Source organism: Schistocerca nitens, chromosome 2 (genome assembly GCF_023898315.1).
Source record: "Schistocerca nitens isolate TAMUIC-IGC-003100 chromosome 2, iqSchNite1.1, whole genome shotgun sequence".
In the NCBI taxonomy this organism is placed as follows: domain Eukaryota; kingdom Metazoa; phylum Arthropoda; class Insecta; order Orthoptera; family Acrididae; genus Schistocerca; species Schistocerca nitens.
The window spans coordinates 797583717-798737149 of record NC_064615.1 but is presented as its reverse complement, the minus strand read 5'-3'; the positions used below and the strand labels follow the sequence as shown (position 1 = coordinate 798737149).

Below are 1153433 nucleotides of genomic sequence, written 5' to 3'. Positions count from 1 at the left end.
TGAACGATCACGTTACACATAATTATGTAAATGAAACTCAGGAAAACAACCACAGCTTCAGTCTACCCGTCTCAATATCACAAGACGAAGTGCTTACGCTTTACAAGTCGCAACGTTGACGGCAGCAAACAAAGAGAATTGTTCACGGCGACAGGTGGAAAACGAGACAGTCTTGGTCTAGTCAAACACGCCGTCCTATCTAAATTAGATGTCCGTGCCAAGCAATATGATTCGCTGGTTAGACCCAACGTTTAAAGTACTGGCTACAGACATCCATTGCAGTTCCCAACCAAATATTATTCTGTCAACCGAAAACACTGATCATAGAAGTCTTTGAATTATACAAGTGCTTAGCAATTTGCGTACGACTGTATAACATGAAAGTCCTTTCTGCAAACGCCTTTCAGCGTAGATTTCTGGCCAGTGTTCGTGATAAGATAGATTGTTGATGTTTCGTTAGGATAGGCTATGGAGAGTGCGTAGGTGTAATGTTGGTGGGGATGTGCTGGCACAAGCGCGGCAAAGAACGAGGCTTAATAATCAAGATAAATGATAGAGTGGTTGGTGTGAGGTAGGTGGGAAAGTGCAGGAAATCCTAAGGTTTTCAATGTGGAGGGGCTGGTAGACGGATACGGAAGACAAGGTTGAGCTGAAGGTGAAAGTTTCCTGTTCATTTGGCACTTTCTTTTGTTCCCATTACATTTTGCTATTAAACTGACAGATATCTTTGTATTATTTTATGCGTGTCCATTATGATCAGTTTCAATTAATCGTTATAAGCACTGCGATCACCTTTTTTGCATGTTCGCTTTACTGTTTTCTTCGATGGTCAGTTTGTTTTTCGACGCCGCACGGGATTAGCCGAGCGGTCTAGGGCGCTGCAGTCATGGACTGTGCGGCTGATCCCGGCGGAGGTTCGAGTCCTCCCTCGGGCATGGGTGTGTGTGTTGGTCCTTAGGATAATTTAGGTTGAGTAGTGTGTAAGCTTAGGGACTACGACCTTGGCAGTTGCACACACATTTGAACATTTTTTTGTTTTTCGGCCAATAACAAACTTTCGCGGGTTGCAAATCACGAGAGTGGCCTAGTTTGAGGGAGTTTCTATCAGTCTGTTATGTTCTCTGTTCTGATCCGGTTTCGGTTGGATGTTAATTCGTGCAGCCGTGTTTGAAGAGAAGACTGTCTTTGTCTGGTGGCGACCTGTGCTGTTGTGTGAATTCTATAATGCATAAAGAAGTCGGTAAGGTCATTTGAACCAGTGTGCTTGCTGCGGTTGAGTTTAATTAAAATGGTTAGTCATGTGACACTGCTTGGTTGCGATACAAATGGTTCAAATGGCTGTGAGCACTATGGGACTTAACATCTGTGGTCATCAGTCCCCTAGAACTTAGAACTACTTAAACCTAACTAACCTAAGGACATCACACACATCCATGCCCGAGGCAGGATTCGAACCTGCGACCGTAGCAGTCGCGCGGTTCCGGACTGAGCGCCTAGAACCGCGAGGCCACCGCAGCCGGCTGGTTGCGATACACCGCGAGTAGAAATGGGTCAGTGAACTTACGGACAGTAAATGGAAACTGGTTGGTTGCTGATATTTGATTGAATGGAATCTGATTATAGGACATTTTGTTTTCTTCTAACTTCATCCTGCTGTAAATTAAAAATCGTCACCCTGACATGAATTATGAAATAGTTTTTGCTTTGTTCAAAATAAGCTAATAAGGAAGTACTGAATAGAAATGGAGATAAAAGAATTTTGGGGCATAACTTGACTAAAAGAAGGGGTCGGTTGTTAGGACACAATCTGAGACCCCAACGAAAGGCCAATTTAGTATCGGAGGGAAGTGTGGGGGGTAAAAATTGCAGAGGGATACCTAGAGATGAACAAAGTAAGCAAGCTGCCAACGATGTAGATTGCAGAAGTTATTCGAAGATGAAGAGGCTTGCACAGGACAGAGTAGCGCGGAGAACTGCATCAAAACAGTCTTCGGACTGAAAACCCTCGACAAAAATACGCTGAAGCTAGTTTCAGCACATTCTTCATTCTCCAGAGTTTTAAGGTGAGTAAGATTCTGTATGAAACTTCCTGGAAGATTAAAACTGTGTGCCGGGCCGAGACTCGAACTCGGGACCCTTGTTCCGGTCTCGGCCCGGTACACAGTTTCAATATGCCAGGAAGTTTCATATCAGCGCACACTCCGCTGCAGAGTGAAAATCTCATTCTGGAAAATTCTGTATGTTTTTAAAACTAGTTACGTAATGTGAGAAGAGTTAAGCCATACTTCGTTGGTCGTGCACCTTCTTGTATTTTGAAACGGAACAATGTTCCCAGTCTGGAAAATAGAAATTTATGTTGGTTGTCAATAGTTTCTATTTCAAACTGTTTTTAACTTGTAACTGGTTTTTGATAATATTTCTTCTTAACTTGATCTCACTTACCAATTATTTGTGTGTAGTCGAGTATAAATGTTACACTTAGACAATTACATACAGCATTGACAAGATTTTTAGATTGCAACACTTGGTTCAAGAATCATAAAAGAAGGTTGTATACCTGGAAGAATCCTGGAGATACTAAAAGGTATCAGATAAATTATATAATGGTAAGACAGAGATTTAGGAACCAGGTTTTAAATTGTAAGACATTTCCAGGTACAGATGTGTATTCTGACCACAATCTATTGGTTATGAACTGCAGATTGAAACTGAAGAAACTGCAAAAAGGTGGGAATTTAAGGAGATGGGACCTGGATAAACTGAAAGAACCAGAGGTTGTAGAGAGTTTCAGGTAGAGCATAAGGGAACAATTGACAGGAATGGGGGAAAGAAATACAGTAGAAGAAGAATGGGTAGCTCTGAGGGATGAAGTAGTGAAGGCAGCAGAGGATCAAGTAGGTAAAAAGACGAGGGCTAATAGAAATCCTTGGGTAACAGAAGAAATATTGAATTTAATTGATGAAAGGAGAAAATATAAAAATGCAGTAAATGAAGCAGGCAAAAAGGAATACAAACGTCTCAAAAATGAGATCGACAGGAAGTGCAAAATGGCTAAGCAGGCATGGCTAGAGGACAAATGTAAGGATGTAGAGGCTTGTCTCATTAGGGGTAAGATAGATACTGCCTACAGGAAAATTAAAGAGACCTTTGGAATGAAGAGAACCAATTGTATGAATATCAAGAGTTCAGATGGAAACCCAGTTCTAAGCAAAGAAGGGAAGGCAGAAAGGTGGAAGGAGTATATAGAGGGTTTATCCAAGGGCGATGTACTTGAGGACAATATTATGGAAATGGAAGAGGATGTAGATGAAGATGAAATGGGAGATAAGATATTGCGTGAAGAGTTTGACAGAGCACTGAAAGACCTGAGTCGAAACAAGGCCCCGGGAGTAGACAACATTCCATTAGAACTACTGATGGCCTTGGGAGAACCAGTCATGACAAAACTCTACCATCTGGTGAGCAAGATGTATGAGACAGGCGAAATACCCTCAGACTTCAAGAAGAATATAATAATTCCAATCCCAAAGAAAGCAGGTGTTGACAGATGTGAAAATTACCGAACTATCAGTTTAATAAGTCACAGCTGCAAAATACTAACGCGAATTCTTTACAGACGAATGGAAAAACTGGTAGAAGTGGACCTCGGGGAAGATCAGTTTGGATTCCGTAGAAATGTTGGAACACGTGAGGCAATACTAACCTTACGACTTATCTTAGAAGAAAGATTAAGAAAAGGCAAACCTACGTTTCTAGCATTTGTAGACTTAGAGAAAGATTTTGACAACGTTAACTGGAATACTCTCTTTCAAATTCTGAAGGTGGCGGGGGAAAAATACAGGGAGCGAAAGGCTATTTACAATTTGTACAGAAACCAGATGGCAGTTATAAGAGTCCAGGGGCATGAAAGGGAAGCAGTGGTTGGGAAAGGAGTGAGACGGGGTTGTAGCCTCTCCCCGATGTTATTCAATCTGTATATTGAGCAAGCAGTAAAGGAAACAAAAGAAAAATTCGGAGTAGGTATTATAATTCATGGAGAAGAAGTAAAAACTTTGAGGTTCGCCGATGACATTGTAATTCTGTCAGAGACAGCAAAAGATTTGGAAGAGCAGTTGAACGGAATGGACAGTGTCTTTAAAGGAGGATATAAGATGAACATCAACAAAAGCAAAACGAGGGTAATGGAATGTAGTCAAATTAAATCGGGTGTTGCTGAGGGAATTAGATTAGGAAATGAGGCACTTAAAGTGGTAAAGGAGTTTTGCTATTTAGGGAGTAAAATAACTGATGATGGTCGAAGTAGAGAGGATATAAAATGTAGACTGGCAATGGCAAGGAAATTGTTTCTGAAGAAGAGAAATTTGTTAACATCGAGTATAGATTTAAGTGTCAGGAAGTCGTTTCTGAAAGTATTTGTATGGAGTATAGCCATGTATGGATGTGAAACATGGACGATAACCAGTTTGGACAAGAAGAGAATAGAAGCTTTCGAAATGTGGTGCTACAGAAGAATGCTGAAGATAAGGTGGGTAGATCACGTAACTAATGAGGAGGTATTGAATAGGATTGGGGAGAAGAGAAGTTTGTGGCACAACTTGACTAGAAGAAGGGATCGGTTGGTAGGACATGTTTTGAGGCATCAAGGGATCACAAATTTAGCATTGGAGGGCAGCGTGGAGGGTAAAAATCGTAGAGGGAGACCAATACACTAAGCAGATTCAGAAGGATGTAGGTAGCAGTAGGTACTGGGAGATGAAGCTTGCACAGGATAGAGTAGCATGGAGAGCTGCTTCAAACCAGTCTCAGGACTGAAGACAACAACAACAACAACACTTTTAAATTTGAATAGAAAAAAATGGCTCTGAGCACTATGGGACTCAACTGCTGAGGTCATAAGTCCCCTAGAACTCAGAACTACTTAAACCTAACTAACCTAAGGACATCACACACATCCATGCCCGAGGCAGAATTCGAACCTGCGACCGTAGCGGTCGCGCGATTCGAGACTGTAGCGTCTAGAACCGATCGGCCACTCCGGCAGGCCAAATTTGAATAGAATATTTTTTCCTAGGTACATGACCATGATGTATCCTGTAACAGATCTTCACATTTTGAAAAACTTTACATTTATGAAATAATTTTTGCAATTTAAGAAAAAGACTGCAGCACACATAAAGTGGATGATATAATTTCAAAACAAAATAACAAACTATATTAATCTTCTATTACAGAGCTAGCTAGAGGCGAAAGTGTTGAAAAATGTTCCAACGTGCAACACTATATCCTTTGTATTATTATTTTTTTAATTTTCTAAAAATTAAACCTGCATATTTTATTAATACTCTCAGCTGAAGAGCGGCAATGTACCACTGCCAGCCCACCTACGCGGGGCAATGGAACAACAACAAAAGAAAAAAAATCCGGCACGTATCAGGCTAGTCACCAACTTTACGCTTTCTTCAAGTACAAAATCATGCAGCACTACTTGACCTCCTGAAAACTTCGCAGCGTTTGTGCACTCTCACCCAGCAATCAAAGTTCGTGCCCAATGAATCACGTCTACACGCTCCAAACCACTTTGCAGCGTGTGTTGGAAGCTAGTTCCAGTGCCGCTAGGTCTCCCCCTCCCCTGTCTACCATTCTCGAATGGTATGATGACTCCTTGTCAGCCTCCGTATGACGTGTGTTACTTGACTGTTCTTGGTACACCCGCTTAACACATTTTAACTGTAAACTTCTATGTGATGCGTAACGTATCTCTGAAGCGTCTTTCATGGAATCTGATCATGTCCGTGCCGCTATCACGCTTACTAAATAAACCAGTCACGAAACGCGCCACCCTGTGCTCTATTGAACCTACCTGATAAAGATCACAGTCTAGTGTGCAATACTCAAGAATCTGTCGAACAAGTGTTACGTAAGCCACTTCTTTCGTGGAGCAATTGCATTTCCTTAAATTCTTCCAAAGAGTTTCAGTCTGATATCTACCTTTCCTACGGCTAGTTTCATGAGGTAGATACCGTTTAGGACGCTCCCAACGGATGTACCTATATATTTTAAGGTTGCTTGTCTTTCCAATAGTCTATCGCCAATAGTGTAATCGACAGTTAATGGGCCTTTTCACTTGTTTTATGATCAATGCCTCACATTTATTACGTTGAGATCAACTATCAACCTCTGCACCTACCGTCAATCCTCCGCAGGTCTTCCTGGTTTGCCGACCGCTGTGGTCGAGTTGTTCTAGACGCTCCAGTCCGGAACCGCGCGACTGCTACGGTGGCAGGTTCGAATCCTGCCTCGGGCATGGATGTGTGTGATGTCCTTAGGTTAGTTAGGTTTAAGTAGTTCTAAGTTGTAGGGGACTGATGACCTGAGATGTTAAGTCCCATAGTGCTCAGAGCCATTTGAAGCATCTGAACGATTCTACCTGCAGAAAGTGTCAAGTTCAGGCAACGATAATGGAGGTGGATAGCGATCACGCATCCTTCCCGCAAAGACTCTATAATATTGAGTGACTGTGGTGGCCAAGGTATGCAACAATTAATTCTCGTGCACACAAAACCAGTCATGGACGATGCGAGCTGTGTGAACAGGGGCCCTGTCACCCTGGAACAGAACATCACGTTTAGCGAACAACCATACAACTATGTGACGCAGGTGGTCAGCCAAAACGGTCAGATAACCCATATCAGAATCGACAGCACTCCAACACCAACAACAATAGTTCAGTTATACATGCCGCCGTTGCAAACTCAACAGGAGGAGACAGAGAAAGTATACGAGGCTATTGGAAGGGTAACAGAATACGTAAAGGGAGATGAAAATCTAACAGTAATGGGGGACAGGAATGCAGACGTAGGGGAAAGAGTAGAAGAAAAGGTTACAGGAGAATATGGGCTTGGAACAAGGAACGAGAGAGGAGAAAGTTTAATTGAGTTCTGCAATAAATTTCAGCTAGTATTAGCGAATACTCTGTTCAAGAATTACAAGAAGAGGAGGTATACTTGGAAAAGACTGGGTTATACGAGAAGATTTCAGGTATATTTCATCATGGTCAGACAGAGATTCCGAAATAACTGGTTTGTAAGACTTATATAGACTCAGATCACAATACACTTAAGTGAAGGGGAGGCTGAAGTTTAAGATATTAGTCAGGAAGAAACAATACCCAAAGAAGGTGCGTACGGAAGAACTAAGGAATGACGAGAAACACTTGAAGTACTCTAAGGCTATAGATACAGCAATAACGAATGGCTCAGTAGACAATACAGTTGGACATCTCTAAACAGGGCAGTCACAGAAGTTGAAAAGAAAAGCATAGGTACAAGAGAGGTAACAGCAAAGAAACCATGAGGAACAGAAGAAATAATTCAGTCGATCGACGATAAAAGGAAGTACAAAAATGTTTAGGGAAATACAGAAATAAAAGTCGCTGAAGACTGAAATAAATAGGAAGTGCAGGGAAGGTAAGACGAGATGTCTGCATTAAAAATGTGAAGAAATCTAAAAAGAAATTATTATGGGAAGGACTGACTCAGTATACAGGAACGGTCAAAACAGCCTTCCATGAAACTGAAAGCAGGGGAGGTAACATTAAGAGTGCATCGGGAATTCCGCTGTAAAATGCAGAGGAAGGAGCGGACAGGTGGAAAGAATACGCTGAAGCCTCTATGAGGGGGAAGATTTATCTGATGTGACAGAAGGAGAAACAGAAGTCGATTTAGAAGAGATGGGGATCAATTATTGGAATGAGAATTTAAGACAGCATTGGAAGACTTAAAATCAAACAAGGCAGAAGGGTTAGATAGCATTCCATCAGAATTTCTGACTTCCTTGGGTGAAATATCAACAAAACGACTATTCAAGTTGGGTATAGAATGTATGAGTACGGCGATATACCATCTGATTTTCGAAAAAATATCGTCCACACAATTCCGAAGATTGCAAGAGCTGACAGGTGGAATAATTCTCCCACAAGCAGCTTAACGGGTCATGCATCAGAGTAGCTGATACGAATAATATATAGAAGAATGGAAAAGAAAATTGAGGATGTCTTAGATGACGATACGTTTGGCCCTAGGAAAAGTAAAGGCACCACAGAGGCAATTCTGATGTTGCGATTGATAATGGAAGCAGGAATGAAGGAAAATCAGGACACGTCCATAGGAGTCGTCGACCTGGAAAAAGCGTTAGTCAGTGTAAAATGGTGCAAGATGTTCGATATTCTGAGAAAAATAGGGTTACGCTATAACGTGGGACGTGTAGCATACAGTACGCACGTGAGTCAAGAGGGAATAGTAAGACCAAGAACGAAGGGCTCGGATTAAAAAGGGTGTAAGACAGGGATGTAGTCTTTCGCCCATACTCTTCAATGTGTACATCGAGGAAGCAATGATTAAAATAAACGAAAGGTTCAGGAGTGGAATTAAAATTCAAGGTGAACGGATATCAATGATACGATTCACTGATGACGTTGCTCTCCTGAGTAAAAGTGAAGAAGTACATGATCTGCTGAATGGAATGAACAGTCTAATTAGTATAGAATATGGACGGAGAGTAAATCGAAAAAAGAGGAAAGTAACGAGAAGTAACAGAAATGAGAACAGCGAGAAACTTAAAAACGCGATTTCTGGTCACGAAGTAAATGAATTTAAGGAATTTTGTTACATAGGAACCAAAATAACCATTGACGGACGGAGCAATGAGGACATCAAAAGCAGACTACCACTGGCAAAAAAAGGCATTCCTGGCCAAGAGAACTCTACTAGTATCAAAAACAGACCTTAATTTGAGGAAGAAATTTCTGAGAATGTACGTTTGGAGCACACCATTGTATGATAGTGAACCATGGACTGTGGAAAAACGGGAACCGAAGAGAATTGAAGCCTTTGAGATGTGCAGAAAACGAATGTTGAAAATTAGGTGGACTGATAAGGTAAAAATTTAGGAGGTTCTGTGCAGAATCGGAAAGGAATATGTGGAAAACACTGACAAGGAGAAGGGATAGGATGACAGGACATCTTTCAAGACATCAGGGAATGACTTCCATGGTACCATGGTACTAGAGGGAGTTGTAGAGAGCAAAAATTGTAGAGGAAGACAGTGATTGGAATACATCCAGCAAATAATTGAGGACATAGGTTGTAAGTGTTAACTCTGAGATGAAGAGGTTGGCACAGGAGAGGAATTCATGGCGGGCCGCATCAAACCAGTCAGAAAATTAATGACTTAAAAAAAATTCTTTGCAGTAAGGAGAACTTGCAGAGTAACCATGGGGACAATGGAATACTACGGCATAGCTGCCGAAACCATCACCGAACATCCGCCATGTTTCACGCTTGAGACGTAAACTCGGCCTGAAGCTTGAAACGGTATGCAGAAAGATTCATTCTATGAAATGACCTTCTTCTAATGCGCCATAGCCAAGGTTTTATGGCTTCGGCACCACGTTTTTTTTTCTATTACGGGAATTTGCGTTCTCTACGAGTGGTTTTGGATTTCCAGCTCGCCCTGCAGTTCCCAGCCTGTTGTCTGCATATTTTTCGTCACAGACGAGTTTCAAGAAGGAAAGCATCTTGTGATCAGTGGTGAGTTAAATTTGAACGCTTTTAGTATCCATCAAAATTGTAACACAAGATTTCGACGTCCGAAAAGTGTGCGCAAAAACGGATCCTGAGAATCTCAGGGCAGAGCAGAAAGACAATCGGAAAAAGGAGTTTTTTGATCTTGTGGTCCACATTCAGGGAGAGCTAGATATTTTAGACACAGCGTCACACGATCATGAGTTTTCGAGTACGATCCTGAGACAAAGTTTGAAAGCTGGGAACTGTAAACTGTAAACTCACTCTGTTCCAAAAAAACTGGGAATGAACAAAATCAAATCAATGTTCTTTTCTTTCTTTTTTCAGTCAGAGAACAGTCCACAAAGAATTTGCGCCTAGAGGACAATTAGTCAAACAAGCATTTTTCGGAAGTCTTTGAAAGACTCAGGGTATTGGTGGCACGCGTGCGACCAAGAATTACACACACTGCTATATTTGGCTATAAAAATAGCATTGTGTTCTTCCTAAGCCCCCTACTCACTTGATCTTTGTCAAGAGTTCATTTTTTCTTCATTTGCTTCGCCTAAAAAGTACCTGAAGGAGCGTTGCTTTAGTACACCGAATAATATCCAGAAGAAAATAACCAACGATCTGAAAGATATTCCAGCAGACGCTTTTCACAATTGTCACGAAATCTGGAAACTTCCCCTCCGTCACTAACTGCTGGATGGAATGACACTGTTGCGTAAAAACAATAAAATTCATCGTTACAAAAAAATCAGTCTTATTACGTTTCTAATACGAATCGTATACGGTGTAATGAGCAGGACAGTAACATCAGAAAAATCCCTTTCCATACTGAAGCATACAAGCAGACATTCTTCCCGAAATGTGACTGTCCACAACTTTACATACGTTACTTGTGTCCAGTTTATCTCTGAGAAATTCCAAATGTGTTGGTGAGTCAGTAATGAATCACACATACTAATTACACTGGTATTACGCAGTTTGCTGTTAGAAAAAGTTGACTCGTGAATATCGAGTTCGCTCTCTTGAGATTATAGTCTTAAGTAAGTGGTATGAATTTTTCACACAGGTTGCGCTGCGTAATATTATGAAATTATCAATTCAGCATGGAACCTACAGATTTATTTATGTTGCAACAAACTGCATGAGTTTCAAAAAACATTCTAAGTTACTTGTTAGTGAGTCGGTTCACGTATGAAACGCGTAATACATAATAGACCCTGTTAACCGTACATGGTCCTAACTGTAGCAAAATATCTCCTACTGCTCTACACAAAACACAAGGAACTGGGAGTCATAATTATAATTTCACTTTTAGAGCCCCAAGAATCTGAATTGGTTGATGCTCACAAAAATGTTGCAGAAATTTCTCAAGACGTTATGACGAATGGAACGTGATGAAACGATGAACGGAACGTGGAAAGGAGAGTGCAAAGTTGTCTTTCTTACAAACAACTAACAAATCAACCAAGGAAAATATTTCACAGGTTACATTCTGCAAGTTGGGAAGCAGGATGCTATAGAATCTCCACCACTCTCCAGCCTTATGGGAAAAATGAAAAGGCGTAAAGAAAGAGAAAGAACTGAAACTGGACATGACACTGTTTGCTGACGTGGAGTTCAACAAAAGGCTTCTGATGGAGCGGCTATGAACTAATAGCTCTGAAACCCTAACGAGCAGCACACTGGGCACTGACTAGTTTTGTGCGAATAAAATGCTGAAAATTTAATCTTTTTGGAACTGGATCTACACCTACATCAAACCGCACTGTACAGGCGCATAAATCCACATCGCATATTGATAATAAAATTATAACAAAACATTACGGCGAAGTTGAGGAACTGTTCAAATAAGTGAAACTAGAGAAACCGGCAATGTTTCGCAAATGCTAAATTTGCATGGGAATTGGATACATGTCCTAATTTCCTTCTCCCCCCCCCCTCACTCTCCTCCTTCCCCTACCTCTGCTCATGACCTCCCTCCCCCCCCTCCCCGCTCTCAGTACACCTCTTACCTCACACTCCATCTATCCACCTCCTCCTTCATCATCCTCCCCTTCCTCTATATATATATTTCCCCCTCCAGCCGGCCAGTGTGGCCGAGCGGTCCTAGTCGCATCAGTCTGGAAACGCGCGACCGCTGCGGTCGCAGGTTCAAATCCTGCCTCGGGCATGGATGTGTGTGATGTCCTTAGGTTAGTTAGGTTTAAGTAGTTCTAAGTTCTAGGGAACTGATGACCACAGATGTTAAGTTCCACAGTGCTCAGAGCCATTTGAACCATTTCCCCCTCCCTTCCTCTGTCCATATCTTCCTTCCTCTTTCTCTAATCTTATTGACTGATATTTCAAACGGAGCTTTGATGAGGAATAAAAGTCAAAATGGATGGATAAATCGTCTGGAAACATTAGTACACGGGGCAAGAGAGAGACCTTTCCAGCTGCTGAATATGGGAGTATAGTAGCTTTGATGACAGTATTTCACATGGTTTTAATGACTGTGAAAGGGAAAACCAAACTGCAGATTTTCATAGCACAGGTTACCATGTTCTTTCTCGCAGCCAGTTTAAAAGAAAGTGGATAACATGTATATACAGCATCTCCGGTGGTGTAGGCTGTGCGTCGTCTGGGCAAATCTAGTTTATTCCACACACTTCCAACGACTGGCCTTGCGATTTATTAATTAGGTTATTTGCCAGGAAGCAGTATGCCAACGGCTCTGATGCTGTCAGTTGCGGTGGTTTAGGCTGTGTGTTGTATGTGCCCACGGGAAAAACACGGCAATTCAGGTTAATTCCACACACTTCCAACGACTGGCCTTGCGATTTATTAATTAGGTTATTAGTCAGAAAGCAGTATGCCAATGGCTCTGGTGGCGATGTCAGTTGCGGTAATTTGACCTTTCCACTCTCACAACATAATCGTGGCAGTTCGTGTCGAAACTTGAAAGCACCGCGATGTTGACAAAGATAGTTCATACGTCTGCGGTGTAATCGACTGTTGAATCGTAACTGAACGCCAAACGTTCAGCTCGAATTGTCGTATTTGACCGTCTATTTTGTCGACGTTCCAAATTATTTTATGCGTAAGCTCCATTTGAGCTAGTCGAACTCGACTGTTGTTCCGGAGCCACCATGGATCGCGCCTGAGGAATTCTTACTCGATTTACCTCCAGACGCTGTCTAAGCTCTTTGTCGATCTCATGTAGTTGGTGTGCGTTTCGGGTACACAGGCCGATTTTTCGACGCCTCACTGGTGGCATTTTTTCCAAAGAAATAGAGTACGAACTTAAATCGACTGATTGCCTACAAAACACATTAAATTAACACGAGCTGATATTAATTCAATCTTTGCAACACACCAAAGATATGATCACTACCGATAACACACTGAAATATCGATTTAAAGTTTATTCTTTTTCGCAGAATATCAATATTGAATGCGGAATTTGTTGTTATGAAAACATGCGACAGCAGAACTGTCAAACCGGCTGTCACACCTCTTTCACCGATATTTTCATACAAAAATACTATACAAATTTCCGAACTTTTCGGTGGATTTTCCAAATTTTTCTTTCGGATGAACAATGACCTGACAATTACGGACACAACAAAAAAACAGCCAATTCGGTGGTGCCGTTCTCAAGTGATGATGGTTCATAGTGAGGCCATTATTTTTATTTATTTTTGATGTCATACAAAACTTGTAATCCTAAATATCTGCCACAGAAGAAAAATATATTCTACCTCTTACCGAACGTGAATAATGTGGACTGGAACTGTGGACAAGATACGCTTCTGAAGCATTGTGGTAGACTTTAACTACCCGTGTTTCACCCATTTTACAAAACTGCCTAAGGTAAGACACATAGAGATATGAGTCTGCCCATATCATTGTTAAGTAAACGTTTAGGAACAAAACACCAGAGTGGAAATTGAATTAGGCTTCTGATAGCAACGTGTATTGTGGTATGGAAGATAGAAAATCTGAAAAGGAAAATTCAAAGGCTCAGTCTAGATATACTGGGGGTCAGTGAATTGAAATGGAAAGAAGACGAGGCCTTTTGGTCACATGGCTATAGGGTAATATCAACAGCAGCAAACAGTGTTGTAACGAGAGTAGGATTTATTATGAATAGGAAGGTAGGGCAGAGATTGTGTTACTGTGAACAGATCAGTGATAGGTTGTTCTTATCAGAATCGACAGTAGACTAACATTGACAATGATAGTTCAGGTATACATACCGACTTCGCAGGCTGAAGAGGAAGAGACAGAGAGAGTATATAAGGCTATTGAAAGAGTAATATAGTCTAAAGGGAGATGAAATCTAAAAGTCGTAGGGGACTGGAATGCAGTTGCAGGGGAAGGAGTAGGAGAAACGGTTAACGGAGAATGTGGGCTTGGGACAAGGAACGGAAGAGGAGAAAGACTCATTGAGTTGTGTAATAAATTTCAGCAAGTAATAGCGAATACTCTGTTCAAGAATGACAAGAGGAATTATACTTGGAAAACGCCGGGTGATACGGAAGATTTCTATTATATTACATCATGGTCAGACAGAGATTCCGAAATCAGATACTGGATTGTAAGGCTTATCCAGAGGCAGATATAGACTCAGATCACAATGTGGTAATGATGCAGAGTAAGCTGAAGTATAAGAGATTTGTCAGGAAGAAACAATATGCAAAGAAGTCAGGTACGGAAGTACTAAGGAGTGACGAGATACGCTTGAAGTTCTATAAATCTATAGACACAGCAATAAGGAGTAGCTCAGGAGGTAGTACAGTTAAAGAGAATTGGATATCTCTAATATAAGCAATGACAGAAGTCGCAAAGAAAAACATAGGTACAAAGAAGTTAATTGCGAAGGAACCACGGGTAACAGAAGAAATACTTCAGATGTTCAATGGAAGAGGGAAGTACAAATATGTTCAGGAAAATTAAGGAGTTCAGAAAGATAAGTCGATGTGGGATTAAGTAATTAGGAAGTACAGGAAGCTAAGACAAGGTGGCTACAAGAAAATTGTGAAGAAATCGAAAACAAAATGATTGTCGGAAGGACTGACTCAGTTTATAGAAAAATCAAAACAGTCTTGGGTGAAATTAAAAGCAATGGTGGTAACATTAAGAAGAGATAGGAGATCCAGTATTAGAATCAGAATTTAAGAGAGCTTTGGAAAGTCAAGAGTAAATAAGGCAGAAGGAATAGATAGTATTCCATCAGAATTTCTAAAATCATTGGGGGAAGTAGCAACAAAATGACTGTTCACGTTGGTATGTAGAATGTTTGAGTCTGGCGACATATCAGCTGACTTTCAAAACAATATCATCCATACAATTCCGAAGATTGCAAGAGCTGACAGGTGCAATAATTACTGCACAATCAGCTTAATAGCTCATGCATACAAGTTGCTGGCAAGAATAATATACAAAAGGATGGAACAGAAAATTGAGGATGTGATAGATGACGATCAGTTTGGCGTTAGGAAAGGTAAAGGCACCAGAGAGGTAATTCTGACGTTGCGGTTGATAATGGAAGCAAGACGGGAAAAAAATCAAGACACGTTCATAGGAGTCGTCGACCTGGAAAAAGCGTTTGACAATGTAAAATGGTGCAAGATGTTCGAAATTCTGAGAAAAGTGGGGGTAAGCTATACCGAGAGACGTGTAATGTACAGTATGTACAAGAGCCAAGAGGGAATAATAAGAGTGGACGACCAAGATCGAAGTGCTCGAGTTAAAAAGGGTGTAAAAGAGGGATGTAGTCTTTCGCCCCTACTGTTCAGCCCGTATGTCGAAGAAGCAATGATGGAAACAAAAGAAAGGTTCAGGAGTGGGATTAATAGTCAAGGTGAGAGGATATCAAAGACCCGATGCGCTGATGACGTTGCTGTCCTGACTGAAAGTGAAGAAGAATTACATGATCTGCTGAAGGAAATGAACAGTCTAATGAGTACAGAATATGGACTGATAGTAAATCGAAGAAAGACGAAAGTACTGAGAAATAGCAGAAATGGGAACAACGAGAAACTTAACAACAGGATTGATGATCATGAAGCAGAAGAAGTTGAGGAATTCTACTACCTAGGCAGCAAAACAACCAATGACGGACGGAGCAAGGAGGACAAAAAAGGTAGACTAGCACTGGCAAAAAAGGACACTCCTGGCTGAGAGAAGTCTACTAATATCAAAGATAGGGCTTAATTTGAGGAAGAAATTTCTGAGAATGTACGTTTGGAGCGTAGCATTGTATGGTAGTGAAACATGGACTGTGAGAAAACCGGAACAGAGGAGAGTCGAAGCATTTGAGATGTGATGCTACAGACTAATGTTGAAAATTAAGTGGACTGATAAGGGAAGGAATGAGGAGGTTCTGCGGAGAATAGTAGAGGAAAGGGAAATGTGGAAAACACTAACAAGGAGAAGGGACTGGATGATAGGACATCTTTTAAGACACCAGGGAATGACTTCCATGGTACTAGAGGGAGGTGGAGATGGCAAAAACTGTAGAGGAAGACAGAGGTTGGGATATATCCAGCAAATAATTGAGGACGTAGGTTGCAAGTGCAACTCTTAGGTGAAAATGTTGGCACAGGAGAGGAATTCGTGTTGGGTCGTATCAAACCTGTTTGAAGACTGATGACTCAAAAAAAAAAAGCATACATGGTTGAACCATGTTAACTTTATAGATGAAAACTACATAACTGTGCAAGGCGCACATGCTGTGCTGTGGAGCGATCGATACGGTTGAAAATGAATACACTTCGTTCTCCGCGATAGCAGTGTGGATTTATACAATAGAACGTACACAGTCTTACGTGTTTCATTTTTAAGCGACGGGGGAATCAATTAATGTGCAATATTTGAAAATTTGTGTGTATGTGCTACATCAAAAGCACGCAACAATCTATCTATATTAAGTCGCCCAAATTTCGACACGACACTTTCTGTATCACTACCTTCATCGTCAGATGTATTAATCAGATGTGCCTTAAATAACCCACGTTTCGTCATGAGACATTCTGTATCACTCCCTTCATCATCGGATATATTAATCAAGTATGCCTTTTAACTCGTCTTACGTTGGCATTGCTGCTAAGGAATTTCCATAGACTTATTTCCTCGTCTGTTCTCTGACTGTTCTGCATTTCGTATATTGTTATCAACTCACACGATTCACAAAAAAATATTGTTACTATAAAATTCCCGGTAATATTTTCGACTACCATACTGTTTTGTGTTTTCTCAAATCACGTAATTAGTTCACTTTCATTTCTTGACATCTTTTTCTAGTTATGCATTATATGCTACAGTTCAGTCTGTATATTTCGAAGCAGTTTGTTGCGTAATGAAGAGAATCGCCAGTAAATTATCACTTTCTTCTGTTACCTCTCGTATAGAATTTGGTTCAGTTAGGCTAGAATTCTGAGTAGATATATACTCTCCTATGAAACAAGTTAAATCTCATGGGTTCTGGTTTTGGGATAAAACGCCGAAGAGAAGACATTTAACTGGTGACCGATGACAGGAGAGAATGAAACAGGAACAAAAAACACCACTAAGCAGCGAGAATCAACCACTGTTCTGGTGCAAGCACATCAACCTTTTTTGACACAAAAATTTGACTCAACTCACCAAGGAGACTAATCGTGAGTTGCAACCATTAGCTCCCAATTTTTCCCTGCGGCAACGGCCAGCTGCAATATGAAATAACTACCATGCATTTGCGACCTGACCTTCTCCTTTTTTTTAAATGGTTCCTCTTTTCCGCTAAAATTCCCGAGAATTCGAGTTAAGCGATGCTAAGCACAAAATTACCTCTTTCTTGTGAGTCTAAATTCAATTTTATAAGGTTAAAAGAAGAAAAGTTCACCTTCTTGCGTGTTCTCTCCGCATCACACCTTTCAATTTGGACCAGTAATTGGCATTGCGTGTGAAACCCGAAGAGGTATCATCGTTTAATATTTCCCGCATTGCGTTTAGCATTACTCATTTTCATGCAGCGTGAAATCACTGCAGTTCTTTTTTTCTAAATTAGCTTATTCTATTCATTCAGAAAAAATAGTCAGCACAGAACCACACGGCGTTGGGTCAGTCACGGAAGGAAGGCTCATGAAAGAAGTGTTAGAAATTATAGTTCACTATTACATTTTCGAGTAACTACGCAGATAAAGAGTAGATTAAAAAAACCTGCGTTTATTTAGTCCCCCTGATGAACTATGAAACCAAGTCCCGATTGGCACATTGTTAAAAGCAGAACTATTTTTATGTGTATCATTCTTGTGTAGGAAAAGACAAAGTCAGTTTCAATGATCGGCAAAAACTCCGTGCAAATATCAGGAAGTGAAATTATGTAAAATTTCTGTGAGAAGGTGGTCGTGTGGAGGAGTGTAGCGAATAAATTTATCCTTTCCTGAATGAAATCTCTACTCTGCAGCGGAGTGCGCGCTGATACGAAACTACCTGCCAGATTAAAACGGTGGGTCGGACTGGTACTCGAACCTGTGACCTTTTCAGAGTTTAATCTGCCAGGAAGTTTCACCTTTGTTGTTTCAAATACTCTGCTTCCGTACCTGGTCCTGTGAATCGAGGGGCAGGTAACCAAGTAGTTTAGTTCCTGAACCAATTCAGTTTATTCGGCCTACTTGCATTCACTAATGAGTAATGATATCATCTTTTGGGGAAACTCCTCTCACAAAGAAAACATTTTCAAAAATCAGAAACGAGTCATTAGAATTATATCTGGTGTCGGTCCTAGATCATCATGCAGAAACCTCTTTAAGAAACTTGGTATTCTAACTACTACTTCTCAGTGCATATACTCATTAATGTCCTTTTTCATTTTCAAATTTCCAACATATCTCTTTTTATACAAAATAGTGCAAAACATGATTATAATACCAGAACGAAAAACAGTCTGTATAAGGACTATAAAAGCTTAACATCAGTACAAAAAGGAGTCAAATACATGGGTCCTCATATATTCAATAACTTAACAGAGCATATCAAAGGTCTTGTAAGTGTTAAAGATCGGTTTCAGAGTGAATTAAAGAACTTCCTGTTTTCCAATTCATTCTACTCCATCGTCCGCCCCCGGTAGCTGAATGGTCAGCGCGACAGAATGTCAATACATTTAGCAATGTAACTACAAGTTGTCGGCATCTAATAAGAAATTACGGAGTGATAACTTGTTTCCAACTGGAATTCTTCCGTTGATTTTGCGACATGTTGAATGGCGCATTACATAGAAATTCTTAGCGTTTTCGAAGGAGGTATACGTCCCTGATGGAAGATATGTTGACCAATCGTGTATTGACCTTGGGAGAATTCGAATCCCTCACTTCCCCAGTTTTAGTCACACAGACATTCATTTGTAAAAATGCTACCAGCACACACACACACACACACACACACACACACACACGCACGCGCTCACGCACATCCAATAATAGCACACGCGAGAGTTCATATGTCATTTCAAAACGAAAGAGAATCATTAGAGATAAAGGGGATACTGAAACAGTTCTCGCATCCTACCACATTACTCGCCATGTACCTGTTTGTGAATGTTTCGAGTATTGCAGAAAAGCATCGTCGTTTTTTGTAGAAGAAAGGAATGATTTCTGCTTTCCAAAAAGTTTTTGTCCTTTCACTTGTAACACTCAAGACAACGACGTCGCATATGTGTAACTTCTTATATACTTTAAATCTTTTGTCAGTGCGGCTAACACTAAGTTGTCCAAGTGATTCACTTTAAGATAAGAATGTTTTCATCGCAGAAGTTTCGTCAGAGAAGACTGCCTCCACATCTCTAGATAGTGTGTCGGTGTGCTGTGTATAAATCTCAATCTCTGCAGTGTCTTCTTGGGCTTTTTTTCTGACAATTTGTACAGTCGGTGAGAAATTTCAACTCGTTGGCCACTTCATTCCATATCAAGAACAATATGTAGCACTAGACTTGGCAGTTTTATCTCCTTTCACTTCATTCTCATCTATAGCTACCCGAACACAACCTTACAAAGAAGTAAGTTAAGGGTTTACCTTCCTTCAGAACAAGGTAGGCTTTCGACGATGAGGTCATAAGAAACGAAGATCGAGGACGAATTGTAGAAGGACAGAGTTGAAAACAGACTATGGTGATTCGAAGTAGCCGTACTTCCACTCAACTTAAGTGATTCAGGAAACCACGCACAACTTAGACCGGGACTGCTGGACGGGAATTTCAACCCCGTTCCTCTGAAATGTAGATCCAGTGTCTTAAACGCTGCGCCGTATCTCACGGTCATAATGTACACACGCATCACCGGAACTAACCACACCGGTACACACAACTTAGTTAAGCATGTCGCACATCCTGCTCATATTTCAGGTTGAATTTATACCTCTTGTGAGTAACAACGCGTGCATCCTACGCATTGTCAGCCGTTGATTATAAGCCTCAGATTTGCGGTGGGTATGTTCTCGACGTTCCACCAATGGTTACTTAGAGGTATTTCCAGTTGTGGAGTCCTGGAACCCAGGGTATCCAGAAGTTTTTTATCACTTTTCGTCTTTTTTATCTTTGTTTCCCAAGTTTAACAAGGTCCTGATCGCTATATGCCCAGAGAAAGGCAAATGCACTGATGCTATGTCGTTGGCGAATGGTGACATAAGAAAAAATAATTTACGAGTAATTCGAACCTTCTTACAAATTCGACCCAAACGAATTGATTCCAGCCTGTAAAGCCAAGAAGAATAGGTACTGGTTATCAGTTGTCACGGCAGAAGACTAATAAATAGATCACTGCGTTAGCAAACTGTTGTTTACATGGGTACTTTATTTTTTCAGTTGCTTGTTACTGACTATCCACAAGCAAAACACGTTTTCCCATTATGGTCACTGTCGTAGAGTTTTGTTGTTGCTACTGTCATGTCCGCATTGCCTCACACAGACGTGATATGTATAGGTGCATAATTTAGAGATCTGTTCGAATAAGAAAGGCTCTGAGGTTATAATGAAATATCAGTGGAGTGACTGTCTAGGTGTTTTAAATTAAAACAGTATAAGTGTATTCCTGTTTGTAATCGGTAAAACAGTTCATTGGCGCAAAGGACTCGTATCGAAGGTGAAGACTCTCTAAAGACAGGCTAGGAAGAAGGCTATAGGTGGGAGTACAGCTATGGAGAACTTGCGTATGTCCTGGACCAAGTTCATGGCAGTGACAAGCAAAGCAGAACATACATGTTAAGGTGAGGAAGGATATCCTTGAATTTCTAGGAGGAGTAGATGTCAGGATTGATTTCATGGTCTTGCAATGATTGTTGCTCAGAGCTTTTTTGGGAGAAAATGTGGCTATCCTGGGATGATTTGTTGGTATGGGTGTAGCAGAGGTCTTGATTTGTGTATGCATGATGGGGTAGGGGAAGGGGTTGGTTTCAAAGCAACGAAGGGGTTTCTGATACTAATGACGATACATATTATTGAAAGGTGTTGATATGAGAGCATATACGAGGGAACGTAATAAGCTGTCATTGGAGAACGTAAATTGACTCTTTACATAAATCAATGTAAAACGCATGGCATTTTGGACTTGCACAAATTCTTGTTACGGCGTAAAACGTTCCGGTGTAACAGATTAGTGACTTTTAAATGCTGAGTGATCTTCACGCCCATTCTGTTTCTAATTACACTCTTACATTTCATCGCAGAAGCGGGGGGGGGGGGGGGGGGGGCAGCGGAAAGGGGGCTTGAGAAGGGCAGAAGCAGCATATTAGGAAGGAGATTTCTAGTTACGGCATTTGCTTTACCTTTTTTCACGGGATAATTCGTCTTAGACAAAAATATGAAGTACCATAGCATGTTCAAGTATATGTATATGTGTGAAACAGAGAATTGAGCAGTGCAGTGAACCTATCCATCGTCTCTGAGCACGACATTTAATCTCCTATATTCAGTAGTATTTCATTCATCCGTGAACGATTTTTACATGGTGTTACAGTTTAAGGTTCAAATGGTTCAAATGGCTCTGAGCACTATGGGACTTAACATCTATGGTCATCAGTCCCCTAGAACTTAGAACTACTTAAACCTAACTAACCTAAGGACGTCACACAACACCCAGTCATCACGAGGCAGAGAAACACAGTTTAAGGTATTCACATATTTACAGGTCCAGTTTCACAACTGTAGGACAGATAGTCGGTAGAGTCTTTATATCAAAAACTATTCCAGCATTTGGAGAAATTTAGGGGAGCCTCGGAAAACCTAAATGGATGAGAATTAGGACCTCCATCCTTCCGAGCAGAACGGTCCGTTTAAAACAGCGCAACCTCATCAGTTTGTCTGTAGTATACATTACTGTCTTGTTTGACATTCTTGCAAATAAGTAATTTCATAACATAAAAAAGTTAGTGCTGCAGTTGTCGCTCATTTGTCAACACCACCACACGCTATGATTCAAATGGCTCTGAGCACTATGGGACTTAGCATCTGAGGTCATCAGTCCCCTAGAACTTGAAACTACTTAAACCTAAGGACATCACACACATCCATGCCGGAGGCAAGATTCGAACCTACGACCGTAGCGGTCGTGCGGTTCCAGACTGAAGTGCCTAGAACCGCTCGGTCACACCGGCCGGCCCCACCACACACTATGCACACATTATTTCGTACTGCAAAAAGCTGGCGCTACTCTGCTCACTCATATCTCATCACCAATATCTGCTCACCTACAATTCAAGTCGCACTTTCCCTATCTAACGGCTTCCGTGAGTGGGGGGAGGGGGGGGGGGGGGAACAAAAAATTGATTTTCTGTATTTTGCTTATTTTTTTTTTTCTACGTACTTTAAAAATTATGAACGCTGTCGTGAAATACTCATTATAAGATATAATCTTCTGTTAAAGGTTTTACACAATAAGTCAGTTTTTACAGCTAGAAATTCTATACACAATCTGATCAAAAGTATCCGGACACCCGCAGAAACATTTTTTTTTCCATTTCAGGCGCATTGTGCTGCCACCTACAGCCAGGTACTTCATATCACCGACCTCAGTAGTCATTAGACATCGTAAGAGAGCAGAATGGGGCGCTCCGCGGAACTCACGGACTTCGAACGTGGTCAGGTGACTGGGTGTCACTTGTGTCATACGTCTGTACGCGAAATTTACGCATTCCTAAACATCCCTAGGTCCACCGTTTCCGATGTGATAGTGAAGTGGAAACGTAAAGGGACACGTACAGCAGAAAAGCGTAGAGGCCGACCTCATCTGTTAACTGACAGAGACCTCCGACAGTTGAAGAGGATCGTAATGTGTAATAGCCAGACATCTATCCAGATCATCACACTGCACCAGGATCCACTTCAAGTACTATGACTGTTAGGCGGGAGGTGAGAACATTAGGATTTCATGGTCGAGCTGCTGCTAATAAGCCACACATCACGCCGGTAAATGCTAAACGACGCATCGCTTGGTGGAAGGAGCGTTAACATTGGACGATTGAACAGTGGAAAAACGTTGTGTGGAGTGACGAGTCACGGTACACAATGTGGCGATCCGATGGCAAGGTGTGGGTATGGCGAATGCACGGTGAATGTACCTGCCAGCGTGTGTAGTGACCTTTCTGTGTCTTTCCTCACTTACGTGCTTAACGGCAAATATTTAACCCTTTAATTAATTTATAAAGCAATAAGACTTTTTTCTTTATTACTCTTTCATTCCCCTCTCCCCGTATGAGAGAGGGATGAGCTGCCACCGGTACAATACGCCGCTCTTCAACTTAGAACATTTACAAAAAAGAAATGAATTACGGATTCAAAATAAAAAGGTTGCAAAATATAATTTAAAGATGGTCACTAATATACAGCGTAGTTTTATTCTTTTAAAGGTTCAAATGGAAATAGGAAGTCTGACAGGTAAAAATGAAATTACGAAATAGACACTGAAAATTTTTAAAAACAATTGAGATGAAGTTAAAAAGAAGCTCTGCAGTTTCTTTAAAAACCTGAAGGGGCATCGCTGGACGAAGGAGTTGTGGAGAAATTACACGTTAGGATGGTTGTGGGAGAAACTTATAAGCTGTCGGGTGGTATCTGTATAAAGGGGTTAGGCTGTAAGATAGATATTTGGAGAGAGAGAAAGGGAGAATGATTTTGTTGTGTGAGTAGGGTCATAGTATCTGGAGAGGAAGCGATGGACTGAAATGGAGAGGGAGAGGAGAGTGGAAAGCCCTGATGTGGAGTGGAAAAAGTTGGGGAAAGCTACTGCTGGAAGGATGGATAAATGTTGGAGCAGATTTCGTTGTCTGGAAGAGGGAGTGGGCTGGAGTTGCATTGCAATAGGATATGCAGTGTCTGTAGATGTAGTGATGATGGAATGTGTTTGTAAAGGCGCAGCAGTATACCGTGGTTTGTGATCAGAAAGGAAACAATGCGGTTATTGGAATCTAGTTTGCAGATAGCATAGAAAATGAGAATGTGTTAGATGTAGGAAAGGAGAGGCGATGGGAATTTGATGAGATGTCTGAAGAACCACATGGGGAACTAGACGAATGCGAAAGAGAGACAGAGTGAAGCGCGTTCGAGGATGTGGAGGAAAATAGCAATAATGAGGCGGATATCCATGCAACATTTGCATAGTGGCTGGTTTGTCCTACAACTTTTGCCTGAACCTTAGAGGAGTTGATCTTGAGGATCCGTTGGTTACACCAGGAGGTAGATTTGGAGGGATCTTTTGTGATTTCTGGAGTATAGGGCAGAGGGCGTGGAAAGCGGTGTCATCAGCATACTGAAGGAGAGGACTGGAGGAGGCGGTTCGAGCATATCGACAGTGAAAAGCAGATAAAGGAGACGAGAGAGGACGGAGTCCTGGAGCGCTCCTGGAGTCGGACGGAAAGTATGGGAGTTGGTATTGTTGATAGTGACAAAAGATGGGCGATTAGATAGGAAGAATGCAATAAGGTGGACAATCCGTCAGGGTAGCCGAGCGCGCAAACGCGCTGCTTCCTGGACTAGGGTAGGCGCGCCGGCCCCCGATCGAATCTACCCGCCGGATTAACGACGAGGACCGGTGTGCCAGCCAGCTTGGATGTGGTTTTTAGGCGGTTTTCCACATCCCGCTAGATGAATACGGGGCTGGTCCCCACGTTCCGCCTCAGTTACACGTGTCACAGACATTTGAAACACGTCCTCACTATTTCACGATTTACACTAGACGCAGACAGTTGGGGTACACTGATTCAGTCCTGGGGGGGGGGGGGGGGGTACGGGGTGGAGCCAGAAAGGGCATCTGGCCATCCTTAAAGCTAACATTGCCAAATCCGTTGTAACCACGCCGACCATGCGATCGCTGCGAGACTATGGCGTAAGCGAAAGAAAGAAATAATGCAATAAGGCAGACATGGTCAGTTGGAAATGTGTTGTATGGAGATTGAAAAGGAGACCAGAATGTAACACACGGTCATAGCATTTGTCTAAGTCGAGAGAGGTGCAGATGGCGGATTTACGGGTGCTGACATAGTGAGACAGAAAAATAAATAAAAAATTGTAGCACTTTTATACACAGAAATTACGTTCAAGACCATGTGTTTGGAACACGATGAGAGTATGTCAGAAAACTCACTGTAACTGTTCTTACCGTAACACTTATTTATGTATGTCATATACAGACGTATGAGACAAAATAACTGACGATGTGAACAATTTCTGCAATGAAGAAAAGAGGAAAAGTCAGCAGAAACTCTCGATCGTCGTACAGCGCCATTTTCGTACAGCCCCCACCATCTAGCGGCAGGAGCACGAACCAGGGCCAGCAGTGGCGGGCGCTCGCAGCGGTCGGCGGCCGAGGAAGCGTAGCACTGCGCGAAGCGGCGCAGCGCAGCGCGGCCGAGCGGCGGCCGCCTTAATTAAAGAGCAGCGCACTCCCTTAGCATGATGAATTAGTTTGTAGCCAACCTCGGGCCGCGGCATCGCAGCCGCTCACAAATTATTTCCCTCCGTCTCCCGCCTCCCCCACCCGCTGCTGCTCAGCGCGGAGAACCAAAACAAAAACAAAGCCGAGTGAATCCGTGCACGAGGCGCAAGGCAGACGGAGAGAGAGCGCGAGAGATCGAGCTGCTGAGATACCTACAGGGAGTGCGAGAGAGTGAAAGAGAGAAGTGGTGGACGGTGTGAGATGGTGGCGAAGCTCAGCAAGTGGGGAAGGGAAGCAAGAAAGCGATGAGGTGAAAACAAGAAAAAGACGGCGGCCGGCGGCGCGGCGAGAGGAGCGATGCCCGTCATTAGGCGGCGGGCGCGGTGTGAGAACGGCGGCCCAATGGCCTCTAATTTGAGTTATTTTCCCGGCATAATAGCCGACTACGGGAATTGCCTGTTCCGAGGCGCTCGGCAGCCGGCTACACGGTGTCGCCTAAGTCGCGCCAGCTGGCGCCCGCTCGCCGCATTTCGCGCACCGACGACGCACGTGTAGACGGTTCCCTCTCTTCCTCACTGCGAGACAGAAAAAAAGTGTCAAGCACGGAAAGCTTACCTCCACATGTTCCCTTTAGTCTTACTGTCTGTCTATAACGGATCGGCACTCACTCTAGTCGGGATTGGTCAGCAACAACTTACCTATGGTTGTGCAGCGTGTTTTCGAGCATCGTTCTCGCTCTGGGTCAGATTTTTCGCATCCTTTATGTTCACGCCAGTGGCAAGGCCTGCTAGTTAAAAACAGCGAACACCGATTTAGGGATTATTTTTATTTTTAAATCTGTTCCCATACAGTTTCCCTGTTCTTACAAACGTCTGTAACATTGAGGAAAGAAAGTTGTGAAGGAAGTCTGTGGTTAAATCGTTTAATACTAGGTGTTTCCATAACGTAATGACCATGTGCTTGTCTACTAGTGTGTGGAACATAAGGATGGAAGTAACTTTCGCGTGATGTCACTCCCGAGTAACATTGCTCGATGAAACTTGGACCATACAATGAAAAACCTGCTACAGGATAATACAGAAGGTGATGGAAAGACAGTAATTACACTGGCGTCATTGCGATTTATCATGGTCCTCTGAAACAGAAGGGCTATTCGGAAAGTAAGTCCCGATCGGTCTCGAAATGGAAATCACTGGGAAAATCAAAAATATTTTATTTGTAACAGTTAGCTACAACGTCCAACCACTTCTCTACATAGGAGGTGGAATCCAAAATTTTCGGGACTGGTGCTGCCATCTGCAAAGTAGGAGTAGTAGATCTTTCCACCGCTAGGTGGCGACAGCTGCATATCTGATGAGTCAGTGAGCGGAGTGGCATTCAGGTGGGAGGACGTGTTGCGTGTCCACAGTGATTTCTGTAATACTCTGTGTTTGGTGTGTGGCGATTCTACGATGGATCCGCGAACAGAACAGCGCGTGTGTATCAAATACTGTGGGAATCTCGGGAAAAGTGCTACAGACACCCTTGCAATGATTCAACAAGTGTTTGGGGGACAGAGCATTAGCCCTACCCTTGTGTTTGAGTGGCATGCTCGGTTCAAGGCCGACCGTACAGACGTCGAAGATGATGCTCACACTGGAAGGCCCATTAGCCGCACAACGCCAGACACCGTTGCCAAACTTCAACAATTGGTTCGTGCGGATCGAAGTTGAACCATTCAAGAGCTTGTGGATGAAGTGGGTATCGGTTGTGGGACATGTCAACGAATGTTGGCTGATGAATTGGGCATGCATCGTGTCGCCGCAAAATTTGTGACAAGGATCTTGACTGCCAATCAGAAGGCACAGCATGTTGAAGTGTGCACGGACCTTCGTCACACCGCATCTGATGATCCAACCTTCTTGTCATGGGTTATCACCCGCGACGAGAGCTGGATTTTTGGTTATGACCCAGAGAAAGCAACAATCGTCCCAGTGGAAGAGCTCGGACTCTCAAAGACCCAAAAACGATAGACAGGTGAAGAGCAAAGTGAAGAGCATGATCATCATTTTCTTTGATACCAAGGGAATTGTGCACAAAGATATCGTCCCATCCAACCAAACAGTGAATTCCGCGTGCTACTGTGACGTTTTGCGATGGCTCCATGAAAACGTGCGGCGACGATGGCCCAAACTTTGGCGTCAAGGGAACTGGCTGCTGCATCACGACAACGTGCCTTGTCACATTTCCTTGCTCACTAGGACCTTTTTGGCAAGAAACAACGTGGCGGTTGTACCCCACCCACCGTACTCGACAGATTTGGCTCCTTGCAACTTCGCGCTATTCCCAAAACTGAAACTCAAGTTGAAAGGCCGTCGGTTCGAAACTAGAGAGGATTCAAGAAGCATCACTGGCAGTGATAAACACCCCCAAAGAACTTCCAGAAAACGTTTGACCAGTGGCAGAACCGCTGGCATCAGTGTGTACGTGCGGATGGGAACTACTTTGAGGGTGATGGTGGCCATTAGCCCAAAGGTAAGGTTATCAACAGATGGCAGCACCAGTCCCGAAAATTTTGGATAGCACACCGTAGTCACTGCTCCGACTTAGACATTTGTCGCAGTGTTGTACCAATTTTCGAATAGTCTCGTCATAGAAGGCAATCGCCTGTGTTTTCTACCAATTCTCTACGCTGATTTACAGCTCCTTGTCTGTGCCGAAACGTTATCATAGTCAGCAGTCCATGTCAGCAGAGAAAAAACTCAGTGGGAGCCAATTTGTTGGCTGTATCGTGGATGAGCAAACATTTCGCATCGGAAACGTTGGAGGAGCATCTTCATTGGCCCTGCAGAGTGTGGCCGAGAACTGTCAAGTAGAAGGAACCGTATGACAGTTACGTTATGTGGGCTGCATAACATCAGGCGATATCTCTCACCAGGCCCTGCTAGTTGTCCGGAGACACTATTTATCTTTAAGTGCTCACTGTGTGCTCAGAACTGAAACGAGCGATGTGACGCGATCGACAGGCATACTCAGCGAAGATGCCCAACACGTGTGTGCAGCGCCTCATCGGATTTTCAGATCGGTTTCCATTTCGTGATCGATCGAAACTTACTTTCCTAATACCCTCTGTATAACAAAAGGCAGGACATTGTTATTAATCGGTTGTGTGAACCTCAAGGACAGCAGAGCGTGTTCTGCAATATGGTCTACTATCCTTTATGGCCACACAACCGATTAAGAACAATGTCTTACCTTTTGTTGTATTTCAGGGGACTATCATAAATCGCAGTGACGCCAGTGAAATTGGCCACGAGATTAATAAGGAGCTCTGGTCATAGGGCATTCTATTGCTCCACCAGCACGCCTCACAACTGACGCATGGTCAGTCGTGCTCGATGGGATTTAAGTCTGGGAATGGGCAGGCCAGTCCATTTGCCGAATATCCTCTCGTTGCAACAGCTCCTCCACCTGAACAGTTCGATGCAGTCACCCATTGCCCTCCATAAAAATGAAATGAAGATCAAATGTACCACTGAAAAGGGGTACATGGGAAAGTAGTACCTTCTCACAATAATAATGACCAGTGATTGTAAACGTAGGCTTCCGCGGCCGTTGTCACTGTAATGTGTAACGGCAGTGACACACCAAAATCACAATAGTAAGCCGTTGTAGTTGCTACATATTTATTACAATCAAAAGCATTATAAAATCACAATCACAATAATACAGGAGACTGCCTTACAAGGCCAGATCACTTGGACAAATAATTTCTTTACCTGGAATAAGACCCATAAAACTTGAAATTTGAATATGACGAGGTAAATATACTCAGATAAAGCTTTACTTAAATGGTACAAATGTCCATAAAATTCCCATCAGAACTCTCATTACTTCTAATCAGCTGAGGAACAGATTAAGGATAAGAACACAGATCTTTTAAGGTTTGGGTAGCCAACTTTCCTAAACAAAACTATATACAAATGACTAAAACAATTAAGGATGTGCTTTAATTTTAACCAAACCAATCTTCAAATTTATCTACTCAGTTGATTAGTCAACAATATACTTAGAATGATTACAACTAGAACATGACCATATGACAATACCCCTAAAATGAGGTTGCTTAAATACTGAGTGTGAATTAGTGATAGACGCAAGCAGACCAAGGATTTAAATCAATACGAGAGATCCACGAGACAGGAAATGACATAGAAATGTACTCAACTTTGCACTGCAATTGAACTTCAGATGCTATAATTCTCGACCGGAAAGATGGAATCACGGAACAGTGACAACATAACGCAAGATGTAAAGGAGAGGACAGGGCCTTAAATATCTCTCTGCCCACATAGTGCTCTGCTCCCAGTATGCTCGCTGCCAGCTATCTGTAAGACAACAAACATGAGATTCTGAGACATAAACTAGACAATCTTATCTAGAGAACAGATGATCAATACAACTGAACAGAAACAAATTACCCTCCGTGAGTTACTTGGCCAGTGCCAGGCCTCAAACTTTGATTAATAAGTTCGCTAAAAATCATGTCCTAAAGTTAAGATGACAAGAATTATCTCGGCAAAAATTTACACCTCAAACTACCAAATGAACTAAAAGATAGAATAGAGGACGTATCTCGGCGTACCTTGAAACGCCAGAGCCGGACTTACTCACTACTCGTTGGACCTCTACCTCTTTAACACGCTTAATGTCGGTTGGTTGGGCGTAGCCACACGTCCTGAACTGCCGTCAAGATAGTTAGTCACGACACCGAGGTAAGTGACAAACAACTAAAACAATTCCAAAGGATTTTTAGTACACTGGCACATTCAATGAAGCTGCACGCAACCCACCGAAGCAACTCGGCGACTCCAATTCAATCGGCCGGCGTGGCTTATAACGGACTCGAAGGAGCTTGTCCCTCCGACCTCTAGGAAAACCAAATCACAATGGGCGGTGGATCTGCCCTCACGACTCAACACGCCGTAGCCGCTGGACACGCTCCTTCGTTGTCCGACTCGTCCTCTTGCCGTCCTGCCTACGTACACAGACCCACGTGACTCTCGCTCACCGCCGATCCCGACACACCTCCCCAGCAGAGCGCACGCGCAGCCGTTGAATCCGCGCCGCCAAAGATGAGCAGAAGACAAATAAGCATCGAAGTCGACTCAGAGATCAAAATGACTATCGATGGAAACTGGCGCCAGAAACGCGCCAGCTCAGTCACAGTCAATAAAATTCTTCTGGTTTCAGGCCGCATTGTCATCTGTAAAATTCGGACGTTTCGGCGACTGTTGCAGGGCGCCTTGCGCAGGGTGTATTGAACGCAGAAGAATTTTATTGAGAATGACCGGTGAGTCTACCAAGGTCAAAGATTTAGATGTCAGTACGCCCATGTTCCATCCAACATCACCCCTTCCCACACTAAAAGACCTGGGCCACCAAACGATCGTGTTCCACAATATTGCATGGTCCACTACGTGTTCCCACCTCTTCCCACACGAGGGTACATACTGAATCAGTACTCAGACCGAGTCTGAGAGACCAGCTCTCTGCAGTTGCCCTGGGTCTCTTCTTGCCTGTCGCACAATGTAGCGGTCATCTGCTGCTGCAGTTACTATGGTCGACGACCTTGTCTCCTTCGAGCATCAATGGCTGCGGTTCAGAAAGCCCCCACTGTGATCAATACGAAACTCCTGGGCAACACTGACCACACTTCGTCCTTCTTCCACGCATTTCTCGTATGAAGTTATCTAGATGTTGTCTCCGGGTCATGTTGTAATGAAGAACACCATCACAGTGCACCGTAACTGCTCGCTGATAGACACACACTGCGTTTTCGCGTTCATTCAAATGCCTCGCGCTTTGGGGCCGGCCTCGTTGGGCGCTGTATTCACGCTAACCTCACGGCGAGTGACGTTCAAGTGCACGATTGGGAGACCTCTGGTAACATGCTGTCGCACTTTGATTCATTTCCACTGGATGGTTAATATGTTATGTTACTTTATCTACCTCGTCCTTAAGTTTTGCAGATCAGTGTATTTAAATATTGACAGCTCAGAACAAAGCCTTACGAGTCTACTGTTGTACACCGATGGGGGAGTACACTGCGATACCTAGATCACACAAAACTGGCTTTTGCTGGCAGTGTCCGCCGCTGGTGGTGTAGTGGCTAGCGTTTCTGCCTCTGGATCACGGGGTCCAGGGTTCGATTCGCGGCCGGGTTGGGGATTTTCTGTCACCGAGGGTTATGTGTTTGTGTTTTGTTCATCATTTCATCATCACCATCATCATTCGTGACAGTGGCTATATTGAACTGTATAAAAAAATTGGACTGTGCGAAAATTGGGACTTGGTACAGGAGCTGATGACCGCGCAGTTGAGCGCCCCACAAACCAAACATCATTATCTCGCTGCCATTATTTTCGTCGTAGGTCAGTTTTGCTTTTTGGTCATTAGGCGGCGGTGCAGGAACGTAATACAGTAACGATTCTGAGTCACATGTGAGCGGCATTGATTTGACAAGTTATTGTTAAGTTTCCGGAGGTATTGTGTCACGAAATGTCTACGCATAGGTCACGAAAATCACGTAAATTGCGGACCAGTGGTTTGTGGACACGGAGCTAACGCCCGATAGCGTCTCACAAGCAACCCCTTTAGTGCGAGGTAGCACGTTCAATCTTTAGCAAGGCTCATTTGAAAGTGTTTTGTCAACAATTATGACAGGAAAAACATTAGCTGCTAATCATTCATCAGGTGCGTTAAGAGGGCGACAGAGAATGAGTGTCTGGGTGGTGCAGAGATGAATCTTCTATGGAATTTGTGTATTACACGTCGCAAACCCACATCGTCAACAGTAAAAAATGTTCAAAACAAACCATTAATTTGCACCGTGAACACCGAATGAAAAATGACGCGTCACAGTGATCACGAAAGTTCGCGTCATCAGGATGGAAGAGGAACTCGTTGGGAGTTAGAAACCGTGCAGGACGTTCAGCTGAGTATCCACTCTTAAAGCATACCTATAGAATCACATTTGTGTAACGGGGTTATGAGAACTGACGGAATGTGATGGCATGCAGCCGAATGCGAAACAGTCTGTCGTGGAGCTTATCGTAAAACTGGCTATCCTTTAAGGCCTAGCTGCGGACAGTGCTATAATACGTCCTATAGGCACGGAAAACATAAATATCCAGAGGCTGAATTTGTCCAGTGGTTCCAAGTGGATTGAACTGCAAAGTCACACACTTTTCAGGAGGGATAGTTTACTCTAAGGGAGTATGATTTTTACACGCAGGACGGGAATATAGCAAAAGCAAGTTATTCTGACCACCTAGTGGCCAAAAGCAGTGCTCGTACCATAGTTGCAGTTCTCTTACGCCCATTTCCTCACTACTGCTTGCAGTGATGTAAATATTCCCTGCTGCCCTTGCAAGATCACGCGCACGAGAAAGAATCGTAGGGTGCAGAGCAACAGCTACTTCCCGCAGCACAATAACTGGCTTTCCAGCCAATTTACTGTCCATACTAACAGTCAACATAATAGTACGCCGCGCGGGGTATCCACGTGATGTGAGGCGTCTTGTTACAGTCCGCGCGCCTCCCTCCGTCGGAGGTTCGAGTCCTCCCTCGGGCATGGGTGTGTGTGTTGTCCTTAGCGTAAGTTAGTTTAAGTTTGATTAAGTAGTGCGTAAGTTTAGGGACCAATGACCAAAGCAGTTTGGTCCCTTAAGACATTACCATAAATTTCCACTTTCCATAATTGCACACGAATGCTTTAAGACATTGATGTTTGTAGATATTGATACAACTCTGTTGGTACCTCAATTTCCACGATTCCTTTCATATGCATTTCCTCTTCAAATACCGATTGCTGGGAGCTGGAAATAAATTCCTTACTGAACTATGGGATCTACGTCTACATCTACATCCATACTCCGCAAGCCACCCGACGGTGTGTGGCGGAGGGCACTTTGAGTACCTCTATCTGTTCTCCCTTCTATTCCGGTCTCGTATTGTTCGTGGAAAGAAAGACTGTCGGTATGCCTCTGTGTGGGCTCTAATCTCTGATTTTATCCTCATGGTCTCTTCGCGAGATATACGTAAGGGAGCAATATATTGCTTGACTCCTCGGTGAAGGTATGTTCTCGAAACTTCAACAAAAGCCCGTACCGAGCTACTGAGCGTCTCTCCTGCGGAGTCTTCCACTGGAGTTTACCTATGATCTCCGTAACGCTTTCGCGATTACTAAATGATCCTGTAGCGAAGCGCGCTGCTCTCCGTTGGATCTTCTCTATCTCTTCTATCAGCCCTATCTGGTACGGATCCCACACTGGTGAGCAATATTCAAGCAGTGGGCGAACAAGTGTACTGTAACCTACTCCCTTTGTTTTCGGATTTCATTTCGTTAGGATTCTTCCAATGAATCTCAGTCTGGCATATGCTTTATCGACGATCAACTTTATATGATCATTCGATTTTAAATCACTCCTAATGCGTACTCCCAGATAATTTATGGCATTAACTGCTTCCAGTTGCTGACCTGCTATATTGTAGCTAAATGATAAAGGATCTTTCTTTCTATGTATTCGTAGCACATTGCAATTGTCTACATTGAGATTCAATTGCCATTGCCTGCACCATGCGTCAATTCGTTGCAGATACTCCTACATTTCAGTACAATTTTCCATTGTTACAACCTCTCGATATACCACAGCATCATCCGCAAAAAGCCTCAGTGAACTTCCGATGTTACCCACAAGGTCATTTATGTACATTGTGAATAGCAACGGTCCTACGACACTCCTCTGCGGCACACATGAAATCACTCTTACTTCGGAAGACTTCTCTCCACTGAGAATGACATGCTGCGTTCTGTTATCTAGGAACTCTTCAGTTCAATCACACAATTGGTCTGATGGTCCGTATGTTCTTACTTTCTTCATTAGTTCATAAGTTCATAAGTTTGTTTATCGCATCTGCAAATTTTCGGGCCGATTTTGCAGTTTACTGCGCATCGTCAAGTTGACACTTTGTTTAAAATTTCCTTATCTTACGTCTTCTAATTCTGTAGCACTGTTTGACGTTATGCAACAATCCACTGCTTCCTCTGAATGACATCAAATAAATGGTTCAAATAGCTCTGACCACTATGGGACTTAACTTCTGAGGTCATCAGTCCCCTAGAACTTAGAACTACGTACACCTAACTAACCTAAGGACATCACACACATCCATGCCCGAGGCAGGATTCGAACCTGCGACCGTAGCGATGGCGCGGTTCCAGACTGTAGCGCCTAGAACCGCTCGGCCAGTCCGGCCGGCTGAATGACATCACTGTAATCTATATCGCACGCAATTTGATGCGCTTAACTAGAAGGTCACTATGAAGCACGCCCTGCGAGCATCTTTGAAACAGGCAAACACCAGTTTTTGTGCCAAGTGCGTCTTGTCCTCCCTTGAATATCCTTGGTTTGTCTTTTGTACTGCATGATCATATTGCTGTGGACTTATTCAAAATCTGTTCAGTATTGGTTTGTTTTACTATGTTGCCGATGATCTTCAATGTGCGTAACTATGTTTAGTACCCCCTCTTTGTACAACGATTGCCCTCTATACGTTCAACTGGAGACGGGGTTATGGCTCCCTGCCCAACAATGATGAACTACATGACTCGATACCTGTTTCAATATCTCTTTCTCTTGTTAAGCACGTATCGTCATCGTTGTACTCTCACGTACATTGTCTGCACAGACGAGCGTAAACGACATCACACATTTCACTGACCCATCTTGCAGAAACGCTATTGTTTCATCTACTAATTCTTTCTCCCTCTGCAAAATTCCTTGGGTTCTTCCCTGACGAAATGTCAACTTTTGCAGCCGCTGTTGTAGATATAATGCAGTGTCTGATTTGTTTATCATTGCCATTGCTCTGCTTTGCATCAACAGCGCTAGTACTGTATCAATGTAGTGAGTTAATTGTCGACTAAGCAGCTCACTTACGCTCCATAGCCTCAAGCAGTGCTCACCATTGGACACCTCACATACTCCGCATGTATTACGGATTACGGCGTCTTAGACTACCAGGATAGATCCCATGGAAGCTCAGGTGAATGTCCCCCATATGATAATGCTGCCCCAAAGGGCCTGCGTCCATGCCCTCGGAGTATGTTTCGAGCATGCGCTCGCGCGGGAGGGGCGTATCCTAGTGCGCAAGCCTCTAACCTCCGCCGGTCGGAGTGGCCGAGCGGTTCTAGGCGCTACAGTCTGGAACCGCACGACCGCTACGGTCGCAGGTCCGAATCCTACCGTGGTCATGGATGTGTGTAATGTCCTTAGGTTAGTTAGGTTTAAGTAGTTCTAAGTTCTAGGGGACTGATGAACTCAGACGTAAAGTCCCATAGTGCTCAGAGCCATTTGAACCTCTAACCTCCGTGTTCTATGATGAGGCGTGGATGTGCAACACCATGTCGCCTACTCGTTGTTTCAGTCCTTCAACCATTTTCTATATATTTTTCACGACGACGGCTGGTCCCGGCGGAGGTTCGAGTCCTCCCTCGGGCATGGGTGTGTGTGGTTGTGCTTAGGATAATTTAGGTTAAGTAGTGTGTAAGCTTAGGGACTGATGGCCTTAGCAGTTAAGTGCCATGAGATTTCACACACATTTTTTTTTTCACGACGATAGAATGTCAACAGCCGACCAACTCCCCCCTTTCCAAAACGCTCATTCCTAGGCCCCGTGGGCCTTGCACGGAGCCGAGCGTTCGTAAATGTGGCGGAAAATCCGACTAGTGTGACGTCACCAGTTCGTTGAAGGGCCCGTATATCTCGTGGGTTCCGACATCATTCGACCTCGCAGTAGGCAGTGGTCGTTATATCATGGCTTTCAGTGTCCATTTTAAATTTGTCATACTAGATACCAAGATCACTAGATGTGAAATAGTTTCGACAATAATTAACTGTCATTCTCAGGTTCTCAGATGTCTCAGAAATATAATTACATAATAAGAATATGCTCCGATTACAATACTAAAGCTCTAAATTCGTTTCTCAAATATATAAAACTCCTTAAGTAAAATATCCGTATCAACGATGAGAAGTAGACCTACAGGGGCAAACAGATACATCAGTAAATTTCGTTAACTTGACTGAGTTAATATTTCTGTACGTTTCTAGGAATTATCATATAATTAGACAGAAATATAAATAAAAAACATTAACATTAACACGTTGGTCTTGGCACGGCTTGTGGCCTCACAGCAGAACAACAGAATTATAGCCACTATGAGAGTGCCTTTTCTTCGTTTGCCTGGTATGTAAAGTAAACAATCACTCACTGCCTTCGTCTGAAATGGCTGTCTCCTTGTGGCGTATTCACTTCCATCCACTGCTGTGGCTAACTGGATCTTATTGTCTATTGTTAACAAACTTGTAACGAACATTTGCACCACGCTGTTTATTACAAACACACCAGCACATTAAGGCGGTCAAAAAGAAGCTTGGATCGACATCACTGTCGGCGGATTGTGGTGTTCTATCCATCTATTGTTCTGTACCGTCTACTGAACACTTTGGCGAAGCATCTTTAATGTTAGTGGACGTATATTACAATAAGAGAGATTATAAGCACTTGTTGTTACTAACGACAACATAAAATTAATCTAAAAGCTAGTTATTGTCTTGATCAGTAACCGTTTTACGGTGGGTGAAAATCGTTGCTCCAAGTAGTTGCGAAGTGCGTGCTTCAGTCTGTACACAAAAGACTGACATCAGGAGCTGTGCCTAGTTTATGAGTCTACAATACTGAGTGAAGGGAAGACTAGACAGTGGTGTTACGGTTCTATAAATAGCCGTGCAAATGTGCACGATGAGGAGCAGAGCATAGAGGACTTGTATTGATGAAGTCGTACAACAGGTGATACGAAAAGGGTGATCTTTTCGTTAGTTTCATGAAATGTAGGACAATAATTACTAATGACGTGCACAGCGAAACGGTTACCAGACTGATAATTGCCATTCAGAATCGACGCCACAAAAAACTCCCATACAGGATAGTACTCCTTAATGTCAATACGCGAGCGCACAGGGTAGGCTAAAGGCCCCAGCGACACAAGCAGTCGCTTGGGGTTTCAGCCTGAGATGTGTGAAACATTTATGTACAGGATGTAACGTAATTAGCAGTGAAAAATGACGCAGTGGAATTATACGATAAGAAAGCAAAGATGTTGCAATAAATCCTGGGTCTACACCAGCCACAACTGCCTTCAGTATCATATATTTTGCAGTAATCCTGGCTCTACACCAGCCGCAATTGACTTCAGTATCACACATTGTCCCGGTATGTATAAATGAATTTGAAATGTAAACTTTTAGATTAAGTCCGCAAGTAATTACATTTCATCCATGACCCAGACGTCTACGTGAAAGTAATTTTTTCAAAACTTAAGTTAATGAAGAAGTACCTTTAGGTCAACACTTCATCAAAAACGATTGCGTCGATCCGTAAATTATAGAATTGAGAAGATCCATTATGAAACTAAAATGGAGAATATAAGATGGACCTCAACAAAAGCAAAACTACGATACTGTAATGTTGTCGAGTTAAATTAGGTGATGCTGAGGGAATTAGATTAGGAAATGTGATACTTGAAGTAGTAGATGAGTTCTGCTATTTGGGCAGAGAAATGTATGTAGACTAGTCTGTGAATGTTTGCTTCACATACAACTTGAAACGCCCTATCTAATTGCAGTAATCGCTCCTGGATATCTGATGATACATGAATTTCGAAACGCATCATAAGAGCAATAAAGTCATTCCTTGCCCTGTGTTTGACTTTTACCATGGTGATCCAGCCAGCCTGAATACAGAACTACTGACTGTTACAATTTCAAGCTTGACGTAGAAAAACAAATGATAATAGAAAACTTTTTTCGTGTGATATAATAACAGATTAACAGTTTTCTGATTTTTTCCTTTACTTTTACAGTGAAATCTTTATTCTTGTAAAATTTAATGAGTCTAGGCCATCGGGAAGTATCCTACAGCTATTGGTGAGTGAGTTTGCGAGTATCAAAGTATGTGACATATATGGCCGTATCTTTTGACTGCATTGACTTAGAAGATTCATTTTATTACATCGCCAAGGTATTTGTGACATAAATTTCAACTTGACACGTCTATCCGTCCCTAAGAAAAAGGGTTCTTAAATAGACAGACGGACAATCGGTCAGATAACAAATAACAAAACTGTTTTTCTTCATGTGATTACGTTTTTAGAGTTTTTGGATTATTTGCGTTGGCTGTATTGTGAAACCTTGTTTTTGTCAACCTTCCTAACTGTAATCGAAAGGGAAATACCCTGTAGGTTTTAATGGGTGAGTTTGCGAGTGTCAAAATATATGACATAAATTGCCGTATCTTTAGATTACATTGACTTAGAAGCTTCAGTGTTTTATACCGCCAGGGGACCATAGAGCTCAGTATGTATCTTAAATTTCAAATTGTTACGTCTACCGTCTACCGAAAAAGTGTTTTTAGCAGTCTGGCAGATTGACAGACTACACAGTAGCCCTAAAAGGGTTCCGTTTTTACCGATTGAGGTACGGTACCCTAAAAAACTGAGTGACGTTTTCATCGATAGAATTTGACAGATGTTGTGTGACATCCACGTCGAACTGATGACGAAAATTAACGAAGAAACATACATAGAAAGAAAAGTAGTAAAGTGCCAGACTACATATCCAAAGGGCACAGGTTCGATCCCCAGTCAAATCTAGAATTTTTGTCTGTGACTTATCCAGTCTTTCACCTTTGGCAAAGTGAAAAATGTCTGGTTGCACTGTGGTTCCGAATCTACGTTAAACTGTAGGTCCCTCCATAATAGGCTGGTAAGTCATTTCGAAGGTCGGAAGAGGACAATGCTACCTCCAACAGGATCATGCCAAGTAATGCGTTATGGTGTTCAAAACAGTCTTCGGCTTGATGACTGCTTTACTTTTACCCTACGTGTAGTCAACATGCTGCCACTTGTCTGTACCACTTCAACCAACAAAAGGCGCCTCAGGAGTATCCATTTCCTCACTGCTTGACCGACACCAATCAGACTGTGTTCATGAAAATGAATTGTCCGTATATCAGAACCTAGTCTCACTAGAGTTCTTACACATGCAATAAGTATCAAATATAAACTTCCAACTAAACTGCTTTAAACATTTCGTGTGGGCAACCATAGATTGTTAGTACAAAGGAACGTTATACACAAAATACACTGAAAAGCCAAAGAAACTGGTACAGACATGCGTATTCAAATGCAAACAGGCAAAATACGGCGCTGCGGTCGGCAACGCCTATATAAGACAACGACTGTCTCGCGCAGTTGTTAGATTGGTTACTGCTGCTACAATAACAGGTTATCAAGATTTGTGAGTTTCAACGTTCTGTTATAGGCGGCGCACGAGCGATGGGACACAGCATCTCCGAGGTATCGATGAAGTGGGGATTTTCCCGTACGACCATTTAGTGAGTGTACCGCGAATATCAGGAATCCGATAAAACATCAGATCTCCGACATCCCTGCGGCCGGAAAAAGATTCTGCAAGAACGAGACCATCGACGACTGAAAAGAATAGTTCAACGTGACAAGAGTGCAAGCCTTCCGCAAATTGTTGCACATTTCAAATCTGCGTCATCAGCAAGTGCCAGCATGCGAACCATTCAACGAAACATCATCGATATGGCCCATTCATGTTCCCTTGATGACTGCACGACGCAAAGTCTCGTTTCAAATTGTATCGAGCGGATGGACGCGTACGGGTACGGAGACACTCATGAATCCATGGAACCTGTATGTCAGCAGGAGACTGGTCAAGTTGGTGGAGGCTCTGGAATGGTGTGGGGCGTTTGCAGTTGGAGTATTATAGGACCCTTATCCGTCTAGATACGTCTCTGACAGGTGATACATAAGTAAGCATCCTCTCTGATCACCTCCATCCATTCATGTCCATTGTGCATTCCAACGGAGTTGGGCAATTCCAGCAAGACGATGCGATACCCCACACGTTCAGGATTGCTACAGAGTCTCTCCAGGAACACTCTTCTGAATATAAATAATTTCCGCTGCCCATCAAACTCCCTATACATGAACATTAATGAACATACTGGGACGCCTTGCTACGCGCTGTTCAAAAGAGATCTCCATCCCCTCGTACTCTTACGGATTTATGAACAGCCCTGCAGGATTCATGGTGTCAATTCCTTCCAGCACTACTTCAGACATTGGTCTGTTCCAAACCACGTCATCTTTCAGGCACTTCTGCGTGCTCGCGGGGGCCCTATATCAGACAGGTGAAAATGAAATGCGCATATGGCATCGTTGGCTGGGAGGACCCATTTGGGCAATTTCGACCGTCAAGTGCAAGTCTATTTCAGTCGACGGCACCGTGGGCGACTTGAGCGCCGGTGATGAGGATGAAATGATGATGGGGACAACGCAACAAACAGTCCCTGAGCGGAGAAAATCTCCAACCCGGCTGGGAATCGAACCCCGGCCCGTTTGCATGGGAGACGAGCACGTTACCACCAAGCTAAGCAGGCGTACATTAGACAGGTGTGCCAGTTTCTTTGGCTCATCATTGTAAATGTGACCTAACAATATTTTTCCCTCACAAATTGGATCCCAAACCAAGCTATTGGAAACGAAAGGGGAGGAATACACAAGAGAGGAGCCATGATGTCAGAGAAGATCAGGAATTCTCGTAAATATGGAAAGGTAGTTCGATTCTGGGCGGAATTCACACTGAATAAGAAGATGCCCATTATAATTTCGTATTTACATAACAGTGTTTCAAATCAATCATTACAACACACAGTGGATAAATTGGATAGACTACCGCAGATGGAGCCCAAGACGACCCATCTACCTCTCCATATAACAACTGAATCTATCAGCTTTGAAGGACGCAAAACTACAAAACCTACTGACACAGTAACGAAATAATACGTTAATCAAAATATCCACGGGTGTACTGTCGGTCTACAGTGTCCAACGGGCACAATATTTCGGTGATCATACATGTCGCCATCATCAGGTGAACTGACGGACTGAGCGCCTGTGAACGTGCCGGTACGGAGATCCGTACGCTATGGCTGCTCAGGGGGAACTGGCTTCGGTCGCGGCGGCGGCCGATTTAAATACCCTCCGCCCAAGGCGCACTCCCTCCGCCGTCCGCGCCCCGCGCCACGGTAGCGCGGTGGAACAGATTGCGACCGCGTCTGAGATGACATCGGTGTGGTGGCTCTGTCCGCCGTGGTTGTCACAACTATACGTTTGCTCGATTTACTTTTGATTAACCCAATCGCTGGTTCCCAAGCCTTGCTAAGATTATAGCCACCGTCACGGTTTATGAGGTCGTCATTGGTGCGAATTTCGATGGCATTTCTAACAACGCTGTCCCAGTATCTCGACGTCTGTACCAGAATCCTCGTGCGTTCATACTGCATAGCGTGATTTTCCGCCAAACAATGTTCAGCGACCGGCGACTTGCTCGGATATATCAGTCGAGTGTACCTCTGGTGTTCACGGCATCGATCCTCGACGGTTCGCATCGTCTAACCAATATACGACTTACCACATTGACACGGAATCTGGTACACGCCGGCCTTCCTCAAACCGAGGTCATCTTTGCCGCTCCCCACCAGTGCACGAGTTTTATTCGGAGGACAAAACACAGTTCCGACCCGGTGTTTCTTCTAAATGAGGGAGATTTTCCCCGAGAGTGCGCCTATATACGGAATAAACGCAGTACCTACCTCCTCCCTCGTGGTTTCATCCATCTCCACAGGTTGTGCTGTAGTGGTTGGGCAGAGAGCACGTTGAATCTGCCACTCTGAGTAGCCATTTTTTCGAAATACAGTTCTCAGATGTTCCAATTCCTGGGGTAGACTCTCTGCCCCAGAGATAGTGAGCGCCCTATGTACTAGAGTTTTAAATACTCCATTCCTCTGTGAAGGATGGTGGCAGCTGTCTGCGTGCAAATACAGATCAGAGTGCGTTGTCTTCCTATACACCCCATGACCTAGGGTGCCGTCAACCCTTCTCTTGACCAAGACGTCAAGGAAAGGTAATTTACCCTCCGTTTCAGTCTCCATAGTGAATTTGATGTTGGGGTGTATGGAGTTTAGATGTGTAAGGAAGTCAAGGAGTTTATCCATACCATGTGGCCAGATGACGAACGTGTCGTCCACGTAACGCAAAAAGCAAGTAGGTTTCCATTCGGATGACGACAGGTCTTTCTCCTCGAAGTTCTCCATGTAGGAGGGTATTTAAATCGGCCGCCGCCGCGACCGAACCCAGTTCCCCCTGAGCAGCCATAGCGTACGGATCTCCGTACCGGCACGTTCACAGGAGCTCAGTCCGTCCACCCGTGGAGAGAAAATATGCTATAAGGGATCACAGAGATTCGTGGGAGCTTTTTGCGTTCAGTAAGGTGTAATAGATTCTTGTCATAGATTCTTAACCATAGGTTCCACACAAAAATAAATTCCCCTCACACCTAACTGGCTGGGCTGCAATGACCGCACAAGTTTTTTGTGAGGTTACACACACACACACACACACACACACACTTATGCACCCAACGAGAGCAGTCTACGCAAGTGTGTGTGTGTGTGTGTGTGGTTTAGCGCATATTTTTATTTACGTTTCTTGTTATTTCAAGGCGACGTGATTAAGTATCCACTGACAAAACCACCACTACTACGACAATTATAAATATCAGTTATAATCCCTTTATTCAGTTTAAAATGCTAGTCAAAGTAAATGTGTTGGTATCACGATGATGTTGGTTTGTGAATTCAACAAATTTGTGATTTTGAAACTCCTCGATACTGTGGCAGTAAAATATAATCCTCAGCTTACTGGATTCATTTGTGTGATAGCTCTGTGGTAATTGTGGGAATGTTTGCTTTAAATACGCATAATATTGCAGTTCTATTAGGCGATCACAAAATCTTCGCAGGCAACTACCCATGAGTTAAATTGCATAAGAAGAGATGGAGCACTCAATTGCACGAGCAAACGTTTAAGAATTTAATGTACACTAGCTATGCCGTATAGAATGTTCTCATCCAACGAATAAGCTGGTGTGTAAAGCTTTTGTGGCAATTTATGGACCAATTTAATAGAGCTATCAAGGCAAACTCCACATTCTGCTGAAGAAAACATACCTCAATATTTTGATGCATACCATCGTCTGTACATGGTAATACGAACAAGTGCAGAAAACTAGGTATAGGTGTAAAACTGCATCCTTATTTAATCATGTTTATATATCCAGCAATAGTTAGTAATTTAATATAAAAATGGCGTAAGACGCGCATGTGTTTTTTTTCTATAAATTCGCATATACACTCATGTAAGCATGTAGTCATACATATGGCTGCAACATCCTCTTCACAAGTGGAAAACTGTAGAAAAACAGAAAAAATGGAACATTTTACTTGAAATACACGATCAATAATTGTAGAACCATCGGACTGTGGCAAGAAAAATGTTATTCTGTCACTGCTAATGCACACAGATGGAGTTCATTTTGAACATGCATACATACTTTCAAAAATATGATTCCATCCCAAACATCATGTATTTCAAGAGCGACAATGAAACTAATATACTTTATGTTCAGTAATAGCAACAATAACCCATCTCTAGAAAAAGTAAAGTCAAATGTGGTCCCAAGATCAAATACAGAAACACTTCTTCTTCAGCCCCATATGGAAGTAGCTGTCATTTATTTGAGTCACAAATCTATCATTTCAAAGCAGTCATAACCGCTTTTAAACAAGACAGTATGAGCGTGAAACACATTTATCATGAACACATGGGAACCGATATGACATTTGACAATTTACAATTTTATGTGGAGATTGCCGGAATCACACAAAGTACAGAATTTTGTGCCGCGCGGGATTAGCCGAGCGGTCTTAGGCGCTGCAGTCATGGACTATGCTGCTGGTCCCGGCGGAGGTTCGAGTCCTCCCTTGGGCATGGATGTGTGTGTTTGTCCTTAGGATAATTTAGGTTAAGTATGTAACCTCCCAACAGAAAATTTAATAAATAATATGAATAATATTCTCATTTAACCTCCCCACAATATAATTTTAAATATTAAATAATATGAATATATATCGTCATTCAGTGTAACCTACCCACAAAATTCTTTCTGATTCAATCTAAGCTCAAAATTCATTCACATTTAGCGTAACCTCAAAACAGAAAAATTCCTAAATCTCTCAACAGTAAAAATTATAATTATGTCGTTCACATTCAGTGTAACGTCCCAATAAAAAATGAATTCAGTAACCTGGTAATAAAACAATGTAACTAACCTCACAATTAAATTGTCGCTCACTTATGACTTTTCAATAATTCACTGTGAATTTAACCTGGTAAATTTTGGACGACAGCAGTGCTGCGTCATGGCCCTGAAAGATCATTCTGAATAAAAAAAGGAAAAATTCTTAACTCAATGAAGTCGGCGGATATATCTGCTCTTACAATAAATTTTTTTGTCACAGCTCTGTGCAATGCTGGCCGACCTATCTGTCATTTATGAAAGGAAGCAACTGATTTTTCTATTGCAATAATCGGGATGATCATGGATGGGAGAAATTAGTAACTTCTTTAAATTGAAATGAATGGTTGTTAAAAGTTACTTTTTATGAGGAAGATTATTATTACGAGAGTTTAAAAACATTTACATGCGACTTGAGATAACATTACTACAAATGCGTGAGGATGCTTTTTTACCTTATACAATAATACTCAGGCTGCGACATCGCTGAACCACGACCGGGCCAGCCAACACGGTACACCATACCAGACCAGAGCAGACTCCAGACTAGCAACAACTTACTGCTACAGCTACACAGTTCCTACTGCCGTCAACACTGCTCTCTGGACAGAGATTTTCTTATACCTTGCATATCGCAGGAGCAATACACCTCTTACAAGTAGTGTGTAAGCATAGGGACTGATGACCTTAGCAGTTAAGTCCCATAAGGTTTCACACACATTTGAACATTTTTTTCAACAGAATTTTGTTTATTGATAAAATAAGACAATTTAATGACAGATGGTGCAGACGAGACATTCAGGAATCGTACAAAAGGTGAATGTATATAGCGTGACTCACTTAAATCTCGTGTCACAAGTGTTTCAGAAATGGAAAGCACAGATGATGTACAGTTTCCACAGAATTGATTGACAGACAGGGGCTCTACTTTTAGCCAATGAACAGATTGTAGTAATACTTACGAAGTATACTTTTCGCGCAAACATACCCTTTTTAAATGGAACAATATCTATTGATAGTAGGTTAAATTAGAAAGTCAGTGTTTATTCTTGCAGAATTCCAGTGCAAGTCGTTTACGAGATATCATATTTTGAAAAGTTCCCGTCCCAAAACTTGTTCATGGTATTCAACCTGTGAAGATGCTAGGCACAATGTTATGTTAGCTTACAGTGTGCTTTGTGTCCCTTGAGTGCACTGCGACTTGCTAGTCAGTTATATTTATATACGAAGATACACACACACACACACACACACACACACACACACACACACATACATACATACATACATACATACATACGTATTGGTTATAATTAAACTGATTGTTCGAATGCTGCAGTGCAAGCTGTATAGATTGCAGGAAGCTGAAACATCATAGATATGTTCATTAATTGGTGCAGTTCCAGAGTGTGCTAAAAAAATAATAGTTCCACTTTCTACCAGCAGGTGAAAACACAGTGCTGTATCAGTAAGTGAAATGTTTCCTGTTTTGATGTCAGTATACTGTTTGTCATTGACGATATGTGTTTATTTCTTTTGTGAAGTGACTGTTGATGTAAATCGTTCAGAAGGTAGAAGTTTTCTGCACAAAACACAGTGGCTGTTAAGAAGAAAAACCGTGCACTGGTAGTAAAGTTGCTTCATCAGAACAGCAGCAACAGCAGCTATGCATTGCTGGAATATCTTCAACAGAAACAACTGCGAAGATATCCCATCTCAATAAATGGCCTTAGGAATGTGGTTGAGGAATCTAAAGTAACAGGTGAGTTAGACAGTAAGGCATGAAAAGGTTGGCAGCCCATTCCCATTGCAGATGATGATGAAGTTGCTGTAGCTAAAGCTTACCATAACCTATCCCTCAAATTCTGCAGCAAGTGCTGCAGATGTGTCATGGGAATTGTGTCCCCACAGTCAACAATTCAAATGATTTTGCGGCGCATTTTACATTGGTATCCCTGCAAAATTCGGAATGGGCACCAAATGAATCCCCAAGTTAAGCTACAATGTCGTGACTTTGCCTTTATTTTTTGGCACACATGGAAGTGGATGACAAATGGCCGGGGAATATTCTTTGGATGGACGAGGCACATATAACTCTGCCTGGTGCCTTGAATGCACACAACTGTCATGTATGAGGTTCTATGCTGCCACAATTTATACAGGAACATCCACTGCACTCAGCTTGTGTGACTGTGTAGTGTGGTTTCATAAATTACTTCATCTTGCTACTTTTTTTCTTTCAGCAGATGACATCTCAAGGGCCTGTTAGGTGTATAGTGACATCTGCACATTATAAGGACCTGCTTGGGCAACACGAGATTCCAACTTTGCAAGAACATAGCTGTGTTCACGTCATTATGATCATGTAAGATGGGCGACACTGTACGTCATTTGGCAAACGAAAGATTTGCTTGAAGAAACCTTTGGTGGCAATTGCATCATCTCCAGGCAATTTCAAGATGTGTGGCCTTCCAGGCCCTGACCTAAATCCATGTGATTTCTGGTTGCGGGGGCTATATCAAATACCGTGTTTGTCAGGAATGTATCCAGACTCTTCCTGATCTGAAGGACAGCATACAATGACATATTGCTCTGATTGCTCCTGATATCCTGCGAGCAACAGTTGACAATGCTGTGTCACGGATGCAACATGTTGCAATACATGTTGAAACTTGTGACCATCTCCTAATAAATATGTCACAAACACTGCTATCACGATTTTTATAATGAAAATGATTATGTTTCAACATACTGTGACGTATACAGCCCACACTGCAGCACTCGGAACACTGTCAGTTTAATTATAACCAACTGGAAAATATATATTGGAGAAAAGAGAAAGTAACACCACTACACATAATGCTATGGACAAATTCACACGCATGTCCACTCACATGTACTATGAGAATTGAAAAACTCAAAAAATTCTAAGTAATTTAACTGAGAAAGTGCTGGAAAACATGAGAGTATGTAAGTTATATATTAACTAAAAGTCTTGTGCCTTCCAGCACGCTGGAAAAGTCGTTGATGCATGCAAGGCTATCCAGAAGAAATCACGAGTGCTAATGTTAGGGCATTTGGAAAGAGACCAATCTCTCAGAGAAACGTTTAGGTATGTTGCTGAATCTACTGAATGACTCTCAAAGGAAAATGATGACAGAAAAGTAGAAGATATTGTTGGCGATGTTAAATGGCTCTGAGCACTATGGGACTTAACTTCTGAGGTCATCAGTTCCCTAGAACTTAGAACTACTTAAACCTAACTAACCTAAGGACATCACACACATCCATGCCCGAGGCAGGATTCGAACCTGCGACTGTAGCGGTCGCACGGTTCCAGACTGTAGCGCCTAGAACCGCTCGCCAGGCGATTTTATTAACCATCACATTGATAACAGGAGACTTGCGTACGTGAGAAACTCAGCGGATGAATAAAAATCACAAACAATGCAAAATATAGAAATATTAAACTGATATTACGGGGTGGACTTAGCAGTGGTATTCTTGATGTTCCGTGCAAAACAACGAAAAACTGGTACCTTCACTATATAAGGCGTAGTCAAATGAAAATGAGACAGATGGAAAAAGTAAGTAAACTGTTTATTATTCCAGAAATAATAAGAATAACAGCTAATACATGTATCCTACTGTGAGACAAGACAGGCATTGCCTCCATGGAAAACGTTTTGCAGTTGTATATGGAACCTGGATTGTATCCAGGTGTGCACCTCTTCACACAAAGCAAATCAACGATCATAAATGTCTTTTTCCCAAGGTCCAGAAACACGGAAATCAAATGAGAAGGGATCGAGACTGTTTCCCCTACGCTGCAGAAGGTTGGCTAGAAAGACCTTAAAAATTCTCCATACAATCCTTATTTCTCCCTATGCAATTTCCATATTCTGACAGCCCTGAAAAAAGAGCAGTGTGGCTGTTGATTTGATTCAGACGAAGAAGTGCATGTCTGGATACAATTACGGTTCCATAATCAACTGCAAGCATTTTTCCATAAAAGCTGAAACCTCCCCTTAGAAAAATTTATGAATGACTGTGCTGATAAAACTCTTGATTTTTAAACAGCTGAGCAGAACTGAACGTACTCAGACATTTCGCTCTTTACCTATTCTGATCAACACTAAACTGACACACAATATTTTTAGCGCAACGCAATCTGACTTTCAATTATCCCTACAAAAGAATAGCCCTGACTAGCAATAACCTATACCTTTCATGAATCACTTACCTCACAAAAATCTTCATTACTCGAACTACTGCAATACAGCGAGCGCCAATACTGCCAGCTAAATAAAAGATTCTAACTACTGAAGTCACTAACTACTGATAGGCATAGTTAGCAAATGAAAGATTTTGGTAGAGAACAAACAATGTATTTACCTTAATAGTGTTCAAAAGTCATAATAGTTCATGACATCCAGTCTTAGAAATTTACTCTCTCTGACGGACACACGTCCAGATCATCCGCTCTCAAAACTCTGCCATCTCACTCCCCACATCCACCACTGCTGGCGGCTCACCTCCAACTGCACAACGCTACGCGCTGTTAACAGCCAACTGCCCAACGCTACAATAGCAAATTCCAACAATGCAAACCAACCACAGACTGCACACAGCACAGTCAGTGATTTTCATATAGAGCGCTACATGACGTTACCAACATAAAAACCTAAACAGCCTACTTTGTTTTGCGTTTTGCGTTTGCGTTAATTTGTTATGTGCTGCTGTATTGCCTCGTCCCTTGATATATATATCTGAGCTCAGTAGATTTAAGTTAGCTTAAGAGGGGGTAGACTATATAAGAAACTAACTATGAAGAATAGGGAAAGAATGCGTTGAGAAGTTATATGAAAAAGATTTGGGCAAAAATGAGTATTGTACAATGAGAAGTATTTATTTTGAAATAGGATACGAACAAAACAGTAACGCTTTAGGGACAACAGGGTTAGACAGGAATTTTTTTTTTTTTTTTTTTTTTTTGCCAGAGCAAATGTTGAAATAAGAGGAAAGATCTATGGAATGAAGTTTTGGGTTGGACTGCAGTACCAAATGTTACACTGAAAACGAACCCTGTTCTTTCCTTCAGTGTTATTCCGCTATGTGTTTGAGTACCATGGTGTATTTGTCTTTTTCCTGTCTTTATGTGTTTAGCTAATAAGATTTATGTTGTAGAATTTTTCTAGTACTAAGCTACATACACTATGATAAGGAATACTGTTTTCCTCAAATATAATTTGCATTAATAATATGTTATTCCCCCCCATGAACCATGGACCTTGCCGTTGGTGGGGAGGCTTGCGTGCCTCAGCGATACAGATAGGCGTACCATAGGTACAACCACAACGGAGGGGTATCTGTTGAAAGGCCAGACAAACGTGTGGTTCCTGAAGAGGGGCAGCAGACTTTTCAGTATTTGCAAGGGCAACAGTCTGGATGATTGACTGATATGGCCTTGTAACAATAAGCAAAACGGCCTTGCTGTGCTGGTACTGCGAACGGCTGAAAGCAAGGGGAAACTGCGGCCGTAATTTTTCCCAAGGGCATGCAGCTTTACTGTATGATTAAATGATAATGGCGTCCTCTTGGGTAAAATATTCCGGAGGTAAAATAGTCCCCCATTCGGATCTCCGGGCGGGGACTACTCAAGAGGATGTCGTTATCAGGAGAAAGAAAACTGGCGTTCTATGGGTCGGAGCGTGGAATGTCTGATCCCTTAATCGGGCAGGTAGGTTAGAAAATTTAAAAAGGGAAATGGATAGGTTAAAGTTAGATATAGTGGGAATTAGTGAAGTTCGGTGGCAGGAGGAACAAGACTTCTGGTCAGGTGACTACAGGGTTATAAGCACAAAGTCAAATAGGGGTCATGCAGGAGTAGGTTTAATAATGAATAGGAAAATAGGAATGCGGGTAAGCTACTACAAACAGCATAGTGAACGCATTATTGTGGCCAAGATAGACACGAAGCCCACACCTACTACGGTAGTAAAAGTTTATATGCCAACTAGCTCTGCAGATGACAAAGAAATTGAAGAAATGTATGATGAAATAAAAGAAATTATTCAGATAGTGAAGGGAGACGAAAATTTAATAGTCATGGGTGACTGGAAAAGGGAGAGAAAGAAACGTCGTAGGTGAATATGGATATGGGGTAAGAAATGAAAAAGGAAGCCACCTGGTAGAATTTTGCACAGAGCATAACTTAATCATAGCTAACACTTGGTTTAAGAATCATGATAGAAGGTTGTATACATGGAAGAACCCTGGAGATACTAAAAGGTATCAGATAGATTATATAATGGTAAGACAGAGATTTAGGAACCAGGTTTTAAATTGTAAGACGTTTCCAGGGGCAGATGTGGACTCTGACCACAATCTATTGGTTATGACCTGTAGATTAAAACTGAAGAAACTGCAAAAAGGTGGGAATTTAAGGAGATGGGAGCTGGATAAACTGAATGAACCAGAGGTTGTACAGAGTCTCGGGGAGAGCATAAGAGAACAATTGACAGAAATGGGGGAAAGAAATACAGTAGAAGAAGAATGGGTAGCTTTGAGGGATGAAGTAGTGAAGGCAGCAGTATCGTATCTCCCATTTCATCGTTATCTACATCCTCTTCCATTTCCATAATATTGTCCTCAAGTACATCGCCCTTGTATAGACCCTCTATATAGTCCTTCCATCTTTCTGCTTTCCCTTCTTTGCTTAGAACTGGGTTTCCATCTGAGCTCTTGATGTTCATACTAGTGTTTCTCTTATCACCAAAGGTCTCTTTAATTTTCCTGTAGGCAGTATCTATCTTACCCCTAGTGAGATAAGCCTCTACATCCTTACATTTGTCCTCTACCCATCCCTGCTTAGCCATTTTGCACTTCCTGTCGATTTCATTTTTGAGACGTTTGTATTCCTTTTTGCCTGCTTCATTTACTGCATTTTTATATTTTCTCCTTTCATCAATTAAATTCAATATTTCTTCTGTTACCCAAGGATTTCTACTAGCCCTTGTCATTTTACCTACTTGATCCTCTGCTGCCTTCACTACTTCATCCCTCAAAGCTACCCATTCTTCTTCTACTGTATTTCTTTCCCCCATTTCTGTCAATTGTTCTCTTATGCTCTCCCCGAGACTCTGTACAACCTCTGGTTCATTCAGTTTATCCAGCTCCCATCTCCTTAAATTCCCACCTTTTTGCAGTTTCTTCAGTTTTAATCTACAGGTCATAACCAATAGATTGTGGTCAGAGTCCACATCTGCCCCTGGAAACGTCTTACAATTTAAAACCTGGTTCCTAAATCTCTGTCTTACCATTATATAATCTATCTGATACCTTTTAGTATCTCCAGGGTTCTTCCATGTATACAACCTTCTATCATGATTCTTAAACCAAGTGTTAGCTATGATTAAGTTATGCTCTGTGCAAAATTCTACCAGGTGGCTTCCTTTTTCATTTCTTACCCCATATCCATATTCACCTACGACGTTTCTTTCTCTCCCTTTTCCAGTCACCCATGACTATTAAATTTTCGTCTCCCTTCACTATCTGAATAATTTCTTTTATTTCATCATACATTTCTTCAATTTCTTTGTCATCTGCAGAGCTAGTTGGCATATAAACTTTTACTACCGTAGTAGGTGTGGGCTTCGTGTCTATCTTGGCCACAATAATGCGTTCACTATGCTGTTTGTAGTAGCTTACCCGCATTCCTATTTTCCTATTCATTATTAAACCTACTCCTGCATGACCCCTATTTGACTTTGTGCTTATAACCCTGTAGTCACCTGACCAGAAGTCTTGTTCCTCCTGCCACCGAACTTCACTAATTCCCACTATATCTAACTTTAACCTATCCATTTCCCTTTTTAAATTTTCTAACCTACCTGCCCGATTAAGGGATCAGACATTCCACGCTCCGACCCATAGAACGCCAGTTTTCTTTCTCCTGATAACGACATCCTCTTGAGTAGTCCCCGCCCGGAGATCCGAATGGGGGACTATTTTACCTCCGGAATATTTTACCCAAGAGGACGCCATTATCATTTAATCATACAGTAAAGCTGCATGCCCTTGGGAAAAATTACGGCCGCAGTTTCCCCTTGCTTTCAGCCGTTCGCAGTACCAGCACAGCAAGGCCGTTTTGCTTATTGTTACAAGGCCATATCAGTCAATCATCCAGACTGTTGCCCTTGCAAATACTGAAAAGTCTGCTGCCCCTCTTCAGGAACCACACGTTTGTCTGGCCTTTCAACAGATACCCCTCCGTTGTGGTTGTACCTATGGTACGCCTATCTGTATCGCTGAGGCACGCAAGCCTCCCCACCAACGGCAAGGTCCATGGTTCATGGGGGGGAATAACATATTATTAATGCAAATTATATTTGAGGAAAACAGTATTCCTTATCATAGTGTATGTAGCTTAGTACTAGAAAAATTCTACAACATAAATCTTATTAGCTAAACACATAAAGACAGGAAAAAGACAAATACACCATGGTACTCAAACACATAGCGGAATAACACTGAAGGAAAGAACAGGGTTCGTTTTCAGTGTAACATTTGGTACTGCAGTCCAACCCAAAACTTCATTCCATAGATCTTTCCTCTTATTTCAACATTTGCTCTGGCAAAAAAAAAAAAAAAAAAAAAAATTCCTGTCTAACCCTGTTGTCCCTAAAGCGTTACTGTTTTGTTCGTATCCTATTTCAAAATAAATACTTCTCATTGTACAATACTCATTTTTGCCCAAATCTTTTTCATATAACTTCTCAAAGCATTCTTTCCCTATTCTTCATAGTTAGTTTCTTATATAGTCTACCCCCTCTTAAGCTAACTTAAATCTACTGAGCTCAGATATATATATCAAGGGACGAGGCAATACAGCAGCACATAACAAATTAACGCAAACAGCAATGACAAAAAAATTGCAAATTGGCAAAGCAAGCAGCAGTATATCTAAATTAGCAAAGCAATTGCAATATTACAAGTAATATAAGGCACTGTGCAGCAAACAAGACAAATAAATCAGTAGTAAAACTGGCTTAACAGAGTAATACAAAGTCAAATTCAAGTAACACCATGCCTGGCAAACAGCGGCAGCAAATACTATAACTTATACCTAAACATGAGAAAGCTCAAGCAGAAAAAATTTTACAGTAAAGATAGGAAATATCTAATAACTATGTCACATCTTAACACTAGAGTGATGCATCACCTTGACTTACTCTATGAAACAAGTTACCACATCGTTGAAAAAATTATGTTTGCAATACCTGTGAAGGGAAATGTCTATTTGTGCTCTCTTTTCTAAGAAAGTACATCATAATATTATTCTTTACTGGGTCTGTAGACAGAAAATAGTGATATTAGTACATCTATTTAATTTTATTTTACCCAATGCTGCAGTGCAACTAGAAACTAGATGTTAAACAAAATAGGCAAATATATATATATATATATATATATATATATATATATACATACAAAGCAATGCATGAAACGTCATTCACTAGGCAAATGGCGTCTCCATAGGCAGTAAAAAAGTCTCTCAACTATAAAGACAATAGATGTGTAAATACTTTTCATCATTTCATTAGGCATTTTAGTAAATATCATAAATTAAGAGTTCCACAGTGTAATCATATGTTTTCAAGTTTGAGCGCATCGTATTTACGATGCTTTCTACAAAGAAATGTCAATAGCAAGGATAATGGCTTCTTTTTTCTCCACCTAATGGCTTTCTGTTTTCAGGCGACTATGTCTCAGCTGGGCGCCCTTACATCAAAGTCACTTAGCTTTCTTACCGAAATATTTACGACAGCAGTTTGCGCTACAGTGAGTCTTATAAAAAAAAATTTACAGTTTGATAATTTGGGTTACAAATGTGTAGAAACCAAATCCTATAAGTATAACAGTGTCCAAAAAATTTTCGCCGGCATTGTGATACATTCACGCATGTACACACATTTCATAATTCTTAAAGTACGATTCTTGGTTTCCAACATCCTTTTCCTCAAATCAGAGTCCTTAACCTCTACTCATTAGTCCTTACCTTATTACACATATACATATTTGTCGACACTTCTTCAATATTTCATCATTATAAATATGTAGCATAACCAAATTCCTCATATAGCATCAGGTTATTGATCATAAACATACCTCAACAGCATAATACACATCGTCATCGTAATAATAACATCACAACGCCTCAGCCAAATCTCAGAAACGTCGTAGATTTCTGCAACAATTTCAAAACCTAAAAAAAATTCTCTGCTCATTTCAATAGTGTCATCTACCTCAAATGTACTTCAAAAATCATGATCCCATACCAAATACATCATTCAAAGCTCTCATAGTATCACAATGATTCCGAAAAAATATGAACAGTTCACAAAGTACAGACAAAGTACAATTTCATAAGTGTCAAGTTATCCAATTGTGTAATTACGTAAACATCTGTCACTGATGTAGTAAAAAAATGTTTGTTTCTCTGTTAAATAATCAGATAGCTGTGTAATTTATGTGTTGGAGAAATATGGTACCGATGTGTAAAGTTGTATAAGCAAACACCATATTAGCTAGGTCTCCTTGTGCTTGCCAAACACATGGTACACAAAGTAAGCGGGTACCCCCCTGAGGATTAAATTAATTATACCCTCAGGTGTTACATATTACAGCAATGGAATGAAATGTATCACGGAAAACCTTTGTATCTTTGTAATTCAAAAACCTTCTAAAATAAATGTTTTAAGTACAAAATTAATCACTCAAATACGTGTCCTGTAGCGCTAAATGTGTTTCTTGCTGTAAGATAATTCTGTGGAAGTGTCGTAGTTATCGTCCACTGTAAGCAAAGTTCTGTAGAAGTCAATGTACTCACCTCATCATAAACAAAAGTGAAATGCTTTGCGTATAGATATCGTAGTTATTACGCTTATTGCCGTGATGAAGAAAGTACTGTACTGTATCGTATTGTTGTGCTACGGAAAAGGCTGTCTCATTGTAGCTATACCAACAAAACATGTTTTCCTTTCCGCCCGCATCTCGTGGTCGTGCGGTAGCGTTCTCGCTTCCCACGCCCGGGTTTCCGGGTTCGATTCCCGGCGGGGTCAGGGATTTTCTCTGCCTCGTGATGGCTGGGTCTTGTGTGCTGTCCTTAGGTTAGTTAGGTTTAAGTAGTTCTAAGTTCTAGGGGACTTATGACCATAGATGTTAAGTCCCATAGTGCTCAGAGCCATTTTTTTTCCTTTCCAGAAGAATTCAGAAAAACTGTGCAGATATAAAACAGATACAGTGCAAAAGCAACAATATAAATTGTGTCACATATTAGTAGTGTCGTGATATATTCGTGTAGCTGTCACATAAACTAACCACTGTGTCATCTGGTACCTCTCAGAAAGTACTTTAAATCCAGAACGTATTTTCAAGTAAACCAAAATGTTGCATTAAAACCTCATTAGCAGTACCGGTATATGTTCTAAGTATGTAAGCCTTATAGTCGTTACGTAATCATGCAACTAACAAGCAAGGATGTACACACACAATAACACTGTGTCGTCTGTTCACTATAACAATGCATCCGTAATTACTGTCTAAATATGTTCCCTAGGTTCTAGACTGGATAGTTAATTTTAAAACATAGTTGCATGTTAACAGTTTCTAAGTGCGACAAAGAGTACTAGTAACGTGAAGCGAAAGATTTTATATCAAAAACTAAGTTAAAAAGCAGATTATCTCTCAATAAACGGTTTTAGATGTGAAATGTGGTGCAATCCTTTACTCTCCATAGTACTCAAGAGTTTCAACTTGAACGCAATTATCGTGCGGTATACGTCAGTAAAGAATACTGGAATTTTTCTCAAGGTTAGCATCTATGTTATTTTTCTCTGAGCCAGCCGGCGCACGTGGCTGCCTGCGGTGCGAATCATTGTCTGTCTCTTTGTTGGCGCGCGTCGTTATTAGGATTAGGAGACCTAACTTCTACAAATTCACCTTGACGAGAAGGCCCTGCCCTGTTTGAATCTCGCCAGTTTTGATGAAATTCAGGTCTGTCGTTATGATTATATCGTCTGTTGTCATGTCGGTAATTTCTGTAATTAATTTCTTGTCGGTCACATAGTGGAGAACTTCTCCCTGAGTCGTAACTGCGCGGTGGGCCGTTGTGTCTGAAGTTATTCTGTCTCCCTTGATAATAATTGTTTTGGTTCCCATATTGTCTGTTTCTATGGTTGTCTCTGTCACATTGATTACTATGGAAATGCGATCTTTCTCTGTAATTATTACTACTCTGCCAACGGTTGTCATACGGGTGGTGTCTGTTCTGGTCACGATTTACGTTGTAAGAATAGCCTTGTCGTGTCCAGTTATTATTTCTGTCATCGCGGAATTGTGATGGATGTGACATGTAATTGTTGTGTTCCTGTTTTCGCGTCCCGCGATTGTCAGTGTCAATTTCCAATTCTTGTAAGAGTCCCTGAAAAGCTTCAATATCGTATTTACAATGTCCTGCCAAAATAATACGTCGTAAATGTTCAGGCGATTTGATTAAGCAAATGCGGATGCGTTCTGAAGGACTGTATGGGTTTGACAGGTACTGATTCTTGTGCAACATGTCTTCAAATATTTCACAAGACTGGAAAATTCAGATTGTTCGAAATGTTTCATCATTATGATGCTATGTTTTACTCGGTCTTGTGTAGCTTGAGACCAATATGTTGAGAGGAAGGCATGATAAAATTCTCCTTCACTGTGACAATCGTGAATGACCGATCCCATTCTTACAGCTGGTTCATTCTCTTAGGTAGCCACAGATAAATTCTAACCTGTGCTCCAATGAGCAGTTGGGAGGAAAACAATGAGAGAATTGATGAAGCCAGGCTTGTGGATGAATGTCGTTGCCAGAATTCTTAAATGTTTTGAATTTACGTGTAGTAATGAACAGCTCATAGTCAAAATCATCGTGTCGGCGAGTCGCATATCGGTCACTGTTACGTCGTGTCGGCGGCTCCATCTCAAAATTCGGTGCACCTTGCCAATTTCTTTCATAATTTCCGAAATGCCCTGTGTTATTATTTTGTGGCTTTTCCGTATTTCTAAGTCCCTCTTCCCGTGTTGGAGCGGCGAGTGTCCTCTGAAATATGTAATTCTTGTATTACTTTTGCCAATTGATCTTGTACTTCCCGGATTTCTCTTTTGTGTTGCGTATTAATTTGGTTTTGATTTTGTTTGAATTTCATAATTTGTTCATACTCTTCTGTGTCAGCGAAGGCTACAGGTCTTGTGTCATTCAGATCATCATCTACCTTTGTAGATAAGTTGGTGAACTGATCCGAAAGTTTGGCTGCTTTCTCCGATAGTGAACTTATTTCCTCAGTGTGTTTTTCTGAACCAAGATTCAGAGTGTCCATTTGTGATGAAATCGTATCTACTGTGTCCTTTAAGTTTTCCTGAGTTTTTGCAAGTTGCGTAACGGAATCGGTAGATGCAACTGAGTCAATTTCAGCTTGCAAGGTGTCGTGATTTTCATGAACAATAGTTTGCAGTTCCTTTATGGTTCCTTCGTGATTCTGTAATGCATTTTCATGACGCGAAAAAAATAGGTTGGAAATACTCACAAATTTGTGTTTTTACGTCATCACAGACTTTTTGACATTTCGATTCGATTTTAAGTAACTCAGCAGTTAAACCTTCACGTGTTTGCTCAAGCGTGGTGTCTAACTTTGGAAGTTGTTGCAGTGACTGTTTTTGATTTTGTTCCATTGTGTCTAACTGTTGCTGTGTTTGTCACTGATGTTGTTCCATTGTGTCTAACTTTTGAAGATTTTGTACCATTTGTTTCTGATTTTGTTCAAGCGTTGTGTCTAACTTCTGATCAAACTAAACTGACACATAATATTTTTAGCGCAACGCAATCTGACTTTTAATAATCCCTACAAAAGAATAGCCCTGACTCACAATAATCTATACCTTTCATGAATCACTTACCTCATAAAAATCTTCATTACTCGAACTACTGCAATACAGCGATCGCCAATACTGCCAGCTAAATGAAAGATTCTAACTACTGAAGTCACTAACTACTGATAGGCATAGGTTAGCAAATGAACGATTTTGATAGAGAACAAACAATGTATTTACCTTAATATTGTTCAAAAGTCATAATACACTCCTGGAAATTGAAATAAGAACACCGTGAATTCATTGTCCCAGGAAGGGGAAACTTTATTGACACATTCCTGGGGTCAGATACATCACATGATCACACTGACAGAACCACAGGCACATAGACACAGGCAACAGAGCATGCACAATGTCGGCACTAGTACAGTGTATATCCACCTTTCGCAGCAATGCAGGCTGCTATTCTCCCATGGAGACGATCGTAGAGATGCTGGATGTAGTCCTGTGGAATGGCTTGCCATGCCATTTCCACCTGGCGCCTCAGTTGGACCAGCGTTCGTGCTGGACGTGCAGACCGCGTGAGACGACGCTTCATCCAGTCCCAAACATGCTCAATGGGGGACAGATCCGGAGATCTTGCTGGCCAGGGTAGTTGACTTACACCTTCTAGAGCACGTTGGGTGGCACGGGATACATGCGGACGTGCATTGTCCTGTTGGAACAGCAAGTTCCCTTGCCGGTCTAGGAATGGTAGAACGATGGGTTCGATGACGGTTTGGATGTACCGTGCACTATTCAGTGTCCCCTCGACGACCACCAGTGGTGTACGGCCAGTGTAGGAGATCGCTCCCCACACCATGATGCCGGGTGTTGGCCCTGTGTGCCTCGGTCGTATGCAGTCCTGATTGTGGCGCTCACCTGCACGGCGCCAAACACGCATACGACCATCATTGGCACCAAGGCAGAAGCGACTCTCATCGCTGAAGACGACACGTCTCCATTCGTCCCTCCATTCACGCCTGTCGCGACACCACTGGAGGCGGGCTGCACGATGTTGGGGCGTGAGCGGAAGACGGCCTAACGGTGTGCGGGACCGTAGCCCAGCTTCATGGAGACGGTTGCGAATGGTCCTCGCCGATACCCCAGGAGCAACAGTGTCCCTAATTTGCTGGGAAGTGGCGGTGCGGTCCCCTACGGCACTGCGTAGGATCCTACGGTCTTGGCGTGCATCCGTGCGTCGCTGCGGTCCGGTCCCAGGTCGACGGGCACGTGCACCTTCCGCCGACCACTGGCGACAACATCGATGTACTGTGGAGACCTCACGCCCCACGTGTTGAGCAATTCGGCGGTACGTCCACCCGGCCTCCCGCATGCCCACTATACGCCCTCGCTCAAAGTCCGCCAACTGCACATACGGTTCACGTCCACGCTGTCGCGGCATGCTACCAGTGTTAAAGACTGCGATGGAGCTCCGTATGCCACGGCAAAGTGGCTGACACTGACGGCGGCGGTGCATAAATGCTGCGCAGCTAGCGCCATTCGACGGCCAACACCGCGGTTCCTGGTGTGTCCGCTGTGCCGTGCGTGTGATCATTGCTTGTACAGCCCTCTCGCAGTGTCCGGAGCAAGTATGGTGGGTCTGACACACCGGTGTCAATGTGTTCTTTTTTCCATTTCCAGGAGTGTATATGTTCTTACAAATAAGAATAGGCGTGTATACAACCCTCATTTGTTCCTTGAAACCCATACAAATTCTACGCACATATACATATCCTCAAAAAAATTGGTAAATATGTAACAAGATACTACGTCCGCCTGGATAGCACGTACTCTATGCCACTACGCTCATCGGGAGTCACTGTGTCACCTTTCTGCTCTCACTTTGCGACAGCAGAGTTTTCGTTGTTGTGCGTATGCGGACGATCTCCTCCTCTTGGTCCGCTCACGGAATGAAACACAAACGGTGCTTGATTTGATATCAGAGTACGGAACTGCAGCGGGCAGTAACATGAGTGTGGCTAAATCCACAGCGATATCCATTGGACGCGGCCTCTCACGCGACGACTTAACACTTCTTCCGTGAGTACAGAAACAACGATATCTTGGTATCATTTTCACCTCCACCGTGCGCCGCTCCGCTGCCATCAGTTTTCGGCGTGCACTCCAAATTATCCTCACGGTGGTTCAAAAAAATCTCCTCCGTCGACTAGATTCCTTACAACGTGTCCAATACCTCAATCAACATGTGGCGTTCAGAATGGTCCATATCGGACAGGTACTCCCGCCGCCATCAACTATTGCACGCAGCCTCCCGGCTGGTTTCGGATACATTCTTCTGGCCGGTACGCTCTTTAAGGTCCGCTACGACACGCTCACCCTTCCCCCGCGAGCGGGAGGCCTCGGCCTTGTCAATGTGCGACTCCGAGCGGCGTCCTTGTACATGTCCACCACGCACCGAGCGAGATGGCGCAGTGGTTAGCACACTGGACTCGCATTCGGGAGGACGACGGTTCAATCCCGTCTCCGGCCATCCTGATTTAGGTTTTCCGTGATTTCCCTAAATCATTTCAGGCAAATGCCGGGATGGTTCCTTTGAAAGGGCACGGCCGATTTCCTTCCCAATCCTTCCCTAACCCGAGCTTGCGCTCCGTCTCTAATGACCTCGTTGTCGACGGGACGTTAAACACTAACCACCACCACCACCACCACGCAGAAGCAGTCGAACGGCGGCACCTCCCTTACGCGCAGCTTGCTGGAAATTCTTGTGCCCGCGGCCATAGCGCCACCAGTACCAGTCTACACATCAAGCACCATCTGACGCACATTTTTGATTTCATCGTCGACTTCAGTTACGCTCACACACACTTACCGACAACGCGTTCTCCTCGACCTGAAGATTTTTACACCCCACTGCTTCGATCCATATCCAGCAACAATATCGAAGTCAGACATCCGTCCAAGCGGTGGCCCACGGTTTGGCGTCATATCCACCAGCCGTTTCTTCCCTCCAACGTCCGGGCAACATGGTACCACGTCGCAAGTCGAAAATTCGCCACAAATCAACGTCTTCACCCCATCGGACTAACGGACTCTCCGCTTTGTTCCATTTGGATGACGATGTCCACCAACTGACTTGTGCTGCCACCAGAGACGTCTGGAAACCTTGGCCGACAGTTCGTTGCCTGTTACCTCCGCGTTCCGCCGGATTCGATTGACCCATGGACTTTTATCCATCCTGAGGATACTTATTTCCCTGCCATCAAAAATCATGCGACTGTATGGGTCAAGGGGTGGACGATCACCTACATGTATAACGATGGCGATACATCACGCCTTGACTTCTTGCAGTGCTTACAAACCGCCCACAGTGAAGTTGAGCACCGACCGCGCAACCGCGCCTTCGCCAATTACCTACACGCGGGCTTTACGTCACCCCCGCGCTCAGCTGGATGGTGCCACACGTCGACAACACTCCCCCTTCCCAGCTGACACCCGGACTCTCCGCGCTACTTTCTATATTATAACCCACAGTGGAGTAGGCGCATGGACACGCGCCTCCTTTCTATTATGCACTGTGCCAGAACTGGTTATTCCTCCAACTCTACTATTTATTGCTTAACACCTCTTAGCTTACATCAGTTGTTATTGTTAATATTTTTGTCCCTACACCTTGTTAATAAAAAATCTGCTCGCCTTGTTCGAGTGTAATGTCTCGTGTTACTTCCACCGTAAGGGTGGCATTTCTGTTGTTTTTAAGCTTGTACCAATAAAGGTATTTTGTTTATATACCCTGTTCCCGGAAAAAAAAGTGGTCAGTGCGACGGGCGGTCGTCCCAAGGAGCGCGGGTTCGATTCCCGGCTGGGTCGGAGACTTTGTCCGCTCAGGGACTGGGTGTTTGTGTTGTCCTCAGAAAGGTGGCGACAGGAAGGGCATGCGGCCACCTCTCAAATTAACCATGCCAAATCCGACCGTAACCATGCTGACGCAGCGAAATTGCTAGACAAATGCACAAGAAAAAGAAGAAGATGTAATAAGATACTGCAAGGAGGCTAGGTGGAGCGGGAGGGAAAATCTTGCAACACGTACAAGGCTGATCCAGCCCTCTACAAAAAGAAATTCCTCTCTGCAAGAGAATGGCGCTTGAGTCTGTACAGAACGAAGGCACCAACCTGGAGTACACACACTCCTTGAAGGAGATGCTGCCGGAAGAACCATCACACCACTCACTATACACAGCTCTCAAGTGGACATCTTTAGCGATCCACGCGAGAGCGAAATGCAAGCGTCCAGCATTTTTACAAATAATTCGAATGGAAAATCATAAATCACCAGCAGGTCAATGAAATACATGACATGGCCAGTTTTCAGTCTTATGTAGATGCGAGAGGAAACAAGAGAGACGCTTTTACTCCAGGGTAAGGCTCGAAGGCACATCTAGTTTGGATTCATATCAACCCTTGCGACTGAAATAGTTATCATGAGCCTCTAGGCTACGGTAACCAACTGGATACGTCGGTGATGATTCGGTAAACGACACTTCTGAGCCTTGTAAACACTGCATCCACCGTCTACGCGCCCATCTTCTTTGAACAAATATTGCGCCCCTCGCATCCTCTGTCGCCTTGCGCTATCTGGTAACAAAATGTACTCACCAGAGCAGGAGTCCATCCGCTATAGTTCTGCTTTGTATCAAAGGCCTAATGATCCCCTAAATGAAAAATATAATGAACAATAATTTCGTTCAGTTCAATTAATTGCGAGAATGTTTCAAGGTTTTTATTTTCTTAAAAGTAAACATATCTTATAGTTCTAACATGTTCAGCGTAATAAAATTTAGTCATACCTCGAAGACCAATTAATCGTGTTTCATAAAATTAGGTAAAATGTATAAGATGTATGTCATTCTTCTCATATGTTTGGCTGCTACAGCTATAATCAAGTGCGTGCAATTAAAAGTTCTTACTGTTGAGGTCTACAGTCCGAAGACTGCTTTGACGCAGCTCTCCATGTTAGTCTATCCTATGCAAGCCTCTTCATTTCTGCATAACTACCACTAAATACATCCTCTGCATCTGCTTACTACATTTATCTCTTGGTCTCTCTCCACAACTTTTACTCCCGTCACTTCCCTACATTACCAGATTAACTGTTCCTTGTTTACTCAGGATGCGTCGTGTCAACTGATCCCTTCTTTTAATCTTAGTTGTACGAGGGTGAGTCAAATGAAAACCTTAAATATTTTTTTAAATATTATTTATTGTGCAGAAGTGGTACAAAGCTGTATCACTTTTCAACATAATCTCCCCCATGCTCAATGCAAGTCCTCCAGCGCTTACGAAGTGCATAAATTCCTTTAGAAAAAAATTCTTTTGGTAGTCCGCGCAACCACTCATGCACCGCGTGGCGTACGTCTTCATCAGAACGTTACTTCTTTCCTCCCACTGCGTCTTTGAGTGGTCCAAACATATGGAAATCACTTTGGGCAAGGTCTCGTGAGTATGGTGGATGAGGAAGACACTCAAAATGCAGGTCTGTGATTGTTGCAACTGTTGTACAGGCAGTATGGGGCCTTGAATTGTCATGTTGCAAAAGGACACCTGCTGACAGCAATCCACGTCACTTTGTTTTGATTGCAGGCCACAGATGATTTTTTAGGAGATCTGTGTATGATGCACTGGTGACAGTGGTCTCTCTAGACATGTAATGATCCAAAATGACGCCTTTTTCGTCCCAAAAGAGAGTCAGCATAACCTTCCCTGCTGATGGTTCTGTTCGAAACTTCTTTGGTTTGGGTGATGAGGAATGGCGCCATTCCTCGCCCGCTCTCTTCTTTTCCAGTTTGTGGAAGTGAACCCAGATTTCGTCCCCAGTAAGGATTCTTGCAAGGAAGCCATCACCTTCTCGTTCAAAGCGCCGAAGAAGTTCTTCACGAGCATCAACACGTCGTTCTCTCATTTCAGGAGTCAGCTGCCGTGGCACCCATCTTGCAGACACTTTGTGAAACTGCAGCACATCTTGCACAATGTGGTGTGCTGACCCATGACTAATCTGTAAACATGTTGCAGTGTCATACAGTGTCACTCGGCGATTTTCCTTCACTATGGCTTCAACTGCTGCAATGTTCTGTGGAGTCACAGCTCGTTGTGCCTGACCTGGACGAGGAGTATCTTCCACTGAAGTCACACCATTTGCGAACTTCCTACTCCATTCGTAGACTTGCAGCTGTGACTAACATGCATCACCGTACTGAACCTTCATTCGTCGATTAACTTCAATAGGTTTCACACCTCCACTACGCAAAAACCGAATAACAGAACGCTGTTCTTCCCTGGTGCAAGTCGCAAGTGGGGCGGCCACTTTTATACTGATACTGCGACGGTATGTGTGCATCTGCACTATGCTGCCACCTACAGGCCACTCTGCACACTGTTTGTAGCACGCTTACCAACTTACAGGATAACGGCGGGAAATTTCGATTTGTTATTACAAATTTTAAGGTTTTCATTTGACTCACCCTCGTACCATACATTCCTTTTTTCCCCAACTGAAATCAGTACCTTTCCATTTGTTATTCATTGTACCCATATAGTCTTCACCATTCTTTTATAGCATCGCATTTCTAAAGATTCTATCTTCTCACTGCCTGCTCTGCCTATGGTTCACGTTTCACTTCCATACAAGACGACACTTAGGACAAGTACCTTCAAAACGTTTTCCTAACACTTAAATTTCCTGAATTACTCTTTTTCAGAAATGCATTCCTCCTATTGCCAGTCAGCATTTTATATCCTCTTTACTTTGGCCATCGCCAGTTACTTTGTTGCCAAATAGCAAAGCTCATCTATTACTTTCTCAATGTAAATCCTTCAGCATCACCTGATTTCATTCACTACACCCCATTACTCTTGTTTTGCTTTTGATGGTGCTGGTCTTATTCCTTCTTTTCAAGATTCAGTATACAATGAAGCGGCAAAGAAACTGGTATAGGCATGCGTATTTAGATACCGAGATACGTAAACAGGCAGAATACGGCGCAGCGGTCGGCAGCTCTGCAACAGGTGTCTGGCGCAGTTGTTAGATTGGTCACTGCTGCTGCAGTGGCAAGTTACCAAGATTGAAGTGTGTCTGAACTTGGTGTTATAGTCGGCGCACGAGCAATGGGACACAGCATCTCCGAGGTAGCAATGAAGTGGGGATTTTCCCGTACAATCATTTCACGAGTGTACCGTGAATACCAGGAATCCGGTAAAACATCAAATCTCCGATATCGCTGCAGCCGGAAAAAGATCCTGCAAGAACGGGATCAATGACGACTGAAGAGAATAGTTCAGCTTGACAGAAAAGCAACCCTTCCGCAAATTGCTGCAGATTTCAATGCTGGGCCTTCGGAGCCGAAGACCCACTTGTGTACCCTTGATGACTGCAGGACACAAAGCTTAACGACTCGCCTGGGCCTGTTAACACCGAAATTCAACTGTTGATGACTGGAAACATGTTGCCTGGTCGGACGAGTCTCGGTTCAAATTGTATCGACCGGATGGACGTGTACGGATATGGAGACAACCTCATGAATCCGTGGACCCTGCAGGTCTCCAGGAGACTATCCAAGCTGATGGAGGCTCTGTAATGGTGTGGGGCGTGTGCAGTTGGAGTGATATGGGACCCCTGATACGTCTAGATAAGACTCCGACAGGTGACATGTACGTAAGCATCCTGTCTGATCACCTGCATTCATTCATGTCCATTGTGCATTCCGACGGACTTGGGCAATTCGAGCAGGACAACGCGTCACCCCACACCTCCAGAATTGCTACAGAGTGGATCCAGGAACACTCTTCTGAGTTTAAACATTTCCGCTGGTCACCAAACTCCGCAGACATGAACATTACTGAACATATCTGGGATGCCTTGCAACGTGCTGTTCAGAAGAGATCTCGACTGCCTGGAACTCTTATGGATTTATGGACAGTCTTGCAGGATCCACAGTGTCAATTCCCTCCTGCACTAATTCATATATTTGACGAGTCCATGCCAAGTTGTGTTGCGGCACTTCTGCGTGCTCACGGGGGCCTTGCACGGTAGTAGGCAGGCGTGTCTGTTTCTTTGGCTCGGGTGTATTCCATTTGACTCTTCTCCCAAGTCCTTTGTTGACGGAATTACAGTGCAACCGTCATACTTTAATGCTTTTAATTTCTTTTCCCTGAATTTTAATTCCGCTCCAAATTTGTTCTTAGCTTCTTTTACTGCTTTCCCGATGTACAAATTACATCGGGGTTATCATAAAGCACTTTCTCACTTCCTTCTAAGCTGTGGCTACCCTGTCGTGTCCTTCCACGTTTTAAATGCAGTCTAGTTTCTGCACAAGACGTGGATAACCTTTCGGTCCCTGTATTTCGTCCCTGCTATCTACAAAATTTCGAACAGTGGCCTCACTATCTGAAGCTTTCTCTAAATCTAAAACAGCTATAAATGTACACTACTGGCCATTAAAATTGATACACCAAGAAGATATGCAGATGATAAACGGGTATCGGACAAATATATTAAACTAGAACTGACATGTGATTACATTTTGACGCAATTTGGGTGCATAGATCCTCAGAAGTAAGTACCAAGAACACCACCTCTGGCCGTAATAACGGCCTTGATACGCCTGGGCAATGAGTCAAACAGAGCTTGGATGGCGTGTACAGATACTGCTGCCCATGCAGCGTCAACACGATACCACAGTTCATCAAGAGTAGTCACTGGTGTATTGTGACGAGCCAGTTGCTCGGCCACCATCGACCAGACGTTCTCAGTTGGTGAGAGATCTGGAGAATGTGATGACCAGGGCAGCAGTCGAACATTTTCTGTATCCAGAAAGGCCCGTACAGGACCTGCAACATGCGGTCGTGCATTATCCTGCTGAAATGTAGGGTTTCGCAGGGACCGAATGAAGGGTAGAGCCACGGGTCGTAACACATCTGAAATGTAACGTCCACTGTTCAAAGTGCCGTCAGTGCGAACAAGAGGTGACCGAGACGTGTAACCAATGGCACCCCATCGCGATGTCGCCAAACATGGATGCGACCATCATGATGCTGTAAACAGAACCTGGATTCATCCGAAAAAATGACGTTTTGCCATTCGTGCACCCAGGTTCGTCGTTGAGTACACCATCGCAGGCGCTCCAGTCTGTGATGCAGCGTCAAGAGTAACCGCAACCATGGTCTCCGAGATGATAGACGATGCTGCTGCAAACGTCGTCGAATCGTTCGTGCAGATGGTTGTTGTCTTGCAAACGTCTCCATCTGTTGACTCAGGGATCGAGACGTGGCTGCACGATCAGTTACAGCTATGCGGATAAGATGCCTGTCATCTCGACTTCTAGCGAAACGAGGCCGTTGGGATCCAGCACGGCGTTTTGTATTACCCTCCTGAACCCACCGATTCCATATTCTACTAACAGTCATTGAATCTCGACCAACGCGAGCAGCAATGTCGCGATACAATCAACCGCAATCGCTAAAGGCTACAATCCGACCTTTATCAAAGTCGGAAACGTGATGGTACGCATTTCTCTTCCTTACACGAGGTATCACAACAACGTTTCACCAGGCAACGCCGTTCAACAGCTGTTTGTGTATGAGAAATCGGTTGGAAACTTTCCTCATGTCAGCACGTTGTAGGTGTCGCCACAGGCGCCAATCTTGTGTCAATGTTCTGAAAAGCTAATCATTTGCATATCACAGCATCTTCTTCTCGGTTAAATTTCGCGTCTGTAGCACGTCATCTTCGTGGTGTAGCAATTTTAATGGCCAGTAGTGTAGGTTAGTGTATCTTCATCTTCTAAGAAACGATGTAAGATCAGTATTACCTCGTGTGATCCTACATTCATCCGTAACCCAAAGTGATGCTTTCCAAGATCGGCCTCTACCAGTTTTCCCATTCTTCTGCAAATAATTTGTGTCAATATTTTGCAACCATGATTTTGCGTGATGAAACTACGAGTACATGCTTCCAGAGACCTTATCAAGTCTCAGACATCTGTGATGTAAATATGCAGACTGGGACGACGAATGAAAATTTGTACCAAGGCCGGGAGTCGAGTGTGGGTCTCCGGTTTAATCATAGACGTTTGAGACTCGAAACGCTCTCTGGAACCATGTAGTTTCATTTGATTAAACCACTTGTGCCCTGGTTTCAGGAAGGATCTCAAGTTTCGTTCGATGCTGAGGTGCTGTCCCAATACACTTGGAGAGTTCTGCAACGCAACGCTCTTCGAGTTTAGGGGGAATACCAAGTCGGCTCAGGCGTGAATAGGAATTTGGAATGAGGAGGGAGGCGTGATAGAGAAGTCCGTGCAGATGTGAAACACCACTGCCGTAGTGGTTAGCGCATCTGCCTAGTGAGCAGGAGATAAGGGCTCGAATCCCAGACTTGGTACAAATTTTCTTTGTCGCTCCAGACGCATATATGCATCATGACTTATTAAACTGGCAGTTCAGTACTATTCACACCTGTCAGCACCTGCCCTCTTTGGAAATGGACTTGGAAACTAATGACTATCGACGAAGTGAAGGAAATTCAGGAATGAGAAATTATGTCAATTTCATAAAAAGAGAAGCGAACAAACAAATTATGAATGATTGCACATAAATAATCAACAATAATTTCAGCACATAAAGAACCACAAAATCCGACTGGCGTATAAGTGACATTCTCAACGTATTTCGAGAACCGCTAACAATTGCCCATACCTTTTTAAATTGAGCAAAATATTTTTTCTTCATTATTCAACTGTTTCATTAGATTTCGGGAGTACAATCACATGAACTCCATTTCCCATGTTTTGTTTATACAACGAGTTACCGCTCGTACAATTAAAAATAAACCAATGGAACAACAAATTGGCACAGCGACAGACTGCGTTATAATAAGCAGTACATTTAGGATGAAGAGTATGCACATGCTGTTATTTGTGGAGGTATTCATTTGGTTTATTTATTATTTCGTTTCAACTTCATTGGCACATAGTCATTTTCATTCTGTATTCTAAACCAGTCTTCCGTTTGATGTTATGGCATTTTACTCGCAGAATAGTTTCCAAGAATCTTACAGATAAAAAAAGCTGGACTTACGCTAATGATTTTGAAATCACAAGCAGAAACCAGTATGAGATCAGACGAGCTAGCGCAGATAACGACTCCAACATATGGGAATGTCGATTGCAGGAGTCTCAATAGATAACTCGAAGGATCGTAACAAAATCAGTTATACTGGTGTAGGGTGTCAAAAAAAAAAGGGTATTCCATGTTTTCAGAGGTGGAGGTATGGAACAAATAAGGAAAAATTTCCAATAAATAAAGACTTTAAAATGCGTACCTCATAAGTGATGAGTATTTGTTCGTCGTCGCTACGGTGAACTACTTCTCTTCTGCTGCAAGCTCTTTTCTATTACGAGGGACCTGCAGAATGGAGTAAGCAGATGATAACACATTCCTCTATTATTGTTCATGGATACAGCATGTTAGTATTAAGAGTCATTACTGCAAGCCGTTTTGAGTGTTCTGGGTAAGTGCCTGCACTAGTTCTAATGGAAATAGTTCGTATTCAGAAAAGGTTGTGCAGTGGTTTTAATTGAAGTTTTACCTTTGCATTTACTAGTGTAATGTAAGCCTATTATATCACATCGGAAATGATTTTCTGTTATGGCCCGGCAAGTGGAAGCAGCCGCCAACCCCATGTCCTGTATGCTACAAAATATCCAGATCGGAACGTAACATTAGCACAATTATTCATCTGTCTTTTCCAGCGATTATCAGACCGCTAATTTACCGAGATCACAGCCACTGACAAGAAATGTCATCGGAGATTACTAGGACACTTACATGTTATGGTCCGCTCCCATCTTCCCCAATGTACACTACGTACAAGGTATCCCTTGTGTGCGTCGTCACACGTTGTCTTTAATAAGGCTCATTTGAAAGTGCTGTGTTAAAATGATGAAGAAAAAATATTAGCTGCTAATTATTCACAATGTGCATAAGGAGGGCGACACAAAAAGAATGTCCCGGAGAAGCAGAGATCAACGTTATATGGGATTGATGTATTACACTTCACAAAATGGACATCGTAAACATTCCATAAATGTTCAGAACAAACCATTAACTTGCGCCATGAACACCGAATGAAAAAAGGCGCGCCACGGTGATCACAAAGGTTCGCACCATCAAGGTCGAAGGCAATCTCCTTGGGACGTTCAGCTAGGAATCCACTCTTAAAGAATGCATATAGAACCATATTGGTGTAACTGGGCGATGAGAACTGATAGAATATAATGGTACGCAACCGAATGCAAAACAGTCCGTCGTGTAGCTTATCGTGAAACCGCCTAGGCTTTAAGGCTTACGCGCACAAAGTGCGATAAAATGTTTTATAAGCCCGAAAAACGAACATCCAGAGGCTGAATTTGTCCAATGGTTTCGAGAGAGATAGTCCGCTCTAAAGGAGTATAATTTTTCTTTCGCAGACCAGGGATCAAGCAGAAGCATATTATATTGACCAGCTATTGGCCAAAACAAGTGCTCATACCATAGCTGTAGTTCTCTTACGCCAATTTTGCCACTCAGTACTGCCCTAGAAAGATCACGCAGACCAGAATGAATCGTAGGGTGCAGAGCACCTCCAAGTTATCTTAACAAAATAAATAACTTTCCAGCCAGTTTACCATCCAGATCGACAGTCGGCATAATTGTATATGAATGCATTACGGCGCTGATGTTCGTTGATCTTGAGACACCTTTCTTGGTACCCCTAATTTCCAGGATTCCTTTCATATTCATTTCCTCTTCAGATTCCGACTGGTCGGAGTTGAAAACAAGTTCCTTACTGAACGATGGGTAGAGTTTGTTTATCTCATAAACAAATTTTCGCGCCGATTCCGCAGTTTGCTGTGCATCGTCAAGTTGGCGCTTTGTTTGAAATTTCGTTATCTACATTGTTCCAATTCTGTAGCACTGTTTGAAGTTATGCAACCATCCACTAGTTCCCTTGAATTCACTGTAATCTATATCGCGTGCAGTTTGATGTGCATAACGTAGTAGGTCACCGTTATGCAAATTCTGTAAATTGTACCGAGCATCTTCGAAACGTGTAAATACCAGTTTTTGTAACAAGATCGCCTTGTCCTCTCTTGAATACCCGTAGTTTTTCTTATACACTACACGGCTATATTGCTGTGGACTTACTCGACATCTCTTCTCAATTATTTTTTTACTATGCTGCGGATGATCTTCCGTGTACGTAATTGTCTTTAGTGCCTGCTCCTAGGACAATGACTGTCCTGTACTGCGGTTTATTGGAGACGGTATTTGTCCGGAAATGACAATGAACTACGTGGCTTGACACCTGTTTACAATCACATCCGCTTGTTAAGGACGCATCGTTCAAAATGGTTCAAATGGCTCTGAGCACTATGGGACTTAACTTCTGAGGTCATCAGACCCCTAGAACTTAGAACTACTGAAACCTAACTAATCTAAGGTCATCACACACATCCTTACGCGAGGCAGGATTCGAAACTGCGACCGTAGCGGTCGCGCGGTTTCAGACTGTATCGCCTAGAACCGATAAGCCACTCCGGCCTTCACACGTATCGTCATCATACTCCTCATGCACATTGTCTGCAGAGTCAAGCACATCCGACACCACACATTTCACTAACTCACCTCGCAGAAACGCTAATATTTCATCTCAGACTGTCCGGAACCACGTGGCTGCTACGGTCGCAGGTTCGAATCCTGCCTCGCGTAAGGATGTGTGTGATGACCTTAGGTTAGTTAGGTTTCAGTAGTTCTAAGTCTAGGGGACTGATGACCTCAGATGTTAAGTCCCATAGTGCTTAGAGCCATTTGAACCATCATCTGGGACTTCCTTCTCACTCTGCGAGATTTTTTGGGTTCCTTGCTGACGAAATGCCAGCTTTGGCAACTGTTATTGTAAGATATAATACAATGTTTGCCGTTGCTCTTATTTCTGTCAACACCATTACTGCTGTTAGCACTGTAGTGAGTTACTCGTTGACTAAGCGGTTGAACTACTCTCCGTAGCCTCATGCTGTGCTCACCGTTAGACTCTTCCACTCCCGCCCCCTGTTGCCATTAGCAGCCAATATTGTAGTTGCATGGTAGAAAATTTGTGGGGTGTCGAATACTGTAAACATAATCGGCCTTTTTCGACCTTGCAATCAAGGGGTTCCTTGTTAGTGAGACGCTACATGCCAAGAGGCCCCTGGAAGACTTGCTCTGCGCTTTAAAGATTGCTTCAAGCGCGATATGAACGCATTTAGTATTGATTACGTAAATGGGAGGAGCTCGCCGAAGACCGCATAGAAGAAATCACGGGTGCCAGAAACTTGCACGATGGTGCCTGGCTCAATAACGTAGCTGCAAAACGAGCATGTCGGAAAGCGCTTCCGCCGAACCCCTCCTTCGGTCTGGTACTTATAACGAACGGATAACGTTCTACGAGTCGGGAAGAGGAATATACGTGGAATGTCGGAAGTTTTAACATGGAAGAGAAGCTAGAAAATCTGAAAGGGAAATGCAAAGGCCTAATCTAGATATAGTGAGGGTCAGTGAAGTGAAATGGAAAGAAGACAAGGGTTTCTGGTCGGATGAGTATAGGGTAATATCAACAGCAACAGAAGATGGTGTAACGGGACTAGGATTAGTTACGAATAGGAAGCCAGGGCAGAGAGTTAGTTACTATGAATAGTTCAGGTGCACATGCCACGCTCAAGCAGAAGATGATGAGACAGAGGATGTATATGAGGATACTGAAAGGGGTAATACAGTACGTAAAGGGATATGAAACTAATAGTCATGGGGGACTGGAACGCGGTTGTAGGGAAGGAGTAGAAAAAAGGGTTACGGGAGAATATGGGCTTGGTACTAAGCATGAGAGAGGAGAAAGAGTAATTGAGTTCTGTAGTAAAGTTTAACTAGTAATAGCGAATTGTTAAAAACTCACAAGAGGGGGAGGTATACCTGGAAAAGCACGGGTGGTACAGCAAGACTTCAGTTATATTAGATCATGGTCAGGCAGACATTCCGAAATCAGATAGTGGATTGTAAGGCGTACCCAGGAGCAGATATGGACTCAGATCATTATTTAGTGATGATGAATAGTGGGCTAAAGTTCAAGAGATTGTTCAGGAACAAACAAAGCGCAAAGAAGTGGGATAAGGAAATACTATAGAATGAAGAGATGTGCTTGATATTCTCTGAGGCTATAGGTAGTGTGATAATGAATAGCTCAGTAGCATGTTCAGTTGAAGAGGAATGGACATCTCTGAAAACGGCAGTCAAGGAAGTTGGTATGAAAACTACAGGTATAAGGAAAGTAAACGCGAGGAAACTGTGGGTAAGATGAGAAATACTTCAGCTGATCGACGAAAGAAAGAAGTACAAGAATATTCAGGGAAGGCAGAACTACAGCCATACAAATCCCATAGAGATGAAACAGATTCTATTCTGGATATTTTAATAACCGCACACTAAATTCATCAATATCCTATTTGCGTCATAAGACGCTATCCCTAGAATTATTCTCTTAAACGTATTAGGAAGATGTCCCCAAAATTTTACATACAAATCTATTGTAAACCCTATCAAAATAACATACGTCATAGAATTAACCCAAGTACCATGCCCCCAAAACGTAAGTCCTAGTTTGCACATAACTACATTTTCTACCGTCAAAAATAAATAAAAATTTTAATGAGGTCTGATTACCTCCACACACCAATTTTTTTGCAAACAATAATTACAAACAAATAACATCTAGTACATGAGAAGCCCATCCAAAATACTACAAGTGACACATATAAATAACCCCTTGAAATTTTGCCACAAATCTTACGTACAAACAATTCATGTTACTCTCTTACGTAAATAACGAAAATTGCTGATGTCCGCCCACCAAGAGTTGTGCGACCAATATATGCTCTCTACTTACCTTTTATTGTGCTTCCATACTTTATCATTTACATCTTAAACTTAAAAAGTCACCAATTACAAAAACAGAAATATCCCCAAAAATTCTTAGAAAACAAAACAAGAAATTACACTTATTTATACACTTATAATAATACACTTAACTTTTTTCACTCTCAAGATGCAACTCTGCCACCGTTGCCTCTTACAGCATTTTTCTCGCCAGTGTGAGTACGTTTTAAATCTCACCGTTTTACGTTTTTTGAATTGTTGAAATACGAGGCCTCTTTCCTAATTCATCAACGAACTCTTACGTTTACAGACACAATTTTTGACAACAGCTGGAACATCATTTTTAGATTCGAGGACCGCACGCTTTATTTTTTCATCGACATCGATCACTTCACTTCCAGGCTGCACATTTTTAACTTCACCCCTCTCTAAACATTGCACCCTCAAGTGATCAGTTTCAACATATTTTCGTTTTCCTTCCGTATTTATGAAACACATTATAATTTAAGAACAATCCTCAATGTCATTATTCATTCCTAGATTCTCCTGATCTACCTCCAGATCATCTGAGCATTTAAATCTTTCGCTGAATTCATCGTTTCATCGTCCACTTGCGACTCAAATGTACTGTCTCCTTCCTCCGAATTAACTATATCAGTGACTGAAACATCCTCACAATTAATCAAACAACTTGAAATTTCGTCTCTCTTAAACAAATCCTCACTCATTTCCGAGGAAAAACTCAAAATTTATCTCAATTAATTAGCTTCGTTACTTAAAACATCCATTACATCCACCGATATATTATTGAAATCACCACCAATAACTCCATATAAATTGACTCTACAACATCGTTCCACATTAGAATTTGCAGTACACATGAATTCCGACAAACACGTATCCAACACTTTCTCCTTTACATTTTCTTCTCTATCAGATTCCTCCGACTCTCTGGATTCTGATCTACGATCTAACACTGTATTTTCATGTCCATCCTTCCATATCCACTCATAATTCATGCTTTCATCAAGAGCCATCGGTTCACTCCATCAATAGAAATAAACGCACAAATTCCTTCCTCCGAGATATCTAATGTAGTAGGGTCAACTCTCGCAACGTCAGCACCTAAAATATCACCTTTACCCCCTTTGCCAATAAATCACCGATATCTGCCGGCACATAATAAAATTCATCACCAGCTGACGAGACTATTGCTACGTATCCTTCACAAATACCTTGGGATACTTCCGTCGGTACACCACAAAATTCATCTCCAGCAGACGAGCCTATAGCTCTACCGCCTTTGCATATAGCTTCACCTATTTTCTCTGACACAAAATCGTCTTCATTTCGGTCACCTACATCCCTATAATTGTTGCTACTGACTAGTGCGTCATCAGATTTCGTCATACATTCCATCTACACCCAGTTAAGATCTACCTCTGCCTCTCTTCTGATCCCACAATCTTCCACGAAACATTCATTCCTCAGTCCACTTTCTTTTCACAAAATACATTTTTCCGCCCGATATCATTATCAACCTTCCTTAAAATTTTCAGCTCCATATCATTATCAACCTTCTTTGGACATTTTATAATATTTCTTGTGCCCTGTTTGCGGTTGCGCTGCTTAAATTTATTCCCCATTTTATTTCCGTTTCTTATAACCACCCTCTCAAATATCTGTGGCTTCTTGACCGAATTTTTGAGACCCACATTATTTTTGAAATAGCGTGTCCTTTTCAATGTCGGTTTCCTTAGACATCTTGGGACCTGAGATGCGGCGATCTGTAATTTCCCGACCTCGTCTTCTGGCGTTGCATTCCGTGAGGTTCCTGCTCCTCAAATCTCCGTTTCCTAATTTCCTTAATGAGAATTCCCATGTCCATCTCCCTTTTGAAATTTGTTATTACAGTGATTATTTTATTTAAATACAGAAATATTATAAGCATCCTGTCTCACGCAGATAATTTACAATAATTATAAATAAATAAGCCAGTATCCTTGCACAAATGCTCTCACGATAAATGACAACAGATCGTCCTTATATATGTTTAAACAATTATGTAGGCATGTTTGACAGAAACGTTTTTTTGGTTCTCTGTTCAACTGCAGTGTCAGCTAACACATACAACTGAAAATTAGCACAGTTTTTGATAGCACTTGCAATCAACATTAGATAAAGTTACTGGCAAAAAAATAAATTGATCATTAAATAAACACACAAGTATGACAATATGTTATGTATTCGTGCTGTATTAATCAGCTGTGTAAATTTGGACAATACAATGATCATATGATGTTCTGTCAAACATTTTCATAATGAAAAAGATATAAAAGACGTTGTAGACTAATAAATAAAATAGATATAGGTATGAAGCTATCAGGGATGATAGCGATAGTGCAATACTGTCATTTGGGATACCGTTTGTTGAAATCACATGAGGCGATTAAAAGTTATTAAATCAGAGGTTCACTGAGTAATTTCTTCATTTTTAAAAATATTGAAATATTGCTGTGTCATTGGATGTGCCTCCTTTTCTGAAATCAATGGTGCATTGTCTGTCCTCCCAAGTGACCGCCTGTCGCCAAAATTCCCCGTAGTAGGATTAACCCACATCCGGTCCTTTGCTGAAGAACCTGGCTTCTCTGGAGCAGCTGCGGCAGTCCACCCTGAGCTCCGGGACCACTAGCGTCCAGCCGCGCATCAAACACACCTTACCTCGTGGCAGTACTGGGTGGCCGCTTACACATGATGTTTTAAATGTTGTGCTCCAAACGTACATTCTCAGAAATTTCTTCCTCAAATTATGGTCTGTGTTTGCTACCAGTACACTGCTCTTAGCCAGAAATACTCTTTTAGCCAGTGCTGGTCCGCATTTTATGTTCTCCTTGGTCGGTCCATCATAGGTTATTTCGCTCCCGAGACAGCAGAAGTGCTTGTCTTCGTCTACTCTGTGATTCCAAATTCCGATGTTAAGTTTTTCACTGTTCTCATTTCTGCTATTTCTATTTACATTAGTCTTTCTTCGATTTTCCCTCAGTCCATATTATGTACCCATTAGACTGTTATTTCCATTCAATAGATCCTGCAATTCTCGTATACTTTCACTGATGACAGCAATCTCATCAGTGAATCTGATATCCTTTCACCCTGAATTTTAAGCCCCAACTTGAATCTTTATTTTTAATTGCGTCATTACGTGGTTCAAATGGTTCAAATGGCTCTGAGCACTATGGGACTCAACATCTTAGGTCATAAGTCCCCTAGAACTTAGAACTACTTAAACCTAACTAACCTAAGGACATCACACACACCCATGCCCGAGGCAGGATTCGAACCTGCGACCGTAGCAGTCCCGCGGTTCCGGACTACAGCGCCAGAACCGCACGGCCACCGCGGCCGGCGCGTCATTACGTCCTCAATGTATAGATGAACAGTAGGGGCGAAAGACTACATCCTTGTCTTACACCTTTTTAATCCCAGTGGTTCGTCCTTAGTGTCCCACTCTTATTTTTCCCTCCTGATTTTTGTACATGTTATGTATTTCCCTTCTTTCCAAATAACTTACCCCTATTAGCACCATTTTAGATCCCGACCGCCATTTTCAGGTCGACAAATCCTATGAATAGTATCCTAATTTTTCTCGTGTTTTTCTTCAATTATCAACCGCATCGCAACTGCCTCCCTGGTGTCTTTACCTTACCTACAGCTGAACTGATCATCATCTAACAAATCCAAAATTTTCTTTAATCATTTTTCTATATCTTATTCATGTCAGCAACTTGGATGGAGAAGCTGTTAAGATGTTGTTGCGTTAATTCTCGCACTTGTCGCGTGTTTCTATCGTCAGTATTGTGTGGCTGATGTTTTCCCGAAACTCTGAAGGTATAGCGCCAGTCTCAAACATTTTACACACCTACATGAATAGTCGTTTGTTGCTATTCCCCCCAATGATTTTAGAAATTCCGATGGAGTGTTATCTGCCCCTTCCGCCTTATTTGATCTTAAGTCCTCCGAAGTTCTTTTAATACCTAACTCTAATACTGGGTCCCCTATCTCTTCCATATCGACTCATGTTTCTGCTTCTGCCACGTTGTAAGTAGGCTGTTTAGGTTTTTACGTTCGTAACGCCACGTAGGGCTCTGTATGAAAATCACTGACTGTGCTGTGTGCAGTCTGTGGCTGGTTTGCATTGTTGGAATATTTTGCTATTGTAGTGTTGGGCAGCTGGATGTGGGGGGAGAGAAGGCAGAATTTTGAGACCGGACGATCTGGACGTGTGTCCATAAGAAAGAGTAAATTTGTAATACTGGATATCATGAACTGATATATATATATGATGACTTTTGAATATTATTAAGGTAAATACATTGTTTGTTCTCTATCGAAACCTTTCATTTGCTGACTATGCCTATCAGTAGTTGGTGCCTTCAGTAGTTAGTATCTTTTATTTAGCTGGCAGTATTGAGGCTCGCTGTATTACAGTAGTTCGAGTAACGAAGATTTTTGTGGGGCAAGTGATTCATGAAAGGTATAGGTTATTGTTAGTCAGGGCCATTCTTTTGTAGGGATTATTGAATGTCAGCTTGCGTTGCGCTAAAAATATTGTGTGTCAGTTTAGTGTTGATCAGAATAAGTAAAGAGAGAAATGTCTGAGTACGTTCAGGTCTGCTTCGCTGTTTGAAAATCAAATAACGTCATCAGACGAGTCCTCCCGCTCATAGAGCTTTTCAGTGTACACTTTCCACCTATCCGCTCTCTCCTCTGCATTTTACCGTGGAATTTCAATCACATTGCTAATGTTATCTCCCTTGCTTTCTATTTCACCGAAGGTTGTTTTGAGTTTCCCACATGCTTGTTCAGTCTTTCCGACAATCAATTCTTTTTCGATATCTTTACATTTTTATGCAGCTATTTCGCCTTTGCTTTCCTGGCCGTCGGCCACGGCGTTGTCCACGGTGGGAGGTATTCTCGGCATACTCCTGACACTGTGGATCTCTTAATATTGAATTCCCGAACAATTTCCGAAACTGTATGTCCCATGTGTCCAGCTCCAACTGCCATTCCGCGTTCTCTTCACATGAATCACTGAGTACAAACGACAGCTCCGCCAATTCACTGACCTTTTAAATCTTGTGTACGCTATACTACCGCCATCTGTATGTGTGCATATCGCTTCCCCATGACTTTTGTCACCTCGGTGTATAATCTCATTTGTGCCAATGATTAGTATTAGATTCAAATGTAGTTCTCGGATCCACGTAGTGTAATCAGTGAAGTTATATAATAATGCAAGAGCACCTAGGCCCAATGCTGTCATATAGACGTTCAATGGAATGGACAGTGTCTTGAAAGGAGGATATAAGATGAACATCAACAAGAGCAAAACGAGGAGAATGGAATGTAGTCGAATTAAATCGGCTGATGCTGAGGGAATTAGACTGGGAAATGACACACTTAAAGTAGTAAATGAATTTTGCTATTTGGGGAGCAAAATAACTGATGATGGTCGAAGTAGAGAGGATATCAAATGTAGACTGGCAATGGCAAGGAAAGCGTTTCTGAAGAAGAGAAATTTGTTAACATCGAGTACAGATTTAAGTATCAGAAAGTCGTTTCCGAAAGTTTTTGTAAGGAGTGTAGCCATGTATGGAAGTGATACGTGGACGATAAATAGTTTAGACAAGAAGAGAATAGAAGCTTTCGAAACGTGGTGCTACAGAAGAATGCTGAAGATTAGATGGGTATAAGTAATGAGGAGGTATTGGATAGGATTGGGGAGAAGATAAATTTGTGGCACAACTTGACTAGAAAAAGGGATCGGTTGGTAGAATATATTCTGAGACATCAAGAAATCACCAATTTAGTATTGGAGGGCAGCGTGGAGGGTAAAAATCGTAGAGGGAGACCAGGAGATGAATACACTAAACAGATTCAGAAGGATGTAGGATGCAGTAGGTACTGGGAGATGAAGAAGCTTGCACATGATAGAGTAGCATGGAGAGCTGCATCAAACCAGTCTCTGGACTGAAGACCACAACAAGAACAACAGGCATTCAATGCTAGTACCGTCATTCGGTGAGAAATTGAAAGCACAGATGTCAGCTGATATTAAATAATGGCAGGGCGAGGTGACTGCAGCCGTCCATCCAAACATTTCGCTCATCGAGGCTCTCACTCAGAAGTTGTTCGTACTGTATTACTTTCAGTGAAACACCTCGATGCGGCTGTGTGTATAAACCACGGGAAAGGCTCCCACACAATTGCCTGGTCCCCAGCAACATGCAACGCAAATAGGAAAATGCCGAATTACCCCGTGCACCTCAAAATTACGGTCCGAGAGCTAGGCACTGCGAATATGTATAGGGTTCAGCTTTCGCCTGTACCTTAGCTTGTATGGATCGAGATCATACGCGCGTGGGTAAAATTCATGCTGTTGCTGATTTCGGTTTATGTGACAAAGAGTTAAAATTACTGTGGAAACAAACAATATCTCCGCTAATGAGTCACGTTCAATGATTCGAGGTCTTATAACATGTGACTGACGACACTAGGCCTCTCGATCTTAAACGGGTGTTCATGCAGCGCCGTCATTAAAATTCACCAGTCCTTAAAAAGTTCGTACAGGGGAATATCAGAGCTAGTTTGATTTGGGACTAGTCTTAATCCATGCAGTTGCCTCTCCTACCACCCGAAATACACGCACAAATGACCCCTCTGTCCGACCTCTCTACAGCACTGGTGACATACCCAGTGATTATCAGCTCTTCTCATAGCCATAAATATTGTTTACTCCTCAACGATTTGAATACAATGTTCAGAAAACTACCGTTCTGGACTCTCCGAAATACCAAGCGACTTCTACACCTTAACGACCGCGAGCAGCGGCTTTTGCGTAGAGTTGTCAGAGCTAACAGACATACAGCACTGAGTGGAATAACCGCATAAATTAACGCGAAACGTACGACGAATGTATCCGTTAGTGTGACAACATTTGGTTGGTTGGTTGGTTGGTTTTGGGGAAGGAGACCAGACAGCGTGGTCATCGGTCTCATCGGATTAGGGAAGGATGGGGAAGGAAGTCGGCCGTGCCCTTTCAGAGGAACCATCCCGGCATTTGCCTGGAGTGATTTAGGGAAATCACGGAAAACCTAAATCAGGATGGCCGGACGCGGGATTGAACCGTCGTCCTCCCGAATGCGAGTCCAGTGTCCAACATTTGGTGTTAACGGGCTAAGGCAGCAGACGACCGACGCGAGTGCCTTTCCTGACAGTACGACATCGCCTGCAGCGCTTCTCCTGCGCTCGTGACAATATCGATTGGACCCTAGACGACTGGAAACCTGTGATCTGGTCATATGAGTCCCGATTTCAGTTGGTAAGAGCTGATGGTAGGGTTCGAATGTGGCGCAGACAGCACGAAGCTATGTATCCTGATTGTCAACAAGATAGTGTGCAGGCTGGGGGTGGTTCAATAATCAAAATTGGTTCAAATGGCTCTGAGCACTATGGAACTTAACTCTTCAGGTCATCAGTCCCCAAGAACTTAGAACTACCTAAACCTAACTAACCTAAGGACAGCACACACATCCATGCCCCAGGCAGGATTCGAACCTGCTTTCGTAGCGGTCGCGCGGTTCCAGACCGTAGCACCTAGAACCGCTCGGCCACCCCGGCTGGCGTTCATCAATCGCGTGTACTGTGTTTACATGGAATGGACCAGGTCCTCTGGCCCAACTGAACCGACCATTAGCTGGATACGCTTATGTTTGGCTACTGTGAGGCCATTCCCAGCCATTCATGGACTTCATGTTCCCAAACAAAGATGCCGTGTTACTGGACCACAATTGTTCGAGATCGGTTTGAAGAACATTATGAGCAATTCGAGCGAATGATATGGCCACCCAGATTATCCGACATGAATCCCATCGGATATTTATGGAACATAATACAAAGGTCGTTTCGTGCACAAAATTTTGCACCGGCAACACTTTCGCAATTATGGGCGCGCCTATAAAGGCAGACATGGCTCTATATTTCTGCAAGGGGCCTTCCAGGAACTTGAGTCCATGCCACATCGATATGCTGCACTGCACTGCAAAAAGAGGTCCGATATGACATTAGGAGGTATCTCTTGAATTTTGTCACGTCAGTGTATTTGCTTTAGCATATAACAAGTGTAATGATGTTCGTCACATGGTCTGGAATTTAGAAACAACACTAACAATAGGGGAAGTGTACAACACAGGATATGTTATGTTACGTGCAAGAACAATCATAAAGCGTGATTACTGTCACTGTGATGTAAAATATCCTGCCCCACACATAAATAATGAATTATTTTTGGTGTACTGTGCTTTAATACCATGAAAAATAGTTTATTTGTGAGGAGAACATACGAAATCTGTTTAGAAAATTCCAGATATTTTAATAAACTTATCTAATGATAAAAATATACTTAGAATAACTGTAACCATATGCAGAAAGGGACAAGTGCATGATGGTGAAGATCTGATACTAATTTCTTGATAAGGAACTTTTGCGATCTATTCCTTTATAATATCCCTTGGTGTTGAGATGCGTCTCGGAACTGCTCTGAACAGCTTTTGAATCTCTGTGGATAATTTTTACTCCCTCTATACAGAAGTAACGAAGTCGCCGTGTCCTTATATCGGTACTAAATCTCGGCTCTCCTGCATTTCCATTGGATTCTCAAACTGCCCTATAAAATTTTTTGTTCTTCCCGCGCAATATCTTTTGCTTCATTCGAGTCTTCTCTTCCTAAGGCCTTCCTTCGTTGTCTTTTTCTACTACTCGCGTGGAATGCACGCAGCCGACACTTCCATTCACGAAGCCCTCTCACGCCACCATTCATTGCTTGAAATGCCGCAGGCAGAAGTCAAATGCTATAATTAAACATGACCACGCCTCGCTTCGAAGAGTGCGTGTGATGACGGCTAGCGCGATGTTCGGCCGTAAAACTGTTGAGCGTGTAATTTGCTAATGTGCAACAGGCGGCCAGGAGAGATTACCTGCTGCACTTTACCGCTCCCGTGGCTGAATTACTTCAGGCTGCAATCCGTTCCGTAATGGAAAACCGGACAGTAAATCACCGAGCCGTAATTTAGCGACCGGATATACGTCTTGCGCTGGATTTCACATTAATTGCTCCACGTGTGAGGCACAGACGTATAACACACTTCAATAACAGCAGTGAGATGTTTATTGTGCGACGTTTCGTGAGGCGGGGCATTGCTAATCTTCATTAGCATAATACTCTGGAGCTTTGGCGCAATAGGCGTGGTAAACGAACGGAGAAGCAGTCGGTGCCTCGAGAGAGATTACTTCCCACACTAACAGAAAGACGTTGCCAACCTGAGCAACGTGCGTCGTGTCTGGGCTGACCCGCGTAAAGTAGCGATTATCTCAGGAGAGTGAAAAATAAGTGCTAGTTTTGCGCGTAATATAAATTTTTACATGATGTTGAGTCAGGTGTGCTTTTCTGCATCCATGTTCATCATATCTTTCTTCCACCATCCACCGTAGGTCGTTTAGCGGAGGATGAACAGTGCGTAAGTCTCTTAGTTCCTTTTACCCCTCAACATTCCAGATATGACAATATCCTTCCACATAATATCAAAGTTTCTAATTTTTTCTCTTGTGATCACTTTGAGCCATGTGAAAATGAGTATTATGACACGTCCTGGAACGTACGCTATCAGAATCTTTAATCTCTGTCCATTCTCATTAAGGTGACCACCTGGCGAAAGTCTGAATATCCAGAACATACCGACAGGAATGTGCAGCCATGTCGACTCCATTACCGTGGTCAGCTCCACTAGGTTTCACGTTTGGGGATTCATGACGCGAACAGACCGACCGACGTGGCCACGCAGAATCTTGATTGGGTTTAAAGCCGCGAAGTTTGCTAGAAAGGGGGCACACTAAACTGATCCTGATGCACTTCGAATCACGCAAGTACATTGCGAACTGTGTGACACATTTCATTATCATGCTGGCAGATGCCATCGTGCCGAGGAAAAACAAACTGCATATGGGGGTGGGCATGGTCCCCAAGGATTGATGCATGATTGTGCTGATCCATTGTGCCTTTCGTAACGACGAGACCACCCAAAGGATGGCACGCCGAAAACATTATGCAGGCCATAACGCTCCCTCCTTCGGCCTCGACCGTTCCGACGGTTGTCGCAGTAGCGTACAAACCAATGGCCACTTGTCCGACGGAGTATAAAACTTGGTTCTTGTGAAAACGCCATCTGTGGCCAGTCAGTGTACGTCTGTTTGCGATACTGGCGTGTAAATTCCAGCCTTCGTCGTCGATAGATAGCAGCATCAACGTGAGAAGTCGTTTTGTTGCCGTTTCCGCCAACGATTTTAGAAATTATGATGGAGAGTTATACATCCCTTCTGCCTTATTCGATCTTAAGTCTTTCAAAACTGTTTTAAATTCTAATTTTAATATTGGATCCTCTGTCTCTTCTATATCGACTCTTGTTTCTTCCACCACGTCATCAGACAAGTCTTACCCCTCACAGAAGTCTTCAATATACTCTTTCCAACGATCCGCTCGCTCCTCTGCATTTAACAGTGGAATTCCCATTGCTCTCTTAATGTTGCCACTCCTGCTACTAATTCCACCGAAAGTTGATTGGACCTTCCCATAGTTTCTTCACATTTTTCGTGCAGTCATTTCATCTAGCTTCTCCGCACTTTCTATTTATTTCATTCCGAAGTGACTTGTATTTCTTTATTCCTGAATTTCCTGTAAAATCTTTGTACTTTCATCTTTCATTGATCAGCTGGAATATTTCTTCTTCTCCAGCGTTTGTGATAGTCCTTTTTACGGATGTCCTTTCCTTTTCAACTCATCTGGCTACTGAGATATTCCTTATCGAAGTATTTGTAGCCCTAGGGAAATTCGAGCATATGTCTTCATTCCTCAGTACTTCCGTATCTCACTTCCTTGCACATTGATTCATCCTGACAATTGTCTTAAACTTTAGCCTCTTCTTCATCACTACTAAATTGTGATCTGAGTCTATATCTGCTCCTGGGTACGCCTTACAATCAAATATCTTATTTCGGAACCTCTGTCTGACAAGGATGTAATGTAAGTGATATCTCCCTTTATCAGCCGCCCTTTTCCACGCTTATCTCCTCCTCCTCTCTGTTACTAGCTGAAATTTGTTGCAGAACTCAATTAGTCTTTCTCCTCTCTCACTCCTAGTACCAAGCCCATACTGTCCCGTAGCCCTCTCTTCTTCCCCTGCAACCACATTACAGCCTCCCATGACTATTAGGTTTTCATCTCGTTCGATATCCTCATATACTTTTTGTGTCTCCTCAACTTCACCTTGCAACGTCGGCATGAATACCTGAACTATCGTTGTCGGTGTTTGTTAGCTGTCGGTTCTGATGAGAACAATCGAATCACTGAACTACTCACAGTAACACAGTAACAGTAACTATCTCCCCTACCTTCCTATTCATAACGAATCCTAGTCCCGTTTTACCATTTTCTGCTGCTGTTGATATTACCATGCACTCATCTGACCAGAAATCCTTGTCTTCTCTCCATCTCACTTCACTGACCCCCGCTATACCTACATGGGGCCTTTGAATTTTCCTTTTCAGATTTTCTAGCTTCCCTACCACGTTCAAATTTCTGAAATTCCATGTCCCGACTCGCAAAACATTATCCTTTCGTTGTTTATTAAATCATTTTTCTCGTGGTCACCTCCCTCTTGGTCGTCCTCTCACGCAGATCCCATTGGGGGTCTATTCCGGAATCTTTTGCCAGTGGAGAGATCATCACGAAACTTTTCAACTATAGGCCACATGTCCTGTGGATGCACATTGCGTGTCTTTAAGGCAGTGGTTTTCATTGCCTTCTGCATGATCATCCTGCTGATCGTGCTGATTATTCCGCCTTTAGGGGCAGTTTCCCACCCCAGGGGCATGAGAGTGCCTTGAACTTCTGTCCGCTCCTCTGCCCTCTTTACAAGACAGTTGGCAGAATGAGGGTGACTTCTTATGCCAGGCCGGCCGGGGTGGCCGAGCGGTTTTAGGCGCTACAGTCTGGAACCGCGCAACCGCTACGGTTGCAGGTTCGAATCCTGCCTCGGGCATGAATGTGTGTGATATCCTTAGGTTAGTTAGGTTTAAATAGTTCTAAGTTCTAGGGGACTGATGACCTCAGAAGTTAGGTCCCATAGTGCTCAGAGCCGTTTGAACCATCTAATGCCAGAAGTCTTCGGTCACCAAAGCTGACGACTTATACTCAAAATTTAAGCCGTGGCAGAGTGCGAACCCGAGACAGAAAACATTTTGATTATAAGTCAAAGATGCTACCCCCACACCACGAATATTCAGTGCTGCAGCGGTGGTACTCTTCATTTCAGTGGTATCCACTCCATGTTGTATGACATGATAAGATCGACATACCTGTACATTGCCCTTCTCCAGCAGGTCCATCCAGAGCTGCGGTTACACCACCAACAGACTACTGTCTGGCGATGGTGCAGGAGGATCGACCATCCTTCTCCGAGACAGCGTAGAACCGACGTACTTGGCGAATGTGCGAGGCATGGCGCTCACGTTTGGCGCAGTCCGTCTCGTTAATGCCTATGCGACCTCTGTACTTCACAACGCGATGACAGTCACGTCTTCCATCCGAAGGAAGTGGCCCCACTACTGTCGGAAAACACAGATCATTAGCTAGTGAGCAGCGATTTTAACAGTATCCTGCAGCCCGACGATCAGATACCGCATAACGTTCCATCCCCGGCTCTTCACGCACTGGTACATGACATAGCGATCCACAACACATGTCTCTTCCGTCACGAGAACCAGCGCGGATATACGCACTTTACCAGCCAATCTGCCAGTCGATTGGATCGGGTATATGTCTCGCGCTGCCTCCGCATAGCGACCAGTGTTGTAGAAATGTTGGCCGACGGCCTCGACATATCATCTCGCATATCTGTGCACTGTCACCCTATCCTCAACTCACCCGGCGTATCAAAGACCGATGGACACTAAACGCCACCCTCCGTGAGGAAGCATGTTGGCAAGCAGTAGATGACACATGGCGCCGTTGTCTCAGGCGTATGCCCACATACGCTTCCACATTACTGTGAAGGCTGGGATGTGTCAAACCTGCATTCCGAAAGACCTTGATGACATATGGACGTGACAGATCGAGTTGGCAAAGGACGGCATCGAAGTTTTACCATACAGCGTTACATGAACTGGCAACGCAACTGCCGTCGTCTAAACGTCAATTGGCTGTACAACACTTCATAGCCCTTCTACTCTGTATCAGGGCGGAGCAGCTAGAAGGCTGAGTGCAATATCATATCCCCAACGAAATGGCGTCTATCATATTGTGCGCGAGAGGCTCTACCGCGAACGTCAGCTCATCATGGCGATAAACGCGGAGATAGGCGGACACGCCATGATGCTAACTTACATAGTGCACGCGTTCGCCCGGTACTATGGGACCTTGCACTTTGAGGAAGAGCAGCGGAACGTTATGAAGAGGTGCTGCACGATTTTTCCGTCCCTGCTGTTGCCCATCACACAGATCACATCGACTTTGGCGCGAGGAGCACCGAACAAATTGCCAGGGCCTGACAGTTCACCCCAGGAATTCTACCGCACTTTCTATGTGGCTGCAGATGTTTCAAGAATTGATCCGCCCGGACTTCACTAGTGGTTGTTGGTGGTCCTCAACACGGACTACAAGACATTTGCCCACATCCTCTGCTCTGGTCTCCACGCAGCTATCTGGAAAGCAACCTACAACGATCAGTCTTGCTTAGGTGGTGTCAGCAACATTCATGCAGCGTTAGGAGCATATCGCAACGTAATAACATTGACGACGGCTTGAAAAATACGGAGCACCCGTGTCGCAGTCGATTTCGACCACGCATTCGTCTGAGTCGACCATGGATTCCTAAGTGCAGTTTTGGAATGCATGAACTCTCTCCGGAATCTACTAGAATTCTCCTTCGATTGATCCACTGGGCGCGTTCCCGCGTGATGGTGAACGGTTAGCAGCCTGGTTACATTGTTATTGGACAGTTAGAGCGACAACGTTGCCCTTTGCCAGACATTTTATTTTCGGCTTTGCCTGGTCTACAGGGGCGATTAGCAGGCATCTGCATAAATGACTTTTCGTTTCGGTGCATTCGCCGATGACGTGGTGTTCGTGGCCAGATCAGGAGATGAAATATACACGGCGCTTCAGTGGCAATGACTGTACAGGGCGGTCGCTAGGAGTGTCATCAACATGAAAGAGACAAAATACATGAAAGTCGGAGAAGGGCTGCCCCAAACAGCGGCGGTGCCTTTTGACATGGTGCCGGGGCTCAAATGATGCTGTTCTCTAGCAGTGTTCATCGCACGGCGACAGTGCAGTTACATACAGTCGACTATTACACTAGACACGTTCTCTGATACAGAGCAAGAAGCTGCGTCGAATGGTCATGTTCTTACGAAAACATCTTGTCACAAAACTAAATTATTTTGCGCACGTCCTACCCTTGATGGTTATGTTGGTCGACATATTTCAAGCAGCATATGGACATTTGTTTTTAAAATGCGATACGTCAACCGGACACTCCCGCAGCGGGTGGGCGGTAGCGGTTTAATTCATGCCTATAGCCGCACGCGAGCTCTCTGTCTCAACACTATGCGTCGCACGTGGACTTTTGCCCTTGCCCGTCTGACGGACACCTTGATAGCTGAAATGGGACCACGCTCTACAACCACCCGTTTCCGTGATACACATTTCACCGACACTCGTACACGTCGGAGATTTCATGATTGACCTTAGCTACTTACGAATGGACCTTCCGTCGACACGGATGCTCAGGACCAAAGACTATTATCGTCTTTACCAATAGCAACAATCCATCAATACGTTCGCACCTCGAAGTTGTCTGGAACACGTTGTGGTGTGCAATATACACTTTTCCTACCTACATCAGTGCATTTGTTGTGATACGTGATTCTGAAGTTAACTATTCGTCTGACCGACGACCCCTTGTGTCCGAGATGTTCATTGGTTGATCGGATGCGCCACCACCTGACTTAAGACGCGACTGTCGACTGCTGAATGCTCACGCCGCGAATGCTGGCATTACTGTTTTGGCGTTTGCCGGAGTCTATCTCCCCTGACGATATACTGTGCCCCGACAAGTATTTTTTCCAACAATGTGGACGAATGCCGTTAACTGACTAAAAAATGGTTCAAATGGCTCTGAACACTATGGGACTCAACTTCTGAGGTCATCAGTCCCCTAGAACTTAGAACTACTTAAACCTAACTAACCCAAGGACATCACACACACCCATGCCCGAGGCACAATTCGAACCTGCGACCGTAGCGGTCGCGCGGTTCCGGACTGAAGCGCCTAGAACCGCTCGGCCACCCAGGCCGGCACTGGCTAAAAGGCATGACCCTTTATTACATAAACCATGATACACAAAAAAGCACTCTCGACTCTGGTCCCTATTGATAACCATACATGTGACTTTCAGCCGCCATCTGTAGTACAGGACCCATTTCGCTAGGTTCTTTATTTTCGGAACCTCCTGCTCGTTGGGGCGTTTCAGGTGTGAGACGCTGTTACTGAAGAAGATTCCTGGAACATATTGATCCCCTACGGTTGTACTGGAGGCGGGGGAGGGGGGTGGGATAGCCCCTAAAAACAGATGAGAAAACGACTCGGACGTTCCTTGCGGCAATCGCAGGATCTATTAAAAAAGAAGCACCTGCTTAACCCTCTCTGATCCTTGACGGAAAAAAGGAAAAGAAAAAAAGGTGCACCTTATATCTTTTTATTTTTGATTTGTTATTCATACTGAAGTGACAATAATATCTGGCATTACCAAATTATGAATTATTGAAGTCAAACGTCAAAATATTTCTGTAGTGAGACTACAGTACCTCTTCTGCTTCTGTTGGATCAGTAGCTGATGTGTGAACGGTAAATTTTCCAACAATAATAAATTACTAGAAGGATACGATTATTCCCGAATTTATTTTTCTATTTCTGGGAATAAACGTAACTTGGAAGAGGAGAAGGACAATGAGGAGACAGTATTTGAGCTTTTAGACTTACATGTCCCAAACAGAGCGTCCAATAAGGCTGAGATCCCCGGTAGAAATGTGGACGTATTTCGGACAGAAAAACTAGAATTTAAGACCAACTTTAGAGCAAGGAGAAGTTATCCATCCTGGACGCGTAGCGTACCTGATTTTGAGGATATAATCAAGAAGATAGTTACTCGACTGGAAATCAGCTTGGGGGATAAGTGGAAGCTTTACAATATTATACCAAAAAAAGTGTAAACGAAGAATTAAAATCTGTCAGTGAAATGTCGCTGATGGTTTTAGTTCATCATAGCGATAGCAAAATAATTAGTTTTTATCAGATGACACAGATTTTCAGTTTAACTCTTCCGCATAAAAGCACACTTGAGTTCCAGTCGAATACACCTCTCTCTCTCTCTCTCTCTCTCTCTCTCTCTCTCTCTCTCTCGTAATATTTTTTTGATAAATGCAAATGCTGCGCCAGATTTTGGATACATGTCGTCCATGAGAAACTGTTTTAGGACAAAACCAAACATCCAGCAGTGGCCTCAAAAAAAGGGTACACGGAATATGTCAAAAAGATAGAAAGGAGCTGAAAAAGAAATAAGTGCTGTAAAAGGTGCTGACGCTGAAAAATGGTGCGATAAAGTCACAGGAGCGTTTATATCATGCTTTTATTCGTCGAATGATAAGTCGTTTACAACATTACAAACAGTAAAAGAAATGTAAGACGGAGCACGTAAAATTTCCTCAGAGTAATTACCACTGGTGTTGAAAGTGTCACCATTGCATTTAGGGGAACATAAAATTGGTTTCACACTCTTCTCGCAGTGTGGAAGCGACGAGAAAAAAACGTCGAAGTCATGTTTCTCATGAGTGTCAGACTGAGTACATGGCCAAACTCCGCAACAGAGTTTGGTCATTCGTGAGGAGACAGTTATCAACATTTCGAAATCTTCACTGTGAAGAACAAAAAGTTTCTTCTGTAGTTGCACGGCACAAATAGCAAATTAGGCAATCTTAACACTCATTCGCTTGACTCAACATTCTGATGTGGCTCCATCAGTATCTATGCAGCAAGGCATTGAATAGCCAAAATAACGACCGTCAGAAACAAATTCTATCCAGCGGTTGAGAGGAGAATAAAGGCTTTAGAGTCACAAAAATATTACCCAAAGAAGTCGATCACTGTTGTTTCTCATGAATATTTTTCTATGAGCCTTAATAGCGTCAATTGCCTTCCGCGTACACCTCCTGAAATCTTTTGCATTATGTAATATTTTATTTTGTATTACCCTACTGTGATGTTAAGGGAAACATCAGATTAATGTTAAACTAAAGAAAATGATTTCACAAGAGCAGACTGACGTAAAGAAAGTGATCACACAACAGCGAACTGACGAAAGTAAAAGGTATAAAAAAGTTTGAAATTCTTTCAGGTAGTAATGAAATTTACGTATGCTACCTTTGGGAATGAAGCGTAACCTACCAACGTATTATGAAATTTTGAACCCTGTGAAGTGCGTATCTTTTGTATATTAGATCGTGTTATATGTGCGACAGTATGTTTCTGCCGTAAGTTTGGATAGCCTTATTGTCAAGCTGCTCTGTGTAACTTTGATAGAAAACAGCACACAGCAGCATATGTAAACTTAATAAATAGATCCCAAGGTAAACGGATCCTGGATTGCCTAAATGCAACGAAGGACCGTTGCAGGTAGCAAGGGCAGAATCCCAACGGTAATGACCCGGAAAAAGTCCTCAAGCCACCCCTATATGGTCAATATTATTGCGGAGTATTTGTAGATGCGTAATAAGCAATGACACTGGGCATGTAGCGTGATATTGAAAAGGTGCTCAATAACATCAAAAACTTTTGAAATATACTGCGCTGCCTGGAAATATTGTGCCGTCTGTGGTCAATATTGACAACATCCTTTCGTGAGTGATCTTTGACACTCCTTGAACCAATTTTTCACCCACTTCCTTTCTGCTTGGAACAAATTAGAGTAATCATCACAGCAGCTTCGTCTTTATCGTCAACTTTCCGAAAAACGATATTATTGCGCAATATTACTGACAATATTACTAAGCAGTCTAGTGAGAACTGAAATAATATTGCACGATATTCTTGTGCAATATTATACCGCCTAGGGGGCGCTTCAGACGTTGGTGCAGCAGGTAGACTTGGCAGCAGAAAAAATGTCAGTGGCCAAAATGTGAAATACCTGCCACGTAACAAAGGAGCCAACCACATTACGATGTATGCACGTCTGTTCATAAAAGTAAAGAACAATTTTCTGATAATATAAGAATGGACCCTCTAGCTGTACAGTGTAAATCGTAGCACTGCAGAGCTAGTAAAGGCATTTCTTTTCGAGATGTAGAATCGAGAGCAGTTAGAAGTATCCAAACGTCGGCAGCTGTAACATAGTGCATTCGTAGCTCAATGGCATAGTAGGCGGTCTACTAGGCAGCTGCCAGATGACAAGATGTGGAATTTATCTGGTTTAGCGCAATTCTTTTTGCGTTCCTCCGGTAATTTGTTTAACCCAAGGAAATCGTGAAATTATTAGCGCGAACAGTTCACAGTTCAGTTACTGAAAAACACTCAACAGCCTAAATCACATAAAATATTTCTTTATTTAAGACAGACTTTACTGTCATCTTTAGGTCTGTAACAAAGTGCATATGTATATATTAGTTTGGCAATATAAAAACCAGTAACATTAACATACCTTAAAAATCTTTTGTTGTTAAACGTGTTCATTCTACGTTTCAAGTGGGTAAAATTCAGCACATTATAAAAGGTTTGTCGTATGTTGAAAACTTGGCGTGCGGTTTCAACGTGTGTGTGTGTGTGTGTGTGTGTGTGTGTGTGTGTGTGTGTGTGAGAGAGAGAGAGAGAGAGAGAGAGAGAGAGAGAGAGAGAGAGAGAAATTCATGGTAGATCTCTGTCTACAGCAAAGGAACAATCTATTTTTGCGGTAACATGATTTTTAAAATTTACTCAACTAATTCCACGATTAGCTACAGCGCAACACGATCTGTAGATGATTTTATCTTACTTCTTAGAATCAACATTGAATTAGTTTCGTTTGTACTAATATCAAGGTGTCTATTATGCGAAACAACAATTAGTAGCTGTTGGGGAGGTTCTTCACTTGAAGCTTCGGCTAGTTTTGTAATAATCTAAAAGTTTTACCGAAGATCACAGTCAGTCTTATTTGTGTTCGCATTGTCAAAAACACTAAAGAATGTAACACAATAAAATAATTTGGAGTTGCCTGGTTAAAAAGGCGTCTACTTGCAATTTTTGAAGAAATTACTATTCATGGGAGTGCTGAAAAGTATGCCTCCGAATTTTAAATTGCTAATTTTTTAAATAAAACAAACGTCATTAACATTCTTCATCTTAATCCTTAATGTCTATATATTCATCTCTCAACACAGTCACACTGGCTATTAATACATTTCTCCCAACCAGTTTATTGAAAACGTCACTGTAGAAGGTTTAACTTTGGTGACCTCACCACTTCATCATTATTAAAGTGAAGTCCTCGAAGGTGCTCTTTAAGTTCTGGAAACAGATGAAAAAAGGGTGGGGCCATGTCGGAAATGTATGGGCGAGGATCGTAGCAGGAACTCAAGGCGTCGGACTGTTGCGGATGCCGCAGTGCTCGTGTGAGGTCTGTGGCGCTGTCATGCTGAAGCAGAGAATGTTCCACATGTTTACAGTTCGGAGCCCTCTAGCGGCAGAGGGCTGAAAATGTTTCATTTAAAACGCCTTCAGAGTTTTCACATAAAAATTCGGAGACATTATTTTTTAGCACGCCTTCGTACATACACTTCAATGTTTCAGGCATTTATCATGTTGACGTATTATACACCGCTTTCTTTACTTCACTATATTCATTGAATAATTTAATCCAGAAGGAATTCCTTTACCACCACGTAGTTCAAGGCCGGATCATTGCGACACATGGTAGGAACTCTATATCCTAACCGAATGGATTTCTTCAAAAATGGGCAGCATTATCTTTCCCTTCGCCTTCTGTGTGTGGGCGTGATACGTTTGAACGATGATGAATCCGTGCAGATACAGTGTTTGCGTTGTTTCTGACGACGGGAGACAGCCGCAATGCACAATAAAGACCATGATATTTTCGAAGAAACCGAAGAATAGATTTTAAGGAATTTCAGGAGGTGTGTATTAGGATGTGCTCTGTCCTGCAATGTAAGTGGCATAGTTAGTATCATTTCATCACACTTTCTAACAATTTTTTCTAGTGACTGTTGCAATTTGTGTCAACCATGAAACCCGCTAGAATTTGAAATCTCACAGTAACTGTGATAGATTAAGAACGCTACACTAATGAAACTTCCTGGGAGAATGAAACCGTGCTTAATTCTATCAAAAATACACGATTTATTTCGACGAAAAAACGTAATTAGTGGAGTTCTGTATTATTTAAGTCATCAATACCACACGTGGAGCTAGGTGTCATACCCTAAGTATAATGTTTTAACATGTGGGGACGGTTAACGATAACAATGACTTCCCCTCAGAGCGCGGAAGTCATCTGAATGGCTGCCTTGACAAAAAGAATAATACCTGAATAACAGCTGTTTATGCCACAAATATGGAATTGGTAACCCCTAAAAATACGTTTAACGCATGTACCACGAAAAAAGTTGTGTAGGCAATAAGGTGTCATTTGTGTTAACTTCAATTTAGGCAATATATTTAACACTTCTGTAAAATGGTGCACATTTTTGCAAAATTTGCTATTACTTTTGCTCGGACCAAATAACCACAGATAGACGATGAAGTGGTATTAGAATATCACGATGATTGTGAAAGTTTCTGTGCTGAGAACGATGGTGTTCAGCATTACAAAATGTTGAAAGAGAAATTAAAAATTGGACAACACGCTACAAATTTATATGACAAAGAAGAATATTCCGGAATTGAGAGCGAGATGGGTGATGAGGCTGCTAAAGTGAACTGTCTGAGACAGACAAAGCCCTACCGCAAATGCTCGGAACAAAAACATAAACTACTTTATCCTTGGAAAGATATGATGAGAATTATCAGTCCAACATGACTAACAAAACGTGGCTATTTTCGAGTAGCAGAGCTTCGACAATTTGTGTGATACGGCTCATATCCATACTACGTAGTTTTCTACTGCTATATATTGGTTTTGCATATAGTAACATGTCACTTGAAAACTAGTCAGCTGATGAAATATGCTACACTTGTGTATTTATTGTGTCTTTTTCTGAGTAAAGTTCATTATTCCCCGTCCTTTCCTTCAAAATTTAATATTTTATGTGCTCCTCGTGTTCCTGAACGTCTACTCTAGAGACATTCATTGAGTTTACTTTGTCACAATATTATATTATCACTTTTTCATAAGGAAAAGATTGAGTGGGTCAAAGTAGCCCCAAGGTTGGGTACCATTCGCTCACGTTTTTTAGCTGTACCAAAGCAACATATGTGACGTATTTTGTTCCATATCTTTTTCAACTCATAATACAACAGTTGAACAATACCAGCAAAATGTATTTGAAATTTTCTCTCCGCCATTATCCTTTGTTTTCTTGCTACATATAAAAAAGACAGGCAAAAGTTGGGCCAAACTAACCCCGGTTTACGGTACATTAAGAATATTCGCTGAAACGCGTCTCAGACTATCAGATTGCTGGTAGAAGCTATTGTAAACATTAATATTCTAGTTTTGAAAACATTATTGGAGATATAAACTATCAAAATATAATCTTTGAAGTTAATTACAGCAATCTAAATCGCAAGACACGTTTATTACATGATGACCGGTTTGCAGCATCACATGATAATCTTCATACTGATGAACAATGGCTGTGAACGGAGTAGGTCTGTATTTTTCAAATTTCGGGAATCCGATGCACCGATATTTTATAATATATTATTATCGGCTCTCCATATATTGAAAAGGTATAGGCATATCGACGAAAAAAATTTCGACGTACCGGCCTATAAAAATATCGCCTGCACACTGTACATATACTGCCGGTCTTAGAGCTGTATATTTGAGTACTGATTTATTATTACATATTCTGTACATCAATAAGCTTCCCTTTTTTTTCATTTCTGCAAACGCCAGCGACGTAGCAGCTGTACTGTCAGAATTGCGTGGTGAAGTTAAACGTTACAGTTTCTCTTGGTAGAGGCGAGCACCGATTATGTCGGCTCTTCACCTCACGCTTCTTGTCTTCACCCACCGTCTTGTCATTTAGATTTTTGTTCATCACTTTTCAGGAACTGTTTTTGAAGACTACCAGTGTGAAGAAATAGCACACTAGTTGCGTTAAAAATTGCAGATGTGAAGATATAGCACACAAATTGCGTCAAAAATTGTCTTTTCAACGAAACTGATGTGCTATTTTTTCACATTATTCCATTAACACCACCACCTCCCACTGCAATGGGACTTCTTGTTGTGCCAGCTGTACCTGCTTCACACAGTCAAAGAGAGAAAAGTAGTAAGACTCCTTCACACAGTTAAAGCAAAATTATGTTCTACTACAATTTCAAGAGGATAAATTCAAATAATTAACGAAACCTGAGAAAAAAATAAAATATAAATATCAGCACTCCATACTGCCTTTTCGGTTCGATATGTCGATGTACACGCCTGTAAATATCGGTACGTCTTGGGCAAAGTATCGCTATATCGATATTTTATCAACAGCTCTAGAATTGAGCAGGAACAGCTGAATGACGAAATCGAGCTGCTCATATTTTAAATGTCTTTACGTATTTATTTATAATATTCTAAACGTAAACGCATATTCAGCTAGCAAATGTTACGTTAATTGGTTGTGACTAAATTAGCGAACGTTTGATGGCATGAACGGGTGAAGAATGTGCTGCGACCGCTGAACTCCTCCGTCCTCTATGAGATAAAAACAACTTCCTGAGTAATAACGCATAAACAGAAATGCCGACTCCGTCACGAGAAGGCATTCATACTCTCCTCGAGCGCCCAGCAAAACTTTTTTCGTGTTTTATGGGCAAATGGTAATGAAATAAACACAAAGCGAAGTCTCGCCTTGCGATAGATCGTTATCGCCTGCTTTGAACGAGCTCTCGGTCGCCGTGAAATCGACTGATCGGAGGCCCACGACAGGTGACGACGCTACAGGTCAGAGGGCCATCACGCCCAGCCCCGGAGAGCCACGAAACGCGAGGTCCTGCAACGCCGCTCCGGCCGGCGTCACGAAAAGCGCCGCGTTTCTTTCCCTTTCGCGCATACATCTGGCGGTAATAGGGTCCTTACTTTCCCAGAGACTCCATTCTTAATGTTCTTTTAAGGTGCTTTGTTCTTGCATCTCTCACTGTCGACTCTTCAGTGCACATTAGACACGCCGATAGTATGACGAAATTCCAGCATGCGAACAGGGTACACACCTACTGCGCGATAATCGATAATTCAGGAAACGTGCAAATCATAATTTCGAAAAGGACTTTCATTTTTCAATACTGAATACGACTTTTTCACCGCTCGTTGGCCACCAGTAACAAGACTCCACCTGTTGGTAAGGCTTTATTCATTTACGCGTTTCGAATACAGTACTTCATGAGAATGTCAGATCAAAGGAATTGATAAAATTTATCGTGTCACGTGATTTCTTTTGTATTGAAATGCTGTAACGACAGAAAGCATGTAACACGACACACTGTATTAAGTAATTCATTTGATTTTGTTGATGGTGGGCTTTGCCCGAAATGCGTAAATGAATAGTTTCTGCAAGTGGATTGTTGTTATTAGTGGTCAAAAGACTGTGAAAAAGATGCGGTCAGTATTCACAAAATAGTTGCAGGTCTCTTGTATGAGTTATTTGTCGCAGTTTAAATATATTTTTGAAGACGATATTTAATTTCTTGTGTATTTTAGAGTCTTCGGTAAATGTGGTAAAGAAAGAAACTAATATCCGCGTTAAACCATTCGACGACATCGAGTTTATTAGGGGTGGTACCCGAGCTTGAGGAGGATGCAGGAAGGAAATAAATTTGACCAACTGGTGGGATCACCCTTAAGCACGCCTGAACTCATTTGGGCAAGTAGCGGAGAACCTACATCAGGACAGCTGAGCGAATACGATTCCAGTGTCTTGAACACTGAGTCATCTGGGTTGTCTAGTGTTATGGTGAGCCCATCAGGTTCCTCTGTCCTTACCGTATGTGAAAATAATTCTACAGTTTACAGTGCTATGTTTAAGATATAAAGTATCTCTCCCGTAAAAATCAAGTTGAAACAACTGAATTTCAGTTGTCATCTAGGCCCCTACACTATCTCTAAGCAAGTGTAAAAGTGTTACGAATTGTAATTAGATGAAGACTAAAGTCAATTTTTTCCATCCGGTAAATAGTTTCCATCTTGTCAAGTCCCCTTTTTTTTTATCACCAAAACACTTCCTGGCAATGAGTGATCCCAAAGTTGCATATCGCATTGCGATTGCTACATATAAGTTTTTTAAAACGGCTTTTTTTGTAGTTTTGTCAGTACTTTAAAGTCTCTGTCACATACAAAAATCAGGTAAAAATTTTGAAATTTTAAGAATATGATAATGTGTTCTTAATTTTAATCCCGATGTTATGTTTTTCCTTGAAATAGACATATTCGCTTTCGGAAAAGTTGCCTACTTGAGAGCGACAGGTGCAATGCTTCGCTTAGTCGAAGTGGCAACACATACGGGGGCCGACAGTTCCATTGGTGCGTTGGTGGTGGAAATAGTCTAGCCAGTTAGCTGTCAAATATGACTTTAAGTCGGTTTCTAGTAATGCGTAACGTTTAGGGTAGCTTTTATCCTCCGACAACAATTGCAGTAAACTGCTTGTTGTTGAGTCTACCGAAAAGTAACCGCTAGGTCAGACGCTTGACAAAGTGTAACGGAAACATAGCGTCATCAGCTTTCAAATTAAGTACAGTATATGCTAGTAAAATTACATTTAAAAATCACGTGAATCATTTTAATGTTATTTCCCCAACTAGACGAATAAAGCGCTGAAAGTGTTTGTAATAGAGTTGTGGCGATTCGTGAATGAGTCGTTCATTTGAACGACTCTAAATAAAGAATCGTAAGAATCGAATCGTGATACGGACGAATCGTCGTTCAAAAGAATCGTAAGAACGATTGCGTGTTTCCGAGTCGTGACGATTCCAAGTTCCAACGATTCATCGATTCTTAGTACGCTATGCTTCGAAGGCAACTTCCGAATCATGCCGAGTCGTGCCGAATGATTACGACCGCCAGATGGCAGTCAACTGGAGGATGCGTGTGAACAAAGGAAGCTCGGAACGAACAAACGAAGTTCGTGGGCCGTAATAGTACTCGTGAAAACCAAGCTGACATTTGGCGGTGGCTGACGGGAACGAGCGTAAAGGCATTTCCCATTTACTATCCGTATATAGTGCACATGCGCGGATTCATATCATCCTACGTTTTTCTGTGCTCTTTCCAATTCCACAGCACCTTATATTCACAATAAAGCAACTGTCAGCCCTCACACACTGCAAATTTAGCTTAACTTTTGTTTCGTCGAAATACAAAGCATAGGTATTTTTCTTTTAATTTGTCTGAGAACTTGCTTCTAACACTAATATTTATGTGAGAAGACGACATACTTCTAAAGTGTAGGATACAATCGTATACAGCGACATTACTTCACTGCTACTTTGCTAATTCTGTTAGTTCCACCAGTGCCGCCACTAAATGGCTGTCGCACTAGACCAATATTACAGAGCCTATATAGAGAGAATGTAGGCTCTCTAACCAATACCATTCTTGGCGGATCGCCGTGTAATACCGTCTATAAAGATCGAGTTTTCGAATGTTATCGTATTCAGATTCATATTAAATTTTAGTGAAGTAATGTCGCTGTATACGATTGAATCCTATTGTTTAGAAGTATGTCGTCTTCTCACGTAAATAGCAGTGACAGCGGCAAGTTCTCAGACAAATTAAAAGCAAAATACCTATGCTTTGTATTTAGAAGAAATGAAAGTTAAGCTAAATTTGCTGTGTGGGAGGGCTGTCAAATGGTTCAAATGGCTCTGAGCACTATGGGACTCAACTGCTGAGGTCATTAGTCCCCTAGAACTTAGAACTAGTTAAACCTAACTAACCTAAGGACATCACAAACATCCATGCCCGAGGCAGGATTCGAACCTGCGACCGTAGCGGTCTTGCGGTTCCAGACTGCAGCGCCTTTAACCGCACGGCCACTTCGGCCGGCGGAGGGCTGTCAGCTGCGTTATGAATTACAAGGGTGATATGGAGTTGGAAAGACATTTAGCACAGAAAAACTTAGGATGATATGAGGCAAACCACGTCTGCCTCACTGCTAGATTTTGTTACTATAAAACAGACGTCTGTAGTTAGATACGTTCAAGCCACACAACAAAACTGGCATACCACGTAATTTTGCACCACCTTCCGCACAAATCGACTCCTCTTTCCTGGCATACTGAAATAAAACAATAGATGCAATCAAATCAAACGTGACCTTTCAACAATTAAGGCATTACACGTATAAATCAAGAATCACACTTGTAACGTCATTTGCATGTTTACTCATAAATAAACTATTTCTGGCATATCTTATCATGACTCAGTTCGATTCTAACCCCATTGACAATTTTAGGCATGTCCTGCCATCTGTGAGTAAGATGTAGAACTTTTTGCATTCCGTAAGAATCGTGCCATCGCAGACTAGAATGAATTGTGAAAGAATCGTGAACGAATCGTAGGAATCGATTCGCAATGTGAGATTGAATCGTAGGAATCGAATCGCGAAAAAGAATCATGTTGCCCAACTCTAGTTTGTAAAGACTCGCACGTTCATTTTACTCTCTCTGTTAAAAAATAGCGTTCTTCTTTTCTCTGTATTATCTTACTAGGAAGCAGATCCGGATTTATTGAGATGTCTGTCTCCCCTCGGGGTTAGCTTTGTTGAAATTTAACAAATACAATAGCCATTAACAGCTGCAAACTCGTGCTTTATAGACACTTACCGACCGTAGTCTTGTGTACCAAGAAGAAGTTATTAGTTATCCTATTTGAAAGACAGCATTAAATTAGATTTGACCAAATCTACCTTTCTTATATACTGACGTCAGCGATCTAATTAACATGTTGGCTCTCGGTGCAGACGTCGGGCGCCAACTGCAGCACAGCGTTAGCTAATTCCTACGCGACAATCTCGCTAACAGCCGTTCAAAAATAAGCTCCTTTCCATTGAAGAAAAGTAGATCAGATATTATATTACAGTTGCAGATGGTAAAAGAAGTATGATTAAACTAATCTTCACAACAGCAGATAAGATAATTAAAGTGTTGATCATCTTATTTTCTGGGCGATGTGGCGTAGTGATTAGCACACTGTTCTCATATTCGTGAGAACGACGGTTCAAATCCGCGTCGGCCATCCAGATTCAGATTTTAGTGATTTCCCTAAATCGCTCCAGGCAAATGCCGGGATGGTTCCTCTGAAAGGGCTGTGACCGACTTCCTTCCTTATCCTTCGAACAATCCGAACTTGTCGTCTGAAATGTGAAGTTTTTATATTTTCCCGTCCAACTAAGGAACGCATGGTCCCAGTAGTTTCTTTCCATTTAACTGATATTAGATTTTGCCTGTGAAATTCTCATAGAGATATGATAAAGGGAATTGGGATTGGTTCAAATGGCTCTGAGCACTATGGGACTTAACTTCTGAGGTCATCAGTCCCCTGGAACTGAGAACTACTTAAACCTAACTAACCTAAGGACATCACACACATCCGTGCCCGAGGCAGGATTCGAACCTGCGACCGTAGCGGTCGCTCGGCTCCAGACTGTAGCGCCTAGAACCGCATGGTCACTACGGAGAAGTGGGATTACAGACACGCGCTGCGCATGGCTTTGAAGCGGGCGCCATCATTTCAGTAGCCCTTAAACATCAGCAGGTTATGGTTTACAATTGGTTTTTGTTCTTAATTTCTGTCGTTTCCACGCAACAATAGTTTTAAACAGAAAATGTTACAATGCTCTCGTGAATAACAAAGCGTCAGGAACGCATTTTCAGACGTGTTTCTAATCTGAAATGCATATTTTGAACAGCAATAGACGCATTTAGCCTCGTTGTTGTTATTTTCTTTTGTTACATGTTTCGAATAACCAAGAAGCGAAGTATGTGATGTGAAAAGGCTGCTTTCCTAGTACAGCATTTTCCTTAATATGTAATGTCGAAACTGAGTTTCCGTCTGTGTCCTCTTCCCCAAAAAGCTGAGAGTATGTTTTGCTATGTCTGCACAGTCTGCAATATTTTATTTATTCTCACGGCGTTTAACCAGAGCGCTCATTGAGTTGTACTGATAGAAAATCTAAATTCAAATTACAGAGATAAAATAGCCAAGAAGCCCAGTGGCGTATGCGGGATTTTGTTTTGGGAGGGGCTTGACCCAATTGAGCTTAGGCTTTCTCAAGGTAAACATTAATATACCAAAAAGCACACATAATTTTATTCTGCTCATTTAACGCATAGCGAGTCTCCTCGCATAACGCTTTGCAAATTATTCAAAAACTTCAACACGTTGTAGGCTGTCAGATATATCTCGGTGAATATACACGGCAGCCAAACCATTCAACCTGTCATCCGTCATTGTCGTACCAAGGTACGACTTTTTTAGTTTCAGCCAAGACAAACTACGCTCCACACAAGTAGAATTTTTGTATTAGGGAAAAATTCATTTGTCTCTTGATGTGTCTCTGCTTCTGTTTGTGGGGGGATGTTCCCTGTCCCTCCAGAGCTCCTTCCAAAGAGTTATTTCTCCCGATAACGAGAGAGGATGAGGCAAGTCGCTGCTGTAAACACGTGCAGCTGCCACTAAATAGTTCATATTTTTCGTTTTTACGATGGCACTTGGTACAAGGGTGAACAGGTCGAGAACTGAAGAGTGCTCTGCCCTCGAAAAGCAACTCCTCAGCTGTTCCAATACAAAATCGACGAAAGAAAGGAATACATTCAATCTGAAACAAAACACGACATGACATTATTCTCGAACTCGAAAGAACAGAAAAGAAAGAAATGCTGCATCAAGCAAAAAGTGGGTGTATGTATTAAAGGTTTATTTTACCTGTAGTATTCCTGAGCATCAGGTGCTTCCATATTTGAGCGATTAACAGAAAGTTTGGCGATTCTGGGTGCCAGCACTTGGATGTCCAAAGGTTCTACAATATGACACGCCTCTTGGAAAATTTCTTCATATTTCGTTTCTCTCTATCGTTCCGGTATTCTTACACTGTCTACCATCTCCCGCCAAAGCTAGGACAAAGTCATTTCGTTGAATAGAAGCCAAAAGACTTGCACATTCCGTTGCGGAGAAGTTCTGTCCATTTCTTCAAGGAACTATACGATAGAGTCAAATGGCAGAAGATTGATAGAAATTTGCAGAGAACACAGAATGGTGATTAAATCGACCAGATTCAAAAGAAGACCACACAAGAAGAAAACGTGGAAACACACTGATTGGAAAAAGGGCGAATACCAACTTGACCATGTCTGTATGGACAAAGACCATCACAGAGAAATCTACAACGTTAAAGTTCTGAGGGGAAAGGACCTGGGCTCTGATCACTACCTGTCCAAAATAAAAATCAAGATAACACCGGCTGGAAAAAAGAAAAAAAGAACCAACCGGTTGAGACGAACCCACGACCAAGCAAAAATACAAAACAACACACAATACGCAATGAAAACAAACACAGTCCAATCAGACACGGAACTGGAAGAACTGACAGAGAAGTTGAAAACAATAGCCGCAGAAATAGCACAACCCGAAAAGAGAAAAAAACACCAGTGGTGGGACAGAGTGTGTGAGGAGGCAGTCGACAAGAGACATGAAGCGTGGAAGAAATTCCAAAATAACAAAACTGACGAAAATTTTGCAACGCTGACCCAACAAAGGAAAATAACTCAAAGAACGTTAAGAAATAGCAAAAGAAAGTATCATCACGGACTGCTGGACCAAATAGAAGATAGCTTTGCCAAAAACAACTCACGGCAATACTATAGAACATTTAGGGAAAAAACCAAAACCTTTACACCACCAACCCTCATGCTCAAAAACAAAGAAGGAGTAACGGCACACAACGATGAAGAAAATGCCAATATTATGGCGGAAAGCTTCCGAAATCTTCTGAACTGCGAAGACCCGATCAATATACTCGACATAAATACTAACACAGAAGTCAGGACACCGGAAGAGAACATACAAGCACCATCAATATCAGAAGTGGAAATAGCAATTAAACAATTAAAAAACAACAAAGCTAGCGGAGAAGACCAACTAACGGCAGAGCTATGGAAGTACGCCGGAGAAAACGCAGTGGCCAGCCTCCACAAGAACATTCAAAAGATCTGGAAAGAGGAGAAATTACCGACAAGATGGACAACAGCGATAATATGTCCCATCCACAAAAAAGGGAGTAAGACAGACCCAGGCAATTATAGAGGGATCTCCCTACTGGACTGTACGTACAAGATTCTCTCCAAAATAATTTATAACAGGGTCAGAGACCAACTAGAAAAAGAACTGGGAGAGTATCAGGCGGGATTTAGACCGGGAAGAAGCTGCCCAGAACAAATATTAAACCTAAAGCTAATCATCGACTACTACAAATCAAGAAACAAACAACTAGTGATCTCTTTCATCGATTTCCAAAAAGCCTACGACAGCATACATAGAGAATCTTTGAAGAAGATACTGAGAAATTTAGGCTTACACCCCAAACTGATCAAAATGATTGGGCTTACACTGGAGAACACAACCTCTAAAGTCAAATTCAGAGGAGCAACCTCAGACGCGTTCGAAATTAAAACAGGATTAAGACAGGGGGACGGGCTGTCCCCAATTCTGTTTAACTGTGCACTGGAATATCTGATGAGAGAATGGAGGAAGATTAATCCAGAACTAATAAAAGTAGGAACAAAAATCAAAGTAAACTGTTTAGGTTTTGCGGACGACTTAGCGCTATTAGCAAACAACATAAAAGAGGCAAGAACGCAAATTGAGACACTAGAAGAGATAGCTGGGAAAATTGGACTAAAAATCTCGTTCCAAAAGACCAAAATCATGGTCAGGGATCCTCTCTGCGTTGATCACATATCAATTTTCAACACTAAAGTAGAACTGGTGAAAAAATTCAAGTATCTAGGGGAAACAATAACACACAACAATAACGAGAAAATAAACTGGAAAGAAAGAACTGACAAACTGAAGAAGTCTCTATTCACAACTCAGAACATATACAATAAGAGATGCCTATCAACAAAAACCAAAATCAGACATTACCAGACGGTGATTCTCCCGGAAATACAATACGCATGCGAGACAATCTCCGGACCGTATAAAATAGGAGAGATAGAAGCAATAGAAAAAATAGAAAGAAGGATAGTAAGAAAGTGTATAAACAAGAAGAACCTAGTGGAAGGCCAATGGAGAATAATCCCAAACGAAACCGTCTACAAAACAATCACTCCACTAACAGAATTCTTCAGAAGGAAAAGGATATCATTCCTGGGACACATACTGAGAACGGAAGACACTAGACTAGCTAAACGACTGATCGACTTTTATTGGAATAAAAAAATCAAGTCAAACTGGGTGAGAGAAGTGCAGAAGGACATGGAAGAACTAGGAATCTCGAAGGAGGATCTTGTAACAAAATCACAGAAATACAGCGAATGGGTAAAAACAAACACAATAACACTCACGCACAAACCAAGGCAGAGACGAAATGTGGTGTATTCAGAGGAGGAAAGAAAACGAAGATCGGAACGGCTCAAAAAAATATGGGCTAAAAAGAAAGAAGAAACAGCCAAACAAATGAAACGGCTAAGGACGACTACAAGATTTGAACTAAAGTGATCCAATAGGGTCGTAAAAGCAATAAATAAATAAATAAATAAATGTTACAGAGTCAAAGAGCTCTTTGAACTGAAGGAGTGCATCATGCCTTTCAAGCCAGCATGTAACTTAACTCTTTTCGCCTCTGGGTGTTTTTCAAGGATAGCTCGCTTGATAAGTTCCAACCTTTTTGCTGTCTGGCTCACAAAATTTGTAACGCGGCTTACAACTCCCATCACATTGCGAATACTAGGCAAGCTGTAGGCCCTCATGATAGCTAAGTTTAGTTTATGTGCTGCACAATGCATATAAGTCGCTATCCGTTGGAGCTGATTTATTCGGGATTGTACGCCACTGAACTATCCAGACATGTTGGCACTTCCATCAAAACCTTGACCTCTCAAATTCTTAACTTGTAGGCCGACTTGGTTTAATTCGTGAACGATTCGATCGCTTAATGCGGCACCAGTCACATCAGTTGCAGATAGAAAGCATATGAAGTCTTCGTGTATTGTACTTTTTTGAAAATTCAGATACTTCATACATACAATGAGTTGCTCTGTACCACTGGCATCCGTTGTTTCGTCACGAAGGACAGCATAATATTTTGCTTCTTTGACGTTGTCGAGCACCTTTTTCATAATGACAGAATGGCAACAATCGATCAGCTGATTCTGAGTTGTTTTGCTCGGATATGTAGCATTTTTGGGCGCAGTCTCTAAAGGTTTTTGGAGAGATGAATCACCTGAGTCAATGCGAAATTTTAAAAGTGCTCGAAATTTTCCTTGGCTGATTTCATCACTCAGTGTACCATCATCTCGGTGGCTTCTTAACGGTATGTTTTCTCGACCACATAATATGATCGGCTTTACTACAGGAATCAGCTGCTCTCTGTTTGATTTAATGATTTTCAGCTTCTCAATTTCGATTAAATTATTTACAGCTATTTCAGGGTTTTCATGTGAACTTTAGAAATGTGTGCTTTTTAAAACTGCCATTTTGTGATAATGCGTGGCTGATTGGTTTCTTACGACTTCTAGTGCTTTTTTGTATTTGCAAAGCACACGAGTGACTAAAGAACTTAGAGCCACAGAATGCTTGCCCCCACTATCTGGACCAGAAGATAGTACACAAGGCAAACAATATGGACCGTTCTGTTGTTGGCTATAGACTAGCCAAGAGTATTCCTTTAGCCAATCAGAATTAAATTTTCTTTTTTGTCCACACTCTGTCTGCTTCGAAAGTTCATAATTACGAGGTTGTTCTGAAGACTCCGTCAGATGTTTATACATTCCCTTTCACTGAGTACTTTTCCTACCACATAAGAAATATCAAAAGGATTTTCAGCGCAAGTAGCCGCTCCCACTGACACTGGTTCTGTTTCTGAAACAACAGCAAACAAAAACTGCAACTTGTGTGCGAATCGGAGACTCATACATAAGCAAAGCATCAACTTACCAACAATTAAAATAAAACTTCGGAACTATATCACAGGGTTATTTAAAAAGGCAAATAATCATTTAAGGGTTTGAAAAAAAACTCATTAATATGTAGCTTTTCATTTATTATGGGACAAACATGAAATCAGCTAGTCCCTGTAAAAGTTACATACAAACTAACCTACTCTACCAAAATGTATGAAACAGATGATTTTTCGCGATTTTGAAGTTGATCCGACAGTAAAAGTTGTTATCATTGATGAGTACTTTAACCAATTAAAAGATTATATAACGATTTTAGGTGAATAACGCCGTATGAAAGTATGAAATTCACGGCAACATCGGCATGCGCGCGAAGAAAGCTAGTTTAAAAAGAATTGAAAACCGAACAAACTCTATGACTGATATTACAAACATCATTTACGCCAAATATTACTTCACGCTGTCCTTTGTAGGGCAGGTAGAGAGGATCGAATGCTCAGAGCATTTTTGTTGCCAACAGTGAAATGAGATTCCCCACTGAAACAACTTATTCAAACCACTATAAACCACTACGTTTCTGTGCCTTTAACAAAAACATTAGGTTGTTATTTTTTAATCACTGGGTATGTTGAGTAACCAAACGTATGAGACAATTGAATTTATCCCTTTCTTGAAAGCTAGAACAATATTATGACTTGTGGCACAGTGAACTTACCTAAGAGGAAATGAAGAGCTCAGGGTTATCAACGTCTTCCTCGACAGGAGGTTCAACACCAGAGGCAGAGATAGTAGCGGATAAAGACACTTTACATGTCGTTAACAGTTCCTATCAGGTCACATTAATGAAACCGCAAACAGCTGTTAATTGATGGTCTGCTAACACGATCGGTTCCGCTGCGTTAAAGCAACATCTTCAGGTGTAAGTGGTGTCACATATATTAGCACCTGGAGACACCCCAACATTCGTAGTCGGAGAATCCAACCCCATGAAGAGGAGAAGTGCTCAACGAATAAAAATCGGCAAAACACTGGGGCAAATTGTGCAGGTGTTGCGACAACTGTAGTCAGTAGTCGTAGGGGTAAAGCACTAGTGGATTCTCTGACTACGAATGTTGGAAGCATCTCCATGTGCTAATTTATGTGACACCACTTACACCCGAATAGGCTGCTTTAACGCAGCGAAACCGTTCGGGTCGATAAACGATCAGCTAACAGCTGTCTGCAGTTTCACTCAGTTTCAAGTCTCTACGAATTTCAACAGCTGTGGCTGTCCATGTTACGAAGTTGTAAGTTCCTACCTGTGTCAGCGCTTCTGTTGGCAGTTCATCATTGTGGCAACATTGTTTCTTCCATCCGATTCCTGCTCGAATCGACAAATGCGGACTCATCATTTCGGATTACATTTTATTTCTCGCTTTGGTTTTAATAATGTTCATCTGGCTAAAAAGTCTTTCCACTTCCGCATTCGACCGTGGTAACATCAGTCGTGACAGCGCAAAAGTTGTCAATTCGTGAAATTGGTTGACCTCATTTGTATCTCTGTGTTGAAGCATTTCACACCAGAAATTACCAACGTCTGTTTCGGACCATTTGATAAAAGCTGAATATTGTCACTGAAAATCAGTTTTTGTTATTGTGCAAGGATCAATATCACACGATTCAAGCAAAGAAATCAATTACTTTTTAACGACACGAAGAGCCTTGGGCACGGGAAGAAGTGAAAGTCCCCTCAAAATTTCATTGTTGTCTGCAAGTCGTTGCAACGACTGAATTATTAATTGGTACACAAACTGGATGCATCTCAGACGTAGGACATGTTCTTGTTCTGGGTATAATTAAGACTTTCTCAGTTCATTAATTTTATTTTCGAACTAATATCCTAGATATGTTTTGGGATCTAAGTGGTTTTCAAAGTCTAAATTTAATTTTCTTTGCATAGGATATGTAGGGACAAAATCTTTTTTCATTAATGATTCTGTTAGCACAACGTGGTTGTGTAACAGCTTACATGGATCTTCTGTGTTGGGTTCAAAATGTAATTAACCAGATGCGACTTTGAAAGAATCGTCTAGGAAAATATTTAAATACGCCTAATTGGATCCATCAGAAAACACTGAATAAAGCATTTCTGCAGTATAACTGTTGTCTTTGATTCCCGTTATTTCAATGTGCTTTCTAAGCTCTAACCGCTGGCCTGTAGTTTTTGTTACCGCAGGCTTTATGGACAACCATCGCCTATCACATGTGCTTGGAATTTTAAGGGGTTCTGCTCCTTTGACAGTCCGACAAATGTCACTGTTCGGCTGTTGGCGAGTTGAAGAATGCAAAAATCAGTTATATGTTTCCCTACCTAAGAAGTCCAGATTTCCTGGAGCGCCTCACATGCAGCAGAAGCAGCAAGTTAAACTGGATGGCTTACACATTTTATGACAATTAAATGCAGAATTACATTTTTCAAAATTTGACTGACACCATTGAGAGCACATACAGTTACATTTGTATTATCTGTGCCTATATCTTGCAGCTTGTTTAGATCTAATTTCAACTCTTGAGGCGTGTCTTTAATTGCTGTTACACTAGACTGTGCATTATAATGTTCCAGATCGCCTGAGTTTAAGAAAGTTGAAATGATCGCATTGGTTGAGCACTGTAATATATTATTGTTGTTCCGAAAAATTTGGCCACGATAATGTCTGTTGATTCACTAATTACAATGATATACACGCTGTCACCGATATCTTGCACCAAATTTTCCACAAAATACAGCCTTATTACATGTTTTATAGCTGCACTACATTTTGTTCTACGTATTTTAAGATTTCTGGTAATATTGCTGTCTGTGAATTTACTCTTGCACAAATCAGTTAAGTGATGACATGACATAATTGGACAATGGGTGGAAACAAATAATGCAAGGGAACCCTCAACTTGGTTCACTTCTGAATACTTTTTCACGGTTTTGAAAGGTATTTTTGTTTGTTGACAATGATACTGCCACTGTCTTGTGTTATTTTCTTACGTCACTGCGGCTTATTATTGCAGCAGAACACGCCAACAATATATTACGACAAAATTTACAATATGCTCTCGTGTCATCGCCTTGAATTCTTTCTAGTCAGTCTGCAAATTTACAGTCGCATGGCGATTCTGTACGAAATTTCTGGGTATACTGCCCCTTCACTTTACATATGCTTGGCACTAAAACAACAGCAAGTGATTTTAGAAACACCGCATTACCACCGGCACTACTGATATTCAATTTCAGATTTATTAATACTAGAGCGCATAACACAACGGGTGGATGACAATACGGCCACAAAACAACACGGAAACGAAGACAAAATTCCTTGTATTATAAATGTTTAGGTGATATAAATTTAAGAGCTACAAGACATTAGCAAATCAAATAGTGCTGTTTTGTAGGGAGCACGTTGTGCTCATGTGGGAGCGAACTAGGTGCTTGTAAAACAATAAACTGTTAGCCAAGATCGCAGGAATTCTTTTTATTCCATTATTACCGGTTTCGGCGAAACTAAAGCCGCCATCATCGGATCTTAGTACTGATTACAACATCAAGGCAAACAATGGTGATATTACTAGTTGCCTACAACACGCAAGCCTTACAAAATTGTCAAAAGTAGCACATAGTATTTAGGCGTCCAAGCTGTATGTTTGCTGTATATAGAATGGATCAAGTGATTTTGAAAAATAATTTTTACAATCCACCATAATTCACACCAGCCAGTAGATGCAAAATCTGCACACTAGACAGGTACTCAAAGCCACCAAATTTAATAGGAAAAATCACTAACTTCGCATTACTGATCCAGAATCCAGTCCACAGCCACGCACACCACGCCGACCGAAAGGTCGACGAACTCAACCCAATAAAAAGTCACAAACTAGCCTAATCGTATTTGCATGAATTTCATTAAGTACAGACAAAATAATCTGAAAGATGTACCTGCTGAACGTTGAGTCGACAATGATAGGTCACCGACATTGTTTCCAGGTAACACTCGTTCATTTTCGCTCGATTCTACCTCTTCTTTCTTCCTTTTCAGTAAAAAAAAAACGAAGGTTTTCTTGCCTACATTGAAAATCTGACAAATACAAGCAAAACCACGCCTTGATTACAATTAAAAACTTATTGAACAGCGAATTCTATTGTGTCTGTTTCGAGAAGCCATACAACAATGCTCTATGTGTACAGTAGCGCGGCGCGCGTACTCGCAAACTGCACACTCATATCGGGCGGGCGTGTAGTGGTGGCAGTGGTGTATGTATGTAGCTGCGTTCCGAATGGGTGGCGCGCGATTTAAAAACTAGTCACATAAGCACCATCTTAGAGAAGTGTAAAATTTGAAAACAGCACATCTACTTAAAATTGGTTATGTAACAAGTGATGAAAATTTTACTGCAGGTAGTATAGTACTGAGACAGTAGGATAATACCAAGTTTAATTTGAGATTTATCACAGCCGGTCTCACTTTTTTTGGGCGGGGAGGGGGGGGGGCTTGAGCCTCTTTGAGCCCCCCCCCACCCACGCACTGAATCTGCTACTGAAGCGAAGTATGTGATGTGAAAGGGCTGCTCTCCCACGCCCTGGTTCCCGGGTTCGATTCTCGGCGGGGTCAGGGATTTTCTCTGCCTCGTGATGACTGGGTGTTGTCTGATGTCCTTAGGTTAGTTAGGTTTAAGTAGTTCTAAGTTCTAGGGGACTGATGACCATAGATGTTAAGTCCCATAGTGCTCAGAGCCATTTATTTGGCTGCTTTCCTAGTACAGCATTTTCCGTAATACGTAATGACGAAACTAACTTTCCGACAGTATCCTCTTCCTGAAAAATCTGAGAATATGTTTTGCTATGTCTGGGCATGTCTGCGATATTTCCTTGTCACAGCGTCCGACCAGACCGCTCGTTGAGTTGTACTGACAGAAAATCTAAAGTCAAACTACAGAGATAAAACCAATAAAGTAAAAGTAACAATCGAAAATAAATTTCTTGTATATAAATGAAAATACCGCTTGAACGAGTCCACTTACGAATGAAATGTGATTCCTTTACAACTTACATTATAATCAGAATGACTTTTACACCTCTAAATGATGCAAGATGGAATCTTTTCTTATCAAAACACTCCCAACAGAAGCTTATGTTTTGCTCTGCTAATATGGCGGACGTCGTCTTCAAGTTTGTGATGTCGTGCCAACTCCCCTTACATACCTCTTTGGAAATTCTACTTTTGTGGTCGTTGTCTGAGCACTCGTGGTTGTTCCGCTATTGATATTGCTGATCTTTGACGGCATTGGCAGATGTTTCGCTTCTGGTATAAGTCATCTTTGATTGCCCGAAAATGTTTAGAAATTGACAACACTGACATATTTTTCAAAATATTAACATTATCAAGAACACATATCAAAAGTTTACTATGTAAATCAAGAAAAAGTAATTCTCCCTTTCCTCACTTCAGATGTTTCTTCAGTAGACATTCTTAAATCGAGTAATTTTCCCTCAACTTCAAATCCTAAATATGGAGCATAATGTACATAGTATTCAAAATTTTCTGTGCGGTACACGTTGCTGCATTTCGAACAAAAAATTCTATTTCAGCGCCACCTTTGTCCTCTGTTTACAAGGATGGTCTGGGGATTCAAATGGCTTTTTCACTTCGGCCAAAACTGTGCGAACAAAATTATGATCACGTTAATTTTTTTCGTCTAAAACAGGCGCCCTCAATATACTGGCATTAATAATGCTATGTGGTGGCCTAAACCAAAACATCGCTCCATCTAACGGATTCAACGTGCGAAGTTGATAGTAATGGTAAATGAAACTCGCATTTTAAATTCATGTATTATTTACTGAAGAGACTTAATACAATTAGCGAAGTGAATAATCTTGTTGTTCTAAAATCTCGGAAAATAAATTGGCGTGCAGAGCTTCAGGATGAAAGTAAATTCCGTGTGATATGTCACTGCCAATAACACAAAATCAAATGGCTCTGAGCACTATGGGACTTAACTGCTGAGGTCATCAGTCCCCTAGACCTTAGAACTACTGAAACCTAACTAACCTAAGGACATCACACACATCCATGCCCGAGGCAGGATTCGAACCTGCGACCGTAGCGGTCGTGCGGTTCCAGATTGTAGCGCCTAGAACCACTCGGCCACTTCGGCCAGCGCCAATAACACAGCTCGATGAAATTTGTAGGCAGAATTGCTACAGTACGAGGTGTGACAATAAAGTAATGAGACTGATCTTCCTTGTGTGGGTTCCTGGTGTCATGTCCTAGTTCAAAACCACGGGCAACGTATGAGTGGCCAAGTAAGTGGTCCTGACAGTCGGGATACCAGTTACTTTGGAATAAGGCTGGGCATCTCGGACGTATTCCGAGTCGTGGTCACCTTTGTGCTCAGAGGGCAAAGACTACCAAATCCACCGGTTAGTCCCTCAACCGTTAGGGGTAAAACTCAAAGGGGACCCGGGGCAAGTAAGGCTAGCAACCTGTTTCCCTGGTACTACACTCCTGGAAATTGAAATAAGAACACCGTGAATTCATTGTCCCAGGAAGGGGAAACTTTATTGACACATTCCTGGGGTCAGATACATCACATGATCACACTGACAGAACCACAGAAACATGGACACAAGCAACAGAGCATGCACAATGTCGGCACTAGTACAGTGTATATCCACCTTTCGCAGCAATGCAGGCTGCTATTCTCCCATGGAGACGATCGTAGAGATGCTGGATGTAGTCCTGTGGAACGGCTTGCCATGCCATTTCCACCTGGCGCCTCAGTTGGACCAGCGTTCGTGCTGGACGTGCAGACCGCGTGAGACGACGCTTCATCCAGTCCCAAACATGCTCAATGGGGGACAGATCCGGAGATCTTGCTGGCCAGGGTAGTTGACTTACACCTTCTAGAGCACGTTGGGTGGCACGGGATACATGCGGACGTGCATTGTCCTGTTGGAACAGCAAGTTCCCTTGCCGGTCTAGGAATGGTAGAACGATGGGTTCGATGGCGGTTTGGATGTACCGTGCACTATTCAGTGTCCCCTCGACGATCACCAGTGGTGTACGGCCAGTGTAGGAGATCGCTCCCCACACCATGATGCCGGGTGTTGGCCCTATGTGCCTCGGTCGTATGCAGTCCTGATTGTGGCGCTCACCTGCACGGCGCCAAACACGCATACGACCATCATTGGCACCAAGGCAGAAGCGACTCTCATCGCTGAAGACGACACGTCTCCATTCGTCCCTCCATTCACGCCTGTCGCGACACCACTGGAGGCGGGCTGCACGATGTTGGGGCGTGAGCGGAAGACGGCCTAACGGTGTGCGGGACCGTAGCCCAGCTTCATGGAGACGGTTGCGAATGGTCCTCGCCGATACCCCAGGAGCAACAGTGTCCCTAATTTGCTGGGAAGTGGCGGTGCGGTCCCCTACGGCACTGCGTAGGATCCTACGGTCTTGGCGTGCATCCGTGCGTCGCTGCGGTCCGGTCCCAGGTCGACGGGCACGTGCACCTTCCGCCGACCACTGGCGACAACATCGATGTACTGTGGAGACCTCACGCCCCACGTGTTGAGCAATTCGGCGGTACGTCCACCCGGCCTCCCGCATGCCCACTATACGCCCTCGCTCAAAGTCCGTCAACTGCACATACGGTTCACGTCCACGCTGTCGCGGCATGCTACCAGTGTTAAAGACTGCGATGGAGCTCCGTATGCCACGGCAAACTGGCTGACACTGACGGCGGCGGTGCACAAATGCTGCGCAGCTAGCGCCATTCGACGGCCAACACCGCGGTTCCTGGTATGTCCGCTGTGCCGTGCGTGTGATCATTGCTTGTACAGCCCTCTCGCAGTGTCCGGAGCAAGTATGGTGGGTCTGACACACCGGTGTCAATGTGTTCTTTTTTCCATTTCCAGGAGTGTATAAATATGATGCTGGCAACAATCAGAGCAAAATGCCTCGGACCTTTGGAGGTGACGGAGTCCCACCTCTAATTGACAAACCAGGGACTCCTAAGATACGACTCGGCAAACGAATGGTAACGAGATGGGGAGCTATTAATATCAGTGGGGGCTACTCTGGGAAGAAGGTAGTGCTGGCAGAGGCTGCAAGTAAGATGGGGTTGGACGTTTTGGCTGTTAGTGACTTTCCAGTAAGGGGTGAGAAAGAAGAGGAAGTGGGAGAATACAAGGTCTACCTGTCAGGAGTCAAAGCAGGAATAGCACAATGGGATGTAGGGTTTTTCATCAGGAAAGAAATGGAACCTAGCGTAGTTGCAATAAGGTACGTAAGCGAACGACTGATGTGGATAGATTTGACAGTGTTTAGCAAGAAAATTAGGATTGTGTCAGTACATTCGCATTGTGAAGGGACAGATCAAGATAAGATGGATAGTTTTTATGACGCACTCAGTGATGTAGTTGTTAGAGTAAAGGACAAGGACAGTGTTCTGCTCATGGGTGATTTTAATGCCAGGATTGGAAATCGAACAGAAGGGTATGAAAAGGTTATGGGTAAATTTGGAGAGGATATGGAGGCCAACAGGAACGGGAAACAACTCTTGGATTTCTGTGCCAGTATGGGCTTAGTAATCACAAACTCCTTTTTTAAACACAAGAACATTCACCGGTATACTTGGGAAGGCAGGGGAACCAGATCTGTCATTGATTATATAATGAAAGATCAGGAATTCAGGAAGGCAGTGGGGGACACACGTGTATTCAGGGGATTCTTTGATGACACTGATCACTATTTAATCTGCAGTGAAATTGGTATTGTGAGGCAGAAAGTGCAGGAGGTCAGGTCCATGTGTAGGAGGATAAGAGTGGAGAAACTTCAGGATAAGGAAATCAGGCACAAGTACATAACAGTGATCTCAGAAAGGTGCCAGTTAGTTGAGTGTAGTCAGTTGCAGTCACTGGAAAAGGAATGGACAAGGTACAGGGGCACAGTACTAGAATTGGCCAAAGAGTGTCTTGGAACAGTAATGTGTAAAGGTAGGATGAAGCAAACAGCTTGGTGGAATGACACGGTCAAGGCAGCATGTGAAAGGAAAAAGAAGGCATATCAAAAATGGCTACATACTAGAACTCAGGTAGACAGAGAGTGTTATGTTGAAGAAAGAAACAAAGCCAAACAGATAATTACAGCATCCAAGAAGAAATCTTGGGAAGACTTCGGAAACAGGTTGGAGACTTTGGGTCAAACTGCTGGAAAACCATTCTGGAGTGTAATTAGCAGTCTTCGAAAGGGAGGTAAGAAGGAAATGATAAGTATTTTGGACAGGTCAGGAAAACTGCTGGTGAATCCTGATGATGCCTTGGGCAGATGGAGGGAATATTTTGAAGAGTTGCTCAATGTAAGTGAAAATACGATTAGTAATGTTTCGGATTTCGATGTACAACGGGACAGGAATGATGATGGAATTAGGATCACATTTGAGGAAGTGGAGAAAATGGTCAATAGATTGCAGTGCAATAAAGCGGCTGGGGTGGATGAAATTAAGCCGGAACTCATCAAATACAGTGGAATGTCAGGTCTTAAATGGCTACACAGGATGATTGAAATGGCGTGGGTGTCGGGACAGGTTCCATCAGACTGGACGAAAGCAGTAATCACACCAATGCTTAAACATGGAAACAGAAAAGATTGTAACAACTACAGAGGTATCTCTTTGATCAGCGTTGTGGGTAAAATCTTATCAGGTATTGTTGAAAGGAAAGTGCGAGTATTAGTTGAGGACAAATTGGATGAAAATCAGTGTGGGTTTAGGCCTCTTAGAAGTTGTCAGGACCAGATCTTTAGCTTACGACAAATAATGGAGAAGTGTTACGAATGGAACAGGGAATTGTATCTATGTTTTATAGATCTAGAAAAGGTATATGACCGGGTTCCTAGGAGGAAGTTATTGTCTGTTCTACGAGATTATGGAATAGGAGGCAAACTTTTGCAAGCTATTAAAGGTCTTTACATGGATAGTCAGGCAGCAGTTAGAGTTGATGGTAAATTGAGTTCATGGTTCAGAGTAGTTTCAGGGGGAAGGCAAGGCTGCAACCTGTCTCCACTGTTGTTCATATTATTTATGGATCATATGTTGAAAGCAATAGACTGGCTGGGTGAGATTAAGTTAGGTGAACACAAAATAAGCAGTCTCGCATATGCGGATGACTTAGTTGTGATGGCAGATTCTATTGAAAGTTTGCAAAGTAATGTTTCAGAGCTAGATCAGAAATATAAGGACTATGATATGAATATTAGCATCTCCAAAAAAAAGTAATGTCAGTGGGAAAGAGATATAAAAGGATTGAGTGCCAAATAGGAGGAACAAAGTTAGAACAGGTGGACGGTTTCAAGTACTTAGCATGCATATTCTCACAGGATGGCAACATAGTGAAAGAACTGGAAGCGAAGTGTAGCAAAGCTACTCTCTTCTGCAAGAAGGAAGTCAGTACCAAGACTAAGTTATCTGTGCACCGTTCAATCTTTCGACCAACTTTTTTGTTTGGGAGCGAAAGCTGGGTGGATTCAGGTTACCTTATCAATAAGGTTGAGGTTACGGATATGAAAGTAGCTAGGATGATTGCAGGTACTAGTAGGTGGGAACAATGGCAGGAGGGTGTCCACAATGAGGAAATCCAAGAAAAACTGGGAATGAACTCTATAGATGTAGCAGTCAGGGCGATCAGGCTTAGATGGTGGGGTCACGTTACACACATGGGAGAAGCAAGGTTACCCAAGAGACTCATGGGTTCAGCAGTAGAGGGTAGGAGGAGTCGGAGTAGGCCAAGGAGAAGGTACCTGGATTCGGTTAAGAATGATTTTGAAGTAATAGGCTTAACATCAGAAGAGGCACCAATGTTAGCACTAAATAGGGGATCATGGAGTAATTTTATAAGGGGGACTATGTTCCATACTGAACGCTGAAAGGCATAATCAGTCTTAAATGATGATGATGATGACTGATCTTCCTTGCAAGATGTGGCAACCCTGCAGGCTTGCGTAGGCACAATATCTTTGACCTTAGTCTATAAGCTGCCTCTAGTCCAAGCAGCCAATCGATGCAACTGCTCTGTCATGGGTTGTGCTGTAATAAGTTAACATGTGTCTGTGTCTCTCGTCACGGAAAAGGAACCACATAATATTACGCAACGGTATGCCATTTCTTTTTGCGTTAAATTAGATGAAAACGCGACGACAACTTACGGTAAGCTCCAGAAGACTTTTGGAGAGGAGGTTATGTCAAGAGCTCAAGTTTTCCGTTGGCATAAAATGATTAGTGAAGGTAGAACGAATGTTGGAGATGAAGACCGCAGTGGACAACCATCAACCTCACGGACGGATGTCAACTTGGCCAGGATGCGTGAACTCGTACGATCTGAAGATTATCCGTGAAAATGATTGCAGAGGAACTGAACATCAATCGAGAAACGGTTCGTCTAATAATAACTGAAGATCTTGGTATGAGAAAGATACGTGCAAAAATGGTCCTCAAAAAACTCACACCACAACAGCGAGAAACACAGAAAAATGTGGCAGCCGATCTGTTAGAGCAAACGGAAATCAATCCAGAACTGTTGAGCCGTGTTATCACTGATGATGAAAGTTGTTTTTTCAGTACGATCCAGAGACAAAACGCCAAAGTTCGCAATGGTGCTCAAAGGAATCACCCAGACCAAAAAAAGCTCGCATGTCAAAGTCAAAAGTGAAATGCATGCCTGTGTGCTTGTTTGATTTCAAGGGAATTGTTCATAAAGAGTGGGTGCCTCCTAGACAAACAGTTAACCAATATTAATACAAAGAAATTTTAGAAAGACTTCGTAAAAGAGTTTTTCGTGTCCGTGCCAACATTGCTGATAATTGGATTCTGCATCACGATAATGCGCCATCCCATACTGCTCTGTCAGTACAGCAATTTTTAACGTCAAAACAAATTTCAGTACTACCACAGCCACCTTATTCACCGTATATCGCTCTGTGCAACTTTTTTTCTATTTCCAAGAGTCAAAACGGCGGTCAGAGTACACCATTTTCAAACAACACATGATATCCAAAAAGCTGTGATGAGGGCCTTGGAGGATATTACAGAAGATGAGTTCCAGAAATGTTACCATCAATTGCAGAAGCGCTGGAAAAAGTGTGTGCAGTCAGAAGGTAACTACTTTGAAGGAGACAACACTAAACTTGACCAAAACGGTAAGTAACGTTTGTTTTCACTTCAGTCTCATTACTTTATTTAGGCACCTCGTATATTACAGAATGTAACTGAAAGAAACGTGCAACAAGACGGACAGGAAAAAACGCTTTCATCCTAAGACAATCAATTACACTAAAGTCACCGCGATTTAACATGGTCCCCGGGACATTATAAATAACAGGGCATGGTTCTTAATAGGGTGTATGATCACCGTGGCCGGCATTGCATGCTGTGCAGCGTGCTCCTACGCCAGCCAGTGTTGCTGAGGCATTCTCGTGGTAGGGGGTTCCTTTCCTGCACCAGCGCGGTTCACATTTGCTGGATGGTCGTCGGTGTTTGTGGACCCGCCTTAACACGTCTCCCCAAAACATCTCCAATGTGTTCGACAGTAGTTAAATCGGGGGAACGGGCAGGCCAGTCCATTCCTCGTATATCCCCTCGCTTCAAGCGCTCCTCCACCCGCGATGTTCGATGCGGTCGCGCGTTGTCATCCGTAAAAACGAAGTCGAGGTGAACGCCAGTACTCTCCTGCAACATTATGCCTCCCCACAAAATAACACCTGAACGATCACGCTGACAGTGCTGAACGTACCCCATGTGACGAGAGATGGGAACACGTAATGCATCCAGGAACACTGGGTGGACTATGGTTAGGAGTTCACATTTATAGTAACTCTGAAGCCCATGAAAATAATTAACAACACAATATAATTTGTATGTTTCAAGTTATAAAACTTATGTATAGTGAGGTACTAGACAAAAAAAGGGAAGTTTCTGCCTACCGCTTCATTTTGAAATATTATGAAATGTTTAGTGTTTTCTGTCACAAAAAAGATGCAGCCTATTGAAACGGTACAGTAGTTTCCGCTCCATAAGGAGCAGGTTTCGCTGCTCGCTTGCACCGGCCGGCCGCGAGTGCAACAGAACCCGTGTGGACGGGTGGAAGGAAATGTGTCAGGCTTCATAATACATATTTATATGTGTCATGTATTATGCATTTCTTGCACGTGAATGTGAATCTGCACATGAACTTTCCTAATCTTCCTCACACCTTTCCATAAATCGTGGCCAAATCTTAGTTGCGAACTAGTTCTGTAGTAAAGTAGTGCCATCCTTACTCCCGGGTAGGGGATCAGAGAGACAGCACAGACAGGTAAAAGTCAACGACGTTCCAGTGTCACAAGATTTGGGGTGGAGAGGTTGGTCACGGCCAAGTGGTTCGACCATCCCCTCCAACGGGGCCCAGGAAGACCTATGGATGCCCGCGATATTCTGGGAATGTTACAGAAGACGGGTAAGTGAGCAGCCATGCCCTCAGTGCGTCTGTCTCGATGTTCAATCGTGGAAGAGAGGTATTTGAATATTTGCACAAATTCTTTTATTTCCAGCTTCGGATTGTGTAAGGAAATGAATGTTCTCGTTTAATTTCGGAAATTTGACCCCCTGTGTTAATGTATCTGGTCCCCAGTTTGTCCGTTATCCTCCTCACATAGTGGATGTCCCATGTAAAATATTGGGAGACTTTAGTGGTATACATTTGGCTAACGCAATTCCATATTGCCCGTAGAAATCTGCCTGCAGATTAGTATATAATATACCAGAGCTATAAGTTGTAAAAACTGTAATATCTGTAAACTGGAACAATTGCTGCAATCGCTGTAAAGTCGAGTGATAATGTTTAAAATAAATAAATAATCAATTGTCATCAGTCTTTAACATACCCTACAAATCACAAAGGAGTCAAGTTAAAGGAATTCATTTAAAATAAAAAATATAGAATGCAGGGACCTACACATCAGCGTGTGAGCCCTCCAGCCCCTTGCCTAGTATCGTACAGAAAGGACACCCTCTCTAGGTGGCGCTCTCAAGCGCCCCTCCCCCGTTATCCGTTGCGCAATTTTCATTCAGGGCTTGACGACATCAACTTTCATCTGGTGACCCTAGGCAAGGAGGTTTGACGGTAATCTTTCACTATTAAGAAAAGAACCTACAGAAAATATTTTAATCAAGACTTTGATCTGTCGTTCCATATTCCAAAAGAAGGAGGGATACTATATATTTGATTAATTTGAAAATTGACAGTCAGAAAGCAAGTGAGGAGGAAGGTAAACACTAAGAAATGTTCATGAGTTGTACATGCGAAAGGCAGAGGCAGCAAGAATGAGCCCCAGTGAAGCTAACGATCTAAGAAGCCTCTTCCTCACTCAGCTCCCTAGTACCAAGCCGTCTGCCTGAATATTAAATCACAAAACGGAATAAATGAAGAAAATGAGATATGTAGCTGAAGATGAAGATTAGTAAAGCAGAAGCACTTGTGCTAGTAATGAAGGAAATGCTGTCATTTCGTAAATGTATAGGTATGCTGCCTGTAAAAATTTGTACAGCGAAATTGTGAAACGTGGATATGGTACAAATGTTGTACGATAAGTATAAGAGAACATTTTTCCACATAAGGGACATATTTTCTGTGTCGATGCAGTGCTCCTGACACAGCCGATTGCGGAATGAGAATATCGAAATTGCAGCGTCGGCTTAATCTTTTTGGGACTCGGTCGTGAAAAAGCAATTTAAATTCTTTTGGCGAAAACTTTGTGAAAAATTATAGCGGTTTCAACAGAGAAATCATGGAATCCGACGCTTTCGCCAGCCGTTGTGACCGAGCGGTTCTAGGCGCTTCAGTCTGGAACCGCGCTGCTGCTACGGTGCAGGTTCGAATCCTGCCTCGAGCATGGATGTGTGTGATGTCCTTAGGTTAGATAGGTTTAAGAAGTTCTCAATCAAGGGAACTGATGACCTCAGATGTTCAGTCCCGTAGTGCTCAGAGCCATTTGAACCGACGCTTTGTTTAGTAAACTCGCAAAGACATCTCGCTGCAGTACAGCTAACAATAAAACATCCATACCCCAGCACGGATTGATCACGTAGCAATAGATTCAATTTATGCATACTCTCTGCCGCCGATCGATATCGCTGGCGCTAGTGTTTCCTGTGGTTTAGCGCGACGGGACATGTACTGTTGTGTACTGTAACTTGTCTGAAGACTCACTCTAAAGATAGTCGGAAGGCATATCGGAAGGCACACTCTCGAAATACTAAAAGAAAAAGAAATAGTTTTTGCGGCACCCGAAATTTACTAGATCAGATGATCATGAGGCCAATTGGGCTGCAAGGGGAAGATATTAGTGCCGGTCTAGTACGTTCGATCCGCATCGTTCAATCCTAGTCTCCGTCAGCTACCGCTGCGAGTTTCTTCGATGAATGCGAGAATGACTAAGGAACCTCTAGCAGCCCTGGCATAAAACCTGCAAGCTTTCCAGTTTTGACGTAGGTGCAATTTCACTTTCAACTTTTAAACGTATTTGTCTTAATAGAGATGGCTAGTTCGTTATTGAAACTCTGGTTGTGCCGGAAAATATTTTCACAACATGCATGTTTTATCACTTTCAAATTTATAGTTTTTGAAATGTATGAGACTGAGGTTGACAGACCAAATTTTTGCTGCAAAAATAAAAGACTTTTAAGACCGCGGCCAGGGACCTCAAACAGTGCTGTGTGACTCCGAAATAACTCTGGGCGGAGGCAAGAAACGTCTCATCCATAACTGTGTTAAACAGCATTTGAAGAGTGTGCATTCCAGGAGGAAAATTTGTTCTGATTCAGGTTGAAGACACGAAAGACACCTGTCGGACATTCCAGAACTGTGGGTAGCGCAACGTTTCTTGCCTCCGCGCAAACGGTTGTTCCGGAGCCGCACTGCGCTGTTTGCGGTCGCTGGCCGCGGCGCGGCGCTGCTGCGGCACCCCCGCTGACCAGGGGCTTCCCCGGCCGGCGCCTGTTTACGACCAGCTCAGAGCTGGGAAGAGCTGCAAGTTGAGCGCGCTGCCAGCTCAGCAGCCGCAGCGGTGGCCGCAGCCACCGCGGGATTACCCATCTCTGATTGGTCCATAACCAGCAGAGCCGAGCAATCGCGATAAAGCCCGCGGCTCGGCCGAGTCGCCGGCTTAGCCCGCCGGCCGTGTTCTGCTCGGTCGCAAGTCTCCGAATAACGCCGCCAATTTGAGTAAGATCGGTTCGCCGTAAATCGGACCCTCCGGCCGGTACCGCTGGCGGTGGGCGCGCCTTATAAGAACAAATCATCGGATAGGGAGAGACGCTTGCTGCATCAGGGTTCTTGCCAGAAGCGGAGAGGGCTGCTTCTGCCGATTCCTCTCGAAACTTGCTGCCCGCTTACTGCTCCAGGTTTACGCCTACAGAAAGACTTCCAACCTTTCACATGTCACTGCTACAAATGCGAGGGGCTTTATTGAAGTTAGCGGCAAAACAGAGACCCATAATGAATGCAGCCAAGACCCTATGATCTTCGGAACGTATGACGCTTTATGTAACATACTGTTAATTTCCAGAGGCTTATGTTTAACTGATCGTCTGTGACGATTTATAAACAATAAAACGTTAAGATTTTCGGTGTAAATGTGGATAAAATATAATTAGCACCTCAACGAGTGTAAAACAGGTATTAGGATTCTTTCGCTACTTGAGTCAGTGCAGACGAAAAACTATTTACGGCATGCGTACCCAACTTCATAGGAGAGGTCTTATTCCCGACCAGGGCTGAATAACATGATGCGCAAGTTCAAATTATCTGACGACTTGCGAATTGTTCCTGAGATAGACCGACGGACAGCTGTGCCACATGTTACTGAGGAAGTTCCTGGTGCCGTGGCTGAGAATGCTAGACGCAGTGTGTGATCTCCAGGCAGTCACGAACTGCGACAGAACAGCTGAAAATTCCATGGTCCACCGTTGTTTCGGGCAGCAGTAGAGAAATCTCTAATATGGTTCCAGGATGTCGTGGTTGCACATGTTCGTCACATTGAGCAACGTCTTTTACCTGCACCGTGAACATGATACGCTATTTCCTCTCATGTGAAAATATAAATGTGTTTCTTTCGATGGTTAACCCTTCTCTCTCTCTCTCTTCTGCATGTCCTAACAGATGTTTCCAAAAATCTTCGTTGCCCTACGGTCACTGGTTTGTCACAGAGGCTCTCTCAAGTAGCGAAAGTTGAATTATAACCAGTGCTGTTTTTCTGGGGGAACGCTGGGGGATGCGTACCCCCAAACTTTTTCGTCGTCAAAGTAATTTTTTTACGAATTTGAGAACTTGGAAGAGTGCCAAAGATTTATTTCACGGATGTAAATCTCTTATTTCATTTTTTCGTGTTGGTAGTTGCAATACAGACGATACCAGCGCAGTTTCTGAAGGGGAAAAGCGATGTCGTTGACTGTTTCAAGCATTTAGAAGCTGCGGCAACCGTTCTCGACAACTGAATCGCTGGCAGCCAGTTCGACAAGCATGCAGTGCCCTCACCCGCTAATAGTGGGCGGTGGTAGTGAAACGTCCCCTTAGAAACTGACACTACTGAAATACAGTGAGCGCCACTACTGCCAGCTAAATAAAAGATTCAAACTACTGAAAGCACTAACTACTGATAGGCATAGTTAGCAAATGAAAGATTTTGATAGAGAACAAACAATGTATTTACCTTAATAGTGTTCAAAAGTCGTAATATATATAGCGGTTCATGACATATATTCTTATAAATGTACTGTTTCTGACGGACACACGTCCAGATCAGGAAGAACACAAATACACAAGGGTACACAAAAACATAGTGGGATAACACAAGGAAAGGACAGGGTTTGTTTTATTGCAGTATTTTGCAAACAAAACTTTCTTTACTTCTCGGAGATCTCCCTTCGTTCTTCATTATTTCCAAAAAGTCCTATCTACACCTGCTTTCTGTACTTTTTTTCGTATTACTTCTCAATGCATTTCTTCCAATTCATCGCAACTCATACTCTTATATAGTCTACCCCCTCTTCAGCTAACTTAAATCTACTGAGCTCAGATGCATAAACTAAGGGACGAGGCAATGCAGCAGCACAAAACAATTAATACAAGCAGCAATGACAAAAAAATGCAAATTGGCAAAGCAAGCAGCAGTATATCTAAATTAGCAGAGCAAATGCAACAACTAATACGAGCCAATGTGCAACAACAAGAAAAATAAATCAGTAGTAAAACTGGCTTAACAGAGTAATACAAAGAGAAATTTAGCAGCACTATGCCTGGCAAACAGCAGCAGCAAATGCAATAACTAATATCTAAACATGACAAAGCTCAAGCAGAAAAAATATTACACTAAAGACAACAATGCAGATAAGGAAAATGTCTATTCACATTTTAATGTCTATGTCATTAAAGTGGTGCACCACAACTTATTCTACCATAAAAATTACCAAGTACTTGAAAAGAAAATTATGTATGCAGTTACTGTTACTAGTCCCTTCTTATTGTTCTTCCCTTTCCAAGTGCTCCTTTTTTTTTGAAGAATGTGGATCATAAAATTACTATCTACAGATCTGTTGACAGAAAGTGTTCACATTAGCAAATGCATTTTATTTTATTTTATAAAACCAATGATGCAACACACCTGGAAAACAGATATCAAATAAAATAAGCAACTATGTACAAAGTAAAGCATAAAAATATCATTCAGTAGTCATGAGGCATTTCATAAGTTAGTAGAAATTCTCTCAATTCTCGTAGAAAGACACTTGTCATAATCAGGTGTGCAGATGTACGAATATTTCCCATCCATTCATAAGCATTTCAGTAAGTAGCACAAAGTATGAGTAATAATATGTTTCCAAGTAATGAGCGTGTCGTATTTGCGATGCTTTCTACAATGGAATGTCAATAGCGAGGATAATGGCCTCTTTTTCTCCACCTAATGGCTTTCTTTTTTCAGACAACTATCTCTCAGCTGGGCACCCAAAACGCATTACGTCAGGGTCACTTACCTTTCATAGCGAAATATTTACGACAGCAGTTTCCGCTACAGTGACAGTCTCATACAAAAATTTCACAGGTCGAGAATTTGCGTTACAAATGTGTAGAAACAAATTCCTATAAATATAACAGTGTCCAAAAAATTTTCGACTGCATTGTAATACATTCACACATGTACACACATTTCATAATTCTGAAAGTAAGATTCTTGGTTTCCAACACCCTTTTCCACAAATCAGAGTCCCTAACCACTACTCATTATTCCTTACCTTATTATACATATACATATTCGTCGACACTTCTTCAGTATTTCATCATAAGAAATACGTAGCATAATCAAATTCCTCATATACGGTAGCATCATCTTATTGATCATAAACATACCTCAACAGCATAATACATCTCGTCGTCGTAATAATATCATAACATCTCAGTCAATTCTCAAAATCATTGTAGCTTCCTCCAATAATTTCTAAACCTAAAAAAAAATTCTATATTCATTTTAATAGTGTCATCTACCTCAAACGTACTTTAAAATCATGATCCCATACCAAATACATCATTCAAAGCTCTCATAGTATCACAATGGCTCTGAAAAAAATATGAAGAGTTCACAAAGTACATACAAAATACAATTTCATAAGTGTGAAGTTATCAAACTGTGTAATTGCGTAAACATCTGTCACTGACGTAGTAAAAAAATTTTTGTTTTTCTGTTAAATAATCAGGTAGCTGTGTAATTCTGTGTTGGAGAAATATGATACCGATGTGTAAAGTTGTATAAGCAAATACCATATTAGCTAGGGCTCCTTGTACTTGCCAAACACATGGTACACAAAGTAAGCGTGTACCCCCCTGGGGATTAATGTAATTATACCCTCAGGTGTTACAGATAACAGAAATGGAATGAATGTATCACGGAAAACTTTCTTTGTAATTCAAAAATCTTTAAAAATATATGTTTTAAGTACAAAATTAATTACTCAAATACGTGTACTGCGGCGCTAAATTGTGCGTTTTTTGTAACTTAATCTCTGTCATTACTTGAGGGTAAAAAATGTGCCAAGTGTCGTAATTATCGTCGTCCGTAAGCAAAGTTCTGTAGAAGTCAATGTACTTAGCTCGTAATAAACGAAGTGAATTGCTATGCGTATAGATATCGTAGTTGTTACGCTTATTGCCGTGATGAAGTAAGTACTGTACTGTAACGTATTGTTGTGCTACAGAAAAGGCTGTCTCATTGTAGCTATACCACAAAAGTTACCACAAAAACATGTTTTCCTTTCCAGAAGAATTCAGAAAAACTGTGCAGATATAAAACAGATTCAGCGCAAAAGCAATAATATAAATTGTGTCACATATTAATAGCGTCGTGATATAATCGTGTAGCTGTCAAAGAAACCAAATGCTACGTCATCTTTAATCTCACAGAATGTACTTCAAATCCAGAATGTATTTTCAAGTACACCAAAATGTTGCATTAAAATCTCATTAGCAGTACTTGTATATGTTCTAAGTATGTGAGCCTTATAGTGATTACGTAATCGTGCAACTAACAAGCAAGAATGTACAAATAACAACACTGTGTCGTCTGTTCACTATAACAATGCATTCGTAATTTCTGTTTAAATAAGTTCTCTTGGTTCTTGACTGGATATTTAACTTCAAACATTGTTGCATGTTAACAGTTTCTAAGTCTGACAAAGCATACTAGTAACGTGAAGTGAAAAGTTTTATGGCAAAGACAAAGTAAAAAAGCAGATTATCTTTCGATAAACGGTTTTACATGTGAAATGTGGTGTAAACCTTTACTCTTCCTAGTTTGCAGAGTTTCAACTTCAACGGAATAATCGTGTGGTATATGGTACATCGGTGAAGAATGCTCAAATTTTTCTCAAGGTTGGTGTCTGTTATTTTTCTCTGAGCCAGCCGGCGCACGTGGCTGCCTGCGGTGCGAGTCGTTGTCTGCTATCTCTTTGTTGGCGTGCGTCGTTATTGGGATTAGGAGACCTAACTTCTACAAATTCACCTTGCCGAGAGGGCCCAGCCCTGTTTTAATCCCGCCAGTTCTGATTAAATTCTGGTCTGTTGTTAATATTATATCGTCTGTCGTCATGTCGGTAGTTTCTGCAATTTGTTTCTTGTCGGTCAGGTGGTGGAGAATTTCTCCCTGAATCGTAACTGCGGGCTGAACTATTACGTCTGAAGTTATTCTGTCTCCCTTGATAATAATTGTTTTGGTTCCCATATTGTCTGTTTCTCTGATTGTCTCTGTGATAGTCATTACCGCGAGGATGTGATCTTTCCCTGTAATTATTACTACTCTACCAACGGTTGTCGTACGGGTGGTGTCTATTTTGGTCACGATTTACGTTGAAAGAATAGCCTTGTCGTGTCCAGTTATTATTTCTTTCAATGCAGAATTGTGACGGATGTGACCTGTAATTGTTGTGCTCCTGTTTTCGTGTTCCGCGATTGTCAGTGTCAATTTCCAATTCTTGTAACAGTCCCTGAAAAGCTTCAATGTCGTATTTGCAACGTCCTGCCAAAATAATGTGTTGTAAATGTTCAGTCAATTTGATTAAGCAAATGCGGATGAGTTCTGAGGGGCTGTATGGGGTTGAAAGATATTGTTTCTTATGTAACATATCTTCTAAAAATTTGACAAGACTGGAAAATTCAGATTGTTCGAAATGTTTCATCATTATGATGCTATGTTTTACTCGGTCTTGTGTAGCTTCAGACCAATATGCTGAGAGGAAGGCATGATAAAATTCTCCTTCACTGTGACAATCGTGAATGACCGATCGCATTCTTACAGCTGGTTCATTCTCTAAGTAGCCACACATAAATTCTAATCTGTGGTCTAATGACCAGTTGGAAGGAAAACAATGAGAGAATTGATGAAGCCACGCTTGTGGATGAATGTCGTTGCCAGAATTCTTAAATTTTTTGAATTTACGTGTAGTAATGAACAGCTCATAGTCAAAATCATCGTGTCGGCGAGTCGCATATCGGTCATTGTTACGTCGTGTCGGCGGTTTCATCTCAAAATTCGGTGTACCTTGCCAATTTCTTTCATAATTTCCGAAGTGCCCTGTGTTATTATTTTGTGGCTGTTCCGTATTTCTATGTCCCTCTTTCCGTATTGAAGCGCGAGTGTTCTCTGAAATATGTTATTCTCGTATTGTCTGTGTCAACTGATCTTGTACTTCCCGGATTTCTCTTTTGTACTGTATATTGATTTGATTTTGATTTTGTTTGAATTTTCTAATTTGTTCGTACTCTTCTGTGTCAGTGAAGGCTACAGGTCTTGTGTCATTCAGATCATGATTCACCTTTGTAGATAAGTTAGTGAACTGATCCGAAAGTTCGACTACTTTCTCCGATAGTGAACTTATTTCCTCAGTGTGTTTTTCTGAACCAGGTTTCAGAGTGTCCATTTGTGTTGAAATCGTATCTACTATGTCCTTTAAGTTTTCCTGAGTTTTTGCAAGTTGCGTAACGGAATCAGTAGATGCAACTGAGTCAATTTTAGCTTGAAAGGTGTTGTGATTTTCATGAACAATAGTTTGCAGTTCCTTTATAGCTGCTTCGTCATTCTATAATGCATTTTCATGACGCGAAAAACTAGGTTGGAAATGCTCACAAATTTGTGTTTTTACGTCATTACAGACTTTTTGACATTTCGATTCAATTTTATGTAACTCAGTAGTTAAATCTTCACGTGTTTGTTCAATTGTGGCGTCTAACTTTTGAAGATTTTGTTCCATTGTGTCTAACTGTTGCTGTGTTTGTCTCTAATTTTGTTTCATTTGTTGCATTAATTGCAATAATAATGTATTAGTGTCTTGAATCTGTTCCTCTATGCTTTTTGGCAGTGCATGTCCACCGGCAACATTCACATTTTGGCGAGCAGAAAATGAGAAAACGGTGGAGAAGCAAAACCTGAATCTACAGTATTTGCAAGATTGTGTCCTGTCATTTCGGATTCCTGAGGCGAGCTGTTGCCGACTGAACTATCGATAATGCTTCCCTGTTCACTAATTGTTTCACTGTCCACACCATTATTTGCCGCCCACTCCCTTTCCCTATGCACAATTACCAAAATACTAGTTTGAACATTAGTTAACTCATTACACGGTGGCGCTAACACACTGCTTTCGTCTTCACTGTCATTTCTCAGTTTACTTTGGAGCCAAGTATTACGTTTTTCACATGCCATTATTGTCACAATGTTTCACTCGATAACACAGAAAAGCACAATTTGAAGAGCAAAATAAGAAAACACATTAACATAGCACTGAAAATAATATCTAGTTAATTGCAAGAGCAGCTGCAAAATACTTGGTGCAAATCTACATGCATGCCACAACTGTTTTACTGTACAACAATGAAAAACTACAACTACAAAGGAAATTTGCTCTATAATTACGTGCTAGCAATAAACAATAGTTACACTAATTACACAAACTACAAGAAAAAAATCAGAAGATTCCAGTGAGGTATCCTGGCAGGGTCGCCATATGAAACGTCCCCTTAGAAAAATTATACATGACTGTGCTTAAACTGACACACAATATTTTTAGCGCAACGCAATCTGACTTTCAGTAATCCCTACAAAAGAATGGCCCTGACTAACATTAACCTATACCTTTCACAAATCACTTACCTCACAAAAATCTTCGTTACTCGAACTACTGCAATACAGTGAGCGCCACTACTGCCAGCTAAATAAAAGATTCAAACTACTGAAAGCACTAACTACTGATAGGCATAGTTAGCAAATGAAAGATTTTGATGGAGAACAAACAATGCATTTACCTTAATAGTGTTCAAAAGTCATAATATATATAGCAGTTCATGACATATATTCTTATAAATGTACTGTTTCTGATGGACACACGTCCAGATCATCCGCTCTCAAAATTCCGCCATTTCTCTCCCCACATCCACCACTGCTGGCGGCTCACCTCCAACTGCGCAACGCTACGCGCTGTTAACAGCCAACAGCCCAACAGTACAATAGCCAACAACAATGCAAACCAGCCACAGACTGCACACAGCACAGCCAGTGATTTTCATACAGAGCGCTACGTGGCGTTACCAATAAAAAACCTAAACAGCCTACTTACAGTGCTAAACGGATATGCGTACGCTCAAACGCCGAGCTACCGATGGATGTCTCTACGGTCCCGCTACCATGATCCTTCGCGATTCATTGCCATCTTTGTTTTGTTGTTCTTTATTCGTTGAGTTTGCTGTTCCGTTCTTGTCGGTTGTGCGAAGTTTTACAGTGTGTCCTGTCTTTCGTTGCAACTTGTAAGTTAAGTTGGAGGTGAGGGACGAGCAGAAAACTAACAAACTATTTTACTTGTTCTCCTGCATCTAAAAAACAAAAAACTGTCAATAATTCGCGTGCGAGTGAAAAGCCAGGAAGTTCAACATCAGTGGATGACGAAAGTGAAACTATAGACCTGAGCACTGAACCTACGTGTGAAAATGCAGTGAACGAACGTGTGCATGATAGAAAATTAAATGATCGTCCAGAATGTTGGACTTTGGAACAAGAAATAGCATTTTATGAGAAAAATGACTGGTTGATCGTTTCAAAAAAAAAAAAAAAAAAAAAAAACTTGACTGTAGAATTTGCTAAGAAGTAGGAAGTTTAGGTGTAGAAAGAAATAAACAAGGCATGAACATTGCACAGCCATGGGCTACAGTATCTGTGTCATCTTCAGGCGGTTCCAGAAAATAAGAAATGGTTTCTTTGCGTAAAGTCAACTGAAGAGTCCGATACCATTTCTTTTTGTAGTTCGACATGTTGATGACCTCATCGCTAAAAACAGACGGGTGGTATCCCATGCTTCAGTTATAAGTAATTTTCGCTGCATTATATCCAATCTCGGAGTAACCTCAAACATTTTTTTTAGGAAAAAAGCACTGATTATAACCCCTCTGTACACACAAAGACGTTTTGTAATAGCTGATAAATCTGCCGTGGGCGAACACTATTTCCAGGCAGATCACGCAGTGGACTACGAGAACGTCCAGATTTTATCGTCTGTACCATCTATCTGGAGTTCAGCGGTCATGAAACCCATTTAAATACGTCTGTTAAGTGATAATGGTTTAAACCTCAATAAAATGTAGATAGCTGTCACCGACACAGATGCTGTTTCTGTATCAGATAGAATTTATGGGATGTAGTGTCATAAATCTATATCCTTTACAGAGGATGTCAAGGTACTATAATCTCTGCCTCTTATGTGATATTTCTTCCATTATAAACTGTCGTGGAAAGCCCATGTTCAGGATCTTGTTCAAAGGCTTAATACTTCCATTTTTCCTATTGGAACAGTGTCTGAAGTAAGTAATAGCTCAACACGAAAATTCGTCTACTTTGCTTACTTTCATTCACTTCGACGTATGGTATTATTCACTGAAGAGTCAAAGAAACTGGTACACCCGCCGAATATCGTGTAGGGCCCACGCGAGCACGCAGAAGTGCCGCAGCACAATGTGGCGTATACTCGACTACTGTCTGAAGTAGTACTGGAGGAAATTGACACCATGAATCTTGCAGAGCTGTCCATAAATCCGTATGGGTACTAGGGGGTAGGGATCTCTTCTGAGCAGCACGTTGCAAGGCTTCCCAGATATGCTCAATAACATTCAAGTCTGGAGTGTTTGGTGGCCAGCAGAGCTGTTCAAACTCAGAAGAGTGTTCTTGGAGCCACTCGGTAGAACTTCTGGAGGTGTGAGATTGTCGTGCTGGAACACTTACTTACGTACTTGTCACCTGTCGGAGTCGTATCTAGACGTATCAGGGGTCCCATATCACTCCAACTGCACACGCCCCACACCTTTACATAGCCTCCAACAGCTTGAACAGTCTCCTGCTGACATGCAGGATCCATGGATTCATGAGGTTGTCTCCAAACCCGTGCACGTCCATCCGCTCGAACAATTTGAAACGAGACTCGTCCGACCTGGCAACATGTTTTCAGTCATCAACAGTCCAAAGTCGGTGTTGACGGGCCCAGGCGACGCGTAAAGCTTTGTGTCGTGCAGTCATCAAGGGTACACGAATTTGCCTTAGGCTCCGAAAGCGCATTTCGATGATGCTTCGTTGAATGTTTCGAACTCTGACTCTTGTTGATGGCCCAGCATTGAAATCTGCATCAATTTACGGAAGGGTTGCACTTCTGTCACAATGAACGATTCTCTTCAGTCGTCATTGGTTCCGTTCTTGCAGGAACTTTTTCCGGCCGCAGCGATGTCGGAGATTTGGTGTTTTACCTGACTCCCGATATTCACGGTACACTTGTGAAATGGTCGCACGCGAAAATCCCTTCATCGCTACCTCGGAGATGCTGTCTCTCAACGCTCGTGCGCCGACTATAACGCCACGTTCAAACTCACTTAAAACTTGATAACGTGCCATTGTAGGAGCGGTAACCGAACTAACAACTGCGCCAGACTCTTGTTGTCTTATACAGGCATTGCCGACCGCAGCGCCGTATTCTGCCTGTTTACACATCTCTGTATTTGAATACGCATGCCTATACTAGTTTCTTTGGCACTTCACAGTGCTTTGGGGTAACTCTTCCCAATCTCTAAGGACATTTCTGGTTAAGAAATGGGCGATTCGGGCAATCAGTGTTGTAAGTTCGCGAACTCCTTGTCGACCTCTATTCATTAGTGTGGGTGTTCTGACACTGACTTTTCAATATGTATCATTTAAGGTCGTTTCTTGTTAACAATATTAACTTATTTCCAAGAATTAGCAGCTTTCACTCAGTTAATACTAGGCAGAAATCCAATCTACATTTGGATCCCACCTGCTTGACTCTTGTGCAGAAGGGCGTGCAATATTCTGCATCCATGTTCAATAATCTACCACAAGAATTAAAAAATCTTAGCAATAATCCCCGCGCTTTCAAATCTAAACTGAAGCGTTTCCTCATGAATCGTTAATTCCATTCTGTCGAAGTTCCTTAAAAAAATAAGCTAATTTCTGTGTTACATTGTTGATCGTATTTATATCAACTTGTCGTCTTTTTAGGATTCATGAAGATTTTATTTTATGCAGTATTACTTTTCTGTTGTAATTTCGTCGACTGACGTGTTCCATGACAATGGAGATTTTCTGCTCAATGTAGTCTTACGGGACTAGACGTGTAAAATAAAAAACAAAAAAATAATATCTCCGACGTACGCGTACGCCATTGGCTGGCCCCACCAGTATATAAGGTGCACGTAGCTTTTTACCGTCATTCTTTGCGGTGTAACATGTCATTTCCGAGGTGTCTGCGTGCCCGTCAGTTGACTAATGTGTTAAACAGAACCATTATCTAGAGATGTTCCCCAGTCTTAAGGTGATGGACTTGCCCTTCCCTAACCCTCCTAATGGGCTATGGTCGAAGCCTAGAAGATTGTCTTAATGATTTGTGATTTCGCGCTGTAACAGGCTGTAGCGTCCCGGCACGGGTCCAATCTACAGCTTTGGATGCAGGTTTGGGCTGCGTGACGCAATCAGGACCTTGACGACAATGCCGACTGAGGCGTACCAAGTTATCTTTAATGAAGTGAGAGGAACAAAGTCTCCTAGGATTATTAGCACGGTGATTTTGGAACGGAGAGAAGCTGTTGGCTTCGTAGGAATTGAATAAGGGTGTAAAAACTTAAGTATTCAATTTAGAACAATTTATTTTCCAATAATTCAATCTTATTCATAGAGGTGTCTCACAGTGGCTTCATATCTTCGGGCACCAACGATTGCACCCTACCACTCAACACAATGAAGAAAAATTCCCACAGTCGGACTTCGCAGCACGATTCCTCAAATAATGGCAATAGAAAAACGACGGTCACCACATTTCGTCCTGCATATATTTCGTGCAGTAGATGGACGTCAGAGATTGGCGATCTTCCTCAAACACTGACAATGCAAAAATGACTCTCACTAAATTCCGTCCTGCACATATTTCGAGCAGTAGGTGGACGTAAAAAATTGGCAATCTGGAAGCTCTGTAATCATATGTACGGTAACTACCTGTCTCCAGTTGGTGCAGTTGGACAGCGTTTTGGGTTAGCAGCTATTTGCAAAGCACGTTGCTACCCCAAATGATGACGTAAGGCCCTAACGAAATGTATTGGACAGGAACGTGTCAGGAATAATAGTAGATGTTAATCGATGGGACCACTGAGGGAGGGTACACACAAAAGAAGTTTGGAACCTAGTACATGCAGAGGTTCGAAACAGTTCGCATCCACGACATACAAAAGGTTTCTTTAAAAGCTGACCAATGAATTGTATTTCCATTTCTGTGTTCGTAGTACGTAACTGCAAATGTTTTGTAGAAGACCCACTCTAATCGCTGAATAACGATTCAGACACCAGATATCGTACCACGCAGACTACTTTTAGCAAATAAAAACATGCAGGCCTCGACCCACAATCGAATGCTTGACCTCCCGTATGCTGACCCACAATGCTATCCACTGCACTAGCTGCACAACACTACTGTTATTTCCTGACAGAGATAGTTATCGTACACGTGATTACAGCGTTACCAGATTGCCAATCTTTAACGTCCATTTACTGCCCGAAATAAGTACGGTGAAATACATTTTTGTATTGCTAGTATGTGAGGAATCGTGGAATCGCGCTGCGAAGCCCGAGTGCGAGAATTTTTCCTTATCCTGTATATTATCCTTTCCAACTATTCTGGGTTCCTCATTTCGCTTTCAGAGACGAGTGCTCTGCTTGCAACTCGTTCCGACAATACACATTCAAATACTTTAACCACAATGAGAGTTAAGTACAAGACAAGACTTTTTCCTTTTTATATTCTGACACACAGAAAAATATCACCTTTTACTCGTTGCTACTAAACGCAATCATTCACAATAGGAAACAAAAATGAGACAGTGCTTGTTCTCTTTACATTCTCACACATATAAAATATCAACTATTACTTGTTACAACTACTAGAGACAATACACAGCTTGTTCTTTTCTAACAGGTAGAAAACTCAAGATAGCTACTGCTGGATACTTATCGGAATCTCAGTTGCCCTCCCTCGTATGTGCACAGTCCTCTCAGAGTTTTTACTGCAGCAGCATCTATAGCGATTGTTGCAAAACTCGGGTTTTGTACTGCTTCTAGCTGCTTCCTGCTAATCACTGCCTTGGACCTATTCACTGGCTGTTAATATGCCGTTTTTTCCACAGATTTTTGTGGAAGTTTCTCCGGTAGAGATTCCCCCCCCCCCCCCAGTTATTCCAAAGGTATTCCAGAAATTCTTCCAGAAGCTCCCAGAAGATTCTCGAACATTCTGGCTGTTTGTTAGCGTCATGCTTGTCTATTCTTGTTCGAGGGTGCTGTTCTTGACTAGCCATTACAACACAGCCGCTTCCTCAGCAGGTTGTCAGCAAGTATTACATTTTTAAATGAAGAAGTGATTTTATGGATTTCCAGTGGATGACCTACAGAGATTGGCATTCCAGTTGGCAGAAAAGAACAAAATATAACATTTTTTTATACTAATAAAGCATACAGGTGTGGGGTAACAGGCGAGTTGTGACGCCCTGAAAATATTCTAAGTTCGGAGTTGGCGTGGCCGCACGGGCCGCTCGGCAAGCTGGGGCTCGTCAGCAACCACGTGGTGCCGAACATTAGCCGGAGCAAGAGGTGCAGGCCCAGCGTGTGGTCCAGGGCGACCGCGTGGCTGGGACTTCCGTGTTGACGCTGTGTCGAGGACTGTGCTTTGTGTCGATGAAGGAGATTTGTATGCCGGGAGTGCCAAAGATGGCGGACTTTGTGAAACTATAATGGCAGACATTTCACAGTTAATGTAGAAATTAATAATAGCCAGAGGAATCACGATACCTTACAAAGAAACATGTACATTACCATTATTTGCACGACGATTCTGGTGGTGAAATCAGATTTTCAATATCTTTATGAGTTTAAAGTTTTAGTATCTGACTAAATTATACAAGTAACACCCAGCAACGAATTTCCAAAACCTAAACGGTTCATCAGATTTTGTCGATCGACGTGTCTTTAGAAAGCTATTAGTGCAAACCTAAATTGGTATAAATTACAGGCATGTAACTTCAATAGTACATGAGTTATTGGAGGTCAAAGTGGCCAATTACTATTGATCACGTCAGCCCATAAGTACTCCACAGTTACACGTAAAACGGTAGCAACATGCTTATAAATATATTTATTCGTCATTGACTTTGTTTATATCCGATATATGCTATTCATGAAGAAATTGGCCAAATATTTACTGTGTTTTAGAAAGCACAGAGACATTAGGCTACTGGCCTACTTTTGCTTCTGTTCCTTTGATATATGTTTATTTAATTTGTTTATGTATTTAATAATATGTGTTAGAGCGTGTTTATGGTCCAGCCGTAGGAATATTTATTTAATTTCAAGTTATTTAAATATAAATCCAGTATTTCGTATGTGTTTCAATATGACTGTGAGTGTACGTTGGCTTGGAGACATGGCGGGAGCACTCCAGCCAATCACAGCGCTCGTTACTACGGTAGGCGACTACCGAAAAATGGAGAGACTGTTTGGAAGTGAGGAAGGAGCATTTGATCATACGAGGAGTGCTGGATGGGAAGGCACGACGGCCGGTCGCAGGAAATACGTACTTGGAGAGTGGAGCAGTTTGTGCTAGGTCGCGAGAGAGAGAAATATTTCGTAGTGCCGGCTTGTGCAGTTGTGATATTTCCATGGCTTCTGCAGTGAAGTTGTAGTATGCGTTTAGAAGAGAATATATCGCGAGCTATGTTGTTGTTCATAACTAATTACGTGAAGTAGAAATCTATTCTTTCCCTGTTATTCAACTTATATTTTATTTAATTGCTGGACCATCGACACCAATAACTGTTTTGCAGTAATAAACGGCATTCTTAAAGGTACTTCTGCTATCGTACTCACCATTTAAAATCGTTAAAAATAGTACCTGCAGATTTTATTTAATTGCAATCTCTCATTCATAAATTTTCATGTTACATTCAAAATTCGCAACTGCCAAGTGATAGGAACCTTCGACCATTCGATTCTTGTGTATATTCATACTGCACACTGCAGACTCAGCAGTATTTGGCTTGTAATGCGGCAACTACGCATCCCAGCCCCTGGACAACGAAACCAGTCAAATATTTTGAAGAATCAGCCTCAGTTGCGCAAATTTTCTGGTCTTTACCAGGTATCGGCTAAATTAATCTAGCCTTCTTCAGAATCACAGAATTACTATAACATGCCAGAGTAAGGCACAGTCAACATTAAAATTAAAACCTATAGTACCGTGGTACCACGCCGAATTAAAATTAGTTAACGGAAGTCCAGCACCGGCATCTCTTGACCACGCGGTCGGTTGGCAGCGGCAACTACGTCGGCACTGAAGTCAGTGACCTTGTACCTCTCTATAAGCAAGAGTGCCTTGAGGGGAGTTTCGGGGAAACAGTTTACCTAAACAGCTAATTTATCAGCAATTTTAAATAAGTTAAACCACTTTTGAATTTGGATACATTATAAGTGTGTGAATAAACCGAATGTTCATTCACATATACATACCATGAGAACTGGTACGCCTTGTGTATGTTTTGATGGGACAAACAGATACAGCATGTGACTATTGTTTCTCTGAACGGCGACAGAGTTTTCGGAGACTAAGCTAAGAGAGAAGACAAATTAGTTGACTCCGAAGGTGCGTAGCGTCCTCAAGATGTCAAAACTAAAAGTTAAAGTATCCTCGTTAACCAATAAACTCAAAATATTGAGTCCGTTCGAGGGTAGAAATTGGCGAAGTGTGATTTTACGTGAGTGTGGCTTACCTCAGTCTACCTTTCGTAAGACCAGAGAAGGTACCACTACGTCTTAGTACTCGGAGGGATATGGGAATGTCAACAAAAACTGAATTGTTCAATTTCCTGCCGTGGATTGAATCAAACAAATCTTTCATAAAAAGATTCCCATAGATAGACCATTGTTGGAAGGGAAAGCTCATGACTTCGCCAGAAAACTAAGATGTTTCAAGCAGCAGTGTTCAGGTAGATGGCATTAAAAAACGAATGACGTGGTTTTTAAGAAAGCATTGGTGAAAGGAAAGTCTGCAGATCGGGGAGTGTTTTAAGTGAACTGAATATTAACTAATGCTTTTAGAAGGATATCATCCAGACAACACTAAAATATGGACGAAATTGGTTTGTTACATTAGTGACTTCTGGGGAAAAAACTCTGCATTTAGAACAGAAGCGTGCACCGAGATAAACTATGTAGCGCCTTATTATACTTCTGAGTGCAAACATGGATGGAACGGACAAAATGCCTCTTCCCACTATCGCAAAATCAAAGTGACCTAGATATTTAGGAGGAAAGTAGACTAACAGTACTTAACATCAGTTTCTACATGTACCGGATGTCCCATGTAGTACACGACTGGGAATACGGCAGCACAAGTTGACTGCTCAAATTGCCCATGCCTGGAACCATCCCGATACCCGCTTTCTCGGACTAAATTATAGTAATAATGCGAACAAAAGGTACCTTATCGTCCAAAATGTGAAGTCTCTTCTGGCATGACGCACATCTCTTTAAAAATATTCAGTTTCACTTCATCGCACATCATAAAATCTGTGCACTCATAAACGCGATGCTGTACTGAATTTAATGATCGTTCATCGAAAAATTCGTGACTGATAAGCCTAGTGGCAAAATGATTTCGTCGACTGCTGTATAATTAATCCTCTGTTTAAATGTATCCTCTTTTACGTTCTTCTGTGTAACACAATTCATTTCATTTTTATTTAATTTTTTGTCGTAGTTTTATGAATAACGGGACACTTGTAGTACTTCCTGTTATACTGTATTATCTCCCAAGCTGAATTTGATGGAAGTACACGTAACCGGACAGTCGATGTTCGTCACTGACTACACACACGACAATGTACACAACGACATGCCAGAAATAACCACTCCCACTCTGATGTCAGAGTAAATATGGAATTTTTTTTGACTGGACGGAAACCTAAATCCCCCCCCCAGTAGAAAAACCAGTAGCACATAAGCCAACTATTTCAACAGATCGATAATCGCAAAAAATTAGTTGTTAACTGTCAGAGTTTTTTGCAGTGAAGTGCCAGTCTCTCGTAGGATGTAGTCACACCGACTCATAGCAGGATCCGAGAGTTGATGAAACCGGAAAGAGAGATAAATTTTTGACAACGAGTGGAACGCATATTGCAACGATAGATTAGACATTCCAGGAGGAGGGGTGCTTATAGCGACAAGCAGAAGCATTAGGTCAAAAATTAATCAGATATGGACAAGATTAAAAGGGACCCGTCAACTAAGATTAATAATCGGATGTTTGTACCGACCACTAGATGCAGATACATCGTTCTTAGAGGCATTCAGAGGTACAAGGGGTAGTAAAAAGGAAACGAGACAGAAGGAAAAAAGTAAGTAAACAGTTTATTATTTCAAAAGTAATGACCGTAACTATTAATATATTTATCCCACTGTGACACAAGACGGTCAATGCCTTCATAGCACAATCTTTGCAATTGCAGCAAATGACGACCACGAAAGTCTTTTTTCAAGGTACTAAAAATACGGAAATCGCAAGGGGAGAGATGGCGATTGAATGGAGGATGTGTAAGCGCTGCCCACCGAAACCTCTGCATCGTAGTCCAAATGGCAACATGTGGGCGGGCATTATCCTGCAACACAATGATGCCGTCCGTCAGCATCCTGGGCGTTTGGACTTGATGGCGCTAATCAATTTTTGAAAAGTGTCCCGACGACTTCCCAAGCGATTTCCATACTTTTGGAGCACTGAAGAAGTACATTCATGGCCGTCAAACTGTTTCGGATGAACAGGTGGACGCCTGGATACAATCATGGCTCTGTAGTCAACCACAAACATTTTTCAATGAGGACATTGCTCGTTTTTTCCCACAGTGGGAATAATCTTTTAACAGTTATGTCGATTACTTTTTAAATAATGAACAGTTTACTTCCTTTTTCCACCTGTCTCGTTTTCATTTGACCGGACCCTATAGCTAAACTCTATATCAAGGAAATAATCAAATCATACGACTGTATTAGTTGACGTCTTTAATAAGCACACTATCGACTGAGGAAACTACTTATACGGTATAGGCAGTAAGGATAGTCTTATGAAGTAAAACTGAAAACTTTGACAGACATCTGCTTCAACTACTCCGACAAACCGTACACAAAAGAAATATTCTAGACCTCCTAGTTACAGACCGACACGATCTTTCCAAGAATGCCACCAGCGAGAAAGGGATTAGCGACCATGATGCTACTATAGGAAAAATGGCCACTAGAAGCAAAAACATTATAAAAAAGACTAGTCGAATGTAGTGAGTCACTATCAACTTATTTAAACGATGACGCAAGAATATTTCGCTTAGTTCTGGCAAGCGCTGAAAAACTGTCGGTAAATGTGAAATACGTTAGCGGACTGCTAAACACAGTTTCTCGAAATTCCTTCATCAAAGACGACGAAGTAAATATTTCAGAACTCTATGCAAGAACTGCTGTCAACATGAGGAACATTGAAGTACATATCCTCGATGTAGCAAAGCAGCTTAAATCAATAAAGGCAAGTTCTCTGGTCCACATCGTATATCAATTAGATTCCTCTGAGAGTATGTTGATACATTAGCTTAACAATCATATACAATAGCTCGCTCGACGAAAGCTCCGTACCCAAAGACTGGAAAGTTGCGTTGGTCACACCAATTACTCAAGGAATCAAGTAGGAGTAATCAGACGAATTATAAATCCATACCACCGACGGCGATTTGCAGTAGAATTTTGGAACATAAATTGTGTTCGAAATTTGTGAATTACCTCAAGTAAAGCTATCTGTTAACACACATCAGCTTAGATTCAGGAAATATCGTTTTTGTCAAGTAGAACTAGCTCTTTATTCTTACGAAGTAGTGAGTCCTACGGATAGGGGATCTCAAACCGATTCCATATTCCTGTGTTCCCAAAAGCGTTTTGATACAGTTCCTCACAAGCGGCTTCTAATCAAATGTTTGCCTGTGGAGTATCGCTTCAGATGTGCGATTGGATTAGCGATTTCCCACCAGAAAGGTCACAGTTCGTGGTAAACGACGGAAAGTCATCGAGTAAAACAGAAGTGACATCTGACATTACCCAGGGAAGTGTTATAGGTCCTCTGCTGATCCTAATCTTCATAAACGATTTAAGAGACAGTCTGAGCACCCTCTAAGACTGTTTACAGATGGTGCTGTCATTCACAGTCTAGAAGTCATCAGAAGATCAACAACAACTGAAAAATGATTTAGGCAAGATATCTGTATGGTGCGAAAAATGGAAACTGACCCTAGATAATAAAAAGCCGGTCATCCACATGAGCACTAGAAGAAATGCGTTAAATTTCGATCACACAAAAATCAGATAAATCTAAAAGTCATAAATTCTATTAAATACCGAGGACTTAAACTGGGACGATCACGAAGATAAAGTTTTGGGGAAGACAAACCAAAGACTTCTTTTTAAAAGTACAACACTTAGAAGATGCAACAGATATTCTAAAGAGACAGCGTACACAACACTTGTGCGACCTCTGCTAGAGTATAGCTGTGCGGTATGCGATCCTTATCAGATAAGATTGACAGAAGACATCGAAATCGTTAGAAGAAGGACAACTTGTGTCTTATTAATCAAAATATCCACGGGTGTACTGCCGGTCTACAGTGTCCAACGGGCACAATATATCGGCGATCATACATGTCGCCATCATCAGGTGAACTGATGGACTGAGCTCCTGTGAACGTGCCGGCACGGAGATCCGTACACTATGGCTGCTCAGAGCCATCACACCGACGTCATCTCAGACGCCGTCGCAATCTGTGCCACCGCTCGACCGTGGCGTGGGGCGCGGACGGCGGAGTGAGCGCGCCGCGGGCGGAGGGTATTTAAATCGGCCGCCGCCGCGACCGAACCCAGTTCCCCCTGAGCAGCCATAGTGTACGGATCTCCGTGCCGGCACGTTCACAGGAGCTCAGTCCGTTAGTTCACCTGATGATGGCGACATGTATGATCGCCGAAATATTGTGCCCGTTGGACACTGTAGACCGGCAGTACACCCGTGGATATTTTGATTATCAAATACACCGGGAGAAACTCAAGAATCACATTGTGTCTTATTGTCGGGAAGTAAGGGAGAGAGTACCGCGGATATGATACGGTAGGTGAGGTGGCAATCATTCGTTAAGTGAGATATCTTCGTTCTCCTTCGAGTGCGAAAATATTTTGACATCCACTTATGTAGGGAGAGACGACCATTGTAATAAAATAAGAGGAGTCAGAGCACGTACGGAAAGATTTAAGTGCTCGTTTTTCCAGTGCTTTCAGAGACCGGAACGACAGAGAAACAATGGGAAAGTTGGTCGATGAACCCTCGGCCAGTCGTTTACGTATGCATTGCAGAGTACTCGCGTAGATGCAGAACGGCGAAATTGATAAGGACGTTCCATGTAATGTAACAAAGGACGGCAAAGTACCGACCATGATTTAATGGTACTGTCCGTAGGACATCGAGAAAGCGGAGATAGGCACACGTTTGTTGTTATAGAGAGTACTGGAATACTGTCAGAAAAAAATTAGTAGCAACTCATACATCTGCATGGGTCATGCACGGAGCCTACAATAATTTTCACAGTCAGATCCTGCAGAAAGATTTATAAGACAATTATAGAAAGTTAGAGTCATACGTAACGTCAACGAACGGATGTTGAACTTCCATTCAATATCTTCCGGATCTGTTTGGTGTCGAAACTGAAGACAGAAGACAGAATGGAGAAATTTTAAATGTCCCTTTTCAAAAGGTTTTCATGAGACAGGATACTGCCGTACCACGGTTTGCAGCCCGGATATATTACAAATGAGCCATACCGATATATAAGCCCCGGCACTGAAAAACCATTACAACTCCTGAAACAAGACACCGGGCGATGATGGAATCCTAGTTAGATTTTCCGTTGGATACGTCATTGAATTAGCGCCTTTCCTAGATTATACACTCCTGGAAATGGAAAAAAGAACACATTGACACCGGTGTGTCAGACCCACCATACTTGCTCCGGACACTGCGAGAGGGCTGTACAAGCAATGATCACACGCACGGCACAGCGGACACACCAGGAACCGCGGTGTTGGCCGTCGAATGGCGCTAGCTGCGCAGCATTTGTGCACCGCCGCCGTCAGTGTCAGCCAGTTTGCCGTGGCATACGGAGCTCCATCGCAGTCTTTAACACTGGTAGCATGCCGCGACAGCGTGGACGTGAACCGTATGTGCAGTTGACGGACTTTGAGCGAGGGCGTATAGTGGGCATGCGGGAGGCCGGGTGGACGTACCGCCGAATTGCTCAACACGTGGGGCGTGAGGTCTCCACAGTACATCGATGTTGTCGCCAGTGGTCGGCGGAAGGTGCACGTGCCCGTCGACCTGGGACCGGACCGCAGCGACGCACGGATGCACGCCAAGACCGTAGGATCCTACGCAGTGCCGTAGGGGACCGCACCGCCACTTCCCAGCAAATTAGGGACACTGTTGCTCCTGGGGTATCGGCGAGGACCATTCGCAACCGTCTCCATGAAGCTGGGCTACGGTCCCGCACACCGTTAGGCCGTCTTCCGCTCACGCCCCAACATCGTGCAGCCCGCCTCCAGTGGTGTCGCGACAGGCGTGAATGGAGGGACGAATGGAGACGTGTCGTCTTCAGCGATGAGAGTCGCTTCTGCCTTGGTGCCAATGATGGTCGTATGCGTGTTTGGCGCCGTGCAGGTGAGCGCCACAATCAGGACTGCATACGACCGAGGCACACAGGGCCAACACCCGGCATCATGGTGTGGGGAGCGATCTCCTACACTGGCCGTACACCACTGGTGATCGTCGAGGGGACACTGAATAGTGCACGGTACATCCAAACCGTCATCGAACCCATCGTTCTACCATTCCTAGACCGGCAAGGGAACTTGCTGTTCCAACAGGACAATGCACGTCCGCATGTATCCCGTGCCACCCAACGTGCTCTAGAAGGTGTAAGTCAACTACCCTGGCCAGCAAGATCTCCGGATCTGTCCCCCATTGAGCATGTTTGGGACTGGATGAAGCGTCGTCTCACGCGGTCTGCACGTCCAGCACGAACGCTGGTCCAACTGAGGCGCCAGGTGGAAATGGCATGGCAAGCCGTTCCACAGGACTACATCCAGCATCTCTACGATCGTCTCCATGGGAGAATAGCAGCCTGCATTGCTGCGAAAGGTGGATATACACTGTACTAGTGCCGACATTGTGCATGCTCTGTTGCCTGTGTCTATGTGCCTGTGGTTCTGTCAGTGTGATCATGTGATGTATCTGACCCCAGGAATGTGTCAATAAAGTTTCCCCTTCCTGGGACAATGAATTCACGGTGTTCTTATTTCAATTTCCAGGAGTGTATTTATCTAGGATATCTTGCGCAGTGAGTCCTTCCGCGTAACTGGGAAAGAGCACAGCACACTCCTGTTCATAAGACAGGTGGTACACAGAATTATAGACAAAAATCACTTACATCCTTCAGTTGTAGATTCCTCGAGCATATTCAAAGCCCGCCGGTGTGTCCGAGCGGCTCTAGGCGCTTCAGCCTGGAACCGCGCGACCACTACGGTCGCACGGTCGAATCCTGCCTCGGCATGGATGTGTGTGATGTCCATAGGTTAGTTAGGTTTAAGTAATTCTAAGTTCTAGGAACTGATGACCTCAGATGTTAAGTCCCACAGTGCTCAGAGCCATTTGAACCATATTTAAAGCTAAACAACTGTGGTATCCTGCAAAGAAAGTTTACCACCAATAAGATGCACGGATTCAGAGAAAACCTATCCTGTGAAGCACAGCTTGTTTTGTTCATACACAAACTCTTGCAAACATAGAGAGGTGAGTTGCGTCTCCCAAGATTAATTTGAGGAGTTCGACACTTCACCGCATCTTCTACTACTAATGCAGATGCGATCATGTAATTGGCTGGAAGAATATATGAGTAATACTAAGCAGTACGTTGCACTGGGCGGGGAGTGTTTCGGGGAAACAAAATTAACATCGAATGTGCACCAAAGGACCGTAACAGGGCACCTAATGTTTTCAAAATAAGAAAATTATTGATCAGATATGATCAGCACTATGACAGTTTGCTGACGACGCAGTTATGTTCGGGAAAGTTGTTGGACGATCGTAAGGAGTTGCAGAAATACTTGGAAAACATTCCCATTTGGTGTAATAAATGGCAGCTCTTTTTAAATATCAATAAAGCCTGCACGAAAGAAAAGCACTGTACAGTGTGTGATTATAAGATTTATGGTGAACATAGTGAGCCTGTCTCATGCTATATGTATTAGTAATACTAAGAAGCAATAATCAATGGGGCGATCGCGTAAAATCTGTACTAGGGAAGCTGAATGGAAGACTTACAACGAAACCGTCCATTCCGACATATCGAAACCTGCCCTGAAAATTTTTATGAGGGAAGAATACGCCGAAAGAAAGTCAATGTAAAAACATTAGCCGCTAAGACACACTGCAAGTATTTTTTTTAAACATGTTGAAAATTGCCAAATTCGTAATTTGCCAGTTGGCTGGAAAAGTGTATATCCCTACTATAGACGTAGCAGGTAGCGAATGCGCTACGCAGCTGGCACGCATCCGTGGTTTGCGGCACATTGATAAAGAGATAACATGGCAAAACGAAATCGCCGTTTCTGAAGCGAATTTCAGTTTCCGTTGATAGCTTCTCAGACCAAATAAATTGTTCACATTTACTATTCTCTCGAATTTGTAACCCATTTAATATCCATAATAATTATCGGTTGCCTTCGCGATATCGCTAAGTGTTAACAAGAAAAATAAAATTGAATTAATATTCTGTGTGATTTCTTCGTATGTGCTTGCTAATAGCAACTGTGCAGGTTCCAGTGTGTCACAGTTATATTCTCAAACTTACAAACATGAAATATGAAGAACGTTGTATACAACCGAAATGACCTACTTCTCATGAAAATGCACGTATATGCTACTTATTAGTTACTTTTTTTTGGACATTCATTCCAGTAATGACGACATGTCGTCACACATTTTGGAGACTAGAGAAATAAATCGGACGATTCACCGAATTATGATTCGAACAATGATTGTTGTGCTAATTAAAATTCACAACAATAACAGAGTACCTTCGAAGCCCAAGGGAAACATGTGAGAAAGAAAAGACTAAATTTTTAGGTAAACGAAGGAGCGTGAAAACTCTTAAACTTAAGCAGTGTGCAAAGCCGGTTTCGTTTCGTAAAATATGAACATGAATTGTATAAATGAAGAAAGGTTTACAAAAAGTGTGAAATATGCATCATAATAAAACTTGCAATAGTATGAAAGAAAATCTGTTAGAAAGATTTAGAATCGTCGTGAGAGTCAATGCACCGTTGTTACTACTAAGCGAAGTCTACGGAACTGGGAGCTTAGAACTCCAAGTGATACGAACATTACTGATTTCTAGACTTTCTTCGACATGGATAAATAAATTCCAGGAATTACACGAAAAAGAAAGTCGCAAATTATGAAGTGAACCTCAAGTAAACCTCTAGAAGAGACGCCATTAATGGGTAATCCTATAGAGAATTTCGTCGCTGACATAAAGACGAAGCTTGTTGTTATACCCTAAAATGTTGTGTATGTCAGTCAATCAGGCTTTTGGCAATAACTGCGTGAAAACCGCACTTTACAATTTCGAGCGAAAAAAAGGCATAGTCATTTGTGCAGTCGACGAATACTATGACACAACAATGCCACAAAGAAGTATCATTTTCTTACTGTTTCCTCAGCTTTGTATCTGCCTTCAAGAACATCAGTCCAAACTAGAACAAAAAATTAGAAAAAAGAGGAGTGTTAACATGCAAAAATCTTGTGATCGATGTAGCAAAAGCTGGAAAAATGGGAAAAAGTACTTTGCGGTGTTACATCCGAACCGTATTCTCACCATTTCCAGAAAATGATTCATTGCTTTTGTTCGACCCTTAGCCTGGGCATAATGACACCTCTGTCTTTAGGAGGACGAAGAAAAGAAATTCGTGAGATTCAGCCTCTCGATAAAAAAATTTCAGTAGCATAAAGAGCTCTTTGTCATTTCAGGTTTATCAGTGCAATAATAATATTGATATACTGTCATTGTTAAACTGTCACTTCTACGTTCTCAGTTTGCATCGCCAGATTTTACGAATTTGATCTAGTACGCCGTTTACGCAGTACAACATGTAGGACGACGCCACGACCATTGCTTACTCAATTAAAGTTCTGTAAAATTAATAATGACTGTGAAGTGCCTGAATGCATTATTTTCTTTCATCAGGTGTGCCTCGTAAAAAGAAAATGTTTATATTTTTTTTCGTCATCCAACAGACACTTCGCATTTTTGTGACTACAGGCAACAAGCAAGGCACTGTTTCATTCTTAGTAAAATGCACATAAATTATCATGAGAACGGTGCTACAGAAGTTGTTATACTCATTAAAACATTTAATGTAAATGTATTTAATTATTAATGTAAATACATTTAATGTCAACAAATTGAAGTGCCGATTGATGGAAAGCGTCTTAATGTAACATCATATACCACTGCCTTGATTTTCTTTCTTCTACTAGTCACTCGTGTAGCAATTACATCTGTAACAGTTAAGCTGTCGATACGAATTGTGAGTTATTCAAAAAATTGACGATTTGAGACATTTCACTTAAAATTCGCATGTGTGCACTTTAGGCGCTACGTTGTCTTCACGGACAACGAGAGCGTTACTTATGTCGCACTTCTTGAAGGTTTAACAATAATGTGTTCTCTCACTCTAGACCACGACTGTTTTATCCGCTGACACACTTGTTTGATTGTAGGCAGTTTTAAAGCTCCGTTCGGCGTGAATTCATGTTAAGTTTCATCCATCATCCATTTGTTCCCCTCTTTGCTGCTATGGTCGCAGGTTCGAATCCTACCTCGGGCATGGATGTGTATGATGTCCTTAGGTTAGTTAGGTTTAAGTAGTTCTAACAAGGGAACCTCCCCATCGCACCCCCCTCAGATTTAGTTATAAGTTGGCACAGTGGATAGGCCTTGAAAAACTGAACACAGATCAATCGAGAAAACAGGAAGAAGTTATATGGAACTATGAAAAAAATAAGCAAAATATAAAAACTGAGTAGTCCATGCACAAGATAGGCAACATCAAGGATATTATGAACACAGGAGCACCGTGGTCCCGTGGTTAGCGTGAGCAGCTGCGGAACGAGAGGTTCTTGGTTCACGTCTTACCTCGAGTGAAAAGTTTGTTTCCATTATTTTCGCAAAGTTATGATCTGTCCGTTCGTTCATTGACGTCTCTGTTCACTGTAATAAGTTTAGTGTCTGTGTTTATTGAAGTCGCGAGCTATATTTGCTGGATTCATATTGGCCACGGAATACATCTCACGTATTTAATGCACTCTCGTCCAAAGTAGCGAACAGTTAACTGCCAGCCAGGGAGCCTCGTTAGCAGGAATACTCTCTCTTCCGTGCGCTGTAGTTGACTGACGTGTGTTTTCATGTTTGTTTAGGTATAGCGCCCCCATACTACGGCGCAGTTACCTCGCATCGGAGGGACGGACGGACAGATAATAATTGTCTGAAAATAAAAAATTAAAATTCGTTCTCGAGGGAAGGCTTGAACCAAGGAGCTCTCGTTCCGCAATTGCTCCCGCTAACCACGGGACCACGACGCTCCTGAGCTCGTATTATCCTTGATGTTGCATATCTTGCGCATGGACTACTCAGTTTGTATATTTTGCTTATTTTTTTCATAGTTCCACACAACTTCTTCCTGTTTTCTCGATTGATCTGCGTTCAGTTTTTCAAGGCCTATCCACTGTGCCAACTTATAACTAAATCTGAGGGGTGTGCGATGGGGAGGTTCCCTTGTAAGTCTAGGGGACTGATGGCCTCAGATGTTAAGTCCCATAGTGCTTAGAGCCATTCGATCCATTTGTTCCATTCCTCTCTAAGGATCACTTCAAATGGTTTATTCATCGAGACATAAAGAGATTGCAGTTGTGAAGCAATCCTCCCATAATAACAGTATACTCTGTATTCCACTGTATTAGTTTCTCTTTCACAAATTTTTTCAAATGACTGCTAAACTCATCTAGCTCAAGAAGAGAACTCTTCTTCGATAGAGCATCTTCCTTCTCTCACACGCTCTGTTTATCCATAATTTCAAACCAGCCTGGTCCGTCCAACCCCTGTCATGTACGTGAACAACAACACTTTGCGGTATTTCAGAAGGTCCTGACATTGTTTTGCCCTTGAAAATGATCACTGGATTAAGTTTAGTACCGTCAGCACAGGGTGAACGGACAACGGTGTAGTGTTTTTTTTTTCTTGTCCACTTGCTTTTATAGTTACAGTTTTAGCAACAGTTCTGTTACTAGCCACATCAGATGTCAGGGGAGTTTCAGTTTTCTCCATATTCGCTATCTGATTTAGCTCCACACCAGTTTCCTTTCGATGTTGAATAATAAAGCGATGTAAAGATAATGTTTTCTCTTCATACTCTTGTGGCATTTTCTGAGATATTTTGGTTTTGGTTCGCATGCTAAGCCCATGAAGCTTGTAATTCTGTAGCACCAACAAACTACATCCTTAAAGTCTTTTAGTTCCATTGTAGCGCTAGTTTACGAACGTGTATTTGAATCATTTTTGTATTAACTGCAATGACATTTTGACGGTATCCTTGAATCCATTTCAGTACATCATCTTCTAGTTTCTTCCATCTTGCATTCTGTTCTTTATGTGCACATTTAGTCTTCCTCATTTTTTTCTGTTCTACTTTACTAGTCCGCCAATCTGGAACGCTTTTTTTTCTGTTAGTGGACGGCCGAAGTGTAGCTCAGCTGCTCTGTTTCGATGTTCTTTTTCTAGTTATAGTCTGCATTTTAAAAATACCTTTCATTTTTTCCATTAGGAAATCAGCTACTAACAAAAATATTGTACCCATAACACAGTCACTTTCAATTCAAGTTCACTGGTACCGTAGACTGCAATGACATATCATACGCTAGACGCTATACAGTGTTCTGGGTTTGTGATGGTTGGGTGGTAGGGAGACAATGTTAGCTAGCTTGTGAATCCCCGCAACTCATGTTAGTCTCATCGGTGCATTGCTGCTACCATTTGAATTCACTGTTCCCAGATAAGAGATAGGATTCCGGCGGCATCGAATATGCGGCCAATTTTAAGACTGGCAGGAATTTGAAATCAAACGCTGGAAATTTTTATATGAATTTCACGTATAAGATGCACCTGAATTTTGGAGACAATTTTTCGAAGAAAAAAGTGAGTCTTGTAGTCCATAAAATACAGTATACAAACCGCTGTTATGGTTCTTCATGCTGGAAAAATTAGTAAATTTAACAGTTTCAAAAAAATACTTCAGTACACCTTAGCAGCTGAAATTTTGACAGTGCATATCTTTAGGCGTATTCTTCCAGTGTGAAAAATTTCAGGAAAGGTGTCGACATGTTGGACTGGACCTTTCTCTCGTCAGATTGGAAGGATTCTGAGAAAATGCGATGCATCTGTAAGGGAAATGGCGTAATAACGCTAGTGCGACCAATTTTTGAATATTCCTCCAGCGTTTGGAGTCCTTGTCAAGTAGGCATGACAACCGATTTCGAAAGAATTCAAAGACACATACTAGAATCTTTTAACAGAACTGCTCGGCGAACTTGAACTTACATACGAAAAAAATGAAATGGTATTTATTGGCCGGGATATCGCCTTCGGGAATCGGCTCCGTATTGGTTGACGCCACTTCGGCAATTTGGGTGTCAATGATGATGAAGGACGCACAACACCCAGTCTCCTGTCGGGAATCGAACCCGGGCCCGCTTGGGTGGTATGCGGTAACGTTACCGTCGTGCTACGGAGGCGGTCACTTCAATACGACACCTTGTTAGGGAGAAGACGTAGTTCTTGGTAAGCAATGTTGAATACATTTAGAGAACTAGTCGGATAATGATTTATTGCGGCAAGGTCACCACTAATTAGCATAAAAATTTAGATTACGCGTTTCAGCATGCTGATTGCAATCTAAAATTTCCCACAAATGAGTCTCGCGTTTCTCAACTTTTTTGCCTTTGGGGCACACCAGACTATGTTTCAAACTTTCGCGGCACCCTCAAAGGTGACTCTTTCCTTGATGCAAAAAAGCAATCATAGTAACTACAAACAATGCATGTTTTTCATTATTATGTGTATAATCACATGTAATAATGAGCGATGTCTTAGAACATGAGATACTCCAAGAAAAGACTTGTGATAATTTTTTAATATTCTAGATATTTTATCCGCGAAATATTAGAAGACCTGACAAGTAATCGCAGAACACAGTTCTACCGCTACAGGGTAGTTGTGAAACCTTGGTTTAGTCAAACTGCTTCCACAAACTGCCTCCATTCCTTCCTGTTTTGTGCGCGGTTCCTCCAGGTTTCTTCAATCCCCAGGACTGCTAGGTCCTTCGTCAGGTCGTCCATCCAGCGTGCCTTGGTCGTCCAATAGGGCTTTTGGTGTTTGGTTTCCCCTCTAGTGCACTTCGCCTATCTTCCATCTGGCATACGCGCTACATGGACCACCCATTGTATTCTTTTACTCTTTATCTTCTGTAGGATAGTTGGTTGCGGCATCAGAATGTAGATTTCCTCGTTTTTCCTCCTCCGTTATCTAAAACTGGACCCCATATCTTCCTCATTACCCTTCTTTCAAATATTAGTAGTTTTTCCTTTTCTCGCTTAGTCATGCTCCACATTTCTGAACCGTACATTACTGCTGGGCATATCACAGTGTTGTAGATTTTCATCTTAGTATTCACTGAGATCGATTTAGAGCCTAGCGTCTCTCTGAGGGAATGCATGCATTTCATTCCCACTGCTATTCTTTCCTTGATGTCCATTTTTATGCTGTTGTCTGTGGTAAACCAAGATCCCAAGTATTTGAACTGATGTACTCTCTTGAACCTCTTGCCATCTATCTCAAGAAACTCTTCCGCTCTTGTCTTCTTCTTAATTGCATGAACTCTGCTTCGTGTTGATTAACTTTGGGCTCTACCTTCTGCGCATAATTGTCCATTTTCTGGTACATTCCTTTCAACTCATGCTTTGATTCACTTAGTAGTACTATGTCATCAACATATGCGAGACAATTGAAGTTACCGTCCATCAGTATTCCAGTCCACTCCTGTTGCCTACACTGTTTTATTACTTTCTCTAAGATGACATTGAACAGAACACATCACTCCGGGCAAATGCCGGGATGGTTCCTCTGAAAGGGCACGGCCGCCTTCCTTCCCCATCCTTCCCTAATCCGATGAGACCGATGACCACGCTGTCTGGTCTCCTTCCCCAAACCAACCAACCAACCAACAGAACACACGAAAGAGCATCCCCTTGTCTGAGGCCTGTCTCAGTCTCGAATATTTATGATGTGACTCCTCGGAAACGAACTGCTGCCTTTGACCCTTCCATACAACCTTGCACCATTCTGACTAGCTTCTCAGGGATTCTGAAGTCACGCATTGCATTGTATAGGCTATTCCTGTGGATGCTGTCATACGCACGTTGAAAATCGAAGAACATGCTAATGCAAAGGGAACACTTAACTCCATCTGAACACTTAACTCCATCCAGAAGGCAAAATGGTATCGACCGACCGCCGTGTCATCCTCAGCAGAAGGTGTCACTGTATACGGGTACAGAAGGGCACGTGGTCAACGTACTACTCTCCCGGCCGTTGTCAGCTTTCGTGACCGGAGCCGCTACTTCTCAGTCGAGTAGCTCAGTAGCTCCTCAGTTGGCCTCACAAGTGCAGAGTGCACCCTGCTTGCCAATAGACCTGCTTGCCAATGGACCCGGACGGTCACCCATCCAAGTGCTAACCAAGCCCGAGAGCACGTAACTTCGGTGATACGACGGGAACCGGTGTTACCACTGCGACTAGATCGTTGGCCAAAGGAACAGAAAACAAACCTGATAATACTGATACGATGTACCTTCTGTCATGCACTGTGCAGTGGTTTGCGGAATATTTATGCTGATGCATATGTAGAAACATCTACCTACAGTGCCAACTGTTGGGGGTCAAATGCTTAAGCGAATGAGCACGACTGCCAGCTGTAATGATTAATGAATGTTGGCAGCACGCTAACAGAGAGAGGTTTCTGCCACAGTTGGTCTCGTAATGACGGGATACCTTTACCTCAACCCCAAGATATTCTGATTTTATAACGTGGTTACTTTTAGCTCCTATGAAGCAGAAGGAGGGAAAGGACAAGTTACATTTAGAGTACAATAATTTAACCTCTTTTTTTGTATGTCCATACTTTTGGCAGGAGGTCTCTGGGACGACGGCTGTGTACTATGGTGACAAAATAAAACACCTACAGCCGTCCTTACGATTTTATTTTACTTTGTTGCAACAAAATGGAATTCAATCATAAGGACGACTGTAGGTGTTTTATTTTGTCACAATTTAACTTCTGTTCTTTGCTGTAAAAAAAATATACACATTGACTATGAAAGTAACACGAAAACTTAAGATGACAAGGGAAATTTTAAGGGCTGGCTGGAGGAAGTTGATAAAAAAATTAAGAACAAACTAAGGAAAATCGTTCTCTTTATTGACAAATGCTCTGTCTATACGAACTTTAAAGCCATTTTCATGTATGCTAATGCCACCAGTACGTTACAACCGTTAGACCATTGTATCATAACCACTTCTGTCCTAAAATGTGGTCAAACTTAATGTGAGGGAGGTGAAGGACATTGACCCTGAGATAAAGTTGCTTCTTACCATAAAATTCGTTAGGAGAGCACTGCTTTGGATTAAGTGACATTACTATTACGAACTGCTCCACGAAAACTGGATTTTGGATCGGTGCATTCAACTACGACTTTGAACCAGAGCGTATTGATTCTGAAACTTGCCCTAGCAACAAGGAATATGCTAAATTTCTTCGTCCCAAAACAATTATGTCAGCATTCACATTCTGAAATTTCGTAGAGGGATGGCAGTATCGCGCCAGCTGCCGGAGAACGCACGGATGAAGATACTGTTGCTGTTTATGTCAGCACGTTCAGTGGCAGATGTGCTGCGACGATGGAAACGACCAGAAAACTGGTGCTTCGTTGAGGAAACCTGCGCTATCCAAAGCAGCAACAAGCTAATACATATGGCAGAGACAGTCCATAGAGTTTTTGTATCAATGGATAGCGATCACTCCATCTTTGACTCCCAACCTTGAGAAAAATATCCAAAGAACAAAAATGAAAACAAAAACGAAGAAACCTGTCAAATGGTTCAAATGGCTCTGAGCATTATGGGACTTAACTTCTGAGGTCATCAGTGTCCTAGAACTTAGAACTACTTAAACCTAACTAACCTAAGGACATCACACACATCCATGCCCGAGGCAGGACTCGAACCTGCGACCGCAGCGGTCGCGCGGTTCCAGACTGTAGCGCCTAAAATCGATCGGCCACTCCGGCCGGCGAAACCTGTCAGATTTAAGTATCATTCTATATAATACTTTTTAGATAGTTATTAAATGTCTAACTATTTTACTTAATTCGACGTGCATTCCTTATATTCTCTGTGAGAGGAAGACGTAATTGCTACACCCTGAAGTTTATGAAAACCGTATGAGAGAAGGTACGTTAGAACATGTGTAAGTGAGGAATCCGGGACGTGAGAAAACTCGGTAATCGAGAAACAGTTTCTGCTCACTTCCGCTCTAGCTTTCCCTGGTACACTGTGTACTAATATCGTTGGCGCAGATAGGAAACATTTCTTTTAGGACGACTGATATTTGTTGTACAGTGTATTTACCAGTTTCGAGGACAAACCCGAGCGCCATATGTTACATTCGTGAAGGACGACGCCGAACTCTGAGCTGACCACGTGTCAGCGCTGTCCTTCAAGAACGCGACGAGAAATAGCTATGTAGAAAACGAGCCAAAAAACCTAGTAGGGCTCGGGAAGCTGCGTCTCCGCCGTGCCACTCCGGTAATTTCGAGGACACTGCTATTCTACGAACATTAAGCGGCGAATGGACCCGTCCTGGAGGCTGCACGAATCCGAACAGCGGCGTGGAGATGGAAGCCGAATGGCCCATACCGGACTCTTTGCCAACGCTGATGAGCACCGCCGAGAACAAAGAGGCCGCGGCAGTACCGGAAACTGCGCATTGCCGAACACGCCGCAGCCGCGGCAGGCGCGGCACGCCGGGTAATTCACTTTGATGTGACCGCACGGCCGGACACGCGCCTCCTCGCTTTTTGTGCGCCTCGCTCACCTCCCGGTCGCGGGAGTCCAAGGCGACAGGTGCCGCTGCGCGCTGCAGGGCAGGCCCTGCCTGCTGCCACTGCGTGCCTCGTTCAGTCTGGCCACCGAGCTCCAGCGCCAGTTTTCTGCTTGGCATCTCCTTAAATGCCTGCCAATAAACTTTTTAACACCAATATATGTCCGGAAAGGGTGTGTTGCTGTATTACAACGAAAAGAAATCCGACTCAGTTTCTTTTTTAATTATTTAGCAATGACTGGAATACTTTCTTTCTAATTCTAAAGGTGGCAGGGGTAAAATACAGGGAGCGAAAGGCTATTTACAATTTGTAGAGAAACCAGATGGCAGTTATAAGAGTCGTGGGGCATGAAAGGGAAGCAGTGGTTGGGAAGGGAGTGGGACAGGGTTGTAGCCTGTTCCAGATGTTATTCAATCTGTATATTGAGCAAGCAGTAAAGGAAACAAAAGAAAAATTCGGAGTAGGTATTAAAGTCCATGGAGAAGAAATAAAAACGTTGAGGTTCGCCGATGACATTGTAATTCTGTCAGAGACAGCAAAGGACTTGGAAGAGCAGTTTAACGGAATGGATAGTGTCTTGAAAGGAGGATATAAGATGAACATCAACAAAAGCAAAACGAGGATAATGGAATGTAGTCGAATTAAGTCGGGTGATGCTGAGGGAATTAGATTAGGAAATGAGACACTTGAAGTAGTAAAGTAGTTTTGCTGTTTGGGGAGCAAAATAACTGATGATGGTCGAAGTAGAGAGGATATAAAATGTAGACTGGCAATGGCAAGGAAAGCGTTTCTGAAGAAGAGAAATTTGTTAACATCGAGTATAGATTTAAGTGTCAGGAAGTCGTTACTGAAAATATTTGTATGGAGTATAGCCATGTATGGAGGTGAAACATGGACGATAAATAGTTTGGACAAGAAGAGAATAGAAGCTTTCGAAATGTGGTGCTACAGAAGAATGCTGAAGATTAGAATGGTAGATCACATAAATAATGAAGAGGTATTGAACAGAACTGGGGAGAAGAGGAGTTTGTGGTACAACTTGACAAGAAGAAGCGACCAGTTGGTAGGACATGTTCTGAGGCATCAAGGGATCACAAATTTAGCATTGGAGCGCAGCGTGGAGGGTAAAAATCGTAGAAGGAGACCAAGAGATGAATAGAGTAAGCAGATTCAGAAGGCTGTAGGTTGCAGTACATACTGGGAGATGAAGAAGCTTGCACAGGATAGGGTAGCATGGAGAGCTGCATAAAACCAGTCTCAGGACTGAAGCCCACAACAACAACAACACCAAAAGGAATTTTCAAAGTCGAGAGGACAAATGGTAGTGCTCCAAAAAGTCGAAGCGGTGTCGGATACGGAAGTAACATATGTCAGAGAGCTGAATGTAGCTGTAATTGCCTGGTCTAGGTTTTCGACTGCTATCGAGGTCAACTACTAACACACAATCACTTTCCACAATGAGTCTCGGTCCGGCACACAGTTTTAATCTGCCAAGAAGTTTCGCACCCTCACTTTATTTTAAGCCCTCGGGTGGCGCAGCGCCTGATACCGCACTCTCCCTGTTTTCCATTTCCGTCTCCCCTCCCTACCACTGCTATGTCACACGATGAGATTTCATGGTTACAGTTAAGTACCTCCTTCCTTGATGGTCCCTTCTTGTCGTCTACCGGTTGTTTGGTGGTGTTGGGGACGCCGTGACCAGGCCTCTTGTGATCCACCCCTGCCTATTCTGCCTCCGTCCTGCCATCGAGCCGGAGACGACATACACGTACTCATATCCCATCGTCCCCACCTTCTGTCTACTTACAACGAACGATCAGTTTCCCCATTTTCTGACGTTATCTGCTGATTTGGAATCTTGTCTGTTCGTAAATAAAGTTTATATTTCCCTTTCATTTTCCACAAAAAAAGTGTGGTCACCGCGAGAAAGACAAAAGGAGTTGGTAGAGCACTTGCCCGCAAGAGGCAAAGGGAAAAAAATGGGAGTAGCCTCTTTGATTGATAATTAAAACGTCCTCGGTCCCGGGTTCGAACCCCACCACTACTCAAGTTTAGAATAAAAATCATCAGCCATGGCGGCCGAAGACTTCCGACCTAACAAGTCACCCTCATTCTGCCAACGGCCTTGTCAAAAGGATAGAGGAGCGAACATCAACTCAGGGCACTCTCTTGCCCTAGGGGTGGGAAATTGCCCTTCAAGGCGCAAGAATCAGCAATGATCAACGAGGATGCACAGGGCAATGGAAATCACTGCATTAAAGACAGAAAATGTTTATCTACAGGACATGTGACATTGGAAAACTGTCATGATCATCTCTCCATTGGCAAAAGATTTCGGACTAGTACCCCGTTCGGATCTCCGGGAAGGGATTGCCAAGGGAAAAGTGACTACGAGGGGAAAAAAAAACGAATAACCGGAAAAAGGATAATGTTCTAGAAGACGGGGCGTGGGATGGCAGAAGTTTGAACGTTGTAGGGAAGCTACAAAATCTGAAAATTGAAATGCAAAGGCTCAACCCAGATACAATGGCAGTGCAGAGAAACGGAAAGACCACATGAATTCCTGGTCAGATGAGTATAGGGTAACAGCAACAGCAGCAGAAAATAATGTAACGGGAGTAGGATTTGTTATGAATAGAAAGGTAGGACAGAGAGTGAGCTACTGTGAACAGTTCAGTGATATAGTTGTTCTCATTAGTGTCGGCAGCAATCCAACGCCAACAAAATTAGTTCAGATATACATGCCGACTTCGCAGTCAGAACATGAAAGGCTAGAGGAAGTATATGAGGACAGTGAGCGGGTATTTCAATACTTAAAGGCAGGTGAAAATATAACAGTCGTGGGGGATTCGAACGCGGTTGTAGGAAATGAATAGAAGAAAAGGTTACGGCAGGGCGGTTACTAGATCTTTTGCCGCTCTAGGTGAAAACTGAAAAATAGCGCCCACTCTTTTTAAATACCATCGGTCTTCCCAGAATCCCCAACACCTCCACCATCGCCAACATCTGTCTCGGCATAACAGTGCCAATCTCCTCATATAGACAGACACCAACTCATTTTTGTGTGAGGACATGATGAATGCACTTACCTTTTACTCCTTTTATATGTGTTTAAATAAGTACGAAACCTAGGCTTTGAATACGTAATTGGTTATTCACAGAAAATAATTGTAGAAATAAAATCAACAACAGTACCACTCAGTACAACTAATGCTTGACAATTTGCAGTGACAAAAACATAAAAAAAATCACAACATGATTGCAAGCCAGCACGCATGGTCCGCTCCAGCGCTCGACGGGGTTGAATCAAGGTCACGTTTCCGTTTCTTACTCAGCAGCGGCTGCTTTAGTTTTGAGATACGTAGAGACAACGTGTTTACTTTCGTCAAAGTAAGTAAAGACTTATAAAATAACTGTTCCGTATGCTTTTGATAACAATTTGGTGTTTTAATTTTTTCACATTCACATTTTTTCTCCTCATCTGCCCAATGTTTTCGCAGTTTGATTTGAAATTAATATTTTCCACCCTTTGCTGCCCCTAAAATACTGCCGCCCTTGGCGGCCGCCTAGTCTTTGCTAATGGTGGAAACGACGGGCATGGTAGTCAGAATGACAGAGGAAAAGAATTGCGTTCTGCAATAAATTTCAGATGGTAATAATGAATACTCTGTTCAGGAATCATAGGAGGAGGAGGTATACTTGCAAAAGGCCGGGATATACAGGAAGGTTTCAGTTAAATTATATCATCGTCAGGCAGAGGTTCCGAAATCGATATTGGAATGTAAGGCGTACCAAGGAGCAGATATAGATTGAGCTCAAAATTTGGTTTAAGAGCCTAATAAGAAAGAATCAATACGTAAAGAAGTGGGATAAGGAAGTGCTAAGGAATGAGCAGATACGCTTGAAGTTCTCTGAGCCTATAGATACTGCGATAAAGAATAGCTCAGAGAGCAGTTCAGTTGAAGAGCAATGGACATCTCTAAAAACGGCAATCACAGAAGTTGGACAGAAAAACGTATGTACAAGGAATGTAACTGCCAATAACCGTAGGTAAAAGAATAAATACTTCAGTTAATCGACGAAAGAAGTACGTAAAAAAGGTCCAGAGAAATATAGGAATACTGAAATACAAATCACTTAGGTATGTAATAAGTAGGAAGTGCAGAAATCGAAAAACAAATCATTCTCTAAAGGACTGACTCAGCATCTAGAAAAGTCAAAACAATCTTCGTTGAAATTAAATCAAGGGCAACATTAGAAGAGAAGAGAAATTTGTGGCACAACTTGACTAGAAGAAGGGATCGGTTGGTAGGACAAGTTCTGAGGCATCAAGGGATCACCAATTTACTATTGGAGGGCAGCGTGGAGAGGGAAAATCGTAGAGGGAGATCAAGAGATGAATACAGTAAGCAGATTCAGAAGGATGAATGTTGCAGTAGGTACTGGGAGATGAAGAAGCTTACACAGGGTAAAGTAACATGGAGAGCTGCATTAAACTAGTCCCTGGACTGAAGACCACAACAACAACAACAACAACAACATTTAAGTCTTAAAAGCAGATAAGGCAGAAGGGATAGATAACAATAAATTGGAATTTCTAAAATCATCGGGGGAAGTGGTAGCAAAATGACTATTCTCGTTGATGTGTATACTGTGTGAGACCATCAGCTTTCGGAAAAACATCATCCACACAATTTCCAAGGTTGCAAGAGCCGACAAGAGCGAGAATTATCGCACAGTCAGCTTAACAGCACATGCAGCCAAGTTGCTGATGAGAATAATATAAAGAAGAATGGAAAAGAAATTGAGGATATGTTAGATGACGATCAGTCTGGCTTTAGAAAAGGTTAAGGAACCAGAGAGGCAATTCTGACGTTGCTGTTGATAATGGAAGCAAGACCATAGAAAAATGCAGGCACGTTCATAGTATTTGTACACCTGAGAAAGCGTTCGATAATGTAAAATGGTGCAAGATGTTGGAAATCCTGAGAGAAATAGGTGTTAGCTTCAGGAAAAGACGGGTAATACACAATATGCACAAGAACCAAGAAGGAACAATAAAAGTGGAAGATCAAGGACAAAGTGCACGGATAAAAAAGGTTGTAAGACAAGGATGTAGTTTATCGTCGATGCCGTTCAATCTGTATGTCGAAGAAACAATGACGGAAGTAAAAGAAAGGTTCAAGAATTAGATTAAAATTCATGGCGAAAGGATATCAATGTTAAGATTAGTGGGTGAGGAATTCCACCTTATGCAAGACATCTTTGGAGTTTTGTTTTACCCAGACTTGTTTCAGCACCTTTTGTGCTAGCTTCAGTAGGTTACTTTATTTCATTTCTGAAAAATTATTATTGCATATTAACATTTAGAGAAAACATTTGGTAAAAATATTTACATTTGTGAATGAAATGATTGTTGTCAAATATTGTATACCATATGTTTACAGTTCACAGTAGAGATCTGTATTACTGGGCTGATGCATTGTACGTTCTTTATTACAGTGTGTCTAAACTTCTGGTTTTATAGCGAGAATGGATGCATTAGTTTACAGACCTTGCATGAAGCTATTGAATGTTTATATTGATAGATGTGAGTTTGCTACACAATCTACACCTTGTCATCTGCAATCAGCAAAACGTAATTTTTGTTTTTATTTCTTATGCATTTCCGAACGAAAATGAGTAGGTATCGCGTTATTTTGCGTGTTACCTACGGCTTTGTTTTGTGGTGTTAGTCTCCTTTGTTTGTGGTGTGGTAATACGCTGGCTTCTTCTACTTCTGTCGTTTCACAGGCATTTTGTGTGATTTTTCGAACTTGCGCAGTGTTTTTGTCGCCATTACGTGTAGTTGTGACTGTGTAGTATTTATTTGTCTCGTGGCACGTGTGACTGGGTGAGGCGCCCAGATTTGAAGTTAAGATTTGGTGATGACATAGTTATCCTCAATGAAAGTGGTAAAGAATTACGTCAAAGGCTTTCCATAAATATAGGAATATGGAATCTGCCTATTGCCTTTCACCCATGGTTCGCAGGATGTCATGTGAGAAGGGTAAGCTGAGTTTCGCATCAACAATCCTTTCTAGATCAAGGATTTTTACATCAACGATATTTTTTTATATTCGAGCCCAGAATCTGCTCGAGAGCTCTGCAACAAACAGACGTTTAGGATATTGGCCGTAATTTTATGGGTCCATTCTTTTGTATTCCTTTTATACGGGAGACAACTGCACTTTTTTTTACACTCCCTTGGCACTTCCCGCTGGACGAGAGATTTACAATAAGTGCAAGCTACGTGAGGGATCATTGTCGAAGATTACTGTCTGCAAAAATGAACTGACATTCTATCCGGACTTGGCGACTTAACTGCTTTCAGCTCTCCCAGTTACCTCTCTACGCCTGGGATGTACATTTCTATGTCATCCAGATAGAAGTCTGTCCATGGTCAAACTATTGTACGTTGTGTAATACGCCTCGCGTGAAAGGTTTTTTTGAACTCATAATTAAATACTATAGGGTTCCAGAATGAGAATTTCACTCTGCAGCGGAGTGTGCGCTGATATGAAACTTCCTGGCAGATTAAAACTGTGTGCCGGACCGAGACCCGAATTCGGGACCTTTGCCTTTTGCGGGAAAGTGCTCTACCAACTGAGCTACCCAAGCACGACTCACGCCCCGTCCTCACAGCTTTACTTCTCCCAGTACCTCGTCTCCTACCTTCCAAACTTCACAGCTCTCCTGCGAACCTTGCAGAACTAGCACTCCTGAAAGAATGGATATTGTGGAGACATGGCTTAGCCACAGCCTGGGGGATGTTTCCAGAATGAGATTTTCACTCTGCAGCGGAGTGCGCGCTGATATGAAACTTCCTGGCAGATTAAAACTGTGTGCAAGGTTCGCAGGAGAGCTTCTGTGAAGTTTGGAAGGTAGGAGACGAGGTACTGGGAGAAGTAAAGCTGCGAAGACGGGCCGGGAGTTGTGCTTGGGTAGCTCAGTTGGTAGAGCATTTGCCCGCGAAAGGCAAAGGTCCCGAGTTCCAGTCTCGGTCCGGCACACAGTTTTAATCTGCCAGGAAGTTTTACCATAGGGTTTTTTATGTTTTCTACTGCTGCATTAGATTAGCCAGCGAGTGACCGAACAGAAACGTCAGACTCATGTAGTGATTTTAGGTAGGGCCAGAATTTTCTCGGTTCTCGGACAGATCTTTCGCTAAGGTGTCACCCTGAATTTTTTTGTATGTTTCCCGTATCGATCTTTTTTATAAATGTACAAATTTCTAACAACTTTTGCCTGTGACACTTTTGCTTTCCATTTTGAGCCGAGCTTGCAACAGTCAATGTTCCTGAGCATTTTCCGAATTTCGTTATTAAACCAGGATGGGTCTTTTCCGTCTTTAATCTACTTACTTAACACGTACCGCACCAGGGTGCGATTTATAATCAATTTAAACATTGCCCATAATTCCTCTGTATCCATCGCATTGTGGGATGTTAACAACTACTCGTTTGCTGTTTCCAACACAAAAACTCTCCTAGCATTCTTGAGAGTTTATTAACTTTGTAACCATCGTCGCCAGATTGTCATCACAATCACTAATCCCTGTCTCTATACTGACATTGTCGATAAGATGAGGCCTATTTGTAACTACAATGTGTAAAATACTTCCATTGTGTGTGGTTTGTCGACCTAGCTGCTCAAGACAGTTTTCGGAAAATGTATTCAAAACTATTTCACCAGATTGTCTGTCCGTAGCACCTGCAATTTATCAATAGAGGTCTGAATCTATAATTGGTTGGTTAAAGTCGCACTAACTAATATTGCATGTTTGGAGTACTTTCTCGCTACTGAGTGTACAATTTTCTTGAATTATCGATTGGCCAGTGGACACATTCTGTTACTGAGTTCATCTCGGCTGGTTACTTACGCTCAGATAACTATGCAGTTAGACTAAATTTCGACCTCTATTGGCGCAATATTTGTGTCGATTGCAATGAACGCTCCCTAACCTATGGCATCTATTTCGCTATATGTTCCGTGTCTCATTAAATATTTCCGAGTTTTCTACTATGAGTTTCATCCAGCTCTCGTCTCTGATTGCAAGTGCAGCGCGACAGCTATTCTAGACGAAGGAGAGGGGGAGGGGGGGGGCGGAATTGAAGGGGAGTTAGAACGATTTTTTTTTTACGTTTTCGTGTTTTTATCTCATTATAAAATTTGCAGTTTTCCGAATAGAACGATACACACATCGCTTATAAACTCGCATGGGAGGTATTTTTTTAAAAAATATAATCGGCACTGGTTGAAAATGTTAAAATTTTTATGTACATTAGTTTATGATCCCCCTTCATGAACCATGGACCTTGCCGTTGGTGGGGAGGCTTGCGTGTCTCGTCGATACAGGTAGCCGTACCGTAGGTGCAACCACGACGGGCGGGGGTGGGGGGGGGGGGAGGGAGGGGATCTGTTGAGAGACCAGACAAACGTGTAGTTGCTGAAAAGGGGCAGCAGCCTTTTCAGTAGTTGCAGGGGCAACAGTCTGGATGATTAACTGATCTGGCCTTGTAATACTAACCAAAACGGCCTTGCTGTGCTGGTACTGCGAACGGTTGAAAGCAAGGGGAAACTACGGCCGTAATTTTTTCCGAGGGCATGCAGCTTTACTGAATGATTAAATGATGATGGCGTCCTCTTGGGTAAAATATTCCGGAGGTAAAATAGTCCCCCATTCGGATCTCCGGGCGGGACCTAGTTAAGAGGACGACGTTATCAGGAGAAAGAAAACTGGCGTTCTACGGATCGGAGTGTGGAATGTCAGATCCCTTAATCGGGCAGGTAGGTTAGAAAATTTAAAAAGGGAAATGGATAGGTTAAAGTTAGATATAGTGGGAATTAGTGAAGTTCGGTGGCAGGAGGAACAAGACTTGTGGTCAGGTGAATACAGGGTTATAAGTACAAAATCAAATAGAGGTAATGCAGGAGTAGGTTTAATAATGAATAAAAAAATAGGAGTGCGGGTAAGGTACTACAAACAGCACAGTGAACGCATTATTGTGGCCAAGATAGACACGAAGCCCACACCTACTTCAGTAGTACAAGTTTATATGCCAACTAGCTCTGCAGATGATGAAGAAATTTATGAAATGTATGATGAGAAAAAAGAAATTATTCAGGTAGAGAAGGGAGACGAAAATTTAATAGTCATGGGTGACTGGAATTCGACAGTAGGAAAAGGAAGAGAAGGAAACGTAGTAGGTGAATACGGATTGGGGCTAAGAAATAAAAGAGGAAACCGCCTGGTAGAATTTTGCACAGAGCATAACATAATCATAGCTAACACTTGGTTCAAGAATCATGAAAGAAGGTTGTATGGAAGAACCCTGGAGATACTAGAAGGTTTCAAATAGATTATATAATGGTAAGACAGAGATTTAGGAACCAGATTCTAAATTGTAAGACATTTCCAGAGGGCAGATGTGGACTCTGACCATAATCTATTGGTTATGAACTGTAAATTTAAACTGAAGAAACTGCAAAAAGGTGGGAATTTAATGAGATGGGACCTGTATAAACTGAAAGAACCAGAGGTTGTAAAGAGTTTCAGTGGGAGCATAAGGGAACAATAGACAGGAATGGGGGAAAGAAATACAGTAGAAGACGAATGGGTAGCTCTGAGGGATGAAGTAGTGCAGGCAGCAGAGGATCAAGTAGGTAAAAAGACGAGGGCTAGTAGAAATCCTTGGGTAACAGAAGAAATATTGAATTTAATTGATGAAAGGAGAAAATATAAAAATGCAATAAATGAAGCAGGCAAAAAGGAATACAAACGTCTCAAAAATGAGACCGACAGGAAGTGCAAAATGGCTAAGCAGGCATGGCTAGAGGACAAATGTAAGGATGTAGAGGCTTATCTCATTAGAGGTAAGATAGATACAGCCTACAGGAAAATTAAAGAGACCTTTGGAGAAAAGAGAACCACTTGTATGAATATCAAGAGCTCAGATGGAAACCCAGTTCTAAGCAAAGAAGGAAAAGCAGAAAGGTGGAAGGAGTATATAGAGGGTATATACAGTGGTGATGTCCTTAAGGACAATATTATGGAAATGAAAGAGGAGGTAGATGAAGATGAAATGGGAGATATGATACTGCGTGAAGAGTTTGACAGAGCACTGAAAGACCTAAGTCAAAACAAGGCCCCGGGAGTAGACAACATTCCATTAGAACTACTGACAGCCTTGGGAGAGCCAGTCATGACAATACAATCTGGTGAGCTGAGCAAGATGTATGAGACAGGCGAAATTCCCTCAGACTTCAAGAAAAATGAAATAATTCCAATCCCAAAGAAAGCAGGTGTTGACAGATGTGAAAATTACCGAACTATCAGTTTAATATGTCACAGCTGCAAAATACTAACGCGAATTCCTTACAGACGAATGGAAAAGCTGGTAGAAGCCGACCTCGGGGAAGATCAGTTTGGATTCCGTAGAAATGTTGGAACACGTGAGGCGCTACTGATCCTACGACTTATCTTAGAAGAAAGATTAAGGAAAGGCAAGCCTACGTTTCTAGCATTTGTAGACTTAGAGAAAGCTTTTGACAATGTCGACTGGAATACTCTCTTTCAAATTCTGAAGGTGGCAGGGGTAAAATACAGGGAGCGAAAGGCTATTTACAATTTGTATAGAAACCAGATGGCAGTTATAAGAGTCGAGGGACATGAAAGGGAAGCAGTGGTTGAGAAGGGAGTGAGACAGGGTTGTAGCCTCTCTCCGATGCTATTCAATCTGAATATTGAGCAAGTAGTAAAGGAAACAAAAGAAAAGTTCGGAGTAGGTATTAAAATCCATGGAGAAGAAATAAAAACGTTGAGGTTCGCCGATGACATTGTAATTCTGTCAGAGACAGCAAAGGACTTGGAAGAGCAGTTGAACGGAATGGACAGTGTCTTGAAAGGAGGGTATAAGATGAACATCAACAAAAGCAAAACGAGGATAATGGAATGTAGTCGAATTAAGTCGGGTGATGCTGAGGGAATTAGATTAGGAAATGAGATACTTAAAGTAGTAAAGGAGTTTTGCTATTTGGGGAGCAAAATAACTGATTATGGTCGGAGAGGATATAAAATGTAGACTGGCAATGGCTAGGAAAGCGTTTCTGAAGAAGAGAAATTTGTTAACATCGAGTATAGATTTAAGAGTCAGGAAGTCGTTTCTGAAAGTATTTGTATGGAGTGTAGCCATGTATGGAAGTGAAACATGGAAGATAAATAGTTTAGACAAGAAGAGAATAGACGCTTTCGTAATGTGGTGTTACAGAAGAATGCTGAAGATTAGATGGGTAGATCACATAACTAATCAGGAGGTACGGAATAGAATTGGGGAGAAGAGGAGTTTGTGGCACAACTTGGCCAGAAGAAGGGATCGGTTGGTAGGACATGTTCTGATGCATCAAGGGATCACCAATTTAGTACTGGAGGGCAGTGTGGAGGGTAAAAATCGTAGAGGGAGACCAAGAGATGAATACACGTAGCAGATTCAGAAGGATGTAGGCTGCTGTAAGTACTGGGAGATGAAGAAGCTTGCACAGGATAGAGTAGCATGGAGAGTTGCATCAAACCAGTCTCAGAACTGAAGACCACAACAACAACAGTTCAAGATCTAATAAAATAGGTAATTTTTTTATGGAAGACTGGAATGTGTTGGTCACGTCCAGAAGAGGATGGGCACCAGGTTGAGGAAGTTGAAACAAAGTGTGAGAGACAAGAAACTTTCTGATTGTAAAACCATAGGAGGAAGGCTGACAGACAAAATGATTGATGAACTACAGCAGTATTATGGGATGGCCATTGGAAATAATACTGAAGATTTGTTGAAAGTGAATCAGGCAGTATGTGCTACCTTCTTCCACAGGCTGTCGACTGACGAAAAACCAGTATACCACATTTGCCCTCCTGGATCTGATTCAAGGTGCAATTACCGCAGTGTCCATTACTCAAACAGTTCATACAGCCATCCCAGCAACAGTCATGGATATCATAAGACCTATTTACAGAGACCTGGCAAATCCTGAATTACTGAAGAAGTGTCTGCGTGGTCAGACTCAAAATCTCAATGAGTCGTTCAATAATCTTATATGGACTCGCTTACCAAAACATATTTTTCTTGGAATGAACACACCAAAGTGGGGGGGGGGGGGAGGGGGTCAGTGATGCTGTTATTGCTTTTAGTGATGGCAGGATTAGTAGGGTGAAAGTGCTACAACATATGGGAATTAATCCTGGAGCAAACTGCATCAGAGAACTTGAATGTTTGGACGAGGTCCGCATTGATAAAGCAGAGTGTGCAGCACAGTTGCCACTAAAGAGTCCAGAAAGAAGAAAAGGAGAACAAATTTGGAAAAATATCAAGAGGATGATATACAGCATGGTGTAGGTTGCTTCTGAGTGACTAAAAATAAAAAAATTGGCGTATATTAAGTGAGTTACAATCTTTCGAAACTTTAGAATCCGTTCCCAAAAATTTACATTTTCTGTTGCATTTTTCCCTAAATCTCAGAAACCACTTCGAGTAGAGTATTCAAATTTTCATTGAAAAATAACATACATATCCTGAGTCTACTGAACTAAAAGAAGAACATAACGTTATGTATAATTAAAATATTTTAAGATAACGTAAAAATACATAAAATTTTAAACGTGTAATTAAAGAATCGTATTTCCGAAAGCAGTGGCTGAAATGCAATTATTGTAGTTCAGTAGGCTCAGAACATACAGTTTAATTTCCTGTAAAAGTTTCATGTCAGTGGCTACAGTGGTTCCGAGTCACTATTTTTGACATTGTCGGGATAGGACGTTCCAGCTCCCCTTAACCCATTACTGGCCATTGTCCCTCTTTTGGGACGCGTATATTTTACTTATTTCTACGTAAGCAACGGAGCTTTTAGCCTTTATTGTTGTACCTGTAGGTTCAATTAACTGATACAATGCCTGTTAATGTAAACTAAATAACTTTTTTCTAAGTACTTCACGTCAGGAAAATTATAAACTTGCCGATTTTTTGTTCTCGCACTTGGCAGCACTGTATTTCTGCTGGTAGTACCTGGACGACAATGATCTGTGATTCAGTTATCTGGGCGTGTTTGTTATGAACATACGGATGTCCGTGTAAGATTAAGTATACTTCAGATTTTTTCAAGTAAGTGAAATATCGATATATTTTATGCGTCCCAATAATGGGACAATGGCATGTTACACTATCATTTATTGTTGATGTGCCCCATTCTTGTATACACGTATTATACAGAGAAGAATTGCATTTGAAGTTCTTTGTATCTGCTTTTTTTCCATATTCTATTCGAATTTTACGATTCCAACGAATAAAAACATGCCGCGTGGACTTACACTTGAAGAAATTCTAGCAGAACTAGAGAACCATCAAGAGAGTGACGATGAAGATGATGACGTAGAATTCGCGATTATTCCACCCGATGCAGATGTAATAACAGATGAAGAAGACATTGACGAAAATGTACTGAACAATGAATCTGTTGTACAAGATGTAGCCGGTACTTTAGAGCTCATAACCAGCCGAGATGAAGCTAATGCTACAGTTGTACCTCCAGAAGCCAAAAGAAGGAAAGCGTTAGAAGATGGAGCAGAAAGTGGTACGTTTGTTGGTGTACACGACAAGTGCTTTGCTTTATTTCATACTGAATAGACATTCAATAATATTAAAACATTCTTTATTTATATTTTGTGTTGTTTCTTACAATATTATGCATGGAGAATAAGGTTGTGAATTTGGATAGCGCATTTGGCCAATGTCCCAAAAATTGGACGGTCAGTAGTTTTTGTTCTAATTAACTGAAAATTTTCAAAACAACTTTTTATTCAATTAATCACTCAATTTAACGTATTTATGTATAAAATTTTGCAAAAAATGATCCGATAGAGTTTTGGCCAGTAATGGGTTAAGGACTTTGTTACGGATGCTTCGAATATCCACTGTTAGAATTTTGACAATCCAAGTGTCTTTGCTTTGTATGCTGTCTGATTCTGCGCTTTGCGTACTGACTGGCGAGCGTCCATTTCAATTTGATTTTATTTTAAATTATTCTCCTTCCATATTCTCATTTTCTGGAGTTCAATTTATTTGGTTAAAATTTATTAACTTATTGAAATGTTTCTAAATTATACTAAAAGAACCTCGTGGGCCTGAGTAAAATTTATAAATTCTTGTAAAGAACTCTAACAGTTTATTTTTATCAGTTACGGTAACTTACGTGCAATAATTCAAATAATTATATTTATGCACTTACGAGTTGAAGTTCTGTATAGGAGTTATTAAGTTCAATTCCTTGGATTACAACATCCTTAGTGTTCACAGTAATAGGAATTATAAGCTATATTATGACAAACAATTAAAAATCTCGCATTTTTCTTAGTTTACAACGTTTGACAAACTAGAAGCACAAAGAATGCCACTACCTTCACTACAAATGTTACTTTTACACTTCATACATATCATGATGCCTTTTCCTATGTTTGCCATATTGACAATATTTGCACCTTTTTCTCTTTTATGATACAGGTAAATGGTTCAGCAGTAAGATCTTTTAGCAAACTACACTCCTGGAAATGGAAAAAAGAACACATTGACACCGGTGTGTCAGACCCACCATACTTGCTCCGGACACTGCGAGAGGGCTGTACAAGCAATGATCACACGCACGGCACAGCGGACACACCAGGAACCGCGGTGTTGGCCGTCGAATGGCGCTAGCTGCGCAGCATTTGTGCACCGCCGCCGTCAGTGTCAGCCAGTTTGCCGTGGCATACGGAGCTCCATCGCAGTCTTTAACACTGGTAGCATGCCGCGACAGCGTGGACGTGAACCGTATGTGCAGTTGACGGACTTTGAGCGAGGGCGTATAGTGGGCATGCGGGAGGCCGGGTGGACGTACCGCCGAATTGCTCAACACGTGGGGCGTGAGGTCTCCACAGTACATCGATGTTGTCGCCAGTGGTCGGCGGAAGGTGCACGTGCCCGTCGACCTGCGACCGGACCGCAGCGACGCACGGATGCACGCCAAGACCGTAGGATCCTACGCAGTGCCGTAGGGGACCGCACCGCCACTTCCCAGCAAATTAGGGACACTGTTGCTCCTGGGGTATCGGCGAGGACCATTCGCAACCGTCTCCATGAAGCTGGGCTACGGTCCCGCACACCGTTAGGCCGTCTTCCGCTCACGCCCCAACATCGTGCAGCCCGCCTCCAGTGGTGTCGCGACAGGCGTGAATGGAGGGACGAATGGAGACGTGTCGTCTTCAGCGATGAGAGTCGCTTCTGCCTTGGTGCCAATGATGGTCGTATGCGTTTTTGGCGCCGTGCAGGTGAGCGCCACAATCAGGACTGCATACGACCGAGGCACACAGGGCCAACACCCGGCATCATGGTGTGGGGAGCGATCTCCTACACTGGCCGTACACCACTGGTGATCGTCGAGGGGACACTGAATAGTGCACGGTACATCCAAACCGTCATCGAACCCATCGTTCTACCATTCCTAGACCGGCAAGGGAACTTGCTGTTCCAACAGGACAATGCACGTCCGCATGTATCCCGTGCCACCCAACGTGCTCTAGAAGGTGTAAGTCAACTACCCTGGCCAGCAAGATCTCCGGATCTGTCCCCCATTGAGCATGTTTGGGACTGGATGAAGCGTCGTCTCACGCGGTCTGCACGTCCAGCACGAACGCTGGTCCAACTGAGGCGCCAGGTGGAAATGGCATGGCAAGCCGTTCCACAGGACTACATCCAGCATCTCTACGATCGTCTCCATGGGAGAATAGCAGCCTGCATTGCTGCGAAAGGTGGATATACACTGTACTAGTGCCGACATTGTGCATGCTCTGTTGCCTGTGTCTATGTGCCTGTGGTTCTGTCAGTGTGATCATGTGATGTATCTGACCCCAGGAATGTGTCAATAAAGTTTCCCCTTCCTGGGACAATGAATTCACGGTGTTCTTATTTCAATTTCCAGGAGTGTACATCTGGGCATCGCATCAGCTGTTTTATTAGGAAGATTAGGGATCTAAATTTGAAGCGCCATTAATGGCCTTGCCTTTTCCTCTAGTAGATTTCCAAGAAACAAACGCGTTTTATCGACCTCTTCCACTACGGTTCGTTGAATGTAGGGCAGAAAATAAAATTTCACGGTTCATTGTTGCGACTTTCATCATATTCATCCATAATGCAAATGGTCATCTCTCTTTTTTTGTCTCTTTCAGGTGTAATATTGAACCCTTTGATCCACTGCATGTACTCTACACTTTGTGGAGCTATAGAACTTTATTGTACCTGGTTTCTTCTTTGCGTGAATTTGACCCCATGACTTTGTCGTGATGCATTGTGCTAATGAGAACTATTGATTTTTTTTTTCTTTTTGGGAATGTAACTCACCATTGTGATTTCACCTCTAAAGGCAAATAACGAGGAATACATTGCTCTTGAGGCGGATGGTTTCATTTCGTTGGGATTTCTGGTTTGTTTTGTTTGATTGTCCCAACCGCTGTTATTTGCATGTGTCAGCTGAATACTAGTGAAGAAGTTGTCAACAGTAATATTTCTGGATGATCCTCCTAGGCTTTTAGCAAGACCTTTGGCCACATGCAATCCAAGGATTTTCTGAATAAGTTCTTGCTGCTTCCTCCATATGCACACAATTCCGTTTAAAGCATATACAGAAGTAGCATTACATAACCAAAATATATTTATGCTATAACTGTCTTGTTTAGTGGGCATATACTGGATAAAGCTGCGTCTTCCTCGGAATGAGAGTAACTGTTCCTCGACTGTGAGCAATTCATTATGAATCTTTCTGTTTCTACACTTGTCAAGTAACAGTTCCCATACTTAGCGAACAGCTACAAGTTTGTTGTCTACTGATCGAGCTTTACGAAGCGCCTGTCATCGAACCTTATTATTCTCCTCATATCCTCGAATCTATTTACTATACGCTGCGGCCTTATACACAGGATTTGCCTCTTCGATGAAGAATAGTTCTCTTATAGAGGCATCCAACTCTCCTCACACCAGCAAGCTGTAGAAGTCCACGCAATCCTCCATTTCAGCAAGTGAAACGTTTTACCAGGTTCAATAGCCACTCTTGTACCTTCTACATTTATGCTGTTGGTGATTTCATCTGCTGTTTCCTTGGAGATGATATAGTCCCAGGCATCCTTAGAATTATAATTTTTCATCCACGAACTGGACCGCTTGTCTTCTTTTTGATAATGTGAAGAGGCGTACAAGAAGTTGCAGAAGGATCTAAATTTCAAATGCTTCAATTACGACTACTGTACGTGCTGGCATCTCTTAAATTGTTGCTGTAGAGCTCTGATGAAGTAATACGATCTGAAGTATTGCAGTATTCCAGACCAACAGGTTCAGATCAACAGTTAGATTCTTCACTATTATCTTCATAAATACTTTCTTCTTTCCATGAATGAGATTCTTCAAACCACTGAGTGACAAGACTTTCATTGGCTGCAGTTTCACGCAGTGACTCTCTCGTTTTGCCTGCCGCTGTGGCCGAGCGGATCTAGGCGCTTCTGTTTGGAACCGCGCGACCGCTTCGGTTCCAGGTTCGAATCCTGCCTTTGCCGTTACGACGGACTTAGAGTTGTTGAGCGCGCGAGACCGCCTATATATTTTTACTAGTCTCTGTTGCTGGAAAATCAAACTTACGCAACTTCCGCCTGTGTTATTCTTATGGAGATAAGAGCTCTGATAAGGAAGTAGGTTAGAAAATCAAGTGAATATCAAACTGGTCTTCTGCAGCAACAAGGGATGTCCTTAGGTTAGTTAGGTTTAAGTAGTTCTAAGTTCTAGGGACTGATGACCTCAGATGTTAAGTCACATAGTGCTCAGAGCCATTTGGACCATTTGAAGTCTCTCGTTTTTCTTGGAGAAGTCATACAAAGTAACTGTCACTCAAACAACAGCTGATGCTAATCTAATAATACCGGCACTGGGGCAACAAACAAACTAAACTAACAACGACGGTGACAGTAGCAGGGTAGAAGAATGATACTGTGCAACAATAAGGAATGCGACTCCAAAAAGCTCAAATGTATACCGTCATCTCTAATAGAGAAATGTAATTTCTGTTATTTTTGGTCTTACATTACTACTACACTGAGGTGACAAAAGTCATGGGGTATCTGCTAATATTGTGTCGGACCTCTTTTTTCTCGGCCTAGTGCAACAGCTTGACGTTGCATGGACTCAACAGGTCGTTGGAAGTACCGTGCAGAAATACCGAGCCATGCTGCCTCTTTGGATGTCCATAATTGCGAAAGTGTTGCCTTTGCAGAATATTGTACACGAACTGACTTTTCTATTATGTGTCTTAAACGTTCGATGGGATTCGTGTCGGGCGATCTGGGTGGCCAAATCATTCGCTCGAATTGTCCAGAATGTTCTTCAAACCAATCGCGAACAATTGCGACGCGGTGCACGACATCCTTGTCCCTGAATGGCTGCAAATGATCTCAAACCCGGGATTACGGTGCGGTTCAGCCTCCAGTGGAACCCTCTTCCCCTCCCGGAATGTCTCATACCAGACGAGTGTAGTCCCAAATGTTTGCGTGGTAGTATGATTATGATGTATGCGTACGTGGAAATGGTGTTTGCGCAGGAATCGCCGACACAATGTAACAGAGGCGGAATAAGGGAAAGCAGCCCGCATTCGCCGAGGCAGATGGAAAACCGCCTTAAAAACCATCCACAGGCTGGTCGGCACACCGGACCTCGACACTAATCCGCCGGGCGGATTCGTGTCGGGGACCGGCACGCCTTCCCGCTCGGTAAGCAGAGCCGGACGGGCCAATCTATTAGTACCGACAACTACACAAACGCCTCCGCTCTCGGTAGCGAAGTTAAGGTCGTCGGCCACTACGTTGTCTGTGGAGAGAGAAAATTCCTGGAATTTTGTATTTTCGGCACATTCTTGATACTGTGGATCTCGGCATATTTTAATTCCCTGACGAGTCCCCGAAAGGAATATCCCAGTCGTCTAGCTCCGAATACTATTCCGCCTATCAGAGTCTGTTTAATTCCCGTCTTGCAGCCATAATCACATCGGAGACCATTCGCGTGAATCGCCCGAGTACAAATGACAGCTCCTCCAAAGCAATGCTCTTTTATACCTTGTGTATTCGAACAGCTCTTAGAACTGCAGCTAAACACAACATGCCCGTCAAACTAAATGCCACGGCATGCTCGTTTCATTCCTGTTCGCACAATGTAGCGAGCAACCGCGAGTTTAAATCTATTCAAAAACGCGCTCACCCAGTATAACCTTTTGGCAGAGGCCCTACCGATGGTAGCAGACTCGCGTAGATGGCCAGACCACCCAGGCACCTGACCTCACGTGTCTGGATTGTCCTCTGGAGGCATATGATGCAGCTGATGTATGAAACAGAAGAAGACGTCGTCGCTAGAATTGCCGTCGTTGCTGGTATCATTACGGGAATACCAGGAATCTTTGAACGGACACGAAAATCAATGGTCCGACGATGTACTGCCTGCATACAGGCCAATGGTCGCGCATTCGAGCAGTTTCTGTGAATGCCATTACTGTAATTAGCTTGCTCAATTAGCTTCTGTGTTAATCGTCCCTCGCCTCAGAAATTTCCATCGCGAACCATATGTGCCAAAACTAAATGTACTTGATTTGATAACTTCTACCTCCTATATTAATTGTAAATAGGCTGTTTAGGATTTTATGTTGGAAACGCCACGTAGCGCTCTGTATGAAAATCACTGACTGTGCTGTGTGTAGTCTGTGACTGGTCAGCATTGTTGGAATATTTGCTATTGTAGTGTTCGCAGTTAGATGTGAACAGCGCGTAGCGTTGTGCAGTTGGAGGTGATCCGCCAGCAGTGGTGGATGTGGGGAGAGAGATGGTAGAATTTTGAGAGCGGACGATCTGGACGTGTGTCCGTCAGAAAAACGAAATTTGTAAGACCGGATGTCATGAACTGATATATGCTGACTTTTGAGGATTATTAAGGTAAATACATTGTTTGTTCTCTATCAAAATCTTTCGTTTGCTAACTATGCCTATCAGTTGTTAGTGCCTTCAGTAATTAGAATCTTTTATTTAGCTGGCAGTATTGGCGCTCGCTGTATCGCAGTAGTTCGAGTAACGAAGATTTTTGTGAGGTAAGTGATTCATGAAAGGTATAGGTTATTGTTAGTCAGGGCCATTCTTTTGTAGGGATTATTGAAAGTCAGATTGCGTTGCGCTAAAAATATTATGTGTCAGTTTAGTGACGATCAGAATAAGTAAAGAGAGAAATGTCTGAGTACGTTCAGTTTTGCTCAGCTGTTTGAAAATCAAAAAGTATGACGCTAAAACAATTATGGAAGATTCAAATCACCCAAAAAATGGTAAAGTGCTGTCTCTTTTATATGTGGCTAACAATTTCTCAGGCCGAGGTTAATCGTTGAATTATTACTTGATAGATTATTAAAAATGTTACAAATAGAATTACTACCCACGATGGACGGGGGAAAGCGTATGAGATATGGCAGACTATTAGCCTTCCATTCACAACCTGTCTAAATACTTTTAATTATAATACTTTTAATTCTGTCCTAGGAAGCTTCTTCCGTGGCCCCACTAAATGCTTACACTGAAGGGAAAGGAGGGTGGGAGGATGGGGAGGGGGAGCACTGCGCGTCTGTAGGTCGTGTAAACTTCGTGTTCTGTCTGTTATTATTTTAACTGTTTGTGTATTGTACTTTTGAGGCATATGTTGGGATCCATGCAATGAAATATCGTCCCATAACAGACAACACAAAATTTACACAACATTCAAAAATCGCTCTTACAAGACTTTTCGGAATCCACTTCTTTCGTGAATGGATTACATTTCTTATTCTTCCAACAAATTTCTGTCTGGTATATGCCTTTCTTATAATCAGTTTCGTATGGTAATTGCATCTTTGGTCGCTCCTGACGGCTACTCCTAGGTAGTGATATATTGCTAATAGCGTAATCGATCGGTAATTGATATGTATTTCAAGTTTTCGCGGCGAAAAGACTGGTCCATTAAATTTCGGGCGTGCAGCAGTATAATTCTTTTTTCTTCTTGTTTAGGAGAAGAAATAGGATTTATAAGTCTGCACGCCTGAAATTTATTGGATCGGTAACTGACATCTTCGTTTATTTGTACGCAATATGTTACGTTTAGTCACGCTTAGAGTCAACTGCCATTCCTTGCGCCAGTCATCAATCCTCCGCAGGGTCTCGCTGCAGCCTACTGGCGTTACTACCCCCGGATACTAAAGTGCATCGTGTGCGAACAGCGTCATGGAACTGCCGACATTATCCAGTAGACGCTAAATACTTATACAGTGTAAACAGTGACGGCCCAATGATACTCATTTTGAATACTCCCTTCGTTACTTTTACGTTTCACCCGACGTGTTGAATTCTACCTGCAGAGAAGTCCTGAGTCAAGCCACCTAAATATCCCTCAATATACTATATTTGGTTGAATTAGTTACTTGTTCCTCAAAGGCTATCGGTACAGATTTCATTGAAAATAAAAAAATATTTCTTAAAAGATAAGAATTTCGAACGAAGTAGTATTTTTTAATGACTTCGTAATGTCGTCAGCTGTCATTCTCTTTATTTCATTTTGTGTTTTCGTTCACGACTTACGTGTGATCCATGGCATTTTGGCCACATGTGTATCGACATTGTTTTTTGAGGAAGACATTCATTTTAAAAATGGTTCAGCACTCTTTTAGACCTGTTGTATAGTTCATCGCACGGCTCCCTATTTTACATACCCAGATCGAATTCTTCTTCTTCTTATTTTTTTTTTTTTCATTTTGTATCTTCTGACTGGTATGAGTCAGCCCGGCACGAAATTCTCTCCTGTGTCAACCTTTTCATCTCAGAGCAGCAACTGCAACCTACATCCTCAATTACTTGCTATATGTATTCCATTCCCTGTCTCCCTCTAAAGTTTTTATATCTTCTTCTGGTACCATGGAAATTATTCCCTGACGTCTTAACAGATGCCCTAGCGCTCTGTCCCTTCTTCAATGTATTCCATACATTCCTTTCCCTGCCTGTTCTGAGGAGAATCTCCCCAGTCTCACCTTATCTGTTCACATAATTTTCAACATCCGTCTGGAATACCACATTTCAAATGCTTCGATTCTCTTCTATTCCGGTTTCTCCATAGCCCGTGTTTGTGTTGTCCTCATCATTTCATCATCATTCGAAGAAATGGCGAGACTGGAAAGTGAAAAGACTGAGAATTTGTACGGGCGTTGAGCTCTCCACAAACCAAAATCATCATCATCTGGATGGCGCTCTACTTGTCACAAATAACTGCAATTCTAATCATTTAAGTACCAACGTGTACGGAGTTACGCTGACATCCGGCCATGTTTTCTGGGTGCTTTACTCTTTTGGCAGGCAGTGTATATTACTACTGAACGTCAGCGCTCGGGAACGGGTGGATGGGACAGTTATTAGTAAAACCCAGTCTTTCAGGACATTAAATACGAGAATCGCCACGACTGCTTCATAACCGAGCGCCCTAAACAGGAAGGCTGCACGGTGAATCTGGAGTGGGAAAATCGCCCGTCTAGAAGATAACGACACTTTTGTGACGTGATAGGTTGTTGCAGGAGTTAGTCGTTAGTCTCTCACATCACATTTCTCGGCAGAAACGCTGCGAGAGGGAGAGACACAAGCTCACAATTCAGACGTGCGGTGACGCGGAGGTGGAACGTCCGAAAACTGCCCACACGGCGAGCCGATCCCGCGGAGTTACGGCCTAAACATTCCATTTGCATGTTAATCGCGGCCGGCACCAGTCGGCATCGCCTTCCGGGCGAGCGGAAACCGAACACCGGGGCGTACCCCCTAGCTGGGATCTGACGTCATTAGGCCCGGGGTAGAGATTAGGCGTAAGGGGAACGCCAGAGGGCGCGAGCCGGCGCTATCTGCTTGCGCGCTCCTCTCGCTTTCTGTCGCTGGCCGCGGCGCCTGATGGACGGCGGCAAAGTATAGGCCCCATCATCGGCGAGAGTCGCGATTTATGGGTCCCGACGCGGCGCAGCGCGCACATTCCTCATCGGCCGAGATAGCCGAGGCGAGCACAGAGCCGATCGCCGGCTGCAGCTAGCTCGGCCGGTCCGTGGCCGCCCGACAGCCGATTCTATCAGGGGCGGCGCGCTAACCAGATTAAGGCACGGCCGGCCGCCGGCCACGCCCCCTCCCTCCCTCCCTCCCTCCTCCCACGCAGGCCACTCGTAAATCACGCTAATAGAAAGGGCGGCCGGGTCGGCAAAGGCGAAACAGAGAGAGAGAGAGAGAGAGGCCGGGGTGGAGCGAGAAAGGCGCGGGACCAGTTTTGTATATAAAATGCGAGAGTGATAAACAGCGAAACAAAATTAATAGCGATCACTTACGCGTGATGCGAGATGCTTTTAAGTCGGCTATTAAGAGCAATTATTTCTGTCGTGGCCGACCTTTCTTCGGCGCAGGCGCGTGTAAAAGAGTAAAAGGATCAGAGGGAAGAAATAAATCCGTGAGAGCCCGCGGCGATCCGGAGATTTCCTCGCGTCCACTCTCCTCTGGCGAAACCACCCTCCGCTCCCCTGCCCTCCCCTCTCCCACCCACAGGAGGTACAGTGTTTCAGTCTCCTAATTGCCGAGAGCCGAGCGCTGACTGACGCTGAGCAAGACGTACGACGCGAATACATTACCGCGGCGAGCCGCCGGCGATCCCAGGCCGCCGCTCGGAAGAAGCGACACCCCCCTCCCCTCTCCCTCCTCCCCCCCCCCTCACCACTGTCTCTTCTTCTTTTTGTATCACCTTGTCGTCGTCCGTCCTTTATTTATGTTTTCTTTTTTCCCCCTCGACCTACCACTTTTCCGGGACCTTTTAGGAGCGAAACCAATTAATTTGTCGATCAAGTACTGTATCAAACGCGGCCGCTGTTTCCAAATTACAGGCGACCGCCGACTTTGATGAATTTATTTATTAGTCGGCGGTGGGAGCATAGAGGGCGCCGCATAACTGGTAGGAGAGACCGCCGCAGACCGGTAGGAGAAGAGGCAGTCGAGCGAGCGGCGTCCTACTGTAGGCTAGGTACTGCCCTGTGTACATCCCATACCGACATATTCTAAAAGAAAATTGCAGTAAAATTTGGCTGAATTCCTCACTCTCTCGCTTCTCTAGCCTTTATCCCGTCCGCTATTTTTCAAGGTTTAGCAAATTTATTTCGTTTTAATTTTGTGGCCAGGTGCTCTTCCTGTCAACACAGTGGTTATTCAGCCTGAGGGTGAGACGTCGTTTGTGGCACCTGTCTGTGAACCGTGTAAACGATGTTCTGTTCGTTATCGTATTTTAACTGTTTGTGTACGGTAGTTCCTGTGGTGGAGGTTGTAGATGTAAACGTAAACACCAATCACGGAATAGTCCTTAGGCCTGTTCCGCCTGGGCGACTGCTGTCTAAAAGGCATGTCGCCAATTCCTCCAGTCTTTACTGACGGTAGATGAATCCTGACGATGTCACTGCTCCTTTATTCGAGAAGCTTCTCGTTCGACCTCACAAGTCGGAGTGGATCCCGTTCCAGGCATCCCTATCATAGAAATACCGAGGAGGTACCGAGAACTGAGCCCGGGTTTGTCCTCACCAGAGGCAGCGACGGTAACCGTTCGGCCACGGAGTCAGTAAGTTTCGAACCAGTGCAGTATTTATTTACGGGAGCTTGGCAATCAAAAGGTTCAAATGGCTCTGAGCACTATGGGACTTAACTTCTGAGGTCATCAGTCCCCTAGAACCTAGAACTACTTAAACCTAACTGACCTAAGGACACCACACACATCCATGACCGAGACAGGATTCGAACCTGCGACCGTAGCGGTCGCGCGGTTCCAGACTGTAGCGCCTAGAACCGCTCGGCCACTCCGGCCGGCGCTTGGCAATCCACACATATTATAAAAATGGACATATATATGTTATGACCCATGCTCCACATCTACTGCTAAAGAACTGGACCGATTTCAGTCAAACGGCATACATATCACATACTACTTGGAAGGAATCGCTGTGGGGTAAGAACCAAAGAACCATGCACCTATCTAGCGATGAGGTTGGGGGGGGGGGGGGAGGGGGGATAGTGTAGTCCACGACGCTCGCATACTCATACTTTATTCATCCAGTTTTTGAGAATGAGAGCATGTACTCAGTCGGACTGTACCTACGCCTCACAGACAAGCGTGAAAACAATATATGCAGATTTCAGCATTTGAAGAAGAACATGTAGCCAGCTGGAGTAATTATCGAATTGCTCTACAATTGAATAGAAGCGGTGCCACTATTCAGCGATGGTGGCAGGAGTGGGTGAACCTTGGTCGAACACAGCGTAAAGGCGAAAGTGGTCGACCTAGAGAACTGACAGGGCGTAATGATCGAGCAATCCTCAAAGAGACAGAGCCCTGGATTCATCACTGCCATCAATCCGACGTGCAGCTGGTGCTTCAGTGATCACAAGGATTCATGGAAAGTCATCCTGGGCTTACATTTCAGCAAGATAATTCCCGCACACAAACGGCGAAAGTTTCTACTGCTCGTCTTCGTGCTTGCCAAACCCTACATTCCAGCCAGGTCGCTGGATCTCACTCCAACTGAGAATGTTTGTAGAATTATGGGTGGGACCCTCCAACCATATGGGGATTTTGACGATGTCACGCGTTAACAGGACAGAATTTGGTACGATATCTCTCAAGAGGACATCCAACAACTCTATCAGTCAATGTCAAGCCGAATAACTGCTTGCATAAGAGCCAGGGCTGAACCAATGTGTTACAGATTTGCTCAACTTTTGAAGTTCTTTCTCTTGAATTTTTCGGAAGTTGTAATAATTTGTTCGTCTGTACATACACATCACATCTATCGATTTCTATCCCAGTCGCATAATTCCATCACGGTGTGTAGTTTAATTTTTTCTTTCTTAGAGTGCATATTTTAACAGCCAATAAAATGATTATCTCCTCCTTGCAAGCCTAATTTGACAGGCACCAAATATTTTTACGCCGATGTAGTTGGGCCGTTGCATAGTGTTCTGCGACACATAGTGACAGCGGTCGGTGGCATCATTGCTGCATTGTAGGTGTATGGCCGATGGGAAACGTGGGGATGCTGGTTAAACATAGCGACAAAGACGGAAAGTCGTAACACTATGAACCCCTTGACCGAAGCTTACGAAAGACATACTCCAGTAATTTCATGTCTGTGGCATTTATTGATGACAATTTATCCTTATGAGAGCTTACCTGCAATATTTTTAGAACAATAACAAGCCATTGCTGCAGATGAAGAATTTTTTGATTACGTTACTGGAACTTATCAGGAGGTGATCGCAACACGGCATACGCAGAGGATGTGAGCGTGCAGCTTGTAGGCTTTTTCTTTTCAACATCCAGAAAGGTCGAATCATTGGCGAAGGTGTCATGGGAGCATCATGTTGACAAATCGCACAGACAGTTAGCTGTAATGCAACGACTGCGGAACAAACGGTAATGAGATGAACCCATGACAACACTGTGGCAAGAAGAGTACGCACGAGTCCTCCCGTAAGGACTGCACCGCGAGGAGATCGTAGGCATCTTCGACTGGCTTTGGCGAAAAAACTGATGACAAAAGTTGAAATCCAGGCAGAGGTTGTAGGCAAAGTGGCACCACGAACCTTCGGGAGTAGATTACAGAAAGCTGGGTTGAGATACAGAGTTGCCATGCGTCATTAGCGCGGACACTATACCACAGACAACAGATGCTTACATGGCGTGCAGCCAGGGTCAAATGGGGCATTCTGTGCTGTTCAGTGATGAGTCTCACTTCTGTTTGTGACTGTCAGTCGACTGTCGACGCCAATGAGTCCGTAGCCGTCCTGGTGACAGGTCAAACGAACCAGCGAGGTCTGCAACTCCTGAAGTCATGGTGTGGAGACCTACTCATTATGCGTACACGACTTCTTTGCCATTGTCGAAAGGAGGCTGACTGCTCACCGGTATGTGGCAAGAATGGTAAACACTGTCATCATACTCTTCATGATCAGAGAATCAAGTGGCATATTCCAGCCAAGTCCTACACTACAGTTGACACCAAAATGTCTTAAGAATATACAGATTCTTGATTGGCCAGTCTGGTTCCCTTATTTGCTAGGATGCGATGGGAAGTCTCGAGCCAGCACAGGTCGTGAACTGACACAGTGTGTCCTTCAGGCATGGCAAGGTAGCATTCAGATGCTGCTTGCTTCCGTGACACAAACGAATACAGGAGTGTATTCGTGCACGTGGGAGTCACGCCTCATGACGATGTTGATTATGGACATCATTTCTGGACAGAATTAAAGTTAAATCATACTCTAAAACAACAAGGACGACGCGCCACGGAGGTATTATCCAAATGGAAAGGAAATATACATGTACAGATAAACAAATGATTACAATTTCAGAAAAATTGGATGATTTATTCAAAAGAAAGAGCTTCACAAATTCAGTATGAGCAAGTCAACAACGCATTTGTCCTCTTCTGCGTATTAAGCAAGCAGTTGTTTCGCTTGGCACTGATTGACAGAGGTACTGGATTACTGGATTCCCTCCTGAGGGATATCGTACCAAATTCTGTCCAACTGACACGTTAGATAGAATACCGAGCTGGTGGAAGGGCCTGCCCGTAACGCTCCGAACATTCTCAACTGGGGAGAGATCGGGCGACCTTGCTGGCCAAGGCAAGCACGAAGACAAGCAGTAGAAACTCTCGCCATGTAAGCCCAGGATGACTTTCCACGAAATGAAACCAAACTAGGAGTAGAATACTGTCGACATACGGCTGTGCTGTGAGCATGGCACGGATGACAACCAAAGGCATCCTGCTATGAGGTGAAATGGCACCCCAGACAACCACTCCTGGTTGTTGGGGGACCGTATGGCGGGCGAATAATCTCACCAGCAAAATATTAGTCACCTACTTGAAAAAAGGACACTGGTGGCCTTGGGGCGCTCTAGATGACGCACAATCGGAACCTGGCAGTCGCGTGATCCTCCCCTACTGACTCAACTCATGACACTGAAGTTTTGTGTTACGTGCCAGTCGCTCATATGGAATCAGCGCGGTAAGGTGGTTCGACTGGCAGAAAGGAGCTGTCTTGTTTGGACGTGCCTATTATCACGCTGTGAATGAAGTTGCCCGATTTACTGATGTTTCAACGCAGGCTGTCCAACATGTCAACAAGGAATGTACCAAATGGCTCCAAGCGCTATGGGACTTAACATCTGAGGTCATCAGTCCCCTATACTTGGAACTACTTAAACCTAACTAACCTAAGGACATCACACACATCCATGCCCGAGGCAGGATTTGAACCTGCAACCGTAGCAGCAGCGCGGTTCCAGACTGAAGCGCCTAGAACGGCTTGGCCACAGCAGCCGGCGAAAGTTGTACCACTCGGTGTTCTGCAACGTAACGTAATGGCAGTAGTCATGAAGAAATCCTACCCAACAGCAACCGGAGACGAATATTAGGCTTTGTCACTCACAATCGGTTTCAAACTGGACCAGAATTGCTTCTGCCAACGAATGTAGATGCATCTCAGACAGTTTCCGAGCAAACATTGCGAAGGCAATTGCATGCAATGGACATTTGGAGTCGGGTACCTCGCAAAAAGCCATTGCTCACAGCCGTGCACACTTCAATGAAAAACAAAAAAAGGCACAGAAAAAGGACAATGACTGATTGGGGGCGTTAAGTGTGGTGCGACGTCGGCTTGTATACTTGAAGTATCGTTGTCGGAGTTGGTTTCCTATCGAATCTGACGAGAACAATCGTATCACTGAATCGTTCACAGTAACTCACTCTCTGCCTATCGTTGTCGGAGTTGGTTTACTATTGAATCTGATGAGAACAATTCTATCACTGAATCGTTCACAGTAACTCACTCTCTGCCCTACTTTCCTACTCATAACGAATCCTACTCCAGCTATACCACGTTCTGTTGCTGATCACCTTATAACAGAAAAATATGAAGAAAAGTTTATAACAGTACATAATAAATAATACTACAGTACATAAGTGAAATTAGCCCTAAGTTGGATGTGACAAAGTCGACCGTTAAAACAAAAGTGATGGGATTTCAGGGTTTTGAACCAACAACAACCAAAATTGTGACAGAGGGACAATCAAGAGAGTTTAAATATTTATGGTGCAGTTCCAAATTTTCCAGATCAAATGACGAAGAGCCAGATTCATATATTTCTGTGGAACCATACAACGTACGTTAAAATAGAATGCACGATAAGAAACATTTATTAAACTTCAGAAATTAACAGGCTTTCTTGGTTGCTGTATGGTAACGAATGTAGAACCCTTAACATTAGATCAGTTACAATAAATATAATCGTCAGAGGTAAGTTCCTCCGCTTTGTAGCCGGATGTTCATTACAGGACCATGAAAAAAATAGTGATATTAGACAACAACTAAACGCCGGACTCATTGCAACTATAACTGAAAATTACAACCGAACTGGGAAGACCATGTCTGATGTATGTCTCATAAAGAGATGATTAAAGCTGCAATATAACCCAACAGAAAACACATACGTTGGACGTCCCTTGAAGATATATCGTGAGCAATTCTAAGGTGGAACAGACCTAATTATTGAAAACTTGATGACGATGATGATGATGATGATGATGATGATTATGTTCTGGGGGTGGAACACTTTTTTCTGGTGTATGTTACATCTGAAGATGGCCTAATTGATCAGAATCGAATCACCACAATAAAAATTCGTTATCTAGACTACGATTTGTTCATAAATTATAAAACAAGATCACTGTTTTCTCCTGACAAAACAATACCACCTTCCTGTAATGAAGCATATCTTCCACGAAAATCACTTATGTATAGTAACCTAAACGTGGTCTAACGTTTTGGTGTAAGCATTTGTAAACGTAGATTTACGTGTTCCACAAAAAGGCATGTATGGAGATCTAGCACGTACAAGGAGGTGCTCAAAAGAAACCGAATTTTTTTCTTTGGTATGTAAGAGCTTTGGTAGTACCGCGTTTTGCCTCTAGGAGCGCGTAGAGCGAACATTCCATCATCAGGAAGCCGAGTACCGTTGCTGAAAAAGATCAGGACTAGTTTCGGTAGAGTTTACACTGACAACTATTTTGTGTGATTGTCGTCTTTGCAATGACTCATTTTCGAGAACAGAGTGCGGCATAGAAATTCTGCTTTTTTAATTCTGCTTTTTGCTCGTGAAAAGTGGAAGAGAAACTCTGGAAAGATTAAAAACGGCGTACAAGGACGACGTTGAGGGGAAAACTCCAATTTTTGAGTGATTTTCCTGTTTAAAAAATGGTGAAATGTCAATTGATGATAAACTATTTTCTGGTCGTCCTCCCACATGAAAATGTTGGAAACATTCGTGCAGTCATCAACGAAGATCGACGACGGACAGTTGAAGAAATTGTGAAGCTGTCAGGAGTGACCTTGAGTTGAGTGCAGCGAATTGTGACAGCAGATTTGTGAATCAAAAGGGTGGCTGCCAAATTCGTGCCTCGACTGCCGACTGCTGAGCAAAACAACGTCACGAGGAAGCATGCTGCGCTTTGAAAGAGGAGTCCCTCAATGATACAAACTTTTTTTTTTCAAAAATTAACACAAGTAATGAAACTTGGTGTTATTATTACGATCCTGAATCAAAGCAACAATCAGGCCAGTGGAACTCTTCAAATTCGCCTCGCCCCAAGAAAACTCGTCGGTGAAATCAGACTTTAAGGCAATGCTGATTCGTTTATTCGAAGTGAGAGAAGTCGTCCATTCCGAGGTTGTACCCCAAGATCAGAGAGTTGTCCAAGCTTTCTACTCGGAAGATTTGAAAAGATTGCGCATCAGTGTGTGGTGGAAGCAGCCTGATTTGCAGCAGTCAGGTGACTGGTTTTTTCCATCACGACAATGCCCCTGCTCGCACAGTCCTGTTTGTACGACAGATCTTGACCGCCACCCCTCCCGTACTCACCCGACCTCGCATCGCGCAACTTCTTTTTGTTTCCTAGAATGAAAGACATGAGAGGAAAGCGTTTTGCTGATGTTGCTGAGGAGAAGAAAAAAACGATGGAAGCGTTGTCAAGCATCACAAAAGATGAATTTAAATAATATTTTGAAAAATGGAATAAAAGGTTAGACAAGTGTATTAGGGCATGTGGAGAGTACTTTGTACGGGACTGAGGGTATGTCGTCGCCCGTTCCAGCCGCTGGCAGACTTGAGAGACAAGGCAGCGCGGGCCGCAGTTAGCTGTAAATGGCGTCTCACATTGAGAGCAATTACGCGCATCGGCAGACAATGGGAAGGCAGAGGCGCCAGGCCGGGCGCGTCTGTGCAGACGCAGAGCCTGAGTGATGGCGGCCATCAGGGGCGGCTCCGGATCCGTTCCGGCCGCGGCTCAGCACTGACTCACAGGGCGCATCTGTGCAAACAGCAGTTCCCGCCACGTGACGCGGGCCTCAGCCGGTCTGCCCACAAAGGGAGTCGCCGGGCCAGGATTAGGACACCACTGCGATTGGTTTCACGTCGCCCTGAACAAGAGAATGATGGTATCTGTGTGGACCAGTCTCTCGTTTCATGCCAGAGTCAAAGGACGCTACTTAATATACCGACGTACCTGAAGCAACATTAGTAGTAGAGTAAGTGCTGAAAGAGGCCACCGCATTCAGTGTTTTCATTCTGCAAACGAATCACTAGACACGGCGTTCCAAATCCTTAGGGTTAACATTAAACGGATGGTAGAGGGTCCTAAACTCAATAGTTTGAGATAATAAATGACTGAAAATGAACATCCAGTTTTTTATTGACGTAAATAATTTATACCAAGGTCTCCTGCATATCCTATGTGTTCTTTACTGACTGAGTAGTATGCGGTCATGCCGCAGTGCCAGGTGTGCTTAGTACTCGGATGGGTCGCCATCTGGGTATGCCGCGTGCTGTTGATAACTTTCAAAAATGGCTCTGAGCACTATGGGACTTAACATCTGAGGTCATCAGTCCCCTAGAACTTAGAACTACTTAAACCTAACTAACCTAAGGACATCACACACATCCATGCCCGAGGCAGGATTCGAACCTGCGACCGTAGCGTGATAACTTTCCCTTTGGCTCCGTGACAGAGTGAACGGAAGGGGTGATGGCGTTAAGTCGCTGATCACCAGTCCTTGCGCCAATGTCCTGCATGAAATTTCAACAGTTTCTGCAGTACCTGACGAAGTGAGGGATGGTGATCCGCCATTTAGATGGGGACTTTAAGCTGAGCGGCCCCTTGGAGCTGTTACTGCCTACTCTTAAGACATACACTTAAACACACAACGATGACACTTCGGGAAGGAAAAAAAAAAGACGCCTATAGGTGCAAAAGATAGAAAACATTTTCCACTTCAGGCAGTTGAACCGGCCCTTTGGGATCTCCGAGTCGGTCATGCTATTCGACTTTGCTTTTATTACTATTCGACTTTACTTTTATTACTAACTAACGAGTGTTCCATGGGACTGGAATTACTACCAACCGCTAATGTCTGAAACGCTTCTTTACTCGCATTTTTTTTCTTCCTGGCATGCAGCTCATGTTCGAATACGTAGTTTTCACATTCCTCCAATTAGTTACCTTCAGCGGACTCGGGAGTGATGGAAACGTTTCGTTGCTCGACTGTCTTCTTTCCCTTATATACGTGCTGAGTCGACATTCTACTACCCCTTCAGTTTCTTATTCTCAGCGGGGAAAATCGTTGGTGACATGGCGTACCGAACACGTTTTGTCACCCTCCATGTTATTTTTAACGTGTGCAATTTTTGTCCGACTCGGGTGCAATTGGCAGTAATCGTAAACCTGCAGTTCCTCCATTTCGCTGGCTACAGTCTCCGTGGTGGGGTAAACTGCCGGGATTTCGATGATCTACAGCGTTAAACGAGGGTCTTAACGGAACTTCAGCAGCGCCGGCGAAAGAAGTTCCCCATCAAGGGGAAGCGCTTTTGCAGCTTTCAGCACCGAAGCGCAAACGGCTGCGGATGAAGGAAGAGTCGTCTACGCAAGTGTGACAACACTGAGACAGTACTAAACAAACGGGAACTAAATCGCATTACGTGATTGAGATACGCGCGCGAATCACCCACGCCACGGCAACTGCAGTTGTCAGGGATCGTCCGCCAACTGAAGGCAAGTGGCAGGAGTCCAGCACTACCACTGTGGAAGCCGACCGCCGTGCAACAGACAGCTATGTCTGCTGGTGGTAGTGTACATGAGGCGGTAGCTTGCAGACGCAGATCGTAATTACACTCCTGGAAATTGAAATAAGAACACCGTGAATTCATTGTCCCAGGAAGGGGAAACTTTATTGACACATTCCTGGCGTCAGATACATCACATGATCACACTGACAGAACCACAGGCACATAGACACAGGCAACAGAGCATGCACAATGTCGGCACTAGTACAGTGTATATCCACCTTTCGCAGCAATTCAGGCTACTATTCTCCCATGGAGACGATCGTAGAGATGCTGGATGTAGTCCTGTGGAACGGCTTGCCATGCCATTTCCACCTGGCGCCTCAGTTGGACCAGCGTTCGTGCTGGACGTGCAGACCGCGTGAGACGACGCTTCATCCAGTCCCAAACATGCTCAATGGGGGACAGATCCGGAGATCTTGCTGGCCAGGGTAGTTGACTTACACCTTCTAGAGCACGTTGGGTGGCACGGGATACATGCGGACGTGCATTGTCCTGTTGGAACAGCAAGTTCCCTTGCCGGTCTAGGAATGGTAGAACGATGGGTTCGATGACGGTTTGGATGTACCGTGCACTATTCAGTGTCCCCTCGACGATCACCAGTGGTGTACGGCCAGTGTAGGAGATCGCTCCCCACACCATGATGCCGGGTGTTGGCCCTGTGTGCCTCGGTCGTATGCAGTCCTGATTGTGGCGCTCACCTGCACGGCGCCAAACACGCATACGACCATCATTGGCACCAAGGCAGAAGCGACTCTCATCGCTGAAGACGACACGTCTCCATTCGTCCCTCCATTCACGCCTGTCGCGACACCACTGGAGGCGGGCTGCACGATGTTGGGGCGTGAGCGGAAGACGGCCTAACGGTGTGCGGGACCGTAGCCCAGCTTCATGGAGACGGTTGCGAATGGTCCTCGCCGATACCCCAGGAGCAACAGTGTCCCTAATTTGCTGGGGAGTGGCGGTGCGGTCCCCTACGGCACTGCGTAGGATCCTACGGTCTTGGCGTGCATCCGTGCGTCGCTGCGGTCCGGTCCCAGGTCGACGGGCACGTGCACCTTCCGCCGACCACTGGCGACAACATCGATGTACTGTGGAGACCTCACGCCCCACGTGTTGAGCAATTCGGCGGTACGTCCACCCGGCCTCCCGCATGCCCACTATACGCCCTCGCTCAAAGTCCGTCAACTGCACATACGGTTCACGTCCACGCTGTCGCGGCATGCTACCAGTGTTAAAGACTGCGATGGAGCTCCGTATGCCACGGCAAACTGGCTGACACTGACGGCGGCGGTGCACAAATGCTGCGCAGCTAGCGCCATTCGACGGCCAACACCGCGGTTCGTGGTGTGTCCGCTGTGCCGTGCGTGTGATCATTGCTTGTACAGCCCTCTCGCAGTGTCAGGAGCAAGTATGGTGGGTCTGACACACCGGTGTCAATGTGTTCTTTTTTCCACTTCCAGGAGTGTACTTTACTATTAGCGAGCAACCCCAGATCTGTACCGGTAGCTCTATGGCCGGACGACTTGTCTGGCGTAGTTGCAGTGCACTGAGGTGACAAAAGTCCTGGGATACCTCCCAATGTCGTGTCGGGCATCCTTATGTCCGACGTAGTGTGCCAACTGGACGTGGCATGGACTCAATAAGGCGTTGGAAGTCCCCTGCGGAAATACTGAGCCAAGCTGCCCCTAGAGCCATCCGTAATTGCTTAAGTGGTGCCGGCGCAGGAGTTCGAGCACGAACTGACCTCTCACTTATATCCCCTAAATGTTCGAAGGGATTCATGTCGGGCGATCTGGATGACCAAATCATTTTCTTGAATAGTACAGAACGTTCTTCAAAGCAATTGCAAAAAACTGTGGCCTCGTCAAATGTTTCATTGTTTTCCATAAAAATTCCATCGTTGTCTGTGAATATGAAGTCCATGGATGGCTACAAATGGTTTCCAAGTAGCCGATCGTAACCACTCCCAGTCAATGATTGGTTCAGTTGGATCAGGGGATCGAGTCTATTCCATGTAAATACAGCCTGCACCATTATGGAGCCACCACCAGCTTTCATAATGCCTTGTTGACAACTCTGGTCCTTCGCTTCGTGGGGTCTGCACCACACTTGATCCTACCATCAGTTATTACCAATTAAAATCTGGACTCATCTGACCAGGCTACGGTTTCCCAGTCCTCTAGGGTCCAACCGATACGGTCACGGGCCCAGGAGAGGCGCTGTAGGCGAAGTTGAGCTGGAACTCTCGTCAGTCGTCTGCCGCCATATTCCAGTGACTTCTAATCCCACCACGATGTCCTAACGGGTACGATCGTCGTACGTCCCACATTGGTTTCTGCGGTTATTTGACACAGTATTGCCTGTCTCTTAGCACTGACAACTCTACATGAACGCTGCTGCTCTCGATCGTTAAGTAAAGACCATCGGCCACTCCGTTGTCTGGGGTGAGAGCTAACGCTGAGAGCTGATGTCTGAAATTTGGGATTCTCGGCACACTCTTGACACTGTGGATCTCGGTATAATGGATTCCCTAACAATTTCCAAAATGGAATGTCCCATGCTTCTAGCTGCAACTACTATTCCACATTCAAAGCCTGCTAATTCCCGTCGTGCGGCCATAATCAGGAAGGAAAGATTTTCACATGAATCATCGGAATACAAATGACACTTCCACCAATACACTGCCATTTTATACCTTAGATACGTGGTACTACCGCCATCTGTATATGTTCATATCGCTGTCCCACGACTTTTTGTCACCTCAGAGTATATTTTACAAACAGACCTTCCTCGTCAGTCGGTCTACCTACACTGCTCTGTAAAGCTTAACCCATTCAGTACCAGTCGTTTCTGCCGGAAACCACCATTTTATGATGTTTTTAAGTACCAGTGCCTTTAGTATGAAACCACAGATACTGTAGTAAGACAGAGACTTCTTCCGAGCCGGCCGAAGTGGCCGTGCGGTTAAAGGCGCTGCAGTCTGGAACCGCAAGACCGCTCCGGTCGCAGGTTCGAATCCTGCCTCGGGCATGGATGTTTGTGATGTCCTTAGGTTAGTTAGGTTTAACTAGTTCTAAGTTCTAGGGGACTAATGACCTCAGCAGTTGAGTCCCATAGTGCTCAGAGCCATTTAGCCACAGAGACTTCTAGTAGTCTAGCACTCACTCAAAGAATTCAAAGCAACAGTCGGCGCGGAAACTGTTCTATGTGATTGTAGGAGAAAGTGACATGCCCTTTTTTTATAATGACCGTATTAAGGACATCATTGACGGTGACATTAAGTATATCTAAGGTTTTGTAACGTAAATTTAATTTTCTGCTACAGCTTCAAAATGAAACCACTGGGGCAGGCTGTATATATCTCTGATACAAAATTTAATAAATTTTTGTCCTTTTCTGCTTGCTTATTATGACTACAATTTGTTTTAGGCATCATGAGTTCATGAAAGTTTCGACTTGTAGTAATGTATCGAGGATAAAGATGATTACGTTTACAATCATACCACATGAAATGAAGGGTGGTAGAAAACTGTGGTTCCGAAGTGACACCGTCATCTTAAAACATTAGACTGTTTACTTTTTGCCCATTTCTTCTTCTATTCGTTGCTTAATATGAATATGAAGGTCATTTTTGTCAAACATTTTAAAATTATATTTGTTTTCATGTTGTTGATATTGAAGGGGTTAAGTACAAAAAAGGTAAAGTAACATATCATATTAACAAATCGGTAAAAATGAATGGAAGTGCGCGAGCATATTGCCAGAGGTCTGCCTGTTGTGCGCTGAAAGTTGAACGTCACATGGCGTGAGGGCGTTGTGACTGTAGCTCCAGATGGGACGGACCAAAGAACAAGAGGCTTTTGAATCAACGGGAAAAGACAGAGTGTGTCAGTCAGCTACCAGTAGCGGTGCACTGTGGCGGTGTTCTTCTATACAGCACGGCCCAGAGGCAACATTTGGATGGGTTTACACGGGGAAGAATCATTAGCAAACTGGAAGGAATACGAAGTTTGACGAGTGTAGCCCAGGAGTTTGGTACTGCTCACAACAATGACTCACAAGCATGATGAACACTCCGAACCACAGGCACTGCTGCACGAAGAAAAGGAGGTGATCGACAACAGACAGTGGCAGATGATGTCTACGTTGTGCAGTGGGCAAGAAAGGACCCACATCAAAATGCGGGTGCAATTGCAACCGCATTTAACAGGCCTGCAAGACACAAATCTCACACTCCCCAGAGGTTCGGCGACTCCATGGGGGTAATCTCTTTGCCCAGCGACAGGTACGTTGTGTTCCGTTGACATCGGCAAATCGGCTACACTGTTTGCGATGGTGCCAAGTGCACAATGACTGGGTCAACGGCTATGTGGGGTCGCGGCTCTTCTCGGATCAGAGCAGGATCAGCCAGAGTAGTGGTTCTGGGCGTACTGTCATATGGCTACAGGTGGAAACACATAATGCACCCAGGTTCAAATGGTTCAAATGGCTCTGAGCGCTATGGGACTTAACATCTATGGTCATCAGCCCCCTAGAACTTAGAACTACTTAAACCTAACTAACCTAAGGACAGCACACAACACCCAGCCATCACGAGGCAGAGAAAATCCCTGACCCCGCCGGGAATCGAACCCGGGAACCCGGGCGTGGGAAGCGAGAACGCTACCGCACGACCACGAGATGCGGGCCCTACACTAGTTCCTGCGATTAGCCTTCACATACAGACATAAAAATGTGGCAGGGGACTTTAATGTGTAATCTGTAGTGATAGATATCAATAGATTCTTGCCTAGCTTCACTGTTCTGTGGAACTGCGGTGGCAGTTTACTTTCCTGCTTTTCCCACCAGATACCGCCTCCTCTGTAGGTGAGCTGGTCGTAGCTCCTATCATTGTCACGAGATGTCACTCCAAACTCCAATTAAATGTGGAACAGATAAACAATATGTATATTTGGATACTCAAATGAAAACAAGACGGATGGAAAAGTGATCACCATAACTGTTAATATACACTACTGGCCATTAAAATTGCTACACCAAGAACAAATGCAGATGATAAACGGGTATTCATTGGACAAATATATTATACTAGAACTGACATGTGATCACATTTTCACGCAATTTGGGTGCATAGATCCTGAGAAATCATTACCCAGAACAACCACCTCTTGCCGTAATAACGGCCTTGATACGCCTGGGCATTGAGTCAAACAGAGCTTGGATGGCGTGTACAGGTCCAGCTGCCCATGCAGCTTCAACACGATACCACAGCTCATCAGGAGTAGTGACTGGCGTATTGTGACGAGCCAGTCGCTCGGCCACCATTGACCAGACGTTTTCAATTGGTGAGAGATCTGGAGAATGTGCTGGCCAGGGGCAACAGTCAAACATTTTCTGTATCCAGAAAGGCCCGTGCAAGACCTGCAACATGCGGTCGTGCACTATCCTGCTGAAATGTAGGGTTTCGCAGGGATCGAATGAAGGGTAGAGCCACGGGTCGTAACACATCTGAAATGTAACGTCCACTGTTCAAAGTGCCGTCAATGCGAACAAGAGGTGACCCAGACGTGTAACCATTGGCACCCCATACCATCGCACGGAGTGTTACCCCAGTATGGCGATGACGAATAGACGCTTCAAATGTGCGTTCACCGCGATGTCGCCAAACACGGATGCGACCATCATGATGCTGTAAACAGAATCTGGATTCATCCGAAAAAATGACGTTTTGCCATTCGTGCATCCAGGTTCGTCGTTGAGTAGACCATCGCAGGCGCTCCTGTCTGTGATGCAGCGTCAAGGGTAACCGCAGCCATGGTCTCCGAGCTGATAGTCCATGCTGCTGCAAACGTCGTCGAACTGTTCGTGCAGATGGTTGTTGTCTTGCAAGCAAACGTCCCCATCTGTTGACTCAGGGGTCGAGACGTGGCTGCACGATCCGTTACAGCCATGCGGATAAGATACCTGTCATCTCGACTGCTAGTGATACGAGGCCATTGGGATCCAGCACGGCGTTCCATATTACCCTCCTGAACCCACCGATTCCATATTCTGCTAACAGTCATTGGATCTTGACCAACACGAGCAACAATGTCCGATACGATAAACCGCAATCGCGATTGGCTACAATCCGACCTTTATCAAAGTCGGAAATGTGATGATACGCATTTCTCTTCCTTACACGAGGCATCACAACAACGTTTCGCCAGGCAACGCCGGTCAACTGCTGTATGTGTATGAGAAATCGGTTGGAAACTTTCCTCATGTCAGCAAGTTGTAAGTGTCGCCACCGGCGCCATCTTTGTGTGAATGCTCTGAAAAGCTAATCATTTGCATAGCACGGCATCTTCTTCCAGTCGGTTAAATTTCGCGTCTGTAGCACGTTATCTTCGTGGTGTAGCAGTTTTAATGGCCAGCAGTGTATTTATCCCAATGTGAGACAGGACAGTCAATGCCTTCGTGGAAAACTGTTTGGGGTTTGCCTATGGAACTACGATTGTACCCAGGCCCACCCACATGTTGCCAAGTTTGTTTTGAGTACACTGTAGAAGTCTCGCTGGGAAGCTCTTATACATCCTCCTGTAAATCACGGTCTCTCCCCATGCGATATCCATTTTTTTGGAGCCCTAAGGAAACACATTCATGGCCATCGATTTGCTTCGGACAAAGAGGTGCAATCGTAGTTTCGCAGACAATTGCAAATATTTTTGCATTAAGGCACTGACCAACTTGCCTTACACTGGGATAAATGTGTTTACAAATATGAAATAATAAACAGTTTAGTTACTTTTTCCATGTCTAGTTTTCGTTTGATTGTCCTTATACGACATAAGACCTTTGTATTAATAACGACTCACTTTCCCCTTGTTCTAGTCACTGATTCAATTTCAGGCTAAGCTGAAGCAGTTCTGTTGTTTCGTCCAAGGTATTCGGGAATTCTACGCTCACTTTTCGCGACATCTTAGCCGGTAGACCTCGTAAAAACGCATCAAGCATCCGTTGTTCTGCTTCCTGCAGAATGGCCGTATTGGCAGGATCATCATTCGTTAGTTCCTATGCATTAATACTGATTTTTCTGATACGGTCTAGTAAACTTTCTACCGATTCTCCTGGCTTTTGCACTATACCATTAAGCTGTTCACGATAATAACTAGAAGTATTCTATCTCCTGTAACGATACACTTATCCTTCCTGCAAGTCCGCTAAGGACTGAGCATTCTGCATCTTCTCAACGCACACTACATATGTTCTAACAACGTCTACTAGTTTTAAAGGAGCCACACTTAACAACTGCTCCCTACTCCAGTTACCTAACTCCGCTGTTGTACACAAGCTATCAAAAAGGCAGAAACATCCTCCCCAGATTTACAAGAAAATGGGGCCACCAACGAGGCAGTACTAGCGTCACTGCTCCCACCTTTCACGCCTCACTCGATCTCTTTCCTTATGCAAAGCCTCATTATCAGCTCGAACTCTAGCTACCGCTTCCTTCAAATGTCGAATCGCCTCCTGGGTTGCCACTTTCTCACCGACAGACGATCTGCTTACTATTATCACCACAAGTGCACAATAAACACAAACGTAAAAGAAAGGAAATAACTAAAAACACAAATGAGAGCCCCAAAAATCTGACGTCGGTATTCACTTGAAATCTTGCATTGACTGCAAATGTTGCTTCAGCCTCTACCGTTCTGCCCACCATTGGTGCACCATTACAATCTCCAACAGTTGTTCTGACAAGGCTGCAATTTTTTCAAGGCTGCAGTTAGACAACTAAGGCGCGCCATCTGACAAATTTTGTGCGGACTGTAGTGCTCCACCAGTCCACATAGCGGGCACCCATGGCCCCTACCGCACAGCGTAGTGCAGCTGAGGCAGTATGCAGCACCACGAGGAGGTGGAGCTGCGTGTAGGTCTTTTGTCCTTTTTGTTTCAGATATAGCTGTGATTACTTCTTCAAATTATAATATATGAAATTAAAAAATAGAAAATTATAAAATATTAATCTTTAAGAAGAGAAGAAAAGGAAGGTAGGAAAGATAAGTGTTGGATATGGTCGTCCCTTAATTGGCGTTGGTCACGGAGGCGGCCTTGGAATGTGTCCCGGAGCCCGACGTCCCCGGGCAGCGCGTCCCGTTTTCAGTTTATTACACGAGATAATTCATGTCTCTGATGTCAGGAGACGATTAATCTCTCAGGTAACTACGTTTTGTTAGTGATTTTGTACTGTATGTGTGTTGATTAGATAGGTTAATTGTGTTACAGTTTTTCTATGTTAATGTGGTTGGTTATTGTTTTACGTGGCGCCTGGTACAATTACCGGCCACGAACTATGCTACTTAATACATTAACAGTCTCCTATTCTAATTTTTCTATGTTTTACTATTTCGTCATTTAGTGTCGTGTATGTGTTCGACTTGTTACTGTGCATTTGTCTCGTTGTTGGTGTTAATGTCAGAGGAATCCGTTGTGCTGAGCTATTCCACTCGACTCGCTGTCGTCTAAATTGATGTCGATATAGTCTCATTTCTTTATAGATAGTGTGTTCAATTTTGTAGACTTGATATGTATGCTTGTTTAATAAAAAAAATTGCTCGGAACACTATGGAACTTAACATCTGAGGTCATCAGTCCCCTATAACTTAGAACTACTTAAACCTAACTAAGCTAAGAACATCACACACATCCATGCCCGAGGCACGATTCGAACCTGCGACCGTAGCAGTCGCGCGGTTCCAGACTGCAGCGCCTAGAACCGCTCGGCGACACCGGCCGGCTTGTTTAATAAAGTCAAGCGCCAAAGATGCTGGTATAGGCATGCATTTACAAATACACATATATGTAAACATGCAGAATACGGCGCTGCGGTCGGCAAAGCCTAAATAAAACAAGTGTCTGGCGCAGTTGTTAGATTGATTACTGCTGCTACAATGGTAGTTTATCTAGATTTAAGTGAGTTTGAACGTGGTGTTATAGTCGGCGCACAAGCGATACGAAACAGCATCTCCGATGAAGTGAGGATTTTCTCGTACTACCATTCCATAAATGTACCGTGAATATGAGGAATCTGGTAAAACTTCAAATCTTCAACATCGCTTTGGCCGCAAAAAGATTCTGCAAGAACGGGACCAACGACGACTGAAGAGAATCATTCAACGTTACAGATGTGGAACCCTTCCACAAATTGCTGAAGATTTCAATGTTCGGCCATCAGCAAGTGTCAGCATGCGAACCATTAAACGAAACATCGTTGATATGGGCTTTCGGAGCCGAAGGCCCACTCGTGTACCCTTGATGACTGCACGACACAAAGCTTTACGTCTCGCTAGGGCCCGTCAACACCGACATTGGACCATTGATGACTGGAAACATGTTGCGTGGTCGGACGAGTCTCGTTTCAAATCTCATTGAGTGGAGGACGTGTACGGGTGTGGAGACAATCTCATGAATCCATGAACCCTGCATGCCATCAGGGGTCTTTTCAAGCTGGTTGGAGCTCTATAATGGTGTGGGGCGTGTACAGTTCGAGTGAAAAGGGACCCCTGATACGTCTAGATAAGACTCTGACAGGTGACACGTACGTAAGCATCCTGTCTGAAAACCTGCATCCATTCATGTCCATTGTGCATTGCGACGGACTTGGGCAATTCCAGCAGGACAATGCGACACCCCACACGCCCAAAACTTCTACAGAGTGGCTCCAGGAACGCTCGTCTGAGTTAAACAATTCCGCTGGCCACCAAACTCCCCAGAGATGAACATTATTGAGCACATCTGGGATGCCTTGCAGTGTGCTGTTCAGAAGAGATCTCAATCTCCTCGTACTCTTACGGATTTATGGACAGCCCTGCAGGATTCGTGGTGGCACTTCCCTCCAGCACTACTTCAGATATTAGTCGTGTCCATGGCAAGTCGTGTTGCGGCACTTCTGCGTGCTCGTGGAGGCCCTGCGCAATGTTATGTTTCCTGTAGTGCATCTCTGCTAATTCCTGGTATGTTTTTATGAAAGTGGCTGCACCGTACAGAGCTAAATGGAACGTCATATCCATATCCATATTCCCTTTTTTGGCAGTCGCCGCTGTCAGCAAGCGAAACACGCTGAAAATGCGCTGGATAAGAGCCGCGTCCAGTTAGGAAGTGAACCATAGCCACTACTCGGATTGCCATTCCTAACCGCTCCCTGATGTTAGGGGATAAGGTGTACAGCCTGTCATTGTTCTGAATCCAGTGTAACGGAGGATTACTTTGGGAAGGTGTGGGCGAGCAGCTCTCTGCTGTAAATGAGGAGGGTGCAGACGATGTAGGCAGCTAATCTGTCCCCAGAACTCTTTGTTAGCCATCATACACGAAGGCAGAGCGGTGTATATGCAGCAGGAATGCAGCAGGCGGCGGGCGACGACCCTCGGACCTGAGCATGCTGGCACGGGTGTGTCGGGAAGTGTAATACACGACGGAGCAGCAACGAGGCAGGTGGTAGCCAGGGTTAGGCATACATGCCCAGCAGGACTAACCGCGTGATGTTCATGAACTTCTGGCTCGATAGCAGTATCGGATGGCAGCGGGTCTCCTATGGCCCGGAGATGGCTGAACCTCACTACCTGGCCCAGACCACGAGATGGCGGCAGATGGCTAGCTACCTGTGCTCGGGCAGTCAGGTAGCGGCCGCTGATTCGTGGCCTAGAGACAGCGGTAGTGGCTGTGTCATAAATTCAGCAAGGACTGGCAAGGGCTGTGCATCATCGTATGGCTCATCTTTACCGATGCTGACGGACTGGACTTGGTTGTCTAAGTACCACTGCCCAGGCACTGAGCCTGTGGGAGAGGTTTGTTTCTGTGTCACTTCGATGACCATCGTCTGGCTGGTGCCATGCGGTAGTCGGTCACTGCCCCACGCCGCGCGGGCTTAGCCGAGCGCTCTGAGTAGCTGCAGTCGTGGACGGTGCGGCTGGTCATGGCGGAGGCTCGAGTCCTCCCTCGGGCATGGGTGTCTGTGTTTGTCCTTGGATAATTTAGGTTAAGTACTGTGTAAGTTTGTGTAAGCTTAGGGACTGATGACCTTAGCAGGTAAGTCCCATAGGATTTCACACACACGCTGCCCCACACTAGGCAGACACCTCGCGGAAGCATCCGTTAATGTTGTGTAGCTAGGGGCGTTAGCTGACAGTGGCTCTGGCTTGACTGCGGTTCTGGATGGCTTTCCATGCTACTAAATTTCTAAGCCGTTACAGATTGACGAATACTGCAGCAAAAAGATTACCAAAAGTTTCCACGCCATTTGAAACGAAAATTTTGGGGCCATTCAGTCTAATATGTGAGAGTAACTCCCAAGCGTTAATCACCACAGATGGCTTTTCATGTTCCGTTACGGTGTTTATAATTCCAATCGACGAATATATGCACCACCTTAGTCAATTATAAACATCCGGTTATTAAAGCATTCCCGACAATTACAGATCAGGCATCAGCTCATGTCTGAGGTGATTAGACAGCTGTGCCGACTATTCCGGGATCTACATCTGCGCTAAGAATTAGTCCCTTCCACCCTCATTCAGACAAAAGAATGGAATGCATCCATCACACTATCGGTAAAATATTAAGTTATTATGTGAACAGCCATAACAACAACTGGGACGTTTCCGTGCCCTACGTCGTAGTTGTGTACAATCCAAAAGAGCGTGACAGCATTGGACTCACACCATATGATGTGGCAGACGATAGAAATATATCGTCACCTTCTGAAGTGTTCGAGCCAAAAGTTGGGAAAAATGGGAACTCAGTGAAGCAGCCTGCAAAAATGTTGCAGGGTATATGGAAAGCAAATATAAAAGCGCTCGTGTCTCAAGACCAAATAGGACAATTTGTTTTTAATCTATGTGAGTACAAAATCGGTCAGTTGGTTTTTTTGGTGAATCTCTTCAGACCGATGAGAAAAACGAAGAGCTTCCTTATGCGGCATCAAGGGTCATGTAAGGTCATACACATGATGTCACCCATTAATGTGAAATTACAGTTGCCGATGAGAAGTTCCATTGTTAATGTAGGATGCGTTAAGCTTTTTAAGCGTACTTAAGACCATTCACCTCAAGTCCATCGTTATCTGCAGTGAAAACTAAAACTAAGAAGGGAAGGGAGCAAGTGAGGACCTGAAGGAAGTGCCTTACACACTCAGATCACGCCAGCTGAAATCGAATTATGCGAGATATGTAACCAAAAAATGGTTCAAATGGCTCTAAGCGCTATGGGACTTAACATCTGAGGTCATCAGTCCCCTAGAACTTAGAACTACTTAATCCTAACTAACCTAAGGACATCACACACATCCATGCCCGAGGCAGGATTCGAACCTGCGACCGGAGCGGTCGCGCGGTCCCAGACTGTAGCGCCTAGAACCGCTCGGCCACACCGGCCGGCGATATGTAAGTGATTTCACGGTAAATTATATGATAATTCTGTCATTGTCATATTGTAGTGGGATTGTTCTGATTTAGAAGGTTGTGTTGCTTTGCGCTAGATAGTTAGTTTGTAGCTGAACAAGAGTACGCTACAGTAATACTGTGCTTCATGTACTAATTGAACATGTTCGTACAGCCTTGCGAAATGGAGAAGGAGAATGATGCGACTTTCTATCCTTCAGGTGGCGTTACCGCCAAAGGTAACCGGGAGTATAGCAAAGCGTTATTTTCCTTACGTTCTATTTTCTGTGTTGTGTTTAGTAAGGGGTTTGGACAATTTATGGCATGTGGAGGATTTGCCAATGGTTAGTTGGATCAATAGAAATCAGCATTATTATCTGTATTTTGTTTAACTGCACTTTGGTAATGAATATTGTTTATTGTGCTATGTTAATATGCTCGAAATTATATTAGGTTCGAATCCTGCCTCGGGCATGGATGTGTGTGATGCCCTTAGGTTAGTTAGGTATAACCCTCAAACGGAGTTGTGGGGTCCTTTTTGATACCAGTCAAACTTTACACACGTGCCACTTCCTCTGCTGGTCGTTCTATTGTTGTCGGTTCTACATACCTTCTCGGCAGTTCGTAGTGAACCTCCTGACGAACTAACAGCATTGTCGAGTTGTTCTCTTTCTCAGTGCACAGCTGTAAAGTTTGGGTGGTGCCATTATTCACCTCACGACACCGTAAGTGTTTCTATTTGCCCTACGTCAAACGTTTACTTATCAATGAAATGTCATTTTATTTTTAGGCTTAGTGAGTGTTTTCATTTATTTTCAGTGTTACTATGGCTTCGAGCTCTCATTCACGTATGTCAGTGCTCGATCCAAGTTTTCCAGACTTTGTGAGAAAAACGCTAGAAGAACTAGAAGAAGGAGAAGAGCATATATGGGCCGAAAATAATGATTTTAGCTGATGCTCAAACCTCTGAATGCCTATTTATACACTGGAAAAGACAGTGATGGCGTTGGATTGACACCAGAAGAAAAGAAATTTCAGAAACCTACTCAATCTGTCCTGAGATTAGCAAAGCCCATTTATGGTACAAACCATAACATTACAGCTGACAACTACTTTGGCTCTATTGAATTAGTTTCGGAGTTGAAATAACGAAAGTTGACCTATGTTGGTACTCTGAGGAAAAACAAAAAGGAAATCCCACCCGAATTCCAGCCATCTAAGAGCCATGTGGAAAGTTCAACACTTTATAGCTTCACAAATGACAGAACATTGATTTCTTATGTCCCTAACAAGGAAAAGCTGTCATTTTGATTTCCAGTATGCATCATTCAAAAAGTACAGATCCAAAACTAGGAAAACCAGAAATAATTTCCTTTTACAATAGCGGCCGGCTGCGGTGGTCGAGCGATTATAGGCGCTTCAGTCCGGAACCGAATGACTGCTACAGTCGCATGTTCAAATCCTGCCTCGGGCATGGATGTGTGTGATGTCCTTAGGTTAGTTAGGTTTAAGTAATTCTAAGTTCTAGGGGACTGATTGATGACCTCAGATGTTAAGTCCCATAGTGCTCACAGCCATTTTAACCATTTTTTACAATAGCACAAAAGGTGGCGTAGACTCTCTTGACCTGAAGTGTGCTACCTACAGAACAGGCAGACGAACACGCAGATGGCCTCTTGCTGTATTTTATGCAGTTCTGAACATACTCGGAGTTAACTCGTATGTAATACAAATGTCCTGCAAGAAGTACATACCTATTTTCCGGTTTGAATTCATCAAGACACTTGCCAGGTAGCTTACTGAAACCTATCTCAATGATAGGCTGATGAATGGCAGACTACCAAAAGAACTAAGAGTAACAATCTCAGGACTTTTGAAGAAACCTCTCCCAAAATGACAAATATCCACTCTGGATTCAAAGAGGAAACAATGTGCTCGTTGTCCACGTGCCGGTGAGAAAAAGACAGACCAGTATTGTACCTGCTGCAGTCGCCCAGTTGGCCAAAACCTGTCGTTGGGTTGTCTGTAAAGAGTGTGCAGAGTGTGCACAGTGAAAAACTCTGTATCGATTCATATTTGATGTTCATAACATGCAACAAATGTTTCAAACACTATGTATTTATCTCACAGCAATCTATTACTGTTTCGTGTTATTTCTGATACTATATACTAGTTTGAATTTTTATATTGCATTTCATTTCAATGTTAAGTAGTGTTGCATAAACTTGTTTTCCTTTTGTGATTTTTATAGAGATTTTTTATAGAGATTTTTTTAGTTTAACTGGAGTTTTGTGTTGTAACATAGGTAATTAAGGAATTTATAAATAAATATTTCTAATGAAAGTAAAGTAAATTAATTTTCATGGATAAAATTGAATGCTATCCTTTTGGACCCCACAACACCATTTATGATACTAAGAAGTCACCATTCCGTTTGAAGGTTAAGTAGTTCTAAGTCTAGGGGTCTGGTGACCTCAGATGTTAAGTCCCGTAGTGCTTAAGCCATTTGAACTATGTATTATTGTCAATGGGCGAGCTCTATTTGTGCCACAGAGAGAGGATTATGACATGTCCAACCAGGATGCTTCACACTGGCAAGTGAGAATGCGAAATGTGGTTATTCCTAAGTAAAGATGAAGCAGCTGGGTGCCGGAGGGATGTTGCGACATCACATCTGTCCTTCAGAGGGTAGCTACACATTGGATTTACTCCGCTTCACTGCTGCTGCACTAGTATTATCGAGATGCTTCAGAAACTCAAATGGGAATCACTGGAAGGGAGGCAACGTTCTTTTCGAGGAGCACTATTAAGAAAATTTAGAGAACCGGCACATGAGGCTGACTGCCAAATGATTCTACTGCTGCCAGATTAACATTTCCTGTAAGGATCACGAGGGTGAGATTAGAAAGTTTAGTGCTTGTACAGTGGCATACAGATATTCATTTTTCCCTCTCTCTATTTGCAAGTGGAAGAGGAAAAGAAATGACTGATAGTGGTACAAGGTAACCTCTGCCCCATGCCATATTGTGGAGTATGTGCGTAGATGTAGAGATAGATGTATCAGACCTTATAGTGGTTCCTATTTCTTCCCGACTAACCATTATGGTCCGAGCTGCTAGAGTTGGTGGTCAAGTGTGCATGAAGTGTGCTTGCTTATGTCGATGAATGGTGTGTGTTTCTCTTTCTTTTTCAGACGAAGGCTGTGGCTGAAAGCTTATGAGTAAATGCGTTTTAATTGTACCTGTCTGCTACTCGTGAGATTTTTTTGGGCAAGACTCAATATCAGGTATGGGCATAAAATGATAATTAGATCCTTCTTCTGTTGCCCCCCAGACTCATCTCCTGATGTACCCTAAAACCTTAGAGGAAACCTCATTTCACTTATACGTAAGTTCCCCAATCATACTGTAATCATCAGTGGAGACTTTAATCATTCAACAATTAATTGGGAAACTTACAGGTTTGTTAGTGGTGAATGTGATAAGACATCCTGTGAAACTTTACTAAATGACTTCCCTGAAAACTACCTAAAACAGATAGAAACCCCACTCATAATGGAAATATATTGGATCTAATGGCAACAAACAGACCTGGCCTCTTTGAGGATGTGCACATTGAAACTGGTATCAATGACCATGATGCGGTTGTGGCAACAATGATTACCAAAGAACAGAGAGCAAGTATAACAAGCAGGCAGATATATATTTTCAGTAAACTAGACAAAAAAATTGTAGTTGTTCATACCTCAATGAGGAACTTGAAACTTTTAGCACAGGTCAGGAGCATGTAAATGAACTCTGGCTCAAGTTAGAAAGAATAGCTGACTATACACTGGATAGAACAGTTCAGAATGGCAGTGGACTTCCATAGTATACAGACACTGTAAAGAAACTTCTAAACAAACAGAGATTACTGCATAATAGGTGTAAAGCAAAGTGTAGGACTAAAGATAGAGAGATGCTGAATGATACACATTTGGCTGTGAAGAGAGCAATGTGTGATGCCTTCAAGGACTACCGTAGTAGAATATTATCAAGTGATCTTTCACAGAACTGAAGAAATTATGTCGTATGTAAAGGCTGTTAGTGGTACCAAAGTTAGTGTCCAGTCCCTAGAGAATGAGACTGGAACTGAAATTAAGGGTAGCAAAGCAAAAGCTGAAATGCTTAACTCCATTTTCAAATGTTCCTTTACAATGGAAATCCAAGGACAATTGCCCCCATTTTATTCTTGTACCACTAAAAACATGAATGAAATTAGTATTTGTGTCAGTGGTGTTGAGAAACAGCTGAAATTGTTAAAACTGAATGAAGCTCCAGGCCTGATGGAATCCCCTTCAGATTCTATGCTGAATTTTGCATCTGAGTTAGCCCCTCTTCTAACTATAATCTGTCATAAATCCCTTGAACAAAAAAATGTGCCCAGTTCTTGGAAAAAGGCGAAGGTCACACCCATCTACAAGAACGTAAATAGAAGTGATCCACAATACTACAGTCCAATGTCCTTGATATCAATTTGTTGTATAATCTTAGAACATATTCTGAGTTCAAACATAATGAGGTATCCTGAACAGAATGACCTCGTCAATGCCAACCAGCATGTATTTCGAAAACATCGATCATGTGAAACCCAACTTGCACTTTTCTCACATGACATCCTGAATGGATCAAGGCAACCAGACAGATGAAGTATTTCTTAATTTCCAAAAAGCATTTGACTCACTACTGCATCTACACTTATTGCCAAAAGTACAATCATATGGGGTATCAAGTGAAATTTGTGACTGGACTGAGGACTTTTTGGTAGCGAGGGCACAGCACAATATCTTGGGCGGAGGGTCATTGTCAGATGTAGAAGTAACTTTGGGTGTGTCCCAGGGAAATGTGTTAGGTCCCTTGCTGATCATGTTGTATATTAATGACCTTGCAGATAACATCAATATTAAAATCAGACAATTTGCAGATGATGCAGTTATCTATAATGTAGTATTATCTGAAAGAAGCTGCATAAATATTCAATCAGATCTTGATAAGATATCAATATGGTGCAGAGATTGGCAACTTGCTCTAAATGTTCAAAAATGTAAAATTTTACACTTCACAAAATGAAAACATGTAGTATCATGTGACTATAATATCAGTGACTCACTGTAAGAATCAGCCAACTCATACAAATACCTGTACGTAACATTTAGAAGGCTTTGGTTTATGGTAAGGTATTGGGGAAGTGCAATCAGTCTATTAAGGAGATTGCTTATGAATCACACATGTGACTGGTTCTAGAATATTGTTCAAGTGTATGGAACCAGTACTAGGTAGGACTAAGAGAGAATATTGAATGTATTCAGAGAAGGGCAGCATGAATGGTCACATACTTGTTTAATCCATGGGATAGTGTCACAGTGATACTGAAGGGACTGAACTGGAAGACAGATGTAAACTATCCCAAGAAAGTTTATTAACAAACTTTCAAGAATTGGCTTTATATGGTTACTCTAGGAATATACTAAAACCCCTTACATATTGCTCAGGTAGGGATCCTGAGCATAAGGTTAGCATAATTACTGCACTCAAACTATCATTCTTCCCACGCTCCATATGTGAATGGTACAGGAAGAAACTCTAATAGCTGGTGCAATGGGGTGTACTCTCTGTCATGCATCTCACAGTGCTTTGCAGAGTAAAGATGTAGATGTAGATGTAGAACTTAATGTGTCATCTTTACAGTAAGTGGCAATCTATAATTCCCTACATTGTTGATATTCCAACCTGGAGTTCCCATTCTTTCATTGTTTCTACAGTTATTCTATAGCTATGAAGTCATTGTGTAATAGTCATTCTTTTGGTAGAACAGAATTGTTGCTAAGTACTAAATCAGAAATAGAAATTTGTATGGAATAATGCTATGTAGAACAGCTTATACTAATTATCACATTCATGTTCTGAGATATTTATTAACTCTAACTCTAACTTAAGGTTAGGTGAGACGGGCAGCCAAATTTAAGATTAGATAATCGGATGGCAACCCGACCCAGGGACAGCTGAAGGACCAACTAACAACCTAATCAATACCCTTCCGCCTGACCAATGGCATGAAAATGGAAAATATCAGTGAGGACAAAGATACCAGCAGCACTACGTCTTCAAAATTGGCGTCTAAATACAGCCAAGGCACAATAACCACTCAAAAATACAAACAAACATCAAGGGCTGTCGAATTACACGCCGCGCGGGACAACATCATACAAGGAGGAAAAACACACTGCAGAACACTACGCTAATGACCTCACCACGGAGACTTCCTCGCTGCTGTGTCCCAACTGACCGACTGCCTACTCCAGTACACAGATAGCATTAAAATTAATTGCTCAGTTGAAATCACACAAGCTAGACACAGTTCCATGAAAACACTTCCACAAGAACTCGAACAATGCTGCAAGCAATCACTGTGGAACAACAGATGAAATCACAAGTCGACACACACACAGTTTCCATAAGCAGTTGGCGACCAAATACACATTGGCCAATGAGTTGACCGACTGAACAACCAACCAAGGTCGTCCCTACTTAAGTCATGTGTGTCGGCAATGGTCGGGCGAGTCTTGGCAGTCTGGCCCTCACTGCAGCTTCATTCCGACTCCCTTGATGTCCATTTGGAATTTGGACACTCGGTGACCCAGGTACACTGGCTCTGACCCAATCATGCAGAGATAAGACTTGCCCATTGGCCATACGAATTCTCTGCACAAGGAAGGACTGGCCCCACATGTGGCAAGATGACGAAATAATGAGGCACAGAAATGGTCAAAAGAGCAAATACACACCGCCCGATGAGATGACCGACCAAACGACCAACCAACGGTTATCCCGCTCAAGTCTCCTTCCGTCAGACAGTGCATGTGTGTTGCCAGCAGTCAGGCGAGTACTGGCTGTGCGGAGCTCACTGGTGCTCTGTCCCCACTGAACTGCTGACAGTACAAATACTAGCAGTTGCTCCAGAGATAGTACGACAGTTCACTTATCAATAAGTGCCACTCATGGGCACGTAAACCAGCAACTTAGTGATGCCAGTAAATTGAATAAAAAAAAGGAGACAGCGGCACTGCAAAGACAAGCTCTCAAGCAATAAATGGCACAAACACGAGCCGTGCACAGCCCACAAATTACAGTACCTGTTCAGAGAGAATTCTCACTAACACAACTAGCCACATACATAACATATAACCAATACCCTGAGTGTGCCTGACATTGCAAGAGCATTGACACACTATAACAGGTTACAATGGCTCAAGCCTGCTCAAGCAGGCCAGCATGTAATCTCAGCTTTTCATACAGTGACCGCAGTCAAATAGGCCCCACTCTTGCCTTGATGCCATGCTTCCATCTTCAACCAACCCAATGTCATCTGCTTGCTCCATGCACTGTTTTTCCTTCTTGCTGTCCATACGCACTGTTCTAGTCAGAGAGCTCCTGCACACGAGGTAGTAGGAATTATTGCCAACCTAGAAATGAAGGTCAGATAATGCCACATTTGGCACAGTTCACACACACACAGACACACACACACATGCACGCACACACGCATGCACTTTGTAAATAAAACAAGCATTATTAACAGTCTAAATCTTTTTTCTTCATTTCTCTATTTTCAGCCCTCTGACACTACAGCACACTGAATTATAAAGGTAGTATGTAACATGTCAGTGTGTAACATAACTATGTCGGTGCATGAGAAACAGTATGCTGTAATCGAGTATCAAGTTCAAAGAGTTCATCCACACATGGAACATGCTCTTCTTCAACATGGCAATGCCAGACCACACACAAGCACTGTGACATGGGCAACAATCTGACCCCGTGGGTTCAATGTCTTCAACAATCTTCTGTGCAGTCCTGACTTGGCCCCATCTGATTTTCACCAATTTCCAAAACTTAAAGAACACCTTCGAGGACTTCACATTGATAGTAATGAAGTGTTGCAAGGAGGAGTGAGGCTGTGGTTCTGTCAATAAAGTCTAGCATTCTACATTGACGGTAGCAACAAACTGATCTCTTGTTAGGAGCAATATGTTTCTCGCCAGTGTGACTATGTTCAGAAATAAATACACAGACATGAAGAATAATTCGGAGGCATTATTTTTTAGCACACCCTTCTATATACCAGCTTTGATGCAATGGTGTGCCAACATTCTCTAAACAATTAACTGCAGTAATCTTAAAAATAATATATTGGCCCAAACATCTCGCTGAATATTTTAAAACACTTTAAATAAATAATGATTTTGGTAAAATATTACTCTCTTTTAGTGTTACCTTAAAGGAACACGGTGGCAATGCAAGTAACCAATGTAAAAACACTAAGCTTAATATTAATTCACAAGTAAAGGTGGGTGGAAAGTATCTTCACTTTTAGTAAAGCCAGAAAACAACTGAGCCAATGCTAAAACACAAAAACACTGAACGGTAGAGTTTGATGATACACTATTGTATTCTGGGAGGCAGCCTCATATCAGACCTGTAAAGAACACCACTCAGGCCAGAACCACAATAAAGAAAAACAACCACAAGAAGAAACCAAATGTCTGAAGAATGATGCTGCCCGAATGATCAGGCACAATATAATGTTTGAGTCATGTTATTGTGCACCCACACCAGTAACAGACACAGTGAATAGCCTTTACCAGTAATAGAAATATTGTTGAGCACAGCCAACTACCAAACAAATTCCACTCCATCACTTTTTGCAGGATAATTGCACTGGCTTCCACAGCTGAAAATCGTGCTACCACATTACCATCAGTTTCACAGTCAGCCTTATTAGAAAATGACATGTGTTGCTTGCACCAGCTCACTATGCCCTGCTTGCAGCCGCATGATAGAAGGAGAGAGAGAAAGAGAGAGAGAGAGAGAGAGAGAGAGAGAGAGAGAGAGAGAGAGCTAGGTGCCTGTCACTTGCTAACTGCTCTTGCTGTTTGCCTGTAGCATTCTGAGTTTGCACCTCCAGTGTTCTAATCCATTGGCTGAGTGACTGCTGACACCAAAGACCAGTGAACACTATGTTAACTTCATCGTTGTGCAAACGGAATACTCAGCAACAACAGCACATTCAGTGACACTTATCTGGAACTGATAACCAAAGTTGTTCTCTGAATGGCTGACAGATAATGAATTAATGACGATTAAATGAGTAATTAATGATGATGAGATATACTGTTCCTATCTATAAGTGATTACCAACTAAAAGTAACGCAGAAACAAGTGCTGACAATGTTACAGTTAATGGAGAATTTAAGAAAGATGTTGATGGGAGCTCCCCCCATGAACCATAGACCTTGCCACTGGTGGGGAGGCTTGCATGCCTCAGCGATACAGGTAGCTGTACCGTAGGTGCAACCACAACGGAGGGGTATCTGTTGAGAGGCCAGACAAACGTACGGTTCCTGAAGAGGGGCAGCAGCCTTTTCAGTAGTTGCAGGGGCAACTGTCTGGATGATTGACTGATCTGGCCTTGTAACACTAAATAAAACAGCCTTGCTGTGCTGGTACTGCGAACGGCTAAAAGCAAGAGGAAACTACGGCCGTAATTTTTCCCGAGGGCATGCAGCTTTACTGTATGGATAAATGATGATGGCGTCCTCTTGGGTAAAATATTCCGGAGGTAAAATAGTCCCCCATTCGGATCTCCGGGCGGGGACTAGTCAGGAGGACATTGTTATCAGGAGAAAGAAAACTGGCATTCTACAGATCGGAGCGTGGAATGTCAGGTCCCTTAATCAGACAGGTAGGTTAGAAAATTTAAAAAGGGAAATGGATAGGTTAAAGTTAGATATAGTGGGAATTAATTAAGTTCGGTGGCTGGAGGAACAAGACTTTTGGTCAGATGAATACAGGGTTATAAATAAAAAATCAAATAGGGGTAATGCAGGAGTAGGTTTAATAATGAATAAAACAATAGGAATGCAGGTAAGCTACTACAAACAGCATGGCGAATGCATTGTTGTGGCCAAGATAGACACGAAGCCCATGCCTACGACAGTAGTAAAAGTCTATATGCCAACTAGCTCTGCAGATGACGAAGAAATTGAAGAAATGTATGATGAAATAAAAGAAATTATTCAGATAGTGAAGGGAGACGAAAATTTAATAGTAATAAGTGACTGGAATTTGATAGTAGGAAAAGGGAATGAAGGAAAATTAGTAGGTGAATATGGATTGGGGGTAAGAAATGAAAGAAGAAGCCGCCTGGTGGAATTTTGCACAGAGCACAACTTAATCATAGCTAACACTTGGTTCAAGAATCATAAAAGAAGGTTGTATACATGGAAGAAGTCTGGAGATACTGACAGGTTTCAGATAAAGTATATAATGGTAAGACAGAGATTTAGGAACTTGGTTTTAAATTGTAAGACATTTCCAGGGGCAGATGTGGACTCTGACCACAATCTATTGGTTATGAACTGTAGATTAAAACTGAAGAGACTGCAAAAAGGTGGGAATTTAAGGAGATGGGATCTGGATAAACTGACTAAATCAGAGGTTGTACATAGTTTCAGGGAGAGCATAAGGGGAACAATTTACAAGAATGGGGAAAGAAATACAGTAGAAGAAGAATGGGTAGCTTTGAGGGATGAAGTAGTGAAGGCAGCAGAGGATCAAGTAGGTAAAAAGATGAGGGCTAGAAGAAATCCTTGGGTGACAGAAAAAATATTGAATTTAATTGACGAAAGGAGAAAATACAAAAATGCAGGCAAAAAGGAATACAAACGTCTCAAAAAAGAGATCGACAGGAAGTGCAAAATAGCTAAGCAGGCATGGCTAGAAGACAAATGTAAGGATGTAGAGGCTTGTCTCACTAGGGGTAAGATAGATACTGCCTACAGGAAAATTAAAGAGACCTTTGGAGAAAAGAGAACCACTTGTATGAATATCAAGAGCTCAGATGGGAACCCAGTTCTAAGCAAAGAAGGGAAATCAGAAAAGTGGAAGGAGCATATAGAGGGTCTATACAAGGGACAATATTATGGAAATGGAAGGGGATGTAGATGAAGATGAAATGGGAGATATGATATTGCGTGAAGAGTTTGACAAAGCACTGAAAGACCTAAGTCGAAACAAGGCCCCGAGAAAATAAGTGTTGACAGATGTGAAAATTATTGAACTATCAGTTTAATAAGTCACGGCTGCAAAATACTAACGCGAATTCTTTACAGATGAATGGAAAAACTGGTAGAAGCTGACCTCGGGGAAGATCAGTTTGGATTCCGTAGAAATATGGGAACACGTGAGGCAACACTGACCCTACGACTTATTTTAGAAGCTAGATTAAGAAAAGGCAAACCCACGTTTCCAGCATTTGTAGACTTAGAGAAAGCTTTTGACAATGTTGACTGGAATACTCTCTTTCAAATTCAGAGGGTGGCAGGGGTAAAATACAGGGAGCGAAAGGCTATTTACAATTTGTATAGAAACCAGATGGCAGTTATAAGAGTCGAGGGACATGAAAGGGAAGCAGTGGTTGGGAAGGGAGTGACACAGGGTTGTAGCCTATCCCCGATGTTGTTCAATCTGTATATTGTGCAAGCCGTAAAGGGAAAAAAAAAAAAAAAAAAAAAAAACAAAAAAAAAATCCATGGAGAAGAAATAAAAACTTTGAGGTTCACCGATGACATTCTAATTCTGTCAGAGACAGCAAAGGACTTGGAAGAGCAGCTGAACGGAATGGACAGTGTCCTGAAAGGAGGATATAAGATGAACATCAACAAAAGCAAAACGAGGATAATGGAATGTAGTCGAATTAAGTCGGGTGATGCTGAGGGAGTTAGATTAGGAAGTGAGACACTCAAAGTAGTAAAGGAGTTTTGCTATTTGGGGAGCAAAATAACTGATTATGGTCGAAGTAGAGAGGATATAAAATGTAGACTGGCAATGGCAAGGAAAGCGTTTCTGAAGAAGAGAAATTTGTTAACATTGAGTATAGATTTAAGTGTCAGGAAGTCGTTTCTGAAAGTATATGTATGGAGTGTAGCCATGTATGGAAGTGAAACATGGACAATAACTAGTTTGGACAAGAAGAGAATAGAAGCTTTTGAAATGTGGTGCTACAGAAGAATGGTGAAGATTAGATGGGTAGATCACATAACTAATGAGGTGGTCATGAATAGGATTGGGGAGAAGAGGAGTTTGTGGCACAACTTGACTAGAAGAAGGGATTGGTTGGTAGGACATGTTCTGAGGCATCAAGGGATCACAAATTTAGTATTGGAGGGCAGTGTGGAGGGTAAAAATCTTAGAGGGAGACCAAGAGATGAATACACTAAGCAGATTCAGAGGGATGTAGGCTGCAGTACATACTGGGAGATGAAGAAGCTTTCACAGGATAGAGTAGCATGGAGAGCTGCATCAAACCAGTCTCAGGGCTGAAGACCACAACAACAACAACATTGATGGGAGGGGTGCAGGGGGTGTGGTATCACTGGAATGATGTGCAAAACTTCGAGTGTCATGGAATAACTAATAATTATGTAATATGAGCTCATGTTACAGCCTTTTGGTTTCATACATTGCGTATATTAGCTCTTAGGTGCCATTTCTATGATTAATCTTGCTTAAACAATTTTTTATTTGTTGGTATAAGATGTGCATAATAAATACTTCGAGATATTGTGACTGTATTTCAATGTGTTACAGAAACCACTATTATTCCCTAATGTTTTGAAGTATGAACATGCATGTATAGTGATAGGCCAGGCATGTTTCTCAGTCTGAATCTATAGATTAGAAAGAGGTAACAGCTAATGTAATGACTAATGAATAAAATAAAGGACATTTCTCTTTCTTTGTTTCTAATGAATATAATAGTCAGTCATTTTATTTCACTGTGATATGTTGACTTAAGTATGAAGATAGTTTGTAATTTTTATAGTAATGACAAATCTGTTCCAGCACAATGGTGAGAATGTGTATGTGTTAAAAGAGATGCTAACTTACTTAGTGGTTATGACTGTTACTTGACTTCATGCTAGATTATGATGTCTTGTAGATAATATACCCTTCTTTCTTGTAAAATGTAGCTTGTTTGCCACAATACCAATTTTGACACATACACCACCCATAGTTCACATTGTATTTGTAAACCGTACATTAAATAATCAAGCAAATGGTTTATAGTAGTACTAGTGGAAAACAATTTGAAAGGTTCCCTTCTTGAGATAGTGTGCTTATTCAGCTAGTATTATGCTTATGATTGTGTATTTAGTTATGTATGTATATACTTTTGTTTCTGAACACCTTTCAGTTACTAATTATCATATTTCTCACCTGTCGGCTGAGCAAAGTACAGGGTGTCCCTTTTAAATCTCCATTTCAAAGGCTCAGGAAAAAAAACACAGTAGAAAGGGCAATGAAATTGTATCATATGCTACATCTTTTCAAAGTATTTGTATTCTCCCATAATGTGTGCCAACTATCATCACTAGAGTGCAGCATGATCACATGAAGTGAAAATGGTGATTCCACAGCAGTGTGCACAAGAAGTAGGTGTTTTGCAGAAACAAAATAGCCAACTGTGGTACAAAGAAACTATTATAGATTGTATGGGCATGTTTCATTTGATGTGAAAATAATTAAGGAATGATATCATAAGTTTCTGGCAACTGAAGCGTTTTGAAACATTCTGGCCATGCATGTCATAGTGTTTTGGAAGACACTGTGAACAACACCAGACAAGCATTTGTTGGAAGCCCACGTGCATCAGTTTTGCAGGCATCTAGATGTCTTAAAGTGTCCTGAGAAACATTACATCATATTGTGTTACCAACATGTTCATTTGTATGCTTATAAAGTACAACATCTGATGCTGGATGACAAACCATGCCAACAACAGTTTGGTATGTATACGCTGCAATGTACTGCCATGAATGCCATCTTCCTGAAAGATCTTTATTCTCAGATGAGGCACTCTTTCATGTACTGGTATCATGAGCAGTTAATTGGTATGATGTTCATATTCGGGACTCGCAACATCTGAACGCTATCATTGGACATGTTCATGATAGCTGTAAATTGAATGTCTAATGTGTGCTAATTCATGACAAGATTACTGGACCATTTTTCTTTGCAGAAAACGCAGTGATTGGGTCAGCGTACCTGGACATGTTGGACCAGTTTGTATACCCCCAGATAAAAGACTTGCAACTTAACATCATCTTTCAACAAGATGGAACTACACTGCATTGGTCAACAGCTGTTCATAAGTTCCTGGATATGAAATTTCCCAGTAGCTGGATCGGCGTGGAAGATCCATTGCCTGACCACCAACTTCCTCTGGTATTACTGAACAGAATTTCTTCTCGTGTGTATTCATGGAGGACCACATGCGTGTGATCAAAGCGGATGACATGTTTAAGACATTGTATTACTGATGCAATTGCAACAGTGACAGAGGACATGTTACGAAGAACATGGCAAGAAACTGAATACAGGCTCAGTATTCTTCGTGCTACAAATGGTTCTCATGCAGAGATAGAATGGTGAGTTTTAAATAAACTCTTTGAGAAGCTCTAGCATTCGCCAACCCAGATGGTCACACCTGGTCAGGCACGCTTGTCTCACCAGTGTGTATGTGTGGAGGTGAGAGAGCAAAGACCAGTCCACAATGAGCTTTGTTTGGACAGTACAAAACAGTGGTTAGTACTTGGAACTATGGGGCTGAAGAAACAACACTGACTTGAGCTAAGGCTAGAGGCCTCTGTGGGCAGTAGTTAGCAATTTGTGGGGTGACGCCAGTGTCTCGTATGGTGCCTGGCTTGAACTGCTTCACTTGAGTGTGACTAGGCTCAAAGAGTTGCCATAGGATGCATTTCAGAGGCAGAGTGGAAAAGAGAAAAAAGACCATTGGGAACCAGAAGGCCATGGAGAAAAGAGTAGCAGCATGGAATCAGCACCAGTGAACTGCAAAGGTCAGCACAGGGTGTGGCCATCTGTAATGTAGACATCATCAAGTTGGTGCAGTGGATTGTGTCTTCCTGCTGGTATGCAGAAGAAGGCAGGACCTCATTGTCAGGAAGACAGAATTGTTTAGAGTTGTGGGTACTTGATACGGTACAGAACCTAGAGTGGTGTGTGATATGTGTGTGTGTCATAATTCGTATTAGCAAGCTCTGGTAGTTGTCAGGGTCTTGACCAATCAGGTTACAGTGTGGCAGTGTACACCATGACTGCTGGAGCTGGCTTGATGTATTTGTTGCTGTAAAGCAGGCCATGAGGAATTTGATAGTGCTACAGTTGCTTTTTAAATTTATTTGTGGATAGGCCATGGTATTGCATGTTTGTGAGAGTCCTCTTGTCTATTTGAAAACATTTCAAGGTGCTTGCCAGATAATTGTGTATTAATGATAAGCTATTGCACATTTGCTTGGTTTGCATTTTCATTGTTGCTGGTGCAGTTAGTTGTATTTCTGCGTTGGATTTTAGGTAATTGTAGTGAGCCATTCTATTTGTTATTTTGTTTTGGTGCACTTCTGTAAAGTCATTAAAGGGCTGCAGCAATATTCTTCAATCTATAAAATGTATGGATGTATCCTAGTATAAATTGTACCATACAATGAATGGACAAAAGTTATGGGATAGCTCCTAATATTGTGTCTGACCTCCTTTTGCCTGGGATAGTGCAGCAGCTTGATGTGACAGGGACTAAACAAGTCATTGGAAGTCCCCTGCACGAAGTTTGAGCCATTCTGCCTCTAAAGCTGTCCATAACTGCAAAAGTATTGATGGTGCAGAATTTTGTGCATTAACTGACTTCTCAATTACCTCCCATAAATGGCTGATGGGATTCATGTTGGATGATCTGGGTGGCCAAATCATTCGCTCAAATTGTCCATCTTCAAACCAATCATGAAAATAGTAGCCCAGTGACATGTCACGTTGTCACATTTGGAAACATAAAGTCCATGAATGGCTGAAAATTTTTTCCAAGCAGCCAAACGTAACCATTTCCAGTCAATGATTGGTTCATACCACACCATGGCAATATGGAGCCACCACCAGCTTGCACAGTGCCTTGTTCACAACTTGGGTCCATGGCTTTGTGGGGTCTGTGCCACACTCAAGCCCTACAATGAGCTTTTACCAACTGAAATTGGGACTCATCTTACGAGGCCATGATTTTCCAGTTGTCTGGGGTCCAACCAACATAGTCACAAGCCCAGGAGAGGTGCTGCAGGCAAAGGCACTGACATCAGTTGTCTGCTGCCATAGCCCATTAGTGCCAGATATCACCACACTGTCCTAACAGATATGCTCATTGTATGTCCCAAATGGATTTCTGTGGCTCTTTCATGCAGTGTTGCTTGTCTGTTGGTATTGACAACCTCACTCAAATGCTTTTGCTTTTGGTCATTAAGTGAAAGCCATCACCTACCATATTGCCCATGGTGAGAGCTTAATGCCTGAAATCTGGAATTCTCAGCACACTGTTGACAATGTGGATTTCAGAGTACTGAATTCCCTACTGATTTCTGAAATGGAATTTCCCATGCATCTAGCTCCAACTACCATCTGCATTCACAGTCTGTTAACTTCCATCGCGCAGCTATAATCACATTGAAAACCTTTTCACATGAATCACATGAGTACAAACAACAGCTCTGCAAATGCACTGCCCTTTTATTCCTTGTGTACATGAGACTACCGCCATCTGTATGTATGCATATTGCTATCCCATGATGTTTGTCACCTCAATATACATAGCTGTTTCCTGTTTCAAATTAGTAGCTCACTGTGAGGTGAATAGTTACTTGAATTATTGTGTTATTACATTCTGAACTTATTTAGTCAGAGTGGTTGAGTGCAAGGTTTTTGTATTCACATGAGCTCTGGTGCTGTAATTTGTTTTTTAAATAAACTAAGATTGACTATAAGCCAATACTTGCACAACCCCCCAGCCAAACTTCACCCCCAACTGATCCTGCACCACAACCTTACTTTTAATTTCTACATTCACCATTTGCATGTGACCTTACTTTCTATGATGAAAATTATGTGGTTTCATTTGCAGTACTTCCTTAAAAGATTCTGTTTCACTGAACACAGGATGATAAAAAAAGTACTTAACTTTTTAATTTTTTGTGAGACAGCAAACAACTCAATCCACAACACACAGTCCATGTATCAAAATGCCCATGTTTCCATTTTGTATTCACTACTTGGCTCTCCAAAACGTGCTCCCATGATTTTATTCATTTGCATTTGTTAAAAACATTCATTAATGACAAGATTAATACAACATATTTCTATTTTTTCATGTTGAACACACTTACATCACAGCACTGACTGACTGCAGTACGCATCTATACACTTACTGCTGAGAGTCGTCTTGACACTCGTGATACTACTGATATAAATGTGCAATGGTCCAACACATCTCCTTACATTTATATCACAACCAATTTACATTCAACATTCCTCAGAATTTTACAAAATCATCTGCCCTATTTGCATCGACAAAACAATCTAAGATGTCAGTTTTGCAGTCCTTCCACATGTTAACTTCAAGCCTTTTGTCTGATTCAAATATTTCAGTACCTGAAAAGTACATTTAAAGTTAGTATCATTGTAACAATTTTGAAGTCTACTCAAATAGTTTACACTGTAACATATGTGGCTGCATTCCTGACCAAAGGTACAGAGGAGCACCTATCAAGTTCCAGCATTTATCATTGTGACTTGCAACTTATGACAGTTCTAATTTCAGATTAACTTTCACTGTTATACTGTACACCTTTGACTGTCCTGTCTTATATCTCTTAGACAGAGATTCAATAAAACTTTCCTGAGAGAGTCATCATATTCTTTGCATAATTATACTCATTATTTATCCCAATATAATTCTTTACTTTACCTAAGTCTTGTATTTGAAATCACTTAGATAAGAGAATCTTGATGTCTTGTATTTTTCCTTCACTTTTACCACAAATTAGCAAATCATCAACAACTGTAAGTACAAAAGTGACATAATTTGCAGTGATCAGTACATTAAGGTGATAATTACATTTACTTTTTCCAGAACTCAAACTTTTTAAAAACTAATTCAAATAATCATACCATGTTCTAGGACTTTCTATCAAACCGTATAACATCTTAAATAACTAACACACACTGCCTATTTCATCCACATATCCTGTATACTGCTTTGCATAAACATATGAGGAAACTTTACTATTTAGAAATGCAGTCTGTACACGTATTTATTGTACAGTTAAACCCTATTCACAACAGAGTGACAACAAAAGTTTCATTGTTGGCGTCACAGCGTCTGGTGAATAAATACCATCTGTAATATCGTTTGGTTGAAAGCACCTTAGAGCTAGTGTTGTTTTACAAGCATTACCATATTTTCTTGTAAAAACCCATTCAACATCAAGGACATTTATATTCACTGGTCTAATTACTAGTTCCTGAGTTTTATTTTAGCATTCAACTGCCTTATCAATGGCTTGCATCCAAACTTTTGAATTTTTGTTATACTTTTCCTCCTGAAACGTCTTTGGACTGTCAGCACTACCGAAACTTACATACATGAAGTTACTCATGACATAATCATTACCCAGCTAGCACTCAAGCTTATTTCAAGGTGGCTATTGAGTTTAGGTTCAGTTGAAAATTCAAGATTGAAAAATCAACCTGTTACACAGCTTATTTCAAGGTGGATATTGAGTTTAGATTCAGTTGAAAATTCAAGATTGAAAAATCAAGCTGTTACACAGTTTACATCAAGCTGTAAAAATTTAGCTTGAATTAAAATAATTTTCCCAAGCTTGAAATAAACTGCAATTTCCCTGGAAGGCTGTACAGCAGATGTGCACGCAGCATAGCTTCCATAGACGTCCACGGGAAGCGCCACAAGCATTTATAAGCGTTGCACTGACGGCCATTTTACCTTTGTGACGAGTGTTAATGATCGTTGACTGTTGTGAAGTTTGTTTTATACTGGAAAATAGTTCGGTAAATGTGTAAGTGTGTGGCGTCTCCTGCCTTACAGCTACACCGGGTCTGAAGAGGATATATAGTGTATTACAGGTACGTTGGTGCATTTTTCTGTAGTGGTACGTTAATATTACAAATTATAAATATTATTATATAACGTAAAGAAATATCACATTCTTTTACGTAGAAAAATTGAGCCTGGGTGAAAGTGAAATGGATTACCAACTAAGAATCCATATTACAAGTTGTTCAGGAAAAAGAGGTCATTTCAAACTAGCTCTCTAGTACGTGGCACCAATAAATGAAAACTTAATGATATTTTACCTTTTTAAAATCTCGCCTTTTTATATATATCGCCCTATTACATTTGTTTACTTGTAAGTACTCGAGTGTGTCACGCCATGAATGAATAATCGTGAAGTGCGAAAAGTTTCTTTGCGAATACAAATAGTAATGACATGTTGAACGGGAAAAAGTACATCAAGAACCAGTCACTACATAGGTGTCAGTCTTTTTTATTTACGTAGCTTTTACTGCTCTTTAATTGCGGTAATATGAAATTTCTTCCCGTTAGTATGACAGTCTTGCACAAAGTAAACATACTCAAGAAATTCAAGTCAAAGAAGTCTTAAAGTTGGGGCAAAAGTAAAATCAGAGTTGCAGTCTGTTATTACGCCATCAGTCTTGAGAGATTTTGTTGAAGCTGTTAATTCTTTCTGTGATGGTGGGCACAAAATGTCTTGTGACTCATGCTTGGCAAAAGTTAAGCATATTCGTAATAAGTGTAACATTACTTTTCATGGAAAGTAGTGGCAAATTTTGGATCCGGGATGCACTGTGAAGGACGAATCTATTGAGAATGATTGTAGTACTGTTGAGAAAGCTTACCATATTCCAACATTTATGAACAACAGGGGACACTTCTCATTTGACTAGAACTTTAAAAAAAATCTGAGTTTATTGTGAATGTTTGTACCTTTTTAATGTTGTATTTAGCTTAAATAGTGTGTGTTTAGTTGCACTAACATAATTGTGAATAGAATAAAACGTCTACATTTTTCTAAACAGTAGTTTCCTTATAAGCTTACAGTATAAGGTGTATATGATTTCAAGTAATTGTTTCTTTATAATTCAGATTAAATGGCCCTGAAACTGTTAGAAATAGTGATGTGTGGCTTCTTCATGAAGTCATCGCAAAATTACCGAAATGTAATCTTTACTTTAAAAATTTCAAACAAAAAGTTATTTCAAATTACTTTAAAAACTCTTTTGAATGAAGCCACCAGAAGCATCTGCTTACTCAGTGACGTTTATACTAGTTAATGATCCTTACTTCATCACTGAGTTTGAAGTTATTTTGGTAATCTGGGGCATAAATTATATTTAGGTTGATCAGTTTCAACTTTTTACATTTTTTATGTTTAGGTATGGCTAACATTTTCTTTTACCTGTTACAGGATCATTATACCGGCAGAAGTCAGCGATATTTAATCCTGCTCTGGTCTGTGTGCTGGGGCTGGAGGGGCTTCAGAATAATTAAATTTTAAAATAAGACAATTTTAAACACTTTGAAAATAAAAAATTTTATACATACATGTCTTAATAATTTGTTTCACACCATTTCCATTCTGATATTTATTTAATTAATTAGGTTCAAAAAATTCATATTAATAATTATATAGCTTAAAACAAGCTGTAAATACCAGGCTGTATTCCACGTGTGTAGATACAGTTAGAGCCAAACTTGATAAGTCAAGCTTGAAATATAGCTTGAACTCTGCCAACTTTGATGTTTCAAGCTTGAATCCAACTAACAGGCCTGAATATTCCAGCTTTCATCAAGCTTACATACTTGAACTTTACACCCGGAAACAAGTTTGAAACCAGCTTACTATGCTATCTGGGTAAACTATTGCTTCTCTAGAATGGTTGCCTTGACTGTCTCGCCAACCAAGTATGCCTCCCACCTAGTCCAAATTCCCACATGCCACACACTAGAGTGTAGGGCCTCTGTCTATTATCCTCTGTTTGCTCACAGCTATTCAGTTGAGTCTCACAAGGGTTTGGATGTGATTGTATTAGCACAAAATATACCCCTGTAACAATCCCTGCTGCAAGACTTGCCCTATGCGCCCTCTTACCACCACCTATCATAGCTCTGTAACTGGCAAAACATATGCTATCAAAAGGAGAGCCACATGCAAAATGACACTTCATATACCAGCTATCATGTAAACACCGTTCAGCCTTCTACATCGGTATGACTACCACCCAACTATCAATTAGGATGAATGGGCATAGGTAGAGGGTGTAGACTGGCAACTCGCAAATCCTATTGCAGAGCATGCTGTACAACATGACATTCATGACCTCGGCTCCTGTTTCACCACATTTTGATTCTTCCTCCAGACACCAGTTTCTCAGAACTCTGCAGGGGGAACTAAAGCTACAACATATCCTTCATTCTCGCCACCCATTTGCCCTCAATTTACATTTATTTCTTCCATCTCAGCATTTCTTCACTGTAACTTCTCTTTGCTTCACTCCATTTAGCTTTTCCACATCTTTCATTGTCTTTCCCATCTATTTTATACTGACCCCCTCCCACTTATCTTACGTTTTTCACTCATACATGATATTTAGGCAGTCATCTCTGTTTACATATTACCCTGTCTTCCACCTTTAAGCTCTCCTCCGATGCAGTCCCCAATAATTCTTTACTGTACAGTAAGTGTCCCATGAGCCGTAGTTGTGGGTGACTTTCCCGATATCTACCCCTTTTGTTAGACCTCTCCAGTCCTTTTCCTCCATCCTTCTTCCATTCCCTTCAACCCTTCTGCCTGAAGAAGGAGCCACTGGTTCCGAAAGCTTGCCAATTACAACAATGTTTTATGTGTGTGTTCTGCTGCAGCTTGGTGAGTAGATTTTTCCTCTATACAATTAAATAATTTTGTCAATAAATGACTGTTTTCGTTGTTATATTATCTCATGTGGCCATAATTCCTTCTTATTTAACACTCTTGACAGTCTTTGTTGTTGTCTGCCTTGTTCAAACTGTCGTCTGTTTTCTACCTTAGGCCTATGTCCTAATTTGAGAGCTGTTTTCTTTTCTACCATCCACTTATTTTGTTTATAGGTAATTTTTTCACGTTTTTGTGCGTTTGTTTTTCGGCAAACCGCTCTGATAGACTTTTATTGCCGTCTCTTACGTCACTGTAATTGCCAAGCTGAGTAGTTTACATTTTCTTCTATGACTTTCGCTTTCAGTTTACCCAGTTTTTAAAATTTCCTCTGTTTTCACGACTTTCCCCATTGATTTTTTCCTTTTACCATTTTTTTTTTCGTGCCATATAGATCGCCAACCTCTTATTACCTCTTATTAACGATTTTCGTACGAATTTTTCTAATTTTACTGACTTTTTCCTCGTTTTTCTTCCGCTTTTCTATTTGCTACACCCTCTGCTTATTTATTCCTCATGATTGATTTTCGCAAAAGGAAATCATTGGCCAAACCTTAACAGCTTTTGAAAACAATAACATGGTATCACTGGTATTAAGTGACCTAAGCAAAACTTTCGATTGCATTCCTGTTGACGTACTACTGGGGAAACTAGAGTTTTATTGGGTAAGAGGGAGCACTTTAGCTGTGATAAATTCTTATTTAAGTAACCGAAAACAGTTCGTTTGAATGTAAATTTTTTCATAATGGAAATCAGCACATGTGTACCACAAGGGCGTATCCTTGGACCCTTCTTCTTCATTGTACCTATTAATGATTTACCTAAAAACATAGCCCACCCTGTCGTGTGTTATGCAGGTGATACAACACTGCTTACCACACATCATAACATTTCAGATCCGAATAAATTAACAAAAGAAACATTTGATAAAGCCCTGGACTGGTTTGCAGCCAATAACCTCCTGTGCAATCCTGATAAAGCGCAACAACTTTTAATGGGAACATCAAATGAAGTAGGCAATAAGTCGGTAAAACTCTTAGGTATTCACATTGACTCTAAACTCTATTGGGAGGAACATGTCAATCAAGTTTGTGAAAAAACATCTTGGGTGGCATACCTTATCTTGAAACTAAGGTAGATAGTGAGCTTAGAGTACCTTAGGGTGACATACTTTGGGCTATTCCAGTCACATATTTCATATGGTCTGATTATATGGATGCACTCCTCTCATATCAAGAACATCTTGAAATTACAAAAAAAAGTCTATGCATTATATTTAAAATAGGTCATAGCGAGCACTGTCGTCCTCTTTTTTCCAGGCTCAGAATACTCACAGTTATAAATTATACATCTATGTGTCTGTACTCTATATTAAAAATAATATTTCAGAATTTATTTCCAGAGGGGAAATACATAAACACAACACCAGGGCTAAAGGTAATTTAGACACACCGTGCCACAGATTAGCAAGAACAGGAAATTCCCACAAAGTTAACCCACTCAAAATGTTCAATAAACTGCCAATTCATGTTCAGTTTATGGATATATATTTTTTTTAATTAAGTGGTACAGCTGGCTGTCAGATCATCCATTCTATGACATTAAAGAATTCTTTGAGATGCCTGAGGAGGATATTTGAATTTAAAAGTTGTCTGTAGTTAAACATATTAATGCGTGCTGTGGTTTTGTGTGTAATTACATAGTGTATATAATAAACAATACAATAGTATCTTATATTAGATTCTAGTATAGCTTATTGCATTAACTTTTAGAAGCCATCTTGGTGTAATCTGGTACACTGTCGTGCTTGAAATGTATTCTATGATGTACTAACACTTGTTTATTTTATTATTCTGTATGTACAAGTACATCCTGTATGACAAAGCCAATATCATTGTAACATGATCTATGATGAATAAAATTCTTGATTATTGATTCTTTTGCCACTCCCATGGTTTCTAACTCTCCAAACTTTCATCTATTACAAAATTGTTGAGGCTTTCGTGGCCACTGGGGCAGGTGGAGAAATCGGCCGTGGCAGAGCACGCACTGAATGAGACCGACCATGTAATAAAATTCGCCGACACGGAAGTTCTGGCTGTAGAGAAGCACTATCACACGCGCTTGTTCAGAGAAGCTGTAGAAATACAAAAACACGCGAACAGTTTGAACAAGAAAGAGGAAAGCCTTAAGGTCAACGGATCCTGGCTTCCCGTACTGCAGCGAACGACCGTCGCAGGTAGCAAGAGGAGAACCGCACCGGAAATGACCGCGGAGAAGCCCTCGGACGTTGGCGCGCCAGGTACATATAGCCTGCGCCCGCGAGCTCGGCTCCAGTTCACCACCGGCAATGGAGGGTGAAGCTTTGACAATGCCAGCCACTCGTGCTGGCGAAACGTCAGAAAAATCATTAGATGAACGTCGGCCGAAGAACCCGAGACAGAAGCCAATAGGCAGTTTTTCATCTATTACTATGATGAATACCATCTCTTACTACATCTATTCTTTTCGAAAAGATGCAGTTAAGGCAACCATTCTAGAGAAGCAAAACAGGTTTGCAAAACGAGATTTTTATTAAGCAGTGGATTGTGCGCTGATATGAAACTTCCTGGCAGATTAAAACTGTGTGCTAGACTGAGATTCGAACTCAGGACCTTTGCCTTTTGCAAGCAAGTGCTCTGCTGACTGAGTACCTAAACATGACTTACAACTACTCCTCACAGCTTCACTTCCACTAGTGCCTCAACTCCTACGTTCCAAATCTCACAGAAACTCACCTGCAAAACTCGCAAGACTACCACTCCTGGAAGAAAGGGCATTGCAGAGAGTTGGCTTAGCCACAGCCTGAGGGATGTTTCAAGAATGAAATTTTCACTCTGCAATGGAGCATGTTCTGATATGAACCTTCCTCACAGATTAAAACTGTGTGGCGGACCGGGACTCTAACTTAGGACCTTTTCTTTTCGTGGGCAACACCCGTATCAACTGAGCTACCCAATTCACTTTCAGCTATCCAGTTCTCATTCAGCAGTAGTAGTTCTTGAACTCATCTGTAGCACACTTTCACAAAGATATTGTGTAGTTGGGTCATGAGTTGTGCTTGAGTGGCTGAGTTGCTAGAGCACTTGCCACAAAAGATGATGGTCCAAAGTTCGAGTCTGAGTCTGCCACACAGTTTTAATCTGTAAGGAAGTTTCATATCAGTGTACACTCTGCTGCAGAATGAAAATTTCATTTTGGAAACATTCCCAGGCTGTGGCTAAGCTATGTCTCTGTTATATCATTTCTTCCAGAAGTGCTAGTCTTGCAAGTTTTGCAGGAGAGCTTCTGTGATGTTTGGAAGGTAGGAGACAAGGTACTGGTGGAAGTGAAGCTGTGAGGATGAGTTGTGAATCACGGTTGGGTGGCCCAGTTGGTAGTGCACTTGCCTGTGAAAGGAAAGGTCTCGAGTTAAAGTCTTAGTCCAGCTCACAGTTTTAATCTTCCAGGAAGTTTCATCCAAGTCTGATTCCCAAACCAGTACAAATTTTCACATGTTACCATTGTTTTTAATGCAATACCCACATGCAGAAAATCAGATCTGAAAACTTCTCTATCATTCTATCTATCATACTGAAACAATTTAAAAAGTGAAGCAGTGCAGGATTGATCGGTCTGGAGTTCAATAGTTTTCATCAGCATTTAAGCATTCACACAAAACGTTCAGTGATGATGTTAGAGGTAGAGTGAAAAGGGGATGCAGTAATACACTTGATTCCGTTTCGGGTGCAAAACCACATGAAAACCAGTGGATGCACAATGTAGTCCATTTTCAGTGACAAATGATCATGGGGCTCCTTTAATAGAGAAAACAGTGACCAAGGCATTTGTTGTATTTTTATTTGTGGCCTGTTGCATTTCAGTGGTATATATAAAATGAAAATACATATCTATTAAAAACAGCCACATGGCACCATGGATGGATCGACAAAATCGACAAGCGCTCAGTCCAGCGGCTGGGTAGGCATAGGCTTGGGGCAGTTCTGGCTGCTGGATCTGCAGTTTTCAATCATACACACAATATCCTCAGTGCAGTAAACTTATCCTGCTGCTCTTTGGACTATGCATACACACCGTGAGCTGTGTGAAAAACTGCATTGTTCTGCTGACAGACGCCATTGTGCCAAGCAAAAGCAAACTGCATGTAGGCATGGATATGCTCCAAAGGAGAGATGCATTCTTTTGTTGATCCATTGTGCCTTCCAGAATGATGAGACTACCTAGAGAATGCCACAAGAACATTCCCTGGACTATAACACTCTCTCCTCTAGCCTTGATGCTTCTGACAATTGTTGGAATGTGTTTGCTTTCAGATGTTTCATGCTGTACTCACCAATGGCCATCTGTCCAATGGAGCATAAAACGTGATTCATCTGAAAAGTCCGCCTGTCACCACTCACTCAGTGGATGTCCAGTTGTGGTATTGATGTGCAAATTGCAGTCTTTGTCCAACGACCAGCACTCAGCATGTTTGCATGAACCAGGTATTTGCTGTGGAGGTGCATATGAAGCAACATTCACTGAATCGTCATTGAGGAGAAACTGTTGCTTGCCACTTGGTTCATCTGAGCTGTCAGCTGATCAACAGTTGCATCGTGAACAGACATGCAATTGTTCATCAACTGTTCACCCATACTGATTTACAATGCTGTCATTCATCCCTATCATCTGTGGCTCATGGTGAACCACAGCTGTTGCCTCAGAGCCAGTTTTCGATAGCATCATTTTGCCGTGCATGATACATGTTGACCAAGGTGGCATGCAAGCAGTTTATAAACTCAGCTGTTTCAGAAATGCTTCCACCCTTGGCCCAAAAGTCAATGATCATGCCCTTTCGGACATCAATTAAATCACTGTGTTTCCGCATAACATCAATGACCACTCTTTTTCCGCGTCTCCTGAGATTCTTTATATAACCTCCACTGCTAGTATTGCAACCTGCATTGTGTGAGTGGTTATTGTATGTTGATGTTGAACGTAGGCAGTGGCCACATTAATCATGACTCAGCACTGATGATCATCTTGATTCAGAAATAAGACGCCATTGGAAAATGAGAGTCATTGCATCATGAATAGAAACAATGAAATTCCACAGAGGCTGCCGAAGGGAGGTACAGCAGCACCTGGTTTGTACAAACTTGCAAACTTATCTCAAGAGAGGATCCTTATGTGCAGCTACTGTAACATTTCAGGAAGTGATGGGCAACTCTTCCAATTACAATACCACTTGTGAATCACTGTAAAAGCAAACAGACTCTTGTTTGTCAAATTACTCATTGGGACCTATGTAGAACTGTAACACTATGTCAGCATTTGTTTGCTGCATCAATGAGAGATAATGAATGGAATAGTGGTAATTTGATAAGAAATGACCTCACCAATATAACCTCTGAGATTCGTATTTTGGCAACTGTGAACAAATACAGACAACAACAGCTTATGATGTGTGACCAGATGAAATTGGTCAACATACAGAAAAATGCAGAGCTTCTGGATAACAAAGATAATTGCCCATGATTCCTTCTATATCTGGGAATAATAAGTTCCTTGCATTGAGCTGTGTATCTTAGAAGTGAACATGATACCCCATTCTGAGCTATTCAGTTAATTATGCAGTAGAATGAACCCGATGTCATATGGTAACTAGTCTGTAGTCAATATGAGAGACAAATGAGTTTGATACAAGGTCATGTTTGAAGACATGGCTTCAGCTCAAGAAATGTTTGGTGACAGACCACTGATGAATGGAAAGGGACCCCTTTTCTCCACAATCAATTCAAAAGATGGAGTATTGTTGCAGTTTAGGGGAAAATTGTGCATAATATGTAACCTTGTCCATAAAAACCTGCAAATCCTTTATATTCTACAGTAGAGGAATATGGCAAATGACTACCATGTTACCAGACACTGGTTTAAGGTCATCACACCTGAGGATGTACTTAATGGAAACTGGAAGAAGGAGCATTTCCAGTTCCACTTTCACCTGGCTCCTGGCACCCACAATAATGGAAAATACTCATTAGAGAGTTGATATGTGCTCCTTCTGCTTTTAGATAATTGACACATTTTGGAATACTGGCAATAGTTTGTTCTAAAATTACCTGAAAGATGCCAAAAGATAGTAGCAGTAGTGTGCCAGATTAAAACTGTGCTAGACCAAGACTCAAACTCATGAACTTTGTCTTTTGTGGGAAAGTACTCACCAACTGAGATACCCAACTCACACTCAGCTACTGGTTCTTATTTAGCAGTAGTAGTTGTTGTATGTTCAAGCAGAATTTCATTAACATTTATCATTCACAGAACAGTTTTCAAATGAATGATGATAATGCTATATTTGATTTTTATGAAAACATTTTCTTTACAGAAAAATTTCAAGATGAACTGCACGTGCAGACCATACAAAAGTAAAATTACCAGGTTGCAGAAATTTGTTTGTTTTTGTATTATTACAGGTCATTTAAAAGCCCTCATTCTCCTCTTTGCAACAAAGTTTTTACTTTTTTCAAAAATTTTGTTTTTAAAAGTTGTTTCTCTTTGGCATTTTCATGTCCTAGAATGTTCCAGACTTAAAATATAATTATGTAAAAATTCAGTACCGTAGTCTGTAGCCCTGACTTTTCTGTTTCTAAAAATGCATACTTCCACTAAAAAATGTATTACTTTGTTAATTATTCCAAATAGAAAATATTATTTTCTCAAAAATTATTGTCAAGCTCTGAGAAACCCCATTTCACAGTAAACTATTGCCAAATAATATACTACTGATAATTTTGTCATATTATAATTATAAAGCTATTAGTTAAACTTACATCACTGCCTGTTGTACCTTTTTCACTTTTAATTTTCCTGTCTTTTATGTTAACTACTGAAATGTACTTGTATCTCAGCAATCTATACTTTTCTGATGTATACATGTTTATAAATAGGCGTTTTGCTTATAACTCAGGCAGTCATAGTTGGATAGTTGAAATGTGTTGTTGCTATATATAACTAATCAGGAACATGATGAAGGCAGACAAGGTCAGACAAGTGAGAAATATATAATATTAATTTTATTGTTAACCACAGCTTACAGAATTTGTTCGATATGAGCACCAGAGATGTTGACAAGATACTGTGTAGTGTCAGATTAGCTCCAGAGGCCCAAATTAGAACTAATTTTTTTTCCATCTTACGTCAGTAAAACATTAATGTATTAGTGCATCTACCTGGTTTCACAGCCATACATGACTCAGTATGTAGTTGTAAACTCACATATTGTCTATGTTTTATCATACAGATAGTCCAGATATTATGTTATTTGTTCCCAGAATGTAGAGTTAATCAGTTTGTCAGTGCCTGAGAGTGAAAGTGTAAACATCGTAGCTTTTTAGAAGCTAGAATTCACTGAACAGTCAATCTATGTTTTATTAAATCCAAGTTACTATCTTCATTAGCTGTGTTACCATTTAAAAATGGTGTTAAACTACTCATAGATTCTATAAAGTGCTGACTGTTGTAACCTGTTGTAACCATGACCATTCTGACAAAGCACAGTGGAACCAAACGGAGAGTGGCCTGCGAACAAACAAACGAACAGAAAGGACGGACATGAAACAACAATCGACGATGGAGAGAGACCTTACGATGATAACACGCATGATGCAACAGAATGACAGAGCCAACCAAACGAATCCAAGACTTCCACTAGGTAATGTGTTAAGACTCACACAACGATTAGACTCACTGGCTAAGCGAGAGGCAGACGCTTAAATATTCTTTCTGGGGTGCTGCTATTGGCCGATGGAACCACATGTTCCACTGTGGCGCCCACACACTAAATGCGGGCCAGGATGCAAGTGCTGCCACAGCTTACGGTGCAATGGTGCAGAGACCTCTAGGGGTGTTCAACGTCCATGACGTTCGACAGGGATTCAAATTCCGTGGCACATGGTACCAGATTCCTCCCCCCTGAAACTTGCACGTAGGGATGGAAATGCCCTGAACGGTGCTGAGGTGGGCGGTAGTGGGGAGAGGAGCTGGGTTCATCAACTGCTATGGGCGGGGAGGAAGGGATGCCCGAGGTACCCATGACAGATGATCCAGAATCCAGGGTGGGGGAGGGAGCCACCAATCCACCTGGGGTGGAGAGGGCTGGCGGCAGGCCCGTGGGGAGACGGCAACTGGGGGCAGGGACAGTGACTCAAGGACCACGTCCATACACGAAGGAGGTAGGGGAAGAGCCGGCGGCGTGAGTCCCACAGGGGCATGCAGGCAGATCTGATTATGATGGCAGCACTCCAACCCTTTTGACGTCTGCACTGACGTCACACGCCACCCATGGGCTGTGACGACTGTGGTGGATGTCCAACCTGCCTTGCGCCCCAACTCGCGGGTCGACACGGCCGTGCCAGGGGCATATCACTATGAGGGCCGGCGGTAAGGGTGGGAGGTGGATGGTGTCAGCAAATGGAGCAGGAGCTGTGGCTGTTGCCCATGAAGGATCTCTGCCAGACTGCAGCCGTCAATTGGTGTAGTGCGATAGGTGCTCAAAAACAGGGTGAAGGATGACGTGGTTAGAGACGTGTCGACCGCCTTTTCCAACTGATGTTTAAAAGTGCGGACAAGCCTCTCCACCATGCCATTGGACAAAGGTTTGAAAGGGGCCTACAGATATATTTGATACTGTTGGCCTGAATAAAGTCATGGAAGGAGGACACCATGAATTGGGGACCATTATCGGAGACCAACGTGTATGGCAGGCCATCAATGGTGAGAACATGGACCAGGGCCATGAGTGTAGCCTCCGTGGTGGTGGATGTCATGCGGACAACATGTGGGTATTTGGAGTAGGCATCAACGATGAGTAACCACATGGACCCCAAAAAAGGGCCCACAAAATCGATATGGATGCGATCCCAGGGCCTGCGAGGCACAGGCCAGGGTCCAAATGACTGAGGGGGTCTTGCCTGGTGGCAAGCACAGACAGTGCACTCACGGTCCAGGCGCTCAATATCATCATCAATGCTGGGATAATACACGTGCTGGCGGCCAAAACTTCCATATGGGACATACCCCAGTGCCCGCAGTGTAACAAACTGAGCACCCGCAATCGCCGGAGAGATGACCACCCAATGGGCATCCGACTCCATAGCCAACAGAAGGACATCATCGACCATGGAGAGCCTGTGAGACAGGTGGCGCCAGGGGCTGAAATCAGACTGCATCCAACGAGTAACATAGGAGGATCACCCGTGAACCTCATAGTGGAGAACCTGCCGCAAGACAGGGTCGCTGCGGGTAGCCGCAGCAATGTGAGCAGCCATAAGACGCAGACCGTGCAGCGCATCCCGGCAGGTGGAATCAGTGTGAAAGCAGAGGACCTCCTGTTGGTCAAAAGCAGGATCAGGGCCCGCTGGGACATGTGACAACACGTCCGCATTAGCATGGTGGGCAGTGGGCTTATATGGGATGGTGTAAATGTAATTACATAAAAACAATGCCCAGTGCTGGAGATGTTGAGCCGTCCACTCTGGAAAGTGAGAGTGGGGTCCAAAAAGTGTAACCAAGGGTTTAGGGTCTGTCAGGAGGGTGAACTTTGCCCCAAAGAGATAGGTGTGAAATTTTTGGACGGCGAACACGATTGCCAGGGCCTCCTTATCAATCTGGGAGTAGTTCTGTTGTGCTGGGGTCAACGTCATAGAGGCGATGGGCTGTTTGGAGCCATCAGTATCCTGGTGCGTGAGGATGGCCCCAATGCCATATGCCGACGTATCAGCCGCCACAACCAAGGGGCGGTCTGGAGAGTAGGGAGTAAGGCAAGGGGCGGATTTCAGCATTGCCTTTAAATGGAGAAAACCCTGGTGTCAGGCAGGAGTCCATTCAAAAAGTACCCCTTTGCGATGCGAGTGATCGATGGGTTGAGCAACAGAGGCCACCTGGGGCAAGAACTTTAAGTAATAAGTTGCCTTGCCCAAAAACACCTGGCGTTCAGATAAGTCCTTGGGACGAGAAAGGGCCTCAATGGCCTCGACATTACGACCCAAAGGGCGAATGCCATCTATGCTAAGCCAGTGGTTCAAATGGTTCAAATGGCTCTGAGCACTATAGGACTTAACATCTATGGTCATCAGTCCCCTAGAACTTAAACTACTTAAACCTAACTAACCTAAGGACATCACACAACACCCAGTCATCACGAGGCAGAGAAAATCCCTGACCCCGCCGGGAATCGAACCCGGGAACCCAGGCGTCGCAAGCGAGAACGCTACTGCACGACCATGAGCTGCGGACGCTAAGCCAGTAGCCTAAGCATTCCACTTCCGGTTGAAAAAAACAACACTTGTCCAGCCAACAGCATAAACCAGCAGATTGCAGAGCATGAAATAAGGCGCTGAGGTTTTGCAAATGTTCCTGGCATCCAGATAATTCACACAGGCAGGGATAGGCTGTGTAAGCTGCTCCAGGAATCGCAGGAAAATGGCCGGCGCTGATGTTCTGAGATTCATCATCTAAGGGCAACTGGTGGTATGCCTCAGCCAGGTCGATCTTTGAAAAATACTCTCCCCCGGCAAGCTTGGCGAGAAGGTCTTCCTGTTGGGGAATGGGGTAAGTGTCAATGAGGGCTGAGCATTGACTGTAGCGCCAAAGTCCCCACACAGTCGAAGGGACCCATTGGGTTTCTGTATGGCCACCAGTGGCGTCGCCCAGGCACTTTAAGTTACAGAGAATGCCAGCGGCCTGGAGCCGATCAAGTTCCTGCTTGACCATCGGCCGTAAGGCCACTGGAAGGGGCCGGGCCTGGAAAAAGCGAGGCTGTGCATCCAGCCGTAGGGTGATGTGCGCCTCAAAGCCGGAAGCACATCCGAGATCTGTTGCAAACAATGATGCAAACGCGGAGCACCAGATCGTCCAAGTCCTAAAAAGGAACAGCGGTGGAAACGACCTTAACTTCGTCGGAAATTGAAAAGCCAAACAGTTGAAATGCATCCAGGCCAGAAATATTCGAAGCCGACGGATCGTCGACGACAAAGAGGGTAAGGAGCCGGGGAACACGCTTGTACGTCGCCTGGACGACGAACTGCCCACGAAGAGGAATGGAACCATCTCCATAGACGACCAAATGGCGAGAAGGAGGTGACAACTCAGAAGATCCCAGCTGGGTATATGTTGCCATATTAATCAGGGAGACAGTGGCCCCATTGTCCACCTGAAAACTGACATCCTCAGTGAAAAGGGGAGCGCGAGGAAAAGCTTCCACACTGACGGGTCATCCTGTGGGACGACTGATTGCAGAGCATGGACTGTATCTTGAGGCCCAGGTGGGGCAGGACTGTAGCGAGTCGAGCGACTATGACCAACCGATCGGATGTGGCCCTCCTTGTTACATAGCATACACGTTTTCCAGTGGTGGGGACAATCAGCCCGCGAATGTGCAATAAAGCACTATGGGCAAGATGGAAGTGGGCTGCACGACTGGCGATAAGGGGTGACCCGAGGCGCTGATGCCATAGAGACATTGGACAACGAAGAGTCCCCACAGCGCTGGCCTCTGTTGGCCGGCCCACGTCAACGTCGCGAGGGATGAACCCACCTTGATGCCGTGATCGCCACCTCCTGTGGTCGCACCATAAGACGCTCGTTTGCCACTTGAGCAATTTCAAAGGAGTGGACAATGCGGAGAATATCTTCCAAGGAGGGCAGAGGGGAGTGGGCAGGTATGCTCTGTGGGCACCAGGTGACTGCGCTGCCTGATGGTTACAATGTGAAAGAGGCTGAACTATCAGGCATGTTAATACTTTGTGTAAATGTACAATATGTTGAAGGTGCTCAGAATAAATGGATGTTACTCCTAATACTGTCATCTAAAATTACACAGAACAGTAACATAATTTATTGTACCATGTAACTCTATATATTACTCTGATTACAAGGGGAGAATAAGATGAATTTTATTGATTGTTGTTGCTGTTGCTGTTATTGTCTTCAGTTTGAAGATAGGTTTAATGCAACACTCCACAGTAGTCTATTCTCTGTAAGCCTCTTCATCTCCTCAAAATTACTGAAACCTACATCATCTTTCATCTGCTTGTTGTATTCATCCCATGATCTCTCTCTACAATTTTTACCTCAATAGCTCCTTCAGTGACACCTCAGAATATTTTTATAGACTGATCTCTTCTTTTAGTCAGTCTAAGTAATAATTTTATTATTTTTTCCGTTGTTTGAGTAATAATTTTCTTTTTTTCTGAAGTTCATTCATTACATCCTCATTAGTTTCTCAGTTTACCCATCAAATGTTCAGTATTTATTTATTTATTTTTTAAGTCTATGGACAATTCTATGCAATATGAAGTTTGAGAAAGTGCAAATTTCAAAATTACACAACTACATGCATATATCAGTAAAGTACTGTTTTCTTCAAAAATAACCTCTAAGATTACTTCATCTGAACAGGCCTTGGAAGGTCCTATGTTACTGACAGACCACTGTATCATAGTATATGAAGACAGTAACTGTTTTTGAAAGAACAGATACTGTTGATGACGTGCAGCTTTTCCCTGGAATAAATTATGACTAACTGAAACCCTCAGCTGCCAACAGGTGTTGTTGATATACCTCGATGTGGACAGTTGAAAATGTGTGCCCAGACCGGGAAACCTGATGGAAAGTAGTGTTACAACTGCAGCAAGGCCTCAGCATCTAAAATAAAAATAAAAAATTATGTACATAGATAATTACAAAAGATTACAGCCACTTTTTGCTTTCTGAAATTTTTACATATTTGCACAGTTATATATGAAAAATTACATTAATTTTTAGCTTCAAGGTATTCCTTAACACAACATATCCTTCAATTTTCAAAATTTTCTATTCTCTCAATTGAACTATTTATCAGTCACATTTCACTACAACACAGGGCCACACTTCAAACAAATACATTCCAAAAGGATTTTCTAACACTTAAATATATATTGGGTGTTAACAGATCCCTTTTTTTTTTCAGGAATGCTTTAGTCACTATAACCAATCTGCATTTTAAGTCCTCTTTACTTTGGTCATGATCAGGTTTTTTCTCTGGCAAAATAACAAAACTCATCTACTACCGTACATTTAATGTTTCATTACCTAAGCTAATCCCTCAGTGCCATCTGATTCAGTTCAACTAAACTCCAGTGTCTCTGTTTCACTTTTGTTGATGTCCAAGATAAATCCATTTCACTCACCTGTTCATCTAAATCCTTTGCTGTCTCTGATAGAATTACAGCAGTGTCAGAAATGTTTTTGTTTCTTCTCCCTGAAAATTAATTTATTTTACATGTTTCTCCTAGATTCCTTTACTGCTTTCTCAATGTGCAGATTGAATAATTTTGGGGATAGGCTGCAACCCTGTCTCACTTCTTTCTCAATCACTGCTTCCCTTTCATTTGCTTCAACTCATGTAACTGCATTCTGACTTATGTACAACTTCTAAATAAACTTTACTGCCTGTTTTTTGTCCCTGTTACCTTCATAATTTCAAAGAGTCTATTGCATTATTAAAAGCTTTCTCTAGCTCTATGTTATAAGCACATGATGCCCTTCTCTACTCTAGTTTCTAAGGATAATTCATAGTGTCAGCATTGCTAGTTTTTCTATTTCTCTATAAATTATTTGTGTTAGTATTTTTGTAAGCATGACCTGTTAAACTGATAGTTCAGTAATATTCACATTTGTCACTACCTACCTTTCTTGGAACTGGAACTGTCAAGTTGTTTTTGAAGCCTGTGAGTGTATTATATACCTTGTACACCAAGTTGAATGGTGTTGTCGATTGGCTCTCACAAGGATTTCAATGATTCTGTGGAAATGTTATCTACTTCAGGGGCCTTTTATGACTTAGGTGCTCTGTCAAATTCTTCTCACAGTATAAAATCTTCCATCTCACCTTCATCTACTTCCTCTTACCTTTCTATATAATATTACCTTCAAATAAATTTCCTTTGCATAGCCCTTCTATACATTTCTTCTGTCTTTCAGCTTTGCCTTTTTTGCTGCTTCTCTTTTCTCCAATGGTCTATTTATTTTTCCTGTGGGTGGAATCTGTCTTTCCCATAGCTATTGATCAAGAAGGTATAAATAAGACTGTTCCTAGATGATAGCTCCCTTGGTAATTGAATCAATGAATGACTGTCTGTTTAAGATACAAATTATTCATCTGTTTTGTAAAGATTTGATTTATTATTGGTCCTGTAGATCATACAATTTGTACAGCAAAGCACATCATGATATAGGACAAGTCAATTTGAAAAATTATGTTAAGATGGTATATGACAAGAGATGACAGTAGTGGCACATAACTCACATTGCAGAATACATATAGGATCTATAGACAAAATATAAAAAAGGTGGTGTGTGATGAGAGATGACGGTGGTGCATACTGCACATAGCACAATACATATAAGAGATACAGACAAAATATGAGTAACAAACAATAATTAAATTATCTTACTAAGTAGAAATATCTACAAGTGAATATACAGCTTATTACAAGTAATTAAAATATTGTGGTACATAGTTCACATAGCAGAATACATATATGAGATACAGAAAGAATATAGATAAGATACAATAATTAAATTATCTTACTAAGTAGAAACATCTACAACTGAATAAACAGCTTATTGCAAGTAATTAAAATTTTGTTTCAAGAAATTCATGTACGGAATAGAAACAGTGATTTAGTAGCAATTCCTTTAATTTAATTCTCATTATTTTTGGGTTTTTGCTTGTTTTTATGTCTGTTGGGAGGTGGTTGTATATTTTAATGCCCATACATTTAACCCCATTCGTATATAATTTTGTGTTGTGGTCTATAATTTGTAACTGTGTTTTGTTCCTGGTGTTGTGTGTGGCGGTCTGCATTTCTGTCGAAGGCGTCCAAGTGCTGTACTGTAAAACAAGCTAGTTTCAACAAAATATAGAGGCATGGCAGTGGCAGGATTTTTAGCTGTTGAAATAGTGGTTTACAGTGTTCAGTTCTTTCTTTACATTTCATTATTCTTACTACTTGTTTTTGTAACCTGAAAATTGTGAGAGAATCAGAGCTCTTACCCCAGAAGATTAGGCCATAGCTCAAGAAAGACTCAAACAGGGCATGGTACACCAGCTTCAAGGTATCTACACTGGCTGTGTCTTTTAATGATCATAATAGATATCAGGTTTTACTAAGCTTTTGTGACAATGCCTCAATATGTGGTTTCCAATTTAGTGTGCTACTGATGGTAAGTCCAAGAAAGTTGGTGTCCTGCCTGTTCGTAATGTCATCTTTGCCGATAACTATAACTGCATTGAAGGGGGTTAGATTTTGTCTAGTATGGAAGTTCATACTTACAGTTTTTTTGATTATTTATGAGTAGTCTATTTGCTTCAAACCATGATTGTAAATGACAAGTAGTTTCATTAACTGCATCTTGCAATGTGTCACCTCTACTGGTCATCCGCATACAGAAAGGAGCTGGCATTTGGTATGCGTTCTGGGAGATCATTTATGAACAATATGAAAAGAACAGGGCCAAGGACAGATCCCTGAGGGACGCCATTTGTTGTATGTAGTACATCCGACCTGCAGTGCTGGAATGTCTGATTTTCTTATTTCTACATATTGCTTTCTTTGACTAAGGTAGCTATGGAACCAATTGTGGGCTACACCTCTAATCCCTTACTTCGGAGTTTCATAAGCAGCAGCTTGTGGTCGACCATGTCGAAGGCCTTGGACTGATCAAGAAATATACCGACAGCAGGTTGTTTATGGTCAATGAAACTTGAGCACTTTTCTAGAAATGCATACAGAGCATGTGTGGTGGACCTATTTTTCTGAAATCCATACTGGGAAGATGTGATTATGTTGTTAGAATTAGTTAACATACAGTATTCAAATATTTTTGAGAAGGCAGATAGTATAGCAATTGGCCTATAGTTTTTCATCTCTGTTTTCTCTCCCTTCTTGTAGAGATGTAAAATTTAGTAATTTTTAGCTGCTTTGGAAATTTTCCCTCTAGAAATGAGGTATTTATGATATTTGACAGGGGTCCACTGATGTAATTTGAACACTTATGAAGCAAGAAGCAGGGTATCAGATCATGCCCTACAGAATAAATCTTTTTGACTCTTTTTTTAATAATATCTTCAATTTCATACGGTGTTGTAGGAGATAGGAAAAAGGAGTTCAGAGGAGTATTATTTTTGAGACAAGAGTGTGCAGTGTTTGGAGAGTTAGTCAGGAGAGTTGTGGGAGAAGAGTGAACAGTATTTGAAGAGTTGGTTAGGAGATTTGTGGAAATTTCTGAAAAATATCTGTTGAATTTATTGGCAATTTTATGTGCATTTTCAGTCTTTTGTCCTTCTATATTTAGTGTGATTTTATCCTCTATCCTTAACTTTCTACCAGTCTATTCATTTACTACACCCCAGATGGTTTTACATTTGTTGGAAGAGCACCTAATTGTTTTATCATTATGAGCTTTTTTAACCCATTTGATAACTCTTCTGTATGTGTTTTTGTAATTTTTATAGAATACCTTGAACTCTTTGGATTTGCCACTGTCCAATTTGCTAAGTCTGTGCAGCAGCTTCATCTTTTCTGATGAAGTTTTAATACCTTTTGTGATCCAAGCATTCTGTTTTTTGTTAGTGATAGACTTTGTTTCCTCTGGGAAATGGTAATTAAAGTAATATTCAAATATCTGCAGAAAATTGTCATATTTTTCATTTGTAGTTGAGGAAATAAATACACTTTGCCAGTCTTCTTTCTCTAAGCTAACTACAAACGTGTTTATATTGCTATCTCTATAACCTCTACATTTAAGAAGTAGTAAGTGCATGTCTGACAAAACATTAGTATCACTTGTAAGAATTTCAAGTTCACTTACTTTCTTTCTCAATCCTTGTACATTGTGACAGTATATGTTAAGATTGTCATGGGTTATGTGATTTTAACATTTGAGGAAGAGTTGTCACATAAAAGGTTGTAACCATTATATCTGGTAGGATATAATGTTAAATGTGGATGTTAATTACCCTAATTATGGATGTTAATTACCCTAAACTTGGCTACATCTGATAGACATAATTATTTTTAAAGTTTATGTTTTGGAATAAAATGATCAGGAAGGAAGAGGAGATAACTAGCAGCAAGGTCAGGAGGCAAGAAATACGTAACACACACTTAAATATCACCTGGGGAACTGTAGATGATTAATGAATGAATGATGATCATTGTTCTCTTTCTTGGTAATGCCAAGTCTCCTGGAAGATCCAGACTGTATTAATGTTCTTCTGTTTAACCATCAGGACTATTTATGTTGAATAAGCAAACTGCTGGATTCAAATCTTTTGATATCGTTCATAACAAAGACGTGCAATTTAGAGGATGTTAACATCAGAGACAAATACAGCAAATTGTCTGTGTGAAATTGAACATAATCTTCATTTTAAAAGTGGGAATAAAGCAACTTAAGCTGCATTTGAAAACTTACACAAAATAATGTAACCTTTGATGTAAAATGTTTAAATTGTACACTGGTGTGCAAAACTTAAGGAAGAAAGTGACTGTCGCATGATGCGTCACTGCATCACTGCCAAGTGACATAACTTGACCATACATTGTAAGAACTATTACAGTAAAGTACAGAAGGTAACTGAAAAATACGCAATGAGAAAGACAGAAATGACAATAATAACACTGAAGTCACCACCATTCATGATGGCCCCTGGACATTACAAATGGTTGGACAGGATTTGTAATAGGATGTTTCATCACAGATGACATTGTGTTCCTATGCTGGCCATAAGGCTAGTAAGAATTTCTTGTGGAAGGGCTTTCAGTTCCTCCACCAGTGCATTTGACAACTGCTGGATGGTCATTGCTGCATATGGATCTGCAGTGATACATCTTCCCAACACAGCCCATATGTGCTTGATGGAATTTAAGTCAGGGGGACAACATTCTTGGGTGCATTACACGTACCCTCCTCTCGTCATATGAAGGTATGTCCAGCACTGTCAAACATGATCATGATGTGGAGAGGCATAATGTTGCATCTACATCTACATAAATACTCTGCAAGACCCCATATGGTATATGATAGAGGGTACATTGTGCAATTACTTGTCATTTCACTTCCTGTTCCACTCTCAAACTGAACAAGGGAGAAACGATCCTCTATATCCTCTGTATGAGCCATAATTTCTCTTATCTTATGTTTATAGTCCTGATGCAAAATGTATATCGGCAGCAGTACAATCTCTCTGCATTCAGTTTCAAAGGAACTTTATTATGTTTGAACTGAGAATATGTTCAAGAATTCTGCAGCAAACTGATAGTGGCCTGCAATTTTGAGGGTCAGTTCTTTTATCCTTTTATATACAGGAGTCTCCTATGTGTTTCTTCAGTTGCTTGGAACTTTGTGCCTGGTGAAAATTTGTGATAACTGCAATCTAGGTAATGGGCCAATGCTGTATAGTACACTTTGTAAAGCCAAATTGGGATTTGATGAGTTATTTGTGTTCAGCTCTTTTAGTTGCTTCTCTGTACCAGGGATTACTGCATCCTCCATACATGTTTCCATGTGATATTCAAATGACAGAATGTTTGTAAGATCCTCCTGCATGAATAATTTCTTAAATATGAAATTTACAAAATCAGCTTCACTTTTGCTGTCTTCTATTCAGACAAGAGATCAGTCAATGAGTGACTGAATAGAAGCCTTCAACTCACTTAGCGATTCTGCACATTACCAGAATTGTTATGGGTTCTTCAATAAATGCTTTGCTAAGATATGTATGCTTGGTGCATCAATCTTAATACAGATACACAAGTCTCTACTAACTTTTGCCACTCATCATTTGTGCATTTGCTATTGTACCAAGAGGGCAACAAATTTTGCTTCCTTTACATTTTCTGAATTTTATTATTAAACCATTGTGGGTCTTTTCTGCCCTTGATCCACTTACTTCACCAGAGTGTGATTTTGAATCTATTTAAACTTGACCCATAACTCTCCACTTTCATCACACTGGAACTAAACGATGTCCATTAATTGACTAACTTCAACTGCTTATATGCTCTTTCCAACAAAAATACACTGCTAGCTTTCTTGACTGATTTGTTAACTTCAGTAACCATCATCACTATGATGGCAACATGGTTACTAACGCCTGTGGCTATAGTGACACCATCAATAAGGTCACATCTGTTTGTAGCTACAAGATCTAAATTGTTTCCATTGTGTGTGAGCTGTCATACCAACTGCTCAAGACAGTTTTCAGAAAATGTATTCAAAAGTACACTGCAAGACTTCCTGTAGGCTAAATTCGTCTCCAACTAATATTCCATGATCTGGTTATTTCTGTACCACTAACCATAGACTTTCTTTGAATTATTCTAAAACTATCTCAGCAGAATTGGGTGGCTGGTAAAACCATCCAGCAATTACCTCAGTTTCACCTACTGACCTCCAAATCTTTGAACACATTACACTCATCAATTGATACTACTGTGACAGTGTAATCATTCCCCACATGTGTCATTGTAGGGTTGCATTCAGCCCTGAGATCACTTTTATGGAAGAAAATGTGTGACCATGTCAAACAGCACAGTTGGAGGAGCTCTTTGAATGAGAGAATATTAATCAGATTAACTGTTATGCCTATTTTCCAGACTTAAATCTCATCCAGTAGATGTGGGATGCTTTGGGAGGGCATACTGCACCACTTTCACATGCATCAATGACCACCCAGCAGTTGTCAACCACACTAGTGGAGGAATGGAATGCCATTCAACAAGAACATGGGGTCATGCTGCAGAAGATGCATTGTTGTCCATGGCTACCACACACCCTATTAAGAATCATTTCCTGCTGTTTCTAATGCCCAGGAGAGAATCATGAATTCCAGTGACTTCAGTGTAATTATTGTCTTTGAATAAAAGTGTTATTTCTGCTTGTGTTGTTGCATGTTTCTTTCACTTCTCTGTTGTCCATGCTGTAGCAGTTCCTTCTGTGTATGGTCCAAGTTTCATTGAGCTTTGTTACTTGGCAGTGACACACCATGCAAAAGTTAGGTTTGTCCTTAAGTTTTGCATGCCAGTGTACTACAAATGATGATAAATAATCAAGCTTTTTGGTGATGACATATCTTGAAACATTTTTCTACAAAAAGACCTCTTCTTATAAATTTGACAATAACAGCATGATTCATGACATTTCTGTTCAATGCACACTCTGTACTGCATTACTGATTGTACTTTCTTTTCTGTAGTGGGTGAGAAAAGTACATTTTATTGTAATTTTCTTCTAGCATCTTATTCCATGTGGTTCACTAGCCATAGCCAAGGAGCAGCAGCAATTTCTTTTTATACTCAAGATATACAGGGTTATTACAAATGATTGAAGCGATTTCACAGCTCTACAATAACTTTATTGTTTGAGATATTTTCACAATGCTTTGCACACACATACAAAAACTCAAAAAGTTTTTTTAGGCATTCACAAATGTTCGATATGTGCCCCTTTAGTGATTCGGCAGACATCAAGCCGATAATCAAGTTCCTCCCACACTCGGTGCAGCATGTCCCCATCAATGAGTTCGAAAGCATCGTTGATGCGAGCTCGCAGTTCTGGCATGTTTCTTGGTAGAGGAGGTTTAAACACTGAATCTTTCACATAACCCCACAGAAAGAAATCACATGGGGTTAAGTCGGGAGAGCGTGGAGGCCATGACATGAATTGCTGATCATGATCTCCACCACGACCGATCCCTCGGTTTTCCAATCTCCTGTTTAAGAAATGCCGAACATCATGATGGAAGTGCGGTGGAGCACCATCCTGTTGAAAGATGAAGTCGGCGCTGTCAGTCTCCAGTTGTGGCATGAGCCAATTTTCCAGCATGTCCAGATACACGTGTCTTGTAACGTTTTTTTCGCAGAAGAAAAAGGGGCCGTAAACTTTAAACCGTGAGATTGCACAAAACACGTTAACGTTTGGTGAATTGCGAATTTGCTGCACGAATTCGTGAGGATTCTCTACCGCCCAGATTCGCACATTGTGTCTGTTCACTTCACCATTAAGAAAAAATGTTGCTTCATCACTGAAAACAAGTTTCGCACTGACACATCCTCTTCCATGAGCTGTTGCAACCGCACTGAAAATTCAAAGCGTTTGACTTTGTCATCGGGTGTCAGGGCTTGTAGCAATTGTAAATGGTAAGGCTTCTGCTTTAGCCTTTTCCGTAAGATTTTCCAAACCGTCGGCTGTGGTATGTTTAGCTCCCTGCTTGCTTTATTCGTTGACTTCTGCGGGCTACGCGTGAAACTTGCCCGCACGCGTTCAACCGTTTCTTCGCTCACTGCAGGCCAACCCGTTGATTTCCCCTTACTGAGGCATCCAGAAGCTTTAAACTGCACATACCATCGCCGAATGGAGTTAGCAGTAGGTGGATCTTTGTTGAACTTCGTCCTGAAGTGTCGTTGCACTGTTATGACTGACTGATGTGAGTGCATTTCAAGCACAACATATGCTCTCTCGTCTCCAGTTGCCATTTTGTCTCACTGCGCTCTCGAGCACTCTGGCGGCAGAAACCTGAAGTGGAGCTTCAGCCAAACAAAACTTTATGAGTTTTTCTACGTATCTGTAGTGTGTCGTGACCATATGTCAATGAATGGAGCTACAGCGAATTTATGAAATCGCTTCAATCATTTGTAATAGGCCTGTAGTTTATTTTTTGCTGATGAGTAGAAGTGAACTGTGTTGTGGATTTTACTGTGCTGTCTTACATGTTCTAAGTATTCTAAGCTTTTGTACTGCATTTGTGTTGCATGAACTTATTTTGGGGAGTAGCAAAAACCAGAAGTAGTGTAGCAGCAGAATTTAGGTCACATCCAGCAACTGCTTATTGTATTATATTCTTTGTGATATAAATCAACATTGACCAGAGATTGACAGGGACTGTGGCTGTTGTGTATGGATGCAGGGGAAATAGGCCACTGCCTGTAAATAGCTGGAAGCTGTATTGACCATGGTCAGGAGGCCTCAGCCTGCTGTCCTGGGCTGTGGTGGCATTGGGGTGCATGAGATGAATGCTTTGGCATATCTGGCATGCTTTCTCTTCATCAAGGCTTACCAATGTACTGAAATATACCTGATACAAACCAGGGTATTTAGAGGATCACCTGTGATAATTTGAAATCCTGCTGAATTCTGTTTTATATTGGCTACTCCATCATTTATATTACATGAAGAAATTTTGTTCATTTTATGTGCATGGTGTAAAAAGACATCATGTTTTAAGCATTTCCTTACAGATTATCACTCCTGTATATATTTTCTATTATAGTATGAGTTACTTATTATTTTCAATTAATGGAATACATATATATAAAAACATGAATGTGAATATAAAATAAGAATTTAAAACATAAAACAAATATAAGTAAAATAAACAGTTATAATAGTAATGAATGTTTAGATATTTTAATCAGATATGTTCAAAATACTCCAACAGCACATTGTGTATAGCTCAATTTCCAAAAAAAATGGTATTTTAGAAACCAGCTTTATTAGACAGGGATGTATGTGCCTGGAAAACTTCTTTAATTTGTGTTGGAACAAAATTTTTCATTTTTCAGAATTAATTAATGGTAGTGGGGAATTTTGCAAAATTTCAAATATTACAAAATTCAGTTACACAGTTTTCAAGAATATTAATTACATATTAACTTTTACCTGAATAATGTTTTTTATACCTGGAAGATATTCCCCCTAAACCTAAAATGCCAATTTTTTGGGGTGTGTTATATACCATAAAAGTGAAATTAGTCACAAATAAAAAAAACATGTGTTGTACTATTTTGCTGCCTCTGTAAACCACCAAGTTCCAGCACAATTGCTTATTGATACTTGGGAATATTCCCTTGTAAGTGCTCTCATTATGAAACACTGGATGAATATAAATTGGGTAATCTGCACATAGTTTTTCACTCATCTCCATGTTTATAATGTCATATCTCCTTGACTCTGTGTTGTACAATGATATGTGAACACTGTCTGCAGACTGTGTTGTGCATAGAGTTAGTAGTAATGAAGTAATAAATTAAAATGTCTTGTTTGATGCTGAAATTTGACTGCATGAACAGCAAAAGTGTAGTAAGCAATACATTTTCCCCCTTTCATTATTTTGTGGATGGTGTCAGCATAAAAAAAGGTCACAAAAATTTGAAGTTATGTATAAATTTTGTTGGAAGTCACTAGGTGCTCTCATTCCCTAACACTGGACAAATGAAGTCCACATATTTGTGTGTCATCAGTTAAGTCACCTCAAGAGAAACACACAGTTTCAAACTATAATCCTTGTATGTTGTGTGGGTTCCACAGCTATCACTATATGCCACATCTCTGTCTCCAGATACAATTGCACCATTCTTCCTTGGCCACACTTTCTGTGGTCTTCCTCTTCTTCTCCTTCCAGGAGGTTGCCATGAAAGTGCTGTCTACTTGTCTTACTGTATTAAATTTTTAACACAAGACTGTACCTCTTAATGAGCAGATTATGAGAGCATTTTAATTTTTTTAATTCAGTCAATAATTCCATGAATTACTGAAAATTGAATTTTTGTTGCCCTATACTGTAACTGGTGCCTGATTACAATTTCTGGGTTACAGGGTAGTGTTTTAGTAATATAGACGTTAAGATGTCATTTTTATAAAGCAAAAATAGGAAAAGAACTTTTAAGACAAAACATTTATTTCACATTTGGTACACAAAAATAAATGCACTACATTTTCATACATCTTATGGCATCATAATGAATAAGTTTGTTAAATGGCAGTTTCATATTTTTTCTACTGTTTATAAAAATGTAAATGTCTACAAACATATTAAAATATGTATCTGAATAAAATAATGAGTCATTAAATATAATATACACTGAAACATAACACAAACATAGCTATAAACATCTAACATCAACAACAAATTTCACTCTCAGACAGACAAACTACGTATATTTAATGAAGCACACTGTAGAATCACATGATTATATTACTAAGCATGTATTGAAGACAATTTGTTCTTCATACATGATCATTTCTTGTTACTGTACTAATGAAGAAACTGAAAATTTCTGGTGTTGTATTTTAAATATTTGTCAATGATTTCTTGCTGGAATGAAATTGTACTATTAACTATATTTCAACTAATTTCTTAATTTTGTTACAGTTCTTTTCACTCATCATAGCTCCTTACATCTGGCTACAGCTGTCTTCTCATAGACATAGTTAATTTTATTATACATCTTATAAAAGTTGCCCTGAGAATATAAAATTAAATGTTATTTTACAAAAAGGCACCAAAAGTAAATCTAATTACATTATAGTAGCTACCAGATGTTTAATGTAACACTCAGCTGCCTTTTACATACGTGCAACAGGTCAGTTTAATGTGTTTCTTGTTTATAGGAAAACTCCATACACTGATATCAAAACACATTAATGTATAATACAAACATATTTTTTAAAAAATGTATCTTTAGCTTGACATTGTTTTCAAGGCTGCACTTTTCCTACTATTTTGAACATCTGGATCATGCAGATATAAAAACACATCAAAAAAGTGTTAATGTAGTACTTTAAATTCTCTTCCTGTAATATATAAATAAAAATAAAGTTCTGATGAATATACGACCATATATTCATTTAATACTGCCTAAAAGTATTTTAAACATTCATAGAAATAAAGCTTCATACTGAATGTCAGCATGAAAGACATAAACTTTGTTTCCTTTCCAAGTGCTGCTGACAGTGTATGAAATATAAGTAATAAACTGCATCAAAAATAAATTAAAGATTAATCTCATGACAGTACTGTTTCCATTATTTTGATGAAATGAAATAAGGAAATAAGTAAACCTTATGAAATATCAGACATTCAATATCATGGCATCATCTTGAACTTTGAGACAGTAGCTACCAACATGGTTAGCTGAAATCAAAATATACAATAACGTGCAGGGAAAATGATGATGTGTGACTCGATACAAAATATATGTGATGTTAATGAAAAAAGGAGGAATTTGGCAGATAATAACTAATTTAGTTCCTAATATATACTACATTACTAACAAATGTTGAATCTGAAACAGCAGTCTTATTTAAATAATGCATCCCTCTTATGTGAGATGTTCTCTCATATAATTCTCCAAAGCAATGCAAAAAAATTCCTTAATGTACTTGAATGTCAAATTGCAGATCTTTAAATCTGGCTCTTCTTAAGCTGCATTCCCAGTACCATTCACTTCTTTCTTGGGTTCAACCATGAAATTAAGGAATCCATCCACATCATCAAGCTCTTTTGATGTAAATTTTGCAGCAATTGTTGCCCGGCCATCATATTTTGGTGTAAATTTAAAGTTGACTGATGCCTCTTCACCGGGAGCAATGTTCCTATAAACAATTACAATTTTTTTGTCATTCACTGGAAAATAGGAGTGATTCAACTGCAGAACATTATACATTATGTAACATTTATTTTTTATAGCATTTCCTTTACCACATTTTGGTTAAACTGAGTTCTGGTGTTTTCAGTGGCCTTGGCTATACCTTTGCTTGTGTGTATCATTAAATTATACTAGGAAAACCAAAATATTAAGGCCTTCAAGGAATCTGCCTTACATGGTTGGTGCCAAATGTTAAAAATGGAATTCAAATGTTGAGAATTTATATGGCAATAAAGAAAGAGGAGAAATGAGGTTCAATACTTTCTCCTGTCATGTCCTTAACCTACATAAATGGTTTGCCAAATGCATTGAAGAACTCCTTGAGAAATGTGATGGCTCCTGATGATGTAAGTGTACTGGCAAAGGATCCAAACACAACATACCTGGTTCACCCAGAAAAATAATGGAGTAGGCTTATAACTGGTTTGCAGTAAACAGCTTCACTTCTAATCTTACAAAAACTAAATTATATCTAACACTGCTAAGATGCTGAATTGCAGATAGGCACTACAAAAAGTCTTCACAAATAAAGTTTGGCCAGTAAGGCCTTAATCAAAAATAGATTACACACACACACACACACACACACACACACACACACACACACACACACACACAAAAATGCAACTCGCACATACGACTGCAGTCTCAGGCAACTGAAACCACACTACGAGCAGCAGCACCAGTGAATGATGGGAGTGGTGATAGTGTGGGGGGGGGGGGGGGGGGGAAGGAGGAGGCTGGGGCAGGTAGGTGGGGGGGGGTGATAGTAGGGTAGGGATGGCAGAGAGTGAAGTGCTGCATGTTAGATGGAGGGCAGAGGAGAAGTGGGGTGGGGGGATTACATTCCATCCTGGATTTTCCATTGTTTGATTTAAACTTTACCTGAGGAATATTCAGTTGAAAATACCAATAAATTACAGGACAGAATTACTAGCAAGTGCTTCCTTTCATGACACAGAATGTTTCATATTACCAAGACAGAGCAATAGATCAGGGGAAGTCTCAGGCCCTGGATGACATGGACATCCCTCCCTAAGGAAGGAACTAACATTCCAAAAGCTAGGATAGTATTGTCACTTTCACTTTTACATGTGTCTGTTGGCAATACTAAACAGTTTGCTATCAATTTTCTCTCATTTCCTTTTTTAAAAGACTCAGTTTTGCAATTCCAAAAATTAGAAATGACTTACTAGTATAAAAGTATGGATACACACCAAATGTGATGTGATGGGTAAATTGCCTACATATTCAGATGGATAAAATGCAACTTACAACAATTAAAAGCGGAGATCAATGAGCACACGCTAAATGAAACTCCGTGTGTGAAATTCCCAGGCATCCAAATGGGTGAAATACGAATGTAGTGATTCGAACATTGATTTTTTTTTTAAATACAGCGGTATATATGCTTTGATAAATATGACCAAAACATTCCATGGGATCTCCACAATACATTGACCAACATGATCAACAGAATTTACAAGTTACATCATTGATCAGATCTTCATTTCAGAAACAAGCTACAATTTCACAAGCAGAGTACTTAGCATTGGTTACAGTGATCATGAGACACAGCTACTGTGTAAAGAAATAGCAACAGGTTGTAGCAGTTGCAAAAATGTAATTGAAAAAGTAACTTTTTCTGAAGACAAAATTAGAATTTTTAATTTCTTACTAGCTAGGGGAAACTGGGAAAGTATTTCCATTCAGAACAATGTTGTCAGCATGTACAGGGTGTTTCAAAAATGACCGGTATATTTGAAACGGCAATAAAAACTAAACGAGCAGCGATAGAAATACACCGTTTGTTGCAATATGCTTGGGACAACAGTACATTTTCAGGCAGACAAACTTTCGAAATTACAGTAGTTACAATTTTCAACAACAGATGGCGCTGCGGTCTGGGAAACTCTATAGTACGATATTTTCCACATATCCACCATGCGTAGCAATAATATGGCGTAGTCTCTGAATGAAATTACCGGAAACCTTTGACAACGTGTCTGGTGGAATAGCTCCACATACAGATGAGATGTACTGCTTCAGCTGTTCAATTGTTTCTGGATTCTGGCGGTTCACCTGGTCTTTCAAGTGTCCCCACAGAAAGAAGTCACAGGGGTTCATGTCTGGCGAATAGGGAGGCCAATCCACGCCGCCTCCTGTATGTTTCGGATAGCCCAAAGCAATCACACGATCATCGAAATATTCATTCAGGAAGTTAAAGACGTCGGCCATGCGATGTGGCCAGGCACCACCTTGCATAAACCACGAGGTGTTCGCAGTGTCGTCTAAGGCAGTTTGTGCCGCCACAAATTCACGAAGAATGTCCAGATAGCGTGATGCAGTAATCGTTTCGGATCTGAAAAATGGGCCAATGATTCCTTTGGAAGAAATGGCGGCCCAGACCAGTACTTTTTGAGGATGCAGGGACGATGGGACTGCAACATGAGGCTTTTCAGTTCCCCATATGCGCCAGTTCTGTTTATTGATGAAGCCGTCCAGGTAAAAATAAGCTTCGTCAGTAAACCAAATGCTGCCCACATGCATATCGCCGTCATCAATCCTGTGCACTATATCGTTAGCGAATGTCTCCCGTGCAGCAATGGTAGCAGCGCTGAGGGGTTGCCGTGTTTGAATTTTGTATGGATAGAGGTGTAAACTCTGGCGCATGAGACGATTCGTGGACGTTGGCATCATTTGGACAGCAGCTGTAACACGGCGAACGGAAACCCGAGGCCGCTGTTGGATCACCTGCTGCACTAGCTGCGCGTTGCCCTCTGTGGTTTCCGTACGTGGTCGCCCTACCTTTCCAGCACGTTCATCCGTCACGTTCCCGGTCCGTTGAAATTTGTCAAACAGATCCTTTATTGTATCGCTTTTCGGTCCTTTGGTTACATTAAACCTCCGTTGAAAACTTCATCTTGTTGCAACAACACTGTGTTCTAGGCGGTGGAATTCCAACACCAGAAAAATCATCTGTTCTAAGGAATAAACCATGGTGTCTACAGCACACTTGCACGTTGTGAACAGCACACGCTTACAGCAGAAAGACGACGTACAGAATGGCGCACCCACAGACTGCGTTGTCTTCTATATCTTTCACATCACTTGCAGCGCCATCTGTTGTTGAAAACTGTAACTACTGTAATTTCGAAAGTTTGTCCGCCTGAAAATGTACTGTTGTCCCAAGCATATTGCAACAAACGGTGTATTTCTATCGCTGCTCGTTTAGTTTTTATTGCCGTTTCAAATATACCGGTCATTTTTGAAACACCCTGTATATTCCATAACAGAAATTGCATGACCATTCACCTTATCATTACACTCAACTGCACAGCTTTAATGTCTCTTTTAGAGAACAACCCCTAAGGAGACAAAGTGCTACCAACATGAAATCTCCAAGAATGAGGTCAAAAGAATATCTGAAAATTGTCAGACTGTTTTACATAATGAGAAACAATACTGCTGCTGATTAATTTATCTCTTACTGAAGCATAACAGACCAGAATGGAAAGCAATTTGAACAAATCATTACAACAACTCTCAAGTTTATTGAGAACTAGTCACCACTCAGATTCCAATAATGTTATAAGAATATAATGGACATGTTTTGTATATTACCTTAGTATATTAATTATATCATGTACAAACATTCTAAATTAGACAAACAACAAGATCCTTTTAATGTCAGATATGCAAACAAAGTCATAAAATCCACATAGTGGATAATGTAATATTAAATGATTCTGAAGTACTAACATACCAAATCCATAGAACTCGGTCAATTGGTAGGAACATCTGAAATTCTCATATTCTGTACTATGTCACTTGTTTTTGTTTATTGGTCAAAATACATAAAGCTATGTCTGTATGCCCTGAATATTATAAGAATTACTATTATTGATCTTTAAGTAACTGTATATGTTTAATGAAATAACAAATTTAAAATATGTAAACAAATTATCAAAAGATGCTTACTGTGTGAAATACAAAATTACTGTAGAAGATAACTGAAAGTTCTGTTTAACTGTGTGTTGATAAAATGATAGGAGAATTGTGTTTGATTTTGTTCTTGTGTTTAATTTATGGTTTATTCCACATATCTGGTGTAAATTAAGATATCATTGTTTTCAGGCTAATTTGTATGTGTGAAACAAAGAGCAATTTATACTGTCTCTGTATGTATGTAAAATTGACTTAATGAAGTACTTTTCAATAGTAATCACCAAAAATTGTAAAATCAACAATGGTGCAGTTGTTTGAAAGTACATATAAAGATGTGAGTTTGGGATTTGAGATTCACTGTTGAGCTGTTATTTGCAATGTTCTATGTGGGTTGATCTGAGACTTAAAAATGTATACCTGTTATTTTGAGTCACACTGCATGCTGATGGGAATTTTACTGATCCTGTACTTGCCAAGATCACCAGGACATCACATAAGACGCAAGTTAAGTATTTGTTTTACACTGTCAATCTGATCTATACAATTTGAATGGGTCTTATTTGCAGCAAGTTTATATCATCTCACTCCTAATAATTCCTAACAAGAAGGTACGTCTCATTATCTTGATTTCTTGTGTTGAATAAACCAATGAAAAAATGCTATTTAGTATGAAATAACTCCAGAGCAGGAAAGTTGCTACTCACCATATAGTGGAGATGCTGAGTCACAATAGGCACAATAAAAAGATTCACACAATTAAAGCTTTTGGCCATTAAGGCCTTTGTCAGCAGTAGACACACACACACACACACACACACACACACACACACATAAACGCAACTTGCACACACATCTGCAGTCTCAGAGAGCTGAGACCACACAGGTCCCATCTCCTTAAATTCCCACTTTTTTGCAGTTTCTTCAGTTTTAATCTACAGTTAATAACCAATATATTGTGGTCAGAGTCTACATCTGCCCCTGGAAATGTCTTACAATTTAAAACCTGGTTCCTAAATCTCTGTCTTACCATTATATAATCTATCTGATACCTTCTAGTATCTCCAGGCTCCTTCCATGTATACAACCTTCTTTCATGATTCTTGAACCAAGTGTTAGCTATGATTAAGTTATGCTCTGTGCAAAATTCTACCAGGCAGCTTCCTCTTTCATTTCTTATCCCCAATCCATATTCACCTACTACGTTTCCTTCTCTCCCTTTTCCGAATATTAAATTCCAGTCACCCGTGACTATTAAATTTTCATCTTCATTCACTATCTAAATAATTTATTTTATCTCATCACACATTTCATCAATTTCTTCATCTGCAGAGCTAGTTGGCATATAAACTTGACACCTTGAACATATGGTAACAGATTGCTGTTCTATGCTTCCTTCTGCTCTCCTCTATTGCCTTCATTCTTTGTCACCATAGTTTTATCTATTAGTTTCATCCCGTAATCGTTGGCACCAAAAATGGACTTGAGGTTTTGTAGTTCATCCTTTAGATGTTCCTTATCACTGATCCTATGAACCCTATTGGTTAAAGGGTTCAGGGTGGATTTCTTCTCTATAGGGTGATGATGATAGGAGGCAGTGCTTGTCCGTACTAGTTTGCTTCTATATACTCTATGGCCCAGTTTACCATCAGGCTTTCTGTAAACTTCTGCATCGGGCAAAGACAGCACCCAATTTTTTTCTATCTCTGTAGTGGACTGGATTCTGCTGTGCTGCTGGTTGAGATGTTGGTGGAAATTTCATAGCTCCTCCCCTCCATGTGGCCAGATAATGAAAGTATTATCAGCATCTCAGAACCAACATTCTGGGCGTAATGGTGTGGACTGGAACACTGTTTCTTCAAATGCTTCCATGAAGTTGTCTGCTGCAATAGGCAAGAGAGGGGAGACCACAGCTACACTTTCTGTCTGTCCATAGAATTCCCCATTCCACCTGAAATAGGTGATCGTTAAACAGTGGTGCACTAACTCGCAGATATTGGGTGCCACACATTCCTCTAAGATGTTCATGGTGTCTTGTACTGGTACATTTGTGAATAAAGACTTCATGTCAAAGCTAACCATCAGGGCTGTGGTCAAGATACACTTTTGTTTTAAAAGTTCAACAAAATGGATGGAGTCCTGAACATACAAATTTATGTGGCTCACCAAATGTCGGAGCTTTGGACCCAGTTCCTTTGCTAGACTATATGTTGGTGAATTAATGGTATTCACAGTCGGTTGCAAAGGAAATGCCTCTTTATGGACCTTCAGTACAACATATACATCCTTGGTGCCTGTGGAACTTATGGGATGAGTCCTCTGGCCATATCAAAATTCTTTCTAGTTTGCTTTGGCAGTGTTTGCATCAATGTGATTATCTTGACCATTGGCTCTCCCTTAAGCTTCTTACAAATGGGTTCACTCAGAAGATCCTCCATTTGTTTATTATAATCTTCCATGTCCAACACAACAGTCGCATTTCCCTTGTCTGCTCATGTTATTACTAAATGAGAGCTATTCTTCTGTTCTGCAATAGCATGATGTTCCTCCTTGCTGATATTTTGTTTCGGAGGTGAGTCAGGATTTGTAGTGTTTCTTGTCTCTGCCTCAGCCTGTGGTAGATGAGGAAACGAAGCTTCAACAGATTCGATGATGTATTCTTTTGGGACTCGTTTTGGTGCAACTGCAAAATTCATTCCTTCAGTCAGGATTTGTGTCACTGCATCACTTAACGTGTGGCTGGAAAGGTTAACCACCATCTGTTGAGTGTCTAGTATTATTCCTTCCTCAGTGATTTTCTGCTGCAGTTTGTAGAACTTCCTGATCTGATGGATGGCGGTACAATCTCTCGACCTTGTGGCCTGTTGAAAGGTTAACATGTTGACCTTCTCCCAGTCATCTATGTCCAGCTCCCCAGCAAGGAAGAGTTGCAGCTGACAAAGTTTCCTGTTGTTTGTGTCGAGACTTACTTGAATGTGGGGGCTCCTTTCCCACAACAAAGCTTTGCTGGCTTGTAGACTGATATTCTTTGTCTTATTTGAATTTATACGGGATGTCAGCCTTAAGAATTTTGGTGCTATAGCAGTGTCCCTGCATCTCTTCAAAAAGACAAGATCATTCAGCAGTTTACCTCTTCTTAGCCACAGTGTTTCCGTAGACTTCCTGCCCATACAGATTGGTTAAATACAAACATAGGCTTCCGTGGCCATGTCACATTCAATAAAATTTTTCTGGGTTTGTGACCGCATTGTTAATATGCAAAACTGCCATGTTTCAGTCACTATTGCAAATGCCCTTCGGGGTGTTTTTGTTTACTGCTGAATGAGAAAACTTTGTTTCTTATATAGCTGCTGACATTGCTGCTATCTGATTCTGATAGGCTGTTAAGTACAAAGGTGAGGATGTTAGAAGTTCTTTATTGGTGTTTTTATTATTTCTGTTCATTGGTGGAAACCTGATGTTTTGATTAGTGTTTGCATTACTGCTTGTGATTAGTGGAAATCGGCAAATGGAAAACCAGTGGCAGTTGTGACGTGGCATTGTTTTCCTGCATTCTAATGCCAGCTGAGGTGCACCAATACCTTATGTACATATGGCGGCAGTGGTCTATCACATGCCTACACGTATTACTTCAAGTGAGCTGTTGTCCTGTAAAGCTGTTATCGATGGCAGCCAAGATGTCAGAAGTTGGTACCCGTCTTCTCTGTTCATGTTGGCGGGTCACTTGGCTATTTCTATTGCCTCTCTAATCTTCCTCCTGAAAGTAAGAGGCTGTTTTGCCAGTACATGAGCTTCATCAAAATCAACCTGTTTGCTGCACTCAGCCTTGTGTTCTGCCAGCAATGACTTGGTCTGTTGTCTTAGTCGGATATATCTTTCATGTTCAGATATCTGTGTGCTGATGGGTCACTCCATCTCACCTACATACACTAATCCACGACACCATGTCACAACTGCCTCCTGGTTTTCCATTCACTGATTTACACCAATCACAATCAGTAATCCAACACTAAGGATAACATTGAGTTTCTGCCAGTGAAAGGAAATAATAAAAACACCAATAAAGAACTTCTAACATCCCTCACCTTCATCCTTAACTGCCTATCAGGATTAGATAACAGCCACAGCTGCAGGTACATAAGAAACATAGTTTTCTCATTCAGCAGTAAACAAAAGCACATTGAAGAAGGTCACTTGCAACAGTAACCGAAACATGGGTAGTTTTACATATTGACTAAGCAGTCACAAACCCAGAAAAAATTTATTGACTGTGACAATGGCTGCGGGAGCCTATGTTTGTATATAAGTTGACTCATTCATACTGTGCAAGGACCCTCCCCTTCTTTACGGGATTTATGGATATTAAGTGTGAATGCAAGGTAGATTTAAGGCCCAAGTAAGACATGACACTACTTTGGGTACCAAGCTGAGAGGGCACCAGGGTGCCAAAATTGTAAGATTTATACACAGGACATAGTGAGTTAGTAATGGAGGTGTGGGTCACCAAGGTGAGAGTAAGACGTGTATGTAGAGTATATTACAATTAGTAGTCAAAGCTGACAGGATGAAAGTGTATAAGGGAAAAGAGGAAGGGGGTCAGGGTTGGGGGCATCAGAGGGTAAGTCACTTGCATGAAAAAGTATTCTCAAACCAGTCCTAAATGTATGAATGAAAATCACATTTTCCATACATTTTCATGTTAAGAGTATGTCATGCATGTTTTAACATATACTGTTAAAAAAGAAGGTAACACTATTCACCAGCATAATGTATAAATTCACAAAAGAAGCTAGTGGACAAAAAATCCTACAAATAAAATCAGAATAATTTGAAAATGAACTACGGATCTCTGGAACCAGTAACTGTGTTAATGTCTCAAAAATCATAAGTTCAGTTTATTCTCAGTAAAAGCAGTAATGCATAAAATCATGTATGTGATTTCATAAGAAGTTTGTAAGGAATAAAGGAGACCAATTAGCAAAAAGCTTGCTAGTTTTTGGAGTAATCCTTGCTCAAGATAGAGTACAATTACACACAGAAAATGGTCATACAAACACGCATGAGCACACACAGGTATGCGCGTACATGCACACACAGTGGCATGCACACACACACACACACACACACACACACACACACACACACACACACATGTGCAAACACGCAGACATGTACACACACTTGTATGCACATGTCTGTGCCTCTATGTGGTGCTGGCTAGACACACAATGCTAGTGCTGCATTTTGGCAGGTGGACTAGGGTGTCATGGGTAGAAGAAGAGAGAGGTGGATGCAGGGAGAGGAGTTTGATGCCACATAGGGGCATAGGTACATATATTTTTGTGTGTGTGCACGTGTTTTTACTATAGCCCAAAAAGGGTTACTCCAAAAGTTAGCAAGTTTTGTTTCTTTTTTTGAACTTATGTTCAGTGCTTCTGCTTTTTGGTGAGTGGTGTTCTTTATGCATGAGTATTTACACTACACCCGAACTTCCCTAAAAATGTATAAAAAGTTTGAAAGTATGATATAAATGTTTCTAGTGTTACTGCAATAGCTACACTGCCAGTTGACAGGCTGAAGTGCACAACTCCAACTGCAAATATGACTCTTGAAAAGGAGTGAAAATTCAAAAGAATTACTTACATAGTAAAGGAAAGTTTTATTTGTCTAATGAGGAATATTACAGTCAAATGAGCAAATGAATGAATTATATTTTGTCTGTTGTGATTTAGAATGATATGGGAAAGAGATTAATTTAGGTTGACACACATTCCTAGAACTTTCTTCCCAAAACTATTATAGATTATATAGTCCAAAGGAAGTACAAGGAATGGGCAACATAATTCTTATATGACCCATTGAAGTGCAGTATCAGAAGACGTACATTTGTGTATTTTTGACTGTTACCTCTTTTTTTTTTTAATTAGATATTGACTATCAATCTTTTTTAGCTCTAACTACAATAATATATGCAAGTACGCTGTTGAATGCATTGTGTGTAATGGTGTGTCTTGATTCATCTTTTACTTTTAAAGTTAATTTTTTATTATTATATGAATAAAACAAATATTTCATACTTCCTGTCTGGGCAACAGTGTACAATTTCACACGGACATGTTCATAGTTAAGTAAAAAATTTCTAATTAAAAATTTCAAATGCAAATCATATGACGAAGTATCGTCATACTTAAATACGTACTGGGAAAGTTTTATCTTCTGTGTTTTAGCTATTCCAGGGCCTTCAATCAAAAACTGTCCTTTCTTCACTGGTATTGGCAATGGGTTCTTCAAAGTTGCGACAGCAGACATCTCTTGACCTTGTACAGGTTCACCTTCCAACTGTAGAAAAAAGGAGATTGTATTAAAAATGTTGAAACTACACAAATCATACAGAGCAAAAGCAGCACATATATGAATTTAATTCATTTTGTTTTGGATCAATACATGCATTAGTGAAAGAAGTAAAACTTTAATTCTTGTATTTTGAAAAATAACTGAATAACTTAATGTGGCAGCTGGCAGCATATTTACTTTTTCTGTGGTTTACAAAGCATTGTATATTCCAGAATGAATCTCTCATTCTATAGCAGAGTGTGAGCTATTGTGAAATTTCCTAAAGGAATGAAACTTGTGCCAGGCCAGAACAAGAACCCAGACTTTACTATGCCTGTGAAAGTAGGGCTCTATGTTCAAATGCACTTCCAGCAAACACAATCAATGTGTCAGGAAGTTTCACATGGAATATTGGTGCTAAAAACTCTGTGATGTCTGGAACAAATAATAGTTATCTTATCGCTGAATACCTCACAATAAAACAATGGCTAGTGAGAACTAAAAGTAAGTGTTGCTTTTTTAAAAATGAGCATCATGAACAAAATAATTTTTCTGGGACATTTGAATCTAACTTCATCAGATTTTTTTCTAAGTAATCATTCTGCAAAATCAAACGGTTAGGATTCATTCTGTAGTTGAACATATGGCAATGCAACTTTCATCCTGAAATAAGTTGTTAATATGAAAAATGCCAGTTCATTTAATGGTCACTACAACTGCTGGGTGGAGTGTTTCACAGGCCAGCAGAACATGAGAACAAGGCAGCTCAGTTGTAGGGTCATGGAGAATTGTGGTGCTCATATTGATGCTTCATTTTTTACTTACTGAGAACAGAATTTCCCTCTTCTCTCTCAGCTGCAACTGTATCTGACACCAGCAATCTTCTGGAATGGATGGTGGGAGTAAGGGAGTAAGGAGTAGGCAAGAGGCTGGGAGAGAGAGGGATAGTAGAGTATGGGTGGGTGAGGTTCTAGTGCTGCCTGGAGGTCTACATGGGCTTGAGGGAATAGCATAGGGCTGTTAGGTGCAGTGTTGCGAGGCTGTGCTGGTGTGTGTGTGTGTGTGTGGGGGGGGGGGGGGGGGGGGATTGGGAGCAAGGCAGAGTAGAGAGAGAAGAAGTAGAAAAGAGAAAAAGGACTTCTAGGTGCATTGGTGGGATAGAAGACATATGGAGTACCGGAGTGGGAGCAGGGAAGCGGATAGATATGTGAGAGACAGGGACTAGTGAAGGTTTAGACCAATGGGGTTATAGGAACAAAGGATATGTTATAGAGGAGTTTCCATCTGAGCAGTTCAGAAAAGCTGATACTGATAGGAATAATCCAGATAGCTGTAAAGGAGTCATTAAAATGATGCACATCATGTCGGGCAGAATGTTCAGCAGCTGGGTGGTCTGGCTTTCTCTTAGACACATTTTGGCAATGGCAATTCATTTTAACAGACAGCTTGTTAGTAGCCATGCCCACATAAAAACTGGCACAGTGGCTTCAGCATACTTAGTTTGTCACATGGCTGCTCCCACAGGTGGTCCTGCCTTTGATGGGCTAGGAAGTGCCTGTAATTGGACTAGAGTAGGTGATAGTAGTAGGTCTATTGCACGTATTTGAGCCATGAGGCAGGGGTTGGGAGCAGGGGTGGAATAGGGGTAGACAAGGATACTGTATACGTTCAGTGGGTGGTGGAATACCACTGTGGGAAGTGTGGGCAGGATAGTAGGGAGGATGTTCATCATTTCTGGGCATGTCAAAATTCACGTATAGAATGAGATTCAGTTGCTCCAGTCCTGGATGGTACTGAGTCATGAGAAGTGCACTTTTTTTTTTATCTGGATGGTGGGTATATGGGAGATGGTAAGTGACTGGAGAGAGAAGGCATGGGAGATATGTTTCTGAACAAGGTTGGAAGGGTAATTTCAGTCTGCGAAAGCGTGCATGCGGCCACTGACATATTTGGAGAGAGGCAGCTCATCACTACAGATGTGATGTACGCAGGTGGCTAAGCAATTTAGAAGGAACTTCTTGGTATGCAATGGTTGGCAGCTGTCAAGGTGGTCGTAGGTTTGATGTGGAAGGAGATACTAATGTAGCCACCCTTGAGGTGGAGGTCAGCATCAAAGAAGGTGGCTTTTGAAGTTAAGAAGGGCCAGGTGAAGTGACTGGGGATGAAGGTATAGAGATTCTGTTCACATCACAAAAATGTCAATAATGAAACTGAACCAGGAGAGGGGTTTACAATTCTGGGTGTCTAGGAAGAGTTCCTCCAGATACTCCATGAATAGAATGGCACAGAATGATGCTGTTGGCAGCCTTTTGCTACACAGTGGATTTTTTGTAGCCAATGCCTTCAAAGGAGAATTAATTGTGGGTGAGGATGTAATTGACCATAGTGACCACGAAGGAGATAGCCGTAATGGCAGCTACTGTGTAAGAGCAAAAGAGCATGTGAACACCCTAACTTTTGACACCTTGCGGATTTATTGTCTATTTTTCTTTGAATGCTGTTAAACATAACATAGATGCTCCAATCTGAAAGATACCACACTTAAATCTACTATGCTGCTGCTCCTCTACACTCCATGAAATTTGACATCAGAGTCATGAGCACACCTTCAGTTGTACTTGTTTTAAGGAACATTTGCACATTTGATACTTGCATGATGTAATTGCTTTATGAGCCAAATATAAACAGATATGATAAACAATGTGCATGGCTCATGATGTGCACAGCTATCCCTTGACACTCAACTAGAACTTTATGTCAGTGCCATGAGGTGTAGCACACAGCAGCAGACTTTTATCTCAGTTTGCTTGGCATAAATCGTGCTATATGATAGCACACTTCTCAGATATGCTAATTCACTCACTATATACTGCAGTAACATTAGACCAGATGTCAGAGTATGTTAAAGTTGTACTGACAAGAAACCTATTTTGTCTAATTTCTCATGCAGCTAAAGTCTTGCAGAGAGTGTTGAATAGAAGGCTATATGGCAAGCTGGATAGAGGGATTGCAGAGGAGCAGTTCAGATTTAGAAGAGGAAAAGGAACAAGAGATGCTACTGGCCTGTTAAAAACTATAGGGGAAAGATATATATTGGAAAAATGCAGAGAAATCGTTGCTGTTTTTATAGAATGAGAAAAGGCTTTTGACAGAGTTCAATGGAACAAGCTGATGGATATTTTGAAGAGGAAAGGAGTAGACTGGAAAGAGAGACAACTGATATAAAATCTATATTTACACCAGAAAGTAAGGATAAGGATTGGAAATGAAATGTCAGAAGGAAGCAGCATTGGGTGAGGTGTTAGACAGGGTTGTTGCATTTCCCCACTGTTGTTTAACTCTTACCTTGAAGAGATTAATGCAAAAGGCTTAGATAGGAAAAGAGGAATATGTATTGGTGGAAGAAGAATATAATGTATAAGGTTTGCTGATGACATGGTGTTAGTGGCAGAAAGTGAATGGACAGTGAATAATATGCTGAAAGATCTGAATGAAGCTTATATGGAATATGGGATGTAAATAAACACAGCAAAACCAAAGAGTATGGTCATCAATACAAGATGCAGACTGTCCAATATTAATACCATTAGCCAAGTAACAGCATTTAAATAGCTTGGAAGCACAATAACTGAAGACTTGAGATGTCACCAGGAGGTGAAAACTCGAACTGCCATAGCGAATGAGGCATTCAACAGAAAGAGGAGACTCTTACATGGCAAATTAGATGAAGATCTAAGGAAAAGGCTTGGCAAGTGTTTTGCCTGGAGTGTGGCACTATATGGGGCAGAAACATGGATGGTGAGATGAGAGGATGAAAAAAGGTTAGAAGTATTTGAGATGTGGATGCGGAGGAGAATGGAGAGAATAAGCTGGATGGAAATAGTGAGTAATGAAAGAATATTGGAAAGGGTTGGTGAGGGAAGATGTCTGCTGAAGGTTGTAAGAGAAAGGAAAAAGAACTGGTTGGGACATTCATTGAGAAGGAAGTGCTTGCTAGCAGATGCTTTGGAAGGATTGGTTTGTGAGAGAAGACTGAGAGGAAGAAGAAGATACAAGATGATTGACAACATAAATGGAAGAGGAAATTATGTGGACCTAAAGATAATGGCAGAATACCAGACAGCCTGGAGTAGACCATGCGCCATGCGAAAACTTGCCTTTTGCCAGATGATGATGGTTCAAATGGCTCTGAGCACTATGGGACTTAGCTGCTGAGGTCATCAGTCCCCTAGATCTTAGAACTACTTAAACCTAACTAACCTAAGGACATCACACACATCCATGCCCGAGGCAGGATCCAGACCTGCGACCGTAGCAGTTGCGCGGTTCCAGACTGTAGCGCCTAGAAATGCTCAGCCACCCCGGCCGGCTGATGATGATGATGTGAGTTTCTGGATGAGTTATAGTACATTCCCCAAGACATGAATTTTATCATACAGTAATCCATTTGAGGCACTGAGAGTCATAAGGGCCAAAAGCACATCATCATCAATTGTGAGACTGTAACATTTATTCATGGTTATGAAATCTGTTGATCTTATGGTGAGTCAGTTTTATTGGTGCTGTAGGCCAACAATGTACGTATGAAAATTCACAAAAAGCTGTAACATTGGTTTCTCTGATATTTACTTAAATGTGTGATCAATGGTGGTGTGCTTTAGGCCCTTATAGATCTCAGCGTTTCATTTGTATTCTAGTCAAGTGTTGGTTGGTAGACAAGTTTGTTGGTAGACATTACTACTTGAGTTGTATCATTTCCATATACAGCACTTTGTGTTTGGTTGTTCAGTTTGTGGGAATCAGCTTTCATGTGCTGTGTAAACATGAACTATGTTGAGTCTATTTTAAATGCTACTGGAAAATTAAAGCTGTGAGGATGGACCGTGAGTCGTGCTTGGGTAGCTGAGTTAGTAGAACACTTGCCCACAAAAGGCATATGTCCCAGTTTGAATCTTGGTCTGACACATAGTTTTAATCTGCCAGGACGTTTCATATCAGTGCACATTCCTCTGCAGAGTGAAAATCTCACTCTGGGAACAGAAAAGTAAATCACCAGGAAAATAGCCTCAAAGGAACTAGGGCCTCTGAGAACAGATCCTTTGAGAGGGTGATCAAATCAAATAAGTGGTGACTACTAGCAAACATTTAACAAGTAAATGAACAGTCAGCACTACTTCTTGCATGGGTGTAGCATAAGAAAATCTGATTTCAGCCTGGAAGTAAATTTGTGAACTAGTACATCTGTCAGGGATCTTGTGCATTTGTCCGAACAAATGGAAAGGCATGAAAACTCCCACTTACACAAAAATGCAAAATGGAGAATTGGGAAAGCTTACACATCATTTTCTTATTGTCCTAAACTGTACTTAATTATGCACAAAACAACAAAATTCCACAAAAACAATTATTTCTTTTGTCATATAAGTTATGCATCTTATTATTATTATTATTATTATTACTATTATTACTGTTATTATTATTTGTAGTGTCTGTAGTTGTATAAACTTGCTGATAAGCATAACTGTTATACCACAGATGCTATTAATTTCACACTCTCAAATTTATCTGAATATAAAAATTTGTGATCACCCAGAGTGTATACACATGAGCCACCACTGGATAGCAGTCTGGACCCAGCTGAGCATTGAATAAACAAGTATTCAACAGCAACACAGGATGAGCATTGGGAATGTTAGTGTAGAGTGAGGTGGCACTGTTAGTGACAAGCATGGTAAAAGAACAGGGACTGTCGAGATTCAGTGGCGGAAATGGTTGATGTCCTTTATATAGGCTTTACGGCCCATCCCACCTGGTTTACTCCTACCAGCACCAGTTTTTGTGAACTGCACTCTCACTACAATGTACACTCCATTCCCTTAACCCCCCCCCCCCCCCCCCGACCTAAATCTTTGCTTGTCCCTGTCTCCCACCTACATATCCTCTTCCTACCTCTCACTCCAGCACTACACATGTCTTCCATCCCACCAACATACTTGCAAGTCCCTTCCCTTCTCTGCTTCTCCTCACTCCTTCCTCCCCCCCCCCTCCCCCCCTCTGCTGCCCTTCCCAGCACAGCCACCTATAACACTGCACTTAACAGCACTGTACTGTGCAAGTCCATGCATGCCACACCACCCCTGTGCAAGTGTTTTCTCTAACATGTACCCTGCTGTCCCTCCCCTCTCAACCTCATACCTCCTTCTGATCCCCACCTTCCATCCCAGCAGATTGCTACTCGATACACACACAGTTGCAATTGGTCTGTAGCACCCTGAGACAGTTGCCATGTTTGTGTGAACTGTTTTTGAGGAAATGTGTGTGTGTGTTTTCTACTGCAAAAGGACTTTACCCAAAAGCTTTAATAGTTTAGCATTTGTTTCCACTGTTCCTGTCTGCAACTCAGTGCCTCCTCTACATAGTGTGTATCACTCCATGCTTACTAATTGTAGTTACTTCATTCTGGGCTGTCCACTGTCAGATGAATTACTTTTTACTTTGTGCTATATCTGGATCATCAGAATACATCAGCTTTCTGATGTGTGTAGCATTGCATTTCATTAGGAACACTATTGTTGTTATTAGGTTTGTCATCATTTTCTTTGTTCATTTTATTTACAGTGTGACTAAAAAATTGAACTTTTAGCATTCTCAAATATTATACTAGCCACAAATTAAAGACATACATTACCTTAATCTTAATGTCAGGCTTACGGACACGGAAGTCATCCTGGGCAAAATATTCATACTTTGTGTCATGAACAGTGGCAAGACAGGCAATATTGAATGCACACTGATCCACCAGGTGTTTATAATAATCCTCATATGAAACATCTATCCTTACTTCCTCAACTGAAACAAAATGGTTTTAAAATTGTACTGATAGAACTTTTCACATTTGTTGCTAATGTAAGAATTAAAGAAGTATTTCTCTTTTTTGTTATTTGCACATACCTTAAAATATTCCTCTGGAAAGCTAAAATGAAATTTTTTATTTCAGAGATGACTAACAGTGGAGAAAACTTTTATGTGCAACTAATGATATTATGTAAAAGCTACTCTAGGGGGCAGTTATATAAAAACAAACACACAACTCACATAAGTGCAGTGACTTCAAGAGGAATTTCATCACCAGAAAATGCAATACCATTAATGAAATAATAATGATACAAACTGCTAACAACCACTAATCTATTCTCCTTCTTTTATGCTCAATGAATCGATTAATGAAAGGAATTTGGCTTATTGTGTATTGTTCTCAGAATGATAGACAAGGTACATTTCTCAGAATGGAAATGGAAATGACCATAAAAAATGGGAAATTATATGTGAGGCTCGAGGAGATACAATGACTGACAAATACTTACCTGAAGAATGTATCCCAAGATAAATAAATAAATAAAAGATTTGAAACCACCAGTTCCTTCGTGAAGGGTGAGTGAGGAACAGGTTGGGCAATATTTGAAAGAAAGGACAAGTTATGCAGATTTCAAGTCGTATGGACAAAGGGAGATAACTATGAGGGAAGACATATTAGAGGCTGCACATTTGGGGAGAGAGGCAGTATGTAACTACATGGACATGTGAAGTCTTATAACTTTCTTTTTGAGGAAAGTTCTTAAATATTGGTCCTGGAATTATTAAAGCCACATGTCTATTCAGTACCTTGTTAATTGGTTAAATGGATGCATACAGAAATCAGAAGTGGTTGGACTATGAAACTGATTACCAAAGTATATGCCATAAAACTATTTTCCACATTAACTTTGCAGCTTTGTCTAGAGAGAGAGCAGCGTTTAGTATGCGTATGAAAAGTCAGCATCAGATTGCTTGCAGACATAAGATAGAAAATTGGAATACATAGAAATACAGAATAAATGAAAAACACACTTACTAACTACATTTTGATGACGATGATGTTTGGTTTGTGGGGTGCTCAACTGTGCAGTCATCAGCACCCGTACAAAGTCCCAACCTCTACACAGTCCACTCTAGCCACTGTCATGAATGATGGTCATGACAATGATGATGATGAAATGATGAGGACAACACCAAATTTTGAACAGCATGATTAACAATCATGAGCAGCTGGAAGATATAGAAAATTCAACCAGGACCCTTTCATGCCTTATTACAATGGTGTGTCAGTCAAGAAACATCAAATTAAATGTGTATTCTGTCCTTCAACAGAGGTGAAAATGATTGTGACTTCTGTAGAAGACAACATGGACCTGGGGAAGCCAGGAATATACAAGATTCCATGTCATTGTTGAATGTCATGTATTCTCCAGATTTGTCGCACTCTTATAGACAAATGCAATGAACATAGACATCACAATAGACTAGATCCAGCAAACGAATCTGATGTTGCTCGCAACTGCCTAGATATGGGAAATTGTATGAACTGCACAAAGATACTCTCTCCTGCCTTGACCCATTAGACTTGTAATTAAAGAGCTGGTCAAAATATGTGGAGTTAATGATGCAATCAACAGAGACAGCATATTTCAACACAATGTGAGAACCAATACTAGCAGTGCTAGAACATCATCATTTGAAGAAAAACAAATCTGGTGAGAATATACAAACTGGGGGAGAGGCAGGGGGTCTTGAATCCAGGGTAGCTAAACCAGGTGTCAACAACATGTTAAGTTGCAAATGCTGGTATTTGCAGTTTGTGCCCAGGGTTCCTGCACATCTCTTTTCTCTGGTAAGAGGCTCTTGAAGTCAATGTCTCCTCTAATAAGATTAAAGTCCCTTCCATCAACCTGGTGTTTATTTTTTTCTAGGAAGCTATTGCACACAGAGACACCTGAAGGTTATGAACAGTGACCTCACTGAAGTATTGTATAGTTTCTACAACAGCAGCATCTGATGCAATGCCCATGAATCTTTCAAACTGGTATTACACCAGGAAGATCTTAAACAGCACAGGGTAAATGTAGTTATCACTAGGCTGATAATTAATTAGATGTGCTGTAGAATGGTTGTCTTTTTATCTTAGTTGTTACCATACGAAGACAATGATAATAATACTGGTGATGGTGACATACCACCAAAATATTTTGAGTATAATATCCAAAAAATAACTAGCCAAATACACTAATGAGGAAAAACTTTTAATTTATACAGCGTGTCCCTAGAGGAATGCTCAACATTTAGGGGGACGACAGGAATGACCATTTGCAGCAAAAAATTTCACATGGACATATTTCCAATTCTGAATGTTTTCTGAGGTAAAACACATTTAACGCACATTGTTATTTGTTTTCTGTATTATTCAATACATTGTCAGTTTTACACACATACGCTTGTACAACAATTAGTAAGCATTACAATGTGCATTTCACAATGTATCAAGTGAAAAATATGTATTTTTAACATATTAACCTCCAATATTACAGATTTTGTACAGTTCACAATAAATGTTCTAAAATCCTACTGTCAGCTTCATTGCATTTGTGCACTCTTGGGAAAACATATTGTGTTCCTTATCTGAGAGCTTCTGCATGTTCCCTAACAAATGCAGCAGCTTCCATAATGTGACCAGGCAGTTCATGTGGCATATTCACTTTTCATTTGTTCAGCTCAGTCTTCATCCAAACCCATAACCCAAAACCCAATGGCCTAAGGCCTAGCAATCTTGGTGGCCAGTTAATTGTACTGCCACCACCAATGCAGCAATTAGGGTAAATGCAGCTGAGATGTTCCCTTATATGTCTGGTAAAATGTGGAGGGGCTCTGTCATGCTGGAAATACATTGCAGTCAATGTGGCCAAAGGAATGTCCTCAAGGTGCTCAAAAAAAATTTAATGTGTTTTATCTGAAAAACATTCAGAATAAGGCATATGACCACATAAAGTTTTTTGCTTCAAATAAGCATCCCTGTCACATCCTTGAATACTGACCATTCCTCATGGGACACCCTGATTATTCTGTTGGAAATTATTGTAGATATGAAATTTAGATTGTCTGTGTTTGATGAACATATGTCATAAAAATGGTCACAGTAGGCTAGGTTGAGCTCCTTGTACCAAACAACTAGATTATTAGTGTTCAATGATATAAATATAAGCGATAATATTATGTTCTTAATTGTTACTTACCAGCTCCAGCCTTAATTACACGCTCAGCCTTCTCTTTCTTTACTCCATCCTTCACATGGCCAGTGTAAAGCACTGTGTCAACTCGCAACAGGACAGTAACTGTATAATCCTGTTGATTGCTCCTGTTCTTCATGACAACCACAACACTACATGGGGTAGAATGGTAAAGTATTAGAAATCTGTATTATGTGAAATGATACTGAAATATAAGTAATGTTAATGTTTAATTTGTACCGCTACAAATTTATTGTGGTTATCAAGCAGTGTAAGTATGTTCTGGAATGAAATGTAACATATTTACTACACAGAGACTATAATTTGAAATTATTCTATCACAGAACTATCTGTTGACTGATAGTGTTGGTATATATCTAGATTCATATAATACTACCCAGTACTATTTATTCCAATTTAAAATGTAAAAATAGAAATGTCTATTTTCAAAAAATACAAAATTTAGAAAGCAACAAGTTATAGAAGCAGTAACTAAACAGAGTGAAAGACAAATGAAATAATGATTAAGAGATATTTGTAAATTGTTATCAACAGATTTGCAGGACAATTAAGTTATATGTTACCGTTTGAAAAAAAAAAAAATTGAGGGAAGTCCTTGTATTAGCAAAAGACAAGAAACTAAGCTGTAGGGTCAATGATTCTGGCAGTAATTATGTGACAAGAGAATAAAATGTTAATATGCTAATAATGTGTTTAATATTGTGCAGTATAATATTGTGCTACAGTTTTGCACATATTTCTTTGTCTTATGAAGCTATTAATATAATGAATACCACTGGACATCTACATGCAGAGGATAAACAAATGGACCATGTATTATCCTGAAGATGAAGTTGTGAGTCACAAGGACAATCTGGATAGAGTAAAAACAATATAGACTTAGATTGTAATAACTTCTTACCAAATGGTACCACACTCGTAAACAAAGAACAAATGTAAGAAACGGTATCTTTTTGAATAAATAATTTTCATCCATAAAATGAGAAGAAAATGTTGCAGAAATAGAGCTATGAAAACATGACTCAACTGGCCAGGATGGGAGGTAAATATACAGTGAAACCACTTACATGACTTCAGTCTGCAACCCTTGAATGGTTCCATAACAACTGAAATTCCTGATTGGAGTATTACATTACATTAATTTTTATTGGTCCTTTTGATCATTTGTTGTACAAGGTATACAATATGATATTGGAGAAGTCATTGTGATTTACAATGCATGTTTTTAATTCATACAAGAATATTTACATTGATTTAGGCTTAATATTATCACAACTGAAGGTTCAGCTTCCATACATTATATTTAACCCAAGTAATTTAATGTTTTTTTTTAGTATTTGTCAATAAATTTTTATGTTTCAAGATATTCATCTATACTATAATAACAATTTTGCAATAAATATTTATGGACAGCAGTTTTAAATTTTGAAGTGTCTTTTATTGTTTTAATGTTTGTAGGTGGCTTATTGTATAGTCTGTTTCCTGTTTGCAGTGGTCCATTCTGTTTTAGTGTTGTATGTGCATGTTGAACATGTATGTCCTGCTTTCTTCTTGTGTTATACAGGTGGATACTCTGGTTAGTTGACACAAGATTATTGCTGTTTCCTAAGATTTTCCTTACAAATATGATCACTTGTAAAATATACAGACACGGAAGTGGAAGGATATGTAGTTTCTTGAATACGGGCTTCCATGAGCTACTGGATGCAGCATTTTCTATGGCTCTTACAATTCTCTTTTGGCATATAAAACAACTTCTGCTAGCAGATGCATTTCTCCAAAAGATTATGCTGTATTGCAGGAAGGATTCTGCCTGGGCGAAGTATATATCTTTTAGTGTCTTTTTCGACGTGCAATCAGAAATAATTTTGATAATATAGCAAATGGTATTTAATTTATTTGTAATGTATTTTATATGCTGGACCCATCTTAGATCTTCTTGGATCCATATCCCAAGAAATTTTGTAGAGCTTACATTTTTGAGGGTTCTAATAAACAAATCTATGTCTCGTGCTAGTGGACATTTATTTTGCACTGTGTGTATATGCATTGTAACTGTTTTTTTCTGTGTTTATTACTAAATTGTTTCCAGAAAACCAGTCTGCAATGTGGGTGGTACAATTTTTAATCTCATGTAGTAATTCTTTTTTGGTCCTTCCTTTTACTATCACATTTATGTCATCCACAAATTTTCTGTAATTATGGCATGGGCTAGTTGGTTCCAAGTCATTTACAAAGAGCAGAAACAGAACTGGTCCTAGAATGGAGCCTTGTAAAATAAGGAAAAGGCAACTACTCCTTGGACTAATGCATGGAGTACCACTTTCCTAGCAAAAGAAATGCAACAAGAGCTGGTGTGAATGGTGTGACCCATTATGTGTTTCTGTATACAATGCATTAGTCCTTGAACAGATTCACTTGTTCAAGCTCTTTCCTTCATTTTTGTTGCATGAAGGAACTAATTTTGAAATATTTTGTTCCCCTCAGTCTTTTTCTTTTATTTATATTGAACCACTGTTATTCATAACTTTTTTTATACCTTTATCTTGAAGATAATTTTCTTTAGGTGACAACTAAAAATATGATAGAGTTTTTATCTTTTGTATTTCTTCTTAGACAGCTGAAACCTTGCTAGAAAAAGGACTATACTAACATGTAAACGTGACTAAGTGTCACAAAAATGGTGATAGGGCTTGGAGAAATCAGCAGGAAGAAATCTATCTGTATCAATATTGTGTTTGTAGTCAGTGATATGAGAAAAAGTCTTAAAGTCGAAACACCTTTAGTTCCTTCCTTTGCCTCTGATCTTATGTTTTTCTTCCACTTGAATTATTATTCAACCACTTGCTGTTTAATAATGCTCTATTCAGATCAGATAATAACTTTAACTTTTAAGGCTGCCCTTAAGCAGTTGTATATGTCACACACTATGCTTTCTATAACTGTTATTCCCTATTACTGTTACTGTGCACATGAATGCTTATGCATTTACATATGTGAGTATTTAAATATGTGATACTTCAATTTTCTGTTCTTTTAGAATGACCCCATCTGGCGAATAACCGTGCTGAAGGATGAGCAATATTACCTGAATGGTGAGCCAATTACAATGTCATCCCTTAGTTCAAAATTGAAATGAATGTCATTAAAGTCTTCATTGAGGTAATATCTGCTGAAGAGACTTTCACTCTGCCTTAGTGCCTTAAGCATTGCAGCACGCTCCTCAACACTCTCTGAAAAATTAGAAAATGAATAGTTATGTTAAGAATATTAAATAAAATAAATAAAAAGTGGTGTTTTCCTTTTGACAGAAATCTAAAATAATAATAAAGAGTAAAGAATTATTTAAATTATGAAAGTGGGTATTTCTATGAAATTTGAGATACCGTATGATACATTAATGCTCATTCCATCAATTGAAAAGTGTTCACAATGAACATTATGAACACAGGAAACAGATGTCAAAGGATGTGTACGGTAGAAAAAAAAAAAAAAAAATTCCGGCATAGTGAAGCCACCTGCAGTTCTAACCATGACCATTTTCCACAATGAAGTTATTGCTAATTTATAAAAAAATGTTTGTTGTTTCATAACTGCATTCAATTCCAAGTTATACGGACTTATATTTTCTCAGCCAATATAAGACTACATCAATCTTGTTCATATCCACCTTCCCTGGAAATATTTTCATTTAAAATGGGTTTACAGGTAAGTGATAGACTGCAGATCCAGTTAGTTTATCCTTAAGCTGGATTTTTTCTTGCACTCAGTATAACTCATCATTTCACTTTTGGCAATACAATATGTACGTAAAAAGTCAAACATATTACCTCTAACATGACTTTGCATATTAAAGTGCTCTGTTATTGAAAACAACCTTGAATTTAGAGATGAAAGAGAGAATGAAATAATGGTTTCTTGAGTCACTCTTTTCACAATTTTAAAGATTCTGGTCTCATATTTTGTATTTTATCACAACTTAAGGGCCATATACTTGGAAACAAACACTTATAAGGGGGAAATGCTATGGATAATTGGACCTCTTAAATAATGTGCAATTTCTAGTATAGGATGAGCTCCAGGTATCTACTGTGCAGTGTCATTTCTTTCTGTTAGAAGAGTTAGTGAAAGGCATCTTTTTTCATAGCTTACTAATTACCTGGCAGTATTACATAATGTGACTTGGTAACTAAGTGGGGAAGTGCCAGACTACAATTCTAAAGGTTCAGGATGCAATTATCAGTTGATCCTATGAGTTTTTCAGCCACTTGATGGTTCTTTCACCTAACTCAGAGATTTATTTCTGTGATATATGGCAATATTGCCCATGGTTCAGAAACTGTATTAAATCATAGGTCCTCCCTTTATCTGACAGTGTAACACAGTTCATAGGCTGGAGGAAGGTTAAGACATATCGCCTTCAATAGGACCAAGTCTAGTAAAGCACTGTTGTGTTCAAACCAACCTTTGGTTTGGTAACAGGTTTACCTTATTTCTAACATGCCTTTCTGGAGTCTTTCCCTGCAATAACAGCATCTGCAGCTGTGGTAGTACAGTCTGTAGCAAGAGCTCTGCAAACAGCTGAATTTTGAACCAATTTTATTAAGGCACTATCAGGTTTGTGGTTTGTAACTACATCATCAGATGCATATAAAAATTAAAACATGATAAACAACATAGTGTAGAATGAAGAAAGCTCAACCTTCATAGTTAAAACTATAATGTCTATAGGGCTGATAGTCAATGTATAAAAAGTTGGTGATGGGAAACATCCAGTGCCACGTAAGAAGAACATGCCAACAGGTCAGCACGAAACAGAACCACACAGGTGAGCTGCAACAACCACAGACGACACAGTTTGGCTGGCTGTTGCTGCAGCTCACCTGTGTGGTTCTGGTTTTTGCTGACCTGTTGGCAAGTCCTTCTTACGTGGCATTGGATGTTTTCCATCACCAACATTTTATACATTGACTATCAGCCCTATAGACATTGTCGTTTTAACTATGAAGGTTGAGCCTTCTACATCCTCCACTATGTTGTTTATCACATTTTAATTTTTATATGCACCTGATGATGTAGCTACAAACAACAAACCTGGTAGTGCCTTAAAAAATTGGTTCAAAATTCAGCTGTCTGCAGAGCTCTTGCTGCAGATGCTGTGACCAAAGAGTCATTTGTAATAAGGATATTGACGACCAGTTACATCAGTTGTTGGCCAAGTTAACTCAGAAGAGGATGCATCATTTGTATGACACCTAAAATGGCCCCCAGAATTCTCAACTGAGTCAGTGCATTCATCCAGGCCCACAGGATTTAAACATCATTCTGACAAGAGACCAGTCGAGAACTTAAGTGGTCAATTTAAATTTTCATTTAGCTTGATTTTGTAATCACTGAAATTAATCATCTCCCCCTAGGTTTGGATCCACCTCCAAAGTGAAGTCACTGATGCACAGTTTTGTCAGACATATTTAGTTACCAAGTTGAGGAAAGATGATGACAAAGTTCCTGATCTCCAGACTTTATACAAATGTTGGGGATTGAACTCCAGACACCTCCAAATTGCCTCAGAATGAAGATATTTGCCACTGTTGCTGGTGATTCATTAGTTGGATGGGACCATTGAGTTTGGCTGCCATTTTGGTGATATTCAAACAAAGTATTCTATGTGCAGAGTAGGCTATATACTGGCACTGGCTTGCACCCTCTTCCTCTCTCATCATCATAAAACACAAATATGAAACCATACTATTGTTTCACATGTGTGGTGTGAATAGCAAATATGAAGACACTTGTGGTACATGACTCGAGGAAATCAAAGACACTGGTTGAGAGAGGGCATTGATTTAAATCAGTGGGGAAAGTTGAAAATTTGTGCTGGAGAGCATATAACTGGAAAAAAAATACAACTGCTGTCCAAGAGTAATAAATAATGTATTTATGTACCTTACAAAATTTCTAGGGAGAGTACTGTACATAACCCCACTGTGGGTGCTAGACAAGGAGGCAAAGTCTACATGAAAATTATTTCTGTGTCTCGTAGTGTAAGAGTAAATCATGGTTCAGCTAAACTGGTCTAAAAATACAATGTTTTTCCATAATTTTAATAAGAATAGGTGAGATAACAAAATAACCAACCATATGAAACACAGTGGGCACATTTGAGCTTTGTACTCTCTTGTACTGATAGTTGTTAGCCTGTCAGTAACTGCTGAAGACTCATTTAGAAGACTGGAAACTACAGAAAATGCTGATCTCCCCACCCTTAATTTTCGTGTTACAATACTCTACAATTTGAGCCCAATATTGTGGACCCTGAGCCCAACTTTTATCTTTTCTCTGACAGTATTTAGTATCCACAATTCACCAAGACAAATATCTATGTGTCCAAATATGTCTCATGTCATTCAATATCAGCAAACACTATGCAAGTGAGATAAAAAATCAAATCAAGTAATTATGAAATAATTGAAATAGCCCATGTGTGAATCTGCTAAGTTTTGTAGAACAGTAGTCAGTGTTTAGTACCAGTAATGAAAAACAGTTGCTGCTGAACTAATGGTGAAAAGTTTTGATTCTGTTCAGCAGCTGCTATTCTAAGTATACTTTTCATTACTGAACAGTGTATATTGTTCTACAAATCCTAGTGGATTCCACAGTACCCTGAAGTTCATTTACAAGTTACTGCAATTTTTAACTTATAGCAGCATTCCACAATAACATCTGCCTTGCACTTTCACAATTATATATCATTTCTTAGTTCCTCTATTTATTTTTTGAGATGTGGAGACTTTGATCAAATGAGTCTACATATTTTCACAATTTTTCCCAGCTGTGGAAGAAAATATGAATGTTGAAGAGGGATAGAGAGAATAATTGTAACACCCAATTTTTGAAACTGGTATTTCTTTCAAGAGGAGGAAAAGGTAACTCTTAAAAGTGGAAAAATGAAGAAATTTTTTATAAGAATGTTAAAGCAGAAACATTAGGTCAAAGGAAGCACAGTAATAGCAGGTAAAGAGTTGGACTAAGAATGAAGACATCAAGCAAAATTCAGATTGTAGATTACAGACAATGAGTTGAGAGATCAAATAAGACCTGCAAATTTGGTAGCAATCAAAGCATGCAGACTAGAAAGGAGAATATACTGAATCCTCTTGTGCAGGTGTAATTTTGGAAACGTTAACAAGCTTTTAAAATTATGTTAACTTTAATGCCATTTCTCCTTCTGTTTTCTGATATCGAACTGAGACATATTGGGATATAACTCTAATGCAGATATTTTTCTTGGTGAATAGTAGATACCAAGCACTGGCAGAGAGAAGATGGAAGCTGGGTTATGGTTATAGAGTATTAGGCTCAGACTGTGGACTATTGATCACAAAAGGCAAAGGCCTCAGTCTGAGTCTCCATCTAACATAAAGTTTAATCTGTTGTTCGACAAACATTTTTATGATTTGCTTAAGAAAAATGATTACTCACTTTCTGGATATTTATAAGTGTTTGTGATGTCCTCTCTCTGAAAGCGACCGACTGCTTTTGTACTGATGTTTTGTCCAATGCTATAACAGAAATGTTTCATGTCCTTTAAGTATTTGCAAGATTGTTAATTAATTTACATTTAAATGAGAATTATTGTCAATCCAACATGTGCAAACATTTATCATATTTGTGCTTCAAACATGCAGAGAAAATAAAAACCTCATATTTTTCTGGTATTTTATGTTACTGGTATCTCAATTGCAAAAGAGCTTAACAAAACAAACTGAGGAGATATAAAAATTCATTCTCATGAAGTAAAATTTGCATTTCGAAGTACTTAAAATTGTTAAATATATGCATGGCCAACAAAAAAGAAGATAAAAAAATGCCTTGCTGAGATGCCTACCCAAGCATGTCCTTGCGAATTAATTTGAGTGGTTGAGTTGGGCCACTGTAATGCCAGAATACTTTGTCAGCATTGACTTCAGCAAACACATAACCAGAGTCATATGGCCGAAGAACTTCACCCTGCTTCACCGCTACAACTGGAGCAGGCCCACAGCGGTACATGTTGTCACTCAGTTCCTGTGGTGTTGAATCAACTGCCTGCCAGCCACCATAGTGGGCTCCATCTCCAGGCATCAGATCAGGGCGTTCCATCCATACTTCAGTCCATACGTGGAAGTTCCTGTGCAAAATATGTCTTTGTAGACTTTGAATGCCATTATGACCAACATAATCCACATAAATATTTGAAATTTATGGCCTATAATTTATAACTGAGGAATGTTCATTTGTAAACAGAATAATTCATTTGTTGTCATCCGCAAGTGTCCATGCGTATACAGTAATCTGTTTGTAATTAATGTGCACTAAAAGAAATGTAGTGTGCGAGACTTGTGCAACATGTTTAGAAGTTGGGGAGAAATACATCATAAATTCATAGCATGGCGTTATCTTAGCAGATGTCTCTTGAAAACATTTTGCTAGCAGCAGTGCCAAAAATTAGTACATTCATTAAAACAGTAAAGTTTTTTAATAAAGTGTCTGAGAGAGCTCACACAGCAACAAGTCCTGCTGCATCAGCTATGTTATTTGAACATTTAACACATTTACTTTACCAAAATCTGTGATATGAGACTAGAACTACCAAATCAGTATACATTGCAAGAAAGAAAGTCCACATCACAGGACTTTTGCATCCATTACATGGAAACTGCCCACATTGTAGGATGGAATATTGTGAGTTGTTTCAGGAAATGGTACAAGATGGTAAGGACATTGTCACAATAATGGTTTGATGTAACAAAGCAGAACTAAACTTGAATGGAACTGTAAACCACCTTAAATTGGTGTATTTGTGTGCAGACAATAAACAGATTTTGCACAAATGGAAATCTGTGTAGATTGAATTACTGTGGCTTGCTACCAGGGGTTGTCACTGGACCAGTCACATCAGCAGGGACAATAAGTGGACAAGGGAAATTGGATATGCTGTTTGCATCCATACTACTCAACATTTGTATGTTACATGGCTATAAGATATTTAATATAACAGGATGGCACACCACAACATTAACACCAAGTTACATGAAATTATTTTGATGACAGGTTCCGGATACTGTATAGGAGGACATAGTGCAATTGTTATCTACACTTAAATCTACTGGATTCCTATGTGCACCGTGGCAAAGAAGAAACATTAGCAGAGCATTGGGAAGAAACTCAAATAGCACAGGCACCAAGCACATGAAACATATTGACAAAGTTACTCAAGCAGTAATTTAACAATGTTACGAAAAGTACAGTTGCTACTCAACATTTAGTGAAGATGCTGCAATAATTCACACTATCAAAACTTATTTGATGCAGATGGTGTCATTTTTAACAACTGTAGTTGTTGGACAAATTAAGATGAGTATGATCATGTACATGGTCTGGAATGGAAAATGTTCCATGCAGCTTAAGGTAAATTACACAACTTATATCATCTGCCCCATGTAACTTGGGTTGCACGAAACATTTTTTATCCAGTTTTATTTTTCCCACCTCATACTAACAATCACTTAGTTTAGTATTACTTTGTTTCCATCTTTTTATTTTCCTGGAATATGTGTACATAATTTTGTCGCCCTTTAGATGGAAAACATATATGTTTATCCTTAACATCTGTACACTTTTCTGTGTGAATGATGTCCATCTGGTGTTTGCTGCACTAAATGTGCAATAGAGTACTGTGATCCATTAGTTAAAACTTTCAGGCTGAGAGGCCATGAACGACCAGTGAAACTTCTTCTTCCTGACATTTCGTTGCCAACTGCGGGCAACATCTTCCAAGGTGAGTCAATGACTGGCAGTCAGTCCATGGAGGTACTGTTTACGTAGAGTGCATAGAGGCCGTCACCATATGTCATGTGGGGCTGACTGTAAGTATATCTCTGGCTAACGTGATTATTCTCAATTGAAGGTAATCGATTGTCACATCGTTGGTGCAAAGTCTGTCACCATATCTTATCGAACTTAAAGCCTTCCTCTTTTCTAATAAAATTATTGTGGTGTTTCTGAATCTCTATAGCTTCTCTATACATGTGTTCATCTCACTAAATTTTACTTCATGATCACCGTCTTTAAAAACATGTTCCACTACAGCTGATTTGTCGGTATGTCCCAGTCAAAAGTTCCTTTTGTGTTCAGTTAAGCAAGTATTGACACTTCTTTTTGTAATTCCAATATAAACCTTCCCACAACTACATGGAATTTTATACACCCCTGGAGTTGCTAAGAGGTGTCGAGCATCTTTCGCCAATCTTAAACACTCACTAATCTTCTTGGTGGGTCTCAAGATTGTTTCAACTTCAACTTTGGTCAGTACTGTCCCAATATCGTCCATAATATTGTGAATAAATGGAAGAAAAAGTTGAAACAATTTTTAGACCCACCAAGAAGATTAGTGAGTGTTTAAGATCGGCGAGAGACACTCGACACCCCTTAGCAACTCCAGGGGTGTATAAAATTTCACGTAGTTGTGGGATGGTTTATATTGGAACAATGAAAAGAAGTGTTAGTACCTATTTAACAGGACACAAAAGGAACTGTCGACTGGGATGTACCTACAAATCAGCTGTAGCAGAACATGTTTTTAAAGATGGTGATCATGAATAAAATTTAGTGAGAGAAGTGTGCTAGCAAGGACATTGCATTATTAAGCATGCATGTGTAGAGAAGCTATAGAGATTCAGAAACACCACCATAATTTTAATAGAAAAGATGAAGGCTTAAAGTTAGATAAGATATGGCGGTCGACTTTGCACCAACAATGTGACAATCGATTATCTTCAATCAAGAATAATGACATTAGTCAGAGATAGACTTGCAGTCAACCCCAAATGATGTATGGTGGTGCCCTCTATGCGCTCTATATAAACGGGACCTCCTTGGCCTGGCAGCCAGTCGTTGACTCACCTCGGAAGATGTTGCCCACAGTTGGCAATGAAACATCAGGAAGAAGAAGTTTTACAGAGTGACCACAGCCTCTCAACCCGGAAGTTTTAACTAACAAAGACACTGGCCACGAAAGCCTTCATATTACGAGTACTGAGATCATTCATGAAAATATGCTGTCATCTTTGCAGGAGAAGTAATAATGTCAACCAGTAGTTCTCATACTCTTTTAAGTTAAGGGATAATTCTGGAGACTAGTAAGACGTAACTTCTATTACCAGTAATGACTCATTGAACATTTTTGAGCAGCATCTAAAAATTGATGCACTCAACATGGGTGTTAAATAATCTTTGGTAGAGTGGTGATGCACTTTTTATGAAATAATGCTGAGTACACTTATAAGATCAGTATTCAAGGGACACTACAGATCATTTCAATTGCAACACATATGTTATATTTTATAAGGTACACAAGCTGTGCTGTGTAATGACTGTAATAAATGTAATGTAATGAAATATGGGAATTTTATAACAAGTTCCATAAGGTCAGATGATGGCAGCATAAGACTGTTGAAACTGGTTTTCTTGGAACACCAAGCATGTCTTCACTGTGACCACAGCATAGAATATATGTTCTTCATTCCCTCCACATATATGTTGGTTAATGACCACAAGAACAACACGAAACAATTGAGGTATGTGTGGAGGCATAAAGACAATGGTTTTCTTACAGTCAGTGTAAGACTGGAAGAGAAAAGAAAGAGAGAAATAATGATGGTATATATCTTGGCTCAAATGATATATGGTGCCTTGAGATGGATTATGAAAATGTAGATGTAGTTTACAAAAATATATATTAACAGTTTTAAAATATGAATTTTTCTTCAGACTATGCACTTTTTATGAAATAATGCTGAGTACACTTATAGGATCAGTATTCAGGGGACACTACAGATCATTTCAATTGCAACACATATGTTATATTTTATAAAGTACACAAGCTGTGCTGTGTAATGACCATAATAAATGTAATGTAATATCATAAAATGAAAGCAGTGCTTTTTGCTGATGACCTGATGTTATGGAGAAATTGAGAGAAGGAGGTGCAAGAGCAGTTAGATGTATGGGAGGCAACGGCAGCACGATATGGAATGCATTTCTCTGCAAAGAAAAGTGAAATAATTATCACAACAAGGAAGAAGAATAGGCCAAATGTGGATATAACTTATGGAGGGGAAAAACTACAAGTGGTAGAGAACTTCAAGTACCTGGGAAGCATGATTGAAAGTAAGGGGGGAAACACAATGGAAATAAATGAAAGGTGCAGAAAAGCAGGGCAGTTCTACAAATGCATTAGGGGGCTTATTTGGAGCAAGGAGGTGCCACAGAAATCCAAGGGAATTATATACCAAACCTACTTTGTCCCCATATTGGCATACGGAAGTGAGACATGGGTAATGCACAAAAGCGACAAAAGTAGAATACAGGCTAGTGAAATGAAGTTCCAGAGGAGCAGGTTGAGTGTAACAAGACAAGACAGATTGCGAAATGTGTATGTGAGGGAAAGACTAAAGGAGGAACCAGTACAGGACAGGATAGAAAAATCAAGACTGCAGTGGTATGGACACATGAAGAGAATGGATGAGGGAAGAATTCCAAAGAGGATGTTTGATCTGCAACTGGAGGGGAAGAGGCCCAGAGGAAGACCAAGAGATAGATGGGTGAAGGGAGTGAAGGAATGTGTGACGAGAAGAGGAGAGAACTGGACGAAGGTGGAAGAGGGGGAATGGTGGAAAGACAGAACACGATGGAGAGGCTTGTGTTCCCGACAGACCCAGCCAGTGGCTGGAAACTGTCCAAGATGATGATGATGATGACTATGCTTATCTGTGAAAAGAACTATTTTGAGCATAGAGTTACATCCACTTTGACAAGAACTGATGTCCTACCCTTGTTAGAAATAATTAGTGACTAAATAAAATATAAATATTTCATGAATACCACTTAAATACTGTTGTTTATCTTCAGAAAATCAAAAATAACCTAAAAAGAATTTAAGATAACTACAAATAATATGAATGGTTTTTCAGGAAGTTCCTAACAGTTCATTTTACATTACTTATAATTAATAATATTTGACATATGCACATGTATTCAATAAAATACTTGTGGGGTCCAATTTGATTGCTCTTTGCAACAGACTAAAAGTATTGTTTGTATGTAGTGCTTTTTATCACTTTTTAATAAAGCCATCTTACCATATGGAGTCACTGTTCATTTCTTCCATGATCTCGCCCTTATCATCAACAAAATAGTCAACTGTCAGACTGTTTTGGGTGTCATGGGCAGCTGAGTATGTTGTTACAGTACGTGCTGGTAGACCCAGAGTTCGGCAAACTGTAAAGAAGTAGTGGTTTCCTTTATTTGTGAGAACCATCTTAGTAAACAAATTACAGATGTTATAAGTGACAGCAAAAATACAAAATGAAAGAAAGAAAAAATTATTCTGAACATATAGTACCAACAGACAAGTGTCTGTTGGTACTACACTTTTTGCATTTTGAAGATAAGTTCTGGCCTGTCTCATAAAATACTAATTTCCCCAATTGATTTTTGCTTTGAAGTAATAGTATAAAGAGTTATGACAGACTACAACTTCCCCGGAGATGGAAGGTGGGTGACATCTAGGTACAATTATCATATCTTCAGGTGAGTGGTCACCTGACATTTGTTTTATTTACTGCTTCCATCCCAGAACTTCTATTGCAAGAGGACTTTCAGTAAAAATGGATTAATGATATTTGCCGAAAATTATGGAGAGATCAGCACACTTTGGGCTATAACACACAATTATTTTAGAATAAGCTGAGTTAAGTGAATATTTTTAAAAAAGACTGAAGAGCAGTCTTATTGTATGAAGAATTAAACTTGCATTACATGACAACTGAACTGCTGGAGCATGAAACAAACTTGAGAGGATGTGCAGCTTCAGTTACAGGTGAGCTGAGCACTTGATAGTGTTTGTATATTTTCTGATTGAATGATTCATAGTTACAGGCAGAAACAAGCTGCATATTATGTACCTGTCAGTGGCATTATCTCTTACATCGTTTTGTTGGTATATTATCAAATAGAAATTGCCAATACCTTTTAAACCAGTACAAGTGGGAAATACAGTAGGAATTGAGATTCAAAAACTAGTAGATAGGTTTTGGTATTTGAGCAGCAAATTAACTGACAATGGCTCAGATGGGGAAAACATAAAATGGAGAGATAGGCAATAGTAAGAAAAGTACTTCTAGAAAAGAGAAAATTGTTAGCATTGAATCTAAATTAAAAAGTTAGGACAGTCTTTTCTGGTAGTATTTCTCTGCTCTCAATTGTAGCCTTGTATTGGATGGAACCGGGTCAGACAAGAAGAGATTAGATGCCTTTGCAATGTGATGTGGATCTACAGAAGAGTGCTGAAAATTATAGGGGCAAATTGTATAAATAATTAAGACATACTGAATCATATTTGGTAGAAAAAAATGTTTGGTACAATTCGAGTAAAAGAAGGAATTGGTTGATATGACAGGTTCTGAGGCATCAAGAAATCATTAATTTGGCCATAGAAGGAACTGTGAGAGGCAAAACTTGCAGAGGGAGACTTAGCAGATTCAAATGATTGTAAGTTGCAGTTGTTATGCAGAGATGAAGCCTTGCATAGGATAGGCTAGCATGGAGGGCTGCATCAAATCATTCTTCACATTGAAGACCACAACAAGAACACAAATGAAGATTACATATACCAGTATTTACAAAGAAAACCTATGATTCTCCTAGATTGTGTGATAAGGATGAATGAAATATCAAGTTAAAGTATTCACTGTTTCTGAAAGATACACATAGCTGCTCACATTTGTAACTTATTTCATACTTTAAGAAATCCACAATAAGGGTATCATGATTTTATGAAGAATCCAAAGCTACTGTGCCAGATACTATCACAGGATTTAACTGAAATATTCAGCAGTGGAATTCAGTATTTTAACAACTATTCCACTGACACAACAACTTACCAGTCGTGAGTACCCCTGCAAATACCCAGCACTGACCATATTTCACAGGTTTCTTATTCTTGTAGAATTGCTGCAAGATCTTCATACTACCTATCCATTTTGTAGGTGGGGTACCACCACCATAATCATTAGACCAGTTGCCCATTACTGCTCCATTGTCATCTGGAGAGTTTACCTGTAAAGTTGTTGATTTATGTAAAAGGCATTGTCAGTATATAGTAACATTCAGGAACTAAGATTTTTGATCCATTAATGGGTGACATACTAATGAATTAAAGCTTAAAGAAACATTTAAAAGCAAATTAAAATGACTGACAAGGAGAAATGCCAAATCACATAAAAATCATTTGCCCAGATCATAGTAGACATCTCCAGTTCGTTGATAGTTTTTACTGTCATCTCTGTAACAGCAAATACATTGTCATTAAATATGGCAGTGCACTGTACACATTATATGATATATCTTTATCTGCATTGCTCTGTTCCACAATACTAAAACAACTACTTCAAGAATTCACATATTTTCAGGCTAATAAAGTCTTGATGTTTATGAAAGCTGATCTCAATAGTGTTAATCTACTTCAAATATCTTGCTCTTTTTAGTTTCCTACACTGCAGGATTTCTTCCTGTGCCATGTTGTATTTTTCTGTGTCCTAATTTTTCACTGATATTATTCTTTCTGCTATGCTTCATTAATTTTCGTTACATTTGATCATTTTCATTGACTCTCTGTTTCAAATTCATGTTACCAAATATTTTTCTTGAATTTCCACTTACACTGCAATTCAGTTTTTGTTTCGTTATTGGTTTTGTAGATATTGGGTGCTCTCATTTGGCTTTATACATCAGCTTAATTCTCCATACAGCTTCAAATATTTTTGTATCTTCTTGGCACTGTTTGAGCAGGTATCAATTAACGTATTTCACATTATTTTTTGAACACTGCTCCATTGTAATTCAAATTTTCTGACCTGCACTTCTGTTAAATACAACCTCAGAAGAGAGTAGGACTATGTGCAGCTTCTGAAGGCAAACTAATCATCATACAATTCCTTCTCTTTTTTTGAGTAATCAGTCTTCTGAATGGTTTGATGTGGTTCACCGTGAATTCCTCTCCGGTGCCAATCTCTTCAAGTCAGAATAGCGCTTGCAACTTACATCCTCAATTATTTCCTGAATGTATTCCAAACCTCTGACTTCCTCAACAGTTTTTGCCCTCTACAGCTCCCTCTAGTTCCATGGAAGTCACTCCCTGATGTCTTAACAGATGTCCTACCATTCTGTCCCTTCTCCTTTTCAGTGTTTTCTACGTATTCCTTTCCTCTCTGTTTCTCCGCAGAACCTCCTCATTCCTTACCTTACCAGTCCACCTAATTTTCAACAATCATCTGTAGCACCACATCTCAAATGCTTTGATTCTCTTCTGTTCCAGTTTTCTCACAGTCCATGTTTCACTACCATACAATGCCACACTCCAAAGATACATTCTCAGAAATTTCTTCCTCAAGTTAAGATCTATGTTTGATACTAGTAGACTTCTCTTGAGCAGGAATGTGCTTTTTGCCAATGCTAGTCTGCTTTTGATGTCCTACTGTCTGTCATTGGTTATTTTGCTGCCTAGGTGGCAGAATTCCTTAACTTCATCTATTTCGTGACCATCAATCATAATGTTAGATCTCTCGCTGTTCTCATTTCTGCTATTTGTCATTACTTTCGCTTTTCATCGATTTACTCTCAATCGATATTTTGTACTCATTAGACCATTCATTCCATTCAGGAGATCCCATAATTCTTCTTCACTTTCACTCAGGGTAGCAATGTCACCAGCGAATCATATTGTTAATATCCTTTCACCTTGAATTTTAATCCCACTCCTGAAAAGTGGCAGCTGATGTGTAAGAGCAAAAGAGCATGTGAACAACCTAATTTTCGACACCTTGCGGATTTATTGGTTATTTTTCTTTGAATGCTGTTAAACTTACCATAGATGGTGCAGTCTGAAACATACCGCACTTAAATCTACCATGCGGCTGCTTCTCTAGACTCCATGAAATTTGGCATCAGGATCGCGAGCACACCTTCAGTTGTGCACGTTTTAAGGAGCTCTTGCGCATGTGCAACTCGTGTAACGTAATTACCTTACGGGCCAAATACATAGGCCTACGGATTTGATAAACAATGTGCGCGCTCACAATGTGCACAGTGGTAGCACATTGCGGCAGACTTTTATCCCTGTTTGCTTAGCAAGAATCCTGCTATATGACAGCACACTCCTCAGATAGGCTAATTCACTCACTATATGTTATAGTGAAATTAGATCGGACGTCAGAGTATGTTAAAGTTGTACTTACAGTAAACCTATTTTGTGGATTTCTGAATGAGTTGTGGTATAATATGAATTTGGGGCACTGAGAATTATGAGGGCCTGAAGTACCTATACGTCGATTGTGAGATTGTAGCATTTATTCGTGCATATGAAATCTGTTGATCGTATAGTGAGTCGGGTTTATCTGTACTGTAGGTCGACTTTGTGTATATGAAAGTTCACTAAAATCTGTCTGGCTCGTTTCTCTGGTGTTGGTAGACATTACTAATTGAGTTTAGTCATTTCTACATATGGCACCTTGGGTTGGGCGTTGGTTGTCTATCTTGCGGGAATCGGCTTATGCGTGCAGTGTAAACATAAACTATGTTGAATACATTTTAAATGCTATTGGAAAATTAAGGCTGTGAGGATGGGTCGTGAGTCGTGCTTGAGTAGTTCAGTCGGTAGAGCACTTGCCCGCGAAAGGCAAAGGTCCCGAGTTCGAGCCTCGATCTGACATCTGACACACAGTTTTAACCTACCAAGAAATTTGTTATCAGCGCACACTCCTCTGCAGAGTGAAAATCTCATTCTGGGAACAGAAAAGTAAATTACCAGGAAAATTTAACCGCAAAGAAACTAGGGCTCTGAGAATAGATCCTTTGAGAGATTGAGTAATCAAATATGCATGCTACACGCGAACATTTAACAAGAAAGTGTACACTTTGCACAAGTTGTTGCATGGGTGCAGTGTAAGAATACCTGATTTTTATCCCGGAAGTAAATTCGTGACCTAGTACATCTGTCAGGGATTTTGTACATTTGTCCGAACAAAAGGAAAAGCACGAAAACTCCCACTTACACAAAAATGCGAAACGGAGAGTTGCGAAAGCTTTCACGTCATTTCGTTATTGCCCTAAACTGTACATAATTATGCACAAAACAAAATTCCACAGCCGTCCGCGGTGGCCGTGCTGTTCTAGGCGCTTCAGTCCGGAACCGCGTGACTGCTACGGTCGCAGGTTCGAATCCTGCCTCGGGCATGGCTGTGTGTGATGTGCTTAGGTTACTTAGGTTTAAGTAGTTCTAAGTTCTAGGGGACTGATGACCTAAGACATTAGGTCCCATAGTGCTCAGAGCCATTACAACCATTTGAAAATCCCACAAGAACAATTCTTTCTTTTATCAGATACGTTATGCATCTTATTTTTATTGTTATTATCACTGGCAGTGACTGTAGTCGCATAAAGTTGTTGATAAGCATAACTGTTGTACAACAGATGCTATTAATTTTACTCTCTCTCAAATTTATTTGAATCTAAAATTTGTGAACACCCAGAGTCTATACTCACGAGCCACCACTGCTCCTGAACCTTTCTTTTATTTTCATCATTGCTTCTTTGATGTAGAGATTGAACAGTAGGGGCGAAAGACTAATCCCTGTTTTACACCCTTTGTAATCCGAGCTCTTCGTTCTTGGTCGTCCACTCTTATTATTCCCTCTTTTCTCCTGTACATATTGTATGTTACACGTCTCTCCCTACAGCTTAACCTTATTTTTCTCATAATTTCGAATATCTTGCACCAGTTTTCATTGTCGAACGCTTTTTCCAGGGTGACAAGTCCTATGAACGTGTCTTGATATTGATAACAACGAGTTATCAATATTTAACACATCAGTAAATACAGAAGCTCTATCTAACTGCCTACCTGACCATCCAAATGGGATATTCTTTTTAGCAGCTGCTAATGTTTCTTTTCTTGACATGTCTCATGCAAACACAGTATATGTAACTCATATAAGCTACCAGGATGGATCTGCATGACGCACAGCTAAGAAATTTATCAGATGGTGTCCCCTCTATAATCACAGTTCCCAATGTACATCTGTACAATGATGCTAAACTTGGAGGTAGCCAGACCAAATCTTGATGGTGAATTGAGACAAGTACACTATGTCTTGGCATTGTGTTTCACTCTCTCCCTTCTTTCATCTTCGTACAACACAAACATGACACCACAGCACGCACACTCGTTACAGGGATCCTTCAGGGAAAATTCTCATACACGGTATGGAAACAGACGTCTGGGCACAGAGATAGGAAACCCTTTACTTAGCCAACTGAAAGATCCCTCGGAGACCCCCTGCCAACAATGCCATGTGTCTTTTGTTAGACATTTACCAAACGCTGCTAACAGGTAACATTTTAAACTCCATCCGAGCAGTTGTTCATGGTGCTTCTAACAACAAAATTGCTTTGCAAGGAAGCTAGCACGTAAAAAGTATTCACGCAGATGATGTGGTACTCACTGCTGCTGAGATGGCTCTGCAGACCCTCACAGGATCTCCGCACTCACTTGGCCGAACGCCGCCGATCTTGCTCACGAGATAGAGGGCACAGTCGAGGATGTCCTTCTCAAACTGGGCATACTTCCAGACACACGGGCGAAGCCGGTTGTAGCTGCCTCTCCAGATGAGGCCTGTGTCATTCAGCACATACTCTTGCAGCAGTTCTTCGCCCTCCAGGAACACCTGGTCCTCTGCCAGGGGAGAGAAACAAGAGAATGAACATTTCCTGTACGTCACTGCCATTTGTTTTTAATCCACACTTTCAAATTACATGAGGCACATAACACAGCATACGTTGTGGAAATTTTGGAAATTAGTGGTAAGACCTATGGGACCAAACTGCTGAGGTCATCGGTCCCTAAGCTTACACACTACTCAATGTAACTTAAACTATCTTACGCAAAGAACAACCCACACACCCATACCCGAGGGAGGACTCGAATCTCCGACGGTGGGAGCCGCGCGAACCGTACAAGGCGCCCTAGACCAAGCAGCTACCCCGCGTGGCTCATACGTTGTGGTAGAAGGAATATAAGACCCTAATTCCGAGAGTTGAGGAAATGGTGTTTCAGTACTGAGAGTACGACTATTACATTTTGTGAACATTTGCTGGAAGTAGAAAAGATTCCCCCCCCCCCCCCCCCCAAAGAATGGATGTTAGCAAAGGTTGAATCAGTGTTCAAGCGAGGAACACAATTTATATTCCAAAATAACTACAGTGCTTATAAGAAGAGCTGTGGAGGTCCTTTTGGACGAAGACTAAGGCGTATTCTGCACCGATTGTTCGTGTATCGCCGCTCTATTCAGAATACAGATAACTGAAAAGCACATTCATTGACCATACAAAAGTGTTCAGTAGATATATTCCTATAAGACAAATGCTGTGGGGAATACTTCCTGAAAAAGGCTTTCCAAGCCATAATCATAGAAGTTTTTTAAATTATGTGTAAGGGAACCAGTATTTTATTAGTGACTGGAGCTCCTGGTGAGATCCAGTTAATGCCCCACTTCAGCATAGGCTCTGTTGCAGTTGACACTGAGCTTTATTTCACAAATTCTAACATTGGTAGATGAGTTTTTACATTTGTAGACTGATAACGTATATACGAGGGCGTGCTGAAAAGTAACTCCTCCAAATTTTTTATGTTAAGACTCTTAAAGCTTCTTAAATAAAAGAAACTTTATTAACATACTACATCTTTATTCTTCCTATCTACACATTTGCAGCCCTCTGTCGCTAGAGTTCTCCGAATTGTGTCGCGTAATATAGCGGTGTATAGTGTAACTATGTCGATGTGTGAGAAACAGCGTGCTGTAATCGATTTTCGAATTCGAAGAATTCGTCCACACATGGAGCACCATCTCCTTCCGCATGAAAATGGCAGTCCACACACCAGCGATGTGATATATGCAACAGTCCCACGCTTTTAGTTCACTGTTACTGATCGTTCCACCATGCAGTTACGACTTGGCCCCATCCGATTTCATCTGTTTCCAAAATTTAAAGAACACTTTTGAGGAATTCACTTTGCTAGTGATGGAACTTTGCAACCAGAAGTGACATTGTGGCTCCATCAACAAAGTCAAATATACACTACACAGTGACGGTATCAACAAACAGGTCTCTTGCTGGGAGAAACGCGTTTGTTGTCGGGGTGACTGTGTTGAGAAATAAATATGTACACTACTGGCCATTAAAATTGCTACACCACGAAGATGACGTGCTACAGACGCGAAATTTAACCGACAGGAAGAAGATGCTGTGATATGCAAATGATTAGCTTTTCAGAGAATTCACACAAGGTTGGCGCCGGTGGCGACACCTACAACGTGCTGACATGAGGGAAGTTTCCAACCGATTTCTCGTACACAAACAGCAGTTGACCGGCGTTGCCTGGTGAAACGTTGTTGTGATGCCTCGTGTAAGGAGGAGAAATGCGTACCATCACGTTTCCGACTTTGATAAAGGTCGGATTGTAGCCTATCGCGATTGCGGTTTATGGTATCGAGACGTTGTTGCTCGCGTTGGTCGAGATCCAATGACTGTTAGCAGAATATGGAATCGGTGGGTTCAGGAGGGTAATATGGAACGCCGTGCTGGATCCCAACGGCCTCGTATCACTAGCAGTTGAGATGACAGGCATCTTATCCACATGGCTGTAACGTATCGTGCAGCCCCGTCTCGATCCCTGAATCAACAGATGGGGACGTTTGCAAGACAACAACCATCTGCACGAACAGTTCGATGACGTTTGCAGCAGCATGGACTATCAGCTCGGAGACCATGGCTGCAGGTATCCTTGACGCTGCATCACAGACAGGAGCGCCTTCGATGGTGTACTCAGCGACGAACCTGGGTGCACGAATGGCAAAACGTCATTTTTTCGGATGAATCGAGGTTCTGTTTACAGCATCATGATGGTCGCATCCGTGTTTGGCGACGTCGTGGTGAACGCACATTGGAAGCGTGTATTCGTCTTCGCCATACTGGCGTATCACTCGGCGTGCTGGAATGGGGTGCCATTGGCTATACGTCTCGGTCACCTCTTGTTCGCATTGACGGCACTTTGAACAGTGGACGTTACGTTTCAGATGTGTTACGACCCGTGGCTCTACCCTTCATTCGATCCCTGCGATACCCTACATTTCAGCAGGATAATGCAAGACCGCATGTTGCAGGTCCTGTACAGGCCTTTCTGGATACAGAAAATATTCGTTGATTGGCGACTCCATGTTGTCTTGTGCACTACGACACATGTCACATAGAGGGCGTGTCAAGCCCCGTCACACCGAGGTCTGCTGAACAAGTGCAGGTAAACAGCGTCCTCAGTCTATGTGATTGCCGTAAGCTTAGTGACAACAGTGCATCCCAATTTAAGTTATACAATATAGGTTTGTTTCTAACAAATGTTATGTTCATATGCAGATGTAATTGTGATTTTCTAGTTGTACTCTCTGATCGTAATGTGAAAAAATTTTTAACTTCTAGCACTGAAGATGGTCACTCAGTGACAGAAAATCGATTTTGCAATAGTAAAAAATATACGACCAATGCTGTCTCTTTTTTTCAAGAAAATATTCGACTGCTGCCGTGGCCAGCACATTCTCCAGATCTCTCACCAATTGAAAATGTCTGGTCAATGGTGGCCGAGCAACTGGCTCGTCACAATACGCCAGTCACTACTCTTGATGAACTGTGGTATCGTGTTGAAGCTGCATGGGCAGCTGTACCTGTACACGCCATCCAAGCTCTGTTTGACTCAATGCCCAGGCGTATCAAGGCCGTTATTACGGCCAGAGGTGGTTGTTCTGGGTACTGATTTCTCAGGATCTATGCCCCCAAACTGCGTGATAATATAATCAGATGTCAGTTCTAGTGTAATATATTTGTCCAATGAATACCCGTTTATCATCTGCATTTCTTCTTGGTGTAGCAATTTTAGTGGCCAGTAGTGTAGATATGAAGAATAAAGATGTAGAATGTTAATAACGTTTGTTTTATTCAAAAAGCCTTAAGAGTTTTCGTATAAAAATTCAAAGGCATTAATTTTCATCACGCCCTGTATGAGTTGTTTTATTGTACACTTCAGTTCTAAACTCTTGAACAACAGAATAATAACCCCGTCACTTCTCCAAGAAGATCAGAGTGGAATTACATGACGACGTTCTTGTAGCGACTCGATGCAATCGTGCCGCCGTTTCCTCGTTGCAGTGAACTTCTGCCCCTTATAAATGCCTCCTAGCACCACGGAGTGCAGCATGAGCACATCGGTTGCCTATACTGCGTAGAACTGACGCCCGCGTCCCGGGACAAGAGTGGGGAAAGAGTGAGGCCAGAGGTCGGAGGCTATGACCTGTCAAACAGTTAACTCCATTCCGGAGGAACGCGGGGCACGGGCCGCGATCCGACACGCACCATCTCCAGCTTCATCTGCTAGACTGCAGCCGTCAAACTGCTGTCGGCGTACGTCGGCAACGTGGTAGTCTGCTCACCAGACAAAAACGATGAGGTGCCAGAAGTCATGCTGTACCTCCAATATACACTACTGGCCACTAAAATTGCTACACCAGGAAGAAATGCAGATGATAAACGGGTATTCATTGGACAAATATATAATACTAGAATTGACATATGATTACATTTTCACGCAATTTAGGTGCATAGATCCTGAGAAATCAGTATTCAGAACAACCACCTCTGGCCGTAATAACAGCCTCGATACGCCTGGGCATTGAGTCAAACAGAGCTTAGATGGCGTGTACAGGTACAGCTGCCCATGCTGCTTCCACACGATACCACAGTTCATCAAGAGTAGTGACTGGCGTATTGTGACGAGCCAATTGCTCGGCCACCATTGACCAGACGTTTTCATTTGGTGAGAGATCTGGAGAATATGCTGACCAGGGCAGCAGTCGAACATTTTCTGTATCGAGAAAGGCCCGTACAGGACCTGCAACACGCGGTCGTGCATTATCCTGCTGAAATGTAGAGTTTCGCAGGGATCGAATGAAGGGTAGAGTCACGGGTCGTAACACATCTGAAATGTAACATCCACTGTTCAAAGTGCCGTCAATGCGAACAAGAGGTGACCGAGACGTATACCCAATGGCACCCCATACCATCACGCCGGGTGACGCCTGTATGGCGATGACGAATACACGCAACCAATGTGCGTTCATCGCGATGACGCCAAACACGGATGCGACCATCATGATGCTGTAAACAAAACCTGGATCCATCCGAAAAAATGACGTTTTGCCATTCGTGCACCCAGGTTAGTCGTTGAGTACACTATCGCAGGCGCTCCTGTCTGTGATGCAGCGTCAAGGGAAACCGCAGCCATGGTCTCCGAGCTGATAGTCCATGCTGCTGCAAACGTCGTCGAACTGTTCGTGCAGATGGTTGTTGTCTTACAAACGTCCCCATCTGTTGACTCAGGGATCGAGACGGGGCTGCACGATCCGTTACAGCCATGCGGATAAGATGCCTGCCATCTGAACTGCTAGTGATACGAGGCCGTTGGGATCCAGCACGGCGTTCCGTATTACCCTCCTGAACCCACTGATTCCATATTCTGCTAACAGTGATCGGATCTCGCCAAACGCGAGCAGCAATGTCGCGATACGATAAACCGCAATCGCGATAGACTACAATCCGACCTTTATTAAAGTCGGAAACGTGATGGTACGCATTTCTCCTCCTTACACGAGGCATCACAACAACGTTTCACCAGGCAACGCCGGTCAGCTGCTGTTTGTGTATGAGAAATCGGTTGGAAACTTTCCTCATGTCAGCACGTTGTAGGTGTCGCCACCGGCGCCAACCTTCTGTGAATGCTCTGAGAAGCTAATCATTTGCATATCACAGCATCTTCTTCCTGTCGGCTAAATTTCGCGTCTGTAGCACGTCATCTTCGTGGTGTAGCAATTTTAATGGCCAGTAGCGTAGAATCGGACTCATTTTGCCTGGCATAGTGCAGCAATTCGACGTGGCATGGACTCAACAAGTCGTTGGAAGTCTCCTGAAGAAATACTGAGCCATTCTAGTGCTTCTGTAGTCTTTCATAATTGCGGAAGTGTTGCCAGGGGTAGGATTCTGTGCACGAACTGTCCTCTCGATTACGTTCTGTAATGATGAATGCGACTTGTGTCGGGAAATCTGAGTGGGCAAACCATACGCTAGAATTGCCCAGGATGTTATTGAAACCCATTGCGAATAACGTAGACCTGGTGACATGGCATATTGTCATCCCTAAAAATCCTGTCGTTGTTTGGGAACATCACAGCAAATACAATATTGCAGTGCCTCTGTTATTCTGATGACGATCTACTGGGGTGACCACAGCCGTTGCGAACACATCAGATGAATTCGCAATTGCAAATAGCGACTACCATCGGCTGTAGAGTGGAATGATGACAATGAAAAGTTGTGCCGGAGCGGAACACGTACCCGGATTTCCGGCTTACCATTTGGCTATCCTTGCGCGACTCAGGCCAGATCCAAACTTCCATATGTCGTCAACCATACGTCTACGATTTGTACTGGCACATCCATTATGTGTATTCCCTCACAGATCAGACGTTATGCTTGAAAGTCGCATGGCCGGTATCGGCAGATAAATACGATATTGCACTGCCTGTGTTATTCTGAAGACGATGCACTGCGGCGACCACAGCCATTACGAAACACATCAGGTGAATACGGCACAAAAATTTCATTGTCGTCATTCCATTCTAGAGCCGATGGTAGTCACTGTTCGCTATTGCGAATTCATCTGATGACAGCAAGTGGTCTCCAAATAGCCGAACATGACCGTTTCCAGTCAATGATTGGTTCAATTGGACCAGGGGATCCAGTCCATTCCATGTAAACACTACCAGCTTGCACAGTGCCTTGTTGACAACGTGGGTCCTTGGTTCGTGGGGTCTGCGCCGCACTCGAACCCCACCATCAGCTGTTTCCAACTGAAATCGGAACTCATCTGACCAGGACACGGTTTTACAATCGTCTAGAGTCCAAGCGATATGGTCGCGAGCCCAGGAGATGTCGTGCTGTCAGCAAAGGCACTCGGCTCGGTCATCTGCTCCCACAGCCCATTAACGCCAGATTTCGCCGCACTGTCCTAACGGATACGTTCGTCGTACGTCCCACAGTGATTTCTGTGGCTATTTCATGCAGTGTTGCTTGTCTCGTAGCGCTAATAAATCTACGAAAACGCCGCTCGTCTCAGTGGTCTAGTGAGGTCATCAGGCGCTGCGTTGCCCGTGGTGAGAAGGTACTCCTGAAATTTGGTATTCTCCGCCCACTCTGGACACTGTGGATCTCAGCATACTGAATTCCATAACGATTTCCGAAACGGAATGTCCTATGGGTCTAGCTCCAACTAATATTTCGCGTCCGAAGTCTGTTAATTGCCGTCGTGCGGCCATCATCAAGTCGGAAACCTTTTCACGTGAATCACCTGAGTACAAGCGATAGTTCCGTCATTGCACCACCCGTTTATACGTTGTTAACACGATACTACCGCGATCTGTATTTGTGCATATCGCTATCCCACGACTTTTGTCACCTCAGTGTATTACTCACTCGTATAAAACCGCTTCTACACTTTATAAGGATCCCAATTCGGTGAGCAAGTATATACGCATGAAGCCACTCACTGTAGGTTAGCTCTCATGGAGCTAGCAAATTTCAGGGATGTTGTCGGTTGCTACGTTTTACCTTCTGTTCCAGTTAGTCCCAGAAATTTCATATAGGACTAAAATCTCGAGATTTGGTGGCGTAGTGGGGATGCGACAGGGTGGTTGAGTGTTCTACAAGCGAGGATAGTATGCGTTAAGCTGTGTGAACATGGCTGTTTTTATATCTAAAGGAGAGAGTGTTCACAGAATACTCAACATGAAGATGTAGAATAAAGGGCAAAAATTGGTCACCGAGAAAACTGAAATAAACATCTTAAGTTTAAGTTCATGGTAATCGAAATGATGGGGTCCAAATCATGGCGCGGAACACACCCACAAAAAGATCACACAACCGCCATCAGCATGAGTTACTCGTATATCCTCCACGCGCTCCAGGTTACACGCTTCATTGGGCTGCTGATAGAATCAACTTCGTGCATCGTTTGAAAAGACGTAAAATCACGACCTGATGGTCGGAACACCTTACACGCCTCCAGTAAGCAAATGTCCAGTTTCTGTGCTGTTCAGCCAAATAAAGATACACAGTTTTGTAATGCTGTGAGCAATAGTGGCCTTTCGCGGGGGCTTTTTTTTTTTCCTTCTCTTGCGGCAACCGCTTTGTCTCAGAGTAGTACTTGAACACTATGTCCTCAGGTTCTTGCTCGATGTACTCCTATCTCTCTCTTCCTCTGCGGGTCTTAGCGTCGACAGATCCTCTAGTACCATGAAAGTTATTCTCCAGTATCTTAACACACGTCTTATCGTCTTTTTCCTACTTCTTGTCAATGTTCTTCAGATGTTCCTTCCTTCACTGATACCGCATGGAACCTCCTCATTGCTAATGTTATCAGTCCACCTAATTTTCAACATTTTTCTCTAGCGCCACATCTCAAATGCTTCTACTCTCTTCTGCTGCGGTTTTCTCACAGTTCACGATTCCCTACCGTACCTACAATGCTGTGCTCCAAACGTACATTCTCAGAAATTTCTTCCTAAAATTAAGGCCTAAGTTTGACACTAGTAGACTATTTTTGGCCAGGCATGCCCCCTTTGCCCGTACTAGTCTGCTTTTTATGTCCTTCTTCCTTCGTCAGTCATGAATTGTTTTGCTTCCCAGATAGCAGAATTCCTTTACTTCGTATGCGATTCCAAAAGTCCAGTGCACGCAGTTCCCTTCGCGATATTCGCTTGGAAACTGGCTGCGGAGGATCCACATATTCTGACAGCAGCAGTTCCTCTCCAGTTTTTACGGCCACTGTTTTCATATCGTGATACACGCTTGCGAGTCCTGCTCCGTTCCTTGTAGATACAATAAACAGTCCGCGTTGACATACCAGCAAAACGGTTCATTGCAGACATGTCGAAATCGATCGTGGAAGAAATACGATTTGATATTCCTTTCGCGACGGGCACGGTGTTGGTACAGTCCTCTTCGAGTACAGGTTCCCAAAATTCATCCAACAGGGTTTGGCGCGCACTAAGTAGTCTTTCTTCCAGAGGTACACTGTTTTGCACAGCAGTGCTAGGGGATCTATAGCTTAAAGTGAAATGCGCTGTCACTGTGCTACATATTTTTTCATGTGCGCGAGATCATTGTACAACTGATTAAGCGATTGCTCTGTTGTGATGAAATGACAATACGACTATAAGGGATTTGAAGTTCAATTTATTTCATGGTTGATTTGCGTGCGATTTATGGTCTGGTCATTAACTTCGACGATGCCAAATATTTTGACACATTATGACATGTGATAAGGTGCTTCAAAACAATTTGAGAACTGATAATATGCCGAAATCGATCGTGGAAGAAACATGATTTCATATTCTTTTCAGTCATCTGCTGAGAATGTTCTCATTTCATGACTAACACACGGTTGCGGCGCCAACCAGAGTGGAAAATGTTAGCTTTCTAATAATCTTGATTTCGACAAGGTGTTAAGACTCTAACAAATTTTCAGTATTCTGGTCGCAAAAATTTCTTCTCTCATAGGGATTCGAATGATTTCGAACGTTGATCAGTTGTGGTTACGAATACTGAGCGATTTTTTGCCGAAGAATTTTGTATTGCATCAACTTCTGTCAGCGACGAACTTTCGCAACGAACGAGTGTCTGTAGAGACGAAGTGGAATGCTTTCATCGTTTCAAAAATTTTACCATCGGAAGATTGTCTGCTTCTTGAGGCTCAAAAGATATTATTATGATTATTAGTAGGCAAAGGATAATGCAACGATTGCTTCTAGTTAACGTTATTGGGGTACTTGTACAACGAACTGAAGCAGAAGCGGCCAAAATTAAAGATTTCTCTTATACCATGAAAATGCAGCTATCTATAAATTGTTCATTTCGATGATAAAATGGCGGTGCTGGGGTTTGAAGCCCCTTAAAGTGGCTTGGAGCAGTGAAATATCCTTTGAATAAGGAGACTACGCAAGTTGAGAGGGATTACTACGCACAACTGGCAACAGCTTTCTTTTCTGAGAAAATAAGGAGAACTGATTCTCCATGGATAAGGTACATGAAGCTCAAACAACATTAACTGGGAAATAAAATTTTGTTTTTGCTAAAGCAATGTATTCATTTTTTTTTTTTTTTTTTTTTTTTTTTGTTTGTCGAACTTGTGAAGGCTTCCTTGCATTTCATCAAAGAAAGACGTACACACGCTGCTGCAGTTACAACAGCATATTGTGATAATAATCTCGATTCCTCTTCCATTTCGCTTTTGAAATGCCGAACCATTTTAAGACAGTTAAAGGTGTGCGACAACTCCGAGATTGAAGAACGAAATCTACAATTACAAGTCTTAGGCAGGTGAGTGAGTACTTACGTCGGCACCAGGGGTTGTACAGGATATAGAACGGGTCCTTGTAGCTGTAGCTGACCGCGCCGTCGTTCTTCAGTTTGGTGTCAATGTCCATTTTCCATTTTCCCACAATAGCATCTGCCGCCGGAGTAATCTGTAAGCACAAAAACCATTGCCGTGTACGACTATTCATTACCTCAACCAAAATGCTATGCAAGATACATATGAACAATACCGACATATAGTGTCTCGTGTCCAGTGGTTCGTTTCAGACCGTTTATACTGTTGGTGGATGTCTGAAAAACTTCCAATAATGACTTCAAAGAAGACGATGAGCTTAAGAGTATTTTGAAGTTTACCAAGTTTCAGGGCAGCGACTCTTCCAATACTGCTAACAGGTAATGAAGATGCTGATAAAGAAACGTCTGAAGTTTAACGTATCGAAGCGTAATTCGGCATTGTGTCCTTTGAGAGCATAGCTTTCTATTTAAAAACAGTAAACAACCAACGATCTATCGAAATAAATTTGCATACACTCCCGTGTGGACTTGTAACCTCGTAGAATACCACAAATAAACACATAAAAAAGTTTTGCATCACCTCGGTTCAAAGAGTTCCGAAACCTGTACAGAAAATTGGAATAGAGATCAACATTAACATCGTTTCGGCCCTTTTTATTGCTCATGAAAACAACACATTGTCTGTTGTATCACCATACAGCTAGACCTTCAGAAGTGGTGGTTCAGACTGCTCTACACAGCGGTACCTCTAATACCCAGTAGCACGTCCTCTTTCATTGATGCATGTCTGTATTCGTCGTGGCATACTATCCACAAGTTCACCAAGGCACTGTTGATCCAGATTGTCCCACTACTCAACGGCGATTCGGCGTAGATCCCTCAGAGTTGTTGGTAGGTCACTTCGTCCAAAACAGCCATTTTCAATCTATTCCAGGTATGTTCGATAGGATTCATGACTGGAGAACATGATGATCACTCTAGTAGAGCGATGTCGTTATCCTGAAGTAAGTCATTTACAAGATGAGCGCGACGGGGGCGCGAATTGTCGTCCATGAAGACGGATGCCTCGCCAATATGCTGCCGATATGGTTGCACAATCGGTCGGAGGATGGCATTCACGTATCGTACAGCCGTTACGACGTCTTCCATTGCTACCGGTGGCGAACGTCGGCCCCACATAATGCCACCCCAAAACAGCAGGGAACCTCTACCTTGTTGCACTCGCTGCACAGTGTGTCTAAAGCGTTCAGCCTGACCGGGTTGCCTCCAAACACGTCTCCGACGATCATCCGGTTGAAGGCATATGTGACACTCTTCGGTGAAGAGAACGTGATGCCAATCCTGAGGGGTCCATTCGGCATGTTGTTGGGCCCATATGCACCGCGCTACATGGTGTCGTGGTTGCAAAGGACCTCGCCATGGACGTCGGGAGTGAAATTGCACATCATGCAGCCTATTGCACACAGTTTGAGTCGTAACACGACGTTCTGTGGCTACAGGAAGAGTATTATTCAACGTGGTGGCGTTGCTGTCAGGTTTCCTCCGAGTCATAATCCTTAGGGACCGGTAACCTACTACAGCAGTAGGCGGCCTGAGCGACGGATGTCATCGACAGTTCCTGTCTCTCTGTATCTCCTCCATGTCCGACCAACATCGCTTTAGTTCACTCCGAAACGCCTGGACACTTCCCTTGTTGAGAGCCCTTCCAGGCACAAAGTAACAATGCGGACGCGATAGAACCACGGTATTGACCGTCTGGACATGGTTGAACTACAGGCAACACGAGCTGTGGTGGAATGACTGGAACTGATCGGCTGTCGGACCCCCCTCCGTCTAATAGGCGCTGCTCATGCATGGTTGTTTACATCTTTGGGCGGGTTTAGTGACATCTCTGAACAGTCAAAGGGACTGTGTGTCTGATAAAATATCCACAGTCAACGTCTATGTTTAGGAGTTCTGAGGATCAGAGTGACGCAAAACTTTTTTGATGTGTGTATGTTATCGAGGACGCTTGAGCAGTATAAATGTACACAAGTACGGGGAACGCTGGCACGTGGCAGTATTAAAACAAGCGTTGAAAGAAGGCGTTTTACGTCAAAAATCAGACCAAAAGTCAAATGTACCAATAAAGCATTCCATTTGAGTCGCGTATTTTACCAGCGGTTGGCTATCCGTTGTGTCAAAAGAGTCACTGACTCTTATAGCTAAACGAAACGAAATTGAAAACAACGAGCGCGCAGTTTATAAGCTGAAGTGACAGGAACTGTAACACAGTAACATTCAAGCACTATACCTCAAGTGCTGTATAGGAACACGTTTCAGTTTCATTAATGTGACCACCACCGACGTTCGACGTCCACGTGTCATAGACGATAGGCGGCAGCACTAGCAGTGGGGGTATATAGAGCGTGTCTGGGGGGGGGATACGGTAGACAGTGTAGTAGTTGTAATCTGGATACGGAGTGATTTATGTACAAAAGGAGATATTTTTCGCTTTAGGGAAGAAGGTGGAAGCATTTCCGAAATGGAAAAGTTTGTTAACTGTTCGCGTGCCGCCGTGGATGAAGTATACCGTGCATGTTAAAAGAGTGCTATCGAAAACCCGCGCCGAGGCAACTTTGATGCACCACGAACCATTGAGGACAGGGGTGAATGGCGGCTGCGGTGATGTGTACGGCCGAATAGACGAGCAACTGTTGAGCAAGTGACCGTCGAGGTGGCCCAAGGGGCTTCCAACAGTGTCTCCTCAACAACCGTTCAGTGGACTTTGCTGCGTATGGATCTCCACAGCAGGCGTGTGGTTCATGCACCCATGCTGACTGCTGTTCATCTGCACTCCAGTACCGCAACTGGATGTCCACAGAGTGGCGAAAGGTGGCCTTTGCAGGTGAATTACGTTTTACGCTCCATGAAATAGATGGGTGTAGGCGTGTATGGCCCTGCAACAATCGTCATAATGGTCCAGGCCGGAGGAAGAAGCGCTATGGTCTCGGAGATATTTTCGTATTATCCCCTGGGTGATCTCGCCACTCTAGAAGCACAATGGATCTACACAAGTACGTATCTATCCTTGGGGGACATACCCACCCCTAAATGCAGTTTGTTTTCTCTGGGCACGATAGCACCTACCAACAGGACATGCATGGTTCGAAGAGCAGCAGGATGAAATTACAATACTCCCTTGGCCACCAAACTCCCCAAAACCCAATCGAGAATCTATGGCACCACTTCGATGGGGCTGTTCCCGCCATTGTCCATGGGAAAATAACCTAGAGTCATAGGAGATGCACTATTTTCATGATTTGGCAAAGTCATTTTATTGTAATTTTAATCACAGGGATATCGTGTGTGCTATCTCTCTATGAATCCTGTTAACTTTATACTTTGTGTTGTTGTGTTTTCATTGTTTGTGTATCATATTTTCTGAAGAGGAGATTGGAGACCAGCCCTCATTTTCCTGAAAGAGCGTGGCAAACAGCATAAACACGACACCCATGCTGGCCGGTTTGGTATGTCACAACAACGGTCGTTGATCCGCCGCGCGGGTTCCACCCGCGTGTGTCTCACCTCCCGGTCTCGCAAGGCAGCGCCCTGCTCGTTACACTATAGGACAGACTGTGAAAGTGCTATACTTGGTGTACAAGTTTCATGTTAATTTGTGAGCAGTGCTGTCTTTCTTCCATTGTTGGCGTAACATGGCACATACTTCTTACGGTTTTTCTACACAACGGCGAAAACAGAGTTACAAACAGCTCTGTTCAGCCAGACTGGTCAAAGCAGGCGCGGATCCAAATTTCGAAGCTTCGGGATATCGCAGTATGTTCCATTTTCGGTGTTTACTGGCACGAGAGGGGGTTGAGAGTGACACTTGTACACCTACCAGAGATGACTATTGTTCTTCAATATGTAGGCTACTTTCACTGTGGATTGTTGATGCTCTGTCCCTCTACCTATACCCAATTTCAACATGCCATACATACGCAGGGTTTTAATAACAATAATATCAATAAATTTATAAATATTTTAATATAATAATAAACTAATAATTTGTTTACATCGGTGCGTAGTCCACTGCTATAGCTCAACCTGGAAGAAACTGGAAAATTCAGAGAAGTACATCATTTGGAAATTTGGCACGTATATGCGTCTTGCAGTGATTTAAGCAACTGTCATAACTTTTGCAAGGTCGTAATTTACACGATATAAAATCGAAATGCGCACTCTTCACAATCAGTATTTCACTTAGTATTAAGTTCTAGATCACAGATCTGAATACTACGGGTATGCAAGAGTACAAATTTGGGTAATGCTGTATAGGAACGCAGGCTTTCTCGGAGAACTGCATTGATGGAATATCCTCAGATTATCATCCGAGAGACAGGGTTGTCCTGTAGCAACGTTTTACCGACTTTCCTAGTCACCATTTTCAGGTGAAGATTACGAGCAGGAAACTCGTTGAACGGTCGATACAAGGCGACGTTACCATTCGGCTGATGTCATGAGAAGATTCTCTTTGAGTTATTTCCACCTGCTTTTAGACTCGGCCAATCTTCCTGATTTTTTTGCCTGTGTGGAAGTTCTTTCCCTTCAAGCCTTGCCTTACACAACTTCTTCGGACTCCAAAACATGTCTGATTTGTTTTGGCGGTACATACGGTCAGCATGTGGATGGGTGCCTTTAGTTGTGAGGAACGCCTTCTGCAGCCGGCAAGGCTGACAGCCCACCCTCTGAGGCTACCTCTGAGAAGTACAATTCCTTGCCAGTTTAGACAGCTCTAGTCTTCACGAGACATTATTCACTAAAAGTTGGCTAAAAAGTTTGGAAAATAATAGATGTAAAATTTAAATGGTTTTGGTGAATTGTTCTTCGGACAGGAACGTGACCGCCATGACACTCCCCTCCGCTGCACTCTGGTAGTGCTATCAGGCGGCGGACGCGCGCTCACCTGTATGCGCAGGATGTCGTCGGCGCTGGAGTCCAGCACGGCGTTCCAGGCGGCTCCAGACTCGGCGCCCTTGGCCAGCAGCGGCACGGCCACCAGCGTGCCCTGCCCGTAGCTCGGCTTCTCCGCGTCTGTGCAGACACAAAACAGGCACACAGTCAGCAAACACAGCTCCACTGCATTAAGCATTTGAGTAATCAGGTTACAAATGTAACTCAAAAGTTTTCTTTAGCGAGACTCTACTTCCTGTTAAACTAGAATTACAATTGTAGATAATTACTGCATTATTTCATGACCATTCTGTGACGTCCAAATGGATAAGCCTTCAGTTTCTCCAATGCCAAGCCACTTAGGCGTAACTGAAGACTACGCGAAGTTTTAGTTAAGAGATCCGCATTCAGTCACATTTACATGAAGAAATACGCCTGGTATTTGAGGTATTATACATAATGTATACGTAAGGCTGTGGCCACATCACCAGAAACAGGCTCTTGAAATTGCATTTTTTCTGCTGTTCGTAGCTCTCTACGGAGAGGAAGTAAATTCTAGATGCAATTTTGGTAAACAATGCTTATTATGAACGGTATATCGAAAGTTTGTCTCTTCCGAGTGGAATATACACGTATTTCGTGTAAACATTAAAAAACAAAGCGGTGAGTTTCTCCGACGTTTCAGGAAAAGCATAATTCCTTCACTGTAATTCAAGAAGGAATACTCCCTCGATTATGCTACTCAAATCTCAGAATATCTTTAGTTCTGTTGAAGCAAGTTTTTAACTTACGGATTGCGCTCGCGAATGACTGACTGTATATGCCCTAAGCCACTTAAAGTGAATGCTAGTTTGGTATCTTAGAACAGGCTGGCCGATTACTTTCCTTATCCTTCTCCAGTCTAGATTTCGTTCATTCTCTAATGATCTCACTGTCTTCGGAACGTTAAATCCTACTACCTTCTATCCCTCTACCTCGTACAGATCCGGATTTGACTGCCAGCAGAGCAAATAGTTTTAATTTTTCAGTAAATGTCATCACGGCACGTTCTCTGAGGAGCCAGAAATTCACCCAGCTACCATAGACTTCCTTCATACTCACTTTGGTATTGTGAACTGTCTTTTGTTTTTGGCAACAATGACAAAACTATTTCGCAATGTAGCAACCGATTACAACCATCCGATGGTCATATATAAAAAATAATGGTGAGAAGGAATCACTGTCGAATCTGTAAAAGTGGCTACTCCTTTCACGAACGTAAACATGAATGATTAGACAAAGGGATTTCATTCCGACTATTAAACCTACGTACTGCTCCCCATACTTATGTAGATAATGCAATAGAACGCTATGTGACCTCTTACCGCATATGGTTTTACGTATAATTTTATACTTATTTTATAATTCCATAGATAGTTGATGGCAGATTTTATAGATTCTGTAATGATTCTTTGTCTCTTCTGTTTTAGCTGTATACAGTCCGATGATGGCCAATGACTGGTCGAAACAGGTAACTAAATTGTGAAATACTTTTGTCACATAACATAAGGGTCAGTCAGTCATCTCCGATGTTATTTAGTCCTTACAATGAGATAGCTGTGCAGGAAACTCAGAAGAGATTTGCAAAGGTATATCAACGTTCGGGAAGAAGAAATAAAAACGTTGAGGTTTGCCGATGACATTGTGTTTCAGTCCAAGACATCAGAAGACTTGTAAGAACACCTGGAAGGAGTGGATAGTGCCTTGAAAAGAAGCTATAAGATGAACTTCGACAAAAGTGAAACATTGTACTCAAATTAAATCTGACGATGATGAGTAATTAGGTCAGAAATGCGACACAAAAGGGGAAGATGATCTGGCAGTAAAATAACTGACGATAGCCGATATAGGGAGCATATAAAACGTAGACTGACAATAGCAAGACAGCATTTCTGAAAAAGAGAAGTTTGCTAACATCGAATATAAAATTCAAGTGTCAGGGAGTCTTTTCTGAATGTATTTGTCAGGAGTATAGCCTTGTACGGGAATTTAACATGGACGATAAACAGGTCTTACAAGAAGAAGCTATTAAACTGTGGTACCACAGAAGAATGCTCTGATATTAGATGGGTAGATCGAATAACTAATGAGGATGTAGTGAAGCGAATTGGAAAAAAAATACCTCTGGCATCAAGTAATCCTCAGTTTAGTAATCTTCTTGTTAGTATTTTCCGGATATTCCGTTCCTCACCGATTCTGCGCAGAACCTGCTCATTCCTTATCTTACCAGTCTACTTGATTCGCTTCGATTCTCCTCTGTTCTGGTCTTCCCACAACCCCTGATTCACTGCTGTACAATGCTGTGCTCCAAACGTACATTCTTAGAGATTTCTGCCTCATATTAAGGCCAAGTTTGATGCCAGCAGACCTCTCTTGGCCAGGAACGCCCTCTTAGCCTGTGCTAGTCTGCTTTTTATGCCCTCCTTGCTTCGTCCGTCATGGGTTATTTTGCTCCCAAGATAGCAGAATACGTTAACTTTGTCTAATTCGTGGTCACCAATTCTGACATTCTGTTTCCCGCTGTTCTTATTTCTGCTACTTTCGTATTCCTTCGATTTACTCACAATCCATATTCTGTACCCATTAGAATGTTCACTCCTTTCAAGTATTCTATTCTATCAGTTGCGCCTTGCCCTGCGGTTACACAGTGTCGGCCATGGTTAATCGGATTTGGCATGTTAAGTGGCCGGATGCCATTCCTGCCCCATACCCCCCAGGACGGAATTAGTGTACCCCAACTGTCTCTGTCTAGTGGAAACCATGAAATAGTGTGAATGTGTTCAGATGTCTGCGAGCTGTGTAACTGAGGCGGAACGTGGGGACCAGCCCGGTATTCACCTAGCGGGATGTGGAAAAACGCCTAAAAACCACATCCAGGCTGGCCGGCAAACCGGCTCTCGTCGTCAATCCGCCGGGTGGATTCAATCCGGGGCGGCGCGCCTACCCGCGTCCAGGAAGCAGCGCGTTAGCGCTCTCGGCTACCCTGGCGGGTCATTGTTCATTCCTTTCAACAAATCCTGCAATTCTTCCTCTCATTCACTGAGGATAGTAGTGTCACCAGCGAATAGTATCATCGATACCATTTCACCCTGAATTTTAATCCCACACTTTAACCTTTCTTTTATTCCGTCATGCTTCTTCGATGTATCGATGGTCCTTGTACATATCGTGCATTGCCCGTCTCTCCGTATAGCGTACTCCTATTTTTCTCAGAATTTCGAACGTCTTTCACCATATTACACTGTCGAACGCTTTCTGTAGATCGACGAATCCTCTAAGAGTATACTGATTTTTCTTCAATCTTGTTTCCATTATTAAGCGCAACATGAGAACTACCTCTCTGGTGCCTTTACTTTACGTATGGGCGGGGAAAGTAAAAGTTTTAGTGGAGATGAAGAAGGTTCGTATAAAGTAGACAGGTTGAAACGGATGTAGGCTGTGGTAATTACGCGGAGAGGAAAATGCTTGCACAGGACAAGCTAGCGCGGAAAGCAGCGTCAAAGCAGTCTTCTGACTGAATATCACATCAACAATCAGTCAGTGGTACAATCTCCAGTGACAGTGCGTCATTTTTTCCCGACTACGAACTGTGTCCCCGACACTGATGGGAACTCTGCAGCTGATTGCCCTTTAACAGGATGTGCGGCAGCCGCCATACGGGATGGAGGTAAGCGGGAGGGGCCACGCACGACATGCCGATGACTACGGCGGCGGCCATATGGGGATGCAGGCCACGGTAACTGTCTGCTCACGACCTGGTATGCCGTTGCCGTGGAAGTTGCGAGTCCCGTCTGTAACAAGTCCGTAACGGGAGACTGGCCGGACGAGACGACGACTCAATCAGCGCAGTCGTGCTTCCGGTAGAGCGGTCTGTGCGAGCAGACGACGCGCTGCCCTTGCAAAGTTCGTACTTCCACAGAAACCACTCAGCCGCAAGTCTCAGGACCGTCACAGTGCTACAAGTGCAGTCGTCGGTACTCGAACAAAACGAGTTTAAATTTCATGAAGTGGTTATGCGTCCGGCGTGTTTTAAGCAAATCGAATACCTGTCCACCATTTTACCTGTATTCAAGGGCGTCTTCTGCTGTGTCATCGCCCCTTAAAATTGATTTTGATTAACTTCAGATAGCTCATGCTTGCTTTTTTTCTTCAAAAAATAGTAAACAGCGGTGCTTTCGCTGTACACTAGCAGCAAAAAGAAATGTTTTAGTTGAAATATGGGTACAGACTTTTAGATGTAGATAAGACTGCAAGAAGACTGAAAACATTTTCGTCCACCGAAGACAGCTTCTTGCTGCCCGCAGAATGAGCAGGTACCGCATGAAGATTACGGAGGAAACTTCGAAATAAGTTGCGGTTGGCTAACAGAAACGGTACGTTGTTTGTATGAAAATACGTAAAAGCAGTATAATTATTAAGCTACAGACTTACTATGTGCTAATGAAGACTCATTAAGAATATTACTGACCAAGTTTTTAAAAGTTCACTTTCTGACTCCTGGTTGTGCGATTTCATCTTTTTTTTATTTTTTATTTTTTTTTAATGTTGTAGAAAATTAAAGACAGTTGGCACTGACTTGGACAAAAGGCGCCTCTTATCATTTATGTCCTCCTTATATTTGTCTTCAAACTGATTTGAGAAGATGTAGTTCGTCGTACATCGAAACAATATGTCCCGCTTCATATTTGCTGCCCATCTCTATGCTAGCAAAAAAAAAAAAAAAAAAAAAAAAATGGTTCAAATGGCTCTGAGCCCTATGGGACATAACATCTATGGTCATCAGTCCCCTAAAACTTAGAACTACGTAAACCTAACTAGCCTAAGGACATCACACAACGCCCAGTCATCACGAGGCAGAGAAAATCCCTTACCCCGCCGGGAATCGAACCCGGGAACCCGGGCGTAGGAAGCGAGAACGCCACCGCACGACCACGAGCTGCGGACTATATGCTAGCACCTGTCACTTCTGTTCGTACAGTTGAACGCTAAACACACGCTAGGATTTTAAATTTACATTTCGCTACACAAATTGAAAAGAAAGATTAAACTATTCGCGAAATAAAGCAGTTCACTTTCCACACAGACAAACGATAGACTGGCTCCTCTCAGTATTCTGACCGAGATCAATATGGCGGCGGAGTTAACGTTCATAACCGCAAGGAGCGCTGTAGGTCGTAAATTTAAACTCGTTGCTTGGACCTCTTATCAGCTTACATCACTGAAAGGTATTGTCAAACCGGAACAGGGCTCTGCGGAGCCTCTGGTTAGTTTCGGCTGGTAAGAACATTTTCCCAGAAAAAGCTAGAGTCCAGGTTCGTGCCTTACCTTTGTAACGGTCGGGCTACATCCGATTTCTTTGTTCAGCCTAAAATACTAATTCAGAACGAAAGGCGATATACTGGGTGATTCCGTGACGATATTATAAACTTTCAGGTATGATGAAGAAGAATGGATGTATCAATTTAAGACAACCTAGTCGAAGTTTGTGAGCGAAGTTTGTGATGCCTTTGGCAGTTGAATGTATATACAGCTGCTGTTCTTGCTAAGACTGCAGGGAAGGAAATCTCGAGGCTATTCGTCAACAGATGTGGTTCCAACGTAATCGAACCCTGCCTCACTTTGGACTGAGGCTTCGTGAACACCTGGATCAGACATTACGTGAAAAGTGGAGAGACAGAACAGGCCCTGTTTCGTAGCCAGCATGTTCACCTGGTTTCACGCCACTTGATTTCTTCTCGAGGGACGATGTGAAAACTCTTGAGCCGAGACTGAAGAGAATCTTGTGGTGTCACCGCCAAACACCACACTTGCTAGATGGTAGCCTTTAAATCGGTCGCGGTTCGTTAGTATACGTCGGACCCGCGTGTCGCCACTATCAGTGATTGCAGACCGAGCGCCGTCACACGGCAGGTCTAGTCTAGAGAGACTCCCTAGCACTCGCCCCAGTTGTACAGCCGACTTTGTTGGCGATGGTTCACTGTCTACATACGCTCTCATTTGCAGAGACGACAGTTTAGCATAGCCTTCAGCTACGTCATTTGCTACAACCTAGCAAGGCGTCATATTCAGTTACTATAAGTACTATCTTCAAGAATATATTCTGAACAGATAATATTGTGAATCATGTACCGTCAAGAGCGACGTTCATCATTAATGGATTAAAGTTAAGTATCAAACTAATTACGTCCGCTTTCTGAATTCTCATTACTTGTCATGTTCCAGACCTCACGTCAGTATAGTTCTTCCCTCCTCACGCCAGCGTGCGTGAGCTAAAACGCGTGCATTTCGGCCTCCACTCGTAACACGGTGTTGGCTCTTCTGCTAACACAAAAAATCTCTTGGCAAGAATTCGCCCTGCCTGGAACACCGACAGCGGAGATACTAGAACGAGTACGATAGAACTGCGACGATGCCATGGCTGAATTGACTCTGGGAGACACCATTTTGAACAACTGTTGTAAATCTAGCAGCTGGTGAAACTTGTGTCGGTTAATGGAATCCATTATTACTGTACCGTAGACTTAGGATTTTCGGTCCTTCTGGCATAAAGTTACCTGCGCCATTACTAATCCATCAACAGGACAAATTATCTGAGGATATTGTGGAGTATTCAGCGGAAATTCTGTATGTCACGATCAGGTTTCGAAAGCTGAAGCCCTTAGCTCGCGCGCTGCGCAAGGCTGAGGTGGAACTTAAGCAGATTTTCACTCATATCTTTCGAATCTGTCGTTTCCCGGCTATCGTACCTTACCTCAAATTAATGCATTTACACTTCTCCATCATTCCTGACAGTTTGTGACATCATCACGAAATCACCCTGTATAATAAATGGATACTTTGCTGAGTGATAAAGAAAGTGGAACAAGCGGGTCAGTTCCTTTTATTAATGTGTTAAAAAAAGATAGATTGCGTGTTGAAGAAGATGTCTCGAATTACTAGCTGGCAAAGAACATCTGAGGCGTCTCACACTATTGAAGCATCGAATCGTAAGTGTGAAGGAGGCCATGAACAAAGAGAAATGCAGGGCAATTTTCAGTCTCTTAGTGAATATGGAATGCGGACGTCTAGCATGGATTATAGCCATAGAGGTATAGGAAGAGGAGCCACCGAGTCGGACGCAATCGCAGCAGCAGGGACTCAGATAGCGAAAAGGGATGAATAAATCTCTGAAAATGAGATGGGAAGTATAATATGACCTCATCTTATCCATCGGCAATGCATCGTAGGCGTATATCCAATTTCAGAGGAGGATAGGTGGCTTTAAATTGAGATACTGTACAATGAAGTGGCTTAAACTGTTTCACACAAGTTGGAGAAAATGGAGCCTTAGAAATAGAATCAGCGACGTCGGATCAGAAAATTGGTTGTATTGTTGTAGGACTGCATAGATAGATTCCTCAGTAGTAGGAAATGCTACATTTTACTGCTCCTGTTAGTGATGCCATTTTCGAGTCTGCAAACCTACTTATCTTTGGTGTCTTGAGGCAATGGCGACGTTTAATCTCGGATCTGCGGTTTCCGATCCGCAGCGCACTGCTTGATGGTCAGGAAACGTCGGCGGCTACATATGTATAACGTTGCAAATGTTGGTAAGATTGCAACTTCCTAACATATTAAAACTGTCTAAAAACCAGACCTGGATCTCTCAATTTTGTGCGTAACGCCCTGCTAAGTCGGTCGTCTGAACGCATTTCACGAGCCCATCAATGCTTCAGCACGGCAGTACCGGTCTCCTGACCAAGGTTTTCCCAATTATATGCGTTTGGGAGCGCCGAACCACTGAGATATGAAGAACAACAGCGAGAAGAGTGCGCAGCAACATAAGAGTGGTACTGATATGCTGCAGCTTAGCCTGGCGTGTAAGAATAGCTCAGCTGCTTGTTTTTCCAGCGGAAGGTAGAGGTCCGGGTTGGAGTTTCGGTCTGGCATGCAGTATTAATCCGTCAGGAAGTTTTATCACAATGTACACTCGGCAGCAGAGCCGAAGTTTGATTTTGGAATGGCAGGACTAGTGTTCTGGTCTATTATCGCTCCGTTTTTCTGGCTGCCGTATCGTCAGAAAGTCACGATCTTACACAGCAGTGCTCACTTTGTTTAAATGGAAAGATCAGCGTCATCGGCTCTGGAGCAGCAATGAACAGCCGACGGCACGAACTGTCAAGGTACAATACGTGGTTATACGCTGAAATGGCTGTGTTTGGGGCCGAGGAGGGGTGGAGATGAGTAGAATACCTGACTATCGAAGTTCATTATTCTGTCTTATTAGTAGTGAAATGTTTACTGGCGCCAATGTAATGGTCTGTGGAGATTGTTATCGGCTGCATCGATTATTTTTAATGAAGAAAGTCGCTCAGGTATCCCGAGCACCAAGACTTATCTGGAACACACCTTCCTCACACAGTTCGAAAGAACTCATTTCTGAGGAATATTGTGTTGCAAATTAACCGTGTCATAAAATCCTTTTGTTACCATTGTCCATTGCTTCAGACCTACACACTTGTTTAATTTAAGAACGTGTTCTTGGCCTGTATAACTATGCTTTACGCTTTAGAAGTCTTCGGCCATCTTGCATAAGTTTTGGCTATTTTTCTCTAACCATTAACATGAACTCTGCCTACATACTCCAAATATCTCATTTAAAATTTCCTTTTTCCTGCAAAGAGAGATTCGAATGAATAAGAGAGACGACGTGAATTTCTCATTTTCTTGGCAGAATACACTTCATATTGTGTGTTCATAACGACTTAAAACTGTACGTCCTACAGAAACTCGAATCTGGATTAGTTCTATCCATTGCAGCTGCTCTTTTCATCAAGCGATTCAAGTTCGCCTGAAAAAGCGACTCACAGGCTTGTAACCAAGTCCTATCCCTTTTATCTCCATGGTGGCTCTCCTGTGATTCCGAGGACGTAATTCCCCCTTGCCATGTATGTGGGAGTTCAATTCCACTACACAGCCTCTCAACTGTAATCGAGTTGAAATTTATTATTATTTACTAGCATGTACATTGAACTGCCAGCGGGTATACTCGGTTTACTCGGTCGTCTCAGTTACAAGGACGAGGCTGTGGAGGAATCAAAATTCTGCTTCCTTTCTACCTGACATCTAGTCTCACTGAATTGTAGAGGAGTGAATAAGGAGCTTAAAATGGATGGAGAAGCAAACGGAAAGTTAAAACCGTGACTTGGGCTCCGAGACGTACCTGAATGATTCAGTGTGGTAAGTTCTGAAACTGAGAGGCAAGGATTCCGTGCGGAGTTTAACTCGTCCACGTCGGTGCGTGTCACTGGTGGCTCATACTAGACATTTTTTCCATCGGGCGCCGTCTACTAACCTCTAAGAATTATGCTACCAGCAGTACAACAACGTATGATATATTACCTATAAGCCAGGCGCAATGAAAAGCTCTGAATACAATTTTGTGAGACCCTACGGCGAGATACCTTTCTGAGCAAATGAGATATCACCTAAGTTTCGATTAGTTTGGCTTGAAATTATTTTATGTGATCCCTTGCATTAAAATTGAAAGGGCAGTATATTAAAATAGTAGACCAGGGCGTTTCAATACTACTACCAAACTGTGTCGAGATACAGGGAAAGCAGTCTCTCCAAATGAAAGAAAGCATTAATACGGACGCCGCCCCCCAGCGAGAAACGTAATTAGCAGCGCAAGCGTGAACATGTTAGGGTACCGAAGTTGTGAATAGATTATGGTGAAGTTGGATGGTATGTGCAACTGACCTTCAACAGTGAAGACGAAGGAGATGGCGTCGATGTCCGGGTTGTAGGGGCGGCTGAGCGTGACGCTGACTGCGAAGGGCTGACCGCGGCGGACGACCAGCCGCGGCTCCTTCTCGCGGTCCATGAGCTCGTACTGGCGCGTGCGGTGGGCGTCGCCATTCTCCGCCAGCAGCACGTCCACCTCCTTCACGGACGCCACCTCCGGCGCCACGCCCGCGTCTGGTACATCACCTGCGACACAGTACAATAACCCGCTTCAGTTTCTGCAGACAGTGCAACCTGAAAACAACACCAAAAGTCCCTAAGGTTTCATTAAGTGAAATAGTGTCATATGCCAAACCATCATAAGCCAAAACATTATGACTGCCCACCGCGACGTTGGGTGTCGCTTGATGGCGTTGCGGGCACGTGGCGCGGTAGCAGAAGTATGTAAGTGGAGCAGACACGGACGGAGGATCGCCCTAGCGAAGATATGGCCCGCAAATGGGAGACTCAGATAAGCGACTTTGACAAAGGCCAGATTATTATTACGTAGAGCCCGTGAACGAGTATCTCGAAAACGGCGAAGTTGGTCGAATGTCCACGTGCTACTCTCGTGACCATCTACAGAAAGAGGTAGGAGGACAGTGAAACTACCTCTAGGAGCTAAATGGTTGGACGTCCACGACTCTTCACAGAACGTGGAGTTCGGAGGCTTGTCTGCTCTCTAAAGTAGGGTATATGGTGATCTGTGACACCTCTGCCGAAATAGCACAATGCTAGTGCACGCACAGGTGTGTCGAAGTAAGCCGTTAATCGTACGTTGTTGAACATGGAGCTTCGCAGCAGACCAACGCTACGTGTTCACATGTTGAACCAACGACATGGTCAGTTACGATTGCAGCGGGAGTGGGACCATCGGGATTCGACCGTCGACCAATGGAAACGTGTTGGATCGTCGGGTGAGTCACATCGCTGGTCGTCTCCACAAACGCCGTCATCGCTGTGAACGCCGCTCGAGACGTGGAGCGCACCACGGAGGCAGGTTGGTGGGAGCAGTATTATGTTACGGAAGACATCCTCCTGCGCTTGCATGGGACCTGTGATAGTAATCGACGACTCGCTGACAGCTGCGAACCACCTACCAGCCTGATATCTTCCTTGACGGTTATGTCATCTTTGAGCAGTATAATTGTACTTGTCTCGCAATCAGAACCATGCTACAGTGGTTTGAGGAGCATTACAATGAACTCACGCTGATGTCTCAGCGACCAAATTCGCCTGATGTAGATCCTATGGAACCCATCTGGGTCGCTATCGGGCGCCATCACCATATAAGCAAATCAGTGGACCTTTATTTATTTACGCGAATTCTATGACCTATGCGTAGACATCTAATGACACATACTTACCTACCAACAAACTGTCGGACTCCCAACATGGAGAATCAGTTACGTAGCTTTGTTCCAGAGACGGACAAACAAACTATTAAGCAGGTGGCCATAATTTTTTGGTTCAAATGACTCTGAGCACTATGGGACTTAACTTCTAAGGTCATCAGTCCCCTAGAACTTAGAACTACTTAAACGTAAATAACCTAAGGACATCACAGACATCCATGCCCGAGGCAGGAACCGAACCTGCGACCGTAGCGGTCGCGCGGTTCCAGACTGTAGCGCCTAGAGCCGCTAGGCCACCCCGGCCGGCCCATAATTTTTTGACTCATAAGCGTATCTCTATAACTGTTCGGCGTTTCAGCTCCGATGGATCACTCAATGTCATCCTCTCCAATTGCATCATTCGGGTGCAGTATGGCGGGTGTGGCGGGTGTTCTTTCCACGAACAATACGAGACTGGAATAGAAGGGAGAAGCGTTAGAGGTACTCAGGGTACCCTCCGCCACACACCGTCAGGTGGCTTGCGGAGTATGGATGTAGATGTAGTTGTAGATGTAGTTCAATACCTTCCCGGCGCTTGTCAGCGACACACACTTCGGAGCCGCAGCTTATCACCCAAGTAGTTCCTGAGCTGGCTTCACGAAGCAGAGTGCACGCCGTTCCAAGTCTCCCCCTACGGAAAAATCAGTGCCTGTACCGGGAGTTGAATCCGATTCTTCCGCAAGGCAATCGTACCAGCTGACAACTCAGCCACTGGGGAGGACATGGGCGGACATACCTATCTAATGAAGATTCATGAACTTGACGGCCTGCCCCAGGACCGTAGTTGTGCGAAAACTTGCAGAAGATTGTATGTAAATTTCCTGATTATGTTGTTGTATTACTAGCCTGGGAGGCAAAAGTAATTGGATCACGTTGTAGGGACAGAGACTGGAGTAACACTATTCTAAATGTGTTATCCGAAAATTACCTTGGGGAGTTAACAAGAGTCAGACTCTTGAGGGTAACTTATTAGGTCTCTCATTTACAACAGCATTGACTTCATCGATGCAGTAGCTACATCGGTAAGCGAGGTCGGTAACGCGCCTGTACTGTGGTGTTTGTTTCTATGGCAGGCCGTTCGAATCCTGGTAGTCGAAAAAATTATCATTACCAGTATTTGGGTGGCGGCAACGGCCTTGCCACAGTGGTAACACCAATTCCCGTCAGACCAACGACGTTAACGTTTCATGTTTGGTTAAATGGTTCAAATGGCTCTGGGCACTATGGGACCTAACTTCGGAGGTAATCAGTCCCCTAGAACTTAGAATTACTTAAACCTAACTAACCTAAGGACATCACACACACCCATACCCGAGGCAGGATTCGAACCTGCGACCGTAGCGGTCGCGCGCTTCCAGACTGTAGCGCCTAGAACAGCTCGGCCACCCTGGCCGGCTCATATTTGGCTAGAACTTGGATGTGTGACCATCTAGGTCCACCGTGTCCAGCTGGCAAGTTGGGTATACTCAACCCTTGTGAGGCCAATTGAGGAGATATTTGATTGAGAAGTAGCGGTTCCGGTCACGAAAACAGACAACAGCCAGTAGAGCGGTGTGCTGATGACAGGCTCCTCCATATCCGCATTCAGTGAAGCCTATCAACTGAAGATGACAAGGCAGTCGGTGGGTACCTCTGGAACTTCCGAGGCCTGTTCGGACGAAGTTTTTTTTTAGTATTTGGCTGGCAAGATTGCTAACGTGGTTGCGTAACGTTCTTCATCTCCGGACTTTGCACCAATGTCTTTATTAAATTCGAAACCTCTCCTCATGGAGTGAGTACATGTAACACCCTTGATGATGATCTGTCAGACTGATGCTGATGTTAAGTTCGGCGGCCCGTTAGTGCTGTTCGAGAGGAGAGGGCTATGTGCCGGCACTGCGTTTCATCCTCTCCCTTATCGTCGTAAAACACAAATATGACAGAAAACTATCAATTACATCCATTACAGTCATCTAAACTCAACTGATACGGTTCAGACACAACTCTTGTACACATTGAGGTACGAGGCTCACTGGGAGAGGCCACAGTCTTTCCGAATAGGCGGCTGAACTAGAGCCTCTATGTCCCCCAACCAAAAATGACATACGACTCTTGCTTTTCTTTTCTTTGGCTCGGTTCAGCAGTGAATCATCGATCATAAGAACGTCATAGGATTGCTGGCTACACGTGTCAGAAGGAATCTCAAGAAAGATAGGAAGATTTTCTGCTAAGCAAGTCCGTTAAGAAACAGCCTTCTGATTACCTGAGCAATCAATTTCAAACATTTACGTGGAAGTTTCATAAAGTTAGAGACTTTAGAGCTTATACGGAGACCGGCAAATAGTTGTTCTTCCCTCATTTCGTGACTGGAACAGGAAACAAAGTGTCAGTGATTTATGGAGCACCAGCCACACACCACACACCGTCAGACGCCTCGCGGAGAATATACGTATGTAGATGTAGAACATGTACCAACACAGTTTGTCAACAAGAATGCCTCGGCGTTAACAACCTTTCTGAAATAAATCAGCCAAACAGCATTTTGCAGTAGATGTACTCCGATAAAGAACTACACCACCACACTGAAGCGTGAAAAAAGATGTTGGGGTCAAGACACCAAGACGGCCGCTGTGGCTGAGCGGTTCTAGGCGCTTCAGTCTGGAACCGCGCGACCGCTACGGTCGCAGTTCGAATCCTGCCTCGGTCATGGATGTGTGTCATGTCCTTAGGTTAGTTAGGTTTAAGTAGTTCTAAGTTCTAGGGGACTGATGACCTCAGAAGTTAAGTCCCATAGTGCTCAGAGCCATTTGAACCATTTGAGCCAAGACACCAACGACCTACGTGAGTACATCGATTTGGGTAAAACCGAGGCATCGATGTAGGAGTTGGTACAAGCTGAATTCGTGTTAGAGTTGGAGAAAAAAGGGTTATAACGCAAGCCAGCAACAATTTTTTTGAACTAGTAATGTGGTCACTTGTACATGCGTCATTGTTTTTCGCAGGTAAACCTCTAACAGGAAGGGAACTGCTGATAAAATACATGCAGCAGTTTTCTCGAGTACAGCACAGTGCTGGAGTTCTGGACACTCAGCCAGACAGTACTCGCCCTGTCACTTCCGTTTCCAAAGTAATCTCAGGAACGCTGTAACGGCATGAGGGCATGTATTTAAACACCATGATCATATGATATGAATTCTGTAGGATAATTCTAAAGTGCTGAAGAGAATGATGTTCATTACGTGAAGTCTGGTCCAACCAGTCTCCGTGAGATGTAGCTGACAGTTGAGCAGTTATAGACTCCCAACGTCCCCGGTATCTTGCGAAGAACGGCATATGACGAGTTGTCGCCATAATACGAGTAATCTCGGGTACTCTTCGCTACCGTGCAGGTTTGTCTACTTCAGTCCTTTGTCAGCGCAATGATGTTAATACCGAAAACAAAATAAACGATTTAAGGTGCGAAAGAAATTTGATCATTTACCCACACAAATGCAATAAGAAACTCTTCAATGAGTCTCTTTTTTGTTAGGATCTTCCGGTGTTATGACTGGTACTTTCACTTATGACCTGATGCGTCAGCCCAGTTTCCTGCCGCTGAGTCACAACGCCAGTGCATAGACGAAACCTGCCGAACACAGGCTCCACTATTATTACCTCGGCGTGCGTCGCCCTTGACATTTATTCAGAGTGGACGGACGCCCGCTTAACCGGATTTGGTAGTGAAGTATGCTGATCCACCTCATCGCTGTCTGGCAGCGTTTCCGCCGCTTACGTAACGATATTTCGCAACCGGCCTGGATAGCCCCTTTCTTTTTTTGGTTTGGTCCAGGCACGGTGCATTTGAGTCGCACGTGACCTCCAGGCTACGAACGCAACTGAAGGCGCCAGAGGCAGCAGCAGACCTCAAACCAACTTTTTGCTCGAAGGAAGGACGGAAGATTAGGGTTTAAAATCCCGTCGACGATAAGGTCATTAGGAACGGAACACAAGCTCAGATTTGAAAAGGATTAGGAGGGAAATTGTCTATGCCCTTTCGAAGGAACCATCCCAGCATCCGTTGTACACCGGTTATAGCTTTTGGGGGAGACTGGGGTGGGGGTGGGAAGGGGGGAGGCAAGGTGGAGGCGACAGGAAAGGCATCCGGGAATCCTTACTTCTACCGCTGTCAAATCCAAATTAACATGCCGACCCTATGTAGAGAAGGGATAAAGGTCAGGAAAAAGATGTCAAAATAAAGGTCTTCGCAAGAAAATTAGTTTCTCTAAGAAATCAAAATAATGTTATGTCCCTGAGGAAAAGAAGGTTCGCTTGCACAGTCGTAGAGTCAAGAGTATAAAAGTGGAAGAACAATCGGTTTTCATTGCCCCATAGGGAATGAGACGTATGTCTCTATATCAACACCCCTTTACATTCAGTGTAGCCACTCATATACACTCCTGGAAATTGAAATAAGAACACCGTGAATTCATTGTCCCAGGAAGGGGAAACTTTATTGACACATTCCTGGGGTCAGGTACATCACATGATCACACTGACAGAACCACAGGCACATAGACACAGGCAACAGAGCATGCACAATGTCGGCACTAGTACAGTGTATATCCACCTTTCGCAGCAATGCAGGCTGCTATTCTCCCATGGAGACGATCGTAGAGATGCTGGATGTAGTCCTGTGGAACGGCTTGCCATGCCATTTCCACCTGGCGCCTCAGTTGGACCAGCGTTCGTGCTGGACGTGCTGACCGCGTGAGACGACGCTTCATCCAGTCCCAAACATGCTCAATGGGGGACAGATCCGGAGATCTTGCTGGCCAGGGTAGTTGACTTACACCTTCTAGAGCACGTTGGGTGGCACGGGATACATGCGGACGTGCATTGTCCTGTTGGAACAGCAAGTTCCCTTGCCGATCTAGGAATGGTAGAACGATGGGTTCGATGACGGTTTGGATGTACCGTGCACTATTCAGTGTCCCCTCGACGATCACCAGTGGTGTACGGCCAGTGTAGGAGATCGCTCCCCACACCATGATGCCGGGTGTTGGCCCTGTGTGCCTCGGTCGTATGCAGTCCTGATTGTGGCGCTCACCTGCACGGCGCCAAACACGCATACGACCATCATTGGCACCAAGGCAGAAGCGACTCTCATCGCTGAAGACGACACGGCTCCATTCGTCCCTCCATTCACGCCTGTCGCCGCACCACTGGAGGCGGGCTGCACGGTGTTGGGGCGTGAGCGGAAGACGGCCTAACGGTGTGCGGGACCGTAGCCCAGCTTCATGGAGACGGTTGCGAATGGTCCTCGCCGATACCCCAGGAGCAACAGTGTCCCTAATTTGCTGGCAAGTGGCGGTGCGGTCCCCTACGGCACTGCGTAGGATCCTACGGTCTTGGCGTGCATCCGTGCGTCGCTGCGGTCCGGTCCCAGGTCGACGGGCACGTGCACCTTCCGCCGACCACTGGCGACAACATCGATGTACTGTGGAGACCTCACGCCCCACGTGTTGAGCAATTCGGCGGTACGTCCACCCGGCCTCCCGCATGCCCACTATACGCCCTCGCTCAAAGTCCGTCAACTGCACATACGGTTCACGTCCACGCTGTCGCGGCATGCTACCAGTGTTAAAGACTGCGATGGAGCTCCGTATGCCACGGCAAACTGGCTGACACTGACGGCGGCGGTGCACAAATGCTGCGCAGCTAGCGCCATTCGACGGCCAACACCGCGGTTCCTGGTGTGTCCGCTGTGCCGTGCGTGTGATCATTGCTTGTACAGCCCTCTCGCAGTGTCCGGAGCAAGTATGGTGGGTCTGACACACCGGTGTCAATGTGTTCTTTTTTCCATTTCCAGGAGTGTAGTTTTCACTCATGTGACAGCTTAGCTCCGCCACCTCTGGTGTGAAGTGAAAATTTGTTCTTGCTATCGGCCTTGCTGATACTTTGAACACACTTCGGAGATAGTGTGTTACCTTTAAACTGTATGTTGGAGTTGGTTAGCGCAAAGAGTTAATGCTCCCCATTACCAAGAGCACTAAAGGCAAACATTAGGAAAAGCACTAAGGGCAAACATAGCGATCCATTTGTGAATCGCCTGATTTGCTTCTCTAAACGATACCATAAAAATAGCAGACGTTCAGTTATTAAAACATTAATCGTTAAAAGTATCGACTGCTTTCTTAGGATCAACACAAAACTACAAAGCCGGCCAACCTACTAGCGACCCAACACCTGCATATAAAGGGAAAGAACAATACACCCAAAGGCAAATCATAAATGTACTATTGTTTTACACAGTGTACATGAATGAAGCATCTGTTAACGCCGGAAGGTCCATGAGGCTGTTCACCGATGATGCAGTTGTACACAGGGATCTTGCAACGCCAAAAAATTGTAGCGAAACTCAGAAATACCTACAGAAGATCGATGCTTCGTGTAGAGTTTGGCAGTAGACAACCAGCATAAATAAATGTAACTTACTGTGCAGAAATAGCCGGAAAAAGGCTTATTGTAATATTACACGATTGATGAATAGTGCGTGCTGAGTGATTTAAAGTTGAACGACCACATATAACAAGTGATAGGAAAGACAAATGTCACACTGTGACTGGTTAGAAGAATTCTCAGAAACTGTAGTCTACCCACGAGGAAGGATGGACTTGAGTTTGCTCGTCACTATAGCAGATAGGACTGGTAGATGAAACAGAGGAGATCCGAACAAAAGCAGTACGTTTCGTGATAGGTTTGTTTCGTAGGGGCGAAAGCGTCATGAAGGCGCTGTTCCAACTCCAATGGTAATGCCTCAACAAAGAAGCATCATTACACAGGGGATGGACAAAAACATGGAAACACCAAAAACAGAACACATTACCACGTCCAATATGGTGTAGGAAACCAGTTGGCATTCAAAAAGCTCTCAATCGTCTCGGAATGGACAAATACAGGTCCTGTATTTTCAAGGGAATCCTACCCTATATCATTCTTCCAGCCAAACAATGGGGAGATCAGGTAATGATGAAGGAGGAGGATAGCGATCTCGCACCGTTCTCTCCAAAGTAGATCACAAAGGCTCAGTACTGGTGTCTGTGGTGGACAGGGAAAAAGCGACTATTCTCGTGCTCACAAAATCCAATGCTGGGCGATATGAGCTGTGTGAAGACTAGCGCGATCATCGTGGAGCGCGCGGATTGGGAAGCCTTGCCACGGTTCGCTCTGCTCCCCCCTCCGGAGGTTCGAGTTCTCCCTCGGGCATGGATGTGTGTGTTGACCTTGGCGTAAGCCTAGTGACCGATGACCTCAGCAGCTTGGTCGCGAAGAAACTTACCAAAAAAAAAAAAAAAAGATCATCGTGGACCATGGCGTCATCTTTGGGAAAGAAATATTTTATCATGAAGTGTTAATGATTAGCTAAAATGGTCACATAATCCTTGGCAGTAATGCGGCCTTACAGAATAACCATGAGACCCATGGAATACCACGATATGGCTGCCCAAATTATCACGGAACGCCTGCCATGTTTCACTCTTGGCAGCAAGCAGTCTGCATCGCAGTCGGGACGGTGTTAGCCAGACATAAACTCGGCCAGAAGTCGGAAACTGTATGAGGCAAGACTCATCCGACCACCTGACTCTTCCATTGCTCCCCATTCCATTGTGTATGGCTTCGGCACTGCATTTTCCTGCTACAGGCATTTGCATCACTGATGAGTGGAATCTAGCTCGCCCTGCTATTCCTTTTTCGGATCTTCCTTCGTATTGTTTGGTCGTTGACAGGATTCACGAGTGCGACTTTCAGTTCTACAGTGACTTTCGCAGCTGTCGTCACCTTTATTTTTTCTTACAATCCTCTTCAATGATTATCTATCACTCAACACAAACTTTAGTCCACGTTGTGACTTATTCGATGATATCTTTCCGATTTTTCAATATGTAGTATAAATTTTCGATTCGGTGCCTCTTGAAACACTAAACACTTCTCCTAGCTCGGTTACGGATGCACCCATCACACGAGCACCAATAATTTTCCCTCGTTCGAATTGACTTAGCCCCGACGTAACACATTTACAACTGCACAGAACACTGTTCTGACCATTGCCGGCATTTGCAACGTATTGATGTAATTGCAAGAGTGCCATTCGTAGTCAAATACTGGGTGGTTCCAATTACGGTGCAGCTACTCACAGAGGTCCAATGTGGGCTGCAAATATCGTACGACAGCGAAACTTGGTAGATATTCTAATGCATTAATGCGCAACAGATTTACACTGTAAAAAATTTAGTTCCGATTTTGGCCACCAGGTGCAAATCTGGCGCTGTAAATGCAAGGAAGACGTATACAATTGTTTCCACATATAACAGATTAGGAACGGGACGTGGGCAGAAAAGGTCAAATAATAACATATCTAGAAGAGTCAATCAGTACACTGCTTCCTCCTGCGTATATCTCGCGGAAAGGTGGAGGTTCAATTACAGAGATTCGATCTCACAGGGATGCCCTACCGACAATAGATTTTCCGGCGCACCACTCGCGACTGGAACAAGGAAGGCGCAGTGGTACACAAAGTACCCTCCGCCACACACCATATGCTCGCAAAGCATAGACTTGTAGAAACTAAACTCCGGAAATATGGTGTCCGCATTGTTTTGTGCAACTCGTGTATGACGCTACAGTGGAGTCAGGCCACGTTAACGTACAGGTGATGGGGCATGAATGAGCGAAATGGCCGGCAAGCTTGTTTGCGTGGAACGCTGCCAGCAGTGCGGTGTGTTGCTTTGTGGAGGCGGCAGTGGCTGCAGCGCTCCGGAGGACCGGTTCTCCAGGAGGCGGCGCTGCTGCCATCTCGCCAGCCGCCAGCCGCCAGCCGGGCTGCTCCTGAGGACACGTGTAGCCGCCGCTCTACACTCCTCCCTTTTTACGTGCAGCGGGCGGCCCGTTAGCCACGTGTGGCAGGCACGGTACCCAGACAGCTGTCTTCTACAGTATAAGGCCGCTGCGCTGCTCCCGCTTCCTGGATTAGTAACATCTATCATCCAGCTGCTTTCTGTAGGCACCCGTTACCACGACGCGCCAAGCATTCGTTGTAGAATCTGTTTCCGGATGCGTGTGACATGGCTCCTCACACCAAAGAGTTTGAGCCTTTCTTCGAATGGTCTGTCACAGTCGTTTACGTGACAGCTGAATTCGGGTTAGGAATTAGACCTCATCTATCTACTCAAACGTCTTCGTACTAATCCGCTGGCCTCCGATTTCAGGAAGGTTCTTCAGTCAATCTTTATCCACAAATTGTTTCTGCCTGAATGCCTTTTCCTGTTTTATCGTCTAGTATACATCACTTTCTTTTTATCATCACTCTTCTGGTTGCTCTGATGCGACTCGCCATGAGTTCCTCTTCTGTGCCAACATCATCTCAAAGCAGCACTTACACTAAACGTCCTCATTTATTTACTGAATATATTCAAGTTTACCATTGTCTATCTGCCCCTGCAGTTCTTATTCCCCATATCTCTCTCAGGTACCAGGAAAGTTAGTGCTTCATGCTTTATCATATGTCTTCTTGTCCTGTCCTTTTTGCAGTGTTCTCCTCGAATTCTTTTCGTCTCCTCATTTTCTACCAGTCCACCACATTCTCAGCGTCCTTTTATAACAACACATGCCAAATGCTTTGAGTCTCTTGTGTACCGGTTTTCCGTTATTCGTTGAATGACTTCGATACAATTCTGTGCTCCAAAAATAATTTCTCCCTCAAATATAGATCGCTATTTAATATTAGTAGCCTTGTTTGGCCAACAATGGCTTTTCTAACTGTGATAGTCTGTTTTTCATGTCCTCATTGCTTCGTCGCTCATGTGTTATTTTACTTCCAAGGTAGCAGAATTCGTCCATTTCGTTTATATCCTGGCCCCCAACTTTCGTGTTAAGTTTATCGCTGATCTCATTTCTATGGATCTCAATTACTTCCCTCTTTCTGCGGTTTACTCTCAATCAAAATTCATTCCTCGCTAGTGTATTCATTCCTTTCGAAAGGTCCTGTAATTCTTCCTCACTTTCACTGAAGATACAAACGTTACCAGTGAATCTTAACTTTGTTATTTCTTCACACTGAATTTTATCCCAATTTCTGAACCTTTCTTTTATCTCCGTTATTGCTTTTTCGCTGTATAGATCAAACGATAGGATCGATAGCTCCACCGCTATCTTACATCCTTTTCAAATCTATCACTTAGTTCTTGGTCTTCCCTTCTTATTGTTCCTTGAGAATTTGGAACATCTTCCACCATTTTACATTGTCAAATGCTTTTTCCAGGTCGAGTAATCGTATTAAGCTGTCTTGATTTTTTGTGAGTCTTGCCTCTGTTATCAGGCGCAACGAATGAACTGTCTTGTTTGATGTCTTTCCCTTTCCTAAAGCGAAAGCTGGTCCTACCATATCATCAGTTTTCTTTTCCATTCTTCTGTACAGCAACTTCGATGCATGAGCCGTTAAACCGATCGCGTGATATTTTTTGTAGTCGACCTTGCTACCTTCCGGATAATGTGGATGTTATTTTTCCGAAAGTCTCATAGTATGTATCCAATTTCATAGATTCCATACACCATCTAGATTAGTTGTTCGGTTGCTACTTCCTCTAATGGCTCAAATGGTTCAAATGGCTCTGAGCACTATGGGACTTAACAGCTGTGGTCATCAGTCCCCTAGAACTTAGAACTACTTAAACCTAACTAAGCTAAGGACATTACATACATCCATGCCCGAGGCAGGATTCGAACCTGCGACCGTAGCGGTCACGCGGTTCCAGACTGAAGCGCCTAGAACCGCACGGCCACAACGGCCGGCCTACCTCTAATGATTGTAGAAATTCAGAAGGTATGTTATCTATGACTTCAGCCTTATTTCATCACAATCTCTGTTATTCTTGCTAACTTCTTAAATCACTTGCTGTGCACCTAGCCGAACAGAACAGTCAGCGAAAATCTGCAACTTTCTGAATCCTCAGTATACTTCACACCATTATCAAGCGACAATGTCACTTACAGCATATGACAAAGATCTAGATGTACCATTCCAGTAACCCATTTTCATCACGAAAGTTATAAATATTATTCAGGGAATACATACCTCACCCATAGTGGGCGTGTAAACGAAATTTTGTTAACAAAAGCTATGAGAGTCATATGTAACAATTATTACTCTCACACCTGAAAGTAACCTTAATTGGAACATAACTGTACGTCTAGGAACGTACAGAATAAAGACGTTGAAAGGTGTACTAGTAGTGACAAGCTCTTTCGAAGGAAATGAGATTCTGTTGTCGCATTACTAAAACAAAATTTCTGATACGTGTAGATTGCTGTTTCCTGCTGCAAACTAGTGGAGAGGAGTACATTTACCCACTAAACTTCTGAAAAGAGCCATTACTTAGTTTTTTCTGGTCTTTATCATGGTGTTGCTTTTTCACAGCTATTTCACGTAATTGACTTTATGGTCCGTCAGCCAGGCAGCGTTCGAATTATTGCCCAAGGTATACTCCAGCGTTTCTACTCTCCGTCTCTAATGACGACGTTTTCGACAAAAATTTCAGTTGTAATTTTCCTTCGATTTGTCACAACTACGTATTTCGTAGCAGTACACTATCTTAAGACTTAAAACCACAACGATGCAAAATAAGCTCTGTAGAGTACATACTCGCCGAAATCCAGTGAATGTCACACGTAAATCGACGAATTTCAGTCTTCTGAAGGTTAGTTTACAGAATTAGAAACCCGTGTTGGATCAATCCACTAAGTTAAACAGTAAATAAAAGTCGTTCGATTTTTTTTCCAAGTAGAAATTAGCTGTACTGCTTACAAAAGACCCACAAAATTCTTTTTCATATTAGCAATTGACAACTAAGTAACAACCATTTCGAACAGAAATAATCAGAGGTGCCACGAGACAGAACGCTGCTGTAACATACAGTATATCGTGCTACAGCGAATTCTAAAACGTCGTACGCATCATTGTCTGCCTAGGCCTTCGGCACCGCAATAACTCATGTTAGGGTGCACTAGAAATAAACCTTTCCTGGATGCGAATCTGCTCAGTGTTCTGTTCACTTGCGTAACGCACCGTGCTTCTTGGTCAGGGAGCATACTTTCTCTTTTTTCTTTTCGTAGGCAACATGTTGTATATTTTCCCGCATTCCTCTGCAGAGCAAGTTCGGAGAGGCACACAGCGAAGCGTGTCAATAAACAGTTCCACGAGCGTCACGAAAAAACCACCGCGTTTTTTGCCCTTGGTGAACTTCTCACAAGAAAATCAAGAGTTTTATAGGCTAATTTTACAAGTGTTTCCACATTAATTACCAAGGCTATCCAATATCGTCGCTAAAACTTCACAATGTACGTGGGTGTTGTGACGAGTACATTACTGTTGGTATGGCAACATTTCAAAAGCTTCCACATTATTTTTGTCTGCAGTGTTTATCGTCCACGTTTCAGTTCCGTACAAGGCAACACTCCAGAAAAAACCTTCCTAAGCAACATTTCGGAATAATAACTTCATAAAAGACTCCCTAATGCTAAATATTGTATTCGATGTTAACAAATTTTATTTTTCTTGCTGTTGCCGGCCAGCGTTGTATATACTCACTAATTTAGCGATTTTCTGTTATTTTACTGCCCAAATAGCAAAACTGATCTACTAGTTTTAGTGCCACATTTCCTAATTTAATTTTATCACCGTTGCCAGATTTGATTCGACTACGTTCCTTAACGCTTCTTGTACTTTTGTTGACTTTCATGAGCTAAACATTCCAATCACTGGCTCTTGCGAGTCTCCGACAGTGAAAATGTTGTCGGCATACCTCAAAGCTTTATTTTTATATAAATTAGGCATATGAGTATGCCATTTCCGTTCTCGGCTATTGCTTTCTTTTCGTGCCCTTTGGTTCAAAAGGCTCTGAGCACTATGGGACTTAACTTCTGAGGTCATCAGTCCCCTAGAACTTAGAACTACTCGAACCTAACTAACCTAGGGACATCACACACATCCACGCCCCAGGCAGGATTCGAACCTGCGACCGTAGCGGTCGCGCAGTTCCAGGCTGTAGCGCCTAGAAGCGCTCGGCCACCCCGGCCGGCTTTAGTGCCCTTTGACTCTTGTAATTTCGGTCTGGTTTCTGTGGAATTTGTAGACAACCTTTTGCTGGTGCCTTCAGAATTTCAATGAATGTACACAGGGCAACATTTCAAAAGCTTTCTCTGAATCTATAAAGTTGTGGACGTAGGTTTACCTTTTTGTACCCTGTGCCTTGGTCGAATATTTGACTGGAACGAAAACAAGGATTTCTATAAATCACACGATGGGTTTTTGTCAGAATTTTCATAGACAAAGGAAGAGTGAGAAACCGGCAACTGGGATATCAAACCGACAAGCATGAAGTCGAGTTTTGTGAAGGAATATTTATTTGCTTGAAAGAAGTCAGGACAAGTAAGAGAAACTTAATTAGTGATGTGAAGGAAAATTTAAATATTTGACGAACAGTTGCTGCTAGCCATGTAAATTAAGTGTAAAGAAACTTCATCCCATCAACGCCGAGTTATTTGAAGAGTAAAAAGTTATATAGGTGTAGATATTGTGGAATCCCTTATTTCAGGTTGAAAAAATAAAATTAATATCAAATTACGGCATAAACTGGAATTAGTCAGATTTTTCCTGATCTATATCTTTTGTCTTCTAATCTTGATGAAATTTTGCACACATTACCTTAGAGGCAAGAGGAAGATCGCTGCTTACATAAGATTTCGTAAACTGACTTGAAACACATATGTATGTAATACATAAAGGGGAATGGTTGTTTACCAAAAATCTCTAAAAACCCTTGGCCTATTTATCTCATATTTCTTCACGATTTCCTAATGAAAATTTGGACAGGCAGGAATCAGACGCAACAGTGAAGAAAGGTAATTAAAAATTAAATGCCTAACAAACGAAATACATCGTGACAAAGTGACTGCAATTCCTATCGCGAGAATAAATTACACCAGCAATACTCGTCTTGGAAATAGTACCATCAGGCGTCACTAGATTGCGCGATGAGCGAAAGTTCGAGAATTTGAGAGAGACACGACTGTAAACTGCATTAGTTGCCGATGTTTTATGCAGCGGAGCAAGGCTGGCCGTGAAGAACCTGTTGGCGCACGTCACGGGGTATGCCGCAGGTGTAGACGTAGTCAGTCATTCCTCGCATTCCGTTGATACCCAGTGCTTTAAATATGTCCTTCGATTTAAAGCGGCTGCAGTTTCCTACGCGGCTTGCATTCGTTACGAGTATCAACAACGCACAGTGCCAGGCACTTCGTGTGACAGATATTAAACATGCCGAGCTCTGCAACTACTACTCATAATAATAGAAAGCCGATCGATACTTAAATACATTTCTCCCTTTCTGAAACAAACTTGGAATAAAAAACTGAAAAAAATCAGCCACATGTCTGATGAAGTGATTTTTATACAAGTAAGAAACAAAATACATTAGAGCAATATCTGAAGTACCTACGAGGTGAGTCAAATTAAAACCTTAAATATTTTTTTAAATATTATTTATTGTGCAGAAGTGGTACAAAGCTGTGTCTCTTTTCAACATAATCTGGCCCACGCTCAGTGCAAGTCCTCCAGCGCTTACAAAGTGCATAAATTCCTCTAGAAAAAAATTCTTTTGGTAGTCCGCACCGCGTGACGTACCTCTTCATCAGAACGGAACTTCTTTCCTCCCATTGCGTCTTTGAGAGGTCCAAACATATGGATATCACTTGCGGCAAGGTCTGGTGAGTATGGTGGATGAGGACACTCAAAATGCAGGTCACATCGCTTTGATTTGATTTCAGGCCACAGATGATTTTTAGGAGATCTGTGTATGATGCACTGGTGACAGTTGTCCCTCTAGGCATGTAATGCTCCAAAATGACGCCTTTTCGTCCCGAAAGAGGGTCAGGATAACCTTCCCTGCTGAAGGTTCTGTTCGAAACTTCTTTGGTTTGGTGATGAGGAATGGCGCCATTCCTTGCTCGCTCTCTTCGTTTCCGGTTGGTGGAAGTGGACCCAGGTTTCATTCCTAGTAACGATTCTTGCAAGGAAGCCATCACCTTCTCGTTCAAAGCGCCGAAGAAGTTCTTCACAAGCATCAACACGTCGTTCTCTCAGCTGCCGTGGCACCCATCTTGCAGACACTTCGTGAAACTGGAGCACATCATGCACAATGTGGTGTGCTAATCCATGACTTATCTGTATACATGCTGCAATGTCATTCAGTGCCACTCAGCGGTTTTCCTTCACTATGGCTTCAACTGCTGTGACAAACATGCATCACCGTACTGAACCTTCATTCGCCGATGAACTTTAATAGGTTTCACACCTTCACCACGCAAAAACCGAATAACAGAACGCTGTTCTTCCCTGGTGCAAGTCGCAAGTGGGGCGGCCATCTTTATACTGATACTGCGACGGTATGTGTGCAACTGCACTATGCTGCCACCTACAGGCCACTCTGCACGCTGTTTGTAGCACGCTTACCAACTTACAGGATAACGGCGAGAAATTTCGATTTGTTAGTACAAATTTAAGGTTTTCATTTCACCCACCCTCGTATTTACTGTACATGATTTCGAGTGACATTCAAAGGTGCAACAGAACTTTCTCTAAACTATTTTATTTCTCGCTTGACTGTTTTCTTTTGTTTATTTTTTTCAGTTTTTCTTTTAAAGTAAGTTAGAAATTCTGTATTGTCTTACGTTTTCCCAGATATCTGTGGAACCCAATCTCATCTATCCCCGCTATGCAGGAGAAGAGTACCAAAGCAGACAGTGTAGGTACACGAGGCGAAAAGGAAGGCCACCGGCGGCTCAGCGCTCAAGGGGAAGCGCCGGGCTCGGGCTGAGGTGACCTGCGCGACCTCCGTTATCGCGCGTCCCATCCGCGGCGCGGGAGAGATGAGTGAGACGAGGCGCGACGGCCAAATGTCCGGAGGCCCGCCCACGCCGCCGCTGATGGCTATCGCCGGCTGCGGCCGCCCTGCCGACACGCGGGGGCACTCCTCCGAGCTGAGAAGCGGCTGTCTGCTGCCTCACAGAGGATACCACACCCCAATGCTCCAATGCTGGGGGTTGTACCACACGGAAAACTACTGTGTGAGTGACTGTTGTGCCATTGACAACAAGCGTTACTTCAGATTCCTTTCTCGACATTTAGGTACATAGATGGTGGCAGGCTCAAGGTACTACTTGACGACTGTGCAGGAGGAATAGTCTGACAAAATTCAGTACATTCAGATTGATTTTCGGGTACGTATAACAGAGACTGGCCAATTGGGTCCGAGATGATTAGTTGTACCCATGCCTCCTGCAGTTCTTCAAGAAGCACGTGATTCTTCTCCTCTGACATACACGGCATCTTTATACAGATGGTTACAGGACCTCGGTCGTTCAGTACAGAATGTCGAATCAAAACACCTTCTAGCCGTCTAAATTACCAGTTGCTATTTTATTTGAGCAAACAGTTTAGGTGTTACATTACGACATCTTCAGGCCCCTTGACCGACGTATAGGAAGGACCAGAGGTAGAAATCATCATACAGGTCGCTCAGGGAGCCTGAAGATGATGTAATGTAGCGCAGAAGCTGGTTGCTCAAATAAAATAATAACTGGAAATTTAAACGGCTGAAAGGTGTTTTCATTGGACAGTCAAATAAACGTATAGGCATGCGTATTCAAATACAGAGATATGTAAACAGTTGCCGTCGGCAACGCCTATATAAAACAACACGCGTCTGCCGCAGTTGTTAGATCGGTTACTGCTGCTCCAATGGCACATTATCAAGATTGAAGATAGTTTGAACGTGCTGTTGTTGTCGACGAACGAGCGATGGGACACATCATCTCTCAGGTGCCGTCGAAGTGGGGATTTTCCCGTACGACTATTTCACGAATGTGCCATGAATATCAGGAACACGATAAAACACGAAGACTTCAACATCGCTACTGCCGCAAAAAGATCGTGCACGAACGAGACGAACGACGACTGAAGAGAATTGCTTAACGTGACAGAAGTGCAACCCTTCCGCAAATTGCCGCAGATTTCAATGCTGGGCCATCAACAAGTTTCCCTTAATGACTGCACGACACAAAGCTTTATGCCTCGGCTGGGCCCGTCAACGCCGACTTGGACTGTTGATGAGTGGAAACATGTTACCTGCTCGGACGAGTCTCGTTTCAAATTCTATCGAGCGGATTGAAGTGGATGGGTAATGACACAACCTCATCAATCCCTGGACCCTGCATGTCAGCAGGGGACTGTTCAGTCTGGTGGAGGTTCTGGAACTGGCTGTAATTTGAAACTGACCAGTGATTCCTTCCGCTGATTTCATGCCATTTTCTACAACCAACTACCGAGGGTTCCTGTCCGTCCGTACACGAGATCTACCTGATCTTGGTTTAACTGTAGTTATTTCTTAGCGTTTACGATTCGCAATCACATTATCGACAGTTGACTTGATGAATTTGTTACTGTAGTGACGTCCACATTCGAAAGCACTGAACTTTCCCTACCGACCCGCTCTGCCACTTCTCTGCTGACGAACATAATACTCTGCGGCTTCTTTTATGCTGGCGCGTCAGCGTCTCTTGGCAGCCAGGGGTGAAGTCGGCATGCGTACGGATACTTTTGAGCAGATACGTCGAATTCGCCACGGTCGAATTCTGAAAATGTCGTTGACGGATGGAGTGAAGTTTAGCCAGGGTCGCGCGACCCTCTGGAACGTCAGAGCGGCGTGGTGCGGCTGTGAGGCGGTGCCTCACCACTACAAGCGGGCTCTGTGGCGCTGCGTGCATTACCGGCACGCAAAAAAGCAGCGCCGACAGCGACGTGGCTGGGCGGCGCGGCGCGGCGCTGTGCTCAAGGTGAAGCTGTCCGGTCCGGTCTGACATCATCGCTCTCGTTCGGCCCTCCTGTGAGCTAACGGCGAGGCTAACAGACGGCGGCGCAGCCAGCGCAACGCGCTGACCCACTCCGTCCGTGGCTCGCGTAACGCTTTCGAAAATCACAGGCAAACACGACGGGATCCAGTGAAATATTCGCATATCGTTGGGGTATCGTCTTAACGGGATGAAGCAGTTACACCTTTTCGTGCTTTCGCAACACATTAGTCTTACCTCTGCACAATTAATACTAAACAACGTGTCACAGCGATGGCGCGTTAAGCTGGTTCTAGAAATCATCGTTGACCTTGCACGCAATGCCGTAAGTAAGGCGTGGTTCTCACGCAGGCGATACGATATGCGATACGACAAGTCGCAATGAAGGTCGCGCGACGTGACGGTAATCCGTCCGCCACTCGTGTTCCCACAGGAGCCACGCGATAGCAAATGACAGAGCAAGCGGCAATAGCCGCGCTTGTGGCGCGTTACTGCCAGCCTCGTCGCAAGGCAGCTCACATATATTTCACGAATTTACTCGAGACGGTACAGATGTGTGGTTCTCCCCGTAGTGTTAAAAAAACAATTCCAATATGTTAGCTACATTTGGCATGCAGTATCGTATTACCTGAAATACACCACATGTAAACTAGCCAGTGAACACATTTCTACTGTAAATTTTTCAAAATATGCGCTATGTTTTACTTAATTTCCAAGTGTGGCAGTAACTATGGGTACTAGCGAAAAGAGAAACAATTCATTATCTAGCTGTGATATCAGATTGTAAGATGCAAAAAAAAAAAATCATTTCTCTTTTTTAACGAATGACAAAGATTGCATATCGGAGAACATGCATGGATTCTAAAACAACGGTTTTTAATTTTTTACATGAACAAACTAACTACGGAGACAGATATAGAATTATTTAATCTACATAAAACAACCTTTTTAGCCAATTCAGATGACTTAAAATTTCCTTCCCTGTGTATCGTAAGATACAGTTGAGTGGAGCGACCAGCAATCTGTTTTGTGCCGGGCGATACGGCACTGAATACTATTGGTGTTCTATCACTGTCATCGTAGGGCGAACCAGTGCAGTCGTTTCAATTACGTTTCCGCACACCGCCAACGGGTTGCTTCTGAGTCATGAAACAAGTCTCACTGCGTATCGTATCGGGTATCGTATCTCCTCACTAAAAAAAAAAAGAACTGAATAGGATTTTTAATGTAACCCATTCTATCAGATGAAAGGTTGCACTCGTCAGTGCATTGTACACTGAAGCGCCAAGAAAAGTGGTATAGCATTTGTCTTTCTAATACAGAGGTATGGAAACAAACAGAATACGGCCCTGCGGTCGGCAACGCATATGTAAGGCAGCAAGTGTCTTCGCAGTTGTTAGATCAGTTACTGTTGCTACAGTGGCGGTTATCAAGAGTTGAGTTAATTTGAACGTGGTTTTATAGTCAACACACGAGCGATGGGACACAGCAGCGCCGAGGTAGTGATGAAGTGCGGATTTTCCCGTACGACCATTTCACGAGTATACCGTGAATGTCAGGAATACGTAAAACATCAAATCTCCGAAATCGCTGGGGCCGGAGAAATATGCTGCATGAACGGTACCAACGACGGCTGAAGAGAATCGTTCAGCGTGACGGAAGTGCAACCGTTCCGCAAATGATGCAGATTTCAATGCTGGGCCATCAAAAAGTGTCAGCGTGAGAAACATTCAACGAAACATCATCGATATGAGCATTCAGAGCAAAGGCTCACTCATGTACCTTTGACGACTGCAGGACACAAAACTTTACGCCTCGCCTGGGCTCGTCAACACCGATATTGGACTGCTGATGATGGAAACATGTTTCAAATTGCATCGAGCGGATCGACATGTTCGGATATGGACACAGCCTCGTGAATCCATGGATCCTGCACGTCAGCAGGGGACTGTTCAAGCTGGTGGAGGCTCTGGAACGGTGTGGGACGTTTGCAGTTGGAGTGATATGGGGCCCCTGATACGTCTAGATACGACTCTGACAGGTGACACGTACGTAAGAATCCTGTCTGGTCACCTGCATCCATTCATATCCATTGTGCATTCTGACGGACTTGGGCAATTCCAGCAGGACAATGCGACACCCCACACGTCCAGAACTGCTACAGCGTGGCTCTAGAAACACTCTTCTGAGTTTAAGCACTTCCGGTAGCCACCAAACGTCCCAGACATAAACATCATTGAGCATATCTGGGATGCCTTGCAACGTGCTGTTCAGAAGTGATCTCCACCCCCGCGTAACCTTACGGATTTCTGGACAGTCCTGCAAGATTCATGGTGTCAATTCTCTCTAGCACTACTTCAGACATTAGTCGAGTCCATGGCACGCAATGTTGCGGCACTTCTGCGCGCTCGCGGAGGCCCTGCACGATATTAGGCAGGTGAATCGGTTTCTTTGGCTCTTCAGTGTATTTTCCAACGGCATAAAACCTGTTCTGAACTAGCTAACACATAAAAGGTCAATAAAATGCACACAGTGGAGCAGTGCTGATCGCTGCCCTGCGGGACCGGTGCCGGCAGCAGCGACAGCTGAAGAGCGGAGTGCCAGGCCGCAGCCGTCAACACGCCTCGCCTCTGCCGCCGCCTCCACGTGCGTCGCTGACCTTCCCCACCGCAGCTGCCGCCCAGAGCCGCCTATTAAATTGCACGTCCGCTTACTCCGGATTAGGCGAGGCCCGCAGCTGCGGATGCGACGCACGTCGAATCCAAGTCATCCGGAGAAGTCAGTCATGCGAGTAGGGTCAGTGCCTGCTCGGTAGACGCATGGACCAACGGTGCAGCGTCGAGCAAACTGCGCCTCTTTCTTTCCCACACACTCCATCACGCACCCACACAAAATGTAAATCACATCTTTGACCGTTAAATGTGTTCGAATGGCTCTTCAGTGCACATGCACCACAGTTCCTCGCATCACAAATCACGTACATGCCATCTCTTTACAATCTAAATACAGTGTCTCACTTATCTAGTACACTAACTGTGCACATTCTAAACTCCGTTCCTGTTGTTCCGTCTTCCTCTAAAACCAGCTACTCTGCACTCTGCGCACAATAATATGTCACCCTTTAACGTTTTCCCAAAAATTAACATAATCGCCAGTTTTCCCTCTGTGAAGCACTAAACCAAATGAACCCATCCTCTCCAAGCTGGCTTGTTTCTCTCTTCACCTCTCAATCACTCACGTCGCTTTATTTTCGTCTGCCTTCATTAATTTTGTTTTATCACATTCCTAATTATCGCCCTCTTCGACCCTTTCTCTGACGTCTATTGCTGCTAGCACCCACAGTTTAAGTACACCTTGACGTTATTTGCATTTGTTGTCGCATTTCTCACGAACGAATGTAAACTGCGTTTTTCTTTTTTTTCTGGACTAAGATAATTTCTAAATGTTGTGTTATGTCGTATATTTGATGTAACTCACAATATGCATAGCGTAATGCGTGTATCGCAAGTACCTAGAATACCTAGTTACAAATGGATTGGATGAATAGTATTGGCAACACTATCATAATTCATTCCAGATTTTATTGACAGACGTCCGCCGGCCGCTGTGACCGAGTGGTTCTAGGCGCTTCAGTCCGGAACCGCGCTGCTGCTGCGGTCGCAGGTTCGAATCCTGCCCCGGGCATGGACGTGTGTGATGTCCTTAGGTTAGTTAGGTTTAAGTAGTTCTAAGTTCTAAGGGACTGATGACCTCAGATGTTAAGTCCCATAGTGCTCAGAGCCATTGAACCATTTGACACACGTCCACCGTATTACGCGCTCTTAGCATAATGACCCCCGCGTCTCAAAATTCAAATGGCTCCAAGCACTATGGGACTTAACATCTGAGGTCATCAGTCCCCTAGACTTAGAACTACTTAAATCTAACTAAACTAAGGACATCACACACGTCCATGCCCGGGGCAGGATTCGAACCTGCGACCGCAGCAGCAGCGCGGTTCCGGACAGAAGTGCCTAGAATCGCTCGGTCACAGCGGCCGGCGGACGTCTGTCAATAAAATCTGGAATGAATTATGATAGTGTTGCCAATACCTTTCATCCAATCCATTTGTAACTAGGTATTCTAAGTACTTGCGTTACACGCATTACGGTATGCATGTTGTGAGTTACTGAAGTCAGTATGACCAACAGCCTACATCTAAAGCTTACAACCAAAATTAATCCTGAAATTTTGTTCGTTTCTGCTTTTTAAATGTGTTACAGTTACATCAATCTACTGTTTGACGCAGTATAGATAAGCGTAAACCATTGTTGTAGTGAGGCATAGAGTGCGTGTTCCGCATTGGGCGGGCTCTTCCCTTATTAGGAACAGTGTGGTGTTCCCGTGGATTCCCACGCAGCTCACCGTGAAGAGGTGGACTTCACCCAGTGCTGACTGCTGCCGTAGTGGGAGCTGAGCAGCGGTCGGTTGTTCCAGGAAGCTGGAGGCTGATTCACTCTGCAGGCCGTGAGACCGCTAAGAGGAGCAGACGGCGGCGAACTTAAAAGTCTGCTGGGCGACAAATTCCCGAGGAATTACCGAGAAATGGGGCAACTAGCCTACACAGATAGATAGGATGACGGAGCGTATATTCCGAAATCGATCATGTAAGAATAATGAACGTCAATAAAGTGCAACCTGAGTAAGTCAGGAATCTTTTATCTGACTTTTGATATTTCCTTCCGTTCCATACCCAAATAGAGCGTGAAAAGAGCAATTGCGGCTATACCTCTGTGCAAGCTGTTATTTATCTTCATGATAGCTACGGAAGCAGGAATTGAGACATAACAGGATATTTCTACTTTCTTGATTCTGCGAATTTTCTAAGGTCGTTTTCAAGAGCTAATAGTTCACATATTTTAGGACATCTGTAAGAAACTCCAGCAGAGCAAATAAACCTATCGTCATCATTTGCACTGGTTCTCTTTGTTCACGATCGTAATCCCCTGTTATTTAGAGCAGACGTAGATATTGAGGGGCGAAGTACCACTCTTATTTCAGTTTTCCGTAACTATACTATATCATTTCAGAATACCGTCACGATTTTTTTAAAGAAGATCACGAGCGATTTTCTTCTTATGCGCGTCCAACTGAGTTAGTGCTTCGTCTGTAATTACCGCGCTATATTTAAACACGAAACAATAACCTCCTTTTCCACCTAGAATCACAGCCCACCTACTTTATATGTACAGGCTCTCTACGCCACTGCCGGAGAAAAACTGCAGTCGTGCGATGTGCTACCACATAACCAATACATTTGTTCGTGTTCTGTAATATGCAGAGCTTCACATTTACTTTTAAAAATTCCATTTATTTAAATAAAGCTTTTCTTAATTTAGTATTTGACAGTTTCTGTCCACCTTTACAAGTCTTTAACACATTATAAAGTTCCACATAACAGTCTGACTTGCGTAGTGTCGCCTTACTGCCTTTACAAGTACGTTTCTGATGTCAAAGGAGCATGCCGTGTATTATACAGTGCAGGTTTTTATGAACGCATGTCACAGATGCTGGTCAAAGAAAATTTTCGGTTCTTGACGTTTCGTCCAGAGGTACAAAAGACACCTTCGGAGGTGCAAAGTGGGCTTAGTCGAGTTTACACTTGATCAGCAGAGAGAATCTTTGTCAGAGATAAAGCTACATTGGAACCACCAAAAAAATGTGTGTAAAGTCCTGAGGGACCAAACTGCTTAGGTCATCGGGCCCTAGACTTACACACTACTTAAACTAACTTAAAAAAATGGTTCAAATGGCTCTGAGCACTATGGGACTCAACTGCTGAGGTTATTAGTCCCCTAGAACTTAGAACTAGTTAAACCTAACTAACCTAAGGACATCACAAACATCCATGCCCGAGGCAGGATTCGAACCTGCGACCGTAGCGGTCTTGCGGTTCCAGACTGCAGCGCCTTTAACTAACTTAAACTAACTTATGCTGAGAACAACATACACACACGCATGCTCGAGGGAGGACTCGAACCTCCGGCGGGAGGGGCCGGGAACTACCAAGAGAAGCGCAAATACAAGTTGAAAGAACGAAAAAGTCTTTATCGACTAGGAAAAACAGAAATATCAGCTGTAGCAGAGCATGCACTTCAGTCAGGAAATCATGAAGTTTTCCAAACCAAAATTTTATGTACTATGACAGACAATTCGGCTGCATATTTGTGATGAAAACTTTTACTGTAGGTCTGGTCCCATTTGGTTTGCACTGCACTGCGCCACATGCCGAACAAAACACATCGCGCATTGTTTTTAAAGCTTTTACAAGGGACATTTGCCTGTTGGGATATTTTGTGCGTGGTATCCCACGTACCCATCGCTACCAAATATCAGCCAATGCGAAGATGTATAAACAAAGGTGAAAGTCGTCATTGAGAAATAATAATGAAAAAAAACACTGCACACAAGACTTCTTGTCTTCATATCATACGTACTAATTGCCGTACCAAGCCCTTTACGAAATGCAAAAAGTTTATTATGACAGACTATTATCCACGACTGTTTAGAGAAGCAATCGAAATAATTCTATAAGCGTGTGGCAATTTTAAAAGAAAAGACCAAGCCATGAAGTCAGTGATATATGGACAATGGCTCTGCAGAATCGATAAATAAGTTTTTATCCTTGACGGGAATCAATCGATCGTTAAAAATGGTTCAAATGGCTCTAAGCACTATGGGACTGAACATCTGAGGTCATCAGTCCCCTAGACTTAACTAACCTAAGGACATCACACACATCCATGCCCGAGGCAGGATTCGAACCTGTGACCGTAGCAGCAACGCGGTTCCGGACTGAAGTGCCTAGAATCGCTCGGCCACAGCGGCTGGCATCGATGGTTAAGTTCTATCTCTGACGAAGATTATCTCTACTGATCACGTGTAAACCCGACGTGTAAACCCACGTCAGACTCGTCAGTCGGCAAAACTCAGCGCCGCCAGGAGCACCTCCGAAGATGTCCAACGGAGTTCTGGACGATACGTCAGGAATCGAAAAGTTTCTTCGACCACGTCCATACAACCCGGGAGACTCATCAGCAACCATTCCTTGTATGATGTTAGATTAATATATCCATTTTGTTTGTCGATTGAGTTTCCTATTTGCTCATACCGTTAAGAATTCTAAGAAAGAAATTAAGTACGCAGCTATGGAACTTCTTCAAACTGGCGTAAGAATACTGCCCTTATGAAGCAAGTGGCTCCAGGAATATTTCTAGAATAGGAAGTGAGTTTCTTACTCATCTTTCTCCTTCGTCACTTCCTCAGTGACGAGTATGCGTGACTTGCAACGTTCTCGTAGAAGCGCAGACTTTGTATTGCGAAACTTGTTCAGACGAGTGCCTTAAACGTGCTGTTTTTGCTGTATCCGGGAGCCACTCTGAGTCAGAGGTGTCCATGTCTCGACAGGCAACAGCTAGAATGATTGTGGTGTACAGTTCCCTACAATTCTACGTGTCACTGTTTGCCTTCTCACCGTGCAATAACGCCCACGGAGCGGACGAGAGAAGAGATAATATGAATCAAATTTCAACGAATAGTTTACTCATTCCGTCAACACAAGCCTCATACATAGTTCCGCCAGTTAGTTGAAGTCTACGATGGGTAGCTCTTGACGAGGTACGACTGTCAAAACAAAATAACGGTTCGGCCATCGTTTATATTGTCCTCGACAGAGAAACTGACTGAATTGCAACACAACATGATTGTAACTGAATGCTGTCTCTATTGGCGCGCTTCAGATTAGGTACGTCGAAAATTTTGTGTAGTGGCAAGGCCGCCCAGACCCGGAGGCAAGGAGGACCGCGCCCCCTTTCCCTACCTCTCAAGGAAATGACAAAATGTAGTGTAAAAGGTGTTTTTCTTTCAAGAAAATGATTTAAAAATCGATATTTCGCTGGTTTATGACAAAGCCGGGAATTGAACCTTTTTATGACTACTTGCAAGTCGCCATTCGTATTCCAAAATATTAAATATACTCAATATCTCTAGGTAGAGTCCTCCCCCCACCCCCACCCCCGTCCCCTCCCTATAAGCTATAGTATGGACGTCCTTGTGTAGTGAAAAGGAAATGGACTCACATTGGGTAAGAGTGATATACAGATCCGCGTCTGATCATCAAGATTTAAGATTTCCACGGTTTCCACAATTCTTTAAAACTTAATTACGGTATAAAATGTGTGACGAGGGCCTCCCGTCGGGTAGACCGCTCGCCTGGTGCAAGTCTTTAGATTTGACGCCACTTTGGCGACTTGCGCGTCGATGGGGATGAAATGGTGATGATTAGGACAACACAACACCCAGTCCCTGAGCGGAGAAAATCTCCGACCCAGCCGGGAATCGAACCCGGTCCCTTAGGATTGACAGTCTGTCGCGCTGACCACGCAGCTGCCAGGGGCGGACAATTACGGTATGATACTCTTACAATGCTGCGCCCTCCTTCTTCCCCGGTGCTTATACAGTCTGGGCTTGTACTTCATCTCTGTTGACGTCGTTCTTATTGGCTGAATGTTAAACCTTAATACTCTTTTTCTCACTTCCGATTGCATACGCCCTGTCTGTACTTTTTAGACATTTTCCTTGATAAACTGTCGTAGGGAGTATATGAAAAGCCTCAACTTGCCTTTAAGATACAAAACCCCCGGTGAGTGCAAAGCAGAGAAGGTTTGTTGGCTAGGATTTGCATTTCACTGGAACGAAAACATATGTCCAGGTACTTCACGTTTATTCGAAAACCTGAGGTGTTCACAAAATGAATTTTAGTTTGATCGTGAAAACGATTATGCATTACCATCTATGATACTGCTGACAATATACTCCATCATTCAATTCTGTTCACTGAAGATTTAAAACTAGATGTCATATTTGTTGTTGAAGGCAAGAACCGTGACTATACTGAGTCTATAAACATTTCACCAAAATTAAAAATTTATTGATACTCACTAAAGGCTACTTTCAACGTTTGTCATCGTCTAGAGCTAACTCAAACGCGAGAAATATATATCGAATCTATACAAGTGTAAAGCAACTTGCAACGACAAAAACATTAAAATTTATAAAAAAGCATAAAACAAATTTGAGGCAATGCCCTCTAAGAATACAGAAGATGGAAACCCCACTTTCTTCATTATTATAACATGCGTCGGAAAAGGATGCATTTTATCATACCCGTATTATTTGTAGATTTCATAATGAGAAAAACTATGGACGGCTTCAACATGCGAACGCGTTTGAATGAGCAATCTAGGCTTACGGATCTGGATTTTGCTGATGACAACGTTTTTTTGCCAGACAGACCATGAAGCTTACAAGTATTGACTAGCAAGTTGGATGGAATGGCCAGTACTGTATGGCTAAAAATAAATAGTGATAATGCAAAAACAATGCACATAAAAAGTGGAAATGTATCTACTGAGCCTGTAATGTGAAGGTACTACAAGATGCTGACCGATTTTCATAACTCGCAGTCTTTACTGTAATAAAGGAGACACCGATACAGCCATCAACAACAGAACGGAGAAACATTCTGCTATCTTCCAACGAAAGCGATCCATAAGGCAATTATACTCTACTGACATCTCTGCACTGACTGCTTATTCAGTCTGGCAGATGTATGCATCAACGTGCACTTTAGCTCTCTCATACAATGAACGTCAAGAAGATATAAACGCAAGGGTAGATGAGAGCAAATTTTATGTACTGTAGTTTTGGCAATTTACTTACATGTACATTAGTGGACGTGTGCGCCAGGACACAATTTATATGTTGATCCATTTAATTTCTGGCGTGTAGCCTCATAAATTTTATTTCTTCTCCTATTTCAGCCGTGTACGCTTCGGCCATCTTCTGAGTAAACCGACAGATTGACGCTACTGCATTCCGTCCTTTTAAGCCTGTGAACGGCTCCACTTGGACTCTGTGGTGAAAGAAGCAGTTGCAATCCGTTTGTGGAAGAATTTAATAAACAGAGGTAGCGTTTTCAGCTTGGAAAAGTAATGCACTCTGACGCTTTCTCTAACAAATTCGTAAAGATGTCACCTCAGCGTAGTTCATAATGATACATCTATCCCCAGCATGGATCGACCATGTAGCCACAGATTCAATTCACGCATACTTTTTTACCGTCTATCGACGTTTCTGGCACTCAGCTGCATACACAGAGACGCGGTCCAAGGGTTTTAAAAGGACGGACCGAGAGATGTAGACCAGTCTGTCGGCTCTAAAGATGGCGGAAAGGCATAAGGTCGAAATATTAGGACAAGAAATAGAATTTTTGCGGCTGCACTCCCGAAATTTGAACAACGGCAACTGCAGTTAAGATGTCAGGCACGGAATTCGAAGCACAGCTTTATTAATTATTAAAACACGCTAATTGCTGTCCAAAACACTTTACCAATTAGTCCTGAAATATGCAGCAATCTGACCAATATCATCTGAATAAAGGCTACCCTAGGAAAAATAAAGCTGTGATTGGGCTCAGCCGTGAGTAAATGCCGGTCATTGGTGTTAAACAGTGTTCCCTGAAAGCCTCTAACGCCGTCATGTATGACCTGACCAAGTTAGTGTTGCTGCGCCTTCCTGGATGCTGTTAATTCCTGGAGGCAGCTGGCTCAAGGGAATCCCAAGGGCTCCCCCTACTGGCGTAACGGCGCCCTTGACGCGAGGGCAGCGAGCTATTTCAGTGCGATATCTGCCAGACGCTGAGGGACCCCTCTCGCTTTGTAGCGCCGTATGCATCTACTACCATACTAATGGAGTCTCTAGGGTGTCTTCAGTCCTCCTCATATGGATAGAGGAGATCCAATGCTCAGCTAAAAACTGGCTTGGTGCGCAAACTATGTTACACTTGAGCATTATGTTCGATGTCAACAGTACAAAAATCGCCATGACTATACCAACTCAATAGTAAATGACTTGGTTCTGATAGCTGGAACTGTGACACTCGGCTTAACAATGTGTTTGTGCTCGCATGCTTACAAGCAGATCAACAAATCCAGTCTTGGAGTCCATCAGGCGGACTGTCGCTCTTATTGACTCACAGATATAAATCGAAACATTTTGCATTTCCTTGCGAAGAAAAAATATTCTCTTGATGAATCGGCTAGGTGCATACTTTTTTGTGGTCTGGCTTGGCACTGTGTGGGGAACTCTAGGCTACAGTTGTGGGTTCGGTCCACAATCCGTCCCAGGTTTTTCCTAAAATTTGAAGTGGTTTTCACTAAGATGCATTGTAGTTCAGATTCCGGATTAACATGTAGGTTTCTTTAAAAGTGGCTAGGTGAACCGGTATTCGTGTCGGAGAACCATTCCTAATAAGCTACAGTAGTATTCGAAGCAATCTTCGTGTAGCATGAAACCTTAGTTATAGGTGTCTGTGTGAAAGCTAATTCCATGTCTGCGACCTTCTTAAGTAGGGCATGAATCATTCCTGCTACTGCTTCTCTGCTCCCGTAATTAGTCAGGCTGCTTTACCCTGAGCAATGTGAATATTGGTCATACTGCCTCGCATTCAAAAGCATCGCGGCTCCATCACCTCTAATTTAGATGAGGCGTTTTCTTCCTAAAGTATATAACATTACTATCACGATGATTCATTAGAGACCACGACTAATTCAAGCTTCTCTGACCACCTCTGTATCTGATCGCCTTCATGTCGACGGGCGGGAAATTACATTTTCATCGTTCCTTTACTACTCGGAATTGCAATGCTGAGTGTGCTGCCTTAAAGTCTTTCCTACTCCGAAGAAATACCGAAAGCGAGGGGGATCAAGAATCTCGTTTTGTACAGATAATCTCTAATAATCATCAGACTAAAGACTGTATGTGTGTGTGTGTGTGTGTGTGTGTGTGTGCGTGTGTGTGTGTGTGTATGAGAGAGAGAGAGAGAGAGAGAGAGAGGAGACGATCCGCCAGTGGCGAGAGATCTTCGATGGCAATATTAAACTGCTGCTACACAGTAGCAGCTAAGAGGTTTGTGTATTCATTAAACCCATGAAACCAGTTTATACCTCACAGCTATCTTTAAAAAAAGGACAAATGAAATGATGTACAATAAGTAGCCAGGATTTGGTCAAAGGGAGGTCCGATTTGTTAAGAGGAACGTAAAAAGACTCATGTTTTTCATTTACTCTTAAAATTTTCATAAACAACGATAAACCATTTTATTCGACAATGATCTCTGAGTTTTCACGTTTTGGGGACATAATCTCGTTACTTAGGAGTATTGTAGTTTGGTAAACCAATAAGAAGCAGTCATGCTCCAATCTCCCTTCACCCTCCAAGGTCTGTTTACACTTTTCTTCTTCCAGTCTAGATCTGAACTGAGAAAGTGATCAGGAACGGGCGAGCGGTAATTTTTTGGGACACCGTGATTATTACCGACTGGGCTTTTGGAATAAAGAGATGTCTGTTGGACAGAGCCGCTATAAAAATTTTTGGTGGCGAAAATGCAAAGGATTCGGTATTATTCAACCTTACACTTTCTCATTTTTCATTTATGTATGTGGCTCTCAATTCCTGCAATGCAAGAAAGGTCATTTTTCCGCATTAAATAATGCCCTAGCAGAGAAATGCATAAGCCTAAATAAGGAGAATCTGGGTAGTTATGATTTATTTATCATATGACTTTTATTGCCGGGAGTCTCGGAAGAGATGCTCGGCTCGCCTTTGATCCAGCTCTTTTCATTTAAGTGAAGTTGCTGTATCTTTAAGGTGATTGGATTCTTTCATGAAAGAAAGGCATTCAGAAGAAACTGGCTGTTGTCTATAGTAAGGGACCGACCCTAAAATTTGCCTAAATTGGAAATGGAAAACCGCAGAAACCCATTTTCAAAGTTACTTGTGGATGGATTCAAGCCACCTCGCCTTGCGAATCCAGAGACTGCTAGCTCAGCGTCCCAACACGCAGAGCTACCTCAGGTCGGTTGGGAATTTGCAAAAACTGGTTGTTGTACATTGTTTTAAAATGAAATAAAATGCATCACAACAAGAGAATGAATCGTGACATTGTATATTTTCCCTTCACTTGACCATGTTTAGTCATTTGACAGTGCATGAATGCATGCATACTTCAAGATTTAATTGTGCATGAAATTGCTGGCTTCAGTTATTGTAGTGTTACAAGAGCGTAAATAGATTTTGGAGGAAAGGGGGAGGGAGGATGCAATACGCAGTCGGCTTGGACGAATCCAAGCAGCCAGCTGCGAAATATGTTTTAAAAATGAACGAACTATAGAATGTGCTGTCATCCCGTACCCCTTTCTCTTTCCACAAACCCCCCCTCATCGTTCCGTATCCGAACTGGTTTTCATAACTGAGCACCGCCCAGGTGTGACCAGGTTGGGGGATATTTGCTGTTGGGCTACTAATGATAGACTATCGAGCAATGTTTTGGAAGAAATGCAACCATCGCCGTTTAGGTGATATTTCTGTTGATAAACGCTATTTTTTGGCGACGCAGACAGATCCAGCGTATTTTTATGCACTGATTTTAACTTAGTTTATTTGTAATGATATTTAACGCTCCAATGCCTTGTGTAATACTGAAATATTGCAACGCCAAAGTTCTACCAGCCTCCAAACAACGAATCCAGACCTAGCATTAAACTACTATAGATAGGTTATTTAGGCTATTATACGTAGTAGTGCGTAGATATTCTTAACTTTATAACGCTAACGGGTGAATCAAAATCGATTTTCTACTTCTTTCTCGTTACAAACTTATCCAAAATTAGGAACTACACAACAGCCCACACCACAAAAATAATAAACGGTAAAGTTTACATTAAATTCAACAGCAAGTAAGAACTGAACTGATTAACGAAACAACTGAGCTCAAACAAGGCCAACAATTGGTCTTGGCTTAAATAGAGTGGACTAGAGCCGATAGTACTATGGATGTATAGATAATTTAAATCTCTCGTTGACCTTGCTGACTATCGGTGGTGTTTCTCCCTTTCTCGTCGTATGATTGAAAATCAAAGTATCTTTCAGTTTCACTATACGGCAAGTAGGTCGTGTGTAATTTTTTTTAGGTGATAGGGGGTTCCAGAGCCCCTCCCCCCCCCCCCCCCGGCCTTTGGCTCTGACCTTGTGATATACACATACGCATTCAAAAAGATAGCTACGAGTATTCTAAAAGACAAAAAATCTTCAATCTGGAATAGAGACAGCATACTTGTCAAAATATAAAGTGAACTGTATTACATTGTGGCGGACTTAAACGTGTATACACGAATGTAATGGTGATCCTGCTGAAGTAAACAGCCACGCATCAGAAAGTGATTTCCTTAAAGCTGCTGTGACAAAACCACTTTCTCCCATTTCACTAATCGAAATTAGGGTTGGCACAGTTGGACAGTGATTTTCTCTGACGTCAGTAATACGATGTCTGCCCTAGAGTTACACCTACACCTACGACTACACTCATGTAGCTGAGGTACTGACTTGCTGTTACAGCACCCATCGTTACGGCAGTCTCAATGATTGGTAGAAAACTATATACTCTAATGAATAAATAATTATATTGGCTGACGATATTCTAGTCTGATCAGCAAAAAGACCTGTAAAAAGTCGGTCACATCGATATCGTATCTCCACAGGCGTTCCGAGATCTAGTATTCGTGCCGAGAGCAGGATGATTAATCGGATGCTGGTTGTTTTAGCTGGCTACTCTTAGCGCAGACGCTCTGTTTGTGGCGCTGGTTACAAGGACGCCCAGAGATCTGAGTGCCTCCGGAATCGTTTATATCTGCGCAACTGCACGAGAGGCCCTCTGGAACCGGTCGCGGACGTAGCAAAACATGCAACAGTTCTTGTCGGCATCCGACGTCTCGGAGGAGTAATATGTGTTCCTCGCATTCACTGCCGGCGCACGTATTATTGTGTGCCAGCCCTTCAGATAATTCCGTAACAACGTTGATTGATGTAACTTATTTAGGCAGAAAAAAGTTTTAACTAGAGTTGAGATGGAAATAACATTTCACACAGGAAAAAGAGATTAATAATGTATTCAGATGCCGAAAAGATAATGAAAGTGTCAGTGTATTGGGAAGAGTTGCTCGGTAATTACTAGGTGGTTCTGTTATTTTAGCATATACGTATCACGCAACAGCATAGAGGACTCCATAAGTTATTTACTATAGTTTCGTAAAACTGAAACACTGATATGAAAAATATATGTTACATCAAGTGCTAGATAACGAATTTAAAGAAATATTCACTAGTATAGATGCAAAAGAGAAATAATTCTGTCGTCATCTCCCGCATGCTATTACAACAGTTGTGCTGCCACACAACTACAAGGTTGCTATTAAGTCGTAAGATGTTTCATTTTATCGCTACACATACAGGAAAGAGAAAAACCTAGCTATGTTTCCTTGTGATTAACATACTAGTCTCCGTTTTGTAGGAACAATATTAAAAACGCTACCCGAGTATCCTGATTTAAGTTATCTATAAGTTCGCTAACCACGCTTCGCAATCGCTGGGAAAGTTCTTTGAACTGCTGCATGTCTGTCAAATTGAGCTGACACCCCGTATCTAATAAACTCGACGTGAGCAGGAGGTTTCACTTCCTTTCTCCTTTCCTTACGAAGTACGATTAGAGAGATAGAGGCGGCATTGGAGTTGTGCTCGCCTGTACCCGTTAATTATTATATTTAGCCTCTATGGGAAGTTCACCTCTAGGAAAAATGCCACTTTCCATGAAGAGCTACGGACACCGCCATTGTCGTCGCTGTGCTGTACTCGCCTTGTCTGTTTCGGATTTTATCTGCAAAAGGAGACTGCGCTACGGTTCAGAATTGGTCTTAGTGTGTACGATGGCAATATCCGAGTAACTTGTTCGACTGATTTACGTGGTCGACTAAATCCAGCTACACACACGGCAAAATCAAACTTTAACGTGGAACACGTATAATAAATAGTCAGCCCGACTCTGCAAAAACTGGCGTCTGTGTCTCAAGTACCTTTTTCGACACTAAAGCAGAGATACTTATCATGTTACTAAGGGGTCATTTTCGTGGCATGTTGATGCCACTGTTTCTCGCCCTTGAACTGAAACCTTATGCTGTGACAAGTTTCAGGTATGTCGATGATTTCAGTGACAGTGGATTGTCAGTTTACTCCGGACAGGTTCTCGCGCATTTGGGATTTAATGCCGCGAATATGTGAAAGGCGATTTAGAACCCAATAAACAATTAAATAATTTTTAATAAACAACACGTTTTAAAACGGACTAAAAAGTGGTTGATTGCAACAACGGCTTAGCTCCTGTACACAGTCACACGGAAAATAACACCCGGAAACGTTTTGAGCAGTGGAACGAACGAATTCAGACACTGTGGGCTTAAATTTACACAAATTACCAGCATCAGCCCCTTCTGTTTAGTGATAGACCTCGTACAGATTTACAAGCGAGGTAAGGACACAAATCGAAGTCGAAGTAGCAAACAGTCGCATACCAATAGGTCACGACAAATAATTACTTAGTAATACGAGTAGTCTTTTTTTAACACGTTTTTGTTAAGTCTGTTTGCTCGGTACAAATTTTGGAGTTAATTTCAAACTAACTTCCCCACGAACTAGATACTTGAAACTTTCAACGTAGCTCAGAACTGGAAAGCAATGCAATATTAATTCTCTTTCTTGTCTGGTGTGTGGCGGAGGGTACTTTGCTTACCACTATCATTCCCCTATGAGCTAGATACGTGAAACTTTCAACGTAGCTCAGAACTCCATAACAGTGGAATATAAACCCGCTTTCACGTCTGGTGTGTCCCGGAGGATACTTTGTGTATCATTGCCATTTCTCTATTCCTGGTACACTTGCAAATGTTTCGTGGTCTAAGAATTGCTGGTAGGTTCCCGTGTGAGGTAGATTCTCTCTGATTTTTGCCTTCGAAGTCTTTTCGTGAGATAATCATAGGAGGAATCAATGTATTGTTGACTCAGTTGAAGAGAAATTGAAATAATATTTGAATTTACAACATTTGTTTGTTGTAATCTTATCAAAATGTTTTAAATAGACTGAAAAATTTGATACACACAAAATATTAAAAATCAGAAAAGAATTATTTAAGTAAATAATTTATTACAATAACACATTTTCAAGCGAGTTACAAAGTATGAAATATTTTCTCCTAGCTCCATACTGCTTCCTAACCTCTTAAAGATAGTGCTTGTGAATTTTTAATGGCTGAAAATACTCTTAGAATTTGAAACTTAAATGTGGGGCGCATGCAAGATAATAGTAAGAGGGTGAACTATTCATTCATCATTTATGTACTGAGTGCGCCACACATTTCTCGTTTTTAATTCTACATTCAGAAGCACAAACTTCAGGAGTATCTGTATGTGGCTAAGAAACTCTACAGGGCTAGGAGATATTATTTTACATTTTTTAGTCCGTTTTAATAACGTGTTGTGTTAAAAAAGATTTTTATTCAAATAATTATTTAATTGTTTAATGAGCTATAAATGGTCTTTTACACATCCGCGGCATCAAATACCGAATGCGCGATTTAGCAGGAATCAGGTTTCATCTCTTTAACCGTATACGTTACGGTCGTGCTGCCAAGGACGTCATGATCATTTCCATAAGGTCATATGGCATTTAATGCCCTGGTTCCGATGCTACCACACGAACAAAATAGTCAGAGTAAAGAAAAAATTAAAAGAAACTTGTTTCCAGATGTGAACGTGGCGCTGAGGGCGGCTGTCTATAAATAAGCGTGACTAAGAGGCGCTACCGCAGAAGAAAACGACACGGCGGCCAGTGCTGGCTTTGCCTGCAGCCACGAGGCACGTCCAACAGCTGGCCGCCGCCCGCTCTATCGAGACGTCTCAATGGAGGCGGCAGCGCCCGCTGCGCGACCGTTAAAGCAGAACACTTCTCAAATATTTGACTCTCCACCGCTCACAGGAGTACCATCCGGGGCAAATATTTGAGCGCAGCCCTTCGTGGGCACCTTTTAAAAGCGAGAAGAACAAACCAAAGTAAATGGCCCCTTTCATTCCCTTCTAGTGGTGTGAAACGGTTGGACGACCAAACTCTAAACAGCTGATTAACGCGCAGTCACATCAGTACTGTGGAAGTCTATATTTTACCACCTACAGCTGCTTTCGGTCAGCTGCTGCCTCAATCATGGCCTGAAACAAAAACTACCATACAATATCCGTGTTCTTCTTGAACCCAAATATTTGCGCCAGGATGGAAATGAGGGAAGCACACTCCATTTCAGATTATTTATAATGTTGAACTGCTATACATTTACATTTTCACGTCTTACTCACAGGTGTAGGATAGACTCTACTGCCACGAAGAGTTTATATCACATCATGGTAACTGAAGGAAACCTCAGAAGCCAAACTCGCTAAAAAAAGCATTTTACTCTATGATCGGTTTCGACAGAGCTATGCTGTCATCATCGGATATTATGCTTTTGAATATTTACAACATATTATTCATTAGTGTTACGAGTCTTTTCACATTGCTTATGTGTACCAAACTACTATGCAGATTACTACACATCGGTATCTCAAATGTAAAAGTATTTCGTACAAAAATAAATTGAATTATATTGCGTTATGGTTGTACACCACTTCTGTGTCAGTTGCCAGCTGGTAGAGAACATGATCACTTGCAATCGGCTAGGCGCGCAGTCCGGAACCGCGCGACTGCTACGGTCGCAGGTTCGAATCCTGCCTCGGGCATGGATGTGTGTGATGTCCTTAGGTTGGTTAGGTTTAAGTAGTTCTAAGTTCTAGGGGACTGATGACCACAGATGTCAAGTCCCATAGTGCTCAGAGCTATTTGAACCATTTGAACTTGCAATCGGCGTTGTGTAGTTTTGTTTATCTCTGTATATAAAACTTTTACATTCGTCATGCCGATGTGTAGAGATCTTCATCTTAATGGGGTGTACATATACAGTGTGAAGCGACTTATGACACTCACTGATAAAATGTTGGAAAAATTCAAGAGGATAAGGTCCGATTATGACAGCATAGGTCTGTCGAGACCAGTCGTAAAATAAAATGCTTTTGTAGCGATCTTGGCTTATGAAGTTAAGCCGTGCTGCGGCTTGCGTTAGTGCTGTTTGTAGGTTTCCGTCCTCTGTTGGAGCCCAGACCGTATCGTAGTTGACATGGCTGCGGTTGTTTGTCTTCTTCTCGTGTCGACTGGCGCCACTTGGTTTCGCAAGCGTTGCCTTTCCGCTAGTGGCAGCAGCGGCGGTTATCGATGTAGTAACTGTGGCCCTTTCTTTGGGGCGACGTTGTTGTTCTTCTGGGTCCTGTCAGTGTGCAGTTCAGTTGGAGACTCAGGAGGAGTGAGGTCCGCACAGTGCGCGAACACGCCAGGACCGCTGGCGGCACGCATGGACTGCCGGATCGAAGACCTGTGGTCACGAGGGTGCACGACCTCGTCGTAAGCCGGATCCTGCAAGCTTTGAGTGCTTTTCGATTCAAGTAGAGAAACCTCCACCATTGTGAGATCTTGCGATCCCCCAGTGACTTGGGTTCGTGTTGCTGCTCGTAGCGTTGCTGAGGCAAAGAGCAGCTAGTGGAGTGCCTGGGGAAGGGGGATCTGATCAGCTTCCGTGAACTTCTGATAACTATTTTTTGAGTTCAGTTTGTTACTATTTGTTAAGTTCAACCAGCGGTATTTTTCTTGCCTCGTGGCCGCTAACGCCCCAGTTACCTGCCCTGGGGGTTAGCGTATGTAACGGCAGTGTATGTTTCCTAGCCTTGCCGCTGCTGTCCGGTGAGGCGTGTGTAGTTTTGACAGCTTTCTTGATTGTAGGCTGGTTGGCGATTTTCTACTCTGGTGGTAGTGATTCCTTTCTCGTTCCGGGCGCTCTAAGCACAGTAGTATTCTGCAGGCGGAGTCCAGACGCCAGTTCCGGCTTTGGCGTATTTTTACATCTTTGTATTTGGTTTATTGGACATCATGTAGCCCCAACAAGATTATCTTTAGTCATTCGTTAGACTGCCCCTAGTCTGAGTTACCATCTTGTGAAGTGAATGCAACTCTTGGCTGCCTATCTCATCGCTCGCGAAAGTGTTTTTTGCCGGACCTACTCAGAGGTCGATTCCTGGTGCACTGACTGTGACTGGTCCTTGTGTTTTATTATTGTATTTGCTGCTGCACTGTATTTTTCTAAATTTTTTTATATAATTGCCGTTCTTGGCTTTACAGCAGGTTTAAATGATTGTGCTACCAAGTTTACCATCATTTTGTCTCACCTGTTTAGTGATCATTTGCTTGTCCTTTTAAATTGACCTTTACTGTCGTATTTGCAGTTTTACTGTTTTTTTCTTTTAAATTTTTCGTATAATTGCCATTCTTGGCGTTACAGCAGGTTTAAATGGTTATCCTACCAAGTTTATCATCATTTTGCCTCGCCTGTTTGGTGATCAGTTGCCTGTCTTTTTTAAATTAACCTTTGCTATTGCATTGCTGTTTTACAGTATGTTTGTTAAATTTTTTTTATAATTGCCGTTCTTGGAATTAAAGGCCTTCAGCCATGACTGTGGTTACTTGCTTTAAAATTCTAAGCGGGATCACATTCGCTTGTTTTCTAAAACATTTTTGCTGTGTATGTGTTTTATGATCATTTGGTAAATTGTAACGCACTGAAAGAACTATTAATTACACAGTTGTTTATTCCTTCATTAATTACATATGATATCTTATTTATTGCTGGGTCTGGAATTACCGTTTTAAAATAAATGTGTGAAACTGCAGAAGGGAACCAATAATAACTGATTACGGCCCCGTGCACAATCGTAACCGAATCCTACCTTCCTTGACTTCCAGGTTTCAGAAGTTTCCTTCAGTTACTGTACGCTGCAGATCGCCCCCAGACTGACCATATCAGGAATGAGTAATCAGATTGACTCCACTTCTAACTAATGAAAATGCTGTCACCATTTGTAGCTCAGCTGCCAAGTACCATATTGCTCATACTTCATTCCCTTATCAATCTGGTAGGATGTTCTGGGATCTGAGCGGGAAAACGTTCAAATAACTTGCTTCTCTACATGGCTGTAAATGTTAATATTCTTATATTATATCCGTTAAATCTCTTAAAAATGTTAAAAGTATTTGCTGTGTACGACTTTGTACACAATGGTAGGGAGATGTGGGTTACAGAGTGGTGCAGCAACTGTCATCGTAGGAAAGCTGGACAGGAGTATTAGTGAGGAAGTTATCACAGTAAACAGAAAATTTACTTAACATGTATTTCTCCAAGTATACGAAGACACATTACAAAAGATGCCACAAGAAACAGAGTCCCGTTATCACAATATCAACAAGAAAAAGGCTCGCTCTACTAAGCACAAACGACAGTGTCGTAGCGATGAGACTCCAAGTGCAAGTGAGCTGATTGGCTACCACAGGCCGTCCTATGTCGCAGTGGCAGATGGCGCTCACGGTATGGAGTCACAGGAGGGGTGGTTCAGCAGGTGCGCACCATTGGGTCCGCCAGATCCCGCAGGACTGCTGTCGTCGTGTAATGGAAAATTGCAGTTCCGTTGCCAACTTCGCGTTACCCGTGTGGTGATACCGCAGTGTTCTTATCGTTATCCAAGAACATTGATTTCAATTACAATGCTCGTTACTGTGACACACTGTAAAAAAACTAATTCGTTCCGATAACAATGTAGTCACTAGAGACGGACTACACTTTGGAATAGGTAAACATGAGGGAACTGACTGAGAATGAGATTTTCACTCTGCAGCGGAGTGTGCGCTGATATGAAACTTCCTGGCAGATTAAAACTGTGTGCCGGACCGAGACTCGAACTCGGGACCTTTGCCTTTCGCGGGCAAGTGCTCTACTAACTGAGCTACCCAAGCACGACTCACGCCCCGTCCTCACAGCTCAGTAGAGCACTTGTCCGCGAAAGGCAAAGGTCCCGAGTTCGAGTCTCGGTCCGGCACACAGTTTTAATCTGCCAGGAAGTTTCATGAGGGAACTGACTGTTGTCTGGTTAAAGGGACCATACCACATTTCACCTGAAGTGATTTATGGCAACGCTTGGAAATCCAAACCAGGCAGGCAGGACGTGGGTCTTTCGAAAGAAAACTGTCGTTGTTTTCGGGAAATCCTGTAGAGTAAAGTTACAGAACAACTATTTGAGAGAGACTGTGCAACCATTCTGCCACCAACGTCTACATCGTGGAAACCACGAGAATAAGATTACTGTGCGTTCAGAGAAATGTATTTTTTTGCGTAGTTCATTATGCGAGTAGGAGTAGACAGAAAACGATTAACGTTAGTACAAAGTGCTCCCCGCGTACCGTACAGTGGCTCGCGATGAAAAAGGAAACAAGAACTCGTAGTAAGTTGGCTAACATGGCAAAGTGGACATAATTTTGTCGGTGTGGAGTGAGAACTGTGGCTTCAAAGCAATTTCCGGTTGTATTTAATATCATAGTTAGTTGTACAACCCATTAGACAACAGTGTAAAGTGGACGCACTGGCGGTATCTGAGAAAGGGAGGAAGGAAGATTAGGACACGCATCCGTGTCCAGTCGACATCTAGGTCATTAGAGATGGTGCATAAGCTCGAAATGGTTCGATGATGGGGAAGGAAACTGGCTGTGTCCTTTCAAGGGAACCATTCCGGCATTTGCCTGGAGCGATTTAGGGAATGACAGCAAATCTAAATCTGGATGGTAGGACACGGATGCCTGCGAAAGATTTAGTATGTTGAGCATAACGGTAACTGGTCTATTTTCATGACAGACCTTATACCAGGGAACACATGACTTGGGCTGTGTAGAGCATTGTAACTCGTGGTTCCAGCCAAGACTGACGTCTAATGGTTTGCATAACGAATTTTTTTCTAAACACAATCTTAAGACGGTCAGATGCCACCCTTCTAAATTTTCGGACGATTCCACGCAGAGGTTCCTTCTTCACAAATAGCCAGTTTTCCGTCTCGGACAAGCGAAGGCAGAGAGCTAAGCGTTGTAACAATTTTTTTATGCTCTATGTATGAAACCCTGCTCTTTCAGAATGCGAATGCGGTGTCTTACTCAAATCGTCACATTGCTCGGTACGAGAAAGATAACACCGTAGGGAAGCAGCTATCAATCTGAAGGTGGGTTTATGAACCTCTGTGCAGTAATAGGCATGATCGTATTTCAAGCTTACCGCCCTTGTTTTCATCCTAACAGAAAAGTGGCTCACCCATACAGTTCGTCATCTAGAAATTTCATTCCAAAGGGCAAGATGGTGCATTATTTGATACCTCGGGTTGTAGTATCTAGTGAGTGAGAGGAGAGGAGATTTTTAATCTCCACCAGGTCATCCAATTTTTCGCTTTTGCGGTACCCTTAATTTATTAGAGGCGAAAGCTGCGACAATATCTGTGTGTGCTGACTGAAGTGTGTTACCTGTAAGTTAAAAGTGATGAACTGAGATAAAGTGACTGTAAACATTGAAGGAACACGGTAAATCAAATTGCACAATTTCGCAAACTGCCATTGAGGACGCACAGTTACTCCCAGAGACGCTCGTTTCTGCCACGTTGACATCAAAATGCTTGTTCTTACATAGCAACTGATGTCCTTACGATGGAGGTGTGACGTCGAGATGTACAGTGGTGTAGTAAAAACTCCCTAAAATACAGTAGGCGGGTGTTGTTATTAAATTCTCATTCATATTTAACTGTCTCGGTTTTTCCAAGGGTATACATAGCATGAAAAACGTGTAGATGACTCAGTTACTGCGCCGAAACGTTGAACTTCGGCTTTTCTCGACGAATTCGCTGTACGATTACGTGAAGCACTTGGATATACAGAGAGGGCATTTGTTTGCGTAAGAGTCGGTAACACCTCCACGCCCTACCAAACATGGGAATCGCACGCATATGCAGGTGGAAACCACGCAGCTGGAGTCTTTTCGTGCACTGTCCATCAGCAGCAGGTATACGGCGGGCTGTCCGCCTCCCAGGGACGCCGCCCACGCAGCCGCGAGAGGTGCTATTATTGTGGCAACCGAACCGCCGCTCGCGCCGACGATAAATATTTACCTTGAGTTCTGCGAGTGCGTCTGTGTGCGCACTTATGTGCGTGTGTGTGCGTCTGCTGGAGTGTGTGTGTGTGTGTGTGAGAGAGAGAGAGAGAGAGAGAGAGAGAGAGAGAGAGGGACAGAAAGATTGTGTGGGTGTTCCGTTCATCTTTCTGCCTTAGGGTTCGGAACATACTTCCCGCCTCCCTTGCCTGAGTTTGTGCAAGCGGCCACACAACTTTCTGACCACACATTACATGCTGGTAGTAACATATGATCCAAGAAGAATTAAACACTTGACTCAGCAGCAGAGTGTATTTCGATATCAGACTCGTCTGGTACATTTCGAGCACGCATTGTATTGGGGCTCAAGTTGGGATCTCCGTCTTTTCTAACTAGAAGGTCAGGAAAAACCTTTTACAGCGCTCATCTTTCTCTCTCTCTCCCTTTATCCGCCCACGGTTTATGACACCCGTGTTATTGTTATTTCAGTTGTGTGTGCGTTTAATGCCTTATCAACTCAAAAACAGACATTCGTATGACATTGTTGGTTGGGGAGCCAAGCGTAACTGGAACGATTTCTTTCCTGCCATGTTTTAGCATCTTTGCTACGAAAAGTAGGTTACAAATACTACAAATGTTAAATGGTAAGTACCTCATCTGGAAAAGCTTAAACCGATCAAAAATAATTTTAAAATACGGACATGTGTCTAGCACCCATCAAGCACATCAAGGCTGATTATCTGTAAAATTCTACATTTGTGAGCGATAGATGTTTGAAGATTTAACGAATCTAAAGACGGGAAAGTACAAAGAAACAATACCGTCTAACTGACAATTATTATGACCGTCAGATTCACAAGAATCACTAATGCATTAGTTCGCGAAAAGCTTAACTTTGGCTTGGAAAATATGGGTCAACTTGCAGCTCTTACAAGCTCATACTTCCAGAGAAAGAAGATGCTGTCTTGTCGTACGTTCTTTTCTTAAACGTCATTGAAGTGCAAATATGGAGTTTCAGTGAAGTGACTGAAACAGCAGAACAGAAGAATGTGCACATTTGACAAAGGCAACGCGTAGACAGGTTGTGTCATTTTCAGTGTGCGCACACTGCAGTAGGCCAACATCAAAACCCACAGTGATGTTTCCCGTGAGATGCTCCATTCCTACACGGGTTAGCACTTCTCATTCCAAGCGAATGTTTAAGTTTCTGACAAATAATACTTCATTCATGACTCTTCTGAATTTGCTGGTCATAATTGTCTGTTACGGCATATGGACTATTCAGCAACTCGTGACTTACATTCGATAACCCCCAAAAATCTTTGGTATAAAAATGCAGAATGACCATCATACGTGGTAGGAAAGACACAGCCCGTATTTTAAAATCATTGGATTCGGCTTCAGTCGTTCTAGCTGGAGGATATTCGCTTGTGTAAATAAAATTCAGTATTGAATTATGGTCTTGTATTATTCATAGAGGTGGAATTGATGAATCCAGGTGGCAACACATAGCACTGACTTCGTGAATAGCACCAGTGACTTCGTCGAACTAAATTTCTCCATGCGATGCATTCGTCATTACGCACCTGGTTACAGCTCTCCAGGCCACGGGACACTGTAAAGAGGTTTCGTATTTAACTCACCCCGCTGAGCAGGTGTTCCCTTGTACCTCACCTCTTAACGGCCTCTCCACGGCGACGAAGAGTTCTGAATCACGGAGACGTTCACCAACGGTAGATAACTGATGATGGTGTGATTTGGCAGAGTTGGACAAGAATAGGGAAAGGAAACCCTCCGCTGTCTCTTCGTATTTGGCTGGAGACATTTTATGAAATGACGGATAAGTTAAATTAGAATTGTGAAACTCAGACGCGAAACCAGGTACAGCGGTTTCCCATCCGACAGTCACTGTAATTTTCTAAATGTATTTTGTTCCTTACCCTCTTCCTGAAAATATGAAAATTAATAATATTTTTCCAAAACTTGAATTTATCGTTTCTCTCCCTGCCGTGCTCCACGAGAGCTTTAAGAGTACAAACATTGCAAAAACATATTGATGTTACCCGGGCGAAGTCATTCAAAACAATAGTGTGATAATGTTCTCCATGCTTGGGTATCCTGTTCAAGTTTCTTCATTTCTGCGTAACTACTGTAACTTCGTACCTGCATTCAAAGCTGCTTGCTCCGTTTAAGCCTCAGGTTCCTGCTACAGTTCCTCCCCTCCCAAAACACTTAAACACTTCATTGCCAAATTAACTATTACTTAACGCCTCAGGAAGTGTCTCAGGATGCGTCTTATCATTTTTTTCCTTCCTCAAGTACATTGTGTCAAACCTCTTTTTTCCACGATTCGATTCAGTAGCTCCTGCTAAGTTATCAGATCTACCCATCTAACATTCAGCATTCTTCTCTAACACAACATTTCATAAGTTTCTGTTGTCTTCTTCTGCATACTGCTTCACTTCGACATAAGACTAGACTTCAGCACATTCACAAAGGTCTTCAGAACACAGTACATGTGGGTCTTATACAGAGTGTACGTTAATTCCATCGACAGTTCTTTTCAGGGATATTTTATGGCTACTTCGGTGGAAGGGATCCTGGTCCCCTGTGGCTCGTTACATCGTGCCTTATTCGGTTTTTTACCACAGTTACCATTGTTCCTGATAAACTATCTTCAAAGTAGTGGAAAAGCCTATGATATGAGTTACGAAAAACACACGGTACAAAACACAACGTAAATCAATAACTTTCAGACGAAACAAGAGCACTTAAGTCACAGTGTGCTGAAAGCTATTAGCGTACAGTAAAACATGTAATAAATGCAGAACTGTTCTCTTAGAGGTATTATTGAAAATTTCGACTCTCTTGACTAAGAGAGGCAGCGCGTTTCGTTACAGGTTCATTCCGTAAGCGTCCAAGCGTCACGGAGATCTGTACGATCCTAGAATAGTCCCTCATTATATTTGTTCTCGCTATATAATCTCGTGAGAAGGCCATGAAGGTAAAACTAGAGAGATTGAGCTCACACGAAGGCTCACCGAGACAGTTCTTCCCGCGGACGCACCATCGATTGACTGGCACGTTCTAGAATCCAGATGTTTGAAGTTCTGTTTACGGGGCTGCCGTAATCCTAATAAACAAATAGATGTGGATATCGACCGAAGTTTCGTAAACTAGGTTTTTGACAGAAGATGAAGTCCATGTCTGATGACCGAGGTGGTCAAGGAGCAAAGCCACTGCGACTAATCCACTCTTGTCCAAACGAAATACAACCTGAAATAACTGTAAACGTTTGCTGTACCAGCTGGCCAGAATGGAAGGGAATAAATTCGAAATACGATCACTCTAGAAAAAGCCAATAGAAAAAGCCATTGGAGATCACGAGTCCCTTGTACCAAAATACTGAAATTATTTGTAGTTAAGGCTAGTAGTTTGAAAAGTACACCAGCTGACGTAGTACTGTCGTACAGCGTAGAGGGCTGTGCCTGGCAGAGGGTTGGGTGCTGCGTGAGATAACATGCGGAGGAGGCGGCGGTCCGGGCAGCGGCTGCTGGGTGTTATCAGAGAGCAGTGCTGCGTGCCACGCGCCACGCACGCACCCTGCGTTATCTGCGCACCCCACGCACCTCAGCCGAGCACGCGCTTCCGGGCACCCGTGCTGTTTATGTCGCACCTGCCCACCTTAAATAAGCACATCGCGAAGCGCCTTTAACGGCTGCACCTCGTGTTCTGTCAAGGATGGCAGGTTTACGTCTACGTCTATTCTCCAGAAGCCACATTATAGTGTGCGGCAGAGAGTACTTCTTATAGCACTGTCGCCCTTTTCTTGTTCCAGTCGCGAATGGTCCACTGGAAGAACAAAGGTTGCGAGCCTCCGTGCGACTCGAATTTGTCCAATTTTACCTCCATGATCTTCTTGCGAGATATACATGAGAAGAACCAAATAATCGTGGAGTCTTCTGTGATCGAACACAAAATGTTAACAGGAGACCATTGCGTGATCCGGAAGGCTTCTCTTGTAACGTCTGACGCTGGAAATGGGTGAGCAGCTCCGCGTTCGCACTTACTAAATGAATCTGTAACGAAACGCAGCGCCCACTCTTCTTTGGATCTTCACTACACATACAATTTACTGTTATGCTAGTTATATCTGTTCGTGCACTATAGTACACGGCACGAATATGTTTCAAACAGATGCACGCGAAAATGCGATTCTTCAGGCGGTCATATCTCTGGTTCTATTGGTCACAGATATAAGTGCTCAACTACACTCCTGGAAATTGAAATAAGAACACCGTGAATTCATTGTCCCAGGAAGGGGAAACTTTATTGACACATTCCTGGGGTCAGATACATCACATGATCACACTGACAGAACCACAGGCACATAGACACAGGCAACAGAGCATGCACAATGTCGGCACTAGTACAGTGTATATCCACCTTTCGCAGCAATGCAGGCTGCTATTCTCCCATGGAGACGATCGTAGAGATGCTGGATGTAGTCCTGTGGAACGGCTTGCCATGCCATTTCCACCTGGCGCCTCAGTTGGACCAGCGTTCGTGCTGGACGTGCAGACCGCGTGAGACGACGCTTCATCCAGTCCCAAACATGCTCAATGGGGGACAGATCCGGAGATCTTGCTGGCCAGGGTAGTTGACTTACACCTTCTAGAGCACGTTGGGTGGCACGGGATACATGCGGACGTGCATTGTCCTGTTGGAACAGCAAGTTCCCTTGCCGGTCTAGGAATGGTAGAACGATGGGTTCGATGACGGTTTGGAAGTACCGTGCACTATTCAGTGTCCCCTCGACGATCACCAGTGGTGTACGGCCAGTGTAGGAGATCGCTCCCCACACCATGATGCCGGGTGTTGGCCCTGTGTGCCTCGGTCGTATGCAGTCCTGATTGTGGCGCTCACCTGCACGGCGCCAAACACGCATACGACCATCATTGGCACCAAGGCAGAAGCGACTCTCATCGCTGAAGACGACACGTCTCCATTCGTCCCTCCATTCACGCCTGTCGCGACACCACTGGTGGCGGGCTGCACGATGTTGGGGCGTGAGCGGAAGACGGCCTAACGGTGTGCGGGACCGTAGCCCAGCTTCATGGAGACGGTTGCGAATGGTCCTCGCCGATACCCCAGGAGCAACAGTGTCCCTAATTTGCTGGGAAGTGGCGGTGCGGTCCCCTAAGGCACTGCGTAGGATCCTACGGTCTTGGCGTGCATCCGTGCGTCGCTGCGGTCCGGTCCCAGGTCGACGGGCACGTGCACCTTCCGCCGACCACTGGCGACAACATCGATGTACTGTGGAGACCTCACGCCCCACGTGTTAAGCAATTCGGCGGTACGTCCACCCGGCCTCCCGCATGCCCACTATACGCCCTCGCTCAAAGTCCGTCAACTGCACATACGGTTCACGTCCACTCTGTCGCGGCATGCTACCAGTGTTAAAGACTGCGATGGAGCTCCGTATGCCACGGCAAACTGGCTGACACTGACGGCGGCGGTGCACAAATGCTGCGCAGCTAGCGCCATTCGACGGCCAACACCGCGGTTCCTGGTGTGTCCGCTGTGCCGTGCGTGTGATCATTGCTTGTACAGCCCTCTCGCAGTGTCCGGAGCAAGTATGGTGGGTCTGACACACCGGTGTCAATGTGTTCTTTTTTCCATTTCCAGGAGTGTATTTCGGAAAGTCCTCGGTCTAATGACCACTTGTATACCTATCGGAAGAACTTGCTTACTGTATCTATCCTACAGTACTGGGTCAAAATTTAAACATTACGCACTTCATCGAGTCCAGGGAAATTAGCAAATGCGTTGGTTCTTTTGTATTAGGTATGTTATGGGACGGGCCTTCAGCGGCTTATAAAAGCACCATGCATTCATGGTCTGTTCCTGAGAAAACCCCGAAAAATCGTGATTTTTTGATATTAAAAGCACAAGTTGTGGGCATGGTCACTTCTATAATTTATATTCGCACCAAGTCGTCAAAATTTTTACCAAATGTCCTGAAGATCATGTTCTCGGGGCTATTAGAAAAGTTTTTTGATATCATTATCCGTTAGCGTGATCCAGAGGTTCAAAGTTAGCGCAAAAACAGGTTTCTAGCCATTTTTGCACCGTGGGCAGCAAGTGTCTAATTGACTAACAATGGAGAAGGCTCAGATTTTAACTGCACTCTATTCAGACAGATTATGCAAAACAAAGACAATATGAACGTACAATACCAATATCTTTGACGACAAAACAGGCCTACACCGCTGATATGCGTAACAAGACGGTTACATGCTGAAAACCAATTAAAAGATTAAGTAAATTATACCTAAATAGTGGGCAACATAATCCAAAACTGTGAACGTATCCCGTAGCATATATTATTATGTATTGTGTCATTATGCAGGTCCTGCAAATTTCTGGACAAGCAGCCCGATACCGGTAAGTAAACAATAAAAAAAAAGAGACTTGTCTGTGTATAAGCATACACTGTCATTCAGCAACTTCATGCAAGTTACAGGATACCGTGAAAAAAAATACGTTTACGATATTACTGATGATCATCTTGAGCAGGCCATATGCGAAGTCACTTTGCATATGAAAAAAAAAAAAAGTTCAAATGTGTGTGAAATCTTATGAGACTCAACTGCTAAGGTCATCAGCCCCTAAGCTTACACACTACTTAACAGACACCCATGCCTGAGGGAGGACTCGAACCTCCGCCACGATCAGCCGCACAATCCACGACTACAGCACCTCAGACCGACTTCACATATGACCTACTCAAGATGGCCACCAGTAATATATATGAGAGCCGCTCGGCTTCAGCTAATGCAATGTACCATCATGTGATGTAACAAGACCCATTCCTTCTGAAGAAGATATGTTTAGAAATATCGAAACCTAGGTCAAGGCCTAATAAACCTTTATTTTGCAACTGGTTGGCTAATTTTTTCAACCTCTTCAGATTTACGCAGTTACTGTTCCGCAACCATGTTCAAGATTTTGTAATTTACCTGCATGTTGCATTAAAGAAATAAAGCTGACAGCTTACGCAGATTACATGGGTTCATCGTTTAGACATTAGGACAGAAAATCACTAATATCGGTTCGCTGTACCCTCCGCCATGCAGTGCACAGTGTCTCGTGGGGTGTATGCTATATGTATCACGACTGGCTGCCTGGCGGCCGCACTTCCGGCCAGCGCGGACACACTTATTGCCCTGTCCCCGACTGCCCAGCTTATTATTAGGCGCCTGGCAGCGGCAAGCGGGTGCTCCCTCAGGAACGCGGCGACCTGGGCGCCGGCTTTGATCGCCCCCCTCCCCCTCCCTGCCTCTGCCCACTCCTCCCCCATCTTCCTCCTCCACCGAGAAACGAGAGAAATTGTCCGCCCGGCCTGGGTTGTCTCACGTCGCTGCTGCAGGCTCACTTGGCTTCTGACTCCACTCTCTTCTTTTTGTTCCATTTCCTTCTTTTTCTCCCGCTACGACGGGCCGCCCTGTCGCCTCTTGAAACAAAGTTGGTCCATTCATGCCGCTCGGGCGGCCGCTTTATCAACAGCCGCCAGGGCGCCGCCTCTCTGCAGGAAGGTGGTGTGTCTCTGCCCTGAAACACGTCGGTTCGCCGCTTCCGTAGATGCGTCGCCAGACTGCCTGTCTGCCACCTGTATTTACTGCACCACAGTTGTAGAGGTAGTTATGAGGAAAGGAAGAGGCGAACGGCCATTCAGCTGGACGTAATTATAATGATATACAGTTCTTTTTTTAATTTTTAGGCCGTAAACTTTTATGTTTGACAGTGACATCGTAATTCTGTCAGAGACGGCAAAAAGGTAGGAAGCAATGGATGGTGTATTGAAAAGAGATTATAACATGGACATTAGGCGTGCAAGTGGAAAGTACAATTTCGTCACAGCCTTTCAAAACCGCAGAAGGATTAAAGCAGAAATGCTGCCTACCTCCTACATTGTTTAAAATTTAGGGTAAACTACCTAACTTCGAGATATCAAGTCTTGTGAATAAAGTAGGAAAACAAATATTCAGTCTAGAAATTTTATATTTTACATGTAAGAGACGAATGCATTTCTCTGCTAACCAATAATAAAGAACATTTAAGAAATGAACAGCAGCTGAAGTTATGAAATGTAGTAAACAAAGTGGACATGCTACTTAACTTTGTTAGCATAGCTAATACGGTGACACTGTATACTTAACTTCGTGATAATGTGTTGCCCGCATCTCGTGGTCGTGCGGTAGCGTTCTCGCTTCCCACGCCCGGGTTCCCGGGTTCGATTCCCGGCGGGGTCAGGGATTTTCTCTGCCTCGTGATGGCTGGGTGTTGTGTGCTGTCCTTAGGTTAGTTAGGTTTAAGTAGTTCTAAGTTCTGGGGGACTGATGACCATAGATGTTAAGTCCCATAGTGCTCAGAGCCATTTGAACCATTTGATAATGTGTTTAATTCTGTGACAATTTTCTTTTTCATTGTTACGTTCACTTAACGCACTGTTCATTCATTTTCAGCATCGGCGTCACTAATAGTTGCAAAAATATTACACATAAATACCATACAATCACCATTTTTATCTGTTTTCCGTCTTTTCCTTAGTTGCTCTAAATTTGTGGAGGTATGTACCGTCTACGCAACTAAATGAAGGCAGTTTGTTTATTGCAATAAACAAACTGTCTTCATTTAGTTGCATAAATGGTACATGCCTCCACGACCATACAATCAGTTGAGTCGATGGCCTGGCGATTTTCATGAAACCATCGCAGAAGAAAACACCTCTGAATCCAAGGCTTCTATTTTTTTCACAACTGTAGCTGTGTTTACAAGTGGGCACCGTTTCTTTTGTTCTTTGACTTCTGTTTTCCCTTACACACTGATTTCACTCTGCTACAATGATTAGTGGACTATGGGGTTAACGTCAAGCACTCAGCACTCCGTCTTCAGGTCACAAGTGGCCCATCGGGACCATCCAACCGCCGTGTCGTCCTCAGCTGAGGATGCGGATATGAGGGGCGTGTGACCATCACACCGCTCTCCCGGTCGTTACGATGGTTTCCTTTGACCGAAGCCGCTACTGTTCGGTCGGATAGCTCCTCAATTGGCATCACGAGGCTGAGTGCACCCCGAAAAATGGCAACAGCGCATGGCGGCCCGGAGGTCACCCATCCAAGTGCCGGTCACGCCCGACAGCGCTTAACTTCAGTGATCTTACGGGAACCGGTGTATCTACTGCGGCAAGGCCGTTGCCGGTTATCGTTAAGGCCGAACACTATTTCCTGTGTTTGTATTATGGAATTAACTAATTCAACTTCCAGTTCACTCATAACGGCAAACGGTATACCCAATTTGCCAATGGTCACGTTGTATTTGTCACCATCACTGCGGTCTGCACAGTCTTTTAAAGTAGTTCACAGAATAGAGGAATGTATAGCAGCTTTGTACATCGACAACTTCTCTTCCAAAACTTTCTGAAGTGCTCCAACAGGTCTCTCTTCTCCGTAATGGGCTTCAGTGCTCCTGTATTTATTATTGCATATAACCATATCACGACAGTGCGACTCTCTTCTGTAGCTAGAGTCGCTGGCAGACGCATGTGCAGTGGCGTTCGTCTCGGACATAAGCCAGTTCGAATCCTGGTGCTGATTAAAATTTTCACTTCCTATATTTGGACAGCAAGAGCAGGAGGAGTGGTAGCGTTAAGTTTTTGATCACCAGTCTTGGCACCAATGTCCTGGTTTATATTTCACAGCTCTCCGCAGTGACTGATGAATTGTGGGCATGTGACACTTTTGTTGGTGATCCGTCCATCAGTTGCGGGCGGTAGGCCTGGCAGTCCCACTGATATCTTTCGAGAGGAGTACGTAGGCTACTCGCTGGTACCGTGGTCCACCGTCTCACCTACATTCGCAGGTACACATCGACACGTCTCTCACATATCCTCAAAGAAACAGGCCAATGTGCACGGAAGAACCCACTCGGTGGGATGACCCAGCCAACAATGCCATACGACATTCACGTTTTTCACAAGAGTGTGAATAATATATAGGTTGCATATCATTAAAACTGCGAAATAAGTACGTGCCTCTGTTTGCACAGAGCTATAAATTCGGAACGGTTTGAGATGACAGAACCAAACCACAAGAATCGCCAATGGACGTGGGGCTGCCTAATGTTCATAACGGTTGCTCGCGACCTTAAGTGATCCGGACACAAAGGGCAGATCAATGTCGGCCTATATTTAGCGTGACTGGTTTATCTCTGGAAGACACCTGCGCCCGGTGTCAGATTACATCTCTCTGAAATTACACGCTACCGGTGACGCGGGCTTGGCAGAACGTTACTGCACGCGAATTGGCGCTTTAGTACCTTGCCATCCGGAATCTGGTTCTTACGGACCGCGATTTTAAAAATAAAATCAGCACAGACATGACGCGCCAGAAAGCTATGTCGATTTTCGCATATAAAAGTGTGAGAAGCTGTTAGAGAGGCAATATGTAGTGCTACCCGCTACGCATATATCTGCCTCCACCGAGATCAGTTAATTACTCAACGCACCTACTGTGCCTGTATGGATAGCGGAAATAACTCCATAAAATACGGTCGCCAACTTAATGTAACTCCACGAATCCTCTGAAGGAGTAAATATATGCATTTTCGAAACGGAAATGCTCTTGTCAAAAAAATATTGCGACCGTGCATCCACTACAGAGCTGCAACAAAAACTGCATATACAGGTGTACCGGATATAAATTCAGACACTTTTACGCGTGGTACCTTAAGAAGTACACGCATCGGTGTGTTGGTTGTTTTATCCCTGTGTCAAACACTCTTCCCACAAATACGTCACAAACTTTACGACCTGATAATTTCCGCACGGTCGTAACTGCACCACTAAGTGGACTACGTCCACCTACCATTTTTCGGCCAGGAGTCCACCCTGCAACACCTCAGCTTCTGCCCACGGAGAAATAAACATTAATGGCTTGCTCTTACCACACCTACTTGGAGGTACTACCCAACCTAAAAACATCAGACTTGTAATAGCTATATTTATTAGACTGCGAATAACCTAAATATTGATGTAATGTTGTTCAGTCCACCATCCTCAGAAATATCTGCACTGATACCCGCTACGCCCGGTATTCTTAATGAATTTCAGCGCGGTAGTCATAACAGTAAAAACGCAGAGAAATCCGATTAGCAAGGGAGAAAACAGAAACAATTGCACCAGGGTTTCGCTACCAAAGAGAGTTTACCTGCATACTGCAACATGTTTTGCTGGGGTGACAATCAATGTTGCACGAAGCTGGCGTCCGAAACACAGGTCCACCCTTCATCAGGACGACTCTAACACCGCCCGTCTACGAGTGGGCCCTTCCACTAGCCCGAAAATCATTGGCTATTCTTCCGTGGTTGGCTTCAGACAGTATACTGCACTGGCTCCTCCAAGGCTGCCAACCCAATTGTACTCTCACACACGCTCCTCCCAGAGGAACAACGGAAGAATCTGTCTCTTTTCAAGTTTCACGTTATGGTTGATTCTCTTCGAGGCCCGGGACTCACAATATCTCTGTATTCTTCCCCCATTATATCTTAACGGCTTCGGTCTCATTTACTGTCTCGAGAGAATCGGCCATTGTACAAAATTTCTCGCAATATGTGACCAAAAGCCAAATACGTTCCACGGCCATTTCTCTCCACTTTGCCTATATATAGGATAAAGCACAAACTCGCATTGAAGAAGAATGGGAAGACATCTGACTGTGAGGGAACTATCTCGGCATTTTCCTTAAGCGATTTATGTAAACCACGCAGGACATGGGCGTTCAGACAGGGGTTTGAACCGCCATCCTCCCGAATAGCAGCACGGTGTCTTGCCATTGCGCCACCTAAATCGATCTCGCAGCCCAGACTGAATACGATATCTACAGGGTCTAGCGTTTGCTGGCCACATTTTCACGGGGTTAATAGTCTAAGAGAAACGTCTTACTTGATACCGGGATAGCAGCCAACGTAAAACGGTTCTCTACCCGTAAAACCCTGCGAAAATTTGCATCTGAATTTTGGAATCTTGTTAAGACTCTACAGTTATTCTGCAGAGCTACTTCAAATATAGTTTCTCTGACGTTGTCCTCATAAAGAAATGTAAAACGTGTTTTCTCTTTCTGCACTATCCGGACAAGTCATGCACACCGATTGGATGCAGTAAGTTCTCTTGTATAAATCTCCAGGCTCTCGTGTAGTCAATATTACTTGTTGCAGCTAACTATCTTGCACTGGCTCAGAGGTTCTCATCAGTTGCACGAAGTTCCACGTCAGTTGATGTGTCGATCTTCTACGCCTCCCTCAGCTATGGGTAATAGGCTTAAACATTCAACGTGAAACTTCCCCTTAGAAAATTTAGGAATGATCGTGCTGGTAAACCTCTTACGTTATTTGATTTTCAAGCAGCTGAGCAGAACTGAACGTACTCAGACATTTCTCTCTTTAGTTATTCTGATCAACACTAAACTGACACACAATATTTTTTGTAGCGCAACGCCATCTGACTTTCAATAATCCCTACAATAGAATGGCCCTGACTAACAATAACCTATACCTTTCATGAATCACTTCCCTCACAAAAATCTTTGTTACTCGAACTACTGCAATACAGCGAGCGCCAATACTGCCAGCTAAATAAAAGATTCTAACTACTGAAGGCACTAACTACTGATAGGCATGGTTAGCAAATGAAAGATTTTGATGGAGAACAAACAATGTATTTACCTTAATAATGTTCAAAAGTCATCATATATATATATATATATATATATATATATATATATATATATATATATATATATATATATATATCAGTTCATGATATACAGTATTACAAATTTAGTCTTTCTGATGGACAGACGTCCAGATCGTCCGCTCTCAAAATTCTGCCATCTGCGTCCCCACATCCACCACTGCTGGCGGGTCACCTCCAACTAGTGATGGGGAGCTCGTGAATGAGTCGTTCAAATGAACGCTTCACTCCAGTGAAGTGTGAACTAACCACTCAATTTCAATGAACTGGTACTTCAAACTCTTCACAGATAACACACTCCACACTTTCTTCAAGTTCACTCACTCTCTTCCCCTCTCCCTCATCCTATTACATAGGCGTTACGTCACTCATTCTCCCTTCACTTCAGTCCCCCCTCTACTGCCTGTCGACGAATCGCGCGGCGTTTGTGGGAAACTATAGGTTTGCGAGGGGTTGGGGAGGTGAGGGGCGATGGGAAGGCAGCGTCAGGTGCTTCCTGCAGTGCTGACATCATTACCCGTGACTATTTGTGCAGTTCACTTATACTTCGCGTCTACCGGTAGCCTACCGTTGGCAGCGCTTTCGGACAAATTAATACTACAGATACAAACGTAGAGGCTGGCTGTGTGAGCACGCACAGCCAACATGAAAATAAAAGTTTTGTTAATAACACTGAAAGAGGGATTTTACCTGAAATCGTACCAATTACTACAGATGACAGTTTACGTTTTGAATTTGGAGGGTTATATTATTCTCAACAAAATAAAATCTACAGGAAAACTTCTGAATAATTACTTAACGTAGATATATAGACTTTGTGACAGTGGTAAACATACTCACTCTATTTTGGATTAAATTTTAAAAGGAACATGAAATTGGACTGCATTTTGTTGGTAGCCCTAGTTTTTCAGTCCATGAATACAACAAATAATGTTTCACTTGGCTGATATGAAAAAATGTCGAGCAAGATTAAATGTAATACCTTCTTTATATGTGACAGGCTTCTCTGTTTATCTTTCCTTTGTCCCCTTCGACCACACTCTATTTAAGTTAGCTGAGACGCTGTAAGAGCGTAAAACGTTGCGTGCACGTTACTGCATAGTTGGCCATCTGTTGGTAAAATTATGAAGTATTACGAACCTTTATTGTACGAGCGAGGCGAAGCGAGCGTAGCCGCGGCTGAGCGGCGAACTGGGCAACTTCGCCAGGCTTCCATACTTCATGAATGAACTACTTCATTTGAACGCTTCACGGCAAAGAGTGAAATGAATGAAGTAGTTCACGGGAATCAACGAGTTCGACCCATCTCTACCTCCAACTACACAACGCTACGCGCTGTTCACATCCAACTGCCCAACACTACAATAGCGAATATTCCAACAATGGCAACCAGCCACAGACTGCACACAGCACAGCCAGCGATTTTCATACAGAGCACTACGTGGCGTTACCAACATAAAAACCTAAACAGCCTACTTACAAATGCTCCCTAAGGCGTTATTTTAAACATTTCATAGAAGGAAACCTTTCATATACTGCTGGTACGTTCTGTTTCTGCGTGTTTCCCATGATTAATGTGATTGCGAAGAGAAGTACAAAATGAGTTCTTTCTGGTCTTTTTTGTCCACATAAATGCATTTTCATCCTTTATGTCTGAGGAAATTTTCCTAAAAGTTTGGCTGTACTATTTGTTACACCGTGTTCATACAGGGTGCTTGAGCGGCCCGTGTTGATAGGTTTTATGCAGCCCATAACACCTTAAAAAAGCAATTGCGAAATTTTCTTATTCTCTCGCTCGCTACGTGAAAACTGTTAGTCCTACAGAAAAAAAATGAACCAGACCTTTTTGTAGGAAATTTAATGAAGTTAAATTTTCTACTGAGACACATTTGCTCTAGAGGCCTCAAGACAAACGTTTTTGAAGTACACTATTGCACGTTTTTCTAGAATAATTCTAAAACTACGGCCTCTAGCGAAATCGTATCCCAGTACGAAATTTGACTACATTAAATTTACGACAGAAAGGTCCTACTCATTTTTTCTGCGGGTCTAATAGTTTGCGGTTAGCGAGCGAGGGAATAAAAGCTTGCATATGGTGTTTGAAGGTGCATAAAACTCATGGGTAGGGGAGGCTGAATAATATCTCTGTATGTACATATATCTGGCATTTTTACTGCGAAAGAAAGGAAGATTAGGGTTTAATGTCCTGTCGACATCGCGGTCATTAGAGACGGTTGAGAGTGGAGAATACGTGTGTTGTTAGCATCACGTAGGACCAATAGTCGGGTGAGCTGTCAAAACGAGTCCTGGACGTGGGTAGTTACGTTCAGGCACCGTTGCGTGCCGACTGCGAACCGCCGGAGGCCGATAGAGAATCCAGCAGCCCCTCTGCGCCGCGCCGCTTCAGCTAACGGAGAGCAAGCAGCGGCGGCGGCGGCGGTGGCGGCGGCGGCGGCGGCATCGCTCGAGTTACGAGGCCGGCCGAGGCAGGCCAGACCAGAGCAGGCGGGCAGCCCGCCAGCCGTTTCCCACGAGCACTCGGCCCCCCGCCCACCACCTCCTACTGTTACGGGGCGGAATCAGTGAGGCGAGGGCGGCGAAAGAATCTCGCGGCACAAAAAAACTCGGGAGGGCTGCCGCTGCCGCTGCCGCCTCCGAGCCCTCCCCCGCGACCATTCAGTCGGCGCTGGGCCACGCCACGCGATGAATTATGTATGGAGATCACCACCGCCCCGTCCGATCCGGTTTTACCCTACGCGTGACCCTGCACGACTCGAGAACTCCTTTCAGGTGATACTCTTTTTTAAAGGATCTCGCTTCGCCCTTTCAGACAGTTTTCAGTATACGGTCTGTATGGGAACGTTTTTGTCCTGTAGGAATGCGCGGACGAAGGACATCATTTACACCGAGAAGAAACACCCTGTGCGATTCCCCAATGACACTCAGCTGTTCTAATTTCAAACATATACGTTTATTCAAAAATAGTTACAATTCATACACTCTATGGAAAAACTAAAGACGCGCCACGAAGGAATCAAACGAATGTGACGGAAGTCGGTAGATGCGATGCACATGTACAAGCAAACAAATGATTACACTTTCAGAAAAACTGGATCATTTATTCAATAGATAGAGCTTCACAAATTAATCAGCTCAATAATCCGTTGGTCCACCTCTGGAGTTTAAGCAAGAAGTTATTCGGCTGGGCATTGATTGATTGACAGATTTGTTGCATGTCCTCCTGAGGGATATCGTGCCACATTCTGTCCAGTTGATCCTTTAGATTGTCAAAATCCGGAGCTGCTTCCAAACGTTCTCGGGGGCGGTAGGAAGGGGGGGGGGGGTATCCAGTGACCTTCCTATCCAAGGTAGTGTTTGGAAAGCACGAAGACAAGCAGTAGACACTTTCGCTGTGCGCATGGGGGCATTATTTGCTGAAATGTAAGTCTAGAATAGCTTGCAATGAAGGGCAACAAAAGGTGTGTAGAATATCGTCATCGTACCATAAGGGTGCCACGGATAACAATCAAAATGATCCTAGTGTTAAAAGAAATGGTACCACAGAACATCACTCCTCGCTGTCGGGCCATATGGTGGACGACAATCAGGTTGGTATGGCACCGCTATCCACGGCATCTTCAGAAACATCTTCGGCCTGGAATCTCATTGACTGGAGTAGAATTATCTCTAGTGACGAGTACCGCCTGCAAATCAGCGACGACGAGTCGGGAGACGACCCGGACAGTGGTGGGATGTCGCCCTCCCGCCATACGTATACGTTCCGCTTTTGACAAACACTTAGGTGTTTTGTGGCACCTGGACTGGTCAGAAAAGTCACCCGACATTTACCTCATAGAAATTGTCTGCGACTATATCTACCGGCAAAAGAACATTCCCGATATTTTGTCGCTCAGCGGGATCCTAGCATCAATGAGTAGAGTCGGCAGGATGCAGCATACCTGAAGAAACTTGTGGGCTCCATTTCTCGCTGAATCGAGGCAATTGTCAAGGTTAGATTCTGCGCTGACATGTTGTTAGAGTGATATCTCCTGCGGCTTATTAATTTTTTGTCTGATGGGTTTGTATGTTCCCCCCACTGAGCTCTTTTGTGAAACTTTCTGACAGATCCACTGTTTGGGCCTCGGACCTAGACCGCTGCATATTGCCGCTTCACGGATTGCCACCATTGTTTCAGTATCTGCCGTGGCTAAGCCATTCCCCGGTCTCCCAGGAGTGGCAGAACAGCATTGCATGCCACAGAGCTTCTGTCACAATGTCACATACGCAGGAGAGATGTTGTTTGCCATTGCCTTCCACCGACCTGTTACGAAGCATCAGGTCTACGTCGTGATGAGTGACTGTACAGAGTAGTGTTGAGTTTGTGTTGTGATGGATGAAGGTAAGGAAGTGAGTGAAACCCGCTGCCGGTACGCATTCCTCTCGAACAGCATCACGGGGGGAACCGAACTTGACATCCCCATCTGAAGATCGTATCATCATCAAGTGTTGCGTTTTGTCAGTCAGTGAGCCACAATAGGAATAGTTCGAATTTAATCGATTACACTGGCGCAATGCATCATAATTACGAAGATAACACTAGCACTTCTCCTTTCTTCGTCAAAAATATTGGCGATAAAAGTTTCTTCCATCCCAAGATTCGACCCGCTGTAGCGGGACTTACCGCCACCGCAGAGACGTGCGTTAGTGTCTTTATTTTATTTTTTTTTATTTTTTTGCTGATCTCATTTTGTTCGTAATTGTTCGTTGGATATGTTTGAGGCGGACGTCACATGACACCTGTCAAACTTCATCGTTGATCTGTTGACTCAGTTTTTTTTTTTTTTTTTTTTTTTTATTACAGAGGGCAGCTGCTAACCCTTTGACCAAACAGCTGAGCCACCGTGCCGGCATATCCTCGACTACGAAGACGGATCCCGAGTTTTGGAATTAGGAGCAAAGTGTTGGCGGACCGAAGCGAAGTGTCAAGCCCAGTAAGGTCCGTTATTTAAACAACATTTCGCCAATCTTATTTTTGTGTCGCATAGTTACATTTTTACAGCAACTTCAACAACGGCTCATGCTGTTACCCGTCGGCTTGTCTAACCCAAGAAGGCCATTAAATCAATACAGTGCCTTAAATTCCTTAAATTCAGGTCAGGTAAGCCTCAGATTTGGCGAGATGTAGTAGAGGTACAGTGACTGTCTCCTTCTTACTTCTTAGAAAATATTGCTGAAGGAGATGAGTGGTTGTGCTGAGTAGTATCGTGTTTCTGTTATAAGTATGGAAATTAAAGGAAGGGAAAGTGTGAAATACTGCGCTGGCAGAAATTCCGCTCTTTGAAACAGCTCCAAGACGGTTACCTAGCTTAACTGACCCATATTACGTACGGGACATTATCAAAATCTTCACATGCAGTGACTCCATGAGACAAAATTGCGCATTCGAGCGCAGTTTACCGAAAACCTAATGATCAGAAACCGTGATTAAGAAAAAAAATGGATCCAAGCACTGTGGGACTTAACATCTGAGGTCATCAGTCCCCTAGAACTTAGAACTACGTAAACCTAACTAACCTAAGGACATCACACATATCCATGCCCGAGGCAGGATTCGAACCTGAGACCGCAGCAGCCGCGTGGTTAAGGACTGAGGCGCCTAGCAGAGACCGTGAGCCACCCACTTAAGCACTGCATGCGTGAGGTCATACGTAGCAGATGAAAACTGATTAAACGTCGAGGTCCCGAAATGGTCAACCTTGAGACGGATGTCGCCAAACTAGGTTCTGGAATTGGTACTCAATCTTTTCTTTCTCTTCATTGTTTTTGGACCTTTTTGCGGTTTGCTGATGTCAGTAGGCAAGGAGAGGATTCCTCCGTTGCGAAATCTTCAGAAAATTTAAGCACATGCTATCTCGGAAGGAACGTGTACCTGACACGTTTACAGCTACATGAATTCAAGATATACAAAGCAAATAATGTGATTTAAAGGTTTTCTCGTAGCGTAAACGTATTTTTCCTTGCGAAAGACAATACAATGTCCACTGTGATGTGGGAAAGTAAAAGCAGTTTTATGACTCCTGTCAACTACCAGTATGGAAATCACACAATGCCTCAGAAACAACCCACGTGAACAGTAAAGCGTAAAATCTACGGCAAAACATTCTCTTTAACAACTGTAGTATTGCCAATCTGTGAAGATATACTGAAATTATAGTAGCTATACTGAAATTATACTTTCGCTTGACTCAGCTGTTAATCCAAACAGACGTAGACGCAAGTGACCCGCCGTGTGCTAGTCATTTTAATCACAGTGAAAATAGTCCATGTTAAGACCCACGTACAAGATGTACGCAGTAGCTCTCAACGGCTCCAAAATCATTTAGGTTAGGAGAGGGAAACGTAAGATTAGACGATCTCTTGGTATTTCACGAACTCAGGACGGGTTAAAACTACACATTTTACAGGAATTCAGACACAGAAACTGATCTACCGCGAGTAAGAGATTTAATTGTAGTAACAGCTGTAAGTAGAAAACTCCTAAAGGTTCTTTTCGTCAGGATTTGGCGTTCTGAAGGGTTAGAGGCAGAGTTTGTAGTTGATAAGAGCATTGAACTGACCATCTCTGGAATGAACTGCGAAGTGAGCATTTGCACACATACTCGTATCAAATTGAACATTGTTGTGAAGTAATCCTAACCAGTTTTATTCACGTTCTTAGTTACCTAATGTAAAACTGATAAAACTTCGAATTAAATATGTGAAGTTCGATGTTAGAAACAGGAAGCTGACTAACCAGCGAGCTGATACCCAGGTCGCCACAGTAAGTCGTAATGGGCACCCAATGTGAGCAGTGATAGTATGCGGCAGTTCTATGTCACAAAATATGGAAATTGTTAAGTACAAACTTGTTACGTTCTGAAGTGAAACCGAGATAATCAAAGAGTGGAGAGGAAGTATGACAAGTAGAGGAGAAGCTTCATAGTCATGATAGCAGTCACAAAAAGTGTTTAACGCTTTTATTGCTTTATAGCTCTTCAGAAGAAAGGGAAGCTCACCTCTCCGGCAATTAAGGACCCCCATCCGGAAAGAATCCGCAAACCAAGTGGAAAATGAGATGATGCGCCGAGCTGCTTACGGAGGTATCCTGGCTCGCCCGGAGCAGGATGCGGGTCGGGCACGTGGGGGTGCATAATGTGCGGCAGAGGGCGGCTGGTCAGGTCTAAGGGCAGGCCATCTGCCCCAGGAATCGTTTTAGAACGCCTCTGAGCTGCGTCCCCCTCCCAGCCCTTTGTGCGCAATGTCTCGCTGGGTTCGGGCACGCCAAAACAGCATAGGATCCGACTTGTCCGAACCTTCTCCACAGACTACAAAGAAATTCTTATACTTCTTCCTTAACATGGCGTAATGTGAAATTTTGAAAGCTTGCTTATTCAAACAGAGATTGTTGTTCCACAGCTCTCATCACATATTATCTTTTTTTGATAACGTCATAGTATCTGCAAATAATATGCTGTCACCGACCCTCGATATGGTAATTATTTTTTTATATTAATTGCGGGCCAAAATCTCCATCCTGACACCACAGCTGTCTATTACGCTAAGGGAGGAACTCTGCGTAGAAGTCAGTACCATTCGCGTCAGTACCGATTTTATACTTTTGTGCCGTTTATGTTATATAGATCAACGAGATGAGAAGTCCGGCATTGCCTGGGTATTCATTTTGCCAATTTTCTATTAGAAACGAAAATAAAAAACTGTATTTTTATGAAATATCGAAAATATTTCATTTCCGTGTATTTCTGAAAAGACCTATGAAAGTAGGGAACAGTTGTACAAAGAAATATACATGATGTGCAAATGGATAAGTAGATCTATAGATGGCTAATGTTGCCTTACATTAAGTTTGCTTGCAATCGGTCAAGTGGTTTAGGAAAATATGAGGAACAAACACACATACATACATCCATTTTCATTGTATGTATGGATTAGCCACCTGTATTGAGTTTTATCTGTGCAGCCGGACCTATCAGATCGTAAAATATTTTCGATCGGAAAAAATTGGAGAAATAAGATGCAATCGACTGTTGATTATTCGAAGCTCGATAGATAGAACTTTTCATCAAATCGAAATTCTAGCCAAGTCCATTGAAAAACCTTGATAAATCGAAAAAAATCCATTGAGTTTTGACACTCTCGATAAAATGAACAGATGAGCAGATTGTCATGACATATCGCCCCGTAAAACTTTGCAGTTCGAAATCAGCGGCTATCTAACACCCGGTAATTCGAACTGTTTTGTCAACTATTCAGCTAATTGTTTCCCCAGTCAACTGTTCGCGGCACTACTTTGTTTTCTCAACAGTGGATACGTACTGCAGTACATAAGTCAGTTGTAAAAATTGACTACCAAAGAAAAGAAAGAAGTTATTGACAACGTGGAATGAGGAATGGAAAAAGAGGATGTAGTGAAAAATTTTGCGATTCCGTTATCCTCGCTGCCGACAATCCTGAAGGAGAAAGATAAGACTGCTGAAAACGGAGCATACAGAGGGAGGCTAAGTCACTCGCTGTTAATCTGGGCAATAAAGGGCTCGCCGCTACAGACTGATGGTTCACTAACTTTAAAGAAAGTCGTAACTTCGTTTTTAAGATGATTTGAGGATCACGTGCAAGCACTGACGACAATTTATTCGGCATGGGAAAATGACTGAATTTGAAGCTTTGACCTGTATTGTCGAAAATTTGAGTGTCTTTCGTTTGAAATATTAAAATAAGTAAAAAATTCATTAGTGTAAAGAATTAACTTATTTGTTATTTTCTGCTTAAGGCCGACGGTCCTTTGGCTGTGTAAACAATTTATGGTCGTAAGTCAATGCAATCAAAAGATGCGTCCATTCATGTCACATATTTTGATACAAACTCACTCCTCAAAACCTATAGGGTACCGCCCCCTGACTTAGAATTATGAAATGTGCTAAGGAACAAGGTTTCACAGTAGAAGTAAGGGAAAAAATCGGAAACATTATATTGGAACTGATCTCGAAAGCACTGAAATACCCGGGAACGGTATCTTGCCAATACCGATTTCAGTACCAGGCAAAAATCGTCGAGATTCTTGATTCCCAAGTGAGACGAACTATCTATATAAATAATTAAGTTTGTACGGAGTCCTCGGTGCGCAAGTCCTACAAACACTCAGCAAAATTTTAATTTAACTAAGTTTTTCCTTATTTCACCTTGATCAGTCAAACTTAAATCAAACTTTTAGGTATTCGTAATTTTTGCGACGTCTCTTGAATTTCGAGCTATCGAGAGCCGACTGCACGCCTTATTTCTATTCTGACTATGCAACTGCGTGGAATCGACGCGCAGGTCGCCGAAGTGGCGTCAGATTGAAAGACCTGCACCAGGCGAACGGTCTACCCGACGGGAGGCCCTAGCCACACGACATTTCCAACTGCGTGGATATAAAAGTACAGACACGTGCCCAGGGTAGAAAAGCACGATTTCTGTACTAGATATACACTGAAGCGCCAAGGAAACTGGTATAGGTATGCGTATTCAAATACGGAGGTACGTAAACAGGCAGAATACGGCGCTGCGGTCGGTAACGCCTACGTAAGACAAGTGTCTGGTGCAGTTGTTACATCGGTTACTGCTGCTACAACGGCATGTTATCTAGTTTTAAGTGAGTTTCAACGTGGTGTTATATTCGGCGCACGAGCGATGGGACACAGCATCTCCGAGGTACCGACGAACTGGGGATTTTCCCGTACAACTATTTCACGAGTGTACCGTGAATATCAGGAATATGGTAAAACATCAAGTCTCCGACATCGCTGCTGCCGTAAAAAGATCCTGCACGAACGGGACCAACGATGACTAAAGAGAAACATTCAACGTTACAGAAGTGAAACCTTTCCGCAAATTGCTACAGATTTCAATGCTGGGCCATCGACAAATGTCAGCAACCGAACCTTTCTACGAAATATCATCGATACAGGCTTTCGGAGCCGAAGGTCCAAGCGTGTACATTTGATGACTGCACGACACAAAGTTTTACGCCTGACCTGGAGGAGGAGATTAGTGTTTAACGTCCCGTCGCCAACGAGGTCATTAGAGACGGAGCACAAGCTCGGGTGAGGGAAGTTTGGGGAAGGAAATCGGCCGTGCCCTTTCAAAGGAACCATCCCGGCATTTGCCTGAAGTGATTTAGGGAAATCACGGAAAACCTAAATCGGGATGGCCGGAGACGGGATTGAACCGTCGTCCTCCCGAATGCGAGTCCAGTGCGCTAACCACTGCGCCACCTCGCTCGGTGCCTAGCCTGGGCCCGTCAACACAGACATTGGACTGTTGATGACTGGAAACATGTTGCCTGGTCGGACGAGTCTCGTTTCAAATTGTGTCGAGCGGATGGACGTGCACGGATATGGAATCGATAGATCCTGCATGTCAGCAGAAGCTGTTCAAGCTGGTGGACGCTCTGTAATGATGTGGGACGTGTGCAGTTGGAGTGTTATGGGACCCCTGATACACTGTCAGGTGACACGTACGTAAGCATCCTGTCTGATCACCTGCATCCATTCATGTCCATTGTGCATTCCGACGAGCTTGAGCAATTCCAGCAGGACAATGCGACACCCCACACAACCAGAATTGCTATAGAGTGGCTACACTCTTCTGGGTTTCAACACTTCCATTGGCTACCAAGTTCCCCAGATATGAACATTATTAAGCATATATGGGATGTCGTGCAACATGCTATTCAGAAGAGATTTTCGCTCCCTCGTATTCTTACCGATTTATGGACAGCCCTGCATGATTCATGGTGTCAGTTACATCCAGCACTACTTCAGACATTAGTCGAGTCCATGTCATGTCGTGTTGCGGTACTCCTGCGCGGCCCTACACAAAATAAGGCAGGTGTACCAGTTTCCTCGGCTCTTTAGTGTATAGAGATGATTCGAGCATTGCCGAATCCAAGGCTCCAAGGCGAAAAAAAAAAACACCTAGATCAATCAAGTGACTGAAGCAGCTGTTTCTATGGAAACTCTATTAAGTTATTACACGAATTTCAGAGATATTTCAGTTGTTGCCCAATTGCGGAGAACCATTAACATCGAGCCACTCGTAAGAGAAAATTAGCACGACGGTTTCGAGTGGCGGTTAGAGTGGGACGTGAGAGGCAGCATTTAATTTGGGGGCCACATGCAGGACCAGAGGGTACCGAGGGCAGCAGGCAGCACCGGTGGTGCGCGCCGGTCGGGGGCCTCTGCGGTTCAAGGCCGCGGCGGGCAGGCGATGACCGCTGCTGCGGACGCCATCGGCAATCAGCCGGCCGCAGCCGCCGGGCTGCCGGCACAAAGGAGTCGCAGGAGCCGCTGCTGGTGATGCTGCTCAGCCCCAGTGGTCGATCACCGCCAGCCGGTCCCAAACAGCTAACGCACTACTCCCTCCTTCGTTAAAGAGGTGCGCCCTTCTACCGAACTGGATACGTTAGAATGAAAGGAAGGAAAAGTAATGGAACAGGAGCTTGGAATCGAGAAGGATAAGACAGAAAGCGTGTCGTGATTGTTTGCTAAGGAGCCATTCTGGCATTTTCATGCTTTTAGAAGACCACGGGTGAGCTAAATGCAGCCGGCCGCTGTGGCCGCGCGGTTCTAGGCTTGTCAATCCGGAACCGTGCTACTGCTACGGTCGCAGGTTCGAATCCTGCGTCGGGCATGGGTGTGTGTCATGTCCTTACATTAGTTAGGTTTAAGTAGTTCTATGTCTAGGAGACTGATGACCTCAGATGTTAAGTCCCATAGTGCTCAGAGCCATTTGAACCATCTACATGTGGATCGCCGGAGAGAGCTGTAGAATCCGTCTCTGCCAAATACATTTTTTATTGGAACGTCAGCTCTCGGGATTCCAGGAATGACCCTGTCTGTTGTTCACTACACCCTTCTTAAAACTTGGCGGGAGATTAAAATTGTGTGGTGGACTGGGACTAGGCTAGCGATGTGGTAGAACAACTTCTACGAAATTTGGAAAACTGGAGCGTGATACTTCTGCTAATAAAGCTGTGAGGTTGTGGGTCGTGCATGGAGAGCTCAGTCTGTATAGAATTTGCCTGTGAAAGGTAAAGGTTCGAGTTCCAGTACACAGGAGGAGGAGGAGAGTAGTGTATAACGTCCCGTCGACAACGAGGTCGTTAGAGACGGAGTGCAAGCTCGGGTTAAGGAAGGATGGGGAAGGAAATCGGCCGTGCCCTTTCCAAGGGACTATCCCGGCATTTGTCTGAAACGATTTAGGGAAATCACGGAAAAGCTAAATCAGGATGGTCGGTGACGGGATTGAACCGTCGTCCTCCCGAATGCGAGTCCAGTGTGCGAACCACTGCGTCACCTCGCTCGGTTCCCAGTACACACTCCGCTGCACAGTGAAATTTCATACTGGGAACGTCTTTATTGTTGAGTTTTCTACAGAAGAATTCAACATTTCTGGGACGATCTCTAAAGGTATGACACGCCACATGACCAAACACATGCGTAATATTTGAAAAACGTCATGATTATCGCCATGTGCTGCTGATGAAATTTCTTTATGTGTGAAACCAGTTTGGGTCCGCAAACCATCATCAGGTTCATAAAAGCATGTACAATATTAGAAATTATAAAATCAATGGCGTCAGATAATACAACCCACGAATTCAGCCGGCCGCGGTGGTCTCGCGGTTCTAGGCGCGCAGTCCGGAACCGTGCGACTGCTACGGTCGCAGGTTCGAATCCTGCCTCGGGTATGGATGTGTGTGATGTTCTTAGGTTAGTCAGGTTTAAGTAGTTCTAAGTTCTAGGGGACTAATGACCACAGCAGTTGAGTCCCATAGTGCTCAGAGCCATTTGAACCATTTTTGAACCACGAATTCATCACTGTTGTCACAAGGTAATATAAATTACATCATCAATCATAAACTTTTCCAGGTAGTGACCTTATTCATGCTGCTTCAACAGTCAGCATGAGCGGCCGGAAAGGCTGGGTTTTACAAGACCCCTGCAACTGTGGCCTTTCATAGATCGGGCAGAGAGCATGAGAGATTAAAAAAAAATGGTTCATATGGCTCTGACCACTATGGACTTTACTTCTGCTAAGGTCATCAGTCCCCTAGAACTTAGAACTACTTAAACCTAACTAACCTTAGGACATCACACACATCCATGCCCGGGGCAGGAGTCGAACCTGCAACCGTAGCGGTCGCGTGGCTCCAGACTGTAGGGCCTAGAACCGCTCGGCCACCCCGGCCGGCTGAGAGCTGCACGGAACATCAAAGTTAAACCGGCTCTTACAGCTCAACAAGCTGGCAGTAGCAGAGCACTGAACCTATCCTGGCCAGTCTATGCTATACGACAATGTCGAAATTCTAACTTCGACTTCATGGTTCTGAGACCCGGTGGTGAAGGGTGCGGTGGACATTCGTTCAGCGGATTTAACGGAGATAACAGTTTTAATCCAGACAATCCATAAAACCTGTCGCTTTCTTTCATCAGCTCGAAAAGACGTCGCTACTGTGCATCTCTTAATGATGTATCGATATACTAGCATGTTTCCAGGGTCCAATTAGAGATTCAGTTGGTAAAAAGCGCTGCAACGTATCATTATCTCTGGCCGGTATGTGTTCTGTGACAGCAAACGGAGTGACGGGTCTTTGATGTAACGAATGTGAGTGTTACAGACCGGCAGGTCACTCAGAAGCTGACGGAAGATGCACTGCCGAATAATAGCTGAAATGAAATTTCTGCACACGCTAAATCTAATTGAACAGCTAGTACGAATTTAAACTGTCACGGCAGCGGATGTTTCTAACGAACAATTCTGTTATTCGCTTAACAGCTGCACACCTGTGGGTTACCGTGCAGTACTTCTGGACGGCGGCAGGTGAAGGCGATCTCTTGTGCAGGGAGAGAGAGGAGACAGGCGGCTGGCTGACCCGAAGGCGAAACCTGAGCCCCGAGCGCCGGAGCTGTCTCCTGGTCTGCGGTCGCCGAGGAAACCGGGTCCCAGGCTGCGGCCGCGACACACCCGATAGCCGGGGGCGCGTTCGCACGCTGTCACCGCACCACACGCCTACCTGCACGGCCGATCTCTCCTCCACACACGGGCCTCTGGCAGCTTTCTTATTATACACCAGGCGCAGTGCACTACGGTCACTCTGATGATCGAGAACTAGCGAGAGTTTTACGACTTTACATGCTGCCACACTTCATCTGCAGCACTAAGTCCTAGACGCATTCAGAGTGGAGGGGGGGGGGGGGGGGGAGGAAGGCCAGGCCTTGAACTCCCTCGGCCATCGGCCATCCTTGTTTAGGATTCCCATGGTTTGCCTAAACGGACTCCGAGAAAGATGAGGTGGCCAAATTCCTTCTCTATCTTTGCCTTACTCACGCTTTCAGTCCTTACAGTGATCCGTATTGAAGAATGGAAAAGAAAATTGACGATGTGTTAGATGACGAACAGTATCACTTTAATAAAGGCCATTCTGACGTCGCGGTTGATAATGGTAACAAATCCAAAGAAAAATCAAGACACGTTCATAGGATTTGTAGACCTGGAAAAAGCGTTCGACAATGTAAGACGATGCAAGACGTACGAAATTCTGAGAAAAATAGGCGTAAGCTATAGGAAGACACGGGTAATATACACTACTGGCCATAAAAATTGCTACACAAAGAAGAAATGCAGATGATAAACGGGTATTCATTGGACAAATATATTATACTAGAACTGACATGTCATTGCATTTTCACGCAATTTGGGTGCATAGATCCTGAGAAATCAGTACCCAGAATAACCACTTCTGGCCGTAATAACGGACTTGATACGCCTGGGCATTGAGTCAAACAGAGCTTGGATGGTGTGTACAGGTACAGCTGCCCATTTAGCTTCAACACGATACCACAGTTCATCAAGAGTAGTGACTGGTGTATTGTGACTGGCCAGTTGCTCGGCCACCATTGACCAGACGTTTTCAATTGGTGAGAGATCTGGAGAATGTGCTGACCAGGGCAGCTGTCGAATATTTTCTGTATCCAGAAAGGCCCGTACAGGACCTGCAACATGCGGTCGTGCATTATCCTGCTGAGATGTAGTGTTTCGCAGGGATCGACTGAAGGGTAGAGCCACGGGTCGTAACACATCTGAAATGTAACGTCCACTGTTCAAAGTGCCGTCAATGCGAACAAGAGGTGACCGAGACGTGCAACCAATGGCACCCCATACCCTCAAGCCGGGCGATGTATGGCGATGACGAATACACGCTTCCAATGTGCGTTCACCGCGATGTCACCAAACACGGATGGGACCATCATGATGCTGTAAACAGAACCTGAATTCACCCGAAAAAATGTCGTTTTGCCATTCGTGCACCCAAGTTCGTCGTTGAGTACACCATCGCAGGCGCTGTGATGCAGCGTCAAAGGTAACCGCAGCCATGATCTCCGAGCTGATAGTCCATGCTGCTGCAAACGTCGTCGAACTGTTCGTGCAGATGGTTGTTGTCTTGCAAACGTCTCCATCTGTTGACTCAAGGATCTAGAGGTGGCTGCCCGATCCGTTACAGCCATGCGGATAAGATGCCTGTCATCTCGACTGCTAGTGATACGAGGCCGTTGGGATCCAGCACGGCGTTCCGTATTACGCTCCTGTACCCACCGATTCCATATTCTGCTAACAGCATTGAATCTCGACCAATGCGAGCAGCAATATCGCGATACGATAAACCGCAATCGCGATACGCTACAATCCGACCTTTATCAAAGTCGGAAACGTGATGGTACGCATTTCTCCTCCTTACACGAGGCATCACAACAACGTTTCACCAGGCAACGCCGATCTACTGCTGTTTGTGTATGAGAAATCGGTTGGAAACTTTCCTCATGTCAGCACGTTGAAGGTGTTGCCACAGGCGCCAACCTTGTGTGAATACTCTGAAAAGCTAATCATTTGCATTTCACAGCATCTTCTTCCTGTTGGTTAAATTTCGCGTCTGTAGCTCGTCATCTTCGTGGTGTAGCAATTTAATGGCCAGTAGTGTACAATATGCACAAGAGCCAGGAGGTAATGATAAGAGTTGAGGACCAAGAACGAAGTGCTGGGAGTATAAAGGGTTTAAGACAGGGATCCAGTCTTTCGCACCTACAGTTCAATCTTTAAGTCGAAGAAGCAATGATGGAAATAAAAGAAAGATTTAGGGGTGGATTTAAATTCAAGGTGAAAGCATATCAATGATACGATTCGCTGATGACATGGCTATCCTGAGACAATGTGAGAAAGAATCCCATGATGTGCTGAATGGAATGAACAGTCCAATGAGTACAGAATATGGATTGAGAGTGAATAGAAGAAACACGAAAGTAATGAGAAGTAGCACAAATGAGGACAGCGAAAACTTAACATCAGGATTGATGACGACGAAGTAAATGGAGTTAAGGAATTCTGCTACCTAGGCAGCAAAATAACCAATGACGGATGGAGCAAGGAGGACATCAAAAGCAGACTAGCACTGGCAAAAAGGGCATTGAAGTCTACTAGTATCAAACATAGACCTTGGTTTGAGGAAGAAATTATTTCTGAGAATGTACGTTTGGAGCACAGCACTGTATGGTAGTGAAACATGGACTATGGAGAAAGTAGAACAGAAGAGAACCTAAGCATTTGAGATGTGATGCTACAGATGAATGTTGAAAATTAGTTGGACTGGTAAGGTAATGAATGAAGAGCTTCTGAGCGGAATCGGAGAGGAAAGGAAAATGTGGAAAACATTGACAAGCAGAAGGGACAGGATGATGAGACATCTGTTAAGACATCAGGGAATGACTTCCATGGTACTAGATGGAGCTGAAGAGGGCAAAAACTGTAGAGGAAGACAGAGACTGGAATACATATAGCAAACAACTGAGGTTGAAAGTGTTACTCTGTGATGAAGAGGTTGACAGAGGAGATGAATTCGTGGCGGGCCACATCGAAACAATCAGAAGACTGATGACTGAAAAAAAAAAACTGTCACTGTCTATACAATGCATGGCTATACGAACTACTTCTGGAGGAAGGCGGGAGGGGGTGGGGGTTAGAGTATTCATATTCTCTTACTGCTCCCTCCCCCCTCCCCCCAACCCGGCCCCTCTCACTGCAAATATTACTTGCCGTCATCCACTTTTTTATCATGCCACAGACGCCTACGACTCTAAATTCGGTTCTTTGCATTACTGTTCACCCTGTGTAGGACGGTCTCTGCTGTACTCAAGTTCTGGGATTTTTTTCTCTATGTTAACTCTGCCGCCGGATGCCCTTCCTGTCGCATCAGTCTTGACTTACCTGAAGAAGGGCTGCCGTGAGCGCCACCTGTCTTGAATCGCGTTAAGATTGTTCTCTGTGTGATAGTACGCATTTTAACTTCAGAATGATAGTTGCAGTGTGCAGCGGACTCCTGGTCTACCACATAGTTTTAATCTGCCACGAAGTTTTGTGTTCCAACTGTTTATCTGAAGCGGACACTGGAGACTGGTCAGCATTTACCTAAACGAGTGTGGAAAACCACCTAACAATCGTAGGCACACCAGTGTAACGGCAACGGTCGTTAACCCACCACGTGGATTCTATTTGGTTGAAGCACAACTCCCCGTCTCGCAAACTAGGCCGCAGTACGTTACACTATACGAGCAGTTGCTATCTTGTTAATAATGATAAAAACAAGACATTAAAAAATAATTTAATAATAATAATATGTTTTCGTCATTACTTAGTACATCGCTTTACCATAATATCTGCCGGCCGTGGTGGCCGAGCGGTTCTAGGCGCTACAGTCTGGAACCGCGCGACCGCTAAGGTCGCAGGTTCGAATCTTACCTCGAGCATGGATGTGTGTGATGTCCTTAGGTTAGTTAGGTTTAGGTAGTTCTAAGTTCTAGGGGACTGATGACCACAGCAGTTAGGTCCCATAGTGCTCAGAGGCATTTTGAACCATAACATCTACGAAACTGAAATTCAGAGAAATGTTGCATTTGAACAGCTTTCAGTTGACAAAATAAAACAGTCAGCCAGTTGCCAGACGATTGGTTGTTGTTTATTTTGTCAATTGACGGTACTCATGTGACATCCTGTTCCAAAAATTATGTAGTTGTCATTAATTCCACTGCCCAAACACTATCAACTGTAGATCCATCCTCATACATTTCCTTGCGTATTTTCTTATAAACACATCATTTCATCTCACTCTACAATGATTGTCCTACCAACACAGATTCTCCACTAAGAATATCATGTCCATACACTTCCCTGTCCACTCGCTAACTGCTAGTCCGTCCAACGACAGAATCTATGGCCGAGGGCGCACAGCGCTGTCGGCGATTTTAACAGTCTATAGCGCTGCCAACATACAAACAGGCTACTTACATCCTGTAAGGTGGAGGGAAAGGGTGGGTTTTAAATATGCCCTAGCTATGTGTGTCTCTTCCAGATATTTCGGACTGTAACTAGGGAGTGTATACTTGAATCAGTCATAAAATATCGCAAGTTCCCTGCGTGGGGCATATTTAGAAAAAAAAGCGGCTGAAGAAAATTCTCACTTCACAGGAAAAGGAGATGAATTTTTAAGCGACAAGCTTCGAAAACATAGAAAATACATTTTCTCATGAGAAGAGAATGTGTCATGTAATCAACAGAAGAACTATGACAACAAACTCTAGCAATTTCGGTGACGCCACATTTTAGCGGATGTAAAATCAAAGTGTGCAGTCACCACCATCAGTGTTTCACTTAGCATTTTGACTGTGGACACACGTCAGAAAACTACGGCTATGTGGGCGCACAAAAGGGGGAGGGAGGAGGAAACGGTTATCCTTTTTTACGTGGTTTCCGCCTACGTTAGGGATGTCAGTCCGTGTGTCGTTTTATTCTTTAGTGGACAATCTTCCCCTTTACCTCTTTCCCTACCCAACTTCCAGTGGTCCGTCGAGTTATACATGTGAATATACGCATCGTTTCAGATTTGTTGCCGATGGCAGGTTCGGTCAGCCTGGCAAGGTACGCCTTTACCTGGCAAGAGTGGCACGGGCCACATCGTACGCCAAGCCACTTGAAGACTCCTCACACAACCAGCTGAAAAGTATCCCGTGTAGAATTTAGCTTGTAATTTATACAATTCTTTGCCATTTTGGAAATTGTTAGCTCCGACACTAATTAATTCTCCAGAAGCTAGCTGTAAAAATTAGTAATTGATGTATAAACAGTACTAGCGAAATCTGAAAGGAGTTGGGAGGAACTTCTCCAGGCCCTTCTTGAATCCGCACCTGGTCTATAATAAGATAAATTATTTATATGCCAGCGTGGTGCCTACTCTTTCGGACATAGAGCAAGACTGCGGATATGTGGCTCTAGGCGAGAATGTGGGTCGGCCGTACATTTGCGATAAACACTGGGTCCGTGATGCACGCAACTGCCTATTAAGCGGGGGATCCTTGGTTCCAGCCCCGGTCTGGCACGCATTTTCACCTGTCGCCGCTGATTTCACATAAAGCCCCTATGCAGGTGATATAAATAGTTCCTTTCCTTTACTTTCTTTTCTCCCCCGTCCTCTTCCAATTTACATCAGATAAATTATTACCTTCCTACTTTTTTTCACTTCTAATGTGCTTGTTATCGATAGTATGCTAAATTCTGACCTTCGTTCCTTTCTTTGTTTGCCAGCAGCAGCCATCAACAATGTCGACAAGCTTAGCGCACCCACAGAGAGCATTAGGCTATCCGTTTTGTTTCTGATGCCCTGTTCTGAAATGAGAGGTAAAGCGAGTGGCTGGTACCGGAAACCATCACCCATAATCTGATACGTAAATCTGAGTGCAGATACAGAATCGCGTGTATTCCATTCCCAATGAGAAATGCAGAAATACACTCCTTGCCCTTGCCAGCAGCGACGTAAACGGATGAATATTAACTAGCGACTAGTTTTGCATGGTGACGCATCGGACTGGCGGATTCTCGGTCATTGGGACTTCAGGACTACTAGAGGCGATGACATCACTCTGTGTAGAAACAGCAGTGTTGTACTCTTCTTGCTCACAGGCGTACTTGCGTAACGAGGTGTCGAACCGAGGCGTGGCATGAGAAAATGTTTTGTCTACGGTTTCGAAGCTTGTCGCTTAAATATTCATCTCCTTTTCCTGTGAAGTGAGAATTTTCTTCAGCCGCTTTTTTTTTCTAAATATCCCCCACGTAGGGAACTTAAGATATTTTATGATCGATTCAAGTGTACAAACCCCAGTTACAGTCCGAAATATTTGGAAGAGACACACACCGCGAGGGCATATTTAAAGGCCACACCATGCCCGATTTGGGATTCGAGCCCCTTCCCTCCGCCTTACAGGATATAAGTAACCTATCTGTATGTTGGCAGCGCTATAGACTGTGTTAAAATCGCCGACAGCGCTCTGCACCCTCGGCAAGAGATTCTGTCGTTGGACGGACTGGCAGTTTAGCGAGTGGATAGGGAAGTGTATGGACATGATATTCTTAGTGGAGATTCTGTGTTGGTAGGACATGCATTGTAAAGTGAGGTGAAGTGATGTGTTTACAAGAAAATACGCAAGGAAATGTTTGAGGATGGATGTATAGTTGATCATGTTTGGGCAGTGGAATTAATGACAACTACATAATTTTTGGAACTGGATGTCACTTGATCAAGGTAAAATTTTCTAAATACGTTGTTTCCTCTTCAACAAAGTCTTTCATTTGCTAACCAAATGCCTCCGAATAGTTATAGTCTACAGTGGTTAGAATCTTTTTATTTAGCTGGCTGTTGTTACTACTCGTTGTAATTGCTGTAGTTCGTGTTATGAAGATTTTCTGTGAGGTAAGTGACATATAAAAAAGAATGGGGCTTCCAATATCGGGATTCGTAATTGAAATGAGTTTAGACAATTAACAAAGTTGGAGGTATTTTTATATTTCTTTTATTTCATTTTTCATGGATTTGTATTATTGTTAGGATTTCTTGCAATTCAGGGCCATTCTTTTGTGTTAACTAAGGAAAGTCATGTTGTCAATGTATAGCTGTCAGATTGCGTTGGGATTGTATAATGTGAGTAATAAATGAATAGATTAAGTTCGAGTTGTCTTTGTCAGGGGAAATTCTGTAGGTCAGTGTTTAAAAAAAAAATTAATTTACGAAAGAGTTTCAGGGGTGTGATGCTTCCCAAAGATTGTGGCACTTAACAGCAATACTAGCGAAAACTACTCGACAGGTAAGCTTAAATGGCAAAGATAAATATGAGAGGCTGTTTATGTCTTCCATAGCCGCTAGTTCTTTTCGATTATGAAACTACCTTAAGTTGAATTATTTTTTAGTCGAAGACTTTCCTACTTTTGGGAGACACAACCATTTAGAATCGCCAAACTAGTAAAATTTTCGCTATTTGTCTACTCTTTTGGACACCATTACAACTTCAGGTCTATTACCACTTTCAAATGGTTCACTACTATCATATGCTAATTACACATATATCATGTCGTAGCAGACGTCAAGAACGTCACGTGCAACATCCCACCGTACAACGAACATCATGCCAAAGCAGTATTACATTACCCAATCAAAAACAGTCTGTCTCGCAAACCTGGCATAGTTAGAGATATATTTCATCGCTGACACTTCATACCATGCTAGCTATTAAATGTGTGCATAAGGATGCCAGGTTTGAGGCATGGACTGGTTTTAAATTGGGAGGTAATGTTGATTTTACAAATTATGACTGGCACTGCCGTGGTGTTCCCTGTATGGTGAGATGTTGCATGCGGTCTTCTTGACATGTGCTACGACATGGAATATGTCTAATTACCAAAAGATAACAATGCTTTGAAAGAGCCGATAGAGATGAAACTACGATGGTGTCTAAAAGGGAACGAAAGAACGATCAAATGACCAAAGCGATATCATTTAAAAAATTTGTTATTGCAGTTATACATACTTTCTTTACATTGATATTACTTATCTGTTGTTTGAAAAGTTTCAGTACAGATAATGACAAACTTTATAGCCGTACGTCGTTGATAAGTCATATGAAATAAGGCGTATAAATAAAACATTGATCGAGCACTAATCTTGAAGCATGAATTCAGCATCCATCGCTATTAGAGAATTATGAACTGCGGTTTGTAAACATAATCCCAAGCCGGCCGGAGTGGCCGTGCGGTTCTAGGCGCTACAGTCGGGAACCGAGCGACCGCTACGGTCGCAGGTTCGAATCCTGCCTCGGGCATGGATGTGTGTGATGTCCTTAGGTTAGTTAGGTTTAATTAGTTGTAAGTTCTAGGCAACTGATGACCTCAGAAGATAAGTCGTATAGTGCTCAGAGCCATTTGAACCATAATCCCAAAACAACTTTTGGGTGTTCCATAAATAAGCTGAGATCCGGCTTCTTCCACCTTTCCCCTCATCTGTCCAGGTCCCCCCCCCCCTCCCCACCGCCATCTGCCCATGGCTGTGGTGTGTGATGTCATCTTCGTGCCGACTTTTTAGTGCAATGTTTCCAGAGATTGTTAAGTGTAGTGCGTCTTTTCCGAAGTGTTGCGAACGGACATCGTACTGTCGCTGGGTGTGGTTTTTATATCTCTTGCGAACAGAAACCAGACTGTCGCCATGCTTTTTTAATTGTGTGTCTATTTTACCTGTCTGCTTTCTGTGTATTTTATTAGCATCGCCAACCCCTTTGTTTTATGTTTTAACTTTCCACAATTTTCCGCTGTTTTACAATATAAGTCACCGTTTTATCGCCTGCTTTTATTGTTTCTTCTTATATTTCATAAATTCTGTAGGCTGAAGACCAGCGTACTAAACTGCTGCCAGCCCGCCCCCTTCGGGGGAAATCGAAATTCAATGAAGGAAAAAAAAAAAACTTCCACCTTGTCAAGGTATGCCCCAGCAAGCAGTCTTGTGAGAAAGCTGGCAGATGTATGTGTGTGTGTGAGAGAGAGAGAGAGAGCTGGTTTCAGAAGGCTGAAGAGTGCTTTTCCGCACTGCGAACATTTAAAAACATAAGCAACGTTTGCAGTGCACTGAAGATGGGAGTGTAAGATACACTGCAACTTGCTCGAGACGTAATAAACGGAACGGGTGCCAGATACGGCTTCGACTGACGGCGAGAACAGATTCAGATCACGCAGGCGGCCGTGTGATTCCGAGACGCAGTAGGGCGGTGACGCTGGCCGAAGGCTTCCTGACCCAAGGTCGGGGGCCGGGCGAGTGCCGAGGGCAGCCGTGACCGACTTGGCCGTACTCACACTCTTGCGACACGCCGGGGGCTTGCCGAGACTCCTCTCAAAGATGACCACCTTGCATCTCAGACTCATCAGGGCGGCACCTATGATGCTCCACTTCTTGTGGCAATCCACATCTCTGAGTGATGGTACTCCCGGCAGGGAAAATTCGCTCTTTCGCAGACCTACTGAATGTTCCTTAGATTAGATTAGTACTTGTTCCATAGATCATGAAGACGAAACCTCGTAATGATATGGAACGTGTCAGGTTAATAAAAGGTGTCTATACAAGATATTACATTACACAAAATATTACATGACACTCAATATTTTTAATTTTTTTTGTGGGTGTTGGGGAAATTACCCACTTACTATATCCAAAAATTCATCTAATGAGTAGAAGGACTTGTCATTAAGAAATTCTTTTAATTTCCTTTTAAATGCTATATGGCTATCTGTCAGACTTTTGATGCTATTAGGTAAGTGACCAAAGACTTTTGTGGCAGCATAATTTACCCCCTTCTGAGCCAAAGTTAGATTTAACCTTGAGTAGTGAAGATCATCCTTTCTCCTAGTGTTGTAGCCATGTACACTGCTATTACTTTTGAATTCGTTCGGATTGCTAATAACAAATTTCATAAGTGAATATATATATTGTGAAGCTACAGTGAAGATTTCTAGCTCTTTAAATAAGTGTCTGCAGGATGATCTTGGATGAGCTCCAGCAATTATTCTGATTGCACGCTTTTGTGCAATGAACACTCTTTTACTCAATGATGAGTTACCCCACAATATGATGCCATACGAAAGAAGAGAATGAAAATAGGCGTGGTAAGCTAATTTACTCAGATGTATATCTCCAAAATTTGCAATGACGCTAATAGCATAAGTAGCTGAACTCAAACGTTTCAGCAGACCCTCAGTGTGTTTTTTCCAGTTCAACCCCTCATCAATGCATACACCTAGAAATTTTGAATATTCTACCTTAGCTTCCGATTTCTGATCAAAGTGTATATTTATTAATGGTGTCACTCCATTTACTGTGTGGAACTGTATATTCTGTGTTTTGTCAAAGTTTAATGAGAGCCCATTTGCAGAGAACCACTTAATGATTTTCTGAAAAACATCGTTTACAATTTCACCAGTTAATTCTTGTCTGTTGGGTGTGATAGCGATACTTGTATCATCGTCAAAAAGGACCAGCTTTGCATCTTCGTGAATATAGAATGGAAAGTCATTAATATATATTAAGAGCAGCAGAGTACCCAAGACCGAACCTTGCGGCACCCCATCCTAGACAACCGAAAACTCGCTACTTTTACTTGTTTCTTTCCGGAATCTAAACTTTAGGAGCTGAAATCATTAAGCAGTTCTATAGTTCCTCATTTACGAATGAGGCAACAGTGATTAATCCTCTATAGTCCTAGACACACAGAGCGGTGGTCGGCATACTGGTATCCCATTCAGGAGGACGAACGTTCAAATCTTGTCATCCAGATTAGGGTTTCCCGTAATTTCCCTAAATCGCTTAATACAAATGCCGGGATGGTTCCGTTCAAAAGAGTACGGCTGATATCCCTCCCCCTCCTTCTACCTTTGTCTAATCTGAGCTGTTGCTCCATCGCTAACGATCTCGTTGTCGACGGGACGTCAAGTTCTAAACATCTTGGGTATCAGAAGACCGCTTCAGCTGTATCTCGTCCTTTATTTTTGTATCACTACCAATTTCATGGCACCAAAAGCCACATCTTCAAGTGAACATTTGTATCACAATAAATCGGAAAAAACTGCAGTCCTGAGATATCCACTGATACGATAATTTCCTAAAATTATTTAAAGGGTTTTCAAATTTCTCTAAAAACTATTAAAAACTTTTACATGAGAAAATTAAATATTTGTACCATAGTGATTCACTGGTAAGAAGAAAAAAAAATAAAAACTATTAAGACCCAATTTGTGGCTAGCATGAAAAACCAGGAAATGATTGCAACAAAATGGAGGGATGTCCTAACTGTCAGTAAAGCTAACTGGCGGAAAAGTGGCTCGTGAGTACTGCACTTACCGCCTCACTGGTCTGTAAGCAATCGCTAACAGGGGACGCGGCAGCTGACGGTAAGAAGTAAAAAGTACAAAAAATACAGCGAGAAAGTGCGAAGTTACGAGTTTTCTAGCTCTAAAGTTTTAGTTTCGTGAATACAAATACTTTAATTTCCTCATGTAAAAGTTTTTAAAAGTTTTTAAAAAAATTAAACACCTTAAAATCATTTTAGAAAAATTATCATATCACGTTTATTGTTATACGGATGTTCACCTGAAGATGTGGCCTTTAGTGTCATGAAATCGGTAGTGATCTAAAAATAAAGGATTAAATACAGCTGAAGCAGTTTATTAAAACCCAAGGTGAATACTCACAGCTATGGTTGCCCTACGCACAAGGTTGTCTGCGTTAAACTCTTAGCTTCATTTCTCTCTCTCTCTCTCCCTCTCTCTCTCTCTCTTTTTTTTTTTTTTTTTTTTTTTTTTTTTTTTGTGGTCCAGGAGAACTTGCACTCCATGACAACGCACATACGGCAACGGATCGTTTCGAAATATGTTGTGGAACGAATGAACAGCACAGTAAACATTTGTATGCCGTAAGTGAATACGATTTATTGAGAGCGGAGACGAAATACTTGCGTGACCGTAATAATGCCGTCGTCTGGTTCCGTTTATGCATCTGTTGACGAAGCGGTGGGAGAAGATCGAGAGGCGGGGTGAAGGATATTATAAAAAATGCTAAGCGAATCATAAGTACCTATTCAACATAACTTTCAAGTAATCTAATTAAGAGAGATTCTGGTAATCTGTATGTTGTTGGACAGCAGGCTGGCACAGAATATTAGCACAAAGAGATTTGTTCAGAAGTAATAGATACAACTTTTATTTTTTAAATTCGTGGTTATTAATAATTTGACCTTGTTTTAAAAAAGCCTGTTTCGTTTTCTGAGTCTTGTTATAGCGCTGCCTCCATCTTAAGACATGATTCACATTGTTAGCTTCGGAACAAGGGCGCAACATAGCTCCTCACGGAAAGAGCCACATTGATAATGGATTCCGACAGCTAACGTACCGGTAAACTCTAATAAAGTGATAGGAAGAAGGCCAATTATAACCAGCAGAGGTGAACTTAAAAAGTCTCTAAAATTCTGTAAGAGTGTATCAGTGTGAGGTGGCGTAGTCGTTAAGGCACTGGACTCGCATATATTAGGGGCAGCGTCCAAATCCACATCTCCTTTTATGGGTTTCTAGTGGCTTCACTACGTAACGGATGGCGAGTACCAGCAAGGTGTACTTTTGTGTATGACACGACCGCTTGCCTGCCCTATCCATTCTCCATAGGAGCTCGCAGCTCTTCTTGTTTTCTTTGATAACGATTTTTAGTAGGGAAAGAGGCGGATTCCCTTCGAGGCCCAGATAAAGCATCCAATCCATGCGAAACTGTCGAATCAAACATTTTAACTTTTCAATCTGTAAGAATGCAATGGAGAGATGCCGACCAATAAACAAACGATCAGGACCTTAAGGCACTTACAATGGTGAAACATGACTGCGCGAATATTCATAAGAATACGTAATTTAGAAACGATTATTTCACAAAAGACATTTTCCCACAAATCAGAAAACCGAAAATGATGGAAAAGGACAACTGGCTGACTTGTGGTAATAATACCATGAAGCTAAGATCATATTCAACAAATATACTCTCGATTTAGGACATCTGGATTTTGTTTTATCTGAATACAGGACAGTATAATACACTCCTGGAAATTGAAAAAAGAACACCGTGAATTCATTGTCCCAGGAAGGGGAAACTTTATTGACACATTCCTGGGGTCAGATACATCACATGATCACACTGACAGAACCACAGGCACATAGACACAGGCAACAGAGCATGCACAATGTCGGCACTAGTACAGTGTATATCCACCTTTCGCAGCAATGCAGGCTGCTATTCTCCCATGGAGACGATCGTAGAGATGCTGGATGTAGTCCTGTGGAACGGCTTGCCATGCCATTTCCACCTGGCGCCTCAGTTGGACCAGCGTTCGTGCTGGACGTGCAGACCGCGTGAGACGACGCTTCATCCAGTCCCAAACATGCTCAATGGGGGACAGATCCGGAGATCTTGCTGGCCAGGGTAGTTGACTTACACCTTCTAGAGCACGTTGGGTGGCACGGGATACATGCGGACGTGCATTGTCCTGTTGGAACAGCAAGTTCCCTTGCCGGTCTAGGAATCGTAGAACGATGGGTTCGATGACGGTTTGGATGTACCGTGCACTATTCAGTGTCCCCTCGACGATCACCAGTGGTGTACGGCCAGTGTAGGAGATCGCTCCCCACACCATGATGCCGGGTGTTGGCCCTGTGTGCCTCGGTCGTATGCAGTCCTGATTGTGGCGCTCACCTGCACGGCGCCAAACACGCATACGACCATCATTGGCACCAAGGCAGAAGCGACTCTCATCGCTGAAGACGACACGTCTCCATTCGTCCCTCCATTCACGCCTGTCGCGACACCACTGGAGGCGGGCTGCACGATGTTAGGGCGTGAGCGGAAGACGGCCTAACGGTGTGCGGGACCGTAGCCCAGCTTCATGGAGACGGTTGCGAATGGTCCTCGCCGATACACCAGGAGCAACAGTGTCCCTAATTTGCTGGGAAGTGGCGGTGCGGTCCCCTACGGCACTGCGTAGGATCCTACGGTCTTGGCGTGCATCCGTGCGTCGCTGCGGTCCGGTCCCAGGTCGACGGGCACGTGCACCTTCCGCCGACCACTGGCGACAACATCGATGTACTGTGGAGACCTCACGCCCCACGTGTTGAGCAATTCGGCGGTACGTCCACCCGGCCTCCCGCATGCCCACTATACGCCCTCGCTCAAAGTCCGTCAACTGCACATACGGTTCACGTCCACGCTGTCGCGGCATGCTACCAGTGTTAAAGACTGCGATGGAGCTCCGTATGCCACGGCAAACTGGCTGACACTGACGGCGGCGGTGCACAAATGCTGCGCCAACACCGCGGCTCCTGGTGTGTCCGCTGTGCCGTGCGTGTGATCATTGCTTGTACAGCCCTCTCGCAGTGTCCGGAGCAAGTATGGTGGGTCTGACACACCGGTGTCAATGTGTTCTTTTTTTCCATTTCCAGGAGTGTATATACAGGATAGTGCATTATAGTCTCATACACTCTGATGTTCTATGCTACATGGCTCAACACCTGTAACGTTCTTTGAATGGTCTCTAATGTTGATGAGTTTATCTGAATGAAAACGAAGAGAGATTGCTTCATAAGCAAAAATATCTTGACCCTACTATAAACAATAAACAATCAAAATTTAATTTCTCTTCACAAGTTACCTTACTATACACCTTCATCCATTTATCAGCCATCCACAACAAGTATATTACAAGTAACGACTAGAGAATATTAATTACGGAGGCTTTTCGAGTGAAGTTAAGGAATGGGTACAATTTCTTTCTGCATTGCTTCCTATACAAAAAAAAAAAAACCTAAGAAGCTCCTTCTGAGAGTACTTTTCTGAAAACCTAAATTATTATGAGAAAGGTACTCCTTACTTCAGAGCATCGTATTTTGTGATGCGCAATCGAGATCTTAGATAACATTTGATTCCTCACCAGATGTGTACTCCTTTTCGTGTCTTGCATTCGATTCATCTGAACCGTCGGTGGTCTTTGAAACAGGCGCGAACAACGCGAAGTTACTGCCGTTAGCGAAGTGGTCTCGTCCACTTAGCGGCGGCCCGTGAATTATCCTCTCCGATGAACACCAGGCGCTCTGTGCCGCACACACACACACACACACACAATTTTGTAGCGGCTTGTCTGCGCAGCATTACCAGAGGAGGTTGCGAGTTACTCCACATTAACTTCCAATTTCCAACAGTTAGACGAACAATTTTCCACAGCTATTCATCAAGTATATATCCGTTAGAAACTCAGGAGCCGTGAACTTCCTGAGAAAGGTACGCTCTGGTCCTCCAAAGAAGGTTACCACTTGAAAATTTACTTTCTTTGCAATATATCCTCTGATTAAATGTAAAATATTACGGAGACGTTTCAAGTAAACAAAATACAATTATAGCAGAAAAGGCTACTTTAAAGACAAATTATGCAGGAGAAGAGATTAGTTCTCGCAATATGCAATTTCCGGAGGCGATTTTCAGGCATTGAAATTGCGACTAGAGGCGACTTATATTGGTGGTACACTTAGTATACATTTAAATATCTGCACCAATAGACACAACGGAGTGTACGTCACAGTAATCATCTTCTAAATCAATACTTTCGCACAAAGCGTTCGCCGTTCCATAAATGGTCTTCAGTTACATGTCCCCTACATGAATCCACTGTTCAGTGACAATATTATTGTGTGTCAGTCTTTGTCTATCACTGGGAAACAACGCGCCGCCGGAGCTATGAAATACATAAAACAGCTGTCAAAACAGCATCGCGACATCGCTTATAGGAACACAAAACCAGAATATCTGGGACGTGTACATCGTAACAAGACCAAGATTCGAAACGCTTTGAATGACATTACTGAAGTGGACTGTGACTGGTTCCGCTGGGCAGTGTGTTCCTTTTGTACTGTTGTATTGCAGAGTTCCAGTCGATTTAAACTCCTTTCTACTGCCAATGTCCGACAGACGATATAAAAACATGAATATCATTAATCGTTTTATTGATAGAGAGACATCTGATAGCAATTACTTTATGCCTTCATAGCGATCAATGTGTAAGAAAAAAGTCCCAAAATGTTCGTATGTGTGTGAATTTCTAAAGGACCAAACTGCTGGGGTCATCGTTCCTACACTTACACACTACTTAAACTAACTTATGCTAAGAACACCACACACACCCATGCCCGAGGGAGGACTCGAGTCCGCAGCTCGTGGTCGTGCGGTAGCGTTCTCGCTTCCCACGCCCGGGTTCCCGGGTTCGATTCCCGGCGGGGTCAGGGATTTTCTCTGCCTCGTAATGACTGGGTGTTGTGTGCTGTCCTTAGGTTAGTTCGGTTTAAGTAGTTCTAAGTTCTAGGGGACTGATGACCATAGATGTTAAGTCCCATCGTGCTCAGAGCGATTTGAACCATTTGGAGGACTCGAACCTCCAGCGGGTGGTTCAAAAATGGCTCTGAGCACTATGCGACTTAACTTCTGAGGTCATTAGTCGCCTAGAACTTAGAACTAATTAAACCTAACTAACCTAAGGACATCGCCGGCCGGAGTGGCCGAGCGGTTAAAGGCGCTACAGTCTGGAACCGCACGACCGCTACGGTCGCAGGTTCGAATCCTGCCTCGGGCATGGATGTGTGTGATGTCCTTAGGTTAGTTAGGTTTCAGTAGTTCTAAGTTCTAGGGGACTTATGACCACAGCAGTGCTCAGAGCCATTTGAACCATTAACCTAAGGACGTCACACACATCCATGCCCGAGGCAGGATTCGAACCTGCGACTGTAGCGGTCGCTCGGCTCTAGACTGTAGGCCTAGAACCGCACCGCCACTCCGGCCGGCACCGGCGGGAGGGACCACGTAATCCGTGACATGGCGACTCTAACCGCGCGGCCACTCCACGCGGCAAACCAGACAAAAAGTAAATGTGATAAATTCTAAGATAAAAGAGATGCTGGAGATTCTGCGGGTGGAGACTTTACATCTCTATTATCCGAGGGTATGTGTGTTATTTACCGCCTACTAAAATCGACTCTGTTCTCAATGGAGCGGATTACGCATAAAGCAGTGGACACTAACGGAAAGTTTTATATACTTTCATCTTTGCTGTATCCATCAGCATCAAAGTAAGTTATCGAATGGGAATGTAATATGAGGCATAGTGCCTTGCATCGCGCGTATGTAAGTAAGCGACGAAAGCGAGCAGACAGATGAGTGTCATGGTTATCGCATGACACATGCGCTTTGATCCAGTAGCTAGCTGCAAATAGTTTCGGCTGTGGCCGAAAGGTGTCACCGTCTTGCTTACTATGAAATAGTACGTAGTTATATTTTGGAAACAAAACTAACCAATTGTGACTATTACGAGTTTCGGTAATTATTGTCAATTCTATTTGTTTACTAATGTGAATGAGGATGTGAATGTAACGTAAGATAATAAATGAAGCCCGTACAAGTTCTAAAGCTTTCCATTTCCAATCTTGGCACTTCCCGAATGATGATGAGATGTGAAGGACAACAGAAACACCCAATCCCCGGGCGGAGAGAATCTCCGCCTGGCCCGGCACTTGAACCCGGAACCCGTGATCCAGAGTCAGCAACGCTAGCCGCTGCACCACGAGCTGCGGACGCGTGCAGAGAGTGTCAACCATACTCAGGGGTACTTGTAAAATGCAGCTAGCCGGTTTATGGAACAGGGGAAATAACAAACATTTTACAATAATTCTGTTACGAGAGAGTTATTTTGATAGTTGTGCAGTTTCTAAATTTGTTCACTTAGTGAATTGTTCGTAAGAGCTATTAAGCTGCGATTGGTCAAAGATAAAAGTTACAGGATTGAGCGGTTTAATACTAATATCGGATTGGCTAGGACGAGTATCATCCAATTAAAGGGCAGTACATTTGTCCGTATTTTGTGGGCTAAAGAATGGCTTCATGAAGTCTAAAGAATTCAGTTCGGAACTCAGCCATCATCATGTTCGGATGCGGATATAAGGAGCGCTGAACAGGCGTGATAATTTTGCGGAATACTGATGAAAACTTGACCGTGGAGTGCCGGAAAGTGAGTGTGGACGAGTGGGAAAAAACGAACATATGAAATTCCGATTTTAATATGCAAACTGTGACTTCTGAATAACCAAAATCCGCGTGGTGGATGATACAGGCAGTGACCGCAAACTAAACATCAGTAGCGGTCAGATTGTATAATATTTGAACGAGCATTCTGTCACAGATAATCCGGTTTGTAATCCTTTCTGTTATTAGGTTTGGTTTGATACCACAAACTGGCTATTACGATTGACTATGACTGCGTGTGAGTGCTTAAACCAAAACTTAAATTTAGAACGGGCTTGGCAGTGTTTCTGTATCAAACAAGTGCCAATATGTCGAAGTTTTCACTCACCAATTACCTTTCAATTAATCGCTCCGTTAACCGGATACTGAAAAACATTTGTTACACTCGTTGGATTCGTATAATGCTCTTGGTTCTGCTACAGCTTTTGCTGAAGAAGAACGTTATTCATTTTTAACAGGAAGGCGCGTGGACCGGACTGCAGCAGAAGAAATTCACCTGAAGGTGCGTAACACAAATCAACACGAAACGTCTACACCCTCAACGTAGTAGGACAGATATAACCTCTCGGTTTTTTTATTTGTTATTATCATTTTTGTTGTTACTGTTGTTGTTTATTTGACACTGGATCCAGACTATACAGCCACGGGCTACACGCCACGCTTATCAGCTCTGCTGCGTCAAACATTACAGCACTGTTGAACACTAAGGAAACCAAAAGAAAATGTAGCAACTGCAGATGACTAATTACAGATCGTCTTTTACAGAATGGTGGATTGCAATTGAAATACAACTACGCGACACAACAAGCTATGCCACATACATCGTCTGCGAAAAACAGCACAACTGCTTGCTGCTAACACACCGTGTAAAACACAGACAAATACGTCTTATGGCGGTGATGTGGCATTCAAACGCGAAGCAAATCAAATAACTACTTGATAGTCTTTTAATAACGTTCTGTTTCTACAGGTTACTGATTACTCGCCGGCCGTGGTGGCCAAGCGGTTAAAGGCGCTACAGTCGCAGGTTCGAATCCTGCCTCGGGCATGGATGTGTGATGTCCTTAGGTTAGTTAGGTTTAATTAGTTATAAGTTCTAGGCGACTCATGACCGCAGAAGTTAAGTCGCATAGTGCTCAGAGCCATTTTTGAACTGATTACTCCTATCTAACTATTTCACTCTCCGTCAGCTTTTAAAGCATAGCCGCTATATCGCTGGAACTGTAAATAATACTTGGATGAAAAAGACAAGGAAAAATGAAACTTTTTCACGGGGTGCGATACTGTTCTCGAGATTCGTGGAAGTTCACACCGAGTCTGCGACTTTCGGAAGGCATACACTCTTCCAGTCTTCTGGTGAAGCGCCGGTGTATCGAAGTACGTCTCAGGAACGTTTCGTTGTAAATGTCTGGTATAACAGACGATCAGCTGATTATGCTGCTTTGTTACCGCATAGTCTTAAAGGATCCCATTATCTAGACTTCTCTTGAAAGCGTGTTTCCAGCGTTATTGGAAGAGGTCCCTTTGGCTACAACGATGGGTACGTTCTTCCAGCATCACGGGGCCCCTGCACATTTTAGTTGCCAGGCGACACGTCATCTAAACCTAACCGGACATGACCGACAGAACAGACACTACTTGTGTTTCTCTGTGATAGCGTGACGGCTTCATGACATTTTCTTCAGAGTGGATGCACTAATATCGTCCGAACTCCTACAGGAATCAATAATTTGAGAGTAGGGGGTTAATGGACGATGGAAGCTGCACTGCAGCGTGCGACGAGTTGGAAATTTGGGTCGGTCAGGTACTGTGTCCGGATAGCCGAACCGGACGGGGTCACAGTAGCGCAGCGTATTCGGTCAGAGGGCTGGATGCACTGTGTAACAAAAGAAAGTGAGTAAAATATTCGACGATGAAGTTGAAGAGGTGTCACATGATGTCCGCCCAGACCAAATACCGAGAACAATGATGAAGAAAATGAAAAAAAAAGATAAAATCACTCTTGAGAAGCATTAAACCCACGGGCGAGTCCTGACCCGTCATATTTTCAACTTTCGCGGTTGTATTTCCCACACTTTTTTTCCCTTCCCATTCCTATATTTCACATACAACTTCAGAAGAGCTACATGCGGTGTCGTCAGTACAACTCGAAAGTCACTGAAGTCAGAGATGGAATTTATAAAATTCAGCTTTAATTCTAATAATTTGCCTTTACTTAAGACTTCGTGTGAACATTTGTTTAGTTGACATTCTAAAAGCTGTGTCTCTGTAACCAAAAAGCTTGGACATAAGTCATATGCAGTGTTTTGTTCGGATTAATCTATACTGCCACCAGCTAAGACATTTTCTATTCCTCCTGAAGCACACTGTGTAAGGAAGCGGACTGCGAGACACCGGCAGAAGATGGAAGGAGGCCGTATGCCCTCCGAAAAGAAGCAGACTCACTGCGAACTACCGAAGCTAAAAATCCTAATAAATTTTACTACAAGAAAAAAAATGGTTCAAATGGCTCTGAGCACTATGGGACTTAACTTCTGAGGTCATCAGTCCCCTAGAACTTAGAACTACTTAAACCTAACCAACCTAAGGACATCACACAAATCCATGCCCGAGGCAGGATTCGATTCTGTGACCGTAGCGATCGCGCGGTTCCAGACTGAAGCGCCTGGAACAGCTCGTCCGCTCGGGCCGGCTAGTACAAGAAAAGGTTTGACTCTCTGTGTTAGTGCAGTGTACTGCTACTGTATGAAACACACCACCACAAAGATTACTCATTTCTATCAAGAAATGCCTGTAGTATCTATATACAAATGTATCTTACACGTTCTTCTTCCGTATGAGTCCTGTCTTAGAACAGAACGTTTTGTTAATAATGTAGGTGATACACACGTTGCTGGGAGTAGAAGGATTGGCGTCTCCTTGTTGCTAAGATTAATAAACTCTTACAAGTGAGTGTCAGGATGGTTCCTGCAACATAAACATCGTGATTTGCTTCCCCAACTTTGTCCTGCCGAGTTAGATCCCTGTCTCTGATGACGCCGATTTCTATGAGATGCTGATCATTAAAATTGTCCGATCATTAAAAGGTGATGCGATGTAACTGAATTTCATTACTTATCGACTACATTGTCGATTATATTCTTCTGAAATGCAGAGCTTCAGTGATAACTGATAAGCACTAACTGCTGTTATAACTGTATAATTTGTCAAGGCCTGCAGAGTCTCTATAAATATTTGTTTCCCCTCCCATCGCTATCTCTTTCTCATTTTTCTTCGGTTTATTTCTTTAACGGCGTAGGTAAGGGTCTTCGCCAGATACATCTTTTTGAAACAGCGTAACCAACGCTGAATAGGCTTAGTATCACGTTGTCTTCTAGTATGCAATATGACTTCAATATTTTCCTCGTCTCCTGCATTAGATGTCTGGTACTAAAGCAATTCTGCGCTCACGTGCTTCAGTATATACATACTCTTTCGAAATGAGAATATTTAATCAAAAGATGATGCTATTATTACAATTTGACAAGATTTATTTGCTTTGCATATGGCGAAACGTTCTACTGATGTGTGGAGGCGCAAACTCAAAACGAACTGTACGGGCACGCTTAATAGTCACGCACTCTAATGTATTTCAAATAATTACATGATTCTGAAGCAACGCTCTTTATTATTTTTCCGTTCTTAAATATGAACCAGAGACGAAGAAATAAATTTAAGCAGTGTGTTTGAAATGCATTTATTCGTAACGCATACCGAAAATGTTAAATTTTGAATTAATATTTCGTTCAATATGTTATACACGTCTGTTTCGCTGCTATCCAGGGAGTATACAAGGGTAGTGTAGAAAACCAGAAGAAACAACTGAAGGAACTTACATTAGAAGACGAAGTTTATAACGCCTAAGTATTCTCAGTCAGTATAATCCTAGTGCAGTGAGATCGGTATCCAAAGAGGAACACAGTTTTATACAGCTGTGGCTTCCCGGTAGTGGGTCGTGTATTACATCCGTAAGCACTGATGGCACGGGAGAGTAACATCGCTCCTCGATCACCGTGCCGCTGTTTGTTTACGCTCGTGTTAAAGCGCGGGCGCCTGCCCCTTCCTCCAGATTCCACACTGTCAACACTGGAAAATAAACACGGTGCAACGTTCTTTGCTTACATGGCTCCAAACACCTTCTAGCAAGTAGCTCTGAAGAGTCCAGCCGTACATCCAATTTCTGTTCTCCCCATCCCCTCTCAAATATCCCTCAACCAACCTCGCACTGTGTCACACGTTCGGCAGCTGTCAAATGTGAAGGCAACACAGCTTCCTATTTCGTGATGAGTGGCCCTAACCCGAATCATATGGTTCTCGTTGTGCCGGTGCACTTCTCTTAATGTGTGAACGCTTCCGAAATTAATAATTATTTGTTGGTTTAAAGACGCAATGGTATTAAAGATATTAGCTGCCGGAGGTCATTGATTATATTAATGGGGCAAGTCAAAAATTTGTGCTGGACCAGGGATCGAAGCCGGGTTTCCTAGTTACTAGGCAGACTCACCGGCCACTACGTCATCCGGACATAGGTGGTCACCACGACCACATGCCCTCCCACTACACCCAAGTTCTCATTTCATACCACACCCGTGGTCTAGAGAGCCGGCACGGTAGCTCAGCGTGTTCGGTCAGAGAGCCGGTTGGTCTCTGTAATAAAAAACCGAGTAGAAGGGTCAACAAAAGAACTTGAACGGATGTCATATGACGTCCGCAATGACCAAACACAATGATCAACAACGAACAAAATGGAAAAAAAAGAAAAAAAGAAGAGACAACGCCTTTGATTCAAAATGAAAAGTCTTTGGTCGCGAGTTCAACTCCCGCCGCTGCTTAAATTTTGATTAATAATCAGCATTGGCGGTCGAAGACTTCCGGCGTAAGAAGTCACCCTTCATTCTGCCAATGGCCTTGTCAAAGAGGGCGGAGGAGCGGACAGAGGTTCAGGGCACACTCTTGTCCTAGGGGTGGGAAACTGCCCCTAAGGGCGGAAGAAACAGCAATGATCAACGGCATGAGGACGCAGAAGGTATAACGGGAGTAGGATTCGTTATGAATAGGAGGGTAGGGCACAGAGTGTGTTACTGTGAACAGTTCAGTGACCGGGTTGTTCTTATCGGAATCGACAGCAAACCGACAACGATAGTTCACGTATACAGGCCGACGTCGCAAGCTGAAGATGAAGAGATAGAGAAAGTGTATGAGGATATTGAAAGGGTAATACAGTACGTAAAGGGACATGAAAATCTAACAGTTATGGGAGACTGGTACGAAGTTGTAGGGGAAGGGGTTACAGGAGAATATGGACTTGGGACAAGGAATGAGAGAGGAGAAAGACTGAGTTCTGTACCAAGCTTCAGCTAGTAACAGTGAATACCCTATCCAAGACTCACAAGAGGAGGAGGTATACTTGGAAAAGGCCGGGTGATAGGGGAAGATTTCAGTTAGATTACATCTTGATCAGACAGAGATTCTGAAATCAGATACTGGATTGTAAGGCGTACCCAGGAGCAGATATAGACTCAGATCGCAACATAGTAGTGATGAAGAGTAGGCTGAAGTTTAAGACATTACTCAGGAAGAATCAATATGCAAAGAAGTGGGATACGGAAGTACTAAGGAAGGACAAGATACGCTTGAAGTTCTCTAAGGCTGTAGATACAGCAATAAGGAATAGCTCAGTAGCCAGTACAGTTGAAGATGAATGGACATGTCTAGAAAGGGCCATCACAGATGTTGGGAAGGAAAACATAGGTGCAAAGAAGGTAACTGCGAAGGAACCATGGGTAGCAGAAGAAATACTTAAATTAATCGATGAAAGAAGGAAGTAGAAAAATGTTCAGGAAAACACAGGAATACAGAAATAAAAGTCGCTGAGTAATGAAATAAATTGGAAGCGCAGGGAAGCTAAGACGAAATGGCTGTAGGAAAAATGTGAAGACATCGAAAAGAAAATGATTGTCGGAAGGACAGACTCAGCATACAGGAAAGTCAAAACAACTTTCGGTGACATTAAAAACCAGGATGATAACATTAAGAGTGCAACTGGAATTCTACTGTTAAATGCAAAGGTGAGAGCGGATAGGTGGAAAGAATACATTGAAAGCCTCTATGAGGGGGAAGATTTGTCTGATGTGATGAAACAGGAGTCGGTTTAGAAGAGATGGATCCAGTACTAGAATCAGAATTTAAAAGAGCTTTGGATGACTTAAGATTAAATTACGCAGAAGGGATAGATAACATTCCCTCAAAATTTCTAAAATAATTGGGGGAAGTGGCAACAAAACGACTATTCGCATTGGTGTGTAGAATGTATGAGTCTGGCGAAAGCTTTCGGGAAAGCATCTTCCACACAATTCCGAAGACGGCGAGAGCTGAGAAGTGCGAGAATTATCGCACAATCAGCTTAACAGCTCATGCATCCAAGTTGCTTACAAGAATAATATACAGAAGAATGGAAAAGAAAATTATGGATGCACTAGATGACGATCAGTTTGGCTTTAGGAAAGGTGAAGGCACCAGAGAGGCAATTCTGACTTTGCGGTTAATAATGGAAGCAAGACTAAAGAAAAATGAAGACACTTTCATTGGATTTGTCGACCTGGAAAAAGCGTTCGACAATGTAAAATGGTGCAAGATGTTCGAAATTCTGAAAAAAGTAGGGGTAAGCTATAGGGAGAGACAGGTCATATGCAATATGTACAAGTGCCAAAAGGGAATAATAAGAGTGGATGACCAAGAACGAAGTGCTCGAATTAAAAAGGATGTAAGGCAAGGATGTAACCTTTCGCCCATACTGACCTCCTGCTTGCTTCGTCCGTCTCTGGAAATGTCTCTTCAGCCGTCTCCAGAAAAAAAACGCGCTTTGTCGTCCCACCAACGCCGTGATGGAAATAAAAGAAAGGTTCAGGAGTGGAATTAAAATTCAAGGTGAAAGGATATCAATGATACGATTCGCTGATGACATTTCTATCCTGATTGAAAGTGAGGAATTACATGATCTGCTGAACGGAATGAACAGTCTAATGAGTACAGAGCATGGATTGAGAGTAAATCGAAGAAAGACGAAGGTAATGAGAAGTAGTAGAAATGAAAACAGCGAAAAACTTAACATCACGATTGATGATAGCGAAGTACAGTAGATGAAAGTAAGGAATTCTGGTACCTAGGCAGCAAAATAACCAATGACGGACGGAGCAAGCAGGACATCAAAAGCAGACTAGCAATGGCAAAAAGGGCATTCCTGGCCAAGAGAAGTCTACTAACATCAAATGTCGGCGTTAATTTGAGGTAGAAATTTCAGAGAATGTACGTCTGGAGTACATCATTGTATGTTAGTGAAGCATGGACTGTGGGAAAACCGGAACAGAAGAGAATCGAAGCATTTGAGATGTGGTACTACATACGAATGTTGAAAATTAGTTGGACCGATAAGGTAAGGAATGAAGAGGTTCTGAGCAGAATCGGAGAAGAAAGGAACTTGTGGAAAACATTGACAAAAATAAGAAGAAGAAGGGACAGGATGATAGGACATCTTTTAAGACATGAGGGAATGACTTCCATGGTACTAGAGGGAACTGTAGAGGGCAAAAACTGTAGAGGAAGACAGAGATGGTAATACATCCTGCAAGTAATTGAGGACGTAGTTTGCAAGTGCTACTCTGGCATGAAGAGGTTATCACAGGAGAGGAATTCGTGGCGGGCTGCATCAAACCAGTCAGAAGACTGATGACAAAAAATAAATAAAACCACACACACACACACACACACACACACACACTACTGATGTAGTGCCCCTGGTCATTCGCCTCATTACTCGCGCCTTATCGTCTCATTCCTCGCGCCATCTCGCAGATTTCATTAAGAATTCGATCTTTGTGTGCATCTGTACTGAACGGATCATTGGCTGTCATCACCTTAATTAATTATGTACGTGGTATCTATTCTTTCGGACATGTCCACAGATGCACACCAAGCTCTAACTCTTACAGGAATGAGTCTAATGAGCAGGGGCACTAAACCAGTAGTGTGTGGTACAATTTGAGAATTTGTCTTTGATGAGAGACGTGCTAGGGTAGTCCGTGTGGTTGTGGTGACCACTGTGTCCAGATGGCGTAGCGGTCAGCGAATCTGTCTACTAAACAAGAGACCTGGGTTCGAATTCCGGTCCAGCACAAATTTTTCAACTTGCCCCTTTGATATAAATCAATGTACGCTGGCAGCTAATGTCTTTAAATTCTTTGTGATTTGATTCATAGCGGCTGCAGGGTCGAAAGAGTGTCTATTCTTTAGGACATCTTCGAGAGAACAGACACCGCATACATAATTTATTGGTTTGTTTCTGAATGTTCTAGTTTACGGTAAAGCCACAAAATGTCAAACCGCCGCTTAAAACTTAATTCAAATCACCTCTGTTCTTAAAAGCAGTCATGTGATAATCTGACTACAAGATGTGAAGGAACTGTTGAGCCGTCTACTTTGGAAAGCGGTTCTTCCATCAGCAGTTTTCAAACAGGCTCCAGCCCGAGAACCACCTCACAGCACTTGGCGAACCTTTTGAGTGAGGCCAATCACTGATGCTTTGTACGTAACTTCATATCATTACAAACGCTTTTTCATACACTGCTGGGTCTTCCAGACTACAGCACATATTATTGTCTCCATTCTTCGCATGCATGTAGGTACTGCGAGTTTCCGGATTCTGTTTAATCATCCTCCAGCAAGCCGCCATTTAGATCATTTGGTATCAGTAAGAATGAAATCAAGGATTCCGTCGATGAAATCGTCATAGTAACGAGGTACAAACCAGGAAATCGGCTACAATCATTCCAAAGGAATCATCCGTAAATTCACGTGAAGTGATTTAGGAGAAAAACGGAAAACCCAAATCAGGACTATCTAATGTAGATTAGAGTCCCTCTTCTCTAGTATCTGAGAGCGTTGCCTACCACTGTGCCCTTTACCGCGAAAAATCCTCGAAAGAACAGCTGTAGTCCACGCGAAGTCATGTCGTGTTAATAAACGGCAGATTCATTTTCGTTGTATTAATCTCTACTTCTCAAGAGCAACTGGTATCTGATGAAAAGGAATCTAAAACAAATGAAATGGTCCAGGAGGGAGAAAGAGCTTTAAAACTGTTGTCAGCGAGTGTAACATTACCGAAAAATCACTATTGTGTCTAAATGTGGTAATCTTTAGGATGGCATATTTAAGAAACTAATGTTCTTACGAATCACCGTAGGCTATAATAGACAAAAAGAAGAAATTCAGTGTTTTAGCTATGCAAATAGACATTCAGAGTTATCCTGATATAAATATTTTCTGCCATGAAAAAGAATCAGTTGACACTTCTCTGTTAAGTAAAAAAATTGCATTTGGGCGTTAATCCTCACCATGTAGGACCCAATAATTTAGCTTATGTGTGTGCTTCTATAGAGAAATTATTTTTTAGCTCTTTACTGGCAATGTGTCTCCCGAAAAGTTAACAGCTGATTTCGTACAGCTCGTTTCTAAGGACACATCATCCATCTATTTGTAGCCTGTTCACGTTTTCCTCTAACGTCAGTGCGAGAAACAGCTAGCGAGTCACTCTGTCTTCCCGTGACCAATATCCGTATCAGGCGTCTGACTGCGTCGTGACGCTTTCACGGTCAAACTTTGTACCTCTACGTTAGCTTCACACTTCACACGGCTTCCGTATGTCAAGTGACCACAGGACGTACGGAAGTCTACGTATTGAAGCACACAGTGAGTCGGCAGGAAGAATGACTCGTCGGTGATTCCTTGTTAACTCTTCACAAAAAGCTCTGCGCCAACTGCAGGAAGTGATGTCAGTCCAGTGACCCCCGCTTACTGTGGGCGGATAAATCGTCGCCCATTAGGCATTTCGCGGTAGTGGTCTTCGAGTGGCGTTCCTTGTATGCATCACAGGAAACGTGTCTCATGAGACATCACACGATTTCCTCCCCGTATTTCAATGTTCGAACGTGGCGAACAACGGACTCCTAATCCATTCGAGCGAGATGCTAGAAGTACAAAAAGGCGCAGAGAAATACTGTGAGTGAATACGCGAAGAGGTGCACTATTGTTGGATTACACTGAAAGAGACAACTCACTGGGATTAGTAATTAGCATAAAATGCCTAAGAATAACCATCTGGAGCGACCTTAAGCAGTATCGTGGTAATCGCCGGTCTGACATTCGTTGGGAGAATACTGAGGAAGTGAGATTCATTCATGAAAGAAGTGGCTTACAAAGGGAGGCGTTGTGCATCGCGGAGCGTTCTACTGTCGAAATTCCTAGAATATATTTCCTAAGAAGGAATGTGCAACGTATTACTTCCTCCCACATATGTGTCACCGAATGTCCACGATTAGAAAATCAAAGAAACTATAGCTCATATAGAGGTTTACTGACAGCAACCCTTAGCAAGCGCTACCCGCGAATGGAACAGGGTAGAGAGAAGAAGAAAGTGGTTCTAGAAAACATCTTCGCCACACAGAGTATAGAAGAAACAGATGTAAAAGCGCCCGCACACTGTATTAGATACACGTTCTTATTGTTTTATTCAACCCCTGTTGCTATAGTGAAAAACTATGTGCAGCTATGGTGAAGTTAACATGTCATTTCTCCAAGAAAAAAACAGAAAACAGTGTGGATATCTTTATCTGTGTTATAGCAAGGCTTTGTATCTACATCTTACTGATAAAGATGGCCAATATATTGGACAGCTGCAGTTAAACGTTGTAATAACACGAAAAAGCATTCAATTTAATTCTAAATTGATTGTATAAAAAATTATAAAGTAGTGTTCTACCCAAAGTTTCTGATGTCTTCTAAAATTTATAGCATATTTCATGTAAATTCAGCCGATTGTAAAATCGCAGCTTCTCATGTTGGCATAGCAACATTGTGCCCTTCGTCGCTGCAGTACCGCACCGAATAGCGGCTGACACCAGAAAATCTTAACAACTGTTCTACCTTTCCCTTCTTTAAACCGAAAACTGACATGTGCTGATCACCGACAAAAGGACGCAGTGGTTTCGCAGCGGAGAACAAATTTTCATCGAACCATCCTCCTTTGGTCTATTGCTCCTTAAAACCGGGCACGGCAAATCCGTTCTTCATTCCTCTCCAGCTGAGTTAGAGCTCCGTCTCTAATGACCCCAATGAAAAATTGAAATTGAACTTTCCTTATATAATTTGCATAAGGAATACATCTAATGAGTTTAGTAACATCGATACCCTTATAAGCCGTTTAGCTGTTACAAGAAGCAGCAGAACACTTTACTAAAGAATTTGTCACCTCCTTCTCCCGGCACAGTTATTAGCTATACCGTTTCATACGCAGCGCCCACCACCAAAGCTTTTACGCTGCGAGTATTGTCTCTGCCAGCAGTCCGTGGAACTGTGACCTTTTCCGAACAGGTGCCAGCAACGACTATGCGGCAGCTCTACGACCTCCACTTTCACCGATGTTCTGGCTAGTGAACTTCGTAAAATTCTACCAGTTGTCGTTTCGCAGGCAATAGCAGCATACAGTAACGTTAGAACTTGAGATGAAAAACGGAAACTGACATTCTTCCTGAAATTTGCGGCAGATGACAGTGCGGACGATTTACCTTTAGGAAGTTAATGCTAGTGGGCTAAGCGAGGTGGCACAATGGTAGAGGCACTGTATTCGTATTCAGGAGGATTTGGTTCAAATGGCTCTGAGCACTATGGGACTCAACTGCTGAGGTCATTAGTCCCCTAGAACTTAGAACTAGTTAAACCTAACTAACCTAAGGACATCACAAACATCCATGCCCAAGGCAGGATTCGAACCTGCGACCGTAGCGGTCTCGCGGTTCCAGGCTGCAGCGCCTTTAACCGCACGGCCACTTCGGCCGGCCAGGAGGATTTGGGTTCAAATCTTCGTTCAGCCGTCAAAATTTTATATGCTTTCCCTAAATCTCTTGCGGCATTTGAAGGTTTGGGTTCTTTGAGGAATACATTATTGGTTTTCTGCTTTATCCCCTTCCGGTCCGTCGTTATCTACAATGAACCCATCGTTGACAGTACGTGAAAACATCATCTTCCTTTCCTTCTAAAATCGAAGCATCATTTACGTCTTAAATCGTTGTAAGAATCTTACCGCCAAGCAACAGAAGAAGCATCAGAAGACGCAGTCCAGTATACACTGTCGTCTGCTGCGAGGAAGAAAGAACTATTGCCGGCCTTGGTGGCCGAGCGGTTCTAGCCGCTTGAGTCTGAAACCACGTGACTGTTACGGTCGCATGTTCGAACCCTGCCTCGGGCATGGATATGTGTGATGTCCTTAGGTTAGTTAGGTTTAAGTAGTTCTAAGTTCTGGGGGCCTGATGACCTCAGATGTTAAGTCCCATAGTGCTCAGAGCCATTTGAACCATCTGAAGAACTATTACATTTTAACGTCTCCACGACATGAGGCTGAGCACTGGCTTTAACTGGATTTTAATTGAAATATTACGCTCTCACCAGCATGGAGGAACTATCCTAGTATGCGCCTAAAGCGATATGTGGAGACCACAGAAACCAAAAACCAGAATTCGTAGATGGGGATTTGAATTCTGCTCCTTCTGAATACGTGTGTAGTGTCTTACCCTCTGCGACAACTTTCTTAGTCTCTGGCATCGTACGTTTTAGAGCAGCAAGTACAGTATCGCCGCTGTCCATGTTAATCGTAGTTATCTGCATGTCAAGACGCATGTCCAGTATGCTTCTGGAAATGAAAAATATATTAGATAGTTGCGTATTAAAATATGCCGCGCTGTCATGTTGTGGTCGAATGAATTACTTGGCGAACCCCAAAGTTATGTACTTCTCAAGTCTTCAAAGGGGAGCGGAGGGGAGAAGGCGGGAGCAGAGGGTGCGAGGGGGGGGGGGGGAGGAGGAGGGGACGTTTTAAAATGCGTGACTTTTCCAGCCTTGAAAACTTTTACATGTTAGAAGTACTAGACAGCATGGAGGCGTTTAACGGGAACGAGCAAACCTCGTTTTTGTGGGTAAACAAAACAGAAGGAAGGTGTGCACCAAATCAGTTCCGAGAAAAGAAATGTAGCCAGGCCAGAGGTGTACCCAGGAAATTTGTGCGCTTCGTTACCGTGGCTTAACGTGCTCGTTTAACGACGCAGACAACTCACGTTGCGACAGGCAATAGGAACCCTGTGGAAGCACACGGGCCGGCACAACAGGTATACGCGAAGACCGCTCCGCTGGGCCGTGTTCAGCGGTGAACACTGTCCGAACCCATTGTATGCAGATGGAGCGTGGCTCTCAAATCGTCCGCGCTGCGTTCAGCTGCGGCACGTTCCTCTGCGCCTGGCCTGCACGCCGCACTCAACGCTGTCCTCGCACTGAGCGCCAACAGCTGCAGGCGGCCTGACATTGCAGCCACGGAAGCGCTGCGTTAACGTACCGACAATTTAAGACAGCTTGCGCCAGATGGAGGACTTAAGTCCGGTTACGATTAGTGTGCTCCCAGTAACGAGGCCAACATTCGAATAGCATATCGAGCAAATTTCAGTCAGACAGATGTCATTAGGACACATTGTTTATGGATTTCGATGGCTGTACAGCTGTTAGGCATGAACAAAAGATGATTTAAATACGAGGATCATTCCGTAGGTCATGGCAACTATGATATCTCGAGCAATCATGTGGCATCACAGTTATCACAGTAGCAGCATATGAGGACGGCTTGGAAGCATCCCCTGAAACAGCGTGGGGTTTCCTCTGTTACAAGATGGATCCTCTCCCACAAGTACTACTGACACCTAGTCCCCCAGATGTCAGAAACTAAGATCGGCACCAACATTGTGTGTCGATGTGGTATCAACCAAAACACAGTTTTAGTTAGTTCAAATGGTTCAAATGGCTCTGAGCACTATGGGACTTAACTTCTGAGGTCATCAGTCCCCTAGAACTTAGAACTACTTAAACCTAACTAACCTAAGCAAATCACAAACATCCATGCCCGAGGCAGGATTCAAACCTGCGACCGTAGCAGTCACGCTGTTCCGGACTGCAGCGCCTAGAATCGCACTGCCACCGCGGCCGGATTTTAGTTAGTGCTACACCCTGTCGTCTAGTCAACATGCATAAACGGTAATTGAAAGTAGCACCAGAACTACGGAGCACAGGAAAAGCGTATCTGTGAGTTGTTGTTTTTCAGATTTCTTGTGGGGGAGTTGGTTGAACGATCAATCCCCACTGATTTTTTTTCTTTGTTTACACGTGAAACTGATGCATCAAGCCGGCCTTTGTGGCCGAGCGGTTCTAGGCGCTTCAGACTGGAACCGCGCGACCGCTACGGTCGCAGTTTCGAATCCTGCCTCGGGCATGGATGTGTGTGATGTCCTTAGGTTAGTTAGGTTTAAGTAGTTCTAAGTTCTAGGGGACTGATGACCTCAGATGTTAAGTCCCATAGTGTTCAGAGCCATTTGAATCATTTTTGGTTCAAATGGCTCTGAGCACTATAGGACTTAACACCTATGGTCATCAGTCCCCTAGAACTTAGAACTACTTATACCTAACTAACCCAAGGACATCACACAACACCCAGTCATCACGAGGCAGAGAAAATCCCTGACCCCGCCGGGAATCGTACCCGGGAACCCGGGCGCGGGAAGCGAGAACGCTACCGCACGACCACGAGCTGCGGACTTGAATCTTTTTTTTTTTTTTATTATCAAAGAACATTTTCCTGACAAGCAAAAGGATTTTTCAGAGTATGCAGCAAAGTTCTTTTGGCAGTCTGCTTTCGCTTCGTTAGGTGAAAATAGCAAACCTATATAGTACATAATGTTCTGAGAGAAACATCTAGCAATGTTGTGACCACGACTGACACTTGCAACGTCTTGAGATCGTTGCACAGGTGCCGCTAGTGGTCAACAACAGCGCAATCTTCACAGACAGTCATTTTCCGTCACGCAAAAGTCGAATGCAGTTTTGGAGAAATTTATTAACATTGGTACGACGCGTACTCTGCCATGCACTGTACAGTGACTTCTGGAGTATACATCAAGATGTAGAAGTTAAATGGCGAACGTAACAGTGTAGCTACCTACGCCCGCTTCAGAACGCACCCGCGTCCCTCGATTTCCCGAGGCGGCAGGCCATCCATCAGCGGCGCGGCGACCGGACGCCTCGCCTCGCCTCGCTCCGCCTCACACCAGCGCCGCCCTCCCAGGTGCCACCGGAAGCGCAGGCTTCCTGCACGCCGGCCTCCCACACGTGCGAGCCACGCAGGGCGTCGCGCAGCGGCCAGCGGGCCGGCCATGAATATTGCAGCAGGTGGCGCAGGCGGCCGCATTGTTGTGCATCTCGGGTTGGCCATCTCCAGCCGCGGCCTTGGGGCCTGCGCCACAGGTGCTGCAGGCCTCGCTGGGCAGCTACTGCTTCCAGAAGGTGCATGGCGGACTCCCGTCCACTTGAATATACCACTTACTTCACCCATTGGTCAGAGGTCGTGAGAAGGCGCTGGTTGTGCCTTCCCATGACTGAGCCCTCAAAACTGCTGTAAAAAGTCGAGGTCATGGAACCCCTGTGTTCAAGTCGTTCTGGAGAGACATTGACCGAGCTCTGAAACTGCAGTAAACCGTCGAGGTCTGAGCCACACTACGTGTTTCAATTGTTCAGGAGAGACATTGATCCTCGGATCATGTGGTACTATTCAAAACTGTTCTTGTGTAAGTGGAACTGGGTTCACAGAGCGTACAACATCCTACAATTTAGCGCCAAGCCATGAATGTGCGGTCGGTGAGTTGCTCATCGAACCACTTGTGTGCAACGAAAAGACGGCGTCATGTCGCAACGTCCAGGAATCTCCATCATGGTTCTGTACTGGCAGTAATTTAGATGGTCTGCAAGCTGTGGACATAAAGTGCACCTGCCACTGGTTCCTGCAACCGGAAAAGAGGGACTACTTACGACCGCGTGAACACGACACAGACCAAGATTGGACAAAACCTTGAAATGGAGAAGCCAGAGCTTCATTGCCGTTAAGGCATTCCCATATGCCTATTAGTTCAATAAAACTGAAACTGGGATTCGTCGGACCATGCTATAAGCCGTTATTGAACCTTGGTCGAGAGACGATGTTCGCAGACTCGTAACAGTTAGTCTACTCTGAGTCGAGGAGTCAGCAAAGGGACACATACACTGGCTGAAGCCTATGCAGTCGGTTTTTTCCTCTGCACAATTCCTGCAGAAATGGGTTCCTGACGTTCCTTCTGAATGAGCTCAAACTTCACCCTAGGCTAGCCTTAAGAAGGAATACAATACTACTTCAGCAAGTCACTTGTTACATTTGACTGTACACTCGGACATGTTAAAGGAATGTCGTATCGTTGGGCAAAGGAGTGTATGTGTGCTATAAAGTATTATAGTTAAGAAGAGAGAGAATGAAGTTTGGTGCCACCACACAGCCTGTTCCTTCCAATAAATAGCTACTGAGTTGGAGAGCAAAACTTCGCATTTGGCGGCCGGATCACCATTCACAGTGACACGTGCTGTCATTGCATTTGAAGCAGTGGGAGGGTGTGGATTTGAACCCACGAACTTAGCACAGGATATTAGAAAATTCGGTCAAGGGACAAAATGTGAGTTGATGAATGACTAAAAATTGGTTGCGAAAGACACAGATCGAAAATCCTTGCCAGAATAAGGAAGTAGTTGGTTGGACGACTGATAAGAGATGCATTACGATTTAACTACGCAACTGCAGAAGAAACCGTTGGAAAGAAAGATCCTTAAGATACGTAGGAGTAGCCATTTGGAGCGATCTAAAGGGTAATGACGACAAAAACACAACTGTCGGAAAAGCAGGTGCCAGGATGATATTCATTGGAACAATATTAAGGAAATGTAACCCATCTGCCGGCCGAAGTGGCCGTGCGGTTAAAGGCGCTGCAGTCTGGAACCGCAAGACCGCTACGGTCGCAGGTTCGAATCCTGCCTCGGGCATGGCTGTTTGTGATGTCCTTAGGTTAGTTAGGTTTAACTAGTTCTAAGTTCTAGGGGACTAATAACCTCAGCAGTTGAGTCCCATAGTGCTCCGAGCCATTTTTTTTTGTAACCCATCTAGGAAACAAGTGGCTTACAAAACACTTGTAAGACCGGTTACTGAGTAAGGCTCATGTGTCTTATATCTGAGAACCTTACCAGGTTGGGTTAACAGAAGAGATTAAAGGAAGGTTCAAGAAAGATCGGCGTTTTTTGTCACAGAATGGTTCAGTAAGCAAAGATAAACAAATTCCAGTAACGGACGCTGAAAGAGGGCCGTTATGTCCTTCTAGAAGAGCCGAGCAACATATTAATTTCTCCCACATTTATTTCGTGAAATGAACTCAACAAGAGAATCAAAGAACTTATGGTGCACTGCTAAAATGACTTTACAAGTTTGAAAATTCAGATAAACTGATTCATGGGGCTTACAGACCGTCTTGGCGTAATTTTATAAAAAAATAGATGAAGTTTTGATTCAAGTAGTACCAGAGAATGAAATGCCGCCGCAAGCGGCGGTTGTAGGAAAGATGGCTGCGTTCATTGTTCCAGAGAGCACTAGCTGTGTGTTTCAGTTTGAAGTATCAGTCAGCGACAAATGTCCAACGTAATTTTCGTACATAAATAGGAGGCATACCATTTATGAGAGGAATGCATGTTTGGGTGTTCTGTAAGACATAAAAAATACTCTGGTATATGGCTTGACTATGATGGCGTCGTAGAGCGAGTGAGGCAAAACACAGCCGTCATTCTTCTCTCGAGATGGGCGTCCCATATGTAACTGTTTGGAGTATGTTAAAAAGACATCTGCGCCTCAAAAAGATTACAGAGTTTGTACTACTTTTATCGGATTATGGCTCTGAGCACTATGGGACTTAACAGTTGAGGTCATCAGTCCCCTAGAACTTAGGACTACTTAAACCTAACTAACCTAAGGACATCACACTCACCCATGCCCGAGACAGGATTTGAACCTGCGACCGTAGCGGTCACGCGGTTCCAGACTGTAGCGCCTAGACCCGCTCGGCCACCCCGGCCGGCTTTTATCGGATTTTCTAGCAGAATTCAGAGCAAGATTCTAAGTCGCAACTGAACAAGTTGTATGATCCTGACATTGGCAGTGAAGGGTAACAGGAAAATTTCACAAACAAGACAATTAAAAACACGTTTTATTGGCTGACCGGTTTCGACAGAACTGTGCTGTCATCATCGAATCTTATGCTTCAAAATATTACAACATATTGTCCATCAGAACATGTTGTAATATTTTAAAGCATAAGATCCGACGATGACGTAAAATGCTTTTTTAACGATCTTGTCTTTCTAAGTTTTCTTCAGTTATTGAACAAGTTGCGCCTGACATAGTGCATCGAGTTTGGCAAGAAAACTACTTCAGATGGTATGTGCTTCGTTGAACTAATCTGTTTCGCTATAAAAAAAGGTACATGTACTTCGTTAAAAAATAACACCCAAACCAGGTCTGTAAATGACAAGAATAAATCTAGATGAATTTTCAAAGTTGTTAAGAAACATCCTGTAGAGCTTATACGGACAGTCGTTCTTCCCATGTCTGTTCGCAAATGGAACAGGGAATGATATTGGTAGTACTAAATGCAAGATGGCCTGCGGAGTATAGAAGTAGACGTAAATATCCAGAAAAACTTCATGTCAGTGGCCGGAGCAGTGGATTTGGAAACATATAGGAGAAACATAAAAAAATGGCTCTGAGCACTATGGGACTCAACTGCTGTGGTCATCAGTCCCCTAGAACTTAGAACTACTTAAACCTAACTAACCTAAGGACATCAGACACATCCATGCCCGAGGCAGGATTCGAACCTGCGACCGTAGCAGTCGCACGGTTCCGGACTGCGCGACTAGAACCGTAGGAGAAACATAAGTGCAAGAACATGTAAACCGCATTGCGGAGGACTTCGGGTGTAGCGGGTACGTAGTGATGAAAAGATTGAGAAAAGATAGAGAGAGATGAAGGACGGCGTCAGATCAGTTTCAGTACTGATCACTTACAAAATTACAGTGAAGGAGTGCTTTTGTCGCCCATAACTTCTACATTTCTCACTCCTGTACACTCTCAGCCCATTGCTTTAAATACTGTTTCTTCTGCAAGTCATAAATTGACCTATCTTGTGCTAAGGCCTGTGGAACAGGAATACTGCAAGCTGACAGCGAGTCAGTACTTGGAAAGCACAGCTCTGTGGCGCGTGAAAGCCTTGTCGTCCCTGCGTGGGGCCGGAATCCTGTGGTCAGTGTGTTGGCATCGCTGATTCACGGGCGGCACTTAGCCGTGACCCGCTCGTCAAGGCTGCCGCTCTCCTTAGATTCTGCCGCAACCATGCCGAACAATAGCTCTCGCGGTTATCCTCCTTGTTTCGCAAGTACTGTACGTGCATCGTTGTTAAAGACGCTTCTATGCGGCTCCCTTCCGTTGCTGTTGCTACTCATGTAGAATAAGGGTTTCCTGGCCAAATCGTGAGCCTATCGAAGAAGATAGTGACATTCTTGGATTCCCAGATGAAAATTCGTTTATGGGATTTGTTAAATCACTAAATAATCGGACTCTTCCTCAAGCGAATGCCAGTTTAAGGTACTATTGGTTTTTAATTGTCAGCGAGGACGTGGCTTCGAAAGCCCAGTGAATCCCGAAACCCCAGTCGTCAGAGTATTACTAGCAACATGTATTTGGCAGCACGTGGAAGGAAACTGAGATGTAGAGCTCTTATTGCCCAAATATTATGTGGAAATTGCCTGAATTAGATAGCACACCTTGTAGCTCTATTTTGCAAAGCTAAAGCGTGAGATACTGTTGATGATGAATTGTACTCTGGAGAATGAGAAGGAGGTGGTGGCAAAATCGTCGTTCTCTTTGCTACCCTTCCATAGCGCCAGTCTGTGTGTTAGCACTTCGTTACACCCATTCTTGTCTTGCGTCTCGATTATCAGAACTCCCACACACTGTATCTGCAAACATCACTGAAGGAGGGACTGTGGATTGAGCAGTTGGACGTGTTTACCCGTGATGTGTATGTGGGCAGGAGGGGGGAGGGGGAGGGACAGGTGGGAGGTAGAAGAGCTACCATTGATTGTTAGGGCGTGAGGGGCCAGAGAAACCTATTCACCGATTTCGTCTTTTGTGAATTAGACATACATCTTTCAATAATACCATTAAGCAGATACGTATATCAAAATACTGTGGGAAGATAATTGGCAGACTGGACTATGTTGTTCTACAAGGAGGAACACTTCATTATAATTTCTGTCTGAGTCATGAGTCTTCTGACTAGTTTGATGCGGCCCGCCACGAATTCTTCTCCTATGCCAACATCTTCATCTCAGATTAGCACTTTCACCCAATCCCTCAATGCCTGTTTCCCTCCTATTCTCATCCTCTGCAGCTCCCTCTACCACTAAGGAAGTTATCCCCTGATGTCTTAACAACTGTCCTACCACCCTGTCCCTTCTTCTTGTGAGTGTTTTCCACATATTCGTTTCCTCGCCGATTCTGCGGAGAACCCCCTCATTCCTTACCTTATCAGTCCACCTAATTTTCAGCATTCTTCTGTAGCACTACATCTCAGATGCTTAGAGTCTCTTCTTTCCCGGTTTTCCCACAGTCCATGTTTCATTACCGTACAATGCTGTGCTCCAAACGTACAGTCTCAAATATTTCTTCCTTAAATCAAGGCCTACGTTTGATACTAGTAGACTTCTCTTGGGCAGAAATGCCTTTTGTGGCAGTGCTAGTCTGGTTTTATGTCCTCCTTGCTCCGTTCATCATGGTTTTATTTTTTTGCCTAGGTAGCAGAATTCCTTCATCTACTTCGTGATCAACAATCCTGACATTAAGTTTTTCGCTGTTCCCTTTTCTACTACTTCCCATTAGTTTCGTATTTCTCAGATTTACTCTCAAAACATATTTTCTACTGATTGGACTGTTCATTCCATTTAGAATACACCTTAATTCTTCCTCACGTTCATTGAGTGGAGCAATGCCATCAGCGAATCGTATCATTGACATCCTTTCACCTTGAATTTGAATTCCACTCTTGAACTTTTCTTTTATTTCGGTCATTGCTTCTTCGATGTATAGTGGGGGCGAAAGACTACATCACTGTCTTACACCGTTTTTAATCTAAGCACTTCTTTCTTAGTAAAAAAAAAAAAAAATGGTTCAAATGGCTCTGAGCACTATAGGACTTAACATCTGAGATCATCAGTCCCCTAGACTTAGCACTACTTAAACCTAACTAACCTAAAGATATCACACAGATCCATGCCCGAGGCAGGATTCGAACCTGCGACCGTAGCAGCAGCGCGGTTCCAGACTGAAGCGCCTAGATCCGCTCGGCCACAGCGGCCGGCCTTTCTTAGTCATCCACTTCTATTGTTCTGTCTAGGGCTCTCGTACATATTCTATATTACCCGTCTTTCCCTATAGCTTACCCCTACTTTTATCAGAATTTCGAACATCTTGCACCATCTGACATTATCGAACGTTTTCCCAGGTCGGCAAATCACTGATATTGAAAGACGTAAAAATGGTCCCAGTTTTATAGGTCTTGCATTTGGCAAAGAATTTAGTTCGTTTAATTTTGAAATACGCGTGACGTAGCAGGGAAGACTTAGCTGTACTATTCTGTGAGACCACTTGCGACCAGTACTGCAGATTTACTCTAGACCGCAATAATAATCGGCGTACAATTAGAATAAAAAATCAGACGCTTATGCAGAGTGGTCAGTGAACAGGCGGTGGACCGGTGTCTTCCAGTGCGTGAGGAGCAGGCAGCCGGCGGTGCGAGGCTGTGAGGAGCGGGATGCCGCCGCGGGGGCGCGCCTACGCCTCGGCGTCTGAGTGGGCAGCGCTGGCTCGCCTCGCTTCTCCTCGCTTTGCCTTGTCTTGCCGTGTTGTGTTGTGCTGCGCTGTGCGAACATCCAGTGCTGCCAGCTACTGCACTGCACGCCACGCCCAACGCAGTATAACTGTACTGGGCAGGTTCGAAAGGTGGCAGCACTGTATACTAAATTTCGCATTCTGTATACTCCAACTATCTGCAAATTTAGTAATGTATTCTTCCTACTACGCTGCACACTCACAACAAGATCAGTTCCTTTATTTTCTCTCCTTCCTGTTGTAATTTTAAAGGCCAGCTGTGTGTAAAACCTCAGTTTGACGGAAGCAGCTACTGCACTGATATGGCTGTCTTAGATCCTAGAGCGAAAGAGATGACCCCAGTGGTTAAGGAACTGAACTGCACTGATATGGCTGTCTTAGATCCTAGAGCAAAAGAGATGACCCCAGTGGTTAAGGAACTGAACTCGCGTTCGGCACAGGATGAAAGTTACGTAGCCGATATCCTTCCTCATACTGTTCCAGTGTGAGCTTCTGTACAGTCTGTAACCACCTAGTCATTGGCATTAGGGCTTAACCTTCCCTCTTTTTTGAATTCTAATGTAAATGTCGTGTGACTTGGGGTGCAAGTCTTTCGATTTGACGCCATTTCGGCGACTTGCGCGTCGATGGGCATGAAATGATGATGATTAGGACAACACAATATCCAGTTCCTGAGCGAAGAAAATCTCCGACCCAGCTGGTAATCGATCGAACCCGGGCCCTTAGGATTGACATTCTGCCGCCCTGACCACTCAGCTACCGGGGGCGGACAATTCTACTGGTCGATGATATATACACTGTCAGTAATGAATCGAGAAACTCTTGAGGTGTCTTATCAGAAATTTACTGATATCAGAAGTTAGTGCCAACATCTCGAATTACATGCCAAATCTTTTTACGGTATCATGGGTGACGTGCTTGCGATGCCGTACTGGGTCGTTCAGCGCATGCGTAGGCGTATGCGCTTGCGTGTGTTAACCAAGCCGGACACTGGTACTATACATTACCAGCACCTGGTTTCAATCTACCCCTTTCTTTTCTCTTTATTTCCGAACTTACCCGTAAGAACGTGAACCAGTCTCCACTCGATAGATATACGAAACTGACATTTGATAAGCACTTTCGAGGACTTCGTCCCAGATTGTTCCCAAAGTTAATTGCCCCAATCTATGATTGATTTTGCTGTATAAGAGTACGAATGTAATTTCACATTAAAATACAACCCAAACAGTTCAATGTTACTTATAATCCTTCTTGATTACAAAAATGTTTATTCACATGACCGGTTTCGCTTTCTCTAGAACCATCTTCAGATCTGCAATTTCGGTTACAGGAGTAACCCGTCCACACACAGCAACCTTCACATCTCCGTTGTAGATGCTTACACCAGTACGCAGCATGTGAAGATTGCTGTGTGTGGACGGGTTACTCCTTTAACCGAAATTGCAGATCTGAAGGTGGTTCTACAGGAATCGAAACCGGTCATGTGAATAAACATTTTTGCAATCAAGACGGATTATAAGTAACATTGCATAACCAGTGAGTGCGGTATCCCATCAGACATTATGTCTGTTTTTCCAAACAGTTTAGTTCCACATAAATATCTAGGAAAAAATTTTGTCTTTTTATTAGTTCATTCCAGTATGCAAAGTAGGAATCATGTAATGAAAGGTACGCTGTGTACTTATCGCACGACGCTTCCTATAATTACATGCTCTGTACTGCAACCGTTTTAGAATATGTTTTTTGCTCGAGTATCATGTCGTTTTTGGAAACCCAGAATCCACTATGTAGGAATCAACATGGATTCCGGAAACAGCGATCGTGTGAGACCCAACTCGCGTTATTTGTTCATGAGACCCAGAAAATATTAGATACAGGCTCCCAGGTAGATGCTATTTTTCTTGACTTCCGGAAGGCGTTCGATACAGTTCCGCACTGTCGCCTGATAAACAAAGTAAGAGCCTACGGAATATCAGACCAGCTGTGTGGCTGGATTGAAGATTTTTTAGCAAACAGAACACAGCATGTTGTTATCAATGGAGAGACGTCTACAGACGTTAAGGTAACCTCTGGCGTGCCACAGGGGAGTGTTATGGGACCATTGCTTTTCACAATATATATAAATGACCTAGTAGATAGTGTCGGAAGTTCCATGCGGCTTTTCGCGGATGATGCTGTAGTATACAGAGAAGTTGCAGCATTAGAAAATTGTAGCGAAATGCAGGAAGATCTGCAGCGGATAGGCACTTGGTGCAGGGAGTGGCAACTGTCCCTTAACATAGACAAATGTAATGTATTGCGAATACATAGAAAGAAGGATCCTTTATTGTATGATTATATGATAGCGGAACAAACACTGGTAGCAGTTACTTCTGTAAAATATCTGGGAGTATGCGTGCGGAACGATTTGAAGTGGAATGATCATATAAAATTAATTGTTGGTAAGGCGGGTACCAGGTTGAGATTCATTGGGAGAGTGCTTAGAAAATGTAGTCCAGCAACAAAGGAGGTGGCTTACAAAACACTCGTTCGACCTATACTTGAGTATTGCTCATCAGTGTGGGATCCGTACCAGATCGGGTTGACAGAGGAGATAGAGAAGATCCAAAGAAGAGCGGCGCGTTTCGTCACAGGGTTATTTGGTAACCGTGATAGCGTTACGGAGATGTTTAATAAACTCAAGTGGCAGACTCTGCAAGAGAGGCGCTCTGCATCGCGGTGTAGCTTGCTCGCCAGGTTTCGAGAGGGTGCGTTTCTGGATGAGGTATCGAGTATGTTGCTTCCCCCTACTTATACCTCCCGAGGAGATCACGAATGTAAAATTAGAGAGATTAGAGCGCGCACGGAGGCTTTCAGACAGTCGTTCTTCCCGCGAACCATACGCGACTGGAACAGGAAAGGGAGGTAATGACAGTGGCACGTAAAGTGCCCTCCGCCACACACCGTTGGGTGGCTTGCGGAGTATGAATGTAGATGTAGATGTAGATGCAATAGAGCACAGAACGTGTTAGGTGTTACACACACAATGTAAGATATCCAGTTCGGCTACCATTACTTCATATAATTGCTGGTATCAATAACAGGGAACTATATTGGTCTGAAGTTCTATCGCTGTCGGGGGTAGGCCTGGGGGTCTCAGTAAGCAATTAACGTATTACGTCACCTCGTGAAAAATCTAATAAATTTTGTACGCATCTACAAGGGAGGGTCAGGTTCAGATCTCCAGCTGACTATTCAGATTTAGGTTCTTCTTGCTTTCTCTAAATCGTTTAAGGAAAATGTCGGGATGTTTCCTTTGAACAGGACATGGCTGATTTCCATACCCATCCTCCTTCAATCTGTAAACTCAAACTTTTTTTTCGCACACAGCTGGAGATAGTTGCTGGATAACCACTGATCTTCTTTTCTGTTGACAAGCAATTCAGTTAACAGCTCTGTCTTTTGTCGCCAGATTTCCGAGCAGCAGAGAGGACACTGTTCGTTGATATCCTTTGATGCTTGAAAGGCCCGGGTGATGTTTTGTTTAATTTGTTTCAGGAAAACACACAGGGGAGTCTTATTGTAACATAATCCCTTTCCAAATATGTAAACTATCTGCAGACAGTACCTTCTCCTGGAATTCATCATGAAGCTGCAAGGCACATTGAGAGATAATTCTGTAGATACAGTCAGCTAGTCGGAATCCACTATGCAAATATCGTTGCTCAGGAACGAAAGTAGCTCACAGGCACCTCTAAGGATTGTAGGAGGCGACTTCTGATGTTACGGGGCGACCAGTGACTCACTCACTAACTTTCAGTTTCAGGAGAAGAACAAATACGACACCAACATCCGATACAGTGCTCAGCAAAAACACAGATGTAAGACCCAACAGTTTTGGCTGCTTAGCGAAGAACCTGGCTCCGTTTTAATCTTTGGAAAAAGGCTGCGCGCATTATGAAACCGCAGCGTTATTCACCTCGTCCTTTGCGGATCCGTTCAACAGGTGGGAGAACTACGTGATGTCATGCGACGAAAGCGAAAGTGGGCGGTTCGGAGGCACCGGCCAGCTGACGCAATGACGTCAGCAGACCGTCTTGCGTTGCTGCAGCCAGCTAACAATTAATCAGGTACCGCAGTTCTTTCTGAGTGAATCAGCGCAGGGCTAGGGGTGTTACGAAACACAGTACCGCAGCTTTCATCTCTTTCACGTTGCCGCACTTATATTGGAAACAAAAATCATTCAAATGGCGTATGTCTGCCGTAGAAAAGGCATCACTATTCTCATGGACAGAATAAGGAGACCTGCCTCCTTCTGGTTTATTATCTTCGGCCATTATTCACAGTGCGGAATACAACAGAAGTGCTCGTATCGTGCAGGTGTGGGCCTTAAATCCCAGCCCGGAGGTCAAGGTTGTTTTCAGTGGTATCCATAAACAGATTAAGAGGAATAGCGGTATAGTTGCTATGAAAAATGACACGTCAAATCCCTTCGCCCTCCTTGACCAATCCGAATTTGTTGTGTGACCGTTAAGATCTGATCTTCCTGTATTCAGAAAATCAAATGGTTCAAATGGCACTGAGCACTATGGGACTGAACATCTGAGGTCATCAGCCCCCTAGAACGTAGTACTATTTAAACCTAACTAACCTGAAGACATCACGCACATCCGTGCCCGAGGCAGGATTCCAACCTGCGACCGTAGCGGTCGCGCGGTTCCAGACTGAAGCACCTAGAACCGCTCGGCCTCCTGCTTTCATGTAAACTATCGACATTACTGCGGTTCCTATTGCACATAGGGCCAAGATTAAATCAGTGGCTAGTCATTTTTTGAACTTCGAAACCATTCATATTTCGGAAGACAGGTGCAGTTTTTGAAATTTAGCCTTACATAAGACACTATAAATTTATTTTTCCTTAAGTCGTACATGTTGCAACATTAATTCTCTGTCTTCAGAGGACTGGTATTATCTTTCAGCATCACACTACTTATTTTGAGATAACATCAGTTCTTTAAACATATACTTAAGAGGAACTTGATGCTACTTAACACAGTAGTATATTTTTTCTCGAAATATAAACATGTGGCTAAGTTGTGTAACAAGCGTTTGGCGTTTATCTCTGCCATGTTAAACGTCAGTTTTAAAGACAAACTAAGCAGAACTATCTGACTACTAGATGTCATAGAGGCGGACTCGCCAGTGTAATACGATGTGGGGAGCATTGTCAGTAGAGCAGCTGCGACAGTAGAATGGGTCGATCAGGAGACAGCAGGGACTTGGAACGTGGACTAATCACTGGATGTCGTCTGAGCAAAAAATCCATCAGGGAAAGATCAACCTTTCTAAAACTGCCCAAGTTGAATGTTGGTGATTTGACTGTGAAGTGGAAACGCGAAAGAACAAGCACAGCTAAACCAAAACCATTCAGACGTCATTTATTGACGGACAGGGAGAGTAGAGCATTGCGGAGGGGGATCGTAAAAAATCGCATGAAATCAGAGGAAGGAGTCACTCATGAGTTCCAACGTGCCACCAGCAGTCCAGTTAGCACAACGACTGTACGCATTGAGTTAAAAAGCGTAGCATTCAATGACCGAGCGTCCCCATATTTTTGTAGGCAATGCTAAGCGATTTGGAGTAATGAATCACCCTATAGTCTGGGGCAGTCTGGTGGTGGGGTTGCGGTTGGCTAATACCACGATAACTTTATTTGCCATTATGTGTAACGCCGACAGTGAAGTACGGAGGAGGTCATGTTACGGTGTGGGCGTCTTTTTTTGTGGCTCGGGATAGTTCTCGCGTTGCGCTTAAGAAAACGCTAAATGCGGAAAGCTACGAACAAGTTATACAGTACTGTGTACTGCGTACAGTGGAGGGGTAGTTCGTAGATAATGATCGTATCAGCATAACAATTCGCCCTGTCAGAAAGTGTATCTGTCAGGCAATGGTTTGTGGACAGTAACATTCCTGAAATGAACTGGCCTGCCCAGAGTGTCGAACTGAACCCAGTGGAATGAGTTATAACGTCGATGTCCCTCCAGATCCCATCGTCGACGTCAGTGCTTTCTCTGACTATGACTTCTGAAGACGAGTGTCCACAGACATTCAGACACTTCATTGGAAGTGTCCACAGTGGAGTTCAAGCCGCTACGAAGATGAAGGGTGGACACATCACCTATTAATGTCTACTAATGGATGTCCGGATATTTTTTATCAGATAGTATGTCTTGACAAATCTACAGAATGCTCGTCACCACAGTGAGGTCAAAAACACAGTGCGAAATGGCATAGTCTATCCTACATCCGCCTGGCCACCCAGATTTAGGTTCATGTGGTTTTCTCAAATCACAGCATGTCAATGATGGGACGTTTCTTTGCAAAATACACTTACAACTTCTTGTCCAATCCCAACTTCTCTTCCAGCTCTAAGGAAACTCGTTGTGAACGAGACGTTAAAATTTCGACCGTATCCTTTCTTCTCGCCTAAGGTTGCTACATTTTCTTAACATCTGAGTGGCCTGAGAAAATATGCAGAAACCACAGAAAATTTGCTTGGTGCCTCCTGAAAACAGCTGAAATCTTAACAGTGCAATGTTTACTATCATTAAGTCAGTGGTGTATGAGTGACAGTTGCTACACGCTTGTAAGTGAACTAGAAATATTGACCCGATTATTTTTCAATCGTGACTGCAAAAAAAGCCAAAGATGTATCTAAGATTTGTGCTGCTCACTCGCAGGTAACGAAAAATATTAATTCCAGTTTTATAGGAATTTGTATAAGGGCGAACATAAAGAAATTCTTTCAAAAACTGTTGTCCTTTGCTAGCACTTAAAACCCCTTCAGCTGTCCGCCTGTACATCTAAAGCAGAATGAAATGATTTGACTGACAAGATTTGCTGATGCCGTTGGTGTTTTCTATGAGACTGAAGAACAACTGCAGGATTTGTTGAATGGAATGATCCACAGAGCTCAGAGGAGCACACAGTAGACAAAGAGAGCAAACTCTCTTACCCTCGAAGCAAAATAATGCATGAGGGACTTAAGAAGAAGTTTGTCACAGGCAAAGAGGGCACTCCAGCCAGAAGAAACAGAAACAAAGATCGGTCTTAATTTGAGGAAGTACATTTGAAGCACAAAACTGTATTGAAGGAAAAAACACGGGTGATTTTCTTGTTACAGAAGTTTATTCGCCCCACTCGCATAAAAATATACAACGATTACTCGCTTCAGAGAAATTAAATAGCCGTCTTTACATAATTTGTACATTTTTTTTTACAAACCATTTCGTCGACTGTTCACTTTACTTGGACACAACTGTAATGTATATGAAGGTACAATTACGGAAAATTCTAACGTCAAACCAACATCAAATGCATACAAATTCAAAGTAAACATACTTCATAGAGACGAGATTCCATAGTACCGTCTGTTGTCATACAACAAGATAACAGCTGTGTGATCGGGAGACGGTACTAAGAAATGTCGTCTTTATGAAGTATGTTTACTTTGAATTTATATGCACTTTATGTTGGCTTGACGTTAGGATTTTCCATAATAGTACCTATGTATATTATACCTAATCATCGGGTGTATGGAACGAAATCATGGACTCTGGAATCGAAGCATTTGATATGTTGTGTTACGTAAGCCCGCTGGAATTTAGATGAATACATACGGTAAAAAACACCGTTGCTCTTCCACACAGCCGGCCGGTGTGGCCGTGCGGTTATAGGCGCTTCAGTCTGGAACCGCGTGACCGCTACGGTCGCAGGTTCGAATCCTGCCTCGAGCATAGATGTGTATGATGTCCTTAGGTTAGTTAGGTTTAAGTAGTTCTAAGTTCTAGGGGACTGATGACCTCAGATGTTAAGTCCCATAGTGCTCAGAGCCATTTGAACCATCTTCCGCACAGTCGGCGAGGAAAAGAATATGTGGAAAACTGTGACTAGATAAAAAGGCAGCATGTTCGAGACTACAAATGTAATAGAAGAGATCGGGCAGGACAGAAATTGTTGGGTTAAGCGAAATTAGGAAATATACAACAAATAGTTGAGAAACCTGGATGTTAGTGTTACCACGAGAGAAAGAGATTCTCATAGAAAAGGAAATCATAGAGTCACAACAAACCAGTCAGGCGACAGATGACGAGAAAAAAAAGAAAACTGTGAAACGTGCATGCGCGATAGGAATATATATTAAAAGTGTCTCGCAAAGGCGGATTTTCCATGAGGCTGTGTCGACGATCTTTTAATGCTGAGCTCAACGCGCTCTGATCACCTGCGAACCGCACTTGCCAGATTAACAGGAGCGCCCCATTTCTATCGGCTGGCAACGCAGAAGGACTGGAACACCGGGACCGCAAACTGGTTTGCCGGAAGCGCCGCCTAGATATAGCCGCCCCGCCTGCAGGCAGCGGCCAGATGCAACAGTAACCACGTGCGCCCGCGGATGCTGCGGCTCCTGTTGCAGCGCTGAGAATAGACGCCACCCTCTCTCTCCGTGTTTCGGTGAGCCGGCCGCCACTGTCGGCGACCTCAGGAACAGCTGCGTGCCGTGACGTCATACCGACTCTGCAGCACTCCGATTAGCAATACGGCGCTTGCGGCTATTGTTGAAATTGGTCGAGGCACAGTGATTCATTCCGAGCGAAATACAAAGGCCTACTTACAGTTGACTTTTAGAATTGAGTTATTCTGAGCTGGGACTTGTTTGGTAGTTTCACTTTTAATTTACCGCTTGCCCTTAGTAGCCCTAGAGAGCAAGTAGCGGTACTGTAGCGGTACTGTAGCGGTTCTACAAAAAAAATCGTAAATCTGAGATATTATACAGTCAGGTTTAACCACTGTATGAACTACATCTTATGTTAGGCCCGATGGTTTAAACATTCAGAGTATGGGCCCAAATAGGCTACTTGACAAAAAAAAAAAAAAAAAGAAAGACGTAGACGACAGTCAGATGTCAATATAGCTTCGTACATAAACACACCATCGGCAGAATGAGATATTCGCTCTGCAGCGGAGTGTGCGCTGATATGAAACTTCCTGGCAGATTAAAACTGTGTGCCTGACCGAGACTCGAACTCGGGACCTTTGCCTTTCGCGGGCAAGTGCTCTACCACCTGAGCTACCCAAGCACGACTCAAGCGCCCTCCTCACGGCTTCACTTCTGCCAGTACCTCGTCTCCTACCCTCCAAACTTTACAGAAGCTCTCCTGCGAACCCTGCAGACTTCGGAGGGTAGGAGACGAGGTACTGGCGGAAGTGAAGCTGTGAGGACGGGGCGTGAGTTGTGCTTGGGTAGCTCAGGTGGTAGAGCACTTGCCCGCGAAAGGTAAAGGTCCCGAGTTCGAGTCTCGGTCAGGCACACAGTTTTTATCTGCCAGGAAGTTTCACACCATCGGCAGGTATGTAAATGATTCGAGCTGCAATTCTATGTGACTGATAGTCACCAGGCCCCTAGAGAGTACAAGTGTTGTTCGTGGTTAGTGTCGTTACCAGGCGTAGTAAGGTATATAGGGGGCGTGAACAGTGTGCACAGTGTCGGATGTTAGGTGACCACTATGAAGGACACGGAGATGCGGCGTACTCGTGTGAGGCGGCGTTATCACCACCTGACACAATTTGAAAGGGGCCTCATTGTGAGTCTCCAGTTGGATGGCTGGTCGAATCATCCAGTACTCATTGTGTCAGTAGACTGCGTGGGGACTTGGAGTCAGGCACATTCGTCGTCAAAGCTTTCTGCCGATCTCTAGAGAAGATCGCTGTATTGTGCACCAAGTATATCATAACCTCTTCACACCCCCACCTGGCGTCTGATAGAAAGCAACGGACTCCCAGCAACATTCTGTGTTAATCCCCACCACTGATCGGAGACTAGCTGCAGCCAGGCTATGGAATTCTCGTCCGACGTGTAGCGTTGACGTTAATACCTCAACAGCCGGCCGCAGTGGCCGAGCGGTTCTAGGCGCTACAGTCTGGAGCCGCGCGACCGCTATGGTCGAAGGTTCGAATTCCGCCTCGGGCATGGATGTGTGTGATGTCCTTCAGTTAGTTAGGTTTAAGTAGTTCTAAGTTCTAGGGGACTGATGACCTCAGAAGTTAACTCCCATAGTGCTGAGAGCCATTCGAACCAATACCTCAATACAGACGGCTGCGTTTGGGATCGTGCCGTGACCAGCTGATGAATAGCGTCATTCAGAAATGAATTTCGGTCGTGCTCTACCCTGAATGAACATCGTCGGCGAAATTCAAATGGTTCAAATGGCTCTGAGCACTATGGGACTCAACTGCTGAGGTCATAAGTCCCCTAGAACTTAGAACTACTTAAACCTAACTAACCTAAGGACAACACACACATCCATGCCCGAGGCAGGATTCGAACCTGCGACCGTAGCGGTCGCGCGGTTCCAGACTGTAGCGCCAGAACCGCTCGGCCACCAGCGGCCGGCCGTCGGCGAAATTGATGGTGGCCTGAGGAAAGCGACTGTCCTACCAATGTTTTGGAGAAGCACAGTGATGTTACTCATTGCGTTATGGTCTAGAGAGCCATCGGGCATGACTTCAGGGCACGACTGAGGTCTCTGACGACACAACAGTACGTCACGGTCATCCTGTGTCTATATGTGTTACCTCTCATGCAACTCTATCGTGGTGCCATTTTTCAACAGGACAATGCTCGTATCTCTAAGAACTATCGACCTGATGCTGTGGTCAGCAGTCTCTCCAGATTGTCCCAGATAAGATGTGTGGGATCAGCCCAACCCAGACGTCAACTCCGCACTGTTATCAGTAGTTTGACTATCAGAGACCATTTACGTGCCAGCTTCCCTCAGGAGGGGATGTAATGGCCGTATGACACCCTTCCCAAACTAATGAGTGCTTGCATCCAGGCCAGAGAAGGTGCAACATCTTACTGATACGCGGCCTCATACTGTCAAGTTCTTTGTCAGTTTTACTCGATTTTGTAATAATTGAAACAACGACACATACTCTCTCAACCAGTGAAGTCTCATTTCGCTTTCTTCTGTGTAGTTAACTTTTTTTGTCAGGTTGTGTGTAATTCTACTTCTGTGTGCGAGGTCATGTATTATGGCTTTTGAGACAAAGCAAGGCCGTAGGTCAGCAACAATAAACTGTTCTGCCTGTAGTCATGCTGGTGTCAGCCTGACAACAATGCAGCCACAAGTAAATATAATCGATGCTTGATAAATCTTACAATCCCACAATTCGATTAACTAAGTAAACTTCGCACGTGCCTTCACCTCCTCAGGTCTGATGTATCCGCTTGAAGAATGTCCTTATTGCTTTAGAAGGAACCGACCTCTGCTGAACTCGGAATATCAGGATATAAGAAAAAACTGTGATACTACGCCAGCGTTCCACAGAAACTGATTTCTACTACCAATAGATGATTTTTTTTAAATACTGTTTGTTCCTTTCCTCTCCACCTTTCTTTTGTATTTGAAATTGGTTCTTATGAGGTTACTCGTCTGGCACGATCGATTTCGAGCTCGTTCCCTGACGTAGTAGACAAAGACACCTACGAGTATATCTCCAGTGATCTTCACGGAATGAGAAACTTGAAGTGGCTCATACAACTCTGTTGGCTGTGCTGCAAAAGCGATATTTTCTTATCTACGAAGGATTTGGTGTAGCCACCTGCGATAGTAATTATTTTTGGTCACTTAAGTATTGATGCGGATCTCTTGGTGTTCATTTTTTTATTTTGGTTAAACTGAACGCCGGCCGTCCTTGTAGTGTATGTAGTTCCATACTCACAAATTGGCAAATATTCCAACCACACTTCTGAATAAGTGCGTCACATGTTAGTGCTAAAGTAATGTCACAGTTTTGATTTTCACTCAATCGTTAAACAACTACTGATTTCTGGAGATGTAGCTGTTAAGTACATATAAGTTACGGTGAAACTTGTTTTAAAAGTGAGACAACCTTTATCTACGACATCTATCTCCGATGTTCGTAATTAAAACGTGTTAAATGAGGATTACAATCAGCAGGTCGTACGTAGCAGCGCAGAAGGGGGTAGTGGAAGATCAGTGCTAACCCCTTCCTTCCTGTAAAAAAAACTATCTTCCCAACATGCATTCTGACCCGCCACACATAGCTCAAACCCTGGATGCACTCTTGATAACAATAATTTGGAGCGAATGCCGTGCTGTGTGTTTCGCTAAAGACTGTCACAAGATACCTGTCTGCCACAAATTGGTTAGTCTGATATTCACGGCTCGCAGAAAATTTTCGTATTTTAGATAGCGTGTCGTACAATCCGTACAGCTGTCTTATTTTAATTTGTTTAGCAGTCCGATACTAGGTCTGATCTCGGACGAATTCTCTCTTTTATGAGTCCTTTCAGACAGTTAATGTTTTGTGTTTGTCGACCAAACGGAGCGGTGCAGTGGTAAGACACTGGACTCGAATTCGGGCGGATAGCAGTCCAAATCCTCCTACGGCCTTGCAGATTTAGGTTTTCAATGTTTTACAAAACTGCTTGAGGTAAATACTAGGATGGTTATTTGGAAAATAGCACAGCCAATATCCTCCCCTTTCGTTTCCAAAACCAAGCCTTTATTTCATCTGTAATGATCCGGGCTCCCGGGTTCGATTCCCGGCGGGGTCAGGGATTTTCTCTGCCTCGTGATGGCTGGGTGTTGTGTGCTGTCCTTAGGTTAGTTAGGTTTAAGTAGTTCTAAGTTCTAGGGGACTGATGACCATAGATGTTAAGTCCCATAGTGCTCAGAGCCATTTGAACCATTTTTTTCTGTAATGATATTGTCTTCGATCGAATGATACGGCTTTATCTTCCTTCCTTTATGCATGTGAAAAACTGCATGTTCAACTTGAAATTTAAGTCTCCTTACATCTGATTTACTATTTTAGCTGAGAGTCCGTCAGATGAATGAAACATAGAACATGGGTAACGAAGCTCTCCCAGGTTTATATCTACCACAGTACTAGTGCGTTTACTATCTTTTTAGTGTACTTCCGTTTATGAAGATATATTAACAGCATCGTTGAGGATGTGTCCTAAGTACCTATTAATTTTGAAGAAATATGGACAGCCCTGCGTTACATACCCGAAGCGGCTGAGATAGGAGCTATCATTCCGATGCGCCTTTGGCAGGACACTGACATGACTGCTTGACAGAGGGCATGCTATTTAAACGCATGACAAGCAGAGGGCATGACCCGATCGCACGATATCTCTCACTTACTGAGCGACGTGACATTAAGCTCTCCACCATCTTCATTAGCTTCAGCGTGTCCGACGGGTGGACGCCGTGACCCCAGATAAGACGAGGAGGAATGCACACTCTTTAATAAATACATTGTGAACTGAACTACAGCATGTATTAGTAACGAGATTCGCTGCTCCACTTATAACGAAGTGATAAATTGAGCGGCTGCTCCTCGAAAGAGTCTCGTTGGAGCTGTCGAAAGCTAGAATTCTTGAATTCTAGAATTCCCGTAAACGTAATGTTGTTCATTGTTTTGTTTGGGTGGAAAGAACGCCAGAAACCGGCTAAATCATATTTCCTGTTGACAGAACGGGAGAGAGAGAGATGAAGAGAAAGACAAAAAGTAAAAGAGAGGGAGAGGAAAAGGTAAGAACAGGAACAGAAAGAGACAAGAAGAGTGAGGTGGGGAAGAGGGGTGCTCTGTACCTGTGTTTAACGTTAGAGTCATTGCATTCTTGCATTTCTGGCAAATATTAGAGCGAAAGCTTTCACAGCCGGAGTCGATTTCGAGAAACTTTTTGAGGGTATGTGACCGCGTCGTATGTACAACGTGAACGGTAACTGTTAACAACTTATGATATTGGCGTAGGCGAAGTCGGGACGAACAAATTAATATAGGACACTAGTGGTCTTTCAAGGTGGGAAACATCGTCACAGTGCCCCTTAAAGGCCGTTAAGTTGAGGCGCATTCACACCGTGCGAGGTTTCGTTTAAAATCGTCCGTGAATGTCCATAACACATTGTTCTTGCCACTGGACTCGCATTCGGAAGGACGACGGTTCAATCCCGCGTCCGACAATTCTGATTTAGGTTTCCCGTGATTTCCCTAAATCGCCCCAGGCAAATTCCGGGATGGTTCCTATGAAAGGGCACGGCCGACGTCCTTCCCCGTCCTTCCCTAATCCGAGAGACCGATGAACTCGCTGTTTTGTCTCTTCCCCCAAACAACCCAACCCAACCCATTGTTCTTGCCTATGCAAATTGTAAAACTGACGTTCGTGTAAATTTTGTCTCAAAATATGGCGAACTTAAGCAGTATAAAATTAACGATTAAATCGATTTGTTTGTCTGGCCTTCTTACTTAGAAACTACTGTGCTTGTAGGCCGCCAGGTTTGTCCACAACTGAGAACGTTTATCGCGTTACGGACAAGGTCCTCCAACCAGCTTGGAATTTTGACGATCTAACGAGGCAACTGCTTGTGCTGTTGAACCCGGAGATGCTTTAAGGGTGAACCCAAATCGCCTGCCTCTGGCAAAGACTCAGAGCGGTTCGTTTTGTGGGTTGCTCGTGTCTCGTTTCTGTACCCACGTCAAGCGGAGACGGCAGCTGGCAACCACAGGACAGCTACCGCTAGCGACTGCCGGACGAGCTGTCAACACGCCCGCGGCACGTGTGGATTTACTGCACGGCTGCGGGCGGCAGCGTCGGCTAGCGCACAAGGCGAGGACTTAAGTACACGCCACTGAGTGCATTCCTTCCTGAGCTCTGGGCTCAAAAGTGCGAAGAACACATCAAGCGCGGCAGTGCTGTTTCCCTTAGTGACAGAGGGAAGCGAATTCGGATTTTAACGTCCCGTTGACGCCCAGGTCATCAAAGACAGAAAACAAGCTCAGTTGAACAAAGCTAAGGCAGAAATCGATCGTGTCTTTTTTGAAGGAATCATCCTACCATTCTCCAGAAGTGTCTATGGTCTTTGCCAAGAGAGCCTGACGAAAGATATCAAGAAGTAGAAGAGATTAAGAGATAAGCTTCAACGGTAATAAAAGGGAAATTTAAACGGGAGTCGGTACTGAAGGTAGACAAAGTCGTCGTTGCACAGGCTCCATTGTACAGCGGAATAACGGAAGCGATGTCAGAGTGCGGGAGAAGAGCTGTAGGTAGTTATTTACTTCTCGCTCCATATGCGATAGCAACTGGGTTTTATACATCTCGTGCTCCACAGGTCATTAGTCCCCTAGAACTTACGACTACTTAAACCTAACTATTCTAAGGACATTACACACATCCATGCCCGAGGCAGGATTCGAACCTGCGACCGTAGCGGTCGCGCGGTTCCAGACTGAAGAGCTTAGAACCGCTCGGCCACACTGGCCCGCTGCAATGCAAGTGTGCGCCAGTGATTTAGAAGGCATCAGATATGAAATCGCACTATAAAGTAAACCACGGATTTGCTATCATAATTGTAACAGCAGCTGTCAAAGATTGATAAACAATAAGGAAAAGGCTACAGATATAATTATTTGCGTTGTCAGTAACACGTATGTGCATGACAAACAAATGTAAATTCAACCTGCAAACACAGGACCTACCAAATATTTGTACAAAGCACCTTTCGCCAGCACGTGTACCGTCGTGTGCAGAGTTATCCTCTTATGTGGAAATTAAAATGTGTTTAAAATTTCAGTGAATTACAAACATTAGCTGTGTACAAAAATAGTTCAAATGGCTCTGAGCACTATGGGACTTAATTTCTGGGGTCATCAGTCCCCTAGAACTTACAACTACTTAAATCTAACTAACCTAAGGACATCACACACATCCATGCCCGAGGCAGGATTCAAGCCTGCGACCGTAGCGGTCGTGCGGTTCCAGACTGTAGAGCCTAGAACCGCTCGGCCACCCCGGCCGGCCCAGCTGTGTACGGGACGTTGATAAAAATCAAGGGGGAGATTTGAAAATGTGTGCTCGACCGGGATTCGAACCATATATCTCCTGTTTACTAAACAGGCGCTCTATCCCCTATTCTTTTACATTTTTTTCGTTATTGTTCGTTGTATTTGGTAGTAGCCGACGTCACACGACATCCGTTGAAGTTCGTTGTTGATCCCTTCACTCAGTTTTTTTTTTTTTATTACAGCGACCAGCCAGCTCTCTGACCGAACACGCTGATCTACCGTGCCGGCGGCCCCTAAGCCACCGAGGGGACAGGAATTAGCGCGGCTGCGCGGATTTATCCCAAGCACGCTCCCCCCCCCCCCCCCCCCCCCCCCACCAACAGGCCCATATTCTGAACTTACTCCACAGACTACGAATGTAGTGCTCCCTGCCCATTAATTTCAATGCTCGTGGCATGAGTTCGGGCGTATGTATGCATCCGCACAGAAATGATCCTTGCCTTGTGATCGCCGAATTATATGTGTATCATACAGATATAAAATGTGTTTCTTTCAATGGCTTGTTCGTCATCTCTCTTCGCTTATCCTTAGAAATGTTGCCATAAAGTTTCATAGCCCTACGAACACTCTTTTCTCATGGAGGCCCTCTCAAGTGGCGAAAGTTTAATTATAACCACCCCGTACTTTGCTCACCACGTCCCATGCCCGCAACGACCGGTGGCGAAATTAAGACCACAGTGAAAGTCCTGAGGAGCTTTCTACAGATGTGTTCTGCAGTGTCTCTAGAATGCCCGTCTGTCGCGTCACCTCGTACTTTTCAGTTCGGAGCACACAGTGAGCACGTAAATATGCCTAGAACAATAGTGTCCTGCCGAGCGGTTTTGGCTGACTCCATGCAACCCACATAACGTAACTGTCATGCGTTTCTCTCTTCATGACAATCCTCGGCCGCATACTGCAGGTCCAACGAAGACGCTCCACCAGCGTTTTCGATTAGAAGTGTTCGATCCCCACCATACAGCCCGGGTTTGGCTCCCTCTGATTTTAATCTCTTCGCTCACATGAACCGCTGTCAATGACAACAGCATTTCGGCACAGACAACGAGCTGCATAACAACGCAGGGAACTGGCGGAAATTCACAGACGGCTGCCGTATATGACGAGGGCTTTGTAAAGTTGGTACCACGCTACCACAGATGTGTAACTCTGAGCGTCGCTTATGTACAGAAGTAGCTGGGAAGTGGAGCTAAATATAGTAAGTAAAACGTATTTGATTTTCACTGTGGTTTACATTTCGCGGCCTATCGTAAGTTGGAAAAAAATGGTCCTCGTACGTATAACAAACTTCCAGACGTTGTTCAGAGATACCTCCTGGGTATTTTGTTATAAGGAACTCATGTTTATTACAGAGTAATAACGCGGTTATAATTTATTCGATTTTTTGCCGCAGTCACTCTTGGTTCAGAGAAAATACCTTCGTGATACTGAAGGATCCTATAATATGCAATAATCAAAACGTACAACACACAACACAAAATAATACAACAACCCTCAGACGAAACATCGTACTGTGATGTGATTGCCGTCTCTGGGGGAGGGGGCGGGCACTGTTCAGCATAACGTCGTTGTGTCGCTCTTGCATTACATTTCGTGAACCCATACATGGGGTGAATTTCGTCCAGCTCTCCGTTAGTAAAGCTATCCATACAGCTGTGTATCACTGTAACGTACAACTAACACAGCCGGAGAAACAAACCCAGGACAGAATCGAGCAGTGCTGAATGCATGCTAGAAGTCGAAGAGCAAAATGGGTAGTACTGTTATCAACAACAGATACCGTGAGCGAGTGGAAACAAGACAAACAGAGCATACCATTGATGTTTGCACTGTTGCGCACTATTTTTATGCAATGCAGATACAAAGCTAATTGGGGCAAGAATCCAAAGCATATGCAATAACTCTGTAACGAGGTGCCAGACACCGTAGTTCCCTTGTAACGGAATACTCAGAAGGTATCTCTGAACAAACTCTGGAAATTTGTCGGCTGACGGGCCAAAACATAATGACAGCTGCCGGCCCCGACGTTGAATGACACCGCTGGTGTCGCGGACAGGTGACGGCGCAAGGTAAGTGTACGACGAAGCGAGAACGACCACAATGATCTCTGCCCCGTTAGTACTGTATATTTTCCCTACCGCGTAACGTGTCCACTACGATACTGGCCACAAATGTGGAGACTGTCTGGCCCTCCGCGTGGAAATGATCATCTTGGGAACGGGGAAGCTGTTAGGCTGTTCGCGTGCTACTACAGTGTGCATCTACGGAAAGTGATTGAAGAGAGGTGAAATCACGAACTGCCGACACGGTGTTCAACGTCCAGGCTACAACATAGAAAATGGAGGTCGGAAGCTTTTCCACTCTGAATAGGAGGAAATGCGGTAATCTATGGGAGATATAATGGTAAACTACAATCATATCTCCCGTAGATTAGCGTACTTTAGAGCACACAGTTCAGAGCACATTACGGATTATGCGACACAACAATAGACGAATCCTACGTGTTCCCTTGTTGACCAAAGGACATCGTCAGTGACGATTGCAGTCTGGATGGGATCATCAGGATTGGAGCGTTGATCAATGGATGAATTGCGTTTCTTGTTACTCAAGTCGATGGCAGTGTCAGGAAGCTCTATCCTCCTGGGCAACGCCTGTTTGAAACATGCAACGCGATACAGACGAAGGGTGATCGGGGATTTATTATGGAATAGGATATGTTCATTGGGCGTCGTATAATGATTATTATTATTAAATTCAAACTTAAGCTCATGTCTACATAGTTTTTAAGGATTTAGATGACTGTTTCAGACAGGGCTCAACTTTATATTCTTCTCGTTCTATTTCTTGCCCTGTATCGTTTCACAGGACAGGCGTAGCATTACGCAGATAATATTCTAGCGTTTCAAAATTATGGCCATTGTCAAGCACGTTATATTAACTTTCAAAACCTTAGGAAATACTCGGTAGGGAACAAGACATGTACGCTAAATTTACATACTTTCGTTCGTGTGTCTCTCTACTGACAGCTGTTCTCACCTTTAGAAGAATGTGTACAGGAATTAAACATTTATGGTGGAACAACAATGCACTTTTTCCTATCTTATAACGATGGCGTTGAAGGAACTACACAAGGAGTGTCTATCAGTCCTGCTCATCTGATCGACAACACTTGCCGCAACCGTGCGTAAGGCGCCTAGAGAAGGGCAACCCGCGATGCACACACTACCTGTCCACGGCTGCAGAGTGCGGAACGTATACACAGGCGGTACGTCCGAGATCCGACATCAAGGACGTCTGGTGCTGCCGCACCGGCTGAACCTGGCGCGCATACCACTAAATGATTATTCAACATTAAAGGGCTCTCCAAAGCTACGATTACGGCATGGAGGTCTGGCAATGCGAACATCTGGATCAATCAAGTCCTGTTTCTCTGTACGGTAATTAGTGAATGAAAATGCCTTATAGGTTACAAAACACAGACAGTGATTGTGTAGCATAAGTATTATTCTCTCTCTCTCTCTCTCGCTCTTCCTCTTTCTCCCTCTTTCTCTCTCCGTCTCTGTCTCTGTCTCTCTCTCTCTCTCTCTCTCTCACACACACACACACACACACACACACATACGCACACACACGCAAAACCCTGTTCAGTTTGCTTGCTTCGCTTGTTTCGTTGCAGTATCTATCAGTGCTCTAACAAATTGTTGGTGCTTAACGAAGACAACGTTCAACAAAGTGAAAATAGTCGCTTCTCTCAGCAGGCTCCAGCGAAACTGAAATGTAATTCAGGAAAGGACAAACGTTACCAAACAACAAGGCACCATTACTAATTCTGAAAGAATTCGACCACCTAACAACTCTTTTCTCATTTCATAAGCTTCACCATCTTTTTTGGTCGGCTCATAATTTTCTTTCTGTGGTGTGTTAGGGATCGTCGAAAGAGGCAAAGTAAGTTGCGTATTTGTTTCTATGCAGTGTCGCACATACAATGTCTTTCATAATAACGTCATCTGTAATGTGATTACAATAATTAGTGACACGATGCTCATATCGGAAAGAAAAAATCAACAGTAAGTAACCTGTCTCAGGCAGTGAGCTCTGGTATTTTATAATAGGTTATACCAGCTGAGTTATGAGACGATGCGCTTGAAATGAATTGGGTTTACTAGCAATAGACACAGACTTATTAATGGTGGATCGTGGATCATTCAGCAATGAAATTCCAATAGAAACCTACTACAATCTTAGTTCTGTGAAAATTATGTGACAAGACATTTCATAAAAAAGTAATAGAAATTTTAAATCAGTTTACAGAGAAGAAATCGAACGTGAATAGTGTGACAAGCAATATGATTTACACAAAAGGATATTAAATACTGTTGGAATACGTGGAAGTAATTCATTTGTGAACTGCGCAGTTGATAAAAATGGTTCAAATGGCTCTGAGCACTATGGGACTCAACATCTTAGGTCATAAGTCCCCTAGAACTTAGAACTACTTAAACCTAACTAACCTAAGGACATCACACACATCCATGCCCGAGGCAGGATTCGAACCTGCGACCGTAGCAGTCCCGCGGTTCCGGACTGCAGCGCAGGAACCGCTAGACCACCGCGGCCGGCCGCAGTTGATATCTAGTCTCAAAAAAAAATATTACTGTTTAGTTTTACTAATTACTTAGAACGATTGAAACACGTGGTGACAGTCTGGTGAAGGTGACAGACCAAGCCACATCCAACGACAATGTGTAGCTCCCTCGTTTTTCGAGGATAGTGGCCGCACCGACTGAGACACAAGCACAAGCGGGAGCGTCGCGTAATTCTTACTTGACAGTTTGTCGTCATACAGCTAACTACTAAATTCCTCCAGACTAGAATAGACAGCGTCACTGAATCAGGAGATGCAAAACTCAGAGTTCCCGAGTGGTGTTCCTTGGTTCCAAGAAGTGAGGCGGCGCAGAGGTAAGGTGTTGGATTCGCAATCGGGAGGATGTTGGTTGGAGAAACTCGTCCGGCCAGCGGAAGTGTAGGTTTTTCCGTGATTCCCCTAAATCATTTTAGGTAAATGAAGAGACCGTTCCTTCAAAAAGAACGCGGCATTCTCATTCCCTCTAAATCCGAGTGTGTTCTGCGACCCTAATGACCTCGTCTTTGATGGGGTGATAAACCATAATTTGTTTTCCTTTCTTCGTGACAAAAGAATCTTACACCCCTTCCCTTTCTTTACTTAGACACTGGGAAAATACAGCTGTTCTAAAAATATCTTCCGACAGGTCACATGAATCATTAAAATTCGCTCTTCGATTCGGAAATGATAACTGTATCAAAAGAGAACCGTCCGGAAAGACGAGCGCGTTAGAGCGCCGCTTCCGGGATAGTAGAGCCGAGCCCGCCATGGACCGAATCCACCTCGAGGAGTAACGACGAGGGCCGGTAAGCCGCGGTTTTTAGGCTGTTTCCCATATTCATCTGGGCAAATACCGGGATCGCTCCCACCTCTGGCCTCAGTTACACGCTACGAAAATATTGCAGAACGTTCTTACATAGTTCTACTCTGTACGAAGACAGATGGAGTTAACAGATCCCGCCCTGGAAGGGGGTGGGGGGGGGGGGGGAGGGTGGTGACGTCAGGAAGGGTATGTGGCCATCAACTACCATTAACTCAACTCATGAACAATGCGGACCCCATGGTAGAAACGGGAAATGGCAAAAGTAGGAGGAGGAGGAGGAGGAGGAAGAGGAGAAGAAGAAGAAGAAGAAGAAGATGGAGAAGTACGTCAAAACGGAGCTGAGCTGTTCAAGGGACGATCAAAATGTTTTCGTTCGAGGAGTAGCGCGTTTCAGACGCGTGTGTATAAGTACCGACGTGTAGGCAAAGGTTAGTTTGGCCTTCGAACGGCAACTTTTTGATTGTCCCTTATATCTACAATTTTTACTGTAGTCTGATTGTGAAACAAAAGTGAAATAAGTTAGAAGTTATAAATTAATAAAAACGACGCTTATTGCTTCAACATTTTCATTACGAAGTAATTCTTCTTAAAAAATCTGTTTGCTCGAAATATAAGCGATGGGTACATTTTTATTCGCACTCTTCAAGCTAAAGTATCTAAGAGAGCAAAAAAATCAGACATTTCAATGCATAGTTGACAGACAATAGCGCCACGATTTGTACAATATCTGTCGCCGTGAGTGCTAAACAGTAAATCATCTGCACCATTATTTATTTTTTAGAATATGCTGAGGGGTACTCAAGATAAATCAGCGTTGCTTGACAGTTGATCATATTTTGTGTTTAATCCTGTAATTGGTGGTTGGAACCAGCTGAAGCTGTTTTTCTCTGTGCGCTGCACCTCGGATGAAACATTGTTTACAGTAATTACAGCGAGATTACGGAACTGGGGTGGAGATTAGAGCCTCTTCGGACCACTCGAAATAAGACGTTAAGAAGTACCTGAGCACGTGGTCCCGACAGTGCGCCGTAACGTAACTCAGAGAACAATGGGTGATCACGGGGCCCATCCTCACGGGGCGCCTGCGAGAAACAATACGAACGCGTCTTAGTTAACTCGCTGCTTTACGATATCGTCTCACGACGCCCGAGGAACATACGGAGCGCTGGGAAGAGGATCATTCATCAGACAAGTGTTTATGACAAGTGTGTCCTAATGTCACTCCAGGGCGAGGCTGCGATAAGCCTCGATTGCTTGGGCTATTACACGCTTCGGACGTTAGGCCTATCCTTACATTTAAATGAACACCAGTAATGCTGTAACACTACTTTACATAAATAAGCACTGCAGGTCAATAACGGTTCAGTACTGTGTTCCAAATCAGTGTATGTCACCAAACTTATCATTGTTTTATGAAACGTGGAAGTTTTACTTCAGCTTTTGGAATAAACCGCCTTCTAACAACAAAAGCACAAGAAGTTTTTTTCTTTCGTTGCTTAACCAGTTTCGGAATGATGCACTGAAGCATTACATTTTCAGTGCACACGAACATTGATAAGATATGATGGACAACACCGTCTGTTTACGTACATTTAAAAATGGAATGTGGTATTAAGAGAATTGTTATGGCTTCCTTATTGGAAGACTTACTCAAATTCTTAATTGTATCAGGTGCTGACCCCTCCGGATGCCAGAAGGTGGAAAAGCGGTTATAAAATTTTGATTTCTTTCTACAGAGCAAAATACTATATAATTATTTTAGATCTTTGATCATAACTACCTCCAGGAAATAGTTGTTCTTTTGCCGGCTGTTCCAATCACTGTAACCTGATCCTGAAACAGCGGTACGCTGCAAGTGATTTTGCTATCGTGCAGTTCATACTCTTGAGTAACATTGTTAGAGAAAAGAAAATGAAGCAATACTTCCCGTCTGTAAATTCACAACAAAGCAATGAACACAATATCAGTTTTTTCTGAAGTGCATTCCCTTTTTTCCCCTCTTTATACGTCCAGTCTCTATCACATCAACCCTTTAGTAACTTAGCATAGAATCGAGCGCATGTTTTCGTTACATATGAACTTCTAAGCAATTACAATTTTTATTGCCTCTATCGGCCAAACTAAATCCGGCCGCTGTGGCCGAGCGATTATAGGCGCTTCAGGCTGGAACCACGCGGCTGCTACGGTCCCAGGTTCGAATCCTGCCTCGGGCATGGATGTGTGTGATTTCCTTAGGTTAGTTAGGTTTAAGTAGTTCTAAGTTATAGGGGACTGATGATCTCAGATGTTGAGTCCCATAATGCTTAGAGCCGAGCAAAGCTAAGGTCTTACGTTTTGATCATACTATATGTGTCATTTACAAGTATATACATATAAAAATACGTTATGATAACGACGTAAGTCACTTTATCAACAGGAACGAGTCACCAGTATATAAAGTTTTGCAGTTCGATTTATTTAAAAAGTGCTGGGGCTTGTTTAATAAGGACATAAAAAGACATTAAAAAACGGAAGTGATCAAGAGAGAGAGAGAGAGAGAGAGAGAGAGAGAGAGAGAGAGAAGGAGAGAAAAAGAAAGGAAAGATTGTTTTGATCATTATCCTTTCCACACTGCTGTTTTGCCGCGCGGGATAGCCGCGCGGCCTTAGGCGTCTTGTCACGGTCCGTGCGGCTCCCCCCGTTGGAGGTTCGAGTCCTCCCTCGGGCATGGGTGTGTGTGTGTTGTTCATAGTGTAAGTTAGTTTAAGTTAGATTAAGTAGTTTGTAGGCTTAAGGACCGATGACCTCTGTAGTTTGGTCCCATAAGACCTTACCACAAATTTCCATATACACCGCTGTCTTGATATCGAGCACATTTACAGGGAGCTGTGAAATACAAATCACTTTCTAAGCCATTACTCTCTTATATACTAATAAATAACAACTACATCAAGTCTCAGTTTTTGCTGCACAGGACACCAAACGATGTGTGGTGCTGGGTACATATGACAACAGTATCATTTACTTTGGCTATCCTACTGGTAGTTTACGCACGAGGCATATCTCCCGTATTTCTCTTGTGTTACATTCATGGTCATTGTGCATGCGATACGTTCATGGGCGAAAGTAATGTGTTTCTTGAAACGATTTGACACGTCTGCCCTCGAATGTTAAGAATAATCTCTTCCGTGACTCAAAATGCATTTATTACACGGCCACCCAGTTTGGAGTTTGGTGTGTTTGAGCGTTTCTATGACTCTCACGGTGGTAAAGATACCCGTATTTGTCTATTAAGGAAACAAAGGGATGTAAGTGACGAAATGCTATCACAGCTGATGTACGATTTTCGCTTGCTGTGCTACCCTGAGGTCTGTCGTGATAGTTGTGCGGATTTTACGCGACTAATGTATATTACATGGGCTGCACCACGACGAGGTTTCGTTATGCATCCCGTCAAACAATAGCTGTGCCATCATTCCAACGAATGGCGCACACATTATCTGGTTTTGCCTGTGCTTCGCCTCTGCAGATTAACAGCAATTTCAGTTGACATCTGTTGTAGATTTCTGCTCTAGAAAAGGTATCGCGTTCAGAAAATAAGGGATGTAGGGAAGAATTTAGCAGCCCGTCGATGTCGCAGTGGTACAGCCGTACTACTGTACAGCCATACTACCAGTTCTGTTGGATTAGGATTCTGGGGAACATTCGTCCATATCCTACTTAAGAAACCTTTCCAGAATTCTCCTGAACATGGGACACCTACCTTGGGATCGTCATACCAGAGTTCATACAGCGGTCTTCTGGAATACGTTTCCATTCCGCTACGACCTGTCTCCGTGTCAAGAGACTAGATTAAATGATAACTGTCAGGAGGTGTTAGATACCTACGACCATTGGTCACCGTTACTACTCTGCAGCGTCAGTTGCATGCAGTTGCGAACTGCCATATCCCACAAGGGCGATCTACAGTGTGTTTCGAATACATTCGTCCTACTTCACAAGACTGTAACTTTAACATAAATGTAGATAGAAACAGGGGGTCTATTTTAACTGACAGATCAAAACTAGAAATGTACGTTGGCACCAGTTGTTAGTTGCCAGCTCATGTATTTCGGGGGATGGGTCTCTCTGGCACATCTAGCTTCCTCGCTCGCTCGTTCATCTGGCTCCTCCGAAGAGTGGGAGAACATGCCGAAAATGTCACATTTCAACAGGGCGGAGCACCACCGCACTGACACCTGCGTGTAACAACATTTATCAACAATGAGATACCTCCACAATGGACTGGCCGTAAGGATCCCGTATTGCACCAGTGGTTCAAGGTCGCAAGATTTCACGGTATGTACTTTTACTGAACTTTATTCCAACAACTTGGATGTACTGCCATGTAGAATAGTAACAGCAGCGAATGCAGTAATGCCAAACATGCTGACTGAGACATAGGACAAAGATGAGTATCATCTCGTCATGATTTATGAAAAATACATAGAAAACCCCTCTTTGTAATGAATTAAAGTGTAATCCACCTCTTGCTAAAAAGTTACTTATTTTACTCCAAGTACGGTTGTGGCTCTTGTATTGAAACATTTTCTAGTGGAAAATTGTGCTCTGGTGAACTACAGCGCCGGAGCGGTTATTCTTCAATTCATTTCACGACTGTGGAGCAGCCGCGCTCTACAAACGTGGAGAAACTAGCACTTCTTAATACGTTAAAAACGTTCTACGTCTCTGATATGTGGGCATGTACCGCATTCCAGTGACTGTGGCATGTCTTACGTGGGACAGCTTATTAAAACAGTCGAGCAAAGATGCAAGGAACATCAGCGGCACTCGTGACTAAGCCAACGAAGCAAATCATCAGCTGCGGCCGAAGATTGCCTCGACTACAATCACCGAACGAGGCGGCGCTGTGCTTAGGACAAAGGACTCGTTTTCGGTAGGACGACGGTGCAAATCCCCGTCCGGACATCCAGATTTAAATTTTCTGTGATTTCCCTAAATTTCCCCAGGGAAATGCCGGGATGCTTCACTTGAAAAGGGCACAGCCTATTTCCTTCCCCATCCTTTCGTAATCACAGCTCGTGCTCTGTCTCTTATCACCGTCGGAGCGACGCTGAAATAAAGTGCTTCTTCCTTCCATTTTCGAGTTTAATCAGACTGATTGGGAACCCAGGCACGCTTAACAACGCAGCACAGATCGCGGCACCTGAAGACGATGACTGTGCGTAAAATGGTAGCAACGCCTCGGCTGTACACAGTAAATCATACCATTCAGCGTGTGGATGATATTCGTGCGTCCCGTGGACGGAAAATAGAACTTCAGTCAAAGATAAATGAAATCTTGGAGCTTATAGGCGAATATAGAAAATGTAAGGGTGTATCTCGATACAGTATAAACGAAATGCTCTTGTAAAATTGCATTGTTTTTTTAAATATACAAATTTTATAATCCAATGTATCAGTTAAAATTCTCCCTAAGTTTCTGTCTTCATTCGTGTAAATATGCAGTCTTGTGAAATTGGATACATCTATTTCAAACACCACGTAGATCGACATTCATTACTCGCTCATACCGTTCTACTGCGTCCGATCCAAGTACTTACAGGCTGTATTTCATAAGGATGAAGTAATGTCTCGGGATGGTCTTGCTGTTGCTGAGCAGTCTAGGAAGTACATGAATTCTACGCAGTTCTTGGTAGGATAAAATCCTAGCGAGCCTATACCATCAAGCAGCAGAATGGAAGCGACGAGGTACTTACCAAGCGATGGCGGCGAGGGCACCACAGCGGCGGGCGGCTTGGGGAGGCTGTCAGGTCTGCGTGTCGATCCGCCCCTCACGGGCATCAGAGGGATGCCGCCCCCGCTGCCTTCGTTCGGCTTGAATACCGCCCTGAACGTCGAACAACAGTTACCCATCGCTAGACAGGCCGTCCTTCCCTACTGAGTTACTCCGCTTCGGTACTGGTTGCAACCCGGGCGCGAACAGAACAGAACAGATGCGACTGCTTCGGTGGGAGACGCCGGACTGACGCTACGCGGGCCGGGCCGCGCCTCCTGAGGACCGCCTCGGCAGCGCCCCTAGCGGGCGGCGCGCGAAACTCGCGGCCGTTCCAGGAACGCCGCCGGCCCGCCGTGTCCGTGGACACGCCGCGCCGCTTGCCGGGGGCTTCCATAGTCGCGTTCAGCGACGCGACAGGCGCTCACATCCCATTCCAGCGTTTTGTGCGTAACCGGCTCGCGGTCCGACGGATTTCCGCCCGGCTTGCAGCACTGGGTTCTCCGTGAAGGCTGCCGAAAACACGCAGCTCTTCTAGACAGACGTCAGTTCGTGGAACTGCGAGGGTTCCAGTTGCGCCAAATCAGTTCAAGGGCTTAACACCGACCACGGTAGAAAACGCTGATTACAAACTAACTGAACTGCCACGCAGGCATCAAAGAGACACACGTGTCGACTTCGCAGTAGATAGGATTGACGGAGGACATCGAAAAAGTTCAAAGTAGTATTACGATGCAGTAGATGGTTCAAATGGCTCTGAGCACTATGGAACTCAACTGCTGAGGTCATTAGTCCCCTAGAACTTAGAACTAGTTAAACCTAACTAACCTAAGGACATCACAAACACCCATGCCCGAGGCAGGATTCGAACCTGCGACCGTAGCGGTCTTGCGGTTCCAGACTGCAGGATGCAGTAGAGAGAGAGAGAGAGAGAGAGAGTCACGGGTATTATAAGCTAGTTGGGACGGCAATAATTAAAACAAAGCAATTTTTCGTTGCAGTGAGATCTTTCGATGAAATTTCAGTAAGCACCCGTCTCCGAATGCCACCTACGTAGAGAGAAATAACAATCATCATAAAATATGAGAAATCATAGCTCACACGAAAATCTTTAGTTGTTCCTGTGTGCAGTGTCTGTTCTTTCGGACGTCTGAATAAATAATTAAGGCGAGACAGCCAAAGATCTCTTCACTGCAGATGCATCCCAGGCTCGAACACTTACGGGAATCGAGGAAATGCCGCGAGTAATGAGGATAATGAGCAAGGGGCACTTACATTAGTAGTCTAGGCAAGTTGAAAATTTGGGTCTGACGGGAAGCATGCTCAGGTAGTCCGTGTAGTTGCAGTGACCACTTTGTCCAGATGGCTTAGCGGTCGCAGCATCGGCCTCGTAAGCAGGAGACCATGGTTCGAATGCCGGTCAGGCACAAATTTTCAACTTTTCTCTTTGATTTCAATCAATGCCCACTGTGTGTGACTTTCTAAGGAACCAAACTGCTTAGGTCATCGGTCCCTAGACTTACACACTACTTAAACTAACCTACGCTAAGAACAACACACACACCCACGCCCGAGGGAGGACTCGAACCTCCGGTGGGAGGGCCCGCGCAGTCTGTGACATGACGCCTCAAACCGCGGGGCCACTCTGTACACTGGCAGCCAATGTCTGTAATTCATTTGTGAACTTTGCTGTTCATTTTTCCAACGTCGTACTCGAGAGTGAAAGTCTATGAAAATAGTCTGAAAGTGATTTTGTGCAGTCCCGGCGAAACATTCAACTGTTATTTACGTAGATAATTGGGAAACTTAATCTCAAGCGATACTTCTGAGATTATGCTTTATTATTATTATTGCTCTTGCTGCCGTTTTTTTTTTTTTTTTTTTCAGGCTAAAGAGTGTTTCGTTGGAGCTCTTCACGATTAATGTGTGCAAACCTCTTCATCTCTGCATAACTGCTGCAACTTTTATCCATTTGGTTCCCCTCTACAAACTACCGCCCCTTCCCCTTCCCCCCTCTCCCACAGCCCCCCCCCCCCCCCCGACAGACACACGCATAAATATTTTCTTTCATTTCCAAATTCACGATCCTTGATGGCTTAGAATCTGTCTTATCAATCGATTCCTTCTTTTGGTCGAGTTCTCCCATAAATTCCTTTTCTCCTCATTTAGATTCAGTACCGTCTCATTAATAACGCGATCTACCCATCTAACCTTTACCACTCTTCTGTAGGGCCACATTTCAAAAGCTTCTATTCTCTTCTGCCTGATCTATTATCGCCCACGTTTCACTTCCCTACAAGGCTATACTCCAAATAAATTCTGAAAAGACTTCCTAACACTTATGTTCATATTTGTTGTTAAAATATTTCTTCTTTTCAGAAAAACTTTTCTTCCTATTGCAGTTTGCTTTCTATTTCGGTGTAATTTGCTGGGCAAAGAGACAAGCTCATTTATTAGTTCTAGTGTCTCATTCCATAATCCCGTTCCCTCAACTTCGCCTGATTTAATTTAGCTACATCTGTTGTCCTTGTGTTTTTGTTGATGTTCCTTTCTTGCGCTGTACTGCACCACGCTCCGCACAGCAAATCAATATCCGGAATTTCCTTGTAGCCTCTCTTCAAGACAATATAACTTCTTCTTTCTCAGAATGGACTGTTATCAATCCTCGCAGGAAGTACTTTCGGTCTGCTTGGATGCTCCTACTTGGCTAACAGCCTAAAATTTTTTCTCCTGCTATGTTACTTCTGCTTCCGCTACTGCAATCCGTTTTATTCTCTAAGCCTTAGCCTTACTGCGGGTTTCATAAATATCCGCAACTTGCCTACCTATTTTGCTTAAATTTTAAGGTTACCAGTTATTTCTGGTGTCCAGTGAAAGTGATATTAACTCTACATTTTCATTCAGTGTATCATACATGATATCTGTACAATGTATATGTTTCAAAAAGAAGTCGTCAATAATCTGTATGTTACGCCAAATAGGTCTGCATGCAAGCAATGTGATCTTTGGTTGTCAGTAGCAATGTCGTTGCCATTATCATTCTGAGAGAAGTACGTGACTCGGGTATTGGTCATGTTACTGAGCGGTCTGGAATTTGCTATTAGAGCACACAAATAAAAATGCAAAGGATGTCGAGTTTTGGAAATATGATTTGATAAAGATTGGCCCTAACAAATTTTCTTGGCTTACCTGTGGCAGCGGAAACTCGGCACTGCTCGAAAGTGATGAATATTAAAATACAGCGCAGCAGCAGACTAGCTAAAAATGAAGATATTCACGTAATGTTGTCGTTGCGATGCTTGCTTGCACGTAATTTGTGATGTGCTTGAAAAAAGAAATGTTCTAGTGGGATTCTATTTATTAGTTCAGATTGCTTAGTTTCATTGGTCAGTACTTATTAAACAGAGGTATCTGTTCGCACAACTTGCACTCAGAGTTATACATGTACCCCTCATGGCAGAGTAATATTTTTTAATGTTGTTGTTGTTGTGGTCTTCAGTCCAGAGACTGGTTTGATGCAGCTCTCCATGCTACTCTATCCTGTGCAGGCTTCTTCCAGTCCCTACTGCAACCTACATCTTTCTGAATCTGCTTAGTGCATTCGTTTCTTGGTCTCCCTCTACAATTTTTACCGTCCACGCTGCCCTCCAATACTAAATTGGTGATCCCTAGATGCCTCAGAACATGTCCTACCAACCGATCCCTTCTTCTAGTCAAGTTGTGCCACAAATTTCTCCCCAATTCTTTTCAACACATCCTCATTAGTTATGTGATCTACCCATCTAATCTTCAGCATTCTTCTGTATTACCACATTTCGAAAGCGTCTATTCTCTTCTTGTCTAAACTATTTATCGTCCATGTTTCACTTCCATACGTAGCTACACTTCATACAAATAGTCTCAGAAACGACTTCCTAACACTTAAATCGATACTCGATGTTAACAAATTTCTCTTCTTCAGAAACGCTTTCCTTGCCATTGCCAGTCTACATTTTATACCCTCCCTACTTCGACCATCATCTATTATTTTCCTCCCCAAATAGCAAAACTCATTTACTACTATTAAGTGTCTCATTTCCTAATCTAATTCCCTCAGCACCACCCGACTTAATTCGAGTACATTCCATTATCCTCGTTTTGCTTTTGTTGATGTTCATCTTATATCCTCCTTTCAAGACACTGTCCATTGCGTTCACTGCTCTTCCAAGTCCTTTGCTGTCACTGTCATCGTAGAACCTCAAATTTTTTATTTCTTCTCCATGGATTTTCATTCCTACTCCGAATTTTTCTTTTGTTTCCTTTACTGCCTGCTCAATATACAGATTGAATAACATCGGGGTTAGGCTACAACCCTGTCTCACTCCCTTCCCAACCACTGCTTCCCTTTCATGCCCCTCAACTCTTATAACTGCCTTCTGGTTTCTGTACAAATTGTAAACACCCTTTCGCACCCTGTATGTTACCCCTGCCACCTTTTTTTTTTTTTTAATAAGAAGTAGTTTTTGTAAAGATGGTTGTAATGGTCAAGGGATTTGTTTCATTATTCTTTATAGTTTTTGAATACTAGTCTCGTTCCAATCATTTAGGAAATGTAATATCTTCTACCGTCTTCTCACGAAAATTTGGATTTTTAATTGCGTGTCGCCGCACTGCATTCTGAGGAACAATGCTGTTAAAACTAAATCTTAATCTGCTTAGAATATCTGCAAGGCCTTGTACTGCATTGCGCAAGGCTTTCTTTCATTTTTATTTAGTCTGCTGCTGCGCTGTATTTTAATGTTCATCACCTTCGAGCAATGCCAAGTTTCCGTTGCCACAGGTAAACCAAGAAAATATGTTAGGGCCAGTTATTTATTACAGTCTGGACAACTAGATCATTCGTAGTTAAATATTGTTTTGCAGAATCGTTATAGGGTTTCTCTTTGGTAAAGATGAGTTCATATTTCACTTCATATGCAGACAGGCTTTATTCCTACAGTGTAATCTTACGTTTGCGTGTGTATCATTTAGTGTCTGGAATTTTGTTTAATCAGTCTGCGTTCGTAAAATTACAGGGCATTTTCACAGATATATTAGGTTTGTTACTCTTTCAAAATTCATTTGCAGTTTTATATAGAATTTTTATTCTAACAGTTATGTGTGTCGAAGTTGCAGTTACGCATTGCAGCACTTTTCACTGCCCTTCGCGATACAGAATCTCTCAGAACAACTTATTTAGGATACAGTTTTACGTTTTCTAATTGTTTTGGCAAAGTTAATTACAACACAGTTATACAGTTTCAGACCTCCGGCGACTCTATATCAGATAGCGTTTACGTAATTACAGCACTTGTATTGTTCAGGGTTACAATATAGACAAACACGAAGTTAAGAAGAGGAAACCAGGTCAGTTTTGTTCAGTATACAACAACAACTCACATATAAAACTACAATATCCTTTCTTTTAATACGGGCATAGAATTTTAGCTGAGCTTCTCGTCATACGAGTAAATGCGGGTGTACTTTATTCGTTCTTATTATTTACTCAGTGATCAAGACATCGGTTTTCCGGTCACGTAAGGGAGTATGTGAAACTGCAAGGAAGTCATAGGAAGGAATGCAAAAGACAGAAGATCCTTCTGTGAAAAGAAGCAGCTCCTAACGTAAAAAAAAATATAAAGCATGAAACCGGAAAAAGTTTAATGTAAAGCTATGTTTTGAGCAAAGGTCTGTATGGATCCGAAACATGGAGGATGGTGAAGATAGAAATGAAATTAGTACAATCCCTTCATGCTTGATGTCTTCCGCGACAACAGTACCTTCCAACGGGATAACAGTCTGTGTCACAAGGTCGGCAAGTTGTGAGACGGGTGGTCAATATTCTTGCTCAACATTCTATTCGTGACTGTTGTGCATAAAACGTGTTCATTCATTCCAGCTCCATAGTTCTTTGTGTTTCGTTGATCCTGAAGAAGCGAGAAAGTTCTATACATGACACTGTAAGTAAATTGATGATTTGAGTGATGGGTTTACCGTGTTCGCATTAGAATGTTATCGCGAGTATACTAAAATGTCCAACTTATCCTTGATGACAGGACCTTTTACAGCAGTATTGTAGACAGCCTTCATAAGGTGCGGGTTAGCGTTTCAAAGCTCCTACATGAGATCCCAAAACGACACCAGAGGCAATCGAAAGGAGAGTGTGTGTTGCGCTCCTTTGTATGATTACACATTCCCTCCGAGTACACCCTTACATTTGCAGTATATTTTGACATGTTAAAATTGTTTTCCGTTCGCCAGTTGTCTTGCTCCGATGTAGATTAGTCTTCAACAGACGACGTAGCGCCTCACTGGAGTGTAGATATTTTGGCTTTATCTTTTCTGCCACGACTTTTCATGGATATAATAAAACAAAGTAAAAAATACCCAAAATTGCTTCCCGCAAGAACTTTTGAAACATTGCTCATTTGGTACTACAGATTAACGAAACTGTATGATGAAGGAAATGAGGAAGTTTTAACAACATTCTACCATAGCAAAAATAAACGTTTACATCTACATCTACGTGATTACCCTGCTATTCGCAATACAGTGCCTGGCAAAGGGACTAGTGAACCACCTTCAAGTTGTTTCTCTACTGTTCCACTCTCGAACGGCGCGAGGGAAAAACGAGCACTTAAATTTTTCTGTCAGAGCCCTGATTTCTCTTATTCTATCGTGATGATCGTTTCCCCCTTTGTAGGTTGGTACCAACAGAATGTTTTCGCAATCGGTGGAGAAAACGTGATTGAAATTTCATGAGAAGACCCGTCCCAACGAAAAACGCCCTTATTTTAATTATTGCCACTCCAATTCACGTATCATGTCTGTAGCACTATCTCCCCTATTTTGCGATAGTACAAAACGAGCTACCCTTCTTTGAACTTTTTCTATGTCATCTGTCAGTCCCATATGATGCGGATCCCACACCAAACAGTAATACTCCAGGATAGGGCGGACAAGCGTGGTGTAAGCAGTCTCATTATTAGACATGTTGCACCTTCTGTGTCTTCTGCCAATGAATCGCTGTCTTTGGTTTGCTCTACCCACAACACTATCTATGTGATCGTCCCAATTTAGGTTATTTATAATTGTAATCCCTAAGTATTTAGTTTAATTTACAGCCTTCAGATTTGTGTGACTTACCGCGTAATCGAAATTTAGCGGATTTGTTTTAGTACTCATATGAATAACTTCTTTATTCAGAGTCAACTGCCACTTTTCGCACCATAAAGATATCTTATCCAAATCATTTTGCAATTCATTTTGATCATCTGATGACTTTACACTTTCTAAGTGTTGTGGCAACGAATTGCAATCTTTGGTTTTCTCTACCCACAACATTATCTATGTGTTCGTTCCAATTTCGATTATTTGTAATTGTAATCCCTAAGTATTTAGATAAATTTACAACCTTCAGATTTGTGTGACTTACATCTGGTGACTTTACAAGATGGTAAATGACAGCATCATCTGCAAACAATCTAAGAGGGCTACTCAGATCGTCTCCTACGTCGTTAATATAGATCTGGAACAATAGAGGGCCTATAACACTGCCTTGGGGAACGCCAGATATTACTTCTGTTTTACTTGATGACTTTGCGTCTGTTACTACGACCTGTGACCTTTCTGACAGGAAATCACGAATCCAGTCGCACAACTGAGGCGAGTTTTGTTACGAGGCTCTTGTGAGGAACGATGTCGAAAGCCTTCTGTAAATCTAAAAATCAATTTGACATCCCCTGTCGATAACACTCATTATTTCGTGGGTATAAAGTGCTAGTTGTGTTTCGCAAGAATGATATTTTCTGAATCTGTGCTGACTATGTATCAATAAATCGTTCTCTTCGAGGTAATTCATAATGTTGGAACACAGTATATGTTCCAGTACCCTACCGCAAATCGACGTTAGTGATATGGGTCTATAATTTAGCCGATTACTCCTATTTCCCTTTTTGGGTATTGCTGTGACGTGAGCATTTTTCCAGTCTTTAGGTAGTGATCTTTCTGTGAGCCAGCGGTTTTATGTAATCGCTAAATATGGAGCTATTGTACCAGCATACTCTGAAATGAACCTGACTGGTATACAGTCTGGACCGGAAGCCTTGCCTTTATCAAGTGATTTAAGCTGCTTTGCTACACCGTGGATATCTACTTCTATATTTTCATCTTGGCAGGTAGCAGGAAGACTGTAGGAGTTGCCACCCCCCGTACCCAACATAGACCTGTTATATGCACTGTAAATCCTGTAGTAGCGCCTGAAGTATTACCATTCAAGTGGAGGTTTAACTTCAAGAAGGCTGACAGGCAGAAGTTCAGTGAAGAGTTTGGCTCAAAAGTGATAAACATTCAACCGCAACCTGAAATGTACGAAACCTTCATCAAATGCGTACAACACGTTTCATGGAAAACGGTTCCGAGAGGATGCAGAACTCAGTATGTTCCAGGCATGTCCAGTGACGACGAAGTGTTGTTAGAAAGATACCAGATTCGCAATGAAGAGGATCCATTTGCAGAAGAAACGATCCAAACTGCTGAAATATTGCTGCAAGTCATTTCAGCAACTCGCAAGGCCAAGTGGAGTAACCTGGTAGAGAATTTCGACATGAAGTTGAACAGTAGACAAGTCTGGAAATTGCTTAAAAACCTGTGTGGCGACCCTGTAAAATCACAAGACAATTTTACGAAAGTGACTCCTGATAAAGAGGCAGCCCAGCTCCTGCAGAACGGCAAAATAAAAGGAAGGATGCCCAGAGAAGCTCTTCAGCTCGACCCAGAAACAGAGCATTATTTTCTTACGGACCCTTTCACCATACTGAACTCGAACCTGCCATCTCCTGCAGCAAGGCTGCAGGTGACGATGACCTTAGAGTTGAACAGATAAAGAACTTAGGCTGTAAAACGATGGAGTGGCTACTAAGTCTAATGAACACATGTGTCGCCAAGCTACACATCCCCAAAATGTGGAGGAAGTCTCGAGTCATTCCAGCACTTAAGCCTGGGAAGGAACCAAACGATCCAAAAAATTTTCGACTTATCTCCCTTTTATGCCATACTTTCAAGATATCAGAACGGCTGGTACTTAACCGAATCGGTGCCACCCTCGAAGTAAAGTTTACCCCACAACAGCAGGCTTTCGTGCTGGCAAATCATGCTGTAGTCAGATCTTGAATCTAACTCAGCACATCGAGGACGATTTCGAGCGTGGTGAGATTACTGGAGTCGCTTTTGTTGATCTAACAACTGCATACGATACTGTTACTAAGGACTACCAACTAACACCCCTTATTAGCACCTTCCTTCAGAACTGAAGATTCCAAGTTTCGTTACAGGGTAAGCGAAGTAGATGGCGAACACAGAAGGACGGTCTCCCCCAAGGTAGTATGCTCGCTCCAGCACAGTACAATATCTACGCAAATGTCCAACCAATACCAGCACGTACTAGGCTCTTCATGTATGCCGTTGACACACCAGTAGCTGTTCAGAGGCAACCCTTAAAGAAGTAGAGGGAAAACTGTCTCTAGCAATGGTTGAACTCTCCAAGTACTATGATGCCAACCACCCGAATCCCAATCCCCGTAAAACTCAAGTGAGCGCCTTCCACTTACAAAACAGGGAAGCGCAACAAAAGCTGGACATCACACGGCGAGGAGAGCAACTGAAACATTGCGCAACACCAGTCTACCTAGGTGTCACACTGGACAGGGCTCTAACGTACAGGCAGCAATGTCTAAACGGGAAACAGTAAGTCATTGCTCGCAATGGGATACTTAAGAAGTTGATTGGCAGCAGCTGGGGAGCCAATCCGCACCTCCTAAGGACTTCTTCACTTGCGCTTTGTGTATCAGCCGCTGAGTGTGCTGCTCCTGTGTGGAACGCTTCAGCTCACGCTAAGCACGTCGATATTGCCGTCAACGATACTGCAAGGATCATCTCAGGAATCTTGAAGCCAGCACCAGTGCGGAAACTGTATCCGATTGTTGGAACAGCGCCAACCAACATCCGGAGGGCCATTGCTGCAGACAATGAGAGAACAAAGCATGAGAATGACCGCCGACATCCTCTGTATGGTCATCAGGTAGCAAGATCCCGCCTTAAATCCCGCAAGAGTTTCCTTACTAGTACTGCGCTGCTGGAGGGAGCACCAGAGGCAATCTGTCTTGCAACATGGAAGAGCTCACTGCCAATAGACGTATCACCAAAAGAAGAACTAGCTCCTGGCGCAAACTTACAATACCCTGTGTGGAGGTCCCTCAACCGCCTAAGAGGGGCGTCCCCCGATGCAAGGCCAACCTGAAGAAATAATGAATCTTTCCAGCGAGCGCTGACACCTTTAACAACTGCGGGGTTGAAGACGATCCAAGCCACCTACTTGTATGCCCCCTCCTGGACAACCCATGCACAATACAAGATGTTTACGAGGGAAATGACAAAGTTATCGCAGCTTCTATTTTTTGGAAGTACTGACCGGACACGGAAATGAATGAATGATCTTGGCAGTTGTTCTTGATTGGAATTCGGGAATATTTACTTCGTCTTCTTTGGTGAAGGAGTTCCGGAAAACAGTGCTTAATAGCTCTGCTTAGTGCCACTGACATCACTGACTTCAACGTTGAATTACGCGCTATATTTCGAACTTCTGCAAAACTTTGCCAATCTTGGGGATTTTGCGTTTTTTTTAATTTGACAATGTTTTCGTTGCTTCTTCAACAGCGATCTGACCCGTTTTGTGTTCCATGGGGGATCAGTACTATCACTTATTGCTTTATGTGGTATATATCTCTCATTGCCGCCGATATTCTCTCTTTGAAATCATACCAGATTTTTTTTTCTACGCTTACGTGATCAGATCGGAAGGACTGGAGACTGTCTCTTAAAAAGGCATTAAGAGCATTTCTATCGGCTTTTTTAAATAGATGTACTTTGCGTTTCTTTCTGATGGTTCTAGGTGTTACGGTATTCAGCCTAGCAGCAACTGCCTTGTGGTCGCTAATCCCTGTATTCGTCATGATACTCTCTATTTGTCCAGGATTATATGTTGCTAAGACGTGAAGTACGCTTTCGCAACCATTTACGCTTCAAGTGGGCTCATGAACTATTGTAATTCTTGAGAATAATTTTCTGAGAAAGCATTCAGTACAATTTCGGATGACGTCTAACGCCAGCCGCCGGCTTTATAATTTTTCCAGCATATCGAGGGTAGATTGAAGTCACCACCGACTATAATTGTGTGAGTGGGGTACCTATTTGAAATGAGATTAAAGTTTTCTTTGAACTGTTCAGCAACTATATCTTCTGAGTCGGGGGGTCGGTAAAACGATCCAATTAATAGTTTAGTCCGACTGTCAAGTATAACTTCTACCCATACTATTTCGCAGATACTATCTACATCAATTTCACTACAACGTAAACTACTTCTTACAGCAATAAATACTCCACCACCAACTGTATTTAATCTATCCTTTCTGAACACTGTTAGATCGTCTGAAAAAATTTCGGATGAACTTATTTCCGGCTTTAGCCAGCTTTCCATACCTAGAACTATTTGAGTTTCAGTGCTTTCTATTAGGGCTTGGAGCTCTGGTATTTTCCCAACACAGCTACGACGTTTTACAACTACAATACCGATCGTTTCTACATCTACCTTACTGTGTTTTACCTGCCCACTTTTAGACGGACGCTCTTTCTGTGGTTTCCTGAGACCCTCTAACCTATAAAAACCTCCCAGTGCCTTCAAAAGGCAAGCGTCTGGGATCGCATTTAGAATTGAGTTTCAGAAAGTTTCGTAACACCGCATACTTCCTTGAATGAGAGATTCATTCTGCATTCCATAGGTTGTAGCGATCTATTTTCTGCTACATTTTTTCCCAGGAACGCTAATGCAACAAGATATGAGAGAAGACGCTGTGTGGTGTTTGGTAAATAGGATAGGGGTACTGGCACACGGAATCACTTATTATAGTCTTAAGCTGTATATTGATAACTCACATAGGAAGATCATTACCCGTGAGTAGCATCGGTCTGAGTTTGAGCCTCAGTTCAGAATATAATTCTCACCTGGCAGGAACTTTCGTGTCGTAACTTCAGTGTCGACTTGAACATAAGTGATAATGATAAAAAAGAAGTGCACAGCACAGTAATGGTTGCCCGCTGCCTCTGAAATACGAACAAAAGGTTTTCAGATTACTGTCGAGACTTCTCTGCTACACCCAATTATCGATCCGGTTGTTTTGAATACATTTATCAACATAAATTATGATAAATGGTCAGAGAGGGTAGTTAAGGATATTAAATGTTTAGATGATGGCGCACCACTTTCCTTTGTTTACTTGAGCTGTAAGCTACATTACTTCCTTATAGAAGTGGAAGGAAAGTTCAGACATATTTCCCCAAACGTCGACTAAAGCGTTTCAGATCAGGAGAACAACGTTTAATATATATTACACTAACGTGAATATTAGCTACAGAATTAAGGTGTAAACTAACACTAAAGTTAATGATTAAATGGAAGCGTTGGCTTAATCTGCAATGCTTAGTCCGTACATTAGATTATAAGACTCGTATTAGACTTCACAAAAAGGAGACATCATCTCATGATGCAACAGCTAGACGCAAAATGAAAGAGTTCGATGTATTTGGTGAAATCCAGAGTTCACTCAGTCATCACAGAGCCTACTATTGCCGCATTGCTTTCTTCTCTGAATTCGACGCGTCCCTTCCGCTCTCCCACGACCTTGCAGTGTTAACACGTCACATCAGGCGTCCGGAGGCAGATATCACGACTCAGAGCTTCCTGGCCGGCGGTACCTCGGGATTCCTTTGCGGATTTCCCCTGACGAAAGACTTACACGTACCACAAAGAAAACGAATTCTTACCTTTGGAAACAGTGCGGTCCTGTTGGTTAGTAGTAAAGCGCGAGCCTAAGACAGAAAGGTCGCATACTCGTGTCATGTTCGAACCAGGAAAATTTTCAGTCTGGTTGCAATTTGACCGTCGCCTCTTAACGCTGTATGGTGTCCCCAGAAGAACAGTTACCTCGGATTCTACGTTCAACCGAAATAGACTTGCAATCGACCATCGAGCCACGCCTTTGGAAATACAATGCGCAACAGAATTAAAGTTTCAACTTTTCAAAACCCTGTAATTACTTACCATTGCGACGAGTAAGTTTAAAATTTGGCTCAAACGTGCCTACAGCCTTCCTCTGCAATCTCTTTTTGTCCATCATGGGCGGGGGACATCGGCTTGATTGCTACCAAGTCTTCGAAAGAAGCACTAGTGTAACGATTGAATTCACGATATCCAGAGATTTATGGCTATATATGACATTTTCGTTTATTTGGATAGATGCATATGGGGCCTGAAGATAGCATAGTGAAATGTAGAAACTGGTAGACTTCACAATAAAATAAAATACAGTATGTGATCATAAGTATCCGGACACTGGCTGAAAATGAAAAAGTTCGTAGCACTCTCCACCAGTAAAGCTGGAATTCGATATGGTGTTGGCTCACCCTTAGCCTTGATGACAGCTTCCACTCTCGCAGGCATCCGTTCAATCAGGTGCTGGAAGGTTTCTTGGGGAATGGCAGCCCATTCTTCACGGAGTGCTGCACTGAGGAAGTTTACTGTTGGCAATACACACGCTGCCAGATGACGTTCACCGGGCATTCGCCACACCCTCACCCTGATATCGGATCGCCACATTGTGTACCGTGATTCGTCACTCCACAGAACGTTTTTCCACTGTTGAGTCGTCCAATGTTTACGCTCCTTACACCAAGCGAGGCATCTTTTGGAATTTATCGGCGTGATTTGTGGCTTATGAGCAGCCGCTCGACCATGAAATTCAAGTTTTATCACCTCCCGCGTGACTATCACAGCTCTTGCAATGGATCCCGATGCAGTTTGGAATTCCTGTGTGACTGTCTGGATAGATGTCTGCATATTACACATTACGACCTTCTTCAACTGTCGACGGTGTCTTGTCAGTCAACAGACGAGGTCGGCCTGTACGCTTTTGTGCAGTACGTGTCCCTTCACGTTTCCGCTTCACTATCACATAGAAAAAAGTGGATCTAGGGATGTTTAGGAGTGTGGACATCTCGCGTACAGACGTATGACACAACTGACTCCGAACCACCTGACCACGTTCGTAGTCAGTGAGTTCCGCGGAGCGCCCCATTGTGCTCTCTCACGATGTCTAATGACTGCTGAGGTCGCTATATGGAGTACCTGGTAGTAGGTGGCAGCACAATGCACGTAATATGAAAAAAAGTATGTTTTTGTGGGTGTCCGAATACTTTTGATCACATAGTGTAATACCTTAAGTTACACGGCTGTTGGTGAATTTAATTGACAATGGCAATTCCTCTGTAATGACGCAAAAGCGTGGCCCCCTGCGAATCACCTTCGGACTCGGCGATGTCCACACTTCTTAGAAAAGGTCAAAGTTAAAACGTTCATGTGAACTTTATGGTGGGTTAATAACGCCATACTGGCACCAAATTTCACCATAATTCTGCCCAACGCTTCTGTGGACGTGTCACACGATGAGATGGTCATTACCGCCCCTCTTACCAAACTTCAGCTCTGCTTTTCACGTCTCCAATGGTGATCAGAGCCGCAAGACCCCACATTGAAGTCACGTTGTTTTCTTTTTAGTTACCGAGGAAAGCATTTCAGACAAACCGTCTCTTAGAACCGACAAGAAGAGGCCCGAGAAGGGTGGGCGCTCATTCCCACATACTTCGCAGTCTGAAACGACAGTTCGCAGTGCGACGAGCCTCGGGAAGACGTTTTTGACAACCTTCGACTCTGCTGATACCCTCGATCGTTTCAACCCCTTGCTAAGGACATTGTGGGTTGCGTCCCATACTGAACGTGATCGCACTCCTTTGGATTGTAGCGCGACTGCAAGTTTTACTCTCGTGTACAGGCTGGAACCCCTAGAGACAGTTCAAAACCATTCAACGAAATCTGAACGTGATGCGAAGTATCAAACGGTACTTATGCATTTTCAGCCCTCATGTTTTCCGCCCTCCTGTGGCGTGATCATGTCAAAGTGCATCATTAGCATGTGCGAGAGTAAAACGGCAACTCTCTCAGCGTCAGCCATGCGACTTTTGAGCACGTTACAAATGTAGTTGTCAGGAATTTCGATACCAGTTCAGCCTAGTAGTTGCTCTAGCGTCTTAAGGTAGGTAAACCGCACCAAATGAGTATCGAAGGGGTTGGCTAAAACTCAAATGCTCGAGCAGCCGCCAGGCTGATTTGGTGCCGAAATTTGTGAAGGCACATTAGTAACGTGCTCAACAAATTTGCTTGGGTATCACCGAGAGTTTTGAACTCTGACTCCTTTTCCGAAAGTGCGTCAAGTTAATCACTGCTATCAAAACTATACATGATTGTCTTAATGGGAATTCCGCGATCGTTCATTAAATAAAAATATGGCGTTTCAGTCTTTGATCGCTATTCTATATTTTCAATTACCGGTTTCGGACTAGCTGCCCATCTTCAGATCATATATTTTTATCAAAACTAGATATGATTGTCTTAATGGGAAATCCGCGATCGTTCATTAAATAAAAATATGGCGTTTCAGTCTTTGATCGCAGCTAGCCCGAAACCTTTAACTGAAAATAAAGAATAGCCTTCAAAGACTGAAAAGCCATATTTTTATTTAATCAGTGCTAGTCATATCTCATTTCCTTGTTATAATTAGATGTTTCTCTCGCCATATGCTTAATTAAGATCCACACTGAGCAACGTTATAACGAAATTAGATTCACCTGGGCAACGATTTCAGTTCAGTAGTTAGTGAATCCCGTTCCCATGCAGTATACCATCTCATGAGTTTTAAGAAGACCAACACCCAGGGCTCATTTACCAGTGTCAACTGTTTACTATCGTTAATTCCGTTGCACTACAGTTATTAAATTAGTATCCGAGTTCACTGAGAGCGATATACCTTTCATTAGCCCAGTTGATACCGAGCGAGGTGGCGCAGTGGCTAACACACTGGACTCGCATTCGGCAGGACGACGGTTCAATACCGCGTCCGGCCATCCTGATTTGGATTTTCTGTGATTTCCCTAAATCGCTCCAGGCAAATGCCGGGATGTGCCTTTGAAACGGCACTGCCGATTTCCTTCCCCGTCCTTCCCTAAGCCAATGAGACCGATGACCTCGCTGTCTGGTCTCTTCCCCCAAACAACGCAACCCAGTTGATACAGATCTTGTCCTGTTTTTTTTTTTTTTTTTTTTCAGCTCAGTTTGCGTTTCGCAGAGTATTGTAGATTTTTTTATTTGTTTGCAGGTACAGATCAACAGTCCAGGTAGCCTCTGAAAATCCTGCACCACAGTAAAGTAGCACGAAACTAGAGGAACCAAAATACAATATCACAGCCTCTTGATAAAGTGAAGCTATATATTATTTTTTGCGTTGGAAGGGGTAAAATGCTGCAACAATCTATGTTGAATTCGTGGAAGCGCACAGCAACACTGCAACATCATGTAACCCACAATGTTGGGATGGCGCGTACGCTTCCAGTATGGTCACACAAGACTGAATGACGAGGAATGAAGTTGTATACTATCTTCTACATCTATGTCTACATACATACATAACAAGACAACGTAGAGTGCATAATGGAGGGTATCTTTAACACTACTAGCCATTTCCCCTTGCGTTCCACTGGAAAGTACAGCGAGGGAAAAACGAGCCTCTCTATGTCTCTATACAAGCTGTAATTTCTCTTATATTGCTTTCGTAGTCCTTGCTCTGAAAGTACATAGTCGACAGTAAAATAGTTCTGTAAAAAGCTTCAGATGCCTGTTTCCTACGATTCTCAATAGTGTTCCGCTAAAAGAAAGTCGTCTTGCGTCCAAGGATTCCCATTTGAATTCACGAAGCATTTCCACAATATTCGATTGCTGATCGAACCAGCCGGCAACAAATCTAGCAGCACGCCTTTGAATTGCTTCGATGTCCTCCTTTTATCTGACGTGGTGGGGATCCAACACATTCGAGTGGTACACAGGAATGGGTCGCACTAGAGTTCTATGCGCGGTCTCCTTTACAAATGACCTATACTTTCATCAAGTTCTCCCAAAACACCGAAGTCGACCATTCGCTTTCCCTGCTACCGTCCTTACCTACACGTTCCATCTCTCACCGGCCTGCAAAGTTACTTCTAGATGTTTAATCGAGCTGACAGTCTGAAGCAGTACACTACTAATGCTATATTCGAACATTTTTTTCTACTCATCTAAATTAACTTAGCCTATTTCTACATTTGGAGAAAGCTGCCACTCAGTACACCAATCAGAATTTTGTCTTAGTGTCTTTTATCCTATTACTGTCACTCAAGGACGAGCCTTCTTCGTGCACCATCGCATCATCAGCAAACAACTGCAAATTGCTGTTCCCACCTTCTTCAGATCATTTATGTATGTCGAGAATATCCTATCACACTTCCGTAGGGAGCCCTGACGATACCCTTGTCTCCAACGAACACTCGCTGCCACTCAGTACACCAATCAGAACTTTGTCTTAGTGTCTTTTATCCTATTACTGTCACTCAAGGACGAGCCTTCTTCGTGCACCATCGCATCATCAGCAAACAACTGCAAATTGCTGTTCCCACCTTCTTCAGATCATTTATGTATGTCGAGAATATCCTATCACACTTCCGTAGGGAGCCCTGACGATACCCTTGTCTCCAACGAACACTCGCCGTCGAAGACTACAAACTGGGTTCTACTACTTAAGAAATCTTCGAGTCACACACATATCTGGGTACCTATTCTGTATGCGCATAATTACATTAACAGTCTGCAGCGGGGCACGGTGTCAAAGGCTTTTCGGAAAAATAGGAATATGGAAATTACGGAAAATCGTCTGTCGCTCTTCGTCCATAGTTTGCATTACACCATGTTAGGTATGAGCAATCTAAGCAATGACGTGTCGCTTGGGGTCTTCAGAAGCCTAGCTTCCACATAAATCCCAGTTACGTACTTTTAAAATTTTTCCAGCGGTCTGTTACTAAAGGGAACGCGCTGCCAACAATCAGTCTGCACGTGTGCGCCGTAATGTGCAGACGTGTGTTTCTGCACGAGGCTTCGAGGGACCCCATGCGACGACTGGCGTAAGTGAAATTCTACAGGTTCCTTTATTTTATTTTTGATTTTTTATATTTTTTAGTTACAATGTTTATATTAATTATTCTTTTAGTAGTAAAGCAGTTTAAATAAAATAATGGACGAAGGACAGCATGAATGAATTCTGAGATAGCTGGAAGTGGGAAACGACGAAATTATTGGTGGTGAAGAACATGAAGAAGAGAATGTCGATTTTCCAGAGGAAGTTAGTGATCATGACACAGTGTCAGAGCAAGACTGCGAAGATGACAGTCCTCGAGAAGATCTTCAACCGCTAGAATCCTCGAGACGAAGATGATATTTCATTATCGCATTTACCGTTGCATAATTTCTGTTCTGTCAGAAAAAGCCAAAGAGACGGAACATACACTGTTATTTGCAAACAGAAAAAACAACCAGGTCCCCTAAAGACATCACACACATCCATGCCCAAGGCAGGATTCGAACCTGCGACAGTAGCGGTCGCGCGGTTCCAGACTGTAGCGCCTAGAGCCGCTCGGCCACCCCGGCCGGCTAACCCTTTAGAATCTTGGTTATTGTTTATTGACTGCAGACTGTAGACTGCACAAATATAAAAATAATATCAATGCGGATAAATTATGACAGAGAACGAGACTGAGGACTTACAAATTTGACTGAGTTGAAATCTTTGTTTGGCGTCATGTACATAACAGGGCTACATAAGTCGTCGCATATTTCGATTGATGACATTTGCCCTACTGATGGAACTGGCCTTGGTTTCTGTCGTGCTGTTATATCTGAACAGCTATTTCAGTTTTTACTTAGAGGTCTTAGATTTGATGACATTGACACACGTGGAGAGCTAAATCTAACAGACAAGTTGCCACCAAAATGTTCAAATGTGAGTGAAATCTTATGGGACTTAACTGCTAAGGTCATCAGTCCCTAAGCTAACACACTACTTAACCTAAATTATCCTAATGACAAACACACACACCCATGCTCGAGGGAGGACTCGAACCTCCGCCGGGACCAGCCCCAAGTTGCCACCGATCAAGAGATTATACAATGTCTTTGTCAACAATTGCGAGAAACGTTATAGAGACAATGAGCACGTTACAGTGGATGAGATGCTAGAGAATTTCAGAGGATCGTGCCGATTTTATTGATACATGCCCAGCAAACCTGCAAAATGTGGAATCAAGGTGTTTTCTTTAGTAGATGCTGTTACATTTTACACCGTAAAATTAGAGATTTATGTTGGTAAATAGCCGGAAGGACTTTATCAAGGCATTTCGACCAACGCACTTGTCAAGCGGCCCATATCAGGTATTGGACGAAATGTGACCATGGGCAATTGGTTCACAAGCGTTCCTTTGGCAGAACTACTTAGAGATCACAGATTGACACTGGTGGGTACACTTCTAAAAAATAAACCAGAAATTCCAAGTGAATTCAAGCAGATGGGTGTGCAAGAACGTTCAAAAATTTTTGGCTATCAAGCAACAATCTCTTTGCTGTCTTATTGCCCAAATACAAACAAAACAGAAAGACTTCTTTCAACAATGCATCCCACCAGCGTCATAGATCATAGTGCCCATAAAAAACGTTCTGAAATTTTAAGCTTTTACAATAAAACAAAAAGGGGCCAACTTCTCCTCAGCTGCTCTGTTGCACGAGTTTGCCACCGATGGCCACTGCGGCTGCTCTTTATTTTTCTGTACGTTGGTGCACTGAATACTCACATAATACTGGACACAGTCAATCAGGCACACAAAATGGAAGGTAAAGTTTTCTTGAAAACATTGGCATTTGAACTGTGTCGCCCTCAACTGTATTTACGAGCAACTGTAACGATTTTTCCTCCAGTCTATAATGCGATTCATACCTGCTGTTCAGGATGTACCACCTGATGATAACGACTTCGTACCAACGAGAAAACGTTGATTCACTGTACAAGACGAGCAGACAGAAAATTCAAATCTATTTGTCATTTTTGCAAGGGTAATATATACCCAGCACATACCAAAACAGTATGCATAGGCCGTATCCGAAACGAAAACTAGGCCCACTTCAATGTTTGACAGTTTATACGTTACTATTTTTTATTAGTTTTATGTCTGTGTTGAACTCAAATAATTGTAAGATTGAAAGAAATTGCTTGGTTTTCATAAAGAAATGAATATCATAATAAATTGTTGCAAAGAGCCAATGTTTACATAATGTAAATAAATAATTAACTTACAATTACTTCTTTACTTCATTACGGTCCTATTACGAAACTAAATCCTATAAAATAATATCCAAAATATATGTTATAACAGCATTAAGCTGCTGTTTATCCTTTTGGGGTCTCTCATTACCCCACGCAGGAGCCTCACGTTACAAGAAAGGCGCGACGGGTCGACGGTAAAAACTGTGCTGGTTTGTGGAGAGATGCTTTTCCGATTCAAGGAAATCTTTTATATTCGGACTGAGAATATGTCCAAGCATTCTGCAGCAAACCGATGTTAGGGATATTGGTTTGTGATTTGGCGGGCCCATTCTTTTACCCTTCTTATATACAGAAATACGCTTCGGACTTTGCGCTGGGCGAGAGATTGGCGATAAATTAAAGGTAAGAAAGGGACCAATGCCACAGAGTACTCTTGGTAAAACCGGACTGGGATTCTATTAAGACCTTGCGACTAATTTGTCTTCCACTCTTTCAGTTGCTTCTCTGCGACACGGATGTCTGTCTCTATCTCGTCCATGCGGGAGTCTATACGACAGTCAAACAGTTTGTTCTTACGATCCCATAAAGGCGCAATTTAAAACTCTGGCTATCCTTTCGCTGTTTTATATTGTTACATCACACTTATCGAAGAGTGAATGGAAAGCAACCTTCGACCTGCTTCGCGATTTTACGTCGGACAAGAATCCATCGTATGGAAAGTAAATAATATCCATTCAGTTTGAAAGTGGGACGCTACCAACTGCTTATCTGGTGTTTCTAGCATAAATACTCGTAGATTTCTTGATGGATTTTCTCGTATTAACCGTAGTAACCATTCTCGCTATGACGACATCGTGATCGGTAATCTCTGGCTCTATCTATACTGCCCCTGTCGATTAGGTCTGGTCTCTTTGTACCTACAAGGGATAAAATATTTCCATTGAATTCTGGCTATCGAATTAGCTGCGCAGGACAGTTATCGGACAACGTGTACAAAAATACTTCACAAAACTGTCTGTCCTCACCTCAGTCTGTACTCGGTAAATTAAAGTCTTCTCCAACAATATTGTTGCATGGTCTGGGTAATTCCGTGCTACTGAGGGTAGACTTACTTTGAATAATTCTACAACTGTTACAGCGGAAATGGGGAGGCAGTAAAAACATCCGATAATTAACTTAAGTCAGATTCAATTTCGACTTCGATAGACACAATATTTTTGTTGATAGTAGTGAACACTCCCCGTCCTATGGCCTATAATCTGTCCTTCCGATAAACTTTCCGTGCCTCGTTAAATATTTCGGTGCTTTCTATTTTGGGCTTCAACTAGCTCTCGGTTTCTAGAAGAAGAAATAGGAATCGCAAGACATGTAGATCACTTGCTGCCCGAAGACTGGCGACCCCAATCATGGCCATAAAGGAAAAAAGGAAAATCAATCATAGATCAACTGAAACGGAGCAAGCCTTTCGACGTTCCTCGTTCCTCTTTTGAGTCTTTGGTCATCTTTAAATTTGCAAATGGAAGGGTGTCGAATTAACTTAATGGGATACGTATTAGCACTCTGACGGGATGTGATGAGTTATCTCTCTCTTCTTAATTTTCTTATAGTATAACTTGCTGCTGGATACTTTCAGTTCTTTTCTGGGCTTACTTTAGGAGCGAGGAGTGCTGTGAACATGAGGCTGGCGTGACGTTGCGAGACCCAGCGAAACGAGTCACGGAGGGCGTGACTGAGGCCCTTGGCAGAAACGGCGAAGAAGTGCAGCTGGTGCGCCCGCCTCCTGGCTAGAGAATGAAAGTTGCTTGGGGAGACGGAATGCTGGTGGACAAGCTATTGTCCATTTACGTCGGCCTTCATTCCAAAAAATGGAACTGTGCCAGCTTCTGAAATGACATACTTGTGGAGATGAACGTTTTCTGGCATTCCTAAAAAACTAAAAGCCGTTGCAACCTACTTTACGGATGGATGCTGTAGGAGGGGCGGCTGATATCCTCATAACAAGGTTTTAGCATTTTCAGGGGATCAGAAACTCAAGGCTAGCTGATGGCAAAATGAGCACCACTTGATGTGTTTCTTTTGACGTCATTTGAGCGTAACACATGGCAGCAAGCTTTTTAGAAAAGTGGGGATGTGATTCATTGGCCTGTTGCCTAACAGTCACGCCATTGGGCGGCGCTGGCAACTTTCTAGGGGATTAGAGGGCGCGTGGTGTTGGCGGAAAGACGGCAGCAAACTCTGTTTTTAGAGACGCAAAAAAGAGGACCGATGAGAAGACATGGACGAGGAGAGTCGTGTCTGGGATGCGAAAGAGAGGAGTCGCTCGAGAGACGTGGCGGCTAGATTGCGGCTGTGCCGTCAAGTCGTGGGATCCCTGTGACTCCACTTTGTTCACGGTTGATGGAAGATTATGGCACGCATCTCTTACAGCTCCGGCATATTAGAAAAAATGGAAGTGTTGAGGTTCAATTGCAAGATAGTTGCCACGTGTCTCTCTGAATGAGAATCGAGATTCGATGCAGCTTCGCTCCCCCTCCCCCCCCCCCCCCCCCCCCCACTCCATGGACCATGAACTTTGCCGTCGGTGGGGAGGCTTGCGTGCCTCAACAATACAGATAGCCGTACCGTAGGTATCTGTTGAGAGGCCAGACAAACGTGTGGTTCCTGAAGAGGGGCAGCAGCCTTTCAAGTATTTGCAGGGGCAACTGATTGACTGGTCTTGTAACACTAACCAAAACGGCCTTGCTGTACTGGTACTGCGAACGGGTGAAAGCAAGGTTAAACTACAGCCGTAATTTTTCTCGAGATCATGCAGCCTTACTATATGATTAAATGATGATGGCGGCCTCTTGGGTAAAATAGTCCCCCATTCGGATCTCCGGGAGGGGACTACTCAGGAGAAAGAAAACTGGCGTTCTACGGGTCGGGGCGTGGAATGTCAGATCCCTTAATAGGAGAGGTAGGTTAGAAAATTTAAAAAGGGAAATGGATACGTTAAAATTAGATATAGTGGGAATTAGTGAAGTTCGGTGGCAGAAGGAAAAAGATCTCTGGTCAGGTGAATACAGGGTTATAATTACAAAATCAAATAGGGCTAATGCAGGAGTAGGTATAATAATGAATAAAAAATAGGAAAGCGGGTAAGCTACTACAAGCAGCATACTGAACGCATTATTGTGGCAAAGATAGATACGAAGCCCACGCCTACTACAGTAGTACAAATTTATATGCCAACCAGCTCTGCAGATGACGAAGAAATTGAAGAAAAGTATGATGAAATCGAAGAAATTATTCAGATAGTGAAGGGAGACGAAAATTTAATAGTGATGGGTGACTGGAATTCTGCAGTAGGAAAAGGAAGAGAAGGAAACGTAGTAGGTGAATATGGAATGGGGGTAAGGAATGAAAGAGGAAGCCGCCTGGTAGAATTTTGCACAGAGCATAACTTAATCATAGCTAACATTTGGTTCAAAAATCAATGGTAAGACAGAGATTTAGGGACCTGGTTTTAAATTGTAACCTATTTCCAGGGGCAGATGTGGACTCTGACCACAATCTATTCGTTATGGACTGTAGATTATAACTAAAGAAACTGCAAATGGCTCTGAGCACTATGGGACTTAACATCTATGGTTATCAGTCCCCTAGAACTTAGAACTTCTTAAACCTAACTAACCTAAGGACATCACACAACACCCAGTCATCACGGGGCAGAGAAAATCCCTGACCCGCTGGGAATCGAACCCGGGAACCCGGGCGCGGGAAGTGAGAACGCTACCGCACGACAACGAGCTGCGGGCAGAAACTGCAAAAAGGTGGGGATTTGAGGAGATGGGACCTGGATAAGCTGACAGAACTAGAGGTTGTAGAGAGTTTCAGGGAGAGCATTAGGGAACGATTGACAAGAATGGGGGAAGGAAATACAGTAGAAGAAGAATGGGTAGCTTTGAGAGACGAAATAGTGAAGGCAGCAGAAGATCAAGTAGGTAAAAAGACGAGGGCTAATAGAAATCCTTGGGTAACAGAAGGGATACCGAATTTAATTGATGAAAGGAGAAATTACAAAAATGCAGTAAATGAAGCAGGCAAAAAGGAATACAAACGTCTCAAAAATGAGATCGACAGGAAGTGCAATATGACTAAGCAGGGATGGCTAGAGGACAAACGTAAGGATGTAGAGGCGTATATCACTAGGGGTAAGACAGATACGGCCTACAGGAAACTTAGAGAGACCTTTGGAGAAAAGAGAACCACTTGCATGAATATCAAGAACTCAGATGGAAATCCAGTTCCAAGCAAAGAAGAGAAAGCAAAAAGGTGGAAGGAGTATATAGAGGGTCTATACAAGGGCGATGTTCTTGATGACAATATTATGGAAATGGAAGAGGATGTAGATGAAGATGAAATGGGAGATATGATACTGCGTGAAGAGTTTGACAGAGCACTGAAAGACCTAAGTCGAAACAAGGCCCCAGGAGTAGACAACATTCCATTAGAATTACTGATAGCCTTGGGAGAGCCAACCCTGACAAAACTGTACCATCTGGTGAGCAAGATGTGTGAGACAGGCGAAATAACTTCAGACTTCAAGAAGAATATACTAATTCCAATCCCAAAGAAAGCAGGTATTGACAGATGTGAAAATTACCGAACTATGAGTTTAATAAGCCACGGCTGTTAAATACTAACACGAATTCACTACAGAAGAATGGAAAAAGTGGTAGAAGCCGACCTCGGGGAAGATCAGTTGGGATCCCATAGAAATGGAACACGTGAGGCAATACTGACCCTAAGACTTATCTTAGAAAATAGAGTAAGGGAAGGCCAACCTACATTTCTAGCATTTGTAGATTTATAGAAAGCTTTTGACAATGTTGACTGGAATACTCTCTTTCAAATTCTGAAGGTGGCAGGGGTAAAATACAGGGAGCGAAAGGCCATTTACAATCTGTACAGAAACCAGATGGCAGTTATAAGAGTCGCGGGACATGAAAGGGAAGCAGTGGTTGGGAAGGGAGTGAGACAGGGTTATAGCCTATCCCCAATGTTATTCAATCTGTATATTGTGCAAGCGGTAAAGGAAACAAAAGAAAAATTCCGAGTAGAAATTAAAATCCATGGAGAAGAAATTAAAACTTTGAGATATACCGATGACATTGTAATTCTGGCAGAGAGAGCAAAGGACCTGGAAGAGCAGCTGAACGGAATGGACAGTGTCTTGAAAGGAGGATATAAGATGAACATCAACAAAAGCAAAACGAGGATAATGGAATGTAGTCGAATTAAATCGGGTGATGCTGAGGGAATTAGATTAGGAAATGAAACACTTAAAGTAGTAAAGGAGTTTTGCTATTTGGGGAGCAAAATAACTGATGATGGTCGAAGTAGAGAGGATATAAAATGTAGACTGGCAATGGCAAGGAAAGCGTTTCTGAAGAAGAGAAATTTGTTAACGTCGAGTATAGACTTAAGTGTCAGCAAGTCTTTTCTGGAAGTATTTGTATGGAGGGTAACCATGTATGGAAGTGAAAAGACAAAAAGAGAAATGTGGTGCTACAGAAGGATGCTGAATATTAGATGGGTAGATCACATAACTAATGAGCAGGTACTGAATAGAATTGGGGATAAGAGAAATTTGTTGCACAACTTGACTTGAAGAAGGGATCGATTCGTAGGACGTATTCTGAGGCATCAAGGGATCACCAATTTAGTATTGGAGGGCGGCGCGGAGGTTGAAATGAAATGTCGTGTGGCTAGGGCCTCCCGTCGGGTAGACCGTTCTCCTGGTGCAGGTATTTCGATTTGACGCCACTTCGGCGACCTGCGCGTCGATGGGGATGAAATGATATGATAAGGACAACACAACACCCAGTCCCTGAGCGGAGAAAATCTCCGACCCAGCCGGGAATCGAACTCGGGCCCTTAGGATTGACATCCCGTCACGCTGACCACTCAGCTACCGGGGGCGGACTGGCGCTGAGGTTAAAAATCGTACAGGGAGACCAAGAGATGAATACACTAAACAGATTCAAAAGGATGTAGGTTGCAGTAGGTATTCGGAGATGAAGAAGCTTGGACAGGATAGAGTAGCATGGAGAACTGCATCAAACCAGTCTCTAGACTGAAGACCACAACAACAACGCCCCTTTCAGTGACTCTGGCAACTTAGCGTTAGTTAGTAATGCTTATAATAGGCAACATCTTTGTAATGTTTTTGCCTCATAATTGTGTTTTACTGCATTAATATTCATTTGTTTTTGATAACAGACCATAGTGTTATTTAAATCTTGTAGTCATTATGAAAACGAATTCGTGTAAATGTTAATATTATGTTAATTCCCCACCTTTAGATTCTTTGCTATGGCCAATCAATTAAAGTATTAGTAAATTAGCACACTAAATTTAGCACTGGCCTCAAAGGTGCGCCTGATTCCCGATTAACCCCAGGTTCAGATAAATGTCACATTTATCTCTTACACGCATGGTTTTGCTCAGTTACCAACATCTTGGACAACCTTTTTGAACATGATACACATAGCCAGCCGCTGGGTTTCGCCACTGCTCACACCCATTCAAGATAACCGCTTAGCCGAGGCAACCACAGAAACATCACAGCTGTGTCATGCCACTACTTCTTCAGATTTTGCTTCCGTAGGGATTCACAGCCTCTAAGTGTTTAATAAAACAATACATTGTCCGTTGTAAGCTGTATTGACCTTTAGTAAAATCGTGCTATTAGCTCATTTCGGCAGTGAGCCATTATCAAGCACCTAAAATAAACCAGCGAGGAACAGCGTCACATGACTGTATAGATCGTCATGTATAAATAAAGCATTCCATAACTCACATTAGCGTAATCAGATTTACAGTACAATATCATTACTTACACTTACTATGTCGTGTATTACATATCATGGTCATCACATTGTTTTTTGTCACATACATAAAACCAGAAGTCGTATTCCATTGTAAAATACTCTAAGTGCTGCAACCGGACAACTGAAACAGCCCTCAGGAGGACATCCAACACCTCTATCAATCAATACCAAGCAAATATCTACTTGTACAAACAACGAGTTATTGACTCGCTCATTTTGTGAAGCTTATTCTCTTGAATAATCACACAATTTTTGTGAAATTGTGATCATTTTTTGTCTTTACATGACATCTACCGACTTCCGTACCATTTGAATAATTCCTTCGTGGTGCGTAGTTTTTTATGTTGTTTTTGTCTTAAAGTGAATAATATATATTTTATAACATGTAGTATAATATGTTGCATAATACGTAGAATAACATGTATTCCATATTCTCCTTGTCTTTATACACTACGAGGGCGCGCTAGGAGGTAATACCTCCGATATTTCTACATCTACATCTACATCTATACTCCGCGAGCCACCTTACGGTGTGTGGCGGAGGGTACTTATTGTACCACTATCTGATCCCCCCTTCCCTGTTCCATTCACGAATTGTGCGTGGGAAGAACGACTGCTTGTAAGTCTCCGTATTTGCTCTAATTTCTCGGATCTTTTCGTTGTGATCATTACGCGAGATATATGTGGGTGGTAGTAATATGTTGCCCATCTCTTCCCGGAATGTGCTCTCTCGTAATTTCGATAATAAACCTCTCCGTATTGCGTAACGCCTTTCTTGAAGTGTCCGCCACTGGAGCTTGTTCAGCATCTCCGTAACGCTCTCGCGCTGACTAAATGTCCCCATGACGAATCGCGCTGCTTTTCGCTGGGTCATGTCTATCTCTTCTATTAATCCAACCTGGTAAGGGTCCCATACTGATGAGCAATACTCAAGAATCGGACGAACAAGCGTTTTGTAAGCTACTTCTTTCGTCGATGAGTCACATTTTCTTAGAATTCTTCCTATGAATCTCAACCTGGCGCCTGCTTTTCCCACTATTTGTTTTATGTGATCATTCCACTTCAGATCGCTCCGGATAGTAACTCCTAAGTATTTTACGGTCGTTACCGCTTCCAATGATTTACCACCTATGGCATAATCGTACTGGAATGGATTTCTGCCCCTATGTATGCGCGTTATATTACATTTATCTACGTTTAGGGAAAGCTGCCAGCTGTCGCACCATTCATTAATCCTCTGCAGGTCTTCCTGGAGTACGTACGAGTCTTCTGATGTTGCTACTTTCTTGTAGACAACCGTGTCATCTGCAAATAGCCTCACGGAGCTACCGATGTTGTCAACTAAGTCATTTATGTATATTGTAAACAATAAAGGTCCTATCACGCTTCCTTGCGGTACTCCCGAAATTATCTCTACATCTGCAGATTTTGAACCGTTAAGAATGACATGTTGTGTTCTTTCTTCTAGGAAATCCTGAATCCAATCACAAACCTGGTCCGATATTCCGTAAGCTCGTATTTTTTTCACTAAACGTAAGTGCGGAACCGTATCAAATGCCTTCCTGAAGTCCAGGAATACGGCATCAATCTGCTCGCCAGTGTCTACGGCACTGTGAATTTCTTGGACAAATAGTGCGAGCTGAGTTTCACATGATCTCTGTTTGCGGAATCCATGTTGGTTATGATGAAGGAGATTTGTATTATCTAAGAACGTCATAATACGAGAACATAAAACATGTTCCATTATTCTACAACAGATTGACGTAAGCGAAATAGGCCTATAATTATTCGCATCTGATTTATGACCATTCTTGAAAATGGGAACGACCTGCGCTTTCTTCCAGTCGCTAGGTACTTTACGTTCTTCCAGAGATCTACGATAAATTGCTGATAGAAAGGGGGCAAGTTCTTTAGCATAATCACTGTAGAATCTTACGGGTATCTCGTCTGGTCCGGATGCTTTTCCGCTACTAAGTGATAGCAGTTGTTTTTCAATTCCGATATCGTTTATTTCAATATTTTCCATTTTGGCGTCCGTGCGACGGCTGAAGTCAGGGACCGTGTTACGATTTCCCGCAGTGAAACAGTTTCGGAACACTGAATTCAGTATTTCTGCCTTTCTTCGGTCGTCCTCTGTTTCGGTGCCATCGTGGTCAACGAGTGACTGAATAGGGGATTTAGATCCGCTTACCGATTTTACATATGACCAAAACTTTTTAGGGTTCTTGTTTAGATTGTTTGCCATTGTTTTCTATTCGAAAACTCTTAATGAATTTTAAACAAAACAAAGATCATAAGCTTCCTACATATTTATTCTTCACGTCCATATATTTTTTTGTCAACACTGTTATCCTGGAACGCATTTCTCCCAATGAGAGACCAGTTTGTTGATTCCGTAATCTTAGCTTCACCTCTGCCTGCACTGCTTCATCACTATCGAATTGAAGTCCTCGAAGGTGTTCTTTAAGTTATGCAAACAGATGAACGTCGGATGGCACCAAGTCGTGACTGTGTGGAGGACGATCGATGACAATAAACCCAATGCATGGAACTCATCAAGATATCGCAGCGCTCGTGTGCTGTTCTGCTGAAGGAGAGGGTGCTCCATGTGTGTTCGAACTCTGGGAATTCGAAACTCGATTACTGCACGCGGTTTCTCACACACCGACGTAGATACGTTATCGCCATCTTACACGCTACAGTTCAGATCCCTCTAGCGTCAGAGGGCTGTAATTATGTAGACACGAAGAAGAAAGATGTATAATGTTAATACGGGTCGCTCTGTTTCAAAGGTTTAAAAGCTTTCACATAAAAGATTCGGAGGCGTTACTTTTCAGCACGCCCTCATAGCATGAATGTCCAAGTGGATTTGAACGGGGGAATGTACTCGGCTGTTCAGCCAGTCTTCCCTGACAGTCTTCAGAGTTCTCCCCTGCAACAACTAATAAATTACAACGCCTTGATATAAGGCCCTGAAGACACTAAAGCAGGTGAGAAACCATCCCAGTAACAAGTTTCCCATCTGCTCTTATTCCCAAAATATCGTGAAATCCTTACAAGAAATTATGTATTCGGCAGCAAGAAATTATTCAGTCTGTTCAAGATTTCTTACAGCAGACAGAAACCTAAAACAGAGGTGAAGTGCTGACGAGTCCCGGAACTCGTCGGGGTAGTGGGAAAAGATGCACTCAACAAAGCAACCAAGAAACGTGTAGAGGAGCCGTTGTGATTCGGAGTACCGATTCCTTGCACTCTATCATTTTACTATTGCACAGAAATAAGCATCAGTGGTAAGACGAAGGGGCAGAGGCGATAAACAACAAATTACGCCATTCATATCGACCACGCAAGCGTGGCGAACCTCAAGTCAAGCACAGTGATGGAAGCAAGTGATGCTCATCAGCTCATGAATAGGACACTTTGCCTCCCCCTGGGAGGTGGGGAGGGGGCGGAGGAAGGTGGTCCACCAGTATATTATGCTTGTGAAATGCCACATATTTCAACTATATGTTTTTCGTATGCTGATATTATGATAGCCCTAAGCTTTACTGCAGGCCTGTCTTTAGTCTTGGCTTACAACGGCGACACTGTAACAAGCATTTTGAAGTTACCTGAAGTGTCTGGCCTCCCGCCTAGTATGTTGGGGAGAGGAAGTCAATGAGCTTCGAGTCCATTTTTTTTATGAAGTGGTCAGTCAAGCACATATAATAGGTATGAGTCATGAAGGCATTTTTTGGAGGATTTTAATACAAGACAAGGCAACTGATAAATTGACTTTATCAGTCAAGAACTACATAATTATGTAGAAATATCCAGACATTCTGAAGAAAATTGATAAATGTGTGCCTGAGGAATCTTCGCAGCAGTTTCGCTAGTGAGACATCATTAAAACTATGAAATATGCATGACAATTTTCTATAAGGACACTGATGACCATGCAGCTGAGCGCCCTAAATCCAACTATCCACACTTTTCACCTAACCCTAATGCATGTCCAACTGAGCACGCCTCGAACGCCGTCTAGTGAAATGTGATTGACTAGGTCCTAACTCCAGTTTGCATAAGCTAAGCAGCGATGGAGCTGGATGGCTTCCCAACACTTTCGACGTTTCGTGGACGCCATAATAATTCCAATCCCAAAGAAAGCAGGTGTTGACAGATGTGAAAATTACCGAACTATGAGTTTAATAAGCCACGGCTGTTAAATACTAACACGAATTCATTACAGAAGACTGGAAAAACTGGTAGAAGCCGACGTCGGGGAAGATGTTTGGATTCCATAGAAATGGTGGAACACGTGAGGCAATACTGACCCTAAGACTTATCTTAGAAAATAGATTAAGGGAAGGCAAACCTACATTTCTAGCATTTGTAGACTTAGAGAAAGCTTTTGACAACGTTAACTGGAATACTCTCTTTCAAATTCTGAAGGTGGCGGGGGTAAAATACAGGGAGCGAAAGGCTATTTACAATTTGTACAGAAACCAGATGGCAGTTATAAGAGTCGAGGGGCATGAAAGGGAAGCAGTGGTTGGGAAAGGAGTGAGACAGGGTTGTAGCCTCTCCCCGATGTTATTCAATCTGTATATTGAGCAAGCAGTAAAGGAAACAAAAGAAAAATTCGGAGTAGGTATTAAAATTCACGGAGAAGAAGTAAAAACTTTGAGGTTCGCCGATGACATTGTAATTCTGTCAGAGACAGCAAAGGACTTGGAAGAGCAGTTGAACGGAATGGACAGTGTCTTGAAAGGAGGATATAAGATGAACATCAACAAAAGCAAAACGAGGATAATGGAATGTAGTCAAATTAAATCGGGTGATGCTGAGGGAATTAGATTAGGAAATGAGACACTTAAAGTAGTAAAGGAGTTTTGCTATTTAGGGAGTAAAATAACTGATGATGGTCGAAGTAGAGAGGATATAAAATGTAGACTGGCAATGGCAAGGAAATCGTTTCTGAAGAAGAGAAATTTGTTAACATCGAGTATAGATTTAAGTGTCAGGAAGTCGTTTCTGAAAGTATTTGTATGGAGTGTAGCCATGTATGGAAGTGAAACATGGACGATAACTAGTTTGAACAAGAAGAGAATAGAAGCTTTTGAAATGTGGTGCTACAGAAGAATGCTGAAGATAAGGTGGGTAGATCACGTAACTAATGAGGAGGTACTAAATAGGATTGGGGAGAAGAGAAGTTTGTGGCACAACTTGACTAGAAGAAGGGATCGGTTGGTAGGACATGTTTTGAGGCATCAAGGAATCACAAATTTAGCATTGGAGGGCAGCGTGGAGGGTAAAAATCGTAGAGGGAGACCAAGAGATGAATACACTAAGCAGATTCAGAAGGATGTAGGTTGCAGTAAGTACTGGGAGATGAAGAAGCTTGCACAGAATAGAGTAGCATGGAGAGCTGCATCAAACCAGTCTCAGGACTGAAGACCACAACAACAACAACATGGCTCGACCGGTCACCACCGTTATTGGACGAATAGAGACGCAACACGGAACCAGGTAACTATGTCTAATTCATTTGCTCATTAGCGGATTGTCCTTCTGGTTTGCTTACAAATGTGAAATAGTAACTTATATCTCTCATAAACACGAAAAAATCAGCTGTTCAGTACGCCACTCGTATCACTGGGCGCCGCATCAATAATCGTTTACGAGTTCGATAACAACCAAAAGTTACGATGGCATATAAACTCAGATCCAGAAAAAATATATTCCTTCCTTTAGTCTACAGTCGCACTTTTATTTTGTCAAATGTCAACCGGTTTAGGTATCAAGTACTCCCAGCGCACAATCGTCAGTCTCACTTGCACAAGTGAGTTCGCCATTACGCAGGTTGTTTCACAGTATTTGCGTCAAACACGTAGTGGTGGTGGATCACATGATGGAGAAAACCTTTTGTCAAAGTGTTCGCTAGCGGTTCCGCGCGACCCTACGCTTCTTTTTTAATTCAGTGGCGCTGAAACGACGAAATTTCACCGAACTAGCAGGGTTTATCAAGTACATCTGCTCCATCTGCAGACTGTGTACGCCTGTAAATCGATAGAGTGATATTCAACAAGAAAACCTTCAGAACGTCTCTAAGTGGAAAAACATATTTTACAAGAAAATCAGGAACTCAACCTACCACATTTCACCCAGAGCAGATAACTGGATTATAGGAAACACACGCAGCATACGCATGCTACAGAATGCCTACGCCATGCCACCTGTCAGAGACATAACTACTATTAAAAGATGCTTAGTGTCACCGGGAAGCGTCAGTGAAAGTTTTGTTTCTAACAAAAGTTGTATAAGGTGGTCATTTATTTTTTTATTTTTATAAGTTATCGATGTGCACGTCAGAGCGACAGCAAGTTTCGTTACTGTTAAACAATATTTGGTATCGTTGTGGCACAGCCTTTGCCTCTGCGCAGTCTGATACATTCTTACAAAAGTTCAAGTGTGTTAGTTGATGGATGCATTCAGTAGTGCTGTGTTGGCTTGTGATTGTATCTCTTATATGAGGAAAGATTTATTGTAAAGAACAGCAAGGATGAATATGGTGTATATATAGAAAGGCGAAAGTAATGTGAACTTTGAACAATGTTATTTTTGAATAGCAGAAGTTTCAGGTAAGACTGTAGCACTGCGCAGCTAATTTGTTACAATATTTATTGTCAGTTAATTAACTTGCTCAGAGCTGAGAGAAAGCCCACCCCACTTACCTGAGTCATGCATTAACATATCAACTGATTAAGCTGATTGGCTTTAATAGAAATTCTCTGTTATCACTACACCCTTTTCAAATCATTACCCATTTTGTTAAGCACAGTATTTTTCACACTAATGTTATGTGTGAAGGTCAGGCGTAGTTTTACTCTGTCTTTTTGAGTACATACTTCACTCCAAACCGATGTCTTGGAATATCATCTCATAAGAATAGTTACTCTCCCCATCCCACTGTTTAAAGAAGGTTTATCATTAAGCATTACCACATGGCACCATATGGTACCCAACAGTTTGAATATTGTTTGGAAACTTTGTCTAAAAAATAGAAATCCAACTTAGCCTCTGCCTGTTTGCTGTTGTGCTTTCGAGAAATTTGCAACAATATTGTCAAGACGCGAGGTAAGTCGAAATTTTTATTAACGTCAGATAATTGTTTTACATCATTTGCATCTTTAAATAAAGACAGTTCAGTTCAAATTAGGTTCTATTTAGTCAAAGGTTAGATACAAGTTGAAGTTGGATAGTAATTTGTGGGAACATAGTTTTAGTAGTATGTAGATCTTTTTTTAATAGAACGTGAGATAAAGTTGTGAGGAATTTCATACAGAAACATATAGTGTGGGGCTTACAGTTGTGTACCCACGACGTGATCTGTCATCCCTCTACGTTTCATACAAAGACATTGAAACGACCTGTACAATTGTGTAAGTGAGTTTGACGACTGTGCACTAGGGGACGGCCTGTATTGGCTCTTGGTATACAGACCGGTGGTCATTTCAGAAAAAAAATTGCGAGTGTAGACTAAAGCATACATAAAAATAATTTCCAGCACGTTGGTCGCTATTCCAAAACAGACTACATTTGAAATATGTAAACTTATATTCATCTATTCATTTACAAATCTAATGGTTTTATTTGACTTAAAAAGCTACTGTTGAACGTAAAGCAGAGCCAAATCTTCAAGTCAAACTGGGAAAACTGATCTTGATATTGTCCTACACAAGTGTAGATCGCTCGCTGGACATGTGATTGGAAGAGAGGTTGTAAGTACCGACTCGGCAGTCGTGACAAAAGGCGCACTTTCGTTCTGCCAAAACGTGTACAGTGGTTATTGAGGCCTTTCACGTCGAAGCTCTACCGGTTCTTCAGTCTCAGATCCATCCTTTTTCGAAAAGACGGAACGCTAGAGCATATTCAAATGAAATTTTCAGGCACTCTATCAAGAGAGCTCCCCGCCGATGGACCTCGTCTTCTGCTTGGTGATGCCTGCTAATTGCCTCGAAAAAATACTGTGAAACTTGCATTATTGGATCATTCCACAAAAGTGAGAACTACATATTCTTCTGATGACTTGTGAGAGAGGAAATGCCTTTAAGCGCCAGCACAGTCAAGCCGAAACACTGCATGTCCCACGACTCCTGTATCCACAAGGGTGGACCGTAATATCAACTAGCAGAATGAAAGTGGTAGCGACAGATAGGAAACTACGAGTCACAAACCGAAATCACAGGTCTGGTCATGAAGTGTTGGCGTTGCATCTCGTCTAGTCCAGGCGTAGTGTAATGTGGTCCTCCATGTAGGTTCAGGCCCTTTCGTAATTTTTATTTTTTCGGATTATCTTCTGTTTGCTTCAGAATCTATATCAATATTGTTCTCTGTGTAGAGAGCTCTGTGGAAATCTGTTATACGATTAATATTTTTTAAGAAATACAGAAATGTCGTAAGTCATCAAAATCCCTACTTTAGATTGTAAATAATTGTTGAATCTACGCAATGCAATGGTTATATATATATATATATATATATATATATATATATATATATATATATATATATATATATATATATAAAAAATCAGAGGCGATCAAAAAATTTCCGTTCTAAAGCCACACTAACCCTTGTCTACATGTCGGTGCTTGCATACCCGCATCAGAGTCACGCTGGGTTGTATATACGCCGCAGCAACGCACTCTGGCGAAATTTTTTGAGCGTCCCTTATATAAAAGACTGCAGCAAATATGCAGCTGTTTTCAGGTTTGTATGGTTGAAAGGTGTATCTGGTCAAAAGGAGAAAAATTAATAGTGGATAAATTGCGACAAGTTTATTTTGAAAGTATGAACATTTGAGTGCCTAAAATGATCAGCGTTGGTGAGTTACCAGTGGATATTTCTTAACTGAAATCAATGTTACTGAGATTTATTGCTGACTTAATTGTTTCAAGGACAGAATCAATAAAACTAATAAAAAAGATTGACATGCTTATTGATTTCTGCAATTGCGGTATTATCTGTTGATATTGTCCTGTTATAAATCTAGTAAACTATTTTACTGAATTTAAAACATTTGCGTTTCTTGGAAGTCTTATTATTATTTTTATTATTATTATTGTACACGTATAAGCCGCTAAGGTCCACGTGAAATGGTTACCTGATGAGAAATATTTTCAGGCGTCACTCTTCTTTCATCGCCTCACTAAGCATTTCCTTCCTTTCTCTCTGCCAAGTTTTTACCGTCTGGAATTTCTTGACCTCTTGGCTCAATTTCCACTTGCGTACTTTGTTGCTGATTATTTGTATGTCTTGTATATCTGAGTCTGCTATGTCACCATCCTTCAAGTCTTTTTTGACTTCAGCGATCCAGTTCATGTTTTTAATCATTCCTTTGTATTTCAAGATCTGTTTGGTTTGCCGGGTGTACAGCATTTTCTTGATTGCCTGTAAAATTTCAGTTGACGTTTCATTGTCATATTCGAGTAGTGTGTCAGATATATATTTAGTCCCTTGTATAGTCTGCAATCTGGAGTCTTTTTCTGTGTTATTGGGAAAAGGGTTTTTTCTCGTGGTACTTTTATGCAGTTTCTTGAGATTTTCTAGTGCAACTCCCCGATCTATGACTGACGTTTCCGTTGCGAATAAGATTTGTGGTTGATGACAATATTTTAATGTTTCTCTTTTGCATTACGTGATGGCCATGGTTTATTGTGAATGTATCCAGTCTTCCAGAATACTCTTGTCATATTTTGATTTCTCTTTCCATGAGTTTCTTTGTCTATCTCAGCTGCCTCTATCATCTTCTCAAGGTATTTCAGTTTGTGAACTCCTTTGATCTCACGATATTTTGTAGTGATTTTTCTTGATTTGACATGCAGTCTTTTTTCTCCAAGGAAGTCTATAGTCTGTCCATTTTAGCGTTCTCTTTCAACACCTAAATTTGCTTTAGTGCACTTACTGTGTCATTATTATTAATATTATTGTTTATATACATCAACATCATCAATTGTTTGACATCCACTGCTATATAAATGCTTCGCCAGAAGTCTCGATGCCGTCTAACCACCATCCATTAAATCATCGTATTGGTCTGTTCTTTTCCCTCGTAACTGAGAAAAGAGCTTCATCTTTCATCCGTCATCCATTCGCTTTTCTCTGTGTGCCGACGAGTTTCATTTTAATTTCAAAGCAGTAATTACTTATTCTGCTGATAACGATGCGTATGAAACTGGTGAAACGACATCCTTCCTGTTAGAATACGGTGCTATTACGGTGTGAAAAGGACGCAGAGAAAGTAAGTACATAATCTAAGGTAAGCGAAAGATCGAAGATGCTACTGGCACAGCGACGAAACACCATATTAATTAAAATAACAGTAATCACGAATATTGCAACGCCTATTTCTTTTAAGCCTACGCGACCTATGTCCAATACAATGGTTCTGTCTAAAACAGCGCCCTTGGGTTAGAATTCAGCTGTTTGGCTGTGCATGATTCTTAATTATCATTCTGCTGATCTGTGTGCTACTGTGAACCGAAAAACCGCAGGAGAAAATAAGCTGAGGCCGATTTTTGCGTCAGGATTTTCGGAGCTTCACACCGAAAAAGACGAAAGTTTGTTTCCTTCCATCCGTGACTCATGCGTCAAACGTCGCTTCATCGGCGTGTGTTTTATCGGGCAGGAACAGTGGGTTTAATCGCGTAAGCATCGCAGCCTGAAAATAAACCAGACATGACGCGCGTCGCTCTCAACAGCGCATGCGTAATAGCCTGCGAACGTTCGGCAGGCGTAGTGGCCCTACTTGATGAATACTCGCCATAACTTTTTCCACACAATTTCTTTTAGTTTCCTCCTGATATCGAATCTAGTAATGCCGCATTCAGATCTCTAGCTACACCTCAAAGCAGCTGGTCCAGCTGCTTTTCCGATTAGTGCTTGGAGGAATTGAAATAAGGTCTTCAACAACAACGAAAGTCCCATACTGGTCAGTCTCTAAATATATCTAATGAAACAGCAATGAATAAGCGTAAAAGAGGAATTCACACATAAAACTGACGATGGCATCTTTGGAAGACAAGTTTTTCTCATACAGCATTATAAAAATGCTTAGCTGAACACGAAAAGTACAGTCCAGCAATTAAGAAAAAAAAAGGTGGCAGACAATTTTAAGTTACATTAATAAACACATCCAGCAGAAACTGAAATCAAAGAACTGGGCTCGAGAGACGTTAATGATTTACGTTTGATAGACTTAAGCAGTTCAGGCCATAATAAAAGTAATAGTTTGGAGAATAAATTATTTAAACAGTGAATTACTGAAGCATTGGACATATGTTTCTAAATACTGGAAAGTTGCATTTACTAAATATGTGTTGAAAAAGCAGGACCTATCAAAAATCATGGAAAAGGAACAAACTTTAATGCTTTTCTTAATGTTATCAGAACTGTGGCAATGAGAGAGAAGCGAGTCTTCGAAATGCTTCATGTAAAGTGTGACTTTTAGTAGTAGATCAGAACCGACATCAGATAACATATTACGCAAGGTGCAATATGAATTCAGATGGCGAGATCAACAATGGGCACTGCTTTTGTGATGAGGCACACAAGGAAAAATTGACTTTTACAAATGTTTCAAATGGCTCTGAGCACTGTGGGACTTAACATCTGAGGTCATCAGTCCCCTAGAACTTAGAACTACTTAAACCTAACTCTTCCCCCATGAACCATGGACCTTGCCGTTGGTGGGGAGGCTTGCGTGCCTCAGCGATACAGATGGCCGTACCGTAGGTGCAACCACAACGGAGGGGTATCTGTTGAGAGGCCAGACAAACATGTGGTTCCTGAAGAGGGGCAGCAGCCTTTTCAGTAGTTGCAGGGGCAACAGTCTGGATGATTGACTGATCTGGCCTTGTAACATTAACCAAAACGGTCTTGCTGTGCTGGTACTGCGAACGGCTGAAAGCAAGGGGAAACTACAGCCGTAATTTTTCCCGAGGACATGCAGCTTTACTGTATGATTAAATGATGATGGCGTCCTCTTGGGTAAAATATTCCGGAGGTAAAATAGTCCCCCATTCGGATTTCCGGGCGAGGACTACTCAAGAGGACGTCGTTATCAGGAGAAAGAAAACTGGCATTCTACGGATCGGAGCGTGGAATGTCAGATCCCTTAATCGGGCAGGTAGGTTAGAAAATTTAAAAAGGGAAATGGATAGGTTAAAGTTAGATATAGTGGGAATTAGTGAAGTTCGGTGGCAGGAGGAACAAGACTTTTGGTCAGGTGATTACAGGGTTATAAATACAAAATCAAATAGGGGTAATGCAGGAGTAGGTTTAATAATGAATAAAAAAATAGGAGTGCGGGTTAGCTACTACAAACAGCATAGTGAACGCATTATTGTGGCCAAGATAGACACAAAGCCCATGCCTACTACAGTAGTACAAGTTTATATGCCAACTAGCTCTGCAGATGATGAAGAAATTGATGAAATGTATGACGAGATAAAAGAAATTATTCAGGTAGTGAAGGGAGACGAAAATTTAATAGTCATGGGTGACTGGAATTCGTCAGTAGGAAAAGGGTGAGAAGGAAACATAGTAGGTGAATATGGATTGGGGGGAAGAAATGAAAGAGGAAGCCGTCTGGTAGAATTTTGCACAGAACATAACTTAATCATAGCTAACACTTGGTTCAAGAATCATAAAAGAAGGTTGTATACCTGGAAGAATCCTGGAGATACTAATAGGTATCAGATAGATTATATAATGGTAAGACAGAGATTTAGGAACCAGGTTTTAAATTGTAAGACATTTCCAGGGGCAGATGTGGATTCTGACCACAATCTATTGGTTATGAACTGCAGATTGAAACTGAAGAAACTGCAAAAAGGTGGGAATTTAAGGAGATGGGACCTGGATAAACTGAAAGAACCAGAGGTTGTACAGAGTTTCAGGGAGAGCATAAGGGAACAATTGACAGGAATGGGGGAAAGAAATACAGTAGAAGAAGAATGGGAAGCTCTGAGGGATGAAGTAGTGAAGGCAGCAGAGGATCAAGTAGGTAAAAAGACGAGGGCTAATAGAAATCCTTGGGTAACAGAAGAAATATTAAATTTAATTGATGAAAGGAGAAAATATAAAAATGCAGTAAATGAAGCAGGCAAAAGGGAATACAAACGTCTCAAAAATGAGATCGACAGAAAGTGCAACATGGCTAAGCAGGGATGGCTAGAGGACAAATGTAAGGATGTAGGGGCTTGTCTCACTAGGGGTAAGATAGATACTGCCTACAGGAAAATTAAAGAGACCTTTGGAGAGAAGAAAACCACTTGTATGAATATCAAGAGCTCAGATGGCAACCCAGTTCTAAGCAAAGAAGGGAAGGCAGAAAGGTGGAAGGAGTATATAGAGGGTTTATACAAGGGCGATGTACTTGAGGACAATATTATGGAAATGGAAGAGGATGTAGATGAAGATGAAATGGGAGATAAGATACTGCGTGAAGAGTTTGACAGAGCACTGAAAGACCTGAGCCGAAACAAGGCCCCGGGAGTAGACAACATTCCATTAGAACTACTGATGGCCTTGGGAGAGCCAGTCATGACAAAACTCTACCATCTGGTGAGCAAGATGTATGAGACAGGCGAAATACCCACAGACTTCAAGAAGAATATAATAATTCCAATCCCAAAGAAAGCAGGTGTTGACAGATGTGAAAATTACCGAACTATCAGTTTAATAAGTCACAGCTGCAAAATACTAACGCGAATTCTTTACAGACGAATGGAAAAACTGGTAGAAGCGGACCTCGGGGAAGATCAGTTTGGATTCCGTAGAAATGTTGGAACACGTGAGGCAATACTAACCTTACGACTTATCTTAGAAGAAAGATTAAGAAAAGGCAAACCTACGTTTCTAGCATTTGTAGACTTAGAGAAAGCTTTTGACAACGTTAACTGGAATACTCTCTTTCAAATTCTGAAGGTGGCGGGGGTAAAATACAGGGAGCGAAAGGCTATTTACAATTTGTACAGAAACCAGATGGCAGTTATAAGAGTCGAGGGGCATGAAAGGGAAGCAGTGGTTGGGAAAGGAGTGAGACAGGGTTGTAGCCTCTCCCCGATGTTATTCAATCTGTATATTGAGCAAGCAGTAAAGGAAACAAAAGAAAAATTCGGAGTAGGTATTAAAATTCACGGAGAAGAAGTAAAAACTTTGAGGTTCGCCGATGACATTGTAATTCTGTCAGAGACAGCAAAGGACTTGGAAGAGCAGTTGAACGGAATGGACAGTGTCTTGAAAGGAGGATATAAGATGAACATCAACAAAAGCAAAACGAGGATAATGGAATGTAGTCAAATTAAATCGGGTGATGCTGAGGGGATTAGATTAGGAAATGAGACACTTAAAGAAAGGAGTTTTGCTATTTAGGGAGTAAAATAACTGATGATGGTCGAAGTAGAGAGGATATAAAATGTAGACTGGCAATGGCAAGGAAATCGTTTCTGAAGAAGAGAAATTTGTTAACATCGAGTATAGATTTAAGTGTCAGGAAGTCGTTTCTGAAAGTATTTGTATGGAGTGTAGCCATGTATGGAAGTGAAACATGGACGATAACCAGTTTGGACAAGAAGAGAATAGAAGCTTTCGAAATGTGGTGCTACAGAAGAATGCTGAAGATAAGGTGGGTAGATCACGTAACTAATGAGGAGGTATTGAATAGGATTGGGGAGAAGAGAAGTTTGTGGCACAACTTGACTAGTAGAAGGGATCGGTTGGTAGGACATGTTTTGAGGCATCAAGGGATCACAAATTTAGCATTGGAGGGCAGCGTGGAGGGTAAAAATCGTAGAGGGAGACCAAGAGATGAATACACTAAGCAGATTCAGAAGGATGTAGGTTGCAGTAGGTACTGGGAGATGAAGAAGCTTACACAGGATAGAGTAGCATGGAGAGCTGCATCAAACCAGTCTCAGGACTGAAGACCACAACAACAACAACAAACCTAACTAACCTAAGGACATCACACACATCCATGCCCGAGGCGGGATTCGAACCTGCGACCGGAGCGGTCGCGCTGTTCCAGATTGAAGTGCCTAGAACCTCATGGCCACATCGGCCGGCTGACTTTTACAAGCATTCAGCATTTACTGATCTCGAAAAATCACTTGAAAATGTCAGCAGGGAAGAATCGAGGGCATTTATGCAGGAGAGGGTATCCATGGCATCAAACACTTCTTTTAAGATGTTTGCACATACGTTCTTCCATTTACCGTAACAAAAAAATGCAACACATTATCTTAGGAAGACTCTCCCAACTTCAAAACTGAAATGGAATTATTAAAATATAATACGAATATTGCACATTTGAAACAATGACAACCCGAAACAGTTGTTTTTCCAGAAGATCTGTATGCATCAGAAAACATATAGGTTGGATGTCACTCTAACGTTACAAAAATTTAAAAAAAAGGGATAGAAAGTTCTTAGGAAAACATGTGGCCTCGCACATAAAATGAATTTGAGCTAGAAGAATACTGGACTGCTATACACTAAATGACAGGTTCGTAGATACTGTACGCAGGATACATGTGTAATTCAAATGCACATATTTAGAGAATGGGCAACAAACTCACTAAAAGAATATTTAAAACAATTATTTCAAAGAATATCAAAGGGAACTAGCAATAAAAATCTCAAGTATATTTATAAATAATTGATTTACCAGTGACAGAATAGAAAACTTCAGACAAACGTGTAGCTAGGCACGAGGACAAATTTTAATGGTATAAGGGAGGAAAAATCAGCAGTCTGTTAGTCGCACACATCACGAACGGAAAAGGATATTTCAGTGTTTTAGAGCCACGACCGGACCCATTTGATTCCACCTTTTTCATTCTGTGCAAATGTCAGGCTGAGTAACCTTCAGACCATTACCAAACAGAAATCAGTAATAGTGAAGCCTTCAAACAGCTTCTGATCGATATCTCAAGTCAGTGCTTTGTTCTTTCACATTTTTTGTAGGTCATCTCACGAACTTCTTGTCGCATTGATTATTTGACATATCAATGCCTAAACGAATATCAATGGCTGAGGTTGGCCAGTTATTTACTAATAAATTATTGTGACGCATGTGAGATGAGTTTTATCTGTCGTAATGCAGGAACAACAATTTTTCCTTCTGTAAACTCATCACAATGGTAAAATATTGTCTGACATGAGCCAAATTGGTCCCTTTCCATCCACCCCAAAGTTGTATCTTCAGTAAATTCAAGCTTTGTTTTCAGCATTAGGCTACCATCTATACTCGAATGGTGTACGAATAAGCACATTAAACGATACGAGCAGTTCGTCGTCTTCAGCTTTAAAAATAAGTTCACACTTATGGTCCAGAGCTTCAAACAAACACTTTGGCAGAGTTTTTTCCTTGCTATGCTAACAATGTAGTTGTAGTGAAAGTTGGCTGTATGTACTTCGGAGGCAAAAATTTTAATGTAGTTTTTAGTGAAATTATTTTACATTTAGATGTGTTTGTGAAACTATCCAGGTAAGAAATTTGAATGAGTATCAGAGTGCTGATATCTGGACTTTCTGTAGGTACAAACGGACAAACTTCTGGTTACATAAAATAATGCTCGAATGGAAATTGTATGGCAAGAACTGCCTCGGCGAAGTTACGATCGAGCTTTCAGCAACGCCCTTCTAGTACAAAACACATCCCACTTCAGCAGGGCGTCGCTGGGCGTGACCATCGTGTTCGAACTGGCTGCAAACGTCGCGCTATTCATACGGCATGAGTTACGACATGTGTATTGCCCTGAAATATTTTTATCACGCCTACCATCTTTCGTCGCTACCACGCCCTGACATTAGTATTAATAAGCTACTCTACCTATTATTTATGTATCTGAACATTCACACACACATCCAACGACGTTAAACTACTTTTTATATTTGCTCCTTTATCCTATTTTCATCTTATTCTTTCTTATGCTACTGTTTCCTAGCATTGCACTTCGTTTGTTGTTCAAGAAAATTTCCAAGTTAATGGCAATAGTCCGAAAAAAATATTTTGGGCTCTCCAAGCAATATGCCGTAAATACGTGCAATGAAATTAGTCTGTCGACTCCACCAGGGTAGCTGATGAACCTCACTTCGATAATATTTAACTGTTGAGAGTCCTGATGCTGGAAGAAATATTTATACGTGTACTCGGCCCATTCTTTTCTGGGTGCAACTTTATGCGTTTGACTCCTCACATCATGAGATGATTATTTACTCATATTTGGGTGTTAAATTTTATATTTTATACTTTGGGAGCTAGCACAGTCTTTAGTCACAGTACCCCCCCCCCTCCCGCCCCCTCCCCAACGCAACTTAGAACTTCTAACTTTTATGCGGTGGGTTAAAGACTCATTACATGGTTTTGTTATTTTAGAATTTTTGTATATGGCCTTATATGTGTCCTGTATTTCGTACTTTTCTTAGATTGTCTGAAGATGACTTTCAATACAGCCGAACGTGTCGCAAATGAAGAACTAATAAATCTATCATCTTTGTTGGAAACGATTGTATCCTGTCTATAGAAACATGAATTGCCAGTATTCTGGCGAAAATTGACGAACTAGTCGTAGAGTAAGTTTCTGATCATCGAAGTCAGTATCAAAATGTATGACTTAATTCAGAAAGTCTCTCGTGGGTTGAGAGCATAAGACACTGTTGATGCTGATACTTCCGACAAGTAGACGTGAAGCTCAAGTCCTACCTAAAGGCCGGCCGGTGTGGCCGTGCGGTTCTAGGCGCTTCAGTCTGATGACCACAGATGTTAAATCCCATAGTGCTCCTAAAGGTTATATTCGAGGCGCTTGTACCATGTCTAGTCAAGGACTCCACCTCCCTTATTCCCTACTTACATTCTCATCGACGACATCTCACACAGCACTACATTGTACAAGCGTTTGTTACAGTCATCACGTGGTACTGATAAATCGTTGTCATTTTATAACACATTGAAGGACGCAAACGAAAATCCATCTTCACTAGGTCTTTGTCCTGGTGAGGTGCTTGACGTTCCCGCGTGCTCTACAAACTACCTGCGGCCTTTAATTCAAATCATTTTCTTCACAGAAACTACGATTCCCGCGCCTAAGCTTAGTCACCGCGACACCGATTGGTTGTTCATTCACGTTGGTTCGTCTTAGGCAGCTATTTGAAATAAGGCCCTTAAGTTGGGAAGTGCTTAAAGATGCGTCGACTGCAGTGCATACCACTACATCTACTGTACGGTGTAGCACGGCCTTGCATGGTAATGAAATGAAGTGTCGTGTGGCGAGGGCCTCCCGACGGATAGACCTTGTCGCCTGGTGCAAGTCTTTTGAGGTGACGCCGCTTCAGCGATGATGATGATTATGAAGGCGACATAAACACCTAGTCCTTGAGCGGAGAAAATCTCCAACCCAGCCGAGAATCGAACCCGGACACCCCAGCATGACAAGCCGGTGCGCTGTCCGCTCAGCTACGGTGGCGGACTGCATGGTAATGCAGACTAGCGTATTTCCGAAAATGTATGAGCAGATCGGCCGTTATATTTGAAAATGCACTGAGGTGACAAAAGTCATGGGATACTTCCCAATATCGTGTCGGAGTAATATTTATTACTTTATTTACTACGAACAATCGATTTTATTGATATGAATATATTAGAAATAGTTTATCTCATAAACCTGACTATCATTTTTATGTTTCTAAGTGGAAGCCTTTACATATCAGCGAACAAGTTAGTAATTGTATGAATTTTCACTGATGGCTATTGAGGTACTCACTTTCAGCGCTGATTTTGTGTTGAACTAATATTTGTCAACTGATATAACCTTCGATGATTTCAATTTACAGTAACATTTCCTACATTATAAAATATAAAAGTCGTTTTAAGGACATTTACAGGCAGTTATCTTCCGGGCCGTACGTGTAAAGAAAAAGACTGTCGTGATTTCAGTTCCAAGTCACATCCAATTTTGCTGATTATATGCAGCGAAATGCTACTTCTAATGGAGAATGAATGTTCCAGATAACATTCTTTTATCAGATTATCTCGGAAGTGGTAGCTTCTGAGATAATATAAATTATTTCTGTTAACAGTGTCGATGTCAAATGACTATGGAAATACGCATCTACATCTACATGATTGCCGGCTTTGTGGCAGAGCGGTTCTAGGCGTTACACTCTGGAACCGCGCGACCGCCACGGTCGCAGGGTGTGTGTTACGTTCTTAGGTTAGTTAGGTTTAAGTAGTTCTAAGTTCTAGGGGACTGATGACCTCAGAAGTGAAGTCCCATAGTGCTCGGAGCCATTTGACCCTATTTTTTCTACATGATTACTCTGCTGCTCACAATAAAGTGCCTGGCAGAGGGTTCAATGAACCATCTTCAAGCTGTCTCTCCACCGTTCTACTCTTGAATAGCGCGCAGGAAAAACGAGCACTACAATTTATCTGTGCGGGCCCTGATTTCTCTTATTTTATCGTGTTGATCATTTCTCCCTATGTTGGTGGGTGCCAACAGAATGTTTTCCCAATCGGAGGAGAAAACTGGTGATTGAAAATTCATGAGAAGATACCGTCGCAACGAAAACCGCCTTTGTTTTAATGATTGCCATTCCAATTCACGTATCATGTCTGTCCTCTCTATTTCGCGATAATAGAAAACGAGCCGCGCTTCTTTGTACTTTTTCGATGTCATCCGTCAGTCCCACCTGATGCGGATCCCACACCGCACAGCAATACTCCAGAATAGGGCGGACAAGGGTGGTGTAAGCAGTCTCTTTAGTAGACATGTTGCACCTTCTAAGTGTTCTGCCAATGAATCGCAGTCTCTGGTTTGCTCCACCCACAACATTATCTATGTGATCGTTCCAATTTAGGTTATTTGTAATTGTAATCCCTAAGTATTTAGTTGAATTTACAGCCTTCAGATTTGTGTGACTTATCGAGTAATCGAAATGTAATGGATTTCTTTTAGTACTCATGTGAATAATTTCACACTTTTCTTTATTCAGGGTCAATTGCCACTTTTCGCCCCATACAGATATCTTATGTAAATCATTTGGCAATTCGTTTTGGTCATCTGATGACTTTACAAGACGGTAAATGACAGCAGCATCAGTAAACAATCTAATAAGGCTACACAGTTTGTCTCCTATGTCATTGCTATGGATCAGGAACAACATAGGACCCATAACACTTCCTTGGGGAACGCCGGATATTACTTCTGTTTTACTCGTTGACTTTCCGTCTATTACTACGAACTGTGACCTTTCTGACAGGAAATCTCGAACCCAGTCGCACTACTGAGGCGATATTCCATAGACACGCAGTATGGTTAGAAGACGCTTGTAAGGAACGGTGTCGAAAGCCTTCTGTAAATCAATTTGACATCCCCTGCCGATAGCACTCATTACTTCATGAGTATAAAGAGCTAGTTGTGTTTCGTAAGAACGATAATTTCTGAATCCGCGCTTATGTGTCAATAAATCGTTTTCTTCGAGGTACATCATAACGTTCGAATACAGTATATGTTCAAGAACCCTACCGCAAATCGACGTTAGTGATATGGGCCTGTAATTCAGCAGATTACTCCTACTTCCCTTTTTGGGTATTGGTGTGACTTGAGCAATTTTCCAGTCTTTAGATAAGGATCTTTCTGTGAGCGACTGGTTGTATGTAATTGCTAAATATGGAGCTATTGTATCAACATACTCTGAGAGGAACTTGACTGGTATACATTCTGGACCAGAAGCATTGCCTTTGTTAAGGGGTTTAAGCTGCTTTGCGACACCGAGGATATCTATGTTTCTCTTCTTGGCAGTTGTTTTTGATTGGAATTCAGGAATATTTACTTCCTCTTCTTTGGTGAAGGAGTTCCAGAAAATCGTGTTTATTAACTCTGCTTTCTTAGCACTGTTACCGCGCAGTGAATATATTGACTGCGTCTTGCCACTGGTGTGCTTTATGTATGACCAGAATCTCTTTGGGTTTACGTCCAGATTTTGAGACAGAGTTTCGTTATGGAAATTGTTAAAAGTATCTCGCATTGAAGTAAGCGCCATATTTCGACTTTCTGTAAAACTTTGCCAGTCTTGGAGATTTCGCTTTGTTTTAAATTTGGCATGCTTTTTTCGCTGCTTCTGCAGCGGCGATCTGACCCGTTTTGTGTAGCATGGCGGATCACTTATAAATTTATGTGGTATATATATATATCAATTGTTGTCAATACTGTCTCTTTGAAATCATTCCATAACTTTTCTACTCTTATATGACCAGATCGGAAGGAATGAAGACTGTCTCTTAAAACCGCGTTAAAAGCATTTTTATCAGCTTATTTTAAATAGATGTGGCTCAAATGGCTCTGAGCAATATGGGACTTAACATCTATGGTCATCAGTCCCCTAGAACTTAGAACTACTTAAACCTAACTAACCTAAGGACATCGCACACATCCATGCCCGAGGCAGGATTCGAACCTGCGACCGTAGCAGCCGCGCGGCTCCGGACTGAGCGCTTAGAACCGCTAGACCACCGCGGCCGGCCTTAAATAGATGTGTTTTGCTTTTTTTATGGTTGAGGTGTTACCGCATTCAGCCTAGCAGAACTGCCTTGTGGTCGCTAATCCCTGTATTCGTCACGATACTCACTATTTGTCGAGGATTATTTGTTGCTAAGAGGTCAAGTATGCTTTCGCAACCATTTACGCCTCGAGTGGGTTCTTGAACTAATTGTTCAAAACAATTTTCTGAGAAAGTATTCAGTACTACTTCGGATGAAGTTTTATGCCTGCCGCCGGCTTTAAACGTATAATTTTTTCAGCACGTCGAGGGTAGATTGAAGTCACCAGCGACTATAATTGTATGGGCGGGGTACCTATTTGAAATGAGAGTCATAACCTCTACCCATACTATTTCGCAGGAACTATCTACTTCAATTTCACTACAAGGCAAACAACTTCTGACAGATTTAAATACTCCACCACCAGCTGTATATAATCTATCCTTTCTGAACACTGTTAGATCGTTTGAAAAAAAAATTTCGGCTAAACTTATTTCCGGATTTAGCCAGCTTTCTGCGCCTGTAACTATTTGAGCTTCAGTGCTTTCTATTAGGGCTTGGAGCTCTGGTTCTTTCCCAACACAGATAGGACAATTTACAACTTCAGTACCGATCGTTTCTACAACTAACTTACTGTGTTTTACCTGTCCCCTTTTAGACGGACACCCTTTCTGTGGTTCCCTGAGACCCTCTAACCTAAAAAACCGCCCACTCCCTTCCACACAGCCCCCGCTACCCGTTTAGCCGCTTCCTGTGTGCAGTGGTACCAACATGAGCCACCACCTGCAGTTGGCTGCACTCTGACAGTTGGCTGCAACATGACAGAAACGTTTATGCATACACTTGAATGTAATAGGTATATTATTTACTATTTTTTTATAGGTAGAGGGCTTATGCTGACATCCGTGAATATTTTTTTAGATTAATAAGGATGACTTTCCTGAGGGGCATAATTCCATGACAGAAGTAGTTACGGCTGCGAAGAGGTTACAGAAGAGCAGGCAGAAAATTCAGAATTTGGACGACACTCTGATGCACATGATGTATCTACTGTCTCTACCGTTTCAAACAATGCCACAGTAACTGAGAGTAGTCAGGGTAATACCGTGTCAAGTGGACCATTGTATGAAACATCTACATCTACATGCATGCTCTGCGAACCACTGAGAAGTTCATGGCAGAAGGTACGTCTCATCTGGTACAGGGCAGACTGTTCGCCTCTTCTTGAAGAAATATTTCGTGATAGTCGTCAACCCGACTCTGATACTGAAGGGGCTACAAATATGGATTTATATGGATGGTCTAAAGTTGGGTGTGAATCGCAGTGCTTTGGGAATTTCCTTCCTCTGTGGGCGTCTCTTTAGTAAAAGATGATGTTACTAATTTTCTGCAGATTTTTTCAGACTTTTTCAGCACAGATTGTATGTTCCTTATTCGTTAACTCCTGGTGGACTTAGAATTACATAATAAATTCAGCATGTTATTGATTACTGTTCTCAAATAGTGCATACATACTGACATGTATTCATTATTATGCTGAATAAAACATTTTGTCACTGGAAAAGTGAAATAGTGGCATACCAACATAACATTTGATTATTCTCTTCTTTTGCCTTTTATTTTGGCTTAATTATACCTCATTTCGTTTCTGCATAACTGTATACAGAGTGATTCGAAAACAGTTTAAAGAATCGCAACAAGGTTTTTAAAAAATGAAGGTTCGCATTCTACTCTCCCGAATGTGAGTCGATTGTCTTGACACTGCCAAAACCATGGCCAGTACATCAGCGACATTGATGAAATAAGTATATTCCATAAACTAAAACAATCAGCTAACATTATTTGCTTACCTCCTACAGGCGAGAGAGTACAGCGACGGCAAACAGTAAACTGATTGGCAACTGGCATCGTCGCACCACTGGGGCTCTTTATATATGTGTGCGAAATCTCATGGCAGGAAAGATATAAAAGATACTTTCTTATACGTTCTTTTATGCTTTTTCTAACTGATATAATTCTGTATCATTTTCAGGATGTATTAGCTACAAAACTAAGAATAAACCGAAATTGCTATGTGAAAATCCGAAAAGTTTCTACTCGTGGAGAATAATCAGCCTTCTGTTTCTCTGTCGTCCTGTAACTATCGCACGGCGTCATTTCGTTAGACATATGTGGGAGGAAATAGTGTTGCCCGACTTTCCTTGGAATGTACGCTCTTGGAATTTCAACAGTAATCCTCTCCGTGACGCATAACCTCTCTCTATTGTAGTGCATGCCACTGGAACATGTTGAGATCACCCGAACAATTGCGAGGTGCCGGGGCTAGCAGTGTGTTTATCACTAAATTCTATTAGAATCCACATATGTAAATCATGCTCTAAGCCCCCCTATTCTAACTCCGACTTTTGCTGTTGCACAAGGATAAAAGAAATACGCGAACTGACTCTAATCAACCCTGCTAGTGGAGTAGAAGAGAGTTTGGCACCTGCAATAATTTAATTTGATACGTAAGTTAAATAAACCAAGGTTTCATTAGCATAGTGAGGAATGATAGGGTTGCTCTATCGATTAACAGAATGAAAGTTCTGTCCAAAATAACAATATGATTTATTAAGATTAAACACAGAATAGTAAAAGAAATACAGGAAATATTTCTAAAACATCAAATTGGCTAAAATTGGAGATTCATACAAACACTATAAAGGTGAAGTTGTCCCTAACTTAGATCGTGAGGTTTAAGACGAAGTGGTATGTGGAGCCAATTCCTTTCCACTCAAATCTCAAGAGAGACACACAGCTAACCCAACAGTAATTGCTGCTACTCGAAACAGAACAAAGTTAGAAAAGGATGAACAGGCGCGCTCTGCTGAGCTCTGATTGTCACCTAGGAAAATCCCTATCTGCCGGTGCTGCGGACGTACATTACCAAACGGTCTTCTTATCTCCCAGAACACGATCTGGCGTACCGCAGGCGAGGGCTGGTTGCTTCGACGTCCTCGACCGAAAGGCGACTCCCGACTACTCACCAGAGCACCCGTACAGGCCGAACACAGAACATTTCCGCCCCCACGACAGTGGCCGAGGTTAAACGTTCCAATCAGCAACTCGAAAAACGGCGGAAATTCCACTCCATTGCCGGAGCACTACCATTCCACCAATGGAGATTCTTGGCGCCAATTTCTGTGCTGATTTTGCTACGTCACGGAGCTATGCCCTGAGCAAACCAATCACCGTTACTATTTTGCAGAAAGTGCGGGAATTTTCCCGCCACAACTGCGTGGGTACACAAGTCATTCCCACGCCTCGCTGGTAGCCCGCCAGAAAGTGTTTTCGCAAAGTTTCTCCGAAGTAACGGAACCTCTAGCCCAGCCGCTACTTCACACCCCAGCGGGCGTGTCTCTTGACAATGTCGGCGTCTGCAAAGCATTCACTCGACTGCCTCACACACGTCGGCTTAACCCTCTCCAGTTCTACAGAGCCCGCCTGTCACCGGACCACCCGGGTGACGAGAGACGCTGCGTGGGAAGTCCGCGTGTGAAGGAATAGCAGCCCTCCACCACATGCAAATAGAGAGGAGAGTCGTAAGATAGAAATATGAGAGGGGGCTCATGCCACCTCTCATAGCCCCCACGCCATTTTAGATTGTAATTGGTGAGCGGTTGGCTCACTTAGGAGCAAGGTAGTGAGTCAATCGCCCAAGAACAATCTCGCAACTGGCTCCACATGGCGCACTCTATAAAGAAAATCACTGCAACTGAAAAATGCAGCTCATAGAGGGAGGATTATTTATGATGTAGCCAACTTCACCTTCTTAATATGGAACACTAACACACCCATCACACATCCATACCCAGGGAGCCCCTTCCAAACACCGATTCACGCAGACATTCACGCTCTAAATATGGCCCGGGCATCTGAGCCAAATATGGAGCAGTTTATTCTTTACAATCAGAGTTGGAATGCTCCGCAATTAAATGCCCAAGATGTTACAACAATTTTAATCATTAAACTAACCTGAACTCACTCACACATGATACTATTTAAGTTAACAATCTCTTTGTGAGCTTTCAGAATCTAATTACAACCTCCGATTCATTCTGTCTCCCTGCAGCAAGAATAACCTTTACAAAATGTTCCCTGAACTGATGGTCCATTCACAATGACAGTGGTGGTATCTGCTTCAGTTTATGGGGACTTCAGGCACACTGTTCGCATACACACAACAATAAATACAAAATACAAAAAAAACATGGTGTGGAGAACAATACAGTAATTTGTAATAAGAATTACAGTGTAAAACACAAACACATACAAGGTATAACATACATTACAAAACCAACACTAGAGAAAGAAATTTAAGAAAGAAAAAAAAAAAAGGTTCATGTGGCATCAAATTGTGCATGCACATTGCACAAAGTTCACGACTGTGCTGAGAATGAGGCACTAAATCACATTGTTAGAAATATCCGTAGCACTTCACTAATTACACAGTACTGACATCACATAAGGCTAAACGTCAGGTGTTGTTGCTACGTTGTGGCAACAGCAATAGGGAGTTCTGGAGTGTCTGCAGTACGCTGTTGAGATTGTAGTCAGACCCACGCATATGATCACGGCAGTACGGTAGGAAGACACAGTGATAGGCTCTCCTCACGTCGATTAATTGTCTCTGAGGTCTATTTGTTGGGATACATCACTAGTCTAGGTCTCTTCTCTCACTGGACAGTACTTTACGTTTCCCAATATTGCAGTTCGACAAGGGATGATGGCACGTGGAGTGACTCCACAAGTGTGTGAGGTCATCCATACAGGATCGAACTAGGAGTGACGATTGCTAAAACTGCTCTCTAAAAGAGAGGAGAAGTTAGAAATGAGACCATACATTTGTTAGTGTGGCACGATACTGCTTTGTGTATGCAGATCGGCCAATGCTAGTGAGTTGTAAAAACCCAAACAGGTGAGTATATAGCGTCCCTTTCTGTCCTGAGGCACATGAGGCGCAGATTCTGACACGATATGTGATCTTCTTCGTGTACTCACGACAACGTGGTCTGCCGCAGGGAATCCCTCCAAACGGCTGCCGCGTCCGGAGAGCTAGCAGGCTGTCGCGTGTGGGTCGCGTGTCAGTGTCAACGGCCAGCCTCACTTTCGCTTGTGGCCTGGCGAGGGTCCCGCGTAATCCCTCAGGTAGGCGGCCGGGTGACTGTCAGCCTGTGGACCGGATGCGCTCACCCTTCACGTCAGTTGGGGTGCTGACGCTCTTTTCTTGCAGGTAGCCGTAGACCTCTTGTTCCCGCTCCGGCCGGCCTCCGCATTGCCACGATCCTCGTCATCTGCACAATTCTTACAAAAATCTTATGCCTAACTTTTTCCCATGACCTTCTATGTTATAATAAATTTACATAATGAAACATTGATGGTCTGTCATTTCAGACACTCTTATTTTACTTTTATAGTTATTAATCTATGGCAATCATTATAACATCTAATCTAGACATGGAAATAATTTATTTTGATATATGTGTAGAGACCGATCTCAGTATGTACATGGTGTGTGATAACTGATGCTTTGTAATGGATGAACAACTAAATGTGCGGGCCCGCACCAATATTACTATTACTTACATAGATCGACAGTAGACATGCTCAAGAATTAACTACCATTTGCCAACGATCTACATTCTATGTCTTTTAATTCAATTATGTTGTTATGCAGGACTAAGTTTTACTGTGCTATAAAGAACATGCAACTTCGCTCGCCGGTCGTCCCTCCATCTCGGGTCTGTGGTTTGGTGACCTGAAAAATAGCATCTCAACAGGCGCGCGCCAAACACAACACTTGTGGTAGAGAACCCCCACAATATTAATCTAGTTATTGTTAAATCCTACAGTTTAAATTTATCCTAGTATATCGTACCTTTTTTTTTTTTTTTTTTTTTTTTTTTACATAATTCCTGTTACGTTGAGATGTCTCGCCGCTCGCCGCTCGCCGCTATTGCCGACAGTGATGTGCGCGCCGTACGACATGACCTCCGAGTTTTCATTACGCCTCACTGAAACTCCAGAGACTGGGTTAGCCATGGCTATACACGACAATAAATTTATAGTTGCAACTTCCTTCTCTATGTGATGCGGTTTTCGCGATCAAAGCACACCTTTCCAGAAGCAATGCAATATGACCAAACCAGGACTGGTTCCTGTTGAGGATTCAGTCGCCCAACACACGCCAGCTACACAGTATGTCACGAATATCCAATTATAAGTCCCTGTTTATTCATCTGTGACAGTCACGAGCAGCACGCTAAATCCCCAACCAGCACATTGGCATGGTAGGCTTTATGCTCGCATTTCTCTTCGTCTAGGGCACCATTGGAGTCAAACGCTCACAGGATCACCCCGACTGGCAAGACAACGATGCTGGCGCAGCTCTGCAAAAAAAAACTATACTGCCCATATTCATCCTCGAAATCACGCAATATACCACAATCTTGCAGTGCACTGACGCGTGCCTGCAAGCATTGGTATGAACGTTTCACGAACTGGTTGTGGCCGCTATGGAGCGTATCACGACTTCTCAGAACGCTGCTAAGAGCACGTTCTTGTATGCGCCCGTTTGTGCGACGTCTCGTCACTCATCTTTATCCCTTAACATGGACACCAGATAGGAAAGGACAAAAACATTGCTCATGGAAAGTTAGTCCCTCTTATCGCAACGACAGAGGAGATCCCGAACATAGACAAAAAGTTAACAGCAGTAAATTCTTAAGCGAGAAAACGCAGCGTGTTAATACTTTAACAATCTTAATCTATTAATGCAACGATTATTGTTCCCCGAAGAAAGGTTCATATCTTTGCCTATTCTAATATGTACACCACTTAAACTACTATTATTCCACGAACTTCTTTGTGTGAGAGAAGTGGTGGAGTCCTATGGACTAGCGTCAGTCCCTTCTTAGACTCCCCCTCCTCTGACGTGCATTAGGATTTGGAGGTCTAATTTCTATCTCCCGGTTCTCCTGTTGTCCTTGATTTCGCTCTCTCCAATTACGGTCGCTTTGCCGTTCGTCATTCCTACTGTCCCAGATTGCTTGTCTAGATTGACCCTGTTCCCTGACGTTTTGGTTTCCGTGTCTCTGATTTCCATAACCTTGAATAGCGTAACCTTGATTTCCGTAACCCTGGTTTCCTAACTGACCAGTGCGATTATGCGATCTGTGGTCGTCTTCCCTTGCTGGCCCGTGGTATTTGTTATTTTGCGCCTTCTTCCTGTCCTTTGCGTCTTGTTTATCGAAGACTACTTCGAGTTCGCGAAGTAGACTCTTGAATGCATCTATGTCAGATCCACACTTCCCGACAAGTGTCTGTTGATACCTAACTGGCAATTTGGAAAAGCAAAATTTAATGATTTCTCCGTTGCTATATGGACTATCTAAAAACTGATTCTTCTTGAGTAAATCATCAAAAAATTTGGTTGCGCTTCTATGCCCGGACACTTCCAGTTCAGGACAAAATATTATTTCCTCTTTAATCCTGTCTTGCGTTTCCTTTGACCAGTAGGTCCGCAGGAATGCACCAACAAATTCCTGATAAGTCCGACACGTCACTGCCACACCCCGCATCTTTTCCGCGGCTTGGCCTTCGATGTGTCCACACATGAATTCTAATTTTGCCTGGGTTGGCCATGATGACGGTAATGAATTTGTAAATTGCATCACCCAGCTCTTCGGATGCATCGACCCTCCATTATCTTTGAATTTCTGGAATTTTAGTATCGACAGGAAGTGATTGTGATCAAAATTCTGTCCGATCCTCGCACTGGTGTTGTCACTCGTTTCCGATACTTGCACGTCTGCTGAGTGTCCTGATCTATCTTGCTGATAACTGTGATGTGCTACGTCTGTATCACAGTGGAAGTGGCATTCAGCATTCGCTCTTCTAAGTGGGCTGCAATTATTGGAGCTATTACTCTCTGTTTCCGCGTGTGCATTGTTAGTTCCGCACTCTGTCACTGGGCTAGAGCACGGCGGGCTTTTCCTCGGAGATACAATTCTGTGTACTCCATCATTGGTATCCGAACGCGCAGTGCTCGTGTGCCCGTTTCGCTCTAGTGTTGCTATCCGACTCTCTACTTCTTTCATTCGTTTCGTGATGTTCGTAACCACAATATTACCTTGGGTTTTTAAGAACGCTAGGGATTTTGAGTGGGCTTGTGTCGCACGTCGCAAGCGACCTGCGAGTTGAGAAGTTACTTTTGCAACTTTCATTGCCCCCATTGCTGCCGTTTTGGCTAGGCCTGCTACTTTTTGTGCTACCAGTGACATCTGTTTTGCTTCTCCACATTCTTTCTTTATTGTTAGTAATTCCCCACGAATTTCCCCTATATGCGAAATTATTGCCTCAGTGTCCTTCTTACGCTGTTCATCAGCTTCTTCCTTCTCCTGCTTACGTTGTTTCTCCTCTTCTTCCTTCTCCCTCTTACGCTGTTCTTCAGCTTCTTCCTTCTCCTTCTTACGTTGTTTCTCCTCTTCTTCCTTCTCCCTCTTACGCTGTTCGTCAGCTTCTTCCTTCTCCTTCTTACGTTGTTACTCCTCTTCTTCCTTCTCCCTCTTACGCTGTTCGTCAGCTTCTTCCTTCTCCTTCTTACGTTGTTTCTCCTCTTCTTCCTTCTCCCTCTTACGCTGTTCGTCAGCTTCTTCCTTCTCCTTCTTACGTTGTTTCTCCTCTTCTTCCTTCTCCCTCTTACGCTGTTCGTCAGCTTCTTCCTTCTCCTTCTTACGTTGTTTCTCCTCTTCTTTCTTCTCCCTCTTACGCTGTTCGTCAGCTTCTTCCTTCTCCTTCTTACGTTGTTTCTCCTCTTCTTTCTTCTCCCTCTTACACTGTTCGTCAGCTTCTTCTTTCATTGATCGTAGGAAGCTAAGTATTGGGTTTTCGTCCTCTTTTTGATCCTCTTCAAACATGGGCGATGTAACTCTGGACACCTGGGTGCTAGAGCTCTGACCTGACCGAGCTGGCCTCTGTCTGCACTCGTTCGTTTGACTATAAACTTCTGCTACCGTCTCGACCTGTGTGCCTGTCTCTGTTTCATCCTCTACTTCACTATCATAATCACGGCCGCAACGCTGCTCTGAGATCGCGTCCAAATCACCTTCCTCATCAATGACCCTGGCGTCCTGTCCTGCTAAAAATGTGCCCATCTCATCTCTGAACCTATTCCCGTCAGTAAACTGCCCCTTATCCATTATGCTATCCTCTTTTGTTTTAGCTTCGCTCGATAATAATCGTGCCTTACTTCTCGTTATCATTCATGAAAAACAAATTTATCTAAAATGCACAATAAAATTAACCTACTCCATATACTTTTCGACATAGACACAAAATTTTAACAACGCTGTTGCAACGCTGTAATTACAAGCACAATTTGATGTGGTCCAGAAACCGCACACAAATCCGACAAAGTGCGATGTGGTACGGACACCACATCAACGAAACACAAAAAAAACAATGAACAAAAAATATATACACTGAAAACAAAAACTGTAATCATGCGCCGCTACTTAAAACTAAACGCGGAACTACCAGAGCAAAAACTTGGGTATTAATCAATAAAAAAATTAGAGAAAAAAAATTTGAATGTTCGTACTAAGAATACTGTTTGTTAATCAGTGATTCTCAGGAAAGATCCGAGGCTAAGGGTCGCCATATTATGCGAGGTGCCGGGGCTAGCAGTGTGTTTATCACTAAATTCTATTAGAATCCACATATGTAAATCATGCTCTAAGCCCCCCTATTCTAACTCCGACTTTTGCTGTTGCACAAGGATAAAAGAAATACGCGAACTGACTCTAATCAACCCTGCTAGTGGAGTAGAAGAGAGTTTGGCACCTGCAATAATTTAATTTGATACGTAAGTTAAATAAACCAAGGTTTCATTAGCATAGTGAGGAATGATAGGGTTGCTCTATCGATTAACAGAATGAAAGTTCTGTCCAAAATAACAATATGATTTATTAAGATTAAACACAGAATAGTAAAAGAAATACAGGAAATATTTCTAAAACATCAAATTGGCTAAAATTGGAGATTCATACAAACACTATAAAGGTGAAGTTGTCCCTAACTTAGATCGTGAGGTTTAAGACGAAGTGGTATGTGGAGCCAATTCCTTTCCACTCAAATCTCAAGAGAGACACACAGCTAACCCAACAGTAATTGCTGCTACTCGAAACAGAACAAAGTTAGAAAAGGATGAACAGGCGCGCTCTGCTGAGCTCTGATTGTCACCTAGGAAAATCCCTATCTGCCGGTGCTGCGGACGTACATTACCAAACGGTCTTCTTATCTCCCAGAACACGATCTGGCGTACCGCAGGCGAGGGCTGGTTGCTTCGACGTCCTCGACCGAAAGGCGACTCCCGACTACTCACCAGAGCACCCGTACAGGCCGAACACAGAACATTTCCGCCCCCACGACAGTGGCCGAGGTTAAACGTTCCAATCAGCAACTCGAAAAACGGCGGAAATTCCACTCCATTGCCGGAGCACTACCATTCCACCAATGGAGATTCTTGGCGCCAATTTCTGTGCTGATTTTGCTACGTCACGGAGCTATGCCCTGAGCAAACCAATCACCGTTACTATTTTGCAGAAAGTGCGGGAATTTTCCCGCCACAACTGCGTGGGTACACAAGTCATTCCCACGCCTCGCTGGTAGCCCACCAGAAAGTGTTTTCGCAAAGTTTCTCCGAAGTAACGGAACCTCTAGGCCAGCCGCTACTTCACACCCCAGCGGGCGTGTCTCTTGACAATGTCGGCGTCTGCAAAGCATTCACTCGACTGCCTCACACACGTCGGCTTAACCCTCTCCAGTTCTACAGAGCCCGCCTGTCACCGGACCACCCGGGTGACGAGAGACGCTGCGTGGGAAGTCCGCGTGTGAAGGAATAGCAGCCCTCCACCGCATGCAAATAGAGAGGAGAGTCGTAAGATAGAAATATGAGAGGGGGCTCATGCCACTTCTCACAATCTCGCGCTTCCTAAATAATTCCGTGACGAAAGGCATCGCTCTTCGTTGGATCTTCTTTCTTTCTTTTTTTCTCTCTTTCTCTCTCTCTCTTTTATATCAGCCCGTATTGGTCCTCCAAATTCTTGCAATCACTCTCGGCCTAGTATCTGCGGTTACTGCAATCTGGCTGCACATTGTTATTACATTTTGGGCCTCTCCGGATGGTTACTAGGTATTTAATGGTCGTCACTGTTTCCAGTCATTTATCTCAAATGCTGTAGCTCCATAACCAACATGAAGATCTAATTGAGTGCCCTCCCTTGCTCAGGTCTTCACACATATGTTTCAGAGATACATAATTCATGAGACATTAAAAACTGGTTCTGTTCAAGCAGATTTCCTTTTTATTTATGCCCACCCACATTATTAATATTTCAGTATTTAACTTATCTCAAGAGTAGGTTCTAGTTAATCAACTAGTTTAAAAAAATGTTCAAATGTGTGTGAATTTCTAAGGGACCAAACTGCTGAGGTCATAGGTTCCTAGACTTACATACTACTTAAACTAACTTACGCTAAGAACAACATACACACTGTAACATCCACGAGATAAATTTTAGCTACAGTGCGACGAGATGAAATTATGCCACTAGCAGTTATAAACATTATCTATCCGACATATTAAAAAACAGTGAAAATGACGATAAATATTAATTATTTACATAATATTTTATGATGTAATTGAACATATCGATGTGTATCATACAAAGACAATGATAATTGTAAATTCCTTTTATGATCTGCGTTTGTCTTCCTTTGTTTTTACCTTTTGATGGTTGGCTTTTGTAGGTTGCGGACGCAAGACGCATGTCACCCTGAGGTCTGTTAAGAAATTGTAATTATTTGTTAATTATTACTTGAGAATAGGGTTCATTATTTTTATAAATATGAGTGAATAATTATTTATAACTTTAATTCCTCTCTCAATAAGCATTATCCGTGTTAATTATTTCTTTCCGCTGCAAGAAGCGCAGTCATTGATAATAGCGATTTGTATCGCGTTTTTATTTGTTTTCCTTGCGAGAATATCAAACGTTTGCTTGATGAAAATTAGTCTAAATAGTGCACAATATGAAAGTAAAGTTTAATAAGCATTTCAAATACTTATCCTGTTAAAAGGAAATGTGCTTTAACAATAGAAAGTCTCTATCAATTGTCTGCCGCCATCTTAACAATTATCTCAGCGGCAAATTCAAATTACGCAACTCTGCAGACACAAATGCCGGAGGTAATAAACATGTATAAAAATAAATGTGCACCGGTTGTCCCGAACTCATTTTAATGAAAATAATTCGAATCAGATTGGTTGTTTAAAAACAGTGCTCATAGCACGATCCATATAACAAACTTTTCTAGCTGATGTATGAAGCCGAAATTAATTACGCACGAGTTGCGAAGAATATTGTTTCAAGTAACATACGTCGATGTTGTGCGCGGCTGATATTCGGTGGTTTTAATGATCATTTTGCTGAAGATAACTGTTTCCATAGTAATCAATAGTTGTATAGAATCTGTTGTATGAACTGTGATTTAGTGGCACTTACACAACTTACAGACAACACTTTAACACAACGTTAACTTGGAGTTCTTTAGCAACTTGACCAAATCTTTAGCCGGGAGAAAAATTATTTAGTAATTACTTACTGTAATAAAAACGATTATCATTTTCATTTACAAATTAGTTAAATACCAAACCAGTGAATAACACAGCGAACGCCACAACATCCATGCCCCAGGGAGGACTCCAACCTCCGGCGGGAGGGGACGCGCAATCCGTGACACGGCGCCTTTTAAAACCAGTTTTTAAAGAAACGAATTCCCTTGTACAGAATAGCTTCGGACGTCTCATTACAACTGAATGAATGTGTTAAATATTTATTTTAAGAAGGTAAGATAGAAGAAGTTTAAGAAATATTTAAAATTATGCTTCAAGTTTGTTGTACATTGCTAAGTGCACTCATTATGAAACACTGTATGAATATAAAACAGGCAATTTGCGCCGCATTTTATGCAAATAGTAGTTTATTAAGTATTTCAATGTTTATGACGTTGTGTGTGCTGATTAATGTTATAATGTTGCAGGTACAGTCACGAAATTCGTAGATACTACCTGCAACAAGGAGTTGGTAGTACAGAAATAACTTAAAACGTCATGCATGGTGCTGCACGAAAAGCAGAAATGTAGTGAGGGATACAATTTTTTCCTTTCAGCATTTTTTGGGTTTTCAGTGACAAAAAGTTTTGAAAAAGTTGACAATATGTGTAAAAGCTGTTAGAAGTTGCTAAGTGATCTCATTCTCAAGTACTGGATGAATAAAGTCCGAGCATTCGCGCGCCGGAAGTTGCGTTGCCTCAATTCGGACACACTGTTTCTTATTGTGTCAAGTTTTTAACGTAAGACTATACTTCTTAATGAGTAGATCATGACAATGCAAAAGGGCCTGGGTACCGTGCCCCCGCGTTGCGGGACAGCCGTTTTTTGGGGTTCCGTACCTCAATCGGCAAAAAAAAAAAAAAAAAAAAAAAAAACCTTTTTTTCTTTCAGGAAAGTGTAGACGGATCAAGTTGAAAGCTATGTCCAAAAACTTCGGTCTACGGTCCCTTGCTGGTAAGCCATTTAAGCTTCTAAGTCAATGGAATCAAAAGATACGGCCATTTATGTCACATACTTTGACACTCGCAAATTCACTCATCAAAACCTGTACGACACTTCCTGTTGACATAGCATTATGAAATTCGGCAAGAAGCAGGGGTTCACAATACTAGCAAAAGAAAAAATCCGAAAATTGTGAATTTATAATTACATAACATGAAAAAAATTGTCATTTTCTATCTGTCCGTCTGCCTGTTAAGAACTCTTCTTTTCAGCAACGTGTAGGCGTGTTAAATTCAACAAATGTAACACGCTGAAGTCTTCGGTCCCTTGGCGCTGTAAAACATTTAACCTTATAAGTCAGTGCAATAAAAAGTACTGCCATTTATGTCACATATTTCGATACTTGCAAACTCACTCATCAAAACCTACAGGGTACGTCTCGTTGACCTAGACTCATGAGATTTGGCAAGAAACAAGGTTTCACAGTAAAAGTAAACGAAAAAATCCGAAAATCGTTAAACTTTAATTATAACACACAAAAAGTTGTTTCCCTTGGAACTTTCATTGTGGTCGTCGTCGACAAAAACATAACAGAAAAATATTACTCCACGCACACCTAAAACGTAAGCTATAGCCTAGTCTTAGTAACTAAATTAAAATATGTTACTAAAACTTCCCTCTCTACGTATGCATATAAACTGAAGCCCCTTGCTCGCTTCTTTCTGTATGTCTCAGGAACCACTTAGAGATTTTGATGCGGTTTTGGAATTCTTGCAGCCAATATCTTCTCAATATCGATATCGATAACAGACACAAGTAGTCCAGATTCTCGATTTCCTGGATTGGTAAACTATCTGTATACATAATAATATATAAAAGATTTGTACGGAATCCTCAGTGCGCGGGTCATATTCGCAATTGGGCAAATCTTTTTGACTTTGACTTTTGAAAGAGTACGTTTAAAATGATCAGCTAGGTTAAAATTGGTTCTAAATGTGTAACCGTGACACCGTGAGAACACAGCATACCTCTGATAAGAGGAACCTTGTTACCAAGAATGGTAATCGAAAGAAACGGCAATGGAAAGTTCACTTTCGTTGGAGTTCGTTGGAAAAGCAGGTCTGTTTCAGTGTGGGAGCTTCGGTAGCGTCGGTAGGCCGGATCGCTATAAGAAACCCAAAACAGGGAGCGTGGACGGGACGGCTTCCGAGAAGACGGACAGGGTGGCCGCTTGGTGCTACCCGCGGAGTTCCGAGTGAGTGATTGGCGGCGTAACGGAAGGCAGGCAGAGCACGGCGTCAGCAGAGCGTACAGGCCGCGCCGGCAGGGGCGTACGCTGGGCCTGCCCTCGCGACACGCCGTGTCTGCTCCGTGGAATTCTGGCCGATGCCATAATGGAATGCGCGTCCAACTTACCGCCCTTGCGTATCTGCAATACGAACAGAATAATTTCGAACACCTATTCCTTCTAAACACGCTCCTGAGTCGAGCTTGGCAGCTGGGCGAGGGCATGAGGGTAAGTCAAACGACGATCCCGGAGCCCTGCAGCCTGGCTGCTGTAGCTCCTCACGTCCTGGACGACGTTAAAGGTCTCCCAACCCAAAGCGAAAGCAAAGGGTGCATGGCGCAGGGAGAGCTGCGCAACAGGGGACACTACACCTGTCCCCTCAAGGCTCTGGTCTGAGAGGTGGTGCGGGGCGGGTGCGACGTGCCGTTAGCTTCGGCTGCGACATGTTGCGCTGGCCTGGCGCTGCTACTCCCCAGAGCCCATGGGCACACACCAACTGTGTCCCTATGCCGGTGGCTGGCTTGCCGTCGTGGGATCCTGCCCCAAGTCGGCAAGTGTGCTTCGCCGCGCCTCTGGCTTTCCGAGGCGTGTTCCGCCAAGCCCAGGAGGTGGTAACACAGCCTGGGTGAGGTTAGATGGGCCCAGACCCCCGACTGGGTGACCGGCCCACCACCTGAGTAGGAGTGGGTCCTTGGCCGTCAGGTGGAAGCTTGGGCCAGTAGGGGGCGAAGGGCGGGAGGTGCATCCGCCTTCCCGGAGTGCGGGGTATACTTGCCGGTGCGAGATAGGTGAAATCGGAGATGGCTAGTTATCGAAGGGGACCAGTGCGCTGGAAACGGCGCGCTGAACCTGGCAGCTCTGAGGGGTCCTTGGTCTAGGGGCGAGGCCGCTGGACGAGCTGCACTTCAGTCCCCCCCCCCCCCCCCCCCGCCCCATGCCAGAGGAGCCGGTCCGGGGCAAGAGACGTGGCTCCCAATTTTTTCCGCTTGTCAAATTTAATGATGGCTACAGATGAGACAAGCGAATCGAGTGCGCCCACGAGGGCTTCTATGATAGCTGATCTCTCGCCACAAGATGGCTTGAATCAAGCGATGGAGGAGAATACTATGGAGCGCTTTATTAGGTTAAGTCAATTTATTGACCAAAATGTAAAAAACGGGAAAATCAGTCAGGCTGCCGTACAAACACTCAAGAACGAGCTGGCGGCATGGTCAATCGCCAACGCCAAGCTAGAGGGCTGGATAGAGGAATTAGAGAAAGAGAATGACAGGCTCAGGAAGCAACCGACAAAGACATGGGCCGGCGTTGCCGTGCAAGCGGCAATAAAGGCTCAATCTACAAAAGATACGATTGCGAAAGTGTCGAAACGACCTGACACAGCGGTCTTCTTGAGACCACTCCCGGGACAGGACAATAAGAAAGTTGAGGAGGTCTTTCCAACATCAGTAACCCCAGCTAGAGACAATATTAATATCAAAAGGGTCAACGCAACTAAGAATGTAGTCATTGTTGACGTTGCCACAGAAGAGGACAAAGACAAAATACTGGCGAATCAGAAACTATGCAAATCAGTCCGGTGTGAGCCCCCACGAAAGAGGAATCCACTGGTCATCCTATATGATGTTCGAGTTTTACTGACCAATGAAGACCTCTGTGACACTCTGTACTAACAGAATCTAGACGACATGGACATTGAAATCTTTATGAAAGATTTTAAGCTAAGATTCATAACAGGACCGAGGGACCGAGATGTAGTCCACCATGTGGCGGAGGTCTCAGGGGCTCTTTGGAAAAGGCTAACAACAATGGGCAAGGTTTACATAGGCTTTCATGCCATAAACGTCAAGGATTTCCTGGTGGTACCTCGTTGCCACAACTGTGCAGATATCGACCATATACACAAATACTGTACTAGGAAGCCGGCTTGCTCCAGGTGCGGTTCTGAAGATCACCTCAGAAAAAACTGCAATAAAACAAGCGTTTGTGTGCCATGTACACGCAGAGGTAAAAAGTCCTACGGGGCATCTGGTAGAAACTGCCCAACCTACAAGATGCTGGAACAGCGCCTAATCGCCAGAACTGACTATGGCTGACGCTGCAAATCAAAGCAGGACAGTTACGAAAAGGAAATCCCCCAGTAAACAAAGAAGAGACGCTGAAAGAGCAAGTAAATTCAAAGAATTTATAAATCAACAGAACATCAAGAAACAAGAAATAACCGTGAGAAATGTAAGTATACAAACAGAACCAGAAGAAGAAGCAGACGAACTAACAACACCCAAAAAAGATATATCCATACAGGCTGAACCTGTAAATTATACTCCTCCAGTTGTCACCTCCACACTTAACCCTGAAGCGGCAAACTTCGTTGCCCGATCAGCAACAACGAATCAACCTACCCCAACACTAAACACGCACACGCCAGCTAATGACCCAGAACCCCAAAACACAAACACTCCAATCTCCACACAAGACGACACCCCCAAAGCAATCCTACAGGATAGCTCTATCACAAGCACAACGCAACTGGACGCAGCAACATCAAGACCCACAGGAGTAGACACTAGGAGAATCTATCCTAATCTAGAGTTTGCAATGCAGCTCTCCCGCCTGGAGCAGCCGGCCATCCTCACCACAGCACTCCGGCACGTCGTACGTGTAGGGCATAAATACGGAAGAAGGGTCACCTTCTCTACAATGGAGGCTGTAGACAGGATACAGTTAAGGTCAATTAACCTCCCCACCGAATTCGGAGCCCTGCTTGACCTGCTCAAAAAAGTGTTTGAAAGGAGAGGGGAAACATTCGAAATGGACGAAATATATGCACAGTCTGTCCTGGCTAATGGGCGAATAGCGTCAGATTGGAATAAACCTTGGCCTGAATGTAACTTCCGCACATACTTCCCATAATGTCACCAAAAGTCACAATTGGACAAATCAATACCCACAATAGCTGTCTTGTCATGCAGGAGCTACGAAGGATAGTGTAGGAGCTGAGACTGGACGTAATCTGTCTACAGGAGCCATATTCTCGAGCTGGGCAAATCCCCTTCATGTCAGCCTCCTGGCAAGTCATCTCCACTGGGGAAGAACCTCAAGCAGTTGTGCTCATCACGAATAAAGGGTGTAATGGAACTGACAAATAGACATCATTTTATTTTATGATACACTAATAGACGTCACTTTATTTTATTATACACTAAAGTCGTGTTATAAAAGCTTTTGCTTAAGATAATACTAAGTTAGGGGTTGCGATCAATAATCGATATTGGAATTGTATGTTCTTTGTAGCTTATGACCGTGATCTTTGGTCTACTACGGGCTTTCGGCCACTTGTGTGTTGGCCGCGGTTGAGTGTAGTTGTGCATATAGTTCTTGCAATAAATGTGTTTGATACAAAGAAACCGTGGAATACTGCGTCATTTTTCGATAGTCCAGTAATAATTAAAAAACCCGCACCTTTTCTTGGACCCAAAGCAACCAAGTAATCATCGCCTAGACAACAAGAAGCCACAAGGACAACGCAGACACAGCAGCATCAACAAAGGAGACATCATGGCCAGCTCTACTAAATTCCTTTACAGCCATTAGCCACACCGTAACGGTGTCCTTATGGAGTTAACTTTTCCTGAGAAGTAGAGCCGGTTCGTGACAAGGGCTGAGAGCAACGACAAAAACGCAGCTGTCAAACAGCCACTGTAACGTCGTGGAATTACAGACGCCTCTTGGCTTGGTATTCATAGTAAACATGTACTTCCAGTACGGAGGGAACTTTGAGGACCACCTAGATCATCTCGCAGAAACGACCACGGCGTTACAGGGAAAGAAGGTTATCATAACGGCAGATATGAACGCGAAATCCCCCCTATGGTACAGCGGCACCAGAGATGCAAATGGCGAAAAGGCTGAAGAGTTGATCGTGGCCCAACAGCTTGTTGTGGCCAATAAACCAGGAAAGCCCCCCACCTATACAGGTGGAGGTGGATTAGGGACCAACATTGATTTCACCCTGGCCACATCTAATATCAGTAGTATCCAAAGTTGGGTAGTTAAAGATCAAGTCACAACAAGCGATCACAATCTGATCGTCTTTCAACTCAGTCAGGAAGAGTGCCGCTGGGACCTGGGGTGGGAAACACAGTACAACTTTAATAAAACCAACTGGGAACGCCTGGCTCGAGAGTGTAGTATTCCTCCATTGCCCGAGGGTGACCTGGAAGTGGATAGGTACGCCGAGGAACTGGTGGGATCAGTAGTTAGGGCGGTAAAAGCCGCTGTTCCGACTAGGAGAAGGGCCGTAGCGGCCTCCCCATCGCCATGGACTGCCGACCTCGAACGTCTGCGCCAGTCTGTACAACGGGCGAGGAAGTACTACCAGCGAAGTGCCGTCTGGCCGGAAAAACAACACTGGCTGCAGCAATACAGAGAAGCGAAGGAAGCATTCCAGAAAGAATTAAAACAGGTAAGGATGAAGAGCTGGGAGGACTACGTACTAAGACAACTTGAAACTGACCCGTGGGGAGTTCCCTACAAGCTGGTCAGGGAGAAGATAAGGTCCCCAGCGGTCCTCTCCACTCTCAGAGAGGCTGGAAGAACAACAGAGTCCTGGCGGGAGACCGCCGAGGTCCTCCTGCGGACTCTACTTTCAGATGATGAGGAAAATTGAGAAACAGAGAACCAACAGCAAATCCGCAGGGCAGACCAGCAGGAGTACACCAACAACACCTGGGTGTATCCTTTTTCTGAAGAAGAAATTGCTGCACAGATAAAGTCTCTAAAAAGGGGGAAAGCACCAGGGCCAGATGGTATAGTAACGGAGGTGGTGCAGTTCCTCGCCCCACAGCTAATAGCACCTCTTACAGGTTTATATAACGAATGTCTCAGGACCGGTAAATTCCCCAAAATTTGTAAAAGGGCAAATATGGTCATCATCAGGAAGGGCAAGGACAAAGATCCCATGGAGCCAAAGTCCTACAGACCAATATGTCTCCTAGACATCATGGGGAAACTGTTAGAGAAGCTATTGGCTGACAGACTGACCGCACACAGGACTTTGTGCGGGATGAGCGACAGGCAGTTCCACTTCCGGCCGGGGCGATCGGCGTCTGACGCAATCGCCCTGGCGGCTGAGGTCTGTGGCTCCGCCCAGTACAAATATGTGATCGGCATCATGGTGGACATCAGTGGCGCCTTCGACAACCTGTGGTGGCCCTCGCTCTTCTCCCGCTCGCGTGAGAAGGAATGCCCAGGGCCCCTCTATGGCTGTCTCAGGAGCTATTGCATGGACAGGGAGGTCTGGTTATCATCGCCTAGCGACAAGATAAGCAAGACCATTACGAAGGGGTGTCCCCAGGGCTCTGTACTGGGGCCACTCTTTTGGGACGTAAACATAGAACCACTACTAGAAAAACTACAACTCAGCGAGGACGTGCTAGACGTGATATCCTACGCTGACGACCTCCTCCTGTTGGTCGGCGGCCGTAGCCGTGAAGAACTTGAGACAAAAGTAGGAAGAGCAATAAACATACTAGCTGAACGGTGTCAACAAGCCAAAATGAAAATCGCGCCAAACAAGTCAACATACCTCCTCCTAAAAGGCAGTCTGGTCAGGAATCCCACGGTAAGAATAGATGGAACACCAGTTCTTCGGCGTCGCGAAGCGCGATATCTCGGAGTAATCATTGACGAAAAATGGAGCTATACATCACATATCGAAACCATTACACGACGCGCCATAGAAACCTTGAACAACCTCACACAAGATGTCACCTGCCACCTGCTGTCATCAAATTATACCACAACAGCATCCTGTCATCAGTAGTAGGTTATGCGTGTGGGGTCTGGGCTCACAGGCTCACGAGGGTGATGCCGGCCATGGCCGTGAGAAGGGTGCAAAGAAACATGATAATGCGGTCTTTAGGGGCCTATAGAACGACTCCTGGGGGGGCTCTACTGGTGCTAATGGGATTATGTCCATTAGACATAAAGGTAAGGGAACAAGCCGCATGGTACTGGATCACTAGAGGTAAGATAGACAAGACAAGAGACATTTTGGGGGTTCGGGTAGGAGATAAACCTGCCATAAAAAGTAGGGGGGAGGAGTTATGGCAAACATCTTGGGAGAATGAAGAAACTGGTAGAAGGGTCTTTCAGCTGCTACCGAATATTAAAGAGCGACTTGGGATGACCCACTTCGAGCCAAGCAAGGGACTATTGCACTTTCTCACGGACATGGACCATACCCGACATACTTATGTCGGTTTGGGAAAAGAGCTACACCAGCGTGCGACAGTGGCGCTCAAGACGGAACACCTGAGCACATCATCTATGACTGCCCGTTATATGATGATGTGACGCATGACCTGCGAGCAAAATTACCTGATCACGACACTTATGCCCTAATACGACGTGCCGATACCTTCAGTATTCACAACACATTGGCAAACGAGGTATCACAGAAGATCTTGCGAGACTTTTTAAGAACCCAAGACAGATGATATTAAACCCGGATTAGACTGAGATGCACTCGCCATACCGCCGGGTGCGGAGCAGGCCAGTCTCCCCTGACTGGAATCCGGCGCACTACTGGACCAGGCCAGCGGGTGCATCACCCACCAGGCTACGACAACTGCACTCTACTCTAGACATAGGACTATTTCAATTAGCAGTAGTAGTAGATTGAAAACACTAACAATACTAACAATTTTCAAACTAAACAAAAAAACAATTTACATATTTCTTCAGCTATTACTGGTCGGTATTCCTTATTTAAAAAAAAAAAATGGTCTTCGGCATTGTAGTGCAGCACAACCAGTTTTCAGTGAGTGAGGTGAAGACTGATGTCATTGTAAATACAGGGTGACTCCAAAGAACGAGAAATTTTGGAATGGAGATTAACGTATCAACACAGTTATACTTACACACATTTATTTACGTTAATGTATAGTACACTGTGTGCCATTCTTGGCTGTCACACGCATTTTTGTTCCTCGAATATCACGTCAGAAAGATGAGCTCCCCTCGGCGTACACATTCCTGCAGGAACGTTATGCATGGCTCAACCTAACGTTTGAATATCAATCCTGGAGATGTCCTCTGGTGTTCTTGCTTTAAGTTCTTCGGTGGTAGCAGGTAAAGTACGGTAAACCGCGCTATTCAGGTGGCCTCACAAGGGAAAATAACACTCTGTGGGGTAAGAGGATCCGGGGGCCATTAAATATCACCGTACCTTGAAATGACACGTTTACCAGACTATCACCGCTCAGCTCCCGTCAATATCCGTGCCGTATGCGCCGTTACTCAGTCACATTTGGGAGACAAATGGGGCAGTGCATGTGCAACAAAACTTTCCATCATGGCAACATACCGATCAGAGGTCACAGTGATTGCGCACCCATCATCACTCCAAAAATGTAAGGGCCTATAACGCTACTCGATAACATGCTATACCACACAATAACCTTGCTGCTGTGCAATAGACTAGTGTAGTTGACGTGGATTTTGCTGAGACCAATAGAGAAAATTCTGTCAACTAACAAAAGCCACTAAGGTGGAAATGAGCTACGTCAGACATCCACTGACTGTTAATGAAACTAAGGTCCTCGTGTACATTTGCGTTCGGCATATTGTCTGTGAGTTAGCAGATCATTAGGTTGAAGTTTCTCAATGATCTGCAGCTTGTACGAATGGAACTTTGAATCCACTTTCAGTATTCATTGAGCACTCGACCGATTCAACTGCAGAGATTCTGCTTAACGTAGAACAGAGCGCTGTGGGCTTCTTACGGAAGCAGTTCGCATAGCCTCGATACTGTCTGCTATACGAGCGCTTCGGTGTTTCCCTGCAATTTGTTCCTTCAGTTCAGAAGCCGTTGCTTCAAAATTGCGGACCGAGTTGTTGACTACGTGCGCTGAGCGAACTCGACCCTGCCGTCCGATGTTGAAATAACGCCGAAATTCTCGACCCGCGGCCTTCACACTTCCATTCTTGTAACAGGCTTTTACCGCAAAGGCGCGCTGCACACTGTTCCATTGCTCCATACTTGCTGTTTACTAAATGGTAAGACAGTGCGAGCAGCATCCTATATGTCATTCGGTGCCACCTACCTTTCAGTATTACCACAACATGGTTCATAATGCCCCGTTCTTTCAAGTCACACTGTACATCTGATACTCTCCCAACCGCCTTTAAACATCAAAAAACTATTAAAACTCTTCGTAACCTACATCAGTTATGAGAGGTTCTTCTTTCGAGAGTAACATCACTCTTAAGCACTATGAAAAAATGAATTGATTCCTCATGGTTCTTTTTCCTCTTGTGTATGTGTGTGTGTGTGTGTGTGTGTGTGTGTGTGTGTCGTTGACAAGTCTGATGCTGTCCTACCTTGCTACTGCTATTTTTTTTTTACGTGCTGTTACAGTTTTGCAGCTATAGCCAACTCGGATAGCAGAGTACGTTCAAGCGGCCGCTTCCAGGAATCGGGGAGCCGCGCCAGTCTCAGATCGAAATTGCCCGGTGGATCCGCAACTGGGACCAGCGTGCTGACGGCTCTAGACGTACCCACATCCCGCCTCAAATATACGGGGTGAGTCACCTAACGTTACCGCTGGATATATTTCGTAAACCACATCAAATACTGACGAACCGATTCCACAGACCGAACGTGAGGAGAGGGGCTAGTGTAATTGTTTAATACAAACCATAAAAAATGCACGGAAGTATGTTTTTTAACACAAACCTACGTTTTTTAAAATGGAACCACGTTAGTTTTGTTAGCACATCTGAACATATCAATAAATACGTAATCAGTGCCGTTTGTGGCATTGTAAAATGTTAATTACATCCGGAGATATTGTAACCTAAAGTTGACACTTGAAACCTCCGACGTTCAGTTGCGTGTTGTAGCAAACACGGGCCACGGTCGGCGAGCAGCGTCTGCAGGGACATGTTTACGATGACGACCGTGTTTACGAGTGTGGCTGTAGTGCACTGTTGTGGTTTGGTCTAGCTTTCGCAGTGTCCGCATGTAGCGCTTGCTGCTATTGTTATTCTGCATTCGTCTCCGCACGCAGACCAACTGTAGTACACCGTGTTACCAGACGTCTGTGATAGTGTAGTGTTGTAGGAACTGTGACCATGGTGTATTCGAACTCTGAAAAGGCGGAGATGATACTCATCTATGACGAGTGTCGACGAAATGCAGCTGAAGCCTGCAGGGTGTATGCAGAACGGTACCCGGACAGAGAGCATCCAACTTGTCGCACATTGCAAAATATCTACCGCCAACTGTATGCAACAGGTATGGTCGTAGCACGCAAACGGGTCCGTAACAGGTCCGTCACAGGAGAAGCGGGTGCAATTGGTGTGTTAGCTGCTGTTGCCATGAACCCACACATGAGTACACGGGACATTGCGAGAGCCGGTGGACTGCGTCAAAGTAGTGTCATGCGCATACTGCATCGTCACCGCTTTCACCCGTTTCATGTGTCGCTACATCAGCAATTACATGGTGATGACTTTAATCATCGAGTGCAATTCTGTCAATGGGCATTAACAGAGAATGCGTTGCAGTTCTACCTGTTTACCGATGAAGCGGGTTTCACAAACCACGGGGCAGTGAATCTACGGAACATGCATTACTGGTCCGTGGACAATCCTCGCTGGCTCAGACAGGTAGAGCGACAGCGACCGTAGACTGTAAATGTATGGTGCGGAATCATTGGCGACCACCTCATTGGTCCTCACTTCATTGCAGGGGCCCAAACAGCTGTAACATACATCGCGTTTCTACAGAATGATCTGCCAACGTTGCTCGAAAATGTCCCACTGGAAACGCGTCGACGTATGTGGTATCAGCATGATGGTGCACCTGCACATTCCGCAATTAACACTAGGCTGACCCTTGACAGGATGTTCGACGGGCGTTTCATAGGACGTGGAGGACGCATAAATTGGCCAGCCCGTTCTCCTGATCGTACACCTCTGGACTTCTTTCTGTGCGGTACGTTAAAGGAGAATGTTTACCGTGATGTGCCTACAACCCCAGAGGATATGAAACAACGTATTGTGGCATCCTGCGGCGACATTACACCAGATGTACTGCGGCGTGTACGACATTCATTACGCCAGAGATTGCAATTGTGTGCAGCAAATGATGGCCAACACATTGAACATCTATTGGCCTGACATGTCGGGACACACTCTATTCCACGGATACCACGTGTGTACGTGTACCTCGCCCCTCATGGTAATGTACAGGGTTATTACAAATGATTGAAGCGATTTCACAGCTCTACAATAACTTTATTATTTGAGATATTTTCACAATGCTTTGCACACACATACAAAAACTCAAAAAGTTTTTTTAGGCATTCACAAATGTTCGATATGTGCCCCTTTAGTGATTCGGCAGACATCAAGCCGATAATCAAGTTCCTCCCACACTCGGCGCAGCATGTTCCCATCAATGAGTTCGAAAGCATCGTTGATGCGAGCTCGCAGTTCTGGCACGTTTCTTGGTAGAGGAGGTTTAAACACTGAATCTTTCACATAACCCCACAGAAAGAAATCACACGGGGTTAAGTCGGGAGAGCGTGGAGGCCATGACATGAATTGCTGATCATGATCTCCACCACCACCGATCCATCGGTTTTCCAATCTCCTGTTTAAGAAATGCCGAACATCATGATGGAAGTGCAGTGGAGCACCATCCTGTTGAAAGATGAAGTCGGCGCTGTCGGTCTCCAGTTGTGGCATGAGCCAATTTTCCAGCATGTCCAGATACACGTGTCCTGTAACGTTTTTTTCGCAGAAGAAAAAGGGACCGTAAACTTTAAACCGTGAGATTGCACAAAACACGTTAACTTTTGGCGAATTGCGAATTTTCTGCACGAATGCGTGAGGATTCTTTACCGCCCAGATTCGCACATTGTGTCTGTTCACTTCACCATTAAGAAAAAATGTTGCTTCATCACTGAAAACAAGTTTCGCACTGAACGCATCCTCTTCCATGAGCTGTTGCAACCGCGCTGAAAATTCAAAGCGTTTGACTTTGTCATCGGGTGTCAGGGCTTGTAGCTATTGTAAACGGTAAGGCTTCTGCTTTAGCCTTTTCCGTAAGATTTTCCAAACCGTCGGCTGTAGTACGTTTAGCTCCCTGCTTGCTTTATTCGTCGACTTCCGCGGGCTACGCATGAAACTTGCCCGCACGCGTTCTTCCGTTTCTTCGCTCACTGCAGGCCGACCCGTTGATTTCCCCTTACAGAGGCATCCAGAAGCTTTAAACTGCGCATACCATCGCCGAATGGAGTTAGCAGTTGGTGGATCTTTGTTGAACTTCGTCCTGAAGTGTCGTTGCACTGTTATGACTGACTGATGTGAGTGCATTTCAAGCACGACATACGCTTTCTCGGCTCCTGTCGCCATTTTGTCTCACTGCGCTCTCGTGCGCTCTGGCGGCAGAAACCTGAAGTGCGGCTTCAGCCGAACAAAACTTTATGAGTTTTTCTACGTATCTGTAGTGTGTCGTGACCATATGTCAATGAACGGAGCTACAGTGAATTTATGAAATCGCTTCAATCATTTGTAATAGCCCTGTACATGTGCGTCAGTGAAAAAGACCAATAAAAAGGTGTTAGCATGTGGACGTAATGTGCTGTTCCAGTCTCTTCTGTACCTAAGATCCATCACCGTTCCATTTGGATCCCTACGTAACTCGGTGCTCTCCGATACACACGATCCAACAGCGGAGGAGTGGTACTCAAGCGTCAACTTTAGGTTACAATATCTCCTGATGTAATTAACATTTTACAATGAAACAAACGGCACTGATTACGTATTTGTTGATATGTTCAGATGTGCTAACAAACCTAACGGGGTTCCATTTAAAAAAACGTAGGTTTGTGTTAAAAACATACTTCCGTGCATTTTATAAGGTTTGTATTAACCAATTACACTAGCCCCTCTCCTCACGTTCGGTCTGTGGAATCAATTCGTCTGTATTTGATGTGGTTTACGAAATATATCCAGCGGTAATGTTAGCTGACTCACCCTGTATAATACTCAAATATTTAGAAACCTCAGTAAGCAAAGATGATCCACAGGTTCGCCAGTTATGTTACCCGAGTCAGCAAATTTCTTTCACTTCCAGCATCTACATCTAGTTTCTCTTTTCACAGTAGCTTTGTTTTTGCAAGGCTCACTCGGTGACTAATTTCGATCGGAAGTAAAAACGCATCGAAGTAATTTTTCTGGTGTGTTCCTGAGCAAAAAACAAAAAAGCAGTTATAATAAACTGTGCATTTAGCCTCATCCTTTGGTAAAATCAGGATTAAATACCAGCATGGTCAAGTTATAGAGAAACAGTTGGGAGCATTACTGGTAGCGCCTGCGTGACAGGACAATATTAGATTCTGGTGTGCCCACTGGCGACGTTTTTGCAGTCAGTGCTATGTCGTAAGCTAAGTTTGCAAAACAAATGTTAATGTAGTAAGTATAAACTATAGCTCCTCTCATCCCCAACAACTCACACAATGTAGAACGGCACAGAGGCTAATGACTGTTAAGCACGGGAAGTAACTGCAGTTAATGACTCCCGACAAGCAAGCTGTGTTTCCAAGAACGTTTTACCCAACAATATGAGCCAAACGGGTAATAAAAGTGCAAAATGGAAGTCCATTTGAAGAGAACTATCTTTCGTGTATTTTTAACTCTAAAACACGGAAAGGAGGAAATGTTACATTGTTACCAAACAAGCGTAAATTTTTCTACTCCTTATTATATTCACAGGAACTCATAATTTGTAGTTTATTCTCTAGTTAATTGAAATTATAAGGTCTCCAGTGGCATGTCACATACAAAACAACTACAAAATTTTCCGTTTTACACCCTACACTGGCATTACCAGACTGGTGAATGCTGCGAATTCGTACTAACCGCAATCGTAAATTTTACGAGGGCTTAGTATTCTAGGGTTAAAAAGTCTAAATGACTGTGAAGAGTCCAACGAATAGCGCTGTTCCTACAGAGACGTTCTTCACCTGTGTGATCCCTGGAAGCTATGTGTATAGTGCAAAGAATTATGTAGCAGGCCAAACACTGCAGCTCTTTTTCCTTTTTCATAACATTCCTTAACGTTAGTGTTAGGATCTGACACTTGGTCAGTGGCAGAAGTAGTAGCAGTCGTTAATGTGAAATGAAACTGTACGTTTGTCTTCTTAGAAAACAGTATTAATGTGCCATTTTTTTGGTCGTAGATGTGTAAATTGTCTTCACAACCTGTTTCATTCTGTTGACTTACTGTTTAATGTGTTCCTTCTTACGCATACTATAACATATCATGATGTACAGAAAATTCAGCAATATTTAATTATTTTTCTTAGAGAAAAATAATTGATTTTCGTCGTATAAGTTTGCAATCTTTTGTGACGTGGGATACTTTTGGAAGGACACACAACGAAATAACGTCTTTTTTTACTGTAGTATATTTGTATCCTTGCACTTCAAGCATACAGTTCAAATTTTAGCAGTTTACCTTTCCCGTTTCGTTTAGTATCGATCTGTAACGTGGGCGTCATCACTAACAACATGTTTCGAGTGAAGATACTTCATCCGTGTATCGGAAGCGGAACGGAACCCGTAAGTCTCCTTCCGTAGGAAGTGTGTATGCAAACAAGAAATTACAAGGAGTGTAAGTTCTTTCTCTTTCTTGACATCTTTGCACAAAAAAAAGTCAATGTCGGTGCGTGGGAACATGCATTCGGAACCGTGAAACGTGGTCCACTGTTCGAGTGCTAATGCAGTGATCATCTGTCGAAACTGGTTCAAGAACGATGAAACCAATAGTAGATGACAAGGTGCTGGACGTCCATGCATCACAGAACGTGGACGTCGGGGGTTTGACCTCTCTGTAAAGCAGGACTGGTGGCGATCTGTAGAAGATCTGACGACGCAGTGTTGGTGCGGGCTCAAGGTATTCGGAGCACACTGTTTAGCGTACTTTGTTGTACATAGGGCTATGCAGCACACGACCCCTACGTCTTCCCGTGTCTGCCTAACACATCGTCTGTTTTGGTTTCAGTAGGCCTGGGATCATCCACGTTGAGCCGTGGATCAGTGGAAACTTGTCACCTGGTCGGATGAATCATATTTCTTGCGACACAGGTCGATGATCGTGTCAAGATACGTTGTACTCCACAGGCTAACGGCTACTCGAAACATGTACATCGCCACTAACACAGCCATGTGGGAGCACCATTATGCTTTGAGGAAGCGTTACTAGAGCTTCCAAGGGACCTGTGGTAGTAATCTAAGGGACCGTGACGGCTGTGGACTGCCGGCCGGGGTGGCCGAGCTGTTCTAGGCGCTACAGTCAGGAACCGCGCGACCACTACGCTTACAGGATCGAATCCTGCCTTGGGCATGGATGTATGTGATGTCCTTAGGTTAGTTAGGTTTAAGTAGTTCCAGGGGACCGATGACCTTAGATGTTGAGTCCCATAGCACTCAGAGCCATTTGAACCATTTGAACAGTTGTGGACAACTTGAATTATTGTGGATCACCTGCACCCGTTCATACTTGATGATTTCCCAGTCAGTGATGGCTTATTCCAGCAGCATAGCTGTGCCTATCACAAGGTCAAATTCGTGCTACAGTGGTTCAAGGAACAAGACAGTGGACTCACTCTTGGCCACCAAATACGCCCGATTTGAACCAGATGGAATACAAGACACAAACCCTTGCGTGACGTGCGCTTAGACCTCTGCTGTCACATACCTCCGGAAATCTGCTACGAACACGCTACTATATTGCGCTCCACAGTTAGACCAACACGCTATTACGCAGATAATCGTAATGGTTTGTGATTACAGAGCTGGAGGAGCGGCAGAAATGTTTGAAATTTGGATACATTAGTACACACGAGGTACGTTCATGTTATAACAACTCCGATTCACTTTCTCAAGTCTGTAAACTGATAGATTCATGCGGCTTGATTTAAAATACGCCAGCACTTGTTGCGAATGCGTGACAGAGATAGCGGCACTGTAAGGCACATAGAACTCTAGGGGAAACGGCGAGAATGAGGACCACTTATGATGCTAAAAATGGCAATGTTTTCAGTGCAAAAATAGCGTTTAATCATTAGTTTTCTGTATTTTTGTGGAGTGACAGCGACTGAAATTCATTTCCCGTTGAGTAAGTCATGTGGTGATGTGTCATGGAAGTGTCTAATATGTCTCCGCGGCCGCGACAGTTCAAAGAAGGCATAGCGTCCTGTGACAACAAAACCAAGTCAATCTCAGCCTCACACCAGCCGGTCTGGCGACATTATCGAGTGAGTGGAGAGAGTTGTTTCGGTGGAATGCCGAATGAGTGCGGAACACATCGCCTCCAGAATTTATATTACAGTGGGGTCTGTGTGTGTTGATCTGTATGAAGACCAGAAAATGCGGCAAGTGTCCTCCAGGTGTGTGCTACAAAGCTGACGGACGGCCAGAAGGCTATGCATATGGCATGTGGCCAGGCCGGTTTTACACGTGACGACGGCATGAATGGAACATTCTTTTCATCGATTGTGATAACAGATGAAACGTGGATGCCGTTTTTCAATCCTGAAACAAAGCGCCAGTTAGCTCAATGAAAGCGCACATCCTCACCGCCAACAAAAAAACCTGGGCTAAGAGAGAGCTGAAAAAATGACAGTTGCCGTGTTCTGGGACAGCGATGACGTAAAGTTTACTCATTGCGTTCCGTAGGGCACTAAGGTGGCAAGTGCAACCTCCAAAGATCTTTTGAAGAATGATATTCTTCTAGTATCGCTTGAAAAACGATCAGAAAAGGATGCGCGTATGCAAGACAATGCACCAGCGCATCGGGCGAAAGCAATGGTACAGATTTTTCGTGACATCTTTGAACTGAATTCTGATCCTCCTTACTCACCTGACCTGGCTCCTAGCCGAATTTTGCTGTTTCCAGTTATGAAAGACACTCTCTGTGGCCACACATTCATTACTTGTGCCGCTTGAAAATCAACGATTTTCCAGTGGTCAATCCAGACCTCTAAAGAAACTTTCGCAGCTGGCCATGGAATCATGTCATCGATATTGGGAAGAATCAGTATTGTGGCAGGGAGATTACGTCGAGAAGTGACATAAGTTTCACAGTTTTTGTGTGATTCATTTTCGACGAAAGAAAAATCGGAAGTGTTGTAACTTGAAAACACTTCTTTCAGCCTTCTGTCAAATATTAGTGTAGTTCTGTAATGGTGCGCACAAAGGGAATAAATTATGTTGACAGCAGCATAGACCTTTTGAACTTCTTGAATTAAATTCAAAATATGAACCGTCTGATAGACACACTGCAGCGAACTGTTTCCAAAAGACGAAAATACCTTCTTGAAGTTATTTTTACACTTACATGTAGCTTTTCGCTGTCTTAACACTCTCTACAATGAAGATAAGCCTTCTCACATCCAAATTAATAGAAATCCGATGGCAATAGACCGTTGAGATATGCGTGTGGCACCCACTGACAAATTTTCTGAACTATTACGTGTGTGTCTTGATGTCAAGAACTGTGGTACTCAATGAGTGTAAATTTTTCTGTGGCCATGTCGTCCGATTATCGTCAAAATGAATCATTTTGAGGCGGAGTATTTCTGTTCCTTGCGGATATGAAGAGGACCTGATGGCAACTTAAAACTCTTGAGCTGTGCTTGCATGGTGTAACTGTTCCCATAAGATAGGTATCCACGTGAGAGTTCAAGTCCGGGGCATTGGTCTACTTGTTAAAAGTGTTCACAGATGATTTTGCAGTGTCTGTTTGCTTCATAATCTATCTCGCTCTACTGCATCTATTGTTTTGAATGATTCCATCAACGATCGATTTATTTTCAGTCGTTGTGATGGTTGGCAATCTATCTGAACATGACTGATACTACAATCGCCATGCCGAAACCACTGTAGCCAGTGAAATATCTTACTTTGATTTTTATGTTGTTCTCTTTAGACTAGCAACAGCTTACAGTGATGTGATGTTGCTGCGCTATTCCATTGATCATCCATGGTGAATTACCTGAAACAAAAAAAAACAAAAATTACAACAGATCAAGTGGTAAATAAAAATTTATCGTAGCTATAAAATTATAATTGAGTATAAACATTTATTTTACTGGTTATTATGTAATACGTTTGATAGTGATGGAAGTGACTCAAAATGATTTTTATTTTATTTCACGTCACAATATGATCGGGACTTGTCGCTAAGTAAGATTTAGTTATTAGCTACTCATGGCGTCTGACATGACTCTTCTCAACAAAAAAATTACATTTCCGGCATATGTAACTTTCAGACTTTAACTGTATTGAACATTACTCTTTAGCTGATCTTTTCCAAAGATCAGCTAAAGATTTGGTTAAGGTATACAGTGGACGTCACAATAACAAGCAAAAAAATTGAGGGAGTCAGATTTTTAATTTATTTCGTATTTATATTTCAATTAAAAGTTTCAATGACAACAGTTAAAATACCCACATACCCTGCAGCAATGCTGCAGTTCTTGCCTGATGCACAGAAAGCTGTGTTTGGCGCAGACAATAAAATTACGAACACGTTGTGAAATTTACAGTATGCAGCACATATTAGGTAGCAATCTACAGTAAGTAAACAAACAAATAGGTGTATTGTTTTATCCACACTGTAATATTTGTTATGTAACAAAAAGAAAACATTGAACGTTTCTCCACCAAGGAAGTTTAATGCAGCGATAAATGCATCTAGCCGGGTACAATTTTATCTGAAGTAAGGGATACAGGTATCTCAAACATCTTTATATGTCTCCATTATAATTTAACGATGCAAAGTATGGCTCTCAACAAGTGGGCGAATAGCGAATACGACTACATCAGTACTCCCCGACACAGCGAAAGCAAAAAGAGTAGCCAGCTAACGACCTGCCCACTATCGTCGGACTGTATAACGAACAGCTTACGTAACTTGCAAATCAATGCGATACGGAAATTTTCTACAGTTTCACCCTGCGGCTATATGTAATCATGAGGATGGTTTGGAATGGTCGCTAGTGCTTGCAACCTGTACACAAAAGCAAAACTTGCGGTCGGGAATGGGTTCGGTCTCGTTTGATGGGGATGCAGCTTCACAATGTCCTTAGAGAAGCGTTGATACGCCTGGTGATGTCAGCAATGTCAAAGGTTGTGAAGAACGTCTTGCTGTTCCTCACCCCACTGTGAAATGTCGTTTTCCATCGCGAAATGTCTGGCAGTCAACGCCCCAGGGAAAGGGGCGGTTTCACTGACGTACTTTACGCCACCCCCTGCGGTCCTTTCATGCCGATTCTGAGGGGGGGGGGGGTGTATCTGGAATGCTTTCCTCGACCATTCACAAGAAAAGCGCGTGATTTCAACGCTGGGTGTCGCAAACCTGACCTCCACCGCATACGCTTCAAAAGAACGAGTGAGATGTGGATAAGAAGGGATGTGACGACCTTCAAATCATGTGACACGTCCACAGTAGCGTTGTGTAGAACTGTGATGAAGTTTGGTGCCAACTTAACATCATCAATCCACATTCACGTCACTTGAACATCTGAGCTGTTTCGTTTTTTTCTGTTTGAATCGTCGAGCCGTTGTGTGACGTCTCACGGGCCATGCTTTTTCACCCTTACAGAAGAAGGCTGTAAGCACCTTTGATTCAAATTTCAAACTTCAGCATAACTGACGGAAATGACGGGGTTTCGAGAAAGTGATCCCTTAATTCTATTGTGCAGTGTAGTTCTTACACTGCGATCTCTTCCCCTATATTTCCAATGAGGATTCCCTGTGGCCCACTATTAGCTCTCTGAAATGTATCTGACTTTACAATGTGCCATTATTCGATCAGCCTCCTACACCTGCAGGGTTAGGGAACAAAAAGTAATTTTTTTGAGAAAGAGTATCGTCTAGCAGCGTGGTTAAATTGTGCGTATTACGCATATCATCGACTTGTACTGTGTGCACCCGTACGCAAACATAAACTCATCTATAAAATAATTACAGATTTAAATTCAAAAGAGCCCCCTTTCCCTCTCACTCCGACCAAGGTTTTGGGGAGGTTTCCCTTGCATATAAGGCATATTCCAGTACTGGAAATTCCCTCCCAAACGTTCCGATGGTTCAAATGGCTCTGAGCACTATGGGACTTAACATCTGTGGTCATCAGTCCCCTAGAACTTAGAACTACTTAAACCTAACTAACCTAAGGACATCACACACATCCATACCGGAGGCAGGATTCGAACCTGCGACCGTAGTGGTCACGCAGTTCCAGACAGAAGCGCCTAGAACCGCACGGCCACACCGGCCGGCCAAACGTTCCGAATTGGCGCTCTCTCCAGCCCACTAGCTGCTCGCCTTGTTTTCAGCTGAAGAGTGCCTCAGTAATCGAACAGCCTGTTCTGTTTAATGAACTGAATATGCAGAAAAATGATCGAGTGCTATCGAATGGTAACAAATCCAAAGTCACCAAATTGCGTATCACCTTGTATATCGCTGTTATTTAACGATATAACTTCTACTAACCCACAATAAACTCATTAACAACATCTAGCATTACATTTAATAAGCAAAAACTGTTTAATATAATGTAAATTCTGCTTACATTAATGTGTGTGTTCCGTTGGAGGTCTCTTAAATCCGTCTTTGTAACTACAAGGGAATACGTCTTTTTGTCATAAAACGCGTTTCGTGTTATTGATATAAAACATCACTATGGGTGTTATTTTATGTCAGGTTCTTTTAATGGTGGTGGTGCTACACTGTGTGGTGTTTCACATCGATAAATTCATACTTTTGTGAAGTGTGGCACCGGCCGGAGTGGCCAAGCGGTTCTAGGCGCTACAGTCCGGAACCGCGCGACCGCTACGGTCGCGGGTTCGAATCCTGCCTCGGGCATGGATGTGTGTGATGTCCTTAGGTTAGTTAGGTTTAAGTAGTTCTAAGTTCTAGGAGACTTATGACCTCAGCAGTTGAGTCCCATAGTGCTCAGAGCCATTTGAACCATTTTTTTGTAGTGTGGCCTGACGGTGTAGAAACCGCGCAACTTATTTCCAGCAACAGCGCTTCATGGAGAGATGCATACAGGCAGTTAATACTAATTTCATAAATAGTGTTTTAATAAGATGGATAAAAGTTTGCTCTGTCATTTTTCTGTTTGATGTATGGCTCGGCAAGTAAAGCATAGTGGACGGCAGTCAACGCCGTCGCGGCAGTACCCGTCTTCGTCAGCAACACTCGCCCACCTTCCGAAGGCCGATGAATGGAGAAGACAACGAAAATTGTACTTTACGTGCTGCGTCAATGAATTTTAAAACCAAAAACAGACAATAAATATAAGCATAAACTACGTTGTATTGTATTGGACGTTGTTAGGGAAAAGGAAGTTCAGTTTATGCTGAAATCTCATTATCTAAAGATCGATGTATTGCATTGCTTAAATCATTTTTGATGAAATTTACACATTTTCAGAGTTCTGCAAATGTTCTGTAAGTACTGGAAGATGTATAGTGTCTGTGAAAAATAAAAACTGTTGAAATGTGTTGCAATTAACATGATTGTTGCTAGTGAGGAATTTTCTTAGTAATCCAAAGAACGTAACCTTTAAGTAATCGAAGTGGAGGGAAAAAATCAATTTCTAGACAAATTTCGTAATTACTACCTAAACCGAAAATAATGTCTCGTTGTTGAAACTGCATATGAGGTAACACAAACCAACAAAAACCGTTATCAGATAGTAAAAGCGAAACGGACCTGATCAAATATACAGGGCGAATCTAAACGGTCAAGTAAAATATTGCTACGGTTATTTTTCTCTGATTCTCAAGAGGTGAACAGTTAACTTTTATTCAAAGAAGGTAAAGAAAATTGCTCGGGATTATTGATTACCTGTTATTGTGCAAAAACACGCAGCTATTTGCCAGATCATTTTTGAGAAGAAGTGAGTATCCAAAAAAGCTTCTGCACTGACTGTGTATTTGAACACCTTTCGTGTAGTCATTCTTCGATGTGCGTGTAAAGAATTACAACTGTTATTTTGGGTAGGCAACCTGAATGAGTTAGTTAATAGTGATTTCCAGAGTTAGCCGTAGACAAAGTTTATCTGCGCTAGGCATAGCAACGAGAATAAACAAGATCGTTAAAAGGATGAGAAAACGTGACGATTTCACTGTATATTAAATCTTTAAATCCAAGAAAAAAAGGTGCAACCACAGTCTTCCATCCGCAGATAAAAGCGGCAAAACCTGTATGAGTCTATTATCTTCGGATTTTGTGCTGCAAACAGTCTTAAACTATTTATTGGTCGTCAGATCTGGCTGTTAGTAAAGCACCTGTACTAAATGTTAGCGCGTTACATCGGCTGATTGTAACAAATATACTGTACGACGTCGTAAAGCTGCACACACTGCAGCAACAATGTGGAATTATGCCGGTGTCAAGTGTCAAAAGCAGAAATACTTCAACAACATGAAAGTAGGCAGCGATTCCCGATACGAGCCAAAATCTGATATAAAATACCACCTCTGGTAATGTTTAGTTTTAATAAAACAAAATGCGTTTGGTGGTAAAAATTTTCTAGCAGGTGCAGAGAGCGGTGTAAAATACCTTCAATAATTATAAAGCGACAACGGACAAGATGGCAGCACAAATGAAGAATTTATATGCGTGTGTTGTGAGTCCTATTTGACGCCGAAATAAAGATTAGCAGCGAGATGACAAATAATAAGGAAGACCAGTACCATTATAGTACGTTCCAAAAAGAGTTGGGGAACGTATTACTTCATTGTGCATCTAAGGGGCATTCACAAAGAAACGAGCCTCGAAGCTGTAAAATGAAAACTGCTGAAGCGATCATAATGCTATTGGGTACAAGAGAAGGTGCGGTCGCTATAACAGAGCCGAATCCACAAACTCGCCTCTAGAGGGAAATGGGCGAAAACGCCAAGTGACGACAGGGCGAGCACGTGCACGCGTAGATCGTCCACTGAACTCAGTAGTGCTGAAAACTGAGAAATGGAGGCTTCAAAAGAAGAGAGAAAGGGGTGTAGTGCGTTTCCTTACAGGGGAAGAAATGCGGGATATGCGAATCCGTCGAAGAATGGCCCAAGTGTACTGAGAACACTGCATGTCCGTTGCAATTCCGACGCTCAGCCTTACCTCTGGGGCAATGGCTGCCACCGCATCTCGCCGGTCTTCAATAACCAGGGTATCCTCCTGCTGGACAGTGCTGTCGGTAATGCGGTATGGCGCTTCATATCATGCGTCATCGGCGAATGATTCGTTGAATCGTTTGTGCCACGCCTTGAGCCTTTGAGCGAAACCGCACTACACCCCTTTGCTCTTCTTTTGAAGCCTCCACTTTTGTTTTCAGCATGACTGAGTGCGTTGGACTGTCCACGCGTGCACGTGCTTCCTCTCTTGTCAAGTGGATGTGCGCCCATCTCTCTCTAGCGGCGAGTTTGGGACTTCAGCGCTTTTACAGGGATCACATGTTCTTCCTCAGATCAGCGGTTTTCATTTTACGGAGTCCAGCTCGTTTCTTTTTTAGTGCCACCTACAGCTCTCACAAAAGAAACACAGCGAGAAAAATTAGAGCTCATACCGAGGCTCGGATTAAAGAGGGCGTAATATATGGATGCCGTCTTTCGCTCCTATTGTTCAGTCCGTACATCGAACAAGCAATGACGGAAATAAAAGAAAGATTCAAGAATGGGATTAAGACTCAGGGTGAAAGGATATCAGTGACCAGATTCGTTGATGACATTGCTATCCTCAGTGAAAGTGAAGATGAGTTACAGCATGGATGGGCAACTGGCAGTCCGCAGCTGGTTTCAATCCGGCCCGTAGAAGAAATTCGTGGGAGAGAGAGAGAGCGAGGCACTGCAGAATTCTGCAATGGAAGTTGTTAAGACAGCTATTGGGAAAACGTCGTTAAGTCAGGAAATAATGTTCACAAGGGGTAAATAAATGTAAACATCTGAAGATGATGTGAATGAATGTAATCTCAAAAGCTCTTGTTTTGGATCATAATTTGCTGGTGTGGCGTTCCGGAAAAGGTGGGGCGTTCATATAGGTCCGTTACCCCATAAACATTAACGTCACGGACGCCAAAGAAAGCTGCTGTTGGGCCACGTGACCAGGTAGCACACGATCTTACGTAAGAACGTGAGTCAGGCGCGTGGGTCACCAAAGGTTGCCCGTGCCTGACCTACATGATCTGTTGGATGTAATGAGTACAATGAGTACAGAATATGGGTTGAAAGGAAATCCAAGAAAGACGAAATAGGACATACGAGAATAGCAAGAAACTTAATATCAAAATTGATGGTCACGAAGTAAACGTAGTTAAGGAATTCTGATACCTTGGAAGCAGAATAACACCTGACAGACGAAGGATGAAGGCCATAAGGAACAGACTAGCCCAGGCAAAGAGGACATTCCTGGCCAACAGATGTCTACTGGCATCAAACATAGGCCTGAATTTGAGGGAGAATTTTATACATAACTGTATTGTAGTGAATCATCGGCGTTTGGAAAATGGGAACAGAACAGAATCGAAGCGTTCTCGGTGTTTGCTACAGAAGAACGTAGAAAATCAGGTGGAGCGATAAGGTAAGGAATGAGAAGGTTCTCCACACAATCGATGATGAAAGGATTATACGGAAAACACCGACAAGAAGAAGGGACGGGATGGTAGGACATCTGTTAAGACATCACGGAATAACGTCCAAGGTATTAGAGCAGAGTGTTCATCTTTTTAACTTACCTGGGTCGCATTAGAAGAAGACGTGTATTTTTGGCCCGCACATAATATAGGAGGTATATTAGAATTCATGAAGTTTCTACATAAAGCAAGGGGGAATTCATCTGACATTTTATGTTTGAGATTTCATTAATAATTCTGTATATAAATAATTACAGTGGTGACTCGGCAATTCTGCTTAACTGAATTATAATATCCGGCTGTGTTTGCCACGCTACCAGCTTGCTTTGTCAGTAATACACAGAACATAAGGAATATGTAATTCATGCGACACAGGAAGCTAGTCTGTCGACCGTCGAATGAAGAAATTGAATTTAATTAAACCTCATCTCTTCTTGCCTTGTGTGCTAGGAAACATGACTGAATTATTACTGGGAAACTGCCCATTTTGCTGCTGCCACGTTCATTGTATGCTGCCGTACGCTGTCAGTCATGTTATAGATGATCATATTTTGGGCCGCCGTGGGCCGTGGGATGGACACCCCTGTACTAGAGGGTAAAAACTAAAACTATGGCGGAACATAGAGATTCGAAATTGGAATAGTTCCAACAAATAATTAAGGACGTTTGGTGCAATTGTTACTCTGACATGAAGAGGTTGGCGCAGGAGAGAAATTCATGACGGGTTGCATCAAGGTAGTGGGATACTGGAGACTCGGTCAAAAAGGATCCATTCACGAATGGGACGGAGAAATGAGACGATAAGGGGGAAATAATGGAAATACCCTCAGCTATACACCGTTAAGCTGCGAAGAACAAACGTAGATTACAGGCAAGTAGCGTTGCGCATCGGTCCACGGCGGTACGCGTCTCGGGACGCCTCGCGGGCTGCCGGTTGACTGACAGTTCAGTGGAAGCCGCCGACATTCCTGGGGGTGTGGGAACGCGCTCGCGGCACGGCGAGGCACGCTGCGCCACAAAGACGCCGCCGCAGCCGCAGTGCGGCCTACGTGAGCCGGAGCCCGCTATCGGCCGCCCGCTGGTCGTCAGCGCTGCCGTTCCGCCAGCTCGGCACGTTCAAGCTGATAAAGATTACGCACGAACGCATCGCCAGTTCCCTCCCAGCACAGATCTGACGCCGATGGGCGTGAAAGCGCGTCCATGTCCAGCCACCTGACACTAATTCCGGGGCGGTAGCGACAGCGACAGCGACATCTACAACTACACATATACTCCGCTAGCCACCAAGCGGTGTGTGGCGGAGGGCACAATTCGTGCCGAAGTCATATGCCCCCCCCACCCCCCCCTCTGCTCCACTCGCAGATCGCACGAGAGAAAAACGACTGTCTGAAACCCTCAGTATGAGCTCTTATTTCCCTTATCTTTGAATGATGGTCATTACGTTTTTTTTAAATTTAAATGGCTCTGAGCACTATGGGACTTAACATCTATGGTCATCAGTCCCCTAGAACTTAGAACTACTTAAACCTAACGAACCTAAGGACAGCACACAACACCCAGCCATCACGAGGCAGAGAAAATCCCTGACCCCGCCGGGAATCGAACCCGGGAACCCGGGCGTGGGAAGCGAGAACGCTACCGCACGACCACGAGATGTGGGCGGTCATTACGTGATTTGAAAGTTGGTGGTAATAATATATGCTCTACATCCTCGGTAAAGATTGGATTTCTGAATTTATCGAGCAGCCCCTTCAGTTTAGCAAGTGTGTCCCACTTCAAACTTTCTATGACATTTGTAACGCTCTCGCGATGGCTAAATGTACCGATCACGAATCTTGCCGCTCTTCTTTGGACCTTCTCAATTTCTTGAATCAGACACATCTGGTAAGGGTCCCATACAGACGAACGATAAGACTGGACGAACTAACGTATTGTAAGCTATTTCCTTTGTTGAAGGACTGTATCGCTTCAGGATTCTACCAATAAACCGCAATCTGGAGTTCGCCTTACCCGTTACTTGTGTAATCTGATCATTCCATTTGAGATCATTTCGAATAGTCACACCCAGATACTTGACTGATGTTACCGCTTCCAAAGACTGATCATTTATTTTCTACTCATACATTAATGGGGATTTTCGCCTTGTTATACGCAGTAGGTTACACTTACTAATATTGAGAGATAACTGCCAGTCATTACACCACGCATTTATTTTCTACAAATCCTCATTGATTTGTTCACAACTTTCGTGTGATACTACTTTCCTGTAGACTACGGCATCATCGGCAAACAGTCTAAGGCCGCTGTCAGTACCATCAACCAGATCGTTTATGTAAATCGTAAAAAGAAGAGGACCTATTACGCTGCCCTGGGGCACACCTGAAGTTACTCTTGTTTCTGTTGAAGTTACCCCGTTCAGGAAGACATACTGCTCCCTGTCTGTTATAAAACTTTCCATCCAACCGCATACGTCACTGGACAGACCGTAAGCGCGCACTCTTTGTAGCAAGCGACAGTGCGGAACTGAGTCGAACGCCTTTCGATAGTCGAGAAATATGGCATCAACCTGGGAGCTGATATCTAGAGCCTGTTGTATATCATGCACAAACAGGGCCAGCTGTGTCTCGCATGACCGTGCTGGTTTCTGCAGATGAGCTTCTCAATGTCTAGAAAGGTCATTATCTCTGAACACAAAATATGTTCCATGATTCTACAACAAATCGATGTCAGTGAAATTGGCCGGTAATTATGTGCATCCGATTTTCTACCCTTTTTATAGATTGCTATGACCTGGGCCTCCTTCCAGTCCCGTGGAACTTTCTGCTGTTCCAATGATCTCTGATAGATGACGGATAAGAATGGTGCTATATTTGTAGCATAGTCAGCATAAGATCTTACGGGGATACCGTCTGGGACAGATGCCTTTCTGGCGTATAAGGATCTTAACTGTTTTACAATCCCAGATACACGAAACACTATGTCAGCCATCCTTTCGTTTGTTCGATAATTGAAAGGGGGAATGGTGCTGCAGTCGTCTATCGTAAACGAGTTGTTGAAAGCTAGGTTCAGAATTTCGGCCTTCTGTTTATCATCATCAGTTACATTACCCGTACAGTCAGCAAGAGAGCGGCACGGTCAGTTACATCTGCATCAATAAGCTGCAAGCCACCTAACGGTGTGTGGCGGAAGGTACTTCTGGTACCATCAACTGATACCCCCTTCCCAGTTTCATTAGCGGATGGCGCGTGGGAAGAATGATTATCTGTAAGGATCCGAATTAGTACAACGAAAAACCAATCGAAAGTTGCAAATTTTACGTTTTTTGTGCACTCGATGACTAGTTTCGGGCCGAGACCCGTTTTGAAATAATCGTTAACACAGTCAAAAATATTTCCGAGACGTGAGGATCATGTCAAATCTGTGAATTGTACATTTCTGACATGGATGTCATATCTTCTGAAATACCATTTTTGACTATGCTACGATGATTTGAAAATGGTCTTGGTCCAAAATTACTCATCGAGAGAGTCAAAAAATAAAATTTCCAACTTTCTTTCGTTGCACTGGTTAACAGGAGTTGCTGACCCACGCTACTCCATCACGCTCTATTAGCTCTAATTTCTCGAATTTTCCCGTTGTGGTCAATTCGTGAGCTGTATCTGGGAGGAAGTGATATGGTATCCGATTATACCTGGAAAATACTCTCTCGAAATTTCAATAGTAAACATTTCCCTCACGCTGATGCAGAGAGCCTCTCTTGTAGTGCCTGCCACTGGAGTTCGTTAAACACTTCCGTAACGCTCACGTTCGGACTAAACGAGCCCTTAACGAAAAGCGCCGCTCTTTGTTGGAACTTCTATATCTCTTCAATCAGTACCTGATAAGGGTTCCAGATTGATGAAAATTACTCCAGAATTGGTCGCTGTCGGAACTTCTATATCTCTTCAGTCGGTACCTGATAAGGGTTCCAGATTGATGAAAAGTACTCAAGAACTGGTCGAAAAAGCGCCTTGTAAGGCACTTCTGTAGTGGATGAATAACATTTCCTTCAGGTTCTTCCTGTGACTCTCAGTCTAGCTTCTGCATTTCATATTATTTGCTTCATGTGGTCAGTCTACTTCAGGTTGCACCGGGTAGATACTCCTAGATATTTTACAATAATTACCGTTTCCAGCAATTTGTCATCAACAGTGTAATTGCAAAAAATGTGTGTGAAATCTTATGGGACTTAACTGCTAAGGTGATCAGTCCCTAAGCTTACACACTACTTAACCTCAATTATCCTAAAGGCAAACACACACACCCATGCCCCAGGGAGGACTCGAACCTCCGCCGGGACCAGCTGCGCAGTCCATGACTGCAGTGCCTCAGACCGCTCGGCTAATCCCACGCGGCTAGTGTAATTGCAAAGTAGTGGTTTACGTTCAGTATCAACTGCCAGGCCCTACACCATTCATCAGTCCTCTGTAGGCTCTTCTGCAAATCTTTACTGTCTTCAGGTGTTTTTATAGACAACTGCATCATCTGCTATCAGCTCTAAAGAGTTTCCGATGCGTTCTAGTGGGGCATTTATACAGGGTGAGTTACGTAAGACGTAATATCCATTTTATTTCTTGAACGGTTCCATAAATCGAAATGAAGTTTTCGGCAAATGATAGTACGCTAAGGGGCACATGCTATGGTAAATAATAAAGAATCTTCACTCTTGTATCAATCGAGATATTGAAGCAACTACGATTTTTAAAACATTTTCTTCACGGCATCCGAAAGCGCTGGAAAAGACAAGTACAGTGATATAACGCTTGTTAATTTTGAGGGTGAAGCTCTTCGTAAAATAACCGATATATATTCTTAAGTTCCAAGGCAAGTCAGCCGAAATCGGCAATTAAATTATAAACACGCTCACGCTGCACTACGTCATGGCACAGGTCTTTCCACTGTTCACTTCTCGGCACTGCAGAACTAGCAGGAACTGTGTTACCTATCTGCAGATCATTTCTGCTTCAGCGCATCTTAAAAGAAAATATATATTCCAACTAGGAGAAGTTAGACATGCTACTTTCATACGGCGGATGTCAGACAAATGCTGTCGAAATGGTAATGGAAAACTGTCAGACGAAACTGTAATTGTTTCCGCAAGTTGGAAACTTACGCACATTGGAAATAGTTTTCCTAGGCCTCATCTGATACACGATAAGCTCGCATATGTCGTAACTCATGTGCAAATATTATAGCTGACCCCATACTAGGTCGTATAGGAAATAAGGTTTTATCTTAGTAGTGTAGGACGGTCTTGCTGTATATAACGAGGGTTCCTGGCATGGGAGCTCTACTTGGTGGTGTTTATACCGCGATGGCCGGCTGTGGCCACATTGTCTTCAAGTTTTAGTGCATTTGTCGGACTCTTTCGTGAAAGGTTTTAACCCCAATACTGACAAGCGCTAGTCAGTGCAGTTCCCTTTCAAAGAGCTATTGCATGCAGTTATGAAAAGTACACGTTTCCATTAAAAAGAAACATACTTGTTTCAATATCTCAGCTGATACCATAGTTCAAAGCATTATCCGTCCAAAATACTACAAACCACTCGGACAACCTAGTTTCAATATCGGAAACTGTTCAGGAAATAAAAGGGGTGTTACGTCTTATGCGACTAACCCTTTGTATAGTGCAAGCATAACGGTCCTATCTCACATGCTTCTATCTCACGTGCTCCTATCTCACATGCTCCTATCACACACTTCTGAAATTACCTTTACAACTGTCGATTTTGTTCCTTTAAGAACGACGTTTTGAGTTCTGTCTGCAAGGAAGAAGTGAATCCAATCGCAAATCTGGTCCACCATTCTGTAAGCTCGTCTTTTTCTCTAAACGGCAATGCCGGACAACGTCAAATACCTTCCTGAAGTCGAGGAAAACGGCGATAACCTGAGCGCCGATGTCTACAGCGTTTTAGATCTCACGCAGAAACAGAGCGACATGAGTTTTGCAAGATCTCTGTTTGCGAAATCCATGTTGATTTTTATAGAGAAGAATTTCGTTCTCCAAAAACTTCTTTAACATATGAGTATAAAAATCTTTCATAATTCTGTAAGAGACTGACATCCAAGGATATAGGTCTATAATCATGTGCATCTCTTCTACTACCTTTCTTAAAAACGGGAATGACATGAGGTTTTTCCCAGATGCTAGATACTCATTGCTGCTCTTGCAATCTAGAAAAAATACTCCTTGGAGAAGAGTAAATTCTTTCGCCTGATCTATTTAGAATCTTATAGATATCTAGCCCTGATGCAATTCCGCTACAAAGGGATTGTACTTGTTTTTCTATTCCGCTATCAGTTATCTAAATATCTGCCATTTCTTAGTTTGTATGATGTTTGAAAGGAGGGATAGTACTACTACCTTCCACGGTGAAACCATTTCGGAAGAGCAAATTCAGTATCTCGTCGTTCTGTCTGTCATTTTTCGTGTCCATGCCATTATGGACACTGAGTGACTGAATAGATTATTTCTAACCGCTTACTGATTTTGCGTAGGACCAAAACCTCTTAGGGTTTTTAGAAAGAACGACAGACAAAATTTTACCTTCAAAGTCACTGAACGGTTCTCTCTTTGCTCTCCTTACGTTCATTTTTGCTTCGTTCAGCTTCCATTTGTCACCTAGATTTTGGCTTCTCTTGAATCTGTGATGAAGATCTTTATGTTTACGTAGCAGTTTTCTGATATCGCTGTTAAAACACGTTGTCTTTACAACCCCTAAAGACCTTGCTCGGATCATATTCGTCTAAGACATATTAAACTATGCTTTTGAGATTTTTTTGTTTGTCCTCAACACTTTCGTTCTCAGCACTGAATATCTGATGCTGACTACTCAGACACTCTGCAGTATGTGACCTGTTGCTTTTGTTAGCCGATTTTTCCTACCTTTCTTAACATTCCTTTTAATATCCGCAGTCATAATGTTATCACGACCTTTTGATGACTGATTCGCTCTTCTCCATTAACAGAGTAGAGAAGTTCAAGTCGTTGTTGCTAGGAGTTCAAGACGTCACCCTGACGAGTTAGTTTTCTATCCGCTCGAAGTAATTATCGGATAAGATATTCAGAATAACGTCACACGATTCCCGGTCCCTGGCACCAATTTTGGTAGCATGACCCTCCCATTCTATACCTCCCAAGTCACGCCGTATTAGAGCAACATGATCTGGAAACTTATTCACTAAATTCTACAAGTTTCTCTATACGTCGTCACCACTGGCGACTAAACTACCCTTACGATAAATATTCCAATCTGAGTTTAGAATTTCGTTATTTCGTCGCTGTTCACTTCTGGTTTCAACAAATGTTATGTTCCTGGTACTATCTGGTCGTTACAACCGTCAACAGGCGATATTAATTGTGGGACTCATGGATGCTCCTGCAGTTTACTAATATCATATTAACCTTTTCTGTTTCCGTTCTGCGGGGAGGAGCATTCTCTAAGAATAACGTAGAAGATGTATCCTCGATTTCATATTTCATTTCTGATCTCAAGGGCAGGGGGGGGGGGGGGGGGGGGCGGCTAATCTAACATAAAAACCCCCACATGCAAGCCACATGTGTTCCAGTACCCTAGTAGCCGCCTCCTGGATGAAGTGCGCACCTGAACTATTCAGGGACACCCCACAACTTCCCACCTGATAGCAGAGGTCGACAGATTGGCAACGGATACTGTCCATGAATCGTCTGAGCCTCTGGTGTAGACCTTTCACTCTGCTCGAAACCAGAGGACAGCGATTGATCCTAGGTACAATGCTACAAACACTGAGCTTCGCCAGCACGCTGTGTGCAACGATAGCTGTCTTCACCGCATCAACCGTCCTCCTCTAGGAACTGAGGGTAGCCTCATAACCAAAGCAGCAGGCGTCATTCGTGCCGACATGGGCCACGATTTGCAGCCGGTTGCAACCAGTGCGCTCGATAGCAGCCGGCAGACCCATCTCCATGTCTCGGACGAGACCCCCTGGCAAACGTACCGAGTGCACACTGGAATCCTTTCCCAACCTGTCTGCTATTTCTCTGACTGGTTCCATTACGCGCCAAGCACTGGAGCTCCCTGTTGGTGTGGTCTTCAGTCCGAGGACTGGTTTGATGCAGTTCTGCGTGCTGCTCTATACTGTGCGAGCCTCTTCTTCTCCGAATAACTACAGCAACCTACATCCTTCTGAATCTGGCTTACAGTATTCATCTCTTGGTCTCCCTCTACCATTTTTACCCCTCACGCTACCCTCCATTAGTAAACTGTCTCCCAATGTTCCCTACCAACCTAACCCTTCTTTTGTACAAGTTGTCCCACAAATTTCTTGTCTCCTCAGTTCCATTCAGTACCTCCTCATTAGCTACGTTATCTACCCATCTAATCTTCAATATTCTTCTGTAGCACCACATTTCTATTCTATTTTCATCTAAACCGTTTATCGTCCATGTATCACGTCCATAGATGGCTACACTCCAGACAAGTACCTCCAGAAAAGAGTTCCTAACGCTTATGTCTATATTCGATGTTAACAAATCTCTCTTCTTCAGATATGTTTTTCTTACCATTGCCAGTCTACATTTTACATCCTCTCTACTTCTGCCAACATCAGTTATTTTGCTGCCCAAATAGCAAAACTCATTTACTACTTTCAGAGTCTCGTTTTATAATCTGTTTCCCTTAGCATCACCTGATTCAATTCGACTACATTCCATTATCCTTGTTTGGCTTTTGTTGATGTTCATCTTATATCCTCCTTTCAGGGCACTGTCCATTCCGTTCAACTGCTCTTCCAAGTCCTTTGCAATCTCCGACAGAATTACAGTGTCATCAGCAAACCTCAAAGTTTTCATGTCTTCTCCCTGAACTTTAATTCCTACTCCAAATTTTCCTTTGGCTTTCTTTAATGCTTGTTCAAAGTACAGATTGAATAAACTCGGGGATAGGCTACAACCCTGTTTCACTCTCTTCTCAATCACTGCTTCCCTTTCATGCCCCTCTACTCTTGAAACTGCTATCTGGTATCTGTACAAGTTCCAAGAAGCCTTTCGCTCTCTGTAGTTTACCTCTGCTACCTTCAGAATTTCAAGGAGAGTATTTTAGTTATAAAAGTAGGTCTGCCTTTCCTTGACCTATCTTCTAACATAATTTGTAGGGTCAATAGTGCCTCGCCTGCTGCTACATTTCTCCGGAATCCAAACCGACCTTCACCGAGGTCTGATTCTACCATTTTTTTCATTCTTCTATAAAGAATTCGTGTTAGTATTTTGCAACCATGACTTATTAGACTGATAGTTCGATAATTTTCATACCTGTCAGCAACTGATTTCTTTGGATTTGGAATTATTACATTTTTCTTGAAAGCTAAGGATATTTCGCCTTTCTCATACGCCGTGCACGCTACATGGAAGAGCTTTGTCATAGCTGGCTCTCCCAAGGCTATCAGTAGTTCTAACGAAATGTTGTCTACTACCGGGGCCTTGTTTCCACTTAGATCTTTTAGAGCACTGTCAAATTCTTCTCGCAATACGACATCACACATCTCGCCCTCATCTACGTTCACTTACCTTTCTACAATATTGCTTTCAAGTTCATCTCCCTTGTATAGATCCTCCATATAGTCCACCCACCTTTCAGCTTTCCCTTCTTTGCTTAGGACTGGTTTTCCGTCTGAACTCTTGATAGTCCTACAGCTCTCAATGAGGCGCATTTCAGAAAGTGAGTGAAGTCGTGCAGTGGCAATAGAACTTAAACATCGATTTCGTAAGTGCGTAATCCTTAAAGCCTGACATCAATAATGTAGAAACAGCAGATTACAGTGTCCCAGCGGTATGCTCAATTTGTCGCTCATAGGCATTACAGTCATAGTGACTGAAGATACTACTTTCATTTTGCAATTTTTTTCGGTTATCACAGTTACATTCAGGGTGAGCAGAAACTGTAGGCAAAAATTCAAAGCTCTTCTCCTGAGAAGAAAAGGAACAATAACGCTCACAAAAGATAGTAGCTGAGCGCTACAACGAGAATTTGAACCCTGAGCTTTGTATTCACAACAAAGATCAGAAAGCTCAGCGAACTATTAGGACAAGCACATTTTCCTGGATGGATAGCAGTATTGTGGTTCTACCGCTTACCTTCTTTTTTGTTGTCGCTTGATTTCAAATGATTTGTTGTTTCGTTTTTCAGTCCGAAGACTGGTTTAATATAGTTTTCCGCGCCACTCTATCCTGTGCAAGTCTTTTCATATCTGCATAACTACAGTGACTTACAGCCATTTGAACTTGATTACCGTAGTCAAGATGAGGATCAACAAAAGTAAAACAATGGTAACAGAATGTAGACGAATTAAAAAAATGGTTCAAATGGCTCTGAGCACTATGGGACTTCTGAGGTCATCAGTCCCCTAGAACTTAGAACTACTTAAACCTAACTAACCTAAGGACATCACACACATCCATACCCGAGGCAGGATTCGAACCTGCGACGGTAGCGGTCGTGCGGTTCCAGACTGTAGCGCCTAGAACCGCTCGGCCACTCTGGCCGCCGCGCGGACTGGTCATGGACTGCGCGGCTGGTCCCGGCGGAGGTTCGAGTCCTCCCTCGGGCATGGGTGTGTGTGTTTGTCCTTAGGATAATTTAGGTTAAGTAGTGTGTAAGCTTAGGGACTGATGACCTTAGCAGTTAAGTCCCATAAGATTTCACACACATTCGAATATTTGAACCACTCTGGCCGGCTAGACGAATTAAATTAGGTGGTGCTGAGGAAGTTAGTTTCGGAAAGAAAACACTAAAAGTAGTAGATGAGTTTTGTTATTGCAAAGTAACTGACGATGATGGAAGCAGATTGCGAGAAGAATTTGACAGTGCTCTGAAAGATCTAAGTGGAACAAGGCCCCGGGAGTAGACAATATTCCATTAGAGCTACTGATATCCTTGGGAGAGTCAGCTATGACAAAGCTCTTCCATGTGGCGTGCACGGTGTATGAGAAAGGCGATCCTCTACAGTTTTACACTCCAAGCTCCCTCCATTACTAAACAGACTATTGCTCCCTGCCTCTGGAAGTGTCCTGCCAACCTATCCCTTTTTTTTCGTCAATTAATTGCATAAATTTCTTTTCTCCCCAATTCGATTCAGTACCTTTTCATTAGTTATTCGATCTACTGATCTAATTCTTAGCAATCTACTAGAGCAAATTTCAAAAGGTTCTATCCTCACTTCTGTACAATGCTACACTCCACACAAACACATTCAGAAAAGACTTCACAACACATTTATATTCGGTATTAGGGAATTTATCTTACAGAAATATTGTTCTTGCTATTGTTAGTCTGCATTTTTTATATCCTTTCTGCTTCCATCATCGTCAGTTACTCTGCAAATAACAAAACTCATCTACTACTTTTAGTGTCTTCTTTCCCAAATTAATTTCCTCAGCACCACCTAATTTAATTCGGCTACATTCTATTACCATTGTTTTACTTTTGTTGATTCTCATCTTGTAACCTCTTTTCAAAACACTATCCATTCCGTTCAACTGTCTTTTAAGGGCCGACTATTATCTTACTTTTGTTTATTCTCATCTTATAACCTCTTTTCATGAGATTATCCATCCCATTCATACATTATATTCGTTTATTCGTGCCAAGGATGTGCTGAATTGCTTCAAACTTATGGAAAAGCGAATATCAACGGTCGACAAGTCACATAAAGCTATTGCTGCTGGGCTCTAGTACGGAGCGAGGGGGTCTCCTTGATTGTGAATATGTGTAATAGCTGCACCAAGTTCGTCGTCGGATTTGCAAGAGCAGGCCGTACCTAACCCTGCTTCTGTCGACGGGAAATGAAGCTCTAACCTCTCATCCATTTGAGAGAATAGGCTCTGCGAGACACAAGTACAGCCCCATCTGAAACTGCTGACACGTGGCTTACCCACATAATGTGAATGAACTAGGTAGCTGTTTCGTGTACAGGCCGGTTATAATTTAACTTTCGCTTCTTGAGAAAGTGTAGGCGGAAAACTATTTACCGCACGCGTACCCAACTTTATGTTCCGACTGTGCGCTGCGGGATTTGCGTTGTTAGTAGTGTTAGTGTCATGACTTGCCGTTAGGTGGCGGTAATTTTACGGCGACGTACGATTCAGATACAAGCATTAGCGTGGATTACAGTTGCACGGGTCTGGCTGGACAAGGTGAGCAGGGCTTTCGCCGTAAAGTTGTCTTACCAAGCAGCAATAGTGCTGCTGCTGTTCTTCGTGAGTATCGACGCACTGATTGAGTACGGGGTGGTCATCTTTCCGAGAACATGATTCGGAAATTAGAATTAGCTGGCGATTTGGAAATTTCTCTTGGGAGAGGCCAAAGACCAACTGCGCCGTAAATTATTGAAGAGATTACTGTTGGCGTTTTTGAGAATCCTGGACATAATGTGTGATCTTCAAGCATTGCACGAGTTGTGTTACGACAGCTGAACATTCCATGGTCCACCGTTAGAAAGTGCTGCTCGTAATTGTGAAGTGGTATGTCTAGTGCTGTTCCAGGCGTCCGTGGATGCAGATGGTCATCAGTTTGAGCAACATTTGTATCACGAAACGTAAACATGGTAAGCAATTAACAAATGTTACCCTTTCATGTGGAAATTAAAATGTTTATTTCAATGGATTATTCGTTATTTCTCCTCCGCATGTCGTTACAATGTTCCCAAAAAGTTTCCTTGTCGTACGATCACTCGTGTGTCATGGGGGTCCTCTCCGCTAGTGAAAGTTTAATTATAGCCATACTGTACTCTATATGAAAGCCACTACCATTCCTGTTGTTGTGAACGGTATGCAGTAAATATCACGATTAGTCTTTTCGGTTATATTATAACAAATAAGCCCTCAGTCACAAATATTAAGTCAAAATTGACCAGGTTTCGACGCTACTATGAGCGTCGTCTTCAGAATTAGACTAACTGTTCTAAAACATGTTAAGTATATAATACATTAATAAAATTAAAGTTTGTACTCACTGGAAAAAGATGCAGTACTTACAAGTCACATTTTAAAAAAGATCTAAGCCGGAAAAGCGACGTCATGAATAGTTGTAAGTAAGATGGCGAGCCGCTAAGGGCTGCTCGCATTTGAGTGAACAAGGGTTGCAACCCTTGTTCACTAAAGTGCGAGCAGTCCTTGAACAAGGGTTGCAACCCTTGTTCACTCAAATGCGAGCAGCCCTTAGCGGCTCGCCATCTTACTTACAACTATTCATGACGTCGCCTTTCCGGCTTAGATCTTTTTTAATATGGGACTTGTAAGTACTGCATCTTTTTCCAGCCAGTACAAACTTTAATTTTATTAATGTATTATATACTTAACATGTTTTAGAACAGTTAGTCTAATTCTGAAGACGACGCTCATAGTAGTGTCGAAACCTGGTCAATTTTGACTTAGTAGTTGTGACCGAGGGCTTATTTGTTCTAATATAATTCTGACACGGTCACTGAACCTTAGCAGCTATGTTCAAAGTTTTGCTTCTCGATTACTTTCGAAATAAACGCCGTAATTCGGCGTTGTGGCATCACTCTTCGTCAATGATGATACGACTTTCTTCATTTGGATGTTATTTGCAGCCTACCGAACATCCATCTGTGTCCACAGGAAAACTCTCATGCGGTCGTAAAATTCTTTCAAACAAAATTCCTCTCTTTCTCCGGATTCAGATTCACTGTATCGGGATCGAGCATTGCACAGACCAAGAGAGATGACGCGTTGGTTAACACACTGAACACATGCTCGGGAGGGAGCGGTGCAAATGCCCGCCTAAGTATCGAGATTTAATTTTTCGTGGTTTCCCTATATCGATTAGTGGAATTTTTCGGGATTATTTCTATGAAAATCACATGGCCGATTTCCTTCCCTGTCCTTTCTCATTCTGAGCCTGTGCTCCATCTTTAATGACGCCGTAGCAGAGAGCACTGTAAATCATAACCTTTCTTTCCGAACATTACAGCATCACCATGATATAGCGAAGATTTCCACCGTAGCGGTTGCAGTATACCAGGAATAACGTACATATATCGTGTATTTCGATGCCATATCGTGTGGGAGTCCCTATCGCAGCTTAGGCGTACTTATAGAATACTGAAGTTTTACTGTTCAAGCCGATTTAGTCTCCTAAACCCACAGCCGATCATTTGTAGAACCAGCGTACTGAAATTGTTCTTTACTGCAAAAGCGCAGACTGACACTATGTCGCTCAGCTTTCCAGATATCTTGCTGATCGGATATGTCGTGGGCCTGCAGCTGCTCCTGTGATGACTACATTCGTTGGTGTTGTAATTCATTCGGACCTACGCGGTAACTTCGGCGGTCTTAGCGTCAGGTACAAGAATAAACGTTGCGAGGCTGGTTCGCGGAACATGCACTTGCCTTACGGCTCACTTGTCATGGAATGTATACAACACGTTGACGAAGAGCCCGGCCGGGAAACTGCTATTTATCAGCTGAACAAACGTTTCTGTTTCAGAAAACGATGATTCCTTCGTTTCACTCTCGTCTGTTTCGTCATCATTCATGTGTATGAGACGGTAAAGTTGTTGCAACAGAAATTTTGTTTTGGAAGTAGAGTGATTTGGGTTGCGACCTAGACACAGAGGTTCAAATTCTCCATCATCTTCTGAAATTTGGCTCCTATTTCACTATCTAAAATGATGTTAAGTGGACTTCACTTGAGCGTGGAATAATTTGAGGCGTGATCCTAATGGAAATGTGTCTTTACTAGGAAATGCATCTTGATAAATTGATAGGCTAATAACTAATCCCGTACACAATGATATTAATCAAAGAATGGGAAAGGAATGTATGATGGTTAGCAGTAACCGAAAATATCTTCATGGCTTTGCTTCAGTAGTAGAAAATATAGAAGCAGCTAGTCCATAACAACCTGCAGGCGATTAAATGATAAATTTCTAGTTTATCTGTTTCGTCTAATATTGGAGGAATTTCCAATATCTGTACATTGTAGAACAAAACATGAATAATCTAATATGTTCGTGCAGCAGATGTGACACAAAACATTAAGTATTAGATAGTACAGACGTTTCCCTACAAACGTCGGTTGCTACTTTACCAGTTATTCGAAGACAACGCACTTGTGGAATCTGATTATACAGAAATGTGGTGTTAACGATGTGCTGAAGTTTAATATGATGAATTTATATTACGAGTAGCATAATAGATATGTATTAGGAACCACACAATGTGGCTGTCATCGATGCATAAGGCGATGAGCAAATACTATAAAAAAAGCAGACGCTTCAAAAAGCTATTTCAACATTCTCTGTCTACTACATTACTCCTAATAAAGACTCACAGAGATGTTGAAAAAACTTTTGTTCTTTCGCCCAACGAAGCAACTCTTCATGAATAAAATTCTTCTGGCTTCTGAAACTCATCATCTTAAGCTTGTTTCAGCTACGGCGAAATTTCTCGACAACCTCGCAGCAAACTAAATGGAGGAAATATGTACGTTGGCATCTTGTGACGTGAAATATTTCTATAATACCAATATGCTATATAATATCCAACGTGGCTAAAATGTTTCCAGCGATCTCAGTCTGTCATAAAGACAATTTCTCTAGTATGAAGGGACAAAGAGAACGACAAATAATCATTCATCTGCCTACGAATTTCCGCTGCAGCGCAACTGTTTTAAGGAATCAAAACAATGCAGACAACATGAAACGTCCCCTTAGAAAAATTAATGAATTACTGTGCTGATAAACCTCTTACATTATTTGATTTTCAAACAGCTGAGCAGAACTGAACGTACTCAGACATTTCGCTCTTTACCTATTCTGATCAACACTATACTGACACACAATATTTTTAGCGCAACGCAATCTGACTTTCAATAATCCCTACAAAAGAATGGCCCTGACTAACATTAACCTATACCTTTCACAAATCACTTACCTCACAAAAATCTTCGTTACTCGAACTACTGCAACACAGCGAGCGCCACTACTGCCAGCTAAATAAAAGATTCAAACTACTGAAGGCACTAACTACTGATAGGCATAATTAGCAAATGAAAGATTTTGATAGAGAACAAACAATGTATTTACCTTAATAGTGTTCAAAAGTCATAATATATATAGCAGTTCATGACTTCCAGTCTTACAAATTTACTGTCTCTGATGGACACACGTCCAGATCATTCGCTCTCAAAACTTCGCCATCTCTCTCCCCACATCCATCACTGCTGGCGGCTCACCTCCAACTGCGCAACGTTACGCGCTGTTAACATCCAACTGCCCAACACTACAATGGCGACTATTCCAACAATGCAAACCAGCCACAGACGGCACACAGCACAGTCAGTGATTTTCATATAGAGCGCTCCATGGCGTTACCACCATAAAAACCTAAACAACCTACTTACAAACAGAATATTTTTCTCAGAAGAGCTGTCCTCAGTTCAATCCCTGATAGGAACAGAGGTTTTTCCACGTCATTTTGTACACCAACTTTCGTATTTACTTAATCTACTGTTAACTTTAGAAATCGATTTTGAGTACCGTATCTTTTCTACTACATCTTCATTGAAGACCCAAGAAATACCTGGCTTCTGTGTACTCGTTGTCAAATATCGTAACAAGAATATTACGATATTCTTGTTTTTCACAGAGTCACAGAGTATCCATGCGTGGATTCCTTCAATAATAAATGCATGAAAGTGTGCAGTTACTTTCCTCTTTTTTTTACGTGTTCTGTTTAAGCTAATTTTACAGGAGATTTCTATATGTTGCCGTGATATTTAAAGCTGCTCGGGAATATAAGGAATTATGTTAGTGTAGGTATAGCCAATTTTTTTAACTGTATAATGTGTAACAGTTTTGAGTTGCTTCTTTTTAGTTATACAGCAGGTCACAAAGTGATAGAGTAAGCTTCCCTGTGTACAGTTACAACTTGCCCTCTGTTTTTAGGCATATTACAATGCGTTATTACATCGTTAATGACAAATGGTCTCTTCTAAGACTATTTTTACTCTTACGTTCATCACATCCAGGGTCAGGTTGTGAATGCTTGCCGACTACCCCACTTAGAGCTGCTGCTGACACGTCGGAACGGTTTCTTCCGCAAAGCAGAGACTGATTTTTCTGACCTGTCTTCGTTGGCGATGGAGCCATTAAAAGAAATGAGAGTTGGAATGGCCTCTGATCGTATGAGACAGATTGCTGGTGATGATTCCTTTTGTGAACGGGTTAGGAGGATGACTGGAATATGTGAAGGCTGCTTCGGAAGTAATACTTCCTATTCATTACTATATAACCTAACACAAAATGTGAGGTGAATCGTAACGCTATTTGGCATTACGGGGCTTTGTCGGAAAATCTGTCTCGACAGTGTTCCCTCCAGTGGCTTTGCGCAAAGAAATGCACTCTCAACAACCAACATTGTCATAATCCAGCCACTACTTCACTGCACCTGTGACAGTGTAGTCGTTCGGTAATGGTTCAAATGGCTCTAAGCACTATGGGACTTAACATCTGAATTTATCAGTCCCCTATACTTAGAACTACTTAAACCTAACTAAGGTCAACACACATATCCATGTCTGAGGTAGGATTCGAACCTGCGACTGTTCCGGACTGAAGCTCATTGAACCACTCGGCCACAGCGGCCGGCGGTAATATATATTTCATCATAATGAACATACGGTAAACAGGAGTGTGTGAAGAATGAGGAAGACGTAATGGAGAACAGACGTTACATCCTCTGAAGCTGACTCTAATGATAGTGTTATATTTATCCTCATTTCTGGCATAAGTGCATAGTCAGTCCAACTGATTTTTTTCCATCTCGAAAGTATGAATTTGTTAGCAATGGTGCAAGAAATACGTCAAGGGCGTCTACATAAGGTCGTAAGTAAGAAAAAAGAAATTTCAGTTCAAGAGGGAAACAGAGATGTTTTGGTGCTCGAAACTGAAGCAGAGAAACTCCAGAAAACAACTCTATGCATTACACATTACGTAATAATCGAAAATAGGCCGCTAAACACATTGTGATTTAAAAAAGGTCGACGGGTTTCTTTTCCTTCTTCACTGTTTAAACAGAATTTTTCTGCTACAACTGTGTGCCAGGCCTACTGTGGAGGGACCGATGGCCTTTGTAGTCTGGTCCCTTCAACCCCCACAAACCAACCAACCTACTTTGAATGTTAGCGTTTGATTTAATGCAGTTTTTGATACAGTGACAGGAGGTTCTAGCCTCTGTCAGATGTTCTAGGCTTATGTTTTCCGCGATCTTCCAAAATCTGTTGAAGGGAAGTCAGATGCAGATACAGCCAGTGGCTCATCTAGCTTGGAAGAGTATGCATACAGGCAAGAAAACAGGAGTGACTGACTCTGACGGATTGGTTCAGTGGGCCAAATATTTGTTGAATGAAAGTAATGAATGTATTCAACGCTTACGTGGAAGCTCCCGTTTATATTTGTCCTTTTCCATTTTCCGAACTAACTGGTGAAAAAGTTTAAGAAAATAAGTCGCATATTACGTGAAATGAAATGATCGCGCCCGCATCTCGTGGTCGTGCGGTAGCGTTCTCGCTTCCCACGCCCGGGTTCCCGGGTTCGATTCCCGGCGGGGTCAGGGATTTTCTCTGCCTCGTGATGGCTGGGTGTTGTGTGCTGTCCTTAGGTTAGTTAGGTTTAAGTAGTTCTGAGTTCTAGGGGACTTATGATCACAGCAGTTGAGTCCCGTAGTGCTCGGAGCCATTTGAACCATTTTTTTTTTTTTTTTTTTTTTTTTTTTTGAAATGATCGTATGGTATTTATTGGCCGGGATATCCCCTTCAGGGTTCGGCCGCCGTACTGCAAGTCTTTTTAGTTGACGCCACTTCGGCGACTTGAGTGTCAGTGATGATGAAGGACACACAACACCCAGTCCCTTTCCGGGAATCGAACCCGGGCCCCCTTGGGTGGTAGGCGCTAACTATACCGCTGCGCTACGGAAGCGGACACAGATTATGTAAATATTAGTTTTTATTCCTTGAGGGTATTTTTGTTCTGTCGTTGCAACTACAAAGATGCATGTTTCTTTCACTAGATGTGTTTCGCTTCATTGAGGTATAGCATCATCACTGGTCTGTAATTAAGTTATTTACACTTTTATTTGCTGTAAGATCGAAAAACAGTTCGTTAACAATATGTTGGTTTGTACTTACGGTGATTTTCGCTTGATTTCTCGCTTACGTCAGTACAAACCAACATATTGTTAAGGAACTCTTTTTCGATCTTAAAGCAAATCAAAGTGTAAACAGTTTAATTACAGACCAGTGATGATGCTTTACCTCAATAAAGCGAAACACGTCTGGCGAAAAAAACATGCATTTTTGTAGTTGCAACGACAGAACGGAAATACCTTCCAGAATTGTAAAGCAACTACGGACAACATGGCCACGCAAATGAAGAATTTAGTTTTTAAAGCTCTTTGATATAATGTCAGATGCAGCATAATATCTTGCTGTATATTGGTAAGGATCTCTCTCATTCTTGTTGACATGAGTGAAAACGGAAACGCGCAACAGGGCTCAATGGCTGTCGAAGCAGCCGGAATTAATACACCCGACATGGTGTACGGTCATAGCGAACAGCCTACTTGTTGTAAAACCAACGCGGCTTGCGTTCATTTAGGTTGTTAAAAGGCTCCTGAGACACAGTTGTCAACGTCTGGGAAGAATAGTCTTGATATCTGGAAACTCGTTGGGAGGATGACCTACCCGCCATTCCTGTTCCAAGCGAATACCATGGATGGTCAATAGGAGTGACTTCCGGACAGTACACTGCCCACGGCATTCGAGTGACGATCTTGTGACGTCCTCTGCTCCTTCCGCGAAGCCGAAAGAACATCCGCTGTTGTTTTTCACGTGGTCCGGATGATGCGCAATACCAGCGGTTTCACTACATGTCGTAATGTCTGCACGGTTGGCAAAGAAAATATCGGCTGACACTGAAACAATTTAGACTGCTGAATTTGTGAAATTGTTTTAAAATGATTTCGGCCTTGCTTTGACCCTTGAGACAAGGTTAATTAAGCACTATTATTATGAGTAGACAAACGTCTGTTTGTTTATAAGATAAGCATATAATGTAGTCCAGATATTTCACTTAATCGATGAGCTGCCTTGCATAATTTTGAACCAAAAATATATGTGAACGATTAACGAAATGATCTAGAACTCTGGACTACACAACCGGCTGCAGAGGTACATACAACTGTTGTACGGACGGACATTTCTGCACGTGTCGCATTTGTCAGATTGTGCCAGTGCGTTCTTGAAAACGTGTCGTAACTGGAAAACTATACTGCACTGTCATAGTAATGGCCACTGCCAGCGAGATGAATGGGGATGTGAACACACATCTAGAAAGTTTTTGCTGGATTCCTTCGGAAAGAAGTGACCCAGAATATAAGCGGACGACGTCAGATTAGAGGTCAGGCGTACGTCCAACCGTGAATCTGCAGATCTTAACGTATTGAGACCTCTACAAGCAACCGTTATCCAATAGTTGAAGTACCGTGGTTGATGATACTGACACTCTAAGAGAAGCGGGATCAAAAAGGTGCAGTTAGAATTGGTGGCAGATTGTTATTGTAATTTACTGTTTATACTAACAATATATCTGTAAAACTGTCGTGCCTGTTTGAACACGCTTATCCAAAACTACTAGACGAATTTTCATGGTGCATTTGCAGGTAACTTTAGCATAGCTTGGGGCATAATCAAAATGGGATCACCGAAAAAGATAATGTAATTTAAAGTTTTATCCGTACTAATATTATAAATGCGAAAGAAACTCTCTCACGCTTTGACAGCCAGCCTAAAAAACCGATTTCGATGAAATTTGTATGGAAATAGCTTGAACCGCCAGGAAGAACATACATTGATTTAGAGAGTGTGTAGTACAAGATACTTACCGCCCGGCTGGCCGCGCGGTCTAACGCGCTGCTTCGCGAGGGAGAAGGCTTGCCGGTACCCGGCCACGAATCCGCCTTGCGGATTAGTGTCTAGGTCCGGTGTGCCGGCCAGGCTGTGGATGTTTTCTAAGGCAGTTTTCCATCTGTATCGGCGAATGCGGGCTGGTTCCCCTTATTCCGTCTGAGTTACACTATGTCGGCGATTGCTGCGCAAACACTTTATCCACGTACGTGTACATCATCATTACTCTACCACGCAAACAAAACATTTGGGGCTACACCCGTCTGATATGAGACGTTCCTGGTGGGGGGGGCGGGGGGGGGGGGGTTCAACTGGGGGCCGAACCGTACAGTAACCCTGGGTTCGGTGTGGGGCGGCGGTGAGATGGGTGGACTGCTGTGGCCTGTTGTGGGGTTGTGAACCACTGAGGGCTACGGCGGGACGAAGCCTCTCGCTCGTATCTAGATCCCCGGTTGAATACACACACACATAAGATACTTGTTGATTCGAAGAATGTCACGCGAAATAGGGAAAAATATGTACTGTTACATTTGTGATCTTTGTCGTATCTGTGAAAATGCTTTTATTGCTTGATGTGTGCTATGTGATGCTATTCAAAGCAATTAATTCAATGTTTATACAATCTAGAATTTGTTTAATCCATAATTCCACATTATTTGTTGCACGTTGTACGCGTTTTGTAATGTGTAGCTATTTCAGTAGCTTGATGCATATACCGGGTGATCAAAAAGTCAGTATAAATTTGAAAACTTAATAAACCACGGAATAATGTAGATAGGGAGGTAAAAATTGACACACATGCTTGGAATGACATGGGGTTTTATTAGAACTAGGTGCTCCACCCCATATTGCTAGACGGGTGAAAGACCTCTTGCGCGCGTCGTTTGGTTATGATCGTGTATTCAGCCGCCACTTTCGTCATGCTTGGCCTCCCAGCTCCCCAGACCTCAGTCCGTGCGATTAGTGGCTTTGGGGTTACCTGAAGTCGCAAGTGTATCGTGATCGACCGACATCTCTAGGGATGCTGAAAGACAACATCCGACGCTAAATGCCTCACCATAACTCCGGACATGCTTTACAGTGCTGTTCACAACATTATTCCTCGACTACAGCTATTGTTGAGGAATGATGGTGGACATATTGAGAGTTTCCTGTAAAGAACATCATCTTTGCTTTGTCTTACTTTGTTACGCTAATTATTGCTATCATGATCAGATGAAGCGCCATCTGTCGGACATTTTTTGAACTTTTGTATTTTTTTTGTTCTAATAAAACCCCATGTCATTCCAAGCACGTGGTCAATTTGTACCTCTCTACCTACATTATTCCGTGATTTATTTAGTTATCAAATTTATACCGACTTTTTGATCACCCGGTATGTGTGCTCCTGGCAATGACCCTGTGCACGCGCTGCTCGGCGGTGACGCTCTGCATGCCGACGCATCGTGTGTTGGGACACATTGGGAGGGGGGAGACAAGAGCACACATCAAGAGCAGTGCTTACCCAAACATACAGACACGTGAGGGCAGCTGACGTTATTGCACGTACAGTAGGTTACTTACATCACTCATAACTAAACTAACGATATGTGAGCACAGCTGTGGGTAACAGTTAATAAATAAAATGCAAAAAATGAAATAATGATGCAGTGAAATCTGCTCTTTGCCATGTATTTCAGCGTGATTTTCGTGACATGTATGTATATGCCTGAGGGGTAGTAATGAAGATTTGATTATCACCTTGATAAATAAGCTTACGTAATTCGTCTTCGTTTGCAGGTACATGGCTGCACTGAAAACCTAGTGTACAGTACTGTAGTACGCCGCTACGGGAGTCAAAAGTAAACGACGCAGCACACTGATACGGAGCAGTAATTCACGTGGTAATTCTCATTCTGCATTTGAAGGGGAACAGCGCTGCAATAATTCGTACTAAGTTGGTGGAGGTGTACGTAAACAGTGCACCATCGTAAGACACAGGGTCTAAGTGGTGCAAACTCTTCCAGTGTGGTCAGACAGGTCTGAAAGACGAAGAACGAAGTGCTAGACCATCTCTCTGAGGAAAACTGGACATCGCATGAGGAATGGAGAGTCTGGTGCTAGAATACCGGAGTATCATTGCAATATTTAAAAAAAGTGAAAGTCAGTCATGAATCAGTTTTTAACATTTGGACGACATACAGAACCTAATAAAGATCGTCGCCTATTAGGTTCCACGATTGTTCGCAGTTATTAGAAGCGGCCTTTAAATGAGGCAGCAGCAAAAATATTACAGCTGTCTCAAAAGAATCCAGATGACTTATTTAGCCGCCTAGTCACATGGACGAGTCCTGGGTGTACCAAGAAGACCCCGAGGCAAATAAGCAAAGCAAGCAGCGGGAATATAAGTATTCACCAAAGCTGTAATGGGCGAAGAAGGAACTATGATCGGGCAAAGTGATGCTCAATGTTTTTTTTTGCGGCTAGTAGGGTGTGGTGCTAACAGATTGTGGTCGTAAGGGTCAAATTTTGACCGAAATCTCCTGAGGAGATGTCAGGAGTGTGTCAGGATGAAGAGTCAAGGTAAGCTACCCAAGTGGGCATTTCCCTTCATGATAACGCCGCAACTCATTCCGCACTGGACACAGTCTCACATGGTGCTGGACCATCAAATTATGCCTTTCCCCGTATTGTCATGACATGGCAACCAGCAACCTGGACCTCTTTTCGTGAATCAGGAAACCATTGCGCAGCAGACATTGCCAGAGTGACGACGAGGCGATTTTGATGATGGGACGTTCCCTGATCAGACAAAATACGGGTTTCTAGAAACAAGCACTCTGCCGTGTTTCCATCGATGGAAAAGAATGTGCCACGGTAAAGCATAACTACGTAGAGCAGAACTAACACCATAACAAATTTAAAAGGCTGCATCTTGATTTTTTCGTGGTGATAATTAAAACTTTCTGACTGCGCCTCGTGAATGGTGGTATTTTTTGTAGCGAATATCTCACACAGTGCTAAGTCCCAAGCGACTGGACAAAAATTTCAGCTGATTCCTCTGCATACGAAGGGTAAAAGAAGACTCGCAAAATTACAGACTAATTTCTCTGCCTCGTGATGAGTGGGTGTTGTGTGATGTCCTTAGTTAGGTTTGGCTGTCTGGCTCTGAGCACTATGGGACTTAACATCTGTGGTCATCAGTCCCCTAGAACTTAGAACGACTTAAACCTAACTATCCTAAGGACATCACACACATCCATGCCCGAGGCAGGATTCGAACCTGCGACCGTAGCAGTCGCGCGGTTCCGGACTGAGCGCCTTAACCGCGAGACCACCGCGGCCGGCTTAGTTAGGTTTAAGTAGTTCTAAGTTCTAGGGGACTGATCCCCATAGATGTTAAGTCCCATAGTGCTCAGAGCCAATTACAGACTAATGTCCTTAACATGGGTTTGCTGCAGAATTCTTGAACACTCTCTGACAATAAGTTCCTAGAGACGCAAAAAGCTTATGTCCAGAAATCAGCAGGGTATCGCACGTGCGAAACTCGGCTTGCCTTTTCTCATTTGATATGCCGCAAACGAAACGATGGATAAAGGGCAACAGCTAGATTCCATATCCCTAGAGTTCCGAAAATCATTTGACACCGTGCCGCACTGCAGACTCTTAACAAAGGTGCAGGCATATTGGATAGTTCCTAGATATGTGAGCGGCGCGAGCACTTCTTAAGTAATGGGATCCAATACGTTGTCATCTGTGGCGAGTGTACAACAGGGATGAGAGACAAGGACATCATCAGGAGTGTCCCAGAGAAGGGCGACGAGGCCGCTGTTATTCACTATGTACGTAAATCATCTGACGGGCAAACTGAGCAGCAATCTGCGGTAGTTTCTTGATGATGCTGTGATGTACGGCAACGTGCTGAAATTGAGTGACTGTAGGTGGATATAGCGTGACTCAGACAAAATTTCTAGTTGGTTTGATGAATGGCAGCTGATTAAAGAAGAAAGTTAGTTAATGAGACAGCGAAGGACTTGGAAGAGCAGTTGAACGGAATGGACAGTGTCTTAAAAGGAGGATATAAGATGAACATCAACAAAAGAAAAACGAGGATAATGGAATGTAGTCTAATTAAGTCGGGTGATGCTGAGGGAATTAGATTAGGAAATGAGGTACTTAAAATAGTAGAAGAGTTTTGCTATTTGGGGAGGAAAATAACTGATGTTGGTCGAAGCAGAGAGAATATAAAATGTAGACTGGCAATGGCAAGGAAAGCGTTTCTGAAGAAGAGAAACTAGTTAACATCGAGTATAGATTTGTCACTAAGTCGTTCCTGAAAGTATTTGTATGGAGTGTAGCCATGTATGGAAGCGAAACGTGGACGATAAATAGTTTGGACAGGAAGAGGATAGAAGCTTTCGAAATGTGGTGCTACAGAAGAATGCTGAAGATTAGATGGGTAGATCACATAACTAATGAGAAGGTGTCGAATAGAATTGGGGAGAAGAGGAGTTTGTGGCACAACTTGACTAGAAGAAGGGATCGGTTGGTAGGACAAGTTCTGAGGCATCAAGGGATCACCAATTTAGTATTGGAGGGCAGCGTGGAGGGTAAAAATCGTAGAGGGAGACCAAGAGATGAATACGCTAAGCAGATTCAGAAGGATGTAGGTTGTAGTAGGTACTGGGAGATGAAGAAGCTTGCACAGCATAGAGTAGCATGGAGAGCTGCATCAAACCAGTCTCAAGACTGAAGACCACAAAAACAACAGTTAATGAAAATGAGTAGGAAAAACAATCCCATAATGTGCGAATACAGCGTCGGTAGTGTACTACTTGACACAGTCGGTTCGATTAAATATCTAGGCGTAACGTTGCAAAGCGGTATGAAGTGGAACGAGCAGGTATGGATTATGGTAGGGAAGGCGATTGGTTGACGTCGGTTTATTGGGACAGTTTTGGAGAAGTGTTGCTCATGTGAAGGAGACCACTTATAGAACACTACTGTGACCAAATCTTGAATACTGCTCGAGTGTATGGGAGACGCACTAGGTCGGATTAAAGAAAGATATCGAAGCAATTTCGAAGCGGGTTGCTAGATTTGTTACCTGGAAGGTTCGATCAGCACCCAAGTATTACAGAGATAGCCGGCCGGTGTGGCCGTGCGGTTCTAGGCGCTTCAGTGTGGAAACGCGTGAGCGCTACGGTCGCAGGTTCGAATCCTGCCTCGGGCATGGATGTGTGTGATGTCCTTAGGTTAGTTAGGTTTAAGTAGTTCTACGTTCTAGGGGACTGATGACCACAGATGATAAGTCCCATAGTGCTCAGAGCCATTTGAACCATTTTATTACAGAGATACTTCAGGGAGTCAAATAGGAATCCCTGGAGGGAAGATGTTCTTTTCGAGAAACGCTTATGAGAAAATTTAGAGAACCAGCATTTCAAGCTGACTGCAGAACGTTCGTACTGCCGCCAACGTACATTTCATGTAAGGATCACGAACGTAAGATAAGGGAAACGGGGGCTCGTTCGAAGGCATACAGAGAGTCATTTTTCCTTCACTTCGTTTGGGTGTTGAACAGGAAGGGAAATGACTAGTAATGGTAAATCGCACCTTACGATAGCTTGCGGGATATTTATGTAGATGCGGAAAAGCTCCCAGGAATGAAAGTTGAGGCAGAAATTGTTTCCCGTGTCTCTGCAACACGAGTACAAGCAGTGCTATTTTATGCCCTTGCCGCCGTTGCAGGAGTACCGTGGGCGGACGCATACGTGTTGCGCTAACAGCCGTGACGTCTGCTGTCTCGAGTACGGCGGTGCTCGCAGCTGCGGCGGCGCGAGACTTCCGGGAAGCGAGGCGTAACAGCGGGGGTCCGCTGGCCTCGCTCAGCTGGCTGGAGTGCTCTTATCAGCTGACGTATGAGCGCTCCGGTCGGGATGTCAGCTGAACTGGTCCGCTTTGTCACCAGTTGAGAAACACTCTGCCGGGGAACTAGTCGTCATCTTCCTGTGTTGCAGGTACACCTCAAGAACTGATTTACGCACTAGCGCAGTATCAAAACTGCACATCGTATAGTGAGGTGGTGAAAAGATTCTGCCTATTCGATTTTGAAGTTAGTCCTTAAAGTAGAGCGTTAGTCGCTTTAGCGCACTTTGCATGCTGCAGAATAAGAACCACGTCGACCACTGACTTAAATTGTGGCAATGAAGTGGTGTGTGTGCACCAGTGAGTAGGATGGGGGTCACCGCAGTGACATACAGGGGATAGAAAAAAATAATGTGAACACCTGTACTTACTTGGGAATCGTTTATTAATAAGGGATTGGACCCCCATTCTCCCGTGATGCAGCTGCAGCTCTTCTTGGAATACTGGTATATAATAATTGTATAGTCTCCAGTGGAATGTTATGCCACTCTCCGATCAGAATCTCTTCTACTCCTGTAGTGACGAGGGAGGCGGAAATCTGCTCCAGAGAGTGTGCTCCAATACTGCTCACACGGGTTCGATAATGTTCAAGTCCGGAGACTGAGCTGGACAGGGAAGACGCTGCAGTTCCTTTGCATGCTTCTCATACCACGATTGCACTATCCTGACTGTGTGAATGCGCGCATTATCGTCCTGAAATGTGGAATCATTTTTGGGGAACAACATTTGAATCATGCGGTGCACCTGATCACCTAAAATGTTCACATAATCGTCGGCTGTAAAACGGTCTCTGAGAGTAATGATGAGACCAGCAGAATGTGGCCGCCCACACGATCACACTTCCACCTCCACGCCTAACTGTTGGAATGAAGTAATGACGACTGTGGGCTTCTTCTGGCGTTCTCGAGACGCAAATCAGACCCGATGTTGGAAATTAACGAAAATTTTGACTGGTCGTACCATATGACGTGTTCCCACTGATCAGCCATCCAGGATTTATGCTCCTGACACTATGTTTTACGCTTCTTTGCACTGGTTATCGTCACTAAAGTTTTCGTTATAGCAGCTCGTCCATGAATATTCGGCGGACAGCGTCGATAGATACGGGGTGTCGACTGCGCGGGGTATCCGTGCGGTCTAAGGCGCCTTGCCACGGCTCGCAGGGCTCCCCCCGCCGGAGGTTCGAGTCCTCCCTCGGGCATGTGTATGTGTGTCGTTCTTAGCATAAGTTAGTTTATGTAGTGTGTAAGTCTAGGGACCGATGACCTCAGCAGTTTAGTCCCTTAGGAATTCACATACATTTTTTCGTTCGGACTATCCAGGGTTTCTTCAAGGAGGAGTGTACCACTCGCAACCACGTATCACGGCTTTAGAACAGCTATCATAGCAGGATCCTGAGGGACAAAACAGGAGGGGAGTATCGTGCCATGCCAGTGATAATCAGTTTCAACCTCAACAAGAGCTGCTGCTACCGGTGAATGGAGGTCCATCTCAGTTTCCGAACACCGCAAAGGCAATTGCATGCATTGCGGAGTTCCAGTCGGGTACCTCGCAAAAGGCCATTCTTCGCAGTAGTACATGAAACTGTAGGTTGCAATGGACCAAACAACATAGAAACTGGACAGACACTGACTGCACGTATGTGGTACGATACGACGAATCTCGATTTTACCTGGTTTCAACTGACGCAAGGCGCTGAGGCCACCGGCAGACCAACGAGGTGTATTTCAGGGTGGAGGAGGTTTTATGATGTGTTCGGGCTGTTTTTCGCACCATGACGTAGGGCCCACTCATTCAGATTATCATCATCCTGAACTACGATATCTTTTCGACATTCTTGGTGAGAAAGTGTTGCCCATTTTTCTACGCGGTCCAGTCACATTAATGTGACCACAACCTACGTTCGACGTCAATGTGCAGTAACCAGTCACAGACGGCAACTGACAGCACTAACAGTAGAGGGTATATGAAGTGCGTCCGGAGCACGCGGAAAACAGTGCAGTCGTTATCGTAGTACGGAAAGAAGCGATTTATCTGACGTCCAGAAGGGCATGATCATTGGCTTTCGGGCCAAGGGTGGTAGCATTCCCGAAACTGTTCGTGTGCCGCCGTTGTTAAAGTATACCATGCATGGGAAAATGGCACTATCCAGAACAGGTGATGAGGCAACTGTGGTACACCAAGGGCCATAAAGTACATGGGTGAAAGGCAGTTGCAAAGATGTGTGGGGGAAATAGAGCAACTGACCGCCTAGATGAATCGAGGGCTACCAATAGTGTCTCCTCAGCCGCGAGGTATTAGCCGAGCGGCCTGAGGCGCTGCAGTCATGGACTGTGCGGTCCCGGCGGAGGTTCGAGTCCTCCCGCGGGCATGGGTGTGTGTGTGTTTGTCCTTAGGATAATTTAGGTTAAGTAGTGTGTAAGCTTAGGGACTGGTGACCTTAGCAGTTAAGTCCCATAAGATTTCACACACACACAGTGTCTCCTCAGCGACCGTTCAGTGAATGTTGCTACGTATGGGCCTCCGCAGCAGGCGCGTGGTTCATGCACCCACGCTGACTGCTGTTCATCTGCATTCCAATAACCCAACTGGACATCCACTGAGCGGTGACAGGTGACCTTCGCAGATAAATCACGCTTTATGCTCCATCGGACAGATAGCCGCTGGCGTGTACGGCATGAAACATCTGAAAGCAAACACCATGCAATAATCGGAGAAGGGTCCAGGTCAGAGTTGGGAGCGTTTTTGTCTGGGTAATATGTTAGTGACATACCCTGGGTGATATCGTCATTCTGGAAAGCACAACAGATCAACACAAATATGCATATATCCCTGTGGACCACGTCAACTTATACACGCTGTTTGTTTTTTCTCGCCGGCCGCGGTGGTCTAGCGGTTCTAGGCGCTCAGTCCGGAACCGCGCGACTGCTACGGTCGCAGGTTCGAATCCTGCCTCGGGCATGGATGTGTGTGATGTCCTTAGGTTAGTTAGGTTTAAGTAGTTCTAAGTTCTAGGGGACTGATGACCACAGCAGTTGAGTCCCATAGTGCTCAGAGCCATTTGAACCATTTTGTTTTTTCTCGGCGCGATGGCATCTACCAACAGGACAATGCAGCATGACACACATCTCGCAGTGTACGTGCATGCTTTGAGGAGCATCAGAATGAATTTACCGTAGTCCAGTGATCATGCAACTCCACGGATATAGATCCAGTCGGTTATTTACTGGAGCGCAGTTGGCCACGGCTCTGGAGTCAGCATGGCCCCACATACCTGTCGGTACCTTCCAGAACTTCATTGACTGTCTTCCTGCACATCTCACAGAGGTCCGCACTGCAAATGGTGGTTATTCAGGCATGTGGCAGCTGTTCGTACTAATGTGACTGAACAGTGTATAACTTTGTGATGAGAAAGCTGCGGTCATTCCGGTCTTCCAAGAGTACAACAGCCGTGGTCACATTTCTGGTTTGACAAACAACTAAGGACCCTATCGCAATTCGACTGACTTGCTGCAACACCAAATCTAAATCCCGCAAAAAATGTCTAGGACCATTTGGAACTGCGGATGAAACGTAATAGCAATGAAAATCCCCACAGAATAATAGCTGTACGTAATCTAATCGTCAATAAGTGGCTTCAGCTGTATATGACACTTTTGTCCAGTATAGAGACAAACTTCATTTAGCGGTCTCTTCATTTAAGTACCTGGGGATCTGCGCATTCCAAGCACAGGACATTACTTACGAGGTTTGTTGTTCGTAACATGAATTTGTTTAGAAGGAACAACAGATTAATTCAGTGAACACAAGGTAGACGAACTACGATGCGAGGATAAAATACTAAAACGGCTTTCGCAACGACGAATGGGAGAGGGTAAAGAAGACACGTCTTCTCTCTCACCACAGCAGCGGCCTCGGAGTGAGGTCAATATACACTACGTGATCAAAAGTATCCGGATACCTGGCTGAAAATGATTTACAAGTTCGTGGCGCCCTCCATCGCTAATGTTGGAATTCAGTTTGGTGTTGGCCTACCCTTAGCCTTGATGACAGCTTCCACTATCGCAGGCATACGTTCAATCAGGTGCTGGAATGGTTCTAGTGGAATGGCAGCCCATTCATTACGGAGTGCTGCCCTGAGGAGAGGTATCAACGTCGGTAGGTGAGACGTGTTATGAAGTCGGCGTTTCAAACCATCCGAGAGGTGTTCTATAGGATTCAGGTCAGGACTCTGTACAGGCTAGTCCATTACAGGGATGTTATTGTCGTATAACAAATAAAATGGTTCAAATGGCTCTGAGCACTATGGGACTTAACTTCTGAGGTCATCAGTCTGCTATAACTTAGAACCACTTAAACATAACTAACCTAAGGACATCACACACACCGATGCCCGAGGCAGGATTAGAACCTGCTACCGTAGCGGTCGCGCGGTTCCAGACTGTAGCGCCTAGAACCGCTCGGCCAACCCCGGCCAGCTGTCGTGTAACCACTCCGCCATAGGCCATGCGTTATTGACAGGTGCTCGATAGTGTTGAAAGATGCAATCGCCGTCCTTGAATTTCTCTTCAACAATGGGAAGCAAGAAGGTGCTTACAACATCTTTGTAGGCCTGCGCTGTGTTAGCGTCACGCAAAACAACAAGGGGTGCAAGCCCTCTCCATGAAAAACACGACCACACCATAAGACCACCGCCTCCGAATTTTACTGTACACACGCTGGCAGATGACGTTCACTGGGCATTCGCGATACCCACACCCTACCATCGGATCGTCACATTGTGTTCCGTGATTCGTCACTCCACACAACATTTTCCACTGTTCAATCGTCCAATGTTTACGCTCATTACACCAAGCGAGGCGTCGTTTGGAATTTACCGGCGTGATGTGTGGCTTATGAGCAGCCGCTCGACCATGAACTCCAAGTTTTCTCACCTCCCGCCTGTCATAGTACTTGCAGTGGATTCTGATGCAGTTTGGAATTCCTGTATGATAGTCTGGATAGATGACTGCCTATTACACGCTACGACCCTCTTCAACTGTCGGCGGTCTCTGGCAGTCAACAGAGGAGGTCGGCCGGTACGCTTTTGTGCTGTACGTGTCCCTTCACGTTTCCACTTCACTATCACATCGGAAACAGTGAACCTATGGATGTTTAGGATTGTGGAAATCTCTCGTACAGAAGTATGACACAAGTGACACCCAATCAGCTGACCACGTCCGAAGTCCGTGAGTTCCGTGGAGCGCCCCATTCTGCTCTCTCACGATGTCTAATGACTACTGCGGTCGCTGTACCTGGCAGTAGGTGGCAGCACAATGGACCTAATAAGAAAAACGGTAGTTTTGAAGGAGTCGGCTTACTTTTAATCACATAGTGTAGAGCTGAGCATGGAACTCTCTGCTCCAGTTTGTGACCTCAGCTGAAGCAGTCAGCATTGAGTAGGACCAGTGACAGTCAAGTTTCAGAGAGACATGTACTTTTGTAAATGTTGAACATTGTAATTCAAGAGAACAGTTTGTTAATTAGTGCATCAAATAATGCTTTAATAATCAGTGACAGTTGTAAATATTCTACGCACTCCTTTGGCAAAGGATTGTAACGAGTTAAGTAAATCTTTTTACTTATTATATTCGACACTAGACACTGTGCGGCATTTCTCACACCAGTGCACTCTTGATTCCTTAAGTGTAATAAAGGCATTGTTTTCAAATCTGATGAAACTCCTGCTGTTTTTTAAAGTCACGAAATTTGTGGCAGCTTGCTCTTAACATCATTAAGTTGCCATGTGCGGACCTGTTCGAATATCTTCTCGAAAGAAAGGGGAAAAAAGTTATCTAAGCAAATGTTCTGGCGGCGATTTACATAAATGTACTGTGAGATATCTATTTCTTCGATTATATTAACGTCAGAAAGAAACATCAACTTTCATTGAATTTTGTCGAACACGGATGGACTTTAAAGATAGCAAACAAACGAACGGAATAATAATCTGCTCTGTATTCTCAGAGGAGACGAACTGCAGTCCAGTTAATGCACTAACTGGACTGCTGCGATGAAATGTATATTCACACAACACACTGATAATTATTTCCATTGAAGTAACGTCATTTTAGTCAAATAACAGTGAAAGTCATGTTTAATCGTTGTACGTTCTCCATTTCGCTAGAAAATATTTTCTCAAGAAATACTTCCGCTGTTTTTATTTCAGTGCTTTCTCGAAATGGCTTAACACACATGTCGGAGTCGTCACTTTGAAGAGAACTCGACCGATTTTCTTCCCCACATTTGTCTATTCCAAGCTTGTGCTCGCTCTTGATGTCGACTGTCCGTTGAAGCCTGTTCTATCTCCCTTACGTCAAACAGAGAGATAGAGCCGCGCTATATCCGTAAATCCAATCATTTAGTGACAGTTACGCCATGATGTGTATTTCATCTTGTGCTGCCGCAGTATTGAGTGACATATAGCGATATTCTTGATTGTTCCAGTATCTTCGGTCCACTGTTCACACACGTGCGTTAAGCCCTCTTCCTTACGAGGTCCACTTGCGTTGCGAAAACGTTTCTCCAGCCACAGTGTCACAGATACACCAATGAACCAAAACATTGATCTCTGCGATACTTATTGCTTCCTGGTAGCGTTGTGAGCAAGTGGCGACTTAAGGGATGTCTAAAAGCGGACCGGAGGCGAATGGGGAGTCATTTCAGACGCGAGAAGACCCTCAACTGGGGAAATATACTGCATTGACGAACGGCAGATTGTTAGGGCCCAGCACTTAGGAAGGGGGATCACAGAAATGACTAAGCTGGTCAGTTATTCGAGTGCTAATATAGTGACACTCTATGAAAAGTATTTAAAGGGCGGGGAGAGTGTTGGACGTTTATCATAGAACGTGGCGATCGGAGGCTTGTTCACTCTGTAAAGTAGCAAAGGCAGCAACTTGTGGCAGATTCAACGACTGTTAAGGCAGCCAGTCCACAGTGAAGTAGCCGAAAGGGCACGCGTCAACTCACGCCGTCTGGCGTTAAGTCTGGAACAGGATTCGTAATGAATGTGATAAAGAAAAGAACGTAGCTACTAGAACACTTAACTTTTATATTGTCCTTTGGTATACAGCATTCTGGATGATACAAGTGAGACTCTATCTTGAGGTACATGCAACGTTACAAATGGTTAATGGCGCCTTGATAGGTCGTAGCCATTAACTTAGCTGAAGGCTATTCTAACTGTCTCTCGGCAAATGAGAGAAAGGCTTCGTACGTGTAGTCGCTAACAATGTCGTCCGTACAACTGGGGCGAGTGCTAGTAAGTCTCTCGAGACCTGCATTGTGGTGGCGCTCGGTCTGCGATCCTGACAGTGGCGACACGCGGGTCCGACATGTACTAATGGACCGCGGCCGATTTAAAGCTACCACCGAGCAAGTGTGGTGTCTGGCGGTGACACCACATCAAGAGTGTAGTATTCTGTAATTTTTTGTATGAAGTCTATCGCCATGTTCTCCTTGAAGCACCTCGACTTTTTCTCTCTTACACGAAGCTATTACCGTCGCAACTAGTTGCCTGATCAAAACTTTTCGTGGCCAATTGTTGACAAATTTCCCGTTGGCTTCTGTCTCTCGAGATAGAAGCCAACAGGTACTTTGTTAATTGTCTGCTATTCGAAGGCGATTTCTTGTTACGAAATACACTCCTGGAAATTGAAATAAGAACACCGTGAATTCATTGTCCCAGGAAGGGGAAACTTTATTGACACATTCCTGGGGTCAGATACATCACATGATCACACTGACAGAACCACAGGCACATAGACACAGGCAACAGAGCATGCACAATGTCGGCACTAGTACAGTGTATATCCACCTTTCGCAGCAATGCAGGCTGCTATTCTCCCATGGAGACGATCGTAGAGACGCTGGATGTAGTCCTGTGGAACGGCTTGCCATGCCATTTCCACCTGGCGCCTCAGTTGGACCAGCGTTCGTGCTGGACGTGCAGACCGCGTGAGACGACGCTTCATCCAGTCCCAAACATGCTCAATGGGGGACAGATCCGGAGATCTTGCTGGCCAGGGTAGTTGACTTACACCTTCTAGAGCACGTTGGGTGGCACGGGATACATGCGGACGTGCATTGTCCTGTTGGAACAGCAAGTTCCCTTGCCGGTCTAGGAATCGTAGAACGATGGGTTCGATGACGGTTTGGATGTACCGTGCACTATTCAGTGTCCCCTCGACGATCACCAGTGGTGTACGGCCAGTGTAGGAGATCGCTCCCCACACCATGATGCCGGGTGTTGGCCCTGTGTGCCTCGGTCGTATGCAGTCCTGATTGTGGCGCTCACCTGCACGGCGCCAAACACGCATACGACCATCATTGGCACCAAGGCAGAAGCGACTCTCATCGCTGAAGACGACACGTCTCCATTCGTCCCTCCATTCACGCCTGTCGCGACACCACTGGAGGCGGGCTGCACGATGTTGGGGCGTGAGCGGAAGACGGCCTAACGGTGTGCGGGACCGTAGCCCAGCTTCATGGAGACGGTTGCGAATGGTCCTCGCTGATACCCCAGGAGCAACAGTGTCCCTAATTTGCTGGGAAGTGGCGGTGCGGTCCCCTACGGCACTGCGTAGGATCCTACGGTCTTGGCGTGCATCCGTGCGTCGCTGCGGTCCGGTCCCAGGTCGACGGGCACGTGCACCTTCCGCCGACCACTGGCGACAACATCGATGCACCGTGGAGACCTCACGCCCCACGTGTTGAGCAATTCGGCGGTACGTCCACCCGGCCTCCCGCATGCCCACTATACGCCCTCGCTCAAAGTCCGTCAACTGCACATACGGTTCACGTCCACGCTGTCGCGGCATGCTACCAGTTTAACACTGGTAGCATGCCGATGGAGCTCCGTATGCCACGGCAAACTGGCTGACGGCGGCGGTGCACAAATGCTACGCAGCTAGCGCCATTCGACGGCCAACACTGCGGTTCCTGGTGTGTCCACTGTGCCGTGCGTGTGATCATTGCTTGTACAGCCCTCTCGCAGTGTCCGGAGCAAGTATGGTGGGTCTGACACACCGGTGTCAATGTGTTCTTTTTTCCATTTCCAGGAATGTAGAAACGTGATGGGTTTTTGGACGAAATTGAGATTTTGTTACAAGATGATACTACCAGAAATAACAGTGTTGAAATATCGATGGGTGTCTTAGGAAAACTCCAGATCGTGGTAAGAATGGACCACATCATTTGGAGGTGTGGACGTAAAATCTTTTTGTCTTACCTTTCCAAGTCAGCGTGTTTCGCGCCCAGCGCTTTAACAAATAGCGCGCTTTCCTAGACGGGCGTCACCCACAGCGCGACGAGTAACACAGCATCGGTATCTATAAAGTCGCAGGTGGCTGACTACACGACTATCGAAAAGAAAAGTCTTCCGAACTATACAGGTAAATGGTACCATTTCTGTTACTATACTATCTTGCCCTTACCTATCAGGAATCCTTAATCTTCTACTTGTGACATTTCTCTGTGTTTCACGTAGCATTAGACGGAAAAATTAAATTCTTAGCCCGAAGTCTGTGACTTTTTCAGTACTTTAAATAGGATGTTAGGGGCATAAGCGCAGATATTTTTTGTGTGATACCTTACTATGTGCCCTCTCCAGTGTTTTAGTTGTTTTTCTCTTGGTCAGTCTTCTAACAAACACGTCAACAATTTACTACCAGCTGTTTTCTCCGTGGTCGTAACTGCACCACAAAGTAAACTACGCCTGTTAGTATACAGGAACAGTTTTGCGTTCACACATCCACAGTTCAACACCTGACCTGCTGCCCATGGGTTAGCCTTAATGGTTTGCTCTTGCCACATGTACTTGGAGGAACTAACCATCCTAAAAACAAACTACGCCCAACAGTCTTCAGATGAAGTAAATAATGCTGTAATGTTGCTCAGTACACTGTCGTCAATCACCAATAAAAGTTTCTGCATTAACACCCCTATCACTTTGTATGTTAAAGGCTTCCATGAAGAAAAAAATGGCTCTGAGCACTATGGAACTTACCTTCTAAGGTCATCAGTTCCCTAGAAATTAGAACTACTTAAACCTAACTAACCTAAGGACATCACACACACCCATGCCCGAGGCAGGATTCCAACCTGCGACCGTAGCGGTCTCGCGGTTCCAGACTGCAGCGCCTAGAACCGCACGGCCACACCGGCCGGCTTCCTTGAGAAAGATTATATGTAATATTAATTTCCTTTAGAAAGGACAAAATATCTGCCTGAACTTTATTAAATGTGTTTATTCAAGACAGCAATTTCGGTTGTTGTGCCAATATCAAGTGGCATCTCACTATAAAGTGCTTCAGTGCATGTCGTTCCTTTTAAGGGACACTGTCCATGTGTCAACCATGATTGCGAATTACATTGTTTCATGCTGTTCGCTTTTCGTTTACCGCTGCTGGAGAAGAAAATTAAGCTGTCCAAGTCGTAAAGAACTGATTCGAAATCTGATTTACGGCGACTCCCTAGGCGATGTACTTCGCAGATATGGTGCGGCCCACTCTACAGCTTGGTTTGGCCGGTTCTTCTTTCCTTCAATCTTCTCAAATGTGTTGTCCGAGAATTAGAGAATTTCTTCGAGAATTTCCCTCGAAAGCCAAATACGCTGATTCGCTTTCCTTTGCAGTATATCTTTTCAATACACAATGAAGACGAATATCAACGAATACAATGTTGATGTAGTGTACGAAACAGCTTGACTGGACGAGGGGGCTGTCCTATTTTAGTGAAGAGGACAGCGATGAAAGAGACCACCCAGGGGTGGAAGGCCAACGACCTCTGCGGCGTGTTAAACCTCTGCGGCGAGACGCCAGCCACGCCTCCTTAGAAGGAGGAGGAGGAGGAAGGGGAGATGTTTATGTGAAGAGGCGTGGGCGGGGGGAAGGGGGGACGCAGCTCGGTGACGTCCCGCTCCACACCACAGCACACGCCGCTAATGCTCTCTGTTCCCCCATGACATCATAGCAGCGCGCCTTTACTTAGCCGTTAATCTGTTCGCCGCCGCGCCGTGGGCGTTTGTGTACACGGCGAAACGAGCCACTTCCCCGTTTTTGGGGAGCACTGCAACAACGCAGAACTCCGACATACAATTCGCTCTCTGCGAAACGGCGTGTCACAACAGTCACCATCTACATTCATACTCTACAAACCACAGGGAAGTGCATGGAATGTGCGTGCCGTAATAAATTTGATCTTGTTCTCACTATCCCTAAGGGAACGATACGTTGAAGGTTGCCGTATACTCCTAGATTCACTTTCCGCTGGTTCTTGAAACTTGATAAGCTTTCTCTGCCACTACAATTTTTGTAGCATCTCTTTGACACTCTCCCGTACGTCAAACAAACCTGTGACCATTCGTGCTGCCATTCTCTGTGTACGTTCAATATCCCCTGATTGTCCTGTTTGGTACGGGTCCAGTACACCTGAGCAACATTCTAGGACGGGTCGCATGAATGATTCATAAGCAATTTCCTTTGAGGCTGCATTTATATAATATTTTGCTGCTAAACCGAAGTCTACCAACTGCTTTACCCACAACTCAGCCTATGTGATCATTCCATTTCATATCCCTACAAAATATTACACCCAGATATTTGCATGAGTTGACAGACTCTAACGGCGACTTATTGATATTATAGCCATAGCGTATTATGTTTTTTCGTTTTGTGAAGTGCACAATTTTACATTCCTAAACATCTAATGAGGCAACGGCCTTGCCGCAGTGGCTACACCGGTTCCCGTGAGATCACCGAAGTTAAGCGCTGTCGGGCGTGGCCGGCGCTTGGATGGGTCACCATCCTGCCGCCATGTGCTGTTGCCATTTTTCGGGGTGCACTCAGCCTCGTGATGCCAATTGAGGAGCTACTCGACCGATTAGTAGCGGCTTCGGTCAAAGAATACCGTCCTAACGGTCGGGAGTGCGGTGTGCTGACCACACGCCCCTCCTTATCCGCATCCTCCTCGGAAGATGACACGGCGGCCGGACGGTCCCGGAAGGGCCACTTGTGGCCTAAAGACGGAGCTTTTTTTTTTTTTTTTTAAACATCTAATGCAATTTGCTAATCTTTGCACCACTCTGAAATCTTATCAAGATCAAACTGAATATTTGTGTAGCTTACTTCAGACACTACTTCATTATAGGTATCTGCATCATCGGCGAAAAGTTTGAGGTTACTATGAATATTGTCTGCGAGATCATTGATGTATAATATGAACAGCAGGGGTACCAACACACCACCCTGGGCCATAGCCGAAGTTAGTTCTACATCTGTCGATGACTTTTCATCCAACACAACATGCTGTGTTCTTCCTACCAAAAAAAATCCTCAGTCCAATCACAAATTTTGCTTTATACCCATACGACCGTACTTTTGATAACAAGCGTAAGAGTGGTACTGAGTCAAATGCTTTTGTGAAATGGAAAAATACTGCATCTACCTGACTGTCATGATCCATGGCTCCCAGGACATGTCACAAAACTGCAAATTGTGTTATACATGATCGATGTTTTCGGAATCCTTGCTGACTGGCATGAAAAAGGTCATTCTGTTCGAGGCACTTCGTTAATTTTGGGCACTTCGTTAATTTTGAGCTCAGAATGCCAACGTTATTTCAGATGGTAGTCTTTTGGATCACTTTGCTACCTCTCTTACAGACAGATGTGGTCTGTGCTTTCTTCCAACTACTGAGCACGGTTTTTTTATTTGAGAGATCTACGATAGATTATAGTCAACAGGGGCTAATTTAGCCGAACATTCTGTATAGAAAGTGATAGGAACTCCGTCAGACCCTGCAGCTTGATTCACCACCAACTTGCAGCTAATCGTTATATGAGCAAAAGCTTCGGATAGGAGTCACTGCTGCGAGGGACGGGCACAAACTGAGGGCTAGATATGTGTAGAGAACGAACTGATGTTGGCTGTGGATATCATTCGTAATATGAAGAAGGGCGCACTGGAACGTTCGAGTTGTAGTGGTTTCTCTCTTAAGACAGCGCGTTACTAACAGAGGGGAAATGCACCCAAATTCTTTTCCCTGACGGGCGAAATCTTAATTTGGTAATAATTTCTCCTCCAGAGTTACTTCAAGTATACTCCGAAAATAATTTCCGAATGGAGACTAAAACTATATGAGGTGCCGTATGAAGTAATGGCTAAGGTATTGGATTCGTATTCGAAGTGAACCATACTTGTATTCGACAGTAAGAACTTAGGCATGAAGGGTCTCTATGTGAGCATCTCCTGTGATTATATTTAAAGTAAACTCATCCCGGCATATCGGAGACCTCAATTAGCCGTGCAGTTAGTAAATTTCCCCTCAGTACAAAAAAGAGTGAGCAGCTAAGTGGCTTCATATCAGCCACAGTTAACATTTTTTCACGTTTTAGACTAAACTTGTGTGATAATTGTCCGATTTAGACTCGCTTGTGCAATGTCCATTAAGTTTTTGCTACGTCTATGTGTGCCACATTCATGTCAACAACGTCTCAGCGTCATATTCCACTGTACCTGTCCTTTCATTTGAAATAATAAAACGAATGTACCTATGTACGTATATATGTGTGTGAGCTCGCGCGCGCTTGTGTGTGTGTGTGTGTGTGTGTGTGTGTGTGTGTGTGTGTGTGTGCAGTTACGAATTCTATGTGTGTAACCGTGAAAGTGGGGTTGTCCGCTAGTGCGACAGTACGGCAAAAAACTTGGTTTCTGTTTGTCTCGGTCGAACCTTTTGTGTAGGTTGGCACAATACAATTGGCCTGCTCTCTGGTCACTTCCGTTGGAAGGATAAACTCTGGTATCGTGAGATCGTCACTGGTCGCTGAGAATAAAGTAAGATTTGTTGCTGTTTAATGCTTCTCCTTGATAGTTTAATGTTTGAACCACGTAAGTTTTCAGTCTGACCGAAGCCCTAACACTTTTCTCCTACAGCATGATAGGCTATTTGTTCGTGGGACGAATTTTATTTTAATATCACACGTGTTGAATACTTTGAAATTTAGATGATTTCGTAGGCTATTGTGTGATTCAATCAGTCACTTGAACTGTGGAGGTGTAGTGAATTGTTCAGTTCAATCAGATTCGTATCTTTCTAACTGCGAGTCCGTGTGCATTATGCGATATCAATGTGTTTGTGCCACTGATTTTTGAGTCCGTTTTATTCTGTACCTCCAGATGTTCGGTATTTGCTTTGTACATTAGGACCAGGTGTTAGCGTTCACGTTTAAGAGCCTTCAGATTTCACGTCTTGTTACCTTACGATAAACTCAGTGCATTTCTAATCTGTCCATCCTGAAAGTTCTGGTTTTCGGTACTTATTTTCGTTTCGTTATGACCACGTGGTCGTGTTGGTTTTTGTGTTGTAGAATCCGTAATCCTTCTCATACACTGTGGATTTAAATTAAATGTGTTTTTCGGCTCATGTTTTGACCTTCGTTCCCGTATTTCAACGGTAACTTTACATATTCATTTCGCGCGTTGTAAATCGCCTGAGCAGCCTCTCTTTGGTAACCATGTGCGGTAGTGGTGGAGAGTCTTTGTTCCCTTCTTTTCTCCTTTGTGTAAACCTCATCAACTACATGTGGGTGTTAAGTGCGTGTGTGGATAACCCATCCTTTGATTATTCCAGTGCCACAAACCAAGAGTTCAAGAGTTTAGCGGCGGACTCAGAACCAAGGTTTAAGATTTATCGCGTGTAGAACGTAATATATATCAGGCACCAGCAGTCATCACATTTTATTATAGTCAATAGTGGTTTTAGTTAAGTTATCGAAGTCAGTAATTTTTTTTTTACCCGTAATTACATTCAGACTTTCCATAAACGAAATTCATCCCACTACCCATCGATCTCTGATACAAGGCGTATCATACAGAACTGCTTTGCGCAATAATTAAATCCGCCTATTGTTTTTTGTGAATTATGAATTATTTAACTTAGACCAAGATTAGATAGGTTGAACTTACGTTTTTGAACGCACGGCCTTAACTACCAAACTAGAGGCAAGACTATTCAGGCTGCAACCGCAGTCTTACTTAATATTACAGCCCTTTACAGTTAACGTAGCAACCTTTGAGGCATACCTTGAGAACCCTAATTCAGAACGACCCAACGGGGAACTGAAACTCTCTACTAACAAACACACAGTCGCAATGTCTGAACAAACTGCCTGCATAACTGGTATTGCTAATGTGCAGTCACTCCATCAAGTGGTAACGATTCGAATGGTCCTACAGGAGAAGATCTTCATGACCAGTATACAGGATGTTTCAAAGTCTTTGCATCAAATGTGTATGGGTAAGAGATCACGTCATGGGGAACAACATTTGTTAGAGACAAAATGTTCGCTGAGTCTTCCCGGCGACACTTGAGGTCCTTTTGCATTGGTTATGCCCCCGAGAGACGGCAGGGTGTAGGCATTCTGCAGCGTGTGTTTGCTTTGTGCGTTGCCTGTAACCAGTCATCTGCTTCCTGTGAAAGGGGACAGGTCGAGTAGAATTAAAGTTCCTGAATCGCTTCTAAAATATTCTCCTCCACTTATAGACACTCATTCTTCTGGTTCTCTTGTTGAAAATCAGTCTACCAATTTACTGGGATAGGTGGTATGCAGCACAGCTGGTTAGTAGACCCTGCTAGTTCAGTGAAATCTCTTCCTCCAAGCGCCGGAGCATACCAAAAGATGTGGTCTGTCACCCACGGGCGTTTGGTGCAGAGACTTTGAAACACCTAGTATAAATTGACAGACTAACAGAGGTGGCGGAATTCAGCTCCTGGGCATTTAGCATAAGGAAATACGCCGTTGTCATGGGATAAACCACAAATCTCCGTAGGGTGGCTCAGGGAATGAGTACTTGTAACTTAATAAGTCTTATGAGTATGTTATGGTCGACCCTGCTGGTATTCGATACTATCATGCCATGTACGAGCATCGGAATTCAGTCTGTCATATCGTTTTGAAGCAAAAGAACGTATGCGCAGCTTTATTCAGTCTAGACGCTCATCATAGCCATCTTTACTGTACTCACACATGACACTTAACTCACAGTTCGGAGGCAGAATGTACCAAACCGTATCTGGGAACAGCGTAACAAGATAACAGTGTGTTTTTCGTCTCTTTCCCTTCAAAGTTGTGCACTGGGTGAAGAAGAACATTGACTCTGATAGCAGCGTGAAGTATTTGTTTGAGTTTAGTGTATGCCTTGTGTGTTGCCTATAACCCAGTCATCTGTTTCAAATAAGATTAGAATAAATTTAAAAAGATACAGCTGTTTTAGGAACGGTAAGAAGAGGTTAAAATATCTCGAACACCCTAGCTGAAAGTCATTGCAGTAAATGAAACATTGGTTGGAGTGAACCGCGACAAATGAATTTAAAGCCTCTTGCTCACCTAGAAGGAACAAAGATCAGGGTTTAACGTCTCTTTCACAGACGAGCCACAATCCAAGTTAGTCAAGGTTGGGACAAGAAGTCGAACCATCTCAGTATTCGTCTAAATTGATTAAGAAAGACTTAATCAGTAAGAACAGACGGGAGTTCGAATTTCGCTCCACCCAAAATAGATCCTAGATCTGAGCTATAAAAGAATAATGAAAGGAAATAGTTAAAATAGATACATTTTGTGTGATTCATAGAAGAAGATATCTCCTACAAGGTGAAAACATTAAAAGGATATAGCAACGGGGACTGAAGCTGATTATTGGGAAGATACAGTACTTAGGCCACGGGAATACAATCGGTTGATCTTGAAATGTGAGACCTGAGTTCTCTTGGCGTGTAAGTGTCCAGATAATGTACGAGAATGCAGCCGGGTGACGTCGTCGACAGTCACAGTTATTTCGATAGGTGACCATTGAAGACCCTGTCATTTTCAAGGCAAAACAGCAGACAGTAAGCACTGTGTAAGGACTTTAAAACCTCGGTTTGAAGGGCAATTCCGAAAAGATAAAACACACACACACACACACAGTAAAAACCTAATATCACCACGCAACCAAAGAGACCGACGCCAGATATTATCGATAGTGAAAATTACTAAACAGCGGGTGAAGTAGCATTAAATCTGGTCTTTCGTTTTTTGACAAGAGAGAGGGAGAGAGAGAGAAAGAGAGAGAGAGAGAGAGAGAGAGAGAGAGAGACTAGGACTGCACGCAGAATTCAGATGAAAACCTCTGTCTCTGTTTAGACGGTTACTTGATAATTTAATTTGATATACTTTCTTAGTAACATTACCCCAATAGCTGAAAGTGCAGGAAAGAATCTCGTGTTACATTCCGTCGGGTGACCGGCGCCAAGGCATTGTTCGTCAATAACAGACTTGCTCGACTGAAGGACGCGTGCGTGAAGTTTATGCTCAGTACACTGGTTGTCTACGGTACTGATAGTCTGACAATATATGGCATGCCACAACTGCACAACTACAAGGAATAGGATAGACACGTTTTACACAAACCAGCGTCATCTTTAACCGAAACTAAAAGGGCGCTAACCTTAGAGGTGTTGATTTCCTCTTAAACGGAACCTAAAAGGACCCTTACCTCAGATGTGTTGATTTCCTCTTACTTTTTAGTAATGGAACATAAAAGGGCCGTCATCTTAGATGTGTTGACTTCCACTTACTTTCTATCAATAAAACCTAAAAGGGCCCTATGCAAGATGTCTTGGTATCCATTAACTTTTTATTCAATGACCATTACTATGAGCAGGGAGATGAAGCTGCGACGGGAAGCTCGTTGTCACATGTTATTGCAAACTTGTTTATGGACGACGTCGCGGCACGTGTCTTGGAAAGCGCAGCATTGAAAACTGCGTATTTTTCAGTTATGTAGGTGAAACTTTGTGGCCTCATGACAGTGTCAATTTCAACGGCTTTCTTGAACACCTGGATTCAATCCACCCGAATATTCGTTTCACGATGGAGTTACAAAAGGATGGCTGCCTTCCCTTCCTCGATGTGATGCTCAAGAGGAAGGTTGATGATACGTTCGAAGATGCTGTACTTAGGAAGCCTCCTCACAATAACCTGTATCTACACGTTGATAGTTGTCACCATCCGGCTCAGCGTGAAGAGGAACTTAATACCTTGGTTCACAGATCCCAACTTCTTTCACAGCGTGACAGTTTGTCAGCTAATTTAATCCATCTTGGGGCCACCTTTTTTCAGGCTAGCCTGTAGCTTACTGCAGCTCTCCTAGATCGCAGGCTGATGCTCTGGACATATCCTGCGCTATTCTCTCTTGATAAGTGTAGCTAGGTGGCTAAGCGGGGATGTGCCACATCATAAATCGAAACTAATATAAATTCAAACGCCCAGGGATCAATCGTCACTCCGTCCTGAGCTTTTTTCTGACGGTTATCTCTTATTTAAGCTCAGGCAATGATCTGGTGCGAAAAATCCCGAGTTGCATCGTGATTCGTAGTCTCCGTTAAACTCCATACCCAGCCCTCTAAGTAGCCGGCTAAGTCAGCTGAGAATTCGGAGGCAGGGAAGGTCATACCAAGTCCAATGGGACCATTCCTAGTAATTCTCTGTGGTACCGAAACCAAACTGGGGGCTGAAGACAGCTTCAGGTACGTTATGACCGACCGTAACACCCAGATTTGATCTTGTATGTTGCTACCTGGCGTTGTAATCTTTAACGAAATTCCTGGAATGAATGATTTGAAATTTCGTAAAAATAAAAAAGGGAATAATAATTTTATTTCTTGCTTAAAAGTTAATTTGCCTTAGTGCGAACTTTGTTGTAGAACCACTCTCTTTATTACGTGTGGTAATAAAAAAACAAATTTTACTTTCTTAAGGATTACGTACATTTAAAGGAAATTATTACGTGCACTCATTTTAATTGGATAGTACTATCTGGATAAGAACTGAGTCTCTTAAATCATTCGGCCTTGGCATACACTTTCCAGAATGCAGTGGGTTTTTCTTTTTGTGAAATATTTTTACTGACTTTTATCCCGGCACTAGCCATAGAACACAAGAATATTTTAATTAACAGAAAATGTCTTAATTATTGCCAAGCCGACATTTATCACTGATCAAACCTACTACATTACGCATGTGATTTATAGATGACGTGGGCATGCTCATTTACATAAATAATTCACACTTTTAATGAATACTAATATATTTAGCCCAAACAACAAGTCAACTCACATTAATTCGTACGCTTTGATTAAAGGCGGCAAAGTCCCGACAGATACAAAAGAAGTACATCTTAACTCTGCTGGATAACCACGATGCATACACAACCTTTAGTGCCCACAATGCGGGTTAATGAAACAGGCGCGTCTAATGGGCGCGAGCGTAGCTGCACATCGCGTCTGCTAGAGCGATCAAGGATTAACACTTCCTCACTTCTTCCTCACTTCAGCTGCTCTGTCCACAACTGACCCTTCCTCATTCTAGCGGCTCTGTCCACACAACTAGCTGCTCTGTCCATACAACTGACCCTTCCTCACTCTAGCGGCTCTGTCTACACAACTAGCTGCTCTGTCCACAACTGACCCTTCCTCACTCTAGCTGCTCTGTCCACACAACTAGCTGCTCTGTCCATACAACGACAGAGAGTCTCCACATGCCAAAGATAAACAACGGCACGACTATTACGATTATTAACATTTCTTTGTAAATCGATTTCCAGCAAATATCGCTGATACCGCAAATACTGACACTTTTACATTCACATAATAAATATAGAAATTTCCTATCCTAAATACAGAGAAATGTTACAAAAAATATAATAAAAATAACAAACATATTTCATACCACATTCAGTAATATTAAGATATATATATATATATATATATATATATATATATATATATATATATATATATATATATATAACTTGCCCAGATCGGCGTATATGTTACAAATAAATTGTGAAAATGCCAGGGAACGTTACAAATCCTGCTGGTCGACACCACATTTATTGACGACCATCACTGACGACTTCTGCTCACATTACTTATCACATTTTAGTATTTTTTTAGGTCGTTAAAAACGGAACCCTTATAAGATCACTTTGTTTTCCTTCTGTTTGTTAAAGCCCATTTTTCTCAGGAACCGGTAGTGACATCAAGTTGAAGTAAAGTAAACTCCGCATGAACAGGCCATGGAGGCCCAATGGTACCGATCTGCCGCCGCGCCATTCTCAGCCCACAGGCGTGACTAGATGCGGATTGGAGGGGCGTGTGGTCAGCACACCGCTCCTCCGGCCGTATGTCAAGTTGAAATTCACATCAAATACCAAGGTCTAGAGTCCTCTGACCGTGTAAAAAACATAAGCTTCTAAGCCATTGCAAATCTAAAAATAAATTTCTTTATCTCGCTTATTATGATACTCACAAACTCACTCATCAAAATCTATAGGTGAATCATTTACATACATAATTGAGTTTATACAGAACCCACTGAGCGCGAGTCCTGCCCTCACTTCACCGGTTTTTTATGTATGAGTGGACAGTTGATGTAAATACAAGGGGTGTCCGTAAAACAAGGTTCTTAATTTTTTTTTCACAGTGTAAAACATGTTACTTTAACCTATTTTTCTACATAGTCGTCACTGAGGTCAATACACTTTTGCATGCCCAAGTCAAAAAAATCTGCCGCCAAGCTGCGCAATACCTGAGAACCTCTTGTTCCAGCTCCTCTCTGTCGCCGAAATGCGTTCCACCCAGGTGTTTCTTCATGTCAGGGAAGAGATGGTAGTCACTTGGGGCTAAGTCCGGGCTGTAGGGTGGGTGTTTGACAATACCCCACCCAAATTTTGCGATGAGCTCGTTGGTGGCTTTAGCGGTGTGCGGTCGAGCGTTATCCTGATGAAAAAGCAACCCCTTGGACGGCTTAGCCCTCCTCTTGTTTTGAATTTCACGGCGCAATTTTTGCAGTGTCTCGCAGTACCCGGCAGCGTTGATTGTTGTACCGGTGGGCAAGAACTCGCACAGTAATACCCTCTTCCTCTCCCAAAATACTGTTGCCATCACTTTGCCGACACTTTGTATTTGTTTGAATTTTCGCGATCTCGGCGACTCTGGGTGCTTCCGTTGTTTGGACTGTTCTTTAGTTTCGGGTGTGCGATAGTGCACCCAAGTCTTGTCTCCAGTGACGGTGGAGTCGAGGTATTCCTCTCCATGAGTTCCGTGATCTTGAAGAAGTTCTTGGGCCGCTTCAACGCGTTGACGTTTGTGGTCTTCGGTCAACATTCTTGGCACCCACCTAGATGCTCCGTCAAAATCTTGACAATAGAGGTTTTGCTGACATCAGGGATCATTTCGGAGAGCTCACGAACCATCACTCTTCGATCTGAGAGCACCGCTGCCTCCACTTTTGCGATTGTTTCGTCAGAAACAGATGGCCGTCCAGGACGCTCTTCATCACAGACGTCAGTACGCCCGTTCTTGAACTCTCTGCACCATTTGCGCACGTGTTGTATGCTCATACACTTGTCTCCATAGATTATGCATAGCTGGGAATGGATTTCTGCCGGCACAATGTTTTTTTTTTTTTCAGACAGGAAACGGATCACCGAACGCAGCTCACACCTGGGGGGCGAAGCGAGGGGGACGTCCATCACGTACGGCTGCCAAGGTACACTACAGAACCGCGGAATTCACCGTAACAGCGCTTTTCAGGACTGTAGCGCCTTTGGAACCTCATCTCCAGGGAAGTCATTTTTCAGGGTAGGATGTTCTTTTATTTTGAAATAAAAACCTAATTTTTTATATAATGTGCTTAAGCGTAACAGTTTCCATTGTGATTTAGATTGAGAACTTGCTAAATAATGAAATAAAGCATTTATTTCAAAATCAATGGACAACCTACGCATGGAAATCATGCTTTAAAAATTGTCCCATTTTATTTTTTATTTATTTATTTTCATTTACGTATCAGGGTCCATGGCACTATGCAGGCCAAAGCTTCTTGAACATGTAAGGAATCGGAACGTAGTTCACAGAAGGCTGTTTCCAAGTATTTGGAAACAAAAGGAAGTAAAGAACTAATAAGAAGCGTTGGTTGGAGAGAATATCAATTCAAACAAACACACAAATACAATCCATGATTCCGTCAACGTTACCGACCGGCCACCGTGTCATCGTTAGCCCTCAGGCGTCATCGTCTACGGAAGGACATGTGGTCAGCACACCGCTCTCCCGGCAGTCACAGGTGCCGCTACTTCTCAATCAAGTAGCTCCTCAATTGGTCTCACAGGGGCTGAGTGCACCGCACTTGTCAACAGCACTCGGTAGCCAGGGACGGTGACCCATCCAAGTGTTACCCAAGGAGCACTTCAGTGATCTGATGGGAACTGGTGTTACTACTGCGGCAAGGCCATTGGCTTATATGAGAACAAAGCACAGAGAAAACTTCAAAACTACTGCGAGGAAGTCATGTACAGAACTTAGCAACTTGAATTTGACTTAAGAGTTTATCTCTCATATTTCAGTTCTGTTGGAAGCCTATTGAAAATGAAACTAGCTGAATAGTGCACACTTTCCTGTGCAATGCTTAGGGAGGCGTTATCCAAGTAAATCCATGATTCCGTCTCGTGAATGAATACTGCAGTTTCTTCTGAATGAGTCAGCACTTTCAACAACAAATTAAATGAACAGAAATGGCAGATACAGAATGCCGAGACACCTGAGCAATGACCTACACGAAGTTCGCGACCTGACAGCGCAGATCTGCCCGACCGGCCTTACCTGGGATAAAAATGCTCTTTGTGAGTGCATGGAATTGCCCCAAAATACGACGCTATCTGAGATCGCGCCACACATCTTCGCACCATTCACGCCAGTAGTTACGAGTTTCCCTTCATAACTGTAGACAGGGATGAGTCGCGAGAGGAAACCCCCTCCTCTCCTCGTAACCCATCTTCCATCAAATGGTTCCTGGCTCTCGGCGAGCACCATTCGTCGTGATCTGTGCTGCAGTCTCCGTATAGTCAGCAATAGTTGCTCGTCTGATACTGCGATAGAGGCGCAGATATTTGTATAGCGCTGATACCTTGAATCAGGACTACGTGGGTATCTTCCTTGGAACACTAACACGAACACACTTTCAGTGACGGTGCATTACGTCCAGTGTGAAGCCCTAATCATTGAAAACGTCATCAAACCTTCAGCAGCTCAATTTAAGCTTAACGTACGAATTGTTCTCATAAACCGAGGAATACTTAAGCACTAGATTCGAATTCAGGACGACCTAGGCTGGTACCCTGTCTGATCATCCAAATTTAGGTCTTCCGAGATTTCTCTAAATCTCTTAATGAAAATTCCGGTACGGTGTCTTTGACAATAACTATCTTCGTTGTTGATGGGACGTTTAATTCTACCTTCCTTTTGTTCTCGTTGACGAACTTATGGTACCTCTGAAGTGTTTAATACCTCAGTATGATTCTAGAAACAGCCGATAATTTTTTCAACAATCAAATACAGTTGTCTGAGTAGTGCATCGAGAACAGTATACTGTCTATTTTTGATATCCAGGTCTAGCCATTATAGGCTGCCATCAGATCTGATTCATTGAAATCTCTCTCTCTCTCTCTATCTCTCTCCCCCCCCCTCCCTCCCTCTCCCTTTCTCTCTTTTAATTTACTGGGTTTTGTAACGTGCCCATACCGCCACCCAAACACTGCAAATGTTATATAATTTTGTTGTTTTGACAATTCAAAGTAGACATTAATTTAAGTCGCACAGTGGTATGAAGTTACATAGGCTTATCAGAGGACTAAGTCCGACATAAAACAAATTTTACAGCGACAGTATATTGAAACGAGTAAACAATACTAAAATATAACGCAGGATACGCTGAGGTAGTATGACTACGCTATAAAAGTCCTACCGGTAACACAATACGAAATGATCAATAGCCATTGGTACACTTTTGGTATCTTCCCAATTCAGTCCATGTTAATGACTATATCTATAAACTAACAATGTTTTTTGTATGTCCTACAAAAACAGTTGCAAAAGCTTCGTTTGTACATGTCTATAAGTACCATCTAGATATAATAGAAAAATTTACAAAAACCAGATTTGGGTATTGAAGCTACAGGTATTGTTGCACCAGTCTTCAGACACATACATATGGGAGGTACACGGTGATATACATTTAGAAGCTGAGCGTTCCATATTTTGCTGTGTAACACGTGGGAATATAGTCAGTTACTTGAGCTTATAAGGTAAGGAATGAGGTGGTTCTCCGCAGAATAGCCCAGGAAAGCAATATATGGAAAATAGATGAGGGAATGGCTCTGAGCTCTATGAGACTTAACTTCTGAGGTCATCAGTCCCCTAGAACTTAGAACTACTTAAGCCTAACTAACCTAAGGACAACACACACATCCACGCCCAAGGCAGGATTCGAACCTGCGACCGTAGCAGACGCGCGGTTACAGACTGTAGCGCCAAGAACCGCTCGGCCACCCCGGCCGGCTGATCATGGTAGTGGAGGGAGATGTAGAGGGTAAAAACTGCAGAGGAAGACAGAGATTGAAATACTACAGCAAACTATTGAGGACGTAGGTTGCAAGTACTACTATTGACATTGTAGACGAACTCGTGCAGTATTTTACATGTTGCTACACCGTTGGATGCTAACAGGGTTTGGAATCTGTTTGGGAACGGCTGACTAAGAGTCCGAAGATTAAATTCAGTTACGTTCGTGATACGTGTTGCTGGGACATTGTAGAAATATACTGTTTGCCGGCCGAAGTGGCCGAGCGGTTCTAGACGCGACAGTCTGGAACCGCGCGACCGCTACGATCGCAGGTTCGAATCCTGCCTCGGGCATGGATGTGTGTGATGTCCTTAGGTTAGTTAGGTTTAAGTAGTTCTAAGTTCTAGGGGACTGATGACCTCAGAAGTTAAGTCCCATAGTGCTCAGAGCCATTTGAATTTGAAATATATTGTTTGGATCTTCTTCCTCTCCACGAACACAGAGCGGTGTGGCCCTTAAGCTGAGCCGATAGAGATGTTTGTAGCATTTCCAGTGATTATATTTTAGCCGTGTTATAGGTGTCATGAAGCTCCATAATGTTTGCCTTATTCTTGGAATAGTGGGAAGAATTACTGCTTAGTGACTGCCTTTGATTTTAGATGTCCGCGACCACTCCTCTTGCCAGTCCGAGGACAATGGCTTCTGAGTATGGGTATCATATCTGTTAGAGGGACTTAACGAGATTTAATGGCACCATGCGGTGATGCCTGCTTTGCTGCGGCATCTATGAGTTCATTTCTAGCAATCCAGAACGGCTTTCCGTCCATACCGTACGATGGTGCGACAGTGGAATGTGAATCCAGCTTTCATTGGCCTTGTTTGAAAAACTTTTCGCAGCAACTGTTGCGCGCAATCTCCATTATACGGCATTTGAATCATTCCCTTTACCGTCCTCTTTTGGTGGGCGTTACTAAACTGGTGCTTGAACGTCAGGTCAATAGAATTGATAATTTATTCATTTTCCCTTTGTGTATTATGACTAAACTGGGGTTCGAAACGTGTTCTTTCCGAAAATAATGCGAGTATCTTAACAAAGGAATTGCCTTCTTTAGTTCTAGTAAATAAAGACAAAAGAAAAGGGTGTGAGAAGGAGAGCACAAAACGGTACACAGTAATTTCCTGTAAGAGACTTTTTCCGCGCCGTTCAACGTTTACATAACACGGCGAGTGCTAGCACGTATGCGGGCGACTGTAGCTGTTGCTGTTGTTCAGAGCGGCGGCTGGCAGTAATCAGTGCGCGGAGATGGCAGCGTACGCACCCTCGCACCTGCGCACAAATTACACGCGTGCCACTCCACGCCACGCCAACGCCGGAAGCGCGTAATTGCGTCCGTCCTTCGGCCGCGGGGAAGTCGCTCCAGCTTCCCACGCCCTTTCTCTTTCTCTCTGGAACTGGTCTGGGCTCTTTTTCTTTTTTGCTACTTTACAGAGACAAGATTATAATTATTTATTTCTAAGAATAGTTCATATTTCCTGTGACACGAAAACGTTCTCGCGTGGCTGTGACCATTACGAGTGCGGCGGGCACTGGTGTTTTTTTTTTCCGCCACTTCCACCGTAGTGACGAAATACAGACCGAATAAAGTGCAAGGCGATTGCCTACAGCGCCTGATTTGACAATGTCATATTTCATTAGATTACATAATAGAACTAGTACCTGCAGCTTTTTGTTCTAGTTTTTTTCTTCTTTTTTTCTTTGTTTCGTTGCATTCTTCTAGCTCTTAGTTTCAGCAGCATTCCTTCGTAGGTATTTGTCGTGTGGATGACGACAAATCAAATCCTTTCGACCAATTAAAACTTTTTACGTCCGTGTAAAGGAGACCACTAACTGGATTACGCCTGTCAGTACAGATTAACCATTTTGCGTCCACTCGTCCACACTTCAACATCTGACCTGCTGCCGATGGGAAAATAAGCATTAAAGGCTTACTCTTGCCACACGTACTTGGAGGTGCTAAACAACTTAAAACCATATGACTTATAATGGCTATAATTATTAGTCTGTAAATTACGTAAATTATGATGTAATGTTGTTAAGTACACCGTCCTCAGTCACCAACAGAAATATGTGAACTTATACCCTTACCCTTTAGAGCCAGTATCTTACAAATAGTAAAGTATGTGTGCGAGTTTGTTTTTCTTTTTACTCCTTCACGCCGAAATGACTAATGAATTTTGAAGAAATCTGGAATGGAATTAACTTATACCCTGAATTAATACATAGGTTCCTTTTAAAAGCATGTAGTACAAGATACTTACTGACTTGAAGAACATAATATGAAATGTGGAACACTAATTAGTATCAGAAAAATCTCTTTGCTTACAAAATACGATTCAACAAATGAATACAACGCTTATACAATTCTCAAAAGTATTAAATCCATACTACCATACAAGCCAACTCCATTTTAGCTGCTGAGCGTCAGGCGTACCTTTTAGCTTCTGAGACCTTTGAAGACTCACAACGACAGTGTCATTTAAATTCCGTATGACAGAAAGACGTCTTGTCTTCACATGTAGACCGTGGCACACTTTTAATGAGACTGGATTTGATTGTTATACGCGAGCATATTAGCTCGTAACAGACACTCACGTGAGGGCAGATGACGTTTTTGCACGTACAAATATTATAAAATTTGCGCGGCACCGATGTAGAAATTGCTTATTTTCCTTCTTCGTCAAGCTTGCGTACTCGTTAATACTCCACGCTGAAGCGGCTGGACGGACTTTAAAGAAATCTGGAATGGAAATAGACTATATCCTTAATTAACACATAGATTACGTTTTATTTCGAAAAAAATCACTGTTCCTGTGGACAGTCAACATATTACAGTACATTTCTTGCTCTCCGTACACACCAATACAATTATGATCGTTTCCTGCTAGGCATATCACAAACAATAGTGAAATTTTTTATTACCTTTCCTGACACATTTTGTAATTCGACACTCGGTCAAGTGAAAACTTTTTTCTTAAGCTAACTAGTGAGTTGCGAACAACATGCATTCTGTCAGTTTTTTCCGACGTCGCGCGGTTTGCTGGGCCGCAATACCTTCAAGACAGAACCTCTGATAGCGAACACTCTTGGACGGTGAGCTTCGGCGTTAACATTTCCTTATAAGTACCTGTTAAGCGGCGGATAACAGCACTGGCCTCAATTGGTGTTACCATTTTAGCCTGAGTTGGTTTACATGGAAAACTGTATGCTACGCCTTCCTCTAAAAAGCATCATTATTACGGAGTACACATACAGTGTTTGACTATTATAAGCACAAATAAAACATGCGAGCAGAGGGCAATGAAACAAACAAATAATCTCAATAAACATCCGTCCAGAAACCAATGGTTTCCCTGATAGACATATTCACAAGTGCAGTCATGCGAAAGTTACAACAGTGTCTACGGTGACGTTTATTTCGGAACATCTCAAGTGAGGCGCAAATAATGAAGTGATAAACGGCTGTCGTGTGACTTGGTGGTAAGTAACGTTTCGACAACGGGTGTGTTGGTCGTGGCTCGACAACAACGTGGTCTCCCAAGTTCCCCGACTTGAACTCGTTGGGTATTTTTTGTATGAGAGGCACTTGAAAGCTTTCGTGTTTTCCAGCTCTGTTGACAGTATCGATGAATTCCGGAAGTATTGTGCATGGTTGTCACTACATTCAGGACACGCCTGGGATGTCTGAACGTGTATGGACATGGAAGAGGAGACGTGCTCGAAGCTGCCTTCGCACGAGCTGTACCCATGTGGAACACTTTTCGTAGTGCGTTTGTCCTCAGGTGCATATCAGCAGTTTGGGTCCTCGAGGACTCTGTTACAAGGTATTTATGTACATGGTTTCCGGACCAACGTTTGTCAGGATCATTTAATTGTTTCATTGTGCTCTACGGGGCCCTTTCATTTGTGCCTGTGATAGTCAAACACGTTGTGTAAGGCGTCATCAAAAAGTTTCCGTTCTAAAGCCGTACAGTCCAGAATCTGTCTGCCAATCAGGAAATATCACCGTGAGCCTTGAGGCAATCACGCCAACGACACAACAGGTTGAAGATAGCCGTTTGGTAAAAACACTGTGTCCTGCTATTTGAAGCAGTCCGTCACTAATTTCTGCACATCCTAGTCCGATATCAGTCGTCGACCCTTCAAGGCCTCTTCTAACAGACCGAAAGAGTGATAATAACGTGGAGAGAGATCGGTATTGTAGGGCTGATGCTCCAGTGTATCTCACTTGAGTTGTCGTAACTTTTACGTTGCGACATTTGCAATATAAGAGCGTCTTGTGTCGAATGGCGACCAGCACAGAACTTCGCGCACCATTCCACAACGGTAGTTTTCGGCGAACATTTTGCCCCAAACATATTCTTCTTTCTTCGATAGATGTCTGAGGGTGTTTGTCCTTCGGCAGCCAAGAAAAGAATAACAGCACGTCGGTCCTGTGTGGACGCATGTCGTAATAGCGTCGCCATAGTTCATGTTTTCGAATTTACGGCACGCACATCGGAAGAAGATGACACACTAATCACGTTCTTACATGTCGGTGCTTACATGCCCGCACCTGAGTGGCGTTACGCTACATATACGAGCAGCAACGCCCTCAAATGGAAACTCTTTCATCGCGTCTTATACACACGGTAGAAAAAGTCAAACTGGCCCGGAAAATATTTACAAGACTAACGCGAAATTGATACTTGTCAATGAATATAAGAAATGCCCATGGCAAAAAGTGCTGACATTGAAGCTGAGAGGACAAATCCAGCAGCTTTGAGTTCTTCCAGTGGCTTCCGAATGGATGGGATTCAGGAGTTCTGGATCCTCAGTTTTGCATTTATTCAATTGAGGCCTGGTTCAGCCTGTCAGGGTATGTGAAGTCACAGAACATGAGCCACTATCCATCAGAAAATATACAGAGGTTCTTCTAAGAGGCGTAGCTTAATGTCAGGATTGCTATATTGGATGCAGAAGATGAATGACTACATGGAAAAATTCAGCAAGTCCGAGCAACACCAAACCCTTTTGACAAAGTCGTAGCGAGTGCAGGAGGTTTACAGTGAGGTGAGAATAATCAGCGTAACCAGTGCAATGTTCTGGCCACCCCCGTCGCTTGATCTCTCTCCCTGTTTTACGCGTGGGAAAACTGAAGGGTCCGGTATATTCTAATAATCCTCACACGCTTTGAGAGCGTCAACAGATCACTGAAAACGCCATTGCTGCTGCCTCGCAGACAGAGCTGCTACGCTTGTATCGCAGTTTGATAAAATCGACCATAGCGCTGCATCCACGTCAGCAGTGGAAATTTCCAGATCTTCTGTGATGTTCATTAACGAGTTTCAATGTCATTTCAGTGTCACTGTAAATATTTTCCGAAAACTTAATGCACTGGTCTATAATTGCAATGAGAATGATGTAGACTTAAATGACTCACAGTTAAAAGTTTCGACAGGTTAAAAACCCGACAGAAACAGAATTCGGTGACAATGGCAAAATGGAAATGAGCGTTCGGCGTCATTGGCTGGGAGGCCCCTTGCGGGGCAGGTCCGGCCGCCTTGGTGCAGGTCTTATTACATTCGACGCCACATTGGGCGACCTGCTGGCCGGATGGGGATGAAATGATGATGAAGACAGCACAACACCCAGTCCCTATGCGGAGAAAATTTCCCACACAGCTGGGAATCGAACCCGGGCCCGTCGGACGGCAATCCGTCACGCTGACCACTTTGTTTTTTTGCATTTGTTCTTTCTTGATCGTTGTATTTGGTCGTTGCGGACATCACACGCCATCCGTTCAAGTTCGTTGTTGATCCTTTCACTCCGTTTTTTATTACAGAGGCCAACCAGCTATCTGACCGAACACGCTGAGCTACCGTGCCGACAACCACTCAGCTATCGGGGCGGACGGTGACAATTAAATACATTTATTATAGAAAGAACACACTAGAAGCCAGCTTCTGTAGTTCTTCACCATCGGGCAAGTTTACATAGTGAACCCGAAGTTCATCGACTATATTTTTCAGTATTTTTGGGTTAAGGACTCGTAGTCTCCAGTGCCTCGTTACAGAGTTACGTCGTAATTATTCGATTTGTTTTTGTGAAAATATTTTCACAGAAGTAAAAGCACCAATAATATGCAATCATTAAGAATGTACATCGTGAAACACAGGGTAAGGCAACAATCGTCACATGCGAAAGTATTGTCATGTGGTGGGTGCCGCTGAGGGAACACTGCAGCTCAGCATTCAGTGAATACATTCATGAGGTGCTTATGGGGGAATACTTCATCAATAAACCTACCCACACCAATACACAGGGTGAATCAGGAGGAAAGGTACGTGCTTTGAGAAGAGATGGTATTAATTATTCTGAACAAAAAACTTCATTTGGACTTATGCCCTATTGCGAAAGGTTTTCGAGATAGAAGACGTTTAATATCACTTTCGTACGTTTTTCTTTAACAACTCTAAAACCCCATACTCCAACGAAAACGTGTCTCAGTATACAATCAAACTAAATTAAATTTGCTACAAAAAAGTCCTTTTTATTTTTTGTCTAGGATTCACAGTTTGCGAGAAGAGATCGCGAGAATATTGAAAATCTCGCGCAGCGCGCGTGCGTCGTAGCTTAGGCACTTTTTGTAGACCAGTTTCAGATAGTTTTCCGAATTGATTGACCATAAGCGTCCTTATCAAAGTGCACGTCTCAACTTCCTCTATACTACTGTGGTACGTTGTAAACAATGACAATGAATAAACCAGAAAATAAATAGAAATATACATTAAGAGTGTTCTATCTCGGAAACCATTCGGAATAGGGCATATGTCCACATCAAGTTCTTTGTTCAGAATCACTAATGCTATCACCCGTCAAAACACGTACCTTTTCTCCTGACTCACCCTGTATATCATACTGATACATATCACTGTCAATTTACTGCTTGAAAAACAAATACGAGACAGAACCGTGTACACTAAATGCAAGCTTGAGGGCGAAGAGTGAAGTGGGCGTGCTGTCAACAGAAAGTACCGTCACTGAACTGTACAAGTTTGCAAACAACATTTACAGCGCATACCGTCGACATTTGCACTGTTGTGCAGACATTCTTAGTGATACAGATACAGAGGTAAATGGGAGTAAGAAACCATACGAAATGCGATCACTTAGTAGTGAACGAAGGCACCATGACAGCTGCGGACTATGTGAAAATTATTGCGGACACATGCGTCCGTTCACGCTTGACATCTTCCGCGGGCTCGATGGTACGTTTCAGCAGAATAACTGTCCATCTCACAAAGCTACAATCGTGCTACAGTGATTTTAGCAGTACGATAGTGAACTCACATTGATGTCTTGGCCACCAAATGCGCCCGCTCTGAACCCGATACACTGATGTAACAAGAGTCATGGGATACCTCCTACTATCGTATCGAACTTCCTTTTGCCCGGGGTGACATGGGTTCAACAAATCGTTCGACGTGCTTTGCAAAAATATTGAGCCATGCTCTACTACCTTCCATAAGTGCGAAAGTGTGGCTGGTGCAGAACGTTGTGCACGAACTGAGCTCTCCATTACGTCCCATAAGCGTTCGATGAGATTCATGTCGGGAGATCTCGGTACCAAATCATTGGCCCCAGTTGACCAGAACGTTCTTCAAACGAATCGCGAACAACTGTACCACCATGGCACGGCGAATAGTCATCCACAAAAATTCCATCATTATTTGGGAACATGAAGTCGATGAATAGCTGACAATCCAAGCAGCCGAACATAACTGTTTCCAATGATGGATTCATTCCACGTACGCAGAGCCCACACCATTACGCAGCCACCACCAGCACGCACAGTGCCTTGTTGACAACTTGAGTCCTTGGCTTCGTTGGGTCCGTGCCACACTCGACCCCTACCACGAGCGCTTTCTAACTTCAATTGGGACTCGTTTGACCAGGTGACGGTTTTCTACTCGTCTTGGGCCCAAACGATATGGTCACGAGCCCAGGGGAGGTGCTGCTGGCGGTGATGTGCTGTGATCTAAGGCATTCACGTCGGTCGATCTGCCGCCAAAGCCCATCAACGCCAAATTTCACCACACTGCTCTAACTGAAAACGTTCATCGTACGTCCTACGTTGATTTCTGAGGTTATTTCACCCAACTTTGCCTGTTAGCACTGACAACTCTACGCAAACATCGCTGCTCAAAAACGTTCAAATGTGTGTGAAATCTTATGGGACTTAACTGCTGAGGTCATCAGTCCCTAAGCTTACGCACTACTTAACCTAAATTATCCTAAGGACAAACACAAACACCCATGCCCGAGGGAGGACTCGAACCTCCGCCGGGACCAGCCGCACAGTCCATGACTGCAGTGCCACAGGCCGCTCGGCTAATCCCGCGCGGCAAACATCGCTGCTCTCGGTCTTAAGTGAAGGACGTCGCCCACTGCGTCGTCTGTCGTGAGATATAAGGCTCGAAATTTCGTGTTCTTGACACAATCTTGACACTGTACGTCTCACTATACTAAATTCCTAACTATTTCAGAAATGGAATGTTACATCCCTCTAGGTCCGACTACCATTCCACGTGAAAAGTCTCTTCATTCCCGACGTGCAGCCATAAGGAGACCTTTTCATATGATCACCTGAGTACAAATGACGTCAGTGCACTGCCCTTTGATACCTTGCACACGCGATACTACCGCCATCTGTGTATGTACAGATCGCTATCCCATTACTTTTGTCACCCCAGTATAAAACACATCTGGGACGCTATCGGGCGCCAGCTCAGCGACCACATATCATCGGCCCTTAATTTAAGGAAACTGCGTGACTTGTGCGTAGACTTCTGATGCTAAATACCTCCGGAAACTTACCAAGAACTTGTCGAGCCGATGGTTACACAGAATCGATGCTGTGTTGCATTCCGAAGGTGGATCAACACGCTATTAATCAGATGGTCAGAATGTTTTTGTTCATCAGCGTTTATCATTTGCTACAGTTAATTAATGTTTCATGATATCTCACAAATTCCGCCTGAATCGTCTCCAGTTCGTTGCGGAACTGAGATCGGAACACGCTAGAATTCAATTAGAAAAAATGTAGTGGTAGTGTCTCAAATATTCCCAGAACTCTCTCAAGACGAAGTGATTCATTATACAAAGGTGATGAGTGAACAGTCTGTGATTTAATACCTCAGAAATAAATCCACTGACATTCAGTCATACGAGCTCAGTCCAAAGAAACTGGTCCACCTCCGTCAATCGCGTTAAGGTGAACTTCGACACACACGCACACACACACACACACACACACGCGCGCGCGCGCGCGCGCGCGCGCGCGCATGTAAGACAACAGTCTTAATAATAGATTGTCTAATTGCATTTCTAGAGTTACTTGACACAATGTTTTCTTCTTCTTTTTGGCGAAATGCCGAAATGATAATCATTTCTCATACGTCCTGGAAATAAATTTAGTGAAAAATACCTCAGAGCAACATACTAACGCACGTAGAGATCGTTAGTGACACAATAGATTTCTGTTACAAAAGAAATTTTACTGTCACATGAATTTTACATTATATGTCCAGGACTGACCGCGGAAGCCGCACAGCCTCAAGCGACGCCCAGGCGCGACCGCCATTGTATTTTGGGACTCTCCACCACGACGCATCACCGCATCTGCTTAGGTCTGCAACAATATCCGCTGTTTCAGCAGTTATAGCCTTGGCAAATCGAAGCATTGTCACCACAAAGCTATCACGTTACAAGACAAACAACATGCAATTAGTAGATCAGAACAAATACGCTAGCAGAACAAAACTGTGGTGCAACCACGGAGAAATTACCATAATTTTCACTTCGTGTGCTTGCACATGCGCAACAAGGTGAAGGGAAGAGAGATATCAACACTGCGCATTAAAACTAAGCATCACTTTTTCGAAACGAGGTAACTGTCTCCCACTGCAACCTATAAGTTTGAAATTCGGCTGTAAGTTGGCCTACAACTTTCCTGTGTAATAGTCTAAAAGCGTGGCGCCTTGCGATGTGACCCTCGGTCTCGACGACGCTTCCTACAGCAAGGTGTCGACACAGGCGATAAAAAGGCCACAGCTAAAAAGTCATATGAGCTGCAAGGTGTGTTAATGATGTCACGTTGGCACCAAATTTCACCACAGTTCTGTCCAACGCCACCGTGGATGCGTCACGCGATGGGAAGGTCGTCACAGCCACTCTTACTCATACTTCATTCCTTCTTTTGACGCTTCTGTGATGGAAATCACCCCATTTCCTTATCAGTGGCCGAAGAAAACATTTCATACACAATGCGGCTCTGAACAGACACGAAAAGACCTCAGAGAGGGGCATAAACAGCGTCAATGAAACCACCCCTTCCCTTGGCGCGTTGATTCCCACACATTGCGAGGTCGAAAACGACAATTGGCATTGAGATGAGAAACAGGAAGACGTTTTCCACAACCTAAGACCCTTTAAGCCCCTTGTTCGGCAACACCCTCGGTGCCAACCATACAACACTGCTACGCACGTTACAAATGTATCTCTCAGAAACTTCGACACTAGCCTGGCGGCTGTGTAGGGGTGTAAAACAGGGATGACTCTCAGGCGCTAGAGCAACAGCCACGCTGATTCTGTGTCGAAATTTCTGAAGGTACATTTCTGATGCTCAGCAAAGGTGTGTAGGTGGCACTGGGGTGTTGCTGAACTGGCGGGGGAGGGGAGAAGGAGAGTGTGGGTCTTAGAGGGATCCTTTTTCCTTTTATTGATGCACCTGCCTCAGGTGGGAGACGGGGGGGGGGGCAGAAAATAAGAGGGTTCCAAAACCTTAAATACGCTCTGCTGCTTCGGATCAGGTTTAAATTTCCTCGGAGTTATTTGAACGGTCCCTAGTGTTTCCAGCCTGTACACGAGAGCAAAAATTGAACTTGCGCTACATTCCAAAGGGGTGCGATCACATTCAGTGGGGTTTTCTGTCTCTATCTCTCTCTTTCTTTCTTCTCTCTCTCTCTTTCTCTCTTTCTTTCTCTCTCTCTCTCTCTCTCTCTCTCTCTCTCCCTCTCCCTCCAACAGTCTTCTGACTGGTTTGAAGCGGCCTGCCACGAATTCCTGGTGGGAGGTGTAGCCAGTGTCAAATATTGCTTATCACACTGCGAACTGTCGTTTTTGAGAGCGAAATGTGTGGGAATGTATGCGACAGGGAAAGTGGTTGCTTCATTGACACCTTTATGCCACCCCCTGAAGCCTTTTCGTTCCAATTGTGAGTGGCGGTGTGTCTGCGGTAGTTTCCTCGGTCACCCATAAAACACTGCGGGATTTCAACGCTTGAGGTCGCGGTTCTGACCTCTATCGCAGATGGCAACAAAATAAGGGGTGAAATGTGGGTAAGAAGTGGTGTGACGATCTCCCCATTGTGTGACGCGTTCACGATGGTGTTGCGCAGAGTTGTGCTGAAATTTGGTGCCAATGTCATATCATTAACCCACCTTACACGTCACGTCATCTTCTGACCTCTGGCCTTTTTTTCGAATGTGTCGACACCCTGGTGTTTGCAGCGTCGCCGAACCCGAGGATGAAGTCGCAGGGCGCCACGTTTCTGCATCACTACAGAGAAAACTTGAAGGCACCTTTCAGCCAAATTTCTAACTTAAGCGTCGCAATGCAAGGCAATTATGGGTTTTCTAAAAGGTGATGCTTTAATTATTCGTTAATTACAAATGCGTATATAATATTGAATGAAACGAAGAAAATTTAAATAACTCTCCGATTTATTTCCCTTCAGTACTTGTCATGAAACGGTGTGTGTACGTACGTACATCAAGAAATTGGTTTGACTTACGTAAACGTATGTCAGTTCATAAGGATTTGAAGAAAACAAAATACAGACATCTGGATATAAACCTGACATGTCGGTAGTCTGTTTTTTGATCTATCAATTTGTAATTACTATCTTCTTTTGTTATTTTACATCGTAACGTCTCTGAAAGTCTTCAGAGCCGTTAGTTCATCTGTGGCTGTTGAGTTATTGTGCTGCTCTATGCTCATGTCCGGCAGTACAGACCCCTGGTGGAAGGTAAATCACCGTAGTTCGCTTAGCTCGAGCATCCCGAACAACAACGTTCATTGCTTTAGCTAGTGTGTCTACGGTAGCGACAGCATAAACACTTCTCAAGAAAGCCTCGTCTGCTAAAAGTGCGATGGTAAAAGAAAGTAATCATATCCAGACAGGATAAAAAATTCGATTGTTGCATCTTATAGGAACACCGCTGCCGTGAATGTTACTGCTGAGCTTAAAGTCCGTGTAGGGAACTCAATTATGGAAAATAAGTTGTCGGCATCCGCATATGCAGAGAGACCCAGAGAGTTGCGGTGATAATACGCTACTGTCCATTACAATTGCAAAGCCATGCGACAAATGTCAAATTAGCATGAAGTATAGAACGTGCTTGGATATGCAGATGATTAGCGTTTCAACTCAACCGTACGAAGTAGGTTGAAGTAGCGTCATTTACATACTGTATTCAAGGAAAGATTACGCAAAGCATTTATCATGCAGAAATTGCATATGAATGTTGTTTGTTTGTGAGGAAATTATGTGGTACGTTGTGTAAGAGAGAGAAACGTCTAACAGCACGCGTCTAAATACGACAACTGAAAGACTGTACGCCATTGGCATTGCAGTTTATCGTTCCACCACTTGGTGCTACCGTCGGTCGGGATCGTGCGACTAGTCATGCGAATATGGTTCAGGACGGACACACTCTTTGCCTCTGAGGAGCTCAAAGCACCCAAGCGACTAACGCTCGAGAGGAAAGATATATTATCCTCTCGGCCGTGCAGCATCGTGCAGCTACATCATCTGACTCAGGAAATGGCATGCAATTCTTAATGGTGCCAAAGCTTCAGTCATAAGAATGACTTCTGGCTTACCCCAAAGGAGTATTACAGGACCATTACATTTCACAAAAGACAGGGTGACCAGAAAGAGTCTGAAAAGCTTGTGAGGACGTTGCATCGCAAGTTGTGAGTGAGATATCTGTTAACAAAAAAATTCGATGCATTGCGCCTTTACCGAGTTAATTAACATTTAAGTCAGCCAGTCAGGCCGTTCCGCTCACAAATTCAAGCGGTTCGCCAGAGACAATGTCGCCAAACGAGTTCTTCTTTTGGTTTCCTAAGACCCAACAAGCGACCGATACAAAAATTGGGCATGGGATGGTGGTAAGAATCGAACCCGAGGCAAACGGTGAACAGTCTCGTGCGCTATGAGAACAACTGACACTAAGAGTCTCTGGCGGACCGCTTGAATTTAAGCGCTCACCGGCCTTATGTACTATGTTCAATATTAATTAACTCGGAAACGGCGCAACGTATCGAATTTTTTTCTTAACTATTATTTCTCAGCACAACCTACCCTGCTAGACCCTTCAAGCTTTCCAGACTATTTCTGAGCACCCTGTATTTAAACAAGCAAGTGGATAACATCGGAAGCTCCATGAGGCTTTTCGTTTACTATTGTAAACAGAGACGTCGCAACACTACAAAAATATTGCGAAATGCAAGGGAACCAGCAAAGGGTGGTGGTTGGTGTAGGGACAATTGATCGTCAACATAAACAAGTGCAATGTTTTTCGCATAAATAGGCAGGAAGACCTGTTATTGTATTATAACACAATTGTACAACAACAATCACTGGAAGCAGTGACATCCATTAACCCCTAGGAGTAAGCACACGGGGCGACTGAAAGTACAACGACCATATAAAACTAATCGCAGGTAATGCAGATGCCAGAGATTCGTTGGAAGAGTCCCAGGGACGTGTAGTCCTCCCATAAAAGAGATAGCTTACAAAACCCTCCTTCGACCAGCACGTGAACGTTGCTCTTCAGTCTGGGATCAGCGCCAGACAGGGTTGGTAGAAGAAATAGAGAATATCCTAAGAAGAACATCGTGTTTCGTTGCAAGTTCATTTGGTAAGTGCGGAGGTGTTCAGACAACCCCAGTGGCAAACGCTGTAAGAGAAGGCTTTTTGCAACATAGTGTGATTTATTGTTAAAATTTCAACACCTTACGTTTCTAGAAGAGTCATCCAATATATTATCCTAGGTGTATCTCAAACAAAGACCTTAAATGTAAAGTTGGAAAGATTCGAGCTCACTAGGAGGGTTACCAGCATTCATTCTTCCTTTGCTTCATTCGCCTTAGTATTTTGAATAGGAAGCCATGTTCGGAAACGTCATCCGACGACGCTGTAGAGCGTCAAAGTTATTGGCGCCGGCGCCTGTAAATTTACGTATATACAGGGTAATTCCGGGATGATGTTACAGATCGGCAAGAATGATGGAGACGGATAAATGTATCAATTTGAGGTAAGGGTCCCTGGTTCGGAAACGAACGAGTGAAAAGTTACAAGCGACAATCATTCTGATATATCTCACAGTGGAAAACATGTGCCGGTACTGCTGCTGCTATGAGCACTTGTTCATCTTCGCTAGTGTGAAAAACATCCCCTCTACTGAACAAGTGCTCATAGCTCTTAGGTATGCATTTTAGAGCCCATGTTTACTCGACATTTTTTCCTTGTTTTGGTCTATACTACCACCTCTGAAGGGTTTCATACCCAAGCAACCTTATCAACAGCAGTACCGATACATATATTCCACTTTCAGAAGTTTCAGAATGATTTTCGTTTGTAAATTTCGACTCGTTCGTTTCCGGTACGTGTTACCTCACCTCAAATTGATACATTTATCCTTTTCCATCAGCCTAGAAAGTTTGTGACATCATCACGGAATCGCCCTGTATATACATACATTCACAGGCGCCGGCATCTATAACTTTGATGGTCGGTAGCGTCGTTGGATAATGTTTCCAGACATGGGTTCCTAATCAAAATATTATGCATTCACGCCCCTCTACAAGTTCTAGAATTTTGTAACGGGAATTATTGAACACTCTGTATACTGGTAAAGAGAAAGTAAGACGCCGCAGAATATCTCAGCAGAAGTTCGCTAGCAGTTGTGCCACCGAGTGAGTGAGCAGCAACCGCTGTACGTGCAGCGGGCCGGGACAGCTGCAGCGCTGACGCCAAAAGCAGGCAACACGTGCGGCTGGCGACTCGCGACTGCTGGGCGCTGTCCAAGAGGCCAGGAGCACGCCCGCTCGGCAGACAGCTGCCGACAGGCACTTGTCACCCGCTCCGTCACGCACGCCGACGTTAGCCACACCACTCATTTGTCACCAGATGGAGTAGAAGGGACTCTACTGTACTCCATCTTTTTCAAGTGGCTGGTCGGACGTTATCTTCGCAACGGTGCAAAAAGTGAATGACAGTTAATTTCGCATGAAGGACACTGGTTCCCATCTACTACTGCAACCATTATATCGCTCCGGAAACATTCTAAGGTTGGAGGATGAATTCCAAATTGAGAAACGCCATGACAGGTTAAAAGTGTGTTCGGAACCATCGCCTTCCAGGAATACTGCTCTCACTGGATGAGAAAGAAATTACACTGCTCGCCATTGAGGCTGCAACACCAGGAGGGGTAGCAAGTAATGAAATTTTACGTACTGTACCCATATAGTAGAAAGAGCACGTTATTCAGTTTATGCGAGGGCTACTTTTTTTTCAACCTCTGATCGGTCGCGAAATGGAAACTACAGTGAAATTCAAAAATATTTTATTTGCAACATATAGCTACATCTTTCAGATATGTCTCTACATAATCGCCACTTCGATTTAGACTTCTGTCGTAGCGTGGGACGAAATTTCCAATACACTCGTCATAGAAGGCAGCCGCCTGTGACTTCCACCAGTTTCCGACATCGGTGTCCAGCTTCTTGTCTGTGCCAAAATGCTGTCCACATAGCCAGCGCTTCATGTCAGCGAAGAGATGAAAATCAGGCGGAGGCGAATCCGGGTTGTATGGAGGGTGATCAAATGCTTCCCACAGAACGCTGCAGGAGCGTTTTCGTTGCCCCTGTGGCCAAGAACAGTTTTGGAGAAGGAAATGCATCACAGATACGTTATGTGGGCTGCATGAAAATAGGCGAAATCTCTCACTAGGACTTCGCACTTCGTGGGAGACGTTATCTAGAAGATAAATTTACGTGCTCACTGTGCCGTCATAACTAAAAATTGTGACGTGACGCGATGTACAGGTGTATTAGAGACATTCTGCAACACATCTGCGCAAAATTTGACCAGCTTTTCAGTGTGGTTTTATTTTAGAGATCGATCAGAGGCAGAAAAAATAGCCCTCATAGTTAATTTGAGGACACACGTGGCGCCAATTTTAGTACTACTGGCGATACTTCTGGCAGCAATGCTGGCTGTAACCCAGATGGGTACCGAGTTGCACTGAGCTTGGATGAGCAATGTGGGTATGCCATTCCATGGTGCTTCAACACGTTGCCAGTGGGTGAGAGAGACCACGAAAACGTCCTGTCTAGGACAACAGTCATACACACTCTGTATCGTGGCAGGTCAGGACACATGAGCAACATAGCGTCTTGCTTTATATTATTAACTTCACGGAGGCCTCGAAAACAGGACGCAACTAATGGCGTTATCACATCTCATCCTGAAATGTAATGACTGATATCTCCACTATCAGCTACGCAAACCAGAGGTGATCGTATCTTGAACCCAGTGGAACTTCATACCATCACACCAGACGTTGGACCCGTAAGCTAAGGACGAATGCAACATCAGAGCCTTCACGCACAGGTACGATCATCATGAAGCTGTGCCCACAACTGCAGAACATCTTGAAGACGACGGGGCGCAACTCCTGTGTGTGGTGTTATCGAGCCCACCGCTGTCTGTGCGTTCTCTCTGCAGCTGCATCAGGAGAAGTCGCAGCAATGGTCGCCATGCTCACAGTCCGCCGTGCTCCAGGTGTCGTCGTTCTAACTGCTAGACTGGCTGCAAACTAACCCAGTTCATACTTGAACGTACATGACGTGGTTATACGATCCTGCACGATCGAGCGAACAGCCGGTGGTCACGTGCGGCGGTTGCGATGACACCGAGTATGAACCTTCTCAAAACACAGATCCTACATTCACGTGACAACCTTATCATCTAAGAAGGGGATTTAAGTCCAGCTACTATCGAATGCCAGTACAGCGACTTAACCACTGCAGCAGATCTCTCCCTCCGTTATCTACCGAGATAGCTAAACGTCTGCAAAATCTCTTCGGCGATTAGAATCCGAACTGGAGGTTTCTCAAGAGCAATGAACTCTTTTCTTGAAGCAAATTTTGTACTGTGGGGAACAACAGCTGTAGAACTGAACCATGACGTATAAGATCGCTTTATTTCTGATCGAGCTACTTTCGCGGCGTTAGATGAAGATGATGATGATGTTTGGTTTATGGGGCGTTTAACTGCTCGGTTATCAGCGCCCGTACAAATTCCCAATCTTTGCTCGCCATTTTCATGAATGAGCATGGAAAGATGAGGACAACACAAACACCCAGTCATCTCGAGGCAGGTGAAAATCCCTGACCGCGCCGGGAATCGAACACGGGACCCCGTGCTCGGGATGCGAGAATGCGACCGTGAGACCACACGCTGCGGACGCGGAGTTAGAGCCACACCTTCAGGGGTACATCCGTATGCAAACAAAAGTAGAAATGAATGAAGATCCTGTTTCGGTTAATATGTAGCTATACTATATACGAAGCTATAAAGGAAAAATTGTGTACTCACATTTATGATTTATTATTTATTTATTATTTTTTGTGGTAAGGTCTTATGGGACCAAAATGCTGAGCTCATCGGTCCCTAAGCCTACACACAACTTCATCTAACTTAAACTAACTTACGCTATGGACAACACACTCACCCATCCCCGAGGGAGGACTCAAACCTCCGACGTGGGGCGCCGCACAGACCGTGACATGGCGCTCAAACCGCGCAGCTACCCCGCGCGGCTATTTATTATTAATTTGTTATTTGTTTATTAATTTATTTATTATTGATGATTTATGATTTATTCCAAACGATAAGCAGTAGAAGACGCAGAATTGATTGTCTAGTTGTGAGAAAACAGTTTAACCGTGAAAAGGTAGACAGTCCAATTTAAAATAGAGCAGAGGGTAGGGAACATCATCCCGATATAGGAAAACTGGGAAAAATATAAAGTAGTAAACCAAATGGATCTAAAGAAAAGGACTGGAGAAAGGAAAACATAATATCTTATACAGACATGCGTAAAGCTTAACATCGTCGTCACAACATGAGGTCCGCAGTGGGCGCCTAGATGAACGGAGTAGACACGGCGCCGATGGCGGTAAAGAAAACGGGCGCATGCACATAAGAATGTGTGCAACGGAAGGCGACGTGGGAATAGAATTGTAAACAGTGACACGCGAAGTTGGTAGCATCGTTACCAGTAATTTTATTTGGATGGCGATCTATTTTGTATGCAATATTTTATTTAAACTTGCGTTATCGAACAATCATATTTTTTTACATATTTATTTTACATTGCCATTGTGGATGTACCTTTCACCGCTTCCACTATAATTTGTTTTATCTTTGACATCCGTTTGATTTGCCACCGTATTCTTATTCCAGTTTTCCTGTATCGGTATGGTGTTCCCTACTTTGTGCTCTATTTTAAATTGCACTGATGACCTCTTTACGGTTAAATAGTTTTTTCACAACTGAACAAAACATGTTGGGTCACCTACTGTTTATCAAAAATGGTTCAAATGGCTCTAAGCACAATGGGACTTAAGCATCTGAGGTCATCAGTCCCATAGAGATAGAACTACTGAAACCTAACTAACCTAAGGGCATCACACACATCCATGGCCAAGGCAGGATTCGAACCTGTGACCGTAGCAGCGGCGCGGTTCTGGACTGAAGCGCCTAGAACCACTCGGCCACAAAGGCCAGCTACTGCTTATCGCTTGAAATAAATTATAAATGTGAGAACATAATTTTTTCTATATAGCTTCGTGTATAGTACAACAACATTTTGACCGAAAGATGATCTTTATTCGCGTTTTACTTTTATTTACAGAGAGATGTTTCCCTGAAGATGTTGCTTTAACGCCGTGAAACTATTTGGACCAGAAAAAAAGATTTATCACTGAAGCGGTCTTATTCATCATGATTCATTTCTTGCAGCTTCAAGCACGATACGTTACACTTGCTCCGCAGATTCGAGTTGTCTGTCATTTAACTAGACTTATTCTATCGTGCAACCATAACTAACATAATAGATAAAATGTACAGGCACTTTAGAAAGTTTCAGAATAGTTCTATAGTTTAAGAAATGAGCAAAAACACAGAACAGTAGTAATGATAACGCGATAAGCGTTACCTAAAGATGATGATGTTCCAATAGAAATGGTGAAAGGTGGAGGCAAAGAAATACTAAAGGAACTTTAGTTTACAGAATGTCTGCCGAGGAAGAGAAATCCACAAAACAGGAACAACACAATCTGATTTAGAAAAGAGGAAAAAAAACCCACATAAACATAAAAGAAACCAACACTCTCCTCCGAGATACGTATAAGGTATTCACCCAAATGATCACCAATCACATAGAAAAAACTCAGATTGTAATCAGGCAAAAAAAAAAAAAAATAAAAAATTGGCTGTAGAAGTGAAATGTACAGTAGAACTTTTGCATGTCCTAAACGAAAGTCTATAACGTAGCTATGATTTTGAATTCCGAATTGCCTCCATGCCCGGGATACGTTGATTTTGAAAAAAAAAGCTTTTGAATCAATTTCTGCTACATCAGTTACTAAACTCCTCACGAAGTCAGGTAGTGAAAGTAAAGCAAAGAGTGAACGTGTCACTACTGCAGTTCCCATTACACCTTCTTTAGGATAGGGAGACATATGGATTTGAGAGAGGAGTCTGTCAAGGAGATTCTGTGTCATGAAAACTATTCTTAGAGTAAGCTTCCTTAAATGGGGGAAATGGAGGAGGAATATGTGTTAATGAAACGTTTCTCAACTAGCTTCGTTTCATGATTACTTCGAACTGTTTGCCTCGAGATCACATAGAATTCAGCAACTGCTAGAGCAATCTAATAGAACAAGATCGAATTTGAAACAGAAAATCAATTATGATAATGATTAACAGATATATCAAATGGCTCTAAGCACTGTGGGACTTAACATCTGAGGTCATCAGTCCCCTAAACTTAGAACTACTTAAACCTAACTAAACTAAGGACATCACACACATCCATGGCCGAGGCAGGATTCGAACCTGCGACCATATAAGTGCGGTTCCGGACTGAAGTCCCTAAAACCGCTCGGCCACAGCGGTCGGCCCTTTCAGATGTGTTGTAACTAAAAGTTATTTAATTAATTTCTTCGGCGGTTACTGTCACCCAGGTTCTTAAAAAACTTAGCTTCAATCAAGAGTAAAAGATATAAATCAAACGCCAAAGTAAGGTTGCCTACATTTTTTCCAAGCATTAACGAAAGGATATCCAGTGAAATGAAGCGTGTAGGTTAAATTACCTCATCAAGTTTCGTTACATATTTATATATAAAATATGGATAATTTTGTTGCGAATACGATGGTATAGAGTTGTCTTAGCAAAAGTAGGATATCCTCGGGTTGTCACGATTTTGCTTCTACGACAGCAACAGCGGTGCCACTTAGCTATCCGGTTTCTGACAAAGATAAACAGGAAGTACTGAAGATGGAATTAGAAGTTTTTGGTCGTCTAGTCGCAATTGACCTTAAGAAATGGAAAACACTCCTCCCCATCTCCACTAGCACCAATTCCACCGGCGCTTTCCTTGTGTATTGGTGAAATGGTACAAACAGGCAAATCCACATTAGCCAAGACATTTAAATGTCAAGTCCACGGGGTTCAGCCGATAAAAATCGACGTTGAAAGTGTAGATCGATTTTGATTCTTACACCAGACTGGATCCTCCTTGCCGAAAAATAATAAAGGGACAGTCAGTCAATAATGATGGCACTTGCTCAGAATTCGATTTCAGTATTATAGCTTCTGATTACTTTTGCTATTTGAAATCATTGTATTTTAAATCTTACATTAATGAAATTGTTTCAATTATAGCAAAGGCATCAATCTGTTTTTAAAATATTGAATTATTCATTTTTTCACTTATTAACCCAACGTTGTAAGTAAAATACAAAAAATATGGAAGGCAAGTGAGTATTACGAGCACACATGGTGAGTCAGTAGAGTCAAGAGCATCAGAAGGAAAGGCATACGCTTTGAGGGATCAAAGTATTAGTGATTCTGAACGGAACATTTCATATGGAACATATGTCCAATTCCGAATAGTCTCCGAGATATAACACATTTCATATCACTTTTGTACGTTTTTCTTGAATAACTCGGAAACCATACCCTCCAGCGAAAACGTGACGCCGTACAAAACCAACCAACATTAAATTTCCTACTTGACCTTAGGAAGTCTTCTGTTCAGAATTTCTTGTATTATCACCCCTCGAAGACTGTACCTTTCCTCCTGACTCACCCTGTATTGTGGGACTTATTGCACGCTTCAAAATCTGAAATACTGAGCGCAGATTTCAAATACCGCAAGCTTTTTCTTCTTCGTTGTTGTCTCTTTGTCATGCCAGGTTAAAGAGCACGTTTTATCTTGTGAGATGTTCTGACAGTTTCTTTTTCTTCTTTTCTTCCCAAAATCTCTTTATGAATTCGCTTTTTCAAATGGTTTTTAAGCTTTCCCTGCGAATTTTTGATTTGTAACTAGGATTTCAAAGACTCGCGTTCTCTTATGGTATCTTCTGTGGGATTCATTTCTCGCAAGTGCTGCTTAACTTCTTCTAACCAATAAATTCTTATCTTTTCTGAATTTATCATGTAAATTAATTTTTTTAAATCTAGTGTTGTCCATTCTGTAGAAGTGGCTTGTACGTATCGCATCAGTGAACTTGTCTAGTGCTGTGTATAAGACCGTGATTTTTCATTTTAATACATATACCATTTATATTAGTGGGGCATAAAGTTTTCGTAGAATTTTTCGCTCTACCTTTGCAGTTTCATCAGTTTTTGAATGGCCTCCTAAAGTTTGGTTTCTGAGGAATGTAATGCTTCAGGCAGGACAACTGTCTTGCAATGCCGAAGTTTCGCATTACGGGATATCACTCGTTCATTGTAGTGATTCCATGTTATTGTGTAAGCTTTCTGGAGTTTAGCGGCTCTTTTTTTAAAAAAATTGACATTACATTATAGTCCAGATGGCTCTACGATTTCTTCTAGATATCTGAAAAAAGACACATGTGACAATGTTCCCTGTTTCGTTTGTAGCGGTGATCTTCTGATATTTTTATGTAAATTTTCCATCAAGTGAGTCTCCTCATATTTGAAAGGCTGTCTTTGTCGTTATCTCATGTAACTTCTCCTTGGCGTGCTTGGTTTCTCTCAGTTAGATCGTCAGCAAAACCTAGTGACTTCACTTTAATTCTCTGTCTCGAGGTCCCTGGATTTCTCTCTCCCTCTCTCTCTCTCTCTCTCTCTCTCTCTCTCTCTCCCCCCCCCCCCCCCCCCCACGCCCTGATGATTTTATTTTAATACAATGTTAAAGACAAGCGGGGAGAGGTCATCTCCTTGTGGAACTTCTATATGAGCTTCAACAGGATCAAACATTTCACTCAGAGACTTACTTGAGATGTTGTCTCTGTGAGAGTCTGGTAGATTAGTTCACTAATGTTCCTGTCAACCCTGATTTTATCTAAAGTGTCCAAAACGGTTTTTCTTTCAACAGAGTCATACGCCTTCTTGATTTTCGCAAAGGTGAAGTATGTGTTGATACTTCGACGTACCCTTAGTACTGTCTTCAAAAAGCAACTCTGCTCAGCACACGATCTGTCTTTCCTAAACCGCACTTGGTATTCGTCAGTCAAATGATCTGTTTGCTGTCCAGCTCTGTTTAAGAGAGTTTTGGATAGACCTTTCTGTATAAGTTCATACTTAATAATAATATTATTATTATTATTTTTATTAACTTTTTTGCCAAAAACAGATTCTTAGCGGTAATGTTGTAGCTTTCTATAACTTTTTATACACAATTACTATTTATACTATAATAATAATTATTATTATTTGCGTTATTAACTCATTTTTATTTAAATTATGATTGTTACTGTTATCAACATAAATGTTATTAACACTAAAACGGATTGGTTCAAATGGCTCTGAGCATTATAGGACATAACATCTGAGGTCATCAGTCCCCTAGAACTTAGAACTACTAGGGACACCACACATCCATGCCCGAGGCAGGATTCGAACCTGCGACCGTAGCGGTCGCGCGGTTCCAGGCTGTAGCGCCTAGAACCGCTCGGCCACAACGGCCGGCACAAAAACGGATTCTCGGTGGTTAGTAGAAATGGGCATACGGACACACTTTTCCTCGGCGAGTGTCTCACATGCCGCAGTGATTCTGCGTCTTTCTCTATCATAAAGGTTTGTATGTTCACTGTTTCCTGTTATGCCACGCTCTTGTACTCAATTATTGAAACTGAAAATCGCGAAAACCGTAACACTGGTCTAGTTTTACTAAAGCAGCGCTGTACCATCGTGTTTGCAATGAAATTATTCACATTCTATATGTAATTATATAAGGAAGCTTGAGGGTAATTTAGTTCTACGTGCTTACTTGTTTACATTTGACAACATTCCATTAATGTCTGGAAAACGGCAGGCAACCTTACTTCGGCGTTTTATTTACTTGTTTTACTCTTACTTGGTGCTAATTTTTTCTAAGAAACTGCATTTGCTATCGCAAAAATTTAAGTAACCTTCAATTAGAAACGTCTCTGCAGGGATATAGGGAAGCAACCCAGGCACGTTTCGTTAGGCAGTCACATTGTATAAAATATACACACGAAGAATTAGCGCATTAGTCCACCTCTGGTCCTTATGGAAGCAGTTATTCGGCTTCACATTTACTCACAGAGTTGTTGGATGCTCTCCTGAGGGATATCGTGCCATATTCTGTCCAATTGGCGTGTTACATCGTCAAAATCCCACAATGGTTGAACTTCGAACCCATAAAACTTCAAACGTTAGGAATTGGAGGGAAATCCGGTAACCTTACTGGCCAAGGCAGGGTTTCGCAAGCACGCTGACAAGCAGTAGAAACTCGCTGTGTGCAGGCGGGCGTTATCTTGCTGAAATGTAGTAACATGGTGGCTAGCCGTGAAGGGTACCAAAATGGCGAATAGAATGTCATCGACGTTCCGCTGTGCTTAAACCATCACCACAGACTGTTGTGCTGTATGGGGGACGAAAGTCAGGCTGATTTCCCATCGCTGTCCAGGACGTATGCAGACAGTCCTTAGGCCTGGAATCTGAAGTATGAGTGTCTTCAGAGAGTCGCGTTTCGAATTGAACCACCAAGACCAGCGAAGACCTGACTGGCCATGCCCCACATAACAGTGGGATACCAACCTGACTGTCGCCCACCGTACAGCCCAACGATCATGAGTGGAGGTCTGAAGTGCCATTTCTTTTCAAAGCAGGATCCTTTGGTTGTCATCCTTGACACAACTGCAACTTACATTTCAACAACATAATGCCTGCCCACAAACACAGCGAGAGTTTCTACTGCTTGTCTTCATGCTTGCCAAACCCTACCTTGGCCAGTGAGGTCACCGGATCTCTCCCAAATCGAGAACGTTTGGAGAATTGTGGGTAAGACGCTCCAACCATCTCGGGATTTTGACGATTCAGTGCACTAATTGGAAGGAATTTGGCACAATATCACACAGGAGGATATCTGACACCTCTGTCATTTAATGCCAAGCCAAGAAACTGCTTGCATAAGAGACAGAGGTGGAGAACTATGTTACTGACTTGCTCAATTTGTGAAGCTCTTTCTCTTCAATAAATCATTCAATTTTTTCTGAAATTGTGTTTGTTTGTCTGTACATGTACATCTCAAGTACAGATTTCCATCCAGTTTGGATAATTCCTTCATGGTGCACAGTTTCTTTTTTTGTCCTAGAGTGCACATTTTATTAGGAAACTAGATGAAGGAAGGTTGATTTAAGTTGGGTTCTTGTACTCTAACGTTTGACTGCCTAGTGAAGCTGAAGCTGGTTCTTCTGGAGAGAGAAACATGATCTTAGAGAGATAAGGCAGCTCAGAAGATGGCACCTTGAGGCTGAAGCGGTCTGCCATAGTGAGCTCCGTGTTGACAGCGACGTGCAGAAGCGCCAGAGAGGCTTCATCGTCTGTGATGAGGCCCGCAGCTGCCACCATCACTGCTGGAATTGGTTCCTCCGTCACCAGGATTTCCTCTGACGCTGGGACTTCCTCCTCTGTCGCTGGGGCCTCCTCCTCTGTCGCTGTCGCTTGGGCCTCCTCCTCTGTTGCCGGGGCCTCCTCCTCTGTCACTGGAGCCTCCTCCTCTGTAGCCGGGGCCTCCTCCTCTGTCGCTGGAGCCTCCTCCTCTGCTGCTGGGGCCTCCTCCTCTGCTGCTGGGGCCTCCTCCTCTGCTGCAGCCCCCTCTTCTGCAGCCAGGGCTCCCTCTTCCGTAGCTGGGGCTCCCTCTTCTGTCGCTGGGGCTCCTTCTTCCGTCGCTGGGGCTCCCTCTTCTGTCGCTGAGGCTCCCTCTTCCATCTCTGGGGCTCCCTCTTCCATCGGTGGGGCTCCCTCTTCCATCACTGGGGCCCCCTCTTCTGCCACTGGGGCTCCCTCTTCCATCGCTGGGGCTCCCTCTTCTGTCACTGGAGCTCCCTCGCTTGACGCTGGGGCTCCATCGTCTGATGCTGGGGCTCCCTCTTCTGCTGCTGGGGCCCTCTCTTCTGCTGCCACTGGCACCTCCTGCCCACGGTCCTCTGCCTCTGCCACCTGATCAGATGCAGGCAGTCTTCGATATTGACATTTGCAGGGGCCCTTCACACCAAATTTGGCTGCCAGAACGACCTCCATCTCCACCGCTGGTGGGACCTCCTCCTCTGACAGTGCCCCCTCTCCTGGCACTGGGCCCCCCTCTTTGGACGCCAGGGTCTCCTCCTCCGAGGCTGGAACGACCCCCTCTGACACTGCAACCTCCTCCTTGACAGCTGTAACCTCCTCTTCCATGGGTGGGACCCTCTCCTCTGGGGCAGAGAGCTCCTCCTCTGCTGTTGGGACCTCCTCCTCTGCAACTGTGACCTCTTCCTCTGAAGACTGGACCTCTTCCTCTGAGGCCTGGACCCCTTCCTCTGAGGCCGGGACCTCTTCTTCTGAGGCCGGGACCTCTTCTTCTGAGGCCGGGACCTCTTCTTCTGAGGCCAGGACCTCTTCTTCTGAGGCCAGGACCTCTTCTTCTGAGGCCGGGACCTCTTCTTCTGAGGCCGGGACTTCTTCTGAGGCTGGGACCTCTTCTTCTGAGGCCGGGACCTCTTCTTCTGAGGCCGGGACCTCTTCTTCTGAGGCTGGGACCTCTTCTTCTGAGGCTGGGACCTCTTGTTCTGAGGCTGGGACCTCTTCCTCCGAGGCCAGGACCTCTTCCTCCGAGGCCGGGACCTCTTCCTCCGAGGCCGGGACCTCTTCCTCCGAGGCCGGAACCTCTTCCTCCAAGGCCAGGACCTCTTCCTCCGAGGCCAGGACCTCCTCCTCCGAGGCCGGGACCTGTTCTTCTGAGGCTTGGACCTCTTCCTCTGAGGCTGGGACCTCTTCCTCTGAGGCTGGGACCCCTTCCTCTGAGGCTGGGACCGCCTCTTCTGATGTCACAACCTCTTCTGATGCTGGGACCTCCTCCTCGGAGGCTGGGGTCTTCTCCTCCATGCTGGGTGTCACCTGCATCATACAACAGGATAGCGACCTCCTCTCGAATAGTACTTTCACTGTAAGTGGTGGAATTACCTTACAGTGACTCTAATACTTGTCACTTCTCTTCCTGTGTAGTTATTTATTGATGACGCACTTCTAGGTGTTCAGCCTAGTTGTTGATTCCATTTTACGCATAATATTATGATGAAATAATATTCCCAGATTGTGTTATTATGCGCACTAGATGCCTGGTCTCCAGTCTGACTCTGAAGAACTGTTGGTGTCGCAAGGCTATTTTTACCTGAGTTCAACTCCTGGCGCCTGATACATGCTGTAATGCACTTTTTTCTTTTTTTCCAGAGACTGGGTAATAATCTGTGGAACGCTCATCGATGCAATATTTACCAGCTGTGGTCGATGTGATGGCTAGGCGGATCTTTGCATAGTGTCTGCTGGATCTCAAGCCTTGGTTAAAATGAAATCTCCATGCCGACTGATTAGGTTTTCCAGCATCTTTATCACCCTGTTCCAGATACATGGCGTTAGCATTACGATACTGGTCTCATAGTATATCATTTGTGCTTCAGGCTGGGCTCTGTTTGCTTGTCTGTACATGTACAGCACAAGTACCGATTTCCGTTCAATTTACGTAATTTGCTTGGCTGTTTTAGTGGAGTAAGTCGATGGTATTCCTTGCACCTTTCATTAACTGGTCTAATAGTCAGCCCTAAGTAAGACGTCGCATGTATGCAAGGATGCATGGATGCATGGAAAGCCCTACCAAACAGGCTTCGGAAGCTAGATCATGTGCAACATTTTTTTTTAAAGGCATTTTATATTTCTTGACGATAGTGGATAATAAAATACATCATAGTCTGGTTGGAGCCCAGGCAATAGCTACGACTAACAACACAGAGCACTGCATAAAATGGAATCAGCAACTGGGCTGGGCACCCAAAAGAAAACACTAATTAGTCACACTGAGAAAACGTGAGGTATCACAAATATTTAATATTATATGATTTGAAAACAATCATAAACACCTGTTAGGGACAGAGCATGAGCCCCACAGCGTGAGTAATACAGGATGGATCAGGAAGTAATGGATTCTTTTTTTGCTTAGGATACTTACGGTTAACAGCATTGTTACAAATCCATTATGAGAGATATGTGGCTAAAATACACAGACTGTTTCTCACATCCGTAAACGCAATCGGCCTCAAGCATACTACATCGAAAAGTTTTAACAGTCTTCGGGTGCAGATGTACCATTAAAATATGTATCTAGGACCACAAAAGACAAATCAGCAAATTCTGATATTGTGGTGCGATGATCACTTATAAAATAAGTCTTCATGATAACTAGGTGATACTCCCATCCTCCTACTTAACAGTTTAGGCAGAAGATCAGACTCAACTCAAAATCTCAATATACACATCACACACGCATACACACACACACACACACACACAGACACACACACTTTATTGTCACCTAAAATTCAGTGTTAGTTTGTTAATAATCGAACTTCTGCTCTCTTGTCGTGAAACACAATATGGTCAGCTAAAATGTTGCTAACTCCAATCAGCACTCCACAACTATCACAAACTGGTGGGTCGTCGCATCTTAGACTGAATGTAGGTGTTAGAGGGCTGTGGCCCATTCGAAGACGTGTTGAGCAGACTTTATGATGTCTCACTGATCGATAGAAGATGCTTGATTGTCGTATAGCTGATTTTATTTGTTGCAGTTCGTTATCTCCTGCCACTCTTAATCCCCTGACGCATTAAGGATTGCTCAGAAATGACGCATAGTAGCAGTGGATCACATTCCGTGAGGAGAAAACCTTCTTGGCGGCGGTATCGGTTGGATTATTCCATAGATTCCAACGTATACTGGTACCTAGCAGAATGACAGCTTCTTCCTTTGTCCTTGAAACTGGAAATTGGCGTAGTGGTTAATGCGGAGTGTAGATGCTAGACTATTTGCAAAGCACTTAGACACTCGGAGCGGATGAGGAACATTAACCTGTACATGTCTCATTTGATCTACAACTACAAAATTGTTAAGGCTTTCGTGGCCACTTGTTGACAAACTGCCGATTGGCTTCTGTCTCGGGTTCTTCGGCCGACGTACATCTAATGATTTTTCTGACGTTTTGCCAGCACGAGTGGCTGGCATTGTCAAAGCTTCACCCTCCATTGCAGTTCACCACCGGCAATGGAGGGTGAAGCTTTGACGATGCCAGCCACTCGTGCTGGCGAAACGTCAGAAAAATCATTAGATGAGCGTCGGCCGAAGAACCCGAGACAAAAGCCAATAGGCAGTTGATCTACAACTCTCAGAATCGCATAGACATATAGACATCAACGCATTAAATAAAACTAGCTAACTGGGGAGTCGGATTCAGGGGATACGTTCCGGGTAAACAATGGAGCAGCCGTAACTGACCCCATGCATGGAGATGTCAGTATATACTATTTTAAAATCATCGTGCTCATTTAAAACGCTGAAAAACTGGTGACGAACCGGGACTCAGACCCGTATTTCCCGCTTACTGCAAGCCATCGCCTTAACCACATCAGCTATTTGTGCAAGCTTCCCGTGACTAATCCAAACCTCCATATGCCATACTGTCCAATCCCATAATTCTTGAATGCTTGTGATTCCCGCAACACAGAGAGAGAATGTTATCATCGTAGTTTTTAGACCGTCTGTTCATGAAATACTTATTTTGCAACGTGTGTGTTATACAACGTCCGTCTGTTACTAAACAATGTCCTTCAGGCATGCACGCATGCGGAAACAACTCAGTATGACCCCCTGTCTAATAGCACGGAAGAAATGACGCCTTGGTAGGTGGCTGGAGGGAGTTACTACTACATCCACACACAGGACACCTAATTCCCATAAATTATGGGGGGAGGGGGATGGGGGCGATAGGTTCTGACGCCACATTCAATCACATCCCAGATTTGTTCTGCCGGTTTCGGATCTGGCAAGTTGGGAGGCCAGAACATAAACTGGAACTCACCACTGTGTTCCTCGAACCGCTCCATCACACTCCTGGCCTTGTGACATGGCGCATTATCTTGTTGAAAAATGCCACTGGCGTCAGGTAACAAGATCGTCATGAAGGGTTGTACGTGAACGGCAACCAGTGTACAATGCTCCTTGGCCAGCATGGTGCCTTGCACGAGCTCCACTGGACTCATGGATGCCCACGTGAATATTTCCCAGAACATAATGGAGCCACCACCAGCTTAGGCCCGTCCTGCTGTCCAGGTGTCAAGGAGCTGTTCCCCCGGAAGACGACGGATTCGCGCCTCCCATCGGCAAGATGAAAAAGGTATTGGGATTCATATGACGACTCAGTGCTATTGTAATGTCTCTTGCAGCGGTCTTTCCGCGATATTTTCAGAAATTTTATAAATTATATAACTCAGTACATATCTCGAAATATCTCTTCTTATCTTACCGATTCCTAAACTTTAATATACAATGATTATCAATGCAAAGTAGTTTCAAGCCCTATTATTCCTTGGAGCGTCCATTTACTCCATGGAATAGCTTCTCTGCTATCTATGTTTTCTCTTATGAAAAGAATGAGGAGATCTTGCCGATTAGCCGTGAAAGAAGGAGGCTGTATATGTATGTATTGTTGAGCTAGTCGCCATCTTGATGAGAATCTGTATGAGAAGGAATTTAATACATGAACTAAACTAAAGTAAGTGTGTTCGCGTATTATTTAACTGATTATTATTGACAGTGTCTGCTCACTACGCTGTGTTGCACGGGATCAGTGGGGAACTTCTGATTTACACTGGACGAACCTGCCGTTTTGTATGCTCAAAATATCCAGTTACTTCAAATAAATAGGATAACACGGTCTTACCAGCAGATCTCCGGTCATCCCCATGAGATCACCGAAAGTTAATGATTATTACAAATGTTTTCAGGAGATCGACTGACAATTTTCGTCGCACCGAGACTTCGAAATTGCTTCACTGCCTTATGGAATTTAAGTTAAGCTCAATTTAATGAGGATAGAACAGTATTGAACTGTGTGAATATGATAAGCCTGCTTTGTGAATGAAAATTCCCTTAACATACGCATGTTTTTACTATCCTGATCAGTGAAGCTAAATCAGGCCGGTGTGAGAGAGGTTTTTTAAATTTTTTGAATACCACAAAAAATATCAAACTGTGCTACAGCGCCAATATCCGTTGCCAATAGTTAAGTGCCCATTTCAAGGCTAATTACCGATATTGTGCTGTTAACATTGGCACATGCATGTGTCTTCGGCTGCGGAGGCCCATCGTTAGAAATGTTCATTGCACTGTGTGTTCAGGCACAGTTGTACTCTGCCAAGCATTAAAGTCTGATGTGAGTTCCGCTACAGTTCGCCGCCTGTCCTTTTTTACCAGTCTGCCAAGCCTACAACGTCTAACATCTTTAAAGAGGGGTGGCTGCCCAAACAATTTACCCTCCGTGAAACTCAAGATAGATCGCGCGCCTTCCCCAGTCTACACCTGGACATCATGCTCTCTGATACTAGATGCAGCATGGGTGTGCCTGCCTGGCAGTCATTCCTAGGTGTTACAAAAAGGTACGGCCAAACTTTCAGGAAACATTCCTCAGACACAAAGAAAGAAAATATGTTATGTGGACGTGTGTCCGGAAACGCTTAGTTTCCATGTTGGAGCTCATTTTATTACTTCTCTTCAAATCACATTAATCATGGAATGGAAACACACAGCAACAGAACGTACCAGCGTGACTTCAAACACTTTGTTACAGGAAATGTTCAAAATGTCCTCCGTTAGCGAGTATACATGCATCCACCCTCCGTCGCATGGAACCCCTGATGCGCTGATGCAGCCCTGGAGAATGGCGTATTGTATCACAGCCGACCACAATACGAGCACGAAGAGTCTCTACATTTGGTACCGGGGTTGCGTAGACAAGAGCTTTCAAATGCCCCCATAAATGAAAGTCAAGAGGGTTGAGGTCAGGAGAGCAAGGAGGCCATGGAATTGGTCCGCCTCTACCAATCCATCGGTCACCGAATCTGTTGTTGAGAAGCGTACGAACACTTGGACTGAAATTTGCAGGAGCTCCATCGTGCATGAACCACATGTTGTGTCGTACTTGTAAAGGCACATGTTCTAGCAGCACAGGTAGAGTATTCCGTATGAAATAATGATAACGTGCTCCATTGAGCGTTGGTGGAAGAACATGGGGCCCAATCAAGACATCACCAACAATGCCTGCCCAAACGTTCACATAAAATCTGTGTTGATGACGTGATAGCACAATTGCGTGCGGATTCTCGTCAGCCCACACATGTTGTTTGTGAAAATTTACAATTTGATCACGTTGGAATGAAGCCTCATCCGTAAAGAGAACATTTGCACTGAAATGAGGATTTACACATTGTTGGATGAACCATTCGCAGAAGTTACCCGTGGAGGCCAATCAGCTGCTGATAGTGCCTGCACAAGCTGTACATGGTAGGGAAACAACTGGTTCTTCCGTAGCACTCTCCATACAGTGACGTGGTCAACGTTACCTTGTACAGCAGCAACTTCTCTGACGCTGACATTGGGGTTATCGTCAACTGCACGAAGAATTGACTCGTCCATTGCAGGTGTCCTCGTCGTTCTAGGTCTTCTCCAGTCGCGAGTCATAGGCTGGAATGTTCCGTGCTCCCTAAGACGCCGATCAATTGCTTCGAACGTCTTTCTGTCGGGACACCTTCGTTCTGGAAATCTGTCTCGACACAAACGTACCGCGCCACTGCTATTGCCCCTTGCTAATCCATACATCAAATGGGCATCTGCCAACTCCGCATTTGCAAACATTGCACTGACTGCAAAACCACGTTCGTGATGAACACTAACCTGTTGATGCTACGTACTGATGTGCTTGATGCCAGTACTGTAGAGCAATGAGTCGCATGTCAACACAAGCACAGAAGTCAACATTACCTTCCTTCAATTGGGCCAACTGACAGTGAATCGAGGAAGTACAGTACACACTGACGAAACTAAAATGAGCTCTAACATGGAAATTAAGCGTTTCCGGACACATGTACACATAACATCTTATCTTTATTGGAGTGTGAGGAATGGTTCCTGAAAGTTTGGCCGTACCTTTTTGTAAAACCATATATATATATATATATATATATATATATATATATATATATATATATATATATACAGACGACAGTTTAAAATTTGAACAGTCCGGATAGACGTTCCAATCACGGAAATATTGGCGCTGTTGCTGTCTCCTTCATCAAGAAAGTTGTGAAGGGATTAACCTATCTAGATATGGATAAATACCGGTTATTTCTTTAACCTGAAGATGATTCAGATGACTTCATCTTCATGCAACACGGTACCTCGCCTCATTTCTCTAAGCACGTCGGACGTTACCTGAATGAGTCCATTCCAGGGCATTGGATTGGAAAAGCAGCAGCAGAAGATGACCTTCATAGACGATAGCCTCATAGGTCTCCAGATCTCACATCTTGTGACTTTTATCTGCGGGGTTACATAAAAGAACCGTTTTTATCCCCCCTATGCCTCATTCCGTTAAAAACCTGCGACATCGCATTGTTGAAGCTGTGAATTCGATAACGAGATACCAGCTGAGTCGTTTGTTGCAGGAAATGAGCCACCGTTTTGATATTTGTCATGTAACACATGGTGCTCACATTGAACTTATAAAAATTTGAACTTTACTCTTTCCAGGAACGTTGGAATTCTGTTTCTGTCTTTTGTGATTCGGAAGCGATAAATGTTTGAAATCCGTTCCTTCTTTTTGAATAGCCTTGAATATGAATAACTGGGACAGTAATTTATGTTCAGTGCTAGCAACTGGTGGGCCATTCTGGGACAAATTGCAATATGAAAGTATGGCTCAGTTCTACAAGATCCAGTCACATTAATGTGACCACCATCCATGTTGGACGTCAACGTGCAGTAAACACACACAGAATGCCAGGTGGCAGCACTAGCAGTGGAGGGTTATAAAACGTGTTGGGCGGTCGCAGAAAACAGTGCAGTCATTGTGGTAATACTGAAGCAGAGTGATTTACCTGATGTCCAAAAGGACGAGATGATTGTATTTAGGGCCCAGGGTAGAAGCATTTCCGAAATGGTAAGTTTGCAAACTGTCCACTTGCCACCATGGTTTCAGTGTATGACAAAATGGAGCCGTCGCCGAGGCAACATTGTTGCGCCATTGGCCATATGTGAGAGCGATGGACAACAGCTACAGAGTCGTGCAGCTGCTGAGCACCTGGCCGCAAAGATGAACACAACAGGCTACCAACAGTGACTCCTCAACGACCATCAGTAAACTTTACTGTGTACAGTCTCTGCAGCAGGCGCCTGGTTCATGCACTCATGGTGACTGCTGTTTATTAGGGACGAAGGCTGGAATTTGCACGCCACTGTCGCAGATGGACGTTCAGTGAGTGGCGATAGGTGGCCTTTCAAAAGAATTTCGTTTTGCACCACATTGGACAGATGGCCGCTGGCATGCATGGCGCAGCAAAAATCATTGTTAGTGTCTAGGCCAGAGGAGTGACGATTATGGTCTGAGGAATGTTTTCTTGGCATTCACTGGGTGATACTGTCATTCTGGAAGTCACAGTGGATCAACACAATTATGCATCTATTCTTGGGGACCACGTCCACCCATACTTAGAGACTGACTTTTTCTCGGCACAGTTGCATCTACCAGTAGGACAATGCAACATGTCACACAGCTCACAGTGTACGTGAATGGTTTCGAAGAGCACAGGATGAGTTTGCCGTATTCGCCTAGCCACCAAACTCCCCAGATTTAAAACCCAACAAGAAACCTTGATCGGGCTGTTCGCGCCATGGATCCTCTACTGAGAGACCTAGCGCAGCTGGACATGGCACTGGAGTTGGCACAGTTCCACATCCCTGTCGGTACCTTCCAGAGCCTCACTGATTCGCTCCCTGTACGTCCACCTGGAAAAGGAAGTTATTCAGGTTTTTAACGGTAGGTCATACGAATCTGATTGGACCATATATACGGTTTTCAAGATACAGGTATTTGAAACCATCAGAAACCGTAACACTGCAAATGGGAACAGAGTGGCACATCTTTACTTCTTGCTGTTGACTTTTAATTTCCCTTTACAGATGGTAAGGAAATAAGATACCTTAAACTGCTGTCCATTTCGCAGTTCATCTACATATATTCTGAGTTATCAATTGGTCCTGATGTCTCCTTTTATAGTTAACCTGTGCATAAAAATTAGAAAGGTGAGCAAGCGATTGCTCATTGGTGGCGCAGACGGAAAGGAAACATTGGAGTTGATGATGTCAGCCAAGCATCGGTATGAGAATTAGGGAAAAGTGTCGAACTTTGTCGCAGTAATGGACGTTTAGCCACCACTGAGCAGTGGAATGGTGCAGTCAGTCGCCGGATGTGCCTCCTACTGATATGATGACAGTTTGACAAACAGGTGTATGGTGGGAGTTTCAGCGCCGCAATAAGATTATGCTCCAAGGTCGACTGCCGTCGTTACACCCAATTTTAATGTGGATGTGCAATTTTGAAGAAACTATGATGATGATTGTTGTATGATGGAACTAACCTGTAGGTCATCGGTACCTTCGAGGATTGAATGTTCAGATTAATCGATGATGCGGAGGAAAGAAATGGTTGCTTCCCGTTTCAGGCGACGAGTTGTGGTAGCAGTTATTGGTTAGGTCTGACATTCATGGCGATAGAATTGATGTTTGGCTATTTCAAGTGATGTGAGAGCAGCGTAGTGATGGACTAATGCGATCGGGGAGAGGGGGAGGAGGGATTGGAGTATGGAGAGGGTTTAGGCAAGGGTAGAGGAACTAGCAAGTGGCAGCTCCGTGCCGAAACTGAATGAAGGTGGTTTATTTTTTTTGTGATTGGAATCTGGCAAGACCAGGAATAACTCAGGAGCCTACAGAATTGGCCAACCAGCCAAAATCTATCACAGTGAGTCGCTGAGTGTGGACAGGAGCACAACAAGAAGAAGAAGATGGACGACAGAGATGGCACTGCAGAAAAAATGTCCAAATGAGTATCCAAAAGTCAAACCTTAGATGTAGCAAATTCAGAAATCAAAAGTAAAGATGCGCAGGCACAACGACACAAAACGACAGTGAAATCACGACCAAGGACAGAGTGGATATGTTGCTAGCTTTATAGTGCAGCTGAAAGCATTAATTGTCCTGCAAAATACGAATGGATCTGCAGACAGTACTGCAGTGGTGAGGTCGACGTCAGAGATGTGGCATTGCCATATAACGGCCGCTATCGAGTGACACGATCTGTAGTAGTCTTTCAGAAAAGCTCTGTCAGAATACCTTATCCTTCCCTCCTGAAATGTGTGTATCAGACCCAAAGAATCCCAGACAATACTTTTTAAGGCGAAATGACAGTATAGCAGGTGTCCCAGCACTGAAGCCCATCAGCTGGTGGGAGGAACATGGGGATCCATCAACATATGGGGGTGCAGTGCTGGGGACCATAATACACGATGTTATGGAAGCTGCAGCAGGCTCCCATCTCCATGCCTATGACCATAAGAACTGCAGCTGGAGTCTCAGAGTGCAAGTTTTTATATCTGCACACATGAGAGGCCGATAAGGGCAGGTGTTCTAGGTTTTATGGAACCACTAGCGGTGGTGCAGTCAGTAGCTATGGATGGATTTGGTTCATATGATAGCTCTCCAAACTCCTTGGAATGTTAACTGTCATAAGATGCTGCCGATAAGCAGTAACCTCCATAGCCAGCGTCGAAGTGTCCTTTGTCACGTATGAGAATTCCCACATTGCTTCAAGTCTGGGATTCGTGGGGATGTGGGGCTAGGAGATGAAGAGGAGGAGAATACATGGTTGCTGTCAATTGGAGGAGGTCTGCCAAGCTACGTCCATGAACAGAAGTTTTCTTATATGTGAACAGAAATATCGTGACTGCAGCTTTGGTGGTGGTGCCCACCGTTTTTAACATTTGCTGTTTATATGTCTGCACTATATCGTCTACTTCGCCACTGGAGGGCAGTTGGAATGGGGGACTAAATAGGTATTTGATGCTGTCTGAGGTACAGAATTGGTCGTAAGCTGTCGCTGTAAATTCGAGTCCATTGTCCAACACGTTTGTTTGAGGAAACCCTTTGATGGTGATACTATGGATGAGCACGTTAAGCATGTCAACAGTTGTGGTGGACGCAAGGTGGGCACATATGGGTGGTTGGGAAAGTGTTGACGACAATGAGCCACACAGAACTCAGAAAGGGGCCTGGAAAGGCCAGATGAATGTAGTTCCAGGTAGAACAGTGGTAGGCCATGGGGCGACAGATTGTGGCGGAGCATCCTGGTAGCAGTTGCAAGAGGAATAGCTCTGCAGCATGGCCTCCATGACCTCGTTCAGTCCTGGCCAGTAGTAATGTCGTCTCGTGAGTGCTTTCATATGTTACATACACCAATGCTCAGAGTGGAGGAGTTGCGGAATTTGAGACTGCAGGATGACGACACAGTGATTATCTGCCTCTGTATCAAATAGCAGAGCACCGGTGATGGCTGAGAAATGATGAGAGAGGAGAAGCTAGCCCAGGCCTACAGCTCTCGATTGGTGTCCTGTGAAAAATAACAGGTCATTCATGGAGCGACGCGATTAAAGCAATTGTAATGGGAAATCCAACCAAAGTGTGTGTCATTTCATGTCTATGTGGAAACATGACAGTTCCTGTTGTTCAAGGCCGGGTCTGGTCCCAAGGGTAGGCATAATGGTGTGTCCACATTCGCATATTGTGCCGTGGGCTTGTATTTAATAATAAAATTGTAGAAATTGATGAAAAGTGCCCAATGCTGAAGCTGTTGCGTTCTGTCTGCTCTGGAAGCGAGAAGCAAGGCCTAAAGAATGCTACCAATTCAAGTATCTCTTGGAAGATTTCTAGAGTGGAAGAGGCCCCAAAAGGCAAGCACTTGTATTAATATATGCTGAAATGAGTGTTAGTAATTATGATGTATTGTGACTCCGCAACAAGTGGGATCTTCAAGTATGCATCAGAAAGGTCAGTCATACAAAGTTATTTATCTACAGCCAACTTTGTTACGAGGTCCTCTGGTCGAGGTATGGGGTAAGTTTCCAGGTGTGTCTGGGCAACGATTGTCGATATGAAATTCCCACATATCCACAAGGAGCCTCTGGGTTTCTTGACCACAACCTGGGGTGCAGTCCAAGCGTTGGTTTTAACAGTTTCAATCACTCCAGCTTCATGAAAACGGTTAAGTCCCTGCTTAACAGCCGTCTGTAAGAAGACTGGAAAATAGACAGATATGAGCCTGGAATATTATGGTACACTCCAGGACAGGTTCGAAAATGGTTGTGAAAGCGAAACAAATATCGTCAAGCTCCTTGCACGGAAACATACCAGAGACAACTTGAACCTTGTTGACAATGGTGAATACAAGCAAGAAGAAGGAATTCAAGCTGAAAAGTTGCCAGACAAGTGTCTATCGACAACAAGCAGCGTTACAAACAGCGTTATCGCCATGCAGTCGTTTAGTAGGCAGCTGTGACTGTGAAATATCACCGTACGCGACCAATGGCAGGCAGTTATGGCCAGTTCAGAGGAACCCAGACGAGCAAAAGTTTGGAGCTTTACTAAATAAATGATAGCTTTTGCGTCCATCTGGGAATGGACATTGTTTCACAATTAGAAGGAAGGTAAACAAGTTGGTAGTGAAAGGATCGCTCAAGGGAGCAGTTGCCTGAATTTCATGCACCGCCTCACGATGCATGTGGGAAAGTGTTCGACTGTCCTGATGGTGTATAACAGACAGTTCAGAGATGCCCATGTTTCCCTCATTTCGTACAGTGTTCCCAGCGACCTGAACAGTCTGCATATGGATCTGGCATGATGCAATGTGGACTTGAAGGAAGACCCCCCACAGCCCACACTGATGGCATGCGGCTGTATAGACGCCGTCGATACATCAGAAATTGATGAATCACGATGCTTCGTCTGAGACATCAGTTACGATTAATCCGCCCCCTTGGAGCGCGTTGTGGCGTCGGAACCACTGCTATTTGTGGACAATGCCATGAGGCGCTCATTTGCTGCCCTGCGCGATTTTGAAGGAGTATGCGTGTTTCAAAATATCGTCCAAGGAAGTTTTGAGGGCTGCAGCGCAGACCTCAGGATCAAGAGCGAATTAGACCACTACGCCTCGGACCAAGGAATCTACATACGAGGTTTTGCAAGCTGAGTTCACATAAGTGAAATCGCAATGGCGCCTGGAAACTTGCACATCGATCACCGACGAAAGGTACGACTGACTAGGTTGATAGTGACATTGATGAAACACGAGCCACAGTGAGACGACATGAAATCGTTGTGAATAATAATGTGAAATAAACGAGCACTCTCCTCGAAAGTGAGTGCCACTGTATTGGAGAGGGTAGCCAACTTCTTCAGTAAGAAAAACGTCTCTGAGGAAGCCCATGAAAGGAAGAGCGACAATTGGAGAGCATCAGAGACCCGAAAAGCAGCAAAGTGCAGTTTCAGCCGCTGCAAATACGTGCCACAGTCCTCCTTGGCATCATTAAGAGGCAGAATCGCAGGTGGGCGACTGTCCACCTGTGACATAACAAATGCGTGTATGGGATTGGTACTCTAATCATGCAGCTGATCCTCTAAAACCTGAATTTCCTGATGAAGCAATACATTTTGCGACTGCTGTCTTTGTTGCTACTGCAAAAACCGCTACTGGAACTGCAGTTACAACTGCTGCTGCAGTTAGAAAAGCTGCATGAGCTTTGCGTCCACAAGAGGCTGCTAAGCTTTTACCTCGTCGCCAGTTATTCTGGCTGAAATCTAACAAAACCGAGATCGACTGTAAAACCCGCAAAACTGGCCGACCGACCAAGAGTCATCAACAGTGAATCATCGAGTAAGGATAGGAGGACAACCAAAGGAAGAAGACGGACCACAGAGACGGCAAAACAAACAAGAAGCCCGAACGGTTACCCAAGATCGAAAGTTTACACACAGTGAATCGAGAGACAAAATAAGCGATGTATAGTGAAAACAATACAAGATCGCAGCCAAATCACGATTGAGGAGAGAGCCGCTGTGCTGCTATCCTTATAGCGCGGACAGGAGCGTTAATGGGCCGGCAGGATACGAGTAGTCACGGCTCTGTGGCCAACGCTGTAGCGGCAAGACCAGCGCCGGCAGGTGTGGCAGTGCCACCAAGCGGCTGTCATCGAGTGCCAGTCCTCTGGCGGGCTTTCAGAATCGATGGGCGGGGACACCAGAAATATTCTTGCTCTTCTCCTGTAGCAGCACAGGTAAAGGGGGACATGATAACAAAACAAACACAAACAAACACCGTTCGAACAGGCCTTGAACATAAAAACAAATAAATACCATCCAGACAGGTCTTGAAGGCCGACTGCCGTGTCATTCTCAGCCCATGGGCATCACCGGATGCGGATACGCAGGAGCGTCTTGTCAGTACACCGGTCTCCTAGCCGTTGTCAGTTTTGAGACCAGTGCCACTCGGCAGACCCGGACTGTGACCCATCCAAGTGCTAACCAAGCTCGACAGCTCTTAACTTCTGGGATCTGACGGCGACCGGTGTTAGCACTGCGGCAAGGCCGTTAGCTAAAGGGGGACATCCACTGAAGAGCCAAAGAAACTGGTACATCTCCTCATAGCGTGTATGGCCTCCGCGAGCACGCAGAAGTGCCGCAACACGACGTGGCATGGACTTGACTAATGTCTGAAGTAGTGCTGGAGGGAATTGACACAGTGATTCCTGCAGAGCTGTCCATAAATCCGTAAGAGTACGTGGGGGTGGAGATCTCTTCAGAGCAGGTCGTAGCAAGGCATCACAGGTATGCTCAATAACGTTCACGTCTGGGGAGTTTGGTGGTCAGCGGAAGTATTTAAGCTCACAAGAGTGTTCATGTACCCACTCTGTACACATTCTGGACGTTTGTGGCGTCACAGTGTCTTACTGGAATTGCTCAAGTCCGTCGAAATGCACAACGGACATGAATGGATGCAGGTGATTATAGAGGACGCTTAAGTACGTGTCACCTGTCAGCGTAGTATCTAGACGTATCAGACATATCACCCCAACTGCACACGTTCCACATCATTACAGAGCCTTCACATGCTGACATGCAGGTTCCATGCATTCATCCGCTTCTCTCCATACCCGTACACGTCCATCCGCTCGATACAATTTGAAACGAGACTCGTCCGACCAGGCAACATGTTACCAGTCATCAACAGTCCAATGTCGGTTTGACGGACCCAGGCGGGGCATGAAACTTTGTGTTATGCAGTCATCAAGGGTACACGACTGGGCGTTCGGCTCCGAAAGCCCATATCGATAGTATTTCATTGAATGCTGTAGCACGCTGACAATTGTTAATGGCCCAGCATTGAAATCTGCAGCAATTTGCTCAAGGGTTGCACTTCTGTCACACTGAACGATTCTCTTCAGTCATCGTTGGTCCGGTCCTTGCACGATCTTTTACCGACCGCAGCGATGTCGGCGATTTGATGCTTTACCGGATTCCTGATATTCATGGTACACTCGTGAAATGGTCGTACTGGAAAATCCCCACTTCATCGTTACCTCGGAGATGCTGTATCCTATTGCTCGTGCGCCGATTAACACGCCAGGTTCAAACTCACTTAAATCTTGATAACCTGCCATTGTAGCAGCAGTAACCGGTCTAACAACTGCGCCAGACACATGGGTTATATAGGCGTTGCCTACCGCAGCGCCATAATCTGCCTGTTTACATATCTCTGTATCTGAATACGCGTGTCTATACCAGTTTCCTTGGCGCTTCTGTGTATAACTTATTCTAACAAACACATGGTCTTATCAATGCAATTTTATCGTCCGCGAGCTGGAGTTAATTCAGTTCGGCGCTGGTCGGTTTATAGGTGCTCCTAAACGAACTGGCGGTGTGAGCTACCATCGGACTGAGTTCTTATTGTTCGGTGAAAGTATTTGTCTAGTCATTGCTGTTAGAACATTGGGGCGTTTAAAGAATGTGCCATCATCTTCAATTACAAGCAGACATTAAACTGTGAAGTTTCACATTGAGTCGTACCTGTATATCTGCTCCCTGTAAACGTGAAAGGAGATGTACAAGCCCTGGAAGACGGTTAATAACCTTTCCTTCTTCCAGGGGCTGAACATCTCCACAACCTTTCCAGCCAAAGTATTAACGGGAAAACCGTTGTTCCTGAAATCTTAAGAGCATTTGATTGTAGGTTCTCACATCACTATACACACCGATAAAACAGTGTGCGCGCCTAACTTAATTCGCATCTGTAAATAACACATGTATATGGAACTCTGTATCAACATCTTTTTGATGAAGAATCGAGTGCACAAATTCCATCCGAGGAGCCGAACTGGGTTATGCTAGTGTCTGCATGTTTTGAAAGTGCAGCACGTGTAAGCAGTATCCCTGCAATCTCCAACAATTTATTAGTTCACCTGTCCGTATGACAAGCGACACATGGCGTTTACTGACTGAAAGTGCCTTATTGAAGCTCTCTACCAAGGCATAATGAAAATCCAGTGATTTCATACCGCGTCATTTGCCGCCAACAGTCTCTGGATGGAGACACTCTGATTCACAAAGGCGTCGGTAAAGCATAGAAAGGTAGTGTGGTGTGGTTTTCGTTCATTACCCCTTTTTCAATGTAATACTTAATGAGGTGCATCATCTCAAACAATTCGTATTCCCTGCTCGCTCCGGACCCTTACACAATAACTACAATCATTACTAAACCACACTTAGGCTTAGAATCAAAACAGCTAACTTCTAAAGATAATTGTCTTCCACATCCAGGTATGTGATCTCTCGCAAAAAGTTTTTGACCGAGGACCTCCACCTCTCTCCCTCGGTCAGGAAAAAAAATAACCACGTGTTGGTTATGGTACCTTGGGTGCTACGATCCATATGCGTTAGAACGATGTCGTAGAACGGACCCAGATAAAACTTTAACAGAAGTCCGACTGTGATTAAATAGCCTGGAGATGCATTATATACATAAAAAACTCGATCTGTATTGCGAAAAGGTAGGAACCGGAGGAGATGTAACCTGGATGAATTGAAAGACCCTGAGGTATTCGAGATTTAGACGGAACATTAGACAGAAACTGACTGAAACAGAGTAAAGGAATGCAATAGAAGGAGAAAGGATAGCATTGAAAGATGAAACATAGACAAAGCCTAGTAGAAATCCTTGGAAATCATGTAAGATGTTGATTTTCATTGATGAAAGGAAAAACGAACAAATTCAACATATGAAGCAGGAAAAAGGAAGCATGCGTAGCTAAGGGAAAGATAGGTGAGAGAGTTAAAGAAATCTTCGGAGAAGAGAGAAGCGGCTATATGAATATCAAGAGGTCAGAAGCGAAGGAGGGAAAGCTAAAAGATGGAAGGAATATACAAAACAGCTACTCAAGAGGGATCAACTTGAAGATAATGCTATATAAAGAGAAGTAGGTTGAAATATGATAGTGCGGGAATAATATGACAGAACACTGAATGATCTAATCCGAATCAATGCGCTCGGAGTATTTTAGCATTATTGTCGGCCTTTGGAGGACCGTCCGTGACAAAACTACTCCATCTGATGTTTAAGACATATGAGACAGGCGAAATACTTTCAGACTTCAAGTGTAATCTAATAATTCTAATCCAAAAGACGTCAATTGGTGAGAGGTGTGAATGTTACCGAGCTATCAGTTTAATAAGTCCCCGGCCGCGACATACTGACACGAATTATTTACGGAAGAATGGAAAACTGGTAGAAGACGATCTTCGAAAAGATCATTTAAGATACTGGAGACACGTAGGAACACACAAGGCAATACTAAGCCAACGACATAGGTTAGAGAAAGGCAAACCTACGCATTTCGCATTTGTAGATTTATAGATATCTTTTGATACTGTTGACTGGAATACTCTCTTTGAAATCCTGAAGGTAGCTGGGAAAATTACGGGAGTGAAAGGCTATTTACAACTTGTGCATAAACCAGATAGCAGTTAACAGAGTCCACGAGAATGGAAAGGAAGCAGTAACTGAGAAGGGAGTGAGGCAGTATTGTAAGCTATCCCCGATGTAATTCAATGTGTACATTTAGCTTGCAGTAAAAGAAATTAAGCACAAATTTGTAGGAGAAATTAAAGTTTTGGGAGAAGAAATGAAAATGTTGAGGTGTACCAATGACACTGTAATTCTGTTACAAACAAATGGTTCAAATGGCTCTGAGCACTATGGGACTTAACAGCTATGGTCATCAGTCCCCTAGAACTTAGAACTACTTAAACCTAACTAACCTAAGGACACCACACAACACCCAGTCATCACGAGGCAGAGAAAATCCCTGACCCCGCCGGGAATCGAACACGGGAACCCGGGCGCGGGAAGTGAGAACTGTTACAAACAGCAAAGGACTTGGAAGAACAGCTCAGCGGAATAAACAGTCTCTTGAAAGACGATATGAAATGAACATCAACAAAAGCAAAACAAAGTTAATGCAGTGTAGACGAATTAAATCAGGTGATCATAAGGGAAGTAATTAGGAGATGAGACCTTGAAAGTTATGAGTTTTGCTATTTGGACAGCAAAATAACTGACTGCAGCCGAGGTAGAGAGGATATGAAATGTAGTCCGTCAATGAAAAGAAATGCATTTCTAAACAAGAAGAAATAAACTTACAGAATACATATGTTCGTGTTAAAAAGTTCTTTTTGAAGATATTTGTCTGGAGTGTAGGCCTGTATCTAAGTGAAATGTGGAGGATGCGGAGTTCAGAAAAAAAAAGTTTTTACATACGGTGCTGCAGAAAGAAGCTGAAGATTAGGTGGACCGGAAAACTAATGAAGAGGTGCTGAATCGAACGTAGGAAAGAGAAATATACGACATAGCTTCACTAAAAGAAGGTATAGGTTGATAGGACACATCAAGGGGCATGAATGAGTCGTCGTGTTTGTAATGGAGGGTAGTGTGCGAGAAAAAAAGTTGTAGAGAGAGGACAAGGGATGAATAAATGTAAAACTTTTGTAGGTGACTATTTACGACTGTTAAATATTTTGTAAAAAACATATTTGTGCCATCACTTGAATAACTGTATGTTCATTCTCTGCCGGTTTCAGTTATTACAACCATCTCCATGTGGTTCATTGATGTACCCAGTATTTCTCCTGTGGAGATGGTTGTAATAACTTAAACCAGTGGAGAATAGCGTACAGTTGTACATCTGATGGCAAAATATACTTTTTTTTCGAAAAATGACCAGATGCAGGTTACTGTAGTTATTCAGAAATGAATAGGCTGGCGCAGGATAGAGTAGCGTGGAATGCTCCATCAAAGTGTTACTCACAGATGTCCGGACTGAAAAAAAAAAAAAACAGTTACAGGTATATCTATTACTTAAATCATAAATCTTCGGCATACCTTACCTAGAAAATTATTCTTTTAGTAGAATATGTGAAATACAGGAAAGCAGTTGTCAAATGGTGATGACAAGATGCGGGAGCAATAAAAGAATTGTACTCGGTCAACATCATGACGTTACCTGTGTGAAGAAGATGCACGGCAGCTTAATGAAATGTAATTCCGTAGCCCATTCTATAGCGTGGAATATTCGAATACATTTATGCTGTGCTGTCTGGTACAAGTCTAAAAATCACCTTAGAAATCGCTAGAATTCGGAATTAATGGTTTCGCTGTACACCACATCATAAAATCCCACTGTAAGTCGAAAGCTTTTGCATTGTTTGTGAAATGATATCACAATAAATCCCATCGACTTCATATATCTTACTCAACAGGAGCCATATCTGCGACGGTACGAAATTAGTTCGTGCTTTAGCAGGAAGAGATGCTACAATCCTCTGCATGGTCTGATTACTAACAGTTTGGTCCCAAAAAATAGCAATTATCATCATATTTTCATCAGAATGCTGAATCCACGTTGCATCTGTGAGTAAAGACGGCATTTGACCGCTGGGCGACATTTTACAGAGGTGCTGTTACTCTCGCCCTTCAGCTGTTCGTCAGACAGTTAGCACCTGAGCAGAAGGCATGCACGGCGACTGCTCGCCCCACAGCTCCCCAGTGCACAATGGTAGCTAATCGCCCGTTACTAAGACTCAGTTCGATGCCTTTTCCCCGTTTCTCATACCGATGCACGGTTGACCCTGTCAACTCCAACTGACTCGACAGTTTGAAGAAGGAAACAAGAGCCTAAAAGATTGATTTTTTTCATCAAACGTGTTTTAGCATATAGATATATGTTGTGAGCTATAAAAAAGAAACGAAAACGACTCATGTACCGTCTGAATAGGACTTTTAAAGATTCATTAGTTTGAAGAAATGATCATATCCCAGTTTCGAGTTCCTCCACCCTTAACGTTGTGGTCGCACTAGCAGCTGGTGTTCGTATCTACTGTTCAGTTGTTTCAAACGTCGTTTTTGCTATGCATCAGAGTATTGTTTTGTATTCAATGTCTGACGTCTAAGTTTAGATATTCTTCGTTAAAGGTAAATGAGTAATAGCTATTGATATGGTACCTATTCTAGATGTTTTAAAAGCGCGTTAAAGTGCATTAGTTTGGCGTTTCTGATGTGATGTAATGTTTATTTTTTTTTAAGCTACGCTTCAATTGTTTGATATGTAGGTTATTGATACGACTTCTTCATCCACCTCTGAAGGTGATCGTCACTCCGCGATAGTAAAAAAGGTTTCGAAGGCGATATCAAAGAGAAACACCACTCAAACGACATAGGACTTTCGTTTATCATGTAATGACAGGCAAGCATGACTGTGTGTGAAAATGCATTTAATATTTTGTATTGCATAATGAATAAAGTAATCTTTCGATCAAAGTAATAAATAAATGCAAACCAAGTTCAAATAGTTAATACAGGAAAGCTTGGACATGACAGTAATGCAATACCGAACAACATTCGTGCTTTTACTGATAAACAAGTTAATGAATTTTCTGTTAAAGAAACAAACTACAGCAATCAGATCAGAAACTATTTCGTAAAAAAAAGTCTTCTCAAGAAAGAAAATAGGGCTTTTATAGAAAGTACATCCACGAAAATTATGATTGTAGATTTGGAGATCCTCACATCGATGTCAAGATCATTCATGTTCATCGGGCTCAGAAGTTGTATGACAAACAGAAATAATTAAAAATCTTTGTTCCAGTGACCCGATTTGTATTTGAATGTACGTAAAACCGCCCTTCACCAAAATTGCGTGTTCAGGAAATGTTGTATCTGAGGAAACAATGGCTATAACAATTCTGTACACACGATACGAAAACAGATTCTACCGATTTTTATCTTCATCCGGAAGGATAGGCTAACATGGGCCTGGCGAAATATATAGCATACTGTGGTTGAAAATAAACTTTGCGGACCCTGTGATTAAAGAACTTCACCTTTTCAGTGCCTGCGGGAGTCAAAGCCGCAACAACACTTCGGTGCGCTTTCTCCTTAAATTGGTTGCTACTGGACAGTTTACGAAGACTCATCAGTACTTCCCACTGCAAGGGCACTCTTTTCTTCAATGTAACAGTATACTGACTTGATTCAATTCTCAAGGAAGATAAGTTTCAATGTTTCACAGATCTCTGCTGAAAATACCCTTAATTTCAAGAAGTGGTATCCTAAGTTCTACAAAAACAACTAAGTCCTCAATTTTCTATTTCCAAATACAGGCACTTAGAATACTTCTTACCTAACGGTTATTTAACCGCATCTGAGTTCATTGATGGTATGGTGAAAAACATCATCTTGCTGCAAAAGAACAAAGCAGAAGTACCCCACATTCCAACAGAACTAGAGTACAATAGAAAAATTCCGATACAAGACAAGAAGATCCAGGATGTAAGCAAGATAGATACATTCCATATGAGTACAGGGCAATTTATGAGGAGGAGACTATGAGACCAACAGCTACAACATAAAATGGTGACTATGAAGGACAGCAGTGATTTTTCAGAGTAAATTTCATAGATAACACTTTCAAAACCTGTGACTAGTACAGAATTTTTTTTTATATGTCGCATTTGAATGTTATCTGAAAATATAGCTGTTTCCGATTTTGTCATAAGCTGTATTAATGCCTAATTCATAGTCAGTCTCAAGAAGGGAACAAATCCTCTGTTTTTAATATCTTAATGCGCCCTTCAGGACAATCCACTTCATCATTCCAAGGTACTGAGACACGAAGTTAATGTAAAGAATCTCATATAATTATTTGGTTAAGACAAAATTAAAAATAAGAACAGGACAAAGTTTTTTATCTCGTTCCTTTCTTCAAACTATCGATTCAATTTTTACTGTTATCTCTGTGCCACCACGTATGTGTAAATAAACCAGTAGTTGCTTGCTCAAGCTTCAAATTTTTTGCGAACTTTTAAGATCCATTAGACATTAGATCCAATTGATAACGTAGAATGTATGTACATAAATGGAAATTTCACAAGAGGTGTGAGTTATCCAACATTAATACCAGCTGTAAAGGGAAACTAAAAGTCAATAACAACAAACAACGGTGTGTCACTTCGTTGTCACCTCCACCGGTTCCATTTCTGATGCTTTCAAGTATCTTGAAAACCATATCGAACAAGGCCTTACGTTCGTATTATGTCTTCTGTGGTGCAAGAGCACATATCTATAACTACTTGCTGATGATCCCCATCAAGAGTCCAAGAAACTAGTTACTCAGTATCATATTTTTAAGAACAGTTTCTTAGCGCTTTAAATGAGCATCATAATTTTAAAATAATATATACTGGGTCTCCAAACAGAGAGGCTCTTCCCGACCGTCTGCTCCCGAATACGTCTGATGTATTTCGTGCGCTGAAGTCCATGTGATTCTGAGAATTGTAGGCCAGATTACTTGTCTGCTCTGATTTGCTAAGTGCTTTGCAGACAATCTAGGATCTACACCTCACAGATAAAAGAATTCTGAAATTCATTACGGTCATTTCCAGTTACACGGACAGAGGAAGAACATGTCATTCTGTTGGGTGCCGGTACATGTTGGGATCCGTGAAATGATCCAACCAATAATGCCGCCGAGAAGGTTTGTCTCTCACACAATGTGATCCACTTTATTGTCTCTAAACCACTTCTCACGAAGTGCGCTATGCATGTATGGAACTAAGTGTGACAGGAGACTACAGATAACAAACTGATAAACGGTAGCTCTATGACATCACGCACTTCCCACGGGTCAGTGAGACGTGATAAAAGGTGATCGAGTACGGGACAGACCTCTGACGCACACCTTCGTTCTCAGAAGTGACGACGCACCAGATTGTGATACTTGTGGAATACTGATTGCAGTAAAAAACATTTTAACTGACTGTATTTCGTGTCATGAAAAGAGGGCAGAAGCCGGATTATTGACAACCGAACACTAAATTTTAGGCCACAACAATGTGTGTGTATGGTGCGGATTTTTAGATTTTGTGTTGTGTCTGACCTTCTGCCTAAACTTTTAGGTATGAGAATGGAAATTTATCTCAGTTAACGCTGAAAACTTACATTCTAATTGGTCATCAGACAGCTTGTACACTAATCAACCAGAACATTACGACCACCGATATACTATACATATAAACCAATCCAGACGACAGCAGCGTCATCTGGTCAGGAATGACTGCTAGACAGACACATGCATGGTACATACAGTATCCGAGAATGTGCTGTCCATAAGTAGAATGGGGAAGGCGCGGGATCTATCTGAGTTTCCCCGAGGACAAATTGCTATGGCTGAGCAGCTCGGCACGAGCATTTCGGAAACGGCAGAACCTACCAGGTGTTCGAGGTGAGATGTGGTGGGTGTCTTTACCACATCCAGACGTTGTGGGGTTGGACGGTCAACCCTCATTACAGAAGTCAGCCGCCTTAGGCTAGGCAGACCGGTAAAACTTACAAGAAGCGAACTGTGGCGGAACTAACTCAGAGTTTAATGATGGGCAGAGTACAAGTGTGTCTCAACACAAAGTATACTGAACACTCCTAACGATGGGGCTCCACAGCCGACGACCCATGCATGTGCCAATGTTAACACCTTAAGATCGGTAATTACGACTGAAATGGGCACGAGACTATCGGCACTGGACGTTGGCTCTGTAGCACAGCGTTGCATGGTCTGATGAACCCAAAAAAACCTTCTCCATCTTGCCGATGGGAGGGTGCGAATCCCTCGTCTTCCACTGGAACAACTTCTTGACACCTGTAGTATGAAAGGGAGACAGGCTGGTGGCGGCTCCACTATGTTCTGGGGACATTCATGTGGGCCTCCATTAGTCCAATACAGCCCGTGCAAGGCTCCATGATGGCCAAGGAGTATTGTACACTGATTGCAGGCCACGTACATTCCTTAGTGTTGGTCTTGTTTTCCAACAACAATGGCATTTTACAAGAAGGTAATGGGCCATGTCACAAGGGCAGGAGTGTGACGGAGTGGTTTGAGGAACACAGTGGCGAGTTCCAGTTCATGTTCTGGCCACCCAGCTCTCCACATCTGAGCCGACCGAACACATCTGGGCGTGTCTTGAATGTGAGGTCAGAGCTCATCGCCCAACTCCTCATAATTTATAGGAATTAGGTGAATTGTGTGCGCAGATGTGGTGCCAGCTTCCTGCAGCGAGCTATTAGGTAGGTGATCATAATGTTCTGGCTGATCAGATACAGGTTGTAAACGGTAACTGTTTAAAATGTACCACGGTAGTATGGGAAAACTCGAGGCGAACCGTTTGATATAGGGCACTTGCGGTCAATCAAGCAGGGAAGCAGCCTCACGTTGGCCTTAAAAAGGAATGTTATAGATTTGCAATAATGAAAAGAAAGCTAAAGGATAATGCTTTTTTATTGCATTTTTCAATTCGTCAAACTTTTTCCATCTAATAGTTCTCACACGGACATTGTTGAAATCTGGATGATTGCACACAATTGGTTGAGAATTAGAAATTAACAGTAATGGAGTACGTCTTAAAATAGCATCTCCTTTATATTTTACACGAATGTTGCATGCAATTCCTTCACAAACTTTTTTGAAATCTTCAGACTTAAATTCGTAAAAAAAATTTTATTTAAATGGTATCAAATGAAAATCGATTCATTAAAATTATCGATCTTATACTAAAGGTTAGTGTCAAGGAAACCTCTGTAACTATGTAAAGATGTGAAAGTGTTATTTATCTGATAAATTTTCGTTCTAAGGAGAGTGTATTTTGTGAAAACACTAATAATTTTATGGAAAATAAAATATGGAAATGAATCCAATTTGTAAATATACTGACAGTAACATACTAAGGATACTAGAACAAGTGATTCATTTAAACAAATTGAAATCAGAAAGTAGGAAATCCCTGTGGGCTTTAGACCGCTAGTCTTTTGGATGACCTTGGCGTGAGCAGCGCAAAGGAGCAAAAGAACGGAAAACCAGATCAGTTGCAGTCGAACCTTGGCAGTATACGTATCATGGCGTGCCTAGTCTGGCGAAATAGTAAAAATTCGATGTGAAAATGCTTAATATTTGGTGTGACTGACAGAGAGATCCTGAAGCCGTCTCCAGTTTATTTTGTGTTGGAAAGCAAGAATATACGACTGGTTTTATATGACGGAATATGGAGCCAACGATACAGTAAGTTAACATGGCTACCGCATGCGCGAAGTAGTTATATATTAATTCCATCACTGGAATCGTGAAAAGCCTATCCTAATTTCACTCAGCAAGCAACAACTTCAGCGCCGATACGGCTGCAACCAACGAGGCAAAACATTTTCATATTATGCGTATTTAGCAGTGTATCAGGATTTTATAGTCATTCTATAGTTTCCCAAAGTTTTAATATAGCTTTGTTAAAAGTATTTGTTAGAATCATTGTCACAAAGTCATATACCGACCCAAAATTCCCTGTCCAGTTTGTTAAACATTTTGTGTCATTCTGTATGGTCAAAAGATTGTAACTGATTAATTTTGGTGTTATGACAATCTTTCAGTGTTGTATAAATGCAGTTTCCAAGAATAATTTTTTCTTTCATTTTGAAGAGATAAGAAGTGTGGTCGCTTTGATATGTCATTGTAAAGTTCAATTTTATGAGATTTTTTACCTCCAAATTTGCTTTACCGTAATATTAACTTTACGTAATTATTCGAAGTAAAAACAGCGGCCATTAAGTTACTTCAGCTTGTCTCAGTCTGCCTCCATTTGTATCCAAGTGAAATTTTTGCCACAAAAGTCATTAACGCAAATTTACTTCTGGCCAATTCAAAAACATAAACTGAAAGAAAGTATTTAAATTGCTCCTCCAGAGCTGGTGACCAAAACAGTCTTCGTAGTTGCACTTTTTCTTTCAGTAGATCTGTCGTAAGATAAAGCTACATAGGTGCAAGATGTTTGCTTCGGGGACGCGGATAAGCAAATCCGCCTAGGCCGTATGAAGTGTTGTGTGTGTAATAACTTGTGTGGTGTATCATTCCTGAAAATCAAGCCCTATTATCCACACCTCGCCTTGGAGCCAAGTTTAAATCATAAGTATGTGCCTTGCTGTTTATAGTATTCTGTTAGGTAAAACGTGCCCAAATTTTTGTTAGAGATTGTTGTTGATGTTAGTAGAAACAGTGTAGTGTTGTGCAGTTTTAATGGAAATGCTCTTTAGGGGTCACTAAAAGCCATATCTTTCGGAGAAACGGCACGTAAGCGGCGTGGGAGAGACGAATTTCTTTTTTATGAGGATGTACCGGTGGCTCGCAGTACACGCGCGAGGTGTCGTAAATTCGACTGGTTCACTTCGCGCAGTGCGGCCAACGCCGTATTTTCAATCCTGGAGCGATACAAAAATTATTCTGCGCATTATTAAGTCCACTTTCAGCAATATTAGTGGATAATGTCGCTGAATATTTTCAGACTCGCAGTTAAAATCATTTCTTTCCCTGTTAAATAAAGTTGAAAAACGGTTCGATTACATGTGATTTGGATATTTGAATTACAAAGACCAAGCGGTTAGATGTGTAATGTTATTTAAGCCACAGCGCATGTATGCTGCGTGAGATTTACAACATCCTCTCGCTCTGTTATGCCACCGGCTTAGGTGACGTTAACATTATTAATTTAAACATACCCATGAAAGTAACGAAAGAAAAAGACTTCTGTAAACGTACAAAAATAATGCTTACAGTTTGGTCTAAACCGTTACAAGCATGTAGTTTTCGAAAGAAGGCCAGACAGACGAAACTATTTGATTCTCAATTTTATGTTGTTGTAGCACACAATATTTTGAGGGAAATTTTCCACAATTGTCTACTTTAGATTTTGTAAGTGCAAGAACAAGGTTTTTTTTAATATTCAAGGACAGTTTTAGCCAAAATCTTCCATGGCGCCGATACGCTGTATCTTAGGTGGATTTTATGGGTGAATTGGAGACTGTTTCCCGGTTTAATAGACCACGAGCGTCCCACGTCAATTTGTTCGGCTCGACTTCATCAATACCACTGTGGCACATTGCAAACAGTTGTCATTTACACCCTGTGTAGTCTTTCTAGCATACAGTGTGCCCATTTATCTTCACCACCACAAATAACATTTATTCCACAAGCAAAATAAAAAAAATGTATTCAGCAAATGTTGTTTAGCTACAGGAGGACATCAGTCAGGATGATTTCCTTTCTTGAAGAGACATGAACAACAGCATATCATTTCCAAAAATCACAGTACACCTTTTAATCGTTAATCCACTTTCACTCCTCAAGAGCTGATCGAGAACGTATCACAACGTACGACTCATGTAAACATGACGGTACTCAAAATATAACTCAAAATTGTCTTTGATTGTCCTCTGCTAGCGCACATATCAGGTACTTGCGACATCGTAACTGGTTCACATGCTGGCGTTGACAGTAAGCAAATGGAAACACAAAGAAGATGGTCACTGGCCAGTCCATCAACTGTCTTCAGCCGAAGGCCTGTGTGAACACGACGTACACCAGGGCCGGCCATGGCTTGCCAAACTTCACGCATGCTGCGTGTGCCGGTCATGGGGCAGCCTGTCACTCGGCTTAGTTTGGTCCTTCTCGGAATCACCCGGAACAGCTCGACATTTGATTTAGCATCGCGGTGCCGCATTTTGCAGTGGGCACAACTTTCTGATTTCGACAGAATCGTGGTGTCAGCGCTACGTGTTCGTGGCATGAAGGATGTTGACAGGTCCAATGGCTGTTTGCACTGAAAGAGGCAATCTAGCGATCTATAGTCACAATCCTATAAAATGAATGGGAACGACAGAAGAGAGGACTGAGAAGTCTCATTTCACACAAGCAACGGGCACTGCTTATTTGCTACGAAATGACATTACAGTACCATGCATAAACAATTTAAACTTTTAGATGACAATGAAAGAGAAAAAAATTACAATGATTGATAGACGGTATTCTTTGTTCTGTATACCAAGAAGCATTTTGTGCTAAATTTGCGGGCATGGAGCACTGGAAGAAATTAATGGTACAAATATTAAAAGTTCTGAATTCACATCCATTATTCGATTGTCAGTTGCAAAGTGTTTTCAGTGGAACTGAACTAAGAGTATGAAGTGATACACAGGATGAGTCACCTACTATTGCCACCTAGAAAAACTCCAGAATGATGATAGTAGCTGAAAAGTTTATGGGACATATGTTGCATGGGACAACGGGGGCCATAATACGACGATGTTTTTTTGTTGCTAGGTGGGGTCGCGGCAGAGATATGAAGGTCAACTTTGTTTTTTAAATGGGATGCTATAGTTTGGTGTTTATTTTCTGATAGCGGCTATCGAGACGAATCGAATGATGTGTAACAGAAAGGTCTGTGAAGGTCAACGAAGGTAAAAAAGGTGGCATGAAAGTCCATTTACAGAAGGTGTTCGAAGTGATGACCATTGGTATCAATGCACTGCTGCAGTCTTCTTATCATGGATTGAGTGGTATTCCTTATCACTGCGGTAGTCATCGAAGAACGTCCTCTGACAATTCTCTCTCGTATATCGTGCAAATAGTAAATATTCGCCGAATACGGCGTATCCATCTAACGTGCCATTGACATGTAAACACCATTCGACAGTTTCGCAGTACAACACTAATAGGAACGGTAAGACTAGTATCGTCGAATCTAGCGAATGTGATGTATTCCTTCGAAGAACAAGTCGATATGTTTCTCATTTACGGAGAATGCCAACGAAATCCATTGCGAGCTAGAGACTTATACGCTGAATGATATCCTTAACGTACTCACCCTACACGTCGTACATTTAAATATGTGTATACTAAATTGAGAACAACTGGATCTTTAACGCATCGGAAACGTATCCGGAAAAGGAAGCTTACTAACGAGGAAACGGAAATTGGTACTCTTGCCACTGTGGTTCGAGGTCCTTGTGTTAATTCGCGTCAAATCACAAGGGAATCTGGCATGAGCCAGAATAGTGTTGTTCGTGTTCTGCATCGCCATAAATATCATCCTTACTGTATTAGTTTCCACCATGAATTACCTGGTACGTATGGTATGCGTTGCATTGAATTCTGCCAATGGGCTCAATTTCAGATTCAGAGGGATGACACATTTATTAATTTGATTTTACTTACTGACAGTGCTACATTCACGACCATGGAAATATTAATTTGCATAACATGCATTATTGGGAAACTCAAAATCCATGTTCGCAGCGGAAAATTGCACACCAAAAACCGTGGTCGGTGAATGTATAGTGTGGGATTCTGGAGAATAGAATTATACGCCCCTATTTCATCGAAGGAAATCTTAAAGGTAGGAAGCACACCACATTCCTCCAAGAAACATTAGGACTGTTACTGAAAGAAATACCTTTAGGAGCAAGGAACAGAATGTGGTATCAACACGATTGGTGTCAGGCACATTTTTCGCTGGTATAATTCCCAAATCGTTGGATAGGACACGGAGGAGACGTGTCTTGGGCGGCTCGTTCGCCAGACTTGACGCCTCTGGTTTTTTTATTGTGGGGACTCGTAAAGACATTGTTTATAAAGACATTTCAGCTACACCTGAAGATATGCTAGAGAGAACTGTCAGAGCATATGATTTGATAAGTGTCGATGTCATAAGAAATACTACTCAATCCATGATAAGAAGATTGCAGCACTGCATTGATACCAAAGGTCATCACTTCGAACGGCTTCTGTAAATGGACGTTCATGCCACCTTTGTGACCTTCGTTGACCTTCAAAGACATTACTGTTACACATCATTCGATTCGTCTCGACAGCCGACATCAGAAAATAAATACTAAACTACAGCATCCCATTTAAAAAACAAAGTTGACCTTCATATCTCTGAAGTGAGCCCACCTAGCAACAAAATACCGACGTCATATTATGGCCCCCGTTGTCCCATGCAACATTTGCCCACAGACATTCAGCTCCTATCATATTTTCGGAGTTATTCTAGATGGCAATAGTTAGTGACTCACGATGTATATTCCTCCAAAGTACATTGGTTAAGCAAAGGGCTGCGAGGAACGGGTTTTCGATTTAAAACTCGCTATTACTGAATTTATAAACGAAAAAGGAGAGCACGAACAAAAATTAGAACATCCGGAATGGAATGCAGACTTCACTTTTTAAGTGGATTTGACCGCACACTGCCAGAGTAAGACACTTCCACGTAACTTCTTTCTGATTCGTTGGAGGTGCATCTAAGAAGAAAATCCAATTCCCTACACTCACTGGCATTAAAGAAAGCGCGAGGTTTGAAGAATTCATTGTGGCCTTGCAAGAATTATAACGATAGTTTTATACAGGTTTTTATGACATTGTCAATCTTACATTTATTTTCGAGGTGTTTTCGAGGCCGGTTGCCATTTCGTTGAAAGCACCCCTATGCATGTGCTAATGTAACTGACTAACCTGTAAGGTAATTTCAGTTTTAATTACAAATCTTTTTATGTTAAAACTGTCCTGCACATCTACATTGCTTTTTGCAGATAGGTTTGCTAAGCCTCCATAATGAGGTTGCAAAAGTTCTACAATATTTCGATCGACATATTTGCGTGAAAGACCCTTTTCGATTATGATAATAATAAGTCACGATTACACGGCCAGTCTGTGAAATTGTCTGTGTCTGTCTGTATGTCGACAGTTTGTACCAGATGAAAATTATATTGCGTCTTTAGCTCGGCAATAATAATTAATTAATTAATACTAAAAATTTATTTTGTTTATGACCTATGGTGTTGAGAAATGTGAAGTATAAAACCGAGTCATATGCAGTGCGACTGTACTGCCATTTAAATGTGGCATGTTCACTGTTTTCCCCTCTTCCCCCTACTCGAGAGCTGAAATTTTGGCTACCCCTGATGTTCACCAAGTGAATCGTTACTGCAACAGCTGCAGCTAATCGATCTCAGAGAGGTCTTGCAGCTAGTGTTGAGATCGACGAGCCACCTCCTTGACCAACAGCTAAAGGCTCCTACACACGAATCGACAGGACCGACCGCCCGGGCGAAAAACTGGACGTGTGCAGAAGCTTTGGCAACTGACCGACCAACTTTTCTTGTCGCGACATCAGTCGTATAGGATCACCCGTCTGCCAAATATCCCCACCCTCCTCTCCTCAACCCATCCATCCACCCAATAAATTGTGCGTCTGTGTGTAGTGCTATCGCGCCAATCGCCACACGGAAATTTGTTACTATACGGAATTAAATACTGTTCTAGTACACACGACAGAACCCGAGGCAAACAGAACTTTAATGACACAGTTTCTGGAGGAATTTAAAGACTGCAAATGTTTGTGGAACATGTCGTGCGAGGAGCGTACAGATGCAAGAAATGAAGCACTTGTCCCATTTTTTTAACGAATCCATAATGTTTTCATGTGGCATATAGAGAAAGCAAAAGATATATATTTTATGAATCAAAGCGCGTCGACGTATTTGGGTTTCCAATGCTTACAGGAAATGAAATCCAAAACCAGAGGTACAGACACATTAGATCTTAGATTTCATTTCTCATACGTGTCGATAGAAAATCTAAAACCAAAATACAGACAGTCCATAGAAGTTTATTCATAAAATATACTTGCTTTACTCTTGTAAGTGTTAAAAAAAACTCCAGTCTGTATCCAAGCCTTCTGTATGAAGAGCGAAGTGTAGGACTTTTTTCACAGTTCCAGCAGTTGCCAAATGCTTCATTTCATATGTATCTGCTGTTTCGTCTATTAGGTAATGAAGCGCCGCCACCATCTATAGTCTTTCTTCTTCTAATTTGAAATGAGTTTCTTGGGCTTACAGGGGCATCTTTCATTATGTAACATAAATAAATTAATATAGTTCGCACGAATATCTTTGTTTCATTTTACCAGGATTATTTCCTCGGGTAACTAAAGTCATGCTGCAGGTTTCGGCAGTCACTTAGATAATAACTGTGAAGATACAACTGCGTAGAATTTTAGATCCTCTTAGCTTCTGACAGTGACTAGAAACCGAAATGCAGCTAATAGCCTGTCTCAAGACTGCTTTCCTGTTTTTGTTGATCTCTGAAATGCGTGCTCCAACCATTCTTAGAGGATTGTGAAAATCATCGCCTAACAGAGAGCGAAAGCCACTTCTTTACCGACAGTTTCCACTTCGCTTAACCGCGCGGGATTAGCCGAGCGGTCCAGGGCGCTGCAGTCATGGACTGTGTGGCTCCCTCGGGTATGCGTGTGTGTATTTGTCCTTAGGATAATTTAGGTTAAGTATTGTGTAAGCTTAGGGACTGATGACCTTAGCAGTTAAGTCCCATAAGATTTCACACACATCTGAACAATTTTTGAACACTTCGCTTTTTTTTTCCTCTAACGCAGCCAAGGCAAACCCCACTCTTTGTTTCTGTGTGAAACTAAGCGGGACCTCGTACAACATAAACTCAATGAACTTAAGATGAACAAATCATAACAACAGGGCGACTCTGTAATCGCCGAGGGCAGTCGGGCGTGTGTTGTCACGAAATTGGTCATCTGTCGGTTGGCCGATAAATTGGTGCTTGTGTGAGGGCCTCAAGTAAGGCATGCACACTGAGCTGTAAAGAGGCAATGAGCGTAGGGCCAACAAGGAAGCAACTCTGTAGAGCGAGAAGACGGGCAGTTATAGTGTGCCTAGCATACAGCTCTGGCTGTCCCGCCCTCCTCTCTCTCTCTCTCTCTCTCTCTCTCTCTCTCTCTTTCTGCAAGTGTTCAATTGTGTGTCAGTTCTTAAGGGACCAAACTGCAGAGGGCATCGGTCCCTAAACCTACACGCTACTTAATCTAACTTAAACTAACCTAAGCTAAGAGCAACAGAACAACACACACACCCAAGCCCGAGGGAGGACTCGAACCTCCGGCGTGCGCCTCTAACCGCGCGGCTCTCTCTTTCGGCAGTTGGGCTGTGTACCGAGGACGGAGCGCTGGCGCGAGTTTCGAGTGACTGTCGATTAGGTTCCATGCGGAAGCGAGAGTTACAGCTAGTTGGATTGGCAGTTGGTTCAAGAAGACATGTCCGCTAGCAGAGGCCAACGTGAACTTTCTTGCGAGTGAACGGCTCTGTGGACTCCAAGTCTCGGTAAAGGCCATTTCAGAGAGTCTCGTTTTTGCTACGTTGAGACACAGGAGTGTGTTGTAGCAGTGTTTGAACAGTGCTGTATTGCAGATATTTTGGTTTCGTCTCAGCGTTCAGTTTCCTAGCTGCGGTTCCAGCCTTTATTTCATATTTATGTATGTGGTAGTACGTTTTGTCCTAGAACAGAATATTATGTTCTATGTTTTGTTAATTGCATTTAGTATAGTATCGGTTCACTGATTCTCTGGTTCTTTGATTGGCTAGCAGCAAGAGTAACAGGTTTTACTCTTTTCTGATCGCTATCAAGTGGTAAGTAGGTTGTGTCCTAGAATAGAATAATAAGATCTATCCGTTTAGTTATTTGCATTCGTGTTGAGTGTAAGTTCACTGATTCTCTGGTTGGTTAATAATGAGATTTAATGGTTCTGCTCTGTTCTGATTGCTTCCGAGTGCATTAGGATTTCATTAATTGGTTATTATACACACACACACACACACACACACATATATATATATATATATATATATATATATATATATATATATATATATATATGTCATTTTATTAATGTTGTTTCAATAAAAAAAACTTCTTTTACGTCAGGATGATTGAAGTCTAAAAAAAAAAAAATCTTGCAGAAAGTTGGGTAAGCAATGGAGGAGCATGCTATTGACATGTACTTTGTATGTTGAACCAGTTTTATGTCGGTAGCAAACGTCTCTAGTTCTGAGCAATATTAATTGCATAGTTATTTTGTTCCCTTAATAATTTTGATTATTAACGTGTACAAACTTGAATGTTGTAAACGGAATCTTGGAGCAATGTCTAAAATTTTAGATTTGGCTTTTATTAATAAATTTTTTAAAAGTGTAACTTGGCTAGAGTAACTCCAGCACGTTTCATATCCAATCTCCACGCTCACTACCATCTCATGAACAAACGCTACTCATGCGTTAATGTTTTCTTAGTTACAATATGGGTACATGTAGTACAATACTGTAGCACTTTTGAACGATATATTGTGTACAGTTAAGGCAGTCCTTGATTAAAAAATACACCATCACTACTTTTTTTACTGTGGTTGAAGATCGGTGTAATACTACTCAGATAGTTAATCTCTACAAAAAGCAGTACTCCAACAATAATCCACCTTCCAGGCGGATATTGTCGTTGTTGTACACAATACTGACGCAAAATTTCAACTGAAGGCAGTTGATGGAATGAACAGTAATCATTTTTCTTGTTTCCATTTTGTTTACTGTCTACTACTGCTTTAGATGAGTTACGTTACCTCGGTATGTGATAGTGTGGGAGACCCAAGTCAGTTTTCTATTGATTGATTCTTACACTTTTCAGCCACGCATCCTACTAAATGGTCAGACTGAAGGCGAGTCTAGTGAAAGCTAGCGCGGAGTAATTATCAATCAATTAAATTTGTATGTTGCTGAACAATTAAATCAATTTCGATTAAACCGAAGCACTGGAAATTCATGTCCCTGATAGCATTTGATTAAATTCAAAATAAAAACCTCTCATATTAATACATCAAATAAAATATTAAAAAATCGATTCGTTATCGGTAATCAGATGCTTCTGAGCAATCCAGACAGAAAAACTGGATCACAACTTAGAAACCATTAATCATTTATCTATTATTTAAATAACAGTAAAAGCATCAACTAAGGATCGTAATCGCAAAGCAATGCTTCATACTCATTACAGTAACCACTTCATAAATCGTATCTCAACACGCGGGAAGAATGTAAGATAAGTAAGAAGGAAGGATTCGTCAAATAAAATGTACACGCACATTCATACCAGTAATCCACACACAGAAAGAAGAAGCTATAAGGATATTCCCTTACACCAAACTGATGCACGTTGGCCCAGAGAGTAGCTGGCTTCAACGGTCAACCACGTAGTCAGTAACTGGCACAGGCATTCTCCGTTGCAAAAGAAAGAAAAATACGGAAAGATTTAGAATAAAAGCAAATGAGCAAGCTATTTGAAATTCATGCGAAACAACGAACTTGAATAAATGACAATGTTGAGCTGAGGGCACACCATGTGGTTGGAATGTACGTGGCCTACTTCGGATAACAAACACAACGTAAAGCATATAATTCACGAAAGATATTCGAATAAAATAAAATTACACTCACACGGAAAATTATTAAAAGAAATCACAGGAAGAGGAGATAAATAGCCAGGGCTGAAGCGTTGCTATACCATATCAGAAGCACATCACCGTCTCACACGGCCCAACAATACGAAATTCACGAAACTGACATAAAACTGAACCACAAAAAGGGAATTCTAACACGCACATACAGAAAACAAACACAACACATTCAGATATAAAATACGCACACTAAATGAAATTGGATACAGACGGGGCAAAGAACTCTCCCATCGCTAGCTGCGGTAGGGCAAAGAACTGAATTAAGAAAAAAAGAAATGTTGATAAACAATATTTCACTTCTTAACTGAAGACAATTATACTGTATCATTTACCATGGCTACATCTGAAAGAAAGCATTAGCAACTCAGAGTAAATCAAGATCTTACACAGTCAAATTTCGTAATTCACGTTACTAGAGACAACCTGAACAGACACCGTCACTTAACGAAGACCAACAACACAGTGCTGTTCCACGCTACCGGGGCTAGTCCACAGGTAGCCGCGGGAAAGGTCAGAGAAAATACGCCCTGGCTACCTGTGCCAAACTATACAATAGCTGCTGACCAGTGTCCCCTAATATACCTTTGGTCCATAAAGCATTACTTAAGCTCTACACAAAAGTTGGCTAAACTGCCTCTACCATTCTAAGAGCCCGTGCCCGTAAAACAAAACAGTTGGAAGCATCAGACTATGAAGCATCACACACAGACAAACACTATCTCGAGCAGCCGAGGAAAGGAATAGGAAAAGGAACACGGAACTATAGCACGAAACATAGAAATACAGTGTGGATATGCAGTACACATGGTTGTTATAGGAACACATACACAGGATGTTCGGAAATTCCCGTTATAAACTTATAGGATTTGTGGAGAATGTATTCTGAATAGGAACCCATGTCCGGAAACGTGCGGTTTGCGTGCTACAGCCGTTTGTGAAACATATTTTCTAGGTAGGTATGTAACAGGGTTGTCATGGTGGGGGGGATTACGTCGGATCGTCTGATGTCATTTGACGTCAGTCTTACCTCTTTAATCTGGTTCGAGCCTCATTCACCGGTACACCGGCAACAAAAGAGCCGCTCGTCGATTTTATCAATACCGTTCTCCACAATGTCCGACCCCATTGCATACCCTTTTCGCCACAATTACGCAACGGTTTCGAGAAAAAGTATCGTCATTGGTGGTACAAGGAGACGTCGCACCCCCGAATTGGAAGAGAGTCCGTCGACGAGGACATGAAAAATTTCTTTGACTGTTAATCAGTAGAATGGTAAAACAAGTGATGTACTGGGTCACGCCTGATCACTTACTTGTAAAAGTGGTCGCGTAACCAGCATGTTTTAAAATGGATACACCACGGAAACGGTACATTTCTGGACATGGGTTCCAACTCAAAATGTTATCTCTCTCACTCCCCTCTATAAGTTCTAGAAGTTTGTAACGGGAATTTCCTGACACAATGTGTACTTAATACAGCCATAGATGTGTGGAATGTAAAATCTCAGTTGAAAAATTACGATATCTGAGAATTAAAGTGCCGCTGTGGATATCTAATTAAACACTTTGTTGTTCACCCTTCTTCGCAGAGTCAAAAGCATAAATGCAGCGGCAGATAGAGGTGCTAAGAATTACAGAATGTACGAAACTGTCAAGGCTTTCATCACCACTTGTTGACAAATTCCCTGTTTTCTTCTGTCTCACGTTCTTCAACCGACGTTTGTTTGATAGTTCTTCTGATGTTACGCCAACTCGAGTGGCTGGCACTGTCAAAGCTTCACCAGCAGTGGACGGTGAAGCTTCGACCGTGCCAGCCACTCGTGTTGGAGTAACATCAGAAAAACTATCAAACAAACGTCGGTTGAAGAACGTGAGACAGAAGCAAACCGGGAATTTGTCCACTATAGAAAGACCAAACTATGCTCAATAGAGCCAATGGAACGGATCACATAGAGAAACGGCTCACACTGAGAAGCTTCGGTGCTACGTTCTTAATAACTTCCTGTTTACATAAATGGTACGCGGTGATACGTTTTTGATCATGTCTTGAGGAGGGGAAGGCGATTACTAAACAAAAGCTATACTGTGCTATTTAAAAAAAATCAGTAATTAACAGCGTATGCAGATGTCTGACTACATTACACAGGGAACTACGGAGAGATAATGTGAGACGTTACCTGCTCTGCTGCCATGCCCTGCCCAGCACAGCGGATGATGTCGCCAACTGCTGCTACGACATCGACGGCGCGTGCGCATTCTGGCCTGTCGGTGATCGCCCTGGACGCTGGGCTCTACCAGAGTAAGTGTGGTTCCGGTCACTCAGATGGAGAATCACCCGTACTGCTACTTGTTATTAAAGGTAAAGGGGGAAGTACCTGCAGCGTGATGGTCTTGCCGGCCGTGCGGACGATGTCCGCTATGGCGGTGACGGCTTCGCGCGCCCGCAAGCATTCCGTGTTGCCCTCGGACATTGGCTTCGCAAGAAGCGCGGGCGGCGGCTGCAGGGAGGAAGGCACTAAAGCCCACGCACACGGCAAATCAGCCTGACGGCTGTTCCGCAGTCTATAAACAAACCAGAGAACGTCTACCGCGTGACAGACTTTGTTGTCCTTTATGGCCTTCGCTGCTGAGAAATTGGTACCATCAACATAACCACACTAGGTATTTTTCCACTTATAAAGACTTTTCAAGCAAACTGGGAAGGGACCTTTTTAATTACAAGATACATGCAGTAAGCTTTGTCAGATGACGTCAGTGTTGCGATGCTAGTCATGAGCTTTGACCAGTGACGTAGTGAACATGCATCAGATGATGTAAATAAGTACACAGCATGGCGACTATAACGTCATATCCTTGTCTACATTAATTCGTAAATAAAACAGCCACCTCTGGATTCAGCGCCTGCTTTAGTTGACTGTCGTTGCAGCTGTAAACGTTACCTTCCTCTAGTTTCATGCTCTAATTTTTCTGTAAACAAATACCTTCATAAGTAAAATCAGCTTGTGCTGCTACATTCTGGACATTTCCATACATATATCTACATCTACATCTACATCCATACTCCGCAAGCCACCTGACGGTGTGTGGCGGAGGGTAATTTGAGTACCTCTATCGGTTCTCCCTTCTATTCCATCTCGTATTGTTCGTTGTTGTTTATATAACAAAGTGGTTTAAGAAAAAAACTGTGTATTAGAAAAGTTGTATTCCCAAACCAAGATTCCCATTTACCCCACTATCAGCTTGTCTGGTATTTGGCTGAACAAAACAATGATTTTCAAACGGGCCCGACCTTGAACTGGTCGCTGAACTACTTACGTAATTTGAACAGCCAGAAACTTCGTAAAGATACCCGTTCGTTCGCAGATTACAATTATGCGAAACAAAATCGTTGAAGATACTATCCTCACAGATCCAGAAACTGAAGAAATCCACACTATACCTTGCGTATCAATGACTATCACAGAGCCGAATTTTCTTTCTCGCAGTCAATTTTAACAGAAAACCTTTACGCTTTTGTTTAAAACTAAGTATGTAGCCTATATCAGTCCCAACGTTCGTTAGCGTATCATGAAAAAATTGAAGTAAATCGATCAAGGACTTTTCAAGATTATTGCAAACAACGTTTCTCCTTCCTAAATCAGTAAAAATGTTTTACGAATAAGAATATAATTACTTTATACTATAAAACTCGTCACACCGTACGTTGAAAATTACTTTAAAAAACTACGAGCAAAGAGGACAGCAGGAGGTGATATTGAGTAATTACATAAGATGGCGGAACCAATGAGGAAAATGCATTCGACGAACATCATCACATTACATGTGGAGATTCGTGAAAGCGTAATGAAATACAATCATGTGAGCCATTCCACAGAGTGAAAAGTGTAAATAAATTTAAACTGTACTATTAGGTCTAAATCAAAAAGCTATGTTGGAAATCGTGACGTATTCCGAATAAAACCGTACGCTATGCATCACTTCATAATGTCTCCCTATAAATCAAAAGTTATCACTTTGTTTACTGAATGACGTCACAATAAATCCCATCGAATTCATATACTTCCGCAAGAGGTGCCTCATCTCTACATAGCCTCCCTAGTACGTGTTAAAACACGTGCTTGCCCAAGGCGGAACTTGAACCCACGATGTCCGCTTCACTGCGAATGTGTGTGCTGATGCTGATGTCTGACTCAATTACGGAGCGCGCTACAGGGTGACAACATGAGATGTTACCTGCTGTGCAGCCTTGCCCTGCCCGGCACAGCGGATGATGTCGCTAACTGCCGCTACGACATCGACGGCGCGTGCGCATTCCGGCCTGTCGGCGACCATCCTGGACGCTGGGCTCTGCGGAAGGTGAGTGTAGTGTTGGTCACTCAATGAAGAATCGTCAGTACCGCTAAGCTGTTCGTTACAGACGTGAAGGAGCAATTAAGTACCTGCAGTGTGACAGTCTGGCCCGCCGTGCGGATGATGTCCGCAATGGCGGTGACGGCTTCGCGAGCGCGCAGGCATTCCGTGTTGGTCTCGGTCATAGGTTTCTCAAGGAGCACGGGCGGAGGCTGCGGGCAGGATGGTACTAAAGCCCACTCACACGCCAAATCAGCCTGACGGCTGTTCCGCAGTCTATAAACAAACCAGAGAACTTCTAACGCGTGGCAGACATTGTTGTTCGTTACATGGCCTTCGTTTTTGAGAAAATAGTTACCAGAATCAATCGTACCCTACGAATCTCATCACTGAAAAGACTTTTTCGAGAACCTTGGCAACTACTCGATATATGCGGTAAGCTTTGTTAGACAATATAGAAAATAAGCTAGCAGTCAGCTTTGAACAGCGACATAGTGAACTTGCGTTGGGCGACGTAACGAGTAAACAGCATGGCGACTATAACGTCATACCCGTCTACGCTTTGATATCTAAATACAAAGGTTTTGATTACGAGAATTTACTGCATCGGAAAAATAAAAATGTCAAGTTACCATAAGTCATTATGTATGTATTAGTGGTATATCGAAACGGTTATCGCAGGAAGGATTTCAACCGTTTATAGGAAAGAAGACGCATCGAGTAGGCCCTACCGTAAAAAAACTCCGCAAGTCTAGTATAGATCACGGTACACAGTACGAATTAAGGAAATTATCGTGAAGTATAACGACCGATTTACCGACGATATGTTAGAATTACTATCAATCATAGATACGATAAATTAAAAAGAAAAATTCTCGAAACCAATCAAAATGTGACAGTCAATAATGCTGTCACGAAAATAAAATCAAGCGAAAAAAATACGCACCAGGATGTGGTAGGTTATTAGAGCAGTCATTACCATTACGCCATTAGTGAAATCCGAGAGCTAGTGGAGTAAATTCCTGTAGAACCACTCAACGTATGTTATCATACTAACACGCATCAATACCTCTACAATATTTCGCAAATGATCAAATACCGAAAGAAGTATCCGTCGAAGGATAGTACGGGAAGGTGTGTGTATGACGTCGAATGTTCCTTATTTCTGTAAAGGAATTTAAAATCAAGCACAAAAAGCTATGGAGGTTTGCAGTATCATTTCAAGATTCGAGTGTGATCCAGACACTGAAAAACTGATTGGATAACAGCCCGCCAGTATTCTTTATTTCTCTTTTTTTCCTGATTCATTCCATTTTTGTTGAAGACAAAGCTATAAGATATAGCAGAAATCGATGAATTAGATGCTATATTAGTCAAACTTCAGGTACATGTAATTCGAAAAATAAAGTGTCGCGAACAACGCAGACGCCTGTTGAACAAAGTTAATATGATTCGCTGAGATATGCCGTTATTGGTAGTAAAAATTACGAATTAGTTACGCGGGATCACTTTTCAATGTGAAGCGAAGTACTTTGTTACATATTGATACCTGAAACGATGTATTGACGACCAGCATTTAAATCACCCTTCTTTCATAAACAAACATACTACAAGTATTACAATGTACATAACGTGACGTAAAATGTCAAGGTTTCAGGAAGTTGATCTGCCCTTAATGAGAAGACATGTGGTTTTTTCCGAAAACAGAGGTATGTGTGGATGAGGAAAGATAATAAATTGCTGAATAGTACTGCAGCAGCAGAAGCTGCAGCAGCACTCCGTCTTCAGGCCACGAGTGGCCTACCGGGACCATCCGACCGCCGTGTCATCCTCAGTGGAGGATGCGGATAAGAGGGGCGTGGGGTCAGCACACCGCTCTCCCGGTCGTTATGATGGTATTCTAGAACGAAGCCTCTAGTATTCGGTCGAGTAGCTCCTCAATTGGCATCACGAGGCTGAGTGCACCCCGAAAAAATTACAACAGCGCATGATGGCCTGGATGGTCACTCACCCAAGTGCCGACCACGCCCGACTGCGCTTAACTTCGGTGATCTCACGGGAACCGGTGTATCCACTGCGGCAAGGCCGTTGCCTAGGCTCTTATGTAAACCGGGTTTTAATTTGTCGTCTTGTAAACTAGTCACTCTTTCAGTCGGATATGCTGTAAGCTAGTCAATGGTCTTCTCTTGATTTACTGCCAGTGTATAAAATTTGTAATTTGAGTTCGATTTCATGTGCACTGCCGTCAAACTTTTAAGCAGTTATTCTTGTAGTATGGTGACATTATATACTGTAATATGAAGTGGCGTTTCATTGCGAAGGAAAAATAAATTTTGAGGCCTAATATTAAAATCCATTCCTCGTGTAATAAATTATTTTTTGGTAAAATGTGTAGCGTAATTTCGGCTCAGCAGCTTGCCATTTCCTCGCCGCTCCTACCATTACAATTTTGTTCAGGTTCTACAAAAATGGTTCAAATGGCTCTGAGCACCATGGTCTTAACTTCTGAGGTCATCAGTCCCCTAGAACTTAGAACTACTTAAACCTAACTAACCTAAGGACATCACACACTTCCATGCCCGAGGCAGGATTCGAACCTGCGACCGTAGCGGTCGCACAGTTCCAGACTGTAGCGCCGCGAACCGCTCGGCCACTTCGGACGGTAGGGACTACTCACGTGTAGCTGTAAAGCGTGTATTTAGATTTTTTTTGTGTGCTTGGGAACCTAGAATATGTGACGGGATATTGTCTTGACATGTTGGTAAACATTGGGATCAGTAGGAGCAACTTCAAGGTGGGAAGCGAAGAAGTGGAAGGTTATTATGAATGAGCACGCACAGGTCTACGGGTACCACGAAAACAGCAGCAAGTAATAGCACAACATAATCACGAAATTTTTCGTGTAACAAAATGACTTTGATAGATATGTTCTGTCAGCTCTCCATCTACCCTCACGATACCTTCATTTCGTTGCATACGGTAAGCTATAGAAATATGAATAAAATTAGACACAGACGGTGGCATAAGGATGCTGAAATACGTTTTTCCATTAAAAAGAACGGTTGTTTGCTTAATAGACGAACCATAATTATCATAGCCAATAAAATTCTTCAGGGAATGTGACCGCACGGTCAGTATACAAAATTCTCTTACGTTTTGGCCAATGTTGCAAATGGCCTTCCTCAGGGTGTTCTGTAAGAAAATTTCCCTGAGGAAGTCCATTTGAAATAGTGACCGAAACATCGGAAATTTTACATATTTACAATGGGGTAACATACCCTGGGGAAGTTTTTTGATAATGTCAACTACCTCGGAAGACTACTTTTGCATTTAACTAACCTGAAGTATTATAAACACGGCTACTGTTGGAATTTCAAAATAAAATGATGGCGATTTAATTATAACTTACATTATGATGGAATATAGATTATTTGCCAACACGAAATACACAGCTTGTGCAGTGCTGCAGTTACAGTGGAGCTTCCCTCCTACGATGGCAGTTCTGGCGTTCTACTGCCTATAAAGTTGCTAAAGTGCATTCCTGTTTAGCTTGAGGGACGGGGAGACTAAAAGCGTCGCCTTGTTGGCGCTAAAGCTGCGGAAGTGCTCCGCTGGTGGTCGCTCAGTTTGTAGCCGGAAGTCCCTGTTGTGGGCGGAGCGCGACGGGCCCAAGTCTGCCACAGTTATCCCGTCCCATCTGCAAAGGCACGGTGGCCAACAGGGCAGCAGAGGCGAGCCGGGAGGGAAAGCTCTCAACAGGGACTGCGCTACCAAGTTGTTGTTCTTCCCCTTCTTTTTGCTTTACCGCCTCTATAGGATCGCAGGTAGCCGCTTCATAGATCGCATTTCGCTCTTCTCCTCCCAGGACCTCTTCATCCTTTCTGTTCTTAAGAGATCTTCATTGACCTCTTGTGTGCCCCACCAATGACACAGTATCTCTTCCCCGCATACTTCGCTGTCATCGATCTCTAGCATATCAGTAGGGTGTACTTGCTTCTCTAGTTTCGCCTTCGTTCCACCTTGATCCCCAGTTCCGACCAATGCTTCCGGTTCCTGTCTTTCCTGTGTTCCTTCCAGTTGTTTGCCGTACTGGTTTCGCCATTCTGTTCATAGTCATCGTGAACCCATGTCCGGCAAACCTTGCCGCTTTCAATCTGATTTCCTCTATATCCTCGGCTTTTTCTTCCATAGCTCTTCGCACCCACCTCTTATCACCTCTTCTAGGGTCTAATATTTTCCTAGTAATTCTTCACTCTTCATTCTCTGGTTGTTCTGCACCATTTCTTCCCACTGTTATTCTCTCAACCGCATACAGTACCGCATTCCTCTCCGTTGCCTTATAGTAACTGATCTATGCGTCTGTATTTAAACGAGGACGTGCTGAAAAGTAATATATCCGAATTTTTTATTCTCTTCTCACCATCGGTTGATGTGTTACATGTCATGCATATTACTCGCTGACAAGTTACAATCCTCTGCCGCTGGAGGGCTCCACTTGAAGCGTATAACATGGCGGTGTGTGACACAACTATGTCGGTGCGTGCCTCGAATACTCACTCCAGACAAGAGCTTGGACATTCATGAACAATTTCTTTTGAGTTTTGAGCGAGGGTGACAGTTTCCTTAACAACAAAGTGACAGCTGATGGAAGCTGGGTTCACCAGCTTGACCCCACAAACACATAGGACCATCAACACCAAAAAGGTCAAGACCACGCCACCAGCAGACAAAGTCACGCTCATAGTCTTCTGCGATGTTCAAGGTGTGGTGCATTTGAAATTCGTGCCTGACGAAACCACCATAAACGCTGCAAGGTACTTCGGGACCCCCAAAAACTGAAAGCACGAATTCGAAGAGTTCTTCCACACGCGGAGGACCTCTCCTTCAGCATGACAATGTCAGAACACATGAGAGCTGCGACCTATGAAACAACGCAATATTAATAAAATTGCTTTTATTTGAAAAGCTTTAAGTGTTTTCACATAAGAAATTCGGTGTCATCACTTTTCAGCTCGCTCTCGCATTTTCCATCTTTTTAGGTATATATTTCTGTTCATACTGACGTCTGACATCTACCTCATCCTCCCAATTACTCCATCATTGCTCCATTCTCTTATTATATATTATTCCAGGTATTTTAATTTCTTCACTTTTCGCACCATGCCTTTTGTGGTTTCCCAATCCTTCGTGTCTTTGTTGTACATTCCTCCGGATACTTACGTTTCTCCATCTTTTGCACGGAGCCTTCTGGGGTTTCCAATCCCCAGTGTCTTCGTCTTCTTGTAAGCGATGCTTAGTCCTACTCAACTGGCTATATTGTTTAAGTTTTCGAATTCTATCTTTACGCCTTTGGTCCCTCTAATGCTATGTCGTCACAAAGGTTAGACAGTCCACTTGAGCCCTGTCGTTCTTTTTTCTCCCACATCCATGCCTTTGGAATTTTCATTTTCTCAAAGAAGTTACATTGCACTGGATAACACAGGGCGCAATTCGTGTAGTTCAAAAATGGTTCAAATGGTTATGAGCACCATGGGACTTAACATCTAAGGTCATCAGTCTCCTAGACTTAGAACTACTTAAACCTAACTAACCTAAGAACATCACACACATCCATGCCCGAGGCAAGATTCGAACCCGCGACCGTAGCAGCAGCGCGGTTCCGGACTGAAGTGCCTAGAACCGCTGGGCCACAACGGCCGGCAATTCATGTAGAGTCTTAACATTCCGCAGCGCATTTCAAACGGTGCCAACTAAACTCTGTTCAGAATCACTGTAGGGTTGAAATTTGGGCTGGAGACCGTGGAGTGAGGATTGCGATTGCCACATTCCGCACATTTCACTGAAAATGCGCAAACTCGCAGACTATTCAACGTACAAAGATGGAACTGGCGTAATTGAGCTCTGGAAGAGCTACAGTGTTTTCATTTTATATTTATTTGCGCCAACAAATTTTAAGGATATATAAGGAAAGTAAGCTTATTTTGTCTGTTAGTCGTAGTTTCTGTTTCCAAATCTCTGGCTTCGGGCAATGTTGCCCATCTTCAGATCAAATCTCATACTTAAAGAGTAACGAATCTTAACGTAGCTGTCAGTTCCATCGTCACATGGAAACTGACAATTCCGTTAAGATTTGTCACTCAGTAACTACAATAATTATTTGATGATGGGCGACATTGCTCGAAAACACTTCACTTTGAAATAAAAGCCGGCCGTGGTGGCCGTGCGGTTCTAGGCGCTTCAGTGCGGAACCGTGAGACTGCTACGGTCGCAGGTTCGAATCCTGCCTCGGGCATGGATGTGTGTGATGTCCTTAGGTTAGTTAGGTTTAAGTAGTTCTAAGTTCTAGGGGACTGATGACCTCAGATGTTAAGTCACATAGTGCTCAGAGCCATTTTTTTAAAAATAAAAACAGTGGTCGACACAGAGAAAATAAGATTGCTTTGTACAAATATGGATCGCAGATGGTTCCCTGCTGCAAATATGTCCAGTTTTGGTACATAAGGATAGTTTACGAAAATGAATTTCCTAATGATGTTACCGAATTTTCGATAAGCGAGCATATTTCATGTTACTGAAAATGGGAGGAAATATTATGCTAATGAAATCTTGAAAATGAATACGTTTTCATCTTTTCAAAAGAGGAACTCTGCCAGAGGACACCAAAGCGAGCTGATGAAACGCATAGTATTCCATTCGGGTATGAAGAACTACGCGGTTGCCAGTGTGATTTCAGCATGAGAAAGAGATCACTAGGCTTACAACTAAACTGTTATTGAGTTTTCTGATCAGATACGACTTCTGTTTCTATCAGCAGCTTACGGACACAGATATGTCCACCATGAAAGCTCAGGTTCTATAGTATTTTACGTAACGACGTGCGGCTGCCTCGAAAAAGACCTTAAGAGTGACTTGATAAGTGTCAGAGTTTTTTTCTGTTATACAATTATAAGGATTAATATGTAATACTCTTCCTGCTTCCAAGATCTTCTAACTTCCCCGTTTTCCTCGAACATTTCCCTGTCAATTTTCATAACAACGTTTTTATTTACACTCAAAGCTGCAGCAGTTCTTTCGATCATATTATTAATGGAAAGAAGCGGGACACCATTATGTTTTTCTTTCTCGAAGAAGGCTCGTAACGTGGAAATCATTTCTCTCGTTTGGTATAGTACGGTAATGCACTGGCCAAGAGAAAGACATCAAACTTTTCTACTTAAATCATTTGTCGAACCTTTTTCGGGTCAGTAGTATCACACAACAGACGACTAAAAACAAATAAAATTATGGCATATGCAACCGTAACAAACGAAAACAAAGACACAGCGAGCAACAATCGATCATACAGGACAGCAAGCTACCGAAATTTAAAGTCTGGTGTTCCATTTGTGGGGGTGAAGCTTTGCCGACCACGGGCGGTTGCTGAAATGTTTGTTCTCCCTTTGCCTGTAACCACTACTTCCTTCATAGCTATCAGTCCTATAGTAATTTTGAACAAACTACAACTACAATCTACGGAACGATATGACAACGCCATGTTACGTCATCTAGTCTATCAGATCTGATGGCGAGCTACTTTCGTTGGTAGGTTCCATGATATTGTTACTTCTTAATCTTTGTGCTATACTAATTTCCACGTCACCGATAGTGATGGTAGCGCGGGGGTAAAAACCTCCTAGGAACGTTCTCTGGTGCTAGAGACTACATAATTATTCGAAAGAGAAATGTTATTTAGTTTTTGCTTGCACTTGGATAACTAAACGTTATATCCTGCACATGAATTAGGAGATAGATAAAACGTCCGAGACAGTTTATTGTGTTAAAAATTACAGCATCAGTCACTTTCAATGCGGCAGAATTGTTTGGGTGTGATGTATGTATTCAAGTCATTTTGCGGTACGTGACGACGTGTACTTCTGGTATGCCAATCCCTGTTCATTTGCCGTGGAAACAACGATTGTCAGTAAATATCAGTATGAACCGTAATTTCTCTGATTTTCTCGCCGCAGTCATTGGCTACACGTACGTGACAGGAATTAATAATGTGTCCAACTACTTGTAAAGTATAGTCTTGGGAATCTAACAGTAAATCCTTCCGTTATGCGTAACGCTTCTGTTGCAGCTACTACGATTTTGTTTTGTAGAGCATTGCCGTAAAGCTCTCGCTATTACCGAAGGAACCCATGATGCAATACGCCTCTCTTCACTGGACCTCCGTTTCCTCTTGTAAGTAGGCTGTTTAGGTTTTTTTTATTGGTAACGCCACCTCTGTATGAAAATCACTGGCTGTGCTGTGTGCAGTCTGTGGCTGCTTTGCATTGTTGTTTTACTCGCCATTGTAGTACTAGGCAGCTGGGTGTGAACAGCGCGTAGCGTTGCGCAGTTGGAGGTGAGCCGCCAGCAGTGGTGGATGTGGGGAGAGAGATGGCGGAGTTTTGAAATTTGTCATGAACTGCTATATATATATATATGATGACTATCAAGGTAAATACAACGTTTGTTCTCTATTAATATCTTTCATTTGCTAACCATCCCTATCAGTAGTTAGTGCCTTCCATAGTTTGAATCTTTTATTTAGCTGGCAGTAGTGGCGCTCGCTGTATTGCAGTAGCTTGAGTAGCGAAGATTTTTGTGAGGTAAGTGATTTGTGAAAGGTATAGTTTAATGTTAGTCAGGGCCATTCTTTTGTAGGGAATTTTGAAAGTCAGATTGCGTTGCGCTAAAAAAATATTGTGTATCAGGTTAAGCACAGTAGTGTACTATTTTTCAAAGGGGACGTTTCATATGTCGACCCTTAGCCTAGGATACCTCACTGGAATCTTCTGATTTTTTCTTGTAGTTTGTGTAATTAGTTGTAGCTTTTGTTTATTGCTAGCGCGTAATTGTAGAGAGAATCTCCTTTGTAGTTGCAGTCTTTCATTGTTGTACAGTAAAACAGGTGTGGCACGCATGTAGATTTGCACCAAGTATTTCGCAGCTGCAATTAACTAGATATTATTTTCAGTGCTATGTTAATGTGTTCCCCTATTTTTGCTCTTCAAATTGTGTTTTTCTGTGTTGTCATGTGAAATATTGTGACAATAATGGCGTGTGAAAAACGTAACACTAGGCTCCAAAGTAAATTGAGAAATGACAGCGAAGACGAAAGCAGTGTGTTAGCGCCACCATGTAATGAATTAACTAATATTCAAAGTAGTAATTTGGTAACTGTGCATAGGGAAATGGAGCGGGTGGCAAACAATGGCGTGGACAGTGAAACAATTAGTGAAGAGGGAAGCATTATCGATCGATCGGTCGGCAACAGCTCGTCTCAGGAATCGGGAATGACAGGACACAATTTTGCAAATACTGTAGATTCAGGTTTTGGGTCCTCACCGTTTTCTCAAATAAGTCAAGACACAATTTCTGCTTGTCAAAATGAGAATGTTGCCGGTGCAAATGCATTGCCGAAAAGCATAGAGGAACAGATTCCAGACACTAATACATTATTATTGCAATTAATGCAACAAATGAAACAAAATCAGAGACAAACACAGCAACAGCTAGACACAGTGGAACAAAATCTTAAAAAGTTAGACACAATGGAACAACACCAGAGACAAACACAGCAACAGCTAGACACAGTGGAACAAAATCTTAAAAAGTTAGACACAATGGAACAAAATCTTCAAAAGTTAGACTCATTGGAGCAAACTCTTGAACAAACACGTGAGGATTTAACTAATGAGTTACATCACATTGAATCGAAATGTCAAAAAGTCTGTAATGACGTAAAAACACAAATTTGTGAGCATTTCCAACCAATTTTTTCGCGGCATGAAAATGCACTACAGAATCACGAAGCAGCCATAAAAGAACTGCAAACTACTGTTCATGAAAATCATGAGACCTTGCAAGCTAAATTTGACTCAGTTGCGTCTACCGATTCGGTTACGCAACTTGCAAAAACTCAGGAAAACTTAAAGGACACAGTAGAAAGGCACATGGAGGAAATTAGTACATTATCAGAGAAAGTAGTTGAACTTTCGGATCAGCTAAATAATTTATCTACGAAGGTAGATGATAATCTGAATGACACAAAACCGGTAGTCTTTAATGACACAGAAGAGTGCGAACAAATTAGAAAATTCAAACAAAATCAGAATCAAATTAATACGCAACACCAAAGAGAAATCCGCGAAGTACAAGATCAGCTGACTCAGGTAATACAAGAATTACGTATTTCAGAGGCCACTCGCGCTCCAATACGGGAAGAGGGACATAGAAATACGGAACAGCCACAAAATAATAACACAGGACACTTCGGAAATTATGAAAGAAATTGGCAAGGCACACCGAATTTTGAGATGGAACCGCCGACACGACGTAACAATGACCGATATGCTACTCGCCGACACGATGATTTTGACTATAAGCTGTTCATTACTACACGTAAATTCAAAACATTTAAGAATTCCGGCAACGACATTCATCCACAAGCATGGCTCCATCAATTCTCTCATTGTTTTCCTCCCAACTGGTCGTTAGAACACAGATTAGAATTTATGTGTGGCTATTTAGAGAATGAACCAGCTGTAAGAATGCGATCGGTCATTCACGATTGTCACAGTGAAGGAGAATTTTATCATGCCTTCCTCTCAGCATATTGGTCTCAAGCTACACAAGACCGAGTAAAACATAGCATCATGATGATGAAACACTTTGAACAATCAGAATTTTCCAGTCTTGTCAAATATTTTGAAGACATGTTGCATAAGAATCAATATCTTTCAAACCCATACAGCCCTTCAGAACTCATCCGCATTTACTTAATGAAATTGCCTGAACATTTAAGAAATATTATTTTGGCAGGACGTTGCAAAGACGACATTGAAGCTTTTCAGGGACTCCTACAAGAATTAGAAATTGACACAGACAGTCACCGGATGCGACAACAGGAAAACAATCACTACAGGTCACACACGTCACAGTTTCGTGACGACAGAAATAATAAATGGACACGACAAGGCTACTCTCACAACACAAATCGTGACCAAAACAGACACCACCCTTATGACAACCGTTGGCAGAATAATAGTTACAGAGAAAGATCGCATTTCCGTAGTAATGAATAAGACAGAGATAACTATAGAAACAGACAATATTGGTACCAAAACAATTATTACCAAGGGAGACAGAATAACTTTAGACGCAACGGTCCAGCGCGCAGTTACGATTCAGGGAGAAATTCTCCACCACTTAACCGACAAGAAAGAAACTACAGGAACTACCAACATGACGACAGACGATGTGATCGTAACGACAGACCTGAATTGCATCAGAATTGGCGGGATTTAAACAGGGCAGGGCCCTCTCGTCACGGTGAATTTGTAGAAGTTAGGTCTCCAAACCCCAATAACGACGCGCGCCAACAAAGAGACAGACAATGACCCGCACAGCAGGCAGCCGCGTGCGCCAGCTGGCTCAGGGAAAAATAACATAGACGCTAACCTTGAGAAAAATTCCAGTATTCTTTACCGACGTATACCACTTGATAATTGCGTTAAAGTTGAAACTCTGCGTACTAGGAAGAGCAAAGGTTTACACCACATTTCACACGTAAAACCGTTTATTGAGAGATAATGTGCTTTTTTAACTTGAGATTTTAATGCAACATTTTGGTTCACTTGAAAATACATTCTGGATTTAAAGTACTTTCTGTGAGATACCAGAGGACACAGTGGTTAGTTTATGTGACAACTACACGATGTTATCACGACGCTACTAATGAGTGACAATTTACAATGTTGCTTTTGCAGTGTATCTGTTTTATATCTGCACAATTTTTCTGAATTCTTCTGGAAAGTAAAACATGTTTTAGTAGTAACTTTTGTGGTATAGCTACAATGAGACAGCCTTTTCCGTGGCACAACAATACGTCACAGCACAGTACTTTCTTCATCACAACAATAAGCGTAATAACTAAGATATCTATACACAAAGCATTTCACTTTTGTTTATCATGAGGTAAGTACATTGACTTCTGCAGAACTTAGCTTTCGGAGGACGATAACTACGAGACTTTCACAGAGGTTATCTTACAACATGACGCACAGTTTAGCGCTACAGTACACGTATTTGAGTGATTAATTTCGCACTTAAAACATTTTTTTTAAAGATATTTGAAGTACAATGATACAAGGGTTTTCCGTGATATATTTCATTCCATTGCTGTAATCTGTAACACCTGAGGGTATAATTACATTAATCCTCAGGGGGTACACGCCTACATTGTGTACTATGTGTCTGGCAAACACAAGGAACCCTAGCTAGTATGGTATTTGCTTACACAACTTTACACATCGGTACCATATTTCTCTAACACATAATTACACAGCTATCTGATCATTTAACTGAGAGATAAACATTTTTTTTTTTACTACATCAGTGACACATGTTTACGCAATTTCACAGTTGGGTAATTTCACACTTATGAAATTGTATTTTGTCTGTACTTTGTGAACTGTTCATATTTTTTCGGAACCATTGTGATACTATGAGAGCTCTGAATGATGTATTTGGTATGACATTATGATTTTTAAAGTACGCTTGAGGTAGATGACACTATTGAAACGAGCAGAGAATTTTTTTAGGTATTGAAATTATTGGAGGAAGCTATGACGATTTTGAGAATTGACTGAGATGTTATGATATTATTACGACGACGATGTGTATTATGCTATTGAGGTATGTTTATGATCAATAAGCTGATGCTATATAAGGAATGTGATTACGTGTTTATATGTATATGAATAATGAATAGAAGTTAGGGACTATGGTTTGTGAAGAAGGTTGTTGGAAACCAAGAATCGTACTTTAAGAGTTATGAAATGTGTGTATATGCATGAATGTATCACAATGCTGGCGAAAATTTTTTGGATGCTGTTATATTTATAGGATTTTGTTTCTACAGATTTGTAACCCAAATTCTTGACCTGTGAAATATTTTTATATGAGACTGTCACTGTAGCGGAAACTGGTGTCGTAAATATTTCGGTAAGAAAGTTCAGTGACCACCTGCACGTAATGCGTCGTGGGCACCCAGCTGAGCGGCCAGGTGTGCCAGACGCCTGAAAAAAAAAGCCATTATTGCGAGTCCTTTTCAGTGGCACAGGTAGAAAAAAAAGGGAGGCCATTATCCTCGCTATTAACGTTTCTTTGTAGAAAGCATCGCAAATACGACACGCTAATTACTTGGAAACATATCGTACTTTCTGATATTTACTGAAATGCCTAATGAAATGACAAGAAATTGTTTGTCTACACACCTGATTATGACTACTGTCTTTCTAGATGAGAGATTTTTTTACTACTTATGAAATGCCACATGGCTATTGAACGATGTTCTTATGCTTTGCTTTGTACATAGTTGCTTATTTCATTTGATATCTAGTTTCGAGCTGTGTTGCAGCATTGCTTTTATAAAATTAAATGCATTTGCTAATGTGAACACTTTCTGACAACAGATCTATTAAATAATTACTTTATGATCCATATTCTTCGAAAAAGGAGCTCTTGGAATGGAAAGAACAATAAGAAGGGACTAGTAACAGGAACTGCATACATAATTTTCTTTTCAACTACTTGGTAATTTTTTTGGTAGAGTAAGTTATCGTGATGCATCACTCTAGTGTTAAGATGTGACATAGGTATTAGACATGGCCATTTTTAGTGTAATATTTTTTCTGCTTGAGCTATGTCATATTTAGAGATAAGTTTTTTTTTTTTTGCTGCTGCTGTTTGCCAGGCATAGTGCTACTGGATTTTAATTTGTGTTACTCTGCTAAGCCAGATTTATTTTTCTTGTTTGCTGCTCATTGCCTTATGTTAGTTGTAATTTATGTTGCTTGCTTCACCATTTGTATTTTTGATCATTGCTGTTTGTGTTAATTGTTTTGTGCTCCCTTAGTTTAGCATCTGAGCTCAGTAGATTTAAGTTAGCTTAAGAGGGGGTAGACTATATAAGAAACTAACTATGATGAATTGGAAGCAATGCATTGACAAGGTATATAAAAAAAGATCTGGGCCAAAATGAGTATTGTACAATGAGCCATAATTATTTTGAAAGAAATATGGTTAGAATACAGAAAATAGGTATAGATAGGACTTTTTGGAAATAGTGAGGAACGAAGAGAGATCTCCGAGAAGTAAAGAAAGTTTTGTTTGCAAAATACTGCAGTAAAAGAAACCCTGTCCTTTCCTGTGTTATCCCACTATGTGTTTGTGTTCCCTTGTGTATTTATGTTTTTCCTGTATTTATATGTTTATCTGATAAGACTTATGTTGTAGAATTTTTCTAATACTAAGCTACATTCACTATGATGAGGAATACTGTTATCCTCAAATATAATTTGCACTAATAATATGTTATTTACTTTGTAAAGATGTTTAGACATTATTTATTCTGTTTTGTGTTAATGCTCATGTGTGAAGTTGATATTCCAAAAGTTATTCTGATCTTTCATGTATGTACTTATGTCATAATTCCTGTGACACTGATGTATATGTTATTTCGATTCTTTTGTAAAGCCTGTATTACAAATGTTCTCTGTATTATTATGTTCTTTAATGATGTATTTTGTACCTTTGTTATTGTATTCTTATGTTATAAAATTGTAATTGACACCAGTTCATCAAATTAAGTAACTTGTAAGTTCCATTTCACTGCACACGTTTCTGTTAGTCATAGTATATGGACAATATGTGAGAAGTAGGGACTGTTAGTGTTTGCACGTGTGTTAATAATTCAGCAAGGGACTGGATAACAGCATTGCTGGTTCTAAGGACAATTCCAAAAACTCTGTGAGTGCACAAGTGGTGGTTATGGACTTGCTATATTATCCGCAAGACTCTTCAATGGTGATTGTGCAACTGCACAGTCACAACAGATGGCTGCTGGCCATCTCTACATGGACTGCAGTGGGTCTGCACCTCTGGTGGCCCACCAGTACCATTATCTCTACAAGGACTACAGTGGGTCTGCATCTTTGATGACTCACCAGTACCATTATTTCTGCAAGGACTGCAGTGGGTCTGCGCCTCTGGTGGCCCACCAATACCGTAATCTCTACCAGGACTACAGTGGGTCTGCTCTGTGATGACCTACCAAACGATTTTCTTCAAAACTTCGATTGACTCCGCTGTGGGTTTGCTCTGTTGTGGCCCATTACCTGTCAGCATGTCAAGAGTCAGCACTGTCTTTCCGTTGGAAGGACAACGCTACTTCTTCAAGACTGCATGGAAATCCACTACTTCCGTGTGCATTTTCTTTTACTGCTCAGACTTTGAGAAAAACACTACTATTTTACCATGATGAATGATTAGGACTGTCTTTATGGACTGTGAGAAAGTTTAGCTTTTGACCAACATTGTATCAATAAGTGTGTGCATTTGATTTCTTTGTTATTGTAATTATGAAAATTTTTTTCAAATCTGTATTGGCCACTGCCCAAACCAATTTGTAAAATTTTTTTGTGGGGAGCATGGGGGCTATGTAAGTAGGCTGTTTAGGTTTTTTTTTTATTGGTAACGCCACCTCTGTATGAAAATCACTGGCTGTGCTGTGTGCAGTCTGTGGCTGCTTTGCATTGTTGTAATACTCGCCATTGTAGTGCTAGGCAGCTGGGTGTGAACAGCGCGTAGCGTTGCGCAGTTGGAGGTGAGCCGCCAGCAGTGGTGGATGTGGGGAGAGAGATGGCGGAGTTTTGAAATTTGTCATGAACTGCTATATATATATATATGATGACTATTAAGGTAAATACAACGTTTGTTCTCTATTAATATCTTTCATTTGCTAACCATCCCTATCAGTAGTTAGTGCCTTCCATAGTTTGAATCTTTTATTTAGCTGGCAGTAGTGGCGCTCGCTGTATTGCAGTAGCTTGAGTAGCGAAGATTTTTGTGAGGTAAGTGATTTGTGAAAGGTATAGTTTAATGTTAGTCAGGGCCATTCTTTTGTAGGGAATTTTGAAAGTCAGATTGTGTTGCGCTAAAAAAATATTGTGTATCAGGTTAAGCACAGTCGTGTAAAATTGTTCTAAGGGGACGTTTCACTCTGTCAGTCCTGCCTGACGATGGTCCCAGACTGACCAGCAATTCATCGAACGAATGTTTTCTGAAATTACATTTCCACTGAATCTGAACGTGGCATCTACAGCTAGTTCTCTACGGTCACTCCTGTTTACGAGTAGGTCATTAGAGACGGTTACTCATTGGTATTCTTCCATTGTTACTGTTACTTCTGATTTAGAGTCATTAGCGTAATCCAAAGATTATGATCTCCTTGCCTATTTATGCAAAATACACTAAATTTATTGACGTTCCGGGTCAACTGCCAGTTCCTACACACGTTGTCGACCCTGTGCAAGTCTTCCGGCGTTTCGTTACGATCTTCTGGCATTGCAAAATTTCCTATAGATAATTGTATAACCTGATGTTAGTATGGAGCTAACCGATGTTATCCACTAGGTTATGTATTTTCTTCTTCTGCACTTCCCATATTACGCCAATTGTGGCATGTTACGGTCCCCATCTCTTCTCGGTCTGCCAAGATCTCTTTTCCTTTTTGATTTAAATTTCTTTATCTGACATGGTAGTCCCTCTACATACATACTCCGTAGATGTTCTTTCCATTTCTTTTCGTTTCCGTTCAGTTTTTGTTTCATATTCTAAATCTTCAGCTCCTGCCGAAAATTTTAATTTCGATTTTTTCTGTTCTTTTACATATCTTTAGTTTTTCTTTTTCTTATGCCTTTGACGCGCATCGGCGCAGGGTCGGCATGATTATTAACGTATTTTCCATGGTCAGTTTAAGACGTGGTGGGATGCCCTTTCTGTCGCCACCCCATAGCCCCTACCCCCCCCCCCCCCCCCCCCCCCATTGGAGGAAGAATACCTGTGCCACCAATGTCTGCGTGTAGTGTTATTCACGTGAAATAGAATGGAAATTTTCTAAATGTTTGCGAATTCTGTAACAGAGGTGGGAATTGGGTACCAGCCCGGTATTCGCTAGCGCAATGTGTGAAACCGCCTAAAAACCACAACAAGGCTGGCCGGCACACCGACCCTCGTCTTTAACCTGCCGGGCGCATTCGATCTGCGGCCAACCGACGCACCTCTCCTATCCCGGTAGCGGTGCCTTAACACGCACGGCTCTCCGGGTGGGTCATTTGCATCCCTTCACTGCTCTAAGAAACCTCATTTCTACTCCTTGTATTTCTTTTTCTTGCCTTTTGTTCTATACTCACGATTTACTTCCATGCAATAGGAACGACAATGCGACTGTTTTATTAAATTTCAGTCACGTTCCTTTCCGTGTTTCACGTTATAAAGTTCTGTTAATTGTTCAACAGTTACTTCAAAACCTATTCAACTTAATCTCCAAATATTCTACATACTAATTCAACGCATTTAAAATATTTTCCTTCAACTAAAATCTTAGTTCTCACTGAATACTTTCGACAAAGTGCCATTGAGTTAGATTTACTAGAGAATATTTTCTTATTATATTCTGTACATATTTTATGTGGTTCATAAATTCCTTTTTGTAAATCGTCTTCTCCTCAAGAAGAAACGAATGCTCGAATGCTACGTCATCAGTATAGAGGAGTCATCTTAGCTTTACCGAATTGTTTGGTTGTACCTCAGTGTTTATCCAAGAGTTCCATCTGCGATATGCATTTTCAGTGTAAATAGTGAACTATTGATTGTTTATATATGTTTTGAACAGCAACGGCATTATAACAGACCCTTGGGATAGCTCCCAAATTATCTATACATCTGTCGGTTTCGTCTCCTTAAGTACAACGTGTTATTAGCTAGGCAGTCCTGAATCCAGTTACAGATCTGGTTCCACAGCCGCTGGGCTCAAATCTTATTCACTAAACGACAGAGCGGAACTGTGCCGAGCACCTTACGGATCTCATGGAACGCGGTATCAACACGGGCGCCGTCGTCTACGGCATTCTGGACCTCCTGGACGAAGAGAGAGAGCTGAATTACACAGGATCGCTGTTTGCGGAAACCATGATTTGTTTTATAGAGGTAATTAGCTGAGCAACCAGCGTTCTCTAGGTAGTCCATCTCCTTATTTCACCAGTCTCTGCCCATCTCCTCTCCCCTTTCTTTATGTCCTACCCCCCTCTGTCTCTCCATTTCCTCCTTCCTCTCTATGTCTCTCCATCTCCTCCTCCTTCACACTCCTCCCTTCATCATCCCCACCCAAGAGCGGGTTGATGGTCCTTACATCCAAGTATTTCTTTACAGATAGTAAGCAACATGTGTATTAAGTTTGGTTGAAATTGGTCCAGGGGTCTTGGAGAAGGTTTGTACCTGCTGTTTCACTCGTGCACACACATGCTCCATATATTTAACACATGTTTGTACACGTATTCCACAAGTATCTCTAGCACATTTTGCCCCGGAGTTTCATTTTCGCGCAGCTCAATATTTATGACGTCTTATCTCCTGCATTATGTGTCGTTCACAGATATAATTTTGTAGGTACACTCAGTGGTACATGCGAATACTGTCTACAAAACGTGTCACGAATAGAGCTAGTAATAAAGAAATAATAAATTAGAACGCCATGCTTGATACGGCAGCTTTATTACATGAACAGCACAGATGTAATAAGCAATAATCTTTTTCCTTTATAGGAGACATCAGGGAGAAAAACTTTCGTAAAGGTTTAAAATTATGTGTAAAGTTTGTTGCAAGTGACTAAGTGTAACCATTTTCATATACTGAATAAATTAATTCTGGGTATTCGTGCGTCGTGGGCTACACTACTTGATGCGAGTAGGTGAGGAGCGCGCGGAAAATATTGACAAGGAGAACGAATAGGATGATAGCATATGTGTTAAGACATAAAGGAATAACTTCCATAGTGCTAGCGGGAGCCCTAGAGGGTATAAACTGCAGGGGAAGACAGAAATTGGAATACACTCAGCAAACAATTGAGGACGTCAGGTGCATGTGATGTCCTGAGACAATTCGTTGTGGTTCCCACAAGATTAGGCAGAAGGTTTCTGACACAAAGAAGTTCCTTCTGGGAACAAGAAATGAGTCAAACTGAATCATTTTTATTCTAAAGTAGCTCTTTAGAGTCAAACATAAATATTCGGACAAGCCTAGGCTATTCTTGGTACAAAGTCTAGTTCATGTATCCACAAGGCAGAGTAAAATTACAAATGATAATTGCGAGACAGATAAACTGCACAGATCATGGGTCGTATGACGACAAGATGACTATGCTGGCAGAACAGAGAGATCATCTGAGAGAAAGTAACTGTGGTAACATGTGTTCTAGTTTATTAATTCGCATGGTCACTGGATCGGTTGATGAAAATTTATTCCATGTAGGTACTCAAGGTCTATTACGGTATGCCTTTAGTTGGTTGTGAAGGCAACGGCCTTGCCGCAGTGGAAAAACCGGTTACCTTCAGATCACCCAAGTTAAGCGCTGTTGGGCGTGGCCGACACGCGGATGGGTGACCATGCGCTTTCCCCATTTTTTGGGGTGCACTCAGCCTCGTGATGCCACTTGGGGAGCTGCTCGACCGAATAGTAGCGGCTCCGGTCACAGAAAACCATCATAACGACCGGGAGAGCGGTGTGCTGACCACTCGCCCCTCCTACCCGCATCCTCAGTTGAGGATGACAAGGCAGTCGGATGGTCCCGATGGGCCACTTGTGGCCTGAAGACGAAGTGCTTTTTTACTTGGTTGTGAAACGTTTAAATCCACGAAATGGTTAAACTTTACCGAGCGACGTGCCCCTGTATTTAAAACACTGGCCTTGCAGTGAAACGAACATTGTTTCATAATCCTTTCGGATTCTCCAGATTTTCTGTGTGCGTTCCCAAAATCGCTTTACGCAGATGCCAGAATGTCTAGAATGTTCCCTTTGCAAAGGACTTAGCCGATTTGTTCTCCATCCGTCCGTAATCCGAGCTGTTCGTCCCACTCAACTGACCTCACACTACTCCTCCTTCCTTATATGTGTACATGAAAAGTTGCAGGACAAGAGCGTCAACATTGTGCTTGTTTGGTACTTAAAGTGGACAAAATCACCAATAACTGTAATGACTCTGAAGTACGTCAAGCAACAGACTTGACTTGAAGATTGATTATTCTACTATCACAATGGTGTAGCACAAAATTAGCACACTGTCATCTACTTTGGCATCTGTACATCGTATGTTTGAGACTAGAGCAGCAGCTGTTGTGGTAATGAAACAACACAAAACGGATCGCCAATCTGTCTAAATAAGTCGTGGCGTTATTTATCTAACGGACTGTGATGAACGACCATTGTCAGATTAGAAGCAAAGCAGCTTCAGGTAAAGTCTTCTTTTCTTTGAAATGTAGGCTTGGCATCCTAATGGTTCAGAAAATGATAGGAAAGAAGTACGGCGTGTGCCAATGCCTGTTATTACCTGTTATTCACTCTAAAGGAAAGAATCGCGATCCTGTGTAACATCGAAGATCCGTGTGTGCATCCACGTGTCTATCAAACTCTATTCATTGTCGTTGATCATACGTCTGTGAAAGGGATACGTTCACACTAGATACTGTTCTTGTACGTAAAGGAAAGGAATGTTCACAACATATCAAAATGCAAGCAGATGTTTGATTCTCTGACCCACACGACGAAACTGGTGAGAGATTGTTATGAAAATCTGAGACTTACCTTTCCCGGAGAGTGGAAGACAGATGTTAAATGGCAGGTGCCACTGCTGAGGAATGGACTTTTACCACTTTTTGAAGCAAAAAAAAAGACAACCCTTGCAGTACACGCTGGATATATCTCAAACCGACCGTCTTCCACTGTACGATGCGCCTGTACTTTTGTCCGCCTATGTGCACACTGTGCATAGAGAAAATAGACTTGTATGTAGAGAGGTACACTCTACATTAAAGTCTATTTTCTACACAACATTGTAATTTTTACAACATTGTATTGTTTTTACAAATAAATTATATAACCTTTTAACGTGTGATTGTAATTTAGGCCTTATACTAATAAAGTTAATTTTTATGTTGCTAAAATCAAAAGAAGTGCTGGCGCCTAAGCAACCTAATCACAATTATGCTTTTTATGCAAGCTGCTCACATAATTTATCTCTCTGTTTTCTTCGTACCAAGGCAATTTTCACGATACAATAGGATTTTAGGCTCTCGCTTTACAACTATTTCACATTCCTCTAACATCCTGAGAAGGCTTTCCAAACCATATATTTGTTTATTACACGGTTTTCTGTTTGCAGTCATATTTTGCCCCTTTACCTCTACCGTATCTCACCGTTTAACAGTAATAGAAAGGACACTAAAGACCTGCAAAACAAAGTAAAAAAGCGTAGTAGAAAAAGTGAAAGACTTTTGCTATTTATAAAACAAAACTGTACAACATAGTCATAGCAAGGAATACATCAGAACCACGCTGTCGCCGGCCACTATTTCATTTTTTGGAAAAGGTCCAGTGGTATCAAATACACAATTGAAAAATATGTTTTTGAAGCGTTTGTCTAGAGAGCAGTATTGTTGGAAAATTATGATCAGACTGTAGGCAAAACGGGAAATCTCACAAAATTTGATACTTGGTGGCTCAAAAGTATAGTAATAATAAAGTTGACGAACTTAGTTGTCTGTGAATGTTGATGTTGTTGATAATAATGCAGATCGTTGATTTGAGCTTACGTCAGAGATGTCTTTCGTACCAGTATTAAAGTTTTTTAAGAGACAAGTGACTAAAGTTGTAGATTGGTGAGAGTTCAACAAGAATTACACTATAACAATATTCAAAAAACCATATACGCACATTTGCAAATTTGGCAGTAAAAAGACACTAAGAAGAGGCGATGTACGTAATCTATGGAAAAACTTTACCATAAGTAGAGACAGGCCAGAAAGGTATGTCATACGACATTCAGGAAATGTGAACTTGATGTATGGAGAAGTAGAAGAAAAAATTGAGAGTAGGAAAAGATTGGGAAACGTAATACTGTTTTCCGAAGACTTTCAGCGAACCACGTATGCAGAGAAGTGGTTTGCAAAAGACGAGAAGAATGGACGAACGCTATCAAACAAGCTGAGGTGAAGGAATGTACTTCATATGAAGCGGGAGGACAGCATGCAAAGCTGCCCAAAACCCACCACTATTGTCGGCTAACGTATCAGGCTAAAGGTAGACAACTACGTTCACTTTCGAAACGACTTTAATTTTCTTTTGCATGTACTAACGTATTAAATTAGTACTGTAAGGACAGGCAGCATAATTAATCATGTAACAGTTAGAATACAGACTACTGTATAACATTCTAAAATAAAGTAAATATTTAATGAGAACTTTGCGATTCTGGAAATAAAATCGATGGAAGGGCTGTAAAACTTACAGTGAATTCTAAATAACCTTTTTTTACATAATTTCTACTAAGAAAAATACGAGTTATCTTTTATCTGTTTAAATCCAAAGTATCCTCTCTATATTAATGAACCATTTACACATCTGATCTGTGTGTTCAGCGTTATCTTGTTCTTCGACTAGACAGTTTATCTACATCTGGTTGTGTTGCTTGATGTTACGCACCTGGTCGAACAGATTTTCTCCCAATCAGAAGAGCTGAAGACACTGGTACACCTGCCTGATATCGTGTAGGGCCCTCGCGACCATGAATACCGCAGGGCTCTCCATAAATCCGTAAGAGTACGAGGAGGTGAAGATCTCTTCTGAGCAGCACGTTGGAAGGTATCCGAGATATGCTCAATAATTTTCATGTCTGGGGAGTTTGGTGGCCAGCGGAAGTGTTTAAACTCAGAAGAGTGCTCCTGGAGCCACACTGTAGCAAATCTGGACGTAGGGAGTGTCGCATTGGGGGGGTCCACGGATTCATGAGGTTGCCTCCATTCCCGTACACGTCCATCCGATCGATACAATTTGAGACGAGACCCGTCTGACCAGGCAACATGTTTCCAGTCATCAACAATGCAAAGTCAGTGTTGACAGGCCCAAGCGAGTCGTAAAGCTGTGCGTCGTGCAGTCTTCAAGCGTACACGAGAGGGCCTTCGGCTCCGAAAGCCCATATCGATGATGTTTCGTTGACTGCTTCGCACACTGAGACTTGTTGATGGCCGAGCATTGAAATCTGCAGTAGTTTGTGGAAGGGTTGCACTTCTGTCACGTTGAACGATTCTCTTCAGTCGTCGTTGGTCCTGTTCTTGTAGGATCTTTCTCCGGCCTCAGCGATGTTAGAGATTTGATGTTTTACCGGATTCCTGATATTCATGGTACATGAAATGATCGTACCGGAAAACCCCCACTCCATCGCTAGCTCAGAGATGTTGTGTCCCACTTCTCGTGCGCCGACTATAACACCACGTTCAAACTCCCTTAAATCTTGATAACCTGCCATTGTAGCATCAGTAACCGATCTAGCAACTGCGCCAGGCATTTGTTGTCATAATAGGCGTTGCCGACCGCAGCACCGCATTCTGCCTGTTTACATATATCTGTATTTGAATATGCAAGCCTATACCAGTTTTTTTGGCGCTTCAGTGTATTTATAGAATGAAGGAGTGCCATTATTCACTTACCTGCGGGCTCGGTATAATGTGAAATTATTATTGCTTCCCACAAGTCAATTCACATTTGAATAAAATAAGGTCATCTGCCCATTTTCTGCTCTCATTTATAGTCACTGGGCCAGGTATTGATGATACTACTTAAATGTGTTAGTAAAATAAGTTCTAGTATCCCTTGCAAACAGGACGAGATTGCAGGCAGTTACGAGTCCGTTACGGTTCACGAACAGTATGAAAAAATTGTAAAAACCACACCATTACATCGTCTACTTTGAAATGTTTAAAAATTGCATTTCTCTTTTTTATTTTGAAAATGTAAATAATACTTTTAGATTATGAGAAATTAGAGAACCCATAGTGATGTCACCTCATACACTGTCTGTAGAGTAGAACTTCTGTAAACGAATATCACTGGTTACGTATAGTATTTATTTTCAGTGTTCTCTTCTTACTTACTTGACGATATGTGTACAACAAAATGCAAACAATATCGAGGAGTTTCAGCATGAGGGACCAGTGAAGAAATTTTTCACAATAAGCAGTTATTTTACAGCACTGTAGTTTACTAGCGCTCATGTGGTTTTACATTTAGATAAGAACATAACGTATCGAAGGTGTGATTGCTTCACTAGTCAAGACAGGAAGAATAATAGTTAAAGTGCTGATGGCGTATCTATCGAATATAGAAACGAGAAGTCGAAATACAGACAGTTCTTGGGAACAGATTCTTTTGACCAACCGCCGCTGTGCACAGGGAACCGCCTTTTAGCGAGCATTTTCAAGACGAAAAGGGGCTTTGAAACGACGCAGACTGAAGCTCCTCCACATTCTTTACTTCACGGCCTGACTGCAGCCAACTGGGCATCAGTTGGTCCGTTTGATACAGATTTCATCATGGCTTCGACGAATGTGGGGCGTAAGAGGACTGGAGCTGACTTCGTCGAAACGGCGCTCCACTACTCAGAGGTATCGAGTTGCTAATATAGCGCTGCTCACGTCACAACTTGTCGCCTTCCACCCGCACTTCCTCCACCTCCACTCTCTCACCACCGTCTGCAGGCTTCCAACTGCGGACCATTACAGATGATAAAACGCCGACCGCGGTCGCTCCCTGGCTACTGTACTCCTCACGATGTTCCAGACCATCCACCATTATCGGTACAGGTTCTCTGCAGAGGAAACGTCACAATGGCGAGGAGAGAACCTGCCGCAGTTCGGTGGCGAGGCCGCGGCCTCGGCGCTCCAGCAGACCACACAAACGGCGGCAGTTATTCTGGGACAGGGGGCGTGGCTTCACGACGGCGCTAACAGAGAGAGAGACAGAGAGAGAGAAAGGAGATCCACTTCGCTCCATAAAACACCTCACATTATCAACAGATTCCTGTATGGAATCTCGCCTCCCCTTTGATCATACACATGAAGGGAACTTGAAGCACTTTCGAAATGAAAGCAATCTCCATTCATCTCTGTGGCTTCAACAGTCTGTATTACTAATCGGCTAAACAGGTGCTCGGTGCACAGTCACTGTTGCAGGATGCCTACCTCATGGCTTCCAAGGGTAACAGAAATTTTACTTTCAGTATTTCTACACACAAACAGCAATGTCCCGACTGAGTTACTCACTCGCTGACTCACCATCGCCCAGGCCTAACCACTAACGTTAGAAACTTGAAATTTGCAGAAAGTGTTGATCTTATGCTGCAGGCGTCGTTTAAGAAGACAAAAAAAAAAATGGTTCAAATGGCTCTGAGCACTATGGGACTCAACTGCTGTGGTCGTAAGTCCCCTAGAACTTAGAACTACTTAAACCTAACTAACCTAAGGACAGCACACAACACCCAGCCATCACGAGGCAGAGAAAATCCCTGACCCCGCCGGGAATCGAACCCGGGAACCCGGGTTTAAGAAGACATTTTTCGATATTCCATCCTTAAGGGGGTGAAATAGGAGATGAAGGTCTTTTGAAAATATTTCGCTACTAAGGCAGTTATGAAGCTAGACCTACGAAAATTGTATTTTGTTTCCAGGTGGAGATAAAGAAATACATGTTTCAGCATTTTTCGAAATTTAACCTTTGCGGGAGCTGCATTGTGGATCAAAGTATTTTTTTTGTTTGAAAATATATCATTGTTAAAGTGCTACTAAAGTATTTTTAAGGCTACAGCTATGAACAGTGGTATTTCACTTCTCGGTTACAAATAAAAAAAAAAACAACGTATTTCTGCGTTTCTGAATGTTCATTGCCAGTGAGGGTGAAATAGAAGATGAAAGTTTTTACGAAAATATTTTATTATGCAAACATTTTTTAAGCTAAAGCTATGAAAATTTGTATTTGGCTTCTCTAATTGAAATAAAAGATACACATATCACTATTTTTTAAATTCACCCCATAAGGGGGTGAAATGTATTTAGAAAATATTTCATTGCGAAAGAATTTTTAAACCTTTGAAAATTGGTGTTTGGCTTCTCTGCTAGAAATAAAAAAAACTTGTTTCGCTGTTTTCGGGAATTCAACCGCTAAGTGGATGAAAAATGGCCAGACTGATTCACTGACTTATCATCAACCAGTCCAAACTGCTGAGAATAGAAGCATGAAATTTGGAGAGGGTCTCGATCTTTTACTGTAGCTATCGTTTAAGAAGGAACTGTTTGAAATTCCACTCCTAAGGGGGTGAAATAGGGGATGAAAACTGGTATTTGGTTTCTCAGTCAATGAATAAAGAAATACGTGTTCAGCATTTTTGAAATGTTATTCACTATGCAGGTTCAATAGTGGGTGAAATTTTTTGAAAATAAATCGTTATGAAACAACTACTAAAGCATATTTAAATTACGGCTATGAAAATTGGTTTTTGACTCTGTTAGAAATTAAAAAACCTATGTGTTTCAGTGTTTTTGCAAATTCGACATGTAACGGAGTTAAATGGGGGATGAAAATTTTTGAGAGAATATTTCGTTACATTAAAAAAAACTATAAAGCAAAATCTATGAAAACTGGTATTTCACTTATCGGTTAGATATACACAAATATGTGTTAGGAGATGAAAGTTTCTATGAAAATATCTCCCTATGAACGCAGAAGTAGTCATTAACAAAAACCTTGGACTCCAGATACCAGATTCGCTTTTTGGTCACAAGTACATTCGGAAAAGACCATGTTTCTGTGGTATTAATTAACATGAAAAGTGTAGAAGGTCTTGCTATTTGTGAACAACATAAACATTCAATTAAACAAAAACAAAGAAAATCATTGCACACCGTACAGTCTACGCGAGCGAAGCAGCAGGCGCTAAGCTAGTTTCATACAATTATTGACAGAATTTAAAAACTGAGAACGTTGTTATTATTTACTCATTATTTACGTTAAAGGTTTAGCACAATGAGTCATGTATTAATGTAGGAAACAGTGCATGTCTCTTGAGACAGTGTAACTCATGGCGTGCAAATTACCCAGACTATATTCATCCAGTATTTGAGAATGAGAGCACTTACACCCAGACCTCCAGATGTCAGACATCAGATCGTTACCAGACGTAGTATATCGACGGAGTATTAACCAAACCTTCGATGCAGTTTGTACTACGTTGTCCCCCAGGAGAAAGAGCGTAGACGGTAAGTAATAAGTAACAGCTGAGCTACGGAGCAGAGGAAAAGCATAACTGTGAGCGCCTGTTGTTAAGAGCTCCCGTGGGGAAGTCGGTAGAGCGTTAGTCTGTCGTAAGGAGTGCCCCAGGTACGTGTAATAGAACAGCTGTTATTCTCTGTATACATAAATGGATTGGGCGAACGGGGTGGGCAGCAATCTGCGGCTGTTTGGTAATGATACTGCGGCGTACGGTAAGGTGTCGAAGTTGAGGGATTGTAGGAGGGTGCAAGGTAACTTTGAAAAAAATTCTAGTTGATGTTATGGATGGGTGTTATGTCTACATGTGGAAAAATGTAAGATAATGCGGAAGAGTAGGAAAAACAAATCTGTAATGTTCGGATTAAAGCATTAGGAGTGTCCTGCTTGACAGTCACGTCGTTTAAATATCTGAGCGTAACGTTGCCAAGTAATATGAAATGACAAGTAGTGGTAAAGTGTACCCTCCGCGATGCGCCTTACGGTGGCTTTCGGCGTATCTTCGTAGCTATAGGTGTACCAAGTGTCCTCTGTTCGAGCCCCTGTCGTACCAGTTTGTGTACTGCAGTGTGTCGGATGACATGTTCCTGGCGTGTAAAAGAACTGTTAGTAGTTTATAGTAATGCTTTTATGATAATCCACTTTCGCTTCGTGTATTTGAAAGCAGCCAACATAATTATAAGAGTACATTCGCAGTATCACAGAATAAACAATCGGAACAGAAGAATAAACCAACTGTTGCATCCAGACGCGCGGAAGTAGTAGTAGTAATTATATTAAGTATTCTTCTTGTTATTATTATTAATGTTATTGTTATTATTACACTCCTGGAAATGGAAAAAAGAACACATTGACACCGGTGTGTCAGACCCACCATACTTGCTCCGGACACTGCGAGAGGGCTGTACAAGCAATGATCACACGCACGGCACAGCGGACACACCAGGAACCGCGGTGTTGGCCGTCGAATGGCGCTAGCTGCGCAGCATTTGTGCACCGCCGCCGTCAGTGTCAGCCAGTTTGCCGTGGCATACGGAGCTCCATCGCAGTCTTTAACACTGGTAGCATGCCGCGACAACGTGGACGTGAACCGTATGTGCAGTTGACGGACTTTGAGCGAGGGCGTATAGTGGGCATGCGGGAGGCCGGGTGGACGTACCGCCGAATTGCTCAACACGTGGGGCGTGAGGTCTCCACAGTACATCGATGTTGTCGCCAGTGGTCGGCGGAAGGTGCACGTGCCCGTCGACCTGGGACCGGACCGCAGCGACGCACGGATGCACGCCAAGACCGTAGGATCCTACGCAGTGCCGTAGGGGACCGCACCGCCACTTCCCAGCAAATTAGGGACACTGTTGCTCCTGGGGTATCGGCGAGGACCATTCGCAACCGTCTCCATGAAGCTGGGCTACGGTCCCGCACACCGTTAGGCCGTCTTCCGCTCACGCCCCAACATCGTGCAGCCCGCCTCCAGTGGAGTCGCGACAGGCGTGAATGGAGGGACGAATGGAGACGTGTCGTCTTCAGCGATGAGAGTCGCTTCTGCCTTGGTGCCAATGATGGTCGTATGCGTGTTTGGCGCCGTGCAGGTGAGCGCCACAATCAGGACTGCATACGACCGAGGCACACAGGGCCAACACCCGGCATCATGGTGTGGGGAGCGATCTCCTACACTGGCCGTACACCACTGGTGATCGTCGAGGGGACACTGAATAGTGCACGGTACATCCAAACCGTCATCGAACCCATCGTTCTACCATTCCTAGACCGGCAAGGGAACTTGCTGTTCCAACAGGACAATGCACGTCCGCATGTATCCCGTGCCACCCAACGTGCTCTAGAAGGTGTAAGTCAACTACCCTGGCCAGCAAGATCTCCGGATCTGTCCCCCATTGAGCATGTTTGGGACTGGATGAAGCGTCGTCTCACGCGGTCTGCACGTCCAGCACGAACGCTGGTCCAACTGAGGCGCCAGGTGGAAATGGCATGGCAAGCCGTTCCACAGGACTACATCCAGCATCTCTACGATCGTCTCCATGGGAGAATAGCAGCCTGCATTGCTGCGAAAGGTGGATATACACTGTACTAGTGCCGACATTGTGCATGCTCTGTTGCCTGTGTCTATGTGCCTGTGGTTCTGTCAGTGTGATCATGTGATGTATCTGACCCCAGGAATGTGTCAATAAAGTTTCCCCTTCCTGGGACAATGAATTCACGGTGTTCTTATTTCAATTTCCAGGAGTGTATTTACGTCGCTCCAACCTCGTAACGTTAGCAACAGTCACAGTGGTGACGTAAATGCATCCATGAAACTGTTTTTGGAACGGGATGCTGTTAACTTTCTCGCCCTTTCCTTGTGTTCAAAACCGCGGCTAGCATCGCTGAACTGCAACTCAGTTTTAATCAGTACTAACTAAAGCCTAAGGGTTCGGGTGATTACTATTAAAGACTGTAGTCTGAATGGCGAAAGCTATTATAGGTGAGACATGTCGATACAATCAAAATTATCCTCTGTCAAAACAATATCAAAGAGAAAACACTGTGTCATACTAACGTAAGAGAGATGTTCCATATTAATACCCTCTACGAAGGGGTTTCGGATTTCGTTGTCGTTCTGTAATATTGTGCGTTCGTAACATTAACAGGCATACATGACTAAAAAAAAAAAAAAAGCTCCGTCTTTAGGCCACAAGTGGCCCTTCCGGGACCGTCCGGCCGCCGTGTCATCTTCCGAGGAGGATGCGGATAAGGAGGGGCGTGTGGTCAGCACACCGCACTCCCGACCGTTAGGACGGTATTCTTTGACCGAAGCCGCTACTAATCGGTCGAGTAGCTCCTCAATTGGCATCACGAGGCTGAGTGCACCCCGAAAAATGGCAACAGCACGTGGCGGCGGGAAGGTGACCCATCCAAGCGCCGGCCACGCCCGACAGCGCTTAACTTCGGTGATCTCACGGGAACCGGTGTAGCCACTGCGGCAAGGCCGTTGCCATTACATGACTAAAGACATAAATAAAATAACAAAGAAGTGAAGCAATACATAACGACTATTCTGGGTTTGCTACGCTCATAACACAGTATTCTGCTCTAGGGTACGTCACAATGCAGTCCTGCTGTGAGCATTTTTCACTGCAGTGAACAATACAGGAACAGCAAAAAAGGTGCGGCCAAACGTAGAAGAAATTACGTTGTGTAAACGCTTGTATCCATTAATAAAGGGAAATACAAAGAAAGAGAAGATACCAGAAACTCTTTCTTTCATGAAAAGTTCAGAACTGAAATTCTGCAATTTCAGAAAACGTGCCGTCTGTAATTTCCTTTGCGGTTTTTACCGGAAAGCTCCATCTCGTCAATGACGACCGACATCGCACAGCTGCATCACATCAGTGGTTCGTCCCATGTAATGATCCAAAACTCATGTGAGAGTCGTTGACGGTTCAAGCTGAAATGTACTTATCAGTATGGCTACTGACGATGAGTAGGAGGCAGGCTGCATGATGTAGTAGGTCTCACTTGAGAGGTACTTGACTCACATTAAAACGTATTTATATGTTCACATATTTCTTACCTCATTATTTATTTTCCATTATCTTACCTCATCATTTATTTCCAAGAAAATCCTACCTAAACCTGTTGTCCCTAAACCCTACTTTTTTTGTTCATATCCTCTTTCAAAATACTTTTTGGCTAAATCATTTTCTTATAGCTTCTCAATGCATTTCTTCCAATCCATCATAGTTAGTTTCTTATATAGTCTACCCCCTCTTAAGCTAACTTAAATCTACTGAGCTCAGATATATATACCAATGGACGAGGCAATGCAGCAGCACATAACAAATTAACACAAACCGCAAGGACAAAAAAATGCAAATTGGCAAAGCAAGCAGCAATATATATAAGTTATGTGTAAGTTATCAAAGCAAATGCAACATTATCACTAATATGAGCCAATGTGCAGCAAAAAGAAAAATAAAGCAGTAGTAAAGCTGGCTTAACAGAGTAATACAAAGTGAGATTCAGTAGCAATATGCCTGGCACACAGCAGCAGCAAATGCAATAACTTATACGTAAACATGACAAAGCTCAAGCAGAAAAAATATTACAGTAAAAATGGCCATGTTTAATACGTATGTCACATCTTAACACTAGGGTGATGCATCACCTTAACTTACACTACTAAATGAGTTACCCAGTCATTGACAAAAATTATGTATGCAATTCCTGTGAAGGAAAATGTCTTTTTGTGCTCCCTCGTATTTTTTGAAGTAGATTATAAAATGGTTATTTACTGGATCTGTAGGCATAAAATATCTATATTAGTACATCTATTAAATTTTATTTTAACCAATGCTACAGTGCAGCTAGAAACTAGATATTAAACAAAACAGGCAAAGCAAGGCGTGAAACATCATTCACTAGCCATATGGCATTTCATAATGCAGTAAACAATCTTTCAACTAGCAAGGCAATAGATGTGAAATGTTTCTCATCATTTCATTAGGCATTTTAGTAAACATCATAAATTACTAGCTCCACAGTGTAATCATATGTTTTCAAGTTTGAGCGTGTCGTATTTGCGATGCTTTCTACAAAGAAATGTCAATAGCGAGGATAATGGCCTCCTTTTTTCTCCACCTGTGCCTCTGAAAGGCACACACTAATGGCTTTTTTCCAGGCAACTGTCGCACAGCTGCCCACGTAATGTGTCGTGCCCACAACACATTACGTGAAGGTCACTTAACTTTCTTACTGAAATATTGACAACACCAGTTTGCACTACAGTGGCAGTCTCGTATACAAAATTTCACGGGTCGAGAATTTGCGTTGCAAATGTGTAGAAACAAAATCTTATGAATATAACAGTGTCCAAAAAATTTTCGCCGGCATTGTGATACATTCACGCATTTACACACATTTCATAACTCTTAAAGTACGATTCTTGGTTTCCAACATCCATTTTCACAAGTCAGAGTCCCTAACCACTATTCATTACTCCTTACCTTATTACACATATATATATTCGTCGACACGTCAATCTTGCGACGACACTTCAATATTTCATCATAATAAATACATAGTATAATCAAATTCCTCATATAGCATCAGCTTATTGATCATAAACATACCTCAACAGCATAATACACATTGTCGTCGTAATAATAACATCATAGCACATCAATCAAATCTCAAAATCGTCGTAGCTTCCTCCAATAATTTCAAAACCTAAAAAAATTCTCTACTCATTTCAATAGTGTCACCTACCTCAAACGTAATATAAAAATCATGATCTCATACCAAATACATCATTCAAAGCTCTCATAGTATCACATGGCTCCGAAAAAAATATGAACAGTTCACAAAGTACAGACAAAATACACTCCTGGAAATGGAAAAAAGAACACATTGACACCGGTGTGTCAGACCCACCATACTTGCTCCGGACACTGCGAGAGGGCTGTACAAGCAATGATCACACGCACGGCACAGCGGACACACCAGGAACCGCGGTGTTGGCCGTCGAATGGCGCTAGCTGCGCAGCATTTGTGCACCGCCGCCGTCAGTGTCAGCCAGTTTGCCGTGACATACGGAGCTCCATCGCAGTCTTTAACACTGGTAGCATGCCGCGACAGCGTGGACGTGAACCATATGTGCAGTTGACGGACTTTGAGCGAGGGCGTATAGTGGGCATGCGGGAGGCCGGGTGGACGTACCGCCGAATTGCTCAACACGTGGGGCGTGAGGTCTCCACAGTACATCGATGTTGTCGCCAGTGGTCGGCGGAAGGCGCACGTGCCCGTCGACCTGGGACCGGACCGCAGCGACGCACGGATGCACGCCAAGACCGTAGGATCCTACGCAGTGCCGTAGGGGACCGCACCGCCACTTCCCAGCAAATTAGGGACACTGTTGCTCCTGGGGTATCGGCGAGGACCATTCGCAACCGTCTCCATGAAGCTGGGCTACGGTCCCACACACCGTTAGGCCGTCTTCCGCTCACGCCCCAACATCGTGCAGCCCGCCTCCAGTGGTGTCGCGACAGGCGTGAATGGAGGGACGAATGGAGACGTGTCGTCTTCAGCGATGAGAGTCGCTTCTGCCTTGGTGCCAATGATGGTCGTATGCGTGTTTGGCGCCGTGCAGGTGAGCGCCACAATCAGGACTGCATACGACCGAGGCACACAGGGCCAACACCCGGCATCATGGTGTGGGGAGCGATCTCCTACACTGGCCGTACACCACTGGTGATCGTCGAGGGGACACTGAATAGTGCACGGTACATCCAAACCGTCATCGAACCCATCGTTCTACCATTCCTAGACCGGCAAGGGAACTTGCTGTTCCAACAGGACAATGCACGTCCGAATGTATCCCGTGCCACCCAACGTGCTCTAGAAGGTGTAAGTCAACTACCCTGGCCAGCAAGATCTCCGGATCTGTCCCCCATTGAGCATGTTTGGGACTGGATGAAGCGTCGTCTCACGCGGTCTGCACGTCCAGCACGAACGCTGGTCCAACTGAGGCGCCAGGTGGAAATGGCATGGCAAGCCGTTCCACAGGAATACATCCAGCATCCCTACGATCGTCTCCATGGGAGAATAGCAGCCTGCATTGCTGCGAAAGGTGGATATACACTGTACTAGTGCCGACATTGTGCATGCTCTGTTGCCTGTGTCTATGTGCCTGTGGTTCTGTCAGTGTGATCATGTGATGTATCTGACCCCAGGAATGTGTCAATAAAGTTTCCCCTTCCTGGGACAATGAATTCACGGTGTTCTTATTTCAATTTCCAGGAGTGTACAATTACTTAAGTGTGAAGTTATCCAACTGTGTAATTGCGTAAACATCTGTCACTGACGTAGTAAAAAAACAAGTTTGTCTCTCTCAGTTAAATGATCAGATAGCTGTGTAATTTATGTGTTAGAGAAATATGGTACCGAAGTGTAAAGTTGTATAAGCAAATACCATATTAGCTAGGGCTCCTTGTGCTTGCCAAACACGTGGTACACAAAGTACGCGTGTACCCCCCTGACACTACAATGGCAGACAACAATACAAACTAGCCACAGACTGCACACAGCACAGCCAGTGATTTTCTACAGTGCGCTATGTAACGTTGCCAATAAGAAAACATAAACAGCCTACTTACACTTTTTGCAGCGGCGCACAGTCACGTTTTGGATGGAGAAAGTTTTAAAGACCCAGTTTTAGCTTTAGCACTGCCGTCGAATTCTGAACCGAATGGGTGCAAATCTAGGCAGAGACACACGCTGCTTTGCTTGCTCTTTCGTGTTGGGAATACATTGCTATTATAATTTTCTCCACTGACTTGCAACAAGTGATTCTACTTCTGATGTTTCTTTTACTCACGATAAATTCACTCATTTTATTGATGAATCCTGTGTACAGGAACTCTGTGATTTGCGAAAGAGTTTGAGCTTCGTACCCATGTGGGTTTGAATATCCAACCAATTTTTCGTCATATTTTCTCATCTCTTCTTTACAGAATTGAAGCACACATTTAGAATTACTGGATGCTATTATTTCCTTACATCTTGCGCAAATTTTTCACGAAGAACGTACACTGTCACATCTTAATATTTCCGTTGCTAGAGCACTTCTAGTGGGTTTTGTGTACCGCTACTCAGCGACGCCGTCTTACGCGTCAGCACTGTTTGCAAAATGTTACCAGCTAAATATAGTAAAGGACCTTGTCCCGGAGTGGTTGCTTTTCCCCGAGATTTATTTCGGTATTCTTCTCTTACCAACTATCCGAGGCCCTCATAAACTACAGCAAGAGGTGCTATGCTGAAGTTCTTATCCTTTTGTCTTATGTTAGTGGCTGTGTAGCTAATTCTTATGATCACCTGTAATTTTCAGCGTTAGAGGTAAGTCGACGAGGGGGGTATCCAGTGACCATGTGCAGTACATTTTTTTGAATTATAATCAAGTCGCCTCTCATCAGATGCTGAATCAGTACGCTTACATCTGGCAGTCAGTGACATATCCGCTTTTGTTTGATTTTCGGAATGTTCACATAGGTTTGCACATTACATAGATTGCAACGATATGCTCTTTTCACAGATGATTCCTACAAGGGAGAATCCAGTTACATTAAAGTTTTCAGTTGCATGTTCTACACTTACAAGGCCTAACCATGCCTGTATGTAATAGACTGAAATCACTTTAACCTATCACCACGTAAGGTCGGATGAAAAAGTTGTGTAGTCTTTCTTTGTGGAGGTTGGATGGTGTCACATACACTATGTAATCAAAAGTACCTGGACACCTAGCTGAAAATAACTTACAAGTTCGTGGCGCCCTCCATCGGTAATGCTGGAATTCAATATGGTGTTGGCCCACCTTTAGCCTTGATGACAGCTTCCACTTTCGTAGACATACGTTCAATCAGGTGCTGGAAGATTTCTTGTGGAACGGCAGCCATTCTTCACGGAGAGTGCGGCACTGAGTACAGATATCGATGTCAGTCGGTCAGGCTTGGCACGAAGTCTGCGTCCCAAAACATTCCAAAGGTGTTCTATAGGATTCAGGTCAGCGATCTGTGCAGGCCTTACCATTACAGGGATGTTTTTGTCGTGTAACCACTCCACCACATGCCGTGCATTATGAACAGGTGTTCGATCGTATTGAAAGATGCAATCGCCATCCCCGAACTGCTCTTCAACAGTGGGAAGCAAGAAGGTGCTTAAAACATCAGTGTAGGCCTATGTTGTGATAGTGCCACGCAAAGCAACAAGGGATGCAGGCCTCCTCCATGAAAGACACGACCACGCCATAACACCACCGCCTCCGAATTTTACTGTTGACACTACACACGCTGGCAGATGACGTCCACCGGGCATTCGCCATACCCACACCTTGCCTTCGGATCGCCACATTCTGTAACATGATTAGTCACTCAACACAACGTTTTTCCACTGTTCAATCATCGAATGTTTACGCTCCTTACACCAAGTGAGGCGTCGTTTGGCATTTACCAGCGAGCTGTGTGGCTTATAAGCAGCCGCTCGACCGTGAAATTCAAGTTTTCTTACCCCCCGCCTAACTGTCATAGTACTGTCAGTGGATCCTGATGCAGTTTGAAATTCCTGTGTGATGGTGTGGATAGATGTCTGCCTATTACACATTATGACCCTGTTCAACTGTCGGCGGTCTCTGTCAGTCAACAGAGGCGGTCGGCCGGTACGCTTTTGTGCTGTACGTGTCCCTTCACGTTTCCACAGTGGACCTATGGATGTTTAGGATTGTGGAAATCTCTCGTACAGACTTATGATACAAGTGACACCCAATCACCTGACTGTGGTGTCACCGCCAGACACCACACTTGCTAGGTGGTAGCTTTAAATCGGCCGCGGTCCATTAGTACATGTCGGACCCGCGTGTCGCCACTGTCAGTGATCGCAGACCGAGCGCCACCACACGGCAGGTCTCGAGAGACGGACTAGGACTCGCCCCAGTTGTACGGACGACTTAGCTAGCGATGCACACTGACGAAGCCTCGCTCATTTGCAGAGCAGATAGTTAGAATAGCCTTCAGCTAAGTCAATGGCTACGACCTAGCAAGGCGCCATAGCAATTGATAGTTATCGTATGAAGCATGTCTCATCAAGAACGATGTATACAAATGATGGATTAAAGTTAAGTATTCCAGAAGCTACGTACTTTTCTTTATAGCATTCATTACGTATCCTGTTTCAGACCTCACGCCAGCCTGCATGAGTTAACGCGTGCATTCGGCCTCCTCAACCAAGTAGTGTGCGTAGTGTTGGCTAACTGCTAACACTACACTGACCACGTTCGAAGTCCTTGAGTTCCGCGGAGCGCCCCATTCTGCTCTTTCACGATGTCTAATGACTACTGAGATCGCTGATATGGAGTATCTGGCAGTAGGTGGTAGCACAATGCACCTAATATGAAAAACAAATGTTTTCTTGGGTGTATGGATACTTTTGATCACATAGTTTATCACTATGGAAATGATGCGTAACCCTACGTCTACGTTACCAACGAATGATGCCAACAAACTATAAAAACACATCACAGTTTAACGTTAGCGCAACTATTATGCATTTTTTGGTATATATATTTGCATGTAGCGTGTAATCTAGAAAGGTCATGCATGTCTTCGAGCTGACATGACAATGGTATTAACTACGCAAGCGGACGTGCCTGCGGGGGTGGTATCTGTGCACGCTCCATTGATGACCGCACCAGATCAGAGAAGCACGTGAGCCCTGGAGCAAAAGCCAATGATGATAATAGGAAAAAAACGATTAAAACAAACAAAAGAATAGTTCTTAAATATGTATTCATTTGCATTTAGAGCGTTGAGCTCTCAAATTGACACATAAATCTTATACACTCACGTTCAGAAAAAAAAAAGAAACAGAACACATTGAACGACTAGAGATAGGACGTTTATATTCACAGGACAATCACGTTAATACGTTCTGCAGAAATAACTAGCGTTTCAGCCACCTCGGCTGAGCGTGTGTGCTGCTGCCTAGTAGGCACAGGGTTCGCCATGGGCCCTGATGACTTGTTCCATGCGTGATGGCATCGACGGGTACAAGGCGCGAATGGCGTCTTGTGGTATAGCCATCCATGCTACATTCACCTGTGGTGGTTGGCACTGGCTCACAGCGCTGCACCCGTCGTTTCACCATATCGCACACATTTTCGATTGGCTAAAAATCTGGTCGTCTGCCAGGCCATAGTAAAAGGCCGACATCCTGTGACACCAAGAAGGCACTTGTTCGTGCGGCAACATATGGTCGTGTATTGTCTTGCTGAAAAATGGCGTTTCGGGTGTTGTGCATAGCTACAGGTCGCAGGATATCATTCACATAGGTCACACTGGTCACAGTGCCCCGCACACGCACCAGCTGTTTTTTGTGGTTGTACCCAGTAGCACCCCACACCGTAAGGCCTTGAGTTGGCGCTGTATGTCTTGTGCGAATGCAGTCACTGTGATGCCGCTCCACCTATCTGCCGTGAACCAAAATGTGACCTTCATTTTCAAAGAAACAGAACTTGGGTTCTGCACATTTGTCGAAGGTAGGCGGAGAAGTGGACGACGCGCACGTAATCCATGCCGCAATAAACGGCGACGGATTGTCACCCCTGATAGTATACGATATGTTGCAATGTTCCGTTGTTGCGCCAGAGCGAGGAGGATGCAGATCTGTCCTGCAATGCCATTCGGATGAGGTATCCATCTGGTTGGACGATCTGACCCCTCTCGTCGTGTTGTACGGCCTTCCGTGAAACATTCTGCACACACCCGTTGCACTGGCGAAACACTTACTCCCACACTAGCAGCTGTTTCGCGGATGGATGCATTACATTCTCTCATGCCAATGATGTACCGTCTTACAAACTCACTGATTTGAAAGTACGGTTCGCGATTACGTCCAAAAGACTTCACGCACCTTTGCTCAAGTCACACTGACCCATCACCTTCGGATTATAGCGACGAGGAGAGGCTCAGGCACATTTTACTGGTAGGCAGTGTTGCGCCGCGATATCGATGTTGACCCTGAACCCGCGGGCCGACACGGTTCAAATGCTAATCATTTCTGCAGAACAAACTAATGTGTATGTCTTGTGAATATGCACGTAATATCTCTAGTTGTTCAAGTTGTTACGTTTTTTCTGAACATGTGTTTAAATGCAGTATTATGTGATGCTCCCTGTGTTCTACATTCCTGAATAGAAGAAGTGTGTGTATTTTGTGGAACAATGCAGCAATTGATTTAGGACTCTTCATACTCTGCTTGACTGTCACTTATAGCTATGCGATACTATTTCGTTTTCTGCCACTGTTTCGTGGTTATTTTATTGTTTAAACCGGAGGAAAGTTTGCATTTCTCTCACTAGGAAGATACGCTTGAAGTGTGGTCTCAGTTCCTGTTTGTCGGCAGGAGGCAGTCATTGCGTTTCATTAGGAGCATTGAGCATCCCCGGAGAGTTGGGCAGTTTACGCGGAAGTTGGGCTGCGCCTGCTGCGTGATTTTGCCACAGCCGGCACCTGCCCTTGCTCAGGGCAGAGGACGTCGTGTGGCCATTGCCTCCCCAGAGAATAACTGAGAATAACATTTTTTTTTCCTTTTCTGTATGTAAATCAAAGGAGAGGAAAGCGGTGTGTAAGAGTCGGTTGCTTTCACTCCAAAATTTTGGTGCATCAAATCGACTGACTCGAGCAGCTGATGGTGCTGAACTAAGATTCTGCAATCCATCTCTTTACCAGCCGTCTGGTACTGACCAGAGCATGCTACCTCGTTTTTTGGGGAAATGTAAGTGTCGCAATTGCGGTAACGTGATCCATATTCCGAGAAACTCGCTACTTCCTTACTTTGCCATGCGACTCCTGTTGCTTGATTGATTATACTGTAGTTCCTGGCCTCCTTTTGTCTCGTTAACTTTGAATTCGTGCGTTACCCGGATGAGGAGATCTTTTATGGTTCTCCGTAAAGTCTTCCATATAATTCGGTATCTCCCCAAAGTATTAACGTCATTTTGCAATTTCATTTCAGTTTTGGAGAACTTTGCTCTGTGGAATTTTATGTGAATTACGTCAGTCATTACGAGCAAATTTATTTCTCTCAGTCTTGCCTGAGATACGAAGATCCCTTAGCGTCCTACAACTTTACCATGGTTAGGCCTTTTCGTTCTCCACAGGGTCCAAACTCAACGATCTTTCCCTTGGAAATTCAGAGACTGGAATGGGCATTGCACTCGTGTAGTTATAGATTTCCATATTGAGCAGAGAGAGATGGTTTCGATTTCCCTTTGGTCTGTAAATTGGCTTTGTATTGTTTCAATAGACTATAGCTGATTAAGGTAGAGATGACAATTTTATTCCTTAGAGTTTCATATAATTTGAATATTTGAAGTTCCAGCATACTAAAGACAACAACGGTGACGAAGCCTTGAGACCTGCATCATCACGGTCTTAGGTAAGTGTATTTCAGATGCAGAGATCGCTGACTGGTCAATGGTCTTGCCGCAGTGGTAACATCAGTTCCAGTCAAATCATCGAAGTTAAGTGCTGTCGGGCTTGACTAGCACTTTGGTGGGTGGCCGGCCAGGACTGCCGAATAGCAGTGTGCTCCCTACGTGATAAGCGGAGCGCACTCAGCTCTTGTGAGGCCAGTTAGGAGCTGCTTGACTGAGAAATATCGGCCCCTGTCACGAAAACTCTCTCCATATACGCCTCCAGTGACGCCTGCCCGCTGAGGATGACGCGGCAGTCGGTCGGTACCGTTCGATTTCCCGAGGCCCTTTCGGAGAGAGTTTAGTGTTTAAAATCGATAAATGCGAGTCAACAAGTTCGAATCTGGGCTCTTACATGGACGATAACAATGCATTGTCAAGGGTCAACCCAATGAAGAGGCGTAGTGGCTGGACAAAAACCTCGAAGAATTCACTACCAACAGAACCACAGTACCTTAGACACTCCTCCGTCCCTAGCGTGTTAGGCCTATGCCCTACCTTAAGTTCAGCGACACTACCTCTGAGTGGATGCGGGAGGCTCCCTGCGAGCCACTTCCACCAGCGACTTGCGCAAGTGGCACTCCGCCGCTATTCTGGGCCAGCGGCGCGTCCTGCGTCTGCCTGCAGCCGCGGACCCGCGGCCCGGAAGGACGGTCAGCTGGGAGCTCTCATTGTCAGCCGCGCCCCGCGACGCAACGCATCTGCCATAAACACATACGCCGGCCCCTGTGAGGGAAGCCGCCAAACCTCAAGAGTGCCGACTGTACCAAACGGATGAAGGAAAATACCAGCACACATGGCGAAAAGTAACGAAGGTCACTTTATAACTTACTCGCTAGACATTATTGAGATAAACTACCTACAAACTAAACAGGAACTATGAGGCACCGATATGACATATTTCGGTTAACATGTAGTTGCGAAAAGTAATCAACAAGCAGGACAGAACGTCAGGCACAAGTAGTTCGACGTTTGAAGAGGATCATAAATGTCGAAACCAAATCCGACTTCGGTCTCAAAGGAATCACAAGCCCAGTCGAGTAGATGTAAGCACTAAGGAGATAAAATCACAAAGTCCAAGATGTGCAATGTTCGTTCCAGTAATCACCATCCAAATATGATGTCTTACTGCTGTTGTCTGTACGTGTCGTCAAACATCTTCGTATTTACACTGAGGATCCAGAATATTACGATCGGCGGCCACCATGAGACAGAATGTCGCCTGGCGGCATAGCAGGTGAGTGACGCTGTAAGGAAAATAAATTGCTCTGTAAAACTTAGATGAAGTAACATAACATGACACAACTTGGCGAAAATGAATGAAAGTGCAGTATGATTTTGCAGGAGGTCTCCAAGTTGTGCTCAGAAAGCAGGACGTACATGGCATGATCTCAGCGTCACTACAGCGAATGGCTTTGGCCCGTAAGACGAAGCAGTTGAGGGAACTGAGAACGAGAGTGTGGGTCATTTACAGTGAACTCTCATGTGTTCTTCATTACAACATGCTCCGGAGATAACATTTGGATGATTGAACACGGGGAAGAATCATCGGGAAAGTGGAAGAAGAACGAAGTGTGACGAAAGTAGTCCAGAAGTTTGGTATTGTTCACAACATTGTTCAACGTGGGTGGGGAGTGTTGCGAACCACAGGCACTATTGCCCGAAGGAGAGAGGGTGATCGCCTCTCTGGCCAGCTACAGCAGCAGGTGACAACTACGTTATGTAACAGGCCAGAAGGCACCCACGTCAAACAATGGTTGTAAAAATGGTTTAAATGGCTCTGAGCACTATGGGACTTAACATCTGAGGTCATCAGTCCCCTGGACTTAGAACTACTTAAACCTAACTAACATCACACACATCCATGCCCTAGGCAGGATTCGAACCTGCGACCGTAGCAGCAGCACGGTTCCGGACTGAAGCACCTAGAACCGCCCGGCCACAACGGCCGGCTACTGCTTATCGCTTGAAATAAATTATAAATGTGAGAACATGATTTTTCCTCTATAGCTTCGTGTATAGCACAACTACATTTTGACAGAAAGATGATCTTTATTCGCGTTTTACTTTTATTTGCAGACAGATGTATCCCTGAAGATGTTGCCAAAGGTTGTATTTGCAACCACATTTAACAGAACTGCAAGCACGCAATATCACGCTCCACGGCAGAACGGCGACGATCTCTTTGCCTGACGACCAGTACTTTGTGTTCTGTTGACAGCCGCGAGACGGCGGCGTCGTCTGCGATGATGCCAAGAGCATATGGGTTCGACCAACGGCGACTGCTTTCGCTTACTCTACTCGGATGACAACAAATTCGGAGCAGTGATTCTGGACAGAGGTGGTAACTCGTAATGCACTCACGAAAATTGACGAATATGGTTGTTTTGGTGGTCCAAGTGTTATGGTGTGGGGAGGCATAATACTGCATGGGTCCACTGGCCTCCAAATCATTGAACACGGTACACTCACCGGTCAACGTTACTATGAAACTGTATTTTTTCTCGTGAGCATGTTTCCAGCGGTCTTCCGGAACTGATTTCGTTTATTTTTACATCAAAAGTTTTGCATCACCCCCGTTCCCAGAACTCCTGAATACAGACATTGACTGTGGATATTGTATCACAGACACAGTTCCTTTGACTGTTCAGAGATGTCACTAAACCCACCCAATGATGTTAACAACCATGCATGAGCAGCGCATATTGGACGGAGGAGGTCTGACAGCCGATAAGTTCCAGTAATTCCACCAGGAAGGAAGTACACGACTCGTGTTGTCTGTAGTTCAACCATGCCTAGACCGTCAATACCGCGGTTCGATCGAGTCCGCATTGTTACTTTGTACCAGGAAGGGCTCTCAACAAGGGAAGTGTCCAGGCGTCTCTGAGTGAACCAAAGCGATGTTGTTCTGGCATGAAGGAGATACTGTCGATGACATGCCTCGCTCAGGCCGCCCAAGGGCTACTACTGCAGTGGATGACCTCTACCTAGGGATTATGGCTCGGAGGAACCCTGACAGCAACGCCACCATGTTGAATAATGCTTTTCGTGAAGCCACAGGACGTCGTGTTACGACTCAAACTGTGCGCAATAGGCTGCGTGATGCGCAACTTCACTCCCGACGTCGGCGACGTCAATCTCAGCAACTACGACACCATGCAGCGCGGTACAGATGGGCCCAACAACATGCCGAATGGACTGCTCAGGACTGGCATCACATTGTCTTCACGGATGAGTGTCGCATATGCGTTCAACCAGACAATCGTCGGAGACGTGTCTGGGGGCAACCCGATCAGGGTGAACGTCTTAGGCACACTGTCCAGCGAGTGCAGCAAGAGGAGGAGGAGGAGGAGATTAGTGTTTAACGTCCCGTCGACAACGAGGTCATTAGAGACGGAGCGCAAGCTCGGGTGAGGGAAGGATGGGGAAGGAAATCGGCCGTGCCCTTTCAAAGGAACCATCCCGGCATTTGCCTGAAGCGATTTAGGGAAATCGCGGAAAACCTAAATCAGGATGGCCGGAGGCGGGATTGCACCGACGTCCTCCCGAATGCGAGTCCAGTGTGCTAACCACTGCGCCACCTCGCTCGGTGAGTGCAGCAAGGCGGAGATTCTCTGCTGTTTTGTGGTGGCATTATGTGGGGCCGACGTGCGCCGCTGGTGGTCATGGAAGGCTCCGTAACGGCTGTACGATACCTGAATGCCTTCCTCCGACCGATAGTGCAACCATATCGGCAGCATATTGGCGAGGCATTCGCCTTCATGGACGATAATTTGCGCCCCGATCGTGAACATCTTGTGAATGACTTCCTTCAAGATAACCACATCGCTCGACTAGAGTGGCCAGCATGTTCTCCAGGCATGAACCCTATCGAATATGCCTCCGGATAGATTGAAAAGGGCTGTTTATGGACGACGTGCCCCACCAACCACTCTGAGAGATCTTCACCGAATCGTCGTTGAGGAGAGGTAGAATCTGGATCAACAGTGCCTTGATGAACTTGTGCATAGTATACCACGACGAATACAGGCACGCATCAATGCAAGAGGACGTGCTACTGGCTATTAGAGGTACCGGCTTGTACAGCAATCTGGAGCACCACCTCTTAAGGTCTCACTGTATGGTGGTACAACATGCAGTGTGTGGTTTCCATGAGCAATAAAAAGGGCGGAAATGATGTTTATGTTGACCTCTGTTTCAATTTTCTGTACAGGTTCCGGAACTCTCGGAACCGAGGTGATGCGAAACATTTTTTGATTTGTGTATTTAAGACAGTGCACGATCACACTGGATTGATCAGGCGGAGGAGAGAAAGGATATTCGTGGAATGAACTGGTCTGCCAGTTTCTCCACGTTAAAGCCCATCTTGCACGTTTGAGATGCGTTTGGGAGATTTGTTGCAGCACTTCCACATGCACTAATGACCATCCAGCTATTGCCAACGGCGCTGGTGGAGCAATGGAACGACCTATCTTAGCAACCCGTATCAGCGTTATGGTCAGCATGGAACCACGTTGCACAGCCTGCGTTGCCATCCATGGTGATTAAACACACAACTCTCCTTTTGCAATGTCCATGAGACCATCATAAACCGCGGTGACTTCAGTGTAATTATTGTCTTTGAACAAAAGTGTCATTTCTGTTCGCCTCCTTACGTATTTCTTTAAATTATTTTCTGTACCATATAGTTGCATTTTTTTTTAATGTATGGTGCAAGTTTCATCGAGCTGTGTTACTTGACAGGACCACATCATGCTTTCGTCGTTAAGTTTTATATCAGTGTAATGCAGGGCTTAACAACTGGCCGGTTTTGAGCGCGAGTACTCGCGTCTGCTCAGGCACATGCTCGCGAGCAGCTGGAAGGTCATGGAGGAGGGAGGCAGGGGAGGGAGGGGAAATGCGCGCTACGTTTGAATAGGGCCGCAGCGTGCCTATTGAATTCGCGCCGACTGTGTAACATTTAAAGTACTACAATCAGCTATTAACAGTCACTTCGCTGGTTAAGAATCATGTGAAGTCGCCGTTGTGTAACCCCAACCACGCTTTCGCAGTTCAACCCCCATTGGGAGAAATTGTATCTGTTTACAGAAAAAGATGGTGTTGCAACATATCTAGTATGTCACAAAACGCTGAATTCTTTTACGAAATTTAATTTGCAGCGACATTATATGTCGTACCACGCGAAAGACTACGGACGTGGAAAATCTGATTGACCAGATCGTGCACAGGAAGTTATTAAACTTAAAAGGAAGCTATCCGAAGAAGATCTGGACGACGAAGAAAAATCAACTGATGCAGCTCTCAGAGTGGGTTACAAAATTGCTTTGCTTTTAGCAAAATCCCTGCGCCCCTTAACTGATGGCGATTTAATAAAAGAATGTTTGGTAGTTGCAGCGGAACATTTGTGTCCATCTCAAATTGAACAGTTTCGGATTGTGCCATTATCTAACATGACCATTATGTGTCGCATACAGGACATGGCAGACGGCGTCCAGAGCCAGCTTGCAAATATCTGTAACGATTTTATGGCGTTTCTCTAGCTCTGGACGAAAGTGTTGATATCACAGGAACAGCGCAGCTTGCCATATTTATTAGAGGTGTTAATAGAGATCTTCATGTGAGGGAGGAGCTCCTCGATGTAGTAGCCATGAAGAACACTACAACCGGAGGTGATATTTTAAGTAGTTTTGAAGAAAGTGTTGAAAATATAGGATTGTCGTGGAATTCTTTAGTTTCAGTGTCTACAGATGGTAGAGGCATACACTAAGCTAATAAAATTATGTGGCACGTGTACATTCTCCTATATTTGTTTCATTTGTCGCAGTAATAATTCGTGAGTGATATCCCTGCAGGTGGCCGCGGATTTACACTGACTGGCGGCAGCTGTTGTGTGCCCCACGTGACTTTCCCCACTCTCCGCTCTGGTCCGGTAGTGGAGGTAGCGTGCTCGCGCTGCTCCGTGCTCGCGCCTTGCTGCTCACAGCTTGCTCCGCGAGCACGTATGTTGTGAAGCCCTGGTGTAATGCGAATCGCGTGCAAAGATAAATCAACGAGACAGTTGGCGTGTCCCTTAGAAGATACGGGACACAACCTACATGGAAGTGCGCAGAGCTGCGTGCGACTCAGGCGCAATACAGTCAATGTTTAGTTCCGTGCCTGTTGCACTGGATCGGTCAATACAGTAACAGTTAACTCATTTTGTGGATGATGCTGGAGTTGTCGTCCGATGATGTCCCCGATGTGCTCGATTGTAGATCTGGTGGCCGAGAAAGTGGCCGAGAAAGTGTACACACGACAAGTACTGCGTTACGCCCCTGCTTTAAGTCACATAAATAGTTCCCAAGTGTGCATCCGTTCACCGTATGTGGATATAAGCTGACAAATGGCTCCCCTCAGAGGGCGGTATCTCAAGACAGTCGTCAGATAGTAACAGGACTGTGCGTCAGGGAGTATTTCAGGACTCATCTACGGTCACCACCATAATGAGCCCACCGCGACGTCAGCCGATGTTATTGATCGTTCACTGAATTTAAAACTGTATTAGAGTTTAAAGGCAGATGACTACATGTAAACATTGAACTGTATTGCCACAAAGAATGTTTTTATTTAAGTAGTGTAAAACTTCTATCAATAAATCATTTTAAATTGTTGCTAATATGTGTTGCCATCTTTTTTGCCATGGCTGTTGCGTAATCCTATTTATGCCTGTGATTAATATGTATTGTTGCTGCGTGCAAACAAGCTACTTCATTACAAAATCTGCTTCGGTGGTAGGTGATTCTCTTCCTGCCACTTTTTTATGTTTGACGCCAAGTGTATTTAGTGAATACAAGAACTGCAAAGTGGTGTAGGGCGATCAAAATTAGACTTATTGCATAAATAACAACTGCAGTATATTCTACGAAGAGGAAATTTATCTTGTGAGACGTCGCCGTCAGTAGTGTCAGAAATCTATGGAAAGCGATACAAAATACACTAATGGGAAAAAGCCGCAACACCACAAAATAGGTCGTGTAGAGTAATGAAATTTCGGACAGCCTTTTGTCTAAATAACACATTTACGTGATTAACATTGGAAGATCGCAGGTTAACATAAGAGTGATATAAGCCATTGCAAATGTGAAACTGCTGGTACATTAACAACCTACATAACCGCTAGAACGGCATGAGATTGTGCATTCGTTGTGTTTTTACAGGTGTCGGATGTCAGTTTGCGAGATGGATTTCCATGCCTCCGCGCAGCTCCCCACGTAGGAGTTTCGAGCCGTCCCTCGGGCATGGATGTGAGTGTTGTACTTGGCGGAAGTTAGTTTAAGTTAGATTAAGTAGTGTGTAAGCTTGGGGAACGATGACGTTAGAAGTTTGGCCCCGTAGGAACTTACCGCAAAGAAAAGTTCCATGCCTGTTGCACTGGATCGGTCAACACAGGGACAATTAATGCAGTTTGTGGATGATGCTGGAGTTGTCTTCCAATGATGTCGCAGATGTGCTTCATTAAAGATACCTCTGGTGACCGAACAGACCGAGACAATATGTCGACACACTGCACAGCTCCAATGAGCTCTCAGTTGACATCATTGAGGTCGCAAATGGCGATAGTTTGGTGGTCAGTGGAATGCGTGCTACAGGGCAGTCTGGATCGGAACTGTCCTTAAAGTAACCAATTTGTACAAGTTCATTGTGTCATTGTGGTGGCAATTGGTGATGAGATTGCTGCTGCAGATGCAGTATGATGAGACAGAGCCATATGCCGTTCGCGATGATCTTCCCTCTCGATATTGCCACGTGACCTTGCCACCGCTGCCAGCAATCACGTACAGTAGTTACGTTCCTGCCAAGTCTTTCTGCAGTACCGCAATAGAAACGTCCAGCTTCTCACACCCCTATTACACAACCTCGCATAAACTAGGTGAGCTGTTGATAATGGTGTTCCTTGTCGACTTAAAGGATTTCTTGACTAACATCAGCTCACAACGTCCAATATCAGATATAACTAATGCTCACGACCGTTACAGCGTGTATTTAAAGCAACCGTAATTTGCGTCCTATTAGTCACTCTACTTGCACCACTCTTATTGTACTGGTGCGAAATTTGAACAGAAATACAAACACGCCTACTGACTATAGCTTTATGTCCGTCGCAGGCACAGTATACCATCTTCGAAAGTTAATATTTAGGACCGGAAATGAAATTGCGACCCTAAAGATCGGTGATCCTTCCACCACTTACGTAAGGTTGTTCTGCATGGGTTACCGTCAGGGAAATGAGTATGCGGGCGTTACAACGAATACAAAATGGCCCTACGCTGGAGCCTACGAGCATTCCAACTAACAAGGAATATGGCATTACATGAAGGACGTAACGTGCCACTACTAAAAAACAATAATCAGAGGAATTGTTCCGCGAGTGTTCCACGAAATTGCCTAACTATGAGAAGGCACAAACAGCATAATGTTGGAAAAACGAGACCTCAAGTGAAGCACAGATACACCTATCAAAAACTATACCGGAAGAGGCCGTAAACGAAAGGAACTCAGCACCACAGGCCGAATCTCTAAAGTGAATCATAAAGCGAACCATTACAACAACTACACACTGCATTCTAACGTAGAGAGGGAAAAAAGTGCTGCAAATTGGGAAATATACTGAGACAGGAGATTTTGATAAAGTGGAGGTAGTTATGACTGCGCTTGGAGGCGACCATCTCGCAAACAGCAAAGATGGTCGGCTCTTCGAGTGATATTGATGTGAGCGTCTATGTAAAGCGGTTGAAGGACGATGAAAGCACGAGTAAGCGACTAGGTGCTGTACGTCCACGCCCTATCACAGAACGTGGAAGTCGCAGGCTTCCCAGTTCCGCCTTTAAAGCACGACAGGCGGGGGGTACGTGGCAAATCTGACGGGAGAGCAGATTGCTGGTGCAGCCACAAGTGTTTCGGAGCACACCGTTTAGCGCACATTCTTGAACGTGGGGCTCTCAAGCAAAGGTCACTACATTTTCCCATTTTAACTCCAACGATATATTGCAGTAAGCACAGGGTCATCGAGATTGGAACTTGAATCTATGGGAACGGGTCTCCTGGTCGGATCAATCATGTTTCTTGTTACACTAGGCCGATGGTCGTATCTGGATGTGTCGTCATCCAGGCGGACAGCTGTTCGAAACTCGTCTCCCGTCACAAACTTAGGCTGGCGGCTTGAATATTATAGGAGCATCAAAGGGATTTGTGATACCAATAGAAGGCTCCATGACATCTGTGGACTACGTGAACATTATTACGTATCACTTCCATCCCCTGCCTAAGCCTTCTCCGACGCCGATGGTATCAACCATCAGGACAACTGTTCTGATCACAAGACTAGAATCGTGACGCAGCAGTTTGAGGAGTATGGTAGTGAACTCGTGTTGATGTCTTGGCCACCAAATTCGGTTGATATGAATCCGATGGACGACATCTAGAATGCTATCAAGCGCCAGCTCGGTGACCACATAGCACTGGCCCTTATTTCACGGCAGTTGCGTGACCAGTGGCTATACATTGCAAGATCCCCTCGCTTCTAAACTGATACTGTTATTACTCAGCTTAGCCGCGAGTCCGTAGAGGGTGGTATATGTGACGTACAGTATAACTGGTCAGCATTTCCACCCGGAATTTGCGAGTGTAAGTCGGACCTTCCTTGACCCGCCTTGGTGGGTCGTGTCGTCGGATTTCCTCCTACCTGTGCGCGGTGCAGCTCCCGTAAATGTCGTCCCGTGCAGATTCGTCATTGGCACATGTCTCTGTCGGGGAAAGCTAATTATCTGAAATTGCTGCCGATCAATTTTGGGCCGGCCGGGGTGGCCGAGCGGTCCTAGGCGCTACAGTCTGGAACCGCGCGACCGCTACGGTCTCAGGTTCGAATCCTGCCTCGGGCATGGATGTGAGTGATGTCCTTAGGTTAGTTAGGTTTAAGTAGTTCTAAGTTCTAGGGGACTGATGACCTCAGAAGTTGAGTCCCACAGTGCTCAGAACCATTTGAACCATTTTTTTGATCAATTTTGGGGTATATATTTACTCGAAATTAACATTCAGAATGCCGTAATATCACTTTTATTCCTATTAGATCAATAATGAAACACTCATGTCACAAACTACTCGTAACCGAGAGCATGGCTACCATCGGACAAGACAGGAAGAGCTCTTAACGCCGACTGCCGACTTTGGCGCGCAGTCCATATCTCTTACTAGTTTCGTCACAGTTCGTGGATTTCCGATCAAGTTCATGCTTACTAACATATGCACTTGTTAATGAACGAGTGTGAATTTTAAAGAGGCAAAGTTATGATAAATAGTTTTAAACATCCACAGGCCCCTCCTAGTATTCATGTTGTCATAAATGACTTTAATTATTAAATATAAATAAACAAAATTGGTGACTTTGGCGTCAAGATGGCGGTACTTCCCGTCATGTATATTTCCCAAGCTGACGCTTGTTGCTACGGTCCAGCGCCAAGCCCCACCCCACTACGGGCGACTTATGGTCGCTTCGTCACCTAGCCAGCCAGCGTGAGAAATGCTCTCCGACTCATCGCTGGCTACGGACTACAGCACTTCCTAACTATCGTGAATACGTCAATAAGAGACAATAATTTATTAAAACTGGTAAAAATGTCTTCCTCACGTAAGAGGCACCTTACAACATCTGGTGCCACGTAGCTCCGGAAACCAGCGAAGGCTTTGTCGATTCCATACCACGATGCTGTATTGCGTTCTGAATGTAGACCAGCACCCTCCAGCAGACGCGCCTACTGTTGTCACACTAGCAGGTGCGGGTTGTAAAATTTACAACATGGTCATTTGTCAGTAAAAAAACTTGTCTTAAACAAACTATTATGTTTACTGAAGAAAGGTTTTCATATTTACTATCTTCAAGATTTATAACAAAAGCTTTTGCTCTTTCAGGTCTTCAAATAACAATTTAGCCAGTTTTTCTGATATATGATCACTTTCATAAAACCTTTCACAGCCAATTTGTTTACGAATTAATTCCGGTAATGCTCAGAAAAATGAAAAAGTAGCCAATGGCCATCACCTTGTAATTCTTGAAATGGAGTATCATTCACACATTTTAGTTACAACGTCAACTTCTGCTTTTGTCATGTTGTACTCAATTATGATTTCAGGTTTGTGTGCTTCTACAGCCACTGTCGCCATGTCCTGAACAGCAGACGAAAGTATGATAGCACAGTATGTACAAGGAATATATGAAACTGAGCTCTTATCCTACTGAAATCCAATCATTGAACTTCCAATTTCCTTGCTTTTGTTTGGGAGAAATTCTGGAAGGATTTCACGTCTGTTCTCCGTCATTGTACCAATGCAAGTGACAATCTTCTGCAGCAAATATTCAGAAAGGAGTTCGCTTGTACACCAATTGTCAGTTGTAAAGTTCCTGTTAGAATTTTCTATAGGCACCACATATATTTACACTACGTCCTCAGGAGCATTATATACACAATATTGTTCTATGGTTACATGCCGCAATAAACCTCGAGATTACTGCAATAAAATGTTTTTGCATCACACAGAGCAAACATTTTTGTCCCATATTTAGCTGGTTTGCTGGATATGTACTGAATCCATCTACAGCGGTCTCCGTAGAGGAGAAGCATTTCGTCTGTCGTGGTGAATTCACCAAGCTGTAAGAACATTGACAGCAAAAGGGTCCAATAGTGTACGGATTGCAACCAACTTATCAGATTTTCTTCTGTCGTTTCTCGCTTCCATATCCACAAACCAAGCTTAGAAAAAACAGAAACCTGACTCCTACGCAGTAGCATTCCTCTTCCGTCTGCTGCCCAGAGTTCCAGTACATTAGCTTGATGGCACTTTATTCTCTTTCCTCTTTAAAAAAATCCCGAAAACAGCCATTATTTCGTCACTTTGTCACCTCTTATGCGCGAGAATTGATGTGTGTCTCGCTGTTTATTTGTATAGGTATTTGGGATAGTTTACGATTTCATCAATAAAGTCAAAGTTAATTACTTTAAAAAAACATTAACTTTGTCAGTTATACCCACCACCCTTCTATTAGAATCTGGTAGAATTTGCACTATGTTTTTTCTGTTGGTTTTTTATGTTTTAGCACACTCTTCGAACTATCAGTTTAATAAGCCACAGCTGCAAAATACTATCGCGAATTCTTTACAGACGAATGGTAAAACTGGTAGAAGCCGACCTCGGGGAAAATCAGTTTGGATTCCGTAGAAATATTGGAACACATGAGGCAATACTGACCTTACGACTTATCTTAGAAGAAAGATTAAGGAAAGGCAAACCTACTTTCCTAGCATTTGTAGACTTAGAGAAAGCTTTTGACAATGTTGACTGGAATACTCTCAAATTCTAAAGGTGGCAGGGGTAAAATACAGGGAGCGAAAGGCTATTTACAATTTGTACAGAAACCAGATGGCAGCAATAAGAGTCGAGGGGCATGAGAGGGAAGCAGTGGTTGGGAAGGGAGTGAGAAAGGGTTGTAGCCTCTCCCCGATGTTATTCAATCTGTATATGGAGCAAGCATTAAAGGAAACAAAAGAAAAATTTGTATTAGGTATTAAAATCCATCCAGAAGAAATAAAAACTTTGAGTTTCGCCGATGACATTGTAATTCTGTCAGAGACAGCAAAGGACTTGGAAGAGCAGTTGAACGGAATGGACAGTGTCTCGAAAGGTGCATATAATATGAACATCAACAAAAGCAAAACGAGGATAAAGAAATGTAGTCGAATTAAGTCGGGTGATGCTGAGGGTATTAGATTAGGAAATGAGGCACTTAAAGTAGTAAGGAGTTTTGCTACTTCGGAAGCAAAATAACTGATGATGGTCGAAGTAGAGAGGATATAAAATGTATACTGGAAATGGCAAGAAAATCGTTTCTGAAGAAGAGAAATTTGTTAACATCGAGTATAGATTTAAGTGTCAGGAAGTAGTTTCTGAAAGTATTTGTATGGAGTGTAGCCATGTATGGAAGTGGAACATGGACGATAAATAGTTTAGACAAGAAGAGAATAGAAGCTTTTGAAGTGTGGTGCTACAGAAGAATGCTGAAAATTAGATGGGTATTAGGAGGTATTGAATAGATTTGGGGAGAAGAGGAGCTTGTGGCAGAACTTGACTAGAAGAAGAGATCGGTTGGTAGGACATATTCTGAGGCATCAAGGGATCACCAATTTAGTATTGGAAGGCAGCGTGGAGGGTAAATAGGTAGAGGGAGACCAAGAGATGAATACACTAAGCAGATTCAGAAGGATGTAGGTTGCAGTAGGTACGGGGAGATGATAAGCTTGCACAGGATAGAGTAGCATGGAGAGCTGCATCAAACCAGTCTCAGGACTGAAGACCACAACAACAACAACAGCACACTCTCCTTTACACCAACGTGAAACATTGTCTTTCCAATAAAGAACCCCCGTACATCTGCTGTCTCTTCGGGATCATCACTATCCTCACCTTCAAGATCGATTCACTGCCATGGTCCTACGCAGTGTTTTCATCGCTGAAATCTACTTTGCTTTCCTACAAATCTGAAAAGTCTGGATGAACTTTATCGTCACCTTCTTCGAGCAGTTTGCGAATTTTTTCGTCTGATACACCCTTTGAATTGGAACAAAACATCAAAGAAGTGATTTGAATAAGTACGTTCACATGTCTGTGTCACCAAAGTAACGTTTAATGTGCATCTATAAAAACTAAAAAAACAACGAGCAAGTATAGTTAACTTTTTAGTGCAGTTTCCTTTGAACGTTGACTGCTGGAACAAAGCTTGCAACTGTTACACCAGCAGTCGCGCGTTGTTCTTTTTACAACATTCGACACGTCTTTGGTTACAATTCCGAAAACAAACTGAGAAAGCTAACCAAATGAACTGAAACCACTTTAACATTGTCGAGAAATCATCAAGAAGGGAATACATGGCAGCAATGGCGCAATAACTCAAGACTAAGGCGTCGATTAGGCATAAAATCTGCTGCTGTTGTACTTTTTACAACAGCGCGCCTGCTCGAGGGTTAAGCTGGTGCTCATAATGTTTTGGCTAGCTCATCAGCCACATCGAAACAGTTACACTACCAAAGTAACTAGAAATAAGTAGTGGTGTGGCGATTATTTGAACACTACTGATCATATTCAGTTTCAAATACTTACCTTCCTGAAACAATATGAGACGTGTTAAATAAAGACATACACTGGATAAAAGAGTAAATGACGTCAGCAGTAACGTGTACATACAGGAGTAACGTGTACATCCAGGCGAAACAGTAGTCTAAGAACTATGTTCAGCTGTTTCTATAGTACAAATCCGTTCATTGTGACAGTTCAACATCAGCAGCCCATGACTATGCATATAATTTTAAAAATGACACTGATCGAATTGTTTAAAGGCTGAATCAAAGTGCGCTGCATGACATCTGAAACAAGAACTTTTTTGACCATTCAGATAACTGAAGAATACTCGATTTGGTAAAGTGGATATACTCCGCAGTCCACATTACGGTACGTGGATGAGGGTACTTCTGGTATCCGTATCTCACCAAGATTTGACGGTGATTTCATAGAAATTATTTTCTTCGAAGTCTGCTCATTATTCATACTACAACCTCAGCTTTGTGTAGACGTAGGCTCTAAGCATCAAATCAATTTTATGGGGAAGTGGCAGCATCGTAACCACAGGAAAACTTTCGTCAACGATCTTTTTTTCCTAAAAGTGCTGCACACGAAAATAGTCCTAAATAAGTTCATATCCGACATAAGTGGTACACGCGTACACTACCGATAAATTATTTCTGAGCTTCGTCAACTATGCGTTTTCACGTACGGGAGCTACAATACCTGGCCTTCATTACGGAAGGATTTTGAGTGAACAAGCAAATATACTACGCAACAAAATAAGAGGATCACTTTTTCTAAACGCCGTAATTACCTCCCTCTGCGACACAAAAGATTAATTTTTGGTTCAAAGGTGCCTGAAAACTTCCTCTGTAACAGTGAGAGAGGGTGGCACCCTACGGCTTCACCGTCGGGCTCGTCGACACTTCAGACAGCAAGGTGTAGACACGAGCGAAAGCAGATCACATCTCAGAAGTTCTTGTGAGCTGTGAGGTAGGTTAATGATGTTACATTGGCACGGAATTTCGGCACAATTCCGTTCAACGTCAGCGTGAATGTGTCCCATGATGAGAAGGTCGCCACACCCCCTCTTACCCAATTTCACCAGTTTTTTTGACGCCTCTAAGATGGTCAGAACTGCGACAACCAGCATTTGAAATCATTTCAGACACACCGCGAATGAGAATCGACACGAATAGGCCTCAGGAGGCCGGATGAAGGAAGTCAATGAAACCACTCCTTCCCTTGGCGGTACTGATTCCCACACGATAGTTTGCAGTACGATGAGCAAAAGGATGACGTTCTCGATAGCCGGCCGCTGGTGGCCGAGCGGTTCTGGCGCTACAGTCTGGAACCGCGCGACCGCTACGGTCGCAGGTTCGAATCCTGCCTCGGGCATGGATGTGTGTGTTGTCCTTAGGTTAGTTAGGTTTAAGTAGTTCTAAGTTCTAGGGGACTTATGACCTCAGCAGTTGAGTCCCATAGTGCTCAGAGCCATTTGAACCATTTGAACGTTCTCGATAAATCTGGCCACTGCTGCCAGCTGCTGGTCGCTTCAGCCCTGCTCTGTGGACACTGCAGACTGCAACACAACTTGAACGTGATCGCATCCCTTTGGAGTGTAGCGTGACAACAGTTTTTGCTGTGCAATATAGGGAGGAATCACCAGCGATCGCTCAAGTTATTTGTGGAAATCTGAAAGTGATCCGAAGCAGAAAAGTGTTTTTATGTTGTTTCATGCCTCCTTTTTTAGCACTCTCCTGTGGCGTGATTTCAGGAGGGTTACACATTGGTACAAGCCTGAATAAAATGGCAAAGTGTCCCTCTAGGACCACACAGTCCGGCAACACCCTAGCTGTCACCCAGGCACCTTCCTTGACCACGCTAAAAATTTACCTTTCAGAAAGTTCGAAACCGATTCAATCTTGCGGCTGTTCTGTTGCCTGAAGGTAGGGAAACTCCACTTAAGGGTGTAGGAGTTGCCTAGCCTTTATTCGCTAGAGCAGTTTCGTGGCTGGTGTCCAAGTTTCTGACAGGTATATTTTTAACCTGCTTAAGAAAGGTGCGTGAGTGGCACCGGCGGTGTTGTGTGTCATCATGTCACTGAGAGGCCGTGGTCGATCTAAAAAACTTCTTCTTCCTGACGTTTCGTTGTCAGCTGCGGGCAACAGCTTCCGAGGTCAATCAACGGCTGGCTGCCGGGCCTTGAAGGTCCCATTTATATAGAGCGCATTGAGGGCACCACCATCTGTCACGTGGAGCCAACTGTAAGTCTATCTATGACTGACGCCATTATCTCGACTGAAGATAACCGATTGACACATCGCTGGTGCAAAGTCGACCACCATATCTTGTCTAACTTTAAGCCTTCCTCTTTTCTATTAAAATTATTGTGGTGTTTCTAAATCTCTGTAGCTTCTCTATACATGCGCGCATAATTATGCGATGTCTTGCCTAGCACGCTCGTCTCAATAAATTTTTCTCATGATCACCGTCTTTAAAAAACATATTCCGCTACAGCTGATTTGTCGGCATGTCCCAGTCGACTGTTTCTTTTGTGTTCGGTTAAACAGGTAATGACTTCTTTACTTGTTCCAATATAAACCTTCCCACAGCTACAGGGAATTTTATATACCCCAGGAGTTGCTAAGGGATGTCGTGCATCTTTCGCCGATCTTAAACTTCACTAATGTTCTTGGTGGATCTAAAGTGCAGTGTCTTCTAATAGGCAGAAGAAGACGTTCGAGAATTTACAGAAGGGCAGACAAAAAACACCATTTACAGATGATTCCCGTGTGATTATTAATTAACTGAAACTTGGCCAGAACTTTCCCAATATCGTCCGTCATATTGCGAATAAATGGAAGAAAAACTTTTCCAGCTGACAGTTGTTGTTGCTGAATGTTTTCTTCTGGGATGAAGTGCTCGACCTATCTCGTTGTCAGCGTATCCATTTTTCCTAAACGCCGTTCGCAAATGATTTAGTTCATCTTGCAAATAAACTGGCTCACAGATCTTATTAGCTCTGTCCACCAGTTTTTTAATGACGCCTCTCTTATGCCTGGGATGATGGTTCGAATCCTTGTGGAGGTAACGGTCGGTGTGAGTATCTTTTCTATACACTTTGTGCCCTATACTCTCATCTGCCCGTTTAACTGCCGATACATCCAAAAAATTTAGTTGTCCAATGCTCTCTCTTTCCATAGTGAATTGTATCTTTGGAGTAATACTATTCAGGTTCACCAAGAAACCATTGAATTCCTCTTCACCGCGATTCCATACCACAAAAGTGTCATCCTCATACCGATACCACTTCAAGGGCTTTTACTGGCACAACGCAGCACCTGCTGTTCAAATAATTCCATGAATAGATTAACAACAGCTGGACTCAGAAGGCTGCCCATGGCCACTCATTCTGTTTGTTCGTAAAACTCATTATCACACTGGAAATAAGTCGTGGACAGGCAATGTCTAAACAGAGCTACTATAATAGTGGGAAAGGTATCAGTTATGTATGAAGGAACTTCGCCAACAGGAACCATGGTAAACAGCGATACCACATCAAAACTAACAAGGATATCACCTGGGCTGATAGTAATCTTCTTCAGTTTCTGAATAAAGTGCATAGAATTTTTAATATGATAATTAGTTTTACCAATAAGCGGTTGTAGCAACGAGACGAGATCTCTAGCCACCTCTTGAGTAGGGAATCCAATAGCACTCACTGTCGGTCTCAATGGGACATTGGGCTTATGTACCTTCGGTAGCCCACATAATCTAGAAGGGTAAGCTTTCGTTTTGCGTAGATATTGTTTATCCTCTGTAGGAATGGAAGACTTTTTTTATTAATCGATTGGTAGGTCCTAACACTTTCGTTGTAGGATCCTTTTGAAGCTTTTTATAAGTGTTAGAATCCAAAAGGTCTTCCTATGGTAGTCCTCAATCTTCATCACGACGGTAGCATTACCCCAATCAGCAGTAAGTACAATAATATACCTGTCCGCATTATCATCCCGTAACGCCTTCCTTTCTCCTTGAGACAAATTACTGCTGGGTGGCTTAGCTTTACGTAGTATCCTGGCTGTTTCCATCCTGATTTCATCAGCAGAATGTGGTGCTAACTGACGAATCCCCGCCTCTATGTTAGTTTCTCCGTAGAAACTTTTGATGCAAAATTTCCTTCTTTCGAGAGAACAGAAATATTTTCCTTAGATAATTCGTTTCGCGACATTAATAACCACACTGGAATCATCTGTAAATGGTGTTTTTTGTCTGCCATTCTGTAAACTTTCGAACTTCTTCTTCTGCCTATTAGGATATACTTCCGCACTTTAGACCCACAAAGAAGATTAGAGAATGTTTAAGATCGGCAAAGACGCTCGACACTCCTTAGCAACGTTTGGGGTGTGTAAAATTCCGTGTAGCTGTGGGAAGGTGTATATTGGAACAACGAAAAGAAGTGTCAATACCCTCTTAACCGAACCAAAAGGATCTGTCGACCGGGACATACCGACAAATCAGCTGTAGCAGAACATGTTTTTAAAGACGGTGATCATGAAATAAAATCCAGTGAGACGAGCGTGCTAGCAAGGACAAACTGTACTGACAATGTATAACTACTTCGATGTATGGATTCAGAACACCAAATGACCATGATCAACTGCAGTGCTGCTCATTATACCACAAATGCTTTAGGATTCAAGGGTAAATGGAGAATATGTATAACGAGTGCGGCAATCTGATCATCTAGGTCAAAGTGAGCGCTGACAGGATTCTCACCTTCAATTTACTCTAGAAGAAACGTTGTTCTGCTTAATATCTTGTGATTGACCTGGTTATGAAATAGTACAATCATAAAGCATCTGCATTTGGCAAAACTGCACATCAAAGTGTTGCCGAGCATCGGCAGTTAGTAAAACTTTCTAGAGAACTACCTAAAAAGTTAGTTACTTAGTTATGGATAAATTGAAATCGCATTTCCTTTAAATTCAAACACGCAGTGAGTTTGCTTATAATCTGAGTGATGTAACTGGATTACATGGCTTTAGTTACAGTGAATTAGGGGGTGCGAAGAACCACCAAAGGCTTGCGGGCGATTTATAGCGCGGAAGACCCGACGTAAGGCAGCAGCGTTTACTAGGAATTCGGCATGTTAGCTTCTGGAGGCCCCAAAAATACGCTCGTACAATGTAGACGCGAAGACGATGGGAAAACAGCGAGTTTCCGATGTCGACGGCCTTCAAAACAAAACTGATCGCGGCCACGTCACTGATCAAACAGGCGGCGGTTTACGCGAGGCTATGTATAGGCGAACGCGCTTGTAGAACACAGAGCCGCTGCCAGAACATGATTAATGGCCCGCCGCGGGATCTCTGTCTGCCGCCTTAATTCACTCAGCGTGCGGCCGTTGCCGGTCTCCGTACTAGTCGTATGTCGACCCACACATCCGGTGGTGGCAGTGACACGGGACTCCTGGTGAATGAAACACTCTAGTGTGTCTCTACCGCACCTGCCCCCACCCGCTTCGGTGGACTCTGTCAACTGCTGAAACACTCAGTGCTGTTATTTTGTGGAAAATTAGCACCAAGCGACAGCTCTGAAAATTCTAACACGTTTTAATGTAATGACGCACTTTTCAGGTGTTGCGATATGTCCCTAATTGTAGCGTCTTTCTCGATACTACTGTACGCAAAATCTGAAGTTACTGTCCTCTTCTCTCTTAAATGTCATTATAATTATAAAATAATTACTACACTTTATGTTAAAGTCATGTGCTTAATGAAAAACGCATTTTTTTAGAAAATATACTTCATACCTGTTCGTCAGTATATCAGCCAAACACACACACACACACACACACACACACACACACACACACACGTGTCAATATACAGGGCGGCGCACGAAATGTGTTACCATTTTGATTTTGAATATAAACTTTATTGTCAATACAATCTGAAAGGAACATGTACTACAATGAAGAGCCGTCCATGGAGATTTGTTCTAACTCACCACATGCTCAATATGTCCACCATTTCGTTTCCGAACTTCCTTCAAACTAACACTGAAGTTAGTGATTACCCTACGGCACATGTCTTCCGTAATTTCACTGCAAGCTTGAAGAATAAGTCCTCTGAGCTCCATTAAATTCCACAGCTTCTTGCTACTGCCTTGCCCTTCAACATGCAGTGGTTCGTGCAAGATGGAGCAAGACCACATATTGCAAACACTGTGTTGGAGTTTTTACACGAGCATTTCGACATGCGGATCATTTCACTAAGGTTTCCAGGTCGCTTCAATGACGGATAAAATTGGCCCCCCCAATAGTCCAGACCTCAATCCATGTGACTTTTTTCTTTGGGTGTACCTAAAGGAAAAATTTTTCCCGAAATGTCCATGTGATTTAATGGAGCTCAGAGGACTTATTCTTCAAGCTTGCACTGAAATTACGGAAGACATGTGCCGTAGGGTAATCACTAACTTCAGTGTTCGTTTGAAGGAAGTTTGGAAACGAAATGGTGGACATATTGAGTATGTGCTGAGTTAGAACAAATCTCCATGGACGGCTCTTCATTGTAGTATATGTTCCTTTCACATTGTATTGACAATAAAGTTTATATTCAAAAACAAAATGGTAACACATCATTAACATATGCTTTCTTTCGTTTCATCTGCTGTCCGCTACCTACAACTTCTCTTATACCTTTGTCACTAAAAAACAGTCGTTAACTCTTTGACTTTATTCCAGTGCTATAAATTACTAAAATATGTTGACGATTTCTAAGTGTGAACATAAATGTTTCCGTGATACTGAAGAAACTAAATTATTTCTCTGCTTCGGTACAAAATTTAAAATAACTTTTCATCATAATTTAGTTTGAGAAAACAGTAGGTAGAAATCAGTATGTCCTTTTTTTCTGAAATATCAAATATTTTAATCTAAGTGTTAATAACGCAGGTAATTCATTTGCATAGACCCAATGCATATAGTATGACCTTAGTGAACCCGAAAAAAATTTTTGCTGTGTTCTGTATCACCCAGGATCACTGAAGAACTTGAAAAATTCATGTCACACTAAGTACCGCTGCCTCATCTCTATGAGGGGCCGTGAACTATTTCGTGAGTGCTGGACTCCATAATTCTGAATCGGTAAAAATAGTATGATATCAGACCGTTAGTGTTCTTTGTCCTCGCACTACCAACCTTAATGAAAAAAGAATACAGTCACCCTGCATTGTTGAACGGCATTTTTTTGGTCTGCTGTGCATGTTACAATTTTGGAATAGGCTAAACAGTTAATTTTCCACATCACTTGTCACATTTAGCAGTTAGCAATAATTCTCGGTCATCTGTGCAGTCACTGGCTGATGGACATACCTAACATGTTTTATCTCAATATTTTGAAGATAAGGTTCCCTTTATGTTATAACATCCATACAATGGAAAGGAAAGAAACAATTTCCAGTTATGGTCAAATTATAGGTCAGTAAAAAAAAAAGGAGGCAATTTTTATGTAATTTCTCTGCTTCAAAGTTGGCAACACAAATCGATACACAGACATTAACGAGGAATCTCAGAAATCCGCCCGATGTATGGGAGCCGCTCCTGAGTATCACTCTTCCTCTATCGGCTCTCCAGCGCCCTCACATTGAGGTCAATGTAGTGTTGAGATAGCAAAAGCTCTGCCCCAGTTCGAGACTTGAGCTACACCAGTCATAACCAGCGTCTAGGATCAACGTGTAGCTAGAGTTTCAGATGAACTTGTAGTGTTGTTGATGTTGAACATTATGCATCAAGAGAACTGTCTGTCAACTAGTGCATCGAATGATACTTTGCTAGTAAATCACAGTCGTAAATTATCCAGTACTGCTGTGGCAGAGATGTGTGTCAAAGTTAAGTAAATCTTGTATTCAGTATGTAATAAAATGAACTAATGTTTCATGTGTTCTAGCATGATGAGCCTTCTCCCAGAGTAATAAAAAAAACACAGTTGTGGCCGGATGGTAGTAGTTGCGCCTGCTCGCAACAATTTCCTGATACAAAATGGCGGGGTGTAACATGCATAAAAACTTTACCAGAATGGTAATTTCGGATTTAAATCATCGTGAACACAGTTTTATGTCCAATTAAGTGTGTCCTTCGGAGATCAATAAAATTTCTGAGTTTAAAAGTAGTTTCAGCGGTTAAAAGCAAGTCGCTGGAAAGTGTGTGGCCTCCAAACCTCCGCTATAGAACTTAATTTATCGAATTCATGGTGTCTAGAACTCTTAGGAAGTTTTATACATAGTAATAGCCCACAGTCCAAACTAACAGTCGATGAAGGTGAGATAACGCTGGCTAATTAAAGATATCAGACAGCCCCGTTGGTTTACAGACTGCATATGGAAACAGAGACAGCACCTACTGTAGAGTATGTGAGAAACAGTGCATAAATGGGCAGACATTAGCTGAAACGAGTTCAGCTTTCTGAAGGCTAATGCATATAGCCTTCGATAACTACTTCAGCAAACTAAAGTCACAAGGGTTGTCTCAAAAACCCCCAAATTACAGAAAGCAATGATTCGTCACTTGTGAATGACACAATCACTACATAAACAAAAGATGTAAAAACAAAAACTGAAAAACTGTTCTCTTTAAATACTTCTTCACAAAGGAAACTCAAGAGCTGTTGACACCACTCAACAGCCGTGCCGCTCTTAAGATGAGTGACATAGTAATCAATGCGAATGGTGCTGAAAAGAAGATTAAACGGGTAAAATTCAACAAGGACACAATGTCGGATGGAGTGCCTGACAAATTCCATACAGACTTTGTGAGTGAATTAGCTCCTGTTTTGAACACAAATTAGCGTATAACTTATGAAGAAAGACATGTTTCCCATGATTGGAGAAAAGCACGAATCACACCCACCTATAGGAGAGAGAGTAAACTGCTCTATTCTTACACCTCTACACTGAAACATATTCTGAGATCAAGTGATTTAACCTACCTGTAACGAAATGATCTCGATGTAAATCAGTAAGCGTTCCAAAAAAAAAAAAAAAAAAAAAAAAAAAAACTGATAATGCGAAACTTAACATGCGCTTGTCTCACATGATATCCTCACTCACTGCTGCAGATAAAGGAAAACAAGTTGATCAGAAGTTTCTAGAACTTGAAAAGCTTTTAATCCACCACAACTCTAAGTAAAATACGTTCTTTTGCATATCTAATCACGCTAACAAGTGGATTGAGAATGGTAGGGTGCAGCACTTTGGCATAGATGAAGACACTGAAATAATATCTACCGCGCCCGAAGAAAATGTAATGGGACCGTTTCTGTTTAAGTCATACGTTAATGGCGTAGCGAATAGTATTAGTTGCATTTATAGCCTTTTCGCAGATGATGCCGTTATCTACGTGAAAATTCTACCCCGCTAAAATTATAGTAATATCCAGTTAGATCTTGACAAAAGAGAAAGACATCCCGGTGAAGAGACTGGTAAGTAGCTCTTAACGCACATAAGTGTAAAAACGTGATTTTACAACTAGAACCAGTCAAATTTGAGACCAGTTAGATGGGGACTTAACAGATAACGTAACATACACTGAAGCGCCAAAGAAACTGTTACGGGCCAGCGTATTGGAATACAGAGATATGTAAATAGGCAGAATACCGCACTGCTGTCGGCAACGCCTATGTAGTACAAGTGTCTGGTGCTGTTGTTAGATCGGTCACTGCTGCTACAATGGCAGGTTATCAAGATTTAAGTGAGCTTGGACGAAGTGTTATAGTCGGCGCACGAGCGATGGGTCACAACATCTCCAAAGTAGCGATGAACTGGGGATTTTCCTGTACGACCATTTGATGAGTGTACCGTGAATATCAGGAATGCGGTTAAGAATTAAATCACCGACGTCGCTGGGGCCGGAAAAAGATCCTGCAACGACGGGACCAACGATGACTGAAGAGAATCGTTCAGTGTGACAGAAGTGCAACCCTTCCGCAAATTGCTGCAGATTTCAATCCTGGGCCATCAACAAGTGTCAGCGTGCGAGCCATTCAACGAAACGTCACCGATATGGGCTTTCGGAACCGAACGCCCACTCGTGTATCCTTGATGATAGTACGACAGAAAGCTTTACGCCTCACCTGGGCCCTTCAACACCGACATTGGACTGTTGATGACTGGTAATTGTATCGAGCCGATGAACGTGTGCGGGTATGGAGACAACCTCATGAATCCGTGGACCCTGCATGTCAGCACAGGACTGTTCAGGATGGTGAGGCTCTGTAATGTTGTGGGACGTGTGCAATTGGAGAAATACGAGACCACTGATACGTCTAGATACGACTCTGACAGGTGACACGTACTGAAGCATCCTGCCTGATCGCCTGAATCCATTCATGTCCATTCTGCCTTCCGATGGTTTTGGGCATTTCCAGCAGGACGATGCGACACCCCACATGTTACAGAGTGGCTCTGAGAACACTCTTCTGAGTTTAAACACTTTCACTATCCACCAAACTCCCCATACATGAACGTTATTGAGCATATCTGGGATGTCGTGCGACGTGCTGTTCAGAAGAGATGTCCACCCCTTCATACTCTTACTGATTTATGGACAGACCAGCGGTATTCATGGTGTCAGTTCCCTCCAGGACTACTTACCACATCAGTAGAATCCATACCACGTCGTGTTGCGGCACTTCTACGTGTCGCGGGGGCCCTACACGATATTAGGCAGGTGTACCAGTTTCTTTGGCTCTTCAGTGTATGATGTACTTTTGTGTTAACAAGTGCAAATATGTCAGTGAAGGCTGGTAACACACATTTGCAATTATCTGCTAAGCAGCTAGATGAGGTCCCATGTTTCTTTGGACATTCTGGCTTCTGTTATCGTACCCTTTCATGTGTGTCAGTAGGGCCACATAACCTCTAGCTTTAACTCGACAAAGATTTTCAATTACAGTAAGCACGTTAGTCCGTGGTAACAATAGGTAAATTACAATTCAAGGCGACAATGACAAAAATGTTTGTAGTTCCAGAAAATATATTCGTTTAGAAAAGCAACTTCTACGAGGGGCAGAGATAACGGGCTACCGCAGTGCTCACTGTTGTTATCTACGACAATGCTGTATACGAATTATCCAGTTAATTTTTTATTATTGATTTAAACCCACTAAGGAGCGATTATGACTAGTTCTTCTTTGATACTCTCCTCCTTTACCAATATCTCTTGAGCCCTGCTGGTAAATTCTCCTTCCTTTCCTGTGAAAGGGGCTTCCGACGTTTAGGGACTCTAGGTGGTGGGGCTCAAAACTCTACCATAGCACAAAATTTGGAACGATCTTCTACCGGCCGGCCGAAGTGGCAGTGCGGTTAAAGGCGCTGCAGTCTGGAACCGCAAGACCGCTACGGTCGCAGGTTCGAATCCTGCCTAGGGCGTGGATGTTTGTGATGTCCTTAGGTTAGTTAGGTTTAACTAGTTCTAAGTTCTAGGGGACTAATGACCTCAGCTGTTGAGTCCCATAGTGCTCAGAGCCATTTTTGGATCTTCTACCACAGGATCAGAGATCCAGTTAATAAGTATATAAAAACAAATAAAATGTTATTTGTAATAAATAACATGACAAACTCTCTCTTATTCGTGGTTAAAAAGTCAGCTTCGTAAAATGTAGGAATGAAACCATGCGTCAATGATGCATTTTTGCCTATGATAGTTAAAAGTTTCTTTAATTTAAAAATTTTCCACAGACAGTAAGTTTTAGCGCAAAATCGGTATTCAGTGTCAGAAGACGGTTAAAAAACCTTTTTAAGGATATCTCATTCATCCCTGTTGAGAAAATGGGATTTTGACTTGAGAAATAATGTATATCATGATATAACTATTAAGTGCAGCGTCTTGCTGGACTGGAGTTTAGTAATGCACAATGTTTGCAATTGAAATTCCGTGCGCGACCGTGAATTTACTGTTACAGGATGGATAGCAGAATACCGAAGGTAACTGACAGTACGAAGAAATGTAGGGCGATGCAAAACCAGATGGGAGGACATTGATATCTATAAGAAGACGTAACACGCAAAGCATAATACGTGCAAAAAGTTATAATGGTCATGCAAGAGGCACAAAGCAGAAAAAAATTGGTTTTTCTCAAATTCAAACACAGCGTGAAAACGGATGCTTATAGACAGCGTACCCACCCAGCAAAACTTTTTCGCCTGTATGGGCATTATCCATCATGATTTCTTTTTTTTGTAACTTCGTTCATTACGAAGTTACGAACAGCAGTCTGTCTTTTTAAATACAACTCTATATTTTTTGTTTGATGATCCACTTCCTCTTAAGCTCTGTTCAAAAAGGTATCCCAATGTACCAGTCACGTAAACTATGGTATTATTAAAAAACTTAGCACAAAACTGACTCTGGCATTCCTGTATTAGTACGCAGTGCAGGTACGCAGGATAACACAAACTGTCCACCTGCTGGAGTTGACAGTAAAAAAATGAGAACACAAGGAAAATGCACTCCCGTCATTCAGTCAACAGCCTTTCTTTTATTTCAATTTATTGGCTTCAAGTTCCTGACCATGCAGCCACCTCAACAGTGGAAATACCATTCGACAGAGCGTTTGAAGCGACTTTCGTATCAGTGATGACCATATGGATGTAGGAACAACGCAACACCCAGGTCCTGAGTGGTGAAGATCTCCGAACCCGGGCGCCTTCGATTAGCAATCAGCCGCACCGACCACGCGCCTACCGAGGCGGATGGTCAGGCATCTGTTGAAGGTTTACATGAGTACATTTTCTTCAACGAAGAGAAGGTAGAAATGCTACTCGTCTATGGACAGTGTAAGCAGAACGGGAACTGCAGTAATGTGACTGGCTGGTCGATGTGTATTTTCCTTGTGTTTCCGTCAGTTTAGTTAAAAAAAAGGGGGAGGGGGGACAGGATGAAAATTTATGCTACCATCGTTCCACTACTTGTGGAGTAGTGAGCTGCATGCTTGCAAAGTGTATTCACCATACATGTCAACAAAGAGGACCCCATGTCATTGGACAGTTATTCGATCCGTCTGTAGCGAATGTTGTTTTGGAGAGAGCTTCTGCGCACGTAAAAAACCGAAAAGGTGAGTGGCTGTAAGCTCGCAATTGTTTGAATATCTTTTTATTTTCTTAAGATTTCGTGATACGAAGCTAAAGTACAACTTGAATTAGAAAAAGAAAAAAGAGCATGAAGCCATAATATACCAAAGATGAATGACACCGAAACTGAGAAGCAAGGCTGTGTTAAGTCAGACCCTTAGCATCTTCACAATAACTGCAGGGGACTGTACTGTACTAGTGACGGATCATAAAGCTAATCTGTAACCGTTTGTTAATTGTCACATTATCCCACGGAATGTGTTACCAATTTTCTGGTGCGACTTATCTTGTAATACTATTGATAAATCGCAAACTTACCAGAGATCTTTCGATTTCTGTGGGATGGGGCATTAAGCTACAAGCCTTAACACGTTAGTTTCTCGAAACCGGACAGGTTTGCCAGTAAAAGGTGATTCCCGATTCTTAATTCTAAAGTAAACATTTTTTTGTCTGACGATCGGTCTTTTCTTTTTGCAAAATTCAAGGTTTCAGGAACTTTCGCCCCTCTTCAAATCTATGGATAAATATTGTTGCAAATGTGATCTGGGAGCCTAATTCTGAACTTTAAGTACTACAGGGTTTTGTGATACCGAGCAGATCGACGAATAAGTAAAACTGTAGAGGAAGGAGAAGAAATTCTGTTGGTAATGGGGAAGTAGAATTAGAAAAATGACTTTCCCATTTTAACATAAGTTGGTCAGAATCCTAAGGAGCATTGGTGAAGTTCAGAAAGATAAGGAAAATGAATCGGCTAAAATCAAAGTATAAAGTCAAATAAAGCTAACTCGAGCCATAAATTAACTTAATAGGTATACGTTATATTGTCTTTGTTGTACACTTGGTATCCATTGAGATAATGAACTCAAAGAAGGGCTTAGAACAAAACAGAACATTACACTGTAATAGCTTAGACTACTAAGGTCTGTAGATGTACTACCTATCGAACTGATAGGATGATTTAGAAAGACGATTGAATGAGATAAAAAAAACCTACAAAGAACTGAAGATAAGGGCAGGTGAAATTAATTTAAAATGACCGAAGCGAGAATAATAGCCCACTTAATATCACTATATAGATGAAGACAGAAGAATTTCTGATCAGGCGAGTATCAACACCAGCATAAAATTGTATAAGGCGAGTAGGATTCTTTATGAACAGGAAGGAAGGGCAGAGAATGTGTTACTATGAACAGTTCAGTGAGAGGGTTCATCTTATCAGAATCAACAGCAAACCTACAGTGACAATGAGGTATTTTGCAACTTTGGCTGTTTGTCATAATGGAATCGAAATTGAAATGATTGTCGTAATGATTGACACAGCAAATAGAAAAGCAAGAATGGTAACATTAAGAGCACAATGAGAATTCCACTGTCAAACGTAGAGAGTACCTTGAAGGGCTCTATGGGGTGGAAGACGTCTGATGATGTGATAGAAGAAGAAACAGGAGTCAGTATAGAGAAGATATACGATCCAGTATTAGAATCAGAAACTGAAGGAGCTTTGAAAGACTTAAGATAGAATAAGGCAGAATGGATAGACAACATTCCATCAGAATTCCTAAAATCGTTGAGGGAAGTGAAATCAAAACAGCTATTCAAGTTGGTGTCTAGAATGTATGAGTCTGGTGATAAATCATCTGACTTTCGGAGAAACATCATGTACAGAATTCTAAGATTGAAAGAGACAACAATTGCGAGAATTGTAGCTTAACTGCTCATGCATCCAAGTTGGTGACAAGAATAATATACAGAAGAATGGAAAAGAAAGTTGGGACTATGTCAGATGACGATCAGCTTGGTTTTAGGAAAGGTAAAGACACCGGTTGATAAAGGAAGCAAGACTAAAGAAAAATCAAGACACGTTCATAAAGTTTGTCGACCAGGAAAAAGTGTTTGATAATGTCAAATAATGCAAGATGTTCGAAATTCTGAGAAAAATAGGGGTAAGCAATGGGGGATCATGAGTAATATACAATATGTACAAGAGTGTAGAGAGCCGGAAATAAAACAAAGGTTTAAGAGTAGAATAGAAGGCGAAAGGATGTCAATGATGACATTGCTATCTTAGTGAAAATGAGGAAGAACTATAGGATTTACTGAATGGAATGAACGGTCTAATGAGTATAGAATATGAATTGATAGCAAAACGAAGAAAGACGAAATTAATGAGAAGTAGCAGAAGTAAGAACAGCAAGAAACTTAACAACAGGAGTGGTGTTAACATATTAGACAAAGTTAAGGAATTCTGCTTCCCAGGCAGAAGAAACTCATGACGGTTGCAAGAATGAGAACATAAAAAGCAGCCTAGTACTGGGAAAAAAAGGCATTCCGGGTCAAGAGAAGTCTGCTAGTATCAAACATATGCTTTAACTTTAGGAAGAAATTTCTGAGACTGTATGTTTGGAGCACAGCATGGTATGATGGTGAAGCATGGACTGTGGGAAAACCGGAACAGAAGAGAATAGAAGCATTCGAGATGTGGTGCTACACAAGAACGTTGAAAATTACGTGGGCTGATAAGGTAAGGGATTAGGAGGTTCTCCGCAGAAACGGTGAGGAAAGTAATTTTTGGAAAAGACTGACAAGAAGAAGGGACAGGAAGAAAGGAAAATTGTTAACACATCGGGGAATAACTTCCATGGTACTGCAAGGTGTCGTATAGGGTATAAAAGCTGTAGAGGAAAACAGAGATTAGAATACATCCAGCAAATAACTGAGGACGTAGGTTGCAAGTGCTTCTCTGAGATAAAGAGAGAGGCGCAGGAAAGGAATTCGTGGCGGGCCGCATCAAACCAGTCAGAAGACTGATGACGCAAAAAAAGGCGAAGATAAAAATGAGGTTACTGAAAAAGATGGGCTAGGCAAGGGAAAAGGAAAAAGCAGAATGTCTTGTGACGAAATATGTCTTCAGTAACAGTGTCTTTCGGTGGTTTAGAATCAAGAGCGAAGTTTCTGAAACTTCCCATCTAGCGCATAACATCGCATCTAAGCGGGGGGTAATTATTTGCGGATCAAGCACTGAACGGTAAGATATTAAACACATGGAAGAAATCTCTCAAATATCTCATCCAGAATTAAATTTGACAATAGCCGGAATAATATAATTTTCTTATTCTTTTATTTGCGTTTGTGTTCATACTATAACCCTACCGCTACTACTGTAATTTAGTATGCTTTTACCTAAATAACAGAAAACCCTGTCTCTAAGTTGCCAAATATAACCCTCTTACTAAACTTAGTTTCCAAATAAATTAGACTAAGGGAGGGTACTCTTGTTAATAGGAAAAGCTAGTCAATAGAGTTACCCCTTCTTACAGGATTTGACGGTGTGTTGTGTCTAATGGATAAGTAAATCACACTGTTCAGTTCTTTTCCTAAGATTTTACTCAGCAGTTAGAAAGAAACTGCAGTATGAATAGTATTATATTGAAGCTAGGACAATTCAGTTCCAATTTTATTTAGTGGTTTAAAATATGTACTAAAGGTCGCCAGCCTATACAGGCAATGAGACAGTGAAGTATTGAAAAAGCAGAAGTACGAATTTTACCTATTTTCTTGCTACTGTTTAAGTTGCTTCTTCAAATAAATATTACTCAACATACACGATAATGGACTACAGCCTTGTACGTTACGGTTTTAAAAGAGAAAAATCCCAGTAGATAACTTCAAAGAAACTAAAAAAAATTGGCCAGGGGAGACCTTTAGAAAAGCACTTTTCATAACCAACAAAGTAAAATATTAAAATACTTATGAACTAAAACACACACTTTTTATACTGAACATTTCACCTCAAGAAAACCTCTTTCATACTGGAATTTACTTTCAAAAGCTGTTATTCTTTGAACTAATTCTGTATACTCATGTAACAGATTCTAGTAACTTGGCTTCACTCTGAATTTTACATAAGCAAACTTTTACTATAACACTTTGCACTAGTTAAGAAAATTTTCTCGTCATTTAAACAAAAACCATTTTAATGGTGTCTTTTTGTATTAACTTGGCACTTCAGAAGTCAGTAAAACAGGATAATCGGATTAATCAAACACCAGGAAGGAACCCTATATAGCTCTATGATTAGGATGAAATAACAGGGTGAGCCAGTTTCTTTAAAGTTCAAGAATTTCTATTAAAACACAGTTTAAATTAATGGTTCACGCTGTACAAAAGTAAAATACAAATAAATATCTGGTGGCTGTTGACTTGGGAGTGGCGAACAGTTATGATGGCTACACTAGCACAGTATGGCCAGCAAGTATCTTGCTGTATGGGCTCAATTTCTCTTCTTGGCGTCGTTCAATTTCACTTACAGTCGCCCAACAACTCGCAGGTATGCCGTAATCCGTTTTCAGTCTTCATCTGAGGCAATTTTGTGCAAATTTGCAGGCAAAGCTTCTCCTGCTCCACAAGGGTATTGCCTCAATCACTGCTGCCTACATACTGTGCGGCTTACTTGCCACGCTTGCTCTAGGTAGCGCGCCAATTCACCCTTGCCACCTTTTCCACTCCCCAGAGCCACTTTCGTTTCACACAAAAGCACACTGGCTGTTACTTAACACCTATTTCTTACAATGTTCCTAAGCGTGACCATTTCTTACAATTGTCAAATTTACATCAACATGAATAATTTATACAAACAAATATTTTTAAATACAAATGTCATCAGAAAATTATTTAACGTTATAAAGCAATTTACATAGTATTTTACACACATTACCCACATACAATGCAGAGAACTTCAATCTCGAGTGTAGTACACTGTACTTTACATCTACAGAAAAAATGGTACCAATATTCGAAAATTTTAAAGCAAAAAAATTCTAAAAATTTAAATGAACCATGAACAAATAATGTTATAATACAGTGGTACCAACACATTATTATGTAGGTGGTACATGAGAAGGTTAGAAATGCAGTGTAAAATCTCACAGAGCACAAAATAACAGATAATATCATCGTAGTAACTGACAACACATTGGTGTATAGTACTGAGGAAACATCGAAGAAGGCTTCATCACTTATCATTACTTACCGATGGAAACGTAATTAGACTGACGCCGTTTAAGTATAACAGGAAGTTGCAGTCTAGGTGTAATGACTTTTCATAAAGTATTTACACTATGCATAATAATAGAGCAGTGGATTCAGTAGGATACACTGCTACTAAGTGAAGATCATAAATACAAATGTGGTGACAGAAGGAATATGCTATCATCTGAACGTCGAGTATATCGAAATGTGGGTAATATATACCATACTGTAGCAACAATATCAAAAGTGTTCTGGTTGTGACACATTGTGTATACTTCCGTAATAGCACGAACTTGACCTGCGCTGTAGGAACTAACTGTAACGTATGATTTTACTGTTATGAACCGCAGATTTGTAGTTAATTAACAACAAGTGAAACGACAAGTTTACTCTTACCAGGCACTGTTTATTTATCTCCACGTCGAGTTTCATAGGTTTAAACCTCCATCATCAGGTTGATTTACATTTGTTAGTGTGATGTGTGTGTGTGTGTGTGTGTTGTGTTGCGATTTTTTGGAGGAACTTGTGGCACTGTCTAAAGTGGTCACAGGCTTCTTTCACTGTCGTAAGACATCACATATATTCTGTCATATTTTTCAAACAAATATGTTCGCAGTTAATTACAATTAGTAAAAGACTGCTGATGAATTACACTATTCATGGTTTCGTCCATCTTTTGATATTTTTTGCATTATATGCTCAACGATTGCGGGTAGCTGCATCCATGCGGTGAGTCATAGCTTCACCGTGACAGCCGCGTTTTGCTTAAGCTCCTGCCGAGAGATGTCACTGCCTTACAGGCGGCGAAATATTACGTACGTGATAATTAATTAAATTCCATCTTCTCCATACAATATATGGGATACAATTCTGTACAGCCGTTTATTAGGTCAACAGCTAATAAATATTTTAATTTCACTACTTAATCTAAAACTATCTTACGCTAAGGGCAAGACGCACACCCATGCCCGATGGAGGACTCGAACCTCCCACGGGGGGAGCCGCATGGACCGTGACAAAACGGTACACAATGTAGCGATCCAATGGCAGAGTGTGGGTATGGCGGATGCCCGGTGAACGTCATCTGCTAGCCTGTGTAGTGCCAACAGTAAAATTCGGATGCCGTAGTGTGATGGTTTGGTCGTGTTTTTCATGGAAGGGGCTTGCACCCCTTGTTGTTTTGCGTGGCACTATCACAGCACAGGCCCACATTGATGTTTTAAGCACCTTCTTGCTTCCCACTGTTGAGGAGCAATTCGGTGATGGCGATTTCATCTTTCAACACGATTGAGCACCTGTTCATAATGCACGGGCTGTGGCGTAGTGGTTACACGACAGTAACGTCCCTGTAATGGACTGGCCTGCAGAGTGTCTTCGCCTGAATCATATAAAACACCTTTGAGATGTTTTGGAACGCCGACTTCGTGCCAGGCCTCACCGACCGACATCGACACCTTTCCTCAGTGCAACACTCCGTGAAGAATGGGCTGCCATTCTCCAAGAAACCTTCCAGCACCTGATTGAAAGTATGCCTGCGAGAGTGGAAGCTATAATCAAGGCAAACGGTGGGCCAACACCATGCTGAATTCTAGCATTACCGATGGAGGGCGCCACGAACTTGTAAGTCATTTTCAGCCATGTGTCCGGATACTTCTGATCACATAGTGTACCTGGGGCTTGGAGAGACTCACTGGTGACGATCAGACTCAACACTGAGACAGCACTGACCTCTGTAAAAACTCTTTTAATTTTCAGTAACTTGAGGTTTAAAATATTGTGGAGTGTCTTAAAGGATTACTGACCGGACGTAGATGACTATTGTACAAATTCCGTATTTTTTATTTGTGAACTGTGACTTTATTTCGAATAACTTGAACTGCACATTGCGTACTGCCCAATCATAACGTAAAACTGACAGTCGAAAGCCAATTGTGCAAAGCACTGAGCGAGCATTCTCATCAATCAAGTCCGTGTAGACTTTGGCTTAGAGCCAGGGGGGGGGGGGGGGGGGGGGGAATCTTAAACCGGATACTGAGAGTCATTGTGTTATTAACGTCTTGTCAGCTATGTATAGAATGGACTCGGTAGGTAAACGCGTCCTTTAAAGCTACAGTACAACGGAGTTTTCAACCAACGACTTTCATTTTGTGACTGGCCAGAGCTTGTAGTTTTTATTACAGCTTTTCCAGTCGAAAAACATTTCTCGTCTCTTCAGGAAGGCATCTGCTCCAGAAGAAACCGCCGAAAGGTGAGAGGAAACGTCTTGTGGAGATAGCCGACAACGCCGCCCAACCATAACGGATGATAAATTGCATGCTTTATTTATTCCGTATCTCGTTTTTAATCACAAAGATTAAAAAAAAGGTGAAGTCCATGCAACGGTCGATTAAATGCAAGACTGATGACGTCAGCGATTAGTGGCAGCGAAATGATGCTGTATTCGATATGAAGACGCGCTACTGAAGGTTTATCAATTCAAAAGTTATCTCTAAAACTGTCAAGGAGCTTATTTCACTGTGATAACTAGATGGAGAATCTTATTTTCGTGGAAGTCTTAAGACAGCTAACGTCACCACAGCTTCTAGTATGCATGCTCACTCCCTGTAAATATCATAATTCATAAATTCAAAATCTCGCGGCCTTACACAGGGAAGGTTATAGTTTAATGCCGACATCAAGGTCATCAGAGGATAAGCACTAACTTAGAATGGAAAAGGATGGAGAAGTTAATCGTCCACAGCCCTGATGACGAAAGCAGGCTAAATCCACATCGAGATATGTATGGATACCGGGTAAATGCGAATCCACACTAACCGGAAAAAAATCGTAACGGCAAGAAGGAGTTGCGTGACATAAGCTAAAGTTGGTAAGCTTGATTTCTATTCAGATTTCACGCTAATAGCGCCACTATGGGGATGCAAATCAGGTTTGCTTCAAATACACGCAGTAATAGTTGTGAGCGTAAGTTACGTTTGGGTCTGGAAGTGGTATGTTAATGTTCGTCAAGAATGCCATTATCAGCACCTTACTGAATTGAGGTCGTGTAATAGGACTAAGTGAAGCTGGATGTTGCTTCTGCAATACTACAGAAAGACTTGGCAGGAATGTAACCACTGTACATGATTATTGACAGCGGTGTTCGTGAGGGTGTCCAGCGCAAGATGACCGAGCTTCGGACGGCCACGTGGCATTACCAAGAGGGAGACTATTGTTTTCGGAGTTTGGCTCTGGCGCATCGTACTGCATCAGCAGCAGCAATTTGAGCAGTACTTGGCACCACATTGACACAACGAACTGTTAGAAATCGGTTACTTAAAAGACAGCTCCGAGCCAGACGCCCTGTAATATGCATTCCACTGGTCCGAAACCACCGCCATTTGCGACTGCAGTGGTGTCAAGCGAGAGCACATCAAGGGCAGGGTGGAGGCCTGATCCTGCCAAGGCGCCAGTGATGGCCGTGTCTTGGCTAGAAGGAGGCCAGCTGAGGGCCTGCAACCAACCAGCTTGCGTGCTAGACGCACTGGATCTACATCTGGAGTTACGGCCTGGGATGCAATTTACTATGACAGCAGGAGCACTCCCGTGGTTATCCTACGCACCCTGACTGCAGATTTGTATGTCAGACCAGTGATTCGACTTGTTGTGCTGTCCTTCATAAACAGCGTTCTAGGGGGTGTTTTCCAACAGGACAATGCTAGCTCAGATATCGCTGTTGTAACCCAAAATGCTCTACAGAGTGTCGAAATGTTTCCTTGTCCTGCTCGATCATCAGATCTGTCTCCAGTCGAGCACATATGGGATATCATTGGACGACAACTCCAGCGTCATTTACAACCAGCATTTACCGTCCCTGTATTGACCGACCAATGCAACAGACATGGAACTCCACCACATAAACTGACATTCGGTATCTTTGCAACGCAATGCATCCACGTTTGCTTGCTTGCAGTCAACAGTCTGGCTGTTACAGTCTGGTTAATGTACCAGCATTTCACATTTGCAATGGTTTATCTCACGCTTACATTTAACCTATAATCATGCAATGTTAATCACTTATATATGTTACCTACACAAATATACTCGTGAAATGTCATTACATGAACTATTTTTAGGTGTTGAGGTTATTTCCCGTCAGTGTAGTTGGCCACAAAAGGACTTGAATGTACTATTACAAAATTTTGGGACGTTCCCTGAATGGTGCAAGCCTCTCTAAGTGACGTCACCTGGGCGAATGGCATTGTCATTTTGCTGCGTAGTAGTTCGAACAGTTTCGCATACTGACTCACGAAGCTAAGGGGACCTCTTTCTGGAAGTTCCCACGAACGCATGTCCTCCAGTTCAGCGATTCTCTCTCGTAACGAGGTGAAAATGATGCAACGCAGATGACATCAGAAGGTAATGACTAATAATCATCAATAACGATGTTGTCATGAAATCTCGTAACGCAAGAACACACAAGACTGCACATTACCGCTTCAGAAGAGAGATAACTCCCAAATTCTCTGGACATTACGAGAACAAGGCGAAAAGATATCGGCCTGACATTAAAAGGTTGTTCTTTTTAAGTAAGAAATGGTCTTATCGTTTTGACAGAGTCCGTCACTAGATTGTTGCAATATGTCTATTCTGTGAACAAAAATTGTAGCCACAATTATATTTAGATATAGAAGTAGCTGGATATGAGAGAATAGGGAGAAGATGCCAAGAATTCATACATGTATTGACCAAAGTTCTCTCGCTGCCACAGCAGTTGTCCGAATCAAAGTTGATTTTCTCTTACTTTTTCAGTCCAGGCTTGTCATTAGTTTTTTCATTCTTCCACCCAGCAGAGTTGTATAGTATTCTTCTGTTATTGCAAGGTAATCAACAAAAAAAATCCTTTAGCATCCTAGATGAAATCGACTTCACCTTTTTTTCGGTGCAGTGCCTTTGCTTATTCAGTTTTTAGCCTGAATTTGTGGAGCCACGACTCCATGATGACAAACTGTTGGATCTGGACAGATTCTTTCTAGAAGTATCCACATACAGTTTGTAAAATAGTGTAACTACTTGCTTTCAGATAGAGTTGAACGAATAAAATTCATAAAGCGCACAAAGCTTTCTCATAGCTAATTCATCATATAAAATGGACCAAACTCTTTCTCATAGTATGCGTATGTAACCAGCTATTTCATACATTTTTAAGTGTTGGTCATATAAACCGTATGGTAACTTCATCGAAATTTTCATCTGTGGTTGTATATTTGGAACGTCATTCATGTGTGTCACCTTCAAGGGAAGAACGGCGAGTTTCAATTTAGTAACTCTTTTCTTAACTGTCAACAGTGAAGAAGTGGACTCCTTAGAAACTTTCACCAACCATCTATGGATTTCCACTGGCAAAAAAACGACATTTTCCAACAGACTCATAAACGAAACGACTCCCTAGATCGAGTTAACACTTGACTTACATTACTCTTCAATCTGTGTCAACATGATGATGATAATGACGTGTTATGTTCAGAAGAAAGATTGAATAACAAAAATACAATTTTATGAAATTAGAAATAAAAACTTCAGACAGCCAAGATTGTTATAGTACAGCACTTATTTTGATTACTGGTTCAGCATTTATTGGCCGGCCGAAGTGGCCGTGCGGTTAAAGGCGCTGCAGTCTGGAACCGCAAGACCGCTACGGTCGCAGGTTCGAATCCTGCCTCGGGCATGGATGTTTGTGATGTCCTTAGGTTAGTTAGGTTTAACTAGTTCTAAGTTCTAGGGGACTAATGACCTCAGCAGTTGAGTCCCATAGTGCTCAGAGCCATTTGAACCATTTTCAGCATTTATTTTGATTACTGGTTTCAAAAAACTATGTTACCTTGTTCTAGTCCGGAACCGCGTTGCTGTTACGGTAGCAGGTTCGAATCCTGCGTCGGGTATGGATATGTGAGATGTCCTTAGGTTAGTTAGGTTTAAGTAGTTCTAAGTCTAGGGGACTGATGACCTCAGATCTTAAGCCCCATAGTGCTTAGGGCCATTTGAACCATTTGCCATCTTCGGATCTGTGACGCATTGGGTTGAAATTGTAAGCACAAAGGAGTCAGATATAATGGGGAGTGATACATTTTTACATGATACGGATACATACCACATACCTTAAGCAATACATTTGATTCAGTTTTGATCATGTGCACATTATTCCGTATTACTTCATAAACAGACGTTATAAGAACATTAAAACCGTAGTATATCGGCATGTCAAATATAAAGCCACCTTTACATAAAATGCGACCCTTACTGCATCGACAATATATGCTCATGTTCATGCAAGAGCTGAATAAAGACTGAGATTCTGCAGTGAACAACACAAATGTTACGATCAACCATCTGGCACTGTAGTAGTAATGGACAGAAATACATCGTATCATATAAAGCATAAGGGCAAAACACCATCCTAGAATTATACAATGCATTTATACCATTCGTCTGTACATGTATCAAGAAGTAATCCAAATTAGAGTGCATCACAAATAGTTTTGTTTCAAATTTTTGAAGTCTTAAAAATAATTTCTTTTAAGAAATTTTAAATTTTTTAATAAAATCTTATAAAAACATAACAGAGAGTATTGTATGTTCATTACATCACTTAATACATATGCCACGAAGCCAGTTATATGGCATGTTCATTTAAAAATATATTTAGACTCAATTAAATTTTATTGATGTCAAAGTCCAGTCGAAGAAATTTTTCTCGAGGGCGCTTATTACTGTCGTTCATCTTAACACCACCATCAGTGACTGCCACGACTCAGATAACTGAAAGAAAAAAGTGCCACAGCGTACCTTACGTTGTAACGTCGTTTGTTCAGGAATGTTAAATACACAGGTAGAAACTGCTGCGTCACCTTACGTACCAGTCTTTCTAGCACGCAGCTCCCGGTGACATGACTGATTTAACTCTGTGGTGTGTTGTGACGCATCCAGTTGTTCCGAAGGGCTTCCACAAAAACCGTTCTGATAGAACGCAGTGACGCCAAATGTATTAACGCCACAAGAAAAGGAGCTCATAGTTAAAACCATCTGTAGGGGATAATTTAGCGTAAGGCAAGTGAACGAAACATTTTTTTCTCTAAACATTTCAGCACAGCTTCAGTGAGCACACTAAGACAAAAAAGGAGTTACGCAAATTGCTCACAAATTGATATTCATTCAGGTATCAACGAAAAATGCAAAACTGTAAGCTTTGGCGGCCTATGGATGAATCTGTGATCCAGCAACGATATTTCACCGTGCAGCTGGCAAGTATTTTTTTTTTTGGGGGGGGGGGGGGGGGAATTTGTGGTAAGGTCCTATGGGACCAAACTGCTTAGGTCATCGGTCCCTAAGCTTACCCACCACTACTTAATCTAACTTAAACTAACTTAACGCTATTGACAACACACACACACCCATGCCCTAGAGAAGACTCGAACCTCCGACGGGGAGAGCCGCGAGGACCGCGACAAGATGCCTCAGACCACACGGCTACCCCGCGCGGTGTCAAGTATTTAAACAGTGGTGTGTCGATATCGGGGCATAAATTCTTTACCAATTTCTTCCGAGTACTGAGTTGGATAGTAACTATGCCTCGCAGACAGGTGCTAGATGTCAGTATTTGAGAGAGGACGTGCGATTGGGCTCAAAGAAGCCGGTTGAGTAATAGGAAAATCGGTCGACATTTGAATAGGATCGATGGCACAATTCGACCAAGTTGGTAGGAATGGCTGAACGCAGCGTCAAGAAGGACGTGGTAGACCCAGAGAGATGACAGAACACAGGCCAGAGCAATCGTCAGAGAGGCATTCAGAGCCCCGGATCCATCAGTATCATCAATACGAATTGCAGCTGCTGCTTTAGTGGCCACAAGAACAATTAATAGGCGGCCCACAGGAAGGGGGCTGTGTTCACTGTGCGCTATGCGCCGACTACCGTTGACCTCCGTACACCAGCAACAACGTCTGCAGAGGTGTCGGGCAAAGTCGACCTGGAATATCATTGACTGGAGTAGTGTTGTCTTTAGTGATGAGTCTCGCTTCGAACTGGGCCCTCATAATCAGCAAAGACATGTCTGGAGACGCCCAGACAACAGTGGGATACCAACATGATTTTCGCCCGCTACATGGCTCGATTACCAGGACTGATGCTCCAGGGTGTCACTTATTTCGTGGCAAGACCCCTTTGGCTGTCATCCGCGGCACCCTTCCAGCACAGATGTTCGTGGACGATATTTCCAGCACAGCAGTTCGTGGACGGTATTCTACGCCCCGTTTTGTTTCCCTTCATGGTAAGCCATCCTGGGCTTACGTTTCAGCAAGATATTGCCCGTCCGCGTAGTCCGATAGTTTCTATTGCTTGTGTTTGTACTTACCAAATCCTACCTTGATCAGCTAGGTCGCCGGTCTCTACCTAGTTGACAACGTTTGGATCATTATGGGCAGGAGCCACCCTACCGCCTCGGTATTTTGATGATCTAAAGAGTCAATTGGACAGAATTTGGCACGATATCCCTCAGGAGGGCATCCAAGAACCTTGCTTGAATAAGGGCGAGAGGTGGACCAATGCGTTATTCACTTGCTCAGTTTGTGAAGCTCTTTCTCTTGAACAAACGATCCAATTTTTCCGAAATTGTGATTCTTTTTTGTCTGTACATGTACAGCACATCTACTTATTTCCATCCCATTTTTATTTTTTACTTAACTTTTGTTTTATTTTTTGAGTGTATTTCGATAACGGTATAATGGGACAACGAAGAGCTGTTATAAATACTAGTGTATTTCTTCACACACAATCAGTCTCGATCAAGCGACAATCTTCTAGTTACAGATAAAGAGTACAACACTACGCCAAGTTAAATGCATTGGCCTCGGCATCAAATAGATAATTATTTTCAATTGCAGCACCAGTCACAGATAGTACGTTCATGTACGAGTATATGTGCCAAATGCTGACGTTGTCCGGAATTATGTACATAGGGTAGCATAAACATGGGAAAACATGACACATTACCATGTTACTGTGGTATGGGAAAACCATTATCATTTAAAACAGCTTCCAGTCGTCTTGGAATGGATAAATAAAGATCGTAAATAGGTTTCAACTGAATCTTATACCGTTTCCATGCCAAATAGTCGAGGGTTTGGGTAGCAATGATGGAGGTGAATAGCGATCGCGCATATTTCTCTCCAAAGTAGACCACAAAGTCTCAATAACATTTACACTTCGCGACTGTGCCGACCAGGAGAGATGCGAAAATTCTTTCTCGTTCCAACAAAAGCAGTCCTGGTTGGTGTGAATAGGGGCCCTGTTGCCTTAGAACATAGCATCACAACTGCGGAACATTGTACCATGTGATGGACCTGACCAATCAAAATGATCACCTAATCCTTCGTAGTAATGCGATCTCACACAGCACATGGAATAGCCCGATATCGATGTCTAAATACTCACCGAAGCCCCGCTATGTTTCACTCCTGTGGCACATACTCGGCCAGAGGCACAACCTCGGCAAGAGGTTGAAAACAGTGTAAGACAATACTCATGAGACCAAATGACTTTCTTCCATTGTTCTACAGTCTAGATTTTGTGACTTTCGCGAAATATTTTGACGTTACGGGCGTTTGCATCAGTAAAGTTTTTGTTTTGGATTTGCAGCGCTCCCTGCAATTCCCTGCTTACGGAGCACTCTTCGTGCTGCTCTGGTGCTGACAGGGTTCTCGAGTACGACAGGGTTCTGCGGTGACTTTTGCAGCCAACTCGTCTTATTTTTCGTCACAATCCTCTTGAATGGCTGTTCGTCTCTACCACACAAAACCCACTTTCGTCACCGTTTTGACTTACGGGGTGATGTATTTCCGCTTTTTCCGTATGCAGTATAGAGCTTTGATACGGTGTCCCTTTAAATACACTTTGGGTTCCTTGGTTAGAGAAGCACCTTAAGAGCACCAACAATTTGCCACTTTGAATGCACTGACCCCAAGATAATGCACTCACAACTACATACAAAACTGTTCTGAACAAGACTGACATTTGCAACGTATTGAGGACACTGTACAGTTATTGTTTGTAACTAAATACAACAGCACAGCCTGCGGGCTTGTCTGAGGATGATGAAATCCCATATTCCTTGACAGAGCGTAGGGGACGATGCGGGAGACCCGCACCGCTGTACTAGGTAAGATCCTAGCGGAGGTGGTTTACCATTGCCTTCCTCCGACAGCAATGGGGATGAATGATGATGATGAAGATGACGCAACAACACCCAGTCATCTCGAGGCAGGTGAAAATCCCTGACCCCGCCGGGAATCGAACCCGGGACGCCATGCTCGGAACTGAGCATTTGTCGTGGTGTTTCCATATTTTCGTCCACCTCTCTATCTGACAGACGCTGAAACTGACAGCAGTTATGTATTTGATGGCAATGAGCCTTCCTTTAAATTGACCGGTGTTTTGTAGTTGGTCGGTTCACCAAAAATTATTACGTACGAGTAAATATACATGACAGCAGTTTTTGATGGTTCCATGATGCCGTCCTCCAAAATGAAAAAAGTTAATAGAGGGCTGTCTGTAGGTGATAAATTTTCCTTCCTGGCAGATTAAAACTGTGTGCCGGACCGAGACACGAACTCGGGACCTTTGCCTGCAGAGGCAAAGGCAAAGGTGCCGAGTTCGAGTCTCGGTCCGGCACACAGTTATAATCTGCCAGGAAGTTTCATATCAGCACACACTCCGCTGCAGAGTGAAAATCTCATTCTGGATAAATTTTCCGTTAGAAACAGCGGCCCGTATCGATGCATTTCAGCAGTTACAACTTGGTAGATCTTCGAAATAGTGTCATGGCGTTCCCTAAAACAACTATGAGGAACTTGTGTAACATGGTGTTCTCGAGTGCTACGCTGATACTTCCTTTTTGAGGGATATCAATGGGCCATAAAATGGCTACGATACGAAATAATCTACGCCATGCGCAGTAAAATGGCTTCTGATACATATATACATACATATTACGTCGATGTAATCATTTATATGAAAACATCAGAATTCTTACCGAAACATTTGAACCACCTATATCCACCAAAACATTGTAATTGGATGGGAGAAAACTGCGAGATGCCTCTACTGTTACGTCACGGTATCGTGCCTTAAGCTTCTATATTCCACATTCTTCTTTAACAGTCCATTAATGTAAGAGGATACCATGTCAGGATTGTTGTCTAGACTACCCAACATCTCTTACTCTGGAATGTCCTGCCTTCTGCTCCTATTAGACATCCAGCTCTTTGTGTCTCACCGGACCACTGAAGAAGAACTTGGAAGGCAATTCATGACCATAAGGAATGCTGGTAACTGATTTTTGTATAAGAATGGTGCTTATATGGAAAATTTATCAACACGTTGCATTTATAGAGTATCAGTAGAAGTGGTTGTGAATCTCTTCTTACACCATCTTCCCCAAGTGCGAAAGAGATATATGGATGGTGTGCAGCTGGCAGTGAGCACTTACACTCGGAAGATTCAGTGCACGAAAGTGAATCATGCTGTAAGTGCTTCGCTATCTTGAAGTGGGAGAGACGGAATAAACCGGTAACTGAAAATACATACAAGTATCTGGCCTGTGTTCGACAGTTCTCCACAAGAAGCGATGTAATGTAGGTACAATTTATCTTTTATAATACGTGATAGGAAAGATGGTAAAATGTGGCTGTGCGAACTAATTGCAATCTCTGTTTCTCAGTTTCCGTTAACGTGCAAATCTTTGCAAATATCAACATGAATATATTGCAATTAAATATGTTAGTTTGTAGTGCTTTGACTGACAAGGGTGGACGTTGGATGCGCTCTATTTACTAGACCCATAAGGGAGTACTGAGCAGAGTGTGAACTCGTGTCGCCGAAAAATCTGTCGGCCCTCGAGAGATTTTTGGGTTTTTCCGGATAGCCGCTACCAGGATTCAGGGAGGCGCGGCGGTCCCAAATCGAATCAGCCCGACTGATAACGACGAGGGCCGGTATGCTGGCCAGTCTAGATGTCGATTCTAGGCGTTTTCCCACGTACTACTCGGTGAATGCCGGGCTGGTACCCTCATCTAGATTAAAATTCCGACCATATGAAGATAACGTAGCCAATACAAATTAACACACCGACCCTGGGAAGATACGGGATAAACGCCGAAAACAAGAAGAAGATGTTAGACTAAGCAATTCTCGTATGCTACAGGGAAGCGGGAAGCGGCTACTATAATGAAAACGTTACTACCAGTGCACTATTAATGGGATTCATTTCATTTAGTTTTGCAAAATTGTAAGATGAACTTGCATGAACTGGCAGATATTACTGGGATAAAACAATTAAAAAGCGGATCACGACCTCCTATAAAAGGAAACAGAGCCGACATTTCGACCAACCTTTTTCTCATCTTTGTTCGGTTAGTCATGCTCATTAAATTAAAGACTCTCCTCTTGCTACTGTGTGTCCATATTACTATGTAGAACGTCATGTGAAATGAAGTAGTGCTCGATTAACATACGGAGCTTCAGCGATCTCAACAGTAAAAAATTACTATTTAGTTCTCGGTTTGTACGCCAAACCATAGAACAGTTTAAAAGTTGTATAAAAACAGCCTTTTGCGGGAAAGTGACTTATTTCAGTAAGTACATCCATCAAAAACGGCTGTTATAAATTAATCTTGAGGTCGACATTCGTGGCAGACAGTAAATGATAGTCGTTGTCAGAAAGTGCGTTACGGGAACGCAAAGACGCATTTCATATACGTGGTGATGAGACGACTAAATATATCGTGAATTAATACTGTTTTACGTGATGGAATAAAATCTTAAAATTCAATAAAACTGCCTTCATAATCTTGAGGTATTTTGAGAAAATACACAATATAACTAGCCTCGTTGTTATTTGTGGCGTATCTCGGTATCAGAAAAGGCGTAGAGGAAAGAAATAAACACTATGCTCAAAGCGGTAGTCGAAGCAATATCACTCCGGATAGCGTAGACAGTGCTTGTCTCGTAATGCAAGGGCAGCACAAGTGCAGTAATTCATTCCGAGAAGTGTACTAACGCTCAAACTGCACGACAAATGAACGATTCGTCGAGCGACCAGACCCCGGTGCAGTCGTGTAAACTGGCCAATAAGCACACAGAAATGACAGTTAATTTAGAGAGATCCGCTTCAGTTGTGCTGATTACTTATTCAAATCAAGACCGGTTTCGGGATTTTAAAATCTCATCTTCAGGTGTGTGAAATTATTGTATTTCGTAACGCACAACATGACATCGGGCCAGTCAGTGAAAGAGCTCCAATTATTGCATGTTGATGGAAACCGTCCGCCGGCAGTCAGCTGCACTACAGCAATGATTGGCGTTCCTTACACTACTGTAGTGGTTCAAATGGCTCTGAGCACTATGCGACTTAACTTCTGAGGTCATCAGTCGCCTAGAACCTAGAACTAATTAAACCTAACTAACCTAAGGACATCACACACATCCATGCCCGAGGCAGGATTCCAACCTGCGACCGTAGCGGTCGCTCGGCTCCAGACTGTAGCGTCTAGAACCGCACGGCCACTCCGGCCGGCACTCCTGTAGTGGTCGCTATTCCTGCCACTACAGGAGTGGCTGGCGTTCTTACCACTTTGTAGTGGTTGGCGTTCGTACCACTACTGTAGTGGCCAGCGTTCTTACCACTTTGTAATGTTTGGCATTCGTACCACTACTGTAGTGGCTGGCGTTCTTACCACTTTGTAGTGGTTGGCGTTCGTAGCACTACTGTAGTGGCTGCCGTTCTTACCACTTTGTAGTGGTTGTCTTTCGTACCACTACTGTAGCAGATGGCATTCCTCCCACTACTGTTGTGGTTGACGTTACTGCTACTACTCTAGTGATTGACGTTCGTACTACTACTGTAATGGTTGGCGTTCCTACCCCTACCGTAATCGTCTGCGTTCCTACTACTACTGTTCTAGCTTGCGTTCCTACCATGCGGCTCACCGACGGCGAACAGTTTCCGCCAAAATGCAGTCTTTGGAACTCTTACACTGATTGGCCCGGCAGCATGTTACGTGTTACCAAACACTATAGTTACATACACCTGAAGATGGAATTTTAAAATACCGAAACCGATCGTGGTTTGAGTAAATAATTAGCAAAAGTGAAGCGGATCTTTCCAAATTAATTATCACTCCTGCAGGTACGGATGTCCTACGTACCATATCCTGTGCACGCAGAACTATGTGGATTCCAGTTTACCCTCTGGGTGCAGTAGGAGACTGATGTCTGGTGGCAGTAGCCGGTTGCGCGGCAGCGCGGCACGGTACCTGTGGGCTTGGGCAGGTGCAGGAAGCGGCGGCGGTGGTGCGGCGCACGCACGCTGCGCGCCCTCCAGAAGTCGTCCCAGGCCCTCCTCATGGCGCGGCTGGCTGCCCGATACTGGCGCACGCTCCAGGCCGGCGCGCAGGCGTCGCCGCCGCGGTACCTGTTCTCCCACTTGCAAATATAGCAGCGCCGTCTCCGGCCGCTGCAGCCACCGGCGCGAGCCGAGCGCTCTCCTTACCGCAGGCGCCGACGGCTGTCGCCCGCTGGAGCAAACCCGTCCTGCCCCGCGGCTACTCGCCTATCGGTTTACTGCCTGCAGCCGACAGCCTGCACCTGCGGTTACTGCCGCGCGCCCAGGCGCATCTATAATTACCTTTATCTCGGCTCGAAAATGTAGCACACATCGTACACTGTTAATGTTTCTTATGCCACCACCGTTATTAGAAGTACCCATTTCAGTTTCACTTCTGGATCACTTTGGTTTTACTGCTGGATAAAAGACTATTGCAGGTCCCCATATGCTCGTCAAAAATGTTGGTCATCTCCTCAAAAGAGGACACTGCTCGCTTTGGAGTGTTGCAGATGGTGTACAAGTGACACCAGGGGGGGAGTCCTCCCTCGGGCATGGGTGTGCGTGGTTGTCATTAGGATAATTTAGGTTAAGTGGTGTGTAAGCTTAGGGACTGATGACCTTAGCAGTAGTTAAGTCCCATAAGATTTCACACACATTTTTTTTTCTATTTTCCGGTAAAGTCACATAACAAATGCAGATTCATAATGAAAATTCCATTTGATGAGAATATTGAACTGTCACCGAGGAATATGATAAACAGCATTACTAGTGATGTTCGATAAATGGTTAATGCAATCTTGTCACTCTTTTGCTGTTAACTAGAATTTACATGCCTTGTGGAAGTGAGAATACGTTGAAAGCACTCTGAACGGTGAGAAGGCATTTTGCCGTTCACGGTGTACTTTAACCACGGAGACCTGCGAACAGTTTACAAACGTAGTCATCTCGGAAATGCTTCCACCCTTGGTTCGAAAGGCAATAATCACGCTCCGTTTCCGCATTTCTCCAACAACTGCACCGTTGCCTGCGTCCCCTCGACACGCTCTATATACCCTCCACTGCCAATGCTGTCGTCTGTGTGTGGTTTTGCACGTTGACGTCGAAGACAGGTGGTGGTCACATCAGTGTAACTGGACCGTGTCTTATGTGATGTTCCGCGTATTAACCAACCAAGCAACTGCGAGAGCTAAAAGATAAATTGCATTTATGAGATTCATTGTCCTTGCAACCTGTCTGGATTGTCATGTGACCAACTGTGGGTTTGCAAAAGTAACACAGTCGATGTTTGGTCGTATATCCTTAAGGATAACTATCAAATGCAAATGCGCCATAGTTTCAGTATAGCACAACTTGAACTTGCAGTGGCATTGCCCCTGAAGACCCACATACACGGACAAACACTGAATGATACAATTGCTAGGACATCACTAAAGAGTAGCACAGCCCAAGTGCACAACCGATATTCCCTTCTAACACCACCGGCACGTACCCCCCCCCCCCCCCTCTCTCTCTCTCTCTTTTGTCCAGCCAGTCCAGTTGGCATAGAAACCAAGACTACAGGCACCGTCTTACCGCTCGGTGTAGGGACCGATGTCGGCGTGTTGATGACGGGGTGCCGGTAGCCGCTTGCTGGTAGCTCGCGCTCGGCCTCCACACCAGGCTGGCCCACTGCTGGCTACGGAGCTTGCAGCTCCATCCTTGTCGGGCAACAGTCATTCGTATCTGCTTTCGCTGCTTCATTTCTTACTCGCTGGCTCTCCACCGACTGCCTGCCATCCTCCAGCTGCTCCGCGGGCAAACGCCAGGCTGCATGGTCGGCCCTGCTTACCGTACTGACGGCACCAGAAGCAACCCCTTTGGGTGGCCGTCCATAGCTGCCACCGGAACGAAAACCACCACACGTCGCCGCTCGCCATTCGCGGCCCTCCTGTAGCGTCCAGCTCGTGCACTTGTCAGTCCACAGAACACGAAAATATCAGAAGTGCAAGACCCGTGTTACGACACGATAACAGAGAACGACAGCACCACTCCAAGTGACGTGGCAGTGAACGTTCAATATGAGAAACATGGCGAGGAAATCCGTATTGTTGCTTTTCGAAATACCAGTACAGGATGATAATATTTTTCATTTATAAATCAAAATGGTTCAAATGGCTCTGAGCACTATGGGACTCAACGTCTGAGGTCATTAGTCCCCTAGAACTTAGAACTACTTAAACCTAACTAACCTAAGGACATCACACACGTCCATTCCCGAGGCAGGATTCGAACCTGCGACCGTAGCGGTCTCGCGGATCCAGACTGCAGCGCCTAGAACCGCACGGCCACTTCGGCCGGCTTTTCATTTATACTTTATGGATGGATCTGGTAGTCTGGTGGTAAAGTGCATTTATTTGTAAAACTCAATATTGGAATTTCGACCCCTAGGTTGGTATCACCTGGAAATTGAATTCCTGATTACGACCACCCTGTGCGTACTTCATTCTATGAATATGCAACTTAATTCTGCTTACTCTGCTTATTTTTTGCTCTCATCCGTAATACTGCGTGGGGTAATTGATTCCATATTTGTATCTGTTTAATTTGAAATGGAAACTGGGTTCGTCTCATTGTATTCCGTGGACTCATATTTATTTGTTAGTGCTTATAAATCGGTACGTGAACTGCTCCATTTAAATGCACTGTAAGTACATTGCTCGTATTCTACATTATTTTTGTTACCATCCGCTTTTCGTACTCTCCCATTTAATGGAGGCTACCGAAATTTTCATTGTCTTCTGCTAAAAATGTACTCTTTGTAGCACCTGTTAATAACGTGTGCAAACATTTGCATAATTACTGTCGCATTTTTAGCATTTTAAAGGAAGAATGTTCCAGTCACCAGGACTACAAAGCAAAGGGCCTTCTCATCTACGTCTACGTCCATACTCCACAAGGCAGTGTGACGCGCATGGCACTCAGAGGCAAGAAGTAACATCATTCAAACCAGACTGATATACTCATTCCGTGGTAAGATATAATAAAGCTGAATACCAATACTGTAAAATGCGCTAACATGGAGTTCCCCATTAAATGCGAGAAAGTATGGAAAACGGATGCAAACGAAAATAACGTAGAATACGAACAATGTATTTAAATCGAGAAGTTATCACTCAGACTCGTGAGCAGTAAAAGATACACGTAAGTCCACAGAACACCGTGCAACGAAAGCAGCTTCTGTTTTATGTGAAACAAAAACAAATTTGGAATCACTTATCCGACCCATTATTACGGATGCAAGAAGAGCGGAATCAGAATACACGTAATGTATTTACAAGGCAATTCAAAGAGTGCAATAGACACGAGAAGTCGTAGCCTGAAGCACACTATGTTAAAATCAATTTTTTTAATTATGAGACGGTCTAAGGCGCTGCAGTCATGGACTGTGTGGCTGCTCCCGGCGGAGGTTCGAGTCCTCCCTCGGGCATGGCTGTGTGTGTTTGTCCTTAGGATAATTTAGGTTAAGTAGTGTGTAAGCTTAGGGACTGATGACCTTAGCAGTTAAGTCCCATATGATTTCACACATATTTGAACATAATTATGAGATGAAAACAAATATGGGAGACTAAAACTGAGACAATAGGAAAGCGAGACGATGGATTGATGAACTTGCAGTACTCCAAGTGGCGTGGCAGTGCACCAAGGGCGTGTTACCAGAAGTCCCAGCATTAGTTTCACCGCCGTGTGTCAACTCCAATCTCCATTCGCTAGCCAAGGACTCGGCGAGCTAGACCCGGTGATGCACTGCCCGCAGGTACCTAGCGGGCGGCAATTACGACATGCCGTGATTGACAGCACAAATTGTACAGATGTATTTTATCTTTGACAACATGTAACCCCTAAAAATGTACCGAGTTCGGCTTTTTCGTTTACATGTACGAAAGCCGTCGATTTCATGATTTCGTACTATACATTTTACTTTCAGTGATTCCAATTCACGTTGCGTAATCTTTATTATTCTTATTGTCGCAACCTCAGGTGTGATGCACACATACTGCTGTAACAATTTTACATAAGTTATTAGTTTGAAGTTATCACAATTTTCCGAGCATATTTACTACATGTCGTTGCCCCTGACATCTACATCTACATCTACGTGATTACCCTGCTATTCACAATAAAGTGCCTAGCAGAGGGTTCAATGAACACCTTCAAGCTGTCTCTGTATCGTTCCACTCCCGAACGGAAAGCGGGAAAAACGACCACTTAAATTTTTCTGTGCGAGCCCTGATTTCTCTTATTTTATTGTGATGATCATTTCTCCCTATGTAGGTGGGTGCCAAAAGAATGTTTTCGCAACCGGAGGAGAAATTTCATGAGAAGATCCCGTCGCAATGAAAAGCGCCTTTGTTTTAATGATTGCCACTCCAATTCACGTATCATGTCTGTGACATGTCTCCCCTATTTGGTGATAATACAAAACGAGCTGCCCTTCTTTGTACTTTTTCGATGTCATCCGTCAGTCCCACCTGATGCGGATCCCACACCGCATAGCAATACTCCAGAATAGGACGGACAAGCGTGGTGTAAGCAGTCTCTTTAGTAGACCTGTTGCTCCTTCTAAGTGTTCTGCCAATTAATCGCAGTCTTTGGTTTGCTCTACGCACAATATTATCTATGTGACCGTTCCAATTTAGCTTATTTGTAATTGTAATCCCTAAGTATTTAGTTGAATTTACACCCTTCAGATTTGTGTGACTTATCGCGTAATGGAAATTTAGCTGATTTCTTTTAGTACTCATGTGAATAACTTCACACTTTTCTTAATTCAGGGTCAATTGCCACTTTTCGCACCATACAGATATCTTATCCAAATCATTTTGCAAGTCGTTTTGATCATCTGATGACTTTACAGGACGCTGAATGACAGCATTATCTGCAAACAGTCTAAGACGGCTCCACAGATTGTCTCCTATGTCGTTGATATAGATCAGGAACAATAGAGGGCCAATAACACTTCCTTGGGGAATGCCGGATTTTACTTCTCTTTTACTCGATGACTTTCCGTCTATTACTACAAACTGTCACCTTTCTGACAGGAAATCACAAATCCAGTCGCACAACTGAGGCAATTCTCCGTAGGCACGCAGTTTGGTTAGAAGACGCTTTCGAGGAACTGTGTCTAAAGCCTTATGGAAATCTAAAAATATGGAATCAATTTGACATCCCCTGTCGATAGCACTTACTACTTCATGAGTATAAAGAGCTTGTTGTGTTTCGCAAGAACAATATTTTCTGAAACCGTGCTGACTATGTGTCAATAAATCGTTTTTTTCGAGGTACTTCATAATGTTCGAATACAGTATATGTTCCAAAACCCTACTGCAAATCGACGTTAGTGATATAGGCCTGTAATTCAGCGGATTTCTCCTACTTCCCTTTTTGGATATTGCTGTGACTTGAGCAATTTTCCAGTCATTAGGTACGGGTGTTTCTGTGAGCGAGTGGTTGTATATTAATTGCTAAATATGGTGCTATTTTATCAGCATACTCTGAGAGGAACCTGACTGGTATATAATCTGGACGGAGGCCTTGCCTTTATTAAATGATTTAAGCTGCTTCATTATTCCGAGGATATCTATTTCTATGTTTCTCATCTTGGCAGTTGTTCTTGATTGGAATTCAGGAATATTTACTTCGTCTTCTTTGGTGAAGGAGTTTCTGAAAACAGTGTTTAATAACTCTGCTTTGGTGGCACTGTCATCAGTGTCACACTTGTTATCGCGCAGTGAAGGTATTGATTGCGTCTTGCCACTGGTATGCTTTATGTATGACCAGAATCTCTTTGGGTTTTCTGCCAGATTCCGAGATATAATTTCGTTGTGGAAATTATTCAAAGCATCTCCCACTGAATTACGCGCCATATTTCGAACTTCTGTAAAACTTTGCCAATCTTGGGAATTTTGCCTTCTTTTAATTTGGCATGCTTTTTTCATTGCTTCTGCAACAACGATCTGACCCGTTTTGTGTAGCATGGGGGGATCAGTACCATCACTTATTAATTTATGTAGTATATATCTCTCAATTTCTGGCGATACTATCTCTCTGAAAACATTCCACATCTTTTCTACACTTACACGATCAGATAGGAAGGAGTGAAGACGGTCGCTTAAAAAGACGTTAAGAGCATTTTTATCAGATTTTTAAAATAGATATACTTTGCGTTTCTTTTTGATGGTTGTAGGTGTTACGGTATTCTGCCTAGCAGCAACTGCCTTGTAGTCGCTAATCGCTGTATTCGTCACAATACTCACTGTTTGTCCAAAATTATTTGTTGCTAAAAGGTCAGGTATGCTTTCACAGCCATTTACGCTTCGAGTGGGCTCATGAACTAATTGTTCAAAATAATTTTCTGCGAAAGCATTCAGTACAATTTCGGATGACGTCTTATGCCTGCCGCCGGCTTTAAACGTATAATTTTTCCAGCATATCGAGGGTAGATTAAAGTCGCCACCGACTATAATTGTATGAGCGGGGTACTTATTTTAAATGAGACTCAAGATTTCTTTGAACTGTTCAGCAACTATATCTTCTGAGTCGAGGAGGTCGGTAAAACGATTCAATTAATAGTTTAGTTCGATTGTCAGGTATACCCTCTACCCACACTATTTCACACGAACTATCTATTTTAATTTCGCTGCAAGGGAAACTACCTCTGACAGCAATAAATACTCCACCACCAACTGTATTTAATCTATCCTTTTTGAACACTGTTAGATAGAAACTTCCTGGCAGATTAAAACTGTGTGCCGGACCGAGACTCGAACTCGGGACCTTTGCCTTTCGCGGGCAAGCGCTCTACCGACTGAGCTACCCAATCACGATTCACGCCCTGTCCTCACAGCTTTAATTCCGCCAGTACCTCGTCTCCTACGTTCCAAACTTCACAGAAGCTCTCCTGCGAACCTTGCAGAACTAGCACTCCTGGAAGAAAGGATATTGCGGAGACATGGCTTATCCACAGCATGGGGGATGTTTCTAGAACGAAATTTTCACTCTACAGCGGAGTGTGCGCTGATATGAAACTTCCTGGCAGATTAAAACTGTGCGCCGGACCGAGACTCGAACTCGGGACCTTTGCCTTTCGCGGGCAAGCGCTCTACCGACTGCGCTACCCAAGCATGACTGACGCCTCGTCCTCACAGCTTTAATTCCGCCAGTACCTCGTCTCCTAGATCGTTTGAAAAAATTTCGTCTGAACTTATTTCCGACTTTAGCCATGTCTCTGTACCTACAACTATTTGAGCGTCAATGCTTTCTATTAGGTTTTGGAGCTCTGGTACTTTCCCAACACAGTTACGACACTCTACAACTACAATACCAATCGTTTCTACAACTGCCTTACTGTGTTCTACCTGCCCAATTTCAGACGTACGTCCCTTCTGTGGTTCCCTGAGACCCTCTAACCTAAAAAAACCGCCCAGTCCCTTCCACACAGCCCCCGCTACCCGTGTAGCCGCTTCCTGTGTATAGTGGACTCTTGACCTATTAAGCGGAACCCGGAAACCCACCACCCTATGGCACACGTCAAAGAATCTGCAGCCTGCACGGTCACAGAACTACCTGAGCCTCTGATTCAGACCCTCCATTCGGCTCTGCACCAAAGGACCACAGTCGGTTCTTTCGACGATGCTGCAGGTAGTGAGCTCTCCCTTAATCTCGGAAGCAAGACGCAGTCTTTACCATTTCCGCTAGCTGCCTGCAACCAGACAGAATCTGCCCTGATCCAAAGCGACACACGTCATTGGTAGCGACATGAGCCACCACCTGCAGTTGGCTGCACCCTGTACTCTTCATGGCATCCGGAAGCACCCTTTCCACATCCAGAGTGACTCCCCCCGGAATGCCCACGGAGTGCACACTGGCTCTCTTCCTTTCTGCGGATCAGAAGCGATGAGTAAAAGTAGATAAATGTACACAACGAAACTTAAGCATCAGTTAACATCAGTGGAGGTTCCCGAGAGAAGTGGAAGACTGGGTAAGGTTAATGGAGGTTAAATAACACTAAGAAAATATTTAATTAGGAACTTACAAGAGAAGGTACCACAAATTTATTCTCTTTGAAGAACGAAAACTAAAAGCTTTTCAGGTTGACGGAAACCGTTTTGTACAGTATATAGATAGATCAAACAAGATGTTTTCATTTCAGAAAAGTTGACAACATACATACCTACAACCAGATGCATCTCTATAGCGATTAACCAAATCTCACAGCTACGTCTTATTATTTAGACAAATTATGGGGCTCTGATTTATTATAAAATTTTCGAGCTCGACAAATTACTTGGACCTTCAGTATTATTGTCAGCTTAAGTCCTCGTTGTAAAGAACGTAAACTAGATTTGTTGCTTTTAGACTGCCTATATGGCATTTTATGTGAAACACTAGTACACTGCTGAAAACAACATCTTTAACTGAAAACTCTTGAATCTAGAGTATGGTAATTATATCACCTACTTCACAAATCCCTGCAACCATCAGTTGTACTTGGAAAGAAACAGCACTCCATTTCGATAAGGACCCCACTTGTATAGTTATTTCATCTTAATTTAGTAATATTTGTCAATAATAGGCAGAGAATATAGTAGATGGTGAGTCCCATGCTACCCGCAACTCGGCGTTACTACGCCGCGACTGCTGCTGACTTGAAACACCAAACCGAGAGAGGTGGCGCAATGGTTAGCACATAGGACTCGCATTGGGGAGGACGACGACGCAAACCCGTGTCCGGCCAGCCAGGTTTAGGTATTCCATGATTTTCTTAAATCGCTCCAGACAAATGCAGGGATGGTTCCTTTTAAAATGGGACAGCCGTTTTCCTTTCCCATTCGTCACACAATCCAAGCTTTTGCTAGGTCTCTAATTACCTCATTGTCGACGGGACGTTAAATCAAATCTTCCTTTCTTGAAATACCAAACCAGATACGAAATAGTTTCTACATACCATTGCTCTGCGACGGCGATACGAGGGACATCGTGACGGTCTCCGGCTGATCAGTCCCGCCGAACGATTAGCGTGGTATTCCAGAAGACCACTGCGGCAAGTTCCACTTGCTCGCAGAGAGTCGTCCGCGACTGCTGATGGCTGTTCCGTTCTGCGGAAGGTAATATCTAGCAATTTCTGCTGTGGCCTTCGTCTGTGAGTCACGGTTTGACACGGACGCCGAAGACCAACAGCTCAGGCAAACACAGAAACGCCTCCGTACGTGAGAATGGACCGACCATCTGCCTGAGCCTGGTATTCCCACAGAAAGAAATTGCCACACAGCGTAGCTGACTGGAAATCCTCTTGCCACGACTATCTCGCATACAGCTGTTAGCTGTACCACAACGTCATTCTGCAATGTCTCATCAGCCACTACCGCATTTACAGAAAGTCGACACCAGTTCATCACTGGACAATTTCTTCGTACAAGCATTTCCCTCGCCTTTAACCATTAGAATAAACGAGTTACGTACTCTCCAACTAATTTCTTTTCTGTAGGCACTTGCTATATTCTTTGGTGTCTCCTCATCTTTGAGTTTTTTCTTCTACAGTTATTTCGATTTTTTTCTTTCAGAAGCCTAACGGTCTGTCGGTACCGTTTGGACCTTCCGATGCCTGTTTGGACGGAGTCTACTAAAAGCGAATACATTTTTCGAAAATGATATGACTAAGCAGTGTACTTGGAAATGGTCTGGTGACATGGGAAGATTCCAGCTGGATTACATCATATCATAGATTCAGGTATTGGATTTAAGGTGTACCCAGGAGTAGATATAGAATCAGATCACTATTTGAAAATAATGTAGATTGAAGTTCAAGAGAATCAGTGTGGAGAGAAGTGGGATACTGAAGTTCCGAGGAATGATGAGATCCGCTTGAAGCGTTGTAAGGCTGTACACAATGCAATAGTGGATATTGAAGCTGGTAGTTCAGTTGAAGAGTAATGGACATACAAACACAGATATACGAACGCTAACTGCGAAGAATCCTTTGCTACAAAGGAGGTACTTCAGCTGATCGACAATGGAAGAAAATACGAAATTGTTCAAGAAGAGACCGGAAAACAGCAATATACGACACTCAGAAATGAAATAAATAGGAACTGCAGGAAACCAAATTCAAATGGCTGCAGGAAAACTGTGAAGAAATCGAAAGAGAGATGGTCGTTGGAAAGAGAAGCATTGAGAAAAGTCAAAACAATCTTCAATTAAATTAAAAGCAAGAGAGGAATGGGAATTCCAGTGTTTAGCTCAGAGGAGAGAGCGGATGGATGGAAAGAGTACAATGAGGGGTCTGTGACAAGGAGGAAATGTCTGATGATGTGATAAAGGAAGAAACTGGAGTCGATATGGAAGACGTAGGGAATCCAGTATTGGAGTCAGAATTTGAAACAGCTTTGGAAAAATTAAGATCATATACGGCACAAGGGGCAAATAATATTCAATCTGAATTTCTAAAAGCATTAAGTGGCAACCAAACGGATATTCGGTTTGGCGTGTAGAATCTATCAGATTGGAGACATATCATCGTACGAAAAATATCATTCACACAATTCCGACGAAAGCAAGAGTAGATTAGGCCGAGAACTATTGCGCAATCTACGTAACATCTCAAGCGTCAAAGCTGCTGATAATGGAAACAACACTGAAGAAGAATCAAGTTATGTTCATAAGTTTATCGGCCGGCAAAAACGTTCCACAATGTAAAATGTTACAAGATGTTCGAAACTTGCTAAAGTGGTTTGGCGGTTGATGGTTGAGTGTGTAACGCTGCAGCGAATTTTATTCTGTGAACTCAGTAAAACAGTAATTAGACCTCGTAGACAGGAGCGTGAACAATATACACAGATGTCAGCATTTGCGAGAGAACGTATTGTTAGGCTGAAAGAAGCCGGCTTAACGATTCACTCGACATTTGGGTAGGAGCGCTGTCACTATTCGACGTTGTTGGCTGGAATGAGCGATCTATGGCCGAACACAGCGTCAAGAAGGAGGTAGCGACCTAGTGTGTGTTTGTGTGTGTGTGTGTGTGTGTGTGTGTGTGTGTGTGAATTCCTAAGGAACCAAACTGGTTAGGTCATCGGTCCCTTGACTTACACACTACTTAAACTAACTTATGCTAAGAACAACACACACACCCATACCCGAGGGAGGACTCGAACATGTGGCGGGAGGGTCCTCGACCTAGTGAGACGACAGAAAGCGAGGACCGAGCAATCGACAGAGACGCACTCAGAGCCCAGCATTCATTATTATCATCGATCCGATGTGCAGCTGGTGCTTAAGTAACCACAAGCACTGTCATTGGCCTCCTGCGCACCAACAAATCCGTTTACGGCGGTTGACTGAAGCAGAATTGTCTTCATTGATGAGACCCGCATCGAATTTAACCCCAACGACCAGCGAAGACGGGTCTGTAAATGCCCTGGGAAGCAGTAGGGTATCACCCTGACTGTCGCCCGCCATACGGCCCGACAACCAGGAGTGATGGTCTGGAGTGCCATTTCTTTTCCTCGGTTGTCATCCGTGCCAGCTTCACAGCACAGCGCTGCGTCTACGATATTCTACGCCCCTTTTTGTTGTCCTTCATGGATATCCAGCATAGGCTTACATTTCAGCAAGATAATGCCAGCCCGCACACTCCGAGAATCTCTACTGCTTGTCTTCGGCTTGCCAAACCCTACCTGGACCTGAACAGTCGCCGGATCTCCTCCCAACTGAAAACTTTTGGAGCATTATGGGCAGGGCCCTTGGGATTTTGACGATTTAACACACCATTCGCTCAGAATTTGGCACGGTATCCCTTAGGAGGACATCCAGTGACTCTGTCAGTTAGTGCCAAGTTGAATAACTGTTTACGTAAGTTCCAAAGGTGGTCAATCTCATTATTGACTTTCTCTTGAATAAATTAAGAAATTTTTCTGAAATTTAATCATTTATTTGCCTGTATATGTACATCAAGTCTACCGATTTTCCATTTGGATAATTCCTTCATGGTTCGTCGTTTCTTTTTTCCTTATAGTATACAATATGTACAAGGATCAAGAGGGAACAATAAACAGTAAGACTAGGAGAACAAGAACGAAGGTCTCATGTAAAACACAATCTAAGGTTCGGTTGCAGTCTTTCGCAGCTACATTTCACAGTATGCATCGAAGAGGTAATGAAGGAAATAAAGGGAAGGTTCAAGAGTGGTCTTAAAATTCAGTGTCACAAGTTATCAATGGTTGGATTCGCTGATATTGCAAGCCACAGTGAAGGTGGGGAAGAATCGTAGGGCCTATTGAGCGGTATGTACCCTCTAATCAGTATAGAATATGTGTCGAGGGTAAACGGGAAAATGACGAAAGTATGAGGAATAACTGAAATGAGACGAAGTGAAGAAATTCTGCTACCTTTGGAGCAAAATAACACTTGCAGGACGAAACAGCACTGTCAAATAGAGTATACCTGATCAAAATAAGTCTACAATATCAAACATCAGCCTAAATTTGAAGAAGGACGGTTGGAGCACTGCACTGTCTGGCAGTGAACATGGACGGTAGGACAACTAGAAAAGAAGATAATGAAAGGGTCTGAGATGTGGTGCTGAAAATTAGGTGGGCTGATAAAACAGGGGATCGGTAAAGAAAAACATTGACAATAAGAAGAGACAAGACGATAGTATATGTGTTAAGACATCGGGGAACAATTTCCATAGGACAAGAGGGAGCAGTAGAGAGTAAAAACTATAGAGGAAGGCAATGCTTGGAGAATGTCAACATGTAAATGAGGACGTTGGGTTCTACTCTGAGAAAAATATGTTAGCACAAGATAGAAATTCTTGGCGGAAAACATCAAACCAGTCCAAAAACTGATAACTCGGAAAAAAGTCGACAAATAACAGGAACAGAATGCTACAACCTTACGGCCACGTCTCTCTGCCTTTAACCTGCTTGTAATTTTTATCCATGATACATCGTGTGGTAAATGATACGTAGACGCCAATCAATCATATTGGCTGTCGCAGCTGTCCTGTCTCCAGTTAAAGGTTATGCATCAAGCCGACTGCAGCGCCGCCATATGAATGTCGGAAATAACAACATTTGTCGTCTTTCACGGCAAATACAGTATATTTTTCACTATTATAAGCGGTAACTGCAGTTACAGCTACTACTTGTAGAGTGTCTTCATGCCAGTTGTTCGCTTGAATGCTTCGTCTTGCTTGTCGCATCCGTTTTCCCTCTCCCAAGTGGATGCTCTATTAAATTCTCAACCGTCCTCACCTTCTCATATCGTTCGCTTTCAGCGAACTAGTTACCAGTAACGCTATTGTTTCCCTTCTGATCAGCAGGTTGGTATGCTGCCGTGTCTTGAAAAACACATCCCACCGTCCCTACCAGTAAACATTACTCCAAGTCCTATTCAGTCGCAGCTTCAACCGTTGCCCTCTCTCAAGCAATAAAATTCGCCCCGACATTTATCCATCCTAGCAACTATAACTTTTCCCCAAATATCCCACACCACAATTGCGTTCCCACTCCCTCTTCCCTCTTCATCTATCCCTATCCATTCCTCTCTTGATATCATGTCCCAGTCCACCCACCCAACTTCTTCCTCTTTGTCTTCTCGCTACCCACCTTATCACACACCTTCATTTCCACAGAGTCCGCCCAATGGTCTATATACTGACACCCATACCTCTTAGCCCCTGCAGATCACGAAAGCTTTCCTTGTATAATTGTCAGTCCTTTTGATTAAAAACACGAAGAAGAACAACGTCGTATGTTGTGTACATAGATTTATAAAATCATCTTCTTATAGATTTCGAAACCATTTTTAAATTTTCATTCTTAAATCTTCCTTTATATCGTAAAGTCTTTTGTCTGAAGAGCTTGGTATTGCACCTCTCATAGCCCATCCCTGCCCACGTGGGGCGAAGAAGCTGAAACAACAATAAAGAAAAAAACATGTATCCCTGTCGTACGTTTTGTCTGCCCGCAATACGGTGGTGACTGGACAGCTTGATGGCTTGAGCTCACGCGTGACAATTAACTAACATTTTTTAATGTGTGGCGACATGGTCGCAAGGAAGAGGACAGTTGATCCAGGAAGTATTATTTTAGTTCTCTTTAGGCCCTGTGAATGATCGCAAACGCGCATCAATTGATGACCATATTAAATTCCGACTGGAAATACGTGAAAAGTCCACCAAAACATTGTCAACTGTGGCACCAGTCGGTAGTCTGTATAAACAGTTTCAACAAGATGGACGTATTATCATGGTTTTTATTTCTGGACATCTGGGTGTATCTGCATCAGATTTTAATGGTATGAAAGGTTTTTATTCCATGGCCTTTTTTAGACTGACATTCAGATCAGAAGATGGCAGTCACATAACGAAATCAACAATCAGTTGATGTAAGTCTGTGATAGGCATTGGGCCTCAAGACATTTAAAATCATTCGGTTTCCCACCAGTTCAGTATACTCATATAACCGTCACTTCTCGTAATTTTGTCGTCTTTTGTCAGTGTTGTGCGTAATGGCTGTCCGTTATTTGGAGCTACTTCTTGAAAATGGCATAAGAGCCGAAAAGGGGTAAAAAGTGGAAAATAGACAATAATTAAGGTAAATTGTGTCTTTTACTGGTACCTGCCCAGAGAAAATAAGTAATATAAATGGAGTAGTGTAATGTAGGGCTGCTGTGCTAACTAGGTACTTATCTTTTGTACATGGAGGTATAATAAGAGGAGTAGCCAAGAAGTCGTAAACTTGAAGCCGACGTCCACCATGTTCTTACCTGCAAAATTAGCTTTTCGTGGAATTGTTTTGATAAAGATGCCAACTTGCCTCATTTCCAGGTGTAGTGATCATTCTGATTATAGGCTAAAGTGTAAAGGAATCACATTTAGTTCGTAAGTGGAGTCATTCAAGCGATACTTTCTTTTATATATATCTACTGTTTGGTTGAGGCATTTTATTTACGGTAGCGGTTTTATTTCTGTCGTTTTACTTTATATTTCCTATCAGTCCAACGTGAAAAGCTCTTTGGGCGAACAATGTGAGAAGGAACGATTGGAAAACAACCAAAAATAGAAAAATATGTTATCAACATTATCGGAAAGGCAGCATAGACCAAACATCAGTTTCGTCAATCCGTATTAAGGAAATGCTGGCTTACAGAAGCAGCGGTTTTATATCACATACTTCTCTTCTTGATAATTCGGAACGTGCAACGAAAAGAAATTTTTTAACTAGGCGAGGATAAAATATTCATTTAAGACCATGCCTTACTCACTCTGTGTTATTCACGAAAGCACTATAACAGTTTCTGTTTAAAACAACCGTTGCTTACACACGACAGAAACTAACAACAGGAATCAATCGTAAACGGTAGTCTGCGAATGTTTTGTGGTGTTTAACATGGCGACGCCGGCTTCAAATCAACGTACAGCGTAAGTCTGTAGTTACATATTTTGTATCAACGCCTTTGCTTCTCATCAGTGTTTTTATGATCCTTCCTCTACATATGGTAAGCAGTATATTTCAGATTGGTACACTGCTGCTCTGGAGTAAGTCGAATACATTTGAAGAACTAGAGAACTGTGTCTGATACAAAGCATCAGATAATCCCCTACTCAGAGTTTTCAAAGTGTCTACTGCTGCACCTCCGACTAAGGGCGTTATTACGAGGGGCGTTTGAAAAGTCCGTGCAAAGTCCGAGAGATGGCACCACCGGCCGTATCGGGGTCATGTTTAGTTAGTAGCATCTTTGGAAGGAACACACACCAAGTTTCAGCCATATTTGTCTATTTCTTTGTTTTGGCACTCGTGTGAATCAAGGAAGTCGAGTGATTGTCAAAAAATGGACGAAAAAGAATTTCGTATGGTGATTAAACATTACTTTATGAAATGCAAAACGCCTGAGGAGACTACAGAGAAGCTTGATAAACATTACGGTGACTCTGCACCTTCGGTTAGAACAGTTTATAAGTGGTTTCAAAATTTTCGGAGTGGCCATATGGGCACAAGTGATGCTGGACGTTCTGGACGCCCTGTGGAAGTTACGACTTTAGAAATTAATGATGAAATCCATGATATGGTGATGGATGACAGAAGAGTTAAGGTGCGTAAGATTGCTAGTGCTGTGGGCATTTCGAATGAACGGGTACATAATATTTTACATAAACATTTGCACATGAGAAAGCTATCCGCAAGATGGGTTCCGCGATTGCTCACGCTTGACCAAAACCGAATCGTGTGAAGTGTTGCAGGGATGGTTTGCAGCTGTTCAGGAAGAATCCGCAAGACTTTAAGGGTCGTTTCGTCACTGTGGATGAAACATGGATACATTAGTATACTCCTGAGACCAAACAAAAATCTAAACAATGGGTTACCAAGCGATAATCTGTACCAAATTAGGCGAAGACCATTCCTTCGGCCGGAAAGATTATGGCGACTGTCTTTTGGGATTCGCAAGGGATAATCCCCATCGACTATCTGGAAAAGGGTAAAACTATTAAAGGTGCATATTATTTATCGTTACTGGACCGTTTTAAAACCGAGCTGCAAGAAAAACGCCGGCGATTGGACCGCAAAAAAGTCCTTTTCCGTCACTACAATTCACCAGCACACACCTCAGCAGTTGTGGTCGCAAAATTAATGGAAGTAGGATTCCAGCTCGTTGCACATCCCATGGCTCCCTCGGACTACTGTTTGTTCCCCAAGTTGAAGAAATCGCTGGCAGGACAAAGATTTTATTAAAATGAGGAGGTGATTGCAGCAACTAATAGCTATTTTTCAGTCTTGGACAATTCCTATTATTCGGAAGGGGTCAACAAATTCGAACAGCGCTGGACGAAGTGTATAAGTCTAAAAGGAGACTATGTCGAAAAATAAAAAAGGTTGGTTCAAATAGCTCTGAGCACTATGGGACTTAACTTCTGAGGTCATCAGTCCTCTAGAACTTAGAAATAGTTAAACTTAACTAACCTAAAGACATCACACACATCCATGCCCGAGGCAGGATTCGAACCTGTGACCGTACCGGTCGCGCGGTTCCAGACTGTAGCTCCTAGAACCGCTCGGCCACTCCGGCTGGAAAAAAAGCTTTACCCCAAACACGTAAGTAGTTTTTATTTTTGCACGGATTTTTAAAACGCCCCTCGCACAAGCAACGAAAAGTACATATTACGCTGCACAGCCCAGATTCGTTCAGCTGCAAGCACAGCAGCAAACAGAAACGAAGAGTTCCCCGTAACAGATGTAGTTTGGGGAATTTTTGCTACAGACCGTTACGGTAAAAGAACGCAGACTAGGATGTAAAAGGAACGGTCGCCCGCGCCGTCCCTGGAACCTGTTGCGCAGTCTCCTTCGTGCATGTGTGCCACGCGCGTGGCACTCTGTCAAGTGCGTAGGACTCACGCAGAACAAACGTGCCTGCCGAGAGAACGGCTTCTCCATTCACTCCTTGTCGTTCTAGAATCTTTAATAACAGTATTCTAAAGTATCGGTTAACTCTAAGCTGTCGCTGGTTATCATCGGTGCAGTAAGCTAAAACCATCCACAACTACAGATTTTTCCTACTTGCGTCCATTACAGAGAAGAGTTTTACTCTATACATTACACTACGGATAACGTCAAATGAAGTATCAAACGTAATTTGTGTCTCGAGTAAGTCTTCCTTGTTAGTGAAGACTCAGAACGTTGTATTGGATGGAGAGTCATGGACAAATGTAGGACTTCAGGCATGGTCCAGGGAAGTGTATTGGGGCTATAGGTACTAATGTTGTATATTAAAGACCTGATTGTTATTATTATCGTGTCAGAAACATACATAAACACATTTTATACAATTGTTGATAGATCAACATGGTTTATATAATCTTTGATCAAAATTTGGCCACTTCCATTGCATTTTCCGTTGTCTGGTGAAGGTCATCTTCTGTGCAGGTGGCTGATCATGGCAACGTGGTCGATTGCCGAAATATTGTGTCCTATGCACACTCATACCAGGCTGTTCACCCGAGATTTATTTCGTTATCCCCATTTTGCCAGGTTAACCGGTAATCTGCCCACTCCTGACCTCAGCCTATTCAAGGACTTCCAAATTGGCGAATTCTCATCATGACCAGGGGGTGAAGATTCTGAAAATCTTTTCCAAACAGGAAAATGAGATGTCTCAGTACTCCATAGTTGCAGCCTGGCTTCTTCATCAGTTGTTGTTAGTTTCTCCAGTGTTCTGAGAAAACTTTTCCTTGAGCTTAGTCTTGTGGGTAGGGTTGTTGCCCTTGCATATGCATGGGATCCTTTTTTTTCTGCTCCAGTTTCGTTCTTTCCCTATTTGCTACTATTTCTCTTCGAATAGGACGTGGTGCAATTACTGCAAAGTGGTAGAGCCATTCCATTTATAAGATTACTAACAATCTCAGATTTCTAGCAAATGATGTAGTTATTTACAATAACCTACTATCCCACGAAAGCTGCACAAATATCCGGTAAAATCTTCATAAGATGTCTAAGTGCTAAAAATAGTGACAGTTTGCTTTAAATGTTAGTAAATGAAAAACTGTGATCTTCATAAAACGAAGAAAAATATCTTATGAATACAGTATCAGTGAGTCACAACTCAGACAAATATCTGAATAAAAGACGTTGTAGGGATGAGAAACTGATCATGTACGCTCAGTCGTAGATGATACTGAGATAGTGTAGTTAGTCTACAAAGGAGACTGCTTCCAAAAAAACTCCTTTGACTCGTCGATTTCGTCCCATCTGCCAGGAAGTCATGAATGTAGTCATAAACATGGTCCAATTGTAGGTAAGTTCGAACTCCATTCATTAAAGAACAACTGAATGCCTTCCGAAAGTTAAGAAATACGGCAGCAGTCTGGGTCTCCGTATCTATGGCGCTGTAAATATCTTGGACAAACTGAGCAAGCTGAGTTTCACGTCCCTGCTTACGTAATCCATGTTGGTTTTTGTAGAAGAAATTTTCATTCTCCAAAAAGATCATAATGCATGAGCAATAAACGTCTCCAATAATTCTAATCGACGTCAGCGCTTTGTGCGATGCCCCTTTTTGTAAAGGGAAATGACGTGTGCCTTTTTACAATTGCTTGATAGGCTACGTTGTACCAAGACTAGCCATACTCTGTTTCTAGAAGGAGAACAAGTTCTTTCGCATAATTTACGTAAAATTACACAGGTACCTCGTCCGCTCCAGATGACTGTCTGTTGTCGAGCGATTTTAATTATCTATTCCACGACCATTTACCTTAGTTGGTATCATTTTGTCATTCGTGAGACAGTTAAAAGGAGGAACCACATAACGAACGTCCACAGTGAAAGAATTTCGGAAGACCAAATTCATTATTTCGGCCTTTTCTCTGTCATCCGTCTCTGATATGAATGCCATCGCGAAGAAGAAACTGTATGCACTCTGTTTCATTACACCTGTAGGAGATCTTGTTTTCTGTAAACAATGCTCAACGCTTTCTGCTGAGACAGCGGATATTGTTAACGTGTGGCTTCATCATTCTGGGAATGCTTCTCTAAAGAAGGAAGTTATTTGACGGCATGAGATAATCAAGAGTACACACCACCTCCGTGATTCTCATACAAGTCAAGCGTTGAAGGGCATTGCATTTTCATCTTTTCAGTCATCTGTTGCGCAGTGCTCTGTTTAAGGTACAGTCTCACCCAGACGTCGACAGAAAAAGTGTCAAGTGTGAATGAGAGCAGAAACGTTCAAGGTCGGTGACTGTATACGCCTCCGGTATACCCCACTCATCATTGTAACACGAGCTGTTATTCTTTTCATTCTGCTAACCAGGAAAGCAACATACAAACACAGGAAATCCCTATATACAGTTGTTGGCCACTGCCTAACCTCTGAGTAGCGTGTGTACTCAGCAAACAGCCTCCTCTAAAAGGTATGGACAGTTGCTGTAAGGAGACTGTCACCGTTCTAAGAGGGGAGCAAGTGTTATGGCAAAAAGTAGTCGAGGATGTGATAAGGGAACTTAACTATTTCAAGAAATCATGTAGACAATAAAAGACAGTGAAGCAGATAATGAAAGAAACTTTGCATAGATACTTCACAACAAAGGTAAAAATGTATTCTAGAATTGTTTCTGTGAAGGAGACACTGCTTTATTATTTAACTACATCTGTGTATTGGTACCTGTGTTGAACTGGATTCTCTGGGTTATCATTAAATATCTACGGTTGGGTGACTTGTCTGGTGTAACGGTAATTTTGTTTATGGGACACTGCAGAGAGTTAAGATTAAAATTCAGAGAACAACGTCAGATAAAGAATATCATCACTTTCATATAAATTAAACGTAACGTAAATGCCAGGCACTTCGAATGAGAGTTGTGTAATTGGGAGTTATAGGCTGAAATGGTGTTTAACTGAATTTCTTGCTAGCAAACCGAAAACTGTCTGACTTCTAAACTTCCGATTACAGATTAAGATCTAGAATTGGCGTACCTATCCTACTTTTTAACATGTACTTTTTTATGCAAATTACTTTTTATCAATGTGATTTTAATTAGTGTAAAATGTTTCCGACTGTGTAAAATCAGACTGAATAAAAGAACAATCCACTAGAATATCCAGAATGAGTAACTGTTACGTAATTTAAATGCACCCTATCGCAAAAACACATCTGCTGAATTTACATGAAATTTCACTGATTTAAAACTGTTCCTAATATTTTATTAAAAATTCTCATTTATGCCTACAACAAATCCTTACCTTGCAACGAATAACTTGACTCTGCTCTGGCTTCACGGATAAAGTGATGATCTGAAACAAACCACTGTGCTGCAGTTTGCCTTCTTATTCTTAGTTCGTTTTAACTTGATGTTTTAGCCTATTGGATGTTTTAATTTTTTTTTTCAAAATTTTTAATTATTGTTCACGAAAAAGTGAGAAGCGTGGCAATGAAAATTTTACCGAGCTTCATTCAGCGGTGAGGATATGCTTTGCGAAATATTTATGAATGACATAAGGGAATGCGTTGAAATTTCCGTCCTTTTAATGACACCAAAGTAAATCCCTAGTAATATGAATAATCAGCATTTTCCTACCAACCTAACTTGGTAGCTGATGGTTGCAGTCGCAACATTGCTATTGCAGTCTATGGAAGCCAGTTCATAGATGTTAGCCACCGATGGCATCGGGGTATACGACTGGAGTTCACCCCTCAGCATTTTTAAGGTCTGAAGACGGTGTACTGAATCACCGAAACTAGTAGCTATATAATAAATAACATAAAGGCTGCAGGTGTTCCATTTTATCACATACGTGAATGGTCGAAGTTCCTCAAACCTTCAATCAGAAGGACTGTCATACTAATACTTGATTGTATAGAAGACTAGTTTTCATTAGTAGGTGTTATATCAAAAAAATTTAATGTATTACTAATTTTAGGTCTGAATACAGAATACTAAATAATCTGTCTCATGAAAACTGTTTAAAGTAGCTCTATATAGTTACATCTGTTGTAAAATGATGTTATAGCAAAGAGTTGAAAGGTAGTTATGTAAGAAAACTCTGAAATGCATGGAGTAAGTGATTGAACGTCTCAGTAGTGGTGAAGTTTTTGCTTTTGTCTTTGTGATGTGCTGGTTTAGTCTGTTACGCACTCTCTTTATAATGATGGATCTTTGTCTAAACTATGGTCATTTATGCGACTTCCAATAAAATTCATGTATGAAAAGAAAAGTGATTGGTTAAGTATAAAAATCCCAATTACATATGACATAATATTTGAAATAGTTATTTTTCTTTTAATGGCAAAGGTCCCGAGTTCGAGTCTCGGTCCGGCGCGTTGTTTATTAATATTTAAATGCTCTGTCCCAATAATACATGACGTTCAACTCATATTTCTTAATTACAGCGATAGAATAAGTACTTACCAAGGTAAGTGAGCTTTTCCGAATTATTTTATGCGTCGGTTGGTAATCAGGAGGAGAATTTCATACGTGAGTTTACGTACGGTTATTGTATCATGTAGTTTGTCAACAAGAAAGAACCTTCACTGTTTCATCTTATGAGTCACACTTCTAACAAATATCTCAAATGCTTGTATACCTTTCGCACCTCTCCTTCCTCATGGTTCATATGCCACATTCATTGGTCAGAAAGATGTGTAATAAATGTCACAGACCTTTCTTTTATGCATCAATGGTACCTTCTTGTTCCAAACATGATCTTTGACGACACCACAGGCTCCAGCATGCATCCTATTGATCAGTTACTAACACGATGTTTTGATTAAATTGCGATTCGCAGATTTTTAAAATGTAATAGCTGTCTCAAATTTTTTCAATAATAGTGTTGCCGGCTGAGGATTTTCATGGCATCATTATTTTTTCTTGAGTGTGTGATCTGTCGAAACTGTTTGGCTCTATTCGTATCTTTTCTCTTCGTGTTACACGTATATCGTCAAAGTTTGAACACACTCGTAGCTTGTAATGTTTCCTTACATCCAGTATCTACGTTTGTAAATACATTTTATGTATTTTATACCAGGACGCTGCTATTTTTGGAGCTTTATTCAAGAGTTATGCAGTTATGCAATAAGTTTATTGCGGCTGCATTGCCATTTTCAAGCGATCTGCAGATATATAGCGCTATTGGTATCTATAATTTTTGCGTTATATATGTGACTGGTCTTGTAACAGTGTGTTGAATATTTACTTTCATATCTCATCATTGACGTTGTCGCTGTCAAATATTTCTGCGTATTATATTGCAGCGCTGGCTGAGTTGTTTTCAATTATAGATTTTGCTCTTGACAGTAGATGTTGTTGCTGAGTAATTTTTGTTGCAGTTCTCATTTTCTACAAATTTGACAACTTTGCTTGACAGAAGTCAACGATGTTGTATGGTTACATATTTATTTCATTCATCTGCGGAAAGCATAAAAATTTTATTGAAAATTTCGTCGAAACTTCAGAACACGGTAGTAGATAAAATGATAACCAAAGACTACTCACAGATACCTATACAAAGAATCAGTAATCACCACACAGTTCCATAGATGGATACATAAATGTGTAATCATACAATATCGTTGACTTTTGTCAAGTAAACCTGTCAGATTTATAAGAAACAAAATTTAAAAAAAGGTAACTCAACAACAACATCTTTATGTAAACAACTTAATCTGCACTACAAATGCAATACACAGAAGTAAGATATGGAAGTAAGTATTCGACACACTGTTACATAACCAGCCACATACGTAACGTAAAAACTGTATGTACTATTAGCGCTATATAATTGCAAATCGCTTGAAAATGGCGATGCAGCCCGAATATTCCTATCGCCTAACTGTAACACTCCTGAATAACACTTCAAAAAAAGGCAGCCTCCTGGTATAATAGACATAAAATCTCTTTACAAGAAATCTACCACACTGAAGGTCCTAGAGAATAAAAAATACGTTTGTTAATGTTTATTCTGTAATTCAATGCATCATAAGTCAAATATCGCGATGTGGCAAAGTGTGAAGTGTGAGTCTGGAGATACACACGTAGATATCCGTCATTTATATAAACAAATTTAGCAACAAGATAAAACATCGAACGTCCATAACCATCTATGTCCGTACAGTACGAGTTTGTGTTCCAGGAAATACAATGCGAAATCCCATCATCGCCTGTCGGCTTTTCCGTAAGCGTTAGTCACCTAACTTCTCCGGCCCTACAGATGTGCCCTTGGCCCCAGATCGACGTCGTTAAGCGGAATCATCGCCGGCCGAAGCGTCTGCCCACTCCGCTTTCTGTGTCAAGGCTGTGAGCGCAGTTCGGTTGGTAAGATGCGACGCGTCACACGGCCCGATAAGGAGCGGCCGCAACACGTCTTTCATAACAGTGTTTCTTTGAAGTACACGATGTGTGTGTGTGTGTGTGTGTGTGTGTGTGTGTGTCATCGTGGTGCATCACAGCGCTACTAGTGTATTGCAGCAAGCAGCTATGGCAAAATCTGTCGAAATAAGAGTACTAATGATATCACTACGAAAGTTAAAAAAACGTTTTTGATTTAAAGTTCGGTTTTCAGGCAGATGTCGGTGCTGCGATACCGCACCGCGACATTTCTACGAGTGTCATACTCATCATCGCCAGAATATGAAACCGAAGACCATATGGTTAGTAACATACGCCAGGAAAGCCTATATTCACAAACAGTTCCCTGCAAACAGCAAGCATTTTGTGTAATTATATAAACTTCCCCAGAAATTATCTGTGGAAATGCGAATCACACATTTGATTTAAATCCGAAATTGTGGCTAAATATTAGATACATTGTTTATATTACGTTTATATGCTTACTGGCTCAGCGCCCGCTGCTTTGCATAAAGAGAATTTTTTGTTTTTATTTAATCGAATTTTTATGTTGTTCACAGATTACAACACCTAAGCTTTTCACGCTAATTAAGGCCATATAAGCACGGTATTTTACGAATGTACTTCTCACTAAAAACCGGTTCTGGTAGCTGGAGTCCAAAGGTTTTGCTAATCATGCCTTCGCGTTCTTGTGGAGATATTTCCGTAGCAACTTTCATCCTCTAACAAATATTTATTTACATCTAACTGAGAAGTGAAATACCAATTTTCAAAAAATTAAGCTTTAATTTTTTGTTTTAGTGTAACGAAATATTGTCTCAAAAATTTTCATCCCCCTATTGCCATCCTTTGGGGGTTGAATTTCCATAAACAGTAAAACACATTTTTTTTTAAATTTCTAGTCAAAAACCTAATTATCATAGATGCAGCCTTAAAAATCTGTTGGTACATCTTTGGTAATTATTTATTTTTCGAAAAACTTTCATCCAATATTTTATTCTCTTTCTGGTTGAATTTCCAAAAGTGCTGAAACACGAATTACTTATTTTCTGACTGGGAAACCATATTCCAGTTATCGCAGTTATAGTTTCAAAATTTCATGGGCGCTAGTACATCGGCCAACGCACCTGAGATATTGCGAAATTGACCGCGCCACTGTCGTAAAATCGTACTGACGAATAACGCCCGTGGCTTTTCACATGCGTTCACCAGACCAAGTTCACCCTCTCCTGGTGGTAGCGTAAGCGTTGTGTATTGGATCTTAAACAGGCGTCCCACACTCACGTAAGTTCCGAAACTTGCTTGTATCCGTGATGCCATTGTGCGAGTCAAAGGCAGGACATGCGCTACGTGAGTGAGTCTCGGTGCTAGGTATACGTTAACATAGGTCACCCTCTGAATCATATCCAACGCTCTTAATTTCTGTAACAGCATCATTGTCCGCATCAGCTTCAATATGCGTCGGTAGTTATCCGCTGTTGTCCGCTGCACATCCGTGTGGAACGTAACACCTAGACATTTTATGGTGTTAACTAACATGAGCGGGCCTTCCTTCCCCGGTAGTAATCCTCGACCGACATTCATGCAGCGTGACTTCTCTAGATTAAGCATGTTTCCTGCCGCCATCCCGTATCGCTGTATCCATGCCAACGCCGTACGTACTTCGTTGCCTGTCCTTGCCATCAGCATCACATCGGCAGCATAAGCGCGGCAATGAAAGGTCAGTTGTGACAACGGCACTCCCTCCATCCGCCATATAGACAGGGTTCCAAAAAATATCGAAAGGGGGCAACCTTGACTAACTGACCTTGAAATAACAATGTAGTCAGTGCCCCGTCCATTCACCGAGACCTTTGATTGCACGCCATGTAACAGTCGCATGATCACTAGAATGAAGGCCTGTGGGATTCCCAATCTGCCCATCACTGCAGCAAAAAAAAAAAAAAAAAAAAAAAAAAAAAAAAAAAAAAAATATGATCCACTCTGTCGAACGCATGATCGAAGTCAATAGCGACTAGTGCCCCTCGCACTCGGCATGCCGCTGCTAATGTGACGATATCTCGATAGTCACCGAGCGCCGCATGTACGTTTCTCTCACCGCCGAGGTATTTTTGATCTATGAGGAGACTATCAGAAATTGAAGACTTCAGGCGAGCCCCAAGGATGCGCGCGAAACTCTTATAGTAGCAGTTCAGGAGAGTTAGTGGTCTGTAATATCCTGGCCTTCGGGTAGTGGGATGATGATACCCTCCGTGAGTTCGGCAGGTATCTCAGTCTGCGATAAAAGGAGTTCGTTGTACATCTCAATCTACGTCTGTCCCATGAGGTATGCAAAGGCGCGTCAAAAGTCAATGGGAAGCCATCCTGTCCTGGGGACTTGTTCGGAGCCTACCTGGCAATTGCGTCTGTCAGCTCGTCCTCTGTTATCGCTGTGATGAAAGTCTCTGCATCCATTGGTGGTCCTTTATCTGGCATTTCGGAGATGACATCATGTAATGTCTCGTGGTTCACTTGTACAGGTCCATATAACTTGCGGAAATAGACAGTAAACACCTGCGCAATATCACGCTGGTTCACAACTTGCTGGCTAGTTTCAGAGAGTAGTTCCCTGATCAATGTCCTTCGTCGTCGTTGGTGTTCACGTACTACGTGGTGCATGGAGGGGGCTTCGGCAGCAACCGAGTCCGCCAATTTCTCCCCGACCGTTATCCCTTCCATTCTTAGTCTCGTCAGCTGTAATAACTTGGCTTTTATCCTGCACAAGGCCGCGTGCCTTTCCGGCGATGGCTGTTGGGTCATCTGCTCCCTCAGAGCTGTAAAATAAAAATCCTCCGTCGTGCAGTTCCACTGCGATTTGTCCTGCCAGTATCGTATCAACGTTCTCCGTAACGTTGGTTTTGCGCATTTGATCCACCACTGGAGAACCGAGGTGTGTGCTCGTTGGTGGCGAACGCAGGTCTCCCAGACCACCTCTATCGACCGGCGACATGCAGCGTCACGTAAAAGTGCACTATTCATTTTCCAGTGACCCTTACTCCGCCACATCTTCTGACGCGTTAGTGAAATCGTACAGACGTACGCCATATGATCCTTAAAAGCCTCAGGCCAGATTTCGGCATCCAGTATCATCGTCCGTAGAGCTTGCGTCACATACACTCTATCAAGTCTACTCGCCGAGTGTCCCGTTACATACGTATAACCCGTTCTGTCGCCATGCTGCAGTTCCCAGGTTTCCAGAAGCGCCATTTCGGTAATCAAAGCACGCAATTCCATGCATGGCACGTAATGAGGTACTTGGTCCTTTTGTTCGACGACACAATTAAAGTCACCGCCCACTACATAATTATCATAGTGTCCAGCGAAGAACGGTGCTATCTCTTCGGTGTAAAAGGTCGCCTTTTCTCTTCGTTTTGTGGAGCCAGATGGCGCGTATAAATTGAAGTGATCGCTATGCCACGTGCCGAAGGGAGAGACATGACTTCCTCCAATCCTATTCCTTCCCTGGTGAGGATCGCCATACCGCATCCACCCTCATCGTGCACTGGATAATGTGCTTCGTAGCCGTAGAACTCCGGCGGCGATGCGAAACGCACTTCTCGTAGGAGTACAATATCCACGTCCGCAGCGTGTAACATATCTTTCAGCAATTGAATTTTAAGCGGTGTCCGAATGCCATCAATGTTTATTGTTGCAATGCGGTACACCTGGCGTGTGTTCATCAGTTGTAGGGGTGTGTCATCAAGCGATGGTGCGAAAACCGAACTGCTGTCGGCTGTCGGCACCCCCGGCGCTCCTCACCACACCAAGTTGTTCAACATTCCCCGGCCCCTCCTGGCGCCTGGCCGGGACTATCCTCAATCGTCTTGCTCGTATCTTCATTCTGTTCCTCTTGGTCCACTTCTTGCGCCCAGTCCCCCAGCATATTTCCGGAACTGGCCGAACGGTGTCACCGCTCTGATGCTGGACAATTGCCATCTCCACTTCTGCCTTCCGGTAACCAGAAGGAGAATTCAAGTTATCGTCGCTGTGCAATTCCTGAACCGTCATCTCGGTATCTGTTGAATCCACTGGTCTCAGGTCGATACTGTCGTTGTCGTCCACTGTCCCCTCGGGACTATGGCTATCGTCAGCAGAAGTCAGTCGTCGCTTCTTTCTTCTCTTCGGCGAACGCTGTTTCCGTTGCCCTGCTTCCGCATCGGCTGTTTGGATTGCGTATCCTCCGTCTTGGGCCCGGTCTATCACGCTCTCTGTGGCAGCACTGGCAGCCACCACGGTTGAGCCTGGAGGGGCCGTCAGCTGGATCTCTTGTATGGTGTCCTGTGTCTGCTGTGGCTGAACCGGCGGTCGGAGTTCCAGTCTGTTGGTGTCCATGTTCTCTATAGTGCGCAGCTGCTGGTGCCCATCGCGAATCTCCCTCACTTCTTCTCTCAGGACCTCCACAAAGGTCAACGGTAATACAGTCATCTGCTGTGGCGCCTGAACAGCATCCCGTGGGGTCTGCACTAAACGTCGCAAGAGGCATTCCGAGCGGACGTGACCTTCTTTCCCGCACCCCGAGCAAGTGCGAGGTTGTCCATCATAGATTATAATCGTTCGAACAACCTCCTATGTACAAATAAAAGGGGACGTGCTTTCGCATCTCTATTTGTCTCAACCCATGCAGGACGGGGTATGTGGTAGAACTCGTCGATTTTTCGGCCACATGGGATAGAACTGTACCGTATGGTCGAAAGGCGTCCGCCACAAGTTCAGACGGGACGTCAAACGGATGTTCGAAGACCCGTATGGTGCGTATCCCCATTCCCGTGTGGTCGACTGTAACAGCACCAACATTCCCGTCGGCATGACAGAAACGATACCCGTTCGGTGATCGTTGTAGAAGTCTTTCGGAAGCAGCCTCGTCAAGAAGCTTGACATAGACGACGCTTGAAACGATCGATAAATGTATTCCCACCATTTCCTGTGGATCGATTTTTACCTCTTCTCTTAAAAAATGTTCAATTTCGTGTGCCTTTGGTCGTGCATAGTCGTTCGCAAAACTGAACTTCAAAGTCGTTTTTCTGTACGAGTGTTCTATCTCGTTCTAGACTCTCAACACCGCAAACGCGAAGCTGCTCCGGCGTAAACTAAGAGGCGCGCGCACCACAGCGCGGCCGGCGGGCAACACGGTCCGCACTGTGTCACTGCCGAAGGCGGACTACGCTTGAGAAGTACGCGTTACTGCTTACACATTTTGTTGTCCTCATGGAGTACTACGAGCGAAGTTTGCAGTAAATCTGCGTTCCAAACGTCGTAGCCTCCCCTTGTGAGTTATGAATGGACCTGTTGTTGTTTCATAGCACGTTCTGTCATGGGACAATGTAAATACAACAGAGCCACCTCAGAAAGAAGTAAAGTAAACAAAACCTGCATCATAACTTCCTAGTAATCAGGCTCGTTCTCCTCTTTTTCTTATAGGAAGTAAACAATGTATATGTAAATAAACAGCACAGTACGTGCAAACTTGTACGCACGCTAGTTGTAAATAAGTTGGAAAACAGTAATGCCAGACAAAGCAGTAGACAAGTTTACTTCCATATCTCCTTAAGGCGGCTTCTCCGACCCCAGGTTCCCTGCCTCAAATTGTTCAGTGGAGCATTCTCTATGTCCTGTCACATTTTTGCACGCTCTAACGCAAAGACTCTGTATATAGAGATTATACGTTAACCAGAACCGTTGCTTGCAAGCATAACTGTGTTTTCTAGAAAAAATGGTTCAAATGGTTCTGAGCACTATGCGACTTAACTTCTGAGGTCATCAGTCGCCTAGAACTTAGAACTAATTAAACCTAACTAACCTAAGGACATCACACACATCCATGCCCGAGGCAGGATTCGAACCTGCGACCGTAGCGGTCACGCGGTTCCAGACTGAAGCGTCTAAACCGCACGACCACACCGGCCGGCTGTTTTCTAGATTTTAGCTTTCCAAACGTTAGCAATGCTTTTAATGTTACCATATCGGTTTTATGAGTGTTATCTACACAGTGAACCCGAAAGCCATCAACAAAATTTCTGATACTGTTCAGGGATATTTTATGAATGTTATGTTGTTATGAAGGGACTCATGGCCTCCGCTGGTTCGTTGTAGAGTAGCAATGTTGTTACCTTTAATTCACTTTGTTACCTTGGTTTCTTTCACAGTAGTGAAGAATCATGCAATATACATTCGCCGAACCGCTCATGAGAGTCGGTATTTCGGGATTCGAGTCCCCGTCCGTCAAAAATTTTCAGTTGCCACCATTTCATTACCATATTGTCCTGAGCAGCTGGAAACCATGAATTCCCACCCATGCCTTCGTTTTCTTTCCCAATTCTCTATTTCGTATAACTTTCATGAAAATATTATTTGCACTAATTAACTTGGCTACCTTTCCGCTAATTTTATCCTATATCCGTGCCTGAGAGAAGGATTGGGTAGGAAACCAATTATATTGATTTTATTTCCTCTTATGTCGTATCAGCATCCTGTGTTGCCCTTTATCCGTGACCCAGTCATTGTAAGCTCTGCGATGTATAAATTAGTGCTTCATTGAAAGCGCATCTGCGATCGTAGAATCAGAGTAGCTTTCTTGGTTCTGGTTGCAGGAGTGTGAGGAAGTCCGTTTGTAAAGTCGCACGGAATGAATGGCTGGGAGACGTCGAAGGGCAGGTTCAACGGCCCGCAGACATCTTTCCTTGGCGAACTACGAGCGGTGTAAGTAAGTGTATGTGTTAAGTGTAGGTGACTGGAATGAATGTGTGTGAAGTGTTGAACGAGCGCTGAATTTTAGCTTTCAGAGCTCGCTGGTGGCGTGACAGGCAGAGGCCTTTTTTAGAAGTTCGTATTGCGACTTGTCAGTCAGACCAGTGTGCGAACTGTGGATATTCCACTGAACTCTCGCTGAAATCCAACCGAATGGATGAAATATTTGACTCCGGTGGTTCGTTTTCGTGACGATTGGCCACCCGCCATCTCCACTCGGCGAATGCAGTTCCAGACTACCGTGTCTTGAATGAAGCGTGCTGCTTCCGAGTGCACTTAGGAAAAACATTTTTGTTCGGTTTCGGGTTAGACTTTAGTCCGTGCAGTAACCAAATTCAGTGATCAAGGGCCACATGTAAGGTAAATGTTAATCGCTTTTCGTGCATTCACTCCTCTTTTTCACGTCCTGCGGTTGGTGAGAATGGCTGCTCTGCTTGAGAAACGTCTTTTTAAATTGGTAATACTATGCATTCCCTAACCAGTCGTGCTGAAGTCGTTTAGTCAAATTCCATTGCGCATTGTAGATAAATCTTTGGGCCAAATCTCATTGTACTCTTCAGACTTCAGGCGACACCGAAGACAGTGGGACTTACTAATCGAAAGGGAGTGCCTGCTCTGATAAGGAGGACAGTAGATATGGCGAAAGATGTGACCCGTATTTTCAATAGTACTTAAGTTCAGAATTAAACTGAATCAGGCGATCGATAGCATTAAAGCGAACGATTCAGTCTAACTGAAATAAAAATGGGCTTCCTTTACAACCTCCGAAATGATGTCGGTGGATTTCGTATTCACCGTGTATAAGAAATTATTTGGCTTTCTCTCGCACCTATAATCCATCTTCATGAAATATGGCATGATGTTTGTCGACGTGAACAATGGACTGTTCGCAGTTGTTTTCTGTTCGTAGTTGTTTTCGTATGCCATCTCCTTTTGCTGCAATTGACTGGCTTCCAGTATAGGACAATATTTGAGTTAAATTATTGCATTTCATTTTAAACCAATTGTGCTGATGTTATCTGAACAACTGAATGTTAAAATAACCTTCTTCCTGCTAAATTTCTCTTGCACATATACTTCGAACACCATTTTGAACTGGAATGGTAGGTCAGTGCGATTGTGGTAGCAAAAGACGTGCTGCTGAGTCGGAGTTTAAGTGGCACGTTTATGCTGTTCGCTTGAGGATGCATTCAAATTCTAGTGGTCTGGAATACACAGTGTGGTAACTGCTGAAGATTAAAAGGGATATAAAAGAGAGATATAGTCTGTGGCCCCTACTGTTGAATCTGTACATCGAGGAATGACGTAAATTAAAGAATGGTTCAAGAGTGGGATTAAAATTCAAGGTGAAAGTATACCAATGACGAGATTCGCTGGTTACATTGCTATGCTCAGAGGAAACGGAGAAGAATTAGAGAGTTGTTGAATGAAATGAACTGTCTAATGAACACAGAATATGAATTGAGAGTAAATCGAAGAAAAGACGAAAGCAATGAGAAATAAGAGAAATGAGATCAGCTAGAAACTTAATCATCAGAATTGGGGATCACGAAGTAGACGAAGTTAAGGAATTCTGTTACCTAGGCAGCAGAATACCCTTCACGGACAGTGCACGGAGGACATAAGAAGAAGAGTGGCAAGGAAGAAAGGGATATTTCTGCGCCAGAGAAGCCTCGTAGTATCAACCATAGGTCTTAATTTGAGGAATAAATTTTGAGAATGTACATTTGGAGCACAGCAATGATGGTAGTAATACATGCACTGTGGGAGTACTGGGACAGAAAAGAACCGAAGCATTTGAGATGTGTTGGTAGAAGAATGCTGAAAATTAGATGGACTGATAAAGTAAGGAATGAGGAGGTTCTCCACAGAATCATAGAGGAAAGGAATATATGGAAAACACCGACAAGAAAGAGGGACAGGATGATAGGACATACGTTAAAACGTCAGGGAATATCTTTGATGGTACTAGAGTGAACTGTAGAGGAAGACAGAGGTTGTAATACATCCAGAAAATAATGAGGGCGTTGGTTGCAAGTGTTAATCTGAAATGAAACGGTTGGCACAGGAAAGGAATTTGTAGCGGGTCACATCAAATCAGCCAGAAGACTGATGACTCAAAAAAACTGATAAGGCATTCGACGGAGAAAGAAGGAGATACAGATTTAGAATTAATGAGCGTAACACCACATCAAGCACTGATGAAATCTCCACCTGCCGTGCACATCTATGAAGGAAATTCATTCAGCTGATTTGCCATTGTCTTTGAAAATCCTTCATACAATGAAACAGGAAGTTTGTTAGACATCCTGGAAGGAATCCAAATTCGCAGGTACATTTTGTGTAGGGCACAATTTTGAATGGACAGTTATAATTAAAAAATAAGTATCTTACTGAGAATATGCAGAACTTGTTGTTCCGATATGACATGATGTATGGCGTGCTGACATTTGAAATGATTACATTGATGCACCAAACGTTTGTTGCATTGATTAACCTGTGGTTTGTTTGTTTCTATGTAACATACAAGGTTTGCCCAAACGGTAGTTTTTCAAAAGACTATTCGATAATTCTGTTTCACTTCCATTTTGGATTTCATCTCAGAAAAAGTAATTTCTCTTCAGTAAAAAATAAGAACAGCTCTGTCATTATATCTATTACACATAAAATACAGCACAATTAAAAATAAAACATTAAGTGAAGTAAAATATTGGTACAAATATAATGCACGTAATGAGAAAATAAATATAAATATAAAGACAATGCTCAGAAATATTCTAGTCTGGAAAGAAATTGCGTTTTAGTTTTAATATTTGTGTACTTGCTGGAATCAATGCCGTTTGCTTGAATACATTAACGCAACGCTGACGCTGACACGGGTTGTAGTTAGTCGGCGATATTGCAGAGAAACTGAGTCAGCGCGGAGCGAATATCGCTCACTGTGCCATGTTGCAGCTTATAAGTAGGCGACCATGACGCCTGTACCTAAGGCGTATGATGGTCTATTTCCACAGCTTTCAACACCTTACGAAACTTACTTGACGCAGTAGTCTCTTTTCTCGCTCTTTGCTGCTAAATACTATGAGGAAGTGAACGAGACAAGTAAAGCACACGGAAAGATTAAGAGTATGAGCTTATTGTAGTTGAGAGAACAGTCAGCAACACTTATAGCTTTAATGCGAATACAGTGTTGGGAATATTTCTTGACTTATTTTATTCAAATGGTTCAAATGGCTCTAAGCACTATGAAACTTAACATCTGAGTCCCCTAGACTTAGAACTACTTAAACCTAACTAACCTAAGGACATCACACACATCCATGCCCGAGACAGGATTCGAACATGCGACCGTAGCAGCCGCGTGGTTCCGGGCTGAAGCGCCTAGAACCGCTCGGCCACAGCGACCGGCTTTATTTTATTCCAAAGTTTTGCCCGTGATCCTGAAAATTTGTGATACACCTAATGGAGAAGTGTGAACTAACTCAACCACAAATAACGGCTCGGAAGAGAGCCTTACACTGCTCTGAAAGTCTCCACACCTGCGGGCCTGTGTCAGTTCCGTATCAGCTGTGCACGAAGCAGAAAGCTTATTGAGAAATTCTGCTTACGGTAGGTACCTCAGTACCACATGATCCAAACTCTTAGTTACATTCATAAGGACACAGACCGATTTCACTGTGTAAATTAAATTTCGCTGATAGGCCGCAATATGAAAATTGAATTTGCTGTCACAGCTTGTAATTCAACATACAGACTTGTTTCCTGATCGCAACTGTAACAATGTATGTGCCTTGCTACGAAAGCTAAATACGTACATTACCTCTGCCAGTTTGATTAGAACAACTAGATGTTCCAACCGTTTGCCGTCACTCATTGCCTAACGCTGTATATATCTGACAGTTTCTTCTTAGAGATTATAGTATTTCTAATTTCATTGTATCTGTCAGTAAAGATCAAATGACACATTTGTTTTGTATGGTATAATAAAATTTTGTACAGGGAGATTGCTTTCATGATCCCTAAACTCATTTGTAGTGGTTTCAGAAACTAAAAATTGATAATATGTTAAATTCATTAAAAAATAAGTGAAATAAAATAGGAAATTAAATTGTTTTGTAATAGTGAAATGTTTCCCATTTACGTGCGTCCTTATAATCTGATGCTGGCATGAGGACGAAAAATTCTTCACGGAATTCTTTTGCAATTGAAATGGATCCCTCCAGAGTAAAATATTCGTGGTTTTTTTCATTTTTTAAAAATAGAATTAACCTCTATATAGTTTCGTAAATTAATAGGGCGATATTAGGCACAAAAACTTCCTTCAATAATAATTAAAGAGAATTTGTGTCATGAACTATAATGTTGACTATTTGAGTCCGTGCGATAGTACGATTCTGTGGATCGCAAACGCTAACATATAGGGAAGATCCATTCAAAAATTAGCAAACGCCTGCTTTAGGTAACCTGAACGCAGTTAATTGTGTTTGTATGGGCATTTAGTTTGAGGTGGTGATGGTTCTACGGTAATCCCATGACTTAATACCAGCACACAGTCCTCAGCGCTACAAAATTCATCGAGCTCTGTTGCAGGCATTGCTGTATCAGGCAGCATGTACTCACCTGAGGATTTCAGTATAATTCAGATGGGATGAAGCGTCTCTCTCCAAGGAGTCGTTACATTTTGCAGAGTTGTGACCGATTTTAGGTTCACCTGGTTCTCTTTAGTTCATGGGTTCTAAGCATACTTCATAATCGTATAAAATATTATGTCATTGCCTAAAACTTCTCGTTCTCGCTGGAGATTAGTAATTTACTTACGAGAAGCCTTCTGATGTTGTTGAAACTTCCCTAGAACAGATTACAACTAACTACGTGGCTAATTGCCACAGCTTATAACCCTTACACGAGGTTACATAATTTACTACTGAAATCAGCTCACGATATTTACTTCGAATTTGTTACGATCCCCTTGTCTGTGTAACTCCGAAAAACATCCACTTTATAATACGCAGAGCACGTAAATCCAAGGAATTAAACAAATGAATATATAATCACTGCTAAAATATTTCAGCATGAACCTTGAATAAAGCTGACAGGAAAAATGTTGGTGCATTCTAATGCCATCTCAGAAGACAACCAACAATCATTATTAGTGACAATATATGAGTAATAAATCTCACCTCCAGATCAAGAATTAAAGGGCGTATAATTTGGCCACGCATTGAGAAACACCACAACGTATCTGACAATAAAGAGAGAGTATGGTGTCGAAGCAGTAACGGTAACGTAACATCGAGTTCCAAGACTACAGAACTGAAAGACGCTGCCTGTAGGCGGTTTACACCCTCCTTAAAGATCTTTTATAGCAAATAGATGAGTCGACCTCTTCTGGCCGTGTTGTGCATTACTTTTATTTTCAGCAGCTTATGGGCGGAGTTCCATCCCATCAGCCAGAGAAGGAGATAGACCAAAAACCTCTAACGTGCAGATAGAGAGAGGAACTCAAAGGATTATGTATCCAATAAAAATAATGTCTATGCTGATTCAGAGGCATTGACGGAAGCCCCATCATTGGAATATCCAGCTATAGACCATTTTCCTGTTTTAGAAATAGCGGTATATCAACATGGCAAAGGTAGAAGAAGCCGCCCACGACAACAACAGCACGAAACGAAAGTTCGAACTACGTGAACAGTTGCAAAATGGAATGTTAGGGGAATTACAGATGCAGGAAATGAAATTGAGAAAAGTTAAAATGGCGTATTAGGGGCAACAGTAAGGATGAGAAAACGACAGGTGCTCACAACATTTAAATAGTTATTCTGAGATAGAAAAAGATACTAAGGTTGCAACTGTAAGTATGATAGAGCACAGAATTGTTTGATTAGTGAACGAATTATTTCTACCATAATTAAAACAAGTAGAGACCGTTGTTACAGTCCTGCAGTATAGTGGTCTACGGATCAGTCGAAATTGATTATCCCTTAACCCGAAACATCGGTCTCTAAGACCCCCTCGTTTATTTTAAATGTCGAGTATGGCAGCACTGCAAAAAAGAGCGGCTTCACTTTCCCAGTACCTTCGCCGCAATACTTGCAGCGTGTAAAGCAGCAGTCAACAATCAGTTTTACTTCGTCAGTGAAGACATACAGAGTATTGTTTAGAGGAGTGCGCTAAGTTGTGTACCTGAGATACCAGATACCGCATGTTTCGTATTACGTACATGAATTTGGTACGTCCAATAGACCGCATGTTTGTAATTACGACATATTCTGCTTTCAGTGGCTGTTATTTTATAGCGTCGTCTTCTATGCGTGAATTTATGTCGTATTTCAGATATAACATGAATGGACTTTCTAAGAAGAGTAACATGTCTGCAGCTAATCCAGATTTGGAAGCTTGGATGCAAGCGCAGTTAGGGGATTTACATGAAGAGGAAAATGGGATCGATGACGACACATTTAACGATTCTTATGGTGATACAGATTTCTTGATAGGTGATAGTCACCATGAAACAAAGAATGATACTAGTGAAGAAAATGTTTTATTGGAAGAAGAGTCTGGAGCGGTCTACACTACAGATAATGCCTCGCAGCAAACACAGTACTTCTATGGTAAAAATAATTTCCACTGGGAACGTTCTGAGCCTGTTAGAACGAGAAGAACACCAGAGCACAACATTCTGAAAGGAGGAATGCCTGGCCTAACAGCCAAAAGTCGAATTTTGGGACAAAGTCCTACTAAATCTCAAATATGGGAGAATTTATTTGATGATGACACGATAGATGAAATAGTTTTACATACAAACGTGAAACTGAATACAATAAGGGCAGAGCTGCAGGAAACAACTAATCCGTCCGAGTACAGAGGTACTGACAACGTTGAAATCAAAGCTTTTATTGGCCTTCTAATGATGACATCAATATTCAAATCGTCTCATGAAGATATGTTGTCTCTTTTCGAAAAGGACCTGACCAGTCGTCCTATATTTGTTGTGACGATATCGGCAAAGCGCTTTGAAATACTTCTAAGCAGCCTGAGACTTGACAATGCTACTACCAGAGACGAAAGAAAGAAGTCAGATCACGCAGCTGCAATATCAAACGTTTTTGAGAAATTCATTTTCAAAAAATGGTTCAAATGGCTCTGAGCACTATGGGACTCAACTGCTGAGGTCATTAGTCCCCTAGAACTTAGAACTAGTTAAACCTAACTAACCTAAGGACATCACAAACATCCACGCCCGAGGCAAGATTCGAACCTGCGACCGTAGCGGTCTTGCGGTTCCAGACTGCAGCGCCTTTAACCGCACGGCCACTTCGGCCGGCAGAAATTCATTTTCAATTCTCAGCAATTATTCTGTGTAAAGGGCAATGTTACAGTGGATGAAATGTTAGTACCATTCAGGGGAAAAGTCCTTCCCTCGTTTATACACCTAGCAAACCAGCCAAATACGGTATAAAAATTATGTGCCTGGCAAACTCTGGAAGCACTTACCTCTTCAATGCCTACATATATTCAGGGAAAGATAGTGTTATATGTGGCCTGACAGAAGAAGAGAAAAAGCTTGCCAAACCAACTCAGGCTGTTTTAAGTCTGTGCAAACCAATAGAAGGAAGTAACAGAAACTTTACCGCTGGCAACTGGTTTACATCTATAGAACTCACTCGTGATCTGAGAAAGAAAGGACTAACATGCATTGGAACGGTCAGAAAGAACAAACGCGAAATTCCCCAGGAGTTTTTGGCTGATACGAATAGGCCAGTTGGGTCAGAATTATACGGATTCTCTGAGAATACAACACTGGTTTCATTTGTTCCTAAGAGAAGCAAGGCAGTAATCCTTGTGTCTTCAATGCATCATTCCATTGAAAATGGCGCCATAAAAAATAAGCCAGAAATGCAACTAGATCTGGAGTAGATTTGCTCGACATGAAATGTGCCAATTATTCATCAAGGCGCTGGCCAATGGCAGTCTTTTACACACTTGTAAGCATCAGTTTCGTGAACAGTTTTGTTCTGTATTTGTTCTACAGAGGAAATCACATGCTAATTCGTCTCAAATTCACCAAAAGTCTGGCCATGGAGCTGATAGAGCCACATCTAAGAAGACGCCTGGAAATTCAAAATTTACCTACAAATATCAAGCAAATGATCCACAAAGTTTTGGGAGACACTCAGCAATCAAGCGAAGGCATACCAAGTGATAGAATGGACAAAAAGTAGACGTGTATGAAGTGCCCTGCGTCCAAGAAGAGGAAAACGGCGTATACGTGCATTAAATGTGATCACACAGTTTGCCTGGAATGCAACAGAAAGATGTTTGTCGACTGTGCAAAAGAGATGTGATTTAATGTTTCAGTTCAGTTGATTATTATCTTTTTTTATATATTTTCTAGAATATTTTATTTATATTTAGCATACATTGTCCGGTATAACACTGGTGAAAATCATATGAAATCTGACACTCAATGACTGCACGTACTTGAGATATTTCGCGTTTATTTTATATAACTTAAACAACAAAGTGTTTATATGGGCTGAAAAGATTAAATTTACTTATAACATGAATTAACTGACTATTTACTTGATTTCTGTCAACATATGTGCTGTTCTGTGATATAAAATATTAGGTAGTCTGAGAGAGTGCATGTTTCTAGTAACGTACATTTCACAGATGTTTCGGGTTAAGGGTTAAGAAGAAACACAAAATTGCAAACAGCTAAAGAATGATTATGTGACTGTTAACAGGAGGCCTTAATGCGAAAATTTGTCATTTGGGCTGCTTCATTAAGATACATTAAAATCAAAGAGGAAACTAGCGACAAACTGTAATAATATAACAATAACTAATTCAGTTTTATTAATAAATACGTTAGCGCATATACTTGGTCATAACAATACGGACAATAAATTATTGACTACTAGACTGTAAATGGAAAACTGTGTATTGTAGGTGGGTTACAACATAAGAAAACCGCTTGCCTTCAACGCTGGGCGTCGCGGTTATGCACTCCATCGCGCAAGCGTCAAGAGAAGGGATAAAATGACCTTCCCATCATGTGACGCGTACACGCAGGCGTTGAGCAGAATTGTGAAAGTAGGTGTCAATGTGACATCATTAACCCACCTTGCAGCTGAACTCCAGTCTTTTCTCGCATGTGTCGACAGCTTGCTGTTTGAAGGGTCGCCGAGTGCGAGGGTAACGTCACAGAGCGCCACGATTTTGCTTCTTCACAGAAGGAGGTTCTAGGTGCCTTTGAGCCAAATTTCAAACATATACATCGCAGTGAGAAATAATTAGGATTTTTTGGAAAAGTGATCCATTAATTCTGTTACACATTACATATGAGATTAAATACTGGCCTATAAGGTGCAAAGTAAATATACCGATTTGGAGTTATTGATTAGAAGCTGCCAAGTGACCAGCTATCTGAATAACACTAACCTAAAATAAAATGCATATTGTACAGCTCTAATGGGGTGGTCGAAATATATTTCATTACTGTCTGAAATCATACCCAGTATTTAGTAAGTATGAGCACGCTAGTCACGTAGTTTTGCATGAGAAAAGTTGCTGAACTGGACAAATATTATTGAAGAGGGGTCTTCATTTCTTTCTTGTGTGTATAATGCTAAAATGGGTGTATTGATAAAGAAAAGCAGTCAGAATCATAAGTGAAAGAGCAAAAGTGCTTTCAGTTAGGAGACTTTGAAAATGAAATGGCCAATGTTAAAATAAGGAGTTTTTGAGTTAAATGTGGTAACAGTAATACAAGCAAAGTTCAGGTTTTACACAAAGAATCACAAAATTGCCATTAAGAGAAATATATAAAGACTGGTGTGAACATATTTTACTGGATCACAGGTTAAACATTTATAAATGTTGCAAAAATCACAAAATACTGTGACAGTCTTAAACTAGATTATACAGATAAAATACATGTTTCAAAAATCCTATGTTATAAAGTCTATACACACGCTGCTTTTATTACTCAGCGATATTAATACCATACTGAAGATCACTGGGAAAGCAGGTCCTTAAATGTTAATGGCAGTGTTATAATTGATACAATGATTGATAAAAATATCACTTATAGCATGAGATATGTGTTGCAACTCTAACTCTAATCTACGATATTGTTTTAATACACAAATTTCAGCCTAATTTACACATATACACGTCTATAATTAGTACCAAACTCTAAACATTAACAGTAATTGTGCGACAGTGATTAATTGCCTGTTAAACGCTAACGACGTTTCTACAAAATTAGATATAAGCTAATTCATCGATGAAATGTGTCCTTTTCCATCACGTTTTCGCTCTATGTGCAGCTTAAGTCGAATGGTGTGTGAAGAACTCTCAAAGTGTACATCTCTCTCTCGAACTACTGATGTTTCCTGTGTTTTAATTATTCAGCCACTAGTGCATGCTAAATATCACATTTGTTTGTGTCATAGTTTAGTATATGAATTATCAGTCTATCGCAAGAAGGCCCTTCGTGGCGTTTCATCACTTAAGAGTAAGTGGGTATCCCTGTAAACCCCAAAAACTGTTGTGTGACACATGTTAACTCCACTTCACTCTTTGATGTCTGAGAAAATTAGCGTCCATCTCGTGACCCTGGATACTGAATTCACACAGGAATATCTGCTTTGCTGTCTCTGCTTCACACCGCAAATTTAATTTCATTGCATCGTAGTGGAAAAAACTTAGTAACAAACACATGACTTACAATATCTACTTACCCCTCTGTTCAGCGTTTTATTGGCTTCTGGTCGCCGGGAACGTGATGTTGTGAGATGCAATTATAATAGAAAATATAGAACATCAAGAATTATAAGTTCTGCATAATGAAAAACTACCCCTCATTAATAGATTTGTTTGCACCTGACTGTAAGTACATGTTGTCAACCAATGTCTTTCGTCATCTCTACTGACCTACCTGTGAAGTTAGGACGAAGTTTACTCTCACCTATTTTTCACATAAATTAATTCCTTGTGGCGATAAAAGTTATTAAGAGATTCGAACAAAAACGTTCTAGATGAGTGTACTGCTAATAAATTGTGTAAAGGTTATATTTAACGTCTCATGCAATGAAAAAATTTTCTTACGCGGATGAATCGCTTGTCTGCTGAAAAATGTTGTATCTATCTCAACGTGAAAGAAAATTTTAAATAGAACCGTATCCTGCCACTGCTTTAACACAGCTTTTTTTTATGTCATTGCTCTGTCCAGCCGTTTGTGTGACAATTAAGTTCGATTATCTATTGGCGATTTCATACCTAAAGAAAAACGAACGTAAACTAGTTCCAGCGCGAATGAGGCATTCTTGAGACTCTCTGGTAAGGATTACAGTTACAAAAGGCTAACAGTTTTTAAAATAACTCTACTACCTGATAACAGACCACATTATTTATCAAATGAAGGAAAACAACAATAAGCAGGAGACTAAACACGCTCATGCCGCGCCTGTCTGAAGGCACTTTACTCTGCATATAAAAGAAGCAGAGAGCCTTCGGTGTTTCTTGAGTTCCACCAACAGTACGGCGAAATGCAAACTGCGAAATTCGAATACCTCGAAATTAAGTGTGCATAGGACGTTCTTGTTTTCCGTTCCTTATCAGATGGTGGAAATAAGGCGAACTGTAAAAAATTATACTCGATGTTCCGATTTTAACTTGCTCTCAAGTCATGAAAAGCTTCTCTTCTCCGAAACACAACATAAAAGTGTAATTTCATAGCCAGATATACAGATTGGTTAGATTATACAGAATATAGTGCAGCCACTGCAGAAGCTCATAAGGGGTGACGGGAAAGTCATGTTTATACAAACTAACACTAGCAGGTAGAGGAGACTCCAAGTGTCCAAGAAACAATTTAGCTTATAGTCGTCCCAGTAATAGCTTCGTAATATTGTTTTATCTTAACGTGAAAATGCAGAACAGTGACTTTGTATAAGGGTCCATCTTTACAGTAACACGAGGTTCTGCTGAATAATTCCGCAGCTTCATATGTAAATATCTTGCGAGAAATAAAATTAAGCAGCTTAGGAAGTTTTAAGAATGAAGGCTTCTAGGTTAAATTTCTTGGGTCTCTAGTCGGGTCGAGAACTTAGGTCTCTGTTTCGGCCCGTCACTACATTTGAACACAATATCCTGGTATGTCTGGGAGGTAGAGTGCAGCAGAACATACTTAATGAAAAGCCGCGTATGAAGTCCTGTGTTTGTAACGGCTACGAATTGAAAGGCAGCTGATCGGCATTGTAACCATACCAGTTTTCTGACACAGAATTTCCGACGTTTCTAATAAAACTGTGCATATTTTATGATTTCGACGTATGTATAACAACTTCTAAAACTTATTAAATGTATGTTACATTCTGCCCGTTAATTCTACATTCTCTTTCGTCAGTTCATTACTGACGTTGATGAATGAAATGAATGTTCTCCTCTCTAGCTACTAGTATAATAGCGCGATCTTCCGATCTTTATAGACTATTAATTGATATTAAGTCGTGCACCCCACACTTGAGATGTGTTATGCGTTTGCTGGCAATTTTATTACAAACTAGTGAAGTCCTCACCAAAAAACCACACGTCGCAGTAACAAAAAAGTCTCGTACGAATTCTGAATGAGAAGTGGACGTCATAAACCAACAACTAGAAGGAATAAAGATAAAAAGTGAAAAGGTGGAGCCTGCATAGCATAAAAAGTAGGACGAAGAGGGAGCAGAGGTTCTGAATAACATATTAAAAGCATTCTAATCATTTGCTCTGCAGAGAGAGAGCTGAATTATTTATGTGAAATCGATTTCACCGATGCGCCTACTTCGATTCTTACGACCTGAACTACTGATTAAACTCTGTAATTAGCGTAGGAATGCGAGTGCTGGTGAGCGTATTGTGTGCCTCAGTGGTCATAATCAGCCGTCTCACGTTAGAAATCACTTCGCCCACGTCATTAGCGATATTTATCCGTATTAGTTATTAGTTCTTCCTAGGCGAACAACATGCACCTTACACTGCAGAGGTCGTTTCTCGTGATATCAGCTTAGTCTTATATGTTTGTGTTACTTTGTTAGTAATATGACTATAACAATAGTGCTTGAAGCACTGGTTTTTTTTGGTGTAGACAGCTCCAGTTAAGGAGTGGTGTTTTGGCGCTGGCAGGGCTGCGGAGGAGCCGCGTCTCGTCAGTGATAGTGGTCGAGCGACAGGCTGCTCGCGAATCTGGAGGCGACGACGTCGCGGAGGTCGGCGGGGCCGGCGGCGGCGGCGCCGGCGTCCCTCCAGAGCAGCGTCAGGTCGTACAGCGAGCAGTAGCGCCGGCCGTGGCGGCAGAGGCCGGCGCGGCGCGCCCGCAACGCCCCTGGCGGCAGCGGCGGCGGCGGCGGCAGCCGGCCCTAGGGCTGCACGCTGACCGTGGCGGCGCCGCTCACCTCCGGCAGCTGCTGCGAGCAGAACGTCGCCACCAGCTTGCGGTCGCCCACCTTGCGCGGCCGGAACGTCTCCGTGAAAGACACCAGCTCTCCCGGCTTCACGTCCCTGGGGGGCGCCGGCGCAGAAACCGAGAACAGAGGAGGTGGCGCGAGGCAAGAATTTCAGAGCTTCTTTTTTCAGTTATCTACACTACTGACCATTAAAATTGCTACACCCAGAAGAAATGCAGATGATAAACGGGTTATTCATTGGACAAATATATTATACTAGAACTAACATGTGATTACATTTTCACGCAATTTGGGTGCATAGATCCTGAGAAATCAGTACCCAGAACAAACACATCTGGCCGTAATAACGGCCTTGACACTCCTGGGCATTGAGTCAAACAGAGCTTGGATGCCGTGTACAGGTACAGCTGCCCATGCAGCTTCAACACAATACCACAGCTCATCAAGAGTAGTGACTGGCGTATTTTGACGAGCCAGTTGCTCGGCCACCATTCAAATGGTTCAAATGGCTCTGAGCACTATGGGACTCAACTGCTGAGGTCATTAGTCCCCTAGAACTTAGAACTAGTTAAACCTAACTAACCTAAGGACATCACAAACATCCATGCCCGAGGCAGGATTCGAACCTGCGACCGTAGCGGTCTTGCGGTTCCAGACTGCAGCGCCTTTAACCGCACGGCCACTTCGGCCGGCCGGCCTCCATTGATCAGACGTTTTCAGTTGGTGAGAGCTGTGGAGAATGTGCTGGCCAGGGCAGCAGTCGAACATTTTCTGTATCCAGAAATGCCCGTATAGCACCTGCAACATGCGGTCGTGCATTATCCGGCTGAAATGTAGGGTTTCGCAGGGGTCGAATGAAGGGTAGAGCCACGAGTCGTAACACATCTGAAATGTAACATGCACTGTTCAAAGTGCTGTCAATGCGGACAAGAGGTGACCGAGACGTGTAACCAATGCCAACCCACACTATCACGCCGGGTGATACGCCAGTATGGCGATGACGAATACACGCTTCCAATGTGCGTTCACCGCGATGTCGCCAAACACGGATGCGACCATCATCATGCTGTAAACAGAAACTGGATTCATCCGAAAAAATGACGTTTTGCCATTCGTGCACCCAGGTTCGTCGTTGAGTACACCATTGCAGGCGCTCCTGTCTGTGATGCAGCGTCAAGGGTAACCGCAGCCACGGTCTCCGAGCTGATAGTTCATGCTGCTGCAAACGTCGTCGAACTGTTCGTGCAGATGGTTGTTGCCTTGCAAACGTCCCCATCTGTTGACTCAGGGATCGAGACGTGACTGGACGATCCGTAACAGCCATGCGGATAAGATGCCTGTCATCCTGACTGCTAGTGATACGAGGCCGTTGGGATCCAGCACGGCGTTCCGTATTACCCTCCAGAACCCACCGATTCCATATTCTGCTAAGAGTCATTGGATCTTGACGAACGCGAGCAGCAATGTCGCGATACGATACCCCGCCATCGCGGTAGGCTACAATCCGACCTTTATCAAAGTCGGAAACGTGATGGTACGCATTTCTCCTCCTTACCTGAGGCATCACAACAACGTTTCACCAGGCAACGCCGGTCAACTGCTGTTTGTGCATGAGAAATCGGTTGGAAACTTTCCTCATGTCGCCACCGGCGCCAACCTTGTGTGAACGCTCTGAAAAGCTAATCATTTGCATACCACAGCATCTTCTTCCTGTCGGTTAAATTTCCCGTCTGTAGCACTTCATCTTCGTGGTGTACCAATTTTAATGGCTAGCAGTGTAAAAGCAACGTCATGCTAACGATAAGCGTGGGGAACTGGAATGCTGTTGTTGCGTAAGGAGCGGAAAGAGCTGAGGGAGAATACGGGATCAGTAACAGAAACCAGAGAGGAAAGAGACCAACTGAGTCTGCAATAAATTTCAACTGTTAATAACAAACACATCCCAAGCAGTCACAAGAGAAGGCGGTAAATTCAGATCGCAATTTGATGAATAATAGGCTTAAGTTTAATCCTTTAGTTCCCAACAACATAAAAAATTAATTTTAGTGTTTGTCACAACATTATCCTTTATCATCATACTAAGCAATGAATACAAACAAAAACTGGCAAAAAGTGAAGAATCGATTGTTTTAAGGACGTAGTCTCACTTGGGAACCACTGCGACGTACAGTTTTCAACCACCTGTCGTTTCATGAGATATATTTGAAACCAGTTTCCCGTTTTTCCTACGCACAATCCCACACGTCGAAACTTCCATAAGCTCATGATGCCTAAAACAAATTATAGTCCTAAACAGCAAGCAAAAATGAGCCTAAAATTTAATAAATTTATCAAGAGCACTTACTGCTCCAGTGGTTTCATTTCGAAACCACTCACAGAAGCAGCAGTACAAACGTACGTTACTGTACCTTCAAACATACATACTTTCATCGTCAATGATCTCTTCAATATCATAACCATAGAAAAACAACATGTCACAAGGTTACGAGCTACGTGACCGAAATATCGTGCAAGTACGACGCTGATATCCGGCAGAACACCCGACAACCCAAGATGTCAACATGTCACAATCTCCTACAAACACGAAGTGTGCAATCTCCGCACCGATTATTGCTTTGACCGCTGTGACTCCTACAACGCACTACATTCGTAGGAGTACCACAGTGTACCACTTGAGGTCTCTGTCTTGCAATAGCGATAGTGGATTCATGCGAAGGGCACTAGGACTTCAAAAAAAATTGATAATATGGTGGTTTCTGGCAGAAACCACTGCTACTCAAAGAGCTAATACAATCGTCAGGATGAATCAGTGTGGAAAGAAATGGAACACTGAACTACGGAGCAATGATGGTGTGCGTTTGAAGTTCTCTAACGCAGTAGATACTGCGGTAAGGAATAGAACACTAGGTAGTGCAGCTGAAGCGGAACGAGCAGCTCTAAAAATGGCAGTCAAAGAAATTGGACTTTAAAGGATTCTTGCGCAACAAAGAATTAATGCAATACATCTACGATAGAAGGAAGTACAAAATCGTTCAGCTAAAGACTGTAATCCTGCAGTATAAGTCAGTTAGGAATGCAGGGAAGGTAAACCGTCATGGCTGCGGAAAAAATCTGAGAAACTCTTAAGGAAAATAGGCATGGAAAGACAGAATAAGTATACAGAAAAGTGAAAATAACGTTCATTGAAATGAAAAGCAAAAGAATCAATAGTGAGAGTGCAAAGGAAAGATTTTATTGAAGGCATCTACAAGGGGAGGAACTGACTGGTAGATTTGAGTTTGGAAGACATAAAGTATTAGAGTCAGGGTTTGACAGGGTATTGTAAGGCTTGCGATCAAATAAGGTATAAGGAATGCATAACATTTCTTTGGAGTTACTAAGATCCTTGGGCGGAGGGGGAGGAGAGGAGGGGGGGGGAGGGAGGCAACCGAATGACTATTCAGGTTAACGTGTAGAATCTGTGAGACTTTCGGAAAAATGTCATCAGCAACGTTTTGTATACAAGTGCAGATAATTCCGAGTACTAACGCACAATCGTACCCATGTTTTTCATAAGAATAACACATAGATGAGTGTAAAAGAAAATTAAGTATCTTCTTGATGACTATCAGTTTGGCTTTAACAAAGATAAACGTATCACAGAGGCATTTCTGACGGTGGACGTGATAATGCAGCTAGTCTTAAGAAAAATCAACATGCCGTCATAGGATCTATCGATCCAGAAAAAGTGTTCAACACAAAATGGAGCAAGATGGATGAAATTATTAGAAAAAAATGGTTAGCTCTAGGGAAACACGGGAGATATTCAAGAGACAAGAAGGAATAATAGGAAGGAATAATTAGAGAACTTGACTTAAAACGAATGTAAAACCTATGGATCAATCTGAACATCGAGGAGTAAAGCAGGAAATAAGAGTAAGATTCTGGAGTAGGATTAAAATTCAGGGTCGAAAGATATCATTGACAGTATTCGATAATGACATTGCTATTCTCCCTGTCAATGAGCACGGGTCATATGACCTGTTAAATAGAATGAATAGTCATCGAGTATAGGATACGGGTTGAGAATGAACGAAAGAAAGAGGAAAGTCCTGAGGAGCAGCCGAAACTATATCAACGATGAACTTAACATACAAACTGGGGGCCGCGTAGGAGACTAAATGAAGGAATTCTATTACCTCGCAAGTAAAGTTTACATGACGGACGAGACAAATATGATATAAGAAGCAGAATAGCACAGGCAAAAAGGGACTCCTCGCTAACAGAATACTAGTATCAAATATAGGTCCTAATCTGAGACAGAAATTTCTGAGAAGTGTTTACAAACATGTGTACGCAAATGTGCCTCTTGAGTCAAGTGGTTTATATTAACAGGATGGAGAAAAGACTGTATGACGGTACTAAAAAGTTAAAAACGCTTTTCTTGTATTATGTTGAATATGCATTTCATCCCATTCAGCAGAAAAAATAAACCATGTATTAAGACAAATTACACCTGATGATGGACTCACAGGATCCGAAATCTATCGTTTATTTAGCAAAACAAGAAAATTTGTGACTGATGGCGTTTCTTAATTCATACTTCCAGTGGCTTTCTGAGAATGTTGTTTGGAGCACAGCATAGATGGAAGTGAATCATGGATTGTGTGAGAACCGGAAAGGAAGAAAATCGAAGCGTTTGAGATGGGACGCTGTAGAAGGATGAACTGATAAGCTGGAGGTTCTTCGCAGAGTCGGCGAGGTAAGGAATATATGAAAAATACTGGCACGAGAAGGGATAGGATGTTAGGAGATCAGGGAATAACTTCCATAGTACCAGAGGAAACTGTAGATGCTAAACACTGTAAGGGGAGACAGGGGTTGGAATATAGCCATCAAATAATTGAGGACATTGGTTGTAAGTGCTATTCTGAGATTTAAGTAGAATTTGGCACAGCAGTGGAAGTCGTGGTGGATCACAACAAAACAGTCAGAAGACTGATGAAACAATAAAAATTAACTTGTGTAAGCTTCAAAATGGCATGATATTTTCAAGATTATCAGATTTGTCGAGTATCTCAGCAGAATAATTATGATGGCGTCTCTGCCAGACGCTAAAACGACATTCCACTTCGACAACTGCATCTGGCGAGATTCCCAATGATCCATAATTAAAGATATTATATGGAAAAAAACGCAGTCTTACCTACATAATCTCAGTTATCAGAAAAATGTACTGCCATAGAAGAGTATGGCAACGCTGATAGAGCTAGTTCTAATTGTGTTGTTTTTAAAATGCCAAAACCAGTAAAAAATGTAGTCATTTGCGCTATGCCCATGATTTAACAATTCTACCCGTTTCGAGCATGGATTTAATATATTGTTCTGTTAAGATTAATCTAAATGTCAAAATGTATGAGATTCTGCAGCATGTTGCTGTGATGTTTGACTGCTGTTATTCGTGATGTAGCTGTTGGCTAATGACGTCTAATGACTGAACGACGAGCAATTATTCTCTATTGAAAACTCGTGTTTTTAAATGTTTATTTGTTGTTCACACTTATCGCAGTTGTTGCAACAAGAGGGGCACTTTCACATATGTACTTTGTTTGGAAAACTATTCTGGGTTGCTCTACAATACGGTTCACATCAACATGCAGCCAAATAATGACGAACATGGTTAACAAACAACTATTGTTATGGATGTATGTTAGCCTAATTTTCAGGTACATATCTTACTGTTTATATTAAACTTCTTATTGTGACCAAGATTCGACCGAAAGTAGTCGACCAAGTATATCATATTTCTAACATGTTAAGTTACTAGTAAAGATTTGGAGATGATATGGCAATAAAAAATAAAACCTATTTGGTTCGCAGAGCGCTGAAATTAGAAGCTGTTACGAGGCTATACCCAGTATGTAAAAACTATTACAACAACGAAAAATATTTGTTTTACATGTGTAAGCACATAAATAAATTTCTGAAAATATTTAGCGTTGTGACTTACATTGTGAAAGTTTATCGAAAAGAACATTGCTTAGCAAACAATGTGAAATATAGATTAAACGTAGAACAACAATGTATTTTTTCCTGAGATTTTTTGTACAAACTTACTACACATAATTTCAAATAAAATTGGAATCTATTCAAAAGTAGGAATATTGCAGTTAGTTTCTCCCCCACTCACAAACTTCATCCACAATTTTTCACCCCATTAGTATTTCCTTTATAACGTCTTGAATTTATTCACTAATCTATGTTTGCTATCTTAGATTTCACATTGTCCAATTTCGAAACAATATTTAAGGACGACTTCTATCTCAAACGATTTGATAACTTAAGCAGACCTGAATATGCATTTGCTCCTCATCTTGCTGGAAATACACATACAGTTACTAGTATTGCAGAAAATGATATCCAAACTTTGTGCTTTGAAGTGAAGTGCAGCATAATAAGCTTACTGGAAGGGATCACGATTAAACTCTCAAGAATACCATCTTGAGTTATATTCTAGAAGAGTAAACAGAATCATGTAACATTAAATTTCCTAAATGACTTTTGAAATCTTGCTGTTTAATTTGAATGAACATTATGTTCTTAATATTTCACTTCTTAGTGTATAATTCATTCATTTGTACTTCATGTTTACAATTATACCACAAATTGCCTTTATTTTGATTGAACGATGCACATTTATACCATTATTCGTATGTGTATAACTTAGTACAGCCTCTTACATGATTATTTCTTATTCATTAACATTAATCATCTTTTATTTGTTTATATAAAAAAATTAACTGAGTTTGTTTGTTGAAAAATCAACAGTAATATGAAATTAGTGTGTATTACATGTTTTATAATCATCTTCTTCACATTAGCAATGGTAAAGTATATTGTGCTCGTATATAAACGGCTTTTGAAATATACCTTTGTTGTATAAACATTTCTAAATCATCGTTTTCGTATTTCTTGTCACATTGGTCGACTTGAGGTGATCTAAAAGCGGAATGTTACTTCTTACATCTCTCTTAAGTGAATCGAATAGGTATGTTCATGTATAACAAAACATCTCTATAAGCTCATATAAATCCATTTCAGGCATTTCTAGTACTTTTCATCAATTTAAAATACATTTCCACGTAATTATGATCAGTTCAAGAATCTTTCATCATAATTAATTTGACTTTCACCTCAATCAGTACTCTGGATATATGATGTAATCAGTTTGTATTGTGGTTCGAATTCTATATTGAGGAGTATATTTCTCTATAGTAGTTGATAGTGCTCATTCTGTGGCGGGAGGACGAGAAGAGTATACCACATCCCACACGTATTACAGCATTATCATGACCGAATCGCCGTTACGTCTGTTACAGTTTCAATGAAAAATATGTTCTGACAATACGACAATATTTGAGAGCACTGGAAATTATTTTTCACTTCAAATATTATGATTTTCGTTGCTGATAGCTCAATAATAGGCTGGATTTCAGACGAAGTGGTTGAGGAAGAATTAATTTTTGACCCCCATCGAACATAGTACACAGTCAAAAGAAATAAAATCTTGTTGTCTCTTTAAATCATGTTCCTTTATTAGTTTGTGATAATCCCACGTGCTGAGAAATTTCTAGACTTTGCAGTATATTTAAGGTAAACACACTATCTTATGAAAAGTAGCCGTACACTTATTAGTGGACATTAATATAAGGTATGTCCCCCCCCCCCCCCCCCCCCCGTCGCCTTTATGACGCTGGAGTCTGGGAAAGTCGATATTCTCAAAGGTATTCCTTTGGATTCACGCCGGGACCATGGACAAGGAATGTCACTCTCCACGAGTCATTGCCTCACAAATGCTGCTTTATGGCGGTGCGTTGTCTTGCTGATACAAACTATCATTTTCTCGAAACAGTTCTTCTACTGTGTGCAGTACACAGTGCTGCAAACTGTTTTCATATTCTTAACGTTTTTTCTTAAGTGCAATACGGGGACCATATTATTGGTACTACACATAACGACAGTTAACATTCTCCTGGCATTCGACAAATCCAGTCCTTCCATCGGACTGCCACAGGGTGCAGCGTTCATTCATCACTCCAAATTACTTGGTTACAGTCATCTACTATCCAGTGGCGTTGCTCTTTACATCAACTCAAGACTCGTTTAGCATCGACTTCAGAAATGTGTATCTGCTCGACCAATGTACCCAATTCTTTTTATCTCCCTATGCACAGTCTTTGTTATAGCTGAATTGCTGGTAACACTTTGAACTTCCTCCGATTTCATGCGATTCTTACAACGAACTTCCGTCAGAATGTGTGGCCTGCCTGGTCTTGATTTAGCTGTGGTTGTTCCTTCGCGTGTCCACTTCAGAGGCTCATCACCAACAGTCGACTTGGACAGCTTTAAAAGGGTTTAAATATCCCTGACTGATGTGTTATTCAGATGACATCCAATGACGAGTCCACTGAGCTCTCCTGACCTAACCATTGAGCTGTTACTGCTTCTCTACTGACAATATAGTACTTCTTTTATACTGGAGGGCCCGTCTCTGGTGACATCTAGTGGTCAATTCCGCATTACACGTAGATGTCGGTATAAATTTGATGAACTTTAATTACTGACACTTTTTCTTCAGATTGCAGGTTCAAATTTATATGTTTTGTGAGATTAGTAACAAGTGAGCGAGATCGTAATAAAGTTCGTAATTTAAAAATATTCGTCTACTATTATCTGTCCTGCTCGGCGACAATACACTTGAGCCCGCATCTCGTGGTCGTGCGGTAGCGTTCTCGCTTCCCACGCCCGGGTTCCCGGGTTCGATTCCCGGCGGGGTCAGGGATTTTCTCTGCCTCGTGATGGCTGGGTGTTGTGTGCTGTCCTTAGGTTAGTTAGGTTTAAGTAGTTCTAAGTTCTAGGGGACTGATGACCATAGATGTTAAGCCCCATAGTGCTCAGAGCCATTTGAACCATTTTTGACAATACACTTGACATGTGTTGTGCTCACCTAAATGGGATGACCTTTGGTCGGTTGAGGCCTGGTCCCTCAATGGTGAAGGTGCAGTCGGTGAGCAGCCTGTTGAGTGGGTTCTGGAACGTGAACGTCGCCTGGCTCGTTTGGCCCACCTGGCAGCTGCCGCGGATCTGCAGTGACAGGTACACGTGGCTCATGCAGACTTGTCTTCACACTGTATCGCAGCGTTCTTACTGGATGACTTGGTGTCCGACTCACCTGTATGCTCAGTTTGGGGTTGATGAAGGGGAAGTCATCCTCCTCGCTCCAGGTCTGGCGCGTCTCCTTCACACTGGCGATGGCGTATATCTTGACCAGGCTGTGGTCCACGAGCTTGTCCAAGTACTCTTGGGGCATTATCTGGATACGAAGTATCTCGCCTGCGGGAGAAGAGAAAATATGTTTGTATCTTATTACAGCAGTTACTCACTTCGTCTACGAAGGTAAATGTATTTGTTCATATTTTCAGTTTTGTAAGCGGAGAGCGTCTGTGGGCTCATTAAATTTCCGTATGAAGTTTACATCAGTCAGTGTTCACACCTTTTTTATTTACTAGCTATAAAAGTTTCAAATGTTCATTCATCGTCAATAGCACATAATGTTTCTTGTCCTATGACTGCGTTAGAGTATGGCGTGAGTGAACAAAATGGTTCAAATGGCTCTGAGCACTAAGGGACTTAACATCTGAGGTTATCAGTCCCCTAGAACTTAGAACTACTTAAACCTAACCTAAGGACATCACACACATCCATGCCCGAGGCAGGATTCGAACCTGCGACCGTAGCGCCTAGAACCACTCGGACACACCGGCCGGCATGAGTGAACAAATGCTCAGTGCTTCTAGTAGTAGCCTTGAGGTTATGTTCACACATATCACACTCTAACGCAGCTGTCGGCCATTACTGATAATCACTGAATAGTTGAAATCGGTATAGACAGCAAATAACAACTGTGTGAGCTTTATTATGTACTTCAATTCAAATAGTCAATAGTATGTCAAGAGTCAATATTCAGTAGCTCAGTACCAGCAATGCTCGTAAATATAGATACAGTTTATTTGACAAGCATATCGACTTGAACAGTTGTAGTAATTCTGGATTGTTCCCCATGAAAATCATCGAAAATTAGATGAATCGTCGTGTACAACAGTTGCTGCTTCTTACCATTGAAATGCTATTGTTAAGTTTAACTACCTGAGCCACTACCTTAATCACCCCCCTTGTTTTCACACATAGCACAATTTAATATTCCTCTCGTCACCGCGTTTCCCTACCTTACTCACCTCATATTTCATACTCACTTCTATTTAGCCGCGCGGGGTTAGCCGAGAAGTTTAAGGCGCTGCAGTCATGGACTGTGCGGCTGGTCCCAGCGGAAGTTCGAGTCCTCCCTCGGGCATGGGTGTGTGTTTGTCCTTAGGATAATTTAGGTTAAGTAGTGTGTAAGCTTAGGGGCTGATGACCTTAGCAGTCAAGTCACATAAGATTTCACACACATTTCATTTGAACTTTTTTTTTTTGTATTTCACCTGCCGCCAGTCCCCTAAATTCTGACTGCCTCCACTCGAGACACTGAGAAGTAGTAAAAAAAAGGGGAAGAGACATCTGACTGGGCGAATTCTTGAGACATAGGAGCAGTGCGGAAAAATCATGACTGCTAGAGAGATTTTGCGGGTAATTAAGGACTTAAGAAGTGGATATTTGCCGAAGAAAAAGGCTATTTGAAGGCTATACTTAATGGAATTCTAGGATTTTGAATCAGGATAAATGACTTGATATATCAGTTTTACGTCATCTGTCAGTTGACGTGAACAGCACGGATTCTAAGGTACTGGTGCGAAAGGTCGAGATGTGGGCAAGGATGACCAATGTAGTGTCACAATCAACTGGTGAGATGCAATGTACGAAAGATCATAGTGTGTGCTAGGTTATCAGACATCGAAATGCTTGATTCGACTAAAGGAATGTGTAGGCAGATTACTCAATGATGCTAATCGTTTCTTCATGCCTGTATTACCTGACAAGGACGATAAATGAACCATTGCAGAGGCTCTAGTAGACTTTAGGGAACACTCACGCTGTCCGCCCTGTATGATGAACTCGCCGTTGGCGCGCTTCAGCCTGTGTGCGGTGGCGCCAGTGTACAGCACGGAGCACGCGGACAGGATGGCCGTGATGGTGCGATGCTCATCCGCCTTGTTCTGCAACACACAGCGTGGAAAACAGCAATAGGCTAAACCTCTGTGGAGATACTAATGTAACTACTTTGTTGATAAAAACCTGTGCCGATGCGCGGACCTGTCCACAAGTGACCGAGATAAGAATTACTTTATAGTTAAAAGTTCAATTGTTGTTGTTGTTGTTGTTGTCGTCTTCAGTCCTGAGTCTAGTTTGATGCAGCTCTCCATGCTAATCTATTCTGTGCAAGCTCCTTCATCTCCCAGTACCTACTACAACCTACATCCTTCTGAATCTGCTCAGTGTATTCTTCTCTTGGGCTCCCTCTACGATTTTTACCCCCCACGCTGCCCTCCAATGCTAAATTTGTGATCCCTTGATGCCTCAGGACATGTCCTATCAACCGATCCCTTCTTCTAGTCAAGTTGTGCCACAAACTTCTTTTCTCCCCAATCCTATTCAGTACCTCCTCATTAGTTACGTGATCTACCCACCTAATCTTCAACATTCTTCTGTAGCACCAAATTTCGAAAGCTTCTATTCTCTTCTTGTCCAAACTATTTGTTGTCCACGTTTCACTTCCATACATGGCTACACTCCATACAAATACTTTCAGACACGACTTCCTGACACTTAAATCTATACTCGATGTTAGCAAATTTCTCTTCTTCAGAAACGCTTTCCTTGCCATTGCCAGTCTACATTTAATATCCTCTCTACTTCGACCATCATCAGTTATTTTGCTCCCCAAATAGCAATACTCCTTTACTACTTTAAGTGTCTCATTTCCTAATCTAATTCCCTCAGCATCACCCGACTTAATACGACTATATTCCATTATCCTCGTTTTGCTTTTGTTGATGTTCATCTTATATCCTCCTTTCAAGACACTGTCCATTCCGTTCAACTGCTCTTCCAAGTCCTTTGCTGTCTCTGACAGAATTACAATGTCATCGGCGAACCTGAAAGTTTTTATTTCTTCTCCCTGGATTTTAATACCTACTCCAAATTTTTCTTTTGTTTCTTTTACTGCTTGCTCAATATACAGATTGAATAACATCGGGGAGAGGCTACAACCCTGTCTCACTCCCTGCCCAACCACTGCTTCCCTTTCATGCCCCTCGACTCTTATAACTGCCATCTGGTTTCTGTACAAACTGTAAATAGCCTTTTGCTCCCTGTATTTTACCCCTGCCACATTCAGAATTTGAAAGAGAGTATTCCAGTCAACATTGTCAAAAGCTTTCTCTAAGTCTACAAATGCTAGAAACGTAGGTTTGCCTTTCCTTAATCTTTCTTCTAAGATAAGTCGTAAGGTCAGTATTGCCTCACGTGTTCCAACATTTCTACGGAATCCAAACTGATCTTCCCCGAGGTCGGCTTCTACCAGTTTTTCCATTCGTCTGTAAATAATTCGCGTTAGTATTTTGCAGCTGTGACTTATTAAACTGATAGTTCGGTAATTTTCACATCTGTCAACACCTGCTTTCTTTGGGATTGGAATTATTATATTCTTCTTGAAGTCTGAAGGTATTTCGCCTGTCTCGTACATCTTGCTCGCCAGATGGTAGAGTTTTGTCAGGACTGGCTCTCCCAAGGCTGTCAGTAGTTCCAATGGAATGTTGTCTACCCCCGGGGCCTTGTTTCGACTCAGGTATTTCAGTGCTCTGTCAAACTCTTCACGCAGTATCGTATCTCCCATTTCATCTTCATCTACAACCTCTTCAATTTCCATAATATTGTCCTCAAGTACATCGCTCTTGTATAGACCCTCTATATACTCCTTCCACCTTTCTGCTTTCCCCTCTTTGCTTAGAACTGGGTTTCCATCTGAACTCTTGATGTTCATACAAGTGGCTCTCTTTTCTCCAAAGGTATCTCTAATTTTCCTGTAGGCTGTATCTATCTTACCCTTAGTGAGATAAGCCTCTACATCCTTACATTTGTCCTCTAGCCATCCCTGCTTAGCCATTTTGCACTTCCTGTCGATCTCATTTTTGAAACGTTTGTATTCCTTTTTCCCTGCTCCATTTACTGCATATTTATATTTTCTCCTTTCATCAATTAAATTCAATATTTCTTCTGTTACCCAAGGATTTCTACTAGCCCTCGTCTTTTTACCTACTTAATGCTCTGCTGCCTTCACTACTTCATCCCTCAGAGCTACCCATTCGTCTTCTACTGTATTTCTTTCCCCCATTCCTGTCAATTGTTCCCTTATGCTGTCCCTGAAACTCAGTACAGCCTCTGGTTTACTCAGTTTATCCAGGTCCCATCTCCTTAAATTCCCACCTTTTTGCAATTTCTTCAGTTTTAATCTACAGTTCATAACCAATAGATTGTGGTCAGAGTCCACATCTGCCCCTGGAAATGTCCTAAAATTTAAAACCTGGTTCCTAAATCTCTGTCTTACCATTATATAATCTATCTGATACCTTTTAGTATCTCCAGGATTCTTCCAGGTATACAACCTTCTTTTATGATTCTTGAACCAAGTGTTAGCTATGATTAAGTTATGCTCTGTGCAAAATTCTACCAGATGGCTTCCTCTTTCATTTCTTAGCCCCAATCCATATTCACCTACTATGTTTCCTTCTCTCCCTTTTCTTACTGTCGAATTCCAGTCACCCATGACTATTAAATTTTCGTCTCCCTTCTCTACCTGAATAATTTCTTTTATCTCATCATACATTTCTTCAATTTCTTCGTCATCTGCAGAGCTAGTTGGCATATAAACTTGTACTACTGTAGTAGGCATGGGCTTTGTGTCTATCTTGGCCACTATAATACGTTCACTATGCTGTTTGTAGTAGCTTACCCGCACTCCTATTTTTTTTTCATTATTAAACCTACTCCTGCATTACCCCGATTTGATTTTGTATTTATAACCCTGTGTTCACCTGACCAGAAGTCTTGTTCCTCCTGACACCGAACTTCACTAATTCCCACTATATCTAAATTTAACCTATCCATTTCCCTTTTTAAATTTTCTAACCTATCTGCCCGATTAAGGGATCTGACATTCCACGCTCCGATCCGTAGAATGCCAGTTTTCTTTCTCCTGGTAACGACGTCCTCTTGAGTAGTCCCCACCCGGAGATCCGAATGGGGGACTATTTTACCTCCGGAATATTTTACCCAAGAGGACGCCATCATCATTTAACCATACAGTAAAGCTGCATGCCCTCGGGAAAAATTACGGCTGTAGTTTCCCCTTGCTTTCAGCCGTTCGCAGTACCAGCACAGCAAGGCCGTTTTGGTTAGTGTTACAAGGCCAGATCAGTCAATCATCCAGACTGTTGCCCCTGCAACTACTGAAAAGGGTGCTGCCCCTCTTCAGGAACCACACGTTTGTCTGGCCTCTCAACAGATATCCCTCCGTTGTGGTTGCACCTACGGTACGGCTATCTGTATCGTTGAGGCACGCAAGCCTCCCCACCAACGGCAAGGTCCATGGTTCATGAGGGGAGGAAAGTTCAATTACAGAGCCAATATTACGCTCTTCATTTATTTCCATTATTTGCTATCCACGAAGGTGACTGCATGAAGTGACACCACACGTCGGTTGTAATGGTAGTTAAAAACTGGTAGTCTATTTGCATCTTTGGAATGTTTTCGAGGACCAGGAGCTCTATAAGTATATTTTCATCCTGATCTAGCGGCGACCACCTTGTCTGAAACTACTGACTGTGTGTTGCTGAGACCAGATCTGTCTTGCTGTCTGTGAAGCACCGCATGGACGACGTTTTTGACCGCTGCCTATCTGCCATGCACGTTTATGAAGTTGTTTGTATTATCGGTTAATGTACTGTACAGGATGCGGCGGTTAAATATGGACAAATGAAACATTTGTAAAAGCAAATATATTAAAACAAAATATAAATAAAAATGAAAATCCTTTTACAGATAAGTGGTGGTATCTTTTAAGAGTAACATCACTCGATGTAACCCCCTTCAGCAGTGATGACGCCTCCAATCTTGTCCTGAAGTGATCGCAGTGCTGTCCATGTTCGCGAATGCTGCTTCGATAGCGGTGCGCAGCGATGCGACGTTAGGGTGCCTCTTTGACCATAACATGTCAACGAGAGCCAGTTTTGGGCTAAATGGCTTGTATGAGCCAGTGCACCGTCCTGTTGAAAGACATATTGTCTTCCCCGAGGCCACAGTTACCATCCACGGTTTCACGACATTCGTCAGAAATTCAGATAAAGTTCTTTTGTCACAGTTTTTCCCTTTTCAAAGAAACGTCGCGGTATGATATCACCCTCAATGGACACAACACCTAGGACGTGAACCCCAGACTTCCCCGAAGCATTATACTTGGCCACAATATCGTAAACAGTTGATCTCGGGTACTCGAAGACTCGAACTATTTCAGTGGGCGAACGATAATCGTTGCTCTTAGGTTGTACTGCGCACTTGTCTGCAACATCTCGACCATTTTGAGGTTCTGGCTGTTTACTAATTGCCTATGGTTCTCAAGAGCGCCAGTCGCGACCTCCGGCGGAACTACGATATGGCGGGAAATTCATAATGAAATTTGTCCGGATTTAAGCGCCGCACCCTGTAATGCTTGAATGATCAGCTACATTGAGCGTTGGGGATACAGCTAGAAGAGTGCTTCAGTACATAATTCATATAAGCAAGGTGACTGTGTAATGCAACAAACCAAAATGAAATCGACAATTTGACAGAAGTTTGGCTACTGTATGGATGGCAAGGAGAAAATCAAAGATCAAATTGCTTGAATTACGTGTAAAAATGTATATCTTCATAGCGGACGTGGTGTAACTAAAGTGTGAGGCTGACCAAATAGTATAATTTCTTTTTAACACTAACTCACAAGTCAAAAGCCTTCAAGTACCTCCAGATATCAAGCCGTCGCCGAAAAAAAAGGTCTCGACAGTAACGACTTTTCTACCTTTTCATGAATTGAGGACTATGTTGTAGAACCGGTACAGTTCCTAATTGATGCTAGAGGCAAGTACAGAGTTTCAATTACTACTTCATCTAACAAGTTGAGACTAAAATGGAAATCTTGCTCTTTCGTGCAGTTTGAGTGCAGTAAGTAGAGGGTTACGGTCTCGTAAACTGACGTACGGCAAGGAGAGCGGTGTGCTGACCAGATGCCCCTCTACATCTGCATCCAGTGACGCCTGTGGGCTGAGCATGAGACGGCGGCCGCTTGGTACCGTTGGATCTTCATGGCGTATTCGGGCGGAGTTTAGTTTAATTCTAGTTTCTTAGAGTAGAAGGTCGAGTGCAGTGGGTAGAGACTTACGTGTATGTGGACAGTGACGCTGAAAGCGTGCCCCAGCTGGACGTTCTCGATCTCGACTAGGTCGAAGGCGACGTCGTGGTTCTCGGTGGACGGCAGCTCGTAGTGGCAGCGCGCCATGGGCAGGAAGCGCGCCGCGTTCAGCACGGCCAGGCGCTCCTCGTGCGAACCTGCGGCAAACGCGGGAGCAACCTCACATCAAATTCTCAGCCAGATGGGGATTGTGAAATACCTACTTACAGTAGACATGAATGTTGAACTGCAGTAGTTAACGAACACTTAACGTTTGTGCAAACAATTATGAAAGACAGATTAATGAATTACCTGAATAAATACAATCTTTTAAGCAAATCACAGTTTGGTTTCCAAAGTGGAAAAAATACGGAGTCAGCCATAGAATTCACAAACGTTGTACTTGATGCTCTTGTTAAAGATGAGTGTGTCACAGGCACATTTTTGGATATTTCTAAGGCGTTTGATACAGTCGACCACAAGATTCTATTAAATAACTTAAAATCATTAGAAATAAGAGGGGTAGCTAATGACTGGTTTTGATCATACCTAGCAGATAGGGTACAAAGAGTAGAGATAACACATACTTCAAATAGACCTAAACATTTAGTAAAACACTTATCAAAACCATAATACATTAATATAGGTGTTCCGCAAGGTAGCATATAAGGACCAATACTATTCCTGATATACATCAATGCATTTCCCAGTAGTGTTACTCATGGTGAAAAAATTCTCTTCGCTGATGACAGCAATATTATAGTCACTGAGAAAACAAGAGAACTCCTTGCCGAAAACGCAAATGAAACTCTCAAGGAAGTTTATGATTGGTCAATAAGCAATGTAGTGACATTGAACATAAAGGAAATTAATGCCACGAATTTCAGTTTGAAGAGGAAAAATGACAATGTTAAATTAAATACAGATGGCACCTCTATAGACTGTGTAACAAATACAGAATTTCTAGGAATGAATTGATTCTCAGTTGAAGTGGTGAGAACACATAAAGGTACTTGCAAACAGAATGTCATCAGCATGTTAAGACCTTAGAATCCTATCATCAGTGTGTAACATGCAGTGTCTTTTAGTTACATATTATTCATATGTATACTCAATTCTTAGCTACGGGATTCATTTTTGGGGTACAAATGCACAAAATATGAACACAATTTTCAAAATCCAAAAAAGAATCATAAGAATAATAACCAAAAATACCAGTCGAGCTCATTGTAAAGATCTGTTCAAAACACTGGGGACTTTAACTGCTCCATGTGAATATATTTACCACTTAGTTATACACATCAAAAATAACTGGTAATTACTGCACAAACAGCTCTTTCCATGACCATGCAACAAGAGATAGACTCAACTTACATTTACCAAGAAAAAATAAACATAAAGCTCAAAACAGCATGTTCTGCCAAGGAATAAAACTGTACATTAAATTACCAAAAGAGATTAAAGAACTTGCGAAAATACACTTATTTAAAAAGGCAGCTAAAATGTACCTGTTATGCGATACATTTTATACATTGAAAGATTACTTAGATGAAACAGAGGAGGGGCTTGATAAAAAAAAGTTATACAAATAAATAACAATAATAATGATTATAAAACATCCAACATTCCACATATCAGCTTTACTTTATGTTTTCTTCCTTCTTTTTTCCTTTCTAGAAATACTTACCCCCAAGCTATGCATAGCACAATACTAATACCTCTTCCTCTTTCTGACCTCAATATCTCACTCATTATGGAGGGATGCCGACTTAGTTTTTTAGGATAGCAAATGGGAAGTTGCGGTACAGAAAATGGCCTAGAGATCACCAGTGTGTGTTTGCGTGTGTAGTGAGTGAAGTGTTATGAAAAAATGTGTATATAGTGTGTGCAGTGACTGATAGTGAGGTATGAGTGAATGGTGTGGCGTTATATTATTTAATAATTTATTTGTAAAAAAAAGTATTGTATATCAGGAGTAAACCTAATGATTGTCTCTAACTAGAAGTCTGTAAATATATGTGTATACGAATTAGTTTATTTTAAATTGGTCTAAGCTTGTAAATACTTTGACATGTCCTATATCCTTGTAAAAAGAGATATACGGATGAATAAAGCTGCTGCTGCTGCTACTACTACCACTACTGCTACTACTAAACTGCAACCCCCAAAAACAACGAAACGAATAAATCAAAACTCGTAGGATGTGCCGACACTAGACTGGAAGTAGACGGTGAAGATTACACGCGATACGGCGTACACGAAAGTGTAGCACCGCCCTCTTTACTTCATAAGTAAACAGTGCTCTCAAACGAGGCGAAAATGTAAAAACAAGTGACAGTACACCTCGTGGCAGTATCGGATCGCAAGCCAAACTCGTGGTAGTTAACCGAAAAAAGGGGTTTCTGTTACAATGAAATTGCAGCGCAAACGGAGCATGTTGCTAAAACAGTGATCCGTGTGTGACGTGGACAGAAGAGGATCATGCGCAAGAAAGGGTGCGTCACGATGATTACGACATTATCTTCAGTTTAGTAAAGGACCGACCATTTTCGGCTCAACAATGGATCACCAAGACAGGTGTGTACCTGCCTGCGTCGACTCCTCGGGCACTGGGCTGGTGGCACGCAAACCACTGCTTCTGTTTCCATTGTCCAAAAACTACATACTAAAACCATAGTTGAACGGTTTTACTGGTATGCTAAGTGGCAATGGTCAGTGTTTTCGGGCTATTTCCGCTTCAGTTTCTACAGTAGTGATTACCTCCAGGAGTAAATATCAAAATTTCTGAGCATTAAAAACAATAAGGGTACGGATTGACTTAGCCATGCCTGAAATATTTTTAAACGTCTTTTATTATAACGATTTCTTTACATTTATACGGTAATCGTCAGAACATCTACTGCTGAATAAAGACTATCTCTAGTCTTTCCCGCACATTACAATCTTCACATGTAACGCACCCATGCTGCTCCTACAGCTTTCCTGATCTCATCTACCCACCTTCCACACTCTGTCATCTCTCGACGTTGCCTTATTTCTTGGAATCCACCAACGAACATCTATTGCTCATTTACATGTGCCGCCCACTTGCGTTTCAGTTTCATTACGGTCACAATTACGTCTCACTCCAGTCAGTTCCCTGAGCAACCTAGTTTTTGAATGTTTTCCGCATTTGAAGTCTACCTCTCACCACCATAGTAGATACTGTAAAATTTCAGTTTTAGAAACATTGAAAGCTTCTTTCTGGGAACTCTTTAGTTCACCGAAAACACCAGACCAGTTTTATTGTTTTGTTTATCTGTTTTCCTATGCATCCAGTTGTATTATTCAGCACCTAGTAACAAACTCGTTAGCACATTTTTCCTGATCTGGAAAGTGACCAACTAAATGCCTTGGTTGTAAGACTACTTTCTACTTCCCCGCGGATGCAACGCACAAAACAGGCTTCACAACATACTGGTGAAAAGTTCCTGGTTGGTATACACTACTATCAGAAAATCCCTTAAGATTACTTTTTCCATCGCCCCCACCTGCAAGCATGAAAGTAGATCTTTTTCTACATTATCAATGACAAATAAAAACAAGCAATCGAATGGTCTTAGAGCATAAGATACAATGTTCATCTGCCATCATCAAACCGATTAAAAAATAGACACAGATATTCAGTACCAATCATCTCACTGATTCGTTATTTCTTGGCTTAATGAAAGAAATGCGAAAACACATGAGGTTAGTTTGTTTGAATGTTAGCTAAATATTATTTACCTTCTGTCATTTTTAAAAAAGATAAAGTTTTGCATTTCTAAACTTTCATAAGCTGCTGCTACAGCGGGAGCGAGTTCTGTCGAATAACCTCTGTAGAACATCACAGATCTCTCATCCGGTGCCGCAGCCTTTCCACTGTTGAACGATTTTAAATTATTTTTCGATTCCACGATACCGTTTGCAGTTCTGTGGTCCTAATATTTTATCTGTTATCGTTTACATAATCTGTGATGTATAAAGCGTGTACATGGAAAATAAGGCAGTCGTAAGAAACATGCATGAAATGATAGCTGTAGTTCATTGTCAAAGCATGCTACGTAGTGCTCTTATCTACAAACAGATTAGACGGCGTGGCGTGGGGAAGGCGAGTGTGTGAAAAGGGTTGCAATAGCATGAAGACTATAAGGAAGAAGAGAAATGGTTCAAATGGCTCTGAGCACTATGGGACTTAACATCTGAGGTCATCAGTCCCCTAGAACTTAGAACTACTTAAACCTAACTAACCTAATGACATCACACAGATCCATGCCCGAGGCAGGATTCGAACTTGCGACCGTAGTGGTGGCGCAGGTCCAGACTGTAGCGCCTAGAACCGCTCGGCCACTCCAGCCGGCCAGCATGGGTCGATACCGGGTATGTTAGAATAGCTTGTGCTACTGACCTGCAGATTTAATTATTTCACGTACCTCATATCTACTGTTGCAAGAATAAATCTTGAGTAAATTGGAACCTTCTAAAAGAGTGTACTAATTTTTTGCTGGCAGTGTATAAGATACAATACCGAATCACACGGTACTGAAATTAGGAATGAACAACAGTGATAACCTACAACAGACCAAACCACCATTTCCTGGAAAGAGCAGTTGTGGAGAGTAATCTAAAATACAGAAATTGAATACGTAAAGCGCAAGGGGTGTAACAGATAAGAATAGTTGAAGAGATCAATCACAGTAAAATGTGGTGGATGCAATAAAATCCGTCTGAAGACTGACATTTACAAAAATATCATATAGGTGTATTTCTGGAATTTTCACTTCAAGTGGTATAGTTTAGCGTTTTAATATTGAGGTCGGTGTGTGAGCAGTCGAGATTGCGGCATAGTGTGCTCATGTAAAATTATTTTGGTAGCTTGTAGTTACCTACTGTAACAACAAATGGATCCCACATCGAAAGCAAATATACCACAGTATCTCCCTTTGTCATTACCGAGTGATGCACGATGGTTCCTTGCCAACATTTATGTGATAATAAGTTGGCTGTAAATAACGATTTTGGGTGATATACTGCGTTACAATATTGTGAAATGCCTCGAAGAAAACTGTCTACTGACACAAATATATCACTGGTTCAGAAAATATCGTCCTTATAAAACACAACTGGCTCTTAGTCAGAGTGCTATCAACAGGGGATCGCAAGTTGATTCTATATTTCCGTGTTTGACACGGAAATAATTAGGTGTTTACTTTTCCCACGTGCTATTCGATAGCGGAAAAGTCGATAAAGAGAAAGTGGTTCGATGAAACCTCTGACAAACACTAAATATGATCTGCAGAGAAATGTACATGTATATGCAGACGCAGCCTGTGCCCACCATCCTGGAGCCGACACGCCACCCGGATCGCATTACGGACTCAACACAACACAAGGAGCGTCTTTGAGTACCGTTACCAGTCTCTGAACAAGGACACTAGAGCAAAAACGGCCTGTCACAGTGGCGTTACTTCTACCACAGTCGCAGCAAGAAGAATATTAACCTACAAGGCAACGCAATAAAAACTGAGAAAATACACTTTACTTAGTGCTCTTCCTGGAACGCAGTACCAGCTTTCCCGTTTGAGGTCGCTAAATCACGACTAATCAAACGCAGTCAAGAGGTAGCTGTTAAGAATCCTGCACGCATATACTGAAGGAACATTCAGCTCTGGAGTTCTGATGGCAACCCACTTAAAGTGGAGCCTTCTAGCTCAGGGTCACCAGATTATGTGCCATTGCCTTCGAATAACTCAAAACCTCTCCGCAGTGCCTTATAAGGAAACGACATATAAAAGTGTTGATGATGATATCTCCGTCAGACAGAGGAGGAAAGCCCGACGACATCCCGACTTTCTCTCGAAGAGTAGGCAGTGTAACGCTTCTGCTATTCACTCCTCCCCTTTCTCCAGGTGTATACTCATCTGCATCATCACATACGTATTATTACATATACTCAGAAAATACTGTAAGCATTAAATAGTAAAAATCGCCAGTCGGCATTTTTGTTATATTTCCAAGACATTCGATGGCGTAGATCATGTTACTCTCTTAACAAAACTTAAATTTTAATGGACTCTGTGGCTTTGCTCACGACTGGTTTGAACCACATTTAAAAAAACGGAATGCAAAAAGTTGTGCTGAATAATTCAAAGGAGAGAAAATTTTAGTGAATAATGAATCACGATGGTATTCTGCAAGATTCAACTCTGGGTCCACTGATTTTCCTTATTTATGTGAATAACCTTCTGCTTACTATTCATCAAGCAGAATTGGTACTTTTTGCAGACGATATTCGTGTTGCAATAAATCCCTTTAGAGAGAAAATCAGCAGAAGATACTGCTAACAACGTTTTTCAAAGAATTATTAAGTGGTTCACTGGAAATGGATTCTCCCTAAATTTTGAGGAAATACGCTGTCTTCAGATCTGTATAACATATAGTTATACCAACAACTGATGTATCACTTGAACAGGAGTCAATAAACAGAGGAGAATGCTCCAAATTCTTCGCTGCACGTATTCCTGAAAACGTGAACTGTGAAAAGCATGTAACTGAGTTTCTCAGACAGTTAAGTCCAGCTACTTTTGCTCTTTGTATAACTGCTAGTCTTGAATCAGTTTCCTGACATATTTTTCATATTTTCACTTAGTAATGTCTTGCGGACTAATATTCTGGGGCAGTTCACTGCTCAGAAACAAAAGCGAGCAGTAAGAATAATATGTGGTGTTCACCCGTGACCGGCACAGTACGTATCTCTTCAAGGAGTTAGGCATTTTAACTGTACCTTCACAATACATATATTCGTTAATGAAATCCTTCATAAATAACCCATCACAGTTTGAGAAGGATAGTAATGTCAATACCTACAACACTAGAAGGGGGAAAAGTCCTTTATTATCCATTATTAAAGCTGTCAGAGGCTCAGAAAACAGGTCAATATGCAGCAACGAAAATTTTTGATCATTTACCGAATAACATAAAATGTCTAACCTAGTAAAGCAAACTTCAGATTTGACCTAAAATCATTTCTTTTGGACAACTCCTTCTTTTCCGTAAACGAATAATTACCTAATAACTGGTATACTGTAAAAAACTAGTTTTAAGTGTAACTGCATATTAGAACTAAAATATAATATGATCATTAATATTAACACTAACCATGTATACATATCCTGTAAGCCGACTAGTTCCACACCATTTCGATAAAAAAAGTCGTTCAAATGATCTATGAAACATGTAACTAACTATCGTGCAAGAATAACTGCAGACAGATAAAAGATACAGTTACGCACCTTCTGTCGTGACAAATATGTTAGAAGGAAGGGACTGGAAATTCATAATCACTAAGACCTTGCTCGAGAGACAGAGAGAGTTTTCTCCCCTGATATTTAAGTACAGAACTATTAATACCACTTTTTTATTATTATTGTCAATGAAATGCGATCTTCTTTTTCTTTTTTCTGGCATATTCATAACAAACAGACTTCCTTTTCTTACAGGACTTTCCGAGGCGTCTTGTAAGCACCAACAAGATATTTTCCATTACAGTCACACTGTAAAATTAATTTTAAGGAAACATTAAAAGCAGTTCCTGAAAAACAGATGCATATCATCAGAAGAATTTCTTGAGTTATGAATTTTTTCACTTTGCCTGTCCTTGCACACGACGTTCACAGCTCTCGTATATTAGGAAATTGAGCAATTACTATTGAGAAATCTTTTCATGTAACTACTTTATACCTTTTTCTCTTTCTTAATACACTCCTGGAAATGGAAAAAAGAACACATTGACACCGGTGTGTCAGACCCACCATACTTGCTCCGGACACTGCGAGAGGGCTGTACAAGCAATGATCACACGCACGGCACAGCGGACACACCAGGAACCGCGGTGTTGGCCGTCGAATGGCGCTAGCTGCGCAGCATTTGTGCACCGCCGCCGTCAGTGTCAGCCAGTTTGCCGTGGCATACGGAGCTCCATCGTAGTCTTTGACACTGGTAGCATGCCGCGACAGCGTGGACGTGAACCGTATGTGCAGTTGACGGACTTTGAGCGAGGGCGTATAGTGGGCATGCGGGAGGCCGGGTGGACGTACCGCCGAATTGCTCAACACGTGGGGCGTGAGGTCTCCACAGTACATCGATGTTGTCGCCAGTGGTCGGCGGAAGGTGCACGTGCCCGTCGACCTGGGACCGGACCGCAGCGACGCACGGATGCACGCCAAGACCGTAGGATCCTACGCAGTGCCGTAGGGGACCGCACCGCCACTTCCCAGCAAATTAGGGACACTGTTGCTCCTGGGGTATCGGCGAGGACCATTCGCAACCGTCTCCATGAAGCTGGGCTACGGTCCCGCACACCGTTAGGCCGTCTTCCGCTCACGCCCCAACATCGTGCAGCCCGCCTCCAGTGGTGTCGCGACAGGCGTGAATGGAGGGACGAATGGAGACGTGTCGTCTTCAGCGATGAGAGTCGCTTCTGCCTTGGTGCCAATGATGGTCGTATGCGTGTTTGGCGCCGTGCAGGTGAGCGCCACAATCAGGACTGCATACGACCGAGGCACACAGGGCCAACACCCGGCATCATGGTGTGGGGAGCGATCTCCTACACTGGCCGTACACCACTGGTGATCGTCGAGGGGACACTGAATAGTGCACGGTACATCCAAACCGTCATCGAACCCATCGTTCTACCATTCCTAGACCGGCAAGGGAACTTGCTGTTCCAACAGGACAATGCACGTCCGCATGAATCCCGTGCCACCCAACGTGCTCTAGAAGGTGTAAGTCAACTACCCTGGCCAGCAAGATCTCCGGATCTGTCCCCCATTGAGCATGTTTGGGACTGGATGAAGCGTCGTCTCACGCGGTCTGCACGTCCAGCAAGAACGCTGGTCCAACTGAGGCGCCAGGTGGAAATGGCATGGCAAGCCGTTCCACAGGACTACATCCAGCATCTCTACGATCGTCTCCATGGGAGAATAGCAGCCTGCATTGCTGCGAAAGGTGGATATACACTGTACTAGTGCCGACATTGTGCATGCTCTGTTGCCTGTGTCTATGTGCCTGTGGTTCTGTCAGTGTGATCATGTGATGTATCTGACCCCAGGAATGTGTCAATAAAGTTTCCCCTTCCTGGGACAATGAATTCACGGTGTTCTTATTTCAATTTCCAGGAGTGTAGTAGTTCGCAGCAGCGACAAGTATATTGATTAATTTTCTAATGTCTCTATATCGCAGGACAGTAAAACTGTATTGCTTTTGGTAAACTAAATACTGTTGTAAAAGTGAAGATACTTACATGACTAAAATGGAAAGGTTAAACTCTTTTTTTTTCACCAGTTTTCACTCACGGCAATGAAAAGTTTATTTTCAACACAGAACGAATGAACATGAGAGTTGTTCAGTGCGTAATGGAGAGACGCATGTTGGAAACTACTGGGAGATACAGGAAAACTAATAAATGGGACTGGGAACAGAGTGCAATCGATGACGTAATTGTGATTTGAATAAAAATAAAATGGTGGTACACGGTAATTAAAGCCAGGTGAATGGACTGTAGATACACCAAAGACGTTCTTTTTGATTCAGAGAGATAAGAAAACCCCAAGACAACGACCTGATGGAAGGCAGACGAATGACGTTAGAAAATCTTCAAGAGCAACATGGAAAGCTACAGCTGAAATCCGTAATGCATGGATAATTTTGGAGAAGACTTTTATACAGCTGTGGTTCCAACTTGTTCCTAAAGGAATAAAAAAAATACTTACAAAAAAGCAAACCTTGATTGGAATTTTAATATTTGTGGTTTAGTTACCTCTATCATTAAAATATGAGATCTTATTTCATGAAGAATTCTGACGTGATAAAGAAAATGGAGGTAATTTTCAAAATCAGCATCATAAATTGATTCTAGAAAACCTATATTTAAGAAATTATCTGGTAAAAATTTTCAGAACGCAACTTTGTTCAGTGTATCAAAATAGAGTTATCCACATCAGATTCTAAAATAAAGTTCGAAATCCTAATTTAAACTGTAGGTATTCTCGGACCACATTTTCGACATTCACTCATGAAAATGCTGTCAAATCAATGATACGATACACGATCACAAGTTGTCAAAGAAACCAGTTCACAATTAACTGAGACAACTGAGAGACAATATATAATTGCTACAGTATGTTATGAAAATAGTGATTGTGACTGCGACCTGCTTACCTTCAGGGTCCTTGTATTGACTAGTGATGTCCTCCAGATCCGTGTCACCCTCGTCATCGTCTTTCTCTGCACTTTTCGTCACAATACGCTGTCCAACACTGCAAAACAGATATCGCCAGTCAAAGTCTGCTAATATAACAAAAACTGTAGAAGTTACTTTAAGTTAAAGAAACCCTCAAGGAGCAATAAAGTAAATTAGCCAATTTTCGGAGACATGTTCACCTACTTTTGTATACTCACACAGAAATCACTGAGTGAATTTGTATGAATGTCTCCTTACTGTATTCACCGGTAACGTACAGGATTTGTTTCGTCGTGTCAGTTCAGGAATTACGCTTATTAAAATTTGATACAGTCCAATTTGAAGATTTACTTACAAGAAACGACAGGTGCAGACTAACACCTGCTGCACATATTGTTTCATCGACGATGGGTTCTTGTAAGGTGTCACTAATGCCGCTGTATCTTTTATAAAAACGCAGATGCAGATAATTAAAATTAATTATGTACAGTTATTCCATTTTGACATTAAATGCGATTTCTATTATTTGTTCGTGCAAAAAATATTGATAAACTTCATCATGCTTCTAAAATACCTTTTTTCTTTACACTTTTTTCAACTAAAAGTATAGTTGTTAAAGCAACTGACTTAGACTGCAGAATGATATAGTAACATTTTATATTAACGATAGTTGTGGCAATAAATTCTGGTCGTATGTAATTCATATGGTTACTGAAATACAGGTTATCTGTAACATTGCTGACTTGGTATCGCGTTTTACAAAGAACTCATTGAGACTTTTCTACCTGTTTTGTTTTCAAAAATGCTTTCTAGGAACACGTTTTTCGTGGAACTGTGTCCCAAGAACAGAAGGAAAACGGTAGAGATCAGGCCCGATCCAAAAGTAGTAGCGGAGCAACTAACACCGACAGGCAGCATACAGAGGTTGGTCAGAAACATGGAAACACCCTGAGAAACGCTTGCTTGAACATAAATGCAGATGCCAGCCCAGCCTGCATGTTGCTCTGTTGTATTTGAGCACGAATGGCACCTGTGTTATGCCCTTAATACGTTGTAAGTGTCAGTCGTGGTCAGAACAGAATTCTTGTAGTTATGAGTGTATCGTGTCGGAGCCAAGTGACTTCCAACGTGGGCAAATTGATGGTGCTCCTATGGTGGGCGCTTCCGTAACCAGGGTATGGGAAGTGTTTGATGTTTCCAGAAGCTCCGTATCGAATATTTAACCCCATACAGGTTAAAAGCGGAAAATATAATCCATAAGACACAAGACGGACAAAAATGTGTGAAGCGTGATCGTGACAAACGGCCATTGAAGAGGATTGTGACGGAAAGTAAAAGGGCGATAACTCCTAAAGATACTACAGAACTGAATGTAGCACGCGCGGGTCCTGTCAGCACCAAAAGAACACGAAGGGAGCTCCAGAAGGAGGGAACTGCCGGAAAAGCTGGAATTCCAAACCGCTCGTCAGTGACACAAATGCCTGTAACAGGAAAACGTGGTGCTCAAGTTATAAAACCTGGAGTATGGACCAATGGAAGAATGTCATTTGGTCAAATCACTCTTATTTCACAATGTTTTCAACTGCTAGCCGAGCTTACGTCCCAAGACTGAGACACGGCAGTGGTTCAGTTATGATTTGGACAGCCATATTGTGATATGTCATTTTGGCTGATCGAGTCCATACCATGATAAATGTTTGTTTCCCAATGGTGATGTTATGTTCAAAGATTATACGGCCCCTATTCACAAAGCTCACATCATCCAGGACTGGTTTTGTGAGCACGAGGTTGAATTATAGCACCTTGACTGGCTACTACAATCTACTACTTTGGAGAAAATGGTGCGTGATCGCCATCCAATTATCGTTAACTGAACTTATCACTATTTTGCAGGAAGAATGGTAGAATATTCCCTTAAAATCTTTACAAGGCCCGTATTTATCCATTCCGAGACGAATGGAATTCGTTTTGAATGCCATCTGTTTTCCTACACCGTAATAGGTATGGTAACGGGTTTTTGGTATTTCTATTTTTTTTCCTCTGTATGTATTTTTGTATCAATAATCGGCCGCAAAAAGGCAGAGTGCAGTGCAGTGATAATCATATACAAACATCGTACACTTTCGGATGAAAGGTTGTGGAAGATAAGCCAGGTTTCAGCATACCCAGCAACACCCTGTCCCGTACGCAAGGAAACGTTAATGTTCGTTTAGGAGAAATCAACTATCAGTATACATTTTAGCATCATTTTGAATCCGAAAAGGGGAGAATAGTCGCCCTCCTGAAAGTCCTTTTGCCATACCGTGATATTTCGTGTCCAACATGTCAGCTACGTCAGAGACGTGGGTGTGAAAACAGTAGATAAAACAGGATTGTCCCCCGATATTAGCGGTACCAGACCGCGAAATATGAACATAGAATATGACCACTAAACTATTTAAGGGGCCACAACAGACTTCATTCCTCCGTCCACTGTGTTGTACTAGTCGACACCGTCTGCTGCAGGTTGGACTGGTAGAACCCACACCATTATGTCGGCCTCCACTTTCGGAAATAATAGATGCTTCAAACTGTAATAGGGACATGGACGCCTGTGAAAGCTGTTTCACGATTATAGCCGTGTACGTGTTACATACTGACCCGGTGTAGTAGTAGTAGTAGTAGTAGTTTTAGGCATTCGTAGATCACTTTTACAAGCCTATTGGTTGTGGCGTGGTATTACAATTTAACCAGGAAAAATAACGCAGTTCACATATGCTGGTATTTAAATAATTACAGGTCTAGTTTGACAAGGATGAAACACGTATTCAGCAGTGATCTTAAAGGAGAAGCCATCCTGGCTTTTACCTTAAGAAATATAGGAAAACCGCGGAAGACCTAAATCAGGCTGGACGGATGAAGATTGGAGGGTTCATCCTCCTCTGTGTAAAAGAGTGCTATGTTATTAGGTCTACCCCTAGTGTACAATATTGTTTAACAAAGACGTTATGTAATAATGTAAAAGACTAGTGCTATGTACGTCATACATTGCTCATTGACAGTCATTACACACGCCACGCACATTATATACGCATTATTTCATAACGTAACACTACACATCCTCCTCTGTGTAAAAGAGTGCTATGTTATTAGGTCTACCCCTAGTGTACAATATTGTTTAACAAAGACGTTATGTAATAATGTAAAAGACTAGTGCTATATACGTCATACATTGCTCATTGACAGTCATTACACACGCCACGCACATTATATACGCATTATTTCATAACGTAACACTACACATACTATCAACTGACGTCAGCACCATAGCGAGGGAGCTTGGTTTCCATTTTGTTTACTGCAGCTTCCCATTTATTAGCCTGAAAAGTTAAGTCAGGATCTCTCAGTAGTAAGTGCGATATTTAGCTCAGATGGTGTATAATGTTATTATACGTAGCATAGTAACATTTCCCAGAAAAAAATAAAAAGAAACTTAGTGTGAAAGTGTAATGTAAAATCATACACGTTTTATTATCATTATTATTATTTATTTGTGTTACATTTTTTACCAAACTCTGCTTAGTTTAAGTAATTCTACATTGTATAGAATGTATTTCTTAACAGACACTCTTTAAATGTTATTTTAAATGAGTTCACTTTAGTAATCTCTTTAATCTCCTTGGGCAATTTGTTATGCAGTTTTATGCTATTTGTTTATTCTTTCTCAGTAAATATAAGTTCATTAAAAATCTTGATCCATGGTCACTTACAAAGTTATCGCTGTTGTTTTCGATGTTCACAACTGACAGCTAGTCAGCTAATAGACGCTTCAAACTGTAATAGGGACATGGACGCCTCTGAAAGCTGTCTCACGATTATACCGGTGTACATGTTACATACTGACCCATCGTGTGGTTAAAATGCTCAGAGTTTTGAACAGACCTTTACAATGAGCTGGGCTATTATTCTTGATTATTATTCTTCATGGCCCCTTTCGGTAGACTGAAAATTGTGTTCATATGTCGTGCACTTGTTCCCTGAAAGAATGTTATTGCTAAGAATTCAGTTATATGAACAATTGTAACTAAAGATCGGTGGCTGTTACACACTGATGACGGCATTCTAAGGGCATAACTACTTATGTTATTCTGTTTGCAGGTATCTTTGTGTCTATATAACAATTCAGCTGAAAATCAATATTTATTCCTATACATTTGGTGTTTGTCACACAGTCTATAGAGGTGGCACCTACTTTTCATTTAACAGTGGAATTTTCAAATGGCAGTTGCATCACTTTTTTTTTATTTTCAGTGTGACTTTTGTTGTACATTGCCCATTTACAAAGCTTCCTTGTGGGTTTCATTTGCTTTCTCTGCAAGGAATTTTCTTTTTCTTGTTTTCTTAGAGATCGTAACCCTGTTGCCACCAGGAAAGAGAATATTTTCCCTATGAGTAACACTGTAGAGAATGTCACTGATGTATATCTGGAACAGTATTTGTCCTAATATGTTAACCTGAAGAATTACTATATTAATGTATTTTGAGGATTTGTGTTTCACTAAAATTTTTCCCTTATTTGAGATATGTGTTACCTCTGCTCTTTGTACCATGTCTGCATAGTAAGACTAGTACCATACATTATTATTCCTAATGACTGTAGCTTATTTAGCAGAACATTATGTTCAGCAGTATCAAAAGTCTCAGAAAAATCTAAAAATATGCCTGTGACATACTCTCTTCGACAAAATCATCAAGTACCTCTTTCGTAAAATTTACTATGGCTGATTCTGTACTTCTACCACTTCGAAAAGCAAATTGTGATTCACTTAGAAGCTTATATTTGTTGAAGTAATTCATTAATCTGTAATTCATAATTAATTCTATTATTTTTTAGAATGATGAAACCAGGGAATTCGGCCAGTAGTTTTCTATGTGTTTTGCACTACTTTCATTTAGCAGCGCCTGTTTTAAATATTTTGAAAAAATTTCCTAATGTGAATAAGTCGTTTATTACGTTTTTTCGGGGGGGGGGGGGGGGGGACCTGTATACTTTGTTTGCAATGTTTCGGCACACACATTAGTACTCCATGTGTACCTGCTGACATGTTACCTTTTATGTTGTGTATAATTTTTTGTGTAATTTTACTGGCTTCATGCTTTGTGGATGGTTGTAACATCAGTGTATTTAGTTGACAATTATTTACAGTTGTTATATTAATTTTTCGGAATTTTTGTTGTAATTTCTATTACATAGTTTGGTAGGTATTGTGGAACATTTATTATTTTATCCCCCTCTCTCATCGCAATTTTAATATGCTTTTGTTCGTCTCCCACAGTTTCCCATTTAATGATAGCCTGGAGTGCTTTTCTTTCGAGCTCTGCATTATATATCTTTTGTTATTAAATGACCTGTTTAAAGCCACCAGCATTTTCCTGTAAATATTATTGAACCTTTCTCCAAGGAACTGAGGTACTCAATGGTTTTGGAGGACTTCCTAATACCTTTGTTTTTGTGACACACTGATACCGACGTGGGTACTTCGGAAATGTCTTTCTAAAGTTCAATTCAAATTATGTTGAGGATTTAGCATTTTCATTGATTTCTCCATATTTTCATCACAATTTTGGTTTGCTAGTTCTCTTGAGGGTACTTGTATTTCGATTTCTGACAAATGTCTGCAGTTTGGGAACTTTTTCCATATCTGATTATACTGTTAGTATTTGCAGACATGGTCTGAACGTCGAAGCTCTTTTACAGCTACATCACACTATTCGCTGTCCATATTTGTGGCCACATAATCGTTGCTGATGTAGTCATGTTGTAACTCTAGTTGTATTATTGACCAACAGGGACGTGCCAAAACTCTAAAGGATATTTATGAAGGTGTCATTAATTTCATTTATGATATTTGTGTCTATTTTTATACCTCCACACAAAACTGTGTTGAATTTTATAGTTGAGACTTTATGTAGTACCTATTTTAGTTTATTGAAAAAAGCATCCACACTACGTCTGTGTGATTGATACATATATAAAATGAATAATTTCTTGGTGATATCAAGCCCTGTTAATTCAACAGCTGATATTTCAAAGCGTTCGTCTTCATTTTCTTTACTTACTGAAAGAAATAAGGGCATATATTGACTTAAACTGCGTTACTTTTCTGATATAAATGCATGATCCTCCAACATTTGAAGTATTCCTATAGTAATAGTCTGTTCATTGATACAACACTAACACTAGACGTTATATTTCTATGTCTCTACACCAGCACTCAGTGGCACAAACTAACGTCAGTTCAAAGACTGGAGAACAACAGGATTTTATTTTTTTATTGATAGCATGTTTTGTTGAAGGACTGTTAAGTTCTTGAAATGTACATATAACTTATTCCAATTGAAGTAGCTGTTCCATTTGGTGTGTTAGTATATTTCTTGTGAGTGCATTTTCTAGAGCTTTTTTTTTTTTTTTACTATCAGAGATAATCTTTACGCAGGTGAACCTGCTGTCTGGATTTATCCTAAAGAGACCTACTTCTCCTACCCATGACACTGCCATGAATCAGCTGTACCAGACTTCCGTTCCGACTCCTGTTTAGGTATAAATCATGCCTAGTGGAACCCCATTGATAGACAGTCCCGACTGGTGCCAGAGCAACATACGCAAAGTCGGCTGCTGGCAGTGCCATTTACAACTTCACACCAGTCTGCCTCACTGCACCACTAAGGCTTGACCGATCATGACGGAAGAACAGCTCGATAATGTGTACATTTATCCAGGAAGCATCTTGTCCATGTCACCACCTATATCATATGCCCCACCCCTGTCCAAACAGTTTCTCATCCGACCATCCCACATAGTACTCTTTTCAAAAATCTTTACATGTGCAATCTTCTCCTCCATTAAAGCTTGTGGCTTAGCTAGAGGATACGCGACACACGATATATATTATCAATATCTTTTCCAGAGAATGAATACTGATGACGCCCCACTTGTCTAGAGGAATCAGCGTAAGACGGCGAGTTAAATATCATACCCTTTCGTGTGAATAACATGACAATCAGTAAGTAGCTTTTGTGCAGACGACCATGAGAACTGAAACACTAATTTCCCAAAAGTATCATCATAATCCTAGTATTAGAAAATGCAATAACTAATAATATAATAACGGAGTTTTTAATAGATTTTACTAGACACGTGTAATGTTGCACAGCATCAGTGTACGACAACTTAATACACTTACAGAGTCCTTTGTTTTGCTTTCCTCACTATTTTTTGTAACCTATTACCGTGATGTGTTTCTATGATCTGCTGTTAGCTACTGTGTGGCCTGTATCATCATTGTTTTCTAAAGGCTACGCCATGTTGGTGCAAGTACTCAACTCCACTCTCCATTTCTTGAAAATTTGACTCTTTGTTATTCACAACACACCTTTTATCATGTTTTATTTATCTGCTCTTGTCTTTTTCCCAAGTTTTCCCTTCCAAAATATTTGTTACAAATTTATTGTGTATAAATATCCAAATCTTTCCTTTTTTGTGGTTGTTGTCAGCTTCCTCTGTTTATTGATCTCTTTCAAAGCATCTTGATTAGATTTCTGTCTAGCTTCTAGCTGTCTTCTGTAAGGCCACATTTTTATCGCATTTTCTGCCTCTTCGTGACTATATACACTCCTGGAAATTGAAATAAGAACACCGTGAATTCATTGTCCCAGGAAGGGGAAACTTTATTGACACATTCCTGGGGTCAGATACATCACATGATCACACTGACAGAACCACAGGCACATAGACACAGGCAACAGAGCATGCACAATGTCGGCACTAGTACAGTGTATATCCACCTTTCGCAGCAATGCAGGCTGCTATTCTCCCATGGAGACGATCGTAGAGATGCTGGATGTAGTCCTGTGGAACGGCTTGCCATGCCATTTCCACCTGGCGCCTCAGTTGGACCAGCGTTCGTGCTGGACGTGCAGACCGCGTGAGACGACGCTTCATCCAGTCCCAAACATGCTCAATGGGGGACAGATCCGGAGATCTTGCTGGCCAGGGTAGTTGACTTACACCTTCTAGAGCACGTTGGGTGGCACGGGATACATGCGGACGTGCATTGTCCTGTTGGAACAGCAAGTTCCCTTGCCGGTCTAGGAATGGTAGAACGATGGGTTCGATGACGGTTTGGATGTACCGTGCACTATTCAGTGTCCCCTCGACGATCACCAGTGGTGTACGGCCAGTGTAGGAGATCGCTCCCCACACCATGATGCCGGGTGTTGGCCCTGTGTGCCTCGGTCGTATGTAGTCCTGATTGTGGCGCTCACCTGCACGGCGCCAAACACGCATACGACCATCATTGGCACCAAGGCACAAGCGACTCTCATCGCTGAAGACGACACGTCTCCATTCGTCCCTCCATTCACGCCTGTCGCGACACCACTGGAGGCGGGCTGCACGATGTTGGGGCGTGAGCGGAAGACGGCCTAACGGTGTGCGGGACCGTAGCCCAGCTTCATGGAGACGGTTGCGAATGGTCCTCGCCGATACCCCAGGAGCAACAGTGTCCCTAATTTGCTGGGAAGTGGCGGTGCGGTCCCCTACGGCACTGCGTAGGATCCTACGGTCTTGGCGTGCATCCGTGCGTCGCTGCGGTCCGGTCCCAGGTCGACGGGCACGTGCACCTTCCGCCGACCACTGGCGACAACATCGATGTACTGTGGAGACCTCACGCCCCACGTGTTGAGCAATTCGGCGGTACGTCCACCCGGCCTCCCGCATGCCCACTATACGCCCTCGCTCAAAGTCCGTCAACTGCACATACGGTTCACGTCCACGCTGTCGCGGCATGCTACCAGTGTTAAAGACTGCGATGGAGCTCCGTATGTCACGGCAAACTGGCTGACACTGACGGCGGCGGTGCACAAATGCTGCGCAGCTAGCGCCATTCGACGGCCAACACCGCGGTTCCTGGTGTGTCCGCTGTGCCGTGCGTGTGATCATTGCTTGTACAGCCCTCTCGCAGTGTCTGGAGCAAGTATGGTGGGTCTGACACACCGGTGTCAATGTGTTCTTTTTTCCATTTCCAGGAGTGTATATCTGCCTGTCTTCAACAATGTCTAACTTTCACAGTCATACAGAAGCACTCTCTAGCTTAACTTCTTGACGAATTGTTGATTTTTTTAGATTAAAAGATTTGTGCAACACTAACTGTCTAATTTAATTAAAAGTACGTTTTGATGTTGCAATTTTTTTCTGATTTCCAAGCAGTATCTGTTATCTTCTGTAAATAACTAACTGTATGCACGTCTAATATTTCAATTGTTTCTATTTTAATGTCAGGTGGCTTCTCATTTTGAATTTGCTTCATAACATAATTCTTGTTTCTGAATACTACTTTTTAATTAAAACGTTTTTATAACTGTCGCAAATTTAGAAAATGTGACAGCTTTGAAGGTAATGTATTAAAAAATATATAATTAGACAGTGAATGGGATTATCGTTCATTTTAACTCCTAATTTCTGATGTTTTTGCCCTGAAAATTGTGCTCTCTATCCACTAGCATCTGCGTAGTCATGGAAACCAAATGTCAGTAAAATAAAATGTAGTCGAAGTGTGATGCTTCGGCGTGCCATTGGGCACGAGAGCTGGGCTCTTAATACCTGAACGGTAACTGCTACATCTGGCAGCACTTAGAGCCTGGGTACAGCCCATTCCTTAAGCAACTATTACAGGATATTGCTCAGCCATATGAAGCAACAAAAGTGTAAGCCTTCTTGGAAGAACGATTGCATGTTCGGCTGATACGTTGTCCGTAGAACATGTTTTGTGCACAGTTGGATCGTCACGATCGTACACCAACCACCGTTGATGCTTTGTAGCATCACATAAAAACCACACACGGATAAACTGTTGTATAGGTACGTATCTACGCTCTTTTTGGTTCCGTGTTGAGAAGTTCAAAACATGTGACTGCAGACCAAGGGGGCATCATACTGCACTGAATTCTCTTCATCGGATATGATGTTTACTTTTGCAATTCTAATCATTTGTTTGGCATAAACTTGATTTTGTCCGTTTCATCCACCTTGATATCCTCGTTTCCGCAATTGTTAGTATAGTTTTGTAGCACAAGACGTAGTACATGAATAAAGTCGCGGCTGTAGGTAGCCACATGTAGAAGCCAAGAGATTCCAGTTTCACAGTTGACTCTATATCTGTTCTACAGTTACGTTTTACTGCTACTCCAGTGGCAGACAGCTAATTGAAATTGCATTAAGAGATTATACAGATGAGAGCACAATATTCAACAATGTAACAGCTCCTGTTCAGGGCGTGGTGATGTCACCCACCACACATCAAAATGCCGAACAGGTGAGCGATGGAGTGATCATGCGTATCGCGTAGTACAAAGGAATGTCACTCACCCCACCGCCTCATATGACTGTTGACAGTGACAGCGCATTGAATTGTGAGGGCGTTGTGTGCAAATACGACTGCCAAATAGCTTTGAGACCGAGGCTGATATATTGCGTCTAGCAACCGGTAAATTCTGTCTATTGATCTCTGAAGACGTACGTCATGATTCGCCCTTTGCCTTTACCTATAACCGACGCAGTCTTCAAATTTTGTCTTATGATCTTGTGGAGCTGCAATAGAAATTCAGAGAATAATTCTATGAATAATTTATGAATAATTTATAGTTCAATTATGTAATTAGTCAACCATCAGGCCTGCATCCGTACAAGATAGTAACGAAAAAACACGTTGTATTTCTGCAAACAGCAGTAATTTCTCTAATCGCTTGAGGCAAATCTTGTCGACAAAGAGGTCATTAGAGATGGAAACTCCGATGTGGGAAGAATTGGAAAAGAAAACAGACGTTCCAATTCAAATGATCCGTCCCACCATTCGCCTTAAGCGAAAAGGGAAATTACGGAAAACCTGGAACTGTATAGCAGGAACGGGAACTGAACGCTGTTCTCCAGAATAGGTGTCCACTGCCTTACCGCTGTGGCACCACAGACCCCCTCCCGTAAAATGGCAAGGCCGACTTCCTTCTTCAATCTGAGCTTGGCTTACGCCTTTAATGATCTTGTCGTGGACGTTCCTTCCTTTTTATCTGCACTAAAGCACCTAAAATGAGCACTTAATTTATTTTGGTACTGTTGTAATCTAATTTGTAAAGATGTCTGTACAAGTACTTGTCGAGTAATCCATATATCACGTATTACTAGAAAAATTACTTAATTAACTTTCAGTTGTTTCGCAAATAGAAAATGGAGGACACAAGGATAGAGGACTTAAGCCATGAATGAAGGAATTAGGCCGATAAAACTTCGTAACTATTTGGTAAGAAAGACTATTGCATTTGTGAAAACTTTTGAAGCATTTGATGGTAACTTTCGCTAACAAAAAACACGTTCCTGACATGGTAATAACAAAAGTCACAAAATATCAAAAAATGTGACGTAATGGAGATATCACATCGCCTTGATTCCAGAACAGGGCAGTACAAAACTACATAATCTTGCAAAATATCCGAAATGCTAAAAAACAATGGTAACCGAAGTTCCGACCGTCTTTCAGCGGTCTTCATCAGCATCGAGGAGGGCTGGCGACAGATAGACTGCTGCTCTTGAGGCTTACAGCGGTAAATTATCGTTATGAATTTTCAGGGTCTCTAGTGAGAACAAAGGTAGGTATCGCTCTGATTAGGACCGTGCAAAAGCTTCAAAGACTGACATTATTTGCGGCCCGTCAGCGGCATCAGCGTAATAGCTACGATGGCAGTTTCAGCTGGCACCTGTAAACAACAGATGTTCACTCGACCAGTCAGTTGTGAGCTGGAAGTGTTAAGTCATGGACGTGTGGCAGTAGAGTATCAACATCGTTGTGTCACACATCGCAATGGAGCAACATCTCTAAAGCAAGTGTTCAGTTTTCGAAGAAGAGAAAGTCCGTGCAAAGTTTTTCCCACGCACCTTGTCTCCCGAAAAAAAGCAATGAGACGTGTACACCTGCCGTGGCTTGAATGAAATGCAAAACGAGGAAAATGCTTTTCTGGAAAAATCAACACCAGTGACAAAACTTGCTGTCATCAATACGAACCCTCAGGTAAACGAAACAGTGCAGAAATTCTCATGTAGGGTCAACGCGTTGATGACATAACCGGCATTCAGAATTTTAATTTCAGACCGATGTGATACGTTAGTTCAACAGCATCCCAAAGAAGGACTTTTCTGACTATTTCACACGGCCGTATGAACGTTCTGTGCATTGTACTCAAGTGAGGAGGGGGCGGGGGCTACGTAGAGCAACTGAAACATTACAACTAGCATCATAACTTTCATCTACTGTTTATTAATTCAGTCTCGAAACTTTTTGTACTGAGGAGTAGTGAGTAGTATTTGGAAACGTAGCGTCTCCGTGCCAAAGAAACAAACATAAAAAGCAATAAATGATATAACGCCGGCCGGTGTGGCCGTGCGGTTCTAGGCGCTTCAGTCTGGAACCGCGTGACTGCTACGGTCGCAGGTTCGAATCCTGCTTCGGGCATGGGTGTGTGTGATGTCCTTAGATTAGTTAGGTTTAAGTAGTTCTAAGTTCTAGGGGACTGATGACCACAGATGTTAAGTCCCATAGTGCTCAGAGCCATTTGAACCATTTGATATAATTGTCTTCCGCCCGTCTCATGAATGAAGTAGCAATGGTAACTCCTCTCAGTTAAAAGTGTTTGGTCACAGTGCACAATGTTTAACACTGTTGTAGTACTAGAAGAGGAAGTTGGTCGTTAGTGGAAGAGTATACGCAGAGTGTATGATATATATGTAAAGCGTGACGTTTAGTTTGTCCGTTGGTATTGACCATGGTTATCGCATGTGTTGTGCGATGAGCAAATGGAAGACTTCTTGACGAACTCTGATAGTGCTGACAGCCTCGGACGTTTCCACCCTTTTCGAAGGACACTTTGCGGCTGTATCCCTATTAAACGTGATGTAACCCCTTTGAAGCTAGCGCGACCGTGATTTTCGCTTTCGTGTGCGGGTTGTAACCACTGTACGAAATTTGAAGGTGATCAGTGGCAGGAAAAGCATCGTCGAGCCCGAGAGTGATGCACAGGGTGCCCGACACGCTTTTGTACAATTAGAGAGCAAGGCTGTACGCACATTCGAACGAAATTTCAAACTTATGCATCATAATGAGTAGGATTTGCAGGGTTTAGAACAAGTGGTCCTTTAATTCTGTCACATTCGGGAGGACGACGGTTCAATCCCGCGTCCGGCCATCCTGATTTAGGTTTTCCGTGATTTTCCTAAATCACTCCAGGCAAATGCCGGGATGGTTCCTTTGAAAGGGCACGGCCGACTTCCTTCCCCTTCCTTCCCTAATCCGATGAGAGCGATGACCTCGCTGTTTGGTCTCTTCCCCCAAACAATCCAATCCAATCCATTCCTTTAATTCTGTTGCACAGTTTAGCTAATAAGCACTATTTTAAGCTATACGAGCAGGTTGCAAGCATCACAGTCGATTTTGTGCTGTTTTCTGAAGTTGCGCAACCAAAAATGAAGCGTCAGGCAGTTCTTGTGAAACATACGTACTTTAAAAACAGTAGGCTTGTATTCATTGCTTGTTGAAGATCTCATAGTGACTTGAAATTTTCTTTGCTGACTTCTGGTTGCATATTAAAAAAATGCTTAGGATGCTAAATTGTCTGCAATGAGAGAGAAAAGGAATAAGCTAAAGGTTTAACGTCCGTCCACAACGAGGACATTAGAAAGGCAGCACAAGCTTGATTTGGAAAAGATGGGAAAGGAAAGCGGTAGTGCCCTTTACTAGGAATCATCTGAGACGGGTATCATGCAAAACTAAATCTGGATGGCAGAACGGGAATTTGTTTAGTGGTGATCGCATTTGGAACATTGAGTGTAGAAACTTTTTGTTTTTATATACCAGGTGTGGTCTGTAAAGTATTAAGATTAGTACACTATTCTACTAACTGATACTGGTTGATGGAGAGCCTGGAGAAGCCCCACTCGGAATTGTTGTCCTCTATGAAGTGGCAGAGGTCTGCGTTGACCTCCGAGAAGACGAAGGGCGCGTCGTACTGGTAGCCCACCTCGCCGCGCTTCACCGCCTCCACAGACGCCGGGCCGCAGCGGTAGCGCTCTGCAGCACACGCAGTGAAATCACCTCCACAGAAATTATCTGCCGATCGTATTTTAATACAGGCAAATCGTTCAATTAAACCGTACGTTGAACAGTGGTTGCAGTTCATCAACGTATCGTAAATCAACATTGCATATCTCAACAGAAATGTTCTTTTCGACATATAATTCATCATACAAGCTACTAGTTTGAGTTTTTATGTAAATCAGTTTCGTCAGCACAATTTGATCAGCTTCAGTTCACTTGTCAATATAACTTCTGCCGCACGCCTGGTTGGCGACAGGAAGGGCATCCGGCCACCCTCTGACACTAACATTACCAAATCTATAGTGACAGGGCCGACCCAGCGTTGAAGCAGGACAATGGCCCAAGGAAATGATGATGATGATGATTCGAAGAATTCTCTGAAAGAGTGTAAAAACTACAAAGGAGGTCACCCAAGAAGATAGTATGAGAGTTATTCTCGATTATAGGTTGAGTGTTTGCGATGCATATCACGTCTAATTAAAGAAGGTTAATGAAAGGATTCAGAGAGGTGCACTAGATTCTCAACTGGTTGGTTAGGTCAGTTCGACAGATGCTTAGTTATCTTAAATGGAAATCGTTGAAGGAAGGAAAACTTCGATAGTAAAATCTTCTGACTAGTTAAGTGGCGTCATATTCCTCTTCACACATCTCCAATGCGGACATTTCGAAAGAAATATGATTGGAAAGAGATATGACGTGGCGTAACAGATCAGAAGACATTACCATCAATGGCAATGACTACGAAAACATTCAGGCTTACAAAGGGAGAGCAAAATAAAACTGTCCTGTAAAAGATTGTATGCGCCTTAAGATAGGCAACATTACTTACATCATCTTACTTAGACGTGGATGATGTAAGTTGGGTTGCCTTCTTAAGGCGTATAAAATATTTTCTGGGACAGGTTTATTTTGCTCTTCATGTATAAAGTGGACTTCCTTTTCGCGAAAAGCATTTGGGATACTTCCCACTACAAAACCACGAAACTGTCTCCATCTTATTTTTCGTAAACTGATCATAAGAACAAGATAAGAGAGATTAGAGGAGGCACGAGGCTTAAAGACAGGTTTTTTGCATTACATAGCGATTACCAAAGGAAAGCCACAATTAACGGTGCAAAGTCTCATACAGTAGAAGCGAACTATGTCGTTTCATTTTTGTGGTGTCACCGCTAGACACCACACTTACTAGGTGGTAACTTAAATCGGCCGCGGTCCTGTAGTACATGTCGGACCCGCGTGTCGCCACTGTGGGATCGCAAACCTAGCGCCACCACAAGGCAGGTCTCGAGAGACTGAGGAGACCTCGCCCCAGTTGTACGGACAATATAGCTAGCGATTGGACGTGCTAAGCCTTGCTCTCATTTGCCGAGAGATAGACAGTAGAATAGCCCTCTGCTAAGTTAACTGGCGACCCTCTAGCAAGGCGCCATTTGTATCAGTGCCTATAGCTTACTAATATTCAAGAGAGATGTATTCCAAGGACTAATTAAAAGTTAAGTAACAAGCATCTACGTACTTTTCTTCTTATTCATTTATAAGTTCTCATGTTCAAGACTTCACGCCCGTCTGCGTTAGCCTTGCGTGCCCTATCGGCTACAGCATTGTGTCTAGGCTGTATGGTCTAGACACAACAATTTTTCTCAATTTTATTCCTCTACATCGCTAGCGAATTAGCGGCAGCATTGTTGTGGCTTTTCAGTCAAACACATTGTTATATTGGAGAAGTCTTAAAACACCAAAAATATTTTTTTAAATGTTTGTCACCCATTTAAGCTTGTGATCTTGAGACGGTGAGGCTAGTATTCTTAAATCAGCAATCCTAGAGTTGGATAATGAGAAAGGATCTTTGTGTGTACGTTGCGAGCATCCTGTTCCCAAACAAGTATTTTATTTATAAGTAAATACTATTTATTTGCACTTTTATTCACTTCAATAGAGCAATCAAAGAGGTTTAACGGCACATTCAAGTTGAAAGTATAAACAATGCATTTGTGACCACGCATATTTTATAGCAAAATTGTTTGGCTGGGGTACCGCACAGTGCTGTAGTTGCTCCCTGACCCCTGTTCCCGCAAGACCGGCGAACTTCTCGACTGCTATAGTTAGAAAATATGCGACGTAAATTTTATCAAAGTAATTTTAGCGCTGCGACAGAAAGGCATTTTATATTAAGGAACACATTAACTACACTGTGGCACATACTACTATAACGTGTGAATGACTTATGTCAGTTTGTGTTTGAAAGTGTTCATGAATATATTTGTGATAGTTAAACTTGAATCAGTGTTAGCCACTACATGAAATCTGTGTCTGCTTCCTAGAGCAAAACAAAAAAGTAAGGAAAATTAGGTCAAATCAGAAAGTCGTGCAATATGTAAATGATAAGTAGAGAGGAATATTCTGTTCTAGTTGTGCTCATTAGGTTAGGCACGAAAAGTTAGCAGGAAAATGGGAATGGGCAAGGTGTTGGGAGTATGCAGTGGGAAATGAAGTGGGCAGTAATAATAAAAGGTGTATAAAAAAGATTAATCGAAATTAGCGAGAATATACACTCCTGGAAATTGAAATAAGAACACCGTGAATTCATTGTCCCAGGAAGGGGAAACTTTATTGACACATTCCTGGGGTCAGATACATCACATGATCACACTGACAGAACCACAGGCACATAGACACAGGCAACAGAGCATGCACAATGTTGGCACTAGTACAGTGTATATCCACCTTTCGCAGCAATGCAGGCTGCTATTCTCCCATGGAGACGATCGTAGAGATGCTGGATGTAGTCCTGTGGAACGGCTTGCCATGCCATTTCCACCTGGCGCCTCAGTTGGACCAGCGTTCGTGCTGGACGTGCAGACCGCGTGAGACGACGCTTCATCCAGTCCCAAACATGCTCAATGGGGGACAGATCCGGAGATCTTGCTGGCCAGGGTAGTTGACTTACACCTTCTAGAGCACGTTGGGTGGCACGGGATACATGCGGACGTGCATTGTCCTGTTGGAACAGCAAGTTCCCTTGCCGGTCTAGGAATGGTAGAACGATGGGTTCGATGACGGTTTGGATGTACCGTGCACTATTCAGTGTCCCCTCGACGATCACCAGTGGTGTACGGCCAGTGTAGGAGATCGCTCCCCACACCATGATGCCGGGTGTTGGCCCTGTGTGCCTCGGTCGTATGCAGTCCTGATTGTGGCGCTCACCTGCACGGCGCCAAAGACGCATACGACCATCATTGGCACCAAGGCACAAGCGACTCTCATCGCTGAAGACGACACGTCTCCATTCGTCCCTCCATTCACGCCTGTCGCGACACCACTGGAGGCGGGCTGCACGATGTTTGGGGCGTGAGCGGAAGACGGCCTAACGGTGTGCGGGACCGTAGCCCAGCTTCATGGAGACGGTTGCGAATGGTCCTCGCCGATACCCCAGGAGCAACAGTGTCCCTAATTTGCTGGGAAGTGGCGGTGCGGTCCCCTACGGCACTGCGTAGGATCCTACGGTCTTGGCGTGCATCCGTGCGTCGCTGCGGTCCGGTCCCAGGTCGACGGGCACGTGCACCTTCCGCCGACCACTGGCGACAACATCGATGTACTGTGGAGACCTCACGCCCCACGTGTTGAGCAATTCGGCGGTACGTCCACCCGGCCTCCCGCATGCCCACTATACGCCCTCGCTCAAAGTCCGTCAACTGCACATACGGTTCACGTCCACGCTGTCGCGGCATGCTACCAGTGTTAAAGACTGCGATGGAGCTCCGTATGCCACGGCAAACTGGCTGACACTGACGGCGGCGGTGCACAAATGCTGCGCAGCTAGCGCCATTCGACGGCGAACACCGCGGTTCCTGGTGTGTCCGCTGTGCCGTGCGTGTGATCATTGCTTGTACAGCCCTCTCGCAGTGTCCGGAGCAAGTATGGTGGGTCTGACACACCGGTGTCAATGTGTTCTTTTTTCCATTTCCAGGAGTGTATGTTCCACGTGAATGAAGATAGAGACATTTGGGATACATTTTCACTTATGCATCGAAACTAAAACTTTACCTTGCTAGCTGGTGTAAGTTGCCGGTTCATGTGGTGTCAGTAAGCGTATCGCTGGTGCAGCAAGCTCGCTTGTTCATTACAGTAAACACCTTCCTGGATATTTTGGAGATCTGGAGGTTTCCATAATTGCCAGAACACGCAGAAAACATTTTGCAACAGAACGGGAAACCTCTGCACTCGCACCTGCTCGCAAGCGCATTTCTTAACAATGAGCTACCTGAACCACGGATCGGCACTACGGAACATACGGATCTGGCATTACAACAGTGGCTTTTTATGGAGCTTCTCCTTGCCACAACAACTACCGATGAACTGAGCCGCCTCTCAGTAAACAGCAGTCAATACAGTGATTGCAAAAATGCTCGCAAAATTACGGCATGAGTTTGACTGTTTTCTGCATGTTTCTCGTGCGTCTAGTGAACAATTGTGAAAGTTAGATCCAAAGTTTTATCGTAACATAATTATAAAAAATACCCGAAGGTTATATATGCATATGTTTAAAAGAAACCCTGTTATAAAATCAAATTGTTCTTTTCGTAGTCACTTACGTAAGGAAAATTTTATCCCAAGTTTCAGTCTTCATTCATGTAGAAAATATAGTCTTGTAAAACTGGATGAATCTTTTTGAGGACTTCTTGGACGACATGTGAGCTCCTCAATTTTGAAGGTCGGTTGCAATATCTTCGGCAGTGGGAACATAAAGAGTTGTTAAAAAGCAGTGTTGTAGCTACACTGATGATGCAAACCGTTATGACAACTACCGACCGCAAGGTTGAATCTCACCTTGTTGTGTTGCGAGCGAGTAATGATGTAAGGAAACTGTATAAGGGGAAAGGAGGCGAATGGGGAATCATCCTAGCTATGACAAAGGGCCGAAAATGAAGAAAACCACCTATCAAGCGGCTTTGATAAAGGGCATATTTTTATGCCCCCGCGATTGGAACGAGCACCTAGCAAACGGCGAACCTCGTCGGTTGTTTACGTCATGAGCATGTATGGTAAGTGGGTGAGGGGCGGTGAAACCACAAGTAGGTGACGAAGTTCTGGACAACAGCGTCTCGTCACAGAACGTGGAGGTCAGAGGCTTGCCTGCTTTGTAAAACAGGAAAGACAACTATCTGTGGCAGATCTGACGCTATAGTACAGTGGTAGTACCGGCACAAGTGTCAAGGAGCACTTCGTTCACCGTTTTTCAAAATGGAGTTCCACGGCAGACGAGCCTTACATGTCCCAATGGTGAGCGAACGACATCGTCAGTTACGATTCCAATATGCACGGGATCATCGAAATTGGACCATGTATCAATGGAAACGTGTCGTCTGGTCAGACAAATCACATTATGTTACAGAAAACCGATGTCTGGATATGCTGTCACCCAGGCGAATGGTTGCCCGAAACATGTTCTGTAGCGCAAACGTAGGCCACTTAGGGCAGTATTATGCTAGGGGGGACATACATTTGGATTTTCAGGGGACCTGTGGTTGTAGTCGGAGGCAGCTTGACAGCTGTCGAATACAAGAACATTATTGTGGGCGACCAGCCTCTCTTCATACTACATGTCTATACCAAGAGCGATTGCATCCTCCAGCAAGCGAACAGTCCAAGTCACAAGGCCACAATCGTGCTACAATGATCTAGGGAGCATGACAGTGAAATCTCGTCAAGGGACACTAAGTTCACCAGATCTTAACTCGGTGGATTACATCTGAGACGCTATCAGGCGCCAACTTAGCATCTATGAACAACAGGCCACTAATTTACAGGTATTGCTTGAACATTTGTGGACACATCAGATGCCACGTACCTGCAGAAACTTACCAAGGACTTGTCGAATCAGTGTTACATACAATCGCTGGTATAGTGCGTTCTAAAGGTAGACCAAAATGTGTTAAACACTTGGTCATAATATTTTGGCTCATCAGTGTATGTGGCGAATGAGGGTCGCCAATATTTGGTGTAGGGGATGGCAATTTTGCTTAAAGTGTGTAGCACTGGGTAAGTTGGGACGGGTTTGTGGATTAGGTATTACAGGTTTGAAGCGCTTACCGTCGCTCTTCTCTTGTGGAGTGGCGTCGATGACCTGCCAGCCGCCGTATCCTGGCGGCAAGTCGGGCCGCTGCATCCAGACCTCGTTCCAGACGTGGAAGTTCCAGCAGATGTCGGGCCGGCAGCCGCCAGGGCCGCACGCCATCTGTTCGCCGTCTCTGGTGAAGTACTTGTCCAGCGTCAGCGAGCGGTTCGTGTCGTGCGCCGACACGTAGTTGGTGATGGAGCGGCACGGCAGACCCAGCGCCCGGCACACTGCAACCCGCACAACGCCAGTTGAGGAATGGCGACTACGCTGTCAGCATTATAAAGCTCAGTGTTTAAGCAGGGCGATAAAACATACTGTCTAGCCAATACTGGCACTTAAATGGCTGCGAGCTCTGATAAAGTCGCCTCAGTTAATTCTTCAGATGTAGATAGACGCAGCCCTGTCCATTGCCTAATACGAGTCGCTTAGAAGGGACACTAACAATAAATAGGAAGAAGCACTGTTATAGTAGATGACACAGGACACCACAGGAGATGTTAAAGAGGAGGTCATAAAACGCTTGGTACGGGAATGTTTGATGTGGGAGCACTAAAAACTACAGAGGTTAACCCACGAGCAGGAGATCGAAAATTCCTGTCAAATGCAGAAGAAAGAGCAAATAGATGGCTGGAAGATACTGGGAGTCTCTAATACGGAAAATAGATTTACCACTGTGTGATACGGAAGAAATAAGCTGACCAGAAATGTGATCAGTATGACGTCACCACCGCTGTGGAGCTTAAGGCAATAAACTTACTTCGCATCGGTAACGTCTCTGCAGATTTCTGCTGTTTAAATTGTTTAGATAGATCATTCAAGTTTTATTCATGTAGCCGACTCCTGTCAGAGATATTATAAAATTTTTGGCTGGAAAAAATTAGGGAAACAAGAAACGACTTACTTCTGTTGTGACTGTATTACTACATGAACGTAAAAATGGTCGAAAACGTGCCATTTCTGTACTTGGAAGAATAAAATGATTTTTTATATAATAGAAGCCACTGTGTTTATTGAATTCTCATCAAATGTTTACCTTTATCGAAGGGAATTTTCAGTTGCCTCCAATTTCCAGAGAACTTTTTAACACATAGTCATCACAAGGACAGATGACGTTTTTTGAGTGTCCATTTACGAGATCTTAAATCTGAAGGGAAGAGCTAAACTGTGTTGTTTGAATACAGCACCTCGGAATTTCATGAACTAGAAAAATGCTGATACCTAAAATCGATGAAACAGAAGACTTTCGGCAAAATTATTTGGTAGATGACTTTCAGTCAGAAGAAGACTCATTGTCACGCTGCCAAAGGAGGTTAGGACCGGTAAATATGGAAAAGTATCAGTAATTTGTTTGAATACCATAATACTTTAATAGGCATGGACTTATTTGAGGTGGTATGCCTGTGCGATATAGCATTTTCCATGTAAATGTGTTCTGAATCTCATTAAGCCATGGAAAAAGTATAATAGACTGGCTACGGAAAAATAAGATAATACTGAATCTTCCTTACAGATTATAACAGTGTGTCGCACCGAGATTCACATTTGAAACCTTGCTTGTCACAGATAGTGTTCTTACATACTGAGCACTTGAGGACCACCCTCGACCATGCTTCGCAGCTTCACTTTCACCAGTACCTTTTCTCCTACCTTCTAAATCCAACAGAAGTTCTGCACAGGAGTTTATGTACAAATCTACACCGTCCCGAAGTCGGGTGACCAGAGGACAATCTATGCTGCATACAAAAATTATCTTGTGTGTATAAAAATTTTCAACCATAGCTATTTCAGATCTACGATCGTACAGTAATATCTGCGAAAGGCAATTCACATACTAGTCTTCGTTTTGTACACGGCTTTGCGTAACAAAGAAGTTCCGTTCCAATACGAACTACTGCGTAGTGTGAAACTTTTATTTCAGAATACTGCACTAGTGATCACAAAACTTGTTGAACATCACAGAAACATCAAAAGTAGGAAACCTAAACGTCATATCGGAAGTACAGCTTTGTGACTCTCTCAGTGATTCTAATGAGAGAAGAACATTCACTTCGAAACTACAGGTCGACAGTAATGACCTGTGAAAGGGTGCAAGTTCGTAGTTGAAATCATTAACCCGTAACTGACATGCAAGGTCTCGTGGACCATCACCATTTTCTTATCGCTTCCATTTTATGAACATTCGATCCACAGAACTGATTCAACAACTTCTTTGCAAGGGACTGACATTCGTGTTCACTGTAAAGGAGAGTAGGCAAGAAATCCCTACTAACTTTCTTCTTCAAAGTGGAGAGCCAGAGAAGACAGCTGTTTACAGCTAAACGGAAGAGATGTTACTGCTCTCTGGTGTTCCGAAGACGGAGAAACTTGTAATTCTGGTCTCTAGTATGCATCATTCTGAGATCCTCGATCCAGAGACTGGCAAAACAGAGATTATTTCTTTCCTTAATGTAACAAAAGGCGGCGTGGATTCCCTGGACCAAAATGTGCAACTTACAGCGTAAGCGAGAGGACTAGGACATGGCTTGTAGCAATTTCTTTTGGACTGATAGATTTTGGCTATACAGATCTTTCAAGAAAGCTCCAGGCATAATACGTCTTGATGTCATTAGCAAAGACGCTAACATATCCCCTTACGACACGCCTACTGCAGATAGTCTCCCAATTGAACTCAATTTTTCAATCATGCACGTACAGCACATACCAGATGAAGAACTTCCACTTCTTGAAGAGACATTTTGTAAAAGAATAATCTGTAACTTTTGCCCTCTGGAACTCAAGATAAAGAAATCCTTAGCAACAGTATGGACGTGCAATTTGTCTTGGATATGCACGAATAACCTGTAAAATTTGGCTTGAAACAAAAAAATAAGTGAGGTTTTCTTCGGACTTCAATGTGAAGTTCAAAGTGCACGTTTTTTCTCAAGAAGTATTATTTTTATCTCGATAATAACTGCTTTAAAATGGTTGTCAGCAGTGAAGGCTCAGATTTATTTCAAGCAAACTCCCAAGGTCTGACAGATCGCTGCATGTTAGTTATGAGAGAAATATTAGACATATTATTTGAGGGGTCATAAGCGCAGAGAAAAATTGATGCCGGGTGTAACACGATGACATCAAGCATAAGAGAACGTGTGTCGCTTCGTGAGGTGAGGCAACCGGCACGACACGTGTGGCCCACAGCCTTGTGTAGATTTTATGGCAGGAAGTTCATTAACATAAGTAAAAGGCACATAGCGTTTGGCAGCGGTCCAAAGCCCATAACCAAAGCTACGTCGACAGAAAGCGTTACTGAGAAATTCACAAGCGTCGTGAAGTGCCTCGCTGAGTCGGGCGTCAACTAACGGAAGATATTTGGTGCGGCTGAGTGGACGTACATATTTTTCGACAGTCTCGTCGCTCCCGTTTCTGAGGCCTATAACGCCCAATCACCGACGTTTTACGAGGAACATTCCTTTGTAAGAGTTTGACATCTCGAACTGGACGAGGGTGAGGATGGAAACTGGCTGCAGCGTTGTTTAAGGAACCTTAAACCTCACTCATTAGAGGTTAGATAGCGAGAAACACAGGAAATCTAATTCTGGTTGGTTAGATGGAAAGTACAATCGCTGAATGATTGCAAGGAAATTCAGAGTAATTAAGGCACTAATTCTACATCGTGTAGTAAACATTTTAAATGGGAATACGTGTATACTGAAAAAAAAACATGGTATTCAAGGTGGATACGTTTAAAAATTGAGTAATGACACTGACATAGGATGAAATGAGATGAAACTCTGACCACAAATATTTATGGCAAAATGCTAGATCTATCATGAATCACACATCGGCCTGTTCCTTTTACGGCTGACTCTATTACTCAGCACTTCCGTTACTTTGCAACTCGGAAGCAATCTGCACAATGTTTTGTGTGGATGAGAGTTTACTAAAATAGACACATTGTGTTGTTGTTGTTGTTGTTGTCGTTGTTGTTGCTGTTGTTGTCGTCGTCGTTGTCTTGAGTCCGCAGCCTGGTTCCACGCAGCCCTCCACGCTAGTCTACCCTATTCAAGTCTCTTAATCTCCGCACCGCCACTGCAACCTACATCCATATGAATCTGCTTACTGTATTCATCCCTTGGTATCCCTCTATAAATTTTACGCCTCACACTTCCCTCCACTAACAAACTGACTATTCGTTGGTGCTTCAGGTAATGTACATTGTCAATTGATACTGCCTTTTTACCAAGTAGTGCCGTAAATCTCTTTTCTCCCGTATTCGATTCACTACCTCTTCCTTAGGTAACCCATCTTCCCATTAAATAACTGACATTCTTCTGTATGGCCACATTTCAAAAGCTTCTATCTTTATGTAGTCTGACCTGTTTATCGTCCAAGTTTCACTCTAGTACAAGAGTACTCTCCAGACAAACACCTTCAGAAAAGACTTACTACTACTTAAATTTCTCTTTTCAGAAGCGCTTTGGATGCTATTGCCCGTCTGCATTTCATATTCTCTCCACTTCTGCTATCATCAGTTATTTTACTGTTCAGTTAGCAATATTCGTCTAACTACATTTACTAATCCGATTCTCTCAGCATCACCTTATATAATTCTACTTAAACCAAGTTCAAATTCATGTCACTAAGATGCAAGATCCTTTGGCGATGTAATAAATGTAAGCTCCTAAGTATAACCAAAAGATACGACCATTTATGCCACACAATTTGATGCTCGGTAACTCATTCATCAAAACCTACAGGGAGCTTGACTTTGGTCTGAAATTTGGCAGTATGCAGGGTTTCACAGTACAATTAAAACATAAAATCTGATTTTTTTTAATACGACTGTGTGTCTGTCTCTCCGTGTGTTAAGACCCATTTTCTCAGGAGCGTTTAGACGTATCACGTTGAAGTTTATGTCACATACTAAGGTCTATAGCCACGTGGCGGTGTAGTAGATGTAAGCTTCAAAGTCGATGCGGTCGAAAGATACTGCTATTTATGTCACACATTTTGATACCAGCATACTCACTCATCAAAACCTGTAGTAAGGGATTTTCCGTTCAGCTATAATAATGAAATTTGGCAGTCAACCAGCTTTCACAGCATAAGTAAAGAAGAAACCCGAATTTGTTATTATATTATACAAAAATATTTCTTTTGTTATCAGCATTCAAACTTAAAATTAAAACACTCTCGAAAGTCTTGGAATTCCTGGGACTGATAACTTGCCATTATCGATGTCGACAACAGGGAAAAATCCTCAAGATTCTCGATTCCTGGAATGGATAGACTGTCTATTCATTCCACTCGCATCTAGCCAATTTTTTTGTCTAGTTTTCACCGAATGAATATTGCAGTTTCTTCTAAATGAATCACTTTTGCCAACAACAAATCTCATTTTGGGGTGTATGTACAGGAACTGCAGAGAATTCCGAAACGCCTGAACAACAGCCTGACAATGAAGATCTATCTTACCGCTCCTTTATGGCCTAAGAATCTTCTTAGTGAGTGCGTGGAGCTACACCGAAATGTAATATCATGGGAGATAATTATGGCACAATCAGCTGAACAGCTCATGCATCCAAGTTGCTGACAAGAATAATATACAGAAGAACGGAGAAGAAAATTGAGGATGTGTTAGATGACGATCAGTTTGACTATAGGAAAAGGAAAGGCACCAGAGAGGCAGTTCTGAATTTGTGGTTGATAACTGAAGCAAGACTAAAGAAAAATCAAGGCACGTTCATAGGATCTGTCGACCTGGAAAAAGCGTTCGACGATGTAATATAGTGTAAAATGATGCAAGATGTTCGAAATTCTAAGAAAAATAGGGGTAAGCTATAGGGAAGACGGGTAATACGCAATATGCACAAGAGCCAAGAGAGAATAATAAGAGTGGGCGACAAAGAAGTAAGTACTCAGATTAAAAAAGGTGTAAGACAGGGATGTAGTGTTTCGTCCCTACAGTTCAATCTGTACTTCGAACAACCAATGATGGAAATAAAAGAAATGTTCAGGAATGGGATTAAAATTCAAGGTGAAAGGATATCAATGAAAATATTCGCTGATGATATTGCTGTCCTGAGTGAAAGTTAAGAAGAATTACATGATCTTCTGAATGGGCTGGACATTGTAATGAGTATGTAACGTGGACTGAGAGTAAATAGAAGAAAGACGAAAGTAATTAGAAGTAGCAGAAATGAGTACAGCAAAAACCTTAACATCAGGATTGATGGTCACGAAGTAGATTGAGTTAAGAAATTCTGCGACCTAGGCAGTAAAATATCAAATGACGGACGGAGCAAGGACGACATCAAAAGTAGACTAGCACTGGCAAAAAAAAGCGTTCCTAGCCAAGAGAAGTCTATTAAACACAGGCCTTGTTTTGAGGAGGAAATTTCTGAGAACGTACGTCTGGAGCACAGCATTGTATGGTAATGAAACATGTGAGCACTGAAACGGAAGAGAAACGAAGAATTCGAGATTTTTTGCTACAGACAAATGTTGAAAGTTAGATGCACTGGTAAGTTAAGGAAAGAGGATGTTCTGCGTAGAATCGGAGAGAAAAGGAATATGTGGAAATACTGACAAGGATAAGAGACAGGACGATAGGACATTTGTTAAGACATTACGGAATGACTTCCATGGTACTAGAGGGAGTTATACAGAGCAAAAACTGTAGAGGAAAACAGGGATTGGGATTTATCAAAAGTAAACAAGCCTTCGCATTTCAGTGTCCGAGATAATGGAGATTGTTCTTATAGTGCAGATAGTAGCATTCAGTTTCTGTAAAAGATCTTGATTGGGTCTCTTGTGAGAGAACCAGTGATCTCTACCCTACCTAGATGTATATGGTTTCTGTGCATAGAGCTCACGTACGTCTGCTGACTCCTATGCTTTGTTTCGTCCGCCATATTGTAGTTTGGCAAAAAGTTTCAATCGGTCTTACTTGACTGAGGATTATTTTTGCCAATTTTAGATTATAAACCGTATGTAGTCGACTACGATTGAAACTGAAGGAGAGTCTTCTTAGGTAAGCGGGGTGCTGGAGAATTTCATTAAAAGAGACTACGTAACAACAATAATTGTTTCCTTCGTATATGCCAGGAATTTTACAATCTCCATAATGGATTTGTTCTTGCAAATGGCAATGGAAAATTTAATGCTCTAGAAATATTTTACCTGTTTTGTATCTTACTGTGTGTATCTTGCGGGAAGCTGATAACTATTTGCATCACTATTAGCGAAATCTGTCAGCTTGAACATGTATCTCTGTTGTCAAAGTAGGCCACATGTAGCACTCATAAGTGCACAAAATTTTCCTGAAAACTCTTTATTTAAGACCTGTGGAAGGAAATATATTGTCGCATCAATAGTACGACTTAACCAGATGAAACTGTACGTCCCAGAGATATATTAAGACTCAATTTTATCTATGATAATGAATGCAGACCGAACCAATGAATTAAATTTTGTATCAAAGAGACCCGGGTCCTAATCCTCACCTTGGTTCAAATTTTAATTCATTGCTTCGGTCTGCATTCATTATCATATACAGAACTATGTTACGACATTAGCAACAAACATCAGTAGGTAAGGCGTCATTTGAGATGCCACGTGTGTAAACACGTATTTCGTTTTAGGCTGAGATGTAGCTGGCATTCCACTTTTTAATACCAGCTTATATTTAAGAAGTACTTGCATTGTTCAAACATAATATTTATTAGTAGTTGCATGTCTGAACAAACGGTTTTAATTTTGTTCAAGAGGCGTCTGCATTTTGCAGCACTGCGTTTACGAATTACACATATTTGAAGGTTTCTGTAATATAATGCCTAATTTATTTATGTCTGCTGCATCACATGTCTTTCTTTTGCTCGAAAGGAACGTGTATGAATAACACATAACTGGAATAAAGCAGAATGAGTTTTCTGATCATCTTGTCAATATGTGAATCACAGGAGGCTTTCGAAATTATACAGAACTATTACCTTTTTGTATGTCCACTAGTCGTGGAACAGTCCATCTTGTCGTCTTCCAGAAGTCTGGAACATGCGATATAATTGACTCATCATGTGAGCACTGAATCAGAAAAGATTTTCTTTTGCATTCTAGTGTCACTCCGTGGCTACCATGCTGTAGCTGGACAAGATATGAAGATCTGCGACTGGCACGCTTAAAGAGCTAGGGTTCGAGCTTAGATACGCTATGCTTACATGAGACTCTCAAAATCGGATTTCGTAAACCGATATCCCAGTACCGATTCCGGTTGGTCACGTAGATATTCCAGCAGATTCTGGAAATGCGGTTATAGCTGTCGCATTTCTTTCTCCACAATCGATTTTCGCTCCCACATAAATGTACGACCGTTTCCGAAACGTGCTTCTGTTGTCAGGCTACGTCCTATTTCCAAATACTTTCAAGTAATCTGGACGGAGTGACCTTTTGTGCAGTGAAGGAGAAGCAGAAATATTAGACTGAACTTGTCTATGTTGAGTATTTAATTGAAAGATACAGCCGTTGTGTTGACTAAATCAGAAACCGGAATAGCTGATTTCCAGCGCCATTCGTGTAAAACAACCAGCAGTATGTAGCCTAGTGATTGACCGCACGACTACAGAGGTCGAAGGATTTTTCCCAGATGCTAATGCGACACGTTGCCATCGATGTCACAAAAGCCAAGCACCCAGAAGTTAGATAATCGACAGTGTGGCTATCGATCCACATGTCCCTTCTTTCTGACGCAGTCTGGACATTGTATTACCATGTTGTCAGTCACAAGTCTGCGACGATGCTCCGCCTCCACGATATTGGACTAACCGAATCCCCTTTGCACCGAGTTGTCTTCGTCCAGACACCGATGTGGTTCACGTGCGCAACGTACTACCCACTACAGCAATTGGTGACAGTTATTCCCGCATGTTACGTTCGCGCCTCACCAGCAGTTGTTGAACCGCGGAGTTTCTCTATCCGGCGGACTCATATGGTTTAAGGCCGCGTCCGTTGCGTATCTCTTCCGGCATGAGGAAAAAAGGAAACTTCGTTACTGGCAATATGTCCAGGATACTCGCGACACCCTCGATCATACACGCCGACACCGATCCTACTTCGCCAACTACCTGAGAGGTGTTCTTCCCAACACCCCCCTCCCCTCCCAACAGTTGGGGGAAACCGGGCTCGCGGTGGACTTCTACCCCACAGACCAAAAAGCGGAAGCTTCCCCATAACTGGCGAAGTACAACGTCCTCCGTGGATGTGAGGCACGCACGAAGAATGGTGCTCACTTTTTCTCCCGTATCAAAAATGTCTTTTTTCTGGTTACGTTAGTGTAACGTCCCACTGACATGCACAAAGGCCTCGGGTTTTCGACTCCCACCCACCCTGGCCCCAAATCCACTGGCGGACCGCTTTGTCCCTTTTTGTTGATAAAAAATAAATAAAAATTTTTAGAAAAGTGGTCAGCTTCGATGCGGCTTCGAATTCCGGCCGGGACTGGGTGTTTGTGTACTTCTCATTATTTCGTCTCATCTTCATCAGAGGCCTAAGTCGCCGAAGTGGCGTCAAATAGTAACACTTGCTCCAAGAGGCCGAACAACACCAGAACAACTCCAGGTCGATTACGCCGTCCGAATTACGTGCGTGTGTGTGTGTGAGGGTGGATGGGTTGGAGCATGTGTGTTGTGCAAAACAACTGACGATCCGAAAACCGGTATTTGACCAGTCTAGCAAAAACGCTCCAAGGCTTAAAATGGAAACACGACAGTGTAAAATGTTTTCCCGAATTTCTTTTTCATCTTTAGGAAGTTGTGTTGCATTTAAACTTAGTGAGTTCACTGTGGAGAGCACTGGGGTGAGAAATATCAGCAGCAACATGGAATGTCCGCAACAGGCGACGAAAACAAAGTAATCAATAATATGGCGTCTTCCGAAGAGTGGGGCACCTTACACCAAAACAACTGAAGAGCATAGTCGCTGCATGCCGCACCGACGAATGAGAAACGGCGGCGTAGTCACCCCTCCTAGAGCTTTGTTACGCCACCGCAACGGCTCATCTACTTACGGCTGGGCAGAGGGACGTTCGCCCAGTTCGCAGTCAATGATCAAGATGACACCATCATCTTAGACAGTCCATCAGGGTATTTAACGTCTTGGGCAGACACTAATGTGAACACTGTCAGATACTCTTCAAGTGAAGATCTTTTAAATTTCTCTGTATCAAATGATACTTTAATATTTAGAAGTAGTTGTAAATACTCAGAATATTCCTGTCGAAATAGCGTGCACGAAGTTATGTATTGTATCAAAGAGATGTAATATTTTATCCAATATTTTATATGTTAAAGTCTGAGTCACCTCCCGGAACAAACCAAAGAACTCCCCGTTAAGCCAGCGAGCGTGTTTTCGTACGGCGCAACATGTGAGGATTAAGAAGACACAAAGGCACAAGATGCACTAATACAAAATGAGTCAACGTGTCGTGAGTAGGTTAACTTGCACTGCCACCCAGCAGCCAATCAGGAGGCGGAGCTGCAGCCGTTCTGACGCGATCCGCACGCGCAGCCGCGGGCAGCCGGCAGACAGCGCCATCTGCCACTCACCTGTGACGGTGGCGGCGGAAAAGACCCAGCACTGGCCGTAACGCACGGGCCGGCCACCAGAGCGCAGGTACTGCTCCATGATGGCGATGCTGCCCGTCCAAGCGTGCGGCGCCGTGCCCTCCGCGTACGGCCCGCGCCACCGGCCCCACAGCAGCCCGCGGTCATCGTTGCTGTTCACCTGGCACAACACAACACCGCACCACTCCCTCCTCAGGATCTCTCAACTTTCGTGTCTACAATAGTAAGGGCAACACGTTGTAATCCTAATTAAAACCTCTAGATATCAGAAAAAAAACTGCCAACCCCACATTAGTTCCAATCTCTTAAGCCTAGTTCACACGACGACATTGGGTTGCGTCACTCGTTGCGTGGAATGGGGTGCACGCAAGTGGTTTCATATATGACTGTAGACACGGCGACACCAGTATACAGATCAGTTTCGTCGTTTTGTGGGTCCCTGAGTCGTATCTGAAATGAAAGTTTTGGCAGCTGCACGTCGCACGATTTGTGATGGAGTTAAAGCTTGTTGCGTGGAATCGCTGCATAAGAAAAAATATAAGAGACGTGTTTCTATTCGTAACTGGGTGAAGAAAAGACGTCATCTCGGTTGCTCAGCATCCTTACTGAAATAATTTATAACGGAAGATCCAAGAAGTTCTTTTAATTATTTTAGAATGTCACCAGAACTGTTCACGTTTCTCCTAAATAGAATTAATTATGCGATAAGGAATAAAGGTACTGTAATGGATGAAGCACTGTAGCCAAAGCTGAAATTATATACCATATTGCGTGCATTACAATCGAGAACACTCGGCATGCTATAAGATGCGGTTTAACTTGGCGATGACGCTTTTTCATTAACAGCAATTATTATTAACATTAACAGTAATAATTATTAACATTACAGCAATAATTATTCGAAGCAGCCCACATTAAGAAGAGAATGGTTTGCAAGCTACTCTCTTGAAGATAGATCTGAACAGTGCCAATACTTCAAAATTCCAACATATGTGAATGGGGAGCACTCAAATGGTTCAAAGGGCTCTGAGCACTATGGGACTTAACATCTTAGGTCATCAGTCCCCTAGAACGTAGAACCTAACTAACCTAAGGACATTACACACATCCATGCCCGAGGCAGGATTCGAACCTGCGACCGTAGCAGTCCCGCGGTTCCGGACTGAAGCGCCTAGAACCGCACGGCCACCACGGGCGGCGATGGGGAGCACTGCAGCGACGTTTTAAATAGATGAATATTAAATAAAGAATGCAGCTTCTTGAATTTGTATAGCCTTCCCTCCTGTCAACAATATTCCTTAACAAAGAGTTGGCCAAATCGAACGATGGGATTTCGGTCTTGTAGGCGAGAGCATTGCCACATTTAGAATTACACTTGCTTGTATTTTTCTTAATTCAGAAGTGTATGTGCTCCTAACTCAATAAATTTTGCCCTGCAGCTCAGATATTGTCAAACCAACTATGTTATGATCGCACATGACGGTCTTAGCTGCAGCAATATGTTGCTTATTTTTGTAATCAGCATCACTGAAATCCCTATAAACACCTATGCAAAGCATAGATATCCAAAAGCGAACATTATTCTCCGTTCCCCACTTCATATTTCAGTTTGTCTAAACTCTACGAACGCACATAACCTCAAAAACGCATGCAACTAGTGTCGCCAATGTTGGAACACGCCGAAAGTTCTTAGTTTCACCAAGTAGTTGCGCAAACGCGGGGTGCTCATGCGCAGTGGCCAGTGGTGCAGTTGCCTGCAACCTAGTGTCATCGCGCAAACTAGGCTTAACATCCCACTACAAGTGTGCCTCAAGGCTCTGTCAATCCTCCACTCCTCCTTATCCTCTACACTGCCGAATTCCTAAACCACACTTCCTGTTCATCTCCTCTGGTATAATGACGACACCGCCTTCCTAGTCGTGTACCTAACCCTCCTGAAATTCCAGCATTCTTTCAACTCCATCTCAATCAGTTTACTGGTGCAACCAGTATCTTCTTAAGAGCAGCCCCATCAAGATTCAGGCAATAATTATCGGACGAACCATCTACACTTCCGCTCCTCTGATTTCTACCTCCTCTTTTATAACTAGCCTACCCAGTCAACTAGTAACCAAAATACCTCCAACTATCCTTCATCCTAAACTCAAAAATCGCACCTAAAAACCTCGTAACTAAAAAACCCTCAACAACTGGTGTTGCAGTCTTCACTCCAAAAAATGGTTTGATGCAGTTCTCCACGAAAGTTTACCCTGTTGAAGTCTCTGCGTCTATCTATAACTGTTGAAAACTATATCTACTTTAACCAGCCTATTGTAGCCAAGTCTTGGTCTCTAGTAACCGCTTTTACTCCCACACTTTCCTCCAGTACCAAATTAACTATTTCTTGATGCCTTAGGATACATTTCATCAATCTATCGCTTCTTTTCAAGTCGTGCAATAAGGATCTTTACTCTCTGACACAATTCACACTATAAGCTGTACAGTCTACCCATTTAAACCACTACATTATTCCACTGCACCACATCTAAAAAGATTCTATTGTTCTACTGCCTCATTGCCTCTACTATTTGTCGTCCATAGACCACCACACACAAACCAAAAAGAAAAAAAAAAGCCTTTCTTGCTCGCAGCAGACTATGCTAAAATTATTAACTTTTGCAATATGAGGATTCCGTCCCTCCAGACCTACAAAGCATTAATCTGTCAAATCCTCTCTAATGCCAGAGCCGCCTGGTTCACATTACCCCCAAAATTGTAACAGTGTCTCCAAATATTTGAACACCTGCATTCCGCCTTGTCTTCTGTACACGTTTATCGGTTCATGGACGAATTTATTAATCCTCCTCCCCTTCTCCCGTCTCCCAAAATAAACACCGTAGCCAGTCTTCCATTTCCCGCAAAGCTGGCACTATTAAACCTGTCGTTTCCACTCTGATTATTCCAAAAGCTTGGTACAGGGTCATTCTCGCCATCTTTCCCATTACACTTCCTAGATTTCCAAACAGATCGAAAATGGAGTGACCAAATAAATGTAGAAACGACTGTACAATTACTTTGACTTATACGAGTATGTATCTTAGCCATTTCCAACGGCCTTGACGCAGTGGCAACACCGGTTCCCGTCAGATTACCGACGTTAAGCACTGTCGGGATGGGCTAGCACTTCAATGGGTAACCATCCGGTCTACCGTACGCTGTTGGCAAGCCGGGTGCCTCAGCCCTTGTGAGGAAAACCGAGGAGCTACTTGATCGACAAGTACCGGCTCCGGTCTCCTAAACAGACATACGGCCGGGAGAGCAGTGTGCCGACCACATACATCTACAACTACATCCATACTCCGCAAGCCACCTGACGGTGCGTGGCGGAGGTTACCTTGAGTACCTCTATCGGTTCTCCCTTCTATTCCAGTCTCGTAATGTTCGTGGAAAGAAGGGTTGTCGGTATGCCTCTGTGTGGGCTCTAATCTCTCTGACTTTATCCTCATGGTCTCTTCGCGAGATATACGTAGGAGGGAGCAATATACTGCTTGACTCCTCGGTGAAGGTATGTTCTCGAAACTTTAACAAAAGCCCGTACCGAGCTACTGAGTCTCTCTCCTGCAGAGTCTTCCACTGGAGTTTATCATCTCCCTAACGCTTTCGCGATTACTAAATGATCCTGTAAAGAAGCGCGCTGCTCTCCGTTGGACCTTCTCTATCTCTTCTGTCAACCCTATCTGGTACGGATCCCACACTGCTGAACAGTATTCAAGCAGTGGGCGAACAAGCGTACTGTAACCTACTTCCTTTCTTTTCGGATTGCATTTCCTTAGGATTCTTCCAATGAATCTCAGTCTGTTATCTGCTTTACCGACGATCAACTTTATATGATCATTCCATTTTAAATCACTCCTAATGCGCACTTCCAGATAATTTATGAAATTAACTGCTTCCAGTTGCTGACCTGCTATATTGTAGCTAAATGATAAGGGATCTTTCTTTCTATGTATTCGCAGCACATTACACTTGTCTACATTGAGATTCAATTGCCATTCCCTGAACCATGCGTCAATTCGCTGCAGATCCTCCTGCATTTCAGTACAATTTTCTATTGTTACAACCTCTCGATATAACACAGCATCATCCGCAAAAAGCCTCAGTGAACTTCCGATGTCATCCACAAGGTCATTTATGTATATTGCGAATAGCAACGGTCCTACGACACTCCCCTGCGGCACACCTGAAATCACTCTTACTTAGGAAGACTTCTCTCCATTGAGAATGACATGCTGCGTTCTGTTATCTAGGAACTCTTCAATCCAATCACACAAGTGGTCTGATAGTCTATATGCTCTTACTTTGTTCATTAAATGACTGCGGGGAACTGTATCGAACGCCTTGCGAAAGTCAAGAAACACGGCATCTACCTGGGAACCGGTGTCTATGACCCTCTGAGTCTCGTGGACGAATAGCGCGAGCTGGGTTTCACACGATCGTCTTTTTCGAAACCCATGCTGATTCCTACAGAGTAGATTTCTAGTCTCCAGAAAAGTCATTATACTCGAACATAATACGTGTTCCGAAATTCTACGTCCGCAGCTCGTGGTCGTGCGGTAGCGTTCTCGCTTCCCACGCCCGGGTTCCCGGGTTCGATTCCCGGCGGGGTCAGGGATTTTCTCTGCCTCGTGATGACTGGGTGTTGTGTGATGTCCTTAGGTTAGTTAGGTTTAAGTAGTTCTAAGTTCTAGGGGACTGATGACCATAGATGTTAAGTCCCATAGTGCTCAGAGCCATTTGAACCACTGTTGAACCGAAATTCTACAAATGATAGACGTTAGGGATATAGGTCTATAGTTCTGCACATCTGTTCGACGTCCCTTCTTGAAAACGGGGACGACCTGTGCCCTTTTCCAATCATTTGGAACGCTACGCTCTTCTAGAGACCTACGGTACACCGCTGCAAGAAGGGGGGTAAGTTCCTTCGCGTACTCTGTGTAAAATCGAACTGGTATCCCATCAGGTCCAGCGGCCTTTCCTCTTTTGAGCGATTTTAATTGTTTCTCTATCCCTCTGTCGTCTATTTCGATATCTACCATTTTGTCATCTGTGCGACAATCTAGAGAAGGAACTACAGTGCAGTCTTCCTCTGTGAAAGAGCTTTGGAAAAAGACATTTAGTATTTCGGCCTTTAATCTGTCATCCTCTGTTTCAGTACCATCTTGGTCACAGAGTGTCTGGACATTTTGTTTTGATCCACCTACCGCTTTGACATAAGACCAAAATTTCTTAGAATTTTCTGCCAAGTCAGTACACAGAACTTTACTTTCGAATTCACTGAACGCCTCTCGCATAGCCCTCCTCACACTACATTTCACTTCGCGTAATTTTTGTTTATCTGCAAGGCTTTGGCTATGTTTATGTTTGCTGTGAAGTTCCCTTTGCTTCCGAAGCAGTTTTCTAACTCGGTTGTTGAGTCTCGTGGACGAATAGCGCGAGCTGGGTTTCACACGATCGTCTTTTTCGAAACCCATGCTGATTCCTACAGAGTAGATTTCTAGTCTCCAGAAAAGTCATTATACTCGAACATGGCGGCCGGTCAGTACCATTGGGCCTTCATGGCTGTTCAGGCGGAGTTTAGTTTTATATTAGTCATTTCATACAACATTACACTGAGTTCACGAAAGTCGTGGGGAACCTCCTAATATCGTGTCGCACCGCCTTTTGCCCGGCGTAATGCAGTAACTCGACGTGGCATAGACTCAGCAAGTTGTTGGAGGTCTACAGCAGAAATGCTGAGCCATGCTGCCTCTATAAGCGCTTATAATTGCGGAACCGTAGCCGGTACAGGATTTGTGCACGAAATGACGTCTCGATTGTGTCCCATAAGTGGATTCATGTCGGGCAATCTCGGTGACTATATCATTCGTTTGAACTGTCCAGAATGTTCTTCAAACCAATCACGAACAATTGTGGCGCGGTGAGGTGACATCGTTGTTTGGGGACATGAATTCCAGACGTACACCTAGATGCCGACTCCCAATCCGCTATCCCATGACCTTTGTGACCTCAAAGAATAGTTGTTCGCCCGCAGCTCGTGGTCGTGCGGTAGCGTTCTCGCTTCTCACGCCCGGGTTCCCGGGTTCGATTCCCGGCGGGGTCAGGGATTTTCTCTGCCTCGTGATGGCTGGGTGTTGTGTGATGTCCTTAGGTTAGTTAGGTTTAAGTAGTTCTAAGTTCTAGGGGACTGATGACCATAGATGTTAAGTCCCATAGTGCTCAGAGCCATTTGAACCATTTTTTGAATAGTTGTTCCTCACATCATAGCTCTCCCATAGTCTCCTATCTTTCCCACAATCCGCCTCCAAATTCGTCTCTGTACACCTCTTTTCACCCTCGTCCGTACGTTGTTTTCGGGCGTTGCTCTTCTATTAGCTGGAATCCCTCCTACCATCTAAGACCATATGTTCTTATCCGAACAGCATGCATGTACACACCATCTCAGTGGCTTTGGCTCGACTGTGCCCATTACAGTAACGCCCAGGTTCATTCTCTTACGAATACCTTAGTTTTTCATTTCATCACGCAGTGCCAACCTTCAGCAGCGCCGCCCAAATTCCCTTCTTCAGTGACAATAAGTTCCATTTAATTATTTCATTTATTCCCCATATTTCTGCTCCCTACGTTGGTATCCTTTCTACAATATCCTAATCTTCGTTTCTGACATAATAAGTGTGCTCCATAAAAACCCATTTATTTGTTTGGTTGCTTGTCTTCTTAATTTAACTTTTACTCTGCTGATTTTTGTTAATAACGGATCTAAAATATTTTTAAGACTCCACAGACTTTACTATCCCAAAATCTAACGTCAGATGTTGACTCACTCCTCCAGTGGCCAAATATTCTGTTTTCACTAAATTAATGGATAAACCTCGTTTCTGATATGCGCACTTTTCTAATTATATCATTCTCATCCTCTGGAAAACTGTGTTTGTCATCATCAGAACGTAAAATGAATAGTTTGCCGTCATTCATTGACACACTCATACTACGGCATGAACGTTTTCATAACGTTACAGTAGAATTCAACTACATTTTAAATACTGGAGGAACTATCGAGCAGCCTTGGCGTAGCCGTTTGGTCACGAAAACCACTCCTGATATTTTTGGACTTACTTTAATTCTCCAAGTTGTGCCACTATATAAAGTTCTGAAAACGTGAAGTTATGAGCGGCTCACGCCACTTTCTAACATTGGAGTCCACATCTTACAGAAGGGAATGCTATCTTAAGCTTTCTTAGGATCAACGAAAAACCTAAGGTCTCTAAATTCCTGGCCAGTGTTTTTTTTTCCCAAGAGCTGTTTCAGGCAAAACCATGGTTGTAATTCATTCATCTAAATCTTTTGCTTAATACTAAACACAAGAACATGGAATAGGTTTTATACTACGATTAGTTATACATTAAATAAGATGAGGGCACCCATTATTACAGAGCTCTCAATAATAGAAGGAAAGTTTAATAAAAACTAGTGGTTGTTTCAAGCAGTCGTGGACTTGGAGCTGGGCCTCTAGTAATATTATGTAAAACATATGTTTGGCATTCAAATGAGAATAAGGTTAGTATATAGGGACAAATGAGCATTTTTGAATATTTACAAAAGCTGAAAGGCAATAATAAAAACGGATCCTCAATAAAACGAAAGAGAGATTAAAAGGAGATAAACCTGAGTTGTAGTTTATCGTTTAAACCACGTAAATTCTATGATGCAGAAGCAACAAGACTCGTGAACGTTAAGTGCAAAAAGGTAGTAAAAATGCTGTGGCTAGAGGCTACAATGAAAAGATTCATAGGTGATATTGCCCTACTAGCTGAGAAAAGGTAACAGTCTTAAAAGGGTTAAATGGAATACACTGGCTGCTTATCAGAGAACTATGAAAATGTATGAAGAAATTATCACATAACTTCTGTACAACAGTGCAAATAACAACCATCTAAACAACAAAATTGTGTGAGTGACTGCAGAAAAAGCGAAAGAGTTTGGAGACTAAACAAGCAACCAGACTGAAGCCAGGTAGACATGAGAAACAGTGTGGCAAAACGAATATTTACTTCCAGCAGTGGGCACTATTACATGGTAACCGCTCGTGGAAAATGCACGACCCAACTGGATGCTTCCTTTGTCATAGAAAACTCAAGCTACACATGCAATTTGCGGAACTGATTGACGGAACAACCCAATCCGTATTAGAAAACAACTGTGGGGCAGCATACAGTGCTCATCATTGCTAGCAGACATACGATCGCTAAGAGAAGTGCGGCGCTGAGAGGACAAGTAGTTGCGACTGGACAGATATGTGAAACTTCTTCTTCTGTTATGTCATTAAGAGCTCGCGTTTCGTAAGATCTGACATTTATGATTCTCAGCTGTCCGCTGTCGTCACGCTTGCAGCAATATACTGGTTGTCTCAGCAGCCCGCGTGATAATCTTGTGAACGAATGCGATGGACACTTGCATGCCAAAAACATTAATCCTACTGCTGCAACGTAGCATCTCCAATATGTTATACACTACTGGCCATTAAAATTGCTACACCACGAATATGACGTGCTACAGACGCGAAATTTAACAGACAGGAAGAGGATGCAAATGATTAGCTTTTCAGAACATTCACACAAGCTTGGCGCCGGTGGCGATACCTACAACGAGCTGACATGAGGAAAGTTTCCAACCGATTTCTCATACACAAACAGTAGTTGACCGGCGTTCCCTGGTGAAACGTATTGTGATGCCTCGTGTAAGGAGGAGAAATGCGTACCATCACGTTTCCGACTTCGATAAAGGTCGGATTGTAGCCTATCGCGATTGCAGTTTATCGTATCGCGACATTGCTCCTCGCCTTAGTCGAGATCCAATGACCGTTAGCAGAATGTGGAATCGATGGGTTCTGGAGGGTAATACGGAACGCCGTGCTGGATCTCAACGGCCTCGTATCACTAGCAGTAGAGATGACAGGCATCTTATCCGCATGGCTGTAACGGATCCTGCAGCCACGTCTCGATCCTTGAGTTAAGAGATGGGGACGTTTGCAAGACAACAACCATCTGCAAAAAAATGGTTCAAATGGCTCTGAGCACTATGGGACTTAATTCTGAGGTCATCAGTCCCCTATAACTTAGAACTACTTAAGCCTAACTAACCTAAGGGCATCACACACACCCATGCCCGAGCCAGGATTCGAACCTGCGACCGTGGCGGTCGCGCGGTTCCAGACTGTAGCGCCTAGAACCGCTCGGCCACACCGGCAGGCCAACCATCTGCACGAACAGTTCGACGACGTTTGCAGCAGCATGGACTATCATCTCGGAGACCATGGCTCCGGTTACACTTGACGCTGCATCACATACAAGGAGCGCCTGTGATGGTGTACTCAACGACGAACCTGGGTGCACGAATGGTAAAACGTCATTTTTTCGTATGCATCCAGGTTCTCTTTACAGCATGATGATGGTCGCATCCGTGTTTGGCGACATCGCGGTGAACGCACATTGGAAGCGTGTATTCGTCATCGCCATACTGGCGTATCACCCGGCGTGATGGTATGGAGTGCCACTGCTTACACGTCTCCGTCACCTCTTGATCGCATTGACGGCACTTTGAGCAGTGGATGATACATTTCAGATGTGTTACGACCCGTGGCTGTACCCTTCATTCGATCCCTGCGAAACCCTACACTTCAGCAGGATAATGCACGACCGCGTGTTGCAGGTCCTATAAGGCCCTTTCTGGATACAGCACATTCTCCAGAGCTCTTACCAATTGAAAACGTCTGGTCAATGGTGGCCGAACAACTGGCTCGTCACAATACGCCAGTCACTACACTTTATGAACTGTGGTATCGTGTTGAAGCTGCATGGGCAGGTGTACCTGTACACGCCATCCAAGTTCTGTTTGACTCAATACCCAGGCGTATCAAGGCCGTTATTACGGCCAGAGGTGGTTGTTCTGGGTACTGATTTCTCAGGATCTATGCACCCAAATTGCGTGACAATGTAATCACATGTCAGTTCTAGTATAATATATTTGTCCAATGAATACCTGTTTATCATCTGCATTTCTTCTTGGTGTAGCAATTTTAATGGCCAGTAGTGTATTTCACTCCCGCAGGCACCGTGAAGCACACACATTATGCCACTGACGAGCTACATATGTATCTGTGCTACTTTTTATGATAAACTGCTTGAACACACGTCTAGAATATAGTATTACGATGGGTTCTGCTGGATGCTTTTTAGCAGTTAACATGAAGTATCCAATGCGTAAGGATACAATGTTCAAAAATGGTTCAAATGGCTCTGAGCACTATGGGACTCAACTTCTGAGGTCATTAGTCCCCTAGAACTTAGAACTAGTTAAACCTAACTAACCTAAGTACATCACAAACATCCATGCCCGAGGCAGGATTCGAACCTGCGACCGTAGCGGTCTTGCGGTTCCAGACTGCAGCGCCTTTAACCGCACGGCCACTTCGACCGGCGATACAATGTTGTTCGAAGTTTGTTAGTACGTAATTTGTGATATGCAGAAACCGACAAAATGTGCGGTGTTGTACCACGGAATTATTTTCATTAGTTCTGGGTGGGTAACTAATTTGAAAATAACAGTATTTTCTGGCAAAATTATTTGTATTTTTGAGGTTTCACCTCCCCAAGGACAAGCTATTTTCTGTTTGTTTGCAGGGTACATATCTTCATTCTTGATACACACTGACATCCCCGCGACTCAGCACCGTAGTGCACCGCTAGAACCATAAGGGATCAAAAACATTTATCTATATGTATTGGCAGGGTCAGTAAAACACGAAGAATAACCAGGACTCCAGCGGCGACAGCACTGTCTTGGCCCTTGCTGACTCCTGCCGCCATTCAGCAGCTGGTTAGTCATCGAGTTTCACTGTTCCTGCTAATACATCTCGAATAACAAATGTCGCACTACACTAATTTGGGACCGCTCTATCGAATGGGTACGTAAAACTCCACTTTACAAATCATTTTTCTGTACTGAATAATACAGAAAATAAATAACAAGGGCCATTAAATGTGTTCTATCTCGGAGACCAGATGTACATGTGACAAGTTGAACTGAAGGCAAACATTGCGCAACGCATTCTGAACGTGACCCCTGGGACACTCAAATTGGTTGTGGAACATGCTAATTCTTAATAGGGCATATGTCCATACGCTTTTGTATAGTGTGATTAAATTAAAGTTCCAGTTTCAAAAGGCTGTTAAAAGAATCACTGCTCAGAACGATGTCAAATTTGAACGGAAGATTATCGAAAATGGAAACGTTATGGAAACAAATAAAGTTAATGACAATTATGACACTAGATGGCGGTGTAAGTAGTGAAAAAAGCAAAATAAAAGACGCATCAGTTTGCGTCTGAGACGCTCGGCTTTACTGTGTCAATGCACAATCGTGCGCAGCTGGTAAAACTCATTTACAAGAATGGTGATTGTGTCTGGATGTGCAAGGGTATGAAAAACAAAGCGTTGGTTCGATATAGGCCAAGAGTCTGGAAGAAACGATTACGAAATTCGAAAAGACAGTCTCTTTTGAAGTGCAGTGTGTCAGAGGGAGGAAAACAACTGATCCGACGTCAGTAGGGTAAGTGGGCACTGCGCTGCAGGAGGGGGTCGAGCGGTTGTGTGCGAACATGCAGTGCACGGGGAATTGCCCGAATTTTGGACATGCGTGTGAGTACGGTGCACATAATTCTGCGAAACATCCTACATTGCTATCCATACAAAATTATCTACGTTCAGAAGTTACTACATGCTGACGTTCCAATAAGAAAGACGTCTGCGCTATAACAGAATTTCTTGCAGGCTTGGAAGTGGACAATGAATGACATGGAATATTCTGTGGTCAGGTGAAGCGCGATACTATCTCCAAGTACATTACAGAATATGACCAACGAAAAATCCGCTCCCACATCAACCGGTACCGCTTCAACACGCAATGGCAACTGTGTGGTGCGGGTTGACGGCATCATTTATCGTTGGGCCATATGCACACATCAAAAAAAGTTGTGCATCACCTCGGTTCCGAGAGTTCCAGAACCAGTACAGAAAATTGGAATAGAGATCAACATAAACATCATTTCCGCCCTTTTTATTGCTCATGAAAGCCACACATTGCATTTTGTACCACCATACAGCGAGACCTTCAGAGATGGTGGTCCAGACTGCTGTACACACCGGTACCTCTAATACCCAGTAGCACGTCCTCTTGCATTGATGCATACCTGTAGTCGTCGTGGCATGCTATCCACAAATTCATCAAGGCACTGTTGGTCCAGATTGTCCCACTCCTCAACGGCGATTCGGCGTAGATCCCTCAGAGTGGTTGGTGGGTCACGTCGTCCATAAGCAGCCCTTTTCAATTTATCCCAGGCATGTTCGATAGGGTTCATGTCTGGAGAACGTGCTGCCTACTCTAGTCGAGCGACGTCCTTATTCTGAAAGAAGTCATTCACGAGATGGGGGCGCGAATTATCATCCATGAAGACGAACGCCTTGCCAAAATGCTGCCGATATTGTTGCACTATTGGTCGGGGGATGGCATTCACGTATCGTACAGCCGTTACGGCGCCTTCCATGACCACCAGCGGCGCACGTCGGCCCCACATAATGCCACCACAAAACAGTAGAGAATCTCCGCCTTGCTGCACTCACCGAGCGAGGTGGCGCAATGGTTAGCACACTGGACACGCATTCGGGAGGACGTCGGTGCAATCCCGCCTCCGGCCATCCTGATTTAGGTTTTCCGTGATTCGCCTATTGCGCACAATTTGAGTCGTGATATGACGTCCTGTGGCTGCACGAAAAGCATTATTCAACATGGTAACGTTGCTGTCCGGGTTCTTCCGAGCCATAATCCGCAGGTAGCGGCCATCCACTGTAGTATTAGTCCTTGGGTGGCCTGAGCGAGGCATGTCATCGACTCCGTCTCCCTGTATCTCCTCCATGTCCAAACAATATCGCTTTGGGTCACACCGAGACGCCTGGACACTTCCCTTGTTGAGAGCTCTTCCTGACACAATGTAGCAATGTGGACGCGATCGAACCGCGGTACTGACCGTCTAGGCATGGTTGAACTACAGACAGCAAGAGCCATGTACTTCCTTCCTGGTGGAATGACTGGAAGTGATCGGCTGTCGGACCTCCTCTCTCTAACAGGCGCTGCTCAAGCATGGCTGTTTACATCTTTGGGCGGGCTTAGTGACATCTGTGAACAGTCAAAGCGACTGTGTCTGTGATACAATACCCACAGTCAACGTCTATCTTCACGAGTTCTGGGAACCGGGGAGCTGCAAAACCTTTTTTGATGTGTGTGGTTTCAAGGCTGATGGGGTCTACTGGTCGTGTTACCTGTACAGTCACTGATAAACGTTATGGGAGTTTTTGCGCACCACCTTCATTCCAACCCTTCAACGGCGTGAATGTATGGATAAAATTATTTTTATGCAAGATGGTGCTCCTCCACAAATTGCAGAACCAGTGAAGCAGCTGCTGCAAAGACATTTTGGAAATGCTACAATGACGATTGTTTGTGACAGCACGGCAATGTAGCTTGTCATAAAGCAGCATCTGCGAGACAATAATCTGCGGAACGTAACATCCCTGAAATGTTTCCAGAACGAAATTTTCACTCTGCAGCGGAGAGTGCGGTGATATGAAACTTCCTGGCAGATTAAAAGTGTGTGCCGGACCGAGACTCGAACTCGGGACCTTTGCCTTTCGCACTTGCCCGCGAATGGTAAACATCTCGAGTTCTAGTCCCAGTCCGGCACACAGTTTTAATCTGCCAAAAAGTTTCATTCCTGAAATGAACTGGTCTGCCGAGAGTCCCAATGTGAACCAGTGGAACACCCTGTGGACGAGTTCGAACGTCGACTTCGCTCGGAGCCCCATCGTCGACATCACTGCCATCTCTGGTTTGCGCTCAGGAAGAATGGGCTGGCTTTCCTCCACAGACATTCAGACACCTCATCGAGAGAGTGCCCGGCAGAGCTGAACGCTGGCGCAGTGCAGGCGGCCACGTACCACGGCGGAGATGGCCCTGGCGACGGCGACCGGGTCCCCGCGCAGCGTGTGCGGCAGCGCCGCCCTCTCGAGCAGCAGCGCCACGGCGGGCAGCACGGCGTCGTCGAACTGGCCGAACACCCAGCGGCGGCCGCGCGGCCGGCGCGCCGAGCCCAGCCACACCTTGCCCGTGTCCGACAGCACGTACTCGCGCCGCAGCTCCTCCTTCTCCAGGTGCACCTGGTCCTCTGCAACACACCACCACCAATTCCCTCACCGCAGGCAGAGCATATCTCAGGGATCAATACGTAACCTCCATTTACAATATCTCTCAAGCCCTCGTGCTGAACTTGATCTAGTGGAAGCCGTTGGAGGTTGAGGAGGTGCGGGTGAATAGCTAGCCAACGATGATCTACAGGGTGGTCCATTGATAGTGACCGGGCCAAATATCTCACGAAATAAGCATCAAACGAAAAAACTACAAAGAACGAAACTCGTCTAGCTTGAACGGGGAAACCAGATGGTGCTACGGTTGGCCCGCTAGATGGCGCTGCCATTGGTCAAACGGATATCAACTGCGTTTTTTTAAATAGGAACCCCCATTTTTTATTACATATTCGTTGTAGTACGTAAAGAAATATGAATGTTTTAGTTGGACCACTTTATTCGCTTTGTGATAGATGGTGCTGTAATAGTCACAAACATATGGCTCGCAATTTTAGACGAACAGTTGCTAACAGGTAGGCTTTTTACATTGAAATACAGAACGTAGGTACGTTTGAACATTTTATTTCCGTTGTTCCAATGTGATACATCTACCTTTGTGAACTTATCATTTCTGAGAACGCATGCTGTTACAGCGTGATACGGAATCAATTTGAAATCCCTTATCAATAGCGGTCAAAACTTCGTGTGAGTAAGGAGCTAGTTGTGTTTCTTATGTACGATAGGACATGGAGAAGGCAGGTGTCGGTATAAGCAGATCTCACCTTTGCACCAGGGGTTGAAGAGCACGTACACGTCCGTGTCGTGCTCGTAGCTGCGTCTGACGTCACGGCGGTCCGCCCGGCTGCTCTGCACTACGCACCGCCACACGCCCACCGGCGCCACCGTCGATATCTGCACCTGTAGGCACACTCCGGGTCAGCCCCCACCTTGCCGGACTGGCGGCTCCAATTCACTAAGCCACACATATCGCATAAGTGTGGTACTACAAGGAGAAAGAAATACAGTGCGTCATTTAGATGTCTTTTTTTTTTTACGTTACAATTCACTATCCGTTATTCTCAAAAAGACAGTACTATGAAACCTACATCCATATTACGTTCGACAAAATTATGGTTACTGAATTTACTAGTCTCTATCTGCAGTTTGTAACTGCTACGGTATCACTTACCACTATCACCTCTCCACTGCACCAAACCTATTACTGTAGGTCTGCGGATGCCGACATCCGCGGATTCAATCTATCATAATAATTATCGTTGTTTTAATTCATTATTATTAATCATTTGATGCAGAGCACCAGTACAGTGGCTGCAGTATCCTGAAAAAGGTACACTGAAGCGCCAAAGAAATTGGTAAAGGCGTGCGTAATCAAATACAAACATATGTAAACAGGCAGAACACGGTGCTGCGGTCGGCAACACCTATGTAAGACAATAACTGTCTGGCGCAATTGTTAGCTCGATTACTGCTGCTACAATGGCAGGTTATCAAGATATAAGTGAGTTTTTACGTGCTGTTATAGTCGGCGCACGAGCGATGGGACACAGCATCTCCGAGGTAGCGATGAAGTGGGGATTTTCCCGTATGACCATTTCACGAGTGTGCCGTATATATCAGGAATCCGGTAAAACATCAAATCTCTCGGTGCGGCCGAAAAAAAGAACCTGCAAGAACGGTACCAGCGACGACTGAATCGTTCAGCGTGACAGAAGTGCAACCCTTCCCCAAATTGCTGCAGATTTCAATGCTGGGCTATCAACAAGTGTCAGCGTGCGAACCATTAAACGAAACATCATCGACATGGGCTTTCGGATCACGACACAAAGCTTTACGCGTCTGGGCCCGTCAACACCGATATTGGACTGTTGATGATTGGAAACATGTTGCCTGGTAGAACGAATCTCGTTTCAAATTGTATCGAGTGAATGTACGTGCACGGGTATGGAGACAACCTCATGAATGCATGGACCCTGCATATCAGCAGTGGACAGTTCAAGCTGGTGGGGGATCTGCAATGGCGTGGGGCGTGTGCAGTTGAAGTGATATGGGAGCCCTATACGTCTAGATACGACTATGATATCTGATTAGCTGCATCCATTCATGTCCATTGTTCGTTACGACGAACTTGGGCAATTCCGGCAGGACAATGAACACCCCTCACGTTCAGAAACCATACTCCAGGAATACTCTCTGAGTTTAAACGCTTCCGCTAGCCACCAAACTCCCCAGACATGAACATTATTGAGCATATCTGGGATGCATTGCGACGTGCTGTTCAGAAAAGATGTCCATCCTCTCGTACTCTTAGTATTTAGGGACAGCCCTGCAGGATTCATGGTGTCAGTTCCCTCCAGCACTACTTCAGACATCAGTCGAGTCCATGCCATGTGGTGTTGCAGCACCTCTGCGTGCTCTTGAGCGCCCTACACGATATTAGGCAAGTGTACCAGTTTCTTTGGCTCTTCAGTGTACTTTCGACATTGATAGCTGCAACGTATAAGGACGAAGCACGCCTTTCTTCAATTGCTACATGATTGGATTACTGTGTTCGTCTCACATAAGGAACAACGTTTGGTATAAAATCATATTTAACGACAACTTGTAAGGCAAATGCAGCTGGCTCACCAAATTTTTCGGAAATTTCAAATAATTCCTTTCTTTAAAGTTGTAACTTACGGAACGTATCATAGCTATGATGTTTTAAAACCTGGTTATGATCAACATATTTTTACTTAGACAATGGAATGAAAATTACGAAGTGCGGCTACAGCCGACGAAAGTATAGACCAGGGGCAATGCTACTGGGAAGCTGCAGCGTAAGTAACTTATTAAAATGATTTATAAAATCCACGAACGTGAATAAAAGACCTGCGGGTAAGATAGTGCAGATGCGATGCGGAAACGGATTTCATTCCTTTTAGCCGCAAAGACCTCCATTTATCACTTCTAGCTTACGAAAAATGACTTTTTGCGATTACTATTACTGACTAGCACTCTGTTCTACATTCGCTCGTGCTAGTTTAAGAGACTGGATTCGTTTTCTAGGGAGAACTAGTTTCAAACGTGTGCTCCGCCAACCGGTGTTTTGTTTAACATTGAGCATCCGGGTGTTCAGCCGAATTACAGTTTCCATTTCTGCACAATATTTCGACATCCGAGGCAGCCGTCTTCCTCAGGAGCTCAGAGTTTTGCTGTTATGTGACTCGTTGCCTGGACTTCAAGCAGCCTGTGGACTATTGTTGGTCTCACACCGTTATTTAGTGCCCAGTTCCATTCAAAAATGGTTCAAATGGCTCTGAGCACTATGGGACTCAACTTCTGAGGTCATTAGTCCCCTAGAACTTAGAACAAGTTAAACCTAACTAATCTAAGGACATCACACACATCCATGCCCGAGGCAGGATTCGAACCTGCGACCGTAGCGGTCTCGCGGTTCCAAACTGCAGCGCCTAGAACCGCACGGCCACTTCGGCCGGCACCCAGTTCCATTCCCGACGTCCACTGTGCCCTTTGATGCTCTTTTATTTTACAGAGCACGCTCTAAGACTCTGTGAAATGCAAACTCTCTCAGTGTTTTCCAGCTGTATTGGATGTGATGGTCGACGCGATTTTAATAAATTGAGCACCGGACCCAAAGCGTATTTAAATTGAAATCTCCATCCCCGTGTATTAGGTTTTTCTGAAATCTTTATTTCGAAAGTCTCAGAAACTTGCTGTTTGCAGCACGATACTGGTCTCATCGTATTTAATTTCAAAATGCTTTTCCAGGCAGTGCTCTGCAACAGCTGATTTACTTGATTGTTTTAGCCGGTTGTGTCACAGATGGTCCTTGCTTCTCACCTCGACTCTTCTGTTACTCTGCCCAACGAAAGGAAGATAAATCGCTTATTTACTTTATGCTGGCCCAGTATCCGGAAAGACTAGTAGATTCCTAAGGAAATATGGCATTCGGTGTAATTCGCTCCCTTCAACTAAGATAAAAAGTATTCTTTGTAATGTTAGAGACGATCTGGGTCTCCGGAAGCTGGATGTGTATCGCATGCCATGCGAATGTAGCATGTCTTAAGGGGGGCACGCTATCAGAACATTCGAGGAGAGATTCAAGGAATATCTGCGACACACCCGGCTAAAACAATCAAGCTGTCGCCGAGCACTGCCTCGGATACTATCATGATTTAAAGTACGATGAGACCAGTAATGTGGTGCAAACTCCAAGCTACTGGGACAACGTAATTAAGGAGTATATTGAAATAAAGATGTTAGAAAATCCAATAAACAGGAATGCAGATTTCATTTTAAATAACGCTTGGGGTACAGCATTCAATTTACTAAAATCTCGCCGACCATCACGACCATGAGAGTTGGAAAATGCTGAGGGAATTTGCGTTCCACGTATTAGCACGTGCTCTATAAAACAAAAGAGCATCAAAGGGCGCAGTGGATGTCAGGAATCGAATTCGGCTGTAAACAGTGGCGTGAGATCAAAATAGCTCACAGTCTGGTTGGAGTCCAGGCAGTGAGTACACATAACAGCAAAACTCGCAGCACCTGAAGAAGACTCTTGAGTCGGTCGTCCAAATACTGGGCAGAAAATGAAAGTACAAATCGGGTGAGCACTCGGAAGACCACGAATCAATCAAGCAGAGAAAACCTGAGAGATTTTTTGTTTGTACTTCCTTAAAAATATTAAGTTGGTGCGAAAGATCGTAACGTTTTCGTTTTGCATGTAGCTTTTCGAGTTGCTGTGGGTTTATTTATCTACCGTCATTTTTAGTCTATAGTTCACTGTAGCTATTTGAGTTTACATATTGGCATTTTGTCATATGGAAATAGGTGGTGGAGCAGTGGACGCGAGAAGATGGAGTACCAAGTGGAGAAAGCGGAACATTTCCGACATATTCTTCCCTTTGAATTCTATACAGGGGTAATACGAGAAGCAGAGGAGGCAGACAGAAACATTTGCACAGAGAGTGGAGATAATATCATTGGACAGAACACCGCGAGAGAATGGTTTTCTCGTTTTAAGGAAGATCGTTCTAACATTAGTGGCTCTCCATGTTCAGGAAGAACTTCGGAGTTTGATGAATATCGTTTAAGCGTATTAGTCCATAATGATCCATTTCAGTGTACTCGGGAACTAGCAAATGTGATGAACTGTGAACATTCCACCATCGTCCGCCCCTGGTAGCTGAGTGGTAGTCTGCCTTTGGCAGGGCAACAGAGCGGACGCGTCCGTGTTTACCGCGTGCGGAGCGCGAGCTCGCCTTGTTTACATCCTGACGGCCGTTGCTTAAGTGCCGGCTTACCGTATACGATCCATGGCGAACCGTTACCGTAAATCTACACTCCGAATTATTTTCTGCAACGATTATGCCCGACCCAAAGCACTCGAGATGGAGCGTTTTCTGCGAGAGGAAGTGAAGATCCCGGCGACAGATATTATCGGCATACATTTGTCGATCGTGAGCAGCACGGTCTATGTTAAAATCATTAACGACGCGGGGTACGAACGCATCCTTCGTGAGACCAAACAGGGGCTCCGCTTCTGTCATGATGATGGCGATGTGGGGGCGGTAACCGTCGACCACGCGGGCTTAGATATGCCGTCGATACGCATTTTCGAATTACCATTCGAACTTCCTGCTGAGGAAGTCGTCGTGGCACTCCGACCATAGGGCACAGTCCATGGCCACACTGCGGAGAAGTGGACACAGTTTTGGACATATCCTGTCCTAAACAGGGTCCAACAGGTCACCATAGATCTCCGAAGCCACGTCCCGTCATACTTACAGATCGGCCGATTCCGTGCAATAATTATACAAGTATACGACGGCCAGCCTCGGACCTGTTCCAGATGCGGCAAAGAAGGCCACCTTAGATCCGAATGCCTACAACGGCGTATTACGCAACTTCAAGCTGCCAAAGGACCACCCACGCCGCAACCTACGGTTCTACCAGTGACCTACGCCGCTCCACTTGCTTCTCCTATCGCTTCGCAAAGACGCCCGGACGCCATCAACGACGTCACAAACGAGCCCGACCAGACACCGACGGAGAGCGCCTTGGACGGCCCACCACCTCAGACGGTCATCGACGCCGCTCTGACGATGCCGACACAACCAGACGCTGACCCTGCCGTCGGCAACATGATGGAGATCGACTCGTTCATCGTCCCTACGGGACGTTCCTGCCAGAGCGACGCGACTCCCTTCCGTCGTCGGACACGAAGGGTCGCGTAAGGAAACAACGCTCTCCGAAACGTCGCAAGAGAAGGCGCCGCACCGTTTCCGGCCAAGAGGAGACGTTGAAAGTCGACGATGACGCAACCGTCGACCAGCACGACGCCCCAGAACCCGCTACCGCCGATGAAGACTGCGCAGGGAAGCCGGCCGCTGTGACCTAGGGGTTCTAGGCTCTTCAGTCCGCGCTGCTGCTACGGTCGTAGGTTCGAATCCTGCCTCGGACATGGATGTGTGTGATGTCCTTAGGTTAGTTAGGTTTAAGTAGTTCTAAGTCTAGGGGACTGATGATCTCAGATGTCAAGACCCATAGTGCTTAGAGCCATTTGAACCATTTTTTGAGCGCGGAGACATCCATCGGTGTGCCTGCGTCCGTCTCCCCGACACCCCATGCGGACGCTGAACTACTTCACGGACATATCCTAGGCGACACTACTCCACGCACCATTACATCATTTTCTGCAGACAAAATGGACGACACACCGGTGGCCGCTTCCGCGGCGTAGCACGAGGACGAGGTCGAGAAGCAGGACCTGTTACGGGACACTGCTCCATCGGGGCCGAAACACTAATCATACTCTTCCCAGAATCCCCTGCGGGAGAGAGGGATAACGATCCTCTGCGACGCCCACGCCTTTACAATGACGCCAGAGTGGACCAGCCTCCAGCAGTCCGCTACCAGGCCTACCAGATAGCAACCATCAACACCAACAACATTCGTTCCAGGGTGAAAATCCACATTATGCAAGAGATGTTGTGGGCTTCTGATATTGATTTCGCCCTTCCGCAGGAAGTTCACTTGGTCAGTCTCCCGGATATAAATGACTATACTGCCAACGCCTCCGCGAGTGATCCTATGGGCCGCGGTGTGGCCATCTGCGTCCGTCACGGGATTTCTGTGACCGACGTCGCCTTCCTTCCATCAGCTTGGGCCATGGCACTTACTGCCATGGGGACACGCATCATTAACGTCTACGCTCCTTCAGGCGCCGACCAACGACATGAAAAGGCCCAGTTTTATTCCGAAGAAATCGCCCCCCTGTTTTTAGGGCGATATGACCACTGCCGTTCTGCACCCCAAAGATCAGATTCCACACTATACTACATGTCAGGAACTACGTATAGTGGTGCGAGACCTCTTGCTTCACGATGCCTGGGAAGTTCAAGACGGCGACTGTTCTGGCCATACCTTTCTTACCAGTCATTCCACAAGCCGACTAGACAGGATATATGCTTCACAAACTCTTAGATCTGCGATACGGGGCGCCGAATGCTGGCCACTGGCCCTTTCTGACCAGTGTCCTTACATCTGCACGGCCCTCCTTCCGCCGCAATCTGTATAGCGCAGCCGTGCGCCATAGAAACTAGATACTTCTCATTTGCATGACCTGACATGTCGCCAACAAGTCACTGAGACGGGGACAGTCTGCGAACGACGGCTTCCCCGCTACCGCTCGACATTGACATGGTGGATGGACTGTGCCAAACCAGCGATACGGAGGACACTGATGAGATACGGGAAGGACACGGCCGACTGGCATCGCAACACTGTTGACATCTATTATGCTATTCTCCATGATCTGGATACTCAGCCGCCAACCCCAGACAACCTGTTGGAACGGCAAAGAACGGCGACGATAATTGCACTGGCAAGCCGAAAATTGGGAGGGGTAGGGCTATGGACGCGGGCGCCACGATCATGTTGGTTTAGAAATTCCATCCGTGCATCATATAGTGTCCGACCAACGACGGCGTCGTCGACAGGTCATCAACACTCTGACCACGCCTCATGGCACGCAGGTGACCAATGAGAATGACATCGTCCACGCATTCGTCGAACACTACCGTCGCACTTATAGTGAAGAAGATGCTGATACTGAAGCAGACGACTCCATTTTGCATTACGTCACGCGCACCCTCCCCCACACGGAGGCTGATGCTTTGACAGTGGCGGTAACGCGAGACGAAGTCGACAACGCAATCGACAAAGGTGCAGTCAACAGATCGCCCGGCATCGACGGCTTATCGATTGTGTTTTAACCGTACCTTCAGGGACCTCATGGCACCGCGAGACGAAGTCGACAACGCAATCGACAAAAGTGCAGTCAACAGATCGCCCGGCATCGACGGCTTATCGATTGTGTTTTACCGTACCTTCAGGAACCTCATGGCACCGCGGTGGACGACTATGTATCAAGAACTGATGACATCTGACCAAGCAATACCATCCGCCTTTGCTGAGAGCATCATCATTCCGGTCCACAAACGAGCCGTGGTTCGACGGTCACCAGTTACAGACCACTCACCCTACTCAATGCCGATTACAAAATTTTCCCTCGCTTACTGGCAATGCGGCTGGTTCCGAACAATACTCCCTCATATCCTCTCCCCAGAGCAAACGACACCTGTGGGACAGGTTAACATACAGACTGCTACAGGGGAATGCCGCGACTTAATTGCGATGGCGGCGGCCTGCATACTCCGTGCAGCAAACGTCGCTGTAGACTTCGACAGCGCCTTCGATAAAGTGCGCCATCGTTTCATGTTTTCGTTTGCGGCCCGAATGGGCATCCCCCCTCCGTTCCTCGACGTCCTCCGGCGTCTTTACAACAGTGCCAGTTCACGTGTTCAAATCAATGGACGTTTAGCAGGGCCGGTACCCATCTGCCATTCCATATGGCAAGGGTGCGCCATCTCTACCATCCTGTATGCTATTGCCCTTGAGCACCTCATTGGGGGCTTGACAACCAAGCTCTCTGGTCTCACCCTACTCCAACACACTTTTCGCTGTCGGGAATATGCTGATGACCTCCTCCTTCTCATTCGCTGCGGCTCTGAGATTCGAGCAGTCCTCGAACTGATTACCCGTTATGGGCCTGCCGCCGGCAGTGCCATCAATATCGCCAAATCTTCTGCAACGCACATTGGACGAGGTTTCCAGGAAGGTGAAGTGGCACCCTTGCCGCTTGTGCGGACTTTCCGGTACCTGGCATTACCTTTACCCCCGCGGTCTCACGCACAGAGGCAACGCATTTCTGTCGCCTGTTACACGTCATCCGCAACGACGTTCGCCAGAACCTCCTGCGCCGCCAGGACATACTTCAACACGTTGAGTTTCTTAATCTTTAAGTGGCATCAAAATTGGTCCACATCGCGCAAGAACAAACGGCGTGGTACTGGGCCAAAAAGGGGAATATGGAGAAAATAATAGAAATCATGGATGTGAGGGTGGAGGATAAGAGGGAAATACGAAACAGAGGGGAGGAACTTTGGCAGAGGGCTTGGGAGGAAGAAGAAACTGGGAGAAGGACCTTCCAGTTTTTACCAGATGTAAAAGAGCGTGGGGGCATGAAATTTTTTCGAACCTACACGAGGACTCATTCACTTTCTCAATGGCCGTGGACCCTATCCGACATATTTATGTCGGTTTGGGAAAAGGGCAACCCCCGAGTGTGACTGTGGCGCGGCAGAGGGTACTCCCGACCATGTGGTTTTCGAGTGCCCTCTCTTCAATGATGTCGCGACAACGCTCTGAGACAGACTTCCAAATAACAACACATACCAACTACTCAGACAAGAAGACACTTTTCACACTTTGAATGCATTGGCAGATGGGGTATCACGGAAAGTGTTAGCAGAATACCTGAGGGACCTAGAATAGGTATCAACTCGTAGATCAAACCGATTGAGACCAGATCCCATTCCCATACCGCCAGTGCGTGGGCTGGCCGACTTCCATCATAGTTGGAAACCGCCACGTACAGGACTAGGGGGGGGGGGGGGGGGAGAGGTCAACACCACCGATTACGACAAAGCACCGGATAAGACGTAGGTTAAGTTAGTTTTGTAGGACTTAGGACATTAATTTAGGGAACTTCAGCGATTACCTACCTGGCCAGCCCAGTGCCAGGGGCATGCTCCTCGGGATAAGCTCGTGGAGCCTGGCTATCGTAAGTAGGTTTGTACTCTACTGGCACACCTGTGACGCTGCAGGTAATAGTCATTTTAGATTAGTTAAGTAACAAGTAAGTTAGATCAAATTGCCCATTGTTGCAGAAAACTAAAACTAACACACTGTAGTAGTTAAACTGTAGCTCACTAACATAACTGTAATAGTTAAAGCCGCATTGTAATCCAATTTATGCATCACTTTATGACCCACTAATCATCTTGGGAGGTGGGTTAACATGTATAACTAGTATTTTTATTGAAATAAAGAATTTTTTTTTTTAAGTTCTCCTTCTGCCGACTGCGATTTGGCGCAACCTTCAGGCGGCTTTTGGGTATTACCTCACGGCTGGTTCCATGTTTAAAGTTCATTATGAGGCACTTACCCTGCCCCCACGGGATGGTGGCCTCGGGCTCGACAATGTCCGTATGCGTGCTGCGACCCTGCATATGAGTACCATGAGAAGACAGTGGACAGACCGGGGCACATCTCTAACACGCAGCTTGCTTGAGATCCTCCTGCCTGCTTCCACCTCACCACCGGTATCTGTCGGCCATATCATCCATCATTTATCTCATATTTTGACCTTTTTCGTAGACTACAGTAACATACATACCAGTCTCCCAGATATGCGCCCACCTAGGACTAAGGATTTTTACAGCCTCCTACTGCGCCGTGTTCCCCGGAATGTGGTGGAGACCAAACATCCCTCTATCCAGTGGCTCATAGTGTGGACTACCGTCCTCCAGCCCTTCCTTCCTACGGACGTCCGGGCACTGTGGTATCGCATAGTCAACAGGAAATTTGCCACGAAACAGAGAATGTACAACATTCACAATCTCCTCTTTGTCTCCTTTGCCAGCAACTGGATACAGATGACCACCGTCTGACATGCACCTCTTCGCAAGATGTCTGGCGCTTCGTGCAGCAAATCAATGCCTGCTATCTCCGAGTGCCACCAGACTCAATCGAACCTCGAATGTTTCTATACCCGGAGAACAAACATTTTCCCGCCGCTAAATGTCATGCTATTACGTGGGTCAAAGGTTGAGCGGTCGCTTAACTCTTTCATGAGGGACCTAAATCCAGCCTGGACTTCTAGACCTATTTACGAACAGCCCTTGCAGCTCTCGAAAACACGCCACAACGCCGAACATTATTTGCTAACTATCTTCGAGGGGTCTTTGTTAGACCTCCAGTAAGTTGGGGGAGGGGGGGGGGAGTGCCTCGAGTATAGGGCACCTACCCCTCCCCCCCCCCCCTCCCGGCGGTGTCTTAGTTTAAGCCGCCTATGATCGATTATACCTCTGACCTCCGCGGACGGGAGAGCGCGTCGTAGATTTCACGTATTTTATTTCTTTATTCTTTTCCTTTTTCTTTTCTTTTTCTTTACCTACGATTTATATTTTTCTCCTCTGTCGCCGATGTGTTCCACATAATTTCATGATAATATTGAATAATAAATGAACCACAACAACGCCTTCCACTTCCGTTGATTCCTGTGTCTCCACTTTCCTGTGCCCCACAAGCTCGATGGTGGTGAGGGAGACACTGTAGCCAGGCCTTGGGTTTCCACCCCTGCCCACTTTTCCCCCCAAGATCCCACCGGTCCACTATCTCATTAAAAGAAAAGAAAAAAGTGATCAGCTCAACGGAATGTCATCCTTAACGGCCCGGTTTCGATTCCCGGCTGGGTAGGAGATTTTCTCCGCTCAGAGACGTGTCCTTATCATCATCATTCCCTCCCCATCGACACGCAAGTCGCCGAAGTGGCGTCAACTCGAAAGACTTGCACCAGGCGAACGGTCTACCTGACGGGAGGCCGTAGCCACATGGCATTTACATTTTATTCCATCGTGCGACATTTGCATGCAATGGAGAAAGTTCAAAAATTGGATGTATGGGTTACGTTATTACTCCAAGCCAAAATCACAAAAATAATTGTGTGCGTCTCTGCTTGATCGTCATGAAATGACTCGTGAACAACACGGATGATTCCTACCCTACACGGTTATTGATGACGAGAAACGGTGTCTTTATGCTAACATAAGGGGAAAAAAAGGAATGGTTGAGTCCAAAAAAAGGAGCAGTTCATGACCTGCGTGCAGCCACAAAAAATAACGTTATCCATCTGGTAGAATAGCAACGCTGCGGTTATTAAGAATAGCTTCCCGGACATGTAACCATCTCAACTGACATTTATTGTCAACAACTGAGAAATGTTGCAGACGCACTCCAACAGCAAAGACCAGGAAGGCTGCGTGAAATGCTACTCCACGACAATGCCCGCCCGCACTCTGCTAGACTGACAAAAAACACTGTACATAAGTTGGATTGGTTAGTCATTCCGCACCCACATTGTTCACCTCATCTCGTGCCCTCATATTTTCACATTTTTCGCTCTCTGCCGAACAACTTTCGAGGAACATCCCTTCCGGATGAAAACGGGCTCTGAACATGGCTGGACGAGTCTTCGCCTCCAAACCACGTGATTTCTACAGTAACTGATTCGAAAAGTTGTCCCAGTGTTGTTAGACGGTCGTAAATAGTGATGGAGTACATATTATTGACGACGAAAGTGTCTGTTATATGTATCTGTTGTGTTACTATGGAAAAACGCACCAACCCAATATTGAGGCGAAAGTGGTATGTGTTTCTTTTGGAAAAGACGTTGCCAATTTCCTTCCCAATTCTTGTACTTTCCGCCAATGTGTCCTAACTACCTCTGCGTCGACAAGAAGTAAAATCCTACTTTTCCTTACATTTTTCTGGTACGTGCGAACGACGGGTAGATCAAATAATTAATAAAAATGCACTAAATCTATCTTGGGAGGAAAGAGTGCTACACAAAAACATGGATAAAAGATGGTATTGATTTACGGAATAGATCCTGAGGCATCATTAATCGTCAGTTTGGTTGTGGAGGGAAGTGCGTGGTGTATTGTAGAGGGAAGCCAAGGCATGACTACAGTACTAAGGTTCAAATGGATATTAGTTGCGGCAGTTATGCAGACATGTTGTTTGTACAAGATAAGACCAGCATGGAGAGCTTCATCAAAGGAGTCAGCGGACTGGAGGCTACAACGAACAACGAGTGAGGTAATAAATTTTACATGTGTCCTGCCACTAAGTAGGTTTCATCCCTGAAATAAAATACCCAGTGCTGCTACTCTAACCTCTTTATTCGACTCTGTACGTTTCGAAACACAAATTTCACTCAAAACAGAAGCAAGTGGAATTCAAAAAGTCACAAAGTTGATGAACAGGTTCAATGTTACAACAATTGGTACGTCCATGTCCTCAGTTTTCCCATTACCGAAGTGTCTTTGTGGAGTGGTACATTGCCCTAATTATCGCAATTTTCTTTTGCAATGGATACCTCCTCTTGCGTAGTTTTACCTCCTAAGCGGCCGTTTGCATGATAGTTTCATATATATACAGTCACTTCATGGATATGAGACCTTTGCTTTGATTGTACGAAATGTGTGTGTGGGGGGTGGAGCGGGGGGCAGCATATCTTGTCGGATATATCATTCACCTTACTGTTTCTATGTATTTGACTGTTTCTGTTTATTTTTGTTCGTATGTGTGGTGTTTTTTCCACCTGTTGCGCTTATCTTGCGTGTGTGTGTGTGTGTGTGTGTGTGTGTGTGTGTGTGGGTGGGTGTCAAAGCTATTACTTTGCTGAAACTTGTAATTATAGTGTCTGATAGTTCAGTATGTGTTTATTTTCTGTGACTTCCTTTTGAATTTGGAAAGTTTCTTGTTGTGTTATAAGATGTTTCTTTGTTACTGAAGATGTTTATTTTTTGTCTATTTCTATTGTGATAATATGATGGTTTTCTTGTAACTATTGCAGTGCAGTGTATTGAAAAACAGGTGTCTGTGTATGGAAGAAAACATGGTAATAATGTAAGGATCCAAAAACACAGGAGAATGGTTTGTGATGTAATTAAACCGAAATGTGTGCAAAATCACAATTATTACAGTGACCAGTGATGATGCTTTAAATGGAGCGAAACGCTTTAAGTCTAAATAGGACTTTACACAGTCGTGAAGGCGGCATAACGCTGATATTGTGTATCAAAACAGTGATCGCTGAAGAGAGGCTTCAAAACAAAACACGGCATGTATAATTTTTATTACTTGGTACGTTCGCCTCAGAGCTCTGGCCCGGTGGCTCAGCGTGTTCAGTCAGAGGGTTAGCTGCCCTCTGTAATTAAAACAAAACTGAACGAACGGATCAATGATGAAGTTGAACGGGTGTCATGAGACGTCCACCCCGAACAAATGCAACGAACAAAATGAGATCAAACGAGGTCAGCGCGACGGAATGGCATGCTAAGGGGCCCGGGTTTGATTCCCGGCTGAGTCGCAGATGACGAAGTGGCGTCAGCTAAAAAGGCCACCGGTCTATCCGACGGGATGCCCTAGCCACACGACATTTCATTTCATTACTTACTACCTTTATTTTCTTTGCCCCACATGCTAACATGCAGTTCCGTATCTACAAAAGTATGCTTAATTATTTTATGTATGATAACACCAAATAAGAGTCTACAGTGTGAATTTTTACGATTTCATTGACTTCTGATATCCTATGGTAGTGATACTTTACCCAAAGAGCTCAGAGGTATACATTCGGCTACTATGTCAGAACCGTGTCCTACCGCTATTTTACACTAACTATAATTAACTGTTTATTTGGAGGGATAGCTACGCCATCTTCTCTTAAGATTTAATTAAATAGCAAATATCCACCTAGGGATTCCTACTCTCCAATTAGAGGTGATAATGGTGAACTATAGCAGCCATTTATCAGTGATTTTCTATGCTGGCTCCCTTCAAAATTCAGTCCAATCAGAAAATTTTGAGCTCGTATGAAGTTTCGTTAACTGTCTATGTACGTCCCAACTGCGCCTTGCAAGGCATTTGTGCATAATTATGTACTAGCCCCGCGGAACTTGCGAGTTTTTGAAGTGTTCCTTCTTTGCATTATGTTTTAGAATTGGCTTTCTGCCGGTAACCGAGTATTTTCGCGTGCCACGGTAGCATATATGCATTTAAAATGCTCAGTTCAGTAGTTCCATTCCTCTTTGTTGACGATGTGGTTTTAATTTCTGCGTCTACACAGGCACTGACTTGCAAACAGCGTAGCGTACAGTAATTTCCCGTGATTCGATGAGTGTGCGAGTAGCTCGACCTTCAGTTACCTCATTCTTTCTGAGAAGCACATACATAATTAATTGACGTAGTTACAGACAGAGAACTATGGTCAATGTTTCTCTGCTGTACCTCGCTTTCGAAAGTAAACTGAAAAATTTTCACTGATTCCTTTTCTTTCCTGAGTCCATATAAGTGTCGGCCCACTTCACATTTATTTCGTAAGTAATTACGTGTGATGTATTCTGAAAAATTAGAGCCTCTTACTACAATCGATAAATTTTCTCTTTTTGCTACGTTATCGGATTCCTCTAATGCACCAATTAAAATAGTTTTTTTTAGTCATCATTCTTCTGACTAGTTTGATGGGGCCCGCCATGATCTCTGTGTTCCTCTACGGTTTTCACTCTTTACAGCTCCCTCTAGCAACATGGTAGTTATTCCATAATGTCTTAACAGATGACCTACCATCCTGTCTCTTTTCCTTGTCATTCCTTTCCTCGCCGATTCTCCGGAGAAGCTCCTCATTCCTCAGCCTATCAGTCCAGCTAATTTTCAACATTCTTCTGTAACACCACATCTAAAATGCTTCGAATCTCTTCTTTTCTGTTTTTCCCACAGTCCATGTTTCACTACCGTACAATGTTGTGCTCCAAACGTACATTCTCAGAAATTTCTTCCTCAAATCAAGGCCTATGTTTTATACTATTAGACTTCTCTTGGCCAGGAATGCCCTTTTTGCCAGTGCTCATTGCTTTTCATGTCCTTCTTGCCCTGTCCGCCACTGGTTATTTTGCTTCCTAAGCAACAGACTTGCTTAACTTCATCTACCTCGTGATAACCAGTCCTGATGTTAAGTTTCTCGCTGTCCTCATTTCTCCTACTTCCCACTACTCCCGTCTTTCTTCCATTTAGTTTCAGTCCATATTCTGTACTCATTAGACGGTACCTTCCATTCACCAGATCCTCTGATTCTTCTTCAGTTCCAATGATGACAGGAATTTCATCAGTGAATCTTATCATTGATATCCTTTCACCTTCAATTTTAATTCCACTCTTGAACCTTTCTTTTATTTCCGTCATTGTTTCTCGATGTACGGAGTGAGCAGTAGGAGAAAAAGACTACATCCCTGTCTTACACCCTTTTTCCGAGCACTTCGTTCGTTTTATATATCTACTTCGAAGCCGATCTGATAAAACTGATGACCTAAAAGACGTAACTAGTTGTGTTTGTTATCGTCCGCTAGACTATAATTGTACAATTACGTAGTCCTCAGGCTGTTTGAACATATACGGAACAAAGACACCTTTCTGACCGTGGTAAATTATAACTAACTTCAATAAGCGTTTGTATAGCTTGAATTTTTCAAGACAATTCTTTGGATATATAGAGAGCGAGTTTTCTTGACAGCATATAAGCTAAACTGTGCTGCAGCTCAACCAAATTCAAACAATCACATTGTCGGTTTGTTAACAGTCAGTCATCTAAATACTATCATGGTGTGTATAGTACTGACACTGACGGTTTACTAATGGCGGAAAAAACTTCACAACTCACAGAGTGAATACCGATATTGTCACATCATGCGCGTCACGAATTGTCCTCAAATATGCACACAGAACTACTGAAACAAACAGAAATAAAATCTTTCAGCTACCAAAAATGACCTACCTCTCGGTGAGACGTTAAACATTTTCAAACAAAGTTACTAAAACCTAAAGAAATATCGTCGATATTGGTGCAGGCACAGTTACTAGAGCGCAAGCGCCAGAAAGCCTTCAAGTGCCAAGTAAGAGACTTCCGCCTGCCAAAGCAAGAACCTTGGCAAGAAGTACCAGACAGGCAGATGCGACCACACTGACACCAAGTGTGCCAGACCCATACGGCGGAGATGCAAAGTGACTGCGAAACACGGGGTGCTTCACAAGTAACACCGCCCTATAAACTCGTGCCGTCGGATACACGGTTAGCGAAGATTGAAGTCGATGTAACGGCAACCGCGCCCCGGACAGCAGTAGCTGTTAAGGCACCATTTCTGGGAAGGAGTGTTGAGTCACCTTCGAATTGAATCCGCCAATCGGATTAACGACGTGCAGCGTTGTTTTGGCCGGCGTGGATGTGGTTTTTTGGAGGTTTCCCTCATCCCACTAGGTGAATACCTGGATGGTACCCATGTGCCGCCTCAGTTACATGATTCCTCTTCCGTCCCAGGCATGGGGTATATGTACCTGTGGAGTGAACATAGCCTACTGCGGATGTTCTCATCATCAGACCAGGATAGTCCATTTTGGGACTACGCTGTTTGCCTACAATTTGCGATAATAGCGAAACTTGAACATTAGACGCGTTCACCTTGTTTTGTGTACGTTTCCGCACGTTTGAGTTTTACTAACAGTGATGGTGCAATATTGTTGTTGCTGCGGATGTAAAGAGAAGAATTTGAAACGAGGACCAGTTACTCTTCATAGGTATGTACAAAAATGTATAATTTGAAATGTCGTATTGATATGACCACTTTATATGTTGAAAAATATTTAGACACGGAATTATGAAGTCTTGTATTATAGACATAATTTCTGCGATTTTATGGCCGTGTGTTTACGAGAAAAGTGCCAGATAAATTTGTAAGTACGTTTGAGTAAACAGTCAGTCAGTGGATACATATTGGCGCTATGTTCATATGCAGATAAATTTATACATGGCATTCTGATTAATCTCCTCCAATTTATGCAGTTTCTCAAATCCTTGTGTGTATCTAAGAATTTCTGCATGAGACAGTCTTCTACACAGTGTCATTATTGTAAAGTAATTAATTAGAAGAGATTCCACAATATGAATCAGTGCAGCGTAAAACGCAAAAAATATTGTTGGCTGTGATTTCTTTTATTACTCCAAAATTCGAACAGTGATTTTGTAATTTTTTATCTATTTTTGCAGAGTGTATGTTTTACTTTTCTGATGAGAAGACGAAAAAATGTAATGCATATTTTATTTGTTTATAAAAAGCAGAAGATTGAAAGAAGAAAAACTGAAAGTAATAATGGAAAAACGGGTGTTACATATAGCTTACTGTATTTATTGTAACAATTTCATAGTTCCATATCTTTTTTTTCACATCTTTCCATTACAGATGTTCGGACATTTATATCCAGTGGACTGGCCTGATCAGTCTTCAACCCTATGCCGCTGAACTTTCGGTTGTGGGGATGCAAAAACAATAAGTTTGGGTAACGAAGTACATGACCTGGAACAGACTATTGCTACCCATGCAACTGTTCGAAAGAGTCCGTGTACCAGGTGGTTATAATTAAAGTGCAGCCACTCATGGAAGTCCAGTGTGGGCTGTAACTATCGTATGGCAGCGAAACTTGGTAGATATTCTAATGCGTTAATGCGTAATCGATTTGCACTGGAAAAATTTAATTCCAATTTAGGCCACCAGGTTGCAAATCTGGTGTTATGAATGCAAGAAATGCATATGTAATGGTTCTGTGATGGGATCTGGGCAGAAAAGGTCAAACAAGTGAGAGAGGCATTATTTGCCATCCTGCATGAAAACAGCGGTTAGCACACAGTTGCGCCCTTACAAAGCGGCAATCATGCTGTACAAGAAGGTCTCAGTAACTTTCAGACGTTACGGTACACCTGACAGGCCCTCTGGGCGTATTCTCTTCAAAGAAGAACGAACCGAGAAAAAAGGTGCTTGTGAATCCACACCACACAGACTCATATGGCGAGTGCAACGGGTATTCGTGCACAACACCGGATTTAACAGTACCCCCAATTCGGTAATCCTGTGTATTCACTGCCTCCCGTAGTGTGAAATACGCCTCATCACTTCAAAGAATACAGCCCGGTCACATGTCATAAACTTTGATTTGCGCCCGAATCTAAAGAGCGCTGCTGCAAATCATGAGGTTTCAGTCGCTGCACCGTCTGGATCTTGTACGAGAACCAGTGTATGATGTTGTTCTTGTTGTGGTTTTCAGTCCCGAGACTGGTTTCATGCAGCTCTCCATGCTTCTCTATCCAGTACCTACTGCAACCTACATCCTTTATCGTGTAACTGAAGCTTAACGGATTCCTTTTAGCACTCGTGTGGATAACCTTAAACTTTTCGTTATTTAGCGTCAATTGCCAATTTTTGCACCATACAGATACCTTTTCTAAATAGGCTTGCAACTTGTTTTGATCTTCTGATGACTTTACTAGTCGATGAACGACAGAGAATCATGTGCAAACAACCTAAAACCGCTGCTCAGGTTGTCTCGTAAATCGTTTATATAGATTAGGAACAACAATGGGTCTATAACGCTGCCTTGGGGAACGCTAGAATCACTTCTGTTTTACTCGGTGACTTTCCGTCAATTACAAAGAACTGTGACCTCTCTGACAGTAAATCACGTATCCAGTCACACAACTGAGACGATATTGGTTGTTGTTGTGGTCTTCAGTGCAGAGACTGGTTTGATGCAGCTCTCCATGCTACTCTATCCTGTGCAAGCTTGTTCATCTCCCAGTACCTACTGCAACCTACATCCTTCTGAATCTGTTTAGTGTATTCATCTCTTGCTCCCCCTCTACGATTTTTACTCTCCACGCTGCCCTCCAATACTAAATTGGTGATCATTTGATGCCTCAGAATATGCCCTACCAACCGATCCCTTCTTCTAGTCAAGTTGTGCCACAAATTTCTCTTCTCTCCAATTCTATTCAATACCTCCTCATTAGTTATGTGATCTACCCACCTAATTTTCTGCATTCTTCTGTAGCACCACATTTCGAAAGCTTCTATTCTCTTCTTGTCCAAACTATTTATCGTCCACGTTTCACTTCCATACAAGGGTACACTCCATACAAATACTTTCAGAAACGACTCCCTAACATTTAAATCTATACTCGATGTTAACAAATTTCTCTTCTTCAGAAACGCTTTCCTTGCCATTGCCAGTCTACATTTTATATCTTCTCTACTTCGACCATCATCAGTTATATTGCTCCCCAAATAGCAAAGCTCCTTTACTACTTTCCTATTCTAATTCCCGCAGCATCACCCGATTTAATTCGACTACATTCCATTATCCTTGTTTTGCTTTTGTTGATGTTCATCTTAAATCCTCCTTACAAGACACTGTCCATTCCATTCAGCTGCTCTTCCATGTCATCGGCGAACCTCAAAGTTTTTATTTCTTCTCCGCGGATTTTAATTCCTACTCCACGTTTTACTTTTGTTTCCTTTATTGCTTGGTCAACATACAGATTGGATAACATCGGGGAGAGGCTATATGGACGGCAAAACTTTCCTTGCTGTTGACCATGAGATGGGCAATTCTCGCGACACTGCATGAGCACTAGCACTACCTGGGACACAACAACCTCGTCAACAACCTCCATCTGGATAGGACGCCTTCCTCTCCCAGGTGCCACACCAAGCTCACCCATGTTTTCACATTTTTTCTACCACCTTCTGTAAACTACTTAATGACATTGTGCCTCTCCTCAGACCTTTTAGTCGGCAATACTCACTCAATGCAGCACTATAATTGCTGCCGTTCACATAGAACAATTTCACTAACAGTGCATCGCCTCTCTTCTCGATAGCCAGACTGTTCACTCACGACATGGCTTGTCAAATGACAGCGTGGATGTCCTACCGTCATACAAACAGTGTACAGCGACAGATAAGCATCCGGTGGCCAAAACTGGACCTAATTTTTCCAGCTTAAATCGGCTCCGTATTCACGCATTAGGTTATCTACCAAATTTCGCTGTCATACGATAATTACAGCCCACATTGGACCCCATGAGTAGCTGTACTTTAATTATAATCTTTACGATACTATAGGCACGAACTCGTTAGTGTTCGTATGTATCAAATCGTTGGTGAGGGCAACAGCCCTGTTTGGGGTACGCACCTGCAGAGTGAGCGTGGTCCCGTCCTGGTGGTGCACCTTGACGTCCCAGAGGCGCTTGTCGTCGTTCAGCGACTGCTGCTGCGTCACCGGCAGGATCACGCACGTGCCTTTTGTCACGGATGGCTGCGGACCTGCTCCACATACAAGTATTAGCACGTCAAACTCTCCGCTAAACACAACCTACCGTAACCTGCTATACTACACACATCAGATGGCTGACAAACTCTAGTTGTTATTTTCGGCCACATGTTCCCGATACTGTTCATAACAATTTATATGGGACGAATACTGAATCTGAAAATGCCTATTAAAATAACAACACCGATTTTTTTTCCCTTCGAATATGAACTTAATTCTCAAACTGTAACATTCCTATCCGTTTCTTGAATTTCACGTTCGCTTAACACAGTAACACGAAACATTGTGAAATAAGATTGTAATACAACTGATATAGGCCTCAATGTGTAACAAAATCTGAAACTATGTTAACCTTACATGTGCTTAAAAAAAACGCTGAATGCGGAAGGGTGCGAACACATTTTACAGCACAGTGTACTATTTGCAGTAGAGGAACTGTTCGCAGACGGTGATTTTTCGTATCCAAAGGACAATGCGTCCTGTCATAAAACAGCATATGTGAAGCAGTGGTTTGCGGACAATCACCATCATCGTTGCGTTCATTGCTGAGCGTCGTGACCCTATGAAACGCCTCCATCCCGGATGATTACCACGTTACTCAGGAGGTAGACTGGATATCTTCTTGATTTGAGCTATTCACCTTCTAGCTGATAGCCCTCTAGGTCTCATGCGCTCCATCTTTCCGTCCCTGATTACTTTTTCTAGATCTACCGTCAATATTGCCATAGATCTTGAGAACTTTTTGGCTGACACGAGAAGAAAGGAGCCTTGAGATACTGAGTTGCTCAATAATGGATATTAGTTCTTCTTCCAGTCCATTTTGTGTCCAGCATTTTTCTGCAGCACCAAAGCTCATATGCATCATTACGCTGCTTGTCTCTGCCCTTAGGGATCCACGTTTCGCTAGCGCAAAAGAAGACGGTAAACACAAATGCTTCAACAAGCCGGATTTTATGCTGTTCGTTATCACTCTATTCTAGCAGACCTTGGTGAGTTTCTTTATAAAAAAATCACCCTAGCGTGATCCGTCTTCTTACATCACCAACTTCCTGTGCCTCATATACGAGGGTAATCCCAAAAGTAAAGTCGCCTATTTTTTTTATAAGTACATAGACCTGTTTATTTCTACAATAGTTTACATCAGTTTACAGCTTCAACATTTAGCTGTTTTTCGACATAATCAGCATTTCTGTCGATGCATTTTTGTAGTCGCTGTGGCAGTTTTTGTATGCCCATGTCATACCAGCTCGCCGCCATGTTGTTAAGAAAGTTATGAACCTCTTCTTTCACCTCATCGTCGGACCTGAATCGCTGGGACCACAATTAACACTGACAGGTACTATGAGATTCTGAAAAACTCAGACGAGCAATTCACAACCGGAGAAGAGGAATGTTGAGCAAGGGCGTACACATTCTCCATGACAACGCTCGCCCACACATCGCTCGGCAAACCGTTGCTCTCCTGCAACAGTTTCAGTGGTACATAATGATCCACCCACCCTATAGTCCTGACTTGGCGCCCAGTGACTATCACCTCTTCCCTTAAATTAAAAGAACATTTGGCCGGAAAGCGATTCAGCTCCGACGACGAGGTGAAAGAAGAGGTTCATAACTTTCTGAACAACATGGCGGCGAGCTGTTATGATATGGGCATACAAAAGCTGCCACAGCGTCTACAAAAGTGCTTCGACATAAATGGTGATTATGTCGAAAAATAGCTAAATGTTCAAGCTGTAAACTGATGTAAACCATTGTAGAAATAAACAGGTCTATGTACTTATAAAAAATAGGAGACCTTACTTTTGGGATTACCCTCTTAGGTGACCAAGTCAGATGAAAGAACGCACTATTTCCAGTTCCGTTAATTGACCTGTGGGTTGGACCTGTACTGCTCGATCAGCTATCATGAGTTTGGCGATGCTGAGATTGGTGTCTAATCCATATGATAGACTAAAGCCCTTTACTTTCATTAGTACGTGAGGAAGTTCATCTTCATTGTTGGCTAAAAAAACGGTGTCGTCAGCGACTCAGAAGTTGTTAATGTTCTTCCACGAATCGAGATGTCTTTGGTCCAACCAACAAGAGTTTCCCTGATGTATGTTGCACAGCTGGGGTATCGGGAACAACACATTTTGATACACTGAAGAGAATCAGCACTTGAACACAGCTCTGAGGTGATTACTGTATAGATTTTTGATCAGTGCTATCAAGCGTGGTGGGACACCGAACTCAGCAGACGACTGGCACAACTTTCTCCAGAAAACACATTCAAAGGCTTTCCTATAGTCAGGCAATCAGATGAAAACCGGAACACAGACCTCTCGCGATTTCACAATTAGTTGTCGTATGTTGAGAATCTCTTCACTAATTTCTTTTCCTTCAACAAAACCTGCTTGCTCTGTAGATATATGAGGCTTAAAACGCTGGTCCGAGGTGTGGATCAAAATTTTGCTTGTCTGTGATATGAGGGCAACACTTCGGTAGTTGGAGCAGTTCCTAATTGACGCTTTCTTGTGCAGGAGGATGAAGAGAGACTTCAACCACTCTTCTGACCACTTTTCAGTTTCCCACATTCTTGACGGCAATACATTTACACTTTTCTGCCCATTTCGCAGATCATTTCCCCAGATAAACCGTCTTCCTTAAATGGTGTGGCCGCCCATAGTCCCCATTGTGCACCTTTGGAATGAGTTACAAGACCGACTTCGCTCCAGCATCCTACGTGACAGCCTTCGCTGGTTTCTGCTCTTGAAGAAGATTGGGCTCCCGTTCTTCCACAGACAGTCAGACATCTGATTGAAAGTGTCCCCAGCAGAGTTGAAGGCTTCAGAAGGGTGAAGGGTGTACACATCGCATAGTAATGTGCACTAACAGGTGTCCGGATACTTTTTATCAGTTAGTGTGTGCTGCAATGCTCTTCACATTCAGTACTGTGTTAGGTATTCTTTCATATTATTTCTCAATGTATCTCTTCGCCTTGATCTCAGAATATGGTCATTACAGTGGTCAAAATAAATGTTGCAAATTGCTTTATTGTCAATACTGGACATAATAGGAAACAAAACTGATTTTTTTCTGTCAGATAGAGTCATAATGAAATAAAAATAAAGAAAATAAACATAATTCCGTTAGAAAAAAAAAGCAAGAACAAAACCTTACAAAAGATTCCACTCCAAACACTATAGTTTCTTCCCACTGTCATCTTGCATAACACATTTTTTATGAACCAAATGGCCCTTCTCGTAATTGGAGACACTTTTGAATGCGGTTAGGCACACTCCTTATCACTTGTTCAGGTATTCCTGTAGGATATTGTCTCATTCCTCCACAGCAGCCTGTGATGAGGGAGACGTCGCCTGCAAACTGCTCGTTCTAGCATTGTCCATGCATTATCAATGCAGTGAGATTTGGATAATATGGAAGCCATTCAATCCAACTGATTGCACGCTCTTCTGGGAAGACGTTCACAAGATGTGACAATGGAGGCGTGCTTTATCGTCCATCAGAGTGAATCTCGCTCGAATAAACGGAACCATAATGCGTGCAAGGATGTCGTCTTCATACTTCGCGCCAGCCATCCTCAGATGTATAGGCACAGGTGGTGTCCTGCGGACATACAACTATATGATTTCACCCCAAAATATGACTTGATAAGGGTGGCGATCTACGACGCAGTTAGGGTGTAAACGTTGTCCTCGTTGCCTCCACACACGAATATCAGTATTATCAGGGTGGAGAATGACATTGGTCTTATCGTAAAGGCAGATTGGGTCTCACTTCTGCCTAGTCCACAAAGAGTCGTTCCGTGCCCATGCGTCACGAGCCCCTCTCCGTACATGATGTAGAGGAGGAGCCTTGAGAGGTCTTCTGGCTCGTAGTCGCTGCTCATAGAGCCTGTTTCGTACTGTTTGTGTTGACACATGCACATCTGTAACTGTTTGGATCTACTGCCGCAGACATGTATCATTGAGTGTTTCTGCTTCCTGTTACACGCAGATATCAGTCCTGTACACCTGTTGTTTTTCTTCTGCGTCACTTCTTTGATGATTCTCAACTAATTCTGTCGCTAGAAACTTATTTCGGGTTCTACAGACATCAGTTTGACTCACAGCGACATTCGATGCGAAGTCTACCTGTCTCATTCCTTGCTTCTTTACGGTGGCTTTACAGAGCCTCTGATTGTACGTTACTGTTATCCGAACAATCCTGAAGCAGCTCAGCTCTTGCAATGACACATGACACAAGTACCCCAACGTTTACAGGGGACACGGTTGCCATAGACACTGGCCCCCTCGCAGTAGAATCATGGACTGTTTCTGCTATAATTACATTAAAAATAAACCAAACCATTGATATCATAAAGTATTTTTGGATCACAACGTTCGGTATTAAAGTTTCGGCAATATGCAAGATTCATTTTGACCACTGTGTAAGAGAGAGAAGGAAATCGTATACTGTATTCGGTGCGCTCCAGTGTTCTGTCCCGCTCCCGGGTCGTGCGACGTACTCACCGAAGTTGAACTGCAGGCGCAGCACGTCCGCGGCGTCGTCGAAGGGCCTGGTGAAGCGCAGCGCGACGAAGAAGGGCAGCCCGCGGCGCAGCACGGGCGTGCCGAACTGCACCAGCTCGTACTGGTCCGTGTGGTGCGAGCGCGCGTTGTCCCGCGCGTACATCTCCGCCAGCTCCACGACGAGCGGCGCCTCGCCCGCCTCTGCGCATGCGCACAAACACACCTCACACTCAATTCTGCTGCTATTCACGTTTCACATTATTTTTTCTTAAAAAAAAATCAACAAAATATTTTACCTTTTCCCCTTATTCCACGCTTTCCTTTCTGACAAAATATGAGTACCATCTGGGAACTAAGCTCCGTATGTGAATTATGGGAGTTGAATTACATTGCGTCAAAATGCACGCTCCATTCACGTTAATTATGACGACGGCCTATGTTCGACGCCAACGTGCAATAAGCGCTCACAGACGGCAGGTGCAACCGCTAGGAGATGGGGGGGGGGGGGGGGGGTTATATAAAGCGTGCAGAGTATAGGGGCTATCGAGCACCTCGCGAACGTCTTCAACGAGATTACTCGTACCCGCGAGTTCCCAGCCTAGTGGAAACACGCGTAAGTGGTCGCGATACACAAACCCGGGAAAGACCCTTCATTCCCGCAGCACTACAGCCCGATTAGCCTCTTGCCAGATCTATGAGCGCCTCCTGCTTTTTCCCATACGAGATCACACCAACGAGCGACTTTTGCCGGATTTCCAATTCGGATTCCGACAGAAGCACTTCGCCCCACTAGAGATCATGAGACTAGTGGAAGCAGCCACAGAGGGCTTCAACCACAGAGGCTACTGCGGGATAGTGCTACTTGATGTATCCAAAGCCTTTGACTCAGTATGGCATAAAGGGCTACTATACAAGTTAAACACACAAGAGTTCTCCGGGAGCATAGTCAGGTTAATCCACAGCTATCTCACGAATAGAACCTTCTCTGTCAAGGTAGAAACAGCCACCTCCACCAAAAGGCGTATTCGTGCTGGGGTGCCACAGGGATCGGTCCTGGGGCCCGTTTTGGTCAGTCGTACACTGCGGACACTCCAATGGCCCCCCTGGTGCACACTGCGCAGTACGCTGACGATACTGCCTTTTACACTCGTAATGCGAATAAGGACCCCCCTTCACCAGAACTTCCATGGATCCCGACTCCCCTGGCGCAGATCCGCCAAGTATCTCGGCGTAACCTTGGACTCGAAACTAACGTGGAAACCCCATATAGACGAGATCCACAGGAAGGTCTTCGCCAGAATGTCCATTCTATACCCAGTCCTCAACACAACCAGCTCCCTTCCCTGCTCTGTAGGACTAAACGTCTATCAGGCGCTAATACGGCCAGTAATGGAGTATGCGTGCCCTGTCTGGGGATAAGCGGAAAAGCAGCAACTGGAGAAAATCCAGAGGCTGCAGAACCGCGCCTTCAAGAGGGCACTGCACATACCCATGGGATTCCCCACTGACGATCTGCACGCCACTGCCGAAATCCCACTCCTCAAAGAAAGATTCCAGGATCTGGCAAGGGCTTTCTATGAGAGCTCTTCCAGAGCTGGAAATAATCTTATCCAATCCCTAGGTCGGTATGACATGTCGCACGACAAGCACAAACGCCCCATAACGATCATCGACGACTAAGTCGAAGAGAGAAATCCCAAAAATCCCCAAATCCTAACACCAATCCTTAATCCTTAAAACACCTAAAACACTATAGTGTGCATACTGTAAGACCTTCGGAATACACACCATCAGGTTATTTGACTTGTCGCTCTAACGAAGTAGGCGTGTGTCAGCAATATGTCTCGTGGTCTTATCGTGGCGTGTTTATCTTCTGCCGTTAGGTCAGACGATAGAAATGCCACTTGCACGCTTAGAGTAGCAGATTGACGGTGACCAACTTTAAACAGAACTTGATTAATTTTCACACACATTTATTAAAATAATAACCAGCATGAACATTACTTAACTTGATTCTAGATGCTATTTACAATTGACAATCTGAAGTTCCCTTGGACTTGGTACGTTAATCTTAATCTCACATATCTCTGATACTTGACAAAGTGTCTATACATTTCTCTTCATGGCTATGTACAGGAATATGATAATCTTATTAGGTGCAGACTGAAACTTGACTATAGACTGGTACAGACTAATGCAGACTGGTACAGACTAATGCAGACCAATGCAGATTGACTAATCGGAGGTCTGTACATTCGTTATAATACCTCATGTTTTCAGGTATCACTGCGCGAGTGTGATCCGCGAGGAGAAAAGGTTCTATGTTAGCAGCAATCTCATTGGCTGCGTTACATATTAATACGCAGATCGGCGGAAGCAGAATTTGGTCCATCTCTAAGGCAGCGCCATCTCGTAGTGCGGAGATGGACGAGCGCTGCGCCTGCACTGTTGTGCTTAGCGGGGCGCGCTCTAGTGGGAAAGTTGTGTACGCGCTGACTACGCGGAACTATGTACACAACAAACACTAACATCTCGCCAACCTCAGGCAAGTAATAGACACCCCAGAACACCAACACAACACACAGACAGCCAAAACAGTCAAAGACAATCACACACTCACAATGCACACTGTGGAGTAAAATCCAACACGCTACAAACTCCTCAAAACATTTCTCCAAGAAGGGGAATGTTAAAAAGTGAGAGAGAGGGGAGGAGGGGTGGGGGCGAGCGGAACACAGTGCAGTCATTTTCGAAATTCGATAACGGAGCGCTTTACCTGACGTCCAAAATGGCGCGATCATTGGCTCTTAGGCCAATGGAGGAAGCATTTCCGAAACGGCTAAGTTCGTAAACTGTTCATGATAGGTCGTGGCTTAAGTACATCGTGGATGGAGAAATGGTACTGTGAGAAACCAGCGCCGAGGCTGCTGTGGTGCACCAAGGTCCATAGATGACAAAGGTGAACAGTTGCTTCGTAGACACATAAGGGCGAATAAACGTGCAACTGTTGAGCAACTCTCCGCCCAGATGAAGCAAGTGCTACCAAGAGTGTCTCAGCGAACGATGCTGCACAAGGGCGCGTGGTTCATGCACCTATGCTGACTGCCGTTCACCGGCGACCACAGCTGGAATTTGAACACCAGTACCGCAACTGGACATCCACAGAGGCAAAAGGTAGCCTTTTCAGATGAATCACGGTTTACGCTCCATAGGATAGATGGCTGTTCGGGTGTACGGCATGAAACGTTTGAAAGCAAACAGCCTGGAACAAATGTCGGGAGAGTCCAGGCCAGAGATAGCGTTATTGTCTTGGGAATGCAATCTTAGCTTTCCATGGGTGATCTCGTCATTCGCGAAGGCACAATGGATCAACACAAGTATACATCTATCTTTGGGGACCATGGCCACCCCTACATGCAATCTGTGGTTCCTCGGCACGATGGCATCTGCCAGCATGGCAATTCAAATTGTCACACAGCTCGCAGTATACGTGCGTGGTTCGAAGATTACCAGGGCGAGTTTTCCGTACTCCTCTGGCCACTACGCTCTCCGGATACAAACCTAGTCGAGAATCTGTGGGACCAACTGGATCGGGTTGTTCACGCCATGGATCCTCAACTGGTGTCAGCATGGCTTCATATCCCTGTTGATACCTATCACAAAGTCATTCACTCTCTTACTGCACGTATCGCGGCGGTCCTCGCCCAAGAAGTTCGTGCTTCAAGCTTTTGGTCACATTAATGTGAGTAGACAATGTACATATATAAATCCTAACCGTAATATTTGCCTTAAAAATAACATAACGTTACAACTCTTAAATAATAAATTACGACAGCGTTTTAAACTATTAAATTCGCTAATATGGACAGAGAGTATATCACATTGCTTCGCCTACAGTAGCTGTCCAAAAGTGTGTAGCAACTGAAAATCCCGCCAGACTTGAAGTTCGTTGAGCAATAGGGTTTTTTGCTACAAAAAGGTTCAAAGCTGTTTGTTTTCTTCTCAGAATTTGTGCTTTAAACAGATCTAATGTGCTGAGTCGAGGCGTTGTGTATCAAAGGTGTTTCATGTTTAAAATTGCGACAAATGTACGTGACAATGTAAGAAGTGGGCATCCGTCTAATGATCCAGCAAGGTCTCCGAAAAGGTTCTCGAGGTTTTCGTTCGGGTGTTGGCTCGATGATTATGCTTAGTCGACTGACAATTCATAGTACATAACACGAGCGCAGTAGACTACGCTCCCTGTCTAGTCATATTATAAATTGAAGACCCCTGACACGGTTTCGTGCATAAAGCTTATCTCAGTAACGGTCGTAGGAATTTTGACACGGTTTTCCTTAATAGATACACTGATTCACGAGGAAGGTTTGTATATATAATTTGTGATTATAGTAATGATGAGTATGTAATATATGTATTATTTAACTGGCATTAGGAGTGACATTTTTGGCAATCATAGGAGCTACAAGCTGGTCAGCTACGTAGAAGGCGGTATGCGCCGGAAAAAACAGTAAAGTAAACAGCCACTGCAACTACGGAGAGCAGCTAGCCTTGACCAGTACCTACACGTATTCGATATACATGAGAGGTAATGGCCTGACTGACTGACTCACCATCGCCCAGTCCAAACAGCTAAGGATAGAAAGTTGAAATTTGGAGAGGGTGTTGATTTTTAACCGTAGCTGTCGTGTAACAAGTAACTTTTCGAAACTCGAAATAGGCGACGAAAGGTTTTTTAAAAATATGACGCTTTTAAATTGGTACTTGGTTTCTCGGTCAGATATACATGTTTCAGCATTTCCGGAAATTTAGGCTGTGTGAGGGTAAAACTGTGATTGTAAGTTTTTTGGAAATAAATAATTATTAAAGATTCACTAAAGTATTTTTAAACCTACATCTGTCAAAATAGGTATTTGACTTTTCAGTTACAGACAGAAAAAATAACTGTTTCAGTGTTTTGGAAATTCAACATCAAGCAGTAAAGGAAACAAAAGAAAAGTTCGGAGTAGGTATTAAAATCCATGGAGAAGAAATAAAAACTTTGAGGTTCGCCGATGACACTGGACTTGGAAGAGCAGTTGAACGGAATGGACAGTGTCTTGAAAGGAGGATTTAAGATGAACATCAACAAAAGCAAAACAAGGATAATGGAATGTAGTCGAATTAAGTCGGGTGATGCTTAGGGAATTAGTTTAGGAAATACACCTAAAATAGTAAAGGAGTTTTGCTATTTGGGGAGCAAAATAACTGATGATAGTCGAACGAAGTAGAGAGGATATAAAACGCAGGCTGGCAATGGCAAGGAAAGCGTTTCTGAAGAAGAGAAATTTGTTAACATCTAGTATTTATTTAAGTGTTAGGAAGTCGTTTCTGAAAGTATTTGTATTGAGTGTAGCCATGTATGGAAGTGAAACGTAGACGATAAATAGTTTGGACAAGAAGAGAATAGAATCTTTCGAAATGTGGTGCTACAGAAGAATGCTGAAGATTAGATGGGTAGATCACATAACTAATGAGTAGGTATTGAATAGAATTGGGTTAAGAGAAGTTTGTGGCACAACTTGACTAGAAGAAGGGATCTGTTGGTAGGACATGTTCTGAGGCATCAAGGGATCACCAATTTAGTACTGGAGGGCAGCGTGAAGAGTAAAAATCGTAGAGGGAGACCAAGAGATGAGTACACTAAGCAGATTCAGAAGGATGTAGGCTGCAGTAGGTATTGGGAGATGAAGAAGCTTGCACAGGATAGAGTAGCATGGAGAGCTGCATCAAACCAGTCTTAGGACTGAAGACCACAACAACAACAACAACATCAATGACGGAGAAATAGCAGCGAACGAACGCTTTTATGGAAATATTTCATTGCGCAAGCATTTTTTAAGCTAGATCTATGAGAATTTGTATTTGTTTTCTCTGTTAGAAATAAAAAAAATACGTGTTTCACTGTTTTCGGAAATTTAACCCCAAAGAGGGTGAAATGGTAGATGTAAATATTGAAAGGTAGATCTGTGAAAATTGGTATTTCGCTTCTCAGTTAGATATAAAGAAGTGTGAGTTAGGGGATGAATGTGTCTACGAAAATATCACCACAAGAACGTAAAAGGCATAACTAACAATACCTTGGACTCCAGCTACCAAACTTGCATTTTGGTCAGAAGTACATTCGGAAAAGATCATGCTTCTGTGGACTTAATTAGCGGGAAAAGTTTAGGTATTGCAATTTATAAACAACACAGAAATTCGTTTAAAGAAAAAGAAAAACAAAAATATGTGCAGAACTTATAGTCTACGCGAGCAAATCAGCGGGCCGTAAGCTAGTATGTTCTACATATATCTTTTCTGTCTGTGTTTGAAGGCTAATTTCAGGAACTACCGTGTAGGCGTGTAGGGATTTACATACGATTTTGTCTAGTGGACTGATTCGCGAGGGAGAATTTGTGTATAATTTACCATCGCTGCGCTAGACAAGTCGTCCGGTCACAGATACTCTAATGCTAGCCGTCCTAAGCCAGGGCGAGTCACTAGTTTCATATACAGGGTGTTTGTAATTAACCTTTCGCTACCTGAGAGGCCGTCATGAAAGACGAGTGATCGTAGGACAACGAAACTGTCGAAAAATTTTTAAGGTCACGCGAAAGAGAAATAATGAGTAAAACAATGGAAGAAAAACATTTTAATTCCTACGTGAAAGGGTAACATTTGTTTAGTGAGTACCATATTTACGTTCCTGTTTAAAAACTTCCCTCAATGTGACGACCAACTGCCCCCACGACAGCGTGAAGCTGCACTAGAGATTGCTCTAACGCTACCCGAAACAACGGCGGAGCGCGAAATGTTCAGCTGTCGTGACACAGCTCGTCCACTGCTTGAAGATCGCACATTGCGTCCAGCGGTCTCAGCCTGTTAACTTGTTCTACATTTTGTGGCGCAGTTGGCTGACAGCCTCTCCCAGAAACAATTACCAAATCTCCTGTCAATTCGATCTTCGAATCATGTTCTTCAATCGCGGTGCGGAAAGAGGGCCTCTCCGTATTCCTTTGGTGCGCCGAAACTTGCGAAGAGCAGCAGCACTATTGCCGTTGCTTTGATAAAACGACTTTACGAGTAAAGCCCTGCTCACGTTGTCCAGACCCATGTGGACTGTCTGCAGCTGTAGTGCACACTTATGTTTGTGTTTCGACCCTACGTCGCCGTACCATTACCGGCGTCTAAGAGCACGTCACGACACTAACTCTACTAACAACGTAAATCCTACAGCGCGCAGTCTGATCACCATTCCTATGAAGTTGGGCACCTATACGATGAATAGTTTTCCATCTACACTGACTCTAATAGCGAAAGATCAGTTATAACCACCCTATATTTCCCGGAAGTGCGGATAAGCATCTGACTGTGACTCCAGTGTATTGTCTTTGCTACACCTTCCACAGTACAACACACTCCTTGTTTTGTGTAGTTCCCTAGAGTGCGTATGAGCATTTCATTGCGAGCACGGTGTACTATGCCTACCACGCCTCGTACACGAGAGTGACAGGTAAGCCATTTGCTTCTCCTTTCACGAAAAGGTGCGTAACGTTCCTTTCCCGTTCTCTGTACGAGGACGATTTAGAGCTCTTGGCAAGTCCGCTACGTCAAAGAGACAGCCAAGTCAATCACTTTTCCCGTCACGGAACATTGAGTAACAGCCTTTTCTAGTCGCTAGCTTCTCTCATGTAAAAGACGCCAGGCACAATAGCCTTCAGAACGGCGACGGTCCTACGATGCGTGCCAACACAAAGCTATACGACAGCGTCATCCCAATGCTCATTCAGTACAAGAGACTCCACAAATTAACTCGAGAGATGAAACTGTCACTCAACGCTTTACATTCTCATCACGTAAGTCCTCTCTAAATGGACATTACACAGCCTAGGCTAGTTATTGATGGAGATGGCGAAGTGGTTATGTCAGGTGGCTGCCATTGATGGAGAGCAGGCTTAAATCTTCCTTCTTGTCTTCCATAAATCAGGCAAATTTCTTTCAACAAGACCCTGGAGAATACCTTCTGTTATTCTTGTCCAAACCGAAAAAGCAGGATCCCTGAGTTAGCACTCAGTCTTTGCTACCGCAGCGCCGACGGAATGCTAAATTCTAACACTCTTAAAAAGTTTAATCAATAGGCTAACATCCGCACACAACAAGAATTCCACATCAAATTCCATCCATGGTCTGATGTGTATGGAAGGTCCAGCAGTGGACTATAAGAAGACGAAAGAGAGCACCGTACACTCCTGGAATTAGTGCAACATCGATGAGTAGCCCTAGAGTATTCACACCTCAGACTTCTGTAAGCAGTTTTACCTAAGCTTACTGACATGCTGCCCCAGTCTTGACTAAAGGCCTGTAAAATGATTTAAAAAATCTTGTTGTCCAGTGCTACAGTAATGGTCTTTGAAAAGGACCTATGCCATTTTGCAAAATACCGGTGGACAGAACTATATTTTTTTATTAATTGCTTATTTAACTCCTCTTGCGGCCTAAATAAAGGCATTGCATTAAAACCCTTGCTAGTTACTTTTCGGCTGATTGAACATCTTTATGTAACTTGCTGGAGTGTTCTCTACCGAAACAGTCAGCTCTATCATACAATCTGCATAGACAGGAAAAGAGGAAATATTTCGTCATTGCCACTGTGCTCTCGTCTATCTCCCACAGCACATATTCCAGCTGTTACCTCCGCTGGTCATTGGACACGCTGGGGCACTCTTCCTACTTCTGACTTTCTCACAATATTTATACAGGGTGATCCAGGTGCCCCTACCACTGAGTGTTATGCAACCTGCAACATCATCAAAAACCACACTTGACATTTTCATATTGGTTCAAATGGCTCTGAGCACTATGGGACTCAACTGCTGAGGTCATTAGTCCCCTAGAACTTAGAACTAGTTAAACCTAACTAACCTAAGGACATCACAAACATCCATGCCCGAGGCAGGATTCGAACCTGCGACCGTAGCGGTCTTGCGGTTCCAGACTGCAGCGCCTTTAACCGCACGGCCACTTCGGCCGGCGACATTTTCATATTCTCTCGCTCGCTACGTGTAAACTATTAGTTCTACAGAAGAAAAATGAACAGGATATTAATGTAGAAAATTCAATATAGTTAAATCTTGTACTGGGATACATGTTCACTGGAGGCCATGGTTTTCGAGTTATTCAATAAAAATGCATTTGAAGGTCACTTTTGTACATTTTTCTCGAGTAATTCGAAAACTACAGCATCTAGCGAAAACGTGTCTCAGCACAAAATTTAACTACATTAAATTTCTTACAAAAAGGTCTTGTTAATTTTGTATATAGGACTGATCGTTTTTGCATAGCGAGCGAGAAAATATGAAATGCTTGTGTGTGGTATTTGAAGGCGTTGTGGGTTGCATAAAACCCAAAGTTAGGGGCATGTGAATCACGCCGAATACACAGAAAGCTATCGCCACCGTTTTTAACGTAATATTTGTTGTGTTCCTATTATTTCACCTGCATCGGAACATCAGTGTCATAACAACCACTAACACTTTAGCCAATCTTAAACAACGCTAAATGTAAAGCATGCGTCTTAAAATGCACTTAATTGATGGTAAGATGAAAATACGGTATTGGTGTAGCGTCACGTGATAGGTTTCCTCGCGCTGCTGCAACTCTCCTGATCACTCGCGTTCTTAGCTGAACACTACTATACTACTGAAAGAGACAATTACTTACCTATATGTGCAATTTGTGACTGAACGGAATGCCTTGGGCTAAATTCAATCGGCCAGTCTCCTCTGCCTCGTCAGAATGAGTTCATTCATGGCGTTTGATTGTTATAGCTGCAAACTAAATGGTCGAGGACAGAATAATGAAACAAGCAAATAATCCTGATAAACACGTATCCGTATACCAATCGTTTCAGCTTTACGACGTAAGCGCAAGTGCAATAAAACCGATGTCACAATATGGCTATTGTGTAAGGGCACGTTTTGGATTATATTCGTTGTAGTAGAAGGATGCCTACGTGATACATGTATGATGGTGCACTGGCAGTGGCCATTTGGGAAAACGTAGCACGAATCTTCGACAACAAGGATGTCGGTTGTGATTCGCCAATACTGTGGCCTCCCAAGCTACCAGATTTGAACCCATTGGTTTTTTTTGTGGGTATATTTAAAAGCATTGGTGTATTACAGCCCGGTTGATGTGAGTTCCAAGAATGCATTGTAGAAAGTTGTCAGTGCATGTGGAACACGTCTGGGATTTTTCAACGTGTACGGGCATCGATAAGGAAACGTGCTCGCCTCTGCATCGCATGAGTGTTGACCACATGGAAACGTGGAACATTTGTCGTAATGTGTTTGTCCTCAAGAGCATATCTGCAGTGTGGATCCTCAGGGACTCTGTTATACGGTGTTCTTGTACTCAACTGTAACACATCGCATCTGAGAAACAATTGGTTTCCGTACCTATGTTTGTTAGGATTATTTGCTTGTTCCATTGTCCTCTATTCCCTTTCGTTTGTACTCACAAAAGTGAAACACTCTGTAAATCGGCCTATTTCTCAATGAAAGAGGTGCTCCGCAGTCACGGCCTTTTGTGGTAGAAGCTATTGCCGCCGTTATGCTGATGGTGAGCCTCAAATGGCCCACAGCCGCTGGCAATTTTCCTTTCACAAGAAGAATGCTCATTACAGAACGCGATTGTAAGTTTCCTGTGTTTACGAGTAAATTACATATGTGACGTCATACGAGCTAACGCAACCATCGTATTTCAGAGTTACAAACACGATCATACCCTATTCTTAAATTAGTTCCTGATACGCTAGATGCTTGTTCAGGGCAAGCAATCTGACCCTTCTTCGAACAGCAATAATTTTTTTAAACTGGACTCAGTTCAAATTTGTAGAAGCCGAAACATTCCTGATTTACTTTTTAAGAATAAATACTTTCCTAAATCGCAGGGTTTAGTATGAGTCCAGAGGTAGCCATCGGCTACTGGTTAACAAATAACTGTATGCAAAAGTACTCTGGTAGATCACTGACACTGCAATCTATGAAGACTTAAAGTTTTGGAACAGAAATTCCAACAACAAGAAGAAAACGTGCGTCCGTACTAAAGATGGCCCGTTCGACACTGTTTCCAGAGAAAATTCCATACAAACCACTCCGTGAATTTAAGCGTACTCCTGTTATCTTCAGAGTGACCTGTTCCTACAACGTAATGCGTAGAGTGATACCTTTCTAGAGAGCGAGACGAGACAGACATCGTAGAATCAGCGCACCAGATAAACTATTTTTATTGAAAGTCATACTTGGACCACCAGAAGTTACTATGACGAATCACCTTATTTCGCAACCGGTTTCGTTCTGGACAGATGGTTATCAGGCACGTAGAAATTTCCCTCGGTGGTGTTGATCGTAAGAGACGTCTTCCCAAGAAACCAGTTATAGCCAACACGCAAAGATTATACATTGTATTATATGTATATAGTGTCAAGAAACTGCAATGAATGACGTCTTATACCTTGGGCAGATAGTAAATAAATTGACAAGGAATCTTCTGTGTTGAAGTCTTGTTCATGAAAAACAACTTGTAATGCGACCTAATGACATTTGGGTAGACAATGAGACTGAGGTAAGCTGTCGTAGGATGAGGATAATAACATGTGGAGAGGTCTATTTAAGATAAAAAATGGTTTATGTTGCCCACGCTCAATATGACAGCATTCGTACATTTCAGTACTACTGAATTAACTTGTGACCATATTAAGATTGCGATGTAAAGGGAAACCTGTAAGTCCTCCTAAACAAATGCGTGAGTTCATATAGTTCACAATTGTCATTAGGGAAATCGTTACTTGAAGTGCGCAACACAATTTATATATTGCCTTACCGATGCTAAGAATTACATATGAAACGTAAACGGCCGCCCAGTGATTTCTTCAAACCGAAGAAACGCATCATACCGAGCGAAGTGTGTCTGTTATTAAAAACCCCGAATTTAAATTCAGCAAGAGAGGGACTCACTATCCACCACTCAACACGATTTTTCTGTGGTTGCACGAAAGAACTTCGAGGGAATGCCAGATTGGTTTCTTAGACAGGTAACTGTCGCTCCATTCCCTCTTCTCTGACCAGAAAAGTTGATCGATAAAACATTGAACTTCAGTTAACCATTTTTAAACGCACCGAACTGATCTACCTAATAAAACATGCTGAATTCGAATTACGTGATTAAGGGAAATCATTCTGAAAGGCGCCGAACTGTTGAAATTAGAAAAAATATATCGAGATCGCCGGCCGGTGTGGCCGTGCGGTTCGAAGCGCTTCAGTCCGGAACCGCGGGACTGCTACGGTCGCAGGTTCGAATCCTGCCTCGGGCATGGATGTGTGTGATGTCCTTAGGTTAGTTAGGTTTAAGTAGTTCTAAGTTCTAGGGGACTGATGACCTAAGATGTTAAGTCCCATAGTGCTCAGAGCCATTTGAACCATTTTATACCGAGATTCTGATGATATGATTCAGGGAAATGATGAAAAACATTCAGGAGCAGCGCTGAAACTAGGGTAACTGGAGCCCAGGACACACTTCACCTTCGCCACCCCTACCCTCCTCCCTTCCTCCTGCCAACATCGCCGCATTTTTCGTTTGATCCCTATTGCCTTGTATCCGATTTCGTTTATTGAAACCTAATCGACTTTACAACGAAGTAAGCGGTGTACATTTCAAATATTCATTTTTATAATGCAACAAATAATTGGACAACACCACCAATTTGAAACCGAATTGCTTACAACAATAACGTGGTTCCTTTTTTCACTGCTTTGTTACTAACCAATACAACAACAAACGTAATAATCGTGGTGAATTACCTAAAACTTGCATCGCAAATATCGTGGAAAAGGAAAGTGCTATTGATGTGCTGTTTTCACAGACTAGATTGGTGGTCAGGGTCTCTTACTGTTAGCTAATGAACAGATTGTAATAATACTTCATTCAGCCTGCGTACTTGCTAGGTATGATTTTCTTATGTTTGCTTACACTGTGCTTGCGGTATCCTTGAGAGGATTGCGACTTCCCAGTCAGTTAGTGTGTAACAGTCCAAGCAGTGGCCGATAGGATTTACCAATGCAAAAAAAGCCGACACGCTCACGGTGTATGGAGATTCTAGGAGGAACGCAGTCCGCTCATGTACTGAGTATGTGGCAAGATATCCCAACAGACGTCAAACATCTCGACAGCTATTTATCAGTCTGTTCAACCAATTGCATGAAACTGATAGTGTAACAGGGGGTGGCTTGAGCGGAGACAGGCGTGACTTCGGGTATGCCCCACGGCAGCGTAATAGGTCCGCTGCCTTTTACGATTTACATAAACGATCTGGTTGATGGTATTGACAGCGGCATTAGACTGTTTGCCGATGATGCTGTAGTCTACAGGAAACTAGTATCACACGAACGTTGTGAACAAATCCATGGGGGTTTGCAGAAAATAAATGCGTGGTGTAATGACTGGCAGTTTATCTCTCAATATTAGTAAGTGTAACGTACTGCGTATAATAAGGCGAGAATCCCTATTAATGTACGAGTACAAAAGCGGTAGCATCCGTCAAGTATCTGGGTGTGACTACTCGAAATGAGCTCAGATGGAACGATTAGATTACACAAGTACATTTAGCCATCGCGAGAGCGTTACAAATCTCATAGAAAGTTTGAAGTGGGACACACTTGCAGACAGACGGCGCTCTAAACGGAAGGGGCTGCTCACTAAATTCCGAAATCCGATCTTCACCGAGGATGTAGAGCATATATTATTACCACCAACTTTCAAATCACGCAGTGATCACTATTGAAAGATAAGGGAAATTAGAGCTCGTCCTGAGGCGTTCAGACAGTGGTTTTTCCCACGCGCCATCCGCGAGTGGAACAGAGGGGGAGAAATATGATTTTCACGCGAATTGTGCCCTCCGCCACACACTGCTTGGTGGCTAGCGGAGTATATATGTAGATGTAGATGTAGACAACGTAACACAAGGTGACGACAGAAGAGGGGAAATTAATGTTCTTGCTGCTGTTACAGTTGATCCTCACGATAGCTCCCGCGGAATCGCACGAAGAAGTAGCATGATTCAGGCAAGTGTCCTACACATTCTCCGTCAACATTGGTTCCATCTGTATCATATCTCTCTCCATTAAGAGCTCCTTGGAAACGATCATGAGAAATGTGTTAACTGCTGTACGTGAGTATTAAAATAGGACACTCCAAATGTATGATGTATCTTGTTTAGTGATGAAATCGTATTTACAAAACATGACCAGTAAAACGCCAAAACATGCATTATTGGTCAGTTGACAATGCCCGTTGGCTTCGTCAGGTGGAACGTCGGCTTCCATGAAGTGTAAACGTGTGGTATGAGACAGTGAACCGTCAGCTCATAGGCATGTTTTTCAGAGACGGAATATTGAGCGCGCAGAAGTATTGCAGTCTCCTAATAGCTCACCTTCCGCAGATGCTGAACACGTTTCCCTGCGGACTAGGAAGAACCTGTGGTTCCAACATGACGGCTGTCCAGCCCGTAGCGCACGAAGTAGTACAGCATGTCTTCAGGAATTGTTTCCAAATCGTTGGTTTGGACGCAGAGGACCTGTACCTTGGCGAGCCCGTTCCCAGGATTTGATGCCTTTAGACGTTTTTCTTCGGGGAAAGCTGAAAGAGGCTGTCTACTAGGACATACAAACAACATCTGATGATATGCGACGACGTATTACCGGTACTGCCGCCTGCTCGGACATCTTCGCTTAACTGCTAGCAGCCGTTCCATACCAGACTGAAACGTGTGTTGCCGCTGCCGGTAGTCATCTTGAACACAACCTGTGATGGTCAGTTGTCTCGTTGCTGGTCAGAATCCACGTAACTAGTGTACGGACTTGTGTTGTTCTTTAGTTTGTACTACCACAGGTGTCGGTGTGGAAAATTTTCAAAATATGTCTCTCGACTCGCCCTAGAATCCTGCAACAAACGCATATGACATTCTGATTCACCGCACTTTTAGTCAGTTAATGTCAGTAGGCATTGTTCCATTTAAAAAGTATATGTTTACACAAGAAATACACTTTATAAGAGTTATTGCAGTCTGTTGATTGACAAACAATATGAGCCCCTGACTACAAATCGATTCTGTGAAAACCGCACATCAGTTGCACTTTCCATTTCCGCAATATCAGAGGTGCAAGTTTCAGGTGACTCATCCTGAAGTTTCATTAAGCTTTCGTTGCACTGGCACAATGAGAGTTACTCTGTCTAGTAGCCGTAAACGAGAAACAAGCATCTCTGTAGGTTGTATGGGACTGTTGCTCATCACATTCCATTCCCATACTTCTGACGTTTGCTGTTCATTCTTCTGCATCCCTTTCCGATATGTACTCACAAGGGAACCTCCCCATCGCACCCCCCTCAGATTTAGTTATAAGTTGGCACAGTGGATAGGCCTTGAAAAACTGAACACAGATCAATCGAGAAAACAGGAAGAAGTTGTGTGGAACTATGAAAAAAATAAGCAAAATATACAAACTGAGTAGTCCATGGGCAACATAGGCAACATCAATGACAGTGTGAGCTCAAGTGCGTCGTGGTCCCGTGGTTAGCGTGAGCAGCTGCGGAGCGAGAGGTCCTTAGTTCAAGTATTCCCTCGAGTGAAAATTTTATTTTCGCAAAGTTATGATCTGTCGTTCGTTCATTGACGTCTGTGTTCACTGTAATAAGTTTGGTGTCTGTGTTTTGCGACCGCACCGCAAAACCGTGCGACTAGTAGACGAAAGGACGTGCCTCTCCAATGCCTCTCTACTAATCGCACGGTTTTGCGGTGCGGTTGCAAAACAGACACTAAACTTATTACAGTGAACACAGACGTCAATGAACGAACGGACAGATCATAACTTTGCGAAAATAAAGAAAGTAAAATTTTCACTCGAGGGAAGACTTGAACCAAGGACCTCTCGTTTCGCAGCTGCTCACGCTAACCACGTGACCACGGCGCTCCTGAGCACACGTTGTCCTTGATGTTGCCTATCATACACATGAACTACTCAGTTTGTATATTTCGCTTATTTTTTTTTCATAGTTCCACACAACTTCTTCATGTTTTCTCGATTGATCTGTGTTCAGTTTTTCAAGGCCTATCCACTGTGCCAACTTATAACTAAATCTGAGGGGGGTACGATGGGGAGGTTCCCTTATCAACAATACATTCCGTTCGTCTTCTTTTTCTTCTTCTTGTGCTTCTTCTTCTCCCTCCTCTTCCTTCTCCTATGGCCATTCACAATTTTTTCCACCTGTCTCAAAATTCCCCGGCTGCCAAGCCCTAGTTATGCCACTGATCAGGACGAGCGGTTGGGCATTTTTTGTTCCTCTAGAATACGATACGAGTATTTTAGACGCTGCTCCACATCGGTGGAGTAGTTTAGAAACAGCTTCAGTGTGCATTGAGAAAAGACCCCACTACTCAACCCCGAAGAGGGTTAAACGCAACAGAGGAGCTGTTAGTTATTGAGTTTCATATCACTCCTCTCAGACGTCTCGTTTATTACTCTGGGCGTACACAGCCTCGACCAGTATCACCTTTTTTACATCGCAGCGAGACAGCTCGTCGCCATCTCGGTGTCACCGAACCCTGGTGTTTGTTATCGCCAGGGGCAGTAGGGCCGCGGGGTTCTTTACGAGGGACCTCGCGCCTGTGTACACACGCTGCGTTTCTCGCAGATAGGCGCGCGCGTCATCAGGCGCCGTGTGACGGGTGAGCTTCTTGCGTCGGTGCGGCCCGTTTCCCAGCCTCCTGGCCGTGGCGCCTGGAATAGATGACTCTGCTGCGGCTGCAGGCGGGCGTGCACCGCGCGCGCCCAGTGCACTGACACGCTTCTGCCTATCTGTGCGTGTGTGTGTGTGTGTGTGTGTGTGTGTGTGTGTGTGTGTGTGTGTGTGCGTGTGTGTGTGGCGTCTATCACTCTGTGCGTGTGTGTGTGTGTGTGTGTGTGTGTGTGTGTGTGTGTGTGTGTAGCCTCGTTCCGCGCGACCGCACCGCGTAAGCTAAACAGCGTTCACAGCGCGACTTGGTTCCCCGGCACGCGGCCAGAATAAGCGGACGCGCTTATTACCAGAGGCGCGAACGACTCGACCGAGCGGAGCGCGTTTGTCCGTGGCATCACCGCTGCCACACACTGGCTGCTGAGCGCGATTTGGAAAACTTAGCTAGGCACTCTAATGTGGAAGATTTTACAGATGAAAATGGGAAATTGAGAGACTGTATCTCCAGTGATTGTGAAGAACAAGAAAATTTTTAAATCGTCCCTTGATATAGAAATGTAAGCACCCGTGGACGGTGTCAATCTCATTAATATCTTCCTGTGTGTACTGGTAGATCATTTTACAAAATACTAAAACACCCGACGTTTCGGACATGTTGCAGCGGCTTTCCTCACTACGTATACTAAGGAAGGCCTCTGTAACACAAACAAACACGTCGTTATTTTAATATTGTAGCATTTCAGTACTTTAAGATGACGGGGCAGTAGACCCGAAGGATTTTAAAAAGATTCTTTACTTGATGTTTAGGAATCAGTCAGCAGAATGGCGTTGCGGTGGAACAATATGGGAACAAATATTGACAATATTAAATAGATAACAGAAAACCGCCATTCCTCACTCCTGATTCTTTAAAGAACCAAACTCCCGTGTACAAAACAGCTTCAGACGCCTGACTGCAAATGAGTTAATGTGTTCAATATTCGACCTTAAGCATGAAACCGAGAAAGAGTTTAGAAAAGGGTAAAAATTGTGGTTAAAGTTTGTTGGATGAGCTTGGGTAATTTATGCTCCGTTTTAAGAAAAGCTAGTCTTTCACGCATCTCAGTGTTTGTGACGTCATATTTCCTGAACTGTGCGTCGTACGATGCTATAATTTTGCAGGTACATTCAATGGTTTAGCTGGAGAGAGTCTGAAAATTATGTTGCCGATGGAGTTATTAGTAAAGAAGTAACAAATTAAAACGTCATGCCAAATGCTGAAACTTCACTGCCTGAGCAGCCAAAATGTGGTAAGCGATAAACTTTTTTCTTTCAGAATTCCTTAGGAGGTGTCAGCGAGAACAAGGTTTCGTAAATGTTTGAAATTATGTGTAAGGTTTGTGAGAAGTCGCTAAGAGGTATCAAGCTAAAATAATAAATGAATATAAAATGGGTAATTTGCGCGGCGTGAGTCACCTTGCCTCATATACCCTTGTCTTACTGTGTTAAACCTTTAATATAAGATTACTACTACTACTACGAAGTGATCAGGCCCAGTGGACCGCACGCATCTACAAGTTTCCCCCTCCACTGTATTCTGTCCATTGCAGCTATCCGCCATCCGTCCACATCTATTGACACTCGGTTTAAATCTTCATGGAGTCCATCCCTCCAACGCTTCTTGGGTCTCCCTGGCGGTCTCTTTCCTGTAGGTGTGAAATCCAGGAGCTTCCGAGGCCATCTGTGATCCTTCATCCGGGCCACATGGCCGGCCCACTGCATTCATTTGGCTTTGACAGTTTCTGCTAAGTTGTGCTGCTGGTATAGCTCCTCAAGCTCTTGGTTGTATCTGATTCTCCAATCCCCTGTATCTGCATCCAGAACCGGACCGAAGACTTTCCGAAGCACTTTTCTCTCAAAAACAAGGAGCTTATGGAAGTCCTGTTTCCGGATACTCCATGTCACAGCCATATAGAACAACACGCTGGATCAGGGTTTTGTATAGTCGAATCTTGAACTGTCTGGAGAGATATCTGGACCGAAGCAGTTGTGCTAGGCTGTCGTAAGATTGATTTCCTGCTTGTATTCTGGCACTGATCTCTGCTTCACATGACGAGTTTTCAGTGAAAAGTGCCCCTAGGTATTTGAATTCTTGCACTCTCTTGTAGGACTGGTCCCGAACCTTCAGAGATTGTAGATGACCAGCTGTCTGACAATGACCACGCGTCATAACGAGGTACTCTGTCTTGGCTTCGTTTATGTTTAGCCCAAATTTGCTGGCAGCCTCCTTTAGTGCTTTGGTCATTTGCTCCAACTCCTCTTCCGATCTAGAGAGTAAACAGATGTCGCCTGCATGGGCTAAGTATGCCAGTCTCTTTCCTTCGATTTAGATTATGAGAGCAATTAAACATTAGATTACAACAGCATTTTAAATTCTTAAACTCGATAAATAATTGCATGAAATACTGAAAATCAGATTCTGTTGCCCCTGCAAGCCGTTAGACAGGCAGCCTTCACCTGTCACTGTGCACCTGCTTACCCACGTAGTAATGTAGATACGAACTGCCAAGAAGACCCTTCGAAACAATGCGAAAACTTATATCAGAACACGAGGAAATATGTAATTGGCCCAATACAAATTCACGCGATAGTGAATTAATGCCATAAGTATCTTTCCATTGAAAACCATTCTCGGTAACACACAATGCAAATGAAGACGGCACTAATCAACATTCATGCGGTTCCACAGTAACAAGTGTCGTAACAATTCATTGCTCATCAGAATTCCTGTACATGTTGGCGCAAGTCAGACAGCCCAGCCCAAATGCACACAGACTGAGTAAATAAGAAATGTTCAAATGTGTGTGAAATCTTATGGGACTTAACCGCTAACGTCATCAGTCCCTAAGCTTACACACTACTTAACCTAAATTATCTTAAGGACAAACACACACACCCATTCCCGAGGGAGGACTCGAACCTCCGCCGGGAAGAGCCGCACATTCCATGACTGCAGCGCCTTAAACCGCTCGGCTAATCCCGCGCGGCAGTAAATAAGAATGAGTAAATCTATCGAAGTTCTGTTTTCACTACGTTATAGCACACAACGTGGCGAATGTTTTGACGTATACAACTAATTTTTAACGTTTATAGCAGCTGAAATACGACGTAAACTGTGTTTTTAATAGAACTAGGCAATTTCATTATGGCAATGGCAAGAGCTTTCAGAGAGGACTTGAACGAAAAATTAAAATTGCTACACCATGAAAACTTTCATCGAACGCCACGTTTCAGGCTCTGTCTCAGGCTGATACTGATCTTCGGCCTGACATGGCTGCTTGTCCTGTTCCAGAGGTTGCCCCTCAGTCTGCAAGATCCGGGAGGTCGCAGAGGGTGGGCTTACTGGTAGTTGGGAGCTCCAACGTCAGGCGCGTAATGGGGCCCCTTAGCGAAATGGCAGCAAGAGATGGGAAGAAAACCAATGTGCACTCCGTGTGCATACCGGGGGGAGTCATTCCAGATGTGGAAAGGGTCCTTCCGGATGCCATGAAGGGTACTGGGTGCACCCATCTGCAGGTGGTCGCTCGTGTCGGCACCAGTGATGTGTGTCGCTATGGATCGGAGGAAATCCTCTCTGGCTTCCGGCGGCTATCGGATTTGGTGAAGACTGCCAGTCTCGCTAGCGGGATGAAAGCAGAGCTCACCATCTGCAGCATCGTCGACAGGACTGACTGCGGACCTTTGGTACAGGGCCGAGTGGAGGGTCTGAATCAGAGGCTGAGACGGTTCTGCGACCATGTGGGCTGCAGATTCCTCGACTTGCGCCATAGGGTGGTGGGGTTTCGGGTTCCGCTGGGTAGGAGTCCACTACACGCAAGAAGCGGCTACACGGGTAGCAGGGGTTGTGTGGCGTGGGCTGGGCGGTTTTTTAGGTTAGATGGCCTTGGGCAAGTACAGAAACGGCAACAGCCTCAACGAGTGCGGGGCAAAGTCAGGACATGCGGGGACCAAGCAGCAATCGGTATTGTAATTGTCAACTGTCGAAGCTGCGTTGGTAAAGTACCGGAACTTCAAGCGCTGATAGAAAGCACCGAAGCTGAAATCGTTATAGGTACAGAAAGCTGGCTGAAGCCAGAGATAAATTCTGCCGAAATTTTTACAAAGGTACAGACGGTGTTTAGAAAGGATAGATTGCATGCAACCGGTGGTGGAGTGTTCTTCGCTGTTAGTAGTAGTTTATCCTGTAGTGAAGTAGAAGTGGATATTTCCTGTGAATTATTATGGGTGGAGGTTACACTCAACAACCGAGCTAGGTTAATAATTGGCTCCTTTTACCGACCTCCCGACTCAGCAGCATTAGTGGCAGAACAACTGAGAGAAAACTTGGAATACATTTCACATAAATTTTCTCAGCATGTTATAGTCTTAGGTGGAGATTTCAATTTACCAGATATAGACTGGGACACTCAGATGTTTAGGACGGGTGATAGGGACAGAGCATCGAGTGACATTATACTGAGTGCACTATCCGAAAATTACCTCGAGCAATTAAACAGAGAACTGACTCGTGGAGATAACATCTTGGACCTACTGATAACAAACAGACCCGAACTTTTCGACTCTGTATGTGCAGAACAGGGAATTAGTGATCATAAGGCCGTTGCAGCATCCCTGAATATGGAAGTTAATAGGAATACAAAAAATGGGAGTAAGGTTTATCTGTTTAGCAAGAGTAATAGAAGGCAGATTTCAGACTACCTAACAGATCAAAACGTAAATTTCTGTTCCGACACTGACAATGTTCAGTGTTTATGGAAAAAGTTCAAGGCAATCCTAAAATGCATTTTAGACAGGTACGTGCCGAGTAAAACTGTGGGGGACGGGAAAAACCCACCGTGGTTCAACAATAAAGTTAGGAAGCTACTGCGAAAGCAATGAGAGCTTCACACCAAGTTCAAACGCAGCCAAAACCTCTCAGACAAACAGAAGCTAAACGATGTCAAAGGAGGGCTATGCGTGAAGCGTTCAGTGAATTCGAAAGTAAAATTCTATGTACCGACTTGACACAAAATCCTAGGAGATTCTGGTCTTACGTTAAATCAGTAAGTGGCTCGAAACAGCATGTCCAGACACTCCGGGATGATGATGGCATTGAAACAGAGGATGACACGCGTAAAGCTGAAATACTAAACACCTTTTTTCCAAAGCTGTTTCACAGAGGAAGACCGCACTGCAGTTCCTTCTCTAAATCCTCGCACAAACGAAAAAATGGCTGACATCGAAATAAGTGTCCAAGGAATAGAAAAGCAACTGGAATCACTCAACAGAGGAAAGTCCACTGGACCTGACGAGATACCAATTCGATTCTACACAGAGTACGCGAAAGAACTTTCCCCCCTTCTAACAGCCGTGTACCGCAAGTCTCTAGAGGAACGGAGGGTTCCAAATGATTGGAAAAGAGCACAGGTAGTCCCAGTCTTCAAGAAGGGTCGTCGAGCAGATGCGCAAAACTATTTGTTGTTGTGGTCTTCAGTCCTGAGACTGGTTTGATGCAGCTCTCCATGCTACTCTATCCTGTGCAAGCTTCTTCATCTCCCAGTACCTACTGCAACCTACATCCTTCTGAATCTGCTTAGTGTATTCATCTCTTGGTCTCCCTCTACGATTTTTACCCTCCACGCTGCCCTCCAATGCTAATTTTGTGATCCCTTGATGCCTCAAAACATGTCCTACCAACCGATCCCTTCTTCTAGTCAAGTTGTGCCACAAACTTCTCTTCTCCCCAATACTATTCAATACCTCCTCATTAGTTACGTGATCTACCCACCTTATCTTCAGCATTCTTCTGTAGCACCACATTTCGAAAGCTTCTATTCTCTTCTTGTCCAAACTGGTTATCGTCCATGTTTCACTTCCATACATGGCTACACTCCATACAAATACTTTCAGAAACGACTTCCTGACCCTTAAATCTATACTCGATGTTAACAAATTTCTCTTCTTCAGAAACGATTTCCTTGCCATTGCCAGTCTACATTTTATATCCTCTCTACTTCGACCATCATCAGTTATTTTACTCCCTAAATAGCAAAACTCCTTTACTACTTTAAGTGTCTCATTTCCTAATCTAATCCCCTCAGCATCACCCGATTTAATTTGACTACATTCCATTATCCTCGTTTTGCTTTTGTTGATGTTCATCTTATATCCTCCTTTCAAGACACTGTCCATTCCGTTCAACTGCTCTTCCAAGTCCTTTGCTGTCTCTGACAGAATTACAATGTCATCGGCGAACCTCAAAGTTTTTACTTCTTCTCCATGAATTTTAATACCTACTCCGAATTTTTCTTTTGTTTCCTTTACTGCTTGCTCAATATACAGATTGAATAACATCGGGGAGAGGCTACAACCCTGTCTCACTCCTTTCCCAACCACTGCTTCCCTTTCATGCCCCTCGACTCTTATAACTGCCATCTGGTTTCTGTACAAATTGTAAATAGCCTTTCGCTCCTTGTATTTTACCCCTGCCACCTTCAGAATTTGAAAGAGAGTATTCCAGTTAACGTTGTCAAAAGCTTTCTCTAAGTCTACAAATGCTAGAAACGTAGGTTTGCCTTTTCTTAATCTTTCTTCTATGATAAGTCGTAGGGTTAGTATTGCCTCACGTGTTCCAACATTTCTACGGAATCCAAACTGATCTTCCCCGAGGTCCGCTTCTACCAGTTTTTCCATTCGTCTGTAAAGAATTCGCGTTAGTATTTTGCAGCTGTGACTTATTAAACTGATAGTTCGGTAATTTTCACATCTGTCAACACCTGCTTTCTTTGGTATTGGAATTATTATATTCTTCTTGAAGTCTGTGGGTATTTCGCCTGTCTCATATATCTTGCTCACCAGATGGTAGAGTTTTGTCATGACTGGCTCTCCCAAGGCCATCAGTAGTTCTAATGGAATGTTGTCTACTCCCGGGGCCTTGTTTCGACTCAGGTCTTTCAGTGCTCTGTCAAACTCTTCACGCAGTATCTTATCTCCCATTTCATCTTCATCTACATCCTCTTCCATTTCCATAATATTGTCCTCAAGTACATCGCCCTTGTATAAACCCTCTATATACTCCTTCCACCTTTCTGCCTTCCCTTCTTTGCTTAGAACTGGGTTGCCATCTGAGCTCTTGATATTCATACAAGTAGTTTTCTTCTCTCCAAAGGTCTCTTTAATTTTCCTGTAGGCAGTATCTATCTTACCCCTAGTGAGACAAGCCTCTACATCCTTACATTTGTCCTCTAGCCATCCCTGCTTAGCCATTTTGCACTTTCTGTCGATCTCATTTTTGAGACGTTTGTATTCCCTTTTGCCTGCTTCATTTACTGCATTTTTATATTTTCTCCTTTCATCAATTAAATTCAATATTTCCTTTGTTACCCAAGGATTTCTATTAGCCCTCGTCTTTTTACCTACTTGATCCTCTGCTGCCTTCACTACTTCATCCCTCAGAGCTACCCATTCTTCTTCTACTGTATTTCTTTCCTCCATTCCTGTCAATTGTTCCCTTATGCTCTCCCTGAAACTCTCTACAACCTCTGGTTCTTTCAGTTTATCCAGGTCCCATCTCCTTAAATTCCCACCTTTTTGCAGTTTCTTCAGTTTCAATCTGCAGTTCATAACCAATAGATTGTGGTCAGAATCCACATCTGCCCCTGGAAATGTCTTACAATTTAAAACCTGGTTCCTAAATCTCTGTCTTACCATTATATAATCTATCTGATACCTATTAGTATCTCCAGGATTCTTCCAGGTATACAACCTTCTTTTATGATTCTTGAACCAAGTGTTAGCTATGATTAAGTTATGCTCTGTGCAAAATTCTACAAGGCGGCTTCCTCTTTCATTTCTTCCCCCCAATCCGTATTCACCTACTATGTTTCCTTCTCTCCCTTTTCCTACTGACGAATTCCAGTCACCCATGACTATTAAATTTTCGTCTCCCTTCACTACCTGAATAATTTCTTTTATCTCGTCATACATTTCATCAATTTCTTCATCATCTGCAGAGCTAGTTGGCATATAAACTTGTACTACTGTAGTAGGCATGGGCTTTGTGTCTATCTTGGCCACAATAATGCGTTCACTATGCTGTTTGTAGTAGCTAACCCGCACTCCTATTTTTTTATTCATTATTAAACCTACTCCTGCATTACCCCTATTTGATTTTGTATTTATAACCCTGTAATCACCTGACCAAAAGTCTTGTTCCTCCTGCCACCGAACTTCACTAATTCCCACTATATCTAACTTTAACCTATCCATTTCCCTTTTTAAATTTTCTAACCTACCTGCCCGATTAAGGGATCTGACATTCCACGCTCCGATCCGTAGAATGCCAGTTTTCTTTCTCCTGATAACGACGTCCCCTTGAGTAGTCCCCGCCCGGTGATCCGAATGGGGGACTATTTTACCTCCGGAATATTTTACCCAAGAGGACGCCATCATCATTTAATCATACAGTAAAGCTGCATGTCCTCGGGAAAAATTACGGCTGTAGTTTCCCATTGCTTTCAGCCGTTCGCAGTACCAGCACAGCAAGGCTGTTTTGGTTAATGTTACAAGGCCAGATCAGTCAATCATCCAGACTGTTGCCCCTGCAACAACTGAAAAGGCTGCTGCCCCTCTTCAGGAACCACATGTTTGTCTGGCCTCTCAACAGATACCCCTCCGTTGTGGTTGCACCTACGGTACGGCCATCTGTATCGCTGAGGCACGCAAGCCTCCCCACCAACGGCAAGGTCCATGGTTCATGGGGGAAGATGCGCAAAACTACAGACCTATATCTCTGGCGTCGATCTGTTGTAGAATTTTAGAACATGTTTTTTGCTCGAGTATCATGTCGTTTTTGGAAACCCAGAATCTACTATGTAGGAATCAACATGGATTCCGGAAACAGCGATCGTGTGAGACCCAACTCGCTTTATTTGTTCATGAGACCCAGAAAATATTAGATACAGGCTCCTAGGTAGATGCTATTTTTCTTGACTTCCGGAAGGCGTTCGATACAGTTCCGCACTGTCACCTGATAAACAAAGTAAGAGCCTACGGAATATCAGACCAGCTGTGTGGCTGGATTGAAGAGTTTTTAGCAAACAGAACACAGCATGTTGTTATCAATGGAGAGACGTCTACAGACGTTAAAGTAACCTCTGGCGTGCCACAGGGGAGTGTTATGGGACCATTGCTTTTCACAATATATATAAATGACCTAGTAGATAGTGTCGGAAGTTCCATGTGGCTTTTCGCGGATGATGCTGTAGTATACAGAGAAGTTGCAGCATTAGAAAATTGTAGCGAAATGCAGGAAGATCTGCAGCGGATAGGCACTTGGTGGAGGGAGTGGCAACTGTCCCTTAACATAGACAAATGTAATGTATTGCGAATACATAGAAAGAATGATCCTTTATTGTATGATTATATGATAGCGGAACAAACACTTGTAGCAGTTACTTCTGTAAAATATCTGGGAGTATGCGTGCGGAACGATTTGAAGTGGAATGATCATATAAAATTAATTGTTGGTAAGGCGGGTACCAGGTTGAGATTCATTGGGAGAGTGCTTACAAAATGTAGTCCATCAACAAAGGAGGTGGCTTACAAAACACTCGTTCGACCTATACTTGAGTATTGCTCATCAGTGTGGGATCCGTACCAGATCGAGTTGACGGAGGAGATAGAGAAGATCCAAAGAAGAGCGGCGCGTTTCGTCGCAGGGTTATTTGGTAACCGTGATAGCGTTACGGAGATGTTTAATAAACTCAAGTGGCAGACTCTGCAAGAGAGGCGCTCTGCATCGCGGTGTAGCTTGCTCGCCAGGTTTCGAGAGGGTGCGTTTCTGGATGAGGTATCGAATATATTGCTTCCCCCTACTTATACCTCCCGAGGAGATCACGAATGTAAAATTAGAGAGATTAGAGCGCGCACGGAGGCTTTCAGACAGTCGTTCTTCCCGCGAACCATACGCGACTGGAACAGGAAAGGGAGGTAATGACAGTGGCACGTAAAGTGCCCTCCGCCACACACCGTTGGGTGGCTTGCGGAGTATAAATGTAGATGTAGATGTAGATACTCCAATATTTTCACGTCTGTGGGATATGTTGATTAAAATTTCATCTGTATAGGGTCTTATTTTCAGTACAGAAGAAAAGTCATTCCTAGAGATGAAGAAGTATGTGCGTGCACGGTGTGTATGGATACCGGATGCGCCTAATGTTATGGAACTCCTCAAGTAAAGACAACAACACAGCATGCTCGAGTTCTTACAGCCGTCCACCATGATTCTATCTTCGTGAAAAGTCAAATCATTGGCATGAGGGACGTGGGAGCACCACATAAACATTATACAAAAGGTCGGTGGGAGTTCAATGATTACAGAACGACTGATGAACATCAATGTAGCACGAATACCAGACGCGAACCCTTCCTGAAGGTCTACATCAACAGATGCACTGTTCGAAATTGATTGTCTCCGAAAGCGATATTGGAGGTACTGAAATCAACGTCTTAGAAAGACTTGGTGAATGGAAGATCATTCTTCGATCTGTGCTACTCGACTAATGAGCAGCAGGCTACACGGATCGAAACTGTTCAATATTTCATAGACGTGTGTCGCCGAGGCACGCTTCATTGCACGTTACGAGACTGGGGCATCCATTTCGCTCCTGAGAGTGCTAAGCAACCATCATCGGGGCACAGCACATCTTTATGAATCTTATTTCATCAGACACTGAGATATGTAACATCAAAGCTTCGGTCTATTCCAAAAGCAGTTCTCTATGGCGGTTTGCCAGCGCTTCTTACGAAGCCTTTGGAACTATAAAATCTTGGAAAATCAATAACCAAATAACTGGGTTCAACCACTATAATACATTACCAGATGTAGACTAAAATAATAAGCGCATAAACAGAAAGCAGATGTGCAGAAATGACGTCAAATTGACACAACAGAATAAAATAAACATAACATACCGACAGTATTACAGCAGTCTCCTGAACAAACATTCAGTACATATCAAAATTTCCACACTTTTTAAACTTTTTTAGCTCGTCGGTCTTTGGTTAGATGCTTCCCTCCACCTCTTTCCCATCTTGTGCTAATCGTATCATCAACACGTAACTCTTACATCCAGCGTTTTCTGTAATTTTTTCTATGTGCTAGTCTTGGAATACCTCTCTCACATTTTCTTGCGCTACCCCTCTGGTATCAGGTTAACTACACCTGGACACCGTAGTAGATGTCAAACTAGTATTTAATGCGAATATCTCGCCCAGCGGAGAGATTCAATCGACTTGAAAATAAAATCGCAAGTTACTCCTGCATATAAGAAGGGTAAAACAACGACCCACAAAATTCCAAACCAGTATTCCCATTGGTTCTATTCTGAGTTGGACTATAATACATTTCCTTCAGAGGGAAAAGCTTCTGCTCGAAATTCAACACGAATTTAGAAAGAATCGCTCGTGCGAAACTCAACTTGCCATATTCTCTCATGATATCTTAAGAACAACGGATGATGAGCAACTGACAGATTCCATATCCCTAAATTTCGGAAAATATGTGACACAAGGCACACTGAAAACTCTTAACGAAGGTCCGAGCATAAAGAATAGGTTCTCAGATATGTCAGTGGCTCCAAGACTTTTTAAGTAATGGAAACAAATACTTTGCCCTGGACGGCAAATATTCGACAGAGACAATGGTTTCGTCGTGACTGTCTCGTGGAAGTGTAACAGAACCCTCCTTGTTCCTTATGCGTACAAAAGATCTCACAGATAGGGTGAGTATTAATCTGTGACTGGCTGACAGTTCTGAAGAATACGGGGAAGTATAGTCTTCGATCGACTATAGGAGGATACAGAGATGACTTAGGCATAGTTTCTAGTTGGTGCGATGAATGGCAGATAGCTCTCAATGTGGAAAAATGTAAGTTAGTGCAGATGGTAGGAAAAACAATCTTGTTCGAATACGTTATTCGTGATGTGCTGCTGGAGTCACGTAGATTAAATATCTAGTAACACTGATGCAAAACGACACGAAATGGAACGTGTACTTGAGATCGTTTGTAGGAAAGGCGGATGGTCGACTTCGCTTTATTGTGAGATCTGTTCTCTCATTACCATTTGTCTGTTAAATAGAAGCATACAGCATACGCAGTGCTCCATCTGGTTACCACGCAACATGACACACCCATCAGCCCATCCTCGCGGTGAATCACTCTTTCTTTCGAATACACCTGACACCACTCGTATTGCGTTACATGCATTGGTCACACGCTCCTGTAACATCTATGCATCGTCGATGGGTTAGGCATACACCACTGTATTTAAATGTACTTATAGCCAGCACTCCAACATATTCAGGTACGGTGAACGGGAAGGCTATGCTACTGGACCTCGTCGACCAGTCCATCGCCCACGAAACGTTGAGGTGAGGTACCGCCACACGATCCGATGAAAATGGGACAGCACCCCGTCATGCATAAACAAGAATCCTTGTCTTTCTGCAAGGTTAACGTTTTCCAAAGTCTCTTTTTATTCATTATGCAGAAATCGATGACACACAGCGACTGTTAATCTCTTAAACTGTACGGTCTTATTAGTCTGCCAACGATAATTCCTGCCCATACGTTGATACTGAAGCGATCCTGATACATCACCTCCATGAATGCTCGACGATTGGCACTTGTCCACACGTACGTATTGTGGTAGTTTACTAATCAATACCTTGTGATGGCCTACATAACCTAACGCACATTACTCGTGGCAAGTAACATGACCAGTTTGTCAAAAGGTATTGGTTTCCAATATATACTGCAGTTACAGGACGTTTTACTTTATTTTTGACCAAAACTATCTACCGTACCATCATGTGACACGTCTTCTGAACACTCTACACGTCCTTGGGAGTAACGTCAATGTGTGGGCTGGTATATATTTAAGTAGACACACAGTTCTCCACCCTGCGTGGGTCTGTGACCAAACAGACATCTTTGATGTTTAGGCACGTTCTTGAGCAGCTATGAGATTGTTGATTTCATCCCACGAGATGACTTCGCTTGAATACACCCATGGCGCGACCAACTAGGCCTCCCGACTGAACGCTGTAGTAGATATTTGGGATGGTCTCAGGAGATGTATTGCAACTTTGTGAGAAGAGTGGCGGTGTAATGCCATTATTAAGATCATATATCTCTGTATGTGCTGTGCTACTGCATAGAGTAATCACTCTCCACACGGATGTTACTTGTGCTGTACCAAAAGGCCGCAATCGTTTCGTAATATTCAAATACTTTCTAACGTAAATACCTCATCTAGCATTGTTTCGTAATGTACGTTTGCCGTGGTCAATATTCTATACTTCGTATAACTTTCGTCACATTAGGCTAATACGTTACATTTCGTTTGTAACTTTTTCCTCAATTACGTGGAGTGTGAGATAGAATTTTGGCAGGGTTGTGTAAGTACTTGTATAAAGTCGCTTACAATAAATAATAATTTCTAAATATGTATTCCAGAAGATATTTTACGTTTTTGGTTCTTTCCCACGAAAGTACTGACAAAGAACTAAACTAAAGGTAAATTTGTTATCTATCTTATCTAGTTCAAAAATGTTCAAATGTGTGTGAATTCCCAAGGGACCAAACTGCTGAAGTCATCGGTCGCTAGACTTACACACTACTTATACCAACTTATGCTAAGAGCAGCACACACACCCATGCCCGAGGGAGGACTCGAACCTCCGGCGGGAGCGGCCGCGCAGTCCGTGACAAGACGCCCTAAACCGCGCGGCCACTCCGCGCGGCCAGAACTAATCTCTCGCCCTACACATGGCGACTTAGACTTAGAAACGTTAAGTATATCTTTTCCATCTCTCCAATCGTCTAGCATCAGCAAAGATCATCCCACGGTTTGACGTTATTGGCATAGTCAGTTACAACGAAAGGACAAAATATATTGGTGTCACATTACACTGAACGCTGATATTTTTCGAACACGTTTGCAACACAACTAAGAAGGTACGTACACGAGTGAACAAGGTGAGGAATCTGCCTGGTAGTATACGGAGAGAAAATACGTGGTCTCCGTGGAGCGTCCCTTGCGTTGATATACTCTCCAGCAGAATATTGGGCACCAGTTTGGCTCCGCAACGCTCATGTCAAGAAATTTGACGTTCGTATGAATACAACTATAAGAATCATTAGTGGCTCAGTTACCTCGTAATACCGCGTCGGACCTCCTTTTACCTGGTGCAGTGCAGCAACTCGAAATGGCATGGACTCAACAAGCCATTGGAAGTCCCTGGCAGAAACACTGAGCCATGCTGTCTATAACCGTCCATAATCGCGAAAGTGTTTTGAGCAGTAACTGACTTCTCGATTACATCTCATAAACGTTCTACGGTATTCATGTCGGGCGATCTTGGAGGCCAAATCATTCGCTCGAATATTCTTCAAACTAATCGCAAACCATTTCTGCCCTGTGATATGGCGCACTGTCATCCACAAAAATTCCATCGTTGTTCGGGAACATGAAGTCCACGAACGGCTGCAAATAGTCCCCAAGTAACCGAACATATCCATTTCCAGTCAATGATAGGCTCACTTTGACAGGAGGACCCCGTCCATTCCATGTAAAGACAGCCCACACCATTATGGAGCCACCACCAGCTTGCACAGTGACTTGCTGACAACTTGAGTCTATGACATCGTGGGGTCTGCGCCACACTCGAACCGTATACCATTAGCTTTTAACAACTGAAAATGAGACTCACGTGACGAGGCCTCGGTTTTCCAGGCGTATAGGGTCCGACCGACATGGTTACGAGCCCAGGACAGCCGCTGCAGGCACTCGGGTCGGTCATCTGTTGACACAGCCCATTAACGCCAAATTTCGCCACACTGTCCTAACGGATACGTTCGTCGTACGTCCCACAGTGATTTATATGGTTTCTTCAGTCAGTGTTGCTTGTCTGTTAAGACTGACAACTCTACGCAACGCCGTTGCTGTCGGTCGTTAATTGAACACTGCCGGCCAATACGTTGTCCGTTGTGAGAGGTTGTTGTTGTTGTGGTCTTCAGTCCTGAGACTGGTTTGATGCAGCTCTAATGCTGCTCTATCCTGTGCAAGCTTCTTCATCTCCCAGTACCTACTGCAACCTACATCCTTCTGAATCTGCTTAGTGTATTCATCACTTGGTCTCCCTCTACGATTTTTACCCTCCACACTGCCCTCCAACGCTAAATTTCTGATACCTTGATGCCACAAAACATGTCCTACCAACCGATCCCTTCTTCTAGTCAAGTTGTGCCACAAACTTCTCTTCTCCCCAATCCTATTCAATACCTCCTCATTAGTTACGTGATCTACCCACCTTATCTTCAGCATTCTTCTGTAGCACCACATTTCGAAAGCTTCTATTCTTTCTTGTCCAAACTAGTTATCGTCCATGTTTCACTTCCATACATGGCTACACTCCATACTAATACTTTCAGAAACGACTTCCTGACACTTAAATCTATACTCGACGTTAACGAATTTCTCTTCTTCAGAAACTATTTCCTTGCCATTGCCAGTCTACATTTTATATCCTCTCTACTTCGACCATCGTCAGTTATTTTACTCCCTAAATAGCAAAACTCCTTTACTACTTCAAGTGTCTCATTTCCTAATCAAATTCCCTCAGCATCACCCGATTTAATTTGACTACATTCCATTATCCTCGTTTTGCTTTTGTTGATGTTCATCTTATATCCTCCCTTCAAGACACCGTCCATTCCGTTCAACTGCTCTTCCAAGTCCTTTGCTGTCTCTGACAGAATTACAATGTCATCGGCGAACCTCAAAGTTTTTACTTCTTCTCCATGAATTTTAATACCTACTCCGAATTTTTCTTTTGTTTCCCCCACTGCTTGCTCAATATACAGATTGAATAACATCGGGGAGAGGCTACAACCCTGTCTCACTCCCTTCCCAACCACCGCTTCCCTTTCATGCCCCTCGACTCTTATAACTGCCATCTGGTTTCTGTACAAATTGTAAATAGCCTTTCACTCCATGTATTTTACCCCTGCCACCTTCAGAATTTGAAAGAGAGTATTCCAGTTAACATTGTCAAAAGCTTTCTCTAAGTCTACAAATGCTAGAAACGTAGGTTTGCCTTTTCTTAATCTTTCTTGTAAGATAAGTCGTAAGGTTAGTATTGCCTCACGTGCTCCAACATTTCTACGGAATCCAAACTGATCTTCCCCGAGGTCCGCTTCTACCAGTTTTTCCATTCGTCTGTAAAGAATTCGCGTTAGTATTTTGCAGCTGTGACTTATTAAACTGATAGTTCGGTAAATTTCACCTGCTTTCTTTGGGATTGGAATTATTATATTCTTCTTGAAGTCTGAGGGTATTTCCCCTGTCTCATACATCTTGCTCACCAGATGGTAGAGTTTTGTCATGACTGGCTCTCCCAAGGCCATCAGTAGTTCTAATGGAATGTTGTCTACTCCCGGGGCCTTGTTTCGACTCAGGTCTTTCAGTGCTCTGTCAAACTCTTCACGCAGTATCATATCTCCCATTTCGTCTTCATCTACATCCTCTTCCATTTCCATAATATTGTCCTCAAGCACATCGCCCTTGTATAAACCCTCTATATACTCCTTCCACCTTTCTGCCTTCCCTTCTTTGCTTAGAAGTGGGTATCCATCTGAATTCTTGATATTCATACAAGTGGTTCTCTTCTCTCCAAAGGTCTCTTTAATTTTCCTGTAGGCAGTATCCATCTTACCCCTAGTGAGACAAGCCTCTACATCCTTACGTTTGTCCTCTAGCCTGCTTAGCCATTTTGCACTTCCTGTCGATCTCATTTTTGAGACGTTTGTATTCCTTTTTGACTGCTTCATTTACTGCATTTTTATATTTTCTCCTTTCATCAATTAAATTCAATATTTCTTCTGTTACCCAAGGATTTCTATTAGCCCTCGTCTTTTTACCTACTTGATCCTCTGCTGCCTTCACTACTTCATCCCTCAGAGCTACTCATTCTTCTTCTACTGTATTTCTTTCCCCCATTCCTGTCAATTGTTCCCTTATGCTCTCCCTGAAACTCTCTACAAGCTCTGGTTCTTTCAGTTTATCCAGGTCCCATCTCCTTAAATTCCCACCTTTTTGCAGTTTCTGCAGTTTCAATCTGCAGTTCATAAGATTGTGGTCAGAATCCACATCTTCCCCTGGAAATGTCTTAAAATTTAAAACCTGGTTCCTAAATCTCTGTCTTACCATTATATAATCTATCTGATACCTTTTAGTATCTCCAAGGTTCTTCCATGTATACAACCTTCTATCATGATTCTTGAACCAAGTGTTAGCTATGATTAAGTCATGCTCTGTGCAAAATTCTACAAAGCGGCTTCCTCTTTCATTTCTTCCCCCCAATCCATATTCACCTACTATGTTTCCTTCACTCCCTTTTCCTACTGACGAATTCCAGTCACCCATGACTATTAAATTTTCGTCTCCCTTCACTACCTGAATAATTTCTTTTATCTCGTCATACATTTCATCAATTTCTTCATCATCTGCAGAGCTAGTTGGCATATAAACTTGTACTACTGTAGTAGGCATGGGCTTTGTGTCTATCTTGGCCACAATAATGCGTTCACTATGCTGTTTGTAGTAGCTAACCCGCACTCCTATTTTTTTATTCATTATTAAACCTACTCCTGCATTACCCCTATTTGATTTTGTATTTATAACCCTGTAATCACCTGACCAAAAGTCTTGTTCCTCCTGCCACCGAACTTCACTAATTCCCACTATATCTAACTTTAACCTATCCATTTCCCTTTTTAAATTTTCTAACCTACCTGCCCGATTAAGGGATCTGACATTCCACGCTCCGATCCGTAGAACCCCAGTTTTCTTTCTCCTAATAACGTCGTCCTCTTGAGTAGCCCCGCCCGGAGATCCGAATGGGGTACTATTTTACCTCCGGAATATCTTACCCAAGAGTACGCCATCATCATTTAATCATACAGTAAAGCTGAATTTCGTCGGGAAAATTACGGCTGTAGTTTCCCCTTGCTTTCAGCCGTTCGCAGTACCAGCACAGCAAGGCCGTTTTGGTTAATGTTACAAGGCCAGATCAGTCAATCATCCAGACTGTTGCCCCTGCAACTACTGAAAAGGCTGCTGCCCCTCTTCAGGAACCACATGTTTGTCTGGCCTCTCAACAGATACCCCTCCGTTGGAGCGAGGTGGCGCAGTGGTTAGACACTGGACTCGCATTCGGGAGGACGACGGTTCAATCCCGCGTCTGGCCATCCTGATTTAGGTTTTCCGTGATTTCCCTAAATCGCTCCAGGCAAATGCCGGGATGGTTCCTCTCAAAGGGCACGGCCGACTTCCTTCCCCGTCCTTCCCTAATCCGATGAGACCGATGACCTCGCTGTCTGGTCTCCTTCCCCAAAACATCCAACCAACCAACCCCTCCGTTGTGGTTGCACCTACGGTACGGCCAACTGTATTGCTGAGGCACGCAAGCCTCCCCACCAACGGCAAGGTCCATGGTTCATGGGGGGTTGTGAGAGGTAATGCCTGAAATTTGACATTCTCGACACACTCTTGAGACTCTGTATTGCGGGATATTGAATTCCCTAACAATTTCCGAGGTGGGTTTTTCCATGCGTCTAGCTCCAACTACCACCCCGCGTATAAAGCCTGTTAATTGCCGTTGTGCAGCCATAATCACGTCAGAAACCATTTCACACTAATCATCTGAGTACAGATGACAGCTCCGCCAATGCACTGCCCTTTTATACCTTGTGTACGCTATACTACAGCCATTGTATATGTGCATAGCGCTACCCCATGACTTTTGTCACCTCAGTGTACACCTGCATGCCGACTGCCAGTATTTCCGGACAGCTGTCCCGCTCACCTTCGTGGAAAGTTGGCCCTCTACAACCTCTGCCAGCAAGTTTCTAAGAATGAATCAATCCCTCTTCACGACGACACTGATCAGTCAGAACATTATGACCACCTACCTAACAGCCGATAAGTCCACCTTTGGACTTTCTCTGCCTCGTGATGACTGGGTGTTGTGTGCTGTCCTTAGGTTAGTTAGGTTTAAGTAGTTCTAAGTTCTAGGGGACTGATGACCATAGATGTTAAGTCCCATAGTGCTCAGAGCCATTTGAACCATTTGAACAGTTGCGACGCGTCGTGGCATGTAAGCAATGGCGCCTTGGTAGGTCACTGGAGTGAGCGTGCATCACGTTTGCACACACAAGTCACCCAATCCCCGTAAATTTCGGGGAGGGGGCAATTACATCTGACTACGTTCAGTCACATCCCAGATGTGTTCAGTCGGTCAGATCTGGCGAGTTGGGGGACCAGTACATCCACAGGAACTCGCCACTGTGTTCCTCTAACCACTCCATCACATTCCTACCGTTGTGACATGGCGAACTATCTTGTTGAAAACTGCCACTGTCGTCGAGAAACGTGATCGTCATGAAACGTGGTCTGCAACCAGTGTACGATACTCCTTGGCCGTCGTGGCGCCTTGCACGAGCTCCACTGGACCCATGAATGTCCAAGTCAATGTTCCCCAGAGCATAATGAATCCGCCGCTAGCTTGTCTCCGTCGCGCAATACAGGTATCAAGGAGCTGTTCCCCTGGAAAACGTCGGATTTGTGCCCTCCCACTGGCATGATGAATACGGTATCGGGATTTGTCAGATAATATAACGCTCTGCCACTGCGCCAACGTCCAGTGCCAAAAAATGGTTCAAATGGCTCTGAGCGCTATGCCACTTAACTTCTTAGGTCATCAGTCGCCTAGAACTTAGAACTAATTAAACCTAACTAACCTATGGACATCACACACATCCATGCCGGAGGCAGGATTCGAACCTGCGACCGTAGCGGTCGCTCGGCTCCAGACTGCAGCGCCTAGAACCGCACGGCCACTCCGGCCGGCCGTCCAGTGCCGATACTCCCCTGTCACTTCATTCGTAGTTGCCGATGTCATGTTCTTAACATTGGTACATGCATGGGTCGTCGACAGTGGAGGCCAATCGTTAGGATGTTTGGTGCACTGTGTGTTCAGACACACTTGTACTCTGCCCACCATTAAAGTCTGATGTTAGTTCCGCCACAGTTTGCCCCCTGTCCTGTGTTACTTGTCTGCCCAGCATACCCCACGACTTCTTGACGTGGTTTCAGCGTGGTTCGCCACGTGCTGAAGACACTCATCCCAGCACTCCTCGAACAGATTCCGAAATGCTCGTGCCGAGCCTCCAGGCCATCACAAACTGCTCTCGGTAAAATTCAGAAAGACGCGTACCTTCCCCATTCTACACACGGAAAGCACGCTCACTGACACTACATGCGTCTTGCGCTTTTCTAACTAGCAGTCATTCCACGCCAGTGACCCTGCTATTGCCTGGACGGGTTTATATCGGCAACAGGTCGGTGGTTATAAAGTCATGGCTGATAAGCGTATTTACTCTCGGTGCCTATAAAGCGCCTCAAATCCATAAAACCAGCAAATGAAGAAGGAGTCCAAATGCTTTCTAGTGGGTTCAACCAGGACGTTGAATGGAAACGTGAGTGACAAGCCACAAAAACCCGGATTCACGAACTTGTTAGAAACCCAACAGTCAAAGTTGAAGGCTTTCACTGTCGTAAGGAGATGTGGATACAGCTTAACAGATACGAGAAGATATGTGTAAATACCACGCGCTCAATTGGTGTTTTTACTCTGCATGTGGCTGTGCTGGTATTCACACGGTGATCCACATTCAGTCCCCTGACAGACGTTTCCCTAGTGGTACCAGCGTACAGGGGGCATCTGACGAGGCTCAGCACTAGACTGAGTCTTCCGACGTTCGTGTGTTCTCTGGGCCGTTTAATGTTTATTTGGTATAAATACACTCATGCTCATAAATTAAGGATAATGCTGATACCTGGTGAAACAACGCTGTGGTGGGCGGTTTGCGGGTTTAAATCACCTCGGGGTATGACCATGTGGTCCATTTGACCTGCGGTCATCGCACGGTGGCGCTGGGAGCAGTCCACATACGCAGAGGTGTGTTGATGCATGTCAGAGTACGGTGCAGCGAGTAAGTGTGCAGACGTTTTCAGACGTGCTAATGGTGACCGTGTGTTGAAAATGGCTCAAAGAAAACATATTGATGATGTTATGAGCGGTAGAATGCTAGGGCGACTGGAGGCTGGTCAAACACAGCAGGTCGTAGCACGGGCCCTCCGTGTGCCACAAAGTGTGATCTCACGATTATGACAACGATTCCAGCAGACAGGAAACGTGTCCAGGCGCTACAGTACAGGACGTCCACAGTGTACAACACCACAAGAAGACCAATATCTTACCACCAGTGCCCAAAGATGGCGGTCACGGAGTACTGCGGGTAGCCTTGTTCGAGACCTCACCACAGCCGCTGGAACAGTCTACAGACGACTGAACAGACATGGTTTATTCGCCCGGAGACCTGCAAGATGCATTCCACTGACCCGTGGCTACAGGAGAGTCTTTAAAGCCTGGTGTCAAGAATACAGTACATGGTCTTTGGAACAGTAGACCAAGGTTATGTTCACGGACGAGTCCAGGTATAGTCTGAACAGTGATTCTCGCCGGGTTTTCATCTGGCATGAATCGGGAACCAGATACCAGCCTCTTAACGTCCTTGAAAGGGACCTGTATGGAGGTCGTGGTTTGATGGTGTGGCGTGGGATTATGATTGGTGCACGTTCACCCCTGCATGTATTTGACAGAGGAACTGTAACAGGTCAGGTGTATCGGGACATCATTTTGGAAATGTCCGCCTTCTAAGGAGTGCAGTGGGTCCCACCTTCCTCCTGATGGATGATAGCGCAGGGCCCCACCGAGCTGCCATCGTGGAAGAGTACCTTGAAACAGAAGATATGTGGTGAATGGAGTGGCCTGCCTGTTCTCCAGACCTAAACCCCATCGAGCAGGTCTGAAATGCTCTCGGTCGACGTATCGCTGCACATCTTCAAACCTCTACGATACTTCAGGAGCTCCGACAGGCACAGGTGCAAGTATGGGAGGCTATACCCCAGCAGCTGCTCGACCACCTGATCCAGAGTATGCCAATCCGTTGTGCGGCCTGTGTACGTGTGCATGGTGGTTATATCCCAAATGGATGTTGGGGTACATGCGTAATAAACAGTGGGGTTTTATAGCATATGTGTTTCGGGACGGTTTTCTCCACCTATCACCAATACCGTGGACTTACAGATCTGTGTCGTGCGTGTTCCCTATGTGCCTATGCTATTAGCGCCAGTTTTGTGTAGTGCCACGTTGTGTCGGACCACATTCTGCAGTTATCCTTAATTTACGAGCATGAGTGTAGTTACAGATGTGTTCTTTTTATTTGAATGGATGCTGAAGTCGTTATAATTGGGACATACGATATTAATAAACTTATTAGATAATCAGTACTTATTTATATCATTATGGTGTCTACAGCAATAAAAAACTTAGTGTATTAAGTTGTTTACTGTTTTTCGAAAACCCTGATATTCTTATTTTCCTATTATCCTGTAGACTGTAGAGAGTGAGTTATTGAGCATTTTGTCGCCTTCGCTTTAGGCTGTGTTTTGCCCGTCAGCTTTGCACGCGGCTTCAGAGCGGCATTCCGTCGTGCTGAAGAGAGTCCAATGTGGATGTGGCCTATTTCTGTACGGGGCGAGGCAGACGTCGTAAAAGAACGCTCCGTGGCCGACCATCAGCTGTGAGACGACCGCTGCCTAAGCAAGAAGACAAAAACACCGCTTCACACGGCGGAGGCCAAGGTCAGCAGCTGACTGCCTAAAAATATTCCTGTCACTTGCACCCGTGGCAAGTTCTTTCTCAGTCAGATTTTTTGTAGAGTGGTACAGAAAAATGAATAACCAGAAGCACAAAATACACTGACGGGGAAAAAACCGCATGACCAAAGAATAAATAATGTAACGTAACGAAATTTCGGAAATACATTTGTCTAGGTAACATATTTTCGTGATTAACATTGCAAGATCACAGGTTAAATAAAAGCCATTGTAAATGTGAAATGCTGGTACTATAATAATCGATTTAACCGCCAGACGGTTGAATGCAAGCATGCAAACGTGCACGCGCTTTTTTGTACAGGTGCCATATGTCAGTTTGTGGGATGAAGTTCCACGACCGTTGCGTTTGTCCGATATGTGCTGAATTGGAGACAGATCTGACGATCTACACTACTGGCCATTAAAATTGCTACACCACGAAGATGACGTGCTACAGACGCGAAATTTAACCGACACGAAGAAGATGCTGTGATATCCAAATGATTAGCTTTTCAGAGCATTCACACAAGGTTGGCGCCGGTGGTGACACCTACAACGTGCTGACATGAGGAAAGTTTCCAACCGATTTCTCATACACTAACAGCAGTTGACCGGCGTTGCCTGGTGAAACGTTGTTGTGATGCCTCGTGTAAGGAGGAGATATGCGTACCATCACTTTTCCGACTTCGATAAAGGTCGGATTGTAGCTTGTCGCGACTGCGGTTTATCGTATCGCGACATTGCTGCTCGCGTTGGTCGAGATCCAATGACTGTTAGCGGAATATGGAATCGGTGGGTTCAGGAGGGTAATACGGAACGCCGTGCTGGGTCCCAACGGCCTCGTATCACTAGCAGTAGAGATGACAGGCATCTTATCCGCATGGCTGTAACGGATCGTGCAGCCCCGTCTCGATCCCTGAATCAACAGATGGGGACGTTTGCAAGACAACAACCATCTGCACGAACAGTTCGACGACGTTTGCAGGAGCATGGACTATCAGCTCGGAGACCATGGCTGCGATTACCCTTGACGCTGCATCACAGACAGGAGCGCCTGGATGATGTACTCAACGACGCACCTGGGTGCACGAATGGCAAAACGTCATTTTTTCGGATGAATCCAGGTTCTGTTTACAGCTTCATGATGCATCCGTGTTTGGGGACATCGCGTTGAACGCACATTTGAAGCGCGTATTCGTCATCGCCATGCTGGCGTATCACCCGGCGTAATGGTATGGGGTGCCATTAGTTACACATCTCGGTCACCTGGTGTTCGGATTGACGGCACTTTGAACAGTGGACGTTACATTTCAGATGTGTTACGAGCCGTGGCTCCACCCTTCATTCGATCCCTGCAAAACCCTACATTTCAGCAGGATAATGCACGACCGCATGTTGCAGGTCCTGTACGGGCCTTTCTGGATACAGAAAATGTTGAACTGCTGCCCTGGACAGCACATTCTCCAGATCTCTCACCAACTGAAAACGTCTTGTCAATGGTGGCCGAGCAACTGGCTCGTCACAATACGCCAGTCACTACTCTTGATGAACTGTGGTATCGTGTTGAAGCTTCATGGGCAGTTGTAATTGTACACGCCATCCAAGCTCTGTTTGACTCAATGCCCAGTCATATCAAGGCCGTTATTACGGCCAGAGGTGGTTGTTCTGGGTACTGATTTCTCAGAATCCAGGCAGGCAAACTGCGTGAAAATGTAATCACATGTCAGTTCTAGTATAATATATTTGTCCAATGAATACCCGTTTATCATCTGCATTTCTTCTTGGAGTAGCAATTTTAATGGCCAGTAGTGTAGTAGGCCAAGACAACATGTCGATTCTCTGTAGAGCATGTTGAATTACAATAGTAGGATATCAGCGAGCATTATCCTGTTGGAGGCCGGCCGAAGTGGCCGTGCGGTTAAAGGCGCTGCAGTCTGGAACCGCAAGACCGCTACGGTCGCAGGTTCGAATCCTGCCTCGGGCATGGATGTTTGTGATGTCCTTAGGTTAGTTAGGTTTAACTAGTTCTAAGTTTAGGGGACTAATGACCTCAGCAGTTGAGTCCCATAGTGCTCAGAGCCATTTGAACCATTTTTATCCTGTTGGAATCACTTCCTGGAATGCTAAACACGAATGGAAGCACGACAGGTAGAATCACCTAACTGATGTCCAGCTTTGTGGTCAGCGTCCGTGGGATAACCACGAGAATGCTCCTTCTGTCATACGAAATCATACCCCAGACTATAACTCCTGGTGTAGGTCCAGTGTGTCTAGCACACCGACAGATTGGTTGCAGGCCCTCGACTGGCCTCCCCCTAATCAACATACGGCAATCACTTGCACCGAGGCAGAAGCAGCTTTCATTAGAAAACACACCTGACTTCCACCCTGCCTTCAAATGAGCTCCAGTTTGACACCACTGAAGTCAAAAACGGCGGTTGTTTGTGGTCGCTGCAATGAACGCTACTACGTGGCGTCTGGCTCGGAGCCGTCCTTGAAGTAGCCGATTTGTAACAGTTCGTTGTGTCGCTTTGGGCCAAATATCACTCAAACTGCTGATGCAGGTGTACTACGATGAGCTAGAGCCACACGCCGAACACGGTGTTTTCCCTCTCGGTAGTGCAATGTGACCGTCCGCAGCCGGTCTTCTTGCGACCGTACATTCGCGTGACCATCGATGCCAGCAGCCATGTGCAGTGGCTACAGTCTTGTCAAGTCTTTTTGCAGTGCAAATACTATGTGAAAAATTGCAGAAGCCAATGGGGCCAATTATAGGGACTTAGTTCGAAGAAACCCAGAAACTGTATAGAGCAACTTAGAGGAAAAACAAGCAGAAGGAACATCCGGCTTCTCGTAGTCCTATTACAAGACCCCGTTCAATCTCAGAGAGGTGTTGATAATGGCGTCTTTGTCGCCTTAAAGGCATTCTTGACCAACATCAACTCACAATGTCCAATCTAAAAGATAACTGTATTTAAAGCAAACCTGATTTGCATCTTCATAGTAGCGCTACTTGTGCCTCTCAAATGCGACAGGCGCGAAATTTGAATATAAATTGTCTTTCAGATATGGAAGCACGCCTACCAACTTTCGATTACGTTACACAACTCCTTCTTGAAGCTGCGATCTCTTTTTCGCGTCACTGTTGTTACAAATGAAAAACTTTTTTCCAAATCGTGCAGATACTACGCTGTCACTGCCATAAACGCAGTGTCGTGCAGCTATGGGCAGACAACTTTATTATCTGCATTCTACTGCAGTCGTATAAGAAGGTTGTTTGAGAGGAGTCTGAGGTAGTCCTAGGAGACTGTGGCCCAAGCGGTCTTCACCTGTTCTCCTATTTGGTAAAGGGCCGTTGCCAGTAAACCAGACAGAATAAAAGGCCGTCCCGTCGTCCCCCACACATCTTCAGTGGAAGATACGTCTGGTAATCGACCAGGAGTGTTCACAACAACTTTGAGGGCGTGTTAACGTCAGACATGTATACACGACCACTGTCCAAGTGGAAGACTACATCCTCCTGATGAGAGATCAGCAACACAAAGCGCTGAATGACATTCCGAGTGCATCCTGCAAACGTCAGATGTGGACCGTAGTTGTATAACACTGTGTCTGGAGTTGGTCTTCTGTAGTGCTTCCCATGAGGTTGGTGGACAATGCGCTCGCAAAGGACTATCACTGGCGTCGAAACAGAATCTGTTCAGTTAGTACACAGAGCTTGTGTCGTGTTCACTAGTTTGACACAGCTCTTTACCTAGTCAATTCTCTTCACATCTTAGTAGCTACTGCACGCTACGTCCACTTGAACCTGTTAACTGTCAAGCCTCTATCTCCTTTTGCGGTGTTCACCCTCAGCATTTCCCTACGTTACCAAATTAACTGTTCCTTGATGCCTCAGAATGTGCCACATTCTGATTGTATACTTTCAGATAAAATCTTATTCTCGATATTTGACTCTCTGCTCAGTTGGGTGCCTCAGATACATTCTTTTGTTGGTAAATGAGAGAAAGGAGTAAATGTAATATCAAAGTATTCTATTCATGTTATATCGAGTGGTTATTCGGTATATGCTGGACTATGGTTTTATGCTGTATCACACTGCGCCTAAAATTTACCTCTCCGAAGTAGACACTCTTCAGAGTCATTCGTACCTGCCTTGGTGCCATGCTTTCGACGCCTACAAATGCCTTTTGCTGGAGGCAGGAGAGATGCCATTAAGCATTAGATGTCAAATGCTGTGAGATAATTTTTTCATTTACGGAATAGACTTCATGGGAAGTCCTGTCTATAAGAGTAGAGACCGCATTTACTAATTACGGAATACCTCCAACAGAAGAATTAAAATTCCCGCCGTCTGCACAGCCTTTGAGTCTTGGTATCCTGTCGTGTTCTAAGTGATGTTCTTCACATTTGCATTGATTTGAATATGATCTTGACACTCTCAGCTACCATATTTCAGTCTATTATTATAATATGACAACCTCGCCGAGTGTGGAAGAAAATTTCTAATTTAATTGTCTCACTGAAGCTCAGTGGCCTGCTTATATCTGTATATATACTGATGGATCCAAAATTCCACAAGAGGAGTATGCTGGATGTGTTTTTCCATTCCTGTCAGATCCAGATCAGTAAGGCCTACAAACTGACTAAAAGTGCTTCAGTTTCTACGGTGAAAACTGTGGCAATTATGGAAGCAATTAAGTTCGTATATTCTGCTTCACTCTTGAAGATATCAATCATGTCCGACTCCCAGAGCGTTCCTAAAAGTATTCAGTTCCGAAGATGGAAAAAAACTTCCAACCATTATGTTTTGGTTTTGGTATTGGAATATATTGGCTGTAAACAGGGAGGGCATCCGCTGGCATCCGCTATAAAGAGCAAGTTGCTGTCTTACCGGAGCAAGCTGAACCTACAGGAACTGAGGAACTGTTCTCGACGTGAAATTACCGATACAGACAACTTACGTGAAGTCAAGAGCCACGGAAAACAGCAATGGCAAGAGATGTGGAATTAGTCCCAAAAACCAAAAGATGGATATTTTGCAGCATTATAATCTCAAATTACTGCAAGGCCTTGGTTAACGAAAACGCGTTTGGACAGGTCTACGATTTCCACCACTATTCGACTCCGGATTAACCACGCCTCATTTCCTTTACATCTGTACAGAATCAACATTTATGATTCCCCTGCATGTGTGTGTGATTCCGAGTCAGAAGCTGATTTAAACCATATTTTGTTTTCATGTTCCAAATTTGAGAATGAATGACCGCAATTTCTAAGGACTCCGATGAGTATGGATTGCCATCTCCTTCAATCAGTGTCCTCCCTTTTGGTTCCTAAAGGCATTCGTCTATTATATAGACGAATGGTTATCAGTTTTCTCTAGGTTTCATATTTTCATTTATCTGCATCATTTATTATTAAATTTAAGAAGTAGTGTGAACTGATTACATAAAAATGCCAAGTTTACTTACAAGTCTATTTGTTAAATATTTCTTGCGGTAAAAGCTTGAGATCTCCATTCTGTAAATATTCATTTATGTATTTTCTTTGTACTGTTATGTATTCTGTGTAAACACGTGGCTAAATAGAGGAAAACTATGGAGCCGGCCGGAGTGGCCGAGCGGTTCTAGACGCTACAGTCTCGAATCTCACTACCGCTACTGTTGCAGGTTCGAATCCTGCCTCGGGCACGGATGTGTGTGATGCCCTTAGGTTAGTTAGGTTTAAGTAATTCTAAGTCCTAGGGGACTGATGACCTCAGAAGTTAAGTCCTATAGTGCTCAGAGACATTTGAACCATTTGTTGAAAACTATGAAGGCACAAACACTTTTACAAAAGACTTGTCAACAATTACATTTTTATACCACCTTAATATTTTTTTTCTGTTTCAGAAATCCTTTTCTTGCTAGTGCCTATCTGCATTATACATCCTTTTTCATTTTGCCATCGGCAGGTATTTTGCTGGCAAATAGCAAAACTGATCTATTACCTTTACTGTCTCACTGCCTCTCTGATTTGAATAAACTTCATTACTTTTGTTTTCCGGACTCTACCCACCTCGTTCGACTGATCTTCCAAGTACCACTGTTTTATTTGGCCTCCATAGTTTTCAACAAATGGTTCAAATGGCTGTGAGCACTATAGGACTTAACTTCTGAGGTCATCAGTCCCCTGCTTCTTCCCAGTAATTCATCCAGTTGCGACTTTCGCTAGGTTTCGGCATGGAAGATGGACTCGTGGTGATGAAAAACAAGATGAGCGGAACTCTAGCTTATTGCCCAGAATTTACCAACCGTTCCAATTGGTCCCAACGAAATCTGTATGTACAGCTTTGGCCTTCATTTATACTGCCTTAGCCTTGTGATCAGCAGTGGCTGCCCTTCTGAAGCAGCGGTCAGGCGAGAATCCATATTGCACTGCCGTTCAGCACCATAACAAAGAGCATTTGATGTAATACTGTCGTGTAGGCGTTGTTTACATTCGATGAAATATGGTGCCTGCAAGTTCTACGTTCTATCACTCAAGAGCGGTAACGGGATACCGTTTGTTTGTCTACGGTACCCTGTAGCTGATATCTTAAGACAGACAATAAACTATTCCATCTCTTCTGGATCGACATTATTGTTTGAGCATCAATCAAAGCAGATCAAGATTACCTTCATTCAGTCAGGTACCACAGTCGTAGAAATTACTAAAATGACAACATTTGGCTTATTCTTCTATACGTCAACTACCGCTTGGAAGCGGCGTAATAGCTGAAATGGTCCAAAAGTGGAAAATAAACAATAACTTCATTCGAAGGCGAAAATGTCGTCATTTTATTTCGAAGATTCGAAGCATAACGAGTCACCCTCGTTCTGCCAAAGGTATTGTCTAAGAAGACGGAAGAACTGATAGAAGCCCAGCGCATCCGGTTGCCCATGGGCTGGGAAACTGTCCATAAAATTCGGAAGAATCAGTAACGACCAAAACCACAAGGATATAGTAGGAAATGGAAACTACTGCATTTAATGCAAATAATGTGCATCCACAGGACATGTGGCCCGTAATTAAAAACGTATCATGAAGATCTCTCCGGTGCCTATAGATTCCAGATTAGTCTCCCATTCGGATCCCGGAAAGGGCCTACTACAGGGAACTGACGTCGAGAAAAAGACTGCATAAAGAACGAAAGGATACATACTACGAGTCGGAACGTGGAACATCAGAGGTTTGAGTGATAAAGAAGCAGAAAAATCTGAAAACGGAAGCTCAAAGACAATTAAGAGTTCGTGTCGTTGAAATGGAAAGAACATAAGTATTTCTGGTCAGATGATTTTAATGTAATATCACCCTTTAGAAAATAGTATAACGGGAGAAGAATTTGTTATGAATAGGAAAGTAAAACAGAGAGTGAGTCACTGCGAACATTTCGGTGTTACTGGTATTCTCATCAGAATCGACAGAAAACTAAAGCCAACAATAATATTTCTGGTATACACAAGGAGAAAATGAGGAGATAAATTACATGAGACTGTTCAACGTGTAACAGTCGGACGAGATACATGCGACCTGGAACCATCTCTGACCAATTTCCATGCGTTTTTGGTGACAGATGAGTCGTCATGGGTCAAAATGGCTTCCAGACACTTTAACGGTTGTACACTCTGCCTAGTTTTCTTTTATTCAATTGCTCAAGCATCTACACCGAACAGTTTGCATAGTATTACGAGTTATTTGCCAGGAAATGGCAACCAGTAGAGAACGAATCAACCCTGCGTTGGTGTACCAGCCGACAAGTCAACGTCTTAGAAGAAATGTTCCTTAGAGTATCAGATATCCCTGCAGGTACATTGCAGCCATCTAATTGGCTCAGTATCTTGATGACTAGTTTGTACCAGTTGTACAGCTTCGTGTTGTGCATGTCTGATCAACACGAGGGAGGGTATAACATATTGTAACCCCTTCATCTGTACCTGCCATCCGAGAACAGTTAATGAGCTCTTTGCAACATTTTATGTCATCCCGTACCATTTGTGGGAGACTAGCAGCAGCCGGATTACCGAATTAACAACCCAAGCGTAAGCTGCCGTTAACACCACAACACTAACGACTGCGTTTGGAGTAGTGCCGTAACTGGGAAGCATAAAGAAACATGGACTGCTGAAGAATGGTGTCGCATGGTGTTCAGTGATGAATCGCGATTTTGCACTACCGCTTATGTCGATAATGGGGAGAGGTCACATTCGTCCATTGTTTTGGAGAGGCACAGCTGTGTTACTCCTCGTGTCATAATGTGGGGAACCATCGGGTATGACTTCCGGTCGCCCTTAGTAGTGAATGAGGGAGCTCTGAAGACACAGCGGTATGTCATTGACATCCTGTGTCCCCATGTGTTACTTCTCATGCGACTGTACCGTGGTGCCATTTCTCAACAGAACAGTGGCGGGTTATCTCTATGAACTAACAATAAGTGATGTTTAGGTACTCTCGTGGGCAACAAGACCACCGTACTTACCCTCGAGAGAACATGTCGGACCACCTCGGACGTCAACTCCACCCCAGTGAATGTATCCAGGACTATTGATGACAGTTGTGGGTCAGCTGGCTGCAGGAGAGGATACAAATGGTTTATGACACCCTTTCAAACCGAATCAGTGTATGTATTCAGGCTAGAGGAGGTGCAACGTCGTACTGATAAATGGCTGATACTACCAAGTTATTTGTAAATTCGTCTCGATTTTGTAGTCACTTTTTTGACAGGCAGTGTAATTTGCAACCCGCCACATGCGCTACGGAAGACCTTTTAGTCATACTGGGGATAACTGAAGTGAGGAACTTTTGGTACCTGTTTAGACAAATTTTTGTATTCATTGTTAAAAACGGGGAAGAATCGATTAGGCAAATGCCGCGATGTTTCTTTGAACCGGTGGCCCGATTTTCTTCCCCAGGCACTAAAGACTACGGACAAACCTCAGCGCGAACAGTTTGCAGTGGATATGCTAGGCAAAACTGACACAAACAATGACGTATTGGAAAAGTTTTGTTTCTCGTATGAGGCAACGTTTCATGTATCCGGCAAACTGATTCATCATAAAATTCGAATATGGGGTTCATAGCCTCCTCATGTTACACATGAAATGGGGAGAGACGGTCCCAAGGTCAATGTCTGAAGCGGACTGATGCACAATTGAATCATTTGTCCATTCTTTCTCATCGAGTCTACCGTCAACGGTGGTATTTACCTGGACATGTTACAACAGTTTGCTGTGCCACAACTGGAACACCTGCCACATGATGACATATTCCAGTAGGATGTGCAGCACTCCACTGATCCCTAGATGTCCGTCAATTTCCAGATGAAAATTTTCCGGATAGGTGGATTGGAGGAGATGGTCCAGTTCGATTACCGCCACGATCCCCTGACTTCACACCACTAGACTTCTTCCTGTTGGGTTTCGTAAAGGTTCTGGTGTACGGAACCAAGGTTAGAGAACTACAGGACTTGAAGTCATCCATTCGCAATCCATTAGAAGATGTAACCATGGAGATCTTGAACCTTGAGTGGAGAGAAATGGCATTCCGACTAGACATCATCCGTGCCACTAAGGGTATACGCATTCATGTATATTGATGAAGAAATGAAACTTTATGACATATAACAAGTTGAAAAGTATTTGTTAATATTAGTATAGTTTCAAAGGCATTAAAGTCTTGAGCTGTAAAGATGAGTTACGGACACCTTGTTAGTCGAAATCAAATTTCAGTGTTTCGATTCTCTCACAACGCTTAAAACAATATTTATCGCCTACAACTTAGCTTCTATAATGTATTATTCAACTGCATAATTCTCAAATACACCCTATCTCACCCTCTTTTCGTCTAACGGGCACTTAATTGTGAACTGCAGACTAGTCATGAGGATGTTGGAATTAGCAGTCTTGGGTGTTTTTAAGTAAACCGTAAGTCGTAAGCAAATGAGAAACAATATACGTTACTTGTTCCACACATTCTTCAATGTCGCCAACACAATACACTTAACCACGTTACTCGTCGGACACGCTTCCACGTGAGAGGTTTGCTCCAAGCAATCAGTCAAACAGGAAGTAAGTAAGTCAGCTGTATTCCTGGAATAATCTCTCTTACTGGTTTTCATCTTAGGAAAAAGGATAAGAGAAAAGTTAATGCATGACAGTCGGTCTTGGGTATACGATCCTGTTGTTAACGTGTGTAGTCCGGTAGCTTGTCCAGCACGTAGCCTTGAAAGAAATAGAGTTTTGTGGTAATGGACGTAACATTCTTCCTGCCTCGGTAGTAAGACAAATTGCTTCCTGCGTTTACTGCAACGCCCAATCCCTAGCAGGAAGGAATTACGTATTTTATCTGTTTATTTTACTGACTTCCAGTTTATTATTATGCATTTACCTTGAAGAATAAAATGGAGTGTTTCAGTCTTCGTTCCCTTAATACGTGTTCAATCTTAACAGTCCTAATGTCATATCGCAACTTTTCTAGTTGTACTACCACGAGTCCAGTCAGAATTTTTACTTTGACACTAGTTTTAGTTCACAGTTACGAAGAAGATGAGTCAGCCAAATACTTCAGCTTCGATCGTACTTCATTGGCATCGTTACTTCCGCATTTTTTGTCTTCCATAACCATCTATTATCTACTGCTGTCGCAACTGATAAAATTGCTGGTGTACCTTTAAGCACTGAACGACAGTTACTTTCATATCGAATAGAACTGTACTAGTACTTCTAGTGTCATGACTGTAAGCAGTAATACTTCTAGTCTAAGCATAATTAAATTACAGTAACTCTTTACTTATGCCGTGGTAGATACATGAATTATTGACCCTCACTACACTAGAATGTACTGCTTCTCATAATTACCCTTGTTTGTGCAATAGAGCACACAATTTTATTACCGTTCCAACATGACAATAGCTTTGTGAATATTCCACGCATTGAACCGTCCATACCGTTAGGTTTAGCGCTATATAAACTACTGCAGCTAATTCACATGTCAAAGGATAAGAGCGAATTTGCTACCATTCGGTCAGATTGATACCTTGTTCCATGTTTTTCCAAAGTCCCTTCGTTTGTTAATAGATCAAGTGACCGCACAAGAACAGGATTTCTCTCTCATAGCCTAGTATCATGTGCGGGCATTCCGTCTTCCTGCTGTTTCGTGCTGTGCTCGAAGATAAAACGTAACCGTCCTTCTTCATTTATTCAGAGTCGGCAGGAGTTAAAAGATTTAAAGCAAAAAATTTCTAATTCTGTCGGGCATATTGTAGTTACTATCATGATCATGTTAACAGATAGAAGTTGAATAGCATCTAACGTAGGTAATTAATTAAATTAAACGTGCACCTAAATACATCAAGTATAATTAAAACTAATGATGTGATTAGGTTACCAGCTGAAAGCGACTGAGATGTATGTAGTGCATAAGAACAGATGTATTGTCGTATAGACTATGTCCTTTTGGATTGAATATAAATTAACATTTCTTGTGGTTGCCACATTTACCAGTACTCAGTATTTACGAGTGAGCAACATTTAAGATTATTCCAATAAAACGTAATGCCTTTTAAAATGAATTGGCAACCGATTAACTTTCCCGCATCGCTAGAGCATCACAGCGACACTTTGCGTAGATACTTTACATTACGTCCTGCCCCGAGACATTCTTTCTAAGTTCATTAATGAAGGAAACAAATTCGTTAACTAAAATCGCGATCATGATGAATTATTTTTTGCGATGACTTAGATGAAGCACGTTTCTTGTTACACCAAGTCGACTCTCATGTCCTGATACACCGTCCTCCGGGCGAATGGTGCTCGAAAAATGCACCATGCCTTGCAAGCAGGCCGGTGGGAGCAGTATTACGCCAGTTCATATTGCCTCCCATGGGATCTGTAGTAGTAATGGAAGTCACGATGACACCGGGGAATACGTAAGCACTATTGCGGCCCATTTGCATCCTTTCATACTTGATGCTTCCCCCGCAGGCGATGTCTTCTTCCATCAAGATAAATACCCCTGTTACAAGACCAGAGTAGTGTTACAGTGGTTTGAGGAGGATCACCGTCAACTTAGGCTGATTTATTGGTCACTAAATTCAGCTGTTCTTAATGGTAACTCTCTTTAAATGTTGATATATGTAAGATAATGCCTATAACAAATGGAAAAGTATCAGTGGCATGCGATTACAAGATTAGGGTGAAGATCTTGAGTACGGCCTGTAATATACACTCAAGCTCATAAATTAAGGATAACGCTGGTACATGGTGAAACAACGCTCTGGTGGGCGCTTTGTAGGTTTAAATCACCTCGGAGTAGGACTATGCGGTACATTTGACATGCGGTCGTCGCACGGTGGCGCTGGCAGCAGTCCACATACGCAGAGGTGTGTTGGTGCATGTCAGAGTGCGGTGCAGAGAGTAAGCGTGCAGACGTTTTCAGACGTGCTAATGGTGACTGTGTGTTGAAAATGGCTCAGATATTGACGACGTTATGAGGGTACAACACCTCGGTGACTGGAGGCTGGTCAAACACAGCAGGTCGTAGCACTGGCCCTCCGTGTGCCACAAAGTGTGATCTCAAGATTATGGCAACGATTCCAGCAGACAGGTAACGTGTCCAGGCGCTACGGTACGGGACGTCCACAGTGTACAACACCACAAGAAGACCAATATCTCACCATCAGTGCCCGCAGACGGCCACGGAGTACTGCAGGTAGCCTTGCTCTTGACCTTACCACAGCCACCGGAACAGTTGCCTCCAGACACACAGTCTACAGACGACTGAACAGACGTGGTTTATTCGCCCGGAGACCTGCAAGATGCATTCCACTGACCCCTGGTCACAGGAGAGCCCGTAAAGCCTGGTGTCAAGAACACAGTACATGGTCATTGGAATAGTGGTCCCAGGTTATGTTCACGGACGATTCCAGGTATAGTCTGAACAGCCTATGCCGAGTTTTCATCTGGTGTGAACCAGGAACCAGATACTAACCCCTTAATGTCCTTGAAAGGGACCTGTATGGAGGTCGTGGTTTGATGGTGTGGCGTGGGATTATGATTGGTGCACGTACACCCCTGCATGTCTTTGACAGAGGAACTGTAATAGGTCAGGTGTATCGGGACGTCATTTTGCACCAGTATGTCCGCCTTTTCAAGGGTGCAGTGGGTCCCACCTTCCTACTGATGGATGATAACGCACGGCCCCACCGAGCTGCCATCGTGGAGAACTATCTTGAAACAGAAGATATCAGGCGACTGGAGTGGCGTGCCTGTTCTCCAGACCTAAACTCCATCGAGCACGTGTGGAATGCTCTCGGTCGACTTATCGCTGCATGTCTTCAAACCCCTACGACACTTCAGGAGCTCCGACAGGCACTGGTGCAAGAATGGGAGGCTACACCCCAGCAGCCGCTCGACCACCTGATCCAGAGTATGCCAACCCATTGTGCGGCCTGTGTACGTGTGCATGGTGATCATATCCCATATTGATGTCAGGTACATACGCAAGAAACAATGGCGATTTGTAGCCCATGTGTTTCGGGACGGTTTTCTCAACTAATCACCAATACCGTGGACTTACAGATCCGTGTCGTGTGTGTTCTCTATGTGCCTATGCTATTAGCGCCAGTTTTTTGTAGTGCCACGTTGTGTGGCACCACATACTGCAATTATCCTTAATTTATGAGCACGAGTGTAGTTATTTAGAGCTAATATCAAGAAACGATGCGAAATTGGATGACTATGTAAAATCAGTATTGGGGTAGGCGAATGGATTCTGGGGAAGTTCTGAGCACTTGTAGACAAAATCACAAGACACTGATGCGACAGTTGTTCGTGGAACTTAAATATGAATCTTTGGAAGAAAGATGACGTAGTTGTCGCTCAACTCTGATGCGAAAATGTAAAGAACCTATAGCCCAAGAAGAGTGTGCGACCATCATGGTGGTACCATCATATGTTTCATGCAGGCATCATGAGGTTAAGATAAGAGAGGTTAGGATGGGTATAGAGGCGTATAGAGTCATTTTTCCCTCGCTCAATGCGTGATTGGAATGGGAAGAAAACGATAATACTGGACGAAGTAGGTTCTGCCGTGCACTGCTTCTCATAATTACCATTGTTTGTAAAAATAGAGCACACAATTTTATTAGCGTTCCAACATCACAATAGCTTTGTAGAAGATGTAGATTGTCTCCTGCTTGCTTGTCTGCTCTTCTCCCGATTCGTCATTGGTAATTTATTCTTCGTCCTCCATGGTCTACCCCTTCACCTAAATAAGCATCGGCATCTCGAGTGTATTTCATTTCGAAGAAATAGCAGTAAATGGTGGCAGCTCGTATCGATAATGGCTGTCCACTATTATCTGTGGCTTTCACTCAATAAAGGGTTAGGCCGCGTCCCGTGAAAGGGCGCCACCTGTCCGTCTGTGAGGCTTTGATGAGGCGCACTGAACAGGCTGGAACTCTTCTACTTTTGCGTTCGGACTGGAGCGGATGTGCAACGGAACGCCTGATGAGGGCCACGCGCCATGGCTGTGCGGACTCGCAAGAGGAAGCGGACGTGCTGGCGGGACTCTGTTCTGCGAAAACATGTGGTACTCTGACAGCACCGGCTACTGACAGGCAGAAGTTGGATGAACTGAGCAACTTTCTGCTGTGACTACATCTCATATGTCAGCTGCTATTACTAAGGGATTTATAATCGGTGAGCGGGTTTCTGAACGTTTGCTTCCGATGTTTCTGCTTGCTCCAAACTGTGCCTGTTCACACTCATTCTGGCCCATTCTATTCGGACTGCCAAGCGGCTTCTATCTAGATCAGTACCAACGGCAGTCACGGCGGTGCTTGTCTACTGCTCGTAGGTTGGCAACTCATCAGTTTCGCCAAGCCAATGGCATGATTCTTTGAAGTAATCTATGAGAGTCGAGCACAGAGAAAAAATATTTCTAGAGCCGAAACTGAAACTATTGTCTTGCCTGCTGTTTTTCGGTGTATTAGTGAGTTTAGAGAGAAATATTTTGTGAGTGCTATAAAGTGGACTGAGTTAAGTGATTTAGTTCTGCACGGAGACGTCGTCCGTTGATGCAAGTCTCGTGGATTTATTGTATAGACATGAAAATGTTCCAAATGTGGTGGTGAAATGACTCCTAAAGAGTCAAAGGTTTGTGTGGGCCGGAATCGTCTGAAGCGGAGCAAAAGCCGTCAGTTTGAGTAAGTGGTCTATATTTTTTGATTCAGTCATGGAAGAAGGTATGTGGATCAGTGTTTATTAATAATAGTATCGCACATTCAATATAGTACTGAACATTGATGCACGCATCGTCTCCCAAGATTTGATTGAAAAGCATTGTTCCACCTAACTTCTCCGATGGTGTAGCAAAAAGCAGAGAAATATTTCACTGCTTTTTCAAATATGTCATGGTTGCGACGCTGTCCTAGGTTTGCAGATACTAGCACAGTTTAAACAGCTGCGACTCACACAAGGAGCTGTTAAATTTATAATCCTCGTTTACAGCAGTTCTTCACCCTTTGTTCCGAATGTATTACTTCGAAACAAGCAGTCTGCCTGCTGCTCTCTCAGTGGCTGTTTAACACAAACAGGTGACACACCGTCTTTTGTTACCATGATACCTGATGGGGAGCGCCGACAACTTTCCTGCAAAAAACGGTTAAGTACGCCACTGGCCCTCTGTTAAGCTCTGTTAAGCTCTGTTTCTGGATATAAGCTCGGACTAATTGACAGCTGTACTGTGTTTTGGTGCTTGACAAAACTGACTAACCTTACCTTGTGTTTTTCTTAAAGTTCAAATTGTTATTTCATTAATTTTGCTGGGTGTTTTCGAGCTTATCAAATTGATTTACTTTACCTTGTGTTTTTCTAATGTTAAAATAGTAATGTCATTATTTTTACTGGGTGTTTCCCATGGCTTAATCACCTTGTAGATGGTATTAGTTAAGATAAGGGGTTTTTATAAATGTTTATTAATGTTTTAATTACTTTTAAGGTATTTCTGGGGCTTAAGAGTTTAAATGGGTGTTCCCCCTGTATAATTTGTGAAAAACTGTTATGCCAAGATTTTAATAAATTCTTTTTTTATATTACAGTACGGCCATTTACTGCGGGAACTTATCCGAGAGTCGGGCAGAGTACCCGTTCAGTACTGGTGAATGTCGTCAGCTCCTGGTTTACGGATTATACATTCTGTTGTGAACGTATTTGGTGTCTGACACCGTGTTTTTTTATTGTTAGCCTTTCGACAACAATTAGTCCTTCTTATCAGATTAATGCAGTGCTGGCCTGACTAAATAAAATTTTGATTCCTTTTAGGGAATGACCTTTCTTTTTCCTGGCAACTTCCGCTCCTCGCTGCCTACGAGGGTCACTCCGAAAGAAATGCACACTATTTTTGTAAAAATACAGTCTTCATTCTGCATGTGTGAAAATTTACAGTGTGTAGATACATCCTTCCCGCTTGTTTTCAAACTTAGTCCAACCTGTGCCCGTGAATGGCGCCGTCACAGCATGTCTTCAAGATGGCTGCTACACTTGACGTTCGTCAGAAGCAACGTGCTGTCACAGAATTCCTGTGCTGTGAAAACGAGACAGTGGGGAACATCCATAAGAGGTTGAAAAAGGTGTATGGAGATGCTGCTGTCGATCGCAGTACAGTTAGTCGGTGGGCAAGCAGGTTACGTGATGAAAGCGGGCACGGCAATATTGAGGATTGTCCTCGCAGCGGCAGCACTCGTAGGCCTACTGCAAACACTCCAGACAATGTGCAGAGAGTTAACGAATTGGTGACTGCTGACAGACGCATCACAGTGAACGAATTGTGACGCTACGTTGGGATAGGGGAAGGAAGTGTTTGCAGAATACTGAAAGTGTTGACGTTAAAAAAGGTTTGTGCCAGGTGGGTTCCCAGGATGTTGACAGTGGCTCACAAAGAAACAAGAAAAACGGTATGCAGCGAACTTTTGGAACAGTACGAGAATGGTGGAGATGAATTTCTTGGAAGAATTGTTACAGGTGATGAAACATGGCTCCATCATTCTTCACCAGAGACGAAGAGGCAATCAATGGAGTGGCATCACGCAAATTGAGCCTAGAAAAAAAATTTGAAAACCACGCCTTCTACTGGAAAAGTTATGGCTACGGTGTTTTTCGATTCCGAAGGACTCTTGCTTGTGGACATCATGCCAAGCGGAAGCATCATAAATTCTGATGCATATGTGACGACAGTGAAGAAACTTCAAGCTTGACTGAGTCGTGTTCGAGCACATCGGCAAAAGGAGGATGTTTTGCTGTGGCACGACAATGCACGGCCACATGTCAGTCAAAAAAAAACGTGGAAGCGATCACAAAACTCGGATGGACAACACTGCAACGCCCGCCTTACAGTCCTGACCTGGCTCCAAGTGACTATCGTCTCTTTGGGAAACTGAAAGACTCCCTTCATGGAACAAGGTTTGAAGATGATGACTCCCTTGTTCACGCTGCCAAACAGTGGCTCCAACAGGTCGATCCAGAATTTTACCGCGCGGGTATACAGGCGCTGGTTCCAGGATGGCCTAAGGCAGTTGAGAGGGGTGGAAATCATGTGGAGAAATGAAAATATTGTTCCTAAAGGATGTATCTACACACTGTAAAACTTTCAATCATGTAGAATAAAAGATGGATTTAAAAAACAAATAGTGTGCATTTCTTTTGGAGTGACCCTCGTACTTTTCAAGCCGAGTCGTTTAGTAAACGATGCAGCATTTTGTATCTCCATTTTGGCCATCCTTCAGCACACAATCAATACCACGCTTGTCTCTAGACCCTGCTTGTTACTATGGATGCGGACCTGTGTGGGCAAGCCACGCCGGTCACAGTCTGGCGCGGAGCTCGTGCGGCTCGCCAGCTGTAATGAAAGGCAGGTTACTGGCTACTGCTGCGGGCACTCACCGTCGGCGACGGCGGCGTCGGCCTCTGTGGCGGTGGCGGCCTCCTGGCGCCGGCGCTGCTCGTACTCGGCGGAGAACCTGGTGACCAGGCCGCGCTCGAAGGCGCGCTCGCTGTCCTCCAGCAGCGCCGCGGCCGGCGCGCGCCCGCCCACGCCTCCAGATATCGACACCGACGGCATCCTCACGACGGCCTCACACCTCTGCTCTGCAAACACAACGCCTCATCGCTACACGACAACTTCGATACAACATCGTCTGTCATACTTTAAGTTATCCTATCCACTTACGAGATGAGGCACAAACAGAAGTCGGGTAAGTAATAACCAAAAACTATGTTGCTATTTACTACAGTAACAATTACGATGTAATGACTTTGATGGTTTCAATCGTTGGTGGCCATCATACGTTTGCACAAAAATGAAATAAAAATGACTAATGCTAGGTTGTGTGGTGTCACAAGGCTTAGGCCTGTCCCACCCCTCATTAAATCGACCAAGACTTATACGAATAATTGTAAGAACAGTTATTATTATTATGTTCTTTAAGTTTGTTTTTGGGTTTTCAGAAATACTGTGGGAAGAAAGTTTATTTATGTTGCAGATAACGTGGAAGACGTTGCCCAACGATCACCACGAAAGTTCGGCGTAGCGGCAAGTGGGCAAGGAATAAAACGAATGCTGTAAACTACCGCGAGCCATGGAAGAGCCTGGGCCGCGAGGGCGTCGAGCTTCCTAGGACGATCTTGGACAACGTCAAAGGAAGAGATATCCTGCCTTCTCTTTGTAAACAGATCGATCGAGTCTTGAAAGGTCCATGTAAAACGTATAGCCGGGTGACACATTAGGTGGGACCCGATGCCTGTAATACTTCCACAGTTATTAAAAAGTTGCTAAACGGCAAAACCAATAGTTCATTATTTGTATAGATAAAAAGTAGTAAAGATATAGAAAGGAAGAGTTGCGGCGTCAGAACGAAAAGTGATACATCGCTCAGCAACGAAGAAGGACGTAAACAGCGGGCGTTACGTGGTTAAAACGAATCAACTGATAAAATAGTAAGTCTGTAATTAAGCATAAAGCCACGTAACACTTCAGTTAGTGCTTACGTTCGTAGCGTTTTTGTTTTGCATTTTGGTATTCAGGTCGCTATGAATTTATTTATGGTTCAAATGGCTCTAATCACTGTGGGACTTAACATCTGAGATTATCAGTCCCCTACACTTAGAACTACTTAAACTTAACTAACCTAAGGACATAACACACATCCATGCCCGCGGCAGGATTAGAACCTGCGACCGTAGCAGCAGCGCGGTTCCAAACTGAAGCGCCTAGAACCGCTCGGCCAAAGCGGCCGGCTCTTATTTATCGATAGTCATTTCTTATTTGTAGGTCACGGTTGCTGTTTGAATTTACATATTGTTATTTTGTCATTTGGAGATAGTGAGTGGAGCTGTGGACGCTAGAAAATGAATTGCCAAGTGGAAGAATCGGAACGTTTCCGACACATTCTTATGTTTGAGTTCAGAAGAGGGCTGACAGCAGCGAAGGCAGCCAGAGACATGTGCGCCGTGTATGAGGATAATGCCTTTGGACAGGACACAGCAAGAAAATTATTTTCTCGTTTTAAGAAGGATCGTTTTGATGTTAGTGACTCTCGTGTTCAGGAAGACCTTCTGGGTTTGATGAAGATCTTTTAGACACATTAGTCCATAATGATCTACGTCATTGTGCTCAAGAACTGGTAATTGTCATAATCTTTGATCATTCCACCATCGTGGGATATTTGTATGCAGTGGGGAACATTCATAAATCGAGTGTATGGGTACCGCATGCTCTAAGCCAAAATCACAACAATAAGCGAGCCGTCACAAGTGCAGCTCTGCTTGTTCATCATGAACTGGCTTATTAACAACACCGACCAGTCCTACCCAGTATCGCTGCCGGGGGCGACAAATGGTGTCTTTCTACTAACGTAAGGAAAAGAAAGGAATACAAAGACCCGCGGCACCCACAAAAGGTAGTGTAACCCATCTGGTGGAACAGCGACGGTATGTGTACTAAAAATTACTTCCCCGAAGTGTAACCATAACTGCTAACATTTATTGTCAACAACTGAGATATCTTGCAGACGCAATCCAAGTAAAACGACCAGTAAGACTGACTGAAATGATGGTTCTCCACAATAACGCCCGCCTGCATTCTAGTAGACTCGCAAAAAACGCTATACGGGAGTTGATTTGGGAAGTCATTCCTTACCCACCTTATTCACCTGATCTTGGGCTCTCAGATTATCAGCTTTTCCGTTCTCTGTCGAACAACCTTCAAGAAACTTCCTTTCTAGATGAAAATGCGTTCCCAACAGGGCTCAACAATCTCTTCCCCTGAAAAGCAGGTGATCGCGAAAAGCTGTGGCAGATTGTTGTAAATACTGAAGGACAATATACTATCGATAATTAAAGTCTCTGTTACGTGTATTGTTGTGTGTATTAAACTTACGTAAAAACTCTGCGAACTTATGCACCAACTCAATAAAAAGCTTGTCCGTAAGGTACCCTTACTCTTAGCTCAAAACATTTGTGACATGACTGTAACACGTCCTTATTTGATCCTTTTTAATTTTCTGACAATTTTCTTGGTTATTTTCTTGAAGGAACTGGGCAGGTTATCATGGGAGAAAAGTGTAGCGTATTTTATTGCTGGAAAGGTGCGCTACTGGGGTGGATTCAAATTTCTGTTTGTGGCCAACAGGCGGTCAGTCAGTCACAGTAGCAGGGGTCAGCAGCCCAGGGGAGCCGAGCAGGTTTCGTAGAACTGGAGCAGCAGCCCTTTCTGTGCTTTCGTTGGTGAGAGGCTGCATCTGCCTTCGCTAAAGGCAAGCACTGACAAACCGCCAATGGTGGCCCCACAGAATAACTGAGGCTGACATTTTTCCCTTTCTCTAAGGACGTACCGCTGAGACAGCCCGGCCATTGCGACAAAGTCGATCGCATTTGCTCCCAAACTTTGGTGTATCCAATCGAAAGAGTCGCCCACACCACCATGCTTGGCACAAAGAGAATCACCAGTCGATGGGACACTGGTACATGCCAGTACCTCTTGTGAGTTAAAGTGCATGTTGCATGTCTAGAGTGGTAAGTATCTGCTGTGTTCCCCTATTTTTACGTGAAATAAGCTATAGTCTTGTTCGTCAAATTGGCAAGAGCATTGAGACACCCCGCCCTCGTGAAGTTGCTTTGAAAGTTAGACTGTTGTGTGTTGTGAACTAAGATTCGCTATATGACTTTGGGGACATATAGCTGTTACAGTTCCGATAGTGCGACCCATATTCGGAGCAGCTCGCAACTTACTTCTTTCTGCTCGTAACTTGTGTTACCTAACTGACTAAATTTTTTTATTTCTATTTGGCTCGTTAACTTTGATTTCGCGGGCTGCGCACATTTGGGAATCTTGTTGCGTTTTCCCCACTCAGTCTTCCATATAATTTGGCACCGGACGTACTATTAGCCTCAATTTCAGTAACTACAATTTAATTTTAACATATCTTTGCTCTCTGTCAATTTTTATGTGAATTCTGTTCATTCAGGGGAGCAAAATATTTGTCACACTTAGTCCTGACTTTGATTTCGAAATCCCTTAATCATCCTACAACTTTCGCGTGGTTAGGCGGTTCACAAATTATATATATGGGAGGTAAGCTGGTGATGCTATCATTACCGTTTATGCATACAGGCCTGAAGATGGTGCACTGAAACACCGAAACTGGGAGCCATACAATAAATTACATCATAAGGACGGCTGTAGGCATTTCATTTTCTTACATAAATTTCAGCTGCGTCTTTCACCTCCTCCCACAAAGATGTCGATTCGAGAATTTAGACATTGTTGTGCGCATAGGGTGACCTGTGTCGAAGCACTGCGCTGCCACAGCCGATTTATAGTGTGTCAAGAGGCGGAGAAAGACAAAAGTAATGTGAAGCAGCAGAAATGACAATAGCGAGAGGCTTAACATAAAAACTGGTGATTACGAATAAGGCGAAGTTAACGAATTCTGCTATCTTGGATGAAAACTACCTTGTCTCTCATAAAGGACGAAGCAAGGACATAAAAAGAAGACTAGCGCGGGCAAAAAGGGCATTCCTAGTCAAGATAACTTTACTTGTATCAAACAAAGACCTTAATTTGAGGAAAAAATTTCTGAGAATGTGCGTTTGGAAAAAATGGTTCAAATGGCTCTGAGCACTATGGGACTTAATATCTGAGGTCATCAGTCCCCTAGAACTTAGAACTACTTAAACCTAACTAACCTAAGGACATCACACACATCCATGCCCGAGGCAGGATTCGAACCTGCGACCGTTGCGGTCGCGCGGTTCCAGACTGAATCGCCTAGAACCGCTCGGCCACACCGGCCGGTTATGCGTTTGGAACCGAGCATTGTATGGTAGTGATAGCCGAACTAGAAGAAATCGAAGCGTTAGAGATGTGCTACAAAAGAATGTTGAAAATTAGGTAGATTGATTAGGTAAGGAATGAGGAGTTCCTCCGTAGACACGGCGAAGAAAATAAAATATGGAAAATACTGACAAGACAGGTGATGGACATGTATTAAGACACCAGGGATCCATGGCTCTAAAGAGAGATGTAGAGGATTAAAACTGTAAACTACGACAGAATTTTGAATACATCTATCAGATAATGGAGGATGTTGGGTAAAATTGCTGCTCTTAGGTGAAGAGGTTAGCGCAGGAGAGGAATTCGTTGTGCACACCATCAAAACAGTCAGAAGACTGATGATTCAAAAATAGAGAAGAGCCATTAGAACCTTTTTTTTATAAAAGTCATGGGAAAGCGACATACACATATACGGATGGTGGTTGTATCATGATGTAGACAAGGTATAATAGGACAGTGCACTGGCGAAGCTATCATTTGTACTCAGGTGATTTATGTGAAAACGTTTCCGGCGTGATGATGACAGCACGACGGGAATTAAAAGACTCTGAACGCGAAATGGTAGTTGGAGCTAGACACATGGGACATACCATTTCGGAAATCGTTAGGTAATTCAACATTCCGAGATCTACAGTGTCAAGAGTGTGCCGAGAATATCAGATTTCAGGTATTGTCTCTCACTACAGACAACGAAGTGGCCGAAGGCCTTCACTTAACAACCGAGAGCAGCGGCCTTTTCATAGAGTTGTCAGTGCTAATAGCCAAGCATGAAATAACCCCAGAAATCAATATGGACCCTAGACGACTGTAAAACCGTGGCATGGTCAGATGAGTCCCAATTTCAGTTGGTAAGAGCTGATGGTAGGGTACGAGTGTGGCGCAGACCCCACGAAACCATGGACTCAAGTTGTCAACAAGGCACTGTGCAAGATGGTGATGGTTCCATAATCGTGTGGGCTGTGTTTACGTGGCTCATTGACTGGAAGTGGTTATGTTCGGCTACTCGGAGACCATTGACACCCATACATGGACTTCATATTCCCAAACAACGAAGGAATTTTTATGAATGACGGTGCACCATGTCAATGGGTCACTATTGTTCGTGATTGATCTGAAGAACATTCTGGACGGTTGGAGCGAATGATTTGGCCACCCATCGTCCATTTATAGGACATAATCAGGAGGTCAGTTCGTGCACAAAATCCTGAACCGGCAACACTTACACAATTATGGACGGCTATAGAGACAGAAGGGCTCAAAATTTCTGCACGAGACTTCCAACGACTTGTAAAGTCCATGCCACGTCAATTTGCTGCACTACCGCCGGGGTAAAGGAGGTCTGATACTATATTAGAGGATGACTTTTGTCACCTCATTGTATAGGTTCAAATGGCTCTGAGCGCTATGGGACTTAACATCTGAGGTCATCAGTCCCCTAGAACTTAGAACTACTTAAACCTAACTAACCTAAGGACATCACACACATTCATGCCCGAGGCAGGACTCGAACCTGCGACCGTAGCAGTCGCGCGGTTCCGGACTGAAGTGCCTAGAACCGCTCGGCCACCGCGGCCGGTATTGTATAGGTATAAAGTAAAAATCGACTGGGAAATTGAGTGGCACTCTATGGTGTCAGTGATGGGTATCCTTTCTGTTTGTGTCGGTCAGGTCGACGCTAGCGTGTTCGTAGACGACCTGTTAGTAAATCATATTAAGTTTGATTCAGGCAAGACAAGAAATTCTTCAAAATAACTCTCGGAGGCTGTTTTTTTTTCCGTGACTCAACGAATGAAAGAGTTCATTAGTGCCAATAAGAGTCACACTTCGTATTGAAGTTGAAGACGGACGCCAGTTCCAGATGGAAGTTTAATCATTTAATACCTGTTAGCGTTAAAAACCACAACAAAGTTTGATAAACATTGTACTGGAGCTTCATAGTCTAATACTTCCCGTTGCTGAATATGTACCTTTCTCTGTGCGTCGAAAAGTGGTTTTGTAGTATAAACGACGATGTATTAAGTCAATCAGCGTGTGAGCATTATGACATTGGAACGGATGGGTGCGATTTGCCGCACCCCGCCCAGCTGTGACAGAGCGCCGGGAAGGCACCCGCCGTTACGAAATGCAGGCGGGCGCGGGCGCGCCGGAGCGTGCTAGCGGTCTGGGCGAGGCAGCGTCTATCACAGCACCACGTGCCTGGGGGACGGACGGCCGATGGAGCGGCTGCAGGCGCAGCGGTGACGTCACCGCGACTTGCGCAAGCGGCGAGGAGCGAGGTGCAGCGCGCTTCCGCCTCACGCCTCGCGCCACACGTATGCAGCACGCCACGCACTGCGCCTCCGGCATCGCAGCCAGCACAGTTGCTAATAGGGACGCCAATACTCAAATTAGCTGGTGTCCTCTCACTTGCTGATGCACCTGTAGTAGTTTACGCACTATGACGACCTCAGCGTGAGTTTCGACACTGAGCGCACTTCCTAAATTACTGTGCATGGTCCCAGATGCGATGCATCACGCGAGGACAGCACTAATCGCTCAGTGGATTCGTGCTTAATCCGAACAAGTGCTCCGGTTGCGGCTATCACTTTTTAAATAATAGAACCAAGCACATTGTCCTGGACAGCGAATGTTCGTCAGAGGCAAGAGTGTCGTCAGGAGCTCTCCAGAGAAGTGTGATAGGACTGCTCTCGTTCTTTATAAACATAAACGATCTTTTGATGTGACGGATAGAGTAAGCAGCAGCCTGCGGCTGTTTGTTGATGATGCTGTGGAGTATGGGAAGGTGTCGTCGTTGAGTAACTGTAGGAGTTTACAAGATGACTTAGATAAAATTTCTAGTTGGTGTGATGAATGGCAGCTAGCTCTAAATGGAGAAAAATATAAGTTAATGGAGGTGAGTAGGAAAAACAGACGCATAATGTTATAGCACAGCATTGTCCGCCCCGATAGCTGAATGGTCAGCGTGACGGATTGCCGTCCTAAGGGGCCCGGGTTCGATTCCCGGCTGGGTTGGGGATTTTCTCCGTTCAGGGACTGGGTGTTGTGTTGTCTTCATCATCATTTCATCCACATCCGGCGCGCGTCGAATGTAATAAGATCTGCACCAAGGCGACAGGACCTGCCCCGTAAGGGGTCTCCCAGCGAAATGCTCATTTCCATTTCCATAGTACAGAATTAACAGTATGCTGCTTCACATAGTCACGTGGATTAAATATCAGGTCGTAACGCTGCAAAGCGATATGAAATGGAATGAGCATGTCAGGATTGTAGAAGGCGAATGGTCAATTTCAGTTTATTGGGAGAATTTAAGAAAGCGGGGTGCATCTGTAAAGGAGACCGCATGCAGGGCACTCGTGCGACCCATTGCTGACTACTGTTCGAGCGTTTGGGATCCGAATCACGCAGGATTAAAGGAAGCAACTCAGAGGCGGGCTGCTAGATTTGTTATGGGTGGGTTCGAACAACACGCAAGTAATATGGAAATGCTTCAGGAACTCAAGCGGAAATCACTGGAGGGAAGGAGGCGTTCATTTCGAGCAGCACTATTGAGAAAATTTAGAGAAACGGCATTTGAGGCTGACTGCAGAACGATTCTACTGCTGCAAACATACATTTCGCATAAGGACCATGAAGATACGATTAGAGAGGTTAGGGCTCGTACGGACGCGTATAGACAGTCGTTTCTCCCTGGAACAGAAGAAGAAATGACTAGCAGTGGTACAAGGCACACTCCGCCACGCACCATTCGATGGCTTGCAGACTGTGTACGTAGACGTGGATGTACATGTAGATGACGGATAGGCTGAGCAACGCTTTGCTACATTTTGCTGATAACGCTGTAATGTATGGTAAAGTTTCATCTTTGAATGACTATAGGAGGATTCAGGATCACTCACACAGAATTTCCGTTTTTTGCGTCGAATGGCAGAGCTAAACGTAGAAATATGTAATGCAGATGAGTGGAGAAAACAAACCTGTAATGTTCGAACACGACATCAGTTTTGTACTGCGTGACATACATCGATTACATATCCAGGCGTATCGTTGCAAAGCGATGAGAAATGTAGCGACATCTTAAGGCAGGTATCAAGGAAGTCGAATGGTCGACTTCAGTTATTTGGGAGAATTCCAGGAAAGCGTAGCTCATCTACAAAGCAGACCGCATCTAGTGCGACACATTCTTGAGTATTGCTAGAGCGTTTGGGTCCCCAACAGGTCGCATTAAAGAGGAAGACAAAGAAGCAAATTCAGGGCATGCTACTAGATTTGTTGCTGGTAGTTTCGATCAACACGTATTGCGTAGATGCTTCGTGAACTTAAATGAGAATCCGTGGATAGAAGGCGATGTTCTTTTTATGAAGCACTGTTGAGAACATTTAGAGAACCGACATTTACGGATAATGACAGAATAATTGCACTATGGCAACATACAATTCACGGAAGAACCACAAAGACAAGGTAAGGGAAAGTGAGATCGTATAGAAGCACACAGACGATCGTTTCTCCCTCGCTCCAATTGCGAGTGGAACATAACAGGGTACGATAAGCACTGGTATAAGGCACTCTCCGCCATGCACCGTACGGTGAATTGCGGAGTACATACGTATATGTAGATGCAGATGTAGATAACGAAACTTTAAACTACGAGAAGGTAAAGCTTTCCCCAGGTCGTAAATTACACATTTTGAACGCGGATATATATATATATATATATATATATATATATATATATATATATATATATATATAAAACGCCGGCCGGAGTGGCCGTGCGGTTCTAGGCGCTACAGTCTGGAACCGGGTGACCGCAACGGTCGCAGGTTCGAATCCTGCCTCGGGCATGGATGTGTGTGATGTCCTTAGGTTAGTTAGGTTTAATTAGTTCTAAGTTCTAGGCGACTGATGACCTCAGAAGTTAAGTCGCATAGTGCTCAGAGCCATTTGAACCATTTGAACCAAAAAAACGCCTTTTTTAAGAAACAAAACTGAAAGCAACAATTCGTTAAAACAACAACTCGTTAACGGTTAGCGAGTTCAGTCGAAAATATACATCGGGACAATTTTCCAACTACACGACAACTGTATGTTGACCGGGGGCCTAGAAACTACGGAGATTCTCCGTCCCCGCCGCAGCCGCAGTGGTCCACAACCCCACGATGACTACCGCAGTCCACTTCACCTCTCCGCCGCCCCACACCGAACCCAGGGTCATTGTGCGATTCGGCCCCCTGTGGACCCCCCCCCCCCCCCCCCCTGGGAACATCTCACACCAGACGAGTGTAACCCCTATGTTTGCGCGCTAGACTAATGGTGCTGCACGCGTACGTGGAGAACTTGTTTACGCAGCAGACGTCGACATAGTGTAACTGAGGCGGAATAAGAGGAACCAGCCCGCATTCGCCGAGGTAAATGGAAAACCGCCTAAAAACCATCCATAGACGGGCCGGCTCACCGGACCTGATCACAAGTCCACCGGGCGGATTTCTCCCGGGGACCAGGCGGTCATTCCCAATTCGGAAAGCCGTGCGTTAGACCTCACGGCTAACCGGGCGGGCCACACGACAATTAGGGCTAAATGAAGCAGCTTCCGCATTAGACGAAACTGATTTTGTTTTCGGAATCCGTTGTAGTAGTAACTTCATTTTCGCTTTCTATAAGGGCTAGATTTTTGAATTTCTGAGATTGAGGTTCTTCCTTCAACAGTTTACTGCTCCGACATACGCTGCTCGTGCCTGTTTCTCCATCTCTGCCAAATCTGGGAAGTCCTCTGTTTCCAATTCTTGGCTCAGAGTTTAATGAGCCACTTAAAGGCAAACAAATAATCCTCTTGGCTGCTGTAAGGTTTTTGGTATGACTCCCCTTTGGTCAACTTGTTTTCCATGTAGATGATTATTTTATCAAATTTGTTCAGATATTTTTACAAGGCTGCAAGCAACATTAACTATACAAGGCAACAAAATTAAAGCATCACTTTTTCGAAAACGTGTAATTGTCTCCCATTGCGACGCGTAAGTTTGAAATTAGGTTCGAAGGTGCCTACATCCTTGCCCTGTAACGGTGCTAAAGCATGGCGCCCTGCGTCGTCACTCTCGGGGTGTCGGCGACGATATTGATGCATATGTGAATGAAACGGCGAAGGGTTCCTCTAAGACCACCTAGTTGGCACGGCAACACCCACATTCCCACCCACCCACATTTGAGCTCTTTAAAAAAGTACCTCTACAGAGACAGCTCATGACGGAAGTCTTAGACGTCTGTGGGCAGGCTACAGCGGTGCTCTTGTGCTTGCCTGACTGCAAGCGCCTGGGACTCTTGCCACGGGTTATCTCTGCACAGGTACATTTTAAAATGCACAACAGTGGGGAAGAGTGGGGAAGGCGTATCACGGGTGACGCCAAACTGGGAGAGTCTTAGAGTAACACTTTGCTTTTTATTCAAGTATGTGTCACTGTCGCACCCCTCCACGATCGCTCGACAGGAGTGGGCGAAACAAAGCACAAGCTCCCTTTGCTGCTTCTGATCGGGTTCGAATTTCGTCGAATGGTTTTGAACGGCCCATAGTAGTTCCATCCGGTATACCAGAGCGATAGGGGTGCGATCACGTTTAATGGAGTTGGTGGCCCACGATATGCTCACAGAAGGGTTGAATCGTCCGAGGGGGTGTCAGATGTGTCATAGGTCGTCAAGAACTTCGTCCTGTTGCTCATCGCACTGCGAACTGTCGTCTTCGAACGCGAAATGTGTGGGAATCCACGTCCGAAGGGAAAGATCGTTTTCATTTTCATGTCGATACTAGGCGGCGGTGTGTCTGAAACGTTATACTTGGCCACAGCTAGGAAAACCACGTGATTTCAACGTTGTGAGTTGAGGCGTCAAAAGAAAGGATGAAATGTGAATAGGAGTTGGTGTGACGTCCTTCCCATCGTATGGCACAATGACGTTGGTCGGGATTGTGTCGAACTTTGGTACCAATGTGACATCATTAACCCACCTTACACTTCATACGACTTTCTGAGCTCTGGCCTTTTTTTCGCATGTGTCGGCACCTTGCTGTTCGAAGTATCGCTAAGTCCGAGGGTGCCGTCGCAGGGTATTAAGCTTTTGCACAATTACAGAGGTACGTCGTGGACACCTCGGAACCAAATTTCAAACTTAACGTCGCAATGGGGATACAATGACGGGATTTCTAAAAAGTTATTCTTTACTTATATTGTGCAGTGCAGTTGGCAGCTAATATAAAACGTAAAGTAGGAAAGCTGTAGAAACTGGAAACTAAATTAAATCAGTATCCGTATCTGAGTTGTCACCGCGTCTGTTTGTCATGCGCGGGGCCCGGGTCCAATTACTGGTGTTGGGATGGGAGGACTGGAACGAAGCCCACACAACTTCGTCAGGCGAACTGACGAGTTACTTGAAGAAGAGGTAGCAGCAGGAGAGCGAACGGTGGGCTGACCCCATAGACCCCATACTCTGCCACACGTCATCCTAATGGCGTCATATTACAGAGGGCGACGGCCGGTGCTCTGGGCCTGATCGTGGAGTTCTGTATGTTTGTTGTTAGTAATCCTGATATAATCTCTCCCAATATATATGGAGACTGAAGCGACGAATGAAAATTTGTAGCAAGGCCAGGATTCAAACTTAGGAGACCCGCTCACTAGACAGATGTGCTAACCACTACATCATCTTGGGAATTTCGACTGAGGTGGGAGGTGTGCTCCCGATCCATTGATTTAAAGCAAAAGAGATCACTAACAATAGGGTACTAGTAAAGAAGTTGTTATATGACTGATTCACTCTTCCTTAGATCCACTGAAACAATAATTTGTCTCGACCTTGGAGATGCCGTGGCGTCGTGCAAAGGCTCACGCGCGCATGGCGACCGGATTCCACGGACTCCAAGCAATGTGCGGCGCGCGAGTAGTCTTTGCGTCATAGTCCACCAGTGATGAAAAAGGAAACGTTAATCACTGCATCAATGGCAATCACTGATGCTCTATAGCGATCTCCACTGCAGAACGCTCTAACCAGACCATCTCTAACTAATCCTTTGCAAATTCGACAGCATGATAAAACAGATTAGTGATTCAAAGCTATAAAGTCCAAGAGTCTACCAAAATATTTGCAGCTCCTCCAGAAATAAATGTAGTTTGTTTTAATTAAATCCTTTCGTCTATTAATCGAGCACCACCTCCAGGTAACATAGCTACGAAACCTAACTGCGAGGTTTCTGCCTACCAGTTTACATGAGCGCTCAATCAGCCGCAACTTTTGTCTACAAAACTCGTAAGGACGGACTAGAGCTTCGCTCCCACTCCCCAGATGGCACTTTAGAATTCTTGAAAGGTTTCCGTGCTGGGAAAATAACGTTGTCGATCACGAGCTTCTGACTTCAGATATGGGAACGGAAATGACGTGTGGCTAGGGCATCCCTTCGGGTAGACCGTTCGCCTGGTGCAAGTCTTTCGAGTTGGCATCACTTCGGCGACTTGCGTGTCGATGGGAATGAAATGATGATGATAAGGACAACACAACACCCAGTCCCTGAGCGGAGAAATTCTCCGACCCAGTTGGGAATCGAACCCGAGTCGTTAGGCATGACACTTCGTCGCGCTGACCACTCAGCTACCAGGGGCGGACTTCAGATATCAGTAAGACTATCAATCAGCATCTCCACCGCGGTGGCTCAAGACGGCTGCCGACCGACGCCACGATTTCGATAGCTGTAAGTGAGTCCCAAAATTTTTAATCATTGGAGCCCTTCTGCCATTCCAGCCTGTTGTATAGAATGATTGACTTTTGTCTCAAATACAGTCATTCTCGCGATTATCCCCATCTTTTGTCAACACCATTTTCCACTTTATGTAATTATTAGGATGCTTGAAGGGAGGTCTATAGGAATATTAACACTCATACGCAGATTGAAGTGACGAATAAAAGTTTCTACTAAAGCCGGGTTTCGAACGTGGGTCTCCTGCTCACTAGACATATGCGCTAACCACTACGCCACCCTGGCACCGTGGCTGCACGGACTACCCTAGCACGCCTCCCTCCTCAGTCAAAATTCCCTGCGTAGCGAAGTGGTTAGCTGTGGTTAGTGTTGTCAACAAATGAGACATCTTGCAGACGCAATACAAGAACAACGATCAATAATGCTGCGTGAAGTGATGCTATTCCACGATAGCAGCCGCCCGCTTTCGGGTAGTGACAAAAAATATTATACAGCTGTGGGACTGAGAAATCATTCCGCTCGCACTTTATTCACCTGATCTTGCGCCCTCAGATTTTTGCCTTTTCCGCTCTCTATTGAACAACCTTCAAGAAACTTCCTTTCGGATGAAAATGCGCTCCGATTATTGCTCGACGAGTTCTTCGTCTCAAAACTACGTCGTTTCTACAGTCGCGGAATCGAAAATTTACTCAATCATTGTCAGACTGTTGTAAATAGTGAAATAGAATATATTATTGATGGCTGAAGTCTCTGTCATCTGTATCAGTTGTGATTATTAAGCTTACGGAATAAGGCTACAAACGTATGCAGCTTACCAAGTAACACCCTCCATATTCTGGATATAATAAAATATTACGGAGCAGGTTGCTCATTCAGAAATAGCATTAAACGATGTTAATAAAAACATCCTATTATATCTGGTGTAAGAATGAGAAAAGTCAACGCTCAATTGTCGGAATTCGACAGCGGCAGTATTGTGACTTATCGAGGATGGGATTTATCGTTCAGCTACGTTGATCCTCGCGTTGATCGCAACTTACATGTGAATATGGAGCTGAAGTGTTCTAGAAGGAAATACACAATGGCATCATGATCTGACTGTCCCTACGAGCCCAGCGCCAGAGAGGAGAGACATTGTTCACTCGGCCGTGCAGGATCGTGAAGCCACGTCATGTACCTCGAATCAGGAAACGGGTTTGTTTGCAGCGAGACGAGTATTCCTATGTTCAATTTTACGTCGTCTGGAGCACCAAGGATTGTCAGCACGGCAGCTGTCTCCTGACGCGCAGCAGTAGAAAGAGACCAGACGACGGTGGTCCGTCCAACGGCAACAATGGACACAGGTGTGGTACCACAACTTCGTTTCAGACAAGTCCCGGTTCTGCGTACGCCATCATGGTGGACGTGTCCCTGCGTGTAGGTTTCGAGGGGAACGAATGTTACCAAATTGCATTCATCATCATTTTGGCTCAACACCTTACGGGGGTACACCACAGGATCAGCTTTGGCACTCATAAGCGATAATTTGGGCAACAGCCGTTACTTTTGCGACGTCTTCAGGTCAGTGACTGCCGTATTTTCAAGGTCTCCGTGACGTTATCTTCCATCAAGATATCACAAAGGCGCGCTTTTCCCGTGCTGTCCTGATTTTCGTATCTGATACAGACTGATGTACCCGTATCTGTCATCCAAGCTCAGTTGGGCTCGGTAGCCAGCCAGGTTGGAGCTATTGTTGCTGCCAGAGAAGGAGGTTGTTCTAAATTTCGCACCCTGTGTAACCACAAATCACTACACATTTAATCATGCAGTCCTACCTCTACCGTGCATGCGCACAATAAGTAACATTTCGTTATCCTATTTCTTTTTTGGGGTATCCATTATAATGCCCAGCAGTGTATTCATATCAACCTGCGTGGTAAGATTCTTCTGTCGTGTCAGTAAAGTAAAATCCCACAAATAGTATAATTCGCTAAATAATCTTAGTTCTTTCTCTATATATAGGTTCCACGTTCATTAGTGGAGTACACTCTACGTGCTTGAGAGTATGCTACACCTACGGACGGATTAGATTCGGGTATGATTCACCGTCACATCTGCTGCTATCTACGCTACACGAGTACCTCAGTATGAAGTACAAGTCACTTTTTCGGATGGTATCACGTCCACCTATCTCACGTACCACACTCTACGGCTAATCAATAATCAGGAAACAGTGAAAAACTGTATGTCAAAGACTAATGTGGTTGTATACAATGCGAATGCCGGACTGAATGATTCAATACAGTTAGTTTCGTCAGTAACCTTCCCATGTTCCATTACGCGTCTAGAGCCAACGTTCGGCGAAACACACCACATTCGGGGCAAGTTCTGATTAAGACTATTTGTAGTTGTTTGCTGTTGTCATTATAAAATCAGACAATATTTTCAATAAACCATCAAGATGAATAGAAATGTATGCTCTTTATCTGTCACCTTCTTACACATATAAAAACATAGTTACAGGACTTTTGCTTACGTATACCGACAATGTTTGAACTTTAAAACCGTACCACTTCAGCTGCCAGCCTAATGAAAGTATCGTTACTTGTGCCTAGCAGCTGCCCGTCTGTAAATGCATCTCTCACTGCACAGCACGCCAGGTCGGCGTAAAGAAACACCGCGGCTCCCTGACGCAGCTCTGCAGCGTGTCAACACGTTGTCACAGTTTCCTCAGCCTACTGTTTAGCTGGCAAATAGACCGCTGTCCCACGCGGCAAACGGTACGCGTCCCTGCCCACCAGTAAATGACACGGCAGCTAGTCTGACCGAGAAGCTGAAAGCTCCCGAAATACCTATGGGACGGCGAATGCAGAGGAACTACACGGAATATCCGATTTTTGTTATCATGCACTTCATCTTTTAGAGAACATAAAATACTTGTGTATTTCAAGAGGCTGTGCACCACCTGTTATCCTTGATTACTTGACGTGACGCAGCTCGAAGACGCGAAGGCCGTGTGCCACGGATCAAGATATTATGGCTCCCTTGACACAGAATGCATTATGTTATTGGGTTGTGTGCAGTGAAATAAGCACATGACAATCCTGTATTGTGTTTCGCTGCAGGTTTACTGCATGCTATATGTGCTCCTGATTTATAGCTGACTGGAGATGTTAATTTCTGACACGAAGCTCGAAATTGCTTATGGATTGTCACACAACTGCAATACAACTGAAGACGCCTGTTTATGAGTGAAACTGGTTGTGCAATAATCTGATTAGTGCAGTTGTGCGCAACTACAGATTCAACACTTGTCTTTGTTTCACTTATATTCACTCTAAGAAGAAGAAGAGAAAAAAGCACCGTGAAGAATTATCCGAATGCGACGAGGGTCGGTAGATGTGATGTGCAAGTCCACACAAACAAATGATTACAATTTCAGAAAATTTGGATTATTTATCAAGACAAAGAACTTCACGTACTGAGCAAGCCAATAACTCGTTCGTCCAAGGAGTTATTCGGCTGGGCACTGGTCGATAGAGTTGCTGGATGTTCTCCTGAGGGGTATTGTGCCAAATTCTCTCTAACTGGCCCGTCAGATCGTCAAAATCTCGAGACGGCTCGAGGGTCCTGCTCGTAGTGCTCCAGACGTTCTCCATTGCGGAGAGACCCGGCGAGCTTGCTGGCCAACGTAGGGTTTGTCAAACGCGAAGGCAAGCAGTAGAACTCTCACTGTGTGCGGATGGGCATTATCTTGCTGACACGTAATCCCAGGATGGCTTGCCATGAAGGCAACAAAACGGAGTGCAGAATATCGTCGACGTACCGCAGCGTTGTAAAGGTGCCGCTGATGACAAGAAATGGCATCCTAGACCATCATTCCTGGTTGTCGGGTAGTATGGCGGGCGAGAGTCACGCTGGTATCCCAAAGCTCTATGGGACATCTCCAGACACGTCTTCGGCCCGGAATCTCATTGACTGGAGCAGAATTGTCTCCACTGATGAGTACCGCTTTGAACTCAGTCCCGATGATCGGCGAAGACATGTGAGGAGACGGCCAGATAGTGGCGGGATACCAACCTGGCTGTCACCGGCCACACGCCCGACAACCAGGAGTGATGGTCTGGGATGTCATTTTGTTTCATAACAAGACCCCTTTGGTCGCATCCGTTGTAAACTTACAGCACAGCCGTAAGTTGACGATATTCTACGCCCCGTTTTGTTGTCCTTCATGCCAAGCCGTCCTGGGTTCACATCTCAGTAAGATGATGCCCGCCCTCACACGGCGAGAGTTTCTACTGCTTGTCTTAGTGCTTGTCAGACCCTACGTTGGCTAGGAATGCCGAAAGATCTCTCTCCAGTTGAGTACGCTTGTAGCATTATCAGCAGGAGTCTCCAACCAGCTCAGGATTTTGATAATCTAACGCACCAGTTGGACAGAATTAGGCACGATATCCCTCAGGAGGACAGCCTGCATCTCTGTCAGTCAGTGCCAAAACGAAAAACTGATGGCATAAGGGCCACACGTGGACCAACCCATTTCTGACTTGCTCAGTTTGTGAAGCTTTTCCTCTTGAATAATTAATCCCATTTTTCCGAAATTATAATCATTGTTTTGTCTGTGACAGTAGTTCACATCTACCGATTTCCGTCCCATTCGGATGATGCATTCGCGGTGCGTCAGATTTTTTTTTTCTTTTTTTGTGTGTGTTATCTAAGTGTTTGATCTGTTTTGGGCGAATGTACATATGTTGTTTCAGGGTGAATCTTGCTATTATTGGTGCCTACGTACCACGCGACTCGCTGCTACTGAGGGCCGGTGCAGCACGGAAAGCGGAGCTCCCGGCAGCAGTCCGAGAAGAAACCGGTTGTCTCCGGGAAGCGGCGCAGATCTGCTCTGCCCTGTTTCCTCCCTCCAAACTTCTAACTAGTCTGGCTCAGCTGTAAAGGGTAACAACAAAACGTTAGTAACGCCTCACTGAGCTGCAAAAACGAACTATCTACATCTACGCATACGAGAATTGCCCACAAGTTCATAGCGGAGTGTAATTCGTATCGATATTATCGATTTTATATCCTCTCCCATTCACTTAATGAGCAAGGGAAACATGACCGTCTATATGCATCTCTATGTGCTCTAATCTCTCTCGACCTAACCTTGAAGTGCCTAAACTAAATATATCCTACGCCAAATTAACTAGCAGCGTTTCCTGAGAATGACAACACTTTTCTTCGAATCATTCCCACTTATATTACAGGAGCAATACACTCCCTTTTGGGCTATATCCGTCTGCTACAATCTGAAAGCGCTTTCTGAATTCGTACGATGTCTGTCACGCGATCTTGATAAGGGTCCCGTGGAATGGAAAAATATTCTACAATTGAACACACTACTCTCGTGGGTGGGATTTCCTTTACAGCGGCATTAGATTTTCCCAGAACAATTCCAACGAGGCTACGTATTTCATTCGCCTATTCTTATACTGACTTCAAGTGATCGTCCCGGTTCATATCGTTTGACAGTATTTCCCCTAAATACGATGCAACGTGCTAAGCATGTTCATCATTAGTCTCGTAATCTACATTTATATCTACACTGAAGAGCCAACGAAACTGGTACACCTGCCTAATATCGTGTAGGGTCCCCGCGAGCACGCAGAAGTGCCGCAACACGACATGGCATGGACTCGACTAATGTCTGAAGTAGTGCTGGGTGGAATTGACACCAGGAATCCTGCAGGGCTGTCCATAAATCCGCAGGAGCACGAGGGGTGGAGAGCTCTGCTGAACAGCAGTTTTCAAGGCATCCCAGATATGCCCAATCATGTTCATGTCTGGGGAGTTTGGTGGCCATCGGAGTTGTTTAAACTCAGAAGAGTGTTCCTGAGGCCACTCAGTACCAATTCTGGACGTGTGGGGTGTCACACTGTCCTACTGTAATTGCCGAAGTCCGTCGGAATGCGCAATGGACATGAAAGGATGCAAGTGATCAGGCAGGATGCTTACGTACGTGTCACCTGAGAGAGTCGTATCTGGACATATCAGGGGTCCCATATCACTCCAACTGCACACTCCCCACACCATTACAGAGCCTCCATCAGCTTGAACAGTCACCTGCCGATATACAGGGTCCATGGATTCATGAAGTTCATGGGGTTGTCTCCATAGTCGTACACGTCCATCCGATCGATACAATTTGAAACGAAACTCGTCCGACCAGGCAACATATTTACAGTCATCAACAGTCCATTGTTGGTGTTGACTGGCCCAGGCGAAACATAAAGCTTTGTGTCGTGCCGTCATCAAGGGTACACGAGTGGGCCTTCGTATTCGAAAGCTCATATCGATGATGTTTCGTTGAATGTTTCGCACGCTGAAACTTGTTGGTGGCCCAGCACTGAAATCTGCAGCAATTTGAGGAAGGATTGCACTCTGTCACCCTGATCGATTCTCTTCAGTCGTCGTTGGTCCCGCTCTTGCAGGATCTGTTTCCGGTCACGGCGATGTCGGAAGTCTGATGTTTTATCGGATTCCTGATATTCATGGTGCACTTGTGAAATGGTCGTACGGGAAAATCCCCACTTCATTGCTACCTCGGAGATGCTGTGTCCCATCGCTCGTCCGCCGACTCTAACACCACGTTCAGACTCACTTACATCCTGATAATCTGCCATTGTAGCAGCCGTAACCGATCTAACAATTGCGCCAGGCGCTTGTCATATATAGGCGTTGCCGACCGCAGCGCCGTATTCTGTCTGTGTACATATCTCTGTATTTGAATACGCATGCCTATACCAGTTTCTTTGTCGCTTCAGTGTATATGGCTATTCTGCGATTCAAACTTAAGTGACTATTACAGGTTCAAAGAACCACATTCATACTTTTCTCGATCTTTTCACTCTCGACTAGCACGTGGGAAAAATGAACACCTGACTATTTCTGCGTGAGCTCTTATTCCTCTTATTTTATCACGCTCGTCGCTTCTTCCTATATAGGTGAGAGTCAACAAAATATATCCAAATTCAGAGGAGAAAGTTGATACTGAAATTTCGTGCCGACTGCTGTGGCCGAGCGGTTCTAGGCGCTTCACTCTGAAACCGTGCGACCGCTACGGTCGCAGGTTCGAATCCTGCCTCGGGCATGGATGTGCGTGATGTCCTTGGGTTAGTTAGGTTTAAGTAGTTCTAAGTTCTAGGGGACTGATGACCTCAGATGTTCCAAGTCCCATATTGCTCAGAGCCATTTGAACCATTTTTTTGAAATTTCATGAAAAGATCTCGGTGCAACGAAAATCGTATAATTTTTTATGATCGCTACCCCAACTAGCTTCTCCTATTCTTTCTATTTCGTGATAATAAAAAACTAGTTGGTCTTCTTTGAATTTTATCGATGACCACCATCAATCCTATCCGTTAAGGACGTCACACCGCGCACAAATAGTCCAGAACGGGACTGACAAGCGTAGCGTAGTAGGTATTCTTTTTAACTAATTTGCTGCGTCTTGCCGGCCGGAGTGGCCATGCGGTTCTAGGCGCTTCAGTCTGGAACCGCACGACCGCTACGGTCGCAGGTTCGAATCCTGCCTCGGACGTGGATGTGTGTGATATCCTTAGGTTAGTTAGGTTTAATTAGTTCTAAATTCTAGGGGACTGATGACCTCAGATGTTAAGTCCCATAGTGCTCAGAGCCATTTGAACCATTTTTTTTTTTTTTTTTTTTTTTTTTGCTGCGTGTTCCAAGCGTTCCGCCAAGAAAACGCAGTCTTTGGCTCGTCTTCCCCACGACATTTTCTGAATCAAATACAATCGCGTCCTTTATTTTTGTTATAAGCATTATCTTACATTTGCTAACGGCTTTGCCACAGTGGTAACACCGGTTCCCGTCTGGTTACCGGAGTTAAGCGCTGTTAGCCTAGACCGCCCGGGTCTGCTGTGAGCTTTTAGCAAGAAGGGTGCACTCAGCCATTGTGAGAACAAGAAGAGCTACTTGACTGAGAAGTTGCGGCGCGGGTCACGAAAACTAACGACTGGCGGCAGATTGGTTCAAAATGGTTCAAAAATGGCTCTGAGCACTATGGGATTCAACTGCTGAGGTCATTAGTCCCCTAGAACTTAGAACTAGTTAAACCTAACTAACCTAAGGACATCACAAACATCCATGCCCGAGGCAGGATTCGAACCTGCGACCGTAGCGGTCTTGCGGTTCCAGACTGCAGCGCCTTTAACCGCACGGCCACTTCGGCCGGCCGGCAGATTGGTGTGCTGACCTATGCTACTCCATATCCGCATCCAGTGACTCCCATGGGATGAAGATAATAAGGTGGTCGGTCGGTGCCGCTGGGCTTTCTAGGCCTGTTTGGATGAAGTTAATTAGTTTCTGACATTTATCCACAGTCAGAGCTGTCACTTTCCTCAAGTTTCTCTGTAGGTCATTACAATCGGCGGACCATATACTCCACTGTACACGATAGCGTTGTCGTTGGACACTCTTACGCGGCTGCTGAAACCGTCTGATAAACCATTTACGTATACTGAAAACATTAGAGGTCCTACTACGTTTCATTGCAGTACACCCGACGTTATTACCGTTTGTGGGGACATTAGCCAACCAGTACAACGTACTGGGTCCTATTGGTCAAATATTCCTCGACCCACAGATATGTTTGCGAAGATATTCCTCATAATCGTATCTTAGTTATGAGTCAGCGATTTGGTACAGTGTTGAACACCTTTCAGAAGTCTAGGGAGACAGAATCTACTTGTTCACTTACCTGTCTTGTTTACAATATGTCGTACATGAATGGAACGAGTTGTTCCTAACGCGAGTGGTCTTTCCTGAATCCACGCTGTTACTTTGTGTGGAGCCTGTTTTGCTCCAGGAACGTTTGCGATTAGGATATGCCCTACGATCCAGCAACAGATATCAATCGCCTATACTGATCTGTCATATCTCCTATGTTACGTTCACTGTGCGTGCCGTGTCCTAAGTAAAACATACAGCTTCAACCACGAAAGGAATGTGCGACAACCTGTATGACACTCAGGTATCTTCATTCAGCTATCTATTGAAGAATCTGTGCTCATTTCTGGCCGGTGGGGACAATGTGGGAATCCCGTGCTGGACAAAATCCTTATTGTGGCCTTCGTTTTCGTTCTCTCCGCGTCATCAGTAAGCTTCAGATGAGATCTTATATCGTGTGGATAACTGCAACTAGTGCTTGTGCTGTATAGTATTTTGTTTTATGTGCTTAGCGATGAATATTATATGAAAATAATGGACTGAAGCCGGCCGCGGTGGTCTCGCGGTTCTAGGCGCGCAGTCCGGAACCGTGTGACTGCTACGGTCGCAGGTTCGAATCCTGCCTCGGGCATGGATGTGTGTGATGTCCTTAGGTTAGTTAGGTTTAAGTAGTTCTAAGTTCTAGGGGACTGATGACCACAGCAGTTAAGTCCCATAGTGCTCAGAGCCATTTGAACCATTTTTGAATGGACTGAAACTCTGTGCACGCACTGTTAAATGCACAAAGAGGACAACAGTGACAACGTCAACATCTAATGCAAAGACGACGATCAGCCAACACTCCGTAATACACTGAAGAGTGGTTTGAGATTGAAATCAGCACGCTGGTGTGCAGTCTGTTGACCATCACATTTCCTTTCCTTGAACCGGTTGTCCTCTACCGTTGAGGCAGCACAGTGACTGAAATCCTGGACTCGGGTTAGGAAGAAACCTTGTTCAAGTCCCCATCCGGCTAACGAGACGTAAGTAACTCGTGGTTTTCCGAAATTGTATTAGGCGAAGACAGAGATGGGTCCCCTAAATGGGTCACGCATGATTGCCTCCCATATAAGATGCAAAATGAACTAGTGCCCGGTATCTAATGATCACGTTACGGACTAGACATTCAATACTAGTGAGTCTCCTCTTATTCGAGCGCCACTGGCCTAACAATTTCTCCTATGAAACCGACGTATTTATGTGTAATAGAGGGTTTACAGCAGCCTACAGTTTCTGCTAGTTTATTCAGTACAACCGAGAAGCACACTAGGCTCTAAACAACTGCCAAAAGACAACACAGTACACCACACACCAATCCCGATCCACACTGTTCTCCTCATATTCTTGGAACATAACTTCTTGAGAAATGATAAAAGCTAAACGTATCCGTAAAATGCTTTCAAAAGCTAAAAAAAGTCTAAAAAAACGTCTCTGTAAAACGGAAAACCAAGTCAGCGAAGGCTGCCGCGGCATTTATCACTGCCAATAACATTCTTCTAGGTATGTGACCGTACTGTCAATATGTAGAATTCAAATGGCTCTGAGCACTATGGGACTCAACTGCTGTGGTCATAAGTCCCCTAGAACTTAGAACTACTTAAACCCAACTAACCTAAGGACAGCACACAACACCCAGCCATCACGAGGCAGAGAATATGTAGAATCCTCCAACATTTCGGCTACTGCTGCAAATGACCTTCCTCGGCTCTGAACCCACAGTGGCCGAAACGTTGGAGAATTTTACATATTGACAATGAGGTTATATATCCTGAAGAATTTTATTCACAAAAGGAAAAGGGCTTGAGCAGTTATCGGTTTTCGACAGTTATGCTCAATTCTGATGTGATATCTAATTCCAGGGACTTATCGCTAAAACACTTTCATGTTTATCAACAAGTTTTGTTACTATGATACAAAACTGCTGAGAAGATTGTTACATAGGAAGGATATCTAAGGAACAGAAACTACTTTTCGTCATAAATATGATCATTTCATCCTAGTACTCAACGTATTTCATTCAGTCGTAAGATGGTTGTATACATTGCATTCTTCTTTCTGGAAGTAGAGCTCGGGGAAGTAAGTGCCCCTCTTACGAAAACAACTATTAAATCCTTAAAAATTACGCAAATAACTGAATGAGAAAGATAAGAACATTTAAAAAACGCAAGTGTGATAACAATTACTACAACATTTATGAGGAAACTTCCTTGTTTCCCATGTTGCAATTTTTGATAGGAAGAATGTTTCCTCCTATCTTTCCTGCTAAGTTTCCGCGTTCTTTCCTTGTTTCATACTTTTTCTTAAGTATTCACGTCATGTGTATTTCACATTCTTTAAAAAAATAGAGTTGTTTCACATAACATCCCTGAATTCTGTGGCTCAAGAGCAGAAAAGGCAAAAGAGGCTACGAAAAAAACTGTAGATGGACCCGCAGCGATAAAACACGCATACGAGGAGTGATATAAAAGTAAAGGGAATTTTTTTAATTTCGCGTGTTTTATACAACCGATTTTCAAAAAAATTTTATCTTGTTGGTACAAATGTTGCTAATGTAAGTGCGCCTTTTCAACTGCTTTGAATATTTAATTCATTGTTGACAGTCGAAAAGGTTATGGATGTTTTCGAGTGCTCGGCGAATTTTTACTTTCGAAAAAGACGCATCAAAGAATTTACATCAAATTTTGCATGAAAGATGGGATAAAGTGCTGCACCGCATTTGAAATGTTGACTATGGCTTTTAGCGCATCCACTACGAGTAAGAAGATAGTTTAAGAGTGGCATAAACGTTTCAAAGATGGTTGAGAAGACTTTGAAGACGACGACCGCCTGGACGCCCTACCACACCAATTACTGACGACAATGTTGAAGAACTAAAGAAAATAGTTCTGGGAAACTGCCGAATTGCCATCAGAGATGTTGCTGATGATGTCGATGTATCCATTGGCTCATACCAAGCAATTGTTTCGGATGTTTTGGGCATGAAACGCGTAACAGCAAAGTTTGTTCCGAAGTTTTTGAATTTCGACCAAAACCGATGTCACGTAGAAATCTCTCAGTAATTGCTGAATTAAATCGACAACAATCCTGACCTTCTAAAGAAGGGGGTATACTGGTACGTCGTAGTAACCACTCCTGGCCGTCCCAACGGAAACTACCTGAAGAGGCAAGAACGAACAAAATTCTCCAAGTTCGAGTACATGCGGAGGTTCTTCTCACTGTTTTCTTCTGTTACAATGGGATAGTGCATCATGCGTTCCCGCCTTATGATCGTACCATCAGTAAGGAGTGCTATACTACCTGAAAGTTATGCGCCGTTGGCGTGAAGCAGTCCGAAGAAAATGACCAGAACTGTGACAAAACCACTAGTGGAAATTGCATGACGATGACGCTTCCGCTAACATGTCAATGACTTTTCATGATTTTTTAGCAAAAAACAAAACCGTTATGTTGCCTCAGCCACCGTATTCACCAGACATGGACCCATGTGACTTCTTTCTATTCCCGAGGCGTTTTGCCACCTCTGATGATAAAAACGGAATCACCGAAGGAGCTGAACACGATAACGAAACGTGAGTTCCGGAAGGGCTTCCAAGATTGGAAAAAAGCGCTGGCACAAAAGTATTATGTCTCAGGGGGATTACTTTGAAGGTGACAAAGTTGATGTTGATGAATAAATAAAAATTCTTTAGGAAAAACAAAAATTCCTGTAACTTTTTGATTACACTTGGTATTTACGGTTTAAGACAATTTTTAACGTATCTTTCTTGTGTGTGTGCTGTTTAGTCACATCTAGACTTCATAATAATGTAAAACAGTTAAATACTTGTTAGAAAATGCGGAATCCCCTCAGAAATGTTAGCGTACTCATTAAAAGGGTTCCTAGAATACGATGATACAGTTCGTTTCAAGAAAGGACATCTACCAGAAATTCTTAAAGGAAACTATGCGCTCTGTGATGCCTAAAACAAAGGAAGCTTTAATTCTTGCTATCGTCAATGAAATGTTACATTGCTCAAGTTTGGAATACACTGTAAAACGTGATAAATGCCAGATGGCAACTTTCTTGTCAAAACATTCACAACGGAAAACAAAACAATGCTTGTCTGCTTCTAAAAGTAACTTCAGTGCAGTGTGGAAGTGATCAAGCATATTACGTTAAGAGTGAGTGAGCATCGTGAGGCTTGAATGAACACGTAACGATCAGTACTTACATCAAGAATGCTGGAAGACGGCGTCGAGACGGCAGCCACTGAGGGAGGCGGCGGGCGAGTGAGCAGTCGCGCGCATCGCTCGCTTTAAATATGGCGGGCGCTCCGGCCGCGCATGCGCTCTGCTCGCGGCCGTCGCAGAGCGGCACTTGACGTCCGCAAAAATAGTTCGTCGCTTGCTCGCTTCCAGCTCGCGTCTTTCCATACTTCTCGAAATCGGCTAGCCTAAGATAGGCGTGATGCTACTTCCAGCGTATACCACGGAAGTCGGCTGCAGGTTTCACAATAGAAGTGTCATTCGTCTCGAAGCTTCAGTTCCAAATAGGTTGCTGCAGAGAAATGTATTGTCAGAGAATGGTGGCATGTGATGCCACATAATCGTAATTTAACGAGAATAAAATGCTACATTTTCAGACAAACTCACTCACTTTAAAAAATGTGCTCTGGAGCAGCATTTATTGAAGTATCGCTGCGTGATATGTCTGTAAATAAATGCCGTTAATTGTTATACACTCTTAGCTCTTTTCTTGACAGGTATCGAGTAGTGTAGCAGAATGTTCAATGAAAATATGTTCGAGAGGAGTAAGTTCTTCTCCGTGTCATCTTCCTAACTTAGTATCTTTGGTGTTCCCCTTTAACCCTTTAGGATGATGTCGTAACAAACATTTTAGAAAGACGCGACCAGCTGTCACAGCGTTGTCAAAACTGGACGTGTTTTTTTATTTATGGTATCGGTTCTCTGATTCTGTCCATAACTGATATCTGAACATTGTGACCGTAACGTATATAGATGAGGAAGGATTTAGAGCAACTATTCTTTATTGGATATTAAAATTTATTTTGTTATCCTTGATTTGAAAAGAAATGGCTCTGAGCACTATGGGACTTAACATCTGAGGTCATCAGTCCCCTAGAACTTAGAACTACTGAAACCTAACTAACCTAAGGACATCACACACATCCATGCCCGAGGCAGCATTCGGACCTGCGACCGTAGCGGTCGCGCGGTTCCAAACTGACGCGCCTAGAACCGCTCGTCCACCATGGTCGACTATTACCGTTGATTAGTTCAGTTCTACTTGCAGGTGTCTCTTCGTAAGAGACACGTTCAGTTTCAGTTCGCCGCTGTGCATGCTCGTGCTATATCTGTACCACACGTGCCCACAGTGCATATTATACACTCTGATTAGAATTTCGTAGCCAAGGTGACAGGAGGAAAGAAGTCGCAAGTAAAGAGAGACAATCGCAGAGGTCTTTTTATATACAATGTGCACCTTCCGAAGATGAGTGTGAAAAGGCAATTAAGTAAATTTCAAAATCTAAATAGCGGTCGGTTCTGTATGAGCTCCTTCAGTGACGCTGATGCCAATGGGAGGATAACCTCTAAGCAGCCTGGCTTTCCTTGACCACCCATTGTCGGCAGGAAACGCATTTGGAGATCCACCTTGGGACGCAGCACTGCTATTTGTTCTTTAATCGAAACACCTTTCTGCAAAGTTTTGCCACCATCAATGTATGGGTATCTCTCTTATTTTTCACTTCTTATTACTTTATTTTTTTCCAAATGATCCAGATCTCATATTTCTGAAGTGCACCTCTGATGAGGGAGAAAATTAAAAAGTGTGAATATCACAATGTGCTTACGTACAGATACTGCATATACATACTGACTTTTTAATTTCGGCACCATACCGATTTCCACAGGTAATAACGATATATGAACATTCTTATCTCCGCTGCAGAGATGTCGAAACCAATTTGGCGAGCCACATCGTCATAGTCTACAGTTACTGGTTGAGGCTACAAGACTGCATTTTATGAAGTACGGCATATTTTTCGTGAGGTAACGCCCGTGGTTGCTATACTTGTTCAAACAATTTTTTCCTGACATGTGTCTATGCATCAGGCTACTAGAAAGTTCTGCTGTACACCTTTCTGAAGATGAAACTTGTAACACAAAAATATAGATGTGGTTGTATTCGAGAATAAAAATAATTTCATACCAACGGCGAGGAAAATCTGTAAAGATTTACGAATGCTTTACAGAATGCAGAAGCACGCTCTCCTTGTTGAATCTGTACTACACGAGAATGCTCAACAACTTCATCGAATTATATGAGGATTGATGGATCATCTTCCCTACAGTCTGGGTTTGGCGCTAAGGGTCTCCTACGACGTTTTATACACGCAGAAGAAGAAAACGTAGTTGTGTTGTAAGCTAATTTCGTCAATCCCATTAGCAGTCTAGTTCACAGGTACATTTGACGCTGTTCAAGTTTTCCACCTCGAGAAACCTGTGCTAACTTGGTGGAGCCGAAAAATCGTAAAATTTTGACAATTTTTCAGTGTTTTTTCTATGAATTATTTAACTTTGCGTCTTACATGAAAAGCCCTCAGAGCTTTCTTGTACAAAGTAAAGTTTTCTATAATTTTCACTCGTCTGACATGCGCTACATACTTACCAATATACAGAGTTTCCAAGGAACAGTAAAATACTCACATTATCAAAAAAACCTACATAAAGGACACATTTTAGCACTAATATTTTTCGTTGTACGGCTTTTTAAAAGAGTAGTGGTACATGCCTATAATGATCAAAGGTTAACATCTACAACTGCATTCCCCCCCCCTCCTCCTCAAACCCTCCCCCCCAATCCACCCACCCACCCACCCATCCACCCACCCTCCGTACTGCTACCATGGATGGGATACTAATTTCTCTTAAGTCTGCCTAAAATGGCAAAAAATGCAGTTTTTTTATGGTAGGTATTTCTAAATGTCAAACAACAGCAATAACAGCTCCTCCTTTCAAATACAATGTTATTTCCTAGCAGCTAAATGAATTTTTAAAACATGACAGTTACGAATGAAACAAACGTGTAACAGAATAGAGACTCATGATGATGTTGTCACCTAGGGTTTTTCCGTCGTTGTAATATCTCTCAGCATCCTCCTCTTTGATGTCCTGTACGGGTGGATTCTTGCGAACATGGGTACAACAATGTCTGCCAAAGGGAAAGTACCGGAGTCCAGGTGTTTAAAGCTGTAGGTTACTATGCTGCACCTTTTGCCAGAAATGATTTCCAGTCTGGAGCTGAATTTTTCATTTTGTTACCGAAATTATCCCTCTTCTTGCTAGTATAAAGCCCCACACTCACGAAATCCGTTCGTTAACCATCAATGCCTGTGCTTGTAGATAGATACAAGAAGAACGATGCAGGGCGGCACCTCGTGTCTTGCAAATTTGGCTTTGCCGCAGGTTTAGAATAGTCAGTGGCGAAGATCGTCCAGTGTATCTCTGTTCACGTCTCCACAATACAGTTTCTGAAATTTGGCGTGCTCTTGAGTCTGGTTGTTTGAAAATATGAAGGGTTTTCCTTGTAAATGGTACAGTGTTCTCCCCTTGTCCAAAGGGGATAATAAATAGCGCCCTATCCGGTAGCTGCATGAAGTGAAAGAATATCTTTTGTATTGAATTTGCATGATGTTGAGAGTACAGAGCACTGGGGAAATTATCCTATCCACTTTTCTGGAAATAGGTGTTATTTTGAGAAGATGATAATCCTATCAGGAATATCGGTAAATCCATGTCTTCATCTGTGATGATGACACTGTCACAGTCGATAGTCTTCGATACACATTGAAGCGCCAGGGGAAACTGGCATAACCAATCGTAGTAAAATACAGAGATATGTAAATAGACAGAATACGGCGCTGCGGTCGGAACGCCAACATAAGTCAAGTGTCTGACACAGCTGTTAGATCGCTTACTGCTGCTACAATGGCAGCTTATCAAGATTTAAGTGGGTTTGAACGTGGTTTACAGCCGTCACACGAGCGATAGGACACAGCATCTCCGAGATAGCGAAGTGGAGATTTTCCCGTACGACCATTTTACCAGTGTACCGTGAATATCAGGAGTCCGGCAAAACATCAAATCCCCGACATCGCTGCGGCCGCAAAAATATCCTGCAACAAAGGGACGAACGACGACTGAAGAGAATCGATCAGCGTGACAGAAGCGCAACCTTTCCGCAAATTGTTGCAGATTTCAGAGTTGGGCCATCAACAAGTGTCAGCGTGTTAAGCATTCAACGAAACATCATCGATATGAGCTGTCGGAGCCGAAAGTCCACTCGTGTACCCTTGATGACTGCACGACACATAGCTTTACGCCTCGCCTGGGCTCGTCAACACGGTCATTGGACTGATGATGAATGCAAATATGTTGCCTCGTTTCAGATTGTATCGAGCGTATGGACGTGTACGGGTATGGAGACAACTTCATGAATCCATGGACCCTGCATGTCATCAGGGAACTATTCAAGCTGGTGGAGGTCTGTAATGGTGTGGGACATTTGGAGATGGAGAGATATGGGACCCCTGATACGTCTAGATATGACTCGAACAGGTGACACGTACGAAAGCATCCTGTCTGATCACTTGCGTCCATTCATGTCCATTGTGCATTCCGACGGACTTGGTGAATTCCAGCAGGACAATTCGACCTCCCACAAGTCCAGAATTGCTACAGAGTGGCTCCAGAAACTCTGTTCTGAGTTTAAACACTTCCGCTGGCCACCAAACTCCCTAGACGTGAACATTATTCAGCAAATCTGGGATGCCTTGCAACGTACTGTTCAGAAGAGATATCCACCCTCTCGCACTTTTACGAATTTATGAACAACCCTGCAGGATTCATGGTGTCAGTTCCCTCCAACGCTATTTCAGATGTTAGTCGAGTTCATGCCACGTCGTGCTACGGCACTTCTGCGTGCTCGCGTGCTCGCGGGGGTCCTGCTCGGTATTAGGCAGGTGTACCAGTTTCTTCGGCATGCTTAACCACAACTCCAAATGAAGTACCTTTTGTTGGTATCATTTACTCTCTCTCTCTCTCTCTCTCTCTCTCTCTCTCCCTCTCTCTCTCTCTCTCTCTCTCTCTCTCTCTCTCTCTCTCGCTCCGTCCGAAAAGGCCTCGGAAGACCCAACGGTTCCGATCGACGGCCGTATCGTACTTGGCCGTTTGGTTATCGACGTCGAAGACTTAGATTCTTCACTACAGAGCTGCTACATACAACATACTAACAGTTCAGAAAATCCATGCCTTTTGTAACGTAGCTTCCTTTTTTGAGTACCTGCAGACTGGACTACAGTCTGCGATTTTGTAAGACCTTATGAATAGATGAACAGAAAGTGGAATGAGAATGGTTGATTTGAAATATTATTAATCTTCAAAAATAACATAAGTTTTTATTTTTATTAAAGATTATTGTCGTTCCATAAACAACCGATCTGGTGACATAAGAATATATACACCATTGATCAACAGTATCTGGACACCCCCAAAAACATACGTTTTTCTTATTAGGTGCATTCTGCTGCCACCTGCTTGCACGTATTCCACATTAGCAACCTCAGTAGTCATGAGACATCGTGAAAGAGCAGCATGGGGCGCACCGCGGAACTCACGGACTTCCAACGTGGTCAGGTGATTGGGTGTCACTTGTGTCATACGTCTTTACGCGAGATTTCCACACTCCTGAGAATAACATCTCTGTAATGGACTGGCCTGCACAGAGTCCTGACCTGAATCCTACAGAGCAACTTTGGGATGTTTTCACCGACTGACATCGCTACCTCTCCTCAGTGCAGCACTCCATGAAGAATGGGCTGCCATTCCCCAAGAAATCTTCCAGCACCTGATTGAACGTAAACCTGCGAGAGTGGAAGGTGTCATCGAGGCTGAGGGTGGGCGAACACCATGTTGAATTCCAGCATTACCGATTGAGGGCGCCACGAACTTGTAAGCCATTTTCAGCCAAGTGTCCAGATACTTTTGATCACATAGTATAGAGTCTTTAGCGCAATTATGACGCAGAGAGAGAGAATGGAGGAAGGTCGAACAGGGAGAGAGAGCGATGTTCCTTGCCATAGTAACTATATGTACTAGAATTTTATATACCGGATATTGAATAGAGTTAAATTTAAATTTATCAAAGAGAAATAGTAAAAAAAGATTTCATAAGGAGGATAAGAAGAATACTTATGGGAAAATAAAACAAGTCTGGATTATCGATTACGAAATGCATTTTTGTTGTTATTTGATGTCGTTGAAAGAGGCACCATGCACTGTATATAACTTCAGAAATCTGGTGTTTCACAGAAGACAAAAGACAACATACAGGGAGAAGTCATATATTTCCCTTTTATAGTCAGGTTTCCTTTACATCGTTCATTATCTTTTAACCATATAATCAGCTTCTTTTACTAGAGTGTTATGAGCACCTGACACTATCACTTTTCAATTACATTAGCTGTAATGTCGACTATGAAACATAAGAAATTTGCGTCACGACAACTGTTATTTTTAGTAGAGGACTTTAACACCTTGCGTCATAATGTTCTACATATACACTGAAGAACCAAATAAACTGGTACACCTGCCTAATATCGTGTAGGGCCCCCGCGAGCAAGCAGAAGTGCCGCAACACGACGTGGCATGGACTGAAGTAGTGCTAGGAGGGCTGTCCATAAATCCGTAAGAGTACGAAGGACTGGAGATATCTTCTGAACAACACGTTGCAAGGCATCCCAGATATGCTCAATAATATTCAATGTCTGGGGAGTTTGGTGGGCAGCGGAAGTGTTTCAGCTCAGAAGAGTGTTCCTGGAGCCACTCTGTAGTAATTCTGGACGTGTGGGGTATCGCACTGTGCTGCTAGGATTGCCCAGCACCGTCCGAATGCACAATGGACATGAATGGATGCAGGTGATCAGACAGGATGCTTACGTACGTGTCACCTGCTCGAGTCGTATCTACATATATCAGGGGTCCCATATCGCTCGAACTGCACACACTCAATACCATTACAGAACCTCCACTTACACGACGATCCGCTCGAAACAATTTGAAACGAGACTCGTCCGACCAGCCAACATGTTCCTAGACATCAACAGTTCAATGAGTTCAATGTAGGTGTTGAGGGGCTCAGGCGAGGCGTAAAGCTTTGTGTCGTGCAGTCATCAAGGATACACGAGTGGGCCTTCGGCTCCGAAAGCTCATATCGATGATGTTTCGTTGAATGTTTCGCGGTCTGACACTTGTTGCTGGCCCAGCATTGAAATCTGCAGCAATTTGCGGAACGTTTGCACGTCTGTCACGTTGAACGATTCTCTTCAGTCGTCGTTGGTCCCGTTGTTGCAGGATATTTTTCCGGCCGCGGCGATGTCGGAGATCTGATGTTTTACCGGACTCCTGATATTCGCGGTACACTGGTAAAATGGTCGTATGGGAAAATCCCCACTACGCTACCTCAGAGATGCTGTGTCCCATCGCTCGTGCGCCGGCTGTAAACCACGTTCAAACTCACCTAAGTCTTGATAATCTGCCATTGTAGCAGCAGTAACCGATCGAGCAATTGCAACGGACACTTGCCTTATAGAGGCGCTGCCGACCGCAGCGCCGTATTCTGTCTGTGTACATATCTCTGTATTTGAATACGCATACCTATACCAGTTTCTTTGACGCTTCGCCCGCATCTTGTGGTCGTGCGGTAGCGTTCTCGCTTCCCACGCCCGGGTTCCCGGGTTCGATTCCCGGCGGGGTCAGGGATTTTCTCTGCCTCGTGATGGCTGGGTGTTGTGTGATGTCCTTAGGTTAGTTAGGTTTAAGTAGTTCTAAGTTCTAGGGGACTGATGACCATAGATGTTAAGTCCCATAGTGCTCAGAGCCATTTGAACCATTTTTTTGAATCTTTGATGCTTCAGTGTATACTTGTGAAAGCTCAGTTTTAACTGACGTTCGGGTTCACCAGAGTAATACCACTGAAAGTGTATGACATGCAGTAATCGCCTTTTACATTATAGTGCTAAATTACACCACTTTTTTACTTACGTTATTAATTGTTTTTTAAAATAATTAGAAACCACGGATAACCGCTTGATGTAAGAATTCCCGACGCTTTTAATGAGAGACAGGCGTTTCTTAGTGACGTTCTGAGCATTATTTTGACACAGTATTGCATATTAGTAAAATTATCGTAGGAGTAGTATATGAAAGGAATCGTTAACTACGACTATTATAAGCCGTTGGTTTTGTAATCACTGCTCAATTTTTATGAAAGGAGCGATGCGAAAACAACGAATTTCTATACCGGTTGTCTGACGGTGTGGTAAAGCAGTTCGATCAAAGTAAAGATACCGTATCGGTGAGAGAATTCACGAAACTCACTGACAGTCTTATAAATATGGATCTTCGTTTGTCGTACGTTAAAATATTCAAACCGCCTAAGCGTTAAAACTGACACTGATAGACTGTTACTGTAACTGATTATGGCTCACATCTAATGTAGCTGCTATATAATATAAAATAGGTTCCAACAGAAAGAACTCGATGACGCAGTTCGTTTGTTACTGATAACAAGGTTAGGAAACTTTTCATGCTTATAACGGAGGACATCAACGCTTTCCGTTGTAAAACTGGCGAAAAACGTATAGAATAAATTGGTGATCCCTTCCAGTATTAAAAGTGACGTCTAATGCAATAGGAATCACATTTACATTTGATATATATGCTACACAGGTAATGATTTTGTGTTACACCTTACGGAATCAGTTCATTGTTAAGCACTGAAACATAGCTCACTAATTCATTAATAGGAGCGTGTTAATCTAAAATTTCAGTGTCAAATACCCAAACGAAACAAATTTAAAAGTTCAAATGGTCTCTCCAGAGCACAGTCCATTTAAATAGCTGAATGTGCAGCTTTCTTCTTTGACATATGTCACAGAAAATAGTCTGTATGCTACGTTGTATATATATGAACATAAAATCGTACGTGATAACGCTAGAGTGTAAGTAAACTCGCACTCATGAGAGCAAAATTTTCCCTAAACAGTAACAGTCGATCAGTGTTAGTTTAAAGTTTTATTTTTGTTGGGGGTCCACAGCCTCAGTGTGTTTTGAGAATGAAAACATGGTCCGGGTAGACTGTATTCTTTTTATTACCTGCGTGATTGGCCAATTTCAGACCTGCAAACCCTACAGGTTATTTCAAGGAGATAGAGATATCAGGAAAAAAGCTGACCAAGTGCAAGTAGGACTCGCGCTTCGAGGGTTCCGTACAAACTTAATTATGTATGTAGACAGCTCATCCATTGGGAATCGAGAATCTCAACCAATCTGGTCTGTTGGCGACACTGGTGCTGGTAAGATATTGGTCCCAGGGATTCCAAGATTTTCGAGAATATTTTTATTTCATGCAGGAGGCAGGAAGCAGGCGGCAGGCCACCATTAATACGATAATCAGCAGTTCTCCGTTCAGGGTGACTGGATCGCAGGAGTAAAAGTCAAATATCAGGTAAGGAATTACTTTATTGTTCACATGGCGTGTTTCGGAGTTTATCCATCATGAGATATCCAGGAATATTTACTGCACGTAGATGTGGTGTTTCAAACTATGTACAGAATCATTCACCTATTAGTCTTCGAAAGTTTGTACCACACAAAACTTAAAACGCCACATCTACGTACAGTAAACGCTCCTGGATATCTAATGATGGATAAATTCCGAAACGCGTCATATGAGCAATAAAGTCATTCTTTACTTGATATTTCACTTTTGCCATTGACCATTGACGTCGGATAACAAACAACAGAAGAAATATTTATTGTGTGATACAATCACAAATTTATAGTTTTCGGATTTTTTATTCACTTATACTGTAAAATCTTCCTTTTCACCAAATTTCATGATACTAAGCCAAAGAGAAGTACCCTATGGGATTTTTAATAGATTTGCGAGTATTAAAATGTGTGACGTAAATGGCCTTATCTTTTGAGTGCATTGACGTAGAAGCTTTAATTTATTCCACCGCTAAGGCATCGTAGGCTTTAATATATGACACAAATTCCAACTTGATACGTTCACTCACTGCTGGGAAAAAGAGTTATTAATAGTCGGTCAGACAGGCAGACAGACGGACAGCAAAGCGCTCCTATAAGGCTTCCGTTTTCACCGATAGAGGCACGGAAACCCAAAAATAAGTTGTGATTTTGGAAAAGGTCTTGAGATTCTAGTAAACGTGAAAGTGGACGTCGTCTTCTTTTATGTGACAGCTATGATTAACCATATCCAATTGTAGTGTACAGTGGTGCAGCATCCAATGAAAGAGTGCAGTGTTTGAGCACACTGGCTGCTCTGAAGCGATGTAGTGAACGGGTACCGTGCTGTCACGTTACATTCCATCGCGGAAGTGAGTCAGTGGAGTGGTGTGAATGGTTTTTATGGAATCAGGTCAGTAGGATGAGTCTACGTGGAGAGCCGAAGCAATGGCAGAAAGAAGCTGTTTGGGCGTGCCAATGAGGATCCCGTGAACGAAGTTGCCCGATTTGTTGGTGTATCAGCGCAGACGACCAAAGTGTCTAAAAGTATTTTTTTTTTATGTTCTTGAGTCATCAGTCTTCTCAATGGTCTAATGCGCCCTGCCACGAATACCTCTCCTGTGCCGACTTCTTCATTTCAGAGTAGCACACGCAACCTACGTCTTCAATTATTTGCTGGATGTATTCCAAACTCCGCCCTCCTCCTCAGTTTTTTTCTCTCTACAGGACCCTCTAGTAGCATGGAAGTCATTCCCTGATGTCTTAGCAGATGTCCTATCATCCAGTGCCCTCTCCTTGTCAATGTTTTCCACATATTACTCTCCTCTGCACAGAGCCTCTTTATTGCTTACCTTATCAGTCTACCTAATTTTCAACATTCGCCTGTTGCACGGCATCTCAAATGAGTCGATTCTCTTCTGTTCCGGTTTTCCCACAGTCCTTGTTTCACTATCATCCAAAAGTACATTCTCAGAAATTTCTACCTCAAATTAAAGTCTATGTTTGATACTAGTAGACTTCTCTTGGCTAGGAATGCCCTTTTTACAGTGCAAGTCTACTTTTGATGTCCTCCTTACTCCATCCATCATTGGTTATTTTTCAGCCTAGGTAGAGAATCCCTTAACTTCATCTACTTCATGACCATCAGTCCTGATGTTAAGTTTCTCAATGTTTTCATTCCTGATATTTCTCATTACTTTCGTTTTTCCTCGATTTACTCTCAATCCATATTCTGTATTCATTAGACTGTTCATTCCATTCAACAAATCCTATAATTCTTCTTGACTTTCTCTCAGGATAGCAATGTTATCAGTGAATTGTTGTCCTGCTTCGATGTACAGATCGAACAGTAGAGGCAAAAGACTACATCCCTGTCTTTTTAATCCGAGCGCTTCGTCATTGCTCATCCACTCTTATTATTCCCTCTTGGCTCTTGTACACACTGTATACTAACCGTCTCTCACTATAGCTTACCCCTGTTTTTCTCAGAATTTCGAATATCTTTCACCATTTTAAATTATCAAATACTTTTTCCAGGTCCACAAATCCTGTGAACGTTGAGAGGGGACAAGCTACTCTCTCACCTACTTACCAATACAGAAAATTATTACATATTTTATTACAACCTGATGCATGTTGAGCGAGACTCTAGAAAGTTAATGGCCTGAGCAGAGGTTGGTGGAGCCTGGTAGGGCGCTAAAAGCACGAAGTATTTTTATGGTTCTTAGCTTGTAGAAACGGCATGTTGGGAGTTGAAAGCAATTGGCGTCATGGCCCTCAGTAAATCTCGCTGGACAGGTGCACAGCCCTACAGGGCAGACAGGCCAGCCCCTTGTCGAGACAGGTCTTCAGCAGAACAATGCCGAGCTACCTGCTGCGCCAGCGGAAGGTTGAGCTGGGGCCGACAGACTGAAGGAACACATCCACACAGTGGAGTCATAAACCAAGCGTAATAAAAGTTCACAAGTTTTCATATTCACCAGTACTGCAAATAGGCCTGTGAAACACTTCCATCGGCCACCTCAGTTGTATAAGAAACTGTGGTGTCTGAGATACATTTAGAGATAGAATCTGTATTACTACCCATAGCTAGGACTAACAAGCTCCAAAGCACAGGCGATTTAGATAAAGATCTTTAAGATTGTATCTGTTCGCTTGTTGCCTTGGGAAGTGACACAACTTGAGAGCAAATCATCTTCCCTCTCCGCAAAAACTTAAAAAAAGCCAGTAATTGGCAGTTTCTTTTTCTTTCGGGAGATGCAGGTTTCTTAACTCTTGCCCTAGTTCGACATGAGTTTGTACTGTCATGTGGGAGGGCTGATTTAGCGCCTCTATAACCCTGTCGTTTGTGCACTTTGTGGGAAAAAGGGATTTTTTTTTCTGGAGCAGTGAAAAGCACCTAAGTGCTGGACTTTGGTCTGATAAGACTTCTGGTCGATGCTCTGGCACGTGTGGGTGGTGCTTGGGACATGTCCAGAGACTGACTTTATTTGCGAGTAGTTTAGACTCGGGAGCCTGTGCTGAAGTTCTTACTGTGCTGACAGCGTGACTTCAGACATCTTGAACTACTTGTTTGCTGAGGACACACTTATTCGTTTTTGGTTTACCAGTCTTTATGTTTGGTATCCTTGTAGGCTTTATTGTATAAGTGAGCCAAATTGGTCCTTTGTATGACCAGCAAATGGATGTGTCACACACTGAAATCTACTGTGATTTCAGGGCTCTGATAGAGAGTAAATTTCTATCCGTATGCCTCATTGCTAGACTGTGAGATGTTTGCATTTCTTTCATGGCCGCAACCGATTCACAGGTGCCACCTCACGTCTCACCTTCATCGCACACATCTTGCCAGCTGCACGTTACATCACCGCATGAAGCAAACAGGGTAACGTACTGCCCCTCCAGCATTCTCAGGGAGTACAAATCTCAATCACCACTTGCTCTCAGCTGCACCTATGTAGTGAAACTGCAGTCGATTTGATCAATCAAAGTCTGCTCAGCGTCAGATCAATTCAGATTGCGTTATCCGCATTTTTAGGGACAGAGTACTTGAATCACTTCTGCTACCCGGGATCATTGTCCATTGTACTCTTAAACTACCTGTTAGTTGTTTCCCATATTCAATCAATAACTTGTTTAGCATAATTTATGTCTGGTTTAGTAAAATAAATTTGTTAGTTAATTTTACTTCATTCTCAATCATTTATATAGTCCCCACAGGGTTCACTTTCAACGTGTCTTGATTTTTATTTGTTCTATTATAAACCGCATCGTCAGAATATTCTCTCTGACGCCTTTACCTTTCCTAAAGCCAAGCTGATCGTCATCTAACACATCCTCAATTTTTTTCCATTCCTCTGAATATTATTCTTGTAAGCAACTTGGCTGGATGAGCTATTAAGCTGTTTGTGCGATAATTGTAGCGCTTGTCAACTCTTGCGGGCTTCGGAATTGTGAGTATGATATTTTTCCGAAAGTCAGACTCATACATTCTACACACCAACGTGAATAGACGTTTTGTTGCCATTTCCCCCAGTGATTTCAGAAATTCTGATGTAATGTTCTCTATCCCATGATCTTAAGCATTCCAAATCTCTCTTAAATGCTGGTCCTAATACTGGATCCCCTATCTCTTCTAAATCGACTCACGTTTCTTCTTCTATCACATTAGGCAAATCCCCCCCGACCCCATAGAGGCCTTCAATGTACTCTTTCCACCTGTCCGCTCTCTCCTGCATTTAACAGTGGAATGCCCGTTGCGTCATGGACTGTGCGGCTGCTTCCGTCGGAGGTTCGAGTCCTCCCTCGGGCATGGGTGTGTGTGTTTGTCCTTAGGATGATTTAGATTAAGTAGTGTGTAAGCTTAGGGACTGATGACCTTAGCAGGTAAGACCTATAAGATTTCACACACTTTTTCCCTTTGCGCTCTTAATGTTACCATCCTTGCCTTTAATTACACCGAAGGTTGTTTTGACTTTTCCTATGTGCTGAGTCAAGTAATATTGCACAAGTAACAGTGTAGCACCAGCAGCTACGTAAGACTGCGTGAGAACTGTAGTGGAAAAAGCATGCTAACCGACAGCGACAGGAAACGAGTGTCACGCTTTGTCAATGAGAGTTGATTTTAAAGCCGACAGAAAATTTTGTGTGTCAGTGAATATAGGCCCACTGCAATCAGTTTCCGAGCGAACACCGCAAACGAAGCCGTATGCAATGGACGTTCGCAGTCAGATTCCTCGCAAAAGACCATTTCTCACAGCGACAAAAAAAGCTGCAGGTTTCAAATGGGCAACACCACACGAAAACTGCCGAGTAGTTGAGTGGAAGCATGTCGTTTAGTTTGCCGAGTCACGGTTTTGCCTCTTTTCAAATGACGCAAGGTTATCGTAATGAGATGTTTAAGATGCAGAGTGTGGAGGTTGATTCAGACTAGAGCTGGGACTATGATGTTATGATGCGGATTCCCTGACATGACTTTGGCCAGCTCTCTTGTTACAGTGAACATGAATCAGGATGAAACTTCCTGGCAGATTAAAACTGTGTGCCGGACCGAGATTCGATCTCCGGACCTTTGCCTTTCGCGGGCAAGTGCTCTACCAACTGAGCTACCCAAGCACGACTCACGCACCGTCCTCACAGCTTTACTTCCACCAGTACCTCATCTCCTACCATCCAAACTTTACAGAAGCTCTCCTGCGAAGGGCAAAGGTCCCGAGTTCGGGTCTCGGTCCGGCACACAGTTTTAATCCGCCACGAAGTTTCATATCAGCGCACACTCCGCTGCAGAGTGAATATCTCATTCTGGAAACATCCCCCAGGCTGTGGCTAAGCCATGTCTCGGCAATATCCTTTCTTTCAGGAGTGCTAGTTCTGCAAGTTTCGCAGGAGAGCTTCTGTAAAGTTTGGAAGGCAGGAGACGAGGTACTGGCAGAAGTAAAGCTGTGAGGACGGGGCGTGAGTCGTACTTGGGTAGCTCAGTTGGTAGAGCACTTGCCCGCTAAAGGCAAAGGTCCCGAGTTCGAGTCTCGGTCCAGCACACAGTCTTAATCTGCCAGGAAGTTTCATATCAGCGCATACTCCGCTGCAGAGTGAAAATCTCATTCATGTATCAGGATGTTTATTTGAGCCTTCTCGGTGGCCAGGTGTTGCCCTTTTTATATACCTTCTTGAAGAGAACCGTGTGGAACACTTCCATCTTATAACGTGACAACAGCAGTGTTCATAGGCCTCTAAGTGTACATTGCCGATTTCACGAACATTCAGCCATCCCATTTCATCATCGACTGGTCCGCTACGTTACCTGACCTTAATTCCACAGAAATTGACTGGAACTGTTTGGTACAGTGGAGTAGGTGAAACGTGGCAATCAACATTACCCGCAATCTGGTAGGTACCGCTGCGGGATCCAGTCACCAATCAGTGCCTTGAGCTGGATATGGCATATCTGAAGATACTTGTAGATTCTGTTCCTCGTCGAACAGAGGCCGTTATCGTAGTTACAGTCAGTGTTACACGGTATTAGCACGTTTCTCTAGGGGTGACTACGAGGCATGTTCAGAAAGTAAATGTTCTAGACTTCCGTACTTATTTAACAAAAGTGTCTTTGAAAAAAATACGGATATTGTTAATAATCATGGCATAAGATTCTTTAGGCCCTTCTTGAAGAACTCTCCTGCCATCTCCTTCCCCAACTTCAGCACCTCTTTCAGCTACTGCTCTCGTGGATTGAAAATTTCGTTCCACTCGTTTGTGCCTTCAGGGAAGTGAAAAGATAATAATCTGAGAATGCCAAGTCATTGGAATACGGTACCCTGGGGGGGGGGGGGAGGGGGGGTGCAAAACAACCCAACCAAATGAGTCCTTGGTGGCCCACGCTGTACAACAAGCACACTTCTATTGTCAGCACTCCCGTCCTTTTGTTTCGAATTCTGCTTTTGAGGGAAAACAGAGATTGGAATACATCAAGCAAATAACTGAGGACGTAGGTTGCAAGAGATGAAGGGACTGGCACGGGAGAGGAACTCGTGGTGCCCCGCATCAAAGCAGTCAGAAGACTGATGAATCAAAAATAAAAAGAAGGGGGGGGGGGGTCTGATAATATTGTAATGCTTTGATAGTCTCCCCCTGAGGCAGAAATTCGACCAAAATGATGTCTTTTCGGTCCCAAACCAATGAGGCAATGATTTTTTTTTTTTGCCCGAAATTGTTTTGAATTTTTTGGCAGGTGGGGAACTGGTGTGACGCCGCTGTGACAACTGTCTGTTTGTTTCAGGAGTGTAATGAGCCACCCACGTTTCGTCTACAGTCACAATAGAGCTCATAAAATCCCTACGTTCCAATTAAAGTCGCTCAAAAAACCCGCGAACGCTCTTGACCCGATTTTTCTTGCGCTGCTCTCTCAGCCGTTTTGGGACCTACTTCGCTCACTGCTTCCGGTATTCCAGAGATTCTGTGAGTGTCTCCTATGAGAGAATTCTTGAGAGCTGTGGAAACATCATAGATATTTCATCCATTGTCAGTCGGCGGTCCTCACGAACAGTTTCCTCGATTTCTTGCACCAACTCATCAGCCAAAATGGAAAGTCGTCACTCCGCTGTTTATCATGAACATTTGTTATGGCTCCATTAAACTCCTTATACCACTTAAACACACTTTCTGTTCATAAAAGCTTCGCCGTAAACCGTTTTGATTCGCGATAAAATTTCGGTAGTTGTTATTTCTTCCGTGAGTAGGAAGCGCATCACAGTACGTGGCTCGCACCTGGCGGGATTTCTTACCGGCTTCTTTCACGCAAGTAGTCACTACAACGTGAGTTTACGCACGACAATGTTCCTGCTATATTCGTTCTGGTCCCCCTCTGCTCAAAGTCTTCAAAACCCTCAAAAAACAAAAAAGCCACTGCCCGTGGTACAATTATTTCCCGAACATGCCTTGCAATTTTTTTGTGCGATGTGCGCAGATCACTCAGCTTTCACAAGTAAGTTATACGAAGTGATTCTTCTTTTCTGTATCGTCTTTTCACGTTTTTCCCTTGTATTCTCGTACATGTGACGGCTGCTCGGAACATACACCGAACCACGGACGTAGGCCAGAGGAGAGGGGGAAGGCAGTGGAGGTGGGGGGGGGGGGGAGGGGGGGCCCTATTACGCTAAGGAGGACTTTCACCGAACTTGCATCAGTCCTTTTGCAATAGATGACACCACAATAGGTGTGGACTATGTGAACATTATTACGGTCCACCTACATCCCTTCATATTTGATTTTTCCACAACTCTGGGTAACTGATCGTATCACAAGAGCATAACAGGACTCTAGTTGTTTGAGATACAGGGTAGTGACGTCTTGACAAGAAAATTCGCCTAATCTGAAACCGATAGATCTGGGACGCAATCGGGAGACAGTTTCGCTCCCACAAAGCACCGATCCGTGTTTTACTGGAACTGCGTGACCTGTGCGTAGGCATACGACGCGTCATACATCCAGAGACCTAGTAAAGACTTGTCGAATACGTGACAGGCAGAATTGCTGTTGCATCGCTCTCGAAAGGTGTGCCAACACGCTATTAAGCAGCTGACTGTGTTTTGGCTCGTCAGTGAACAGTGTACACGATTGCCATCTTCAAATGGAACGGCTTAAGTTAAATAAAAAGGACCCCTTACATGCTTAATATATTCTGCGTAAAAGCATGTCAGAACAAAGTATGTGACGCGTCCCTCACATAGAGAGACGCTATAAATAGGTGCGGCAGAATGGAGCTGTTGGTTAATGCCTCAATTGGCGCACTGACACTTGCTACTCAGTAGTTGACATCCGTTTCGATCACTATTGCTGGTATATATTTCTACGAACTGGGTACGGGCTTACTCCCACGACGAGGTTGAGTGATGGAGATCAGAGGCGGGACAGAAGTTAGGTTACGATTTGTTGTCGTGTTGGCACCGTTGTCATTATAAAAGAAGAACTAATTCAGCTAGATAAGGGTGGAGAACGAAGCGACTATTGGAAACTAGAGAACGGATCTTTTATGATTCACACCCAGTTAACATGAAATGTTGTATAGGAGGTCTTTGCCTTCTTATACATGGTAACCGCAAAATATTTAAGAACAAGTTGAGCTTACAGTCATTGCCACAAATGTTGATAGTTCGTAATTATTTATCTTTAAAGAAACACTCCATATTATAATTCCAGTAATATTCAAATTTCGTAGTTTTAGATGTCCTGAAGAGAACCAGAATTGTTCCTCACACTGTCGGAAGCTGTTGACGTACGCAGTTTATCGTCCACTTCAGTGCACTATCGTTTGTATCGTCCAAGTCCCCTCTTGATTACACGTACACAAATCACGCGTATCAGAGCTGACACTCTCTGCTCTTGCTTTGCTTTGCGTTCTAGAAGACTATCACGCATTTGTATCCCTGATCAACTAAATCATTAACTTCAAATATGAGGTATGAAAAAAATTAGTTTCTAACTGTCGCTGAAGGATGGAGAAGAGCGACAGATGGGAAAAAATACTTTTATTAATAACTGTAGAAAAAATATTTGCTCCATGTTCTCGGCAAAGTATTTACTAGGCGGAGAACAGTAGTCCAAAAGGCACGGGATCCACAATCCACCGTTGTCCAGCAGAAACCAGAAAGTAATGAAATGACTGACTCAGTCATTGCTTATATTCATTTTGTATTGACGTGTTTGTAGTTGCGCCTAGTTTGGGCTATTAAAATTAACATTAACAGCTTTAAGACACTGTTACGAAGTTATTATTGCCTGGTGCAGTGGCTGAAATGTTCTTACTGGTCAGTCAGTTCCTTTAGAAAATGAAACTGAAGTGAAAATGAGATAGCGTGCTGTTTTTTAAGTGTTGCGTGACCTGAGACAATGTTACGTTCCATTTTTGCTATTTAGTACTCTTCGGTTGTTGTCTGTGTCCTGAGTGGTGGAACATTATTGAAAATACTGTAGTCACATGCGTAGTCTAGGTTCTAGTGCGTCAGTTATGATTTCTATGTTAGTAGATAAAATTTTCCAGGGAACTTTTATTTTAGGACCGTTATAGCCGTAGTTCACCCAAGCCAAACTATAACAACTCAAATTTTCACAGAACTTTAGTGCTCGGGAGTTTAATCACAATGTATTTAGGAAGGGAGTCACCATATTCTTGTGTACTTCCAAGTATCCTTCAATATAACTCATGTCCCGAGTTATTATGTTTCATGCTCTTTTTTCCAACACTGTATTCTCTTGCAAATGCATTCTCTTGCAAATGCATTTGTCTTCATAAACCTCAGTAATTTTACGCAGTGATGTGCAAATCCTAATCCGGTCGTCTGATTTTGTTTTTCTATGACTTCAGTACCAACTCAAGGAGAATGTCATACCTGAGGAAGACCAGGTTGATCCTTTCCTTGTCGGTGAACTTCCAAGAAAGACGTTTCTGGTGTAATGGACGTTAAAACAAAATTTTACGCGCACGTTCTCGACAATATCATGCGATATTATACAGCAATGTATCTACCCTTGTGGAAAACGCGAAGGAAAAAACGGGGCGTAATTTTACATTAAACGCTGCACTGGTTCCTTTATGTTATTTTCAGTGGTTGTACATCAAAACACGTTCAGACGTTTAATTTATGACCGTTTTATACATAGGACTGAGTGGTAAACACCATCTGCTCGGAATGGGTTCAGGCAAATGAAGCTTTTTACTACGTCTGTTATCCGTTACTTGCAGAGCCTGCAATGTTTCTTACTCAGAGCGTTTAATCTTGCATCTACTGCCAACGATGACGAAACATGCGAAGTTTCTAGAAGGCCTTTAACACACGGCTGCAAACGCATGAAAATTTTTACGTCACAACTTTATCATAATGTGTGTCAGAACAGAAAATCGTAAGAAGTCTTAACACAGACAGCAAGAATTAATTTGCATCAAATTGCAACTGAATGATCTTCAGACTTTTCATTACAGTAAAAAATTAATATTTAACTGGAGTCTGAGGTAAGTACATTGTTCCTCCCATTATTCGGCTGCGTCACCGGTGTACGATCTGTGACGGAAAGTTTAAAAATGTGTTACCGCCAATCGTGACTGATGCACCAAGCACGTACGTTCACTTTATTTCCTGATATTCCATTACGCTACTTACCTTAAAGCACAAAAACCATTAACCTTGTACATCGATATACAAGGTGTATCATAATTAATGGCGTAAACTCATACAGTTGAAAGTACACGTTACTAGAAGCAAAAAAGCCTCGGTAAACGTAGGGTCGAAAATTCATACCTAAAGAGCTCCGAGCAATTTTTCATCTTCGATACTGTGAAGCAAAACTCTTCTGCTGCAAGCTCTTTGCTTTACATATTTTGGGATGTGATAATGTGGACCAGATCAAGAAAAAAAAAGTCCAGTAAACATGTGCTCTAAAATGTATACCTTAAAAGTTGTGAGCACTTAGTCATTAGAAGAGTTTTGTTACAAAGTATAGCAGATGACTAAGTGCTCATAACTTTTAAGGCATGCATTTTAGAGCACATGTTTACTGGACATTGTTTCCTTGTTTTAGTCCATATTATCACTTTTTTGCTTCTAGTAACGTGTACTTTCAACTGTATGAGATTACGCCATTAGTTGTGATACATCCTGTACAGTATCTGACCAAAAGTATATGGACATCCCCATGTATTGCGGAATTGACCATTAGATGTGACGGCAGCCTGACCCCCCCCCCCCCCCCCCCAGCGTAAAAGGACGCGGGGAGTACTGTGTTGTCAGTAGAAAAGCACTAACAGCAGAATGTGCATGGCGCCTCAAGTCTTCCTAGTTTCTTTAACTTCCACTTCACCTTTTCTGTTCATCTTCTAAACATTTTCCTTTACACATGTTTATTCGTTGATTGTTTTTGCATCTGCAGCCTTATTTGTCTTTGCTCTTCATGCGCACTGTTATTTTAGTCATTTGCTAATCACGTAAAAGAAAGGATGAGCAATAAAGATCACATACTATGTACAACACTCCTCACGTTTAGTTTTTTTTTCTAAAATATGAGAATACACAAGATTGTCACGGTTGGAAAAAAGAACTTGTGCAGCCTAAGGTCTTCTTTTTTTTAAATTTACCCTAGTTAATATTTCCTTTTATAACATTGCTGAATCTTATTTATTTATAAAAACAAAATTTATGTGTTGTTCTGGTGGTTCACAAAGACTCAAACGATGCATAAGAAAATGTTTTGGATCAAACGATGCATAAGAAAATGCTTTGGAAAAAAAAGTTGTCAAGCCGGCCAGTCATGAGAAGCGGTAAATCCGAGTTCGAGTCTTGCTCCAGCACAAAATTTCAACTTTCGCCCTTGTATTACTACAGGATCCTATGCGGTTGGAAATCACATTTCCCACCCATCTCTTTCCTTTCTTTCCCCATTTTCTGTTTCACAGAAATATCAAAACATTTCAAAACAGGCTTGAGAGTGGGTGACGCGCTTTCTCTATTGTTTTTCAATTGCGTTTCGAAAAACTAATACGCGTTGGACAATAAGAGCAGAGGAAGAGGAAATAAATAAAGTGAAACTTGGAAGGAAGAAAGAGAGAGAATTTTGAAACTGTTTAGCTTTTGCTAATGATTTAGCTGTCTCAAGCAGGGAAACTACAAGAAACGACGGAAGAGAAAACATTCTCCAAGAGGTAGCAGAAAAAAACTAGAATACAAATTTCGTTTCCAAAAACCGTATACATGAGGAACGTTAAACGTGCACCAAAATAGAAGGAATCAAAATACGGAAAATAAAGAACGTTTCAGAACTTAGATAACTGGGAGAAATAATCCAGCCACATGCTCTGGACAAAGTAGATGACATAAACAGAGCCAGAAAAATCGAAATGGCATTCCACTTAACAAGGTGATCTACAGTAACAGAGTCTTATTTATTATCACAAAATTGAAGCTTATAATACGGCGGTTAAAACTGGATGTTTCTGTGCCTCAAAATGCCTCGCCATAAACACAGCCAAACAGTCATTTGAAGAAGAAGGAAAGAAGAAGAATTCGAGAAATATTAGAAGTATAAAAAATGGGACTTAGAAACTCAGACGCAGCGGGGAGATGTATGAAAAAACTAAGAGTATAGTAGATACAATGAGAAAGCGGAGGATTACTTTTTATGGCCACTTAAACAGAAAATATAACAAGAGCATGATAAAACAAACGTTCAGCATTTTTGACAAAAATCCAAAAACCCAGATTTCATCGTTTATAGAAGTTAAGAAAGATCTACAGGAGTTCAAAATAACAGATAAACACAATGAAAACGGATATGAATTCAGAGAAAAGGTACAACAATTCAAGGGTTTTCAGAAAAAAGACAAAAGAAGAGAAGACGGACATGGGCAGAAGGTATAAGAGAACAGCAGAGAACGGGATTAGCCGAGCGCTCTATGGGGGTGCAGTCACGGGCTGTGCTGCTGGTCCCGGCGGAGGTTCGAGTCCTCCCTCGGGCATGGGTGTGTGTGTTTGTCCTTAGGATAATTTATGTTAAGTAGCACGTAAGCTTAGGGACTGATGACCTTAGCAGTTAAGTCCCATAAGATTTCACATATATTTGAACATTTTTGAACAGCAGAGAGCAAGAATGAAGACGGATTGAGAGGGCAAAAAAAAAGGAAACAAATATGACGTCATAAATCAGTCGTTCAGTGCCACTGAGTTCGCCAAATCCAAATGATAGTAAAAAGATAATTCGGTTTACAGCTCGAATAAATCAATCACATTATTACTCTGTGACGAACCATTGGAGACGACGGGTGTCTTGTACCAAAATATTCAGAACAGCCTGGTCGAATTCGGGTTCACCATGTGCGAGGGGCGTTCAGTAAATAATGGAATGCCGCGCGGAGTGGCCCGGCGGTTTGAGGCGTCATGTCACGGACTGCGCGCCCCCTCCAGCCGGAGGTTCGAATTCTCCCTCGAGCATGGTGGTGTGTGTTGTTCTTAGCATAAGTTAGTTTAAGAAGTGTGTAAGTCTAGGGACCGATGACCTCAGCAGTTTGGTCCTTTAGGAATTCACACACATTTGAACATTTTTTTAAGTAGAGGAACACTTTTTTCCTCGCCAGTTTCGGTTGAAAAATTGCGGAATTTGTTGTGGGACATCGTAGAATATTCCCGTTCCAGTCCCTATAGTATCATGCAAGTGGCGGTATTATACGTACCGGTAGCCTTCAAAACGGCGTCCCTAACGGAGGTCCGTTCCAAGCAGAGAGCTGTGATTTTCTTTTGGTGAGAAACCAGAGCATCGCAGATGTTCATAGGAGCTTGCTGAAGGTCTACAAAAACTTGGCTGTGAACAAAAGCACGGTGAGTCGCTGGGCAATGCTTGTGTCATGATCGCGACAAGGTCGCCCTAACCTGTCTAACCTCTCGCGTACCGGCCGGCCGCACACAACTGTGACTCCTGCAGTGTTGGAACGTGCTGTCTCTCTCATTCGAGGTGATCGACAATTCACAGTCAAACACCGCGTTGCACAACTGGACGTCTCTGTTGGTAGTGCTGATACACTCGTCCAACCGTCCGGGTTCTGAAATGGTGTATGCCCCCTGGGTTCCTCGCCATAAAGAGCAACGAGGAACCATCTGTACGGAACTGCCTGGGCGTTACGAGGCTGAGATGGTGACAGTTCTTTGCCTAACATCATAACAGACGATGAAACATGGGTTCATCACTTCGAACTGGAGGGAAAACGGCAATGGATGGAGTGGCGAGCCATCACCTTTCCTCCGAAGAATAAGTTCAAAGCCACACCCCCAGCCGGTGAAGTCATGGCGACCGTCTTCTGGGACACTGGCATGTTATTCTGTTTGATGTCCTCTCTCGTGGAGCAAATACTGACTCTCTAGTGCTTTGTGTTACTCTCAGGAAACTGTTGGAACTTTAGTGTGTTCGTCGTCATATAAATGCAAACGAACTTTTCCATCACAACGCAACGCAAGGCCTCACACAAGTTTGCGTATCTGATACAGCTCACAAAAGCTCATTGGACTGTTCATCCTCACCAACCCTGCAGCCCAGATCTCCCACCTGTCGATTTCCGTCTGTTCGGCCCAATGAAGTATGCAGTCCACGAGAACCAGTACATGGGTGATGGAGAGGTTATTGATGCTGCATAACGGTGGCTCCGACGTCGACCTATAGAGTGGTAGCATGCCGATCTCCCAGTAAGGTAGCATAAGGCCGTAGAATTTAACGGAGATTATGTCGAAAGATAGGGTCTTATAGCCAAAAGAGTTGGGAATAATATGATGTGAAGGAGTCCTGAATAAAACTAACCTCTTTCAGGAAACAGGGTTGCATTACTTATCGAAAGGCACTCGCATAAAGCCCCCATAGTAGCCATGTGAGGAAGTGAAAGTTGGACGATAAACGGTTTAGACTAGAAAAGAATAGATCACGTAACTAATGAGGAGGTACTGAATAAATTGGGCAGCAAAGAAATTTGTGATACAACCAGACTAGAAGAAGGGATCGGTTGGTAGCACATACTCTGAGACATCAAGGGATCACCAATTTAGCATTGGGCGGAAGTGTGAGGAGTAAAAATCATAGAAATGAATTCAGTAAGGAGATTCAGAAGAATGTAGGTTGCAACAGTTATTTGGAAACGAAGAGGCTTGACAGTCTGCAGATGACGAAAACGAAATACTTGTTCACAGGTCAAATCACATATTTATCGTATTACTTCCGCAGACTGTGTCGTTAAGAAGGATTTTACTGCTTGTACATCAGGAAATCAACCCCAGGATATAATTCCAGTGAGTGTTACTAACGTTGGACTACGTTTCTCTCCAGATTTCAATTTGTGTCACGCTGTACTCCACTATAGCGCTAAATTTTGGTTCGTTCTTGTGTTTTGTATGTTGGTTGCATAATTACTCGGAGGTGAAGACGCTTGCACAAGATAGCGTAGCATGGAGAGTTGCATCAAACCAGCCTTCAGAATGGAGACCACAACAATAACAACAAGAGGACATTGTACAGTACACACATACACAGATTTTTGGTACCTTTCGTTTAAGTATTTGGAGCATAATAGGTGTCCACAACGACTTTCAAGTGAAATACTATGCAGAGCACCCACAAGAACTAGTCGTATTCACAGTGTACTGTGACACTGAACGTTCGCTGTAATTTGATTACTGTTTCACTTCCAACGTTCGCGCTACGTAGAAGCGTATGTGTTGACAGCTTGGTGCGTGGTATTACGCTCTAGTGTGCTCAGTCTAGATTTGTGGAACTCAGCTGATGATTTTCACTGAACAATGATGAAAGCCGAAGCATGCTAGCCGGTATGCAGAGGCGCTCACCAGCCTAAAGGCGAGTTGTATTCTGCGGCACACAGCTTCTCCATAGCTCTGTATGTAGCACAGAGCCTTAATTGCCGTAGCAGGGTGGAGAGGCTGGCGTAGAACAGCGCTGCTCACACCAGAGACGGCCGTGGCATTCCTGGCCTGCAGTAGCAGGCTCTGTAACTCCACACTACTGTGCGGCGCGCCTCAGACCGTGGCGGCTCGCTGCGCCCCACTGCGGCCGCTTCTGAGGCACTCGCTTCATACACACTCGCCTTTGCCGTGCAAATCTTAATTCAGTTTCTCAAACTCGTATACATTCAGGTGACAAAAGGCATGGGATAGCGATATGCAAATATACAATGGCGGTAGTATCGCGTGCACAAGGGATAAAAGGGCAGCACATTGGCGGACCTGTCATTTGTACTCGGGTGACTCGTATGAAAAGGTTCCCGGCGTGATTATGGTTGCACAATGGGAACTGACAGACTTTGAACGCGGAGTGGTAGTTGGAACTAGACCCACGCGACAAACGGTTCAAATGGCTCTGAGCACTATGGGACTTAACTTCTATGGTCATTAGTCCCCTAGAACTTAGAACTACTTAAACCTAACTAACCTAAGGACAGCACACAACACCCAGTCATCACGAGGCAGAGAAAATCCCTGACCCCGCCGGGAATCGAACCCGGGAACCCGGGCGTGGGAAGCCCACGCGACATCTCACTTCGGAAATCGTTAGGGAGTTCAGTATTCCGAGATGGTGCAGTGTGCATTACCTCTCACAACGGACAACGCAGTGGCCGACGGGCTTCACTTAACGACCGAGAGCAGCACCGTTTGCGTCGGGATGTCAGTACTAACAGAGAAGCAACACTTCGTTAAATAACCGCAGAAATCAGTCTGGGAAATGCGACGAATGTATTCGTCAGGACAATGCGGTGAAATCTGATGTTAATGGGCAAAGGCAGCAGACGAACGACGCGACTGCCTTTGCTAACAGCACGAAACCGCCTGCAGCGCCTCTCCTGGGCTCGTAACTATATCGGTTGGACCCTAGACGCCTGGAAAACCGTAGCCTGATCAGATGAGTCCCGATTTCAGTTGATAAAAACTGATGTTAGGGCTCCAGCGTGGCGCAGACCCTACGAAGCCATGGCTGCAGGTTGTCAACAAAGCACCGTGAAAGCTGGTGGTGGGTCCACAATGGTGTGGGCTGTGTTTACGTGGGATGAAATGGCTCCTCTGGTCCAACTGAACCAATCATTGATTGGAAATGGTTATATTTGGCTACTTGAGCGCCATTTGCAACCAAACAACGATGGATTTTTTATGGATGAGTAGGCGCCTTGTCACCAGGTCACAATTGTTCGCGACTGGTTTGAAGAGCATTCTGGACAATTCGAGCGAATTGTTTGGCCACCCAGTTCGCTCGACACGAATCCAATCGAACATTCGTGGGACGTAACTGAGAGGTTAGTTTGTGCACAAAATCCTGCAGCAACAGCGTTTACGCAATTATGGGCGTCTATAGACGCAAGATCCCTAATTATTTCCACAGGAGACTTCCACCAACTTGTCCAGTCAATGCTACGTCATGTTACTACACTGTGCCGGGTAAAGCGAGGTGCGACACGATATTAGGAGCTATCCCATGACTTTTGTCACCTCAGTGTTCACGTACATTATCCCGCGTCAGGTGCCAATTTTATGCCAGGGTATTTTGCACGTACACCCAAACTCAATGTGTCTCACGCAAGACATCTACATTTGTAAGCCATCTGACAGTGTACGATAGAGGGTACATTCGTAACACTAGCACTTCCCCACTTTCCTGTTCCAGTCGTGAGTGGGACGTAGGAAAAACAACTGTTGGTAAACATGCCTACGAGCTCGAATCACTATAGTGTTACTTACACGGTCCTTTCATGAGTTATGCACTGATGAACCAAAAAATCCTGACCACTACCCACAGCGTGACTGAATACCGCCTGGTGGCGTTACGGACACGTTACGCAGCAAGGAAAGCAACAAGGGTAACAAAAACGAATGGGGAATCGTCCTCGCGATGATACGAGGATATGAGGACGTCTGCTGGCATAAGCGAATATCGGAAATCTGATCAACAGCTATTGTGTACTCAATCTTTAACATCATAGATCGGAAAGACGTAGTAATAATTATAGAGGAATAAGTCTTCTAACACCTGAGTTAAAAAGTGTAAGCAAAAACTTAAGGTTTAACGTTAAGACCAATAGCTGAAACAATTTTGTCTGAAGACCAGAGTGAATTTAGATTAGGATGGAGAATAGTGGATAATACATTCACTCTGAAGATACTGAAAAAAAAAAAAAAACGAGATGTGCATAGCTTTTATCGACTCTTGTATTAGCCCATATCTTCTTCCCCAACCTCTCTGTCCACCTCTCCACACCCCACTTTCTGTCTGTCTACTCCTGCCCCTCTCTCTGGCCATCTCCTCCTCCACCCTCTCTCTATTCATCTCCCTCGCCGCATCTCTGTCTGACCATCGCCTTCCTCTCTCTCTTTTCTCCCCATCACTGCGTTATCACCTCCACCCCAATAAGAGGTTGATGGTTCTTAACCCCACAGTATTTCTTTCCACACAATAATAAAATATTTTCCAAGTTCGCTTGAAATCTATCCAGGTGTTTAGGAGGAGATTTTTACCCGCAGATTCGCCTGCATGCGCACATGTTACGTATATCTCACAGATATTTAACATATTTCGCGTATACTTGTACACATATTTCATCCCTATCTACAGCAAATAACGCCCCGCAGTTTCGTTTTAAAGCATCTCAATGTTTACGACGTCATACCTCCAGAACAATGATATAATTTTTCACGCACATTCAGTGGTATATGTGAATCCTGCCCGCAAAATTTGTTTCGAATACAATTAGGAGTAGAAAAGTAAGAAAATTAAAACGCCAGGCCTGATGCAGCAGTTCTACTGCATGAACAGTGAAAATTTGGTAAGCGATAAACTTTTTCTCTTCATCATTTTGTGTGTGTGTGTGGGGGGGGGCAGCGATAACAAGTTTCGTGTAGGTTTTAAATTATGTGTAAAGTTTGTTGCAAGTCTCATTCTCAAACACTGAATCAATATAGTCAGGGTACCGGTGCGTCGTGAGCTTCTCTCTTTCGTCACCCCTACCCCTACCCGTTTGAGAAGTGGTTTTACCCCACACAGTGGTTCTTTACAGACATGAAGTAGTATTGCGAGGTGCCGGGGCTAGCAGTGTATTTAACACTAAATTCTTCTAGAATCTACCTATGTAAATGATGCTCTAAGCCCCCCCCCCCCTATTCTAACTCCGACTTTTGCTGTTGCACAAGGATTAAAAAAAAACACGCGAACTGACTCTAATCAACCCTGCCAGTGGAGTAGAAGAGAGTTTGGCACCTGCAATAATTTAATTTGATAAATAAGTTAAATAAACGAAGGTTTCATTAACATAGTGAGAAATGATGGGTTGCTCTACCGATTAACAGAATGAAAGTTCTGTCCACAATAACAATATGATTTATTAAGACTAAACACAAAATAATAAAAAAACACATGAAACATTTATAATACATCAAATTGGCTCAAATTGGAGACTCATACAAACACTGTGAAGGTGAAGTTGTCCCTAAACTAGATTATGAGGTTTAAGACGAAGTGGTATGTGGAGCCAATTCCTTGCCACTCAAATCTTAAGAGAGACACAGCTAACCCAACATTAATTGCTGCTACTCAAGACAGAACAAAGTTAGAAAAAGACGAACAGGCGCGCTCTGCTGAGCTCAGATTATCACCTAGGAAAATCCCTATCTGCCAGTGCTGCGGACATACATTACCGAACTGTCTTCGTAACTGCCAGAACACGATCTGGCGTACCTGAGGCGATGGCTGGTTACTTCGACGTCCTCGACCGAAAGGCGAGAGCCGACTACCCCTGAGCACCCGTACAGGCCGAACACAGAACATTCCCGCCCCCACGACAGTGGCCGTGGTTAAACGTTCCAATCAGCAACTCTAAAACCGGCGGAAAATTCCACTCCATTGCCGGAGCACTACCATTCCACCAATGGAGATTCTTGGCGCCAATTTCTGCGCTGATTTTGCTACGTCACGGAGCTATGCCCTGAGCAAGCCAATCACAGTTACTATTTAGCAGAAAGCGCGGGAATTTTCCCGCCACAACTGCCTGGGTACACAAGTCATTCCCACGTCTCGCTTGTAGCCTGCCAGAAAGTGTTTTCGCTAAGTTTCTGCGAAGTAATGGAACCTCTAGCCCAGCCGCTACTTCAGGCCCCGGCGGGCGTGTCTCTTGACAATGTTGGCGTCTGGAAAGCATTCACTCGACTGCCTCACACACGTCGGCTTAACCCTCTCGAGATCAGTAGAGCCCGCCTGTCACCGGACCACCTGGGTGACGAGAGACGCTGCGTGGGAAGTCCACGTGTGAAGGAACAGCAACTTTCCACCGCATGCAATTAGAGAGGATAATCGTAAGATAGAAATATGAGAGGGGGCTCATGCCACCTCTCAGTATGTGTACCAAGTTTGAATAAAATCAGTCCATTGGTTTAGAAGATGTGCAACATACATGTATACACACACTTATATATACGCACATTTTTATCATACTCTCTAAGACAAGAAAAAGGACACACCACGAAGGAATTTTCATAATGGGACTGCAATCAGTGCATGTGATGTACCTGTACAGCAAACAAATGATTGCAGTTTCAGAAAAAATGGTTGATTTATTCAAGAGGAAGAGTTTCGCAGACTGAGCAAGTCAACAGCGCATTGTTCCACCTTGTAACCTGCCCGCAAAAATGAAAAATAATATTTTTAAATGTGAATGGACATCGTGCTAAGTGTAACCTTCCCACAAAAATATGAAAATGAAAAGAACTGAATAAGAATTGCAAATAGTGCCAAATGTTAGCTTCCCACAGTAATAAAACTCAATGATAATAAAAATGTGCAAAAATGTTAATTCCCCACAAAATTAACGTTAAGATCAACCTGATAAATTTTATAAGGTCATCTGCGCTGACCTTAGGCCCTGTGCAATAATCAACCTGATAAATTAAATCTGGGAGGAAAAGCAAAGGAAATATTGTTTCAATTGTAATGATTATTTTCTTAAAAGATTGCTTTGAGAACAAAATTATTATTGGGGCGATTCTTGAACAAATTAATTACAGTTAACATACATTACATTATCAGATGTGCGCAATGCTGCTTCATTACCTTATTTAAAAAATATACCTCGTCCTGAACCTTGACCAGAGACCCATGTCGACGCCCGCCGACTCCTCACACACAACTCCGACTATCTCGTGCGCGCTACTAGCACGAACGAACTACATGCTTTCGCGACTCGCTACGTACAACTACTGCCTCGCAACTCAACTGAACTCTCGCGCGGTCAAGCGCAGACTAGCAACGATAAATAACTCTCTGGTCAGAGATTCAGTCATGCCTCGCCATCGCTGCTACTGAATACATACGTGTTTCATAACCCTCCACTGGGGGGGCAAAAATTTGGCAGCGATGGTGAGTCATTTGGACTTGCCATGAGCAACAAATTTTTTCTTAACTAACTAACTTTACAATTACAGCATATATACAGATATAGAACATGAAGGAAATATGGTGCACATGCATCAAGTACAAAACATATTAGACAATGACAAAATGTGAGTACAAAACAAATGACATAAGTGCACACGCACTGAAAAACTCTTCAGCATTTTCACAACAAAATAAACATAATGGAAAAAAAAACATGTTGATAAGTGACATAAGTACACATGTACTACGGTTCAGCAAATCGAGAAAAAATGTATAGGCTATGAATATAAATGATGTTAGCAAAAAAAATGATTTTCATTATGTTACAAGAATTAAGATAGGAAAGGGAAGGATTGCATCATGGTTGTAGCACTTTAGGTTGCACGCAGCTGCACTGAAAGTCCATATCTTTCCACAGAAGTACAACACCAAGTGAGACAATTTGAAGTTCTTTTCCCAGAAGTATTTATCAGCGTAGCCAAGACACTGAAATGTCGTAGTAATATTCCATGTTTTCATTTTGGCAGTACATTAGGTACACCAAACAGTGGGACCATAATAACGTCTCTATCGCTCACGGTGGTGGACAGCATGTCGTGTCAACACCACGCTCTTACAAGGCACACCAACGTAGAATTAGTGCAAAAACCAAATATAGTGCTCCATGATCAGGAGGATGTACAGGACAAATGGATATTGCAGTAATTCAGGGTAGTGAGGTCAGAAGGTGAAGGACATTAAGTCACATACTAGTCTTCATTAGGAATTACATTAGTAGTTTGCGGCATTCATAGCCCCGTTATTGAACATTTCTGTACCATGTATGTAGTATTACAGAAAAATGTTCATTAATTGTTTTACATAGAATATTTGCACCCATTCTCCAATTACAAATCATCAGAAATCATTACTTAAAAACAGGAGGTAGTCAATAAGAATGTTGATACTCTATCATTGGTCATCCCAATACAGTCATCATTTCTCAGTTACAAAGCATTATTAATTAGTAGCATTCATTAATTAATCATTTGTCATTTCAAAATAGTAATAATCAGTAGCCTTCTTTTCCTAATTACAAAGCATTATTAAATAATCGCATTCTTTTCCCAGTTACAAAGCATTATGAATAGCATTCATTTTCTAGTTACAAAGCATAATTAGCAGCTTTCTTTTCCTATTTACAAAGCATTATTAAATAATAATTGGTCATTTAAATACAGTAATTAGTAGTATTCATTTTTCAAGTGGGATATTATTCATAGCTGATCAGCATTACTCAGAATTATCTTAAACTGGTATCATTATTTGGGACTGGTAATACATTTTTTGTTAGCAATGCATTGCGTTGGGTAATTATAGGGGAAAGCAAGAGAGAAAAATTTGCTTCTGGGTTGTTGGTGTAAATGAAAATGTGTAACGTCATTCGTCATAAGTCAGCTGTGGCAAGATTATGAAACAAGTAGAGTATATGTAATCACATTCATAGATGACATAGACTTAATGAACAACTGCTTATAGCACATTAATTTCATAAATCATTTCTCCTGCAAAAATATAAAAATGGATTATTAATCTGAAAGAAGAAACGAATTTTATGCTGAAAAGTAGTGAACTTCGAATTAACAGGTAGTGAAATGTGTATAAAAATGTGTTCCATAGCTGTCCTTTCCAAACCCTTCCGTCATTATACTATGCAATATAACACCTGCTGTCAAAGCAAACTGCAACAAATATTTAAATAACTACATAGCATAAATACATAACTTCAACAATATCCTCATCTGTAAAGAAAAAACTTCATTATCCATCACTTCATTACTTATATTATCATAACTCCATTATTATCATCACCTGTAGAGAAAAACTTCATTATCCATAGTAGGATATTCTTCATCATTATTCATCAGTATTCATTATCATCTGCAAAAAATCACTTCATTACTCATTACACAACTATTCCTTATCTCTAGCATATTTCATCACTAAAACTAAGATGTGTAGCTCTGTCTGACAGCCTCCATCAATCGCCTCGTATTCTGAAAGAAAAAATTAGTTAAGACTGCTATTCTACGATGTGTATAGTATATCCTTGTTAATGCTTGTTAATTCTGATCCATTTACTCTTCCTCATAGGGTTTTTGCATCTTCTTTCGTTTATTCCGTATGTGAAATTCCCATTTCTGTTTAATTTATTTCCTTTACACGTTATTTCTTTCTGAAAATGATGAACAAAGATTAATGTCTTGCATTTAATTCATATACCCATTAGATAAAAACTGGTTTATAGTAACATAATTGAGCATACAGCATAACATGACAGAAAACGTAATATGTCAAAAAACATAGACAGTGTTCAGACGCAAAAATGTACACAGAATATCATACAGCAGCAGCAAAAAAATGTAAAACAGTCACGGTGTTGAGATATCGTAGGGCAAAAATGTCAAAGTCAACTGGTGTGTGTTATATCGTAACCATTTCATAGTGCACACAAACAAAACATGAAACAATCGTATATACATAAGGAAGACAAAAAATATGACGTTCGTTGTCTTCTGCTTGTTTGTTGTATAGTTAATAGAGACGGGAATTAAAGACTTTAATGGAGAGAAAATTTAATAAAAATTAATATGTCACTAGATAAAATTGCACAATTATTCATAAGATACGTAAGTTTCTCTGGAAAAAATGTGCACAGTCTGATATGTAACGACAAGAAGAGCGACCTGCTAACCTTACCTTTCCGGGCACTTGCCAAGAAAAAATACAATAATCATCAATAATTAGTCATATAAATATAATTGCATAAGTGGTCTCAGTGGAACGTTGTTCTTATGGATCTTGGGTAATCCATACAGCCGAGGTGGTAGGGTTTCTGTGTTGCGCAGGTTTCTCTGTATGTCCGCCGGCAGAGAAGACGCCTTGATCAATCGATTCGTATTCCGTGGGATACGTTGCGTCGGATCTGCGCTTAGTTTTCGGTACGTCGTCGGATCTAATAGGTCTCGGATCTTTTGCTCATAATCTTCGGTCTTCATTACGACGGTCGCATTCCCCTTATCGGCAGGCAGTACCAATATACTCTTGTCGGCGTTGAGATTCTTAATGGGTTGTACCTCTTCTTTCTTCAGGTTGCAAGCTGGCGGTTTTGCTCGGCGCAGTATCCTGGCTGTTTCCGTGCGTATTTCCTCTGCCCTTTCACAAGGAAGGGCACGAATGGCTGCTTCGGTGTTGGCAATGATGTCCTCCATAGGTATGGTTCTCGGGATGATAGCGAAATTCCCTCCTTTTTGAAGAACAGACACTTCCTCTTCGGTCAATTGTCGTTCAGTGAGGTTGACCACTGTGTGTGACAAGTCGGGAGTCGCCTTGTCGATCTGCTTCCGGCATCTTTCAAACTTTTTCTTCTGTCGCTCGGTGCAGCGCTCGAGTTCGTTCTGCATGCTCCTGTGAGTGATGCTGTCGATCTTGTCCCGGTCGTCTCGATGCATTCTGCTACTTAGTTGATAGAAAATGTCCAGAAGTTCCTGATCCGTTCTTGCCAAGTCTCTCCGTGTTGTATGTATTCGCTCACGAAGAAAAGCTCGTTCCATTCTGTCGTAGATACGATGTGCTTGGGCGGTAGTGAATAGGCGCTTGCATCTCAAGAACTTCGGTGTAGCACATTCATCTCGGCACCGTGACAGAAAGGCGAGAGAGGACATCAGTCGCGCTTTCTTCTTCCGTCGTTGGTCAAGGCGTCGGTACAATCTGCAAATCTCCTCCCCGTAGAGGCGTAATACAAATTGTTGAGGCTTTCGTGGCCACTTGTTGACAAACTGCCTATTGGCTTCTGTCTCGGGTTCTTCGGCCGACGTTCATCTAATGATTTTTCTGACGTTTCGCCAGCACGAGTGGCTGGCATTGTCAAAGATTCACCCTCCATTGCCGGTGGTGAACTGGAGCCGAGCTCGCGGGCGCAGACTATATGTACCTGGCGCGCCAACGTCCGAGGGCTTCTCCGCGGTCATTTCCGGTGCGGTTCTCCTCTTGCTACCTGCGACGGTCGTTCGCTGCAGTACGGGAAGCCAGGATCCGTTGACCTTAAGGCTTTCCTCTTTCTTGTTCAAACTGTTTGCGTGTTTTTGTATTTCTACAGCTTCTCTGAACAAGCGCGTGTGATAGTGGTTCTCTACAGCCAGAACTTCCGTGTCGGCGAATTTTATTACGTGGTCGGTCTCATTCAGTGCGTGTTCTGCCACGGCCGATTTCTCCACCTGCCCCAACCTGCAATGTCGCTTATGCTCCTTGATTCTGGAGTTAATGGATCGTCCAGTCATCCCGACATAAACTTTTCCGCATGTGCATGGTATGCGGTATATTCCCGACATTGCAAGTGGGTCTCTTTTCTCCTTCGCCGATCTAAGACACTCTTTGATCTTCCTTGTCGGTTTGAAGATCGTCTTTACGCCATGTTTGCGCAATATACGGCCGATTCTGTCCGTCACTCTGGGAATGTATGGCAGAAAGGCCGTACCCGACATTTCTTTTCCTGGTTCCTTACTTCGCCGAGTGTTTGGCTCAGTTACACTTCTAATATAATTTGTGGAGTACCCATTGCTCCTCAGGACTGTTTCCAGGTGTTGCATTTCTCGTTTGAGGTGTTGCGGCTCACATATTCGTCCTGCTCTCGTTACGAGCGTACTAATCATGCCCCTTTTCTGGCTCGGGTGGTGGTTTGACAGTTTGTGCAGGTATCGGTCCGTGTGAGTCGGTTTTCGATACACGCTGTGTCCCAGGTTTTCGCCGTCCCTTGTGACCAGCACATCTAGAAATGGCAGTTTCTTGTCCTTTTCTACTTCCATGGTAAATGTTATGTTGGCATGGAGGCTGTTCAAGTGTCTTAGGAAGTCACCGAGCGAATACATACAACACGGAGAGACTTGGCAAGAACGGATCAGGAACTTCTGGACATTTTCTGTCAACTAAGTAGCAGAATGCATCGAGACGACTGGGACAAGATCGACAGCATCACTCACAGGAGCATGCAGAACGAACTCGAGCGCTGCACCGAACGACAGAAGAAAAAGTTTGAAACATGCCGGAAGCAGACCGACAAGGCGACTCCCGACATGTCACACACAGTGGTCAACCTCACTGAACGACAATTGACCGAAGAGGAAGTGTCTGTTCTTCAAAAAGGAGGGAATTTCGCTATCATCCCGAGAACCATACCTATGGAGGACATCATTGCCAACACCGAAGCAGCCATTCGTGCCCTTCCTTGTGAAAGGGCAGAGGAAATACGCACGGAAACAGCCAGGATACTGCGCCGAGCAAAACCGCCAGCTTGCAACCTGAAGAAAGAAGAGGTACAACCCATTAAGAATCTCAACGCCGACAAGAGTATATTGGTACTGCCTGCCGATAAGGGGAATGCGACCGTCGTAATGAAGACCGAAGATTATGAGCAAAAGATCCGAGACCTATTAGATCCGACGACGTACCGAAAACTAAGCGCAGATCCGACGCAACGTATCCCACGGAATACGAATCGATTGATCAAGGCGTCTTCTCTGCCGGCGGACATACAGAGAAACCTGCGCAACACAGAAGCCCTACCACCTCGGCTGTATGGATTACCCAAGATCCATAAGAACAACGTTCCACTGAGACCGATCGTTAGCGCTCCTGGATCACCGACATATAAGCTGGCAAAACACTTGGCCTCTCTGCTCCAACCACACGTGGGGAAGACCGACACATACATTAAGGACTCAGGACATTTCATTGAGAAGCTGAAGAAACTGAAACTTGCACCAAACGACATCCTGGTCAGCTTTGATGTTGTTTCGTTATTTACGAAAGTGCCACTCAGTGACGCTCTGGAGCACATCGGTTCCATTTTCCCGCTAGACATCAGAAAGCTCTTCCATGCATGTCTCACCACGAGCTATTTCACGAGGAATGGCGACTTCCACGAACAGCTGGAAGGCGTCGCCATGGGTAGTCCTCTCAGTCCAGTGGTGGCCAACTTCTTCATGGAACAATTCGAAGCACAGGCACTGGACACGGCGACTTGCAAACCTAAGGTGTGGTACAGGTACGTCGATGATACTTTCGTGGTGTGGAGCCATGGTGAAGAACAGCTCGGTGACTTCCTAAGACACTTGAACAGCCTCCATGCCAACATAACATTTACCATGGAAGTAGAAAAGGACAAGAAACTGCCATTTCTAGATGTGCTGGTCACAAGGGACGGCGAAAACCTGGGACACAGCGTGTATCGAAAACCGACTCACACGGACCGATACCTGCACAAACTGTCAAACCACCACCCGAGCCAGAAAAGGGGCATGATTAGTACGCTCGTAACGAGAGCAGGACGAATATGTGAGCCGCAACACCTCAAACGAGAAATGCAACACCTGGAAACAGTCCTGAGGAGCAATGGGTACTCCACAAATTATATTAGAAGTGTAACTGAGCCAAACACTCGGCGAAGTAAGGAACCAGGAAAAGAAATGTCGGGTACGGCCTTTCTGCCATACATTCCCAGAGTGACGGACAGAATCGGCCGTATATTGCGCAAACATGGCGTAAAGACGATCTTCAAACCGACAAGGAAGATCAAAGAGTGTCTTAGATCGGCGAAGGAGAAAAGAGGCCCACTTGCAATGTCGGGAATATACCGCATACCATGCACATGCGGAAAAGTTTATGTCGGGATGACTGGACGATCCATTAACACCAGGATCAAGGAGCATAAGCGACATTGCAGGTTGGGGCAGGTGGAGAAATCGGCCGTGGCAGAACACGCACTGAATGAGACCGACCACGTAATAAAATTCGCCGACACGGAAGTTCTGGCTGTAGAGAACCACTATCACACGCGCTTGTTCAGAGAAGCTGTAGAAATACAAAAACACGCAAACAGTTTGAACAAGAAAGAGGAAAGCCTTAAGGTCAACGGATCCTGGCTTCCCGTACTGCAGCGAACGACCGTCGCAGGTAGCAAGAGGAGAACCGCACCGGAAATGACCGCGGAGAAGCCCTCGGACGTTGGCGCGCCAGGTACATATAGTCTGCGCCCGCGAGCTCGGCTCCAGTTCACCACCGGCAATGGAGGGTGAATCTTTGACAATGCCAGCCATTCTTGCTGGCGAAACGTCAGAAAAATCATTAGATGAACGTCGGCCGAAGAACCCGAGACAGAAGCCAATAGGCAGTTTGTCAAAAAATACGATAATCATTAATAGGTAGTCATGTGAATATAATTGCAGTAATAGTCATAAAATGTGTAAATGGCATCATAGCATGTTAAATCATAAAGTATGTTCATTCAATAATGGGTTTAATGTTGGAGACATGGTGATTGCCTTTACTTTTTCTCGTTCTCAGAGTTTCGACGTGTACTACATTGGAGTGAGGAATGCTGCGAATCCGATATGGACCTGCGTATAGAAGTTCAAATTTACTGCACTTACCTTTTATTCTGCTGGATAAATAGTGTACTAATATCTTCTGTCCAATGTGAAAGTCACGGCGTGTACAAACGTGTTTTTGCTGTCTTCTCCGGCGCTCTGCGGCACGTTTGATGTTGTTCAGTGCAATGTCAATTATTTCGTGGTGTCGTAATCGACGAGATGTAGGAAAATTTACTAATTCTGTAATTTTGTTTGGTGGTTCAACGTTTTTCAGTATAACAGACGGAGATAGCATAGTGGATTCATTTGGAATGGAATTAATTACATCTTGGAATGAGAATATGTGTGTGTCCCAATCAATATGTCTTTTGTGGCAGTATATTCTACACAGTTTACCAATTTCTTTCATTAATCGTTCACAGGGGTTCGAAGAAGCATGGTACTTGGATATATAGATCGGAGAAATGTTTCTAGCTCGTAACATGCGTGTCCATATAGCAGAACGAAATTGTGATCCTTTATCGGAAATTACTTTCAACACATGCCCTACATGAAATAGAAAATGTTTTACAAATGCTTTCGAAACGGTTTTAGCAGTAGCTTTGCGTAACGGAGTGAAGGTAACAAATTTTGAAGTGAGTTCAACAGCGACAAAGATGTATCAAAAATCTCTATTAGTTCTCGGAATTGGACCAAAAATGTCTACTGCGGCCATGTGTCTTAATTTAACAGGTACAATGGGATATAATGGAGGAATATGTGAAGTTGTGTCTGACTTAGCTTTCTGGCAAATTTTACATGACGCTAAAACTCGTCGTATACGTTTCTCCATGTTGGTAAAATAACAGTTCTGTCTCAGTATAAGAAAACATTTTCTAGCTCCGTAATATGCGTAACTTAAATGAGTGTACCAGATTAATTTGTCAACCAGTTCGTCAGGAATGCATAATAACCAATTGTTGCTGTCAGGATGAGAGCGGCGAAACAGAATGTCATTGCGTACAGTGTAATTGTTTCTAATGGTAACATTATTCTTATCTTGCCAAAGGTGTTTAATTTCTTTCCACACGTTGTCTTTATTTTGCTCTTTTGCTGTGTCCTGTAATGACGATGAAATAAAATTTTCCAATGCAACTTGCTGAATGTACATGACGCTGAAATTTGCTTTGCAGAAGTTGGTTGCGACGTCTTGCTGATTGTTGCTGAGAGAACGGGATAGTGCGTCTGCTATAATATTTTGTGTGCCGGGAATGTGAACAATTGTAAAATTAAATTCCTGTAAATAAAGCTTCCATCTACTTAATCTGTCGTGTGTGGATTTAGCTGAAAGTAAAAATTGTATCGCTCTGTGATCTGTATAAACGGTGGTATGTCTGCCATAAAGAAAATGTCTAAATCTCGTGAAAGCCCAAACAACACATAATGTTTCCAATTCTGTAACGGAATAATTTCGTTCAGCAGGTGACAGAATGCGACTTGCAAATGCGATGTTTTTAATTACTGTTGAGCCATCTTCTTCAATTTCCTGGAAAATATGTACGCCTAAAGCGGTGTTGGAACTATCAGTGGCAATGAAAAAATTTCTGGTAAGATCTGGGTGCGATAAAAGTGGTGCATTCAACAAAGCATGTTTCAGGTTCATGAATTCAGAATGTGCTTGCTTATCCCAGGACCAAATAGTGTTTTTACCTGTCAACTGGCATAATCTAGGTGTGTCTAAAGCAGAGTGATGAATAAATTTACGAAAAAAGTTAATTAAACCCAAAAAGCTGCGTAGTTGTTTTTTTGTTGTAGGAACCGTAATGTCACGTAGAGCTTGAAGTTTTTCCGGATCAGGCGCAATGCCTTCTGCTGAAATTACGTGTCCAAGAAATTTTATAGAAGTTTTAGCAAAATGCGATTTACTGAGATTAACTGTGAGTCCTTGTGCACGAAAAGTTTGCAACAGTCGTTCAAGAATCATATTCTGTTCAGACCAGTTAGCTTCTGCAATAAGAATGTCGTCTACGTACGTCGTAATTCTGTCCTTAAGTTCTGTTGGAAGTATTGTGTTCAAACCGCGAATAAAGGCTGCAGAAGAAATAGTTAAGCCGAACGGTAATTTACAAAATTGATAACAGTCACCAAAACAGAGAAAAGCTGTATACTTTCTGCAATTCGGATGAAGCTGAATTTGCCAAAATCCCGATTTTAGATCTAATGTAGAATAAATAGCAGTACCATAAAATTTCTATAAAAGTTCCTCTAGTGTCTGTGGTCGATCTGTTTCATTAATAATAATGTCATTAATGTGACGTGAATCAAGTACGAGGCGAAGTGAGCCATCTTTTTTCTTAACAATATGTAGCGGGTTTATGTACGGACTAACTGCCGGTTCAATAATTCCTTGGTCAAGCATATCCTGCAATTCTTTTTTAACCTGTTCTCTATGAATATACGGAATGGGATAATGCTTGGCTTTAAATGTGTCGTGCTGTTTGACTTGAAATTCATACATAAAACCGGAAATAGTACCAGGAATGTTGTCGAAAACTGGAGCTTGCTGTAAAAGAATTTTGTGTAGTTGCGTCCGTTCATCGTTTGTATTTGCACTGCTTTGTTTAACTTTATCAGAAACCATCTGCATTACGTCGTAGTCAGCTTCGTCTGGAGTATTATAGGTATGTACGTACGTATTTGTGAACAATGTGGAATTACAGTCTATGCTACGTGATACGAAAATGACCTCTGTACAATTAATTGTTTGTTCTTCCGCAGATAAAGTGTGCTGAAATTCTAAAGCCAATTGTACATTTTCATCTTTCAACATTAAATAAGAATTCTGAAAATCAACCACTGTGTCGTATTGTACGAGAAAATTAGTACCTAAAATAACGTCTGTTGTCAATAAAGGGACAATCCAAAAATTTGAGTGAAAAGTATGGCCTGCAATACAAAATGATAAATGCGTCTGTAATTTAACGTCTACACCTTTACTCGATACTGCTCCTTTTACTTTCGTTTTGCCTAATGGTAATGTAGGATATGTATTCTCTTTATTACACTCGTTGAAAGTTTCTTCATTTATTACTGACATAGGTGATCCGGAATCGATTACTGCTGAAAATTTCGATGAACCTATTTTAATTTCAATGACAGGATGTGAAATGGTTTTTTGAACAACTGGTCTTTCCTGCAAAAGAGTGTCTCGGATGTCGTCAAAAGTAGTAACATTTTCGTGAACAACGTTTCGCGTGTCAAAAGTAGTGCTTGTGTTACTGGAAGATGCGACCTGTACAGTATCTAGTCAGATTCTATCTGACGTGTTATTATTATCAGGAGGATGCTGTGGCATTTCTACTATTTGAACATCTATTATCTCTTCGAGACGTATTACGCTCTGGATGATACCTACTGTCGGGTTCATTCATGAAAATATGTTCTTGCGGATGATTTTGCTGTTCGTAAGACCGCTGATAATTGTGCTCATCGTTTTTACGTCTGTCGTAATAGTCATTCCTATACGGTGCATTGCGATAGGAATTGAAATACTGTGTTTTCTGTACGTAGTTGTTCCTTTGCTGCCGTGCGTTACTATTTGTTGTACCAGGGACTATACGTTCACGCGGCGAAACATTAAAGTTAGGTTGACCTCGTGCATTACATTGTTGGTTAGGTATGCTAACCGGCTGGTTTTGATGTTGTTGTGGTGGAAGACGTCTATTGTTACTAAAATGTGGTTCCTGTTGCTGAAAATTTTGACGATATTGATAATTAGAATTTTGTCTGTTATTAAAGTTCTGGTGGTTGTCGTTCCTAAAGCGTCTGTTACCTTTCCTATTGAAATTACGTGTCTGATCATAATTGCTGTACGTTTGTTGGCCTTGGTTGTTATATGAAAAATTTTTGTTTACGAAAGAATAATCTGATTGCTGCACTTCTAAAAGCTGCAGCAGATCCCTGAATGCCGAAATATTTTCTTTTTGCTGAACTGTTAACAGTGACACATTTAATGACCATGGTAATTTAGAGATACATAATTGAATGTGTGCAGATTCACTATATGGTTCACTTAAGTACTGGTTTTGTTGGACCATATGCTCAAAACATTGCGTCACACTGGGAAAATTGGAGTTCTCATAATTTGGCAAACTAATTAGTTGATCTTTAATTCCGCGCTGTGTCGTCTTCGACCAGTATGCTGACAGAAAAGCATTCTGAAATTCTTCTACCGAGTAACATTGCCTCGCGATCGGTCTCATACGAGTTCCCGGCTCGCCTTCCAAAAAACTGCAAATAAATTCAAGTTTGTGTGTTACGGCCCAAGTCGGTGGAAATGCAAAGCTGAATTGTTGTATCCAGTCCAGTGGGTGAATCTGTGTTCTGTCATTTTTAAACACTTTAAATTTTCTCACTGATAGAAAATGTTTGTAATCGAAATTATCGTCTCTGTATGACGGAACAGTTTCAGGATTGTAAGAGAATCTGTTGAACTGTGGTTGTTCGGAATCTAAGTCGCGCACTCTCTGTAGATTACTCAAATTATACGTGCTGCGTGAGTCTGACAAATGTTCACTAAGTGGCGTCTGCTGTGATGTGTTAAACCCAGAAACATTTTTTATCTCTGTTACCTCTTGCTGTAAACATGACAATTTTCTACGTAAGGTGTTGTTAGATGAATCGATCTCATTAATTGTCTGTTGTAAATTTTGGAATTCAGGTGTTTGGTTAAACGAAATCGGTGCAGTATCGTCTGATTTGTTGTCATTATTACTTTCAATAACGTCAATACAACTGGCCAGTTCATCACATTTTTCAGTCAGTATTTTTGCCTGATCATCGTTTTTACTGTCAGAAGCATTAATCTGTTTTTGCAATTTACGTGTAGTTTCGTTCAGTTTTTTAACGTCAGCTTTGATGACATCGCAATCCTGTGTTAGTTCTAATTGTTCGAATCTGTCTGTCACTGTCTGAATATCTGCTGTGTGTGTATCTGTTTTTGATTTAAGATCAGAAATTTCATCACGTAATCCTATGTTCAACTGTTTGATGGTATTCATTTCGTCGGACACTGTAGCAATATTATTGTCTACGTATGTCTTTGCTTTCGCGAACAATTTACGTTTGTCTTCCTGTCTCTGTGCTGTGATTGTTTCCATTACTTGTCGTTTTACTTTGTTTTGATCCTGTATGAATTTGCGGAAACGCGTATCACTGTTTTGTATCTGAAGACTCAAACGTTCGTCAATTTGAGTGTTCTGTTGGTCGAATTTCGCGTCAATCTTTTCATCCATTGTGCGCGAAAGTTCTGCTGTCATTGCTTTAAACTCGTCGCGTAATTGTGTAGCTTTTTCAGAACATTGTTTACCGACTGTGCTAATTTCCTCTCTAAGTGTTTCTGTTGTAGCTGTTTGCATTTCCCTTAATTCCTGAGCAACAGACCTAATTTCTTCGCTACTTTTTCTTGAACAAGCCTCAATTTCCTCGCGCAACTGTTCCTTAGTATCATGACATTGCGCAGCAACGTCTCTAATTTGTTCACTAAGCTGTCTGGAATTGTTGTCTATTTTTTCATTTAACTGTCTGGAATTGTTGTCTAATTTTTCATTTAACTGTCTGGAATTGTTGTCTAATTTTTCATTTAACTGTCTGGAAGTATTGTCTAATTTTTCATTTAACTGTTTGGAATTGTTGTCTTGTTTTTCGTTCTGTTGTTTGGAATTGTTATCAAGTTTTTCAATACGTTCATTAATTCGTAGCAACAATGCCATAATTGGATCCGACACAAAATTAGCATTTCTATTCTCTGAGCTGTTTAATGGTGGATCTGGAATTGTCTCGCTTTCTGTAACCATTTGGTTATTCTGAAATTTACAAAAAGGTTTGCCAGTCGAATGTACACTGTCGGTCACTACTTCGGAATTAAATGGATCCATCGTACTTTCAGTACATTGTCCATTTTCATTAGAAAAATTTGTCTGTACGTTATTTGAATTTTCCAAACCGGGTGTGTTAAGCTGGGCAGCGCTCATTACAATAGGGCGCCCCGCGTCATCAATTGTCGTCAAATTAACAGAGCACACAATTGAGTTCGTTTGTTCATCATTAAGATAAAAATCATCATGGGTGGTTGGAACGCACTGATTGTCAGTGAACGCAGGATTGTCATCATTACACTGCGTGTCACTAGTACTATTGGTGAAGTTATTTAATTCGTTTATTTCGTTCATAATACCTCGCGATACACTATTCACAGTCTTTCGCGGCATTTTTACAATAGTCACAATTATTCACAAATGAAATAAGCACAATGCAAAAAGCAACAAACACAAATACAACAGAGCAACGTATTGCCGATGATCTGAGGAAAGAAAGTCATAAAATTAGTAAAAGCGTTGCGCCAAATGCTAATTATATTAAGTAAATAAGAGCAAATATCTGACTACTTTTCAGAAGATTCTCAAAGAAATACAATCCTGGACCGGATGTCGCCAAGTGTAGCCTCCCCGCAATAACTTTGAAATGACAATAATTAAATGTAAATGCGCATCGTGCTAAGTGTAACCTCACCGTAATTATTTTTAAATGATGTTGTTGTTGTTGTGGTCTTTAGTCCTGAGACTGGTTTGATGCAGCTCTCCATGCTACTCTATCCTGTGCAAGCTTCTTCATCTCCCAGTACCTACTTCAACCTACATCCTTCTGAATCTGCTTAGTGCATTGATCTCTTGGTCTCCCTCTACGATTTTTACCCTCCACGCTGCCCTCCAATGCTAAATTCGTGATCCCTTGATGCCTCAAAACATGTCCTACCAACCGATCCCTTCTTCTAGTCAAGTTGTGCCACAAACTTCTCTTCTCCCCAATCCTATTCAATACCTCATTAGTTACGTGATCTACCCACCTTATCTTCAGAATTCTTCTGTAGCACCACATTTCCAAAGCTTCTATTCTCTTCTTGTCCAAACTAGTTATCGTCCACGTTTCACTTCCATACATGGCTACACTCCATACAAATACTTTCAGAAATGACTTCCTGACACTTAAATCTATACTCGACGTTAACAAATTTCTCTTCTTCAGAAACGATTTCCTTGCCATTGCCAGTCTACATTTTATATCCTCTCTACTTCGACCATCATCAGTTATTTTACTCCCTAAATAGCAAAACTCCTTTACTACTTTAAGTGTCTCATTTCCTAATCTAATCCCCTCAGCATCACCCGATTTAATTAGACTACATTCCATTATCCTCGTTTTGCTTTTGTTGATGTTCATCTTATATCCTCCTTTCAAGACACTGTCCATTCCGTTCAACTGCTCTTCCAAGTCCTTTGCTGTCTCTGACAGAATTACAATGTCATCGGCGAACCTCAAAGTTTTTACTTCTTCTCCATGAATTTTAATACCTACTCCGAATTTTTCTTTTGTTTCCTTTACTGCTTGTTCAATATACAGATTGAATAACATGTGGGAGAGGCTACAACCCTGTCTCACTCCTTTCCCAACCACTGCTTCCCTTTCATGCCCCTCGACTCTTATAACTGCCATCTGGTTACTGTACAAATTGTAAATAGCCTTTCGCTCCCTGTATTTTACCCCTGCCACCTTCAGAATTTGAAAGAGAGTATTCCACTTAACGTTGTCAAAAGCTTTCTCTAAGTCTACAAATGCTAGAAACGTAGGTTTGCCTTTTCTTAATCTTTCTTCTAAGATAAGTCGTAAGGTTAGTATTGCCTCACGTGTTCCAACATTTCTACGGAATCCAAACTGATCTTCCCCGAGGTCCGCTTCTACCAGTTTTTCCATTCGTCTGTAAAGAATTCGCGTTAGTATTTTGCAGCTGTGACTTATTAAACTGATAGTTCGGTAATTTTCACATCTGTCAACACCTGCTTTCTTTGGGATTGGAATTATTATATTCTTCTTGAAGTCTGTGGGTATTTCGCCAGTCTCATACATCTTGCTCACCAGATGGTAGAGTTTTGTCATGACTGGCTCTCCCAAGGCCATCAGTAGTTCTAATGGAATGTTGTCTACTCCCGGGGCCTTGTTTCGACTCAGGTCTTTCAGTGCTCTGTCAAACTCTTCACGCAGTATCATATCTCCCATTTCATCTTCATCTACATCCTCTTCCATTTCCATAATATTGTCCTCAAGTACATCGCCCTTGTATAGACCCTCTATATACTCCTTCCACCTTTCTGCCTTCCCTTCTTTGCTTAGAACTGGGTTGCCATCTGAGCTCTTGATATTCATACAAGTGGTTCTCTTCTCTCCAAAGGTCTCTTTAATTTTCCTGTAGGCAGTATCTATCTTACCCCTAGTGAGACAAGCCTCTACATCCTTACATTTGTCCTCTAGCCATCCCTGCTTAGCCATTTTGCACTTTCTGTCGATCTCATTTTTGAGACGTTTGTATTCCCTTTTGCCTGCTTCATTTACTGCATTTTTATATTTTCTCCTTTCATCAATTAAATTCAATATTTCTTCTGTTACCCAAGGATTTCTATTAGCCCTCGTCTTTTTACCTACTTGATCCTCTGCTGCCTTCACTACTTCATCCCTCAGAGCTACCCATTCTTCTTCTACTGTATTTCTTTCCCCTATTCCTGTCAGTTGTTCCCTTATGCTCTCCCTGAAACTCTGTACAACCTCTGGTTCTTTCAGTTTCTCCAGCTCCCATCTCCTTAAATTCCCACCTTTTTGCAGTTTCTTCAGTTTCAATCTGCAGTTCATAACCAATAGATTGTGGTCAGAATCCACATCTGCCCCTGGAAATGTCTTACAATTTAAAACCTGTTTCCTAAATCTCTGTCTTACCATTATATAATCTATCTGATACCTATTAGTATCTCCAGGATTCTTCCAGGTATACAACCTTCTTTTATGATTCTTGAACCAAGCGTTAGCTATGATTAAGTTATGCTCTGTGCAAAATTCTACAAGGCGGCTTCCTCTTTCATATCTTCCCCCCAATCCATATTCACCTACTATGTTTCCTTCTCTCCTTTTCCTATTGACGAATTCCAGTCACCCATGACTATTAAATTTTCGTCTCCCTTCACTACCTCAATAATTTATTTTATCTCGTCATACATTTCATCAATTTCTTCATCATCTGCAGAGCTAGTTGGCATATAAACTTGTACTACTGTAGTAGGCATGGGCTTTGTGTCTATCTTGGCCACAATAATGCGTTCACTACGCTGTTTGTAGTAGCTAACCCGCACTCCTATTTTTTATTCATTATTAAACCTACTCCTGCATTACCCCTATTTGATTTTGTATTTATAACCCTGTAATCACCTGACCAAAAGTCTTGTTCCTCCTGCCACCGAACTTCACTAATTCCCACTATATCTAACTTCAACCTATCCATTTCCCTTTTTAAATTTTCTAACCTACCTGCCCGATTAAGGGATCTGACATTCCACGCTCCGATCCGTAGAATGCCAGTTTTCTTTCTCCTGATAACGACGTCCTCTTGAGTAGTCCCCGCCCGGAGATCCGAATGGGGGACTATTTTACCTCCGGAATATTTTACCCAAGAGGACGCCATCATCATTTAATCATACAGTAAAGCTGCATGTCCTCGGGAAAAATTACGGCTGTAGTTTCCTCTTGCTTTCAGCCGTTCGCAGTACCAGCACAGCAAGGCCGTTTTGGTTAATGTTACAAGGCCAGATCAGTCAATCATCCAGACTGTTGCCCCTGCAACTACTGAAAAGGCTGCTGCCCCTCTTCAGGAACCACATGTTTGTCTGGTCTCTCAACAGATACCCCTCCGTTGTGGTTGCACCTACAGTACGGCCATCTGTATCGCTGAAGCACGCAAGCCTCCCCACCAACGGCAAGGTCCATGGTTCATGTCGACGCCCGCCGACTCCTCACACACAACTCCGACTATCTCGTGCGCGCTACTAGCACGAACGAACTACATGCTCTCGCGACTCGCTACGTACAACTACTGCCTCGCAACTCAACTGAACTCTCGCGCGATCAAGCGCAGACTAGCAACGATAAATAACTCTCTGGTCAGAGATTCTGTCATGCCCTGCCATCGCTGCTACTGAATACATACGTGTTTCAACCTCTGGCCCTTATGCAAGCAATTATTCGGCTTGGCATTGATTAACAGAGTCGTTGGATGCCCTACTGAGGGATATCGTGCCAAATTCTGTCTCACTGGCACGTTACATCGTCAAAATCCCTAGCTGGTTCGAGGATCCTGCTCGTAATGCTCCAAACGTTCTCAGTCTGGGAGATATCAGGCCCCTTGCTAACCAAGGTAAGGTATTCAAGCACGAAGACAAGCAGTAGAAACTCTCTCCTTGTGCGGATGGGCATTCTCTTGCTCAAATGCAAGCCCACGAAGAGTAACTAAACGGTGTGCAGAATGTTGTCGACGTACCGCTATCTGTAAGGGTGCCGCGGATGACAACCAGAGTGGTCCTTATATGAAATAAAATGGCACCCCTGACCGTCACCCCTGGCTGTCGCGCCGGATGGCGGGCGACAGCCAGGCTATCTGGAGCGTCTCCAGACACATCTTCGCTGGACATCGGAGCTCAGTTCGGACTCAATCATTGAAGACAACTACACTCCAGCGAATGAGATTCGAAGCCGAAGACGTGTCTGGAGACGCCCCATGCAGCGATGGGTACCAAACTGTCTGTCGTGCACCAAACGGCTGGACAGTCAGAAGTGATGGTCTGGGGTGCTATTTCCTTTCACAGCAGTACTCCGTTCGTTGTCACATTCGGCACCTTCACAGCACAGCGGTACGTCGATGATATTCTACGCCCCGTTTTGTTGCCCTTCACGGCAAAACATTCTGGTCTACCATTTCAACAAGATAACGGCCATCCGCACACGGCGACAGTTTTTACTGTTTGTCTTCGTATTTGTCAAACCTTACCTTGGCCAGCAATGTAGCCGAATCTCTTCCAAATGAGAAAGTTGGAGTATTATGGGCACGGCCCTCCAACCACTTCGGGATTATGACGATCTAAGGGGCCACTTTGGTAGAATTTTGCTCGATATCCCTCAGAAGTACATCCAACAATCCTTCCAGACAATGTCAAGCCAATACTTCCTTGTACTAGGATGAAGCTGGTCGGCTGTTTGTTTACTACTGTCGTAGAAAAGGACGGTGAGACCGCGAGTTGGGGACAAGGTGCTGAACATCCACCTCTCATCACAGAATGTGGAGGTCGGAGGCTTGCCCACTCTGCAAAGCGGGACAGGTACCGATTTGTGAAGATCGGACGACACAGTACAATTTTGGCGCAGGCAAAAGTGTTTCGAAGCACACCGCTCGCCACACAGTGCTGAATATGGGACACCACAGCAGACGACCCATAGATATTTTCTAGTTGTTTCAAGGACATCGTCAATTACGATTCCAGCGGGCACAAAAATAAACGATATTGGACCATGAATCAGTGAAAACAAATCACCTGTTTGGAAGAATCACTTCTCTTGTTACAGCAGGTGGACAGTCAAGTCCGCATACAGCGGTGGCAGTATCCCTCTGTCGGCCCCCACCTGAGATCAGTTAACTGCTCTGGTATCAGTAAAATCTTACAGATATCACGTTGCCACAACAAGGTTGACAGTGCGAATCGATAATGCAGACATTAGCAAGGGCCCACTACAATCCGCAGCGACGTATGGGAATCACTCCTGAAGACTACGCCTACCCTCACAGCATAGCAGTGCCCTCGCTCAGGTCAATATAGTGCCGAGCTAGCGACAACTCTGCCCAGTTCGAGACCTCAGCTGCAGTAGTCAACAATATCGAGTACGACAGTGACAGTTAAAGTTTCAGATGGATACACAGTTTTGTCAGTGCTGAACACTGTTCCTCAAGAAAACAATCTACTAATTAATGCATCAAGTGATGCTTTGCTAGTCCATTAGAGCTGTAAATTATGAAGTCCTCCAGTGACAAAAAAGTGTGGCAAAGTTCAGTAAATCTTTTATTCGTTTAGGTAATAAACTGAAAAAATATTTAATGTGTTCTAGTGTGAGGTGGGGTGGTTGTGGTAGTGAACACCTCTGAAATGCAAAATTAAAGACCCAGTGATCAGAAAACGGAGTGAAGCCCTCTACCCAATCACGCGAATTTACTTGTAAAAGGTAATGAAACAAGTCGCGCAATGAATAACGCCTTATTAAATCCGAATTTAACTGGGGTAGGCCCACCTTTAAAAGTTAACAGTCATGCATGAAATAAACAATGAGTGCAAATTTAAAGAAGCAATTATGTTTAACTTCGATCTTGGTACAAATTTTGGGATCACGTAACGAATATTGCCAATGGTCAAGTGAAACGCGTATCATAAAGTGCTAATGGTAAGTGAAGTCGTAAGAGCAAACACTGTTCAAAGATGCAATGTGTATCCTGTAAATCAAATATCTAACTGCGGTCATTAATTACCGAAACGACTAACTCAGCAAAGTTAACAAATCCCCACCCCCTGAATTCTGCCACGGAAAAGCACTGCTGCCCAAATCTCACCAGATAACTTCCAGTACTCATGACTGCACGCGCGCTGCCTGTGTGTGGCAGTTAACAGCGCTCGGGACCCATCTACATGTATGTGGCCCGAGAACCTGCAGCGAGACCATCGTCCTTGCTCACGGAAGGCAGAGTGTGTGTCTTTACTAAGATTCTGATTTCTCTCTAGTTTTGGAAAAGTTCCAGGTCATCCACCAATGATGGTAATGATTCCGAGTGCGGTCCAATCTCTAGCCAAGTTTTACAGAGATTGCGACCACCGCCCCAATGAAATTTCAATAGTTCGATAGAGCTTCTGCAAGAAGAGACATTTTATTTTACTTTTAGATAGGGACAAAGGCAGAAGCTGACCATCTTTCTATCCACTTTCCAAAGCAGCCGTTGAGATGCTGTGTCTTTCAGTTCCCACGGAAGATTCCAGGCAATGCTTTTCTTTTAAGCTAAGGAGCCGTTCCTTCACATAGCCATTGCATCTTTGCACGAGCACTTGCTAGCCACTCGATGCACTACTTCCCCTCTTGTTAACGTGACCAGCCCCAAGCCGAAGGGAAACAGCAAAGGTGGACGCTGTTTCATACCTGAAGCCCGCTTTAGGCTACAAATTTGTGGCCGTGCCGAAGGTTAGTTACTTGCATCCCTATGCCGTCTCTATCTGCTAGGCTGTTCTGCCGAATCAACGGAAAAATAAACCTTCTCGCAAACAGAAGAAAATAGCTAATTCAATTTCTAGCTTGTCCATAGGCAATATATGGAGTTACACATGCATTTTGAGAGTAGTAATATGAATTATGAGGAAATCATCTCATTTACCCATTCATTATGTTAATAGCTCTGGGGAATACAATCAGAGCACAAAAATATGATGAAATTACGTAGGATGGCGTTACATGAATAATTAAACCATCTTTCACTAGTATGATGAACCTTCTTCCGCAGCAATCGAAGAGCGCATAGTTGTGGCCGGATGAAAATAGTTTTACCTGTTCACGAAATTATCGACTGCTGGTCGATAGCTAGCTGAGTAATTGCACAAACAGATCGCCGAATTAATGTAACTTTGGTGAGTCCTCCGAAACGGGAACTGCACACATGAACTGAAACAGAAATACTCTGGATCAAAGAGCATCGGTTGATCCTATTCACACTCTATATTAATTTCAATCCACAGGATATTACGATAAAACATACAGAAATCCAATCAGTGTGACAGAAAACAGAGGGAGAATTGGTCCACGTTTTTGCTACATGTGAAGAGCTTGTCACCATACTGCAGCTGGGGTTGCTGCGGTCACAATGGCATTCACAATGGAGACAGCCACGTGAAACATCCTCACTACGACACTATCCGTCTACGAGCGGTCTCTTGTATCACCTCGAAACCTGTCGGCCTGTCTTCGGCGTTTGGTTTCAGGAAACCTCCTCCAGTGGCTCCTCCCAAGTTACCAACCATCTGGGATCGTAATCATGCTGCTCCCAGGAAAGCAGCGAAAGAAGTCGCCCCGGCAACTTTACTCAGAATTCGATTTTGCACTAAACTGATATTATCTCTGTCTTCTTCACAGAGTCGAAGAAATGACCGCTTTACAGAACTGCTTCCAGTACGCGACCAAGGCCGATTGTCACCAATTATACACCGTGCAGTTCCTGTTCCTCCTCCCTCACTGAATTTTTTAAAAAAGATATCTGTAAGCTTATAGAATTGCCTCAGTATCACATTTCCAGCTCTGTAACGACGAATCAAACTATTCGTGTCACTAAATGCCGTTTTCGAGGCGAACGACTGCTCTAAACATGCACCACACCATGGTAGCACTCCAGTGATGGCAATATTACCCTAAGGCAGACATTCACTTGGGTTTCTATGGGAGCTACGGTAGTAACTGAACGCTCCGTGACAGCTGTGGAATACGTCAACATTACTGTGGACCACCTGCAGCCCTTGATAGTTGATGTCTTCCCCGATGGTGATGGTATCTTATAACAGCATAACAATCTCTGTTACAAGGTCATAATCATGCTACAGTGGTTTGAGCAACATGACAGCGAGCTCACGTTGCTGTCTTGGCCAACAAACTTGTCTGATCTGATTCCAATGGAACGCATCCGGAACGCTATCGGAAGCCAGCTCCGCGCCCACAAAATACCGGTTTGTACTGTACGGGAATTGCGTGTCCTTCGCGAAGAGATCTGGCACCAAATTTCCCCGGACACCCGGTAATGACTTGTCGAATCCAGAGCCATGCAGAATCACTGCTGCGTTGCGTTCCAAAGGTAGAAGGTCGTGCTTTAAGCTGGTGGCCGTATTGGCTCAAATGGCTCTGAGCACTATGGGACTTAACATCTGAGGTCATCAGTCCCCTAGAACTTAGAACTACTTAAACCTAACTAACCTAAGGACATCACACACATCCATGCCCGAGGCAGGATTCGAACCTGCGACCGTAGCGGTGGCCGTATTGTTTTGGGTCATCAGTGTATGTGGCAATCAACGACATAATGATTTATGCTTCGGTAACGTATGCTATCGCAGTTTTAAGAGCAATCAGTGCTGTGATGCATGACCCCTCTCGTGTAGCGCTATCCACTGCAGCTGGATGAGTATGTTAGTAGCGCTTTTGCATTTACTAAAGGAATTCGTGACTAAATGAGCTATTCTTTCGCTCTTCTCTACTTCTTCTATCAGTCCTTCCTGGTAAGTGTCTACACTAAGGAGCTATACTGTAATTCCGGTAGCACGATCTGAAACCTACCTTTTTCGTGGATGGACTACACGTCATTGGGATATTTGCAATGAATCTCAGGGTGGCATCTGTCTTTTATACAATTAGCTTTATATGGTCGCCCTACCATGAATCGCTCAATACACATATCCCTCAGCTATCCAATAGAGACGACTGTTTCCAGTAACTGCTCGGTAATCGTATAATCAAACAATATAATCGTACAGACAGTACAATCGTATAATCAAACAGTAGTGGTTCTTTCCATCTATCTGTGCACGATACGTTACATACTTTAACGGCGATTGGAAATGCGCGTGTGTTGCTCCACTTGTGAGTAAGGACAGTCATCAGAATCAGCTAATAAGAAGAAATGAGGTTTCTGAAATAACAGATAATTCAGAAGTAGGTAGTATATTTCGAGAAGTTTTGCAAGCGACGTGTTTGAAGTCCAAACGGAAGTTTTGATCAGAATTACAATGGTTTTGTTAAACAGAGAACATTTTTACAGTACTCCATAACTGGCGTGTCAGTCGTCATGTTCTGAATAACGCATTTAACACAGTGATATAGCATGTTACGGCCTCTTCGACCTAATTGAATTGTTACCTTACATCCTTCCTTCGATCTACGGAAAAAAACCTTAGGGTTACCGATAACCATACAACAGGTAATGCAACACTTCTATCGGTGCCATTTGCAAAAAACACGACAGATCGCCCTGTAATTACTACTCCCATTGATGGGCTAGCATCATCAGGAAACATCAAACAGCTGACTGTCGATTGCTTTCATGTTCATAAAGGCATATCGATGTCTCATCAGGAATCAGTATAACATATATGTCCTTAGAATATGCTTTTTTTTATTTCACGCTTATGAACGGATACCAAGTCATTCTGATTACTCTTTGTCGCTCTGTCATTTAACGGGACTCTCGGCGGTCTCATCTATCAGCGGTACCCAAAAACTCGAGTACAATAGTTCGTGGTACAGGCGATGCAATATTTAGAAACCTCCGAATCTGGTATGCCTTCTTCCACTTGCTGAATCGACTTTTACTTCACAAATCTGCCGTCGCAGGTCGTCCTGAGCAGTGAACCTATTTGAAACTCAATCTTCGTTTCCAGTGCTCAGAAATCTGAAAGTTGGTGGTTCACATCTTTTTGTGAAAAGTTGACTATTGATTCTGCTGTTGCGTGCGTACACAAACTCTGAGTCTGCGATATTAATGTCGCGAATGGCAGCGAGCCAACAGTTGTTGAGAGAGGCGGACGCAGCCTGGCCAGGAGAGAAGCCGCGCGTCAGGAGAGGCCGCATCCGGCGCTGACCGTTGGTTGGTTGGTTGGTTTTTGGGGGAAGAGACCAAACAGCGAGGTCATCGGTCTCATCGGATTAGGGAAGGAAGTCGGCCGTGCCCTTTCAGAGGAACCATCCCGGCATTTGCCTGGAGCGATTTAGGGAAATCACGGAAAACCTAAATCAGGATGGCCGGACGCAGGATTGAACCGTCGTCCTCCCGAATGCGAGTCCAGTGTGCTAACCACTGCGCCACCTCGCTCGGTCCCGGCGCTGACCGTACCGTACTCGTGGTGCCAGAGGAGATTCTGCTATTGATCGATAAGTTTTGGTAATTTGCCATATTGCTGCGTGTAATTGTTGCTTTCTTGCCCACTGGAAGAATTTTCTCAGACTGGTGTAAGCATGCATTAAAAGTAATATTAGTATCTTTTTGTCAACAGATACGTGATTATTGATTAAAGAAATTGTGGAATAATTAAAGTTTTTGCGAATCAAACTGTCCGACGAAAAGAAAGCTCTGAGTAAAGTTTCTTCAGTGTGTGAATCGTCAATTTTCAGAATATAGTAAATTAAAAGTTTTTATTGATTCCTTTCATTTTTACACTGATGAAGGCTTGTCGACTAAACCACTTCTGACCATTTAATTTCTATAAAAAAAGAAAAAGGGAAATAGTTGCATCAACAGTTGTGACTATGCTTTGCACTCTCAGTATTTCCAGTATTTATTTTGAGTTATTTCAGAATGTTGCTGGATGTAGCATATTCATTCAGTTGCAGAGACAAGACGCGGTAAGTTGTCTGTTGCATGCGGGAGGATTACAGTATAGTTATTCGAAGATGTTGGAGAATATTTTGAAAATCGCAGTCACTTACAAGAGAAATGATTTTTCATGATTTGTAGGAAGAGCAATCAATTTCTGTTTTTTGTTCTCTATCAAAGTACTGACATGACCGATAGTAGGAAGTTCCAGAAAGTTTTTGAATACTAACATCCCGGAATAAGGATTTTCGTCATACAAGTTGTACGGCTACATATGATTTTATGATAACGATAATAAAGTTTCACTAGATAGCCTATCAATCTTTAGAGAAAAAGTATAGATAGCGTTAACATTGCCAGAGATAGAGGTTTACACATTTTCGTACGCCTGTTGCATTAATAACCATTTTTGATAATAAAACTTTTACCAGGCTAATGATAATAATAATTTTTGATAATAATAATATTTTTTTTAAAAACAGGGTCGAGCGCAGCTCTGGCAGGGGCATACTTCCTAAACAGCCTCAAACGACGGTGTACTCTCCTACATTGAAATCTCATTGTAGAACATATTTGCGCGGTGTCACTCTCCTACATTGAAATCTCATTGCAGAACATCTTTGCACTAAAACGCCTCAAATGATCCATTACTTAATGGGCCTTGTTCACAAGTGACTGCTATAGAACGTCCCAAAAGGTTAGCAGCGTAATATTTTGGCTATCAGTAAATTCCATTCCACAGTTCTTAATCCAGTTCTTGTCAGTATTCCTGCTTTGCTGTCCTTAACGAATTTTTGGTAAGGTGATGTAACCGGAATAAGAATAAGCCTGCGAGTTTTCAGTGTTACTGTTGAATTCAGGGACTACAGAAATACCAAACGTTAACCACGATATTGGAATGAAACGGTGCAGAGAGTGTAACGTGACGGCAGCTCTAGCTGACGTAACTTATACACCGACGCTCGGTAGTCATCGCGGCGCGTCTGCTTCGCCTGAGACTGCGACAGCCGTTGCGGAAGTCCTACCTGCCTGGCAATTGACCTAGGAATGGCAGCGAGTCAAATAGCCCCGGACCGCTTCGCAGTACACCGCTGCAGTATCATCCGCTCGACTGTGTAAACGTTACCAGTTCAGGAGTATTTTCAAGCACAAGAAATGTTTTCGCTGACGCTGTGTGCGGGCGACACGTGTCCGGAGGCCAGTGCACCGTGCACGCGTGCCGTGTCTGCGCGTGCACCGCCTGAGAATCAACATTTGTCGTCGCCACTCCTCGCGATCAGTGCTGCTGGAAATTCGAACGACATAGAAAAAGCGTTCTACGTTGTAAAATGGTGCAAAAATGTTAATCAACTGGAGATAGGATGGAATAGTGACAGTATTCTGAAAAGGATAGATTACTACTCACCGTACAGAGGAGGTGTTGAGTCACAGAAAGGCAGAACAAGAAGAGCTTTCGACCAAACGGTCATCTTATAAAGTAGACAACTGAACTATTCAAGCCGGCCGGAGTGGCCGTGCGGTTCTAGGCGCTACAGTCTAGAGCCGCGAGACCGCTACGGCCGCAGGTTCGAATCCGCGCCTCGGGCATGGATGTATGTGATGTCCTTAGGTTAGTTAGGTTTAAGTAGTTCTAAGTTCTAGGGGACTGATGACCTCAGAAGTTGAGTCCCATAGTGCTCAGGGCCATTTGAACCATTTTTGAACTATTCAAAAAAAAAACGTTCAAATGAGTGTGAAATCTTATGGGACCTAACAGCTAAGGTCCTCAGTCCCTAAGCTTACACACTACTTAACCTAAATTATCCTAAGGACAAACACACACACCCATGCCCGAGGGAGGACTCGAACCTTCGCCGGGACCAAGCCGCACAGTCCATGACTGCAGCGCCTGAGACCGCTCGGATAAACCCGCGCGGCAAGTGAACTATTAGGGACATATGTAAATCCGTGCTGGGCTGGGAGTCGGATGTCCCATTCAGCGTGAGCAGTCGCCGTAAGAGGGAACGACAGGGTGCCAGTCGAAAAAACTCGATTTTTTTTTAAATTACGGAATTCGAATGTATATACATCGGCGCTATAGAATCGGTTCCGCGCTCGCGCTACCTATGTACACCGAGCTGAGTAAATCTGGTCTGCTGGAGCGTTTTTTGGGTGGTTTTACTCAAAATGTGAACGAAAGTTTCAATAAATTTGGAAATACCCTCCAAAAATAAAATCCAGCTGAAGCTAAATTGTCAACATTGCTTCAAATTTGGCCGTATGTCTATTCAATGCAGGCCATACTGCATTAATGCCGATCCTGTGAAGATAAAGACACCAGCGGCGATGCGCTGAGCAACGAAAAGGGCTTATCAGGTCAAAGTCGCAGAAAGCGGCCATCCACTGGCAGGGAATACTGGTTATTATGGAGCAGGCATCGATGATATCCCGTAAGATTCAAGCATTGTCCTTTTTTTAATATGATAGTAAATATCTGTCGAACTTTAAACCCGTTTTTCTCAAAACCATATTTTTCGGTATGGTTGTCGTCGCCCACGCTACAATTTTCATCCGATTTTAATGATTTTTATCTCCCTTGAAGCAAACTGAATTCTCTTCAGTTAGCAGTAGCCGATTTCTTTTATATTGATATTTAGTGTTTTAGGGCAAAAAGGAGGGGATCAAAAAATGGCCATCTTAATACAAATTTCTTTAATTTCGCCAGAAATTTTTTCTTTTGCAAATTCCTACAATAAACTAAAATTTCATCTATAAGGATCAGGGTGACATGTTAATTTCATGTTTCAGATAACCACAACCGGAGTAACAGCGATAACCGTCGATCGCCTACCTCCTTTCAGAGCTGCCTCGGGAAGATCCCAGTTAGACAGTGAAGATATTAATATCTTTCAATGAAAATACCAATAAAAACTTCAATGTATGCTTTATTCATTGCAGCAAACCCCATTTGTCTACTACATTCCAGTACGAAGAAAAGAAATCCTGAATTTGAGCAAAATTTTCGTCCATTACCCTGTCGTTACCCCTTAACCACTTCAGCTATCCTTGGACGCCCCACTTCCCCTTCGGGTCGACCCTAATTTCCATGTCGACAGTCTGCACATGGAAGTTTGAGTTGACCCGGGGGGTGTGCACGGTTAGCCAAGTGGTTAAGGCGACCACTCACGATAGGCGGGAAATCGGGATTCACGTCCCGGTCTGCCAGAAATTTCCATACGTCACTAATAGGTAGTACATCTATACCCAACACACCTGATGCCTAGACATCCGCATTCAGCGACTTTATTTCGATTTTATTTTAACTGCATCACTTCTAGTCGTGAGTTCCCTTTGCTGTGCGATGAGAGTAAGACACTTCCGTAATAAGCGAACGTAATTCTTCAAGCCCCAGTGCAAGTATACGTCGCAGGGCTTACATAATGGCATACATATTGATGGAATTACTTTTAATGAAAATATCGGTATTCCGACTTCGTCGGTAAAAAGCTCATCGTATAAAGAGAGATCGTTTTGTCCATTCCACGAGTCAATAATGAATAGAAACAGCTCCTTTTTTATGTAAAGTTGCAAACCTTTGTCAAGAAGCTGACGGTAGGTTTCTTTTTTGAACTTTCCGGATATTGTGGCTGTTGCGTGCTTATTCTGATGTCGTTCCATTAAATTATTTAGCTCTTGATGCACTCGTGGACCAAATTTCTCACTAATGTCTTGGAGGCAAACGAATACTGTTGGGTAGCAGTTTTCTGGGTGGTTCATAGTAAACAAATGCGCCGCAGTTGAAAAATACTTTATTGACCGAAGTCTTGCGCGACTGAAATCTCTATACACTATCAAAGTTTTGGGGTCAAGTATCTGAAATCTGAAGTAAAACAACAGTTGTTAACTACTCCATTAAGCAATTACGAAATTTTCAAGAAACCGAAGACCGACTTTTAGAAACTGAAAAACGAATAAAATGATTGAACAATAGCCCACCTAGCAGTAATAGGACGTCATGTCTAGGCCATAACAACTAATAGAGAAACATCTGCCGTAGGAGGACCGTCAAATAGCACTCCGAATTGTGGATGTTATTTGACGGTTTACCTATGGTTGTTATTTGCCTATTAGTTGTTGGGACATGGACATGACGTCCTCCTACTATTAGGGCGTGGACATAATGTCTTACTGCTGCTAGGGAGGCTATGGTTCGATCATTTTCCCTGTTTTTCAGTTTCTAAATGGAAGTCTTTGATTTTTTAAAGAATTCTTAGTAATCGAATAGGTTACAATTGTTGTTTTACTTTAGATTTCAGATACAACTGTGAAATCGTGGTAGTGTATAGCGACTTCTGTCGCGGAAGTCTTCAGTCAATAAGTATTTTACTACTGTGCCACATTTGTTTACCATGAATATGTTGCAGAACAGTCGTGGATGTTCCACAAATAAAAATTTGGGAGGTGTTAATTCATGTCAATTGTGATGATAAAATCTAATTTTACGAGGCTCGTTCAATAAGTAATGCCCCACATGTTTTTTTAAAAAAAATGCCATTAATATACATAGATAAACGTCCTTGTTGGTGCTGCACATTTGATGTTTGCTCTGTACGCCGATGGAGTTTCGAACCGTTCTGACAGTTGGCAGAGCCGTAGTACAGCGTCAAAATGGCGTCTACATTCGACTCATGCTACAAGCAGCGTGCTGTTACTGAATTCTTGTGTGCAGGAAAAGAAACCGTGGTGAACACCCATAAACGTTTGTGCGGAGTGTATGGCGGTGCTGCAGTTGATATGAGTACAATTGTGGGATGGGTAAAAAAAAAAGCTACAGCCTCAGGAAATGCAGAAACAGAGCTCCATGATCAGCTACGCTCGGTACTCCCTGTCACAGCCACTGCTCCAGACATGCTGAATCTGGATAAAGTCAAGAACGGTTTCCGACGTGTTCGATCGGACAAGAATTTATCAGAAATCTTGATCCAACACGATAATGCACGCCCACACACAAGTCTGACAACCCGGGAACACATCGCCAAATTGGGTTGGACATCATTGCCTTATCCACCCTACAGTCCAGATCTGGCACCCTCGGACTTCCATCTCTTTGGGCCGCTTAAAGATTCTCTACGAAGAACTCACTTTGAAGATGACGAGAGTGTCAGTCATGCAGTGAAAACATGGCTACGCCTACAGGACAGAGCTTTTACCAGCAGGGAATATGTTGGCGCACGGCCATAGAACGTGATGGAGACTACGTAGAAAAATAGGACATGGACAAGACATGTTCATATATATGGTCACGAAATTCTGACTCTTAACAACAAATATGTTCTGGGGAAAAAAAGTGGGGCATACTTATTGAACGACCCTCGTAATAAGATTTGAAATCTTCAATTCTTTCACCATCAGTTCCATTATTTTTCACGATGTCACAAAAATGTTGATGTTGCATAGGCTACTTCTGCGATAACAATACAAAAAAAATAATATTAGTTTTGAATACGGGACGCGAAATCTCGAAATTGTCCTCTTAGCCACTGTGCTACCGTCGATCGCACTTAGTCACACGCCGCTTGAGTAATGTTATGAAGTTCCGTCGAAACTTTGATCGTCTTTGTCTAGGAAGCTATTGCCTGCTGGCACATAAGACAAAATAGCTGTCCCTTTATTTTCGTCCTTCTATCAGCTAGGCAAGTATCGACTCTATCAGAAAGCGACCCATGGCAGGTTCCCCATGTTAGTAACGATGGCGTTGGGGCCAACATTGTACATAGACATTGAGTCCTTACATAATTTGTCTGTAACTCAAGAGCGAGCAGCGCTTTTGGTGGGGAAAGTGGCCCTGCCACTGGTCTATAGATCATCCAAAACCAGTAGCCCGTTACCTGTTTAGCGGTGTAGATCGGCGTGCAATGATATATGTCGATTCTGTTCGTGGAATCTTAGTTGCCAGCGTAAGTCAGTTAACTTTTTATACTTACTGATATACTTCGGTAACCACAAGTGATGGACAATCGCCGCCGGCCGGAGTGGCCGAGCGGTTCTAGGCGTTACAGTCTGGAACCGCGCGACCGCTACGGTCGCAAGTTCGAATCCTGTCTCGGGCATGGATGTGTGTGATGCCCTTAGATTAGTTAGGTTTAAGTAGTTCTAAGTTCTAGTGGACTGATGACCTCAGAACTTAAGTCCTATAGTGCTCAGAGCCTTTTGAACCATTTTTGACAATCGCCCTGCATGGCAAGAAGTGTGCAGAATACGAAGAAGAGGAGGTATTTGCGGAGTAAGAGCGTTCAGTCGTGCCTAATGTTATTACAGCGTTTTTTAAAGAGGCCACACGAAAAGAAGGGTTGGATAATATTACCAGACGCAATAAAAGGTCTGCAATTTATGCAAATGTCAGCCTCGTCACAATAGGACGCATAAGAAAGGAACGCTATAGTAAACGACATGGTTTATTGGAATTGCCACGTAGGAAACCTAATCATTTTAGGAGGAAACACATTGTTATAGACAGTCGTACAAAATCGATAGTTCGACAAACGATAGAGCACTTTTACATAAATCAAAAAATAGTGCCGACGTTACAGAAATTAAGGGAGCGAGTCAGAAACTTCTTTTATGTTCATAAAACTTGGGTGGACAACAACATTACTTATATAAAATGTTGGCAGGGTCATGGCTTTTATGGCATTATGGACAATGTTAGTGGAAACAATAGAATTATTGTAGTCAATATTGGATCAAAAGATGGGTTTTTATCGAACGCACAGTTAATTTATAATACGGGATGTGCACAGGGGACTTCCATCGGCAAATCTGCTTATGCACAAAACAAATAATCGTTGATACTACCGAAACACATGCAATCTCTTTGACATCTGACAATAGACTAAATACCCAATATGCATAACATTGCACAGAAAATTTTCAGACATGTTTACGAAAACAGTGACAAAAGTAGTGCGTATCGAGCTAATGCAACACGCGAAATTATAAATTTCTCCTTACTTTTTAAATACTCTTCATGTTGCAAGAATGGTTACGTTTCAACGCAGCCCTGCAGAGAAAACTTCTACCTTTTAGTAGAAACAGTAAGAACAGGCCTTAAATTCTACAGACTGATTGCATTATATGGGGTTCGTTTTGCAAATAGCAGTAGAGGAACATACATTCTCATGAACGGGCATTCGGTTTTAAGGTTGAGGTAGAACCTTGAATTCCGTTCTTGCGTTAATATTATTTACTCTATGATGTTGTGCTTCGGAAGAAGCTATCGTCTTCTGTATCCCTGATGGTCGTAAGGCATTTACTAAAAATAAAGGCTGGCGGGACGTATTTGTACACGGCGTCGCCACAGATTTAAGGCGTGCGCCGCGGCAGCGCCGGTACTACGTTGTGAAACAACCTGTAGAAGCGCCTTCTGACGTAGCTGGGTAGGCAGAGTGGGGACTCGCTCACTCGCTCTTGAGTTTATCGACAGACTGTAGTAAGATTGATCTCAAGATGGTTGGCAATCAATCGAAACCAGTTAGCAGCATATTGTAATTTTTATGTTGAATTGCGATCAAGACTACTAAATAAAAACTTTTAACGAATGATACAGGCTGCTGTATCTCCGTCACCCGACGATGTCAGGTCTTAACTTGCATTCTTACTGTTTCCTCTTCGTTCTTTTACATATTGTACATTACCAGTCTTTCCTACAATACCTTCCATTATTAACCGTAGGGTACGTTACGAAATCATAATGAATGCAGGAATTGGAGAACTACAATCTAACAGAAACATGTGATTCGATATTGCACATTCAAGGGATAGGAATGCACATATATTGAAACCAGTTTCCTTTGTAACATTGCATCCATTACAGGGCAAATCTGTCGCTCCATATCTATCGTCGCCAACGCATACCTGTGGCACAGAAGCGTGTAGTTCGAATTATGAAGAATTTTCACTGTAGGATCGTCCGGGCCGGCCGCGGTGGCCGTGCGGTTCTAGGCACTTCAGTCCGGAACCGCGTGACTGCTACGGTCGCAGGTTCGAATCCTGCCTCGGGCATGGATGTGTGTGATGTCCTTAGGTTAGTTAGGTTTAAGTAGTTCTAAGTTCTAGGGGACTGATGGCCTCAGATGTTGAGTCCCATAGTGCTCAGAGCCATTTGAACCATTTTGATCGTCCGGATACGGAAAAAGAGGTTGTAGCGTACGGATCCTCGTCAGCATGCTTTCCACCAGTGCCCTGGGCTAAAACACACACACACACACACACAGAACGAGAGGGGGGAGGGGGGGGGGGAACGGTGCGCAGGCGAGTGTACGACATTTAAAAATATACCATAAAGTTATTAAAATCAGTAAATTATTTAAATCAATGGTACTACTGGTATAACAGGTAAATTTCTCATATTTCTTGGTGGGCTAGGAGGATGAAATTTTGGTGAGTTGTACAATCCTGTAAATGATGAAAAGTCACGGGAGCGTTTGGTTCTGCCATAATTAAGAAGAGAAGTAGGGTGCTCTAAAAACCCTAGTGGGTCGAAAGTGACCCACATGGTACTTCTAGTATAGTGATGCTTGATTTTAAGAAATATAGCTACAATTTGTTCATCTCGCCAATTTGTTAGGAAGGTCAACATACTGGCAAGTCGACCTTTCTTTTGACGAAGTTTATCCAGCTTGTGTATATTGTGGAACATCTCCGCCCTATAGAGTAAACTTATATGATACCTCAGATTTTCTCGATGCGATTGATTAATAATGTGCTTCCGGGTATTCTGGCGAGTAGGCAGTTTTCAAATCTTGTCACACGAGTAAAGAGGGCGAGCTCACGGATCGAAGAAGTCGAATCTGGACGTAAGACGTTAGACCGTCTCGGGAGAAGTCAGTATTGGAAGATGTTAGCTGCGTAGTCTGTAAATGTAATCTATCAAGAAATATTTTGGTATGACTCTTCAAGCTTCCCCGGCGGATATGTTGTAAATAGTCTTCACGGGTGTGCCACCGGATGACGTTGTGCAAATCCCACAATATTTCCTCGGAGCAACTGTCCGACATCATCAGGTGGTTAAACCTCGCTGGTGGTAGGTACGACTGACGATTTGCACAACGTCATCCGGCGGCACACCCGTGAAGACTATTTACAATATTTTGGTATGTCGAGTCAACACAGAGAAAGTGCAATCCTTCTAGAATAGCATAGCCAAGGAATAAATTTTATGCAAAACGATGAAAATTTGTAAATCATAAATGATGAGAAAGCACATGAAAATTCCGAGAAATTTGAAATACGGGAAACAAGCGGATAAGTGGATACGATGTAGACGAAAGGTAGTATAATGAAAACAGGACAACATGGGGGTAATCCCAAGGTGATTATAAAAGTTTACTTACGATTAATATTTTCTTTTGCTATTGTGAATAAGACGTGAAGGAAAAATATGTAAGAAGTATGGTGAATATTAATGAAACATGAAACCGAGGAGATATCGAAAGGAGTCAGAGATGAAGGCGCAAGACGTGCAAGAAATACCATGTTACGGTGCGAGGTGCCGGGGCTAGCAGTGTATTTAACACTAAATTCTTCGAGAATCTTCATATATAAATGATGCTCTAAGCCCCCCTTATCTAACTCCAACTTTTGCTGTTGCACATGGATTAAAAAGAAACGCGAACTGACAGTGATCGACCCTGCAAGTGGAGTAGAAAAGAGTTTGGTACCTGCAATAATTTAGTTTGATAGACATTAATTAAATAAAGGAAAGTTTCAGTAATGTAGTGAGAAATGAAAGGGTTGCTCTACCGATTCACAGAATGAAAGTTCTATCCAAAATAACAATATGATTTATTATGACTAAACTCAAAATAATAAACCAAACACATGAAACATTTACAATACATCAAATTGGCTCAAATTGGATACTCAAATAAATGCTGTGAAGGTGAAGTTGTCCCTAAACTAGATTGTGACATTTATAACGAAGTGGTATGTGGAGCCAATTCCTTGCAACTCAAATCTTAAGAGATAACAAACAGCCAACCCAACATTAATTGCTGCTACCCAAGACAGAACATAGTTAGAAAAAGACGAACAGGCGCGCTCTGCTGAGCTCTGATTATCACCTAGGAAAATCCCTATCTGCCGGTGCTGCGGACATACATTACCAAACTGTCTTCTTAACTGCCAGAACACGATCTGGCGTACCGGAGGCGATGGCTGGTTGCTTCGACGTCCCGTCGTGGTGATGATAATGTCGCGAGTATAGCCCGAAAGAAATTATCCTGGTTTGGTTGTTCCAGACTAAAGACTTCCTAGCAATACAGATGCGCCTCTGAGGGAGACGAAGAAGGCTCGCCACACAATCACTGGCGGTACAGTGATTGATTTTAACAAGCGAAGTCACACTGTAACTCCGATACAGTCAACTTTTGCCAAAACTGCTCAAGACAGACAACATAGGCCGCTTGTACACAGAACGCTCAATTGCCAACTGTACTCGGAAAGTTACGTTAAAGTCGAAACTTCAGCAACTTCGTCAAATAGTTACAATTAAATAAAAGTATATTAGACAGCCAACGGAACGCAGGCTGTCCAGAGCAGCGAGAGCTCAGTCTTGTAACCTACTCCGACCGAAAGGCGAGAGCCGACACCTCAAGAGCACCCGTACAGGCCGAACACAGAACATTCCCGACCCCACGACAGTGGCCGTGGTTAAACGTTCCAATCAGCAACTCGAAAACCGGCGGAAAATTCCACTCTATTGCCGGAGCACTACCATTCCACCAATGGAGATTCTTGGCGCCAAATTCTGCGCTGATTTTGCTACGTCACGGAGCTATGCCCTGAGCAAGCCAATCAGAGTTACTATTTTGCAGAAAGGGCGGGAATTTGCGCGCCAAGGCTGCTTGGGAACACAAGTCATTCCCACGCCTCGCTGGTAGCCCGCCAGAAAGTGTTTTCGCTAAGTTTCTGCGAAGTAACGGAACCTCTAGTCCAGCCGCTACTTCAGGCCCCTGCGGGTGTGTCTTTTGACAATGTCGGCGTCTGGAAAGCATTCACTCGACTCCCTCACACCCGTCGGCTTAACCCTTTCAAGATCAGCATAGCCCGCCTGTCACCGGACCACCCGGGTGACGAGAGACGCTGCATGGGAAGTCCGCGTGTTAAGGAATAGCGACTTTTCACCGCATGCAATTAGAGAGGAAAATCGTAAGATAGAAATATGAGAGGGGGCTCATGCCACCTCTCAACGGGGGGCAGCAAGGTGTTGATGTATAATGTGATGGATAATATGGCGGTGGATGAAGTGAAAAAGAGAGCCATGGAGGAGGAAATAATGAGACATGAGACGAAAAGGATGAAAGTCGACGGTGTATAAATGAAGGAAGATCTGGAGATGACGGATGATGTGGAACGGGAGTATCAGAAGTATCGATCTATTTCCCTTGGTCATATGATAGCGAATAATTGTGAGCGCTTAGCGATGCTCAATGTGACAATGAGGGGGGGGGGCGATACTAATACTAGGGGACATGAAGTTAGATTTAGGATGCATGTAAATAAATTATACGAGTAATAAAGATAAGAGAGCTGGGGAAGATGAGATTAAATTTACGATGAGCTTATACAGGGCGAATATTTATAAAACCGACAGACTGCAGGGAGGGATTCCTGACTGGAAATGGTGGGAAAAGGGTCCTACGAACATGTGTCTGGAAATGCATCGTTGCCTTGGTAGATGACCCTGACGAATGACATTTCCTCTGAGCACCTACTGTGTGTTCTTTGTGTTCAGGTGACAGGGACAGTGCCGGTTCTCATGCAGGATACACATAACCGTACTTCGTCTTACACCATACTGGAAGGCTACTTGCCTGGAGCTTCTCCCTGCACGTTCGTCTATCTGAAAGGGTCCACGGTCACACAAAAGCCCAAAAAGGGCTTGAAATTTATATGATGTGGTTGGGGTCTGCGAGGACATTTATTTTGGTGTAGCCGTGTTGCCTATCGACCGTTTCCACCTCCGTGGCTGTACACCATCTTGGCTTCTTCCTGAAAATAATACCGGACTATTCCGTTGCTTGCAGTACGCTGCGTCGATCACACAGCCTGCAGCACACAAGGGACACATGGCACGTGGTCAGAGGAGCTGTTATTCGTCAGTGCCATCTAGCGTGGCAATGATGCATTTCCGGACACATGTTCATAGAACCTTTTTTCCTCCGTTTCCATCCGTCCCTGCAGTTCGTCGCTTTTATTAATGTTCACCCCGTATAAAAGAGAGTTTGAGCATGAGGTGATCTAACTGTAGCAATTGTGTTAAGAAGGAAGCATGAGAAAATACGAGTGCATGAGGCTATGAAAGAGATGGGATACTAACGGTTGTTGTTGAATACTAATTTTGAATCCCTAGTCTATAAGAGAGAGTAATTGAGTGAATGTAGAAGTACTAGGATAATGTTAATTGTAAATTCAAAGGATCAAGAAAATCACTGTTATAGCGTAATATATAATGTAAAATAAACAGAGTGTTAGCTGTTAAAGTTTATGGGCGAACCAGGTGGAGGAGTGAACACGAGAGCTGTAATCCCAAAGGGTAGAGTGCGATAACAAGCGGGACGTCAGATGGTGGCCTCAGAGAAGGCAAAAGTACAGTGGAGTCCAGCCGAGATGTACCCTCGACTTCCTTGCGGGCCAACATGTGGCAGCGCGGTATCTGGTGTAGAGGTCAAAGCGGTGGAAGATGGCTATCCCTCGGCCTTAAGTACTGGTAGCGGCGGAACCACTTTCGAGACTCCACACAATAAATCGGTGTGAGGTGATGAGTCAGCTGCAGATTCACAACAGGCAGAGTTAAGAAGAAAAGGCAGTCTAAAGGCGGTGTACAAGGGATGGACCATGTATTGTAACCATGTGGCACCGATGGCAAGTCTATAAAATGACACCATACCTTTTAAAAAAAATCAAATGGTTCAAATGGCTCTGAGCACTATGGGACTTAACAAGTGAGATCATCAGTCCACTAGAACTTAGAACTACTTAAACCTAAGGACATCACACACATCCATGCCCGAGGCATGATTCGAACCTGCGACCGTAGCAGTCGAGTGGTTCCGGACTGAAGCGCTTAGAACCGCTCGGCCACCGCGGCCGGCACCATACCTTTTATCTATACGCCAGTATCCACTGGGGGTGTCAACAAACCAGTCGCCCATCCTTAGACAAGATGAAAATTTTTCTCCTGGCGAGAACGATGACGAAATGCCATTTTCCAAGTGTGACAGCAATGCATGAGCTGCAAGTAAACATTTTTTTTCCTCGCAAATCGCACCCTTTTCACATGTTGATTATATGCTACGGTGCTGTATAGCGGACTATACCTACTCGTCTTCTTGCGAGACCGAGTATATCTTTGACTACCGTAAGGTGTAATCGCAGTGATACTAATCAATTTTCAATCTGTTCTCTATCATAACACAAAACCTTCAACATAGCCTTACGTCATGCTGCAACCGCAATGCCAATTACCTAAGAAGACGAGCAGCCGGAACAACCTAAGACGCCACAACCAACCCAAATAAACTTTGTCTTATTGCAGCTACTGCGAACCAGTCCACGAGTTAGACGATGTACACAGTGATCTTGGACTTAGCAACAAAATACTCATCACGTCACATGTAAAGCGGGAGTGTATATCCAGTGCAGCTGCGTGTAATGAAAGTAAAAGCAGAGATTAGTGTTTGGGCAAATGAAAAATTTTTATCGATAAATCTCCCAGAGAGGCAATTCGATTATTATGTTGCAGTAATCTTTTCTTTGCAACGACATTTTTCTCTGTGTTATTTTTATTTGAATGACACTATGCAATTGTATGTTGTATCTTTAAAACACGTACATGTGTACAAAATAAAAAATAAAGTTTTTGAAAGATTTTAGTAACTTAATAGGTTAATGCTTTGAGGGATTATTAATTATTCATATGAAGGGACATTTGTAGCAGAATTTTGATGAAACTTTTACGCTTCAAATTAGGAATACTAAGAATATTTTGTTGCGTAGATTAAATTTTAGATTAAATTTATTGCTTTTCTAGACAATGGTCATTTCTACAATCCAAATATCGGAAGTTGTGGTCAAGATGTTTTTGTGTATTATCGGTTGGTGAAGATATGAAGTAAAATGCGAATTTCAAAAGGTTTTGTGTTTAACAGTTTAATAAAAGATTTTGGTGGTGTGCTTATAGTAGAATCAAATGAGAAAATAAATAGATAATAATGATCAAAGAAAACAACAGAATAATTTGACGGAAGAGATGGATTTTATTTTTAATTTTACTGAGTAGCGTTTGTTTGTGTCATGTGTGTTTATTCTTGATAGTAAAATCTGAAATCATTTACATGTTTGTGGGTGGAATTATAAGTATGTACGTCAGGTGCATGGACCAGGGTAATATTGCCAGCCTACAGAATGAATGTGTTATAAAATTATTTGCAGATAATAGCGCATTTTACTTTATTGCCTGTTTTGCTATTTCACTTATGTATAGAGTAAGGAGCAAGTGGTAGGTTCCTGCGCTGCCTGACAGAGGCGATTGGCTATCTGGCGCTTTCAAAGCCACAAAGAGACACATAGGGAAAGTTCATTTATTCTGGCGCGAATCAAGTAACTGTTAATAAATACTTGCTAACAAAGTTGCCTTTTGTCACTCAAATATTAGGAGTTAAGCATCATAAATACTATATCTCAGTAATTATACAATGCCAGATAACGTTAATATTAATAAATAAATGAATAACTTCGGGGTCACCGAAGATGTACGATCGTTATACGAACGATACCGATTGTACACTCAAGTTACAGAGTGGGTGCCTTAGTCGGTAGTAGTCGATAGGATGCCTTTCGATCTACTCATGCGCTAGACAATGCCCTCATACCGTTAATAGTTAGCCTATAATCAGTGTGAACAAGTTCATTGTACCGTGCTTCTTAAATAAACGCACCATAATGGCATCCCACGTAAAAATTATCTGCACAAAAACTTCTTCTCGCTTATTTACGTAAAACATAGAACGTAGTATTGCACTTTCAGAATCCGCTGGTTGTTTGTGTCTCTGCACTTATGTATAGAGGGGACAGAAAACTACGAGAGCATCTCCACATTACAGATAGGAAGAATTCCTGATGAGTTCAGGGTCGGACTGGCTTAATTATCGCAAAACTCGGGTGGGAAAGCGTGACCAGTAATATTGTACGTCCCTTATACCACCATCTACGGACTCACCGGCTCAACTGAGACATTTCTGGAAGTTTAGTACGAGTGGAGAGTTCTTGCATTTGGCATCCCTTGCGGGGAGATAAATTTCTCGCAATTTTGAATAGATTACAGTGGATGTTTCTTGCACATCGTCGCAATTTTGGTAATTTGCAGTGGATGCGTCTTCCACGTGACATCTTGTGAGTGAAATACGACTGTAGAGAAACAACGTGCGACAGAAAATAGCTGTTTATTGAAAATTTATGGGCAGAATACGAAGTGCAATTTCGATGAAAAACGCGACGAGAAAAGAAGCGGGAAGTGAACAATAGCCGCCAGAAGTGATTTCAGTGTTCAATATTAAAACTGTGTAAGTTAAGTAATGCAGGAAGTGTGGCACATAAAGCGATAAGTTTCGCACAGCGAAAAATACAAGTCGCGTCACTGGAGTACGAAGTTTCCGCGATTGAAGAATAGCTAACGATTGTCCAGAAGATATTGTAGCAGAAGAAAGAAGATAGCGACGTTGAACACGGCAAGGCGAGCCGCGTAACCGGAGGAAACAGCGCGACGCTACTGCACGGCGTGGATAGCAACTAAGCGCAGCAAATCAGCAGAGAAAGGCTGCGTTGGAGGCGCTCTAGCTGAGGTCCGGAGATCGACGCACGGTGAGACCTCGAGCATTACTGCACCCAGTAAAATACACAGTTTTCAAAGTGCGTTAAAGTGATAGACTAGTGTTGCATATAGTTAATGTTACGTAGAAGCGGTAGGACAGCTAAAAGTAAAATGAGCGAGCGATATATTAGCGTGAATATGTCGGAGGAGACCTCTGACTTGCCAGAGGCGCATGACATATTTCCGCTTGCAACATCAAAAGAAGGACCTGTAGTCACGATGAATGATATTGTAGGTAACGAGGGGCAGGAAGTATCATTAAATACTTTAGATGCCATAGGAAATGCTGCTGTGTCAGACACTCAGTGTTTCAGGACAGTGCGACGACAGAAAATGAACCTAACAAAATTAATGGTTCAGAATTTTATATGCAAGCCCTGTTATCAGCTATCATGAGTAAACTAGAGGAAAGTGCTAGGGAACATAAACAATTAAACCAAAAACTGGAAACGACTAACAACAAAAGAAAAGAAACTGATAAGGAAACTAACAAGAAACTAGAAGAATGTAATCAAAAACTCGAAGTAACTATTAAGACAATAGAGGTAAGAGGAGCTAAAGACACAAAAGAACCGTTGATTAAAATTATCAAAGAAATTAACAAGAACACAGCTGATAGGTTGGATAAATACCGGGCGATCAAAAAGTCAGTATAAATTTGAAAACGTAATAAACCATGGAATAATGTAGATAGAGAGGTAAAAATTGACACACATGATTGGAATGACATGGGGTTTTATTAGAACTAAAAAACAAAACACCCCATATTGCTAGACGCGTGAAAGATCGCTTGCGCGCGTTGTTTGGTGATGATCGTGTGCTCAGTCGCCACTTTCGTCATGCTTGGCCTCCCAGGTCCCCAGACCTGAGCGATTATTGGCTTTGGGCTTACCTGAAGTCGCAAGTGTATCGTGATCGACCGACATCTCTAGGGATGCTGAGAGGCAACATCCGACGGCAATGCCTCACCATAACTACGGACATGCTTTACAGTGCTGTTCACAACATTATTCCTCGACTACAGCTATTGTTAAGGAGTGACGGTGGACATATTGAGCATTTCCTGTAAAGAATATCATCTTTGCTATGTCTTACTTTGTTATACTAATTATTGCTATCTGATCAGATGAAGCGCTATCTGTCGGACATTTTTTTTTTAACTTTTGTATTTTTTTGGTTCTAATAAAACCCCATATTATTCCAAGCATGTGTGTCAATTTGTACCTCTCTATCTACATTATTCCGTGATTTATTCAGTTTTCAAATTTATACTGACTTTTTGATCACCCAGTATATTAGGGATAGCCTACTAACCAAAATTTCAAAATGGTAGATGAAAAAATTGAGAATGTAATCAATTTGGAAAAGAATCACCACTGGGGATGTATCCGCAAAAATCACAGTAAAGTTGTTAAAGAATTGCAACAGAATATTAAAATTTTAGATCACAGTCTTAGTAACGAGATTGTAAAATGTAATACATCGATCTCCATTGTAAATAAGAACGTAGGTTAAACAGAGACGGTTTTATCTAATAAAATATCTCCAGCAGAAACAAATACTAAAGATGTGGTAGAGGAGGTTCGAAATGAGAAGGTAATAATAATCACGGTAATAGGCGATATTAAGAGCAAAATGAGAGAAGTAATGATGACAGGACAGGAAGAAACCAGAAACAGAAGACGAGGAAAGGAAAAATTAGAAAGGAGTTTGAGTGAGATCAAAACACAAGCTCAGATAAGTGACAGTCCATTGACTGTGAAGAGGTTGATAAGCGAAAGTCATGGGGATATTAGAGAAGTTCTTTTTGAAGAAGATGAAATAGACAGCAAAGTGGAATACCAACCAGTTGTAGGTGTGGAAATTAATGAATTAAAGCAACTGCTGTTACTGATATAGGCAGCGAGTTACGTGCTGTAGCAGAGGGCCTCTATGACCAAATGAAAGGTAGAAGTGAGGTATAAGTACTGTTGTTACAAGGAGTCACAGTTATAGGCGCAGTAGGAGGAAAAAGTCATACAATAGAGATTCAGGTGTTATTAGAGGTAAATGTTCAAGGAATTTTATTGGGGTTAATGGTGTGGTGGCCCCAAATCTTTGTAGTGGGCTCAAAGTAGGGACAGAGTTTTTGGTGGACCACACAACAATTTTGACCAAGGAGAGTGTAGTATGATCCTAACAGTAAATGGCAATCAGGGAGAAATTAAGTTTCTTAACATGGTTAGTCCCAAAGGGAAAGTGCAGGATAACGACTATCTAAAAATAGTCCATGAGTGTTTTCAGTACAAAGTAGATAAAGAGGAAAGTATTTCACGGAAAAAAGGGAATCAGAATCAGCGTGAGGTTGGTTTGGGGATAGTAAATGAAATAAATAATACAGTAAAGAATATTGATGTTATTGATGCAAATGGGAAAAAGGAGCTAGAAAACGTGTTGTTAAAATTCAAAGAAGCATTTTCTGTTAGACTGGGATAAATGAAGAGAGAACCTTATGAATTTCAAGTGAAGCCACATCAACCTTTCAAACTGAGACCACATGTAATACTAGTATTGGAAAAGGAAACCACACATAGGGAAATACTGACGCTGTTGTCTTTACAGATTATAGATGGATCAACAAATCAGTACTGTAACCCACTAGTTTATGTTACCAAAAAAGATTGTTCAGTACAAGTTACATTGGATGCTAGGATACTAAAAAAGGTAACAGAATCTCAGAACGATAGACCAAAAACTTTAAAGCAGTTATTGCAGAAATTTGAGGATGCTAGTAAATTACCTAGTCTGGACCTGACTATTGGCAATCGGCAGATAAAATTGGCTGAAAATTGTAGGAAATTTGCAGCTTTACTATATAAGGACAGATACTATCAGTTCAAGGTACTGCCATTTGAACTAAATATTTCAGTAGCGCATTTATAAGGGCCTCAGTTTCCGTACTTGGACAGTGGCTATTATCTAAACTTACTATGTACATGGATGACACTTTAGTCGAATATTGGAGGAAGTGTTGAAGACCTTCCAAAAAGGTAACATCACAATTAACTTAGCCAATTCCAAATTCAGAAAAAGGAAAATACAGTTTTTGGGGCATATTATATCAGCAGAAGGTATTAGACCGAATCTTGCTAAACTAGAAGCTATCAAGGGTTTCCCACGACCAAGGAACGAGAAGTAAATGAAGTCTTCCCTCGTTATCTGTAATTTGTGTCGCAAGTTCGTGAGTGAACAGGTGCTAAATGCAGCAGCTATACTGAATTTAACGAAGAAGAGTGTCCCATGGTCATGGACAGAACAATGTCAGACAGAATTTGATAATATTAAGGAGATTCTCTACAAAGGTGGAGTACTCTTTCACCCATGGTTAAATAAGGAGTGTTGTGTATCTGCTGACAGTTCTCATTTTGGAATTGGAGCACATCTGTTCCAATTAATTGAGACTGAGAATGGTGCAAAGCAGAGATCAAATAGTTTTGTTAGCAGAATGACAACGAAGTGTGAACATAAATACACACTTGCTGCAAAAGAGGCATTAGCAATTGTAAGGGCCTTTAAAAAGTTCCAATGCTATTTGATGGGGAGGAAAGTAAACATATACACAGATCACAAGGCACTGTCGTTTATTAAGAGTTGCAGACTAACACATGGTAGACTTACAGATGGGCCATTGCTCTTCAGGACTTTCAGTTTGATATATATTATAGACCTGACAAGAACATTGTGGTGGTAGATACATTGTCACAATTGCCACTAGGAATGGAACAAGGGGAACAGAGTGAATCAGATTCCAGAAAAATACGTTTGGTTTACATGAAGGTGGTAGGGCACGGAAGTGAGGTTCGAAAAAATCTTGAGAAACATCAAAAAGGAACAAAAAAAAAGATCCAATTTCGGCTATGGCAAAGCAAAAGTGGGAAGAAAATCAGGAGCCCGAAATAAGGGAATATTATTCTGAGGAAGAAGTATTGTACTGCATAACTAATTTAGTGTGGGAAGATTGGAAGTTATGTTTACCTAAATATACCATAAAGGAGTTCATATAGTATATACACATGAGCTACGGTCATTTTGAACCCAAAAAGTCTGCAGAAAAGGTGAAAGAAACTTGCATTTTAACAACATGGTAAAGAGGGCTAGGAAAATATTAGAAAGATGTGAGAAGTGTCTGGAAACGAACATGTGTACAACCAGCAGCAAAGGGCAAAAGTGTTGCATTATACCAAAAGAGGTAGGTGAGATAGGTGCAGCCAACGTATTTGGGCCTCTCCCAACCACAGAGGAGGTTTTAAATATGTGTTGGTAATAATGGACATGTTTTCTAAATTTTTAGGATTGTACCCTATGAGGAAATGCACTCGAAAAGTAATAGTAAATTAGGGCAAGATTATGTGTTTACAGTATGCAGATATAAACAAATACTTGGTGATAATGGGTCCCAGTTTATAGTAAAACACTGAAAGAATACCTTGAAAATTATATATTCCATCTGTCTTCGAACCCCATGGGGAGGGTTATGAAAGAGCTAGGACGTTTATGTGAAGCTATCGACCATGACCACCATACTACTTGGGGAATGTATGTTAAAGATTTTGAGGAGATATTTAATGGGCTTCCACATTCAAAAATAGAAATATCACCCTATGAATTTTGATGGGTTAAAGCCCTAAATTTTTAGAACATTCCCAAAAAGAAATGACTTGGGTTTGGGGAAAAAACGTAAATTACATTTGTGAAAGGTAACAACAAAGAGAGAGTCTCATAAGTTCAGGCATAACAAAATATAACACCTAAGGAATACATTTTTGGTGATCTGGTACTGATAAGGGCTCCCAGGAAATCACCTAAAATAGATGCTGAAGTAAAGAAATTTCACTAAATTTTTGAAGGACCATGTGGTTAGCAGGGTGGCACACCTTAATGTAATGGAAGTAGCACATTCAGAGACCCATGTAGTAAGGCATAGACAATGCAGCCGATGTTAAGAGATTCTGAAGTGATTAAAGGGAAGCCTCCAACTCTGACATGCTTGAATATCAGTTACAAGATGGAATCGTTATAGGTACGGAAAGCTGGATGAAGTCAGAGATACATTCTGCCGAAATTTTTACAAAGGCAGAGACGGTGTTTAGAAATGATAGATTGCATGCAACCGGTGGTGGCGTATTTGTCGCTGTTAGTAGTAGTTTATCCTGTAGTGAAATAGAAGTGGATAGTTCCTGTGAATTATTATGGGTGGAGGTTACACTCAACAACCGAGCTAGGTTAATAATTGGCTCCTTTTACCGACCTCCCGACTCAGCAGCATTAGTGGCAGAACAACTGAGAGAAAATCTGGAATACATTTCACATAAATTTCCTCAGCATGTTATAGTCTTAGATGGAGATTTCAATTTACCAGATATAGACTGGGACACTCAGATGTTTAGGACGGGTGGTAGGGACAGAGCATCGAGTGACATTATACTGAGTGCACTATCCGAAAATTACCTCGAGCAATTAAACAGAGAACTGACTCGTGGAGATAACATCTTGGACCTACTGATAACAAACAGACCCGAACTTTTCGACTCTGTAAGTGCAGAACAGGGAATCAGTGATTATAAGTCCGTTGCAGCATCCCTGAATATGGAAGTTAATAGGAATACAAAAAAAAGGGAGGAAGGTTTATCTGTTTAGCAAGAGTAATAGAAGGCAGATTTCAGACTACCTAACAGATCAAAACGGAAATTTCTGTTCCGACACTGACAATGTTGAGTGTTTATGGAAAAAGTTCAAGGCAATCGTAAAATGCGTTTTAGACAGGTACGTGCCGAGTAAAACTGTGAGGACGGGAAAAACCCACCGTGGTTCAACAACAAAGTTAGGAAACTACTTCGAAAGCAAAGAGAGCGTCACTGCAAATTTAAACGCAGCCAAAACCTCGCAGACAAAGCTAAACGATATCAAAGTTAGCGTGAGGAGGGCTATACGTGAAGCGTTCAGTGAATTCGAAAGTAAAATTCTATGTATCGACTTGACAGAAAATCCTAGGAAGTTCTGGTCTTACGTTAAATCAGTAAGTGGCTCGAAACAGCATAGCCAGCCACTCTGGGATGATAATGGCATTGAAACAGAGGATGACAAGCGTAAAGCTGAAATACTAAACACTTTTTTCCAAAGCTGTTTCACCGAGGAAGACCGCACTGCAGTTCCTTCTCTAAATCCTCGCACGAACGAAAAAATTGTTGACATCGAAATAAGTGTCCAAAGAATAGAAAGGCAACTGAAATCACTCAACAGAGGAAAGTCCACTGGACCTGACGGGATACCAATTCGATTCTACACAGAGTACGTGAAAGAACTTGGCCCCCTTCTAACAGCCGTGTACCGCAAGTCTCTAGAGGAACGGAAGGTTCCAAATGATTGGAAAAGAGCACAGGTAGTTCCAGTTTTCTAGAAGGGTCGTCGAGCAGATGCGTAAAACTATAGGCCTATATCTCTGACATCTTAATATAGAAAAATGTAATGTATTGCGAATACATGGAAAAAAGGATCCTTTATTGTATGACTATATGATAGCGTAACAAACACTGGTAGCAGTTACTTCTGTAAAATATCTGGGAGTATGCTACGGAACGATTTGAAGTGGAATGATCATATAAAATTAGTTGTTGGTAAGGCGGGTGCCAGGTTGAGATTCATAGGGAGAGTCCTTAGAAAATGTAGTCCGTCAACAAAGGAGGTGGCTTACAAAACACTCGTTCGACCTATACTTGAGTATTGCTCATCAGTGTGGGATCCGTACCAGGTCGGGTTGACAGAGGAGATAGAGAAGATCCAAACAAGAGCGGCTCGTTTCGTCACAGGGTTATTTGGTAAGCGTGATAGCGTTATGGAGATGTTTAGCAAACTCAAATGGCAGACTCTGCAAGAGAGGCGCACTGCATCGCGGTGTAGCTTGCTGTCCATGTTTCGAGAGGGTGCTTTTCTAGATGAGGTATCCAATACATTGCTTCCATCTACTTGTACCTCCCGAGGAGATCATGAATGTAAAATTAGAGAGATTCGAGGGCGCACGGAGGCTTTCCGGCAGTCGTTCTTCCCGCGAACCATACGCGACTGGAACAGGAAAGGGAGGTTTGACAGTGGCACGTAAAGTGCTCTCCACCACACACCGTTGGGTGGCTTGCGGAGTATAAATGTAGATGTAGATGTAGAATATCTCTCTCGTAAGATAATAAAGTATATTCATTGTGAAAGACACAGACACGACCATGAAATTATTAGTTCTATTAAATGACTGAGAGAGAAAGTAGTTCTATTTATTTTGAAATAACGCATGTCCAATTTATGTGTTTGTAAACAGAAGGCAAGGGTTGAATGAACCTCGAGAAGACGTGGTGTGCTGGCGTATTGCGACGTCAGAAAGGACATTAAAGGGATCGCACAGGCACCGAGAGGGTAATAACACGTTCAGAGCACAGCTGTTGGCTGAAATAGCCAAGCCAGGTAATTATGTGACGTGGCACACGTGACATAAGCAGACACACATCAAGACTGCGTCATTGGTAAACATAACGACCCTTTATGAAGTATAGATAAAACAACAATCTAAACCTAAATAAATTAATACCAAGAGTTAATAGTTCTTATTAAAGAATAAATCAAGTAAAGAATAAATTAATTAAACGAGGGTAATTTTTCAAGAATTAATTAAATTAATAGAATGTCACGTAACTTGAGAATTGTTTATTACACAATAACTATTTGAAAAGAATTCATTAATTTATTCATGGAGGCAGTAGTTAATTAAAAGTTTTGAATTTCGCCACTTGGGCAGAGCCAGTAATGTAAACTGGAAGAGACAATCCAGTGTTTGGGAAATGTAATTTATTATTATTATGCTGGTTCTAGAATATATGTCTTTGTTTCATGTATCCATATTTGATGTCTTGATGATGAGAACATAAGATATTCTTAACACACTTCCCCAGCTGAAGTGCACTGATAACCAAGCCTGATGAGCTGTCAGCGACCAGATATGCTGTAGGCATATGCACAAGTTACTGCTGCAATCATCAAGCAAAAATTTCAGCTGGCGAATCATAGTGCTTCTCGCCAAATAAGTGTGACGGTTCAGTGATTTATCAAAGAACGACGTTGAGTTGTAGGTGCTCTGTAAATTTCAATGATGATCAGTAAAACACCACAGCAGTATAAAAAGAAAGAAATTCCCGTGTGGTTTTATGAAATGTGTAGTGTATATTGGGTATCTTGTATATTTAGGAAAATTCTGGAAAATTATGCTGTAATGGACTCCTGTGGGACAGCCAACTAGCTGCTTGAAAACATGAGCTAAACGTCTGTAATAATTTTTCTAGACTTCTGTTAAAGTTAAACAAATTGCACTGTTATTATATTTTCTAAACAAATTTTACGTGTGTGATAAATGTTTAAAACGATAATGTTTATTTGTCTTTGTGAGTATACTTGAAGTTTTTCTGTTATATGTTTTGTTGATAATTATTAATGTGATATTTTGAAAGATTTTTGGTAGTTAAAATTTAGTCAATTTATGACCCTTTGAATTCTGCCTTCAATAAGAATGTATAATTACTAAAAATCTCATAGCTACTCCCTATTATTATTTTCAAAATCGGCCCACTTTAGCTCTGCGAATTTTAAAGTTCGAAAAGACGATCGGACTTCAGAACAAAGGAAAGTAATTGCCGGTTCTTTTCTAATTAATGACTGAAAAATAATATTGCCGAACTTGGCAATTGAAATTAGTTCCTATTCGAAACGCAAAACGTCGATATTTAAATATTTCACATTTTATCACTATTGTGAACTTATATCTTTGAAAAAATGGAAGAGAAATATTCAAAGAAGTAATCACAATATTTTAGAATCTTAAGCATCGTTGCAGCAGCAATTGTGCAATGTAATTTATGGAATAAATACAGCCACTAGTAGTGGAAGGCCAAAAGCTCTTGACCTAGGTCAATAATTTTAATTATGACTAAGCCTTTTAGCGGCACATCATAATCAGCATGTGAAACGTAATAAGACTTCTGAAGAAGGCCCATTTAAATGGGTTGAAACCTAGGTCAAGAACTTTTTAGTACTACTTTCCGCAACTAGTGGCTGCTTTTATTGCATATATTATTCACGATGTAGTTAACTATGTCACTTTAATTACGATTACTTTAAATACTGACAGACACGAGGATGTGCGATAACTCACATGAATAAAATAACTAATAGCGAGGCAAGATAGCAGTAGCAATGCAATGTAGTGGAATGGCCGACTTCGCCATTTGTCTGGGAATAAAGACTCTTACGCCATCTGTTGGTGTTGTGTTAAGATTGTAGATTGTGCTGCCCTCTGTAGCGGATATATAACTTCTTCACTGTAATTTGACGCTGTGCAAATAAATGTGTTTTAGCGGAAGTTTTACTGTGTCCATTCATTGATTCCACTAGAGTGCAGCAACACCACTGTCTCGTCTGTATACTCTGAAGAGCCTAAGAAACTGGTACGCCTGACTAATATCGTGTAGGGCACCCGTGAACATGCAGAAGTGCCGCAACACAACTTGGCATGGACTCGACTAATGTATGAAATAGTGCTGGAGGGAACTGACACCACGAATCCAGCAGGTCTGTTCGTAAATGCGTAAGAGTACGAGGGAGTGGAGATTTCTTCTGAACAGCACGTTGCGAGACATCCCAAATATGCCAAATAATGCTCGTGTTTGAGGAGTTTGGTGGCCAGCGGAATCGTTTGAACTCAGAAGAGTACTCCTGGTGCCACTCTGTAGCTATTCTGGGCATGTGGGGTGTCGCAATATCCTGCTGGAATTTCCTAACTCCGTCGGAATGCACAACGGACATGAATGGATACAGTTGATCAGACAGGATTCTTAAATATGTGGCACCTATCAGAGTCGTATCTAGACATATCAGGGTCCCATACCACTCCAACTACACACGCCCCACACCATTACAGAGCCTTCACCAGCTTAAACAGTCCCCTGCTGACATGAAGGGTCCCTGGATTCATAACGCTGTCTCCATATTGGTACACGTCCATCCGCTCGATACAATTTTAAACGAGACTCTTCCGACCAGAAAACATGTTTCTAGTCATCGACAGTCCGATGTCGGTGTTGACGGGCCCAGGTGAGGCGTAAACCTTTGTGTCACGCCATCATCGAGGGTACACGAGTGCGCCTTTGGCTCCGAGAGCCCATATCGATGATGTTTCGTTGACTGTTTCGCACGCTGACGCTTGTTGACGGCCAGCGTTGATATCTGCAGCAATTTGCGGAAGGGTTGCAATGCTGTCACGTTGAATGATTCTCTTCAGTTGTCGTTGGTCCATGATCTTTTACCGGCAGCAATGAAGTTGGAGAAAAATGGTTCAAATGGCTCTGAGCACTATGGGACTCAACTGCTGAGGTCATAAGTCCCCTAGAACTTAGAACTACTTAAACCTAACTAACCTAAGGACATGACACACATCCATGCCCTAGGCAGGATTCGAACCTGCGACCGTAGCGGTCGCGCGGTTCCAAACTGTAGCGCCTAGAACCGCTCGGCCACTCCGACCGGCGAAGTCGGAGATTTGATGTTTTACAGGATTCCTGATATTCACGGCGCACTCGTGTAATGGTCTTACAGACAAATCCCCACTTCATCGCGGAGATGCTGTGTTCCATCTCTCGTGCGCCGACTATAACATTACGTTCAAACTCACTTAAATCTTGATAACCTGCCATTGTAGCAGCAGTAACCGATTTAACAACTGCGCCAGATACTTGTTGTCTCATATAAGCGTTTCCGACCGCAGTGCCGTATTCTTCGTGTTTACATATATCTGTGTTTGAATATGCATGCCTGTACCAGTTTTTTTGGTGCTTCAGTGTATACTACACGAGGATCTTTGTTCTCTTTTGTTTCACGACTATGATGTTAGTACAGCAAGTATTAGGATCACTGGTCTTCTACAGTCGACAAATATTTTATATAATAATTATTATTCCACTTCTTTCGTACATGACGCTCTCATAACGATATTAATGATTTAAATAAAAAAGAAGGGTAAAATGTCTCTGATTTTGGCATTGACTTTAGTACTGCCCCCTTTGAAAGTTGTGCTCTGAATGCCTTTCCACATCAGAAGACAACATTCAACACAAAGTTTATTTAGTTTCGTTTTGGATTTCATTATTTGTTGGTCAAAAATGTTCGTAGATAGTTTACGTGATATACATTGGCTTCACTAGTGTTCGATTATGCTGCTTAACTGGAGTCTGTTTCACAACTTATGCCCCGAAATGTTTATCGTCCACCTATTCAGGTGCAGTCCACCAGAAAAACGGGCATTCAAAACCCAGGGATGGACGTACAGGCTCCAGTAGTGACTTTACAATTACATTTATATTTTATGTGCAGATGATAATAGAAAGTGTTAAAAATACGTAATACATTTTTAAATGATTTTGAACTAAGCAAATCACCGTTATTGAATGAGTGGTAAATTCTATACTATTTCATCATTTCAAAAATACTGAAAAGTGATTATGTCCAAGTTCATATTTGGAACAAGAATTGTTGTTGATAAGTATTGCAAATTTTCAGAAACTCTTTCAGATTTGATATAATAAGTTTTTGTGTTGTGATGAACTACTGGTTCTTGCAGAGCCGTCGGGGTAGATGGAACTCGCGACAGGTCGCTGAAGCCGAACAGCTGATCGGTTGACGCCAGGTCTCTCGTAGAGATACTGGAACTTGGGCAGGTCAGCTGAGGTGCCGAAGGAAGTCGACAGGACTCAGGGCTGCTAGGTTTATATACCACTATTTGCACTCGAAGAGCGTCCTCTGCGAAGCAGTCATTGAATAGATTGTATGTACTGTACATGCAGATGCCTCGTATTTCACCGCAACAATATAAATTTTACCCCAGCGAACTGTCGGTTACTAAAGTTACTAACGTTACTAAAATTCGTTACATAGGGCCTATCTGGTCTTCTTTGAAACTAAAATTTATTCGAACTAGCCATGAACAATTTCCATATTTCATATAAAACCATGAAATGGAAAAAATTAAATAAAACAATAATGAGAGCCAATGGAATAGAGTATCATTTGCAAGTAGCAAGGGGCATTACCCAAACAGTTTCTAACGACCGTTCCTTTTGTTTCACAACTACTATATAAATCCAATGCACGTGTTGCTATCGTCTTTAGCGTCTGGGAGTCTTTAGCATCTGGAAGTCTCAGTATCAGGGAGTCTTTGTGTTCGAGATTGTAGTGTTCGAGCTTTCAGCGTTTAAGCCCTGAATATTCGCGTCTCGTAAGTTTATGCGCCACTGCGTAAAATAGTTAACCTCATTGGAAGCCGCGCAAATTAAAAGTTAATTTCTGTTCGTTTACTTTATTGTCAAAAGTATGAAAACTGACAGAACAGAGATAACTTTAACATCCAGCAAACATCTGAACCGATAAAAGATCGATATGATTAATTCCAGTTTAAGAACTTCACAACTTTACTTTCGGTTATAGACCCTGTTCGGACATTTATTATCTGGATGTGTTAATAAAAAAGCGAGTTAAAGAAAAACTATAGTGTCCTGCGATTTCGAACAGAGTCTCAGGAGAAGTGAACCGACAGAGTATCACGAGAAGTGAACCGTTTATTGGATTATCTCTGGACAATAATAAGAATAATAGTTTACTCCGCATTAATAGTAAAGGGAATAACTTTCAACGCACAAAACATCATGCGGTGGTAAATGAGCCGTGTGACTTTTGAAGGAATTAATTCGGTGTACATGTGCTACGCAAATCATAGATATAAATTCATTTTGAAACGCGAATCGGCCGCCTAGTAACTGTTAATGAGCATCTTTGGCGGCAACCGCTAAACATGGTGAATAAGGGTAATCATCTTCTGTCGTTCCACCTCTTCAATGGCTAAGCATTGTTTGAATCATATTGCCTCTTCTTATAGCTTGCAACATGATGTACACGCTGTGCCGCCTCTTCAGTGGCTAAGCAACTCAACGTTTTCATCATTTGACTCATGTTGCCTCTTCTAATATATTGCAACATGATTACATATGTTGTGCCGCCTCTTCAATGACGAAGCAGCACAAACTGCAGCAGAAACGACATTGGGCGGAATACCGTGTGTTCACGAGCATGCTCACTTCAGAGACCAACAAAAAATCGTCTTTGTTTCCCTTTAGGAGTTCTTTCACACGATGCTGCTTTCGCTCATGACATTTAACACTTCACTTCGGGTAAGCGCAATGCTTCTTTTCATTGTATGAACGGCACTAGTTTTGTCGTCCGTTTCAACTCCAGTGCGATCACAAGGGTCATAACTCGAATCTCACTCAAAGGTTTAGTATAATGCCTTCAATGGATGTATTTAATAATACAGACTGACTGACGTGATTCACCATTAGGTGTCATTTAAAATGTGAGGTTTTTACTAAGTCACATTTTGAGTTTTTACTACTATTGGATTTATACAATCCGTGATAGTGGCTTATTGATTTGCACACAGTCACTGATGTTAACATAATGCATAAAATTTACTTAATCACAATTTACTACTCATTTCAACATATTTACATTATGTATAGTGTGCGGTCAAGGTATGCTTTACATTTTTCGCGAATTCGTGTTAGGCCTTGTATCTTTGATCTGTGTGACCGTGCTTGTCAAAACAGTGTAGCGATTTTAAGTTTTTGGCAACCAGCGTAAGATTTTCATTTCAAGGAAATCGCTGTTCTGGTGTTTACTAAATCTTTGTTTCAACAACAGCAAAATTAGTGTAAGAGAAGGATAACGTTATCAAACAGGAAAGTGATGCCTAGAGACATCAGATTGTGCTAGCGCTACGGCAGAAAATTTTTTACCGGAAGGTTTACTAGAAGCATATAACACGTGCCCTTTTTACTGCCCTTAGGCACGTGCACAGTCATCATTACACATTTCATTTAAAAACTTAAGTACGTTTTAATTGGAATTCAGTAAAAGTTTTGAATCCTATTTCAATTTATGCCGTTTCTACAGAAGGCCATGTAATCACGTCATCCACTCAGCGTCCAGAAGGGTGCTCACTCACAGCAGGTAGCTGATTTTAGGAACAGAATACACAAATAAAATCAATATAAAACGCTTAATCTAACTATAGTTTCTAAAAAATTTTAACATTTAAAAAATATGGTTCAAATGGCTCTGAGCACTATGGAACTTAACATCTGTGGTCATCATTCCCCTAGAACTTAGAACTACTTAAACCTAACTAACCTAAGGACGTCACACACATCCATGCCCGAGGCAGGATTCGAACCTGAAAATGAATAATTTCAAGTGTATGTATTAGATAGTTCGATGACAAATTTAAATGTTAAGCCGGCCGGTGTGGCCGTACGGGTCTAGGCTCTTCAGTATGGAACCGCGTGACCGCTACGGTCGCAGGTTCGAATCCTGCCTGCCTCGGGCATGGAAGTGTGTGATGTCCTTAGGTTAGTTATGTTTAAGTAGTTCGAAGTTCTAGGGAACTGATGACCTCAGATGTTAAGTCCCTTAGTGCTCAGAACCATTTCAGGCCGATGGTTATTGATTATAACGATAAAACAATGTTGTGTTACAAGGAGTAATGTTGCTCAATTGGAATTGCAGGTTCATGTCTCAATGCTTCTTTATCCGGTGACCATCTAGGATCGATATCCTGTTAGTGTCACATATTACGGCACATCTCTAAATATGATTTCCTATATGTGGACTCCTTTATCAGCAGTACTGAATTCAATAGTCCGTTCGGCTAACTCTGCACATGAGTCCAAACGTTGCGGAAGTCGTGACAACGCATCAGGTATAATATTATCTTCGCCTTGTATATGTACGATTTCTAGGTAGTGTTCTTGGAGAAACATCGATCAGCGGGCTAAGGGCTGATGAAATAATTTACAGCTCATAAGGGAACTTAAGGCCTCGTGGTCACAGAAAATCGTCAAACGTTTGCTATGAACAAAATAATTAAACTTCTTTAGCGACTACACTACTGCAAATGTTTCTAGTTCTGTTGCAGAGAATGATCTTTCGCATTCCGAGAACGTCCTACTTGCAAATCCAATGACTCGGATGCCAATGTTACAATTATCTTCTTCTAACTGAAAGAGACAAGATCCAAGGCCTGATAAGAAAGCATCCGTAGCTAAGCAAAAATATTTTTTTCGTATCAGGATGATATAGAATTTATGCATTCACCAGAGCCTGTTTCATCTTGTCAAAATCCGCTTGGTAGTTATCGTCTAGCACCAAGGTACATGTTTCCTTAGCAGCCGGAGTAAAGTCTCACTGTTAAGCAATTGATTCGAAATGAGTCGGCGGAAAAATGAGGCTAATCCTAAGAAAGTTTTCAATTGTTTCTTCGTGCCAGGAGGTGACATGTTTTCACTGCATCTATATTTTTGGAATCGGGCTTAATATCTTCAGGTGAAATTACATGCCCTAAAAACTAAAATCATTTTTTCCTATAAATTTTGATTCTTTTTAGGTTTTTCGTAGCCCCCGCTTCATGGAACTTCCAAAGCACTCCTTATAGAAGCTCCATAGGTTCTTTCCAAGTAGAAGTTGCTACCAGCTACTCATCTACATAGACGGTTACTTTATCCAAGACGTCAGCAACCAGAACTGTGTCTAAGGCTGTTATGAATAAGCCAGCGCTCACACTGAGGCCAAATGGTAGGACACGAAAACGATAACGTCCATCGTTAAAGATAAAGGCAGTATAATGGCAAGATTCTTCCGACATGCCAAAATGACGTTCTAGGTCGATTGAGGACAAATACCGTACACCATAAAACTTCTGGATTTGTACCTCCAAGTTTTCTGGTCGTGTCCTAACAGGTACGAAAGTCTCATTTATTTCACTAGCGTCTAGAACTAAGCATACCCTACCTCCTGTTTTCTCAACGGGCAGTAGCGGACTGTTAAACGGGGATAGAGATTTCACAATTATTCCTCAATCAAGCATCTTCAGGCTTTCATTATTTATATGCTCTTTCTTGGTTCAAGGAATAGGATAGGTGGATCGGCAACATGTTTCATATGATTTCACTTGCATATGATATAGTATCCCTTTATTATACCAGGTTTCTCAGTGAACTTAAGCACTTACAAAGCAAGGTACGGAATTCGTTTCGTTGTTTCTCAAGTAGACACTCAGACTTAAATACTTTACTTTGCAATACAGTTTCTAATTCTTGCATGTCAGTGCTATTCATTGAGACTTAGGTCACTTCAGCTGGGTTGAACGCTGTGTGTGGTATCTCAATCCCTTTAAAACTAATTTTCATTCTCTGACAACTTTTGTCATTTACAGTTTCTTTTTTAATCAAATCTAATACGTTCTCTCCCGTCCGCCTTCACAAAACATTTCTCTACAGAGAAGCTGATTCTTGTGTCCCCTCGTGTAAAAATCCGATCCCCAGAATGCAGCTGGTTGACAAAGTATCTACAACCAGGAACGTGCTTTTGAAAGCTCGATTTTCTCTTACAATCTCTACTTGTGTCTGTCAGCTAACATCCTTGGATACAGCAATTGCAGTGTGAGACGTCTTTCCTTGTCACACAATTGTTTATAAAAATTCAGGAAAACCACGTTCGCTGAAGCACCTGTATCAATAATTACGAACTTTTGTATTGTTCTTTTCAAGACAATGGTTTGAATTTGTTAGTAACTCATCACATATATCAGTTCCATTATCGTACCTTATTAAATTAATATTTTCTAATGCGCTGTCTCCTACACCTTTCTCGAGCACAGCCTGATGGCACGATGTGGTCGACATTAGTTTGTCGAATGTGTTGCAGTTGTTGGACTACTTTCAATTACTTCAGTTAACCGTACCGTTTGGTTCGGGGATCTCTAGTTTCAAGGATTACTACTACTAGTATTTTGACCATAGTTAGGATTTTGTTGATCATATTCTGTGACGTGAGATTCTGTTGACAGTTAGGCTGTTGCTGGCCATGCCAATTATCCACTCTGTTGTTTCTGTTATTATGTTTATGATTATTATTTTCTAGGTTTTACCTATGGTCATATTATTTCTTTTTATTGAACGGTGGTCTATTATGCCATCGTTCACACTGTTTTGTCTAAAATTATTTGCCATTATGGTTACGGCTATGGTTGTTAGTAGGTTATTATACGGTTCTTTTTTCTTGTTGGAATTATTGCCCTTGCCATGATCGTACGATTTCGTATCCTCGTGGAGTAGATCAGTGGAATCTACTACTGACATTAACTGTTCCATGTCAGTGTAACGACTTTTACCTCAAGTGCACTGACTGTTATGCCTTTAGAATTCTTACATCTCTAGTTGAATAGCTGAAATCTGGTCATCTAAAAAACGGGTTTTGTTTATATTTCTCAAAATATCTACGTAGAGTGCCTTGTTTGCTATTATACTATTCTGGTCTGTACACTTCTTTTCGCAAGTGTTCCTGATGGTCTGGAGACCAACAACGTGCCAGGAAAGCTTCGCATGAATCACATCGATCACTTGTTTCCGATGCCCATAGGGCTCCATCACGCTGTACGTGTAATACGGCAAATTTTATCTTTTGTGTCTTAGTCCATGAGTTGGGAAAAACACCACAAAAATATTTTACAAAGACTCCTGGGTGAGGTACTCCTTTCTTATTAGTCATAAAAACCTGTAACTGTCGATGTTTTAATAGACTTTGTTACATTAGTTTGACGCTAAAGTATTCGTAGGTTCTTTTTGCACAAGACAAATAATTTGTTTTTGGGCTAATGCGATTACATTCATCGTGACGACACGTGTCAGGTTGTGGCGAAGCATAAAACTTATTGCTGCTACAGCCGGAACCTCCCTTACGTTATCACGAACCGCCGATAGCTCTTGCTGTAGCTTATTTACATGCGCCTCGATACTTTATTTCCACTTCGGAACCCTTTTCGTAATAGCAGATTTAATCTGGCCCAGTTTTGTTTTCTCTTCGTCATTCAAGTCCAAATGGTTGCTCATTAACAATACGTTCAAACTTTTTATCCGTATGTACCGTTTGCACGCTTGGCAGTTGAAAAAATTTGCTTTAACGACGTGGGTAAGCCTTTATACGAATCAGCAAATGCGCCTGAGAAGGGTGAAGGTAATACAATCATTTCCACTGGTTCCACCAAATTTTCTTCCCTTTATATGGCAGAACTTGTGTATTCTATTTCGTGAGCAGGAATCTGCTGATCTTCAGCGCCCGATTCCTGATAGCGTTCATCGTTATTTTCCGCATAAGGGTTCGTTTTTTCGATCTTTCAGATTTCCATTAATTGGGATTTTATGATTAAATGTGAATTTTTTACTGATTTTAATTGAATTCTACCCCGCAAGAAATATTATTTTGTACAAATAACACTTCTGATGAGAAAACAATCTAGTGGCGATCGGACGTTATGCCTAGTAGTACTTGACACCTACCATTTTGTGGCGCGTAACACTGACGAAGTTCCTAAAAATATCTTCACACGTTTTTTTCAACACCATTCACAAAACGATAAAATGAAAACAGGCAACGATCCTCGACTTTTGCAGTCCAAACTTCCAGACGCAAGGAGTTGCCCTAGAAAAGCGGTTTCCTTACCTTCAAGGACGCGATCGATAATCACAGCTCTTTCTTGATTTTGGTAATTTTAATAATTCTCTTCTTTACTCTTTCTCCAAGTTTTTTTGGTTTTTGGTCACTTTCCGAATTTTCCGTCATATAGTGGAGCCACCACTCATCCGGGTCAATGGTAACACAGATTTGATCTGCATGTGACTTTTCTTTACACCATACCTATTACTGTGTCTTTGTTGAGGAAGAGGTACTGGATGCACATCGACAGTGTTCTGGGCACGCCTCACAGCGTTGCACCATTTGTTTGTTTTCGCGGTATTTGTCACTTGTGTTATGGCCACACTATTGTAGTGTTGCACCTATATTCAGTGAGTGATTTTTTTTTTTTTTTTCGCCTTGGGCACGCCACAGCGCGTTCCACCATACTCTTAGGGTTTGGAGGCGGATATACAAAGGCGGTCGTTGTGCCTGCCCATGGCGCTGCTGCTGGGTGTAACCTTTCTGGAGTGTGGCGAGTTTCACGTACTATAGTACGTCACGTCTCTGAACGTGTGCGGTTGTAGGGATTTATTGTATGAGCGTTGTAATGCAGAAGGTATGGAATTCCTCAACAAGTTCGGTAACTGGTGTCTAGGTAACTTGTGAAGCCTGCAGTGCCTTTTTTTTGTGTGAATTTTTCACCGTAAGTTTCAGTATATCCAGTTCCATCTCAGATGAGCAGCGACCGACTCAGCGTATCGGCCAAGCCAGAGACAGCAACATCCATCGAGTTCTCTCAGTGGGGCATGATAGGGTCGTATGTATGGTAAACGGGTGTAGTCGGTAATTTACATATAGTATTTTTATTAATTTCCATTACTAAGGCAATTGCAGCTAATGTTATCTCGTCTAATATATGTTCATTGTGTATTTGCGTGGGCCGCCACGTCTTGAGCAGTTTCAGGGATCCATCGAGGCCTCTGGGATCAGAGACAGTGAGGGACGTGCAGTGGCGCCTGTAGATAGCGTACTTAGCGAAGTTAAATAGTCACCAGTAGTTGTGAGCATGCTCCAGTGAACGGCATGCCATAGTTGGGATTAGATATAGTAGTTTAGCGTTATGGGTAGCGTACATCAGCTTTTCCTTTTTTCTTAATAATTATACACACACTAGTATTAACAATGGGCCCATAGGTTAAGTCATTACTCTTTATATGTAATACTATGGTAAATATTGTCAACAGATTATAAGATATATCGAATTAGTATAACAGTTCTATTCATGTAAATGTTGTTGTTGTGGTCTTCAGTCCTGAGACTGGTTTGATGCAGCTCTCCATGCTACTCTATCCTGTGCAAGCTTCTTCGTCTTCTTCATCTCCCAGTACCTACTGCAACGTACATTCTTCTGAACCTGCTTAGTGTATTCATCTCTTGGTCTCCCTCTACGATTTTTACCTTCCGCGCTGTCATCCAATGCTAAATTGGTGATCCCTTGAAACCTCAGAACATGTCCCACCAACCGATCCCTTCTTCTAGTGAAGTTGTGCCACGAACTTCTCCACAATCCTATTCGATACTTCCTCATTAGTTACTTGATCTACCCATCTAATCTTCAGCATTCTTCTGTAGCACCACATTTCGAAAGCTTCTATTCTCTTCTTGTCCAAACTATTTATCGTCCATGTTTCCCTTCCATACATGGCTACACTCCATACAAATACTTTCAGAAACGACTTCCTGACACTTAAATCTATACTCGATGTTAACAAATTTCTCTTCTACAGAAATGCTTTCCTTGCCATTGCCAGTCTACATTTATATCCTCTCTACTTCGACCATCATCAGTTATTTTGCTCCCCAAATAGCAAAACTCCTTTACTACTTTATGTGTCTCATTTCCTAATCTAATTCCCTCAGCATCACCCGACTTAATTCGACTACATTCCATTATAATCGTTTTGCTTTCGTTGATGTTCATCTTATATCCTCCCTTCAAGACACTATCCATTCCGTTCAACTGCTCTTCCAAGTCCTTTGCTGTCTCTGACAGAATTACAATATCATCGGCAAACCTACAAGTTTTTACTTCTTCTACATGGATTTTAATTCCTACTCCGAATTTTTCTTTTGTTTCCTTTTTCTGCTTGCTCAATATACAGATTGAATAACGTCGGGGATAGGCTACAACCCTCTCTCACTCTCTTCCCAACCACTGCTTCCCTTTCATGCCCCTCGACTCTTATAACTGCCAGCTAGTTTCTGTACAAATTGTAAATAGCCTTTCGCTTCCTGTATTTTGCCCCTGCCACCTTCAAAATTTGAAATCGAGTATTCCAGTCGACATTGTCAAAAGCTTTCTCTAAGTCGACAAATGACAGAAACGTAGGTTTGCCTTTCGTTAATCTATTTTCTAAGATAAGTCGTAAGGTCAGTATTGCCTCACGTGTTCCAATATTTCTACGTAATCCCAACTGATCTTCCCCGAGGTCGGCTTCTAACAGTTTTTCCATTCGTCTGTAAAGAATTAGTGTTAGTATTTTGTAGCCGTGGCTTGTTAAACTGATAGTTCGGTAATTTTCACATCTGTCAATACCTGCTTTCTTTGGGATTGGAATTATTATATTCTTCTTGAAGTGTGAGGGTATTTCGCCTGTCTCATATATCTTGCTCAGCAGATGGTAGAGTTTCGTTAGGCCTGGCCCTCCCAAGGCTGTCAGTAGTTCTAATGGAATGTTATCTTCTCCCGGGGCCTTGTTTTGACTCAGGTCTTTCAGTGCTCTGTAAAACTCTTCACGCGGTATCATATCTCCTATTTCATCTTCATCTACATCCTCTTCCATTTCCATAATATTGTCCTCAAGTACATCGCCCTTGTATAGACCCTCTATATACTCTTTCCACCTTTCTGCTTTCCCTTCTTTGCTTAGAACTGGGTTTCCATCTGAGCTCTTGATATTCATACAAGTGGTTCTCTTTTCTCCAAAGGTCTCTTTAATTTTCCTGTAGGCAGTATCTGTCTTCCTCCTGGTGATATGCGCCTCTACATACTTAGATTTGTCCTCTCATTCATGTAAACATTCATTTCTATTAAAATGAGATCGACAGGAAGCGACAGGAAGTGAAAAATGGCTAAGCAGGAATGGCTAGAGGTCAGCTGAGGGCGGACACAACCCTCGGAATGCCACCGGGACGGGCGAACCCGTTAGTGGCTGGCCGAGGAGACAGCGGTGACACAGAAATGGGGATTCCACTGCAGAAGAGGTGCCGGACGACGAAGGCGTGCTCTAATACTGGTGGCATGAAGCGTCGGAGAGAAGATATCTTGAGCCACACTTACGACGGACGCTGTTTACAGTTCCTGCACATGTACGCATAACTCACTATAATAGGCCAGACTGCATACCCAAAGCAGTTCCGATCTGGGTATTGCTGGACTGCAGTTTGCTTGATTATCTCCTCTCCTACAGAGAGCAGTTCTGAGCAAACGGCCACATTGATCGATCTGCTGTCCTTGTTTCAACCTCCATCAGATGACTCCACATAGTGTTGGAGTCAGTCTAAGAGTAGTTTCCTGTATTGCAATTTTTCAGTCTAGATAAGGCAAGTGTTACAGCCAACTACCTGTCCTACGGATCTGTCTCGAATCTTGCGGTCCTCAGCGACAATCAGAGCCTGTACATGTGCTTGCCATCGTACCACACAGTACTGCAAATCAACAATAGGCTGTCCTACCACGCTACGAGCTTCCTCTCGACTGACAACGCCTCTACAGCAGTGTGCGGTTTGAGCTTTTACCAGTGGGGGATGTCTTAGGGGGTTAGTATAATTATATATGTTACTGGCTTGGACCGTGGCGTTACCCAGGGTTAAACAGTTATTTATAAATAGATTTTAATGCCGAAACTCACTACTCACGCGTATGCACTATCAGAAAAGCCATCCCTTGTTATATCTTTAAAAGTAAATTATAGGTAAAGCTTATTTACAAAATCATCTACATACAGGTATATGAGGGGAATTCAAAAAGTAAAGGCACATTTGTGGAAAGCTGTACTTACTCTGATGATAGAAAACTGAAACATGCGTTATTTTTCTACGTAACCTCCCTGGACTTCAACGCAGTTTTCCCGACGTTTTACGAGTTTTTTTTTTTTTTTATTTCATCAGAAAATACGTTTTTAGGTTGCGTCAGTAGCCAATTTTGCACCGCAGCAATGACGTCTTCATCACTTTCAAATCTTCTTGCCTCTAGTGCTTCCGTTAAGGGTCTAAACATGTGAAAATCGTTTGGAGCCAGGTCTGGACTGTATGGTGGATGTTCCAGCACCTCGAATCTGCTCTTAAGGAAATCAGAAATGATGCTTTGTTTGAATGACATCCTGAAATTCCGTAGTTCTTACAGGCCCAGACGCACTCAATTCACTAATGAAGCTACTGAAGCGGGAACGTGTGAAGATCGCCGTGTGTTTGGCAGACGCGAGGCAACGAACCGAACGGCACCAATTAATTTGGAGTACGCGATGCTGGGGAGTCTGTGTTAAGCTCCACCCACATGGTTCGCGGCTAGCGAAGTCAGATGTCCGATCCCGTCTGGTAGGAAACGTTGCTCACTTCGCACTACTTTGTTTTGTCGTCCCAGGCGCGTTAGTCCGCGCCATACCGTTGCCAAAGGTGGCCTAACGGTAAATGTTCGTACAGATACCGGGCCGGTCACCACCCTGCGTCAGGGCCCAGGGCGGGAATTTTCAGTCCCCAGATCACCCAACTCTGCGGTACGACTGCTGCGGTATGACTGCCACACTACTTCCCTCACAAGCTCGCAAGTAAACGGATGACGCACCTTAGACGAAAGCAACAATGACAACATGAGAATGATGATTTAGTTCTAAATGTTTTGAAATGCTTAACTACTACATGACACTCTTTCAAAATTAATAAGCAAAGATATTAATAGTAAGACTATTAAAAACTTTCAGTGTTCGGCTCCACAAATTTAAATTATATGTAAAGTTTTACTCCAGTGCGTGGGAAATAAACATCCCAGGTTGGGATGCATAAACTAAAACCAGAGGAGGTGATGGTCTGATGCAGAGGGGGGAAATCCCCCCCATCCCCCCCTGCAAATCGCGCACTGGTCTACAGAGAGGAAACGATGACTGTAGATCCTTCCGGGTGGCATTTCTGCGCCTGGATCCGAGAAACATGAGATTGGTGGCCCACACCACCAGTAGCACTCCTCCCAGCAGGCGCCCCTTTCTCTACGCCAGGAACCACAGATGAGTGCGGCAATGTCCGTGTGTTGAGTGATTCGTTGTGAGATGTTAGCGTGTGAAGGATGTTATAGTCAACTGTTTTGTTTCGCTCAGACAACTGAGTGAACACTGTAAAAATTCGTGCCCTTAGTGAAAACACATTGTTTTTTTTCCCAAACTTTATTTCAGAGACTAGAAACTGATAATACCATGTCAACTACATGTATATTGTTTTGTTTTATAGCTTCAAGTCTTCTTTTTTTAAAGAAATGTTCATGTTCAAGATATCTTGGTTCCCTACCACCATGTCAGTTTGGAACAAGTTCTTTGTGATGCACAGAATGTTACATAATCTTCGATCACACAGGTATACTAACAAAATTTCTGTATTTTTTGTATACGCTATATCTCTCTATCTGACTTATGTTGATGCCTGTCAATTGTCACTATGTGCACAAATTTCTTGTGTATGTGCCAACAGTTACAAAATGTTATGCACAGTAATGTGCCACAGTTACAGGAGAGTATTTTTGTTTGTGTATGCGAGCAGGATATCTGTGGTTATAAATCTGGTTAGTGGTGAATGACCATCAGTCAACCAATCACTGTGAAAAATTATCATCCTTTCTGTTCAGGGAAACGTCGTGAGTGCGGTTAAGTGTTTCAACCATGAAGCATAGAAATATTGTTTCTCTTTTTGGCTTCATGCAGAAATATAGGTGTGTTTGAGTTGAGCACCAATAGCTAATTCTTAAATGCTACCTTAACGAGAAGCTTACAGATCCAATAGGTCAACATTTTATTCCAGCTTCGAACTTGCCCTTCTGGCATGTGTCCAACATTTGTATGACTGTGTGAGTATGTGCATGAATGACAGTGGGTTCCCTGAGGGTGAATCTGTGTTGGGTGTGACTTATTCGTCAATGTGAGTAAGATGTTGGCAAAGTCATAAACAATTCCTCCTTTCATTTTATCATCAGTTTCCAACTTAATTTGACAATTTGTGTGACAGTTTGGAAACTGTTTAGATAGATTGTTTTTGAGTGACACACAATCTCTGTCAAGTGAGTCAACCAAATAATCTAGAGCGAATTGCGGGTAATGAGAGGTTACATGCCCTCTTTTACATGTCGCCTATCATTTTCATCAATTTTATTAATGTTTTATGTCACTGTACGGCGGTAACAAGCCAAAGAAGGTTATTGTAATGAGAGTATTTGTACTGAGAGCTCAAAATACTTTTCACTTTATTCCTATGAATGTTGGGTTACCTCGCTGGGTGGCCTGTGTGAGGCGAGCACCGGAGGAGGCGGCACGCTGTGTTTCCGGTTGGGGGCTGCATTTCCGTGAATACTGAGAGGGTCATACATCAATGGGCTTAAGCGCCTGGCAGGACGACTGACATCGGTCGAGGTTCGCCTATTGTATGCAGGGCGAAACGACCTGCGAGACGTCTGACTGTCACCGTAGTTTATGTGTTTACTGTTCCAGTGCGTCTGGATCAAAGACTGCTGGCGACGACAGACTGCATTGTCCTCATGATTCTGCGAATACTTGTGGACCGTGCCCTGATGGGCATGACTGTCTGGTGCTTGATGACCGGTGGTCTAGGCATGTTGTTTTGTAGCCGGTCAAATGGCAAGTTCAGTGGGCAGCTGAATAGCAGAGGCATGATTGGTCAACTTAAACTGAGGCTAGTTGACGTCATAAAGCCCTGCTCAAAATTGGAGGAAATGGTCGCTATTGACGCGAATGATGTTCTGAGACAGAGCGGGGGAATATTGGCATCAGCACTGAATGCTGATTCGCTTTTTTCGAGAGTAGTAGGGAGTTGAGCAATGTTGGCTTCACTCTTGTGTTGTGCGGGTGCAGCGCTTTCGGGATCTGATCTTCGTCGGAGTCGGACAGTCTTGCGACTCAGTCGCACTTTTTCGGCAGAACTTAGAATTCTCGGACAGCCTTGAAACAAAGTTGCTGCAATGCAGAAGTCGGCGCCTACATCGTCAGAACGCTGCCTACCGACGACCTGCTACAGATTTCAGGATTGGTAAATTATTTTGCGGCTCTGTCATAGTAGGACCTATCAATTTTATACTGAAGTCCCCAACAGTGCGCGCACTCGCTTTGCTACAAGTCTACCTTGCTTTTTTCTCCATGTGATCCCATTTGAGCTGTGACCACTAATCGCAATACTGCAATATAGTCGGGAGAGTAATATTTGGTTCATTAGGACCTCCAGTCATTATCGTCAGTCTATTGCTTCACAGAGAGTGGGAGCCCCTTGTTCTCGAGCCAACTCTTATTCTCATAACAGGTCTGTATAACCTACTCTACAGCCTACTGTTTGTGTCGATAATCATGTGCCTTTATGTTCTGATGTATAATAAATCTCATTGTAATACTTAATCCGCATATCATTTCGTAGATATATGCAGAATTCCATTTCCTGTTGTTTATTATGATAAAGTTCCCCTTTTTTTTCTCTGAGTAGATTACGATTTTTATTAAATTATTGTGAGTGTACACTGCTTATTTTACCAACTAGCAGGGTCCGCCATCATTTCCTTTCGTTACCATTGTACGCATAATTAATTAGGTGGTAGGTAAGGAGGGGGTCGAGTGCATGTCTCGTTCTCATGCGAAGTTCGTCAGAATTAAAGAGGTACAAACTCTTCTCTACCCCGGCACCTTGCAACCCGTCCTCACAGCTTCAATTCTGCCAGTACCCAGTCTCCTACCTCCTAAACTTTACAGAAGCTCTTCTGTGAACCTTACAGAACTAGCACTCCTGGAAGAAAGGATATTGCTGAGACATGGATTAGCCATGTGAAAATCTCATTCTCGAAACATCCCTCAGGCTGGGGCTAACCCATGTCTCCGCATTATCCTTTCTTCCAGGAGTGCTAGTTCAGCAAGGTTCGTAGAAGAGCTTCTGTGAAGTTTGGAAGATAGGAGACGGGGTACTGGCAGAATTGAAGCTGTGAGGGCGAGTCGTGAGTCGTGGTTGGGTAGCTCAGCTGGTAGAGCACATGGTCGCAAAAGGCAAAGGTCCCAAGTTCGAGTCTCGGTCGGGCCCACAGTTTAATCTTCCAGGAAGTTTCATATCAGCGCACACTCCGCTGCAGAGTGAATCTCTCATTCTGGAGACGAAAGATGTTATTTCGTGCAGTTCACTTACGTTGTGGTTACGATAAACGTTCTAACTGAGACAAAAATATAACTTTGACGTTGTTTTTGAATTCTGCCTTAAATAAAATTATAAAATTCCTGAAAAGCTCAGAGGAATTCGTTACTATTATTTTCAAAGTTGTAACGGCCCACGGTTTACTTGGAAACAGTTAGTTTGGTTTAGTTCCCTGACCGAGTAATATTGACTTTAGCTTCGTGAATCTTAAAATTTCGTAAAGATGATCGGACTTTAGAACAAAGGAAAGTGATTACAGGTTCTATTGTAATTAATAACTGAAAAGTAATGTTATGAACTTTGCAATTGAAAGTAGTTCCTATACCAAACGAAAAGATTTCGTGTTTAAATATTTTTCTTCTTTCATTATTATGAACTTTTCTGTTTGGTAAAAATGGGTAGGAAATGTTCCAGGAAGTAATGACGATACAGTTAACTATTTCACTTTATTTCACTGACAGACACGAAATGTGCGACAACTCAAATGAATAAGCAAAATCACTTGAGAGACAAGCTAATAGCGAGGCAACACAGCAATAGCAATGCAGTGCAATAGAATGGCCGATTTCGCCGTTGTCTCATCTTCATGTAATGCATGATACATGAGGATTTTTGTCCTCTTTCGTTTCATTACAATGATATTTGTACAATGTTTATAAGGATCACTGCCCTTTACAGTCAACAAATATTTTATATATTAATTATTTCATGCGTACATGATGCTTTCATAACGATATTAATTATTTGAATAAAAACAGAAGGAAATGCCTTTTTATTTTGGCTTTTACGTTATGATACGAAATAGAACGAGCACGCGAGCTCACTTCTGGGGAACAGCGCAGTCAACGAAGACAAAGAATGTTGATAAGGGGGAAAAGGTCGTGTACTCTCGAATGTTCGCACAGTGCTAGGATGGTTTATCCTGAACAACTTCCTAAAAATCCTGACCGATAGGGTGTGAGTGTTGGGGCAGGAGGAATTTCAAGACCACTTTATCACTTTTTGTAGATTGATTCTAAAACCACAACTACTATTGAAAAACTACATTATATTTTCAACAAAAAACCCTACCCATTTTTTCTGTAGCGCTAATAGTTTCAACGTTGCAGGGGATGGAAAAGTCGCAGTTTAGTAAAAATATTGTTTTAAAGGTATAAAACTAATGTTAATATTCCACATTAAGTGGGTTAAAAATACATACTAAGTGTGTGCAGCACTCCTTAAGTGCAGCAGAGTCGTATCAAGGGATACATTGTGCTCCGGGGGTGTGTTAAGGTGAAGGGCGTGTGCGTGGTATAGAAGTGCGAGGAAAGGAAGTCCTGGATTGTGTTCACGCACTTACCTCCGCATTTGGTCTGCAAACTGAAGATGGAGCAGACGCATTCCCCGCTTTTACCTACCCAAGTACGTCACAAGAAGCAACTACAGGTCACTTCACAAAGATATACCGAACCTCCGCAGTACTTCTTATGAACCACTGGCAACGCAGTGCGCAAATATACTGGAGGGGATGTTTGTTTCGCACAAAATGAGTTAACACTGCATGGAATGCAAACAAAAGTTACTAATAATATGAGCGACGTCCAGTAAGTAATGCAACCTATTTTCTCTCGGGCAATTTCGGTTGAAAAAATGCAGAAATTGTTGTGGGACATCGTGGAATATTCCTGGTTCAGCATGTATAGTTTCATAAAGTTCAGATAGGTGGCGGCGCTATACGCAACCTTCATATTGCCGTCTGTAATGGAGGTTCGTTCCAATCAGAGAGCTGTCATTGAGTTTCTTTTAGCGGAAAACTCTATGATTTATTGCTCTGGTCTTGTAACATAGCCCAAAGGCAAAGTGCAGAATACGCAGCTGTGATACATATGATGTAAATTGAAGGAGGAGGGGAGAGAAAGGGACGTGAATGGATTGTTGATATCAGCTGTATCAAGACTTTGTGCGGCCAGCCTTCCACCGCCTTATTGGCAGCCATCCCACTCTGCATTACCCTATCCTCCACGACGATCGACCCTTTCCTGACAACCTCAGTAAGGCTAACCATTTTGCTTCCCACCTCTCCGAGGTCTTCTCCATTCCTGACGATCACCATTCTGATACTCCCTCTTCCCCAACGACCTTGAATGTACTGATACCTCTGTGACACCGCTCACCCCTATTTCCAGTTGCCCCCCTCAGACATCAACACTCCCATCACCGCACACAACATCACACTCGCCCTCCGCTCCGAACGCAACACCGCCCCTAGTCATGATGGCGTCACCTACCGCCACCTCAAGGAATCCGCCCCGTCCTTCCTGGCTGTCCTTGCTACCCAGTACAACGTCCTCCTCTCCACTGGGTTTTACCCTGACCTGCGGAAGACTTCCCGTGTCCTGCTGTTCCCTAATCCCAACAACCCCCCCCCCCCCTCTAATACCTCTTCCTATCGCCCCATCTGCCTCACCTCCGTGTTCAGTAAGGTCATCGAGACCATCCTCTCCCGCCGTATTCACCGCCACCTTAAGCAGCACCACCTCCTTCCCCTTACCCAGTGTGGCTTCCAGCCTTCCTTCTCAGCCACCGACTAACTCCTGGACCTTACAAATTTTCTTTACTCCCGTCGCTCCGCTATCTTTTGTTTCCCTTGACCTCCAGAACGCCTATGGCAGTTTTATTCTTCATCGTGTGTGCTCCAAGTGGGTTTAAAGTGTGTTCTTCTGGAGTGTTTTTTATACTGTGACCAACTTTTAATCTGTGTGTGTGACTTCAGTGTCTTGTTTGTGCTCTACGAATCGCCAACAATGTTTTTTAACTTTATATCTACTTTTTTAACTGTCCACCCATGAACGTTCCATATCAGTGTATTTTTACCTTCATTATCTCCCCTTACTCTGTTATATGTCCCCCTTTTTTTATCGCCTTTATATGTAACATTTTCTTCTTGTATTATCTGTCATGTCACTCGGCTGAAATGCGGCGGATTGTACCGCTGACAGCCCTCCCCTGCCCATGTGGGGCAGGGGAATGAAATCACAATAAAGAAAAGAAAAAAAAAGACATTGTGCAGCATCATCGGCGACGAGTGAAAATGTGTGCTGCACTGAGATTCGGACTCGGGATCTCTTGCTTATTAGGCAGTTGCGTTAACCAGTGTACCATGTGGACGCCTCGATCGACAATCGATCCACCACATTCAGTGCGGACGCACAGTTACGTCCGACCTCCTGCAGGAATCTTCCAGTAGCGACTATGGAGGACATGACAGAGACTGCGGATAGGTGACACTAGGTGGGAATGAGGATCGGCCGGAAGGCGTGCGAGATAGTCCGCGTAGTGGCGATAAATACTGTGTCTGGGTGGCACAGTGGTTAACGCAAGTGCCTAGTAAGCAGGAGATTCCGGTTTCTAATTTCGGCCCAGCACAGATTTTCACTCGTCGCCGATGATGCCTCACATAGTGCTGATGCAGCTGATATAAATAGCCCCTTTTTCTTTTCTTGCTGCCCCCTCCTCCTTCAATTTACATATTATTATGTGATCGACAAGATTTAGCCTCCTCCTTCCTATTTCCTCGAGATGCTTGATTAGTTTTTTTCTGGGTAAGGTTCGCACCAACGGTTCTCCTAAACATTCACATAATGGTAAATGCTTTCTACTGTTTGTAGCCACTGCCAGTTTTTTTTACGTAGAATAGATAGACATAATCTTCTCTTTTGACTTCGTCGTAGACAGGACTCTAATCTCCGTAAGTCCTTCCTTTCCTCAGGATAAAGGACTAGCAAAGGCCTCTGCTGACTTCACGTCCACAGATTTGCGTCCTTAAACAAACGTATATCAAAGACTACCTGTTTTCCTTAATTTCGGGATGTACTGGTTGTCGTCACATATGGTCTTCCCTATAGATCAAAAGCATTTGCTTGTTCAGTAAGATAGTGCTTGTGTCACATTTGCGATGATTTGCTAAACACCTTTTCTACTGCCAAGTACTTTGTTTTGTTATAATTAGCTATACTTTTTAACAGACAGTACCTCAAGAAATCGGTTCTTTCCTGAATCTGCGAATAAGCAATATCGAAAAAACGGCATGCAATTTCTATTTTTCCATTTCTTGCAATTCAGTTAGACCTGTTCACTCGTAGGAACTTAGGTTGAATTTTAAAAAATATTATTCGACTTTTCAAATGCTACCTTCACCATAAAACCCTTATTTAGCAATGAGGGCCTCTGTAACGACATTGTAACAAGTCTCTGATTGCCATTGCCACAATAGCGTGCCGACCGAAGTGGCCGTGCGGTTAAAGGCGCTGCAGTCTGGAACCACAAGACCGCTACGGTCGCAGGTTCGAATCCTGCCTCGGGCGTGGATGTTTGTAATGTCCTTAGGTTAGTTAGGTTTAACTAGTTCTAAGTTCTAGGGGACTAATGACCTCAGCAGTTGAGTCCCATAGTGCTCAGAGCCATTTGAACCACAATAGCGTCATTTTTATCTGATCGTTATATGGATTAACAGTAGAAGCTCAATTCCATAGCGTCACAAATATGTTAATTAGGTATTCCTAAATTTTAATCATAACTTATCTGAAACTTCAGTTTTCTAACTTTTAAACAATATTGATCAACATCGTATAATTTAAATATCGAATTTAACACGTGTAATATGTTTTAAAATTTTCTTGAGTTGTGATACTCTTACAGTGCTATTCTAAAGCTGTCTACATTCATCACCTCATTATCTCTCATTGCTTGTACACCTAGTGGTAACTCCTGTGCTGCAGATAGTTATTGGCATCCAATGATAGCGAGACATACTAATGCAAAGTGATGTAGACTTAGTGCTTATTGAACATTTACACGTAGCTGACTACCCACTGCTAGTCCGTTATCGGTTTTTTTCTATTATACAGAAAAAATCTAAAGTATGTATAGCGTAAAATCAATCCTATTTTATTTCTATGTTTTCAAATGTTTAACCACAATATGTAAATAATAAGGGAAAATAATTTACATTTTCACTGTTGCATTAGTCTACCACAGACCTGCTCATAAACGATTTTTTTACTATTCCCTCTAAGAGCAGGAATAAATATTAAATCATTTGGTGAGCATAAATGGACATATGTGTTTGTTGTTTGTTTCAAATAAAAAAAGAAAGGTTCACGAATGGGATTAAAATTCAAGACGAAAGGATATCAATGATACGATTCGCTGATGACATTGCTATCCTGAGTGAAAGTGAAGAAGAATTACATGATCTGCTAAATGGAATGAACAGTCTAATGAGTATAGAATATGGACTGAGAATAAATCGAAGAAAGGCGAAAATATTGAGAAGTAGCAGAAATGAGAAAAGCGAGAAACTGAACATCAGGATTGATGCTCAGGAAGTAGACTAATGTAAGGAATTCTACTGCCTAGGCAGCAAAATAACCCATGACGGACGGAGCAAGAACATCAAAAGCAGACTAGCACTGCCAAAAAGGGCATTCCTCACCAAGAGATGTCTACTAGTGTCAGAGATAGACCTTAATTTGAGGAAGAAATTTCTGAGAATGTAGGTTTGCAGCACAGCATTGCGTAGTAGTGAGACATGAACTGTGGGAAACCCTGAACAGAAGAGAATCGAAGAATTTGAGATGTGGTGCTACAGAAAGAACAATGCTGAAAATTAGGTGGACTGGTAAGGTAAGGAATGATGAGGTTCCGCACAGAATCGGAGAGGAAAGGAATATGTGGAAAACATTGACAATGAGAAGGGACAGGATGATAGGACATCTTTTAAGGCATCAGGGAATAACTTCCATAGTACTAGAGGGAGCCGTAGAAGGCAAAAACTATAGGGGAAGATGGAGATTGGAATACATCCAGCAAATAACTGAGGACGTTAGTTGAAAGCGCTACTCTGAGATGAAGGGGTTGGTACAGGAGAGGAATTCGTGGCGGGTCATATGAAACCAGTGAAAAAAAAAAAAAGAAAAAAGGTGGTAAAATAACACCGAAGTGTCCAGTGCCTTTCCGCCACATAGAGAAATAGTTACTGCACAATACAAGCAGTATCAAGCATTCCTTTAGTGATCATTATTGTTCGTAATTAATGTTCTTATATGATCTGAATAAATTTTGTGTTCGTAATGTTACTTGTGTAACCAATCCAACTTTTAATATGGCTCACTGATCTGATTAATTGGTTTTTGTGTGTTGTATTTGGTGTTAATACGAAAGTTTTATTTTGAATCTGATTTAATACTAGTCAGGGAGATGACATCTCAGTGATTCAGTGCAAGCATGAGCGATTTAATTGCTAATCAGTTCATAAAATTAATTGGTTGAGATTTCTTCAATACAAACGAGCACTAGGTTCGCTTTCAGTCTGACTATTCGAGTAGGATGTGTAGTTGAAGCACTAGGAGGTATCACTTACTTTTTATGTCTCTGGACGAGGTTAACGGAAATGCATAAAATTCTCATTCCCCCATCTGTCAATATGCCTAACGACTATAATGTCCACACAGATTTCACTTGTATGAAGCTAGCCGTAAAGTTTTAATTAGCATCTTCACAAAATCAAGCTGCAGCCATGAAACTTCGCGATGGTGTTCCTCTTCATATTCTCCCGTTATTGTTACACATTTTTCGCAAAGATGGATTACTTGTTAGAAATCTTGGTAGTGCCTCGATAATGCTTGTCGTCATTCTGGAAATGTCTGCCACTCAATGGTCTCTTCATGAGAGGAAACAAGATGGCGTCGTTGGGCGACATGTCAGGAAAATATTGGTATGAAGCGAAATTTGATAGCACAGAAGAGCAGCATATGTGCAGAATGAGCTAAGGCATTATCATGGAGAAAAACAGCCCCTCGACCAGCTTAATGCGACTCTTCATCCTGACAGCCGCCCGCAACCTCTCAGGAGATATCAGTGGCGCGCTTCTTGACGGTTGTCCCTTACGAAGATAATCTGTTTGCACTAACCCATGGCAGTCTCCAAAAACACTCTGTGTCACGTTGCCCGATGATGATGGGGTCTCCGCCTTTCTGTGGTGTCGATGAATCTGCTTGTTTCCATTGCTTGTTTCAATGCTTTCTTTTGGGGTCGTAGTGATACACCCAGCACTTGACAATGGTGACTGGCATAAACAGAAGTCGTGTGGAATGATGTGACCCAGCTGTACGTTTCTGCAGTTGCCTTGGTTCTGTGGACTTTTAAATGAATGTGAGCAGTCGCGGAACATTGCAGACAGTCATCTTTGTCATGTTCAAATGCCCTGAAAGATGTTAAAAACTGAGCCATAAATTTTCATTTCTTCACTTGTGACAAGCCGATTTGCGAAAGCCATAACTTCCTATTCTCTCGTCATTCCTGGATCTTCACATGGAGAAGGTCTTTTATTCGTTCTCCGTCATGCAGACTTGTTTGACCACACTCGAAGCGTATATGCGACTTAATCGCTGTGCCGTATGATAGTACACTATAGCTGTTCATTTACACTAGCTCAGCATGCATTGCTGCAGTGTTGTTGCCCTTAAAATGCAAGAACAGAATTACCATGTGTTTCTTTCCTCTGTCAGTGAGCCGGACCACTTTCTTTTGGTTCCTCTTGCGGAGTGCTACTGTATTGTCGCGCAGGGATTTTAATGCGTACCAGATCTGTAAACGTGTAGCTGCAAATACACTCCTGGAAATGGAAAAAAGAACACATTGACACCGGTGTGTCAGACCCACCATACTTGCTCCGGACACTGCGAGAGGGCTGTACAAGCAATGATCACACGCACGGCACAGCGGACACACCAGGAACCGCGGTGTTGGCCGTCGAATGGCGCTAGCTGCGCAGCATTTGTGCACCGCCGCCGTCAGTGTCAGCCAGTTTGCCGTGGCATACGGAGCTCCATCGCAGTCTTTAACACTGGTAGCATGCCGCGACAGCGTGGACGTGAACCGTATGTGCAGTTGACGGACTTTGAGCGAGGGCGTATAGTGGGCATGCGGGAGGCCGGGTGGACGTACCGCCGAATTTCTCAACACGTGGGGCGTGAGGTCTCCACAGTACATCGATGTTGTCGCCAGTGGTCGGCGGAAGGTGCACGTGCCCGTCGACCTGGGACCGGACCGCAGCGACGCACGGATGCACGCCAAGACCGTAGGATCCTACGCAGTGCCGTAGGGGACCGCACCGCCACTTCCCAGCAAATTAGGGACACTGTTGCTCCTGGGGTATCGGCGAGGACCATTCGCAACCGTCTCCATGAAGCTGGGCTACGGTCCCGCACACCGTTAGGCCGTCTTCCGCTCACGTCCCAACATCGTGCAGCCCGCCTCCAGAGGTGTCGCGACAGGCGTGAATGGAGGGACGAATGGAGACGTGTCGTCTTCAGCGATGAGGTCGCGTCTGCCTTGGTGCCAATGATGGTCGTATGCGTGTTTGGCGCCGTGCAGGTGAGCGCCACAATCAGGACTGCATACGACCGAGGCACACAGGGCCAACACCCGGCATCATGGTGTGGGGAGCGATCTCCTACACTGGCCGTACACCACTGGTGATCGTCGAGGGGACACTGAATAGTGCACGGTACATCCAAACCGTCATCGAACCCATCGTTCTACCATTCCTAGACCGGCAAGGGAACTTGCTGTTCCAACAGGACAATGCACGTCCGCATGTATCCCGTGCCACCCAACGTGCTCTAGAAGGTGTAAGTCAACTACCCTGGCCAGCAAGATCTCCGGATCTGTCCCCCATTGAGCATGTTTGGGACTGGATGAAGCGTCGTCTCACGCGGTCTGCACGTCCAGCACGAACGCTGGTCCAACTGAGGCGCCAGGTGGAAATGGCATGGCAAGCCGTTCCACAGGACTACATCCAGCATCTCTACGATCGTCTCCATGGGAGAATAGCAGCCTGCATTGCTGCGAAAGGTGGATATACACTGTACTAGTGCCGACATTGTGCATGCTCTGTTGCCTGTGTCTATGTGCCTGTGGTTCTGTCAGTGTGATCATGTGATGTATCTGACCCCAGGAATGTGTCAATAAAGTTTCCCCTTCCTGGGACAATGAATTCACGGTGTTCTTATTTCAATTTCCAGGAGTGTATATTGGGTTGCTGTAAACGTTCCTCGCGTTTTTCCATAAGTTTAATAAAAGCAACAGATACACATAACAGATACTTTAGTCATGAGTAGTATATTCTTCTTCGCCATTTACAACAGACTGCCAGCACTGGGATATCTTTTAGATTCCTCCACTGTAGAAATCACGTGATTTTGAGACGAAGAACTTACCGAGCCATGATCGGATTGCAGTTTCATCGGGAAAGGAAGTTCCTTGAGGGCTGTTAGATAGAGAGCGGAAAAGGAGAAAATCTGAGGGCGAAAGGTCAGGTGAATAAGGTGGGTGCGAAATGATTTCCCAGTCCAACTCCTGTATAGAGTTTTTTATCACTCCAGCAGAATGGGGAAGAGCATTATCGTGGAGCATCATCACTTCACGTAATCTTCTGGACTGCGTATTACTGACAACAAGTGTCAGAAACAGATGGTTACCCCCCGGGGAAGCATTCATAGTGCACCACTCAGCACTGTTCCACCACATGCATAACTTTATCTTTTGCGGATCTTTGTATGAGGAAATGCTGCTTTGTTTGGGCTCAACCATTCCTCTCTTTACCGTACGCTGGCGTAAAGACACCATTTCTCGTCATCAGTAACGATACAGAATCGGATGATGATGTTCGGTTTGTGGGGCGCGCAACTGCGCGGTCATCAGCGCCCGTACAAAGTCCCAGTTTTTTCACAGTCCAATTTTTACACAATCCAATCTATCCGCTGTCACGAATGATGATGATAATGATGAAATGATGAGGACAACACAAACACCCAGTCCCTGGGTGGAGAAAATCCCAACCCGGCCGGGAATCGAACCCGGGACCCAGTGATCCAATACAGGATAGTAGTGGTCGTCTTGTTCACGAGTTAACTAATGACGAGCAAGAAGAGATGCACAAAAGGGCACCCGCAGATTTTTGTGATTTTGGCTTAGAGCATGCGGTACCCATATACCCGATTCTTTAACCTTCCCCATAGCATGTAACCGTCGCACGGTGGTGGAATGATCATCGTTCATCACATCTGCCAGTTCTCGAGTACACAGATGTGAATCATTGTGAATTAATGCTTTTAAACGATCTTTAACAAATCCCGAAGATCTTCCTGAACGTGGAGAGTCAAAAAATTGTTCAAATGGCTCTGAGCACTATGGGACTTAACATCTTAGGTCATCAGTCCCCTAGAACTTAGAACTACTTAAACCTAACTAACCTAAGGACATCACACACATCCATGCCCGAGGCAGGATTCGAACCTGCGACCGTAGCAGTCCCGCGGTTCCGGACTGAAGCGCCTAGAACCGCACGGCCACCGCGGCCGGCCGTGGAGAGTCACTAATGTCAAAACAATCCTCCTGCTGTTCTCTGTCCAGCGACATTATCCCTGCAAACGGCATAAATTTTTCTGGCTGCCTCCGCTGCTGTCGTCTCTCTACTGAACTCAAACAGAAGAATATGTCGGAAATCTTCCGATTTCTCCGCTTGGTTCTCCATTTTCTAGCATCCACAGCTCCACTGACTATCTCCAAATGCCCAAATGGCATTATGTAAACTCAAATGGCAACAATGAACTACAAATAAAAATTGACAATCGATAAATAAACCCATAGAAACCGGAATACCAATATGTAAAACAAAAATGCTACTTTATGCACCAGCCTAATATAAAATATTAATTACATAACATTACTTTTTTGAGATGATAACTAGAGAACTTTTCGAAATCGTCTTCGTGCACTTGTACGTATGTACATACATCACAAAAAGTTTTACATCACCTCGGTTCCTAGAGTTCCGGAACCTGTTGGAATAGAGATCAACATAAACATCATTTCCACCCTTTTTATTGCTCATGAAAACCACATATTGCCTGTAGTGCCACCATACAGCGAGATCTTCAGAGGTGTGGTCCAGATTGTTGAACACACCGGTGCCTCTAATCCGTAATAGCACGTCCTCTTGCTTTGATGCATACCCGTGTCCGTCGTGGCATACTATCCACAAGTCAATCAAGGCGCTGGTAGTCCAGATTGTCCCACTCCTCAACGGCGATTCGGCGTAGATCCCTCAGAGTGGTTGGTGGGTCACGTCGTCTGTAAACAGCACTTTTCAATCTATCCCAGGCATGTTCGATAGGGTTCATGTCTGGAGAACATGCTGGCCACTCTAGTCGAGCGATGTTGTTATCCTGAAGGAAGTCATTTGCAAGATGTGCACGATGGGGGCGCGAATTGTCGTCCATGAAGACGAATGCCTCGCCAATATGCTGCCGATAGGGTTGCAGTATCGGTGGGACGATGACATTCACGTATCGTATAGCCGTTATGGCGCCTTCCAAGCACCAGCAGCGCACGTAGGCCCCATATAATGCCACTCCAGAACAGCAGGGAGCCTTCTCCTTGCTGCAATCGCTCGCCAGTGTCTAGGGCGTTCTGCCTGATGGGGTTGCCCCCAGACACGTCCTGACCATTGTCTGGATGAACGCATATGCGACACTCATCGGTGAAGAGAACGTGATGCCAATCCTGAGCGGTCCATTCGGCATTTTGTTGGGCCCATCTGTACCGCACTGCGTGGTGTCGTGGTTGCAAAGTTGGACCTCGCCATTGACGTCGGGAGTGAAGTTGCGTATCATGCAGCCTATTGCGCACAGTTTGAGTCGTAACACGACGTCCTGTGGCTGCACGAAAAGCATTATTCAACATGGTGTCGTTGCTGTCAGGTTTCCTCCAAGCCATATTCCGTAGGTAGCGGTCATTCACTCCAGTGGTAGCCCTTGGGCTGCCCGAGCGAGGCATATCATCGACAGTTCCTGTCTCTCTGTATGTCCTCCACGTTCGAACAACATCGCTTTGGTTCACTCCGAGACGCCTGCACACTTTCCTTGTTGAGAGCTCCACCTGACACAAAGTAACAATTCGGACGCGATCGAACCGCAGTATTGACCGCCTAGGCATGTTTGAACTACAGACAACACGAGCCATGTACTGCCTTCCTGGTGGAAAGACTGGAACTGATCGGCTATCGGACGCCGTTCGACTATTAGGCGCTGCTTATGCATGGTTGTTTACATCGTTGGGCGGGTTTAGTGACATCTCTGAACAGTCAGAGTGACTGTGTCTGTGATACACTACCTACAGTCAGCGTCTATCTTCTGGAGTTCTGGGAACCGGGGTGACGCAAAACTTTTTTTGATGTGTATATATGTGTGTGGAAGGGTGGATGAAGAAGTAGGGGAAAGGAGAGATCGATGTAGTGTAGAGAGCTGTGTGCGACTGTGTGGCAAGGGGAGGGAGAGAGGTGGCGGGAGGGGATTGGAAGGTGTATGAAGTCGACGCCCTCATACGTGTGCGCGGGCGTCCCACTTAACGGAGCGGTGCAGCCAGACGAGGCCTCGTGTTGTTCGCCTCTCCCTGCGTTCTCGCTCCTCCTCTCCGCGCAGCAAGAGAACCCGTGTTCCGCACTAGCCCGGCGCTCCACAAAGCGGTGTCTCGGTTGGCGGCCGCGGTATCGCATCGCGTCACTCGACACCCATCCCGCCACACGACGCCGCCGCCGATGACGTCCGAGGGACAGACGAAGGCAGTCCGTTAGACCCGTTGGTACAGAGCTGGACGGAGGAAATTCAGTTCGACGAAAACTTGTGGCCCTCCTTGTTTTACCGTTTTAAAATTACACCACTGGCCATTAAAATTGCTACATCAAGAAGAAATGCAGATGATAAACGGGTATTCGTTGGACAAATATATTATACTAGAACTGACATGTGATTACATTTTCACGCAATTTGGGTGCATGCATCCTAGGAAATCAGTACCCAGAACAACCCCCTCTGGCCGTAATAACGGCCTTGATACGCCTGGGCATTGAGTCAAACAGAGCTTGGATGGCGTGTACAGGTACAGTTGCCAATGCAGCTTCAACACGATACCACAGTTCATCAAGAGTAGTGACTGGCGTATTGTCACGGGCCAGTTGCTCGGCCACCATTGACCAGATGTTCTCAATTGGTGAGAGATCTGGAGAATGTGCTGGCCAGGGCAGCAGTCGAAAATTTTCTGTATCCAGAAAGGCCTGTACAGGACCTGCAACATGCGGTCGTGCATTATCCTGCTGAAATGTAGGGTTTTGCAGGGATCGAATGAAGGGTAGAGCCACGGCTCGTAACGCCCAATCGGTCTTCCTCCTGGTGCCCCAATCTCCAAATAGTGACGTGGAGTTCGAGTCATGTGCATTCGCTTCACATGACCTAACAATTTCAGTCTTGCAGCACTCATGGTCAAGGTCACCTGCAAATCTCTCCTTACATATTCGTTCCTGACTCCATGTGGAACTTCATTTCTACTGCCTGTATTTGACTATTTTCTCTCTTATGTATGACATAGCTCTCCAGACTATACGTCATGATTGACAGGATTGGCAGGAGATACGTTTTACACATGGTCTAGTTTAGCTCTTAAAGTGACTCCTTTGTCCTACATTACGTTTTGTATTTGGTGGAAGATACTGGATCCTTTCGCTACTCTGTTCAAAACTTCTAGTTTGGCGTTTCCATTACTTGATACGACACTACCGAGATAACTGCAACTTTTCAAACATTCAACTTTCTGTCCTTCCAGTATGATGTTACAAGATGTGTATGTACTACTCAACTTCATTAACACTGTCTTGCTCTTACTCACAATCAATTTGAATTACACTATCTTGCTCTTACTCACAGTCAACTTGAATTCTTTAAATTTGTTATTCCAGTTATTCTGCACCTCCATTTCCATCTCTCCCCATTGTGCTTCCGAAAATTAGTGTTCACATGATAGTTGTTTAAAGCATGGCACATTTACTGTAGATCCTGAACATTTACATGAAACAACAATCATAGAAAATTAATTTTGTAAAAGAAATACCCATGTCATCCACAAATCCATGGAACCACTTTTTTCCACTCAGCAATACAGCGCTCATTGTTACTTAAGAATAGATCTTTTTTCCAAAAGAAATATCCATAATAAAATCCATTTCAGTTAACAATGGATATGACCCTAATTTTATTGATCACATCGTAAAGAAAAAAAGCAGCTGCTAAATGTTCAAATTTAGGCAACAGCCACTTGAAGATAGGAAGTGAGAGTACTAAGTTCATTTCTATAGCATTTCTAAGAAATCACACAGAATAAGCAGCGTTTTAAGCAAGAAATATGACTTCAGGGTTGCTTTCTCTGTAGACAATAGTCTAAAAGGCTAATCCATGCTATCAAAACACAAGAAGATCGTTTCACTAACTCAGGTGTTTATAAAATTAAATGCAGTGAATGCCCTAACTCTTAAGTAGAAAAGACAAGGAGACCTTACAAAGTAAGATACAAAAAGCACCTTTTAAGTAACCTGAGGGAAATCTGTACAAATCCATTTTTCCTGAACATCCGCTTCTTCTCCGACACATGCAAGCAGACTAGAAGGCTTAAAACTTTTGCATAAAGAAAGTATAGGTTATAGACCTGCTCACAAAGATTGCTCCATCTTAAATGCAGAGGTGTAACTCAAAAATAGAAATTTTGTAGATAGTTTCAAAACTCCCCTTTTGTTAACGTAACAGAGAAGTGGCTCGATCTTACGTATGATCTTGGACATGTCATTTTCCTCGGCTGTTAATGCTTGAGATACTTTCTTTCTTCTTTGTTTATGGTGATGTATTTCTTGATGTTTTGATGTTCTCAGTTTCTCAGATAAGTTATATTTTTTAGTCAAACATAGTTTTACCATCTCCCCCCTCCTTTTCTCTCTGTCGCGCCACCCTATTCTTCCAGCGCACTTTACTGGCTCCCTCCTCACCCCCCCCCCCCCCCCCCACCCCTCTCTGTGGTCTTACTGTATTGTATAGTATTAGCACTATCAGACAGTTCACGTAATTTGTCTTTACTACAGTAAGATTTTCTTAATGGTAACGTATTTACTGTCATTTTATTAATTTCACATGTGTGCATAGCTAAATACGATCTGGTTTTCAGCAACTTTAAGCAAGTTTAGTGTAATATGTTCATGCACAAATTATCGCGCATAGACTACTCTCGCCGGAAGCTTTATGGGCCCAAGCGTTACGTACGCAAGACTAGTGCACGAGCTGTACATAGGCGAAATACACAGAGGTACAAAAGTCATTGGATAGCCATATGAACACATATTGGTAGTATTTCGTTCACAAGCTACGAGGGGGCAGCGCATTGGAGGAACTGTCATTTGCAGTGAAGCAACTTAAATCACTTAATAAAAGCAAGTATTCTGGTCCAGACTGTATACCAATTAGGTTCCTTTCAGAGTATGCTGATGCATTAGCTCCATACTTAACAATCATATACAACCGTTCGCTCGACGAAAGATCCGTATCCAAAGACTGAAAAGTTGCACAGGTCACACCAATATTCAAGAAAGGTAGTAGAAGTAATCCACTAAATTACAGGCCCACATCGTTAACTTCGATATGAAGTAGGATTTTGGAACATATATTGTGTTCGAACATTACGAATTACCTCGAAGAAAACGGTCTATTGACACAAGGTCAACATGGGTTTAGAAGACATCGTTCTTGTGAAACACAACTAGCCCTTTATTCACACGAAGTGATCAGTGCTATTGACAAGGGATGGTCGGTCGCGTGTGACGAGGGCCGCCCGTCGGCTAGACCGTTCGCCGGGAGCAAGTCTTTCGAGTTGACGCCACTTCGGTGACCTGCGAGTCGATGGGAATGAAATGATGGTTTCGACAACACAACACCCAGTCCCTGAACAGAGAAAATCTCCGACCCAGCCGGGAATCGAACTGGGCCCTTAAGATTGACATTCTGTCGCTCAGACCACTCAGCTCCTGACAAGGGAGTTCAGATAGATTCCGTATTTCTGGATTTCCGGACGGTTTTTGGCACTGTACCCCCATGAAAAATGGACCTTGCCGTTGGTGGGGAGGCTTGCGTGCCTCAGCGATACAGATGGCCGTATCGTAGGTGTAACCACAACGGAGGGGTATCTGTTGAGAGACCAGACAAACGTGTGGTTCCTGAAGAGGGGCAGCAGCCTTTTCAGTAGTTGCAGGGGCAACAGTCTGGATGATTGACTGATCTGGCCTTGTAACACTAACCAAAACGGCCTTGCTGTGCTGGTACTGCGAACGGCTGAAAGCAAGGGGAAACTACAGCCGTAATTTTTCCCGAGGGCATGCAGCTTTACTGTATGGTTAAATGATTATGGTGTCCTCTTGGGTAAAATATTCCGGAGGTAAAATAGTCCCCCATTCGGATCTCCGGGCGGGGACTACTCAAGAGGACGTCGTTATCAGGAGAAAGAAAACTGGCATTCTACGGATCGGAGCGTGGAATGTCAGATCCCTTAATCGGGCAGGTAGGTTAGAAAATTTAAAAAGGGAAATGGATAGGTTGAAGTTAGATATAGTGATTAGTGAAGTTCGGTGTCAGGAAGAACAAGACTTTTGGTCAGGTGAATACAGGGTTATAAATACATAATCAAATCGGGGTAATGCAGGAGTAGGTTTAATAATGAATAAAAAAATAGGAGTGCGGGTAAGCTACTACAAACAGCATAGTGAACGCATTATTGTGGCCAAGACAGACACGAAGCCCATGCCTACTACAGTAGTACAAGTTTATATGCCAACTAGCTCTGCAGATGATGAAGAAATTGATGAAATGTATGATGAGATAAAAGAAATTATTCAGGTAGTGAAGAGAGACGATAATTTAATAGTCATTGGTGACTGGAATTCGAGAGTAGGAAAAGGGAGAGAAGGAAACATAGTGGGTGAATATGGATTGGGGGTAAGAAATGAAAGAGGAAGCCGTCTGGTAGAATTTTGCACAGAGCATAACTCAATCATAACTAACACTTGGTTCAAGAATCATAAAAGAAGGTTGTATACATGGAAGAATCCTGGAGATACTAGAAGGTATCAGATAGATTATATAATGGTAAGACAGAGATTTAGGAACCAGGTTTTAAATTGTAAGACATTTCCAGGGGCAGATGTGGACTCTGACCACAATCTATTGGTTATGAACTGTAGATTAAAGCTGAAGAAACTGCAAAAAAGTGGGAATTTAAGGAGATGGGACCTGGATAAACTGGCTAAACCAGAGGTTGTACAGAGTTTCAGGGAGAGCGTAAGGGAACAATTGACTGGAATGGGGGAAAGAAATACAGTAGAAGAAGAATGGGTAGCTCTGAGGGATGAAGTAGTGAAGGCAGCAGAGGATCAAGTAGGTAAAAAGACGAGGGCTGGTAGAAATCCTTGAGTAATAGAAGAAATATTGAATTTAATTGATGAAAGGAGAAAATATAAAAACGCAGTAAATGAAGCAGGCAAAAGGGAATACAAACGTCTCAAAAATGAGATCGACAGGAAATGCAAAATGGCTAAGCAGAGATGGCTAGAGGACAAATGTAAGGATGTAGAGGCTTATCTCACTAGGGGTAAGATAGATACTGCCTACATGAAAATTAAAGAGACCTTTTGAGAAAAGAGAGCCACTTGTATGAATATCAAGAGCTCAGATGGAAACCCAGTTCTAAGCAAAGAAGGGAAAGCAGAAAGGTGGAAGGAGTATATAGAGGGTCTATACAAGGGCGATGTACTTGAGGACAATATTATGGTAAATGGAAGAGGATGTAGATGAAGATGAAATGGGAGATACGATACTGCGTGAAGAGTTTGACAAAGCACTGAAAGACCTGAGTCGAAACAAGGCCCCGGGAGTAGACAACATTCCATTAGAACTACTGACGGCCTTGGGAGAGCCAGTCCTGACAAAACTCTACCATCTGGTGAGCATGATGTATGAGACAGGCGAAATTCCCTCACACTTCAAGAAGAATATAATAATTCCAATCCCAAAGAAAGCAGGTGTTGACAGATGTGAAAATTACCGAACTATCAGTTTAATAAGTCACAGCTGCAAAATACTAACGCGAATTCTTTACAGACGAATGGAAAAACTGTTAGAAGCCGACCTCGGGGAAGATCAGTTTGGATTCCGCAGAAATGTTGGAACACGTGGGGCAATACTGACCCTACGACTTATCTTAGAAAATAGATTAAGGAAAGGCAAACCTACATTTCTAGTATTTATAGACTTAGATAAAGCTTTTTTGACAATGTTGACTGGAATACTCTCTTTCAAATTCTAAAGGTGGCAGGGCTAAAATACAGGGAGCGAAAAGCTATTTACAATTTGTACAGAAACCAGATGGCAGTTATAAGAGTCGAGGGGCATGAAAGGGAAGCAGCGGTTGGGAAGGGAGTGAGACAGGGTTGTAGCCTGTCCCCGATGTTATTCAATCTGTATATTGAGCAAGCAGTAAAGGAAACAAAAGAAAAATTCGAAGTAGGTATTAAAGTCCATAGAGAAGAAATAAAAACGTTGAGGTTCGCCGATGACATTGGAATTCTTTCAGAGACAGCAAAGGACTTGGAAGAGCAGTTGAACGGAATGGATAGTGTCTTGAAAGGAGGATATAAGATGAACATCAACAAAAGCAAAACGATTATAATGGAATGTAGTCGAATTAAGTCGAGTGATGCTGAGGGAATTAGATTAGGAAATGAGACACTTAAAGTAGTAAAGGAGTTTTGCTATTTGGGGAGCAAAATAACTGATGATGGTCGAAGTAGAGAGGATATAAAATGTAGACTGGCAACGGCAAGGAAAGCGTTTCTGAAAAAGAGAAATTTGTTAACATCGAGTATAGATTTAAGTGTCAGGAAGTCGTTTCTGAAAGTATTTGTATGGAGTGTAGCCTTGTATGGAAGGGAAATATGGACGATAAATAGTTTGGACAAGAAGAGAATAGAAGCTTTCGAAATGTGGTGCTACAGAAGAATGCTTAAGATTAGATGGGTAGATCACATAACTAATGAGGAGGTATTGAATAGAATTGGGGAGAAGAGGAGTTTGTGGCACAACTTGACAAGAAGAAGGGACCGGTTGGTAGGACATGTTCTGAGGCATCAAGGGATCACAAATTTAGCATTGGAGGGCAGCGAGGAGGGTCAAAATCGTAGAGGGAGACCAAGAGATGAATACCCTAAGCAGATTCAGAAGGATGTAGGTTGCAATAAGTACTGGGAGATGAAGAAGCTTGCACAGGATAGAGTAGCATGGAGAGCTGCATCAAACCAGTCTCAGGACTGAAGACAACAACAACAACAACCACACAAGCGGCTTGTAGTGAAGTTGCGCTCTTATGAAATATATCCTCAGTTATGTGACTGTATTTGTGATTTCCTGTCAGAGAAGGCACAGTTCGTGGCGGAAAGTCATCGAGTAAAACAGAAGTCATTTCTGGCGTTCCCCAAGGTAGTGTTATAGGCCCTTTGCTGTTCCTTATCTGCATAAACGATTTGGGAGTCAATCTGAGCAGCCGTCTTAGGTTGTTTCCAGATGAGGCTGTCGTTTGTCGACTATTGAAGTCATCAGAAGATCAACACCAATTGCAGAACGGTTTACAAAAGATATTTGTATGGTGCGAAAATTGGCAGTTGACCCTAAATAACGAAAAGTGTGAGATCATCCACATGAGTGCTAACAGGAATTCGTTAAACTTCGGTTACACGATAAATCAGTCAAATCTAAAGGCCGTAAATTCAACTAAATACCTAGGAATTACAATTACGAACAACTTAAATTGGAAGGAACACCTATAAAATGTTGTGCGGAAGGCTATCCAGAGACTGCGTTTTGTTGGCATTACACTTAGAAAATATAACAGATCTACTAAGTAAACTGCTTACACTACGCTTGTCCGTCCCCTTTTATAATACTACTGCGCGGTGTGGGATCCTTACTAGATAGGAGCAGGCCGGAGTGGCCGAGCGGTTCTAGGCGCTGCAGTCTGGAACCGCGAGACCGCTACGGTCGCAGGTTCGAATCCTGCCTCGGGCATGGATGTGTGTGTCTCCTTAGGTTAGTTAGGTTTAAGTATTCTAAGTTCTAGGGGACTGATGACCTCAGAAGTTAAGTCCTATAGTGCTCAGAGCCATTTGAACCAGATAGGACTGACGGAGTACATCGAAAAAGTTGATGCGGAAACAATAAAACAGATAGCTCTCAGTGTTGTTCATATATAAAGATTAACATTTATTAATTCATTTCTAAAATAATTGTTACATCCACATAATTGAAATCCATCAAATTATCTTTTTTTGTGAAAATATTTATTTCTAGATTTTGAAGGGCAGCACGTTTTATATTATTGCAAAATGCGGAAGAGAGTGTCGCTGAAATGATACAGGATTTGGGCTGAACATCATTAAAAGAAAGGCGCTTTTCGTTGCGACGGAATCCTCTCACGAAATTCAAATCACCAGCTTTCTCCTCCGAATGCGAAAATATTTTTTTGACACCGATCAACATAGGGAGAAACGATAACCACGATAAAATAAGGGAAATCATAGCTCGTACGGAAAGATATAGGTTTTCGTTCTTTCCGCGCGCTATACGAGATTGGAATAATAGAGAATTGTGAAGGTGGTTCGATGACCCCTCTGCCAGGCACTGAAATGTGATTTTCAGAGTATCCGTGTAGATTTAAATGTAGGTGATTCATGTGAAAAGGTGTCCGAAGTGATTAAGATCGCACGCCCGGAATTAACAGACTTTGAATGCGGAATGGTTGTTGAAGTAAGACGCATGGGACATTCAGTTTCGGAAATGGTTAGGGAATTCAATATTCCGAAGCCCACAGTATCAAGAGTGTACCGAGAATACCAGATTGCAGGCATTATCGCTCACCACAGACAACGCAGACGGCCTTCACTTAATGACCGAGAGCAGAGGCGTTTGTATAGGGTTTTCAGTGCTAACGGACAAAGAACACTACGTGAAATAACCACAGAAATCAATGTGGGACGTTGTACGAACCTATCCGTTAGGACAGTGCGGCGAAATGTGGCGTTAATGGGCTGTGGCAGCAGACGTCCGACCCGAGGGCCTTTGCTAACAGCGTGACATCGCCTGCGTTACCTCTCCTGGGCTCGTGAGCATATCGGGTTTACTCTATACTACTGGAAATCTGTGTCCTGTCAGATGAGTGGATTTCAGTTGGTAAGAGCTGATGGTAGGTTTCGAGTGTAGCCCAGATCCCAAGAAGCCACGGACGCAAGTTGTCAACAAGGCACTGTGCAAGCTGGTGGTGGCTCGATAACTTTTTATATAGGACAGAGAGGGAGGGTATTTAAGACGTGCTTTCGTGAGCGCTGCTCATCAAAGATGGAGAGAATTCATATAAGTCAGCTTTTGCAGACCATCTCAAAACAGAGGAACACACATCCTTGCTTAACATGGAAATTTTGCATATAACTGACAAGGGCTACAAAATGAGTCATTTAGAAGAATTTGAAAAATATAAACATTCTCACCTAAATACTAAAGATTTGTTGAATGATCAACTTGCATTAAATAACAGACACTATTTTTATTGCATATCATCTCTCATAAAATGGGATAACTGGCCCACCCCTTTCATGTATTAGATTGTGTGTCATGTTTTGTTCAAATGTATTATACACTCCTGGAAATGGAAAAAAGAACACATTGACACCGGTGTGTCAGACCCACCATACTTGCTCCGGACACTGCGAGAGGGCTGTACAAGCAATGATCACACGCACGGCACAGCGGACACACCAGGAACCGCGATGTTGGCCGTCGAATGGCGCTAGCTGCGCAGCATTTGTGCACCGCCGCCGTCAGTGTCAGCCAGTTTGCCGTGGCATACGGAGCTCCATCGCAGTCTTTAACACTGGTAGCATGCCGCGACAGCGTGGACGTGAACCGTATGTGCAGTTGACGGATTTTGAGCGAGGGCGTATAGTGGGCATGCGGGAGGCTGGGTGGACGTACCGCCGAATTGCTCAACACGTGGGGCGTGAGGTCTCCACAGTACATCGATGTTGTCGCCAGTGGCCGGCGGAAGGTGCACGTGCCCGTCGACCTGGGACCGGACCGCAGCGACGCACGGATGCACGCCAAGACCGTAGGATCCTACGCAGTGCCGTAGGGGACCGCACCGCCACTTCCCAGCAAATTAGGGACACTGCTGCTCCTGGGGTATCGGCGAGGACCATTCGCAACCGTCTCCATGAAGCTGGGCTACGGTCCCGCACACCGTTAGGCCGTCTTCCGCTCACGCCCCAACATCGTGCAGCCCGCCTCCAGTGGTGTCGCGACAGGCGTGAATGGAGGGACGAATGGAGACGTGTCGTCTTCAGCGATGAGAGTCGCTTCTGCCTTGGTGCCAATGATGGTCGTATGCGTGTTTGGCGCCGTGCAGGTGAGCGCCACAATCAGGACTGCATACGACCGAGGCACACAGGGCCAACACCCGGCATCATGGTGTGGGGAGCGATCTCCTACACTGGCCGTACACCACTGGTGATCGTCGAGGGGACACTGAATAGTGCACGGTACATCCAAACCGTCATCGAACCCATCGTTCTACCATTCCTAGACCGGCAAGGGAACTTGCTGTTCCAACAGGACAATGCACGTCCGCATGTATCCCGTGCCACCCAACGTGCTCTAGAAGGTGTAAGTCAACTACCCTGGCCAGCAAGATCTCCGGATCTGTCCCCCATTGAGCATGTTTGGGACTGGATGAAGCGTCGTCTCACGCGGTCTGCACGTCCAGCACGAACGCTGGTCCAACTGAGGCGCCAGGTGGAAATGGCATGGCAAGCCGTTCCACAGGACTACATCCAGCATCTCTACGATCGTCTCCATGGGAGAATAGCAGCCTGCATTGCTGCGAAAGGTGGATATTCACTGTACTAGTGCCGACATTGTGCATGCTCTGTTGCCTGTGTCTATGTGCCTGTGGTTCTGTCAGTGTGATCATGTGATGTATCTGACCCCAGGAATGTGTCAATAAAGTTTCCCCTTCCTGGGACAATGAATTCACGGTGTTCTTATTTCAATTTCCAGGAGTGTATATAACTTCTTTACATGCTTGGTCTCATTTTTTATATATGCTTTATTATATGTTCCTTGCTACTAGCCGGCAGGTGTGACCGAGCGGTTCTAGGCGCTACAGGCTGAAACAGCGCAACCGCTACGGTCGCAGGTTCGAATCCTGCCTCGGGTATGAATGTGTGTGTTGTCTTTAGGTCAGTTAGGTTTAAGTAGTTCTAAGTTCTAGGGGACGGATGACCTCAGATGTTAAGTCCCATAGTGCTCAGAGCCATTTGAACCATTTGAACCGTGCTACTAGCATAACAGATACATAGATATGATTCAGTTATTGTAAATTGTCAAACAGTGTTTAAAATAATCACATATACAATATATAAATTTCTGAATCTACCATGGTATTATCCTTCTACGAATTTATCGAAACCAGTACAATATAATAAATTTTATTTGCAACTGACGACTGAAATTTATCCTGAAAAAATAAAACTACATTAGCTGAAAATTACAGCCATGAATAAAATAATAATTACTCTTTGAAAATCTGTTTACTCTTTGACTTATGAACCTGATCCGAGAACTGTGTGACTAAGGAAAAAGGGACTGATAACCCTGCAGTTTAGTCCCTTTTATCTGCAAACCAACCAACCAACTCTGAACTTTATCATATTTGTGAAAATGGTTTTATTGTTTCACATCTTCTACATAATACGATTCAACATAATGAAGATAATGCTTATTAATCCTCTATGTGTTTAATTCATACTTCCATACTAACATCAGTCAGAAGCCTATCGCATTTTAGCCGCTGAGAGTCACGAGTCTTTTATAATTTCTATAACGCTTTCTGATTTATGTGAACAGTTCGTCGTCACTTGGTTATCATTACTGACTCTTGGTCACGCGGCCCTGGGTCGGATGTTTTCCGCCTGCGACTGGATGTGTGTGCTGTCTTCATCATTATTTTATCATTGTCGACGCGCAAGTCGCCGAAGCGCAGTCAAATAAAAAGACTTGTACCAAACACCCAATCAATGATTCCCGGCCAATAAAGCCATACGCTCATTTCATTTCCTTTTATTGATAGGAGAGCGCAGCGACGGATATCAGAATACATGGCTTACACAATTGTCATCGTGTTTAATCCGTACTAGTCCATTCTTCCATACTAATATCACAAACGCAGAAGTAGCTCCGTCTGTTACGTTAACATGACTAAACCGCTGACACGATTTCGATGAAATTTGGTACAAGATAGCTTGAATCCGGAGGAAGAACATAGGCTACTTTACAATGTGTGTAGTACAAGATATTTGTTGATTTGAAGAATATTACGAGAATTACGGAAAAAAATTATTCTTGAAAAAACTATTTACTCTTTCACTTGTGAACATTTCTCAAAATGTTTCTGTTGATTGATATATTGTACGTAATACGATTGATCGTAGTCAATACAATGCTTACATAATTCCCAACGTGTTTCATCCATACTTACACACTAATTTCATTATTAGTAGATGCGAAAGTAGCTCTATCTCTTACGTTTTCACGACTCAACCGCTGAGCCGATTCCTATGAAATTTGGTATGGAGATAGGGCTACTTAAGAAAGGTGCGTTACCTTTTTAAGTATACGTGAGCTTGATGCAGACGAGGCTGGCACTGTGGTCGGCGACTCTTAGCGTTTATTCCGCGACAGTGCGAATCCAATGTTATTCTGCGCACGGTTTATGACAGTGAATTGTTACACCACCTGGCTTAGCTGGAAGTTTTTGTGCAGATACAGCAATAAAAGTCGACGGTAATCCCGAGAACCACATTTAAAACTATTGTGATAGACCTTGAAAATGTAAGTCTGATTTAGCGCATAGAGTTTTCTAAGAGAGCTCGACCTGCGATAGTTAGTCGAACGCAAGAAATCTTGAAGCACTCTCGAGTCCGCCGGAACTTGGATGCAGAACGTCATGCAGCCCTAAGAGGTACGGAAATAGAAGAACCATCAAAAGCTCGTAACATTTTGGACGCTGGTCATCACGCATCTTTTATAGCTTCCGAGACACTTGAAGACTCACAAACAGCAAACAGAGACACGTCATACCTTTACGTGTGGAAAGTGGCAGGCTTTCTGTGAGTTGTGTTTGAATATGATCTATTAATTGACTATGATAATCATAAATTTGTGATTTTAGGGGGATGGATCAAAACGTTGGCTCTCTAATGTATTGAAATGGAAGGAGGAAACGATTGGTATTTGTTGCTCTGGTGGCAGAACCTCACATCCAGCACTCTGTAGTCAGCGGAATGACTGAAACCTCTACTTCTATACGAATGTAACGTATCGAGGCATATTTTAAATATAATTAGGAAGTACAATGCATGCGTTCAGATTCGACATACAACAAAATAACAGAAACGCCTTATTATGTATCTACATACCACCACTGTATAATTTTTATACATACTTCTGTACACCACTACATACCTAATTTGTTAAGTACTAGCTAACCTACTCGCCATCATTGATAATAATCAAATACTGATTCGCAAGCTCAACCGCGGGTAACAGCTTAATATGTATCCACTGTTAATCTGTTGAAGCTGTCATTAATATCCTTCTGAAGGAAATGGTTCTATAAACGCTGAAACCATGGTTTAAATAATTATTTCATTTTGGAACTGACTGCCTGCCTACTATTTCTTGTAAATCACTGACAAGAGGAATGGGCTCTGATGAACGAGATGTCTTAAGATATCAGGGGATAGTTTCATGGTATTGTAAGTAGATGGCTAAAAATTGTAGAGGTAGAGAGAGATTGGAATACATTCAACAAATAATTGAGGATGTAGGCTGCAATTGCTATCTGAGATGAAGAGGTTGGCACAGGAGAGGAATTCATGATGTATCACATCAAACTACTGAGAAAACTGATGATTCAATAAGTATTATGCACTACTGAAAAGAAATAGATAGCATTTCGTGGTGTTTCAAAAGACATATTTCATAATGTACCATTTCTAAAACGCTGGATTTTCCGAGGCCTTTGCCTGGCACTCCAGTTCTTTCAATAACGGGGTACCTTTGGTCTGCAGAAAGGAACAGACTTTCAGTAGCTATTGTTAAATATCTTTTAAATGTTAAAATTAATTTATAAATTTCTTATTGTTAATTTTATGAGGCAATTAAAACAAACAGATAAACCCTTCCTGAAAAAATGTCGTACCCATTGAAAAATACAACTGCATAAATAAAGTTTAATGTTTCAGTGAACTGTTAAACTTGTAAGTAATTTCAAAAATTGTCCTATGTAGGACCCAAAATCGTAAGGTAATTTGTATGGGTTTGACCCAATAAAATACGGTAAGCCTGTATATAATTGGATGGGTAAATAATTTATAAGGGCAGAGCAAGGTACCGGCGTACCACCTCCAACAGGACCATTCCTAGCTAAGTACTGTGGTGTTAAAACAATCTTGAGATTGATGACTGTTTCACGTTCATTACCTAATTACTGATCTCTATGAACATTCGAGCAAAATAAAACTGCATCATTTCTCGAAAAATGTAAGGTTTTACACATGTTACAAGCACAATGACGATTCAGATTGAATATTTACACACCTAAATTGTCTGATTACTTATTAAAACGCGTGCAGCTTACTTATTGGCACTACTTAAATAATAATCTCCACAGCCCATAGCGCTAAACACATAATCCATAACCCATAACCTGTAACCCATAACATGTAACCTACAACCCATAACCAATTAGAAGGAGATCTAAGGGTAAACAGTACCACTTACTGTCTAACTGTTAACCATTCACCATTTACCCTTCACTGTTCTAGCGTTCTACCATTATATCATTCTATGTTGTAGCGTTGTAGAGTTCTAGCTTTCTATCATTCTACCATTCCAGTGTTCTACCAATTCATTTGCCTGTCTAGTGCATAAGAGTGTTTGAACCATAGCCTGTCGCTAACATACTACTGATCACACATCATCAACATAAATCCTACTTTCCATCACATAGTTGTGGAAAGAAACAATGCGTTTGGAGTAATGGCACTCGCCCTATCATTTCCTTAATAGAGTTAATTTTCTTTACGTTTCAGACGATTAGAAGAGGAAGAGATAAAAAGCTAAATGGACTGCAGAAGACAGTGATGACTGACCACCTCTGAGCATTCTCCATCACTGACCAATCCACATCACTGACCAAGCCACTGGTCATCTCTGACCACCGATCATCACTATTGACCACTGATAATTATTGGCCATTCCAGTGATCATCATTTACTACTAATCATAAAAGGAGTTATGGGTAAAAGGTTATGAGTTACAGGTTAGAGGTTATGGTTTATGAGTTACAGATTATGGATAATGAGTTATAAGTTACAGGGTATTGGTTATGTGCGAAGATCATGGGTTTTAGGTTATGTACTAAGAGATATGGTGGTTATCATTTAAATAGTGTCAATAAGCAAGCTGTGTGTATTTTAATAGTTATACAGACAACTTAGGTGTGCAAATACGTAATTTAAAGCCATATTGTGCTTGTAAAATATGCGAAATCTTACATATTATGAGAAATAATGCAGTTTCATTTTGTTCAAATTGTTGTAGAGGTCAATAATTATACTTACATATTACGATAATCATGCACACTGCGTGTGTGTTTGTGTATGTGTGTGTGTGTGTGTGTGTGTGTGTGTGTGTGTGTGTGTGTTTTCACATCGTGTATTTTTATTAGATGATGGTGTTATATAATAATTTATTATAGGAAATACAGTCTGGAAAAGTTTAGAGACTTGGCACCATAGCTCTGATTCGTAAATATTGCAACCTTCGTCGAAAGTTGTAATCATATATAACGTCAAGTTGATGTGAATCTTTTGTATATAAAGCAATAATTGTCAATCAATATCATCAATTATATTTTTGTGGTGTATAAAAAGATGCATTATCTTTTCCCTCCTAACAATTTAGATGTGGAAATATTTAATCTGACAATGTATTATGACCTGCATGAAGAGTAGGTCTAATTAATTACAATCTTCCAGTATCTCAGAATATCTACTTGTTTGTGTGCTTGTCTGCTTAGCACAGTATTTTAGCTAACATGTATTTCCTGCAGTTATTAGCCTAGTCAGTTTAGTTTTACGATACCGAGCGCATAGGCCAAACATCTAATGTCAACTGGCAGTTTATCATGTTATTTGAAGTTGTGTATGCATGGAAACAGCACAGGAGTACTTACATTAGAGTTGACAATCATGTTTTAAGCATTAATTTGATGAATGTGTGGATACGTGAAAAATAGCAGTGGATGTTTGATGTAAGCATTGCACTCCGTTTGCTTTGACAACATACTTTTGCAGGCGTTTTATATAATGAAAGAACATTGGGACACTTGACAAGCAGCAAAGATGTGTAAAATAATTGGAGGCTCTGTTGCGCCTTAAACCAAGCACAGTACTCACATTGAACAATGGACAGACACCTTTTGGTAACAGCAAGCTCAATGCACCAGTTGACTTTATTTCGCATATTTTAATTTTTCTGGAGCAGTGTTTAAACTAAAATTCATATACAACGACAACATTTTTTTTCGTTAATTACATTTCATAAGCAAACATTGGTTTTGAAATATTTATAGAGGGTATGTTTTATACTAGTTATTACATTACACTGCATAAGCAAACATTAGTTTTTGGACTATTAACACAGAATATATTTTATATTCGTTTTCATTTTCCATAAAAAGTTTACCTGTCTGCTTAACAGGCCACAAGTGTTTAGACATGAATATAGCATTGTGGTACTTACTTCAGAGTTCACAAGCACGTTTTCAACAGCAATTTGACGTAAACATCGCCCGCTTTTGCGATTCTCATGTATTTTTGCAGTCTTGGAAAGATCATTTGACGAACATCATAGATGTAGAAGATAATTAATTTGAGTGTCAGTTATGTCTTACACTATGGTATACCTATTGAGCGTTGAACACGTTACCAGTGCAGCCATCTGTTGAAAAAATCAAGCAACAGGAGCATAAAAGCAGCAGTTGACTTTTTGCATTTTCGAACTTTTGCAGGACAGTGAACAAAGTAAACTTCATGTTCGAAAACTAGATTTTTCTAATTCGTTAATCAACTCGATAAGCAAATATTGGTTTTTAACGGGTTATTGAGAATATGTTACACTTCCATTGTGATACTCAATAGAGAATGATAAATAGTTTTCAGTGAAATTTACTGGTGTGAGTGGTGAATCAGGCCATAAACATTATTTACAAGTCAGTAATGATAACGTGGTTGACAAGATTATCGCCATTTTCGGGATACAGATACGTTTTAAGTGTGTCACCCTTTTTTTAATAAACAATTCAGGTTGTTCGGATACTTTTGAGCACAGCACAGATGGGGTTATTTGTAACTGGTTCTCTCATTTTAATGGTGGCTAAAATACTAGGCTTTGATTTGACGATAGGAGAGGGAGGTGTGCGACGTAATTTTTATAACTATTTCAGGTCCTTTGGATAATTTCTGAAGACAGCCTAGATGGGCTACATTGTAATTGGCTCTTTCATTTTAATTATGCCTGTTTTCGGCACAGTCCATGTGGAGCTACAATGTAATTACCTCTTTTATTTATTGGCGGTTAAAATACTAGGATCTTACTGGTAGAGAAGAGAGAGATGTGTGTAATGTATTTTTTGATAACTATTTTAGTTCGTCCAGGTACGTCTGAGAACAGCCTGGATGGGGCTACGTTGTAATTGACTCTTTAATGGCCGGCCGCGGTGGTCTAGCGGCTCTAGGCGCTCAGTCCGGAGCCGCGCGACTGCTACGGTCGCAGGTTCGAATCCTGCCTCGGGCATGGATGTGTGTGATGTCCTTAGGTTAGTTAGGTTTAAGTAGTTCTAAGTTCTAGGGGACTTACGACCTCAGCAGTTGAGTTCCATAGTGCTCAGAGCCATTTGAGCCAACTCTTTAATGGTGACATAAATACTAAGCTATGCTTGGAAGAGAACAGATGAGCAGAGCAGAGAGGAGTGTGTGTGTGTGTGTGTGTGTGTGTGTGTGTGTGTGTGTGTGTGTGTGTGTGTGTGTGTGTGTGTGTGCGTGTTTGTGTGTTAGCTGATGACCAACAACAATTTACACAGTTATAATCATAATTTTTTATTCCATATCTTCAAATTTCATTCTATTTTTATGCCTAATTGTAATATTAGACTGAGATTAGCTGGAGAATAGTGACAGGAGAGGGGGCATGGTTTTTTATGTAAATAAGCATAGCTTGTCACGTCATAGACAAGGGGGCATGGCTACCATCTTGGAGTGTGACGTCAGACAGGCGTGAGATGCATCTGTCACAGTCCAAGAAACGGCCGGTGTGCAGAAAGGGTTCAGAATGCTATAACCTTTCTGTTGATGCTTGATACTAGCTGACTTCGTTTAGTGTGAAGAGCCCTCTTTGGCTGTGCTAATCTACTTCTTGATTCCCCCTTGTTCCACCTATCATACATTATTTTGCTTCCAAAGGAGCAGAAATCCTTCATTTCGTCTACAAGATCATTCCAAAGTTTTGCCTTTGTCGTTAATCTCATTTCTGCTGTTTCTCATTACGTTCGTCTTTCTTCGATTTACTCCCAATCCATATCCTGTGTCTGTTTCGACTCTTTCATTGCATTCAACAGATCATTTAGTTTGTCCTCTCTTTCTCTGAAGCTAGGAATTCTATCCGCGAATCTTGTCGTTGATATACTGTCACACTGAATTTTAAACCCACCACTAAAACTTTCTTTTATTCCCGTCTATGTTTATTTGATGTACATACTGAACAGCAGCGAAGAAAGATTACATCCTTGCCTTGCGCACATTTTAAGCCGAGCATTTCCCTCTTGATCTTCCAATCTTATTGTTTCCTCTTGATTCCTTGCATAGTAAACAGCATGTCTTTCTCTAAAGCCTATAACTTTTTCAGATAATTGGAATATCTTGCGACATTTTATATCGTCTGACACTTGTTATAGGTCCATAAATCCTATGACGGTGTCCTGATTTTTCCTTTGTCTCCGCTATCAAGTGCAACGTGGGGATTGCGTGGATGGTGCGTCTCCCTTCCCATAGATTCCGAAAGTAATTAGTCTGAAGAAACGATAATTATCCATCCCTTGTTCGATGACACGTCTTCAAAAGCTCTATCTCATCCGCGAAGCCTACCTTAAAGGTCTCAGAGTGACGAGTAACACACAAAACCAAGGGTTTTCAAAGCTGCCTCCTCCGTGGATGAAAGTTCCTTAGAACTCACTTCATCCGCGAACAGCTCAACACAGCTCTCAACATTATCCATCAGATCATTTATATATATCGTGAACTGTTATGGCCATACAACACTGCCCTGGGGTTATTCATGCATCTAAAAGTTTGGTCTGTTAACAACGACGTTAGAAAGTTCTGAATCCACTCACGTAACTGGTCCGCAGTTCATTAACCTCCTATACTGTTCAGCAGCTGACCGTGCATAACTGTATCGAGGAAGGAACATAGTACTACACTGGTACCGTTATCTACAGCCCTTTGAATCTAATAAACGGAGCGAATGAAGCGGCTTTCACCAGATCTCTGTTTGCGAAATCCTTGTTGATTCCTACATACGAAATTTTCGTTCAAATGCGAGCATATAACATGTTCGATAATTCCACAACAGACTGAATCACCGATAATTATGACTATCTGTACGATGACGCTTCCTGAAAACGGAGTGACTTGACCCTTCTTTCAGTCACGTAGAACCCTTGTTTGCTTCAGTAAGACTATTGCAACAAAGGTAGCCAATTCTTTTACATAACCAGTATGGAATCGTACAGACTCCTAACCAAGTCGTCATTATGTCTTTCCTCTCCAGGGCAATTTTAGTTGAATCCCTACTGCGCGATCACTTATCTCAATATCTGCCATTTCGTCGTCCCTGTGATGATTGGAAGAATAAGCTGTATTATAGATTTCTGTAGCGAAACGATTTCGGAAGATGAAATTCAGTATTCCGTCCTTCTGCATATCATTCTCCGTTTCATGCTAAGAAAAATCTTCAAACTGATCCCTGTCACACTTCCTAAAAAAGAATATTTTCCTACTTCCTACTGCTTCTTTAATATTGGTTCCTCTGTTTTCAAGGACCTACTACACCAACCACCTCTACATTAACATCACAAGCATGTTAGAATTTTTCCACTGTCCCCTAATGAGACCATAACCTCCATAAGGAACTACAACATCCTTCCTTTAAAATTTGTCTGTCATAGCACAACCATTTGTTGATGTGGTTTTCATTCATGAAGAAAATATGTCATATGCTTGAAAATTCATCATGGAACCACCTTCGGTTTTGCTAAAATCATCAAGAAATTTATTTTTGTAAATTCATCAAAGAATTATTATAACTCTACTTGCCATTTTTCTTTACTGTCAGTCGCACCAAAATAGCAGAAGACTGGCTGAAACCACTGCTAATTTGTACCTCAATTGAAAATTTCTACAACCCTACAGAACAGATGTGATATCCACCGAGTTCCCGAAATTTGAATTTTACACGCAAATCGTTACGAATACACTGAAATGTTGCTAGAAATCTCCTCTTAAATCGAACTTGAATCATTGCGCAAGTGGCTAGGAACTAAGTTGTTTGGTTAATTGTTCGTGAGCGTTCTTCCATTGTCGTATTTCCGTGAGTATGCAGATCTACGATGGCCGACATGATAGGGCAACGTTGTGTTTTAAACGTAGGAAAGCCGATGCAGAAACACATCAGATGTTGAAACAATCTTTTGGAGACAACGTTTCGGGTCAGCATAGACTTAAGACTGGTAGAAGCGCTTAAAAACCGCTCGAACAAGAACTGATGATGACCGTGCCGGTCGGCCGTCAGCTGTCGTCACATCATAAAATGCTCAGAAAGCGAGGATTGTGAATCTGCTAGATCGTATGCAGGCCATCCAAGATATGTGCAACATCTTGGGAATAAGTTATGACACAGGTGAATCTATTCGTCAGAATAACGGACTATGAGAAGGATAGTGGAGAGGTTTGTACCAAAATCCCTTCGAGAAAATCGAAAGTAATATCGCGCGCAGGGAACTTAACAGTTGCTTCGAAGACAATCCTAACTTCCTTTCAAAAGTTGTGACTAGTTACGAAAGTTTTTATGGCTGGGACATTAAAGCAAAGCAGGGATCGTCGCAGCGCAAAAACCCTTCTTCACCTCGGCAAAAAAAAAAAGAAAAGTTAGGCAAGTCAAGACTAAGGAAACCACCTGGCAGACTAAAACTTGTGCCGGACCGAGACTCGACTCGGAACGAATTGAAGCTGTGAGAACAGGTCGTGGGTCGTGTTTGGGTAGCTGAGTTGGTAGAGCACTTTCCCGCACAATGCAGAGGTTCCGAGTTCGAGTCTCGGTCCGGCACACAGCTTTAATATGCCAGGTAGTTTCATATCAGCGCACAGTCCGCTGCAGAGTGAAAATTTCATTCTGTTCCTAAGGAGTTCGCCGTTCCTGGTGTGACATATCGTTACATTATAGTATAATTCTCGATGTTTGCGATCTTTGCCAGCGACTATGGAGTATTCCTAAAACAGTACTACGCTTGCATTTCAAACTGCGGTCATATTTTAGTTTAATTAAAATGATAAAAGCAATGAACAGCCATTTTGCAGACCCATTCTGTTCTTCTTCTTGACTGATACAGCCTAGATAAAAGTCAGTTATTTTGTGCTATACTAATAAAACTCTTAATTATTTGCTACATTTAATCCCTCGTTATTGATTATCAGAGATTCTCTGACGGAAGAGTTATTATTCAGAGCTTTAACTGATCTTGAAAATAGGATATACGAAAAGATGAATGCTATTATTTATAATGTGTAATGTACTCACATTCCTGTCTCATGTCAATATTAATTGAGACGCCATATGCTTTTACTTGTTGTGGCGATAAATAGAGCCTGCAGCTTCGCTCCCTTTCTCAAAGAGAAAATTACCTTATAAATTCCAATCAGAATTACGTCATTCACGCCCAGCCACCAGACGGGACAAGCGGACGTAACATCGTGCTTTCTTCATGCAAATACGTGCCACAATATAAACTAGTTTTCGAGTGCAACACTTTATCAACTGTTCTTCCACGATAAGACAAATAAGTAAACGTTGTTCATTAACTCAAATATTAGTGATGTTATGTTGGATTCTCTGTTTCATGAGCCTCACGAGAAATAATAAATTCGCGTGGAGAACCTATAACGGCACACCGCAAGGAAATGGAAAGTGGCTTGCAAGGCGCTTTTTCGACCGATTCTTGAGTATCGTTCGTCACTCGTGGACACTTAGCAGGCAGGACTGATAGAAGAGATAGAGAACTTACAACGAACAGCGGCGCGTTTCGTCACGGGATTGTTTGGTCGGCGCGTGACAGCGTTGCAGAATGTTCAACAAACTTCAGTGTCAGAAGATACAAGAGAGGCGTTGTGTCTCACAAAGATGTTTACTATTGAAATTTCGAGAGAGCTCTTTCCGGGAAGAGTCGGACAACACACGAGGGTGGTGTGATAAGTCTGGGAAAAAGCAATAAAAAATGTTTGTTCCGTAAGCCACTCACCTTACTTCTCGACATATACTCCTTTGGGGAATATACACTTGGTCCAAGGATCCTCCACGTTTTTCATCCTATCGGAGAAAGCAGATTCTGCGAAACTCTGCAGAATACTCGTTGACTGCATTTAATGGAAATTTCATCCCAGCGAGCCAAAGTTTCAAGTTAAGGAACAGGAAGAAGTAACTTGGGGTTAAGTCTGGTGGATAGGATGGATGAGGTAGCGATTCAAAGCCTAATTCATGCAATTTGCCATTGTTATGGCCGATGTGTGGGACGGTGCATTATCCTCATGAAAGCGCAATTTTTTGCGTGACAACCTTAGCCTTTTTTTTTCAGCCAAAGCAAGTTCTGAACGGTATAGCAATGAAGCATAATAGGATTCATATAGTTCGGTGTTTTTCCAAGTAATCTTGGGAATCCCAAAACACAGTGGCCATCATCATACCAGCTGACAAATTTGTCTTCGCCTTCTTCGGTGCATGTTTCACCAGCCCTTGTCCATTGTTTTGATTGGCGTTTTGACTCTGGTGTGTAATGATGGATCCAGGTTTCATCAACAGTCACAAATCGGCGTAAAAGTCTTGTGGATTGCGATTAAATATCCCCAGATATTGCGTTAAAAGTTTGTGCTAGATGCGCTTTTGGTCCACTGTGAGCGATTAGCTGCACACAACTCGCACACAGCTTCTTCATAGTCAATTCTCCGTGCAGGATATTATCCACTCGCTCATCTGAGACGCCTATAGTCTACACACTCACTAATTTTTATTCGGCGGTCTTGAGTTACCGTATCATGGATTTTGTCACTGTTTCCTTTACGGTAACCTCAATCGAAAGGCAGGAGTGCGCTTCGTCTTCGGTGCTTGTCAGACCACGTTTAAATTCATTAATCTAAAAGAAAATGGTCTTCAATGATGGTGTAGAGTCCACGTGAACGTCATTCAATTCCGTTTTGATTTTGCGGCAGTCTAACCTTTCAATCGAAAATGTTTAATAATGGCATGAAACTTGGTTTTCTCCATTTCCAATCGCAGTTGACACACTGCACAATTCAGAAATCAGTCGGCTGTCAACAATGAACTGTACGCTGTACATTATTGAAATTTTTTATAAGTTCCTTGGAATAGTCAAGCTTACCAACCATGAAGGTGATACAAAAATGTTCCATTCTTTCGACAAAATCCAGACGATACAAGAGATACGAGAGATGAGAAGTCTACTACTGAAATGAAGAGAGGGCACTTTCCTGGCAGAGTCGGACGACATAAATATTACCTGTTCCCACATACATCTCACGAAATGACCATGACAAAAAATTTGGAAAATTAGAGCTAATACAAAGGTTCACATGCTCTATTTGTGAGTGGAAAATTGAAGGGGGTTCAGGTATCGGTGCCGGAAGTACCGTTGGTCACACACCGTCAGGTGGCTTACGAAGTACTGGCGTAGATATAGATGTAGGATGTCGTCGGTGGAGCACAAAACTCACGTTCAACTTTACGTATTTTCATACTGATTTTCTTGATACTAAGCAGTAGCCTAATTACAATACATAGCTTTTACTGAATTGCATTCAATAATTAATATTCTAACGCGAATAAAATTGCTGCAATGAACCAACAGTAAAGTTAGGCACTGCTTTATTCTTTTTCTTTTAAAACCCCTTGAGAAGTAACCACTATTGTTACAGGTCATTGCAGTGAACAGTATATAGGGAGATCAAAAAGTTTCCATTCGAAGGTCGTACATTCCAGAATCGGTAAGCCAATCAGTCAAAATCGCCGCGAGCATGCAGGCAATCACCCCACCGACAAACGAGATTGAACACATCCATTTTATAAAACAGCGTTTCCTGCTGTGTGAAGAAGTGCGTAACTGTTTGCTGCACATACTCGTCCGACAGGAATCGTCGACCCTTCAAGGCCTGTTTTAAGGGCTGAAGGCGTGATAATCGCATGGGGAAAGGTCGAGACTATAGGGTTGGTGCTCGAGTGTCTCCCACACGAGTTGGCGTACCTTTTGCGCTACATTTGCGTGCGTTTTCATAAAGCAGCAGTACCCCTAGTCAACAACGGCGGTTTTAGATAGGCATGCTGCCCCATACACGTTCGTCGCTCTCCGATGGATGTCTATCGGTGTTTATCCTTCGGCAGCCAATAACAGAATAAGAGCACGTTGTTCCTGTATGGACGCATCTATAATCCGTTCATCATATGGATAAACCTGATATAAATATTGCACTATGTATTCTTCCGCGTTTGCTGGAACCTCATTGGATTTCCATTTCTCGTGGGACTGCAGCCAAACTATGTCCAGTACTGTCAAGTACGATAATAAGGCTACGTTTTGTGCTGCGCGTTAGGCGCCTATCGATTAAGCGATAATACGGGACAACAGCTTTACCCGCGCTTCTAACTTGGATATCACTGGCCGGTCAGCTGGTACAGCTAGCCTGCAGTGACAAGGCCAGCTGCAGTTCACACGTAAAAAGAGGCGACAGAGGATCAATACAGCTTCGAATATCATTTAATTTTTAAGCAGAATGAAATAATAAATTGCAAATCTGGCACAATACGCTCCTTAGACGACTAGACGAAAACCGCAAGGCCGGCCGCTGTGGCCGAGCGGTTCTAGGCGCTTCGGTCTGGAACCGCGCGATCGCTACGGTCGTAGGTTCGAATCCTGCCTCGGGCATGGATGTGTGTGATGTTCTTAGGTTAGTTAGGTTTTAGTAGTTCTAAGTTCTAGGGGACCGATGACCTCAAATGTGAAGTCCCATAGTGCTCAGAGCCATTTGAACCATTTTTGAAAACCGCAACACGTTATCGTTTTTAGCTATAGTACTACTGTAATGAAAAACAAGAATGACGAAAATCCTGACTTAACCATAGGGTAATTTTTCTGCATAAGCTTTGTGTAACATAAGAGAGTACTGAATAGTTAAATATTGAAGCCACTGAAGATATTACTTACAAGTCAATCGTCTGATAATCTCTTAGCTGCTCCCTTATCCGAATCCGAGAAATACATTTCAGTCCTGGAAGTAGCATCGGCTACGTTGATAACGAGCCTATCAACAACAGAATCCACAAAGCCAACCAGGCGCAGAATTTTCTCTTCTTATTTTATGACGAGCCGTTCTATACCCTGCCAGCGTTCTGCAGTGACGTGTGAAAAAGCTGCGTGCGTACATCTGGCAGCTTGGCTCCAGATCAGTTCTGTTGGGTTCAAATGGTTCAAATGGTTCAAATGGCTCTGAGCACTATGGGACTCAACATCTGTGGTCATAAGTCCCCTAGAACTTAGAACCACTTAACCTAACTAACCTAAGGACATCACACACATCCATGTCCGAGGCAGGATTCGAACCTGCGACCATAGCGGTCGCGCGGTTCCGGACTGAGCGCCTAGAACCGCTAGACCACCGCGGCCGGCTGTTGGGTTCATATTGTAATGGTACAGTAGCATTTGAATGATGTGCTCTCTGCTGTGAAAATAATTGTTTTTCACGTTTCTGCAATACTTATTTACCTCTGTGGTCTAAAACGATGGACATAGCCCAAATAAAAAGGTTTTGGTTTTTCATTTTTGCCTTAAAAAATTAAATTGTTATTTTTTTAATTTAAACAACTTTTATGAACAGTCCTTCATAAAACATCGATAATTAAGAATTTGTGTTTGAAATGGGAACAGGAATTTCGCGTCCAATATGTAATACGAAACAAGAAGATGTGCATTATTCATAAGAAGTGATGATGAGTTTTATAATTACGAGATGTAGGTATTTCAAATTGAAAGAGAAAAAAGATAAACTTTGGAGATTTGAAACTACGCACGAATAACCGCATTTGGTTCCACATACCATTACGCTACCGACTGCGCTACACGTGTAGTTCAACTTACTTCGTCAACTACATTGTATACAACTTTGGGAAAACTTCATAGCCGATTACCTCCGTAAATTTATGAAAAACAGTATGAAGAGCCTATTTCTCGGCACTTTTTAACCGTGTTCCATGTGCGTGTTTCACTACGGAACGGAAAGCAGCCTGAGTCATTTTCCTACTGCGCATTAACAGCGCGACAATCAGGCACAACGCTACAAAAAAATGGCTCCGAGCACTATGGAACTTAATTGCTGAGGTCATCAGTCCCCTCGAACTTAGAACTACTTAAACCTAACTAACCTAAGGACATCACACCGGCCGGCACAACGCCACAGAGGCTGTGACTGTATACGATTTTTGAAATAAAAACTACGTAGTTAAAGAGTGACTGAGAAAAACGTTGATGGCTGTTAATACATTTGAATATCTTAAACTTTCATTTAACGCAATTTAGTAATAAGATATCTAATACATAAGCAGGACTTACTTCCAAGAGCGTAACAAAACCAGTGTACTTGTGCTGTGGGTTCTGTCTTATCATCGCGTTTGTGTTTGTTTACATCAGGTTTATTCTTCTGATCAACGGATTATAGTAATAATGTCGCATAGTTCACAGTGCCGCATTATAGGTCGCGCAGGATATGTGGGCGATGCACAGTGACCAGTTTTCGCCCAAGCTGGGCGAGTTCATCCGTTTGTTCAAAAGAAGAGACTGGCAAGTGCTTGCCACTTTTCGGCCGGTCGGCGAGGACAAAAGCGACGCGCACACTCTTCAATCTTCGCAAAAGATTTTACAGAAACTGTTCGCGCACACTCTTCAATCTTCGCAAGGTATTTACGGCTTTTAGATTAGACTGATTTATCGTGTAACCGAAGTTTAACGAGTTCCTTTAGCACTCATGTGGATGACCTCACACTTTTCGTTATTTAGGGTCAATTGCCACTTTTCGCACCATTCAGATATCTTTTCTAAATCGTTTTGCAGTTTGTTTTGATCTTCTGATGACTTTATTAGTCACATTCATCGGAATCCGAAACCTAACCACCCTTTGGCGTAAGTCTAGGAATCTGCAGCCTACGCGGTCGCAGAACCGTCTGAGCCTCTGATTCAGACCCTCCACTCGGCTCTGTATCAAAGGTCCGCAATCGGTCCTGTCAACCATGCTGCAAATGGTTGACTCTGCTTTCATCTTGCAAGCAAGACTGGCAGCCTTTACCACTTCTGTTAGCCGCTCCAAACCAGAGAGAATCTCCTCTGATCCAAAGTGACACGCGTCATTGGTATCGACGTGAGCAGCCACCTGCAGTTGGCTGCACCCTGTGCTCTTCATGGCATCTGGGAGGACCCTTTCCACATCTGGAATGACTTCAACGGTATGCACACGGAGTGCACATTGGTTTTCTTACCCTTCTTGTCAGCCAAGTCCCTAAGGGGCCCTATAACGTGCCTAACGTTGGAGCTCCCAACTACCAATAATCCCACCCTCTACGATTGCCCGGATGAACTCTGTAGTTGACCAATCCAGCTCAGGAAACTCAACCAGTCAGTCCTTTAACAGAATTATTAAGAAAGTTAGTAATGATACCCAGGACAATGGCCATAGTACCGAATCGCGTAGGCGAACCGGTACAAAAGCAAGACAATATGTCGTCTTTGCGAGCATAGATTTTTACAAAATAGAACGACTTAGCGTATGAGATTTCAGCAAAGCAGTATGCCTTAGCAACTGAAATGTTAGAATTAAAACCAGCTCAGGCAGGTGTGCCTGAAGCAGTACAAAATCTTACTAATGTATTCATCATGATTAAGCGAACCCAAGGACAATCAAGTAACAGTCACAACTGACACAAAGCCAAGAAGCCATCGAAAGGGTCACAACAGAGGCTATGTCCAAACGTAATCGTTCGGCAAAGCAAATAAAAATAGAGATTGTTACGCAAAAGAAAAATTAGCAAAGATTTGAGGCAATGGCAGAAGGATTTTTGCAAACACATAGAAATTTGTGAAGGTGAAAGATGTAACGATGGACAGTCGATTACACAAGGTTCTGGAATAAATCATATTTCCGAATATACATCAAGCAGGCCGTAGCGAATGCAAGTGGGAATGTTATGCAAGTGGGAATGTTGAATGCATCGTTGCACGACACATCGTTTAATATGGAGGCTCGGCCACTGCTTACGTCCATTTTACTCGAGGAGAAGTAATATAACACCGGAATTGCTAAGTATTTTTGTCAGATAAACGAACAATACATCCGGTCGTATTTATTCATTCATTTCGTGTAGCCGTTCCAGTACCGTGCTCTGGCACACAAAACATAGGTTTTGTCGGTAGCCACATCCAAGGAGATGCGCCGGTGTGGGTGCGACTTTTGAAACAAGTCTTGATCCAGAGCCATTCCAGGGATGGCAGAGCAACTTATGAAAATACTTCAAGAAGTATATTAACAAGACTAGATACTGAGGTAATCCAGTACTGCATAGAAATGTGTTGTGAATATTAAACGTAAAGTTGTCATTTGCAACAAAGGAAATCACAAATATGCACAAATCATTGCACAGGTCATACCAAACAGTAAAGCGTGGCAGGAGACCAGCATAATGCAAACGACAATAATCAACCAATTCATAATGGCACAGAGGTACAAAAGCATTACAACAATAGATATAACCCTGGACATGTAAATCATAATGACCATAGACAGTGGCAAAACCCAAGACAGAAGAGCTATATTAATCAGAACAGGCAGATTTCAGTATCTAAGAGAGAACACATAGTGGAGGACGTAATATGGCCATCTACATTTTTTCACGAAAGTGAATCACCACTGTATTGGGCCCTGAAATAGTGATCTAGGAACGGAGTAATGACAGAATCTAAGCATACTGATTAGGTATGGTAATGGCGACGTTAGGGACAATTTATACCCTGATGGCATCAAATGTGAGTGTAAGCACATGACTGTAACACAATCTGCTATAAACTTATACCTATTCTAGTCATAGGTTACTATGTCTTTCCGTTTTGCGAAGTACACAATTTTACATTTCTGAACATTTAAAGCAAGTTGCCAAACTTTGCACCACTTTGAAATCTTATCAAGATCTGGCTGAATATTTATGTAACTTCTTTCAAGTAGTACTTCATTATAGATAACTGCATCATCTGCAAAAAGGATGATTTTTCTATTAATATTGTCTGCCTGGTCATTAATACACAACGTAAACAGCAAGGGTCCCAACACATTTCCCTAGGTTACACCCACAGTTACTTCTACTTCTAACGAAGACTCTCCATCCAAGATAACATTCTGTGTTCTCCCTACCAAAAAGTCCTCAACCCAGTCACAAATTTCACTTGATAACCCATATGATCGAACTTTTACAATAATCGTAAATGTGGTAATGAGTCAAAGGATTTTCGGAAATCAAGAAATACTGTATCTACCTGATTGCCTTGATGTAAAGCTTACAGTATGTCATGTGCGAAAAGTGCAGTTGAGTTTCACATGACCGATATTTTCGGAATCTGTGCTGGTTGGCATTGAGGAGTTCATTCTGTTCAAGATACCTCATTATGTTTGATCTCTGAATGTGTTCTAAGATTCTACAAGAAATCGATGTCAAGGACATTAGACGGTAGTTTTGTCGATCGCTTCTACTACGCTTCTTGAAGACAGGTGTGACTAAGTTTTTCCAAGAACTTGTAAGTAGGCTGTTTATGTTTTCTTATTGGCAACGTTACGTAGCGCTCTGTATGAAAATCACTGGCTGTGCTGTGTGCAGTCTGTGGCTAGTTTGCATTGTTGTCTGCCATTGTAGTGTTGGGCAGCGGCAGCTGCATGTGAACAGCGCGTAGCGTTGCGCAGTTGGAGGTGAGCCGCCAGCAGTGGTGGATGTGGGGAGAGAAATGGCGGAGTTTTGATATTTGTAAGAATGGATGTTATGAACTCCTATATATATTATGACTTTTGATGACTATTAAGGTAAATACATTGTTTGTTCTCTACTAAAATCTTTCATTTCCTAACTATGCCTATCAGTAGTTAGTGCCTTCCGTAGTTTGAATCTTTTATTTAGCTGGCAGTAGTGGCGCTCGCTGTTTTGCAGTAGTTCGAGTAACGAAGATTTTTGGTGAGGTAAGTGATTTGTGAAAGGTATAGGTTAATGTTAGTCAGGGCCATTCTTTTGTAGGGATTTTTGAAAGTCAGATTGCGTTGCGCTAAAAATATTGTGTTTCAGGTTAAGCACAGTCCTATATCAATTGTTAAAAAGGGGACGTTTCATATGTCGACCCTTAGCCGAGGATACCTCACTGGAATCTTCCGATTTTTTCTTGTAGTTTGTGTAATTAGTGTAGCTATTGTTTATTGCTAGCGCGTAATTATAGAGAGAATTTCTACTAACTTATGAAATGTCACATGACTATTGAATGATATTTTTATGCTTTGGTTTGCGTAATTGCTTATTTCATTTGATATCTGGTTTCCAGCTGTGTTGCAGCATTGGTTTTAAAAAATAAACTTAAATGCATCTGCTAATGTGAACACTTTCTGTCAACAGATCTATTAAATAATTATTTTCTGATCAATATTCTTCGAAAAAGGAGCTCTTGGAATGGAAAGAACAATAAGAAGGGACTAATAACAGCAACTGCATATATAATTTTCTTTTCAAGTAATTGGTAATTTTTTGTAGAATTAGTTTTGTGGTGCACCACTTTAATTCCATAGACATTAAGATGTGAATATACATTTCCCTTGTCTGCATTGTTGTCTTTACTGTAATATTTTTCTGCTTGAGCTTTGTCATGTTTAGATATAATTTATTGCATTTGCTTCTGCTGTTCGCCAGGCATAGTGTTACTGAATTTGACTTTGTATTACTCTGTTAAGCCAGTTTTACTACTGATTTATTTTTCTTTTTTGCTGCACAGTGCCTTATATTAGTTGTAATATTGCAATTGCTTTGCTAATTTCTATAATGCTGCTTCCTTTGCAAATCTGCATTTTTTGTCATTGCTGTTTGTGTTAATTGTTTTGTGCTGCTGCATTGCCTCGTCCCTTAGTTTAGCATCTGAGCTCAGTAGATTTAAGTTAGCTTAAGATGGGGTAGGCCATATAAGAGAACAAGTTGTGATGAATTGGAAGAAATACATTGAGAAGCTATAAGAAAATGGTTTGGCCAAAACAGTATTTTGAAAGAGGATATGAACCAAAAAAGTAGGGTTTAGGGACAACAGGTTTAGGTAGGATTTTCTTGGAAATAAATGATGAAGTAAGATAATGGAAAATAAATAATGAGGTAAGAAATATGTGAACATATATATACAGAAAGCATGCTTGAATAGAATTTTTTTGGTGGAAACAAATGTGGAAATAAGACGAAAGATCTATGGAATGAAATTTTGGGTTGGACTGCAGTACCAAATGTTACACTGAAAACAAACCCTGTCCTTTCCTTTTGTGTTATCCCACTATGTGTTTGTGTACCCTTGTGTATTTGTTTTCTTCCTGTCTCTGTGTAGTTTCATAGAATTTTTTCTTCTTCTAATACTAAGCTACATTCACTATGATGAGGAATACTGTTATCCTCAAATATAATTGGCATTAATAATATGTTATTTACCTTGTAAATATGCTTAGACATTATTTATTCTGTTTTGTTTTAATGCTTATGTGTAAAGTTGATGTTTCAAAAGTTATTCTGATCTTTTATGTATTTACTTATCTCATCATTCCTGTAACACTTATGTATATGTTTATTTCTATTATTTTGTAAAGCCTGTATTACTACAAATGTTATCTGTATTATTATGTTTTTAATGATGTATTTTGTACCTTTGTTATTGTATTCTTATGTTATAAAATTGTAATTGACAGCAGTTCATCAAATTAAGTAACTTGTAAGTTCCATTTCACTGCACACGTTTCTGTTGGTCATACTATATGGACAATATGTGAGACGTAGGGACTGTTAGTGTTTGCACGTGTGTTAATAATTCAGCAAGGGACTGGATAACAGCATTGCTGGTTCTAAGGACAATTCCAAAAACTTTGTGAGTGCACAAGTGGTGGTTATGGACTTGCTATATTCTCCGCAAGACTCTTCAATGGTGATTGTGCACCTGCACAGTCACAACAGATGGCTGCTGGCCATCTCTACAAGGACTACAGTGGGTCTGCATCTTTGATGACCCACCAATACCATTATTTCTACAAGGACTACAGTGGGTCTGCACCTCTGGTGGGCCACCAATACCATAATCTCTACCAGCACTACTGTGGGTCTGCTCTGTGATGACCTACCTACCAATACTCTTCAAAATTTCGACTGACTCTGCTGTAGGTTTGCTCTGTTGTGGACCAATACCTGTCTGCATGTCAAGAGTCAGCACTGTCTTTCCGTTGGAAGGACAACACTACTGATTGAAGACTGCGTGGAAATCCACTACTTCCGTGCGCATTTTCTTTTACTGCTCAGACTTTGAGAAAAACACTGCAATTGTACTGTGAAGAATGATCAGGACTGTCTTTATGGATTGTGAGAAAATTTTAGCTTTTGACCAACATTGTATCAGTAAGTGTGTACATTTGATATCTTTGTTATTGTAATTATGAAAAATTTTATCAAATCATTTTTGGCCACTGCCCAAAACAATTTGTAAAATTTTTTTTTGGGGAGCATGGGGGCTATGTAAGTAGGCTGTTTATGTTTTCTTATTGGCAACGTTACGTAGCGCTCTGTATGAAAATCACTGGCTGTGCTGTGTGCAGTCTGTGGCTAGTTTGCATTGTTGTCTGCCATTGTAGTGTTGGGCAGAGGCAGCTGCATGTGAACAGCGCGTAGCGTTGCGCAGTTGGAGGTGAGCCGCCAGAAGTGGTGGATGTGGGGAGAGAAATGGCGGAGTTTTGATATTTGTAAGAATGGATGTTATGAACTCCTATATATATTATGACTTTTGATGACTATTAAGGTAAATACATTGTTTGTTCTCTACTAAAATCTTTCATTTCCTAACTATGTCTATCAGTAGTTAGTGCCTTCCGTAGTTTGAATCTTTTATTTAACTGGCAGTAGTGGCGCTCGCTGTTTTGCAGTAGTTCGAGTAACGAAGATTTTTGGTGAGGTAAGTGATTTGTGAAAGGTATAGGTTAATGTTAGTCAGGGCCATTCTTTTGTAGGGATTTTTGAAAGTCAGATTGCGTTGCGCTAAAAATATTGTGTTTCAGCAAATACATTATAATTAGAAGAGGGGCTAACTGAGCCACAAATTCAGCATAGAATCTGACAGGGATTCCATCGGGCTCTGGAACTTTGTCCCGTTTTAACGATTTGAGCTGTTTCTCAACACCACTGACGTCAGTACTTATTTCAATCATTTTTTAACTGGTAAGAGGATTAAATTGGGGCAATTGTCCTGGGTTTTCCTTTTTAAAGGAACATCTGAAAATGCAGTTCAGCATTTCAGCTTTTACTTTGCTACACTCACTTTCAGTTCCTGTCTCATTCGCTAGGGAATAAACACGAACTTTGGTGCACTAACAACCTTTACATACGACCAAAATTTTTTGGGGTTCTGTGAGAGATCATTTGAATGTATTTTACTGCGGTAGTCATAGAAGGCATGACGCATTGCTCTCTTGACTGACAAACGCGTTTCATTCAGCATATCTGTATCTATAGCCCTTGGCTTTGCAGTAACCTCTGTTTCTTTAGAAGTTTCTTTGCAGTGATTGTATACTATGGGGGGGGGGGTCCCTCCCATTATTTACTATTCTACTGGGTACTACATACCTATCCAGTGCGTGATCAACTAGTCTTTTTAACTTGAGCCATAGTTGCTCTACATGCTCCTGCCCTGTGCTGAATGTTTCCAGTTGCTCATTAAGATATGACACAAGTGATTTTTTTATCTAGTTTACTCAACGTAAGTACCAGTTTCGATATGGAGATCCTCAAAGAGGTTAGGTCTGTTTTTTGGCATTAGATCCAATATGTTTCCATCACGAGTAGGGTTTCTGACTATCTGTTCTAGGTAGTTTTCAGAGAAGGCATTGACTGTAGTTTCACAGGATGTCTTATCACGCCCACCACTAACAAAACTGTAATTTCTCCAGTTAACTGTTGGATGATTAATATTACAATATGATTGGGGACCTTATGTACAAGTGAACTGGGGTTTTCTCTAAAGTTTTCGGTTACATCAAGAGATGAGTCTGGTGGCCCGTAGAAGAATTCAATTATCATTTTATGCCCACCCCTGATATTGAGTCTTGCCCAAACAATCTCACATACAGCTTCCATATCTATCTCGGTGGCTTTGAGTTTCTTGTCTACTGCGACAAATACACCACTTCCATTTCGCACTGCCTGTCCTTTCGATATACATTTATATTCTCCCCAAAAATCTCACTGCTATCAATTTCTGGTTTCAACCAGCTTTCTGTACCCAGTATTATGTGAGTTTCACTGCTTTTCATGAGCGCTTCAAATTCTGGCACTTTGTTGCTAACGCTTTGGCAGTTTACCATTTGGATTTTAATATGCTCACCTGTGAGAGCCATTCCTTTCGAACTTACACTGATACTTCTGTGTTTCTTACAGCTGTCGCTACCTGGATTGGATGGAGTGCCGCCTAAGCTAAAAAATCCTTGTGTGTACCCCACACACTGTCACATACCTGAGAAGTAGTCTCTGATATGTGGTGCACACCTGACCCATTTAGGAGGGACCCCACAGTTCTAAATCATATGGCGCAAGTCCAGGAAGTCCCGGCCTAGATTGTCACAGAATCTTCGAAGTCTCTGGTTCAGTCCTTTCACTCAACTCAGAACCACAGTTGTGGAGACAATGCTGCCGTTTGTGAGCTTCGTTGTGAGTTTTATTTTCACACTATCCGTAAATTATTATAACTATCTCTTCGTTTATGTCCGCGTAATCTAGCCTAATGCAATCCGGAACACTTACTTGTTTTCATGAACTTATTATGAACGCTAATTTTAACAATTTCTTGAACGTTTATGTACTACCAAAGAAATTACTTGCAACTAAGTGTTTTCTTCCTCAGTCAAGTAGGTAACTTTAAAAATATGCCGGTATGTAGGCCTATACTTTTTGTGGACCTGACATATGAAACTAAGTAGGCCCTATTCAAAAAATTGGCGACTGCTTGCCTGCAGTCGGGAAACATCCAGACATTTTTATACAGTAGTAAGATTATGAAATGCTGTTTAAGATTTTGCGATTCTCATTAAGAGCCGAAGCTATGACGACACTAGGAGTAATGGAAATAAACATTTTCTCGCATGCCCAAAATTAACCATCCTAAAACGAACATTTGTTATTCGTAACATTGTTGTTGTTGTTGTGGTCTTCAGTCCTGAGACTGGTTTGATGCAACTCTCCATGCTACTCTATCCTGTGCAAGCTTCTTCATCTCCCAGTACCTACTGCAACCTACATCCTTCTGAATCTGCTTAGTGTATGCATCTCTTGGTCTCCCCCTACGATTTTTACCCTCCACGCTGCCCTCCAATACTAAATTGGTGATCCCTTGATGCCTCAGAACATGTCCTACCAACCGATCCCTTCTTCTGGTCAAGTTGTGCCACAAACTCCTCTTCTCCCCAATCCTATTCAGTACCTCCTCACTAGTTATGTGATCTACCCATCTAATCTTCAGCATTCTTCTGTAGCACCAGATTTCGAAAGCTTCTATTCTCTTCTTGTCCAAACTATTTATCGTCCATGTTTCACTTCCATACATGGCTACACTCCATACAAATACTTTCAGAAAAGACTTCCTGACACTTAAATCTATACTCGATGTTAACAAATTTCTCTTCTTCAGAAACGCTTTCCTTGCCATTGCCAGTCTACATTTTATATCCTCTCTACTTCGACCATCATCAGTTATTTTGCTCCCCAAATAGCAAAACTCCTTTACTACTTTAAGTGTCTCATTTCCTAATCTAATACCCTCAACATCACCCGACTTAATTCGACTACATTCCATTATCCTCGTTTTGCTTTTGTTGATGTTCATCTTATATCCTCCCTTCAAGACACCATCCATTCCGTTCAACTGCTCTTCCAAGTCCTTTGCTGTCTCTGACAGAATTACAATGTCATCGGCGAACCTCAAAGTTTTTATTTCTTCTCCATGGATTTTAATACCTACTCCGAATTCTTCTTTTGTTTCCTTTACTGCTTGCTCAATATACAGATTGAATAACATCGGGGAGAGGCTACAACCCTGTCTTACTCCCTTCCCAACCGCTGCTTCCCTTTCATGTCCCTCGACTCTTATAACTGCCATCTGGTTTCTGTACAAATTGTAAATAGCCTTTCGCTCCCTGTATTTTACCCCTGCCACCTTTAGAATTTGAAAAAGAGTATTCCAGTCAACATTGTCAAAAGCTTTCTCTAAGTCTACAAATGCTAGAAATGTAGGTTTGCCTTTCCTTAATCTTTCTTCTAAGATAAGTCGTAAGGTCAGTATTGCCTCACGTGTTCCAACATTTCTACGGAATCCAAACTGATCTTCCCCGAGGTCGGCTTCTACTAGTTTTTCCATTCGTCTGTAAAGAATTCGTGTTAGTATTTTGCAGCTGTGGCTTATTAAACTGATTGTTCTGTAATTCTCACATCTGTCAACACCTGCTTTCTTTGGGATTGGAATTATTATATTCTTCTTGAAGTCTGTGGGTATTTCACCTGTTTCATACATCTTGCTCACCAGATGGTAGAGTTTTGTCAGGACTGGCTCTCCCAAGGCCGTCAGTAGTTCCAATGGAATGTTGTCTACTCCGGGGGCCTTATTTCGACTCAGGTCTTTCAGTGCTCTGTCAAACTCTTCACGCAGTATCGTATCTCCCATTTCATCTTCATCTACATCCTCTTCCATTTCCATAATATTGTCCTCAAGTACATCGCCCTTGTATAGACCCTCTATATACTCCTTCCACCTTTCTGCTTTCCCTTCTTTGCTTAGAACTGGGTTTCCATCTGAGCTCATGATGTTCATACAAGTGGTTCTCTTATCTCCAAAGGTCTCTTTAATTTTCCTGTAGGCAGTATCTATCTTACCCCTAGTGAGATAAGCATCTACATCCTTACATTTGTCCTCTAGCCATCCCTGCTTAGCCATTTTGCACTTCCTGTCGATCTCATTTTTGAGACGTTTGTATTCCTTTTTGCCTGCTTCATTTAATGCATTTTTATATTTTCTCCTTTCATCAATTAAATTCAATATTTCTTCTGTTACCCAAGGATTTCTACTAGTCCTCGTCTTTTTACCTACTTGATCCTCTGCTGCCTTCACTACTTCATCCCTCAAAGCTACCCATTCTTCTTCTACTGTATTTCTTTCCCCCATTCCTGTCAATTGTTCCCTTATGCTCTCCCTGAAACTTTGTACAACCTCTGGTTCTTTCAGTTTATCCAGGTCCCATCTCCTTAAATTCCCACCTTTTTGCAGTTTCTTCAGTTTTAATCTACAGGTCATAACCAATAGATTGTGGTCAGAGTCCACATCTGCCCCTGGAAATGTCTTACAATTTAAAACCTGGTTCCTAAATCTCTGTCTTACCATTATATAATCTATCTGATACCTTTTAGTATCTCCAGGGTTCTTCCATGTATACAACCTTCTATCATGATTCTTAAACCAAGTGTTAGCTATGATTAAGTTGTGCTCTGTGCAAAATTCTACCAGGCGGCTTCCTCTTTCATTTCTTAGCCCCAATCCATATTCACCTACTACGTTTCCTTCTCTCCCTTTTCCTACACTCGAATTCCAGTCACCCATGACTATTAAATTTTCGTCTCCCTTCACTATCTGAATAATTTCTTTTATTTCATCATACATTTCTTCAATTTCTTCGTCATCTGCAGAGCTAGTTGGCATATAAACTTGTACTACTGTAGTAGGTGTGGGCTTCGTATCTATCTTGGCCACAATAATGCGTTCACTAAGCTGTTTGTAGTAGCTTACCCGCGTTCCTATTTTCCTATTCATTATTAAACCTACTCCTGCATTACCCCTATTTGACTTTGTGTTTATAACCCTGTAGTCACCTGACCAGAAGTCTTGTTCCTCCTGCCACCGAACTTCACTAATTCCCACTATATCTAACTTTAACCTATCCATTTCCCTTTTCAAATTTTCTAACCTACCTGCCCGATTAAGGGACCTGACATTCCACGCTCCGATCCGAAGAATGCCAGTTTTCTTTCTCCTGATAACGACGTCCTCTTGAGTAGTCCCCGCCCGGAGATCCGAATGGGGGACTATTTTACCTCCGGAATATTTTACCCAAGAGGATGCCATCATCATTTAATCATACAGTAAAGCTGCATGCCCTCGGGAAAAATTACGGCCGTAGTTTCCCCTTGCTTTCAGCCGTTCGCAGTACCAGCACAGCAAGGCCGTTTTGGTTATTGTTACAAGGCCAGATCAGTCAATCATCCAGACTGTTGCCCTTGCAACTACTGAAAAGGCTGCTGCCCCTCTTCAGGAACCACACGTTTGTCTGGCCTCTCAACAGATACCCCTCCGTTGTGGTTGTACCTACGGTACGGCTATCTGTATCGCTGAGGCACGCAAGCCTCCCCACCAACGGCAAGGTCCATGGTTCATGGGGGGGGTTCGTAACATTATTGACTTGTAACTCTCGGCATCCATTGGAAATCGAAAAAGAGATGTTTCCGGATTATAATATTGGTGCTACAATTTATAGCGCCACAATAAGCTCCGAAATATGACAGCATTTTGAATATACTTCTCCTCTCCATATACACATACACAATCGTTTCGCTGTATGTTATGTTTATACAGGTCAGCAGCTTGGCAGCGCTGCAGTAGCGAAGTTGCAGAAAATCTCTGCGAGTTTCGCGACTCGTTTGATAGACTCTGATTCTTTACAAGAATATTAGCTCTGATTAATACCATAGCAAGATCTGAGGCCACAATAAACTGCGTAGTTAACTGTCATTGGAAGGAGCGAGATCGCGCAGTGGTAAGACAACGCACTCGTATTCGGAAGGACTGGTGTTCTTCGTTTATGTGGATTTGAGTTTTCTGTTGTTTCCCTCCATCTCTTAAGGTGAATTCCTGGATGGTTCCATTGAAAGAGCACTTCTGATTATCTCTCTCATCCTTCCCCATGTGTTTGATCACTAATGACCACATCGTCCATGGGGTATTAAACCATAATTTTCATTTCTTCCTTTCTTAAATTGCGTAGGCTTACAAACGTACGGGAGACGCTAGTCGCCTTTGTTTGACTGCTTAACCGGTAATCAGTTTAGGCTTCTGATTACTTCTCCCAGTGCTTGGGAGTTTAGAGACACCACAACAGTATGTTGAAGATTCTATGTAGCCTAACTTCATACACTGAATGCTACCTTTATATAGCATGAAAGTGTGCTTATCCCGACAACACGTTTCCTCTAGGCGTCTTGTGAGATGTAAATTCTAGTTATTCCTGATCTGCAAATTCCCCTAGCTCATCATTAATTGAACATATTAATCATATGTTAGTATTATCATATATTGGCCCTGATGTGGGGCGAATTTTGTTTGACACAAAGGCAAGTGGAATGTTCCTTAGTTTTTACCAGGAAGAAATTATATGATGATACGTCTATCACGCATAGGCCCTTACATCTGCATCTCCCCGAAAAGTCTCATTATCGCTATCGAATTAGAGGATAATGACCTCTTAATCCTGTTTTATTGTGACGCCCCTATGTAATCTAAACATTTCCATCTCATCATAGACGTAATGTTTGGCCCTGGTCTAGTTAGTTCTGTATTTCTATTCAGCTATTCTGCTGTGAAACAGTTCCTGACACGCTGAAACAAGACTGTAAGTGCTCCACTACATTCACATCTACAGGGTGGCGCAGATGGATCGGGTGGTTTTAAAATACTTGTCAAACTGTCAATTGTAAAGGTATTGGATTGAAATAAAGTGCAAAACGTGTAGTTACAATGGAAGTTTATTAACAAAAAAATAGTAATGTTAGTTTTTAAAAATTACATCCATCAAATGCCCTCCTTCTCGAGCGACGCATTCTTGGAGTCGGTCCTTAACGTTCCGCATTGCCCGCTCAAGCACATCACCAGGAATTTATGTGATTTCGGTGTGAATTGCTGCCTTCAACTCCTGAATGGTCCGGGGTTTGTTCATGTAGACCCTTGCTTTTAAATAGCCCCATAAGAAAAAGTCACATACCGTGAGGTCCGGCGAGCGAGGGGGCCAATGGACATCTCCATTACGGGAAATCAAACGGCCAGGGAACAGAGCGCGTACAGCTTGCATTGATATCCTAGCGGTATGTGCAGTTGCCCCGTCTTGTTGGAACCACATATTGCCCATGTCGTAATTGTTCTCTTCAAGTTGTGGGAGAAGAAAATCTTCAATCATGTTCACATAACGCTGCGAATTAACAGTAACCGCCTGCTCCCTTTCATTTTCAAAAAAGTAAGGACCAATTATCCCTACCTTAGAAACCCCACACCAAACCGTCACTTTGTCACTATGGAGAGGCCGTTGGTGTAGATCTCTTGGGTTAGTGTCGGCCCAGTAACGGCAATTTTGCTTGTTTACGTATCCGTTAATGTGAAAGTGAGCCTCGTCAGACATCATGATAATCAGGTTTACATCTTCCAATAACTCCAACATCTGTTGGCTAAACTGAAGCCTTTGAAGATGGTCTGTTGGGAGAATCTTCTGTACCAACAGGATTTTATAGGGGTGGAATTTAAGTTCTTCGTTAAGAATCCTTTGAAGGCTCCGACGTGACATTCCAAGAGCTTGAGCACGACGTCTCGTTGATCGACGTGGGCTCGCAGTGACATCGCGTCTCACATGCTCCACGTTCTCAGGCGTTGTTATTGTTGGCGGTCTAGGCGTCCATTTTGGAGCACATGAACCAGTAGTGCGGAAATTATGCACCCAACTCAATATCGTATCTCGCTTAGGAACACTACCGCGAGGTGGGATGTTGAAACGCCGGCGAAAGGCACGCGTCACAGCAACAATTGACTCGTTATTGCGTATGAACTCTTCCACTGCGAAAACACGATGCTCAACGGACCACGTAGCCATCGCGACTGACTGCCAGCCTGCAACTGAAACTTCCCTTCCCCCCCCACCACAGGACGAAGTCGCCGAACACCTGGCTCCCCCCCTCCAGACGTACAGTCCACTTCAAAACCACCCGATCCATCTGCGCCACCCTGTACAATACATGACTAGTCTCCAAGACATGTTTAAGTGCCTGGCATATGGTTCATCAAACCACTTTCACGCTATTCCTCTAGCGTTCCCCTCTCTAACAGCGCGCGGGAAAAACGAACACTTAAATCTTTCCGTCCAGCTTTGATTTTTCTTATTTTACTACGATCATCGTTTCTCCTTTTATAGGTGGATGCCAACAAAATATTTTCGCATTCGGAGAAGAACGTTGGAGATCGAAATTTCGTGAAAAGATCTCGTTGCAACGTAAAACGCCTTTGTTTTAACGATTGCCACCTGAAGGTGCGTATCATATCTTTGACACACTCTTCCATATTTCTTATTAACACAAGACGAGCTGCCCTTCTTCGAACTATTTTAATGTTCTCCGTCGATCCAATCTGGTAAGGATCCCATCTGCACAGCAATACTCTGCCAGAGAACGTACACACCCAATGTAGGCAGTCTCTCTTGTAGACCTGTTGCATCTTTTAAGTGTTCTGCCAATAAAACGCAGTCTTTGGTTTGCATTCCCCACAACATCATCTACTACTCTATACTAACTAGTCCAAGACTGTACTGCATCCTAAAAATACTAGAAAAGTATTTGAAAATAATTAATGGCTTCTAATATAATATACAGGGTGAGTCACCTAACGTTACCGCTGCATATATTTCGTAAACCACATCAAATACTGACGAACCGATTCCACAAACCGAACGTGAGTAGAGGGGCTAGTGTAATTGTTTAATACAAACCATAAAAAATGCACGGAAGTATGTTTTTTATCACAAACCTACGTTTTTTTAAGTGGAACCACGTTAGTTTTGTTAGCACATCTGAACATATAAACAAATACGTAATCAGTGCCGTTTGTTGCATTGTAAAATGTTAATTACATCCGGAGATATTGTAACCTAAAGTTGACGCTTGAGTACCATTCCTCCGCTGTTCGATCGTGTGTATCGGAGAGCACCGAATTACGTAGGGATCCAAAGGGAACGGTGATGGATCTTAGGTACAGAAGAGACTGGAACAGCACATTACGTCCACATGCTAACACCTTTTTATTGGTCTTTTTCACTGACGCACTTGTACATTACCATGAGGGGTGAGGTACACGTACACACGTGGTTTCCGTTTTCAATTACGGAGTGGAATAGAGTGCGTCCCGACATGTCAGGCCAATACATGTTCAATGTGGTGGCCATCATTTGCTGCACACAGTTGCAATCTCTGGCGTAATGAATGTCGTACACGCCGCAGTACATCTGGTGTAATGTCGCCGCAGGCTGCCACAATACGTTGTTTCATATCCTCTGGGGTTGTAGGCACAACACGGTACACATTCTCCTTTAACGTACCCCACAGAAAGAAGTCCAGAGGTGTAAGATCAGGAGAACGGGCTGGCCAATTTATGCGTCCTCCACGTCCTATGAAACGCCCGTCGAACATCCTGTCAAGGGTCAGCCTAGTGGTAATTGCGGAATGTCCCACTGGAAACGCGTCGACGTATGTGGTATCAGCATGATGGTGCACCTGCACATTCCGCACAACACTAGGCTGACCCTTGACAGGATGTTCGACGGGCGTTTCATAGGACGTGGAGGACACATAAATTGGCCAGCCCGTTCTCCTGATCTTACACCTCTGGACTTCTTTCTGTGGGGTACGTTAAAGGAGAATGTGTACCGTGTTGTGCCTACAACCCCAGAGGATATGAAACAACGTATTGTGGCAGCCTGCGGCGACATTACACCAGATGTACTGCGGCGTGTACGACATTCATTACGCCAGAGATTGCAACTGTGTGCAGCAAATGATGGCCACCACATTGAACATCTTATTGGCCTGACATGTCGGGACACACTGTATTCCACTCCGTAATTGAAACCGGAAACCACGTGTGTACGTGTACCTCACCCCTCATGGTAATGTACATGTGCGTCAGTGAAAAAGACCAATTAAAAGGTGTTAGCATGTGGACGTAATGTGCTGTTCCAGTCTCTTCTGTATTTAAGGTCCATCACCGTTCCCTTTGGATCCCTACGTAAATCGGTGCTCTCCGATACACACGAACAGCGGAGGAATGGTACTCAAGCGTCAACTTTAGGTTACAATATCTCCGGATGTAATTAACATTTTACAATGCAACAAACGGCACTGATTACGTATTTGTTTATATGTTCAGATGTGCTAACAAAACTAACGTGGTTCCATTTAAAAAAGCGTAGGTTTGTGTTAAAAAACGTACTTCCGTGCATTTTTTTAATGGTTTGTATTAACCAATTACACTAGCCCCTCTCCTCACGTTCGGTCTGTGGAATCGATTCGTCAGTATTTGATGTGGTTTACGAAATATATCCAGCGGTAATGTTAGGTGACTCACCTTGTATAACACGAGGGATGTGCAATAAGCAGTACAAGACTTTTTTTCTGGAAGCAGTTGGTTTTATTCGGGGTTGCAGTACACTACAGTATTTCGTATTCTTGTTCAACACAATCTCCGTTCAATCAGACGCCCTTACGCCACCTTACTGGGATGGCCCGTATAGCCGAATGGTAGAGTGTGCGGAGGATAGATAACCTGATGCGCAGTGACCAATATTCGCCCTTCTGAAGGCGAGACCGAGATTGTTTGTCCGCTTTCGGTGTGTGGGCTACATGTTGCGATGTTAGAATCGAGGCACATACTCTACAGTGTTTCTCAAACGATTTTACAGTAACAATTCGGAAAAAATTTCGTTTTCGCGTTAGTTATAAATTCATATATCAGCTTCATGATGACTTGCCCGTCATTTCGTTAATGGTCATAGTTATTGTGATATTTGAAAAAAAAACATTGCGCGAAATTCCGAAAACTTTGCAAAGAAAAATGGGGGTCGCTATGATTTTATGTTTGGTACATATTATATTACACGTTGCTGCATATGATATTTGGCTGACGTATCGAATTCTTCTTGAGACTAGGGTGCAGGTCGCCATCTGTCATCAATCTCGAGAATGATATGATGTAGCAAAATTATTTGCGATTGCGCGCGCCGCCGATGAGGCCAGAATGAAACATCCACAACATGGTTCATACGAGGGGCGTTTGAAAAGTCCGTGCAAAGTCCGAGAGATGGTACCACCGGCGAGTATCGAGGTCATGTTTAGTTAGTAGCATCTTTGGAAAGAACGCACACCAATTTTCAGCTATATCGGTCTATTTCTTTGTGTTCAAGGAAGTCGAGTGATTGTCAAAAATGGATGAAGAATAATTTTGTGTGGTGATTAAACATTACTTTATCAAAGGCAGAACGCCTCAGGAGACTAAAGAGAAGCTTTATAGACATTACAGTGACTCTGCACCTTCGATTAGAACAGTTTAGAAGTGGTTTCAAAATTTTCGTAGTGGCCATATAAGCACAAATGTTGCTGAACGTTCTGGACGCCCTGTGGAGGTCACGACTCCAGAAATCATTGATAAAATCCATGATATGGCGATGGATGACAGAAGAGTTAAGGTGCATGAGATTGCTAGTGCTCTGGACATCTCGAATGAACGGGTACATAAGATTTTGCATAAACGTTTGGACATGAAAAGCTATCCGCAAGATGGGTTCCGCAATGTTCACGCTTGACCAAAAACGAAATCGTCTGAGGTGTTGCAAGGATGGTCTGCAGCTGTTCAGGAAGCATCCGCAATATTTTAAGCGTCATTTCGTCACTGTGGATGAAACATGGATACATTACTATACTCCTGAGACCAAAGAACAATCTATACAATGGGTTTCCAATGGAGAATCTGCACCAAAAAAGGCGAAGACCATTCCTTTGGGCGGAAAAGTTATGGCGACTGTCTTTTGGGATTCGCAAGGGATAGTCCTCATCGACTATCTGGAAAAAGGTAAAACTATTACAGGTGCATATTATTCATCGTTATTGGATCGTCTGTAAGCAGATCTGTAAGAGAAATGCCGGCGATTGGACCGCAAAAATGTCCTTTTCTATCACGACAATGCACCAGCACACACCTCAGCAGTTGTGATCGCGGAAATAGGATTCCAACTCGTTTCACATCTCCCCTACTCTCCAGACCTGGCTCCCTCGGACTATTGTTTGTTCCCCAATTTCATGTAATGGCTGGTGGGACAAAGTTTTATTCAAATGAGGAGGTGATTGCAGCAACTAATAGCTATTTTGCAGACTTGGACAATTCCTATTATTCGGAAGGGATCAACAAATTAGAACAGCGTTGGACAAAATGTGTACGTCTAAAAGGAGACTATGTCGAAAAATAAAAAAGGTTAACCCCAAACACGTAAGTAGTTATTATTTTGGCACAGACTTTTCAAACGCTCCTTGTATTACATAAACGTTCTGAGATGCAGAAATGAGATTTTGACAAATGATAGCAAGCAAAGACAAGAGTATTTTTCCATATGGTTATCATGCAAAACTGTATTATCTAGCACGTTATTCCACTAACTTCAGACTTTTATATAAAATAATGTAATTTTTAAGAGCTATCGATAGTTGATGAAATGGGAAATGCTTTGAATTTTGGGACAGCATAAGTGAAGACGGTACACGTATATCTTTTTACCGAGGATACGCTTTTTCATAAGCTATTGACCTTACTCTTTCTCGGTTCCTCATTTAATAAAATTAATAAAGCACTGTTTCAGAATTCTCTGACAGTTGCGTTTACATAACATGTTAGTGAAGTGACATTGTGTAAACTCCGCTGTATTATGACAAAATGACCAAATTTTAACATGACAACAAGAGGAATGTACGTTTTACTCAAAATTTGCCTTTATGAGTTTCTTTGAAAGTTACAAATGGCTAATGAGCCAGACGAAAATAAATCAATGTTTTTGTTGCATTTTCAGCGGAATTCTTTCCTTATATTAACTAAAGCAGAAGGAAAGTAGATTTTTTCTTTGAGTGGTCATCATGCAAGTGTGGGCTTAGAGGGTCTCCATTTAATACATATTTACAAAAAATGTCAGTGTAGCCTTCAGTTTAGAACAGCATTTCCCTTGCAGCACCTGCCCGCAACTGCCACCTTTACCGCTCTCCTCATGTGTGCCCTGCTGACAGCGCAGCTACCGACCGACATTTTCATCAGACGAATTGTTCATGTGGATTTGTTATGAGATCTCATGACTCCATGGTGGTGACACCATTTTGAACATATAAAACAGTATCCACTTTGACGCCATCTCTCCATCAAGCACAGCAGCTAGCAATAACTCACAAAATGTGAGTATGTTCTCAAACTTGAGCAATATCAAGCTTCCTACATTCTGGTCCTCCAAATAAGAGCTGAGGTTCGGAAAAGCAGGGCTGTTGTCCTAAGTATAAACTGACAGGGAATTCAAAATTCCAAGACAGCACATTGTCATGCTAATGGAAGTACATCACTTATTCTTTGTATAGAATTCAACCTGGGTGACCTAGATTACTGGTGCAGCTCTATGACACCACATTGTAAGATAGGTGACCTGGAATATAAGTGCAGCCTGAATAGATGTCAGATTTCCTGGGTTTCCCTTCTGAGACAAAAGTGTTTGTTTCCCCTGCAGGTCCAGGATGCTAGTCTGTTGACCTACTTCACATATTTACCCAAGCTCTTATGGTTATTTTCATAGCAGTGTGGTCACTTAAAGTGTTTCTGCATACTGATTCTCCTACATCCACTTCGTCTAAGTTCGAATCTTACCATTTGTGCGATGTTTATATCTTTACCAACACATCAGGATAATGACCTTCAACCCCCTCCCTGTACTTCCATGATCGCATACATTACTGACACCCACACTGAGCCTTGCTAGAGTGATATGTAGTGCTTAGCTGAGGTGGCCAGTCACAACTTCTTCTTGGTACTGCTACTGATATTGCATCACAGTAGGCATATGAGTCCAACACAACACCAGCCAGGGAACTCTGAGGCAAGTTGATACAGGCCTGTGAGAACGAAGTGCATAGAGGCACTGTACACATACAACCAATTCGATAGCCTAACACAATATGCAGAATAGTATTCCTAGTATCACTCTCTAGAATACTGTCAGTGATACTGTTACAGCTACAGCTCATATTTACCTAGTTAAAATGGCAGGAGAAACATGAAATGTAAGCATTACACATATTTTTTAATTCATAGCATATGTTCTGCAGGGGAAATTTAAAAATCAGCGATGATGCCACTAGTCTTGTGAGCAAAAGTTGTGCAATGTAAGGTTAGGTACTATGCTTGAAAAATTCACCAAGAAAATGATTGTGTGGTCTAAGCAGTAAAACGTTTCAGAATGAAACTAACTTATACTTATTTACACAAGTCGAACTGTAGCCATCAAAACTGCGGCATATACATAGGGCAGGGAAGTATATTTTCTATGAGAGTAAACATCAGTACACTATTTCTATACCAAATTTCAATACGAAAAGACGGAACTGCAAATTCCCTCGCCATCTACTGTACATAATATGTAGTCAAGAGCAACTGTCGCCGCCAATGAGCGTGAGTGTCTCTGCCAGCAGCAGTGGGCCACTGCAGCGCTATCCATAACCACCGCTGCACGACCATTAATTAGCTGGGTTCAACTTTTTAAACATTTTTATGACTCTACCGATTGGTAGTGGGCGATAATCCAAACTAGTGAAGTGTGACGTCAGTTTCATGCTGAAATCGACGAATGTTGTAACTAAATAAATGAAATTCGTCCATAAAGAAGTGTGAAGTCCATCTTCAAGTGTAGTCTTATGCTTAATACAACGAGTATTATACGGACAACACTGAGTCTTGCATTCTAATCAGCGAATATGCTACAAAATAATCAATTCTCCACGTAAATAAGAGAATTTCTGTGTCGAATCTACCCCATACTGTCGGACATAAACATCTAAGAATCAAATGTAGTTACCACTTCAGGAAATGACACATAAGAGCAAGCATGTAAGAGAGCTACATATCTAAGGTCCCCACCTCACCATCTGTTTCACCTTACACACATACCAACAGACATCTCCAAACGATTTCTAAGGGAATCCAGCTGATGTACACACAGATGACAATTGAATGTACATGAAAATTGGCCACCTTTATGCTGAAGTCGATGAATATTGTACCTAAAGAAGTCAATTTCACATCAAACTACTACAACTCCTTCAGAGATGTACATAACTGTTATGATCCCAGCAAGATTTCTCTGATTTCATTCGAAGTATGGTGCAGTCCACTCCAGAATCGTACGTACTAGTGTCTTTACAGAATGTGTCGTTTTCCTAGTAATATTACAGCAACTCGAAGTCTCATCAGCTTTTCATGTTCTCTATGAAGCCAAAGAACGACTCATCTCTAACTGTGAGAGAACTTCATGATAATAATCGTAACAATTTGATATGTTTCATACAGTTTCACATGTTCAGGTGTACTACATTTCTCAAGTACATTTTGTTTACATATTTAGCTCATGATACGCCTTTCCATTTTCTCAAAGTCTCGCGAATGATAATATAGACAGTGTTCACATATTTCAAACTTTGTACATTTTAAATTTCTACTATAACTTCGAGCTCACAGAAAAGGTGGAAATTAGTAGGTGTAGCTCTAACATATGGTAGTACCATCCACTGAATTATCACATCAAGATGCCTACATTTCTACTATAGACTCCAAATCGATACAACTTGGAAGCTGACTGTTCCATATATGTTCCTGATGAGCGTGGGTGTACAGCAGTACATTAAACTTCAGTCATCCCTCATATAAACAGAAACTGATCTAGTACTCAGGTGAATTTAAGTCATCACTTACATAAATTATAAGTGTGGATTTCCTGTAGTACATTCTTCTGTGATTTAACATCATGTAAAGCAACCGAACTCAGTGTTATCGTAAGGGAGATGAACATAGGTACTTTATGGATAGACCTCAGTAGAATATATCTGTGATATTGTCTTGCTTATCACAATGGAAGCACTGAGATGGAAGTGCGCTGTTTGTAATTTATGTCACTCAGTATTTCTAAGATCAAAGCTTGACTACAAATGTCACAGTTTAATGATCAAAGATAGGTGGTACTGCCATATATCCATTCAGAAGTATGACAGAAGTTGTGCAGTGAGTTAATTGTTGGACAAATACATCACATATTTCTAAATCTTGTCCGATGAATGCAGGTGTAATCCTTTCAACAATACATATGCATTGGAATTCTTTTGCTGGTTAAGGCTGTGAAGTATACGATACGTGATGGAGAACGTTTTTTTAGTTTGATACAATGTTTCACAGTAGGGCATTCCTTGCAATTCATTTAATATAACTCCATGACCCTACAGTCAATAGCACACAGTTAACATAGCAGAAGAACTTTGTATGTGTTAAACTACTATCAAAGTGAACTACATACATCCTCAAAGGAAAGCAGTACAATTCACCCCTCCTACCACACTCATTCTGCTGGAAGACAGAATACAGTTCATTATACTGTGTAAGTAGGCTGTTTAGGTTTTTATGTTGATAACATCACCTAGCGCTCTGTACGAAAATCACTGGCTGTGCTGTGTGCAGTCTGTGGCTGGTTAGCGTTGTTCGAAAATTTGCCATTGTAGTGTTGGGCAGTTGGATGTGAACAGTGCATAGTGTTGCGCAGTTGGAGGTGAGCTGCCAGCAGTGGTGGATGTGAAGAGAGAAATGGCAGAATTTTGAGAGCGGACGATCTGAACGTGTGTCCATCAGAAAGAGTAAATTTGTAATATTGGATATCATGAACTGATATATATATATATATATATATATATATATATATATATATATATATATATATATATATATATATATATATATGATGACTTTGGAACATTATTAAGGTGAATACATTGTTTGTTCTCTATCAAAATCTTTCATTTGCTGACTATGCCTATCAGTAGTTAGTGCCTTCAGTAGTTAGAATCTTTTATTTAGCTGGCAGTAGTGGCGCATGCTGTGTTGCAGTAGTTTGAGTAACAAAGATTTTTGTGAGGTAAGTCATTCAAGAAAGGTATAGCTATTGTTAGTCAGGGCCATTCTTTTGTAGGGATTTTTGAAAGTCAGATTGCGTTACACTAAAAATATTGTGTGTCAGTTTAGTGTTGATCACAATAAGTAAAGAGAGTAATGTCTGAGTGTGTTCAGTTTTGCTCAGCTTTTTGAAAATCAAATAACGTAAGGGGTTTATCAGCACAATCATTCATAAATTTTCTAAGGCGACGTTTCAACTGAACTGTGAATGTCCATATTTCAATACACATTGTATGACAGTCAGTTGTTCCAAGGGGTTTCTAAACCATTTTTGATGAATGCTGGTGTTAGCTGCCTTGGTCTGCAGTAACACGATTGAATCTAATATCACAGTCATGTATACAGGTGATTGTGCAGGAAAATTTTACAGCGGGTTTCTTATGCTACAGTCTCCCGAGGTTCTACATCAGGGGGACCCTTGAGCCATTGTGGTCAATGTCACCATAGTACTACATTATGATCAGGGGGACCCTTGAGCCATTGTGGTCAATGTCACCATAGTACTACATTATGTATGGTACTTCAAAACTGTAACTCCAATAGGGAGTGCAACTTGATTTTTCATTTCAGAATGAAATCAAGGAATTTGACATTGAAAAAGATTGTGCCATCTAAAGTAATCACAGTCTATATAGTCGCTTTTCTAAAGTCAAATTGTGTAGATTAGTAATACAAGTGTGAAGGTCTCATAATTATCTGTTGCAGATGGTTATAGATGTGACAAAGACCCTTTTTCTTGATGAAATTAACATCTTGCTGCATAATAGATGAACAGAGATGAGGGTCATAGTTTTGTGATCAGAGAAGACATGCCAACTGGAGGAGCATCCACAATGAGACGTATGTGACCCTTGGAGAAACTGGAGTGAACGGTAACAGTAGTATGTTTATGAGAGTTCTGGTGCAAAGAGCATTCTTTCTCAAAAATTCTCAGGTTTAAAATCAAGGTTTAGTTTTGTTGTTTCCCCTACTTAAAAATTTATCTATATCTATGAACGAAAATTCATTTAATTAAAAAAATATTTATTGAATTAAAATTTTATATTCAAAAAACTGAATTTAAAAATACAAGAATACAAAAATTTATTCAAATTCAATAATAAGAATCTAAACATCTTTTGTTTTTTTACAGCAGTAAATAAAATTTAATTCAAAAATTTTCTTTAACTTGTCATCATCTTCTGAAAAGACTTTAGTATAACGATCTGGAGGAGTAATTTCATATTTATCATATAACAATAAGAAAACCTTTTCACCATGCTTAGTTATTAAAATTTCAGGTTTTGAAACACTCCAAAATTTCTGCACAACCATTACTAAAACTGTTAAGTTCACTTACTAGATTTTCAGTGCTACCATTCATGTTCAGTTTCTTTATCAAAAGTTTTAAGTTATTATAATTATGAAATAGAAAATTATAATAATTTGGGTACTAAATACTTTAAATTTAAAATTTCAAAGATTTTAAAAATTTACATTTCAAAGTGTTAAAACGTTTGAAAAAAGTTTTAATTTTAAAAAATCTAAATTATTTCAGTTCTCACTTTCCCTATCTACTTTGTAAATATTTCAAAAGCAAATATAAATATGAAGTTAAATTTAATTAAAGGTTTCCAGTTAAAATTCTATATTGTGAATCATAAGTTAAATTATTTCTACCATATATAATTATATATGTGACTGTATCATCAAGTATAATTTCATTAAAAATTTATGTAATTTCATCATTGGTTTTGAGTAGACAAAACATTATTTCTTCTAGATATAACTATTACATAGACATGATAATTTTGGATAAAACAGAATTCATTTACACTTAGATTGTTATTTAATTTTGTTATTCCTTTTAAATTACTACATCCATTGGAATCTTTTTAAAACTAATTTGGTGGATCAAGATTCCATAATTCTTGAAGAATAACTTCGTTTCTTCCATTTTTAAATAGATATATTGCAATTTAACATAAATGAATTAGTTTCGAAAAAATAAAAAAAATTCGTATGAATTATAATAATTGGTAATACCTAGCTTGGAATTTCTTCATCCATTTTTACCAGCAAATTCAACTGCTTGTAGCTCAAAGAAAGAGATTGAAATCCTTTGATTTTTCTGTCTTTCTTATTCTAGTTCAAAAGAATACTCTGGTTCATATTTAACAAAAGGAGCACGAATTTCATTACTTTTTACAAGAGTATTACCTACTTTTGGAAGAGTACTATTATCATTCTTACTAGTCCATCAAAGAATAGAACCTTCTTGATCTTTTCTCGAATTTGAAGTCAAAACTTTTGTTAAATCCCTTTACAGATTATTTGTTTTAAATCCATAAAAATCTGAAAAATAATTTTTAAGGATTAAGTTCTTCATTTTCTTTGCTTTTCATTTTATCATTGTTAAGAATATGTCCTTCCATAGTTGATTCATATGATAAATATAAAGTTAATCAAATAAGCTGATGAGGAAAGAAATGAATGTTCCACTCTAGGTAAAATATTTCTTCTTTACTTATAATAACTTCAACCAATTGTAACACATTATGGTCGTTTAGTTAAATATTTGATTTACCATTGTATGCTGAAAAACCTATTCCATCTGTGAGAATACCATCAAATGTCAAATAAAGCTGTAAGCAATTAGGATGAATCAAGCTATCAATAATATTAATATTAGTTTCTGTTTCCTTGTTAGGAAAATTTAAATGATTTTTTGTTTTCCCTTTAAAAGGAAAATGTATAAAATTAGCAAATCTTAATTTTTTATATTTATAAAGGAAAAAATGGATTAATTCATTTTTAAAATTAATGTTACACAAGCACCATTGAAATCAATCAAATTATCGTTTTCATCAGTGACAGCAATTATTAAATATTTAAGAGTATCAAAAATTTGAATACTTAGAGAATCATTTTTGTTCATAAACTAATGTTTCTTCAAATTGACAACAAATAATATTAGTTTCTCTACAGAAACGATCACTATGTTTTATAAACATTCCATCAACTAGATAAAATCTTATATTATTAATTCAAATGGGATAGTTTTAGCAAAGTTGATAGCAATTATATTTTAATTAGCTTCTATAATTAAGTTGTTAAATCCTAAAATTTGTCCCATACAATCTTCTTTATCCACAAATAAATTAATATCATGTACAATAACAACTATTTTAATATTTTATTTTAATTTATGCACATATTGGTTCTTCCAATTGATTACATTTTTCTACATTTTTCTAACTATGTTGACCATCAGGAGTTTTTGCCATTTCTTCTTTATTGTATAATTTAATATTTTTCTGTAATATTGGGAGTTAACATAGCTGAATAAAATACTAGTGAGATTTTTTTATATGTATCTCTCATTGGAATAACAAATCGTTTTTTGGAATGGATGAATTACCGATCTGTTGAAATAATCCATGCACTTACATTAAAAAATCATGTAATTAATCAACCAAAAATAAGAATTCCTGAAAAATTTAAAAATAAAATTTTACAAATTCAATTTGGTATTCAGTAATAGAACCAAACGGCTGTTTAAAAACAATAACTAAAGATAGATGATCATATTTTAGCACCTGGATAGCTGAATTGAATAAAATCATGCATTTGCATGTTTATATTAAACGTTTAGCTCATCAAAATATGAAGAATTTATAAAAAAAAGTGTAAAAGCTAAAGACACAATTAATAAAAAAATTACTGTTTTTCTCGAAAATAATGGTGAAATTATTCTGTTGGATGAAAGAAAAACTAATTCAGTTAAAGTTTTGAAGATTTCAGTCCTGCATATCAAGAGATAATTTTTAGAGATACACACAAGGAATTAGAGTCTTTTTACTTATCTCATATCTTTTCAAAAATACTAAAATAATTAGTCAATGGTAATCTAAATATTTTAAAAGTTTTTAGACAAGATGACACAAATTTAAATCATATTTACTATGAATTAGTTAATAGTGATTTAAAGTATGACGATTTTAAAGAATTTTGTAGTAAATGTTGGAATAAATACGAATTTTGTTTTATTATAATAGATACAACAAAAAAATTAATAATGGTAAATACAGGGAAAATATTGAGAATTCTTAATGATAAAAATAAATGTATTAAAAAGACATTGAACATCAAAATGGAAAACATAAAATGTTGAACATAAAACAGCTGAACATAAATTATGAACATAAATGTTGAATGCAAAATAAAAATGATTATTGTGTTTTTACCCTTAAGAGATGTTTTAGAAATATGGCCCAAAGGTTGTTAAAGGAAGATAGATGGAACAGAAATATAAAAGAAGTATTGAAAGTAAAGTTTCAAAATAGTACAACAACCAAGAACAGAATAAAAAAATTTTTAAAAAAATCAGGCAGTTATCGATGCAGTTTAATAATTTAAAGAATGAATCCAAGGATTAGGCTGGAATCCAATGGTTAGGCTATAATATCTTATAAGCAACTGAAGAAAATAGAAAATTGGAAAGTAAATGGTTTCCTATAATGAACATTATTTAGAACAATTTAACCATATTCCGACAATTAAACATTATGATAATAATAAAAGAGACTATCCATTAAGTGGATCAGAAATAAATTGTTGATTCATTGAATATGAAGAGAAGTTAAAGATGAAAATTTAAAACATTAAGATGTTAACAATACAAATATAAGTGAAGGAATGTAGGATTTTCAATCATAGTGAGGATACAACTTTCCGATTAACACCTGTCAGTTTAAATATGTTGGTAATATATCAATTAAATTTAATTATGATTAAATAACTAATGACAATAATGAATATGAAACTACAGATGGATTAATGAATCTTTTAACTACAAAAATTGCTATAGCTCACAAACTTAAATCTGTGGATTTATAAATTAGTTAATAGTTTTATAGAACTCAAATGCTGGATATTCAGATTATAATTGAAATAAAATTATATCAAGTAAAGCATATAATAATTTGATAAAAACAAGAGTTGAAGATTATTTTTATACTTTTTCAGAATGTACTCTTAATGATTCAATTGAAAATGTTGATGCGGATTTAGTAGAAACTATTAAGGAAAACGATTTGAATATATTTCAATGAACGAGATTTGCCAATTAATTGATAGAGTAAAAGCTATTGATGCTGGAGAATTAGCCAGAAATCAAAATTATTATTATAAAAAAAGTTGAAATGTAATAAATGTTAACAAGTAAATTTAGTGATTTTATTAATAATTATCAACATTATTAGTTATGCAAGTTATTATTCTAGATTTAAAACTAGAAGCTATTTTATTCATTGGTTTATGCGATTTTAATAAACATCATCAGCTACAAATTTGGACCTGAGAAATTTTTCACATAGTTTTTTATTTAATACCTTGATATTTCTCCACTAGAATATCTGATTGTCCTTATTTATAATACCCAGAGATCTGCTGATCAGATCTACTAATTTTTCTTTATTAAAGTTAGAACAATTTATTTAAATTTCTTGATGTACAGATTTTTTGAAGATGATTTAAAAATTTTTGTCCAATTCCATTATCATTATTATTAATATGTCCTCAGATCTTTTGACAAGAGAGATTAATGTTGTTTATGAAGTACAGAATAATTCCTTAAATTTTCTGTTTTCCTGATTTGATGGAGTTCTTTTAAAGATTTTTATTCAACTTCTTATAATTATTATTAATATTGTTAACAGTATTTAGTAATAACATCCCATAATTTTTCTTTATTAAGTATAGAATAATTTAGTATTACAAATTTTTCCAAGTACTCTTATATTTTTATATTTTACTGCTCTCTTCTTCTTTTATTTCATATTGAAATAATCAATTAATTTCAATAGACCTTTTTAGTTAAATTTTAATACCTTTTTTTCTTTACATAAATTTTTTAAATAAACATAATTTAATCCACTTTTTCTTTACAACAATTTTCTAATGTTTGAAATATTTCGACTTTGGAGTAGATTTTGTTTTGCTTTTATTCATATACAAAGAAATTGAGATATTTTAAAAATAAAACTTAATGTTGAAATATGCTTCTGAGTTTTGAAATGAAAATTTTAAACATTTATATAGATAGATGATGTTAGAAAGAACTTATTTATAAAGAAATCAATTTATTAGAGATTATCTTTTTAAATAAAACGAAAATACTACAGATAGACAAGGTTTGGTGGAACTCAGTTATAAAGAAAAATTGTTGCATTACTTATTTTTTAAATAAAATGAAAATATCGTTTGCTGTCATACATAAACAAGATCTCAAAGGACTTTTTAATAAAGAAAAATTTATAAAATTTTAATTTTCAAATAAACGGAAATTTGGTTCATGGATATCGATAAACAAAGTCTTGAAGAACTTATTTACTTAAAAAATTTATTTGATTTTTATTATTTTTAAATAAATGAAAATTTCGTTTGGAGATACAGACAAATTTTTAAATGGGAGAAACATCACAATTGAAATATTGGATTTCTTTAAAAAAAATATGCCTTTGAGCTGAACCTCATAGTGATCCATCATGTCAATGGGCAAAGTCATCCTATACATGTGAAAGTGATGTGGATGACTTTTGTGTCTGAGAAGACATATCCACATTACAGAAGTGAGAACCATTGGCATACAGGTTAATAGAATTGAGTCTTAAATGGGTATATCTTACATAAACGTGAAAGAAATCTTTGAGTGTGATCTGGAACATCTTAATGCATTGTGTACAACATGCAGTAATAGTCTGAGACATTCTGAAGCATACTACTCGAATCTTTCTAACTTTTTACCCAAGGAGCATTTAACTTATAGAATACAGCGTGTTATAGTAGTGAGTACCAATTGACCTCTTCTCTAGAGTGTAATTTCAGATCACCAGTTAGGCACATACTTGATCCTGCACTGTTTACATGTCTTTTGCCGTTAATAATTCGTAATATCAGAACTAACAGACCGGAGTGAGGGGAAAGTAGTAACCAAATGTCATAAATCTACTAGAAGCATATAGATGTACCATATCTGGTCGTAGGGCAACATATATACACTCCTGGAAATTGAAATAAGAACACCGTGAATTCATTGTCCCAGGAAGGGGAAACTTTATTGACACATTCCTGGGGTCAGATACATCACATGATCACACTGACAGAACCACAGGCACATAGACACAGGCAACAGAGCATGCACAATGTCGGCATTAGTACAGTGTAGTACAGTGTATATCCACCTTTCGCAGCAATGCAGGCTGCTATTCTCCCATGGAGACGATCGTAGAGATGCTGGATGTAGTCCCGTGGAACGGCTTGCCATGCCATTTCCACCTGGCGCCTCAGTTGGACCAGCGTTCGTGCTGGACGTGCAGACCGCGTGAGACGACACTTCATCCAGTCCCAAACATGCTCAATGGGGGACAGATCCGGAGATCTTGCTGGCCAGGGTAGTTGACTTACACCTTCTAGAGCACATTGGGTGGCACGGGATACATGCGGACGTGCATTGTCCTGTTGGAACAGCAAGTTCCCTTGCCGGTCTAGGAATGGTAGAACGATGGGTTCGATGACGGTTTGGATGTACCCTCGACGATCACCAGTGGTGTACAGCCAGTGTAGGAGATCGCTCCCCACACCATGATGCCGGATGTTGGCCCTGTGTGCCTCGGTCGTATGCAGTCCTGATTGTGGCGCTCACCTGCACGGCGCCAAACACGCATACGACCATCATTGGCACCAAGGCAGAAGCGACTCTCATCGCTGAAGACGACACGTCTCCATTCGTCCCTCCATTCACGCCTGTCGCGACACCACTGGAGGCGGGCTGCACGATGTTGGGGCGTGAGCGGAAGACGGCCTAACGGTGTGCGGGACCGTAGCCCAGCTTCATGGAGACGGTTGCGAATGGTCCTCGCCGATACCCCAGGAGCAACAGTGTCCCTAATTTGCTGGGAAGTGGCGGTGCGGTCCCCTACGGCACTGCGTAGGATCCTACGGTCTTGGCGTGCATCCGTGCGTCGCTGCGGTCCGGTCCCAGGTCGACGGGCACGTGCACCTTCCGCCGACCACTGGCGACAACATCGATGTACTGTGTAGACCTCACGCCCCACGTGTTGAGCAATTCGGCGGTACGTCCACCCGGCCTCCCGCATGCCCACTATACGCCCTCGCTCAAAGTCCGTCAACTGCACATACGGTTCACGTCCACGCTGTCGCGGCATGCTACCAGTGTTAAAGACTGCGATGGAGCTCCGTATGCCACGGCAAACTGGCTGACACTGACGGCGGCGGTGCACAAATGCTGTGCAGCTAGCGCCATTCGACGGCCAACACCGCGGTTCCTGGTGTGTCCGCTGTGCCGTGAGTGTGATCATTGCTTGTACAGCCCTCTCGCAGTGTCCGGAGCAAGCATGGTGGGTCTGACACATTGCCGGCACGGTAGCTCAGCGTGTTCGGTCAGAGGGTTACGTGCCCTCTGTAATAAAAAAAAACTGAGTTAATCGATCATCAACGAACTTAACGGATGTCTTACGACGTCCGCCCCGAGCAGACGCAACGAACAAAAACGAACAAAATGAGAATTGAAAAAGAAAAAAAAGACACACCGGTGTCAATGTGTTCTTTTTTCCATTTCCAGGAGTGTAGTTTCTGAGGCTTGTAATACATGAAGAATATCTAAAAAGCTGAAATCAGTATATCAGATGTAGTGTCCAATATACTGGAGCAGCACACACAGTTGGTTGTAGATAAGCACCATGATAATGATAGAGTGGAGCACAATATACAGAATTGTTTCCAGATTTTGCTTTGCTGAATAATACTGTTTCTATTTTTCATTCCCCTATAACATAACCCTAAAGGTAGAAGCCAACATGAACGTATCTAAACAAAATCATTCCATCGGCTATTTATAGCTGTCCTACTTCCACATCAATACTATTATGAGTCTAAAACCATGTTTTCCACTCCCCTGAAATGTAAGACAGTAAATCACATTGCAGAGTTATTTCTGCCGCATTTCCCTATAGCTACTAACCTGCAAGGACATGTTTCATTGAAATAGCTCACAGTTTTCACTATAATGACAGCAGAAATCAGTCACAGAGGTGTACACTTTATCATGTAACTTAGATCACTACTACTGCTATGTGTTACTTGTAATGTTACAGAACAAATCTTTAAGCAGTTTGATAAACAATACCTGAAATCTTCACAGTATATGTATTGTCTAAGGTCTAAAAGTTAAATTTCCTCACAGAGCTTCTTGTACTTTCTTCCAACATATGACCATTACTGGACATACTCCTATCATGTTCCTGCAGTTGTGGGAAGAGTCTCACAATATTGTTCAAGGGTCCCTTTCCCTGCCCATCATCTCAAATACTGCTAAGCATCTTGTCATGATTATGCACAAACAACTTCTAACTCTCTGTTCTACACTTACAAATTAGAAATGACACTCTCTCTTTCTTAATAAATTATTATTAACTTGAAAAATAACATGGTTTGGTTTCACTAAATTCTTGTGTTTCTCATCTCTACTGTCCAAGCAATGGTTTTTTAAACCTTTCTTTCAGAACAACTTTTGGAACATTGTCTGTGTGACAACTGTTCTCCTCCTGATTTACAAGAAAATATACGCCCAAAACTGTTTTACTAGAAACACATGTACACCACTACCATTCACAACACTTTGACAAGTAGTCCCACCTATTCCTCCTAATGTAGCACTCATTACAGACTGAATTCCTCTCAAAATTCTTGGTCTTCTTGTACTCATGCTCACCCAAAACAACTTCCTGATGCCTGGTGACACAATATTATTGGAACTGCGCCTTAAGGTATTTGTACACGGTTTGATTGGTTTGTCTTATACAACATATGCTCCTCACAACAACTCTACACTGATAATAGTTTTCTGTCACAGAAGGTTAACTTGAGCATGATGTTCAGTTAGAATGCACCCTTCACCCATTTCATACTCGTCGCGTACATCAGACTATGGCTGTGACATAGACAGCTCGCTGCAAGTGTCAGCTGCTTGCCCTGCAACGCTGTAGGCCAGTACTTGCCCCTATGCTACTTTCTGAACCTCTGCCTACAAACTCCAACAGATTCACCCCTACTGACTTTTTTTATGATATTGTTTCCTTTTCCTCTCTTCACCCTGTTTCTGAGGAAAAATGTGTCTGTACCATTCCTACCACAAAAACTACAATATAACTACAACAACTTCTTGTGCACTCCCTGTGTACCCAACACAATAACAGTTCCACTCTGCACTATTCAAAAATCATTGGGAAGTCCATTTCCCAGGCCATCTGGCCCAGATTCTCTGGCCTCAACACAACGCCTGGTATTACTCAATAGGGCAGATACTACTACACTCAAATCACTCATGTTACTATCCCCTGCACATTATCACTTTGATACAATCCACACTTATTCCTCCCATCTCAGACTCCACAATTCCACTGGAATCAGATTTGGATTATCAGCGTTACTCCCCTTCCTGTCAGCAACGCCATTATTCTGACCCTGCATCAGTTCTCAGGAACTCGTATCATGACACCATCTACAATTACCCTTATCTTCCAACTCAAACTATTGTCCACCCATCTGTGACATTCCTCCCTACTCATCGCAGGATTGACAGTCTTAACTACATTATCACTAGTTAGACATCCTGCAGCAACGGATAAACTATCCACATGCTTGCTAGTCTCCCTTTCAGTTTTTTCCTTCTCCCTCCTCTCTTCTTCCTATCTTTCCCTTATTTTCTTTCTCCTCATAATCAACATACCCCCCACATCCGCTTTCGATCAAGCAAACATCATGCCCTCTCCGCTACTTCACTCTATACTCCGTAGATTTGAGATAAGCTACTTCATTCTCCTCAAAATCGATTTGTATTCTCTTACACCATTTTCTATTGTCCACTCACACCTTATCTACTATGTCTCTTAAAATTCTTGGTATGTCCTCTGTGCTCACCCCTTACTGTATTGAAAGCCCTGCTCCCTGTGCTAACGACCATGACATAATTACATCTTTCGAAATGCACAACATAAATAAAAAAATTCTTACATATACCACTAAGATAATATTTCTCACTACATTACATGCTTAAATACTGAGTTATATTCCTTGCCCTGCACAAAACAAACTCAAATTACAAGAATGCTTAACCTTACCACTATCATACTACTTCTTACTATAATCAAATTACTCTCGCCTGAGTGGCTGCTCATCATTACTACTACACACAGAAACAATGACTAGACTTTGATTCACCTCCTGAATAGTTACCCATGTTAGACAATGAGCCACATATCTTGTTCATGACACCCATTTGCCCATATCAATCATGTGAAAACTGACACATATATTTACGCCTCCTCAGAATACTGTCTGCATTCACATGTCAGATACAGACAAACTCAACCACTGGCAAAACATACACACTTCCGTAACACTCGCATTCGAAAAAACAAAACAGCTGTATTTAACTCACAATGTCGACAAAACTGCACCCCTGCAATAGTCGAGTCATCAATTGACGACAGTTATAGACGTTGTCATTCCCTGTAGTGCCACGAGAAAGCAAATAAATATCACACCATTACCATGTGAGGCAGACACACCTCACTCCAGCAACCCTGGCCCTCAGCTCACAGGCAGCTGGCTTCTGCACCAGCAAATAGATGCATGTGTAGACACCCTGCATTGCTTATGTTGAGCTGAGAAATGGGCGATGGGCTGACAGTAGCCCACAGCCGAGACATGAGCAATGCTCTCCTACTTCTGTTGCGTAGGCATTCTCTTGCCAAGTGGCCGCACTTGGCGACTCATGCTTAGTCGCATTCACAAGGGAGGTAGGTGAAGACTGCCATACACAGGTCATGACCCACTGCCAGTGTGGCAATGGCACACATCGGCGAGAGGTCAATGGAGCTCTACCACCAAGTCGACAAACAGACTCAGTGCAGAATGGCTGGCGTGAACTAGTCTCGAACCCATAGCTGCAGCTGGTGGTGCCCATCATCTTGTTGTATATCATGGACCTGGTGGCGTGGTGGTGATGTTGGTCCCTGAATGAATTTGCCTCAAAATTCACATATGTTTATATGGTTGTGAGGCGCATTTTTGCAGCCATACCTAGCCCATGGTCAAGTAGCTCACAACATGTGTGTTGTGACACTGTCCAGCCTGCTTTGGCTATTAACAATGCATAGTGCAGATTTTACCAAGCATGGCTGGCCCATCTCCCAATCCTTTTACGTGTGTGTTATTCTAAAGCATATGTCACTATACTAAGCTTACCAGCCCACCATTGCTCCTGCAACACTTCATGGTTGCTTTCTTAAAATTACAACAAGTTCCACTAAAAACTAGGTAGTGACTCTACACGATAGTTACATGTTCCTCAAGTATAGAGTCTTTTGTACAGGACAGTTCAGAACACCTCAAACTCCTGTGTGATGCACACAAAGCATCTGAGTGTTTCAGATCACACTCCAAGAGATCTTCCAGCCTTACTTGAGATTTATCTGCTTAAGATTCAATTCTACTGACGTGTATGAAAACCATTCTAAAATGGCTCTAAGAACTATGCGACTTAACATCTGAGGTCATCAGTACCCTACACTTAGAGCTACTTAAACCTAACTAACCTAAGGACGTCACACACATCTATGCCTGAGGCAGAATTCGAACCTGCGACCATAGCAGCAGCGCGGTTCCGGACTGAAGCGCCTAGAACCGCTTGGCCACAGCGGCCAGCAAAACCATTCTTTCATCTATAATATTGCTACAGCCTTTCAGAGACGGAAGACTTCTCCGTCAGTTGCTTTCACCTGTTGGAATGGCTTTGCCTTCTGACATTCACCCAGTGTTGCATTCGCATTTGCGAGCATGGAGGTTCAAACCCTCGTTCAGCCATCCTGATTTAGATTTTCTGTGATTTTCCTAAACTGCTTCAGGAAAATACTGAGGTGGTACCTTTGTAAGGTCACAGAACACTTCCTTCCCCATCCTTCCCTAACCCCATGGGACCAATGACCTCTCTGTTTGCTCCACTTAACCAAATCACCCAACCAACCAACCTTCTGACATTATGCATCACCGCTCACTATGGCATCTCCAAGAGATACATACATCTCGATGGTTGTGTACCTCTGATCTGCATGTTTTCTCCGATCGCAAATCTATGACCCTTATCTCTGCTCATCTAATATGCAGCAAGACATGGATTTCATCAACAAAAAGGCTGCTTTGTCACATCTATAAGTATCTGCAAAACAAAAGTATGAGAATATGGCCACACAAACATGGAGTGCTAGTTAGAGCTAGATACATGGGATATTCCATTCCGGAAATTAGGAATTCAGTACTCCAAGATCCACAGTGCATAACGTGTGCCAAGAATACTAGATTTCAGGCATTACCTCTCAGCATGGACAACTCAGTGCCCAACGTCATTCACTTAACGACCGAGAGCAGTGGCTAACAAACAAAAAACTTCTCGTGCAATAACCTCAGAAATTAATGTGGGACGTACGACGAATGCTTCTGTTAGGACAGTGCTCTGAAATTTGGCATTAATGGGCCATGTCAGCAAACGAGCGACGCGAGTGCCTTTGCTAACAACACAGCATCGCCAGCAGCACCTTTCCTGAGCTCATGACCATATCAGTTGGATCTTAGACAACTGTAAAACCCTAACCTGGTTAGGTGAGTTCCAATTTCAGTTGGTAAGAGCTGACAGTTGGTTAGAGTGTGGCGCAGACCCCACGAAGCCATGGACCCAAGTTGTCAACAAGGCATTGCATCAGCTGTTTGTAGCTCCATAATGGTATGGGCTGTGTTAATATAGAATGGATTTGGTCATCTGGTCCAATAGATGCCATCATTAACTAGAAACGGCTATGTTCTGGATGCTTGGAGATCATTTACAGTCATTCATTGACTTCATGTTCCCAAACAACTATGAAGTTTTTATGGGTAACAATATGCCATGTCACCAGGCCACAATTGTTCGTTGTTTGTTTGATGAACATTCTGGACAATTCAAGTGAATGATTTGAATTATTTGACCACCCAGATCGCCCCACATGAATCGCATGGAACATTTATGGGACATAATAGAGAGAACAATTAGCATACAAACTCCTGCATGGCAATACTTCCGCAATTATGAGCGGCTACAGAGGCAGCATGGCTCAATATTTCTTCAGGGCAGTTCCAGCGACTTGTTAAGTTCATGCCACGTCTGGTTGCTGCACTACACTGGACAAAAGGATATCCAACACGATCTTCGGTGGTATCCCATGACTTTTGTCGCCTCAGTGTATTTCCACAACATGGACAAATACCTCCAAGTCTACATGTGGGATCATTTCAGATCGCATCTCCTGGGGCTCACTACCATGACCAGCAAATTGGCGGCCTGCACAAGCGTCCTTGTTGAAGGAATCATATTGACATTCGTCAGAAAATGATCTACAAATCCTACAGAACTGTGTAAAGTTGCTAATAGAAGTCCCTCCATCCCTCCAGTCGATTATGAACATGTTTCACATACAAACCATGTCTTGACATTCCTCAGCTGTCATTATTTAGAAATATGCTGGAAATGTTAGATGTCTTATGTATAACATAAAAGTGATTAAAATGTATGTGAGGAATCACAACAAAACATTTAAAATACAGTGTTAGTGCTTAGCATGTAACAGCAAATAACGCTCCAGATCTCGACTATAACCATCTATTGGATGAAAGTATGGGAAGCTGTACCATAAAATATATCTCCTACACCTTTCGTTCCATGAGTGTTCCAATACATATCGATAAAAGTTTTGAGAGTCCTCTAATTAAATGTGATACTGTGATGACATTGACCTCCATGGCTCATAGGTCCATCTGATGTTAACCCCCATAAGACACTACCATAAGAAATCCGCTGGACAATATAACTGACTCTGCTATAAGACTCAATTGTCTATTAAAGACCAATGCAACTGACACCGATGTTCATCACTTATCTGCAGATCTAACCTAACAATTAAAATGTAAACTGCAATTACAGCCACATTAGGTTGAAATTTCATAACTGACTGCGCTGTTTCCTTTATTGTGGGGGAAGTGTCTCCATAAATGGTCAGCATCTTTCCTCAAATCTTACAGTCGATATGTATATAAAACTGCTTTGTATGAGTTGACTTTCAGTTCCAACTAGCTTCAAACGGATCATGAATAGTTTTTAGCACTGCTATGAGTAAATGATGTCAAAGAAACAAATAATGAGTTGTCATAATGCATAGTGGAGCACTTTAGAGAATTATTATATTGTATTAAGTATTCAATAGCTATTTCATTTACCCCCTTAATGTCAAGGACAGACATAAAACTTTTTTTGTGGACAACTAAACTATTGTGTACTAAGTTTTTCCCCCTAGGTGCAAAGTTCCCTTCGGTTTATTTATTCGCCATTAAGAAAATGATTTACAGAGATGCAGTCAAATATTTATAAGAGTTTTATACCCACACACACACACACACACACACACACATATATATATATATATATATATATATATATATATATATATATATTGCAAACCTAGTCACAGAAAAGCTTCATATATCTAGGTTATTAACAAGCTTACACATAAATACATTCATTTTCCTGAGCTGTACGTAAATAATCTCCCATTCACAATTTCAAATATCCTTCACTGTTATAAATACTATGTGTCATTAAGAAGTATTTCAATTCTGGATTGAATTTATGAAATACTTTAATTTTCTTTGTAGTCAATGCACTAAAAGTATTTTGCGCAAATAAAGAACACTTTTTTATAAAGGGCTTTTGTGCATGTCTCTATGAAAATTATTTCTGTTTCTTGTTTCATAGATATGATTCAGGCTGTACAATGTTAAAAATTCTTGATGAGATTTTAGAAAACAATTTTATCAATGAATAAGCCAGGGCATGTCATTATTTCAAACTCTTTAACTCTTTCCCTGCAGAATACTCTACAAGAAACTCCTTTTTCGAAGTATGAAAGAAAATTTTGCTATACCTGTGTCTACTCAGACAGTCACACCACATCCAAGCAAGCTGTTCATGTATGCATAAAAGACACACAATAACGATTCAGTGCTGCAACACTCCAGAAATATTTTTAATACATAACATTTTCTTAATTTTCTAATTCTAGATGCTTATCATATCCCAATAGTTCATTCATCCATGTGCCTAGGCTTTTGTGCAACAGTGCAGTCCACTAATTCGGCTGTCATACTGCTTCAAACTTTACTAATAGTATTACTGAAACCATTCATACCAGTTTTCTCCTTATTTATGACCAAATTGTTAGCCCTAAACTATTTTCCTTCCTCATTTATTACCACAGATAATTTCTGTTGTACATTATCGATACACGTATCATTGCATCTGCCTTTATCAAGTGATTTGACAAATCATTTACATATACCAGAAATAACAGAAAACCTAGCACAAAACCATGAGACACTCCATACCTATTTTTTCAAAGTATTCCTAGCCTTCTCCCATATTATCACTCTCTATTGTCTCTCAGAGAGACAGGGCTAGAACCTGTGGTAGACCAGACATTGTTAAAAATCAATTTTCATATGCAGTAAATTATGGCTGATTAGATAAAATGTTCTGGATCTTAATTCATTCTTATCTAAAGAATTTTAATATCATTTTAACAAATGAAAGACTGCTGTTCCTGTAGATCCGTTACTCCTAAATCCATTCTGAGCATTTTTAATATTTTATTTTTATTCAGGCAATCAGGTATTCTTTCATATAGTACTCCTTTAGTTATTTTTAGAAAGAACCTGTCAGTAGTGACATCAGTCTATAATTATTTATGCCAAATGTACTACTCCTTCTATAGTGGGGCATTATGAGGGACAGTTTTAGGTTTGACAAAAACGCCTCTGTTCTGAAAAAGGTATTGGTGTTATCAGTATTATAAGATTTTAAACTGGCAGACCTGTGTTTGATTACCTTGCCTTCAATTTTATCAACACTACTAGACTTTTTATTATTTAGGTGTATTAATATTATTTCTCACTTCAGTTCCTGTGGGATATAGAGCCTTATCTTTCACTAACTGATAGTTTATGTTCTTATAAGTTGACTTACACATATTTTACTGAAATTTCAAGTTAAATAAATTTGCTGTATGTTGAGCATCATACTTAACTTTACAGTGACTTTTAAGTTCAAGGTTATGGGTTTTTGTTTTCCGTTTTCCTTTATTATTATTCATAATCTTCAAAATATTATCTATAACCTTCAAAATCGATTTTCTTTTGTTCTTTCTACTGTTGATATATGAGTCATTGATTAGCCTTTCTGTTGCCATTAAAACTCCTCAGACAATCTTTTGTATTTCCTAAGACTTGTTTTTATAGTTTTATACATATTGGCTGGCCTGCTGAAGTTTCTAATGGTGTTGCTGATTTTGCAGTCTGCTGTGTAGCCATGTGTTGGATATCTCATTGACTTTAATTTTTTTCATGGTACTGCCATGTCATAACAATGTCTACAATCAGTAAAAAAATTCATTTACCTTTCCTACATCACATTTTGGTCTCTGTCCCAGAGCAGCCATTTCAGTGTACTATTGAAAATCCTTATTTTGTTATTATATATATTTCTCAATAACTTTAAATTTCTTATTGTTCCCCTTCTTTAATAACATTTTAATGCCTTAATGTCAGAAATCCTCTTTGTTGTTAAATATCTGCTCATGTCCATTTTAGCAGACCAGTTCTTTGCGATATAGCTTTGGTATCTATCAAAACTGTATTTATGTAACTTAACCAGTCTCCAAAAAAGAATGAAAATAAAATTTCCAATCGACATATTATGATCTATCAACGATCACTGTATTTTTGTTCCATGAGATGGAAAACTAAGGTCACATAGTATTCTTTCAGATACAAATAATGCCCTATAGGTATTAATGCCTACTAGTTCCCATTATAGAGAAGCACTGGCTTGAGACCTGTTTTCAACAGTTCAGTCTCCACTTCTTCACATCATACTGTAAATTCTCTATCAGAATGAATTTACAGTAACTAGGTAACATTCTGTACAAACAAGGGGATGACTCTTTTTCTCTCCCTCTGTACTACATGAAAAGATACTAAAGCCAGTACTTTTTCGCGCTTTATATGGAGATCAGGAGCGATTCTGGTCACCACGTTCCATAAAAAAATTATATATAAAATATGTCATTCAAAAAGTATGCGTTGTTTCTTTGATATTTCTTGATTATGCAGTTCCCTCAGATGAATGAAGGTAACCTTTGAAGGTATACTTGGATGCACAAATAAATGGGTCACTTATAAACACATACAACAATGTAAGTAAAAATATTGAGTAAATCACAAGTTGAGAGTGCATAAAATTTATTCACCCATCAAACACAAAGATCTAGCCTTAACTAATTCCAGATGCATCAATGGAACAATTTATGGTATGCAACTCTTATGAAAAATTGAAGTAATTACACTTTATAGTGTCATGAACAATTTACAACTTTCCATACATTCGACATAAAAAGTTATTTTGTGACATTGCTAGTTCACGAAGTTTTTCTTCAAAACACCCTATGATTCTTTGACGTGTATTGAAAACAATTTTTAATTGAACTAGTGAAATGACAAAACAGCATCTTATTAGTGACAGTCCTTTCCTGCAGTATGAGTGGGAATTTTTTCAGGCAATGGTTTTTTGTATCATGTAATCTGTTATGTGATACCATGACAGTGACATGTAACCAGCATAAATCAAGAGGTACTTTTAACTGTAAGACAGCATTTCCCTTAGACTGCACTTGTGTACCATACTAAGTCGAGTTTTGTTAAGGCAAAATTTAGACTGGCAATGATTTTCAAATCCATTCAAGTAATTAATTTATGATTTTAGCAATAATTAACTCATGCATCATTCCAGCGTATTAAATAAAAGTGTGTGTAAAGGAGGAAATACTGTACTCAGAAAGCTCATAAGAATTCGAATCAGTGGTTCATTACTGGAAATCTTAATAACATTGTCATAATTATTCAAGTACCATTCCAACTAGTATACCCCCTTGTAGCAAGAAGGGCCTGGTTTCAATTATAGTGTCTCAAACCATATTTAAAATACAACAATCCATGAGAACATAAATTTTGTCCCTGGTCTAGCAATGTATGTCTGCTGCACCAGACACCAATAAGCTTAAATCTGATAAGGTGGCTATACATCTGCCATGTCTGAAGCAAACTGAATTTCCATCCACTATTTTATCTGTAGTCTAGGGCATCGTGTGCTATGTCACACCCACTTGAAACTGCAATGACTAACATAAAATAGCTCATGCTAGATTTTTTTCTTCAAAAAATTAACAGGGGTGATTTCTGTGTACGTTGGAAGTAACAAGGAAAGCTTTACTCGAACTTTTCGATTTAGATAAAATTGCAAGACAACTGAAAACATGTTCGTACACTCACAATAACTTCTTGTTACTCACAAACTGAAGGCATATCAGTGCAATTTGAGCAGGTCCTACCTGAAGCTTATCGATTAGAATTTGAATTGGGTTTTGGTTACCTAATAGAAATGATGACTGGCGCAGAAATTCTGTATTTTTGTTTGTATTTTAAGCACAGTCACAGCCTCGAACACTAGTCCTTTATAGATAGGAATAGTGTTTAAAAATTATGAATTACAACTAACTAACAAAAATAACCCAGTAATAATAATAACCTACATTCTTCAGTGAGATAATTTAAACTAAATTCTTCAGTGAGATAATTTCACAAAAATTCATAAGTAGTTATATGCCTTAGCAGAATAAAAACTTAGGGTCAGAGTCAGTTTCCTCATTTGCTATGAATATTGTGATACTTGTCTACTAGCTTGAAAACCAAAAGCTTCTTGAACAGATCCATCAAATTTTCATTATTTGACAAATCAGAAACTGAATACATAGCCCTTTTTTACTTTTTAAACCAGCAACTGAAGTTTCTGATTTCACTATTGTTCTTTTCCATCATACACTAAGTTGCTTTATATGCTTCTTCAGTAGCCCTTTTATCAGACTTGGAATACACTAAGTGTGAACATCATAAACAAGTGTATAGGTGTTAAAGAATGAAATGACACCAGAAGATGATAATAATAATTTTACTACATGAAAATAGAAATTATTAATATCCGTCAGTGTATCCAGACTTCATCAAAATCAAGAACTGGCGAGACAAAATGTAGGCATCAGCTCCATTCAGTTACTGTTAAGACCAAATCAATTTTTCCTTTCAGGTTTCTGGCCTCGCTTGTGGTAGAACACTCAGTGTAAGAAATATGCAAGTTGTCATGGAACATTTGCAATGTACCATGAAAATAATACAATACAAGACAATATCGAAGAAGCAACAGCACACACTATCATTGAGTGAACACTGCGAAAATATGTTAACTTAGCTGGTGACGACCCAGGTCTCTTCATGAGAAACCTTGGTTTTATGTCCTGTTCCATTCTGTTAACAGACTGTGTTTATGCAGCCACTTGAAAATCAATGTGAAATTTTTGAAGTTTCAGTCTATCCCACCTAATAAATACCTTAAGGGCTGTGCTAGTAAAAGAGACACACCTTTCTCATTAACAGACAGTAATTACAAATTGTAAATCATTAATATATTTATTTATTCATAGCAGGCTAAAATTCACAGAAACCAACTGGAATTCATTAATGTACAGTTATCCCAATGCACCCACTTATATCAAAGAGGAAGATGTAATTTTAGTCTCTTCTGCAGTACCAATAATGTATTACAGTTATGTCTCTCATCCTTTTTGTAGAAATGATTCCAAGTAAATATAACAGTAACACTGAAACACTAATCTGTCAGTGAATGAGGCGATTTTACTGTGTCATTATAGATCCTCATTTCATTACAGTGATTGCTAACCTTTGTGATAAGCTGTTCGGTAACCCACGCCCACTTCATGACAGCATATTACGGCGAGTTTCCACGTGCAACAAAAATGACGCTACAGTAAGTGCCATGACAGCCCACATGGCAGTGGCACTATGGCTGTCGCTTCTACACTCTTCTGTCAAAATTCACTGACACTGTTTTCAGTATGACGTCAGCTGGGATTTTTCGTACTGTCATTGGTGCGGTCATTCAGGTTATGGCATTAGAACTGAAGCAAGAATCCAACAAGAAGAAGAGACAAATGTTGGACTTATTCATGGGGAAAGTG

At 42.7% G+C, this 1153433-nt stretch overlaps 2 protein-coding genes and 1 non-coding gene across 5 annotated transcripts; all 3 read right to left on the bottom strand.

Annotated features, from left to right (window-relative positions):
• Window positions 1-249341: 249341 nt before the first annotated feature.
• On the bottom strand, window positions 249342-745087 carry LOC126237058 (annulin). Of its 2 annotated transcripts, none has more exons than XM_049946841.1 (14): window positions 744991-745087; window positions 315790-316020; window positions 306023-306150; window positions 301082-301211; window positions 291036-291265; window positions 286419-286593; window positions 284616-284754; window positions 279323-279604; window positions 278917-278996; window positions 274523-274667; window positions 271420-271565; window positions 268005-268165; window positions 261183-261322; window positions 249342-250985 (listed from the first exon to the last, which is right to left on the bottom strand). In XM_049946841.1, the coding sequence occupies exons 1-14, from the start codon at window positions 745079-745081 to the stop codon at window positions 250811-250813; spliced, it is 2253 nt and encodes a 750-aa protein (XP_049802798.1). In that variant the 5' UTR covers window positions 745082-745087; the 3' UTR covers window positions 249342-250810. The 2 variants fall into 2 exon arrangements, with proteins under 2 accessions (XP_049802798.1, XP_049802797.1); XM_049946840.1 differs by lacking the exon at window positions 744991-745087 and adding an exon at window positions 453171-453426.
• On the bottom strand, window positions 382246-382318 carry Trnaa-cgc (transfer RNA alanine (anticodon CGC)). Its single transcript has one exon. It is a non-coding gene; the product is annotated as a tRNA-Ala (tRNA).
• A 44025-nt stretch (window positions 745088-789112) lies between the features above and the next one.
• LOC126237057 (hemocyte protein-glutamine gamma-glutamyltransferase-like) lies at window positions 789113-970818 on the bottom strand. 2 transcript variants are annotated; one of them, XM_049946838.1, is made up of 16 exons: window positions 970769-970818; window positions 962572-962720; window positions 944620-944823; window positions 886985-887185; window positions 882336-882466; window positions 861830-861965; window positions 860862-861088; window positions 846760-846937; window positions 836152-836406; window positions 829866-830034; window positions 815866-815963; window positions 805621-805787; window positions 800239-800362; window positions 798382-798542; window positions 798157-798293; window positions 789113-789264 (listed from the first exon to the last, which is right to left on the bottom strand). In XM_049946838.1, exons 3-16 carry the CDS (start codon window positions 944795-944797, stop codon window positions 789123-789125), a joined length of 2304 nt encoding a protein of 767 aa, XP_049802795.1. In that variant the 5' UTR covers window positions 944798-944823; window positions 962572-962720; window positions 970769-970818; the 3' UTR covers window positions 789113-789122. The 2 variants fall into 2 exon arrangements, with proteins under 2 accessions (XP_049802795.1, XP_049802796.1); XM_049946839.1 differs by having other exon boundaries at window positions 944620-944818.
• Window positions 970819-1153433: the final 182615 nt, after the last annotated feature.

Coding starts and splice junctions, on each gene's coding strand:
- LOC126237058 (XM_049946840.1), bottom strand. CDS start 453,327: ATGGGTAACTGTTGTTCGACGTTCAGGGCGGTATTCAAGCCGAACGAA. Junction 291,266..301,081: donor GTACAACCCCTGGTGCCGAC/GTAAGTACTCAC, acceptor CTCCCCTGGCAG/AGGACCAGGTGTTCCTGGAG. Junction 286,594..291,035: donor GCAGAGCCATCTCAGCAGCA/GTGAGTACCACA, acceptor ACAACTTTACAG/GTAAACTCTCCAGATGACAA.
- LOC126237057 (XM_049946838.1), bottom strand. CDS start 944,797: ATGCCGTCGGTGTCGATATCTGGAGGCGTGGGCGGGCGCGCGCCGGCC. Junction 887,186..944,619: donor CGACGCCGCCGTCGCCGACG/GTGAGTGCCCGC, acceptor GCGCATGCGCAG/AGGCGGGCGAGGCGCCGCTC. Junction 789,265..798,156: donor CCAAAGGTCATCCCATTTAG/GTGAGCACAACA, acceptor GGCGCCCCCCAG/GGACGTGAAGCCGGGAGAGC.